A 1125532-nucleotide genomic window follows, 5' to 3' on the forward strand; every position below is an offset into this window, starting at 1 on the left:
ATTCTATCAGTCATGGATTGGCTTGGTACCTGTACCCCAATATTACTAAAGCAGTGTGGGATGATCTTGACAGAGAACGGGTCAAAAGGCAGCCAACATCCAAAGAAGAGCTTTGAATGCCCTTCAAGATGCCTGGAGAACTATTATTGAAGACTACTTAAGCAAGCTTTCTTTGAATATCTTTAAGAGTCTATGAAGAACAAAGTTGCAAGGTCATAGCAAATATTGACTTTCAAGCTTGTTAGAATTGTGTATACTGTGTTTTTGTCTTATACTATACTTCCATTTATGTTTGCACATTTCACTAAATCAATGACACAAGACTTTTGCACATCACTGTCTTCCTGTATAAATGTAATGATTCACTATATTATTATATATATATATAACTATGAATCTATTATTGTGCCATCTGCTTAAGGTTACATGCATTAAAACTTGTTTAAAAATGAAGGGTTACTTTATTTTCTTATCATGTATTTATTTCAGGTTCTGTGAAAAACAAGGGTATTTTGCAGGAATCTTTAAATTCTATTTGGACAAATGAGCGGGTAAGGCTTAACAAATAAATGTCTTTAGTAGGAATTAGTTTGAGCTAATACACACACAGCTGTAGCCAAACGTCCGCACATCACCAGTGTGGATGATGCGGAAGGATACGCAGTGACGTTTCCAAGTGGAGGCTCCTCCGCAGCGGTGTGACACGATCAGAGAGGAGGAGGAGGAGGAGAGAGTAAGCAGAGGGTAATCAGTCGGTCCAGCACTCAGAGGCAGCATCATGGCACCTATCGGATTAAAGGCGGTGGTCGGCGAAAGTAAGACTTTTTTTTTTCTCCTAATTTATGGTGTTCAGAATTTGTGCGGGATATGGTCTTGCTGCACCCCGATTCAGCTGTGTATATGCCAGAGAGCGAGTATATATTTAAAAAGAAAAGGGCCGGGGAGCGGGGGGACAGGATGCGGGTGGCTGCTAGTGCATCTGAGTGGTGACGATGATAACGGTGAAGGTGATGTTCCATTGTATCCCGATGTAAACCGCAAAGGTGTAGTGAGGAAGCACTGGATGCCCTGCGGAGGCTGCTCCGTCTCGTTGGTCTCCTGCGGCGCGGATGCGCAATTGCATTTCAAGCGACAGAGCGTAAAAAACGCTGTTGACAAGCGATGATTAGCCCACTAATAGAAGATGTTGGCATCCTCCTCCGGTGGGATGAGAAGCCACAGAGTAATGAAGCCCGTGTGCGCCCCTTTTAGCCACAATCTGCGTTTATTTAAGGACTAATCTGCCTCTGCCTGTGAGCTGCATCCCGATCTGTTTTTGCCTGAATATTGTGTCACAACATGCAGGATGCACGTACTGTTCACACGCTGGCGAGCTAATAATAGCCAACACAATGTAATGCGATGCTGTTTATTGCAAAATGAATGAAGATTAGCGGTCTCCATCCGTGGGATTCCCCGACTGCAGCAGTGCCTCACCCCATCCGATGGAGCATAATTCAGCTGCGTAAAACACCCTTTCTCAGCCGGAGAGCACCACCTATGCTCCGCTTCACGTTAATGGCGGAGTGCACCAGAGTCGTGAAAGTTGCCTTAAAACAGGCGCTGCGCAAGAAATTCCGCATTTTTTGTATATTTTTCCGCGGACGGCTTTTAGTCATCGTGCCCTTTGAGTAGAGTCGGTGCGGCACCGCCAGTCTGTGTAACCCTGCATCATTAGGACACTGTTAACTCAAGGTTCAGTATCCGATTGTGTCATTTCGGCTCATTACATTTGGGCTGGTGCTCTAGCGGTAGGTGTGCGGTGATGAAACAGGCCTGACTATGGTGGAGGCGCAGGAGGTTCAACTGGGTGCAAGTGTTAGTGGTCGTCGAAAGGCTCAGGAACGAGCCTATAAAACCTGATAGAGATGGCTTAATGTGAAGCCATGTATCCAGTTCGTCCCTAAATTCTTACACCAAGCTGCTCATTCTCTCTCTCTCCTCTTTTTTTTGTTACCGTGCCCTACCCCGGCTGCAGGATTTGCTTCATTTGGCGTCTGTTGTTCATAGTATTGATTCGGTGTCACATTTCACTAATACAAATCCACACAGATGCTCTGTACCAGGAGCTAATGTGTCACTTTCTGGTCATGACATTGCTGGAATCTGAAAAATCTTAAGCTACACCCAGCTGTGCTCTAAGGTATATTTGCCTCACTGGTGTTGCTGCAGAATTCTGGCTCACACCCACCCCATCCCATTAAACACACACATAGATGCACATGCATCTCTCTCTCTCTCTCTCTCTCTCTCTCTCTCTCTCTCTCTCTCTCTCTCTCTCTCTCTCTCTCTCTCTCTCTCTCTCTCTCTCTCTCCATATATATATATATATATATAGTATATTTTTCTGTTCTTTGACATGAAGTGAAAGGATTTGTGCATTGTCACAAAGAGGAGCCTCGATCAATCATCAGTAATTTCACATCTACTTTGAATCCAAGAGTACAGTATTAAATTATAAAAAGTATTCTGAGCCTGATGCTGGATGTTTGCACTGTGGCTGAGGTCAGCCCAGACCTGCATTTTTGTAAGTTAGTCTACATTTTTTTTAATACAAGGCCAGAAGACTGAGTTTTGATAGAAATGATATCATCTGCACGTCCTACTACATTACACAATGCAGCTTCATATGCCAATTATCTGCGCGTGTTTTACATTCTTTAATTATTTAAACACTGTAACTGGCTATTGCATAACCCAGTTTGTGAAAAGCTGAAGGCAGGCTGAGTGAATCATCTTTTTCCTGAGCAATGTAAACACTGCGTGCATGTTTCCCAGTAAAGACAAGGACGCAGCGAGGCAACACCTGCTCTACGTTTGGCTAAGGTGAAGCGAGGGCTGTGATTGGTGGGGACAGAGAGTGAAAGAGGGAGGGTGACACCATCGCGGGCTCTCTGTCGTTCTCTCTCTCTCTGCAGCAGTGGATGTAGCAGCCAGAATGAAGGGGGGAGGATGGGCAGCAAGCTGAGCTTCACCCTCCCCGTTTCATGGCTGTATATGAGCATCAGTGCCAGAGAGCAGCAGAAGGAGAATAAGGCTGAGTGACGAGGACCTCATCAGTCAGCAGTGACCTGAGTCATTTAGAAAGAGATGAGCTGCTTAAACTGAAGGAACGCAGTGTTTAGAGCGAGGCGGTGTTCTGTATTTGAGCTATATACTTTATGGTGATGTCTATGGGGTCAGATGCAGTGGGTTTTATTATGTTTTGAAGGTTTTCAAGGAAAACCTGCTGACCCAGACAAATAATGTTCCGCCTTTCATTCAGTCATTCAAGTAGATGCTAAAATGCTTCATAGCTGTACTTTATATGTTATTGTGTAACATGATAAATACCATAATATACTGAGAAACTGACCTCGGAATCAATTTACACCATCAGACGACTGTTTAAATCCTTTAAATCCAGTTAATTTTGAAATATTTCTGTAACCATAGACAGCTTTACAATTATTTATTCACCTCTCATTACCTGCGCATTTGTGCTCAAAGTTGGCTTGTAAAGCATGTGGAGAGTTATTAAATCAGTGGTTTTCAAACTGCGGGGCTGGCCCCAGAGGTGGCACACAGACAACCAGGTGAAAAATGAAAAGTGAAGTTGAATGATTTAGTTTGTTAGGGAAAGTGATCAAAAGTTTTAGCAGCTAATACGTTAAACGTTACCTATACAGTGCCTTTTCTAGTATATGTCCCATTCACCCAGTTGCACATACAAATTCATACAGGTCTTCTTCTAACATTGTCAGGCACACACACACACTCTGATGGATGGGAGCGATATGGGGTCAGTATCTTGACTAGGAATATATTGACATGTGAACCGGAAAAGTCTTTCAAAAGCAAAATTAGACATTTTTTATTGTTTATAATGGATAAAATCTCCGGCATGTGTGATGTAAACTTCTTTTTCCTTCTGAAATACCATGCACCAGAAAACATTTGTGAACCACTTTGTTTGACTGGCACCAGCATACATACTCGTCATCGCCATGCAGCCATTTCAGGTTTAATTAATGCAACGGCCTCCTTAAAAGAGAAAGTGGCACACTGAGGTAGCATAAGACCTCAAGTCTTCTGGAACTGTGTCTGGAAGCTAGACTCACTTTGAAAAATCATGTGGAACACCTTTCAAGAAAACTGATGCCAAAGATTGGATATTTTTATAGAAACAAATACAAATAGATCGGTGTATAATCCACAATTCAGTCTGTGCTTGACTGTGGTGACATTGGTCATAGGCATGCTTCGGTATCTGCTCACTATTGCATCTAATATGAAAAACTGGGGTGGTACTCCTCAGCGAACTGAAGAGAGCAGCATTTTATGATGTTTATTTACAAGCCTCTGTTGCAAAGATTGCCTGCCTACATCTGAGCCTTTGATTTAAACACAGGACTTATAATGTCAGGACGCTTCAGCATTAACTGTACGTCTTGTTCAGACTGATTTTTGAAAAACTGTATTCAAATACTTAACTGGATATGAATAGAACAAGCTACAAAAAGATTACAAAGTTACAATTTTGGACAAAGTTACAATTTTGGATTTAACTGGAATATTTTAACAGGTTCTTTGTCTGCAACTAGTTTTGCACACATTTTCTTAATTTGTGATTATGTGATATTTATCATGTGGCTGTCTCATTTAATTAAAAAAGGATTTAATAATAATAATTTGATAATTAATGAAACTTGCTACTTCAGTATCTTTCTATTATGTCTGTGGTAACCACACAGTACACAGCTGTGGGTTTGTCCAAATGCATGGACATTTTCCCCCTTTATTTAATAGTGTATCTTACAGAATTCACATTAAATAAAAAGTAAAAACCGTACATGACTTAATTTTGACCACACTCCCTTTTAAAGTAGTCTTCTTGTCTGCCTTCAGACTGTTTTCAGGGCTGCTGCTGCTCTTATTAGATCATTTGAAGGATCTCCTCCAGTGTGTCACAATGGTGACCCTGCAGTTTTTTTTTAGCTATCAGGTTGTTTATTGTCAGAAGATATAAAATTGTGCTGCTCAGTGGTGTGACAACTCAAAATGGTTTTTGGTTTTTGATCCAAAAATGTAGTTTTTGGTGAGATTTTATCAAGTAATTAGCAAGCCAGGCAATCATTTTTGATATACGTTTCGCCAGTTTGCTTGCTTTTACCACTCAAAACATTCACTTGTCACTTCTTCCGTCTGTTTGTGCTCACTGAAATGAAACGGTACTAAAATTTGTTGCTCCACTGGGTGCAAAATGGATACAAAAATGAGCCCTGATGTTGCCTTTTATTTTTTAAGACAAACTAAAAAGTAACTCAAGAGGCTGCGTGCTGTAGGGATGCACTGATGTATTATAATGCCAGGTTGACAATGCTGATGGCAGTGGCTGATGTTTATCAGTTGTGTCACATCAATTTTGCGCCAGCTAAATGTTCAGAAATGGTGTGATGGAGAGCTAAAAGACTTCAAAGCAAAGCTAGGAAGTGTTTTGTCTCCAGTTCGAATATACTCACATCCCAAAATGTCAAACAGAGTCAGTTCACTCTTCCTTGGAAGTTTCTGGAAGCATGTTGTATTTACTCTTCTCTGTTTGGGGTAGTGTGAATAAAAGGAAGGAGGAAGGTGAAATAGAAAAGGACTTTTATGCACATATTTGCACACATGCGCCTTCTATTGACCTTGGAAGCATCACTGAGCCACAGCATCACACACACACGTCTGGATTCAGTCTGACGCAGTGCCTGCAGCCCCTGGGCCTCTGTAAAACACACACACACACACACACACACACACACACACACACACACACACACACACACACACACACACACACACACACACACACTTCCAAACAAATGCACTCTGAAATGTCATGTCACTGCAGTAATAGAGCATGAAGAGCTGGCTGAAATAGAGCTGTGTAATGCAGGGTCACAGTGGCTCTTAATCTTAATGAATTCCCTTCTCTTTTGCTGAGGATGAGTGCTGTGTCAGAGCTGGCAGACATCCTCTACCTCCCACTCTTCTCGGCAGCACATGACCACGCTCTCAGTCCTTTTCTTACATGCATACACACACGTACAGTGGAGACATATTTAACACCACGTTACAGAAATATCTTCTTACGGAAGATCGCCACAGCACCAGAGCCTGGATGCTCTCCTCTTCCAGTGATGTAAACAAAAACAAGAAATATAGATGGCATGGCTTCATGATAATTTGTCAATTTGTTAAATTAACTGTGGGAGGATTAAAAAAAATTGTGTGTGTGTGTGTGTGTGTGTGTGTGTGTATATATATATATATATATATATATATATATATACACACCATCTTCTTAGCTCTCTCTCTGGTGAGTGCAGGAAACCTAATTTGTCTTGCTTGTTACTCTCTTAAATTTTCCTGCACTTGTGTTTCCGCAATAGAACTAGAATTAATATCTTGTGACAAAGGTTGGATGAAATTGGGTTAAATATTATTAATGTTGCACGAAGTCACAAAACGGGTCAAGAGAAAAATCTCACAATTTCCCAGAGAAACAGACACATTTTAAGTATGGCTGTTTGATCATGGCAAAAAAAAAAAAAGTTAAAATACGTTAAACATTAAAATAGAGAAATCATATTGTTTTATTCAAGCTGATTTTCCTAAACTTTAATTATGATTCAAATACAATAAGTTATTGTAAAGCAAATTAAACCTGCCACAGTCTTGTACTGACTGAACTTGGACTAAAGGAAAGGAAATGCAAAAAGAGAAAATTATTGCAAAACAGTTATTTCAACCACAGATTTATAGTAATAAAGGCTGATATAATATCCAATAATAGAAATGATGTTGCTGTATTAGGGACGAGACATCAGTTTCATTTTTTTAGGAACAGAATAGAGGGGGAATATGATAAAAATACAAAACCAAGTATGTGTTCACATGTTGTATAACAAAATGATCATTTTAACATTGTAAGGGTAAGACATGATTAGCTTAGTCTAATAAAATCAGTATGAGATGTTATCTTAGGGCTTGTCACGCTTTTTTTCTTTCTATAGGATCGTGAAAACAAAGAGCTGCTGCTTTTTCTGCACTGGAAAAAATGCTGGCTTAAGTAGGTCAGCACTGTGTGTTTGCACAAAAGCAGTTTAGTAATATCAGATTCTCATTAAAGGTATGTAGTGTTTCCTTTCCGATCTTTCCATTTATTCCATTCATTGGTTGGACAGCTGGTTTTCGCTGACCTGCAGTGCCTGATAAAAATTTGGTGCCACATCTTTGCAGATGTGGCGTTTTGTGCATTTGCCCTTGATCAAGGTATCGGCTTAGAGCTGCATTTGATTTCTGGAAGCTGCACAGGAGCTAGCTTACAATGCTTATAATAGCGTCAGTGCAGAGAAGGAATTTCGGGTATCAGTGAAGAGTTCTTTGTATGTTCTTTCATGTTCTTGTTACTGTATTAGTAACTTTTAGCTGAGTTTCCCACAAAGACACTCCTCCTGTCAGGGGAACAGAGGTGACAGACAACTCTTTGAGGTGCACGTGTGTAGACTCCATGAGAGTGAATCAATGCCCACACACGTCTTTAGAGATCAGTCCACCGAGATAACATTTGTGGCGGGGAGATTTCTGGAGATTTCTCAGTGGACCTCCAGTCGAGTATCTTTGTGTTTTTGTTTTATTTTTTCTCCTGCTTTCCTTCTTTCTTTTTTTTTTCCCCATTTTGCTCCAGTGAACTGCACTCCTGACCTCTGACCTCTGACTTGCTGTCCACTGAAGGTCATAAATCCTCTTCTTCTGCTTTCCTTACAGCCATTTTGTGCTGGCTGGGGCCAGTTTAGGGTGTTACGTAACTGCAGATGAATCTGAAGAGGCTGTAAATGGAAGGATAGCTCCTTCCATTCACAGATAATAGTTATCTCATGGAGTGTTTTTAGGTTTTGTTAAATCTGGTTAATATCGGTGCTTAAGGTGTACGGAAGAGATGGAACATAGAAACCATTTAGCCTCATTGAAAAGCTATTTTTTAATTAATATTGAGTTATTTTAATCTTTTGGTTAATGTAATCTATTGAAGTGTATGTACAAACAAAAACTCTTTGATTTTTAAAAATACAAAACCTATGACATGGTGAGACTCTGACCATGAAGCTCTGTTTCACTTTTTCTTTTGTGTGTTTGGGTTGTGGTGAAGGCTTTGCTTGCATTTCAGTGCGAGTCCTGCTGATTTGTCTGTGTGTCTCTTTAAGATCAAGCGTGTCACATTCCCTCGGGAATGATGCTGCTGTGAAGCCGAGATCCAGAGAAAAAAAATGGGTCATGTACTCATAGGTGAAAGTCCCTGAAGGGGGGAGAACCACGAGGCAAAGGGAGAAACTGTCAGCCCAAGTCGAGGCTTAGGGGATTGGAGAGTACATCAACACAATGGCAATATCATTGACATTAGCTCATAGTACTGCTCCTTGATATGGCTAACTGTGCTCAGTTTGTCTGGGTTTATAGAGAAGACGTATGCTTTCCCTTATTTTGTATGTGTTAAACATCTAAACACAATTATAAATTAGGTCAGAATACAAACAACTAATCCCACTGAGCTAAAACCAGGCTTCAGGATCTAGGTACTCAAGTACACACACACACACACACACACACATATATATATATATATATATATATATATATATATATATATATATATATATATTAGGGGTGCAACGATACACAAAATTCACGGTTCGGTTCGGTTCGATACTTTGGTGTCACGGTTCGATATTTTTTCGATACAAAAAAAATGTTCATGCCTTTTTAATTTGTCATTTATTAAAATTATAAATATATATTTTAACTCAAAAGTACAGTTTTTAAATTTAACCCTAACCCTTGTGCGTGTTTTTTATTTTGACAGCGAATGCGCACCTGCGGACCACTTATGTGCAGCCCTGGTTATTTAGCTCATCATATTGCAGCCACAGAAATTCTTTTGTCCATGAAACCATAAAGCTGCACTTTCTTTTTGCCTTATAGTCTGATTTGTCATAACTTCTCCGTTTTGTGGTAAGCTTTTCTTTGGCTGTCACTTCTTCACCCTGACCTGTCTTATTTGGCTCAGCAGAACTGAAATGCTTTTACACATGCACTCACACATGTTTAAGCTTGCTGCGGGAGATTTCACTTGTCATGTTTGCATAGTAAGCTAACGATTAATAAGACGATGTCAGAGGAATTGGTGCACAAATTATCATCACTCACAGATCAGTGCTGTCGCTCTCTATACACAGTTCGCACGATTGCAAAGTGAAAGCAAAAAAACAAGCGCAAATTCAAACTCGACTTCAATATGTCACATATTGACAGTGGCTCACCGATGCCAATGACATAATTACCCAGCTACATTTCTGAAAGAATGCAAAAGCATTGACATATATTTTTCCTACAATAGCCTGACGGGCAGGGAAGAGATAGATTTTGGTAGCCCGACTGAAAAAATCGCTAGCTCCGGGACGTCGGGCTAGCGATATTGCAAGCCCTGTATCTGATTGAGGAATCACTCATCTTTGGAAAAGAGAGTTTATTACAGAGAAATGGCTCTTTCCAAAATAAAAGCTATACTATCCGCTTCTTCTGGGCTATATTCTCAGCAGCATAAGGAGAATCATGTGCTAACAGCTGTCTAAATGACTCGGCTAAAGTTAGTAGCATGCTTGCTTTTTTTTGTCTGCTTCCACTTGTCTTTGCACTAGGATGATGTCGGCGTAAATGTGCAGTCATATTCGTTGTGTTCCCACTAGTGCTTTCAGGTTAATCTCGTTGAAATGACCTTAACGCCACAACACGGCAAATCTCCGTTAACGAGCTACCGCCGATCGCTCCGTGCATGGGGCTAGACGGCAAACACGTTAACGAGCTAACTGCGCTAACACACTAGTTCCCACCCATGTAATTGAGCATTGCATGGCACATCCAACATACTGTTTTACTTTAGTCCATGACTCGCTTACCTTCAGGGTCATACGTCACATGAAAACCAAAATAATTCCAAACGCCAGATCTGAATGAGGTCCATGTTGCAAGTAGAGCTTAACTTCTGTCTCGCTAGCTTGCCCTGCGCTCCTCCTTCTGACTATGCTGTCTGTGTTGAGCGCTCAGTGGATCTGCGCTCGACAGTGCAGCCTAGGCGGAGTAGTCGAACGCAGATTCACTGAGCGCTCAACACAGACAGCATCGTCAGAAGGAAAATTGATAAAATAAATTACAAATGTTGTATTGTTCGATACATATGCGTATCGTTGCACCCCTAATATATATATATATATATATATATATTAGGGGTGCAACGATATTCGTATCGATATCGAACCGTTCGATACAGTGCTTTCGGTTCGGTACGCATATGTATCGAACAATACAAAATTTGTAATTTATTTTATCAACTTTCCTTCTGACGATGCTGTCTGTGTTGAGCCCTCAGTGAATCTGCGTTCGACTACTCCGCCTAGGCTGCACTGTCGAGCGCAGATCCACTGAGCGTTCAACACAGACAGCATCGTCAGAAGGAAGAGCGCAGGGCAAGCTAGCGAGACAGAAGTTAAGCTCTCCTTGCAACATGGCAAATTGAACCTCCCCCATCCTCATTCAGATCTGGCGTTTGGAATTATTTTGGTTTTCATGTGACGTATGACCCTGAAGGTAAGGTCATGGACTAAAGTAAAACAGTATGTTGGATGTGCCACGCAATGCTCAATTACATGGGTGGGAACTAGTGTGTTAGCGCAGTTAGCTCGTTAACACGTTGGCCGTCTAGCCCCATGCAGGGGTAGCTCGTTAACAGAGATTTGCTGTGTTGTGGCGTTAACGTCATTTCAACGACATTAACGCTGACAGCACTAGTGGGAACACAACGAATATGACTGCACATTTACGCCGACATCATCCTAGTGCAAAGACAAGTGGAAGCAGACAAAAAGAACAAGCATGCATGCTACAAACTTTACCCGAGTCATTTAGACAGCCGTTAGCACATGATTCTCCTTATGGGGACCTGATATGTTTAAATTGTGGCGAGCTCAGACAAGGAGGAGACGGAGGTATCGTTTGGTCTTGCTTCCCGTGAGCTAGCCAGGGAGCACAGCCGTTTATTGACATCTGCAGAAGAACACTGCCGCTAGCTAACTGCTCAGCGCGGCAACCGCACAGCAACAACACACAGAGCGCCCTCTGATCCCGGAAGGACACACCGTCTCAGCGAGAAGGCGTCACCCGTCACTATGGCAACATAAACAAAACATAACTGTACAAACAGAACCCCGAACAGCCCTGACCCGCTACATAGCCCCCACCTAAGGGGTCAGTCGTCCCCGACGACCCCATTACCCCACACAAAGTCCTGCAAATGTCCAGGTGCCTTATTTTGGCGCACCGGCCGGGGTCACTCGGGTCAGAACATGGGGTGCCACCATCATCCCACTTCTGACACCAATGTGGCGAGCTCAGACAACGAGGAGACGGAGGTGTCGTTTGGTCTTGCTTCCCGTGAGCTAGCCAGGGAGCACAGCCGTTTATTGACATCTGCAGAAGAACACTGCCGCTAGCTAACTGCTCAGCGCGGCAACCGCACAGCAACAACAACAACAACACACAGGGCGCCCTCTGACCCGGAAGGACACACCGTCGCAGCGAGAGGGCGTCACCCGTCACTATGGCAACATAAACAAAACATAACTGTACAAACAGAACCCCGAACAGCCCTGACCCGCTACAATATGCTGCTGAGAATATAGCCCAGAAGAAGCGTATAGTATAGCTTTTATTTTGGAAAGAGCTATTTCTCTGTAATAAACTCTCTTTTCCAAAGATGAGTGATTCCTCAATCAGATACAGGGCTCGCAAAATCGCTAGAGAGCAACAGCACTGATTGGTGAGTGATGATAATTTACGCACCAATTCCTCCGACATCGTCTTATCAATCGTTAGCTTACTATGCAAACATGACAAGTGAAATCTCCCGCAGCAAGCTTAAACATATGAGAGGTTGATCGCGCAGAGAATCGCTGACCGTTATGTGTGTGTGTGTAAAAGCAGCACGATATATATTTTAGTTCTGCTGAGCCAAATAAGACAGGTCAGGGTGAAGAAGTGACAGCCAAAGAAAAGCTTACCACAAAACGGAGAAGTTATGACAAATCAGACTATAAGGCAAAAAGAAAGTGCAGCTTTATGGTTTCATGGACAAAAGAATTTCTGTGGCTGCAATATGACGAGCTATATAACCGGGGCTGCACATAAGTGGTCCGCAGGTGCGCATTCGCTGTAAAAAAAAACCAAAAAAAAAAACGCGCACAAGATATGAAGTTGCAACGCGTGTTTGCATACATAAGATTTTCTGGAGGAGGACAGACATTTGTTTAAAACTCTTAAAGATGTCGAAGAAGCTCCTTTAAGCAATTACTTTGGTGTTCCTCCACCTCCAAAGAAATGTCAGAAGGAGTCCGAACCACAAAAGAAGCACGTATTCTCGGAAAAGTGGTTGCAGGAGGTGAGCTGGCTTCAAACAAATGATGAACGCACAGAGATGTGGTGCAGAATGTGCCGTGAAAATCCCACTCTAGCGGACAAAAACAGTGCTTTTTATATGGACGCAAACGCGCGTTGCAACTTCTTATCTGGTGTGCGTCTTTTATTTTGACAGCGAATGCGCACGTGCGGACCACTTATGTGCACCCGTGTAAATAACATAATGTTCTGCCGGGTGTGTTGTTGGTTTTCTCTCGATTTCTGAGTCGACAAGCGCCTTTGTTACTGGGACCAGTCATTTTAAGAAAGGCCCCCATTAGAAGCCATGAGAAATGCAAGAAATGCATTATTGCTCAGTCTGCAATATCTTTCCCAGAACAAACACCAATTGCAAATAACATACTAAAAATAAACCTGAAAAATCTGTTTAGAACAGCGTACTATGTTGCAAAGAGTGAACTACCACTGGCACAATTTAGCAGTCTTTGCAAACTTCAAAAAGTAAACAGCCTAGATCTTGGTTCCACTTGCCTCTTACCCGTGACTTCAGCGGAAATTTCAAATTCAGGATCTGACACAGACTGATTCATGTCCTACACAGTTCTTACAAGTTCATAGAAATTTCTGTTCAATTAGAACCAAGTATTTGAGTTGATGATTGTAATTTTTATACAATGTTGTAATTTGTTTTTCAACTATTTTTTGATTAATGTTTTGTTTCCTTTACAATATTATACTTTAATGTATAATATTGTAACGGAAACAAAACATCAATCAAAAAATTGCTCTTTTTTGAAATTTTGAGAGCCCTGAGATATATTTATTTTTTTAATTACTTTTGTTTCAGCAACATTAAATTTAAAAACTGTACTTTTGAGTTAAAATATATATATATAATTTTAATAAATGACAAATTAAAAAGGCATGAACATTTTTTTTTGTATCGAAAAAATATCGAACCGTGACACCAAAGTATCGAACCGAACCGAACCGTGAATTTTGTGTATCGTTGCACCCCTAATATATATATCTATATATATATATAGATATATATATATATAGATATATATATATTTCTACAATAATGGAGAGAAAACCTCAACAGTCAGATGGCTCCATTAGAATTTTTGTTTTGTTTTTAATTTTCTTGTTCTTTGTTCTACTTGATTTTTTTTTCTACTGAAAAAGGTGTTGAAGTTGTTACTTTTTTGTTTTAATTTCAAGATTTAAGAAACAAAAATTTACTCTTTTCCTTTAGCCTCTAAAACCTCAAGAACCCCCCCCCCCCCCCCCATCAAGCAATTAACTATAAGAAACACATATTTCTTATAGTTAATTGTTAACCCTTCTGTTTGTGAGAGGCAGCCAATCAGAAAAGTGAAAGTGATTTTAGTTCAGTCTAAAAACGAAACTATGTACGTGTAAATAAGCAACAGTATATCCAGCGGTGGTCTCTATAAAATTTGCTTATTAAAGACAGAGTGAGGAGTGAAGTCAGTTTGTGTGCATAGCTAATATAAATGCAGCAGGTGTTGATCAAAACTGTGGAAAACATAACACAAAGGCAAAAAAATAAAAACAATAAAATATGCATTTTAAGCATTTAAAAGTGATTTCTATAAAAGATTACAATCATTTCTGAAGATTACAAAAATATTAGAAACAAATTATGATAATTTCCAAAACTACATTTGATCCACAAGGGTGCTTAATAATATAAACAAAAGATAACTGAGCCTTTACCGGAAAAGCAGAAGATTTTGGGGGGTTTGAATCCTGTTAATGAGGTAGGAGAGCAAGAAAATGCCACAACTCTTAAAAACTTGCAACGTGATGAGATAAACAAGTGTCTGCTGAGGTGCTGAAGATGTAATATTTTAGTAGTATCTTTAGTTTTATGTCTTAACTGTATATTTAATAAAGTCTTCATAGTCTCATTTATATTTGAGTAGTTTGACAAAGAAATTGTGAACTTTCGTCCCTGCTCTGACATGATTATATTGTATCCTGTTTAACTGGATATGAGATGAGATGTGTGTGTATGTGTTTCTGTGCATGTTTGGTTGACACAGCTGCTGCTTGTGTTTGTTCAGGTCCCTTCCCTTCTTTCTGACCGGTGTGTTCCTGTTGTGCCTTTATCAGGAGGTCAGAAAGGAAGAATCCACAGTCACGCCTCCCCCCAACTTATTTTCAGTCTTCAGTTAGAAAAGAGTGCAGTCCATTCACTATTAAGTTAACTTCTCTATTTTATTGACTGCCTGGGTCAGTTCACTCAACCTTATGAAGGATAATCCCATTAGTCATCCTTTTAACTGTAAAAAAAAAAAGGAACCAAAACTGAAGCTAACAGAAGAGAAGATAAATTGAATTAGTGTATTTGTTGTTTAGTATCTATCAACATTATAATCATTTTTAACAGAACATAATCCAGAAAAAGTTGTGTACTTGATTTTCAGCTCTATATTTCACTGAGTAGAACCACAGAGATGTTGATTTGATAGTACAGACACTCTGTTGTACTGAGGTGACTTGTGCTGGATCCATAGAGCCCCATGTTAAAATGTTCAGTTTCTCAGCATTAAAAAGCATATTTATGGTCCGGTAACAAAAATACATTGGCCTCTATGGATTGTTAACCCCTTAGTAATTCTGTTGGGGTCAGTTCTTTTATTATAACTCTTCTACCTCCATACTGGACTTGAAGGGCTTCCAGGGGAGATTACTTTAAACCTTTAGGGGGCTCAACCTCCAATCATAATGTCATCAATATACTGCCTTGCAGTTAATGTTAATCTAATATTCTGCTTGCAAACATATTCAAACCTTTTCACCTTTACAAACCTAAATTCAACTGGATAAATATTAAAACGTTACCTTCAAAAGCAATGACAGTAATTGGGAAAATGCTATGAATGAAATTTAGGCCTCCCAAAAAAGGGTTCAATGGGGGCTTCTAAGAAATGGCAGCAACGAGGTTTGAGACGCATCTAAGGAAGAGATGTTCATATGGAAAGTGTAATGTTAAAGCATCGAGCTGAAGTAAAGCTTTTGTTGTGAATCGACATTAATGTTTAAGAGATCGATGGATTAAAGAATTTAGACCCTGGAAGAAAACAAAGAACAGTTAAAAATTCAATTTATCTTAATAATTGGAGCTGCTTTTATCTGAGCTCATTTATCAGAGGAAAAAGAGGAAACAGATTATCAGAGGAAAAGGGAGGACGGGTCACGGATATCCTCAGTCCTGCTTTGTTTTCTGAAGTGTCTCATCCTGTGGCCTGGAGCCGCTGCTGGATGAAACACAAGTCAACTTTTCAGGAATGAAAAGGAACCTGCTTTAATTTTGCAGCTGTTACTTGGAGTGTTTTACAGCTATTAGTCAGCACAGTGACAGCCCCGGCTCCCCAGCTGTGTAAAAGTCACAGGTTTTTTAAGGTTTTTTAGGTTGTAGTTTGTACTCACAGTGCTTCTTGGCTGACGTAGCAGCTAACAGAACAGGACAAAGGAAATGCTGGAAATAGACTGAAGCTGAGTTGGGGAATCTCTCATTTAGCAAGAATATTTCTACTATATTAAGATCATCTGTCCCACTGGAGGTCAGATACAGTTCGTCTCACTCACAGGAGGTTCAGGCTGAGCTCTGTCTGCTTCAGCTATAGTACATACGATAACTTATTTACTTTTAGTCGACCTTTATTTGCATGCAGTCTAGCTTTCTTTTATACTATAATTGGTTTAAGTTTCCATTTTTTATGCTTCCATCCTACTTCTGGCATATTTCTCCAATTGTCTGAAAAGCGTCATCATCTGACTCTGAGGAGCATACTGCTTATTGTTTTCGAGGCAGCAAACACTTGCATCCCTCATCTTTTTTTTGCTCAAGCCCTTTTTAATCTGTGGTAATCCATCAGTATCTGTGTGGTCGCAGGTTTTAGCTGGGGCCGGGAGGGCTTAGCGGTTTATATTCACTGTGATCCAACATGATGTTCAACAGTAATTCACCCTTAATGGATTTATCCTAATACGGCTGGCAGATGGTTGGCATACTGATCAAGCCAATATCAGTATTGTGGCACAAACAGGGCCATCGTGCCATAACCTCACAGTGGATACTGGCTTTCCTTTATTGGGTTTCCTCGTCTTTGTAGACACTCATCACTGAGAGAATTCATTCACTGATGTAGATCTGTGGTGGCTAACCTCACTGGAGGCATGAATGCATGGTGCGTGTTATTGTAATAGTAGCATTATTGGATTTTAAAATACATATGAGTAGAATCAAACAGTTCAGGGTTCAGTTATTTTAGGCTTAGTTTAATTTAGTTAACCATCCATACATCCATTGTCTTCTGCTTATCCTTATCAGGGTTGCCAGGGAGCTGGAGCCTATCCCAGCATACAGCAGGAGTTACTCAAACTTCCTGTTTTTAGACTTGATTTTTACTCCAGTGATTCTCACGGTGTAAGAGTTTGACACTCATACCCAATCTGCACAATTTCTATTAATCATAAAAATTGTTCTGTAGTAGTAAAATGTCTATTTTTAAAGTTGGGATTGATTTACTGTCATAAAACAAACATTTTTTTTCTTGCTGTTTCTCCCTCTCATGTTAACTTTGGGCAGATACACACTAAAGGCTGTGTGGCTAATCGAATGTAACTTTCAGCGATTAATAATTCAAAAAACGTGAGATAAAATGATCATAATGCAACATTTTGAATTATTATGATGCTCTTGGTTCGTCTTTCAGTGCACCCCTTTCCTAGATGCACTGTCTGCCAGGCTGTAGGAGGTTTGCTTCAGAAACTAATAGTTTCCATTGAATTATAATTAAGGTACAAAAATCCTCTCTTCAGAGAAAACTTTCAATAAATCTGACTTTTGTTCAATAAATTACTATTTTTCAAAGTCTGTGAGTTGGCTTCTTCTTTGTCTTTATCTTCTTTTAGCTGCTCGTTGTCACATTAGCACATCATCTGCCTCCATCTCACCCTATCTCTAGCATCCTCCCACATCACACCAACCCTCTGTCCTCCTTCATCCACAAACCTCCTCTCAGGTCTTCCTCTTTTACTCCTGCCTGGCATCTCCATCTTCAACATCCGTTGACAATCATTCCTCTGCACATGTCCAAACCAACTCAACCTTGCCTCTCTAACTTTGTATCCAAACCGCTCAAACAGAACTCTCCATCTAATGTACTTGTTTCTAATCCTGTTCCTCGTTGTCACTGACAAACAGTAATCGTAGCATCTTTAAATCTGCCACCTCCAGATTCACTGCCTTATTGTCAGTGCTTTCCAAAGTCTGTTAGTTAAGAGTTTTACATATTTGCAGTCTCACACACTGGACAGGTCTGTCTGATCCGAGGGTGAATATTAGCTTGCTGTGATGAAATGGTACATGAATGTGTGTGTTGTGTTTTCTTTGTATGGTTGTGTATTCTTTACTTACAAAATGAATTAAAACATCTCTGCTCAGGTCATAGAGATAAGTATAGGAGGATGATGGGTGAATGCTTAGATAACGAGCCCATCAGATTTCTGATGATTCTTTTTCTTTCTTTCTTTTACAGAGATTATGAACGATGTTATCAAGAAGGTGAAGAAGAAGGGAGAATGGAAGGTGAGAGGACAGCACTCTGGGTCACGTGTAGTTTTGGGCCCTGATATACAACAAACAAGATGATTAGAAAGCTTTTATCTAGACTCCGGCTGTAGAACTGACTGCCAGCGGGACCTGTTCTTTTTAGTAAAATATAAATATATTATTTTATTCTTATAAATTCTGTTTTACATAGTGTCTCAACCTTTTTTTGGGAATGGGTTGTACCTGTTCATAAATTGAAAAAAGTGCTAATATAGTCATTGAGCAGTTCTCTTCAAAGAAGCATAACTGGACTTTGCTCTGAATCTGTAGCTTATGTTTCAAAATTAGACCTGAGTCAGTAAAACAAAAACCACTGCGTGCCTTACATGCACAGACGTGTTGGATGTAACTGGGTTTTAACAAAATCTAAAGACAAAGAAAATACTGGCCCTCGCTACCTAGTGTAAAATAATAACATTAATCCTGTTTAATATTCATAGATTATTCAAAATGTATTTGTATAGCACATTTAAAAACAACAGTGTTGACCAAAGTGCTTCACAATCGGTTAAAAACAAGAGAAAACAATAGAGAAACAAATACAGATAAATGAGAAGACTATGAATTAACAATAAAAACATAAAACAGGCCTGATGGTACTCATACTGAACTCGAATTAAAAGTCAAAATAAAAAAGCGAGTTTTAAGATGCGATTTAAAAGACTGAATAGACTCTGAAGTACGAATCTCCTCTGGCAGATTATTCCAGGGTGCTGCTACTGCGAAGGCCCGATCTCCTCTGTGCTTCAGTCGAGACCTTGGTTGTGCTAAGAGCATCTGGCTAGACGATCTCAGTGCTGTTTTGGGGTCATACATGTTGAGGAGTTCGTTTAAATAACTGGGTGCCATATTATTTAAAACTTTAAAAGTAAAAGAATCTTAAAATCAATACGATACTTTACAGGGAGCAGGTGTAAATTTGCTAAAACTGGAGTGATGTGTTTATACATACACCTGTTAAAAGACGTGCAGCAGCGTTTACCATACCACGAGGCCTTCCAGACTCTTCGTCAACTCTTGATGGAGACACAACTAAGTGTGTTCTTTTCGAGCAGCTACACTATTTTGGCTCATTAGAAGAAATGGATCCATTTCAGATGTTGCTCATTTGCTAAATGTGTCTGAGTAAAGACTGTGCAGAAATACCCAGCCAAATAATCTATTAGTCAAATATTTGAATGTCTCTAGAATCGGTCTTTATTAGTCATTTAACAGAGGCTTTTGGGCAGACCAATGGAAGGAATGATTCTCACCATCCCAGGAGATTACATTTTCAATAGTTCTTTTTTAGATGTTTTCCAAAAAGAGATTAGAAGACAACAGTAGAAAATATAATAAAAGATAAAATGGATACAAAACCTATACACAATATATATCTTGATGCGTAAATATGCAAATGGAAAAATGTTTTTCATCACAGTGGTGCACATTAAATAAGCCAGAACAACTAAGACACACAAAAGACCTTGAAGCCTGGATGTGAATAAACCTGAGTCATCATTGCACAGTGTCTGTAAGGGATTATTCGTTTTATTGTCAGCTACATGTAATGAGAGTAATAAAAAGTAGTTACTGCCTTCGTGTGTTGCCAGGCTCTGATTGTGGACCAGCTGAGCATGAGGATGTTGTCATCCTGCTGCAAGATGACAGACATCATGACAGAGGGCATCACCAGTAAGAGCCCATCACATTTAACTATTTCTCTGCACTGCGAGGCTTATTTTGTTCGTACCTGCGACTCTTTAACATGTCTGTGCCTGTTTCTGTAGTTGTGGAGGACATCATGAAACGACGAGAACCACTGCCGAGCCTGGAGGCCATTTACCTGATTACACCCACAGAGAAGGTAGGGATACTCCTTCTTTTACCTATAGAGGCACATCCCTGTCAACAGGTATGCACTTTTAGAAGAGAGGTCAGACAAGCTGCCATATTAAGCTGTTGACTTAGTCAAGAAAGATCGCTCATGCTTCTTAGTTTCCATGATCTATCTTTACATCCAAATTTCCTTTATTTGTTGAAAGTTGTACAGAGTTTACAGTATACCTCAAGTTGAATGTTGCAGACCACGAGAGAGAGAGGCTGCAGAGCTTGGTCATCAGGGAGGGACTCAGAGTAACGGTTATCCCTCAACTGAAAGGTGTCAGTTAAGGTGGTTCTGGTATCTGATTAGGATGCTCCTGAATACCAAGCATTAGTGCCCAGAGCAGCTCTGGGACATTCTGGAGAGATTGTGAGTCTTACCTGGCTGATGTTCCCTTCGAAGAACTAGAGGTGGTGGCTGGGAGGAGGGAGATGTAGGCATCTTGGCGCAGACTGCTGCCCCTGCAACCCGGACTGGGATAATTGGAATCAGAATCAGCATACTTTAGCAGTGATAGATGGATGAATTTTTCTTGGAGAAAAAAAAATCATTCATTTCTCTTAGAAGTGAAGAAGCTTCTCGGATGAGAGGTGAAACGTCTTCAAGAAACATAAAAAAGTCCAGTCGCTTTTCTTTCCATGCTCCTTAGATTCATGAATTTCAATCTTATACTTTTACACTAAAATAACTTCACAAATTAACAAATGGTTTGGGAAAATGAAAGTGAATATTCAAAATGTAACACGTGGTAGGGTTCTCCAAGGCAGGAAGGCCAGGCCAGTGCGGACTCTGGGACGCTGGAGAATGTAAACGCAGCTCATGGTTTGAAAGGGAAAGACTGACACGCACTAACCTCTACTTGCAGCTTGACTAGCTACCAAAATATTGATCAGAGAAGCTCACATTATAAAATGCACATATTGTAAGGATTATCCTTGCTTCACCTTATCTTGAAGATTAAAATACAGAACTTTCATCGCAACACATTTAACCTGTTTCTCTCTCTTCAGTCTGTCCACACCGTCATTGCAGACTTCAAAGACCCTCATTCATCTAAATACAAGGCAGCCCATGTTTTCTTCACTGACTGTGAGTACACACAAGGACTTTACAGACAACCTATTTGATATAGTGTTGATGCTGCTAAACAAGACTGTTTTGGATGTTGAGGGTTTTTTTAATTGTTGTAATTTTTTTCTTTCATAGATGCGAAAATGAATGCTCTCATTGATGTTGTTACAACGTCTAATCCCACAGTTTCCTCAAAGTTCTTATAGTCACCTATTGTCTTCTTGTTTTGAAACACATGTGAACCGGTTTTATTAGGTCAAGTAAGAGAGGATCTTTTTGTACTAATAATCAAATATTCCCCTAATTTAAAGTGTTTTGTAGACAAGTTAAGTAGAACTATACAAAAGTAGTTATTTTTCTTTAAATATGCTTTATCCCTGCACTATTACAGGGGGTTACAGCTTCATAATAAGAGACTGAGTGGCTACGATGTTGCAGTTTCCCTTTAACAGAGTCATCTTGGCCTTAGAGGTGTCTTTATAGTGGAAGAATCTAAAGCTGCATCATGTTAAATGAAGGACGAGCTTCCATTGAAGCACTCTGTCAAAGTAATATGAAGAAGTTTAGTCAAAGATGATCTTTTAGAGACATCATAGGTCGATTCAAACTCTGGTGTTTAAGTGTATTTGTCTGTGAATGTGACTGAAACTAAGCATCATGTGATATTTTCCAGCCTGCCCCGATCCTCTCTTTAATGAGCTGGTGAAGAGCCGGGCTTCCAAAGTCGTCAAGACTCTGACGGAGATCAACATCGCCTTCTTGCCCTACGAGTCTCAGGTAAACATACTGTGCAGCCCTGCATGGTGATGGTGCATAATGAAATGCAGAAAAGCATGTTTAATCTCTACAAAAAGATTCTGCATACCAATACGTACAGTGGGGGAAAAAAGTATTTAGTCAGCCACCGATTGTGCAAGTTCCCCCACTTAAAATGATGACAGAGGTCAGTAATTTGCACCAGAGGTACACTTCAACTGTGAGAGACAGAATGTGAAAAAAAAATCCATGAATTCACATGGTAGGATTTGTAAAGAATTTATTCGTAAATCAGGGTGGAAAATAAGTATTTGGTCACCTCAAACATGGAAAATCTCTGGCTCTCACAGACCTGTAACGTCTTCTGTAAGACGCTTTTCTGTCCCCCACTCATTACCTGTATGAATGGCACCTGTTTGAACTCATCATCTGCATAAAAGATACCTGTCCACAGCCTCAAACAGTCAGACTCCAAACTCCGCCATGGCCAAGACCAAAGAGCTTTCGAAGGACACCAGGAAAAGTATTGTAGACCTGCAGCAGACTGGGAAGAGTGAATCTACAATAGGCAAGCAGCTTGGTGTGAAAAAATCAACTGTGGGAGCAATCATCAGAAAATGGAAGACATACAAGACCACTGATAATCTCCCTCGATCTGGGGCTCCACGCAAGATCTCATCCCGTGGGGTCAAAATGATCATGAGAACGGTGAGCAAAGATCCCAGAACCACACGGGGGGACCTGGTGAATGACCTGCAGAGAGCTGGGACCAAAGTAACAAAGGTCACCATCAGTAACACACTACAACGGCAGGGAATCAAATCCCGCAGTGCCAGACGTGTTCCGCTGCTGAAGCCAGTGCATGTCCAGGCCCATCTGAAGTTTGCCAGAGAGCACATGGATGATACAGCAGAGGATTGGGAGAATGTCATGTGGTCAGATGAAACCAAAGTAGAACTTTTTGGTATAAACTCAACTTGTCGTGTTTGGAGGACGAAGAATACTGAGTTGCATCCCAAGAACACCATACCTACTGCGAAGCATGGGGGTGGAAACATCATGCTATGGGGCTGTTTTTCTGCCAAGGGGACAGGACGACTGATCCGTGTTAAGGACAGAATGAATGGGGCCATGTATCGTGAGATTTTGAGCCAAAACCTCCTTCCATCAGTGAGAACTTTGAAGATGAAACGAGGCTGGGTCTTCCAACATGACAATGATCCAAAACACACCGCCCGGGCAACAAAGGAGTGGCTCCGTAAGAAGCATTTCAAAGTCCTGGAGTGGCCTAGCCAGTCTCCAGACCTCAACCCCATAGAAAATCTGTGGCGGGAGTTGAAAGTCCGTGTTGCTCGGCGACAGCCCCAAAACATCACTGCTCTCGAGAAGATCTACATGGAGGAATGGGCCAAAATACCAGCTACTGTGTGTGCAAACCTGGTAAAGACCTATAGTAAACGTTTGACCTCTGTTATTGCCAACAAAGGTTATGTTACAAAGTATTGAGTTGTATTTTTGTTATTGACCAAATACTTATTTTCCACCCTGATTTACGAATAAATTCTTTACAAATCCTACCATGTGGATTCATGGATTTTTTCTTCACATTCTGTCTCTCACAGTTGAAGTGTACCTCTGGTGCAAATTACTGACCTCTGTCATCATTTTAGGTGGGGGAACTTGCACAATCGGTGGCTGACTAAATACTTTTTTGCCCCACTGTATAATCAGGATTAAAGTTGTGCCCACTTGTTAAATGATGATGACCCTGATTTCAACTTCAACTGTGTCCTGCATTGGAGGAGCCTCTTGTCTTGAATAGACACAATCGCATCAATAACTATTAAGACATCATTCTCTGCTTCTGAAGGATACAGACAGCTCATCAGGAGCTTTTCATAGCAAGTAATTCAAACGTTGCACCAAGATATTGATGACTGACCTCGTGTTGCGATGTGATCATCTCAGACGTTCACTTGGCTGAAGCTTTGTCCATTTCTGGTTACTTCTTGGGGCAATATGACAGCATTTCTCTGTGCTTGTCCCTGAATGGTCTTTTAAGAACCCTCTTCCGACATCTTCTCTATGCTAATGTGTTTAAATGAACCTATCCATGGTTCTAACCATGTGGTAGCAGATTACGATATATCATGTAGCTTCACTAACCCTAAAAATGTTGATGGCATCATCATCAAAATATTATCTTAAGATACTTTAATGGATGCCTGGATGTTAAGCTTTATTGTAACACCCGGGAGAACACTCAACGCATCAGTTTATTGGAGGTGAAGCAGTTTGGATGGTTTCTTGTATCTTCTGTGCTTGTATGCCTTTGGGACTTAAAAGAGCATTTTTGACATGAAAATGGCTAATGAAGTCAGACTTAACATGCAGTCTGACCAGCCACACCTGAGCATGCAGTTCAGGTAACAAAGTCCATGTGATGGGCAAAAGAAAAGAAATCCCCAATCCTGCTGTCTAATTGCAGTTTAGCTTTTTAAAGCACATCTGCATTTTCAAACTCTTAGAACTGTGCAGAACAAAAACTTCCACTCAAAGTCCATAAATATGCATTATTGTCCTTAACTATTGCCTAAAACACCAGAGCCAGTGGTTTTGGTCCAACATAGCTAATGAATCTTTTTGTTTACCATTTATAGAGATGGTTCTGGGACTCTGCATCCATTAACACCTACGTGTAGGACTAGAAATCAGGCTTTTCAAAAGGGACTGAAATCTGCAGTGACTAAGGTTATAATAAAAGAAATCATGCACATGCATGGCTTTATAACCGATCAATTTAGATCAAGATTTGTGCCATTAATGCCTTCTTGTGCTATTTCACAGCACACTTTCCTACACAATGACTGAAACCCAGCTGAGTTTTATTGTCTGTTAGTGACAACAGAGAGAGAGAAGGAGAGGGAGAAAGATCCAGAGATGGAAAGCTTGAGCAAGAGCAGCTGCAGAGATCGATTAAGACAGGTGGGAGGAGAGAAATGCTGCAAAGGATGTGGACAGGAATAGTAACAGCGAGGTTATTGGTCGGAAGAGTCAAGGATGGCTAAAGAGAGGCAGAGCGAGAGGACAGAGAAACGCACTCAGGTGGAGACTCGGCACAAAGCTGCTGACTCACCAGACTCTCTGTTTACTGCCAGACTGTTCCAGAAAGACTCACATTTATCACACTGATTTCTCTCCCTCCCACCTGCTTCCCCACCCTTTGCCTCCATCTTGTCTTCTTCTCTGCCTCTCTCTGTTTTCTAGATTCTTTTTTTAAACTCACGTGCACGTTCTTATCTTTGCTTTTCCCCTCTCATTTGCATTTACTCCATCCTTTTCTCCAACCGTTTTACCCCATTTTTCCCTCCAGCAACCACCCCTCTATTTACTGCATCTCTCTCTTTCTGTCTGTCCTTGCTCTCACAATCTAAAGATGCTTCTTGGCCCACAATGCTTTGCTTCCCTCTTGTCTACTATGATTAATTCAGAGTCAGTGGTTTTCTGCTTCAGGCAAAAATGCTGCCTCATAGTCCCGCCCACAGACTTGCCCAATTGGGCGATTCACATCCACACAGTGGGCTGCAGCCAATGGTGGCCGTTCTGAGGCAGGGGCCCTTCTGCAGCGCAGGAGTGTGGTCATGTGACTGTGGACAGATGGGTTGGGAGAAGGGAGTGGTAGTGATGCAGGAGAGGAGAAAAGAGAGGAGGAAGAGGATAGAAACGAAAAGAGACAGAGGGAGGAGGTGAAATAATGGAACAGTAAAAGACAAAAGAGAGGGTGTAGGATGATATGGTGAAGATCGAGTCGAGAAGACATTAAAGTGCAGGGGGATGAAATGGTAGAGACTGAAAAAAGAGAGGGAGAAAACATGAAAACGATAACTGAGATCAAACAGTCGATTTGTGTAACAGCTGAAACACATTAACACACACGCAGATGTTAAAAGCCTTGGGTCCTTTCTCCCTCTCTGTCTTGGAAATGCAGTTCAGTTTAATGCTTCTCAAGGAAGTTGTTTCTGGAGAAGCTTAGCATGAAGAAACACGGGTGTGCTTTTCCTCGCTGCTCTCTCTCTCTTGCACACATCATCACTGTGAGGGAGAGACGCCCGAGAGCAAAGCAAAGACACACTTAGGAGTGAAGGAAAAAAAAATCTTCTTATGCACATTAGGAAAAAGTATATCAGACAAATTAGTTCAAGAAGCTAGAAACACTCATGTCAGCACAGTTAGCTGAAGAAAAAAAAAAGACATTTCCTTGTATTTGTGTGTGCAGGTGTATTCTCTGGACAATCCAGATGCCTTTCACAGTTTCTACAGCCCTCATAAGACCCAGCTGAAGAACCCAGTGATGGAGAGGCTGGCCGAGCAGCTGGCGACGCTCTGTGCCACCCTGAAAGAGTATCCTGCTGTCAGATACCGAGGGTGAGCAAACAGGGGGCGGTTGTAAAACTTAAAATGTCTTTACATCTGTCATGCTTTGTTTTCCTTTATTTATCTTCCCTCCCGCTTCCCCGTGTCTGACAGGGAGTACAAGGACAACGCCACCCTGGCCCAGCTGGTTCAGGACAAACTTGATGCATACAAGGCTGATGACCCCACCATGGGAGAGGTGAGCTCACGAGAAATCAAAATGTTGTCACTTTAAATATCCTGCTTATTATTGTTTTCACTTAGCACATCATATTCTCGTTGTTTTAACCTGTATCAGGGCTGTCCATGAGATCAGGTTACAGCTTAACTTGATCTCCGTTTGCTGTAATCAGTAAAACCACTGCACTAAAATATCCTCTCTAGGCTTTACTCTTTTAAGAAGTGCATTCTGAAAATCTGAAAGATTTAAAAGTAGAACTAAAACCTTCACGTGTAGAGTTTTTGTTATTGAATAATACAATAATACAAGCTGTATCAAAAAGAATAATCTTTTTAAATTGATGGACAAAGAAGCTTTTAAAACACATGGCTGAATATAAAGGTTTACACACAAAACTTATATATAAACTTAATATAAATATGGATATAAAAAGTGCTATGCTTCTGAATGCAAAATAATCGTGCATGCAGTTGCAGTTGCAGGGCTGAATTCTACACGAGACCGGATGTGTGATTATCTAATTGTTGTGCGTCTCCCTCTGTAGGGTCCGGATAAGGCTCGCTCACAGCTGATCATTCTGGATAGGGGATTTGACCCCGTCTCACCTGTCCTGCATGAGCTCACCTTTCAGGCTATGGGCTACGACCTGCTGCCCATTGAAAATGACGTCTACAAGTATGAGCCAACGCTGCTGTTTAAATTTTACTTGAGCATCATTTGCTTTTATGGGCAATTTGGCCATTGCTGTTTGGTTGATTCTTCTCCAGATATGAGACCAGCGGCATCGGAGACTCACGTGAGAAAGAGGTCCTTCTGCATGAAGACGATGACCTGTGGGTGAGCCTGAGACACAAACACATAGCCGAGGTGTCCCAGTGAGTACTTTTCATTCTGTTCTTAATTTCCACTCAGGCTTTTGATATCAAATTAAATAATTCTCATATGTTACCGTCTTCTTGTCACTAGGGAAGTGACACGCCAGCTGAAAGACTTTTCTTCCAGCAAGAGGATGAACACCGGAGAGAAGGTAAAGCCGACTCTGTGGAGGGAGGTGATGCTATGAGTATGAATGTAAAGTTATGTGAAAACATTAGGGGTGTCCTGTGGTTTACGTCATCACCGCTTTATTGGACATTCATCGTGTAACTTAGTGTTGTTTTTGTTTCAACAGACCACGATGAGGGATCTCTCCCAGATGCTGAAGAAGATGCCTCAGTACCAGAAGGAGCTCAGCAAGGTTTGTGTGTTTTTTGAGTCTGTGCATGCCTTTCTTTGTGTGTGCGTGTGTATACGCTGACCTGTTTTCTCTTTTTCAGTACTCCACTCACCTGCAGCTGGCTGAGGATTGCATGAAACATTACCAGGGAACAGTGGACAAACTTTGCCGTGTGGAACAGGTGAGACGGAAGCAGAAAGAGGGGATGAGGAGAGAAAACCAGAGGGAATAGGAGGTGGAAGTAGCAGAGGCGTGGACAAAGAGCACAGTGCAGCGATGGGGGTTTTAAAGTAAGACGTAAACGAGAGGTTTTCTGTTGCAGGATCTGGCTATGGGCACAGATGCTGAGGGAGAGAAGATCAAAGATCCCATGAGGGCCATTGTGCCCATACTGCTGGATGCCAATGTCAGCACATATGACAAGATCCGCATCATCCTGCTTTACATTTTCCTTAAGAACGGTAAGCGACAGACTGCATATAAAATCACATGAAAATAAGACAGAAATATTTATTTACTTTCTAGTAAACTGTTTATACAAGTTAGTGTTATTATTATTGTCTTAAACATTTTTATACATCTGTATAAATTGCCGTTGCTTTAGCTGATGTTTGAATTTTGAATCTAAGGGAAGTAGAGTACGCTCATTCTTGTGTGTTATTTAATGTGAGTGAGTGGGCCATGAAAATGTGGCGTTATTAAATATTTTTAATTGTCATTTAACATTTAAAATACAAAAGAAAAATGAATGCAACAATGTTATGGGTTGTTTTATTGAAGCAACATGCAGGAACTTGATGATATCAAAACAAACAATCTTTGTTTTACAAATCTTGTTAATATTTTGTGTATATTTGTGTGCTTAGGCATTACGGAGGAGAACCTCAACAAGCTGATCCAGCATGCTCAGATTCCCCCCGAGGACAGTGAGATCATCACCAACATGGGTCACCTGGGCGTCCCCATCATCACAGATGTGAGTGTCTCCTTATTATCAGCTTACTCATCCTTTCCTAATTCCTTATAAACTAAACTTTGAATACTTTCCTTAAATTAATTTTTAAGTAATTGTATTGTAGTTTGTTGCCTTTTAATATTAATGCCAATAGACTGTAATGGAAATTTGCTTATATTATGTAATCTGTCACAGCACAAGTCTTCCCATCAGAGAAGCTGTCTGTGTCGTTTCACTTTAAGGCACAAACTGTGTGATGTTTTTCATTTGGACAGTCTGACCCTTGGACAAAAAAGCCTAAGATGCTGGAAGTCAAACTACTTCACACTTCATAGATGTTGGGTGAAATAAAGCAGGCTAACAAAGAATTATGAAAATATTGTATTTAGGCTTTTCTTTATTTACATTAAATTGTTAATTTGGTTACTTAATTTGGTGGGTGATTGTGTATCATTGTATCTGTATCTGTATCACTGACCCTTAACCAACCCAGAAATCACAACGTGACACATTTTGGGGACATCTCAAATGCAATTTCTTATGTTGTCACGTTTTGAATCCAGGTTATTTCCACTGTACTGCAGCACTGTTTGATGGGGCTTCAGGCGGTACACTTTTCAATAGGTGTTTGACAACATCAGGGTTGCTCCTTATCTTCAAACCTGTTTTTGATTTTCATGGAGGAGCTCTCAAGGTGTCGTCAGTCGTTTGGGAGTGGGGGGGCTACCTCCAGGAAGGGAATTCAAGTATCATGGGCTTTGATGCAGGAATGACGGGAAGGTGGAATGTGAGTTGGTGCTGTGTCAGCAGTAATGGGGCTTGCAGTGACCTGCTGTGTTGAGAGATCCAACCCTCAGCTGTGGTCATGAAGTATGGGTAATGATTGAAAGAGTAAGATTGTGGATTGAGTTTCCTCCACTGGGTGACTGAGATAAGCCCAGCTGAGAAGCTCAGACCTCAGGAGGGATTGTGGAGCAGAGGCTGTGCTCTGTGCCACATGTGTGTTCCAAGAAACTGGTTGAGGTGGTTTGGGCCTGGTTAGGATGCCTCCTGGGCGTCTCCCTGTGGAGGTTTGGTGGGCATGCCCAACTGACAGACCCAGAACACACTGGGAAAAATATATATTTTGTTTGTCCTCTGAATGCCTTGAGATCCCCTAGGAGGAACTGGAAAGTGTGGCTCGGGAGAAGGTTGTCTGGAATAGCCTGGTTAGTCTGCTGCTGCTGCATGTGTTAGCTTATTGCTTAAAGGGGCTATAATGCTGTCACTACTTTATGTCAGATAAATGCTACCTAAAATGTGAATGCTCATAATAAACATAGCTAAAGTTTTAATGAGATCGACATATGTATAAGGAATCCCTCATAGCTGAGGCTTCAGACTGCTTTAAACACTAAGTTTCATACAGTTCTTCCACCTCTGGCTGTTCAGCAGAAGAGAGCAGATGTTCCTAATATGGTCAGCTCAAGCACAAAGTTTTGGTTGTGAGCACAGAAGCCTCACCAACCTGCTATTTAAGCTCTGTTTCTGTGGGGGTAGCCAATCAGATGAAAGCTGTCTTTAAATGTAGACATTTTAAGATAAGTGCAGATTATTCTGACCTGTGACTCATGCAAAGCTACTCTAATACAATCCAAGAATAAAGCTACTAGTTACCTATTCGTTACTCTGAATATATGAATGCATTTGGAGATCTGTTCACATCAGCTCTGAGAGAAAGTGAAAGATGACTAGCATGTTTACACAGATAAATAATCTGTAGCATCAGGACATTAAGCTTTCGTTATCTAACGTCTAGCAGATCAGTTTGTGCTGTTTTTAATGAGTGCTCAAGGAAAGCGTCTTTTATTTCCACTTCCTCATCTATTCTTTCTTTTCTCAGTCCACCCTCCGCAGAGGGAAAAAGGTCGACAGGAAGGAGCGTGTGAGCGAGCAGACCTATCAGCTGTCCCGCTGGACACCACTGATCAAGGACATCATGGAGGTGTGTTTCTAGGCATTTTATTTTATTATGTGTTAAGAAAACTAAAGAGCTTTATATAACCTGCTGTCTGGCAGATGCATTGAAGTGTCTTAGTATTTTAGTTTCAAAAACATCTCAACTATAGATGCAGTTATTCATTTTCCCTCAAATACTCCTAACTTATGTATTAAAAAGTAGCTGTACTTTTCACTTCTCATACATCCACAACAGTCTCAGTCAAACACCTAGTTGTCATCTACTATATTCAGGGGTGCACATAAGTGGTCCACAGGTGCGCATTCGCTGTCAAAATAAAAGACGCGCACCAGATAAGAAGTTGCAACGCGCGTTTGCGTACATATAAACGGCACTGTTTTTGTCCACTCGAGTGGGGTTTTCACGGCATATTCTGCACAACATTTCTGTGCATTCATCATTTGTTTGAACCCAGCTCACCTCCTGCAACCACTTTTCCGAGAGTACGCGCTTCTTTTGAGGTTCGGACTCCTGACATTTCTGTGGAGGTGGAGGAAAACCAAAGCAATTACATAAAGGAGCTTCTTCGACACCTTTAAGAGTTCTAAACAAATGTCTGTCCTCCTCAGAAAATCTTATGTACGCAAGAGCGCGTTGCAACTTCTTATCTGGTGCGCGGCTTTTATTTTGACAGCGCATGCACACCTGCGGACCACTTATGTGCATCCCTGAATATATATAGCCCCTTTATTTGTGCAAAGCTAATTCTGCAGTGGACCTCTGCAGTGGAAGTTGCTAAGAGATGTGAATTTGCCTATTTCAAGTGTGTGCATGTGCGTGTGAGAGACAGAGACAATATTGCTAACAAGGATATGTTTTATTTTTGTTCTTTTTTGTTCTCTTGCAGGATGCTATTGACGATAAACTGGACACCAAGCACTATCCTTACATCTCTACCCGCTCCTCTGCCTCCTTCAGCACCACTGCAGTCAGGTACATACACACACACAAATGTATTTTCAAACAACATAGCATCTCATTTCATGGTTGTAGCATTTTCAAATTATGAAGAGAGAAATGGAGGTGTTGTATCAGTAGTAATTTGGGATGGAAGATGAGTCTGAAGGGACTGAAAAGAAACAAGAACAGGGATGTGCTGCTGCTGCTGCTGCTTTACCTTAATATGGAGGAAACAACCATTTCTTGCAGTTACTTCCTGATTATGTTATTTCACTGCCTTGGATTTGTAGAAAATGGTATAAATTCAGCAATACCTCCTTATACTCTGGTCCAGTCTGTGTGGATGCTGCTTATCCTGCATGCTCTCTTGCCTCTTTTACTGTCCCTCCCCCACAGCTGCACACACACCCAGCATCAAGTACCTTGTTGTGGGTACTATCAGATAACAGCTGTTACGTTCAGAAAGTATTTGCAGGTGAAATTTTACTTCATCTTGCTTATTTGGTTTTTGCTCTGAACATAAATTGCCTATGTGTGATGTGATGCAGGTACAAACCGAACCACCTGTCTGCAGCTCATTCCCTTCCTTCGCTCTAAAACCTCAGCTCTTGTTTTTCTTATTCTAGCTAGTAATATTATCCTCTCACGGTGTTCTTCTTAGTCTGGTTGGGTTCCTGCCTGCAGTGGAAAATCTCTAAAATTTCACTGTATTGCACGAGGTGGAGAGCGACTGGGACACTGGAGGGCAAAACGGTACTGTGGTCCTTTGCCCTTCAGCCATCCTTCGAATGTCTTCGAGTTTAAATTGGCCAAAATGCCAAATAGTTGCTGAGCTATCTGATGCACTAATCAGCGTTTATTTACAGCCGCCAGAGGCGTGTAGATTATGGCACCAACATGTGAACACATTCCTAACACTCTCCTAACGCTGAATTACAGGCCACCAATTCCTGCTTATCCAAATCAACCCTAACTAATGCTAGTAATACTACCAGAACTTTTCTGGTCCTACATTGTAAAAGTCCAGCGCTTATCTTTTCTTTAACTATGAATAACTTCTTATACTTCACCTCCCTCACAGCAGAAGTATTTACTTATCCTGATTTGAAATACAAATACTTTCTGTACTTTGAAAGCTTTCATTGCGATTCACTGCGAGATGCAGGTACATGTCACCGAACAGGAACTGTGGGAGAAAAGTTGACACTTTGAAGGATTTAAATAAAGCTGCTGAGCAGAATATGGATCCCAAGATTTGTAGTTTCTATTCATATCTTCGTTTTGCCTCCATGAATAGATGATCGGAGTAGCCTTTCCTCGAGACAAGTGAAACAACTTTTGTCCCGGAGTATTACCGACTGTCCACTATTAGCCGTCATGGTGGAGTAATATTTTACCAGCCAGGGTAGTTAGTCGGTTATGCGACTGAACTATGATTAACATAACTCAAAATAAGTATAGATTGAAGATTGAGTTTTTTCTGTCTCATTATTGTAACATACTTACCTTCAGTTAAGACACTATTTTGAAAAAAACAAAACACACAAAAAAGCCCCTCAAACATTAAGCCCACAGGGGAGGAAGGGCAGTATTAAATTCATTTTTGATGTAAATGAAAATAATATTTCCAGAAAGCTAATATCTAGGATTTACCTAATCTTATAATTGAACAGAAGTCTCTTCCAATGTGTGTTAAATCAAGCTGGGAGAAAGGAGCAAACATAGAGCTATCAGAAGAGGTCTGGATAAAGACATGTAGAGCACACTCTAGCACCTCAAGCTCTGGTTTAGGGACGCCAAGGTTTTTTTGTCCAAAAAAATATAATGGAGTAAAATACCTGAAAATGGGCAGTGTTGGCGAATGTGTGGTAATATATGTGCAGATCGTGTTCATATTTTCTGGGATTTTTTTCTTACTAGTTGGATGTGGCAGAGATAAAGACATATTTGTGTTATTTATTAGCAGAATGTTCCACTTGACCTCAAAAAACAAGACAGATACTTGTTCATATGATTAAGTGCAAGTAAGAAAGCAGTAACTAAGACATGGTTAAATAAATAATCTTCAACAACCCCTGAGAGGATAAAAATAGTTCATGAAATCTGTGAAATGGAACAGTTGACCTTTTTCTCTGACACTTGTGACTGTAAGGTTTGAAAAGTACTGGGGAAAATGGATAAACTACCAGTCTGTGGATGAAACTTTGGATTCCCCTGCTTCCTGGAGAGCTATATCTATGGATTAGACTCATGAAGACCTTCTGAGTATTAAAAAAGAAAGGAGCAGGATTAAATAAACATGGTGGACAAAAATGAACTGCTCCCCCTTTGCATAAGGATGGGATCCACTAAGTTATGCTTTCTGTTGTTATCTTTACTGTGGGATTAATACTTAAAAGTGACTGATGGCCTTGTCCTTTTGCTGTGTGAATAATTTCTTGTCTTTTTTTTTCTCTTTTTGTACATTTTCACAAAAATAAAGTAACAAAAGAATGTATTAATACTGTACTTTCATTGTTGTGTTGTTGTTTTCCGGCAGTGCTCGGTACGGCCACTGGCACAAGAACAAGACACCCGGAGAGTACCGCACTGGGCCACGTGTCATGGTATTCATTATCGGCGGCGTGTCTTTCAGCGAAATGCGCTGCGCCTATGAGGTCACACAGGCCAATGGGAAGTGGGAAGCCATCATTGGTGAGTAGTGTTGCAGAGGGTAGTGTAGGCTGCTGGGGTGGGTAGTTAGAGACACATCCATCGCCTTGAAAACAAAGTGGGTGTGACTCTGAGTGGCATGTTTTCACGAGAGGTGGGAAAAGCTGCGTCCTAATTCAGATTAAAGAGAGGCTGAAGATTCAGTGTGTGGTCTTTGATGGGCACAGATGACTTGTGACCTGGGACGTGGCTAAAAAACATTAAAGATGGGCAGGCGGAGAAACAAAGTCTGGAGTAGAGAGGGAAATCTGACTTTCTGCGAGTATGGAATAGACTAATAAACGTAGTTTTCTGAAACATTAAATGCGGTTTCATATTTTGGGCTTCATTTCAGTATTTTTTACTTTTTTCAGCCTGTGGAAACAAAATGGAAATTTAGAAATATAGGCTCAAATTTTATAAACGCAGCAGACCTCATTTCATCACACACATACAGGGCGGCATACATCCCACGTCACACATTGCTGTCACAGAAATTTCCCATCGACAGGTTTACACTGCAGCAGCTTTTTTTGCAGGATGCAATTACAGATAGCAGGTAGATTATTGTGTGCAGCATTTTGTGTTAAAGTAGCCCCTTTGTGTCATGTTCCTGTGTACTGTTTATTTGATGTCCTGAAGCTTTGCCAGCCAGTCTGTGTTATATTGTTATGTTAACTAAAAGTGTCTTTTGTTGTGCTCTGCTTCTGCTGTTGTCTTTAAAAACAACTGTTGTCTTTAAATTGCAGCCACGCCATGTCTTTCTCTGTGTCTGTGTTCCCAGTTTATTTGTGTTTGTGCAACTTGGTGTGAGTGTGTGTTTGTGTGTGTGTGTGTGTGTGTGTGTGTGTGCGTGTGTGTGTGTATGGGTGTGCTCTGTATGACAGGTTGCTTGTTTTTTGATCCTTTTGTTTTCTGGAGAGAGCGAGTGAAGGAAGGGCGGGGGCATGGCATGTGCTGTGAGACGAGTGGTGAAGCCACTTCTGTTCCTCCACAGGTGCCACCCACATGCTCACCCCCACCAAATTCTTAAAGGACCTGCAGCATCCCGACTTCCGAGAGTCCACTAGGGTGTCCTTTGAGGACCCTGACCCCTCAGCCGAGTGAGGCAGAGACAGATTGGGAGGGAGGGAGAGAGAAATCACACAGAAAAAAGTAAAGGCAGCCGTGCAAAGAAGCCCTTTCTGAACCTTCACAGCACAAGGGCTTTCTTCCTTGTTCCTTCTTCTTTGAACACTCAGTACTGTTTTATGTAACTCCACCCTCCTCCTCCCCACTTCCTCAGGGATGGATGCCCCCGACATTTCCTCACTGCATGGACTGCTCCATCAGACTCCCTATGTATAAGTAACTCAACCGCGACTCCGTCATGTGTTTCAGACTGAAACCATAACTCCAAACAGGTGTATTCTCGCAAAGTCTCTCAGCTTATCCACAAATCCAGTGCAATAAACATTTAACATTTCAACTACTTAAATTAACTCTAAGATTTGTTGGAGCAGTCTTAGCTCACATCCTCACAACGCTGATGTGATGATGGCATGCGTATCACACTTCCTGTATCCTGAACTCTGTGCTGATCAGCGGCCATGCCTGAGGAGGTCGTGAACCCATCCCTGCTGCCTCCTCCCATCATCTCTGCAGGGTGGATTAAATCGCCCCGTGATGGGCACCCAAAGGCCCTTTGATCTTGTTTAAAACTCAGTCCAGATTTAATCTGCCCCAACATCTTTATCAGTTCCTCTGATTTATTTTTATAATTTGCCCTTTACATACACCAAACAAACACCTTTTTTTGTTACTGGTTTCTTTCCGGATTGGTCCTTGAGTTGATGTTGGGTTTCAGAGACACACTTTATCATTTCTTTTCTGGTTTTTTTTTTTGTGTGTGTGTGTTTTTGTTTTTTAATCCTTGTGTATTTTTTTTCTTTGTTTTGACCGCCTGACTTTGTCCACTCAGCTCACCATCACATGCTCACATGGCTCATGACCTGTCTGCAGAGGATGCTGGACTTTAAGCGAATGTTGTCATGATGATGGAGATCTGCTGACAAGCAGGGCAGCTGGGTGACAGAGGAAACCAAGCAACCAAAAATAAGTTCATATGCATTCATATGAATATTTGCCTTCTGTATTACCGTCACAACTCCTCTGTGCGGACAGTCTGAGAATGTAGCATTGTTCCACCTGATATGCTTTAGCAACCCACCTAAAAAAAAGAGAGAGATCCCAAAAAAACATCTCCTAACATAGGGCACTATCCACATCTTCAAAATACTCATCTTCTGTCTTAGTATTCAGCACATCACCTTGTTTATGTGAGCACATATATATTAATAACTGATAATGCTTTCAAAGCAGCTCCTTTCAGACAACATCATACCTGGACACACACACTGATGGATAAATTAGTGAGTTTAAAGTCTTTGCTTTTGAGTCTGCTCTTTTCAGCAATCAATAGAAATCCTGTTACCTACATGTGTGGAGAACCAAACAATGAATTAAAGATTTAAAAAAAAAAAAAATTTAGCTGCATAAAATTAGCCAAAAGCTCAGGTGTATTTAATAAAGATTAAATACCATACCTAATTTCAATTTGGTGAGTCTACCCTTCAGGGTGGTCTCCTCGAGCAGTGTTACAGTATTTCCTACTCCACTGTTGATATTGGTCGGAGATAGTTCCATTCTGTCTTTTATTTGGTGCATCGGGATATTTTCCAGTGTGTTAATACAGTAATGTGAAAAAAGAAAGTTCACCGGACTCTATGCACAGTGCAATGTTTGGCATACTGACACAACCACCTCATTCCAATTATCAAGCACAGTGGTGGAGGAGTGATGATTTTGGCTTGTTTTGCAGCTGCAGGTCCACTCAGGTACTCAGTCAGTATCTTCAAACTCTTTCCAGTCAGTTTCAGTTGTTATTAAATCTAATCTGCAGTAACTGTGGCTCTTCTGTGATTGATCAAGAGATCCATTGTCATTGAACTAGATAACCTAGCCTTGGTTGACATAACCATCAGAAGGCAGAGGCAGCTGCCAACCTCGTCTCCTGCACACCATCCTTGTACACCATAAAGGGTCATCCCAGTGGCATCGATTTTGTTACATTAGATAACGATTCCTCCCGTCTACCTTCCAAGCTCAGCCATCACTATTCAGTGCATCTGCCAGGCCCAGGAGTCACTGCCTATTCTCTAATTGCAACCTCTGGCCAAGCTAGTGTTATTAGCAGTGGACTTCCATCATTTGTATTTGGGGTTTGGGAACTTATGAGTGAACTGAAAGTAATTTATGTGAATTTTTCCAGCTGGATCACACCCCTTCCAGTCATACTCCTATAAATACCTTCCTGCACCACAAACCCATTTGTTCTAATTTGTATTTGGGGTTGTTGTCTGGGGTCCTGGACTTTACTTTAGCACTGTGACATGAATGTTGTAAAGAGTGGTCCAAAATGTTTCCACAGTGATATGAGAGACTGATGAAGTCATACAGAAAATTATTACTTCAAGTTATTGCTGCTAAATCATGAGCTGCTCCTAACAACACCACATAGAGTCTGGTAAACGGCTTCTCTTTCACATAACTGTATCTTAACCCTCCAGTTTAAATTTGTGTAATGAAATTGCAACTGGTCAGATGGGACTCAGATGGGATATGAAATGGGACCAGTGCTGAAAGCGATCAAAAGGTACACGAGGAGATGACCTTGAAGTGCACACTGACCAAACTTAAACCAGGTGTGGCTTCTGGTATTCATATGGGTGGAGTCGTGACCTTTTTCATTATACTTTTAAGTGAAACCAGGGCTGTTGAGAGAAGATGATGCTCGATTTGCTTTGAACAAAGGGTTAAAAAGAAAACATTTTATGCTTTAACGAGCTTTTAATAAAAAGACTACATCCCTTAGTGATCACCAAAAAACATGGCTCCATAATGCTTTTCTATTAATATCTTTGACTGGTTATTTCATGATTATTAATTAGTAAAAAGCTAATCTATAATGCAGTTTTTTATTAGACTAGAATGTTGAACATCCATCTCATGACTAATCTGCTAAAGCAATATCATTTACAAACCAAGCTTTTTTAAGGTTTTCTCAGTAAGCTCTCACAGCTCTCACCATAAGCGGTATGAAGCCTCCCTCCCCACATGCTGCTGCATTCAAAGCTTCCTGAGCAAAAATGGCCATTACTTCCTAAAACAAGTCTTTTTGTTTTACTGTGCTATTATATGCCAGTATTTTTTGGTGTTGGAGCGTAACATCACAGTGTTGTTTCTGGGGCTAAAAATGGCCCACCAAGCTGTGTGTTTTGGGAACAGCAGAGAAGCAGGCGAAGCCAATTCGACATTCTAGCCTGACCCCAACTTTAACCCACTCACCCCCTTGAACCCCCACTCACGATCTCTGATTCCTGCAACCACCGCATCACCTTAACCCAATATGAAATGGACTTGCCTCTTTCTCTTCTGTTTATTTGGGGGATTTTGTTCAATTTTTTTGCCTTTAACTGCTTCCATTTCACGTGCCCCCACCTCGGATCAGGTTAACGTGTTAGAGGTAAAGCAGCTAATCAAGCCAAACTGGAAGAAACATGCAGCTTTGCAACAGAAACAAACCAATATAGGTCAAAAACTGTTGGTGTCTGGAGTAAATCAAATCAAATGTTTACCCTCCTTATGTTCAGGAATTAAGACACAAGTAAATGTTTGCTTTGCTCCAGTCCTGCACCTTTCAAGTTTTACAATGTCTGAAATGTGTCTTCAGCTGTCCATCCTTGTGCCATTAGAATTACTGATTTTCACATTTCCATTCAAATCTAAGTTAGACAGCGGAGTCAGCTCACTGGTTTTGGATTTCATGACTTGACTTCTTGAAATACTTATAGCCTTTTCCGCTGTCTGCATGCCCTTTTAATAAAGGTTGCACATTTTCATGATTGTGCATATTGGGGTTTGTCACATGATGTCATGCACACATTGCTTGAGAGTTGTCTATCATACTGGATGTGATACAGTCATGGATTGCTAGGGGAAAATGCATATTCCACCAACTGGATGGCAATGGTTTCTCGAGGTTGCTGGTGCTTGCTGGGTGAAATTGGTTGCAAAGACAACGCTGCAACAAAAACTTTGTTTGCTAGCAGGTTCCCACAGTCACCTTTAGTTTTTCAAGTTTGGCTGGAAATACTCATTAACTACTAGCCTAGCGGCAGATCATTTTGACAAAGTACAAGGAAGCCAGAAGAAGGTTCACATTTACACTTCAAAGTAAAAGCAGTTCTTGCATCACACTTGTCACAGTTTTGCTACAGCTCGAAGAGTAGTAGCTAGCTTCCATTCAAACTACAACTGTAGCAATAGGCTAGTAACTGGCTAGGGAATACACATTTTTCCGCTAGTAGGTGGTTACCCAGGGATTACTCACCCATGTTGTTGGCCTGTTTGATTGAGTCTTTAGCAATCATTTCCCCAATGTCTGCCATTAACCTCCAGCAAGCACTCGGAACCAGATGAGAAATACTCCTTTTTTTTGGTTGCCAGATAGCTGCAAACTGGTGGCTAGGCCTGTGTGACATTTCTCACTTACTGCTACATTGTCACCTTGATTGTCACACATCCAAAATGGCAGACAAGTTAACGTTGTGTGGTTCGCGGTCACGTGTCTGCAAAACCTCAATACAGATTTGGTGTTGCAGGTTTTCAACTAGCCCACCTGCTGCTTTAAGCTAACTTAGTCATAGTAGTTGTGTGGCGCCATCTCTGACCTGTGTGCTCCCATTGTGTTCAGCTGCATGTGATTTATAACACAGCCTAATAACTCGGTATCTGACTGTATGTTTGTGGAGTGAGAGTGTATTAGAGTAGAGTAGTGCATTACATACTCCTGCACAAGGTCACAAAAATTCCAGAAACTAAAGGGGACCTATTGTGCTCATTCCCACTTTATTTTGGAACTATGCAAGAACAGTTTTATGTTACTAACAGTTTAAAAAAAAACAAATCTTTGTATCTTATACTGGTACTATTTGCAGCTCCTCAGTTCATCTCTTAAACATATTACAAATTAAATTTGTGATTCTTAAAACAAAATTCATACTTTGATGGACACACTGTGTTACTCCAGTACAATTTTGGGGATCTATCGGTAGGATAAGTGCCTGCCTAGATACACACAATACAATTGTTGAGAAAGCTAATTTAGCCACATTAGCCTAGCATTAGCCTTTGGAGCAGTCATCAATACAAGACAACCAGTGTCAGTGATATAATATTACAGCTTCTATTTTATAGCTCTGGCTCCACAATGAAAATTCAGCTTCATACTGGCCTCAAATTCCACTGTTTTGTACTTTTAGAAAGCTAAACAAAATTAGCTTGTTTCTGTGACTGTATTTGGAAATACCATCCAATTAACATCTGCTACATCCCAGGGTAGATTACAGGGATTACTTGTCCATATGCTGAAGTATTTGAAAGTTTGTCCATGTCCAGTTCAATGTAATGTCAATTGTAACAGTGTGTGTGTGTGTGTGTGTGTGTGTGTGTGTATATATATATATTTGACAGAAAATAAAGAGAAGCAAAATAGTTCCACTTTAATGTGCAAAACAATCTAAACCCAGAAAGGTTTTAGTCTATTCTTAAAATAGCCAGTATGCAAAATTTGAAGTGGTTTAAATAGTTACTTAACCTTTAATCCATTTTCTGATTTATGTGACGTGAGCGTAATGCTTTATCTTCCCTTTGCATTTAATGTCTGTGTCAGTAAAGAATACAAAGCATCTCCTCAAGACAAAAAAGGAACGGAAACCCCCAAAAGCACTTAAACCTCCACTTGAGTACAGTGAAAATACCCCCCCCCCCCCCCGCCCTAACACTTTTAAAACTCTTTTAATACATATTAATAATCCATTTTAACTTGCTGACTAACAAATTCCGATTCCATAACTTTACGATCTATCTTTACTTTCAACGTTATGTAAGGTTGTCCTCGTCTAAAAAGTAGGCATTCATAACATAAGCTGAAAACACATTTTTCATCAGTTTCCTTCCAATCGTGCAGATCTAACTCGCTGTGTTTGTGTGTCTCTTTATGCGTGTGCGTGTCTCCAGGATCGACCCACATCTTCACTCCCACCAGCCTGCTGGAGCAGCTCAAGGCCATGAACAAACCAGACGAGGAAGTGACGAGCTAAAAATCCTCCAATCAGTCTCTCTCCTCTTAACCTTACTCCCACCCCCTTACATCATCTCCCCCCACATCATTCCCAGCCAAATCCTACACATTAACTGTGTATGCATCTTGCTTGAGAAGAGAAAAAATTTAGACAATTAAAAAGAAAAAAGAGAGATACGTTATATCAAAGAATAAAATTGTTGCAAGTATTCTCATATTTTACAATGGATGCAACTAAATAAACGTATTTAAAATTGATTAAATATCAGAAAAGAAGGCCATTTAAAATTGAAATGACCAAAATATAATATTGTACGCTATGAAACCTGCTAGGATGTGTAAAAGGTAGATGATTTCTCTTGTTCGTTTCTTTCGGTTACCTCCATGGTGTGACTTTTACCGTTAGCAGATAGAGGAGGGATGTGCAGCCTGAGGGGTTCATATTGTAAAAAATATATCAGTCACCATGCAATTTATAGATATATGCATAGATATATTTCATCAGAGAGGAGTCTGTCCTATCACCCTTCCCTTACCCATTTGAGATGTTCGTATTCAGTAGCATGCTTGGACTGTGTTTGTATCCAGTGTGGATGTTCCGAGAGCCGCATGTAAATGTTGTGGTTGAATATGGCGCTTAAAAAAACTTTTTGTTTTGAGCATCACAAAAAGGAAACTATTCTTCAAGGATTTTTAAGAGTTTAAGAGACAATTTCACTGGCCGCTTTATTAGGGATACCTTTGTCACTGCTTATTAACACAAATGTATTGCTAGTAGGTCATATGGCAGAAGCTTGATGCATGTAGACATGGTCAAGACGGCCTGCTGAAATTCTGGCAGCAAAAGGGGTCCAAACCTGTGTCAGCAAGGTGTAACTAATGAAGTGGCCGCTGAGTTTGTATGCTCAAGTAAACTTGGTCCCAGCTACTGAGCTTACAGGCTAGCAGAGAAGAAAGCAGAAAGTGTTCAGGGATGTATTGATTTTTGAGTTTTTGATACTCAAAACAAGATCTGTTGGTTTTAAGTATTCATTTTAAGAGCTCCACTTAGTCAGTCGGAAAAGAGGGAGCTCTGTTAAAAGCCAGAATCATCCCTCCTCCAGCTGCCGAGACTGTAAAGTATTTACTTGCCACAATCTTTTTCCTTTCCTCTGCAGAGACGTCATGTTTCAATGTCAAAAAGGCCGTTGCTTGCTGATATTTAATAAATAATCCTCCAAAAAGGGCCAGTTGTATTTCAGTATTGTATCCTGTCAGATTAAGTCTTATCATTGGTTAGTAACGATGTTTAATTGGGCCATGCACTGAGTAGTGTTGTGTATATGCTATATGTTGCTGTTTTAGCGTCTCACTGTTGAATGGTGATTTTTCTGACTGTGAAGTAGTGACTTTTCCTTTGACGAAAAAACAAAACAAAAAAAAAGCCAACGTGAAGCCGCCGTGTTTGTGGTGTTTTAGCTGTAGCTGTTTAGTGGTCCACTGGGAAAAAGAACTAAGATCTATATTTTCTTTGTCTGTTTTCCTCCTCTGGTGCAATGTAAAACCCTCCAATGGTGAATGGCTTTGCAAGTTTAAAAAACAAAACAAAGAAAAACCCTGGAAACCCCTCGCCACTTTTCTTTCCTCCTTCTATTGCCTCTTTCCTGGCCAAACAGTTGTATATTGCACTATGATGCGTTTTCTGTGATGCAAATGCTTGTGTTTATTTTTTCTTTTCTATTATAATTTGCTGTTGTATAGGGTTTACGCTGTCAAATCAGTTGATTTATATCAAAATTATTTATCAGAGAAGATAATATTGAAACATTAGTCTGTCCTAAAAACTGTTTAACTTATTGGGATTGTATGTTTGCGAGTGTTGAAGCACAAACAATACTTCCATGTGTACCTAATATGTACTAAGGTTGTCTAATAAATTGGCTTCCATTATACTGAAAGACTGAACTTTTTTCTATTATTTCTAAAACAAACAACACACAGTCATTCTTTTTTTTTTTTTTTCATTACGGAGTAGTGAAAATGACGTTGGATCGACATCGGCACAAATGAGCAATAAATAAAAAAAACAAAGTACAAAAAGCATATCTAGAACATCGCATTTTAAAATACATCATCTATACATACAAAAAAAACTTTGATATCCAGCATCTGAGGCCCTTGGTACATCAAATGATTATGGTTTGAAGAATGACCATCTAAAACTGAGCTCATGGCTCATGAGTGCATTTCATTTACAGCAGAAAGAGTTTCTACATCATCAGAAAATTAATTTCTACAGCGACTAAAATAAGACTGAGGTTAATTTCAGATTTCTGAAAACTAGTGTCACATGATCAAGAAATGGCTCAAAGTGCAGAACTAATTCATGAGAATATACAGGTCTCTGTAGTACGTCATAGGTTTGAAAATAAATATGATCTATAAGACATAATAGTGTAAACAGAGTCATTGTAATGTTTACCAGCAGATAAAAATACATGCTTTGGCCACCTGAGCAGGGGGGGGGGAGAGAACTATCTTTGAAAACATCAGCAAAGAAAACTTACAAAGAGGATTTGAGATATTCACTTTGGTCCGACTCAGTTCTTTTGGCTCGTGCCTCGTTCTGCAGCTGCTTTTGAGTTAATGACTCAGTCTTAGTGCCTGTGATGACAGTTCACACTAGTAGCTGCAGGACTGAGTGAGCAGCTCCTGGTACTGCAGACCAGATGCCAACGAGCCAGCCATGTGCCTGGAGGTGTGTTTCATGTGTCGAGCTGCTCTGATGGCTTTGTTCAGTGAGCTGTCCAACGAGCGCTCCCTGTCAACAGACAGCGAGCGTCTTTTCGTCCTCCTCCTCACCTCCCCAGGACCAGTGACCTCGGCAGACATCGGAGTTCTGTTAGGAGAGACGTAGAGGGGGGACGAGTACAACCTGAGGAGATGGTAAAAAGTAAGTAAGGATCAGGACAGAACAAGATATTTCTATGTAACATTCTCTCAAAACTATATATGAAAAATGTTATGTATCAGAAACTGTTCAATAAACTGCACATAACTTGCACTATTTTGCCCCAAATCCTCATCCAGCAAACCTCTCAGCTAAGAGGGAAAACCTCCCTTCAGCGCAGCCATGTGCACTTAGGGAACGACCTGGCCAGTCAAGCCAGCGAAATCTTCCTTCTGTGTTTTTAGACTGAGGCGATAATGCTGTGTGGATTCTGGACACAGTTTGTCATCTTTAAATTTAAAATTAAATAGAAAATAAGGATATATAAATGAAATCTGTTATTTGCATGTTAATCTAAAAGTCTGGGAAACAAAAAAAAAAAAAAAAAGCAGAAAATGAAAATTTTAGGCTTTTAGGATTTTTGCATACTGTGTCAGATGAGTGTGTGAGCTATGAGAGCAGCGCACTTACAGGAGTGGTGGAGGGCACACTGGCATGCACTGCAGCAGTGCAGGTGGAGCTGCAGATGCAAAGAACCTGCTCCCCACTGCTCCATCAGGGGACTCGGCTGGCTGGTACTTTATGTGTGTGGAAGTGTCGGAGAGTCTGTGACTGTCTGCGAACCACAGAGCAGGCCAGGAGCTCCATTAACACTTAAAATAATTGCACTCATTTCATTTACTGCAGACTAAATTTATGAGTCAAGTGGAAATCGGGCATAAATTTCCACACAACTAAACTCTTGTCTTTGTGTGGTGAAATAATGGATTAGCCACACAAAGATAACAGTACATCCTTCTTCTGATAAGGATTTAAACCTCAGTGCTCTAACTGTGCATCTGAAACGCATTTCATGGTCTCTAACCTGGCTTAATGACTTTGTATGATTCGAGGCGTCCGCAGAGAGGACATTGATGGCAGCAAGTGGAGGAATGGAGCATCTCTCTACCGCCACCAGCTGGTCCTGACAGTACAGAGACATCATAGAAGAGGCTTTATGGAGGCTGATCGACTCGTTCGAACCATAAAATTAATCCAGATAAAGCTTTAACATTGGTTAAAAACATCTTTAAATTAAAGTGCACTTCAGACACTTGGATTCTGCCCTCTTTGCTAGCAAACATGTTTATCCAGGCATTCATTCTCACGTTCAGGGGATGCTCTGTGAAATGACAAACACTGAGAACAAACAGGAGCTTGACTTCTTCTGCTGTCAGGTTCATCTCCTTTTTCAGACACAGAAACAACAGGATGCTTTCCTGCAATACAGAGAGAAGTTTCCCTCAGCTCAAACCCTCAAGACTGCAGTGTAGATGACTGAGAACCTACATGGATTTATTTAACATGTCTGAACAGGTCCCACTGCAATTTCAAATTTCTGAAGCTGTATTTGACTGAATTTGTCTTTGTGTCTCCAGTGGTGTGGTAGGTGTTCTTACTGTGCTGTGTTCGCCTGCTGTAGACAGTAGTTGTGTGGGAAGAGCAGCTGTCTAGTGCTGCAGATGTTTGAGTGCATCTGGACACCTGAGGCTGTGGTGCACAGGGCTGCAGCTCCGATCTTGTCACTGAAAATAAAACACTGACTCAATAAGTGATAGGGCTTGCCATTAAAAATAGGAGTTAATGAGCATAACAGGCTTCAGAATCAAAAACAGGATGAGAACCTTAAAGGAGACGACACTCTTACATCTGTTAGTCCCTGTGAGTGAACATGCTTCGGTTTGACCATACAAGCTTTCATAATGGCTAAATGAAATGAATAAACTGGTATCACTGCGTCTCCCTCCTTGATTTTAATGATCATTTGTTAATCACGATGAACTCACAGTAATCATGTTGTGGCTTTTGTTGGTTTATAGAAGCAGAATTTCTCCTGGCTATTCGTCTCTGTGTGGACTCCTCCGCAACCTCGTCCACCATCTGTGTTTCTCTTTTCCCTGCACTGACATCACTCCGTTGCTCTCTAGACCTGAGAAGTGGAAGAAAACTAAATTAACAGCAAGCAACAAAAAGCAAGTCTGCTATAAATGCTTAAAACTTCATTTGTGACATAACTATGAAATTTCCAAATCAGGCCGTAGAATATAAGATCACATAGTTCATTATGCATCCACAATTATTATTATTAAATAAAGAAATAAAACTTTATTTATACAGCACCTTTCTAGACAGAGTCAAAAGTGCAGCACATCAGATAAAAAGTCATAAATTCCAGATGTTGTTAGACATCTGGAATAATTTGAAAAATTTGGGAATATCACCCAAAGCAAGCAAACACAAATCAGGTTTTTAGTGCTCCTACTTGGCAACAAACACAAGTGACTGTATAATCCATCACAGTAGACTGACTCTGTGGTTTTATGTGGAGCATTGAAAAGAAAAAAACAAACAAAAACAACCTGAAGCAAGATGAAGAGGTGCTTTGATTAGAGCTGTTATCCTGAGTTGATGGAGCTGATCTAATAGAGCTGATAGGCTTCTTGTTTCTCAGACGATCTTCTAGTCTCTCCTTCAGTTTGGTTACCTCAGCCTGCAGTATCTGGACTGCATCACTAGAGGAAAACAGAAAAAGGATCTTTACAAAATAATCCACCTTTGCAGTTCATATGTAAGCTTTAACTAATACACTATCATGCCACACCAAGTTTTGTGGCCAAATATTGTGACGTGACCTCTAAAATGCTTTACTGTGGAAAATATGCAACTAAACCATTCAGCTGGTAAAAAATGGATGGCAAATATTGATGTAGGTGCACACGCATTCTGAAAAGAAACAAGAAACACCACACCGTGCAGGAAACAGAAGCTCCTAATATACAACCTGATTCAACAGCAGGCGATTCTGTAATAAAATACATAAAAGAAAATTATAATAAAAACATTACAACTAGTTTTTGGCGTGATCATGTTACTGCATTATTGTAGCAACAGTTATTGTCATTCATCAGAAATCATTAGGATTCACAGCGACACTGTAGAGTGACTATCTACTGCCTCACTCTCAGAGCTTTGTGTTTCTGGGACATTCTCCACTTGTACTGTTGACTTGTTTGCTTCAAGTCCCATCCAGACACACAAACACTCACATGCAGTTCTGACTGGAACTCCTTGCTCGTGGAGAATCGCAAAGGTGGTGCTGAGTAGTGGTGGAAGAGCTTGAGTGTGAGCTGTCGAGGAAATTGATAGATTTGCTGTACTGGTCAGTCTTTTCACCTTCAGAGTCAATGTGAGCTGTAGAAATAAGGGGAGGTCAGCAGCTTAAATACTCAAAAAGAGAGAGAGCACTACTGATTACTAAGTAAATCAAATTGGAAACTCACTGCCGTCACTTTCAAGTCCAAACTCACTGCTGCCACTCGCCACCCTTTGTTGTCTCAGATTGACACAGCGCTTTGGAGAGCAGGAGGAGGTGCGTCTCCTCACTGCCCTTCTGCATCTCTGTGGTTGGTCGAGGCTGAGGCTAAGTCGGGAGCTCATAATCAGGTCTTTAGCTGTATGACTGTGCAACGGTGAGGAAAAATGAGATGGTGCAAAGACTCGGCCTGTCTGAAGACTCGTGCTTCCTTCCTGAGGCACTGGAACACCGCTGCACCATAATGGAATGTAACAAGGACAAAAACAAAAACACAGAAGACTTAATCAAAGAAAAAAACAATCACTTTTAAAACAATAGAAAATCACATCAGAATGTGTTGTGTGTGTTATGGGGTGGGGGATGGCACCTGAGCTGAAATTATTAGTGCAGTAAATCACTATGGAGGAAGGGAGGCAGAGTTGGACTCACCTCTCTGATGCCCTCTGGTGGAGAGGACTGGAAGCTGTTGCAGGAGTTAGACGGCTGCTCTCTGAACCAACAAACCCGCTGTCTGTCTCTGGAGAGATGATACCATCCTACAAAACAGAAGTTATACAACATTAACACTGATCATCACACTAGGCAGCTGCAACGAATATGTCAAATCTTTAGTAAAATAAAGTGTTTTGTTAATCATTACAGAAATATTTTAGTATTATTGTAGTATTATTATCTCATAGCATAAACCACCTTGAGGCGACTGCTGTTAAATAAAGTTTATTTTTTTAGCTACTTTGAAACTAATTAAACTTTGGCATGTTAAAAAGAGGCAATTCAAATAGTGCACATATACACTGATTGAGTTAGTCCAAGGATATAAGGAGCATTTTGCACTTATATATCAGCTGTATTTAAGAAGTCACCCATAGAGAAACCACTGATTGGTCATTAATTGACACTGTTAAATCTAAGCCTATGCAAAAACAAATCACAGAATATGACGAGCTTATGTTGAGGCGAAGTGAAGAGGAGGAGAGGGACAGGTGCTGCTAGGGCGAGACAGACGTCTCTCACGGAGTCCTTTAGTGCTGCAGGCAGGCAACATGTTCTGATAGCGCACAACTTCAGTTTTTTTATTTCTATATGATAATTGTGCATTATTAAGTGATAAGAACAGGTAAGCTGATGCCCTTTAATAATTATGAAGCTGTAATTTGAGATACAATAAAAGCTACAATAAATAAAATAAGTTTTTGTACAAAGTATCGGTATCGGATCAGTATCGTCGATACCACCCTGAATTTTACTTGGTATCGGATCGGAAAGGAAATCAGTGGTATCGCACATCACTAGCTCTGATCTGTCAGCTTGTTAGTAATAATAATATTATATACAATATATTAATTAGCAAAAGGAAAATGCATGAGTAAAACAATTATATTATAGGCTATACCTACCTAACTAATTTGCTAAAAATGCTAATGCAATAAATAGTATTCTGCCAGTGTAGACATATGACAGTATGTTGCTTTAATAGTGCCAACAATATGTGTATGTAACCAGGTTCTTCCTTTTAGTAAAATTTAACTGTTGTTCAGTATTTATCAGCTCCAAATCCAAAACTGATCAGCTCATTTTCACTCAAGCTTGGTAGAACCATACACCATACAGGCCATAATAAAACAAGATTTTTACTCGAACTGATACAGGATAAGTGACCATCAATATCACTGACCTGAGAAAACACTCTCCTGCCCCCAGCCTGAACCTCGGAGCTCCTCAACTCTGACACTTTTACATCTCCGAGGCTGCTCAGACTGCTGCTGTGAGACTTTCCCACCTCTACCCTCTTTATGTTACTCTGACGAAAAACAGGAAACATCATGAGCCGGCTGGAGGCCGGACGAGGACTGGACCTGCTGTTTTGCTGTTTGTTCACGTCAGAAGAATAGCCCTGATGGTCTGATTGTGCATTCCTGTTAACAAATAATTGGAGAGAATGTAGTCCAGTGGTCGGAGAAATTAGCTTCCTCCCAATTGTGTATTTTTATTTACTCAATTTTTTGTCCAATAGAAAAAACAAACTGTGCTGCTGGTGAAAATGCAGACCATCTTGCCTTTTACTTTGAGACTAACCTCTGAGAGAGAGTTTTCCAGATTTCATTGTTTCCAGTTTCCTGTCTGTCCTTGTGTTCAGACTGCATGTTAGTTCTTAAAGCAGGAGAGGAGAGAACTGCTTCATTCAGGCTACGCTCTAGAAGTTTGGGAAGCTCCTTGATGCTTCGGTAGCTAAACAGATGGAGGAGAAACAGTTAAATAATTAAAAGTCCCAGCTGCAGGGCTCCTTATTTATCAGATTTCATGATGTTGATGCATTTAAATATAGCTACTCACTGATTCACTGCCATGGTAAAGTCCTCTGCAACACTTTTAATTTTGCCCTTCAGAGGATTGAGGTAGAGAGTTTCTTCATCCTCCCCCTCGGACTTCTCTTCATCGTTCTCTTTACAGGCTGAGCTCACTTCTGCTTCCGCTGCCCCAGAGAGCAGAGGCACAGGCAGGACCTCAAAAGAGGAAAAAGAGAAAAGTAATTGACAAGATAAAGTCTGGTAAAGCTGTGATCCTGTCCTGAACAGGGATTTCATCATAAACCAAAAATAGTCCAATTTTGTGAAATAAAAATCCAAATTTTCCACTACAAACCACATTAAGCAGTTAAACACGTTATGTATAACACACTCACAGCACTCACAGGTGCAATTTCAGCTTTTTCCATTTTGCCTAAGGACAGTTCCATATAACAGTACACTGGAGGAGCTGGGATCTAACCACTGACCTTCTGATTTGTGGTAATCAACCACTCTGCAGATGTCTGCCTTGTAACTAGAGTGTGAATGAATGCAATTCCTTACACTCACTGTGCTACAAGGGCACTAAAAACACATGCCTCCTCCACACAGACTAGGTTTATTACAATTTGCCCATGCTGCTCACAGAGTCATAATAATCCTGGCCACAGAATAAAATGATGCTGTTGCTACCTGTGGGTGAGTGAAGGTTACAACATCCACAGAGAGGGCAGATGGTGTGGTTGGTTGAGGAGGTGGAGAGGGAGGAGTAATCCAGGTGGGCTGATCCGGTTGCATCTGTTCCACCTGCTCCTTCAGCTCGTCCGTACGCAGCCCACACCGAAAGATCAGCCCCTCCAACTCCCTGATGCATAACATACATGTTAAAAAAGAAAAATGAATCAAAACAACTGAGTAATGAGCACACATAAATGCAAAATATAAAATGTATTCAGATGTAATGCTGGACATCAGCATTACCGTTCTGGGTCAAACTGGCTGATTTCTATGCCTCGCTGCTGCAGGAGTTTGTGCTCATCCCTCGCCAACAAGTATCCCCTCTCCAACGATTCGAGCCCCTCGGCAAGCTGAGCCATACCCTAAAAGAAAGAACTTTTATGTATTCCATTCAATATATGTTCCTATTAGATGTGATGTTTAAAAACCTAGAGAATTCTGCTGTGCTTTTGTTGCTTTTACCTCAGTTTGTTCAAAAGGTTGAAGTTTTTTGCTTTTAAGGAGATCCTCAAACGTCTGCAGCTGAATGAAAAATCAAAAGGTTTATGATTGATTCATTTCCTAAATGACCATTATTACCAGCCAGCAAATCGGATCATTCTCATCTCTAAAGATTTAATTGGCCAGTTACCTGCTGCAGAAATGTTTCGGCCTGGCTGAACAGAATATTAGCTAGCTGCTGTCCAAGCTTAGAGCCTGGTTCAGTAGGACCGGTAGCTGAACTTCCTGTTACATGGATAAACAGATTAAAAGGAAAATGCACACAATGCCTGTTGTATACAATCATCAAAGCCAGAGACAGTTCACCCAAAAATTCTAAATATCTGCAGAGTCATTTCTCCATTCAGATAATTGTGGTGCAAGCTGCCCGGTTTAAAGATACTGACTAATACAAGATTTAGCAGCAAAGAAGTAACCATTACATAAAATGAAGATACCCTGATCTGTCGTGGGTTTCTGAGCCCGAGGAAAATCAAATTTTAGCAACTTTGAAGCACCGCAGTTTAGTCCTGATTGCACGCAGTGGCCGGGATTTGGTGGGTCAGAGTACAGGTTAACCTGGTAGAAACATGAAAAACAAAAACAAACATGTTCTCAATAATTAATACCTAGCCTGTCTGTATGTGGACTTCTACATTTTGTAAGAGACACACTGTATCACTGTATAGTACTTTTACCCATACAAAATGAGACTTCAGCAGGTTTTGATCAGTGTTTGCTCTAATTTCTCATTCTAGAAATGTGAAGTGAGTCAGATTAAAAAACAGTATACACACAGCAGGAAAACATCCCCATCTAGTGTCCACAGGTTGTAAGCTTTCACTAAGACCTCACAACTATTCTGACTAACACATAAGGAGGGTACTGAGGTAATTAAGGGCAGGGGAGAATAACAGAGTTTGGAAAAAAATGAGTTAAACATAGTCAGTCATCAGCCAACCAAAGTGTGAAAATGAGCTTGACAGTCACTCAAAGCTGTAAATCTTTATGACCTTTAATGGCTCTCAGAAGGCCCTTTCCCCACACACACACACACACACACACACACACACATACATATTGCAAAAGTAAACAGCTGCATGGCACCTACAGGGACACTTTAATATATAATTAAGAGACAACAGAGATTAATCAGAAAGACAAAAACCCCACTTAAAACCTAAATTCAGATCATCAATCAGACTGGAACCAGTCAGATTTCTTATTAAACTGGTTATAAGCTCAGCTACAAAAGGTAAATCTACTGGAACATATGTCTAATCAGAAAAAAATACTTACTAACAAATATCTGCAAATTTTGTTGTAAAGGAACTCCTCCCACCCTGCCTGGGTGAGGGGAGGATAGAACAGATGGTGGTTCAGTTTGTAATGAATGAGATGGGAGAAAATGGAGGTGAGGAGTTCAGTAAGCTGATTTAAATTAGTGCTGAATGTGAAGCGCTGCAGCACAAACAGAAATGAGCCACCAAATCTTTAAATGACCCAATTCCGAACACTTCAGCACTACTCCTGCCTCTTCTGTATTTATTTCAAATCCCACTTTTCTGAGATTTGTAATCATTTGTATGACATACTGCTCTGTCTATGATGCGCTGAGCCTGCCTGGACCTGGGACGCTGATTCTCTAAATTTCTGTCCTGCCATAATGAAATACAGACATATAAATGTTGTGACATAATGAATTTATTTCATAATTCTAATGATTCTAATTTTAAGCTCTACTTTGAAAGTACTTTCACAGCTGTTCAACTATCGAAAGCCACATAATTACTCTTTGTTGACAAGAAAAATTCAATAAATGCCTAAAATTTAAGTAAATAAGTTGTATATCACTTTGAAGTTTGGTATTAACTTTAATATTTTATAGTGGCTTAATGGTTAGACCACTAATAGTTATGTATGATAGTGACATGTACTGTTTTTCAATCCACACCATTAAAAGGTGATAAATTATAGCTGGATCTCTAGATTACCTACCTTGGCTTCCAGACGCAGACGATCAATGGTGTTCTCTGCCTCAGCGTACTTAGTCAGCAGTCTGTCGTAGTCTTCCTGCAGCCAGAGGAAATAAAGGAGAAGGAAGTGAGGAGAAGCAGTGCAAAAGAAATGTGACATGAGGAAAAAAAAGTGAGACAAATGAAAATGAAAGGGAATAAAGCAAAAATGGGGGTGGCGATAAAAGAGAGGACTAAAAGACTGGAGCGGAATTTAGGTTCTGTTTAGTCTAATTCATCCTGTGAGGCTGTCAAACGTAAACAAAGGCTGAACATATGAGGACAGCCAGGCAAATTATCTCTGTGTACTTTGGTTTTGGATTTGCTTTTGTTTTTGTTGGCTGTCCAAATAAATGGATGGATGTCTTAATGCTCAGTTTCAGTATAGTAACTGAAACGCTACAGCAGACAGTGACATTCTGGGTAATAATATTAAACAAAATTCATTCTAGAAAATGTATTTGTATGTTGTTGTTATATTATAGTTAAAACTAAGTGAAGAGAAATCGGTGTTGTCTTATTTTCACGTTCAATAAAAAAATGAACAAAATGTCTCCATTATTCAGATTCCACCACTGTGATAAGTTTGATTTGAACCGTGACACTAAAACAAAGAGGAAATAAAGTGGGGCACCCTAAAACTACGAGTCTCATGTGCCATGTGTTTAAATGCGTTTCCCCTATTTTTCCCATTTTAAAACCTTGAGCTGGGAGCTGAGATGAGACTTTTTCTAAATATATTAGTCCCTTCTGGCATATCCATGTTTGATGTTCACACATTATTAAATTCTAAGTACTTTAAGTCCAGTCAGTATTGGCATTCACACTAACCTGGAAAAACTCAGACTTCTTCATGACATTTTGACTTGTTATAGTACAAAAAGCACAGATCTTATTACTGAAGCTTCAATTACGTGTCCCAGCAGACCCTGTCAGTGAACCTGTATTCACAGAAATAGGACCTCCCCTAAGCAGAATGCAGCCATCATTACTACAACTTTGATTTTAATACTGGGACAAGTTAGATATCTTCTGTCCATCTCAATCAGCTTTAGTGGTTTAAAGTAATTTTACAGAGAACTCTTCCAAACTGAAATACCTCTTAGTCTCTACTAGTACCTGAAGCTGATTGACCAGTGTGGTGGCCTGCTGGTGGCATCTGAACTCCTGAGGCACAATAGCGTTGATTGCACTGGTTGCCTGTCCGTCAGAATCTGGCGAGGTAGGAGATTCACCAGCGGTATTCAGTAGGACTTCTTTCACTATATCAGCAGGGGATTTGAAGATTATAGGTGGCTCGGGTGATAAGGACTTCCTCGTTAACAAGGACCTGCTCTTGGGGGGCTTGTAACCGCCTTTGGGAAAATGAACTCTGGGTTCGACCTTCGAGAAGTCTGGTGTGTGGTAACTCAGAGGCCCCTTTCTGGAAAAAGAGAATTGTGATGTATGAAAATAGAAAAGAGCAAAAAGAAAGCCCAAATAAAATGGTTAATAAAATGTGTTTTACCTAGATTCGTCCTCTGCAACAGCATTGCTCCTGGTTCTAGGCGTTACCACGCCCCTGTCACGACGTGTGTTCTGTTGTTTGTTGGGCCTGACTGTGCCGGGGGAATGAGTTCTTGAATATGCAGCCTCAGGAGAGTGCTTCCTTATCTTTCTCGGTGTGGGAGTGGGGTGACTATGCTCCTCATCTCTCTTTCCTGATTCTTTTCCAGGGCCATTACTTAATCTCCTGTAATGATTTGAGATGACCTGTTCAGAAAACAATGCTGCTGGCTGAGGCGAAGCCCTGAGCTTTATCTCGGGACAGCGAGGACTGGAGTTAAGGCTCATGTGGCTACTGTTAGACTCTTGAAAACTTTCTGTAAAGCTTATTTCTGGAAAGGTTTCAGCTTCAAGTCCTGGGGCAGTATTTAATTCCTCGGCAGTGAAATGCAGACGATGGGGCAAAGTGGAAGCGGCAATGGGTAAGGCAGAACGGGAGGCTGGACAGGAGACACTGTCCACACCGTGCAGCTGAACGCTAGAAGATTGTCCTGAGCTGATCTCTTTTTTCTCTTCTTTACCACAATATCCTTCAGCGAGTCCTGCCAGCTTTCTTCCAAACTCCCCTGATGTTCTAGTGTGCTCAAATTTCTTTTTACTCCAATCACTCCTCCCTCTCTCTTCTTCTCCATCTTTGTCATCATTCGTCGTGTCGTGGTGTTTGTTCCACTCAGAAAGATGCTCTGCTACCTGCTCCTCCATTCTCTGCCTCACCTCCATATCCTCTGACCACGTTTTTAACTCATCTATAATTACAAAAAGAAGAAGGGATGAAAAAATAATAAGGAAGCAAAAAACGTGTTGCGCAACAAAGGACGGTGTAGTTTTAATGAATCACACAAATGCGCACCGTCTTTGGTCTTCAAGCGCAATCAGTTCCATGACTCCAGCCATTAACAACCAAACTTATTTTAAATTTGGCAGTTTCCCTTAAGGTCATCATGTTAGCTTTCTCTGCTTTAGACAGGTTCACAGGTCAGTAGTGCTGAGAGCTTTGTCTCAGACCACAACTCTGTACTAAACTGCTTGTTTGTTCCTTATTGTCTAAAGCCCAAGGTGGCACATCATGTGAGGAGTAGAACCAAGGGGATCCATGCCATTATTCAACATTCACTCAGTTGTTCACGATGACCTTTTAAAAGCGTTACTGTTATGTGTCAAGGTGTGTGAGGAAAATATTCTGAACAATGTCAGTATTCACCACAATCCTACTCACTAGATTTGGCTAAATCCCGTTTTGTTTTGACTTCTCAAAATTGCCCAAAGAGACTAATATGACGGGGAGACAGGCAAAATTTTGTGTGTATTTGTAAAGATTTTACAATTGTAAATTACTCTCTACAGTAGAACCAAACAAGCAGGGACCTCTTTTAATCACCTGATGACAAAATAATTAGTATCTCGAGAACAAAGACGGAATTTACATTTCTATCTTTCAGTTGCCAGGATTTGTTTGTTTTCTATAATCTTAAGCATATTATTTTTTAGGTTTTAGAAAATATAAAATATGAGAAAACAAAAAAAATGAAAACAATTATTCAACTGTTATTCAAACAGGTCTCAGAATCAGGTGTATTCAAGTGCTTTAGAGTGGAAACTAAGAAATGAAGGTCAAGAAAAAAGTTAATAAATTATAAATGAATGCTCACAGGATGACAGTTTTCCTGTATCTTCTTCTGTTGGTTTATGGTGCGACAGATGCTTACTCAGCTCGTAGATCATCTCCTCAGACGGTGTGTCCCTCTCAGCCACACTATAATCTGCCTCCTCTGGGGTGAGGGATCCAGGGCACCCATCTGAATTGCATTCCTCCAATTCCACATTTTCAAGCGCCTCTGACAGTCCAATGATACCATTCTCATCCATTTGACTAAAAAAGTCATCCTCTTCTTCTGCCTGTTCTTCATCCTCTTCATCCCACTCATCCTCTGATATAGCAGTGCTATTAGGTGAGGAGTGGACCGGGGCAGGGGTCCAGAACAGAACCCCTGCTGTGGTGTTCTGTCTTGTTTCCATTCACCTTGCAGCCTCCCTCAGTTCTTTGTTTTGACTTCAGTTACTGTTTCAGCCAGGCCTGGGAACCTTTAGCATCTTTTTTAGTTTCTTTGGCTCTGCAGCCACTTTCAAAACCATGGTGGAGGAAGTTTATAAATTGCGGTAGAAGTCATTGAGCTGGTGGCACTCCAGAGGTAACAGCTACAGACTCAGTGATTACTCTTCAGTGCTGAGGAACAGGAAGCATTTGGATGCAATACCTGAAACACAAACAAGCAACAGATACTTATTTCACTACATGTAATACTTTGCAATGAATCAAGTATTACATGTAGTATTACAAGTATTACAATTGTGCTACACACCTTGAGTAGCACAATTTGTTAATGCAGAAGATTTGAGGCTAACCCCAATTCCTAATCTATTTTCCATTGAAATAATTGAACAAAAACAAAACCATGTCACAGATAAAACAAACAAACAAACAAAAAACATCCTAGACATAACAAACACAATAAAGCCATGAAAAAAGAAAGAAATTACAACACTCTTTATTTGCTTACTTTTTTTACTTATTATTTCCAATTAAAATAAACAAAAAACAAAAATTAAAGTTCTAAATTGTCTAATCCTTCAGTCTAAAAGCTTTTCTGTTCTGTTTATCAGTGCTTGCATTTTATTTTATTAGCATTGTACTAAACAATACAGTCAAACTCATTGGAGAGAGCTTTTAATGCCATCTACAAGACTTTTTTTTACTCTGTTTTAACACTGATCAAACTCTGAGACAATAAAACACAAACAGACTTGACCAGGATAATAATAATCAGTAAATTCCAAACTTAATACCTTTACTATATACATAATAAAAAATGTTCATAAATGTAATCATAGATGACAGAATGGGAATACACATATAATCTACCAGCTAGATGCTGCTGCCTTTAGGAAAAAATAGGCTCCTGATTATTTAAAGCTTAGTTGACTTTAAATGTGCAGTTCAAACACTGACTCATGATATTTTAGGATATCATGAGAATATTTACAATGCAGCACGTATGGACCGGTTTCTAAGGCGACATGAACTTTGTGTTGTTTACACCACCGATTTAGAATTCTTTTTATTGCCCCCTGCTCAAATCCTGTACCATCTGCTCACACCGCACAGCTTTTACACACACTACTGAATTCATCTCAGTTGCTTAACTCACAGGAAACAAACACAGTATACAGGTAACAGATCCTCGATTAGTCTGCTAGTTCAAAATGTCACATAGCAAGTCTCCCAAGAATTAGTTTGGAGCTGCAACACTCACTATGGCAACTCCACAACATGAGCTCAAGTTGTGTTTTCAGAGTGTGCAGTTAAACATCTCTGACAGCTATATAGCCAGTGGCTCACTCCCAAAGCTGCATTTCAATGTGCTAGAGCAAGGGTGGGCAATTAATTTTCCCAAGGGGCCACGTGAGAAACTGGGACTGTTGTGGAGGGCCAAAACAATAAGCTTATAAAAAGATACAATTAATACTGAGCAGAACTGAGTTCAACTTGGTGGTGCAGTCCTCCTAATTGCCAACAGGTCTCAAAGAACATCAAGACCATGCATGTTTAAACTTTAAGCTATTTGGATTTGATTGCTTAAGCAGCAAAGTCACACTGTGTAATTATCACTTACTTCCACTGACACTTACAGAACAGCTATTTCATAATGATGATGTAGCTTGATTATTTTGGTTTTGAGCCAGCAGGTCAGGAAATAACAACTGCATACCGGGTCATGGACTTTAACATGCATCAATGACAGAAGCAAAGTCTTGCAATTAGCATTTTAAAACAAAGTGCAAGTAAAGTACACACTCTACAGCACTCACATTTCCATTAAGAAAAGTGGTAACCATGGTTGGTTGCTTCTTTCATCAATATCCCAGATTACCAAAAGAAGATTATGAAGCCTGGTGCTTCTTTCATCTCTTAACTAACATACAAACGTTACACACAAACACACTCAGATTTACCCACAGACGCGCATGCACAGACTCGCATCACGCTGAGCCCTTTCATACACAAATCACTGGCGACTCTCCACACAGGCCAACATGGCAAACTCACCATGCATTTAAACTAGACCACAAGGAACAAGAGCACGCAGCTCTGCGCATAAACAACACGAGAGGTAGGTTTACAACAACAGTCATTTCAGAATAGAATCGCTTGGAGCGCACAGTGTAATTATGGCATTATTTCTAAGGTTTCTTTCTTCTTGGACAAACACGAATTTTCAGGCAAATGAAGACCAAATCCCCACCAGGCTGTTGCTGAAGTGAAACTGCACAAGCCACAAATTAATGTGATGCAAATATATGTATCACCTGACAGTTTAGTGCTCATTTTATTTTAATAGATTCATAGCCATAATAAAACTTTCTTCACCAAAGATTTTACACACAAAATGAGATTCTATTATTTAAGCCATGCAAACATGTGGTCAAATTACATTTTTGTTCATTTTTTAAGAAAACTGTATGTGAAAGTCAAGCTTACTGATGCTTTAGCAATAGCTTGCAGTTTAAAGTGTCTGAAATGTGATGTAGAAATAAAACTGTGGATGTCAAGAAAGATTTGCACATTCACTGGGAAGAAAGATAAAGCAAAAACCCTGATGTGACTGCAAAGTGCTTGGAGGACGGTTTAGCTGACACAGTAGCAACAGCTCTCCTTTCATGCAGCATTTATGTACAAAAAGGTTCTACATGAAAGAATCATCAGAAAAACTTTACCTGCTACCTCATCACAAATGTCAGTAGAGAGACGATGAACAGATAAAGATCTTTAGTTACAACCATTTTGGAGAAAAAGAAGGCGGGGAATATTATTAAAAGAACACATTTCCTACTGAGGACTGAGGTCGAAATAGAATTATGAATTTCAACTAATCATGCAGTCAGTCCAGTAAAGTAAACTAAAAAGATACAGAGCTTCCAGGATAATTATCCATGTAATGGGAGGAAATAATAATAAAATTAAAATGAGGTAAGACAGCATAAAATGTAATTCCTAAATTCAGAAGCTTTTACATTATCTGTATCTATAGGAGCTTCATTTTGGTGAGGAAAAAGAAGCACAAAAAGAACTCACCTGTTACTCTGCTCATAACTCCATGTTCATGCCCAGGAGAACTAAGTATTTAACTCAGCTGCCAGATTTGGGGGGGGGGATGGGGTAAGCTGCTCTAAATCCCTGACAGGGGGCTTCACCGATTGTAAAGAGACAATAATCATCATGCAGAACACGAGATTGAAAAAACTCTGTGCTACAGACAAACTAATCACAACCAGATGGTGAGGCAAGCCAAGAATACATGTATGATGCACAGGTAAGCTGGATGTTCGGGAAGGACAGAGATGAGGAATGACAGCGTGAGAGAAAAAAAGGACAGATGATACGGAGGAAGAGGAGAGAACAGAAGAAGAAAAGCTGTCATAAAATCAACAGGGAATATATATGTTTTCACAGAGTGACACTTGCTGAATTTTGAGCACACAGTGAACAGAAGTGTAGGTGGAGCTGCCCCACAGAGCACCGATCTGTTTAGGAACGCCTAGTGAATAAGATATGGCAGCTAATCTCCTTAGGAGGCACAGGGAGCACTGAGGACACAGGATGAATATGCAGAAGGAGCCGCTCAAGAGAGTGATTTAATATTTTTACTGTTATTTTAAATACTACTGAACTGGAATGCTCTGGCATTGGACTTTAGACTACAAGCCATATTTAACAATACATTCATTCAGTGCTTTAAAATTGCTAATTAACCTAACCAAAGCATGTCTTTGGACTGTAGGAAGAAGCAAAAGTACCAAGAGGAAATTCAAAAAGGCAGGGAAAACAGGCAAACTCTACGCAGAAGGACACCAGCTGGGGTTTGAACTAGGAAACTTCTTCCTATGAGATTATAATACACTGCCCACGATGACTGTTGACTGGTTGACTAATTGACTAAATTGTGCAGTGTCAAAATACGCTGTCATTCATTGAGCAAAACATTGGCAACTTTTGTAAGCAAAAAGGCGATTTTTTTTGGCAGAACTGGCAACAAGTCTGGACCTAATTTTGACCATGTGCTTTTGACTATCCAGCCTCAATACTCTGCCTTACCTGCACGTAACCTGTACGTTACAATGTTTTCCCATCTTTATGCACCTTCTTACTTCATACTCCCAGCGGACTCTAAGTTCAATAATATTGACATACTAACAACATTTTCAGCTTCCTCTGGCAGAACAAAAGGGTAAACAGACTGGTGCATGTATAATTTTCATCTACACTTACTAAACACTTTTTTAGGGCTTTTTTACACTACAAGCTAAACCCATGAACAGACTGAAACACTTTTATCACACACACACACACTCTGAAAGGAGTGCATAATTTGGGATTCAAGGACACTTCAAGAATAACTGGAATAAGAACTAAGAACTGGAATAGCCCCGGAGCGAACAACTGACCTTCCAATTAGTAGACGGCCCACTCTACAGCCTAAGCCACATCACCCCAGTAGTGCTGTTAACTTGCTGTTCAGTGTCTCTAAGGTTTGCAAAATGATAATAATATGCAGTGCTAAAAACCAACTGTTAAGAAATCACAGTAAAGTATAGCTGTATAGCAGTATATGTTAATAATAATAACAGCAATAATTACAGAATTGAAATGTTAAGGGACTTAAGATCAAGTAAAACCAGGTAAGGCTTTTCTTATACAAGTATATTTTGAAATGTGACTTAAAAGAACTGAATGAACCAACTGATTTCATAGCCTTGATTAAAAAAATGCTCTGTCCTCTTTAGTTTTCAGTCTGACCCCAGGAACAGACAAAAGACGTCTCCCCAAAGAACTTAAAGCACATACTGGTGCAGATGGTACTAAGAGGTCAGAGAGGAACCACTGCCTTTTTTATTGGTTTCTTCCAGCCTGGCCTCAGAGCAAACAATAGGAAGTATACTTCACGGCATCAACACTTCTTTCATTCAAAAGAGGGGACAGAGAGAGGACAAAGAGGGGGCATGTCACCATGGCAAACTGGAAAACAGAGCTCTGAATGAAAAGTCAATTGGTGTATTTGAACCCTAACCATGATTATGGCTTTATATACCTAACAAAGAATTTGCTATTGCCTAAACACAGCAAGAACGTAATCCTGCATTAAAAATCTAGGCAAAAATGAAACATGTTTGAACCAGCCACCGTGCACATGGTGATATGATCTATGGAAGTTTACCCAAAATATACTTTTAAAATTTCCACGAGTGAATTATCAGATAAAAAGATACAGCATCCAGTGTACCAATCCTTGTTTCTGTTACTCTATGTCAATGAGACTAAATGAACGCACTTTCAGTATTAACACTATCATATATTCCATGACATTAAGGTTAAACTTCAGTTACAGAAAAAACAACAACTAAAGTTTGGGTTCAGGTGGTGACACTTCTAGTGGATGTTAAAAACAACAGCTAATCGTGAGAATTCAACTGGGAGGAGCAACTGATTTTGCATGGGATCACCCCACTTTGCTGTTCACTGTATCCCAAATATCAGTGCTGCCAAAAGGAGCTGATTCTGTAGAGATACTGTAAAAACATAACTTCGTGCCTTGGGAAAGCCAGGTAAGAAATCTACAGTCTTCCTTTGATCCACAGTTTCAGGCAGCATCAATATCCTTTCCCCCCTAACCACCTCTGCTTTACAACAAGGACTTCCAGTACTATAAAGAAAAAACTTGTTCAGATATACAAACAACCAAGTACTACCAGCCAGTCTGGTGGGCTGTGGGAGCCACAGAGCAAGAACTACCGTTGTGAAGAAATCTAACAGCATTACAATACATTACAACTTACCTCGTACAAACACAGTAATGGGTCGATACTGGAGATGAGATGACCAAGAAGACTTGAGGGATTTCATGATGGGCAGATTTCACAGCATGGGTCGGTTGCCTTGAAAACAGCAAAACTAAAGAGGAGAAAAGACCCACCCCTGTGTCACCATGGCACACGCACCACAACAAACCGCCATCAGTAAACAGGGTTCTGGGGGTTTTAGAAAACGGTTAAACAGCTCACTTCACGGTTCGTCGCTGTTAGAGTAACGTTGAGAGTAAACCGTTAGTAAATGTAAGCTAGTTCTACAGCAGTCACTGCCAGTTTTAGAACTTAGTTATCGTTACTATCACTAACTCCTTATTCTCTAGTTAAAGCAAACCTAAAAAACCCACACTCCGACCACTTTCAGCTACATTATGTTGACAGGTTAATTCCGACGCAGTTACACTGCTACACTTATTTCTCCAATAAAAAGAAAAGCTGAATTTTCTGATATTTTATAGGGCTAATTATCAACCTTGAACGTTGGAGGAGCGTGGCACTGATTTAGCTGGAAGAACAGTTACTCGAGGCGAACTAAATGGGGAAATGTTAGCCCTGAGCTTATACTTCAGGCATTTTATTCTCTTCTAACCACGTCGTGCATAACTTGGCCTTTTTTTAAAAGGTGATATTGACGACAATGATAACGCTTTCCACCCTAGCCTAAACTCAGTGGTTGAACAAAGGCGTTTGTTGCGACCAGTGAAAACCTGACAGGCAATAGTGAGGAGCATATTTTTAACATGAGCACCCAAAGCTTGAAAGCTTCAACTGAACATCTGAGTAGTGATTGGTTATGATGGTGCTCAGGGGCGGGACTTCTTTTAAATCAACATACAAGGGAGGGTGCTGTTCAAACATGAGACCACAAGAGGGCACCGTTGCACATGGTTTAATTTTTTTCCTCCCATATTTAAAGGCAAGAAAATTGATCTTATTGATACTCCGCACAGATTTGCACAAACTTAAAGACACAATTAAACAAAATAACACAAAAGTCGTAAAATTCCTTATTTGTTTTATTTGTTAATGAACTACTGTGTGCTCTAGGGAGATATTAATTTTGTTGTATTCATTTAATAACAATAAAGGTGTTCAATTCAGTTTTTAAAAAGGTAAAAGGGAATTTTTAATACAATGTAAAGGGGAGAGGGTGTACAGTGCTGTGCAAAACTCTTGAGCCATCACTCATTTCTTTATAGTTTCCATTGCTTCCAATATGTGAGGATTCTTTTAAAGAGTCACCATGATCTTGAGCAATAGTTCTCCAGACTTTTTGAAGGTATTTCTAAATTTTCATTTGGACATTGGCTGTTTTTCTTTTCTTTTTCAGTCCAGTCTTTTTACCTGACATATTTCAGAGGAATCTATTTTGGTTGTTAAGCCACTTAACACTGATCTACAAATCATCCAAGCATAATGAAGACACCTACCTCAAATGACACAAATATTAACAGACAACTTAACAAAGAATCAGTTTTAAAGTGTTTCTTCAGGCACCTTCTGTGATGTATGGTTTGGAGATGGTGGCACTGACAAAAAGACAGGAGGCAGAGCTGGAGGTGGCAGAGCTGAAGATGTTAATATTTCACTGGCAGTGACCAGAATGGATAAGATTAGAAATGAGTACATCAGAGAGACAGCTCAGGTTGAGTGATTTACAGACAGTTAGAGAGGCAAGGCAGAATTTCTTTTGGACATGTGCACCCCTTATTCAGTGGATACAGTGAACAAAGGATGTTGAGCATGAAGCTATCAGAAAGGAGGAAAAGAGGAAGACCATAGTAACAAAAAAGTCAGAATGAAAGAAAGGAAATGTAAAAAAAAAACAAAAACAAAAAAACAAAAACATGGATGTAGGGAAAGAGGATATGAGGTGTGACAGAATGGGACTAGGGAAGATGGAGGCAGATGATCTGCTGTGGCGACTAGTAAAGCAAGCATCCAAAAGAAAAAGGGGAATGCACTTTTTTTTACTGTCAGATTGTTACTAAAACACGTCTTTTTTCCCATTTCTTGAGCTCAATTTATGAAAAATGCCAAAGATGACACAGTGTGGAATGCATTAAATAGTACTTTTTGCACCAAAAAGGTGATTCCCAAACAGCTACTAGCTGAAAACTTGGCATATCCATACCTGGCCAGGGTGTGCCCTGCACCAGTCCTATGGGAGCTACCCCTGCGACCCTGATAAGGATGAGCAGCAGAGAATAGATAGATCTGACACAGAATCTGTGAGATGCATCTAGCCCTTCAGTTGATCCATCTACTGTTAGCTGAAGGCTCATCAGAAACGGCTTCAGTGGATGGATGGCTGTAAAGAAGGCAAGAAAGCCAGAGGTGTCATTTTAAGGTGTCTGCATATATAAGACAAAAGAGTGTACTGTATATCAGAACATGCATAAAAATTCTCCCCATGGTGTTTGTATGTATAAGAGTGACTTCTCTGTAGGATCTAAACCGAGAGAAACAGAAAGACATTTGACCATTAAACTGACATTGACCAGCCATCTCATATCTTCTGACATTATCTGTTGAATACAAACCTTTTATTTTTAAAAGGAAAGCCATAATCCCCTTTGGTAAGGAGCAGCAACAAAAGACAAACTGTGGTAGATTGCTTTCTGGCTTTAATAGAGGGTGCACAATGGCAGAGCTTTATGTGGTCCCTGGCACAGAATTGCCAGCTGCCAGGAGAGATTACCTGTATGTTTCCTGTTTCCAGGAAAATACATTTAAGAGGTTTTTTTTCAGATAACAAAAAAGTTAAATATACCAAACAAAACCAAGTCACTACCTTATAATCGTCTTTTGAGATCTGACGGCAGACACACAAGCTGGTGACATGAGGACTTTCAATCATAATCTTTCTTAGAAGCAGGCATGTTGTAGCTGAATATCTTTCATCTTCTAGGAATTTGTATTACCATTACAGTTTCACAATGCTCAAGGGGATGTGTTCTGATTACAGTTCATCATTGAAATATGCAGATGTTACAATGACAAATGAAATAGCAGGAAATATCTCAATAACTCTGGGAAGTATGAGTGCATGGCATTTTTTATTTTTAGTATAAAAAATTGGTCACTTTATTTAACTGACATTTTTGCCCCTACAAGAAAAAAGAAAAACAAAACTATGATGTAACATCATTTACCAGATTTATATTATCAGTAGCTTAAACAGAGCTATCGAAGCTCTCATGAGTCTCAGCTGGAGACAGAATTGGATTTGCGGCTTGCTGAGGATGGGCTCTGCTATTTGTGCAGCACTTGCTCGAACAGGATACTCATGCTTTCACACAACACTAAAAAGGTGAGCAGTTTACAAATACAATTTAATAGAGGATGTTCCAATAGCAAAATAAAAGCCATGGTTTTTTAACTGAAGAAGGGGTTCACCTGCTTCCAGTGCGACTTCAGCAAAGCCAATAAATGCTTTGGTCCAACAATAAAGTTGTTTTACTTGCTGCAAGTGCTGCTGGCTTTGTGACCTCTTTATGATTTTTCAAATTAATATTCAAATGAATGTATTGTTGAACTTGAGAGAGGCTTGTGTATTACAGATAACTGCATTTTCTTGCTGCTTTTATATCTTTGCTTTGGAAAGGAAGACCATCAAAAACAGTAATACTGCTGTTACAAAAACAGTAACAGTAGTAAATCGGAGGATTGTGTGCATATTATCAGAAATGCAAATTTGGCTCTTAACTTGAGGGTCAAGGGAACGGTGCTAAACAGAGTTAATGTGAAAAAACAATTTTATGACGCCACAAAAACATATTTTTAAGGCTAGTTTAGATTGATTTTTTTCTTCTGCTTCTGTCCTTGAACTCTCAGAGCTGCACACAGATTGTGTACTCAACAATGGAGACTTAATAAGTTTCTCAACATCTATTGGACACACAAAAAAATGTAGAAAAGCAAATAACCCAAAGCAAGGGAATTGTTGCGTTGAGCATTTCGAAAATCATGAGCATTTATTTCGAGCACGCAGAACGAAGCAGAAGCGGCCTGCTAAGCTGTCTCAAAGCAACACGAGCACGAGTGCTGCCCGGCCCTCATGTTGAGTGATGTGGCCTGTTTCACAGAGTCAATGTTCCATTCATCCATGTTTCAGACTGAGTTCAGGCCAAGGCTTCAGGCAGCCCAGAGAGGTTCTTTCACATTAAACTGGAAATGGTCTTTAGCCAATTTTGTCAGTTACCACTTTAAAACCCTTGCTTTAAAGTTATAGACACTCTACAACTTTCCTTTTATCAAAACTAAAGGACCAAGCTAAAACTTCATGAAACAGCCACAGAGCAAATTGTATGAAGAAAATGTTTAAGATCATTTGAAATAGTTTAAACAAGAAAATGTAGATGCTGCAGTCAACCCCAGCCTTAAGGACAAGCTGCAAAATAGACCACATTTCACAGTATTTCAAAAGCATGTACTCTTTTTCAATATGTAGTATTATTTAGCTGTAGGCCTCCAGTCATATTACAGCATTATTATCTTTGGTCGTATTTACTGAATAGCAGTTATTAACTCTTCTTTACGTGTAGAATAGTCAGTGTGCAGATTCTATTCAGTCTCTATAATTTAGTGAGAGTGGGAAAAAAAGGAAATATGTGTGATTTGTGCTCCTTTTTTCTGCTTTGTTGTTCTTTCACAACAGATTTTATCACATCTGCAGTGCATGTGAATTATAAACCTGTGTTTTTGGAAAAAAAAAACCCCGTTAAAGTCTAAAAGGGCAAATTTTGTCACGTAACCCAACAGATGCAACAAGTCATTTTGTTTAATTTTGTTCATCATTAGCTTCTCTTTGTGTTATAATGTACTCCCAACAGGTGCTGGTAGCACTCCTCAGGCATATTGATTTGATAGCATCACACAGTTGCTGCAGATTAGTTGGCTGGACATCGACAGGATTGCTCTGTAGGACTGAGATCTGTGAGTGTAGAGGTCATCTGAGCACAATGAACTCACTGTCATGGTCAAGAACCCAGTATGTGAGATGGTAAATTATCCTGCTGGGAACTGTCATTAGTAGATGGGTACACTGTGATCACAAGGGGTGAACGGTCAGCAACAATATTCAGGTGACCAGTGGTGTTTAAAAAAAATGCTCGGTTGGTATTAAAAGGCCCAAAATGTACTAAGAAAATACCCTTCATGGATTACACCACCACCACCAGCCTGAATCATTGATGCGAGGCAGGTCACTTCTGTGTTGTTTACACCAAATTCTGAGATTATGATCTGAATGTCACAGCAGAAGTCAAGAACCATGAAACCAGGTGAAAGTCTTTCAGTCTTCTATTGTTTGGTGAGATCTTGTGAACTGTAGCCTCGGTTTCCTGTTGTTAGCTGAAGGGAGTGGGACTCGGTATGGTCTTCTGCTGCTGGAGCTCATTTTCTTCAAAGTTCAACATGATGCACATTCAGAGATGCTCTTATGCATACCTTGATTGTAACGAGTGGTTTTTTTAAAGTTACTTTTGCCTTACCATGAGCTTAAAGCATTTTAGCAATTCACCCCTGACCTCTGAAAACTTGACATTTTCACCAACTGCTATTCACTGGATTGGTTTGAACTTCAGCAGGTCATCTTGACCATTTCCACATGTGTGGTACTACTACTCAGTCCACTGAGGTACTTCCATGCGATTGGTTGGTTAGCTGTTTGAGTTTAGGAGCACTTGGATGGGTGTACCTAACAAAGTGCCCTGTGAGTGTATATTTACCTGTTGTGTTCATTATAGGAAATGACATAAACACGTAGTGGCATTTGGACATAGCTGCATAGTGATCCCAGCCATTCCCACCCTATTACCCATAACAAAACACTTGGCCCTAGTGGGCACAACAAGTCTGACACAAGCTACAGTAACGGTGTTCCTTAGAAGTCAGTAAAATGGCAATAGATAGAAGTTATATTGGATAAATTCATATAGAGGACAATATTAAAACATAAAACTAATTTAAAAAATACTTTTAAGTTAACCAAAGAGTTTTTAGTTCGGTTCAATTTTAATTTATTTATATATGGCTAATTCAAAAAAGACCCTAAAATATTAGAGCAAAAAACCCGACCAGTAGCTCAGTCCCCTATGAGCAGCACTTTCCTGATCAGTTTGATATGTTTTCGAGAGTACCTGCTGTCTACCTGATTATCGAGACGAGTCTAAATTAGAATTTGCTTCGAGGGTTTTGACTGTTGCAACTGTCCCCACTTATACCTCCCATTGATGTAAACCAGTAATGTCTCCCACCTCAAAATAAAAGCGCACAGGTTGACAGGTTTTGTTCAGTTATCTTAATTGAAAAATTAAACACACTTTCTGTGTAAAGAGCAGGTCAAACACTTCTCATTAACATGCAGGGAGCAGGTAAAAAGCTGGGCTGACTGGGAAACAAAAAGATGCAGCTGAAGAGCAGGAAGAGAAAGTGAACACCAACAAAATCCACTTGTGCAGCTAATAAAGCCAGAGGCACACTCACTGAAACAAATAAACATTATCAATAAAGTCAACAGGTGGTGCTGGCAACGATATGAGTCTGACATTTGCAGAGGAGAGGAGAGGGGTGTAGTGTTGCGCATAGCCACACCATAAGCAGCAAGTCAGCGCGTGAGCTCTGGAGTTTCATGTCGGAGCCAAGGCCAGCACCTTTCAGTCTCGACTTCTGATTAATGGTGCTGTCATCTGCTGCCATCATTTCTCTCCATCATCGCTTCCTCCTGGATGGCCCTTTAATATCAAACAGAATATTAAAGAGAAGGTCGAGCTGCTGCTGACACCTGTATAACACATGGGGGTTAAGTCATGAAAAATGTTCAGATCTTGCACTTAAAATATGGTTTAAACGTTTGTTTAATATAATTTTGGCTGCTAAACAAGATCACATTAGAAATCACACAACAATTTTTAAAACCATATTATTTACTGCAGTTCAGTAAAAAACATATACAATACTTGCATATTCTAAAATTATATCAAAATTTATATATATATATATATATATATATATATATATATATATATATATATATATATATAAATTTATATGTGTGTCTCAAAGATGTACTTTTCTAGAACTATATCTTTGAGATAAAAAGCTAGACAGCTATTAAAGTGCAACAGCCAACAGCAAGTGAGAAATGGACAAATCGTTGGCTTTTTTCTTTTTATCCTTTAAAACCTTTAAATTCAAGAGGCTTTTGTAGGAAAACATGAAAAAGGTTAGGCAGTGGGTATTTTATGGTAATGATGTTCTTCTAAAATTCTTGTAAAATCAGATAATCCCTTAGGAGGAAAGCAAATACTCTGTAGTTTAGTTATATAGACTTAAGAGAGCAGATCTAGGCAAATTCTACATCATTAGAGCTATTGTATGTCATTGTTACCAGACAGATTTACTATTTTTAATATTTGCTATTAAATTTGTGGCCTTTTCTTTTCCCTCTTTCGTCCTCTCTCTGATGGTATGAGTCATCTTTATGTCTGCAACTACTTCCACAATAGGCTGTTTCCATCTCTAACCTACCTCATAGTCATTCACACACAATCAGTCACTTGCACACATTCACACTGATGCAGCTTGTCTTTTTCAGTTTATGTTGGGCTGTGAATAGATCTTAGTTGATAAAACTAAGATAGAACTTAGTTTCCCCTGATGCATCCATATGAGGGTTCGTGAGAGTGCTAGAAAAGTGCTGCGTGTGTGTGTGTGTGATTGGATGAATGAGACTTATACTAGACGTCCTATATACGTACCAGCCTATTTACCATTTATATCATGACAGGGTTGATTTGGTAAAAACTCTTCCACAACCTTCTTTAAATGAACACACAGGACCAAAGAAGGAGATATGTTTAGGTTAGGTCTTTTGTACATCAGGCTACTGCTGTCAGTGAAGGTGTTTCTGTATGCAGATGGTGGTATATTAACTCAATTTTATTTATACAGGGGTGAATCACAACAGCGGTCCCCACAAAGGTGCTTTATAGTAAAGGTAAAGACGCCCAAATAATACAGAGAAAACTCCAACAATCAAACCATCCCTGAAATCATCAAAAATAAATTAACAAAACTGTGCAGATATCAAGCTTATACTGTTTATGCCAATATGGTTTGGAATTCAATAAATTTAACCTTGTAGGACTCGTTTTCTGTGTGACTTTATCAGTGTCTCACGTCATGATGGAGGAATTTTGGCCCACTCCTCTTTACAATGTTGCTTCTGTTGTTTGGGGTTTGTGCGCATTTGTTCATGCACAGCTATTGAGATCTGGACTTTGACTGGACCACTGCAGTCTTGTGGTTTGATCAGATGCAAGTTTGCAAACCTAAGCATGCTACCATGTTCTTTTCATAGTCATACTTGGTCAGTCTTTTTCTAAAGGCCTACAGAGTTTGAGGTGCAGCTCTTTTGTTTTGTTTTTGTTTTTTTGTATATTTGACACTGGACGTGAATTTACTGAGGCATCCACCCCTGTGATGATTATAGCACTGTGCTAACACACTCCCGAATACTCCAGACTGGCAAATTTCCAAAGTGTTCTTTCTATTAGAGGCAGTCACACTTGCTGATTATCAGTTTAGGCATTTGATCAGCAGCACCTGGCTTATATGGCTTATATTCTTTATTTCTAGGGAAGCAGTAAGGATATACTTGGTTTTTAAGGACTACATAAAAGGTCCTGTAAAAACATTTTACAGAATTAGGACCTTGATTAGGGTTAAAGATGTTCTACTAAATGCAAAAAAGCAAATAAAACAATAAAACAGTTTTGCCTGGAGAAAACATTAAGTACTGCTTTTTTTCTGGGTGGGTAAGGTTTAAATGCAGTCTCATTTATTCACTTGGATCTATTATTGGAAAAGAACACAGGAAATCAATCCTTCCATTGGCCAATGGAAAGATTTCCAAGATAATTTGGAAAACTTCTAAAAGATCCTGTAAAGTGCCTCAACTGTGCAGGTTAGACTTAATACAGCAGAGCTAGATACAAACTGTTAGAGATCAAATACATGAAGGAGACGCCTTCTTTTGAGATTTTAATTGCCTGGGTGAAACTGTCCAGTAAAATATTTAATTTATTTTTGTGGTTTACAGGTTCCAACATCTTAAGAGAGGGCACAGATTTATTTTATTTTATTTATTTATTTATTTTTGGAGTGTATGATGACACAAAAAGGACAAATACCCTGTATTTCATTGCACTTTCTACAGTACATTCTTTCTTTATACATCTATTTTCAAATATTTATACTTAGCTTTTATCCAAATTAAGTTAGGATGTACTCAGACGAACTTGGTGGATTAATGGACACACTCTAAAGCCTGAACAATCTTAAAGAGCTTTTCCACATTTCCCTCAGATGCCACATCTTAACACACTGTAGTAGCTCACTAAGTTTTCATCAAGCATTTCCAAAAACATGCGTGTAACTGTCAAAGCTTTAACTGTTGAAGAGTCATAGTTAAAAAGTCTGAATGTAAAAGATGTTATGTGAGTACAAAATAAACTAAGTTGCCCAGTTTGACATATTTTCAAATGAGCAGATGAATGGTTGATAGATTTCCTACCAGCCAAGTTTGGATTATTGCTAGAGATCCACTTACTCAAGTTTGTTTTTGGCAAACGTGCTTCAGTTTAAAGCCAAAGTTTTATCATTTTATCTTAACAATGCTTCAGATGACTTGGGTACAGACAATCCTGTCTCATAGAAAAGATGTGTCTATACAAGAAAAGTGCAATCGCAGCTTTATATTTTTAAGGTAATGTATTTGCATCTGTGTTATCTTTTCCATCAATGTAATTAGACGTCTTGTGTAGATTTGCTGGCAATCTTGGGATCGTTGTGATGTGAATTATGGCCAAACATCTCTATTTTATTCTTGTCTGTTCAAAGGACATTGTTCTTGTGATTTGCTTAGATGTAACTTTGCAAATCTAAGCTCTGCTACAATGCTTTTCATAAAGGGAATATGCTTTCTCTTGGAAACCCTTCCATAGAAGTTATACTTTTTTAGTCTTTTTCTAATTATACTGTCATGAACTTTAATATAATACACATCCTCTAGGATGTGTTCATCCACCTCAACCTGTATCTTATTACAGCTATCCCAAGGTACATCTAAACACAAATGGTTAGAAAATGAAGGGTTGCAGAAATATAATTTCAAGTAAATCTGTAGTGATATCACCTTTGTGTGTCTTGTTTTAGCTCATTTAATTTGAAAACCACATTTACTGAGAAGCCAGGTTTTTCTTTTTTGTATGATTGACACTGAGCATTTGGTTTATTCATTCCACACGCCCAAGCAGTGAAACCACATCCATGCATATACTCTGACCAAGTCTGTTTGTGTTTATTTTGCCCCCGACTGATCTCAGAACTCTCACAAAGCTCTAGTTATTTTTACTTCCCTCCAGTTTCTTTAAAAAAAACAACAACAACTTGTTGTTTCATCTTTGTGAGCAGCTTTGTAAAGCCATGGGATACATTTTTCATCATTAGAGATTCAAGATCTTGGGACATTTAAAAAAACAAAAAAATAAACTACCAGCTAATCAGTTTTAGTATCAGCATAAAGCTTTTTATTATTAAAGAAAACATATGACATATGAAAACGGTCATATTTTTGTCACTGTCTTTTTTAGAAAACAATAACTCCCCATACTCAGTTCTATTTTATTATGGCAACACAATGCAATAATAATTCTGTATTTGGTAATACAGTAATGGCCCTCATTAAGACTTTTTTTTTACTGCAGGATATCTAAAGATGAGCTGGTATAAACAATCCAAAAAAGAAAAGAAAAGAAAAGGGACATATAGCAGCTTCACAGCCAGACAGAGATAAAGAAATTGATGTAGACTACACCAGAGCTAAAATGAGAGATATGTTTAGATGGATTAAAACTTTACTCAGAATGATTCTCTTCGGAGCAAATGTAAGAACTGTAGCTTCTTGAGGAGTTCTGAGGAAAAATAGCTTTATATCTAGTGGATTTTCTTAGGACCAATCTTCTTGAAAAGTGCATTTTTAATAAGGCTTTAAAAAAAACAGATAGGTAAAGCATAAAAATAGAGATCAGCTAATGTTTGAAGTTTTATTGTCACAACAAAAAAGGATCTTCAGGCAGTCCAAGAATTTAATCAGACTTTAGCCTCTTATTTTTTGCCCCATAATATATATTGGTGTCATATTTACAAGTACAAACATAGTGGATGAAGATATGAGATTAAAACAAATATTTTTTTTATGATGATTCATTGAAGGTTGACATTTTACCGTCACACAAGGATATGTTGTAAAATCAAAGCATGAACACAATGCTCTCTATTCTCCGTTTGTGTCCAGAATGAATCGGGCATCTTTGACAGCCATTTCTCACAGAGCTGCACTGTTGGCATTCTTCTAAAAAGCCCGGACTACCAGACTCCGGCTCCCCTGTTTGTGTCTCGTCCAACAGCTCCCTTGATGGCGCTTACATGTGTCTTTATTTGCTGTCTCTTTGTTTTCAAAATGTTCTTGTTTCCATAATTTCATGCGGTATCTGCAGGCAGACACACACCACTTGCATAAAACGCTTAACGATCCCACGTTCACACACAGAGCACTTGGATTAATTACTGTAATCACTCCAAGTTTCTACCTGCAGCCTAATGTGAGTCTCTAGAGTGACACATGCAGGATGTTTGCTGTACATCCTCCCCACGCTTGCACTCTTCCTGTGAGGAAGCAGAGCATCTCCACAACAACAAGTGCATCTCATTTGTTACTTCAGTCACTCCCTCATTGTCATTCTCTCTCACTCCGTCTCTCACTCTATGTCATTGCTTATCTCCTAATTGCTTTTCTATAAATGGATAAAATGTGACTGTGCATCCAACCACAAGTGCAAAGGAGCGTTACAGAAATCTTTGGCAGTGTCGTCCTCTAAATGTCCCATTACTCCCTCCTTGGGAATAATTACTGCACCGACCATGGCTTCAGCAAGGCCCCCCTGGGTGAAAATAATTATAACTCTGAAATTATGAAATAAAATCATCAATTGTTATTCAGTGGGGGGGAAAGCAGAAGAAAAACTGAGCAATCCGAGAGGGGATTTCATGATCTTTGAGAATACCTCCACACTAAGCTAGCCAAATCTGAAAAACATATCTTTGATTCAGAGTTTTGGGAACATAAACGGGGAGCTCCAGAATCCTTTTGCAGGCAGAGATGGCAAAGGTGCACACATTTGTCACAAGTACAGATCCTTGTGTTAAAAGGTACTCTGATAAAAGCTGAAGTACTGATTCAACTTTTTTACTCAAGTAAAAGTGGAAAAGCTGAAGCTCGTTATTAAAACAAAACAAGGAAATGCAAACTTCATTCTGGCTTCTATTCTAATTCTGCGATATAGACAAAGGAGACAAAAGTAATGGGAATTTTAAAAAAGTAGCTACAGTACTACAAACTAACAAATGTAGATAGGTGACTGTTTCTGCACCTAAACAGAAACATTTGTATAGTCTAGAGTTAAAGTGGGATTCAGCAGGTGTGGGTGCAGCATGGGGAAATAGTCACTTAGCAACCATTTCCATTGTGTGGTCCAGTAGATTTAGTATACAGGCTGCGATCAGCGGCTGCTGCTCGTGGATTTAGCCAACTGCCTTCAACAAGTTATAAACCAAAGCTCAATGAGCTATCACGGCTGATTTCCATCTCATACACACCTTTATATTAGAATAAAGCTAATACGAAAGTGTAATTCAACTTAAATTTAATGTGATATCTGCTAATCATCTCAACCTCACACTGACCGTGAAGACCACAGCCTACTCTGCAACAGACGAACAAAGTATTTCAACTAACCACTGTAACCTGCACTAAACTGCCTTTCACGCAACCTCTGAGTAACAAAACGTTTGTACACCTCAATTTGTGGCAAGGGGTCACCACAGCGGGTAGCTCTACATGCTTGATTTGGCAGATTTCTTTCTGGCAGATGCAGGATGCTTCCTGACGCTACCCTCAAGGGATTGGTGTTTCCTCCCAGAATCAAATGGGGATCTTTTGCTGTTAGGAAAATGTGTAAACTACTACCCTACACTAATATGAAAAAAAGAGACATAAACTGAGCAACAAATCATGTATATCTGTTAATAAAACAACAACTCTAAAATAAATAAGGACATTAAATGGACATTTTAAATTTCCAGCCTATCAAATGTCACCTTATAATAATAATTTCTTTCTTCTTCTCCCATCCTGTCTTTTCTCCATCTTTCTCCATCTCTGAGTGAATTAGTGGTGCAGTTTGTGTGTATGCTGATGATCTCTGCACCAGAATTGCCTCTCTGGATACCCCACATGGATTGCCATTTATATGTTATTGTTCAACCCAAATAGGTTCAAGGCAGTTTGATGTTTGAAGACGCACAGTGACAGGAAATACTCCCCTCAAATGTCTTAAACCTCACGTAACAACCCTGCTCCGAAAAGGTAAAGAGTAGAACGTGAAAATAAATACTGAAGTAATGTACAGATACTTGCAATAATGAGGTATTTTTATTTTGTTACTTGCAGAAGTAAGGTCTGATTTATGAGTGTGTAGATAAACTGTAGCAACGCTATAGTCTTTAAAGCTGGAATCTGACACATTTGTTTAAAAATCTAAAGTATGTATTTGCAATTTTACAGGCTGTGTTAATCCGTAGGGCGGCTTTGATTCATATTCATATTAAGTAATGATCATCTCGCTGATGTAAATTACTCCTAAGGCAAAGTGAACATTTTCTCTTTCAGATGCTAACACCATTAAAAAGGTGAAACAAAGAGCGACTTTTATTGTGAAGGAGTCAAAGATAAACAACATAATTGTCACAGTCATTGGTCTATGAAAAAGTGCATTTAAAAATAATTAGGATTAAATCAGTTTTAAATGTTGGGAGTAATCAAACGTTAAGCAGCAGGCACCCTTGGCTCACTCCTACAGCAGTGCAACCAACACTGCTGCTGTTATGTCCAAATATAATTGTGATGTGTTTAGAGTCATATCAGACTCTAAACACATCACAACTAACATTTTTCCATCGTGCAATGATGAAAAAATGTCTAATTATTGGCTGACAGCTCTAGATAGTAATGTTGTTTTGGCTGATACACCAGCTGTTTGTGATTTTTATTGGCCCTTGAGCAGTAAACACTACTACTGTTCACCCGGTTAACAAGTAGCATTTATGAGCTCCACTCAAGTCACTATAATAACCTAATTCAGGAGAGAAAAACATACCAATTAAATTATGATATTGGATATAATAAAACACAGTAGAAGTCCTCCACAGAGGTTTTGAATATGATGCAGAATCCCGTTTTTGCATATCGTACTGTGGATGGATAATATTTTCCAATTTGGCCGTCCTAATGTGAAGGCAGAGTTTTAAACACAGATATAAAGAGAGGTGTGTAAGTGCAAAGTCAGAGTTTATGTCGGAGTAAACAAATATCAGTATTTTATTTCTATTTTTGTCAGTATGACAAGAAACCCCCCCCCCCCCCATTTCCTCTTTGTGAAAGGATGGTATTTTGCTGATGGTCACCGTTACTCTGGTAACACTTGTGGATTCATGTATTGTCCTGAAATCATCACCATATTTCAGATATATTTAGATATATAGATGATGCGACAGAGGTTACAGGTTCTTTTTTAATTCTATAGGAGTACTTTTATGTGTACATTATATATGCATCTGTATCTACATTTGTCCATTTTTACATATACAAATCCAAACTTGTAAAGCCAAGCAATCAGTTTATCTTAGATGTGCAATTGTCTCAGTTAAAAGCAGAAAGTAAGTAAAATAAAGTTAGCATGAGACATGGGAGTGTTATGAGAAGTTCCAGAAATCCACACGATTTAACACAAAAGGTACAGGTTTTCCACTTTAGCGCATAATGTCTCACAGTGGGGAGGTAACAAGTTGAGGAGAATCCTGGACAAAGTCCACGGTGAAAGTAATGCCTTGTAAATTCAAGAGTGGGTTTTCCGAGAAAGGCTCAGATCAGTTGGTGGTTTGTTTAGGTTTATCCAAGAGTTGTGCCATATAAATCAATAGAATACTTGAATATTTCTGCATCATCACCCCTTTGAAGTCCTCTTCTGTTGGTGCTACCTTCGTCATCGTACTCCCTCCTCTTCCACTCAGCTATAGTGCCACATTGAACTCAGTCACCAAGAAGTCTACGTAGTCTCTGTCTTTGGTCTTGAAGGCCTCGGCGATGAGGCGCGCTGCGTCCCTGTGCTCGCGGCCCCTCAGGGAAACCCCGTTTACCTCCAGTATAATCTGTCCCACCTTCAGCTGGCCGCAGTTATGAGCTGAACCACCCCTCTGAGAGAGACAGACAGAGAAAGAGGGGAATTTTAGGGAGATCTTATTTAAAACCCGCCATGATTACATCCAAAATAAATCGGCCTCTTGTGGGAAACACTTGTACTAATATATTTGTTCTTAAAAGAGTCAAGGAGAACAGAAATTCCTCTAAGGTAATAATGGTAAAATAAAATTCAGGAATAAATTTGTTAAATTTTTGTCTCTGAATTTTCTGGACCTGAAGCTGCACTGTGAATACTCTTCTTTTTCCTCCTGGATAATATTTCTGTGAATGATATTTGCCAGCAAATGCAGAATAGGCAGCCTTGGACAAGCCTTGCAGTCTGAAAGTGTTATTTATATGAATTTTAACTTCTAAAAAAAAAAGAATGACAGAGACATAATCTTGAAATTGGGCTTTAAATCTCCATAATGACTAATAATAAGTCAAGTCAAATTATACATGAGGTTATATATGTAAAATATTTAATAAATATGAATAGAAAAGGCATTATTTTAGATAATTAAGCCACACAAAAGCTTCAGATTCAAGTCTATTCCAAAAAGCAACATTTATTTGCTTGTTATATGGTCAGAGTTTATGAAAGTGATTTAAACTGGCTTTACTTTTCAGCCAGCCAGAATATATTTGTTTCTAACCTGCCAAACAGGATTACTTTACCACTTACTTTACCAGGTTTAAAAAGCTTCCTAGAGTTGATGATAATTACTGTCGTTCACTTACACCAAAGTCATTTAAATTGTTTCGGTACCAAATAAAATGTAAATAAGGCAGCATAAATATGAGAAAAAGTATTTAATCAGCATAAACACACCCAATCATATAAAATACAGGCATTAAGATGTTTTTCTATCAAAAAAAGTTGAAAATATTATAAAAATATTAATACAAATGTATAAAACACTCTGCATGCACAAGACATGACATGATTTCATGGTCTTTGTTTTATGATCTATTGTCTCTACAAACTGTCCCTGTTACTGTTTAGTGCATGTTTTGTCAAAAAAATATCAGCTTCCAGTGTCATGCAGTCAGCTATTAGGTGCACTGAAGAATCTCAGTCTAGTAATAAAGCAATAGTAGCTTGGTTTTAACAATAGGTAAGTTGGGAATATGAGAGGATAAAGGGCATAATTATAATATTCAGTTTATAAATTTATACCTTCATTTTTTATTTATTTATAACCAAATCCAACTTCACAGATTAATATAATTGTTAGTATGTATCCACATTATTATGAAATTATTTCACCACTATACTAAATAGCTTTGCTTCATCGCATTCCTGGCTATTATTTTCTGTTTTTGACACATTTCTACTCTTTTACATATTTGATAGCCAGAATATTAGAACGACCTGTCTAATACTGTGTAGCTTCATCTTGTGCCAGCTAACACACCTGAGCTTGCTGGCAAATGGACTCAGGATATGTGGTATCTATCACTGGGATACTGTCAATGGATTGTTTGGGACCACTGATGAAACTTGTTCATTTTGCAGGTGTTTGATTAAAATAGCAGTTCAGATGTCAGATAAATGCCTTGGACTTTCTGAGGAGCTTCTACATTATGAATTGTTGGAGAGGCTGGTGCAGTCAGGGAGTGCTGTTATTCACTTTATCTGAGTTTAGGTAAAGACTGTTCTGCTGTACATGATTACCTTTTTGTCACCAGCTTATTACCTCACTATAACAAAATGATTGCAGAGCATCAAAATCCAAAAATAATTCTTTAAAGCCAAACATAACAGGATGCATTTTGAAAATAGTTTTCATCTTAAAGAAAAACAACAAAAAAACACCAGTTGTATGTCTTTCTTCCTGTGACCCTGCTAGGTGACCTCATTATATGTGACTATGAGAGCTAAAAACATCAATATTTCTTTCCAGACAAGGGCTGCATCATCATGTTGGTTATTTAAGCTACAACAATTACTCAGTGTTAGGGGAGCACTTGGTCATCATAATGTGAAGATGGCTGTGATAAAGAGCTGTCGCTTCAATGAGCGGTGATGGGGACTGATAACAAGTGGAAAGGCCAGCCAGCAGCAGTGTTTTTGTTGTCACTTCATCCTCTGTATTTGTGATTGAAGTGACCTAAGATGACAGCCCCGGTGCCCAGAGAGATACGAAACACATAAGCCAGAGGTTTGCCGTATTATGACTCCACAGTGTTTACTTTCAATACTGCAGAGAGTGTCCATTGTACAGGGTACCTGCTCTGATGTGATGCCTGCATTTTTCCCCCTGGGTGAGGTGGATGCCAAGTGGAAAGCTAAAAACATTTTTTTATTTTTATTTCCAGAGCAAGTTTATCATTCTGATGCTTGGTCCTGACTGTGAGAAGTACTGAGGTTGTGTGCCTTGCTCAAGGGCCTAATAACATCGAGTTAGCATTCCCCGGGTGACAGAGCAAACTTTTCACAGCCTTCTTTTCCACCTTGAAACCTGAGCATGTGGAAAGTCTCCTTTCTCTTTTGTTACAAGTGACCTTAAGGCTGCCTTATTATTAATGTCTGTAAATAACTGTGAAGCTATATAGCATTATTGTTCAGGGATGTAGCAATGGTATCATAAAGCTTGTGGTTTTGTCTTAAAGGTAATAACCCCAGTGAACCACTGTGCTGAAAATGTGCTAATTAGAGTTTCAGAAATAACTTCGACTTGATTTTAAAAATTGATTTGCATGAATAATTTAACTTATCTTTAGCTGAGTTAAACTTCTCTCATGAAATGAGCTCTAACCTTGTGTCCAATGGCTCCACTGGGGCTCCCCATGCAAGAAAAAGCACCTACTTCCTTTGCTATTAGCCACTGCAATGAGGCACTTTTTCATGTTTATTACTCTCTTGGAGAAGTGTCTGAGGTTAAAAAGAAATAGTTTGGGGTCAAACCTTTTGAGTGGTTGCATCTTTTAAGTTGAACTTCCTTGCTCTCTGTGCTTATGAAACCTTCGATATCACAGACCATCCGGGGCTGAAGGCCTGCTGGCTTGCATATCAGAGTGGCGGCTGAATGGAAGTACAAAACAGCTGCAGTGCTGGCCGTCTTGAAAAGTGATAAGACACCACTTGCTCATTTCTTTCGAAAGCTTAGTTTAATATTTGAGCCAAGCAAAAATGCATAAAAAATAAGACTTGTACTGTTTATCTCTTTAATACGAGAGCTCTCCTGATAAGCTGAGCTTCAGGAGCCTACGATGGACCAACACAACGCCCGATGATGCATGATGCAGAAAAATCCATTCAAGCAAAACAAGTGCTATCTGAGATTTTCCTGTTTATTAAGGACCTGGTGTCTTTTTTTCTCTCACTGAATGAATGCACATGAAACTTCTATTGAGGATTGTACAATAACCAAAGAGATGAATGTGAAACAAAACTTTGTTCTTCTTTGAGGAAAACACAAAAAAGGAACATAAGACATAAGAAAAGCGAGAGCAAGACATTTGAAGAGTAGAGAATACTTGTCTGGGAGATTTGTAGCACTAGCACAGCTACTAGTGCTTCAAATCCCTTTGCAACCCTCCTAACAATCACTTTTGAAACACCCACACAAATACCCAAATACAGGATCTACCCACCAAACCTCCAGTTTATCATCTGTACAAATCCTCCTCATCCTTCTTCTCCTTATTAACACTGCTCTCACTTTTTTGTGTCCTTTACTCACACTTGCTGTCCTTTCTTCCAGTCTGCTTTTGATTTTGAATGTGCTGATTTCCAATCCTTTTATCCCTTCCTTTGCAATCAGCCACCTTTTTTTTTATTTCAATCACCACCTCTGTGGAGTGGGAGGCTGAGAGACAGCTTTGACTGGAGAGTAGACTGGAGTCTGTAGCTGCTCCTAGCACTGATATTAAAATTGTAACTGTCTCATTATCTGTGTTTAGAAAATGATTAGCGTTGCATATAGTCCTGAACTAGAGCAAGATTTGTTGGCTTGCAAATTATCATGGCAGACAGATATATGCATTCACAGCCACAAGTAATACCTTTCTTTAGAGGTGACTAACCTGCCATTTCAAGCAAAGCTTTCAGAATTTTTCTGTCACTCCGCATAGCTGGGAGCTCAGAATTTTGAGTGTTTTTAAAATATGACAGATATGCTATAAATGAAAAAGTCTTTGCGGGAAATATAATTGCAACTCTATTTAGCCGCAGCATTAAACTGAACATTAAATATTTGAAATGAGCCTATGACTTCTACCTTTTAGATAAAAAGGTGCTGTGTAATTTGCTGTTTCTGCCCTTTGCCTTTACCCTTTAACACACACACACACACACACACACACACACACACAACCAAGTGCCTCATCCCGACAAAGTAATTACCAAAATCTCCAGACAGCTAGGGCTTATACATGTAGGCCATTAATGTTGTAATCATCTCTGTAGAGCCCCAATGACGACAAAATTAGCAGAAATCTCAGTGTGAGTTCAGCTGCTGTGTGAATCCTTATGAAGCCTTAAAGAACACAAGATCCCAGCTGGAAGGTGTGTACGTGGCACTATTACAGAAAATCCAAAGTGTTTCAAAGATAAAGAAAACACAGCTCAACCACGCAAGGACAATACTCATGAAAATACTGCATGTTAGCAGAGTAAGCAGAGAACTGAATTTAGCAGTGTTATTATGGTGACTGTTCATTTTAAACGCCTATTAAAGATTATTCTACTCTTGGTTCAGTATATGAGGGGGTAGCCTAATATGGTCATCTCACTGAAGCTCTGGTTGTGAGTCTGGAAGTCCCACATATATATGGTTCCTCCATTCAGGTGGAAAACGTATTGGAGTGACAGCACTGTGTACATCAAATATCCATCTATCAACCCCTTAGCCGTTCCTAGGCTAGCTGAGAGACATAATCTTTCCAGTGTGTCCTTGATTTACCACGTGGCCTCCTCTCGATTGGATATGGTCAGAACACTTTGCCCTGAAGGCACCCAGGAGGCATCCTAGTCAGATAACCAAGCAACCTTTGCTGGCTCCTCAAACTATGAATTTTGTTTTACAGGCACATAAATCATAACCAATCAGTATAAGTAAGTGAAGTCCAGTTTAAGATAAATATGCGTTATTTTGAATTGTTAATCATGGAAAGCTACTCTACTAGTGATACACTGGAAATGAGCATAAGAGGTCCAACTTTCAATGTTATTTTATGTTCTTCCTGACTTACCTGTATTGTCACAATTCGTGGCAGCGGCTGGCGAGTGTTGGCTCCACCTTCAATGGCAATACCCAGGGTGCTGGCAGTCTTTGCCACCCTCACTAGTGTAGCGGTAGGCTCCAAAAGCCCTGGCTGAAATAAGGGAGAGTGAGGAACACGAAATGAAAGGCATATTTATAAATACATTCATAACTTTATAAGATAATCTGCCTTCGATTTGTTGCAATTTGCATGGGTTGCACTGTACTATACTGTATGTTTGGCTATTTTAATGGAGCAACAATGAGCATAGACCTTCCTAATGGTTTCCCTTGTTTATTCTGAATGAGCAATCAATTTAACACCTTCACAAGTCAGAGGACAAAATAAAACACATTTAATTTCCATTTCCATGATGTAGTCATGTTTATGCTGGGTCTTGTACAGTTTCCTTCCATTTATAGGTGTTTATTTCCTTTATAAATGAATCTGAAACATGTTTTTGGGTTTTTATGTCCAGGTTCCAAGATCAGTGTGAGTTAAAGGGATTCAGTGTAGTGGTTAAGTTGTATAACATGTATGATTTAAAAAACATTAACTATTAAAAGTTCCAATGTGCTTTGGGCTTGAGTGTACTACAACAATCACTGGATTACTGAATACTTCAGACATCCTGAAAACCTGTTAACCGAGCCATTATTTCTGTTATAAGAGGACTTGGGCCTGGATCCCTGATAAACTCCCAGAGGATCCAAGGAATCAACAATAAAAGTGCTTTAAGAAAAAAAAAAAGGAGACAGAGAGGTTGAATCAGAAATAAAACAAAGGTTTAACAAGCTACACTTTCTGCCAAGAACTAAAATAAAAACTACAACAGCTCGTTTTTTTTAGTAGTAAGGAAAGGGTTACGTTATTAACCCTTTAAGACCTACCATAGAACCAAGTCCGCCAGAGCTTATATTATATTTTTACATGCTGTAGCGCCATTTTTGGGAGCATTTCAAGTTGCTGTACACCAATACAACCATTATAGCCCAAACTGTAATATATGTATGCATTAAGTGCATAGTAATTACATAAATTGCAAAAAATAACTACAAAAAAATTGAAAATCGTTTTGGTTTTTTTAACATATATTTCTAGTTAGAGAAATTTAAGAGGCTTATCCCTCAAAACTGTAAATACAAAAAAGTTGCACAAAATAGTTTCCCACCACAGGAAATTTATTTTGAGCGTCTTCATAGTTTTATTTTTGAAATTCACCAATTTTTACATACTGCAGGAAAAACGAAAATAAGTATTATAATGCAAATTTGCAAAAAAAATAGCATATGCATCAAAATAAACTATTTCCAGCAGTGCAATTTGAGTCCTAAGCATCCCAGAAACGACACAGAAAGTCATAAAGTCAAACATAACTTATAAAAACACCAGTATAGCCTTACAAGGCCCTGATGGGTTGTACTGGCTGTGGTTTAACAGCTACAGTTGCTAATATATTTATAATCATGGCTATTAGACAGTAGAACATTAGATTATTAGATATTATACTATAAATAGACTCATGCAAAATGGCTGAGTAGGGACTTCAGAACTTGCCAGAACAACCGCCCATTTCTTAGATTTCTTCTGAACCAAAGTTGTCCCGTGATAGTTGTCAGTACATTCAAAAGGAACTGTTTATAATTTACAACTTAAAATGACACCCACACTGCTGCCACAGTGTAACTTAGTTTAACACAGTTAACCGAAGCCGTCAGTCACTGAGATGTGCGTGTCAGTGCCTTGTGATGGCTCATAAGAGGCTCAATTACTCCCTTGGTTTCCGCCCCCAAACTGTCAAAAGGTTTGAGTTGAATTTGACAATCAGAATTCAGAATTCAACTTTGAGTGTGTTCCCTGCGACAGCATGTATAGCCAAAGCTCTCAATAAGCAGAAATTCTTATGGGTGTTGTGGCTGCTTTGTTCCCTTGCCTGTTAAGCTTCACAAACATTTGTTAAATTTGTGTGTGCATACTTATATTGTTGGAGTGGCAGTAAATACCTGCATACAGGAGTGTAACCTCTCAGCTACTATAGCCTCACCGACTCATGAGTTCCCCTCAGCACACAGAAGAGGCAGAGACTAGTTCATGCCATCACCAAACGTCTATTCAGATCTGCCAAACACACTCTGTGCAATGACACTTACCCGGTGGGTAAAGTCCACTCAACTTCACTACAATAACACAGGAACACAGACTTCTGTCCGCTGTGATTCCTTTGTCTCAAACGCCAAGTTCCAGCATCCAGCTGCAGAATAAGTAAGATACTAATCAATTACCATTTGTAACTGCATCAACTTAATGGGAAATACTCCACCTGCAGTCTCTAAACCACACTCCACTGCTACATGGAGTTACTATTTTTCTCCTGAGCTTGTTTTTAGGAGGCTTGTATAGTGCCATACATATTCCTGGCAATCAACTGGCAATTGGTCATAAAAGGAAAAGTGAGTGTTCCCCAATTAGCTGCCAGCAGTTGATGTGAAATTGGCTACAAAAGCCCAAGTCACAAAAACCTTGAGACCAGTCAGTAACTCCTTGGAAACCATCAGTCACTAGGGAAAAACGAGTAATCCCTGACTGGTTAGTGACTGGTAGATGGATATTGCGGTTGCAAGGTGAAATTGGTTGCAAACTGGTTTATGATGGTGGATTCAAAACCTCCTTACAATTCCTTTGGTTGCTAGCAGATCCTTATTGTTGCCTGTAATTTGCACTGAAGGTCCTGCATTGTCTGCAAACACTCACCAACTGCTTGCTAAGAAAAAGTGAAACTGTGAAGAGTGCAGTACAAACTGGAAATGAACATCAGTAGGCTTCAAAGTAAAAGTTGTGCCTTTTGAAATGTGTTGGTTTCAGCAGTAAGACATACATTTTACTTTGGAGGTCAATGTGCTCCATTTCTGATTTGGATTATACGAGTGTTTGCAGGCATGTTGGCTTCTTTCATGCAAACGAATGTTTGCAGGCAACCAACACAATCACAAGGATGTTTCCTTTTGGATTTCACACAGCACCAGTTAGCAATCTCCAGCAACCACTTGCCAACCAGTCAGGTAGTACAGATTTGACCGAAGACCAGCTAAAACAGGTGGCCAAAGGGTTGCTTACAGGCCTGTGTGACTGAGGACTAAGAGATATGCTTATATAATCATCCATACTCATTTTAGCCTTGCGTAAGTGAGGGCTACATCACCTCCAGAGTAAAATATCTAGCCCTTTAAATGCTTGACATTCTATCTCTCACTTTGTTCCTTTTGTCCGTCTCATATTTTGGATCCAACACGTCTTTTTCCAAAACCTTTATCAAAACCTGTTTGTTTTACTCTTGGATTAAGAAAACCAGTCTATGAGTGACCTTTCTGACATAAAGGAGTGTGTAGTAGGGATGTGGTTTGGAAGAGATGGATGTGGGACATCCATTAATCAACTCTCTCTTTTATGCAGTAGCATGCTGGAACTTGGAGACAATGACAATCTAGAGCTTCTTAGTGAAAACCTTAAGCAAAACAATTCCCTACACCACTGACATACTTCAATAGCCCAGAGAATATTATTGCTTGGTGCCAATGAAAGGAAGTTGTGAATGCTATTACCCAGGACAACATCAGATACTCATCTATCTTAGAACATGAACGGAAGACCCACAAAAACATGTTTCAGCATTTTAAAACTGGCAAGAGAGAAATATCCAGTTATGTGATCAGTGGTTTACTCTATTTTCTTGAATGAATTCAAGCCATACTTATATACTTACTCAGGTAACTGCCCCACAGTTCTGCTTTCTGCTGTCTTTTGTTTGACATAAAGATGAGAAGACTTAAAAATGCCTTCCTTAAGTTTATTAAGGGCAAGATTTTATGAGCACATAACTCCACTCTTTTCTGCAACCACTTGCCTGACACTCAGGAACAAGCAGAAGAAAACATTTTTGCTTCTTGGTAGTAAAAAAGCAGCTTTTTTTATGTTACACAATCTCTTTGGATGCTGAATTTATCAGCTCTCTCTCCATAAACAATCAGACTACTCCCATCCTTGCTTGTTATTCCTTCCATCAATCATTAAGAACCAGAGAGGGATTTGTGAATTTCATTAGGCTACAGCGCAGTCAGTGATTAAACAAATGATGGAGCATGTGACTCGATGAATGACATGGGTAAGAAATAAACAAATGAGTGAGACAAAGGAAACAATCTGCATGAGCAAACAGAGGGAGGAGAGAAAAGATCAAGGTTAGGATTAAGAACAGACTCTCGAGGAGGATTAGCAATTAAGTGCATACACACACACACACACACACACACACACACACACACACACACACACACACACACACACTTGTACTTCTCTGCTTGTGAGGACCCACTCTGTCCTTGGACGGACATTCATTTCTTAACACATAAATCCTTAACTACAAGCCGAATACAGTTCTGACCCATTTCCCCTGAACCTGAGCCCTTTGATGAAGTGAGGATCCAAGAAAATCTGTCCACTTTTCATATTTATTTTCAAAAAAATGTCTTTACTTTCCCACAAGGTTACCAAAAATGCCCTTGAGTTTAAAATACCAAAGATATAGCTTTCAAAACTGCTTCTAAAAAAGACCCACAGTTTAAAAAAAGGTATTTTTCAGATTTCCAAAACAGCTGTTGTCCAAGAACATCCCCACCTTGGAGAAATGTTATTTAATATTGAAATGTGACCTTAAAAGTCCAAAAATGCCCTTTAATTTCTAAATGTGGCCATTTAATAAAGCCTTGAATGAATAGCAGCACAGGACTGTTGCAACACTTTTGTAGGATAGAGGTGCTTGAAGAATGAAATTGTCCCATGGAGTTGTATCACACATTAGCTGTTGTTTAATCAGGACAATGTATGAATAGTGGAGGTACTAGTCTGGTGGATTTGCCTCTAGCTCCTCGGCATAATGAGTAGTTGCTCTTGCATGATTTACCTTGACCAAACTGCACAGAGTAATTCCACTAGTGAGAATGTGCCTTTGATAATGTCTGAGGTGCAAGTGTGAAAACGACTCGCGAATGTCATTCTTAAACCATAATCTGGTCCTCACAAAGAGAGAAATACAAGAGCACTCATGGCTAAATTATACATGTCTAATTTCCTGAAGTTTAAGCGTTAATTCAATCTTCCATGCATGTTTAGCTTTGAGCTGCACTGAAGAACCCCCCTCACCGGTTTGGAGGGGTTGTCCCCCCCGCCTCCCTCCTGGGTGTCTCGGGGGAGGTGTGTGCGTGAGGAATGGGAGCTACTTTCTTTCCTGACGTGTCCTGACTCAGCTATGTCCACCCCGCTGTCCTCACTGAGGGTTTGGCCACTGTCTGACAGCTGAGACAGGGTGCCACCTGAGGGGAAGCAGGCACACATTAAGTCAGGGAATCTAAACATAGCATGCATTTTTTTGACCTCTAAACCATTAAAATTCAAAGTGTGTATATAGCTCACTGAAGTAGAACATGGTATCAAATAAAGGGAAGTTTTTTAGGTAAAGATGTTATTAAGCAAAAAAACCTATTTTTTGATGTCTTTTGGAAAATCATCTTATTTGATGCCACATTAAAAGCTTGTTTAGATTAGTGATGTTTGCATACAGTATGAGTAATTTCCAATCTTCTGGGTATTTGCTCAATTAAGCTCATTAAGCCCAAGCAAACACATATTTAGAAAGATTATACACCGAACATTTTTCACCCTCCTTTATATCTGACACTGCATATTTAATAATAATTAGCAAATCTGAGAATTTGAACAGTATCAGTAAATGTGTTCAAACTTCAGCACGTTTAATTCTGTCAATTCTGTATCCAAAGCACAGTTTCATAACCTGCTGACCAGGATCCAACTGACTGAAAGGATTACAATTGCAGCAAACCGCCCATGTGAATGATGCATCAGTCGTTTAATTCATAGATGTTAGATTAGATCACACAGGGTTAGGAAATCCCAAGACATTAAATATTATCCCTAAATGCAAAGCACAATCTTTTAATTTGAGTTTGTCTGTAGTGCTTAAATTATCAGCTCCATGTATTGGAACCGATTAATTCGTGCAAATAATTTTTCATTTTATTTTGGAATATTTTATAGATAAATACCCAGTCACTTAAACTGAATTGTTAACAGATTAATTTTAAAACAAATCTGTAACCATATGTATCAAATTATTTTAAAAACAAACAAACTTCATCCTCGATTTATTTAATTGTTTGGTTCATAGACTGTATATAAAAGACTGCTCTCTTTCAGGTCTGAAAACTGAGAGGCTTTAAACCTGCATTCTCCCTAATGGTCAGCAGGGGGTAACTGCTTTGGGTGCGTTTCCCTGTGACCTGAGTAAACACTTTTTCAATGAAGGTATAGTCTCAAATGCCAGTTTAAATTCAGACTAAAGACGAAATGTTTATTTTAGTAAATCACGGTCTTCAACCACAAAGCTAAATATGACTGGGTAAAACAAATGATATCAAACCCCTCAGCTAGAAAAAAAAACTTCCTCATATTAAAAGGCAAAGTAAAAACTTTTGAAAAGCTTTGAGGATCATTTTTAGATTTGCATCTAACATAAGGTCAGTTTAGAATTTGTTTTTTTCACATGTACCTTTGTTTTATTTTCTTTTTGTTTTTAATGGTATCAAAAAGGCTAAGATTAAGGTTAAAAAAAAGAAGCGTGCATTGGTTTCTCATTCGGATCTATCTCTCAAAAACACCATAATGGAGACAGTGAAACACTTGACTTTAAAATAGGACCAAACGTAAAGATCACTTGGGCTGTTACCCATCTTTTCTATACAGCGCACGATTTTCAACATATCAGATCTGTAGCTCTGTATTTCATACCTCGAGCTTGGGGAAGTGGCCGCACCTCATTGACATCAGGTTCTGCGTTGGGCCTGTGAACCTCCACTGTAACAAACTGCTGTTTAGACCCAGGAGAGGAGGTGGGGGAGGATTTGGTCTTGGACGCTGGCTTAAGGGACAGAGAAGGGGGCGGAGGAGGGGCAGGGAGTGGAGGAGGAGGCGGAGGTGAAGGGGACGGGGCAGTGGGTTTAGTGCCTCTGCTGGGCGACTGCACCCTGGGGAAAGGGCCAATGTTGTGCTGAGTGACTGTGGACAACTGAGCGGATGTTGTTTTCTGTTTCTTGGCCAATGCAGAGGGCTCTCTCTTTCTGATAGCTGCGTATTCTTGAGACGGGTCCCTCTGGCGTTCTCGTTTGTGGTGTAAAGAGGGTGAGGCAGGAGCGTGTCCTGGCTCGTTGCCGTGGTTCTTAGAGGCTGTGGCTGTAAAGTACAAGCCTGAGTGTGAGGATTCGGAAGAGGGGCACTTGTTGAGCGGATCTCTTCTACTTGGGCCCCTCTGCACCCCTGGTGGGGGCGGAGGCTTGAAGGAGGGAGGGGACTCGGCTGTGGCGGACTGAACATCATCCTGAAGTGAGAGGATATATTCATCATCATTGATTAGGGGTGTAACAAAATATTGTAGCATAATGTGCTGTGATTAAAAACGTAACCATGTGATTGATGGAGCTGAAACTCGCAAATCAGATCAGTTCTGCGTCTGGAAAGGTTCAACTTTTGTCTGTAGTCATTAAACACCAGAGGATGCAGCGACACTGTCAAATGGGTCGTGCACCAATATTTTGAAATTAGTTTTTTAGACAATTTGACAGAAGAATTTTTATATGATCTGTTTATGTGTAAGTCTATAATATGCTGGGTCGGTCAGTGTACCTATATTTAGATTTATGGTGATATTATATGTAATTTAGTTTTTCTTTGTCAGGAGTTTGAGACTGCTGAAATGGACTTTCTTTTTCTGCTTATTGAAAAAAATTCACTACACACCTGAATGATTGGAAGGTCCCTTTAAAAAAAACAAACCAAAAACCTTTGTTGAACCAACTATGCATAACTCCTGCACAGTGTCTTGCTGACTGCCGAAATATTTATTGGATTATCATATTTTGGGCTTTTTTCAGTGTTGTTAAAATGTAATTTTCCCTCTCCCCCCTGGAGGAAATTGGTAAAGCTTTTGGTAAATTAGATTAAATTTTCAATCCATATTTATTCTGATAAATTGCTTGGGAAACTCACAAACTGTGAGAACAAAGTTATAATAGCAGTTAAACAAGGTGTATCCAAAATTATTATCCTTCCTTATATATTTTTTTCACCTTAAAAACATGGCCAGACAATGAGGTTAGCATATGTAGAAATAAACCCAGTGGCACAAGGCTGCATGCTTTAGTCCTAAAAGCTCAGTTTCCAATTACTTTTTCCCCCCAACATAGTTTTTTAATGGCTTTAATGTATACAGTTTCAGTGAAACTAATGAGCATTTTCAATTTTGCTAAACTGTTATAATTCTCATCACTTTTGCAACCTGCTTTTATGATTTGAAAGCAGTTAACGACAACCACACATTGATTTCTAAGCACCTATAATTTTACTCATGTATCCTTCATTCTGATATATTAGTAACACTCAGTGCATACATCAAAGTACAAATTTTAGTGTGAAAAAAAAAGAAAAATATATTTTTTTGTAGTTTTAAAGATTGTTTTTGAATGCTCTCCTTTGATTCTTGGGCAATGCTGAGAGTTCTCTCGCCAGGGACAGGAACGGGTGCTCACAAGTACTGTGTCCTGTTTGCAGAAACCAGGCGAGGGGCGACCAATCAAAGAAAGGTGCATTTAAACCAAGAGTAAACTTAAAGGGGCAGGATCTACACACTGTACTTCAGACAGTAGATTTTTGTTTAACTGCTTCTAGTGGAGTCCATCACTGAACAGAACATAATAGGTCCCCTTTAAGATGAGTTCGTATTGTTTTCTTGTCATTCACACCATTTTTTTTCACTCACTCCCTTGCATTCACATATTAGACACACAATCAACAACTCCCACCAGCTTCACCACCAATTCTTGTTGAATTGAAGTCATTTAACTTGGTGGTTTGATGCTGCTGGGATCCTGGGTTTACAGGTAAGAGTGCTCAAACAAAAACTCAACAGTGGAATGAACAACACTGTGTGACACGAGTGCTTTGCCAGCATGTGGAGCGAGACATAAAATGAGTGTAAAAAAATGGTTTAAAAAAACAAAAGGTATGATTTGAGCAGCAGGTAGCCTTGGGTGATAGCAGGCTGAAAGCTTTCTCCTTAACCTCACTCTTTTATCCTTCTGCAGACAATAAACAAACGAGCCCCCTGATATGTCTATAACTTTGGAAACTGGGGTTGCCATGGTATCTTTTTTAACACAATAGCGCAACAACATGGCTAGCTCAGGTAGGGAGCGAATTGGACAAATGGCACAAAGTGCTGAGTTTAATCTCTTCTTTCTACACTACAACAAAAAAGGACAGAGTGTGCACAGGCTCTTACTTTTACAAAGCTCTACCTCTGTTTCTTTTTGTTTTCGTGAAGTGCAAACACTTATCATCAGTATAAAATTCAAACCCTGCAGGTCACCATGTCTAAAGCATCTCTATCCAGCCTCCACACACAAACACACATCTTTTACTACCTGTTTTTCTCCCACACCTACTCACTGCTCCCTTGTGCAGTATCCATCTTTATCAGGCTAAAGCAGGGGCTATGCCTGCCTGTCTGCCAAGCTCACCAGAGAGATGTCGGTCAGCAGCATGTTCAGGCTCTCTGGGGGATCCTCCTCGTTACTCTCCACAACGCTGTCATTCTGGGAAAAGCAGGACAGAAGCAGAGGAAGAGGATCGGAAGATGGAAAGGTGAAAGAGAAAGAATGGGATGGTGAAAACGGAGACCAAAGACAGAAACAAGGGGTGTTTGAGTTTGATTCAAGTGAAAGTGAGAAAGCTTCTGAACAGATGTTAAACACAGATGTCTATTTATCCCAAAACAAAGCCTAACTGGGCTTGGTGAATGTTCCTCATCTCCTAGAAAAGGGAAAGACGTCATTTCTGTTCGCATTTGCTTGCCAGTCTCAGAGGATGGCAAGCAAATAGGACACGCACATACACAACCACACTCACTGCATAATGTCTTCTTTCATAAGCAAAACACACATGCTGCGAAATCGATAAAGAACCATCAGCTCAGTTCAAAGCAGGATTTGCAGGCTCAGTCCCACTGGCGTGGTAGAGAGGAGGTAATTTGCAGAAGATCTGTGAGCGATTCCAGAGCAGAGGAACTGAGTTCAGAGAATTGCTGCCCTTCATTTAACTCTGACACTAAACCAAAACAAAAGCCCCATCAATTTGGCTTAATTACCCCTCCTTGCCGCATGTGGAGCACTTACGGCCAATTTATTTATCATAAGAGTCAATCGACTTTCTACGCGGAGAGATGCAATTTTACACTGTAAGCAGTCAGAGCCTGCTGCATTCGTATGTACAGTTTGTATGATTATGCTTAGCCACAGTTACAATCCACAGCAGAAACATTACAGTAGGTACAAATGCAGGAAATACTGGGATGTTTGTCGCCTGGGAAGACTGCTGATTCTCCAGTTTTAAAACCTAAGCAGTTATGCAAGTTATACCATTCGTGCTGGTGTAATGTCTGCAACCCACTGCTTTATATGTTGATATTCCTGATCATCTCTTCCCTCTTGACAAACTGCGAGCCAATATTGGTACTACATGCAATCTCAGTCTTAAAATCTTGCATTTTCATTACATTAAATTGAAAGGCTACACACTGCTCCCTGATCAATAGGGATGTAATGGTCAATGTCATAATACTGTGATAGCAAAAGTATCAATGGCGTTGAGAAATGTGACACTATAAAACAATATGTTTAACAGGCAAAAGACTAGTAGTCTGAATTCAGCCTAAGTGAAGTAAGGCAAAAGAAAGTGAGATCTACAGAAACCTAATGAATCCCCCCATCATCCTGCTGCACTCCTGCAGAACAGTGAAAATGGCAGATGCTGGTGTTTTGAGGGCACAGATGTAGGAGAGAGATGGTTATGGAACTGTCTGCAGTCGACATCGCAGATGCTCATGACATCAAGACTGTGTATCAGCTTTTATAAAGTCTCTCATGCACACATGATATAATGGAGCATTGCACAGTGCGATGAGGACTCAAAGACCAACACGTAAGTAATGTTGTACTGAAAGACTTTGCAGAGTGATACCAAGGGGAACAAGAAGAGTTTGTAAGAGACAAACCTGGTCCTGTTTTAATTGTTCATTGTCCAGGTGTACAGCCAGTAGGTCGTTTTACTTTTACTGGAGGTTGTTGTTTCAAATTGACTTGACTTCTTTGTTTCTTATGTTTGCCATCTTTCATAACATGAATGATATTATATGGAAGGTGGTACTAGCTAGCCAAATCTCTTAAAAGGAATGTAAAGACACAGCACCTTGTCCAGTGGTGTGTCTGAAACCTGCTATCTAGCAACATCACACACTAATTTTGTTTTGTCATGATCACAGGTGTATACAGGTCAGTAGTAGGAAATACTTTTAGTGCCTGGTGTAGCTCACTGTCCTCATAAGTGTCAACTTGATGGAGCAGAGAGAAAAACAGGAAAAGCCATGCTGGAATTGGAAAAGTTGCTGCTTAAGTTTGTATAATAGCAATTTGCATATACTCCAGAATGTTATGACGAGTGATCAGATGAATTGCATAGTCCTTCTTTGCCATGAAAATTAACTTAATCCCAAAAAACCTTTCCACTGCATTCCATTGCTGTCATCAAAGGACCTGCTGAGATCATTTCAGTAATCGTCTTGTTAACTCAGGTGAGAATTTTGACGAGCACAAGGCTGGGGATCATTATGTCAGGCTGATTGGGTTAGAATAGCACACCTGACATGTTAAAAGGAGGGTGATGCTTGAAATCATTGTTCTTCCACTGTTAACCATGGTGACCTGCAAAGAAATGCGTGCAGCCATCATTGCGTTGCATAAAAATGGCTTTACAGGCAAGGATATCGTGGCTACTAAGATTGCACCTAAATCAACAATTTATAGGATCATCAAGAACTTCAAGGAAAGAGGTTCAATTTTTGTTAAGAAGGCTTCAGGGCGTCCAAAAAAGTCCAGCAAGTGCCAGGATCGTCTCCTAAAGAGGATTCAGCTGCTCCGGATCGGAGTGCCACAAGTGCAGAGCTTGCTCGGCAATGGCAGCAGGCAGGTGTGAGCGCATCTGCACACACAGTGAGGCGAAGACTGTTGGAAGATGGCCTGGTGTCAAGAAGGGCAGCAAAGAAGCCACTTCTCTCCAAAAAAACCATCAGGGACAGATTGATCTTCTGCAGAAAGTATGGTGAATGGACTGCTGAGGACTGGGGCAAAGTCATATTCTCCGATGAAGCCTCTTTCCGATTGTTTGGGGAATCTGGAAAAAGGCTTGTCCGGAGAAGAAAAGGTGAGCGTGACCATCAGTCGTGTGTCATGCCAACAGTAAAGCATCCTGAGACCGTTCACGTGTGGGGTTGCTTCTCATCCAAGGGAGTGGGCTCACTCACAATTTTGCCCAAAAACACAGCCATGAATAAAGAATGGTACCAAAACACCCTCCAACAGCAACTTCTTCCAACAATCCAACAACAGTTTGGTGAAGAACAATGCATTTTCCAGCACGATGGAGCAAAAGTGATAACTAAGTGGCTCGGGGAACAAAACGTTGATATTTTGGGTCCATGGCCTGGAAACTCCCCAGACTTTAATCCCATTGAGAACTTGTGGTCAATCCTCAAGAGGTGGGTGGACAAACAAAAACCCACTAATTCTGACAAACTCCAAGAAGTGATTATGGCAGAATGGGTTGCTATCAGTCAGTATTTGGCCCAGGAGTTGATTGAGAGCATGCCCAGTCGAATTGCAGAGGTCCTGAAAAAGAAGGGCCAACACTGCAAATACTGACTCTTTGCATAAATGTCATGTAATTGTCGATAAAAGCCTTTGAAACGTATGAAGTGCTTGTTATTATATTTCACTACATCACAGAAACAACTGAGACAAAGATCTAACAGCAGTTTAGCAGCAAACTTTGTGAAAACTAATATTTGTGTCATTCTCAAAACTTTTGGCCACGACTGTAGTTGCGGTGACCAGCTGGTTGAGGTTGAGGGTGTGACACACTAAGAGTATATTCATTAACACACAGATGGCTTGGGATCAGATGGTAAATAAAGTTTTGTTTTCTTCTACACTTCAGCTGTTACACGCAAATTCCAAGTTCGTCTGGAGAAAGAGTTTGTGACAAAACAGCTCTATCTATACTGCCACACTGTTTTCACAGAGAGAAACCTGCACTTATACTATATTACTTTCTGATTATGTGTCCTTATTTTTGAGCCCCCTAATTGCACTGCTCTCGGTAGAATGTTGGTCATTAATGAAATAAACTAACGCTTTCCTTTTGTTTATAAATTTATAATTTATAAATCTAACCCATGGATTCAGCCCAGTCTTTGGCTGAGAGAGTCCACCTGATGTGTGGATTCTGTGCAGCCCCATTAGAGATTTATCACAGATAATCAAAGTATTGTGGAATACAGATTGCATGTAAGTGCCAACTTAACCTTGTTCAATCGAAAACTGAAAGACTGGAGTGTTTTCTTCTGACTTCCCAGACTGAAGAAATGACTTGAAAAGCAGCTTCCAGATGAACAGAATCAGCTTTCTGGCCGTGGTCTCCAACCATTGTTTTCCTTAGTGTGACTGTAGCCTACGGCAGCGTGTTTTTTTTTCTATTAGGAATTTACAACATCCTGTATAATGTGTAACAATGATCAACTGTGCACAGCACCTATTTTCATTCCCAGCCAGATGATGCCCCTACATTGTTCAGCTCTTACCATAATCAAGCTTTTATTGTGTAGCCTAAATCTAGCATGATGTTCTATCTTCAAAAGGAAACATTATACAGTCTGGTCCTGTCCATCCACAAATCCATGTTTTTGCAACTTATTCAGGTCCAAGTTGGTGGAGCAAGACTCTAAGCAGACATACCAGGACCCCATCTCTCCCCAGCCAGCTTCCTAAGCTCTAATGTGTAAATAGGAGGCAGGATGTCCTGCTTGTATCCACAAACCAATGGTAATATTTTAATGTTTAAAATGTAAATAATGTTTAGTTAGAGTGTTCAGACTAGGTCCACGAGGTTTGCGTGAGGGTAAGGGTGGGGGTTTGGCATTTAGTTGTAGGGTAGAAATTAAGAAGTCAATGAGTATCCACACTATTATAAAAACATATGAGCATCAGAGGGTGTGCATTTGTATTCACTTGAGTATACCATGCTTTGACTCTAGTTCAGAAATCTACTGTTTTTATTCTCCCAAACCCACCCAGTCACCCATGGGCCCAAAACAGCACCAAAAGACACACACATAGATGCAAGGTAAGAATGCAGACCACCACGCACACACCCAGTATCTGTCACACATGTAAATGTTGCTTCTCAGAGGGGAAAGTATAAAGGCAGGCAAAACCCATCCTGGGCATCTGAATGAGAAGGACTGTTTGGTGAATAAATCTGCAGACAGTCGACAGCTTATCTCCGCTGTCAGCTTAGAAACTGTGTGTATGTGTGTGCAGGTTTGCGTGTTCGTGCGTGCAACCACTTATCTTTATCCAGCCAAAGACCAAGATGCTGACACACTCACTACATGCTTACATATTTGTGTTTGAGTTGCTGGCATCTGTAGTGGGATCTACTGTAAATTGAACTGTGCAAAAAGCTTCCTGGTAAACTAGAGCTGTGATTAAAATTATGCAGACAGGCTCATTGTCCCTTATCACAAGTACATTGTGATCAATAACAAGGATAAAATCAAGGAATCTGGTATATTCCATTGCAGGGTGTCTCAGAATGGCTAAATCCAAAGTTTTAGTCTTTGCCCTAGAAAAGCAGCCTTTAACTACTTGGCAGGAACAGCAATTTCCCATGTGGAGCGGCTGCAGTATACTATAGAAAATATTAGGCTCATTAGGTTAGTGTCATATAATAAATGCAATGTAATGACCATTGTCATTGTTGCCTTTTGGTAATAACACTGCAGAGAAAAATGAGGGGATGTAATATTTGCTGAAAATTCTTAATAGAATTCCTTCAGAGGAAATAGACCTGGTGATAGTTTGTTGAACTTTTGTCTTAGTGACAGGAATCTCATTGAGACTGAAGCTGAGGGCAAAACAGCAACCGCCATTGGGTGGAAAATGAAGCCAGTGAGGACATGACAAAAACTATAGGAACTGACTCATATTTAAAGCCTCAAGTGGCAATTAGAAGAACTAAAAACTGTTAAAAAGAGTTATAAATATTCTGATTGTGAAGTTTATGGTTAATGCTAAGCACCATTACAGTCAAGCTCACTTTGAGTGACAAGTACGTGCATACGCAGGAAGATGTAGATTGGTGTAGCCACTGTGGGGTCACCCACCTGCACTTTAGTTTTGTGAGTTAGTGTTTCTGACTTTCTGAAACCAAAACTGAACATAATTAGACAAGCAGGTGATATTATAAACAGTATAAAAGTTGAATGGAGCCTCTGATTCTGAAAAGTAAAGTCAGCTATGACTGGCAAGTCATTAGCCAATAAACTCCAAAACAGGATTCTGAAACCAGTAGGTGACATCATGGCAGCTACGGCCATAATTTATACTGTCTGTGATTTAATTAATGCTACAAAGTTTGGCTGTCATGTAATTCTTTGAAAAATAGTTCAAAGGCACCAAAACCCACAAAAACAGTCAAGATGTCCAGTGAGACCTAGCAGCCAGCAATCAGGTACAGCGACCTGTGTGGGGACACGTGTGACACAGTCACTGTTTCATCCCCAGTGATTTCGCTCATTGGCGAAGTACATGTGATCAACACTAACATATACATTCAGAATCTTAACAACTGCCACATTTTACAAAATGAACTTTATGAACTTTAAACTGGTGGTTGGTCTTGTGATTGTAGTTATGGCAACCAACTGGTCCCCCAAAGGCTGAGTGTGCAACACCATCAGCCTCTGGGAAACTATTACTACTACTACTACTACTTTTCATTGCAAGGCAGTTGCTCTGGTTGCCCAGTGGGAGTCAACCAACCCTCAAAAACATGGTCTGACTAAGTGCAATCGCTCGAGTTACCAAGTACCTATATCGTTTTGCAGTTAAATCAGGATCCTGCAGCAACTATGTCACTACTGGTGGAGCAATTTTTGAATTTCTCTTTCAAATCAATGAGGCTCTGAAATTAGGTAGTTAATGTGAATTTCTGTGTGTGGCAACAGATTTGCTGACTTATTGCCATATAGTCATAGACTGCTCTAACTGTAACTGTAACAACAATTGTTTTGCCTATTGTGACTGTAGCATTAGCCAGCTTTAGTTGATAACTTATCACCTGTAACAGTTTACATATGGGACCTTGTGGCTCAATAATGCCAAGAAGTTGATGGCGAAATTGGGACATATCAGCTTAAAAATGTCAGTTGTGGATATATTCACATCCCACAAAACCATTTTATATAATATCCAGAGCAGTTGGCGCTTACACCCTTTTGACATTTCTGGTTCAAATTAAGGAAAGAAAGAAAAAGGCAAGAAGGAAGAAAAGCACTGCAAACCATTTAAAAACACCACAAACCAAGGTGAGAGTTGGAACGCATGCATGTCTGTCTGCCTACGGAGGAACTTAACTCGAGTGTGTATTCTGTATGTGTGGGTCTGTGATGGAAAGCATTCATCATTTTCAGCAGTAATTCCTACCTCCATAATATCTATCAGCCACAGCAGCCTCTCCTACAGAGGGAGAGAGGGAGGGAAGGTTTTTAGGGGTGAGATGGAAGTGAGGGGGTTATCAAGGTGGAAGAAAAACACAGCCTATCAAATATCAGCAAAAAGACTTTGTAATCTCAGAAGGTAGGAAGCGAAACATATCACTGTTCAGCCAACAAAGTCCACACCAGAAGAGTATCTATTCTGCAGTAGAAACTGTAATAATCCACGGAGATATATCACACTACCATCTCTGTCTTTCACACTAAGCCAAGAGACACAGAGGAGTGAGCAGACGGCCAAACAGGAAAGGAAGCAATTGCAATCCAAACAGTCAGACAGCAAGGCGAACTAGGAAAAAAGGAAATACTCCAATCCAGCCATCATATTATATGCAGCAGACTAGACTGCTGCTTTGCCCTCAAAGTGTCGGAAATAAATAGTAATAGCAGCAGGTTCAAAATTACTGTAAGTATTTTTTAAGGAAATAAATTAATTTAAATGTTTTAATGTTGTTTTCTATTCTATTCTATTATGTAAATGTTCATCTTAGTTAAGAGTACCCACTAATTAAGTAGAATCACATAATCATTCCACTAGTAAGCACTACTTACCCGTGCAGAGCTGAGGGTGGTGTTGGTCATGAAGCTGGCTGAAGATGATGTCAGAGTGTCTGGATATGACACCATGGACAGGGAGTCTGGCTGCAGGGCTGAGGCGCCAGCTGCCCCCTGTCGAGCTTTAAGGGCCTGAATTTCCCGTCGAAGGACCAGCCCATCAAAACGCTCCAGGTCCTGTGGCGCAACCAGGCCTCGTACTTCAGACAGCAAGGAGAACTGAGGGGAGGCAAGTACAGAGAAGGAGAAACAAGGAGACAGCGTGATTTAACAGACTCTGTTGGGCGACTGATCTTTAATTAGGAGTAAATCCTTTTTTTTTTTTTCTAATGGTAATGCTATCACCTGGAAAATGTTATACAACAGTGTCACTGTTCACAGTGAAGTTAGTTTTACATCACCACGGACGAACAAGAGGTCAACTGAGAAAGAAGCCCCTGCTCCACGATCAAAGCCAAGTCCCCTTTTGGAAAAAAACTTGTAGTTAGATAAGACAAAGGTTGAGGTTTTTGGCCACAGGGGTAAGAAGTATGTTTAGGGAAGAAAAGGTGAGGCTTTTAAACCTATACTGTTAAACATGCTGTTGGATGCAACTTGCTGAGGAACAATTAACCAAATATTACTGGGGGTGTGGACTTGTTTACAAGTTGAAGTAAGTGAATTTATTTATATCGGGCTCTTTAAGATACAAATCACAAGTTACTTAAAACCAACCAACAAACCAACCAACCACAACACAAACACCCCTCCCCCCCAAAAAACCCAACAAAATCCCCCTACCAAAATAACAAAACAACCAGGATTTCAGAGATAAAAATAAAGATAAAAAACCAAAAGAAAAAATAATATCCAAATCCAGAACAAGTCCGCTGATCTTACAGATTGTAGATTGGAGGGCAGAGTGTTTCAAAGAGTGGGGGCCATGACACTTTAGTCCAGATTTAGGGGTGGATAGAGAGCCCACATTAGATGACTTGAGAGTCATATATGGGTGCAAAAGTTTGCTGATGTGCTTCACCATTCAGAGACTTAAAGGTGAACTCCAGAAGCTTGAAAGAATTCTGAATAATGGGAGCAAGTACAGTGAGACTGGCACAGGTGTGATGTGAGAGTGCTTCGAGGATCTGGTAAGGAGCTTTGCAGCTGCGTTTGATCCAGGGAGGCTTTACTGAACAGGTGAAGACTGAGTTACAATAGTTCTGGTGAGAGAAAATGAAAGCATGGATAGAATGAGCATGAACCTGTAGGTTTTAATGTACTGATATTTCTCATCCAATTCCCCAGTAAATGCCACTCTCAGGGAGTAGTGAGTGAACCCAGTCCTCACAATAACTGTAGTATTTAAAAATGAAACACTGACTTTGTGCTCACAGCATCATGCAAAAGTCTTTTATTTATAATTTATGAGAAAATAGGAAATAGGTCCACCAATTTATTTAAATACGCAAAAATATGGAAAACAGACTTCATACAAATCTAATAAGGCTGAAAGTCAATATTTTATATGACCAACCAATCTCTTAGGCAAGCTTTCTTGTAAATTCTTTTAGTAGTTTTCAGGAATAGTTCTCCAGGCCTCTCGTCAGCAGACACTCACTGTTGCACCTCTCTCCTGACCTCTTATGTACTTATTGATGACAATTTGAGCCAAATATTTCAAATTTGGATCCATTATTCCTGCTGCTGCTAATTTTTAGTCCAGTTTTTTTGTAATTTGACACATCTCACATTTTCCTCCTGTTTCCCTTCCTTAAGAATGGCTTCTTGATGAGGTCACTCTCGAATTATTAGATTTTTGTGACAGGCTGATATTAAAAATTGAAAGATAAATTTAAAATTTAAAATTGGTTCTTTGGTAATCGTCTGTTATTTGAAGACAAAACACTGATTAATCTCTTCACTTAGGTGCATTTTTCATTTGTGAACAGTGTGTAAGTGGCTTAACTAAAAACAAACAAACAAAAAAAAACCCACAAATAAAAGGCTCAGGTAGAAAGATGGGACTGACAATGAGTGAAAAAGCAGTTTACACTGAAAGACCACTTTAAAAATTACAAGGAAAATTAGATTTCTTGAAAGCAAAATATAAAAAGCAAGGGACAGCTCAAGACTTTTTGTACAGAACTGTACAATACATAGAAATTATACATGATAATATTGTAAGTCATGCCACAGTGGTTCTTTTTCTGTGGTTATAGTTATGCAGTTACACGGAAAAGGGACAGAACACACAATAAACAAACCCAACGAGTTTTCCTGATATTTTGCTCCTAGACAGTAACAAGTATGTTATCCTTGATAACACACTCGCTGTATAACTGTGTACTAAAAATCTGATATTGTAAGTAGCCCTAGACTGAACTATTTGAATAATACATTATTTTGATGTGGAGAACCAAAATACAATTAAACCGTGTATCATCATAACTCTACAGATGCAACCATATACCAGCAGACCATATTTTCTTTCTACTTTAGCTGATCTAGCAGCAACACTCCTGTCATTAACCTGTAATTGTGTTTACGTTTTTGGTGATGCAATGAATATAAAATAATTAAATTTGCAGCTGAGCAGATTGGTAATGACTGCCGGTCAACAGAGTATTTATGAGCAAATTGCATTCCCATTTTACTGTCTGAACTGGCAAATATGTAAATGAGAACAACTGTGTTGTGAATATGACTTTGTTAAGGTGCAGCCAGTCATTGCAGAGAGCAGAGAAAGGCCAAACACGATCAGACAGGTGGTCTCCTTCCCTTATTCCCTCCCTTTATCTCCTGCTTCTTTCTCTCTAACCACAAACATAATTTGGTTTGTTTAAACAATGTCAGAAACAAATAAAATGCGCCACTGAGTTTTAGGTTAATTGCTAATAATGAATGGCATTAATCTACGCTCTTAAGTGAGCTGCATCAGCAATTCTGATAAAAATAGATCCAATGCCTAAGGATAGCAGAGTGGACAAAAGAGCTGGGAATGAGTCACTCCATATGTGCAGTCAGTCGACAACACAGACTGTCTACAATGGCATCAGATCAGCTGCAGTAACCATGGTGAAGCTGGAGCACTATCCAGTCCTGGGTACATTCTCCAGTTAGATGAAAAGTACGTAGTGCATGAGGTATTTGGCTTCATGTGAAAAACTGTGTCAGATACAGAGAATTATGTTAAAACATTTCCTGCGTGAAAATGAAATGAGGGATTTTTCAGTGTTAGGTTTACCTGTGAAAAACAACCAACACAGGCTGGTTTTCGAAATTATTGTAAATTGTGTGTGGGTTTTTTTTTTTTTCATTTGTGGGGTTTTTTGGTACATTTTACACATTATACTGAGAAAACTAAGTGCACTAAGATGGAGCTTCTTTATTTATACATTAGCTTTATTTTGTGGTCACTTTGGCTCATTGAAGTTGAATGAAATCTAGTTTTCTAAATTATTTTTTTTTAAATTAAATTGCTTTTTTGGTGTACTTGCTGGTACAGTATCTCTAAATACATTAATGCCATTTGCACAGGCTTTCTGTCGGCCCATGATACTGCAGTGTACTTAAGAAATTGGAAATAAAATGTCTTTGATTTATCGTGTTTTTTTATAAGGTGAACTTCTGCAGACTGAGAAAATCACAACACTTTTAAGAGCTGGGGAGGAAGGAAAAATAAAACAAGCACAAATCTCAGAAGAGCTAAGAAAACTTCAATCCCACACAGAGACTTTACAGGAGAACACAGGCAGAAAATGTATTCTCTTTTGATCTTTCTCTTTACTTTGTCAGACTCACACAAGCCTCCTCATAGATTACCTTTGCGTGCGTGTTCAGCAGCTCAAACAGCGCCATGACCAGCTGCTCCACTCCTATGTGTCCGTCCCGGTACTCCTCCACGTAGTAGACCATGGTCTGTCGCTCCGCCTCTGTCAGCAGGTGGCGTGCCTGCTCCTCCAGCATGGCACGGGATTGATTCACTAGACTGGACAGGGTTACCTGTGAGCCTGCCACACCCTTATAAAACCCAGACTAGATAAAAGACAAGAAAAGAGACAAATGATTGACAAAGGCAATCAGGACTTGTATTATTTTATTTTTAAAATTGATTTTGATGTCTTGTTTATTTATTTGGGTGATGGAGCGAAGAAGCAGGGGTGAAGAACAGGTCAGGGAGAGGAGTGGTGGTGGAGGCAGTTAAATACAATTAAGAGATGTTTTAGTGAAAGACGAGGCCATGCCTGATGGAGGAGGAAGAGGAGGAGAACATGGGATAAGATGAAGAAAGAAAACCAGAAAGAAGTAGATGTTACAGAAGTAGGAGGCGTGTTCGAGTGGCAGGAAACAGATCAAGGCAGACATAAGATGTCAATCCCATACACACAAAACTATCCATCAAGCTCTTAATTCCTCATATAAATTATCATTCTACTTCCCTTTTCCAGCTGTCCTACTACCATCTATTATCATTCGCGCTTTGTGGTGCCAGCACCACAGCTTGCAGGAGGACAGATACTGTGCTGTTCACACATGTGGGTGGCGTTTACAGCCTTTATATCCATCTCTGTAGTGCCAGCTGGTTTTTCTGTCAATCATAAAAACTCTATGGCACTTTGGCAACTTATAAATGCTAATATCGCTTCTTCCGCTCCTTTTCTCTCACTGTCTCTTCCCTTTCTTTTCTCAGTTATCTGCTAGCCTGCACGCAGCTTTTCTTTAATTAACTCCTTAATCAAAGACACAACTTCAAAGTCACAGCTTCAGGGTCTGTGTCTGCCTGTGTTTGTACAGACAGAACCAGGAGAAGGAAACAGGCTCGGCGCCACCTTCCCCTCCTCCCTTCCTATTCTCTGCCTTCACCTCATCCTCAACTCTTTTTAGCACTTGACCGTGTGTATCATCGGCTGTAGCTGTTGCAGTGTCCCAATCTCAGCAGAGCCAACAACTGTTTAATGCCCAAGGTGAACTGTGGCACTACCACACCCGAATCTTAATCGCTGCAATGCTTACAGCGAGAATTTCTCTAAAGCGTCTATGTCCCAGTTATTTACCTCAAGGGCACAGTGGATTGAACTGAAGAGGCCACAGAAGGCATGTTAGTCTGTCTCTTGCTGTCATATTAGAGGGCAGATTGGCACTTGAGGGAACTAATGAAATCGGTCATCAGTCTACTGGAGTGGAACACCTGCAGACTCGTGCTAATAACTTCTGCTGGAAAATGCGAGGCTGGAGAGAGGCCGCTTTTACTGTAAAGCTGTGGTTTTACAGTTAATGGATATCCGGAAAAGGCCAGCCTGTTCCCTGGACCTGGTCCATCTCTGAGGTCACTCATTGGCAGGGTTTGTTAAATGCCAGATAAACGGATTGGCAATTTTATCAGAGTGACAGACAACAACGGCTAGGACCACAGCCGACATCCAGTCGATAAAGAGCAAATCAGATAAAGTCAGTTCAAAAACTTGCCCATTTAAATGTCACAACCCTTATCTTTGCCAGAACTTGATTCTGATTTAAAATAAGGAGGAAAACTTGAGAGGCAAAAGATATGAGAAGATGCGTCTCGTTGAGTCAGTCTCTGCTTGTGGCCGGGTCACAATAATGTAGTGTACAGCAGAGTATTATTCCACTACATCTAGTAGACAAGTAGATGCTGAAAACAATGAGCAAAATGTGTATGACAGCTCCACATGGTTGTCACACTCCATTCTGTACCAGTCTGAATTCTGTGTGGGGAATTAAGCAGTAGAACAATCACAGCTATTAAAAATTATTCTTACAGTTTTCTTTAAAAGTGGTTATATGCTGTTTTCTGGAGCTGAACCAATATCGGCTTAAAGTGACCAGTCACAGACATACTGGTATCGGCGTATATTTATTATCTGATAGAAGAACATAATTAAAAATAATAATTTAAGCATTAAAATAACAACTAAAAATCCCAAAGAATGTGCAAAATACACTACTGATTTATAAGCTAAGTGTTAGGTTCATCGCCAGACATAACTGCTGAAAACTACACAGACTGTATATCAGAGATGAAGGTAGTCATCATGACATGAGCCACTGGTTAACGAAATCCTGTTCCAAGGAATTTAACTGTTGCTAGCTTAGTCTTTTGAAATCAAATGTGATGTGGAAAGGATGAATCTGAGAAACCAAGGGACCCTCATGTTCAGCGACTTGCCAATCAAAAGGTGGTTCGGCTCTGAAGAATATCTTGTTCTGCTCTTCTGTTTTACTCTAAAACTGACCTTTATTTATGAGCATCATGTAAATAAGATGAGGCACTAGCGATTAAGATCATTAGCCCCACAATTTCTCTACAACTCTATTTCTTTTTGCAATCAGAGGAGGCTATCAAAAAGAATGAGTTCATTTTTCATTTCCTGGAAATCATACCTATTTTTTATATACAGCCCAGATACATATTTTTTTTTATATCTTTAAATTACCACTCAGACTGTGTATGTGGTTAAAAGTGGGAGTGGCTATGGTTATGACTAGTTTAGAAAAAAAAAATCTAAACGGGCCAAAACAGCTACACAAACTAAAACCCAGGGGAGGAGGTTGTCACATTTGTGTTTCAGTTACTGGGTAATATTCTTTGATGATTGTTATTCTTGGCTTTGGTTATTCTTTCATTTGTGCTTAGTGATCTTAGTTCTTCCTTCCTTTATATTTTTCTTAGCCTGTGTTTAGTCTCTGTCCCCAAGTTTTCTCTGTGCCTGTCCTGGTCCCACGTCTCATGTCTGGCCACCCTTGTCTCTGTGTTCCCTCTGACTCCGACTCAGTCATGTCTCAGTGTGAAGCCCGTGTCTCTGAGTCTGTGTCTTTGCGTATGTGTCACGTTTCCTGTTTTACTTTGATAGTCTCGTGCGGTATGTCAGTGTGTCTAGTTTTACTTCCCCTTGTCTCGTTATGTCTAATTAATCCCAGCTGTGTTTCCCTCCTGTTTCCCATTCCCTCATTACTCCCTTGTATATTTAAGCCCTGTGTTTTCCTCTGTCTGTTGTTGCGTCATACTCTCACTATACTATGTGTTTCTTCCCTCTGTGTTTCAAGTCAATTCAAGTTTTCAATTCCTGGTTTAGTTTCTAGTTTTGCTTTGTGTTTGGATGTGACGTTTTCCAGCATTAAAGCTGAGTTTTGAGTTTACTCCTCCGTTTATGAGTCCTGCGTTTTGGGTCCAACATCCTGCCACACAGCACACCATGACAGAGGTGGTCTCAGTCCAGTTTCAAAAGAATTCCAGAGTGGTTCTCATGTGGTGAGAATGGGATCTAACCTTGTCTGGGTCTGAGTTAAACATAGCCATGCATATGTTTTCATTCTAGGATACGGAAGAGCGCGACAGACATTCTGACTGCTGTAGATGGTAGGCATAAAATCAATGTAAATTCTTCAATCAAAAACACAGCAGCTTCGTGTATTTATTATTCTAGCTCTCAATAAGTGGACTGATTGTTCTCATGTGGTTTGTAGTGACACATTTTTGCTTATTTCTCTGTGTTACAAGAAACCAAATCACTGGAAAAAGCTGTACATTTTACACACTCATTAAATGATTCAGACCACAGAATATGTTAACTTTAAAGAGGCATTATGGACCTACATTTGTAGGGTGATTGTGTTTGAATATCCGTATGAATATCATACTATAATGCTCCATCACCGACAGAAGCAGCCATAAACAAGCGGGTTTAATTGGTGGATTCAGATCTCGTGAGCTGTTTTTATTCTGCACACATCTGAGATGTGAAATCGACCGTCCTCTTATTTCACCTGTGGACTGCAAATCAACTTCATTAATGGGACAGGTGTGGTCGCTTATTACTGCAAAGGTTTCTTTCAACCCAATGGTTCCTAAATAAATATGAACGAGGAAAAACTTTAACTTTTTGTCTTTGGGAAAATCTTCCATGTATTGGAAAATAAAAATTAGTAAAGAAATCAATCTGTGACAGATCAGGAGTGTTTGACACTCTTAGAAGACAGGTTAATTTACAATATGTGGTTATAAAACACAGCGCTTGTGAGCGCTCTGCTCACAATGCATGTCTGCTGCCTGCAAATGCTCACATCTATTATACATCTGACTCATAGACAGAAACATATTTCTGTACAGCTGAAATTATTATTATTGGCAGACTTGATTTTGCATTCATATTTGATTGAAGTTTGAGTGAAACTGTTTAATTAAAAATATGCACAAACTTCTGATTTGTTGATTGCTTAAATGGATTTAATGTAGAGGTAGTGTTAAAGCAGATAGATAGGTAAGTAAGATAGTTAAGAATTGAAAGGAAATTAATACCTAGCAATACTGAAAACTGGACTGTTTTCCTAACTTGACATTTGCAAGGCACCTGTATGGGTGTGCCATAAAGTTGCACAGTTGCAATCAAGGAAAAAAAGGTTTCCCTTATAACAGAGTAGCACTTATGTTCTAAAAAGCTGAAATGAAATAATAAAATGAAATCAAGTCCTTCGGATTTTGCCAAATCCCACTGAAAATACAAAATTTTTTCTTTTTTTAAAAAAAAAGTCAGACCACACCTTGTTGTAAAGCTTATCCAGATGGTGTGCAAGCAAACCCACATCTCCTATCAAAGATTTTAGATTTCATTAGACTTGCTGTCAATATATTCAGACATATCAGCTGCAATCTTTAGATTGCTAACTCAGATGCATTGGCGCGCTTCAGTGGAGACCAGCGTGCTGACAGACGGGATCCATTGGTTTGGAAATCACACCTTCTCAAAGTTTGTGCCCGATCAAGCACAATCACTGTGATAGTTCCAGTTTACAGCTGACAGAGTTTAAACGTGTGTGTATTGGTAACATTTACGTAAGAACCACTGCAATTTGATTTACCGTCAGTCATTGCTTCAGATTTATCTGCTTTGTGTTTGTACTGTTTCTGTACCTATTTATCTTTACACAGACTGATGGTCATCATTCCACACTGTAATCTGATCTGTTGTACTTGGAACACACTGAGCAAAGGTATGCCATTCAAATTTCTAATTTGCCTTTCAAATTTCTACTGCTTTTTTCTGTATATTTTGCTTTTTAAGGAATCAGAATTTCTTGCAATTTTTAAAGTAGTCTTTAAAATTTTGAATTCGATTTTTTGTTAACAGCAGGTCCCATTCCTTCAGTTAAACCTATGAAAAATGCCAAAGATAACAAAGATTGCAAGGCATAAAATGGTATTTTGTACCAGCTAGGTGATTTCTAAACAGCTATTAGCTGAAAATGTAGGCTATGCTGTTATTTGAGGAAACAGGACAAGTGGAATACAAAAGAACTATCTATAGCAGATGAACAGTATCTAAAAGTCATGTCATAGAAATAGAAAAATAATCCAGCTCCAGATGTGAGAGATGCATCTGGCCCTTCAGCTAATGCATCTACTGTTCACTGAAGCATGATCAGTAAAAGGTCTCAGTGGAAGTGTGGCTGTTAAGAAACACACTTAAGGAAGTGAAAGAGAAACAAAAAAGTCTGAGGTATGCCAAATTACACAAGAACTGGACTGTGAATCAGCGCCAACAGGTCAGATGGAGTGATCAATCCAAATTTTAAAATTTTGGTTCAAACCATCGTCCGTATCTGCAGAGAGGATCGGGAGAGAGGTAAACAGTGTGTGTCTACAGCCATCTGTAAAACATGTTGGAGGCTTGATCATGGTTTGTCATCTCAGCCAGTGGTTTTGGGATCTTGTCAAAATTGATGGAATTATGAAGGCTGAAAAGTACCACCAGATTTTGATCCACCAACAGTTCCATGTTTGCGCATGATAATGACCCCAAACACACTGCCAATGCAGTAAAAGCATACCTGGATAGAAAAACACACAGTGGAACACTATCAGTCATGGACTGGCGCTGCTTATTTTCTGTAATGCATTTTGTTGTCTCTCAAACAACATTGACTTGCTTTAGATCAGAGCCCAAATGGGGTCAGAGCAGAATTAATGATTGAGGATTGCTGTGTGACCTATTCTTAATTAATTTGCTTATCGGTCTGGTTTGGCCTTTGGGCTGCAATTACAGGATGAAGGGAGTGAGGAAGGGGGCATGTAGGACAGCTGATGTGACCGCTGGGATAAACTGACTCTACAGGCACCAGCCCGAGGATGTGATGAGAGGAGGATACAGGAAATTATAGGATAAACAGAAACCCCTTTGCTTGTTTAAGCAGCAAAATCAGCAGCAGATCACTCTGAGAGAGATTAATATTTATGCCGAGGATGTGTTGCCACAGTGTGAGGTTAGCAGCAGGGGTCGACTCTGACAGTGGCTGCCTAGCTCATGTGGAGGAGCTGCAGAGCTGTGAATTATCACCTTCCTCCGTTCTGCTGAGCCCTAAAGCCCTGCTGTTATACATCTTACCCTCTTAATTTGTCCCCATGCACCCCCTCTTTGTCTTTGTGTGCGTCTCTCCCTCACACACACAAACACACAGACATACACTCTCTCTCATACATATGCAGCATATTTGAGTACAGAGCCTCCACTTTTCCTCGGATATACTGTGCATTAGCTGTTTTTAGGTTATTCTGCACTCATGCGTTTGGTTTTATTTCTAACACTGCTTTATTTTCTCTACCTGTGTGCCTACAGAAAGCACCTGGTGTTCTTACAGCCAGCTCGGGGATTTCTAGTGATTCTGTAGAAGGCTGTGCTTTTATATTAAAGCAACATTAAAGTGATACAGAACAAAATATATTGTGTGAAAACCCAGAAAGTATGTGGATACCTGAACATTACGAGTGGGGCCCCAGGTGTGGCTGGGGACATCCACAGGAAAAAAACACAACAACAAAACAGACCACAAACCATAAGAGAAGCAAAGAGGCACGCAAAACAAAAAGTCAAAAAAATTCCAAAATACCAAACACAACATACGATGTAATGCAAGAGCTTATTCCCACAGACAATCAGACTCCCGAGGCTTGTACTAAGCAGCAGGATTTCTTCTTCTCTAGGTAACATAAATGTTAACAGGTATGAAATCCTACTGACCAATCAATTCTCTGGGAAATAGCATCGCTATTCCTAGAAGATACTTCTGTGTGCAGATAGTAGGAGGGTCTCAAGTTTTTGTTATTAGTGTCTTTGTGTCGTAGAGCCTTGGATGCACCTATATTGCTTAATTTTTTTTGCCCTGTTGGCAAAACAGATTTTCAACAATTGTATTGTTTTCTAAGCTCCTAAAGCAGAGCATCTATTTGTACTTGCTGAGCTTAGAACAAATTTGCACAAAGACTAAGCCTACATTTGAAATCTGTTGTTGTACTCTCATAGCTTTAACCACCACCGGGGCTACAGCTAAAAGAATTAAAAACTAAAACAGTCTTTTAAACATTTATAAAATGAAATCCTCGATTATAATCCATCACTTCTTCATGCCTTAATGATAGAATTGTGATACTGATGAGCCCATTAACTTGCAGTACACAGTAAGCACTTTTGAAGGCTTTTATTGCCTGCTTCAAATAGGCTAAGCTTTTTTAATTTAACTGCTCTTTTCCAGTCTTTCTGACTAAAACATTTGAAGCACTCACACATTCATACAGCACCTTTAATACTAAACTACTATACAGTGCTTTTATCTCACACACAGTCACACAGCTGATTTATCTGTGACAGCTCTCTTACTTTCAGTCTGTATGATGTGTTTAACATTTTTACATTTCCCTGATATTATGGGTTTTTTTTGCAAAATCAGCTACTCTGCTGCCAGTACACTTATCCATGCTTATGACCGGTCAGCTTATCCTGATTGCGAATATTAAGGTCAGTAAATACAGATAACAGCACGATACTAGGTATGCCTAAGTTGCTTCGTAGTACAGGGCCCTGAACCCTCTTTAAATATACACAATCATAAACTATAAATACTCACTCCCAGAAGTGTTATGTATGTGAAGTCTGTTTCCTACTTTATATCTAAGAGAAAAACAATTTCATTCTACCACAGTCTCCTTGCTTTATGGCCCAAGGACAATAAAGTTAACTTTGACTTTAGAGGAAGGAGTTAACAGAGCTGAAATGACTTGTTTTAGATAAGGATGAATCCAAATAAGGATTATTTTGAACATCAGTCATGCAAAGCTGCTGCTATAGAGTCCAAGAATAAAAAAATACCTAATTCAGCATTTACAGCCACTGAATGCATTATACACAACAAGATGCATAATCTGTCATCACAATTCTAATACTGCAAAACACTGAACATCTCAAAGAAACAACATATACAAGGTATATATATGTAAATACATTTACTGGGATCTTTGCTTCTATTTTGGGGGTGGCTGTGGCTCAAGAGAGAGAGCAAATTGTAAGGTCTGTAGTTCAAGCCATGGCTCCTCCAACCTGCACAGTATCCTTGTGCAAGATACTGACCCTGAGTCGTGCCTGAAGCATCTGTTGGAGTTGAGTGGCTGAACATTAGGTTAAAAGTGGTTAGTAGGGCTGGGCCATATTATACCGTTGATGGTAATACCGGTACAATGTTAGGCAACGATAACAAAATGAAATATCCTGATAGAATATGGGTAAAACGCGCATGCGCAGTGCCTTTGTTTTCATACGCACATGGCCGAAAAAGCATGGCGGCAACGGAGAATGAGAATGGGGAAAGCGGATTGTTGAGTGAAAAGGATGAACCAGAATTGGTTTTTAAAAATGGTGCAACTTCACTGGTTTTGTGTTTGTCTGTCAGAAACACAACAAAGCACATTTTTTTTGTAGAACATGCAAGCGGGCCATCGTTATTGCCGTATTTGTCGGACTAAGGTGCTCCTAAATCTGGGAGTAATCTGGGTCCTAAACTCCGTCCGATTCAGGTCCCAAAGTCAAATGAACACTGCAGCATCACTGAGAGTTAGAAAACGTCTAAATTCTTTCATCTTTAATAAAACGATCAGCATTGCTGCTTTACCAGGTGTAACTATGAAGTTTAACATCCAGGCATCCATGTAAACAGAATTTATTACATTTAATGGCATTAGAAGTTAGCAGGAAGTTAGCGGAAGTTAGCTCGCTAGTTACCTAAGCATGATATAGCATGTTCTGACTGAGAGATTTCTGAAAAATTCAAACGTACAGCTCTGCTATCACTTCCAACATAAATGAAGACAGGAAACTAAACAGCAGTGACGTTTGAAGGGTTACTGAAGTTGGGCTAGCTGGTATATAATGATGTGGTCGCTAGCGACACAGCTATGTTAGCATAACAGACAGTGAAGCTAGAGGACGAACGCTAACACTTTTCCACTCGATAAAAGTTAACGTGAAGGTTCCTGATGGTTAGAGACAAATGCAATCGCATGGCAGGATGCTGTAAACGGACCAAACTTCAGTCAGGAGAACAACTGAGATAATCCATCCACAATACAAGGTTAGTCATTAATATACTGCAACAACATGGGAATAGAGCAGCTGTGATACAATACAGCATTAATGAATCAAAGGTACAGAAGTGGAGGAAGCAAGAAGAATGAGTTGAATAAAGTTTGATTTAACTGACTGCTTTGTTTCGCTTAATGTGCCTTATAATCCCGTGCACCTTATGGTCCGAAAAATATGTATTTGACTTTTTTATTTGGCACACTGCAGTTTAATGTTGCAAAGCACCTCTTTTTAACTTCAGTGGATATTATACATGGTTATGCTCAGGATATGTCAGCCCATTTCTACTGGAAATGCCTTTTGGTTAAACTTTCAGCAAGGAATTTGCATTTGCACTGTTAAATGTTTATATAGCTTTAATGCACATAAAGAAACAGCTGCTTGTTTAAGTGACAATAAATGGATGGTTTTTTTTTTTTTTGCGATCTAAGAGTGGTTATAAAACTTACATTTTTGGAATCCTCTACAGTAGGGGTGCTGAAATTCAGCCTTGCTTTCAGAGGGGACAAATCCACAATGTTTTTGATGCAGTAGTATTCATTTGCTCACAATCTTATGTGACAAATGGCACATTCAGCGAGGATTATAGAGACTATTTGTAGACCAGTCAAGCTCTTTGGCAATAAACTTGGAAATTTATTTTTTTTTTGGTTTTTTTGCCATATTAAAGAAGGAATGAGCACTCTGAACTTCTGCCTGTGTAACTGTGCACATAACTTCATAAAACATCCACAAATCTGTAAGTTTAGGAAGCTGATTGCAAAAAGTAGGGACTAGCAGGGGAGGAAAAGCAAACACAAAACTCAAACAAGCAAGGAAATGATATACAGTACAAAAATCCACTGGTACACACAGCTGTGTAAAGGTATGCACATTGAAATGCACACGAACAGAATTCTTTGATCTAGAGGATCAAAAGGAACCACGACCATCATGACAACATGTATTTCACCAAGGACAGGCTCTACGACAAGGCTTTCAAATGGATGCACAGTATGTTTCAAACAGCATGATACAAGACCAGTGATATCACACTGCTGACACTTTAATAACAGTATCAGACAGTATTACTATCAAAGCGCTTCAGTGACCATGAGGAGTATATACATTATAAAGGAACGGTATAAACTGCTGGTTTCCAGAAACTGACAGCGCCATGTATGAATAGACAACCATCTAAGCATCAGGTTGCTGCTGTATATAAACATATTTATTGCTATGAGGCGGTAAGAGCCCAGAGACTCCCAGGGCTCACTATGCTGTCACTCTATGCATTAGGACGAAATGTCTTCATAATGAATGTATTCCTGTTTTGTTTTCCCTTCCTGGCACGGTGGTGAGTTGTAGCAGCTCACACTGTCGTTTTTATTTATTTATTGTTTTGATAGCTTTAACACCTGTTAAAGTTGATTTTTTAAATTTGTGATTCAAGGAACAGTGAAATGGCTACTTTTTATTTTGCAGGTCTTGTAAAGTCAGGTTTTACAAGTCTATTGGTTTTTCTTTGCACTTTGGCCACCTGAGAACCTTCACCAGCTGATTATTTCTATTCCTCAGAGCGAGGCTTGAGGGGCCACAGAGGAAACGATGGGGTTTTAGCGCTGTTCTATGATCATTATGGGGCATGTGAGGTGTTTGGACAATAATATGGAAGATCTCGCTGACCTGATTAAACCCTAGAACGAGCACTGTGAATGACGTGCTTCATGGACCGTTGCAGCATGGCAGTGAGATCACATTCACACGGACAATCTGAGCGGCAAGAGGAAATGTGAAGGGACTGGACCACATGTGACTGAAAAGTGGTGCAATCCCAAATATGTTACTGTGAATAAATGTTCTTGTGGTCTGAATATTGACCTGATAATTGCTGGTATAGGTCTGTATTACTCGCAGAGGGATTTCATCATTGCTTTTGCTGTTTGGATTTCTCAATCAGGACACTGAGGTCATCCAAATGACTGTGGCTGTGGTTAATAAACAGATCCACTTACTGGACATGCAGCTGAACACTTTCTCTAACATCTGTCTAAGCCATAGGTGTCAAACTCTGGCCCGCGGGCCAAATTTGGCCCGCAGCCTAATTACATTTGGCCCGCGAAGCCATACCAAATTACTATTAGAGCTGGCCTACTGGTATTATACAGCTAATATATATATATATATTGTTTAGTATTAAGCTTTGCTTGTTCCATATTCAGTTTTTCAGCAAAACTTGTTTGAGTCCATAAGAAGAGATTCATTCTTGAATCTGGAGGAAGATTTTTTTTTTCAATAAATATTAATGTTAGCCCGCAACTTTGTTCCAGTTTTGAATTTTGGCCCACTGTGTATTTGAGTTTGACACCCCTGGTCTAAGCTCTGCTGCCACAGGCACATACACAGAAAACCTGCATTTATTCTTGACTAACACTACTTATTATACAATATTAGATTTTGATTTATTGAACTCTTTGCTTTTTTGTATCATACGTATCATTTCGATTTCTTCAAACTGGTAATTGTTAGTTAAGTATGAATATGGTAAATATTATGTTGCAAAATTGCTCTTTCCATAAATAAATAATGTTGGTTGGCTTGGATAATGCAGGTTTAAGGAACTTATGCACTGGCTTTACATTTCACAGATGATACATCCACCTTTTTTGTACAGTTAATAAATCTAATTTAAGCTACAAACACTTCTATATGCACAAGTCTGACAAAGCAAGGCCTCCACTGCGTTCCGTCACTAGGACAATGTAATAACTCCTTGCAGACAAGAACCAAAACTGTGCTGTGTCTAATATTGCACTATGTGTGAATTATATGTGGCCCACTAAGCTGTCATTAAAATAGCACTTTAAAGTCCTTCTGCGGAGAATATGCCCTTTGCAGTCAGATTATAAATATCTCTTTAAAAGGAAAAATTATGACTTGTTGCTCTTTCTAAAGTCCAGGAGTGTAGGGGCATTGTTAATATTAATTGTCTTTGTCAAATGAGCTGAATACTGTCTGATTTTATTACTTGTGCCTACTGCCCTGCTGTGGTTCAGATGAAAATCAAAGGCTCCATTGACGTCACAAGCAAGAGGGCACTGTTTTAAATTTGTAGCTGAAAACCAAACAAATTCAATCAATAACAGATCAAAAATACAAAGCTTTGGGTTTTGTATTTGTATAAGTCCGTCTTTGCTTCAAAAATTACCTTAAAACCATGCCAATTATTACTAATTTTTAATTGAATTAAATTATTATTCTATTTTTTTTTTTTTTTTACAAATATGGATTGGAACAAGATTAGGCTATATTTGTGAGGAACAGGTTAAAGCAGGTAAAAGTGCAGAAAAATTATTCTCTTTCAAAAAAAAGTAGGGCTGATATTTAAAATGGAAATAAAAGAAGAACGCAGTGATTTGCAAATCTCATAGACCCATATTTTATTCACAACACAGAGTTAGGACAGGTACAAGTTTACCATCTGTTCTTCTTTTAACAACATCTTGTAAATGACTGGAAACTTATTTTTAATTTCATGATGCACAAACTGTTTAATGCAGGAAAAGTCTGGAGTGTAGAGTCCGCGCAAGTACAGCATCTGGACTCTTCTACTTTGAAGCCGTACTCTTATAATAGATGTACTTGCAGCTAAGGAAGGCCTTGCCGAAATAAAGAACCGACAAGCTTTGCCCCCTGAAGATGGCGGTGTTTCTCATGTTCATGTTCACATATGGTTTTAACCTGCATTTGTGGACGGCACAGTGAGCTGTGTTACAGACAGCAGCCTCTGGAAGTGTTCTGAGCCCATGCAGTGATTTCCATGACAGAATCACAGCTGTTTTTAATTCAGTGTTGCCTTAAGACCCAAATCACAGGCAACCAATAATGTCACTTGCGTACAGAGATTTCTCCAAATTCCTGGAACCTTCAGATAACATTATGTACTGTAGATGATGAGAGTTTTTTAGTGTTGAGGAACAATTTGTAGATGCAGTGTTAATCCACTGGTGAACCTCTGTTCATCTTTAATTCTGAGAAATTTAGCTTCTCTAAGATGCTCTTTTTACACACAGCTATGTTATTTAGTGACCTTAATTAGTTGCAAAGTTCCTCCACCCATTTCCTTTTAGCACTACTACTTTTTTAACTTTTGTTGTCCTGTCTCAACATTTTTGAGACATTTAGCTGACATCAAATTCAAAATGAGGTAATATTTTTCAAGACATATTAAAATGTCTCAGTGTAAATAGTTCACATTTTTCTATGTCCTATTGGGGATAAAATATGGGCTTTTGAAATTTGGAAATCATAGCGTTCTGTTTTTATTTACAGTTTACAAAACCTATTTTTTGAAATAGGGTTATACTTATAAGCTTTAAAACCTGTGCTAGTGATTGATGAAGTCTACTGCTATATAAATGTCTGCACATTTGAACACCTTGCAAGAAATGTTTTAAACACATTTTCATCAAATTTCTTCCTCTTGTAGTATTTGTTCTTGGCATTGATGCATAGGCACCGAGTGAGGAGATGTGATAACTTGTATAAAGCACGGGTGTTCTGCCAGTTAAATTCGCAACGACACCAGTTATAAAACTGCAACATCAAAAGCTCAAATCCACCCTGAGACTTGGACTTTTATCCTGTTACCTCAAATTTACAGTGAACTGCAAAAAGAATCTGAAAAGCCAAACAAAAACCTAAAAGGTGTCTTTCAACAGAAACGCGATTGGCAACATACATGAAATTCTCAAGAAGCAGTTAAAAAATGCTTGTGAATTTTGTGCAGGAAAACCGTATTTCCAGCAATGTCCTGCGACATTATATTTAGCACATTAATGGTGTCATCTAGTTGAGTCGCAGTCCCACCTCCACAGTTCATGTATGCAACCAATTCTGGGAGTTTTTCATCAGATGCCAATATTTCTCTGCAGACGCTGGATAGCAGAGTGGATAGGATGGCAAGTGTCCTGTAAATTCTTGGAGAAGATGAAAGAAACTAAGTGGTCATAAATTCTCCTGGCTGAGTCTGCTGAAAGAGCCAGAATGGCTTTCCACACATGACTAACACACAGAGCTTGTAATGCAGGGGTAGAATCCACATAACAATAATTGTAGAAATGTATGGCGCTGAAATGGCAATGCTTTTACTCCGACAACTGATGACGTGCGATAATATTAATAAAGTTACTGGTAGACAAACGTCAGGTTACTCTCCTCTCTAATTTACAAAGGTGGGGGAAGTATAACACTGGTAAATTCAGAACATGAGTCTGAACAATTTCAAAGTGTGTATGATAATCAATAAATCAGGAAAATAAATAAAGACATCATGCTCATGTGAAGAATACAGATCTATTTAGAAATCTATAAATAGCCTACCCGATATTAACAAAATTGATGATTAATGTTTAATCAATCAAACAGAGAGTAGGGAGAATGTTTTTATATTATTATTATCTTGGAACATGTATTCTTTGAAAAAAACAACCTCTACTATGTACTGTTTTAGCATAATTATGTAACCCTAATGAATAATATTTTATTGAAAGTGAAACTGGATCATCCCGTGGCTGGAGCCAGCTGCCACAGGGCAGGCGGGTGGGCGGGGGTCACCCTGGGCAGAGGGATAACAATGAAAGACAGACAAACATCCACACTCACATTCACACCTACAGGCACCACCACAGAACGCGGTGTGAGGTGGTGCTGACTGCTAAATTCAGCAAATGGCCCAAAATTTGAGCTGTGCTGCCCACTGCGCTCTATCTATGCTCTCATTTTTTTTATCTTGATACTTAGTCTATGTGCTCACTCCCTGTCAGCCTTTGTTACTACTGGTCACACAAATGTACATCACAACACGGTTGTTGCATTCATGAGTGCTCCCTGGACAGTGTGCTGCTCTTAGCTCAACATAGCACGAAACTGTTCATGCGTGGCACAGGCCACTGGAAAAATGGGTTTCAAAAAAGCAGAGGTGCCATTTATGAAGGGCCATTTATGTTTTTTTTACTGTGTCACTGTTTTGCGGTCCCTCTTCATGACCCTTTAAAGAAGAGCAGATGCTCTGCGGGAAGCTAAGCAGCGAAGCTAAGCTAAACCCTAATTTCTCTTGATTTGATCGATGCTGGTGGAGCTGAAAATCCTTTGCAATAGATGCAGGTCAGATCTGACACAGAGCAGCTTCAACGTTCAAATGTTTTAAAATACTTTCATCTTTGACAGAATCCATTTAATGCAAATCAATTTAAAATCGAGATAGTGTTTATTTATTTATTTTTTACTGTTTGTTTAATGTCAAGAGGGAACACACGTGGCCTAAATAGTATGTAAAGTCAAATTTCTTTTATATAGCACATTTAAAACAAAAACTGTTGACCAAGGTGCTGAACATTTAAGATCATCAAGGGTTAAACTTAGCCATAGAGATGATAGCACTGACAGTCAAACCAATTTTGCTATCTTGGCAGATTATAGCCATTTGCATACAGCGGGATTACTGCAACGTTATTTCTATGAATAATCATACCTGCATATTTAACCTTTTATCTCTGAGCTCCTGATCAGTGAGCACAACCCTTTAGTTTGCATGGCACAAGTTAGCTTTCTTTCCAAAATGGAAACTCTGACACAATACATAGAAGACATTGCTGTAAAAAAAACAAAGTCTATAACTTACTTTTGGGATCATGTCTGGAGGAAATGTCTTTTATTCTCAAAATACCCCTTGCTTCTATCTTCCCTGCCTTGGCTCTTTCTTACACAGGAGCTTCATGGCCTCCCTGCTCTGTCAGGAGACTGTCCATCAGAGCTTCCATAATGAAAAGTGAGCTCTCCCTCTCACCATCTTTCTCTGCAGTCAGCTGCTGTCTCTTCCAGCTTCCCTCTTGTTTCTACAGTCCAGCACACTTTACTCTTGCTTTGCAATGTCACGGTCAAAGTCAGCAATAAGGACAGCACAAGTGCATTTTATGGTGAGTGAATGAAAATTTAATGGGTTGGGTTTACCACATTATCTGGGTTGATTTAATGTTTTAATAGTGAGTAAATTGTATTAACATGTGTATTAACATGTGAGTGTAAGACTGAAACATGGATCCTTGTAAACAATGTATTACGTAAAATCCCCAAGTGGCCTTATTAGCCCAAATCTGAACTGTACGTGCAGAAAATCTAAAATATGCACAAAATATATACTTAATTTAAAATGACTGCAGTAGTATCTCCCCAGCTCCTGACAAGACCAATCAAAGTATCTGAAAGTTTTCAACACCAGCTCTGCAGCACATCTAGACTTATTGCCTCTTCTTATTCACACATTTCCAAATTAATTGTCAGTGTAATGTCCCATGACTGGTGAGACTTTTAATGATGGAGTTAGCCTTTAAAACTGAATAGCACAAAGTCTTACAAAGGTTATTAGCAAGCGACATGACTTTAGCAGGACAAATCAGGACAGGATCAACAACAGCAAGTAGCTTCTTCTTTTTTTTTCACCAATGGACTGATGGAATGACAAATGCAGTTGTCTGCAAATTCAGAGTCAACGGTGAAGAAGTGCTCGACATAGTGAGTAGATTCAGAAAAAAAAAAATCACAGAAAAATGTGAGCCTCATCTTTTTTGTTTGCTGACTAAATGCAAATGTAATTAATTAATGAACTATATACTGTAGTAATCGTTGTTATTGCTTTATCAGTGCTTGGGTCGATTTATTGTAAACTATTACCTTTAAACTACAATTAAAATATGTATCTAAGAGACTAAAGGTGAGAATTTACAGGCATAACTTATTCATTCACAACCAGTAACTGAATCAGAATAATATACTATGGTATGCTATGATATTATAGCTCGATACTGGCCTAAAATAGATACATCAGTATCAGTCTGCGTATATGCTTTTCATCCCAGGGTGTAATATTATGCTCTTTTCTCAGTTGCCACCTGTGTCTCCACCTGTACCCGTATTTGCTGCAGCAAGATAAAAGTCCTCTTTAGAGTCTCTATCAAGGGGTTCGATGGGTGGTGATGTTATAAGTCATGTTTGTCAACAAGGAGTGCCACAAATTGGTGAAGACAAGATCTAAATGTAAGAAGCGGAGGTAGGTGGTAACCAATCAATAAAGCAAGCATTTGGTTGCTGATTAGAGAATTTAAAAAAAAAAAAAAAAACACAAACGGAGGGCAGCAGACAAGAAGAGAGGCAAGACTGTGCGTATACATTCACACAGGACACACTCAGCACACGTGAATGCAATGAGACTGGGGCCAATAACCACACAGGAGGGAATACAGAGACAGGCACAGACATTCAAGGAATTGGGATAAGATAAAGCGAGAAAGTCCAGGGATAGGTAACAACACATGGAAATGTAAGTACTAAGGCCTTAGTTACACAGGTTAGCAACCTGCAAGAGAAAAAAATGTGTATTCTTCAGGTGGTCAGTAAGTTGTTGCTGGAGGTCTGTGATAACTGGTTGCAAGGCGTTATATGATGCTCCACCAAAAATGTCCTTGTAAATCCTTTGGATCTGCAAACTACTTGATAAGTTACAGTGAAAGTGTAAAAAACTGCAAAACAAACCATAATGTTAAATATTCCCCTGCAAAGTAAAAGTTGTGCCTTACCACCCCAACAAACACAATTCAAAAGGCACATCTTTAACTGTGACGGCAAATGTTTTCCATTTCTCGCAGCTTTTAATTGTGAGTAAATGGCCAGTGTTTGCAGACAAACCATGTTTTCATGCAAACTGCAGGCAAACACAGAAATGTTCTGGCAAGTAAAGCAATCAAAAGTAGACTTTTGGTATAGCGCCCTCTTTGTGACCAGTTTCACCTGGCAACAACCAGCAGCCTCCAGCAATCACTCTACATCCAGTTAGGGAATCCAAATTTTTTTCCTAGCTACCAGTGGTTGCCAAGGACTCGCCAACTGGCCTGTGGGCCTGTGTGACTGAGGTCTAAAATTAAACAGGAAGTAGAAACAAAGTATGACACAGACAAACCAGATGGAGACAAAGACAAGAGAAACATTGGAAACATTTACAAAAATCTAACATCAGAAATACAAGAATGAAACAAAACTAATAAATCAAATAAATATGAATATCAAAATAAAAGCCCAAACTCCACAAAACTTTACAAGAGTCCAGGACTATGGTAAGGAGGTTGTAATTTGTGCCTGTAATTTGTGCCGTTTTGGGACCTCTGTGCTTGTTGATTTTCTTGGTTTTCACCCAATTTTATTAATTTATTTCTTCATCTAATTTTCCAGTACTGGTTTGGTTTAGGCACTAAAAACAGGTTAGGTTTAAGAGAAATGCATGACATCTTCCATATAATTCCATGAGGACAGCCACAGAAATAAATTATACCACCTATGAAATACTAGACGCACACAAACATATATAGCTTCTGTGTACAGCTTCCAGTGCATGCACATAGAAAGAGCAAATTACTTGTCTTACCTTTCCTGATGCAGAAGCTCCTTGATCCACAGAAAAGCTGCAGAGAAACAAACAAAGAGAAGAAACAAATCACTGAGTCTTAGTGACCATGCAAAAATTTAACAAATGCACTTGTCCTTCCTGGCAGAAATATTTATTCTTTAACTGACAAATATGAGGCATTAATAATCAGCCAATTAATGCAGCACCTCCACCACATATTTCTAAAGTATGCCTACGCATTATCTATAGATACACTAACAAACACTACATTAACACACATTAGTAGATGTCGCAGGCACACTGCAGCAAATGTGTACACACCCTTCTCCAATGAGTGTAAAGCATTTGTGTCTCGTGTGACACAAAGTATTGCCATGCTTTCAAATGTTTGGTCAGATCCTATAGATGCCCTAAATATGTCCTCACAGTTCTGACTTCTGACGGTGACACATTAACCTAAACATCAGACTACTTCTGCAGGAATAAAAACAAACTGTGCAAAGCAAGTTATGATGAGTGACATGGCCAAATATCAAAGAATGGTTAATGTAGTGACAGATAAATGTGTATTAGCCGCTTTTTTATTTCCTTTATGACGCAAATTTGATCCAATTTTCCAGACTGAAAATACCTTTTGACAGTATTGACTGATAGGAATAAATAGATGTGAAAGCAAAGCTAAAGTGGCAAGCAATACCGATGTTCAAGTACGATGAGTGCACATACAAGAGATCCTCATAATGGGCTCTTCTGCATTAAAGGAGCAAACTTTGAGCCTGTCTAAACAATTAATAGCAACTCAGTTTCTCCAGCTCAAGTACTTTCCTCTCTCAAATACAAATATATTTGGAGCTTTGAACTGAAAGGGGGATTTGATATCTTGAAAGGCCACTTTTTTTTTTTAATATAGTTTTGAAAATATCTTTCAGTTATCACAGGCTGATAAATGCACACTACTGGAGATTTGAAGTCTTTGTCATGGCTTAGAGATGTGGCAGAAACAGCTGTGCAGTAAGGCATTTCACTAGGAAATGTAAAGACGTGCTTGTCTTCAGGCCAAGCTTTCCAGTAAATATAAAGCACACACTAAAATTCATTTTGGGGGGGGGGGAAGAAAAACACCCACACTCTCTCTTCAAGGACATGAAAAGAGGGATTTTCAAACATGTGTCATTTTCTCAGCACCACGTCTCTACTAGAGTGAAATGACTCGAGTCTTTACATTCTGAAGTGCCGGCAATGTAAAAGGCTCTAAATCCACAAGTAAACGTGACAACTCAGCACTGCCTTCAGGAGCATGAATAAAAAACAGAATATAAAATTAAACTGGAAACACTGCAGTGCAACCGCTCAGTGACACACAGACACACAGTGTGTAGAGCTTGTTTAGGGATTTCAATTCAATAAGACCAGTGGACTTCTGAGACCAGTTTAGCCATTTATTCTTTCTTCTTTAAGTTTTTTTCCCCCTGTGTTTTCTCTTTGGCTGCTCTCTTTGTAATGCCAGATATGTGTCATGTGCAGTGGTTCTTAAACTTTTCCTCCATGTACCACTTCAGAAGTTGAAAAAAGTTAGCGCCCAACACGCTACAATTTTTGGCAATCAGTAAAAATAATCATGGATCCAAGCTAAATGTAAAGTGAAACATATTTCAGCACTGTTGTATCAGATCCCTGGTTTGATAAGATCCTCATGGAGTTGCATCAGGAATGGGATTCTCGTGTACAAATCTGCCAAATTAAACATGTGGGGCTTCCTGCTGGGGTGATGACAATAGGAACAGTCAAAAGAAGCTTCTACTATATTATCAGCAAGAAGGGGGAAAAACAATCAGTCTCATTTTATCTATAAAAATTATGGTGATGAAAGGGAAAACTCATCAGGGAAGCATATAAGCTAAAATGATCACTATCAACTATTAATTTAATTATAAATGTAAATGATGCATGGAATGATCAACATTTACTGGATTCCTGTTTATTATCCCTGCTTGAGCATAATCCATATTCATAAAAATGTAAGAAAAGTGAAACTGAATTAAAAACCTTGATGGAAATTCACCTATGGAATTTATGGAAATACATGCAACCAATATGCTGAAGAGATGAGTGAAGAGAGGGAAAAACATCTTTAGTATTTGAGTTTTTAGTATTTTTCCCTGCCTCGTGGTGCATGTTCCACCTTCTTCTTTTGATGTTATTAAGACACTGTGTGAAAATTATGTAAATGCACTCATTGAATTTATGTAGATTTATTAAAATGAGAAAAGTCTGTTTAAGTCAAACCAAAATGACATGTAGTTTCAGCTGTGTCTTAATGGTTTCACAGAGAGATATCGTACAGAAACCAGTGAACACAAAGTATAAACATCTACCTCACAGCTGAGCTGCAAGAATCCACATAATAACCATGAAGAGACGTCTCAGATGGGAGAAATGAGCAGATATTCATTGTGAATGTAAACAGATTTTTGTTTAGCCCTTGGTGAATCAGAGCACTTTCAAGTTCTGGGTTGTTGGGTCGATGTGTTGTGTGCTACGGAGTTGATGAGAAAAATCAGTCTGGCATTTACATCAGATTTTAATTTGGTTGTTGGGGAGCACATTAATTCCAGGTTGTGAGCTGCAGATGAGTTGTTCAGGTGTGGCATTTAGAGAGGAGCTCCACACTGGAGGGGGTGGGAGTCCCGCCAGAAGTCAGACGTCTGAATAAATTAGATGTTTAAAGACGCTAAAATTCATCAGAGACCAACAGGATGTTTTCTCTGCACTTCATCATGTTCTCTTTCTTTTCTGAGCTGTAGGTGTCTCAGGTTTCAAGTTGTTCCTTGTGTCTGTTTTCATCACTGAATGTAGAATAGTTTGAATATTTACTATTGTTATTATTAATAGTAGTAGCAAGAAATGAGAAACTCAGTGCGTCATTTAGCTCAAGTTCTTTTGATTTACTACTACTATTAATAGTAGTAGCAGTATTTTTTTTGTTAAAAGTTTCTGTTGTGTTGATAAGGTGACTAATTATAGATTTTCAGTTTCTCTTTGGTACCTGCACTAAGGTAGATTTAGTGAATCCCAGGCCAATCAATCTAATGACACTGTGTTTTTCCACAGGCCAGTATTAACACTAAAACCCTAAAACATAACAATTATCAGTTCATTATTTATGATCACGTTTTTCATTAAATCAAATCTTCTATAGCAGATTCCCTGGTGAAATCTAGTGTATAATGTATACACTAAAATGCTAAATGCTAAACCTTCTGTGACATGTGCATCAAAGGTACTTCATGTAAACCTCTGAAGCTAATAAAAAATATTAATGTGGCTGAGTAATATTCAGTGTTTTGCATGCAGTGTTGAGAACAAGTAATAAACCCTCATTTAGTCATTTAAAAACACATTATGAAACACGGAGCATCACAGCAGCAACCACTAAGCCATTGATCCGTGAACTGCTACTACTCTCCTTTAGCACTGACTCACAGCACGAACTACACTTCAGCTGAATGACTGCTCACCGCGGAAAGTAAGTCTACTCCGAGGAGAAGATATTGTAAGAGGATTGATATCACTCTCATGTCTGAATGTTCAATAGAGGATATAAATATGGGACAGATAACTCGAGCAAAAAAACTGTCAATACAGTGAGCCTCGTCATCAGGCAGCCCCGGATGGACTCCAGGCTGTGTTGGCTTTCATGCTTTGGTTTTTGCACAAATCAAACAAATGACACACAAACTGGTATGTTGTGTCATACTGTTTGTATGACACACAAACACAGTTGATGTTTGGACTGGTTTCTTTAAATCAAAACAAGGTGGTCACTTATATGTTGATTAATTTATATTTGGTCTGTTTAGAGACCTCGCCACCCTTCATACATAGAAAGTCAGGAAGATCAGCACAGGAAGGGAAGGGAGCAGGAGATTGATGAATTGGTGCAGTGTTTGCAGTGATGCGTACAGTGTACCAGCCTGCTGTGGTGAAGAGGAAGCTGAGATTGAAAGAGGAGCTGTCGATTTACCGGTCAGTCTACATTCCCACTGTCATGTATGACCATGAGCTGTGAATAGTGACTGAAAGAATGAGATTCCAGATACAAGGGAATACAAGAGCCAGGCTACCCTTTGAGCTTCAAAGGGTAGCCTGGCTCTTCCTTAGACATACGTTAAGGTCATTTTGGTGGGTGCTACTCCTCCACTTTGCAGGAGGGAGCCCTTTGAGGTGGTTCGTGCATTTAACTGCTAGGCCTCCTGAATGCCCCTTATATGAGGTGTTGGGACATACCCAACTGGAAGGAAACCCCAAGGCACACCCAAGAAAGGCTGAAAGGACTACAGTATGTTTTTTGGCTGGTTTGGGAACACCCCAGTGTCTTCAAAAGATATGAAGGAGGTGGCTGGAGAAAGAGGCCTGGGAATCTCTGCTTAGACTATGGCCCCTGCAACCCAGATTAGCAGCAGAAAATGGATGAATCGATGAGATTTGCCATATCAGTGCAAAAATGGGTATCAGCGAGGGTATTAGCTAAGCAGCTTCTTCTGCTGAGATTGGCTTTTATCAACTGATACATGGGAACTGCAGGCTAAGCTTAACTCTGTGCCTGGCTTAAAGTAATGGCTCAGTTTAACTTTGTCATAACAAGAGTGAAATCTAGAAAAAAATCTCAGAAACATGCTGGCATCCAGGACTACTATGAGGAGTCATTTTTGGCCAGAATATGTTCTTTAATATGTATACTAAACAAACAGCTCGGACCAACAAAACTACAGTGGCTTGCAAAAGTATTCGGCCGCCTTGAACTTTTCCACATTTTGTCACATTACAGCCACAAACAGGAATCAATTTTATTGAAATTCCACGTGAAAGACCAATACAAAGTGGTGTACACGTGAGAAGTGGAACGAAAATCATACATGATTCCAAACATGTTTTACAAATAAATAACTGTAAAGTGGGGTGTGCGTAATTATTCAGCCCCCTTTGGTCTGAGTGCAGTCAGTTGCCCATAGACATTGCCTGATGAGTGCTAATGACTAAATAGAGTGCACCTGTGTGTAATCTAATGTCAGTACAAATACAGCTGCTCTGTGACGTCCTCAGAGGTTGTCTAATGCTGGGCTTACACTGTGTGATTTTTGGCCCATTTTGAGACGATTTTTGAGTTGTGCGACCGTTTTGGCGATCGGCCCGATTTTGGCCTTCATCGTGCGTCGTGTAGTATGTGTGGGGTAACGAGAAGCGATTAACATCTCACGACCAGCTCCCGATCATCAATCGCTTGGTCGTGAGGCTGTCACCGCAGCTTCTCACACTGCGCACGCGCAAACACAAATGTCAGCGAAAAAGACGGCGCAGCACGGCAGTGCAGCGTGTGATCTGGACACAAGCGATGGAGGCACAACTTGTAGAACTATGGCAAGCTCATCCGAGCCTTTTCGATGTGGCCTCACAAAATTATCACAACCACAACAACCGTGAAAATAGTTGGATTTACATTGCTGCTCAATCACAGCTGCCTGATCAATGTTTTTCATTAGCAATTTAGCAAAGTTGATGGTGGTGGTGTGCGTGTCTGTGTGAGTGAAAGACAGAGAGGGAGAGCGAGCGACAGAATTTCTGTTATAACCTTCATTTTATGTACGCACAGTGTGAGCACTCAGGTCGCATCAGAGCATCGGGCCGTATAGTGTGAGACCCTGCATCGTGACCTACGAACTTCTAACCCCTGCGAGTCAATCGTACAGTTTGAGCAGGAGCTGTACGATTCAGCGCGACTGAAAAAAATCGCACAGTGTAAGCCCAGCATAAGAGAATATTGTGAGCAACAACACCATGAAGTCCAAAGAACACACCAGACAGGTCAGGGATAAAGTTATTGAGAAATTTAAAGCAGGCTTAGGCTACAAAAAGATTTCCCAAGCCTTGAACATCCCACGGAGCACTGTTCAAGCCATCATTCAGTAATGGAAGGAGTATGGCACAACTGTAAACCTACCAAGACAAGGCTGTCCACCTAAACTCACAGGCCGAACAAGGAGAGCGCTGATCAGAAATGCAGCCAAGAGGCAGCCAAGCCCATGGTGACTCTGAACGAGCGGCAGAGATCTACAGCTCAGGTGGGGGAATCTGTCCATAGGACAACTATTAGTCGTGCACTGCACAAAGTTGGCCTTTATGGAAGAGTGGCAAGAAGAAAGCCATTGTTAACAGAAAACCATGAGAAGTCCCGTTTGCAGTTTGCCACAAGCCATGTGGGGGACACAGCAACATGTGGAAGAAGGTGCTCTGGTCAGATGAGACCAAAATGGAACTTTTTGGCCAAAATGCAAAACGCTATGTGTGGCGGAAAACTAACACTGCACATCACTCTGAACACACCATCCCCACTGTCAAATATGGTGGTGGCAGCATCATGCTCTGGGGGGGCTTCTCTTCAGCAGGGACAGGGAAGCTGGTCAGAGTTGATGGGAAGATGGATGGAGCCAAATACAGGGCAATCTTGGAAGAAAACCTCTTGGAGTCTGTAAAAGACTTGAGACTGGGGCGGAGGTTCACCTTCCAGCAGGACAACGACCCTAAACATAAAGCCAGGGCAACAATGGAATGGTTTAAAACAAAACATATCAATGTGTTCGAATGGCCCAGTCAAAGTCCAGATCTAAATCCAATCGAGAATCTGTGGCAAGATCTGAAAACTGCTGTTCACAAACGCTGTCCATCTAGTCTGACTGAGCTGGAGCTGTTTTGCAAAGAAGAATGGGCAAGGATTTCAGTCTCTAGATGTGCAAAGTAGAGATGGACCGATCCGATATTACGTATCGGTCCGATAATGACCTAAATTACTGGATCGGATATTGGAGAGAAATAAAAAATGTAATTCGATCCATTCAATATCACAAAAGCACATCACAAAACTTGCGACATGGTGTAACCCAGCTCATAACCTTAGCACGTTGGAGCAGTATGCGTCATGTGATAGAGCGGCTGTGGCGTGCAAGACCTGTCGGCGGTCTGGTTGAGCATTTGGAGCTCGCTACCAAACTGGCATTTAATCTCTGACAAAGTTATCCCAGAGAGAAGTAAAGCAAGTGTGTAAATTCACCTCTGAATGTCTGTAAAGCATTCCCAGCAAATGCTGGGAGCGACTGCCTCTTCCCCTCCCTCTCCTGTTGCTACTTCAATCATGAAACTGATCAATGATCAGCTGATCGGCTTTTCTGTCGCGAGTCCGTCTCTTGTTAGTTTATCACCTACTTTGCGCCAGAAAGAGGAAATCAGCGGATAAACAACAGCAACACGTTTAAGCTTGATAAGCTGTTGTTAGAATTTGTTTAATATTACTTTCTACACCAGGATCCTTTTCTATGTAGTAGACAGCTGGTAACTGTGCAGGGGCGAATCTAGCATGGTTTAGCCAGGGGGGCAGGTAGGGCATTAACAGGGAAAGGGGGCACAAAGAAAGACTCTTCTTTCTTATTGTCATGTGTAGCTTTTAATAAGTAATTATCTGAATCTTACAACCAAAGTTTTCATCTGATGTAAAATGTATAGAAGTCCATTACTCTATATAGTAACTGTTAAGTCTAATATACCCTAGTAAGCTATAGTACTAGAAGAAAGATGTTGAATCTATTTAATTATTGTAGAAAAATTATTGATTTCTGTGCATTTTCTTTTACATGTCTATTAAATTAAAAGTTGATTACGTCAATTAAGCATTATGAGGCAGAGGGTGGGGGGTGGTTCCCTATTTTTTGGGGTTTTTTTGTTCGGAGTTGGCGACCCTATTAGTTAGGTTGCTTAATATTTCCACTAAGTACTCTTAAAATAAGTTTAGGTTTAAGTTTATTTGATTGATCAGTATTGCTGATCTATGAAATATTTTGGGTGCAGTGTATTTTTTTACATACAGGTTTAACAGAATAGCTTTAGTTTTGTTTTTTAAACTTGAGTATGAACTTATACAAAATGCAGCAAGATATTTAAAAAAAACATTTTATTGATTATAAAATACGCTACATCGGATTTATATCAGTATCGGCAGATATCCAAATTTATGATATCGGTATGGGACATAAAAAAGTGGTATTGTGCCATCTCTACTGCAAAGCTGGTAGAGACAGACCCTAAAACACTGGCAGCTGTGATTGCAGCAAAAGGTGGTTCTACAAAGTATTGACTCAGGGGGCTGAATAATTACGCACACCCCACTTTACAGTTATTTATTTGTAAAAAATGTTTGGAATCATGTATGATTTTCGTTCCACTTCTCACGTGTACACCACTTTGTATTGGTCTTTCACATGGAATTTCAATAAAATTGATTCCTGTTTGGGGCTGTAATGTGACAAAATGTGGAAAAGTTCAATACTTTTGCAAGCCACTGTAGATACAGTGATGCTGAAAAACTAGGCCATGTCTTCGGTATGAGGCTGGACTACTATTATTCCCTTTTTGTTACTTTTCTAAAAGCTCAATGAAAATCCTTCAGTTCAGGATTCAAAGAGTAAACACTTGGCAACGGTGTGAAGGAAAAACTCTCTTTTAACAGGAAGAAACCTCAACCTCAAGAAACCTGACAGATCCACGCTAATGGAGGAGCAACCATCTGCTGCGACTGGTTGAGGGGAGGGACATAGAACAAAAGATGCACCATAAAGGAAAGTCTGACTTTAATAATAACTACTAATTAAATGCAAACTGGTGTATAACACATAGAGAGGAAAAGAGGTGAGTGAAGAAGACACACTTGGTTGCATCATTGGAAGCCTGCAGCAGCCTAGGCCCGTTGCAGCGTAACTACAGGAGGTTTCTGGGTCACCGGATCCAGTCTTAACTGTAAGCTTTATCAAAAAGGAAAGTTTTAAGCCTAATCTGGTTGGGGCTGGTTCTGTTTTTCCCTTTTGTTTTCCCCTGTGCTTCAAGAAAACCTTGTTTTCCTGTGATATTTCAGTCATCTGGCTCTCTCTGGACCCACAAAACCATATTTGGCTTCAGAGAAGAACTGCACTTTGCAAAACTTAAGCTTCCTGCATTAACCCAACCTGGCTTCCCAGCTCACCTGCCTGCCTACTCTCTGTCGCCATCTCGGCTCCCCATTTGTTCCTGTTGTTTCATTTAGTTACAGCCACTTCTTTATTTCTAACGCTGGTTTTCACCCTCTTTCAGATCACCCCGCTAAATCTGTACCAGTAGCGATTCATTATTTTAAGTTTTTGTTTAACCCTACATAAAATCCTTTCACTGTTTTCATTTTTTGTGAGTCTGCTCATTGGGTCCTTTTGGCTCGTTCTGATGATATTATGCCAACAGATTTTCTTAAAGTAGAATGCCTAGTAGAGCCTTGATCCTCTTCTGTGGAATGACTTCCCAGTTTGGATTCCAGAAACGATTCGGTCAAAAAGGACATAACTAGGCAAAAAGTCAGCTTATAGGGAGGATAGCTTTAAGGGGAAAAGGGCTAAAATTGCTTGTTTTTGACAGTATGCAAACTGAAGGGCTGCAAATCCCAAGATGATTGAGGATTTTTTTTTAGCTGACTCATGTAAATCTACTTTACTATATTGCAAGAATAAAAATAGCTGGAATCTGGAAATGAGTATAAAAGGGCTGTTTAATATTTCATGCAGTATCAGAAAGTCATCTTTTTCAAAACCATCATATAATTTTGGGACTGTCAGGACTTACCTTGCCACGCTGCTATTGGCAGAGCTCTCTGCAATCTGTGAGCTGGCGATCCACTTGGTCTCACCCACCACCGTCCTGGTGTGCGGCAGGCGGCCTACGTCTTTCACTGTCATCATCAGATGGCGTGATGACTTCAGGACTCTGACGGCCTCATCGTGCGGGATGCTCAGGAAACTGCGGCCATTCACCTCCAAGATCTGGTCACCAACCTGAGTGGGGGGAGGGGAAGAGACAGGAGTGGCGGAGGGGACTGAGCAAGGTGTTGAGGGTGGAGCAGGCAGAGACTGTCACATGCACAGGTTGACAGGTCAAAGGTCAAAGAAAGGTAACAGTGGATGGAGGTGTTGGAGGTGTATATGAAGTATAAGGTGTGTAATGGATGAGAATTAGAAAATTAGGTTACAGGTTTCTTGTTAAAAGTTTGGGCTCTTTCAGATTGGGCGGTGAACAGAAATAATTACACAAAGATTAAAGAACTCCCTGCTCACTGACAGGTTGAGGACCAGAACTGTTCAATATGTAATTGAAAAAGTTTTCATATGTAATTTCACTTTCTATCAAAGAGCTGAGCCTGGAGGCAGCGGCAGAAGGAGAATAATGATGTCCATACTAAACACCACCTTGGATCGTACCTTCTGTCTCCTGTAATGAGCTGATATATTGTAGCTTTAACCCTCCGAGGTGTGTTTTATTTCAGTGCTGGGTAAAGATGAACCTCCAGGACTACCTCAAACAGCATCTCTTTATTTCTACAGTTATGGCATTTACATATGTATGTACAGATGAAAACTTGCTCCCAAGGTTGGGCTACTGAATATGGGCAATGAGTACTATCTTAAAAATATACAGTTTGAATACCACTACATGAATGTAAAAAAGTGGTCTATTTCAACCTGTTATATTATTCTTGAGCAACAGATTAAAAGTAAGGTTGGCGATTTGAAAAAGACATCTTGCCTTGGTGTCAATTTTTCTGTGTTTCTGTTTTAGTTTTTCAAATTTAGTGTAGTTGCTGTATAGTACCACAAGACAGTTCCTCTATCCTTTTTGCAGTGATTTACTAGACTGGAGGACAAGCATAGACCCTGATGATTAGATGTATTGCAATGAAGACCTGGAAACATGGTTGTTGTGAAGTACTGCAAAACAACGGATCAATGGGGAAGTCTCAGTTCCTGTGTCTAACAAACTGCTGAGCTAGCCATGTTGTAGCTTATGTTAGGCCTCAGTCAAACAGGCCTACAGACTGGTATGCAACCCTCTGACAACCTCTGATCCTTAGTCAAAAATGTATATTCCTAAGCAGTTGCTGCTGGCAGAAGCTGGGTGAAATTGTCTGCAAAGAGGGTGCTGGCACCAACAACTGCCTTGTGATTGCTTTTCTTGTTAGCAGTTTGCCTTGATTGCCCACAGTGTGCACTGAAGACACTGACTTTACTCACTGGAATGTGCAAGGTTCAACAGTTCAACAGTTGCTGTTTTACAACTGCTTAGATACTGAGTGTTTTTTGACCACTACAGTTGCAACCAGTTTCACTGGCCAGTCTTTAGGCCTGCATGAATGAGGCTTCATTCAATGCAGGCATTAAATCCAATCAATTTCACAGTGACTGCCAGCAACCAGTTGCAACTGGTCAGCAAATACTCATTTTTCCTTAGGGACTGGTGGTTGCCAGGCAGTCAGCAACCACCAGTTCCTTTCATATCAAAAATCCTTGAAAGAGTAGTTGTCAAACAGCTAACAGATCATCTGCAGAGGAATGGCTTATTTGAAGAGCTTCAGTCAGGTTTCAGAGCTCATCACAGCACAGAAACAGCTTTAGTGAAGGTTACAAATGATCTTCTTATGGCCTCTGACAGTGGACTCATCTCTGCGCTTGTCTTGCTAGACCTCAGTGCAGCGTTTGATACTGTTGACCATAATATCCTATTAGAGCGATTAGAACATGCTGTAGGTATTACAGGTACTCGCAACTCTTTCTCTACACCGTTATAGTTGTGCCACAAAACCAGCCAATCACAGTCTTGGATGCAAAAATATCTGATTGGCTGTTCTGGTCTCCAATCAGCTCGAAATGACGAAATGTAATATCCCAGAATCCATTTCGTCCAAAACTCAAACGAGGCAGTGGCGGAGGAACACAGAGTGGTGGAGTTTGAAATATTACTCTTTCTGGGTCACAAAATAAACTTTTAAGATATTTTCATGCGAGAATGTAGCTGTGTAAACTTGAAATGTCTGCTCGATTCATCAAGACATCACATATTTCCATAAGTGCTCTAACGTTTTTGGAGATGCCTGTTGCCCATCAGCTGACCGCATAGCTGGACTGGCCGTTGGGCCCACCGGGCATTTGCCCGGTGGGCCGATGGTGATTTTTCATTTTTATGTTTGTTTGTTTTTGTAACGGTATAAACAATGAAAGGTGGTGGATTAGCCAATTGGTCATTATCAACTCTGGGCTGGACCAATTACAATACATCCGTATTGAGAGGAAAAGGAACGCGATTCGTCCCGGACTTCAGCTACAATGAAAAAAGACAAAGCTGGATTTATTCTGTCGTTACGTTGCACAGCTGCCTCTTCTCCCCTCCCTCTCCTGTTGCTACTTCAATCATGAAACTGATCAATGATCAGCTGATCGTCTCTCTTGTTTGTTTATCTCCCACTTTGTGCCAGAAACAGGAAACCAGCGGATGTTGCGCTAAACAACAGCACGTTCAAGTTTGATAAGCTGTTGTTAGAATTTATTTAAAATTAATTTCTAGTATCAGCTGAGGTTTGCTGGAGCCACAGAAAGCTGCTGCTCATGATATCGGTTTGGAAGCATGAAGGTGATACAAATCATGCATATATACCAACAAGACAGTGTACATCACTGTCACAACAGCGTTTGTTTTAGTTCAAAGGCTTTTTTCCTATAATACCTGGTGGTGTAGTCAGTGATTTTTTTGTCAGTTCAGCCTTAAATATTATGTTTAACCCGAGTGACCACCCGGTCAGCTGGTGGGTAACAGGCATCTCCAAAAACATCAGAGCACTTATGGAAATATGTGATGTCTTGATGAATCAAGCAGATATTTCAAGTTTACACAGCACCATTCTCGCATGAAAATATCTTAAAAGTTTATTTTGTGACCAAGAAAGAGTAATATTTCAAACTCCGCCACTCTGTGTTCCTCCGCCACTGCCTCGTTTGAGTTTTGGACGAATTGGATTCTGGGATATTGCATTTCGTCATTTCGAGCTGATTGGAGACCAGAACAGCCAATAAGATATTTTTGCATCCAAGACTGTGATTGGCTGGTTTTGTGGCACAAATATAACGGTGTAGAGAAAGAGTTGAGTGCGCACGGGCAGAAATGTTGAGAGCGCGAGCAACACATTGAGAGCGAGCGCAAATACAAAAACTGAGCGAGAGGGGCTGCTATTGTGTGTGTGTGTGTGTGGATAATAGCAAACACTGAAATACATTTTTTTGCACGCAGCAATGAATTTTGTCCACTCAAATTCAGCTTTTCTTCGCTCAAAATAAATTTCTCCTCAAAATGCAACACTTGCACCTGCAAACCTTTTTTACGTGCGCTCAGAATAGTGGCACAAAAATAACGCCATAACATACAAGAGGGTGCTGACCAGCAGGTTTATCATCAAACCCCACTCGACAGACTGAAATAGCTGCCAAATAGACCTTTATGGTGGAAAAAGCTCTCCTTTTAGAATAGAATAGAATAGAATAATCCTTTAATTGTCCCACAAGGGGAAATTTGGTTGTAACAGCAGCCAAAAAGACAAATATACAAACAAACAGTACACAGGACACGGAACAGAAACATACACAATTTTTCTTACATATTTACATTAAGGACAATGGTTACTATAAACAGAGAGTATTGTACAGTTATTAAATTAAATAAAAATAATTACAGGTAAGAGGCAAACCAGGTTGTAGTGCAAATTTGTCCATCAAGTCCTGAAGAAAACACAACAGCTCCACCACTGAACACTGAAAAGGGATCATCTGCTTTTCATGGCACCACTCTTCAAAAACCTGCCATTTAATGCTGTAAATGGAACGAGTGGAGGAGGCTCTAGCATTCTGAATGGTTTCAATAACCTTCAGAGGCATGCCTGCCGCCTTTAAATTCCACTTTTCACGGGCCAGGCCCAGAGAGCAACCAAGGGAAAGCATATAGCAGTGTGTTTGGCCATGGATGGGCCAGCGCATCAATGGCCAGTGGTTCATCTACGTCTGACAGGGAGAAAAACAGTGGGCAATGTGCATTTTTTCGCGAGGCAAACAGATCTACGGCAGCCTGGCCTGGCCTGCCAAATCTGCTCCACCACCTGTGGGTGAAGCCTCCATTCTCCGAACAGTGGATTTCCTCTGGACAGGAGGTCCGCACCCCTGTTCAGAATTCCTGACACGTGAATTGCCTGAAGGGAGAGGAGCCGTGTGCTGCTCCACACAATTATTTCGCTCTGAGCCACTGGCTAAGGGTGACCGTGGCTCAGGGGGTAGCGCATCTGTAACCGGAAGGTCGCTGGTTCGATCCCCGGGCTCTCTGTCCTGGTCGTTGTGTCCTTGGGCAAGACACTGTACCCTACCGCCTACTGGTGTTGGCCAGAGGGGCCGATGGTGCGATATGGCAGCCTCGCTTCTGTCAGTCTGACCTACAACTGTAGCTTGCCTCCATCAGTGTGTGAATGTGAGAGTGAATGAATAGTGGCATTGTAAAGCGCTTTGGGTGCCTTGAAAAGCGCTATATAAATCCAATCCATTATTATTATTATAACCTGTGTATCTGCCTGGAATGGGTACCGCCCTGGCAGTTAATATAAGCAACTACAGTGGAGCTGTCTGTTTTCACTAGAATATGCTGTCCCCGGAGATATAGCAGAAAATGCCGTAAGGCTAGGAGCACCGCGCGGAGCTCCAGCACATTTATGTGATTCAGAGTCAGAGTCGGAACTGCACGACTTTCCCCAGCTGAAAGCGGGAAAGACAGTGAGTGAAGGATGCAGTCCTCCGCGCTGAAAGTACGACACGATAAGAGATGGAGTCTATTCTGAGCCCCAGATACTCTGTATATTGTGCGGGTTCCAAGTGGCTCTTTTCCAGGTTGACTGTGAAACCGAGCTCCGTGAGGTGACTCACTACCACCCCGGAGTCTTTGATTGCCTGCTCGTGTGATGCCATTTTTATTTTTAATGGAAATACCAAACAAATAAAACTAATGGGGCACATCACTGTGGCTACATCGATCCTTTAACTACAGTTTATGGCTTCAAGACATTCTTTATCTGTATCTGTTACATTGGGATTCCTTGACTCGCCAACAAAAATAATTAGATATTTTTTTGCAACCACTGACTGTGTGTGTGATTGGTGAACTAAATGACCTTCTATTAATATACTGACAATCGGCCAAACTGAAAGTGGGTGCTTGGAAACTTAACATATCACCCAACATCTGTAGAAAATAGCAGGTCAGGACATTAAATAATACTTTGTCTCCTAAGTATACAGGAACAAATTAACTCTGGTGGTTTGGTCATCTCTGTGCCTTATAGTGACTCTATTAAATATAACTGTCATCACAAGTATGTTATAAATTAGTCACAGAGGATGAGCACACCACTCCCCCCTGACACTGCCACTTGTCTTTTTAATTACTTTGTTTTGGCATTTAGACTTTGTGTAGCGTTCAGCATTTTTAAAGTCTACAAATGTCACTTTCTACCTTTTTTCCCATTCAAATTTTATTGTGGTCAGCCAACCAGTCCTCACAATCCTTTTAATATTCTGCTGGAGCAGCGACCAATGCAGACCGCAGACTAAAAAAAACAAACATTCAGAATCTGTAATGTTTCAGTTTCTTGCGTATTTTCCAACAACCCGAGTTCACCCAACTGCATATCTGCAATACTAATGCACAGTACCACCTCTACCGCTCCATGTCTAAGCACAAAAAAAGCTCTGTCTCTGTAAGCTTCTGCAGTACCATGTTTAATCATTTTTAGTGAGGTCATTTAAATTTGCTAATAGAAATGACACACGTAGGTATGCAAAAGCAATCAATCAAGAAGGCTAACAAGCACCACTGCAGTTAGAGCTGATGCCACTGCATACCCTTTTTATTTGAGCTGTCAGACTGAGCTGAAGCCTCAGGGACACAAGACAGATCTTAACACAGATTACAAGCTGTTTGTTCCAGCTGTTTGCTTTACAAAAAGCCACTAAAAGGAATCTAGCTGGAGTTCTTAAAGCGTTTGAGAACAGCGCAGCTCAGTTTACTCTGAACTCAGCCCGATTCATCTTTGTTTTACTTGGATTTCACACGGCTTAACCGCACACGTCTGTAGAAGACATTTAAAAACGAGCTAAGACATAAAACTCTTGTCACCGTTCTGACTTTAGTGTGCCTGTACAAATATATATGAATATTATTGTCTCCAGAAAACAGTGGTCTCCATACTCTGTTGGGTTCAAGTTAACTTTTTGACAAACCAAACACAGGTTTTTAGAAAAGTTTGGAAATTTATTAAAAGTCAAAGACTCAAATCTGAGTTTTACTTTTTTTTAATTTGGCTTTGATGAGCCTATCTGGCAATACATGTCTGAGAGCAGGCACTAATGCGTGCATAATTCCACACTTAAACTGTTTTGTGGTTCTTAAAAGACAGCCAGAATGACTGGAGCGTTAGCTTAAATATACAAGTCAGCTTCCCTGTAAGATAAACTAAATGAGATTTGCTTATTTTATTTCATCCTTTAAAAATTCTAGTCTTATCAGTGTATTTCTCTGCAGGCTTGAAAAAAAAAAATGGCATAAAAATTGTAGCCATTAGCTCCATTCACTCATTTTCATTGAAGACCATCTCACAAGTGCCCTTTGCTTTCTCCTGGCTAATAAGCAACCACTTTCTGTGTGAAACAGCTCTCACAGATCACCCATCAAACTTTTTTCAGGTAGTAAAAACAGGATAGCATTGAAGATGACGCCAGCACATTAAATTTTGCCCTTTAAATCTGCCAAAACTTTGTTGTTGCTCGGTACCATTGTGTTCAGTTTCCTCCCATTGCATACAATGACATTATGTTCTTCAGTGAACATATCTGAGAAAATCCGAGAATCTATGGAAGAAATATTTAAAAAAAGGTTATTGAACAAAACATGCTCTGGAGCGAACACATCCTCAGAAAGATTACCTTTCAGATAAAGAAAATAGACAAGACAACACTGGGGTGTTCTCATGATAAGTCTGTAAATGTTCTTAAAAGGCTCGGTCAAAGTGTGGATGTAAATGCCACAGAACAGCTACAGATTTTGGACTCAAAGCTTACAAAAGATGCTAAAGAAAGCTCTAAATGTTTTTGATCAAAGTTCTGATGCATGCAAGTTTGCACCCAGGATGTTAGAAGGTGTGAATGACATATCACATTGGGGACACAATAAAACAAAAATCATCATGACTCATTTTGTGGTTTTATGCATGTTGAATCACTGCGACACTGTCATAGCTTATTTGGAGTCTTCGAGAGAACACGTTCATTATCACCTGAGCTTATTGGAAAAAACAAACAAACCCAAAACTGTTCATTTCTGTGGTGAGGGTAGGGTTTTATACCTCAGGGCCTCAAACAAAGCTTAGGGGTTTTGTATAAATGCAACTCTTGCAAAGGAACTAGCAGGTACAATAACATCAAACTAACCTAAAAACAAGCTTTGTACTTTTTTACCCCCCTCTGGCTTTCTAGTACATTTAAGAAAATGAATTAAAAATAAATTAAAAGATATATGCTTGGGAAGTATTATGGTCTCACTGTGCTAAAGTGATGTATTTCAGTGCAGTGTATGAAAATAGCATCGGGGGGTAGTCTCCATAGAGCTTCATTGAGCTCAGTGAGCTGCGAAGTAAAAGTAGGGGAGTTTGTGAGGCGTAGTTTATAAAAGTGAGCCAGCCTGCACAGAAGAAGCTGTACACACTATTTGTCTCTCAAATCTCTGGAAAGTTCTGACTAAAATCGTCAACACATTCTGCTGCTTCTCCATTCAGCCCACTAACATGAAGACTGCTGCAGCGACAAAATCTCCTTTAATGAGAAGGTGGGTCAAAAGCTACTAATTTCCTCAATGGGAATTTGTATTAATAAACTAGAGTAAAAGTAAGAAAACACTAATACTGTGGCTAATAGTTTTAGCACTATTAACCATATTAAATATGGTTTGGAGTAGTTGTATATCAGTTAATGCTTAAGCAGAATTCATGGCATTGTAATTGTATCTGTTTGTGTAGGTATTTGTCTATGCAAAGTGAATTATCCAGGGTATTATGCACCCAGTACAGACAATCTTGTATTCAATCCACCACAAAAACCAGCACTGTAAAGCCTGACGATGTTGAGGCTATGCATAGGTAGAATGATGATTTTCGGAAAAGTTGACTTAAACAGGAGCGCGAGCATGTTCACCATGAGAGGGGAGAAGTGCTAAACTAACACCGCCACTGAAAATCAAAAAAAAGAGCCCAGGAAGCACAAAGAGTGACTGCTGTGGACAGTTTTCATTATTTTTAACATTTCGTTCATTTCTGCCAATGGACTCGCAACATTACATCTCATGAGTGTTTTTGTGTGTTTGATGGATCATTTGGTGGCACATTCATGATTGTACAACTGCAAAAGTGGAGCATAAAGTAACTGAATCTAAGTGACATAAAAGTTTTCGATGTATGTCTCCTACCCAGAGGGGACATAATGTAAGGAACAGAGACATAGAGGACTTGTGGTCAAAAGAATTGGATTTTCCCTTCCTTCAGTTTTACATTTAGAGGGAAATCATGTACCATACCAGGCTCTGTGTAGGACTAACATGCCAGTCTCTTTTAACAACCTACATACAACTGTTCATTTTCTGGATCAAGAGGCTGTGGATGGAAGTGTACTTTTGGCCTCTTCAAATAAAAAGTCCCCCTATAGAAGAAGCACTAAAACTATATCCTTGTTAATGGTCAACTGGTTGCAAACATACATCCGGTTTACGCCTCTGCGTTCAAAACAGCCTTCGACTACCATTTTACTAACTTCAATAAACTCTTCTCAGTGAGACTGTGGGCTTAATCACTGAGTGCAAGTCTTACTGAACACAACGTCATGGAAATTAGGAGTGAGAAGGGAGGATAAGCACACAGTACTGCTACTCACTTGATATGCTGTGTTTTGAAATATCAATATGACGACAGTGAAAGGACTGTTGTGGTTACACTTTGACCACATCCATGTTTTTTATAGGGTTTATGGTAGTAACAGGTGGCCGCTTAACCAATCAGTGAAATAGTGTTATGATTACATTAATACTTAATTAGAAGTCTGTTTAACTGCTTATTAATACCAGTATCTAATCAACCAATCATATGGCAGCTACTCAATGCATTTAGGCATGTAAACATGATCAAGGTGATTTGTTGAAGCAAAGTTAGCATCAGATGGGGAAGAAAGGTGATTTAAAAGACATTTTTATGCAGAATGGTCGTTGGTGCCAGACAGTCTGATCTGAGTATTTCAGAAACTGCTGATCTGCTGGAACTTTCCCACGTAACCACTCTAGGGTTTACAGAGAATGGTCTGAAAAAGAGAAAATATCCAGTGAGCAGCAGCTCTCTAAGCAAAAATGCATTATTGATGCCAGAGGCCAGAGGAGCATGGCAACACTGCTTCAAGCTGAAACAGTACATACATACGTATATACATGCTATACAGTAACTTAAACAACCAGTCGTAACAACCAAGGTATGTAGAAGAGCATCTCTGAATGCTCAACATATCACACAACGTGAAGACGACTGAGGCTGCAATTAACATGGGCTCACCAAAATTAGTCAACAGAAGATTTTGATGAATTGTTGCCTGGTCTGATGAGTCTGCTGTGTCATTCTGGTAGGGTCAGAATTTGCCATAAACAGTATGAAAGCATGGACTCACTCTGCCTTGTATCAGCGGTTCAGCCTGCTGCCGGTGGAGTAATGATGTGGGGAATATCTTCTTGGCACACTTTGTTCCTCTTAGCACCCACTGAGCATCGTCTGAACACCACAGCTTACAGTACGCAAATATTGTCGCTGACTATATCTGTCCCATTATGACTGGATCACAAAAATATTCTGATGGCTGCTTCCATCAGGATAGAACACAATGTCACAAAGCTCAAATCATCTCAAACTGGTTTCTTAAACAGTAAGTTCACTGTATTCAAATGGCCTCCACATTCACTAGATCCCTTCAATACAGCACCTTTTACATGTCCTGGAGTGGGAGATGTGGATCATAGGTGTGCAACTGACAAATCTGCAGCTCCTTGTTGAATCTATGCCACGAAGAATTAAAGAAATTTAAAAGACAAAAGGAAGTCTAACTTAGGACTAGAAAGATGTACCTAGAAAAACTAGGTAAAACTAGGTGAGTGTAGTATTTCTGGTGCCAGATGGCTGTGGGAGCAACATTTGTTCAAATTGTTTGTTCAGCTAACCTCTCAAGTACTGCCATGTACTGTATACCAGGGGAAATGTGCATACAGAAGGTGTGAAAATATGAAAAAATAAGGCCCTCTCAACACTGTATGTAACTGATGAATTAGTTTGTTAGAGCCGTGCTGTGTATCAGCAGCTGTTAATAAAACCCACATTATTTACACCTGTTTGATGAATTAATACAACTTTGATTATGACTCTAATTACACGCTGATGAAGTTTTATGACCCTTCACTCAAAACCACATCATTAATTACAGAAAAATAAATTGGAGAATGCCAGGATGCAGCATTAAATTTCCTATAACTAACTCTATTATTCTAATGGCTCAGGACAGACCGATCAATATTTCAGAAAAACGAATACCCTCAGGTTATTTTTGACTTTATCTTTGATCATTTTACAAACAGGCATGTTCTCTGTGTGTACATCCTCTGCAGCAGTTATCAGCATGCATGCACAAAGACGTGGTTAAATTTAAGCCACTTGCTGCCGCCGTCATGAAATTGCAGCTGACGTGTATCACTTCCTCTCCCTCTCTCTCCTCATTATTTTGCTCCTCCATCCTCCCCTCCTCTCGCTCATTATGCTTCTATTTGAGAGTAGATGGGCTGTGTTACAAGCACTTAATTTTTTCTGATCGACCTCTTGCGTCACATCAGAGGAGTCATTGCGACGTCGCATTCTGGACAATTAAGCAACAACCGCTAGCAGTGGTGTTTGCAATTCTATTTCTAATCATTGCTGCTGTTTTAATAACAACAAAAACACAGCCTTCGCATAAAGGGGCAAAAACAAATCAAGTGGTTGCGTGTAGTTCAACTGACTGCAGCAAAACGCAGCACACAGCTTTAGTGAAACATTGCCAATTATAAACTCTATATGTTTACAATGGTTTCCCCTGTAAGTGAACAAACAGCTGGACAGGGCCCACGCACACGGTGAAATGTTTCTCTGCTATTTTTGTGCCTGGATGGACTGTTAAAGGGAGGTAAATGTAGGTAAACAACCTGTCAGTACTACAGTGGCATTTCGGCATAAATTACTTTAACAGCTTTTCACAGCTTGTCCAAGAAATGTGTGTAATAAAGAGTGATATATGCTGAAATCATTAAAATGCTGTGTGAACGACGAGATGCTTTTTAACAAAGGAGAATTCTCCGGTGTGCAATGAAAGTCTAGCTTGCTTGTCCACTTGTCCACACCTTCAGTGTAGTAGTAAAAGTGCGAAAACAATTAGAATAATACTGCAATATTAATAATAAACTTTCCATATATGTAGTACAGTGTAAAAGTTTTTTAGCCACCCTTCATTTTTTTTTTACAAAAGGGAAAAAGGTGCAATGATTCACTGAAACAGACACCAATGGAAATAGAGTATACAAGGGTGCCTTTTGTTCTGTTCTCTGTCAAGATGATCCCACAGTGCTTCAATAATGTTGTGACTCAGGCTCTGGGAGGCCAGTCCATGACTGTTAGTCGTTCATTTTATGTTTTTCTATTCAGGTGCGCTTTACTGCATTGGCAGTGTGTTTAGGATCATTGTCATTCTAAAAACTTAAGATGTTGTTAAGCTGATATTTTCCAGACAGCATTGCATGGTGGATCAAAATTTGATGGTACTTTTTCCTCAATTCTGACAAGATCCCCAACGCAACTGACTGAAATGAAGCCAATAACCACAACAGAGCCTCCACCATGTTTTACAAATGACAGTAGACACTTACTGTTGCACCTCTCTCCTGACCTCTTCCGTACACAGTTTGAACCACTGATATCAAATTTCATCACTCCTGTTGATGTTGATTTTTAGTCCAGTTCTTGAGCACTTTGTCTAACCTCAGACTTTTCTTCCTGTTTCCCTTCCTTAACAATGGCTTCTTGACAGCCATCCTTCCACTGACGCCATGATGAGGCTTCAATAAACAGTTGATAGATCAACCAAAGGACCAGGTACATCTCTCTTTCCTATTTCTACAGGACATGACTTTCAGATACTGTTCATCTGGAGTAGATTGTTTTTTTTGTTTTTTTTATCTCCCGCTTGTCCAGTTTCCAGTCTAGTTTGTCGAGTTTGACACAAGGTCATTACACAGCATGCCAAGATATGCCAAGTTTTCAGCTAATAGCTCTTTAAGAATCACCTTGTTGGTGCAAAAATACTATTTTATGCCTGTCGAACCGAGTTATCGTTGGCATTCCTCATAGTTCAGCTAAAGAAATGGGAACAAATGATGTCCCTTTGCAACCAGCTGCTAGTAAACAAAGTGTCCAAAGATACAATTTAAAACTGGTTCTTTGTTTAAGTTGTCTCTTATTTATAGACAGAACACCATTTAAATCCTTGTGTTTGGTGCCTTTTTTTAATGCTTGAATGATTCACAGGTCAGTGTTTCAGTAAAAAGAGGACTTTTTGGTTATTATTCATTCATTTATGTATGAATGAGTGGATAAATATTAAATGAATACTTAAGGTTAAGGTCAGCATGACAGTGCCAGCAAAGTCTTATTTAATTGGACGATAAAAATCTCATTCATCCAGTTTACCTTGACTGTGATTTTCCCTCATCATTCACGCCTCGCCTGCAACATTTTTTGTGCCCCAGCATGGGGCCTGTTGCCTAGTTTGAGAACCACTGCATTACACCATGTAAAAATAAAATGAATCTTTTAAACAGACATAAAAATCAACATTTACCGAATTTCCTGGAGGAACCCACCTGAGGGATTAGTGAAGTTTTATCTAATCGAATTATTGAAAAAATTAAATTAAAACCACCCACAGTCCAAAGTACAAATAGACAAACATCAAGCTGCATTTGGGTACATAGATGTGAATAAATTGTAGAGAGCACATTGTCTATACGCAGCCTGACGAAGTTCTAGTACAGAAATGTTGCAAATAAATATATTTTTGCAAGTTAGACAGTCTGCAGGAATCTCTTTGCGATGCTCGTCCTAAAACTATTTTAAAAAGCAGAGAGACGTTTCCACTGGCTTAAATGTTTCTGTGTCACCGTGCACATGCGTTCGCTAGTTTATTTTGAGTCAGTGCTGACTATGTTGGGGCTATGGAAGCCCGTTTCCGCCACTAAAAAAAAAAAAAAAGGATCCATAACTCAAAATTTCGAGTTATTTTCTCGAAATTTCGAGTTATTTTCTCGAAATTTCGACATATTAACTCAAAATTTTGAGAAAAGCAACTCGAAATTTCGAGTTAGCGCTGCCAATCAGTAATCTACGTGAATGACGTCATTTCCATGTTACCCGGAAGCTGAAGCCCTCAGCTACAAATGCTACAGCTAAGCTACCGGTATTACATCCAGTCGTGAATGCACAGATTGCTGAGTGTTTTCAGCCTGGCTTCACAAATGATGAAATCCCTGTGTTATTAGCTGAATCACATGGTGTTACTATCAGCAAACATACTTTAATTTGTTGGGATCCGTTTTTGAGTGCGCGGTCCTGCGCCATATGCTTCCGGGTAACAAGAAAGCGACCTCATTCACGTATATTTTTGATTGGCAGAGCTAACTCGAAATTTTGAGAAAAGTAACTCGAAATTTCGAGTTATATTTCTCGAAATTTCGAGAAAATAACTCGAAATTTCGAGAAAATAACTCGAAATTTCGAGTTATGGATACTAGCTTTTTTTTTTTTTTTTTTAGTGGCGGAAACGGGCTTCCATATGGGGCTCCACAGGAGAAAATGATCTTGCCAGTTTTATTTACTCTTTAGATGAATACAGGGTTGATGAATATACAATACCTTTGGAGAATGAAATAAGGTATTGTCACTTGTTGCAGGAAGGCCAATTATAAAATGCAAGGATTATTATCATGACTAGTTATTCAAGCAGTCTAAGTCCAAGAATCATAAATAAAAATGTAAAGCAAGCTTGATCAAATTTGAAGTTTTACACTCGTAAAACTAAGAAAACTGAGGAAATTCTTATTCATTTCACTTGATTCACAGTGTTGGATAAATGCCATAATGGAATTCAGTCACTGATTTAATTTGCAGGGCAGGATTACAGTGATTATACTGTTTGTTGAAGCTGTGAAAGTTTGGAATGGAGGAATATGCACCGTCTATTTTGTATTGTTCATTTGTGGCTGCTTTGGTGGGTTGTGGGGTATTTTTCACTCTTACCTCAATAACACTGTTAATGTCCCATCAACAAGAACACACAAAAAATCCTTTGTTAAACCTGATTTACTTCTGAAGATGAATAAGATTTTTTTCTAACATGACGGAGGTACAGAGTGGTTCCTTTGTCGTGTACATATGCCCAGAGAGTGCAGACCTCCATGTGATTTTGGTGGCACTGCTGTGGCACATGTAAAACATGTCTCCTAACAACTATTTTCTTTCTTTTTTTTGTCTTAAGTGTATCTGTCTTACAGTTGCTAGAGATTCAAAGAGAATTTCAACCCTGCCTTCCGCCATTTTGCCCATCCACATATCAAAAACAGTTAGAAACCTTTGAACAAGAGATGAATGCTGACCGTAATCACTCGAGCAATTTGCTTCATAATGGCTGTGGACCTGCAGTGTGCCATATTATTCCAGTGCAGTAATGTGACTGTCACCGGAGAGTGCAACGCATTAGTCATGTAGCAGATAAGTTCTGCAATGTAACATGCAACAATTAAACAAGTAAATGTGTACTGTAATGCATGACAGAGTGTCTAACAGACCAGCGGTAAAAAGATTAAGCCAGAAAATTACAGGACCACTAACAATTATTCTCCCTCTCCTCCGTGTTGCTTTACAAATAATTCTTAAAAGAGAGTATAGTCTCCATTTGTAGAAAGATTTAAATGCTAATTAAAGTGCATCATTTGGCAAGTGGTAAGTGATGAATCATATCCTCTGTCTTCCTCTGCTCACACTAATTGCTCCCCAAAAAAATCTATTCTGGCTCTGTCCCCAGCTCCTTTTCTTTCTGCTTTTCCGAGGTGACTCTGATCACAGAAACGCAGTCTGACAAAAAAGCATTTCTTCAAATGTAAGTGTCTTTTTTACTTTTTATATCATGAGCAGGTAATAAATGTAACAGTTGTTCAAAAGTTATCATTAAGAGTCGCTGGTTGAGGACATTTCCAGCGCTTGAAGAAGTCATCTGACTCCTCAAACTTTGCAGTAATGCTCAGCAAACATGGACTTTGTTGAGAAAGTGACTGAAAATCAATGCTTTTGATGGCTGCAAGAATGAGAAAAGCTATAAAAAAAAGATATAAAAGGGTTTCTGGCATGCAATTTCTACTGTCCAACCTGTCATTAAGAAATGGCAGTTACGAGAAGATATGAAGGACAAGAGTTGTAAGACGAAGAACCATTTGCAAAACCCCCAAAACGCTACCATTTTGTCAGATGCCATCTGTGCCATCTTTTTGACATTTTGTTATGTCAATCATGGTCTCACTGTCTGTTTTCACTGCAATCCTAACCACATGTGGTTGTTGTTTGATCCCTTGCCTCAGAGCACTAGTAGTTCGTCTTATTGACAGGGCCGTAGCCTCAGGGCCGGAGGGCCGGGGGGTCATGATGCCTCTGTTAAAGGATGAGCCTGAGGAGTGGAGAGACGTGGACCTTGTGACCCTGGAATGCGTGTTGTAAGTGATCTCTTTGAAAAAAAGAGATCAAAGGGGGATTGTTGAGACTAGTAGTTAAACATATGCCATTTTATGACCAGTAGTCAATGTAGTAAATTAGGTTAACAGCTGTAGGCCATATATTATCCTTTAGTTCTGATGGTGTGCTATGTATGTAGTTTAGTCTTTATTATACTCTTGAATAAAAGAAACATAATCATTTTGTAGTTCATTAGATAAAGTGTGCATTACTCTGTATCCTTGATCGGCTGTGAATGTCTTACACTGTTTTCTTGAAATGTTTTATTGCTGAATCATGTGAAGAAGGTTGTAAGCAGGGGACTAGGTGTCTGGGCAGAAGAGATAAAACCACATTCCTTACCCCCCTTCCTACTTCACACAGAAAGACAGGGAGGCAAGGTCAGGAGCCAGGCTCGCTAAGAATTAGAAAAACATGTGAAGATGCAGCTTTTATGACAAGGAGGGGGGCTGTTACTAGCTATAAAAGTCTGTGAAAGTTGCTACCATTCAGAGACATGCTGCTGACCCTCTGCAGGCATCTCTCCCGTCCGGACGCTGTAATGCTCTGATTGTTGAATTGTATGGAAATAAATGATTGTTGATTGAGCATTTATACACCGAGTATTGTCCTTCCTTCAGCCCAAAGATTAAAAGAATTGGGAAATTTCAACAATGATGATTTCAAAACTGGGGTGTCATGACTTTGGCACTCATGATAGTTAATACTGTGTGTTCCAGTCTTTAAATACCATCCGCAGCACAACTTTGTTACTTCACAGCAGGGTTTTACAAGCCTCAACATGTCCTGGGTGGTACAAATACGTACCTGCTGCAGAGCAGTGACAGAAAACAGAAGAGGCAAGGAGAGAGACCATTACACTACCTCTGAAATGTCCTACTAGAGCTGTTCGATCAGGACTATTGTCAAAGATTCATCTGACATTATCAGAGCTCTGTGATGAACAGTCCAGGTCAGACAGCTCAGCTCTGAATGGTGGTGGACAGAAAGGGGAGATACAGGGATAAAGTGGCAGCCACAAACCACTGATCCCTAAAGCTACATTGAGAACAGGGAAGCAGCTTTCTCAGGTCCTTTGGCACTTCCTTCACTTAAATACTTCCTTTTCTGTCGCTCACTCTAAGATATCAGGTCATTCTCTCTCTAAACGGCTGTTGAATCATATTTAAAGATTCTTGCAACTATAGCTCAAAGTCACACTGTGTCTAAAATTTCTTTTTCAGTTAGAAAATACTCAAAATACTGGCAAAACACTGATAACCATCACTGAAAGCTGCTCCTGTTGACAAAGACGACTGTCACTCTTGGAGTTTTAGTGAAGGTCTAGTAAATATTAGTTAATAAAACTATAAATTACTATATTTTAACATGATCTATGCCACTAGAAGTCTACATGTAAAAATGTAATAATTAAAACCAGACCTCTCAATGTTGTTTCTGTTGCTGGAGCCTTTTGAAGCATTTCTACTACAACTATTTTTGCTTTCTGTGCAGTTAATTATACGAAAAAGAACCATCTGCAAGTCTGTCCTCCAGTTTTGATGAGTAAGATTATAGTTTTGTATTTGTATGTTACTTATCCACAATTTGTATATATCTGTGACTACAGATGTAACGTGCTAACCAAGCCTGCAGGGGTTAGCTTTTAACATAAAATGCCACCTTCTTGTCTAAAAGCAGTTTACCCTAGAACACTTTTAAAGCTTCGAATCCAATATTAGCGATTATGACTTTTTTTTAAAATGTATTTTATTTTATTTTATTTTAAGGTGTCCCAGAATCATGTAACACAATCAATGACACAGCAGTAAAACTGTAGTCATATCACATCACATCTTACAGGCCATGCTGGCTCAGAGATGTATCGCAATCACAGCTGCATTCAGGGCTGCTCAATCATATGAGAAGTGGTAGAAACAGTGTGGGCTGCCTGTTTCCAATCTCTTCAGGTCTCCTGGATTTCCTTCTATTTCCTTCAGTCCCTTGGAGGTTAGAAGAATGTCAGAGCGTCCAGATACTGACTTCAAATAGATTCAAGTTTATAGATGATTTGTAGCTTCTTCCAACACGCAAGCGGACAGAAAGAATACGCCAAAGACATCACATTTATCTCTGTTTGAGACCTTTATTGGAAATGATTAAACTTTAATTAGGCCGTTTGGCTTCCCTAACTTTCTTTGTATTGCTCATGATTATATGGGCTGCTTTTAACAACTAATTTCCTGATTGTTTTATTACTTTAGCAGTCTGACTTTCATTGTACTTTCCCCTAGCCCACACTGTCTGCTTGCCTTCCTTTTTTTATGTTTAATTTTCTCCTCTTCTATTTCTTCTTTTCTCCTTTGTCTTTTCCTAATCCTCACCTTGTGTATCTACCATATATTCGTTCTTTACACTCACCTTTTTTCTTTCCCTTCATTTTATCTCTTTATGCTCTGTCCTCTACATCCAGGCACATGTGCGGCTAACCAACATCAGGAGTGCTTATCCACCATCTGTAACTCTGCACATTTCTTAACTTGCACCTTCGCGTTTTATAAAGCTAAATGAAATTCAACTGTGGAGCCAAAGAACCCCCTTAACAAGGCTGTTTAGTTAAAACATGACTTCAGAATATTACTGCCACTGTGAGGAACTAATCCATAATCATAACATCCATCCAAACACCTGAAGAAGCTGACCCTAGAATTCAAATGAACTATCAAACTGTGATATAGCCCCCCCACCCCCACCCCTTTCTTCTCTTATGTATTGAGGCGTTCCTTAGTAATTACCCTTATAATTATCTGGAGTCTCATGGCATGTTGCTGAATGAGCAGAATAGTTTTCAGCAGGGCATATATTGATTATACTTAGGTCAGGACTGCTTAAATCAAACAACTGTAGTTGTTTTCATCTGCAGTAAATTATATTTTGCAGCAGAGATTTGTTCTACAATCTCTCTATACTTCATCATGCAGGAAAAGAAGGATCAATGGCAACAGACGTGATGCTGCTTATGGAAAACACAGCGTAAAAAGAAGCTGCAGTGGAGGTGGGTTGCAAAGTGGCTCTCAGAGGCAGCATTAACTGTATGCAGGCTAAAGTTATATATAGTGTTTGTTTTGTTTAACTTGTACAACACGTTGGTCAAGTTAGATTGTTGAAAATGTGCTATAGAAGTAACCTCTGACATAACTTAAGTTGGCTGTATCAATTGGTGAAATGGCATGTACCACAACTTGTTAAAAAAAGGACTCTGGGAGGAGAGGCTGACCAACCAGCTCAAATAAAAAAGTGTGCCGATTTTCAGACATGATGTTCAGGCTACACATTATTCAAACTGAAAAACATGTTCCAGAAAGCAGGTAAATTTTATCCAAGTGCATCCCTTGTTTTGTTCAAGAAGATCTTAGATGTAAAAACTAATTAATCAAATCTTCTCTCTGGGGCTTTTGGAAACTTCTCAAAGGTTAACTCTTGGACTAAAAATAGATTAATGAGTAACCTTATTTTGTAGGATGAAATTTTATATTTCAAACTTAAGACACTGGACAGGACTGACCTTCAAAGGAAAGCTACATTTGGTCTAAAAATGTCATGTAGAAAATAGTTACAGATGTTAAAAATCTTTTTCTTTATAAAATAAGGAAAATCATTTTTTTTTCCACTCCAAATAAAAGTTTAAAATAGGTAATTATGCACTATTCTATGACATGGTGGGAGTTTTGGAGTATCCTATTTGTGTTATGCATCTAACATGTTTAAACCTGGATTAAAATTTAATCCAGGTTTGAATCAATAATGTGACATCTGAACACCTGATCCAGGTTTCTGAATATTCTTGGTTTGTATAAGTAATTTTAACTGTAGACACAATTGCACATATGATTAGAAACCCGTGTTAAATGCCATCTACACAGAAATATAAATAACCAGGTTTCTCATTAAAAAGACAACAACTGGGAAATCATATTGCATGCGAAACACATTTCATTAGTAAATAATTAGCATCATCTAACTTGCTAAATCCTGGCGTGTGCTGATGGTCATTTTGGAAAGTACTGCTGTGTTAAGAGGATTTAGGCGCTCACAGAAGGCTCTGATGTCTGCTACGTGGCTGAGGATTGACAGCCAGACTAACAGTTTCAACGCCTGCTGTTATAAACTCAGCCTGCCTCTGACATTTACAACGTCTGTTTAAGAAATTAAGAAGCAATTTTCTTCCAGACATGCATTTCTATTGTGTTTGCGGTTAAAGAGTTGGACTTAGTTTATCCCACTTTGTGGAGTGCTGTGAAAAAGTATTTGCCCCCTTCCTGATTTCTTTTTCTTGCATATTTGACCTGAGTAAATTCAAAATGCACCTTTTAAGTGATGATTTAATTTACTAATTAAGGGGAAACTATTCAACTTGGGCCTATGTGAAAAAGAAAGTATCACCCCCTGATAACATATATGAATGGACTCAATTTCTCATCTCAAAAAGCAACACACCACGTGATGATCTAAAGAAACAGTTGAAAAACAAAGGAACTGACATATATTAGTCTGGAAAATGTTGCAAACCCTTTGGGACTCCAGTGGGTCACCGTTAGAACAGTGGTGACCCTTTCTAGAAGATTTATCCTAGAGGTCAAAGGAGGTAAGAATAACATCTAAAGCCTGGCAGGTCTCAATTGCCTCAATTAAGGTCAGTGTTCATGATTCAATAAGATGGAGGGAACTGGGAAAAAATAGCATCCATGGATGAGTTCCAAGGCAAAAACCCCACACAAAAAAAAAACAGAAAAAAAAAGAAAAAACAAAACAAAAAAGAAAACCCATCTTGATTATCCCCAAGATAAAAAAATATTCTGTGGACTCATGAGTTTTGGAACATAAAAAATTAAAAAGAGAAGTTCCCCTAACCACACAGAAGAATTTCTTCTTCACCCATCTATATATTTATATACTCTTTTGAAGACTGCTTCTTTTTCAAAACAAGCTGATAAGCAGAGCATGAAAAACATCTTAATGATGCAACTTTGACAGCAGTGAAGTGCAGCACAGCGAGATGCACCTGATAGGCTGATCATGTGTGAGCATACTAATAACCCACTCCTCCAGACTCCCATCACATAATCCGTCCGCACCACAGTGACATATAAACGTGTGGCCAAAAGTTCAGATCGGTGTACAAAGTCGGATCATTTGTTATCAGACCAGCAGGAGCACTTTCTGTTGTGTACCATCACATTTCAACAAAGAACTCCTGTTGATAGGCGGACATGGATCGTTCCCAAAACAAATCCATTACGTGAACTGGAATCTATGGAGCTTCTTTTGGGTGTTCAAACCAAAACCAGACGTCATCCAAACTTACAGATGTTAGAATAACATCGCAAACACTGGTCCGATTTTTTATATGTAAATACAAAGTGATTCTGTTTGTTATTGCATTGTATTACACAGAAAAATGGATTTATCCAGTATCCAGACTGCATAACACAGATGTACTGATGTAATTATAACCAAACTGGTGGCATGGCGCAATGGGGTGCAATATCATTTCATAGACTTACCAAGTTGGTCTAGACTTAAATACTTCAACAAATACTACTACTGGCACTTTAATACCTATATTCAAGAAAAAACACTGATTATAGGTGTTTTTCTCTAGTGACAAGACAGTAAAGATGACAACGTTATTAAAATTTGGTATTCCCACCACACTTAACTTGCCTTGTTTTTTAAGGTATAAACATTACAAATTAGGCAATGAGCATGGTTAATATTAAACTCACGGTCACTGTTAACATGTCACTGTCACCTACACACTGAAATACAGTTCTGGTTATAGGTTTACATACACATATCATGGGCATGAATGTCATGGTAATTTGGGGCTTTTATAGATTTATTTTAACTGCTCTTTTTCCAGTGTGTAATGATTTACAGCATACGTCTTTAACAACTTAAAAAAACAAGAACTGAATGCACACATTTGAATTTATGCTGGATTTTCTCTAATCCACACACAGTATATATGCATGTTCAAATATATGCATACACCCCCATTAGTATTTGGTTATATGTCCCTTAGCAAGCTGCACCTCCATCAGAGACTTTTAGTTACCATTGACAAGAAGCATATTTCTCTTCTTTCACTATTCTTGGCTGAAATGCTGGAGATCTTAAATTAGCTGGTTTCCTGTCATAGACTTGACTTTTAAGGATAATCCACAATAGATTTCAATAGATTTGATGTTGGGAGTTTGGTAAGGCCATTCCAGAAGCTTAATATTAGCCTGTTTGCTTGGGATCAATGTCCTGTTGGAACACCCAACTGTGTCCAAGTTTCAACTGTCTACCGGTTGATTTGAGGTGAAGTTAAAGATTAATGATGTAGTTTTCCTCCTTCATTAGTCCACCCGTGTTGTGCAATGTACCAGTACCACTGGCAGCAAAACAGCACCAGAGCACGACACAACCACCGCCATGCTTGAAAAATGGTACAATGTTCTTAGGTTTGAAAGCCTAACTTTTAGTCCACCAAACGTCTCGTCACTGTGGTCAAATGGCTAAATCTTTGTCTCAACTCGCCATAAAACCTTTCGCCAGGAAGAATTCAGCTTGTTCATGCAGGCACCTACAACTTCCAGCCAAGCTTCTTCCTTGGTCAGCAAAGTCTCAGGCCATGGTGATTTAAAACTTCCTGTTCATGGCAGGCTTGAGCATTCGTGGTTACTGGGTTGTTCTGAAAAACATCCTAATCCAATTCCTCTCATCAGAAGGTGACTGTTTGGGAGTTCTTTAATACCTTGGTAAAATGGTGATAATTTCAAACACCATGCACTTTCAAACAATTGTTTGAACTGATGATCTTGGAATCTGCAGTTGTTTAGAAACGGCTCTTGTCAATCCATCCATCCTCTTCCGCTTATTCTTGTCAGGGTTGCGAGGGAGCTGGAGCCTATCCCAGCTCCCAGGGAGAGAGACAGGTTACACCCCTGGACAGGTTACCAGAGTGATGCAGGGGTCTTATACACCCAGTTTTTGTTTTTTAAAGTAATTAAAGAAATATGCTGTACAGTCATTCCCATTGGAAAACAAAACTTCAAAGAATTCATTAAATACCCTAAATTACCATGACGTTTATGCTTCGGGTATGTTAACTTCTACCCACAACTGTAAGTGCAAAAGTGCAGGAATTGCTCACATATAGTTAAAATGCCACTATATTTTTACATACAAGGGAAAAAGCAGAAACAGGAATAGCATGATGTGTTGTTTTACTGTACAAAAAGATTCACCCTCTCACCATTTTTAACTGCCCCCTCATCCACTCTATCCTGGCGCCAAGCCTCAAGTGCAGTCCACTTCTGTCAAGTGCAAGCCATCCATTTTTTATGCTCTATGACTCTAATCATTGATGAAGTCAAAGTGTTTCCTCTTTAAATTTATGACAATCAAAATACTTGAAAAATTATTTTTATGGCTCACCTACCCAATTAACCAGTGATTCCACATACAGAAAGCTTCTTTTACTAAAAAAAAACCCCAAAACAAAACTATCTGTGATTTAATTTGAATCATAGTACCAGTAGACTTTTATCAAGACTGAACATCAAAATGTGTGGCAAGACTAATATCTTTAAAAAGAAAAGAATGGTTTTGCACAGGTGCACCATCTTAGAGAGGGGTAGTTGCGCTTTTACCTATTTTATGTTGTGTTAGTATGATTATAGAGGTGGAGACTTGCATTGACCCCCTGAGCCACGGGCGACCGTGGCTCAGGGGGTTGGGAATCGCATCTGTAACCAGAAGGTCGCTGGTTCGATCCCTGGGCTCTCTGTCCTGGTCGTTGTGTCCCTGGGCAAGACACTTTACCCTACTTGCCTACTGGTGTTGGCCAGAGGGGCCGATGGCGCGATATGGCAGCCTCGCTTCTGTCAGTCTGCCCCAGGGCAGCTGTGGCTACAACTGTAGCTGCCTCCACCAGTGTATGAATGTGAGAGTGAATGAATAGTGGTATTGTAAAGCGCTTTGGGTGCCTTGAAAAGCGCTATATAAATCCAATCCATTATTATTATTATTGAACATGGGCAAAGGTTTTTAAAAATGAGATCAGCACATGGATTCAGATTTCAGACTGCTTTAAATGCTTGGCTGCAGACTGGACTTTTTTCTCTCTTAGCTCTGTATGATGCAAATGAAACTGGATATTCTTAATATACTCATCTCAGATGCACAGCTCTAGCTGTGAGCATACAGCATACAGACCCAGTATAAGATTAAAAGGCGATATTTTGAAATGTGGTTTTCAACATTTAAGAAATAAGCTGGAAATTAGTGAAACAGGCCTCCTTTAATGTGCATTGTTTACACTTCCAGGCTGTACTCAACACTATATGAGGTGTCACTCGATTCAGGTATGAAAGCAGAAAACTCACCACAAAGGACTGTGCATATGACACAGGGCTACCTACAGAAGTTTGATACCAAAATTAACCAGGAAGTAAAGAAGTCCCAGCTAGACATTTACAAGAAAAGTCATGATCATCGACAAATGTTTTTAACTATATTCTTTCTTAGCAAAACTAAAACCTTACGAGTCCCTAAACCAAGTTTTTAATAAGAGGTTTTAGAGTTTAGAGCTCACAGACAACTACGCAGATCACGACTTTAACTTGTAATCCTGTTTCAAACATTATATGGCATTCATTTCTAGGAACGTTTTTGCTGTGGCAGCGACACTTCTGGGCCCTATTTCAGGAAGCCGGTTTAGTGCAGACTCTGAGTAAGTATACCCTGAGTTAACGAAAACTCTGGGTTTTCGGTTTCACAAAGCGAGTTTAGATTAATTCTGAGTGAGTCACTATGACGACACACTCCGTGAAGCTAACCTGCCCCCTAGCAGGTTTACTTCAACTAACCCTGACTTTCCCCGCCTCTTTGTCGGAAACCTGACTGTAGGAAGTGTCAGACATGGCGTGCTCCTTCCTTGAAGAGCCAGTAGATGTTGAAGCCCAAATTCTCAGCAGAGCTCTCCACCGGGAGAGAGTGATTAGAGCGCGTTTGGACATTTTATCATTTCCTGATGATTTTCTGTGTGAACGTTACCGTTTTTCAGCACAATCCATAATTTATTTGAATAACATCCTCAGGCCTAATATTGCTCATGTGACACATCGCGGACATCCTCTCAGTTCTGTACATATTATTTGTATTGCACTTCGGTTTTTTGCAAACGGGAGCTTTCTGTATAATATTGGTGACGCTGAGCACGTTTCCAAGGCTACCGTCTGTCGGGCAGTCAGGAATGTTACAGTTGCACTGAAACGTCTCCTGTACTCGTTTGTGGTGTTCCCCGGTCATAGACCCACAAGATTCATCAAAGAGGGATTCCACAAAATCGCAGGTATCAGGATGAACAAAACTTAATTCATGATGTGGTGATACTTGAACTACTACTTAAATTTTACATTTATTTTCAGGGTTCCCAGGTGTGATTCAATTCAATTCAATTCAATTTTATTTATATAGCGCCAAATCACAACATAAGTCGCCTCAAGGCGCTTCATAGATGATTGGCTATATAGATGGCACTCACGTTCCAATCATTGCTCCTTCAGTAAATGAAGGAGACCATGTGAACAGGAAGTCTTTCCACAGCATTAATGTACAGGTACATAGCTCCCTGTAGCATTTCAAACTAACAAATTATTTCATTATAGTAATGGATGCTACTTTGTGTTCTCTGCACTGTGAAGATCATATGTGATGCTGCCAACATTGTCACAAATGTGGAAGCCAACTGCTCAGCCTCTGTGAGTGGTGGTGGTGGAGGACCCCCACCTGTTTTTCGGGCCTCCGCTTTTTTTCTGTTGGCTATAACGGGTCACATTTGAGCATACAGAGTAAGCAAATATGTACTTGTAATGTGCTCAGATAATTTCAATAAGTGCTTACAGAGGGGAAATTAATGTAGCCTCTAACTGCAATTGATTTACATCGGACAAACAGACCAAGCACTATGGCTCATAATACAATTACACCTTACCTGTTTGGACTATATTTTTATATTTCATTTTTACTTGCTGCCAGGAACGTTTGGGGCCTGTTGGGTTGCACCTGCGCTCAAATCACATCACAAAATAAAATGTATAAAATAAAAAATAAAATAAAATATAATAAATAACGTGTTACATGGGTGGAAATCCCTAGATCAATGTTTAAATTAACACTCACGCATTGACTCTGTCGGCTATGTTTTGCCATGCATGCTCCCTTTCTTTTGCAGCCGAGGCTGTGTTACTTTTTTCCGCGGAATTTGCATGTTATCGGCATATGCTGCCATCAGAATTTCGGCCTCAAGCGCTGTAAAATACATTGACCGCGCCTTCTTTCCCTCCGTCTCCATGGTGACTCGCTTAATCTGTGCTCCACTAATCAGGGCTTTATGTATCCTCGTGCGCGCGCTTAACTTTGGGTTGAAGCAACTCCGCGTTGACTGAACTAATTGTTATCAGCCTTTCTGAAACCGAATATTCCGAGTTGGACAGTTCGGGGTTACTCAACCCTGAGTATCGTTTTTCACTCTGAGTTTTCTAAACCGGCTTCCTGAAATAGGGCCCTGTTGGCCATTTTCCTATCTCTGGTTACTGAAACTATAAATATGTACATTTTTAAAAACAGAAACAGAAGGGGATTATAAAGACTAAAAACAGCCAAAGGAAAATATTTCTCCACAGATAATTATCTTATTCTGTGGAAAAGCAGCTGCACACATAAGAACAGAAAAACAAGGACACAACACCAATGTAATACCTAATTCTGGATGAAACAAAAATTATGTTTCTGTTCAATATGCTTGGAAAAAATTAAATGTGAGATATGTAAGCAGCTTTCTGTCAGCTTATTTTAAGCAGTTGCCTGTTTTTCCCCAATAAACACATTAGTAATTTTAAAATCATATACTTATTTTTACCTTTCTGTTTAGTTACTTTAGCAGAAGCTCTCTGCAGTTTGGGGTTAGTCACTGTATTATATGTCATTTAAAAGAGCTCTTTTAAGTTAGCTTTCTTTAAAAAACATCCATAAATCTGCAGGTATTGTTCTATTAATCGATACACAGTGTCCTTGGCATCTAAATAAATGCACCAAAAGAAGAGTGTAAGCCTTTTGTTGCTGCACTTGCCAATTTACAGTCTGCCTTCTATAGGAATAAGTCATAATAGAAAGTGGATCAACACTGACTTAAACATTCAGGTCTTCTGCAACTTATCAAGGGTTGCATGTTATCATCTATTTAAGACTAATAAATAAATAAATAAAAATGAAATGCAGAAGCAGTGTGTCACAAACTAAGCACACAATTCCAGAGGAATTAAGAGCAGAAGTAGCAAATCAACAAATCAAAAAATGTGACAAAATCTATAAAAGCACATGTTTTGGCATTTTTTTTGGCCCAAAGCACTCGGGTGTGTGTTAACACAATGTCGAGAAGGAAAAACACCAGTAATTATCTAGATTGATGAAAGCAAATACTGCTGCCCACCAATCCTGGATGGGTTACACGGCAATTTCTGAAGTCCATCATTTTATAGAAGGAAAGATTATTCACGAGTGGACGGCATTTTATGACAGTTGTCAATCTGCCCACCAAAATCACCCAGAGGTCAGGCTGTGCAATGGTCAGAGAGAGTGCAAAAAACCAAAGAGCTACATCTCACTGTTAAATGCTGACAGTACGACTAGAAACAGACTGAACGAGTATGGCTCTTTTGGAAGGGTTGCCAGGGAAACACCTCTTCTCTCTAAATAGAACATAGCAGCACAGCTTAGGTCTGCAAAGATGCATCTAAACAAAGCACAAACTCCTAGAACAATGCTGTTTGGACAGACAAGACCAAAGTGCAGATGTTTGTCTATGTTTAGCCAAAACCAAACAAAGCATATCAGCACAAAAACAAAACTCTCAAGCATGAGGGTGGTAGAGTGACGATCAGGCCTTATTTCACAGTCTTGATTTTGAGTCGATCATGAACTCTTCAGTATACCAAAATGTTCTAGAGTCAAATGTGAGGCATGCTGCAGCGGTCCAAGGTCCAAACTAGGGCTGCCTCAAATGACTATTTTGAGTCGACTAGTCACCAATTATTTTTTTCCGATTAGTCGACTAATCAGATCATACAAGGATGTAAAACGTACAGCTTATTGCACCAGCATGCATCTGCTCTTATATAACTAGGGCTGCACGATTAATCGTTAGAAAATCGCGATCTCGATTCATACTTATGCGCGATCTCATTTCCAAATGACAACGATTAAAAAAAAAAAAAAAAAAAAAAAAAAAAAAAGACGACGACGACTGTACTGCATTTTGATCCGGGACGTAATCTGCATGAAAACAAGCGCTCACTCTTCCTGCTCAACAAATGACAAGGGCGGAGCCTTATACCACTGTGCCGTGTGATGCTAAAATTAGCAGGGAAAAACAACGAAGAGCACGTCAGGGATGACGAGAAAGTGACAGGAGAAAATCCGTCCCGGTCAACCACCCAAACATTAATAACGGGAACCTTATACAGCGCTTCCCTATACACGTCGAACTCCCGCAGGCACAAAGAAATTACGGAGGCTATATCTTATCACCTGACCAAAGATATGGCTCCCATCAACACTGTGCAAAACGAGGGATTTAGGAAAATGATCAACACCCTAGACAAACGCTACACAGTGCCGTCCCGCAACTATTTTTCTATTGTTGCACTACCTGCTCTATACACGCAGTGTCGAGCAACGGTGGAGACCGAATTTCAAGCAGTACAACATTTTGTGGCAACAACAAAACGTGAGACATTTGTTGTTTTTATGTTTATTGTTTTTATGTTCAGTCTCAACTGTTAGGAAGTTGATGTGCAGTTAATAAGTGCAATAAATATTTATACTGGAAAAGAAAATCGTGAGAGAATGTTTTCCCCAGCCCGTTATGTCTGTGCTCTCTCTCCTCCTGTCTGAACCTCTGTGTACTTCCTGTTTTACTTTGACAGTCTCTCGTCAGTATGCGTCATGTTGTGTTCACTCCTGCCCTGTCTCGTTATGATTATCTGTGTCAGCTGTGTTCCCCGTGTGCTCTCACTTCCCTCGTTAACCCTCTGTGTATTTATGTGCATGTCTCCCTCAGTTCAGTGTCGCGTCGTCAATGTCTCCTCCCCGAACCTGTGTGTCCCCCTGTGTCCCCCTGTGTCCCCCTGTGTCCCCTCTGTCTTCTGTTAACATTCCCAGTTTAGTTGTGTTTCCTTGTGAAGCCGGCAATAAAGCAGTGATTTTGAGTTCAGTTCCTGTCTCTGTGAGTTTTGCGTTTGGGTCCTCATCTGCCTCCACACAGCCAGTTCATGACACATCTCCGAAAACGTCCGAGCATTTTTGCAAATATGTGATGTCTTGATAAATCTAGCAGATATTTGAAGTTTATACAGCTACATTCTCGCCTGAAAATATCTTTTTTTTTAAAATTTTGTGACCCAGAAAGAGTAATATTAAAAGTAGCTGCCGCCATTGTTGGAAACTGGAATTGGCTGGGCCATGCACTGAATTCTGGGATAGGTTGGGCCATGAAGGATACACCTGACCCATCTTTCAAATCTGGGGAAAAGGAGGAAGCATTTGTTCGCCACATTTGGAGGAGTCTTCAAATTTGGACAGCCTTCGTCGAGTCGCTGTGACGTAATCGGCCTACAAAGGCCACCTCCGAAGGATGCGGCTCCTGAATTTGGACACAGCTACGATTCCGGAGACTGCTTCTTCTTCTTCAGCGTTTAACGGCAGCTGGCATCCTCGTAGATGCATTACTGCCATTTTTTGTTTCAGTCCGTTATTACAATCTTAAACACTACTACTTATTCCTGCGTCTTTCAGGATCTCACAAAAGTTCAAACGCCACGTCGACTATTAAATTAGTTGTCGACGATTTTGATAGTTGACGTAATTGTGAGTGGTTCACTAATCGTGGCAGCCCTAGTCCAGACCTCACTTTGATTGAAAAGCTGTGGTAGATAAATTAATGATCACAAACCTCAAAGAACTGAAGTGCAAGTTGTCAAACAAGTGGGCCAAAATTCCTGCTAAAGGTGGTTTTACAAGTTACTGAATCATGGGGTGTATTTTCTCACACACTCTTTCTGCACTTTGGCATAAATCATATTAAATAAATAATGAAATATGTGCAACATGTCATGTGTTGTTGCTTTCATGCTTTATCTGTTTTTATGTCTTGTCACATATTTATAACATGTGCAGTCAGCACTGAACTGGAGAAACAAAAACAAAACGCAGTTCCCATGTTTGTGCTTCAGTAACGAAACAGACTGTTGTACTTGATGTGACTATAAGGTTAAGATTTCTCTTTTTGTGAAACATTTGTTTTGATATGGTCTACTGAGAAAGGCGTTTCTTTATCACCAAGCACTTGCGCCTTGAGGCACAGGCACTTTTTTTATGCCTCTCACACACACAGAGTGTAGACTTGTCTCATAAATGTGTAGATTCTATCTAAAGCATTCTTTTTTTAAGATAAAAAGGGATGCGCATTTGCAAGTAAATGTTTGGAAAATGTGATAAAAGCCCCTTTAACCGAATTGTCTGTAGTGTAAACCTGCGTGCTCACGTAAATGTTTTAAATCAATGTTTACTCCAAGCTAAGGATGGAAAAAACATTTTACCCTTGCTCTTTCCAAAAAGACCAAATTGAGTGAAAGAGGAGAGAAATGCAACAGAGCATGCATTTGTTCCATCTGTGTTACTGGCTGGCAGCCTGATAACCATGAGAGTACAGTTATTGACAGTCACTTTCACAGGAAATGTGCAGCTTGCATTTATGAACAGCACCTTTCCAAAACCCACAGAGCCTTTTCCCATTTGTCCTCTGTTGAAATTGTATCACAGAGCAGTTGCTGTGACTTTGTAGTCTGAGCCAGTAGATATGATACAATTACCAGTATTTGGCTCAGTGGGGCAATTGATAATGTAGCGAGAACGCTCTGCAGGAGCCACATCACAGAGAAACAGATGGGCTGTATTCCTGCCTTAGCCTAGCTCCTAATGTGAGAGAACATCTGAGTGTCATACCAATCAGAGCAGGTGTGGGTACAGTAAAAATATATGAAGGGAAGGAACATTTAGCAGAAAGACTGTGATTAAACAAAAATGTAATCCTCAGTTCTCAGTGCTAGTGTTTATGATCTGTTTTTCTATCATGATTATTAAGATTTTCACTAGTTGCTACACAACAATCATCCCTTTGACTCCTCTGGTCTGGGAAAACTGCGGTTCCTACACTGCAACGAATCGGTTATCCTCTTATGCACCTCTGTTGCAGATGTAGAACTGGAAGCAGTCCAAAGTCCCATTCTGACCCTTTGGAATAGCGCATGGACATAACGTGCTGGATCTCCTCTACTATAGCAAAAGGTCAGCCATTTAACTTAAAATTCATTTAGGTGATGAACATACAGTCGCAGGATGCCAAATTGAGCTAGCAGGGTGGGCAGTGCATGATGATCGTGTATGTACAATAAAAAATTCCAAAGTTTTTTCTATGTGCCCTTTGAGGGAGTACAATGGCACGCATGTATCTGAGGCCATTTGCAGTAAATCTCCCTCTGATATTTCAGTATGTAACAGTACTCTGCTTTCACAGTCTGAGCCTGGGGGACAAATCCACAGCCCACTAATGGGTGAATGTCAAAAATACAACAATCCTAGCACGATACATGTCCTTCAGCCTTGAAGACTGCAGGTTTTCCACTGAAAATAACTGTTTTGTCTCTAGGTCGCAGCTGGAGACTCCCTCCTACTCCCCCTTGACAGGAAAGCTGGATCAGTTTGACACAAAAGCTGATGTCTGCTCTTAAGATCCTTGATCACATGTGAGATTTGTTTACATTTTTGGCCACTCCCAATAGAGTGTGTGTGGGTTTGCTGCTGAGAAAGGTAGAGTCTGGTGACTGGCCAATTCAATGAGACTGCTGTCTCTGGAGTTGAACATTGGATGGACAGCAGCCTCTTAAACTTCAGCTGACATCTCACCCCTCTCGCTGCCTCTTCTACAGCTAAAAATGGGCCAGCGGACAGTTTATTTATTGACTCAAGAGCTCTGTGTAAGTAGTGTGCTGTTAAAATACAGTCGTACATACTGCAAATATTTGGCACTTTATTATTAGGATAAGTGAGAAGGTGTTTTGCTCAATACATTATCCTCTTTTTTTCTAATAGGACTTTAGGTTGGAGAATTGTCATTTGCTTGCTTTTTGACTTTTTTTGGGGAAAAGTACAATTAAGTTAGAAGCTACATTTGTTGTTTTGGAATTGCCTATATCTGAGACAAAAAAACATTGCTCACTATATTGAATAATTATGGTGTTCTCCCTTTTTTGGGAATAGGAATAGTGGAATACAATGGAATCATCATACCTTCTTTATATATTTTTTAAAAAGATAATGTTCATGACAGCAGGAATGGATCATACAGTAAATACAGTCCAGTACTTAATCGCTTTACATACCTGATGCAATGTGGAGACCTTTCAAAACAAAATAGTGTGTTTTTTCTGCAAAATCCAACGCCATAAAACTTGTAATGGACACAAATAGAGGTGAATAACATCTGTGCCACTTAAATATATAAAATTCTGAAAAAAAGATTTGCTTGATTCTATAATTTTACCATAAACGGTTGAGTTTGCCAAGACCACTGGACACACAGGACAACCTTATTGATGCTGTTTGCAGGTAGCAAGGACTGAATGAGTCAACTTCACTTTTACATATAAAAGGGCAGCTCTTGGAGAAATGCAACAAAATCACAGGACTTTGAGTTGAGCTACCGGTTGTCTTGCCCCTCCTCTACCTTTGGCTGTTATTAGTAAACAACCATGGATTTACTAAAATACTCGAGAGAGTGCATTTGCGTGACTAATCTGCTTGTTTGGTTTTTACTCCAACAATATTGACTAATAACAGAGTAAATTTGCAGTTAGTGCCATCCATCCATCCAGATGGATCATGGGCCCAGCAGGCTAAACAGAGATGCCCAGACCTCCATCTCCTCCGCCCACCCCTCTAGCTCATCTGGGGTGAATACTGAGATGTTCTCAAACGAGCAGAGTCATGGATCCATCTTGGATATTTTGTCTGCGTTTTGGTCTTCTTTATAAACTTTATTTTTTCTCCTTCTTAATTTTTAAAATTTTTTCTTCTGTTTTACTTTTGTTAAGTTAATGCATTTTAAAACTAGAAAACAAACATACAGTCAACTTAATGGCAGAAAATAACTTGCTTTGTTAAAAATACTGAATATACACAATTTATATATAAATTGTGCTAACTGCAAAAGTACAAAATCAGAGAGTTTAAACAGCTGGTGGTGAAACGGGTATTGTTTTCATGTGAAGAGCAACAGTTGTTATTCACTTCTCAATGGTCCCCGGTGAGCCGGGAAAGTGAGGAAGCTCAGGTGCCTGTCAACAAGCCACACTTTGATCAATGATCCTTTGGATAGCAGGAACACTTTCCTGTTGTCTGTGGAGTCTGTTGGTGCATGCCATATTTGAATCTCATGTTTGCTAAAGTGAGAAACAAGGAAGGCTTCTCCTTCCTTCAAGCCCAGCAGGGGTTTTCCAGTGGTGTGGACCGACACAGTTATAGCTATAATAAGTAGAAATAAATGGCCTGCTTTGCCTTTAAACTGCTTTCCAGCTGGGAAGTCAGAAATAGTGCAATATGGAGCACTGTTTCCACTCCACGGAGCAGGCACATTGTAAAACTGTTTCTACTGTACCTGCAGCCTGGATTTTCTATTGGATCACAGGGCCTTAATGTTTTATATAAGCAGTGAGAGGATCAACATGTTTTTATGCTTTGAATATTAGTTGACTAACTGTTTATTCTACAAAGGTCGGTGTAAATACAAGGACAACAAAAGCGAATGCTAGTTGAGCTGTTTTAAATTATTTTTAGCTGATGTCAGCCAGTTAGCACCGTCTGTCCTTGAAACCATGGGGTACACAAACAATGAGCACAAGGTAACTGCAGTGCTTGTTATTCTCTCTACCAGGGACTCAATTAGCATCACACAATTGTTACCGAGCTGCCAGTTTACTGTTGGGTATAGATTATGCAATGCAAGCTTGTAAGTGGTGACATATATGATATCATCAACTCAGTGTACTTTGCTAAATACTCTGACATGACTGCGTTAACTGCATTACAAAAAAGAAAATACTGGCAACTGCCAATGGTACCCCTCACACTCCTAGTATCACCTCGCTCTCAGGTTTTCGCATTTACAAGATTTTAAGAGGACTCACTCTGACCTTGTGGTTGATTTCACTGAGATTCGCCCCAAATTTTTAGTAGATCCTATGGGATCATTTTGAAGCTTTTACGTCGCCTTATTCTCGAGTTATTACATTCACAAACTTCAGTGTACGCCTGCCTGCACGCCCGGTGGGATGACCACAATACCCAATCATCCTTTTACTGCCGAGTTACTGTGTTTGTACGATCTGTACGATACAATGGCGGGGCACTTTCTAAACATGAATAAAGTAAATACAGCATACAAGTATTTACAATGCATGTCTGCATGTTGCCTTCTTGGATACACAAAGTGTTTTTGCATCACAATGAAATCCATCAATAAAAATACCACTGAGTAAATGTGCTGACTAATAAACCTTGATATGCGATATAATGATTGTAAACAACTGTTAAATAGAAATGTCCAACAATCTAGTGAAAACGCAAGTGACATATTTTGTGGACGCTACGTTTGAATATTTAAGAATATAACTTCCAGTGTCCCTCCTTATCTGAAAACACAATCACCTGTCCACTATATTAGGTACACCTGTGTTAATGTAAATAACTAATCAGGTCACTTCCACAGTGGCTTTACTATTCAACACATACTCAAAATAAGTGGTACAGTGCAACCCATTTGATAAACAAACTGAGATCTACTATGAATTCACTCACAGGAAGGTAGGAAAAATATCAGTATATATAGATACAGTATGTATAAACCTACTCTTTCCTAGCTGTTCAGCAATATTTTACTTCTTATTCTCTCCCTGTAATTTTTAGATTGGTTTGCTGGCTACCTTTGACCAGAACTCAGACATATTTCCACGCTGAGAAGAGTATGCGGATGCCTCAGTCACCAAATCTTCAAAAAAATGTCGTAGGGAAGGGTCACATCCCAGACATTCAATACCATTTATGGAGAAATGCTCTTTTAAAGATTACTTTTATGGCATTTCTGCTGTATTAGACTGCTCACAGTGAAAAGAGGAAGAAATGATGGGCAAGAGAAAATGTAACAAAGCAACAAAAGGATCCTGGTCAATTTCAAACCCATCATAACAGAGCAGCGAGCTCACCAAGCAAGTTGCTATTTCATATTCTGTTTTACCTTTTCTATGAGCCTGTACTGAATTTTCTTCTTGATAATCACAGTTGCTTAAAAATATATCCAGAGAGAGGATAACACAAGCGAACAGCTCTGTTTCAAGTCTGGGCAACGTTATATGTGTTTAAAGATGTTTTTTTCAGTGTCTGACATCTTCTTTAAGTCTGTTGAAATCTCAAACACTTCATCAGCAGCAGGAGCAGCTTTGAGTAGATATACCAATTATTGCTGTGGGATTTTTGCATGTTGTGGCTATAAAGTCTACATGCTTAAAGTTTGCTGATCTTTGAAACTGTTGCTCGCCATGCTTTCTGTATTTCATCGTTCATCCTGAGCTTCCACACTATAAACAAGTAGCTGAACAGCCCTTCAGGACTTCAGCAAATGCAAAACAAATAGCACTCAATATTCAAGTCACTGTGCTCCCAAAGGATTCACTAGACCTGAACCAGTGAGGCTTCAACACCTAGAGGAAGTTAACTCTGGAAATCCAACACCAAAAATAATCTTGTTTAGTGCTTTTTCAACAGGAATGGATGGAAAACCACCTCTGTGTAAACTTTAATCCATCCATGTGTCACCTAGTTGATCTTCTTAAATAAAAGTTTCTTAAATGCCTGATGAACCAACAACAGCAGGAAAAAGAGGAGGTCAAATCCATCTTACAAAGTCTGAAGTGTGCCCAGATGCCACTCTGGTTAACTTCATGTGTTGCCATCACAGTAGGCATGACCTTTCGCTTGGCCTTAATTAAATTAAAACTGAACCAGGCAGATGTCAACCAAAAGGGCACTGGGCAAGGCTGACCTTTCTTCTCTCTTAGAGTGCAGTGGGTAGGCAGAGGTGCAATTTTAGTGGCTTGGCATGTATGTATGTGGACTAACATTAATGCTACATACTAACAGCAAAGGTTTTTATAAGACTCACAATGCAAAGTGACAAGAGAGCAAAATGATGTAACATTTACTCAGCCGCACTTTCATTTTCTCTGCAGGCAAAGGCAGTGACATCTCAGCGGTGTGATGATTATAGAAGCCTGGGAATAATACAAGCCATCCATCACAGTAGCCAGATGAGAATAAGCTTATAGACACGCAGAGTGAAGCATTCGGCTGCAGGGTAAGGAGCTGAAGCGTTGTGGGCAGTTATGAGGGAGCATCCTCTCTCCTCCTGAGCACTGACAAGACAGCGCTCAGAGACATCTTTAGTTTACCCGAGTCTGAGCCCCGAGGGTGTTTGCAACACCAGTGAGAATGCGCAGTCTGATTTATTACATTAAAAGCTCAAACATTCTTGGCTCTTCTGTAACAAGGAAAATCCTAATTTGAAAAATAACTAAAGTGGTTTAGATTGAACAATAATCACATTTGTTCAGAGAGTCCTTCCAAGTGTTACAAGCCTGGAGTTGTTTGAACCTCAGCCTATTAGTGTCTCCTCTGATCTCCTGCGCATGCGTTTGTGGCTTTCTCTCTCCTTCTCCTTAGCGAACGTCCTGTGTTCCCTGCGTGATGGGAGGCAGGTAAGCCTGGGTGATTGGCTAAGTAAGTGATTGTGACTGTGGTTGTGAGAGAAATGATTTGTTTCAGCCAGCAGACACAAGGCTTCCTTATCTGACCACGACTAATCTGTGTGTAGGATGTGAAAACATGCCTGGATCAGTAATTACGTTAATCACTTCTTTTTCTCTGATCAAGTAAGTGTAGGTTGTATTCTATGGGTTACCTTAAATGGGGAAAAAAGCAGTCTCATGTATTCATGTTGCACCAGGGTGTCCTTAGGCCTGATCATAGCACGAACGGAATTCTGAATCAGCAGAAAAGTTCTTATATATTCTTTTTCCCTCCAAGACCTTTATCTCCACAAATGAAAACAAAAAGTGTTTGGCTGAGTTCCAGGATGAGCCATAAAGAGACCAAGGTATTAACCTCAGTCACTCATCCAGACAAGATAACACAGACAAATCAGGGTAGAAATACTACCCAGTGGGACACCAATACACTCCGCTATTATCACTGCATCAAATTTCACCAAAGACCTTATTAATACATAACTGAAGCTAAGTGAGTCTAATACAAATGCCAAATAATGCCTGTCACTTGTTTTACAAACAGGCGCATAATGTTGCATATGAGAGGCCAATATGGACGCTAAGGTCTAAGATAGCTGCCTACATCCTCATGCACATACAAATCTATAATAAAGGTGTTTGCAGAATCTGACAGCCTCGTCAAGCAGTTGGAAAGGTCAGGATGTGACATCACACAATGATCTATAACTATGCTAATGTTTAGTATGTGGAAAATCAAGCACAAGTCTAATTTGGATCTCACTGAATTTCTGAATATTTAATGAAATTACTTTTTTCCAAATATATGTATACTAAAATGCAAGAAAGTAAACAAATTGCCTGTCATAATTTCTCACAAGCCACAGGTAATGTTTTTGTGTCATTGGGTTTGATTAGCAAAAATGTAACACACAGCAGAGACTACCAAAACAATATTTAAAAAAAGGCAAATACACACTTTGAAGCTGAAACCATCCTTGTGGGTATCTATTTATTTTGAATGTGCCCAGCCATCTGTCAGCCTGACGTGGAGGACTATACAGTACTTTATTCAGAAAGTGCTGTGCTGAACCATAAAGTCTCAGTACAGGTGTAATTTGCCAAATTCAGCCTTTTTTTTTTTAAATCACAAGGTACGAAACCTAGTTTAAAATTCTTATACGACTGGGAAATAGCCTGTGAACAGCATTCAAGTGTGGGTAGAGTACATATTTTTTTTTATTCATGCCCCAAGACAAACTCAACCCAGCTTTAGTGCTACAGCATTACGTTAAATTTGTTAGACAGAGCTCGAGGGCTCCACACAGCCCACAAGCCGTACACTTCAGAATGAGTGCACATTATAAAAATCACACTGCTCTGCACAATCTTGAGATCTTTTTAGGCCAGAAGTCTGAGAGCAGTGCAGACTTCCTGCTGAGTGATGAACCCCTGGTCTCTGAAGACAGCGGGGAGCTCATCATCAGCGCTGACATTTGCTGACACAAATATGGAAACACTGACGACGACGCATAAATACATCAACAATAAGGTCACTTTAATGTTTTAATTCTTTTCTAAAAGTTTTGCTCCTATGTATTCTTTGTGAAAGTATATACATTTGCATAGCTGTTTACATTGCTGTCCTTTATGATAGTGCACTGTGGTCTTAATTTTGACAGTTTAACAAGGGCAGGCTTTAATTACAAATTTTCAATAAAGCAACAGTAGCAAGCTGTTTTTGTGTTGGTTTTGGACACTTAAATTAGCATCCACTGAATATTAATTCAATTTTTTTCTTTTTTCTTTTCATGATATCCTGACAGACATTGTTTTAATACGGAAAACATGTTTTAACAGCTTTTGCTTTGGACAGCTGACAGTGACTGCTATGCTACTGGTGTCAGTGGGAAAGGTTAGTAATTAGAATTTCACAGACATGAGGCCGTGTATGCTGCAGGTAAATCTGTGGCTCATTTTAATGACTAAATACCATAACAGAGATTAATTTTCTGCATTTTTGGGCCTCACCAGATTTCACACTTAAGGAAACTATTTTGGTTTGACCAAAATTCTTGCAACTATGTGCAATAAGTTTTTGTTGCCTTTCGTTGCTCTGAAGACTGGGATAGATCTGGGATCACTCAGTGAGGTGATACACCTATGGTATCAATTTGAAACTCCTACGTCGCCTTGTTCTTGAGTTATCACACTCCCAAACTTGGGTGTTCAAAGAGTCATTATTTGCAAACCTTATCAAATCTTAGAGTGACTGCAGTCTGTCTGAGTCGGACTGAAAATGTTTAAAGACAGAAAGGCCGAGGGCAACTATTTGCAATCATTTGCCAAATATAAAAAAATTGAATACAATAACTGGCCATCACAGATTTTTCCTAGTCACAAGAAGGTTTCTGTCCTATTTTTTCTCTAGTGTGAGTGATCCACATGTGAAAGATTATTTGTGACTGTGTTTTTTCCTCTTCCTCTCTTCTTGACCTCTTCCTCAACCTCTTGAGACAGTGTTTGGCATTTGGCCCTGGAGGCAAAGCCAGGTGAGAGGTGGAGCATCACCCTAAATCAGCAAAGGCCTCATGGAAACATATTGTACCAGGGAGAAAAACAAGCTTTTTTTTTTTTTTTTTAGAGCTGTTACTTATTTAGTTATTTATTTATACATCTGAGCCCTGGATTCAAGTGTAAATGCGCTTGTAATAGAAGTGCCACTGCTTTGTTTTTATTCAGGTGTTTCTTAATGAGAAGCTTCCACTCCACATGCTAAGCACTAGGCACCAAAACAAAGAAAATGGGGGAAATTGGGGCAAGAGGAAAAAACAGTTTGATGGTTTTACAGATAAGAAGTGGCTCCAAGTAGAAAACACACATGAAAAATAAAAAGAAACAGAAAAAGGGGTGAAAAAAAATTTCATTCTTATTTTCTTTTTGATAAAAGGTTTTTTTTTTTGTGGTTGCTAACAGCAATCAAGATATGCTATGCTGAGTGTGTATACCCGTGTGGGCCTTTTAATAGGAGTCTGGCCAATTGGCTGGTTGACGGGCATGAGATGAAGGGCTCAGGGGAGGAGATGTCCAGCCCTCTGTTGCCATGCCACAAAGAATACACAAATCTGTCAGCAATCCAACCAAAGCTATGCACTCAAAGGATCAATGCTGTACTACCTGAGAATAAAATGGTCAGTCTAAGCCCAGTTTTTGTTTAATAGTGTAAAAATAAATAAATAAATAAAATTGCCGCACCATTTAGTCTGTCATATTTGTAGTTTTACTTCTGTTTGTTTCTCTTGTTTCCTCTGGGCTTTTCTCATTTCTCTAATTTGTGCCTCCCCATCTCATCTGTCCTCATACTCCTGCCTGTGACCCAGAAATTACTCTTAGCGCATCTTGAATGGGGGCTTGCTGGAGAAGCTATAATCGGGGAAGCACAGGTGCATCCTTTGTGTTTTCACCCTTGAGGCATAAAAGAGGCACGGCACACAGCTGGAATATACAAGCCTATCATCTACAAAGTATTTCTTTGCATTAAGTTCATCTGCTTGATACTTTATCCCTTTCACAGCTAATGGGTGCATGATAAACAGAGATATATATGATATCAGTACATTGTGGCACATGAGAAGAATTTTTATCTGAGATCATAAAACATAGTAATAGGCTATGAAAAAAACAAAGAACAGATTGACTCAATACACACATCGTATTTAAGAGACATCGTTTTAAAATTATGGATCCTAATTAAGAATGCCTGAGTTTGTTAATTGACCGTTATCTCGACTCTATTCATGTCTCCTCCTCGCCTCATCTGCTTGCATCTCTGGTAGGAAGGACTGAGGCGTAGAGGAGCAGGAGAGGAAAAGAATCAAGTTTGTACAAAGTGAAAAATGAGAAGATAAAGAAGTGTTTTTCTACATGTTCCTTTAACTTAATGGGTGGCTGTAACTCAGGAAATGGAGGTGGTCATGTATTGTTTGGAAGGCTGGTGGTTCGATCCCTGGCTTTTCCAGTCTGCAGTATCCTTGGGCAAGTTACTGAACCCTGAGTTGCTCTCAGATGTGTTTACTTGAGTGTGAATGTTAGTTAGAAAGCACTTATGCGTGGAAAAAGTATTTTTATGAATGTGTGTTAACGGGTGAAGGCATGGTAAATAAAGTGCTTTGAGTGCTCAGGTAGAGTAGAAAAGCCCAATTTAAGGACCAGTCCATTTACCCTTTACCTTCTTCTCGATTGCTTTGATTGAACAATTTCTGTTCTTCGGAAGTAATTTCCAGGTTATTAAAGCCTAGATTTCCTTTGAAAACTGAAAACAGCACATCTTGTTTCAACACAGCTCAGTATGCGCTGCCCCCCATGGTGAAGAAAAATAGAGATATCGGTCTTTTTAAGGAATGGTCAACTGGTTTACTGGTAGCAGTAAATATGTATAGAAGAAAAGTGGTGAATTGGAAAACTCCATCTGTTGTTTGCAGATTCACTGAAACATCTCTCAAAGGAAATGTCACAACTGGTCAGAGATTTCCTGTTTGAGACGACAGAAACAGCAGATGTGAAAGGCAAATCCGATTCTTCTAAGAATATGTGCTGGCCCATTGGTTAGAAAGATCGCTGTGCTGATGCACCATGGCCCCACATGGCTGCTTGGCAGTTTTAATGTACACCATTAAATACCCACCACCTGTTTTATGTCTGACCCTCTGATCTGACCTCGTTGTAGGACTAGCATGTGGCACAAATGATTTTCTGCTAAATTAGCTATCACTTCATGCTGGTGCTGAGTTACACTCACTCTGATCATGACCAAGTAGTTATTGTTAACTAGTGACCAACAGGATAGTGTTTCAAGAACGTTTAAGTGTTTGGTAGTTTTTCAGGAGGTTGTTCATTAAACTGTTGATCTAAACTTGTTCTTTCTTTTTTTTTTTTTTTTTTAATGCTTAATGTGACAAGTTTGTAGAGAGAGGCAGATCCCAATGAGAATCCACAGAACACTTGCATGAAAGACTCAGTCACTAGTTTGCTCCAGTCCATAAAGAAAACCATCCATCCATTTGCTTCCGCTTATCCTTTTCAGGGTCGCAGGGGGTGCTGGAGCCTATCCCAGCTGTCATAGGGCGAGAGGCGGGGCACACCCTGGACAGGTCGCCAGTCTGTCGCAGGGCTAACACACAGGGACAGACAACTATTCGCATTCACATTCACTCCCGCATTCACACCTATGGGCAATTTAGAGTTTCCAACTGAGTCCATTGGAAAAGTCCATGTACGGTAAAAGTCCATTTACCCCGCATTCACACCTATGGTGAATGCAGTCAATGGTCAATTAACCTATCCCCACAAAGTGCATGCTTTGGACTGTGGGAGGAAGCCGGAGTACCCAGGGAGAACCCACGCAAACACGGGGAGAACTCCACACAGAAAGACCCTGCACTCAGGACCTTCTTGCTGTGAGGCAACAGTGCTAACCACCGTGCTGAGAAAACCATGATGCATCATATTTTTTTTCACTATAAGGGAGACTATAATGTACAAAATAAGACTTGAAACCTAACCTCCTGACTACCAGCAATGCAAATTTGTCCTCTGTAGAGCACCTTTCGAAACCTGAATATCTCCCATGCACTGCATACTACAGAATTGCCTCCTTTTGGTATCTACAGAGGACATTTAGGGCTTTCCAATGATACCAAATGTGAAGGGGTGGAGCTTTGGGAACTTTAGTTTTTTCATTAAGGAACATGGCAGCCATCGCTGCGAGCACATTTTATGGGAAGAAGAAAAGTGCATAAAACTTCTTATTGAGCAATTTTTAGCTATAAATGTTGTTAGCATATTTTAAACAAGTCTCTTAATAACACATTAAAACATAGTATGCTTAATTCTAACTTCATTTTAGTATAGTATTGAAGTGTTTAAAAATGTCCTCCATAGTGGACATTTGTAGTCATTTCTTCCATTTTGTTCTGTTTTTTTAAATGACCAGAAAAGGAGTCCTTTTTAGAAGCAGAAAGAAATTTATTGCAGTTTGATGAGGGAAACTCAGATCTTCAGTTGTCTGATGAAGAAGATCATAGGGAATAAGCCCTTGAAGAAGAAAGAAGGAGGAGCATCAGGGATGGTACTCAGACCTGAACTTGCTGTCATTAAGTGGTTGGACAGTTGTCATGGCATCCTCTGCCTATGGCAATCAACCTCAGGACAGACGCACAAGATGGTCTAATAAAAACAAAAGGTTTGTCCATGTGCCAAGTCCACTAGCAATTGCTGAGTACACTACCAATATAGGTGACGTGGACCATATTGAATGTTGAGATTCTACAGGATGGTCTCTCACACTCAGAAATTGACAGTATGTGCAGTTTTCTACTTTTTGATCTGGCAATCACCAACTCGTGGCTTCAGTATAGCAGTGATTTGTAGTTTTGGGGGAAGAAACCACTACAATTCCTTGAGTTCAAACTTCTCCTTGGTGAAGAGTTGAAGAAAATGTTTGCCATCAAAGTTCATTTTTACACGTTCGGCCTTCCAATGTCCTCTGCAGTGGACATGTGATATCTAAAAAATGTAAACTTTTTTTCCCCAAAAAATTATTTCAGTCTTCTAATTACCTTACAAACATTAAGGGATTTAAAAAAATTTTTTATTGGACAACATTTTTTTCCCTGGTAGTCAGGAGGCTAAAGCACATCTATACTGGCTTCACTTGACCACAAAGCTTTTTTATAGTGAAGTGTTGGTTGTAACATGCAAGTACATTACAGGGAGTGCAGAATTATTAGGCAAGTTGTATTTTTGAGGAATAATTTCATTATTGAACAACAACCATGTTCTCAATGAACCCAAAAAACTCATTAATATCAAAGCTGAATGTTTTTGGAAGTAGTTTTTAGTTTGTTTTTAGTTTTAGCTATTTTAGGGGGATATCTGTGTGTGCAGGTGACTATTACTGTGCATAATTATTAGGCAACTTAACAAAAAACAAATATATACCCATTTCAATTATTTATTTTTACCTGTGAAACCAATATAACATCTCCACATTCACAAATATACATTTCTGACATTCAAAAACAAAACAAAAACAAATCAGCGACCAATATAGCCACCTTTCTTTGCAAGGACACTCAAAAGCCTGCCATCCATGGATTCTGTCAGTGTTTTGATCTGTTCACCATCAACATTGCGTGCAGCAGCAACCACAGCCTCCCAGACACTGTTCAGAGAGGTGTACTGTTTTCCCTCCTTGTAAATCTCACATTTGATGATGCACCACAGGTTCTCAATGGGGTTCAGATCAGGTGAACAAGGTGGCCATGTCATTAGTTTTTCTTCTTTTATACCCTTTCTTGCCAGCCACGCTGTGGAGTACTTGGATGCGTGTGATGGAGCATTGTCCTGCATGAAAATCATGTTTTTCTTGAAGGATGCAGACTTCTTCCTGTACCACTGCTTGAAGAAGGTGTCTTCCAGAAACTGGCAGTAGGACTGGGAGTTGAGCTTGACTCCATCCTCAACCCGAAAAGGCCCCACAAGCTCATCTTTGATGATACCAGCCCAAACCAGTACTCCACCTCCACCTTGCTGGCGTCTGAGTCGGACTGGAGCTCTCTGCCCTTTACCAATCCAGCCACGGGCCCATCCATCTGGCCCATCAAGACTCACTCTCATTTCATCAGTCCATAAAACCTTAGAAAAACCAGTCTTGAGATATTTCTTGGCCCAGTCTTGACGTTTCAGCTTGTGTGTCTTGTTCAGTGGTGGTCGTCTTTCAGCCTTTCTTACCTTGGCCATGTCTCTGAGTATTGCACACCTTGTGCTTTTGGGCACTCCAGTGATGTTGCAGCTCTGAAATATGGCCAAACTGGTGGCAAGTGGCATCTTGGCAGCTGCACGCTTGACTTTTCTCAGTTCATGGGCAGTTATTTTGCGCCTTGGTTTTTCCACACGCTTCTTGCGATCCTGTTGACTATTTTGAATGAAACGCTTGATTGTTCGATGATCACGCTTCAGAAGCTTTGCAATTTTGAGACTGCTGCATCCCTCTGGAAGATATCTCACTATTTTTGACTTTTCTGAGCCTGTCAAGTCCTTCTTTTGACCCATTTTGCCAAAGGAAAGGACGTTGCCTAATAATTATGCACACCTGATATAGGGTGTTGATGTCATTAGACCACACCCCTTCTCGTTACAGAGATGCACATCACCTAATATGCTTAATTGGTAGTAGGCTTTCGAGCCTATACAGCTTGGAGTAAGACAACATGCATGAAGAGGATGATGTGGACAAAATACTCATTTGCCTAATAATTCTGCACTCCCTGTACTTTTGTTGTATCAAGTCACATAATGCATTAGTTTAGCAGTTCAGGTAAACAAAGGGATCCACAGCAATATTTGTTTCTGTTTCTTCTCCTCTTTTAAGGGCTGTTGCATAATTCTTGAGTGCACATGTGTTGCTTAGCTAGAGAGACAGCATAAAGGATAACCTTTATGTGCTGGAGGCATTTGTATTATTTTGAATTTTGTTAGTGGAAAGGACAAAAATAACATCATCGTGTAAATTTCCAACTGTGCCTGGTGTATGTGTCTGTCACCTGGGAAGAGCTCTAATTTCAGATGCTTCTGCTGGCTGCGCACAGCAGCTCCACAAAGTGGTCCAATGGCGTGATTTTTACAGGGCTGGCCTTAGACGATGGCACAGCTTCGCTATTTTGCTTCTGCAGAGCAAATTGCTGTAGAGAAAATACTCAGTTTTTGACTGCAAGGTCGAAGTGGTTTTTGGACTCATAATATGCTTTTTTTGTGCAACCTTTAATTAATTACAAATCTGGAACTATTGCTTATGTTATTTTTTTAAATTGCTGATAATCAGAGAATGGCAGACAGACAGACTTTACACAGGCTTCCTCATTACCTATATGTACATATAACAATAATGTTAATGATAACGAAAAACAGCAATATTCAGATGAGCAGAGTGAGAACTCGACAGAACTGAAAAGTAAAATCACCCTCATATTCAGTGTTACTCCCTTGACTGTAATGCTGTAATATTTACTATTAACCCTTAAACACATAATTTCCTCTCAGTGCATGTTTTTTTTTTTTTGTCAGACTTGAAAAAACTGAATATTTATCTTGCTCCGTACATAATTTGGACTGTTTTCAGCTCGGCCAGGTCAATAAATTTAAGTGTGTTTAATTTAAGAGTAAGTTAGATGGTGGATTGAAGCCAGTTTTATTAATGACTTTAATTGCTCATTTACAATGTAAATCAAGACTGTGCTGTGAAAATGTATCCAGGTGACATATCGAGAAATGTTTTTGGAAAAGGTATTTTAGAAAAATTTAATAATTGTCTCCAGTCATTAATAAATCCAGTTCTGTGAATATATGACTCACATTAAGTCTTCATGATATGTTTGTGGGGTGGTTAAAAGGATGGCTACACTTTAGTTTAGCCAAACCTTAGCCAACCCCTTTAAGCCAACCCTTTACTCTGCTCCTGGGTGCAACAGCACCTAAAAAGCAATGACTCACTTTGGTTTCAAGTAAAACAACTTAGTTTTGTTACCGACCAACAAAGTAACATTACAAGACACTGCTGGACGTTAAATGGTAAATGGGACTGATACTCATATAGTGCCTTTTGACTCATTTGAGGAATCAAAGCGTTTCTACTGTAAGTGTCATTCACCCAATCACACACAGCAACATGGGGTTTAGCATCTTGCCCAAGGATACTTCAGCATGTGGACTGGAGTGTGGATCGATCCACCAATATTTACAGTTTAACTGCTACTCATGTGCTCCTCCTTATATTGTACAATTGATGTCATGCATATATGTACGTATATGTACGTACTAGAATTTCTAAAAACTTAAAAATATCAGTATTTAATGTCACAGGGAAAAACTGAGTCTACATCATTGTAATTTGTAGGTACTCAGTAGATAAATATAACAAGGCAACTAAGACGAATGACAAGAACACAGCACTGTGAGAGAACAAGAGGAGGCGGTGCTATGCTGGCAGTTGGTGTGTGTGTGTGTGTGTGTGTGTGTGTGTGTGTGTCTGCACGTCAGCTTGCTGTTGGAGCATAACTGGCATCAGCCCATTAATACTGTGAAAAATAAGTGATGACAGCTTAGAATATTCAGAACTGACATACAATGAAAAAATCATTAGATTTTGATAACATCAGTTTGCAATTCCATTTGTAGTCATCAACTACAAAGATCGACTGAGGCACACATCTGCTCTCCAAATCACTTGCCCTGTTCAAATTTTGAGAGAGAAAAAAGAAAAAAAAAAAAGAACTCAAAAGGGAAAATATATCTTCTATATTTGTGTCTTCATGGCAGGTTCCTCCTGCTAATGTCAGTTTTCAACGCTCGACAGCAAATAAGCTACTCAGCCGAAACACACTAAACAGCATGTACAAGTCACTCGGGTCTGTTGAGATGCTGCCGGGCTTCTTGCGCCTCAGCACCACTAACAACATGCTGTCTGCCCGTGACATGTAAGTTACAGTGCGAGTTTGATTACTTTCTCTCTCATTCCTCCTGGTGTATCAGCAGCAGGCGGCTGACAGACAAACACAGGAACAAGAATGACTTGAGCTGGCCTTTTCAGCCGTAGATGGTTATGTGCATTTATCTGGCATGCCTCCTATCCTGATGCAATAATAATATTGTTTACAATAATATTTTGAAATTCGAGTCAGGTCAGTGCATTTGAAAACAAGACATCAATGCTAAAAGAGTAATAATAAAACAATACAACACATTCAAGTTATAGTTATGAAAAAAATAATCAGAGCTCTGTCTGGTTTAAAAGACAAGTTGTAAAAATTAGTTTTATAACAGTCCGAAGATTTTGCAGCAACTACTGTAAAAGAGACGATATCCTTTATATTTAAATCTGTACAATAGGACATCAAGGATTACCTGCTCAGCAGATAACAGTGAGTAACGTTTAAAGATCAGCGAGGCAGGTGCCAACCCATGTAATGACTTAAAAACGAACAATAAAATCTTAAAATCTAACATGGGTGAAATGCAGTGTTGTTTGCGAATACCAGGTCAGAGTCCCACAGCAGCCTTTTAGACGAGCTGCAGTCGAGCAAGAAACAACTGACTGACACCTGAATAGAGACTATTGCAGTAGTCACGCCGAGATAAAATGAAGGCATGAATAACCTTTTAGAAAGTCTCTGAAGCAGAGAAACGGTTTCACCTTCACAAGTATCACTAAGTTGAAAGAAGCTAACTTTGACAGCAGCATTTATTTGTTCATCAAAAGAAAAAAAATACTGCAGAGGATCAATCCCATGTTAAAGGTTTTTTGTTTGGATCCTTAAAGGATCGACATTGTCAGGTCCAGGCTTTCCAAACGATGTTTCTGATCGTTTAAATTAGGAACACCTAGTGGCATCCAGAAACAAGCCACAATAATGTAATACAGCTGTTAAAAGAAAAGCATTATGCATATATATTTTTTAACCCAGTGGTTTATCTGATGGCAAACCGAGCAGAGCCTGAGCTCAGCAGAGGAAGCTGCAGATGTAGCCTGCAGGTACTTTTGCATTTGTAATGAACAATCTCAAACAGACCATATAAAGAAGCTATTTCCTCATATCGCAAAATCAATACAGTGAGATGCACTGTAAAGCAATATAATGAGACTTTTGGCATACAGCAAGTGTTTTTGGCATGAAAACCGTGTGGGGGAGGAGCATACTAAAATGATTTCAAATAGCTAGCTAATCTTCTCATGTGAATTCCAAAGTATAAGTAGCTATGCCGCAAGACATAAGTTAGATAAACAATGTACGTGCAAGAAAGTGAGAGAAAAATGAAATTGAAGCAATACCTTCAGTCCTCCACACTCTGCTGCTGACCCTTGGTCCACTCCAGTGATGTAAATACCCAAAGCGTATTCCGCTCCCCCTCGGATCATCAGACCCAGAGACCGGCCATCATCTAAAACCAGGTTGACCTATTTAACACAAAGAGAGAAACCAATAAAACAGGATGAATAAGGGTTTAAATATCTGAAGTATAATATAAATATAAGCATTTTAAATGACACTGCAGTCTCGATTGTTTTCCTTGACGGGCTGCCAGATTTGCTCATGGTGTCGGGCTGCTCACATTGAAATGAAGTTGTGAAACACAATGCATGGAGCAAATGACAGCCCTGCTCTGAGATGGCATTTGAGAGCAAGGAGATGAAGAATTTCAGGAACTACTTAGATGCGGTGAGTCAGCACCATTAATGGGGGAGTCAGAATCTGTTTTGATTAGAGGAACGGCTCTCTGAATTGGTCAATCAGTTGGTTCACAAGGCTCATCCGTGTCATTTCCTCTGATAAGCAGCATGGACAATATCGGACACAGTTTGAATTCAAATAAACCACCACAGGAATTATTGGGGGACTACAAGATATCTCTGCTACACCACCCAATTAAAGTGCTTCTGCAGGGAGTGAGTGATTTGTAGACGATATACTGTGCATGACTAATCCGGTGCTTCCCTTAAACTTGTTTTCAAAAGATATTCCACTAGAACCACAGCGTCTATTCGGTTTGTGGCCTAGTGAAAAAAAATGTGGTCTCTGATAAAATATGGCCATTACCAATGTTATCCTTGCGCACTAAAATAATTGTGCTTAAGGGCACCTTGTGTGCATCACTCAGATGCCACTGGCTTGGCAACACAGTAGTACACTACGAGAAAAGAGCAGGTCGATGAATCCGACTAAACCAACTAACTAAAACACTGACATGAATTTAAACCAGGTCAAATAAATAAGGTCAATAACGTAAAAACTTGTTGGCATACTTTTTTTAACCAATAAATACAATTCAGTTTGTTTATATTCTTGGATACTATTGTCAGATTTTATTCTACAAAGTTAGGAAAGCAATGTTTAAGTCAAATCTGATTTTGCCTCACACATGCAGAGAGGAGATGCTATGTTATACAGAAGTATAAATGTAATAAATGTAAATATGTCTGTTTTCTTATACTTTCAAAACTACAAAAATTAGAAGACAGTATTTATGTGTTTCCTTGTTTGTCATGTATACTGTCACAGTACATGCTTATCTTAACCAAAGTTTTAAATACTGAGGTCAGTGTGTGTACAAGCAATCAAAAAAACCCCAAACTTCAGACTGTTGTAAATATTTATTTTAGATATTTTCCCTATTTTTTTTTAAACAGTATGATGTAACTGAAGGGGGTATGCTTAATATATCATGTAATCTCAGGCATTTTAAGATAAATAGAGATTATCTTGATATGTGAATCAGGCAAAGCTACTCAAGTAGAGTCCTTGAGTAAAATTATGGACCTGGAAATTAGCATAATAGTTCCCCTTTAATACAGGCATGGCACTTTTACCCCAGGTTATATATAGTACTGCAGCTGTAGATATTAACCACCCAGCTGCTGCCAAATGACTTGGTTAGCAGAAGAGTTTGAAAGACTTAGGTGGTCCTATTTGCAGTCTGTGCAAGTGTAATGATGGGTTCATTCGACTGTTAAACCGCTTTATTGTAAACTGTCAGGAATTCTAGCAGGGCATTGTTTAGTGCCTCTGGGTCATCTCATCAAGACTTTCCTTCAACTCCACGGCTATTTGCATTGGCCCTTGAGCCTCTAGCTGACTTAATTAAGTAATCTTCTAATGTCAAAGGCATCTCTTATTTTATGACACACAACATTACATGCTAATGATTTTCAAATGTGATTCTACCCCAAAACAACAATAAAAAGATATTAGGAAAAAAAAAACCTTCCCTCCTAGGCCCATTGTTTGCTCCATCCCCCCCCTTTCTACTACTTTATACCAGAGCACTAAGCCATGCTTTTTAATTAACAGTTGGTCAAGCTTACCCAGCTTAAACTTCAAAACACTCTGGTTTCTCTATAATTGCAATTGGGGCTACTTGGATGAACCTAGCATTTGTAGAATATCTACATTTGGAAAGCAAAGAAACAACATCAAATTTTACTCTGTCCACTTGGGGAGGCTCAGTATTGCTTAGCTATGCCAGACTATAAATTGTACTTTTCTCCATCACAATGAGGCTCTTGATTACTTTGATCAGAGTGCAGCTGTCTCTTGCCAGATTTGAAACGAGGGATCAGTTGCACACTGGCGGCTACAAGATGGCACATATGCTAATATCTGTATTAAACAATGTCACTTTCATCCAAGTGATATACCCCTTGGCAAAGACTTGACATCTGGCGCAGAGGTTTTACTATCATACTGTGGTCCTCCTTTTTAATAACAGCTATCTGCCTATCGGCGATAAGCGAGCCACCTTTGCTCACTTCTAGGAATATGCAGGCATTCATGTTTTCTGTGACATTTATGCAGGACATGGAGCATAGTTTTAATTACCAGATTCATTCTGCTTTTTCTGGCACAATATAGCAACTATTGGTGCACACTATATTCCCCAGCATCACTTTAATGCTCTGTCTGTCTAAAAGAAGTCCCAGTGTTCTAATGTTTCTGGTTTCTAAGCAATGGCCCTTGAGACCTGTTCATTTGGGACAGACAAATGCAATTATGTGTGCAAGTTATACTATTTTACTGTATTGAGTGGAATTTGTAGGTACTGTATAAAAAGTTAAACTGTACCACTTCTCACTGATAACGCCATGCCAGCCATTCACTTGTTAAGTTTACTACTGGGCTGAGATCAGTTGACTGACCAGGCCACTGAAGAAGATCCCATTTATTTGGCTTGAGAAAGTCTTGAGTTACATTTGCAGAATTTTCTTCTTCAGTATCCACTTGCACTGCGAAGCATCATCTGATCGTTTTGCAGCATGTGACTGAGTCTGAGCAGAGGTTATAGCCCTGCACGCTTTAGAACGCTTTAGAATCCTGCTACTGCTATCATAAATCAGAGAGCGCAACTCTTCCCCCAAAGGGAAGGGCAATACTAAAACTCTGACACTCTCTCCATGCCCATGCTCCATTTTTTTCATGGTCAACTTTGATCTTGGGTACTAACAATGAACGTCAAGGTCAAATGCTTAGCTCAAGTAGCTACTCATGTCCCCCAAGGCCTACAATTTTGTTGTGAAGTTCGAAGACGAGTCATAAAAAGTTGTGGGTAAAATATGACGTTTTTACTGATTTTCACATTTGATGTGACCGTGACCTGAGTTTCACTGAAATTAAATCACATGGAGTTATTGGTATCTAACACAACACAAAATTTTGAAAAATTGTATTTTGAAAACTGTGGATACTAGATAAACAAACAGACAAACAAACAGACAGAACCGATTACATAATGTCTCCATTTGGGGGAAGAATTAACACTAAAGTCACCAGTTCCACTGCAGCCATAAATGCACATAACAGTGTCTCCACTACATTTGACAGATGTTGTAGATTGCTTCAGATCATGAACTGTTCCCCTCGCTTTACTTTTCTCTCCCCATCAAGTACAAGTTAATTTTGGTTTCATCTGTAAAAATATTAATATATTTGTTTGTTGTTGTTGTTGTTTTTCACAGAACTGTGCCAGCTGTGATGTGTTTTTGGTCTAATCTGGCCTTTCTGCTTCTGACTATAACCACTGTTTTGCATCTTGTTGTGAACTCTCTGTATATACATTCATGCTCTTGGTGTTGCCTTGGCTAGATGTTGTGAAGGATTCTTGACCAGGGAAAGAGCTGATGATCACAGAATTCTTTCCATGGTTAAAAGAAAAATCTGTATTCATCAATTTTCTGTGATGTTACTGAGCTGGCTGGTGTTAAACTTTTCCATGGCCGCCACCCGGCACACAATGCACCCGACCCCTATGGCGCCTCCTGCGGGTGGTGGGCCTGCGGGAGGATGGGCCCATGTCTCCTCTTCGGGCTGTGCCCGGCCGGGCCCCATGGACTAAGGCCCAGCCACCAGACGCTCGCCCTCGGGCACCCTCCCCGGGCCTGGTTCCAGGGCGGGGCCCCGGTAACCCTATCCCGGGCAGGGTAAACTGCTCCCTCGATATTCTTTTCATAAGGGTCTTCTGAATCGCTCTTTGTCTGGTCCCTCACCCAGGACCAATTTGCCATGGGAGGCCCTACCAGGGGGCAAGAGCCCCCAGACAACATAGCCCCTGGGATCCCTGGAACACACAAACCCCTCCACCACGATAAGGTAGCGATTCATTTTTAATTTATTTTAAAAATATTTTAAGTGCCAGGTTGCCTAAAGTTTTGCTAATTCTTTATAGGTTTATTTTACTTTTTCAAAATTTTACATTGAGTAACATTCTCAAATTTTTCCACAATTTGTAGACATAGGTATTAGCAGATTCATGCACATTTGTCCATGTTTACTTCTTAGAAACTCTTAAATGCTCTTTTTATATCAAATTATGTTATTGACCTGTTGCCAATTAACCTAGTTACAAAATGTTCCTCCAGCTGTTTGTGTTTAGTTCAATAACTTTTTAAGCCCTCTTTTGTTCCCATTTCAACTTTTTTTTTACGATGTATTGCTGTCATCATATTCAAATTGACCAGATATTCCTCCATCCATTTGCTTTCGCTTATCCTTCTTCAGGGTCGTGGGGTGGGGGGGTGGGGGTGGAGCCTATCGCAGCCGTCTTAGGGCAAGAGGTATACCGCATGTGCCTAATGTAACAAGTGACAAGTGATAAGTGGCATCATATGGCAAGCAGAATATACCAAAATCAGACAAACCCGCAGCCAACAACACAAAGTAATTCATTAATTTATTGCTGCATGGTTTGGATTATTTACTACCAAGAAGTTATGATCCTAAGCTAAACCTGAGCCTTAGCTGGCCAAACAGTGATTGATTTCTGAAGCATCAATATGAGTGTCTGCGGCACCCAAAGCCAGAGGCGTTTTGAAAACCAAGTTAGATTGGAGGCTTGCTACATTTTAATATAGCTAATAAAAAGTTGTACTACAGTAGAATGACAATAAAATTCCACCTTCCCGAAGAAGTAGCTGAGAGTTTTAAGAAATTTGCCAATAAAAAGCAAAGCCATACATGTACTGTCCGGATGCTACAAAGCAACTTTCAGTAGTTGTGGTATTGATACAAAGCACCTGATTGGACTTGGATGCCGTTCACTTACAAATTCATACATTACAAATTAATGAATGATTAGTAGGTTTCAGATTATCCAAAAGAGGAACAGTTCTGTCATTATCAGAACAGCTGTGGATCAAAGGAACTCTAGCTTGCATAATTCAGAGCATGGTCTCACCCACAGACTAGAAAGCTGAATGAAGCAATTCCAAAAGAAAATAAACTTAATTGAGACATATTTTCTAACATATTTCTAATTCCATCCTATGCAGACATATCATGATTCAAAATTAATAATATCAGAAATAGAAACTAGAATTTCAATGAACTGCATTACTGAACTAGTACTGGATTAATATTTGCTCATCTGCAATGCAGAGCTGAAGTCTGCATTAATAGAGCTGAAGCAGTTAAGATTAATATGTAGCTCTTAGGTGCTAAAAAATTGAAAGTTCTAGTGCAATAAATCTTTTAAACAGCTCTGATAGCTCCTTCCCTGCAGGTCATGAGGTGATGAGAGCGTAAGGTTTTACGGCACTCGAGGTCCAATTATTTTTATCGTTTAAGTTTTTAATTTTAGCATCCAGTGTTATACACTTCTTTTACTGTGCCTAAAGTTAGCCGGCTCACACAACCAAACTTAAAACCAACTCCCATTAAAATTCAGCATCTGAAACATATCTTTTCAAATTTATTCAAACTGTTTTTAACTGTCTCATTTTAAGAAGATTAGAAATTACAAGGTAGGACTAATATTTATCCAGTGGCTGTATTTGTCCAGTCAGGTGATGAAATGCTTAAAGTTCAGCCTCATGATTATTGTTCTCTAAGGTCAGTTAATTGAACTCTATGAATATGTAGGATGAATGGAGGATGAAGCCTTTTCTAGCTGTCACTGGATTAGAGCTGGGGTACACTGTGAACTGGTCGCCACCCCATCAGAAGGCTAACACAGTGCAATAGACAACCTTTTCTCCTCACATTCTCACAAACAGCCAATTTAGAATTTCACCAGTTAACCGAACAGGTATGACTTGGAGAAGAAGCTGGAGTTCCCTGTGAGAAAATATGCAGTCACAAGAACATGCATTATAACGTCACACAAAAAGGCCTCTGCACGAACATTTTCTGCAATTCTGGGATGTGATCAAATAGTCAGTTTTGCTTAGGAAGGTTCCTAAATACAAATAGTTGACAAGCAGTGCAGGTCGTGTAAATGTTAATTACCAGTGAGTCCTCATTTCATGCTACAATGTCCTGATATGTTCTGAACCTGAACAAACTGTTAAACCCACAGGTTAACTATAGCAATTATGCCGCAGTAATGCAATCTGTCTGTTATGAAGATCAGAGTGAGCTTAAGGTTTACTATAATTTAGCTTGCATTAGTCATGTGCTGAGTGTTGCTGCATTGCCAGCCTTTAGGATTATAATTAATTATTTTTGCTTTAGTCACGGAGGCTGAGAGGAGCAATAAATGCAGGAGTTACCCTGCATCATGTCTGTAGTGGGAAGAGTGAGGGGACAGGATAAATGACAAACATTTCACTTCACTTTACACATTCCCCTTCTAAAAATTCTAGCCTTGATAATAACGTCACCAGTTCATCTGAGTTTATAAAGCCTGCGTCAAGCAGCACAACAAAAATAATCTAAAATGGGCTAGGGGACATTGTCATTTCCACACTGCAGACAAATGTCAAAAATACCTACTGTCACGGTGTACTCCAAGTGGAGTCGGATCCTCGGATCCTCTTTTCTTTTCCTAAGTGTATGAATCTTCTTGCTGTTTTTTGTTGAGGTCAAGCGAAAGTGACAGGGACTTCAGAGAAAAACATCAAGTTGTGCCTCAAATGACTCAAGTAAGAGTTAAATAGAGTGGGCATCAGAGTCCAAACAAAGCAGTGCTGCACGGGGACTCGTTGATCTGTATCAGTACAGTGAAAAACCTTCCCTAAAGTGAATACTCCCATCTCAGTCTTAAACCTTGTTCACAGCGTGACGTCTTTTCCAGAGGCAAATTTTTAGTCTGTGCCACTGGAGGAAGTCGAATAGGATTTTTTTTTTGTGAAATCTATGAGATGTTTGATGATTTATGTATCAAATGCTTTTAGACTTTGTTACTTACTTTAGCATCACAAAATTTAGCCTTAGCATACACCATTAATCTTTTGGGGGTGCATTCTTCCGCCCCTTAAAACATACTGGTCAATATAGAGCGTCTCTCTAGAAGTTCTGTGGATGTCTGTGTGCAAGACAGGTGCAGAACACTGACAGGTTATCAGTTAACTGTCCATTTAATTTAAAGTTTCTCATTGGGAGTTATGTTGGTGAGCTGCTTGTCAAAGCAAACGATTCTTGCTGTTGTTTCCGCGTACTGTCCAAAACCTAATAAAAAGATATAGTAAATGACAGTTGGCTTCTTTCTGACCAATGCTGAAACTAAAAATGTTTTGGAGGCTTCTTTGCTCCAATCAGTGCACATAGTGTAGTGTAATAGTAAACTTATAGCAAATACAGGCTGTTAAAAGTACAATGTAGGAACTAATTTTATGTTTTTTTTTTTTAAAGGCATTTTTGGTCCTCTAGTTTAATGCTTTGCATGTAAGGTCTCTACCTTCTTCTCATCCCCTTCCTGCAGTAGCTGCATGTTGCTTCGGCGCTGACTGTCAGTTCTTCTCAGAGTGGCGCTGCGATGCTCAGGCAGGTCAGGAGGAGGGGACACGCTTCGGCCCTGAGGGTCAACCCAGGTATAAACGTGGTTGGTGACATAGCCGCCTGGAATGCGACCGACTGAACGCACTGAGAGGCAAAGCTTTTTACTTCCCTTGAGCACCTGAGGAGAAGAAAAGAGAGCGGAGGAGAATAAATTGAGGCCAACTAAAAATAAAAAATAAAAATTTGCTTTTCAGTATGTGCTTGAGTTGAAGGAGCAAAGTATACTTGCATATCTACACTTGAGTCAATTTAATTTGATTTGACAAAGCCAAAACATACTCCCACACACAAACATCCATGGTTATAAAATCAGTGTGAGGGCTTAGAAGAAGATATTGAAGTGAGAGACAACACACAAAAAAAAATTAAGCTGAAACGAATGTTTGGTCGAAAATTAAAGATTGCAGAGAGAAATGGCCAATATTTGGAAGGCTTTTCTAATATCCAAAAACCCCAAATGACCAAACAGCACCACCACCCACACAGACACAAACAACAACACTTCTAACACATTTCTACAGAAAATTGCTGTTGGCTGTGCCTCATTGCCTTCTGATAGCTTGCCATATGTGCAATCCCTCTGCAGATCGATGTATTCCCATGTGCCTCGTGGTCTGGAGGAATCAAGCTGAATAGGGTTGAATCTCTTAATGATCAAAAAAATCCTTGTGTACCACCAACACAAAAGGACTCTCGACTTTCATTTCATACTAACGAAACACACACTGTTGATTTTTAAAACAGATACTGCAACAATCTCAAGATTTGTGAAATACTGGCTCAGTATAGAGCTAGAGTCCAAGACTGTCACAACAAAGACGACACCACAGCGTGGTAAAAGACTTCCCAAAGTTCCTCTTTGTCAGGAATCCAATTTAATTTGTTACACAGTGTCCCTCCATTCTCTTCTTTAGTGAGCTACAATTAAGCTACCCCTCCCATCAATCTTTGTTCATTTGTCTTCTCGCTACAGTTCTCGCAAGGAACTACTAAATGCTTTTGTTGAAATGCCTATTAACATATGCTCCGAGCAACAACTAAAATCATTACTTGTCAGAGTGCTGTGGATTGCAGCGGAGGCCCATCTCTTTGAGCACAACAACCCGACTGAATCAATTTCACAATTTTGATTTGTGCCGAGAGATAATAACTTCAATTCTGAGGCAACAAAACCCTGTCAGCAGTGAAGATCCCTGATTGTATTGCCATGCCTTTGAGCACTCTCTCCCTCTTTCACCTCCTGCTCCCTTTCTGGGCGGCATCGATGTAGAACAGTAGATAAACATACATAACAGATAAGTTGAGTAACACATGAGCAAAGAAGGAAGAAATGTGCGCATATAATATCCAAGCAAAACCACAAACTGCATGAAGTAGAAAGGGAAAACTGCATGTCTTCGTGATTAACTGCGCCAATTATGACTGTGGTAACGTCAAAAACAATCTCCTTGTTTTGAGCAATGCGTATTGTCACCAGAACATGAAATGTGTTGCATCCGTCTGAGCCAGAAGACATCACCAGGGGGTCCTGGGAATCAAAACATAATCATGATGGAAGGCTGATACTGAAAAAAGCAAATAAACTTCATTCATTGTTTAGTCAGCATTGGCATTCCCATTGCTGGGTCCATTAATAGTCTAACAGCACAAAACTAATAAATTCATTTTTATTACCTACAAGCATGGTGAAATAAGTAAGAGTCACTATATATTACTCTAGAACTGGGACACAGCTATAATTACAACTATAGTTATTATAGAGGAGGACAGAAATTTGTATTGCATGGTGATTAAATCACTGCAGAACCTTTAAAAATCAATTCAGGGCTTTGAATGTGCTGCACCATCTATAATCTAAAGCGGTTAATTATAGTTGCAAAAAATGTTTTTGGGATGAAGAGTTCTGCACTGATTGCTCATAAAATGTGGTCTGACTTTCATCTAGGTCACGATTACAAACAAACAACCTTTGACTAATATTACAACACGACAACAGCTGTACTTTTCAGGTCGTCATTAACACGTTGAATAATCGCACACAGAGATAGTTGAAGTATGTGAAACTGTGATAATCAGTCAAATAAAGTTGGAGTCAGATGTTTCACTTAAGAAGATGGGACTGCAAGTATTAGATGTGCAGACAAAGTCTTGTTATTGACAGTTGGTTGATGAACGTGACCTTACAAACAGCTTTACATAGATGCATTGTGCTGGAAAATGATAGTAAAACATTTCTTAAGATCTGGCTATTGAGTACTTTGCAATAACACAAATGGAAATTCGGCACGCTCTCTTAGGATTGGGCATCTTCCAAGGATTGCACCAAGAGCAGAATGTGCAATCCTGAAATAGGAAAAAATGCACATGAAGGTAACAAGAAAATTAGAGATACAGTTAAAGTTTTGGCAACAATACAAAAGCCTATGTAGCCTTAGTACTGTGTGCCCACACCAAAACCTTATGCATACTGAAATATTACAGCCACACTAGGGCAAATAGCAGTTAGATACTGGCATGATCAAAATTATTGTGACTGTATGCAATGAACTTGCGATCTTGTTGTTTTGAAATGGTTGCTTTAAAGATGCGAACCATATCTCCAACCACTCGCAGTCAGCTGCAGTCTTTAAATCGACTTTAGCCCATTAAGACGGTGATAAAAATAGAAATGTCTGCTATCAGTTTGAGTCAATTAAACACCATCTGTTTGTAATATTATGGCAATTAACTGTGAGAAATCAGTGAAAATTGGGAGTCTGCTGCAATCCATTGCAGTTCTATTACCATCTAAGCACACTCATGTTAAAAAGCAATTCACATTAACTACTCAGATTTAAAGTTTACCCCAAACCTTGTAGATTAGAAATAGAAATTCCTCCACAAACAAAGAAATACTTGCTTCAGGATGGCAACTTAACTGCAAAGTGACGTAGGTGCTCAGTAGCCTTGCTTGTTGTTAGGAACATCAACAAGTTGAAACAAGATGCATAGACGGACTCAGACTAATTGCAATGTATCTGCAATCTTGGCAATTATAAATTAAAGAGCAGGTATTGCACACTTCACATCTGATCAAGGCAGTTGATCATCACGACAACTTGTAATAGCAAAATTACTGCAACCACCAACTGATACTACTTTTCGTAGTTGTAAGGAGTCTGCTATCCTATTATATACTTTAGTGTGAATGAGCCATAAAGCATGGTGGTGGTATGAATACAGTTTAGGGCTGTTTTTGCATTGGTTTGCTGCGTCAGTCTCATATGTAAGCAGCTATGAAACATCTGGCCCCCTGTAGATTCTCCTTTAGCACCAACAACCTACAAGATACAAAAATCAAGTGTTTACTTATCTATCCAGCCTGTAAGTGATGATTAAACTGCTTGCTTTTGTTAGTTTAGTCAGATTTTGTTTTATAATAGCTGACTTAGATGAAGATCCTGATTCCAAAGGCTTTAAAAACTTTTTGCTCTAACTGTGACACACTTTTGTGGCTTTTTTTGCAGTGATTGCTTGGTCCAGGGGTAGACTGGTTTCCTTTTCCAACCAGCATGCACACAGCCTCTCTTTGATTTATAGCTCCACGCAGGCGCTATCATTGTGTGTGCTGGTCTGAGAATCTTGACTGCATTTAGAGGAAATAGAGGGGGAAGGCAAATGAGCAGTGTTTAGACGCAATGAGAAGAGGGAGAGCAGGGCGTTAGGGTAACATGACACACAAGGAGAAAACGGGAAGATGGAGGGTAATGGAGGTAGCGGTGGGAGGGCAGCAGGTTTAACAGGGTCTCTCGTCCTGTGAATAAGAAGCAGCAGTAATCAACAAAGCAGCTGGGGTACACTGGTCCTAATGCCTCATCCCTGGATGAAAGTGCTGATAGTGACACCGGGCTGATGAAGCTCACCACTGCTTCCGAAGCAGAACAAAAACCATTAGGACAATAATGGAATATATAGTAGGGGATAATCAAAACGGCAACGGCAGGTGAACTGCTTTCATACAATGCCATACTCTCACGGGAGTCCAGGCAATCCATTTCATACGCAGAAGCTTACTGCACAAAGCCCGGCTGCAGTGACCAACCACTTCCATCTCTTAGAAATGCACGGTTCTATACTGCAGGAGATTTGTGGCAGGAAAATTACTGACTAAGAAATTACTTAGGAAGTCTGAGGAGTCAAACTATAAAGCCTGGTTATATCGTGACTATTAAATGGTCCCTATGGTATTGTAAATAATTTTCAACTGGGATAGCTAAAGCTTCAAAAACACACTAAACACAAATCCTTTGATTATGTTCTATGCCTCTTATATGCCATAACTACAAGTTATGTAAATACTAGTTCCTCAATTAGATTCATAACGGTAAAATCTTTAAATACATTTAAATAAAAATTGATCGTTATGAGGTTCGAGCAACATCACCTTTACCTCTGCCCATTTGTGGTGCAGCAGCAGTTTTACAATATAGACCCACGCAGTGTTAAACCACACAATAAACGTGGGGGTAGTGAAGACTGGATATACTGCGGTTCCACAACTATTAGTTAAGACTTAAGAGTTATATTATCTGAACTTTATCATAATTGCTATAAGCCTTTATTAAAGCTCTGTTACAATATTTGGATGGGATTAAATCATTAGCAGCATTAGCTATATTCTAGACAGTTTCTCATGAGGTGCAAAATTATAGAGACAGAGAGAAAAAGAGAGTGAGAGTAATGTGTGCAAGCTGACAAGACTAATATGAGCTAATGATATCTGACAGCAAGAAGAAGAAACGTTATTCATTTAAATGGGCCTGTTTTGTTAGAAAAGAAGTTAGGAGGACAAAATAGGTTAATATCTATAGACTTATGTACCATCTATCCTCTGACCCAGTGGCTGCTGAAGTAGGCCCAGCTTGGCCACGACCCTGAATTAGGTAAACAGTTATACATGTGATGTCACCTGCTGGTCAAATAGGGTTTTTTTGTTTGTTTTTTAGCATTTTGGCAATTGCCTTGATTCTTGTGTGTTTTTGTTAAATAAATGTCAAAAGTGCATCTGACATGTCGTGACATGTCCACATGTCACTTGCTAACAAAAGGTACGGTAGCTATGTCGTGCATCTTAAAGCATGCCTGTCACTAACTCTATCGCTGCAAACACAGAGGTCAGCACTTGGTACCCATTAAAAAGAATGCAGACCCAGAAGTTCTTTTATATACAGTCTATGGTTCAGATAAGGCGAAGTAATATAATCCTTTAGTCTTCTGTTACATTTATTTATTTATTTATTTTGTGCTGGCTGATGATTTGGCTCTAAGAGATTAAGCCAGTCAAAGCTCATTTTACCAAGTGACTTCACATGCTTGAGAAATTATCATGACTGTGTGACCCACGTACACAGTCACGCACAGAGACACAAAACAAGCGGCTAACGCACAGATGTTCAAGTTCAACAAAGCACAGGTAAAACGTCTTTCATCACTTTATTTACTGCTGTCACAACACATTTGTCAGCAATAGGAGATTTTTTTTGTTTATCTTTACAAACATTACACAAAGGTTTGTTCACTCACTTCCACGCTACTACTATTAGCAGAAATTATATTTAAGTATTTCATACACAGTGCTCCTGGGGACATATGTCTGGGGACAAACGTCTTTTTCCCATTTCGTCATTGTGCTGGTCGATTCATTAATGTTTTATGTAAAAAAAAAAAAAAAATCCTAATTCCAATCACAGTATCCTGCTCACAGGAGAAATCGAGCATATTCTGTAAGGAATTACGCAAATACAAACATAAAAGCCTACATTCTTTTTATTTGTATAAGTGTATACATTTTAAGAAAGAAAAATCCGTATAGGGGTTATGCTTTCTTTTTTTGGACCCTCTATAGGTTACGCCTCATGCAGTGATGGATTGCTTCCCACTCCTGGCATATATTTACAAGTGATACTGTCTTTCTGAAACCCTAATGAAGTGTTTAAGAGGTTTTTTGTTTGTTTGTTTGTTTTGTATTTTTTACTCTAGCTTATAGTAACAAATGAATGACAGCATTTAACTTGAAAGAGTTTCCATAATTCTCCCCGCAGCCCATAATATTCAGACTTCCTGTATGATTGAGTTGTTGGAGCTGAAAGTCTTTTGGAGCATGATGATTTGATTGTCTTTGTTTTTGTTTCCGTCAGAGGCCTCAAAGAAAGCATAGAGTACTCTAATCTGTCAAGAGATATAAAAATGTCTCATGTGAAAGAACAGGTTTAGAACTGGATGATCATACCTGATATATTAACAGTATTTTTAAAAGGCCATGGTTGTGTTTTATACTTATAGATGCCCAACTGCAGAGACATGCAGTACATGCTTTTTCCTTTTTTAAAAAACAAACAAACACACCAACAAAAACAAATACAAAGACAAGCCTATTCCTTAATTGTATAAATAGAACATCCCAGAAAACTGACACAGTCAAGTCCCACAAATACAAGCGTATTGTTACCCCTTGGCCCCAGAACTATTCCAAGACTGAAAGGCCTCTTGCAGCTGAAGCAGAGAAAGATCCAATTGATGTACACGAGAAACAAACTCTGAGACAGCTGATCCAACTTTGGTTTGACTTCTTCATAAAAGCAGACCGTTTTCTACACAGATTTACCAGTGAATGAACTCAAGGAAAGGTCTGTGAAGGTTCTCAGTCATCCAGGTCATCGTAGTCTAAGGAGGAAGGAAAGGATTGTCAACAGTATTGTCTAAATTTTTTACTATAGGAAAGTTGCTTGGACTTGAATATGAATAACAACATATGGGGAGTCACTGTTATGGAAACTGGCCACTTTCTGTGTCACTCGATGCTGGCAACATGGAAAGATCATTGACCAAACAGACCGGACATAAGTAAAATATGAGTAAATGTGAGTAAAATACATGTAACAGCTGTCCAATGCAATTTTAGAAAGGACTGGAGACTGTAGTGAATTGCCAAATAAGTGGATCCTCTCTTACTTACTTTTTGTATAGAAAATTGCTGCTCTGACAAAAGATGTCTAGGCTCAGTTTTGCTCCTGATTTACAAGAGCTTTTGGTAACAATATTAATAGTTTTATTTCCATATTTGGTTCCAAATTTAGAAGAAACTGACTGCTCGAATAAGGTCTCAGCAATTCATGTCAAGCAAGGCTTTCCTTGTGACGAATACGATTTCAAAGTGAATTTTAAATTCAAACAGCAAGAACAATATTGATGTGTGGTAACTGGCAAGTTACCGGCTGCTAACAATAACTTGCATTACTCAGGGAGGACTGAGTTGTTCAAGAAAAAAGTGGCTTACAATCTAGATGGAAGAAAATCAGAAGAGTGTGTAGTAAAAGTTCCAAGTTATTGACTGAAAGAATGTTTTATTTTTATTTCAGCTTTTTGTAGCTGAAATAACCAAGACTGGATGATTGGAGAGATGTGAAATCCAATGTTCAGTGCTGGTCAAAAATAAGATTCTCAGTACAGATACTGGGGGATGCTGTTTGCTTTCCACTACCTGATGCAAGGTGTTTTGCCCAAACTGGGATTTTCTGGCTCTATTAACAATGTACAACAGAAGTAAGTAAGTGCCAGGAGCACAAAATGAAAAGACAACAAACAACAAGGAGTGTAATTCTGCACCCACATTATCTTAGAAAGGCCTAGGAGATTAAAATGACTGATTACTCTTTGCTGGCACTGCTACATTGTGTGTTCATAATGTGTGTATGTGTTCAATTACAGCAGGCCTGGGGAGCTCCAGAGAACAAGCGAGCTGCAACAAAAGTAGAACGTGCGTTTGTTTGATGGCTTGTTGGAAATCCGAGTGCGGCTGGGAGGAAAGCGGATCTGTCAGCGGTGTCAATGGATCATAGCTGTGCAGCGTTGGCACAATTTTCAAAGTTCGATCTATCAGCTGCATGCGTTTGTGCCTTTAGGAGAAAGGCGAAGCGTGTGAGCGTTGATGAATGCGTTACCCCGACGCTGAGCAGAAACAGAACGAACGCAGGAATCACACGAGCTCGTTTCCACATCAGTTGAGCTTGCATGTGTCACTCTGACAGGTAAGCCCACAAGGTGTCAGCTTCACAGCGCTGGGTGCAGTCAGTATGCATTATGACAACAATATGTTTTTATGGTAGTGAGCTACAGTCAAATGGACAGTGAAGATTCAATATCCCATCCCTTGTCCAATAAAATTGGACGACTATGTACTAAAATGTTTTTAGTACCTTCAGTTTTCATCTCACATGATAATGTGTTATTTTCTGTTATTTAGCACACAATAACATTTCGCTGCTTAGATATTGTATCAGTCACACCTTGAATGGTAAATAGTAAATGTACTTACATTTATACAGCACTTTTTAAAGTCTTAATGACTACTCAGAGCCACACATTTACATGCGCAAACACAGTCACACTGTGCTTTTATTGTATGCATACATCTTTATCTGTCACACAAACATGCACTCACACACCAGTGTATGCCTCACACCACCCACGTCCCAACTAGTGAACGTGGACCAAACCACTGCGAAGGAGTAGGATTGTCTCAATACTGAAAACTGCAAGCTTGATATTATACACAGAAAAATATTTGATAATGTTTGACATTTCTGATACCACATGGGCCAAGAATCACAAAAATGAAGAGGTAATATTATTATTATTTATATATCAATATTAGAACAATACAACCTACCAAAAGATTATCTTAGGTAGTGTAAAAAAAAAAAAAAGTAAATAAATAACAGCAATATTTTTAGGTTATTTGAGGTAATGCTGTGCTTTAACTGAATTGAAACCATATTACATTGCTGATCCAATAGAGTTGTCTCAGCTTCAATCTGGGGCTTTCAGAGAGGCACAACACTTTGTAGACACCGTGTAACGTTTTATTATTAGCATTGCCTCTAGCTGCTATCTTAATGATAACTTAACAGATGGCATCTGTTAAGTTATCGGATAATGATGCTTTTGGCTGCTCCTTCAAGTCTTGTTTAAACTTTCTGCATCCACAAGTCCACCAGGGTAGGCTTGGGTCTGAGTGACATGAATTTAATTAACAAACGAGCAGCGGACAGCCACGTGCCCGCCTGTTTTTTTGTAACCACGTGGATTCGTCCACTGAGATTTAACATTGCAATGCACCAACTGTGTGTGTGCTCCAGGCAGTGGACTTCAAATAAGTCTAACAGGAATGCCTACTTGACCATACTGTCTCCAGCTTTCCCTGGTCTAGAGATTTATGTCACTGGGACCTAGAGGAATAAATAAAGAATAATAAATAAATAAATAAATAAATAAATAAATAATAAAGCTACTTTTGGCAATTCAGTTGCCACATGGAGTGGCACTGCACACTTGATTTGGCAGAGTTTTACACCAAATGTAAAATTCTGATAAAACCTCACAAGGGATTTGTGTTTCTGGCTGGAACTCAACCAGCAATCTTTCCTTTGCTAAGCAAAAATGTTAACCACTACAACATTGGAGACATTTGACACAGAAAGTATAATCCTGGTTTAATCAACTTTATTTCCCAAGGGATTTCCAGAGCAGATGGAGCTTCATGTTTGGTTTAGCTAAGATTTTACATTGGATTCTCTTCCTGAAGCACCATTCTCAATTCTGTGACTCCCTGAAGCTCAGTTTGTGTCCTTTAGATAGTTGCTAATAGCTAAAGGGAAAATGTTAACATGTGCATCAGCCAGGTTAACTTTTATGATAACTGTTTAATACTTCAGTGTTGGTGAAATGGGGGCTATACTGACCTCTCAAAAGTCCTCATAAAGACTTTTTCAGTGTTGTGACATCAACTACTTCTGTAATATACAGCCATTTACTGTAAAATAACTCATCTGAATTGTATGTGGCAGACTGTATAATGTTTTTGTCACAGGACTTACAGCCTTTGCCGATATCCAGAACTTACCAGAAGGAGAGTTAGTGCTGACAGCAGTGGGATAGCAAAACTGTTAGCTAAAAAGTACAGCTCATTTTTTCAACAATTTCTTTTTTGAAAAATAGCTCTGAAAATTGATCAAATCTAACAACAAATTAAGTTGGTAATAAATTGAACTGAAGCATGATCCAATAAATCCAAAGTAGAAACAGAATCCCTGTTTATCTAAAGATTGAGGATCTGAATAATCCAATATTTGGCTAGTTCCAGTCTTAGTATCTCACTGTCAAAAGGCCTTTAGTGAGACCTTTGGGTCATCTTTTATCAAACTGATGATCTTTCTTGCCATTTTAGTGATTTTAAAATGTGAGCGCAGTGGTGTGCTATGTGTATAAGCCGACACATGCACATTTGTTAGACATAGGGAAGCAGTTTAGGCTCCAAATGAAGTAAACACTTCAAGGATTAATGAGTAATTCACAGGGCTGCAAACACAGAGACTTAATGGAGCCAAGTCATCACTCACAGGGATTTGCCAGAGGAAAACATCTACAATGCATCTCTGCTACCCAAGCCATCTTCGTTAATCCTTCTATTCCCTAATCCATCTTGAACTGTGTTTTTTTCCCCCCATTTTAATTTGAATAAATAGCTTCAGCTACCTGCATATGTACACACGTATGTGCACTTATCTCTGCAAGTTGCATACAAAATACAAAAACAGTCTGACACTAAGTATGCCGAAAAAAGACTCGGGAAGCAATCAGTAGTAACACTGTATCTGCTGACGATTTTCTCTGTGTTTCATTTAATCTTTTCTGCTGCTGAGCCCATCCTTTCATCACAATTCACAAAGATGTGAATTATTGTGCCTAGAACTCTGTGATTGATATCTCTACTTTAAGTTAAAAGTAGAAAAAGATTGATGCTAGCTTTATGCAAATGACAGGATGGATAAAAAAATATTTTTCTCTCAGTGTGGCAACAAAGAAAAATCTAATGTTAAAGACTGTTAACCAATTCATCTTATGCAAAGGGCAATCAAAAAGTTCTTCAACTTCAACCAAAAAAGAAAAACAAGAGTCCAAACAAATTTAAAAGTGTCTGCCATATCTGCTTGTGTTACTCAGTACTGCTTTCAGTCTGTTATGACCACTTGATTGTAAGTGTTTCAGTTTCACAATGCATCTCAAACCTTCACAGAGAGCAAACGTGTTTAGGATCATCACTGGTGGCAAAAGCTGGGACTGCCTATGAGTAAGAGATGAAATGGCAGTCTTCACTGTGCAAGCCCAAAATCTGCATATCAGCTGAGGAGTGCAGCCAGAAGCATGATCATCAGAATTTTCTTGCATATCCACTGGTTGTACACCATGAATCTGAGCCCCAGGATCAGGCTGCCAATGAAAGTTCCACATCGCTCATCCCTTCGTCACTGATGGTCAGTCCAGTCTCCAGTTGCCAAGGAAACCCCCTTATTTAACATCCAGTCAGATGTCAATTAATGGCATCCTGTGCTCTCATTAGTAGTCACTTTAATCGTTCACCTTCAAGTTGAGAGCAGTTCTAACTCTTTTGCATTGCCAGCAGTTATTTCACCAATCCTCACTTGAAGCCACTGAATGTCATCGGCTTTCGACGGCGTCTGGTCATTACATCACTGCTAGTTTATTCCTGTGTGGACAACTTATACGATTTTGATGTGTCTAAGAGAGAATACAGTGGAGCAATCTGGAACAATTTTTGACCGCAGACTTCACACTCAGCCCTCCCGCATTCCCGAAATTCTTCAACTTCATAGTCTGCCCGAAAATGAAATTCAACTTGAAGCCCCACTATTATTATGAAGATGCAGTTTCACACCCACTGGTCCTGCTGCACATAGGCCATATGAAGCGGAGTGTCCTCGGTATAATGCATTTTTTGTCCTGATTTCATGAGTTAAATTACTGACACTTTGGAGAAAATGCCGTGGGTCTAAAGTATGCACAATACACATTTGCGAGAACCATAAAAATGCAGTGGGAACATGCATGTTTTTAAGAAATTTCAAGCCCTCCTACCTGCAAACAGTGACATCAAAGACTAATAGGAGGATACATCTATGGCTAATAAGTTACAATTATGCAGTGATCAATATGGACACTGAAGTGCGTAAAATTGTACAAAGAGAACAAAGTGTCAAGGCGGCAAGTGTTACTATGGATTAATTTACCCCCACTTGTTCCTTTAGACCACCTCATTAATCAAGCTCGTCTCCTATAGCTCCTCTCCTCCCTGCCATATCTCTTGTATTGAACCCCATATCTCTCAGTGGATGTTATATATGATGCTGCCTCCAGGACATAGATGCCCACCATCTTTCAATGAAATTTACTCACACAGACAGAGAGCAAGAAAAAGGGAGAGGGCTGATAATGAGACCAGCAAATGCCAATTCATTGCTCGCGCTCTGCTTCATTCATTCACAGCCCTATTGCGCTTCACTGCAAATGAGTATAAATTTTCTGTTTGTGTCAATTTAGAACGACTGCATTTGTCATTGTTTTGTTGTGAAACAACACAATAGCGGGGGCACAGTGGTGCAGTTAGCACTATCACCTCATAAGCCTGCTGGTAAACTCCTTTCTATGAGGAGTTTGCAGGTTCTATCTGAGCCTCCAGATGCTCTCGTTTGTCTAAAGCATATTAGGTAAACTGGTGTTTCTAAACTGGCTGTAATATAGATGTGATCTCAGTATGATTTCAGAGCTATCGCTCTTTTCATTAAGCTCAGTCCGTCCTTTGTTCTAAATTGTGCAAAAAGCCTGTTTTGATTGTCCTGCAGGCGACTGCAGATGCTGAAAGCTCTGTTTCTACCGCAAAACAGAATCAATTAATGCACCTCAGCATTAAGACCTGAGATCTGCATGGAGCCATCGGAAAAGTGCCTCAGATATCAAATTGGATGGCTCTGAGTAATTATCACTGCTGCGGCACGGAGCCTTATGAAAGCATGTGCCAAGACAAACTGAGTTACTGCAGCTACAACAGTAAATTTAGAGATGGTAAAGAAGTGAAGGTGCTTAGCATAGATTGAAAATGTAAATGAGACAAAATGCATTTCTTCATGAAGCATTTGAATGCCTGATGACATGACTAATTTTTTATATTTAGACTTCAGACTTAAGAGGAAATGATTGAATACTGTAAATTATCAGATTTTCTCATCTGAACTAACAGAAGATTAATATCATTGCCTCTGAGTATTTGTTCCATCTCCAGAATAAAATGATTATTATGGTTCAGCTAATATATATTTTTTAAAAAGGTTGGCCATGGTTTAAGAAAATACACTGTTAGTGAGGCTATTTCTAAAGCACTTTAAATCATTGCGCCTAGCATCTGAACTCCAATACATGAAAAATGCATTAAACAGACTGCAATTATATGTATTAAATTGCCTTTAGTGCCTTGCTTCATAAAATACAGGATAAATAGATACAATTATTAACTAGTGGAACTTTAAAGCAGAGGTATAGACTGCTGTACTTAAATTCTTTCATTTTTGTTTACAGCGGAACTAGAAATAGACAAGGTCCAGGCATTTAACCGCTGTGATCACAGCAACATAGAGCAATTTAAGAAGCAGAGGGCAGACAGTCTCCTGAAGGACATATTCAACTGCTGCCTTCTTGGGTGAAGATGATCACACATAAAGGGGTCAAAAAATTGGCATCTCTGTCAGTGGGCAGTGTTTCTAACCAGCAGTCTACTGTCCACAAATATACTGTCAGTCTGAAGGCTTTATTCATCTGCCCTCATTTCTGTAAAAGACACTTCTGCAGGGAAAAGGCATGAATTATAGAAAACCGGAACTACAGCACCTCAGCAGGAGCTAGTGCATGTCTGCATACGGTATAAGACAGTCTCATTACGCACCACTAAACTGTGAGTGGCTCTAAGTGTGCGTGAGTATTTCTGTCTGTGTGTGTTTTCCTGTGTCTGCATGTGTGTTTATCTTTGTTTTCAGGCAAGTTTGCCTGTGTGTGGGAAGATCAAAAGAGTGTGTAGGCAGTAAAGTTTCTACTGTGGTACCTGGATAGGAACTTTTAATGCCTGGAGACCTGACGTGTAACTAACAAGTGTAGGAAGGCGCTTTATCCATCACTGTACATGCATGTATACTGTCTGCTTATAGGAGGCATTTTATCATTCTTTCCAGTTATATAATAAAAATTTTAAGTTGCCTTTCATACTATTAACTATTAAAATATGTGTCCAAGATCTAGGCTAGTAACTCCAGCCTGCCAAGGGGAAGAAAAAAAGTTAGATGATATTCTAAGCTTCTGATCTTCTGCCTTAACCCAGGTTAAAGCACATGAAAGAATCATGAATGTGAACAAACTGCAGCAATACTTTTAGGCTCCAAAACGGTCGTTCTGTGAGATAGCCTTGGACAAAATTCTCAGTGTCAGTAGACGCATATCATAGCAGCAGTAACACTTAAAATTGGCTGTCCTAAATTTCTACCTATTAGGAAAGAACAATTAAATGACACACGGATCAATGAAACACCAGCAGCATTGTAAACTTAAATGGAAACAACATGGTTAATAAATATAGTTAAGGTGTGGTTGAAAACACCTCGCTCATATGATTTGTCTTCCAGATGTTACCATGAAGATTAAAACATACATCCCAGTCTAGGATTCAGTGGGCTTCATTATCATATATCAAGCCTATATCTTTATCTAAGTATATCTGATTCAAAGTTTTGCTTGTAATAAACTTTGCTGAAACTTTACAGTCTGCATCTGACTTAAGCCTTGATTGTACTCTGTTGCAACCACAGCACAGTGATGACATAAGAGTATACAGAAGTATACTCAGAGCTTTATGGTACATTTGATGCAAAGTACTTGTGTCAGACATAGCTAGTAAAATCACATTCAAATGATACAGATGACCAATCATAACACAAACTTTAATATTAGACAAATATAAATGTAAAGTAGTAAAGCATACGTAGAAAACAACTGAAGTCATCATTTAAAAAATACAGAGAAAAAAAGTTATCCAATTCTAGCTGACTGCAAAAAAAAAACCAAAACAACATAATTGCCCCCTTGCTAAAGATTAACCACATTATTTGGAAAGCTAAGTTCAATTTCCCTTTAGACACATCCAGGTCTTATTACTTGGAAGACATGTTGAATGAAGAAATCACTTAAATAGAACCTGTCTGACAATATAATGTACGTTAAAGGATCTGAAAAAGCAACACATCACGCCATGATATTTGCCAGGAAACACTATGATGACTCCCAGGACTTTTTGGAAAACATTGTGTGGACTGACGAGACAAAAGTTGAACTTCTTTTGAAGATTTGCATCCTGTTACAGCTGGTGTAAGCGCTTTGAGATCACCTGAAACAGGCCAGTCGTGCTACCAAACGCTCCAAAGTGGCTGAACCCTCCTCCACAGTGATGTGAGTGACTGCCAGTCAATTCATTTCAATCCAGTTACATTTATAAACCCAAAACACAATGACATTTGCCTCAAGGTACTTTATATTATAAGCTAAAGACCCAATAAATTATCACAAATGTTTGATTTCAGTTCTTGCTGCCAAGAGTGGTGGTACCATTTATTGGGTTTAGGGGACAATTGCTTTTTCAAATAGGGCCAGGAAGGTTTGGGTGGCTTTTTCAGTGAATAAAATCATCATTTAACAACTGCATGTTGTGTTTACTTGGATTACCTTTGTCTAATATTTTAATTTGTTTGATGATCTAAAGCATAAAAGTGTGAGAATCATGCAAAAAACTAAGAAATCAGAAGGGAGGCAAATAATTTTTCACTGCACTATAGTCACCTTTGTCCCTCAGAGCAAAAACAGAAACTGGTTTAGCCTTCTCTTCAACATGCCTGTGAAATAGTAAGCAGAGCCTCCAGCAGGTCCCTGGGGTCTGACATCACTGGGGAGAATGGCACACACACACACACACACACACACAGTACACACACACACACACACACACACACACTCTTCAGGCACTACCCAGACACACAAACATAAAAGCGCTGCCTAACTTCTGTTTTTCATGCAAGCAGACACACACATGCACATTCATTCATGTCCTAGGTCACCTTTGATGTGCACAGCTGTGTTGCTATGTGACAATGAAAACAGAAAATCAAAAAAAGAAGATAATTGAGAAAAACAATGTAAGCCAGTGAACAAAGAAATAACCGAGTCGTCCCAGGATACCGAACAATATTATGTGCATTACTTTAAGGATGTCTAGCTACAAGAAGCACCGAGTACCTTGTTTGACAACTACAATGTTATCACATGGCATTAACGCTTCACAATGAATCATAAGTAGATACAACTACATATTAACATGCTAACATGCCTGATGACTTTATTAACATAATAAAAGGTTCTCATCTGGGATCCAGGCCCAGTTTATTATGTTCCAGCTGTCTCTAACAGCAAACATATTTATTGACACCAAAAAAGGTCAAAGTTTATTGAATGTTTGAGTAGATGAATACATAAATAATAAAGATATACAGTAACAAGCACCTTAAAAGTGCTGCTGCAGCACACTGGACAGTGAGAGAAAGAGAGTAAGATGAGCCCAACACACAAGCCAACACAAGTGCTTGTCAATCAGCTGATCAACACTGAAACAGAACATAGTATTTACTATAACATCAAAGTAATTTTAAGCATTTGTAATAATGCAACAATGATTTAGAAGCATAAAAGGCTAGTTAAACATTTAACCCAAAGAGGTTCAGAGGAAAATAACTTTATTAATTAGTAAAATTAACAGAAATGTATTAAAAAGAAGATTGTACCCACAGGCCTATCTCAGCTGAAATAAAGGTGGATAAATCTTCAGTCTATTACAGGTCCCAAAGAATACCTATAGTTATTTATATATAAATAATTACATTTATTGCCCATGTTAATAAATAAACAGGTTATTGAATGAGGGGATAAATAAATAAAGAAATAATTTTAAAAAGCTAAATAAATAATCCAGAAATATTTCCTTATTTTGAATTTTATAACTTAATTAACGCCTACAATAATATTTTTCAACGCATTTACTAAGATAGGCAGTCATTTATTTATCTAGCTTAAATTTTGAGAGTTGTGGTATTCCATATATGAGTTTTATGTGGTTTACACAAAGCTGGATGCACGGAAATATAAAAGGCTGCTACTTAAACATATGTTAAAACAGTAGAGGAGAAAAGCAAATAAAGTATGCTATAATACAAGGGCACATTGAACCTCTGTAGCTTCAAAAGCATTTGATTTACTGCTCTGCTTTACTGTTTATTTGATTTGGGTTTACAAAAGCAGAGAGGAGCAAGGAGAGAGGAAAATAGGAGGGGATGCAAATGAGTGCATGCGACAAAGGGGAAACAGATTCATACTCTGAAGTCCTGTGCATGTTTTGTTACCCTGCATTAGTCATGCATCATTTACAAACATAAGTCTGGAAAATCACTGTAGAGCTGCAAAGTTTCCAAGTTTCCGATAACATCAGTCAATCACAAAAAAGATTAGACATTTGGTTTTCCAAAGGGCTTTGATTTAATGTCTTAAATCATCATACTTCTGCTGTGAGCACTATCTGGGCGCACACATTTACTGCAGCATGCTGAACACATAATCGGCCATGCCATAAATCAATCAATACCAACCGACAGAAAACCACTAACTTCAACTGAACAGACAGTTTCAACTCCAGTTGTTTTATCCTCATCTTTTTATCCTACTCGTCTCCCTCCCTCCCTATCAGCCATTGTAAAGAGCCTGATTTAGATCCAGAGAACTCATGGTCAGCTTCTCATCTCATCTCAGAAATCAAGAGGAAGAAAAGCAGGTGCAGCCAAAAATTACATAAGCTTTCAGGTAATAAACAAATGCAATCAGCGACTGCCAAAAATGCCATCAAAGCCTATTTCATCTCCATTCTGCTGAATAATCTCAACCGGGAAACCTTTCTGAAATATGAATGAAAAACATCCAAATAAGAGCCTCTACGAACACCTTAAAATACATCTTCTTTATGAGCTCCCTGTTCCCCACGTGCCTGGCAAGTTAAAAGCCATTTAGAGCTTTTATATAATATGAGTTTATGAACATACTGAAGCTTTTTATGGGGCCAGTTGTAGGCTGGGAAAGCATTCAGAATACTGCAGTCAGCACCAATAAATAAGCCCTACTCAAGACCAAGTAGCAGTCAATGCCACATCGGTCCATGGAGGATACTTAGGGGGGCAGCCAATTAAATATACAGGTGAGTGGGACAGGTGGTCATGAATAATGCTGCAGAGACCAGCTTATTTGGGTTTAGCCACTTGCACAGGTTTTCCATCTGTGTTTACCTGCATTTGTCAAGGTGCTGCATCTGGCTAAAAGAGATTAAACTTAAACTGAAATGAAATGTCTGTGGCTTTACCTTGGTTCACTCATTCATCTCATTAATGCTATTCTTGCATTCCAAATATGTTTTCCTTTTCTAAAAAAAAAAAAAAAAAAGAAGAAGAAGAAAAGTCAAAACTGAGACTTTTCTTTCCGAAGTGTGTCTCTGTCTCTCTTCAGAAGGTCTTGGTGCTCAGACTGAATCCCGCTGGAACAATGCAAGTATTCTGCATCTGCAGAGGTCTGCAAAGGCCTGAGAAGAAACTCGCTCCTCTAATTTTAAGGGAGTAAACAAGGCAACATAAGAGAAGGCTGCACAAGCAAATTATGTTTATTTTGTCAATATTTTTAATAAATACAGGTATAAACTTAAGCAGTTTTAAGGAAAGATCATTTCCACATTTTTAGACTCAGCTGTAAATTTTTATAAATTGTTTGACTCTTTCTACTGAAGAAACACCAGCTCTACAGCATTTGCATTTCTGGACAAATGAGTGGACCTGAATCAGGGTTTTCAACGCTAATAAGGCATCCCAATCCACCCATCCATCTTCCCTCATTTATCCAACGCAGGGATTCTACAGCAGCTGGTTAAGCAGGTTTTCGCAGGCATTCTTTTCCTTTTTTTAAGTTTCTCCTGTGGGATGTTGCTGCACTTCCAGGCCAGATGAGATAATAATCTCTCTAGCGGTTTCTGAGTTTACCCCAGGGTCTTCTCCCAGTATGGTGTTTGCTGAAAACCTCCAATGGGAGGTGCACAGGAAGTTTTCTGATTAGATGTCAAAACCACCTCAGCCTTGTGATAAAAAAAAAAAAAAAGAGAACGGTATGCTTTAAAGAATCACAGACCACAGGTGAGGGTTGGAATGTAGATCGACTTGTAAATCAAGCACTTTGCCTTCCGGCACAGCTCTCTTTACCAAGACCAATGTGCAGACCATCTCATTCTTCAGTTTTCCATCATTTTTGATACTTTAATTTAAGCTTGTTTAGTTATGTGCCAACCGATGACACAAGAACAATCAAACATTGGTGTTAAAAAATGGGAAATTATTTTCACTCTGTCACTGTTGAAAATATCGTTGTTGAAAACAATATAGACCTCCAATATATTAGAGTACTTGAGATTTTGTCTCATTTGTCACTGCAAAGTAATTAGCTTCTCTGCCCAGCCATTAAGAGCCGTTTAAGCCTTCACTGATTTCAAATACTTATCTCAACTGTTCCATCTAGGACATAAGTCTTGTATCTTTCAGCTAATCACATGAAGCAGAAAGACTGATGCTCTCTGCCTCCGACACAGGCTCTTGAAGCTGAGATGTGTCATTATTATTATTCATTATTATTCGGTCTCATTTCCGGTCTTATCCATATTCCAAATTTTTTTGTCAACTGAAGTTAAACTAGAAATAAAACCTCTAATTTCCAATGTGGAAAAAGTCTCGGTGACCTTCATACACCAATTTGTAACATCTGTTTGCTTTGACACCATTTTTTTTAAGGTGGAAAAACTACTCCGAAATTCTTCTCGTACTTCATAGATGCACTAGTGACAGGACCTTTCCACAGCAGATATTTTGACTTTATATGAAAAGCACCAGGGTCACTAATAACATTACTCCTCAAGTGTTTCCCTGACTGTGTGACAGTGAGTCAGCAATAACAACAGCCGGACGCTTCATCAAACAGCGCGCTAGTGGGTGGAAATACACTTGACACAGTATTTTCACTTTGTTTACAAAAATGGCAGCACCCTACTAGCTTTGTGTATCATGCATTTAAAATTATGCATGGTCAGAAGCGAGCTGGACAGCATTTGTGTCACAGTGGAATTACAGCACCTGTTTTCATTTGCATTTGAATTAAAATACTGTATTTGAATCCCTAATAAACCTTCAGAGTTTAGTTCTTTATTTTACACATGTGTACAGCTAAATCTCAGCTCCAAAGTAACAAGTAGCATCAGACAGGACCATGATGTCAAATGCATGCTGGTGTTTTCTAGCTCCACACTGTCATAGAAATTTCAAGGCTATATAAAAATAATGTCAAAGTCATTCTCCAACCCTGTTTGACGTGTAACTTTGCACACTCTGTGACACTGTCCTATGAATTCAAAGACCTCTGAGGAGGCAGCACTGCAGTAACCGCCTGAAGACATACACGTGCTGTCAAGCCACCTTCCAGCACCCTGCAGTTCTGCTCTGTCTTAAGAATGGCCATCTCCCTGCAATACGCAGCTGTTTTTCACGCTTTCAGTGCTCAGCTATGCAGAAAATTAACTCCAGCGGCTACAGAATTTCCACACAAGCCAATCTAAACACAGTCTCCACCTTTATCCACTCCCTACATCTCGTTTCCTCCTCCTTTCTCTCTTGGATGCGGAATCAAGATGACGTTTCCTATACACCTGCAAACATCCATCTACTCCGTCACATCAGCAGCAGTCAGTCACCTGCACACTATTTTATTTGCAAGCATGCATTAAATCTTCTGTCCGCACTGTGTACCAGCACATTATTCACAAGTTCCCCTCCCTAAACTCATTGTATTATCTGTCAATCCATCCATTTTCTTAACTGCCCATCCAGCTTGGGTTTGCAGCAGGGCTGAAGCCTATCCCAGCTGTCACTGGGCAAGAGGCACAGTACAAGCTTGACAGGTCAGCAGTCCATAACAATGCCAACACAGAGATAGACAACCACAAAAACCTTCACCTTCATCCCGTGGCTAAGTCACAATCAAGAAGCGCAAGGGGCAAGGGAACACAAGTTGTTGTTTTTTTGTCTTTTTTTCTTTTGCTGCATTGTCCACAGTTGTAACATTTAACAAAATCCTCCCAACAGGTAGGGCAGTAATGTGCATGATACGTTAAGAACTTTAATAACCTATGAAGAGTGGAAAACACAGACGTTCTAAGTGACCTTAAAGTGGGCTTAAAGTGCCTAACTGGAAAGCACTTTGGCTCGACTGCAGCCGTTTTAAATGTGCTATATAAATAAAAATGATTCAACTTAAGTTGTTCCCGGGTCAAATCTGGCCTTTGAGTCTGGTTGTTGTGCATCCTTTCCCCTTCATTTTCAAGTAATCTCTCCAGCAGCCCTGAAACAATAAAGTCTAGAGCCCTATAATTCTGTTATTTTAGCAGTTGGGTCAGGTCTGCTCTTGTAGTGCACTGGCTTGTAGTATAATATGACAGAGGCTATAAATAACATTGAATTTCTACAACAGAAAAGTGCCATTAAAGTGTATTCTTTACGTTAAAACTATTAATAAAAACATGGCAGTTGGGATACTGTTAGAATAGAACCAAGATGCCTCCTACTGTTAAATATTATCTCTCAGTTAGCCTCAGCAGTAAAGGGGTGCCAGACAAATCTTCACTGGCACAGGGCACAGACGTGTGCACACACACAAACACGCAATGAGTCTTTCATTTTGCTGTCAGCCGTCACTGTCGCTATGAGCGCCTTCCCTCTTCCCCCTCCTTGTCCACACACCCACTTATGGCAGTGGCAGGTCTAAAAAGACATGGGAGGACAGGGGATGTAGAAACAGATGGATGCTGGCACCAGCCGAAAACCAGAGTCTGGCAGAAATGGGCCCAAAGAGAGACTGAAAGAGACTACCCCATCTGGGCTTGATTCTGCTCAACCAGCCAGCAGCAAACTACGGATTCAGAAAACAAGAATAAAGTGTCCTGTCGCCTGAACACATGTTACTTTTCTGCACTGTTCTGATCTGATTTACAGTTTTGGCTTCACAGCAAATATTCAAAGTAACTATGTGAGTTAGCCAATTTGAATGTTATGGTTTTATTTTTATTCCATCTTCAGTGAAGCTATACGTTCAAACAACAAATCGTATGTCATGCCCTCTGCCTCCTCTTCCTACAAGACAGGAGTGTTTCTCTTCCCTTTCTTTCTCCCTGTACATGTCTCTCTGTTGTCTTTTAATTATAAGAGTGGGATCAGGTGCACAGAGTGGGGCAGTCAGCTGCTATCCATCTCCAATCTTCTACTACTTGGCTGCCAGATCATAAACTACAGCTACACAGTTAGTCATGTTTGAGCTATTCTTCTAGCTTCTTGTCTTGATAGAAAATTCTGCACTTCATGTGCGTGGAGTTGTCCTGGACGTGACTCCTTCCACCATACTCGCTTTTTGCTTGCCTGCAATCCTCGCTAGACTTGCTCAGTTTCACTGCTTGTTCTCTCTCTTACTGGCTCTGCCAATTCGGCAGCTCCTGTTACAGGCTCTTCTGCTATCCACCTGTAACCTCTACTCATCTGTTAACACAGTCCCTGCTGGATTCTGAATCCCTGCTACTGTGTTTCTCATTATTATTGTCTCTAAAACACAATCTCAAAATCATAACAATACACAAGTACAACCACAAGTACAGTCAGCAACTAATCGAAATGTGTGTTTGCTTGTGTTCAGTTTTTTCATGCCTTCCAGGGTGCCACTGTTTGAAACTTTTCGAAATGTCTAACACTAGCTAAAACAGAAATTTGCTGACTACATAGTATCGGATCAAGATCTCCCTGAGTTCCAGCTCACAGATATTTATTAATTATTAACATTTATTTAGTCAGGTAGCAAAACTCTTGAGATTTTAATCTAGCATTTTTTTTTTTTTTTTTTTTTTTTAAATTGGAAGAGAACGCATGTCCAAACATGGGAGAACATAGCATAGCATAGCATAGCATCTTTATGTATAACGCACTTTACATCCAACAATGTTGGCCAAAGTGCTACAAATATAAAACAGAGAGGAAACAGTTTAAATTACATATAAAATATCTTAAAATTAAAAATAATATAATTAATAAGAAACATATTAAGAGACATCAACAAGTCCTGCTGTGCTAAAAGCCAAGGTAAATAAATATGTTTTAAGACGTGATTTAAAACCAGATAAGGAAGGTGCAAGGAAGGAACATGCAAACTTTACAAAGAAACGGCCTGACAGGGTTTGGACCTGTGAGATACTGATGATAACCACTGTTTCACCATACTGGAGTCGATCTGATAAGAGATGAAGTTAACCACTGAAGCCCCACGCCCTGGTACCTGGGGCAAAAAGGAGGATTTCATATCTAACCGGTTATAACACGGGGTGAGAAATATAAGTCCCAACATGTGTGGTATCCACAGAAACCAATGAATCTCAGCTAAAATCTCATATAAACCATTTCTATAACCACCAAACACAACGAAAACAAGCCATAATTAGACAGTTACATGAATGCGAAAGTCCACTAAACAAACAAAACTCAACAAGAAATTCTTCAAACTTCATGTAACTGGCTAAAGAAAGGCTGGTTATCTTCCAGAGCTATCACTGACTCCAAACTCCAAGTTTCACCACACTCTGACCAACATTTACTGAATGAGCCGCAAGAGAAGACCACAAAAACACATAGCGGTGCTAATGCGCTAAAACAGAAATTGGCTTACCATCCCGATTTGCTCCATTATTTTTGCCGGTAGCCACGTGATTATCAGCAGTTACCACGCTGTAACAGTCACAATGGTGTGGTGTCTCTTTAAGACAACCCAAGTTGAGGGTTAATGATGTCATCAGTATGCGCCACTTCTTTTTCAGAGCCAAGTGCCGCTTTTAAAAAAAGTAGTGCTTGGCTCTTTAGTTTCAGTGAAACGAACTCCTAATGCCTTGGCATACAAAGACTTTTTGGACAATTTCATGCTCCCAAATTGGAACAGTTTGGGGACGGCCCCTTCCTGTTCCAATATGACTGTGCACCAGTGTAGAAAGCAAGGTACATAAAGACGTGTGAGTGAGTTTGGTGTTGAAGAACTTGTCTAGCCCGCATAGAGTCCTGACCTCAAGCCGACAGAACACTTTCGGGATGAATGGGAGCAGAGACCGCGACCCAAGCCATCTCGTCCAACATCAGTGTCTGATCTCACAAATGTGATTCTGGAAGAATGGTCAAAAATTCCCATAAACACATTCCTAAACCTTGTGGAAAGCCTTTCCAGAAGAGTTGAAGCTGATATAGCTGCAAAGGGCGACCCAGCATGAATCTAAAGGGAGACGAATACCTTTGGCAATATAGCGTACATTGAAGCTGCTGATGATATAGATCTGCCCAATGCTATTCAATATAGCTTTTTAAGTGAAGATTATACCAATATCTGATCCAAACATTATATCAGTGGAGCCCTAACTTAAAAGAACCCTATTGTATCCAAACCATTTCAAACATAACAATGGCATCAAATATAATAAGTATCTTAAATGTGATCGATAAAACTCTGCATTTAAAGCCCAAATGCAGCTTTATTTTTTATTTTTTTCCTGATTCTCCCAATTAATCAATTGAAAGACGTCAAGGATCAATATTTCCACTGAAAGTTTTAATATATAAAGCAATAACATTCAAGTTATATTCATTATAGCCTTCTTCCACTGTTGTTAAAGTTAACCTGTGGAGTTTTTTGTCCTTTTGTAAAACTCCCTTACAAGGCAGATTTTTCCTACCATAGCTCACAGGTGCAGCTGTTTGCATTCATTTGCATTTCCTTGCAATGGCACTATTGAAAGGACAGCGTGTCATTCACATTCAAAATTCAGGAAAACACATGTAAACATGTAATAACACATGTATAAATATTCTTGGTACATGTATTGTTACTTGCGAACAACTTGTAAGTGCTTCATTAGATCAAAGGATGCAATGGAGTGAGGAAACCTAATTAACCAAAACATAATTAAAAGGACTGTTGAAGCACATTATTGCTCAGATTAGTTTGCCAACAGCCATTTTCCTCCCACAGTGTGTGTGTGTGTGTGTGTGTGTGTGTGTGTGTGTGTGTGTGTGTGTGTGTGTGTGTGTGTGTGTGCGTGTGTGAGTGTGTGAGTGAGTGTGTGAGTGAGTGTGTGAGTGTGCGTGTGTGTGTGTGAGTGAGTGTGTGATAGACAGAGAAGAGGATAAAAAACCCTTTTAAAACAATGACATGAAATATATTTGAGATTTTATATAACAAAGATATTTTCATGCATAATACTTTTTGCTTTTCTGCAGGGATTACTGTGATTTAACAGATTAATGACAACACTACAGTGTGCAAATGATCATTGTCTGATCATAAGTCTTGATTTCGACTTGTAAGTAGGGCACTTCAGAAGGAATAATTCATGTCCTTCTGAATCCGTGAAGCAGTGATGAAGCAGAGAACACTGAGCTGTGCTAAGAGAGCTGTGTCAGAGATTATGATTTTGGCTATGCGAGTTGATTTCATCATGCTTAAGATGTCATCACTCAGAAATAAAGAGGGCACAGCTTTTTAACAGTTTCACATATTCTGCATTAGTTAAACTTTCAACATCCAGAGGTGATTTTGTTTTTATAAAAAAATGGGTGAAATATATTTAGGTCAGTTGCCACCTGCTTAGTTTAATTTAACTAATTACATTCAAATTCTATGATACTGTAGTTAAATTCAAATCTGATCATTAAACTGCCACAAACCATTAAACAGTGGCAGCAGAAGAAAGTCTCACAACTTGGCAGGTACTTTAAATGAAGGGAGAGAGAGCTATAACTTTAATTTCATTGGTCAGCGGGACATAAAAACAAAATGTGCAGATTCGTTTTTGCTGAGCTTGCCTCACAATAAGTTTTAAAAAGTTGCTTTTTTCTCTCCCTGTGTGTCACATGAAACAGCGCAACATGACTGGCTAATACATTTCTGGTGTTGGCCGTTGATTGGCTCTTTGAGTGCAGGGATGTCTTTGGTGTTTCAGTATTGTCCCACAGGGTTCTCTTCAGGTTTCTTTCAGTGGCGTGTCACTGGTTGAACTCTTTTATAGGCCTTGTTAGGAGAAATCTGAATCCCATTTACCTTCTTCAAGGTCCTGGCACTGTGCACGTTGATCCACTGTCACACTGTCATGAATTATTGAGGTTAATATTATCGGCATCAGACAGTTGTGGCGAGCCAGCCAAAGAGCCTTAACTACACAGCGGCCTTACTGAAAGAGGGTCTAACATAATGCAGTGTTGTTTTTCTCACTTATTTAATTTTCGCTGTACTTATCTAAGTTAAAGTTTCCCTGTTGTTGTTTTTTTTAAAATTTTTCTTCTTTTTGATTAGATTCTTCTGTAGTTTTAGTCAAATCAATATGCGCCGTACATGCTTCACCCTAATCCACTGCTATAAATAAAAAGAAACTTGGACCAGTTTAGTGGTTGTTCATTTCTACCGTCACTGCTAATATACATAGTGGATCCTTGTTCAGCAGACATAATTTTCTACAGGATATTATACAGCTACACTATATACAAAAATGTACCGGGCCATGTACAAATTACACCTTCACAAGCTGCTCGATCATGTAAACCCACGCCATGAAGCTCCTGGTGACCAGTTTTTGTGCTGATGTTAATGCCAGAGGAGGTTTGGAACTCTGCAGTTGACACAGCAGAGCACGCTTACGTGCCCGACGACACCACTCTATAATTTTATGCGATCTGCCACTTTATGGCTGAGTTGTGGTGATTCCCAAATACACGTTCTGTATGCCAAAGGTTATTAACTGACCTGCTGTAATAGTGACATCCTACTACTGTACTGTACCACTTTATGCCTAAATTATGGTTCAGCTGGAAATTTAAATCATACCTTATAACATAATCTGAAACCCCTCTTAGCCCTACACTGCAACCTGCCATGCCACTCAGTCAGTGCGGGCTGCATCTATTTGATGTGTAGTTACATTTCTCAGGAGATGCACATAGAGAGTAGAGAAGTCTAAATCAGGCATTAGAATGACCTGTTCTTTCACAAATGTTTGAAAAGGCTGCATGGATAGGTGCTTGATTTTATATACCTTTGGCAAAGTGACTGAAAACACCTCAGTTAAAAGATTAAAACCCAATGGCCTAATACTTTAGTACATATAGTGTACATCATGATGGGACAAATCAAGCAGATGGTTACATCTAACTGGGTGACCTCACCTTTGTTTGGAGAAGTCCCAATATTTTGGGGAGGCCTAAATGGTCAGGCCTGGGGAAGCCTTTTTTGAATATGATCACTTGACCATCTTAATTTGGCGTCTTTGCTCTTGCCTCTGTGCCATTGGTACAGTGGAGAACCAGCGGCACAGTTACTTGCTCTATTCTGGGTTTAAAAATATTGGCCAGGACTTTCTGTGTTGAGTCTTCATGTTGTCTCTGTGTCTGTGTGGGTTTCTTCATTCATGCTGGGTGGTCAATAAGACAAGAAAAGTGCTGCATAAATGCCAGTCTTGTGCCTATCAGTGGGTGTATAAAGAAAATTCTCTTTGAAACATAACATGGATGTTCATATGTACTGTAACACATGCATATATGCACTGTAGATAGTAATTACTGTATTTTTTTAACAATAATCCACTAATCAAAATTAAATTTGGGATTTTTAAACTATGTGGAATCACCGTTTAGATCAGAATCTTCAGAGGATTCAGTGTGTGCTGCAGCTCAGCAGAGCTCACAGAAAGAAAAAGAAAAAGGAAAAGTTATTTTTGACATCAGAAATGTTCAATCGTTAGTGGAGACCTTTTCAGATAAGGTTAGAGACCGGCGACAGAGATGTGACTCAACGGGACCCGTCATCCAGTGTGACTCACCACAGGACTAACGCAGGCAATTAAAATACAAACAGCGACGTCGGTAACAATTACCCTTCAAGGTAACCTGCTAAATATAAAATCACAGGAATTCCACACAGGTGAGGTGACATTAACAGAAGATTTTTAAACTTTGTATGACATACCACTGTCATAGAAACAAGCAGACGCAGGCTCCATCCCAAACAGTCAGAAGTGAATCAACTGATGGAAGAGATTGCCTCCCCCCCTCCCTCCTCAAGCTAAAGGACCTAAACACAAACAGGTGAGGATAACATTTAACTAACCTGTTTGTGCCTGCATCAAGGTGCCTGAAAATGCACATTTAGTGGTCATTTTTTTGTTTGTTTTTTAATAGCTTTTCAGCATCAATCAGACAGCAGCCACATCCAGTCTTTTGCAAAGTAAGACCCTATGAGTCCCACCCCAAACATCCAGTTTCTATTAGCCCACATGCTGAATGTTAATTATTTACAGAGTTCAATTCTCATGAAGGTAGACCATTAAATTAGCTGCATAAACAGGCAAAAATCCCATAGTAGTTTGCCCCAGAAAACCTACCCAAAAACTGCCAATTTATTAATAAAATCATTAATGTGTGGATAAATTGAGGTAACTAATAATGCTCAACTCAGATTAAAAAGCAATGGTTGAATGAAACCACCTACTGAAAGGAGTTTAAGCATTTTCCACATTTATCCTGATGCAGAGTAACTTGGAATAAAGTGGAATAATGGTAACACTAACATCTAACATCTGAATTTCTCATTGTTTTGAAAAAGCATTTGGAGCTAATTTACACTCTTGCCATACCTATAGTATACTTATAGGTATAGTTGAGGATCGCAAGGACCAGAGCCACAGCATCCTGAGAAAGGTGTTTTTCATACACAAAACATAAGTAAAACACCTGTAAAAAGTGTAACTGTAAGATATATATTTAAATCTAGTGGTCCCCACTACAGAACCTTCAATAAAAAGCAATAGCCTATAAATAAAGAACAGACTGAGTTAAAAGCTGCTTCCCTGCGGGAATCCTGAATGTCTCTTATAGACATTTCAATTTATTTCATGACATCTCCTGAAATGCTTATTCCAACATTAGATCACTGGAGGGAGAAAAATGTGCATCCTGTTGCCTGCAAATCCCTGTGATGTTGTGGAAAATGGATGCATGGGTATGACAGTTTGATTTCTATTTATGAGAATATTAAACTGCATACAGTCAACATTGGAAATAATTGGCACAAAGAGCTCCTGATACCGTTTTTAATAAGACGCCTGTACAAACCTTCCTGTAATGGAAATCAGAGCCACATGGCTTCATTTTGCAGCAAATCAAGCAATGCAAACGACCGAGTCCAAAACACTTTTTGTACTTTAAATGTAGCTTGAAATTAGCCACAGATACGCCTGGGTGCCTAGCACTGCCTTAATGTTGGATTATTTAATTCCTTCTCCATGGACTGTAACATGTTCTAGTCAGCAGAAAGACTTACCGGTAGGTATATTGCTGTGTGACCTACTATAAATACATAAAATATAACATAGACAGGAATAAATGCAAATTAAGTGATTATACACTGTCCTCTGCGTATTAGACTGTGTTAATACATTTTCCAGAAATTTAACTGATAAAAGATTAAAGTAAAAATGTCTATACAGAATAGTCAAATATACCCCAACAAGGGGTTATAGCACACTCAGGTCCCAACAGCCCTGTATAAAGAGCAAGGCAAAATCTCTAATGGGAATCAAAAATCAAAATTTAACTGTCCAGTTACCCTCACGTGGCCCATAGATTATCTGGTAAAGCACACAAAATCCCAGAGAACACTGGTTAGCAAGCTAAAAAAAAAAAGTAATGAAAATGGATGAAGGAAATATAAAAGACAGGAGTGTTTGCGTCGATGTGAGGAATACTGCAACTAGGGATGTCACCAAAACTAATAACAATGATACTTTTCGATACCTTACATGGCGAAGAAGAAGAAGAACACTGTCCACACAGCACAGAAAAAACTACACATGAAAGATAGCAATAGCAATAGCAACAGCACTGGCCTGACTCACTGATAGCAAAAGACAGTAAGAGTCAAGTATAGAAGGACTATTTATTGAAGGCAGATCACCAAACAATGCCACTGTGCACAGGACTCCATACAGCCTAATCAAAACTCTAGAATACTTTGGTATACAGACGACGGCATGTCAACTCCATAACTTTAAAGTTCCGAGATCCTGTGGTGGCAAAAACAAGCTCAAATCATCTCTCCTTCTCCACCGTGCTTGACAGTTAATATTATGTGTTTGTGTTGATATGCTGCCTTTTTTTTTTTTTTTTTAACCAAATGCACTGCCGTGCATTACAATCAAACATCTCCAACATGGTCTCGTCTGTCCAAAGATGTTTTTCCAGAAGTCTTATAGTTTGTTTAGATGCAACTGGTGCTGTCGAGCTCTCTTTAGAAAGAACAGACTTTCTCCTGGTAAACTTTTCAAGCAAGCCACACTTGTTCATTTTTCTCTAATTATACTGTCAAGAACTTTAAAATTTAATATGCTAACCTAGGCCTGTAGCATCGACATCTGTGATGTAGCTCTTGGAATTGTTACGGGTCCTCTGTGCATAGCACAGCTTGGCCTTAGGGTGAATTAGCTGGAGCATCCACACATGGAAAGACTGTGGCAATGTGCTGCTTTCATCAGCTTCTCCAGAACCTCACAGTAACTACCACAACAAACACCCAAACTGAATGGGTCCCCATGATACCACCTACCAAAACTGGTCTTTATAGTGCACAAAATGATCTCCTATTGTGATCATAGACTGTGTCCCAATTGCTATCCAGCCTCTACACCCACTGCCTTCACGTTCTGTTGCATTATGTGCTATTTCAAACCAACTATCCTTTAGTAGAAGAGGATTATAAAGTCCTTCAGCACCAAGTCTGCACTGAATCAGGATTAGTAACCACACTCTCTGAAGGCACAGCACCTGTTTGTGTCCGATAGGGAGGAAACGTTACACAATGACAGATATGAGTTTTGTGTGAATATTTCAGGACTGTTGCTGCAATCAACACATAGAAATACCTTTTACTGGTCTTCAGTTTGGGTACGACTTTATACCTGATTTTGAAAAGTGTTTCATAACCTTCTTCTGGTGTTATAAATGCCAATGTTAAACAATAAGAAACAAGAAAACAATAAGTGTGGAATTATAGACGATTACATATTATAGATGTGTTTTCCAATAAGTGACACATGGACATAATAAAACCATCTAACAAATGTCGCATAAATGTCAGAGGGAGCCTTCAGCTCCCACACGTGCGATTTCATGCACTCATCACAGAATAATGGGGTAAAGGGCGCCATTTGAATTGGTTCTGGTCCTTTGAAGAGCAGTAGCAGGGGAATACTTTCCAGTAATAGCATGGGCTGCAGCAGCAACAATCCTAGACACAACCACTTGAGATATTTTTAATGTAATGAAGTTCTTTTACACTGATCAGAGCTTGGAAAATCTGCTTGTTTACCTGATAGTCAAGCAGGAAATGTGGCCCATGTAAGTTAAGCAAACAAAAATAATATCGCTGCAAGTTAGAACATTGTTTTTGTCAAAAATCTAACCCAAATCTAAAAGTTGCCTTTTATTGACATTAAATTTTGAGCAGTGCTTTCATAGAAAAGCAAATCAAACACAAATGTCCAACAAAAGTAAGGTATGGATGGCATTTACTTGGTGCATCTCCAGTCTTAGTGAAGACACAGATTACTTTACAGCACAAAACACATCTACCCATATTTACTCAGCAGTTTTTCTTATCACACAGGTAGCTACAATACACCATGGTAGTTTTCAGGTTCATTATCTTGCCTGAGGGCCCTTTGACATCCAGACTGGAAAAGCCTGGAACGGAACAACTAACCTTATTAAAATCAGTGGACAATACGCTCGACCGCCTCACAGTCACTCCCTAAATGAGCGTCTTGAATACCTTGCATTTTAAACTGGTCTTTCCAATCTAATCATGCGAAATACCCATCTTGCCCTGACTAATAAATATGCTGGGCTAAGGTTATGAAAATAAGCTTAAAACCTTTAGAATTTATCCCTCATAAAAAGTTTTAATGGTGCCATTAAAACTCAGATGTGAATAGCGTATGCAAATTCTGTGTAGACCATAAACTAAAAACAGGACAGCCGAAAAGCCAAACAGTGCACACTAACCTCACATCCAGTGTGTTATTTAAGCCCCGACTCAAACACTCGAGTACTAAATTTCATTACTGCTGGAGCTGATTGGTCCAGTGGTTTTTATGATATTCTGCAAATGGGGGCTCATTCGGGGCACTTTGTAATGCAGCTGGAACAAGAAGTGACTCCACACTGTGGATGCAAATGCCTGACCATTTTTACTGGATTAGATTCAAGTGGATGATTAGAAAAGTCAGTGAGCATTTGTACCAGGCTAAGTAAGGGCACGTGCCAGGAGCCAGTCAGCATCAGCTGGCCTGTATATATTTATATTTGGTGATTACTGTGATTAATGTAACAATAACAGGACTTTTCTTTGCTAATTTGCCTTCTTTCACACAGAGGTTGAAGTATGAGAAAAAAAAGGAGTTGTCATGAGGGATATTTTAGTAGATTTGGCCTTTTGATACCATCCTTGTCTAGATTATTATGTTATGCTATGTTGTATAACATAACATTGCATAAGTGTAAGAAAAATTAGGTTGATTTGATATACTCTAGTAAAGTTCACAAATAAAAGCATAAAGTTGGAAACGAATAATAGGCCCCCCTCAATAATTATGACCACACTGAACAAAAGCGTCCAGGTTTCAGAGGCACCTCTTCAACTCGCCGGGTTGAGCAGGTGATTCAGTTTGCTGTGTGCCTTCCCCCTGCTCTGTCCCAGCTTTCATATCCAATCCCGAAAATAAAAGCTAAAAGCTCTCCAGGTTTCTGAAGCCAGAATATGTGCAAACAGTAGTAATAACCCCCCAAAAATCTTGTTACCAAGGCTCTCCTGTGCATCTTAAAATATCAATCAGAGACCAAACAGAAGAAAGGAGGAACAGACCAACAGGCAATCTGTCTGCAGTCACTCCATCCTCGCATGAAAGTTGTGCCTCATTTGTCGCACCAGGAAACTGTTGGGCAGCTACATGTTTTTCCCAGTTTTTCACGCTTTGTGATTAACTGTCTTAATATGCCACTGTTTTGCGCGCGTGTGTGTGTGTGTGTGTGTTGTGCGATCAACGTGAATGCTGGCAACCACTTGTATCTACATGAAAGTCAGTTAATTAAAACAAAATATTAAAACATTCATCTCTAGCTTGATAAAAGAGCAAGAGTACAACACACATGCTGACACACTTCAAAGGATGATATTTAATAGCCCGCTGACAATGTCAAGATGTTTTCTGCCTCTCGGCGTTTGATGTGAAGAGTGTATGATCACACAAACAAACCAATTTACCAATGAGATGAGCAACATCATGACTGGCAGCATCTTGATCAACTTTGGATGTCAACATATTGGAGTTTTTATACTCAAAACCCTGGATTTAGGTCTCAAGTCTCTAAAAGACAGTGCTCTTCAAGACAGTGAAGTAATCTAAAGATATCTATACTGAAATGTTTTACTCAGCTTATCTTTTGTTTTCTTTTATGTAGCTGTTCTGTACTATCAGTAAATGATCAATGCTGAGGGCGCAAAAAGGGTAGATACTTTCTGTTTAACATGGGCTCACACCACAGTATGCCCTTTAAAAGTGTGATTTTTAAGACATTTGGAAACAGTACAGGATGCAAAGTGATAATGTATGGAGTACTAAAAGTGTCAAAACCCTAAACAAATAATAAACTGTCACTATAGAAATTAATAAATTATTAAAATCTATCATAAATTGATGATCCAATTTTCATTAATTTATTCACTTTAAATATCAATATTTTAATTATATTTTTCAAAAATATTTAAAAAAAAATTTTTGATGCACTTACTGGGATATTCATTTGTTTACTGACTTAAAGCTACGATCACTGATTTTAGGAAAAATACTCGTATACAAGAGGTCACTCATACCATCTACAGTGCTTAACAAATTTCTCAGACCTACTGTGATTGTGCATAAAAACAAGAAAAACATTTGTATATATATATATATTCACATTTTTATGTTTACACGTGAGCTGGCACACTGGAGTTCTCAGAGACATCAGAAATTAATCAAGCATAACAGTCAACCACCAAAACAGATTTTTCTGTCCAGGCAGGCAAATAAATAACTGAGATTAATCTAAAAGTTGAAAAGGGTCTTAAGTTATTTCTCTCTTTTTTTTTTCTTTTTTTTTTACATTTGTTCATGAAAAAATGGATGTTAACACCAATTATATTTTAGCTTTAAAAAAAAATCTCAAAGCACTTGTGCACACTGGTGGATTAATATTACAGAATCATAAAAATGGTTTTGGTAATTAACAATATTCTTCATGTAGGGCACAAACCTGACATGAACCTGTGAAGCAGTCCCAAAAAATGTGTATTGCACAGTCTGTGTGCAGACTATGTCTGTGATGACTGAATGAATAAATAAATGTTAAAAAATTATCAATTGTGTTAAGTTTAATTGATGATTATTTTATTTTACTGTGCTTTCGTTGAGTCTATTTTCATTTTTTAACTCTTTTTTTGTCTTGGTTTAGATATTTATCTGTAAAGAGCAGAAACTCGCTCATGTTAAATGGTCAAACAGGCTTATTGTTGGGACACCTGACCCGAGCATCCTTGTATACCAGATTGTGGCTGGGTGGTTTACTTTTCCTTGACAAGTTTCCATCCTTTCCGTAGTAAATTCAGTTTCTTTCTTCTGGATTAAGTTTTATAGTTTCACAGTACAGAACAGACAGATGGCTCACCTACTGCAGCTCAAATAGCCCTATGGGTACAGTTAACCTGATCCTGAACTTTATTAGTTTTTGATTTCAGCTGTTTTGGTTCTTCATAACAGTGAAACTGAAAACAGTGTAACTAAGCAGTCAAAGTCATCTGAAACAAGAGGATTTCTTTGTCTTGTGTGAATTTCAGATTTGAGCTCTGCTTGTGCTCAGAGGAAATCAAAACATTCTCTGCAGTAAGTCTGTGTTTCAGATCAGCATGCTGCCCTGCGACTCAGACTGACTCTGAGGCATCTCGAGGCAGCCGGTAGTTTGGCGGAAAGCTTCACATTCATCTGTAGGCAGGTGGGGAGGATAAAGAAAACGTGAAGATTAAACTTGTGGTTTGAAACAAACCAACTATTCACTGTGTCTTTGATGTGAGCGAGATTGAAATTTAAAAGAAAAACTGCATCAGTCAAAGCAAAACACATCAAGAAATTGATATTTCATGATTTGTTTTGCTTTGACTCTTCTAATTTGTTCTATATAGTCAATAAAATCACCAAGCTATAGTAGAAATTGCTTTTGAACAAAGTTTTTCAAAACAAGTTGATGATCTTCCAGTTCATATTCTCCCCCACATAAAGAAATAAAATATCGCAATGTAACATATTCATGAGTTGAGGAAAATAACATTTTTTTTTATGTTTGGGGCTTTGCAATGCATCCTGGTAGCACATCAGTACCAAGTTTCATTTGAGTGTGTTGCTTTTTCATCCTGACTGCTTTCCTCTGTACATCTTTGACTTGTATCATAAGGGAGGACTGTGCATTACATGTGTGTTGTGAAATCTTCTTGTAAGGCTCGTGGTAAGAGTAGTCCTCTTTTGTTTTTTGGCCTGCTTGCCTTAACTATTAGGGTCTATTTCAATAAGGGGATGCACTCTCAAATGAAACTTGGAACAGAGAAAGTACGTTGCGCAGGACACCCTGTCAGCCTGAAGCAAACCTCTGAACAATGTTTGGGGAGTTAGAGTTCTTTCTGAAGCACATTAGGAAGACATGGTGTTTACACAATATGTTACTGATGTGCTATCTTATTCGGGCAGTAAAATCAATCGAGCATAACATCGAGCACAACATGAAGAAGAATATAGAAGAATTTGTTTTAGCAGAATATTTTTTAGCCAAAAAAACAAAGGAAGAAATGCCATAAAACTATCTTTTTTAAAAACAACAACAACAGGGGATTCATTTACTTGAATTATTATTCAAGTATTTAGGTCTTGAAAATATAAATCTGACATTAAAATAAAGCAGTGAAGAGTTTTGAGATTTTATGATTGAATTATAAAGTTAATTTTTAGGTATATTTTCAAACATCTCCAGCAAAAGAATCACCCTCTGTACAAGCATGTTTTCTGACCCTAGAGCTTGGCCTCTTGTCTGCAAGGTGGGAAAATATAGAGTGGTACCCACTTGGGTGGGGAGGTGGGGACTCGTGAAACAGACTATGAAGTAGATGTGTAAACATTTATTTCATAACAGCAAGAAAAACACACAAACTGCTTTTTTATCCCATGTGTGGACTTTAAACTGTGACCAGCTTTGTTAGGTAACCAAGAATATAAAACCAGACAGGACAAAGAGAATCTCTCCTAGTGACATAAACTTAAAGGCTTTTGGTCCAAATCCAGTGGAACCACTGCACATTCTCCTCTTACTCCTTAGCTTTGTGAGTTGGCTGACCAACAGCTGAACTACAGCAACTGGGACTAACTACAGCCCCACTTTGATGCTAGCTGGATAAGCTGTTAAGAAAGTGGAGGAATGGAAATGTACGGTAAAGGTAAAAAGAAAGTACCCCATCTCTTAATTTAAAGGTTTTATATATCAGGAAATATTGACACACTTTTCTTTGCTGCTTCAGTTCATTGAGGTTTGCAGGCATTTGTTTATAGACAAGTAACAAAAATACAACTAACTCAGGTATCTTAATATCTTGCTACAGCACTTCAATCTGAACTTTGAATGGACCATTGCAACATCTTGATATTTTTCTTTTTCAGCCAATTTCTTGTAGATGTGCTGCTGTTGTTGGGGATCATTGTCCTATTGCATGACATAATTCTGGCCGAGCTTTAGCTGTCAAACAGATGGCCTCACATTTGGTACGAGGTGTTTGTGCTGATATGGTGTGCTCGATTTTTGCCAAAAATTTCACTGTGTGTTATGGCCAAACAACTCGACTTTGTTTTTGTCTGTCCAAAGAACATTGTTTCAAAAGCCTTGCAGTTTGTTCAGATGCAACCTTACAAGCCTAGGCTCTGCTGCCATATTCTTTTAGAGAAAAGCAGCATAGCATTTGCTTTATCTGAGCATTTGGGTGAATCTCCCAGGACTTCTACTCTAGGGAAGATTGGCACCTGTCTTGAAAGTTTTCCACTTGAGAATAGTTTTTCCTCACTGTGGCATGATGGCCTTCAAATCATTTGGAAATGGTACTATAACCCTTCACAGATTGATTGGCAGCAAAAATTACTTCTTTAAGATCACGGCTGATGTTTTTCCTCCTCGGAATTGTGTTAAAGTACACCTGAAGGTTCCAGACCAGCAAACTGCCAAAACCTCTTCTTTTATGATCAGTTATTCAAGTGCATTTGATTTGTAGCACCTGGCTGCTCTGGGATTTTTATTCTATTAACAGTCACAGAGGTAAGAGGGAAAAAATAAAAACAAATGAATAAATATCAATTATATAATAATACATAATAAATAATAATAACCTCAAAGTACTAAAACACTGTTTTTTAAAACAGCATTAACTACAAATTTAAAAGCCTACATAGTTTGGTTGAATAAAATCAAATGTGTGAGGAGTTGCTTTTTTATATTTTCAATAAATTTGCTCTCTCCTGATTCTGGGCTGCTGTTTGAGTCAAAGAAGCAATTTTATGGCATCACGTTGGGTTGTGGGAATTTGTGATTAAACTATCCACATATAAATTCTGCTAACATAATAATGATACTAATATAAAACAATTGTAGGTTACAGCCCCACAAATCAGCATTTGCATTTAAACTAACTTTACACGAGGACGTCTGATCTGATTACTTGTGGACCATTGATCTCGGTTTCCCTCTCCCTCTGTCTCTGCTGCCCTCTTCCTTCAGCCTGTTTGGGAACAGTGATTATCTAAAGCTAATTAAGCTATGACCACACTCCACTGACTGACACGACACCAGCAGCCCAATATAAATCCCCTCAGCACAGAAAAAGCTTTAGGATCATTTATATACAATGAGACTGTGTGTTTGTGTATTTGGACTTGTCCTTTTCATGATCTCTGCACACGTGAGTACCTATATTGATAACTGGCTCTCGCTGCAGTGCGGTGATGATGATTTTATGGCCCACATTGCTACAGCCAAATCCATTTCTCACCGTGCTGGTGGATCCTAATGGCCCAACACCGGGTGGTCAATGATGAGGTGATGTTCTGCCCTGGCACAGATATCGACTCCATTGACAAGCGCTGGCCTCAGAGGCTGGCCTACTTCTCCTGGGTGCATTTAGAGAAACACCACACGGCTCACTGGGCAAACCGATAACGACCCAACAAACCTTGTGACAAACTCTCTCAAATAAACGAGGCGATGACGTATGATGTGGATTGGCAAGCAAGGAATTATCCTCTCTTTTTTTCATTTAACAAGAAAAACTGATGAAATGAAAAGGATCAGATTAAAAGAAAGAAAGAAATATCGTGTGTCCAGAAGCCTGGCTACCTTTTCCCCTGATTAAAAAAAGTGCAATGTAGTGTTTTTGACTGAGCTGTTCTAAATCCTCCCACTTGCTGTCTGCTACCATATGTTACTCCTCCATCCCTGGCACACGGGATTTTATTCACAAGAGAAGAGACCACGTCACTGTTGCTGTCAGGAGAAAACAGTTGCACTCTGATTGATGAAACACAATTTTTCGACAATATCATGTTCCATATTTGTCAGACAGATCCAGTGAAGTGGTACAGCTCAGGACTGTGAGTGACTATGTTTCAGTCTGTGCAAGTAAAGAGGGACTCTGATGAAAGTCAAAGGGGGAAGAGAGCATTATAAAAAGAACAGATCCAACATAATTGCAGTCATTTGTGCCAAGTTTTCTGTTGAGCTTTTGAAGGCTGTAAAGACATCAGACACACTGTTCCACTCAACTATACTGCTCAAGACACAGTGGGTTTGCTAAAGGAGCTGATTTGCAAAACATTAGCAAATCAGCCAATGCTTAAACAAAATTGTTATGTTTAAAAATGATAGGACAATTAAACTGAAAGGAACCAAAAATTAACATCTTATAGCAAAAAATTTTAAATTAGAGTAAGTGCAGTGTTGGGGTGATAGATGTAAAAGTAAAAAAAAATATATTCTAAAACTAAATTCCCAGTATCTCTTTCATAAAGTAACAATATCAGTAAAATTCTAATTTTATCAATTTTCTATTAAGCCTTGAATATTTAGATTCAGGGCTGTAAATTGGCTACCCATAGGCTACTTTGCTGATTGCCCACAAGAGGAAAAAGCTATTTTTTCACCACTTCCAGTATAGCCAGGATATCTGGATAATATCTACCAGTAGCACTTAAATTAAAAAGCTAATAAAAAGCTAGGTATGGTGCCTTTTCTATCAATTCTGCATATGCAGATATCTGATTAAGGACATTTACTTCAGTCTTCAGTCTGTCGCTGCTTCCTCTCTAACCTGTACCCCTAATCAATCACCATAGACCAACACAGCCTCACATCATTAAGTAAACACTGATGCATAGCCATGTCAACATATTGCGTTTTGCCATAGTTTTGAAAGAGTGGCACAAACATAAACACAGCTCAGCACATTTTTCCATTTGTCATTCTGAACTGTGCCTCGGGGACGCTTAAAAAAAAAGCGACCAATGGATGTTTAAAATGCGCCTGTCCTGGTACACAGTTTCAAGTGATGTCACTTATTAGAAGTCCTTGTTTTTTTAGCCGAGAAACTACCGTTTCATCTCAAGACTCTAGAAGAATCAACCAACTTAATGGAGTCAGATTTAAAGATCCAGACATGCTCCTCTACACAACCAACAAGGAAGACGATTATCATTAATTTGAACAAGTGTTTGTTTCTGTCTGGTGAGTCTAATATTGTCCAATATTTGTTGTCTGTGTTTAGTCTCTACCGATTCCCGAGGGAAATAGGACTCATTATCTATGGAGTGAAATAATTCCTCATAGTTGACAGAAATGCTGAGGCAACAGAGGACAGATATATCAAGCGAAGATGAGTGTAAATGATGCATAATGCAAAATGTTTTGAAAAAATAAAAATCAGCCCTGTAAATGTTTTATGAGGGAGAACATTGACTCAACACATTTGTTCAAGTTCAAAGATGCACCACCAACACTGTTAACTAAGACCTCAAAGGCCTAGAAAACAATTTGTAACAATGTGGTGGCCACTGGTCATGAGGGACTGGTTGGTGAGTAGTTACTGGGGGTTGCTGGGAGTTGGTAGGTGAATCATAAGGAGGGCACTGCATCGAAAACCCTTGTTATGTTGCAGACAGGTATAAACCATTGCTGTTGTCACCTGTAGTTGGAACCAGCTACAAGTTGAGCAGAAAACTTGAGAACCCACAATACATGTTGGCAAGTGTTTGCAGTCTTCCAAAGCAATCACGGTCTTCAGTTAAGCAACGTATCTTTTTGTTACCAGTTTCATCTTGCAGTTGCTAGAAACCTCAAGCAACTGGTTTTTGCCAACCAATGAGGGAATATGTCTTGTCAACCTGTGGTTGAAGGTTACTGATCAGTCTCTAGTCTTGCATGACTGGGGCAGTCAGTTTCACAGCAACAGCCATCAACCTTGAGGAACAACTACCGACTGGTCTGGGACATTTTTCACTCACATCCGGTGTTTGCCAGATAATCACGGACCAGACTCAAGGCCTGTGCACTGCCTAAACTCAACAACTGCGCACAAGGCGCCCTTGAAAACCTTTGTTTTCAGTATAACATAATGCAACAAGACAATGCTGCAAAGAATCCTCACAAAAGGGATTGCCAACAAAAGAGAGGCTGTCTGATGAGACAGGAGGCACTGACTGAAATTTCTCTGGGAATTCTCCATTTCATTAAGCCATCAAGTGAATGAGCATATGCATGTGCTTGTTCGATGGGGGATTAAAAACTTATAACGTTAATCTCACTCTCTGTTTGTTTACAATCTGAAGATAATGACAACCACGAGCCCTGAGGGGAGAAAAAGCCAAATCCTGCTATAAAGTTATTCATCTCTGATTTATCATTATTATGAAAGCAGAGAGAGATCCTGTGAACATAGAAAAAAATTACATCTTCACCCACTGATATGATCACACAAACAAGAATCAAAATCTGTTCCAGATTGAGCTGCTTCCAGCCAGTTTTTCAAGAGCTAAGCTGATTAGCTGCTGGCTGGTACTGATATGTGTGTTTGTGCATCCATCTCTGTGAGGACCAATCTGAGTTTTATGCCTCTGGAATGAGGACATTTCTGAAGAGTGAGGACAATCTGACTAGTACTCACTTTGAGAACAGATCTTCAAAAGGTTGTTTGTTGTTGTAAAGATGAGCAAAGGGTAAAGATGTTGGGGTAAGGGGTTTTATATTTAGCTTAGAGATGATCCAAGTTATAGTAAGGCAGAGAATAAATCCCTTGTTATCAATATTTAAGTCTCAAATCACAGAGCCAAAATTGGCACAAGAAGCAAGTCTAGAGAGAGGACCTCATAAAAGTAAGGATCTATCAGCATCCAGCAGCTTGAGTAGCATTAAAATGCTGTAGTAAGGTGAAGAAGAACTCACAAAAACGTAGGTAGGTGTATGACTAAGGGAGACTGCAGGAGTAGAGAAATAAGGGACAGCCGGTTCACTGGTTTGTTCCTAATCCAGTTTAATTAAGCTAAAAGTCCTCCAGCGTTTTATCACAGCGGGCCCTATGGAGAAACAAAGTCGGACAGATGTGTAGGCTGTCATTTCCAAAACACCCTCTTACTGCCTCCATCCAAAACACACTATGATGTGTACAGTCCTTCGTCTCTAACACTTACACATTCCTGTTCACTCTCCATGTGCCTCACTCAGACGACCAGCTGCAGAGTATGTGTGAAGCAGGAAGTCAGAGAAAAGAAGGTCTTGTGCTTTCCACGGGTCTTTTATGCTGCACCGCTTAACTTTGAGTGACCCTTGAACCAAAAGCACTTAGAGGACACACACACTTTGACATCAGAGTAGGTAGGCCACTCAGCTGGAAGAAGGCAACACTGAGAGCAATCAGTCATCCACCTAAATTGGCTTTCTCCAGTTTCAGAACCTACTTCCTGAAATATACTGAAATTCAGATGTATAGGAAGTCTTTTTTATTTAGTTTTGCTGCAGCAACAAGTCTGTTCTGTTTCGCATTATATGAAGCACAAACAATGACCAGCAAACTAATTGTATCATTATTGGCCCATGAAAGCATTTGTCACACTGGCAATGCTTCAAAAACAGCATGTCTGCACAAGAGCTTGGTCAAAAAAGTGTGTCGGTGACAGCCTGGCAACCTGCAGTTGAAAAATGTGTAGTACAGTGGTTGTCAACCAGTCTCTAGGCTTGTTTGGCTGGGGTCTAAGTGAGATGGATAACTGGAAACTGTGGCTGGAATACCTCCCCTGTATAACACATGTTAAAATTTCTTGAACTGAAAAAATGTATTCCACAAACTGCAAAAACCCATTTGAGTCCAAATCCAAAAGAGAGACAACTATCATACACTCCATTCAGTGAGCCCGTTTACACCCTGCAAGGAACATTTATGCTAATTTACTTAACTGGACTTCTCTACCTTTTAATACGTTTTAATGCAATTATCTGACAAACAACATGGCTTTCTGTTTGGTTCATTTCATTAAAAGCCCAAATAAGTTCTAGTGTTCTGCTTCACACTCAGCAGATGTATATGTCTGTGAGCTGTGAGGCTTCAACACGCAACTCAAACCAGTGAGTGATATGCATCTTTTTCTCTTAGAGTCCATAAAATTCAATCAAAATACTCAGCAAAAAGTAGAAGCAAGTGCAGCAACTACAAACATTACATGCAATGTGTAGCTAGTTTAACTGTTTATATCTTACACCATAATAAACTTATTTCCACTAACTTAAGAGTCATAACTGATAAAAGCACATTAAAATCAACTCTTATAGTTCACATATAAGTCAATTACATTATGTAGAACTAAAATGTGATCTATTATTGAATAATCTGTCCTAAAATCTGCTTTTTCGAGGAAATCATCTCCTCACGAGTTGCCTTTATAAACTCATTCAAATTATTACTACATTACACATTTTGAAATACTATCCAGTCCTAAGCAATATAACTACCTTGCTATATAAACTACAGCCCTGAATGTAATCCACAAATTTAAATACTAAATGGAACAGGCTGATCAGTATTCATATTTTGAAGACTTGAACAGTGTGTTACATTCAGCCATGTCCTTAGGTAAACTGCTAACGTATCCTCGAACATAACCCTGCAGTTTGATTGCTTTTACCTTCTTACATGACAGAAATACACCCACAGCTTCCAGCCTAATGACTCACATGCAAAGCAGTCAGTGAAAGCTGAAAACGCCGATACTGTTACATGATAGCAGGGACAAAGACCGACACCATGAGTAAGTGTTGGATGTGGGTGACGACGGTGCTGAGTGCCAACGAGGAGCTCTTATGATATAATGAAGCTGACGACTGCATCGCTTTGCATTTATTATATCCCTCAGGTACATGCCAACAGTTTTTCTATAGCACTGCAGATCTGCACAGTTTTTATAGTTTAGAAAGCCTGTCTGCATTTAAAGTGTCATAACAGAGATTCAACAGCTTCAGCTCAGTCTTACAGCAAAATATTGTATAATAACTTTGTTGGCCAACAGCAAAAATCGCAAAAACTTCTTTTTAGAAGTAATGCTTCCTGAGATTGTCCTTTTTCACGGTATTCATGGGATGGGACTTAATATCATGAATACCAATCTAACGAAATGGAAACTGGAAAATCTCACAGTTTCGCTATGCACGCATAAACTAAACAAACAAAACAGTCGTATTTCCTCTATTTAAAAAATAAGCTAAGCTGTTAGTAAAGCAAGTGTAAGGGTCCCTGGAATTTATTATGTTTTTAGGGTTTCAGTTCATATTTAACATTGGCAAGTAAAATATTAGTTCATTAACTTTTTTTATTTAGGTTTTTTTAATGTCATGTGGGGTTCTTCTCTTGGGTTGATCATTTTTACTTCACCTTTGGTAGTTTTCTTGTTTCCATTTTCACATCCTGTTTGTGTGATTGTCTTGACTCCTTTCACTGTTGCCTCATTTACCTCCTGTTTCCCCGATCAGTCAGGTCCTTCTCCTTAATCACTGTCACAGTGTGTGCATCTGCCCCCGTGTGGCCTTTGCTTTGCTTGGCTACATTTGAGGACCTTGGATTTCTGTTTGTTCCTATTTTGGACATTCTTTGTTTTGTTTTTTTAATGTTTGTATCCCATTTTATTTGCAAACAATCCCAAATCTGAAAGTTTATTCAGTTTATCCAAAAGTATATTTAACTACTTGCTTGATAGTTTAGGCTTTTTTCCTTTTTTTGTTTTCGTTTTTGCTCTTCAACATCAATATTCATGAGTATCAGACCAGCATGCCTGTACTTACTGCTGTGAACTAAAATTATAATCTTTTCCTAAAATTAACCAGGTAATTGTGCTCCCTCAATCTAATCAAAAATTGAGTAAAAAAATTCACTAAAATCACCACAAAAAGTATAACAGATATTACGATGTTGACCTCAGTATCCTGGGTGAGAGTCCAGTTAGGTTAAACATATACCTTGTTAAGCTCTGTTTTAAGGTTACTAAAGTAATGTCTGTGTGTGTTTGGTTATTTAGTGTTGCAATTTAAACATACACTCATAAGAATAACATTGATCTTAAATCAGCGTTGCTTATATTTAATGTGATTCTTTTTTTTAGCCTCTAAGGAACATAAGTAATATATTTAATTAGTTTCAGCCGGTTATATGTTGCATGGATTCGCTAGTAAAACTCAAGGTCAGCCTTCTGCTCTTCTGGGACACATGAACAGGAGTTTAAGTGCCAGCAGCTCCTGCAATCTTTCTGAACCACTCATACACTTTGTCATTGTGCAACTGCAGTTGGCTTTTTTCAGATTGCTAAATTAAAGGAAGAAGCAGCTTCCTGCATCCCTACATCACCCCACCAGCGATTTTCTTTTTTACTTTAACTTTTTTATGACATGATTGCTAATTTTAAAGCGTAACCATAGGTTGTAATAAGAGCTTGTGCAGTTGATGTATATGTATATTTAATGAATAGGACTGCTTCTCAGGTGAAAGCAGCCTTTGAATTTCTGGCATTTGCTACACATTGCAGAGAAAAGAAACTTGACAGTCACACGAAGCATCTGAAAGCAGAAAAGTAGACATCTCGCAATTTTATTCTTGAGCCTTCACTGTGTATTGATGGCTGTTACATATTTTACTGGAAGACTCTTTACCTTTTCCATATTTAATATCCAAACTTGTTTTTCTGGTTGTGCCATTATTACTTTGAGTAATTTTCTAAGCATTTTTGGTTTTCAAATTTGAAACATGCATCATGTGTCTCTCATTTCAAAAGCGAGATGCACAATGCACCAGTGACTGTCTAAATTGGCTCTCAAGGGTCTACTTCCTGTAGCCCCGTCACTTTCGAGTAAGTTCCTCAGGTAATTTGCATGTGTCATATATCTAACCTAGACACCCAAGTTTTCAAGTAATCCAGCCTAGGTGAATTTTTTGACCTGCAAATTATCAAAACAATTGGTTCCATCATTTTACTCTCTCCACTGTCTTCTTACTATATAAAGATTTTACACACTTTATACTTTTAGATTTACATCTGATACGCATCACCAGCAGGGAGCTGTCAGCTATGTCTCCAATTCATTGCATGCAGCATCTCCAGTGATAAAATTGAACAAGGAGTCATGCAACAGATGGCATGTGCCCCAGAGAGGCCTGGTCTAAACATGGTGGAGTCAGTCTGAGACTATATCAGGGTACGGCTAGCTCTCCAAGATGCTATCTGCATGCTTAAAAACTGTGTGCTAAGAGAAGAACAGGTGCTGTTTCAAAGGCAACGGCTGGTAAAGACCAAACATAGACTTTTGTTTAGCACCTTCAAAACAAATTCAAAAGTGGCTAAAACCTTTGCACAGTATGCTAAGTTCATCTTTTCATTTTGTTTTAATGTAGAAATTTTACAAACAAGTTCAAGTTCTCATTTTCAACAGAGCATACAGACCTGACCGGAAAGCAATAATGAGTAGGAATTCACCTTCTATTTTTCATCTTTCTGTCCCTCCTTCTCCTCCACACTTTCCATCCATCCCTGTGCTTTTGAAGCTCTTAGCTGTCAAGAAGTTGTTCAGGCTTATAGCGCGAAGTGTGGGTGTGTGTGAGGAAGTGAGCAAGTAAGTGTTTGTAATCAGGGTCAGACAACAGGTATGAGTCAAGAAAAACAACAGAGCTGTTCCAGACAAAGTGTGTGTGTGTGTGTGTGTGTGTGTGTGTGTGTGTGTGTGTGTGTGTGTGTGTGTGTGTGTGTGTGTGTGTGTGTCTTCTAGCATCAAATGCATACACACAACCAAGGCTGACCGGTCGTCCTGCGTCACGTTTTCCAGCTGTCTTATTGTGACACAGGCAAAAAGAAAACCACAGCAACAACGCAAAAAGTCAGCAGCATCTCTCTCTCAGAATCACAACCCTAAAACAGAAACAGCAGCATCCAGTCACTTGGTGACTTACATATAAATCCATCTTAACTGCTTGTCCAACAGAAACCTATCCCAGATGACATTGGGTGATAGCAAGGGCACACCCTGCCAGTCTATCACAGGGCCCAAAAGAGAGAAATACATTCATTCAATTAACTTAGCACTCCGAGAAGTCGGAGTGGATAGAGAGAAGCCACACAGACACAGGCCATGGCTTGTATGAGCATAATAGATACATACACGTATAGATATCCATAGAATCTAGATATGCATAAGACAAAGACACATGTACATAAATCTTTACTTTATAAAAGAAAATCATGATTAATCACTCGACAAACCAAAAGCCAGTGATATTAGCTCAGATTGGACCTCAGTGCCCCTTTTTTTGTTTTTCAAAAGAAAAAGCTAATTATTAAGGTGAAGTTACATTATTTAAGTGACTTTGCAGCATTTTAAGTTTACACAGTGATTATTGAACAATACTTCATGTGTAGTAGGGGTAATCTTTTCTATCCTTTATTAGGTGCTATTTCATTTCACACTTTGTATTATTGGTACAGACGTCATCCTACAAAACACTTAGAAGTGTTTCAAAGAACAAACTACAAAGTTATTTAACAATTAATCACTACAATTATTGTTAGTATACTTCATTCTGATGTATTTAGCGCAAGGCAGCAGCAAAACATTTCTTTGTATCACTGCTGTCAAAGGCCAGATAACAGTTCTGGCTGAATCCTGAAAGTTGTAAGGAGGAGTAACTGAAAGAGAAGAAGATGACCTGTGTTTTGGATAACATTTTGATTGGACCAGCTTTCAGTGTGTGTGAGGGCAAACATCAACGTGGGTGCCCAAATGTATGTGTAAGACCACCATTTATACAAGTCAGAAAGGGTATAATAGGTGGTGAATAGTGTAATTGCTCCACTGAGGGAGCCAGTGATCAGAGGTCCACTGAGCTATTATCAGAGCCTCTGAGAGCAATTGCTCCCATGAAACCTCTTCTCCTGCTCATACAGAGAACGAGAGCTGACAGGAGGCCCTGGCCTCTTATGGTGTGATGGGCTCTCCAGACAAGCAAGCACTAATGGCAGACGGCGGAGGTCAAAGCACAATATCAAGAATTGATGTATTAAAACCACAGGCAAAGCAGATATCCAGCTGCTTTCATAACGCTCTGACTGAATGCATAAGACCCAAATGAGAAAAAGTCCCACTGAGACGCGACAAGGAGGACCAGAAATTCAGATCTTGGGGACTCTGCACAAGGATGCTGTTTCACAACACTGTGTATTGCCTGTGGTGAGAGTGTATTCTAAGTGTAATGTCATGTGTGCGCTTGCCTGGATAAGGTGTAATAACTCTGTGGGTGCTGATAGCCTTGGGCTTGGAGAGGGATGGTAATAAAGTATAAGAGTACTCACCCGGTACAGACAGAGGCACCACAGAGACTGTTACATCTCCCCAACACTTGACCTGTCCTGAACCTGAACTTGACTCCCCTCCTCTCTTCTCATGTATGCACGTAAATACACAGACACACGCACACTTACAGTACAAAAATCAGCAAAAACACACATCTGCGGAGGTCCGAGTGCATTCCACCTTGCTGACTAAGCTTGACAGCACTCACACACACTTGAGGTTAATGGGGTGACAAGCTGAGGGTAAGGCCTGCATTACAACCTGGGCTCCTTGCCATGTTAAGCTGACACACACACACACACACACACACACACACACACACACACACACACACACACACACACCGTGTTATTCTGTATGAAATGACTAAAGGTAGATACAACAAGCTTTCTGGACTCAGCAAAAGAGAAGTAGTGTAGTCAGGAACACTCTTTGATATCTATAGGTTTGTCTTGCCTGCTGGGAACAGTGGCGCTGCGGTTACACGCACACATTTTTCTTCATTCAGACTGAAATCCTTCCGACTGTAGATTTGAGACCAACTGTTTACATGAGATAAGATTTAATATGGCCTGGCATTTACATGCAGCATTGAATTTAATTTGAACGAGTGATACGGGTAATAGTGACGACTACTTCATACATTTGTCTCGTTCAGCGGCTATCTAATCTTTTTGAGTCGTGTTTTCTCAGCTCTTTGAAGGTGTAGGGTCTTTTCAGCAATAGTCGCCATTATTGTGCCATCATTTTGTAGATCAACAGTTCAGATGGGAGGATGCCGCTTCTGGAAATAGGAGCTGCATACGTCCCAACATGTTAGCATTTAGATGGATGACATTCAGCAAAAAGCCAGCCTGTAATTAATCAGGTTAAACTCTTTTTCTTCTCATTGGTATATGAAAAAAGGCTTTGGCCTTCTGTTAAAACAATGTTCACAAGACTACAGACAAATATTCAGAAGGTTTTTAACAAGTGTTTTTCCTGTTTCAGGAGAAAAGGGAAATGAGCTGCTGAGTATCTGCCCAAATCTCTTTAATACAGTGATGAGAAAAAAAAGTGCTATGAAAAAAAAAAACAGTTATAGTCTTTGCGCTGCAGTTCTGTATTAGCTATTCTAATCTCATTAAATCCAATAGTGTAATCGATTGATATGCAAGCTAATCTTACAAAATGCACGCATGCTGCACAGCAGGAACAAGTATTTAATTTAATAAAATAAGAACTGCAGCAGAGTTCTCACTGGATAAAAAAGTAAATAATGATTAATGAAAATTAGAAGCTTACATACTGCAATGAAACAAAGATGATAAAGCTTCTCTTTTCGTATCCCATTAAGAGCACGGCTGTGGCATAATCGTACCATTCACAATAATACCAGTACAATTCTTTATGTGATTAAAAATAAAGTGTCAACTGACATTATCAATGATCTAGCAGCATGTGTTTATGTTCACTGGTACACAACGACGACGCAAGCCCAAACCTATCAGCATGTCAACCTCTGATGATTTAGTTTCAAAAGAAGCAAACTAGCTGACTGGAAGAGGTAAGACCTCCAACAAAGCATAGTGGGCTGCAAAATATGAAAGAAAACTGCTCAAGCTAATGGTTGAAACAACAAAATTATTTCACAACTTGAGGTAAAAAAAACAAAAAAAAAAAAAAAAAAAAAAAAAACAGCAAAAAACAAACAACAACAACAAAAAACCCACACTGTTGCGTACATCCAAAAATAAACAAATGAGTCAATTAGGCATTGCTGGAGCTCTTGCTAGTTGCACTCCATGTGACAGGGAGACCATTAATGGATAGACTGATATCTAATGTAGTTTCACAGTGAAATAAGAAAGATTTAAGCAACAGGTTTAAAAGCTCAACTCAAGGACACAATATCCCAAGTAGAAAATAATCCTCAATTTTGTTTTGTGACAATATTACGCATCTACTGAAAAGTTACAAGTTAGTTTAACTACGTGTAAACTAAAGCGTATGCAGTGTTGCCACAAAGCTAAGCTACTTATGCTGTGTCACTCTACAAAATGCTGTATCAGCACTGTGATGCTGATGAACCCATACACTCACACTTCAAAGTAAGTAGTCTGTCAGCATTGACAGGAGCTCATTGAGGAGAGATTGAAAATTCATTTCATTTTGTTTGCGTAAATAAAATTTTCTGTTAAATTCAGCTTTATTGATATACCCCCAAAAACAGCCTCCTCAGGCCACTTTATACAGGAAGAAAATGACAATCAGACAGCCTCATGTGGGTAAACACTAGGGGATGGTGGGAAGGACAAAAACTCCCCTTGGACAGGAAGAACTACTACTACTACAGTAGGTCATAAGAAATGAAAGAATCAGTCAGCACAACTCTTTGAGCTCTAATGTAAAAAGTAGATGTCTAAAATTATAGAAAAAAAAACTTCTGGTACAGCAGCATAACTGAAAAATGCTTCAGGGTAACCTGATCTAGACCTAACTGTAAGCTTTATCAGAAAGGAAATAGGAGAGAATAATAAATACAATACATGCCGGCTCCTGAAAGATGTAATCGCAGATAGCATTTTTTTTCTATATCCTGAAAATATCATCATTGCAAATTTACTTGAAATGTTGCGACGATATAAACTTTTGAGATTTTTTTTTTTTTTTTTTTGAGATTTGAGAAAATGAGACAATCATAAATACTTTGTCCTTTCAATTCAGATAATAAAAAGTTAGGAAATTTGACCTGTTTTCTCCCTGTCACTTAATTCTGCCCTCTTTAGGGATCAAAGGGATCAAATCAGCAGAGGGCACACGGCCGAGGAGGACACTGGTGATAAGTGTGAATTGGAAAACACACCGCAGCTGTGGACAGATGAAATGTCCAGCTCAATCACCTGATGTCGCGTCAGCTTCCTCCCCTCCTTCTCATCTCCCTTGATTCACTTTTTTTTTTTTACCTTCATCCATCACTATAATCAGTTAATACAAAGAGGTAATAAATCAAAGCTGAAATGCTCATATTTCCTCAGCATGGAGACAATTATCCATCCGCAGCTGGATTTAAGTCTTTAAACAGGCCACCTTGTCAGCAGTCATAATCTAAGCCGAATCAGCATTTATCATGACCACAGCTGCTTAGTTTGACCCTGGGAATATCAGGGGAGAATTAAAGCCCATCATGTGATGCCACCCATATTGTCCTTCAGACTTCAATCTTCCAAATACCCTGCAGTCATCATCTTATCTCCGGGTAATTGTCTCGGCATGGCAGTTCAGACAGAGATTAGCCTCCGCTACTATAGCTTCAAATTGAGAAATAGATGTGGACTTTGGATGAATAACTACCTGAAAAGGAAGTTAATGTTACATAACTTTTAACTCGCTTTAATTTACATGAAATCCAATTACATAAAGGCAGGCTGCAGCCATATGTCAATGCTGTGTCTGCTGAAAATAAAAAAAAACAAGGAGAAGGAGAGTGACTTTTTCAGACATCCTGTTTCCATTAACCAGCCTATATAATACTCTTTTTTTATGTATAAAATATGCATAAATTTCCATGCAAGTCTCAAGAGAATTTACATTTAAGCAATGAAAAGCATGTGAAATTAAAGATGCTCACTTGCTTTTCATAAAGCATTCCTGCAAATATACGAGGACGAGGCATCAAAAATGTCTTCCTGTGGTCTACTGTACCTCTGTAAAGACTCTACAGAGAGTGCAATTCACAGAGTCCTGTGTGTAAATACTTCTGATTATGGCCAGTAGACAGCAGAACTGTAAAACCTTCACTGTGCTGACTGAAAAGATGTTGAATCACATGTTGATGGTCCAATTATTTCATATTTCACGTTGAGGAAAACATAACAGTTGTTCCCCGTTTCACAGCAGAGCTCGCTCGTGTGTTAAACATCCATTTTATAAAGCTTACACTTGGGTCCATGCATGATGTGATTGTTTTCTGCTGTAAGTCTGTTTATACGGTATTTGGTACAGATGTCAAAACATTAAATGTGAGGAAGCACAAGAATGCATGCATTAAATTTGGACGTTTCACAGCAGGAAACACTGTCGCTAGTTCTTAAAGTATAGATCATGTCATGAGAATGTAATTTTATGGTTTATTAGGAAACCGTTAGTACAAACTAACATTGGACATTTATTATATTACTGGCCATCGGGAAAGCTGTGGAGCATATTGGCAGGGAACCTCTGTTAACCACACGACCTTCCCACATTTCTTATGTGATTTGAAACTAATATAAGACAAGTTAACAATGCACAGCTAACCTTCTGCAGGAGGGCAGACAGAATTTTAACAGATATAACTGCACGTATGACCGGGAACCAGGTGAAGAAAAAGATAATAATAATTCTAGCCACAGAGTTTGTAAGAATGAGTCAGAATAGATTCTTTTGAAGCTGCACTTCACATCTCTGCAGTGGAAACACTAATCAAAAGGAGTCATACGTGGATATTGTTTAAAAACAGCAGCAACAGAAAGTGGAATCACATCTAATCAAAAAGCAGAACAAACAGCCTGTTAAGGACTTACTTGTTTTTCTCTACATACTCTGACACCCATAAGACAACTTCTGTTCTTTATAGAAGACAGTCGCACAAATAGACAAGATTTTTGGCAAAGGCAAAACCTCTGCTGCTTTCACAGATCACCACAGCACACTGCATCTGCATCCATCTCACTCTGTCCCACAAGTCTCTGCATATTCTTCTTCACTGCATCTGTGAATCTTCTTTTCTTTTCGTCCTGCCTGGCACCTCCATATCCAGCATCCTCTGTCCAGTATACCCACTCTGCACATGTCCAAACCAGCTCAGCTTTGCTTTGCCTCCAAACGGTTCAATCTGAGCCATATCTCTGATATACTCATTTCTAATCTTGTCTATTGTGGTTACTCACAATAATAATCTTAGCATCCTCAACTCTGCCACCTCCAGCTCAGCCTCTGTTTTTGACATCATAGCAGGACTCCATAACATCTTGTAAACCATCCCTTTCACTCCTGCTGCTATCCTTTTGTCTTGTGCACTGTCTGTTTCTTTGGATGGTTTGCCTTTGGTTTCTTTGGATATTTAAGCCCATCCATCCTCACTACCTTACATCTTTACCTTTGCACCTGTGTCCCTCTCTTTCAAATGCATGTATTTTGTCTAATTTCTAGCAACTTTCATTGCTTTTCTCTCCTATGCTTACCTCCGCTTGCGCCCTGCAGATCACAATTTCATCTACGAATATCATAATCCACAGAGACTCCTGCCTGATCTCATCGGTCAGCCTGCCCACTGCAAACAAGAAGAAGCCCAACTCTCTGGGCCCCTCTGAAAAGAAAACAAGCCTAATTCATTCAAACCTAGACAAGAGTCCAAAGCAAAACCAATTTAAACAAGTTTCTTTAAGATGTTTAGGTTTAAGATTTTTTTTAGCAGAAACTGAAATTTAAGCTCCTGTCAGTGAAATGCATTTTGCATCAGTCACAGTTAAAATCTCTCAAATATTTTATGTAGACAGGCTTAGATCCTTAAGCAAAGAACTATATATTTTCTAATACATCTGCTCATCTTCATTGCTGATGACTCAACCAAGAGCTTTATCTCTCTCACACACACACACACACACACACACACACCCTCATCAGGCTCAGTTGCCAATCACCTTATCAAATAATAAAAAATAATAAAATTTGCAACACACCACAACAGAGCTTGAGCTGAATCTCATCGTGTCCTTTACACCTACTTCCAGAATTTCAACTCCTATTTTTTTTTCTTTGCCTCTTTTGAAAGAGTGGTGGACAGAAGATGGTTTGGAGTATGCAGGACTCTGAGTGTGTGTAGGAGATGGGAGAGAAAGCAATAGATGACCAGCAGGGCTCCTCTGTGGTTATCACAAACATAAAGAAACATCTGGGCCACTTAACCAACTCCATGCTCGCTCTCACTGTGTGTGTCTTGAAGGAAATAATGTAACATGACAAACAAACAAAAGAGGATTTAGGTTTATGCTGGTGGTCTTGCTTTGAATATGTGAGTGATTAACCCTAGGTAAAAAAAAAAAAAAAAAAAGTCGATCAGAAAGCCCATGTGGCTTATACAACCCAGCCGCTCTCCTTTGAAGACTCCCAGTGTTTTTACTCCACCCCAGTCCTGATAATTCACACATCAGAGGACTCCACAACCTCCCAGGAAGTCCTTTTCTCAGGAAGAGATTATTTAAATCGTCTCTCTTGTGCTTACGTAACTCTATTAAATTCTTCTTCTTCCTCCTCCAGTAGAGCAATCACTGAATGGCTGCTTGCATCAGGCAGTGCCGGAAAATTTGCCAGTGTGTGTTTGTGTGTGTGCATGTGTGTGAGTGAGAGCAAGAGAGAGAGCGAGAGAGTGTCCACTACAGAACTTACAAACCACAGAGGAAACCAGCGCTCAATTGCAACAACAGAAAAAGCAGCTCCTAACATTGACTGAGGCAACAATAATATGTAACCGTGCTGAGAGCATACTAAATTCACCGGTGCTATATTTCTCTTTATATCGTTGTTACATGATCACCAGAGTTACCCACACCATCTTACTCCAGCTGAGTAGGAATGGGAACAGAAAAGCTCCATCAGGTATCCATGGTCAGGTATCCAAGTCATTCTATGGGCCAATCCATTCTCTCAGCTGTGTTGTTGTGGAGCTACTGTGCAACACACCAGCAGTTCTGCACTAACATACTGTTAGCAGGAAGCTAACAGAAAACGTTCAGACAGATTTTTGTTACAAAGGGAAGAGCATTGCTTCTGCAAAGAGATTTTTTTGGTGGTGGTAGTGGTGGTATTTTGCACAACATGTACTTATCAATGTTTTTTTTTTTTGTTTTTTTTATTCAAAATTGGTATTTAATGGGAACTTATTATACTGGCATATTATATTGCATTGGCAGATACACAAAACCAGGGTATCTGTACTATACTGGAACTGGGAAACGTTGGATTGGTGCATCCCTACGTGACCTCACAATGTTATCAGTTCTAAATATCAATAAGAAATCTAAAAAAAAAAAAAGAAAAAGAAAATGTAAACAATGGCATAAAAACAGCCAATTCCAGACACTTGAGGTTTGGATAGTAATAAGGTGTTTATTTTATTGCACTAAAGACAAAATTACATCAATGCATATCTGCAGTCGTAGCATCACTCGGACTAATTACATGAATCTTGGCCAGGACAAAAGACTATTTTAAATGACAAAAACAAGGAAAGAACTTCAACCAACCATAGTGTGTGTAGGCATTACAATCAGTGGAGTGGGTGAGTGCATGAGTGGAAAAGTGGTGTAGAGAATGTTATTTGGTGCAAAATCCAAACCAAATTCCAAGTAAGGTGTCTCGTGCAGGAGAGCCAGGCAACAGAGCTCTGAGGGCTTTTACAGAACACTGGCACACTGTGCCCAGGTGTTGCCAGCGCCACTGATGAAAGCGAGCAATCACCCATGAAATACAAAAGCCATCTGTTAAAAACACTCTTCTATCCAAATGTAATGTGGATACAAGAAATTAAAGCCTGCAATAAAATATCAATCATATACCACTTTTCTTTATGCCTAAGTGCTTTCACACACACTCAGACACCGATGGATGCATTGGGGCAACTCAGAGTTCAATATCTTGCCCAAGGACAGGTCGACATGTGGACTGGAGAAAGCAGGGATTGATCCACAACTTTCAGACTGGTAGATGATCTACTCTTCCACCTGTTCTCATCTTAAAAGACATCAGTAGGTCAAGCTAGTTAATTACACAGTGAGCCAAAATAGCCAAGGTACTAACTATAAAAACATAAGATGGCTAAGTCATTATTATATTTGATTCTATTAATCTTGTCTGCGAACAAACTCCATTCTCCAGGATGACAACGCTTGCCCCCACAGAGCAGGGTTCACCTACAGAGTTTGGAAGTGGAGAGGATGGAATTGCCTGTCTGCAGTCATGACCTCAACCCCGTTGAACACTTGTGAGATCAGACTGGGCGTGCTGTCTGTGCCAGAGTGACCAACACAACCACACTGGTTGACACAAATGTGGCACCACTGAAGAGGAATTAAACAGGCTTCATAATGGAATAAGATTTTTTGACATGAAGCCTCGTTACAAAGAAATTATTGACCAAACAAATTTCCTTTCTTTTTGTGCCAAGTTTACTTTTATGCCCGTCAGACTGTTATTTTTTTCATAGGTGCAACTAAAGATTATGCAGATTTTTGCAAATGATGCAATTTTGTCAGGATTATTAAAGTTCTCAATAAAAATTGCAAATAAATAATAGTAACATTTGTATTATTACATGCATGTAATCTAAAAATATTCTCCCACCAATTTGACTCAGCAGATTGTGCTGGTGCTATCAAATCGATGACAGTAAACTGAAGGGAAGTTAAATGAGACTGTGATGAAGAAGAGGGACCTCACTGGTTAATTTATCATAATGTATCCTAGATCAAGTACTGTAGAATTGCTGTATCATGATGTCATTGTTATCATTGGCAACTCGTGGCAATATGTCTTAGTGTGAATTACACAGATTCCCATATGGAGTATTCCCACATTGCCTGTGCTGACATCAGAAAGATGATGCGTTTAAAAACTTTTAGATACGCACTGGTTTGAATCAGCTGTGGAAATGATCAAATCACAGATAATAGATAAAATAAAAGCAGACAATTACAATAAACTGATTTAAAAGTCAGCCTTATTAATGATTTAGAGGCCCTGTGGGACATACAAAAAAGGGGGAAAATGCAAGCAGATTTATTTCCTTTAATAATGCATCTGTCACTCCAGAAAGGTCTCTGTATCTCTCTCTAATTGACTCTCTGAGCGGGATAATAATCACCTGGGCTTTTGTGTGTGCGTTGCAGCTACAGACACATCTCTCCTTTCCCTGTCCCCAGCTCCTGATTATATGTGTCAGAGAGCAACAGACAAAAAAAAAGTAACAATAGAACCTCGCAAATCCTCATTGATATTCATGCAGAAATCCTGCAGCCTCATGACACCTACGATGGCTGACATGCAGCCTCAGAGAGAAATGCCCAACAAGCTCAATTCAATCCCACCTAAGGTTAGGGCAAGTGCACGCACACGGCATTACCTGTAATCAGATTTATCAGCCTACGCTGTAACTTGCATTTGAATGAAGAAGGAGTTCACCTTTATCTTTCATCCATGCGTTTTTCTTACTTTCTAATTTTAAATATGCATTATGTATCATATTTCATGAATTAAATCTGCTTTTAGATCAATATGTGAACAGATTATGAAATGAGATATTTCCGGAGTTTCTCAGTTACCTCCGACTTCCTCTCCCTTTTCTGCATTCATAATTCCATCTATTTTCACAATATTCCCAAGACCACTGGCAAAAATGTAGTCTCAAAACATGACGGAGCCTCAAGGCTTTTTCATGGATGTCTGTAGACACTCGCTATTGGACCTCTCTCCTGACCTCCTCCATATATTCAAGGTTCAAGGTTCTTTATTTGTCACATGCATAGTTATACAAGTATAACACACAGTGAAATGTAGGCTGACACGCTCCTCGACATGTGCAAAAATTGGGGGGGGGGGGGGGGGGGGGTGTAGAGGAAGAACATATATATATATATATATATATATATATATATATATATATATATACAGACATATAGTATATACACTGGGTGAATGTGCAGTAGTAGCAGCAAGCAGGTGAATTCTGTATATTAATATGAATAGACATCTGACTATTTTACAGGAGACAATATAAACATATTTAAAATTAAAGGAATTTGAAATGTACATTGTGCCTTGGTTTAGTGTCTGGAAGAGTCCTGTCTCAGTCAATTATAGATGATGTGAGAGGGCGGGTGTGTGTGTTTAGGGCATGGATGGCTTGGGGATAGAAGCTCCTCTTGAGTCTCTCTGTCCTTGCCCGGAAGATGCGGAACCTTCTACCAGATTGCAGAAGTTGGAACAGTTTGTTGCCAGGATGGGACGGGTCCTTCAGTATCTGCGCTGCTCTAGTCCGGCATCTCCTGGTGTAGGTGTCCTGAAGCGGGGGGAGAGCAATCCTGCAGCAGCGTTCTGCTGTACGGATCACTCTCTGGAGAGCTTTTTGGTCCTTCACACAGCTGTTCCCAAACCACGATGTCATGTTCTGTGTGAGGATGCTCTCCACAGCGCCTGTATAGAAAATCCTGAGGATCTTTGGAGAGACCCTGAACTTCCTCAGTTGTCGTAGGTGATACAGGCGCTGCCTAGCCTTTTTGGTCTGGACCTGAATGTGGGCAGACCATGTCAGGTCTGAGGAGATGTGGACACCAAGATACTTGAAGGACTGCACCCTCTCCACTGGAGCTCCATTGATGATGATGGGCTTGTAGTCTCTGTGCTGACCCCTTCTGAAGTCCACCACCAGCTCCTTGGTCTTGCTGACGTTCAGCTGGAGGTGGTTGTCCTGGCACCACGATGCCAGATTCTTCACTTCATCCATGTAGGCCGCCTCATCGTTGTTGGAGATGGCACCCAACACCACTGTGTCGTCAGCAAACTTCACAATGGTGTTGGAGCCATGGGTGGCCACACAGTCTGAAGTGTAGAGGGAGTAGAGCAGTGGCGAGAGGACACATCCATATATTGAAGACAATAAGAGCCAAAAATTCATCTCTTGATCAGACCTGTTGTCACTGGTTTTCAGTCCAGTTCTTTTGTAACCTGGCCTTTTCTATCCAGTTTTCTCAAAATTAGAAGTACTCACTGCGGATTATGTCAAGATATGTCAACCAGCTAGTACCTAGTGGCCAATAGGTCTTTGAGAATCACCTCAATGATGCAACAATACTACTTTATGCCTTTTAAAATGTTTTCTTTGGCAATTTTTTAAAGATTCAACTAAATAAATTATGTGATTTTGCAACAGACTGCTAGTAACAAAGTGAATAATGATACAATTTAAGTTTTTGTCTTTGTTAATTTGTCAGTTGTAGACAACACTGGTTTATTTAGGTGGGTTTTTATGCTCATGGTGACTTAAAATAAGAAAAATATTGCCTCTGAAAATCATCAGGTACAAGGACTGGACTGAAAATGATTGAAAAAGCAGCAGTGGCCAAAGAAAAACTTTGAAGACCTTCAAATGGACTAAAGTACAACAGCTGAAGACCAATTTAAAACATTACAAGAATGTCTGGCACAACATGAAGAAATGGATGGTAATTCAAGACTTTAGCACTGTAGCTCCCAGACCAACAAAGACTGCAACACAACACAGACACAAAAATATTCATATTCCTCCAGGCCTCAGCTTCTGTTTGAATGCACCACCAGTTTCAATAAAAAAAATAGAAGAGTATTGTTGTCTTCACGATTGCGTTATTAGTAACAGAAGCATTTGAGTGTATAAACCCAATTCTGTGTACCATTTGTGTACAAAATGAATTCAAAAACTGCAATTTTCACATGACGAGTGACCGTGGTAGTTTCACTCAATCTCACTCAAAAAAAATCAGTTTTCTGTTAAACTCAGAGCACCCTGAGGCCTAATAGAATGAGCCACTTCCTACCTGCAGACAGAAGTCTCTAGAAATGGCGGGATTCAGCTCATTGACCGGATATTAATGGCTACTTCCGGTGATTTAGCGCTGTGGACTCCAGGTGATGGATTGGGGACACCTTCACTGTGAATTGGAGCATTTGGTGGCTCCATTGTAAAGCAATTAGACCATTACAATAGAGTCACTTTGGCAGGAAGTCTGTCTATGGGACACCAGGTGGACCAACTAGAGGAGAATGAAAATGCCTTTATTAAGATGGACAGAATGGTAAATGGTAAATGGCCTGTATTTGTATAGCGCTTTACTCAGTCCCTAAGAACCCCAAAGCGCTTTACACTACATTCAGTCATTCACCCATTCACACACACCATAGCTTAATAGTCAACATATAATTCAGCATGGAACATCATGTCCTGCACAAACTTGGATCACAGTATGAGTGTGTTTCTTTAATCTCCCACTCAGTCTTCACCATCGAGCCTCCTAAGCCAGTAAACATTTCAATATTCATTGGTTTAGCATGCCACAACACAAAGCCAGTCAGAACTGGTCCCCGCCCACTTAATTAAAGCAATTTATAAATATTTTACAGTATAATTATGGAGACAAATTGAACAGAGGAGCTACAATAAACCTTCAAGTATTGCATTTGCTGGAAGGGAAGGACAATGTGATTAAAACCAGCTGTGCTATATCATGATATAAATGCCACAATATGGCCAGAGTTGGATGAAAATCATATAAAAAGATCAATCGGCTGTTTTTCTTTGGAGCAAACTGTGTTCCTGTGTTACATTTCATCGCAAAAAATAGTCATTAAGTGCTCCATTCATTCATTAGGCTTCCTTTCTATCAATTTTCTCTTTCTCCTTCTGCAGCCAGAGCAGCAAAGCAACACTTAATCAAGAGTTTTGTGCTTCGACTTGTGAGCAGCTGCTTACCACCAACCTGAGCTGAACAAAAATACTTTTTTCTATTCTTTTCTAGGAGGAAAAAAAAATGTAGAGATTTCTGATTTGCTCAGTTGTAGCTGCCAAAGTGAACATCTGTTGGTCAGGGAAAATTAAAGAGTTTGCACTGTGATAATATTAATTCACTGCGGGTTGAGTAAATGTTTGGAGAAAACTGTGGGAACGCTTCCAGCATTCTGCGAGGCAGCCGTAGTCCGAAGACATCCTAATCTCATTCCCGGGGCATGCTGTGCATTTATCAAAGCATCTAGTGTCTCCAATATTCACACAAGGTGTCCTCTGGTTTGCTTTGGGTTTAGGAAGTAGCGAGACCGGTATCTATAGCAACTCCAAGCTCATCACATAATGATGTAAGATACATTTTCTGTCACATTTGGTGTCAGTTCGCAAAATGCCATTAATGATGTGAAGGGACTTGTTTTATCGCAACCACATACCTTTCAGTGCCTAAATCAAACCAAACCATGGCAGACTGTATAACACATGAGTGTAGCCACCATCACCTACTGGACTCTGTAATTTGAAGCCTTAATGCTAGCTTTTTGGCTGATACCACATTGGTTTTTGAATCCAAAAGTTACTGTAACTATAGAAGAAATTCTATTAAGCTTAGTAATCTGCATTAATAGGTATAGGTGCAGTGCACAGACACACCTGCTAATTAGTGCAGGCTAATAAAATGCTAGAATTTTACTCATCAAAATGCAGAAACATTTTAGATCGTTTGCGCCACACAGTGAGCCATTTAATATTAGCCAAACGATTAAGTGAAAAAAAGAACCTCTGATTCTAATCTCGCACTGAAAGCAGCTTTTTACTACAAGCCGTATTCACTAAATTACACACATTCCCATTCATACATTTTGTGTAACATTTTGCGCACACACATTCACACGGACACATCGGGGGCAACTCTACTTTTATTGCCCCTGACTGGAGTAGCCAGGGAATCAAACCACCGACGTTTTTATTTATTTACAATCCACAAAGCCACAGCTAATTTACATAGGAGGAAACAACCTTTTAGTTTTATTTACTTTGTGTAACAGGCTGCGAATGTGTCTTTTAATGCTGCAAAGTTTGGCATTTTAACATGGAAGCCATAGACTCCTAAAAGAACTGCAGCTTTTAGCATTTCACATTGGCTTCATTTTCAACCCCAAAGGTTTCCACTTAGCCTACCAGAAGCAAAAGTAAAAAGCAAGTAAAATAAAAAAAATTAATCAGTGAATGAAAACTAAGCAAAACAAAGCTCAAAACAGAAACTGAACTCTAGTCCGTCGCATGTTATGTTTGATTCACTTCTGACTTCTCTGAGAAGTCCAGTGTGCTGCCTCAAATAAAAATGTGAATTAATTCTGTTATTTGCCTGATAAACAGCAACGTGATTTTTAGTTTTAAAGAAGTTTTTTGACAGATTTTTAAAATAGTGTTTTTGTGACAGGTGGTCTGAGGACTTTAAGCACTTTGTGTATTAGCATTTTAAAAGAGGGCCATTAATCTCTCGAGGTCCAACATTGATGCCACAACCAGTGTGTGACATCATCTGACAGAACAGCAATATTTCACACCCTGGGATGAAAACAAAAAGAAAAGCAGGCATTTCTCTCAGGATAACGTCAGGTTTAGAGAGGTTTTCGTCCAAACTTGCAGACGATATGACAGAAAAGGCAAAGACCAGCATCAGGGGATCGTTGCAGCGGTACCTTTGTCCTTGAGGCAGAGAGTTCAAGCTGTCAAATGTAAGAATAATAAGGAGGAGGAGAAGCGCTGATCCTCCAAACTTAAGTCACGACTCATTTCACACTTGTACAGCCACACACTGTCACAACTGGAAGCCAGCCAGTACAAGATGGTGGCCAAATAACTGTTGGCCAGTGGAGCAGTTAGGTGCTAAGTGTCTTGCTCAAGGGTACCCGCAAGGGCAGTTTTCAAAGAGACACCTGCTCGTTGGGTAAATCACAGTGTTCCAGCCAGCGCAACACTTCAATCTCCTCCCTTAAATTACAGGCAGCTGCTGCCCAAATAAAATAATCCTTACAAGTATAAATCAAAATCTGTTTCTTGATTTTGTCACAGAACCATCAAATCAACACAAGTGCAAAAAACCATTTCAAAGTAAAACTTGCATTAAATATAAAAGTTTCAAGCAATCACAGGACTGCATTGCATTCACATGAAAATGATTTTTAACTGGGGCCCCAACAGTATAACAGACTGAATCCGACACTGGCTGAAAGCTGTCAAAATGCGAAATATTTGACATTCATGTTCATTTACCGTTTCCCCACAGTGTCTTTCCTACAGGGGAATAGTCAACAAATTAATACATATTTGGTACTTACATTAAAAACATATTTATAAGTTGTTAGAAATATTATATTCAAGTTAATGAGGCATTTAGCTATTGAATTATGCAATCATTTGCATAATTCCCACAAGAGAAATCTGAATACCAAGACAATCAGTTCAAAATTGCTTGTTTCAGGGTTGTTGGGGGTTTTTTTGCACATTAAAGTTTTTTTCCCCCTTTGGGAGTCAAAATGTTCTTCAAATAAAACTACATAAACAAACTCTGTAAAAATCTTAAGCAGGAAAACAAAAGTTAATCAAAACTTGTAGGTTTGGTGTATGTAAGCACTACTGAAGTGAACATTTTCAGAGATTGAGGAAAAAAAATTAAGAAACCATCCTCTAAAAATACGAATTGTAAAACTTTCCTACATTTTTATTTATTTATAACATTTATTCACTGGTTAAAATACTTAATTAACAGATATCACCATGAAACGTTCCCAGTTGTTTACTTATAAAACGTATGTTTTGTATTACCAGTTTGTGAAAATCACTCTATAAATATGCAAGTGATGCATTATCTCAGTTAAGGTGGACCAATTTGCCCAAAATATTTTTGGCCATTTTTGTGTCATGGAAGCCAAAAATAGCCCCCAAAATCTCAAACTTCACTTGTGCATGTAGTATTTAAGGGATATGAATGGCTCATACACTGTACTCTTACTGGAAAAACTTTGAGATGAATGAAATGCAAACGTTTCTCACTTCTCCTGTCCCAGTAACTAATTCATACTGAAAAAGACTTAGCTTTACTTTCTTGCCAATGTTTTTTTTTTTTTTTTGTCTTTGCAGCAAAGAAAAATCAATTCTCATGAATATTGCCAGTGTTAATAACGATCTAAAAATAATAAAGCTCTGGCTAAAGCGTTATAGGTCAAGTTTTCTTTTTAAATGATTACTTACATAACCAGAAAAATCTTTACAGCTAAAGTTCCCCTCGCTTCACCATGAAAAGTTCAGTAAGACATGAAACAGATGTGGCATTGTCTACAGGCTACTACATTCATACAGACCATTTAACAGTGCACTTTTCATACAAATCATATCAAGTACACAGAGTTGTATATTGTAAATATGAATTACTTGTAGGAGTGTGCATTTTCACCAGTAAATGAGCCTCTTGTGAAAGAAAATGCTGTCCAACGCCCCAGCAAAGTGCTTATGTAAGGCAATAGACTTTTAAAGTCTGTAATAATGGAAACATGTATGCAGAAAAAGGCCAAAAACAACCCGTAAACTGGTTTGGTTTTAGAGTTTTGTGCATCCTGAAAGGCTCGTTAGGTATGCATGCTTTCATCATTTTCATTAATCATTTTCAGCAACATACAGCAATGAATTCTTTAACTCTGGGTCACTTAAACCATTAGATGTTAATTATCTTGCTCATGACTATGTTAGCTGCAGTTCAGCTGGGAATAAGGAAAGAGGAGGAATTTTTCTTTCCTTAGCTGTGAGCTCAACATTTGTGGCCTCTGCTCTTTAGTAAACAGCACAAATGTGGACCTTTAGGATGCCTTAAGGCATCAAGATGCACTCTGAACTCTGCCGATGCAGTAGGCAAATCTGCTGTCAGTGTGATTCGAAATGAAGGAACACAAGTATGTAAACACAAGGCCAGAGGCCAAGCCTAAAGGCACTCAAACTTGTTTATTCCAGACAGCTCTTAACCAGCTTAACAACCTACGTTCAGAGTTCTGAACTGCAAACAGTGGTGGTGAAAGACTTTTTAAACAAACTCTTTTCGCTGTGTCGTTGTTGGGAACACGCGCACAACTGGTCTATCCGTCACATACTCCCACTTTTTTCCTGTCAGGCTGGGTCAGAATAATTTTCTCTCTTATCATTTTTCTGCTTTTTTTCCGCCCTCATAGTGAAACTCTGAGCAGGGATTCTTGGCAGCTTGGCAGATGATTCAGTCCCTGGTCTGTCTCTGTGCTGAAGACATCGGCGGGCGCTTTCATCTCATATTTCCTCCTTGTCGGAAAAAAAGATTAATATTTATTGTCATATCCAGACTAATATATAAGTATTATATGTATGTCATAGTGCTCAGTTACAAGTTAAGTGCCCTGCTTTGGCGTTCACATCCCAAAAACACGCTCTGCCAAAAATTTGTCCACCCCAAGGATCCAGTTGTCCGGCATGAAGAGTAACATAGTGTACGCTGTTAAGTGCCAGGAGGCTTGCCAGGATTTATACATCGGGGAAACCAAACAACCTCTGGCGAAGCATTTATTTATTGATTTTTACATTTACTGCGTACAGATGTTTCATGATTGTTTGAATGTCTAGTCTCCGCTTTGCAGTCAGCCTTCAGTCCTTGAATTGTTAAGGATTAAATTACTTGTGTCTCAGCATGACTTCAAAAAGCTTGTCCATCTTAAGTCAACTCGACTATTGTAATGAGCATTTACAGGCTTCTCTAAAGAGATGATCAGACAGCTGCAGCTAATTCAGAACGTCGCTTCTCGAGTGCTCGCTGAGACCGTGAAAATGGCTCATAATGCGGCAGTTCTCAGATCTTCATGCAGGCTCCTGATTGTCAAACTATGAGAAAAAAAAAAAGAAAGAAACGGTCAAAAAACATTTCTGACCGGCTGCTATGTTATAAACCATCCAGTGCCCTCCGGTCCTTTGAAACGGCTCTAATTTCTATCTCTATGCTCCCTCTCCAGATCTGGAACAAACCCTCAGAGAGCTGCAGACTAGCTTTTATTCAGTCAAATCATTTCTCATTTGTAAGAATGCACTGTACTTCTGTGTAATGTTTTTGTATTATTGGTCATTTTTTTCCTCTTTTATTAGTTCTTTCATTTGAATTGTAATTAATTCCTGTCCACACACACACACACACACACACACACATATATACATACATATACACATATTTTATTCAGCTTTTTACATGACATTCAATTATTTTATTTATTGAGCATCTTGTTTATTAAATTGTAAATGGTAAAAGGCCTGTAGCCACAGCTGCCCTGGGGCGCACTGACAGAGGCAAGGCTGCTGGACACTGGCGCCACCGGGCCCTCTTACCACCACCAGTAGGCAACGGGTGAAGTGTCTTGCCCAAGGACACAACGACCGAGACTGTCAGAGCCGGGGCTCAAACTGGCAACCCTCCGATTACAAGGCGAACTCCCAACTCTTGAGCCACGATCGCCCCTACCTTCTTTTTTATCATTTCAATCTTATTTTGACTTTTCATTCTACTTTATTTTTATTAGGCTGTTCTACTTCATATGAGCAATTTTTAGGTTTTTAACTCATTAATTTTATTTGCTTTTACATTTTACCTTGCTTTTAGATTTTATGTACAGAACTTTGCTAATTCTCCTTTAACATCTTTCATTGACAGCTACTGCTCTTTTTTCAGTTCCCTCTATTGAAAAGATACAAGATGAGTTCAGGTTCCAGTACCTTCACACCCCACCAGGGGGCCATGGCCCATTCATTAATTATCCAGTTCAATGTTGCTGGTGGGTGGGCTGCTCCCCCAGTTGTCACAGAGCCAGAGAGAGGGTACGCCCTTGAAAAGTTCCCAGTCTGTTCCAGATAATAAACTTTACTTACATTCAGTTCTTGTGTTTATTACCTTAAAGGCAATTAAAAGACCTGCATGATGGATGCATTAATGACTGAACCTGAACATGTGGTGGCCTGGTTGATTCAAATCATTAGAAAAAAAAATGTTACCACTGCCATTTTAATTTAGTCTATAATTGTATTTACTTTTTGTTTTCCATTTCATTTCAGGTATAGAAAAAATAATCATCCAACCATTCATCCACCTAACTGTTGTTAATGGCAGCCAATAAATCAATGGAGTGGCCTTTTTGGATCCTGTGTTTAAACGTGCGCACTGAATCAGATGTTCTGTGAGTCAGTGTCATTTTTCAGATGGTGAAGAAAGCAGAGCAACTACCAGCTAAAGAAAGGTTTCTAACAAGTACAAATCAAAGCAGATATACACACATTTACTAGGCGGAATAACAATGAACACAGCTACAAATGATCATTTCAGTCCATCTCTTTTCGATGAGCCAAAAGCTGTTTCTTAGCAAACGTGTCATGCAGTCAAAACCCATCATTAAAGATCATTCTGTGCAACTCTGTTTAATTCATTAGCAAATATGTGGAAGTCTTGATTTTCACTGAAGTAAATCTATTGCTCATTTGCTTATCCAGATTGTTGCATGTTCTTTCCTTTACTGCTATCTCAGACCCACAAATAGCATCAATAATCCTGCCACAACAACAGGCTTGGCTTTAAATAAGCCTCTGCGTCTAATTTTATCATCAGCACATTACTCATTCACACAGTCCTTTCCCTCCTGTATAGTTCTCCACAGGCTTAATCCACTACACTTTAGCAAACCCGTGTTCGGAGATGGCCTCTGAAAGCAGTAGATTGCTGTTTCCCCTGTTTCCCGTGTCAAGAACTTACAGCTGAATTTCTTTCCGACTCGCTCCTCTTCCTAAAAGCCTGCCTTGGCCTCAGTCTCCAGAGTCAATGCCAGGGTTAGCCACCAAGTATGCATCTACCCAGCACTAGCTTTTCATTAATCATCTTCTCTGCCGCGTGCCAGGTAGTCAGAAGATGTGACAGGATAGGGATAAGGACATCCATTTTGCTTTCCTGGCCAGAGACGTTAACAATAAGGCAGGCAAGTCTTGTCTCACCATCAGCCACAGGCTCTCTGATTTTGTTAATTTAATTTGTTTCAAGTCTGAGGAGGATTTGAGGAAGAAACAAAAGAGGAGCGGTGATGTAGCAGCACAAAGAACAAACAGAGAGCCAGCAAAGAACACAAAAGATAAGAGATGAGTTTGCTTTTCGATATGTTTACCCGTCTCCCTCAGCCTACAGTGAGCTGAAGAAATACTGTGTGCCTCTCTTGTGTTTGGAACAGTTGCTTTTTTATCACCATCCTGCAAAGGGACCAGAGAATGAGGGGATTCAATAAGAGATGAAAACTTGGCCGCTGTCTAAATTCACTGGGTCGACACATAGTCTGCTGCCAGGGACATTGACATGCAAACACTTGGCCACAAGTTAGAGGAACGGGAGCCGAGTGGCCCGGAGCAGCTCCGCAGACTGCTAATGGTCAGTGTGTCGATTAGATGGTGGGAGGCAGATAGAAATCTCATTATACTATTAATTGATTCATAGCTTGGAGCTCAATCCAGGGGTGTGACGGAGGTTGGTCTAGCTCAGCAGTGCCAACATGCAGACGGCACCGGACTGCCTGCTGTGAAGAGTCTGCAGATGTTTAACCCACTTTGCATTTATTATGCTTCGCTCCGAATTTAATTCAGAGAGCTCAGTGCAATGGCATCTTTACCGCATTAATGTGATCTTAAAGAGGATATAGTTGCAGTACAAAACTTAAAAACAAGCAATTATCAGATGTATCCCAAGTGATTACAAGTTAATGAGTTCGTATGATGTCACCAGGAGGGTTACAAATGAGGGGATTGCTCTTGGTAACGTTCATAGAGCCAGAGGTTGCCTTTGGGATTAACATCAACATGTTTTAAAAATGTTTTTGCGGTGTGGAGGACAATCAAAGCATCTTCGGTGGAAAAACAGCTGCCTGTTCCTGCTGAAAACAGAGCTAATGAGATCGCTCAGCTCGAACCACTTAGTAAATGTGGCAGAAAACTATTTCTGGACTTGAAGATTAGAATTTAGAGCTGCAACAATTTCCACCTTAATAACATTTGGTTTGGCGTTAAAAACATAAATTAAAACTGAGACTTGAAGTTTGATACTCGGAGCGACCGGCGTTCAGTTCAAGGCGACGAGACTGCTGAAATGAATTGCTGTCACAGCTGGATTCATCAAGAGCGTCCAGACAGCTGCTTATTCAGTGGTGAAATTTCATCTGTCACAAATGACAGAAGCTTAGATTCACTGAGCTTCACAGACGTGGCTGTTGGATTTTGAAAGGACTATAAACACAGAGATTCAGTCAGTTAATCATCAGAAAAGTTTATTAGATGTGCTTTGGTTTGTTGGTTAAGGAGTCTAATGAGAAAACTATTTAGAGATGCAACGATGTATCAGGCAAACATATCAGCTTTGATTGTTGTAGAAAATCCTGAGACCAGGCTTCAACTCATACAGAAATACTAACTCAAGAGAGCCAGTTATCAAAGCAGAGACCAGAGTTCTGAGATTTATCTGTTTTTTTAAATAAATAATATAATTTGTGTAATATAATGACATAAACTGGAGAGACAGCACCGCTCCAGCAGTAGATAGCATCAACAAGTTTGAACATAAAAGTCACCTGTTTCTTAGAAGAACAATATGCTTTTTAAAAAAAAAAAAAAAAAAAAAAAAAGAAAGAAAGAAGAAGAAACAAAGAGTGGAATTTCCAAATTAAAAGTTGGATCATTTCCACTCTTACTTATTCAAAATAAAAGCCTCCAACTATTTATTGGATGTCATCAAGGTGCTCTAACGATGGGAGATTTTTCAAATAAAGTTTTAACAGCTAACTGTTAAAAAACAACAACAACAAAAACCCACCAGTGTCAGATATATCTCTGATATTCAAAATAAAAATCCCAAGTTTATAAGAATAATAAAGGAATTTGATTGACACTCACTTTTTTCAAAGATGAAACCCTCTAAATACTTATTGAAGATCAAGATAATTTAACACTGTGAAATTTTCTAAATAAAACCCCATAGGTCATTTTAGAAAATTAGCATGATGCTCAAAAATATTGCTATTTTGAGAATAAAAACCTATTTACCACCAAATTTTTAGCAGCAAGCCACAGACCAAAATCCCGTAACAACAACAGTCCTACAGCAATTTCTCCAGAAACTGCATAGCTTATTTTAATGCTGCAAATGGATATGTGGCAACAGTCAACAAAGTTCTTGATTTGGAGAAACAACACATTCAGAAAGAAATTGTCTTTTAAAACCACCAGACAAACCTGACAAAAGCAGTCATTTTTACCTCACAGAAAACAGGACCAGCTCCTTGTTCATCCACTTTGTGTGTTTAAGTTCTGAATTAATGTATTATAACACTGAGAAGTGGTAGACAAACAACTCCTGTGTTTTAAGGGGTAAAATCACTGCTTTTATCAGCGGAGCTTGGTAGAGTGTAACTGCTTCACTTCCTCAGCAGGAAGAGCTGTCGGGCAAGAGGTAAACCGGTAACAATGTTCCAAATATAGGGTGCACTTAAACTGATATTGATTTGTTATTGGTGGCAAAAAATCTGCTTTGCCGCTGACTGTGCTCACAGACATAAACACAGGTCAAATGGCTTCCAGGTCATCCACAGAATCTATTTATCATACAGAAAAAGGGCCCTGCTGTGCATGATCTCTTGGGACTTCACCAAATAAGCAGAAGCCACATCTAAAAATTCCCCTCTTATTGATGACTGCCATTGGCTAGGTGGATGGCATTTTCCGATGGCAGTGTTTGATATTTATCTTTTGTTTCCCATTAATTTTGTGCCGAATAAATGTTCAAAGACATTGTGATGGAAGGACAAAAGACTTTAAAACTGTTGATAATGAGAATGTATTTGTTTCTCTTGTTGAAAACGAGGATAGATGACATCAAAGACAACAAAAACAAGAACACACACACACTTCAAGGTGCATCCCTAAAATTACAAATTAAGCTTTAGGGTGTACAAACAAGAAGTGATGCAGCACAAGATTAAAAACAATGTCACCCAGCATCTTGACCTGAATATAAACTATATTTTACAATGTTTGGTTGCACAACATGAGTTTGTATTGATGGACTTGCAAGTGGGCCTGGAGTTTAAAAGGTTAAATTGATTACAGTTCTAAAAGCCTGTAATAAAATTTAGTCCAAACTGAGAAGGCATAAAAATAACTGAACTCAAGCATTAATGACCTCCAGGGGGACTTTATCTTAGACAAGGCTCCTCTCCTGCTGGCTGGATGCCTGCACTTTGCAGCTAATAACAGTACTAGGGCATGCAGCAGCGGTAACTAGTAGCAGTCACAGACATGCTATCATCAATATGGAGCAGCTGAAGTCTGATGATGGGAATTAAGGGGTGAGAATGCTCCACTTCTTTATTTACAATAGCAATGATGAACGGCATTTTTCCACAGATAAGAGACAACTTGAAATGATTGAGAAAAAAAAAAATACTAAGACATGCCATTAGTATTCCAGCCAATGCATAAATGAGGCACAGTCACAGTCTCCTGCAGTTTTGTGAAAGACTGTAGTCAGCAGATTTAAGAGAATGTATTATTAAGACAAAAATAGGACAATGAATGCTGCACTTCGACGTACTAAAAGGTTATGAAAGTATGTGTCCTATGTGTCTCCCTTATGGGCAGATCAAATGAACAAAGCTACAATAAGAAACGATACAGAATACACCAGGAATGAAGAGGCGATAACAGAGGGCCCGTAAACAAAAGGAGGTTAAATATTATGTGTCAGGGACCTTGACCCCGTAAAGCCCAAAACTTGCCCTAAAGCAACGATGGGAAAGGAAAAGAGGCATAAAATGTTCTCATGTCTAAGCATTAGCCAAAAGCCTACAGGTGCAGTTTTTTGGATTAAACGCAGATGGGGGATTGCCATGTGGCTGAGCCCTGAATAAAGTGAATTACAAAAACCCAGACGAGACCAGACAGAGCCTGGATGACTTTTTGAAGACCAGTGAAGGTTAGAAAGGACTCAATCTGAGCTATAATCCATGGTCGCTGGAGGGAACATAACAGTGACCTTTCAACTACAGATAACCACCATTTTAAAAAGCAGCTTACAGATACCTGGCACTTTTGGTCGCTACTTTTCTTTAGCTCGTCGACTTTAACAGAGAACTTTCTACTCTTTGAGTGCAAAAGATCCATGTGCTGAAACCATGGTTCTCAACGTGTGGCCCACGGGCCAAAGACAGCACATGGCAATGTAGAAAGAGTGAACACATTTCATTCATCCACATTTTATGTCATAGGATACCAAGTGAACATTTCTCATTATCTGTAATTGCCATTGTAACTAACTAAATCTTGTTAACTAATACTTCCAACCTGTGTCAGAAAAAGAAATCTTATGGACACTAAAAGTGTTTGACGAGCTCCCTTTTCCATGTGGCGGCTCCATAAACCGATATTCTAAAGGAGGTTTCTCTGAAATGAAATCTCTTTTCCATGAGAGACCAGACCAACAACACATAATGATTACGACACACCAGCAAAATGCTCCAGTACTGAACTCCACAGCCTACCTGACTATTATTGCTGACCATGTCCATCCCTTTATGACCACAGTGTACCCATTTTCTGATGGCTGTTTCCATCAGGACAATGCACCATGTCACAAAGCTCAAATCAGCTCAAACTGGGAACATTACAATGACTTTATTGTACTCAAATGGCCTCCACAGTCACAGATCCCAACCCAATAGGGCACCTTTGGAAAGTGGTGGAATGGGAGATTAGCATGGAGGGTGTGCAGCTGATAAATCTGCAGCAACTATTTAATGCTATCCATGTCAATATGGACCCACATCTCTGAGGAGGGTTCTTAGTTCTAAAGGAAAAAGAAGGTCCAATTTGGTACAAGCATACTAAAAATAGCTGGTGAGTGTATATTTACATATTCAGTGTAATTATGCATTAAGAAAGTGAGTTTCTGAATCTCTTAACAACATAAAACAATTAAAGTGAGATGCAACTTTACAACCCTGCTAAAACCGACTTGTGCTTTTGAACTGTGATTGCTTGTGCTGTGAGTACAACCTGGGTGTCAATGAGTGCAATCACAACAAAAATCCCTATGGGGGTAAGAACTGAGCCAAAGGGGGGAAAGTCAGGATGAAGAGGTAAAAGAGTTAAGAGGACTCTTCAGCACCATGGACAGTTCACAAGGCTCATAAAACCAAGTCCTCAATAGAATTCCTCCTAAATCAATCTGCCCTGCACACTTATTCGCACATGCTCTTTTATCACCTCATTTACTAATAGGCGTCCTTTGCGCTCAATGTCATTAACAGTAGTGCTCGGGGATAAAGTAATCTTTATTCTAAGTTATAGCGTTAAAGTAATGACCTCATTATACACACACACACACACACACACACACACACACACACACACACACACACACACACACACACTTCTATGGTTACCAGCTGCTTTGAAGGTGTCTGGTTACATACGAGCTTCCTAGAAGTAGTAGTTTAAAGCTGACACTCCAGTGTTGCTACAGCACATGCGTAGTGATATTACAAAACTACTTTCAGTGGACAAAATTAATTCCCCTGAACACATCGGAGCTTGTTAGTGCCAAGAGGTCAATTTCAGACACAGAGGCCAAACACGTAATTAATACGAGACGGGGGATAATCATACACGGGATATCGAGGTCTAGAGCAGAAGTAGTTCCCAGGAGTTCGTGCCAGTTCAATGTTGCTGGGATCTAACAACATATATTAACAACACATCTATTGTTTATTATAAAGAGAATTTTGCTTCGGCTGTGTAAGAAAAATAAGAAAAATGCAACGCTTACCTTCACTGCTTCAGCATGGGTGACTTTATCGAAGACTTTATCGTTGACTTTCATGATCTGGTCACCGACCCGGAGACCCTCTTTCTCCGCCAAGCTCCCGGGCTCCACCAGGGACACGTAGATCCCGACTCCGTGCTCCGAGCCGCCGCGGATGCTGAAGCCCAGGCCCTCGTTGCTCTTGTGCCGCTTCATGGTGACCTGGCGCAGCTCACCGGGCGGCTCGTGGATAAAGTTCCTCCCGAGAAGAGGTACCAGGGGAGCTGTCCCGTCGCTGCTGGTGCTGAAGCTGTCCGGAGAGCCCCGCAGCGCCACTTGAAACTCGGGGGGGTTGTTTGGAGAGAAATGCCCCGGGGGCGTCGGGCTAGCGCTGAGGAATTCGCCCGGGGACGGCTCGGCGTGTCCGTTGCTTGCAACTAAATCCGACTTTAAGTAAAGGCCCTCCGAGGTGTACTGCTCGAAAAGGAGCTGATCGGAGCGGGGGATCACCAGCCGCAGCATGGGCAGAAGTTGCCGTTTGCTGGGAGCGTTGAGGATGACATTGAGGGTCTGCACCAGGTCGTACACGTTGCGTTTGGAGTGGTAGACATTCAGGCAGTGGATGAACTGCTCCCTCTCGAAATCGTTGAGCAGGAGATTGAGCGCGTTGTGCAGCTTCCTCACGTTAGCTGACAGCGTCCGTGCGCTGGACGCCACAGAGTTTGCCGAAGAGCTGAGCGACATGCGCTCCAGGTCTGTGCTGCTCATCCTGGCGGTGTGACCGGGACACGGCACCACACTTCTGCGGGGTTAGAGAGCGCACATAACGGGATGGACGCGCGGGATCAGACCGGCGCTTGGCATCACGACCACTGGAGCACTTGCAGCGCGGTTATACCCATGGTCTCCGGTACCGACAGATGAACCACTTCAGGCTGTTATTCTCGCAGACACGAAAGAAGTTCAGAGAATTATGCCCAACTCAATGTCAGCGTTCACCCAAATTATCTCGCTAATATTGATTAGATATCGCTAACAGTATTCCGCAAACTTCACGCGCAAACGGTGCGTCACGGCTGGGAATGCAACAGCCGCGTGGAAAACTCGTCCCACTCCGCCAGTGAGCTTACTAATATGCCACGTAAAGCTCTCAGCCTGCGTGTCATCAGCTGCCGTCTTATTTTCCAGGAGGTCAGGTGGCTACCGAGCTGCCGCTTCTCTGGTGTCCGCCTCGCCGTCAACAGCCCCACTCCAGTTCAGAATAAACACCGGAACTGAAAATTACACGCATTCAGTCCAACAAATTCGGCAAAAAGGAATAACAATTCCTTCGATGAAGAAAACAGAAAAGGATGAAAACTTATTTTTGGGCTCCTGCCCTGCGTCCCGAGGAGTTCAATATCCCGCTGTGGTCACCGTTTTACTTCCAAACGACTTCAAGCTCGCAAAAAATATCTATCTATGCACATCCACACGGAACAAGAGAGCTTTGTTGGTTTTTGCTTTTATTATCCGTTTGCTTGAAGTGCGGCAGTGACCTGCAGCTCAGAGTCCGCTTCCCAAACGTTACTACAGCGACTGAGCAAAGACTGGCGGATCTCTCGCGTCTGACCGTCCCCTGTCAGGAAATGACGCAACCTCATGCAGCCAATTAGTAGGTGGGAATTAGCAACAAGCACTCGTGTCACAACTGACGCCAATAAGTTAGTAAATGGATCTTTAATTAGACACAATAAACTGCTCTTTACTCAGGGTCGTTTGAAGGATTTTATAAATGGGGTGGCACAAGAGGAACCAAGAACAAAGTGCCGACAAACACGTGAATGTCTGATTGGAAATATATATATATATATATATTAATGTGGAAAACTGGTTTAGAAAAAAATGGTTTTATTTATTTGTGCAGCTCTGTGCCCTGATGCATATGGTATTATATGAAAAGTGGCTCTATACAAGAGTCTGATCTTTTACATGTAGCTGTCTTGCATAATGGTGAAACCTTAGGCTGTGAAAAATAAATAAATAAAGACAGAAACAGTCAGTTCCATGTTTTCTGTTTATGTTTCAGGTGGATACGGTAGCTAGAAATTACCACATATGATTAAAACAGCGCAGTGCAAAGTTATCAGCTCACACCAGTTTGTTTGGTTAGCAAGCTGTTGTACAGGTGAAGCACACACACGACTACACATGATCTGGCGTGGAGCTTCATATCTGCTTGAAATAATAAATGTTTTACTATTATTTTGCAGAGTGCAAAAACAATCTTTATAACTACCGTACTATAAGATTTTCTTGTGTAATTTACAATTTTAAGGCTTTAGATTAGGGCTGAGACAAACCAGGGCAGGGGTAGGGAAGGTTAGTCCTCAAGAGGTTCCTGCAGGTTTTAGATCTCACCCTGGGTCACCACACCTCAATCTAATCATTCAACGAAGGATTTCAAACACATGACCACTAAACACATAAATGTATGTGTGGTCTTTGATGTGTGATAATGTGGGGTTAAGTGAATAAGGCCCCACTAACACGGGCCACTTTCAAAGTCAAAATACACAACTTTTACTTACTTACTTTTATTTCTGATTTTTCAAGTTTTACTACTGCTGGGTTAGTAGTTAGAGAATATTTGTAGAAAAATATGAAAAACTACAGGAAACCGTGGAAATCTGCTAGCAACAAAAGCAATGACTACGAGGTTTTTGTTGCAATACTTCAACCAGTGACAGATTCAGCAGTTCTTCTTGTAACCACAGGGACTGCCCCCTATTGGCCAATAAATACAAGCACTTCTACAGTGGCTTGACTTTTCAGACTTGGGATCTATTAATACAGTCTGATCAGGGCCTGTGTTGGTATTACTAGGTCTGGGTAATCAAAGCCACTTAGTGCAATGCTTTGTTATCAAATCACCATTTATTATGATGTTTATTCAGTGATTTCAGGAACCAGATTAACATATGAAATAATTTGTGGGTCTCAGAGTCATCTTATGACATGACAAAGGAGAGAAAATATATTTTTGTCACAATAAAAAGTTTCAGTTTCAACTTTCTATTACTGGTCTTGTCAGCTCTAACCTAAAAGCTTCACTGTACTGACATAAAACACTTTAAAGGTCTTTTTTTGTATCTTAAATCTCACTTTGCAAAAGGAAAACACCACACAGCATCAACTCAGTGTATCTGTCTCTGATTTTTTTCCCCCTGTAATCCACCTTTTCTGAATAGGAATTGATCTTTGTCTGCAGGTCTCTCTCTGGAGTTTAACTAGCAATCCTTGATCCATGAAGCCTCAAGCTATAGCCAAAAGGAGCAAAGTGGACTTGAGCTCGGCTCCCAGAGTGATCGATCACAAGAACAAAACTGTGACGATATCAACTGCAAAATGAAACCCTGTGCTCCAAGGCCATTGTGTTGACAAATGGCGGTGTGCAGTTTTGGCAGAGCTTCAGAGCTGAGTCTTCCTTTAAAACTGAAGCCAGTGCAGATATCCATTCCACTTTATTAACCAGTAACTGAAGCGGTGGTAAGGCTGACTGCTCTCAGAAAAAGAACCATTGTGACATTTTAATTTGAAATTATGATCCTGGGTGTGCTGGGTGACAAAATTACTAATGTCAAAGTAATTAGTGAGGTTTAAAATGGACCAACAGACTTGGAAAATGAAACTAACTCGGAAAATGAAAATGGTCTTTGGAAATGAATCAATAAGACAGAGAATGCACTGACCATTAAAGGAGCAAATGAGGTTAGGGCAGAGCTGATTGAAATCACAGATGAAGTCAGCACTCTGCTTTTTGAAAGTGATGCAGCAGAACTGTCAGCAGGCGGCAACCCAGGGAGCTGAGATAAAAACAAAAGCATTTCAGACAATACGCATAGTTTCACAGGAGGAGGTTTATCATTTAATGACTCGCTTCCCAGAGTCAATCTTCTTCCTCCAAATAAGCTTGTTGGAATACTGATGGTTTGTTTCCATGGAAAAATTACTTCATATTGTGTCTACAACTGTCTCCCTATTAGAGATTAATCAGAAAATTATTTCTAACAGCAATTTTACAAAGTAATTGTCCTTAATTGTTTTTTCTTTAGACAGCAGCTTAAAAACAACAACAACAACAACAACAACAACAACAACGACAACAAAAGTTGATAGAAAACAGAAAAAGGCAACAATCAAATATGTGAGAAAGTCAAACCAGAGAGTATTTCACAGTTTTTGACAGATTAAACAAGTTACTAATTATCAAAACAGTCACAGTGATACTGGTAACAGGGATAAACTGTTCTGGCACTTGTTACAGACTCATTTAGTAAATACTGTTAAATCTTGTTGTTCCAGATCACCATAGGAATGTGCGGGCATGCATCTCTGCCCATAAAAATTAAAAACTCATGCCTGTTCTGCCCTTTATGTGTGGTGGCCCGGGCAATGTGGAGGTTTTTGTGTTTTACTTTACTTTCTTTCTCTCTCTGGTCTCAGGTGGAGTTATGGGATGGCTGTTCCGGCTGGGCCCACCTGCTCTGTTTCCCAGGGTTCAGCCGTCACTTCCGTCTCTCATCATCTCATCAGTGAGAAGCATTTAAAGACCGGCTTGTGCCTTCATTCTCCAGATTGTTGTCATTTCGATGGTGGTAATTGGCTCCCTCATGCTCAGAGCTCATTTTTACTTCAACCTGTGATCACAAGCTGGCTACCAGCTACCTAAGGAATACTTACCTGTAACGTACTTGTCTGCCCCCTCCTCCCTGGACTCTTCCAGCCAGTCAGTGTCTGCTGACCAAGACAACTGGCTCCACTTCATTCTGAAATGAATATTGACTTTGAAACACTTACCTCTCACTGAGTCTAAGTCCTGTTTTTGTTTTGTTTATTTCTGGCAGTGATTTCCTGCCATGTTCCTGTTATCCGACTCTTACCTGCACAATTTCCTGCTGCTATTTCCAGCATCGTTAAATTCCAAACACCTGTAAATAAAGCGTTTTGAATGGTTGCTTTCGGAGTCAACTTGTCCATTTGCACCTCTCAACTGCTCCAAATATTCCTGCTACTGTACCTTTGGATTGCTCACTACCGTCACTTGTCCAATTAGTCTGAAATATCCATCATCCATTGCATTTAATTGGGGGGGGGAGCCTAAAGGGGCAGAAGTGGCACGGAGTATGACCAGTAAAGTGTTTGGTAAAGATTGGGTTGGTGTGGCCCCACTTTTCAGTGGGTGCTACTGGTAGAGGCAGACTATTTCTACAGGGCTGGCCAGGGTAAGCTGCTGGTGTGGTATACAACTCATGTCTTCATTTATTTTTGGGTTGGACACCCAACCCACCCATCCATCCATCCATTCATTCTCTTCTGCTTATCCTTGTCAGGGCCATTTGGAGGGGCCTCTAGCCCCAGCTACCATGGGGCTAGAGGTTTATGTTATCTTAATGATTTAAAAATATTTAACATTTCTGAAAGTATTTTTTATTTGTTGCCAGTTTTTTATTGTTAAGCTTCACAAGGCAGTTACTATATAAATGGTTGGTTATGCTGTTAAAATGGATGTTAACAGCAGTGATAAGTAAATAACTCTGAAGGAATGTTACACTGGAAAAAGACTAATTAACTCTGATTCAGTGAATACATGTGTAGTAGTTCAGTTGGAGAACTTTTTAAACCACAAACTCACATACCCATATCTTTACCTACATCGATAACACTACATATCCTTTAGTGCCAGAACTACACTTAAAAACCAAACACACGACTCTGCGATGAAAGCAGTACGTTTATTTACAGTGTAGTAAATAATTACACAACTATGAATCCCCGTGCTCGTACTCCGTGTCTTCGCCCTCACTGCCCTCTCATTCTTGCACTCCTGCTGGAAAAGCCACAGAGGCAGCCGTTAACACACACCTAAATAGCGACAGACTAACACTCACTGATTTTTGCTGAGAACACTGACGGGTAGTCACACAACGATCCACCGTCGAAGAGAGCTCAGCCGCACTGCTAAGTAGCTCCCCGGAGAGGCTGATCAGCTACAGGTGTGTGTCATCATCGTTGGGTGTGGCCAGCCACCTGGCCTGGCAGGGCACACTCACCAGGCCTGATGGTGGTGCCTGTAAACCAGCCTACCAGATACACCCGCACGCACGCACACACACACACAAAAGCAGGAAAACAGGGACAGCAGCACAATACACACACACACGCCATCAAAAATATAAACAAGTCCAAAGACTTCTCATGAACCCTGGGTCCCTCAGACCCAGGTCTTTGACACCATCCAGCTTTTGGATTGACCAAATGCTTCTGCAAACCTGGCCCAATCACCCAACATCAACGGCAAAACTTAGTAATCCAGTTTCTGGAGGCTATTACAGCAGCTACTAGTGGTTTGGTCCTGTTTTGGATGTTGTTTGTTTTACCAAGAAACTAGGCAAGTGGCTTTCTGGAGTGAAAAAATGCAGACTAGATACAAAGGAATAAAGAGCAGTTTCATAACTGAAAAATCTAGAGTGTAATCTGGTGTATTCTGTAGAAAGTGTAAGAAAATTGTACGAGTCTTGGATTTATTAAAAATTAAATCCATGTCTAACTCATCACAATCTAAGAAATGGTTTTCCCAAGTGCTTCGTGCAAGACAGGGGCTGGTTGTAGAAGTCAGCCCGGTCAGACATAAATCACCAGCACGGCTGCAAAATGTCTTTGGACAATAATCCTGCCTCGTTGAGATGACATGTTGCGGCCTACAATAATGAAAATGTTTCCAATTACAGCTTTCAATGTGACAAACAATAAAAGGTGAGTGCGCAGTTGGTTTCACAGTAAAATTAGAATGAGAGTGAACACTTGCAAAGTAGTGATTTTAGGGTTTGAGGAAAAATTGTGACTGTCTATCTATATTATCCAAATTTGGACAAATGTTCTTTTTTAAGACCGCTGGAAATGACACAATGACATTTCATTACTTCAAGTTTTGCAGTTTCTATAGTTGGCCATTACTATTGACCAAAAATGGGTGGTAAGATTATATTGTGATGACGTGAAAGGAGTTGCTCATTGTAATGAGCTTTGGGCTCCGCAGTGAGTCTGTGGCCAGCAGCAGGGGAGTTGGACAAACTATGTCAAGCAAAATAGATTAAGTTTGTCCAGCAAATAGTAGATTTTAAATACACCCCATTATGCACAATTTAAAAAGAGTCTTCACATTGGATTCATATGACAAAATAGAGTTGGTGTGGATTTGCAAATTTGACTTTCAGTGATTATGAAACAAGTAAATTGAGCCAAAATCATAGTTTTTAGCTATTTTGTTTTACAGCGATATTCTTATCTGGTCTTTCAGTGCACACTTTGTTCTGCAACCAGCCTTAAAACTATGGCATGTTTAGGTCAGTTTGCACGTATTTCAGGTTGTTAGAACTTTTCCAAAACTTCACAGTAAGAAGGCTGCTGCTTCAAGCCCAGATCTGCATGGGGGGGGGGGAGAATATATTCCTTCTTTAGGCTGGCTATGCTTAGCCTTAGAAATAGGATGGGGAGCTCAGACTTGCAGAGAGAGCTCGGAGCTGCTTTTTCTTCATGTTGAAAGGGGCCAGTTGGGGCATAAAATGAGGATCTCTTCAAGGCGTGCCCAAACTAAGGGGGAACCAGGGGTCGATCCAGAATTTGCTGAAAGATTATATGTGTCACCTGGCCTGGAAATGCCTCTTTCAAGGCCAAAGTCTGGTGGGGAAAAGGTTAATTTGGGTTATTTACAGAAGTTTTTGTACAGGAATAAATGAAAACCACAGGAGGCTTGTTGCAGAGATCTGATAGATGAGCTTGAAGGAGGTGCATTGGCTTGTCCTCATGAAAGGAGTCCATTAAGAGTAGCAGAGTGGGCTGGCACGTGAGGCTAGATGGTGAGCCTCCAAACAGAATCCTTAATGGGGAGTATAAATTTCAGGTAGGTTTTAAGGTCTCTTTCTTTGGCAGTTACATGGGAACACAGATATAGGACCACAAGTAAGTAATGATAAGTGTAACTCAGAGTGAGCCAATTCACTGTCTCAGTGAGTTACACTGAGTTACACTGAATTACACTGAGTTACACGGGCTCACTCTGATGACTTGGTGTTGAGCTGCTCCTTAAATATCAGATGCTGATGAGCTCAGTGAACCATAGGTGCTATGGAGAAGAACATCTGTAATACCCTGCTTAGTCTGCTGCTAATGGATGGATGCAGCACAGTGGTTCATGGCCAGAGGGTTCTGGGATGGAAAGTAATGGCCGGACTGGGCCCTTCTGAGTGGCTTTTCACTGTAAAGCCAAAACACTGCAAAGCCAAACTGCAATTTAATGGAAGAACACCCACAGCACAACAAACAGAGCAGATACAGAGCTCAGTGTGTGACACAGACACTGAATGACAGAGAGAGAGAGAGAGGAGGACAGACAGAAAGACAAAAGAAGAGCCAATGAACACAATGAGCTGTAGAGGACACCCACAGACCTAATGATTTTGGCTCTTATCACAGTTTTCAATTTTCACTGCATAAACTCTTAGCTAAACGCCCAGCAATGCAATCCCAGTGATAGATAAAGACAGATTCTCTCATAGCAGCAGAACAATTAATGTGCTAATGAAGAGATGACTGCTGTGAGCTAACCAGTAATGTCAGACAAAAAATAAAGGCTGCATGTTGTTCCCTGTTGCTGATCAGTAGGAACAGGGTATGGGAATTTCCCAAAATAAAAAAGGCTACCTATTCCCAATTAAATTTCATGGTTAAGTGTAATCATTCTGAAGGCTTAACAAGGCTTAAATACTTTGCTTAATAGGCTTAACTACTTATGATTAAAAGCTTAACAGAGTCATCAGTTTTCATGAAATGGGAGATAAATGGGCTTTTTAAAAAGTGTGTTTTAAACAAAAGGGTGTTATGATTAAAACTGAAGAAATCAATATCATTATATAGGAACAGGTCAAAGGACTGTGAGTGATTTGAAAGGACGCACTTAGTGATGAAGCCATAAAGAATTATAAGCTACCTCTGCAGTTCTTTTGGCACAATGTTTGCACTTAAAGGGCCTAAACTGAGAGTTTGTTCTTAACCAGACAAAACAGATACGGGTTCTTAATGAAGAGTAGGTGAAGGTTGCCTCACAGCCTTCAACAAAAATTACATTAAATTCAGTTTTACTTATTTTGCCCCAAATCACAACAACAGTTGCCTCCAGGTGCTTTAAATTGTAAGGTAAAGATACTTCAGTAATACAGAGAAAACCCAAACAATAACAAGAGCGCCTATAAGCAAGCACTTGGCGACAGTGGGAAGGGAAAACTCCCTTTTAATGGGAAGAAACCATTGGCAGAACCAGGCTCAGGTCAGGGTAGCCATCTGCCAAGTCCAGTTTAGGATGAGGGGAGGGAGGCAGGATAAAAGACTACATCCATGTCTTTTACTGCTGTGTATTCCCTCCGTTCATCCTCTTTCTCAACCAAGCTGTTTTAGCTTCCTTCTGATTGGCTCCCCCTCATAAGCAGGATGCTTTCACAGCAGGTGGTGGTGTTTATATGTGTACAGCCAGAGCTGTGTGCCTTAAATGACCACAGTAGGGATATCCACCGTCTTTAACATCATGTAGACCCAAGTGTGTAAAATATCCAGGCTGGCTTATAGATTCAAACCTGAGACTTTCTTATTGTAAGGCAGCAGTGCAAATATATATATATATCTACATGCAAAGATTTCTGTAGGGCTTTACTTTAGTCTAGTATGGCAGGCTGTGAGTGATGTCTTTGTAAATTAGCAGCTCTGGCAACCTCTCTCATGATGTGACTCTAACTGTATCCAGCACAGTGCTTTCTGGTACAAAGTACATTAAACAGCAGCTTGCAACTCTCGGCAAGACTCTCACACTTTCCAAAGTGGGCTTGATTTGACCATCTGCAAGACTGGTTGTTCAATTGAAATAATGTCATTGCACTCATGTTACTACAAAACACCTAATGGGACACTTAATCCTGAGAAAAAAAATCTCCATCAGCATCGTGCACTTTCTCTAAACGTACAAATCGAATACACAAGAAAGTCAAGTAGAAAAGTGCGACCTGTATGCGTAAGACAACAGCTTAACAGTGTGTAGGAGGAAACCGACTGCAGGTAAGATGAACTGAGAGTGCGGAAACATTAATACTCTCAGACTGGAGTCATTAATGAGTCATGCAACATTGATCTTGTCCCAACGATTAACTTTCAAATACAGCTGTGACTGTTCAGCTGAGAGGAGGTTTAATTTGGTTTTAAGTAGAAGACTCACTGCAACCTTACAGGATTTAACTGGAAGAAGGCGCAAATGAAAAGAAGGTGCTCCGTATGATGTATACAAATTAAAGGGACACAACAGGAAGAAAGTAAAACTTTGAATTAATCAATGTTGCCTTGAAGTTTTATTCTTATATAAAATACTAATATTTGAACTACCTGAAATACAATTACCAATGTAAATCTGCACTGAGTTGCTTTATGGAACAGAGATCTGAACTTTGGATAGACTGTGAAACACACAATCTGTAACATGATGCAAATATATTGCTACAATAGTCCCAACAGAACTGTGTTCTCTGTGTTTAACAGATAATATCTTTGCCATAGTAAGTGCCTTTGTCATGTTAGCATGATAATTGTTGCTATGGACAACACATAACAAAAGTCAGGCTGTTTAGTAGAGAAATGTCATGGTCGGTTTTAAGTTTGTGGGAGATTTGGGGGTTTCTTTTAAAAGTTTTGCTAATGTATTATTATTATTATCATTATTATTATTATTGGACTCATATACATTTATTGCTGTAAACATCCTGTAAAGCACAACTCCAATGAATCAATTCTTGAACTTTTTCATGTATTTCTTGTTTTCAAAAGAAGGAAGCACGGTCTTACTGTGTGAGGATGTTAATGACCATCCTCCCGAGTATGCTGAAATAAAACAACCTTCTTGACCTGAAAAGAGACATCTAAATGACACACACACCGCACATCTCACTGCTTAAACGGGGCGTAAATCAAATAAAATCAGGGCAGCACTTTTGTGAATTTGCATTCTAGTTTATCCAATTTTCTACATGAGTAGCTCCCTGTGGTGAAGCTTTCATGGTGTTTAAAAGGGAGTCTCAACAGGGTGTGACAAGAACCAAAGACAGTCGACATGCGCTAAGAAATTGGGTTTCTATTCAGTCTTTTCTGTTTTTTGATGAAGGTGGCTCACAGTATGAAATTGATCTGTAACCCACCTACAAAGCAATTTTTTTTAAACAGAAAAACATACAATCCAAAGATAAGTTAATAAAGAAAGAGTGCATTAAAATATATCTGGTATTGAGCAACTGTTTCTATTATTATATATTATTTAATCAAATTGTTTTCTTATTTACTGCCAGATTAAACAGATTTGGGACAACATCAAAGATACCAAAGCTTTACAAAAGCATTTGTGTTAATCAGCCATTATGTGTTCTGAGGCCAAACTATTATGATTACAAGCAGAAATGATTTGCAATCACAGAGGACATCTGGCTAAAGCAATTAATTTCTGCTGAGGTTAACATAATAATAAACACTCCCGATTGTGGCAATTTTACAGGTCTGTTCACTCACTTCAGCACACAGCATTGATCCAAACCTAAAAATACCCATGCTGCGTTAGTTTGTGATTGATTATTTTATCAGGGGCCACTGCTGCAGGAAAGTCAGCAGAGGATGGACAGCTGACACAGTTTCAGACAATTTATAGGAACAAACAGGCCCACACACACCGCACACAGACACACACACAGGCAGCATGCAGGCCTGTGATTTAGCTCGCTGCAAGTGTCTAGTCAGATAATCTGCAGAGATAAGCTTGACATCAATCAAGAATCAGCATGTGCCTTAAATCTGCACATTCAGATCACCGCTGGTCTCCCTGCACACCGTGGAGCAGATAGAGCCAATCTGCCTTGTCTGGCTCTGTAAACACAAAGCTGGCAGCCAGAGCTCTGCGGCACCAGCAAGAACCCGAAGTCTGCATTTCAAAGCAAGAGTCAGAGGTTCAGGTTTAATCACAGATTCTGATTAAAGCTTGACAATTCATCATCCCATACGAGTCCACTGATGAATATGTAAAACGAAACAGACGTTTTAAGCTACAGCTTGAAAGGACGTGAAAGGACTCTTCAAACACTGGCATATATAGCTGTACAGTAGGCAGTGTTGGGAAGGTTACTTTTAAAATGTATTCCATTACAGATTACAGAATACATGCCCCAAAATGTATTCTGTAACGTATTCAGTTACGTTACTCGATGAGAGTAACGCATTCTGAATACTTTGGATTACTTAATACAGACCTCCCCAAAGTGTGGGGCCCACCCCCTAGGGGGGGCACAGAGCCATGGCAGGGGGGGCGCGGGATGACAAGGGGGAGGAACAAAACGCTTGGACACTGCTAGCACGGGCGCCTACAGAAACGCAAAGCAGGAGATGAAGCATAGCTGAATATGTTTCCAAATCAACTTCATTCTAAGCCAAAGACTAGAAAATATGGTGAAGCATGTCTGCCCTTTGGTTTCACCTGCACAAGTGCCGAGGTAGGTCTCCCCTGCAGAATTGGTTTTCCCTTCGTCGGGAGCCGCGCTGGGCTGTTTAAATCATGGACAAACAGTTTCCCACATTCCAGATTTTTAGTTCGCCGTCCTAAATGGAGGGACAGTAACTGCGTGTTTATGTAAGCGCATAAAACCTGCAGATAGTCAGATTAACAGTATTTTGTCTCTATCTGCCATTGTGCAATTCATCTCATGTAAACAATAACGTGGCACACAGCGTGGCGTGGGAAAAGGCACATACCTTTGACACTGCATGAGGAACTCTGTATTCCTCGTCCCCACGGAAACGCAAAAAAGGAGTTTTAAAAAAATCTCAGTTATCGCTGATTCGAAACGCCGTTTACGTGTGGACGAAACAGCTGCGTTTTCAAAAATACCCGTGTAGGTGCGGACGTAGCGTAAAAGAGTTAGTAGTTTATTTTCTTACTACCTGTAATTTATTGCAGTTTACTTGTATTTGCTTAATTGTTTACTAAATGTTTGAGGTGTGAAATAACCTGCAATGGAGCAAAATATGGGTGTGTGTGGTTGGAGGATGTGTGTGTGGAGGATACGGGGCGCAACATTTTTCTTGTAAAACAAAGGTGGGCGCAGCAAAAAAAAGTTTGGGAACCACTGACTTAATATATTATCATGCTGTTTACAACTACGTGAATGTACTATTGCTGTGATTTATTACTATTACTGAAGATCCGCGGCTCCGAACCATAGTAAAGGGACCTCTGACTAATACGTCAGGTACCGTGTCGAAAAATAGCTAGACTTTGTTGTCTGGGTCAACTTTGCCTGCAAGAGACAGAAAGAGGCGTTGAAAGGCTGCTCCAACGGAACTTATTGTTTCGGAGGAAAACACGAACACGGTGTACAGTCGAGTCTTAATAGCTTACTTACAACTGGGCTCGTCAGGCACTCTTCTTGGCTTTAGTGGTTATTATTATATTTACATGCTTCCAGCTCCCGTTTTTGCTCGATGACAGCTCGTACTTTTCCACTCGCCTTTTTCTCCCTCCTCGCGCTCACAGACACATAACGGGTATGGCAGTCCATTCTCCCTGCAGCACGGACTACACTGCCCATGAGGCTACATTTTTTAGAGCTATGTCTGTAGCATTCTGCCTATTAGCTTAGCACAACAACAACAACAAAAAGGGCTCTCTCACCCAGGAAACAAGCAGAGAGAGAGCGTCACCCTGTAACCATGGTAACCGTAACGCTGCCGCCTGGAACAACAGAACGTAGCTGTCAAACAAAACCCAAACAGTCCTGACCCGCGACAATATGAAACAGGAAAGTACCGCAGTGTCATCCATTTATTTCAACAAAGTAACTGTATTCTAAATACCACCTTTTTAAACGCACGGTGGTTAGCACTGTTGCCGCACAGCAAGAAGGTCCTGAGTTCAATTCCACCATCAGGCCGGGGTCTTTCTGTGTGGAGTTTGCATGTTCTCCCCGTGTCTGCGTGGGTTCCCTCCGGGTACTCCGGCTTCCTCCCACCGTCCAAAGACATGCAGTTTGTGGGGATAGGTTAATTGGATAATCCAAATTGCCACTAGGTGTGAATGTGTGAGTGAATGTGAGTATGAATGGTTGTCTGTCCTTGTGTGTTAGCCCTGCGACAGACTGGCGACCTGTCCAGGGTGTACCCCGCCTCTCGCCCCATGACAGCTGGGATTGGCTCCAGCACCCCCCGCGACCCTGAAAAGGATAAGCGGTAGCGAATGGATGGATGGATGGACCTTTTTAAACTGTAACGGAATACAGTTACTCATATTTTGTATTTTAAATACGTAACGGCGGTACATGTATTCCGTTACTCCCCAACACTGACAGTAGGATGGAAAAAGGATATTGCATTTGAAGAAAAATAGATTTAAGTGGGTATAAAACCAGAAAAGGATGTTGTACAGTTTGTGAGCTGATGCTGGGGGGGTGGGGGGGAGCAGACTCCAGACAGCTGTGTTGAAGGAAGTATTGAGAGAAAACCTACTGATGCACAGGGAGAACATGCAAACTCCACACAGAACGGTCCCAGCCTTTCCTGGAAGAAAAAGTCAATCTTATTGTGCGTTCAGTGATCACCGTTGTCCTTATATTTATGCAGACTGTACAGGATGAGAGTGTTCAGAGAATCCTGGTCTGAGCCTTGATTCTCTGAGGTATAAGGTTCCTTATGGCAATCTTTGTGGAACTTACAGTAACTAAGATATTTTTGGCATGCAGCCACTCGAACTGCGTTCATCTTTTGCTCCGTTCCTTCCTTTTAATTTCTCATCTGAGAGAGCGTTGTGGTTGACATTTTGCTGATAGATGACAGCTCCCAGCAGAGCCTGGTGCCAAGGGCTCGGGCTGCTCAGATGAGTTCACCTCTCAGTGATGAGAGGAGTTGTACTGCTGAGTGAGTCTGCACCACCCATGGATCATCTTACACTGAGGTGGAGACATGGGGAGACCTGAAGGAGTGAAGCTAGAGAGGAAAGATAATCAACTTTTTGGACAGTTTTAAGATTATTGTCATTAAATCTACTGTCCCATTTGTATCTCAAAGTAAACGCACAATAATAATAACAACACTGATCCAGTGTGTCTCATCAAATGCCTTTGTCTGTTTCCTGGAAGTCTGACCTTGCAAAGAGGTTTATTTTATTTTTTTATTTTAAAGTATGCGGTGTTTGCATCCATGTCCAGTCTTTTTCTTTATTGTCATTGCAGCTGCATTTCTATATTTACTCGCACAAATTTGGAATAAATGAAATAATGTGAAACATTATACGACCGCATGTTTTAAGACATTTTGTTTAAGGCTTCAAGTTTGTTCTACTGCTGATTAAAGCCAGGAAATCGTACTGCAACAAGGTTAAACAACTGAGGGACATAAAAATAAAAAAACTAAAAAACTAAATCACGAGTCGTTTCTTTTACACTTGGGAAGGATCTAAAGACACTGATGTTTAGAACTCAGCTGTAATACACTCAGGATGAGAATTACTGTTCCAGTCTGGGACTTTTTGCACAGCCCTCAACAGATCTCCTTCACCACTGACTCCAGTGACGTTAACTGTCTCACGTATGTTAGCATTGTTAATGTTGAGCATGCCTAAACCACTTGCAAAGTACCTTAGATATTTCTTAACCACCTCAACTGGGTGCTTTAGAGATAATCATTTTGCACAATCCCAAAACCTCCAACTTTCCAGGAGCATTCCAGAGGAGTTGTGGCTATAGTAAGATATCGTCTCACATTTTACGCCTTTATGTTGGATTTCAGATCACTGGTTAACCCTGTACTTTGGGGTCAAAGTCATCATAGGTGGTAACCCTAACCATACCCTGATACCTTTGTATTTTCACCCACTTCACCCATGGTGTCAGTCCATTTGATGGACAGTAATCAGCCCCATAGCAAACCAGTAGCGGTAGTTCATGTTTTGATGTTTCAGTCTTTTCTGAACAGTCAGTCTTATGTTTGACCTGTATGATGCAGAGGCGTATTCTTAATGTGATCAATTTAAGGTAAACAACTTTGCCTGTGACCATCTTCCTGCTGTTTAAACCTTATGTTTACATGTGATGGCCATTAAGCTGACTCAAAAACAAAACAAAGTGAGCCACAATACTTTGTTTTAGATAGAGGGTTTTTTTTTAAAAATTGTTAATCATGAAAAGTCAGCAGGACAGTCAAATAATAAAAATGTCTTTTATTGACAATCACCTAAATCACAGTCATCAAACACAGAATCGCCCACATTTGTTGTATAAAGGATGTTTTTATCTGAAAATATGTACTTTTTGCTTTTCTTGAAACAGGCTGAAACAGACTTTAAAATAGAGTTTCTATTCTGCAACAATATCAAAATACCAGCACACACCAGCACTTTTACCTGCAGCTTCAAATGCAATATTCAGATATATCTCCCAGAGGAAGTCGGACGCTTTATACACATACAGTAAACAATGTGTAAAAAGCTAAATTGCTAAGTTAATGTTCACTATAACTGTTTGAATACCTTGCAGGAAAAGTGAAGCAATTATAAGTTTTTTTGAAGCCTATTAGTTGGCAAGAAGCTTAATGTTCTAGGTGAAAAACCCTCTAAATCCTCCCTCTGGCAACAATTATTTTCATAAAATGTATTCAGTTAAGGGAAGAGATGCAGCTTTAAGCCTCAGGATAACTTTCGGAGCCAAACCACAGACTAATACAGTAATTCTGCAAAGTATCCGTCAAGTCAGCAACAGCAGACCTGAGAAACACCCAAATCTAATTATGCATACAAGTTAAAGGTGCTGGATTACACTTGGCTTCAAAAACATCTGTCTGTAGCATTAAACCCCACGCTAGTTACTGCAAAAAATAAATAAATAAATAAAATAAACTGTAGAGGGATCAGTTTGAAATCATTCCATGTGGGTGTGCAGTTGCTAAGATTCAGGGGGGTGTATTGACAAGTATTTTGGTAGGTGTAATTTTCATCTGCCAGTGGATTTTACTACTCGCATTATTTCTTAAGATAAAAATAGCCACATCAATATTTATCAAAAGCATAATTGTCCCCCCAAACATACAAACCACAAGATACAAGATTTAATATTTCTCCTCCAGCACTGGAAGTACTATCGAAGCCGATGTGTCAGATTAAGTTCCTGTTGTCTCTTTTTAATGTCATACAGTGCTTGCCAAAATGTGACACCTACAGTATTCTGCACCCAGAATCACCATTCATGTCTTTATATTTTACTATATAGACAAAATTGGAACAGCAATTTATTGAAATTTTGAAATGTACATGAAAAACGATCCGAACAAGCTTGAAAGTCAGTGTTTGGCATGGCCATTTCAATTCTTCAACACAGCTTGAACTCTCTTAGGCAGACTTTCTTGTAACTATCTTCACGGATAGTTCTCCAGGCTTCTTCTTTGTTATTTTTTTAGTTACATTACACTTCTTCTGTTCCCTTCTCTGCCAAGATCCTCAATAATGTTGAGGTCCGGGCTCTGGGGAAGCTTCTTCTTTTGTCTTACACTTGCCCAGTTTCCTCATTTATTTATTTATTTCATGCTGAGACATCCCAAGTGGGAAAACCAGATGACTCATTAATTATTGAAAAGAGAACTCAGTGTAATGGAGCCATTACACAACTTTGGCTAATAGCTTCTTTGGGAATCATCTTGTTGGTTCAAAAATACACCAAATATCAGTGTCAGTATCCTTCTTGCAAACCCTGTATGGGTCATGTGCCACTAAATAATACGGCATACTAGACTTGCATGGAGTGTTTGATTTATTTATTTATTTTTCTTTAGTTCACCTTTTGTGAGTGACAGAAAAAGTTCCGCCTGATTAAAAAAAAAGATATTGGGATCATTTAATGTGATATAAAACTTTTGGCATCTTCAGATAAGAACTGTCATTTTTATTTTTTTCTGTGACTGAAATGAAAATTGGGGGAAAAACAGATGTGTCAGTATTATTAAGAATTACGTCTCTGTACTGTATCTGACAATTTAAAGATTACATCTGTGCTTCCTTGTGTAAACTACAAAGGAGAGAACAGACTGCAATCATTTACAGTTCATTTAATACGTTTTTTTTAAAACAGAGCAAAGACAATACATGGAAAATAACAATGAACATACAAGTGATTATACTAATTAGCAACACGACTGCTTTTTGGAATAGCATTCCACAGATCATGAGCCTTTCCGATGTGAAGATGGAGATGGATTCATCACTCATTCAGACTAAAAGATTAATTATAATGCTTTTCAATGTAAAATTACCAATAATTCTGACATTTATTCACCCAGCAAGCATGCTCAAGTGGGCAGATGTGGGTAAGTTGTGGGGCTCTGTGGCAGGGCATACCCACATTTATCCGATGTGGGCCGCACGTGGGTGTACCCACACAGAGCTCACAGCAGTTTTCTATGGGAAAGCCCACAGTTGGCTTGGCCACAGAAAACCAATGCAGGACCCAGAACAGTTTTGCTATTCTGGCCCCCCTGTCCTCCTGAGCTGCCTGTTCCCGGATTTGTTTTTCTCCCTGTCTCTCTTTCTTCTGTGTATGTGTGCCTGTCTATGGTCAGGACCCACTGTGGGTTTCTGCCTCTGGCTGAACACACCTCCAGTTATCAATCACCTGCACCGCCAGATCATCTCATCAGGAGGCCACTACATAAGCTGACGTGTGAGACTCATTTTATAGATTGTTAAACTATGCAATTTTCGTTGCAACTAACCTCATCATCCTTCTTTTCATGTATAGACCTTCCCTGGAGTATTTGGAGAGACTGCCTGAGCTGAGTGAGTGAAGAGTTTTGGATTGTCTGGATTCCCCTCTGATGTTTTCTTGTCACTGTAAACAAACACACTAAACCTAAACTCTGCCCAGTGTTCTTGACATGTGTACAGACACCCAACAGTAAGCTTGATCACAGAGAACCCATGCGGGTCACACAACAGTTTTGGGAATTCTGTGGGCAGCCCCCTGTGGGCCCATAATGGGCCCCATTGTGGGCCACTCTGTGCTTAATGTGGGCAGCCCACAGTCAGCACATGCCATGTGCTGCCCAACTGAGGCCCAGATGTGCCCAACATTTTAGGCCAGTACTGGACTCCACAGCGGGAGCACTGTGAGCTATGTTGGTAAATGGACTGTTTCATATATAGCACCCTATGTGAGCACTCGAAGCACTTTGTACAACTTACCTCATTCACCCATTCACACTTTTTCCTTTGCTTTTTGTACTGAAGTGCTTTCTATCTAACATTCAGACACATGCATGCTCTGATGGATGCATTGGATAACAACTTGGGGTTAGTATCTTGCCCAAGGATACCTTATATGCAGCCATGGATGAAACCTCCAACCTTCTTATTAGTAGATGACCTGCTCTACCCCCTGAGCTACAGCCACCCAATGTAGGGGCATGTTTGCTCGGCATCCACATTTCCTGTGTGTTTTAGTAGACCTTTGGGCCCAAGCTCATTTAAGGCAGAAACAGGCAAAGTGGATCCAATTAAAATCTTAGATATGCATAAAACCTCATAAAAACCTGGACAAGAGTCCTTGAATCTGTGACAGTGTAGGGAGACATCATCATGTTATCGGTAAAATGCACATCTGGGCAATCTGTACACTGTATGCTGGTTCTGCTGAATTACATGGCTCTATGTGGGCAGCATTTTTTGCAGTGCAATGTAAATTACATAGGACTTCTAGTCACAGAAAATTTGGAGTCATTGGCCCTGGTTAGGCTTTTAAGACACAGCTGGCCTGCCTACAGTCCAGACCTGTGGCCCATTAATAACATTGCCTGCATTACTGAACAACAAATATAACACACTAGGTCCCAAACTGTCTTTGAAATTCAAAATTTGTCAAATTATTAATAAAGCTTTAACACTGGGTACTGTATGTTGTCTCTGTACTATTTCAATCTAAGCATTCCTGTTCACATTTTGCACAGTGTTCCAACTTTTGTGGATGCAGGGCTGCAGAAGTGTCACACAGGCTGCACGTTGCTGTAGCAGCTGTCATGAGAATGAGCAATAAAGGTGTCAGGAGGTTGAAAATTACCCGTGTGTTATTTTAGACTGCGCAAGTGGGATCCGGGGAGAAACACTGTCACACACATCACCACCAGCCTTGACCATTATTGTGGCTGCCTGTGTTATTATCTGGATTTCTGTGTCAGTTTTCATTTTCATTTCACTTCGCCACCACCTTTGCAGGGAGCTAAACAAATGGTAAGTGAATCTTTTATATACAAATCTTCACTTATTTATTGCCTGAGTTAATGATTAAAAACACCATATGAAAGCAGTTCTTTCTGAAGGTTTGTGAGTCAGACAGGAGTCTTCGAGGTTGAAACATCATGAATTGAGTGTTGTTTGTTGTCCTTACACACACAGAAAACAGAATAGGAAGCGTGTAAAGAAATATAAAAAGGAGACAAAATGAGGCAGCATGGAGTCTTCTCCTTTTGTAATTTATCACACTTCTTTTTTACCTTCTACAGTGACTATGTGAGCAAGCATGATGTCTTCTGTTGCCTGTTTTAAGATGAAAAACATTTCCTGGTAGAACACAGCTTTAATAGAAAACTAAGCTTTTGCATTCATTAGGGTAATTAGGAAGTGCTTCTAGTATAGGCAGAGATGGATGGTTTCTTCTGCCCCCTGGTGTTTTAATTAGACAACGGCAGCTGGAGTTGGATGTTTAGAATGTGAATGCTTAACATGCTATTCCAAAACCATGGGCATTAATTTGCAACTATTAGCATCTGCTCTTCTAGGAAAACTCTCCAGTAGACTTTCTGGCAATTTCTGTGACTTTCCAGAGTAATTACAGCTACTGTGTGCAGATGTGATCCTCTCCCTGCCTCCATACCATTGTATGCAAGCAGGTAGAAATTTTGTGTGTATATGAATCAGTGAAACATTATACAATACTATACTAATTTACTAAAATGTGCAAACATATGGGAATATGGTATGTAAGGCAAAAAAAATAGTTTATACAATGCTAGGAGCTTGAAAGCCAATATTTGTATGACCACCTTTAATCAGCACAGCCTGAAATCTCTCAGGAAGCTTTATTTTTTCAGGACGCTTTCTAGGCTTCTTTTGAATAACATGGATAGCATGTTAACTGCTTTAGTTCTGTTGGTTGTCAAGATGATTCCAACATGCAGAGTGTTGCAGTGTTGTTAAACACATGGCTGTAGACAGTGATTGTTGTGCATCTCTCATGACCGCCTCTGCATACTGAATATGGTTGAACTAAAAATTTCACATGTTTCATTTCACCATAACACTTTTTGCTATTGATTTTCAGTGCAGCTCTTGTAGCATACATCAGCCTTTCTAAAAGCAACCCTCATATCTAACGAGGCTTCGGTGAACAGGAAATGGATCAACTGAACGGCCAAATGTGTCTCTCTAGTTATGTGTCAGGCCTTTGCCTCGTTTTTAAGGACATGACTTTCAGACTTTGTTTAAAAAAAAAAAAAAAAAAAAAAAAAAAAAGGGTCTCGTCATGATCATGACGAGGCGGCATGCACCAGTACCCAGCCATTCATATCTGCAAAGACATCCGTAGAGTTCCAATAGGGAGAGACGGGAAGGGAAAAGATATCTATAACACAGAAAACCAGCTTTTCTAAAGTTTGAATTATTGGATGCAGAACAAGAAAACGTTGCACTGAAAAGCTTTATTGGAAAATTCAGTGGGCATGAAAAAAGTGACTTCAGCGAACATTTCAATAAGCCACAATTTGAGTTACAAAGTGCTAAATCAGTCACCTGTGGAGATTTGAGAAAAAGAAAAATGCTCTAGGAAAAGCAAAGAACAAACCAAGAAAGTGTCAAAACATTATAAGCTTTGAAAAATAATCATTTCTGTAAGACATGCAGATGAGTTATCGACTTGTGGGCTCTGTCACAGTGAAGTAAAGTGACGGCCGTGTGAAGCCGTGTGTTGTTTTTTTTTCCTCAAGTGGCTCAATCAGTCGACTGAAACAGCATAAACAAAATTGATCCACGTCTTAGGTCCCCGACAAGGTGACAGTCGGAGCAGGAGCCTGTGCAGGCAGGAACCGACAGACAGTGCTCACGTTTTATTGCCCACATTTCATGAAAAATATAGCAGACATAATCATAAGTGGTATATTCTGCCAATCAGCAATTAAAATAGTTTTTACAAATACTGTACATTAAATTGTACAATCGCTTCTCAAAAAGAAGAAAAAAAAGACAAGATTTTGAAATATAACATTTGTCGAATCCATTTCATTTCATGTACACGTTTATTTAAGAAAAAAAAACACTTTACAAAAGACTTTTTGTACAATTAGGGACAAAAAAAAAAATTACAATATGATAAAGCTGTGTTTATTGTACCATCCATACACTGTATGAAAGATGAATGAATTACCAGTCATTAGCCATTGAGCATTTCATGGAGTATCATCTTTTCCGAATTTTAAAATGACCAAAACGTGCAAAACAGACTTAACGTTTAACTCTGCATCGTTCCAACTGAGTGACTGAGAATAAACTCATAAGAAAGTGTTTGTGTCCGTTTTCACCATAGACTTCAACAGGAAGAGAGCTCTTTATCCAATCACACATTTTGCCCTCTAGTGTCCATTAAAAATAATGGAGGCATAAACCAACTCCATTTGGGGTTCACTTTCTGACACACAAGCCGTGTTTGACTTTTACACTGTCATGGTGCCACCATAATAAGTGCAGTTGAAGTGTGGCATAATTAACACGCAAGGTTAAATACATATCTTAAGACACATTAACACAGCTCATCTTTCATGATTTCTTATACAGCAGGAATTAAAAATTGAATTATAAACCATAGAAAACTGTAAATGAGACTGTGTAGAACAGATGCTAGGAGATTTAATTATCCCCTTGCTGCTGTGCAGTGAGGGAGGAAAGAAAAACTCAGTCAACAGACATCAGTCTCAGTAAATGTTAAACTTCCCTTAAAGCCAGCTGCTTACAGGATTCAGCTTCTGCAAAACTCTTTGTAAATTATATGTGGGAAAAATAGAGATTATACAGGAGACAAAAGAGAGAGAGGCTATGGCAATGTTTGTCTGCCAGTCGGTCAAACAGTTTGGTTCATACTGAATCTCTCAACAACTCTTTGACGAGCTGGTGTGACAATGGTTATGCCTTGAAAAGCAACAACAAAAAAACAAAAACGGGAAAAAAAGCCAACATAGCAAAACAAAAATAGCATCTTTCAATTACATTTTTTTTCAACATGACGTTACACAATATTAAGACGAGAAAAGGCTCAGAAATCAGGACACCGATTTAATTCTGTAGGAAACAATTTACATTAAAAATATTTACACCACTTTGTCATCCACCCACCCTGATTAAAAGTACAAGCCCGACTTTTAATTTTTCTGTGCTCAAACTTCCACTCCAGCAGCAGTAATTGCACAAACGAGGAAACAAAACCACCAAAGCACAATATACAACCAAACAGGCACAGCAGAACAGTGGCAACAGTAGTGTACATTCAAATATGTGGGTCAGTATGGCTCTCTGGTGGATGAAGCTTATTAACATGATGTTTGAGTGGACTCATTATGCTAATTTCTAGTTCCATATCTTTACTCTTGGACTCTACTGGAGTCCCTTTGTTGTTCACAGTTAAAAATAATGCTCATTTATTATTTATTATGTTTTGATTCCTTTCCTTCTCCTTTTAAATAACCTTCCTTGATTGTTTTATTTGCATGTAACAACCAAAGTCTGAAAGGCAGGTATGCAGGGCTTCTGTGGTCATAACGATAGATGGAGATAATTAGCCTCAGCCTAAGCGCATTATTTGAAAATTTGGCCATATTTAATATGTGATTAAAGACATTAAATTGATTTTCCTAACACTTGTTGCGCATAGTTTTTTTTTTTTTTTTTTTTTTTTAAATCCTTACCAAAGTCCTTTAGTCCTTACTAAGATAATTTAGTCCTGTATGTGCTGAAGAAGGTTGCCCAGGGAGAGGGAGGTCCAGGCTTTTCTGCTTAGGCTGCTGCCCAGGTGACCCCGATTTGGGTAAGAGGCAGAAAATGGATGGATTTTAAAAATAATTTTGTTTTGCCGTCAGATGTGGAATACTCATTTCTGCTCTGCCCAGATCAACTTTGCAAAACCCATAACATTGCTGAAGGGTGTTTCTTCCAACTCTGCTTTTAAATTTTCATTTGTGGCCATTTTAAATGTCAAAATCAACATATCGATAAATGGCTAATATTGGCCATCAGTAAAGACTGACTGATGATTTCGTTGGGACCGATATATATTGATCAAAGTCTAACTGTAACAGTATACCGTATGTCAAAACATAAAGAAAAGCAACATAGGACCACTTTACAAGTGGGCCTTGACATTTCATCTAGTTCAAAAACAGATACAAATCAGAAGCAGCCTGTGATCAACTATCTTTAAAGCAGTGCTTACAGTGCACTGGATCAGTCTATGAAATAGCTTTTTTCCTATCATTACCATAAGGAAAACAGGCATCCCATATGGCCCTATATAGGCATATGATAGATCTGACATCTAATGATCAATAAACAAAAACTGAATCAATCATCATAAATTAGAATAAATCACATATTTAAAAAAAAAACAAAAAAACTGTTAAACAAAATCACAATTCATAATTTATTTTAATGTTCAGAGTACAGAATAAAAACTACATTGCACAAACTTTTGAGAAATTAAAAGGTCAAGGAAACTGGCAAACAATCATACCCAGGACAAATTAATATACTTTCACTAAAATCTGACCAACACTCTAGAAGGAGGAGTGATTCATGTAAAAATTTAAAAGTGGTCATTAAATGACCAATATGCCCTCAGTCTGGTTTCATGGTGCGCAAGTTTCACTAAATATGACCAATATTCTTGGAGTAGTGATTCTTGTGAATTGTGGACAGATGGACGGAAGACACCTTGCCATCAGTACCTTGGATAGACGAGTTTTAAAAAAAATACAAATCTTAAACATGTCATTAGAACATTAGAATGGCCAGCTATTTGTTGTATTAGCCCAGTAAAAGGAAACCACAATGACCGATCACATTTACCACATATTTTTAACATTTGTTTTTGACGAATAGGCCATTTTACACTCCCTGAGGGTCCCTGAGCCATGTCAAACCCACATGTGTATATGGACTATCCCTCATAACTTCAGTCTCTTCACTGTCAAGCATTAAACAGATTTTTTTTTTCCTGCAAGCTTTTTGTCAGACTAGTGTCTCCGTCTATTTCCACCATAAAACTTGAGTATTTGACAGAGTCCCAGGGAAGACGTCAGGAGATAGTAGGAAGTCATTTGCATTCATAAAGAATGTATTTCGGTGGCAATGCAGCATGGGCTTCAGAAATTCTTAAAGACTTTCTATAAATACATCATTGCCAATTTACATGGGTCTTACAAGAATCTCCACGACTGCTGTGGTACCAAAACGGAACAAATTTAAAGTGACCATGAAAGCAGATTGATTTGTGTCAGTTTCAGCCAGTTTTGCCTCTGAGGGAAGTCTGCAAAATCTGGCTGTGACATTTGGCTTTGTGAACAAATATCCTGAATGAAAGACTTTTGAATCCTCTCCACAGTCAGAGTTGAGGGAGATACGCTGTCGCCTATTGAACCCAGCACAAATTTGTTAATTAAACTCTCAAACCCATAAGCCACAATTTCAGCCTACACAGTACTAAACTAGGGGAAGGCGGTCCAAATACAAGTAGAGTAATGCCTTTGTTTTCTGGCCCACATGAAGCTCAGAATGGCACTGAAAAATACAGATTTACAAAATGTTTAGTCAAGGGAAATAAAGCATATCTGATGGAGTGGCTTTTACTTTAGCTGATAACAGAACAGAACTAAAAAGGAACACATTTCTAGATAAAAACAACCAAAGAATGAGCTCCTGATCATCTGATACAGAGCTGTTTGCAGAGGTTGCAGGTGAGTGCCACCGCTGTAATGAAGAGAATACCTGCTTCCTCTTATAACGTGAATTTGTCGCATTAGAAACTCACCAGCCAAAACACTGCGGTACAAGAATGTGTTGTACTGGTACTCCATACAGAAACAGTATGATGTTTTATTGAATCCAAGTGCTCTAGCCCTTGAATATAACATGACCTCCTTGTTTCCAAATCTAATTTACAGAGAAAAATGATATCAGGGCCAAATACTGGATACTATCCCTGACACTGGAATGATAATGTGGGGGGTGGGGGGGGGGGGGGGGGGGGGGGTGGGGGGCGAGGAGGGGGGGGCAGCTGAAACGGAAAAGGAAACCACGGGAAAACGGGAGGGGCAACCAGAGAAGGGCCGGAGGGGGAACGAGAGGGGGCGTGAACACGGCTAGGAAACACGCACGGAGGGGAAGAGGGAGGCCACAGTGGCCGAAAGACCCACCGGGGGACGGAGGCAGGGGAGGCCGGGGACACACGAGGGGGGGAGGCGGCAAAGGCAAAGAGACACCCAGACTAGACATAGACGGAGATAGAGAGAGCCGCCCGACAAGATAGAGAGAGGACAGAGAGAGAGAAGCGAGCGCTAGTAGATATACCTCGAGACAGAGAGAGAGATATAGAGAGCGAGCGAGACCAGATAGAGACACAGAGAACACAGAGAACAGACAGAGAGACATCAGAGAAGACAGAAGAGAGGATTGAGAGAGAGCTAGAGAGAGGGGAGTACATGACACGGGGGGGAGGGGAATAAAAGAAGTAAGAGAGAGCTGAGAGAGAGAGAGACAGACAGCGAGAGAGAGACAGAGAGAGGCTGAGAGTATAGGACACTTTGTACGAGAGAGCTATATGATCTATGAGAGAGAGAGTTATACTTGATATTAGAGATAGAGAGAGAGATGACAGCTAGACAACACACTGTACACACGAGGCCACACCACAGATACACATAGAACATAGAGACCATTCGCAGACCACATAGATAGTCACCATACAGATACAGATATCATATAACCTATACCTAGATACATATATACATATACATATACACATATATATATACACATATATACACATATATATATACACATATACATATACATACACATATTACATATCACATATATATACACAATACATTACACATATATATACATATATATACAACATATTACACAATATATACATATATATCTATAGATATATATATATATACACTAATATATAGATATTATATATATATATTTTGTAGTACATATATATATATAATAATACTATATATACTATACAAATATATAATACAATATACCATATAATATATACTATATAACAATACACACCATATAATATACTATCTACTCATATATAATACTATACTATTATAATATATATATATATTAATTTAAGAAGCCAAATTCCATTTATTTGCATTACTGAACACAAAAAAATAGATTATGTGATTGAATATTATGCTTAAATTCTGACTTCCTTTAAGTCCAGTTTGCCGGCTCAAATTTGGGTATAAAAATAAGAATTTTGTTCAAGCTTTTCAACGATTTCTCAAATATTTGTGTTTTCTTCTTTTTGTGACAGGCTAATAAATTTGTTAAGCACTGCAAGTGCAATTATATTCAATATCACAATAATATAGCTATAATAATAATAATAATGATAATAATAATAATAATAATAATAATAATAATAAATGGCTGCATCTCCCTAAGCCCGCTTGTGTCCATCTCCCCTTCTCAAAAAAAGTGAGTTCTTCCTTCCCCCTGTGGCCAAGGGCTTACTAATAGGGGTTCTCTATCAAACAGTTTAGCATCTTCACTTTGAAACATAAAGTGCCTAAATATACAGTAAGCATTAAACTTCCTGCCAAATACTGGCTGATCTGCTAACATAGCTTCAAGGGGGGGGGGGGAATTGACACTTTGTGTATTTATTTACTTATTAATGGGGGGGGCGGGTTATATTCCAGGCCAAGACTCCATGATCTAATTGCAGGTCATTGATGACACCTTTTTTTTTGTAAAGTACACAAGAAGCTCAAATGAGTGGTGGTTACAGTATTGCATTTTAGTAAGTGCATTCAACCAAAGTTTGATCAAACACGTACTCTGAAAGAACAAAGACTGCAAAGCTTCTTGTGCCAAGATTATTATTCAAGACTTATTACATCGTTATTACATCTGTAGAGCCAGTTTACTGGCATACAGGTAACACCTAAAGAACCACGACTGCTTTAATGCTACACAAAAAAGGTAAAGATCGTAAACAACAGCCACATTTTTCTTTACAAACACAGATATGGCTGTTCAGGAATTTAATTCATTTAACTCTTTATTTTGCAGTATCATGTAAATCACAGCTAAAAAGTGTAAAAGTGATATAGAAGAAGACAAAAAACAAAAAAGAGCAATGAAAAGTAACGGAGGTCAACAGCTGGAAGCTGCACAGCATGAGGGTGTAAAAATCGGTATTTGTCCTATTATTTTACTTGAAGACTTTTTTTTAAAATCAAAGACATACATGTTCAGTATTAGGAAAGCTCTGATTTCCTCTGCAGCTAGGCACTGACTTGTGACCTGGAACTGATCCCCTGTGTGCTGCGCTGCAGTAGCCCATAGCTCCCACACACAGGGGTATAGGGCCACACGGAGTAACAAAATCCTGAGGGGTTTTTGACTTCTGTGTCATTTTTATATGTGAATAAGTGCTAGTGTAAAGATAACTATGCATCACACCACACTCACACACTAGAGCCAAACATTTAAATATAAAATTCAGCTGAACGTGCTCAAAACATTTCAATCACTGCCCTTCAAGCATGAGAGTCAACAGACACCTAAACAGCCAGGACTCCTCAACATATAGGACTAATGAGAGTTTTTGAACTCACATGGCAAAAACGAACAAACAAGAAGATTCTCAGTCACCCAAGTACTAAATAAAAGTGTTGCCAGTAGCTTGATCTGAGTTTTAAAAAGTTGTTTTTTTTTTTACATTAGAGACCAGCTCTGTCACTAACCTTTTCCTTAGGAAAAATTAACAAAACCCCCCAAAACAAATTAAACTCCTTTACATATCAGGCAGACAGCACAGATCTGCTTTCACACAGCAGTTCAGCTTGGACGGAGACTTAGAGATGCACCTGACTCCACGGGCCTGATTTTCACTGATGTCTCCAGTGTATTCACTTAGGTGGAGAGGGCCATATGGGGAGAGGATGGGCTTCTGTGTTAAAGACATACTTGTCTAGACTGAGAAGCTCCATGTCATCAGAGAAGAGCAGATAGAAGTACTTCAATGTCTCTCCCAAGAAGAAACTCTCCATCTTGTCCCGGGGCCCGGTGCTAAGTGGGTCGCGGACGTTGTTAATGGATGTGTAGCCACCACCAGAGACCTGCAAGAATAGAGGCACCTAATCAGAAAGTTAATTTCCCCATTGGGAAGCAGAAAAATATATCATGATGCAAATTAAACTTTTCCAATGCTGCCCAAAGTTTTACACATGAAAAACAATCAGCTTTCCATGCATGCACTGTGAAGCCACAAGAGAGGGAGACATTGAACTGTGGTCTTTTCTTTTCTCCATCAGTAATCAGTCTGCACTGCTTTACTTTTTATTTTTGTAAGTTGAAATAAGTGTGTGAACCTAATCATTTTCTTTTATGATCAAAAACTTAAGAAAACTGCAACTGGACTGGACTTTTAAATGATTAAAGCCAATGTTCAAAGTACAAATTTACCCCCCCAAAAAAAATCAGATTCATTTACTGGCTAGTAATGAAAACGCATAATATGATCCATATTCAGCTGTCTGTACCTTTGTGTACTTATTGAAACTCTGCAGCATGTCCCATCCCCAGTCTCTGTACTTGGCATCTTTGGTGAATCTGTACATGTAGAAGAGACTTTCCACAGTTTCTGGTCTCAGCAGGTTGTGTCTGTCTGCAGGCTGAAGTGTACAGGAGAGGTTGTCAGAACATTGTACAATAACAACAACAAAAAAAGATGACATAAAGATCAGTGTTTCAGCTTGACCCTTAATACAACCAGTCAGTCCCACAGAAAATGAAAAATACCATTTTGATGACATCTTATAAGAGCAGCAAGGCTACAGTTAAGATTAAATACAAGCTAAGAGCAGGAAGGATCAAAACTCAGTGACTGCACAACAGACATCTGGACAGCAATGAAGTCTGACTCTGTAAACCCCAAGCTTCTCTGTATTATTATACTACTTTCTACCTTACAGTACCTACACAAAATACCTAGACTGAGCGCGTTTAATGTCAAAATCATGTCTAAAAGCAACTTATGTCCAGAAACGTCAGGTGCACACTCACACAATGTGTAAAATCCTTGAGAATTTCAAACACCTTCCTTAGTTTTTATAACAGAATTTAAATGAGCTCCTGAAATGTTTCAGAACCGTATTTTAATTTTAATAGAAGTGGCAGAGCAGAGAAGAACAGTAACCATATAAACCTACAAGCTGTTAATGAAAAATGAAATGAGCCCTGAGGAGGGTTAAGGAGGGTACAGTCATGACTTTGACAACAAACATAAACTCACTGATTAAAATTTCCCTCAAAAGGGTCAAGAACTCTCAGTGGGTGTGCTTTACTCTCGGTTATTGCAGCTCGTTAAATATTGTGCTTTTAATACAAAGAAATAACAAAGACTGTTTCGCAATGCAGATCTATAAATTCAAATAAATAAAGACCTTTAAATCAGCGGTCTCCAACCTTTTTTGCGCCACGGACCGGTTTATGCCCGACAATATTTTCACGGACCGGCCTTTAAGGTGTCGCGGATAAATACAACAAAATAAAACTAGTACCGGTACCGAAAAAAGAAGATTTATTCATAACACATGTGAAAAGACTCAGGAAAACAGAGTTAACGATAAAAACGATAACAAAATAACGCTCAAAACCGATAAAACCCCTGAAAACCACACATTTCACACCTGAGCCTCAACTCTCGCGGCCCGGTACCAAACGACTCACGGACCGGTACAAAGCCCGGGGGTTGGGGACCGCTGGTTTAAATCATATGTGGTTGTAGAGAGTTCTAAAATGTTCACCAAGCAAAACCTTTGTGCTGGTCAACATCACTTTTTCCCAGCTGCACGATCACAGGGGGTGAAGGGGAGGTCAAAATCTACACTCACTAGCAGCCGCTTCTTAGCTGCTTGTGTCTGTGCTGGACTACAAGAGAGGGCAAGTAAATACAGCTGTTCTCTGAGTATCCAGCCTACATAAACTACAACATTAACATGAAAAATAATGCTTGGAGGAAGGGTTTGATTGCTTTTGGTCTACTAGGTAAACATCAGTCAGCGAGATTCAGTTTATTGCAACAGATTACCTCCATGGATACTCTAGCAACCAGATATCATAGCATAGTGCCCTACATCTCCATACCACATTCAAGCATTCCCACTCTGGTGGGACACACCTCCTTACAGTAACAGTAAGTAATAATTACATACAAGCCACACTGAAAATTAGGGAATACAAAAACCAAAAGACACTTCTACATGTGATTAATGTAATAATACATTTAACAATAATAGTAAAATAAGACATAAGATGATCAATAAGAAGGGAGAAGGAAGCCGGAGATCGACAGACGGATTGGGGCTGCAGCTGCAGTAATGTGGATGCTGCACCGGTCCGTCGTGGTGAAGAGAGAGCTGAGTGTAAAAGCGAAGCTCCCAATTTACCGGTCGATCTACGTCCCTACCCTCACCTATGGCCACCAGCTGTGGGTAGTGACCGAAAGAACGAGATCGCGGATACAAGCGGCAGAAATGATCTTCCTCCAAAGGGTGGCTGGCCTCTCCCTTAGAGATAGGGTGAGAAGTTCGGCCATCCGGGAGGGGCTCAGAGTAGAGCCGCTGCTGCTCCACATCGAAAGGAGCCAGCTGAGGTGGTTCGGGCATCTGACAAGGATGCCTCCTGGGCGCCTCCTGGGTGAGGTGTTCCAGGCATGTCCCACTGGGAGGAGGCCCCGGGGCAGACCCAGGACACGCTGGAGAGATTATATCTCTCGGCTGGCCTGGGAACGCCTTGGTGTTCCCCCGGATAAGCTGGAGGAGGTGGCTAGGGAGAGGGAGGTCTGGGCCTCTTTGCTTAGGCTGCCCGGCCTCGGATAAAGCGGATGAAGATGGATGGATGATCAATAAGTTGAGTCTCACCTTCACAATAACATCACTCCCATCACTGGCCTGCAGGCTGAAGTGTGCGATCTCTGGGCTCAGTCCAGTCTCCATCTGCTTGTACATCTGGTGACAGGTCTCCATCAGCTGCACAGCCAGATCCATATGATCCCCTGGGAGGCCGTTGTGGGCCCCGAGAGCAAGAGTCCCTGGCAGGAAACATACCAGGTGATCCTGCAGAGTGAGAGATACAGTCCACAAAGAAGAGGCTGAGAAACAATGATAGATTAATGATAGCCAAAAATCGACCAGCTAATGAGTGTCATGGGACTTTTTATTGATACAGATTTAGCTCAAGCACAACGGGTGATTGATTTAACAAGGCAGTTTGTCTATGGTTGACTGACGATGGCATTATAAAAAATAACCCCGAACAAACAAGCGCATTGGATTCAAGACCACCTTATCTTGTCAATGACTCTGAATAAGTATCTCTACCATCTTAGGATTGAAGCGGTTGTGGGACAACTCTCCGACAAAGGTCAACTTGCTGGGTCCCGTCTGTCTCACCAGGTGTTTTTTCACTCCCTCTATGGCCTCAAGGTAGTCCTCCAACAGACTGAACAAAGCATACACATAAAGAGGAAAATTAGCAACATACATAACAGACATTGTAATACTCACTTGATAAAGTGCACTAACTTTTGTTGTCAACATAAAACACAGTTCAAAAATCTCAACTGATCATGACAAAACCAAAATATAAAGCCAGAGTCACAAAGGCGAGAAGAACAAGAAGTTCAGCAACAGACTGTCTGCTGCCACCCAAGAGCTTTGATCTTGACATCACAAATCTATTCAGAGCATGTGGTATCCATTCACAAATGAGTTAAAGTCAAACTGTACTTTAAAAGCTCAGCAAGATTTCTGCATGTGTTCAAAATATTTTGCTCTTCAAAACATGTTGTGGAAATTTGTGTTTCTTGATGTTTTTGTTTTTTGATGGTTTTTTTAGGAATCTCGTATATCCTAGCTATGAGTCTGACTGAAAACGAGGACAATCAACATCTTTCTAAGATTAGTTAGCAAACTGCTTGTAAATCTCAAGTTTATTACATTGCAACACTTCCTGTTCATCTGTTAGACCACCCTTTTGATCTTTAAGGCCCTTATACCTTTTAAATATTACACGGACAACAAAATGATCGAGTACAGTTCATCTTAGGTGAGACACACATAGACTGATGATGGTTTATTACATTTTTTAGTTCTGCAGTTTAAGCTTTAGCAGTCTGGCACTTTCCCACAGAATCATGGAAAAACAATGGCAAACTGAAAAGCTGTACTCACTTGTCTTCTGTTTTGCCTCCCTGAATCCACTGTTTGAGCAGGTATTCATAGTAGCTGTCTGCCCGGGCACCAAGAGTGAAGACTCCTTTGTGGGTGAACTGGCCGTTGTTGGTATTGATGAACATGGGCACCAGTCCGTCATGTTTGCCGGGCAGTTTGTGGACCAGCGTCATTACCTCATTCACAGCCTCCTGGAGAGACAAAAGCGAGGAATGGGACTAATGAGATGACATGAAACCAACAGCCTCTGCTGATGTTTTGGTTCATGTTTCATTTTTTGCACTTTAAGGCTCATCAAAAGCTGGCACACATGTCTGTCTCCTATTTAAGGAACTATTTAAGTTCATGTCAGACCGGGCTGAACTTCTTTAGGCATAAATTTATGCTCGTCACTTCAATCCCCAGAGAACGAGTGATGGGTACACAACGTCAGATTTTAACTGAACTGAAACACATCATCTTACCACATTAATTGTTTATTTGTCACTCCATCTCAAAAATACAGATTACCATACATTTTACTGTAGTGCAGAGCTTTGTGGTGTCCTAACCTGATACTGTGGGTCCTGAGTGAGGCGGCTCAGCTCTCTGAATTCCAGCTGAATGCTTGTGACTTCAGCGAGCGTACTGTCTGATGTCCATCTGGGAGGATGTGCTGTTCCCTTTCCAATGTTGACATCTGAGAAGGGAATCTTTGAAGGTGTTTTGAAGGCAGGCATCAATCTGGAGCCAATGTCTTTCTTTAAGTGTAGAGAAGAGACTGAATTAAAGAGCAAGTCACCACGTACGTGTTCTAAGATTAAAGCATTATTGAATTTATTTGAAAAAAAAAAATGCAGCTGATGAATTCTAAGTACAGCAAACCATTGTGATGATCAATTTTACTAGATAAACATAAATTATAAATATAGAAAAAAATAAGGAAGATTAACCTTATAAACACTATACTCTAGTTTATAGATATGGTACATGCATGTTCTAATGGGTTCAATTTATTTCACAGCCCTAATTCACGTAACAAGCAAGACGATTTTTGTTATAGGACAACTTACAGCTTTTTCCAAGAAAAGCTGGTCTCCTGTTAGATGGTAAGTGCTCAGCAGCCCCCCCAGGATACGTATGGTTGTTTCAAATAAATTCACATCCACATTCTTGTTAAAGGACAGATCTTTCTCTACCCAGGTCTTTGCTTCTGCAAATTCTGTGCCAAGAAAGGTAAATTACAACCGTGTGAGAAAGAGATACAGGACGACAAAAAAAAAAAAAAAAGTCTGTACATCTGTATGGCCGAGTTTTACTTCAAGTAACACAATCGAGTGGTGTAGTTACAGAGCACACCCAACCCTGTCAGACGAGACTTAGCTAGTCTGACAGGGTGAAGATTACTCCATGAAAAAAGACAGTTTTCAAAATTTGTTTTATTGCTATTATTATTATTATTATTATAATAGATCATACTCCTCCTGCCACATTACTATTCATGGACCATGGATGGGTGATGCAAGCAACAACTAATGTCTCTAATTATGCTTGAAGGCTAGCAGCTGCTACAACGATGGACCTCTACATCTCCTCCTTGGTGGATTTTTTTTCTTGCATAGAGAAATTTTTGGTTAGTCAAAGTAAAATCAGCAGCACTGTAAGACAATTATTTTATTTCAAACTAGTCTTGTTAATTGGGGGGGGGGGGGGTCATATATTCAAGTATAAGCACAATTTCATGGTTTTAGCATAAACAACAAATAACAATAATTTTGTGCAATATCCTACACAGATATCGCATTTGGTATCAGTTTGGAGACAATTTCAATGATGTCAAGCCCCCCAAAAAACGTCAAACCCAAAAGCCAAAACAAACAAACAAACAAACAACAACAAAAAAAAAAAAAAACTAAAACAAGTAATAATATAAATAATACCTTCTTTTAGGCCCATAATCCACATGGTGTCCAAAGCATCAATCAGCGTCAGACCCAGTCCAAACCATTCACCAAAAGATTTGGAAATGGGCTTGAGTTCATCGTGACCCCAGGCATAGTCCTTGTAGCCTTTCCAAGCATGTCTGAAGGCATCGCACACTGCCTCCAGTCGCTCTCTAGTTCCAGGTGAAACTACAAGCAAAGGAATAACAATGAATAATTAAAGTGTAAACTTACATCTGTGTCTCCTGCTGGAAGCTCTTTGAACAGCATACTTCTTATTCTTATTATTTGGAGTAGAAAGAGTAGAAATGAAGTAGAAATTCTGTGTCATGTGTTGATGCTTTGAGCACAGCAGGTCTTCATGGTGTGAGTTGGAAACGTTCAACTTTAAGTCAAAAAGAAATGCTGAGCTATAAAGAGCATATAGTAGTAGAACTGGCCAAAGCTATGTTAAAGAATCTGTTTGAGGGGAAATTTTTAAACCTTCTCAGTGCACCCTGAAAGCAAGAAAGGTTTGCTTAGAATCACAGCAAGCAGTGCTGACCTTCTAGTGGGACAGTGCCAGCTGGGTTGGCAGGTGCTGGGGGCACTGCTGCCTCTTTCTCATTGGCTGAGGGTGGAGGTTCTGTAGCCTGGTCAGCTTCAATCATTGCTCCTCTCCAGCTGTGTATTAAAAGTAAACATCTTATTCCTGAATTATTTATATCGGTCTCTCTGATATATCTGCTGAAGCATGCATCACTGCCTCCATCCAGCAAAAAAATGTTAGACTACAATCTTTTATCACCTGACAATCTTCTTTTGTTTTTCCTCCTCTTCACCTTCGTCCTCTTGAACCACCTGCTCTTGCTTCTCCCTGCCGACCGTGTCTGAAACATTTGCATCTCTCTGTAGGCTTGGTGGACCTCTTTTGTTTGCAAATATCTTTTTCTGTGAAAACACACATTGCTAGAGCTAAAAACACAAAGGAAAATATAAAAATATCATGGAAAAGGCCTGATGTGGGTCACAGGTTGTACAGGTCCTCAAAAAATTAGCATATTGTGATAAAGTTCATTCTTTTCTGTAATGTACTGATAAACATTAGACTTTCGTATATTTTAGATTCATTACACACAACTGAAGTAGTTCAAGCCTTTTGTTTTAATATTGATGATTTTGGCATACAGCTCATGAAAACCCAAAATTCCTATCTCAAAAAATTAGCATATTTCATTCAACCAATAAAAGAAAAGTGTTTTTAATACAAAAAAAGTCAACCTTCAAATAATTATGTTCAGTTATGCACTCAATACTTGGTATTGAGTGCATAACTGTGCATATATCTGTGCACTGTGCATATATCGGTACTTGGGAATCCTTTTGCAGAAAATGACTGCTTCAATGCGGCGTGGCATGGAAGCAATCAGCCTGTGGCACTGCTGAGGTGTTATGGAGGCCCAGGATGCTTCGATAGCGGCCTTAAGCTCATCCGGAGTATTGGGTCTTGCGTCTCTTAACTTTCTCTTCACAATATCCCACAGATTCTCTATGGGGTTCAGGTCAGGAGAGTGGGCAGGCCAATTGAGCACAGTAATACCATGGTCAGTAAACCATTTACCAGTGGTTTTGGCACTGTGAGCAGGTGCCAAGTCGTGCTGAAAAATGAAATCTTCATCTCCATAAAGCTTTTCAGCAGATGGAAGCATGAAGTGCTCCAAAATCTCCTGATAGCTAGCTGCATTGACCCTGCCCTTGATAAAACACAGTGACCAACACCAGCAGCTGACATGGCACCCCAGACCATCACTGACTGTGGGTACTTGACACTGGACTTCAGGCATTTTGGCATTTCCCTCTCCCTAATCTTCCTCCAGACTCTGGCACCTTGATTTCCAAATGACATGCAAAAGTTGCTTTCATCTGAAAAAAGTACTTTGGACCACTGAGCAACAGTCCAGTGCTGCTTCTCTGTAGCCCAGGTCAGGCGCTTTTGCCGCTGTTTCTGGTTCAAAAGTGGCTTGACCTGGGGAATGCGGCACCTGTAGTCCATTTCCTGCACACGCCTGTACACGGCGGCTCGGGATGTTTCTACTCCAGACTCAGTCCACTGCTTCCGCAGGTCCCCCAAGGTCTGGAATCGGTCCTTCTCCACAATCTTCCTCAGGGTCCGGTCACCTCTTCTAGTTGTGCAGCATTTTCTGTCACACTTTTTCCTTCCCACAGACTTCCCACTGAGGTGCCTTGATACAGCACTCTGGGAAAAGCCTATTTGTTCAGAAATTTCTTTCTGTGTCTTACCCTCTTGTTTGAGGGTGTCAATGATGGCCTTCTGGGCAGCAGTCAGGTCGGCAGTCTTACCCATGATTGCGGTTTTGAGTAATGAACCAGGCTGGGAGTTTTTAAAAGCCTCAGGAATCTTTTGCAGGTGTTTATTCGTTGATTCAGATGATTAGGTTAATAGCTTGTTTAGAGAACCTTTTCATGATATGCTAATTTTTTGAGATAGGAATTTTGGGTTTTCATGAGCAAGGCTTGAACTACTTCAGTTGTGTGTAATGAATCTAAAATATATGGAAGTCTAATGTTTATCAGTACATTACAGAAAATAATGAACTTTATCACAATATGCTAATTTTTTGAGAAGGACCTGTATAATACACAACAGATGTATATAGCCAAACCCTAATTTTGAAGGAGGAGCATTTTGGTGTTTTGATACGGAATGAGAAAAGGATCTGAGAAACTAAGCACACTGCATGCTCATAGAATAGCAACAAGAACACCCTGCTTTATAGTCCATTTAACTATAAAAAAGCACCACAATTTTCAAATTAAACATCACATTGCATTAAATATTAACTGAAACAGAAAATTGGGGTTATGAAATCAGCGAGAAAGGGCTTATAGAGGTCATAAATGAGTAAGAAAAAGGGGTTATCATGTTTATGCAATTTTTGTGTACTTGCTACAGCACAATAAACAATAATTACACAGAAAAAAAATAATTCTACAAAAAAAATAAAAAATTACATTTTAACAAGTGTTAAAGCTGGGTAAGTGTTACTAGATATCCAAGAGACATCCACAGGTGTTTTTAGACCACAGCAAGGTTCAAACGCCAAGTTTCAAAAGCTGAAAGTTAGCACCGAATACCTCAGGCATGAAGACCTGTTTTGTTTTTTTTATTTCCCCATATTCTTTTCAGGTTTTTTTGTTGTTTCTTTGTTTTATTTATTTTTACCTACTGCAGTTTTAACTGATGCTTCCAAAATAAAGAAGTACAAATACAACTCTAACCTTAACTGGAGGCTTAACCAATATGGGGATATTTGGTCCTCTGGCTTCTCCTGCAGCATCTGGAACAACAGTTAGCCGCAAATGAGGTCCCCCCACCGGAGCTGGAGCTTTACCTGCAGCCTGACCCAACACTGGCTTCACACCTGGAGGAATGGCCTTTAATTCTCTGTCATTCAACTCCAGCCAGTCCTCCTGGTCAGACAAACCTACACAAGCACATGCATACATAAGAAAAGAAGGCCGTCATGATGGTAGCCCAGTAAACTACATTGCAGAGCTATTGCTAAATATTTTAATTATAAACTATGATCACTGTGTCCTGGAGTTGTAATTTTTTTAATCACGGTAAACATGGCAAACACCCAATCCAAATAACCATTTAGCTACATAAAAAGTAAGACCATTAAAATTAATAACAGACTTTTGTCTCTGTGTATGTGATGTTAGCTTAGCATGGGGAGGGAAGTGTTTACCTCTCCAATGTTCTGTGATGCTGCTGTAGGAGAGCAGTCCCAATATGAGCAGCAGAGCCAGCAGGAACAGGATGAGGCTTCGCTGGAGCCGAGACAGCTGCTTCCATTTCTGTGGGCAGATAAACAGTGCTAGCTAAACTGGAACACGTCTAACAGCTCTGAATTTCAATCACAGATGTCTCAAAGGAGGTTGTAATTTCTCCCCAACAAATCTGTTTATGCTCCTTTTCAAAAAAAGTAGGAGCGTAAAAGAAGGAGGCATGATAGTCTTCTTACCCTGTATAAACTCCACATCTCTTTCCTCTTGGTGTAAGTACATTTTCAAATTTCTCATCTAACCAGCTAAACCCAGCAAAGCAGAGGGAGTGAGAAAACCAGCGTCTCTGAGGAGAGAAGGCAACAGGCACCCTGGCACCACTCTGCTCTAATTAACACCTGTGCAACATCATGAAAGCATTGAACCATTGTATGAACCATGGCCTCAGGGGGCATTTTCATTTCAACATAATGAGGATATTCTGTTCAGCCTAACAGTCCAAAAATTGTGCACTGAAAGCAGTGTTTGAAATCACCAGGAGACTCATGATTCAGTTTTATACTTTTTGGCCAAACTGTGACGTTCAGATCTGCAGTCAGAGAACAGACCGTACATAAAATATGGCTGATACTTCCATGACATCACGAATTGGTTACTTAAGTTTAGTTGTGAAGCCTCAAGTTGAACATTTCTGATGGCAACATGTTGTTGTGTTGAAACTCGATGTGATAAGCAAGGATAGGGGAAAACTGAGAAACCAAGGCTCACTGCTACTTGTCGATAACATGGTAAATCTCTGTGCATCCTCCCCCTTTGAACTGTAATGGAAACCAAAATTTACAAAAACACCATGTTGCATTAACCTACAACTAGCGACTAAGGCCATAAACTCACCCAGAAAGTGTTTACTAAGCTCACAGACAAGAGCCTTCGTTACTGTCATTTTCCTTTTAATTTCCATCCAACTAGAGATCTTTTTGAAAAGAGACGCCCCCTACTGGTCATCAGGAAGAATGCAGATTCAAGGCACTTCACTTTTCAAACACAGAATAAGTTGCACTTCTATAGTGCTGGAGTCAAATGGTAAATGGTAAATGGCCTGTATTTATATAGCGCTTTAGTAGTCCCCAAGGACCCCAAAGCGCTTTACATATCCAGTCATCCACCCATTCACACACTGATGATGGCAAGCTACATTGTAGCCACAGCCAGGGTGGCTGTGGCTACAAATGCTCCAAACCTATGGGATAAAAACATTCATAGAAATGGAATCCTATTGTGCCAACACTGGAAGAGAGGCAGGATTCATCCTGAGCAGATCAATCGTTCATCATATGGAGACAGACAACCATTATGCTTGTTTACACACCTATAGTGCCATGACTTGTTCCCTACCAGATTTCTTACTCTCTTACATATTTGCCACACACAACCAGTTCTCAAAGGAGACGTATCGTTTCTCCTTATTTTCTCTTACCATGACAAACTGTCATCTTAAATATAGCCAGAGTTTCACATAAGGTCTACAGCACAGACCCACTTGCCATTTAAAACTTCTATTTACGAGGGGCAACCAATCAGAAGAAAACTGGCTAAAAGGAAGGGAGCTAAAACGGCTCTTTTCAATTAGAGCATGAACCAGTTTAACATACATTAAAAAAGAAAGCATTATTAAGCATGAATTAACACCTTTACATAACATAGCTTAAATGGATGGATTGACCAACTCCAAATTCATGTACAACTATAAAATCAGCGCAAAATCCATTCCTGACAGTCTGCAATGAGATACCCCTCCAGCAAACCGGGGAATAAATTTAAGACCTCTGTAAATGCAATTTATGGCTTTTTGTACCCTCTTAAGCTTTTTTCTGAGAAAATTTAATTCAGTGCTCTAATAGCAGGAGATGGATGTTAAACTACCCTACCCTTCTCAAAGTTCATATAACACAATGAACAAAAGCCAGTCATTCAATGACCTCATCTGCAGAGAGAGAGGAGGAAAAGTATGAAATTCACTGCTTCCCACCTGTTACGTGTGCTTTTAGAAATGTAGGAAAAACACCCACTATGATTGAAACAAGAGCAGAGCACTTATTGAAGTCCCTTGTGCAGTGTGAGAAGCAAGCATTGAGCTCCTCAGAGGAACATGATTTGCAGAGAACGGTTTTCTCAGGAACCATAAACTGTCATTAAATTTGACGACCCTCAGGTACAAGTCGACAGTCCCTGCTTCTTTAAGAACAGGTTTTATAGAAGAAATGTCAGATGACATACTGCTGAACTAAAACATTACAGATTAGTCGATAAGAGCAGTCATTTGCCTTTCCAGTTCAGAGGACAAAATTAATTCCATTTACGAGAGCCAACCGTGCAGTTAAAAAGTGAAGGAAAGTAATCACACAGTGTTTATTACAGAAGCATTTTTGCTTATGATCTGGGCATCTGTAGAATTTCTCTTACCAGATTATCACAATCCTTTTTATAGCATTCAATAACAGCAACTAAGACTGTTAAAAATTGAATGCAAAATTGATTCTGTGCATTATGGCAAAATAAAAGCGGACATTGATTTGAGAACTGAATGTTGAGGCCAAGTCGAACACTGTTTAAAATGAAGCAGATTTGTTGGGAAAAATCATTTGTATTTGCAGATTCCTATGAGTGTATATGGATCTCAAGGGTTCAATTTGTCAGCAGTCATCTTGAAATGCTTCTGGATAGTTATTTTGAAGTCTTATTTAAATTAAAAATTTTCTTCCAGAGCTATTTTACTTTTAATTCTGTGAAGCTGTTTTTGTATTATTTTTGTATTATATCCAGTTTTGTTTTTGTTGCAATTTTAATAGTGTGTGTTCCTTTCTTTTGCATAGTTTTTAAATGACTGAGATATATTTGGGGGTTTTTTCATATTGAAATTATATACAGCAAAAAATTGAAGGAACACTTTAAACACATTAGATCTTCTTCAGGTTCCACCTCATGTGACACAAAACCTAGCTAAATGGAAAACTAGTGGGAAAACACACAAAACAAACAAAAAAACAGGAGGAAACAGTGTCAATGGCTTCCACCATCAGGGACAATTTTTCAGTAATGCATTTTATTGAGTCATTCTATTTTATTTCATTAATTTTCCTTTATTTATCCAGGTAAAAATCTAATTGAGTTTAAAATCTCTTTTCCAAGCGCGACCAGGCCAAAGTGCAGCAGAAGTTACAACAAATAACAATATAAAAATATTATATTTATTTATTTATATATTTATACAGTTTGGCTACTGTAACAGTAATTTCCAACTTTTAAGACAAATGAAGCATAGCTTATCTTATAGCTTATTTTATATCGAATCAATGGTGTCAAATTTGATTATTATTCATTTATTTATTTTGAAGTGTAACACATTTGTTGGCATTGCCCCCAAATTTTGTTTTAAAATACAGTTTCTTGATTTCCTCTGGAAGTGATACTTCTACCACCATCTTTGGTGTTTTGGTGTAAATTTGACAATTTAAATTAGGACTTGTCTCTGTGCCTCAGGAGAACAACAGTGCAGAGTGCGAGGAAAATGGGTTAGAAACCTTCTGTTGCTTTTAACTCTGTCTTTGAGAGAGTGTTTTACATGCAAATGCAGCACCGATTATGCCACAACCATTGTGTTTAAAAGTGATTTAACGGTAATTATGCCCCGATTATGTCAAGAGGAGAAGCTCCAACTGTAGGCAACACCTACACTTATGTGCTGTTAGAGTAATCAGAAAATTCACATGAACACAACCTTCAAGTCAAAACAACAACTCAAAAAGTCAGAAAATTTTGGCATTCTTGTTAGCAAACCATGAAACCACGTCATTTGAATGTAAATATTTTGCTGACGGCAAGAAATTTAATTACAGCCATTTTTCTGCAGAGATTTAAACAGTGAAATACCTTGAATTCAAGTTGAAATCCTGCACTTCAGCTGTTTGAATTAAAATAAACTGCGATGTGTCATTGTCTAAAAACTTATGGACCTAACTACAAAGCAGCTACATACTGAAAACCGTTATCATTGTTTATCTGCACAATTTAGCCTCTCTCGACTGTCGTGTACTGTTGCTTCCACCTTACAACTTAAAAGAACATGAAGACACTGAAGCTGGAAGAACAAATTTGCTACTTGGGAAATGGAGCCATCTGAGGAGCATGAGGACTACAATTTCTTAGCAGCAAATGACTTTACCTCTTTAAAAAGAAAAAGCACCACTTTCCACCCAGGACACCATGTCCTAGCTACTGTTCTGGTCTCCTGTTCTGCCTGCATGGTTTGTTTGTCCTATGAGTGTGAGATAAAATACATCACAAACAGGATGTGATATTCCTGAGCTTATATCAACCTGTAGAGGAAACAAAGTAGTGCTTAACGAACAACATCTGATTCACAGCTTTTCTATTTAAAGCTGAGAAATGGATGTCATCCATTAATTCACTAAGAACCAAGGCAGTCTCATTGTGAGAAGGTTGTAGGACAAGTTGTACAAGGATGAAAGAAACCTTTTAGCAAAGCAGCACTGTGACTGTCAACCCCCCTGAGGAAGAGCAAAGATGAGTATTGAGACACTGAATATGCACAGCATAATATCCTTGCGAGTACTAAACTTGACAAAGAAGATGAGGATCCTCACAGATTAAACGCACAAGGATGAGATCAAAAGTAAAGAAAACAAGATTAAAGAAATTGAATGTAAAGAAAACAAGATTAAAGAAAATGTTCTGGGAGACGAAAGAGACAAAGTGATGGGACCAATATCTATTTGATCTCGCTGGAGTGATCGGACACATTATGTGCTCAGGGGATGCTTTTATCTGAAGAGGTTTAAAGTTCAGGCTGCTCCACAACAAAGGAGGCGTAAGAAAGGAAAACTGAAGCCCTGGGAATCGATTTGTTACAAAAACAGGTCATAAAAACAGAGATAATCAATCCAGTCAGACTTGTAACTAAATAGTCTAATGCTTACAGCTGAAGAACAGAGAAACTCATTACCACCTCTGGTTGTATTATATATATATATATATATCACAGCATCACAGAAAATGCTCCAAGTGAATGAACACAACTGCTTTATGTCAATATTTGATACAAGTTTGTTAATGGCGTTTTGCTCACTCAGTTTATCAAACACGTTCCCACCCAGTAACAGGAACACAAATAACAAAACACATATTTCTACATCCGTTCAACTTCAAATTTAAGCTGTTTACCAGAGTAAGTGCGGTGTAGCATTCAAGTTAATTTGGATGAGCATTTCTCATACTTTGGTTCAAAGCTGATGTCAGTTACCAGTGTTTTCCCTCCACTGGCTGCTGCTTGCTCCACTAGGGGGACTGTGTATTTGTTGTCTTTTAATCGCCGTTTGTATTTTACCAACATTCATTCTTGTGTTTCCACGTTCATATTTTCCCAGTATTCCAATTGTTTCCTTGTTGTCATCTCCCTCTGGTTTGCCTAAATGTTAGTTCCCCGTCCTTCCTTGTTTCTAACGCCCCTTTTATTTTAATAACTGGGCTTTGTGTATTGCCTGCGACTTCTTGTCTTCATCTTTTCTCCTTATTCCACCCGTGTCTCATTTCCTAGCTTTGTGATTATCTGCGTGCAATAGGCTCAGCATTTGTGGTTCCTACAAAGCAAGATTAACGACTCAGCAATCTATCTGGATCTTAAAGTCTGAGTTTTATGCATCACACAAGTAGTTCGCTTTCTTTTTACCAGGCTAAATTATTGGGGCAACTTATGATGAACATATAACCTGGTCAGAGCAAGTTATGTTCAGAATTTTGGTTTAAGAATTATCTGGCCGCCTTTTAGCCAAATCATTTATTTACATGTTTTAAGTGCAGTAGGTTTACAGATTATCTGCAGGGCAAATACATTTTGTGTTCACCAATCTGTTAAGCCATCTACCTTGCTAATATGACGAATGAACCTGCAAAGTTGCAGCAGTGTAAACTGTGCATCAGATTCCCACACTGGAAGAGATTCACTCACTGCACATTGTTTTGAAGTTCACTCCAAATGTTCCAGGTGCCGGTTGCCTCGGTAACCCCCTAAAGTTTTTACTACTACCATACATCAACCATCTTAATCCTGCATGCACACTGGTAGTTCAGTGATTCACCAGGAACTAATCTCATGCCCTGCCCACTTCATGTAGCTAGTGGTTATAATTTGCCTGTAGTCACCAAATAGAACGCACGCTATGAATATCTGTTCAGTCAGTAAAGTCAGTTTCACTTTGATCTGCCAACAAGCTAAACCACGTCTCCTTTATTAAGCTATGAGACAGTAACCTTTAAACCGTTAAAGTCTGAGAACTTACAGCCATCAACTTGTAAGTAAGCAGCAGTGCCAAGAGCATATTCAGAAATAAAACCATTAACTTGGATTAAAATGTTTGTTTTTTTTTTAAATTGCTGTCAAATCACAAGAAGCTCCAGAAAATACTATTAATCTAAGTTTATTGTTTACTGTTAGGTTCTCTGTAGATTGTGATGCATTTTATCATCATCATTCGTTAACGTCTGTGATTGGAGGAGGCAGCATTCGCAGGGATCTTTTTGTGCGTCAGAAGTGTCACATGATGTATGACAGATTGACTTTTATGTGCACACACAGACCCTGAAGCTGAAAACCCAAATTAACGGAGCAAATTATCGAATGGGGTTTTAGGTTTTGTTAAATCAGTTAAAGCAAGGAAAGCCCGGATCTGTTAAACTTCCTTTGTAGTACACCCCCCAGGCCAAGAAAACACATCAATACTTTTGGTTTATGTTTCTATTTACATTCTTTATTTAAATTATTTTTTAGGTTACCATTATTATTTTCTTTATCTTGAGTCTGTAGTTTTCTGGGAGATCATTACTTATGTTGTTTAGATAAGTGATTCTGCACAATATCACACATACACAAAACAGCACACAGCCATCAAGTATCATTACATCTGCCCTCTTTACAAAATGACTGCCTGCGTTTGATGCATTTAGGAGAAAACTGAGGCTACAAAAAACAACATGGCCTGAACTCAACTCTACCTGAAAGGGCACTGCACTAGTTCACATAAAAGGTTTTTACTTGTTTGGAGTTTTGATGATGATGACGGTGTGTACTGCTGTCTAACACACTAGTCCTAAAACTCTAAAGTGCTTTGAGCTATTAAAAGCTGGTATTGTAACTCTAGTCACAAAACATAATTCACTTTGCATTCACAAACACTTAAAAGGATTACTGAACACTTTGGTTATCAAAGCACAAATAAATTATTTCCATATACTGATATTTCTTTTAAGCGTGTGGCCTGGCGTGTTGTTGCCAGCACAACCAACTAACCTGTGTCTCTACCGTAACTTCTCAATTTGCTCATCAGCTTCTTTAACTCGATGTATATTTAACAATTTCCAATCTGTTCCTGATTGACAAATAACTGTACATGTCTCAGCTTCATCATTTTAGTCTGAAAGTCAAGTCAAGTCATCTTTATTTATACAGCACATTTAAAAGACATCAAGTGTCAGCCAAAGTGCTGAACAGGGGGATAATATAATAAAAGAATTAAAATAGAAAGAAAACATTTTAAAAAGAATTGTAAGACATGTAAGAGTATATAGCATATAATGTACATGCAAATATGCACATACAAAACTGTACACATTCACACAAGCACACATATGTGAACATAACGTATATACACATACAACATCATCCAATAAGATAAGAGACCAAATAGAATAAAAAAAAGATATCAAAGAGATCCGAAAGCCTTGGAAAATAAGTAGGTCTTGAGATTCGATTTGACGGATCTAGGACTCAGCTCATCACTGTGTCAGTGGATCCTCAACTTCCTCACAGACAGACCCCAATCAGTGAGGGTGGGAAAACAAGTCTCCCCCTCCATCTCACTCAGCACTGGAGTGCCTCAGTGCTGTGTTTTAAGCCCCCTGCTGTACTCACTGTACACTTATGACTGTGTAGCCACATCAGACACCACCTCCATTGTCAAGTTTGCTGACGACACTGCTGTTGTGGGCCTGATCTCCGACAACATCGAGACGGCCTACCTGGAGGAGACTAGGAACCTGGAGACCTGGTGCCAGGAGAATAACCTCCTCCTAAACATCAGCAAGACTAAGGAGCTGATCGTGGACTTCACTACAAAGCAGGCGAGGAATTACAAACCCCTCATCATCAGTGGCACGCCAGTGGAGAGAGTGGACAGTTTCCGATACCTGGGTGTCCACATCACTCAGGACCTGTCATGGTCCTGTCACATCAACACCCTGGTTAAGAAAGCCCGTCAGCGTCTCTTCTTCCTCAGAAGACTTAGAGACTTCCATCTGCCACTGAAGGTGCTCAAGAACTTTTACTCCTGCACCATCGAGAGCGTCCTGACGGCAAACATCTGCATCTGGTTTGGGAACAGCACCAAGCAGGACAGACGAGATCTGCAAAGAGTGGTGCGCTCAGCCGAACGCATCATTCAATCAGAGCTCAGGGCTCGCAAAATCGCTAGCCCGACGTCCCGGGGCTAGCGATTTTTCCAGTCGGGCTACCAAAATCGAACTCAGCCCTGGCCGTCGGGCTATCATAGGAAGGAAAATATATGTCTATGCTTTTGCATTCTTTCGCCAATGTAGCTGAGTAATTATGTCATTGGCATCGATGAGCCACTGTCAATATGTGACATATTGAAATCGCGTTTGAATTTGCGCTTGTTCTTTGCTTTCACTTTCATTTTGCAATTGTGCCAACGGTGTGTAGAGAGCAGCAGCACTGATTGGTGAGTGACGATTAAGTGCACACCAATTCCTCTGACATAGTCTTATCACTCATTAGCTTACTATTCAAACGCGACACGTGACATCTCTCACAGCAAGCTTAAACATGTGAGAGGTTGAGTGCACAACGAATCGCTGACCGTTATGTAAGTACGTGTGTAAAAGCAGCAGGATTTACGCTGGTATTTTAGTTCTGCTCAGCCAAATAAGACAGGTCAGGGTGAAGAAGGGGCAGCCAAAGAAAAGCCTACCACAAAACGGAAAAGTTATGACAAATCAGACTATGAGGCAAAAAGAAAGCTCAGCTTTTTTGGTTTCATGGACAAAAGAATTTCTGTGGCTGGAGTATGACAAGCTAAATAACATGATGTTCTGCCAGGTGTGTTGTGAGTTTCATTTGATTTCTGAGTCAACAAGCGCCTTTGTTACTGGGATCAGTAATTTTAAGAAAGACCCCATCAGAACCCATGAGAAATGCAAGAAATTCATTATTGCCCAGTCTGCAGTATCTTTCCTTTCCCAGAACAAACAGCAATTGCAAAAAAACATACTAAAAATAAACCAAGCACAACAAGAACTCCTGAAAAAGCTGTTTAGAACAGCGTGCTATATTGCAAAGAGTGAACTACCATTGGCAAAATTTAGCAGTTTTTGCAAACTTCAAAAAGCAAATGACCTAGATCTTGGTTCCACTTGCCTCTTACTAGGGGTGCAACGATATTCGTATCGATATTGAACCGTTCGATACAGTGCTTTCGGTTCGGTACGCATATGTATCGAACAATACAACATTTGTAATTTATTTTATCAACTTTCCTTCTGACGATGTTGTCTGTGTTGAGCGCTCAGTGAATCTGCGTTCGACTACTCCGCCTAGGCTGCACTGTCGAGCGCAGATCCACTGAGCGCTCAACACAGACAGCATAGTCAGAAGGAAGAGCGCAGGGCAAGCTAGCAAGACAGAAGTTAAGCTCTCCTTGCAACATGGACCTCCCCCACTCTCATTCAGATCTGGCGTTTGGAATTATTTTGGTTTTCATGTGACGTATGACCCTGAAGGTAAGCGAGTCATGGACTAAAGTAAAACAGTATGTTGGATGTGCCATGCAATGCTCAATTACATGGGTGGGAACTAGTGTGTTAGCGCAGTTAGCTCGTTAACGTGTTGGCCGTCTAGCCCCATGCACGGGGCGATCGGCGGTAGCTCGTTAACGGAGATTTGCCGTGTTGTGGCGTTAAGGTCATTTCAACGAGATTAACCTGAAAGCACTAGTGGGAACACAACGAATATGACTGCACATTTACGCCGACATCATCCTAGTGCAAAGACAAAAACAACAAGCATGCTACTAACTTTAGCCGAGTCATTTAGACAGCTGTTAGCACATGATTCTCCTTATGCTGCTGAGAATATAGCCCAGAAGAAGCGGATAGTATAGCTTTTATTTTGGAAAGAGACATTTCTCTGTAATAAACTCTCTTTTCCAAAGATGAGTGATTCCTCAATCAGATACAGGGCTTGCAATATCGCTAGCCCGACGTCCCGGGGCTAGCGATTTTTTCAGTCGGGCTACCAAAATCTATCTCTGCCCTGCCCGTCGGGCTATTGTAGGAAGGAAAAATCTATGTCAATGCTTTTGCATTCTTTCAGAAATGTAGCTGGGTAATTATGTCATTGGCATCGGTGAGCCACTGTCAATATGTGACATATTGAAATCGCGTTTGAATTTGCGCTTGTTTTTTGCTTTCACTTTGCAATCGTGCGAACTGTGTATAGAGAGCGACAGCACTGATCTGTGAGTGATGATAATTTGTGCACCAATTCCTCTGACATCGTCTTATTAATCGTTAGCTTACTATGCAAACATGACAAGTGAAATCTCCCGCAGCTTAAACATGTGAGAGGTTGATCGCGCAGAGAATCGCTGAGCTTATGTGAGTGCGTGTGTAAAAGCAGCAGGATATTTATTTTAGTTCTGCTGAGCCAAATAAGACAGGTCAGGGTGAAGAAGTGACAGCCAAAGAAAAGCTTACCACAAAACGGAAAAGTTATGACAAATCAGACTATAAGGCAAAAAGAAAGTGCAGCTTTATGGTTTCATGGACAAAAGAATTTCTGTGGCTGCAATATGACGAGCTAAATAACCAGGGCTGCACATAAGTGGTCCGCAGGTGCGCATTCGCTGTCAAAATAAAAAACACGCACAAGGGTTAGGGTTAAATTTAAAAACTGTACTTTTGAGTTAAAATATATATTTATAATTTTAATAAATGACAAATTAAAAAGGCATGAACATTTTTTTTGTATCGAAAAAATATCGAACCGTGACACCAAAGTATCGAACCGAACCGAACCGTGAATTTTGTGTATCGTTGCACCCCTACCTCTTACCCGTGACTTCAGTGGAAATTTCAGATTCAGGATCTGACACAGACTGGTTCTTACAAGTTCATAGAAATTTCTGTTCAATTTGAACCAAGTATTTGAGTTGATGGTTGTAATTTTTATACAGTTGTTGTGATTTGTATTTTAACAATGTTTTTGATTAATTTTTGTTTCCGTTACAATATTATACTTTAATGTATAGTATTGTAACGGAAACCAGAGATTTTGAAATTTTGCGAGCCTTGGAGCTCCCTGACCTGCTGTCCATCTACACCAAGCGGTGCAAGTCCAAAGCTAGGAAGATTATGATGGACCTCTCCCATCCCAACAATGGACTCTTCTCACTGTTGAGGTCTGGGAAGCGCTTCCGCTCCCTTAAGGCCAAAACAGAGAGAATGAGGAGCTTCTTCCCCCAGGCTATTCGGGCCCTGAACCAGGTGTAGGACTGGACTCTCCCACACACATCACTATAAGACTGGACTCTCACACACATCACATCACCACACGCACCACCACACATTTCCTATTATTTATAATCTTTATAATCTCTTTCTGCTATTTGCACATTTTTTACTGTAAATTTCTACGTTAACTTGTAAATTTTGTAGTAACCTGTAAATTGTAAATACTGTAAAACTTTTTTCTGTCATTTAATGGTCGGGCATTGCACAGCTACAAGCATTTCACCCCCATGTCATACTGTGTATGGTTGTATGTGTGTGTGACAAATAAAATTTGAATTGGAAATGTAACCTGGAGCCAAACCACGGAGAGCTTTAAAAACAAATAGTAAAACCTTAAAATCGATTCTATGTTTAACTGGTAGCCAACGTAGAGATGCGAGTACTGGGGTAATATTCTCTCTCTTTCTAGTACCCGTCAGGAGCCTTGCGGCTGCATTTTGAACAAGTTGCAGGCGGGTCAGGCTTGAGTGACAAATGCCTAAATAGAGAGAGTTACAATAGTCAAGACGTGACGATATGAAAGCATGGATAACAGTTTCCAGGTCTTTAGATGACAGGATATTTTTGAGTTTAGAAATGCTCCTGAGTTGGAAAAAACTGCCACAAACAACTGAATTTATTTGCTTGTCCAGCTTGAGAGTGGAATCAAAAATGAAACCAAGATTTTTTACATGGGGATGTACATTAGCTGATAATGGGCCCAAATTGTTTCTTATGAGACTAATAGAGTCCTGCTTACCGAAGATCAATTAATGTCGGTTTTGTCATGATTTAGTTTGAGAAAGTTCAGAGACATCCAGCAATGTATGTCGCTAAGACAGTCTGAGACTTTCTGCAGTGTACTATCAGCACCTGGTTCTCCTTTTCCCTTTGGATATGTGTGTGTGTGTGTGTGTGTGTGTGTGTGTGTGTGTGTGTGTGTGTGTGTGTGTGTGTTTGTATTTTTAAGCCTAGTTCAACCACTTTGACATTTTTGGCTATTTGCCTTTACTATCTTTTCTAACCCTCTCATTCCAGTTTTTAGTGCCGACTCCAGCCTCCAAGTCACTCCTGGTCCTATGCCCTAAAAATCCTCTTTAGGTGGCACCATTTTATAATAATAATAATAATAATGGATTGGATTTATATAGCGCTTTTCAAGGCACCCAAAGCGCTTTACAATGCCACTATTCATTCACTCTCGCATTCACACACTGGTGGAGGCAAGCTACGGTTGTAGCCACAGCTGCCCTGGGGCAGACTGACAGAGGCGAGGCTGCCATATCGCGCCATCGGCCCCTCTGGCCAACACCAGTAGGCGGTAGGGTAAAGTGTCTTGCCCAAGGACACAACGACCAGGACAGAGAGCCCGGGGATCAAACCGGCGACCTTCCGGTTACAGATACGCTTCCCAACCCCTTGAGCCACGGTCGCCCCCGTTTTAGATAATTATACGTGCATTCCTGTTTCATGTTTCTAAAATCTTTAAGAAACTTCACGTTCATTCATCAGCCGAGCTCTGTATATCAAATTACAGGACTACTCACTCTCCAGCAGGACTGCCTTCGGTGTTTGCCATTGTTGTAGTTCTGACTGTGTGGGTCACTGAGTGTCAGAGAGATGAAGTCCTTTCTGGAAGGCGGGTACATCCTCTGATCGGGGTTGATGGTCGTATGTCATAGAACCTGCCCTAAGAAATGAAGAACACACGAAGTTAGGCCTATTTCCTAAAATAAAGTGGAATCTAAATGTAAAATCCATCAATTTCAGCATTTTTCCCCTTACACATTCTTTCACATTGCAATTGTAAGAACTGTAAGCATGCTGGCTTACATTAGATTAGTCAGCTTCATGACAGCTTTTGTACACCTGACATGCAAGCCTTTTACTATGCTGCTTCTTCTGTTGGACTCATAAACAATAAAATAAGTTTTATTTGTGCTGACAGTGTCAGCACAAATACACCCCCACATAAGAGATGTAGTGTGTGCATGCTCCTTGGTGATGTTTTGGGAAGCAGTATAAAAACTCTGGATTTTAAAAACCCAAACTTTAACATGCTCTGTAATTCTTTTAAGGACAATTATCAAGATGCAAGTAAGCGTGTGTACGGCAGTACGAGTAATCTTTTTCCTTTTAACACCATGCTAGCTAAAGCGTAAAAGACTCGACGTTAATCCAGTTTTTCTCACATCGCTGTCACGCTGTGTAAATAACACCACAGAGTCCAAGTCAGAAGTCAAACACTCAGCTGCTTCCCTCTCACCTTTGTGCCTGGTTGGCTGCCTCACAGCGACGCTATTATCCCCAAAACTGAACAGCTGCTAGCGGGCTACCAGAGGCTAGCTGTGGCTCTTCGGGTCGTTTCTGAATGGAGCGAAATTTTATTCAAGACGCAGGTTAACAAACATGCAGCGCAGTTCTGTGTTCGAGCAACACACAATAAGACCCGCTGCCACATGAAATGTCAAGCAAAATAAACTGGAGCAAATACGGTTGAAGTTAAGAGATAGGAAAGCAGAGGGAGATACGGAAAAGACCTGACAAGCTCTGACGAGGTAGGTCATGTGATGTGCGCACGTGATCTGAGAGTGTTTGAATTAACCCGTAACAACCCGGTGTCTTAACGAATTTGGCTTTGTGCTTCAGGTCATCATTTAACTTTATTTTAACTTTTTTTTTTTCATTGAACACATTGTGTGGTATTTTTAGTAACATCGTTTTAGAAATGTATTTAGTTTAAACAGTACAACCCTGGAGTTTGTTTATTTAGTAATTCAGTGGCGGAAACAAACTTCCGTTTTAGTTACGTTTGATTTACATTCGAAAAATTTCAGCGTCATAATTCAATCTTCTAAAAAATGACTCCAAATTTAATTATTTATTAAGAAATAAATAAAGCAGGGGAACTTCAGTACCACATTATATAAACGCATCCACTATATACATTCTAAAATAATAAAAAGAAATTATTTCACATGCCGCTGCTCATCTGTTACTGTCAGTTTTATGAGCAGTTTTCATGATAGAGACCTTGATTTTGAGATATTTATAATATCTTTTTCTTTATTTTTTGTAAATTTGTTTTGTATATTTAATTTTCTGTGACTTAAAGTGCAATGCCTTATCCAGTATGATCTTTCTCTGAATTTTTCAATTTATTAACTTGAAATTTCAAGTTATTGTCTCACTTTGGAGTTTGAGTTACAAGGCCATAACTTGAAATTTTAACCCTTTAAGATCCACACTAAGAAAAAAAAGCAATGGAACATTTTTTTTTTGTTTACATTTCTTATTGACTTGGGTGAGTAATAACCACAATCAATTTTTTTTTCAATAGACCCTGTAGTTTTTAAAATATTCATTTCATCAAAGGAAAGTATTATATCAAACAACAAAATACATTTTTTTAAATCTGCAACTGTGAAAAATGTGCAGCAGCACAAAATACTCACATTCAGGCCACTTCTGATTGAATGCTACTGTGCAAAATAATTTTTGTTTTTAAAAAAACAAAACAAAAACTGCAAATCAAGAACATCTACTGGTTTTGGTCGTTGGGGTCTTAGGGTGTAGCATTTATTCTGTGGTCATGGAGAGCTGAATCATGGTTGTCCAACTGTAGATGCTGGCTTGTTAACTTGGTTCAGACACAGCCAGGCACAAGCCTTTTGAGAGCCATCGGTTTCTGGTCCACTAGGGCACAGTCCCTCTTGTAGACCAGGAATTCAAGTCAAGGATGTATCCGAACAGTGGCATATGCCATCTCCTTAACTTGTGACTTATAACTTGTCTTATACAGGTGTTATAGCATATCAGAAAGCTCAGTTCCTCCCATATGCTAATTATATACAGGGATGAGTGATGGGCATCAAATGGTGATCTTTGCATTGAACTCTTTGCTCCACCGTTTGACCAATGAAAGAGGCATTTTACTGCAATCAGACCTTCATCAGACCTGTAATCACAGGCTCCATGGCCCTTCTTCATCAGGTCTTTGTCTGCCATCAGGGGAGCTCCACCGGTGCAGTTTGGTCATACAGTACCAATGCACCTGACACCTAAGGACATGTGCAAGTTCTGGACCAAGCTGAAACTTGTGAAGACCTCAGGTTCTTTTATGGGTTTGCATAGTGATTTCTACAACTTTGGCCCCTTAGAGGTAGCTTCTGTTCCTTTTCACTGAGGGGAGCATTGAAGAATGTAGATCCCCCCTTGATACAGCAGCAAGTCGTGGATGATGCCAGATGAACTTGCTTGGCAGAACAATTTAAAGCCCCACTCATCTAGTTTGTTAGCAATATACTGGTGGAGAGTGCCAGCCCTGTTGGCTTCATATGAAACCATGACCTCAAACACACTGTGGTTGAAGGTGGATGATATCATGAGACATCGCTCACAAATCTGCCACAGGAGCATGTGACTTTTAACGGCTTACCGTCTATATAGTACTAGTTAAACATGAAATTATAATTTTGACAGCTTAATAATATTAATTTACCAGCTACTATAATTTGGTCAAACGGTAATTAGTTGTGATATTTGTGATTTCCACATGTTACTCTTGATTTTTTTACCATATTTACTAATATTAACTCGGAAAGTTACAAAAATTACTTACTGAGGAAATTATTTTAGCATATTCTTGCTGTGCTAACACTTAATGTAATTTATCAACAGCAATGGATAAATAAAATGGGTCCAGTGGGCTGATTTTATGGCAAATAATCAATTTTAATAACATTTAGGTTATGTTAGCATTAGCACCACAAAGTGACAAATCAACTGTTTGGTTGAGCACAAAAATTATTAAACATTTAATTTTACTTTTTTAATGCTGTCAAGTCAGATACGTTTGTTTAGTAAGTCCTCTAACACTCTCATATATCAAAGAATTATAGCTTCCTACCTTAGTTTCATCAAAAACACTCAAAATATGTTGGATGGTTTTCACTGACCAAATAATTCCAAAACTTACAATAATAAAATTGAACTGAGACAATATTTGGTTATGTATATGTATTTTTTTAATTCAGCTGACACACTTTGAACAAGTTGATGGAGGGATCACACAAGTTAGATGCCCAGCATTTTGTTTCATATTTTTAAGAGTGATAATTTTACAAAACAAGCAAAGTAAGAATGATCAGTCTCAGCCAGCTAAGGCAATCATATAAAATGCTATTATAAAATCTAAATACAAAAAAGAAAATATTACATATTTAACACAAAGCCAGAATGAAACAAATGTGACTGAGATGTTTAATTGTAATTCATCTGGTTGACTTCTGGCTCTCTGGTTCCCGGCAGACTTTGGTTTGAGAATGATGTTTTTTTTAGTTCTCCAGTTGGACTGATGTTGTTTGGGCTCTCACCACCAACTCCCTGACATCTTACTCTCCATGCACACTTTGCAGCACACTGCTCATCACTCACAGCTGACCGACTCTGGGACACAAGCACAAATTCTGCAGAGTAGCTATGAGATTTTCCTCCTGCCACTGGACCCAAGCACTTTGCAGACTGAATAAGGAAGAAATTCAGGTAAACAGAAATTTTTCAAAGCTAAGTGGGTAATTTTGTTTAACAGTGAGTCAAAGAATCTTAGCAGGGTCAGGGTACTACTCTACTACTGGTTATATGTGTTTAGTCTCACTTTTTGGTTTGCATAACACTTCTCACATGGTTGAATGTCACATTTCCCATGTTAAAAGGGTAAAAACTCTGATGTAGGACTACATGTGTGGGGGAGAAGGATATGAAACATTTATTTAAAATGTGACAGATTGTCAGATTCCAGCAGTTTTTTGTCCAAGACATTAAAGAAAATGGAGGAAAACAGTAAGTTAGATAATCAGGATATTTCTAGACCTAGTGTGGATTCAATTTTTTTTAAATTAAATGGTAATTTCTTAAAAAAAAAAAAAAAAAAAAAAAAAAAAAAAAAAAAAGGTCTACGTGTTAGAGAGAGCTGTAAATGCTTAGATTACGTTTTGCTTTGTTTTGTTTACTTATACTGGATCTGTGATGTCAAAGACAGAATAAATATTAATATGGTCATTTTTGAGTCAAAGCTCTGGATGTGAGCACTGAAGACCCACCCACTTGCTGTCAGAACATTCTGTTTGCAAGGGACAGCCAATCACAACAAAGCTGGCTTAGAGGGAAAGGAATCAAAACAGTCTGTTTGAGGCTGCACAAAGGATCAGTGTCAGGTAAATAAGGATTTTTTTCCAACTGTGAATCATGCAAAGCTGCTGTCGTAAAGCACATGAATTACAAATATGGAGCTGGAAACCAGTATTAACTTTAATACGGCTGGTAATCTCTATATGAATATGTAGAATGTACCAAGGGATTGGTACTGAAAGCTCTGGTTTCCACGTGTAGTTGCATTGACCAGTCATGTCTTTGCAGGCTTTCATTGCATGCAGTCTATGTGATGGTAAACTGTATTGGATTATTACCCACTTTTGTCTGACAATTTAGTTTTTTTTTTCCTGTATGGTTTCCAAGGTGTAACCCAATTCAAAATGTACTACTAATTTGTTTATTTACTTAATTATCTACTTAGTTATTGGATGCGGAAACATCTTCTCAAAATTTAATGGTCGTGGTAGTGAAACCTATGATGCATGGTTTGGAGATGGTGGCACTGACAGAAAGACAGATGACAGAAGGCAGAAGGGTGGGTGGGGGGGCAGATTTCAGGATTTGAGGATGTTAAGATTTTTGCCGGGATGGACGTGATTAGAAATGAGTACATCAGAAAGATAGCTCAGGTTGAGCGGTTTGGAGACAAAGTTAGAGAGGTGAGGCTGGAATTCTGTTAGAAAAACAACTTTGAGGAATTACCTGAGACATACGGGCGCTACAGTTTTTATGCCACCATGATACTATGCACAACCACAAATGAATCTGGAGTTAATAATTACTTTTTTTCCAGCTATTTTCAGCTGTGGAGAAATACACATTTGTCCAAGATTTTTAAGGTTTTGGTTTCCTAAAATTTAAAAACTTCTATATTAGCGTCCAAAAACATTTACCTATCTTTATTTTCTATTTGAAATTGTATCCGTTCTGTAAATTATTCTACTTCAGTAATGATGCAAATAGATTAACAGTCACTTGTAGCGACTGCCAATGGATCACAAGCCACACAGCGTTACCGCCACAAGTCAGAAAAGCCACCAGCATTGCTAAAGGGCCACATTTGAGATGAGATGAGATAGCCTTTATTTGTCGGTTGCAGGTCTTTTGCCCACAACCGAGATGACATTTCACTGGCTGGCTGGCCAGCTCACCCCATACGGCTGTGCTGAGTGAGGATTTCCTCCTTGTAGCCAAGAGCTTTGCTGGATGAGCATGTGGACCAAAACTGTGTGTTGCTTATATGCAAAGTTATGCATATTAAACTCTTGAATAAAATGCATTTCACAGATATTGTTTTGAGAGATATTTGCAGGCAGTGATCATAAACATGGAAAATATTAGAAAGTCTGGTTGTTCCTTGGCTGTTTCTGTGCACAGCCATGATACTTGGTCTTTTCTCGTGCTGCATCACATTTAGTTCTCTGGTGAGTATCTCTAGCTACAAGATGAGGGATGGACAATCACATATTGTGTTTTCATTTACCATTAGCAAATCACTGTTGGATTATGTGTATTTAGCCAATGTTTGAAATCAAGATTTTCTAGGCCAAACTACAAAACTGGACAACAGAGTGGCAACATCGGATTCAGTGCCAACATGTGTAGTCATACCTGAGACAAATTTAAAGAAAGGAAACAAAAAAAAACATAGCAACATTAAACATTGAAAACAATAAACAATAATTTGTATTTCAAGAGATGAAGACAGTTGGTCTTGTTGACAACAGACAGGTAAAATCAAGTAACATAACTGTCCCTTTCTATTGGTTTTTGTATTAAATAAATGGTGGTCTTTTGAATAAAATTAGCACCTTGAGAAAAATGACACCTAGGTTCACTTACAGTACTAGAACAGCGGATTTACAGTGAGAGCTTTACAGGCCTATGGGACACCAGAAGCCGTGTCCCTGTAAAGAACACATTGTTATAGACATCAGTGAGGACAGTCTGACGTTTTATATATATACAGTGAGCAAGCTGTAACACTATCCCTGCATAACTGCATAACAAAAAACAAAACACTGTATAAAGGATGCTTGTAAAAAAAAAAAACCCAAAAAACATACACTTAAATTATTTAATGTCTCTGTAAACGAAATTGCCTTCTCCGTGAAAAAAAGCCTGGGGGCACTATTGGCCTCAAAGATTCAGTCATACAAAGTCACTGAACTTGAGGGATAAAATCCTCCAACACTAGAGGATAAAGAAGCAAAAACTTCACAGACTGGAAGGTTCCACTTGTCCATGATTTAAAGAGAGTTTGTGTCCTGGACCTGAGAGTCTTCCGGGATGGTACAGTTTTCTCCCACCTCTAGCTGAAACACACAGGTCCAACAGTGAGGCCAAACTGGTATGTCGCGTTTCCTCCTCCCATTAGTGCCACGTCTCTCAGAGGAAGGAGATGGAGGTCCTCAAACTCCAGCACAGACTCCCGAGGACCAGACTCCATCTCCTCTCCAGGCTGATGAACAAAAAATAGATTACATTTGAACATTTACAGTAGTAAACCCTAAGTAGAGATCAGCTTTAGATAAGTTTCTCTTTCTCTTGAATTGAATATACATAAATGGTATACATACATACATAAACTCTCTCTGTTAAGATCAAAGAAACAAGAATAACTGCGAGAGCGCAACCCCCCACCCACACAGCTCAGTCTCGGACCAATATTTACTTTTAAGGGAATAGTATTGAAATGTACTTTTAGTGCATTAAAACGTGCAAAGTGCAGCCTTTTCTTATTTTCCCAGTTGAAACCCATTACCTGATATCATTTTGAATATATTTTTTTTACTATTTTTATTTATGTGAATATATTATATTTGTAGCATTCATTTAATTGTTTAGTAAAATTCACTTAAATGTTTAGTCATAAATATTAAGTGAAAAAAAGTTTTTGATCATGAAGTTTACTTTGTTTTAAAAAAAATAAAAAACCCAAAGTAAATCTTATTCAGGGTCATTGTACATGTATTCAAACTGTTGTGTTTTTAAATGATTATAACCTGTAACTGTAATGTACAGAACAAAGTCATGATAAAATATTGCGATGTTTAGAATCCTCATATATCATTCCCTATACACCTATATGTTGTCAATATAAACAATGACTGTAAGAAACAGTTTTAAAATACTTGATATAGCGTTATTATCACTTTGACCTTTTAGGTCAACCTATTGACCTTGAGGTCAAATGTGACATAATAATTGAAATCTGTACATGGTACTTTCTATATGTTGACACACCACAACTGTAAGAATCATAGTTTCTAAGTTATTAAACCTTTTGCCAAGTTTCAGCCAATAAATCATTAAGTTGACCTTGAAGGTTGTAAGCGCGTCTTTTAACTGGAACTGGCAGGTTTGAGTCTATTACTCCAGTTCTTTCCGACCTGCACTGGCTCCCTATTAAATTTCGTATTGATTTTAAAATCTTATTGCTCACTTTTAAAATCATAAATAACACCGCGCCCAGCTATCTTACGGATCTCCTCAGCTTTTATATCCCTGGGAGAGCGCTTAGATCAGCAGGCCAAATGCTCCTGGTGCGACCTAGATCTCGGCTCAAGATCAGAGGTGACCGCGCATTCGCCGCTGTCGCATCCTACCTCTGGAATAACCTCCCTCTAGCTATTCGGGTGTCTGATTCAATTCAATCTTTTAAATCTCGATTAAAAACTTATTTGTTTAGCCTTGCTTTCCCCGCCTCCTAGAACCCGCATTTTTGGTGTACTGTAAGTTATCTTTTTCGCTTTATTAATATTTAGAATGTTTTAACCTTCAGCCTTTCGGGTTGTGCTTACTATGCCTGGTGTATTATTGGTTAGTTATATCACCCGCCTGTTAGTATATTTTATTTGTATTTTGTGTTTTGTATTTGTATTTATTATTGCTCTAACTCGTTCTGTGAAGCACTTTGGCATACCTGTGGTTTTTTAAATGTGCTATATAAATGAAATTGTATTGCATTGTATTGTAAGCCAGTTTTGAACGGATGACCCCACTGTACACTTGAACAAAGTTGTATCAGAATTTATTTAAAACTTTTAAAGGTATTGTGTTTACACACAGAGTGACAGAATGACATGTACGCACATAAACAGGACCAAAAAATACAGCTTCAATACGACTGCAGTAACCAAACTCCTATTTGTGAAGGTTTTTTGGAATTTCTGTCTCAAATCTGTGAGGCCTTGGCTGTACTTTAAATCTAATTAGCTAATGTAAATTCCTGTATACGCAGATCGATACAGATTTTTTGCCAATTCATCACAGTTAATCATTGTGTTCTCACAAACAGATTGCATGTAATTGTCAACTTGACCCCATTCAGTCACAAACTGATAGCAGACTGACACATTTATGCCATTTTACATGAAACTACTTTTCTTCTTTTTTCTTTGTTTAATAAGCAAGTCATGATTTTTGAAAACTGTATATATCTTTTGCACATTGAGCTCCACAAACCACATGCCATTTACTTATATATAAAACATTCAGGATCTTCAGTACAGTACACAGTATTTTATTTTTTGTTTTGTATAAAGGTGGTATCTTCAAATATCTTCACTCCTCTTACAGATAACTACTACATTTATACAGATGCCAGATATTTTTCTCACTTTTTAATTAATTTTTTTTATTTCGGGCCTTTGGGAATTCCTTCCAAACTATCTTGGATTAACAGAGCTTTATGTCCTTCTACACCCTGCCCATGTTGAGTTAATCTGTCCAACCTTTTGCAAATCTGGCAAAAAGGAGGTGAAAAAAAGTCAAATAGGAAGATATTTTTCAGTAGTTCTGTTACATACCACACAATCTTGAACTGCTCCGAGGTAACTTTGTGTCCTTGAGTCAGTGAGGAATTTGACATCTCGGTAGGCCGGGCCCAGTCTGTGTCCTGGGTGGCAGGAGTAGGTAACCTTCTGTACAGCTGTGCCACTGTGCAATCTCAGAAAGCGCATCTGGACCACATTAGCACCTTGATAATAAAACTATAAAAAACATATTAGAGTTATCAGAAAGGCTTTATTATAAATCAGGCCAAAGACACTAAATAAAAGGAAAACTGAAAAAAAAATACATTAATTATATGTGTGGTAATATAAATGCATTATTGTTATTGTTATCATCTCCTGTTTTCTTTGTGTAATGTGAGGTGTTTCCAGCTGTTTAGCCTATTTTAGATCATTATTTTGGTTTCCAACCATATTTACAAGCTCAAGTGGAACCTGCAGTTCCAGCTCCAGGAGGCGACTGTTTCAGCAAATCAAGTTCGATGAACTCAATGTATATGTGTCCAGTAACAACTGAATATCAGTGTTTTAGAGGGTGTTTTATTTACTCAAGCATAAAATACATTTTTATTTAACAAAAAGAAAGGCATCAAATGATCTTTGATGGCAACGAATGTCTTCAGAAGGCTGACTCTGGCCCCAGGACCTTATTTTTGATATCCATGCTTTAGACTTTAGCTCTTCTCCCAGTGTTTCATCCTCTTGTGTCTTTTCCCTTGTATTTAGTCTAGTCATGTCTGTGTTTTCCCCATTTAGTTATCTCACTTCCTGTTTGTTGTTGGGAGGTTGTGGTTCCTTGTTTGTCGTCTAGAGTTTTGTTTCTTTTATCTCGTCTGCTTTGATTCTGTTTAGCTGTGTCTCGTTTTCCCCTATTTTCCATTTCCAGTCCCCCGGTCACCCTTTTAGAAATATGTAGTTGCCGTCTATATATACACAGCAGAGCATCAGTGTTTTTTGCCTTGTGTTTCCCAGCTTCAGTGGCATTTTCCCTAGTGTTTATTCCCAGTTTAGGTTTCTGTAAGTAGCCTTTTTTAGTTCCCTTTTGTATTTTTGTGTTTCATCTTTTGTATTTTGGTCAACAGTCCAAATAAATGGCTCATTTTTTGTTTAACTCTGTCAATCTGTGAGTGTGCATTTGGGTCCTCATCTCCACTACATATACATGACACCATGTCATTAGCAGTGTCTCTTTTCCCTGTTCTGATGCTTGGTTTGAACTTTAGCAGGTCGTCTTGACCATGTCTACATGCATTAAGCTGCTGCCACATGATTGGCTAATTAGATATTTGTGTTAACAAGCAGTTGAACACGTTTACCTAATAATGTGAGAGTACATTTTCCCCACTTTAGAAACTTTTGCCTATTTTGTTCATCTAGCCAACTTTATAAATGTATCACCAAGAAGTTCTTGCCTAGCAGAACCCAGGCCCTAGAATTAATGTTTAATTTTGGCAGTGCCACCCAGAGGTATTCACTCACCTGAAATCCCTGATCCAGCTTGCTGAGCCACTGAAAAGATCCTTCCTCGGAAAAGTCCTCCATCCACGCTTTCGTTGGCAGCTGTAGGCAGATGAAAACAAGGCACAATTTCCCAAACTGACTGTATGTCCCACTTTTATGTAGTCAACGTTTTCAGACTGTTGCTAATGAAATCCTGAATTACCATGCTGCTCAGACATGACTAAAGCAGTATTCGACTCATGCTAACCGAAACCAATTCACATTTCTCTTTGGTTGAGTGAGTCAATTATTTATGTAGGCTGGACTATATTAGAGTAGATAGGGTGAAAGGTGAGTGTGTTTTGTGGTTTTAAACAGACTGAACCAACCATGAAACCAGGAAAACACAATACAATGAGAATAATAATAGTTTCTGTCCTTTACATGACCTGATACCCTTCAGATGAATATAAAGTAATTTAGCCATGCATTGCTTCATTCCTTCCTGCAACCAGACAATTTAGTTTTCTTCATGCATACCTCTGACTGATGCAAACAGATTAAATTTGAAACATTTAATAAATGAGGGGTGACATGTAAATTCAGTTAAATACATTTTATCTAATATATTTGATGTAGCTCATTGAATTTAGTTTTATATAAGAGACAAGAAATTTTGGAATTGTCAAATCTGATCATTTCTAGGGTACAGAAGATCTCAGCAGTGAAATTAGCAAATCAAACATTTTTAAGTGCTTATTACTATGTTATTCCCACTCATAGCTTCATAACTGTTCACACTTAAGTTGAAAAAAAAAAAGGAGAAAAAGTGTAAAAGTGCAAAAGAAATTTCCTGTTTAGAGACAAAGATACAGGTTCAAGTTAAAGTCACTACTGCAGAAGCATGAGGTGAATGACGATTCACCTACAATACAAATACATTAAATGATAGTGGCCATGTCCTTGATTCAGAGGTACAATTTCCTGCAGACTTTCTCTGCTGATGTCTTTATACCTGAGAGTCTTGAGGATGAAGGCAGGTCTGTTTTGATGTGGAAGAGAAGCTGCAGTAAGCCAGCAGGGCATCGGCAGGACTGCCCTGGTTGGGGTCAATGTAATACATTCCTGTACAGAAAGGTTAGCAGGAAATGAATGAGAAACCCAGGGATCAAAGTATTACAGTATGCTCCATGCTGACAGTAAAAGCAGTGAAATACAGGGAGCACAAGAACTTCAACATGCTGGCCTGTAAAAGGAAAGCATTAAAGAGGCTGGAGTGTAAAAATATGTCTTCTGTGAACTATTAATATCCCCGTGGCAACAAGCAACAGGATTGCTGACGATCTGCAAATTTGGATCTTTGATAGTCAAATAGAATTACCCATATTCATTATCATTTATATACAAATATACCTTAATATATGTACCAACATATACAGTATGTATGTATTTGTCAATATATTATATGCTGATAAAATAGATAAAATAAAGTTATATAAAATAATCTCTTCAAAGGGAAAAAAGTCATAAATGGAAAATAACATTTATTTTAAAACATTTATCTATATACACAATGCTGCTGGGAAAAGAATTCATGCATTTTACTGGGTGATGTTATTTGAAACAAACTGATTTTGAGACTTGATATCAGCACTTAGGGACTCTTAGCAAAGTGGCAGTAAAACATAAACAGCAAGACAAGAATTTAAATCTACCATCTGTGTTAAATGAGCCTAAATAAATGCAAACATTTCACAAGGCTACTTACCCTCCATGCTTCAGAGATAGGTGAAGTACAGGGGTAATGTTAAAAACCAAAGCACTTCAACTGGTTTTGCTCTAATAACAATATGAATGTATAAATAGTATAAATAGGTTTAATCCATAATCTTAAGCAGCTTATCCAACTATGAGCACAGGGAGCCTATCAGAGCTGACCTTGGGAAAGAGGTGGAGGTGAACCTAGTAGATTCTGCTTGTTGATTATATGACTCAAATTATTTTAGAAGTACTGAAACAGATGGACGCTTTGTTGTAAGGTGAAGTTCTGGCTTAGATGGCCTAAACCACACGCTGAACCACACTACACAGAGAATATGCAGGTCAATCATCTACAAAGCCTCACTTTAGCTTTTACTCAAAACCAAATAAGAGAAAAATTAACTAATCTTTTTTCATTTTTCCTCTGAAATGTATTCTATTCTATAAATCTATTCTATTATAGCACAAAGCTGTAATGGAGCAGGACACACTCATTTAACCCTTTTTTTATTCCATCTAGCTTGGGGATCATTCACAATCGTTCAGTGTTGCTTTAGTGTTTACTTTAAAGTTTCAGTAACTGACCACTGCTGTATTCAGGGTGACAGAGCCAGAGCTCCAGACAGGTAGTAGCTGGATGCTCTTTGCTGCCATCAGGAGGATCCAAAAGCAGCCGAAGCTCCTCCTGAAGAGTATCCAGCAACGTCTGGATCAGAAGGTAGTTGGGCTTATCTGACATGTACATGAGGTCCTGGATATGGGAAGACAATGAGGAGAATATGATTCGGCCAAGTTTAATGTTTAGAGCCCATGTAAATTTAATGAAAAATAATGATTTTGATATGAAGGGGTTTTTAAAAAATTCTTATTTCTTTATATCTCTATATCTTTAATTTCTGTCTTTCTTTTTTTAAACACATACTGTTTCCAGTTGTTGGAAAGGAATGTTTTTTAATATGCAATTTTAATCGAATATTTCGTAACAGAAAACAACAATTCCAACATATAATTGGCAATACAGTTTAGAAACTACTTGCCTTGAGCTGAGACAAGGTCATGTTCAGTGACTTTCCGGGAAGTCCGGGAATGCCAGGTGGACCCTAAAACACAAGATTAATCTTCAAATGACTAAACCTAAACTATTACAAACTAGCCAAAATGGATAAAAAGTATTATATCAATCATTTGACATAACTGGGAATAATTCTGTTATAATATCTTAGTATAATGTAATTCAGGGTAATTAGAATTAAACTGTACACCCTTGTTTGGGTTTTGTTTCAAGCTTTCCAAACAAGCTTTGCTAACCCATGAGAGCAAATTTGGGGCAAACACAGTTTCTACTCCACCCAGATCAGATGAAGTAGGAAAGATGGGAAAGCCCTGCACCCAGGTATTGCAACAGACAGAAAACTGTTTGCATTGTTAGAGCAAACATGATAGCCTAGTGTTTTTTACCCATCTGTTGTAGACTTACCGGCAGCCCCTTCCTGCCAGGTGGACCAGGCAGACCTTGGTAGCCTTTCAATCCCTGCAGGGAGAATTATATATAATAGCAACAATATAACAATACAATTCCGTACTCTTCCACATGGCAATATCAAACTGTTAATTATCACATACACCTATAAGGAAATAAAGACTGCTGCATGATCGCATTAGACTGCCAACTTCCAAGTGTGACATCTTTATGATTATGTGAGTCACTTAAAAAAGGGGGAACAGGCCATTTTCTTCACAGAGTGGTGAGTAAGAGCTGAAGAGTGTTTGATATAGAAGAACAAGAGAGCTGGAGGTGATGATTTCATACCTTTAATCCAAACAAACCCTGCAAGAACAGAGGACAGGGGAAGAAAAGGGCATTAGTGTGATTTTTCAGTATGAAGTGCATTTATCGACTTCCGACTGCTTTTATCAGCTGCATTAAGAGCCTGTCACCTGTACCCTTGCTGATTTTATAATCTTAGTCAATGGACATTTTTTCTCCTTAAGACACAGTGGGTGTAACAGTTATAAAGTGCTTCTGAATGATGATTTATTTCACAGGCTAGTAGCTGAAGAACAGGGTAGGCTAACAGATAGCAGTCTGCCTTTATGCAGAAATTGCAGGGGTTATTATAAAACAATAACATTTGTCTTCATTTTTCAGACATACCCTGGCAAAAAGTGTCTGAGCAAAACATGTGAAATTCTTGAATTGAAAACATAAAATATTGAAAAAGTCCAAGATATATCTTCCTGACTAAACTTTGCATATCAGAGGGGGGAAAATGACAAACAGAAAAAGAAAAATACAACAGTTAAAGAGGGCTGAAAAAATTTATCATGAATAAAAGATGTTGCATAAGCTTGCCATACTCAAAAGTATATTAAAGATTTAGAGAGAGATAATACTTACAGGCAATCCAGGCATCCCTGACATGCCCCTGGGCCCTGGCAGACCAATGTTTCCCTAAGACAACATCAGTATAGTGAGAAACATAAACATCTGTCAATCTTTAACATCATTTAAACACAGTTACACATGGGAAAATTCAAGGCTCTAAACCTGAGAGCTAACAATGCTGCAGTCTTTTTTTTGTGTACCTGTTCCCCTTTTGGACCCTCTGGACCAGGCAATCCAACAGGACCACGGATACCCTAAAAAAAGGAAAATCCCAAAGCAGCAGTGATATAATGTTTCTAGTGTTTTTAATGGCCCCAGTAAATAAAAACCAGAACCACCTGGATGAGCGTTCTTTGATCAGAATGAACCACTATGTGAATCTCATTTGGCGTTTGTCTTCCTTTTCTTATTTTCCAAATTATCTTGATATATCCAAACATATTAAACAGTCATTTACATCCCACAAAAGACTACAAGTTAAATGATCCTGTTTGTTTTGTTTACGACAGTTTTTCTCTTTAAATCTGTTAACTGCTCCTACCTTCATGCCATCAACTCCAGGTAGTCCAGGCAGTCCCATGTCTCCTTTGTCACCCTAAGAAGATATGAAACATATGTTAACAGACAGGATGAAAGACACTTTGAAAGACCTTTAGAAAGCCTGAATAAGTAGTTGTAAGCAAAACATAAAGAACTAAGGGATGACCCAAGACTTTTGAACAGTACTGTAGTCGGTCTTAGTTATCTTTTTACTTGTTTACCTTTTCACCCCTTTGACCTTGATCACCTGACTCTCCACGTAAGCCGGGGATTCCCTTGGTAAAGAACACAAAAACACATCACATAAAAATAAACGCATTCTATTTGTTAAAATCATCCATTTGTCTCCAACTCACTGAATGTGGTAGACCAATGAAGAAGCAATTTCAACAATGATGTATGGATGGGTAGGTGCACAAATTCACTTACAATGAGTCCTGACCATCCAGGGAGCCCCACCGGTCCTGTGTCTCCCTTTTCACCCTAAACAATAAAGCACAGTCTACTGTTAGGTCATATCTCATATTTAAACCAACTATAGGGGTTACACAAAGCATATAGTTGTGTTCCCACCTTTGGTCCTCTCTCTCCCCTGGGCCCTCTGACTCCAGCCTTTCCCCTTTTTCCCTGAGGATGAATACGCCGTGATAAAAAAAGAAAAATAATAATATTGATAATATAGAGATCATCTTAGCTTCATCACAACTGTGGACTCACTGTTACATCCTTAAAGCTATTTCCAGTCACTTTGTATACAGTGGATACTCTTCTCAACATAACTCCCAGAGAATTTGTTCCTCCTCCCACAGTCACACGGGGAATATTTTGCTTGTTAGCGTGTACATGATTAAACTATGGCGCTACATCCTTACATAACATAAACCTTTCGTTGACCTTACCCTCCTTCCAACATAACCCCTCTTCCCTGGTGAACCAGTCTTGCCTTCTTCTCCCTGTGGAGCAAAACACAAAGTGGGAAAGTTATTTGAAAAGTAAAAGCCAAGAATTCACATTTTGGACAGAGAGGACAGATGGTTTGAAAGAAGAGTGAAAGAAGCCATTTATGTCCACTGTGAGCGACTATCTTTGAGCAGAGGCGGTGGCTTATGACACCAACTGTCTGCCATCTATAATCCAGTTTTGAGATCTCTTCCCAGACGCCTTAACGCCCACTCACACCCTGGGCCATCTGACCTCAGGAAATCACATGATAGGGTGGGGCCAGGTTTCACAATGAGCTCACCCGAAACTCTGGCTGATTGTGACCCACACCTGTTTTCACACCTTGGCTCATGTGATTAGGTAGAGGATCATCAGGGGGTCCTTTTTCCCCTCTTTGGGGGGGAAACTCCCACTGGGTTTAAATCTGGGACTCTCCACCATTTGACCTTAGAACTGAAGAAGCTTCTCGGATGAGAGGTGAAACGTCTTCAAGCAACTTAAAGAATTCCAGACGCTTTTTTCTTTCCAAGCTCCTTAGACTACGATGACCTGGATGACTGAGAACCTTCACAGACACAAAAGCCAAGAATGTATATACACTCAGATATATGGCACCCAAAGGTGACAGTAAAGAAGATATAGGCATTTTGTCCATTTTTATGAGGAATCATAAGAATAGACAAATGTCTCATGAAACTTGTTGCGCATTACTTTAAAGCTGAAAGGTGATTATAGGCATTCCAGGTTACTACCCTGTCATGTGACTCTTGCTGGAATCATCATTTTTTTGCCCATAGTTGCTTAAGTCATCAAATGTCATTCATCGTGTTCTGTGGTCACCATATTGCTGCAAAATGCTTCCTGTGTGGGTGCAGCTGAATATTGCATTTTGTGCAACACATTAGTAGGGCCTCTTTAGTGTTTTGTGCACTTGTTGCTAGCTGAGATAGATTAGATAGATTAGATTAGATAATTGTACCTTCTCCCCCTTCATGCCCTGTTTGCCTTCAGGTCCCGGTCTTCCTTGAACTCCCTGCAAGGACAATTTTTTTTTCTCATTAGCGGCTTTCTTTCAGGCACACAAACACATCGTGGGTACACTCTGTAACCAGGAACAGTAATTTTAAACAAGCTGGCATGTTTTCATCATCTATAGTGACTTTATGCTATAAACTGCACTCACAGGAACACCTATAGGACCTGGGAGGCCCTGGGGTCCCACCTCTCCAGGAGGCCCCTAAAGAAAAGAGAAGATAGAAAGAGAAGTTACAAAGTCAGGGCTGTTAAGCAGGAAAAGTGCAGTCTTTACAATTCAAAATAGTGGTTTGGTTTTCACCTCTAACCCTGGCAGAGCCTCGGGACCCTGAATTCCTGGAAGACCATCATCGCCCTGCACAAGTGATCAATATTAATATGAGGATGTTTTTAAGAGGTCATATATTATAGACAGATGCAGTTTTTAGATTTAATGTTATTATTAAGATGGCAACGCACAATTATATTTTAATAAATGTTATACAGTGGAGTATACATATAAGACCTAAATCAAACTAACCGGCTCCCCTGGTGGGCCTGGAGGTCCTGGCTCTCCCTTGAATCCCAGTTCCCCAGGTTCTCCTTTACTTCCCTCGTGTCCCTTTGGTCCTGCATGTCCTACTGGACCCTGCAGGAGTCACAAATGTGGTACAAGTCTTGTGACATATTAGTAACATCTTTGATTTTTCCTTGCCCTTCAAATCTGATTACATTTAACATAAGATAACATAAGAGAATGTGATTTTGAAGTAGAATGCTTCTGTATAATCCTGTATACAATTAGATGCCAGGTCAAGTAAAGAACTGCGCTGAGTACACCTCTTGTACACAGTACATCTTGTACACCTGCAGGTACTTCAGTGGTCAAAGGCGTTTATTAAATTACTTTGGCGATTATTTATTTTAAAGATCATAATAAAATTTTTGACTGTTGTAGTATTCTGCTCGAGCTTTCTTTAAATTACTTGAAAACAAAGTTCTGACTCAAACACTTAACTGACTGATGTTTGCCGGGATAGAACAGAAAGTAGCACAATGCTGAAATATTAGTTTGAAACTTTGAAACAACTTTCTGAAGGCACTTACAGGTGGTCCGAGCCTCCCAGGATCTCCTCTGACACCACGTGACCCCATTATCCCCTAGAAACATGAGAAAGAGAAAGTAAATTTAATTTTACATGTATATATGTTCTACACACTAAGTTAAAAAAAATATTAAAAGGAATAAAAAGTTTACCTGAGGGCCTGCTGAACCCGGCGGTCCAGTAATTCCTACGGGCCCATGCTCGCCCTAGAGAGACATGGATGAAGACCTTTTCAAATCACTGCTTAAGTATTTCTTTAAACAGAGCTCTGCAGGTTCTGGGCTCTATACCAGAAATACGTTCAGCATACCCAGGGTAGCTTTCTGTTATCTGGATTCACTTCACTGATCAGGATACAGGATCACATTTAGCTGGTTATCAATGTGCTAATTTAACTCGGGGTTTCCCCAGTTCACATGAAAGGGGTGGTGTTGGCAGCATACGGCCAATCTAAACAGGACTTTCAGAGATCATGTGACTGTTCTTCCACAGAAAATGATCCCTATGAGTGTCACCTACTCATCAAATGGTGATTATTAAAAATCTATAAAGAATGGTAAATGGCCTGCATTAGTATAGTGCTTTACTTAGTCCCTAAGGACCCCAAAGTGCTTTACACTACATTCAGTCAGTATGTGCCGGACACTGGCGCCACCGGGCCCTCTGACCACCACCAGTAGGCAAAAACATAAACGGTATAGCAGTAAAAGCCACCACTGACGAGATGAATTTTGCAGCAAATCATTTATTTCGATTAAACTGGATTGATTTAAACAATCCTTTATAGAGGGTGGTCATAGAAGGAACTAAATATTATAGTGCCCTATAAAAGGTTAAATGTTGTCTGCAGCCTGATGAAGGAGACTTATAAAAGAGATGTAGGAAAAAAAAATAAGGACTAAAGTTGCATTTAAGAATCTATATTTATTACTGATGCTCATCAGCTAAAATCCTCATAGTAAAGGCCTCTGTACTGTAAATAAAGAATATGTTGATTAAAAAAAAAACAGGTCAGTTTTTTCCTTGTAAGGAAAAGGTCCTCTCAGCCAACCATGTACGAAGCAGAAATTATCATTCATTCATTAAACTATGACTGTCGGCCTTAAAAAAAAAAAAAAAAAAAGAAGAGCCAAAGCACATTAAAGCTGAGGATTCTACTGACTTTAAGGTTACTTGTGGAAAAACAGGGGTGGCCCTATAGATGTATTTATTATTTAACAGCAATTTTCAGTTGTGCTGCTCAGAGGCAGCTGATGTTGAAAAAATCTTCAACGTCTGTACTCAGGCACTAGATGTGTGCTGCGGCAGTGTCCACATGAACAGCGCACAAGCCCACCCCTTGGCACGGTACGCTTAACCATTCCAAAACTCAACATCACTCAAATAAACTGAATTTTGGGGTGAAATGTACTGAGGCAGTGTATAGATAGCATATTGTGAGTAAACCTACCCTGCCCTTAGTCTGTTTGGGCTGAAAATAACATGAGCTGTAAATTCAGAAAGAACATATTCTGTAAATTGTGACTGACTCATTGATGCAGCATGTATATATATGTTCCTCTAGTGCCAGGTCTCTTTCCCCTTGTTGTCCTTAGTCTCTTTCCATGTTTGTGTGTCCAGGTACGAGGCTTCATTCCCTCCAGCAGACTACTGATCATTCACACCTGCCCTTCAGTAACTCTACTGAGCAGCTGTGCATCTAAGCTGGCTTTTCCTACCAAAGTGATAACGGCGTTCATCAAGCTGCTAGACTATTGGGTTTGAGCCTCAGATTATCCCTGACTGATGAAACGAGTCTGCCTACAGCTATTGCCTAACTCCTGCCTGCCAGTGCAGACCATCTTCTTTATTACGACTCGTCCATTAACCCCGCATCACAGTAAAAATAAACCAATTGAAGTGTCTTTCTGAGTCTGAGCCTCCTTTTAGGCTTGACTTCATTGTGCATAATGAAAAGCACTTCAAAAGTTTGCTGAAACGTCGTGAAAAAACATTCTTAGAGGGCACGCTTAAAATTCTTATTTGGAATTATGTACTATATAAATCTTAACAGCACTGTGACTCTTATGAGAAACTGTTTTGTTACCTTCTCTCCCTGAGGTCCATCGGGACCTGGACGTCCTGGAGGACCTATCATTCCCTGAAATGAGAAAAGAATCACAGCACAATAAAGCTGCACATTAACATCAGTTTGCAATCTGCAGAGTTGTGAGGGAAAAAGCCAACTGTGTGTCATTAAATATCAGTCACAGCTATAAACTATTCAATACAGGTTAATTCAAAAAGCACTCTAAGCAGCTTATCAAAAGCATCAATACTCTACATTCTGGTATTCAACTCACCAGTAACCCAGGCAGACCCACAGGGCCTAGTTCACCCATCAGTCCTGGTTCACCCTGTTCAAGAGGAAGACATCAGTTTCCAATGATTTTAATAAATCTGAATGAAGTTCTTTGTTTAATTTACAGTGATAGATCTTAGATAACCTATCCTTTGTGTCACCCTTTTGCATTTCAGTGCTCTTAAAAATTGCTCTAATAAATCTCACTGTTGGTGTTTTGAAACTGAACAAGCTTGAAGGAAATGTGGGTAGTGTTACTAAAATGTAACATCCAACTTCCACCGAACTGTTGAGTACACATATTCTCACCATCAGTCCCAAGTGGCCCTTCTCCCCCTTTGGACCCCTGTCACCATTTTCTCCGAGGGGTCCCCAGGGACCCTCTCGACCAGACAAACCAAGAGGTCCCAGCTCACCCTGCACACAATAACAACAGCATGACCGGTACTGCAAACATCACCCAGAGAGAACTCGCCTGCTTGTTCAATATATTGTATTTTTAACTAAACTGAAGCTTACCTTCTCCCCCTTGGGCCCAGGATCTCCAACTTCACCGGGAAGTCCAACATCCCCCTGAAGAAGATGAGGGAACAGAAGTTACTTAATGGTTCAGTCATCAAGGAAGCCTACAGTGAGGTAAAACCAACATATTTTCCTTCTTCATAAGGCAACGTTTTACATGTAATAAAGAATCAGATCTGTCAGAAAACTCATGTTTGAGAAGATTATACGGTTAGTTTGGCCTACAGCTTTCAAGCACGACTTCTCGCAAATAGTTATGAGGACATGAGGAGGCATAGGGAAATATCCCCCGAGCCCAACAGCCGGGTTGGTGGAAGGGTTAAAACATGAGGATAGGAGATTTTTCTCTGCTTAAATAGACCATCGAACTGGAAGGAGAGTGAGGTTTGAGTGGGAAACAGTTCGAGCTGGCTGAACTAGATATCAGGCTTCACTTTGTTAAAAAACAATAACGCTGTTGTATTGCAGACAACGAAAAGATTATTAAAAGATACTTATCTTGCCACATCCTGTTTTGTTTGTGGTGCTTTCAGGGTGTAATGTAGATTTAAAAAGATGTCATTGTTGACATGATTACAAAAACTACAAGCCACACGGTCTCTCTCTGCTCTTTCATAAAATCAAGACTTCAAAACCTTAAAAATGTGAAATAGGTACTGTCATTACCATAGTATCAGGAAAATGGAATTCCACATTTTATGTACCACAAATGGGGGTTTAATGCTTTTCAAACCAATTTTATACTTTTTAAAAAAAACAAAAAAAACAAACAAAGGACCTCAAATACCTTCAGATTTTCAGCTGAGAGTAATTTAATTCTACCAATAATTAAAAGCACATCTGTTGCACAACAATACACTCTGGACAGGATGCTTGTAGGATTCAATAAAGGAAACGGGGTTCTGGAAAAAAAGAATCACCACCGGTACAACAACTCTGTTATTTAAGAGACAGCAGCTGGACATGTGTTTCAACACCTGAAATAATTTAAGTAAACAAAAGATAATTGTACTTACCTCTTTACCGACTGGTCCAGATGGTCCTTGTAGGCCTTTTCCCCCCTGAGGTCCCCTCTCTCCTGGTGGCCCTTTAGAACCAGGTTTCCCACAAGGTCCTAAATCCCCCTGTCAAACAGGAAAGTGTAGGAGAGTCAGAAATCAGGCTTTTGGAGGCTAAAAAGTTGTTAGTTATCAAATGTTTGGACCCTTGCAGACTGTTCTAAATCACTAAAAGTCTCCTTGGCTTCATGAGGTCCAAAAGAAAAAGTAGTTTAATGACTTCCACATTTAAGGTTCCTGTACCGAGACCAGACTGTTCCATTTTCTTAAAGTTGCTCAGCATGGAGCATTTAATGAACAGGCGCTGAGTATTGCTGCAGCTACAGAGGTATTGCATTTATTGTGAATTTAATTTCTGTAGCAATAAAAGAATTAGAGAAAATGTTCATCTGTGCCATTGATTAATACAAGGCACAGTGGTCCCTCGTTTATGGTGGGAGTTACGTTCCAAAAATAACACGCAATAGCTGAAATCTGCGAAGTAGCCTACTTAATTTTTTACAATTATTGCAGATGTTTTAAGGCTGTAAAACTCCTCACTACACACTTTATACACTTTTCTCAGACAGACATGAACATTTTCACACTTTTCTCTCTTGCTTAAACACTCTCAAAGTTCAAACCTTCATAGAAAAATAAGTGCAGTATTATAGAATGAAAAAAAAAGGCACCCGCAGGTGATGACGTTTCATCGACATTGTTGTGTTTGTCGGGGAGAAAACAAACATACAGTACACCACTTCAGAGTCACACTGCTACCAATCGAAGATTTATGTAAATTTGACAAGCTGAACGCATTCTGTACTGTACAGGAGACAAGGCACGAAATTGATTGACAATGGTCTACAGCCAATCAGGACGCAGAACACAATGCGCTGTAAAGAAAAAAAAAAACATTGAAAACTGCACACACACACAGCGAGGCTGCGAAACGTGAACCACGTTAAAGCGAGGGACCACTGTAACTTACAATTCTGATTGGGCAGAAGTGTTTTTCAAGTCTGACTCTGACATTGTTATGAGAGTAAAGACATTTTATTTCAAGTGTTTCCTCAATAATGGAGTCCAAGGTTTATAATTTCGGGTATACAACTTTGGTCCTGTTACCACTGACCTGGTCTCCTTTCCTTCCAAGTGGGCCCTCGATTCCTGTGTGGCCAGGAGGACCCTGATGAAAAATGTGAAAACTGCTTTATAGAACAGCAAAACTTTAAATTCTAATAGAAAAACATAAAACTAATTGGTGGCAAAAAAAAGGAGCAATTAAAAAAGCCAATTAAAAATAATATTTTCTTTATAAGCATTAAACAGGGCCTTAATCACACCATAGTTTATGTTCAAAGTATGGAACAATTACAATAAGGGTTGTATTGTAGGCTCTGTCATTATGGCTACTCAAGCATGAACCATGAATGTGACTTAGTGTTTAATTAATCAGTGTACATTATATATAATAATATATAATATAAAAGCTAGTTCTCTTTCATGGAGCTTGCCATGGTGCACTGCCAAGTTATTCCAACAAAATGGACCAACAAAACAACGGCAGCTTAAAGTTGTGACGTTGCAAGAGAAATTTGAGAACGCTAATTTTATTGTACTCTTTACAAGCACAAAGCAAAAACAAAATCGTTGCCGGTGTCCGCACAAAACATTGTAACCTTTTCTGGACTGAAAATCTCTCTGCTAATCAAAAATACATTTTCTTTTTAACAAAACAGAATTTATCAATATCTGTCTCAAGTTATCTCATCAGTGGATATTATGGTGACTCAACACAGTCACAGGCAAAGAAAATTGAGCTCAAATCTTACTACCAGGTGTCAGTAATTCCTACACACTTTCTTTAAATCTAATATACAGAATAAGGAAAAAGCTCATAAGATTAGATAAAAGTGCCTTAAGTATTGATCAGCTGGCTTCAGAGACCCAGCAGTTAGGAGAGGTAAGTGAAGAAATCAGATCTAAGAAGTTTTAATTGCTTCACAACAAAATACACCAACCTGCTGTCCTTGTCGTCCCATGGGGCCTGCTTCTCCAGGTAATCCAGGTAAACCCTGGAAGTTTCAGTGTTTGAACATTAATGAAGGAAGAAATAAGAGATTGTCATTATAAAACATTTACATTACATAATTCTTGAAGCTTACTGTAATTTACCTTAGGTCCTCTTTCCCCTGGTTCCCCTGATAATCCATCAGCACCCTGCGGACCCTGATCAGATCCAACAGACATGCACGTCAGCTTTTATGCACTCTTGTGATGATTCAGTAGATTTTACATGTATTGAAAAACAAATAACATGGACATTTATCTCTCCATGCAACATGAGGTAACAGCAGTCGATGGTAGGTACCCACTCACTGGGATTCCTGCCTGCCCCTGTAGTCCCTGAGGTCCTGGAGGCCCTTTGCTTCCCATTGGTCCTGGTTTTCCAATTGCCCCATCAGGACCTGGTAGACCTGGAGGACCCTTAAAAATGACAGAAAAAAAGAATACAAATTGAAACTTTTTCAATTAGGTTATTTTTTTAAAGTCTAATATAAAAAAAATCACTATTTTGCTCACTGATTATTTTTTTCATTAATTTGGAGTAAACACTTCCTGAAGCACATCCTGTGATTTAATCACAACACATTTTTTCTCTTTAATGTGTACAATTAATCAATAACATAAAATCAACTTTAATTTAAAGAGATTTTAAACCAATATATTTGCCCGTTTGCCTATATACATGTCTAACAAATGCAAACGATTGCAAAAGAACACTTCTTCTGTTTTTATGCACCGCTGGAGCACGTCGATGATGAAATGACTGGTAACGTACTCATTTTGTGATGATTGTTTCATGGATTGTGAGTAATATAATACAAGAACGGGTTGCAGGGAAATCAGCAACAATGAATCAATTAAAACCAATTTATGTGATGTAAATACAGCATACTCAGTTTTATGGAAAGACAGCTCCCTCCCTGCAGTAACAGCTTACAACAGCTGCATCTCATTCACTGGAGCTTTCGATGATCTTTAAATGATTAGTTTTATTTTGTCTTATTGTGGGAGTCACAGTAAGCCTGACCAAAAATAGCTTCATCAACAAGTCTGACGGGACAATCAGCAAAAACATAGAATTGAATAGTAAGTACTGCAGACTGGTTTTGTTTTCTAGGCAGACCTTCAACAGCATGCAGAACTACATATTCTTCAACACCTAATCTAAACATGCCACGTTAAATAAAGGAAAAAGCAGTGAGTGAGATTGGGCAAACACAATCTGCCCAAATGAAAATGCAGAGTGCAATCTTCTTTATTTAACTCAAACTTACTTGTGGACCCTGTATCCCTTTGAGGCCGTCATCTCCTAGACGACCCTGTTAGAAACAACAACAGTTCAACTTGTTGATTAAGAAACACAGAATTGAAAGTCATGCTGTGATGGCTCTGAAAAGAATTTTAGCATAATGTTAAATTGCCTTTAAATCTGTCAGTTTGTGACCTTATTTAATATATTTCCTCATTTTATCTCTCTGACAGTTCGTTTGCTCTGGTAAATATGCTATTAGCAAAATATCTGTAAATCTAATCTTGTTGGGCATGCTTTGTTCAGCTTATCACACTGATCATCCCAATTTAGCAGCAGGCTATTTTAATGATTAATGATGCTAGTGCTCATGCTGAATTGCCCTTAAATATTTACTGCAATTCTGTGAGGCTCTTTGGAATGTTTTTCTTCTTTTTAGCTTTCAGTTTATTCTAATTTAGGCATACAACGTATTGTTTGATGAATCACAATGCTGTTGCTAAACTAAACTAAACTGCCTGTAAGCCTGTGATGCCGTTTGGTATTTTTTAACATTTTATTTCTCTGACAAAGTTGTCCTTCTGCTCAGCAGGGGTTTAGCCAATGGATGATGGTGTCAGGGATTGACGATGGTTAAAGTGACTGGCGATAGTTCACCAATCTGTTCACAAACAAGGAGAACACATTGTACAACAAAAGCATGTACACCTCCAGTACTTGGTAAAATGTTCCTTAGTAACTTGTACCTCAACCTTTTGATAGCCATCAACAAGTTTCTGGTATAACTCTGGCTGGATATTTGACGACTCTTCTTGGCAGAATTGGTAGAGTTCATTTAAATTGGTTGGTCTCCAGACATGGATGCCTCTTTTAGCATTGTTCATAAATTTTCAATAGGGTTGAGGTTGGGGCGTTGGGAAAGCTATTCCAGAAGCTTAATGTTATTCTGCTTTCCAAACTGAGTTTTGATATGAATTTTGGATCATTCTTCTGTTGGAACAGCCAACTGCGTCCAAGTTTCAGCATCATACTATCATCACCATACTTGACAGTTGATACAAAGCACTTAGCTTTGAAACCCTCACCTTCCCTCTTGTCATTGAGCCTAATAGCTCAATCTTTGTTTCTCTGACCATGAAACTTTTCTCCAGAAGGCAAATGGATTTTCCATGGTGGCAGCTGCTCAATTTAAGCTGAGCATGAATGAGTCCATTTTAGAGCAGAGGCTTGTTTCTTGGTCAGCACCAGCTCAGTAAAATAAAACTCTGGCTGTGTACAGTGATGCTGGTGTTTCAGCACTTTCCAGTTGGTTGTTCCTGGGTTTTCATTGAAAATCATAAACAACTTTCTTTATATCTGAGGGTGATATATTGGGTTTTCTTCTAGACCTTAGCAAAATGGCGACAAATCAAAATGTCTTGTACCTGTGTACAATTGTTTGAATGAATGAGCTTGGAATCTGCAGCTGTTTAAAAATGGTTCCAAGACAGCATCCTAACTTGTGTAAATCTATAATTCTCCTACTTAGATCCTAATCTTCCTTGGACTTTCCTATAACGCTGACTATTGGTCAGTCCAATTTGAGCAAATACATTTTATGCTGGCAAAGACAAACTACCAGCTGTAGTCATAATCATAATCACTAATGAAAAGTTAATAGGCCTTTGCCTTATGAAGTTAAAAGACATTGTAGAACCTTTGGCACCACTCATTGAAATATTTAAGTGAGTTTATCTATACATTTGAGCCTGTATGCACTTTTGACCCTATGTGGATTCAAGAAAATGCTAAATAAATGCAAATGTGCACCCAGTTATTATATAAGTCAATAAAGATGTATGCTGTACAATCATTCCAGCCTGTAACTGTATAACCAGCACTTGCAATACAGGCGTCTGGGCATGCATGGGCATGTGCGTTCAAATTCATGTCCCCACTTCCTTTGAAGTTAATGTGTGTGTGTCATCGTCATCATCATCATGGCTGTAGCTCAGGTGGTAGAGCGGGTCACCTACTCACTGGAAGGTTGGTGGTTTGATCCCAGGCTCCTCCAGTCTACATGCCAAATATCCTTGGGCAAGATAATAACCCCATGTTTGCCTACTGGCGGTGGTCAGAGGGCCCGATGGCACCAGTGTCCGGCAGCCTCGCCTCTGTCAGTGCGCCCCAGGGCAGCTGTGGCTACAATGTAGCTTGCCATCACCAGTGTGTGAATGAATGGGTGGATGACTGATTGTAGTGTAAAGCGCTTTGGGATCCTTAGGGACTAAGTAAAGCGCTATACAAATACAGGCCATTTACCATCATCATAATTATCATCATCAAATGCGAGAAAACAAAAGAAGGATATTTCTGACTGTTGGGCTGATTTTTAAATCAGGGTTTAATTGCATTTGCAGAAATACTTATTCATCTTGTGCCCTTTTTTATTTTCAGTTTATTATTATTATAAATTATGATGTTTAATGTGATGGTTTCTCAAAGTGATATTTCACAGAGACACCAGAAACTTAACACTTACAACCGAATTATAAGATAAACCACCTTGTGAGGATTTGTCTCACCTGTGGTCCCCGGGGTCCCTTCTCTCCAGGAGGACCTTGCAAACCCTAAAAAAAAAATGAAACAGAGTTAGATCATGCTCCTTATATCTGCATGTTAAAAAACACTCACATCACATTGGTTGCTTTCTGTGGTTGATCAGCTATGGGATAAGTGGGTAAAATATGTTAAACCTACAAAACTGGATATTGTTGATGTCTTAGGTGATCAACAGTGTGATCTTATTTATGTATTTATATTTAATTATTGTTATTTTATCTTATTTATTCATTTTTATGTGGGCACTCCTCCAAAATTGTAGAAAGTTCACACAAGCTGTAAAATCTTATGATTTACTGACATTGTACTAGTTCTATTACTTGATTTGTAAAGATGAACTGTTATCTGCAGATGAAGATTTTTCTTAAACTGTAATTTTAGTGATCTCTGGCTGTAAAGATGTGTTTTAGGTTACTCAGTTTCAGCCTGTCCTGAATCTTTAACCGTAGCTAAGCTAGTGTAACACCAATACAAACTAAACACACTTAAAGAATATTAAGTTCTTTAAGTATCTTTAATGATTTTATGACCTGTAATTGACCTAAAAGCACATGTTTAAAAATTTAAGTTAACTTTTTTTAACTTATCTAAAAACACAATATCTTCTGTCTGACACATCCCCTTGGTTTGTTTACTTGTATTTTGTTATTCTCACTGAGAATAAAACACTAACATTTGCATGCCTGATAATCTTTGGAACCTTAACCTGGGTTTTTCTCTCCCATGATGAGTGCAGCTTTAAATGCCTTCAGTGATGCGGAACAATGACGAGTTTAAGACATTATTTAGCGTTCAAACTGAGCTCAAACTGCCTTATCTCTATGACAGATTGATTGATTTCACTGCAGTGTTGGGCAGCCATCTGTGTAAGTAAAAAGTGGCTCCAATGACACTGCATAGAGTGCTGGCAGCTTCAAAAAACAGTCTCACTTTCACTACTTAAAACTAACTCTTTCCATGCACAAGGGACCTTCTTATTCCCAAATCTAACCAACAAAAAGACCGACAGTGATTTATAGGGTAAACAAACTTTGGCAAGAACAGCACAGATTTTGTTTTTTCTCCCACAACTTAACCAAAACTGAAAAAAAACATATGAGTCAAGTTGAGGTAATTATTTTGTACCATTACAGGAAAAAACAATAAACAGGGAAGATCAGTTGAGTACCTATCTGAAGAATTAAGCTGGCATTTGATGTGTACAGTTGTGGCCAGACGCGAAGACAGTGATTGGAACAATTTATTTGTCCTCTTTCAGCTGAGCCTGCCACATCAATTACTTCGCCATTAGATTTTCCTCCAGAGCTCTCAGTAAAATCAATCACTCTGACTTGTTTGCCTCCATATACTGGCAGTCCCTGTAGACCAGCTGCACATTTCATCGGTCTATTTTATTTACCAGCCCCTTCTTGGTGTGACCCCACCATCTCTTCTGCTTTAATCTAATCTGCTTTACAATACTCAGTCTACCCCTCATATACCCCAAATAGCTCCCAGGGGTTAAAGGTTAGGAAATAAAAAAGCAAAAATAAACTGCAGACACTTACTGGAGGTCCAGGCTTCCCAACAGGACCGGGTAATCCTCGTAAACCTGGCTCCCCCTGGTGCAGAAAAAAGAAAAATAATTTTATTGTGATTGTTTCTGATAATTGAAGCTGTAAAGTTACTTCCAATCAAAAGATTTTAACAGCTTTAACAGAACATTTCTGTACTCACCTAAATGTCAAAAATATTCTAGTCAAAAATCTTTCGCTTGCCCTTTTCATAGCTGAGTCCCTCACTTTTAACACAATTTACCGACTCATGTACGTACAACAGCATCTTTCGTCCAGTTCTTATATCAAAAAGGACAAGGTGAGATAGATGTCAGGAGGATGATCTTACCCTCGGTCCTGTGAAACCTGTTGGCCCACGCATTCCCACAGTTCCTGGGATACCCTAATGACAGAGGGAGACACAAGACATTATTACTACTATCATTTCAGCAAATATGGAGCTGAAGGCTCTTGTAGGCTTTTAGCGCCATACCATAATTATTTAAAGATTAATTATTTTATTTCAGGATATACTACAATGTTCACGCGCATATTTGAAATCATTCAAAACTAATAAAAGCTGTTACACACAACAGCTGTGACTTTCTTCCCAAAACACCTGTGTATTGTGTTCAAGTGATATGAGCTGAAGTCCAACTAGGGCCGAGCTGTATTCTCATGTAATACCAATTTTAACCACTATATCAAACAAAAGGCCTGGGGACCAGAATTGGACCAGCAAAGACTACAATCTGGCTAATTGTATGGCTTCGTAAAATGTGAAAGAGAACAGAAATTTTGGATTTTTAATTGTATGTTCATAGGTTTTACAGCTTTTCCTACTGATAAAACCTCCCCCATGGCTATTCATGCTACACCAAAGCGGTCAAATTATGGTTTTCTGTAATTTTACACATTTACTTTTAAAAACGTAAGGTCAAAGAGTCGTGGCGACAGATTTCTTTCTTTAGAAATAACATAGAAAAACGAAAAGAAATATGAAAAGACATCTATTTCAGGCCATCTACTGATAAAATGGTGTTCCCTGGTCATGAATGTTTCAGCAAAGAATAATTACAAAAAGGATCTTTCATCTTCAAAAATACACCATATAGATGTTTATTACCTATCCTACCCAAGTTCAGATATAGAAGCTCTAAGAGCTGTCTTTTGCTAATAATAGCCAAGAAGTCAGCCTGCTAAATGAGCCACATGGTGCCTATTATGTCAGTGTGTTACATAATGACACAGACTGGATGTACTGGATGAAAAGTAAAAACAGAGCTTTGAAGGCAATTAAGCAACAGTGGTGACAGAGTAAGGTTCTCTTGGTGGGGACATTTCATCAAAGAAAAGCTATAAAATACACTGAAAAGACTGAATATACTTCAGAGCCAAGCCAGTCACCTTCAGACAAGATGGCGCCTGTGATCGGCAATACCGCTGTCAGGGTCTCTATTCTTGTTTTGTGTTGTATTACCTATTCTGCTGCTGTTTGTGGATGAGATTACAGCTACCTACGTTTATGATAGAAATATCTTATTTCGGATCAAATCAGCAATGGAGTTGATGGATAAAAATGAGAAACACTTTGGAGGCTTCCCTCCACCACTTGGGCGATCAGCTGATGCCCATAACCTCCCATGCTTGCTTGTGTCAGGCAGAAACCGGAGCTGCCGTTCCCCGACAAAAAGTCGCCGGAGGAAGGGAGGAAGGAGAGCGGGCATCCAAATGAAGATAATGGAAATATAGGAATACCGCTGATTTAGCATCCTGCTCGAGGCTCCTAACATTGGATGTTTTAGCTAAAATGGACTTCCAGCACGGCTTCTCCGCAGGAGTTATAGGACCGTCTTACTGTACCACGGCTTACGATAAAAGGTAAGAAGTCCCGGGGATTGTGCAGGGCAAACCTGCGCCAAGCCTCTCAGGATCTAACCAGAGATGTTTCAGCCTCGCCGATTAAGATGACCCTATTAAACTGTCGTTCAATCTCAAACAAGGCATTTGTCCTCAATGATCCTTTTATTAGGAATAACCTGGATTTTTTATTCCTATCGGAAACTTGGCAGCGAAATATGGAATTTCCTCATTTCGATGAACTGTGCCCTGCAGATTTGTCTGTATTTGTCTGACCACACCATTGATTTCAGGATGTGGAGGTGGGCTGGTTGTTATTGCTAGAAACTCCTTTTTCTGTCATCTGGTGAAGACCTCTTCTTTTAATTCTGTTGAGATTCAGATGATGAAGATAAACAGGAATAATCCCTTCCATGTGATCTCAATCTATAGACCACTGGCACTAGCGAGGAGTTTCTTAGTTGACTTTCTATCCTCCACCATCAAGCTGAATAAAATCCTTCTGCTGGGGGATATTAATGTCCATGTTGATGACAAATCATGCCACACTGCTTCTGAATTTCTTAGTCCTTTAGACTCCTTTAACTTTACCCAACACATAACTGGGCCAACACACAGCGGTGGCCACACCTTAGATTTGATTCTATCACTGGGTCTGGATATCGGTCCAGTTTGTCGTGAGGACATTTTTATTAGTGATCATAAATATCTTTTATTTGATCTCTCCTTTATTTCTGACACACTGCCCTCTGTTCATGTGAAGCATTCACGATTAATTACTGACCCTTTAATTCGCAATGTCAAAATATTCTAGATAAAGTGGCTCCTCTTAAAATCAGGAAAGGCAGCACTACCAAATCCCTGCCCTGGTTCACAGAAGCTATTCGCAGCTTTAGACGAATTTGCTGTAAAACTGAGCGCCTGTGGAAAGCCACAAAACTTGAGGTTCATAAGCTCCACCTAAAAGAACTATTATCTACCTTCAACTACATGGTGAAAGATGCGAGAGCCACTTATTTCTCTAAACGACTTGCAGTAGGAAAAAGAAATCCTAAGGTTCACAGTACAGTAAATAACATAGTCTCTCCCAAACTCCGTGTACACCTGTCATTTCAGATAAGGACTGCAATGACTTTCTAAGATTTTTCCAAGACAAAATCAGTGACCTAAGAGGAAACTCAGCTCCCTCAGATAGTCCCTTCACCCACGATCTTCCACACCCTGTAATTATGGAATCCCTTCACCCAGTTTCTTTAGAAGATCTAAAAGAAATACTGACCCAAATGAAACCCTCAATGTCCTACCTACTTCTTTATTTTGCAAAGTTTTTGACACCGTTGGGCCCTCTGTGGTCACACTGAAACTGTTCCCTACTGTCTGGCTCTGTCCCCAGGTGCTTTAAACAGAGTGTTATTCAACCTCTGCTGAAAAAGCCGAACCTGGATCCGACTCTTCAGTCAAGCTACAGACCCATCTCAAAACTTTCTTTCATTTCTAAAATATTAGAAAAGGTCGTTTGGTCCCAAGTAAAGAAGGCACTGGAGAAACATAACATTCTTGATGACCTTCAGTCGGGATTCAGAAAGTCACACTCCACAGAAACTGCTCTTCTCAAAGTCACAAATGACCTTTTGATGGCCGCGGACAGAGGTGATTGCTCAATCCTTGTCCTATTGGACCTCAGCTCAGCCTTCAATACTGTTGATCATCAGATCTTAATTCACCGCTTAAATCACATGGTGGGGATATCTGGATCTGTTTTGCCTCATTTCTGGCAGATAGAACATTCATAGTTTCGGTGGGAAACCTTTGCTCAGTTGTAGCTAAATTGTCATGGGGAATTCTGCAAGGTTCGGTTCTAAGCCCCCTATTGTTTTCATTATATATCCTTCATTAAGGCCGTATCATTAGTAGCTTCAAAATTATTTCCTACCACCTGTATGCAAATGATATCCAATTATACATCTCCTTTAAACCCTGGGAATTAGACAAATTATTCCCTCTAATGGACTGTCTTAAAGAGATTAATGGTTGGATGACAAACAATTTCTTGCAGATGAATGCAGACAAGACTGAGTGATTGATCATTGCCCCAGAGAGCATCAAGCCCCAAATTAGTCAATGTCTGTGTCCTTTTCATCCTCAATAAAAGCTACCGCTCAGAATCTCTGTCTTTTGACGCTCATATCAAGTCTGTGACCCGCTCCTGCTTTTTTCATTTAAGAAACATTGCCAAACTCAGGACTATTGTATCCAAAGGCAAACTGGAGATACTTGTCCATGCCTTCATCTCCTCTTGTTTAGATTACTAAATTCATATTCAAATTCAAGTTTTATTTGTCACGTACACAGTCATACACAGTAACGTACTACTAACGTAACGTACTCTTTTCTTGTCTGCCTAAGGTTTCCCTAAATCGCCTCCAAGCGGACCAAAATGCCGCAGCAGGGCTCCCACAGTCATAAATTCTCCCATATCACCCCTGTGTTAAAATCCTTGCACTGGCTTCCGGTTGGGTATAGATATCAGTTTCACTCTTACATTCATGTCCCTACAAGGTGAGGCCCCCACCTATATCACTGAGCTTCTCCAACCCTACTCTCCAAACCGGATCCTTAGATCCACTGATAGTGGTCTTCTAACCATTCCATGGGCCCGTTTGAAAACAAAGGGGGATTACGCTTTTCAACCCCTGGCTCCAATACTGTGGAACAGCTTCTTTTAAAAAAACAGCTCAAAACACATCTGCTTAGACAGGCATTTAGGTAATATTCATGTGTAGTATACTCTTTTATTGGATATGTTACTATACCCTCTTTATACAGTTTTATTGTTTCGATTGATATGCTTTTATTCCCAAGTGAAGCACTTTGAAATAACTTCCTGTTTTAAAAAGTACTATATAAATAAATTTTACTTACTACTTTTACTAGTTGTTATGCTAAACTTGCGCTGCTTATATACTGTATGTACATACATTTTGTTTTGAAATGTAATGCAGGCGGATTCCTTGCAGCAGAAGAATCACTTACATACATGCCTACAGGGCCCTGAGGTCCCTCCAACCCTGGCTTCCCTGTGAAGCCCTGAAGAAACACATTCAAAACACAAAAAAAACATTAAAAAAAAAAACTTCTCTGTAGACAGATATCACAGAGGTCATGACTACTATTTGCAGCCTCACCCTTTCTCCTGGGGGTCCTGGTGAGCCTGGAGGCCCCGTCTTCCCCGTTGGCCCCTGATATGTCAACAACAAGGAATCCATCAAAACTAAGACGTGGTAGAAAATGTTTATCTTATCAGCCAGTCAGATTTACATGTCATGACCTTCATTACAACAGTAACATTAAAAACAAGGATGCTGCTGATCTTGCAGGGTAAAATTTAGGACATTTTTGCAAACACAGTTATTTCCTGTTTCTCAGGAAATGATACCAGCTACTCAATATCACTGCAATATATTAAGCTTAGTTTGAATAGCATCCCAATAATTATGCAAAGCAGCTATAGTAGAGTCTAAGAATAAAAAATGGACCTGAAATGAGCATAATAGGTGCACTTTACATGAAAAACCAAGGGATTAGATAATACCTTCATACAGTTTTTGAGCTATATCCTTTCAATGACAAACTCTTTCCAGGCTATCAAGCCTCTACACCAGGGGTCCCCAATCTCAGTCCACAAGAGCCAGTGTCCCTGCAGGTTTTAGATCTCACCCTGGGTCAACACACCTGAATCACATGATTAGTTCATTACCAGGCCTCTGAAGAACTTCAGGACATGTCGAGAAGGTAATTTATCCATTCAAATCAGCTGTGATGGATCAAGGGCACATCTAAAACCTGCAGGGACACCGGCCCTCGTGGACTGGGATTGGGGACCCTTGCTCTACACGCTACACAGGTACAACGCTCTGTCTCTCAAAATGAAATAAAAACAAAAGGCATACCGCAGAACCTGGTGCACCATCAGTTCCTCTCACTCCGGGAATTCCTTGAAACCCCTAAATAGGAAGGAGAAGACGTAATGAAGAATGGGCAAAGAACCAAGGAGAACTGCACTGATGACCTATAAAAATGCAAACACAAAATAACGTGCAGTGAGCTGTTATACTATTAGTCTAAATTGGCTGATTCAGCATTTTGCTAATGATTGCTGAATACAGGATTTAATTGTTTCTTGGCAGTTGCATTAAAAGGGATTCATGAGATGATTCATGTTTTCTCAGCTGATTTGGCAGCTTTCTTGTGCTCGGAAAATCGTATCTTAAAGTACATTTAAGATAAGTACAGTATAAACATTTTAGAAAATTCTAATTTTGTAGGAAAGGTTTGGGGAAAATTCTTCTTATACACTTGCTTTTCTCTCCTTTTCAGGGTCGTGGGGGGTGCTGGAGCCTATCCCAGCTGTCTTAGGGCAAGAGACAGGGTACACCCTGGACAGGTCGCCAGTCTGTCGCAGGACTAACACATATACACAGACAACCATTCACACTCACATTTACAACTATGGGCAATTTAGAGTTTCTAATTACCTATCCCCACTAACTGCATGTCTTTGGACAGTGGGAGGAAGCCAGAGTACCGGGGAGAACCCAAGCAAACACGAGGAGAACATGCAAACTCCACAGAAAAGACCCCTCCCTGATGGTGGAACTGAACTCAGGACCTTCTTGCTGTGAGGCAACAGTGTTAAGGCAACAACTGCCCGATTTGCAAATAATCATCCTCTAATTTATAAATGTAGACAGACTGCCGACACCAGTTTCCGGTGTATGCACTGCTTTGCAATAGGGGATGAATTAACTGGTTGCCAACTGGTTGTATTCTCTTTATAGTCCTTCATAAAAGTAAGGTTGTAGAGTGTATGTGCACATGTGCAACTTTGCTGTTAAATCGCCATCCCACAGCATCCTTCTGTTTGTGTATGTAGATGACAATATTTTTTTTTTTGGCCTTTTTATCTTATACAGATTGCATGTAATTGCTAAGTTGACCCCATTCATTCACATACTGATAGCAAATTGACAGCAGACTGGCTCCATCTCACTGCTGATTTATCATCATGTGCACCACCAAGCTCATTTCAAAGAAGACAACTGACAATGAGTGGTTGAAGACCTGGTACCTGTCTTTGAAACAACCATTTCAGAGGCAACAAAAATGCAAGTTCATTGGACACTCTCACAATAATTTTGTTGGGCATGAACAAAAATTTAGGTTTTCCCCAAGGCAAATGTAATATGAGGGGAATTATGCTTCATAATTTTTCACGACGTTCTGCCTTGACGAAAACTTAAAACCAGTGACTGAGACTGGGCTTTCACAATATTAAATTACATTCTCACCTCATGATTATTGTTGCACTATGTATAAAAAATACCATCAGCTAAATGTATTTATAACTTCATTTTATAGTGTTTATTTTAATTAAATAATAAAAACAGAAGTGCAAGAAAACATAATGAGTGTTCAAAAGCAAAAAAGCAGTTGTGTGAATTACAGACAAAAAATTATCGTTTAATTTTAAGATATTGTTATTGCCTATGCACAGCCCTAACTGAGACTATAAACTCAGGAAGGAAACTGATTAATGAGGTCATAAAGTGAGCAGCATATACTTTTATATTATCTGTCCCCTTTTTTTCCAGCCAGATTTGCCTCCTGTTGACCATTAGAAAGAATGCATGTTGAAGGCTCTTCCACATCGACTTTTCAGAGTTGATGTCTGCTTACATACAGTTTATACTTGAGGTGTTTTTGAGACTAAATAGAATACAGACTGAATGTTTTCTATTTCTATTGACTGACACACTAGAAGCAACTTGGTCATCACAAATTGCTTTAAAGCTTTAAGGTTACCCAATAACATATTTACCAGATCACATGACAATCAAAGGTATCCTGTGCTCCAAGTCACGCTGAAAAGTTAATCTCGGGTCTATCCCACTTTACATAAGATAAGCTTTTGTAATGTCCATGGCTTTGGAAAATGTCCAACAACCACATATTGGTTCAGTGAGTCCAGAAACATTTGCAAAAGAGTGAGTATTTATTACATTAACTATGTGTAATTATCCTTGTAATACATACACGAATATACTTACTAGACCAGCCAACGCAGCGCTGAAAACTCTAAGTCAACACAGCTGATATGTTTAACGGGCCGGTAGCGAGCGCTGTTCTGTCGTGTTAAAATTTCACTTTTTTAAGTGTTTGTTGCCTTCTCATGAATTTATAGAACCATCTGTAATTTTATCCTGAGCTGCCTTGTAAAAATGGTAATAATGTGTTTTTATTCTGCTGAACCCTGGAGGATGTGGCAAAAAGCCAACAATGCAAGGTTTAAGGAATGATGTCATGTACTGCTGAGGTCATCCTGCGGCTAACGGCCTTACCATCGGCCCTTTAGTACCAGCAACACCAGCTGCACCTGAGGGACCCTGAAACAGAGACAGAAAATACCAACAATGCAATTTTTCCCGGCAGCAGAGGTCATTAAAAGTACAAGTTTTCAGTCTCTTAATTATACGCATCGTTAATCATGAACTCCTACACATTTTCTGAAAAAATAAGCAGTTACACTAAATACAGAAATTAAAATACTGATTATAATGAGCCAAATGTGTTGCTGTGTAGCTCTTGTGTACATTACAATCAAATACATGTTTTACATGGGATCAGTTGGAGAGATTAGCAAACAAGACAGGGAGTTATTTCCTTCAGTACTGCCGTGCTGTACAAAGACTGCCTCCTGCTGTTTAAACCAACAATTATTAGACACCTTCCCCTCAGCTTGGGAGTCAGTTTTGACAGTTTGAGGGCAAATCCATCATCACTACTTAAAATCTGTATTCAGCAGTCACACAGTTGTAAAGTGCACGATGTGCATTGTCGTGTCTCTTCCCTATAAAAGACAACACTGGGTCTAAACCCAAGTGATAAAGTGTTTGTGAAATGAGTTCATATATTTAAGTATTTCACTGAATAATACAGTACATGCTGTTGCAATACAGAACGAGACAGGAGTACATGAAATGCAGACACACACAAACACACACTCAGCATTTTCAGGTGATGGGATTGAAATATGATAGAGAATGGGAACCTGTGTACCAGGCTTTCCTTCTGCTCCCTCTGTTCCAGGTGGCCCCGGCAAACCCTGAAAGGAGATGGAAACACATAACTGTAGCTCAGCCGGATATTACTGAACAGTACAAAAGAATATGTGTTTACTGTATAAGTATATTTGACTAATCAAATTCAGCAATCCTCTAATGCTAAAACATTTTTAAAATAATGTAAATCAATTCTTGTATGGAGGACTGTAATGCAATTTAGATACAGATTATATGATAAATATACAGTTTATAAACATATCAACTGCAACTCTATGTAGCTACTGAGGGCTTATACTTGTAATAAATATACAATTTATTTATTTATTTATTTATTTTTGCAATTTGAACATTTAACCAGGGGTTAAAGTGAACCAGAATGACCTGGAACTGCATTCTGGCATTTGCAGTTTTGAATAATCAAATCTGACAAGCAGTTTAATACATAATACTGTCAAGAGAATTAATGTTTTGATTGCTGCAGCTTGGAGGTGCCTCCAGCTGACAGCATACTTGGTCAGTACTCAGAAAATGATCCCATCCTAGCAGATTTCTCTGGCTAGCAAAACCAAAGCGGAGCTAAAATAAACGATTCGAATATTTGAAAAAAATATCTGTCCAGTTTGCACCACAATGAGTGTGCAAGCTAAGCGTAGAGAAGCTCGTGTCAAAAGGACTGTTCAGGTTTTAAAAACCTAAATTTAAAGCTTCTTAATCATGCTAGATTTTCTTTTAATAAGATAGTGGATCTATATCTGATGTGTTGCTAAAGATTTTTTATTTTTTTATTTATGAAATGACTTGGAAACAAATTGAAGTTTGTTCAGGTTTGTCGTTGTGGTGGGGCGTGGACTGCGGTGCTGTGCGGACACACCTGCACGGCATCTGCAATCACGCCCGTCCTGTTAAATACGGGGAATCAGAGTTTGGGGAGAGAGTTGTAAAAGTTGTGAACGTGGTGTGATGTGTGTGGCTGCCAGCCGCAGTCGAGCAAAATAAAGATGGCTCTGAACACCAATCTATGGATCGGCCGTGTCTCAATCACACCACAGTCATATTTAACATCATATTTATTTATTTAAAGGTTAAAGGTAACTCCACAACACCTGTAAACCTCACAGCAAAATAGCAGCAGCACATGTCAGCTGTAGGGTCTTTACCTTACAATATAAAGCGCCTTGTTCACTGTTGTTGTGATTTGGCGCTATAAAATAAAACTGAAATTGAAGTGAAATAAATCTAAATTTTTACATGCCTTACTTCCAAGTGATTCTTTTCCCTACCCTGAAATGCTACACCAGATCTTAGCGTTCCCCCAGCTGCCAAATCTTACTCTAACCAAAGCTACAATATAAGTTTACCGGTGGGCCTGGTTGGCCAGGATGACCTCTTTGTCCGGTCAAACCCTGGGGAAAACAAAAGGAACAGATTAATATGAATGAATTAATATTGACATATATATGAACTTGGTAACAAAAAAAGTGTGTATTCAAACATCTTTTGGAGTTCAATACCTTGTTCCCCCTGGGTCCTGGTTTGCCATCACGTCCATCTGGTCCTCTGTTTCCCTTTAAAGATATTAGTGACTACAATGACTCAATCATCTCAATCAGCTGTCCACAACGTCAGCATTGTGGCAATTGTATCTAAATCATATTAAAATCACAGATTATATTTTTATTACACAAAAAGACAAGAACAGAAATAAATCATATTTCTGTTTATCGTTAGCTGTGCTGTTATATGGTGGTGAAACTACATTAGTGACTGATTGTGTGGAATGAAGGACGTGAGCATGTGACACCAAATTTACATTCAGGAGGTCACTGGAAGTTCTGTTACGTAGTTAAATTGGACATTTGGAACAACATATGAAGTCATCTGACATTTTGTGGTGTTCAGACACATAAATCATCACTGACCTTTAACCCACGGCTGCCCTGTTTTCCCTGGAGGCCAGTTTCGCCATCGATGCCCTGAGTGGAAAATATATAAAGTCAGTGAAGCGCATCTCATTTTTTCATTCTCAAAAGGCATGCTTCCAAATAAAAGAGCATGTTATACAATATTAAGCTGTGGCAAACACCATGCCACATAGCTTATTGTGTTTATTATGAGTCTTTTGAACTGTATCATGAAAAAGTTTATTTTTCTGGAGGTTAACTCGAGATTGTTGAAACTCAGGACTGACTTTTCTGCCAGAGCTGAATTTGCACACAGCTTCTGTATCACACTGGGATCTCCATCAATAGGTTTAACCACAGTGCTACACACTGTACCTCAGTGCCTTTAGGGCCGGGCTGGCCTTTGGCTCCTGGGAAACCAGGGAATCCAACGAGGCCCCTCTCGCCCTGAGGACCGCTAATGCCTGTTGCCCCCTGAATACCCTGGAAAAAAAAAAAGTTCAGATTGTTATTAAATCGAGATCTTTTTTCTTACTCACACACTGACTTTACAGCAAATGAGATGTTATAGGAGACCTTTGACATTTTGGGAAGCACACTGGCTGAGTGTGACGGGTTCTTTCCTGCTACCACAAATTAATTTGACATAAATTAGAAGCAAAATGATAAAAGCATCAATTTCTTTGAGTGAATGTCATCTATCCCTAGGAAGCACACATATGTGAGGTCTCACCGCTAACATGACAAACGTCCCAAAAGTTCTCATATTATTAGGGTTCCCGGTGAAAAAAAAATGAAATAAACAGCTGCTGGCAATGAATTTTTAATCACGGCTAATATGAGAAGTGATAATGTGACAGTCACGGTGCTATTAGATGGGATCAGTGTAATAGAGGGTGGCACCGGGCACAGACGAGCATACGGCAGCTGTCTGAGTGAGACAACTTACATCTGCTGAAATCTATAAGCCGACGTGACAAAACATATCAAAAGACTAGAGAAACAATGTAAATGGTCAGAATAGTAACTCTGTGGAGGGGACCAGAAAGGGCCGCAGAGTTTTGCCTTTTCTGTCGTCCAGTTCAAACTCATTTCAAAAAATGATCATTAGTTAAAAACAAACTTTACAGACAAGGAAGGCACATCATTACAGGCTTTATCAGTCTGTCAGTGTCAACAAACAAAGTTTCAGGTTCATACTCTGTCGCCTTTAGCTCCTGGATCACCCTTTTCCCCGTCTGGTCCTCTGTTACCCTGTGAGGGAAAAAATGTTTAAAGGAAAGGCTCAGTCGAGCATGTTGTGCTGTAAATATGTTCGTCAAGAGCACCTACCGTTCTTCCAGGAAAACCCACATCACCCTTTCTCCCTGGTGCACCCTGTCAATTTAAAAAAAAAGGAAAAGAAACTTTTATTGTTTTAATGTGGGGAATGTAAAATTATACCACACAAATCACATTAGTCAATGATTCAGAAGCAGATTACTGCTAAGAACATAGTTTTATACAATCAGAAGATGGCAACATCTAAATGAAAAGAACGTGAAGAGCTAATAAGCAGGATCCAGTAATGAGCCATCACAGCCAGTAGATGGCACTGTGAGGCTGCAGCATTGTTTCCCCTCTCTGTAGCACTTTTAGAGAACCCATGAAAAACACTTTTTATAAGCTGCAAGTGTAAACTGTGAAGTAGAGCTGCTGTGATGACAAAAGTTACAGGAAAAAAGAAAACAAAAGCACCACAAACAACTGAGAGTGAACTCAGTGATCTCTTTGTAACATTCTGTCTGCTCAGTATTTATACATGCAGGTTTATAACTGTAACGTAATGATGTAATGGCTGTTACAGTGTTTGCTCACCATAGGTCCCTCTGAGCCGGGATCCCCCCGGGCCCCCACAGGCCCCACAGGCCCCTGACATAAAAAGGAAACAGAAAACATTAAAATTCGGTTTGGGTTTTTTTTCTATGATTGTTTGTACACTATTGTAAACTTATCATCATGCACATTAAGCATACATAGAAACTATAATATGCATGCTGTTTTAATATGATATCAACTAAAAAACATATTTAAAACACTTGAAATTAAACTGCAAAACAGTTGGAGACTCCCACCAAACGTAAGACTTAACAGATAAAAATGAAGTAGTTGGTTTGTTTCTCACGATGAAAAGCTGGAAACAAAATGAAAAGCACCAGGTGTCTACTGCTAACTTATCTTTCCTAGAGACCTCTCGCCTCCCATCACCTGGAAATCATTCGCTCTTCCCTACCGTGAAGGATCTTCATGACACACCTCAAGGGGAGCGCTCCAAAAAGAGACTCACAAAACAGACCTCTAAAAATATAAAAATCTTTCCTGATCAAAATTTGGCTCATCTCACATTCAAGGTCATCTCTTAGGGCATGTCCAGTCAGCTTTCAGCGTGACAATCTTTCAGATTATTCCCTGGGTGTTCTTTCCTAATCCGGCCATGGGGGTGGGGTCGCAAGGCAATGTATGCCTAGTGCCAGTCCCAAGCCCGGATAAATAAGAAGGGCATCCAGTGTAAAAATATTTGCCAAATCAAACATGCGGATCATTTCTTTGGATGTTCTTTTCTGACAACTTGGATTTCGTGCTCTGTGATTTCAACATGGGCTTCAAACTTGAACAGAGAAAACGTCAACTTCTGTTTCACACTGACAGAATTTCATGTAAGGATCTTTGTAGGTTATGGGAACCTCCAGCTACAACCAAGCAGTTTTTACATGAAGAGTCAACACTACTTTCCAACGCAAAGGCAGAGTGTTAGGTGAGAGGCGAGACAAGGAGCATGTTCATAACTTTTTTCAGCATCTATCTGATTGTACACCAGGAATTCTTCCCACAGAGTCATGCTGTCAGCATTCTATCTACTGCAATGACTTGAGGCATTTGATGGGATACCAGTGCATTCCAGCTTGCCATCTCTCACCGGCTCAGAGCACATTAAAAAAAACGTTGAAGCTTTTTGTCCACACAAACACAGTCTTTGTTCACCACCACTCCCCACGTTTGGCTCTCTGTAATCTGCTACATCATACACCCTGGAGGAGGTTTAGCCCCTTAAGGGGCCATGCTGGAGCTCTACTGAGAGATCTAAAAATGAGAGCTGTGCTAAATGAACGTCCAGATGTGCATGAGAAGATGACCATGAACGTGAAATTGGACAAATTAAAATCAGATAGGTTTTTGATCTTTATGGAGCTGGTCTGGTTATGGAGCAGAATGTTTTAATCACACCTTGTAGAAGAACTAAGATCAAAGAAAACAAAAATGTATCCTGTGCAGAACTGGGATGTGCACACGGGGTTCACCGCCACACTTTCTTGTGTTGTGCATAGACATTATATAGACATCTAGGAGTAATATAATCAACTGCATTGTCATTGTGAGATAAAATTAATGCATTATCCCTTTAAACAGCCTAATATGTTATAAAAAAGAGCTACTGGCTATATATGAATTAAAGCTAATAATGATGTCATGAAACCAAATAGTTTTCAGCTTTGGCCTCTCCATTCTTTCATCTCTTCCTCCCATGTTTCTCTCACACAATTACACTAAGAAGAGACACATATGAAAAAAAACATTGACCCTGTTTTATCAACCCTTATGGCATTACTAAGGGTTAAGACTAAAGGAAAGACAATCAACAAAAACAATGAAATACCCCTTTAATACGCTGCTACTTAACTTTTTTTTCCTCCAGCTAAATTATTAAATGAAAATACCAAACCAGAAAAAGTGAACAAACTTACAGGATCTCCTTTGGGGCCAGGAGAACCCATCAATCCTAGATGCCCCTGTTAAAATGGACAGACTGGCATTAACCTCTTGTACTTCATTTCACTGACAGCTGAGTGAAAGGAGCAGCAACTCAACTGAACTTAAAAGCTTCCATCAACAGTCTTGCCTTGAACTCTACTCACTTGCGGTCCTCGGAGTCCCGGAGGTCCAATCTGTCCCTCGAGACCTGGAGGCCCCTACACAAAAGCAAAGGCAGGTGAAACATTTTCTGTCAAACACAGTGTCTAAACATTTCCAAACAGCTGATTATCTGCAGCATATACATAACCAAGCAAAGCTTATACCTGTGGGCCTTTAAGGCCATCACTGCCAGCAGGTCCAATGTCCCCCTGAAATAAATAAAGAGTTCACACACAGGCGGGATGCAACCTGTTAACTAAGTCTGGGCTTAGACTGACGTCACACATAAAGCATCAGATCAGTACATTTACATTTCCTTTATTACAGAGGAACATTTCACTCCAAATTGTTACATATTTGGATACTGTGCTCTAATTATCTCCATCTAAACTGTTTTAGTGTCACAACCCACATTTTTGGGGTTGGCTGTAGAGATGTCTGCCTTCTGTTGAAAACATCCATTATGTATACAGCAGTTGCCATGTGGTACTCAAAGTGACATCCTTTTATAACCAACTCCTTCAACCACCCAGCCCTAGCAAAATAACCTAAAAAAATGGGTGAAAATCAGCAGAAATGTCAGTTTTCTTTCTGCAGTTTACGTCCAATAATCCAAAACACTGCATCATCAAGAGAGGGGAGTACCATCAGTGTTTACAGCCTGTCATGCTGACACAAACATGAGGCTCTAGCCATGATGTTCTTTTACACAGAGGAAACAGTTGCTGGGTGGGGTTCAGTGGAAAGAAAAATGTCCCTACATGAAACTGCTGGTTTGAGGTAACCTGTCTTCAAGCAACTGTGATCACATGCTGACAGCAGACTGACTGCATATTATTGCTTTTTATCACCATGAATCAAAGGTATTTGGAAGATGGCAACTCACTGTAAGTGGCTGCAGACCTGGTTCTTGTCTTCAGAGCAACAAAGTTCATTCTGCATGGTCACAATATTTGCTTTTTTCATGCTGCATTCTCCAACCACTGTTTTCCCCAGTGTGACACAAATGATACCTAACTTTGTTATCTTTGCAAAATATTAACTTAACTTCTTTTAAATAAAACATTTATTGAAAATTGCTTATACTGTAAATTTGAGAAGTGATTAAATCCTTAAAAAATCCAGTTTAGGGATTTTTTTTTTTTTTTTGGTAATTTCATTATAAATTGAGTATTGTATATATGTGTTTCTAAATTCAAGCAGACAGAGAGAAATATATATTTTTCAAAGTGGTTATTAGTTTCAGCCTCATGAGGAAATCATCTTTAAGTTGCAGGCAAACTGAGCCAAAATAAAGACTTGAGGTGTGACTGTACCCTTGAGCCATTAACTCCTTGTGCGCCAACTCGTCCTGTGGCACCTGGTGCACCCTGTGACACACAGAGACACACACATACATGATTGCAGGTACATCTGGAATTTGCACAGACAGACTAATAATTAATCACTGAATATCCGCCTGCTTACCGGTGGCCCTGGCAGACCTGGAAGGCCATCCAGTCCACTCTCCCCCTGGTAATAAGCACAAAACAGCATGAATAACAGACAAAGAATAAAACCTTTTAATACATTTAAGAATAGAGAAAAAAAAAAAAAAAGCAGGCATCAACACTTGCCCCTAATTTGGCTTTAAGTAATATGAAACCTTTAATTATAGAAAAACATAAACAAAAGAAAATCTGTTTTAGTACAAATTCCATCTGTTTTGCTTGACATAACTACTGTGCACTTGTAGTTTGGCACTTGTAGTTTAATCCTTTCAATGAACAGATCACCACAATAAATAGCAGCAATAAGTCGCAAAAATAGGATAACCCAAAAAAAGACAAAAAAAATAATGCAGGTATTGGTATCCTCATTTATGACAGTGCAATGCACAAACTAAAAACAGGACTATTTGCTTTTAAGGCTCTAAGAACTAGAGTCAGACAGCGGCTCACTCACATCAGGCCCAGGGGGTCCCTCTGGCCCAGCGCCACCTCGGATTCCCTGAGGCCCCTGCAGAAAAGATTAAAGATGTCAGCTTAATAGCAGTATACCATTAAAGTACATGGGGAAGAGTGTATACAAAGAGAGGATTAATGATACTAAAGCTTAGTCAGAGACTCCATTTTCTCGCCAGGCAGAATCAAAGTAAAATCACTGATAGACCAACGAGTAAAGCACAAGTGAATGCCTCATTGTTTGAAACTGAAAGTTCAAAGGGTGCCTGAATTAGAGATTAAGATTACAGAGCGCATGTCCTTTTTTAACAAAGTTTTTTGATCATTTTATTTTTCACTAGTTGGGTGAAATAAGAAATCTATTGGATAAGAACTGTCATACTTTTACATTTTTAATTTTGAATGTATGCGCTGGCATCTTGTCCAGTTGACTACAGAGTATGAGCTGCTTTGTAAAAGAGATAAAGGGAAAACTGCTCCTGGCTCATGATCCACCCTTTTTTCTTTAAAGGAGTTATAAATATCATGTAAAAAAAACAACAACTGAAATTTCTAGTTTTTTGCACATATAAAGCAAACCATAAAAGACACTCACGCGGGGTCCAACAGGGCCTTGTGGACCAGGTAAACCAGTTCCACCCTACACAAGGAGAGAAATTTGAAAACAGATATCTTTATATCCACATAACCCACAAAGCATTATTACCACTGTCTAATATACTTGGTCCAAACAAAATGGCTTCAACTAAACAAAAAACATGGACTCTGCAAGACCTCTAGGAGGTATCTAGCACAGGAAAACCCAACATCCTGCCACTGGATTATTGTCTACCCCTCCTCTGACCACTATTGACAGCACTGTTGACCCAGAGCAATCCATAAACCCAGTGTGCAATCTTTACAAAAAGTAATTCTAATTATATATTTAAGATTAATCAAAAAATAAATACAATTAATCAAAGAGTACCTTCTCGCCAGGTTCACCAATTTCACCTCTTGGACCTCTGAGGCCAGTAAGACCCTGGAGACATTAGCAAAGAACACATCCATCATTTAAATATTTTTTTCTATATGCATGAACATCAATTAATTTCACATAATTGACATGTTTCAAAATAAATGTTTTCCCCTTTGAGCAGAAGGTGCTTAAAAAAACTCATTAAATGTGGATTAAAAGTATAAGAATTGAGAATGTGAGCTTCTTCTGTTAACACTTAAAAACACTGACCTGTGAAAACATTTCTAAAAAAGAAGCCATCACTGCCACTGACACGAAAACATAATAAGCTTCAATTATCTGAACTACAGCGACAGCAAATCTTAACTAAAGCTAAAAGGTGACAGTAAGACTGCACAGAGTCTAAACATGTTCCTGCCAATACATACACATCATTTCACAGCAGTAAATCAAATGTTTAAACAACACTCAGATTGTGCTCCATCAAAAATGGCTGTGCTGTTTTATTACTCACCTCATCACCTTTTTCCCCTTTAGGTCCTCGCTCCCCCCTGTATCCCCACGGGCCCTGAAGGTTTCAACAGAAAACACTCAACATACACTAGTTTACCATCTGTGTCACACTCACCCATACTCTGCGTGTTGTTTAACAGTTAACATAAATAGAATATGCCCACCTGTGATCCAGGAACACCAGGTGACCCCGGCTGACCATCTTCCCCATTGTCCCCATCTCGCCCTGCAGTCCCAGATCGTCCTGGAGGGCCACGAGGACCACGATCCCCCTGTCAGACAGCATAAATCAGACACTTAACGCTCATACAGCAGCTTGCTGGTGGACAGTTTTGATATTTTACTTCTGATATGGTTGTCTTGTTACTTCAAGACAACTATCAAACCTGACAATGTAAAAGATACAAATACGTAATCAAATAAACTGGAACTGCAGCGAGTAAAATCCATGGAGCGCAGAGATTCACAGTGGGAAAGATATTATAAATTATCAGTGTGGACTGTGAAGACACTGGCTCTCCAACTAAGAGCAGCAATTCATCACAAAGACAAGGTATCGCCTATATGGCAACACACTGTCTAGAAGATTGTGCTGTGCAAGAACTCAGGTGGGAAACGATTCACAGTGAATGGCTAAACCATCTGTGCTGGCACTGAATAACACTGCATCTGGGATGAAGAATTCTTTTACCAGGTATGTTTTGTAATGATTTAAATGACAACTGGGTTTTACGAGAGTTGAATTAATTATTGTTTTATACTGTAACCTGCTATTATGCGTTTCCACCAGAGCCAATTTAGCTGTTATGAGCAAGAAGGTCTTAGTTCACTGAAAGTTTCTGTGCTACTTACAAATGCACTATATAAACTTTGCCTGCAGAGGGTCAAAGAGCTGTTAAGTAACCTTAATTAACTGATTTATTCTACAAAAGATCATAAAATACTGTAAAATGACAACAACTACATTTCCCAGAGCCCAGGCTGATGTTTACAACTGCTGTCTGTGTGCTGTTCGCTGTCTGTTTAACGGTCCAAAACCTCAAATATATTCAGTTTACAACAAAAAGCCACAAATTTACAAATGACCTAAGCCGGTATCGTCAAAAAGAAACAAATACGTTCAATCCAGCCCACCAGACGGGTTTGCGAACGGAGGCCTTTCTTTTGGAGTTTCCACTCAAATATAAACCAGGAAACTGCATTCCTGTATATGCTGGTTATGAATCATCTTAAGAAAAAGTAATCATTTAACCTTATCCAGGGATCTCAGTTATCTGTGTTTCCCCCCTCTTACTCAAAAAAATAATTAACCAATTAATGTACAACAATCACATGGGGTGGTTAAGCTAAGGAGTCGTGCTGAGTCTATATGTCAGCTGAAATGCAGCAAAAGACAACTTTGACAGGTTGCCAGTTCATCACAGAGCTAACACACAGGACACACAACACACAACCACACTCTCTCACATCTGCATCTATGGCTACTTTGGAATCGCCAATTAACTTAACATACATGTTTTGATTGTGGGTGGAAACCTGAGTAACAGCAGGACACCCACACAGCCACAGGGAGAACATGCAAACTCTGCACAGCAAACTTTGGCTGTGAGGCAATGCTAACCACTGCAATAGTGTGCCACACTAGTCAAGTCAGCATAATAATGGATAAACATCCAGAATCTCAGCCTACAGATTCAACATGGTCATACTTACAAAAACATACAATGTGTGAATGGCTCCAAAGACAAAACCTACATTTTTATTCAGCTTTACAGGGTTAGACTGATGGACATGCTGCTCTCTCATGAAGAGCATGAGAAATCATTTTGATTTTCCAGCTGCTGGAAACATTCCTGAGAGTTTCTGGTCCATATTAGCTTGATAGCATCACACAGCTGCACAAAGGTGCGCTGCTGGATTAAGGCTTGTGACAGTGGAGGCCATTTAAGTGCAGTGAACTCACTATCATGTTCACTATCAGACCAGTGTGTGAATGGGTGGATGACTGGATGTGTAAAGCGCTTTGGGGTCCTTAGGGACTAGCAAAGCGCTATACAAATGCAGGCCATCTACCATCTAAGAAAGAAATCACTTTGAGATGATTTGAGCTTTGTGACATTCAGCATTATCCTGCTAGACGCAGCCATCAGAAGATAGGTACTGTGGTCATAAAGAGATGGACATAATCAGAACTTGTACTCAGGCAGGCTGTGGTATACAAAAAATGTTCATTCAGAACAAATGGACCCAAAGTGTGTCAACAAAGGATCCCCCACATCATTACACCATGACCAGCCTCTTGAACAGTACTAATATAGTATTGTTTAGGTACTATGTTAATAGTACCTGAACTAATATAGTAATAATACTATTTGAAAAAGATTATTATGCAAAACAAGGACTTTTAATCCATTTACATTTCATCAGTTACTCTGTGTTCTTTTGCTCTAATAGGATTTTACAAAGAGCCTTTATTTGTGATTTTTTCTAATGTCAATAACACATTTGAATTTTCCATGATTGATGCTGACACACCCCAGCATTGCTTACAGTGCTGATGTATGATTATTTTTGCACAAACAGCAAGGTGCTTTGTCAGCGTAGGCTACACAGTCACTCAGACACAAACAAACACAAACAGTAGATCAATATTCTCTGCCACATGGGTCCAAACATTTCAGGCAGCGAAGGTGACTGAGTGTTTCCAACAATCCTAAACCACACTGTTTCTCATCACCCAGCTGAGACCTCACACAATAGATGCCCCTGGCTTTCAGTTTCCATACAGTCAGAGCCCACTTCCAGGACTCATGTTTATGTATTTTGAGACTGTTTTTGAGATGGATGTAAGATTTACCTCTACCTTAAAAAGCCATTCACACAAACAAATCAAGTCAGAGTTTTTTAGATTTAATAAAACCAGGCAATAAGTGACAAATAACGAGGTCCCACTGAGATAATGTGAAACTTATGACATAACACAATAGAAAACTTGATTAACTATGGTTCAGCGTAATCAAATTTACTCACAGAAAATATGCAATGTCTTAATTTTGCAGTTAAAAAAAAAAGTTTTTTTCTCTAAATATGAGAATGGTTACATCATAGGGAGTTTCATGCACACGGGGTTTCCAAACACCCACTCCCTTTAACCGCACTCACTCTGCTCAACCAGCTATGTGACGCTTAATTCAAATTAGCACTTAATCGTCCACAGTGGACTTGCTCAATACCCAACATTGGCTGGTTCGCTTTGATGAACCACCCAATGTTTACAGCGACACCAAATGTGTCAGCTTTTACTAAAAATGGGTGTGTAACTTTTGTGATTTAATGATGGCAAAGTGGACACAAATTAGAGATATTCATCACATTCATGACTAAAACCAAATAATAAGATTAAACATGTAAAGAGGATGTTTCAGGACAGGCTTCATGTATTAATATGTGTCAGCTCATTGCATTTGGTATTACATTTACTGCCGGAATTCCATCCATCCATCTATCTCAAGTTATTTTCTACACGTTGACTTTGGCATACTAAATCAAATTTGTGGCCTTACAGCTTACTGCTGGGTTGTTTGCTTACCATCTCTCCTGGCATCCCTGGTCTTCCTCGCTCCCCAGGTTCACCAGGTGGCCCCTGTGAAAGAAAATCACTAAATCACATGGGAACATGTTTGTAACATGCACTAAGATACTGCTAAAAAGAACTCATCTCTAACCTGTCTGCCAGGCCTGCCCATTTCTCCAGGTGGTCCTGCGGGGCCTTCTCTACTCTGCAAGCTCACAGAGAAGAAACCCGCCTCAGATTCACAGAAACAAACGAAACACAGAACAGCTTTTAGAAGAGAACAGCGTACTTACAGGCCAACCTGCAGCAAGCAACTGGTAGAAACTGGTTTGCTGCGAGAAAAATGGAAACACACATTAAGTAACAAATAGTGACCACAGCAGGTTGTCCACATATAGTAGTTCAAAGCACACACTGTAACAAATCGCCTTCACAAACCACTAACAGACTTTTATTTCTGTCATCTTTTTTCAATAACTGACTTGAAGCTCCCCATCATGCTGGCATACTATATGCATGTGTGTATAAGTACGTGCCTTATACAACACACAGCTGCGTCCAATGGAAACAGATTAAACAGATGAGGACAGATCATCAACTTGCATGCATGATAACCGAAGGGTTAAAGATTTCACATATAGTCTGGAAATCTGGGTTTAAGTAACATCGAAGATCATTTCAAGTCCTATGTGTCCTTTAGGTGACTCACAATAAATTATATGAGGGCAAAGGAGAGAGGAACATATAAAAACAACTTCTTTGAGGTGTTCTGTACTTGGTGCCTTGATGTTTAATGGAAGGCCAAGAAAGCAGTTGATAAACCAACAACAGGTTTCCTCTTGGGGGTCTTTCTGTGTGGAGTTTTCACTTTCTTCCAGTAGGTACTCTGGTTTGCACCCATGGTCTGAATGCATGCATGTCAGAGTAACCTATGATTCTAAACTTGCTATAAGTGTGAATCTAAGAGTCTGTAGATGTCTGTGTTAGCCCTGTGGTGTCCTGGTAATCTGCTCAGGATGTACCCTGCCACTGGCCCTGCACTTTGCAATATCGGTGGAGCAGGCTAAGCTTAAGTATTATATAGCAGAACATTTTACCTGGAATGCAGCCCATTCCTCAGCAGTGTTCCTCCACAGGTAGAGGGTTGGTAAACCTGGCGGTCCAGGAGGTCCCCTCTCCCCCTTTTTTCCTTGTCTTCCTTCAGGACCTGTCTTACCCTGTTTGTGAAAGATAAATCAATTTATGTGGTAAATAATATATTAGTTCTTGTTTTATTTAAAAGAATACTGAACTTTGGCATAAATAACCTTAATGGGAGTTAGCAGAAGTCCACTGTGGACGATGTCTTGGATTGAAACTGAGGTTTAAATATTAGATACCATCTGAGATATTATTTCAGAAGCAGCTTTAACCTAACATATCATCATAACTTACTAGGTTATAAACAAGCTTCGGTTACCTTATCACCTTTAAACCCAGGGAGGCCAGGCTCACCAAAACAACCCTGTGGAAACATTAACTCTCAATAAATGAAAAAGACAAAAGCAATGAGGATAAATCAGCTGTCACGACACAAAACAGTATTTATCACCAACTTTAACAAGCCACAGATACGTGACAGTTTATCCCTGACATTTAAGACTTTTCTACTACTTTGTAGAAGCAAAAAAGTTGACCTGATAATACTCGATCCTTGTAAAACCTCACAGCTTGTGGCACATTGAGGACCAAAAGGTATTCATTTTACAAGAGCTCCCTCCCTACACCTACAACAATAAAACACTTTAAGATAGGCGTATCAGGTTATACTGTTCAGTAACGCTGTTGTAAATTGATAGGAACTGTGTGTGGCTTCTTTGGTGCTTCCTGTAGGATCTGGAAAAATTCAAAAATTTGGTAAATCTTGATGAATCTTTCAGGATTACTCTGCCTATGTTATGGATTCTGACCAAGTCTGAACACTAATTTACAGAAAGTTTAAGTCTGCCATGAATCTTACTATAATGCTCGCTGTGTATCTCTGTTACCTAACGCCTCCTTGACACATTAATTAATCTGGATGAAACTCACTATACAAACTGCCTAGGGTCCAGGATTATCAACATCCACATAGATTTTGGGCATTAGTTTTACAACACTGAAATCCTTACAAATCCTCAAATGTGAGTCCAGAATTTTTGACAACTTAAAGCTTGCAATGCAAATTGATGGAAGGAAGACTGTGTAATCACTTTTGAAAAGTTTGAATATAATAAGTTAACTCATCTTTAGATTGACATTAGTGAGAGCTACCGTATGTGGTTATCAGGCAATTGATGTGAGTCAAGAAAAATTATCATCAGAGGTTTACATAGGTGTTGATTAGAGTTTGGATTTGACAGCCAGCCTTTTGAGTCATTTTGATAAATCCTTTAAATACCTTTATCAATTAATTTTTGCAGCCAGGTACTTTCCTGAAACATGCTTTTTTCTACTTTGAGATAGGATTCAAGATGATCAAGAAGAACCTGTTGTGCCGCGTATGTGGACAGAAAAGCCAACAGGACATTTTCCCTCATGTTCGGCTGGGTCTAATCACATTAATCGTGCTGAGTTATTCTGTGGATTTTATGGCAGCGTGACTCCAGACGTAACCAGATGTGATGTCTGCTTTTGGTTCTGTCTACCCTGCAGTCACAGTTAAGACCCACTTCTTAAACCAGGTAAGTGTTCCAACTAGACAGTATGACCTGACTTTACTCCTCCCGACCAATCAGATAACTTGGAAGCCAAAGGGTAATCCTGTCATATTGTGTAATGCTATGACAAACAGCTGAGACTCCCTAAGTGCGAGCGCTCCCATCACAACAACAAAGACATGTGGATCAGCGCATGTTTGAAGAGTGTAACCACCCCTAATCAGATTCATATGGCAGCTGATGGAGAACAGCGCTTGTAAGCTGTAAAAGCAAACAGTCGTTATACTCTTTTCATTCACAAAGATTTTTTTTTTCATCTCATCCAACAATGGACCGATATTATACATCCAATTTACTTTTAAACAAACAGGAAGGCCTTTGCTTTGATAAGCAAAATGAATAAGTTGAATAAACTCTGCCAAAAATTCTCACTGAGATATGGACATGAGAGAGAGCAAACTACAACAGTTCATACAATAGAATTAAAACGGGTTTTAAAGAGCAATGAGAAGACCAAAAGGCCACTTACTTCCAGCCCAGGCGGACCCATTCGGCCAGGTGGGCCTCTCTGAAGCCGGTACATTTTGCCATCTGAGCCCAAAACCAGGTTTCCATCTCTAGACACAATGGCTACAGTTGCAGGGCGGCCTTTTTCTGGTAGTCTGCCTTTGTGCTCACGTCTACGATCAAACTGTATGGAACTCTGCGTGGTGCGGGAGCTCCCCTTAACATCAGGTAAAGGTGAAATAGTCATGGTCTCTTTGCTAGAATCTGTGGCGGATCTGGGATCTGAAGGAATCTTAGGAGGTGCAGGAAAACCTAGCGAGGGCTTCTTAGGAGAACCTCCAATGTCCAGGTCTATTATATCATCTGAAGGCTTTCCAGGAAACAGTGATGAAGTCCTCCCATTAGAATCTTTCTTCTTCTCTGTGGTAATGTTTTCCTCCATGTTTTTAGATGATAGTTCAGGTTTCCCTTTCTGGCTTCCCTTAGGTCCATTCCTGGAAGGTTTTAACCGTGGGTTCACTTGTCTGCCATTTTGGAAGATCGTATCCAACAAGTCAGTGTCCTCATCCACCAAAAGGACACCCCCACGACCTACTGAACCTTTCCGATTGGGTCTAGAAGGGACCGTCCCATCGCCTCGTGAACTTTCTCGTCGCAGGAACGCATTCTGTCAAGAAAGAAAACAAGAATTGGGGCTCACATTCCATCTTTTAGACATCAAAGCAGGGTTTTTTTGGTTTGTAGCACTGTTTGATGTCAGCACTGTATGAATCTTTCATTGTTTGGTTCTGCATTATTGTGGTGGAATGTCTGATGAGCTTTAAAAATACTAAGATAAAAATCAGCCTGGTGCAGTTTGAAATGTCCTCACTACCATTACCATCAGTCAATAGAAACGAGAACAATAGCACACTGACAGTAGAGACCCTGTTGATGAGAGAAACCAATGTCATGACAAGTGGACAAAAGCAAAACACACCATATAATCATTGTCAAATCAAAAGCTCTTTCTGAAAGCTGTCTGAAAAAAAAACACTTTTTAAATGAACAAAAATTTATTATGTAATAAAGAAATGTTGGTGTTGGGATGGTTTTAAATCCAAATGACAAAAACCCACATTTTCCCCTACTACAGGCCTCTACCCACAGAAAAAAACACTTTACTGACATCTGGCATTATTTCATTTTATCTGCCTTCAAGTTAGTTAGTTACTTTTAACCCATCTGGCAAATAAAAATGCACACCACCACAACTGATAATGGCATTTATTTTCAAAATAGTTAAATACGCTGTCTCTAATTAACATTTCAACGGGTTACACTGAGATCCTAATTGAACCCAAAACTATTAAGAACTTCTCTTTTCGGCACTTAACCTTTCCAAAGTGCCACAGTCTCTGCTCTTTGACCGTTACTGTAGGTCAGCCATCACATTTCTTACAGCATGGTTGGGATACCATTGCTCTTGTAAATAATGACAATAAAGATCTCCTCACCTAAACTATAAAAAGGAACATTTCTGCTCAAATTCCACGGCTTTACCTACTGTGACTTCTGCTATCCTCCAGCTGATACTCAGGTTAAAGCACGTCTATCTCTAGTTGGATCTTCGTCTTGGGTTTAACATCAATCTTGACAAGACTGAGTAGTGCCTTTATATTTACAGCAGCTGTCTTTGCAGACTGTACTGTAAGAAATTTTACTTCAGTACAGACTCTAGACTGGAGCAACATAGGCTCCCCCTCTGTATCAAACTCTGTTTTACACCTCCCCACAACAGTTTATACAGTTTAGAGCTTTAATCGACTGCTCTTTATTCTGTAATCGTTTGTACTGTAAATCAGCTTTGCCAGCTGTCAAAATGTGAACTTATACATAGGCACGCACGCACGCACACAACAAAACAGAGCAAAATGCTGGGCCCTAGGGAATGGAGAATAGTGGGAGAGGCCTTTCAGGGGAAAGGGACCACAGGGCTATAAATTTTGTTTGATGACCGTAATGGGCTGAAATGGAGAGCACAAAAGCGGAGCTAAGAGGCATATGGGAAGCAGAAGGACAGGAAGAGCAAAAGGAGGCGGGGGTTTACACATTGTGCAAGGGTCTAACACAAGATACAATTCAATAATCTCTCAGAATAGACGGCTTTCTACGCCAGGTCTATGTAACCGAATCATTTATAGGAACTGGTCATCTGGAGATACACAGACGTCTTGATCCTGGTACATTTGTCTATCCTGTAAAATAGTCAGATGTCTATTCATATTAATGTACAGAATTCACCTGCTTGCTGCTACTACTGCACATTCACCCAGTGTGTGTGTGTGTGTGTGTGTGTGTGTGTGTGTGTGTGTGTGTGTGTGTGTGTGTGTGTGTGTGTGTGTGTGTGTATATATATATATATATATATATATATATACATATATATATACACACACACACACACACACACACACACACATATATAGTTCTTCCTCTACCCCCCCCCAATTTTTGCACATGTCGAGGAGCGTGTCAGGCTACATTTCACTGTGTGCTATACTTGTATAACTATGCATGTGACAAATAAAGAACCTTGGTACACGCACAATGTCACAAATCATGCTAAATAAACATTTTAACCAGTGAAGTCACATTGTAATTTTTTTTAGTAACAATTCCAGTATCTTTTGGCACATAAGTGAAACTAGGTTTTGTGTTTGGACCATTAACCTGTGCCTTTTTTCAGCAGAAAAGGCACAGTGAGCAGAGAAGGCAACAGTTCATAACCCTTCCACGATATCTGAGAACTAAATAAAAGTTTCCATGGGACGTAAACAGAGCTATAGAAAAATGAGAGCATCAAATATGAGGAATACAAATGCACTGGAAAGATTGCAGATATGAGTATATAGATAGGCTCTGTTTTCTTGTTGGTTATAGTTGTTTATCAAGGCAAAAATCAATTCAGCATGCTCAATGACATGCCCAAACATCCAGAAACATGTCAAATAAGTTAAACATGGCTTTCATTCATCTGAAACAACAGGCCAACAATTAGCCTTGTGCAATGGGGCCAGTCAGCCGGGCCAGCAAAGGCCCGAGATAGGCAAGAGCCAAAGCCAGTGCCCCGAATGGAAACAAAAGCTCTTTCTCTTTTTCTCTTATCCCAGGCCACATTCAGTCAAACAGGCCCAGCTGATAACCTGACACTGGATCTCCTCTGGTCAACATCGTCTCCTCCACTTACCTCCCTTTCAGTCAGAGAGACTTCCTTATGAGCCAGCGCAGGTCATACTTAGTTGGAATACCATTATACATCTGCCAGTCAGCCAGGTGCTGATATTGTCAGTGACTACAAGCCTTTAGTCACTGACAACGGGTCAGAGGGCCCGGTGGCGCCAGTGTCCGGCAGCCTCGCCTCTGTCAGTGCGCCCCAGGGCAGCTGTGGCTACAATGTAGCTTGCCATCACCAGTGTGTGAATGTGTGCGTGAATGGGTGGATGACTGGATATGTAAAGCGCTTTGGGGTCCTTAGGGACTAGTAAAGCGCTATATAAATACAGGCCATTTACCATATACTGAATGTTATATGTTGTATTTTATATATTCCAATCTGTTACACATGTACACAAAATAAACTCAAAAATAAAAATATACTGTCATTGTGCAAAAAAGAAAAAGAAAATCCAAAACATCTTATTTCTCTAAACTGAACGCACATCATGAACTATATATATGAAGCATGGGTATATCCTCCAGGTCTAAAAAATAAAGCCAACTGATGTCTTAAAATAAAATATTATAAAATAAATCTAATGGCTACCAAGGAGCAACTTTTAGCTGGAAAAAAGTCCACATCACTCCCGGAATATCTGCTTCTGTTCTATGGGAAGCAGGGAAAGCTGTGATGAGAGGTAAAATAATTTCTTTCTCATCACACAAAAAGAAAGAAGAAAACAAAAATATTCAGGAATTAGAAAAAAACATCAAATCACTAGAAGAAGCCTACGCGTGCAACCAAGATCAGGAAACATTGAACAAAATATGCAAAACAAAACTAGAATTAAATGAAACTATTAATAAAAAAACACAATTCCTTATACAAAGACTTCGCTTGCAGAATTTTGAACACAGTAACAAATCAGGTCGATTTCTAGCTAACCAGCTAAAAATAAATAAAGAAAAAATAACTATATGTGCTGCTAAAGATTTATCGGGGAACACAATATATGACCCTGGAAGAATAAACAACATTTTTAGGGATTTCTATGAAACTTTATACTCACCACAAATAAACCCATCTAAAAATGAAATTGATCTGTTTCTTGACAACGTAACTCTTCCAAAATTACTAGACAGTCAAGCAATGGAACTGGATTCGCCACTGACGCCAAGTGAACTCCAGGAAGCCCTGATAAGTATGCCCAATAATAAGGCTCCAGGTCCAGACGGCTTCCCTGCAGAATTCTACAAAGAATTCTGGACAATTTTGGCACCAGTATTCCACAGCATGTTGCAGGAAATCGAGGAAAAGGGCAGACTACCACCAAATATGAATTCTGCCAACATTAGTCTCCTGCTAAAACCAGGCAAAGACCCTTTATTTCCCTCAAGCTATCGTCCAATTTCTCTTTTAAATGTAGACCTTAAAATAATCTGCAAAGCTCTCTCAAAGAGATTAGAGAAAATGACCCCCCTCTTAATTCATCCTGACCAAACTGGTTTCATAAAAGGTCGGCACTCCTCAACAAACACTCGTAGATTACTTAATTTAATAGACTACTCATATGATAAAAACATCGAAACCATAATATTATCTCTAGATGCAGAAAAAGCATTTGACAGAGTTAATTGGAAATTTTTATTCGCAACTTTACACAAATTTGGTTTTGGAAACTCTTTCATAAACTGGATAAGAATATTATACAATTCCCCAACGGCTCGTATCAGAACAAATGACCAGACATCCTCCAGCTTCTGTCTCCTGAGGGGCACCAGACAGGGATGCCCACTCTCCCCTTCACTTTTTGCAATTTTTATCGAACCTCTAGCAGCAGCATTTAGACAGGCTACAACAATTAAGGGCATAAAATGTAAGAACATAGAACATAAAATCAGTCTCTATGCGGATGATGTGTTGCTCTTTCTGCAAAACACACAAACCAACCTCTCTGAGGTAATTACTTTAATAAACTGGTTTTCAAGAGTTTCAGATTATTCAATTAACTGGCCAAAATCTACAGTTCTCCCCATTAACTGCTCCTTCCATAATTCTTCCTCTGCCCCACTGCAATCCGGAAATATTAAATATTTAGGTATTAATGTTTCTCCTAAGCTTTCAGACTTAACTAAATTAAACCACATCCCACTTCTAAAGAAAGTAGAAGGCGATCTGACTAGATGGAAATCTTTACCCATATCACTCATGGGAAGGGTCGCCACTATAAAAATGATGATCTTGCCAAAAATAAATTACTTATTTTTGATGATCCCTAACAAACCATCACAAGATTGGTTCAGATCTCTGGATTCATATATTTCCAAATTCCTTTGGAAAGATAAACCCCCGCGTATTAGCTTAAAAATGCTACAAAGAACCAAGGATAGAGGAGGATTAGATCTGCCTAATTTTCACCAATACTTCTTAGCCAACAGGCTTCAGTTCATCTCAGAATGGTTAAAACATACCTTCTTAGTTGAGCCCTGGCTAGATGTTGAACAGGCACTATGCAAGGATCTAGAGATTTCAGACCTACCATTTATTAGCTCAAACATCAAAAGACATGAATGCTTTAAAAGTATCAACATCAGCTTTTCTCTAACAGCATGGTGGGAGTTTCTAAAAATAACGGAGTCTTCATTAATCCCATGCAAACGTACACCTATCTGGAATAACCCTGACATATTACAAAACAATAATATGATTAATTTCCCAGAATGGAGTTGTAAAGGAATTAAATACTTAGAACATATATTAGAGGGAACAGAATTTATTCCATTTGACAGACTAGTTGAACAATATGGGATCAACAAGACAAGGTTTTTAGAATATCAACAAATTAAATCCATAGTAAAAAAGAAATTTAACCTCAGTCAAGTTGAATTACAAACACCACTAAGTGCGGCACATTTTCTTACTCTTAAATCCCCCAAATTATTATCTAAAATATACAGAACACTTTCTAAATTAGATGAATCAATATCCCTTCCTACTGCAAAGTGGGAAGCAGATTTATCAGTCAACCTAGACCAAAACTTCTGGTCTCAGATTTGCTTAAAAACCTTTAAATTAATTAAAAATCCCAGTCTGCAATTAATACAATACAAAATACTACATAGAGTGCACTATACAGGTCATCGGATGTTCAAGATGGGCTTTACATCTTCCAACAACTGCTCACACTGTCAAGGCAATACACCAGACAATTACATCCACGCTCTTTGGTTCTGTCCACCAGTGCAAAAGTTTTGGCGCGAGATATGTGAAGACTTATCAAAGTGTCTGAAATGTAACATTCCAACTTCCCCCTTAGTGTGTCTACTGGGCAGCTTAGATAATGTCACTTCAGAAAAGAATATAGCCCATATGATCTTCACTGCCCTATGCATAGCCAAGAAAACAGTCCTCATGAACTGGAAAAATAAAAATAATCTTAATTCTAACCAATATAGAAATTATCTATTAGATTACATTAGTCTTGACACAGCCTCTGCCACCACATTAGATCAATTGCTCTGGGCCCCTTTTATCAGCTCCATCACCTAGTGGGGGTGGGGGGTCATAGTTTGGTCCCGCCTTCACTGTTGTGATTGGTGAGGGGGTAGGGACAGGCTTAGGGCGTCGGGGGGTTCCCCGGAGGCATCTTCCTTGGGGGGCTCAACCCGGGGTAGCGGTCACGTCCGGTTGGGGGCTCTGTTGGCTCTCAGGTGACTGTTTCCTCGCGGCTAGCGTGCAGCGGGGCTAGGGGAGGGTCTGTGCTGACGGACGTGGGTTACTGACCTGGCAACCTGGCTGCCCCTGGGTGGGTCCGGGATGGGCGTGAGGTTCTGGGGGCGCTCCGTCTCTGGGCTGGGGCCCGGGCCGGGCCTCGGGGGCTTGGGTCCTGGTTGGTGTGTTGCCGGGGTTGTGGGCGGGTGGGTGCATGGGGGCCCGGCCCTGGAGCAGGGTGCCGCCGGTGCGTCGAGCCGCCTGGGGGGCTCTTCAACTGGTGGGGGGGATGGTCACATCTTGCAGGAGCTTTCTTCTCTTCAGGAACTCTCTGCAGGAGGGGGAGATACAGGAGAGGTGGAGGAAGATCTCAGCCTGGGCGTTTACCGTCTTATGTAGTCTGGAAGATGAGTGGATGGTGGGGTGGGTGCAGTTTTCTCTGTGGTGGGGTTGGGTGGACTGTCCAGGGCTCTGTGGAGCCGGGGGGCGCTACTGCACTGGGCCCCGGTCTGATGGGCCTGGGCCCCCTTTCCCTGGCGGGTCGCGAAGGGTGGGAGTGCCTACTGGGGTCAGCGGGGGAGCTGGCCCCAGGGAGGGGTTACCTGCCCCTCCCTTCCTTCCCTCCCCATCTCCAGCTGCCTCCCTCTTCCCGCTCCTCCACAACCACCCACACATGCAGGGCCTTGGAGTAGGGGTATGTCACCAGGGTGCAGAGGAGGCTACCCCCCCCTCTGTCCCCTTCTGGCTGCCTCTGCCTCAATTTTATCCCACAACTTAGACATTCACATTATTCACACTCTCATTACACATACATATAAGATCTTGGGGGTGGGCACAATCACGGAGTCCAAATTACCATCAGGGTGTATACCTCACCCCTGACGTCGTTGCCCACCTCTCAATTTTAAATACACTTAGTCATTGAGGGCTAGCAGGAGGGACTATGCGCTTACCTGCTGCTCCTTGGCAGGTAGCTCCATGCCCTCCTGGGTTTTAATTGCACCTTAGAACACATATGCATCAACACTACAATGAGCGGGTGGAGGGAGGTTTGGAGTCTTCTCCCACCCCCATTCTCTGCGGCCTGCTGGAGCGGGAGGGCTAGTAGGAGGAGTTGGCCGTCCGACTGCGGTCTGGGGTGTGGGGCCTCCCTGCTGCTGCGGAGTCGGGGTGGTCTGCCTCTCCCCACCGCAGGGAAAAGGGTAATACCACCTGGGTCTGGGTGCAATTCCCCCCTCCAGGGGCAAGGGTACCTAGACCCGGTTTGTAGAGTACGCTTGGGGAGTGTGATTGTGTGTACAGCGTCTCTTTATGTCTGTCTCCACGTTGGTTGAGTGTGGAGTGAGTGCATATGAGAGCATGAGGGTGGGAATGGATGTTTGTGTCTGTGTGTGCCTGTATGTCTGTGTCTATATGTCAGGTTGGGTATCAGACGCCACCTCTCTGGGGACACCTCAGGCCCTCCAAGGTATGGAGGCCTATCTCCACCCACCACCACTTCCCCTGCCGGTGGCGGACTCCCTCAGGTGTCGGTGTGTTGGTGGTTCTTTGTGTCTGGGGGTGGGCGTCCGGGTACACACCGGCTCACTCCTTGGCGGCCGCTTGTCGGGGCCTGGGGCTCGCTCGGGCCCCTTTGGAGATGGGGTGCCCCCGGCCTCTCGGCCTGGGGCTCGGTCACTCAGGCACAGCTGGGGGCCGGCGGAGCTCACGGGCGCGTCACTGCAACTCCCCCTGGCTTCTGCTCCGCGGCTGCTGGGCGAGCCCTCATCTGGGACTCTCCTCAGCTCTTACTGGAACAGTGGCGCGGCTGCCCCTCTGTTGGTCTTCCATGGTCTCTTGTGTTCTGGGGGCCTCTGGATGTCTGGAGTTTTGATCTCCTCCATACCCGCTTCACACCCTGGAGGACGGGGCTGTGGCCCCCCCACACTCCCTAGCAGATCATTACATGGAGAAACCTTTGGAATGCAAGCATGCTGATCCACACAGGTATGCACACAGGTGTACACATGGGTATTCACAGACGCGGACTAAAGCTTTCTTGGCTGCTGCCTCAAAGCACACTGTGCGCTGTCTATCTTGCGTGCTGCACAATATCGTTTATTATTTAGTAACTATTGATATCTATGACTAGCTAGTTTATTGTGATGGTGCTTTGTTTTCTCTATTATTATGTTGCTCTTTGTTGTTTGCTGTCTCCTCTGTTTGTTTGTTTTTTTTTTTGTTTGTTTTTTTTCCTCCATACAGGTGACCCAGGAGTTTTTTTTTTTTTTTTTCTTTTTTTTTTTCTCTCTCTTCCCCCCCCTTCTCACCGTCTCTTCTCCCCTTTGGTTTTCTTTCTTTCTCTCCCCCTCTTTCTCTCATTCATTCCCCCTGTCCTATTTATTAAAAAAATAAATAAATTAAAAATTAAAAAAAATTAAAAAAAAAAAAAAAAAAAATGACAAAGGATGAACTGAAGCTCTGCCATCACGTAATGTCGCATACTGCTGTTTCTGATGTCATTTAATAAAAAAAAAAGAAAAAAAAAAAAAGAAAAAAGTCCACATGTACAGTACAAAGACGTATTGCTTAATTTATTACTTCAGTAAACACTTTCCTGATGTTTTTATTAACTCAGTTGCAACTTTCCAATCTAATTTTATATAAAATGACATTCATTTTGTAAATGATTTTCCCCTTTAGAGTAAAATAGAAAATAAAACAGGGCATGCTTTACAGCACTGACAAGTACAGACACCCGAAAATCTAAAACAGAATAGGCCCAGCAAAGTCCAAACCTCATCCTTATTGAAAAACTGTGGTGGGACCTTAAGAGGGCTGTGCATAAATGAATGCCCTCAATAAACTGAAACCAGAATTCCTTGTGACTATATTTATCCATCCGAAGAATCCTCAAGAGGTACTACTCAGTCCTGTTTGAGCAGCATTTGCTAAGAACCAAAGTGCACAGCTGTTTTTCTTAAACTGAAATCATATTTTTGCAGCCAGTGTATTAAGGATTTATGTATTCAGAGTAAACCTTTGAACTTGGAGATGAGTGCTACAAAGAGGATAACGAAGTCAAAGTGATAATGTACTGAAACACTGTCGGTTTGTCTAACTCTAAGGAATGTTTTGACAATAACAAAATATATCATGAAGTATGTTGCAGTCACACTGTTTATGGTTTAACAGTGGTGCTCACCACATTATACCATGTTTTTTTAATCATATTTAGAGAGCAAAAAGTTGGGTCAGGGGCCCACACTTGTACTTCTCTAACCTGCACATCAGTATTGATCCTGTGTGGATGTTAGACACGGAGAATGAAGCTAATGGATTGTGTTTATCAACAGGTCTTCTCTACACTCTGTAATGGTCCTAGAGTATCATCAGGATAATGTTAAATGTGTTAAATGTGAAAAACAACTGAAATTCAAGTTTAAACTCTTCTCAGTGTAAGGTCACACCAAGGCCTCCATGAGTGATCTTTAAAACAGCAGTTTTAAAGATGATCTACAGAGCAGACGTTGCATAGCATGTGTCTGTGTAGTTATCCTGTCAAACAAAACTCTAATAATCCCAGCAAGTAACTCTATGAGCCTTTAAATCATGAGCCAAGATGATGTTTACACTCGATATCTCTCTAAAGGTTCTGTAGTAGCAGGCTCGAGCAAGCAAGCATGTTCAAAGTGTGTGTGTTTATGTGTGTGTGTTTGCTTTTTAATCCTAACAAGACTTCTCGAGTTGGAGGAACGGTGCAGCAACGGCACAGCCTGAGTCTTGGCTGACTTTAAGTGACTGGGGAAATCCATGATTTTGTTTTATTATTATAATCCATATAATTTGTTGTTTTGGGGCTAATAATAGCAAATATTTTGAATAAAGATGAAAATTTTAGAAAACTAGTTTATCTTCTTTAATCTAAGTATGCCTGTTTAGACTGGACTCACACATTTGCACTGCAAACACAATGAAAATTGTAAGTAAAGGTACATGGACTGACTTATTAGTTACAATGAAGCGTCATCTAGCAACACTTTGCTGCAGGGAGGAATCATGGCAAAGTTAAGTTTGGAAATTTTGCATATAATGATGTCAAGAAATTTCAAAAGACTTGGTCTGAAGAGAACAAAGCTTTTGTCACATATATGAGGTTTTATTAAGACTGCAAACAGACAATACCATGCAAAAAGCATGATGGATTCAGCCAGTATTGGTTTTAAAAAGATGAGCCAATTAACTGACAGGAAATGTGCCAAATGTCTTAAAGGCAACATCATTTGCATTCATACAAACACTTGACTAATAGATCCAGGTATTAAGGGCATAACTATGCTTCTCCATTTGTTTTTCAGGGTGCTTTTCCAACCTTCAAGGCAACTACTGGCCAGACTTGCAGGGACTTGAATCTAACCTAATCCATCATATTGTCTTACTATCATCTTAGTTAAAATACCATTGCATGGTAATGCTGTTGGAATGACTTCCAGAATGACATCAGTTCCATTAAAACAAAGCAGGAGCATTTTTCATCCACTAATTTAAAAAAAAAAAAAAAAAAAATAAAAAAAAAAAAAATCCCAATTTAACTTATGTGTCACTCTTACACACAGTAAATAAAAGTTATGGCAGGTGTTCACAGGGCATAATTAATGGCTATCTACACAAAGCTCAAGTCTCAGGAGGCATAAGGAGCTGACAGTAATAAGAAATCTATGGGGGCCTCACAGCCTGACAAAGATGCTGCAGGCTAGAGTGCTATTATCAACACACATGTGCACGCACACACAGACAATGAAGACTTGCTCCTACAAAGGCTAATCAAATGGCAAGGTCCATAAATCTCGCTAAGACACAGGTATGCAGACAAGACATAAGGCGAGGCAGGCACTACAGTGTGTGTGTGTGTGTGTGTGTGTGTGTGTGTGTGTGTGTGTGTGTGTGTGTGTGTGTGTGTGTGTCATGTGCACACAAGTCAGAGTGTGACTTCACTGCAGCTCAGCAGGTCAAGTGCGTGGCATTAACGGTGTCACGTTCAGGGATTTTAGAACCAGCGGGACCACCCATGTTAGAAATGGTACATTTAGTTGTGATCAAAGCATCCACCAGTTCAACAATGGTGGTCTGGGAATGTACAATAAGATCATAAAGCATTATGGAGAAGAGGAGAAATACCTAAACTTTTCTTGCACAATAAAACTGCTCTCCAGCCTACTAAGTACTGGTAGCTGGATTTGCCGGATGACCAGAAATGCTCTCTCATGGAGGCCCACACAGACACTAGCCCTTGTGAATAACTCTCACATCCACAACAATATAAAAACAGATAATAAAATAACCAACAGAACATTTCTAAATGGGCAATGACTGTCACTAATGTTCCCATGAATCATAGTTTTCACAAAAAATGGTGCATTGATGTTCAAATTTTCCTTTGTTTTTAAGTAGTTTGAACCCTCCACAGAAGAGTTAGCCAGGCAAACCATAAACCATGCAGGGGTACATCTGTCTAATGCAATGTTCTGAATCCAAGAAAGTGACCAAGGGGTGTATCTTTTCTACTAAATGTTCTCATCAGTAATGCAAATTGTTTCCGTTACATATGAAAGATCCCTGATTCGAGACCAGGAGAAGAGGCTGAAGGGTCACAGGAAAGTGTATTCCACGTGCTGTTCACAAGCCTGGATAAATGTGAGAAATGAGAATCTCACTATACTGTTTAGTGTTACTAAAAAAAAAATTCAAGCGTGTTTAAGCATAAGACAAATAATTAAAGAGTTAAGGTTTTAGAAGCTTGCTTTTATGAGCATGTTTAGGGTATTTATAAGTTGAAAATCAAATCAGTTGCAACCTTGAATTAATTAGAACCAAAAGCATCCTCAGCAAAGTAAATTGATTAAATTAAAAGCACCTCCACACTGAGTGCACTTCACTCCTGTCCAGAGTCTTTGCATCAGAACAGAAAACTCCAAAGAAAAGGTTAAAATCAGTACATGTATGAGCTGTAGTGGGGAGTACCTTTCCATCCCGTCGTCTTTGACCTTGTACATGCAACCCCAATAAATCCAGCAATAGGCATCCCAGGAGCAAGTACCAGCCAACATGGTAGGGCATGACTGCAGGAGACACTGCGGGTCTGTTTGCACTTGAGCTCAGCTCCAATTGTACACAAAGGCAGACCTCTGCACAGAAGGCTGATCCAGCTCCCAGGAGACACACCCACACACCTACTGGGTACGCACTCACCACCCAACCATACAGGTTATATAAATAATACATCTAATCTGGCTCATGAAGAGACTAGCACAGCCAATTAACCCTCAGGGTGGCCTGGGTAATTGTTGAGAACTACTAGTGACCGTAACAACTGCAACGTGGGTCCAATTTGAATGTTGAACTCTTGTGAATAATAAATATGTTCTATTCTCTCACCCACAAAATGTCAGAGCAGGCGACGGCTGTTCTAAACTTATTAAATCCACAACATCCAAATTGCCAGCTCTTAACTAACCAAGACTGAGGTTGTGAGTGAACTTCTGATCGCAGCAAGCTATTGGCACTAAACTCAAACCGCAACATCACGGGCAACTAAAACTCTGCTTGAATGAATGCAGTGACTGCTCGTTCCAACCGAGCAGAGCGCGATGAAGGAAAACGGGGATAAGGAAGATGTGAGGGAATCCCCACTGCTTTTGCACATGGTTAGAGGCATGCACAATAAAAAAAAAACAAAAAACCCTGTGGTGGAATTAGGGGAGGGGAAGCCACAGTTCCCAGATTCAGTGAAATAACCACAGCTGAGAGAACTTGTGAGGGGAAATATTCATTGTGGATTCTCTGAGGTTGGCTTGATTTACATTTATTGTGTCGATGCAGAGAGGAGACCCCGTCTGCATTAAAGTCAAAAACAGCAGGGCACCTCAGTGTCACCGGAAGCATTACTTCATGTCTGTTAGGACCAAAAGGCGAGGTGGTCTAGGACAAACAGCGATATAAATAAACAAGAGCAGGGGGAGGTTGATTCAGGGTGAACAGAACCTCTGTGGATGCTTTTGAACTGCGCGGCAGATGTGCAGGCTAGGGGGGAAATCAGTGATCTCTTTTTAATTTTAAACTACTTCCCGGCACATCTTCTTCCTCACCACATAATGGCTTCCAGAGGTCTCTTGTGTCTGCACTGAAAACGCAATTTTTATTGAACTTGAACAGCTGGGACTTGAATCACAGGTATTTCTGCCCTCATGAAAGCTAATGCGCTGATGTAGCACTCGTATAACAAGTTTTCATCACCTAGCATGTAACCATTTATCATCACAGCCTAGATGCCCCGTTCTAAATTACAGATGCGGAGTGGAAAATTATCAGTACGAGCATGTCGGGGCTTCTCGTGTGGAGAAAACGGTTCTGCGCTGCTTAGCGACACAGGGAAAGAAGTGGCTACGGAAACATTTCTTCAATCCTCTGTTTCCATCTCCTCCCTCACTTTTATCCAAGCATCTCTGCTTCCTTTTGTACTTCACGGTTTGACTTGTCTGTAATTATTTTATATTGGAAACAGTTATAAACCTTGCTACGCAGATGAAAAATTATTGCTGGATGTATGCTGACGTGCATAACAGAAAAGCTTGACAGCATGCAGGGCCATCGAGTTGACATAAAAACAAAGAAATATCAATCAGATACACAAAGCATGCTTCCTCATCCTCGCTCTCTAATTAGGCAATATTTGAAAATAGCAAATGTTGCATGCCCTTCACTGAGCCTTTGATGTATCAACAGAAAACAACAGAAAAGCATGCCTTTAGCGCCAAAATCGATCCCACCAGATGACTGTTTTAATATGAATCTTTATTTTATTATGTTGTCTTGAGGAAAATAACTTTTTATCTGTTCCAACATATTTGCACTGCAGTGTATCAACAGTTTGGTTGAAGAGAGCTCAGTCTTGGAGAGCTTAGAAAGATCTCAAAGTGTTTTGTGAAACAGATTTTATTGACCTTTTGAAGATATGGCTCCAAGTAAATCCTAATGAAGCGATAACTTGACACAGGGGTGAAAAAAAAGAGGGAAGCTACCATGTGAACAGTATTGGTTGAAACCTCCGAGGAGTTTCTCAGAGTTTCTCAGATGGCTGCTTGGAACTGGCTTAAATGTGAATTCCATAAACTCCTTGGTTAAAATGCCTACCTATCATTTCAAAAGAAGATTTAAATTAATGCATTATTAGGAGCTTGGCTACTTTACATGACACATACATGCCAAAAGCAACAGCAGACTAGCAGACTGCCAGTTTTGCATCTGCTATTTTTAATGAATAAACTGGAGCTCCTAACCATCCTCCTGCTCTAAGGGCCAATTATATCCTCATTAATGTAATTATCTGACAAACATCACAGCTAGTTTTGTGGATAATTGTGCTAACAGCCTGTGAAAAAGAAGTTTTGCTGAGTAGATTTCTAGTATTTTTTTAACATCGTTAGCTTCATAGCATAAGTGCCTAAGTCATTTTTTGGTCAAATTGAGATTTTTGCCTAACTTTACTCCCCTACCACTGCTGCATCATCCTGTCCGTCTGTTTTCCGAAAACACAAAAAAATGACTTAGGCACTTATGCTATGAAGCTAACGACATGTTACTTAGCACTTATTAACAGGTATCTGCCTCATGCGGGATGCATCCGCTGGTTTGCATATTCAGTTTTCTATGCAACCTTGCTAATGCTAACTGGTAACTTAAAACATGTTTTATTTTTGCTGTTTTCATGATTGCCATTGGTGGCATATGCCAAAACTGATTCCACCCTTTGTAGCACAGCTTGCTTTGTCATGTTTCTCGGGATTTTTGCAACCTGATGCGCAGCCAGCGTGGGCAGGTTGAAGATACAAGCCTATAAGTGCAGGTATTACTGTAACATCTGTCAAGATTTCCTTTCTATTTCAGCTTCTTTTACTCCCAAGTGGCAACATGTATCACTCAGCAGGAGATTGCAATAGGTTGAGGGCACCCCAGCCACCAGTGCAAATGGTGACCGGCTGTGGCGAGGTCACAGTTGACATGTGACACAACTAATATCTAGAACCATTTTAAGTGCATCTATTAGGATGAAAATGATAAAGGAACGTGAAGTATTCTGGCATGAGAAGATGTTGACTTTCACAATAATGCGATATGAGAGGAATGCTTTGCAAAGAGGATTTTTTCTTTGTTTGTCAACCCATTAAGCCAGTAGCCTATTGAACACATGGTTAAACATACAGACTTTTTAATTATACACATTTCACATGTGAAACTGCACTCCCAATTTAGTCAGTCACTGCTCCAAACGTGATCAAATAATGTTGGACTATCTCTTACTCCTTATTAACATCCTTACCAATCAAGAAATTAAAAAACTGTGAAAATTGAAATTTTACGCATTTTAAGCATGAGAACCAGTGGTTCTCAGGTGTTTTCTGCAAGGAATCACTTCCAGAGAGGTGAAAAAAGTTAATGCAACTGCATGACAGAATCAGCAACAGAATCGCTTTCAAAATCCAAAAATATAAATTCAGTTTAGTTATACTGTATTGTATTTTCCCTTCTGACTGAAGCCTGACTGGCAGCAGCTTTACACCCCACCAGCCACTAAAGAGGCCTCTAAGATGGAAGAGATCAATGATAATTTCCAAACTTTCTGTCCATACAAGTGCACAAACACACACTACAATAGCAATAACCTCCTTAATCACTGAAGAAGTATCTCATGTCCTCATAGGGTTAAATACCGGCTAACCTGACCATCTTACAGTCTCTTCAGACCAGCTGGATGACCCGGTCTTAGCATTTGTCTTCAGCCAAAGGTCAGGTGTTAAATGAGGGGAAAAGGGAGTTAAGTTGCTACATATGTAAATAAGACAGCAAATCCATGTTAACACATCTGTTCCATCAAAAATATATTTTCATTTATCAACCTAAAATGGGTAATTCATTAACAGGCACACTCCTCAATGCTAAGGCTACGTCATGACATCAAAAATGACACCTCACGTAAAGCAAGCCATTCTCACCAGTTTAAGCAAGTCATGGAAAAGTGTCAGAATGATGGATCATTTTTCCCAAACCTCTTTGCTTTTGTCTCAGTGGGACAGTTAAAAGCCATTGTTTGACAAGCTTCATGAAAGGGGACTTCTCTAGAGACCCTAACGGAAACACTTGGAAGGGACAAGACATGGAACAGGGAACATTAACTCCATAGGCGTGTGTGTGCTTCCCTGCCTGTCTCTGACACTGTTAGGAATCGTGTGTAAGCAGTGCTGTAACTACAAAACCCCTCCAACAAACTGGTTTCAGTTGCCTGGTAACCTTCAACATAGAGAAACAATCAAATGCAAGCTTCGTCATGCTCTCCAGCACTACCTCCTTCTCTCCCCCCTCTTTCTGAAAAACATGCATTTTGTACATGGAAAGAAATCTGAACACATGCCTTCTAGTAGACTATAACGTTGGGAAGCTAATATATTGATTACTCCAACAATTGATCAGTTGTTTAACAGTGTGGTTCTCTAACTTTTTGCGGGCAGGGAACCCCCACATGCTGAAACATTTTCAGGGACTTCTGTGTAATCCTAACATCAATACAGCAACATTTGGGTTCTTCTGGACTGAAATATTTATCCATGTTCATGAGCTAGCTGACTCACGAGTCAGGTGACACAGCAGCAGGAACAGCTTGAGAAGTTAGTTACATATGCCGCAAGTTTCCATTGGCCCAAAGATGAAGTGGGAGAAAGTAAAGAAAGGGAAAAAGATTCACAACTTTCTCATTTTATTATCTGTACATGCACTAATAGCACAGCTTGAACCCATTTTGATGACTACTTCTTTATCCCAATAAAAGTCTGCCAACAATATAAAACAGCCCTTAAAAATGTGCCACAGTACATATCGATGACTTAACATTAAATGTCTTGTACAAGGAAAACTCTGACCTGAGTGATTATGTAAAAGAGGTGAAAAACAACATGTGTTCACAATTTGAGAAGCTGTAAATGACAAAGAGAATTTGCAAAACAAAGTAACTCTGACTAATACGGGACAAGTTAATTAGAAGTTCAAAGCGGTCAGATTACACTCAGGTTAGCGCTGACTTTGTGATTACATGTTTAGCTAAGGCCCCTGACCTCCAGTGCCATTTAAAATCTTTGTGCACATTTGAGGTGCTGTACATTGACTGGTTGAAAGCCATGTCTCTAAAGAGAGTACCTGTCAAGGGGGGCCCAGAAGGGACATTCATCAAATCAGGAAACCCCAACAAAGAGGCCCAGCAGTCAGAAATGTTAGGTTTCAAAGACGACTGCAGCAGACCTCAACAAAAGAGAAATAGGTCTTGTTAATGTGTTGCTATATTTACTTTCTTTAGAAATGTATTTTTTTTTTAAAGAAGGGAAGAGGGACCAGAAGAGAGCCAAAGGCAGCTTTACCACCGCAAGCATAGTTTGCATGGCTGTAATGAGAGACAGACAGCAGAAAAAACAATTATATCCTTATTCACTGATTTATTGTTACCTACATGATAAGCCGTGATCATCACTCACTTTCACTTGTAGCTAAGTACAGCTATTTAGTTGCCCAACAATGCCATGCAAAAATTCCAAGAGCAAAAACAAAACAAAAACAAAAAAACAAAAACTCAAGTATGCAAAGACTTAAACAGATAGAAGAGGACAGAGACATGGAAAACGGAAAGACGGAATCAGACGCAGTAAAAGACAGAAAACAGAAACAGATGAACAGACAGAGAGATAATTACGTGAGAAAATGTGATGCAGCCATATGAAGAAGATTTCAGTGACTATTAAGACGGATCTGGGGCAGCTTGTTCCTGGAAAAAACCCAAAAAGTCCCGACAACACAAAACAGCAGGAGAGGTCTCGGTCATGTACATCATCAAAAAGGAATCCCAATGCCATCCTGATGTAGAAGCTTCTGCCTGGCGGGGCTAGCGTGGCACGGCATGGCCTGTTTGTTTTTTTTTCTTAAATATTCAAGGTTGTAGTAGCTTCTCTGGCTATACACTGCTGCATTTTTTAAAGACAAACAGACCCTCACTGATTATTTAAGGTATGTTTCGTATACACAAAAATGTAAATTCAAACCACCTTTGTTTTTCCTTTGTTTCGAAACATATGTAGCCCTCTTTGTTTTCCTCATATGGTGATTCCAGAAACACTCTACGAGCGCCAGTATATGCATTTCAAGACGTGTTTGATTCATGTGCGTGAACAATAGTATGTGTATGCACATTTTGGCATCCTAAGGCTGATGTGGGATGTGCTGATGAGATTAAACATTCATCATCACTGACATGATTTTAAACACTGAGCGATCTTAAGTAGAAACAAATGAATCGGCTGGTACAGAGAGTAAGGCGGTTTTATTTGATAAGCAATCAATATTGCAATTAATGTTAACAGTACATTTTCACGTCTAATTACCTTTTAATCACTGCATGGCCAAAAACATATGATGTCTGTGTCTGGCCGTGAACTGATCATTACATGTGTGCTCGCACTCATCACCAACAGCGATTCAACATTCAGTCTACCTGGCCTGTCCTCAAAATTGTCACCAAAGACGAGGAAAATGAAGTTCCTCAAATGGCCACTTGAGGCTGATTCTAAAAGTAAGTTTATCTCCAATATTTACATGTTGTAATGCCCAACTTTACAGCAGAAATAAACAACTCTACAGCCTGGTACTAGACCAGGCTAATTTTACACTTCCTAGGCTGATTTAAGTAATAGATGAGTGCCAACTAGCAAACTATCTGTGAGCTAGGCTTCGCCTTTTGGAGTATTTTTTAATGCAATGATTTGACAGAAAGGTTTGGACTGCTGTGCACTTAACACGTCTTAACTTTTTACTTAGCACGAATTAGCAGCTATCTATCTCTGTCCATACATTTTGTAAATGCAGGTTACTAAACAAGTGGTACAATGTTCACTGCTACATGATTTCTCATTATTTCATCCAAATATGGTCACTTCTGGCTCAGAAAACTAAGGCAACAGCATACAAAGAGTATAAAATATAGACCTAGCTTCCAAGTTGGAAAAGTGAAGCAAACATGAGTTTAAAAAAAAAAAAAAAAAAAAGGTCTTAAATCTGTATTTTCTTGCTGCTGCCAGCAGGAGGCGACTCCTCTAGTTACGAGAAAACATTTATATGAGAAAGCCAGCCTTTGGCTACCTTGATCCATGACATCATTAAGCATTTTCCTGGTGACTCTTCCCAGTTTCTGGAATACATTGAATAAAACATTATGGCTATGATCATTGGCTAACTTGTCAGTCACAAGTAGTTAGCCGGGGAAAGTCTGGTTTTCTCACTTATTTCATTAGATCCAAACTTTTCTTGTCAGATGTGGTTTAAAAACACCAGGACTGCCTCAGTGAAAACCCCTCAAAGCTTCAAAACTCAAAGCTTCATAAAATGCAAATCCACAAACCGGTGAGGGATTTCTTGGTGGCCATATCAATATTTCACATACAACCTATAGTTTGAGCAGTAAGGAAACAGAACAATATGAGAGATAGTGTTTAGATATTATTTATATAAACAGCAGAAACTTTACAGAATACCAAAAAATCCATCAGATCATCCAAAAGCTAATTTACTGGAAATAATCAGGTGACTACTTTAACAACAGGGGGAAATCACTTTTCACACTTCAAATTACTAGTCTGCCTCTTATCAGTGACCCCTAACCCCCCTACTATTCTGTCAAGCTTCTTCACCTCTGCACATAGAAGATGGATGGGGCTCCCTGGCTCCACCCACTTCGGCACGTGTAATGTTGTTCTGCACAAAAGTTGACAGTTTCAGTCCGGTCATGATGCTCAGAAAACAATACTCTCATTTGAATCCAGATGAGCTGCTGATTACACATAGTATGGGAATCAGCTGTGCTGATTATTACTTCATTTTAAATATTCAAAATAAAACCACTAATCCAATCCCAAACTGCATTTGGTAAAGATCAAAAGAAATGAGCCATTGCTACAATTTATCAAAGCAGACTTTTAGCCTCAGTGAAGGAATGTGGCCTCTTGCAGGCCACAACAAAGGCCAGTGAGCAGACACACACAGTGTCTCACAGATCAAGCACTTAAACACACATATGCAGCGCACACAACCATGTGAAGTGGACCAGTCAGCCAAAGACAGAAGGTGGGCCTGTTGGACGAGGCCTCTGACGCCTGAGGCTCCGCACAGCATGGCTAATTAATGACAGACTGTTGCAGACTAATGGACTGTTGGTTTCACAGACACAGACACTAATGGCAAAAAAAGAACCTACGTAAACCAGACCAGTGGTCGGTGTATATATACACTGGTTATAAGCTGCCCATAGTCTGTCACTACAGCACTGGGCGACAGCTGTGAAACCAGGTAACTGCACTTTTTCACTGTTTCTAACATGCGAATTAAAAGTGAATTTCTGGTTAACAATTAACACTTAAGACACCCAATATCCTACTTACAGTTCGGTCAGAGCTCAAAAAAGACTTGTCCTTTGCATCCCCCAGCAGGTTCTCCAGGTCATTTGAGGACAACAGTATATTCTGTGTGGAAACAGAGGCAACAATTTCTAAATAAAAAAACCACAATCAAAGACTGTTCAAGCCTGCACTGATGAACAACCAAACACTCACCAGTTGTTAAATTCACCAGACTGGATCAAAACCACAGGAGTCAGTGCAGTTTTTATTTTAAATCCTCTGGTGATCTTTCATATTTCTTATATTAAATTATATAGCAGTGCGTGCTGTCAGTGAATTAACTGCAGGAGCCTGAGTGTTTGTGTTGTGGGCTTCAAAAGACAGGGATGGCTTCACCTTAAATACCTCAGTGACATGTTTGAGGGCTGCTGTGTATACAAGTCAAAAGAAAATGTTCCTGATTTAATTTCTTTTGCCGTTTCTTTAAATCAGCGTTCCTCACCTGCAGCGGGTTGTTGGTGCGTGGTAAGCGGGGAGGCTTAGGAGCAGTGACACTGCAGAGGGGTGGGTGGTGGCTACAGTGCTGCTGGGCAGCATCTGGATCTCCCATCAGGAAGGACAGCTGTCGAAGATGACCCTGCACAGAGAAATTAAAGAGCAACCAAACATGCAGTCTGAAAACACAACGTCAAAAAAGTAAATGTCTCTTCATGTCCTGCTTGTTATCCCCGTGAAATATCAGTTTGGATAGCCTGACATACTAGAAGTTTAACTTAATTTACCTATAACCGAAATGTGGTGATATTAAGTTGCAATATTTGAAACAACAAAATCAAAATATTTTAATATTCATTTTCAAAAAACTTTTCCTCATCTATGTTACATGTGATGAAGAAAGCTTTTAAGGAAATCTGAGAAGCCTAAAATTACCATGCCAAGTTCTAGCTCGCTTCTACAGAGGAACATTATTAAGGATCCTAACTGGAAGCATTACAAACTGGAATGGGATGTCCATGACTAAATACCAGAAGGCACTGAAACTGCCCAGAAGATCACCAACACCCATCTACTGAGCATTAGTGATACTGGTGAGGTAAGACATCTGCAGAGAGCCTGAGGCACACTAAAAATCAACAGTCACTGATGCTATCCAGCAAAGCATACAGAAGCTTCTACTGCCAAACGGCCAGACATTAGAACATACTCCACCATATTTATGTATTCCTTTAAAATGTTGTCAAAAGAAACTTTACAACTGCAGTTTTAATTATACAATCTTGTATTGCAGAAATATTCAGCAGCACTTCAATAACTACACCTGAACATGTAGCAACAACCTGCTTTGTGATAAATTTTAGTCAGATGAAAGTGAGAAGTTCTACATCTCTGCTGCATTTTACAGTCTCAGGAGTGGAAGTTGTCACTTAAATATCACAGCATTTTAACAAGAGTTAAAGAGTTTTTTTTAACAAAAAGTAACAAGTAACGTTAAGGACCCCAATACAGAATGTGAAGATAATGAAACCCAAATGAACAGACAAAAGCCGTCAGGTGAACACACACACACACACACACACACACACACACACACACACACACACACACACACACACACACACACACACACACACACACACTGTTTACTGCAGGTCATGCATTTCACTGCAGTTCCCAGGGTCCTTTTCCAGTGAATCTCCGTCAGGCCAAGCAAGAAAAACAAATCATGAGCAAACCTCAGGCTATGTTAATAAGAGTGTGATGGTAGGTGAGAGCATGCCTCTGTGTTTGTGTGAGTGCAGCATGGCATAAGTTCCGTTGTTTAGGAGATAGATGCCCATGACTTTGAGACTTACTGAACCTAAAGTAAGTGAAACCATACATGAATGTTTACAATACATGTAGAAATTACATTGCTTATGCAAATTTCTCGTTGTTTATCCAAATGAAAGCAATGAAGTCCAGGTCCATTTTGGAAAAAGTAAAATGCATTTCAACAAGCTATTTGATCTCAGCTGCTTACAGAAGAAAAGTAAGAGACACACAGTCTGTAAGGACTTTAAGGAAAATCCATCTGAGAAATGTTATGTTTTATTTAACACAGACCTGTGTTACTGTGTATAAAGAGATAGTTTTAGAGATGTTTCATGTCCTCTGAAGAAGAACCAAATCTCAAGTACCTCTGTTAGAAAAATCCCATGATGACCTTGAAATAGACAGGGGATCAAACAACATATGTCTGTTACACAGATGCATCTGCAGTACATTTTCATGAAGGACAAATATTTCTATTAATGTAATTGGTGATTGAAATATACAACAGACTTTTCTTCAAAAACCAAATGCAGCTGTCACTCCTGGATCTTTACAATGTAGCCTAAAGTATGCAGCGTGTGCATAACTAAAGCAATCATGTACAAGTAATCAAATCCATTTTAAGAGCACACACTTTTGCACTTAGCAAATCACAGATCATTTTGTTTATTTACAGCACAAAGCAAAGCAAAGCACCCAGAAATTCCTGTTTCAACATGCCACACATTTTGCCTCTCTTTAAAATCATTTTTTTATGAGAACCTAATCCAGAACGAACAAAATTATTCTGAGAAGCCCTACTCATGCTGCACTGAATGGCAGTAATAGTTGCATATAAGTGCAGAGTTCATTAATATATGGTTTCACTGTGTCGAACACAAAAGATTGTCCAGAGATAAGACTGTCAGCACCTCAGGGATCCGTCGCCGTGGGATAGATGGATGGAAAATCCATTTTAATTGTTGCTAAAAACAAATCCAGATGCTACCTCTATAACGCTCGTCCTCACCCCCACTGTGATGCAGTCACTGCCTGCTCTGATCCTCAAGCTATATCCACAAAGCTTGTTATAGCAACTAATATCCACAATGCATTACGGGCCATCAAAATGCTCTTGAGATGCTCACATAAAAGTTTAAAGAACCATCAATGTCACTTTTGATAACACAATTCTTAGGAGAAGCCCAGCAGGTGAATGAAAATAAGGAAGCACAGATTAGTGGGGAAAAGAAACAAAACGCAAAAAAGGTATCAAGAAAACAATTAAAAAAAAAAAAAAATGAGACATCAGCAAACCAAAGATCAAAGACTGAACAGAGGCACACATCCTAAATGAACACCAGGCAGAAGGATAATAAGACACAGGTTAACTAAATCAAGACAATAAAAAAAAAACCAAAAAAAAAAACAAAACACGAAAAACATTAAAAACACAGAAGCCCACTTGAAAAAAATAACCTTCGAAATGGTTAACTGGTTGAAAGAGGTCAAAATCAGAGAGCACAGAGGAAGATGCAGACATACACAGAAAGCAGAAAAGGCTGAGGAACGTTTTAGCAAAACAAAAGCTAAAGTGAAAACAATGAAACCATCATAGAAGCTAACACTATAAAAACAACAGTGTGACGATGAACATATCTCCTGAAGATTTGGTTTGGATATCTATCAAGCGAGCTTCCCGTCAATGACTAATACCACTGATTAATCACCAGAACAAGTCCACATGTTTCTGGATCAATTGCATACATCCAGATGCTGAATCCATCCATTTTAGTCTGTTTTGGATGCATGAAACACATTAAAATAAATGCAAAAACAAAACATGAACAGTACATGCTTAAGTCAATATGCAAGCATGTCTATAGACAGATTCTCTGCTTAAAATCAAAAACATGGTTTCCAAGCATCTTTGGGTCTGTGATGAAAAGATACATGGGTGGAATGTGTGCTCCTTTCTTTGCTGTTTACTTGTAGAAGGATGAACAGGAATGCATGACTTTTCAAAGTAAAAGAAAATCAACTGGACATCACACATGGCCATCTATTTGGAAATAGTTGCTTTAATCTGTTCGTTGCATAGCAAAGTTGTTATTCATATGAAGTGCAACAAGAAACAAATAATAAAACAAATAAATAAAATGTTTTAAATTAAACAGGACCAATCATACCGGATATTGTTAGGGTCTATGTACAATAAACAGAGGTGTCAGGGCTGGGGCCCCTTCTTTTTTTTCATCAGTTAAAAGGTTGCAGAGCCACTTACTTCAAACGGAGTTTCAAAGCTCTCAATAATTCCTCCAACCATGAGCAGGCCGTCGGTGCTGATTCCCATGCCGTAGTAAACCCAGTCCACACTCTCCAGCAGAGAGCAGTCCACATAGAGTGCGAGCCGCTTGGCAGCCACACTGATGGCCACATGGTGCCACTTTCCATCAGACAAACCACTAACCGGGAACCTGACAGACAGAGACACGCAGATCATTGGCTTTGTGTCTTAAAGTTCTTGTACGAATGCGACAAAGCAGTTGAGTTCAAAAAAATGCTTTGGGCACTGTAATCATAGTAAGATAACTTTGTGTTGACATCTGGGTGCCGTCTAAATCTCAAGGACTCGAAATAAATAAATAAATAAATCTCAAGGACTCCACACATTCTGCATTCTTTCATCAGGCTCAGCCAAACAAACAAACAAACAAACAAACAGAATGAGCTCTTGTTCTCTGAGAAGGTTTAATCATGTCTTTCAGTGTGGGCATGTGTGTAAGTCCTGTGACAGCACATAAAAAAAATCAATTACAATACCCAAATTAAATTTGGCTGATCTCCCCTTTAAGGTCAGCTCCTTGTATACTTAGTCTAGTTCCAGCTAGTACTTCATGAAAGTCAGATCCAACCACTTGTATGTCCGCTCTGTGATTTAACCAAAGACCTCAAACATTCACAGAATCAAACAGGTCAACTTGATCTCTGGATCTAGCCAAACTCTAATAGTAGAAACCTGATAGACATGCAGCTTTCTGTTAAAAAAGCTGAAATAAAATCATTCATGTGCAAACAGTACAAGATAACTACAGTATCTGTGTATGTCTATCTTTTGGCTCATTTCTGTATGCTGTCTTGCACTGATGTATTGCTTCAAGCTTTGTGGTTCTTTTAGAGGAGAAACCTGCCAAGAGTTACCTAATAAATCATTTCTCCAAAGAGACAGCCAAAAGCAGTCATCTTCAAATAGAAACACAGGCTGCAGACAAATATACCTCCACAGAGTTCTCCTTTGTCTAACCAACAAATTTGCATACAATTCTGCTACGAAGCAGGAACGGGCATGAGCTGTTCTCTAATACCTCAACATCTGGAGTTTGTCAGTGATGGGTACAGAAACCATGCACTCACTTGACGGTATCTTGCTGGCGGACTTTGAGCAATTTTACTTAATCACTTCTGAATAATTCCTTTTATCTGCCAAAGAGGTTTCACGGGACTCGACACAAAAATAATTTATACTCAGTTTTAGGGCTGCACAATAAATCATTGCACCATCGAAGATGCGATGTGCATAACAGTCACATCACAGGATGTGCAATGTCAAGTACAGCAAATTAGCTTGAACATATCAGACTACAGTTTGATTTTTTTCTCTTGGTGTGTGATACTAAAGGAAAACCTGCATGGTTCTCTTTCGCCATGACTCATCCAAAACAGGAGACTGTATGACTGCATCACGCCAACTATAGAGTTTTTGGATTGACATGAACTTTACTTATATAACAGTTTATTTATTGAGTGAAACGCAGGCCATGTGTGTACAGAGCAATGCGCATGGAAGAGAGAAAAAACAGAAAAGGGAGATTTGGCTGCCAAAAAGAATGGACTGAAAAGGTGAGCCAATTTATTTATCTAATCAGAGACAGGGCCGGACTTGATCAGATAGAGAGAAAAGTGGCTTGTTGTGCTGGTATCTTTTAGTGCCAGCAATCTCAGTTCCCTTCCTATTTGCCAGTCTGCCCCTTTCCCACCGACAAACTGCAATCCAGGGCAGGTGAGTCACTGCAGCCCTATCAGTCCTTGATTAGAGAGGAGGCCAGAGAAAGGCTATTGATTACAGGTCTGCAATGAACCTGCACCTTTCAGTAGTGGTCTGCGCACTATTCTCCTCGCAGTGCCAAAGCACCTCAGATGTAATTCTGAGGACGTGAGCCATAATGGCAGACCCTCCGCTGCAAGCACAGAAAGGCTTCTTCATCAGTGATTGCACTGCGGAAACTAATTTCGCAGTAATAAAATTCAACAAATGATTGTTGACGCTCATTCCATAAGAATTAAAAGACACTTGAGTTGGTTTTTTTTCTTCTTTCATTTTGAATTTCTATGCCCATTATGAATGGGTGCATTTATTCCAGATGGTGCCATTTAGAAACCACTAATGAAAATTATTTGATTTTATATTGCCCATATTGTACAGCCCTACTCACTTTCCAAATAATCTGGGTGGAAGAAAAAAAAAAAAAAAAATCAAGAAGTGGACTCACTCATAGTGTCTCTGCTGCGTTCCTATGAAGATGATGGCATGAGCACTGATCCGCAGCTGCAGCATGACATGATTGTCGGGACTGAGCATAGTGAAGACACTTCGTTCTTCCCTCTGAGGACTTCGCAACTGTACCAGCAAACTGAACTCATCTTCAAACCTAAACACAAACACATCACTTAGCCATATAATTGGTACTCAAAGGATAAATAATACAGCTAAGTCCTCTTTAATAAGTTGCATGTGTGGGCACAAATTGTACTATAAACACCAGTGGATAGAAACATGTTGCTAATTATAATGTCACACGATAAAAATAAACAGAAAACTCACAGGAGGACTGGAAAAAAAAGACCATTATGAATTTTTTTCCTAACTTTACCTTCAACAAGAGCAAGACAGAGCAGGAAAAAGTGACGAAGAAGACATTTTACCCATCGATGAAGATCTGTCTCAGAGGGAGGGCCAAGGTGGAGTACTGTCCCACCTGCAGGACCAGACACTTGCTCTCACCCACAGTCATGGAGGCATTACTGCTGTTTGTGATATGAAAAGAAAGCTCCTGCAGGATGTTCACTTCATCTGTTGGGAGACAATAAAGAAAACGCTCATCACCTAAAGTAATGATTCTCAAGGTGTTTTAATAATGCACCTGGTTGGCAGGGAGGCAACTGTTTCATACCCGCTTCATTTTGATTTCTGTTGTTACTGATAAGAAGGCCCAAGTTTCAAGGTGTACTGCTGTATTTAACCAGAAATTCTGCCTGTACCACATCAGTCAAAACAAAACTGCAGTAATTTAGTTTTGTTGGTGTGGCTCTGTTCTCACGTCTCCCCAAAAGCAGCAAAAGAATCGCCTCACAACAGAGCAGGCATCAGTGAGAACAGCGATGGCACTGAATAAGTCAGAAATAACTTGAATAACATGAAATGTTGGAACTAGAGCACTTGAGGGGAGGTGGGTTGTAAAACAGCTTGCAGAGGCAGCCGTAACTGTTGAAAGCTAACACATGTTATAGCCCACCCTAAAGGAAACTCGGCTGTGCATTCCTGCAGAATATAACACGTGACTTACTGAATTTACTTTTTAAAGCCAATCAACTATATTTCAAGTATTTTAACAATTACAAGTCTTGAATCCATTGATTCCTTATATTTTGCTACTGAAATGGGAAAAAGGTGTAACAATTTCTTCAAACCTCTGCAACTGTATATGGAAGTTTGGTATATTAGGCAAAAACAGAGTCTTTATAATTCTAAAGAGTCAATATTTAGTATGACCACTTTAACACAGCCTATTCTCTTAATACCGAGTAGTAGTCTTCACAAATAGTTCTCCAGGCTTCTTAAAGGTCATTCAAAGCTCTTCTTTGGACGTTGGCTGCCTTGTGTTCTGTTCTCTGTCAGTATAATCCAAAACATTTGTTACCTTCCTTAATAAGCCCATCTATACAAAACCAGGCCCATAACAAAATCCTCTTTTCAGCGTAATGTGGAAGAATTTGGCCTGCACAGGGCATTGAGCTCAACCCCATCCAACATCCTTGAGATGAAGGCTCAAGTGTCCACATACTTTTGGTCATGTAATGTAAGTGTTTCAAGATTAATGCATCCAGGCGGCGACCATGTGTGTTGTAGGCGCACCAAATCATTCAGTCTGCTAGAACTTAAGAGAAACCTTAGCATGCTGTGAACACAGCACTCACGGTTGGCATTACTAAAAAGCGGAAACCACTTGTGGTGCTGTTGCCTTTTATCGCTGCAGAGGGCTGTTACATATTTTAACCTGTTTTTTTTTTTCCCCCCCTTTCTCTTTTTGCTGCCTTACAGTACTAAACAGTGTTTTACCCCTCCCCCATTGGCTTATTTTCTGTCATTAGATAGACATTACCACATGTGAGCAGGTAAAGTGCCATTCGTCACGACTTGCCCACAGGTGGGCTCGTTCATTACTCTGTACTTGAAGAACTCCTTTCAGAGGATTATGAGCGCAGCTTTTCATCATATTTGGAGAAACTGAGTCACCGTTCTTAAGAAGACTGGCATTGTTGTATGGTGGTCACACACTCACCTGGGAGCTCACTGAGATCCCTCTAAACCAAAATGCCAATGTCATTACATAAGGTGCAGGCCTAAGATTAATTATGCTAACAGAGTAGGAGTATTTGAGCATGATGTGAGAGATAAAAACCTAACTAAAGATCACTGTCTGAATGATTTACATGAGCACACAACAGCAAGGGTGATTTAGACTTTTTTTTGAAGATACATAATTATTCCAGCAGAATAAACGGATTTTTTAAAAATAGTTTATTTTTTAATTGATAAATCTGTGTCTGTCAGCCCCATCGTAGACCCACAGGCTCTGTCCTGCTGGCAGCAGAGCTTCACAAAACACCGCTCGACGAGTGCAGTGTGATCACACTCTTCTGCTCGGAGGAAATACATTTCTGACAGACCCAGTGTCACATCAGCAATTTCAACATAAAATCACTTAGAAGTAAAGAAGGCAGAAAGAACGAAAACAGGCAGATGATAAAAGAATCAGAAATTAAAGTAACAAGAGGTAAAGCGCATAAAAGCAGCTGGTGCAAGCATTTTACTTAAATAACCAAGTGAACAGATACACTCATTGACCCCTTTGTTTCTAATGAGCCAGTTCCTTGGAAGTTACTTGGAAAACAAAGTCAAGACGACCTGCTGAAAGTTCAAAGTGAGCATCAGAATGGGGAAGAAAGGTGATGTAAGTGACTTTGAATGTGGTCTGGTTGCTGGTGCCAGATGGGCTGGTCTGAGTACTTCAGAAACTGCTGATCTCCTGTGATTTTCCCACCATCTCTGAGGTTTACAAATAATGGTCTAAAAGGGAAAAATTATCCAGTGAGTGGCAGTTCTCCGAGTGAAAATGCTTTGTTAACACTAGATTTACTAAACCTGCGCACATCATCATCATCATTATCATTATCATTATTATTATTATATTACATTATTATTACACACCAGGAAAATCTGCATTGTCATTGCAGAAAAGTGGACAGTGCAAGACAAAAGCAGCAAAAATAAAAACTGTACCAAGAGTACAGTATAAAAAGTGGACTATACAAACAATCTGGAGACATAATTATGGACACGTGCATATTGTGTATATGCATAACACTGTGTATATATCTTTATGAACAGGAATGCAATGTGGTGACAAAGATTGGCAATAATTAATATTGCATATGAGAAATATTGCACATAGAATCTACCAAGGTGTATTGTAGGCTGCAGGTACTTTGAGTCTGACAATGATTGGAAGGAAAGACCTTCTGGATCTCTCCTGGTTGGGGGTTGGGGAAGGGTGTGTTTGCACAAAAAAAGCAGGAGAACAATGGAGCTGAAGGCCTGTGAAAATCTCAGCGGGGTGCTAGGAGGTGTTAGGTTCAGGGAATTTACACAAATTTGCGTAGGGTTAGTAAATCTAGTAGTAGGGACTTGCACCAGGGGAAAAAAAGGGTCAGTAATTCTACAGAGGTCAGAGGACAATGGCCAGACTGCTTTGAGTTGAATGACTCCTTAGGCTGAACACCCACCTCAGCCTAAGGACCAAACAGTGAGTTTCGATGAAATGCTTTGTAATAACGAAAACTTTAAAAAGACAGGGAGTGAGCAAATGAACAGTAGTAGTGGAGTGATATAAGACCACCTGTCTGACCTTTTAAGTGTCCAACAGCTACTCTACCTGAGGCATAAATCTGCAAGTCATGCAGGGTTGCTTAGACTGGAGAACAGTAAGTAACAAAAGTCAGTGCAGGATGAGATGAATGTATGCTGACCTAAATCCAACACTCATTATGTTTCAGTCCATCTGATGTTATCAGGTTGCACCTCAGAATGTTCAAGAACTCAGCGATGCAGTGATCCTGATCTGGGAGGAGAAACCGCAGGACACCATTCATTGTCTCATTATGGGCATGCCCCAACTTCAGGCATGTATACAAGCATGTGGGGACTGCACAAAGGCATGAGCAACACTTTGAGTTGCTGCAGTGAAACTTCTGCAAAATGGACCAGCCTGCTGCTTCATTTCTCCACTTCGATTTTTGGGTGTCTTTGAATTCAGCCCTTTCCAGGTTGATAATTTTCATTTCTATCAAACAATGTGGAATCCTTTCATTCCCAACACATTACCCAGTCTATATCAGTATAGATATCGCACATGATCTTTTTCCTTTTGAGAACTGGTGTGTCCTTTTATTCTTTTGAGCAGTGTATTCTTCAACCTTTAAAAATAACAATACTATAACCCAGATGGCGCAGTCAAGATTGTGGCATCGATGATGTTACAATGTCATTCTTCCATAATAATGTAATCACGTGTATCTTAAACATGTCACAGGAGATCAGCAGTTTGTGGTTAATTATTAGGAAAACCAGGCATTTACCAGGGTTTCTTTTGATTCAAAATTACATAATCTTGAAACAATTTAAAATTTGCACCGAAGCACAATAATAATATTAACATCAGTCACACAAACCACAAAGTCCTCTGTCATAGATTGACCTATGAGAAATTGCTGAAGCTACAGTATCTAAATAAGCAATAATTTATAGCCCCAGGAATTAGAAAAATTTTCCCACACAGTTGCTGATCTAATGTGCTGATGGTCTTTATTAAGCCCCAGTTCTGTGTGAGCATTCAAGAAAAAAAACGTTTTGTGTGCCAACAAAGTGCCCTTAAGGAAAACCTTCCCCCAGCGCCGTAATGAAAGGATCAAGCCATTACGACAGGGCGGGGGTGAAGAGGAGGGAGGGAGGGAGAGAACGGCTGCCAATCATGCCTGTTCTGTTTCCTGCAAAAGTAAAACAGATGTTTGACGCCTTCAAATGTGTGAACACTAAGGACTCTTAGGGTTAGTCCAGTCTTTGGGAAACTGCTATTTACCCTATGTAGCCACAGACTAAGATTTTCTATATGATTCAATATTTCAGTGGCCAGTTACTGGGCAGATGTTTTGAATTAAAATTAAAATTCAGTGACTCCCCCAAGATGTTGTCATTCAGTTTGACCAATTAGGCCTCATCCAATTATTCATCTTAAAGTTGTGTGGAGTTCAGCTCGGTCCTAAATTAAGATCTTCATCTTTGCTGCTTGTAAGTTATTACTCATCAAAATTCTCCAATACCTTTCTTTTCCAGTTTCCCTTTTAAGATTTTACACCCAGCTCCATGCATGCACCAGGCAAGAACATTGCTAGTCTCTTGATGGGTTAACACACAGATGGCAAACACCTCAGAAAGACCAGGAATACTTCTTTTGCTTTATGTCCTCCGACTGAAGCTCAGTACTGGCAGGTGAAAAGAAGCAGGTGTGCCCCGGAGCCAAAAAAGGATAATTGTAGAGTCTGTTTGGCGGTCAAACAACACCCCTTCTGTGAAGGCAGGCTTCTCGACTGCCATCAAGTGTGGCCATTCAGAGCAGGTATAAATACCTCTGCTTTTCAAAAATTCTACAAAGGGGCTGGTTATGAGCCTTTCCCCATGTCTCACCTTTAGCTCTGAAAACAACAACAGTGCAGAGTGAAGACAAGAGTAACCAAAGAACCTGAAGTTGGAATTTATTTTCGCCTAACGTGTTTTGTGCATTTAGGCGTGTCAGACCTTTTGATAAACAAAATTCTAATGAAAGTGAGAACATGTACACTGTTACATCTTTCAGAAATTTTTTTGAAATTGTGGTGCACAGTTCAGAATAAATGTTTTTCAAAAACCATTGTGTCTTTTTAGTAAATGTTTATTTCCAAGAGAAATTTCTAGAAGTTCAGAACAGGAAAATTCCCGCTTTTTAGAATTAATTAGAAGATAACTCTTACGTAGTTAAACTAAAATACTCTTTGAGAGTTAATATATAAACTCTTAACACCTAGTTAGCATTAGTAAGTGTTAAATTATCAACTCCAGACAGATTTGGTGTTTAACACTAAATCAGAGTTAACGTACCAACTCTCCAAAAAGAGTTAAATTAACTCTCTCTGGTGTGGACCCATATAAACACTTTAGTGTTGAAATCAAATCTGACAGTGTTAATTTGGACATGCTGGATTTGCTGTGTATGTCTAAAAATGTATATATCTTCATGCATCAGTAAAACACTCTACTCCAGATAAACGACGCCCAGCTGGAAACACTTCAGCTATCCCAGATTCACAGAATTTACAGAAAATGTTAAATTTTTGTGATTTATATCGTTATCGGATGATAGACATTTTATATCGGGATATGAGATTTTGGTCATATCGCACCGCCCTAATTCCAAGCTCTTTCATGTAATTATTAACCTTCTTACTAATACTTTTACTTTTAGTATTAGTAAAAAGGTTAATAATTACATGAAAGAGCTTGGAATTAGGGCGGTGCGATATGACCAAAATCTCATATCCTGATATAAAACATTTTCCACGCTTTAAACGCTGGACGCTCAAACTCTCTGCCGCACTCGATATATTATCCATTGTTGATCTGCACACAGCTGTTGCCACGAACGTCACACTTGCTTACGTCATTGTCATGAGACACTCTCGCAAAAAAAAAAAAAATCATGGTTTTAGTAACGCAGTAACGCAGCGTGCTTACGGGAAAGTAACGGTAATCTAATGACCCTTTTTGCAATAGTAATCCCTTACTTTACTCCTTACTTGAAAAAAAGTAATTTGATTACAGTAACGCGTTACTGCCCATCTCTGGTGCTGATGCTTGCAAAGAGTCCATGTTGTGTGTGAAGTATAGCACATTTGTTTTGTGTGCAATTTTTGTGTTTTGTGCAATAAACATACAAATAATCTCTGCTCTTCAGAAGTTGTAGACCCCTCCGCTGTTTTCCTTCTACCTACACACCAACTGAGATCAGCTGACTGTAGTGCACATGTAGGAAAAAGAGGCACACTTGATGATCTTTTTTATTTCTCTCCTCCCACCATCCAACTAAAGAATCGTTGTAATGGAAATAATGAAATAATTGCATTTGTAATTTGATTGCTGAATTTATTAGTGTGTTATAATGTTGCATTACAAAGTAACACTGAAATATGTTCACTTCGGAAAGAAAAAAGAAACCAGTAAGCAAAACACAAATTTTCCAGAGTTCAGAATCTGAGTGACATCACAGCAGCATTGTACAGTCTGTGTTAACCGTCAACGAAAGGAGGAATTTGGTACTAGCGCTGGCAATGTTAGCAACACTCAGTAAAACTAATCTAACATTGTTTGGTTATTAAAACATGTGATTAATCATTTCAAGTGGCTCCTAAATACATACACAATATTTGCACAGGCAGTGGTTAACCTCATCTGTGGTCAGTTTTGACCATTTTCTTACTTTAAGACTAGTCAGCTAGTCTATTTTTTTAGCCTCGCAATAATCAGCCAGTCAATTAGTTCACACAAATGTCACTATTAGAGAGCTAATTTTATATATATTGGACTTAAGAAGGGAAAAAATATATGCTCAAGAGTCAGACCAATCCCCAATTTCAAAAGCAAATGAATTTAATATCAACAGCATCACATGATTCCCATGTAAGCAAAAGTTAAACCTTAGGAAGTAAACACAAACAACATAAGAATATACCAAACAACAACAAAATCATATACAGAAAAGCTGTACGTGGTTTTCTTTAAATTCCCCAGCCGTTGTAAAGTTTCTGTCTTATTGCTAGCATGCTACGTTCTGGTCCTCTTCATAAATCTCGTCGGCTGCCTTCTAATGAGGGAAAGTGAAAGTCTGTAATAAATGAATGCCTTCATGATGAGCCACCATTGTCATAGAAAAGAATATAAAAGCCTCTCGAGAGACATAAAGACAAAAAAATAAAATACACCAATAATTCTGTCTTTACATCAATAGCTACTACAACTATTTGACTTACTAAGCTTAAGGAGTGCTGACAGTAGATGTCTTGGGCAACAATGAGTTAACAACTTTATCTTCACTGATGCTGATCCAGAAATATAAGCACTTGAAGCTTCACCACAATGCAGTTTAAAATCAGAGAAAAGCTGTGCGGTGGGATGATCAGTCATCTGCCATCTTATTGGAAATTGTTTTGTGTTTATGAGGCACACATATGGTTCCCATGCATTGCTCCATGAAGCTACAAAAACGCAATCATTCAACGTGATTTCTACAAACATCAGCAACCGTAACCGAGTGTTGAAAGCTCTGAGCAGTGAAAAAAGATTAGCTGAAAGTTTCAACAGATGGAGCAATTCAAAACCAGAAACATTTTACATAAGCAGAAAAAAACTTTGAACATGTTCCTTGTTTTCTGGAGTGAAAAACCTCAAATATTTCCATTCCACAGGGATGATACTACGGCGTGAACATGAGCACCAGCACGTGGAACAAGATTTTCTTTGGATGGGACTTGTAAATTGTTAAGAGGATGGAGACAAAAAGGGTACACTCCAGAGCTCAAATTCATTATTCCAAAGTGCAGACACACATTCGTGATTTTTTTGACTCAGACATCCATGAAGTATATAAAGAGCTTATGCAAACTATATGACAAGCCATTACTGTAACAGCTCTGGTGCATTTGCCAGCAGCAGACAATGGCACAACTCCAGAATTAAGCCAATGGACTGCACGCTTACTTTATTTGTGTAAATCTCTGGAGTTAGAGCAATTATCAAGCCTGGCTGGTGCCCAGCTATGAGTCAGTTCACTGCTGTCACAAATATGATGAGTTTGAAGGCAAAGAAAACAAAGTAACTTACTCAAAGGCCTTGAAAACAAGTGGCCATCAATTAACAGACGACTTACATTTTAGGCTTTATCTTCATCTTACTGTATCGTCTTTGCTTTATAATACAGCACAACTTGAGGCAACTGCTATTGTGATTTGGTGTTATTTAAAAAAAAACTGAGTTAAATTAACCGATACAATGTGGTTGTTTGCAAGGCAATGCGTTTAAACCAAGCGGTAAAATAAAAACTTTATACATAAGCAATAATCATAAACTGTACATAAAAGATAGAAGCACTAACATTGGCATCACCATGTGATTTTCCAGGGACTGCATTTTGAAGCCTGAACTTTAGGATTTTAGCTGTTGTTTTTTGATTTTGCATCCATAAACTGTAATGCACAGACACAGACACCCGGTATTGGTGTTAGCCTAAAAGCCTATTAAAAAGTCTATAAAGCCTATTAAAAAGCCTATTATTAAAAAAGAGAGAATTTCACTCACCAAAATTAGAGCATTTATCATGTTGTTAGATTAAAATGCACTTGCAGTACAAACAGAGGCCCGGTTTAGTGGGGCCTAGCAGACAGCTACCGCCTACACAAGCCTGTGTCAGCACAAATCCAAAAGGCTGTTATAAAGGGATCAAAACTGATTTTGTACCAGACAGTAAACATGTAATAATCATCCCTGAAGTTGTGTATTTTAAACAGTAGTTGTTGGTAATGTACAAAAAGCTAGGTTCGTTCAGATGTACTGACAGAAAGGCTGCTGCCAGAAAGTCTTGGTTATCACCTTTTTACTGGGATTTTCCACACTCTGATCTTCCGCCATGATACGTGAGGAGGTGAAACAGCTGTGTGCGTGGCTTTCTCCTGGCATGTTGGGGCACACAGGGGGTCACTGAAACACGACACAAACACCAAATGTTTCCTCGCCTGAGGCCAGAGGTGCAAACTTTCGTGTAAGCAGATCAGTGGGGCCCAGGTCCTTCAAACCCAGACGGGCACACTTCTACTGTTTACATTTTACACACAGCACCCTGTAGCAAATGCCAGGGCACAGAAAAAGAAGGGAAATGCATAAAGTGTAAAGCTGACCCGCTGTCTGTTACCTGCAAAGCAATACAGATATTCACAGAAGTGGGCCATCTAGCTGGTGAAAAACAAGAGCACTGAAAATGATGATGATTTTTTCCTGGATGTGTGCAAGGGTGCATGTTTGCTGTGAGACGCCAGAACAATTATAATAAGAAGACAACATGTCAAATGTGTCAAATTCCCACCCATTCTGTAGACTTTTCTGAAGCACTATTTCTTTTTCCCAGCAGAGCTATTAGTTAATGGGAACTGATTAATGACGCGATAATCACACAGACATTTTAAGGCATCACCTCCTCGGTCTACATCAGACCCTTTTCACCACTGCCTCTGCCTCCTAGTCTGGCCCACTTCCAGCTGCTGTAATCAGGGGAAGTGGAGCCAGCTGCCGTGCTGTCCTGCGGTGGGATCACATTACCCTAATAGGCTGAGACAGACCAACAGATAGCTCAATTACTGCACTGCTACAATTACTGGCCTTTGCTCTGGTAGAGGGGGCATCTCAAACAGGCAGAAGATTAAAGACTTCCACCTCCTCTGGCAGAAAACAAGGCCTGGGGAATCACTGGGCCAGAAAGTAGGAAATGAGAAATGGAAAGTTGGAGTGAATACAGGAAACATAAGAAACGATTGAGATGTTCCTAAACATCTCAATCATTCCCTCATCAGAAAAGCCATGAGTGATGAGCACACCTATGACCACGCTGTCCCGTAGCTGTACTGCAGATTGTCAAATGCTCACAGATGCAGCATTCATAATGGAAATACCTCCTGCTAGTACAGCAAGAGACCACTGACTTCATGAAGACTGTCTATCATGGAGTAAGAGATCCAATGTTGGGATATTATTTCAAGAGCTGTCCTTTACAGGGGATAAACCAAGCTTACGTAAAACCTGGGTTTGTGCGAAGATGGGCTTGTTAAGTGGGATTACAGCCCAGTGGAGGTCACAGAGGGATTTAAGTGGATTGAATGCATCTAACAGACATGTTTTTGGCCTGTGTGTAATACGGCTCAGGGAACACAGTCGATATCAGTTCTTGTCTTGAAATCCTACAATATCTGGAAAAGCAGGAAAGACATGCAATACTGAATGGAGGTTGGGGGTTTGTTAGCCTCCCCTGGCAGTATATTTAGGAGTTATTATGTTAAAAAGGGACAACCAGGCAGACTGGAGTGTTAGAAGCTATTTTTTAAAAAGCTTGTACACTATAATAAAGCCATTATAATCTCAACACTTGGAAACCGTACATATAATTATGCTTGCCTTTACACCACACTGCTCCAAGGGATAACATTCCTACTGTTTGTTTGCTTTCAGGGCTAAATACTTCATAATGCACATTTGTCACTTATCAGATGTAAGCCGCAGGATGCGATCATTCTCTTGCGTTACTTAAAATGGTTATCTACAGCAACTAATCACTAAGCACTGAAGGCTTGAAGAGAGAGACACGAAAACTTCCTGTGCTGTTTTTCTCTGACTCAACTGCTGCCGTCATCCCAAATCCAAAGAGAGCCTTAAGAGCACTGGAGCCAGTCCTCAGTGAGGAAAATTAATCATTACAGTGGCATAAGTTAGAGGAGAGAAAGGGTCCCTTTGATATACTGACTGCTAGGTGCAGGGCAAATCTTTGTTGAGCGATGCTTCACACGATACTGATGACCTCAGAAATATTGTAACTGGAGAGTTACAGCACAGGGATTTCTTATAAAGCGACACACTACTTCACAGCAAACCAAAATATCACAAAGGCACTTTAGGTTTTCTTTGGAAGCGCTTCTGAATAAAACCAAAGAATCACCCCTTTAAAAATATAATTTAACTTTAAGCTTTAAAGTTTAAGCTGTAAGCTGTGAGCTTAAATCTGTGCTGTAGGTATGTTGTAACTTCAATCCCTTATAAAAACTCCTGTAATGCTCTAATGTGATGTGCACCTCCCCACAGATGTAACTATGCATCACACTCCCAAAGACTGTGACTTGCCCATTCGTTTAAGCTAATTACAAAGATGCAGGGGTTAATACATCCTACGTATACAAGAATACATTATTCTATGAGGAGATAAAAACCAAGACTCAGGGTGTCACAAGCCCAGATAAATGGATTTCATAAGGAAAGGCCCCCGGCATAAAATCTGTGACAAATCAAATGTAAAGACACATCTGCTCTGGAAAGCCCTTGGGAGATAAAGTAGCAGCAGATATTACCCATACCAACAAAAAATGGATGGATGAAGACATGAGGTGACAAACATTCATGTTTATGGCAGTTCCCCACAGCATGTCTCCTTGAAACAATGTTCTTTAGTTTTCCCTGATAACTGAGGAAAAGTCGAGCAACACCAGTCAACACTTGCCCTGATGAGCATACCTCCGGGTCAAATTCCTCACTGGAGTGAATGGCACTAATGACATGGATACAGGCCTTCATAGTTTGAAGGCATTTCCTGCAAATCAAAACAAGCACACTGTAGATGTGAGAAATGACAAATATTTATTTTGATTCAGCTGTTTGAGATTTAACAGCAAGTCTGAAACAGACAGCACTATGTACAGACGAAAAAAGGCAACCTTTAAACATCTAAGCCAGGTTCCATGAACAGTTATCCTATTTTCACCCTTTCCTAATTGTACTGAAATGCCATTAGCTTTGTTTTCCATGTTGTTACTTCTTTTTCACTTAAAACAAAAAACTTTCTTTACAGTTTACTAACAGTTAGTTTCCTGAGTGGTACTGTTTTGTTTTACTGTTGTCTCTTCAATAGCTTTTTTGGGGGATGAGTGGGGTCATTGTATGTTGCACATACGAGCCACCAAGACTGCACACCTACAGGAGGTGGTGACCCTTGGAAACCCATGTTATGAAGCTATTCTTTCTGACACATGAAACATGAGACTTCCACAACATTTGTTAAGTGTAGTTTTTGTACTTGTTTACTCTCTGTCCAGCTCACCTAGTTGTTGTGTTCGGGATTTCAAAGACGCATGTTGCCAACAGGGAATCTGCTGAGTGTCCTCTGCTCAACAACCTATGCAATAACAACACTCATGACATCTATTTTTTTTTATTTTTTTTTTTTTATTTACATTTATTGGCCATTATAAATACTGACATCGATGGATTTTTAAATATCTGCTAATAACATCAGCCTGTTGATACATCAGTCGAGTTGCAATGCTGATTGGTTGAAATGATGGGTTTAACAGAAGAAACGCATTAAAACATCAAAGTGCTGGAAGACTGAAGGAGAAACACACCTCCACTGGAGTGGAGGACAAATAAGGAGCACCCACTACCACTACACATTACTTCTGTTATTATCATAGCACAGGATTAAACCGAGTAGCAGCATCACACACAACAGCAGCCTACAAAAACTTGTGGCGCAGGAAAATGCATCATCTTCCCAACAGCTCAAGTAACTAACTGACCAATCAAAAGAAGACTGGATGAATCAATGCTGAATGAATACATCAACTATGCACAACAACTAAAATTAAAACGAGCATGTTTTGTGGTGGGATTTAGTTACTTCAGTAAAAGCAAATATAAGCTGCTGTTTTCACAGATGTTGTGCATGAGAGATGTACAATGCACATCTAGATCCAGGGACAGATTACATCCTGGGATCACACCTTTGCAGAACAGATGAAGGGGTGAAAGGGTCTTTGCAGACAAACTCCAAGTACATCTGGAGAAGCTGATTTTACAGACAGACAGTCTCTTAAGCTGGGCTCTGCCCAGGCACATAAACAACACCTGGAGTAATGAACTGGTCTGTGTCCTACAAACAACATGAGACTCTGTTTTCCCATGTCAAGAAGAAAGATTTATTTTAAGGCTTTGGTTCTAGAGACAAAAACATGACAGAATTTGAGGAAATTATTTGTGATTTTATGCTCATTAATGGTTTCATGACACTATTGTTTCTTGCTTGTTATGATTTGTTTGCCTCCTTTTTGCCAGCTGAGAAATGCATCCTCTGAAGCTGCAACCACACGGGGTGAGGAAGGCTCTGAGGTACACATGTCTCACATACCAGCTAGAAAAATAAAGCTGTGGAGGGTGGAAACGGGTAGGGCATAACAGCCTGTAAATTAACATTTTACACGAGATGGGGAAAGCAGAGAAGGGGCTTTTGGGTGGCCTCGTGAGCTTGTGAGTCAGGTAGTGAGCCTGCTGGAACACTGAAGCAGAAACACATCTCCACTGGAGTGGAAACGCATAGAGTGAAACAGGGTGTGTGCTGGACAATGGACAAACCACCAGAGACCAGGCCCACCAAAGATCATCAGGACTAGGAGGAAAAAAAAAAAAAAAAAAAACATATCCAAGGAAAAGAGGTCAATATTTCCACAGAAAACATTTATATGTAGTGTCAACACTGTCTCAGCAGCCTGAAATTAATTTTTAATGCATGGCACTCCGAAGTTTGTTGATTTTCTGTCCCGATTGTTGTTTTTGTTCAGTAATCTTATAGTCATAACTCACAACAGAAAACCAGATTAGTTTCCCAGGTACATAACTGATACTGTATATGTTTCATGTTACACTGCAACCATGTTACTACAGTAGGGAACCTGATTCATGTTCTTTCCTCTCATATAAATGTATTTCCAGACTGAAATGAAACAGGATCCGGGCCTATCAGTGTGTGAGAACAGCACCGCATGACAGCCGCTGCTGTTCCCTCTGTACAAACAGTGCTACATACATCTGTGCTTTCTTTGTGTGGTTAAAACTCTAGAATTAAGTCAAACATTGCGTTAAGTAGACTTTTTCTGGATCAAATCATGCTGCTATGACACTTTGAAAGGCTCGACCAATGTCCAACAAAACAGGTTTTGGCAAACTAAATTAACAAATAAGTTTCAACAATTTTCATTAAACGATCCATTTCAGATGATTTTCATCAAAAATGGCTGTAACTCTCTGAGTATGCTTGGGAAGATTTGTCTTTTTACAATGTTTCAATTGCAACTTATTAAATCTGAAACCACATGTCTATGCATACTTTTGCAACTATAACAAAGTCAAAAACTATTATATGGTTCAACTGGCTATTAATTCCTTCTTCTTTCTTTTTTTTTTAAAAAAAAAAAAAAAAAAAAATCTTGCTCTTTAATGTCTCTTTGCAGTAAGTAGAGCTGAATCATCAAACAACAGCTGAGACAGCAGCAAAGTCATTCAGCAACTAACTGGTGTGCCTGCACAGAGATCAGCACCACATACTCTTTTAATCGATGGATAAGTAGAAACTATATTTAGTATGTCGACTGTGTGTCTAAACTGTGTTTCACAGACATTCTGGAATCTTGGGTAACATTAGATGAACACACAAAATGTACTAATTCATATAATCCAATTATTCAAAAGAAAATTACAGGCTCACGCAAATTTCAGCAGTTTCCCAGGTGAAATAACAAAACTAAAGGCCATTGGGTTAGGGTCTGCAAATGTGGCAGAAACGCAGAATAAGCCAGATTGTTGACAGGTATGCTTTGTTCTGGTGGGTGATCAACTTAGACCTGGTAGACAACTGGCTTGTTATATACTGATAGAAACCCTTATACTTCTCAGTGCTGATTAAAAATCATTGGACTGCTATCATGCAAATTTAAAATGGTGAAGATACTAAACATTATAGCTGCTAAACATCTGTGTTTGTCGTGGGCATGCTGATGTAGCCATAGTGCTAATGTACTTTAGTATCCAGCCACACAGACCCATGCTGTATTCAGCAAGCTTCAGTGTGAATAACTGACAAAATTTGCACCTTAATATGCAGAAAATATTGTCTAACAAATAGTACTGGTACTGAAGCAACTGGTCAGTCAGCTGTGTTATTTAATGACATTTATTTATTTTACAAGACTTAATTTCATCAGCATAGTTACAAGATGCAAATCAAACCCTCATTGTGATCATAAACACTGCTCTTTCATGTCGATGTCATCATTGTTATGCAGGAGATGGTAGGTGGGGTGCCTGTTGGTTCTGCGCTGTATGCATCCTGACCCTGAGAGTCACATGTAGTTGAGCTGGTTACTCTTCACGTCTGCAGGAGTAAACAGACTGAGAGCATGCACCACAGTACCAAGTAGACGGAACAAATCCATCTCAGGCAATAAACCACAACACATGGCTGACTTAATAAAGAATAGATGTCACGTAGAAATCCTCATGAATGTAGAACAATTAGTCCAAAAAACAGCATCTGCTCAGTCTGACTCCTTTAACAAGTATGAGGTCTGCAACATGGTAGTGACAAAAACATCTTGGAAGACATGTGTCTGTGTGGAAGGGCGCCAGCAGGACAGACACCAGTGGTTTTCTCTTCATGTCTGTCGGCAGCAGAGACCTCAGTCGATTACATCACTGTCACCTAATCAGCAGAGTCGAGAACACAGCTGGGTCACGACAGCCAGGTTATCCTCACTCAACTGGAGAAGGAAAAGTATGGACAAGGATGCCCTAATGATGATGGATGGTAGATGATTTTGCAAACCATGATTATTAACTATGTAGGCATAATTTATGATTTTGAGCTGCAGCGCAATAAAATGATTCAGCACACCAAGGCAGAAAAAATGGTTTCCATGTTGTGCTTGGGTTCATTCACCCTGCTATCTGCTATCCCTGGGACCAGACCTGGTGAAACATGGCAAGAGAACGGCAGTCACCCTGGATGGTTAAACCTAAGGGAACCACAGATTCAAAAAATATTTGTTGTTTTTGAACATTTGCATCAACATCAGACTATTGACAACCCGTGAAAAAAGCTATAAAACTGTACAATAACTGCACTGTATTCAGAGGATTTTATACTCACATACAGCTGTTAAAAAATTTATTAGACCACCGCCCAGCGTGAGGTAAATGCCACAGCTGCCTTAAATTAATGGTATTGGTAATTACCAAAATCATTTTTCAAAATCATCATTGGGTAATCCATCAGTACGCATTAGCTCTTTAATCAAAACGATATTTTTAATGTTAAAGAAGAGTGAGGGTCTGTGCTTGTGTTTACCTCTCCATTATTTTGCAGGTGGAGAGGTGAGGTTAGCATTAGGTGTTTGATCCACCTGTGGGAAGAGTTCAAGCCTGTTTTGTGCTGGGATACTCTGCTCCTTTCAGTTACCAGGCTCATGCATTAGTGAATCATCTGTCTCTCTGGGACCTTAATCTCCTTAATCTCTAAACTTGTGACACATTCCATCCAGAATCAGCTTGGAAACTCGGAAACGTGTAAAGAAAAGGACTCACCAGCTCTGCCTTCAAGCTCACTCTCCATCAATTCTCCTCACCCACCTCTGGAAACTTGCCTGCAAACTCAGACATCTCCCAGGTCTAAACTCACCTCTCATTTAAGTAAGATCGTTTCCAATCTCTACGATCCAGTCCACAAACCACTGACTCCATTTGAGCCACCATTAACTCTGTCCTCCTCCGCAGAGCTCCTGTGTGTGTGTGTGCCTAGTATCACACCTTCACACACTTTAGATTTGCTTATTCACCTTTTTGTGAAGAAACAATTCAAACACACAAACTCCCTCTTCACTCTGTTTTCAGGGTCCACACCAAAAAAAAGATGCCATGTAACATTAATTCACCTGCAATCCTGAACAGCAAAAATTCAATTCTAGTGGTTGAATGTTTAATTAAGTTCTGACTTCTCAGAGTCCAGTCTGCCGGCTTAAATTTGGGTATAAAATTTGAATTCAGATAACATAATTTTTCTTAATGAATAACATTTTAATTTTTAACATATTTCTAAAATATTTGTATTTTTCTTCAAATTTTCTGTCTAATAAATTTCTTAAGCACTGTATGCTGTGAAGTTTTGACCACAGTGTTTAAACTCCATTAACACAAACAGAATTGAAAGTAGTAGCTGATATATTTTTAATACATTTAGGAATATATAAAATTTTTCATTCACCAAAACCTCATATTGGTGTTTATAACCAGTTTTGAGGAACCCCTTCCCCTATATATAAATCCAATTATTTCAGTTCCAGTTAAAATCGGCACTGATTGTTGCTTCCGAGCATAAACCTTTTCTCATAAATGTCGGTTAATTTTATTAAGACTACCATGCTGCTGCTGCTGGAAGCAAAAACTAAGCTTTTGTCTGCTTATTTTGTTGTTTTTTGCCCTTTATCCTCGTCCCTCTTCCCCGCTGTTTTTCTTTCCCTCTTTCTTTCTCCCTTTTCTTTTCCCCAGTCAAGTCTGTCCCGTATTTAGCAAGTGAAAATAAAATAGAATAAACAATAAAAGGTGAAGCAAATAGACCATTACGGCAAGGCTGGGATGGTCCATTTGGTAAAGTAAATCCATTGGGCATCTTTCTTCGCCTTTAGACAATAATTCTGATGGCAAAAGAGCCAAACAGGCAAAAAAGGAAAACAAAAAACAAAAAACTAAGCTGGGCTGTTTGTAAAGTTTAAATCTGCAGATTTGCGTTGTGGATAAGAGTTGCAGACAGAAAGGCTAAAGAGAGAGTGCAATTATTTTAAGAGCCAACTGCAAAGATAAAAGAAACAGCATCTGATTTTGGTTTCATTAGAAGGATAATAGTTACCAGCTATTGAATATTTACTAATAATAATAATTAAAACAAACATGAAGGCAAAGGCATGTTGATTATTTATTTAATTTGTTCATGCAGTTCAAAGTGCAAAATACTTCTTGGCTGTTAGTGTAGCATGCACATGTTGTGTGATCTTGACAGATGATCCTGCAATAACAAAAAGAAACTTTATGAAGTCAATTTTCTCTGTAACTGAATCCCTGACGTACTTGCTCTTAAACCTAATTTTAATCTGGTATGGCAGTTGGGTAACTCTGCTTAAAAAAAATCAAGTATTTTGTTGCACAGAGCATCAGTTTTGCTTAACACTGTCACAATGATGTAGAGCCCAGGCTGTAGCACTGATTACCCGCTTCTTGCTTACGTAAGGATAAACGTGAATGTGTCCTGTGAACAAACAGCAAATCTGCACAAGCACAAACACACATGAACACACACTTCTGCACAAAGCTGAAGGTCTTTGGGCAAACTTATTTGATTGGCGTGGCACAGTGCCATTCAGGCAATCCATGAGGAAACAAATCCAGACTGGGGTCTGTGGCCCCAAGAAACAAATCCACAGAGGCTGATAAACCTTCAGCAGTCTGGACCAAAACGTGAGCATTAAAGTTAAAAAAAATCTGAGCAGGTTGAGCAGGCCCTGACAGACAGCAGTTGATAGGAGTTTGAAAGAAGGTTATGGTTCACTCACAGAAAAGTAAAGCAAAAAAAGAAAAGCAAAGCTGGTCTTACGCCTTTCCTCCAGCTGTTCAACGTAGGACCTGCTCAAGCTCTTTTAATCATAACATAGTTGTCACCTCAGGTCCTTTTTCAGTCAAGCTCAGCCAAACCAATAAAGATAAGCATCTGCACATGTTCGTCATAATGGAGGACATTTCTGAACATGTTGAGGGCTTTTCAATTCAGCCCATCATGCTTATTACTCAACCCAAAGGTCTTCACTTCATCAAGGAAGTTTAAATCAACTTATTACCAGCTGAAAAAAAATGAGAAAGCACTAAATAAAGAAAAAAAAAATCTGCCATTTAGTAGGTGAGTTTATTAAATCTCAATCTAGCAACAACTTCTTGGACAAAAACGTGAATCCAAACAGTAACAATTGCAGTTTTAGAAATTGCCACCTGAGGTCATCTCCAAAAGTGAGTGAATCCCTATAAACACGTGTTAAAAGGCCCAAAATTAAGCAATAACAAATTACATTTTCATTAGTCAGTGATGTCATGTGTTTCTACACTAAACTGAATAATAAAACATTAATAAAACACAAAGCTAGCCAAGAATCCAAAGTGATGATAAAGCTCAGTGCAATACCACCCAAGCCCAGCAGCCTGAGCTTGAACTTCTCTAACGGATTACTTTCTCTGGCGAGTAATTAAGTAATATAGTGCATTACTTTTATAAAAAGTAATGCAAAAAAAAATGGGGGTTTTTGTCATTTAGTTTTGAAAATTTTTGGAAACCCACTGTGTAACGTCTTTAAGGCAACGCAATAACAGCTGAAATGTCTGTCCCTACTTTTAAAGGCAAATAAATCTTCAAGTCATCTGCAAAACAGTGAAATGAAAGGTTATACGGTGAAAATATAGACCCCAGTGGCAACATATTCAGTGCAAACAAGTCTGGACCCAAAATTGAGCCTTGAGGCACACCATAACTAAGAGGGGCTGTATTTCAAGCTTTAGGGGCCCATGTTCACATAAAAGGTCCAGATAAGTAGAACTGAAACCACTGAAGAACAGATTCTTTTAGCCAAACACTTGATTCTAGTTGTGATAGGAGGATATCATGGTCAACCATGTCAAAGTCGAGCCCAACGAGAGGACAGCAGGGCTGTGAGAATAGAATAGAATAGAATAGAATAGATTGCCTTTATTGTCACTATACAGTTGTACAATGAGATACAGAGCATCTCCTACTCTGTGTAAACATGCTGGGGGGGGGGGGGGGGGGGGGGGTACAGTTCTGCAGCGCTATGTACATATGGACAGTATTAACATAGGGAAAACATATATATATATAAAATGTACAATATACAAGCCATAAGTAATATGTAATAAATAGTGTTATGTATATACAGTTGAGTTATTGCACATAGAATTGGTATTGCACAGTGGTGGTCCATAGAGGAAGTGGGAAGTGGGGGGCTGTGTTATCTGTGCATGTGTGAGTTCAGGGTGGTTATCGCTTTGGGGAAGAAACAGTTTTTGAGTCTGTGGGTTTTTGTGTTGATGCACCTGTAGCGCTTCCCTGAGGGAAGCAGGCTGAACATGTTGAAGCCAGGGTGGGAGCTGTCCTTGATAATGTTTGCTGCTCTGGTGAGGCAGCGGGAGGAATAAATGTCCATCAGGGAGGGGAGAGGGCAGCCGATGATCTTTTGTGCTGTCTTGACCACACTCTGAAGCCTCACTCTATCTGCTTTGGTGCAGCTGCCGTACCATACCGTGATGCAGTAGGTTAGCAGGCTCTCAATGGACGAGCGGTAGAAGGTCAGCAGCAGGTTGGAGTTCAGCTTGTACTTCCTGAGGACTCTCAGGAAGTGCAGCCGCTGTTGGGCCTTCTTGATGACCGCTGAGATGTTTCCTGTCCAGGAGATGTCAGCAGAGATGAGGACACCAAGGAACCGGAAAGTGTGGATCCTCTCCACACACTCCCCGTTGATGTAGAGGGGGGCCAAGTCGGTGCTGTGTCTCCTGAAGTCAACAATGAGCTCTTTGGTTTTCTTAGTGTTCAGTGTCAGGTTGTTTTCTGAACACCATGCTGCCAGCTTCAGGACTTCCTCTCTGTACTCTCTGCCTCGTCTCCCTTTGAGATGAGTCCGACTACCGTGGTGTCATCAGCAAACTTGATGATGAGAGTGTTGTTGTGGGTCGAACTGCAGTCGTGGGTGTAGAGAGAATACAGGAGGGGGCTCAGCACACAGCCCTGTGGGGAGCCGGTGCTCAGTGTGCGAGTGGAGGAGAGATGAGGGCCGAGTCTTACAGTCTGGGGCCGGTTTGTGAGGAAATCCTTTATCCAGGCACATGTGAGAGGAGGGAGGCCAAGAGTGACCAGTTTGGTGATGAGGATGTCCGGGATGATTGTATTAAAGGCTGAGCTGTAGTCCACAAAGAGCATTCGGACGTAGCTTTGCCGTTGCTCTAGGTGACTCAGCACAGCGTGGAGGGCTGTGGCGATGGCGTCTTCTGTGGATCTGTTTGCACGGTATGCAAACTGGTGGGGGTCGAATTCTGGGGGTAGGTAATCCTTGATGTGCTGAAGGACTAGTCTCTCAAAAGCATTTCATGATTACCGGTGTGAGGGCCACAGGGCGGTAATCATTCAGGCTGGAGATGGGAGACTTCTTCGGCACTGGGATGGCTGCCTGATCCAGTGAGAGGTTGAAGAGTCTGGTGAAGATGAGGGTGAACTGGTGTGCGCATGCTCTTAGTACCTTGCCAGGTACTCCATCTGGACCGGCCGCCTTCCTGGGGTTCACTGCTAGGAGCACACGTCTGACATCGTGCTCTGTTACAGTGAGTGGAGCGGTGCAGGAACCAGGTGAGGGTGAGGATGAGGATGGGAGCAGGGCTGAAGCAGATGAGTGTTGCTGTTGTGGTGTTTCAAAGCGGGCGAAGAAGCTGTTTATTTCCTCTGCCAGCTGTCCACTCGGGTTTTCTGTTGTCGCAGTGCTGCCTCTGTGGTTGATGATGTCTTGCATTCCCTGCCACACCTCTCGTGTGTTGTTGCTGAACAGGTGGGACTCGATGTTCCTTTTATGGTCTGACTTGGCTTTTTTAATCCCCCTTTTCAGGTCAGCTCGAGCAGCCCTGTACAGAGCTCTATCACCTGACCTGAAGGCGGCATCACAGGCTTTGAGGAGTGAGCGGACCTCGCTGGTCATCCAGGGTTTTTGATTTGGGAAAACCCGAATGCTTTTGTCCACTGTCACATTTGCAGTACAGAACTTGATGTAGTCCAGTACTGATCCTGTGAATGTTTCTAGGTCCTGGTGTTCAAATATGTCCCAGTCTGTCTCTGTGAAGCAGTCCTGTAGTTTGGAGAGAGCATTTTCCGGCCAGGTTGTAATAGTCTTTGTGGTGGGCCTGGCACTGCGCCTGAGGGGGGTGTAGGCTGGGGAGAGCAGGAGGGAGAGATGGTCGGACTGACCGAGGTGGGGGAGGGGTATGGCTCTATATGCATGCTTGATGTTGGAGTAAACATGATCTAGAGTGTTTTCTCCTCTGGTGGGACATTTGACATGCTGATAGAACTTTGGGAGTACAGTCTTTATGTTGGCCTTATTAAAATCACCTGCGATAATGTGAACACCGGCCGGCCGGGCCCACTGCTGTTCGTTAATGGTGTTCAGCAGGATAGAGAGCGCCGTGTTTACGTTGGCATCGGGTGGAATGTACACAGCCGTGATGATCACTACTGTTAGCTCTCTCGGTAGAAAGAAAGGCTGGTATCTTACCGACATGTACTCGAGGTTCGGGGAGCAGTGACTGTTTATAATTGTCCCGTTGTTGCACCAGCTTTCATGCACGTACATAAATCCAGAGTTAAAAGCAAATCATTAAAAGCCTTTTAATGGCCATCTTGGTGCTATGTAGAGATTTATAACCAGATTAAAACTTCAGCGATCCCATTATGATCAAGATGAACTTGCAACTGTGAGTAGACTAATTTCTCTAAAGCTTTTAAAAGAACTGGGAGCTTCAAAATTGTCCAGTAATTAGCCAGAACAGTTGCATCCAGACTGTGTTTTTTAAGAAGAGGCTGAACTGTAACCTGTTTAAAACATGATGGGGCACAGCCTGCATCAACAGAAGAGTTCATTAATCGCTGGAAAAGGGCCAATAGTATCAAAAATATTTTTTAGCAGACTTGGGGGAAGACAATCTGATGGGGAGTGTGATGATTTTAGGCGATGAGCTACCATAGATAATTCACTCAAGTAAATATGTAGTTAATTGTACTAAAGGACTGTCTGTGCTCCAGTTTTAGCGAGTCAAATTCTAGATTTTTAAAGTGTTGGTAACTAATTAGCGGGCTTGTGTACCCTGCACCTTGCTGACTAATCTAGTTTTAGCTGACAACTTAACACTGTATCCTCTTATCTGAATGTGGATTTTTTTAACATGTGGCTAAAAAACAAAAAACAAAGACTATGACACAAAAAAATAGCGTGTGCAGCAAGAACAGAGATTAAGTATGTCTTATTGGTATGAGACAACATTGCATCACCTGGCATCTATTTTGCAGAACACAAGCATATTAAGGCAGTTACACATGTCCCAGCTGCAGCAGTTAAAACTAGCCTCCTGGCTCCACCTCGACTTTTTTTAATGATGAATTGCAATTATATGATAGTTTAAATGTGTCCCATGGGGCAAATGGTTGCCAAATAAAGTCAAGATCTGCTATGAGACACCAATCAGCTGTGCCAGATTTACATCACGCTGACTGCTGTAACTGAGCTCTCTGCTCATAACCACAGTGTGTTGTTATATTAGCAACACAAGCAATACACTATTAGAAAACAACATGTAATAATAATATTCATAACTAACACCAAAAACCATGCATTGCTGCTAACAAATATAATTAGTAATTGTTTTGACCACTAGGGGGCAGCAGAAACAAAGTGAGAACTACACTGACTTGCACTATTAACCAACTTAACAAAGTTACTGGTGAACAGTTGCAGTCCTGGTCTTCACTGCTATATTCACATGCTGGTTGCAACTGTGTCTGTCTTTTGTTGGATGCTAAGAACATATAGCATTATAAAACCCCACTATGCACTAAGAGCAGTGAAGGCAGTAAAGATGCAGTACAAAAAATAAGATGCTCAATAAAACTAACAGGAGTTGCAGATTCCTACAGGATCATCTCAGCAAAACTCCTTTAAAGAATAAAGAAAGCATAAAGGTGGCTACCTTTAGTTTAAATATTTTATCTCCAACTATCTATTCATATCCTGTTTCACTTGTAAACAAACTGTATATTAATGATGGACATTGTTGAATCACCTTATTTGCATTTTTTTCATGGACAGCAGGGTGTTGCAAAAAGACATCAAATAGTATAGAAGCATGAGAAAAAGCTCCTGTTTCTCACTTAGTCTGGAACCTCAGTCAAACTAAATGCAATATAATGCTCACTTTTCATTAAATTCCTTTTATATAGTTTACAAAAAGTCCCTCAGTTAGTCAGTTTCACTCGTCATTCATCAGGTGTGGTTTCAAAACACCAGTATTCCGATGGCCAAGCGTTTACTTAAGGCTTCATAACCTTATTTTAGAAGTCTTTGTGGTAGTATCCATCTTTTATATACAGGCTGTGTTTTCATGAAAAAAATCATTTTCATTCTTCAAAAGCATAGAAGTGTCACAGTTTAACCGGTGTACTACAGCACTATTTGGAGCATGGCCAGTACATTGGTAAAAAATGAAATGAAATGAATTTCAATATGTGCCTATATTGCTCCTCTGTGGTACTTTAATGGAAAACAGTTTTAAATCAAACCACTAAACATAGTTATTCAACTTAAGGAATGTAAACTGGCACACCACAAATAAAACTGTACCACTTGTAATACCAGGTGCAACGTGCTCTTATAGTCACCGCAAGGCAGGTGTTCAACATTTGCAACTAATTCCTACGTAGTGAGTGGACACAAATATGCGTGTTAAACAAGTGGAACCACAAACAGAAACAACTGCATTGTTAAACTGTCCTGTGTCTTTGTGTCTTACGGACTGTAATTGTTGGTCTCACTGATGTGGCCCGACAGCGGGGTACAAACTGGGAAATGATACCACAAAGCCTTTGCTGCAGTAATGTTGTAAATAGTCAAAAAATAAGAATGAAAAGTTATTTTTTTCACTTGTGTGTAATATCAAACATCTGAGGAACTTTGTCTGTACACTATCAACCCACTCTATCTTCCATCTGGTTCCAGTCGGCTTGAGAAGAGATTGCAGATGGAAAGTTGTTCTGGTCCAACATATGGTTTGCACCTAGCCATCTCCACCCACATTTTTTTTAAACAAATCTAACCACAAGCTGTGGTCTGCTCCACACCCAGAACCAGACCGATGACCCAGTCTATGCATACTACAGGGAATAGCAGCACACATGCTACAGTGTGCGTGGGCCTCCGTCTGGTTAAAAGCTGCCTAATGGGCTCCAGATCAGGGCTTGCCAGCCACTAAGGCCCACGATTATGTTTCATTGGATGCAGATGCCTGGTTATGGATCCGGCATAATACTGGCGGTGACATCATGAGCTCAACCTGCTGGGAAGCACATGAGTATCTCTGTGACATAGCTGGTGCTGTGCTTTTGATCTGGTTTGACTTTAGGTCTCTGCAAAGTGACATAAGTGTTGCAGAACGTACTGAAAATCACTCTCAGTGACAATGATTCTATAGTAGAGGGAAAAAAATGTAAAAACATGAATGTCAGGTCAGTTAGTGAGCACATTTTTTTTGTTTGTTTTCATATTTTTTTTAACAGAAATTAAACCTCTTCATGTTTATGATTCATATCATAGCTGGTTGGCCTGGTTCAAGGCCTAAAAATGTTAACAAGAAATCTTAAAGGCGCAAAATGAAAAGGAAATTCACTTCCAAAATCAAAGCCCTTAAAAAAGTGTGCAGTCAATCTTGAGTTCTAACGAAGTTTGATGGAAAATAGTTGTTGGTTCCTTCGCTCTATGAACTCAGTTAACATTTTCTTGATGAGTGTATGGCATTAATCACCAATTTCACTTTGACTGAATAAAACCTGAAGATCATTTTGTAAACTACTGTCACCAGTCAATAAACATGCAGTGTTATTGGTCTCACAGTGAAATCTCCCTCTTCACAATCTGTGTCAGCACACAAAAATGGTGAAAAAGCTCAACATGAAGCTTGATTACAAGACTTTTCCATCCATTGTTTGGCATCAACATGGCTACATCCATCTTTTATATTCTCCATGGTATAAAGACATCCATGTACTCAAAATAGCAATTGAGCAGGTGTAAGCATGGACTATATGAAATCTAAAAAAAAAAAGTTTCCATTTTCAGTATTTCTATATAGAAACGCGGTGTATATTCACTGAACCGAAAGTAAAAGAAACATTCAACAAATTTCTAGTGACATATTTTCTGCCCATCAGCTACCAGAGAAACCATCACATCTGCAGTCAGTTCATTGCAATTTCATGGTGAGGTCATTCTGCCAATATCTTCCGCTGTATTTCAAAGTGCAGCATGGTAAGATATCCTTACGCTATATCCTTAGAGTGCTCTCAGAGCAAAAAGTTTTTGATGTGGTTAAATCTGAACCAGATTTAGGTTATCTATAGTATATATGATTGAAAACTTAAAAAAAAAAAAAAGCTTACAACTTTGCTCCACTGACACAGAAGGTCAAGATGGTTAGTCAGCAAATTCAACTTCTGAGGAAAGTGGATGAGTGATGGTGAGATGTATGGAGACACTCAGACACATGGGCATCTCAAAACGTTTCCCAGCAGCTGTTCTGCATACTATGTTCCAGTGATACCCATCTCACAGGGTCAGAGGTTACACTAGCTTTTCAAGATATGCTGGAGTATCACAGCTGGATATGAATGACTGAAAGTCATAACTGAATGGATTGGGAATGACAGAAATGCTTACATTCAAGCAGTCATAGAGCTGCGAGTAGGATGCAGGGAAGTGCATCAAGGAGACAAATCGTTCCATGCCAAATTTGGAACAAATGGGCCCAACCCAAACCATGAAAAGCAGCTTTGGTTCAAAAGTATACAAAAGTAAAGTTGTCCAAAGTATGGTGCATAAGATGCACCCAGTCCTGTCAGTCCTAATGAAATCTTGTTGCTTTATCATACCAAACACCCAACTGTAGAATTTAGATCTCCTGCTAATATCTTAGTAGATATTTTCCTTTATTCTCTAAACTCAGTGAAAATTCTTATCCTACACATGTGGCGGCTTCATAAGCACTGATTACAGCTTTTTTCCTTCTCCACCAGTTTGACAGGTGCAGACTCAGCACTTAAAGACAATGCCGTGCCTTCAAAGCCCAAACACAGCGCCAGTGACAATGAGAACAGATAAAATGTCTAAAATGTGAAAAAGGAATGCTCCACTCATAGTACAGGTGATTTATGGCAGTCATAAGGGGTACAGATATAAAGATGAATGACTGCTGACCTCTTTCTTCTTTTCTTTCCCTCAAACTGCAACTAATAAAGCAAGCCAACGTCTTTGAGCAAGAAGCCAGGATTGAAACGGAACACTGGGAATAAGCTGGTTAATGTTTCTTCAAACATTGTAACTATTTTTAAATCAGTGCTTTTGAAAAGTTTAGTTGGTTATTTTACTCAGGTAGGGTCCTTGAGTAAAATAAAAGCGTCCCTTTTACACAGTTAGTGTCAGTGTCAGACAGAATTTCTTTGGAATAAAATTCATGGCATGTAACCAATTCTTGCATAACAAAGGTTCATAACTAATAAACCAATAAGTGAAGGTGCAGATGGTCAGTTTGGGGTATCATGCATGTCTTTTTGATGTTTTTGCAGAGATCTAATGGCAAATTTAGCAAAGCTGAATAAAACCACTTAATGACACCACTTTGTTTTTGTTAACTGCAAATTGGTTTGGCTCAAACTTTCTGTTCTATTCTTGTGGTACGCCCTGTCTCATTGTCAAGTCTTGAGTCATTGTATCAGCAGAGTTCAGAAATTCCCAAATGATCTCAGTTACATGTGGAGCCTGGCAAGCTTTAAGTAAAGAAACCCAAAAATAACAGAGGAAATACTGTATACTGTATTTCCTTAGTGTGTTTAGTGACGCCTGCCATGGACAAAGCTTTTACACTACATCGACAGTAATTCTATGAAAATACTCCATGAAAACATTAAACAGTTCTCAGATGTTTCTGTGTGGCTCTAATACAGATGAACGCAATGAAAAAATTTAATAAAACTCAAATGGGAGAGTAAACACAGTGTGATGGAGAGGTACTCCAGTCATGACATAATCATGTGACTGGAGGAAGTCCAATCTAAGATTCATTTCCACAGCTCTGGGGTGGATTAAAGGGCTCAAAAACACAATGTAATCCTGTAGCACGTACAACACTGTCACTGCATCAACAAAGAAGCTCCAGACAAGTGAAAGCTCTGATGAGACAACAGGGCTGGCTCTGGAAAGTGATGCTTTGATTAACTAAGACTGTTTGGCACCTTAAACACATTCCATGTGATTTAATAAACTGTGGTGACTTCTGGTTTCAGTTTCCACATGTATTCAATACAAACTAAAGGAATTTTTTTGTGAATGATGTCTCCGGCAACTCTTCTTTTCATCTATATTATCTAAAAATTTGTGATTCTGCCTTGTCTAATTCAGAGATAAAAGCATTTTTGTCTTAGATTTTGTCTTGTCTTAGATAAATTAATAAATCTAATTAAAGATGAGCGCAACAATGGCACTCTGGCAGCAAGAATCTATATTTAAAAGGCCTTTTTTCTGGTTGCAAAATCAGTGCAACTTTTAAAATTAGGAATACGAGAGACTTCGTATTTGTGGTTTAAGGGCTTCCAATTTGTTGATGTGAAATAGTTATCAGCAGGTTTTAATTTGAATAACAAATGTGCTCTAAAAAGCTTTTTAATTAGTATTTTCTTCTTGTGAAGCTGTCACAATCTTTAAAATACGCCATAAAAATAAGTGGTCTGTGCTCAAAAAATAAATAAATAAATAAATATAGTCACAGCCTGATTAGTTCATTGTGGTCTGACTATTCACAGCATGCAAAAACAAAATTATTCCCTCAGTCTACAAACGCTTTAAGTTTGCTCTCACGCCAAAAAGCGATTAGAGGAAAAGCATCAGAGCTGGAGCGACTGCAGTTGTTGAGTGTCGGAGGAGCTGCTGATGAGAAGTGAAATATTTTTATCTGGATCCAAATTGCTCTGAAAAAATGATGTCATGCTGTCTAGCTGACTAATAGTTCATCCTGCTGTTGTCCTGCTGGGTTATAAGCGCCTTTAAAGGGGGATGCATCAGCAAATGTGGCATAAAAAAGGAAAATAACACTTTTGCAGTAAAGGGTGAAGAATACAGAAAAGCACATTTCCTGGATTTCCAAGAAAACTACAATGATTTTATATTTTATGGCACATAGTAGATGACTTTGTTTAATATGGCAGAACTGAGGAGAGAAATGCATTTTATGGGACTTAAAGTGTTGAAAACTGTGCTAATTTCATTTTAAATGTCAGCGATGCCATGTTGCAGGCAGATTGGGACTTTAAAGCAAAGCTGGGTGGAGGGGTGCAAATGTGAAGAATGTGGCTATAAAACTTCTTTAGGTAACCCAATTGGTCTCAGACGTGGAGCGCTGAGCCAGTGCAGGTGTGCTGAGGAAGACGGTGGAAACTATGAAGTGAAGCCAAAGAAAGAGTTTCTGATAGGCTAAATTCAAAGTTTTGCTGTTAATCATCTTTAAAAAAATGAGGTGTGGGGCATGAACATATTTTGTCTTAATAATTGTGATATGCCAGAAATGACTGAGAACCACAGACTCAACGCATGTCCTTGTAAAAGTTTCCACTGCTGCAAGAGTATCCCTGATCTTATCAGTGAGGTTATATTTATTTCAAAAGCAGAGAGGCTCCACAGGTGTTTGCACCAATCTTACCTGTTTGCAGCATCCCGGAACCGGATTCTCCCCCGAAGTCGACCGATGCGTCGTCAGGTGAGGCGTTGCTCGTCGTGAGAAGCCCGAGAACGCAAACTGTCCATTTTAACAACCAGAGCAACATCTTCCCGGTGTGGCCGCCTTTATGCTTCAGAAATGAAACATATGCAAACTAGAAAAGTACTGAAAGTCTGAACTGATCCAGTTAAAGAGCAGTCAAAGTGGGGAACATTGCTGAATCGCACTTTTTCTATAATTCTGCAGTTTTAATAGGAGCGAAGTGCAGAGTAACTAACTCTTCATCCTCTTCACCTCTCATCATCCTCCTTCTCAGCCAGCAGCAGCTTCTCTCCTCCTGCAGCTGTATCACATCACTGCAGAGCCAAACGAGCAAAGAGAAGCCCCGCCCCTCTCCTGTTGACCAATTAAATCCCTGCAGGGCCTCCGCCCATTTTTGTTGTCGAGCCTGTCTTCAACTTACTTTTAATTTGTTTGTTTTGAAAAATTGACTCGTTTCCCTCTCTCCACCTCCCAAGAGATGGTTAGAACTTTTGTAATTCCACTCCAAACATACAACATTGTGAGGTGCAAACACAGGCTACAGTACCAAGCTCACAATCCAGGAACCAAAAACAGGAAGCAGTACAGGCAAAGGTAAAAGGGTAAAGGTAGGAAGAACGCCTACTTGGTAAAGTAGGAGACTGGCTGGACATGGGTTAGGGAGATTAAACACTCGTCAAATGTGCAGATTCCAAAGCTACTTGAGACCAATATGGGTTTCTTAAAAACTATGAAATTTTAATAAAATATATCCTCCAGTATGGCAAGCCCACAGTGTAGCAGTGTTTTTTTATATCAAGTAATTGAAACGTTTGAATAAGAGGCGGGGATGGAGGAGTCAAAAACACACTTGATTTCTGATAAGTAGACAGGAAGCCAAGTCTCAGATGACACCTGACCTCTGGTCCACTTGTTTTGCTTTAAATTTTGCTTACTGCCTTTTCATCTACTGCTTCCATGTATCTCACCATCATAACTACTTGTTTTGGTTTAGAACAAGTCTTTCACAACATAACACCTCCGTTAATCTTCCAGGTCCTTGTGTTTTTTCTGTACCTCATCAAAGACTCTATATAAAAGAGATGTAATGCCTCACACCTGTATCCTTTTTTTATAGCCCGCATGAACCAACTCATGCGCTTATAAAAAGACTTCTGGTTATATGGCAGACTTTGGGTGAATGGAATTTGGCTTTCTTGCTCGTTACTTTCATGATGGCTTTATCATCATACTGAATACATGATGTTTATTTATAAATGATGGTTCCTTGTACAGAAAGACACATATAACATGTTATGCATGTAACAGCTTGTCAATCACCCAATATGCTTGTGATGTCTGCTTCAAACAATGGCTGATTACATCTGTACTCATGTGGTTGGCATCCTAACCTCCAGATATCAGGTAGCACAGCACCAGTTTTAGTGTGTTTAAAACTTGATAAGCTGGGATTTGTTAAAATTCCTATTTAATTAATGTCTACTGAATGCTTACCTTCCTTTTCCTTGTAGAAACCACCGAAGGTCTCAAGCTAACAAAAAAACGTTAGCTCTAATAAAATGGTAAATAATACCAAACTCAATCAAGAGACGTTTCAAGGAAATCTTCAGACACCGACATTTCATAATCATACCTCTTTATTCAATGACTTATATTCATACAAAATCTATAGGTAGAGTCCAAATGACTGCAGGAGAGACAGTCAAGTAACAGATCAGGCAGCGAAGGATCAGCCACTCCAGAATCTCTAATCTGCTTCCACTTTGGTGGTTCTGTGAGAAAATGTTATTCAAGCTTGTTTTCTTTTTTTTTCTTTACCTGAAACCGATACATCGTTTGTTTAGATAATCAGAAAATACAACCAAGGAACGAATTGTACAAATCATGGACATAGTGAAGCCAAACAATACTTCTATTTTTATTATCTTTGTTTCTTTTTTTTCTTTTTCTTTTTCAGCACATGCACATTTTCTTTTGAGAACATGCAAAGAGGACATGTCCAGAAGGGGGTGGGAGGGGAGCTTTAGAAAACTGGAAGAGGAAAACTTGGCACCCTGGTTACGTAGGGCTCACTGGAGGTTTGAAAATAAGGTCTTTGACATAAACACAAATCTCTGCCCCAATATAGCAACTTGCAATGAGACAACAAGCAATCTATTGTTGCCCCGACGAAGAACAGAGTCACACCTTTATGGTCTAAAATCCCGTGAGATCCATCAAGTAGATTGCACAATTAAGAGAAAAAAATTAAAACTGTATCTGGATAAAATCAGACCGGGTTAGAATATTTGCAAATAATTTGCATGTTTATAAACTTGCCAGAACAAAATAGGCACAGAGGTTTTGTACTATAATAAAAGCAGGAGGTTTTTGAGATATCAGATAACAAGGACTATAATCATCACCTCCATGGTTGATATAAGAAACAAATTCTTGCCTATTTTCAAAGCTTTACAACCTAATGTATAGCAGTGTACATTTAAGTAGTAGGCTATCATTAAAGAGAACTCGTTCAGCCATGTACTTTAAAGGATAGGGCTGGCCATGTTCTGCACTATTCCTATTTGGAAGCCAATAAAAGAACTAAACAAAGAGTGGATTTAAGTATTCTCTGTGTATTCAAAACTGCTGCCCAGAAACGATTTAAAAATCATCAGTGAACCACACGCTTGCACTGGGTGACACTTTCCTTCCTTTCCTAAACAACAGTTCAAGTCCCACAAACACTTTCTTACTATCCAATAATTTTAATACTCAAATTTGTGACAAAATAACAGTTTTCAGTGACTTTTCTTAGGATATTTATGAATGTATAGATTCTGTAGGTAAGGACCAATATTTTTGATACTGTAAGTTAACTAGATTATATAGTATGGTTTATATATTACATATTCCTTTATTGACCTCTCATGTTTAAACGCGCTTAAGATGCATGTAGCTAAATCAAAATAAAGCACTGGCCCTATATCTTAAATTAGATTTGAACCTTTGCTAAATGTGACTCAGAATAAAATATAGGATTCATTTAACAAGAACAAAATTTAGGAAAAAGAAAAATAATTAATGTGTTTTTTTGGATCAGTTTGTGTGGTTTAGTTGAGGCTCTAATTGAACATTAAAAAAAACCCTTTTGTTGTTAGCATCACAAGCAAACTAATACATGTAAGCTAGCCTGTTAGAAATGCTTGTACTGGACCTCATGTTGGTTTTCACTGCTGCAATTCATATTGAAATACAAAATACACCAGGCCTTGTGTACAGTTGTAGTACCAGTTTCATTATTCCCACAAAATTTTGGCTGAAATTCAGTTTTCCTTTAATTTACACTTCACAATTCTATTGTCAGCTAGCAGATCAAGCTACTCATGAGCATTTTGGCTAACCTTACGATACAGAAAATAATATCTCTGACATCTAGTATTTTTAACACTTTTAAAGGACTGATTGATGAAATTTTAATGCCGTAATTTTAGATAATAAGTGACCATGCTCTAAAAATGAACAGTTAAAGACAGATCGGTGCCCTAATGTAGCAAAAGTGATACTGGAAGATGAATTGAAATTTTTAGTCCACAGAGGTAAAAGAATGGCATCAGTTAGAGATGTCTGCAATCATAACGCAGTGTGCTTAAACAATGAAGTAGCATCACATAACCAGAATTACCAGATCGCTGCATTTTATTAGTTAAAATTCTTTTAATATTAATATTCTGCATTTTATATATTCTTTAATATATTCTTACATTATTTATATATGTTTTAATATTCAAAAAAATTATAGTGAAATATAAAAATGAGATGACAGAACAGGAAATGTCAGGCTCGTTATCCTTTTCATCAGAAAGCTCCAAAGTCATTGCAACAGAGATTTTTCAATATTAGTTTTCAAGAAGGTTTTAAGATTACATTTGCACTAATTTTATATGCACTTTTTAACTTTCTAAAGATCAATATAGAGCTGGAAATGTTTGCCAACAAATTACTAGCACCAACCCAAGTAGTTTTTAAGTTGAAAAACATTTCTAAAGTCTACAGTAACTAAGTTTAAAAAAATAATTGAAAAAAAAATACTCTACAAACACAAAATGTAAGATATGAAATTTATAAAATTATATTTTGTTATCTATTCAGAAAGGTTGCCATTGCTAGTTGTATAAATGGGCTTCAGGCTAATAAAGCACAGAAAGAACTGAGTTTTGGTTTGAAATTTGTTGACTGTAAAGAAAATAGAGTATTGCAAGCCTTATTCTGTGAGGATTTATACCCTGCCCAGTTGGAAGAGGTAAAGATTCAGAGGAGTTGGTACAGGTCTGGTTCAGGTCTCACTTTTGAGTGACATAAAACCACTTCATTAACAATCTGAAGAATCTGGCTCTCCCAGCAAGTTTAAAAACCACTACAATTATTTAAAAATACAACTTGACCCAAGTCTGGAAAGAGAAGAACACAGTTTTATATTTTGGGTGGTTCTATCTGAGTAGGCGTCGTGCAGTCAACTTGCAAACCTCAAAAATGCCCTGTGAATTCACTTATATCCGCTTGGATACCATTCGTGCCTTTAGTGTGTGTGTTGTCAGTTAACTGTACATCATATGATACATTTACAATTTACAGCTCTTCATACATGAATGTAAAATTTGGTCACAGTCACACTAAAGCCTGAATCTGGAGTTTCCAGAGGGTAAAGCTACAGGGCGGATGAAGTGTCGTCTTGTTGCATAGCCCTACTTTAAGTCAACAGTCAGCAGCAACAACACAACTCTTTATTGTACCTATAAATACGCACACAGGTACCCTCACGCAAAACTTTGTCTGAGGAAAGATTAGAAGATAGGAAACCCGTGAAATTTGGGCAAATATGGCCAAGAAGGGATTTGCTTGAGGAGGCAGATTTGTCTGGATGTGAGATTCATGTTCAGAAAATCATAAAAAAAATGGCACTTTTCCCCTTATTCAGAGAATGTTTTCTACCAAATGTCTGGCAATATATCTGAAAGAGAAAGGCAAATGCTTACCACACACCCTCAGGCAAAAGTACAGACACTATTTTTGACAACCCTGGCAAGCACTACACTTTGGATCTCTAATTTTAATCTTCCTACGAAAAGATTTTGTTTTTGATTTTTTGCTTTCAGCCCAGATTCAAACACAAGTTTTGTTCTGACCACGTTTTTTGTTTTGTTTTTGCTTTTGCTTTTTTTTAGCTACACCCAACCTCCACTGACCCAAAGTCAGGCTCCATTTTAATACATTGTGGTAAAAGAGGCACTTAGTAGTTAGCCACTTAATGTCAAAAACGAGTTGTTCTAGTCCCTATGTGCTCTCACAAAATTACATCTGGGAGATTTTACAAAAGTGGGATTCTAAAAACTCAACTCTGGTCTTATCTTAAGTCATTGTGCGACTTTTGTGTTTACTGGGTGTTATGACAGAATTTTAAGACATACATTAAAAACAAAAAGCTTTCCTAATCTGCTCTGGTAAAGATGTGCTGCAATACAATAAAGAAACAAACCAGGAGAAAGCAAGAGAGAGAAATTTGGTAACAAAATAAGACATACAGCAATAAAAAGTGTGGTGTGGGCAGTTATATCAATGTCGGGGATGAGCATCAGTCTAAAGCACAAACAACAGGGATATTTTGGCTTTTGTCTTCTTCTCCACTGAATATACTGGCCAAGGCAAAATACTTGAGAGCATGTGCGCTAATTCCAGTGCAAGTAAAGGGGTTAGAAAAAGTCAGTGTTTTTTTCTTGAAAGTGGTTGATATATTAAAAAGACAGTAACACTAAAAAGCTGTAATTATTTCTGATCCCCTCTCAGAGCGCTTTCCACTGACTTTCCCTCATCGTGTTTTCTTCTGTATCAGTCGCCTGGCCTCCTGTTGTACCAGCTCCTGACCTGAGCACTGAGCAGCACTCATGAGCTGCCCCATTCTAGCTAACAGCAGGCTTTCTAAAATTTTCTGCCACGTTAGCACCAGTCATCCTCCTCCCTCTCCCTGAGACTTCCTGCTCCTCTATTCCCAGGCCCAGATGAAGAGTTGACCCCAAGAGTGAAGTGGTACCCGTTAGGCATGACCACTGCTCGGCCCTGTGTGGTGGGTGCTGTGACGGGTGTAGCAGTAGTTGGGTGAGATGCGGAGGCTGTAGAGGAGGCAGCAGTTCTGGCAGAGCGGCCTCCTCCTTGGCTGCTTACAGCATCCTGGAAGTCCTCCTCATCAAGGAGAGCCTTCTGAGACGAGTCCTGCTGCTGCCGGTTTAAATTAGGGTCAGACCCAATTCGAGTAATTGGTATTGGGGACTCCTCGTGGGCTCCGAGTAAGCGATCGTGCTCTGAAAGACCACGGCTGAAGCGAGTCTGGTGCCCTGTTGTAGCCATGATGGCACTGGATGGGAGATTGGAGGAGTTGGCAGTCTTGTAGGCCACAGCGGGACGAGGGGTGAGGGGCGTCTGGGGGAGCTGCCTGCGACCACGACCCGGTGTGCTTGAACCAGATGGAAGTGTCCCGTGGCCAGATTTAACCACACTGCCGCCATGCTGAGAAAGGAAAGACTGAATGATTTAGTTGCACAACAGCGACTTTGAAGGATTAATCCCTTTTTTTTTAGCTTTAATGTTTGTTATTTGTTCACCTGTCCATACGTCCTGTAAAGACATCCCTTCTTTATGTTATCTAAAAGCACAATAAGCCACATGGGCACAAATATACAGACCAATGTTACTATGAGAAGGCAGCAGTTTTGTTGCTGTAGTTGCAGACACAAGGGAGGTCCAAGCTGAAACCATTAATTAGGACTGAGTTGCATAAAACCATAAAAGCCTTTTAAGAAAAAAAAAAACCCACCAGAAGTGTTTCTGGGGACACAATAATGAGATGGACTGGATGGGGAAGTGACGGAAACCAAAACATTTCAGTTTTTGCAGCATTTTTTTTTCTGTTTTCGTTGTGTTTTGTGTGCGTTTGCAGCATTTTTCTGTTTGCTGGTGTTTTCTTAAGTTGCAGTCCATGTGACCTTTCAGTGCCACCATATTAAACCCTAGTGGGGTTGTCCCTTTGAAGGTGGTCCTTAGAGTCACTGACCCATTCTGTCATCATATGAGTCACATGAACCAAGGAATTGGTCATTATGGTCACATGAGCCAAGGTGTGAATTCTTTGAGGCACTACTGCCCCACCTTGCAATCAATTGAGTTATTAAGGTCATGTGGACCAAGGTGTAACTGGGGGCTAAATGCCTGTAATGCGATCTCAGGACCACCATAAAGGCGAAAAACTTTTTTAAAACTGAAGCCTCTCAGATTAAAGGTGGAACATCTTCATGAACCTAAAAAGAATTACAACTGCCTTCTACTCAACGGTTTAGGACTTCCTTTGGGATGGTGCACAACCTGATGAATGTTGGCTAAAAAAAAAAAAAAAAAAAGTATGAACATGCTCCCAAACTCATTCCTCGGATGACATGGACTTGGATACTGTGGACAGCTTAACTGAATACTGCTGAAAAGTGCCTGGTTATAGTTGGAAACACACCTTTCATGATCAGAGAGTTGTTGTCTGCTCTCTGTAAACACAGAGCACAGAGGACTTCCATGGAGAGATCTATAAATAGCCGCCATTCTGGAGAAGATCTGAACATGCCTGAGAGGATGAACTTTAATGGGAGATTGCCCAAATCAGGTTTTGATGGAACTCTTCCCAGAACTTACTGATCATTCCTCATACAGCGTGGTCACTCAAATAATTTTTTTGAAAAACTTAAACATCAAATTATTAAACAAATCTAGAGGCTTTCATTGTTGATTAAGCTCAAAATTGCAATTTAAATGGGTGTTGATGCAAATGTGGATGTAGATTGACTAAGCTGTAAGTCAGGCCACTGTTTGAATACATACGGACTGCATAACAAGCAAGCTGTTAATCACTAAGCCACATACAGTTTGGCAGGTAACTCACCTGTCTGAGGAAACCAGAGTCCTGTCCCTCTCCTGGAGACGTGGATCGGCTGGGACCAGCTGACTTGGTGTGGCTCTGCTCCCTGCTGCCGTAACGCTCACAGGAATAGTAGCGCTGCTTCTCTCCCGCTGAGGAGTGGTGCCTCCTCTCATGGGGCCGACTGCGGTCCCGTTCCCTTGCTCGCTCTCTGGACAGTCCTTCAGCTGAGGGGTCAGTAAATGAATCTGGAGGATGGTACCATCAAAATTGTATATAAATAAAGTTATGTGATTATTATATTATCCTACTGGATAACAGTGTCTTGGGGTCTTATTCACAAAGTTAAAAAGACAAGATTGAAAGATGGATTGGTGAAACTTGCCAATACGTTGTGGTGAAGAGAGAGATGTTAAAAATGACCCTGTTGAGTTACTATTCAATCTACATTCCTACCCCCACCTATAGTCATGAGCATAGAATGAATGAGGACTGAAAGAATGAAACTGTGGATACAAGCAGCAGAAATGAGTTTCCTGCAAAGGGTGAGAAGCTCGGACATTTGAGCAGCCCACTATTCCTCACTGAATTTGGGATTTTCTAGGGTTTACAAAGAATGGTCCAAAAACAGAGAGTAGCAGCTGTGATTTTCTTTTTTGTTTGTTTGTTTTAATCAATGAAAGAAAAAGAAAAAGTCAACCTTTCACATTAATATACAATTCAATTTGTAAGGCTTTGGAACAGAGCATTCACAGGAGACCTTTATGAAGTGCTAAGGTACAGACAGGAAAAGAAATCCCCAGCAAAATTCGTCTAATCATATGGAAAGACTGACATGAGAAACTCCTGACTGAAGCACTGCAGAAAACCCTTCACCTACATAACCCGATCATGGAACTTTAATCCTATGAAGAATTTCAGCAGCAATGCCTGAAAGGAAAAGTTTGGATTGCTATCTGTTTCTCTATTGAAGTGATGCCAAGTTCTGGTATTAAAATAGTCTCCTTGTAGATTAAAAGCTAACTAATTAATCAATCATTCAACACTCTTAAATAGTCAGTATATCTACTGAACATTAGTGTTGTAGGTAAGTTTTATAGGATGTGCCGAAAGATCTAAAGTTATCCAAGAAAGAGGACAATTTAATACATAAAAACAGTAAAAAAAATATTCTTTGTGCAAAACCTAACTAAGGAAGTGTGATGCAGGCAGTTTGACAGCTAAAAATGTCTGTCTAGATATCAGTCAGCCAGCAGCTGGCAGAGGAAAAATCAGGGGATCTTAGATATCATAAACATCTGCGATAAATGTCTTTGTAATCCATCTAACAGCACACATCCATCTTCTTACCAAAATGTTTCGTGTTCTGTAATCCATCACAAACTGCAAAAAATAGTTTTTTTCAAATGTTCATAATTAAGAAACCAGTGGCTGCAAATTCTGACCTTTTGTTCAGTTTACTGCTGTTATATATGGGTACTTTTCATTGTTTCACAAAATGAATGTGTTTTTAGTAGAGACTGGTTGGTTCTTGCTGTTAAATACCTGATTGAGATATTGAACTATAAAAGTTTTCTTTATGTTTTGACATCACAAGAGAAATATTTTATTTCTGTTGGCTGAGGATAAACACAGATTTTGTCACCCAAAACAGGTCGCAGCAGACAGCTGCCCCTCCTAAAGCCTGGTTCTGACAAGGCATTGGCTGATTGTTGGAGTTTTCTCTGTATTATTGTATTGTCCCAACCTTACAATACAAAGGGTGTTGAGGACACTGATGTTGTGATTTGGATCTATATAAAATTGAATTGAAATGCTTTATAAGAGGAGTTTCATTTCAATAAAAGTACAACTGTGGCTATAGAATTATGTTTACTGAATTGAATGATGGGTCGAGACATTTTTAAAGAGTTCTCTTTTGTTATTATGTGCTGTACATTATAAATCAAAAATCTTTACTAATCATATAATAAGAATGCCTCACCAACGGTGCTGGATGGCTGCACTGATGCAGCTCTATCCAGAGACTTCTGCTTCTTGTCTTTGTCCTTATCCCTGCGTCTATGGCAGCGGTGATGGTGGTGATGGTGGTGGGCTCTGTCTTGGCCCTGGACCTGGCCCATCCCTCCAGAGGACTGAGCCTGACTGGGGCGTTCCAGGTCATAGTCCTTCAGCCCGACATCCTGGTAATGGTGCTGTGGTGTCAGCGAGGATGCTGAGCGCTTTATAGGACTGAGGTCCACAATCGGCTGAGAAGGGAAGACAGATGTGGGGAAGTGTTATGAGACTAGAGCGCGTGAAGCTGGAAGTAGTTGTTTTTACCCAAATCAATTTTACTGAATCACCAAAAATATGCACAACACACAATGAGACAGCCTTTTGTTTAAAGACTGACATTCGATCCCATCTACTCAAAGCACAGATGTTAAAAAAATTAACAAGAAGGAACAAAAATCTGTCACACAACTTGAAGCTACTGGACTTCACTAGCAACTCTGTTAGTGAACAAAGAAAAGGTGGGGGTGGTGACACTGGCTTTGTGGCATTTTATTCTTTTCCCAAGAGGGTACATCTAACTTTACAAAGAATGTAAATAATGAGTCAATTACTACAAGGTTAGCCTCAAATTAAGGTTGTGGCAGCTTGGGCTGTCAAAATATCAAGTTACTCTGTATTATTGCGGTTAAAGAAATTTATGATCAGGATTATATCTGGTAAAAAGTGATTTTGTTTGTACAGCTTAACTTTTTCATGATGTTTTGTCTCTTTTGGTAAATGAATTACGTTAGAAATGCCTGTATAGAGGAGATGAGAAAGTCAATAACTGTAACTAGCTAATTACAGTGTCTTGTGCTTTTGTTTATTTTCCACTGTTTTTAAATATCACAATTCCACTACATCATAGGTGTCAAACTCTGGCCCGCGGGCCAAATTTGGCCCGCAGCCTAATTATATTTGGCCCGCGAAGCCATACCAAATTACTATTAGAGCTGACCTACTGGTATTATACAGCTAATATATATATAATGTTTAGTATTAAGCTTTGCTTGTTCCATATTCAGTTTTTCAGCAAAACTTGTTTGAGTCCATAAGAAAAGATTCATTCTTATATCTGGAGGAAGATTTTTTTTTTCAATAAATATTAACGTTAGCCCGCGACTTTGTTCCAGTTTTGAATTTTGGCCCACTGTGTATTTGAGTTTGACACCCCTGCACTACATTGTGAATACCCAGTGCCCAAGTGACAACTTATTATATCGTTTTTAGCCATCAGGCCTAAAATTTAGTTGCTTGTTGCTTTGCTTTACTCACCATTGAAAACAGACATTCCAACCAACAGCTATATCTTAATCTAATTACTCACATGTGAAGATGATCCAGACACTCATATTTTGCCAAAATATGGCCATGTACACCCAAAGATAGTTTACCTGTGCTACATTCAACCAATTCTGTGGCAGAAACATGCTGGAAACACAGTACTGATGTATCAGTAGTTGTGATTAACTTTACAGAGACATTAGTATTATAAGTATTTATGTCTGTGTCTGCCTGATTAAAATAATTTTCCTTTTTGCTCTGTTTTGGGTTAGGGTTAGGCTCATTAGCTGCTTAATGAGCCATTATTTTTTACCAGACAGCCTATAATATATAGTGTTTAAAGCAGAATTATATAGAGGTGTGTTGCTTTAAATTTGCACAGTCATCCTTTATTTTCCCCGAAGTACTTTGAATAAATGCCTGGAGGACAGTGACACTCCCTCCAACAAAGTCTTACCTTACTGACCAGTACAGCTACCAGGTAACTTGTGTGATAGGAAGCTGGAACAGCAGCTGAGTTACAACCCCACCTGCTGGTTACTGTGTAGATTTTTTTTAATTAGCCAATCAAAAACATTGTCTTTAATCATACTGTAAGCCCACTAAAAACAGATAAACGGTTGGTGGATAAACGTTTCTTTCTTTCATTTTTTCTTTATTTTTTTGTACATTGGTTGCTGCTTTCACAGACAGGAATAGGTTGGACGTGCTGTTCTTTTTGTTCCTACCTCACAGTCTAGCCTGTAGCAACAGTCACACAACAATATCACAACACTGCCAACAAAATAAAATCTAAATCATATTACCAAGTCAGTTTATCTAGTCCACAGTCTTAAAATCTTACCTCTTAGATTAGTGGTATAATCTCTCAATTCTTCCTGTCTCTATTCACACCACTGGAAGAAACAGTGATGTGATAGAAAGGTTTTCTGTCTTTTAATAGAGAACATGCCTTCAACTAAGAGGCTATAAAAGATTCGATTTTGTCTGGAAAAATAAGATTTTAAGACCAAACATGACAACAAATGACAGATAAAGTTGGAGAAGGTTTTAAAAAGAAAACCTTTTAGATAGCAGAAAAGCAGCAGTACCGTCTCAACCTTGTGTTTCTTTTTTAAAGATCACACTAACTCACAAGCAAAAACTACACACTAGATAACAACACTTACATACATACACCCATTTTTACCAAAGTGTAGTACTGTACTGCTGTAACTAATGACTGAAAAGCAGGACAGAGTGCTTGACATACCTCAGTTAAACATACAAATGCTTTTTCTGGGTATGTTTAACGGCTAATACTGGGTTTTAATGTGTTTACTGTGTCTATCAACAGTCTAATGGGATGAGCAGTTATTAAACTGTGAGGTGGGGGTCATTTTATCAATGATGGTGGGGAGGGTGTGAACTCCTGTGATGAGAGGAGCACATGGAGGTAAACAGACATGAGAAAAGAAGAAAAAAAAGAGGGTGTGGACAAGAGGAGGAGAGAGGAGAAGAAAGAGAGGTGTGGCACAACAGGTGGTACATACTGCCAGGTGGGTCCCAGGGGCGTGGCGAGGGTGGCTCCGCTATCAGACAGCACACACAAGAGGAGGTGGGCAAAACATTAGCAGTGAGCATCGAAATCAGGAGAAAGGGAAGACAGAAAAGGAGAGCAGAATCTGAAGAAGGATGAGTCAGTTGATATTCTGCATTATATTTCTGTCAATGAAAAGACCAAAACCAACAATGTGTTCATCCTGCTTGTCAACGCACACATGTGTCATCATTACCAGACAGAGACATCGACTGTATGGAAACTACCACAAAATGTGGTTTTTAGTCATTTTAATACTTAACGGCTGTCTGTATGTGGACAGGAGGAAACAGTCATGTGATAGAAAGTCTTTCAAACTTTTAATACTGAAAAAGTAAAAGGTTAGATTTTGTCTGGAAAAACAACAAATGGCAGATATGTGTCATTTGTATAAAGCCACAAACTTTACAGGTGTGTAGCTGATATCAGGCATAGCATTAGTTTTATACAAGCCATGGAGACCAGATCAGCTTTGTCAGCTGATCTCAATGACAACACACTTTTTCTTTCCTTCTTCACATTTAAATGGCAAATCTCACATCAATGCCACGTCTGTTGTCATTGATACCCACTTTGTTTTGTATAGGGGCCTCACTGCAGCTCTCTCTGCGTCTGGCTGCAATATCATGCCATGCCATCAAGTCGAAATTATTGCAGATGGAATAACAATCTTCTTTTTGATCAAAGCGATCCGGACTCCTGACTGAAATGAAGGCTGAGTTCAAAGATGGATGTGGTAGGAACTCACTGAATACTTTGGTCTGAGCATAAGCATGGTGATGGGCACTGCAGCTGGTGTGAATCATGTCCTGAATTTGAAATTAACTTTGCCCATATGTGTGGTGGCTCACAGTAGCGTATGGTGTTCAGGTGGGAGGAGAGGATCTAACAGGGGGGAGGTGCTCAAAACCAGGCTTAGGGGTGATGAGAACAATGTCCTATAACATGTTCTGCTCAATCTGTTGCCAGTCTTATGATTTTTTTGCAATAAGAATAAGGTGCAGTTGATGTGTTCAAATGCTTTTAAAAGACAATTAAGTAGAAAAGTGTACAAAATTGTCTCTTTATCATGTGTTCACATTGTTCTGCTTTGTGACTTCCAAGAGAAGCTGCTTCTTCTGTAATGTTGCCTCCTTGGAGTATTTTTATTTACCACAAACTCATGTATATTTCACTTCACTAAGCCCTATTGCAATCGGCACCTCTGTATGTACACCAGCTACATTTGACATTTTTTTGTGTCTTTAAAAACATTAAAAGAGCATCAAAAATGTGTATTGATATCCCGCTAAATACGACATTTGCAGTATTTACTCATACTTGATTCATCTTTGCTCTAAAAACAAGTATTAGAAAAAGTGTAAAATATTAATCTATGAACTTGCACATTGTTGGGTTTGATCCTTTGCAAAAACTTCTTAACAGAAATGAAAAACAGAGTAACTCCAGCCTGGTCCGTTAAAATAGAGAGAGCGTGAGAAATCAAAATGCAACATAAACATAAGGAAAGCACATGTTACGTGTTGTGGAAGAGAGCAGAACGACAGAGACAGACACACAAACGCAGACAGGCAAACGGCAAGGCTAAACTGACAAGATCTGACAGGTGGAAAAATCCAGAAACACAGAAATGATGGACAGAAAATTTATCTTAACATGACATCCATATGCAGCAGCCACGAGCAGCTACTGTAACTCACAAAAGTGAAATAATTAATAATGGTTGCTAAAAAAGTGCATGTCATAAAAATGAACAAATTAGTGCAGTCACGCAAAACTCCGACGTTCTTGTAGGTGAGCGTGATTACAGTAAATATCATAAAAATGTAAGAAAATTATAGGACTTTAAAATTTCAACTAGACCAGTCAGCATCAAACTGGTTTCCTTGACAACAAGCCAGTTTGATTTTTATGCCAGCTTTTTCAATCTGCATCGCAAAAACAAAAACTGAAAGATACCCTAATTTTAATGTTATATAATAATCATGCAGCATATGGTTTATGACCTTTTCTAATATAACTATGTAAAGTGTTAACATTTGTCTCTAAATTGACTGCACTACAGTCACATGACTTCACCACCTAACCTTCTATGTTAGCTATGATATAGCTTCTCATTCAGCTGTTTGGTAGCAGACCTATTTTTATGTTCTAGAATGAAATGCGTAGTGTATTTAATGTAAAATCTTTGACGTTTACATTAAATACACTTATCAATTCATGCATTTAACAACAAACTCGCTGTTTTAGAGACAACTGAACTGGAGTAACTGGTGCAAAATGCCAAATCATTTCTGGGTTTTAAGACCCATCCCTGCAGCACTCTACACTCATAGAAATGCATATTATAAAATACTTTATTTTAGTGTTTTGGTTGCAGGAGATATAAACTTAAAGTTAAACATCTTAGGTAATGTGCTTAGCTGTTTCCATTCAGACATTTACAAAAGAAAAGCATTACTGTCATGTCTGTGCATTATGTGAGCTTTTAATATCTGAGACGTCATATCTAAGGTTTATCTATCACTTTTCTTTAAAAGAGATTTCAAGCTTGTCATGCTTTAAGAACTCTCAGTGCTGTATCTCATCTGGTTATTGCCTTGGTAATATCATTGCCTTTTCTACATCAGTACAAATTAACAAAACCTTCTATCGCATCAAAGGTAGAGTAAATTGTTGTTTCTACACTGGATGCATTTTAGTTAATGGATCTGGTAACGAGCGAGCTATGATCAAAGTACAGAAACCAAAAAATTAGACGCAGTATTTTATAGTTCCAAATATTTTTGTCCCTGCAAGGTGTGATAGCTCCTCTCAGTTAGTGTGAAGCTGCTTCCTGTTAACTAATTTCCTCTATCTGCATATTTATTGTATCTTTTATTCTTTACACATCTCCATGCTGAATTTCCTCCTTGGTAAAATATCTGAAATTCTCAGGGGAGGTCAACAGGCTGAATTGATGCGGACTGACAGAGAGCCACTGCTTCCGGCTGCATTCTCTAACCAGTAACCCTTCAGCAGCCCAGCAGCCTTTTTCAGTCCATGTTTTCTAAAAAAAATAAAAAGTTGCACAATTTCTGGACTAAAACAAGAATCTAGAAAACAAAAAAGTATTGTAAGATTCTTCCTGTGAGTAGTAAAACAAGAGGCATGACCTCATGAGCACCAGAGAGCTTACGTAGTATTCAGCATTTAGTCGGGGAAGAGAGGCTGCTCTGCAGTGACCTTCCAGGCTGGGATATGCCTCTGCATCTGAAGTGTTCTCCACCTGCTTCAGTTCAACCTGTTCCTAAAGGAAAGACAACACAGGCATACGTGCATATACTTAGAGTGTATGTTATATAATAAACATTTTAATGACTGTGATTTTTTTACCTGAGGTCTTGTTAAATTTTGCACATCCTCCGACTGGCCTCTCTGCAGCTTTCTTCGACTTTTGGGCCTCTGTGAAGCCTGAGAAACATCTCCAGACTGGGAATGTTTTATGGCAGTCCTCTGGTTGAGTCTGTGCAAGAAACAAAGACTCTGACTGTAATATCGGATGCTGTCAGCGGTGCAGTGTCAAGGAGGTTTTACTTCAGGTCTGTAGTTTAATTCCAGTCATTCTGAGCCTGCTGGATTCAGATGAACTCATTGATTTCAGTTTGATTTCCTCAAATAAAACTGTAAACAGTTCAAACCCTGCTAGGTTATAATGGCCAGGGATGTGGTTGAATATGAACAGGAAAAAGAAATCAAAATAACTCAATCTGGCTGCCGTTGTATCTGGTTTGCCTGCAAATGTTTCACAGATCAAAAGTTTATGGCTTTTTCTGAGCATCTGTTTGTGCAACGTGCATCGTGTGGAGAACCTCGAACAATCTGAGTCAGCTGTCTAATGAGGGAGTAATTCTTTGCAATGATATTCTTTGCAATGCTGATGACTCCCAGCTTGTCATTCCTTCATTTGGAACACATAGATAAAGTCACTTACATTGTGTCCTTGTTAATCAAGGTGTTGGTGTTGGTGGTGGTAGCTGTCGAGGCCACTGGTTTCTTTTCAGGCTCAGGTGAGAGGACTTGTTTGGGCCTGGAGAACGGTGGTTCTATTTCCTGTATGTGAGTGAATGGCAGTACAGGACGGAACAAGGACCCCAATTTACTCTGGAGAAAGAAGGATAGCAGAGAGTTGAAAAAACATCAGTGGAGAAAATATTAAAGCTAGTATAATTATATTTAAATCTACTTATTAACACATCTAACACGTACAAAGGTTAATGCTATAGACTTTTTTTTTCATCTTGATTATGAGCCAACCATCATTTCCTGTTAGGAAATGATGGTTGAAACACATGCAAAAAGGCATGCAAATATTTAAGGCAAAAACAGAATTTGTATAGTTTTATCAAGGTTGAAAGTCAGTATTTGGTACAACCACCTTTATTCTTTAACACAGCTTGAACTCTCTAAGACAAACTTTCTTCAACTAGTCTTCAGAAATAGTTCTCCGGGCTTCTTGAAAGACACTGAAAGCTCTTATTTGGATGTTGGCAGATGATCCCACACTGCTTCAATACTGTTGAGGTCTGGGCTCCTCTGAGGCCGATTCATGACTGATAGTGTTTCATTGTGTGTTTTTCTATCCAGGTATGCTTTTACTGCACTGGCGTTGTGTTTGGGATCATTATCCTGCTGAAAAATGAAGCCACTCCCAATCAAGTGCTTTCCAGATGTTAATGCATGATGGATCAAAATCTGATGGTACTTTTCTGATTTCATCAGATTTGACCACACCCCATACACCACTGGCTTAAATGCAATGAAACTGAGCAATGACAGAGCCTTTAATGTGTTTTACAGATGGCTGTAGACACTCACTGTTGTCCTCCAATTGTCCGGTTTCCAGTGCAGTGTAAGTGTTTTGCTAATAGTTCTTTTGGAACAGTTTGATATTGGGCATTTAGTGGGAAATGGGATCGAATTATGTCTTTTTGTTACCGATTGCTAGTAACAAAGTGCCTATACATACAACTAAAAACATAAAGAAGAAGGGGTGGCGCAAGACTTTTACACAGCAACGTAAATGCAACTAAACAAAACCAAAATCTGTAAAACCAAAAGACTAATTCTCATCATTAAAGACGACACTTTCAAACAACCTGATTTAAAAAAAATCCCTTTTCTGAATTCAAATAGCAGCAGCTTTGTTTCTGTGTTTTGTTTCTTTTCCTTTTACTTGAATCCTTCAATTTGTCAAATATCAAAAATCAATGTGTCAAGTAATACTCTGAACACAAGTCTAAAAAGGACCAAAAGAAGGAAGGAATTCAAGAGGCAAGGATACCAAAGAAAGGTGAGCTTTAATTTTAACATGAATAAACAGGAAGGAACAAAAAACCCAGAAACAGCCTGAAGCAAACAAACAAAAGTGAAGGTTGGCAAACAAAAGCATGGGAAGTGACTAAGGCTGGATGATCAGGAAAAACTACACAAAAATAATATAACCTCACAATGACTTAGAATAAAACTGGAAAGAAACAAAGGAGATGAACACACAGTGGGACGCAAACAGGTTGGATAAAGAAGAGGGTACACAGGCTGCTAAACAGATGGACTGACATCTAACCAGGGGAACAGGGGACTATAAATACACAAGGAACAAACACAAAACAGGTGCAACCAGTGAGGGCAAGGCAGACAATGGGTGTGACCAAATAGTCTCATTTGCTTAGGATTTTTTCTAACTGGATGAAGTGAGCTGGAGATAATAACGCATGGCTGAATTTTGCTTCGTGATGTACCTGAGGTCCATCTGAAGAATTCTGCTGCTGGAGTCTCTTAGCACGATTCTGCTTATAGAAGTCGTAGATCATTAGAGCCGCATAGACTTTCCCCACAGTCAGCTCGTTATCTAGAAGAGACAAGTGAGAGACAGTTCCTCCAAGTAAGCAGCAGATGGCGACAGAGGAGCAGCAACTCGGGGGGTGAGACTGCAACAGTTTGCAGCAGGATTACTCGAGCAAAACAAAAGAAAACACACGGCAACAAAAACTAATCATCTTATGAAGTAGTTAGTGCACAGTCCACTAGTGACTAGGTAACCGTACAGTGATTTTTAACTTTTTATGGCGAGTATGTCTTCGCAACAGATGTGTTTCTCTTTAATGTTCTCACCACAGTAGACACCTTTTTTTTTTTACTTTAAAAACTAAAATCTGTATATCTCAATAACAGAATTTATTTTATCATTTTAAACTGTTTGTTTTCTTTAATCTAACCTAACTTTCAAGCTCAAGCAAGAGTGATAAGATAGAAGGAAACAGCCATAGCAAAAACAAAACTTAAAAGGTAAAGTGAGTAAAAATAAAAACCATATAACCAGCAAGAACTAGTAAATCCCATCAAAACCCGCACACAGCTGTAGCTCACATTTATGCGGCGTCACCAGCAGGTCCATGGTCTTCTGTGACAAGTTGGGCCACACTCGGTTTATTTCCCTCTTCAGGTCAGCATCGCACAAACGCTGTGCCAGCAAGCCTGAGGATGAGCCCACAAACATGTCACATCGCATCTGCACCAGAGAGTTCAGCGCCATTCACATTCACATCAAAGCTGTCAGGGCAGCTGCAAGGGATTCTGGCTTTTGTAGTTTTAGTCTCACCAGATGCCAGCTTGATCTCCAGGGCTGTGCGAATCAAGGCCATCAGGGTGGAGGTGAAATGCACTGTGTTGTCATCCGCAATTGGCATGTTCATCTTCACCAATCGCTACACAACAAATTAAAGGATTGCTTATCAATGCTGGATTTATCTAATTTTAAAAGATTAAGAAACACCAGAACAACAAAGATTTGTTTTCATTAACTGGTATGATGATCTACAGTTACATGCTGTGGCACCAAATAATGATTCATGACTATGTTATTTAATATAGACATGATAAGAATGACAAGAGATGCCCATCACAACAGATAAAACAGAAAAATGCAGCAAATGCATCGACTAGAGAATCATTAGTGAGTAAAAGAGTAAATATTTGGGGTGAGGTTAATAAAATAACTTTTGACTCCTATGTTTACTGTAAAATTAAAGTAAAAATGCAAAAAAAATATTTGAAAAAAGATAAATCAGTCATCACTTTGAATTATTTTAGTCCATCCAAATAAAGATTCACCCTCTTTTGCCACAACCTAACAGCAGTAAACAGAGCCGTTTATGGCTGCTGTCGTTGCTACGAGACTGCTACGTGGCACAGTTCTCCAAAAACCGAAAATATGATTAACTTATAATGCTAAGCACTGTGAGCCTTCACTGCTGCTGCTGCTGCTGGAAACACGCAGCAGCATGTCCTTCGTTCTCGAAATAGTCACTTAAGGAGGAGAAAGGAAAGGTCGCTGGTTGGCACGCAGCTCTTTAATCAGTTTGACAGAAAAACCAACCATCAAAATGTTAATGTGCTGAAAATGCTGCAAAAGATAAAAATCAAGCCGGTATTTTCTATGTGCTTATGGTCTGTGGGGTTTATTCCTGCTATAATGTCCTAAAAACACCGAGCAAGGAACAGAAGACGGGGAATTTTGTTTAAAAAAATACACAAAAAAGGTTCTCGCTTGGTGTATTTAACTTTCACTGAAGCTGCACATTAATTTTATCTGAACATTCAAATGCTTTTTTGCCATAGACTGTACATAAAAGTTATACATAGCCATTATCACTCAACAGTTAATGAGATTCTTTTGTGAAACTTCAAACTCAGCAATTTTGCTGTTGCCGTATTGCCATTTCAAAACTGGATGACTGAGTAGCAGACCTGACTGAAACCAGTGTTTGAGATGACACACTTCCTTTTGCATTCATAGGAGTTCCCCCTGGTGGTCACAGGAAAGAATGCAGGTTTAAGGCACTACATCCATCTTTTATATACATTCTATGGTTCTGTGGTTTCACTTGTCCTCCATCACTTTAGGGCTAAATTACCTTATAGTTAAATTACAATAGATACTTTTTTTCTATAAGGAAAAAAAGTCCAAGTCAAATTTTAGTAAAATTAAAAACTGCACCAACTTTCACTCTGTATTTTTCTCCTACTTGTTCACACCCAACCTGTAATGGTTCTATTTTCTAAATAAAGAATCCAGAGAACCATTTGATTACAGTGATAAATTATTATTGTTCTATGTGAGAACAATGTGAAACTATTTAAATTGGAAATTTGTTTATAATAGAGCTTCCACAACCTCAATTTGCCAGCACCATCAAAATAAGAATATTGGTTGGTTTAAACCAGTCAACCATTTCCAATCAGCTGGCTTCCAAACCTTTTTTAATGATAAGTTTCTTTGTCTTTAAACATGAAAGAACAGGTCACTGCACCAGCATAAAAGAAATTAAATTTCACTTAGTTCTGGAAAGCCTTGCTGACATAATAAACTAATTAACTAATGACATTGATTATTACTTTTAATAGTTTAATGGCAGATTCTGAGGATTTGCTGCTTTTCTCTGTTCCATATTATTCAAAATTGATTGTATTTAGAATTCTAGACAAAATTGGCACTTACAATGCAAGCTTCAGGTCCACTCTCAATACTTTCAAATTAAAAAGTATTTAAAATTGCTATTAGTAGCAATTGCTTGGCAGCGCTAAATATCAGATTTTAAAAAACAAACAGCCATTTTAAAGAACATTCACTGAATTAATTTTTCATCCATTGTAAAAAAAGAAGAAACCAGTCAGCATAAATCCATGCCAGTGCAGCAATGCAATGATTCATGTACACATGCATTGATGAATATATAATAGGGGTGGTGGAAGCATGCATGTATTGCATGTATGACTTTGAACTGCACCTGGAGAAAGTTCAGAGACAGCAGAAAAACAGGAAAGCTATAATTGATGGTTTTCACTTTCTTCAAGTGAAATGGACACAACACAGATATACAGAAAGAAGATGAAGAGATGGAGCGATTAGAGGCGAGTAAGAGGAGAATGAGGAGGAGGAGGGGGAGTTAGTGCCTGGACTGTAGAAAACATTGACACATATGAAGTCTTGCTTCTGTAGTTCTCAGAAACAGACTGAATAAGAATAAAAGCTGAAGACACAAGATGAAGAAACACACCATCAAAAAGGTGCTAGATGCTGTTATGCAGAAAACATACGTGCAAAGACATAAGCTGCACATATTGGCCACAAAGAATGGAAAATAGAGAGAAAAAGAAATCCTCAGAGAGGATACAATGTCAAAAGGGAGAGTGATGCTTTGCCTAAAGTCAGAACATAAAAGTGTAAACTAACGGGTAACAGGGACAACTGTGACTAGGATGATAACGTGTTCTTTAGAAACAAAGGGAGGTTAACAAAGAGTGTGATCAACAGCAAAGTGGTGGGAGTGAAGAAATGGAAATATAAAAATGCTAGCCTTGCTCTCAAGTGGACCGCTGCTCTCGCTTTGTTCATGTCTTTCCATTCCGATTCACAAAAACAAGAGTTATATTTGGAGATGCAGCCACGTCAGACCCAGACATTTTTAACTGGGGCAAGGGCAGGGCTGCTTTAAATCTGATTCATTTCGACAGTTGCGCACATACTGGAACCACTCACATTAAGTCTGCATGCTAAGAGGTTAGCAGCCAGCACAGGGACTACCTGAGGATTGTCGAGGTATATACATATACTTGACTCCCACTTGACAAGGATAAAAGGTGTTCTAATCACAGGACACATGGGAAAGGCTCTCTTTTATTCCGTTCAGTGATAAGATGATGGTGAAAATGTTTTAAAATGACTCATTTTGCAGGAATGAGAGATTCCTCAATAAATCCTTTTTAGCACATGAATCCAGATGGGATCCTTCAAGAAAAAAAATCGCTAAATATTCTCTCTCTTTTTACAAATTTTTTTTTCATGAACCAGTAGTGATGGGATTTCCGGCTCTTTTTAGAGAACCGGCTCTTTCAGCTCCAAACCGGCTCTTCGGGTTGTTTTGTTGCTTTAATTAATTTATTATTAACAATAATATAAAATTATGCACAAAAGGAATTACTTTTTTTTTTTACTATTTATATATGTTTATATATAAACATATATGCTGTGGCCCCTAGAGACAAAACACGTACAAACTCCAAAACACATTTCTAGCGTTAACTGAACTTCAAAACAGAGCTACTAGATCACTTAAATTACATAATTGAAAGCATATGTGTATTGTTTGTGTATTTATACACAAGCACTCATATATATTTTCAAATAATTAAAAAAAAAAATTATTCATTTACCTGTTACTACCACACACCAAATCCGGTCGTTGGTACTTGCTGGCTTGTGTAGTAGCCACTAGGTAACAAAAGCTCAACACTGTGCCCAGCATCCTGGAGCACTTCTGTTGTCTTTTGTACGTGTTTTGAGTTTTTACGTGCTTCGGAGTTTTTACGTGTTTTGGAGTTTGTACGTGCTTTGTCTCTAGGGGCCACCGTAAATATACTTTTATTTATTCACTCCACATAAAATGTAATAAATAAATCATATAATACTAAAAAAAAAAACTATTCACATTTCAACTTTTAACTATTTAAATTTTCAGCTTTTTTTTCCCTTTTAAACAAATTTAAAGTGAAACAACATAAAACACTGCAAACCACAACACAATTAAATATAAATTAAAATATGAAAACAAAAAGAAGATGCACATTCTCTGTCATATGGGCCTGCATGACTGACTTTCTGAATCCTTTATCATCTGCAACTGAAAATAGTTGTGGATGATTACTATACCTTTCTAATGTGATGTTGTTGTCCCTGGCTCTCTTTCTCTCTCTCTCTCCTTCCGGCTCTGTTCCTGTGCTACTGCGAGTGTAACTACCGCCCCTCCCCCCTCTTCCCAGCGCAAAGCACAAAGCTCGCATGCAGAGTGAAGAGGCTATGGTTTAACAAATCACCAAATCTGGTACAATTTTCTCTATATGAACATAAAGTGTCAACCGGATTTCACCAAAGCCATCAGGAAAAGAAATCCAATTTAATGGTGATTTATCTGGATGTTGTCATCCCTTAAGGCCTGTTGGAAACCTGGCAGATAATCAAAACACCAGGGTTTTTTTTACCATTTATCTTGTGGGGTATATCTTTAAAGGTATTTTCTTGATCTTACAGACATCAACAGTATTTCCAAAGTAACAAAATAATTGTCTGGGGAACAACTCGTCCTCTTATTCACTGAGTGTTTGTGTGGATCTTTGCACCCCTTTTTTCTTTTAAACCAAACATTTCCAGATGCAGATGACCCACAGCTGGATTATCCTAGAGGTTGTCTGTTACTTGCTACTTGACCATATCACAGAATGGCATGCATTAAGTTCATAAATGGTGTTCAGTCTCCACTAATCCTTGAGAAAAATATCTCATCCAAATGGCTAGATGTTCTTTCCTCACAAGTTAGTCGCTATCTTTATTTTTCTGTTAATTGGTGCTTGGCAGATGGTGTACAGTGGATTTAGCAGAGCGTGTTCGCTGAAAACAGCAACCTGCTGCTGGAAACAGGGGTGCCAAGACAGCCATAAAACCAAAACAATAAGCAAAAGCTCTGTGGAGTTGCAGAATACATAATAATTTTCTGTGGTGTCAACATAGAAAGTAACGACAGGTTTAACTATCAAACAGAAAAAAACACATTTTAGTTGATGCTGATGCCATTTTAATAACCAATACCTCCTATTTTCCAATGGAGACTTTGTGAATATGATGCTTTCCTCATCTCTCTGATTTATTTCTATTTATTACTGTTGCCTGGCCCTCTGGAGCAGACGAACAAAATGCACAGAAAACCCTCACAGAACAGGACAAGCCCAGAGAGCCACACAAGTAGACAGAAAGAACATCAGAACAGCAGGCCAGAAGATATCAGCTTTGACACACTGACAGAAGCCTGAAGATGTTTGACAGGTGAGCACAGGCAACCTGCAGTGGCTGCAGGAAGAAGGGATAAGGAAGGAGGAAGATGTGATTCTACCTTATAGGCGACTCGGGGCGGACATTTCTTTCCCAAACCTAGTGGAGGGGACATGTCCCGAAGCATCTCGTACATATCCCGGTAAGCTATGCGGCCACTTGTCAGGGAAAGGTTGGTAGGAGACCATGGGAGGAAGGATGAAGTTTCCCCAGGTGAGGAGGTGGAGTGGTAAAAGAAGAATGGGAAGTTATAACAGAAAGTGGCCAAACCAAAAAAAAAAAAAAAGGGAGAGGAAACACAGAAATCCTTGTTAATAAGATTTCCAGGATATGATGACCAGGAATGCCATCCTAGTTGAATTTACAGATTCAGGAATGGATTCCAGAGAAGGAAGGAGGGGAGGATGATCCAGAGGATTGCCTGTACAAAGATGAAAGGTTCCCAGTGGAAGGTATGCTTTAACAAATCTGAGTACATTTTTCTTTAAAGGAATACTCCTTGAAAAAACAATCTGTTTCAAGTAAATATTATTGCCTGTAACAAATTTTTAAAAGGTGAATGTAGAAAGTTTGAAGGCTACTTTACAAAAGCTGCAATGACATTATATTATATTATTTAAATAAATGCAGAAGTACCTGAAGACATTTATAAGAATAGTTTAGTGTACTTCCTTTCTTCTTTTCCATAATTCTGGGTCAGTGTAATATATTATCTATAAATCATAATCTGAAGTGGTCGTTACCAGCGGTACAAACAGTTGACAGGGTGTATTTCTGCAGTAGTCAGGGCGCACGTGAAGAGATTTACTAAACTAGTCTTAAAAAGTAAACAAGTGTAGTGGAAAAGTTAAGATGTTCTCATACCTAGAGCTGGATTACTCCAGTCTGACTCAGTTGACCCGGCTACTCTGCTGTATCACAGGATACATACATTTATGGTTATATAGCTACAGCGTTTAGCTCAAACCTGTAGCATACACCTGGTAGTTGAGTCAGATCGAGGTCGAGCCACGTTCTCACCATAACAGAACGTCTCTAGAGTGCATCTGGGAGGGGACAATCCAAGGGTGTTAGTGTTTCTATGGTTTTGATCTGCCTGAGCACCACTATTGTGTTCATGTGCGCACAAATCGACTGAACAGCACCAACTATGAAGATACCAAAGAGTAATGGATAAGCAGCTGTTATGGACTACCAAAATAAATGCTTAAATTATTTAAACAGATTTTTAAAAAATGATCAAAAAGTAATTAAAAACATTTTCACTAAAAACATTGCTAGCAGTTGCTATTGGTAGCTAAAAGTATGTAAACTGAAAATAAAACATCTTAGCTAAATAATGTTTTACAGATAAAAAAGATTAATTGTTAGATGAGACATGTATAAGATAAACATAAGGTTAAAATAGCTAAATAAGGTTATTAATGAAAAATTGGACATGATTACCTAAAACTATGGCTAGCAACAGATGGAAATTGTTTGCAAATGAGAGATAAATGAAACATTACGTTAAATATATGAATTTAAATAAATAATTGTCACCTAAGCAGAACAGATGGATCTACCTATTAACAGATAATTGCTAGATAGCACTAATAGCAATTAATAGCAATAGCTAGCTAGAATAATTGGCTAAAATTATAGTTAACAGTTCAAATTTATTAGCAAGTTGTTAGATAAAGTCTGATAGTTTTTCGTGAGCTTAATGTCATTTATGCAGCCAAGAGTAAATGGGTACTTGAACATTTCAAAATTGATTTTAAATTTGAAATCAACACAGTTTTGATGACGTCCAGGGCTCCTTAGGTGCCATGAAACTTAACATCTATGAATGTGTCTGATCTAAAACAGCAGCTTTAAATTTTTCAGTTTCACCTCTTAAGTTGGTGCTTATGAATCAAAAACGAGATGTTCAGTGGAGTATTCCTTTAACATGCACTCTTTTTCTGCATGCTAAGAGACAACAGCAGTAACCAAAGTGGAAACAAAGCACACAATGCTCTCGTCATCACTCTTCTTTCACTCCTGTGTTTAGAAGCAGGAAAATATCTTAGACATGGCATCTGATGCCTTCCGTTTGAGGCTGACATGCTGCGTTGTTTCCTGAACTCGCCATGGTTACCTGCCGGCTGGTTAGTGGAGGATCGATGAGCATTTGTATGCATGTGTGTTCAGGTCATTCTCTGGCACCCCAGTGAATGAGAAGAGACACTGACAGTCTGAAACCATCACAGTCCCTTAAAAAACAAAAGGACTGTGGGGGAGGGCAAACCTTATAAGCCACCCTGCTGGGGCACTTCTTCCCCAGGCCCAGAGGAGGCGAGATAAAATGCAACAATTTGTACATATCCCGATAGCATATTCTCCCGCTGAAAGAGATGAGACATATTCGAGAGGTTAGGTTAAAGGTTATTCCATTTTACCTATTCATATTGATCTATTATCAGTCAGTGGACATTAACAAATAACTGTCAAGAAGAGGCAGTTAGAAGAAAAACAAATATAGCACAGGATCTTCATTGTTCAGTTTGTTTTACACTTCTCTTTTTTATACATCAGTGGATTTTTTTTTTTTTTGGGGGGGGGGGGGGGGGGGTATTAAAAATGTGCAATGTGGCATAAATTCTGTAAGCTGCTGGTGCTACAAATTTGTCAGTACAACTATATACACTTATTGGCTGCTTATTAGTTATGATATTCTGTTGTCCAATTTTGGTGAGCCTGTGTGAACTGTTAAGTGACAGGAGTGGCATCCAGTGTGGTCTACTGCTGCTGTAGCCCATCTCTTCAAGGTTCTCCTGTGTTCCCACCAGGGAAGATCTTCTGCATAACATATATTCTGCATACTGGTTGTGACAAGTGGTTATCTGAGTTACTGTTGCTTTTCTATCAGCTTGACCCAATCTAACCATTCTCTCTGAGCTCTGGCGTCAACAAGCTGTTTTCACCCAGACAACTGCCACTCACTGGATGTTCTCCCTTTCTCAGACCGCTCTCTGCAAAACCTAGAGATGGTTGAGAGAGAAAATTCCAGGAGATCAGCAGTTTCTGAAATACCAGCATTTTTAGCACCAACAACAATGTTCAAATTGACTTATACAGTGGGATGCAAAAGTTTAGGCAACCTTGTTAATAGTCATTATTTTCCTGTATAAATCGTTGGTTGTTACAATAAAAAATGTCAGTTAAATATATCATATAGGAGACACACACAGTGATATTTAAGAGGTGATATGAAGTTTATTGGATTTACAGAAAGTGTGCAATAATTGGTTAAACAAAATCAGGCAGGTGCATAAATTTGGGCACTGTTGTCATTTTATTGATTCCAAAACCTTTAGAACTAATTATTGGAACTCAAATCGGCTTGGTAAGCTCAGTGACCCCTGACCTACATACACAGGTGAATCCAATAATGAGAAAGAGTATTTAAGGGGGTCAGTTGTAAGTTTCCCTCCTCTTTTAATTTTCTCTGAAGAGTAGCAACATGGGGGTCTCAAAACAACTCTCAAATTACCTGAAGACAAAGATTGTTCACCATCATGGTTTAGGGGAAGGAAAGAAAGCTGTCTCAGAGATTTGGACAAGCCAGCTTCATTCTGGAATAAGGTGCTGTGGACTGATGAAACTAAAATTGAGTTATTTGGGCATACCAAGGGGCGTTATGCATGGAGGAAAACAAACACAGCATTCCAAGAAAAACACCTGCTAGCTACAGTAAAATATGGTGGTGGTTCCATGATGCTGTGGGGCTGTGTGGCCAGTGCAGGGACTGGGAATCTTGTCAAAGTTGAGGGACACATGGATTCCACTCAGTATCAGCAGATTCTGGAGACCAATGTCCAGGAATCAGTGACAAAGGTGAAGCTGCGCCGGGGCTGGATCTTTCAACAAGACAACGACCCGAAACACTGCTCAAAGTCCACTAAGGCTTTCATGCAGAGGAACAAGTACAACGTTCTGGAATCTCAGTCCCCAGACCTGAATATTATTGAAAATCTGTGGTGTGAGTTAAAGAGAGCTGTCCATGCTCAGAAGCCACCAAACCTGAATGAACTAGAGATGTTTTGTAAAGAGGAGTGGTCCAAAATACCTTCAACCAAAATCCAGACTCTCATTGGAACCTACAGGAAGCATTTAGAGGCTGTAATTTCTGCAAAAGGCAGATCTACTAAATATTGATTTCATTTCTTTTTTTGTGGTGCCCAAATTTATGCACCTGCCTGATTTTGTTTAACCAAGTATTGCACACTTTCTGTAAATCCAATAAACTTCATTTCACTTCTTAAAAATCACTGTGTGTGTCTCCTATATGATATATTTAACTGACATTTTTTATTGTAACACCCAACGATTTATACAGGAAAATAATGACTATTAACAAGGTTGCCCAAACGTTTGCATCCCACTGTATCACTTCTCCTCCCGATTCTGATGTTCAGTTTTAATTTCAGGAATTCAGTGAGTATAGATTTTTGTTTTTGTTCAAAAAGTAGTTGAATTGTGTTTTGATAGTGACATGTTTCATTAAAGATGATCATAGTTTTTCAATAAAAATCAAAAGTCTGATTTTAAATTTCCCCCACAAGCTGGACTCTGGACTTCCAACTTGGTTTCACTGTGGAGGGATACAGAATATCGTAACCGGTGGTGAGAGGTGGATCTCACCAATTTTGATAAAAGCTGAAAACAATAAGCCTTAAATGTACTGACATAAAGAGAAGTTGTAGCAGTGGAGAATAAGATGAATGTTACTGTAGGCACTTCTGAGAGCAGCTCATTTATATTCAAAGGAATAAATAATATTTCCTCCCCCGTAATGTCTGTCAGGTGATGATAATTTCATATTTCTCATCTCTCCTGGAGTCCCGACTCACTGACAAGGCTCCTGTGAAGCTTTCGTTAAAACCTAAGGAGCCTTTCATAATCTGAGACAGATTACTGTCTCACTCAAAACTTTTATAGTGTTTTATTAAAGGTAAACTGCTTCTGGTTGGTGTAAAGAGCAGCGAGGGTCGTGGCATGAACCTGTATTCCCCAACTGGATGGATAGAAATAGTCTCTCTTCACACCACAGTGAGAGACTGAGTCGCTTTGGAGCTTATCAGCGACGAGAGCTGAGTGGACGCCGAGTGGAACTCTGGATTTGCATGCATCAGTCCAACCAAAAGAGGGGATTGTCACCAGCTTCAGCCCAAACTCTGGGCTCAAGCTCAGAGTTATCCAGCTGGGACACAGAAGTCAATCTGAGACTGTTCTGTTTCCTAACTTGGCTTCCTTTCAAATGAAAACCACCTTTACCACTTCCTAACACTGGGGAGTAAAATGTAGCAAAGTCAGAAAAGGCTCCTACCAAGCAGCAGGGTCATACTCTGCCCATACACGTATGAATTCATCAAGGTGATGAGGCCCCAGGATGGAGGCGTCCCTGGTCAGGTACTCAAAATTGTCCATGATGACCGCAACAAAGAGGTTCAACATCTGGTAAATGACATCACAGTAAAGTGAAATAAATTGCATACATGTTGATTAATAGGAACATTGGTATTAATTTAAGCTATTACCTAAACTTTAGTTTTTTTTTTAAAACTGCACAGTACTGTGGTGATTATATAGCCTATGCATTCTTCTTTAAAGGAATGCTTTACACATTCATTAAAAAACACATATTTATATTACTAGATAACATTTTTTATGCATGCATTTAATTTCATCCATTCTCTGTATAAATTGGAGAGTTCAAAATTAGCTTTGCTACCAACTTTATTGCCTCATAATGGCAACACTACTGGGCTATTAAAGGCAATAATCAGGCCTTATTAAAATGTTCTATGAATGTGTTTGTCTGTGTCACTGAATTCGATTTATGAAAAGAGCATAAAAAGCAGTTAAACAGACTGTTATCTACAGGGGTATGTCTCCTCAGCAGCACCTCATTTACATTTAATTCCTATTGTTCTCTTTAACTCGCTGTTACTTGCAGCATTCTTCTGAGACTTTCAGAATAAGAACATTAAACTTCTGGAAAATGTAAGTCGATGAAAACATGCAGTAGGAGGAGGTATTTACCAGAAAGGAGCAGAGGAAGATGAAGGAGACAAAGTAGAAATAGGCAAAGTCACTGCCACACTCGTCTCCTGCAGTTCCTGAGAGCTTATCGCACGGCCGGTTACTGAGGCATGCTAGCATGATCTCATGCCACGCCTCGCCTGTTGCGCTCCTGAAAGATGCACAAGTAAAGATACAGGAGTGAAAAGTGAATGTGAGTGCTTGAGTTAGTTTGACCCAAAATCATTGGATTATCTGAGCTGCCAGAACTATTAGAGCATGGAAGCAGGGTTACCTGAAGAGAAGGGTCAAGGCCTGGAAAAAGGTCTGGAAGTTGTTGTGGTGGTTTATAGCATTCTCCTCATTCAGCTCAATGTTACCAAACACCTGCAGCAACAAAGGAGGTGTTATAGATTATGTGAACTGTTTTTAACCCAATAATTTAGATTATAAGAAACCCCTGTAGTACAAACCAAGGTCGTTGAAAAGCACTTTTTCTCAGTCTTACTCTGGTCCTTTATAAAAACCTGTGTTATAATATTAGCTGTAAGAAATATTCTTGGTAAGAGATTTATGAATTATAACCCAAAGTCAAATAAACACATGAGGCTTCAGCTGATTTCACAGCAGAAGGCTCAGCTGGATGGAGATTATACATTTCCCGCCCTACACTGAGTTGCTGTGTTCAGACCTGTGACATTGCTATGTAAGACTTACATGTAAAACTATGTCCCTCTCTTTTCCGTATATATAATGCATTATTTATATTAAATGCCCCAGTTGTTGTCACATTGTAGAAATGTTGAAAATGCGTTTCACATTAAATTATAATCTGCCAATAAACAGTATACTTATAATTCCCAGTGTGGCCCTTTCTGTCTTTGTTAAGTTTCTTCACTGAATATAATAGGTACTAATGGATGCCATAAACAGTGGTTTATGGATGTAATTTGAATATGAAATATAATTATATTGTGGCCTTGTACAAACTGCTTTTGTAAGCCAATAAAGCTAGAGCTAATTTTCCTTCTTTGTGTATATGCGTTATCTGTCATTAACTGTGTAATGTTGCGTGCATTGCAACTACTTATTGCATACATTGTGCAGATACAGGCTTATAATTTATCTCAAGCATTACTCGTTTATGCTATGTCAGCATAGTTTAATGCAAATGTCGTTCGAGGAAACCATTTCTGACCTGAACTGGAACTGAATGGCAGACACAAAGAGAGTAGATAGCTGTCATAACTCATGGTTATCCTGGTGTCAGTCCAATAAAACATCCCAGAGGCCTTTTTAAAATATTTATTTGCCTCTTGGCAAGTCCATCCTGCTGACCTATAAACACCAGCTGCTACACCCAGGAGACCCGTGATAGCAGTCACCTATGCAGGTAGCATCTTGTCCATCCATTTTTTCAGGAAAAACATATTGGAATCCTTTATATCAGCTGCCTCAAAAATAAAGAATAATCCACTCTGAAAACACATTTAGTCTGTGCTTAAGTTTATAATGTAATATCTTTACCAGGACTGTATCAAACGTGTAGAAAACAGTCATATAGCAATGCCAGACACATTTTTCTTGTGGTTGCTGTACATGACAAAATGCATTAAATTTAAAGAACACAGGAAACATCTGGGAAGGTAGCATTTATCCAGCACAGAAGTTCTGTTAGTCTGCAGTCAACAACGACTATTAATCAATTATATTCAAGCTGCAGCGTCAGTGGCTGAAAAATGAAGTGTCACGGTTAGGGATGGGTATCGTTTAGGCTTTATCCGATACCGGTGCCAAATTGGTACTTTTGAAACGGTGCCGGTGCTCAAACGGTGTTCAAACCGGTGCTTAAAGAATGGAGAACACAAAATTGGTCCAAAAACCTCTCATGTTCAGCTGGTTTTTGTAAAAAGATAACAATGTTAGCTTTTTCTGCAGCTATGGGGCATATATGGTATCACTCTTGGCTGGAAGCAGTGCTTAAACAATGGAAAAAACACAAACTTTATCCAAAAACCTCTCATGTTTAACTGTTTCCCTCTTTTTCTTTGGTCATTTTAGCCTTTTTGGCCAGGGTGAAGGGAGTATCTGCCATCAAACAAGAAGACAGCCGCATGTAGCTATGATGATGTTTGCTAGTTCACCTTACATGCATTAATGTAATAACGTGGTTAGCCTACAACGTAAATTACACACGAACAACATTAAGCTACTCACGCAGAGAAGAACGGCTGCTGCTGCCATCATCATCCGTCATCATTTCTGCTACACTGGCAGGGCTAGGGGCCAGGACTCTATTCTTTGTGTTTTTGGGGATGTTGCTAACTCCGGGTCTGATAACAGGCACCACACCCGCAGTAGATGTGCTCAGTGTGAGGTCTGGCAGCAAGCTATCAAATACAGCGCATTTCTTGGCTTTTAAAAAAAAACCGCTATGCGTCGCCAGGTGTTTCATCGGATTCGAGGTATTACCTCCTTTGACAGTATCACAGTATCAGCTTAAAGCACTTGTTGCAGGCTGCTGAGTTTGCATATTTTGCTGTGAAGTACAGCCAGACTTTTGACCGCTTCGCCTTGGGCATTTTTAATCTGTAGCTCTGCTCTAAAAGAGCGTACGTACCTGGACCCGCCTACTATCCTCGGAAACGTAAAATGATTGGCTAGAAGTGTATCACAGCTCAGGGGAAAAAAAGCACCGAAATAAAGCACCGAAATGTGCGCTGCTTTTCGGTCTGGTTACTACCGTTTATGTCAGATGGCACCGGACACCGGTACCCATCCCTAGTCACGGTGAAGTGTTACAAACTGCAGTTCCTTGATGTTCCTTGTGACTGACTTCCACATGCAAGTATTTCAAATCGTCAAACTTTAGAGCAGAAATAAAGAAGCAAAAACTCTGCCTAGTTCCAAACATCTGTCTAGCAGAGATTCATCTGTTCTCTCATGCTAACAGGTTAGCTCAGCCCTGCGCTGTCATAACACTTACTGTAGCACACACTACATCACTTCACTGCACTGCACTGTTTGCCACACTGTTACACTGAGCCATTTGAATGTCAGCTGGTATTTGCTTTGAACTTTTTGGAACATTTAGGAAGAAATTTTTTTTATTGTTTCTTCTGCTTCGTTGACTTAGAAATATTCAATTGTTTTATTTTCAGTTAAGAGTCGTTTTAATCTCATCACCTGCATCCACGAGGTTTTTGATAGTGTTTGAAGCATCAAAAGTGGTCACGTGTCATTCTGTCTGTAAACACGATACCGCGTGTGAAGTTTTGGATGAATTCAGATCAAACTTTGTAGAAGTGTAGAGTGGGGTTAATGACTTACTTGAATGATTTACTGATTGATGATTTATTGGTTAGAAATGGACAAAAAGCTCTTACAAAGTTCTTACAAGCGCGGTGTGTAAAGATTTAAAATATCATGTAACATTTGACCTCTGACCCCTGTTTAGATCAGTCAATAGACTGATCTAAACATCAAAACGATAATAATTCTATATAGAGCTATTTAAAACTGTGTTTCTTACTGACAGTGTTTTTATAGGGAAATTATAAAAATCACATTCCTATACGATGGCATCACTGTTTAAATACATAACAATTTCAATGTTTAATGTACAATGTTAAAATAAATAAATAAATGAATCAACAGAAAAAAAACTATGATTAAAATTTTTTTCCCCTTTATATTTTTTTATTAAACATTTCAGTGAATTTTAGTAAACAAGGAGATTTACTATATGTCAGGTAGATTAAAATGGCTTTCAACAGAGTAAATAAGAAAAACCTGGAATTTGTACTTTTTTTTTTTACTGCACTAGAAACTTCTGACAGCAAGTTTAAAAGCAGCAAACTAAGCAAAATTAATATCTATAAAATGCAACACTTTTCCCTTGAAAGTAAATACTGCTCAGCGAGTGAGCTCTCTTTTTGGAGGTTTGAGCTTTTGGAGTTTTTCATGTTAAGATAATTATATATTTGGTTTTATCAAGCTGCATTGTACTTATTTTAGGTGTTTATCATATGTTTGGTGTGTTTTTAACTGCTGTGACAAAAGGATTTTCCCACTGTGAGATAAACTATTTCTGAAAATGACTTCCTGTGCAGTTAATTACACCAAAAGCCTGTTTTAGTGGAGGAAATGCTTTAAATTTGTATTTCACTTATCATTAATTAGATGGTATCTGATGCCCCAATATAGTCTATGAGTGCTAACCAGCCTTGCTGACTGATAAATTCATGCTGGTCTAAATGTAGTCAACTGTGGCTTCAAAAACCAAGATGGCAATGACCATAAAACAAAATGAATCCACTAACCAACGGGTAAATTCCTGGTAGCTACTATACATCCATCTTTTATACAGCGCATTTGGTTAAAATGATGCCAATCGCTATACTGGCCATCAAATTAAGAGAAATGGTGAAATGCCAGTTAAACACAAGCTAATGGGTAGTCACACCCACTCAGGTCATTCACTGATAGGCTACTGGGAAATCTTCACGTTGCAGAAGGCATATTTCATCGAATCATGAAATTCAGATGTGCTTTATGCACATGATGACTTACCTGCATTCCTATGATGGCGTAGATAAAGAACAGCATGGCAATGAGTAGGCAGACATATGGCAGGGCCTGAAAGCATACACATGAATACAGTCTAAACACACTCATATACTGCATGGCACCAACAATATCCATTTTATACACACCCAGACACACATGGGACACAGCGCCTCTTTGATCTCTTCCTCTGTGTTTGTATGCACGTACACACTCATAAATCGGATTCTCTACAGAGCAACAAGCACCCTTCTAACATTTTACAGTATTTATTTAAGAACCCGAGCAACGAACCTGACCTGCTGGGTTGATTTTTTTCAACCAACTATTTATATGGCTGCAAGAAGGCGGCGAACATTTGTTGTAATTAAATAGCCACCTTTTAACACTCTGAAGCTACTGTCCATTTTCATTGGGCTTAAAAGCTCTCACCACTGACATTAAAGCTGCTATAAATTCCCTGTGCTGTGGCCCCAGCGCTCCACATTTAACTCAACTTGTCCCAGGGGATTTAGAGAACAAAACTGGCACGGTGTGAAAATCTAAACTGCTGTCTGCTGAGAGCTATTTTGTTCAATTTGAACAGGAAAAAGCATGCCTAGGCCTGTTTTTTGAGCCCTTTATTCCACTAGTTGTATTGTATGAGATATACTTTCATGCAAGAGCAAATAAATCTGGCTCAGATTGCCAGCCCGTGTGTCTTTCCAAATTTACAGTTTCTTTCTGCAAGTTTACACACTTACCGAGATGCTTCAGACTCTAACTCGGATGTTTATAATGTTTCTGTGTTACTCAGTTTTTTCCTTACCTTGAACGACTGAACGAATGTCCACAGCAGGATGCGAATAGTGTAGCCTTGTCGCAGAAGCTTGATGAGACGAGCTGCTCTGAACAGCCTCAGGAAACTCAGGTTGATTTTTTCTTTCTGGGAAAGAAAAACAAATGATCTGTTATTATGTAACAGATTTGAGGATATTTTTATTAATAATTTATTAAGCTGTTAGCATACTGCAGTACATTTTTGTAGACGATTTCAGGTTTTTTTGTTTTGTTTTTGCTAGAGGGAAAAAATGTGTACTGAGATTTACAGTAAAACTCTATTTTAATGTTCTCCAAACTAACCATGTACAATTGGATCTAATAGCAGAAAGAGTAAATAAATAAATAACAATTAGCATCATTAACCTGAAAATCAGTTACAAGGACAAGAATGTCTGTCTCCCTGGAAGCAGAATACAAAGAAATGAGGGGTTGCCAAAGACTTTTAAACACTACTCTCTTAGACATCCATCCTATGATCTTTTAGGATAGGTTTCAGTCCTCCTGCAACCCTGAACTGATTAAGCAAGTAAAAAAAAATGGATACTTGGATGGATCAGTGGGATGATATACTGATAAATCTGATATAATCTAGAAGCAATACAGACAAACTAATATTAACAAGGTTATTATAATGAACTAAAACTGAAATTAAAACTAACTGAAACTAAACTGAATTAAAAACAAACTGTCAAAATAAAATAAAAATAAAAAATAATTAGAAAGTACAAAACTATATTAGCTCTAATCCTAATTGATCCTTTCGTAGCTCAGAACTGATCCACCTGAATGAAATGACATTAGCTGAACACAGCATACACAAGGCAGGCCAAGAAGTATAGCTCAACCCAAATCCAAGCACATCAACTGATTTCGGTTAAAGCTAAAGCAAATGTACACTATTTAAGTTACTGCCTACAGTAGCTGCACATTTGAAAACCGCTTTGCAACCCACCTCCACCTTCGCACCTCCTTTTCACACTGAATCAGTGTCAAGTCTGTTGCCACTGTTTTGTACAGGGAGCTTTGCTGCTGCTCTCGCAGCCTTTGGCTGTATGCACATGGAAGGTCAGAAAGGTGCCAGAAAAACGCCAGGCTGCCAAATATAAATTACTGCTGATGGAAATAACAATGTTCTTTTCACTGTAGTGGATCTGACTGAACTGTACATTTTCACATTAAGGGCTTATGTAACAGTAATTGCCGTAGAAGGTCTGATTACTGTTAAAGCACACATTTCATGCTACATTGGTTTAAAAGGTCTTAATTTATATCATCGCACATTCAAGGTGTAGTTAGACACTTTAAACTAAAGCCGTGGAAGAGAACAGCACACGGTGACGGGGGAACTGACAAAATCAGTGGCCAACAAGGAAAGCCACTTACCGTCTAGAGGTGTCAGATGTGACAGAAGGGGCAGAGTGAGGGCACAGGCGCCAGGAAAGACACAGCAGAAGATGAAAAACAGTGGGGGGAGAAAAGCAGCGAGAGAAACAGAGAAGAAGACTAATGATCACAGGAAGAGAAAGTCACACAAAAGCTGACTTTGCAACACAGAAAGCTAAAGTAACCTGCCTCAGTCCTCAAGCAGCACAAATACTTTGCATCTGCTGTGATTAAAAATATGAAACTAAATGTTCAAGACTGTAATGTTTAATGTTCAAGTCGTGTGGCTTCCCTTGCTTCATGTATAGATTTTTATGATGTCATATTTTTTTCTATGGACTTGTTTGGCTGATTCGAGGACTGAGACTAAGAGTACAGCAAAGCATGACATCCACACTGATGATTTTGAAGCTGGAAAAAAAATAAAATACTGACATTAAGCAAAAACACATGCAAATTAATGCTACAACAGCTCAAATTTTAGTGAAAGTCAGAACAGCAACTAAATGAATAATTGACAGTTGGAAGGAATTGGTGATGTTTCGGACTTTCAAACTTTGAACAACAACACCCCCCCAAAAATAACATAATAATAGAAAATGTGAAATCAGCAGTCTGGGTTGTCAGATTTTTTGACAGTCAAGGCTGCTTTGGTGGGTATTTTTCATAATTTTTTTTCTGGCTTTTTATAGACAAAAACATAAAAAAAATAGAAAATAGATTAATCATAATAACAGTATTTGAACGCTTGCATGCCCAGAGTAAATCACTTCCACTGTAGCAAAATATTAACTTTGATTAGTCCATTATTGTGACAACAGTTTCCCTGATTGGACTAAATCTGCTTCCTGTGTCACAGCATGCTGCTTTGCTGCTTTGCCGTTGTGATCCTACAGCTATGAGCATGCACTGAATTTTGGTACCCATGTAGGAAGTGACCCATGGGTGCATGCGCTGAGAAATGTAACTCTTACGTTTATCTCTGTGCACAAAATGTCTGTAATGCTTCCAATCACAGTCACAAAGTCAAACACATTCCAGGGCTCTTTCAGGTAGTTCTAAAAGAAAGAGAAAGAAGAAAAGTGGATGTTATAGTTAACCTTTAAAGATTTTATACAGTGTCTTCGTCATAACTAACTGCTTTTAAAACGCTTTCCACCCTTTCAAGTGTACATTCAAATGAAAAATTGTAGAGCCTTCATTCAAAGGGCTTTACAAGTTGGCTCTTGTTCACATTCACAGTCATAAACTGAGAGTATTACAATATTTACACCTGTCATGGAAAACCATAAAACATGAAACTAATTGGGTTGACCTGTCTGGTGAATGTGAATGCGTTTGTGTAGGTGGATGTGTGTGTTTGTTTGTGGTGTCATTTGTAAAGTAAATATGGGCACTCCATTCTGATCAGTGTATGCGTATGTTTGTGCTGCGTTAGATTTGTGTATATTTGTTGCATATTTATTGTACAAAATTAAAATACCCTGATGCTTAGCACTAATAAGGAGGTATCTGTCCATTGCACTCCAATCAGTTTTTAGATGTACCTGATGACTTACCACACTCTACTCTAAATATGGTCCAAAGGTATAAGATATTAAATTTAGCTTTAATCTAATAATAAAAAATCGGGAGCTCAGGATTATCAAAAGATGTGAACAATTGTAATCCATAACTGAACTTTTAATAGATATGTCAAAGTTGACTATTATATAATTTTCCCTGCTCTAACCACAATAAACCAAGTTCTAATGCCAGTTTAAAAACCTGTTTAATTATAGATTACGTAAATTATTACTATTGAGCTATTCCTTTATTCTTATGTATTTAATTTAATCTTTTTAATAAACTGACCAGACTGGCAGCACTGTGATTTTCCCAAATTCATACTAAGACATCTAATCCAAGCAGACATTCTATGATCCATTTTCCAGCAACATTCCCCCTACACTGCCTCATTTGAACGAGTCTCCTGTGCACGAATATGTGGGCAAATTTTAATACAGATCTAGATATGAAAAAGTTGCAGACACAGATACAAAGTTGAGGCACACAAAAAGTATTCAAATGAGCACACTTCAAAGAATAAAGACTAGCCATCTCCCTGAGCACACAAATCAACTTTATATGTGCCTACATTACACACATTCACACACATAAATGCTAAATGCACATCTTTTGCATAACTTCTGAGGCTCTTCAGACTGGTCAGTCATCCTGTTCCTCGGGGCAGAGGCTGCTGCCAGGTCCTGCAGCTGCTTTTTGAAGAGCTACAGTGGCAGCAGAGCATTTATAATGGCAGATGTGAGCGCAGTCATCTGGGCTTAACAGCTAAACAGGTGGAGGTAAGTGGTGTGTGAGAAAAGCTATTTAATAAATGGGCCTCGCAAATGGAATAGAGCCTAAGATGAAATGCTTCGCTGGAGGCCAGACGGCGCCACATTGAGAGATTTATTTCCTTTGTGCACTCTTATGTTTATCTCCCTCTTTTGTTTTTTTGTTAGCTAACTCTTCCTCTTTCTGAAATGAATGCACTTTAAGAAGATCCATACAGTCTTCTTAGAGTGAGACTGTGTCACTGACTAAAAGATACCTTGAAATCAACTCAACCTTTAGAAGAGCCAAATCACTTAACCCTTTAAGTGTAAACTGGAACATTTCAAAACCATCAATAGCTGCTTGCAGAGTACAGCACAGTATACAGACTTACAAAGACAACTCACCAGTGGATTGAAGGCAATAATTTTGAGGATGCACTCGAGTGTGAAGAGGCCCGTGAAGACGATGTTTAAGTATTTCAGCATGGACTCGTACACATCTGGAGCGCCATAGAACTGAGGGCAGAAGATGAAACACAAAACACTGAATATCTGCTCTTTAATATCTTTAATTATATTAACAATAAATGTGTGTAAAATTGACTCCCGTTATTTATTGCACACTTAATGCATGGATCAGACAGCCTCTGTACATGATACTGAAAACTACAGCTGTAAACGCAACACCAAAACACTGCAGATCCTTTTTATTCATGTTTATTCACTCCTGTTCTGTTCTGGACTGCTTCCACCCACCAGAGACATCTGCATCTGTCAGGTCTGGCTTATTAAATTTTAAACATCTTACATATCAGAAAAGGCTTGTATTGCAACTGCATGTGATTTCACTGACATTGAAATGGGATTGTATGTACTGTATCTGCAGAGTTCATGCAAGACTGCCATAAAGACGCCACAATCCTCTTTAGCCATGCATCATAGAGATAAAATAGGACTGCACATGATCAATTATTGCTGCTGCTTGGTTTTGAATAAAGAACTCACTGGGAACAAAAAGTTTCAGGACTCAACCCATAACAAGATTCTAACCATCTCCTCTATGAGGTCGTGCACCTCTCAAATGCTTTTTTAATCACCCTCTTATGGTCCTGTTCTGTTTATATTTGCTCTATGATATCACCATATAATCAGGATCTTGGGGGGGGGCATAACTAGGAACAGCTTGTATCCAGAGGATTGACTGTGATATGGCACCAACACTAGCTCCTAAGTTTGTCTCCATGGAAATTTTAATTACATTTTTAGTTGACGTTTCCCTCCATGAATCACCACCAGGGCTGGACTGGGACAAAAAATCAGCCTGGGCATTTTGACTAGTGACCGGCTCACCATGGTATTATAGGAAAAGCCATAAAGCCTTTATGATAAACTTAAACCTACACCATCCTCCCTATTCTGGTATTCTAAACAGTACTTAGCAAAAATATAAAACAACCTAATTTATAAATACATATACCTAACTAATAGGGTTGCCAACTCCCAGCAAAAAAAGAAAAGAAAAAAAAATAGGGAACTATTCCTGTACCCTCTGCCTCGATGCTTAATTGACAAAATCGATTTTAATTTAATGCACGTATAAAACAAATGCACAGAAATCTATGATTTTTCTCCAGTAATTAAATAGATTCAACATCTTTCTTCAACAGAATTGCAGACTGCACAGATGGTACCTTCCCAAAGGAAAGAATACTATAACTTACTAGGCTATATACTAGACTTGATATTTACTGAATACAATCATGGATTTCTATACATTTTACATCAGATGAAAACTTTGGTTGTAAGATTCAGATAATTATTTATTAAAAGCTAGACATTTTAAATGAGAATAAGAAAGAAAAGTATTTCTTTGTGCCCCCCTTTCCCTGTTAATGCCCTACCTGGCCCCCTGGCAAAACTTTCCTAGACCCGCCCCTGCACAGTTACCAGCTGTCAGCTGCATAAAAAAGGATCCTGGTGTTATTTGTCTCTCAGAAACAGTTCATAACTTCCCTTCAACTCATTCATGTCAGCTAAAAGGTAAACCTGTTTCTCCATCACCTGTTCAGCTCTGATGATTCAGTAAGGACATCTCCTGGTTTCATCTTCATGTTTCCCTCTCACCAGATATACAAACCGATATCATGACCAGCAGCTTTTACAGCTGTGGCTCCAGCAAACATCAGCTGATACTAGAAATTAATATTAAATAAATTCTAACAACAGCTGATCAAGCTTAAACGTGCTGCTGTTGTTTAGCGCGACCTCCGCTGGGTTCCTCCTCCTCGGCTGTAATTGGTCCAGCCCAGAGTCGATCATGACCAACTGGCCAATCCACCACCATTCATTTATACCGTTAAAAAAAGAAGGGGTCCGCTAGGGGGCGCGTTATGGAGTAGACGCGCAAACCACGAGGTCCCATTTATCTGTTAAATTACTTTATGGTTCACCTATTGTGGCCCAATTCAGAGATTTCTTAAGCTCTATTAAGAAAGTCAGCATTGTTTTAGCTGTTGTTCTTTCCGTCTTTTTGCCTTATCTCGAAGTGACATGCCTCCTAAGCAGTCTGCTAAAGGAGTGCAGGCTAGCTGCTCAGGGACCGCTAGCAAAACTACCGTTGACCCAGCGACACTGCTAGCTTTCCGCGACATTGTCAAAGAAGTGATTCAAGAGGAAAATGACAACCTACGGGACGAAATTAAACGAGCCATTTCGCCCATCCAAACCACTCTTGACGAATGTACTGAGAAGTTGGGCGAACACGAAGAAGGCTTGAATAATCTGGACAAGCGGCTAGAAGTTATGGAGACATGTTTCGCAGATCTGAGTAACCAATACAAGAAGTTGCTGCTGAAAACTGACGACTTGGAGAATCGGGGAAGACGATGCAACTTGCGTATATTAGGAGTGCCGGAGGGAGCCGAACAAGGGAATCCCACTAAATTTGTTGCTGATCTGTTGCACGTTGTACTGGGTGGTCCCGGCGGTTTGGAGTAGGCTCCGATCCTGGACAGAGCTCACGGGGCGGCGGTTGCGCTGCCCACGGAGGGAGGGCGACCGCGGCCGTTCATTGTTCGCATTCATTACTACCAGGAGAAGGAGCGGATACAGCGCTTAGCCAGACAGAAAGGCCGGCTGGAGTTTCAAGGGAAGCAGATCTTCATCTTTCCTGACTACAGCGCCGACCTGGCCAGACGCCGGGCTGCTTTCAGCGAGGTGAAGGGACTACTACGGAAAAAAGACGGAGTTCGCTACGGTCTTCTTTATCCTGCCCGGCTTCGGATCTCGTTTAATGGAGAAACACAGGTATTCGACTCTCCTAAAGCAGTGAAAGATTTCATTGACTCCAAGTTTGAGTCATCTCCCGAATGACATTTCATAAGAACCACCGGGACTTTCATACCATCGTGACTATATTTTTGTCAATCAATAAACGGACGATCTTTGGTTTAGCTTAGTTTCATGTTCAATGTTCATTTAGAAATCTCAGATGTTGGTGAGTTTGCCCTTGTTTCCTGGGAGGTTAAATATATTCCAGTACTTGTCACTTAAAAGGGACTCCGGGGTCAGGTTCGATGAGAATTGAAACAGGTCCGTTTTTCGGTTACGGGTAAATGCGACGTGGGAGTTTTTCTCTTTCCTTCTCTTAATTATTTTACTCTATTGTGTTGGACTTTGTGACTTTCTAATTTGAATATGTTTTGGACTACATGTGTGATTCATAGTTCAGATGCTTCTGCTCATGTGGGGCTGTGGTTATGAATAAGGTGAATGGGACTCTTAATAGAAGCAGGGGAGCTTTGGGAAATTGGTGTGTGTCGTTTGGGGACAACACTGAACACGGGGAGGTGGGTGGGAGGGACTTATCTACTTTTTCTTTTTCTTTTGTTTTTTTTTCTTTTTTGTTGTATATTATTTGCTCAGATTATTGTTAACAACAACATTTCAGTGTGCACTCATGATAGGATTGGTATTTGCGTTTGGAACCGCCTTTTTCATCATGTACTTATATGGTGATGACTTCTGTTGATGACACTTCAACTGCTGTGAGTAATGGCTGCCATGTTAACTTTATTAGTTGGAATGTGAAGGGATTGAACCACCTAGTGAAACGAAATAAGGTGCTCTCTCATCTTCTTTATCTTAAAGTACATGTAGCGTTTCTTCAAGAAACACACCTTAAGCATACAGATCATGCCAGATTAAGACGAAATTGGGTTGGACAAATTTTTCATTCCAAATTCAATGGTAAAGCCAGAGGTGCAGCAATTTTGATTAATAAGAATACTCCGTTTATAGTCTCTCACACAATAGCTGACCCAAATGGTCGCTATGTAGTTGTGACAGGGTCCCTGTTTAATACTTCACTTATTTTAGCAAACGTATATGCTCCGAATTGGAATGACTCAACTTTTTTCAATGACTTTCTTAATTCCCTTCCACAGATCAATACACACCACTTGATCCTTGGAGGGGACATGAATACTGTTATGGATCCAGTACTAGATCGCTCCTCAGATAAAAGACTTCCACTCCCTAAATCCTCATTAGTGTTACAGTCTTATTTACAAACCTATGGGGCTGTTGATGCGTGGCGATTTCTCTACCCCTCCACTAAACAATATTCCTTTTTTTCTGCAGTGCATCAAACGTATTCTCGTATAGACTACTTTTTTGTTGACAAAAAATTGCTTCCCAATATCAAGACTTGTAAATACAATAGCATAGTAATATCTGATCACAGTCCACTTGTTTTGGAACTCAGCTTCCCGGATGAACCCTTTGTGTACTCCTGGAGACTCAATCCTCTTTCTTTGTCAGATAAGGAGTTTGTGGAATATCTTTCCAAACAAATTGATATCTTTATAAGAACAAACATTACGCCTGGCATGGCCTATAGTACGGTTTGGGAAAGCTTAAAAGCATTCTTACGGGGCCATATTATATCATACTGTTCATATACTAGAAAACAGAAACAGAAACGTCTTTCTGAATTGATACACCTTATTTCGCAATTGGATGAGCAACACTCTACAACCCCCTCTCCAGATTTGTATAAACAAAGACTAACGTTACAGACTGAATTTAATTTAATCTCAACCCAGCAGTCAGAGTCTATGATTCTTAAATCTAGAGGAAGATGGTATGAGCACGGAGAAAAAGCATCTAAAATTTTAGCACATCAGCTTCGTAAATCAGAAGCAACTCGTATAATCCCTGAAATTAGGACTGAATCTGGACATGTCACCACTACACCACAAAAAATAAATGAGAGTTTCAAAATATTCTATTCCAGTCTCTATGATTCTGAATCTTTAAACACGCCTGGACTGTTTGAGGTTTTTTTTGATGGAATGACAGTTCCGACTTTAACCTCGGCATTCAGAGACCAATTAGAGGAGCAAATTACGGTGGAAGAAATTAAGTTGGCGATTAGCTCAATGCAGAATGGCAAATCCCCGGGTCCGGATGGGTATCCGGTTGAATTTTACAAGACCTTTAAAGACAGTTTATCACCTTTATTACGAGACATGTTCATTGAGTCATTGGTTTCAAAATGTCTTCCCCTAACGCTTCGACAAGCGACCATCTCACTCCTATTGAAGCCAAATAAGGATCCATTAGAGTGTTCATCATATCGTCCTATATCACTCTTAAATGTAGATTTAAAAATACTGTCAAAAACACTTGCTCTCAGGCTAGAGCAATACCTACCATTGTTAATTTCTCCAGATCAGACAGGTTTCGTGAAGGGTAGGCATGGTTTTTTCAACCTGCGCAGGTTTTTAAACATATTACACACCAAGTCAACTACAACCCCTGAAATTGCCTTATTACTCGATGCTGAGAAGGCATTTGACCGGGTGGAGTGGGATTATCTGTTTTATACTCTGCATAAATTTGGATTTGGCCCTAATTTCATTTCATGGATTCAGTTACTTTACTCCTCACCTATGGCACGTGTTAGAACAAATTCGTTATTCTCTTCTTATTTCCCACTTCTCCGTGGTACGAGACAAGGTTGTCCCTTATCCCCTCTTCTTTTTGCATTATCAATTGAACCACTGGCGATTAAACTGCGAGCTGACAGTTGCATTAAGGGCATCTTCAGAGGTGACCAGGAGCACAAAATATCCTTGTATGCTGACGACCTCCTGCTGTATATGTCAGAGCCTTTATGCTCTCTTCCCCGTGCTCTTGCCATTTTTGAATGTTTTGGTAATATTTCAGGTTACAAGTTGAACCTGCATAAAAGTGAACTTCTCTGTGTCAACTCTCTAGCCAGAAAGATTTCATTTTCAGATTTTCAATTTAACGTTAAATCAGGGTATGTGACCTATCTGGGGGTTAAGGTTACCCACTCATACAAAGATCTTTATGAAAGAAACTTTGTCCCGCTGCTTAAAAATACTGAGACAGATCTTCAGAGATGGAACAATTTACCACTGTCATTAATTGGCCGCATCAATTCTATCAAAATGAACATACTACCCAAGTTCCTTTATTTATTTCAATGTATCCCATGCTACTTACCCAATAAGTATTTTATAACACTGAATAAGCATATCTCTGCATTTATTTGGAATGGCAAAAGTCCACGAATTCGGAAAGATTTCATGCAGAGGACTAGGCCAATGGGTGGATTAGCCTTGCCAAACTTTCAGTCTTATTATTGGGCAGCAAATATTCGTAATATGCTGTACTGGATGAGTAATGTTACTACAGAGACTCCAGCTTGGCTCCAAATTGAGTCATCCAATTGTGGCAAAATTTGCCTATCAGCTTTGTTGAGTTCAGCTCTCCCATTAGAACTATACACCTATAAACGTAACCCTTTGTTGTATGACTCGCTCAGAATCTGGGTGCAATGTAGGAAAAGGTTGGGGTTACACTTAATGTCAATTAAAGCACCTATCTGCTCAAATCATATGTTCCCACCCTCCATGATGGACGCTGCCTTTAAATTATGGGAAAGTAATGGCCTTAGAAATATCAAAGACCTTTTTGTAGATGGGATTTTTGCCTCATTCACGCAGCTCCTGAAGCAGTTTAATGTTCCTCGGCAACATTTTTTCCGCTATTTACAAATTCGTCACTTTGTAAAGAGTCGATTTCCTTCATTTCCGGAACTACCTGAGGAAACTTCATTGGATAAAATTATTAATATAAACGTTCATAAGAGAGGGGCGATTAAAGAAATCTATGCTATACTATTAGATCTTCAATCTCCTTCTCTCTTCATCCTTAAAGCACAGTGGGAGAAAGACCTTGGGATGACTATAACAGATGAGCTCTGGCAATCTTTTCTCCAGAGGGTACACTCTTCTTCGATATGTGCCAGGCATGGGCTCCTTCAATTTAAGGTCCTACACCGATTACATATCTCCAAGGAAAAGTTAGCCAAGTTCTATCCAGGAGCTGACCCTCTGTGTAACAGATGTAAAGCAGAAACAGGTTCGCTCCTTCATACCTTTTGGACATGCCCCAATCTTCATACCTATTGGGTGTCTATATTTAACACTCTGTCAGAGATGTATAATGTTAAATATGATCCTTCTGCCCTAACGGCTATCTTTGGGGTGATACCTCAAGACATCACTTTGCCAAAATGCTATTCGAATTCTATTGCCTTTGCTTCACTTATCGCAAGGCGCCTTATACTTTTAAGATGGAAGCAGGAAGCTCCTCCCACACATGAACAGTGGCTTGCGGAGCTCATGAGGTTTTTACATTTAGAAAAGATGAGATATACACTGGCAGGTTCAACCACCAAATTTCTTAAGGCATGGCAGCCATTCCTGATGTACATGGAAACATTTAAAATGACCACCTTATCATGACCGGATGCCATATCTCTATATCACTGTCATAGTTAACTGTACGCTGAATGTCCCTTATACATTTTATTTTTATATTTGTTTGTTGTTGTTTGTTTGTTTTTTGTTGTTTTGTAGGGGTTTCTTTGGTTTGTTTGTTTTTTCCTTCTCTATTTCTGTTATCTTTTGGGGTATTGTAAATACTGAACAGCAAACTACTGTATGTTCAATGTTTTGTTGTTAACATGCTGCTGTGACTGAAAATAAAATTTATAAAAAAAAAAAAAAAAAAAAAAAAAAAGAAAAGAAATAAAACCCCATCGGCCCATAAAAACGAAAAATCACGAGCGGCCCACCGGGCAAGTGCCCGGTATGCCCGATGGCCAGTCCAGCCCTGATCACCACCTCATTGTGGTGGAGGGTTTTGCATGTTCTAGTGAGTCAGCCCTGGTAGGGTCTCCCAAAGCAAAATGGTCCTGGGTGAAGGGCCAGGCAAAGAGTGAAAACACCTGTGATATCCAAAAGATCAAGGAACCATGCCTTGAACATTCAATATTTAGTATTTACTGTTACTTACACTTATCTAGGTTATTGCAATGGTGCTGTGTTTATTGTGTTTCCTCGTTTTGCTTGTTTTCTCTTTTTTGGAGCATCTTTCTTGGCCTTCAGACAATAATTTTGATGGCTAAAGAACCAAACGGGAAAGACAAAAAAAAAAAAAGAAAAAGAAAAAAAAGAATGGACATTCCAGACAGGTTTCTGAAAATTACAGCCATGTAGGATGCAGTTCAGAGCTTCCCAAAGAGACGACCTTGAAGGTGAACAAGAGCTAAACTTAGGGTTTATCAGGATTCATTGTTAGTTTCCATGGCTCCATAATGGCAGAAAAAAATCATTCAGACCAGATGAGATAACCCGGATTACCTGAATAATTAGAAGACGAGTAAAGGAAATGGATAAAATACAAGCTCTTTTGCCTCAAACTAGAAAGTAATGTAATGTAAAGTGTCAATAGTCAGTTGCTAACAACAGTACGTCTTAATGCCAGACCACAGTTGTTTTCATTATTGCCTTTAAAAGTAAAAGATTGAATGGTCGTTTATAAAAACATCTCCTGTAATCCTTTTTGATATTTCAACAGTCTGTTGTATCAAATTGGGAACTGCATAACTATCGCTGAACCAATGCACTACTTTCTCTGCCTCAGAGGTGTCTGAAGGGAACTGTCACATGCCTCATTAGTGGGAGAAAAAACTAACCTTCATCATCAGCACGACGGTGTTGAGGGCAATCAAAGTCATGATGGCATACTCAAAAGGAGACGACACCACAAATTTCCACATTTTGTACTGGAAGGACTGCTTGTTCTCTGGCATGTATCTCGTCAGCGGCTTGGCATTGATGGCAAAGTCAATACAAGCCCTCTGAGAGTTGAAAAGACAAAACAAAACAGATCGGGTAAGAAAACTCTCTGATGCAACAACTTTATATCTTTCATTAGAGAGAAGAATTCAAAGTTTTTCAAATACACAACAGCTGGCATACCACTACCGACTTTTCTAAGTGTTTTGTAATGTTAAAAGAAGATACCACAAATTAAAGTTCTCTGATCACTAGCCAATACATCATAGAAAGAAAACAGCAGGGTTTTCACAAAGTCCCTGTGAAGAAGAGATGAAGGGAGTGAGAAGATAAGCCCTGCTGCTTTCTTTTTAAGAGCAGGGAATTGTCATGTTTAATGTGATTTGCATAGAAGAGACATTTAGAAGAGGATCGGCATGAGTGCTAGTGTCTCTGAAGAAATTACCAGTGTCTTTGTAATTTGTGTTTTCTTCTTCTTCCCAGAACACCCCCCACAAAAAAAGAAAAAAAAAAACCACAATAAAGTGCATCACTTTCCACTCTCACCTCATTCTTTTCCAATGTACATTCCGACATGGCCTTGTCTCCCTGCTCCTGAAAAGTTATGATGATCAAAGCTACGAATATGTTGACAAAGAAGAAAGGAAACACCACAAAGTAGACCACATAAAAGATAGATGTCTCCATGCGAAAGCCTGGACTGGGGCCCTGGTCCTCATATGTGGCATCCACAGAGTGCTTCAGGACACTAAAAAGAAGGAAAGACTAAAATCATTTTCAAAACTGATGTAGATTTATTCCTAAGTTTTACTAAACAATGCATTTTGAGCAGGTTTTGGTTGCTTGCAGGCCAATGGATCAAAAGAAAAATAACGGAAGAGATTTTCACATTTAAAGATGAAACAGAACCATCTTGAAAATGATAATATTCTGATTACACCCAGAAACCTTGAAAAATTGACCAATACCAGCAGAGGCTAAACGCACATCCACACAGGAATCAACTGGATGTGGTAACCATAGCAATTGGATATAGTACCCATAGAAAGTCAATGACATTCAGCGACTTTGAGCAACAAAACCTTCCTTCACTTTGAGGCAAGTGATTAAAGTGACTACCAATGAGAAAAATGGTAAATACATTGGAGGTTTATCTAGGCAACTGGAGCTTAGAATATCTGTTATTGGCCGAACATCAGCGCTTCCTATGTCCAACCCTTAAATGTGTGACCCTTTAGTCAGCAGATGAGGTTCCTTCCACGTCTTCTGTTTAATTTATTAATAATATTTCTTTTCTTTTCCTTTTATACATTATCATTTTAGGTTAAGGCTTTTAGGTTAAGAACAAAACGTTATAAGGCTGTGTCTCTATCACTCATATTGCAGTATCTACAGGTGCAATGTACTAGCATAAAACCAATCAAGAGTCCTTCCTTGTGATTATGGTCTTACTGAGCTGTCACAGCTTGTTAGAAAGTCTGTGATTTTCAGCTGTCATGACAAGCTCACTCAGTTTAGCAATCTACTTTTCATTTTCAGGTAAGTACATGAAATGCCAAAAAGCAAACAGGCATCAACGACCTTTGACAGAGACAACGATGAATCTGCTTGTGGTACTTCAGCCCAAGCAAAGGCGTTAAGGCACAGAATGACAGACTGACATCTATGCAATGAAACTTGATTGCATATTAACAGAATGCACAGTAATTACATCTGGGAGAAATCAGGTACATTTAAACTGCACAGTACAATCTGGCTCCAGGTGTGATGAGTGCCTTTCAGGATGAATCACCAATGGAAATTTTAACTTGAAAAAGTCACGAATGTTTCCAACACTCAAGCACTTATTGTCAGCTAAAAATTTGAGCAATATTTCTTTCTGCACCAATTAATCAGATTTATTAGTTTCATATCTTTAATGATAAAAACCACTTGGACCTCCATCTAGGTGCTACTGAAAATGATATGCAGGCTGTCCTGACTTACACTGGCCAGCCCTCTCCAGTGGAGACAGTGAAGAGTGTTAGAAAAGCCCACAGCACGTTATCATAGTGAAACTCATACTTCTTCCACACTCTGGGCTTCGCCGTTACTTCATCCCTGTCGTAGTCCAAAAACTGACCCCTGAAAGCAAGAAGGCAGACAGAATTAGTTGAAAAGATGTGACAAAAAAAGGAGAAAAAAGTGAAGGAGGAAGATATAGTTAGAATAGACAACAGTAATAAAAACAGTAATATAAACGTACCTGCAGTCTTTCTCCAGGGTCTTGGACTCGTCACTGCAGTAGAAAAATTTCCCCTTAAAGAGCTGAACAGCAATCACAGCGAAGATGAACATGAAGAGGATGTAGACGATGAGGATGTTGAGGACGTTCTTCAGAGAGTTTACAACGCAGTCGAATACAGCCTGAGAAACACACAAGCACACACACACAGAGCTGTAAAGTTCTTGACTAATCAGGCCTGTCACATCTAAAGACCTCACAGTACCTTATTATCCTAACAGAGTGCTTTGCTCTCAAGCTCAAGGTCTACTTGTGACTCCTAGAGTATTTGAAAGTAGAATGGGAGGCAGAGCCTTCAGCTTTCAGGCCCCTTATTATGGAACCAGCTCCCAGTTTGCATTCGGACAACCTCGAGACAACTTTCAAGCTTTCCTTTCTGACAAAGCATATTATTAGGGCTCTTTTCACTCTCTGTGTGTTTTACGTTGTATGGCTGCCTCTGTGAGAGGTTTCTTCCTGTTAAAAGGGAGTTTTTCCTTCCCACTGTTGTCAGGTGCTTGCTCATAGGGTGTCATGTGATTGTTGCGATTTCATTCTAACATTGTAGGGTCTTTACAGCATAATGCATGCAGTTTTTTTTAAATTGATACTATATAAAGAGAATAGAATAGAAATTAAACTAATTGGATTGAATTAATGGTAAGGTATTTATGTGTATCTTCCCGACTGTAACCTCCAGTCATCACAAAAGTGGCAAGCAACATGCAGTACCTCTCATGGCCACTTGAGGCTGCCTCCGAAAGACAGTCAGTGCACAGAGACTCTGTTAAAATGTCTGACTTTAAAGGAACAATACATGTTTACAGGCTGATTCTAAAAAACTGTTTTTATTTCTATATTTTATTTACTCCTTCATGAAACAATTTAAATTTTATAAATATTTAAAGTTGTGCTATTTTTGGCTTAACCACAAGGGGTCGCCACAGCGGTAAGGTTGCATCAGGAAGGACACCTGGTATAAAAACCCTGTGTGGTGAACCCTTGTGAATAAGGAAGCAGCTGAAACGTTATTTTACAGTTCAAAATGATGCATTATTAGAGATGTAGCAGCTTTGACGGGCAGGTTGGTGCAGAAATGGAGACGATACAGTTGCTAGCTGTCTGCTAGACATCACCTAAACAAATTCACACTACTGGGATGACATTTCAATTCTGTTTGTAATGCTGACATATTCACTTTAAACAAAGACTATATTCATAAACCAACGATTTCTGTTAGATGGCTTTGTTTCTGAATGAAAAGCTGTTGTAGTCTCACTAGTAATCTGGATCAAATGTAATCTAGACCAGCGGTCCCCAACCTTTTTTGCACCACGGACCGGTTTATGCCCGACATTATTTTCATGGACCGGCCTTTAAGGTGTCGCGGATAAATACAACAAAATAAAACTAGTACCGGTACCGGAAAAAAGAAAATTTATTCATAACACACGTGAAAAGACCAAGGAAAACCGAGTAAACAATAAAAACGATAACAAAATAACGCTGAAAACTGATAAAACCCCTAAAAACTATACATTTCACACCTGAGCCTCAACTCTCGCGGCCCGGTACCAAACGACTCACGGACCGGTACTGGTCTGAGGCCCGGGGGTTGGGGACTGCTGATCTAGACTAGCCACTTTGTGGACACAGTCAGCCTTGTTCTAAACCCAGATATCTTTCCCATCTCCCACCTGCAAACAGCAGTCTGTGCCTGTCACTATCTCTGTCAGCTTGTGCTGGGATCTCTTTGAGAGATGAAGTGCTTTGTCGATCCATTCTGACATGTATGCAATGTAACCAGTGAATATGCTGCTACTTGAGTGACTCCCATCGAGGCTGCTCTTAAACCAGAGTGAAGACAGAGGTACTTTAACCAGCCTGTCCTGTCAAACCACTCTCCCTAAGTATCCAAGAAGAGCTTTGGATGGGCGTCTGTCTGCCACCTTCGATCTGTCTCAATCATCTCACTTTTATTAGCCCAATCAGATCTCTCCTCTTTTGACACATACTTTTGTCCACACAGCAGAGGAAAGCTGTCATTTCTGTCTGAGACAACAATTGAGGAAAACAGGATTCTACACAGCATTGTGCTCCCAGTGTAATTCTTTATAATATATATCTTTATAATAGCTGTATCATGGTAATATATTATATAAATTCTAACTATTAATTTTAAAGATCTTCAAAACTCTCTGCAGTAATCAATTCTCCATAAGCTCAGTATAATTAGCACAACACTTCCAATAATGAGGACATGTAATCCTAGGAGTTTTTGTAAATCCACATAAAAAACACCACCTTTTTTTCTTTAAATTAAGTGATTTTCTTTTTTCTTTTTTAGAAACACACAATTTAAACATATTTTATTGAAGATGGAAGACAAATAGAGAAGAACAGACTTCACTTCTGCGGTTACCCAGTTTCTGCAAACTCAATTTGAAATAATTGCCAATTCATCACAAACAAAAGAGGAATAGCTGCCAGCTCAAGGCTGACAGGTAAGTGAGCACCAAATAAGCCAAACTATTAACACTGCAAATGCAGCAATCACGTCCAAATGATTAAATATATCGCATAAGTCATAAAACATTGGCTAAACAATGAGAAATCATCAGTGTAATGTGTTACAGTGCATTAAGTATGTGTTTCATTGTTAATTGCCACAAAACTCCTTCGAGAACCAAGTACTCGCCTACTGTAGGCGTGTAAGACACAGAATATAAAATTCAGTATCTAAGCAAAAAATCAAGCAAAAATCAAACTTTTCATTTCTGATATGGTAGAGTAGGTTTCTGGAGACTGCCTCTCGATTGTGTGCACGAATGTGTCAGGGGTGTATAAGTAGGAGGCATGAAGTGCTGAATAGAGCAAGCTGATCAACAGACAAACCAGGATTCAAATGTGTTAGTTGTGTTGTTCCACTGATTCTTGTAGACTTTCGATGTTCAGAACGGTTTAAACTGTGCGGTGGCAGGTCTATCTACAGTGTTGGGGAGTAACGGAATACATGTACCGCCGTTACGTATTTAAAATACAAAATATGAGTAACTGTATTCCGTTACAGTTACAGTTTAAAAAGGTGGTATTTAGAATACAGTTACTTTGTTGAAATAAATGGATTACACGGCGGTATTTTCCTGTTTCATATTGTGGCGGATCAGGACTGTTTGGGTGCTCTGTGGGTTTTTGGTTTTTCTTACAGACTTACAGAACGATCTGTGACAGATTTGATTACCGTACCTTCAGTTTGGGCAGCCGTTTAATGGTCTTGAGCGGCCGCAGGACCCGGAGGACCCTCAGGGACTTGATAGTGTTGATGTCCTTGCCTTTTGTCCCTCTGTGCAGATTGAGAGTACAGTTAGTCTGGGTGATGTAGTGCAATGACACTCTAAACCCTTTCAACTCAGGCTGCATTAACAAGAACTGACTGCACTTCACCAGGTTTATATTGTAGGATGCATATATTCTGTTAGTAGAACACATGCATGTGAGTGAGGTATGTTATTCTACAGAAACATGCTTCACCAGTCTTCTCCTCTTATCGAGATACTTTTGTAATTACTCCCTTTCTTTTCCTTTTTTCTGATCTTCCCTTTGGCTGCTTTGTTTTCTTTTTATTGTTTTTTTTCTTTCATTCCTACAACTTCACGCATCTTTTAAGATGTGTGAATCTCATTATGTTCTCTTTTCTGTTCCCACATCTTCCTTCCTAGTTTTCCTTCCTTTCTCCTTAGCTCCTTTCCTTCCTATCTATTTCTCTGCCTTTCTTCCTTATTTCAGAATCAGAATATTTTATTAATCCCGAAGGAAATTATGGGTTACAGCAGGCAGCATGCTAATGGCGCATGCGCACTTACAAAGGAACCTTCTGACCAAACTTTACATAAACATCACATTGGGAAGACATGTTTCCTTTCTACCTTCCCCCTTCCTTCTTATCCTCCTGTCTTTTCATCATTCCTTCCTCTCCTTGTTTCTATATCTACTTCCTTTCTTCCTTTTATTTCATCCTTTTTGTCTTTTCATTGATGCTTCTTTTCCTTCCTACCTTTCTTCCCTTTCTCACTTATTCTTCTTCCTTGTTGTCTTTCCCTCCTCTCCCTTCTCTTAATGCCCTTCTTTCCTCCCAGTATAACTCCTTACTATGCCTCTTTTCTTCAAATCTTCTTTTCTACCTTCTTTGTCCTAACACCCCTCCTTCCTTGTTTCCCTGAAACCTGCTGCCCTTTCTTTCTTCCAAACCTCGTATCCTTCCTTTCATCGCCTTTTCTTTTCCTTCCTTCCTCCCCTTCTTCTCTCCCCCTTGTTGTAGTCCATCCCCAGCTTTCTTAATTCTTTCTTTTCCTTATTCTATCTTTCCATCTTTATTTTTTCCTTCCTTCTAACCTTATTTCCTTCTATTATCTTTTCCCATTGTCCTGATCTTGTTTCTAAAACCACTTCCTTTCTTTCCTGCCTTCCTTTCTTAATCCTTTTCCTTTTTCCTTCCTTATTGCCCTCCCTCCGCTTCTTCATTCCATCATTCAGTCATCCCTTCCCTCCACACCTTCCTGACATTCAATATTTTCTTTCTTTGAAGATTCTGACCTTCTTTTTTGTTTGTTTCTTACATGCTTCAGTGTATATTTAATGTTATAATGTATTTTCTTCCAAACCCCCTTTTAAGCCTCTTTTCATTTTCTTTCCCTTTGTTCTTGTTTTCTTTTCCTTTAATCTTTCCTTTGGTCTGTTTTTTCCATCTTCAAAATCCACAACAAAAGCTATTCACACAACAGTGAAATTACACCCTTTTCATTTCATACTTCAAGTTTTCATTGAAGGACTATGTCTGGTAGTGAATTGTTCCAGGTATTGCTTCCTTCGATGCTTCTTCCACAATACAAATTAGCATTGTTTCTGTTTAATAACACACAAAATCATACATTTTTACAGTAAATGCACAAAGAATCTGCCGCAGGTGCAGGAGGCAGTTTCTTTGCAGGAACCACTGCTGTCACTGCAGACGTTGCACGTTTTGCTCACTATTTATGGGAAGTAAGCGTGCCATCATGATAATGACATACAGTCGAGCCATCATTCACAGAGTGACACTGGCCAAGGATAGTTTGAGTGTGAAGGATTTTTAATTAATTAGTGACACGCATTGTGGGTGTCAACTCTATATCCATCATGCATATCTCCTGTTCTACCACATCCCAAAGAAGCTCTACTGGATTGTAATCTGGTGGCTGTAGAGCAGTGGTCCCCAACCTTTTTTGCGGCACGGACCGGTTTATGCCCGACAATATTTTCACGGAGGTGTCGCGGATAAATACAACAAAATAAAATTAGTACCGGTACCGAAAAAAAGAAGATTTATTCATAACACACGTGAAAAGACCAAGGAAAACCGAGTTAATGATAAAAACGATAACAAAATAACGCTGAAAACCGATAAAAACCCTGAAAACCATACATTTCACACCTGAGTCTCAACTCTCGCGGCCCGGTACCAAACGACTCACGGACCGGTACCGGTCTGAGGCCCGGGGGTTGGGGACCGCTGCTGTAGAGGACCACTTGAGTACAGTACAGTGTAATGTTCAAGAAACCAGTTGGAGATGATGTGAGTTTTGTGACATGGAGTGTTATCCTGTTGACCACTGTGCTCAAGAAGGCATGGACAATGTCAGCAAAATTACTCGGGTAGGCTGTGGTGTTTAATTGGTAAAGTGTAAAAAAAAAAAAAAAGTACCAAGAAAATATCCCCCTACACCGTTACACCACCAGCAGCCTGACGTTTGGATATATAGTCTCAGTTTCCTGAGACTATATTTACCACGGTGCGTTGTTCTGCTCATGGAGCCCATGTACTTTAAGCATCAACTTGTTCTGCATTGCTTGGTTGTAACAACTGGATATTTGTGTTACTCTTTCTTTTCTATAACCTGGTAGCAGTGTGGCCATTCTCCCCTGACCTTTGACACCAATAAGGCATTTTCGCTCAGAAAACTACTGTTCACTGGAGATTTAATCTTTTCCAGAATATTCTCTGTAAACCCTGCCTGCATGGTAAAATCCCAGTAGATAAGCATTCATTATATCTGTTGATCAGTCACTTAAATCACATTTTCCCCCCATTCTGATGCTTGGTTTGAAGTTTAGCAGGTTGTATCAATCATGTCTACACCCCTCAATGCACTGAGTCGTTGCCATGTGATTGGCTGAATAGTTACTTATTTAGAAGTTGAACAGGTGTACCTAACAAAGTGGCAGGTGAGTGCATTTTATATGAAGAGTTCTGTAAAGAACTCAAACTTTTGGAAAGTTTATTAGTTCGAGATACCCAACAGCATATCACAAGCTTTTAACATTAGCATACTAGCCTAAGATGTCCTCGACCTGCAATCGTAAAAGGCATATTTCCAAAAAATACACATTAAATTTAAAGCACAATCCTTCCCTCTTGTGTCTTCTTTTTGGGTCATTACCTGGAGGCTAGCCTCTTGGCACATTAGAATTAGTCTTGCAGCAAGAATAAAAATAAGATACAGGCAAACAAAAAGAAAATGTAGAAACAAAGCTACAAAGTTTTAACATACAGTAATGACTTCTTCAATACCTTTTCCTGGCTCATAGTGTGCTTACCTATTTTAACCACCCTAACTGTGTCTAAACCTCTCAGCAACCCTAAAACCCAACCTTAAAAGACCTTTGGAGAAGTGAGGACAGGACAAAAAGTTCCTCTACAGATTGTTCTTGCTCTAATGTTCCCAAAGTGAAAAATGGTCCTCATTAAGGTAGCTGGACAAGCACAGACACACTCGCACAGACCCAGGTCAGTATGTCAGCGCTTTACAGGGTCTCATTAAAAAGAAAGGATTGTTATTAGGTACTAGGGGACTCAGAGAAACCCACCAGAATAATGAACATGGCTATTTTTTTAATATGTGGTGACTGGCGAGGGAAGGACAGAACTGAAACCGGAGAGAAGCATGGTTCCAAAAAGTTCTGGCCCCAGGGGGCCTTTCAAATTCTCAATAAAAAAATCTAACAAAACGGCATGCGGCTCTCATGCTTGTATAACTTGGATACTCTGGCATGCAATTTGCGAAGTCAATGCCAGTCCTGCTTTTTAAGGACCTCAACACATTGAGATGGCAAGAACAGTCTCCCAATAGCTTTCAGAAGCGCACGGGCGGGGAGTTTGTGTTTTCATGTCGATGCAGCACACATCAGTGGTGATTGCAACGTATTCAGCAGCCACACATGAGGTCATCTGGAGTAGCTTAACTTCTGTAGCTGCTGCTCGCTCATGAAAGAGAAGATTTCCTGTTCAGACTCGTAACATCTGACGTCTAAAGCTGCATCAGCAAAATCGGATGCGCAAAGTTCCTGCTATCTGTTTCAAAATTTACAGAGGATTCAAAGTTCTTGAGGAATTTTGTAAAATGTATGTTTGGCTTATTATTTCCCATTTTAATGGTAATGGTGAAGGTTTTCTTTGACTATTAGCAAAAGCTGAAAATGCAGGTCAAAATCACATTTTAAAAAATATCTCCAACACAATCCGTATCGTAGGTCAGCCTTTCTAGTGTTCATTTAGAGCCTCTAGTGCATAGCAGCAGCTGGTTTGCATATTTTCTCCATTTTCCTCTTTGATTTCTACTAATGGGAGTATTTTCAAATCTACAACATTGCAAGAGGACACTGTTAACACACTCTTCACCCAGTGTAGCCCGATCCGCTACTTCCATTTATTCAGAAACATTTTTAAAAGGTTAAAAATATGGCATACTCTAAAATTCTGTCTTTTTCAAAAACAAATATTAACAAAGCAAAAACTCTCTTTTAACAGAGAAAAACAGATGTCTATTGTGATTTTCCTTACAAACACGACAGGCTGTGAGGAACAAATTAAAAAAATTATTTAAGGTGAATTCATGAGAGAAGCTATAATCCTTTATTGGCTGCCCTCTAATTCCATAGGCATAAAGAAGAAGAGATGAAGGTGGAGGTTGGTAATCTCTTGGACATTTAACTGATTAAATTGACTTTAGTCACGATTAAAAGAGAAAACTGAGAGGATAGGTAAGGACTTAGGCTTTGATACAACTGATAACCTGAGTTTCAGATTCCTGCAGCCCAAATCCCCGTCTGTGTGTTGATTAACTTCTGAAAGCTATGAGGGAGAGCTCCCAATATTTCCTTTTTGTCTTGATGTCCCAATACTGGGACAGGAGAAAAGGTTTATAAAAGGGAGGGAAAGCGAGGAGGGAAGGGAGTCACATCCCAAGCACTTTGGGATGAAGGGCGACAACGTAAACCTCGGAGGCTGATAAGAGGAATGTTCTGTGTTTCACAGGAGGAGGGCAAAAGGGTACGAGGGGTTAAAACGAAAAAAAGTAGATACTGACAATTCCCACCTTGCCACGCTTTGTTGCGATCTGATGGGGAAAAGAAATGATAAGCATATGCACGCAGACAATACACAAAGACAGACAGCAGCATGTAAAGCAAGACAAAGCAAAATAAACACTTTACACAGATATCACCCAGGCGTGAAGATATAGTGACAATTTTGGTGGTTCAAACTTCAAAACACATCAAAAGAAAGCAAAGATAAGAGACAAAAAAGTGACTTTTAAGTAAATTTAAAGTAAACACCCTTTTAAAGCAAGATAAGCTGGATAAAATATTTGGAAGAAATAGTGTTTGTGGATACTGAATATGAGGGAAAATCAAACTGATGACATGAAGATGATTATAATGTCATGACTGACTACATATACTCTGGAGCTAAGAAATGTGGTCCTACAGTAATTCTGTTACATTGCAGTGTTTTAGTATGCTGAAGATCATGGGTATGGAGCCAAGACACCAATGCAGCTATACTCTGATCATGTGGTGCATTACTACTGCTGCGGAAAATATTTTAGAAAATTAGTATAAAATGCAACATAATAATAAAGGTAATAATGTTACAGAGTGTTATACTGATATTTGCATTTAACCATTTCTGAAGCAAATAAAAACATTTTGTAAATATGTGTCTTTGAGTTTTACATTTTCAACAACTGAGATAATCCATCCACAATAGGTTAGTCATTCATATACTGCTGCATGGGCTGGGCTGTAGTTACATCCCAAGGTTTTAAAAACTGAGCTTAAATAAATGATTAGCGGTAATAAAAGCCGAGGGAGGTCAACAGTGATCACTGACTGTTTTAGGAGCTTTTTGAGATCAAATAGAAGAAAATACAAAACATTAAACATGTTAACAACACAAAAGCCATATTAAACGCAGACTACTTTAGGCCCGGAAGTAGGATTCGTAACGTCATCACTTAACGACCGGATTGAGAGCTTAATCTCATCAAGAAAATGCTCATTAAGGTCACAGATCACGCAAGGAATACATGCATTTTCTCATAACCTTCAATATAGCTGCACTTATTTTTGGAACCAAAGGAGTCGCCACCTGCTGGCCATTAGATATAATGTTCGGTGCCTAATTTTCCTAAAGTTGCTACAGGTCAGGTTTTATACTATGGACACATAAAGACCTCGAGTCTGTCTTCTTCACTGATGGCTGCTTCTTTATGACAAAACACAGCTTTTTAAGTGAGATTAAAAATCATTTTCAAACTATAAATTTCCATGAAAACAGACAAATTGGTGTGAATTAACAATTTTGAATTGGATTGGTCAATGAGTTATCACAGTTTTTAAATAAATTTTGACCTTTCAGTTGAAACACAATATTAATATATAAAATCCTTTTATATCTAGACATTAATCCTAAAGTAAGCGCCTTCAAAAACACAAAGCAGTAACTGTGTTGGATGTTTCAAAACAGACAGTTTGGGTAACAGGTTTACAACTTGCCTTCCTTTTTCCTGTGTTTAGATTAAGTATGAAAATAAGATCTAAATAAAAATAAAATGTAGGTTGTCAGGTATCACATCTATCAATTAGACCTGGTGCTGTGAATGGAGCCTCTTACATGGTTGATTGGTGGTGAATGAGAGTTGATTACAGAGCTGACGGGAGAAACAAAATGCCAGACAGGAAGTGAAAGCTGAATGGAGGGATGAAGGGGTTCAATTTGATAACTCCTGAATATCATTAACTGTGCATTATTGGTAAGAAAATCCTTCATCTATTATTCACTCTGTTTAATAGTTTTTATTTAGCTCTTTTATTTATTTGCGTCGTTATTATAAGCAGCATCATTCAGTTTCTTTGTGTTCATAATGACCTGAATCACGCTATGAAAGCTCAAACGTCTGATATGTTTTTGAAGCAGTGTTTTGTTCAATCTCAGCACTGGTCCACTGTGCACTGTGTACATTGTAGCTTCTAACACACATAAAATATGTCCAATAAATGGAAAACGGGTAATTGCTCTTATGTAACTCGAATACAGATGTAACACAACATAGTTACATAACACAAACAGAGGAAATGCAATGTCTTTAATCGTGACTGTGGTGGCGATGATAAAAATAGAAAGTAACAAAATATGACATTTGTGCAAAACATTTAGCTGTGAGAAGACAAAAAACAACACCTTGCTGAAAATACCACGAGCTAAGGTGGAGAAAAAGTGATTCAAACGGGCAGATATGCACATGAATAAACAGACAGACTGACAGAAAGAGCAGGCATTACCCCATAAGGCTCCTGAAAGCAATCCAAGCCAGAAAACAAAGAAGAAAGAGAAAAAGTGACAGAGAGAATACAGAGAAAGAGTCAGCAACAGATAAAAGACAGAGACAAGCATCAACCTAGTGCTGGCAAAAGACAAAAAAAGGGAAAAAGAGAAATCAGAGACAGAAAGCGTTACAAAGAAAAACACACGTGACAAGCAACTGTGGAGAGTTTCAGTCAGTGTGTGAAATAGTGGCAAAAAAACCCTGAAAACATTGTTCAAAACAAAATGTGTGATCACCAGCTTTCTCAAGAGACCCAGAACTCCTCTGGCTTTGGAAAACATTTATTTACATGATTTCCAAACCAGTTGTATACTGAGATATACTGAAATACAGGTAACAAGAATAAGTCTACTGATACCAGTAAGAATGCTCACCAATAAGGAGTCAATTCCACTCAGATTACAGTGCAAGTGGGGATTTAATTTTGACTTACACCACAGTATCTAAGGGCAGGTTATACAATAAAAAAATGCAATGAAAAAAATCTGGCGCCTTTCCAGAGTTTCTTCTTTTACCTAAATGTTTGTATTAAATAAAAATAACCCAAGTAAATGCAAAATTTAGTTTTTACATTACTATTATTTCATTGATTAAGGGGGGGAAAGCTATGCAAACCTAACTGGCTCTATGTGAAAAAAAAGTGTCCCGCTTGCTAAATCATGAATCTTTCTGTGATTAACCACATCACATCGTGGCACAGCTGAAAGAAACAGCTGAGAAACAAAGTCATTGACATCTATAACTCTGGAATGGGTCACAAAGCCATTTCTAAGGCTTTAGAGCTCCAGCGAATCACGCTGAGACCCATTATCCACAAATGGAGAAAACTTATAATAGTGCTGAACCTTCAGGAGTGACCAGCCTATCAAAAGTACTTCAAGAGTGCATTGATGACTTATCAAGGAGGCCACAAAACAACCCAGAACAACATCTAAAGAACCGCAGGACTCGCGTCAGTTAAGGTCAGAGTTCATCATTTAAAAATAAGATAGATACTGGGAAAAACCCATGGGAGTGTTCAAGGAGAAAACCACTGCTAGCCAACAAGAACACAAAAGCTCATTTCACATTTGACAGAAAACATCTTGATGGTGTCCAAGACTTTTGACAAAATATTCTGTGGACTGACGAGACAAGCGTTGTAACTCAAGTTAACTTAGGATATTCAGTGAGTCCACATCTGAACGGCTCAAAAAAAATCCAGACAAGAAAAGGAGGTTTTGGAGTGGACTAATCAAAGTCTGGACTTCAATCAAATTGATGTGCTTTGGCATGACATTAAACAGGCCGTTTATGCTCGAAAACCCTCCAAAGTGGCTGAATCAAAACAATTCAGCAAAGAAGAGTGAGCCAAAATTCCTCCACAGCAAATGAAAAACTCATTGCCATGTAAACACTTGATTTCAGGTTACTTTTTCACATAGGGCCAGGTAGGTTTGGATAACTTTCCCATTCATAAATCAAATCATCATCTGAAAAAACAGAAAAATGAATTTTGTAATTACGTGGGGTTATTCGCAATTAAAATTTATTTGATTATCTGAAACATGTACAAATGTGCAAAAATTAGGAAATCAGGAAGGGGGCAAATACTTTCTCACAACACTGTAAACAGTGTGGTTCTTATAACCATGCCATTGACTGTATATAAAAAATGGACAAAACATGGCCACCATGTTATCACCTAATGGTTTACGCCATTGTTTTGAAGCCTAAACATGAGCATTCTAGTGAATTGTCTATGACAAGGTGGTAATGGCCTTCTTTATCATCAATCCGACCATATATTTAAAATAAATACCTGACAATATTAAATAAGACGTAAAACTAGCAAATGACATAAACATTTTACAGAATGTATAGAAAAGATGTGTGTAAACATTGTTACCTTCCCTAAACTCATTCATATATAACTCATGCACAATGTAAATAAGTTGATGCAGTGTTTTATATACAGTCTATGATCCATACTATGTTCGAACTTCTACTCCACTAAAAAGAAAACGAATATTCAAAAAGCAGATTCTGTATAAGGCATTAAATCCAAAGTACCAACTAGATGGCAGCTAGAGCCTGACAGTCATGGGAAAATCCTGTCCTTCTGTCTCCACCTGAGCCTTAAACCTATCAGCCAAATTGTGCATGACCTATTAGCCAACTAGCAGGGAGGGGCTGTGAAGACTTTATGTAACATAATCATGGCAGCAAAATAACCGCTGGGCAACACAAAAGTCTTGGAATTCATGGGAAAACAATAAGACGAGCACATTAAAATTCATAATGCTCGTCCACTGGATAGTTGAGAGGAGGCAACAAAACAAACCATTTGGCGTTTTAATGATGATGGTTTCCACATCTTGTTATGTGGTTGGTGTACATTATATTCAAGCACTGCTGGGATGATAAAATAATGAACAGAAAAAAATTCAAGGGAAAGTTGACTCACGAGCAGGCAAAGGCCACCAGAGCTCCGCTGACCACGATGAAGTCCAGAATATTCCACAGGTCACGGAAATAAGAGCCAGGGTGGAGAAGCAGTCCCAGGTCAATCATCTGGAGTCGCAGAGAGTGATGGAATTACAGAATTAAATTAGACACATTAGGATGGAGTGTTATCTCCACGTAAAACCACAAAGCCAATTAGTGATGTCAGTGACATGCTATCCACAGTTTGCTGGCCTTTTCATTAAAGCTCAGATGTGGTTATAAGCAGGTCAAAAGCATAAAGTAAAAATAAATCTAACAAGCTAAATTTGGTTAAAAATGACGAAAGCTCATTATGAAACAACTCCTTATTAGATTATAAAAAAAAACCAAACTGAAACAGATTTATATGTATCTTATACTATATAAGTAAACAGTGCATATATCCAGAAAAGGACAGAATCTTCAAGCCGACAGAAAATAATGTCTGTCATGAAACTATTCCTGCTGCTTCCTAATTGGACTAATTATTATGGAGAAGTCTGTGAGCCAGTTTACATTACTAAGTGATGCAAAAACCAAATATTCTTCCTTGTAGCGGGGTGTCTGGCTTCTGTTTTAGGTTCAAATCTCCAGGACTCTGACTTGGATTATTTTGGTTCTTGCAGCAGCTTAAAAAATACCACTATCAAAGTAGAGAAAGACATGCTACACGTTGTAAAAGAACAGTTAAAGGCAATAGGATGTAAGCAGCTGATTATGAGAGTGACATGCTTGCTTCTGAATATGCTTTTTTTTTGATGATGCATGTATCAAATAGTTTTCTGTATATTAGCGATCAAGGCATCTATCATCATATATCATCACCAATGCAATATTTTTGGAGAAAGTGTCAATGTAGTTTTATTACTTTGTGATTGTGTTTTTAGCTTTGTTGAGTGTTGATCAAGGCAATCTTTACATTTAGCTCACCACAGATGTTGTAGACGTTTGACCAAAATCTTGCACAGCAGGTTTTCATAGCTCATGCGGCTCAAATGAAAATGTACCTTGATTTTTCCATCCTTCTCACCTTAATCACCATCTCAAAGGTGAAGACTCCAGTGAAGACATAATCCAGGTACTTGAGAACCTACAAAAAGTTAAGCAATAAGGAAATATCCTTTAAAATGACTCACTAACAGACCCAGTGACAGATGTTTTCAGTCTTTGAAAGGGTGTGTGTATGTGTGTGTAAGAATGGACCAGATATGCACAACGTGTTCCTATGTCCTGCCAAAGATCTCAAACTCTGTCAGCTTTGCGCTGTACTGCATAGATACACATTACCTTAACACCTCACAACAGGCACACACGCTCACCAAAAAATAAATAACACACACACACACACACACACAGTTTCCCTCTGCACCCCTGACTACAATACTAACTAGCTGTGCTCGTCTGTCAAAACAAAACAAAAAAATCATCCTTATTCCCAGCATGGGCTAACATATCACACAGGGATGTAAAGAATACAAAAACAGGATAGTTACTGGATTTTTGGCTCTGAACCACTTGCGAATCAGTTATTTCACCAAGAAATGATTAAAAGTTTGTTTTTGTGCCTCCTACCACTCATTCCTCAACATGGATAAACTGTCAGATCCTGTTAGGAAGAACTTCTCAATCGGTCCAAATGAATCAGTCAGTCAGCCCAAATGAGACGTGTTTATGTGTGAATCCTCATCCGGCCTGTGCTAGCCTGCATGTTTTCATGCATATACTTGTCCATGTGTGTTTATCTGTCTGACAACAAGTGTGTTTGTTGTGTACTTCCAGATGTTTATTTATGAAGTCTTGATGTAGGCCTGACTCACATCGTTGCGCGTCGCATTGGCTTGCACGGGGTCCTCAGCTGCCAGGGCGATGCTGCTCATGGTAATGACCGTCAGGATGCACATTTCAAAGTAGCGTAGGTTGACCACATAGTGACACAGCCGTCGCACCCTGCAAGACCAACATATAAACACACGCACGCACAAACTCGAGCAAATGTACTACACGCTTAGCAGTGACAGCTCACAAGGTGCTTTCAGGTGACATCCTTCCATAACAGGCTGTGGACAAACACATATCCAAAACAATACATGAAGGTAGGGAATGAATCTGCCGCTGAACTATGCCGTTTCACAGAACTATAGAGCATCTGCGTATTTATAGCATTACTATTTATATATTTTTTTTAATTTATAGCATTAGCATTACTATGGCATCTGCATTTTATGTTATGCTTCTGACTATGATTCAATTCTTGTGTTAAATCTTAAAAGCTTAAGGCTGAAATTTTAACTAGCCATGCTTTAGCTCACTTGTCTATAAGATCTTGAGACCACTTGAGTGTCCAATGGCCTCGAATTTGAGGTGGCACCTTCCTGTTACTCAGCTAGAATTTACCCCAGGATGCACAAGAAATAATGTTCTAATTGGGTGAAGAGAAAAGGATCCAAAAAGCAGCAAATGTCCAAAGAAGAGCCTTGGAAGACCTTTGGAAAGCCTGGAAAATATTGCCCGTGACCACTTTAAAAGAAATTACAAGAAACTGCTTGGAAGCAAAATTAAAACAAATGAGGGATGGTTCAAGAACTTTTGCACAGTACTGTATATTTGCAGTTGCTGCTTTCCTCCCCAAAACAGGTCCTCACAGAGAAAATGACTCCAAATTGAAGCTACACCCAGAGCTCCACTTCTGGGAGTGACTGTTGCCTTTGTGTGTAGGTGAGGCATGAAATACCCCAAAGAGAAAGGATTTATTTAAGCATGGCAAGTGAGAATAACGGTGATTTGTTATTAACCACTAAAGAGTCAGACATAAGCAAACCACTGACTGTTTCAGTGCTTTAAAGAGGAATCTGAATGAAATCAATTAAAGCTTTTACTTCTCAATATGCTGTTTATGCTAACCCCACGCCAGTCCGCTGAGTCACCTCACAACTTACGGGTTTGTTTGGCCGAAGATGAACATTGAGCTGTAGGGAAGGATCTGCCGAGGCCCATTAGCTGCCTCGTCCTCTTCCAGATCTTTCTTCTCCTCACTGAGCTGGAGGTTGTCACAGTCGATGTTGTTCACTGATGCGCAAAAACAAATACGCTCATTTAGCTCAAAGAAGCACAGACCGTAACAAGTGAGGTATTTTCTATGGATGTTAAATGCAGGCTTTTAGTTTCTTTAGGCATTTTATAGCTGCGCTTCACAGAAATATACAACACATCATTTCACTAATTAGACATTTCTCATAAGATCGTGGTTGCAGGGTCAAGATTAAGTGTGACAGCTATGTCATGAAAAACTGTTTTTCGCACATGGAAGAATATTAACTTAGCTCACAAACAAGTACACATACTTTTACAGACACCTTGAAGAGATGCAGTATTTCTGAATAAAAAAGTTAAATTTTCTTTTTTCCTCCTTCAGATTAAAAAGGTAAAAAAAAAGTCATCCAAACACAAGTGTTATGGCATGATTTTTTCACAGCGTGTGGGCTTCATCGTCAGCTGAAATAAAACTGTGCTTTTTGACAGCTCATTTTGTATTTTAGGATATTTGGCTGCTTTTATATGTGTGATAAAAGTCTACTCACTCATTTGATTCTTTGCTAATCGCGAGATGTGGTGACTTTTGATTGAACTAACACAGTGATAACTAATATAACACAAATATGTTTAACCTCCCTATCCTTCCCCACCTCCCGTCTCAGTAACACACTATGCTCACTGGGTATGATGGTGGTTTCTCCAGGCGGGGCAGTGATGGTGACAGGAATGTGGATAGTATTGCTGTTGAGGCCAGCCTGGCTGGCCCTAGTGGAGTTCTTCTGGTTGTCAGCATCCTCTGTAGGCTGCTGAGGACTGCAGGTAAAGCTCTCCTCCTCAGCATCTGGCTCCATCTCCCTGGAGAAAAAAAAGATGGGTTTAGTGTAAAAAAACAAAACAAAAAAAACCCCAAACTTTGTTTCCTTTCCCTTTTGTACAAAGAAGCACAAGGTAGCTCTAAAAACACAAATTTCATATAGTATCAGTGTATAAAATAAGTTCAGGTGTTCATGAGCAGCTCTCATAAGGCCCCACCACAGCATTGTAATCAGGTTGAGGTCTGACTGGACTATTGCAACAACTTGATTCTTTTATTTTTTAGCCGCTCTGTTGTATGTCTGACTTCTTGTTCAGTTCAAAATACTGTACAGGTCCTGTGGCTGTAAAACAAGCCCAAATCATCACCCCTCCACCATTGTGCTTTATAGCTGTTTGTGCCGATATGCTGCGTTTGGTTTCCTCCAAATGTGGTGTTGTGCATTGTGGACAAAGACCTCCACTTTGGTGTCATCTGACATTGTTCCAGCTTTCTTGTGGTTTATTGAGATGCAGCTTTTCAAATTTAAGCCTTGTTGCCATGTTCTCTTTAGAGAGAAGAAGCTTTCTCCTGGGAACCCCAAACAATCAAAACAATCTGAGTTTAAGATATACCTCGTTTTGGGGTTTTTTTCTGCCAGGACTGCATACAGTTCTGTAAAAACGTATTATTCATATGACTGCCAGAGTCTCAAGCACAGACTGTTTTCATAGCCACTAATCTGAAGTATCAGTCTTTGTGCAGTTGATTACAGTCCAAACACGGCCAAGAAAAGCGAATACATGGAGAAAAAAATAACATGTTATTGAACAGCGTGAATAAAAGGACAAGTACAGGTGACTCACAGGTCCTCAACTGGCAGTTTTAGTAAATACAGACCATAAAAGCCACACTATGTTTTTTTTGTGTGAAAAAGGTAATAGGTCTTCTTGAATAAATCTTCAAGTTTTTGTCATTTCTTCAATAATTTCCTAGAACAAAAATACAATGATAGGGTGCATAACCCAAACTAAAACCATTTGACCCAGGTTGCAGATGTGCTAACAAGATCAATTCGCCCATGGAGTGATGATGGCTGCAAATGGGCCTCAAAGTTGGATCTACAACAAGACAGTCGAAGTGTGTCTGTGTGGGCTCTCAGTCATCCACGAGAGAAAGCAGCTGGACTCCTTTAATTTTCTTAAAGAGGTTTCACCTCTCATCCGAGAAGCTTCTTTGGTCTTCTAGAACCAAATGGTGGAGAGTCCCAGGTATTTAATCCCTAGTGGGAGTTGTCCCACACACAGGGAAAAGGTTGCTTTCTTTCCACGCTCCTTAGACGAAATTCAGAGTGGATTAATGTTTTTTTTAAGTTATGACAAGTTATGACTGAAGCTACACCTGACAGCAGAACTGTGTCTTCATATTTTTTGCTGAACTTATTTAGAAACCAATTTTGGTGGAGTTAATTATTTGACTTGATTCGAGGTCAGGCATCAAATGAGAATCACAAGTAAAGGCCATTAATGGCACATGGAGTGCTGGTAATGTCCACTCAGATAGGTTGTTGTCTAAAACTGGCTTTACAAAAAAAGAAACAGTGTTGTCATGGACATGGAATGAAGAAATGGGAAGCAGAGCGAAAATCTAATCTTACTGAGCTGCAGTTTGTAGTTGGGAGCAGTAATATATTAAATGTGCTGATGAAACCAACAATAATAAAAACTTCTGTTCAAAACACATTGCATCAGAAAATTACAATAAAAAAGCAAAAGCACTTTAGTGTTTGTTGTCTGTGTCTGTTGTTACAGACGCAATCAGAACTTCCACCTGCAAAAACTCACTTTTTTGCAACACTGACACAGATTTGTGTCATCTTTTTAACTTGACATGGAAAACAGTTATTAATTTACACATTTAGCAATAACAAAGCAAAATTTGCACTAAGGTGTGTGAGCAAAGCAATGGAAAGAAGATGAGTGAATGGGATGAAGAAGTATTATAAAAAAAAATGTATTATAAAATTTCATATTTTCTTACTTATTACTGTTTACACTTAAGATGTCAAATAATCACCAAATGTCAGAACTAACTAACAGCCAGTGAATGAGATAATCATTAGTCAATCAATAATTTATGACATATTCTGAGGTAAATACACCTAATTAAGTTATTTGGACACATTACGGCTTAAATAAAGTGTATTAGTATAGTGTGTTGGTTAAGTTGAAAGATCATTATTTTTGAAAATGAAGCATTTTATATGAACAACAAAATCTGCAGCTTTACCTGTAACCTCTGTTTCCGTTCTTGTTCCTCTTAGAGTCATCTCCACCCAGAGCTGTCTGAGCTCTGCCCGTACGAGAGCATCGGTCCTTCCTCTCTCCATTACTATCTCCTCCACCTCCCCCTCTACCCCTTTGCTCTGACTGTGCACCATTTGCCAACATCCCATTCCCCTCTTTAGGTGGACGATGTGAGTGATGGTGGTGATGCCCCTTATTATCTCCTCCTCCTCGTCCTCCTCCCTGCAGGTCATTATTTTCCTCCTCAGGGGAGCCGGTCTGGTGGTGGTGGTGCCTGTGCCCCTGCCCTCCATTGCGGTTGTGACTCATCTCCCCTCTCCTCTCTTTTGTCTGTGGACCATCAGCATTGTGATCTCTGCTCCTGCTGTGATGGGTGTGGTGCCTCCCTCCCCGGACATCTCCTTCATCTCTGCTCTCCCCGCTACTGTCGTGGTGGCGGTGATGCTTCCTGGAGTGTGTGTGAAAGCTGTCATCCTGCCGGAGATCCCCTGCCTCCTCCCACCCTCCCTCGGGGGCCCTGCTGGATTTGTCTCCATTCTTGGACTCCACCCTAAGGGGCCTGTCCAGGTGAGTCTTCATGTCGGGGTGCAGATGAAGGGCGCTGGACATCAATAGGCGGTCATCGGGGTCCAGCTCGTTGTACAGGGCCTCGCTGCTCGCTTTTATGTTATGTCTCCTAAGCTGGTTAGTCCTCTGCTCCCACACTGACATAGCCTTCGCTGAACGCTGCTGCTCTTTGCTGCAAACATCGAATAAAACCCACAGGAAAAGATCATGGAACAGCAATAAGTAATGACATACAACACGTTTAGCTCTATTTTATGAGGTGAACATTACAATCCACACTTTCATCCATAGTCACACTGTCATCTGCAAATTCTAACATTTCTCTTTAAAATGACGCTGGATAAGTGAGTTAGAAACAAGCCTATGGATGCGTCAGCACAGATGTGTGCAATGGTGAAACCTTTACTTACCATGCATGAATATGTATCTCAAAACCAACATAGAAAAATTTGACAATTTTTCTTACAGTTTTCTTTCTTACAATCTTCGTACACAATGTCTTCACACAGCATACACTCTTGCAATACTTATCGGAAAAATGTTGGCTTTAAGTCATTCGATGACACGTACATTTTTCATGTCATTTTGTTAAAGAATGTAAACAGTTATATTTAAAGGAGTTTTGTTAAATGAAATTTACCTGATATGTTTGTACCAGGTACAATTTCTTTAATGACTCATGAGTTAAATGAATAAACTTTTACTCACATTTTATTCAGAAAATAATTCTATGTCTTAATAAACATGAAGCATTATTTTTGTGTCTAAATAGGAGATCCTTATTCTTAATTTGGATATTTTGACATTTAATTCTCTTACCACTAAGTATGTCTTATATTACACTGTTAAGCTTTTAAATGTTGTGAAATTACATTATAAATCTCTGACTAATGCAGGGTTTTAAGTTTCTTTAGTCACAGACTAAAATTTTCTTCTCCAATCTAACTCACTTCTCCTTGGTATGGCTGTATAAATCTCACATGTTGTTATTAAGGCGTCATTCTCTTTTAGACTACAAGCAGGCTTTTTGTGGTATATAAGAGATTTGCACATTTTATAAAAGTATTTTATATGCTCAAAGAAAGTTTTTCCACTCAGGTGAGTGTTTGCTAAAAAGCAACGGTTTATAATAATAAATGGACACATGTACAACTATTTCAAACTTAATACAGGTACCCAGTTTATACCCGAGGTCAGATTTGAAAGTAACAACCAATAAGAGGAGATTTTTTTTTCCACTAATTTCATAAATTGAGCATTTACTTACAGATATTTATCTTACTAAAATACACAAATTGTAGTCTTTCCTTCCATGAACTCCTCCTACACGATCAGAAGCTGAGCTACAAACCCTACCACAGCTACATCTTAGACCCCTAAGTGATCTATGTTGCATATTGTGAGGTCATCATGTTGTCTAGCAACCACATAACACATAAATCACAGGTTTAGAAACCTGTATTATAATATGGGCATGTACTATTGTTATTGCATTACAAACTAGCCAACTCACTATCATTGCTGTGCACAGACCGAGCATGCTTAGTCCTTTAAACAAGAACATGCACAGTAATCTATCCCCCTGACAACTCTTAGAATCTTTTGTAAATTTGTGGAACAAGTTATATTGAGTATTGCTGCATGGTGGTGCATGTCAGAAATTAAAATAAAATGAGAGGGTCAAAACTTTGATATGCCTGTTTTTTAGCATGTACATTGGCGGAATTGTTGGGTTTGTGTTATCTTGCCAAAACTATCTTTGTAGGCGATCGTGGCTCAAAGAGTTGGCAGTTTGTCTTGTAACTGGAAGGTTGCCGGTTCAAGCCCCGGCTCGGACAGTCACGGTTGTTGTGTCCTTGGGCAAGACACTTCACCCACCGCCTACTGGTGATGGCCAGAGGGGCCGATGGCGCGATATGGCAGCCTCGCTTCTGTCAGTCTGCCCCAGGGCAGCTGTGGCTACAACTGTAGCTGCCTCCACCAGTGTGTGAATGTGAGAGTGGAATTGTAAAGCGCTTTGAGGGCCCCGAAAAGCGCTATATAAATGCAATCCATTATTATTAAAGACGTCAGTAAACTTTATTAAAATAGTAACATTGGTCATTTTAACGTTGTCATGAGGTGTGCATACGTTTCCATGTACATTAGTAGTTTCAGTGAATCCTCCCTTACAAATAAAAAAATATAAATAAATAAATATTGATACTTGCTATTTATCACAACGTCATTTGATTGAAAGTCTGGAATTTTAGATTATTGAAACCTTACAGATTGACGTACTTGTCCACACAGCGTATTAATTCTAGTATTATCAGATGTCTATATTCCAAATAAAAAGCACATATTAATGTATATTAATACATATATACATGCTAATTTATTCCTGCCTCATTGTGTGTTGCATGGTGAATTTATTTTATTTGTACAGGACATTGGGAGTCTTGCACTATAACGGTATAATCTGTAGGGATACTTTTTTAACTATTCCCACATGCAAGATAAGTTTGTTTTGTCAATTATTAGAAAGATACTACAGCTACTACTAAAACTTTTATTTTAGAAGTATTTTTCAACCATCATGTGAAACTTAAAACAGCTGTTGTAGCAGACAACATCAAAACGTTTACTGGGACTTCTTAATATGGCATGCCTCACTGACATTGCACAGGGTGACCCGAGTCATGTGCAAATGGTTCAGGCAGGAAAATCATGCGGTGGGTAATAGCAGAGTTTAGGGGAAGATGATCTGGGATAATAATTATGGGGCGAAATGGGAGCTTTTTTTATTTCTCAAAATAAAAAAATCAAACATAGAGCATCCATTTAATGTAATAATATTCCTGGTTGTCATCAATGTAATGCATATTGCTCCTGTTCACAGTATGATTTGTGAGTTTTATGGGTTTGGTCATTTATTTCCATTTTATCACCTGTACCTCAAGACACATCGAGCGGGGGAGGAGTAGACAGTATAACTCCTAAGAGACAGACAGGGAGACAGAAGACAGGACAGGACAGGTATCCACAGACAGGTGAACTACTGAAATACATGTAGGCGACTGCAGAAATGAAAGCTAGAAATGCTACAGTAACTGGTGAGATATTGTGACATAGCACATGCACACTCAAAAACACAAGAAGAGCAGTCCTTATAAGAAACCAGTGTTAACTCAAAGAGGTGCGATGGCCTTCCAGCAGCACCGTAATCAATTAAGAGAGCAGATCACCAGGAGGGAGAGCAAAAGCTGGTTGTTGTTGTGTTTTTCTTTTAGTGACAGCCTGGAGTCTACAATAACAAATAGAATGGAAATGCCAAACTGCCTGTGGTAGTAGCAAAGCAGAGAAATTAAACATTTATAGACAAATTATTCACATCACAGAGCTGAAGATCTATTACTGTAGGCACCGAAGGCTAGGCAGAGGCACAACAGTCTACAGTTTACAGTCAAAATTAAACCACAGTGGCACCGTGTGCCATCTGCTATAGTACAGTTTCGATGACTTAAAAAAGAAGAACCATAAATACATTTCACTTCACTAGCAACGAAGTTATGACAGAACACAATTTAGTTTTATGAAGGTGCAGAGGAAAGGAGAGGAAAGGAGAGGACTGGAGGAGAGAGGAGAGAACAGATTGTCCGAAAGTGGGAGGATACAAGAACATGAAGAGATGTAAAGAGGGAAAAAAACCCAATGCATTGCAGAGAAGAAAGGAGACAGAAGGGATGAAAGACTAGAAGAGAAGGCAAAGAGGAAAGGAAACAGGAGAGGAGAGGAGACCAGGAGGAGAATATTGTAACAGAGAGTGATAACTCACGGTGACTGAATGCTGCTGATGGACGACCTGCGAGAGAGTGCATCTCGATTTTGCTTTACAAAACTGTACATGCAGAACAAAAACAAAGGAAAAAAAAATGAGACACAAATCCGAAGGGGGCAGGTGGACAAAAAGACTGACATTCCACCTGCCCCCTGCCTTCTGTGTTACAGCAAAGGACTAATCTGTGCAAATACTTCAATAACACAACAGCAACGGAAAAACGTGTGACATCTTTATGACGAAAACTGAAACTGAAAACCATTCAGGAGTTTCAATCCAAAACATATGAAGAGGAAAAATGTAATCTTATATTTTACAATGAAATGTTGAATTTGAAACATATTTAGATATTTAAAATTATTTCAAATGAAGATTCTTAGATTTTGTCTTCAGTTTTGTAATGAAACCCTGAGTTTCTCTGAAACAGCACATTGAACACAGATAGTAAAAATAAAGAGTTTCTTATGAGCCCACTGACTTTTTGTGTGAGCACACTGTTCAATGCACAAACTAAACATGTCTGACAAGGCTGAAACTAATGCACAGGGCCACGTGATAACACTAAGAGCAGTGTAATGGGGAACAAGTCGGCTAGCCAGGGATTTACGGGAGTAATAATTTTCTAACTGACCTCATAGTGAGGACGACGGCAATTAAGGAGCAAGTTTTACAAATGAATAAAAAAAAATGTCATCACAAAAAGACCTATGCAGAATTTTTTAACACACAAGTGGAAACAATCACGTACGAACACAATGCAGAGACAATGCATTGTTGCTGTTTTAGTGAATAAGACAGGAAAATACAGCGAGACGTGATAATTTATAGCTACGAATAATTGATCCGTTTGGGTTCTTTTGGTTTTCTTGTGCCACTTTGAGTTTCTCCATTTTTTATCAGTGTTGCCCTGTCTCTTTCATCATGCTTCATGTCTCACTGTTTATGATTTGCATTAAGCTTACTCGCTCTTTATGAGTATCTCATGTGAAATGCTTTGGTTTTAAGTTGGGACCACATAAAAAAAAATGCAATGAACCCATAATTTGTTCACAGCAACACAGAAACAAACTGAAGTTTTAAACTTAAAAATGTAGCATTTAAAGACTGTGTGCACTGTGTATTATATTCAAACATCTCCACTTTCCTCTATCCAAAGGAGCATGTACCAGACATCCTGCTGTTTGTTCAGATGCAGCTTTGCAAACCAGAATCATGCTGCTGTGTGTTTTGTTTTTTATAGAAAGGAGCCTTTCTTTTGGCAACCCTTCCAAACAAGTCACACGTTTTCAGTTTTTTTCCAAGTTTACTGTCATTAACTTTAACATTTAATGCTAAGTGAGGCTTATAGAGTCTAAGATGTAGCTCTTGGACTTCTTTATGTTTCTCTGAGCATTGCATGGTCTGGCCATGGGTTGAATTTGCTAGGAAGACCAATTGTGTAATTTTTTTGACATTGTGTTAACACAAACCAGCAACCTGCTAAACTTTCAAGTCATTTGCATTTGAATTTTATTAGCAGTGCCCAACTTTATTTATACTTCTTACACTCTTAATTCCTAACAGTGTACTTAGTTTTCCAAAGACTGCAGAATCCTCAGAAAACTTTGAGTATCACATCAAGTATCTGCACTGATTTTTAGCTAATCATTACTCACTAACTTTAGTAGACAGAGAGAAATAACTGGGACACGATATCTAAAATACTACTGAGATTATCATCTAAAGATGCAGAATGGAGAGCTGCATCATTTGTAAGTTATAATCAAACAACAGCTTTGATTATAAAATGCCATTTTAGCAGCAGGTAGCAACATTCAAGGGCAAATAAAAAAAAAAAAATCATGAAATTTGCTAGTGGAAACTCACATGTATTACTCACTGAAGCTTCCTTAATTGCCTATAATATTAAAGAGGGTAAAGAGTAGGGTGTAATAAATAAGAAACACCACAGGGGCACTGACTTAATGGGGGTGGATGAGAAGTTCAGAACACAGACAAATCAAACAGGGTACAAATATACACACAGACATGTCAGACTGAGAGGGAAGAACCTACGAAGAGATATCATACAGTTTTATTTCCGTGTGGGACTGAACGGAGCTGCTGTCTGGGGAAAGAGAAACTTACGCAGCGATCGAAATGTTGGCTGCTGACATCGGGCTGACTTCTTTCACTTCCAAAGCTTTCTGTAGAGCAAGCTTCTTATTGGCTGCCTCCTCCTGCTCCTCTTCATCCTTCAGCCAGTGACAACCAAGACATTAATTTGTGCTTAAGAGGAATATATTACTATTGCAACAGAGCTCCATAGTTTTCTGGGCAAAATCAGATTAGGCAGTCATGACCTTTGTTTAGGGGAAAAAAAAGTCAATCAGAATTTAATTGTGTCATCTGATATTGTCGAAATTTTACCCAAGACTGATATCTGTTTTCAGCCATATATAACCCTAATACAGCCATGAAAATAGGATCACATCAAACCCAGGAAAAGCTTGCTGAAAAAGCTCACTCTGCCAGGTGTCTCAGCAACACTGAAATTTGTTCAAGGAGTAAAGGATGAATCTGTCTTTACTGTTTTTCAAAAATCAACATCTGGCAAGTGTTTTTTTTGTTTTGGGTTTTTTTTTGCTGGATTGGTTTTCCCGCCTACCTTCGTCAGCTCTTGTGCATTTGCAAGGTTATCGACGGCAATAGCCAAGAAGACATTCAGGAGGGTGTCTGAATAACAACGGCACTCAGGAGCAACAACAGTTGGACAGATTAAGTATTCATTGGCTTTTCCCACCAAACTAGTAGCAATCTGAAAAATTGATGCTGAATAGATCTGTCAGTTTACCTGACAGAGCAGGGCCTAATTTTTCACCTCAAGTTGACAAGAGTACATGACGGCTGACAGAGTAAGAACTCACTGCTAGCTGGCAAAAAATTCTCATCTTTCATCACCTTCGTTTTTTAGAGAAATCACTCCTATTTCAGCCTATATTTACGAGCTTGAAAGACTTAACTTGTAACATGAGTTGGCTGTAGCATGATCCAAAGTAAAACATCCCTGCAATAACATTTCATTTACATGTATCAATGAAATGTTTACTGTTGATAAGGTCAGCATTTACATTGCAATTAAATTTTTTCTGTAATTGATGGGCACTGCTTCTGACTGTGTGTATGCTGTGATGTCAAAAAGGATACAGTTTCCAAAGAGTGTGAGGACGATGAAGTAGATGGAGGAGAACATGCCGCCGCGAACGCCTCCTTGAGACTCGATCCCATGGTACATCACTGCGTTCCAGTCCTCGCCAGTCAGAATCTGAGGGAAACGAGAGTCAGAGCGAGGCTGGGTTGTAAAGGAGCATGCAAATCTCACAGAGCACAGAATTAAATTACTTTACAGAGTGAGGGCTTATGAGTGCAGGTTAATTGAAGGATTATCAGTGAGCTCATTAGGGCACACGGAGGTATGCAGACCCCTCATTTGCTCTAATTAAAATGACTGATAACAAACTTTATTTTTCCATAGTGTCAATATGCTCTTGTTCTCATTTGGAAAGCATGAGTGCGCACATATGTGTAATGTTTTGTTTTCTTGTTTTACCTGGAACACTGTGAGGATGGCTGCTGGGAAGGTATCAAAGTTTGTTGTTGGAGTTTCATCTTCAAAGTTAAACCTAAAAAGAATTCACAACAACATAATTACAAACTGAAAAAACAAAACAAAACCAAAACCATTAGAGCAAATGTTAAAAACGAGGTTCCAGTCAGGTCTTAATGGGCTCTACCTGCAGTTCAGGAAAGTCACTTGGATTAATGGGATAAAAAAACAGAAAGCTGTGAGGAACGATACATGTTTCAGGACATGAGAAACATGAGAGCACAAAAAAGGACAGATTCACACTGCAGTCACAACTGGATCATTTTCTTCATTTTGTTTCCCATCTGCAACACCCCCACCACACACACATTTGTACTTCTATACCTGTGAGGACATTCAATGATCATTTCCTGATCCCAACCATTAAAGGATAAATGCAATTTATAATAACATGGATATTGCTTTTGTTGTTTCATTTATCCATAAGACCTTGCTATTGAAACTGTCAACAAACTGACAGCAGATCATGAGACAGACTGGATTTAATATTCCTTATGCCATCTCCGAACTGGGGAGAGTTCAAAGCCTTACAACATTTATATATTTATATATTTGTGGCTTTTTATTTATTTATTTATTTTTTATCTTGTGTAAATATTCTCTGACTTTTGCTAGAAAGGTGACGATCACAATTACATTTTTATAAATTAATACATTTAAATAGCAAGTAATACTGACACCAGGGCTCAAAGTAATACATTACAATGATGCTGAGTGATTCTGGTGACATTTGTTAAAGTAAATTGAAAATGAACAGCTTCAGCAGAGAAAAAGTGGCATGTTCAAGGTCACAGAGCTTCATTTCCAGTAATTTTCAGCTATCATTCCAGTCAGCTATCATTTTCAATTAAAACATGAATGCATTCATTGGCAATCCAACTCTTTTACACATGTGCAGAAGCAACCTTCTGTAGGCTAGATTGGAATTTATTTGGCTAGTTTTATCCTGTCAGCCATAGCCAAGGCATAACTTCGGACAGTGCAGCCAGTGTAGGGGAATCAAGGGCCAGAAGGTAGGAGGAGGCCAGCTGAAGTAATTAATGGAAATGAAATAACATAATAAAATAACAAAAATGCATTTTAATAAATGCTCTTGCTGTAGTGTGCATGGCTCTTAACAGCAGTTTTTGTTTTGAGTTCTGTAGGCTTCTACTTCATTGTAATGATTCTCAGTAGACAAGGGTTGTATTGTTTTTATGTACTTATGTAACGGTAGAGTGTAAAATACCTTGTCCTTTTTTTTTCAACTAATTTACACTTTTACACGAGCTTTACACAAGCAAATTTTCCAGAGTTTACCAAACTTACCATTAAACATGCTACATGATGCATTGTCACCATCCTTACTTATCCTTTGCTCATAAAAAAACTGAACATTTAACTCCCAACCTTTCTGTAGGTAAAATCAAATGCCAGCATTTACACTTACATATTTTGCTCTAACTGCTCTTTGAATTCATGTTCATACAAAATGTACACATCTTCCAAAAATGTCTAAAACTTACACGTCCTCACAAAGACAGAAGCACAATACACTGATGGGAGTAGGCTTTTCGGATTTCTTTAAAGATCCAGGGAGAGCTTAGTCTTCTTACATCAAGTGGTGGGGGGTGTTTTGTATTGATAAAGGCTTGTAGAGAAGGATGGGAGGAGGGACATGCAACAGAAGGACATAATGGTCACCAGGTAGCCAAAGCTCACGGCTATTAAGTCCAAAACACACTGCTACATTTGCTGTATTCACAAGCAAATCAACCAATTCACATGCCATGTTAACCATCAAAAAAGTTAAGCAGATAAAGTAAAATGTGAAGTATACATTTTTCTTCCTTTCACACAATTCTTCACCAAAGAGCTGATTTCAGTTCTTTTGTTAAAACACTTAAAACGCCAAAGAAGAAGTGCTAAATGACAAGAGGTAGCCTGGTTGTTTCCATGCTTCATCACCTTAAAATTAAAGTAACTTGTATGAAGCACATAAAATAGTACACATGGCTATCTTGGCATGCATCAGAAAGTGCCAGTCTGTTTTGGGCTCAAGAAAAGAGAAAACCTGAATGGAAAACTGAACATGCAGAAAAGGCACCAACAGAAATCACCAAAGAATATAAGATAACGTTCCAGTATTTACAGCTTCACTAACAGCATATTTGTTGTGTACAGCCTCTGTCTTCTTTCCACACAACCTTTAAAGCTATTCTCTGCTGCAAGTATGTTAGTATTAAGATAAACACAAGACTCCAATATGTATGTCTGATATAATGGATCCAAAGTGGATTCAGTTCTCTTTACTGGATTTCTACGACACTGAAGCAATTTAGAAACTATATAATGGACGTTAATAAGAGGCTCTAGCTTAATGACATACTTTCATCAGACATGCACATTTTCAACAAAAAGACTCTAAATCTTTGCAAAAAGCCCCCACATGACCCAACAAACCTGCCAAAACCTGAATCCGCAGTCTTGAAACTAAAGAAGACAATGAGAGAGTGACACAGAAATGCATGAGGATGGGTCGGTCATTCAACTGAACCTGCATTCCTACTATTCATCATTTGAACTTCATTCAGTTAATGATGAAAATAAAAAGGCAGGTATAAGAAATGTTTGAGGTTGGATAAAAGAAAAAAAAATATTTCAATTCATGGCAAAATAATGGGAAATATGTATTGTTTTTAAATGTTATTTTAAAAAATTAGCACTTGTGACTGTTTTTAATATGAGAAAACAAATGATTGTTCACCGGTTCCAAATTCTACTTAGTTTATATTCACCTTTCCTCTAAAAAGCAAAGAAAGAAATTAGTTTAAGACGTATTTAGTCAACTGGTTTCAAATTTATCTTCTGGTTTATTAAATTCTGTTGTGGTCAGATCACATGCCAATGCACTGCAATCGAACTGAGTCAGGCTGCATGTAGCGGGGCGTGGCTCAGCTGCAGGGTAGGGGTGCAGTAGTGAGTTCAGGGTGTGGTGTCAAGGGATGGCTGACCCACACAGCTGACCTCCATCTCACTAACTATGCCTCCCCATTTTCAGTAGCTGCCAGGGGCTGGAGGAAAGCGGTGTGTGCTGAGCTGGAACTCAGCTGAGCAGTGTGAAAACTGCATAACTCAGAGTGGCATTAAACATTGTAAGTAAATATTCAACTGTCGACGCTGCGTGTGTCCGGTCCTTGTGTCACACTGCAAAATGGGCACAACACATCAGATACTCAACTGGTTGTATTCTGGATGTGTGTCATTTTGCTATTAAAATTTCTGTCCTGTAAAGCACCTGACTCAGAATTTGTGGAGGGTTCAAGGTTCTGGCTGGACTGAATATATGTAACTAATGTGAATTTATATGTATGTAGATGGCAACAGAGTTCCAATGGATAGCAACAGATTTATGAATTATCACTATACCCATTTTAAGCAAACCCAACTTCTTTTCCTGCCCACACTTTGAGTGATTTCTTCTCCACCTTTGATGCTTTTCAGTTGTGACTGAGTATGAACAATGAAGAAAGCAGGCATTGTGCATGGTATTCCACATATCCATATGTCTTTTTTTTTATCTTTAAAGCTATTGTTGGAACTACACCACACTGTGGGTAGCTGTTGATATTTACAAATTAAATGTGCATTATTTAAGTGGTATATTTAAAGTTTTGAGAAATATTAGTAAATTGGTCAGTACATTTGAACGTCTAACCAGACTGTGAGATACTGTGTAAAACTGTGTACAGCCAACATTATTTTAACATTTAAATCCTACATATAACAGTGTCATATCATTTATAAATAATTGCTTGCTAGCATAGATTTTGCTTTAAGTGACTGAATATCAATGACTTTCTATGTGTCTTATCATTACTCTGCTGCTAGCTGCTGCCTGTGTAGAAAGCCCTTAACCGGGATACCTTTAATTCTAGGCATCCTGGATTTCAGTTAAAATGCTTCTTACTAAAATATTTATATTTTAGTTTTTTGGGGTTTTTTTTTTTCTTTGAATGGATCTCCAGTTTTTTTATATAAACAAAAAAGTATTTTATTTATTAATTTATTGTTTCATTTACATTGGACATTTAAAATCAAAGTACTTTACAATAAAAAAATAACATATAAAGTAAACAATAAAAAATAGTAATCAGAACAAAATTGCAGGTGAGTTTTAAAGCAAAATATACAGAGCTGAAAAATTCTTTATAAATTTACAATCAAATATAAATAAATATTCTTTCCATCTTGAATGTCTCCCGACATCAAGGTGTAATAAAAAAAAATCTGGAAAAATAGAATTCAGAAGACAGCATAATCCTGACAAAGTTTTCATGCGATATTCAAGCAAGATGCATATTAAAGTTCAGGAATTATATAGCAAGCTCCCATTGAATGCTTCCAATAGGCATTCTACAAGTATTCACCTAAAATGACTTATATGGGTTCAAATACTGTAAATTTGAGTTGAAATGCAATTAATTTTGCAATTTTGTATAAAAGTTAAATGTCTTAACAGCCATATAATCCCAAGCATGTGATATGTCATGCAAAAACCAGAATGGAACATGTGGGGGAAAAATGTTTTTGGAAGTCAAACCCACATGTAGAAGAGAGGCAAAAGGAAAAGGAACAGACTTTAAGATGAGGAGAGGATGTGGAGCGCCGACAGTTACCAAAGCGACTGTTGGTGCAAAAGAGCAGACCCAGCTGTAGGCTGTGTGTGTGTGTGTGTGTGTGTGTGTGTGTGTGTGTGTGTGTGTGTGTGTGTGTGTGTGTGTGTGTGTGTGTGTGTGTGCGTGTGTACTGTATGCATGTATACTTGGTTCTGACCAGTCATGGATAATTTCAGGTCAATATAAATACTGATATTTAGTAAAATAATCTTTTTAAAAACAGAATATTAAAAAAAATAAAAATTCCTGCAAAATCTGACCTGTTGTGGTGTTACATCGGCATTTTCAAATTACTTTATCTATTTTTTTAATAATAGAACCATCAACTCTAAGGTACCTCAAACTGATCTCAAATTTCGATCAAGGTTATTTTTATTATATAAAAATAATTTATCATATAAATTATAATATAAATAATATATATATATATATGTGTGTGTATATATATATATATATATGCTTCAGCTACATAAACTTTACCTTGGGGTACATAACTTTACACTATTTGTGTTAGGATGATTTTAAATTGGAATAAAAAGTGACAAATCATTACTCTAAATTTTGGGGAAATGATTTGTCTTTAATTCATCCTGTCTGCTTTCTTCACCAATTTCTCCACTTCACATCATATCGGTATTCCCTCTTTTTATTCTTTTCATTCCCTGTTTTATACCCACACACACTCTCTCTCCATCCCACACTTCTGTCTTTTTTTCCCCTCGTTCATGGGGATTAGTGGAATCTGAGAATGGATGCTGCATTTTGCTGCTGCCCCTTTGTGTGCAGGGTTCTGTTTACTCTGATAATAGGGATTGGAAGCACACTGTTTGGCTTCCATGTGTCGTCCATGGAGACTTCATTAAATCAGAGTCATAGGAGGCCAAACTCCCCACAAGCTCATGCTCTCACTCTCCTACATCATACATCATTTACAACAGCAACAACAACAGCTAATATTGTATAAATAATGGCAATGGATATTGTTAACACATGACTATTTAAAATATGCAGCTAAAATATTTTCATATTATAGGTTTTTAGATTTTTGAATAATTTTTGTCATCAACCAGTACCCAAGATTTAGTATTTATTTATTTTTATCTGATTTCAGTTTTTTTCATAAAATAAGTGGCAAATCCTGCTATTAGATAAAGTTAACTTTAAGTTATAAGAAAAACTAGAATGGCCACTTAAAGTTTGCTCTAAACTGAAGTCAGCCCACATAGACGCCTTGTTAATAATAATGTTTACTGTACAGCGTGGCACAAAAAACAAACAGACTCTTCGACTGCACAGATGTTGATTTTTTTTTTTAACACTACAAAGGGTTAAAGTTAGAGATGTGGCAGCTTTGACTGATGAGTGAATGCTGACACAGCAGTTGGAAACAGGGCGTCTACAAAGGCTAACCGCTGAAAGCTTGAGTCACTGAACTGAAATTTCTCCATTATGTTTTTGGTGTTTTTAATGCAGTTCTCTGACAAATAAAATGGCTTTCAGTGTGGCCCAACCAAAAGTTTCTACTAAAAGTTTCTACTTCAGTTACAGTGAGTGAAATTCAATGTTACTTGGAATTAATTAGCTTATACAAGTGACCTATGCCACAGGTACTGAGAATGTACCTTTCTAGCCAAGCTTTCCAACAGAAGATAAGCTATTACTAAAACCCAGTTGCATTCTGCCAGGACAATTCAAATCTAAAAATAGACATCGATTAAAATGAAGCAAAGAAAAGCAATTTATCTCTATTTGTCTCAGACAGTGCTGTCATAAAGCTGTTTGCATCCATCCTTTAGATCAGGGGTCAGCAACCCTGGGCACGAAGGGTTAACTGATGGCAGACCATAGTTGGACTGGCCATCGGGCATTTGCCCGGTGGGCTGATGGTGATTTTTCGTTTTTATGGGCCGATGATTTTTTCTTTTTTTTTTGTTTTTTGAAACGTTATAAAGAATGAAAGGTGGTGGTCTGACCAGATGCTGGCCAATGTGTAAAAACAACTCAGTTGTTTGATGGTGGGTATGGTGGAGCTGCCACAGAGGCCAGCAGGTGGATGAGGGAAAGGGGAGGCAGGAGGAGGAGAGACCCGAGGCGGCCGCCCGGTCCGAGTGTCAGGTGAAATGAACTTCAGGTAAGAAGTTATGACCTGCAGTCTATCTGGGTCAGATATAAACCAAGTTTAGGTGGAGTTTATTTTCGTTGTGCTGACTTTTTATAGCCAGTTACAATAACTCGTACTGCGTGCTAGCTAGCATGACGGAGTTTCTATACAGCTGGGTGGGTGCTATGTTACTGATAGTGAACTTTATTTTATTCATAAGGTTAGTTAGTAGAGTTGCCAACCGTCCCTTAAAAAAACGGAATTGTCCCGCATTCAGAGAAAATATTAGGTGTTTCGTATTGAGCTGCAAAGGAACAGTTTGTCCCGGACTTCAGCTACAATGGAAAAAGACACAAAGCTGGAGTTATTCTGTGTCTTTATGCTGCAGCTGCCTCTTCTTCTCTCGTTCTCTCCCCCTCTCTCTCCTGTTGCTACTTCAATCATGAAACTGATCAATGATCAGCTGATCAGCTTTTCTCTCTTGTTTGTTTATCGCTCACTTTGCGCCAGAAAGAGGAAACCAGCGGAGGTCGCGTTAAACAACAGCAGCACGTTTAAAGCTTGATCAGCTGTTGTTAGAATTTATTTAATATTACTTTCTAGTATCAGCTGATGTTGGCTGGAGCCACAGCTGTAAAGCTGCTGGTCAGGATGTTGGTTTGGTTATCTGGTGAGAGGGAAACATGAAGATGAAACCAGGAGATGTCCTTACTGAATCATCAGAGCTGAACAGGTGATGGAGAAACAGGTTTACCTTTTAGCTGACATGAATGAGTTGAAGGGAAGTTATGAACTGTTTCTGAGAGACAAATAACACCAGGATCCTTTTCTACGTAGCTGACAGCTGGTAACTGTGCAGGGGCGGATCTAGCAAAGTTTTGCCAGGGGGCCAGGTAGGGCATTAACAGGGAAAGGGGGGCACAAAGAAATACTTTTCTTTCTTATTCTCATTTAAAATGTCTCGCTTTTCATAACTAATTATCTGAATCTTACAACCAAAGTTTTTATCTGATGTAAAATGTATAGAAATTATACATATATCAACAAGACAGTGTACATCACTGTCACAACGGCATCTGTTTTCATTCAAAGGCTTTATGGCTTGTCCTATAATACCTGGTGGGCCGGTCTCTAGTCAAAATGCCCAGGCCGATTTTTTGTCCCAGTCCAGCCCTGGGCATGACACGCAGTGAATTAATCTGAGCAGGTGCATTAAAAAATAAATGGCCGGGCCAGCGGTGCACATCGCAAATCAGCTTGCATAGACACATTAGTTGTGCCTCTTCTTAATGACGGTATCTTAGCTAACAGCCCCAACTACTAGATTCATTGTAATTGGCTAAAAATAACTTAGCCTACCGGTGAGAGGGACGTTGCTAGCTGGCAGTTTTTTCAAGCGATGTTGAAACTTCCACATTCCGACACAAATGCTTCAGGAGCTGTCCGCTCAGCGCAGCATCAGCACCCCGGAAATACACGGATACATCCGTAGACTCGAGACAGAATTCACAATGCGTTTTCGGGACTTTCAGGTGTATGGACCAATGTTTTCTTTTCTGATCAAACCAGAAAGCTTTAATGAGCAGCTGGGTTTGTCTCGCATTAACTGGCTGAGTTAATGCCAGTTAATGTGACATCGAAATGCAGCTGATTGAACTGAAAACCTCGACTCTGTGGGGGTCAAAGTTTACAGAACTACGAATGCAGCTGGAATCCACAGCTGTGCGTGTTCATGGAGTTTGCATTTTCACCTGCTGGACATCACTACCTGACAAGTTTAACTGTCTTCAGAACATTGCAGAGGCCTTATTGACAGTATATGGCTCTACATGTCTGTGTGAGCAGATTTTCTCTCACATGAGTGTCCTCAGGTAGCCGTCTGAATGCTGGACACTCAGAGACCTGTGTCTCTGAGTGGGAGACCAGAGATCACTTTAACATGTGTGTCTCTGTATTAACAGACATGCCATATTGGCCCAGTTTATTTTTCTTATCATTCTTGTGAGGAGACCATAAATAGCATTTGTATTTTCTGTTGTACAGTTCATTTACTGTTATGGAGTTCTTGTTATGGATAAAAAGTCTTTTTTTGTTTCAAAATAGCTGATAACTATTCGCTGATAGCTGCCAACATCTGCGAACAAATATAATTCTATAAAGTTGTTCTGTATAGTGTGTAACTGTTAATATAGAGTGTTATTAAATTTATTGCCAATGCAATCATATGGCACACTGACTTCTGAGGAAATTTTAGATGGCGCTCATGATCAACAAGGTTGCCTACCCCTGCTTTATATCACTGCCATCTTGTGACCACGGTTGTCTATTGTTGCTCAAAGCTCTGCTTCTTTGTACTCATAGGAAATTGTAGCTGTCACTGTTTAACATCTCTTTTTTTGTGATTTGCGCATGCACGTTGTGGATAAACTGTGAATCTTTCACAGTAAACTGATGGGGAATAGCACGCGAGGCGAGGCAAGCTACCGCTGGAACTGTTTTCACTGCTCTGAGGAACACAGCTAGCATTAGCTAGTAAAGATGTTTCAATGATGTGGCACCATAACACATGAATTTCCTCTTGCTAACCGCTATGGTCAATGTGCGACTTCCTTCAACAAGCAAGTTGAGCAGGTGCAGGCTCAGCCAGCACTTTTAGATTAGCATCTACACAATATGCTAACGCTGAAGTGTCATAAGACTTGACAAACAATTCATTTGTGTTGGTAACATTTATTTTAAAAATGCATTTCAGATCACAGTCAGACGGATTTTTTCTGTGGAACCTCAGCCTTGATTTTTCTTTGTTCACTCTGGCTTTTGAAGAAGTTCTGAAACACTGTAGAAAATGATGGGATGAATTTTAATTTGTATTACATCTTTGCAGCATAATAAATTCCTGGAAGGACTGACTGACCATGAGTAATTATTTTCATTGCAGATTAATCTTTAAAATTTTTTGATGAAATGCCAAGTCTTTTAAAATGTTCCAAAAACTCATTAACTGGAATGTCAAACAGGTTGGGAGTAAACAATTGTCCTTTGATGTTTTCTGTTTCTGATCTGTTTTGAAAGGATGTACAATTACCAATCCTGGACACTTAAAAGGGCCTGAGCAGAAAATGTAAAAATGCCATCTCTCCTGTGCCCACAAAAAGTCAGAGTTAATCAACAAAAGAAGGTCTGTACCTCTAGAACTGAAAGCTACAAAGCAGCCAACAGAAAACCAAAAATTATTGCATTATAATAAATCCTGCACTTTTGAGCTTATCACTTTTGCAAAACAGTCAACGATGTCCTGTGAGTCTCAGCAGGAGGATGAACACAGTCCTCTACCTCAAGCTGTTTATCTTTCAGTTCTCAGAATTTTTACCGTTCTGAGAGCAAGTACATAATCTCTGAGCCAAAAATAAAGCCTGGGTATAACAAAGCACTTCTGCTGCCTTTTAAAAGGCCATTCAGTCTTCTACTTAGGTTTGAAAACTTTTTATTTAAAACGAAGCTCTGTCTGAGGAACTGTTGCGGTTTCTTTAGATTTTACCTGACCCGACTGAACCACTTCTATGTTTAGACTCATGAACACAAAAAAAATGTTTAAAATCCTGGGGACATTTTTAAAGGTAAAAATGTTCGAATAAGGGAATTAACAATAGCATGGTTGTTATGGTGGGCAGAGAACACTGTGCTCAGCCTGGTGTGCTCAGCTGGCTACAAGCACCATGTGGATGTCAGACTCATCTCACACTTGTCCATCACCAGAGACTGATGTGATGTTAATGATGCTGCAGACTGATGTAAGGCTTGATGCCATGGCAACAGCCTCCTGCTTCAAAGAAATTCAGTTGTGGTTTTTATGAAGGCCGTCTGTGCATTTCAGTTGAGTGTATTTATGACCTGCCAGAGCAGAGAAAAATACAATGGAGAAGAGATTCTTAAGCCATCTGAAGTCAATGCTTTAAATAAAAGCATATTTATAACATTTATAACATCATGCAAGACTCATCACTCTGACAACCTGACATAGAATCCAACCTATTAAACACTACAGCTTATAAACTCATCTATTTGTTTTACTTTTTGTTTAAGTTAGGTATGCCTGACCAGGAGGAACATAAATCCATCCATGTTTTTTAACTGCTTTGCAAACCAGTGTTTTCGTGGTGACTGAAGTCACCCCAGCTGACTTTGCTAAAAGGCAGGGACATCAGAGAGACAAACAGCTCATCCACGCTCAAATTTACAACAATCAGTCTTTGAGAACATACTAACTCCAAATAAAAAGGTCACTCAGCACATTAGGCTTTTCCTTTTTCTTGTGAGGCAACAGTACTAACCATTGACACTGATAAATACATCTAGAAGCCTGTTTTTGATGAAAAACTTGTTGTTGTTGTTTTATCACATAATGTGCCACTACTTGGTTAAAATATCATTTTAAATGTGTTTTGGTTGTTCAGTTTAAACTTTCTTGGAGGAAGAACATTGCAAAGCAAATGAGTGCAGTTTTTCCAAAATAAAAAGAATGGTTAAGAAATACTCCATTACTTAATACTAAATACTTCCATGTGTTGCTTATTGTTTTTCAAACGGTGGACACACAGAAATACCAACACCTTTTTTGTCTCACAAATGACATCACTGTGTGTAATTTTTTTCTGATTGTTTTTCACCACTACTCTTTGAATCCGTGTCTGCAATCAAATATAATCCCTGCCTCAGCTACCCTGGTTTTCCAGTCTGTGCTTATTCCCACTTGGGAAGCACGGTGCTTCCTTGTGCTTTGGACTAACTTCACTGAGATTAATTGTTCTACTTGATTGTTTTTTTTTCTGCCAGCCTCCTGCTAGCCAGCTGATCCCTCTCTGTGTGGTGTTTGCATGTTCTCCCCATGCTTCCATGGGTTCTCTCTCCGGGTGGACTGGCATTCTCCCACAGTGCAACACGTGCACGATAGGCTCCAGGTCCCTGCTACCATTAATTGAATAAGCAGGTAAACATGGATGGATGGTTGTATGGTTGGTTGATTAAACATTCTAGACTTTAAAATGTGAAAATTTTTATTCTTTATATTATATAAATTCTTTATAGTTTAATGGCTAGATATAACATGGCTTCCATGTACAATGTCAGTTTCTGGATCATAGGGTATTCCAAACTAGGTAGGATATTATTAATCCCAGTGACAAGTTTGGCATTCTCAAAAAAGTGGAGAAAAGACACTCTTTTGAGCAACATAGAGACAAGATGGAGATGGAGAGACAGCAACCAGACACAACTGACTACACAGAGGAGATGCTGGGGAGTGCACACAGAGGCTAAAACAAGTGACTAGACACAGGAGCTGGGGATAAAACAGGCATGGAGACACGACAGAGTGGAGGGACAGAACAAAGCCCAGACGGGGACATGACTGAGCTGAGAGAGCAGGAGACAGAGACAAGACCGGTGAAATGGGAAAATAAACATGGAGATAAGGCTGGAGACTACAAAAACCAACACAGGAAGCTAGACACAAGAGAACGAGAGAAACACTGAGGGAGGAATTAGTCTCACTAAACACTTAAAGCATGAGGTAAATGAAACCAAGAATCAACTCAGAATATTCAAACACTATAATGTCCAAAAACTACAATGCAGGGCCATGACATATAGAGATTTACACTTGGTGAAACCTCGGCAGCTGCAATGATCCACGCTTGTGATGGCTCACATGATCAATAGGGGATCAATGACCCTCAGGAATACCTCCAAAGGGCCCCCTACATTGGGTTAAATACCTGGGTCACACAGTTGTTTTAGAAGTGAGGAAGCCTTTTGGACGAGATGTGAAATATCTTCACAAGCCAAGAGACATCCAGTTACCTTCTTTTTAAGCACTCAACAGGATTTAATAATAATTTTAGTACTGTAGATTTAAAAAGGCAAACTATCTGACCAGAGCAGTATTTGTGTGATGTGAGATGATATGTGAGGAGAGAGAAAGTAAAATGTTTGTGTGTGAGTTGAGTCAGACGGGGCCGGATGCCAGGCCTTTGATTAACTGCAGCCAGCCCAGAATCATGAGGTGTTCCCGTTGTTAGAAGACATGGAGCTCCTGCTGAGAGTGATATCAAAGGGCTGCAGTCACTACTGCTGATCTGCCAGCTACCTGCTGTGTCAACATGTCTGTCACCACTGCCACGCTGGGCCAGGGATCATACACAAGAAGGGTCAGGTGGGGAAATGATTAGAGAAGTAGAAGAGGAGAGGATTTGTTTTTGTGTTGGTGCTCGTGTGATGAATTAGAAATGGTTGGAAAGAGGAGGAAAAAGAGCAGATCAGGTTGGACAAATCACTTACTGTCCTCCGAAGAGCTGCATCCCCAGCAAGGCAAAGACCACAATGAAGAGGAACAGGAGGAAGAGCAAGCTGATGATGGACTTCATTGAGTTCAGGAGGGAAACAACAAGGTTCCTTAAAGAGTTCCAGTATCTGACATGAAAGAGCAAACAAAAAGAGGGGCACAAAGAAATTATTGTTGTACATACTGGAGCACACACACACAAAAAAACAAAAAAGCAAACAGGAAGACTCAGACAGAAGTAATATGACAAATCTTGCAAATACAACCAAAGCAGAGGAGGGCAGAGTGGAACAAATAGCAATAAGAAGTGTAGGTGGCATAAAACAAATCAGTGTGTCAGGGTGTACAGCTGCCAGTCTCACTGAATGACAAGATTAAGGCTAATCTAATGGCATGAAAGGTATAAACTATGACATGATTGTCAGTACAGGGAGCAAGGCAGGAAAGAATAGAAGAACACAGCTTCAATATTTAGGACCTTCTGGTAAGAAACTATTTTATAGATGTATTGGTAAGTTTATTATCAGGTCTAGTCAAGTGCAGTCCAAGTGTTACGTTGCAGGTGTGTATTAGCACAATGCCACAATATTAGCAGGAGTGGACAACCCAATAAATTAACCCCAAGGTCAGACTGTGTGATGCCCAAACCGAAGAGCTCATACAACAGGACAGTTATGTCAAGCACAACAATAAATATACAACAGAATGTCTGAAAAAGAAATACTGTGGGAAGACCTTAAGAGTGCAATTAGAACCATATACATGAATGCAATACAATTTTCAGCTAGATTCAGGTTTTGCTCAGTAAAGTAGTGCTTTCAGTTTTATGATACATTGAAAGGTTTTCCTGTATTGCTTCCTGAAGACACATTTTAAGTGTTCAGATTAAAAGTCAAGGCAAAGTGATAAAAAGCAGACTCCTTAAAAGATTTCTCACTCTAACGTTATGTATATTTCACAGTTATGCACTGTATACTGTTTTTGTGTTCCACTTTGTCTGATTTATGACACCAAGAAGGAGACATTTTTCATCTAAACTGCAGCACACAATGAACACAATAATACTGGTAGGACTGCAAAGTGCAAACAAAGAAAACATTTCTGCATTGAAGGCATGTTGTCAGGGATCTGTGTGCAGGCAGGCGGAGACTCGTTGAGACAAAATAGCAACTCAAAAACCACAGCCGGCAAAGAACAAACACATAAACTGAACAATGAAAGCTGAGACCGGAAACACAAAGGCAAATCTGAGGGTACGACACAACGCTGAACACTGGAGGACACACACTATATATACACACACATGAGGGAACGAGGAACAGGTGGGGACACAGCTGGGAGAAATTAGACCTAACGAGACAGAGAAAGCAAAACTAGAAACACTGATATAAGACATAAACCTTCAAAATAAAACAGGAAACAATTCACACAGACGCAGACTTGACACTGAACTAAACCTATACTAAACACGAGGGCACAAGGACAAAACCTAAGAACTAAACCCTTAACCAGAATAAACTGAAACATAGATTTATAATAATGATCAACAAAGCAAAACAAGGGAATCAGAATATAACCCATAATACAAAATCAAACCAAAACATAAGAACTCAAAATGCTGGGTCAAAATCACCCAGAACCGTGACAAATGTATGGTTATACCTTGTAGTTTCACACAGTGAACTTACTTGGTGACTTTGAAAATCCTAAGCAGTCTCAGAGCTCTCAGCACACTGATACCAAACGATGCTCCTGGTTTAATCATGTCCCAGATCACCTCAAAAATGCTGCCAACAATCACCTGAAGACAAAAGGAGAAGGTAAAGTTATTACCTGATGTGTGTGGCTCTGCTTTTAGGACACCAGTCATCATAAACCAAACAGAAGCTTGGATTGCAGCCTACACTTACCCCAAAATCAAAGCAGTTAAAGGAGGAGTGGAAATAATTCCTTACTCCGAGGCCGTACATCTTCAAAGTCATCTCAGTCAGAAACAAACCCAGAAACACAAACTCTGCAGTGTCTGATGGACAGAGCAACAAAACAGAGAGCGTGTAGTCATACAGGCGGTGAATAAGTGAGTATGTAGGAGTGCATTTTATTCTGACACTTACAGAGGGCTCTTGTAAGCCACTCGGGTTGGTCATAGTGGACTATGGCCACGCAGAGTGTGTTGAGGCCAACCACACACAGGACGATCCAGTAGAAACTCTGAGCCTTCACCATGCGGCGGATGAAGAAGCGGGTCCTCTTCTCTTTACGCCGGAAGTAAGATGAGCTGTCCATCTTACCGCTGCTTTTCACACTGGCCCGACCAAACGGAGAGCCAGGAGGAGCTGAAAACGATGACCAAGAGGTGAGAAAGGAAATGTGTGAGTGTGCAGCGTCTAATTATTTCTGAGATTCACAGTTTTCACAATGAATCACTGTTCGTTTCCTTTGCTTTTTTCCCCTGGTGATCTTAAAATTAGCTTTTACACTCAGATGGCTGTAATGCTTACAAGGCTTTCGTTTAGCAATCATAGAGAAAATAATAATCCACCTACTTCCTCTTTTAGACATAAATTAAATATTTTTTATTTTAAGGTAAATCGGTATAGAAACACTTAAGCCAGCTGTAGTTTTACAGGAACTGTGTGATGGATATGGGTATGTGTTTGGCACACTGGTTTCCTGCCTTCCATTCATAAAAGACTCACATTCTGTGACTCATATAAGCTAAGCTGGTGTGGTTTGGTTTATAATTTTTTTTTACAGTAATGTTTTCTAATAAGAGCTTGCATGCATCACATCCTGCCCTTTCAGCTGTGGTGTAATTAAATATTCAGGCTTCTGTGTATTGGGATTTTTTTTTGCTTCGAAGAAATAAACATTTTACTTCTGTTGGGTTAAGAAAGCTGCACTCAGAATTTCAACCAAAACAAACACAGCAGACTTTATGAACCCAGTGTCAAAGGCACTGTTAATTCTCTGTAAATAACCTCTCTCCTCTATACATGAGCAGCTCATGCAGGTTAGACAGAGCAGTAGGAAGGCTTTGATGCAACTGTAGTTTTTTTTCTTTCAAATTTTAGGTCTGTACTGATGGTGTATCTCTCTCTCTCTCTCTCTCTCTCTCTCTCTCTCTCTCTCTCTCTCTCTCTCTCTGTGTGTGTGTGTGTATTTATTTATTTGTTCCAGTCAGGAGTAAAGTACTCCACTGCTTCTCCTTTACCACAATGTACCCACTGAGACCCATAAATACAGATAAGGTAGCATCCTAATTTTATGCCCCTAAAGCGAGTGTCACTGGTCTCAGGGTGTTTGAGATTCAGATCACTTTATTTGTACCTACAGAGAGATACTCTGCACAGCATGCCTGGATTGTTTACCACAGGCTTGAATGTTGTACGTAGAATCTGCTGGAGCTACTCTTTCAGTTTTCCAGTTTGGGGTTTACATAATGCTACTAATATCCCCTAATGCTCCTATTATCGCAGGAACCACTTTGGATTTCACTTTCCATGTCTGCTGCATCTTCACCTCCTGGTACTGCTCAGTTTTCTCATGCATAGTTGTAAGGCCGTTCTTTCTAACAACAGATAAGGGGTTAAATTTGCAGTTGAAACATCCCCCTAGAAAAAATCTCCCAGACTTAAACCGCCGATATTACGCATAAGCCCTCCTCTGAATATGAGTCTGATACATCTATCTTCACAAGGAAGAAACTGAAAGTCACTAGGAAAAAGGTGCAAGTATTGAAGGAAAACTGAGCCAGCTGTAACTGTCTGGTGCACAGGGACACTCGCTCGAGTGTAATTCTTCCATTTGACTACTTCATGTAGACTGAGACTTTTTGCACATGACACCAATAGAAAGGACAAAACTGATTCAGTGAATGCACAATAAAATAATATTTCTGTGGTTTGGTCAATGTAGAAATAGAGCAGTTTTAGAACAACATGGGGTAGGGCTCTCAGTTCTGTTCGTATTTATCTTGTTTTAATTTGAACTAATGTTCTATTTTCATGCTATAGTCATTTTTTAAGACTGCTGGTTTTATATTATCCTAATCTTCAGTGTGTGTTTTTAAGTTTTTAGTTACTGGTATTAATAAGTTACTGGTAAGTTGCTGCTATTTTGGGGGCAACTATTGAGCTAAGCTCACAAAAAGTTTTTTTTAACTGTTATACTAGGTAGAAAAATGTGCTCTAAACAGATTTAACACACTTTTAAATCTGCTCCCAAGCAATAAACTTGTTCATGGCCAAGATTGTAAACTGATTCAATTTTTAAAAAAAATCTCCCCATGGGACATAAATCAAACCATTAAATCACCTAAACACTCCTTGAAATTTACCTGCAGCTGCTCATTAAAACTGTGCACCTACTACTTCTGTGCTGCACAGCGGAACTGCAGGCATTATGAGTGAAACCAGTGAGATGAGACATGGAATATATATGACATCTATTCCCTCAGCAATGTTTTTTCTAAAGAAACAAACAAACAAAAAAACAGTCATTAGATCAGATAATGGGGGGAAAAAATGAAGGCAGCTAAATGGTTTCATTTACCCTGCTAATGCCTGTTTCCAGCCCACAGACAAGCAATTACACGTTGGCTTTGTTGGGAAGCATAAAGTCCCTTAATATTAAAAAGTATAATTTGAATATGCTGCAGGTGATTCTCCTGCTATTTCAACAGTCTAATTAGAAAAGTTAATTATGCTCCTTTACCCTCAAGGTGATCCACAGCCGGGAGAAACTTTAGACATTCGGTCTCTGAATCCAAGAGCCACTAGAATAATATACATTATTAAGATCTTTGGCCTCGTGTTTAAATGTTGCAGAGACATGGCATCCTGATCTGATAAAGGGAGGCGACAGAGTCAGAGAACGTGTTCACTGTAGAAGATGAGCCTTTATGGGGGGTTTATTGTAAAGGTCGTGTTTGTGAATAGACAGCATGTAAAGGTCAGGGGTATCCTGCTGGTGGACGTGGGTAAAATAAACCAAAAGATTTACCAACAGAGGAGATGTCTGCAAAAGGATCCTCCCCCTCCTCAGCGCTGATCAGGTCGTTTTTACCCTTCTTCACTTTGCCTCGCTTCAGGACTGTAAAGAGAACAGCGCGGATGTAAAAGGATAATAATATATATGAGGATACAGTAGGAACTGTTCTGCTTCATCTGCATTATTTAATGCAGATCTGTGAAAGTGAAGTTAATTATGCCAAGAAATGCTAGCATTTTCTTTTTCCAATGGAACAACTGTGTGCGTGTGGTGAAGATGGCTGAGCTAATTGGGAGCTATGAATAGCAGGCATCAATCACGTTTTTCTGCCTTGCTGCTCGAAGTCGGCCTTGGAATGAAAAACCGCCAGCATGACATGAATGTGAGGGTCATGTGACCACTTCAGTGCCGTTGGAGTGGTGGGCTCGTTCATTAATTCAAAACGCCTGTATATCTGCTCGGGAAAGCAGCTGAGAGGCAGGAAGGAGGCTGAGAAAATAAATACGGCTTTGAGACCACTCCAAGTCTAATTCTTCATCATCAAATCTCTTTCTGTAACTGAATCCCAGAAACCTTTGTTCCCTCTTCAGAGAGGGAAAAAAGCAGCTATGAAAATATCAACCTGTAAAAACTCGGTTTTTGAAGAAATGCCTGTACCTGCACTAAGATAACATATGTTTTGGTTGGCGGGTTTGCTTTGTTGTAAGCATTATATAATGATTCATTTATAGGAGCTCAAAAAACAGCCAAACTGATTTGAAAACAAGGAGATATCTGCACAAATGATTAAATTAAAGAAACCCCATACTTGTGAGAAAAGCAACAGATGTTATATTTTAATTTTTTTTTTTCAAATTTCTGTTCTTTGAAAGTAATTGAAAGCAGCTGCCGCACATCTTTTATCTGTAAATGAAATATCCAGCCTGTAGAGTACGTTATAAAAAGGCTAATTTCCTCAATTTCTTATCATTAAAAGACTTAGTAAATCATTTCAGAATAAAGAGTTTTATAATCCTTTTTTACTCCAGACGGGCAGCTATGATTGACACTCTGCTCCGCTAATCATACCTGTCATTCATCTGACGGATGCCAAATACATATTTTCTGCTTCAACAACATCAGAGTGGTTTTTCTAAAGCCGTGCCTCATACGTTTTAATCCTCCATTTGTAACTGATTGAGGGAAATAACGCTGCTGACTACTGTCATTTTGCTGGAGTCATTAGCATGCATGTGTATCAAATGTGTGTGTATCAGTTTACCGTCATGTATGTATGTGTGTTGGTTCAATAAGTTTCCTTCAGACTATCGCTGTTAATCCCACTAATTAACCCCTCCCTTCACATCGGGCCTAATGCAATGACATCATGAGGAAGAGAGAGAGACAGAGACAGAGACAAAGAACAGTGAAGATGAGAGGGCAGAGTGGAAACCATGATTAGCAATCAAATGTCTGGCTAATCATAAATGCTGATTTTATTTTGCAGTCATGACCAGCAGGCTGCACTGTACTGACAGCATATTTTACAGATGTTCACTAGGACTTCATGTAACACTCCGCGCTATATTTTATATTTTATTTTAATGTTAAATGTAATAAGAGTAATTGTTTGAGTAAAAACCACTAATTAGCACAAATACAGTTAAGATTATAAGTTTACATAGTACACTCACCATAGGCATGAATGTCACAGTAATTTTGGGCTTAAACGATTTATTTTAACTGCTGGGTGCACAAGTTTTAATGTATTTTGGATTTTCTCTAATTCCCATAGAGTTAAAAGTATACATACAGGCTCAAAATACAAAATATGAGTAACTGTATTCTGTTACAGTTACCGTCTAAAAAGGTGGTATTTAGAATACAGTTACTTTGTTGGAATAAATGGATTACACGGCGGTATTTTCCTGTTTCCTGTTGTTGCGGGTCAGGACTGTTTGGGTTTTGTTTGACAGCTATGTTCTGTTGTTCCAGGCGGCAGCGTTACGGTTGCCATGGCTACAGGGTGACGCTCTCTCTGCGACTGTAGCTGTGTCCCAAAACGTCGCCTGCATCCTCCGGAGGCCACATTTGAAGGCCGATTACGTCACAGCCAGGCGACAAAGGCTGTCCCAATTCGTCGACTCCTACAAATTCGTCCTTTATTTCCCTGAATTTGAAGGATGGGTCGGGTGTGTCCTTCGTGGCCCACCATATCCCAGAATTCATAGCGCGGCTCAGCCAAATTTCAGCTGCCAACAATGGCGGCCGCTAATAAGTTTTAAAATTAGTCTTATTAATCTTTCTCGGTCGCAAAATAAACTTTTAACATATTTTCAGGCGAGAAAGTAGCGGTGTAAATTACAAATATCGGCTTGGTTTATCAAGATATCGCATATTTGCAAAAGTGTGCCAACGTTTTCGGAGACGTCTGTTACCCACCAGCTCGATAGCAAGCCGGGGGATTCAATGGTCACTCCAGCCGGCGAGAGCAGCGGACTCCCAGCTTCATCGTTTTCAGACCCCCGCTCTTTCGCTAATCAGGTTAAACATGATATATAAGTCACTCGGATAACTTAAAAATGTAATTGTTTGCCTTTTTTCGGTGTTTTATTTGTTCCGGAGTAAATCGGTTTGGCTGAGATCAAAGTTATTAGATTATTAGATTAAATAAAACTTTATTAATCCATCGGGTGGGTTCCTCCGGGGTTTTCACACAGCTGAATAAACGTTAAACAGAAGTGTGAGACGGTCGAGAATTTATGCCAGTGTCCTGTTATATTTTAGATAGCAAGGAGCAGACGGACACCGACACAGCGGTGACGCAAATCTGAAGGCTAGACCGTCCCATTTCATAGCCTCGCACTTCCGGCCTTCGCGGTCTATGTGGGCCGGGTCCTCCGAAGGATGCAGCCGACGTTTTGGGACACAGCTTGTGTGTTTCCTGAGTGAGAGAGGCCTTTTTGTTGTTGCTGTTGTGCTAAGCTAATAGGCAGAATGCTACAGGCATAGCCCTGAAGAATGTAACCTCATGGGCAGTGTAGTCCGTGCTGCAGGAAGAATGGACTGCCATACTCGTTATGTGTCTGTGAGCGCGAGGAGGGAGAAAAAGGAGAGTGGAAAAGTACAAGTTGTCATCGAGCAGAAACGGGAGCTGGAAGCATGTAAATATAATAATAACCACTGCAGCCAAGAAGAGTGCCTGACGAGCCCAGTTGTAAGTAAGCTATTAAGACTCGACTGTACACTGTGTTCGTGTTTTCCTCCGAAACAATAAGTTCAGTTGGAGCAGCCTTTCAATGCCTCTCTCTGTCTCTCACAAGCAAACTTGACCCAGACAACAAAGTAAAACTAGTTTTTGGCTACGAGCCCGACACGAACCCAACGTATTAGCCAGAGGTCCCTTTACTACGGCTCGGAGCCGCGGACCTTAGGTAATAGTAATAAATCACATTCATGTAGTTGTAAACAGCATATTAAGTAATCCAAAGTATTCAGAATACGTTACTCTCATTGAGTAACATAACGGAATACATTACAAAATACATTTTGGGGCATGTAATCTGTAATCTGTAGTGGAATACATTTTAAAAGTAACCTTCCCAACACTGCGAATGCACACCTCCACTTATATTTGGTTAAATGTCCCTTAGCAAGTTGTACTTCAGTCAGATGTCTCTACCATCAACCAGCTTCTGGTTTAATTCTTGCTGGATATTTGACCACCTCTTTCCTGTTTTTAAGAATATGGTCCTCAAATTTTCAGCATGTTTGAGGTCAAGGCATTTATGCATTATAGTTATTTGGTGAAGCAATTAATTTAGCATTAGCAAAGAGCAAAGATTAGCAAGCTAAATACATAAATCTGCTAATGGTTTGTCAGTAATATTAACTGATAATAACTGTTTAATTCTGATGTGTTATGATGCAAATGTCTCAAAAGCCTGGAAACAGACTAAACATACTGAGGTGACTGACTGGTTAAATTTAAATAAAGAACCTTAAAGATTTTAGATATATGCTAATTATCTGAGAATTGCACAACAAAATCTGTTTAGCCATAGATTATTTTTGCATGAAAAGTTAAAAATTGCAAGCACAACTACTTTGTGTACTCTGCATGGTCATGCTTTTCAAAGATCCAAATAGTCACTGCTAACTTCTGGCGGGACTTGATCCTAATCCCCCTACAAGCTGTTTGCTGACAACTATTACACAAAAACACGACAAACAAAACACTAAATAACTACCAGCAAAACATATGTGACACTGTGAGATTAGACTGTAATAGAAAAGAAGAAAGAAAACAACATTCAAGCAAAAGACCACAACAGCCATCTTAAAGTTAAACAAATAAAATAAAATGAGGTGTAAACTGCATGTCTCAAATCATATGTGCAGTCATTTCAAAGTGGTTCAGGGTGGGGTGTGATCTCTGAAGAATAGTTTACAGTACTTTTGCTTGAAGTGCTCATTCTTAGTGCTCAACAGCACTTCTAAGGCTAAAACTGTGAAAACGACATGCTGCAGTGTTACATGCCAGACAATTTTTTGGCTGCTGCATTGAGTTCCTGGACTTCTGTCATCTCCATAGGATTGCCAGCTAGCTTGTTGGGTTTAAAAATAAATAAAAAATCTCTAATCACAGTAATAATTTGCATCATAAAAGTCCATGCAACAAGTAGACAGGTGAAAAAAAGAGCCAGATCACATCCATGACTGATGACTTTAAAATGATCCATGTGCACAAGTTTAATGATGTCCAAAAGCAGTCATGAGATGGAAACGATGAGCCATACCTCTCTGTGCCTGGTTTACCATCGGCCTCCTGTGGTAATGGACCATGGTAAAGCAGGCAACAGATACTCAGCCCTGTTTTCACCTGGAAGGTTTTGTTTCCTCTTGTACCACGCACCGTCCAGTGGGGACTTCTCCTCTGCAATCTCATCCTCCTCCTCCAGCAACACCTCCTCTGCAGCGAAAGAGAGAAAGGGGAAAAAAGGGGGGATTTTCTTTCTTTCCCTTTCTTTTTTTTTTTCCTAAACACGACCATGCTTTTTGAAAGATGAGTCTAACCTGCTTTGCAGATCCACTCCAAGTATCCGGTGAGCTCTCTCTCAATCTGCTGTTGCCTGCGAAGCTTTAGAAACTCCTGTCTCTTCTCCACACGCTCTCGCTCTTTGGCAAATTCTCTGTTGAGGCAGGTTTTTTTTTTTTTTATACACAGCAAGAACAGATTGCATTAACATTTAACATGTGGTAGTTTGCATTTAAAGACTTTTTTATGTTTGGCTCATGTAAGCAGATATTGATCTACGTAAGAGACAGATAAACTGTAGATGAAGTTGAGGTTCAAACAATTCGGGCAGATGGATTAATAATGTCAGAGTTAAGATGACAGCTGGGAAACTGTTGAGGATATGCAAGAGGAAAAAAAGGCTGCTGGCATAGCCATAACTCTCAGGAGATATTTCCAACATTTTCAGACATGAAATGTTTGGGTGGAGAAGAAAGCTCATGATGCTGTTTCATGGCTCTGTGAGATAGGACTATTGGCAGCATATGCACTTCACATAGAGAAAACAATGAATCGTATGATATAGTATTTTTTCCTCAGTTCTGTTTTAGGAAGCATGTTTATTCAGTTTTCAGTTGTCGCACACAACTTTCTTGTCTTAAGGTCTAATATGAAGCTATAAGCAGCAGGCTATTAGCTTAACATAAAGACTGAAAGCAGCGGTATGCATATGACATCTTTTTTTTCACAACCTCTGTAGTAGAATCATTTCAGGGATTAAGTTATTCAACCTTAGTAGTGCTAGAGTATGTCTGACTTTTCACTTGTGTTATTGCGATAATAAGATAAGAAAAGATTAACAAACAACCTTTGACCAGCATTAGAAGTGCCTGCTCAAAGGATTTTGTTACCTTGTTGATTTCCTCTACTTTACTATTTATGCCTTGTATATAGTTAATGTAAGTTAATGGATTGGTGGCACACAGTCATCAGGAAACATGATTTGGAATACTGAACAGTTCATAGTTTTTAATAGTTTCATGAAAACCAGGAAGATGAGAGTGCAAAGTGATCATTTCACCGTAGGAATATGAGCTAGCTGTTGTTGGATCATCATTTTTCTCAAGAGCTTCATTTTAAGCAGCGTTTCCTTACGACGTCCAGACTAATGATCAAACATGTTTGCTTTAATCAAGAGTTTAAAAAGACAAGAGGCCGTGAGTCACGGCAGGTGAGGCAGGGCTCTCTGTGACCATAGACACAATGAGATGGACAGACGTTGCCTTTAGGAGTGCAAAGGACCAGGATGATTAAAGCTACCGAGCACAGGCTTTTCATTACACAAGACAGGGAAAGACAATGAGAGGAAGAAGGTGAAACGGAGAAGCAGTAGATGATAGAAAAGCATGCTGAATATTCTGTTGATTTACTTGATTAACACTCAGTTTCAAACCATAAGATAATCTTATTTTTTGCTGCTCCTATAAACAGCTACAATGTGGCCCTAAAATACTTATTTGTACATACAGGCCACCGAAACAGCCAGAAGCTTTAATTTAATGTCCTTTTAAAGATTATAAAATATTCTCAAGAAGTCTAATAGAAACGCATCCACTAACACATTCACATAACTTAAGTGACATAGACTTCCATTTACTGCTTATTAGCTTGCAGCATTTCCTGTCATATGGATGTGATGAGAGGATCCAAACATCAGTATGGAAGTTTATTTTTGCACTACTGAGAAAAAAGTTTACGTTCTGAGATATGTAAATTTTAAGTTACCCCTGAGTAAGTAAAAAATCTTGAAATATGTAACTCAAAATTTTAAGTTATTTAGTGGAAATTTTGATAAGATCACCAAAAATATATACATACTGTATACAAGGGACACATGGGCAAGTTTAAAAAACAATAAAAGCTAAAAGTCTTTAGCAGTTGGTAAAATTCTATATTTAGCGTTTTCAATCTCTAGTTCTTAGTTGCCCGCCAACACACACTCACACACACAGTTTGTCATCCCTGTGTTCATTTTCTCGTGTGCTACATGTTCCTGTCCAAGTACAGTGGAACCCCGACTTACGAATACCCCATTTAACGAGAAATTCAAGTTATGAAGGCACTTAACGGCAATATTTCTGCCCGTGTTACGGCAAAATGCCCGTGTAACGAAATCTGCTGGCTCTGATTGGCTGAGTCCAGAAGGCCCACAATGCCTTCCGAATCATGTGACAATCTCGTTGGCTTCCGTACTTGCGCTTCGCTGTTCCACTTGAACGACGTACAGGGAGTGCAGAATTATTAGGCAAGTTGTATTTTTGAGGAATAATTTTATTATTGAACAACAACCATGTTCTCAATGAACCCAAAAAACTCATTAATATCAAAGCTGAATGTTTTTGGAAGTAGTTTTTAGTTTGTTTTTAGTTTTAGCTATTTTAGGGGGATATCTGTGTGTGCAGGTGACTATTACTCTGCATAATTATTAGGCAACTTAACAAAAAACAAATATATACCCATTTCAATTATTTATTTTTACCAGTGAAACCAATATAACATCTCCACATTCACAAATATACATTTCTGACATTCAAAAACAAAACAAAAACAAATCAGCGACCAATATAGCCACCTTTCTTTGCAAGGACACTCAAAAGCCTGCCATCCATGGATTCTGTCAGTGTTTTGATCTGTTCACCATCAACATTGCGTGCAGCAGCAACCACAGCCTCCCAGACACTGTTCAGAGAGGTGTACTGTTTTCCCTCCTTGTAAATCTCACATTTGATGATGGACCACAGGTTCTCAATGGGGTTCAGATCAGGTGAACAAGGTGGCCATGTCATTAGTTTTTCTTCTTTTATACCCTTTCTTGCCAGCCACGCTGTGGAGTACTTGGACGCGTGTGATGGAGCATTGTCCTGCATGAAAATCATGTTTTTCTTGAAGGATGCAGACTTCTTCCTGTACCACTGCTTGAAGAAGGTGTCTTCCAGAAACTGGCAGTAGGACTGGGAGTTGAGCTTGACTCCATCCTCAACCCGAAAAGGCCCCACAAGCTCATCTTTGATGATACCAGCCCAAACCAGTACTCCACCTCCACCTTGCTGGCGTCTGAGTCGGACTGGAGCTCTCTGCCCTTTACCAATCCAGCCACGGGCCCATCCATCTGGCCCATCAAGACTCACTCTCATTTCATCAGTCCATAAAACCTTAGAAAAACCAGTCTTGAGATATTTCTTGGCCCAGTCTTGACGTTTCAGCTTGTGTGTCTTGTTCAGTGGTGGTCGTCTTTCAGCCTTTCTTACCTTGGCCATGTCTCTGAGTATTGCACACCTTGTGCTTTTGGGCACTCCAGTGATGGTTGCAGCTCTGAAATATGGCCAAACTGGTGGCAAGTGGCATCTTGGCAGCTGCACGCTTGACTTTTCTCAGTTCATGGGCAGTTATTTTGCGCCTTGGTTTTTCCACACGCTTCTTGCGACCCTGTTGACTATTTTGAATGAAACGCTTGATTGTTCGATGATCACGCTTCAGAAGCTTTGCAATTTTGAGACTGCTGCATCCCTCTGCAAGATATCTCACTATTTTTGATTTTTCTGAGCCTGTCAAGTCCTTCTTTTGACCCATTTTGCCAAAGGAAAGGACGTTGCCTAATAATTATGCACACCTGATATAGGGTGTTGATGTCATTAGACCACACCCCTTCTCATTACAGAGATGCACATCACCTAATATGCTTAATTGGTAGTAGGCTTTTGAGCCTATACAGCTTGGAGTAAGACAACATGCATGAAGAGGATGATGTGGACAAAATACTCATTTGCCTAATAATTCTGCACTCCCTGTATTGTTGTTGCAGTTAGCAATTAGCCTATAGCCTATCGTTCACTCAAAAGGCACGATGAGTGCTTCGACTTACGAAAGACCCTTGGGAATGAATTAATTTCGTAAGTTGGGGTTTCTGCTGTATTAGTATTTGCTTCTTTTGTTCATTGACTTATTAAAAGTTAGTTTTCATTGACTTTTTGTCTCACTCTTTCATTTTGGCACATCCTTTGACAAAGACTGTGAGAAGTTGAAATTCAGTGAAAGAAACTGGCAACCTGACAAAAACAGCAGGGGCAGAGGTGATTTCAAAACAAGGCAAACAACATGATGATCGTAAAGAAGAGAATATATAACTACAGTTCACCCTTTAGGTTTACCTGTAATATATGACTTACCCAGAAAGAACACCAAGCACCAGGTTAAGCATGAAGAAGGAGCCGATGATTATGAGAGGGATGAAGTAAAGCCAGTTCCAAGTGTTTCCTGCGACGTCATTGGTCTGGACACACAGAAAACACAGAAAACAATATTAGCATTAGCACTGGTATATGTAGATTTAATTCTTCTGTGCCTTGTTGTGAGATGCACTCTCAAAATCAAATTAAGTTAAAGTTTGTATACGTTAAGCTCCAAGAACATTTTCAGTGTCTTTGCCAAACTCTGAAAAAAATGTGCAAAGCTTTTATTTCCAGTGGGAGTACAAATAAATAAATTCTCATTTCATTCATTTAATTAAACTCATAAATAAAACAAAAAATCAAAGAAAAAAGAAGTGCAAAAGGACACCTGGGCTGACTGTTCATTTTCTTATTATAAGGATAAACTGCATGCTCAGTGTAAGGTAGTAACTACACTTTACTAAGTTAATGAATAAAGTTTTGAATAAACTTGGTTCTGTATTATTGCTTTTCTTCAAACTATTTTCAAATTTTCATCCACAGCTCTGAATATAAATGTATTTTTCACTACTGTGGCTGACAGAACAAGAACTTTTGCCTACTTGCCTCATCAGAAAAACAACTTTTCAATTAAATAAAACAAAACACTGAAAAAAAACAACAACCCAACACTCTATCATATCAATGGGATCCCCCAAAACAGCCCAGCTAATGTTCCACATGCAAATAACTCGGTCCTCTATCAATGCCAAACAGAAACCTGTATTTTAAAAATAAATTGCTCCTAACAAACAGAGAACCAGAGCATTTAAATGACTCTATATTCTCACTTCAAATACACAAACACAAACTGATCACCAGTCCAAGAAGGCACACGGCACCAACTGATATCAGGTAGGTGCAAAATGCAGACAACACAAACATAATAATTAGATCCCTGAACATTAGATGCATATCTGACGGCTGAAATCCAAATCACGAGCATTAATCTGCTGAGATACCAGCCTCAGATGTTCACTTGTGTTTCAGTGTTTCCGTGCTTAGTGCAGATGGTCAGACCCACAATCAAACATAAAAGAAAAGCTAAAAAAAATTAGGATCTATTAGGATCTACACTTATGGTCATTTAGTTCTGTCTGCTCTGTGATTTGTGACACACACTTGTTTTCATGTTTTAGTTGGGACATCCAATTGACATTATGCCATCCCTAGCATTACCTAGCCACTTCCCCTAACCATAACCATCGAAAATAAATGCCATGGCCTAACCCTAACCTAATTATAGCTCTGACACTAAAACCTTCAAACTCAGGGACAGGTATTTTTTCCCCATAAGGGACTTTTGGTCCCCACATATTAGCATTCCCATTTTTGGTCCTCACAAAAATATCTAAACATGGTACATACGTACACACACACACACACACACACACACACACACACACACACACACTTACTACTCTATAGGATCCTGTGATTATGAAGTACTGTGTCCATATTAATGCAGTCATTAATGCCGAGTTTTTGGATTTTCCTCATTTATCGTTAGATCATTTCCTTAGTTTTTTTATCAGTAAAGTAAAATGAGTTTGTCTCAACAGCTCAGATTAGATGATAAACCATTATTTTAGCATTTTTACAGTTTTTCTCAAATGCTAAAACACAAAAGCCAATCCTCTAAACAAAATGACCAGTTGTCTAAACACATTTACTAAATCTAGCCATCATTTACCAATATCATAAACACATGTCACATGAAGACACAATTCACAGGACACAATCCTCCGTTGTCATAAATCTAAACACATCTTTCCTTGCTAAAACACAAGTTGCAAAAGAACTCTGCTCATATTCTCAAATGAAAGCTCATGTGATGCAACATGCTTGCCACAGTCAGCAATATTTGAACACAATGAACACACCTGGCGTCATTCATTACACACGACTCAAAATTGAAGACACCTGTTGCTAATGCTGTGACCACATGTATAAAAGCAAGTTCAGAGAGCACAGTATGCTGAAGATTCCAAACAAACACAATGGATGAAGGCAGAGTCAGGGGAAGAGGAATTTGATGCAAAGGAGGGAGAAGAGCTGGCCCTGGAAGAAGAGGAGCAGGCCAACGAGGAAGAGGAGGAGGCCCAGGAGGGAGAGCAAGACAACCTCGCACCATCATTACGGACGACATGCGAGCAACAGTCATTGACCATGTCATTGTCCATGGCATGACAATGGCTGAAGCAGGACTAAGAGTAGGGGTGGGCGATATAAACGATATACGATAGAAACGATATAAATTTGGCCAACGATAGAGATTTTGAGTATATCGCTCTATCGCGATAGCGCATGTTGATGATGTCATCAAGCTGCGCCTGTTTTGGTCGAAAGCATCGCAGCGGCTAAAACTATTTTCATCTGCAAATTATGGCGGGCGACAGTCATAGCAAAGAGATGAAGCACTTTTGATATATGGGGAAAGCCAAAAACTGCGCTTCCTCCACTTCCGTAACATTGATTCATTAATGCTGAATTTTCTCGCAGCTGTTCTATTCCCATCTTGTTGCAGTATATTAATGACTAACCTCGTTTTGTGGATGAATAATCTCAGTTGTTCTCCTGACTGAAGTTTGGCCCGTGTATGGCATCCTGATATGCGATTGCATTTGTCCCTGACCAACTTCAGTAACCCTGCAAACGCCACTGCTGTTTAGTTTTCTGTCTTCATTTATGTTGGAAGTGGTAGCAGAGCTGTACGTTTTAGTTTCAAAAATCTCTCAGTCAGAACATGGTATGAAATGTTTAGGTGTAAACTAGCGAGCTAACTTCCTATTAACTTCTAACTCCGTTAAATTTAATAAATTCTGTTTTCATGGATGTAAAACTTAATTGTTACACCTGGTAAAGCAGCAACGCTGATGATTTAATTAAAGATGAAAGAATTTAGACCGTTTTTAACTCTTAGTGTTTGTTTGACTTTAGGACCTGAAGCAGACGGAGTTTTGGACCCAGATTACTCCGCGAAGCTCCTCACTACGGCAGCCGTAATGCTCTGACAATCCATCAAGCAGTGCGGCTTACCAAAGTTGTACTAAAATATTTTTTAACAGATTTCTGCATGCCCAAATCAGTTCAAGGTCAGTAAGCACAACCAGAATTCATACATAAGGCACACTCTCGATTTTTGAGAAAATTTAAAGGATTTTAAGTGTGCCTTATAGTGTGGAAAATACATTATACAGAAGAAAAGAATATATGGTGATATATGTCGTTACCGCACATGCTTCAAATTATATCGCGATATGAATTTTAGGCCATATCGCCCAGCCTTAACTAAGAGTCCATCCAAACCTGAGTAGGTTCACCGTGGCCACCATTATCAGGGCATTCAGACAACACAACAGGTATTGTACTCGATTGCTTTCTTTGTCACAATACAGTTTTACAAACCTGTGAAAGTAGTCTATTGGTTTCAAATCAGTTGTGACTGTATTGTAACACATGTCAATTGACAACACATGTTTCTTTCTTTAGAGTTGAAAGAATGCCACATAGAGGTAGGAGGGTTGCCATATTTACAGCGGCACAAGAAACCCTCATTGTGGATATGGTTCATGGGAACAACCTCATCAGACTCCGGGAGATCAGAGACAGAGTCATTGCCGATAATGTCAACTTTGAGAGCATTGACGATGTCAGCTTGGCCACAATAGACCGAGTTCTCCGGCGCAAAAAGACGCGGATGAAACAGGTCTATAGGGTTCCCTTTGAGCGCAACTCTGCGACACAAAGACCTACGTTACGAGTATGTGCAAGTAAGTATACATCCATGTTCACAGTACAGTTAGTGGACATACTGTGTTGCTCAGTGGCCTACATTACTTCTGGACAATACTGTGCTACCTGATTGACTGTTGTTCTGAACACCTGTGCACTTTCACATTTTCACAGAGGATATTACAGTTGGACACGATGGCCAGACCTCTTGAGTACCTCTTCCTTGATGAGGCTGGCTTCAACCTGCAGAAACGAAGGCAAAGAGGCCGTAACATCATTGGCCAAAGAGCCATCACTGAGGTCCCTGGCCAACGGGGGGGGGTAATATTACCCTTTGTGCGGCCATGGGTTCGGAGGGGCTTGTCCACCGGCATGCTGTCCTTGGGTCTTACAACACCCAACGTCTCCTCACCTTCCTAGAGGAGCTAAAACACATCCTCCTGGACCGCCAACAACACCATCCTGGGCCTGCACATCACATTTATGTGATCATTTGGGACAATGTCCGCTTCCACAGAACAAACCAAATCAGAGAGTGGTTCACCACCAACAGTGACCACTTTTTAAATGTCTGTCTGCTACCCTACTCCCCTTTCCTGAACCATAGACAGACCATAGACAGACAACCATACACAAGAGAGAACCTCCTAAGGGCAATGGAGCTGGCCTGTGTTGACATCCCATCGGAGGCCTTCCAAGGATGGATTCGCCATTCCAGGGCGTTTTTCCTGCAGTGCCTGGCGAGAGACAATATAGCTTGCCATGTGGATGAGGTGATGTGGCTCGATAAAGCTCAGCGACATGATGCCGCACAGTGATTGTGGTGTGTGTGTGTGGTGTGAATAACGTAAATAAAAAAACTTCACACCCTGATCATGTTTTCAAGAGTACTGTTGTGTGCAATAGATTCTGTTTTTGCATCAAGTTGTGTTACAGTAGTGTACGTACATGCAGGATTTTCTATAGATTTATACTCTTCATATGAAACTCACAAATCTAAATGCCTAATCCTCTGCAGAGATCTACGACGATTCGTTACAGTATAGTTTCTAAAAATATGCATTGGCAGTTATGAAACAAAGAACCTTCTCACAAATTGAGCATTGTGTTTTCAATTCTTTTTCTGTAGTGTGTAATGATGTGTATAGTGTTTACATTTTGTTGTGTTTATGTAGCTTTAGAAAAGGGTGTTGTATATAGACATTGGGGAACATGGTGGAAACGTTTGTGAAATGTGTTTTAGCATTTGAGAAAAACTGTAAGGTATTTGTTTTGGATTTGCGAAGTTAATATTTACAGTTTGGTTCAGTTTCAAGACACGCAACACAAAAACCAGATGAAAAGATTATTAAGATGAATGATGAATGAGAAGGAAATACTGAATCATCAGGTAGCTAAAATATGATTCCTACTGAATTATAATGTTGCCTCATGTAAGCTGTAAGGCTTTTTCTCCCCCATTTTCTGAGGCTTACAGGGTTCCAATACATTAGCTATGTGTAGTTGGATGTTTTATTACACTGGTTATGTCCCAAAATGACACTGTACTTCACAGTGACTGAGCTACAATGGGGATAATAGTCATGTTACTTTCCCTAAAGGCGATTCTGGGAGTCAGCACCCACACAGCGGCCTGTTAGCTCGGGACAGACCTGCCGACTGATGGGCTCTGTTGAGGCCGGTGACTTTTTGCAGACGTCAGTGTCGCGGCGCTGCCACACACTGGCTGTAATTGTGATGGGAGGTTCGGGGCGGCTGAATCAGCAGGCAGGAGATGTATATTATGCACCCGAGAATGTGAGAAGAACGCACACAAATGTACAGCAGCACACCCTCTGTCTCGGCTGTCAGAGAAGCAGCCGCCCACACACCAGGATAAATGGCTGAGGGAAGCTTCGCTGCTTTGCACGGCATCGTATCTTTTACAGCATTTCCAGCATTTCATCACCGTCTCATCATCTTATCACTCAATCTTCATGTCTTTCTCTGCATCTCTTTTCCCTCCACCTTTAGTTAAATTCTCTCGGTATAAACCTTACAAGATTTTCCTTTCATGTTTTCTCTTCCACTCAAATCAGATGAGTTCAGTGAAGCATGAAGTAATAGGTTTCGGAAATTACCTCCTTTTTTTTTTATTTTTTTAACCTAACCAGCCAAATATTGCAAGTAAAAGAAGGTTCAAACATTTAGAGGTCATCTTGATTGGCACCACACCAATCTTTAAACTCAGCCTTCATTTTGATGTATTGCTCACCTGTAGTAGTATATTGCAGGCTTGTGGTACATAATATGATGCACTGAGGTCAGTTTTATTACCGTGGCAGTTACAGAGTGTCTTCTAAATGTCTTCTAAAAACTCTGATTACAGTTACGACTAGGGCTGTTCGATATAACGATATATATCGGATAATGATATAAAAACGTCTATCATTTCATTTTACACTATCGTTTGTTTCGTGGTGTTGCAAAATAAACTGTTTACGGCAATATTTTTTCATCGTTTTGATGGTCACTGTAGTGGCTATATTAATTTCTTAAAGTTCTCTCTTTCTCTTATATTTTATATAACCACACTACGGACGGACAAGCGCCTGTTTTTATGCGTTGTGGTTAGCAACAACGACGGTAACAGCATCGCGTGTCCGCTTGTTTATGTTCCACATAAACCTTTCACAATAAAGCTCAAGATCCTGTTGAGACTTTTCAAAATAAACTGAATCACGTGAAAGAGCAGATTAATTACGGATGCGAAGTAAACAAGAGCCGCCAGGTGCTAAAAAAATAAACCTTAGACTCAAACGTTAGAACAGGCTTTTCCCCGCAGCACGCCGTGTAATAAATACTCACAAAGAAAACGGCGGCCTTTACAACTTATGTCTAAAAATGTATAGTTTCATGCATCGGTTAAAACACTCGACTCCAGCTACATGACGCGCAGCTGGAAACACTTCCCGCAAGTCGAGCTGCCCGAGATTCACAGAATTTACAGAAAATGTTACATTTTTGTGATTTATATCGTTATCGGGACGATAGAAATCTTATATCGGGATATGAGATTTTGGTCATATCGCACAGCCCTAGTTACGACTCAAAAAACTCTAAACTGCCACAGACTCTCTTTTCATCACTTTACCAAAAAGTTGTGTTTTATAATTCAATCTGGCAGGTGTAAAATTGTGAACTTGGCGTAAATTCTTTGCAAATTGAATGTGTGGTTCATTGGTAATACTGGATTAGTCTGGGCTTGGATCATTAATGACTGCCTCCAGTCAACAGGGTACCAGTAGAAACTGTTGTACTGTTGGCCAAAGACAAAGGAAGAGAAGAGGGGGATGGAGACAGTGAGAGAGAAGAAAAGGCAGGGGTTAAATTGGGCAAAAGATGTTAAAGATCTGACGTGGGAACTTCAAAAGAAGATTATAATAGATGTGCAAATGTAGACTAATGTGACTGAGTGAAACTAAACATATGAAATATTTGTGATGATTCCAGAGAAGTCTGAGGTTTATGGTCACCACATTGGTTGTTTCATTTTTCATTACCCAACAGTGCTGTCACTGCATCCCCATCATGTTTTTTTACTGGAGCTTCTGCTGGGCTGGACTTGCTGCAGTTTTCAGAAAAAAACAAAAACAAATAACACATGAACATGAGAGTGACTCTGGCAACTAAGGGCACACAAACTGTGCCTGCCAGTGTCTGTGATCTTTATGGACTAGTGTGGGTGTAATAGATAAAACACAAGATGGAAATGGCTTCTACATCTTAAAAGTGGTAGCAATGTAGAAATACCCTAAATCTCCATTCTTTTTAGTGGTCACCAGGGGGCGACTTCACTGGTTAAAAAAAGCAAAAAAACGACCTCTGGTTTTATAAAAGCCCTTGGCTCCCTTGCTCTGTCTCTTCAGTAAAAACTTTCCTAATTAATTTTTTGGGTCAATCACTAGCTTTTGGCCATACTGAATAAAACATGAATTTCAGTTTACAAATGATCAGAGTCAGAAAGGCGGACAAACCAGAGTATGCTCATTATTGTTAGCCAGGGAGGATGCAGCGTCCCTTGGTCCACTCAGATTGTCTTTTGCCTTTGTGGGTGTGTGTGTGTGTGTCTTTTCCCATGTTATCTCTATTTAGTGCATTAGAACACCTCCAGATGTAGGAGAGAGTTATAAGTTTGTCTATTTCGTAATGAGAAATATGTGTGTATTTAGAATCACTAAAAATGATAGAAATGTTACCAGGTCTGACCTATCAGACCTAAAAGCATCACATGCAGACCTCAGGTTTTCCCATTAACAATATGCAACAAAATCTTTTTATTTTCCTGAAAACATGCTGTTTTTTATTTATTTTATATTGACAGTAGTAGCATTACATGTCTTAGTATTTATCTCTCAGGAGAACCTGGGAGACCTTGTTAGCTAGTGCAGTCTCTTGCATCAGCATTCACTCCCAGAGTCAGCAGGTGAGTAGGTAAGACTTTTCTCTTGATTCTCAGCTGGCAGCTTGGAGAGATGAGCTGAATTCAGCTGAGCTTGTGCAAATCTTTTTTTTTTCTTTTTCCCAGATACTGACATACAGTAAGGTCTCTGAGGTGAAAGCCTAAGAGCTGCTGGATTTCTCAGATTTAACCGTCTGAACATAGTACATAGTCAGCTGATCTTAGCTACATGTGAGGATATTCAGGACTCCAGAATTAAGTATCCTATCAGTTGCTATTTTAAATATAAAAATCACTGAAAAATAGGGTGAAATTATTCTGCTGCATTAACCTCAGTGTAATCACAAGGATGTGGGCATTTCTTTCGTTTTTCTACTATCTGTTATGGTTCTGACAGAAAGAAGAAAGAAAACCATCTTTTTCACTAAGGAACTAAATGACCATATTGACGGGTTAATCTAGCACAGAATGTAATAGGTCAGAGGGGCTGGAGGAAGTGGCTGTTAAGAGGGACCCGAAACCAGATAAGCAGCTGAAGAGAGACAGGTGGACACCTGTCTATCTACTGGACTCTACTGGTATCAATCATTCATCTATAAAGCTTAATGACAGCATATTGCATCTATGTGATGCTGACCTGCATTGGTACAGTAGACATCTCCAGGATGATTTTGCTCCATGATAACACGCCATGTAAATATTTGTAAATATTACCAGCTAGGCTTTAATGGTTGATAAATATTATATATTTTAGATCGTAAAGAGAGAATTACAAATAAATCCAAAAATAAAAAAAATGTGCTACAAAGCAATAGCTCCTTGCTTCCACTACATCTACACCCATTCTTCATGCAGTACTCATGGATCATTTTTGAACATGAATCTGATCTCACCTGAACACCTATAAAGTTTTTTCCCTTTGACTTAGACAGTTGTAACACTATCACATTCATAATGTCTCTTTGAAACAAACATAACACCTCTAAAAGTGCTCAAAATAGTCTTTGTGTTGAATCCCATTGTAGTTGTGGGCACATTTTGTCATGATGACAAAGACATAAAAACATCTGGTATGTACAGACAGATAGACAGCCAAGGTGGAATCAATACCGCTGCTAAAGGAAAGAAAAGACCTGTTAAAGCCCCTGGGCATCCTAGAAAGACATCCATCACATCAGTTTATCCTTTATCACTTCTGGATGGAGGGTGTGATCCACTCACTATTCTATATATCAACAAGCAGCCTCTGGCACTGTGAGGCACATCTGTGCTTCAACCTATATTGAGGGCAAGATTTGCTAATCAGGGCAAATTAGAGGGAAAAATGTAAAGTTCAGCTGGCACACACTCAGCCACTCCATTCAAGTAATTGCCAATGGAACCTATGAACACCAGTGCCTCAAACAAGCAGACCTGGTGAGGGTGTAAGTAATCCATTAAGAACAGCTTGATGCTTGTAGTCTGACAAAAATAAGTGTCAGTGGGTTTTAGGCATGGACTGGAAAAACCTGGGAAAATCAGACCAGATGTGCTGATAGAGGGGTGAAATCATGAGTCAGACACTGAGGCGGACTTGATGGGGTGAGGAGGTGGGGGCAGCAGTCAGTAGATGACCACCAACAGTTTAGATAAGAGATTTATCCAGACAAGAGCTGTGGAATATGTATAATACAGAATAGGTCGCAAATCAATAGCGACAGAATCACAAGGTCCGCTAGGACCAAACCCAATCATCTCAGTTTTCCTTGAATTACATTTCAAAAAGTTTAGGGCCATCCAAGTTTTAATATCTTCTAAACATGCCAGAAACGGGTTAATAGAGAAGGCATCCTTCAGATCCAGGGGCAGATAAATCCGCAGTCGTCGGCACAACAGTGGAAGGATATTCCAGGCCTTCCAAGGATGGTTCCGAATGAAAAAAGCAGAGGCCCTAGAATTGAGCCCTGCGGGACCCCACACTGAAGAGCAGTGAAAAAGGACCCTAAAAAGTTAACACTAAAAGTTCTGTCAGAAAGATAAGACTTAAACCAATTCAAAGCAGTAGCACGAATGCCTGCAAGATGGTGTTAATGAGACAGCAAAATGTTGTAGTCTATAGTGTCAAAAGCAAGGAGTCAAGTCAAGAACAACATGATTACCAGAATCACAGGTAGGAAAGATATCATTAAAAACCTTTAAGAGTGCTGACTCAGTGCTATGGAGGTTTTTAAAACCTGATTGGAAGACCTCTAGGATACCATTCTCACTTTAAAAAAATCAATCAATTGGGAATATACAATTTTCTTCAGGATTTTAAACAGAAAAGGCATCTTGGAGATTGGCTTGTCTTTCTTAAGCAGGGTTTGTACTACTGCATGCTTAAAATTAGCAGGGTCTACATCAGATATTAAACTGCTGTTTATAATAGTAAGAACATTGTGCCCTATGTTTGGCAAAATCTCTTTAAAACCTTAAGGATAGACAGGATCATTTGGAGAACTGGAGGGCCTCAGATGGCAACCACATCCTCGAAATAACAAAGAGTCACAAGCTCAAACTAGTCAAAAACAACAGAGCAGGGGATTAAGATAGAGGGGTCAGACTCAGGGGCAGAGATGAGAGCCCGCGTAGTTGCAACCAGTTATAAGAGGCCTTCAAACAGCCACTTTGTGGAGCATTTCAAACTAAGTCAATAGTGTTAAATAGCACACGTGGATCATGATTGTTGGAGGAGATGATCTTGGAGAAGTATTCCCTTTTAGCCTCTTTGACAATATCCTGATAGAGACTCCAGCAGCCCTTTAAGATTTGAAGAGACACCTGCAATTTGTCCCTATACCATTTGCATTCAGCTCTACAACAGTCCCTCCTCACAGCCCGAGTGGTGTCATTAAACCAAGGCTCAGTTTTAGCCTTGGGCTGCCTGGTTTTAAATGTACCACAGAGTCCAGGATAGTTTGGCAGGAAGATTCAAACCAAGAACTGAGGTCCTCTGTGCCCAAGGGAGTGAGATCAGGGGGGACAGACAGCTGGCTAAAGGCAGAGGAGAACTGGGCGTCAGTGGAAGGGTTAATGATCCGACAGTGGCAAACAATAGCGCTGGTTTGAACTGCAGTGTGTGAAAACACAGCATCGAATAATACAGGCATATGGTCAGAGAATAAGTCAGAGATTTCCACATTAGACACAGCCAAGCTGTGCGACAAGACCAGGTTTAGTGTCTGTCCGTGTTCATGTGTGGGACCAGGTACAGATTGGACCTGTCACGGTTCTGGGTCATTCTGACCCAGCTTCTTCAGTTCTTTATATTTTGGTACGTTTCTATAGTGTTGATTATTATTCTAGATTAAGTGCAGCGTCTTCTGCTTCCTCGTAAGTTGTTTCTGGTTTCCTGTTTTACTTTGGAGGTTCGTGTCTGGTGTCAGTGTGTTCGGTTTACTATTCCCCTGTCTCGTCAGCTGTGATTTCTCCCAGGTGTGTTCCCCTCCTGTGCCTCATCCCTTGATTACTGCCGTATGTATATTAGCCCTGTGTTACCTTTGTTCTCTGTCGCATCGTTAATGTCTACTCACCTTCATTCTGTACTCTGTTTTCCGTCCGTGTGTATCTGCCTGTTAGTTTGTATTTTCCCAGTTTAGTTGGTCTGCTGTTTACCGGCAACCTGCTAATAAAGCGGTTACTTTGAGTTCTACTTCACCTCACTGAAACCTGCATTTTGGGTCCTTCTCTCCTTGCCTGCCGGTACGCGAACATGACAGGACCAGATTACAAGAGTTAATAAGGCTTAAAAAATCCTTCACCAAAGTTTTGTCAGGACAGCAGATATGTACATTAAAATCTCCCACAATAAGAATGTGATTGTAGTTAGGCATAATCCCAGCTAGAAATTCTGAAAAGTTCTTATTGCATTTTGGGACAGGACAAATAACAGTAAACAGCACTGAGTTAGAGCGATTGACTTCGAAAATAATTCAATAATTCAAGTGAAAGAAAATAATCTGACACACAGCTATCTGTTAGGAACAAAAGGGACATTCCTTGATACCTGCAATATTTGGATATTATTCTAGCTCTTCACATTTGCTTTTGTGCTCCCTGCAGTTTTCGTGTGGCAAATCACTTGCAGAAATGTGAAGGTAAACTTAAAACACTAAACACCTCGCTGTTCAATGTAAAAAAAAATCTTCACAGCCATCCGCAGCATATACGCATCTTGTGATGAATTATTCTCTCCATTACTCTGACAATACAAAAAAAATAATATTATAAACATAAAATATACAAAATTAGACTTGGGTTAAAGACGATAACATCCAGGGAAGGCTGAAGCTTTCATCCTGCTGTCTTTCCATGGAGATTTTCTGTTGTTATACAAGTAAACACATGCAGAGAAAATTCTCTCCCTTTTACAGAAAGGTCTCTCTTTTGGGCGGGACATACTGCAGACCCGTCAAGCACAAAAGTGATAAAAATTATTTTTGTATGCATAATGACGCAACTGGAAGTAAACTGCCAAACCTTAGTGAAAAATCTTACTAGACTCCATTAAATACTTTCCTCCTCTAAATATTGGATTACAAAAGGGGAATATCTACAAATACAAATGCAATAATTCCTGGAGCAAGAACAACTGTTCACACTTTTATACTTTTGAAAGCAGTTTCTTTTAATAATAAAACACATTTTGCACTTCCAATTTTTTTTTTTTTTTAATACCACTTAGCTGATGTTTATGCATGATTTGGCATGGGGCGGCTGTGGCCCAAATTGAGATGTGAAAGGCAGAATAAATACCCCTACAGCAGGGATGTCAAACTTATTTTACATAGTGGGCCACATACTGCCCACTTTGATCTCAAATGGGTCAGACAAGTGAAACTACATGATAAATGTGTAGAATTATATATAGTGGAAAAACAGGAACTTTTCTGTTATTTTGTTGTTAATCCACTGGTAAATATAAATGTGCTAAAAATGCAAATGCTTGTTTCTCTGTCTCACCCTGTGACAGACTGGTGATCTGTTCCGAGTCTACCAAGCCTCACAACCCAATAATCTAGAATAGCCTCAAGCTCCCTTGCAACTATGAATTGTAGAAAGAAGAAGTGGGAGAAGTGGGGATGGATGGATGGATTGATGGGTGGATGGATAGGCCTTATGTTTCACACCCCTTCCCTACAGCATCATAACTTAAAGGCTTTTTTGCAAGTAAACTTTATGAATTTTTGTACACTAACCTCACCAAATCCTAAAAAGCATGAAGTTGCAATTATCACAGGGATGCTATTGTGTTAAAATTTAGCTTTCACTGTAAGAATTTATTACACATGTGTATGTGACACATGATTAGTTCACTAAGTGTAGTCTTTGGGGAGCTAAGCAATGAGATTAAACCACATTGCATGCACAGCATGAGAGCTAATACAGGGCATATGGCAACCAAGGCCAGTGGCTATATTAATTTAGTTCATTACAAAACTACTGATGCAGTATTTGGCCTTTAGCGAGCTCCTTCTAATGGGGACATATGTTGTTTAAGTATGATGTTGAAAAAAAAAGTAGTCTAAGATTTAGTTAGTGTAAGGTGTATTTATTCATGGGAAAAAGAACTAAATCCGAAACATTAATACATACTGATGGACAAGACTAAGGATATCTTTTAGTCCCAAAAGATGGAATTATGTAACTTCACTATAGTTGAGTTAACTTCAGTTAAACATTAAACTGCAAAGAAGAAAAGAGAGAAAGGTAAGTTAAAGTTATGCTCCAAGGTAATATCAGCACTTACTCTTTGAGATAAGTTTGTAATTTGGGCCCAAAAGCAAGATTTAGATGTTGACAGGCTTAAGCAAAAATAAACAGATTTGATTTTTTTATTATTATTTTTTTTTACTGGGCATAGGAAGAACAGGAACTTAGAAACGTATCTCTAAGGCATAAGGAAACATATGGGGAATAAATCCTGGAGAGGGTCCGGAGAACAGACTGGCTAATAAGTGTGAAACCAGAAACAGAAAAGAGTGATAAAGGATGAGGAAAACAGGACTATAAGAAAAAAAGAAACTAACAAGTATATGACATCAGGGATTGAAGATGGCCAAAGTGATTTGGCGACAGCTAATTTCCTCACGGATGCATTAAATTAATATTATCATTACTCTGAGATTCATAATAAATTAAATCTGCCAAGCCACAGTTTCATTACACACCTCCACATATAACCAAAGCACAGACTTCTGCTCCCTTTGAAGTTAATAAACACTGATTTATCATCATCATTATCGTGAAAACAGTATAAGTGACCGCATCAGTAGAGATGCTTGTTTATGTCATCTAATTAGTTGTTTTGTTAGTGAAAAATGTGGTAGTGAGTGAGGATGGCATGGTAACAGGAGTAACAGGTGAAATATTGTACACAGGGGAAAAACATATGGTTAAACCTTTATAGTAGGATTATATAAGTTTACTTAAAAAATTAAAGAGCTGGTAAATATCACAACTTCTCGCTGTGCAATTAGGTTAACTAACTGAAGTTGGCTAAAGAAAATCAGTGTTGTACATCAATGTGTAAATGTTTCTTCATACTGCAAGTGAAAAATAAACTCCTGGTGTGTTTGTTTCTCAGCCACCCATGTGTTTGTAGTTATAAAGGGTGGATTGTGCTAGCATGGTGGGTAGATATTGATCTATTAGCGTCACAGGCGATGCCACGACTGGACTTTGGACTCAATCGCCCAACCCTACTAACAAGACAGTGTGTGGGGGAAACACAATGGCAGGAAGTAAAACAGGAAAAAGCAAACAAGGAAAGAAATTAGCAAAAATAAACAGGAAGTGTCTAACCAAGCCTCAATAAGCCCACATAGGAAGAGAAGGAAACACATGAAACACTGTGAAAAGGTAAACACTAGGAGACAAGGGCAGATCTAACAAAATAAAAAACACGACAAAGCACTATTGATGATGACAAACTGATGACAAACAGTGCTAGAAATCTCAGCATCAGCATGGACTCGGACCTAAATTTTAAGCACCAGTTTACATAACCTGAATAGTACAATGCCTAAATAACACGTCAGACCCTTTGTTTGAGCAGAAGAAGTAAATGATTCAGAGATAAAATTAAACCCAGAGAAGCAGCAAAAAACCCCCTCCAAAAAAAACCTTCAATCTGCTATCTGCAAGCAATTCTCAGTTCTTTGAAATCAAAGCTTTTAACTTTTTTGTTTGTAAGTTCATTTGGGAGTATTCCTTCATAACTTCCATTGAAGTGTAGCTGGAGTGTATTTTTCCATTTCTGGGAGTCTTCACTTATTTTATCTCCTATCTCCAAATTTAGCTTACTCCCTTTTTTGTTGCTTGTTCTGTCTTAAATTACTTTGAATTGCCTCGTTGTAGAAAGGTGCCAAAGGAGTAAACATTCAGTTTGTTGATATCTAAAAACAACCTTTGGCTTGTGGCAATGGTTTATTTTCACCAAGTCTCAGGTTTTTATATGAGTTCACTTGATATCGTTATCCCACCTCTGTCATTCCCGTGAGTCATCGCGGGCTTACTGCTCTGAATGATCAGTGAGGAAAAAGCAAAAACTCCAACAAAACTTGGAGTCATGCATCATGCAGTTGTGGGGTGACAGTGTACTCCCACTCTCAGCTCACAGAACTGCCACCTCACACACACGCACACACACAAAGCATGGTGAAATGAAGTCAGCCTCTCTGAATCAATCCAGCAGCTAATTTACAGCCTTGAAACATTTACAACTAGCTGCAGTGAATGTGCTCAACAGCTCTCGCGGCACAGAGGATATAAGATCTTTAGAGAGGTGCATGAAGAAGAAGAAGAACATGTCAAAACAGGTTTCTGTTTGTTTCTGACATATTGGATTTGAATATCTGGTCATCTCTTTCGCTTAAAAGGCCGTATTTTTTTTTTTTTTTTTTTTTTTTTTGGGGACTTGTAAAATAATTCCCGCAGGCTAACTTCTAGTTAGTATCTACAGCAGAGCCTATTCTTTTAAATTTCCCGCAAAAGTTTTACATTTTTAATTAAGTCCATGCACTTACATATTCAACCTAGCAATGGAGGAGACACCCCCCGCAGGAGAGATTCATAGATTTTATTTTGAGGTTGGCCTAAACTATGAAGACATTAAGTCAGTGCTTTGCAGTACACAGTTTTTATATGAGTGAGAGACATCAGAATAGAGTTCTTAGCGAAAGGCGACACACTCACCACAAGGTGACTTTTTCAGTCTCTCACATCATTGTGGAGGAATTTTGGCCTGCTCTTCTTTACAGTATTGCTTACATTCGTTGATGTTTGTGGGCATTTGTTTACACACAGCTCTTAAGGTCCCACCACAGGATTTCAATTGGGTTGAGGTCTGTACTTTGACTGGGCTATTGCAACTCCTTGATTCTTTTCTTTTTCAGCTATTCTGTTGTAAATCTGCTGCTATACTTGGATCACTGTCCTGTTGCATTTTACAATATCAGCAGAGCTTTCGCTGACAGACAGATGGCCTGACTTTTGTCTCGAGAATACTTTGGGAACACCTTGCAGTCACTGGGTCGACCATGAACTACATGTATACCAAAATCTTGTGGTTTGTTCAGGTGCAACTTTGCAAACCTAGGCCACGCCATATTTTTTTTAGAGAACAGGCTTTCTCCGGGCAAGCATTTGCAACATGCCATAGTCAGACATATTCACTCTTTTCCTATTTTTGCTGTCATGGACTTTAAAAAGTAACATTTAACAGGTTATCTGAGACCCGTAGAGCATGAGATGATCTTGATTTTTTTGCTATTTCTCCGAGTATTATGCAGCTTGACCTTGGGGTGAATTTATTGGCACATCCATTCCTGAATAACCGTCTTATGTATTTTGTACTTGTGAATAATCTTTCTCACTATGCTGACTGACCAAGGACTCAGTGGACTTGCACTCATAAACATCTATTTTCCAGAGTTTGACAACAGAGAGATTGGTAGGAAAGGAATATGACGTAATTTTCTCGTATGGAGCTTGATTTGGTCTCGATGTTGCACTTGTGTTTTTTTTTCATGTTGATGTCGCTAAATTCAGGAGTCATGTTTAAATGCAGATTTCTTAGGGTTAAATATTACTTTTGGTTGTATGTTGGTCTGGTTGGATAATCAGAAGTTTTTTTGATGGTGTTAAGTTAATATTTCTCTTTCTTGGTAGCTGTGTTGTAGTAAAGGGATGGTGAACATACATACCATAAATTTAGCTTCAATTGTCCCGGGAATTTTAAGGATTCATACAAAGACAACTGAATCACACACATCTTGTTGCTTTGTCCTCTATTTTTACAAGAAGTTGAAAGCACAAGATGTCACCATGTTGAGGTCAAGGTGCACCTGCCTGTGTTGCTCACAGAGCTCTAACGAATGTATTGCGAAATTTGCCTGCAAGCTCATGTGTCTCACAAACAATAAAATTAATCTCAGATACCAAAAAAGGCAAGAGTTTAATCAGAGCCAGAAGTCAGTGCTATAGAAAGATCTACAGATATACCAACAGCATTGTTAAGTTATGACTGGTGCAAACTAATATGAGTCACAAAAGCAAAGAAAACATGTGATGTAATGTAATTATGGATCAGAGTTTTTCAGTGTAAACCCTGAACATGACAGAGTAGAGGTAATTAGGGTTGCCACTAAATTGATGGCAGCCAGGTCACCAGGAGAGACGCAGGAAATGTAATAAAATCACGAGCCATGAAATGAAGATTGCCACATTATCAGCGTTGAGAAACCACCCACACATCCTGCTGCTGCTAAAACACTGTCACTTCCCCACTGACTGGCCTAGAGCTAAAGCAGCATTCAAAGTGTGAATAAATGCAATACTCTGCTGTCTTTTGGAGATCGATGTTGTGGATTTACTGCTAAAAGAAAATGTCAATAGGGGCAGGGTCAAGATGGCAATATGGTCATGCATGTTGAAAACTGTGAAAAGGCTTCCTGTTTCCAGTTATTGATTGATTTTTTTATCTGCTTTAATGTATTATTTTGTACAGTAACATAAAAACGTAGGATGTTTATTTTGTAAATTGTGGTCCTTTACGATCAAAGCAAGTTTTTCTTCAGAGTGGGCCTACTTGTGATTGATGGATTATCCACGAACTATCAAATTTTGGTGCATTCCTCTTGCTGTGTGGAGAGTCCTTTACCCATCCGGCACTCCATTTACACTCAGTTTGTGACCCTCATCAACCATAGTCATGCAATATGAGGACTAAGACACTTTTCTCAACACACAACCTGATACTGAACACTGCAAAAACACAAGGTCAGTGTACATTTCAATATGTGCAGCACAGACTCACTCCCAGTTTTCATTAACAGACACTGACTGGAAAGAGTTCACACCTTTAACTTCCTGGGAACCCACATTTCATACAGTGTTCGCTGGTCTTCTAATACCATGGCTCCTGTCAAAGGCACAGCAGCTTATACACTACCTGAGAGCGCTGAGATAAAGCAACCTGAACAAAAAGCTGCTGGTGGCCTTTTACCTTTGCTCGATAGGAAGCCTTCTGGCATACTGCATCACAGTGTGATACATGCACTGTCCTGCGGCAGACAAAAAAGACTCTGGAAAGGGTCATAAATACAATGAACAACTGTTGCCTTCTTTTCTCCCTGTATAATATCACAAGAACCTGCATCTTTTTCAGAGACACAAATATCAGTGACTGTTCACACCCCAGCACCCATAGTTTTCACCTGTCAACCTCTTGAACATCTTACAGCTCATCCAGAATCTGTGCTACTAGACTTATGAACAGTTTCTATTCCAACTCAGTCATGCAAAATCAAAATAGCCCATCCAATAATGATCATATCTGCAAAAAAAAAAAAAAAAACCATTCATGTGGAATTTCTCACTGAAATAATTAGTTTTCATTGTGCAAGAATATTGTGTGTGTGTGTGTGTTACCTACCCAACACTCACTGTACTTTTTCTGAATTTTTCACACAGTGCAAGGACATTTCTGTTCTAGTTGATTCTATTCTACAACCCCAATTCCAAAAATGTTGAGTTGCTGTGTGAAATGCAAATCTCACAAACATATCTTTTATTCACAATAGGACATAGAAAATGTATCCAATGCTTAAACGGAGAAATTGTACCATTTCAAGAAAAATAGCAGCTTATCTTAAACTTGAAGCCTGGTTTTAATGCAGTGCCTATCTTTACTCTGCCTTTTTATACCCACTCATGTTACCGACCTGTTGCCAGTTAACTTAATTAGTTGCAAAATGTTCCTTCAGCTGTTTCTTTTTAGGACCACTTACTTCCCCAGGCTTTTGTTGCTGAGTAGTGTTGCTGCCATCAAATTAAAAATGAGCTAATATTTTTTCTTAAAAAGGCTACTTTATCTGCAAATCATTCCACCCTGTTTTTATTTATATTTAAAGCATTTGGAAAATTTCCTCAGTTCCTCCGTCAGATCCACCCTTACTTATGATGTCAAAAAAATATAATGGCACTGGAAAAAACGTTCAGCTCAAGGCTTCAAAGCATAGGCCCTAACATCATAGCAGCTACGGCAAAGACACTGTAACATCTTTTCAATTCCTTTTCCCTGGACTTGCTTGTAGAAGGACTGGCTATGCCATTATTTCTATACAGACTAAGGTTGGAATGAAACTTCTAGCTTGCAACTTTTAAACATGACACCAAGGTTGGTTCATTTCTACCCACTAAAAAGAGAACACACCATGCTTAAAACCATGACCATGACCTTTCCCCATGACCTTTAATCTTGCCTTTTTAAAGCACACCATAGAACCAAGTCTGCCAGAGCTTATCTTTACATTTTTACATGCTGTAGTGTCATTTTCTGGAGCATTTCAAGTTGCTATTCATCAATACAATCATTATATCCTAAATTTTAATAAATGGTATATGGCCTGTATTTGTATAGCGCTTTACTTAGTCCCTAAGGACCCCAAAGTGCTTTACACTACATTCAGTCATTCACCCATTCACACACACATTCACACACTATGTATGCAGTACACCCAAAGTAACTGCATAAATTGCAAAAAAGCAAAATAAACTACAAAGAAATTAAAAATTAAAAATCTTTTTTTTTTTTTTTTACCACATTTTTTCTAATAATGCATGTTATGTAAGTACAACTCCTCTGGTTCTGTCACACTGGGAATAAGGAGGGGAATGAGACACAGGAGGAGAGCACAGCTGGGAGAAATCAGACATGACGAGACCAAAAGGAAGCAAAACTCAATACATTCACCTAGGACACAGACTTTCAAAGTAAAACAGGAAACATGATAGGCACAGACCAGACACTGAACTAAACCTAAGAACAAACTCTTAACCAGAATAACACTGAAACCTAGGATTATAATATTCAAAACAGGATAACTAAAGAATCAGAAAATAAACCATAATACAGAAAAATACCAAAATACAAGAAACTGAAAATGCTGGGTCAAAATCACCCAGAAACGTGACAGTTGCATATGCAAAAAAAATTTAATGGGTACATGCCCTCTCCCGTGGGCTTAAAAGGTTAACTACCCCTAATAATTGACTTAGCCAAAGAACGATTCATGGGGATTACAGTGAGAGAGAAAAATGACAGAATGGGCTGTGCAGCTCGGATCTAGTTGCTGGTGCATTTTGGCAACAAGATCTAAAATGATGATCTAAAATATAATCTTAAGGTGAAAATTAAAGTTATTTCAATCTGTTTTTAGGTGTTTTTAGGACAGGCATGTTGTGTTTGGGACAAAAGCAACTCACACCTGCAAAACAACAATGTATTGGTAAAAAGCATGCGCAGTCGACATCAACGAGTTTACGGAAGTAGCAGTATGCTTCGTCAATATGCTAGCGGAGGAGATTATCCCCACTGCGAGAGTCACCACATTCCCAAACCAGAAACCGTGGATGGACAGATCGATCCGCACTGCAGTAAACACCAGGACCGCCTCCTACAACGCGGGTCTCGCCACTGGCGATATGAGCGCCTACAAAGCGGCCTCATATGGTGTGCGGCGCGCGGTGAGAGATGCCAAACGCCGGTACCGGGAATGTGTGGAGTCCCGCTTCCACCAGGGCGACACACGGAGTATGTGGCACGGACTACGTACCATTACGGACTACAAAGCCAGGGACACTGCGCCGATCAACGCCGACTCTGCATTCACCAACGAGCTGAATCAGTTCTACGCCCGTTTTGAGGTTAGCCAGGCGGCTAATGCTATCTACCGCCTGACTACCGAGGACAGTGACGTCATCAGCGAGAGACCGGTGACCAGCATCGCGGAGCATGACGTCCGAGCGGCATTGAGGAGAGTGAACACAAGGAAAGCGGCGGGACCAGACGGCATCACCGGCCGTCTGCTGCGCTGCTGTGCTCCACAAGTATAATTATAACGTAACATAGACTATATCGATATAAAGGATATTGTCACATCTTATATCTCGTATGAAAATATATCGATATTTTTTAAAAACTCGATATATCGCCCAGCCCTACTCAGGGATCTGGGACTTAACAGCCGTCTGTGTGCATGGGTGTTGGACTTCCTCACTGGCAGAACTCAGGTGGTGAGGGTGGGTAGATGCGTCTCTAACAGCATCACCATCAACACAGGAGCACCTCAGGGATGTGTCCTCTCGCCACTGCTCTACTCCCTCTACACTTCAGACTGTGTGGCCACCCACGGCTCCAACACCATTGTGACGTTTGCTGACGACACAGTGGTGTTGGGTGCCATCTCCAACAACGATGAGGCGGCCTACATGGATGAAGTGAAGAATCTGGCATCATGGTGCCAGGACAACCACCTCCAGCTGAACGTCAGCAAGACCAAGGAGCTGGTGGTGGACTTCAGAAGGGGTCAGCACAGAGACTACAAGCCCATTATCATCAATGGAGCTCCAGTGGAGAGGGAGCAGTCCTTCAAGTATCTTGGTGTCCACATCTCCTCAGACCTGACATGGGCTGCCCACATTCAGGTCCAGACCAAAAAGGCTAGGCAGCGCCTGTATCACCTACGACAACTGAGGAAGTTCAGGGTCTCTCCAAAGATCCTCAGGATTTTCTATACAGGCGCTGTGGAGAGCATCCTCACACAGAACATGACATCGTGGTTTGGGAACAGCTGTGTGAAGGACCAAAAAGCTCTCCAGAGAGTGATCCGTACAGCAGAACGCTGCTGCAGGATTGCTCTCCCCCCGCTTCAGGACACCTACACCAGGAGATGCCGGACTAGAGCAGCGCAGATACTGAAGGACCCGTCCCATCCTGGCAACAAACTGTTCCAACTTCTGCAATCTGGTAGAAGGTTCCGCATCATCCGAGCAAGGACTGAGACTCAAGAGGAGCTTCTATCCCCAAGCCATCCGGGCCCTAAACACACACACCCGCCCTCTCACATCATCTATAATTGACTGAGACAGGACTCTCTTCCAGACACTAAACCAAGGCACAATGTACATTCCAAATTCCTTTAATTTTAAATATGTTTATATTGTCTATTCTGTAAAATAGTCAGATGTCTATTCATATTAATGTACAGAATTCACCTGCTTGCTGCTACTACTGCACATTCACCCAGTGTATATACTATATGTATATATATATATATATATAATGTTCTTCCTCTACCCCCCCCCCCCCCCCCCAATTTTTGCACATGTCGAGGAGCATGTCAGGCTACATTTCACTGTGTGTTATACTTGTATAACTATGCATGTGACAAATAAAGAACCTTGAACCTTGAAAAAAAAAAAAGAAATGTAAAGACAAAGTGTGATCCTGCCTTAGCCTTTCCTGCAAATGTTAGTATTACAACAAGTCAACTTTTTGGGCAACCGTGGTTCAGGGGGTTGGGAATCTCATCTTGCAGCCTCGCTTCTGTCAGTCTGCCCCAGGGCAGCTGTGGCTGCAACTGTGGATTGCCTCCACCAGTGTGTGAACGTGAGAGTGAATGAATAGTGGAATTGTAAAGTGCTTTGAGTGTCTAGAAAAGCACTATATAAATGCAATCCATTATTATTATTTAGTTGTGAGCAAATTAATTTCAAGGAAAATCTGGAATATTCTGGAGTAATAATTTCTCTCTGGATGGATCTGTATTCAACCATAATCTGGCCTCCAGCACTGCACGGTTTAGCTGAAAAAGACAACTCCGATAGCGTGAGGATATTTTTCTCAAGTGAAAAGCACAGCTCAGCAGCAGCTGGCAACATTCTGATCATTAGCATAAGCTGAAATCTCTCTTCATTTGCCTTCCCCTTTCCCCTGCTTCATGCTTATAACATCAAGAAGGAGTGCTGAGTGAGTTTGGTGACATTCTGCCCCCTACCAAGTTGCCCTCTTGTTTTAATGACTTCACTGCAGATTTCAGCGCGTATCAGGTCTTGGATTGGTCTTTTAGACTTCTTTACATCATCAAGAAAAAAAGTAGCTGCGTCATTAGTTACAATTAGAGAGTTAGAGGGCCTCTTCAAACGAATGATCATTTTCTGACCTGCAACATCTTAGTTGAGAAAAAGGTTATAAAAAGAAAAGTCATGAAGCTCACAATATTCAAACTGGATTTCCTCGCTTAATTGTTAATGCTGCTTGCAGTGCTATTGCCATAATGAATGCACCTTCATTGTAACCACTCCCTCAAGCTACAGGATAACGTGGAAGACAGCAGTGCTTCATTCCACCATATCAGCTGCTGTGAGACTGCAGGATCCTAGGAAACGGCCTTGTCAGGCGGAGGTTGTGGGGCAAGATAGTAATGAAGGGGAGAGACACTTTGCATGTTCTTTTTTTTTTGCACTATTAGAAAAGAAGGTCTGAATGATCCCCTTCTGGGCAGCGGCAGCGCAGTCATCAATCTGCAAGGTGAAATCTGGGTGAGAGAAAGTATAAAATCTACAGAACAAAGCTGCCTGAATGATTCTTCTTACTTTATGATATCACAAACTTCACCCTTTCCCTTCTTTGCCAAGAATGAATTGATATGGGTTCAGGATATTAATGCCTCCGCTTCCCTGCAGTCACACAAGTACACTTACGATGCTATTCTGCTGAATTTGTTTTTGTATCTCCTGTATTTCCTTGTTAACCCTCCCTTGAACTTCCAGCCTCATTCCAACTCATCTGAGCCTTCTCTTGCTCTTCTAATATGTGTGGATTAGGTGTCATTTATAACGTAATCTACTCCAGGAGAACTTGGGGAAACAGCTCCCCCAGACTCATATACTGTTTAGTCATAGTTGGAATCTCAGAAAAATTCAAGACAGATCTTTTTGAATTATTGTTATTTACCAAAGAGAATAAATTCATTTTCACTTAGATTTCACTAAAGTGAATTTCACATAACTTTAAATTCAATATATCCCACAAGCGAAGTTTATTATGGAAAAGCTTCTTTTAAAACGAACTACATCTGGTCCTTCACCATGAATGTTTGTAGTTAAAAATGTCAATGACTTCAACTGACTAAGTAAATATATTAGCTATGAGTGAATAAAGTGTTAAGAATTATCTCCCACCATAATTCCTTTGGTTCAACTGCAGCAACAGTACTTTATGAAATCTTTATACATTTTCTTTAGCTCCCAGTGGCCCGATCCTCTTGACCGTTGCTACCACTCGATCGGCTCATTATATTTTATTTATTTAACCTTTATTTAATCACAGAAAAAGCACTCGAGATTTAAAATTATTTTTGCCAGAGTTTTCTGGTCAAGATAGGAGGAAGAAAAATCAAACGTCCCACTTCACACAGCCTGATGGAGGAAGCCAAAGAAAAATTGTTTAGCACTATCCTATTAATCTTTAATATAAGGTCTGATTTGGGTTTTGGGATTTATTAAAACAAGTCAGTGCAATGGATGTATTTTCACTAGGCCATGTTACCAGAGAATGAATGGTCGCCATCTTCACTCCCCTCCTGGCCTGCGCTGTGCTTAATGATTTAGGCCTAACATCTCAACTGATTGCTAAGCCCCAATCATGCAGGCCTAGAGATCAGTCAGTGAGCGCATAGTAATCACAGGTTGCTAAGAAAAAAAACCCCGTTTATTTCACAACTGGTTGGTGAGGAGTTGCAGGAAGTTGCTTGCTGTTTGTTAGGTGAAATTGGTCGTATAGAGGCTATTGCATGGAAAATCTGTTGATTTTGTAGTTTGTATGGAAGACAGTGACGTGTCTGCAACTTGTTAACTACTCCCTAAGCTGTTGTGAAACTGCAAAGAGTGCAATGCAGACTGGGTACAAAGTAAAAGTTGAAATACTTTTGGTTTTAGCTGTGATGCACATCTGACTTTGAAGTGAACCGTCTCTGTTTCCAGTTTGTGCCACAGCCCACAAAGTTACACAGCTGCTTGGAGAGCACTTGGCAGGTGTTTGAAGGGTCTACCATGCAGTGGTATCTTTGTGACTTTTTTGGCCCTTGACCTCCAATAACCACTTGCCAGTCCATCAGGGATTACACATTTTTCCCCATTGAACAGAGGTTGTCAGAGCGTCACCAACTAGTCTCTACGCCAGTGTGACTGAGGCCTAACTGAACCAGACCCATACCCACCTCTTCAAACAGGCCAGGCGACGGCAAATATGTTTGGGCACAGTTGGATTACCTTGCATGAGTACACCTAAAATGGATATTACGCTTTTAACTTTCAGTTCCCTTCCAGATTGTTTTTTGTGTGTTTCCATAAAACTCTCCAGCCTTGTTTGTCTGTCTTTTTGCTTAGATTACTTGTTTTTGCCACAACCTTTACCCTACCATCTGGTTTTGTTTGCCTGACAACCTGCCACACCGTCTTTAAATGCCTTCTGTTTTTCTGTTGGTTTATTTATTTTTGATAAACCACATTTAAATTGCCAGCTTACTTTATTCTGCAATTGATCCCCCCGTTTTTAGAGTCCTGAGACTTTCTTTGTTTTTTTGCAGTGAGAGGTCAAAGGCACTGTAAACAAAGAAAACACCAGATAATAGAAAAGCGCTAGCAAAAGCAAAAAAACAAAAACAAACCAAATTTGATTAAAATGAAATGGAAGTAGGAAAAAACAGAAGCTCACAGAAGACTGCACTTGCACTGAGACATTCTGAAAAGAAAAAGCATTTACAACAATTTTTTATTCCTTTATATGTGACAGTGTAACATGTTACACTGTCACAAAGACTGCATGGAAAACATAAGCCATCATCAGTTTATTGCATGGACACTTTAATGGGGATAAATAGGACAAAAGTTGTAAACTTCCCTTGCCTTCCATCCCCAAAGGTTCTCAATTGGATTTAGATCAGGGAAACACACAGCATGGTCCAAAAGAGCGATGTTATTCTCCTGGAAGAAGTCCAGCATTGTCCTTTTGAAAAACCCAGTCGTTACCACACAGACGAGGGCCCTCAGTCATGAGGGATGCTCTCTGAAGCATCTGGACATAGCCAGCGGCTGTTTGAAGCCCCTGCACCTCCTGAAGCTTCATTGTTCCACCGAAGGGAAAAGCTCCCCAGACCTTTATGGTGCCCACACATTATGGTGTGTAGAAAACATCTCAGGTGGGATCAGCTTGTCATGCCAGTAACGTTGGAAACCATCAGGACCATCAAGGTTACATATTTTCTCATCTGAGAATAAAACTTTCTTCCACCTTTCAATGTCCCATGTTTGGTGCTCTCTAGCAAAGTCCAAACACTCAGTTCTGTGGCGTTCAAGGAGACGAGGCCTTTGAAGATGTTTTTTGTTTTTAAAGCCCTTCAGTCTCAGATGCCGTCTGATGGTTATGGGGCTGCAGTCTGCACCAGTAACGTAAGGACCACCCAGTGTCATGATGGACAGCCAACTGGATCCTTTGGCTCAGTGCTGGTGAAATTTTGGGGGGTCTTCCACTTCACTTTTTTGTTCCATAAGCCTCAGGATCATTTAAGAAGTCCCAAATGACTTTCTTACTGCGTCCGACCTCAGCAGTGATGGCGCGCTGTGAGAGACCCTGCTTATGCAGTTCAACAACCGACCACACTTTTTTTTTTTTTGCCTTTGCTATCAGTACGCCAGTGTGACTATCTGACAGAAAATGACAATGCACAGATTTGGCCTTTTAAAGGGATGTGGTCCTAAACTATTGATCAGCTGTAAAACAGCCTGTCTCAGTTTAAGCGTTGAGTTCATTAAACTGCATGCTCAAAAAATGTTTTGTCTCACTCTCATGTCTTTTTATTGCATGTTGAAGCTCTGCTTGGAACCTTGCTAAGATCCAACCATGCAAAATATGATTTGTTGCCATTTTTCAAGTGGTCTTAAACTTTTGATCGGGACTGTACATAGCTACAAAGCTTTCACGAAATATAACCACAGAAAAATGGTGGCTGTTTGAATTGCAAATGTGAAAACTTTTGCACTGTGTAACCTACAATAATTATCCAGACACATACAGTATGTCAACTGCCTCTGAAATATTTAACCTAAAGAAATAAAAGTAACCCAGAATTCCTACAAGCAATCTGATAAATGAGCAGCATGTGGATTTATAAGGTTACTGTTACCTGGTGGCTATGCCTTACATCTTAGAATTTGAAAATTATTGGTATTATACTGTTCACTTTAACAAACTGCTGTAGAAACAGAGCTCATTTCATACCGTTACATGCATACTGAAAATGATGATGCCTTTAAAGAAAGTAATATAAGCACTGAGCTACTATAAAATCACAAGGTACAAAAGGGGAATCTATATACTGTATGCGTCCACTGCAACCTCATGAAAACAGAAAATATAGCCACAACAGCACATGCAAATTAAAAACCTGTTTAGGAGGAATTTGGTTTTAGATTTTAAAACCTTAGAAACTTAATACTCAATACTAGAAATAACAAACCACTAAAAAGATCAAAGTATGAGTACCGCAGTATAACAGCTAAATAGCATTATAGACAGTATTCTAATCTCAACTCTTTATATTATGTGACAACAGGACATGCAATATTTTCTTAGTTTAAAAAACTTTTTAGAGGGAAATTTATTTAACTTAACCTCAGTATAACTTTCCAACACATTTTGAATATTAAACCAATACTAATATAGTATTTTTATGGCTAAAGAGAAAGATGTAAAAAGAAAAAAGTAAAGTTTTTCAAAGATAGCAAATCAAACTGTCAGGTTTTGTGTCGTGGCGAGGAAGACAGAAGCCAAACACAGGACTCACAGGTAGGTGAAGACTGGGGATTTATTATGATGAGCGTATGAAACAGGACATGAAACGGAGGGCTGACTGAACGGAGATAGCTGGCTGAACTGAAAAGATAGAACTGGCTGGCTGGACTGGAAACACGTATGGCGTAGACAACATCAACATCAATGACACAACAAAGAACTGGAGGAAACTGAGGACTTAAACACACAGACTGATGCGGATGATAATGAGAGACCGGTGAGTACACAGCTGAACATAATCTGGCTAACGACATGAGAGACGAGCTGATACGGGAAAAACAGGAAGTGAGAACAACATTGATGTGGCAAAATAAACTGAACATGAACAAACTGAAATCACTGGGTCAATGACCCAGGAACCCTGACACAAACACTGTCCACTGAGCCCAATACTGCATATGAGTGGTGAAATAAAACCCCAAAACAGCAATTAGATAAGCCAAAGTACTTTAAAAACTAGCCTGCCTCCCTTAATCATATGCTTAAATGATCTCTAATCATCGACATCCCTGATGTGTGCAGGAAATGGCATGTCTGGCAAGGTTCTCAAAATATTCAAAATTAAATCATGGAATAAAATATTTGTAAAAATTAGACATCCAAATGTGAAACTACATAACTGATTGTGGAAAAACACAACACTACGAGAGGTGTTCTGTCTCCTGAATGCAAAGGCGGATTTTGTGCAGGCACACAGCTACTGGAGGTTAATGGAGCACTATGGACAGAATAGCTGTTTGGTCCTGGTGTGCAGACTGCAGACTTTAGATACACAGGTATGAAGAGAGAAGGAGAATGGTTTGGCCAACCAATTATTGGATGTAAGTGCACAGATCTCAACTGAGCATCGGATGGTAAACAGTGTTATGTCATAACTTTTTGTGTGGGGCCCATTTTCTTTCCAAGATGATTTGTGGGACAATTATGAGTTCACATGTGTCTGAAAATGTGTTTTTATGAGAGCAAGTGAAGACTGGAGTTGAAATACCTTAGATCAACCATCCAAAGCAATGAATAGTGCACAAGTCAGTTAAAGGAGCGAGGGCAGGCAGGGATGGAGAAGAGTGGGGTGATTTGTGACAGAAGTAGCAAGAGTGAAAAGGAAAGTTTACAAGACAGCAGTTTTAAGGAGAAGGGATAGTGTATACATCACACAGAGGATGTTGAGAGAAAGACCACAGAGACCATTCACAGATGCAGTGAAGGAGGACATGCAGAGGGTTGGTGTGACAGAGGAGGATGGTAGGAATAAGGTGAGAGAGAGCCAGATGATTGGCTACCCCAAAAGAAAAATAAGTAGAAAAGATTGATGAAGTGTGGAAAAAATAAGGGGCGGCAGTTTTTTTGTAAATTCTAACTTCTAAGAGCTTGCATTTCTTGTCATAACAATTTCCATCGCACACAGAAGTGTGTGAAGACACTTGTAGTATGCACCAAATTTTATCAGGTTTATTTTTTTATTTATTCGAGGTATCTGAGGTTGGCCAGGTGAGTATAGGTGTTGTTAGTTTTTACCTTTACAGTTGACTTTGCTTTGAAATTACAGAGTTGATAGCCTCTAACACAATTTCTTCAGCACATTGCCTTTTCTCCACATCTCAATAAGTGACTCAGTTTCACACTAAGTGATATAGGAGTGTCTACAGTTACTCATCAATAAATATGGGAGCAGAAATCAGGCTCATGCACATACAAACATTTCCACAATGGCAGAGAAGAAAAAAAAGGACCATGCCTAGGCATAAAGACGATGAAATGAAGGTATATACACATTCTGCATTTGTGCATGGACACAATTTTCTTGTTGGAGACGTGGGCAAGAAATACAGCGATAAAAGCCAAAACAAACTGGTCAGAGTAAAAATAACTGGTGTATCAAAAAGGGATGACTTTGAGCAGAACGAAATGTAAAAGGCGGAAAATGCAAAGAAAATGTTCTGACTGAGAGGAAAGGCATTCTTGGATCACAGCGGTGCGCGGCTGCAATGCTTAGGATAATGAGCCAGAAAAAGCAACAGGAGATGTTTGAAGTGAATTGAGGAAGAGCGAGAAGAAGAAAAGAAGGAAAGATGGCTCTGTAAGCGGCTCCCGCTGTAGTACCAGTTAGCTGCTCTCTTGTGGGAGAAGAGAATGCAGGGAAAAAGAGAAAGAAATAAGGCAGGGAAAAGCAAAGGAGACGTGTTTGGGGGAATGAAAGAAGGATGTAAACACAGGGAGAGCAAGGGATGATTAACAGAGGAAAACAGGAAGAAGAAACATAAGTAACAGAATTTAGCTGTATTTATTTATTGAGCAAATAAATGGATGAATTCATCATTAATCACCCATAATTAGGGCAAATGCACTTATGTTTTTCAGATGCATATTGTATGAGCCATTCACCAGGCTGGAGTCGCACTTTGTCACCCGTTCAAGCGTTTGCAAGGTGCAGCTGTCTAATCATTGCATATGCATTTAAAGGAGGATCACACCAACAGCACCAAGGCGATTATGTATTCCCTCTGATTTAGTGAGGTCACAGTATTTGTGGCAGTTTTGCAGACAGATTCTCCGCCTTTGAAATGAAGGCAATGAAAACATCACAGTGGGGGTTTAAAGGAGTAACAAGGAAGAATGCAGCAGGAAATGAAACATGCTTTTAAGACAGGCTTGCATGTAACTGGGAAATATTCATGGAAACAAAAATTAGACGATATCTAACAAGAGCAGTCTGACATGAGTCTCTGTGCATCCAGATTAGCTTGTGATACTTTTGGAGAACACGATCTCCTAATTTTTCCAGTTTCAGTTTGGTTTGCATGAAAATGATACATAATGTCCTGCTTTTTTGTATCTTTAATGATATAGAATCCTTCTGCAGTTCAGCTAATTACTTTTAATTTGCAGCACGCCTAATGTCTGGTGATTTCCATCCATTCATCTTCACCCGCTTTATCCGGGGCCGGGTAACGGGGCCAGCAGCCTAAGCAGAGAAGCCCAGACCTCCCTCTCCCCAGCCACCTCCTCTAGCTTATCCGGGGGAACACCAAGGCGTTCCCAGGCCAGCCAAGATATATAATCTCTCCAGCGTGTCCTGGGTCTGCCCCGGGGCCTCCTCCTGGTGGGACATGCCTGGAACACCTCACCCAGGAGGCATCCTTGTCAGATGCCCGAACCACCTCAGCTGGCTCCTTTCGATGTGGAGCAGCAGCGGCTCTACTCTGAGCCCCTCCCGGATGGCTGAACTTCTCACCCTATCTCTAAGGGAGAGGCCAGCCACCCTTCGGAGGAAGCTCATTTCCGCCGCTTGTATCCGCAATCTCGTTCTTTCGGTCACTACCCACAGCTGGTGGCCATAGGTGAGGGTAGGGACGTAGATCGACCGGTAAATTGAGAGCTTCGCTTTTACACTCAGCTCTCTCTTCACCGTGACGGACCGTCTGTCGATCTCCGGCTCTCTTCTCCCATCACTCGCGAACAAGACCCCGAGATACTTGAACTCCTCCACTTGGGGCAGGAACTCATCCCCGACCCAGAGTGGGCACTCCACCCTTTTCCGGCTGAGAACCATGGCCTCAGATTTGGAGGTCATTTTGTCTGGTGATTTTTTTAATGCAAATCTGTACATTACTGTGTGTAATTCTGCTCAAAAACCTTTAAATAACCTAACCAAACCAAACCATAATGTCCCTGCTAACTACTAAGATGCAAAGAAATTTGAACTGTGAATTAAACCACAATACAGGGCAGCTGAATGTCTCTTTAGTTAAAGACATGCAGCTGCAACTTTAATCATCTAAATCCCCAACATTTGGTAAGTACTACTACTGCAATAAATGATACTTTGGTTTACAATTTTTAATTGGGTTAAAATAATAAAAAACAAGAAGCTCTGGATAAAAATGGACATTGCCACATCGGCCCAGACATGTTGCTATTTCCTAATTCTGCTTGGCTGAACAGCCCTCATCCTTTAGGGAATCTTTTCTCTTGAATTCTAGCATCGTGTGTTTTCACAAGGCACTATCACGCTTTTGTCTGCACTGAAAAAAAAAGAGGTGCTGGAGTTTAGATAACAAAACTGTCTGGGTATATGATAGAAACGAAAAGTACTAGAAACTTAAAAGGCTGGAGGGGTTTAACCCAGTGACCCAGTTGTCTAAGACACAAGAAATCTCTGTTTTGAGTCCAAGCACAGAATGTTACGTGACATTTAGGCTCCCTCTTTTCTTATGTTTCCTCTCATCCTTTAATGTGCTCTGGTGGCTCCAGCTGTGGAAAATGTGTCTTTGCATCACAACAAACAAACAGAAAATAAATCTAAGATTTATGTTTGACAGAATTAAGAAGGCTCTGGGAGAAAGAGGCATCTTCATGCCCTAAAATAAAACCACAGAGTAAATTTACAGCCGCTTTCTTTTGGAAAAAAACAGCCAGTGTTGTTGTTTCTTCTGTGATGTTTGTGAATGTGCATAATGAATCTTGGGTGAGTCTTTAATTTTCAGTGTGCCAACCAAATTGCTTATCTTTCCCTTTCCTTCCAGCCACAATTGATCACATCTTTATGCTTTAACTGGTATTCCAATAAAAATATCACATTTTTCTACTTGCTTTGCAGAGCACAGCCTGTAATTTAAAAAGCTTCCTCTCTGATTTTTATGTCTTTCATTTGTCGTAATACTGCAATGTTAGTGGCAGTACTCTATTTCACATCACGTACTCCCAGACATCCTGAGGGAGCTCAAACTAGACTCACTCCTTCCCACTGAAAAGCCAGCTGAGGTGGTTTGGGTATATGATCGGGATGTCTCCCTTTGTGGGCATGCCCAAAGGGAGGAGGCCCCGCAGTATAGACCCAGAACTCGCTGGTGAGATTATATATCTTGTCTGACCTGGGAGTGCCTCGTGTTCCCTTAGCAGGACTGAAAACGTCATAAGAAGAAAGAGCATCTCGAATAACATGATGATCCAACTTCACATAAGTAAAAGAAAATGGATGGATGCCCCTACTTGCAAGTTTCCTCACTGAAGTGATAAATTCCTGTTTTTATGATTCACAGATTTATATTATCCATGTAATTATCCTTAGTGTTTGTTATTTTTTATTTGTATATCCAGCTCTTGTTTTGCTAAGTGTTTTTCTTTTTAACCCTTTAAGACCTACCATAGAACCAAGTCCGCCAGAGCTTATAGTATATTTTTACATGCTGTGGAGCTATTTTTTTGGAGCATTTCAATTTGCTATACATCAATACAACCACTGTAGCCCAAATTTTAATAATATGTCTGCATTAAGTGCATAGTAATTACATAAATTGCAAAAAAGTGCAATAAACTACAAAAAAATTTAAAATCGTTTTGGTTTTTTTAACATATATTTCTAGTTAGAGAAATTTAAGAGGCTTATCCCTCAAAACTGTAAATACAAAAAAGTTGCACAAACTAGTTTCCCACCAAAGGAAATTTATTTTAAGTGTCTTCATAGTTTTATTTTTGAGATACACCAATTTTCATATACTGCAGGAAAAACGAAAAAATATATTATAATATATTTTTTCGTTTTTCCTGCATATGCTGTTATTTTGCAAATTTGCACTATAGTGCAAATTTGCAAAATAACAGCATATGCATCAAAATAAACTATTTCCAGCAGTGCAATATGAGTCCTCAGCATCCCAGAAACGACACAGAAAGTCGTGAAGTCAAACATAACTTTTAAAAACACCAGTAGAGGCTCATGAGGCCACGATGGTAAAAAACTACATTTCCGCAAAATGACGTCACTTCCGGTTTCGGGCAGGTCATGTCGGACATGCGATAGTTCACGCTGATGGACATAGGAAGTGTTACGAACAGCTGATCAGATCGGCAAAGCGTGTTTCTGGAATATTATGTTTTTGTGCTTTGCTGCTTATTATGTGCTTTTTATGCAGTTTTTGCAAAGCTATATGTGGAAGGAAACTGTGACCTAGGACAAGCTGATGGCATAAGATGTAAGTACAACTCCTCCGGTTTCATATGCAAAAAAAATTATTGCGCTAGCTTACGTGGTTGCAGTGCTACCAGGATTTAAAAATAGTTACGCAAAATGGAGCGTGTCCGCTCCGACCGGCTTTAAAGGGTTAATGTGCCTGCTTGTGTTTCCCTCTGTCTGGCTTTTCCCTTCCAGTTTTCTGCTCTCATTACTGCCTGATTTAGTTTACAGACTCCTTACTGTCCTTCCCTCCATGTGTGTTTGCTTTTAGTCTGTCTCAACCTTTGTCAGATTGTTGTCGGATATCCCACGTTTTCTCTCGCTTACTCTTTTCTCATTTTGAGACATTTTTTTCCTGCCATCAGTGTGCAGTGCTTTGCATCTTTTAATTTAAGTGACTTTCTGACTCCACTCAAGTGCACTCTGGTTCTCTGTCTCTCTTTGGGTTGAACAATCTCTTCAACACGACTGATAATTTTTATGTATTTTTCCATTACGTACTTACTTGTTACTGCTGATTGCTTTATCATAACCAATCGGAGATAAACACCAGTGAGTGGACAACATTCTTCTTTAAGCTCTTCTCTCATTTCATTTATGGTCATTTAACTTCTAATTTGTTTGGGGGCTGGTCTTTTTTATGAAGCGTTGAAGCGTAAGACTTTTTTCCTGTTTCCGTTTAAAAGAAACAGACTGACTCGTATTCTGTGGATGTGAATGCACAGGGACACTAACACTGAACAGTGACACTACCATACAAACAGAAACCTAGACTGACACTGACACACTGAAGCGAACCCCTGTTTACTTGTTCAACATTTGAGCAATTGTTTTACAGTATGCATACAAAAAGGCATGGTCAAAGATGAAGTAGTCCAAAGTTTGCAAGTTTTATGAATGAATCAATGTGAAATACCTTGGTGGTTCCAGGTGTCAATGTGTGCTCCATGTGAGTGTGGAGGAAACAGGTCACACAGACCCAAAGCACAATTTTTTTTTCAGAAAATTTAAAGTTCTGCCAGGTAAACAAGCTAAAAACAGCATGATTCTGCTCGTCTAACCTTAACCTCCAGTGGTAGGCCAACACTGTAAAGGTTGCACTGAGGGAAGTGCTAGAGGAAAGGTCATGAGATTCATGCACTTTCATGGTTTATCTCAATGCAAAAATAGAACAAGAAATTAAGTCAAGCCACAAGTATCTACAGTATAAAACTATTGTGATCAGTGCATAGAATTAGAACAAGGGTTCATGCTCTTCAGATCAGCAAAATACATATCCTGATATCATTCTCAAAAAAGAGAGATAAAAATATGGAGATAATAAAACTGGAAAAGTTGATGAAGAATGAGGAAAAATAACATCTCTGTGGATAATATAGCAAATAAGTGGATGTTCAAAGTTTTAGTGTGGATAGACTCACGCTGTAAAGGATGTCCACCCAGCCCTCCATGGTAATGCACTGGAAGACAGTAAGCACTGCGAAAAGGATGTTGTCGAAGTTGGTAATACCAAAGTTGGGTCCGGTCCAGTACACTTTACACTCGCTCCCACTGGGACAGGTCCTCGCTGGGGGCTCATTACCACAAGGCCAGTCAGCTGTTCTCTCATCTGACCAAAAGAGAGATACAGAGAGAAAGGAAAATGATTCTGCCAGCCTGTTTAAATCTACTAGACATATACAGCATAGACTTGTTCCTGCACTTGTGTGCGTAACCAACCAGAGTTATCCCAATGTTTCCAAAATGTTTCACATTCTTCCAAAAAGTCCAACCATCTAATCCTAATCAGTCATCGTTCATGGCTACAACACTTACAAAGAAAAATACACCACAGGTCCATTAGTCACATCTGTGTCATAGTCTGCGTGAGCAGCTGGGTGTGGCCTGTGTGGATCCCTGCCTCCTGTACCCGACTTGCTGCGGGCCTACCATCCACTCACCCCAGCAGCACACCTGGAGTTAATTCTGGGCAATCAAGGGAGGGTATTTAGGCCAGTTCACCAACCCTCCTAAGTTGGTAACAGCCTCTAGCTCAAGAGTCAAGTTCCTTGTTTGCTTGCCTTGTCGGCGTCTCTCCTGCTCTGCCAGCCTGCTATGGCACAACACCACCACTAAGGTTCACCTTTTGGATTCTGGACACAAACCCTCTCAGTATTCTCAGTCACACTCCAGTATCACCAACCGCACTACCTGCCTGCCTTCACCACCCCACACAGGGGCCTAGGAAACTCAGGTCAGACCTCCTAAACACTCCTCTGCCACCCACTCAGACCTCTGCCTCAGCCTCCTCCTACCCAAGTAAGGCAGTCCATTTCAGTATTCACTATAATCTCTGGCCCAACCCATGCACCCACTAACACCATTTCTCTCTCTCTCCCTTTAGTGCGCACCGTGAGCACCACGCCACCAGTCACTGCTTATGTAATGTACCTCGGGCTGCCACACTAGATTCTCTGCCTTGTAGTGACTTGTGTATGAAGTCAAGTTTCTAGGTTTTTGTTTCGCCACCACACTAGTGTCCACCCACTAAGCATTATATTGTGTATAACGCCACGCTAAGGTCCCTGGTTTGTCTCTCCTTGTTTTCCCTGTGTTGTTGTAAATAAAACTTCTTTAGTTCAACTATTCTGCCTCCGCACTTGAGTGCAGTTCTGGTACAGGCATCTGGCCCCCTTGACAATCTGCTCCAACCCACATTCACTGGTTTTCTCAGGTGAGGACCACTGACCTAGTAACCTGTAACTCAGAGTCAAGCTGCAGCCTCATGCTTTCAATCACTGCACAAAGCTCGGGTCCACAGGTGAAGGTCAGTCCAACAATCATCTTGGGAATTACAAGCTTGGCTCTCTGGCTTGGCTCACTTTAAAAGAATGACGCTATCATTGCAGCTGAGGCACTTAACTAGCAGCAAATCTTTTAGCTCCTCATCTATACTGATGACACCATAGCTCGACCTACATCTGTAAAATAGATTTCTTGTATCTTCTTTAACTTAACAGAAAAGAAGATGGCACAGATGAACTTGGGACATCCTTTCTTGTAAGTCAGGTCAGGATATTTTCCATTGATGTCCTTTCTAACATGTAGCACGCAACAGGAAAAGGCTTCAGACACATTGGCACTATTAGAAATATAGCATGTTGTTTATATAATAAGGCTGCTTGGATGGCGCAAACAGGAGGCAGCACATATGATGGGTGCAGCAGTGAATGCACTGAACAATGAGCTGCACCATCACACAGAGTTTATGGTAGGGAGAAGTCAGGTTAAACACCACCTTTGCTGATTGATGTTGAGAAATGAGTGAACATAGCTGTAATGAAATATGTGAATGATGTTTTACGGACTTTTATTTCATTTTCTAATCTTTTCTTTGCATCACCACCAGCGCCTGGGCAAAGCCAGAGAAACTTAGATGATGGTGTCAGAAGATTCATCAAGCAAATGTGCATTGCATGATCACTAAAAGAAACACAACTCAATAACAACAGTTTTATTGTGGATATAAACAGAAATAATTGATACACAGAGCAGTAAAAAACAACAACAAATAAAGTACTTCAATGCACTTGAACTGTTTAGGTTTTGTATGGAAAGAATTCAGATATCATCAAATCAAGCAAACTGCAATTTGTGTGCTTTCACTTGAAGCTCTGAATCTGCACCATCTCTGTAATTGCATCAGCTGCCAGAACACTGTAAACCATCCTGCTGGATAAGCATGATTTAGTCGTATTCTGCATTCAGTTTCCCTTGGATGTCAGAGCTGGGAGTAACGTCACTCCTGAGTTCAGTGCTTTCCAGTGGTAAGCTGGAAAAGCTCGGAAAAACAAAATTTGTTTTGCTCCTTTGTGAAGTAGAAACTTTCATGCATCGCTAGCATTACAGCATAATGCCTGCTTTTGTTGCGCTTGAAAACACCACCACAGCATGTTCATGGGAAGAATCTCATCAGTATTCCATGTGTGGCTTGTTTAACGACTCAGCAGCACAGATTATATATTTTAGAGTTTTACTACATGCACTGCTGCCATCTCGGATTGTAAATTTGGACTTGGTGAGCTCTATATATTTTATATATCTCAAATGAATGTTGTAAAATTATTTTTTCCAACCTGCCGTGGAAGCTGTTTAACAAAGGGATGGAATCTTTTCTGGGATTCTCAAAGTGACAAATAATAATATTGGTGTACATGACAGGCTGCAGAGAGTTTGGTTAAAGGATGTGCTGGCACACATGTCAGCAGATGGAAACTAGAATAAAGAATAAATACTCTGAGTATAACAGATGCCTTGTGCCTCCAGAGTTTCATGAGGCGTAGTGGCTGATCACAAGTCGAGCCAAGTTTTAACGATGATTTGCAGAGCCAGATTGCAAAGCCAACATCCCCCTGGTGTCACTCCAGTGAAATGTGTCCTTTCCTTCCCACTGACAGGTGCCGTGTCAGCTGGACTGGACTCAGTGTTTACAGGTGATATGGGACCCCTCTGAGGTATTCATTTTCTTCATTTTCTTTGTTTTGCTATATATATATATATATATATATATATATATATATATATATTAGGGGTGCAACGATACTCGTATCGATATTGAACCGTTCGATACAGTGCTTTCGGTTCGGTACGCATATGTATCGAACAATACAAAATTTGTAATTTATTTTATCAACTTTCCTTCTGACGATGCTGTCTGTGTTGAGCGCTCAGTGAATCTGCGTTCGACTACTCCGCCTAGGCTGCACTGTCGAGCGCAGATCCACTGAGCATTCAACACAGACAGCATCGTCAGAAGGAAGAGCGCAGGGCAAGCTAGCAAGACAGAAGTTAAGCTCTCCTTGGAACATGGCAAATTGAACCTCCCCCACCCTCATTCAGATCTGGCGTTTGGAATTATTTTGGTTTTCATGTAACGTATGACCCTGAAGGTAAGCGCGTCATGGACTAAAGTAAAACAGTATGTTGGATGTGCCACGCAATGCTCAATTACATGGGTGGGAACTAGTGTGTTAGCGCAGTTAGCTCGTTAACGTGTTGGCCGTCTAGCCCCACGCAGGGGTAGCTCATTAACGGAGATTTGCCGTGTTGTGGCGTTAACGTCATTTCAACTAGACTAACGCTGACAGCACTAGTGGGAACACAACGAATATGACTGCACATTTACGCCGACATCATCCTAGTGCAAAGACAAGTGGAAGCAGACAAAAACAACAAGCATGCATGCTACAAACTTTACCCGAGTCATTTAGACAGCCGTTAGCACATGATTCTCCTTATGGGGACCTGGTATGTTTAATATTGTGGCGAGCTCAGACAACGAGGAGACGGAGGTATCGTTTGGTCTTGCTTCCCGTGAGCTAGCCAGGGAGCACAGCCGTTTATTGACATCTGCAGAAGAACAATGCCGCTAGCTAACTGCTCAGCGCGGCAACCGCACAGCAACAACAACACACAGGGCGCCCTCTGACCCCGGAAGGACACACCGTCGCAGCGAGAGGGCGTCACCCGTCACTATGGCAACATAAACAAAACATAACTGTACAAACAGAACCCCGAACAGCCCTGACCCGCTACAATATGCTGCTGAGAATATAGCCCAGAAGAAGCGTATAGTATAGCTTTTATTTTGGAAAGAGCCATTTCTCTGTAATAAACTCTCTTTTCCAAAGATGAGTGATTCCTCAATCAGATACAGGGCTTGCAAAATCGCTAGCCCCGGGACGTCGGGCTGAATGATGAACGCACAGAGATGTGGTGCGGAATGTGCCGTGAAGATCCCACTCTAGCGGACAAAAACAGTGCTTTTTATATGGACGCAAACGCGCGTTGCAACTTCTTATCTGGTGTGCGTCTTTTATTTTGACAGCGAATGCGCACATGCGGACTACTTATGTGCACCCGTGTAAATAACATAATGTTCTGCCGGGTGTGTTGTTGGTTTTCTCTCGATTTCTGAGTCGACCAGCGCCTTTGTTACTGGGACCAGTCATTTTAAGAAAGGCCCCCATTAGAACCCATGAGAAATGCAAGAAATGCATTATTGCTCAGTCTGCAATATCTTTCCCAGAACAAACACCAATTGCAAATAACATACTAAAAATAAACCTGAAAAATCTGTTTAGAACAGCGTACTATGTTGCAAAGAGTGAACTACCACTGGCACAATTTAGCAGTCTTTGCAAACTTCAAAAAGTAAACAGCCTAGATCTTGGTTCCACTTGCCTCTTACCCGTGACTTCAGCGGAAATTTCAAATTCAGGATCTGACACAGACTGATTCATGTCCTACACAGTTCTTACAAGTTCATAGAAATTTCTGTTCAATTAGAACCAAGTATTTGAGTTGATGATTGTAATTTTTATACAATGTTGTAATTTGTTTTTCAACAATTTTTTGATTAATGTTTTGTTTCCTTTACAATATTATACTTTAATGTATAATATTGTAAAGGAAACAAAACAGGAAACAAAACATCAATCAAAAAATTGCTCTCTTTTTTATTCGGGCTACTTAAATTTATTTTGGGCTACCAAAAACTGAAGAGTCCCTGCCCGAAGGGCTACCAGGGATTTTGAAATTTTGAGAGCCCTGAGATATATTTATTTTTTTAATTACTTTTGTTTCAGCAACATTAAATTTAAAAACTGTACTTTTGAGTTAAAATATATATTTATAAGTTTAATAAATGACAAATTAAAAAGGCATGAACATTTTTTTTTGTATCGAAAAAATATCGAACCGTGACACCAAAGTATCGAACCGAACCGAACCGTGAATTTTGTGTATCGTTGCACCCCTAATATATACAGTGTTGGGGAGTAACGGAATACATGTACCGCCGTTACGTATTTAAAATACAAAATATGAGTAACTGTATTCCGTTACAGTTACCGTTTAAAAAGGTGGTATTCAGAATACAGTTACTTTGTTGAAATAAATGGATTACACTGCGGTATTTTCCTGTTTCATTTTGTCGCGGGTCAGGACTGTTTGGGTTTTGTTTGACAGCTACGTTCTGTTGTTCCAGGCGGCAGCGTTACGGTTGCCATGGTTACAGGGCGACGCTCTCTCTCTCTCTGCGACTGTGTGTTTCCTGGGTGAGAGAGCGCCTTTTCGTTGTTGTTGTTGTTGTGCTAAGCTAACAGGCAGAATGCTACAAGCATAGCTCTAAAGAATGTAGCATCATGGGCAGTGTAGTCCGTGTTGCAGGGAGAATGGACTGCCATACCCGTTATGTGTCTGTGAGCGAGGAGGGAGAAAAAGGGGAGTGGAAAGGTACGAGTTGTCATCGAGGAAAAACGGGAGCTGGAAGCATGTAAATATAATAATAACCACTGCAGCCAAGAAGAGAGCCTGACGAGCCCAGTTGTAAGTAAGCTATTAAGACTCGACTGTACACCGTGTTCGTGTTTTCCTCTGAAACAATAAGTTCCGTTGGAGCAGTCTTTCGACGCCTCTCTCTGCCTCTCGCAATAAAAGTTGACCCACACAACAAAGTAAAGCTATTTTTCGGCTACGAGCCGACAGGGACCCCGCCGTATTAGTCAGAGGTCCCTTTACTACAGTTCGGAGTCGCGGACCTTCAGTAATAGTAATAAATCACACAGCAATAGTACATTCAAGTTGTTGTAAAAAGCATGATAATATATTAAGTAATCCAAAGTAGTCAGAATACGTTACTGTCATTGAGTAACGTAACGGAATACGTTACAGAATACATTTTGGGGCATGTATTCTGTATTCTGTAATGGAATACATTTTAAAAGTAACCTTCCCAACACTGAATATATACATATATATACACACACACACACATACATATATACACACACACACACACATATATACACACACACACACATACACATATACACACACACACACACATACACATATATATATATATATATATATATATATATATATATATATTAGAGATGGCACGATACCACTTTTTTATGTCCGATACCGATTCCGATATCATAAATTTGGATATCTGCCGATACCGATATGAATCCGATATAGTGTTTTTTAATCAACAAAACTGTTTTTTAAATATCTTGCTGCATTTTGTATAAGTTCATACTCAAGTTTAAAACAACAACTACACTAAAGCTATTCTGTTATACCTGTATGCAAAAAAAAAATATTTCATAGTTCAGCAATACTGATCAATCTAATAAACTTAAACCTACACCATCCTCCCTATTCTGGTATTTTAAAGAGTACTTAGCGTAAATATTAAGCAACCTAACTAATAGGGTTCCAACTCCCAGCAACAACAAAAATAAATAAATAAAAAATAGGGAACCACCCCTCACGCGCCACCTCATGATGCGTAATCGATGTAATCAACCTTAATTTGATGCAGTGTGAAAAAAAAAATGCACAGAAATCAATTATTTTTCAAGAAATATTAAATAGATTCAACATCTTTCTTCAACAAAATTGCAGACTGCACAGATGGTACCTTCCCAAAGGAAAAAGTACTATAGCTTACTAGGGTATATATATTAGACTTAATAGTTACTATATACAGTAATTGACTTCTATTCATTTTACATCAAATTAAAACTTTGGGTGTAAGATTCGGATAATTATTTATTAAAAGCTAGACATTTTAAATGAGAATAAGAAAGAAAAGTATGTCTTTGTGCCCCCTTTTCCCTGTTAATGCCCTATCGGCCCCCCTGGCTAAACTTTGCTAGATCCGCCCCTGCACAGTTACCAGCCGTCAGCTACGTAGAAAAAGATCCTCGAGTAGAAAGTAATATTAAATAAATTCTAACAACAGCTGATCAAGCTTAAACGTGCTGCTGTTGTTCAGCCACTGGTTTCCTCTTTCTGGTGCAAAGTGGGCCAAAAACAAACCAGAGAGACGGAGTCGCGACAGAAAAGCCGATCAGCTGATCATTAAGCAGTTTCATGATTGAAGTAGCAGCAAGAAGAGGCAGTCGCTTGTTAAGCTTAACGCAGGAATGCTTTACAAACATTCAGAGATGGACTTACACACTTGCTTTACTTCTCTCGGGATAACTTTGTCGGAGATGAAATGCCGGGTTGCTAGCGAAGCTCCAAATGCTATCCAGACCACCGACAGGTCCCGCATGCCACAGCCGCTCTATCACGTGATGCATACTGCTGCGACGTGCTAACGTTCTGAGGTGAGTTACAGCGTGTTGCAAGTTTTGTGAGGTGCTTTCGTGATATTTAATGGATCGGATTACATTTTTTATTTTTTCTCCGATATCCGATCCAGTAATTTAGGTCAGTATCGGACCCTCCATCTCTAATATATATATATATATATATATATATATATATATATATACATATACATATATATCAAGGCTGGGGTCTATCACACCAGGCAAGACCCCAGGTGCGGGCTGTGTAAAGATGCCCCAGACACAATCCAACACATAACAGCAGGGTGCAAGATGCTAGCAGGCAAGGCATACATGGAACGCCATAACCAAGTGGCCGGCATAGTGTACAGGAACATCTGTGCCGAGTATAACCTGGAAGTCCCGAGGTCAAAATGGGAGATGCCCCCAAGGGTGGTGGAGAATGACCGAGCTAAGATCCTGTGGGACTTCCAGATACAGACGGACAAAATGGTGGTAGCTAACCAACCGGACATAGTGGTGGTAGACAAACAGAAGAAGACGGCCGTAGTGATCGATGTAGCGGTTCCGAATGACAGCAATATCAGGAAGAAGGAACACGAGAAGCTGGAGAAATACCAAGGGCTCAGAGAAGAGCTCGAGAGGATGTGGAGGGTGAAGGTAACAGTGGTCCCCGTGGTAATCGGAGCACTAGGTGCGGTGACTCCCAAGCTAGGCGAGTGGCTCCAGCAGATCCCAGGAACAACATTGGAGATCTCTGTCCAGAAGAGCGCAGTCCTAGAAACAGCTTAGATACTGCGCAGGACCCTCAAGCTCCCAGGCCTCTGGTAGAGGACCCGAGCTTGAAGGATAAACCGCCCGCAGGGGCGTGCTGGGTGTTTTTATTTATATATATATATATATATATATATATATTAGGGGTGCAACGATATTCGTATCGATATTGAACCGTTCGATACAGTGCTTTCGGTTCGGTACGCATATGTATCGAACAATACAACATTTGTAATTTATTTTATCAATTTTCCTTCTGACGATGCTGTCTGTGTTGAGCGCTCAGTGAATCTGTGTTCGACTACTCCGCCTAGGCTGCACTGTCGAGCGCAGATCCACTGAGCGCTCAACACAGACAGCATAGTCAGAAGGAAGAGCGCAGGGCAAGCTAGCTAGACAGAAGTTAAGCTCTCCTTGCAACATTCAGATCTGGCGTTTGGAATTATTTTGGTTTTCATGTGACGTATGACCCTGAAGGTAAGCGAGTCATGGACTAAAGTAAAACAGTATGTTGGATGTGCCATGCAGTGCTCAATTACATTGGTGTGAACTAGTGTGTTAGCGCAGTTAGCTCGTTAACGTGTTGGCCGTCTAGCCCCATGCACGGAGCGATCGGCGGTAGCTCGTTAACGGAGATTTGCCGTGTTGTGGCGTTAAGGTCATTTCAACGAAATTAACCTGAAAGCACTAGTGGGAACACAACGAATATGACTGCACATTTACGCCGACATCATCCTAGTGCAAAGACAAAAACAACAAGCATGCTACTAACTTTAGCCGAGTCATTTAGACAGCTGTTAGCACATGATTCTCCTTATGCTGCTGAGAATATAGCCCAGAAGAAGCGGATAGTATAGCTTTTATTTTGGAAAGAGACATTTCTCTGTAATAAACTCTCTTTTCCAAAGATGAGTGATTCCTCAATCAGATACAGGGCTTGCAATATCGCTAGCCCGACGTCCCGGAGCTAGCGATTTTTTCAGTCGGGCTACCAAAATCTATCTCTTCCCTGCCCGTCGGGCTATTGTAGGAAAAATATATGTCAATGCTTTTGCATTCTTTCAGAAATGTAGCTGGGTAATTATGTCATTGGCATCGGTGAGCCACTGTCAATATGTGACATATTGAAATCGCGTTTGAATTTGCGCTTGTTTTTATGCTTTCACTTTGCAATCGTGCGAACTGTGTATAGAGAGCGACAGCACTGATCTGTGAGTGATGATAATTTGTGCACCAATTCCTCTGACATCGTCTTATTAATCGTTAGCTTACTATGCAAACATGACAAGTGAAATCTCCCGCAGCAAGCTTAAATATGTGAGAGGTTGATCGCGCAGAGAATCGCTGAGCTTATGTGAGTGAGCGTGTAAAAGCATTTCAGTTCTGCTGAGCCAAATAAGACAGGTCAGGGTGAAGAAGTGACAGCCAAAGAAAAGCTTACCACAAAACGGAGAAGTTATGACAAATCAGACTATAAGGCAAAAAGAAAGTGCAGCTTTATGGTTTCATGGACAAAAGAATTTCTGTGGCTGCAATATGATGAGCTAAATAACCAGGGCTACACATAAGTGGTCCGCAGGTGCGCATTCGCTGTCAAAATAAAAAACACGCACAAGGGTTAGGGTTAAATTTAAAAACTGTACTTTTGAGTTAAAATATATATTTATAATTTTAATAAATGACAAATTAAAAATGCATGAACATTTGTTTGTATCGAAAAAATATCGAACCGTGACACCAAAGTATCGAACCGAACCGAACCGTGAATTTTGTGTATCGTTGCACCCCTAATATGTATATATATATATATATATATATATATATATATATAAGCCTCTGGAGTTGGACATGCCAAAAAAGGTCTGAGAAAAACTGATCTTCATTTTTCAGCTCTCTTGTGCCTACACTCAAAAAAATGAATGAGGTGGATTGTTCAGTGTATATTAATTATTTATTTTCATTTTACTTAAAATATATGTTTTTGTTAAGTTAACATATGTTTTTCTAATCAAGTCTATGTAATTGTGTCTATTATTCAACGTACATAATACTAATGTGTTACTTGATGGCATAACATTTAAGTTAAGTCAATTAGGATCGATATACCTTGTATATCCACAAGGTGGCAGTAATGCAAAAACAGTTGTAATGAAACCGCGCAGAACAAGAAGGTTTCACGGCTTGGGCCTGCTCATGCGCAAGACTTCAAATTTAATTGAAAAAACGCTGTTTTGGCGCCAAGTTGCTGTTTCTTTGAGAGGTAAGACCATTTTTTTCTTTGACTATGTTGTGTAGTATCTACATGTCGAGCATGGTTATATTTTGCGTTTGTCTTACAAGACATGATATATCATTTGCGTGCGCTTGTTCTACATTAGTTTTACTGGGTCCTGGACATGCTTATTTTGTGGACTGTGTAAGAAACATTTTTATTGTTTTATTAAGGGATTAGCTACAGGGGTTCATGGGGTTATTTTTTCAAGGGGTTATTTTTCCATTTGCTTTCTTGGGATTCCTTTTCTGTAATCCGAGAGTCGGAAATATCGAATAGGATAGCAAGGATAGCATAAAGTGACATTTAAAATCCAAAAAGTCAAGGGCGAAAGCCACTGTGACACCATTGTTATGCTCTATCAGTAATCTGTATTATGTAAAAATGGTCTGTAAATACAGCATGTTTCCTAGCGGAGTTATACATATTAACATAGTTATAAATTACAGTTTGTTAAATCACACACTTAATTTTTTAAATAAAATTATTCAAGACATATGAGTGGACAGACAATGGAGGTCGACAGACCTGGTGATAATTGCTTCTATAGAAAGTTAGCACATGGCAGTGTCAATCTCTTGCTTTTCTTCTGAGTAGTATTTTATTTAGTTGTAATTCAAACAATAATTTGCTTCTTGAAATTAAGTAATGAATTTCTTGTTTTACTTTATAAATTTCAGATCCTGCCTTTACCTGCTCCCTCCTATACTGATGTGGTGTATGTGGTACTGCTGAGCTTGTATGTGGTATGTGAACTGTTATACTTTTAAAAACAAAACTGTTTTATAAGTTAAGTTTTCTTTAGTGACCCATCCCATGCCCCTGTTATTTCTTCTCCACATCTGAACCATTGTAAAGGTTGCAGTTCAAGGGCCTGAGGCATGAAATTCTTTTCAGATCAGCTGTGATCAGTATTTTTTGAAACTTATAAATAAATATAATATAAATATAATAAAAGCTGTAATGGCTCCTTTAGCATTTTGTGTAAATGTTTGTGTTAAAATTATAGCTTTAATGAGGTCTTTCTACATTAGTTTTAGTTATAAAGTATGTATATGTGTACATATAGTATGTATATTTACAGTACAGTATGTTGTGTTTGTTGATATGTTTTCAGGTGGAAGCAGAATATGTGAGGGTTACTACTGCTCCACTTGTTCCAAGGCTTTTTACACAACTTGACCAATACACTGACCAGCTCATAAAAGTCTTCAAGAAAAAAGGAGGCGTTGCAGGGAAGAAAATTAGACAAACTTTGGCCCCTGCCACACAGGTGCGTTATTCTGTTGGTAGCAAAATATTATGGCTAATAAGATCATTTTCAAGTTTAAACAGCTAGTGTATGGTAGCTGCACAGTGCACTTACATTTATATTAAGCAATACAAAGTTTGGTACTCAAAACGTTGGAAAACTTAAATTACCTAAACATATGTAAAATCTGATCCCTCAATTTAGGTTAAACCAGAAGTGAATGTTTTTATGTTATGTTTTGAATGCAAAGAAGATGATGTATTAGTTTGTCTATACCTCCATTATGGACATATATAATGTGGTGGAAACCCTGCCCAACAGGTTAACTATTCATGTCCATGTGATGATTAGTTGGTCTTGTGTTCATGTCTATCTGTGCAGTGGATATGTCATTCATTTTGCGTATAATGTGAGTTTGTGTCATCCTAAAGTATTTCTGTTTTCTCTTCCTGTATCTCTGCCACTCTCTACAGAAGGAAACTATTGAAAAGGGGAGGGAGTGTGTCCTCAGGGCACTACCTTTTTACCTGAATGAAGACCCAAGCATCCTCTTCAAAGAATAATTGGTTGGTAATTTTAGTTTAGTTTTTTATCTGTTTTAAACCAAATTTTGAATAACTAATGTTGTTGCATGTTGTAATGTTGTTGTTGTAATTTGCATGGAACCTGTTTAAATGTTTTGGGGAATCTTCTTGTATACCCAAACTATTTATATTCATCGTTGAATCTGTAGTCTAAAATAGTGGCGCACTGGGGTGCATGTTCCTAATATTGTGTTTACGTCATTAAAGGGTAGCTTTGGCCCTTTTTCTTTCTTTTTTTAAAACTGGATGCCATTTTTCTATGTTTTTGTGTCTAAGCTACAGCTGTTCAGAGGGAGCTGGAACAAATTACCCTTGCTATCTTTACCATCGAAAGAGTTGATGCCAGCACTCCTCCAGCCGATGTGGGTATAACCATCTAGTGTGTCCTGCATGACCTGGAAGACCTGGCCTCTGCATGTGCACTCTTAATGGATGGGATATATGCACTGAATCTCAGTTAACCTCGAGACTGAAAGCTTTCTTTGAAGTACTTCAGAAGCTCTTCCTTCATCTGTACGTCAGCAGACTCTTGACCAAGGTACAGTTGCTCAAGAATAAACTGAATGAATAAGCCAACCCTTAATTTGGATGATGAATGTTCTGTCAGATGGATTGAAGTTTTTCGGAGGCTGAATGGGAATAAAATGGTAATTTGTAAATGACAGATAAAGGGAAAATTACATTTAAGAGAAATTTAGAACATTTTGAAAAGTTTGTAAACTACTACAATTTGAGAGATTTTACTCTTGTGGGGGGGCTAGTAAGAGACCATCAAAAGTATTGAGATTTAAAGGATTTAATTGAGAGATGATACTGCACCAGAAATGTTGAAGGGTGGTGTGTATATTAGCGTTCAAGGCATATTGTTATGAGGTGGAAATATGTTCATATTCAGTTTGTGTTACATTGTGTGCATTGTAAAGGTAATTGCAATACATACTAAGAATAAGGGTAAGTTAGGAATGCAGGATGAATGTATAATTTGCGGACTTTTAAAGACGAACAATTGTTTCCATGTTAAAAAGTTTACAACTCAAGCTTTTTGCCCAAACACTGGTAAAATAAACGTTGACAGTGGCAAGTGTTAAATGGTTACTGCTGTGCTGTTGCAAAAAAACTGAACGCTGACAAGCTGTTTTATTGTTAGACCATAATGTTGGCATGTTTTTATTAAAGTTTTATTTGGGATGGTGATATAATTTTCTTTGATTGCTAATATCAGTGGACTATTTATTATTATTATTATTATTATTATTATTATTACATTAATTTTTTTTTTAAATTGTGGCTGTTGAGGTGGACACTTCACTTTGCATTGTTAAAGGAAAGCACTTCATTGGCGTTGTGTTACTGGACTGACCCTAAGCAATCATTGCAAATAGCAACTTTGCTATCCATTTTAGACACTAAAAGAAAAAACACTCCACAGACCTTACTAGCATCACATGTGCATAACTCAAGTGTCATCTTATCAATGTGTTATGTGATCTTCAATGGGTTTTTTTTCTCTACTAACCCTAATGAGCTGTTGTGTTTTATTTTGGACTGGGTTTACACAAATGCTCACTGAATGTGTTGGCAATAAAAGAAATTTTAAAAAATAAGTTGGATGTACTTAATTCATTTGTGTGGAACCTGTTGACAAAATAGATTTATGTAAAACTAATTAATAAAGCACAAGGTGGCTGAAAATATAATATTTGAATTAATCTAACTTAAATTTAACATTTTACTGCCACAAATAAGAAATGTGTTGAGTAACTAATCTAAACTATCTAACCTGTAAATATATCATCTATGTTCATACAACATAACTTGATTTAGTTAGTCTTAAATATGTCTTGTTAATCTTAAGTAGTTTTTTTAAATTAGATGAACTAAAGATTTTTGCTTTAAACTAACATAATTCAATTTCGTGGAACCTGTTGACAAAATAATTTTAATTAAAGTCAACGTTTCATTTTTTTGAGTGTATATGTGCCAGAAATTGCAGTTCCTCTAGTGGCAACTTCAACTTGGTCTTAAAAGTGAGCTACTCCTCATAGATTTTATCCCTTCATTTTCTTCCGCTTATCCAATTCAGGGTCACAAGAGTCCTCGGAGGATACGTTCTGAACAGATCTCCAGTCTGTCATAGGGCTAACACAAAGAGACAAACAACCATTCACGCTCTCAATCACAACCACGGCCAGTTATGACCACAGAGTAACCTGTCTTTAGTCTGTGGGATGAAGCTTGAGTACTTGGAGAAAACCCACAGGTAGAACAACTCCACATAGAAAGGATTCAAACCCAGGACCTTCTTCCTGTGAGGGAACAGAGCTCACCACTGCAACATTGTGCCCCCAGTAGGCTCTCATGTTAGAATGCCAAACTTTAGAGCATTAAAAAAGCATGTTAGCTGTTAACTTGGTACTCCACTCTCTCATCCAAATATGGTCACTTCATAGTCACTCCAAAAAACCCAACATGGTGCCAGTAAAAACAATAATATTGAGGCTTCAGAGTGCACAGTCTAAAACCAGTGGGTAATTGTCACAGTAACTGCATTCCAATATGGTTTCTGATCTAAAGGCAAAGTATCAAAAGACAGATTTAAAGAGATTAACCTCTTTTCTGTCATGCAGAGGTTGAGGTCAAGGTCTAACACATGTAATACACTAGGTCCTTGTGACTTTAACTAGCATTATGACTCACTCGTTAATACGCACACACACACACACATAAGAGAAGAAGAAAACATAACCATCCAGAAAGTTACCAATGCTGCACAGCTCAAACCCCGCTGTGTCCGTGTGACCAAAATAACTCAAGAACACATGTGCTGTACATTAGCAAGCTGTCACAACTGCTCACACCATTACAAGCAGGGGTAAAACACACACATACACATGTATGCTTATGCATATAGTCAGACGCACACATATTTTACAAATAACCAAAACAATAACCTTCACAATAGCCTTCACACTCTATCTGACACTAGCAATGTGCAAATAACCCTTCTCATAATATTTTATCACTGCATTACACAATGGGTAATTTCAGCCAGTCAACCTGACTGTTTTCTATAATTACTAGAGCACTGTAGTATAATAACAACCTCATAATAGTAGACTGGCTTAAATTTATCAGAAATTGTTTTGCTGCTCTGCTAACTCATACACAGGAGAGCCTGTTACATTTTTTTCTCCTTCCCTTTTAGTTTCATTTTAAAGGCCATAAAATAAGGTTATGGTGTCTCATACTTAAGCGTTTCACAATGTAAACGACCATTTTACACACTGTGTTTCAAATTTCTTTGGACATAATATTCAACATGCACCTCTTGTCCGCCTTTCCAGGGGGACAATATATATATATATATATATATATATATATATATATATATATATATTTGTGTGTGTGTGTGTGTGTGTATGTATGTGTGTGTATATACATACATATATATACATTAAGGAGCATCCATGAGACATCATACCTGCTCAGCATATGTAAAAGTAAGCCACCTGTTGTTAAAACCTTCTGTTTGTGGGTTGCAAACAGTCAGAACAAAAAAGTACACAAGTCAAACTCCTCCAAAAAACAGCTCCTTTATAGTGGAAAAATATTAATAGAGCTTCTGTTTTTGTTTCTGTTCTAAAGGTATACAGCCTAGGTACTAACAGCATTTTAACATGACTCCTGTTTGGAGTCTGCCTCAAGTGGCCATTAGAATCAATCAATCAATCTTTATTTATAAAGCACTTTTCATACAGAAAAAATGTAGCACAAAGTGCTTTACATAGTTAAAAGCAGCCCACCCCACCCTCCAACGCACTCCCCACACTCTCAATACACATATATCCCCCCACCCCCACCCACACACACATACACACACGCGCACACTTAAAGAGTAAAAATTGGGCTGGGCTCGCATGAGCCAAGTGAGGAAACATTATAACAGAGAGCCATCTGCACCGGGAGCCGGTCACAGACCGCAGCCTCCGGGCTGGGCACACAGCAGGAGGGAGGCCAAGGAGCCCCCCAACCAGGCTAAGAGGACCCCAGAGACCCAGCAGCCATGGTCAATAACAGCCCCGGTGCAGAGAGCGCCCTCCGAGGAAACACTGGAGATATGGGTAAAATGATAAAATAAATAAGAACAGGATACAATATAAATATAAATAGAGTAAGAAGATTAAAAAATGAATAAGAATAAAATCAATAAATATTAGGTAAATCCTAAATTAATAATAGAATAACAGGATAGAATAAATAAGCATAAAAAATAAATAAACGCTAAGTAAAAGCTAAATTAAAAAGGTGGGTCTTGAGCCTGTTCTTGAGCCTGTTCTGCAGAAGAACAGCAGTTTTTGGTATTTCAGCATCGGTTTCATTTTTCAGCTCCAGAGTTTGCGCTTTGGTCTTAGACAGTTTGGTCTCAGAAGGCACTGCAGCAAGGCCCAGTATCACATAAAAGAGGATTATGATGAAAGCCACTCTACTAGAATGAAAGTGGTAAAACTGAAGTAATTTATTGGCGGAAACTTTAATTTCCATATTTATATAATTGTACATCTATCTTTAATTTAATTCTACAAATGTTCAGTTAATTTAAGGACAGTTACTTTAAAAAAAAAAGAGAGAAACTTTTACTACCTAGTAACAGGAACTGTGTGATAGTGCACCACCATAAAAGCTATTCATTTTCCTTAGGGAACATCCTCTGAAACAATTAACTGATAAAATAAATTATTTTCCAGCGTTATCATTTCTTTTAAAAGGTAATGAAGCTATTTGAAGTTTGGAGATGAAATATACCAACACGTTAACTGCTTTACCATGCAGGTCTTTCAGAAAAACAAAAAACAAAACAAAAACAAAGCACTGACCTCATGCCCATTGTGATTGATCACACATTTGTTTTTTCAAGATATGAGTTTCATACAAAAATCAATGGCATTCAAAGGCCTCCTGAAAGGTAAAATGCTCTTATTCTGACATGCTGCAGCTTCTATTGGTAAATTCCATTATTATTATTAAATCCGTTGAGATAAAACCTTTAAAAATGTAATGCAAAAGCTTTTCTCACTAGAATAAACTTCTGATGCAGGAGAAAGGTGAAAGCAGTAACAACCTCATTAACCCCATCTGAGTTTCCATTCGATCGAGAGGCCCAATGCTAAAATATCTCTATTGGGTTACTACAAAAGCTATCAATCACAACTTGAAGACAGTGAAAATGCCATCTATCAATATCAGGATTTGAAAAATAGCTGACAAAAACTGTGCTGTGGGTTTGTTTGCTACATTGATGTTTATCATACTGCCTCCAAGCGCTGTGAACGTGCAGCTATTCATGTGGCAGGAGTACATATACAACATAATCATTTATGCATGCCTACTTTAATAATGCATTATATGTTCTCGTATTTAACAAATACATGGACACAGACAAAAGAAAAAAAAAATGCTCCAGCAGCTAAGCTGATCAGTCAGTGTAGTCCTACAAATGCGCCACAGACAAGCTGTCACTCTCACCAGTGCCGTTCTTGAAGCAGGTGGTGTGGAATTTGCCCATGTAAAACTCCACCCCAATGATGGCAAACATAACAATGGCGAAGAACAGCAGCAAGCCAATCTGAAGAAGTGGAACCATGGCTTTCATTATAGACTTCAACACCACCTGGAGGCCTAAGAGACAAGAGGAGAGGAGGAGAATGATTATAGGCAGGCATTTGCCAATTTCTTGGAATTTTAAAACTTAAAAGGCAAAGTGAAAACTTCATGAATATCAAAAAACTAAAGCACATACAGATACGTATGCTTGTGTCTGCTATGAAAACACATACATAATAAATTAAATTTTATTACAAATTAGGGAGGCGCATAGACGTGTGTAACAAAGTTACAGTCACAGTTAAAACTGACAAATAATGACAAAATAACCTACTTGCAGTAGGTAAAATAAGTATTTATGATAAAATGTATAAATAAATTAAATATAAATTTGAATAAAAGCAACATGCTGTATATCATGCAATTGCTTTTGCTTGGAAAATTAAGTATTCATAAGAAGAAAATGGTCAGGAACTAAGCCAACTTTCCAAGAAGAACTGGATCTCGGCTGCTTTAGCATTTGCATTTACTGGTTGCATTACATTTATCACATTGCTTTTAATTAACTGCTATCTTGCTTTATGTTACCCATTCGTTCACTACATTTAGCTACTACTTAATTTAACATGTGTTTATTTAAGATAAGATAAGATAAGATAAGATAAGACTTTATTGATCCCACGACGGGGAAATTTTTGCGTTACCTCAGCTCAGGTACAGATATCAGAAGGAAATACAAAAATACAAATAAGTACAACCAATGAAAAAAAGTAAGATAATACACTATATACAACGGTAGCATACAGAGTATATGATTATGGATATGGTTGTGGAACTATGCAAGACATAAACTATATAGCTTAACATAACTATTGTTATGTTAAGCTATGATACCCATCCAATGATGGCTGTATCATCTGAGAACTTCTGTAGATGGCAATCGTCCGAATTATAACAGAAGTCTGAAGTGTAAAGGCTGAACAGGAAAGGTGAGAGAACCGTGCCCTGTGGTGCCCCCGTGCTGCAGATTACCACCTCGGACACACAGTCATGGAGCCTCACATACTGTGGTCTGTCGGTAAGGTAGTTGATGGTCCATGCAGTGAGCTGTTTTCCTACTCCGGCTCCCTCCAGCTTCCCTCTCAGTAGTGCAGGTTGGATGGTGTTGAAAGCACTGGAGAAGTCAAAAAACATGATCCTCACAGTGCTCCCCACCTGCTCTAGGTGAGGGATCGGTGTAACAAGTAGATGACAGCGTCTTCCACCCCAATTCCAGAACAGTAGGCGATCTGCAGGGGGTCCATCGCTGAGTCCACCAGTGGCCGAAGGTGGTGCAGGATGAGCCTTTCCATTGTCTTCATCAGATGAGAAGTCAACGCAACAGGCCTGAAGTGGTTGGGCTTCTTGGGGTGTGCGATTTTTGGCACCAGAACCACACAGGAAGTCTTCCACAGTTCAGGAACCCTCTCCAGGCTCAGACTCAGGTTGAAGATGTACAGGGCCACCTGACAGAGCTGGTCTGCACAGTCCCTGAGCAGTCTGGAGCAGATTCCATCTGCTGCCTTCCTTGCCTTCATCCTCTTGAGCTGACTTCTCACCTAATCAGCTGTGAAGTAGATGTGAGGCTGGGCTGGAGTGGGGCTGGCTCTGTTGTGGGTAGATGTGTGGACAGGGGTGAAGCAGGGTTGTGGTGAGAGGAGAGCTCAGGTGACAATGGCAAACACTGTACCTTCTTGGTAGGCATAGTGTTCTCAACACAGAAATTAATGTAGTCCGTGATGCAGTGGGTGAGGGCGTCGATGTCCTCATCGTGAGGCTTGCAGAGTTCCTGCCAGTCTGTGCATTCAAAACAGTCTCTTAGGGCCTCAGTGCATTCCTCAGACCACACCCTTATCATCTTCTTTGTGGGGGGTTTCCTTTTCACCATAGGAGTGTAAGTGGGGTAGAGAATGACCAGGTTGTGGTCTGAGTGGCCAAGCGGGGGGAGGGGTGATGCGCTGTAAGCCTGCTTTGTTTTGGCAAACAATAGATCCAGGGTTTTGCTGTCCCTTGTATGGCAGTCAATGTGACAGATATTGAGGCATGATTGAAGTCCCCAGAGATAATAATGAGGGACTGCAGATGTGCCATCTGTAGCTGAGAGACGGTGGAGTGAATGTACTCACAGGCTGCTGTAGCGTCGGCCGAGGGTGGGATGTAAACAGTCAGCACAATAACGTGTGAAAATTCCCTGGCCAGGTGGTATGGCCGGACGCTAACTGCCAACAGTTCAATGTCTTTGGTACAGCACTGTTCCTTCACAGTGATCTGTCCTGGGTTACACCATCTCTCGTTGATGTACATTGCTAGTGCCCCACCTCTCCTCTTACCACTCTCCATTGCATTCCGGTCCGCTCTAACCAGTTGAAAGCCATCCAGAGTTATGACAGAGTCCGGCGTGTGGTCCGTGAGCCATGTCTCAGTGAACAGGAGGAGGCTGCTCTGCTTGTACTCCCACTGCAGTCTGGTTAGCGCAATTAGCTCTTCCATCTTGTTGGGTAAAGATCTTAAATTACCCATGAGAATGGATGGAATGCTTGGTTTGTACCGTCTCCTTATTTCCCAGTACTTCACTCCAGCCCTGCCCTCCCCCGACGCCGTAATTCCTTCGGAATCTTGGGTCGCTCCTCCGGGAGTACTTTCCTGTTGCCCAGTGCTAGTAGCTGTTCCCTACTGTAAACAATGGGGTGGCTCACAGATTCTCCAGAAATGGTGGTAAAAAGTCCCAAAAAGAGTAGAAGACATGCTACTACTCTCATGAAAATTTGTGGGTCCATGTCCCGTTGCACAACAAATAAAAGATGACCAAGAGTGTCGGGTAAAAAAGCTTAAAACACAAGAAAAAAAAGAAAGGAAAGAAAAAAGCTGGGAGCTGAGGAAACAGGCTGCCTACTGTGGCGCCATCGTGTCACATTGGTCACTTATTATAATAAGTGACCAATTTTAACTATTCATCTTGGGCTAACCATTATGTTTTTTCAAGTTGTATTTATCATTAACTTCATCCATCACTCTCTACTTCTAAATGTAATGGCTACAGCAGAGTATTAGGCCCACATTAAGAAAAAAATATATATTATTGATAATTTTGAGATTAAAATCGAAATTTCTAGGTCAAAGTGAAATATCTATTTTGGGAAAAAAGTTTAAATGTTGAGATTACAGTTGTTGTATCAAGACAAACTGCTACGGTTGGCATCACATTTTGACTGTTTTCACAAAATAGACTTTAATCTTGAAAGTTCAGCTTTACTGATCTAAAACGCTACCTATATAAACTTACTGGGGATTCCTGACACCAGCTTCAGGGGTCTCAGCACTCTCACCGCTCGTAGCGTTCTCAGGTCAAAGTCTGAACCCACCGTGGCCAAGATTCTGTATGCAGATGCAAACAAAGACAAGAAATAAGCCCATTAAAAGTCAGAAATACATAAATGTATGCTTTTATCTACAAGGAATATACTCTAGAAAAGCTTAGTGAATTTTTTCGTGTGTGTGTGTGTGTGTGTGTGTGTGTGTGTGTGTGTGTGTGTGTGTGTGTGTGTGTGTGTGTGTGTGTGTGCATCCTTGCTAGTGAACCACAGCTGCCAGCCCTCATTACAAGCTGTACACAGAACGAAAGACCTAAGTGCTCCAGTGAAACACACACATAAGAAACACATGCTGTAGGCTAAAGAGAGAGCACGAGTGAGTGCGAGAGAGAGAGGAAGATGAAAATAAGAATTACTGTAAAAACATATATGTGAATGTGAACAAAGATATTCCTTTACATTTCCCACTTTGGACTGGTTCTCATAATAGTAGCATTTTATACAACGTGCCTCACTCACACACATACACGCTTTTGTACCAACGTACCAAAGAGCAACTTGGCATTCAGTATCTTGCCCAAGAATTCGATGGCACACAGATTAGCGCAGCCAGGGATTGCACCACCAACATTTCAATTAGTATATGACCTGCTCTACATTATGAAATACAACCACCCCATAAGAAGACCTTGCTAGACTTTATTTGTCACTGAGTGCAGGACAGGCACCAAGATGAAGTAGACAGTTGCATGTTACCATCCACCTATGAATATGTTGCCATCTTTTTTTCTCTTTGTGTATATGTGTTCAATATAATATTTTGGGGAGACTGGCAGGTTGGTATTAGTCTAGCAGTGCAAACTTCAAGTAAAAATGAAAGTAACTACTGAGTGAAAGGCAATTATCTCGATATCTGACATGTTTCCATTCAGTTGTTCAATGTGGGACTTTTTTTTTCAACACTAACCATACAAAAAAATCTTCCTCTGTGACAGATACACTACAATGTGCCCCATTTAACTTTGAAATGAAACCCACACGTTTGCTTTGTTCGTAAGAAAGAGTTATTTTTAACCACATTTGAGTATAATTAATATTTTTAACATCCCAAATGGGTGTGTTTTTTAAGTCTCTCAGTTAAGTACTGTTGGGAGCCACAGAGCAGCCCCAAAAACCTCAAGAGTGCAATAGCTTTTATGTTGAAGGCAGAATATACTCACGACTGAGGAAATCTTCTTCATGTAAGTGTGCAACATACTCACACACATGCACACACACACACACACACACACACACAGAGAAAGTGAGAGAGAGAGAGTAGCAGACAAGAAGAAAGGTCATTTATCACTCCCTGGTTACCAGTTGGCATGATAACAAATAAGGCAAATCTGTGCTTTATGATATTCGCGTTATGGGTCAAAATCAGTCTGCTGGGATAAAGGTGACCGTCCTAGCGCTGTAGTATAGAATATATTATTTCATTTAAAAGGGCCATTTTATGATAAATTACAACTATTTCTCATTATCGGACTCTATCTGTGTAGCTTTGCATGATTCACAGCTCAAAATAATTCGAGTTTTCCTTATACTGGGTTTTAGTGCAGATTCAGCCAATTCAGGCCCACTTTCACCTAATTGGTTACCCTTTGCAACCAAAAGGTTTGAACAACAGGTGGGTGGGGCTTCTCTTGTGTGCCTGAGATTATAATATTATGAAGCTCTGCTGTTATTGAGGCCATACTGAGCCAAAAGTAGACAAAACACTCTAAAACTGAGTGTTTAAAGCAGGGGTCTCAAACTTGTAGCCTGGGGGCCTATTGCGGCCCACGTCACTGCTACTTGATGTGAAGAAGTGGCCCATGAAGTTACTTTTTTTGTTAGGGAGGATTTGTTTGTTGTTGCGTGCAATGTTAAAATAAGTTCTTTAAAAAGCAAAACATTACGAGCAATATGAGCAGGAAGTACAAACACGTTGAGGGATTGGCTGTGTTTCTTCAGTGAGAGACTTATTTGTAAGGAAAACAATTTTCACTAGCAGTCAAAAACGAATGTGTACACTTATGTCTGCATTTTTTTATTTTGTTAAAAAGGAATAAAATTATAGCATGTCTGGCCAGAAAGAGAGTCCCAATTTGTTCATTTGGTAGTTCACCGAAAGGCTTCAGATAGTTTGCAGTTTTGTCTTGTTATATAATATCTGAAATTTCAAAAAAAAAAACCACAACTCTACTTTTTGGAAATATTTGTGGGTGTTTTCTTGTTTGTTTTTTTCATACTACCTGAACACTAAAGTGGCCCTCTAATGTGATGACAGTGCCAGCAGTGGTCCATAGCTCATTTAGGTTTGAGACGCCTGGTTTAAAGAGTTTTTGGCTCACAGGAAGTACTTTTGTCCTTGTTTAATATGAGCTCCCACCAATGTAGCCGTAAATATGAGAGAAAATAAGGAAGGGCATAGTAGTAATAGCACATTTTACGAACAGGCTTTGTTCAAATTCTATTCCTGGGACGTAGTCACAAATATTATCATTTACTTTTTCATATGCGGTACATTTTATTTATCATACTATAATTTCATCTTTCAGTTTCTTTTTTTTAAGTGACAAAAAAGGAAGCACAAAGTGAGAGATCACAGTTGAGGGATGAGTTAAAGACAACACAGTGGTGAGGACTGTGTAGGAATAGTGTAGCAAAAGCTTCTAAGCACAACACAGCAGGAACAGCCACACAACAGCGCATGCATTCATAAATGTACTTGCACTTCTCTTAAGAAATAAGCACGCACACAAAGCCTGTTTATTTCCGTTGTACTAACACATCAACGTACAGTACTCATGCCCAGGCGCCCTAGGCCTAAAGTTGACATAAATCTATTTGAATTTCAAATTAAAGGCTTCCAGGTTGAAAAATACAACCTTATTTTGCCCAGATTTGGATGGCGTAACTAGTTTCTTCTGTGGCCCTCGGTATCCACTGTGCTCGCCATCTTAAAAAGCTTCAAAATCTGAAATATTTCTTCCTTATCTAGTGGAAGAAGATGAAATGCATTGTGTAAGCCCTTATGGCCACCCAAATAAGTAAAGGCCTAAAAAGCCATATATATGTGTAAGATTTGCTAATATTATGATTTGATATCAGATCAGTTGTTAGATGTTATGTGTGGTCCAATGACTGTAACAATATATAATGGGGTAGTCCAAAAACAGAAACATACAGTGCACACGCTGTAACATAATCCTGACTCTGACAGCTCAGATTTCTCTTGCAACTCGTTCTAGTTCTTCAGTTTTCAGCACTTTACTGAAGTCAGAATCATCTTTAGTCAACTCCCATTGCACTAATGACTGTCACACATCAAAGAGGAAGCCCAGGTGGAACAGTGTTTAGACCTAGATAAGATCAGGTTTTTAACTGTGACAAAAGAGGATTAAAATCCCACGTCTGAGCCGGGAAACAAGGATAACATTTAAATGAAGAAACAACCAAGGAGCGATTTACAGCAGCTGGTAACACATCTAAAAGCAGAGTCGACCCTAAGTTATGTATTAATACATTTTAATTTCCTGTGTGTTTAATGATAAACCAAAAGTTTCTTGATATTTGTTTGTAGTTTAAAATACTCCACAACAGGCCTCTCCGTGACTCCTACTACACCTAGCACTACCATTGCTGCGTGGTAACTACAAGCTCTGAAACCTGAAATGCTCCTTCATAACACCCAGAACCTCCAAGGGAAATGTTTGTCATTCACCCAACTGCAGAGAAAATATCAAGGCAAGGATTCCCAGACAATAATGTTCGCTTTCTTTGGTATTAACAGTCATAAATCTGAACTTCCACAGCCACTTACAGAGCTGCGTATGGACAAATGTATGCTCATTTATCCATTCATATTCTTAGTCACTTATCCAATTTAGGTTTGCAGAAGGAGAGAAGTGGGGTACACCTAGAACATGTCACTAGTCCACATCTCCACTAAAGTAAGAGAATGATGCTTCTCCCTGACTGCATGGGAAAGAGTTATACCTTTTTATAAAGTACAAGAGTTGATTTTTGCTGATTTTCAGCAATAATTTAAGGCTGGAAGTGCTACTGAGCACAATCTGTACATGCAAGAATTGTTTATTCAGCATATGTCAATGTGACCTGGAGAAATCATAGACTGTATAGAAGATGGGTGTAGCCTGTGTGTTATCACCAGCTGGTTAGCGTTACCCTCGAGCTAACCGTTTCTCCTGTCGCTGTCGTGATGTTTTGATTCTGGATGTAATGAGTTAGAGCTGGATCTAAGTGCAGGCTCAGTAGCAGTTTTCTAATTGAGTCGCCCCCTCCTGGGAATTACAAAGCATGCACGTTGCACACTTTTCAGTCCTGGAAGCTTCCTCTTTCCTACTGTCTATGAGAGCAACAGAATAAAAGGGCCTATGAAAACATGAATCACCCTCTGTGCTATTTTTTTTTTTTAATCACAGTCAATACTTCACTTTGGTCTGTTGCAAACAGGTGTGTGTATGTGGGTGCACATTTCTTGTGAAGGATCTATCTGATGATTGTGTAGACAGACAGTCGGGCAGGGAGCAGGTTGACAAAGAAGAGTTTTAATATCACTTTATCATTTCCACAATATATCCATGCCGGCGCCAGACACCAGCACAGGATATGCAGAAGGTGATGCTATCGTCTGTCAGTCGCTTACACAGCGATATGCCACTTTCCTCCCTATTGTTAGACAGACGTACAAAAGTATGTTCATGCAGGAGCAGACTGATAAAGAAAAAAAAAGGACATGAGCATGAAAAAGCACAGAATACAAGAAGATTTCTACATAACTGCATACATTCAGATGAACACAATAAAGGTTCACTTCCTGTTTAGTTCATCAAATATACAGATGTGATTCAGCCTTTATGATTGGATTATGAATAGCACAGGAACTACTTCAACACTGAAGAAACAATGGCGGAAAAAATAGATAAGAGTGATTCATGCTGCCCATCAAAATCCGCAGAATGAAACTTTGCTTCATTTAGCTGTCCATTATTTTTTGTTCTAAATGCAAAAAAAGAAAAAGAAAAGAAAGGAAACTGTGTTATTGACAATCAAGTTCCCATCCTGATTAATTGACATGCTTTCAGAAGTGACTTAAACTTCCCTCCACACAGGGCGATGGCCAGACTTTCATAACCAAGAATGGAAAAGTGAAGTGGCTAATGATGAACATGGATGACGTTATTAGCAAAGAAAAAAAAATTCCTAACACTGCATTAAATGTTAATTATAAGAGCTTACCCAAATATAAGATCTAGAACTTATGTAATGTGAAAAATGCTCCTCAGAGTGACACAGTTGGCATCTATATATGCAACTCTATTGAGGTTTTAAGCCTTTTTTTTGTTCGTTGCTGTGGTTTCACCGCAGCTACTTTCAGCATCTTCTGATTAAAGAGTGAAGCCTCTGAAGTACTTGAAGCAGACACCGTCACCAGCACTGTGTCATATGCACATGTTAGTGCTTTTTATGTACTATAGCGTTTGTGGATCTATTGAAAACAAGCACAATTGTAATCTAGGGCTGAGTTGAATATTTGTGCTCTCTGTAATAAACTCTGTTTGTGTTTTCAAAGTGGAAAGATTTTTTTCCCCAAGGCTACAAAGAATATTCAATATGAAGTCTGGAAGGGAAACAGAGAACATTCGTGGATGTAGTGAAGTGGAAGATGGTTGGTGTGACAGAGGAAGACACTAGGGATAGGGTGACATTGGAGCAGATAGTCCTCTGTGGCAAACCCTATATGGAAGAACCAAAACAACAAGAAGATAAAATGTGCATTTTACCAATGTTTATGTCTTCTTCTCTAAGTCACAGGCATTAAACTGTTACAACTTCGCTATTGCGATTATGATATATCACATTATATTGATGCTCAAAGTTTAAAAAACAACTAAAGCCGAAACCAAGATTTTTTTAGATTTAGATTGTCACACTTGGACTGATATGATTACATCAACATGTCTCTCTGCAACCCTGATATGAATGAGTGAAAGAAAATGTATGCTGGCTGGACATTTCATGTGGATATCTTTTGTAATTATGAAGTTATGGAGGCTCAAAAATGCTGGATAATAAAAATCAACTGATTCTCAGGGCGTCACGTGGAAGGCATGGTTGATTTTTTTCATGCAGTGATCAACATATAGTATCAACTCCTCACTGCTCAATTGTATGTGTGTTGCATTTGTAGTGATGAGCTTGTAGCATAGATGCCAAACTGTTTTTTGATCCCTTAATAAATCAGTCATTTGGGTTGTCTAAGGAACTAAAGAACAATAAGCACAACTTGGCATTTTTCTTTGAGATTTGGTGGAGATCAAAGTAGTAGAATTACAGTCCTCAAGTGGATGAAGGTGTTGGTTTGACCCAGTATCAAAGGAGCTTTTTACATTCTCGTGTACGTACATTACTCCCGTTAGCAGCTCTAAAACACCTCTGAAGTTCAGTCATTACCATTTTAATAACAGAAGCAAATTTCCGTTTCAAAATGTGTAGCTATTCCTTTAAGGAAAGATACAAAAAACACAGAGGAGGACTCAGAACGATGCAGCTGAGAAAAAGAAGTGGGGGGAAAAATGGAGAAAGGCAGATTCCTGTGAGGCTGACTGATGTAGTTTAATTACTGCGACCCTGCCCAGCTGGGCGCCGGGGGCTGTGATTGAGTTTTTCACACATGCCGGTAAGAAGAGACGGAGCTCTCTGAGGACAGACAAGAGAACATGGTGCTGACAACCTGACTGAATAACTGCTGCCTGTCTGTGCGAGCAATACCAGCTGGTCACTGACTGTCTGCCTCACAGCCTGTCTCTCTGTTTGCTTCTCTGCCTCACAAGAAGCAAACAGTGAATCTTTTCCATGCAATGCCTGCTCATTAGCGTGTGGCTGTATTCTCCTGGGTTAACGCATTAATCTTGACCGCAGTGCTACCACTGTGGGCAGTTCATATGGCCTCTGCGCATGGCCTTCAAAGCTTTCAGTACTAAAGAGATTCACAATAGTTTTAGCTCCTGTGGCAGGCATCTCCCTCTCCACTCAATATTGCAGGAAAGATGTAGATTGGTGTACTTTTTTTGTGGCTTACTGCATCTGTGAGGTGAATGAGGGCAGCATGTTTTCAGAGCTCTGGTGGGAGGAGCAATAGATGTTGATCAAAATGGCACTCTGAACTGAGCCACAACTTTGCACTGGCACAGGAAAGGAAAAAAGCTTTTTAAAACTAATTTTGGGGCAATTTTCAAGCAGTTTTTATTAGAAATACTACAAAGCCAGGTTTTATGTCCTTGTGACCATTGAAACTGATGCGCTCTCCAATTTCACTCAGTCAGGAACTTCAAAATAACTGCCTGCAGGCAGTAGCGGTTTTAGATACGGGCGACACGGGCGGCATCGTGGTGGGGGGCGGCATCACGGGCATCGGCAAAAAAAAAAAAATGCTCGTACTCATGCTGCCCCGACGTCAGCCAGCGCATACTGGGAATGGTACAGGCACCGATCGGTTTTCTATCGCCCATTTGCTGGGAGTAAGGGCGCCCTCCGTTTGCGAGGTGCGCCTGCTGCTTGCGGCGCAGAGAGGAGAGGGCGGGGCGGCGGGGGATTCTCTGGCTGGCTGGAGCAGCATCTAATAATCAACTCGCCAAATAAAACAAAATAAAAACAAAACAACAAACACGAAAACACCAGACATTATAATACAGACTTATAATTTGCACCGATGTTTTTTCGAATTTCTGTACGCGAAAAGTGAGCGCGAGAGCCCTCGGTGCGCCCGCTCGCTGCTGAAGTCAAAGTAAACTTTATTGTCATCTCCGCTACATACTAGTGATGGGATTTCCGGATCTTTTTAGAGAGCCGGCTCTTTCGGTTCGACTCACTAAAAAGAGTCGGCTCTTTCGGCTCCGAACCGGCTCTTCGGGTTGTTTTGTTGCTTTAAATAATTTATTATTAACAATAATATAAAATTATGCACAAAAGGAATTACTAACATAAAAAAGGGAGTTTTATTTATATATGTTTATATATAAATATATGCGGTGGCCCCTAGAGACAAAACACGTACAAACTCCAAAACACATTTCTAGCATGAACTGAACTTCCAAAGCAGAGCTACTAGATCACTTAAATTACACAATTGAAAGCATGTGTGTATTGTTTGTGTATTTATACACAGGCACTTATATATATTCAAATAATTTTTAAAAAAAAGTTCATTTACCACATACCAAATCCGGTCGTTGGTACTTGCTGGCTTGTGTAGCCACTAGGTAACAAAAGCTCAACACTGCGCCCAGCATCCTGGAGCACTTCTGTTGTCTTTTGTATGTGTTTTGACTTTTTATGTGCTTCTGAGTTTTTATGTGCGTCTGAGTTTTTACGTGCTTTGGAGTTTGTACGTGTTTTGGAGTTTTTACGTGTTTTTACGTGTTTTTACGTGTTTTGGAGTTTGTACGTGCTTCAGAGTTTGTACGTGCTTCAGAGTTCGTACGTGATTTGAAGTTTGTATGTGCTTTGTCTGTAGGGGCCACCGTAAATATACTTTTATTTATTCACTCCACATAAAATGTAATAAATAAATCATATAATACAAAAACCAACTATTCACATTTCAACTTTTAACTATTTAAATTTTCAGCTTTTTCGTTTTACAAATTTAAAGTGAAACAACACAAAATACTGCAAACCACAACACAATTAAATATAAATTATAATATGAAAACAAAAAGACCATGCATATTCTCTGTCATATGGACCTGCATGAATAAACTTTCTGAATCCTTTATCATCTGCAACCGAAAATAGTTGTGGATGATTACTATACCTTTCTAATGTGACGTTGTTGTTCCTGGCTCTCTTTCTCGCTCTCTTCCTCTGGCTCTGTTCCTGTGCTATTGAGTGTAAATACCGCCCCTCCCCCCTCTGCCCAGCGTAAAGCACAAGGCTCGTGTGCAGAGTGAAGCGGGGGAAAAAGTGCGAGAGAGAGGCTGAGAGAACCCACGTGACGGCTCGCGATAAGGAGCCGGCTCGCGATAAGGAGCCGGCTCGCGTCGTTCACGTCAAAGAGTCGGCTCTAAGAGCCATTTCGTTTGCGAACAACCCATCACTACTACATACAGTCCAGTATATAGAGAGACGAGATGACGAGGCTCCAGTTACAGCAGTGCAAGTAAACAAACAATATATATAAGAAGAGTAAGAACATAAATATACAGTTTAGGACTCGGGGTAAAGGGATCAATAACAATTTAAAATTTACAGTTTGATGATTTAAAGTCTCACACAACCCGTCGAAAGGGGAGGGGGGGCTGCTGCTTCCAAATAGAGCACATTTCATTTATAATGTTGTAAATCCAAGCCCATTATGTATTCATGATTTGAATCCTGGGTTGTGTGAAATCTCAGAAATGCACCCTAGACAAAGTGAATCTGTGAACTAGGTGTAGGTCTATTAGGTTAAGTTGTGGCGATCCTCGAGTTTGGGGATTTGTGTTCATACTGGAGTGCAAAATTAAAACCAATGGAAGATGGACAAGAAAAGTTCAAAGCCATCAGGTCCTCAGTTTAGAAAAAAGAGAAAAGAAGAGGAGGCGAAACGAGCAACAGATACAGGTAAGCAGATGTGTGATTGGATAATGGCAGGTCATCCTGAAACAATCAGAATCAGAATACTTTATTAATCCCTAAGGAAATTATGTGGATTACAGTTGCTCCAAGAAGAAATGGTAAAAAATAGCAACAGTAACAGACTAAACTCCAAACAATACATTAGGTTACAGATTTTAATATTAATTAGTCATTGTCAATTGTTGATTTGTCCTGTTCTCATTGTATGACAAATTATGATGGCTGTTTGGTAGCCGTTTGCATACTATGCATACTCTCTCTCTCTCTCTTCGTGTGTGTGTGTGTACAACAGTTTTATGTTAATGTACAGTCCTTAATATGTTTTGTGTGTGTGTGTGGGGCGCAAGAGGGAGTGTTCGCCCAGGGCGCCAAACAGGCTAGGACCGCCACTGCCTGCAGGCATTGCTAATTGGCTCTGAAGAACTGAGACTTGCTTCAGGCTTGTAAAAAGCCATTCTTTTCTCATTGCTTGGGATAAAACTATACTGATTACTGCACTTGATATAAGTGAACAAAAGCAGAGTAAAAACATTAACCCTCTCGAGGCAGGCGTTGCCGATTTGCAACAGTTAAAAACTAACAACCTGATTACCCCACATACATATTTTATGAGTTTCTTTTACTCAGAAGTACCACTGCAGGACTTGGTTGTGCATTAGCAACTAAAAGTTTAAAATGAGCCTGAGAGGGTTAAGACAGATTAAAATGGTAAGCCTGTGGTTGATCCACAGGATGGGACAGAGGACAGTAGATCCACAGGTCGCTTGTGTCATGTAGAGGACCAGAAGGGTTTAAGGCAATAGTAGTTCACTGAAATACTCTGGAGAAAGACCATTCAAGGCCATTAATCCCAAATTTAATTTCTCGTGTCAGCATTTATTATCAGGACGTCTTCATTAAGTGTAGGAGTCACTGGTCTAATCACTAAAGTGCAGTAAGCATCACTCTGCTGTTTGCTTACTCTGATAAGTCAGCGTCTATTTTCCCTTTTTTTTCTATGCAGACTTCTGTCAGCACCTGTTGGATTTACCATCAGACATTGGCAATTAATGATACGTTGTCATGTCCAGTAATGTGGAAATCCATCTTCCCCATTGTAATTAAATGTTTTTTACAGGTGTTTCTCCTTTCATCCCAACTGCCTCCCACTTTTGATTATCTGGTGAACATGCTGTTATTTTTCTCAGTAATAGGACGGCAGTTGTTTAAAAAGATAGTTATTTTTAAAACCTGATGAAGATCAAATCTGTTCTTCCTTGCTGGAACCCAACCAGGTGAATCAGTTTTACATTTGTTCTTGACCAAAATCTCTCTTTCGATCATCTTGGCTTAAGCTCAAATAAGCTGGTCTCAGTCTGTTGGGGCTTTATAACATCAGATAAAAGAAGAGCACCATTGCTAAAGGAATGCAGCACAGCAATTATTTTGACTCGCTTGTTTTATTTTCATAATGCAAATATAAAATTAGATTAAATTCAAAAGCCCTTACGGGTAGCATCAGGAACCAAATGAAACATGAGGAGCTACCTGCTTCGGTGACCCTGTGTGAATAAGGTAGTAAACAATAGTAGCAGTTTTTAATTTCTAATAGATTAAGTGAAAGTAGCACAAATAATACCAGAGCAATACCTACAAGATGTGGCTTTTAAGATAGACTTGTCTAAATCAAACCACAATTTTCATGAAACTACAAACCTTGCTCACCATTGCTCTGCTTTAGCAGTGACATTATGGCAAGACACTCTATAAAAAGTATCTCTGATATATCTGGTCTATTTCATTACAGGAGTACATGGACGTAATGGCACATGACCCAACATATGATGTAGAAAATGAACCTCATCATTAGCCACAGGCTTATTTCTTGCCAATTAGACCTCGTTTCTAACATCCCATCTAATATGAAACGAGCCACCAATCATGAATCGGCCTACAGAGTGTCACATCCTGTTTGTGAACAAACATGTTTGTGTACGCGTGCGCGTTAGTGTGTGCGGTCGACCATATCGCCGTGATGTTATACGATGCGAGTGGACAGCTATGACAGTCAGGAGAGCAAGCATTTCCCACTATGCACATGGGGACAGAAGGGGGTACTCATGAACTCATCGCGGCTGTCAGAGCCACTTGCCATCAAACGAGGCTGCCGTGGTTCTAAATTAACACTGCGTGTATGCGCAAACATGCACGCACACATACACACATGCAGGTTTCCTTCTTATTAGACTCATGAATAAATAAAGGCAGTCAACTAGCACAATAAATTATAGCTGCTGTCCTCAGGCTACAATGTAAATCATGACCGTAGGATGAGCTCGAGTCTAAAAAATGCTTCTTCTATACATCATACGTAACTGAAAAAAGTTATATATCTCCATCAAGCAGTCATCAGATTCAGATAACATGGACATTTTTTTTCTCTAAAGTTGCAAGTTTAGAACTGAATGCTTATTGAATCATAGGGCGTACTTAGTTTTTCATACACTTTTTCTGCATTTTGGCTTGTTCTTTCCTTAAATATACATGCCGTATTAGATACAGTGTAATATGGCATATGTCGCTATTCATCCGAAGTTGCATTTGCCTAATTTTAAATCTAAGAATATAAGAAGAATTTTGCCAACACTCCTGTCTTCCCTTGGTTTTGCCACATTTTTCCTGGTGGTCTTAGGTTTTGCTGTTTTTGCCAATGAAGCTCCTAAAATTTGTGTGACCCTGACCCTCAAACTATGTATATTATTAGCAATAATTCAAGAACATGCAAAAGTAAGAGTTTAGTGGTTTATCCCTTATGTTACCCAAGTAACATGCAGGCCGGTCAGATGCTCAAACAATTACCTTAGCTGTTGCAACGCACATTAAACAGCGAGACTTCAAAAGCATACAGAAATAAACAATGGTGGGACGAGCCATACATGCAACTCTTTGGATGTGAACTATACAAGGATGGAAAGATTGGCATCGATTCAAGAGTCAGTAACAACCATAGTCAACAAGTGGCAAATGTTTTCATCAAAACTATCTGAGCTGGATAATTTGATGACATTAGTTGTGGGTTGTTGTCGCTGGATAGATGCACCATGATTCCAGTGTGCTTGGACTCTCTACAGAGTGCAACACTGGAAAACTAAAGCCTCTTTTCCACCATTACCTACTCAGATCCGCCTGACTTGACTTGGCTCAGCTTGACTCAGTTTTTTGGGTTCAGGTGGTAGTACCTGGTACTTTAGCACTGGCTCAGCTGGGGTTCCAAGCAAGCAGAGTCAATCTGAAAATATGACGTCAACAGACTGCATCCCACTGATTGGCATTTAATGAGTCATAAGAGCGACTCCTTCACAAAAAGCAAAGCTGCCATTTTTGAAACCTGGCAACATGTGAAACAGCTACACAAAATCCAAAACAGTGGTCCCCGAGTCTGACAATCAGCCATAGACCAAAGAGAAGGTATACCATCGCCTCGGCGACCTCCATTGTCGTGCTGTGTTTGTGTTGCATTAAAAAAAAAAAAAAAAAACGTCATGGGACTTTCGGCTGAGTTGCTATAACGATCCCACATACATTGAGGTGGAGCTCAATTGTAATGGAAAACAAGCAAAACCAAGTAGAATCAAGCTGAGCTGAGCTGAGTAGGTAATAGTGAGAAAGAAGGACAAAACTACACAATTTACACAGCATAGTGTACACAGTCGCCTCAATGTGTTTTATATTTTAAGGTAAAGACTATGATAACACTGAAAAAATTCCTGTAAGCAAGCACTTGGTGACAGTGAGAAGAAAAAATTCCCTTTAAAAGGAAGAAACCTCCATCAGAACCAGGCTCAGGGAGGGGCAGCCATCTGCCGCGACCAGTCGGGGGAGAGGAGAGGAAGACACAGCTTTATGACTTAACATCTCTTATCAGGAACAAACCAAACACACAAGTGTGGATTTTAAAAATAACAACAGGATTACAAAGCTCTACAGTAAATGTGTGTTCATTTTAGTAGTTGTGCATGGCTCGGGTGGAGGCGTGAGATGCGTTTTTGAGCCAAAGCTTAAAGTCCCACCTGAGTAAACATGAACTCCAGAGCAAAAGGAGAAGGTGCTCCCCCTTTAACCTCCCCTCCTCCTCCACTCTTCTTTTCCTCCTACATCTGAGCGTTGATTAACCCCAGTATTGAAGCCTGAGTTGTCAAATCTTAAACACAGGTTGCTCCCCAGTCTCACGCCAAGATAACTTAAAGTGAAATCAAAACTGAGACTTGTGTGTTTTTGCACACATGGTATCGGTGCTTGAAGTGACAGAAGCAGACAGAAAATGGAGTTAAAGGAAGAAAGGCAAAGAAAGGCTGTTGCAGTGGTTTGCACAGTGTTTGGTTGGGAGTCCCTTTGGCTCAGCTATGTGTCTCTCCTATCCTATTTTCTCTGTCAGTGCTTCATGGCCGCCTAACCAGAACCTCACCTGACGATTAAAGATCATAGAAAGCAGCACTGCAAAGCCTCGATATGCAATACAATGTTCTTAAGGGAATGAGTGATTTAAATTTTTCTTTGACACATACTACCCACTTAAACATCGCTGCAGACCAATCGCCTGTCTTCACACACACACACACACACACACACACACACACACACACACACACACACACACACACACACACACACACACACACACAGCAATGTCATAACAAATGTAAGCTGGTTTTCAGATAGATTTTCAGAGACCTGACCCAAAAGGGAACCAATTCAAGAAGAGGCTGACCTTCGCGTACCCAAATAGAGAGATCACGCCAACACTGCTGGCAATATGAGTCACCACCAGTTGATGTGCAGCTGTGGTTAAGCATAGCAGTATATCTTTGATATCCTGCTTTCTAAGTTCACTGTCTGTCAGAAAAAAAAAATCATAAATGATTCTCCAGTGATAGAGAGTCAGCTTTGATCGGCTGAGATTATTACACATTTTGACACAAAGACATGCTCAGGTTGTATTTGACCTCGTTAGACTGAATATAGTTTGGACCAGACCCAAGTCAATTCGCTAAGTGGACTTATAAAGACTCCATTTAGGGGATGTGTTATGGTAGGAAGGGGTATGGGTGTCATCCAGAAAAGCAGTGCTAGTGCAATGTGGAGGGTGTAGAGAATAGATCACTTCCCCAATATTTGATAACCAAATGAAGCTGTTACGTGGCGTTTTAACCATTAGTAGCACCATGTTACTAATGTTTTCATCCTTTTATCTGGGTTTAAAGGGTTTGGTCCTCTACACAATGCTTGTACTGCTTGGACCACCTTTTATTTTGATTCAACAAGGCATTGGATTTTGGTCCATACTGACATAACAGCAATACTCGGTGCTGATTTGTCAGTTGCACATTCATGAAGCAAATCGCTTGTTTCACCACATCCCAAAGGTGCTCTGCTAAGATCATTTGAGTGCAGTGAACTAATTTTCATGTTCAAGATGTCAGTTTGAAACAGTTTGAGCTTTGTGAGAGGGTGTGTTATTCTGCCAGAAGATGGGTAGTGCATGGCCACACAATGACCTCAAACAAAGATCCCAGTAGATTAGCAATTTCAGCTGCTCTACCACATATCAAACTTTGTGTGTATTTTTATACAAAGTATAACTTCAAAAAACCCATTGCGTTTTACTCAGTAGGACTTGAAACTAGCAACTGAGAATATGAGTTTGTCGAGAAAGATTTACTGAGATGAAGAAACAATATGGACAAGTTTCAGTCAGGCTATTGTCAAAACAGACTTCTTTTGGCAGCTAGAGATCTCACTCCTCCATTGAGCATTTTATGAATTCAGTTGTAAGCCATTTTTGCGTTTGGCTTAGCTTCTCAAATCTGGAAACTAGATCTGTCTTTTATTAGTGCCCTATGTTTTACAGCAGGAATTGTAGCAACAAAGGCAAAGAGGCAGAAGATTGCCAGCAAATAAATGATGATACAAATAGTTGAAGTTTTAAAAAGAATAGTTTTATAAGCAGGAAAACATTCAGCATATTTAAAGACCTTCAATACTGTAATGCTTTGATGCTGTGTGTAAACAGAAAAGCCCTCAGCGCACTTTCAGACATGAATTGACAGATTGTAAGCTGCAAAAGCAAAGCATTTTATATCATGTTGATATGTCCATATGTGTGAGCAGATTTTTTACACATTTAGCAGTTACAGAGGAAGATTAGCCTATTATTAATCTCTACAATGTCCTGAGAGAAATATCGGCCACTTAGACTGGTCAATGCCGCACAAAGTTCAGCAGATAGTTACAAGCTGTATCTACTTAAAAACAATGCAATGAGAGCAAACAGTAAAGGTACGCATGAGACAAATAAACCTTCAGCCGAAATTCTCCATGACATTAAAGCTTAGGCGATTTCCATATTCAGGTGAAAGCTTTGTAAAATAGAAACACTGGTAAAATGTATACCAGTTGTGTTTTTGTTGGGTGTGTTTGTCTCTCAGTACAACAAATGGGAGACGAAGGAGATGCTCGCAGCTGCAAAAATACAAAGGAATTTGAAAGATCATTGAAAACAAACAAAAGCTTGTTAAACACATCTTGAAGACCTATTTTCTCAGTATGCTGCTGGATTCCAGTGTCATATGTTAATTTAATAAGTCCCGGATCACGTAGTATTAGCACAGGAATGGAACATGGCTTTAGACCCTCTTTACTTATATGCCTGCTTAAATGGATCAGGGTGTTCTTGCAAAAGTCAATACAGAGTCCAGGTGTTCCAATAAAAGCACCTCAGATCTGATAACCCATCATCACATATCAGCTCCAAACAGGAGACAGATGTGTACCGCAAGAAGAAGAAGAAGAAGAAGAAGGAGGAGGGTAAAAAAGACGCAGGCGTGAGTATGTTGTGCTGTTTTTAAATCTGGCATTCTACAAAGACAAAGGAAACTGCACCCAGACCTTCAACAACTATTCACTACTGTTAGCAGAACATCAACATTTTGGAGCATTTGCAAAGACAGCATGCTAACACAAAGATAGGGAGACAATTCAAATGCTACTGTATATCGATCTATTTATGTTTTTAATCATATTTTATTTACTTTTTGGGGAGTTGGAAGTTCGTCTTGTAATCGGAAGGTTGCCGGTTCGAGGCCCGGCTTGGACAGTCTCACCCGTTGCCTACTTGTGGTGGTCAGAGGGCCCGGTGGCGCCAGTGTCCGGCAGCCTCGCCTCTGTCAGTGCGCCCCAGGGCAGCTGTGGCTACAATGTAGCTTGCCATCACCAGTGTGTGAATGTGTGTGTGAATGTGTGTCTGAATGGGTGGATGACTGGTTGTGTAAAGCGCTTTGGGGTGCTTAGGGACTAGAAAAGCGCTATACAAATACAGGCCATTTACCATTTTTCCTCTTTGCTTTGACATGTGACTTGAATGAGCTGGAACTCATAATGTGCTTTAGCCACATTTTACACATGCACACAAGCATTTAGTGAAACTGTCTTTATAGGTTTCCTCTTTCTAAACGTCTACATGTAATTTTATGATTGCACTCATATGCTTTTAGGGGAAATGTGTCTTCAAATGGGCAACGTGCAGTACAAGTGTAACAGGAGTACATTGTTTATGTAATCTTTCCACTGAATAAAGTCAGTATTTTCCAGTAAAGTAGCTGTTGTTAGAGAGGATATTTCCCACAAGGACAGCAAGATGCACTCTGATTTATGTCTATGATTTATGGGATTTATGCCCGTGTCGCTGTCAACTCGAGCCGATTTCTTTCTGGAAAGCTGCACGCACATGAAAGAGCAAGCATTCAATGCATCGACAATTATTCTATATATTTCCCAACTCAAAGTACATCACTTGGATTGAAGCCTGAAGGGTATTGAAATTGGACTTCCATATGAAATAACATTTTCTGTCTGACTCTTCTGTTTCATCTTCATGGGTTTTTTCCAAAGTGCTTACCAAGAAGCTAATAAAGAGCAACACAGAGAAGAGAACAGCGGACTCGAAGAAATAAAGAAACATTAATAACCAGAAAGATTAATATAAGCCAGACAGTAAACATATTGCCTGAAATATTAGAAAGAATTTGTTTATTGCAGGAAGAAGCAGGTCTGCAAGAAATTATCTGTAAATATTGTTTCCTTTCTTTTCCAACTGCAACTCTAGACTAACACAAAACTTTTCTTAAAGACTGAGTTTTTCCCTCAGGGTCTTATAGTATCTATCACATATAAACATACAATCATCAGCAACAACATTAACACCACCACTGAGAGCAAAAAAGTGAACAATTATAGTCCAATGCTGGGAAACCGAACGTGTCCTCATCCGTGCCATTTTATCAGATTCTGCCTGTTTCTTACTGTTACACCTACCATGGAAACATTGGCTGCCAACAAATAAAAATTTCAGTTCAGAGACCTACAAAGTCCCCGTAAGGAATTTTAACCGGCGCCGTTGGCACAGGCTGGTCACAGTAGATCATGGTTTGCGTCCCATTTGGACCTCTGTTTTTTACACTTTGTTTTGCACTTTTTTTCGCACTTGATGATTTGTTTTGTTTTCACTCACAGTGTAGTTTTGCTTTCAGCTGCTGGTTAAACTTCAGGACTAAAAGTTGCTTGGTCAGGCTGAGGGAGAAGATAAAATATACCCTACACAACGACAATCCTGACACACTACGGCACGTGGGCAGCTTAGACAAAGCTGCCTTACTTGGATTGAGAATGTGCTGTGAATGTGACAGTTAAGGGACTTTGTGAAAACAGCATCCTCCTCCCAGGAAGACAATAATTCCCAAAAGCATAAAAATTACTGTGATAGGCTCAATAAATCCAACAGAGCTAACACCCTGCCTTTAAATTCCGCTGATACAAATCAAATTGAGCACCTGTGGGACGTACCGAAGTACACGTGATCAAGCTAACAAGCGACCCATAGCCCACAAGGCCAGAGCTAAGGTAAAGAAACTTCTACTGATGAAAAAATGTGTTTTACTCTGTTATTGTCTTGATTCAGCAGTAAACCCAATGCATTTTTTAAGTGGCATTGTTTTCATTATCACTGACTCTGTATGTGTGATAAACTGTAATTTACACGACAGAGTTTATTACCATTAATATTTGCCCTATTCTTTGAAATAATGCTAATTCAATTAATATATTATAAACAGATTATAAATCACTGCTACTGTTTTTTTTCTGATTGTCCTATTGATTTGTATATATGCAGACCCATTTTTCTGTTTAATTTCTTTCTCTGCCTAATTCTTTTCCCTCCCTCCCCCTGCCCCAGAGGCAGTTTCATCATTTCAGTAATTATCATCTGCCTCAGCAAAACATCACTGACCAGGATGCTTAAATTCCACAATACCCCCTCGCATTACAGCCAAAAGCATTAGCTGAAATACCCATAATGTAAATGTTGGTTTGTTTTGAACACCTCTTGCCATTTTAACCACCTCAGTGTGAACCCACTGCCCTTTATTTTTTATGTCCTTGTTGTCACAGATTTTTGTGTTGCTGGTGAAAAGAAACTCTGAGCCTGTCGACATGCTAACAGCCAGGCTGTCATTCACAGGACTCTAATCAGTGGGGAGATCTGTCGTTCTTGGAAGAAAAACTCCCTAATGTGCAGCCACCACTTGCTGAATTTGGATCACTGTCAGAATCTGTCAGAAACAGATTCCCCGTCTCTCATTTCTTGCAAACATACACTAGATGACAGCACTGCAGAAAAAAAACTGCATCACATCATAAAACAAATATATTTTTTACTCATATCTGTCAGGTTCACCTCAAAGACAAATAGTGAATTTTTAATAATGTGGTCCTTTAGTCGTGCAGCTGGCAGAGTGAGCAACAATTTAACCACAAACAAAGCCTGACAACATTAATCAAAAGAACAGTTAAACCCCAGCAATATTTTAGCAGAACAGCTGTAGGCTGCAGATATTAACAGAAAAATATGGCGATAAACATCTTCTTTATTTGGGTCTGATCATTAGGGGTCACCACGGAGGATCATCTGCCTCCATCTCACTCTATCTCTAGCATTCTCTACTGTATTACCAACCTCCTTCACGTCCTCCTTCACTATATCCATCTTCTCTGCGGTCTTCTTCTTTTCCTCCTGTCTGACAGCTTCATACTCAACACCCTTTGTCCGATATATCTGCTTTCCCTCCTCTGCACATGTCCAAACCATCTAAGTCTTGCCTGTCTAACTCTAACTTGTCCCTCTGATGTACTCATTTCTAAACTTGTCTATCCAGAATGTTCCATCTAAAACTCCTCCACCTCCAGCTCTGCCTCCTGTCTCTAAATCATACATCATAGCAGGTCTCACTACCATCTTGTGAACCTTCTCTTTCCCTCTTGCTGCTATCCTTCTGTCACAAATCACTCCTGACAATCCTCTCCACCCACTCCAACCTGCTTGCACTCTCTGCTTCACCACCTTGCTTTGGAAGGCTGACCCTAGGTATTTAAATTCATTCACCTTCACTACTTCTGCTACTTCTACCTTTGCACCTTTCTTCCTCTCTGAGTTTATGTTTGCTTCTCACTTTCCTCTTCTCTCCAGTGCATACCTCGTCATCTCCAGGCTCTCAGTCTTCTTTCACTACAGATCACAGTGTCATCAGTGTCCATGGAGACTCCTGCCTGACATATCCATCACCATCGATAACAAGAAGGGGCTCAGAGCTGATCCCTAATGTAAACCCATCCCATGCAGGGTAGCAGTGCACAATACACTGCCAGAGCCCCACAAAATTACCTCCAGTAGGCCACTGGTGTGAATCAGTGGCGGAGCGGGGGTGGGGGGTGGCTTACTGGGCTTAAGCCCGGGTTGTTTTGTCAGAAGCCCGGGGTCTTTTGGAGTGTAATTTTTTCATAGTTAGATGCCTGGCTGACAACTGTATAAAACAAAAAGCTACACACAATATTCGAAGCACATAGTGCACTTTGTGGGAATTTAAGACTGTGCGTAAATCCCCCCTAATATTGGTATGATCCGAGCTCAGGCACTAAGCGGGGCGGGGCAGCTGCTGCCTGCGAGTGCGCTGTTAGAGAAACGGAGCCAGGCAGACAGAGGAGAACTGAAGTTTGACCAGGTACCAAAGCAAATCATTCGTACTGAAGAAATAATGTAAATATGACGGTGAATCAAGAAAGATTGATATCAAACTGATCACTTGACCCATATTACGTTACTTGCTCTTCGAGTGAATCAACAAATGGCAAAATGAAAAGCTGATCAGCAACAATGCTGTTTTTTTTAGAGAGTCTTGGCTTATGTGTGTTTATTTCATATTTTCAGTTGTTTCCCTCCACGGCTAAATGAATCAGTTTCAGTAATGTACTGATATACAAGAATGGACATAAGGGGCTTCTTTCAAAGAAAAACCTCTGGTAGTATTTTATATATTATGCTTTGTATGTTGTTCAGTATATTTCATGTATATGCAAAACAAGAGGAACTTCAATACACAGCAGTATATTCACAGTTTAAACCTGATATTTACATACACTTTATGGAAAACACAAGAACATTTATTTACTGTACAACATCAATTTAGAGTAAACTTGTTTTGTTTTGGATAAATAAATATTGAAATATCTTTTGAATTAGTTAAATGTCAGAATAAAGAGAGTGAGCTGTCTATTTTTTTTTATCTCTTTCATCAAATTTAGGAGTACATGTACACTAAGTTTATTGTTAATTAATAAGAAAACTGCAGACGATTCCATTCTGAGCTGAAGAAGCTTCTGATAGGTTAGTAGAGTCCATGTGAGTAAACTGGTGGCACAGCTGTGGATGCATATAAGGCAAAACACAGAACCTGTTTCTTTGACATGGGAAAATCAAGAGATGTCAACCAAAACACCAGGAAAAGAACTGTGGAGCTCCATAAGTGTGGCTCAATTTTGAATACAATTTGGTGCCATGTACAATTAAGAAATACAGATAGTTTCTCTCTTTACTCTTAAATTTAACAAATATGTTTTTTTATATTTATCAATCTAAAAAAATAAACATTTAGTCTGATTTGATGTTACAATTAAAAAAGTGTTTGTGTTTTGATCTGAAGAGTTTGTAAATATCTGGTTTCAACTGTATATTTGATGATTGTCAGCACAGAGAGGGAGAGGAACAGAGAGGGAGATGGAGAATGAGGACAGAACAGAGATGGAACAAGAGCAGGTGAGACACACATGTTAGTCAAATGGTTGTTTACCAAAAGTATCACCGTATCATAAGTACTCATGTATCTTGTACCTAGTGTTTCTTTTTAGGTTTGCTATTTTTCAAATTCTACATTTATTAAGTTATGCAGACTTGTTTGCACAACAAGGCTAAATAATTATATAAACTTTTCTCAATCTAAATATTGTACTTTGGTAGAATTAAAAAAATAAGTGTAGTGCAGGTCTATGATGATTTTTAGTGCTACTATCATCTAGTTCTGATTCTGGTTCTGTCTTGGTTAAATCCTAAGTAGTCCTGATTTTGAACTGTTGTAGTCCTGTTTTAATTCCGGATCAGTTCTGGGTCTGGTTGAATTGGGGTTTAGTCCTCGTGTCTTGATACAGCCCTGATTTTGTTCTGCCTTGCTGCTTAATTAAAAAACTAGTTTAAGGTGTCCTGCATGTGTGATATATATTTTTCCTATATGAAGTCATTCTTTTTTGAACAAAACTCAAAACAGAGCCTATTAATCTTTCAGTCATTTCTAACCCCCCCCCCCCCCAAAAAAAAAAAAAAATCCCACATGCATACTACCCTTTAGGGCTAAGCCCCGGGTGTTTCAAATGTCTGCCTCCACCTCTGGTGTGAATGTCTTCATGTGAGTTCATGTGGGTGGCCTGAAGGCCAGACACCCTCTAGTACACCCTGCGCTCTCTGGAGCCCGACTGGCATTTGCCATAGAATACCAGAATTAGCAGATCCACTCCTGGCACCCTGTGCTTTTCACAGATAATAGGAGGTTCACCCTGAGCACACAGGACAGATGTGAAAGAGTCTGGAGAAGCTGTGGAGAATGTTATGCTGCCTGTAACATTGTTCAGCATGACCAGTTTGGTGGTGGGTCAGTGATGGTCTGGGGAGGCATATCCATGGAGGAATGTGCAGTCCTCTACAGGTTAAGCATTAGGTATCAGGATGAAATCCTTGCAGTAGTTCCTGGGTTCCTCCAGGTGCACGACATTGCCCAGCCTCATGTGGCATGAGCATGTAGGCAGTTCCTGGAGGATGAAGGAATTAATACAATTGACTGGACCACACGTGCATCTGACCTAAATCCAGTAAAACAACATCCATCGTCTTGTTAGTAGCAGGCTCCAATATTGTCAGGCATACATACAAGTATGTGGGAGCCATAGAAACTGGGTACCATTTTGACTGCTGCAGTGAAATTTCAAAGTGGACTAGCCTGCTACATAAGTTTTTTCACATTGTTTTTTGCATTAACGGTCTTATCTTATGATAATATTACTAAGTTCATAAGTGCATATGTTTAGCTTCTCTGATATGCTTTGGTGTTTAGAAACTTAAGTATTATTGTATGTAAAAATTTCAGCTGAGTGTATGTTTCATGGGCTTGTCATGGAAACATCAGCAGTAATACTCTTCCATTTCACCCTTCCCAACATTTGACATAAACATGTCAGAGCTTTGTGCATTTGGACAAGCAACCTCAAACAACCTTTATTTTGATGCCTGCTCTGTTTTATACCATGGCTCCAGGGTGCAGGACTGCATCTGCAGGATGTCAGAAAGCAACACGATTTGCCTAAAGTTGTTGTCACAATCCTAAAATGCCACATTTGCAGCCTTACACACGTATAATTAACCAACATTATTTTTGTTGCCATATGCAGGTCTTGATTTCATGAAGAATCTTGATTGAACATAACCTGAACATAATGTCTGATAATAACTGCAGGTTTCAATATTCTCTTTAGCTAAACACGTTGCGCTAATGCAAAATAGATTAAAGTTTGATTGCTTGGGAAGGAAACTATCTAATGATTGTTTTCTCAATATGAAATGACAAACACAGTGATGGATGGGCAAGTCGCTGTAATAATCACATTTTCATTAGAATTAAATGAGCACCAATAGGAGCTCCTGCACATTTCACGTGAAATCATTTTTTAAAAGCTCAGCATGACATTTAGCTATCATACGGCCCTAAAAAGGTGTAAAGGTAAAAATGAGTATAAAACAGACTTCTGAACCATAAAAATCCCACTTTAAATCAAACCCCTGCCTCTTTTTTTTAATTGTTCCAATTAATTGTCCTAAATTTGAATGGATTATTATTTATAGTGCATTAAATTTACATAGGAGAATTTCCTACCTTTGTAGTAGTTAATCAGCCAAAAAAAAAAACCACACACACACAGTTAATTATAAAATTATGCATTTGATAGTTTCAAGCTGTGTTTTAGCAAATGCCTAGCAACAGTTTGTTGTAATGTGTGACTTAGTCAGTCAGGAGATCCAAGCCAGCCTTCATTTGGGATCCTATCTTTGCACATTAACAGCTCAGAAGTTCGTTTACTGATCAGCTTTGCTTATAGTCACCAGAAAGCCTCAGAAATTCATGTTTCCAGATGATGGAGGCATTCGGTCTCAATGGGATGTGACTGAGAAAAGAGAATTAAGTGGAGCGAAGCTAAATGAGATCTGCCGTGCTGCAGGCGCCTGGGGATTTTATGGGTGACAGAGAATCTAATCTATGCAAATCAATTTACTCCCTGCTGACAAATTTGAGTTTTAAGCAAATACAATGACTGGTGTATTTTGGCCGAGTGCAGCAAATATAAACGTAATAAGAGCAAAAAGAACATTTATTAGTTATTTTGTTAAACAGGACATTTTCGCTCATCATTACAGCAACACTAACACCACATCCATCAAATCAAGCCATGCGGTCCCAGGCTGCTTCTGCACAAAACTTCCACTGCATCTACTTTACTGGCATTAACTAAATCTGTCTGGCTGTGACTGTGAACAGCTCATCTGTTAACTACATCATTCATTTACAGTAACATCACTGAGAACAAACAGTGAGTCGTCCTTTAGTACAGGAAATGGACCGGACACGCAGAGCCAAGAATGCGTCCTGTTCCTCTTCTACCTGTCTCTAATCTGTTCTCGTGCTTTGAACTTCTGATTTCATGCCTCACTTCCGTCAGGGTGTTCATTTTAATAAACATCTATAATTCACTGCCAGAAGAAAAAGATCAAACTTTAAACAATCGCAGAAAATCGTTTTAGAACAACAGTTGCTACTGTGACGTGTTTTTAAGTGAAGTCAGAAAAGGATGAAAATATGATGTTATCATGTATGATGTTTATCTTGTATTGCTTAAATTTAACCTGTGAGGTTTAAATAAATAATCTGCATGAAAGATTTTTATGGCAGCTGGTGGTGGCAGAAAATCATTTTCTCAGTGTACCGTTGGGTCAGGCATGAAGGCACATTAGAAACACAAATTGGGGGGGTGGGTGGGGCGGTCTGTGTTAATGTTAAATAAAGAGTAAATGTTCATTTTTCAAGATTACACCTAACTTATCATTGAGATAGACAGGAAGAGTTGACTTCATTCTCAGAATTTATTATACTCAAAAGTTTTTTGTTTTTTTTAAAGTGTGATTTTCATCTATGCTGTTAAATAGCAGTTGCCAAAAAATGAGCCAAAGGCATGTCTCTATAAGATTGAATTGTTATAAATCTGGTAAAGCCAAAACTTAACAGTAGCTTAAAGCTAATTAGACAGAAGATATGAACAAATCTCCTGGGTCTAAGCCCTTGAAGTCATTCACCACGTTATCCATAGTTATCAACTATCAATATCAACACACAAACTGAGCCAGTTCTAGTTTTATAGAAATCATGTCAAGCTGCACAGACCAAGTGAGAAGGGCAGGAAGTCAGATACAGGAATAGCATGTAGAATCTGGGAAATTTTCAGAATAAAATACCCAGTGCAAATAACAGTCTGATTCTAAAATGCTCTGAGTGTGATTTGAAGCTGTGGTAATGATGCCTATGGTGGAGAGTCACAGACACAGAAAGCAAAAATAAAAACCTTACGCAAAACATAAAGGTTTTAAAACTGTCAGATATGCTAGCACTACTCCTCCAATCTCACTGAAGGCTTTGAAGAGCTTTAAAATGGAAACATAACCTGTCATTGACAAATACTGACACATCTGCTTCCCCATAGACTTCCTGCAATGGGCACCTTGTGTGAAACTGCTCCCTCCAAAATGTACTTGGCAAGGCAAAGCAGTAGGAATTACATGTTATAAAATCTGCAAATATACATAGTCAGAGAAATTAGTGCTAATATGCACATTCACAATACCTACAGTACATGTAATCAAAGAACACATTTAAAAATCACACACATAGTGAGTTAGATTATGAGGGCATTAACACCTCACCTCCCTTTGTACACAGAAATATACTCGGCTAAATAAACTTATGGATACAGGTAATAGCTAATCAATGTTGAAAATGAACCCATGCAGCGAGTTCTGTTCTGAACACCAACACTCATGAATCACTTTGTCTATACAAGGCTATTACTGAGCTATTAACTACGCAGTAATCAGCCTGCAACTCATTCGTAATGAGAAGATAAATCACAGGAATTTGAGCCAGTGACGGAGGCAGTGGAAGACAGAACAGAGCTACAATTGATACTTACACACTCTGCTTTTGGAAACAACATGTTTTTGAAAATCAGAAAATAACCCAGTGATGAATGTTAACTGGAAAGAGCTCTGACAATATAAATGATATTCAGTGCACTGAAAATAATAACCATTTGTTTTCATATATAGTAGCTTTACACTTTAATTTGCAGTCTGGGAATAGTAGCACCCAGCATAATATAACCAAGAAGAAAAACATAACACAAAGTATTACATCAGAGCTAATAGAGTTCTCCTAATATTCCTATGAACTTCTTATGGCTCGCAACAAGCAGAAAGACATAAGTGTTGGTGATTTTTTTATGTGCAAAAAAAAAAAAAAGGAAATCTTCTTTTGCGTCTGTAAAATTCGATGGATTCATATATTTATCCTCTTTCCCATTTGACACTGCATAAACGTGATCACGTGATCACATGAGCGCATCAACCACACGTGCACAAAGATAACCTTTTCCCAAGCCTAACGCTCCCTCCCTTCTTTACACTTCATGTCTCTCTATTATGTCGGAGAACTGGAGCTGAAGAAAAAGCGCGAAGCCTCGACACAGAGCTGAGCTGCTTAATGTGGAGCTGCCACACTAACACAACGTGTGGACGGTCGGAGTGAATGTCGAAAGACCAGCGAGAGACAGACGGCACTGACACTGCGTGCAGTGTGTCCTCTTATAACCCTCCCAATGCGCTCTTCCTAACAAAACAACAATAAATTGAGAATACAAATAAAACACAAAGGAGCTCGAGGACCCAATTAAAAAAAGCTAATTAGGGTGTTAATTACAAGAATTTTTACTTTGAATAAGCTCCACTTATCAGTATGCTTTGAATTAAAGTAAATCTGTCATTTGTATTATAACAGTGGATGCTCATATTAAACACACAAAAAGTTTCAGATAACAAGGTTAGTTGATTGTTTCACACATAATTAGGCTGTATTTATTTAGTAGATTTCTGAAAAGAAATTTAACAAACATTTTAAAAAGGAGCAATAATCAGCTCCTTCTTCAGGGAAAACCCTCCAACTCAACAGTCTTAGGTAGCAAACACTCAATTTCTGGCAATTTATTTTTATTTTTGGCTGTGTTTAAACCCACCTGCTGTTCAAACCTTTTGTTTACACGGGGCAGCAAATGAGAAGAAAGCTTACCAAACAGAAAATTAATCATTTCGCAGTAACAAGCTTATAGCATGAGACTATGTTAAAAGTCAAGATCACATGTCATCATTTATCATGTTCATTGGTTGTCAGGAAAGGTTGACAAAGACAGTGACAGGAACAAATGAGAGGTGTGTGCTGCTAAAAAGAGACACCTTTCAATGTTGATAAAAACACTTAACTCCAAAGTATTCTGGTTGGTCTATGAACTTAGTGTGCAGTTGGCTGCCTCACCTATCAAAGTAAGAGGTAGAAATAATCTGCATTTGTTTTTTCTAGTTGTCAATAATCAGGGCTTACATAGATAAATGTGATCACCTTTTGGCTGTTGGAGTGAAAAAGTTTACCTCTTGTCTCCACAGGTGGCCACTTTATTTTAATTAATGCAAATCTACACAAGCTGCGTGTAGTTTTCATGCTCCTTACATGTATATGTAGGCTGTAAGTCTTGTGCACTGCTTTCTGAACACTACTGATTTTATGTTATGTCTATGCTACGCTAACCTTCTGCAGGATGTGTAATAATGGTTTCTGCACAGCCTAAAGTGCACAACTCCTCATTTTTCCCTTTTTCAAACGGTGCCATGTTCCCTTTGTCTCTAACTGTACAAAAAAGTTGCCTAATGTAGCTGTAAAGTTGTATTATTGCCCAAATGTGTTAGATAGTTAAATAAAGGGGACATTTGTTTGGCCTCAGGAATCGTTTGCGGGCTTTACTCTCATTTGTTATGCTGTTATGTTATTCTTTTGGCTGGTGGCAACATGTTTGGCCACTTTAATTTAATCATCCAGTTGCACAGAGTTTACTTCAGAAGGTATTTAGTTCTCTTTTGAACAATTTACAGTGTCACAATTGTACAGTGCTTTAATAAGGTAATGAGAAAGTATGCTTTCCAGCATTCTGGCAAATTTGATTCTCTAACAAGGGAAGCTGCGTACACATCTGAGCCTTCTGAACATTCCCACTTTTGAGGCCATGAAAACAGGGGTGCTCCTCTTAAGAACATAAACATGATGCTATTTGAAAGCACCTTAACTCCAGTACCTTCAGTTTCCCGTAAGTGGAGTCCACTATGGACTCATCTTATGGACTGGTAAAGAGAACAAGATGCACCTGAACATCACCACCGCAAAGAATCTGACTGCTTTTGTGAGTGTAGTGTGTTAAGCTGAAAGTCTGTAGGTTACAAAATCAAGACAAGTGTATCAATATCCACACATTAAGATTTACTTAAAAGATGTGCGCATTAATATTGTTGTTCAGAAACCTGCAATTTAGTGCAAGAGGAGGAGAAAAATCACAAAGACAAAGCTGAACAATACATCTAAACAGAGAAACAATCAGATATGCGATAGAAATTCAGAAGAATGGACCAAATCAATCAGCTGGACCTGTTTACCAACTGCTTCTGTGGCTGAGGGCCAGCCTGAGTGTTTGTTTCAGTCTGTTTGCCAGGCTGCCCGTCACGCTGTTTGAAAACATCCTCAGTCACAAAATTTGAATACATTCACATGTAAGAGTTTTGTATTATCACAAGGAAAAGGTGAAGGAAAGGGAAAAGAATACAGCTTGTGAACAATGAACTTCCTTTATGTACCTGGAAGTGAGATCTCAAAATCCACAGCGATGTGTAGCCTATTATTGTGCTGTTGTCAATATATGTCAGAATCGTTCCAGCACAGTTTTCACACTTCACAATTTTCTTTTTCTCATTTCCATACTGGAATTGTTGCCTGATTACTCCGCAGAGCTGACTACCAAACAGGCGGCTTTTGTGTTGCATCAAAATTACTTTCTGTTGTTCATCAGCTTCACGGTTATACATGTTATGGTTTGAAGCATGCTGCTCTAGAAACAAGAAAAGGCCATCTCTCAAAATAAAACATAATAATAACTCCATAAAAACTGAATTCCCACAAATAAAACTGTCCACTTGATCATGCACCCGATTAAGTAAAGCTACTGCAGTGTGTAAAGCACGAGTGCCCTAGTCCAAAGAACCTCTAGGACTAGAAAACAATGCTTTTATGAATGGGTGAGTAAGGCATGTATGAATGAAGACATGTTGTATAAAGCAATCTGGGCGCTCAGGTAAAGTAGAAAAGTGCTATATAAGATTTAGTCTGTTTACATTGTTGAGGTGGGTTTTTTTGTATGCCAGTTTCCCTCCTCTGCTCACTGTCTCACCACGACGAGAGGAGCAGAGGAGAGATGCGAGAATATCTTGATTTTTGATCTGATTTGCTACAGGACTCAAAGTGCAAAGACAATTTGCACAAAGTGCTGTAACAATTACATGTTGACACGTTGACTGTGATTTTAAGCTACTTTTTATGTACTCCTTATTGTTTTAACTTCTATCTTTTACCCTCTGGGCTGTTTTGGCCTTTCATATTTGGTGTCATTGTGCAGCACTTTGGTCAGCCCTGTTGGGGTTTTTTTATAAGTGATTTATAAATAAAGCAATATGGTATGGTAAAACTCAAATCTGGTTAAAACAGTATGAAAGATGAAGGAAATGACTACACCCCTCATTCCCCAAGGAGGAAAAATAGGATTTTATCTTAATGAATTCTGGAGGGAATAGGTCCTACTGTGTAAGCATAACCATTATAAACATGTATGTATCTCTTTGCCAGTTAAGCTGATTAATGAAGAACTCACGCAAGCTCTGACAGAGCTTGCATGAGCAGAGAGTCTTCGAGTACTTTTTTAGAAATATGAAAGGTGTCTTTTTCATGTGTTCTTATTGTAATGTTTGATATTTGGTTCTGATGCAGCCTATATACGGCCCTTAACCTGAAGCGTATTAGTTCAGGCAGGCCATAAAGCTCAAGCTCAGCCACATCAGCTGATGCTGAAAGCAGGTGCTGAACATCTATAAGTCTCTTTTCTTCTTTTATCCTTGTTCTAATTGAAATAGACATATATGATGCTTGCTTTGTTCTGTGCTTTGTCCTACTGCTGCTGCTCTCCCTACCTTATGCTTTCCATATATGGGTGTGGAAGGGTGGGAAGGTTCCAGAAGAGCCAAACTACCAATTAGAAATTACAGCAGATGGCTATGGTGGTCGTGACTGAACAGAGAGAAATTGAACTGTCATAATCCAAACTAATAAAGTGCCTTTTTGGAACAAGCACACACATATTTGCAGAAACTATAAGTCCAAGAAATACTCTACTTTGCTGGGAAGTACTTGCATGCATCAATGGAAAAAGTGTACCTGATGAAAAACGACTCTTTAGAAGCATCTGCCTATTGTTAGAGTCTAACTTCACCTTATATTATCATGAAAATGTTATGAGAATAGAAAGTATTTTATTTGCCAATGAGGACTGAAGACAAATTCATGCCTCTCCAACCTCCTCCAGTGTACTTTATCACATTGAATCTGTCTTCATTATAATATGTTATAAAGAGCAGAAGAAGTGAAGGAAAATGTTTCAGATATGAAACTGAGTCATCTAATCTATCATTATTATAATAGCACCATTAGAGTGGGACTGGTTATGTACTCGAACTGCTTGCCTGTTTTGTGTAAAAAAAAAACCCTGTTATTTACATTGCAGTCATATCTGTCCCTCTATCCCTTTAAGAGCACATCTGTCCTTTAGCTAATAAAGTGCAAAATGTATTTGAGCACTAGCCGTGTCTGTGGTAATTAAAGTGTGCAAGTGTAAGCAAGTGCCATTTATCATGGTGTGTTCTGTCAGCGGGTTTGTGGACATGTGAGTGTACGCACACTCATGTAGTGGTGTATTAACATGTAAGCATGTGCTGGTGCCAGTCACGTCTGCATGCCAGCACCTGCCTGGGGTTCAGTAGCAGCTGGACGAGTGACAATGTAACATGCTCCAAAGTCATTTCACAGCTTTCTGTCTGGGAAGGAGAGAGCAGGTGTGTGTTTGGCTAATGCCTCCAGCTAAAGAGACATCTGTTTTGACATGATACAGCATCATTACAATGGGCAGAAGAAGAGAAAGAAAGACACGCTGAAAAGGGGTAGTTGGCTGGAATGATCCGCGAGAGAAACAAACTTCCTTTGCCTTCAAAAATTATGAATTTAACATCTTGGACCTGAAACCAACCACATTAAACACAGATGAGTAGGATTTGTGTGAAGTGTAAGCAACAAGAAACCACAAACAGGAAATGCAGGTCCTTCAAAACATACCTCGTCTTGTCGTAATGATTTACTTGTGGGTATGCTTAATATGTTTATTTTAAAGATTTGACTTGCTTTAAAAAAAAAAAACTGCAAAACTGGGAAATAACAAATGCCATAGGTTATATACCTGTAAGTGACGCCAACAACCTCTGGTGATTAGGGAAAAATCTTTATTACCCGAACAGTTGCTGGAGGTTGTTGGCTGTCGCTGGATAAAACCGATCACAATGAGTTTGAAGGATAAAGGAACAGAAACATTAAAAAACTGCATTAGCTCAAATAAAACTGACAGTGACTGCATTAGATCTTTGAAAACAGAAAATACTAATGGCAGACACATTTAAGCCCATAATGAATATGACAACCCTATGTACCTCAAACCTTTTTTTGTTACTCTTCAAATGTCAGTAGTTGACATGGTATCACAGACATTGGGAATTAGAGGTGTGTGGCTTCCGAATGCTGCATATTGTCACATTTTAATATTTGGGGCAGAAGCACAACCTTAAGTGGCCCGTGCAGTCCTCCAAAATCCTAACTGCACGGTGCTTGACATGGATGATGCTGTGCAGCGTTCCAATGCTGGGTCGTTTAACAAGTGGGCTGCAACAGAGAAGAGAGCTCAGAGTACTGTATGAAAAGTACAGACAGTGCCTGCAGTGGATGCTTTTTGTTGTTTTTAACACTTTGCATGTATGTTAAAACTTTGCTCTTCTAAACAGCACAGGCAAGAGTAGCCCACAGGTCGTTGTAACCAGTGTTGGGTAAGTTACTTTAAATTAGTAATTTAGTTACATTACTAGTTACTTCTATCAAAAGTAACTCAGTTACTTCAAGTTACTCATTACTTTCAGAGTAACTAGTTACTAGGGAAAGTAACTTTGGTTTTACTCAGAATTCTCTTGTTAATGTGTTGCTTCCGTAACTGGATACCCAGCCAGACTGCCAGTCTTCTAGCTTGCTTACTTGCCACAAGTGCACTGTGCCACCTACCAATAGAAAGGAAAAAAATAATGTGCACATTTCCACGAGAGAAATCCCACGCCTGGACCGTCGTTGACCGCCGCATGATTCTAGCCTGCTTTTTACATCCAACACAAAAACTGCAGTCGTGGTGCTTTCGATTGTACTCAGAACTCGGAAATTCTGCCTTCTGAATAGGAAGATGTAGGCAACACCAGACTGCAGATGAGCTGCTTACAGGGCTGGACTGGGACAAAAAAAAAATCATCCCGGGGAATTTGACTAGAGACCGGCCGCCATTATAGGAAAAATCATAAAGCCTTTGAATGAAAACAAACGCTGTTGTGACAGTGATGTACACTGTTCTGATGGTATATATGCATTAATCTATCAATCGTTTGTTGTAAGACTCAGATAATTATTTTTTTAAAAGCTAGACATTTTAAATGAGAATAAGAAAGAAAAGTATTTCTTTGTGCCCCCCTCTCCCTGTTAATGCCCTACCTGCCCCCCTGGCAACACTTTGCTAGACCCGCCCCTGCACAGTTACCAGCTGTCAGCTACGTAGAAAAGGATCCTGGTGTTATTTGTCTCTCAGAAACAGTTCATAACTTCCCTTCAACTCATGTGACCTAAAAGGTAAACCTGTTTCTCCATCACCTGTTCAGCTCTGATGATTCAGTAAGGACATCTCCTGGTTTCATCTTCATGTTTCCCTCTCACCACATATCCAAACCGACATCCTGACCAGCAGCTTTACAGCTGTGGCTCCAGCAAACATCAGCTGATACTAGAAATTAATATTAAATAAATTCTAACAACAGCTGATCAAGCTTAAACGTGCTGCTGTTGTTTAGCACGACCTCCGCTGGTTTCCTCTTTCTGGCGCAAAGTGGGCGATAATTAAACAAGAGAGAAAAGCCGATCAGCTGATCATTGATCAGTTTCATGATTGAAGTAGAAACAGAAGAGGGAGGGGGGAGAATGAGAGAAGAAGAAGCAGCTGTGCGGCGTAAACACAGAGTAACTCCAGCTTTGTGTCTTTTGCATTGTAGCTGAAGTCCGGGACAAAATGTTCCTTTTCACCTCAATAAGAAACGCGTAATATTTTCTCTGAATACGAGACGATTCTGTTTTTTACGGGACGGTTGGCAACTCTAATAATTAACCTATGAACAATATAAAGATCAACATCAGTAACATAGCACCCACCCAGCTGTATAGAAACCCCGTCATGCTAGCTAGCACGCAGTACGAAAAAGTCAGCATAACGGAAATAAACTCCACCTAAACTTGGTTTATATGTGACTCAGATACACTGCAGGTCATAACTTCTTACCTGAAGTTCAGTTCACCTGACACTCGGACGGGCGGCCGCGTCGGGTCTCTCCTCCTGCCTCCCCTTTCCCTCATCCGCCTGCTGGCCTCCACCACTTGCTAATGTTATTGAATCTGTGGAAGCTCCGCGATAGCCACCACACGAAGTAACGAATAACAAGCCTATTTAAATCCCAGTAACGAGTAACACGTTCCTGGTTTTGGCATAATAACTAGTTACCATGCTCGTTACCACAATAATAACGTAGTTACTGTAACGCGTTACTTAATAACGCGTTAGTCCCAACACTGGTTGTAACACATATTATTGATACTAGAACAGCTACTTTATTGTCATTCAGAACATACAACAGTTAGTGCACACGAGAATGAAACTACAGTGCACTGACTAGAATAAGATATATACATGTAAGAATATAAGAAAAATGTCTCTCTATATTATATAAGTATAATAGTATAATGTACAGGATCTTACAATATATTTGCAGCGATATAGCAGCACAAACTAGTGTACATCACTATGTCAGACATGTTACACTGCCCATCTCAAATGAGACACTCTCTGCAGGTAGACCGGGAGTCCAAAGTTGCCCACGCACTGCCAACGCACTTCCATAACTGAGCCATAATGTCCCTATTACTCTTCATGTTGTAGTGTTATACTTTTGGTTACTTCCTGTTGGATCTCTTTTCCAGTGTAGCCCCGCCTTTCCCTTTGTTTTTTCTTTCTCTGTGTCCACCAGTGGCTCTTTACATGTCTCATTCCCCTTTTCTACATTCCTGCTTTGTTGTTCCAGCCCTTTGGACTTTCTCCATCTGTGGTTTTCACAACATCCATTAAAGGCTCCACCTGCCTGCTGTCCTACATTTGGGTCCTCTCACCAATGAAACACTCTGACTGAGGTGCTTGCCAGATGGCTCAGAAGGTTTCAGCAATGCCCTCTGGGAACACCTTTGATGGATCTGATCATTTGTCTCTCTAGCCAGTATTCGCACCCACTTCACACTGTGATTGGCCAGCTGTAGGTGAGAAATGAGACAGGATTTTAACTTCTTTTTTCAACTGTTTTGAACATCATCCTGTGGTGACCATCAGTCAAAATCCAATAATGTCTTTTTATTAACAGGGAATTAATTGTGTGTTCTCACACAGATAATTCATTTGCACTGAATTGTTATACGCCCGCTGCCATATAGAAATGTTCAGGTAAAGAAATAGAAAATATATAGGCAATTACCTACTCATCTTAGCCTCACATTTGGATAAGAGTTACAATAAACGATTTGCATGAGCAGCAGAATTAAGCATTTTTCCAAATCTTTTGGACGTTCTAGAATATTATTTACATCATAATCCTTGTACAAACTTTACTGTCTCATTACTGTACCTAATTATAACTGCTAAAATAAATTTGAATGTGACGAGTTGACACGAAGGCTGACTGAGTGAGCGAAATGTGTGTCCACTGGATCACAGTGTCATTTAAAGAGAAAGTGGACATGCTTAAAAGTCATTTGGGCAAGTGAGGAGCGATGAGGCGAGAGACTCGCTCGCGACAGATCGCACCTCGTCACCATAGAAACTGGAAGACGACATGACAATGCCTCTCTGGGCTTATGGAAGATACACGGCAGCAGTGGGGAATGAGTGCCACAGTAAGAAAGGGATGTGGGTGAGAGGGAGAGAGAAGAGGCAGGTGGGAGGGGTTGGAGGCAGAGGAATGAATCACATATTTTTGTTTGCTTTGTTAATTCGACTCTGCACTGTGGTCCCCGGCGGATTCATTTAATGACTGCGATATGAGACATGCGAAAATGAGTGATACTCTCGGGCTCTGTTTACATACAGGCAGTCTCTACCCAGATGCTGATTATGAAGAGCAACAGAAACAGATTCTGAAATGAATTCACTTATCAATTAAACGCGGATAAAGGAGAGCAGAGAAATGTGTAACATTAGGCAGTGCGCTTCTGCAAACAGATATATGGAAGAGCATTTTACATCCTGCTGCATGCAGTCACACCCAAACGGGATGGTTTTTCCAGTCAGACAAGTGGCTCTAAATCAAACAGTTTAAGTCCAGCATTCATCACTAAATGTGGTGACATGCACAGGATCAATTTCTTTCAAATCCAAGCACTCGTACTGGACGGTTGAGTTCATTTTTTGGTTTTTGTTAACTATGTGTTGACAAAAAAGAAGCAGGAAAAGATATTCCTCTGAGGATGTGGCAAGATTTCATTTAATTTTAACTAAAGTATAAGACGCTGCCAGCAGATTTAATCCCAGCATCTGTCTCCCTAGTTGACAGTTATTTAATTACAATCTTATCTCACAAGGTGAAATAAGAATAACACCATGTTTGTGCATTAAGTGCAGAGCATACAGAGTGTAGACTGTATGGTAAAGGGCTGGAGATGTTTGAAAGGTTACATAACACATTTCCAAATCCACGTTACAAAATCCATGCTTCCCATAGAAACTGGAATAAAACAAAATATTAGAATAGAAAAAAGCTAACAGTAGAAATTGCAGACATTGTTCACACCTTTAAAGGTAATTCAAACTTAAGTAAAACTGAGAAAAGCTTTGACATAAAGGTAAGGATGTGACTGACACAGCTGGTCTGGTTTCCTAAGGAGCTCATTCCAGAGCCTCAGGGTCCTGACTGCAAATCTCTGTCTCTCTTAGTTTTTAGCTGAGACCCTGGAAGATAAAAGATGTCTGCCCGAGGAGCTCAAGGTACTCACTGGTGCATATGGTACCACGAAGACGGACACGTGGGTAGGAGCAAGGCTATGACATCTTAAGTCTATTCTAAAACATACTGATAAAAAATCTGGCAAATGACTTTTGCACAGTTTACAATCATTCAACAAATTATTGTCTTGAGTCAAATAAAAAAGGCCAGTAAACCACTCATGATGAGATGAAAGCATACACAATTGTCTCCATGTCCCTCACCAAGTTTTGCCAACAGCAACTAAAAATATATTATTACACACAGAAACTAGCCCTAAGAAGCAGAGACGGTGGGAAGTGACAAAGTACACTGTGAGAATTTGGGAACACCCACAGTGATGTTAACATTTAAATGTCATTTGCAGGGACAAAAGGACTTGTTGGCAGTACATGAACCCAGGGGGATTTTCAAAGGAGAGACAAACAACAAGATGAAGAGACAGACTGAAGAAAACAACCAGAAATGAAAAAATACAGCAGGAGGCAGCGATGAACTGAAAGTAAAACAAGAAACTGCTTTTTTTAATGCTTATACTCACATCAGCACTTTGTTGTTTTGTAGACTACCAAGTTATTGTAGAGAGCTCCAAAGAGAGAACAGCCACAAACACTGACGACTCATGAATTAATAATGATTGAGCAAGAATTTAACAAAATAGCCTACAGCATTGCCAGTAGCTCCTATGGGCTGTGTGTCGCTATGCTAGTATACAAACAGTGACAGTCTCATTCTGTCTCGCCTTTGTTTTAAGGAGTCATATCAAGCACGTAGGTTGGGAGGTTAGTTGAGATTGTAATGCTGTGGGTAAAAAGCTTCTACCCTTTCAACTGGCTGTATGGCATGCTGCTATGTACCAAAATTCAGGTCTGGGATACACCACAGTAACAACCCTATGAATGTAGTAAACCCAGCCTTTTGGTTAACCGTGACCTGCAGAGTACTAGCTGAAGGACCCAGCTCTCGTCACCAGCAATGGTATTTCAGGTCAGTTTAAAACAGAAGCTGATGCAATGTCAGGTCTGAGTTCTGTATTAGAAAAACAGTATATTCATTAGACTATGATCTTTGTAGGATAGATGTTCAATTAATTTTATGATTACACGTGCATTTCAAACCGCCTGCATGTGCTTGTAAATACCAGTAAAGAGAAACAGTGTTTTTCTAACAGCCTAAATAGCTTTGCAACATTAAGAATTATATATTTTAGGTGAACACAACTCAACTATGCAGAAGTCCAGGCCAAAAAATGTATACATTGTTAATCAGCTACTCAAGTTAAATTTATGTTTGTTACAATTTGTGTTGACTAGGACCAGGTAAACTCACACCTGTTGCTAGTTATGTGCTCTGTGACTAGGTAAACTCATCCTTGTTGCTGCTTGTGTGCAGTAAGACCAAGTAAAGCTACACTTGGACTTGGGCTTAAGTGAAATAAGATCAGACAGAGTCACATTTGTTGTTGTCTGTGTGCAATAGTATGTAAACTCACACCTTTTGCTCCTCGGGTAAAAATTAGCTAATCTTTCTTTTCAATATAATAAGCTGAACTAACGAGGTAAAAGAAAAATGGTCTAGCTGAGCTGAGGCTCATTAACAGAGCAGAGCTGTTTGACTGGTCTTGGAGAGTGAGAGGAAAACAGACAGAAGCTGATAACAAACACTGTATATCCTGCACTGCATATAATCTTTGCGCCTTTGTGCAAGCTGGAAAACAATAACTTGAACGTTACAGAGCAATAAGCAGTGATTCCCCACAGGAGCCATTCTGACCACGTGTTGTGATTTATGCCTGAACATAATCAAGTCAAGCCAATAACATCCTCAGCAGAAACATTTCTAAGCCAAGCTACAGATATCAAATTACAGCACACATTTACAGTATAAATGAGAGGACAGAACAGACTGTAGTCTAGCTTTTCATTAGTATACATGTAGAATCTAACCCCACGTTCCCTGCTATTTATTAAAATATCACACGCCGACTTCAAAAATCAATTTCTTTTTTACCAAGTTGCCAGTTTGCCAGAGCCGATGTCTAAAACAACGGAAGCATAGCCAACTTTTGTCATCAAAGATCAAAACAGACCAAAAGTAATTCTGATGATTGCCACAGTTAATTTGCAAACACAGCCCATGTTGTCAGCAGCCAGCTGTGACCTGGCAGCATAATCACCGCACCTGTACACATTAATACATGAATAAATGTTTCCATTTTTTGTGACTGCCACATCAATCTGATCGTGACTTCTAGTTAATAATTAATGCGTGTGATCTTTCAGAAAGATTTCAGTTTCAAAATGTATGAAAGCATATTGAGTATTTCACATTAACTTTGACTTTCTTGAAGTATTTTAGGATATATAGATTTATAGATAATGCGGAAATGCTGATACCACTTCACAAAAAACTACTTAATTACAAGCAAATGTCTTGCAAATGAAAATGAAGGTAAGCAAAGTTATGCATGTATGATAAGAAAGATATACACAAGCCAAAGTAAGTTTCCTCCTTTATTCTATTATCATAGGAGTACAATTCATGTATTCGTGGATAGACTTTACTGTTGTAAGTGGTTGGGATGGAGCAACTATTTAAGTCTGACTAGCTATTATTGTGATTAATATTTTTTCACTTAACACCCACGTGAAAATTGTTGCAGATCAAGTGAAACAAATGGCAACAGCACCCCGGACAGCAATACTCTCCCTGCACATAGAAAGGCCCAAACCTCAGAAATAGTTTAGGGCGACACACTGAAGAGTCCGAGGCATTTGGTTTACAGCTTGGTTTTATCATGTAAGAAATATTGTAGACTTTAGAAATTTTTATCCATACCTGGCTAAATGTCTGTGCCCACAGTATCGCTGCCAGAAAGAAAGAAATCTGACCACATCACACTTGAAAGGAGGACACTACATTGGCTTTTGGAATTGTATTTAAAATTTTAATTCTTTTACTTCAGTATCTGTGTGATAAGCTTTAAAGCAGCTGAACTCTTCAATCAAGATCACACCACCTGGTTATTGCCCTGGTCTCACCGATACTCTTAAATCCACTGGTACAACCTACCAAACCATATTTATTCTGCTTCAACATGATCAGTGTTTTCAGTATCTGCTTGCTTTTTCGCTTTTAATTTTAATGTCTAATCTTAATACCCAACTTTAATTCTACTACTTTGATTTTACATATGTTTTTTTGTCATTGTGTCTGCTATATTTTTGGAATTAATTGACTTTCTGAATCTTCTTTCTAAATGTCTTTATGGATTTAACTTAGACCTCAGTCACGCAGGCCTACAGACAGATCGGTGGCCCCTTGGTAACCTAGTTAGTTAGTTACAAACTAAGAGTACGGTAGCTGACTGATCTCTAGACCTGTGTGACTTGAGCCTTATAGGTTTTATAATTTTTGTAATTCTATTGTTGCCCTTTTGTTTGATTTTATTGGTGATTGCTCCTCTTAATTGTATTGTACATCTGTCTACAGTCTTAATTTTACTTTGCATATGTACTGCTACAGCTGTGTCCACTGTGGTAGCTCATGTTTTGTGCAGCTCATTGTGCTTCCATCTGCAATGTGCTATATATAAATAAAGTTTTGCTTGCTAGCTTGCTTGCTTCAATTGATCCTGAACTTATAAGCATCTGAGGGAGGCCTCTGAAGAAGACTGGTCCACAGAAGCCCCACCACACAACCCACAGGAACCACTGTGCCGATATACTAACAGGTCAGATCAGCTCTGCAGCAATAGGAGGTGGGCTGTTTTAATATTGTGACTGTACATTTAGTTTAAAGTAACTATAGCTGTAAAGGGCATAAAGCCAGCACATTTTAGCATTTACAATTCAAAGCACGAGTTGAGAAGAAGCGGCAAGGAAACTGAAATCAAGCCAAGTGCTGTTAACTCACAAGTAACTTAGTGCAGTTTGACTTAATGTACCTTCCACAAGTGTTCTTCACTACTTTCTAAATAACACAATCAGTGCTACAGACAGTTTGGTTGCCCTTTATATACGCAGACCTTTCTTTGTTTTCCTTTATAAATGGGCATGCTCCGAGTCTGTGGGACATCCTCATTATATGATGCTCTGGTCTACATCAGAGTGAAGTCCATCTCCAGATCATTAGTGACTATTCTGCTCCTTCTATCTACAGATGTTCATTTCATAAGCAAAAAAAAAAAGATGCTCCGTTTTATTAAACTCTTTGGTTCCTTTCCTCTCTCTGTCTGTCTCTTTCTGCCATGATTGCCTTTAGAGTTTTCACAGCCTTTGCTAACGTAGCGCAGACACGCAGCGGTGCATCTGTCACTGTGGTGACTAAAAGGCCCGCTTTATTCTCAAATGCTATTCCTAAATATCTCTTCTCACAAATGTAGACAAATACTGTGGTGAAGGAGTGGAGAACAAGTGGAAATGTAAGGCAGCCGAGACAGATATTGATTAAAAGGAGCACATGGTTTGCAGCATGCTGTGAGAGCTTTTGCCTTTCAGGAGGGACTGCTTTTTTATTTCAAAAAAATAAATAAATAAATAATTTGTTTGGGAGGTGAAGGATTAGTATTTACAGCTTTGGCATGTAGATGAGATAAATCATTCTCAGTCATAACAAGCCGACAGTCTGTGTGTCTCACACTTGGGCTATTTTATGCACAAATTATATCACAATTTTTCTAATCAAACACTTTGTCTCTACTCTTTCGCTCATGTTCGCCATGCATGATTTCCCTAGAATCCTCTGCACTTGCACCCCGGCTGTGCAGACACATTAGTTCCTGTAGATCTTAAAAGGGCAAAAGACAACCTTTTATTGCTAACTTTTCAAGAAAAGATTATTATTAATTGTATGGTGTAGCAGCTACAGAATAATAACACCTTTTATGGACTTGCATGGTTTCACTATGCAATTCTGCCCTCCATCAGGCATGAAATCTTCCATGTAAAGGAAGGCTTCATCGCACAGCCAAAACAGGAAGAATGTAGTTTTTTGTTTACCCAGTAGTTATCAGGAGCTTTTTCCCCATATATCCAAAAATGTTGGATGCTGGAACAATCAAGAGTAACTGTGGCAACTATATAAGGCAAAAGATAAAGAGCTGCTGGAGGCAAAAAAGAGAAGTAGGGGAGTGAGCGGCTTTAAAGCAACATTCAGATATTTCAAATAGATCAGTAGGTTAGAAAAATAGTAGGTTTAAAATAGAAGGATGATCTGTGCAACCAAACTGTCTGTAGGAACCCTTTGCAAGAGTCGGGAGAGAAGATTGTCGGTGTGTATTTACATGTAACCTAATAGAGACAGTAAGATCCCTTGGTCTGTGAAAGACGACAACATACGTGAGTTCAAAGAAAACAGACTGAATCTGACCTGGAACTCCACTGTAGTCTTTGTATTACAATACTTTTTAACTTACTAATGATCAGTTGATGAAAAAAGTTCCTAAAAAATAATTTCCCCCAGGGATCAATAAAGTATTCTGATTCTGATTCTGATTCTAATACTTCCTAATACACCAATTTTCAAGACATTTACTCTCATCTCGCTGTGCTTTCTGAGGGTATTAATTGGTCGCTCATCATGCTGTTAGGGTTTATTAGTGTTTGAAAAAGGCTTATCCACTAACCGATTTCAAATCCATTCTGACTGTCTTTGGGTCACCATCAGATTTCTTTTTAATTACATCATCTCTCAGTAGGACTTTAGAGGGTCTGTCATGCTTGTAATATTTGTTGTCATTATTGGAGAACACTAGCAAAGATTTTTAGCTTTTCAAATCTCTACCTGTAAAGATTTTTAACCTTTGACTAACTACACAAGGCTATAAAAGGCAAGTAACTCACTAAAAAAATTAATTAAAAAAATACATGAACAGGATAGAAAGTTAGTTATTTTACCTGGTTGAGAGTTAGATGATGAGGATGAGAGACCTTGACTGTGCTCTGTAAAGGACAAACATCCAGTGTGTCTTTGTAGTGAAGGAAAACGTTTCACTTTCTTTCCCATTTACACTCCAGTATTAGTGGTGCTTCACAGAAATGGCCTGGGAGTCACACAACACAAAGCTTGCCTGCTTCTCTTGAGACTTTTCAGTCTCAGCACACATAAGCAGAGACACAACTATTTTTTTTTTTACTTTTATTTGATGGTCTGTCTTGGGGCAATAATAGCACAGGTCAGGGATGGTGGGGATGTTGATAAGAAAGGTGTTGGGATGAAGATAATAACAGCTGTCATCTTCGGTTACTTTATGTGCCACTGTTTCGGGGAGGTTGTCTACATTTTGGTGCAAATGCACAATCAGTATCAGTTTCAGTCTGCCATTTCTGCATCTTCCATCTGCTGACCTTTTAACTTCCCAGAGGTTAACCTCATCTGACCTTTTGATCTTCTGATCTAGATTTTGTGTTCACCTTTGCATTTGTGCAGTGAGGGTGGATAGTGAAAACAAATGCTAAGATTTCTACAAAATGTGTGTCCTCTCTTAAATATATGAGGTAACATTTTCTTGCTGTATAATCTGTTTTTCAGGCAACAATCTGATCTGTTGGTAAAATGAGACTGAACAGGAAGTGAAAACTAAACTTACAAGTAAACGGTAATACAATCTAAAGTTGAACCCTGTTACTCCATCACTGAGCATACCTCATTACAAAGACCTTTTTCTCTTGAAGATTAGTTTTTCCAAATGCTGCATGAGAAGGAAAACTCTTTACAAAATAAGTCAGTTCTCATGTGTATCTGGGATAACACATGAGAACTGATCCCTGCAACATTTCTGCAAGTAAATATTAATCTGCAGGAATCCTTGCCAATACGAACGACCCAGTTGACTTGCATCTCTTTTATGTTGATATAATCAAGTTTCTCTTTGTACACCTACCCAAAAATTAACCAGCAAAGCATTGATCTCTTTCCAGCAGGTCCATAACTAGGTTGGAAACACAAAGTTAAAATGCTTATTAACACTCATGAATACTATCGGAGCCTAAATCTTAGGTATTTGGCCCTTAACAATGACATAAAACACTTCTTAGATCAAGCAGGATACACCTGACCTTTTCTGTGATCAAATATCCAATAAAATCTTTCTGGTTCAAGATTTTCTTTGGTGGAAAACATTCAATTCTTCACTTACTGCTGTTAAGTTCTACTTTGGTAAAAATGATGTTATATATATTTGTTCGAATCTAAAAATAATATTTTTTAGTTCTAGAGAGCTGATGGTGATTCAGATTCTTAGATGCCCATTCATCCATCGTTCAGCTGTTCCAGTCCTGCTGGGTTTTGAATTCTGAAGGACAAACAGGGTCTTGGACCCCATCGAGCCCCATCATTGCCACTCTCATAAGTGTTAACAGGCTTGTTCAGTCGCCCACACTGCTGAGTAGACATTTGGTCAGAGAGCCTGCCTGGCCACAGAGATGAATAGAAAGACAGAAGATACTCTGCTGGCAGATTACTCAAGAGAAACCACTAATTCTGTGCACCCATCTGCCCTAAACTAGTCTCCTATCCCTCTACTGTCAGTATTAACCTACTGTAATTTGGTGAATTGTACAATTAAGCATGCATGCCTTCAACAGGGTTTGGCCAAAGCAGTGTTTTGCTGAAAAGATAAAAGCTTTCCTTGTTTGCTCAATTTGCTTAGATAAGAGATGAGATAATTAGGTGTAACAGAACATCAAATTAACAGCAGGAAAACATTAGCACTCAAACTGCAATTATGGTTGTGCAAAGCTGAAAACGGCCACTGAATTAATGAGTCTAAGGAAGACGTACTGGAAATGATAATTACACAAAAGCATCTGAAACAGCATCCCTGCTCATTAATGGTAACAATGGCAACGCAGTTTAAAAATAAGTAAGACCAAGCAAACTTGGCCACTTAGCTAAGGATATAACATGGTCTCTCTCTCCCCTTCTCTGTACACTGTGCACTAAACTATAACCTGGCCAAAAGACCTGAAGGAGAGTTTATGATATGCCACAGAGTGCTAATACAGTATAAACACTAGTTAGAGAGGCTTCTCAGTCATTGTTTTCTGCTCAGACATCACCATAACAGCTTGCATGTGTGTGTAGGTGTGTGGATATCCCTCGTTTAAAATGTCAATTTCAAATGAGGGAGGGGTGCTAACGCTAGTTAGCTATAGCAAGGTGCATCTGGAGACTATGAGTGCACTGCATATGTTAGTATGTAATTCCATGTAAAACAACCAAATCTGCAGAAAGTTCCCATTTGACCCCTCAGAATGAACAGGTTTCTTTGGTCTACTTAATGAAGGCATTCAAAATTTGACCTTACTATGAACATTTTCTGAGTCGGAGGCCCTAAAAGTTTGTCCTGCCTCTCGCCATATGACAGCTAGGATAGGCTCCAGGATCCCACCATCCTGGTTTGGATGCATGGGTGGATAATTTGCTTTTCTTACATATTTTTGAGCATTCAGAGCTTCATAACTCCATCCACATCATTTTCAGGAAAAGCTCTTATAAATATCTAGGAGCTTTGTTTAAAAAAAACAAAACAAAAAGAAAACACCCATTTCAAAGGACACAATCTTGCTTTTGTTCATCACATTTTTTAATTAAAATTTGAGCATCAGTACCTTGGGATACTAGCAAAACGACCCTTGAACCTTGGATGTTTCTAATAATTGTCTGAATAAAACTTTTAAATTGTACTTCTGATAAGCTCTGAAGACCTATGTCTCCATGTGGGATACATTACATTACATTTAGAGATCACAGAAGAGTCTGGGCTGCTCTCATGGTAACATTTCTTTTGGAAAATTATGGTATGTTCCTTTTTACTCGCTTTCAATAACTTTTGAGGGGAACAGCTGCCCAACTGCCCAGTGTCTGTGATGCTTCGCTTTAGTGTAGTTTCCTGAGTGATGATTTTAGTCTTATGCAAAGCAAGCACAACCACAAGCGTAGAAGTGTATCACCTTATTACTTAATATCCACATATTACAATGTTTAATTCTAATAGGTGAGCTTGTAAGGTAAAGCTTGTCTATACTTCACTGTAGGCAGTATGGTAGCTGTATATAACAGCTCCACTAAACATATTTCATGAGAATTCATAAAAGCACACACACACCTACAAAGATGTCCAAAGATCACAACATGTACAGTCGCACAGACAGCAGACTAAGTGCTCTACAATCCAGTTAAACAAAGATGAAAAACATTGTAATTAAGCTCACTGAGGCTCAAAAATAATTCTGTCAGCGCAGAAATACACAAGGTTACGTATACTGTTTATCGTGATTGCTAATCCTACGGCACTTTAGTCTCAGCCTCTCTTATCGCCCTCATTTTCCCTCCTCTCTGTTGTGCCCTACACCTCTCTGTGTGTGACTCTGTCAGTTATTCCACAGTGAGAGAGCTTACACGGGGGCCGGGAAGGGTGAACAAACAGAGCGGCTCTCCACTGAGGCGAGACAGAGAGAGGCGAGGTGGAGGCGGCAAGCACTTCGGCAGCGGCAGCATCCTCCTGGTAGGTTTAATGAGACAGAAGGGAAGAAAAACTGGAGGAGGAATGTTGTTTCTCTTACCGCACAGTGCAAACAAACCCCCCCACCGATGCCTTCTCTCCGGCCCACAGCTGGAGGCAGCAGGCAGTGAGCAGGAGATGCTCTCTGTGCCACAATTTGCTCCATTAGGTTAGGAACAGAAGGGGATGCCACAGAAAGCCACTTTCCAACCCTTTTAGGGCTTAGCTCGGAAGAAAACAAGGGGAGACAATTCATCCATTACAGCAGCAATATGACCAAGTGGGCTCATTTTGTGGTGCAGCTGCTGCATCTGCAGGTGAACTCAGGGGGAGCAGGGAGATGCTGTCTGGCAGACTAGAGGAAGACATGATTAGATAATTCAATACTGAGGTTGCTTCACTTCACTTGCATTTCTAGCTGAGACATCATGGGGAGGTGGGTCAGCACTGAAGGGCTGCAATAAGATTTAGGACAGAAATCAAAGTAGAGCGCAAAGACGGTTCCTGCCAGCAGTAAAGATGAAGCTCATTACATTTGCACGCGTTTAGAACAACTAGATGTTTCCTTCTGGCTGCATGAAAGAAAGCCAGTGAGAAAAAAAGAAATAAAGCACTAATGGTATGTACATGAATTTAACTCCAGTCTATTAAGCTTTAGGTGACTGAGTTAAGTCTTCAGAAGGGCTGCAGAACTGTTGCTCAAGACCACTTTGTTATAAAAGGACAAGAAAGTAAGGCTCAGGAAACAAAATATAAAGAAATGGGTTGACCAGTCCTGCCTTTATATACTAACTGTCAAAAATACTTCCTGCCACAATTTTGTCTTGTCTCAAATAGGAACTGACCCATTAGAGTTACAAAGATACTGGAAAGTTGTCAGGGTCACTATGGAAATACACATATTTCAAATATTTTAGAATATCTAATTCAGCCAATGAAGCGTGTGTGGCCTCCCAATACAAATGTATTTGGAGTCTGTTTATTGTGTTTATAATCATCCATGGTGCTAAACCAAAAATCACACGTACCAAGAACCACCAAAGGTAGCAGGTAACACTAGCACCAAACAGGGAAATGGTCGGCTGAAATTTAGGTTTCACCTATTTATTTTTTCATTGCCAGCATGCTAACATGTCGTAACCACAATCAGTCATCCAGCAAGCGCAGAAACATTTTAATGTCTTTCTAGTTGCCAGCAGGGGGCGACTACTAAAATGCCCCCCCCCCAAAAAAAAATGTATCATGGGACAGAAATCTGAGAAAAGTATTTTGCTTCTCACTCCATTTTGACCTCAGTAAACATTTCCCTTGGTTTATGATCCTAATCACTAGCTTCAAGTCTTATGTTCCACTTGTGTCTGTGAAGGTTCTCAGTCATCCAGGTCATCGTAGTCTACGGAGCTTGGAAAGAAAAGCGTCTGGACTTCTTTAAGTTGCTTCTTCAGTTCTGAACTGAAGAAGCTTCTCGGATGAGAGGTGAAACGTCTTCAAGCAACTTAAAGAAGTCCAGACGCTTTTCTTTCCAAGCTCCTTAGACTATGTTCCACTTGTCCTTGCTCCCCTCCCCCCAACCATTCGCAGCAGATGGCTGCTCCTTCCTGAGCCGCAGGTTTCTTCCTGTTAGAAGGGGAATTTTTCTTCCCACTGTCGCCAAGTGCTCGCTCATATGTGGTCATGTGATTGTTGGGGTTTCTCTGTATTGTATGCTATCTAACAACATAAAACACCTTGAGATCATTTTGTTGTGATTTGAAGCTTTTGAAATAAAGTTTAATTGAATTGTTAAAGTAAGGTCCAACTTCTATTGTAAAACAGATGGTAAAGCAGGATTTTACTCACAAGTCAGTAAATTTTCACCATGCTGTTTGACATTTTTAAAATAAAACCCATGAAGCAGCATAAATCATTTACTTCAAGCTAAACACTGAACACAACACCATCCTAGGGAGTTGCATCACACTGAGATCTATAACACCTGCGGGAGTTGTGAATGACACAAAAATAATCTTAAAATATCTATATATAGTTTCAATTACAACTTTATGCACAAGAGCTTTGATGAAGTACATAAGAGAGGCAGCCATGCTTCTTCTGTAATGGCTGAACAAACCACATTTGCAGTTTTAATGCCTGAAGCTGGGGTCACACACAGGTAAGCAGTTCAGAAAGCAAAGGGTCTGAAGTCCAAAATCTAATGTAGCCATAAACCAGAGAAAATGACAGAGAATTGAGGAAGAAAGGGAACCATGTGAGTAAACATACTGGGTGAGTAATTATCTAATGGGACACAAGTGTAGCAGAAATTTGTCAGGAAACAGAAACAACCACAGGAGAAAGTAACATCAATAGGAATAAAACAAGGTGAGCCGTTTCAGAATAAAACAGAAACACAATTTTACCAATTTTTTAAGCTGAAAAGATAAAAATGACATTGTCCAGCAGGTCATGTCAAAAATTTTGTCTGAACAGAGAGTTTAAACACACAGGAGTGCACTGAGACGTAGACTGCTGCTAGTAAATGTCAAAGGAACTATCAACCATTTCACTGAATCACAGGGCAAGCAGGGTCAACACACATCGTGGGTAAGTGCAGTAAATATTTCCTTAACAATACTAACATTTAAAGCTGAATGTTTCTATTCCGTAACATGTTCCTCTCTTCCTGAACCTGAGATAAAGAAGCATCTCCAGCCAATGATGGTGCACTTATAGTCAGGATGAAGAAAGCAAGATGTCTGTCAGAGGTGACAGTCACGTTAACATCCTGCAGGCTGCCAAGTCATTCATGCCAAATGTGCTACATAATAAACGTGACATTCTCTTAAGTGCTGCTGACTGCAGGCTTGCGAATTTAAAGGTCTGCGTGTGATCCTAGCTAACCCTGCCTCCAAGGCGAAATCTGAGCCTCACCCTGCTGGAGGACCACAAGAGGACACTTAAAGCTTGGCTTGGTTTTGTTGTTCGGTATAGACCTCGCGATTCAATTTTTTGGGCTTGCTAGAGAATCACTGTCATTTAACTTAATTAAAATTAAAAATAACTTTTTGGTCATAAAGTCTCCTTGTTTTCTTTCATTATGCTCTTTATACCACTCACAACCACATTCAGCCATTCAGAAGACAGCTGTTGATGCCAAACTAACAGTGCTGTTCCCATTACACACACGGAACAATCTCAGTTTCACAGAGGTCCCGAGAGATTCGACTCTTGTGGGCACAAACACGCCACCGCAAGCTCCAGTGTGTTGATTTGTTGTTTATGTAGTGAGCTCACACATTAGCTTTTACTGTACCTACAAACAAAATTTGGTTGGGCTAGAACAGTAGTAGCATCCTATGTTCTTCTGTTATGTCTGTATAATTTTTCAAATAATACATTACTCAGGATAACAAGTTCAATACTGGTGTTTTGGCACTATGTTGTTATGTTGGGAACTTTTTGACAGCCAGGTTAGTGTAATCCACAGTATGCACACTGAAATTGCTGACACCACTGTATCCAAAGACAGCTCAGTGATACATTTGTTCTAAGGATCCGCTGGTTTATTGGCAGGAACACAATAAGTTATCACGATAAACACAGCACACTTTTCCCAGAACATTTTATCTCATGAATTAGTTTGTTGTGCATTTCGTTGAAGCAGCCTGAAACTGAAACAGCCTCATTTATGTTAACACAACAGGATGCAAATGGTGTTGAAATACTGTTGCTTACGCTCTCAGCTTGCTGTCTTTAACAATCTCAAAGATTTCCCTGCTTCATTGCACACTACATAACAGTGTCATGTTTTGGAGAAACAAATGTAGGGAGATTAACTGAGCAAAGCAAACTTTTAATTTGGTTAAGGTGAAATCCCAAAAGTACAAAATCCACAGGGAAAAACTAAAGCTATAAACAAACAGGGAAGAACAAAGTCTATAGACTCTAAAGGAAGGTAACAGACACTCCAATGAATGTTAATACAAGCTCTAAATATTCACAGGCACGATGAGGACTATTCAAGGGATTGAGAAATGGCTCAGGAACAGAGCACAGCTGAAACTAATCAAGACAATGATACAAGAAGTGAAACGTAATACACAAAAGACGAAGGACTATCAAAATAAAACGGGAAGAAATCAAACAATCAGACAAAGACTTGACAAGATACAGGAAAAGTGTATGCTGCAGAAGCTATAAACACTACACTCAAAGACAAACACAACCAATTAAGGAACCTGGGGACTATATACAAGCATTAATGTAACTACAAAATGACAAAGAGCCATAAAGCAATAAACTAAGAACAAAAAGACTCAAAGACTATGAACAAAATAGAGATGCTTAATAGACAGTAATAGTCCAAAAACAGAATCTAGGTCACAGAAGAATCGATAAGAGAGATGCGGGATCCTAAAGACTGAACTAAGAATAATAACTGCATGGAAAACATTCAGGCAAAGAACCTAGATTGCACAACAAGTAGTAAAATGAGAATATAAAACCAACTACCCATCACAGCAGCATTGCGAATGCGAACAATGCTACATTTATGCTCTAAAAAGATTTTATAAGGTAATATGAAAAATGACAGTATATTTGATATAATATTATGGTTATGTTAGTAAACTGCATTATATTTACATCGTTCTGTAACATTACTGCTGCTCTGCAGAAAAGTCTCTGTGTGATCTGGTTATATTGTGGACATAGACCATCATCAGTTGGTAATAATGAAACTTACCAAATTATGACCAAATGCAGAGAGGAAATGAGCAGAGGAAAATGTAATTTTTTAAGTGTTGGACAACCCAGGGCTCTATAATTTAATCAGAAAATGAAGTAATGGAGTGAAACTTGCACGCTAGTTCAAGCAGCTGCAGTGTGCACATGCAACATATCTCTGGCTCTGCACGTAGCATATCAAACATGCCCTGTAATGGTTGTAGAGACACTTTATTTTAAGATTCTAGTGAATTCTTATGCAGTTTGTGGTGGCTATTTTTTGTATTTATGCAGAGGAAAACATAAAAATGAAGCAAGATATACAGAAATATAATGCAGTGAAGCCTTTAGGCATTGTCATTCTCAACTTTTCTGATCTCGCTTTTGCCCTTGTTTAGTCTCCACACATACCAAGTATTCAAAGCATGTCATACGTGCATCAATCTGTGTTTCAGGAACATTTCTAAGAATCATGTAGATATGTTGTTGAGGCAGACTGAAAGCCACAAAGACAGACAATGTAATTCTAAGATTAATTAGCAACTAATAAAACATTCAATTCTAAATTATTTGGTTCACAACTTACTTGGGTTTCAAATTTTATAAGCAAAAAAAGGACAACCACCTGATTTCCTTCCGGCTCAGATTATGTGGTTACAACTCATAGCTGACAGTTTTATTTTTTCTCTGATTCTTTCATGTTTTTATTTTTGGTGAACAAATGCATGCCTAAATATGTGGGGGACTGTATTCCCACCAATACCCCTAAAATCTACACTTCTATTTAAAATGGAAAAATCCTAATCTCTCCCGCTGACATGTCACTGCAGCTTCTGTAGTCTGGCCTCAAGCTGCTTTTCTGCCATGGATAAAACACCATATCTAATATCAGGCTCTAAAATATGAGGATTTGCTACTTTTCTGCATGTTCTCTCATCTCCTTTGGGCTGTTCCTGGCAGGACTATTTCCTGAAGGAAGCAGGATCTCTGAATACACTATTATGGGAAGCTGTGATGTGCTTTTTAATCCTTATTTTTAATTTCATGCATTAAACTAAATCAAAAAATATTTTTAAAAAGCAAAAGAAAAGCCCCTAGGTGTATGTCTTGGAAGATTTTTTTTGGCATCCGGAGTCATTTTAGGAGGGAAAGAAAACATCCTCATACCTGTCACTTTCACTTTTGACTAATTTGGCTGGAGCACCTGTAAAATTACCGATGTTTGCCAGACAACAACACGTTGTTTGCATTTAACTCCGGGCTGAATCGTGTGTGAAGAAGGAAACCTGCCAGTCTGCCACATCAGTGGTGAAGTCGTGCACTTCCTCTGCCAACAGGAAATGACAGGCATCACTTTCCGCCATGCTTCACTGGAACTTTGTCAGCCAAACCAACAGACTCATGCATGCATACGTGTGAGTGCATGTGCCTGAGTGCTGGTGTGTAAAAATAGAGAGGATTTACTTTGATCATATGGGTTTTCATGTGTCTAGACATGCATGAGTGCTTGTGTGTGCTTCACTCCTCATGCACATCAGTTAGAACGACAAATCTGTGATTAATTCCTGTTATGGTGTGCGTCTCTGCGCTTACCAACCCCTCACTGAGTCAAGTGATGTCATGTTTTTCTTCAAAAGCATCCATATCATGAGCCGTGCCTTTCTACTCTATGTTATGTGTTACAGCTGGTGGTGCAAAATGTGGTAACCTTGCCAGCCACTGACCACAGAGTCATTCAGATAATTGTTTGAGCTACTGCATGTGTAGCCATCTTGCTAGCAGCCATTTCAGTCAGACATAAATAGGTGCGATAGCAAAGCCGTAGATGCAGGCTGGATTTTTTTATTTTTATTTAAACATCTACAGTGTTTGTTATTCTGAGTCACCTTGGCTTTACTGTATTTCTCTTCTCATAAATATTTATGAACGGGGGGTGGCTGCTGGTTATTGTGAGCTCTTATTAATTAATTTGTCAAGTGAGTTGTCCAAACATGCAAGTGTGACATCCTCATCCAGTGACCATAAACTCAGATCACCTGTAGCTGTTTGTCGGTTCTTCTGATAGTTTTTTTTGGCCACCAAGATTAATAATTTTAAAGAAATTCCATTTTAATAAAACTAATTTACTATAAAATGCTATAATGTCCCACTCTTTGTTAATAAATTTTTATAAAGAAAGAAAGAGAAACACAGACATGCAAAGTCATGAGGAGAATGGCTGCATCCATGAGACTTTTTACTTTTACTGTTGTTTTGACAACTGTGGACTCATAAGATTATTCTCACACAACGTCCACGTGCCAAAGGCCACTCTTTGCATAAATTTGTCCACCTCAGCAGCTTTTCTACAAAGTGGTATTAATTAATGCCACCGGCTGGTTTAACTACTGCTACCTGTGAGAAAACATATGAATAGCAAGCTACTAATTGTACAGAATAATGTATTTTTCAGTACTTAGTGAGAGAATATAAATGTTTAAGTTAAAAAAAGATTGTTTTCTTCATACTGACAGCTCACTCTGTTATGATTCTTACTTTAATTTTTTTGTTTTTATGCTCGAATTATTGTGGATGTGTTCAGATTCAGCTAACAATACTGAGTATTCAGAGTACTCCAGAGTTCACTTACGATGATTTTGGCTAAGACAAATTTTATACTTTCTCAACACCAGGACTGAGACTCCTGTAGGGACCACATGCCCACAATCGTGTGGTGCAAAGAGTGGGAGACCTGTGACAAAACCTTGAGAGATAAACATAGGAACACTGAAAAACAGCCTAATGGTATACCACTGACACTATTAAGTTGTAAAGCATAAATTCAATACAGAAGAAACACAAAATTAACAGTAGAAAGCTGTTGTATCATGCAGGAAAATTAAGTCTGCATGACTGTAGTGTGATTCAGCAATGACGTTTCTTAATGCGCATCTGCATTTAAATGGCACTTTTACAAAGTGCCTCTCATTCCCCCTTCACACCCATTCACACATCAGTGCCAGCGAGCTACATGCAAGATGCAAGCCTACCCACTGGGAACTATTTGGAGTTTAGAGGCGTTGTAGTAGTTTACGCTCGTAGAGAGGAGGAAGAGGAGGAGGAGGAGGTGGGGATCACACTACCTATCTTGTGCTTTGCAGACTGACTTTAGCTCAGGAGGAAACTTAGACAATAATCTGCTGATTGTTTGGGTGGATTTAAAGTTGGAAACAAACATAACAATATGGTCTGTTTGGTAGATATGAATGACATTGATTGAGAAAAGAATAACCAAATCAGCCTGGTGTTGCAGTCGACAACAGCTAGAATTACAACCAAACCAATCATAGCTTATTCATGAGGTAGACAACCTTCATGCGCCCGAAAATAGCAACAGAGAAATTGCAGAAAGAGTGTGGATGAGATGAAAGTAGCTGAAAGTAGATACTTCTTCACATACAGACATATATAATGTTTATATTTAATTTATAATTTTAACAACAATTTCACATAATCTATTGCACAATATGAGCAGTTTGTAAAATACTGCAGGAAAGCCTTTTTAAGTCATTTGCTCTTTTTTCATGGGTGTCTTTCCTTTAACTGACCATATAATCTTTTTATTGACTCATCCTGGTGCATTGGAATAATAGTCTGAATTTCTGGGACTGAGTCATTGATTGCACAAAACAAGCAATTTAAAGACACTGACCTATGAGATTTAGAGTTAAAATCCAACAAATATGAAAAAGTTCCCATCTGACGCCCTTGGATTCTGCTGATTTTTCTTTTACTTTAGTGAAGGCATCCAAAATGTACCTTTATACAATGAAACATTCATTTTTCAGTGTTATAGACCTACACAAAGGTGAATCAAAACTTTGCACTATTTTTCCAGCAGTTTTGAGCAATTATACCTTAGCAAGCACAGAAGACAAAAACACATGACATTTTCAGGGTCAAAAAGCACATTTAAGCCCTTTGCAAACTGCAGCCAAAATAATTTTACACCCACTCCAAGTGTCACTATCTTGCCTACAACAAAACTTGAGCATTAGTGTCATGGGACATAATTTCAGAAGCACAGCTGCACCTTTTGATACCCATGAAGTAGAGTAGCAAAAAGCAGTCTTCTCATAATTCCCTGGAGAAAAACAAAATGTACTTTTTAAGGTTAAAAGGGTCACCGTGTGGGATATGTGGCTATTATAGCATCTGAAAGGTCTCCTTTTTACCTATGTTTTGATACCAGATTTAGCTTCTCTTCAAGATTCCTTCTGTGCCAAAATAATTTTCCAACAAAGTCATATTTGAAAAATTTGAGATTCTGTTTTCTGAAAAAAAAAAAAAAAAAAAAAAACACTAAAATCAAGCTGCAATCTGAAAAGAGCTGCAATCTGAAATTTCACACAGCTATCTCCTGTACCTATAAGGTCTCAGAAATGCTGGAAGTAAAAGTATTTTTTGGGCCTGTAAGACAGAAAACATTCATAGCATGAAGATAAAATTTTGTATGCACTCACTGTTTTCTCATGAAATGGCCCTGGCTATTTTCCCTACTTTACTAACATTGTATAGACTGCGTGATCAAGGGGTGGATCGAATAAACACACACAGTTTAATCAATAATGAAAGCATTATTAGTTTCAGCTCCATTTCACTTTGTATTCCTGACCACATCCATGTGAACGTGAGTGGGAAGAGGAAAAAGCCGGCAGCGTTCCCTCCCGCTGCTCGGAGCTCTTATGTGGCCACCAACAGACAGTGCAGGGCTGGAAACAGCCTGCTACAACATGGCATCAACAGCACTCAGCCAGCCCCTGAGAACATGCAGTGTTCAGCAGAGCACTCACTGAAGAGATCACTAACTGGCTAGAAGGCACTAAAAGAACAGACCAGCCACCACACACTATATACACGAAAACCAGTTCAAGCTCACAGCTGCCAGGTCCCTGACCACATCTGTCAGTCTGATTATATTGACATAAGGGTCCATAAAAGCAGGGGAAAAAATCCAAAGTGGGAGCACGCTAATAATTGAGTCTGTAAACAATTTACTGTGTCCACTGTACATGGACGCCATAATGCTTTGAGCTAAACGCTAACTCAGACAAGTTTTTTGTCACAGCCAAAATCACGACACTCCCGTTACGAAATGTGAATATTAACATCATCATCCCGAAGAAGGACCAAATAGACAGATGGTTTGAGAAAGGAGTGAAGGAGACCACCTGGGAACCAGCTGTAACGCAGTCCAAAAATCCCTTCCAAAGTGTTTCAAACATAAAGCCCCACTCGCGCCTTGACCCATGTGACTTGTTCCAGTAGACCATGTTAACCACATACTTGGATAAGCAAAGAAAAACAAGCTTTACATCGCTCCCTAGCGAGGTAGAGCCAATCATGCATCATGAGCAATACAACACAATGCTTGTTTTTAAAAAGCAGCACGTTCATAGACAAAGCCTGGTAATACTGGGATGGTGTTTACTTAATATTAAATGATGTCATGGTGGCACATGCATCCTTCACAGTTACAGTTTATAACTTCCACCATCAAAGATTTACTATAAGGTTAAAGGAAAATGTGAATACTTGATTATGTGTCGAATTAACATTTTGACCTGAGGATTGGGCTAGATGAAAAATCAGGTAATAATAATAATATATCCTTATTATACAGAAGCCATCAGCAGTTTCTACCTACTGGTGACAAAAGCTAATTACTAAATTCAAACATAAAGCCAGACACGCCCAAAACTAAAGAAAAGTTAACCCAACATTGCGAGGAAAAACATTTTTAAAATGTACAAGAAGACCGAAATATGACACTCTTAAAATAACATTTAAAAAAGATGAAATGATATTACATAAAAGCAGGCTCAGAAAAATGTGCTTTAACAAGTGATTTGAAGGACGCCACCGAGTTTGGACGCAGTATTTCTTCAGGCATTCTTCTCTGCAAAGTTGAGGGGCCCAGATGGTAAAAGCAGGGTCACCTTTAGATTGAAGCCTTGACTTCAGGGCTGCACCTGAGGTTATAAGGAAGCAAACTAACTCTCATGCAGTCAACATTTCTGCTGTGTAGCTTGGTGGTCACACCCAGACGTGAATGAATGAATGAATGAATACGAACATGTTTCAGGTGACATGAGATATGAGAAGCCAAATCAGACAAACACTATTTAACCCTGGACTTGACCTGAGCCCACAGCTGCAAGTAAAACACAGCAGATGTATGAAAAACAAGCACAAAGACACAAAACAGTCCATACAAAGCGCACGTGTAACTTCAACAAGTCCATGACTGAAAGACCTACAAGATCAGACAGCAGCACTTTGGCTGCTGTTCAAAGGTAACATTTATTCATGCTGTTGGTTGCGGGGCATAAGCTAAAGTGACCTGTCTTCTGTAGTCTCTGCTGCTATACTTTGAAGCCTCCCATTGTGTTAGCCCGTTGCCTGAGAAGCACATGAAAGGATATCGCAACTTTGAAGTCGACACAAGCTCCGACTCTCGCCCCAACCACTTACTGCTGGGGGCGTGCGTGTGTGTGTGTGTGTGGGGGGGGGGGGAACCGTGAATCAAACATTCAGATAAATAAATGAAAACAACTGGTCTGGCATTGTCTCTCTGGACATCACAGTGGGATTATTGTTCTCAGAGCCTTAGGCCGTGGTTGCCATAGTGTCCACACAGGCACTAAAAGGCCATGGGAGGCTTTAGTCAATAACAGTGACTGGTTATCAAAAAGGGCGTGCCCCCAATTTGGACAGAGGACAGAGATCTAAACGCAAAGCATACCAGGTCTGCTGGATTACCCAGGAGCCAAGGCCTTTAATTTCAGCTACCTGTTTTTGTATTATTCCATATTTACTATGTGTTTCTCCTTTGTGTGGATTTTTTTGGTGTATGTTTTAATTTGTGAACCTTACATCTGAGTATTTGTATGGCCTTGCTGCAAATTAACTCTGTCATCGCTTCATAAATTCTAAATGTAAAAGAAGCCACAACCACCAATCCAATGACTGCAGAATTCCTGTGCACAACACATAGTTTTGTAAGTCCACTAACACAAATGTTAAGTTGTGTTAACTTCACAAATTAGTTTCTTCTACATAAATCTGCTCTATTTCTTTCTTTTGTTGCAGAAGTTATCTATAGTACCTATCTACCTAATACTTTACAAGTATGTATTTCATTAATGAAAAGTTGCACACATCTTTATCTATTCAAGCAGGGCAGTACATAGACATATATACAGTGGGTTGTTTCTTTAAATTATTGTCTTAGTTTGTCAAACTGGGGAAAGATTTCGAATGCCATTACACACAACGTCATTTCTGCAAACTAACATCTGTAAATATGCAAAGCGGACTTTGTTTTACTGGCAAACATGCAAACCGCTATCGCGAGTTTGCTCAAAAACTTTTCTGCTGTTTTCCCTCAAATATTTGCTTATTCAACTTTTACAGTGTAGCCATCTTCATGAATATGAAATAACAGATGTAACACTAACACACTGGATCCTACGCTCATCTCACAGTCTTCTCACAGCCTCACAACCATAATCTACTTCTCCTACAACTTTCCGTAGTTTTTACAGTAGCTGGCCCATTGGTGTAGCGAGGATAATGGAAGGTTGTGATAAATGCGTGCATGTTTGTTTTATTTTAAATTACAGCCTTTGATTTTATTTTAATTTATGTTTTCTAGTAAACAATTACTAATAGATTGAAAGTAGCAGGCTGTACTGTATCAGAAGGGTTGATTTTTAGTGTTGACTGCAAAATTTGTCCTTTCCATCTATTTTCCTCCACTTATCCAAGTCCTTCCCAGCTGTCATAGGACAACAGGCACAGTACATGCTGGACAGGTCTCCGATCTATCACAGGCTTCACGCTCACACGCACACCTGTGTTCAGTTCTGTCAGGGACCTATGCAGGCACAGGGAGAACATGCACAATCCACACCAAATGTACTATTCAACAAATGAAATGCAAAATTAGGCATTAAATCTATTTTATAGACCCAGTACTGTAATATATAAACATCACTGATTGTAGCTGCCTCTGATTAAGGCATTGTCCTGCCAGTACAGTCACAGGGTGGAGCAGCTCATCTCCACCAAAAACAATCAGATGATAGATGGTGCTGTTGTGGACATGCAGCACTGACATGCATGCCAGCATCCAGTATGTCAACGGCCTGTGATTTATGTTTGTACAAAAGTATTCCTGTGAAACATATGATGACATCATACATGACTCAACTATGTCATTTTAGTCCCTAGCAGCTTGGTCACCTGAGGGTTAAATTGCATTGATATAATATGAGATTAAGAATGAATGCGGTGAAGATTTTATCTGTGTTTTTATAATTCTCACTTTATAATGGCAAACACTCCAGAAAAGAAAGTGTTTTTCTAAGCAGAGCAGGCTTCCCAACCTTTGTCTTTATGTCACGGACGCTGCTGTGCTCAGCATGTGAGTGTCCGTGTCTGGCTCCTCATCAGGGCTCCGTGTTCCTGAGCAAGCTAGCTCAGTGTTATATTGATTAAGCCTGTGGCAACACAGGCAGATTTATTCTCTTATTAGGAGCTCCTAATGCCTGATCAGGACAGATTAAAGGTCTGCCACTGCCTTCAGCTACACTATCATTTAGACCCTCTCATTAGGATTGGATGGCTGTATCAACATAATTAGCCTGAGGACGAAACACTGGAACTGTACAACTGGCAGACAACAAACACTGATTCCCAGCAAAGTGGGAAAGTGGGAAAATAAGCTATTGACTTATTGATGACATAAGATGATTAACAGAGCATGACTGAAAATATTTTAATTCCAGGGAAAACAGAATTACTTATTTCTCCATATCCTGCAGTACAGCCACATCCTGTCAGAATACATCCTACATTAGACTTCAGCCCAAGGAGATCAATAGAAACTACAACCAGTCGCTTTTGACTGATTGCCTGGCATTTTTAATATACATGTTTTATCAATCATTTATGCAGCTGCCACTAACATCCAACTGAAGGAGCATTACGTTTGTTTTTGATTGATTTTTCTTTTTTTTTAAACTCTTGCTACACAAACTGCTTTCATTTTATTATCGTTTCATCACCAAAATACTCTGCAAAAATACATTTCAGTGGATGTAAATGCAACACGTTTAAATCAGGGATATTAAAACCACCAGTTTAAGGTAATATATGCACTTACAAATTCACAATACTTTTTTTTTTTCTTAGTAGCTAGATTTGATTTGATTTGATATTAGTATTTCGATTGGTTTGAGGTTTGGATTTATTTTGCATACTCTCACATGTTTTCATAATTTTTTCAGTTTTCTGATAATTTACTGGACAAATATTCAAAAAGCATAGGTCTCATCATGTGGGAGAGACGTATTAAAGGTTTCCTTTTTCCTAGATTTTGATATTAGCTTCATCTTCCAGCCGCATGTCAGAATAATTTTCTAATGGCTTGGTTACACTATAGTAAAAGTAGGATGTTACCATCCTACTTTTACTATTATTTCCGTACAGCTGGAAATAATTTGCTGTCAGAGACCAACTGCAAGTAATTGTGGTGACCAACTGGTCACCAAGAGGTTGAACATGTAACACCTTCAACCTCATGGCACCTGCTTTTAATCAGAAAACGACTGCACGTCGCCTGGTGGGAGGCAGTCTGCTTCCAAACAATCAGTCTATCTACCGTCACACTCCGGGCATTTTCACATGTATAGTTCATTTGCTCTTGTCTCAATCGCTTGATGACTTTGTAAACTTGTAGCTTTTTCTCATGGTTTGGTTTCCTTTCACACTGGAAAAAACTGAATACCATGCATTACTATATACCATGTGACAATGTTTAATCTGCTTATTGGTTAGATGTGCCTGCAGCGGGAACAACAAAAGCAAACACAGGAAGAAGATGTGTTCTGGCCTAGTGGATAACCTGGAGAATTTACACCTTTCCTACTATAAACAAACTATTCTGGTGTTCATTTGAAACTAGACCAAGGAGCATAACTATTAAGCCTGCGCCTAGAAGCGTAAGCCATCTGCGATTTATCTCTTTGCTAAAGGAGATTTGAATCAACTGATTGCATTCCCATATGTCACGCAGAAACTACATTTATGGAGGACTTCCTGTTTCAAACATACGAGGTTCTGGCGGGATTTGTGAATGTGAGAAGTTAATGTGAAATTCTGTGTACGTAGAACAGGTAACTAACTGACTTTGTCTTATTACTATTTTATCATTGTCTTGGCAGACCAAAGTTGCTGCGAGTGGTCAAAGACCTGGTCCCTGTTTTTGAAGCAACCATTTTAAAAGGCACAAAGATCACAAATTCATTGCACAAAATAGTGCTATTTTAGTCAGGTGGGAGGCACCTGACTGTGGATGACCTTGTAGAAAAGTAAGAAAAGTAAAAGTAAGGAAAAGTAAGAAGTTCAATAGTTTCTTTTGTTTGTTTGTTTGTTTGTTTGTTTTTTAAATCAAAATAGAAGTTGGAGACTTGTTTAAGTTATGTAAAAGTAACAAAAAAGAAAAAAAAATTATGCACAGTATCAGTTCACATAGGTCTGCAACTAAAGTTAAGCTACAAACTGATAACCTGATGATCAGATCACATGATCTCAAGCAAGCCTACATCAGATGATGGCTCAGCTGACCTAATCAGTGTCAGGTGTCTTGTCACTGAGCCCCACTCTGGTCTAAGCTGGGGGCGTCTTGCGGCTCTTCATTTGATTCTGACTGAAATAAAGTTGATTGATTTTACTTGAAAAAAAACCACATAAGTAGTTAATATTAAGACTTATCTTAATAAACTGATATATTATAAGCCCATACAAAAATGTAGAACAGGGATTTTTGTTTTTTTAGTTGATTAACAGGGAATTTTTATGAGTGTATTATTATGATCACTAATTCTTCCCTATATTGACAACACAGAGTGAAGCAGAGGCTTTTTAACACCCAGGTGAGCAGTAAAATCCACTTAATCCTCTTAAATTCATCTAAGAGGGGTGAATGTCTGAGGACATGTGGTTAGCCTTCTATCATTTGCCATTAGGATCATTCATCCGATTCCTCCTCCTGTGACCCAGTGATCCATCCAGAGGTGATCTGATTGATTTCAGATTGATGTGGGCTCAGTTCGAACACCTTCATCCCGCCCCACCCCCGCCTCAACCCAACCCCGGTCCCACAGGGGCGTGTCGAGCAGAAAACAAACAGCGTGTCACACACAAGCTCGCACACACACACACACACAGAAACCCCCGATTACATCGAAGCACATTATCTACTGAGGTTGCTTGGCAACCAAACGGAGACACACACATCACAACATAATGGCTAATTTGTATCCAGCTGTGTCAGCAACGGGTAGACAAACCTGAAGAGCCATTTCTCTAGCTTTAGTTTCTGGAGCAAAGAAAAGCCCTTCAAATAAAAAGCTGGTTTTGATAAACTGTAAACAAAAAGCTATTGATTGAAGTCAGTGCATAAAAGTTTAAAATGCATAAAAAACATACTTCTTTATGGCTTATTAAGCATAAAGACCAAAACACAATGCAAAAGTGTGATCACCACTGCCATTTTCAGATGCAGATAGTTAAGGATCCCATCAACTGTCTCTGAAGTTAAAGTTAGTGTCCCAGAAAATTGTAATGTTTTACAGTCAACCATGGCTAACATGCAGTACTTTTCAACAGTCTTGAGCAATCACTCATTTCCCTATACTGTTTAGAATTTAAAAAACAAACAAACAAAAACATACATAAGGACACATAAGATCAGTCTGAGGACAGGTTATAACCACCTGACCTATCTTACACTGTAGGTTGGAAATTATGTTTCCCAGGTGAAAAATGACCAGATGACCAGACAGTTCTTCAGCGTCAATCATAACAGGTTTGCAAATGTCAATAATTAATAAATAGCAATGAAAGTAACTTTAAACTACACCGCAGGATACCTTTAAAAACACATGTTGTGCTCTGAGTCTGAGAGACTCTGATTATTAAATATTGTGGCCAATGACATTGAGACCTGCTAAAAAACAGAAGAAGACATCAGTCGACATGCCTATGTATGCCCTGATCTTCTAACAGAAACTCTTTGCCTCAACAAGTACAGCAGTGAGAGAATAAATGTGATCATAGATTCTAACTATTTTCCTGATTCTATGCCAAGTGAAGGCAAAAGAAGGTCTGAAATGTGCTCTTTATGGCATGACACGACTGAAAAAGAATAACTGTTCTGAGACGCATGAACCAAATCTGTCATTTGAGCCTCCCTTACCTGCATTGATTCCAGCTGTTGTGTTTTTATTGTCACCTGTCAACACTTACAGCCCTGTTCTGGTTTCCATTTAAAATCCAGCTCAATTTATTCCCTTTATTGACATTTTGAAAAAGCCATTAGCTATCACCGGAGTCCAATCAAAAGCTCATAGAGTACGAATGCCGGACATTATCTCTCTGGGCATGCATTTATTAAAGCAAAACAGGCATTTATCAGCGCGTTTCTAATATTGTATGACTGCTGGTTGGGGACATTGTATTGATACTCTAACCTGACAAAAATCAAATATTTGCTCCCTCCTGGGAGTCACTAGTAACCCAGTCAACATGGATCAATATCATATTTGAAACACTGCAATTTCTCCAATGGCCACATGAGGCTGGTTCCAAAAGTGAGTCATTCCCCACAGTTTCCATATTAAAATGTCCAACTTGTTTACAACATTCACAACTCATTTACACCTTCATGACAAACGTGTGTATTCAGTTTTTCCATAAATCTGCCTTTTAAATTGCATTTTGTCTTAAATGTATGCATTTGAGAGCATTTCCATTGTCTTTACCTGGCAAAAAAAGGCTTGTTGTGTGATTTGTACTTAAAAGCCCATCAAAGAAATCTGCGCTCCTATTTTCATAGTTCACCTTCTTATATTTTATCTGTACATTACTGACATCTGAGTCTTTCCAGGTTTGCAATCCATGACCCTAAAACTCCACTGTAACATCCTAACACAGTCAGTTCTGGCTTGCAATGGCGACAATGCTAAAAAACTGATGGGCACTTTACAGAATAATGGGTGAAGTCACAGTGGCTACATCTATCTTTCATATGCATTCCAATATCAACATTGATGGGGTTTTCCAAGCACTGGGTAACATGGTTGTTAGGCTATGATTTCATGTTGAGTTGAGGACACAAGTGCAGATGCATAGAGGCAGGTACAGGTGAACTTAAAGTGAACTGTTCATTACCAGACCAGTCGTTGAAACAAAAGTCTCAAGGGGAACACTGGAAACAAGGAGCAATCTACACTGGGGAATACAGGCTAATGAAGTATGGAAACAGGTCCAAATGTGGAAGTGGGAACACACCTGAAACTCAGATTAAAACAAGACTGGGGAAAGTAAAACAGTACACTAAACACATGGGACAAGGACTACCAGGAAAACAGGAAATCAAACTGAAGGAGACTTGACACAACGGGGACAGAACAGAATTAATGCACTAAGCAAAAAGATACATGAATATAAACTCAAGGAAAACCAAGAATAACAGATTTATATACATTTACCAAAAAAACCAACCTGGGTAACAGAGCCAGGACCATAACAATGTTATCTCAGAGGACTCCAGTGTTTGGATAAATATCTGTGTCCTTATGGTAGAAATACACTTCTTACTGCATTACCAAAGCCCCTAATGAAAGATTGTGTCCTACTCGCTTTTAGGTGGAATAATTACAGCAAAATGTTAAACTTTTTAAAATGCGTTTCATAAAAACACTAAATGTTCTGGCACTGAGTGGCTCTAACCACAGGGCACACGATTGTTTACATTGTGCCAGTTTGTGGGTTTTTATTGTGCTCTATAAACAGGAAGTTGGTTAGGACATTAATTCAAGTCGATCTATTCTGCTCATTTCCAGCTCCAAAACACATTTTACTCATGAACTCTGTTTGAGCAGCTTTGCATTATTCACACTCAGTGATGGGAATAATGGCGTTACAAGTAACGGCGTTACTTTTTTTCAGTAACGAGTAATCTAACTAATTACTATTCCTATCGTTACAACGCCGTTACCGTTACTATTTTTCAACAAACAGACGGTTGAAGCTGTCTTCAGTTTACAGTATCTTATACCAGTTGCACGGGAGTAGCTGTAAGTAATCTGGACGCTACAGCTTTGAGCAGCTGCGTGCGCTCCCATGGGTGGCAATCACTTTCTTGCAGACGATCACTTTTTGGCACAACACCTGGAGCTAAGGGGGCAAAACAATCGCATGAGTGCTGCTGTTTGACTGAGGAAGAATATAGTAGTCTTGGTAAACCAATCACATGACCACTTCAAGATGACAAAGCAACAAGGTGATATAGTTTTTAAATTGTGTTGATAGGCCACGTAAAACCAGAGTCATAATAAACAATATATACACAGCATTTTTTCCTGAATAGTTTCGTCACGTTTACTGTCCAAGGACAGCGCAGCAAGCACTCTCTGCTTATGAGCAAAAAAAACAAAAAAACAAAACAAAAAAAAAACGCCCTTTCGTGTTGGTGGAGAAATGCACCATGTCGACCAATCAAAAAATGATATGGCAACATGACATTTGGTTGTTTAGGAAGACGGGGAAGTTTTAGGAGTGATGATGATGAGAGAGAGAGAGAGAGAGTTTTGAGATGTGAGATATTTGTGAGGTTTATCGTGTTTGGAGTGTGTAGTTCATGTGTTGTCTTGTGTAGTTAGTGTGTAGTGTTGTGGATAGTTTTGTGTTGTGTGTCAGAACAATGAGGCGACTGCTGTCTCCAGGTAGAGAACAGGAGTGATACACCTGCTGCTGTCAGACCTGCAGGTATCAGGCTGTGATGTTCTCCTTTATAGTGGACAGAAATTATTTTTTTGGAGTGGCACAAATAATTTGTGGCATCTTATTGAATGCAGAACAGCTGATTGTTATACAAATAGTTTGAAATGGTTATTAAAAAGGATAAAAGGTAAATGGCTGCAAATAACTTTGTTGTTTGCAAAACTTGTACGTATGATTTTAAAATTGACAATTTATATTTGCATTTAAAGTTATGACGTATGATTCAATAAACAATTTTGTGGTTGTTACAGTAAAAATATAACTTTTTTTTTTACTCGGATTTTATGTTTTCTGTCTGATTTTAGATCAATTGTGTTAATGCAGTATGTCAAAATGAAAACACAACTGTAAATTCAGACACGTGAGGTTGTGCTGAAAAGGATGATACCAAACAAGGCGAAGTAAATAGTTTTTAAAGATGAAATGTAGAGGGGAAATCAAAAGTAGTAAAAATGGCCAATTATACCCTGGACCCCAGAGGGTTAAACTTTTTTTTTAAAGTAACACAATAGTTACTTTTCCTAGTAATTAATTACTTTTAGAATATTGTAACTCAGTTACTAACTCAGTTACTTCTCTGAAGAAGTGACTAGTAACTATAATTAATTACTTTTTCAAAGTAACTTGCCCAACACTGATCACACTAATCTGCCTTATTATAACAATGCCCCCGCCCCAAGAAACACTCACAAAAAACCCCAAAAATACATAAATACTGTATACTTTACTTTATATATACTGTATAAGACAGACTCTTTGTCCCATAAAGACAACATTTCACCCTTAAAGACAAGCTTTGACATATTAAAGGTGGCTTCCATGTGTAAGCAGCTCAGAAGGACTTTATGATTCATGTCTTTTGAAGAAATAGAGGTAATGACTGTGACATGTAAACCTGAAGACTAAACCCTTGTATCTGACCACAATAAAAACAACACCAACTTAGAAACGTATTAATATCCTTACACCCTCTTCCTGTATTACACTGTAAGGACTTCTTACATCATCAAAAGGGAGTACTGTACTGCCCTAAGCTTTGAAATCCTAGCAGTAACTACTCAGTACTATTGGCTTGACCGTGTTCCCTGTCACTGACTCTTCATGGCTCCCCTCTGATGATAAGAAACACGGGCTATTACATCCCTGCAAAGGCCTAGAGCCTCAATGGCTTCCCTGCCGAGAAGCCACCAAGAGCTGCTCAAAAGAGGAAGAAAAGCTTTCAACAATAAAAGCATGTGTCACAGAGCTCACTGCGCCCCACTTAGCTAACAACTTCCAGTGCAGACATGCAATTACATCTGAAACTTATATAAAATGTGAAACATGCAAAATATTGAATATTGTACAGCCTAAGGTGGTATGTCAGCCCCGCAGTCTGGCTTACACTATATATCTTAATGTCACCTAAAATCACACATCAAAAGAAGGCAACCTCAAATTGTTAGAAACAAAGATGGAAGCCGCTCTGCGAGGACATGGCGTCTGTATGGTGTTGCCCAGGAACAGTGTTGAACTCAAGGACAAAGGCTAAAACCAGCAAATGCTCACATCGCACTCCTTTCACTTCTTTCACAGGCTCGGGTTACTCGATGAATAACAGACATGCTTGTGGGCACATGATCTAACTGGAAGGAGGTGATTCCACTACACTCCCTCTCAGGGTGCTCACAGATATGCACAAAAGAAACCACTCTTACTGCAATGTTTCCCTCTCCAGCTGACACCCAGCGGGCGAGGGACTCACCCCTGTGAGGACGACCACGAAGTCCATTACATTCCAGCCATTGCGGAGGTAGGAGCCTTTGTGAAATGCGAAGCCCAGGGCGATGATCTTAATGGCGGCCTCAAAACAGAATATTCCAATAAAGTAGGGCTCTGTGTCGTCCTGCAGAAAGACAGAGAGAATCAGAGAGGGGATGAGACCAGCAGAAGAATATCTTTTTGTTGGAGGTAGGAGAGTGTTTACTGAAGCATTAAGTCAAAGAGCAGGGGGTGAATAAAAGACAGGGAAAAAACTTCTTTCACTTTTTATGCCGGCATGAGCAGAAATGCAGGAATTGAAGCTCTCTTTTGGATGAAAAGACAGTAAATACTGGGAAAACAAATATCCACAAACACAGGATGATCGTATGGGGGTTTTGTAAATTAATGGCGCCACAGGCGTGCACATTTAATGCATTCAAATAAAAAAATGTAGCTTCAAGTGAATGCAGACAACTACATGTGCAAACAAAAAATTAAACAAGCTGTGTGTTCTGTTAAAATGTCACATTAAATATCATCAGTGCTGCGTGACTCCAAAAAAAGGGCAACCTCTGCTGAGGCCATGCAACAGGGCACTTTAAATGGAATAGAGGGCCTTTCTGTCTCACCAGTGAGGTAACAAAACCAAAACTAGAGGTCAGGTAGAGTATCTGGCACTAAGAAATGGCCACTTAGGCTGACCAGAGAGGCATTTGAGGTACTTAGCCTGATAGGGCAGCAACAACAAAGGCACTTGGCCATTTCTTGTATGACATAAGAGAAAAATAGGGAAGGGAAATCTTGCTGCGATTATGTTGGTAGATGGGCAGAAAGAGGAAAAGGTGAGGTGGGGACTGACCAGAAGGTCACTTAAAGTACTCGTGTAGCATTTGAGGTTCCTAATAAAGAATCAGATCCAACTGAAAGGAGTCTGAGTGCTTTATTTGCCCTTATTGTGTAAAATACAAGACAAATGAAAGGCACCTTCTTAGGATCCTAACCACAGACTGTATATAAAAGATGGATGTAGCCACTATAATGTCATTGAATGGTTTGCGTGGTGATTTGGAGCCAGACGTGAGAGATGGATGGATCTCGCTGAGAAACTCTCATACAGTTTTTACTTGTGACTTATGAAGCTGCTAGAAAGCACGGCCTTGTTCTTTGTCTCTACTCTTATTGTGATGAAAATTTACAAAAAGAAACATCCTGATATGTTAACTAAGTCTTACAACCAGCTATTGAAGCAACAACCACATCAGAAAGGTGTTTACTGAGATCATGGATCATGAAATGAGCAGCTGAGCCATTTTTCCATAGATATCTACAGAGCTGCCCCCTGCTAACCATGAGAAAAAATTCAGGTATAAGACCTCAGATTAAAGACTTTTAAGTTATGCGAGTCTTTTATAGACAGTCGTTGAAGGTTAGTTGGGCACAAGCATAGCATTAGAAACTTCCAGGGAAGAACTTGACCCAACCAGAAAAGAGCTTGGACTGTTCAAATGCCCTGCTCATGTGTCATGGGAAAATATAAGCAACCAACCAGGTTTTTAAGGTGTCAGCTAGAAGTGCCAAAAACTGGAGCATTTGGACAGTCAAACTGGTGCTTAGAGCAACAACAGGAACACAAAAATGAAGCATCGCACTGGCAGGCAGGAGCAATTACAATAATTGGAGATAGCAAGGCCAAAAAGTCAGTTGGACCAACAAATAGGGCCAGTGGTCAGAACACATTGGAGCACATGGAAAGGCATTTAAGAGGGCCCGTGGCGTGACAGCCCATTCTTATTTCCTGGGTGTCAAATGCTGCCATTCTGTCACAGCTGCTGGAATCTCACAGACACGAGGTCATGATGTGCTGGGTTATAACCATAGTCACACTGGTTTCACATCCAGCTGGTCAATTATACATGTTTGTAAATAGCAGCTTAATGTCACACGTAAATGCACTTCATTTTTCAGCATGCTTCATCAATGCTGTGTATTATTAACCTAAACTAGGGGTGTCAAACATAAGACCAGCTTGCTAGAAATGCTGAAAGATTTCTTTCTTTCATACGGCAGCATGTCAATGTCATGTGAAAAAAATGAGAGGTAATGTTGACATTGGACTTCCTTTTTCTCATAAGATATCTCAGGGATTAAATGCTACAACACCGTGAACTGTTAAACTCCTTTAGATGAACAGAAAGGGCCGTTTCACTGGTCCGGCCCTCTTAAGATGAAAGCAGGCTGTATAAGTCACAACACTATGACTTGTTCCTAAACCTCACCACGCAGTTTAGCCTTCTACTTTCACAAAATAAGTGTAAGTACAAAGTGAAGGAAAAGGAAACGAATCAGCAAGTGAAAACAAAGCAAATCAAACTGGGAAGCACAAAGTTCCCAAACAGGACACACACTGAGCACTGAACTTTAGGAGACGGCGATTATCTCCTGGCATCTAACGCTGCTGTTGCAGAATGGCTGTAAGGGACGCCTGGGATGAGAACGTGCTCCGACACGGGCCAAATGTTTGCACTCACATGGCAACACGTATGACTGGGCAGTTTATGTGAGCACTGCACTACTCTCGAACCATGTCAAACAAGCAGCTCTGGGTCACAGCGGAATAATATGCACTACGTGGTTGAGCTAACCCTAGGATGTGCTGCAAGTAAAGGAGCTAGCTCTGGCCTGTGTGGCAGGACACTCTTTGCCTTTGCCTCCCCATTAATATCTCAGAGAGCCTGAAGCAACGCACAGGGCACGAGCAGAGGATATCTCACGCCTACACTTCGCCTTCTCTCCCCCCTCCATTTTTTGTATCTCTCTCTCTTGCTCCCAGCATGCTACGAGCTGACAGACAGTGCCCCCAACCCCCAGCCTCACCCAGCCTCCAACATAAATAATCACATAAAAGCAGTGTGACAGGCCCATGCACTATAAGAAGGGTGACCTTTTCTATACCCCCTGAGTGAGTACAGGGAGCACATGATATAGATATGTTGGATGAGAGTTACTGAGGTGGTGGAACAAGAATGGGTTGGGTTTTTTTATAATTGAGGAACAAATTAGTGGCTTCTAGGCTATTAATTATAATAATTCCAGTGCCCTATAAAAGGACAATAATCATACATAAAGAAATTGAAATCTTTACATACATAGCAGGAGGAATTTTGGGAATCATAAAGAAAAGCCTTCTGAAAACAGCTAAAGAATCTTCTGCGGATCATGGCATTAAAGCCCTGCAATGGATGTGATGTACTCTCACTGAATAGCTTCTATCATCACTTCCACTTACAGCATGCCTGCTGGTCTATTGACAGAGCTTCATAAACAACAACAAAAGAAAAACCTGATCCCTTGTTCTAATTAAAAGGCATCTTGTTGCATTACATCCTCGAGGTGGAGGAGGCAGCGAGAGGATGCTTGTTTTCCTTCTTTGTGTAACCACTCTAATCACTTCCTCGTGCGCGTCTTCGCTGCTGAATTAGCATCACGACCATCAACAGCAGCAAGGTGGATGAATATGTGAGGAATTCTTTGACTTTTTCCACATCAAGCTGTTGCTCTTCGTAGCGCTCTTTGATTTGCTATTTTTAAGGCTAAATTCCCCTTCGGCCACAGCACCCTCAAACTCAAGAGGAACAAAGTGCTGGAGCATGCAGCTATGCATGCACAATTTCTGTCCCCGGCATAGATCACACTTGACCTCGCTGTGCAGCAGTCTCTTTTGTTTCTCGTGTCTCTTTTGACTGGTCAGCAGTGCGACGTGACCGTCAGAGTTCAAATGCTGGTTTAAATTGCATATGTGAGAATGGCAGCAGGAGTTGTGATAGGATGAGGAAGAAGAAGAAGAAGGGTGGAAAAACAACCAGTCACAGCTAAACACACCAAATGAACAAAAGTAATTAAGCAAGTGCAGATCAATATTTGGTAAGATGCTAATTAACTAGTTGCTTACTCTTATTGTGCAGGATCATTTATTAGACCATAATGAAGAGCTTTGTTTTAATCAATAACCACCTGATAACCATTTTTGATGTTCAGTAGGATATATTATTTCAGCATTTTTCTGCCTTTCCTTCTGGGATGCTCACTTTAGGGTTCATCACAGCAGGCCGTTTGCCTCCTCTGTCACACCAACACTCCGCATGTCCTCCTTCACTACATATGTGACCCTCGTCTGTGGTCTTTTTCTTTTCCTCTTGCCTGGCAGCTCCATCTTCAACACCCTCTGATTTCCACTCTCCCTCATCTGCACATCCAAACCATCTTAGCCTTGCCCCTCTTCCTTCTCCAAACTGCTCAGCCCGAGCTGTCCCTCTGATGTATTTGTTTCTAATCCAATCCCTCTTGCTCTGTCTTTCAACAAGGACTAACTGTTGCATTTTGAAAACATTGGTTATCGCTGTTTTCTGATACAGCTCAGTTTCCATAAACCTGCACTGCTCCTCCTAAGGCTACAGGGAACTGCTGAGTTTCTCACTCGTGATTTAATTTCTCTTTTTTTCCACATGATTGCAGAACTATCTCACTGTGGGTGTTACTTTCCTCAATTTAACATATTGCCACTTTTAGTGAATTTGTTCTTTCACTGAATCTGACTGGAAACTGTGCCTCTCAATAAGAAGAGGAGCTGCTAACTGCAGTAGTAGTGTGCCATGGTGAATTTCGAAAGTGTGAAGGAGGTTATTAAAGTGTCAAATACAAGTGAAGGAATCACTTTTGATGTTTACCACAAGAATGGACTTATATTTGTTAATAAGGATTGTAGTAGTGCCATGAAAGGCCCATACTGAGCATGCATAAATACGTAAAACAAATAAGCAGTAAACTGGAGATTAATAAGTGTCGAATAATTAGCAATTAGTAAATGTGTGCACTTAAAATAAAGTGTTGCCCAATATTTTTGTAAATCTGGCACCTCCGGGGAAGGGACAGAAAATCAACGTGTGAGGGATGCGACCTTAAAGAGATGGACTTACCAGGCGCTCTGACATGGGCGTCTTGTCACCGGCGGGTAGATGCTGCTCCAGGGCCAAGACGATGCAGTTGGCGATAATTGTGGCCAGGATCATGTACTCAAATGGAGTGTGCAGAGTTAAGGAGCAGTTATAAATGATGTCAACATGTATTTCATTTCAGTATGTCTGAAAACCTTCTTAGCACTGATAAACTACTTTATACTGATGAATAAACATCACATTTTTGTAACTCATCTATTCTAATGGAATAAGGAAGCAGATTCATGGCGGTTGCACAGAAATGATCCTGCATGCTCCTGTGCTAAACTTGAATTTAGATGCATTCTGTCCAACTAAGCATAAATTTTCCATCACGCTCTGGTTGAAGGCCTTTTGTGGAAAGAAGCATCCTATACATGTGCTCATGATCCTTCCAGATGGTTGACCACTTCATTCTGTCATTCATTTTCACTCGGTCACTGCCCTGAGGGTCAGTGCCTATTGAGGGTCCATGAATCACAAGGGAATTGGAAGCTGATAATCATAACAGCAAAGATATGGATAAAAATACTGAGCTGCTTTACTTATCCTGAATATTTCAGGAATGAGTGTGAACGCGGTGATTATTTTATTATCTTGTCCAGTGGAATATCAGAGGTTCCGGTTCACATCAGCCCATAGAGGGCACGGACAAACTGATAAATGCTGTTATTTGATTAGAGCTAATGTTGTCCTCATTGTCGCCCACAGAGCAGATCCAGCTGTCTGGTCATGTCCATCACACAAGCCCTGTGGCTTCCCAGGCTAAACAATTTCAACACAGAAATATATAACCTCTCTCTGAGCTTATAACCTACAGTGGAGACTTTAAGAGACATTAAAATATGGAAAAAAAATGTTTGGGTGTTTCTGGCACAACCAGGAGTAACAAGCCACCAAGTTAAAACCTGAATCTTTGTCAGATGATGGCTGATTTTTTTTGTTCTCCAGGTGTAGTTTTTTCCCCTTCACACAAATAAAGCCTGAATGTGATCAGAAAATAGAATTTAAACCTTCAGCAGCAAAACTCGTGCCTGTTGTTTAGATGCAGATATCAGTTTAGCTTTGTTTTTTACATTTTAAAAGTTAATGTTGCATTATATATATGAAAAAAATGTGAAAATGAGATTATCATTATTATTGTTATTACACCTGTAACTCTCTAAAACGTTTTTAACGTTTAACATCATTAAAACACAGCTACGAACCTACTTTAGGAGGGGAATGAAACTGAGTCTTAAAATCGGGGGAGATGAGATTATTTCTTGAGATTTTTTTTTTTTTTTTTTTTTAAATGAATGAAAGACTCGGAAACACGCTGCTGATGATCAAGTCTTTCGCTAATTTTAAGAGAGCAAACTGCGATTATAAAAGTGACCACGACTCCTCGAAGAGGACTTTTTTTTCTTTTTTCTTCTTTTTTTTTTGCAGTGTGGAATAAACGGCGTGGAGCGGGGAGCGTGGGCGAGTTCAGCACCATGGAGAGGGCTCCCGACTAAGACAACGAGGCGTGCTGCTATCCTGGACGAGCGCTCTCTGTTTTCTACTTAAAGTAAACTGCGCCCCCCCCCCCAAACACAACACAGTGTAGGAGAGCACGGGGATACTAGGGCGGTTAAGCGCAAGCCACATCGCCCCTTTTACGCACGCATCTCTTCATTGACTCGTAGCTGTGCGGATCAATAGCGATGTTTGATCGTGATTAACCACCGCTGTCAGTGCCCAGCGAGCAGTTTACAGCTGACATACTGATAAAAGAACTTCTCGGTATATATGTGGGCGCCAGGAAGGTGGGGGTAATAAAAGAGGCAGCACAATAGGCGGATGTGAAGTCTTTTCACTGCCTGCTGCTGTTCAGAGAACAGCTTTGTGTCATGTTGAAGGGAGATAAGAAGCGGGGCGACAGGTGTAGCCAGCGTTGCGCGGAGGGGGATAAAGAGGGGGACAGTGTGTTAGCGGCTACTCCACGGGCGTAAATAGCTGCACATTCAACACTAGAGAAGATAATCCACATCTAAACTTAATAGCTTGGCAAACAGGCCTGCAGGCGGTTGTGTGGCTCTGCTTTTCAACCACTGTGCCTCTAGGCTACAGATGCACCTGCTCTGTGCGTCAGGAAGGATATGGCCACTCTGTTATTCGCTTTGCATACTTCCTGATGAGGTTGTCCTCGCGGAAGATGAAGAGGGAGCGGTTGACGGTGAAGCAGTTTTGTTTGACAGGGTTCGGGTTGTAGATGGCCATCGTCCGGGCTCTCTGGGCCATCGACTGCTTGTACATCCTCTGCCCACCCGGAGCGCCACCACCCCGGGCGCCTCCTCTCCCAGCGCCCGGTCCACCTCTCCCTCCGCCGCCTGCGCTTCCTCCATAACGGGTGGGTAGATCTTCTGCGAAGCGAGCCATTCTGGAAACGCACAGATCCAAAAGGGGAAATCCAAAGTGGTGTCAGTGGAAATGGAGGGGAGAAGCATCACAACAAACACGCTTCATACAAACCACTGCTCAGCGTTAGTGTGAGGAGAAAGCGCCGCGTTTGGGAAATAACAGATAAAAGGTGGCCTCACTGAAAACCACGCTCTCTTGATCCTTTCCATTCATTCATCTTCGGCGAAATTTAAAACGTTAAAGTTTTTGAGCCGCAAAGCACTTCCGATGTAAATCACTCAGTTGAGGCTGTTGCATCCATTACAGCTCAAAGTGGAGAAAAATCAGGCTGAAATAAGATGAGAACATCCTGCCTCAGTCCCAAATCCTGTCAGCATCGTCTCCAAACACCAGTTGAAATGTCAGGCGCTCAAAAAAAAAAATACCACGAGGAAAAAGAAAATCCTTTTTTGCGGCTTTTTCCCCAGCCGACAGCAACAATAAAACAAGCAAATCCAGCAGGAGTATTAGTCCTCTGATTTCTGTTTGGTCGCTCCCTGCATGAGGGGCTGTAGGTTTTATACCAAGTCCTCGGTGGAATAAGGAAGAGCGCATGTGACCAGAACGAGCCTATCAGTGACTGGAGCGCACAGACGCGCTCACCGTCTGCTGGCAGGTTATAATGAAGTTCAGAAAAGCCCTGAGGCTCGAACATTTCCCTTTTGGCACCAATGAGAGAAGATTAATGCTTACGAAAGACGAGGTTAAGATCCACCTTTAACATCTCACACTGCAAAACAGGTTGCGCAAGTATCCACATTCAGACCGTGGTTAGAGTAACCATGTTAGAGCTAACAAAAAATAAATAAAAAGGAATTCACTAGAAGATGAATATATGTTAAATTAAGATGAACGGAATCTACAGAGGTGCTGAAAATGATGTGAACACTTTAGAAGTTCAGATCCAAAAACAACATCAGATCTCCTAAAAGAAGACAAAGATAATCCAGTTAAACAAAAGACCAAAAAAACAGTTTGTTCATTCTTTCATTCATTCAATCCAACAGTTATTTATTTATTGCAGAAACACAGGAGACTCAACGTTTCAGAAACTTTGCAACATTATTGTACCTAACTGACATCTTTTATTTTTAAGCACATTTTTTACCCCACACAGTGTGTATTTGTGCATATGATGGTTTCCTGTTTTTTTTAATGTTTTCTTTATGCTTTTGTTCCTGTTTGTCTGTCAGCAACGTTGTGTAAAATCTGTAAATCCAATTTTCATGAAACCTTTTCTGTCTGCACTTGATGAACTAAATTAATTAAACTAGCACATTAAACCTGATCTAAAGTACTTTCATCTTATTTGCTTATATTGAATTATTTCTTTATTTATTACTATGACTTATATTTGATTTTCAATGGTACTTATTGTAAATTTGTTTAGCTACCAAAAGAATAGCTTTGAATCCAAAACATCAATGTACTGTGTTGAATGGCTCGGTCATTCGACAGCAGTAAAAATAAATAAATAGATTTTAAAAAATCTGTGGTTGCCTATCAGATTATTAATTAATCAGATTATTTTGATTGCACGTGTCGCCTGACGGGAGGAAACCTGTCTCCAAACAATTGCAATCACTCGCAGATTTTTAACATTTGTTTTGAAGACAGCAACTAACTGTGAGTGATCGTACACCTGGTCCCCATCTCCAGCGACCGTTTTCCCTAGGGTGACCCCAGCAGGAGAGGTATCGACTAAAATTAAACTAAGACTGGACTGTACTTTTATGCAAGACCACTTTATACAGCAATATGTGACTCTATTTAACCACATAAGTCCGTAAAAACATTCTTATTTAAAAATTTGAAGTCCCCTGAGAAAACGGGGATAGGGCCAAAAAGAAATATATAAAGTTAAAAGAACGGAAAGTGAAATAATTTCAACATACAAACTGGTAAAGTGCTGCCCCCTGCTGTTGAAGGTTTGAATTAAATTCCGCAGAGTGGGTAATTACAAAAAGTACCTTTTAAGATGGAGCAGAGAGACTCACAGGACTGTTAATGTTTAAGTTCAGAGATTGATGGAGCATAGTAACTGTGCTTCAGCTATGTGGTGCTTAGGTTTTTGTGGATGTGCCTGTTGGATACAGATCTGAGTTTCCATTCAGGAGTTTTTAATTCACTCGCAAGATAAATCACTGGCCTTGGCAGAGGTATGCGCTCTCAAATGTCTTTCATTAAGTTACATAAATGTTTGATGGGCCTTTTTTCAACCTGACCGCATGCTCAGACTTTTATTGTTTATGTATTATTTACACACAGCATGTGTGTACAGAATGTGGGGGCACTGGATGTCAGTTAAAACTTAACTACAAGCTTTAAAGTGCTTTATTATTTTTAGGGGGTTGCCAGATTTGATCCCCTTCCTGATGCAGCTTTCCCATTTTTCCGGGGCTAGGACCGAGACGCTAGCTCATGCGCCTTTGAAGCTGGGTCATGCGTCCTACCAGAGCTGAGCATGGGGATGTTTCACATGCATGGCAGATGTGTTAACCACTACAGCAAAGAGCCACAACTAAAGTATAAAGATCCTCACAGACACACGCGTGATGTTGTCTCCTCACTCTCTCTTTTTGCTTTTCACATGGTAACGTTTCCAATTCTTCTAGCTGGGCTTGCATATGTGATGAGCTTTATAGATGTTCATGCTTCCACCATTGTTTTGTATTGTTTCGTTTCCTGCATGCGTGATCATTTTAATGAGCTGCTGGTAGTTAGTTGTTATAGGAAGTGGTTGCTACCTTGATTCAGACCGCTATAAATCAGGCAGGAGTCTGCAGAGATGAACATTAATTGCCATTTTATGTGTGCCACTTACCGGAGACGATGGTTATGCTTTTCAAATTAGATTTGGAAACTGAATCTGCTTTCCCACTTAGATCTGTAAGTATGTTTTCTTTCATTCATCATTTTCTACGACAGTATTAATGAGTCTGAATATTGAAGTAGTCCGAATCCAGTTTCCTGTTTTACTGCATGTCATTACTTCAGCTTCATGTGAGTCACCTCCTATTAATATTCATAGAAGAATTGTTGTACCGGTGTCTTTTTAAAGCAAACAGATGATTGTTAACGGCTTGTTTCTCTATAGTTTCCTTTGTGTTTGTCCTTCAGGTAGCATGTGGTGTTTAAGCGATGTTCAGTTGGCTCATGAGCCCTAAAGTGTGCCAAGAAAATATCCCTCACAGCATTACACCACCAGCAGTCTGCTGATACAAGGCAGGATGGATGTATGCTTTTATGTTGTTCATGTCAGATTTTGGTTCTATCATCTGAACATTGCAGGACAAATTGAAGCTCATCACACCAGGCAACATTGTTGTAATCTTCTGCCATCCAATCACGGTGAGCCCATGTGATCTTAGTTTCCACTTCTTAGCTGCCAGGAGTTCACCTGGCCTGGTTTTCTGCTTCTTTAGTCTATCTGCTGCAGGGTTTCACATGTTATGCATTCGGAGACGCTCTTCTGCAAACATTGGTTGTAGCATTTCCACCTTCTCGGAGCAGTGTGATCATTCTCCTCTGACATCTACGTAGCAGTTCTGTATTTTAACCCAGAGAACTGTCGCTCACTGGAAATTTTCTCTTTTTTTTAGACCATGCTCTGTAAATCCTATGGTTGTGCGGCAAAATCCCAGCAGATCAGATCAGCAGGTTCTAAAACACGCAGTCCAACAACCAACAACCATATCACGCTCACAGTCACTGAAATCCCCTTTGTTGCCCATTCTGATATTTCAGTTTCAACTTCAGGAAGTCTTCTTGAGCTGCTGCCACATGATTGGCTGATTAGACGTGCTAATAACGTAAAAAGTGGGTGTAAACCAAAATTATGTCGACACTGGAACACAAAACATGTGTCCACATAATTCACATTAGCCAAACAAACAAAATCTACATGACCTGCTCACTTTACACTCTGGTATGACTTTAATGTAATCTCATATTTGTTTAGTGTGTCATTTTATATTCATTTTCATGTTGCTTTATTTATTTTTTTATATACATATTACGCTTTGTTAAGCAAGTTTCTTGTATTATGTAACGCTTTAAATATAATTTTTAATGGATTTCATGATTTTCATTTTCTTACTGGGCATCTTTTTCTTGTTTTTCTTCATTATGTAAATGAGCTCCAATGTTAGTATTACCTTTGCTTCATCTAAGTATTTGTTTAGTTGTGTAATTTCTTTATTTCTTTTTTTTTCTTTTTTTTTTTTTACCTTTATACATTATTTAATGTTTTATAGACTACATTTATTGTTTTAGCTTCTGTAACACAGGAATTTCACAACTTTGGGGATAAATAAACTTATCTTATTTCATAAATTTAACCTTTGCCACTGTATTGCAACAGATTTTATAAAGGAAGGTGTTGCCTTTTCAGCCTGAGTACACTTCATTTTAAAGCTAAACTGCATGGTGCCATTTATTCATGAACATGAGACAACATTTCACCATTAGTCATAAAACTTCAGACTTTTCTTACCTTTTTTGTATCTAAAGTATTCGGTTCATGTTAAAGTAGTTGCTGTGAAATGCTGATCATGGATGCAAACTCATTAGATATGACTGAGGAGACATCTGGTGGTTTAGCTGATTTACTGCAATAAGAGTTACAGACACTTGTGCTGTAGTTAGAACATTGAGTCAGCAGATGTTTGTCCAGTTGTGTGCTGGAAAAGCTGCTAAAATAAAAATAAAAAAATGGAAAATATCCAGAGCACAGGATTTGATGACAGGATTAGTCTACCAACAGTATGATTTCCAACCAGCCACTCCCAAACTGTCTCACCTCTGATTAGTGGAGGTGCTCTTCAGGTTGTCATGCTTCTTTATGGCCTCCCGGACACCATCTCCCATTTCTCGTCTGCTCATCCCGTCCAGGTGCAGAACAGTCTCGTACTTCTGTTCTGGGTCCTTGTCAGCGGATATCCATGAGGACTCCCCCTGCTCTCCAGTATCTGATGGCCCCGGCTCCTCCTCCTCCTCCTCGTCCTCTCTGACCAGGTTCTCAGGACATTCTCTCCTGTCAGGTGACCGAGCCCAGGTGTCCAAGTACTCCGCCCCCATCGTGAGCATCCTCCAGGAGCCGAACGTGGCTGAGCGAACCGCTGGAGCATGAAACAAGTAAACAGGATGATATTTATTATTTCTGATGAGTAGAAAGAGTTTATAAGTTTAATATTCTAAAGCTTAAGACTCACTATATTGGCTGCCATTAAGAACCCTCAGATTGTAAAGAAATATATACATTATACAGGAATATATACAGGCATTTTTTCAATTTATTTCTTCAAAATATATCGTGCAGTTTTATTTTAGCTTTTGGGTGGAAAAAAATGCACACTGATTATGTAGAAGTCTAATAGAACTCACAAAAAGATTCACTTGGCTTTAAAGGGTTATGTTCATTCAACTGGTTTAATGATCATAATACAATAAAATGCCATTAAATGCTTGTTTTAAACAATCAAAGAAAAAAAAGTTGAAAACACTATAAATATATTATACACACTGCAAATTTTCAAGGCTGTATGTGTCATGGGCTGTCACATTTATATCACCAAATGTGTATATGTTAATGATTATGCACCATTTTTTCTTCTTTACAACTTTGTTTCAGTTCTGAAAGGTGCCCAGCTTCTGTGACTGCACACCAAGCCTTAGATCATCACCACTCCTCCACCGTGCTTGACAGCAGCTCACTGAACTTTAACATTTAACATGCTAACTTTACATGTGCAATGATGAGATTTATGTAGCAGCTGAAGCTGTTTGAGCATCCTGGCTCAGTAACACCTACTCGAGCCTTTTTTAATGATAAGAAAATAACTTTTTTTTGTGCCGTTTCAAATTCTTCAAGCTCAAGTTTAAATCTGTAAAATCTGACATCTTAAACTCTGTATACAAAAGTAGACTAAGTTCGTCAAACTTTCCATAATCTCCCAAGATAATCTCAGCCAATTTTACAGCAAAGATTCCCAAGAACTTCCAGAGAGCTGTTAAATTAAAGGTCCTTTAAGGCCGAGACACAGCATCATAACATGCTTTTGAACAGCGAAATGACTACACATCTCAGATCTGAACACAATCTTCTATATAAATAATTTTTAAATGCATAGTATTCATGCAATTACAATAAACTAAAGTTAATTTGTTTGTTAAGCTTCTTGTCATTTCTGAGACTTTAAACAGGAGCTACTGACACTCGAGTTAATCTAGAGGCCTTTACGCACCATTTACTGCCGTTATAAAGCAAAGAAATATATGGAAGGCAAACAAACAAATACATCGAATGTGAGCAATCCAGAGTTTTACGTACCATAAACCACGGTGGATCGTCTTTCTGCCCATCTGGAGTAGTGAGGAACGTCTTTCTTCATCGCTGCTCGGTAAAGCAACACAGTTCATGCAGGTCTGCTGACAGGAGGCTGCCCTGTATGGCACCATGTGAAGGGGCACCAAAGACCAAAAGAAAACTTTCTGCCACCTTGGAATGCGGAAAGGCTGCTTCCTGCCCTGCCAAGCTAAGAACCTCCTTATCAGACCAGCCATCTGCGATGCTCGGGGAGAAATTTCTCTGATTCAATTATCGACTCAGTTTTCGCTGTCCACCCTGGTAATCAGGAAGGGAGCAATCATCAGCCAGTTTATGAGACCTACAAGGCCTCCAGATGCACAGTCACTCGCTTCCTGTGTTGTTTTTGCTTTTTTTTTGGGGGGGGGGGGGGGGGGGGGGGGGCTCCCTGCTGGCCCTATGGGGACATTTTTCAATCTTGGTCCACCGGGGTTCTTACAGCTTTGCTGCTTGAGTGACAGCATTTCAGCCTTTACTTTTCTGTTTTACATTTATCTGACAGCTTTACTGTGCAGAATAAAGTTTAACGTTCCAGTGTAAGAGCAATACAACAAGGGGATGATTTGGTTTCCCCTACTGTATCTAAATTAAAATAGTCAAGGATATATAGTGTTGATTTAGGCTGGCCAAGAAACCCTACTAAAAATGAACTTTTGAATTATTTACAAATACTAACCACTGTTAGCTGAAAAGAGGACCATTTATCCATTTAAGCAGATTTACTTACAAAAGACAAATCTATTAAAGCTACAATTTATGAGTGTATTCTTCCACGCTTGTATCATTTATAGCAGAGTTTAAGAAAAAGGTGTGAAACTGATGGGTCTGCTCACTCCCTTTCACAAATATTATTTAAACTGTTTCAGTTGCATGTACACTGCAAGCTGCTTTGCAACATGGCAGCAATCCAATGTGCGTGACATGCATGTAGATATGGTCATGAAGGCCTGGTGAAGTTTAAACTGAGAATCAGAATGTAGAAGAAAGGTGACTTTGAATGTGACATGGTTGTTGGTTTTGTCAGTATCTCTGAAGCTGCTGATCTGCTGCGATATTCCCCCGACAACAATTTTTAGGGTTTACAGAGAAAGGCCTGGGGGAAAAAAATCCAATAAGCAGCAGTTCAGAGGATGACCACGATGTTTCAAGCTGATAGGAAGAAACAAACCAAACAAACAATTACAACCAAGGTATGCAGAAGAGCAACAGACCACCAAACTGGGTGCCACTGTTTGGAAATTGGAAACAGATTTTAGTCTCGATTTTTGCTCCAACATTCAGACAGTAGGGTCAGGACTGGGGATAAACAACATGACGGCATGGCTAGTAGAGCCCCCTTGGGATGTGGTAAACAGGAGATTCCCATGTGTATGTGTGGATTAGTTGTCTCATCTGTAATATGAATATTCGATGAATGTAGGAAACTCCCATTAACCACACAATATACAACCCCCCACCGCCCCAACAAAACCCAAAGAAGATCCTATTTTATCGTGCCTAGTTTAGTCTATTAGGTTGTATATTTTGGCATCACACATGAAGCTTTGCACACCAATTTTTTATAGCTGATTCTCCCCCCCAGAGCTATACCGACAAAGATGAAGTAAACATAGGGTCACACATTGGTCATTTGAACTGAAACATGAGACACGAGCACTGAATAATGTTTAACTACATGACCTTTGTAGACTTGATTGGCCAGAAAGCCCAGAACATTTTGTTCCTTGTATCAAAAAGCAAGAGCTCGCTGTTAGAAGAAGTTGATTTTGGTACTTACAGTCTAAACCACTACAGAAATGAACTCATGGCACAAACAAGATGCTTTAAAAATCTAAACTCATTAAAAGGAGGCTGCGTATGAAGCGTCAGCCTCTCAGGTGCTGAATATTTAAGCCCATCTGTCAAACCTGGGCTGCTACTCAGTTTGTGCTGGGTCTAAGTGCCTGCAGGCTTCACCTCTTTGAGTAATGCGTTTGTGGTTGACAAAATAAAAGCTACGAGGAAGCAGTTTCTGTTCTAGCACATTTTCAGGAATGTGTTCAAGCAGACTCCAACAAATGAAGCATAACAGGATAAATGCATTAGTATTAAATTTATTGAAAAAGATACAACCAATCAGATGGATGGTTCACGGTCCAGAAATATGTAACAGAACATAATGGAAGTGCATTTTTATAACCTTTTTTCCACCTATACCTTTCAAGACTTTGCACAACAGTCACTGCTTTACTAACAACATTTAAAATGACAGGTTGGCTTCTGTCGGCAAAAATCATGAAACTAAAATCGACTACGGCAACTACAATTAGAAAACTGGAGATAAAATTAAACTTAAAAAAAACTTTAAAACATTCTCTTATTTTACAAATTATGTTCACTTGGGTAATAAAAATGAAAACAAAAGTAAAAACCTTTGTCAGCACCATTTTCTTTTTTTTTTCCTTGCTCATTTTCACTTTAAATCAATTTGTCAACAAGAACGGCGAAAACGTTCGGCACGTTTCACACCCCGTACACATGCTCAATAAAAAGGTCAGCCAATTTATTCAGACTAGAAACGCCTCAATGCTGAGGAATGGATTAACATTGTTCCACTTTACAACCTATAACCACTTGAGGAGCAAATTAAAAGCAGTCCACTTCTTTCTCTTTAGTAAATTCATCTTCAGGTGTCGTGAAAAATGTCTGAAAAGTCCTTTGAAACACTCAAAGATGAATGACACCAAAAAAAGTGGCAACATAATTTAATATTTATCAGCTAGTTTTGCTGGAATGGTTCATGGTCAATAACAGAAAAGGTCAGAAAAGTAACACCCAGCTGTGCGCTGGGGCTGTCTTTGCAAAAGACAATATTACCCTTAATCAGTGACCTCAAATTCTTTGATGACTTTTGTAAAAGTCCACTGAAAATCGTCAGTCGTGTCAAAAAAAAAAAAAAAAAAAAAAGGGGGGGGGGGGGGGGGGTGAAAAAGGGAAAAACAAAAACGCACAGTTCTGCTTTCCAGCAAAGTGAAGTATGAAATGTAAAGACTGTTTTATCGTCTCTGTGGCGTTTACTGTGCGTGATGACATCACCCCCTGCTGTTCACATTACATACGGCGGAATAATAGAGCAGGAGGTTAGTCCAGGATGTGATTGTGCATCTCGTCTTTAGGTTCTCAACGAAGGTCAGTGGTCCGTGGTTTCAATCCAAAGTGGAGATACAGTACAAGTTCACCAATGAAAGTTTAAAGAGGATGTGGACTGGCGTCCCCGTGTGTCCGTCAGTACACGAGGCCAAACTTAGTGTGTGGAGCGTTTGTTTGTTTTTTTGTTGTTGTTGTTTTTTTTGTTTTTGTTTTTTTTAGGAGGGACTGGAAGGACTGTTGGAAGAGCTGGTGTCAGGCGACGCGCTGGGCTGCTGCTGGTCCTCGGGTGTGCTGTCCGCCTGCAGGGACGCCATTGCCGCTGATGAGTACCTGCACTTGGATGAGCCACATTCACAGCTGAACACCTTGCTTTTGACTTCCCAGAAGTGGTCACCATAGTTAAATCTGAGAGGAGGACGACAGAAGAAAGGAAATGTTTACATAAAAGTGCTGCTATGCAACCAAAACTACATTCATCTTACAGCCAAAAGCTTCTCGCTGGTTCATGGCAGTTCTAAATGTAAATCCAAATGCTGTAAATTCACAGCAGTTAAAAGGTAATTTATTCAAATGTTTCTTGCAAATACAGTCAGCAGTGGTTAAAAGTTAGCATTTTTTTATAAATGGTCCATCCACTTTCTGCTGTTTATTCAGGTATGCCACTGACACTGTGGCAGTGTCAATTCAAAGCTCTCCAGATCCCCTTCAGCTCTTCAGCTGACATTACAAAACCAGTTCAGAGACACAATCTCTCCAGTTTGTCCTGGGATCTCCCACCCAGGAAGCTTCATCAGCTAGCTCATTGTGATGTGGAGAAGCAGTGGGTCAACCCAGGGCCCCGTGCCTCATTCTTGCATGCCACTGTTGCCCTTCACTGCTGAGGGAGGGAGATGCTGCATTCAGGAGAAAACTGCAGCAAGTCCGGCACGTCTCAAGAGCCAGTATAAATGGCAATGGTACCATGGTGGCCACAAACCAGGAGCTCATTTCTGCCACCTGATCCATGATGTCACTCTTTCAGTCACCACCCACAGCTCATTTCCCATACGCAAGGGTTGGAACTCTTAAATAGCCGTGCTGATCTGTAGCAATTCATCACTATGACATTACTAGACCCCAGAAACATATTTATTTTGCTCTGCTGTCTTGTACAGCATTGTTGTTTTTTAACTTTGTTTTCCTTCGTTTTATTTGTTCAGATTTTCTAAGGGGTGGGGGACAAAAAAAAACCCAGACAAAAACAAAAAAACAAAAACAAAACAAAACAGGGGACTCCGTGTTATAACAACAACACAAACAACATTGCAGAAAAACAGATGAACATAAATTAAAATAACTTGCTAAAGCTTACCCAAGCTCCTCTCCAGCTTTGATGTTTTCACTGGCAAAGAAGGCAATGTGTGGAAAGCGCAGGTCCTGGTGTTTCGTGAACACTCGACAAGCGAACAAGTTGGGCTCGCACATGTGGTTGAGGAAGCGACTGATATTTCCATAGAAACGAGCATCAATGCAATAGAGATCCTGTGGTTTGCAGAAGGGGGAATAATAAAATAAATGAAAAGCTCAAATTAAAACATTTTTTAAAAGAATTCTGCATAGAAGGAAGAAAACCAGAAAACAGTCCAACGTCTATTCAAATTTTTCTTCACTTTTACTTCACCTTGTCATCCAGACTGAACAGGTAAGCATCATTTTGCCTCATCTCTGCTTCTGCTTCAGAGATTATCTCACCGACATACCTGTTCAAAAACAGACGGGCCATGAGGGGCGGGAACATTTTAATATTCATCTTTTGTTCACAAGTTTGTGACATGAACCGTGCAACACACCACAGACTTTACAGCCCAAGCTGGTTTGCAACACCCGTCCCTAGAAGAGTTTTTAAAGCACATTCAGAAAATCAGTCACATAAGGCACGAACTGCAGTGTACCGAAGGGCCGTAAAACAAGGGGCAGCACATTATTCATGACCGATTCCTCTTTGAAAAGCAGTGATTTCAGCCAGGGTCCAGTCTGACTTCTGTAGATAAAAAAATCCAAGTCATTTATAACCTTCTGTGTTGGTCAGACGTGATGTACCACTTCCTTTGCTAAGACAGATATTTCAGATCCTTCCATGCTCCTGTTTAAAACTAAACTTAACCAAACATCTGGTTTTGTATGTGTAATACTTGCATTTAGACTACTGACAGTCGTCTTGGGTCAGTCTTGGGACCATCTGGCAGGAGATAAAGATAAAGCTGCACGTGCAAGAATAGCATTTTAATTTTTCCCAAAATTAAAGCAGAAGTGATAAAACACAAAGTCGTGGCCACTATTCTCCTCGTTTTCAAACTATAAATTATGCTGGGAAACACTGAAGGATCGATCCCTACAAAACAAGCGTTATTGGGCTGTCTTTGACTTACTCGCATACAAAGGTCCCTTGTGGTATGTCTTGCAGTGCTTGGACACCCCAGCCTTTCTTACTGGTCCTGAACAGCTGGAGTCTGGTCCTAGAGGACCAGAAACATCTTTAAGCAACACTCATCTTTTTTACCTTCACACAGCAAGTAGTGCAGCTCTTCACATCAAAACTCTGTTATATACACACATGCTGGCTTACAAAGCCACAAATCCTTTAAGAGTTGTATTTGTTAAATCACCTGAGTCCGTTTTGCACTACGCGGTTCTTGCAGGTCCTCCAGCAGGAGCACGCATGGTTACACTCAAAGATGAGAGGAGGCTCCTCTCGGCAGAATTCAGGTAGAAGTCGACCACTCTAAACAGGACAATACACACATGTAGTGCTCTCTATGAGCTTGATGGTTTCAACAATGGTAGTTACACTAAACTGTAGTGATTTAATGTTGGGTAAAGCTTATTTTATTAAGGTGTAGGCACACTTTCAGACTCGCAGATTGCCCGTTCTTACCTTGTCGTACCAGCAGCGCAGACTGAGCTGTCCACACATGCAGATACTCGCAGAGCAGTCTTCCTTACAAACACAGTACTGCAACAGAGCGGAAAATAACATAGGTCACTTCACAAACTTCACAATGCAAAGAAAAACCTATAGTTCTTTTTAAAATGTCTAATGGCACTGTATTACTGATGGCTTGGATCAAATGCAACACAAAAGACGTTAAAACATTTAACAGAAAGTGCCAGAACAGTCTGATCATGCATTCACTTCAAAAGTAAACTTCTGACCACAAGTGTCCGCAAAATTAGGTGACCTGAATCAAACGATTTCAACCTTAGCAACAGAAAGTGGACTGAGATAAGCGAGTGAAATCACAGGACTTCCTGTGAAGTTCTGGTAATGTGCTGTAACTTGTTTCCAGGTTTCAGCTGCCCCCTTCCTCCCCTTGGCAGTTATGAGCCAGCATTTGTGGATTCACAACGTGATCGTTTTATTTATTTTTTCTTAAATACAGATCCAAGTACATGGTAAGTTATGATGTGAATTCTGTGTTATGTTGCAACAGTGAAGAATCTTCCATAGATTACTGGGTCCAAATCTGGATCGCCTCCAAAACGTCATCACTTCTAAGTGGAAACTCAAACGCAGTGAACTTGCTGTTCTTCATGCAGACAGTTTCCTTTTAGTTTGTCTCTTTATCGTTTGTTGTTGGGGTTTAAGTAATGTTAAAAGCCCAATCAGATGGCCTTTAGCTCACCTGTAAGTGTGTTATGTTCCTGTCAATATTCATGGGGGAAGTAACACAGTTTTCGGGGATGTACTTGTAGCCATCTGGGTAAGGTTCACTGTCAACTGCATTGACACAGGGGATGGGAACTCGCTCTTGCCCTAAAGCTATGTCACTGTAAATGGACAGAGAGACAGTTTAGGTGCTTTAATTTGAAAGAAACAGGTGGACAGAATCTTGACATTGCTATTTATGATGCTTTATCCCTCCCAGCCTGGTCTTTAACCTGTGAAGGGCTTTCTCTTCTGCTTGACTAAGCCTAATGTTTTTGGCATCCCTCTCCTTCCTGTTGGCCTGCAGAGCGGCCCAGGCCTTCGAGTTGTGGCTGCAGCAGTCTGGGGGAGTTTCTCCCTCCCGGTTCTTCAAAAACACATCTGCTCCTCGAGACAGGAGGAGCCTGATGAGACAAAGAACACATTTTACCGACTATCTACGACAACAAGGACTTTTTTTTTTTAGCGCCGTTTTTATCCAGTAGGTGGGGCTGGCAACTCACGTGATGCAATCCAGGCGATTCTCCCGAGCAGCAATGTGTAGAGGAGAGTCTCCGTGGATGTTGACAGCTTGCAGATTGCAGTGAGCGTTCAACAGCAGCTCCGTTATCTCCACACTGCCAGAGAATGCGGCCCAGTGAAGGCAAATGTTTTCTTCCTAAATGAAGATAACCCAAATAAACCCACAATTAGCCAACATTGAATTCTTCTGCAAAGGATTTCAAACCTGGGGTGGAGAGACTTCTATGCTAACCTTGTCCCTGATGCTGCAGTCAGCTCCTTTAGTAAGAAGCAGCTTCACCTGGTCTGCATGTTTGTACTCTGTGGCCCAGATCATGGGCGTCCAGCCTCCGTCATCCTGTGGAAAATTAATAATGGGCTTGAAAATCAGCTGAAGAAATACTGAAACAACATCAATCCAACTACATATTGGAATTCCTATTTAAAAAAAAAAAAAAAAAAAAAAAACAACTAAGAAGAAAAGCACAGCTTTTAATTTTCAGTCCTCCTGAGTACAGAGTAGTAAAAGAGGAAAGGCTGCTTCATTACGTCAAAGCTGTCCCGATGCTACATATAGCAAGTTCAAACATCTTAATCCAAGATACATGCAGCAGAGTGCAGCACTTCATGCATCAATTATTCCCAGAGAACCTTTTAAGCCCAGTTACAAAGTGCTTTACAGTAAGAATACACACTGGAAATCCATCCTAGTGTGTCACATGAATGGAAAACAAGTAAATCAATGAATATTTATTTATTTTTTATGGAAGTTACAGATCATATGAAACATATTATTCATTACTGAGCTTTGAGAGCAACAATTTTTAGTGCAAAGGACATCAGTCAACCAAAACATTTTAGCTCAGTGCAAAATGTTTGCTTTGTAGGCAGTACACTGAATAAATAAATAAACTGAATACGAACGTACATCCTAACGGGAATTACTATTATATAAAAACTTTGTTTATCATCTCTCAGATCTGAAATTTTATGGCCAGAAACCTAAAAGACTGGTGTGGAAGTATTTTAAACAGTTATGGGGAAAGACATTTTTACAGGGTTTCAACAAATGTAGCTAAATTTAGGATTATGTTTTAATTTCTCAAAATGAAATTTTGAAAACTGTACAAATTCTCTAGGATTGAGACAAGTTTCATGTGTACTCATGAGCATCCACAACAACTTCATCTATGTTGCTTGTCAGAACTGCTTAAACCATCAGATTTAAGCAACCAGCATCAATTTCCAGGTTTCAAATCTTCTCTGCTTCATTGCTAAGAAAGGAAGGCTAACATATTTTGGACATTTTCAATAAGAATGTCAGAAAAATTATTTCTTTGCAGTTTTAGAAAAAGACATTGAGATATCTTAACACACTGAGACCTTATTTTTGATTAATGATGCATTTGAGACTTTTTAAGGACCCTCAGCAACCTGGACACCATGTGTTTCTTTGCTCATGGATCAGAAGCTTGATACCCCCTCATCTACAAAGCAATCATCAAACTACAGCCAGAAAACCAACCTTTTGCTAAGGTTGAAATCAACTGGGAACAGGGTGACTATGGGAAGCTGAAGTAAAAGCACACGTTTTTTTGTTTTCTTATAAACTAGGATAGCTGTTTTTCACTGCTTGTTAAAGCTAAGCTAAGCTAGTCTACACATGGCTCTGTAGTTAACACATAGACAGCAGAGTGCTGCATCCTGAAGCTGTACATTTCAATCTTGCAGCCTCTCCCCTTCTTTCACAAGAGACATTTTTAAGTGTACTAACCTGGCAGTTAATATCAATCAGTCCAGTGGACAGAAGGTGCTCAACAATCTTGTAATGGCCAGATTTGGCCGCTAGGTGGAGGCACGTGAACCCTTCAACATCCTGAGAATGGCAGATGATTTAATTATTGATTCAGGTTTAGTCAAACATTTCACCTGGATCTTTAGTTGGCTGATGGGAACCTCAGAGAAAAATCTGGTGCATATTTACCTTGTGCATGGCACTGGCTCCAGCTCTGAGCAGGTACAGGACCACCTCCATGTGGTTGTTCTCACAGGCTTCCATCAGAGGAGTCCGCTGATCTTCATCACACATGTCCAAGTTTGCACCAGCCTGAAACATCAGACAAACAGCTAATGTAAAACTGCTTCAACAAAATCAGAATCATTAATATTAGAATAAACCTCTGGTTGAGATTTTTTATTTTAAGGTTTTTGTCAGAAAGTTACTCAAAGTTTAATATTTCCGTCAGAGAGATGTGAAGCACAAGGTTACCTGAACAAGCATGTGGCAGATGTCTTTGTAACCTCCCTCTGCTGCTGCGTGCAGCGGGGTGCGTTTATTTTGCGATTCCATCTTAAAGTTCGGGTCAATACCGTCCACTGGAAGGTAAAGGAAGGCGAGTAAGATGCATGAAAATACCTGCCAACGTTTATGTTTAAAAAAAAAAATCCACCAGCCCCCCCCACCACATTTCTGTGTAAACTGTGCCAGCTGTCCAGCTTAGAGCAGAGCTAGTTTTGATGGATAATTTGGTTTTTTTTGTGTTTTGTTTTTTTTTTTTAATTAAATGGCATCATTTGTGATTTTACAATTAGTATTTGGATCAAAGTCGGCAACTTCTTGTCACATGTTGGATGCATGTGACAAGAAGTTGCCAGCTTGTGGTAACAGATGGGCTGAAATTGTATACAGTGTGTGGACTATGTATTTAGGCTGGGGGTCAAGGACTTTGTAAGTTTTCTGTGTTTGTCTAATGCTACCAAATGCATGTGGTAAAATTATTCATAATAAAATTTGAGGGTCATGAAAATTACACCAGCTTCCTGGAAGAAGCAAAACTAGTTTTGGCAGACATCACTACAAGGTGAAAAATGAAAATGAGTGCAGATGACAGAGCCTGAATGGGATTTACGTACCCAACATGAGCAGGACCTTCTTCAGTTCTCCTTGCTTGGCAGAGAGGTAAAGTTGTTTAGGGTGGAAGCGCAGTTTCTTGGGTCTGATCAAACAGACAAAAAAATGAATTAGCTTGTAAATGGCTCGTGGTCTTTTAGGTGAATTAAGGTGGGTTTACTTACTTTTCTGTGTCGAGAGCCACCAGGATGCTCTCTAGAGTTTCTCTGGGTCCTGGAGTGAGTGTACACAGGGCTGTTGTTGCCATCCCAGCCTGCAGGGGGGTAGCCCTGGAGGACCCAGGAACAGCAGATGTGTCGAATCCATGTGCAGAACGAACAGGCAGCGAACTGTCAGCCCGGCCACTGACTTCAGCCCCCACAGTTAAACAAGAGGAGCTAGAAAACAAGTGAGAACAAAAGTTTAAGTTCGGCATTTTGTAATAAACAAACAAAATAGTTCCCAAATTGCATTTTTACCTGCCAGTGGTCGTGTCTGCTCGGCCCTCGAGGGCTCCAGGCGTGGCTGGCCCATGTTCAAGAGCAGGGGGCACGGTGGAGGTGGTGTCAGCCTTGGCAATGGTGACCTCCTTGGCCTTGCTGGCCTCTTCTCCGCAGTGAGGACAGAAGCTTTGACCTTTCAGCACTGAGGCACAAGCGTGATGGAAACGGTGAGAGATGTTCACATCTGGTTGGCACTCCAAGAAGGTCCCCTGTGCAGGAACAACAAACAGTCTCTGTAAACAAACATTCACAAAGCACATGTCCTCTGACCACGTCTCACACGAAAACAGTGTCTAGGTTGCTTCTGTAAACCTACAATATTCACTCATAAGAGCCCAAAGGAGGAAGAGCCCTACAACCAACATCTGCCAAAGAAGAATGGTGAATGATGTGAGAGTCCGCCATAATGAAAACAATTACTTCAAGTTTCTCCTGATAAAGTTAGTTCTTCACCATACTGAATCACGACGTGTACTTAATGAGTGAAAAGACTTACTGACATCTAAGTGTCATCCAGGACTCACACTTAGAAATCTGAGGCACAAATTAGGAAAGTGTTTAGTCAAGACTGTCAAGCACAAACTAAACTGTGTGATCTTATGTATCTGTGAACGTACTGTGTGTATAAACATATTAGATGAGTTACACATTCCTTACAGGAGCTCCACAGATCTATTAAAAGGCCTTGAGGTATGAGTAAAGGAGCCAGAGAAAACAGAAAACCTCAATGGCTTCATTGAGAAATGGCAAACGCATCACATGCTGTGTCCTGTGTGAAAGCGTCATTAACCCCAAAGAACTGAGATTAGTGCAGCTTCTTCAATCTTCAGAGTAAATGCAGAGCCATTTACCATGCAAGTGTTTCATCTGTGTAAATTGTTCCATTTGTGACAGTAGCTGCAAGTTAAACTGCAGCCAGAGACCTGAAACTGATTGGCACGCAGTTTTCACTCACCGCTCTGCAGAAGAAGCCGCAGCCCGGACAGCACTGGTGCTTCACCATGCCGTTGCGATGGTCCTCGCAGAGAACGAGTAGCTGAACGGAGTTGGAAGGACGCATCATTTCATGTTTCACTACAGCGTCCTGGCAGCGAGTCAGCTGTCCATCTACACTCTCTGTGGCCATGCACTTCCTGTCTGCCAGAATGAGAATTTCTCGACTCTTGGGGGTCTCCATGCGGCAACTGCAGAGCGGAAGCTCCTGAGCCTCCTCAACCGCCGACCCTGAAGTGTCTGAAGAAAGAAAAGAGCGTGGCCAGGAATAGAAAACTATTTATTCAAATCAACAAAACAAGACATTTAACCCTTTATCACCCAAATATCACAGAAGCCCTTTGGAGGTTTGTTGGGTTTTTTTTGTAACTTTGGGTGTAAAACTTGCAAATTAAAATCGAATATTCAATGTTCACCACTCTCTCAGTTCTGTAGCATTTTGTCTTTTAAAACTTTGTGGCTCCATTGCTTTGAACGTGTGCACTATAACAGCTCCTGATTGACATGAAGGGAAGAAAAAAAAAAAAAAAAAAAAAAAAAAAAAAGAAAAAAAAGATCCAGCAACCATATTAACAACCAACTTCACAGCAGAAATAAGCATGTTTACAGCCTGCTATGAACACACTTTTGGCATCTGGATAGGTTCCACTTCGATAACAACTCTTGAGTGGTGTAACTCATCCACCTGGATACTGAAGTTAGGGGTGTAGATGCTTCGACGGGTTTTGTGGCACAGGCAGGTGGAGCCAATCTGTGTCTGAGGCCTTACCTCTGGTAACTGGAGTGACTGAACTAGACTGAATCTCACCTTTGCTGGGTGAAGGCGTGCTGAGGCTGACAGGTGGGACAATCTGCGTGTACTCCTTGTGATCATGGGGTTCGGCTGGAGTTGGAGCCTGAGGCTGAACAGCCAACTCCGGCTCTGTGAGAAAGACGAAGGATAAGAAAATACTTAAGGAAGAGCCTTGGTGAAAAATGTTCAGACAAGATATAATTATGGCATTTTTCCTTTAGTTCAAAGCATCTGCAGAAGTGTAGATGTATATCAAACAGGAACAACAAGTGCAACCAGTTGGGCGCTGGGTTTGAACTGTGACATGTTTTCAGACCAATGTGGATCTGAAGTTTTAGTCAGCTTGCAATCTGACTTTTGTCATTTTAGTCAATAAAAGCCAAAGCCACCCTGTAGAGTCTCAGACAGACTTTAGGGTTTAGCAGAGGCTTAAACTCACATTTTTAGAAACCAATTTTTACCCAGAAGATCACCAGCACTGTGATTATATACATTTTTAAAGCTCATTTTATTAATTGAGCAACTATTTACACAAATATAATATACTTTTAAAATTAAATTGTCAAAAATGGCCAGAAAATACAGATTTCTGCCAAAATAAGCTAACTTAACTGTGTGCTGTAATCCTGCGTGCATGTATACTGAAAAATACTGCCCGCAGCCAGATACATATGTATTTTTCGCTACCAAACAGCTGGAGACGTGGCCTAGGGTTGGGTTAAGAGATATAAAATGAGGCAATATTGCCAGTAAAGCTATCTCCACCTCTCACATGGGATTTCAAGCTCCCTCTAAAAAAGGAACCTGAATCAAGGAGACAGACACAGAGCTGCTGCAACAATTGAGAGCTTTGTTTATTGTTTATTTTGTGAATGTGCAGTTCAGATCTGAAGTCTGAAGTCAAGAAATAAACTCACCAATCGAGGTGAGCAGCACACAAACAATTCACATGTTTTTGAACTAAAATGACTGTTTCTGTCAGTCTAGCAGCAGGTAAAGAGGTGAAAAGTTTATTTAGATTCGAATCTAAATAAAGCCAGTGTATAAACCGATACTGAATCTATTAGGTGGCTAAAATCAATTCACTGCTGAACATTTACCCAGCAGGACATAGTTTCAGGTTCTGGGGTTAATGTCGGTTTCAGAGAATTACTTTCTGTCATCCACTTGTGACATGTTTCTCTCAAGAAATAGCATCAGTCAGCCTGAGAATATTGAGATAGGTGATTGGGTGGATGTGCATGTAGAGGAACAGCGATCACCTTTGGACTTCATCCTCCTTTTTCGTTTCCTGGAGGGCCGGAGCCATGCGCTGTCTGCTTTTGTTTTCTTTTTCAATTTTTTCTTCAGACTCGACTCTGTGCTCTGATGCAGGTGAGAGTTTGGCCACAGGGATGATTTTAAACAACAGAGAGAAACAAGAAAAAACCCCAAAACAAAACATCAATTCTCTTCCATTTTAAGCTAAAAGAGGTGGTATGAGATGCAGTTGGAGAAGTGGTGGCAAGCGGTCTTACCAAGTCAGATTCAGTGCCTTCCTCCTCCAACTCTTCCTCTCCAGATTCTTCAGACTCCTGCTCGTCTTTCACCTCCACCAGGAAAAGCAAACAGAATTCATCAGTAGCATTTAACAAACAAGACTTTCACTGCAACGCATTGCATTCACAGTTATTCAGAGTTCCCACAAAGAAACAACCACACAAGGTTTCAAGAGAAGGAAACAACTTTTATTCTCCAACCTGAGCGATGGATTCAGAGATTTCCTGCGCAGCACTTTCCGGTTCTTCTGATGGCTGCTGTTGTTCCTCCTCTTCAGACTCCAGATCTTCTGACTCTTCATCCTCAGATGCATTTCCCACTTTCTCCCCATTTATGCTGGCCACCTCTTTAGCCTGCAAGACAACAAATGGAAAAAAGTGGATGTAATGTCATATCTTAAACTGCGTGCCTTAACAGCAGCACCTCAGCATTTCCGAGGTCATAAATGAACCTGAACAACTTCCCATTAACCTTACCATACCAACAGTCCTGGTCTGTTTAAAAAACTAGGAAAAGTTGTCGGAGACGTTGATTGAAATATGTTCTGTTCTTAAAAATGCAATGGCACATCTAATATATAGAGCTGGGGTCATATATGACCATTTTTAATTGTCTATGTCTCAGTGGACAATGATTGGAATAATTTATTCCACATGTGGCAATTTTTTCAACATTCAAGTGCAGAAAATGCATGAGAAGTGTAAGACTGAAACACTGAATGTATGAGATGTGCCTCGAGAGGCTAAATGAATACGTGTTACGCTTTCTTTTAATTTTGCAAATTTTTGAAAAGATGAGAAGCACAGACCTCTGGACTCTTGGCAGTCTGTTGTAGTTCCTTAAACATTTCCAGCACAGTTCTCTGCTTTAGCACTTTGGTTTTCTTCTTGGGAACCAAGCTGTACATTCCCATTCGCCTCTTCTTCTTACGGGATGACAGCGCTCCTGAGTAAGAGCCTAGAGCACAAGAGAACACCACATTTACAGCAGAGTGTTACCGCAGGCAAACATTACACTCTGCTCCAATTTTTAGTGCATTAGCTTTTGTGATGTGTCGCTGGAGTCAGTCTAACCTAGCTGGAGCTTGGCTTGGACAGGAGCAGGAGAAGCCAAAGGAGCTGCCGGTTCTGCAGGAGCTGGAGGTGGCTGTGGTGGAGGAACAGGTGCTGGTGAAGCTGATGATGCAGTTTGTGCTGAAGATGGTGTATCTGGTGGACTCTGAGGTAGGTGGTTCTGAGAGGGTGACTGCGGTGAGGATTTCTGCAGGTCGGGTGCAACATGAGACTCCATTTTGGCACTCTTTGCTTCCCTTAATTCCCTGTTAAGAAGCTGCAGAGTGGCAAAAGCATTTAGGATCAATGTGTTACAAAAGGTTTCCTCATGGTTAGTTCTTGTTTTATTTTCTTGTTTTTAAAACCAGTTTTCATTCAAATGGATTTGTTCCAGCTCCAGGACCCCCCCCACCCCACCCCCCCCCCGCTCTATTCATGGACTCTTTTAGAGCAGCTTAGCATGATTCAAGTACAAAATAATCCATATTTATCGTATACCAAGCCCTGGTTCAGCCGATCAGCTCATCCTCTGTCTCCTAACTTTAAACCTGTGCTCACAGTCAGAGCTGTTGCTCTGAGATGTCCACATAAGTGAAATCTGCACACACTGACATCATAAAGAGCCAAGAACAGAAAAAAAACTCCCTCAAACTTGAGTTTGTAGAAGTAAACCAATTGAGCTACAAAGAGTGATCTCATTATCTGAAACTTTGGATATGCTTAATATAAGCATATGATTGTAACAGTATATTTATGGCAGAATAAGGAAAGTAAACAAGGCCCAATTTTATTTTATTTTTTAAATAAAACCTAAATATACATACACTAAGTAAAATAAAGCCAACATTTTTAGTGTTGTAATGTCCACATAGTGAGCTACGGTTTTACAACCATTCAATTAAATATTTCCAAGTAAGAAGACTCAAATACACAAAGGCTCCATCCTTGCCTGGGGCTTCATTTCAGCCAGTGGTGTTGGGAGAGTACCATCAGATTTTGAACCACCATTCATTACCAATCATTAGCAAAGCTTCTAACTGGCAACAGCTTCATTTTTTCAGCATGAAAATACAGACTACAATAGAACGCTATCAGCCACGGACTGGCCTCCCCAACGCCTGAACCTCAACATTACTGAAGCAGTGTGGGATCAATGCGACAGACAATAACAAAAAGGCTGCTGACATCAAAAAAGGAACTTTGAATGTCCTTCAAGAAGCCTAGAGAGTTATTCCTTACTAGAAGGTTTTCTAAGAGAGGCCAATGTGTGTTGAAAAATGAAGGTGGTCATTTAACTGTTTTTGCCTTATATTCATTTTATATTTGCGCATGTTTCTATACATCACTGAACCTCCCTTTCATTTTCCTGAAAACATAAAGCAATGAGTAGTTGCTCGAACTTTTGCACAAACACATTTCCTTATATACTGCTAGCTAGTTAATCTGTATCTATAACTGAGTATCTAAAGTGTGTAAACAAATATAGTGGAGTAAATGCTGCGCCCACTCTCTAGACTCCCCTCTGCAGGCTGCAGCTATTCCTGCTAGACAGCCAGGATGGCTAATTCCAGCCTGCAGCTATTTTATTAAGAAATATCCTAAGTTTTATTCAAAGATGCAGAAGATAATGTGCACAGATTTTATTTGAACTTCCTTATGCAGTAATGCTGTCGCTGTGTAAAACAAGCCAGTAGTGGAAGGGAGCAGCTAAAACCACTTCTTTCTCTGTCAATCTCTTGCTCTTTTAAAATAAATAAATAAATAAATAAATAAAGATTTAATTTATTCTTTTATCCTTTACCAAGTCAGTGGCAGACAGGAAATGACAAGCAGTAAATAGCTCAGGGCTGACTTGAGCCTGGGCTTCTGCAGTAGGCTTCCAGCTTATGGGTCACTTGCTAAACCAGGTAAACTTCATGAAAATACTGACTGTAAGAAATATAAAGTGGTTTTACATGTCCGAGCACAATATCAGTGTCACAAATGCAAGAGTTAGTGAAGCCTGTGAAGCCTTCAGCTGTCAGCAATCTTGGCTTTTTGAAACTGAAACTAGGCGCTGGATCTGACTGTGAAACTGATGGTCACAGCACGCCCAGTAGCCAAAGAGCACACCCTGGATAATCCTCCTCTTTTATTTCAATAATGACTGCAATTTAATCAAATTAGGGTGTTTTAAACAGCCTGAGACTACTGACTGAAGCCATAAATTCTTCAAGGTTTTTACTGAGGTCACAGGACAAGGAACTGAGGCTGTATAAAACTAGTCACCAGATGCTGGCCAAGAATGCAGGCTCAACTTTTACTGCACTTTTACCATTGAGCCCTGTGTTTGCTATAATTTGCTCTTGTTAAAATCTTGTTCAATCGTATCGTTTATCATCTGCCTTCATATTAGATTAGAGAAGCCGCCTGTTGAGCAGCTGGCTCGATGAACCTCAGAGTGAAGAACTTGTGTGCCCCATGTCTGCTTCTGCTAATCAAACCAAAAGGTCTGAGAATTAAGCCTGCTTCCTGCTGCAGACAAGTAATACAAATCTATCTGGAAATGTTTAAGATGTTTACGTTTTTACATATCTAACAAGTTTTGCCTGATAAAAAAGAAATAAATAAAAAATAAAGTGTTGAGGAACAATTTCCTTGTTTTTTTCTGTTTTATAAGATATGCCTCAACATGTTTGCCCAAAAGTAAGTAGACATTAAAAGTTCAGGTGCCAGAACCACAACCAATTTAAGTGCTAAAAATCGTTATCAAACTGGATGAAAAATAAAAAATTCAATTTAATACTTATGCACTAGACCCCTATTCTCCAGGATAACACTGCTATATGTTTGTACATGATAGAAAAATGTCATATCCAGATATCAATGACACAGCATGCAAAACGAGATTAGACCAAGCATCAGACTGCCTCTGATGAGGATGAAAATAAGAGCTACTTAGACAACGTCCAGCTAAGTAAAATGCTTTGAAAAATATGCAAGAAACCTGTTTTAAACCAAATATTGCAGACAGCCAATGACACCCCTCAGCCTCCTAGAAGATACACCTATGGTATCAATTTAAAACTCCTACATTGCTTCGTTCTTGAGTCATATCATTCATAAACTTGGGTCTCCATGATGCCTGCCTCGCTGGGCGGCAGGGTGATGACACCAATCAGCCTTTAAGGGTTGAGGGGTTTAAAAACAAACAAACAAAAACTACTATAGTGCATTTTCCAGGCACTGGTCTCATCAGGTAGGATTTAAAAATAAAATTTGATCAGATTGTTTTGGTTTTTTTTCCAATTTCAATTTCCAATTTCAATTTCTAATTAAAAGTTTCACTTTTCACCAAGGAGACCGATTACATTTGTTGTGGTTTGCACAAGTGCTGCAGGTAATTCTTCTTATTGAGAAATGTGCACCCACATGAGGTGTTTCAATGGTGGCAAGTTCTTCCTTCCACCCATCTTCGTTTTAATGACAATCCTTTCAAAAGCAAAGTTCCACAAAGGTCCCAATCTCTTCCATTTCCACTCTGCTCCTTATTAAATGTTCCTGTCAGCACCTTTGTAAACAGTTCTTAAGAGGTAGGAACTTTTAGTGACATTTCAGGTAACAAAGGCAAGATAAGATCCTTTTGTGAAAAGAGCCACAGGTTTAAAAAGGAAGCAGTCATGCTCGAGTACACAATTATATAATTCTGTTTCGACAGCTTGCAGCTTTGAGTTTGGGGAAGCAGTTTTTCTGGTTCATCAGGACAAAATACACATTCGCAAAGCCAGATCTATAAAGAAATTGTTCTTTATGATTTGCCTAGTCAAATGAAGGCAAAAACCACAGGAAACAAGAAAAGACAATTGGGCTGGCCTACATAGTCACTGACCTCAAGGTCATCCAACACCCTTGGGATGAAATGAATAACACACCATTACTCAGAGGAAATGTGGTTGTGGTCAAATTGCTTCTAATACCTGCCTTTATAGTCGCAGATTAACCCTGTAAGCTCTAACATCAGGGTTAGGGTTGATGTGTTGCAGCATGCATGAACTACTACTTTAACACAGCTTTGTAACCATTCACACTCAAGTGTGAGGCACCCAAATGCTAAGGTGTGGATACTCAGACAGAAATGACCACGCTTCAGCACTGGAACAGAAATGGAAAAAGTTCAAACAGGAAACAAAATGTATGAGGAGGATGTTTTCTGCAGAACATCTCATCTTTTCCTACATTTTTAGCATCTCCCTCTTTGCCAGCTGGGAATCTGAGAACTCCTGTGTTGATGTATGATAGAGCTGCTGATATAAAGCATAATGCAAGCCTCTAGCAGTTTAATAGTACCCTAACTATGAAACTGCTATTGAAATCGCATACAGGGCAATATAAGCTGTATTACTATAAGAGTTGCTGCAGGGATAAACCTGTTGTATATTGTAAGGGCATTTCTGAATTACAGATTTTTCCAATTTGGCCTTCAACTATTTTTTATTCCTTAAGGTGTCAAAAAAACAAATCTAAAGCAAACACGATAATCCCTTGCTCTTGGTCATGGTTCACCTTTTGTGCAGGGCTGACAGCAGGTCTGGACATGGTCTTGCGCGCTCTGTGTACGGTGACTGGCGCTGGAACCGGGGAAGGAGATAAACTGGGGCCATTTTTAGTGTCTGGTGTCCCCTGCCCCAGCTTTGTTCCTGTACTGGGGGCAGTCCTTAGTGCACCTGAACTCTGTGCACTCCCAGATGCCGAGGCAGGGAGGGTTTTGGCTGCATGCCCCCCTGTCGGTGAGCCCGAGGGCAACCAGTTAGTCCTGTGAGGGGAAACTCCCAAACCTGGTGCCGCTGCAGCGCTGCCTTCCTGCTCCGGCTGCTGCTGCTTAGTGAGAATGAATCCATTGCTTCCAGTAACAGAACCATGCGGTGGCTCCGTGTCAGACGTGCCATTTTCATTTAACAACAGTACAGTCTTGTTATTTCCTGTTGTCAGGTCCTTGTGGCTTGTGTTGTCGCTCTCGGTGCCGTTCAGCATCACCTCTGCTGCAGGGGAAAAGGCCAGTCTGTCTGCTACCTCTTTGTCCCCATCTTCGCATTCAAACAAGACAAATTAAATCACAATGTAAACCCATCATTTACACAAATAAAATGCGTTCAAGCGTATTTAGACAAATACCTGACTTCTCTTCTCCATTGCTTCCTGGATCGAGTCCCTCTTTCTTTGTGGATCCACCTTTATCCACGCAGCTCTTGGCTAGACCAGCGGGCTGATTTAAAGAAAAACAAAAACCAAAAAAAGTACATGTGAGGGAAACTGTTAAATTAAGCTTTATTAAATACATTTTTTGTGGATAACATTATCAAGTGGCTGCTTAGTTTGTAATGTGTCTAAAAATAGGCCCCCCAGGTGCTCCTAAAGCCTAAGACTATCTGAAAAGTGAGTGTAAAGACATATTTCTCGATAAAAATACCCCAAAAATTCTGGTTTTAGCTTCTCAAAGCCACATTTGTGATCCAGGCCTAAGCAGGCATATCTCTGAATTAAACCATCATCCTTCGATGCACCTAATCCTGTGTAAAATCCCTTTTTATTTGTGCTTTTCAGTAATGTATCAGTGTCAGGAATACTGTAGAGCCAGCCAAGAGATTGGGGGCCACCACTATGCACTCTCATTGTCTCCGGCTTCTCTCCTTATATGCTACAACTAACCAGTGGAGCAACAGACGCCTGCCACAGCTTCAAAAGAAAACCAAATCACCCATCGACTGTCTTTACATCTCAGAGATAACAGCAGGAAACATAAAGACTCTTCCTCCGGAGCAGACCTTCATCTTCATGCTCACTCTTTAAAAAAAACAAAAAACAAAAAACCCACACCACAGGCCCAAAGGAAACAGGAGGCCTTGAAGGAAAAATCATCGTGACTTCACTCTCATGCTTACTATTAAGGTCTACTTTGTTGCAAAGCCTTCTCTTTCAGCTCAAATATCAACATTTAGTCAATCTAGGCCAGTTCAACCTTGAGGAATTACACAGAACCAGCGCAGAAAATAAAGGTTTACAGTTTCCCTAACCTCATAAGACTCATTTAGGGCATATTTAGGGACAGACACGTGCTGATCAGTGGTGAGAGGTCATATCTGATGAGAAATAAGTCAGGTACTGAAGCCGATTGCCCCAGGAAAGCAGAGGACTCATTTTCTTCTCACATTAAGCCAATCAAATATAGTCTGAGTGGTCTGCCATGCATCCTTTCTCCCTGTTTGCTTCCCAAGTGTCCACCATCCAGATAAAAGGCAAAGCCTATCCAAAAAAAAAAAAAAAAATACACTTCGCATAAAATATCAGTTAACCTTTATGAAGGAAAGCAGAGGACACATTTTCTTCTCACACAAAGCCAATCAAAAGACCTGAGAGAGAATAAGGCCACTATAAGCTAATGGATTCAGTCAGTTACTCTAAAGCCTCTCCTCAATGGCTCAGACAGTCAGACTGTGTGAGTCCTGATCTGCTTACAACCGAGACTCCAACTAAATAAACCGTCAGGAAACATGTCCCTGTTCATGCTCCTGAGCCAAACATGAACCTAATCAATTAGCAACAAGTCCAGGCCAAGGACTGGTCTGTGAGGGTTTGTCCCCAAAGAACATCTAGTCTGGGACAACCCTCTTTGGTGTATGATCTACATGGAGGAATCTAGTGAACACTTGTGAGCGTCAAGAGAAGAAGAATCTTTTAGTTCCCCCCACCCCCACCCCCATGGTTTGAAGAAAGCCAGTTACACAAAAAACATACAAGCCTCAGCCCTCCCCCTAGTGGTGAAAAGTGGAACATACACAGTGGAGACAGGAGAAGGGGGAGGGAGGGAGGCAGAGAAGGCTGTCTGCAGATCGCCGCCATTTCGCAACCAGATTGTTTACTGACACAGCGCAGCCATTGCAGCAGTTTTCCACTAGATGGGGACTGAAGGGGTCTGGAAGCTCATAGATGGGAATATGGAGGCTGCTGAAAGAAGCTCCAAAGCTGAAACCAAGGCTGTGAGAGCTAATCAGAGCCTAAGCTGCAACTACGAGTGCACAAAGAAGGCCCCAGTGGTTGGACTTACTAGTGATATTACACTATAAATATTAGAAAGAAGCTCATAGCACTATAAAGGATCAGCCTTTCCTGTCCATACAACTTAATGTGAACCTCTTATGTGACAAGGCAGGTGCTGATGTGACCTATCTTTAGATCTGCTGAAAGAGACCTGAAAACAAGTCAGAGAGAGCTACCAAACCACAAACACATTACACAGGCAGCTATCAGGCTGCTGGGGCTGGCACTAAGTACCGAGTACCTAAGTACCCAGATGAGATAAAACAATAATGAACCCTGATCCCTCAAGAATGAAGAACCAATTTGCAAAACCTGTTCTCTGCTGTGATCTGCTTACATAAAAGTACCCCCCCCCCATCCTAAAAAAAATGCCCAATCGTACAGATCGCCCTGACATTTAACTTGCTACCACTTCACAGTAACAGCCTGACACTGTGCTAAAGAAATCTGGCAAAGAAGCTCTTTTTCCAGGTGGTTTAGGGATTGAAGCTGCAGACTGTAATTGCAAAAAACCCTCAGTTTGAATAGTCTGGGTGGTTTGTCATGCAGCCTCTCTTCTAGCTCATTTCCCGTCGTTTCCCAGCTGTCCACTGTCTAGATAAAAAGGCAAAGATAGCCTTAAAAAAAATAATTGACTTGGCATAAAATTTCAGCTAACCTTTATGAATATGTCAATAATTAACCCGCCATGGGACACATTGTGCAAATGAACCAATGACCCTGAGCCAGAATCCAGCAGCTGGTAAACATAGCTCACATCACACCCCAATGTACTTCCTCTAAATTAATAAACAGCATCTGCAGTATATATCTGAACATACTGTAGCCTAGACAAGGGCCACAGTGACCTCATTACTACATACTGACCACTGAGAGAGTAGAGAAGAGAAGGGATTAAAGATAAAGGTATAACCAAAAAAGGTGGCTGTACCTCACTTTAGAAAAATCAGGTAAATTTCAAGATCTTCAGGAGGTCACGCTTATCTTCCCATAGTGAGATTGACATTTGTCATGAAGTGATTGCTCTAATTCAAAGGGAGCCGTCTCCAGTCACAGGATCCATCCATGCCATAATCACATCTCTCTGCTACCACACACACAAAAAACGCACAAACAAATCCTCTCTCCTTTAAGATCTAGTTTTTGATTTCAGGAATCCAGAGAAATCTGACAGATTAGAATTACTGACAGATGAGCAGCTCGAGGAGCACGTCTTAAATTAAAAAAAAACAAAACAAAAGAAAGAAAGAAAAAACAAAAACAGAAACCTTCTCAAAGAGAAGACAGCAAGAGCTCAAACTAATTGGTAGTAACTTGGTCTAAAAGGAACTGGGAAGAAAGACTATGCATCTCCTCAGACCACTAAAAGCCAACTAAGGGTGAAGAATACAAAGCTAACATGTCGTTTCTCTTGTGCCTCCAGGAAGCATCATACCTGCTTTCTTCTCATGGCCTCCATTGAGGAGAAGAAGGCGGCAGAGAAGGAGTGAGTGAGGGAGAGAGTGTGTGTTTGAGAGAGAGAGAATGAGGGAAGGAGGGAGGACGGAGAGGGAGAGCGCGAGAATCTGTCGAACAGATTGTTCCTCCTTTCCTTTTCTTTCCCCGCATGCACATTCACCTCGCCGGTCATGTGACCTGGTAGCTCCCTCTGTCGGTCCTCTCTGTCAGAGGGTCTCCACAGAGCATGCTCAGTCATTTCCAACTGTAACACCACTCCACCCCCCCCACCCCAAACTGGAAGACCCCCACTGCCAACGAAGACCCAAATCACCACCCAAAGGCTGCATACCCAACAAGAATAAGAGGAAAAAGCCTGAATAACCAGCACGTACAGATGATTTTATCTGTCAGATCATTCCTGTATTCATGCCAAATTCACTTATTCTATTTATACATATTTTGTAATTCCTTTCATCGTTTCATATAAAAATAATAAATCTTCTCGTCAGTAAAGGATTTTTAAGCTCCAAAAAGCCTCGACAGTATGCAGGCACTGCCATTTCAGGAGGAGCAATGGAGAGAAGGAAGGAGGAGGTACAAGAAATGAGGCCCAAAACCAAACTGCTTTTCTTCATAGACAGCAGGCCACTTTTTGAACCTCCCAACAGGAGTGCCTTTTGTCTCCACTCAGCCCGAGGCCAACAAACACCACTAAACATGGCCTGCCAGGCTCATGAAACAGATATTAAGTTATAGGCTGAGCAGCCATTAAAGAAGCCTGGAAACACTTAGAACGGAAAGCACAAAAGGACCTGAAGATATCAGCCTACGAGATCAATCAAACTTAGCATAACATGTCAGTACAAAGGTTTTCCATCGTTGTTTTTGTTGTCTTTGTCGTACTTTGTTTTAATGTGATCAATGAATTGAATCATCTATCCAACAAAAAAATGACATCAAGAGGAAGTATATCAACGAACCCTGACATTTTATTTTAGCATTTCTGCCAACAATTAACTCACAATTAATAAAAAAAAACAAAAACATAAAAACAGGTTAGTTCATTGGGAGACTTTCTGGACAGGTAGGAATGCAGATGTAGAAATGCTACAGCTTCTACTGTTTCACAGCTAAACAATAACAAGCTAATCCTGACATGTGAGCTATGCAACATGCAAAAGACAATGACAATGGAAGCAGGTTGGGAGGCATACCTTCATACCTTTCTGACATTTTACTTGGGTGTCTAAAACATGAAAATACTCAAGTTATTATGAATAAAAAGGAGAAAACAAACAGTTCTAACAGAAAGCATTATACTTTATATTTCAAGAATGTTCATTTTAATTCTGATTCTGGCTTCTAAATTATGACAGCCAAATAATCAGGACATAATTATTACTCTCTCTGTATTAATTTTCTCTACAAAGCTCTCCTTTTCCTGCTCCAAATCAAGCACTCCCATTTCCATTATATAAGTGCATTTGTGCCCCTCCTAAAAAGCTCAGCGAGTCCCTGATGATAAAAAAAAAAATATATATATATTTTTTAAAAAGTACTCTTTCACAAGGAGCTATTCAGCTATTCTTCAAAGATCGCTCACCAGCCAAAACATGCTCTCAAATGATATCGGCTTAATGATCCATTTATGCTCGCCACAATGGCTTTGTGCGCTGATCAGATGACGTCATCACACAGCCACATCCATTTGTACTCGTGAAATTACTCGGTACTGCTGCAGTAATCTCTCTCCACGATTTCTGTCCTCCCATGTTCGTTGTGTCATATATATGCTTGTAGAGGTGGACATGCTCACACAGTCATGCCTGAAACGTGTCCATTTTGAAAATAACTGCACCTGCTATAATTTAACTTAAATGTGCAGCCAGCTGAAACAACACTAAAGGATGGCTTACACCAGCGGATGTGACGTCGCTTTTGTCATTTGAAACCACTCACAATGGTGAGAATGACAAGCATAAGGTCTCAAGACCAGTTGGTGACCCCTTACAACCACTGGTGGCTCAGGAAAAATGTGTGTTCCCCGATTGGTTGCAAGTGTCTGCTGTCTGCAACCAAGTTAAATTGATTGCAAAAAGGTTGCTGCATCAAAACCTTCCTTGTGATTTTCTTTGAAGATACTGCCTGTAGTTTGCATGGACAATGACAGCAGAAGTAGGCCTGGGAGACACCCATTTTTGTCATATCTTGTAGAGATTAGCATTTGAAGCAAAAATTCAATTTGTTATTCAGTGGGACCAGACAACCTCACTTGCCAACAGCTCTCCCTGATGAACACGTGTGTAGGCCAGCAAAACAAACACTCCACCACATTCCACACTCCAAAAACTACAAATAATAAAACCCTAGGCATCAATGTGGACTAAAATAAAAAATAAAAATAAAAATAAAAAAAGCTTCATATCTCAATCTGACTGAGCATTGCTGGAACAAAGTTGATTCATACAGACCCAACACAGAGGAAGCTAAAGGATCTGCTGCCAAAGTTCTGATGATAACACACAGCTACACACCCTCAGATGCTCCACGTCCATTTCCCGAAGTGTCTAAGCTTTTCTAGGAGCATAAAGGGACCCCTAAAAAAATATTAGAGGGGTGATCTAATTGTTGGGTCCTAGAAACCCTTAAAAAGCTATCCAGGATAAATCTATTATTATCTATTATTAGAAAAATGTGTTTTTGAAAAGACCCCATAGTTACTAAACCCTAGTAACCCTAAAAAGAGACTGCTAAGCACAAATCATTTACATTGAGCAAATGTTAACTAGGGATGGGTACCGGTATCGGTTCTGACATAAATGGTAGTGATCAGACCGAAAAGCAGTGCACATTTCGGTGCTCCCCCCCCCGAGATGTCATACGCTTTGGATTTTAGCCAATCATTTTACCTTTCCAAGGATAGTAGGCGGGCCCAGGTACGCATGTTCTTTTAGAGCAGAGCTACAGATTAAAAATGCCCAAGGCGAAGAGGTCAAAAGTCTGGCTGTACTGAAACACCTCGAATCTGATGAAACTCCTGGCAACGCATAGTGTTTTTTTGAAAGCCAAAAAATGCACCGGAATTGATAGTTTGCTGCGAGACCTCACACTGAGCACATCTACTGCAGATGTGGTGCCTGTTATCGGACCCGGAGTTAGCAACATCCCCCAAGAACCCGAGGAGTACAGTCCTGACCTGCCAGTGTAGCAGAAATGATGACGAATGATGATGGCAGCAGCAGCCGTTCTTCTCTGGGTGAGTAGCTCAATGTTGTTCGTGTGTAATTTGTTTAAGCACCGGTTCGAGCACCGGTTAAGCACCGTCACCGTTTCAAAAGTACCGGTTTGGCACCGGTATCGGATAAAACCTAAACGATACCCATCCCTAATGTTAAGTAAAACAGAGTCATCTGAGAAATAATAAAGACAATCTCAAAGATGTCATCAGTGTGTTATTTTAAACAAGAAATAAATTTATGTTCTGAGATGATCACATCACATGGAAAATGTTACACTAACTACCCAGATAAAGAATTTAACTGCTCTCCAAAAGCTGATAAACAATTTCACTGTGTTCGTTTCTGGATGACCTCCAGAGAAGAAAGGACTACTGTTGCTAGCTTCAGTCCTAGAAATAAAGTCCTGTTGAGATCAAGTACACCAGACCTAGGGTCTTCAGTGGAGAACTAGCTGAATTATATCAAGGTCTGTCACAACAACAATGAACCAGCCAAAGACTGAAAACAGAGTTTTAATAAAACTTTAATATTATGAAACTCTGTACATGGCTGTGAATTCAAAGTTATACCTCTCTCCCCTTTATCTAGTTAGATGCTTTAAAATAATTGTTTAAGGGCATTGCCAAGTGGCAAAAGAGGGACTCTGGTAAAACTTCACTTGCTTGCCGATGTCAGTGCTAGTAAAATACTACTAATATAAAACTGTGAAAATGCTAGCTAGATACCTTGCCAAAGTGTGACAACAGCTTGGCAATAACTACAAGGCAGGGACTGTTAACCAGACAGCTATAAGTCAGCTATGCAAAAAGCATCTGGCACGTGTAGCTTCTTCACATTCAAGTGGACCATGATGCACCTAATCAGCGTTTCCCCACACAGACTGTTTTAGAGAACGTTCAAAGTATGCTGTCTACTTAAGTATATTTAGTGAGACGTTTAAATGTTTATTTTTTATTGATCCGAGAGAACCAGGCCACCTGTGATCAAATCAATAGTGGACAATAGCCACTTCCTGGCTCATGTTTTGAGTCACACCACAGCCAACAGCAAGTGTAAAACTCCTACACTGAGACAGCAGAGCAAAAGGATGACAACCAGCTGCAGTCAAAGTCTGGAGAGGATTTGAAGTGTATCAGTAGGACGAGAGACTCAATGGAGAGGCAGCTGATCAGTTTGTTCTGTTATTTGTCACACAGTACATTCTAATATATTTCTTATCCAACCGCTTAGCCTCCAGTACAGGGTTTTGGGAGATCTGGAGCCTATCTCAACCATGACAACAGGAATAGACTAGTGACTTGGACAGTTCACAAAGTCTATGTCCCAAGGCTAACCCACAAACAACTGTTCACACTCACATTCAAGCCTGCTGCTAATTTAATTGCCAAATAGCCTAATATGAATTTTTTTGGACTGTGGGAGTGGTACCCATAAAGAACCCACCAAGCACAGCTAGAACATACAAACTCTACGCAGACAGCCCACAGGTGACTATTTCATTTGGACCCAGGATCTTGGGCAACACAATGGTACAGTGTAGTAGGAATGTGCACAACTAGCCGTACCAGATGAACTAGTAGTTTGATGCCCAATGTCGGTAAACTGTTGTGTCCTAAATTTTATGCAGTCATCTCCCACCAGGTGGAGCATTGATGTTGAGAAACTCCATAAGTCTATTAATCTAGGCCTGATCTTTTTGTTAACATCATTGTCATTGATTCTTTTAAAGATGAAAGAATGAGATTACAGATACAAGCAGGGAAAATGAGCTTTCTCTAAAAGATGGATGGGCTCTCCCTTACTATATAGTAAGGTGTTTAGTCATTCAGTAGAGGCTTAGAATAGCCCACTACATCGAAAGGAGCAAGCTAAGGTGGTCATCCCCTGGGTAAGGTATTCTGCTCTGGCATGTCCAACCTGGAAACGGACCCAGGGTAGATCCAGGACACGGTGGAGAGATTACATCTCTTGGCATCTCTTGAGAACACCTTAATTTTCCCTGGATAAGCTGGAGAAGGTGACTGGCAAGAGGAAGGTCTCTGTGACCCGACTTCAGATAAGCGGCAGAAAATTGATAGCTAGATGAGTTATGATTTTGTTATTTTAATTTTAAGTTTAACTGAAGTGGTCTTGAATTTCGAATGAAACAACATGCACCACTCATAATCCAGAGCACATTTATGAGTTTTCCGGATCTCTGGATCCGTTTCGAGTATAGACCGTATTGTTCATAATCCACGATGCGAGGTGCTGCTCAGTTAAGTAACATGATTCATTATTGAAGAATATGATTAATAGTTTTCAAATTTTATTAACAGTTTTCAAATAAGAGTTTTTGAAATTGTCAAATTTAACTTGATATCTGAGTGTTTTAGTTTCAGCATATAGCACATGCAATAACACAACAGAACACTGCAACAGCAGTGAATCATCAGTGAGCATGTGCACTGAACAAATCTAACAATCAAGATACTGAACAGCTGCAGGGGTCAAATAGCACCAGCAACTTACTACAAAATCCCTACAACAGCATAGACCATGTTGTAAGAAAATGAAGAGCAAGTGGAACCTGTTACGTGCATACAGTGGGGCAAAAAAGTATTTAGTCAGCCACCGATTGTGCAAGTTCCCCCACTTAAAATGATGACAGAGGTCAGTAATTTGCACCAGAGATACACTTCAGCTGTGAGAGACAGAATGTGGGGAGGAAAAAAAAATAAATAAATAAATAAAAAATCCATGAATTCACATGGTAGGATTTGTAAAGAATTTATTCGTAAATTAGGGTGGAAAATAAGTATTTGGTCACCTCAAACAAGGAAAATCTCTGGCTCTCACAGACCTGTAACGTCTTCTGTAAGAAGCTTGTGTGTCCCCCACTCGTTACCTGTATGAATGGCACCTGTTTGAACTCATCATCTGTATAAAAGACACCTGTCCACAGCCTCAAACAGTCAGACGCCAAACTCCGCCATGGCCAAGACCAAACAGCTTTCGAAGGACACCAGGAAAAGTATTGTAGACCTGCACCAGACTGGGAAGAGTGAATCTACAATAGGCAAGCAGCTTGGTGCGAAAAAAATCAACTGTGGGAGCAATCATCAGAAAATGGAAGACATACAAGACCACTGATAATCTCCCTCGATCTGGGGCTCCACGCAAGATCTCATCCCGTGGGGTCACAATGATCATGAGAACGGTGAGCAAAGATCCCAGAACCACACGGCGGGACCTGGTGAATGACCTGCAGAGAGCTGGGACCAAAGTAACAAAGGTCACCATCAGTAACACACTACAACGGCAGGGAATCAAATCCCGCAGTGCCAGATGTGTTCCGCTGCTGAAGCCAGTGCATGTCCAGGCCCGTCTGAAGTTTGCCAGAGAGCACATGGATGATACAGCAGAGGATTGGGAGAATGTCATGTGGTCAGATGAAACCAAAGTAGAACTTTTTGGTATAAACTCAACTCGTCGTGTTTGGAGGAAGAAGAATACTGAGTTGCATCCCAAGAACACCATACCTACTGTGAAGCATGGGGGTGGAAACATCATGCTATGAGGCTGTTTTTCTGCCAAGGGGACAGGACGACTGATCCGTGTTAAGGACAGAATGAATGGGGCCATGTATCGTGAGATTTTGAGCCAAAACCTCCTTCCATCAGTGAGAACTTTGAAGATGAAACGAGGCTGGGTCTTCCAACATGACAATGATCCAAAACACACCGCCCGGGCAAGAAAGGAGTGGCTCCGTAAGAAGCATTTGAAAGTCCTGGAGTGGCCTAGCCAGTCTCCAGACCTCAACCCCATAGAAAATCTGTGGCGGGAGTTGAAAGTCCGTGTTGCTCGGCGACAGCCCCAAAACATCACTGCTCTCGAGAAGATCTGCATGGAGGAATGGGCCAAAATACCAGCTACTGTGTGTGCAAACCTGGTAAAGACCTATAGTAAACGTTTGACCTCTGTTATTGCCAACAAAGGTTATGTTACAAAGTATTGAGTTGTATTTTTGTTATTGACCAAATACTTATTTTCCACCCTGATTTACGAATAAATTCTTTACAAATCCTACCATGTGGATTCATGGATTTTTTTTTCACATTCTGTCTCTCACAGTTGAAGTGTACCTCTGGTGCAAATTACTGACCTCTGTCATCATTTTAGGTGGGGGAACTTGCACAATCGGTGGCTGACTAAATACTTTTTTGCCCCACTGTATATTCAGAATAGGCACGGCTTTGACACAAAAAAAAATGTAAACAATGCAACATCCAATTTTAATCAATAAAAACCATATATCTTATTTGAAAATGTATCAATACATCTTAAAAAGTCAATGCCACACATCAGTTATTTTACCTTAATAGAAGACTTCATGGGCTTTAGCGTGTCTGCTTTTTTAAAATCTTTAGAATATTTAATATTTATAAGTGTGCCTGCTACACAGAACCATTTGACAGCATCACAATTCCCTTATTAAGGCAGTTTTATCTCGACTAGGGATGGGTACCGGTATCCGGTGCCATCTGACATAAACGGTAGTAACCAGACCGAAAAGCAGCGCGCATTTCGGTGCTTTTTTTTCCTGAGCTGTGATACACTTTAGATTCTAGCGTTTCCGAGGATAGTAGGCGGGTCCAGGTACGTACGTTCTTTTAGAGCAGAGCTACAGATTAAAAATGCCCAAGGCGAAGCGGTCAAAAGTCTGGCTGTACTTCACAGCAAAATATGCAAACTCAGCAGCCTGCAACAAGTGCTTTAAGCTGATACTGTGATACTGTCAAAGGAGGTAACACCTCAAATCCGATGAAACACCTGGCGACGCATAGCGTTTTTTTTTTTTTTTTTTAAGCCGAGAAATGCGCCGTATTTGATAGCTTGCTGCGAGACCTTACACCGAGCGTATCTACTGCGGGTGTGGTGCCTGTTATCGGACCCGGAGTTAGCAACATCCCCCAAAAACCCTAAGAGGAGAGTCCTGGCACCTAGCCCTGCCAGTGTAGCAGAAATGATGACGGATGATGATGGCAGCAGCAGCCGTTCTTCTCTGCGTGAGTAGCTTACAGGGAGTGCAGAATTATTAGGCAAATGAGTATTTTGTCCACATCATCCTCTTCATGCATGTTGTCTTACTCCAAGCTGTATAGGCTTGAAAGCCTACTACCAATTAAGCATATTAGGTGATGTGCAACTCTGTAATGAGAAGGGGTGTGGTCTAATGACATCAACACCCTATATCAGGTATGCATAATTATTAGGCAACTTCCTTTCCTTTGGCAAAATGGGTCAAAAGAAGGACTTGACAGGCTCAGAAAAGTCAAAAATAGTGAGATATCTTGCAGAGGGATGCAGCAGTCTCAAAATTGCAAAGCTTCTGAAGCGTGATCATCGAACAATCAAGCGTTTCATTCAAAATAGTCAACAGGGTCGCAAGAAGCGTGTGGAAAAACCAAGGCGCAAAATAACTGCCCATGAACTGAGAAAAGTCAAGCGTGCAGCTGCCAAGATGCCACTTGCCACCAGTTTGGCCATATTTCAGAGCTGCAACATCACTGGAGTGCCCAAAAGCACAAGGTGTGCAATACTCAGAGACATGGCCAAGGTAAGAAAGGCTGAAAGACGACCACCACTGAACAAGACACACAAGCTGAAACGTCAAGACTGGGCCAAGAAATATCTCAAGACTGGTTTTTCTAAGGTTTTATGGACTGATGAAATGAGAGTGAGTCTTGATGGGCCAGAAGGATGGGCCCGTGGCTGGATTGGTAAAGGGCAGAGAGCTCCAGTCCGACTCAGACGCCAGCAAGGTGGAGGTGGAGTACTGGTTTGGGCTGGTATCATCAAAGATGAGCTTGTGGGGCCTTTTCGGGTTGAGGATGGAGTCAAGCTCAACTCCCAGTCCTACTGCCAGTTTCTGGAAGACACCTTCTTCAAGCAGTGGTACAGGAAGAAGTCTGCATCCTTCAAGAAAAAACATGATTTTTATGCAGGACAATGCTCCATCACACGCATCCAAGTACTCCACAGCGTGGCTGGCAAGAAAGGGTATAAAAGAAGAAAAACTAATGACATGGCCACCTTGTTCACCTGATCTGAACCCCATTCAGAACCTGTGGTCCATCATCAAATGTGAGATTTACAAGGAGGGAAAACAGTACACCTCTCTGAACAGTGTCTGGGAGGCTGTGGTTGCTGCTGCACGCAATGTTGATGGTGAACAGATCAAAACACTGACAGAATCCATGGATGGCAGGCTTTTGAGTGTCCTTGCAAAGAAAGGTGGCTATATTGGTCGCTGATTTGTTTTTGAATGTCAGAAATGTATATTTGTGAATGTGGAGATGTTATATTGGTTTCACTGGTAAAAATAAATAATTGAAATGGGTATATATTTGTTTTTTGTTAAGTTGCCTAATAATTATGCACAGTAATAGTCACCTGCACATACAGATATCCCCCTAAAATAGCTAAAACTAAAAACAAACTAAAAACTACTTCCAAAAACATTCAGCTTTGATATTAATGAGTTTTTTGGGTTCATTGAGAACATGGTTGTTGTTCAATAATAACATTATTCCTCAAAAATACAACTTGCCTAATAATTCTGCACTCCCTGTAATGTTGTTCGTGTGTAATTTACGTTGAGGAGGCTAACCACGTTATTACATTAATGCATGTAAGGTGAACTAGCAAACATCATCATAGCTACATGTGGCTGTCTTCTTGTTTGATGGCAGATACTCCCTTCACTCTGGCCAAAAAGGCTAAAATGACCAAAGAAAAAGTGGAAAACAGCTGAACATGAGAGGTTTTTGGACCAATTTTGTGTTCTCCATTCTTTAAGCACCGGTTCGAGCACCGGCACCGTTTCAAAAGTACCGGTTTGGCACCGGTATCGGATAAAACCTAAACGATACCCATCCCTAATCTCGACAATATAAAAATCAACCACAGGAGCCCAAAGCACTGCTCGACATTTGTCCAAGGCTGTTCTCCAACTTCATCTCCTGTCTGAATGAGACACAGATGTAACCGGTGTACACTGAATAAAGAGGAAATTAGAAACACCTGTACAATATAATGCCGAGCTCTAGGGCTGCGCTATATCATACCGTTCACGGTAATACCGGTGTAATTTTGGGAAACAATAGGAAAATGAAATATCGCGACAGAATATGGGTAAAACGCGCATGCGCAGTGCCTATGTTTACATACGCACACATGGCGGCGGCGCAGAATGAGAAGAGCGAAAGTGGATCGTTAAATGAAACGGATGAACCAGAATTGGTTTGTAAAAATGCTGCAACTTCAGTGGTGTGGAACTGGTCTGGCTTTCGTCCGTCAGATACACAACGAAGCACTATTTTTGGTAGAGCATGCTAGCGGGCTGTCGTTATTGCCGTGTTGTTTGGAAAATACGGCACACTCAAATCAATACTTTGATTTTTCTGAAAATCGACAGTGCCCCTTATAATCCCGTGTGCCTTATGTATGAATTCTCAATTTTATAATTTCAATTATTTAAACACAAGATATTAACTATATTTAAAAAAAACAAAACAAAACTGCATGATGTTTGTTAAACAGTGGATTCTCTTAGCTTTAAATGTAATTCAACTGAAAATCAAATAAACATGACACAGGTTCATTTGACAATGAGTTGGGCTGGGACTAGCGGGTCTTTTTGACAGTGAAGCTCATCTGGCAAAGGCAAGTAGACTGCTGTCAGAACTACCTACTCGTCTCAGGTTTTCCACTGGGTGGTAGCACATAGCACCAGGTACTTTTTTTATTACTTACTCAGCTGGGGTTACACATGATCTTAGGCAACCCGAAAATGTGACATCAACAGTCTGCATGCTACCGACTGGCTATTCAGTGGCGTCACTCGAGTCATGAAAGAGTCTCTTTTTTTTTTTGAAAATCAAAACCACTATTATTAAAACTTAGCAATGAGGGGAATGAACAAAGAAAAGAAAGAACACCGTAGTCCCCAAACAAAAAGTCATACACTAACCAGCAGGTATACCAACGTCTTGATGTCCTCCATTGTTGTGGTGTTGTGTCATATACAAATTGTGTCACTGGACTTTCACCTGTGTTTCTATAACGACCCCACGCACACTAAATGGTACTCAATTGTAATTGGAAATGATTGCATGGCAGGGCATGGTCTGTGGCGCAGTTGCGGGGGAGGCGGACACACCTGACCGGCATCAGCAATCACGCCTCACCGGCTTAAAAGCAGAATGAACTGGATTCTGTTGTTGTTAGTGGTGTGTTTAGCTGGCAACTGTAAAGCTGCCACCATGCATAACTTGTGACAACCGGAAATAAAAGAAAAAGTGCTGAAAAGTGGGAAAATGTGGTGGAGTCTGTCATGCATTGTTTAGAGACAATGTCTAGCCTTAACAGCCTTAGCCTCTAGCATTAATTTACAACAAAATTGAATTAGTTGCCTTACCTGATCTTTACACACCCAGTGTGATTTGAAGCTCTGCAAAGGAGGCAGACAAGATAGCACACTAGGGCTGCCACGATTTGTTGACTAGTCACGATTACGTCGACTATCAAAATCGTCGACGACTGATTTAATAGTCGACGTGTCGTTTGAAGCTTTGTAAGATCGCAAAAGACGCAGAAGTAGTAGGATTTAAGAGTGTAATAACGGACTGAAACAGAAGATGGCAGCACTGCATGTACAAGGATGCCAGCTGCCGTTAAACCCCGAAGAAGAAGAAGCAGCTGTGTCCCAGAATTCATAGCGCAACCCAGCTTAGTTTCCAACAATGGCGGTAGCTAGTTAGTTTTAATATTACTCTTATTATTCTTTCTGGGTCACAAAATAAACGTTTAACATATTTTCAGGCGAGAATGTAGCTGTGTAAACCTCAAATATCGGCTCAGTTTATCAGGACACCACATATTTTCAAAAGCGCTCCGATGTTTTCGGAGACGTCTGTTACCCACTAGCTCGATAGCTAGCCGGGGGCTAGGTCACTAGCGCCGTGAGAACACCGGACTCCCGGCAAATTGTTTTCAAACCCACCGCCGTCTTTCGCGACTCAGGTTAAATATATATGAGTCACTTAGATAAATTAAAAATGTTGTTGTTTGGCTTTTTTTTTTTTTTTTTTTTTTTTTTTTTAGTATTTTATTTGTTCCTGAGTAAATCGGTTTGGCTGAGATTAAAGTTATAGTTTTTACACAGCTGAATAAACGTAAAGCAGACAGCTGATTATCAGAAGTGTGAGATGCTGGAGAATATACTCCGGTGTCCTGTTATATTTTAGATAGCAAGGAGTTTATTAAACTTTACCGAAACAATCTGCAAATTTCATTAAAATTGAATAAACTATCATCTTGTCTTTATTTTTAGTTAGCACCTTAAAAGCTTAAAGCTGTAAGCTAATGATAGTTATATAAGAGCAGATGCTGCTGGTGCAATAAGCTGTAGTTTTACGTCCAGTGGATGATGATCTGATTAGTCGACTAATCGCATAAATAATCGGTGACTAGTCGACTATCAAAATAATCGTTTGTGGCCCTATAGCACACACACCCAATGCTTTCCTGATGTTCGAATTAACCCAGGATGCACACGCTTTAAAGTGGCAGCACCAAGAAAAAGCCAACCATGAGGTTCAAACACAAAACCTTCTTGCTTTGAAGCAACAGTCATAACTACTGGTTCACCATGCTACCCTTAGTTTTCAAATGGTTCTTTCATGTTGGTGTTTTCTTTTGGGATATATAGGCACCTAGTTGGTGAAGTGGTTCCTACAAAGAAGGGTTGCCACACAGGAAATAAAACATTTTCCCACTTTGCTTTCACTTTTACAGTGAAATCAACTTCAAAGAATCAGCAGGCGATTCTTCTGCATTATATCTATGCTGGGGGTGTGTCATAACCGCTAAGGCTTGAAACCCCTACACTGTACCCCATCATGCACCTCACTAAAAATGTAACTACACATCACATAAATGCAACCTTCAGTTACTGGGATTGGCCCATTGAGTAACATTTCCTCCTAAACAGTTCTGGTCGATTCTTCTTGTGATACCATTTTTTTAAAGCGACTAAATGAAAAAGGCTGAAGAAGAAGACGAAGAAGAACTCCACCATGAACTAATGTTTTGGCATAATAATGACCACAGAGCAATAGGGATGGGGAATGATGGTTCTGACATAATTGGTAGTAACCAGAACGAAAAGCAGCGCACATTTCGGTGCTTTTCACCTTTCCAAGGATAGTAGGTTTATACAGTTACATTCTCGCCTGAAAATATGTTAAACGTTTATTTTGTGACCCAGAAAGAATAATAAGAGTAATATTAAAACTAACTAGCTGCCGCCATTGTTGGAAACTGAGCTGGGTTGCGCTATGAATTCTGGGACGGAGCTACTTCTTCTTCTTCAAGGTTTAACGGCCGCTGGCATCCTTGTACATGCAGTGCTGCCATCTTCTGTTTCACTCCGTTATTACACACTTAAATCCTACTACTTATTCCTGCGTCTTTTGTGATCTTACAAAGCTTCAAACGACGCGTCGACTATTAAATCAGTCGTCGACGATTTTGATAGTCGACGTAATCGTGACTAGTCGACTAATCGTGGCAGCCCTACTAACCACGTTATTAAATTAAGGCATGTAAGGTGAACTAGCAAACACTGTCGTAGTTACATGCGGCTGTCTTCTTGTTTGATGGCAGATACTCCCTTCACCCTGGCCAAAAAGGCTAAAATGACCAAAGAAAAAGTGCAGAAAAAAGGAGACTGCTAAAAATAAAAACATAAGAGGTTTTTGGACAAAGTTTGTGTTTTCCATTCTTTAAGCACCGGTTCGAGCACCGTTTAAGCACCATCACCGTTTCAAAAGTACCGGTTTGGCAACGGTATCACATAAAACCTAAACGATACCCATCCCTACAGAGCAATATGGTTATGAGGTTAAATGGGGTTGAACTAGCACTACTATAAATGTTGGCAATAGCAGTGGTGCTGGACATTTCTATAGGTGCTACATAACTTGCAACTCTGTCTTACACATTTACAATAGCTTATTTAAAAAAAAATAAATAAATAAACACTGCTAGGTTTAATAAAATCTTTAGTATCCAAAAAATTTTTTATTTATTTATTTATTTTTTTAAAAATAGGGTTGGGTACAATTCATATTTTAACTAGAATCTGGAATTAAGTAGAGGTACCCAGCTATACCTTTTTGGCATTTTAGACTGATCTCTAATCTGTCTTTTGTCTCTTTGGTGCTGGAGAAATTTGCTTTCTACCAGTTTCAGGATCTCCTAGGGAAAAAAAAAAATGTCATCACTTAAACATTTCAGTCTGGTTTCAAAACACATAATGGCACAGAATCAGATCATTTATTGATTTTCTACTGGAGAGTTGTACTAAAGAAAATCTGCAAAGGTTTCACCACCAGGTTGATTAGTTTTTCATCATCACCTGCTCCCCTCACATGGGGGCTTTACAAGGATGCATCCTAGGTCCAGTACTCTTCACTTTTCCTGGTCCCATTAGGATATATTTTCAAAGAAAATTTCAAAGAAAATGTATCCCAATGTGAGTCATCTGTTATGCAGATGACTCACAAATCTATCTTGCCCTCAAAAAGAATACCACAGCCCCAATTTCAGACAAAGTTGTATTTCTTGAACCTGAATCAACAAAAAACAGAAGTGGAACTAGCCCTCCTGAGCCTTATGCGTCCTTTAAATGTCGTCTTGGCCCTTTGGATAATTTCTAAATGTCCCTTGCAAAAAAAAAAAAAAAAACAAAAAAAAAAAACAAAACAAAACAAAACAAAACAAAACAACTGACAACAGCTTCACATTTGGTAAACAAATAAATGCTGTTGTTGGAGCTAGATTCTTCCAGTTGAGGAGTTTTCTAAAGTCTAAGCCCATTGTATCTTTCATTGACTGTAAGGAAGTAATTCATGCCTTCATTTAGAGCTGGGCAAATTATTCTGTGATATGGCTTTTAGGCCATATCACAATATAATTTGAAGCATGTGCGGTAATATATATATATATATCGCGATATATTCTTTTGTTCTGTATAAAGTATTTTACACACTATAAGGCATTTTAGGCCATATCACAATATAATTTGAAGCATGTGCGGTAATATATATATATCGCGATATATTCTTTTGTTCTGTATAAAGTATTTTACACACTATAAGGCACACTTAAAATCCTTTAATTTTCTCAAAAATTGACAGTGTGCTTTATGTATGAATTCTGTTTGTGCTTACTGACCTCGAACCGATTTTATGTGGTACACGGCGCACAGAAATCTGTCAAAAATGTTTTAGAACGACTTTGGTAAGCTATGAAGCCGCACCACTTGATGGATTGTCGGAGCATTACAGCTGCCGTAGTCAGGAGCTTCGCGGAGTAATCGGGGTCCAAAACTTCGTCTGCTTCAGGTCCCAAAGTCAAACGAACACTGCGGCATCACTGAGAGTTAAAAACGGTCTAAATTCTTTCATCTTTAATAAAATGATCAGCATTTTTGTTACACCTGGTAAAGCAGCAAAGTTTAACATCCAGGCATGAAAACAGAATTTATTAAATTCAACAGAGTTAGAAATTAGCAGGAAGTTAGCTCACTAGTTTCCACCTAAACATGACAGACCATGTTCTGACTGAGAGATTCCTGAAAAAATGAAAAAGTACAGCTCTGCTATCACTTCCAACATAAATGAAGACAGAAAACTAAACAGCAGTGACGTTTGTAGGGTTACTGAAGTTGAGCTAGCTGGTATATAATGATGTGCTACGTGATTGCTAGAAAAAAAAGCTATGTTAGCATAACATTAGTACAGTGAAGCTGAAGGATGGACGCCAACTTTTTTTCACTCGATAAAAGTTAACGTGAGGGTTTCTGGTGGTTAGGGACAAATGCAACTGCATGGCAGGATGCTATAAATGGACCAAACTTCAGTCAGGAGAACAACTGAGATAATCCATCCACAATACAAGGTTAGTCATTAATATACTGCAACATGGGAATAGAGCAGCTGCGAGAGAATTCAGCTTTAATGAATCAATGGTACAGAAGTGGAGGAAACGCAGTTTTTGGCTTTCCCCATATTCCAAAAGTGCTTCGTCTCTTTGCTATTACTGCCGCCGGACATAATTTGCAGATGATGTTGTTTGCAGCCGCTGCAATGCTTTCGACCAAAACAGGCGCAGCTTGATGATGACACCTTTAACATGCGCTATCGCGGTAGAGCGGTATAGTCAAAATCTCTACAGTTGGCCAAATTTATATCATTTCTACCGTATACCGTTTATACCGCCCACCCCTACCTTTATTTCATGCATGCTTGACTATTGCAATAGTCTTTATCTGGGCAGCCATCTGCAACTTGTCCAAAATGCATCATCTCGACTCCTTACAGGAACACACAAGCGGAAACAAATTTTTCCTGTTTTGGCTTCTTTCTTTCACAGTGTTTTTCAGCTTTTGTTTGTTTTCAACAAATTAAATGGGTTAAAACCTGACATTCCTGCTCTTAACTATGCACATTCCCAAAAAGATTGATGAGATAAATACAATTCAGTCAGTACCCCTAAAACCTAAAACACAAAGCTTGGTACCCAACCCTACCAATTTCAAAATGTAGGTTAAATAAATAAATAAATAAATAAATAAATAAATAAATAAATAAATAAATAAATCTTTTAGATGTTATAACATGTTTTTGTTAAAAACAACCGTTTTTAATATCGCTGTATCAATATAATTATCTAACACTCATGTCTTCAATCCAACTACGCTAGTTTACATAAACTTAGCAGTGCACAACAAGCCCAAATGAAACAAAGCGTGGCTTGAACCACGAGACGTGATGTTTCGGTGACTATTTACTCTATGCTATAGATACTAATGCCACACTTATACCATGATGTAGACACAGAAACCCAACAGCCAAGTAGTCCTCCTTGTTGTATGGCTTTAAAGTCCACCTAGAGCTGGGCGATAGAACGATAACGATATGTATTGCGAAATAACTTTTTCCTCGATAGAAAAGTTAAACTATTGCGATAGGCCACACCTCTCTTGTCCTCTTAAAAAAAATAAAATAAAAAAATAAATAAATTTAAAAAAAAAAAAAAAAAAAAAGGAAGAACAGCCAATCCAAATTACGTAGCGCAGAGCCGAACCAATCACAGCCGCAGCGTCACGTCACATGACTTGTTACGTACAGCACAAGTGCCAAGACGCACATGTGTATTTGTTTGGGAAGCAGCCAGCCGCAGTGCCGCCCGGGTAATGGAGGAAATGAGTGTGCCGACTAGAAAAATCAACCGAGCGTGACCGAAGGTTACCGAAGAGAAAACAGATGATGGTTCCAATGCCGGAGAGATTGTCGAACGGAAGAGCCATAGAAGTTCCGTAGTGTGAAGGTATTTCGGCTATTTCAAGTCTGACAAAAAAACAGAGTAGCGCGCACTGTAAATTGTGCCGAAAGAAAGTCTGGAAATACAATAAAGCGGTGCATGCTCAATCTCTGACTGGAAGCACTAATTCGTCATTCGGCTTTTGTCAGACTAAAGTAACTGTTAAAACTGTTTGAAAAGCTAAGCTATACAACAAGGAGAGATTGAGAATTTCCTTTTAGTTCTCAGTTTATTTGATATTGACAAAAGTTAGTCAATTTTGTCTGTTCTTCTGTAAAACAAACTAAGATTTATTTTTAGAAAAATAATATTTTGTTTCTAAGTGGAATTGACAATTTAGTAGTCTGTTTCGTTTGTTCTATTTTGAAACTTAAACGCTTTAGCGGCTGCCTTTTGTGTAGTTTGCAATATTTGCCTTTATCTGAAAAAGTCTCATGTTCCTTAAGTACATCTACCCTGTTGAACCTATTATGGGAAATAAATATTTAAATCAAAACAAGCTGCTGATTATTTCACATTTTACTTGTGAGCAACGGCACATTTAAATCTTACAAATATAGTTATTTGGCTTATATCGCGATATATATCGTTATTGTCTGAAATGAAAAAAAAAAAATATCATGATATGAAAACAATCTTATATCGCCCAGCTCTAAGTCCACCTAAAGTCTACTGCTTGGACCGTATGTGTAGTTTATGGTCCATCATGTAAATTTGTGGACAAGTGCATGTGGTTGCAAAAAACAAACAAAAACAAAACCAAAAAGCTAGCCATTTGCACAAACCCTCACACTACACTCACCATCTGATGATAAAATTTATATCACAGGGAACCACACAGACCCTGTTGGTCTCACAAACATGTAAATTATAGTCCCACAATAAACTGGAGCAGGTTTGAAACTCAAACAGGGACAATGCTTAAAGTTGGTGATAAAAACACGATTCTGGGTTTAGATTGTGACTCTTGAAGTGGGTGTAAAATTGATTTACTTTGGTTCTGAGGGGGTGAAGTAGAAGAAATATATTTTTTCAGGGATTTACCTTTTAACATTCATTTATTCCAATTCCACCGACTGTACTCCAGCATGGTGCCTGAAATTATCATCTTAAAACCATGAGATTGGCACGCATATTTCCTCATTTTCCTCCTTTTTAAAACAGGTGAAGTGGCCCATTGAGGGCAAATGCATCAAATAACAAACAGTCACTCACTCACTCACACACCAGCTATGAGCGTAAACGGAAGTAGCTCAACAGCTCAATGCCCTACACCTTTCTCTGCTACACCTCGAGATACTCTCAGCACTGTTGGAGCGACCTCTGCCGAACAAAGCAAGCATACCATATTTGCCATATCTACTAAAAAAAAAAAATGAAGCACCAGAGACTGAAACTGTGGCAGCTTTGCACATGCCGATCAGCTGAAATGATCCACCTTCACCATTAAAACCTTCCTGTAAAAGCAAATCAAATCAATGCACCTACAAAACAGCCAGCAACACTGAGAGCCGTGACAATATCCAACACAGATCAGCCTTCACTCGACGAATAATTCAAATCATAATTGAAAGGTTAAAAAAGAGAAATAATGAGTGAAAAGGTGAATCCGGATCTGGCGCCATATGTATGCAATGGGAGGCTGTTGCAGCTCTGCCAGTGCTGGCTTCATTTGACTGCATCAGTTACAGCACACCACCGTGGAGATAGCATTATCAGTCGAGCGTTTAACCGCACTGTTGGGGAATAAATGGAGACCGATCGGTGTAAAGAGGACAATCGCTGGAATCCGGGTTTTTTTTAGGAATTTAAAAGTGAGCATTCTGTTGTTAGCTAGCATCGCTGCTAACAGCTAGCTACAAAACAGTGTACAAATTAGCCACCAGTGAGCCGGCGACAAACAGTGCAGCAAGAACTTTGAGAATATTGGCTAAAAATGCAAGTTTAAGGTGTGTATGTGGTTTATTTTGAACCGCTAAAGCTGGACACAGGCAGGACAGTGACACAACCCGGGACCATGTATAATCAGACCCCGGCGAAAAGCGAACAACGTGCCTGCACAGAGTATTCATTTTCCGGGGCGCAGCATCTTCCTGCACATTCAGTTGCCCTCCGGTCCAGCACAAAAGCAAAAGACTCCAAGGCTGGCAGCGGCCAATTTAACGCGAACCGACAGTTCGACACCGGCGGCTCGGCCGCTCACAGGGGGCTGGTCCACCCATCGGGACAAAACATATTTTCCGTGGAGCGGAAAACAGGGCAAAAGGAAAACAAGCTTGGCGCAGAAAAAGCTCACACACTCACCTCGGTCCCAACCGAAGCCATGGTGCCTGGACGTAAACTCCGCCCACCGTGGAATTACGTCACACTTATTGATGCGCGCACTGAGTTAAAAAAGCCACACCTGAAGGCTGCTTTTGAAGAGCTTCTGTACTAAGACGGGGTATCAACGGCTCCGAAGGACAAAATGAGGGGCAAACAAGGGCAAGTCGATCAATTCATGGGGAAAAATGTCAAATTTCCCAGAACAAAATTTGGAAATGTACAAGAAAAAGCTCTCAAATTTCTGAGGAGAACAAAAACATTTTTTTGCAAATTTAGAACTAAATTTTTTTAATTAAATATTTACAAAGAAAAAATGGAAAAGGTTACCAAAATTTAGAACAAAAATTTAGAAAATAAATGAACAAATTAGGGAGAAGGCCCTGGGGGCAGACCCAGGACACGCTGGAGAGGTATTTCTCGGCTGGCCGAGTTCCCCCGGATAAGCTAGAGGAGGTGGCTTGGGAGAGGGAGGTCCGGGTTTCTCTGCTTAGGCTGCTGCCCCCGCGACCCGGCCCTGGATAAAGCGGAATAAGATGGATGGATGGAATTAACAAAGAAAGAATTACAATACAAAGTCACACATTTACTAGGAAAAATGGCAAATTTACTAAAATTGGGGAAAACAAGGAAAAAGTTGCAGATTTCTTGGAATAAAACGTACGTAAAACGTACAATCATGCTTATTAAACATTCTGCTTTTGAAAGGTTTCTGTGCTAACATGGACTTTCCTTCCTACTGCTGTCAGACTCCACAACAAAGACTTTGCAACTGACCAAACACGCACATCCACCCATGTGCAATAACACTAAGTGCAATTCTCTTTTTCTGACAACACTGTATTTTCCCACGTGTGAGACTAATAAAGGTTATCTTATTTGACTCTTAGAGGCTACGAAGGACAAAACAAGGGGCAAAGAAGGACAAAATGAAAAATGTATAAGGAAAAACTGTCAATAAGATAAAATACAAGAAAAGCTCTCAAACTTATGAGGGCAAAGTCAGAAATTTTATTCAAAAAGTTGCAAAGCTAATTTAAAACTTTAAAAAAATCAGATAAGATAAGACTTTATTGATCCCACGGTGGGGAAATTTGCATTACCACAGCTCAGGTACCAATAGCAGACGAATGCAAAGAGTATACCAAGAATATAAAGTTAAGAAATACAAATACACATACATCCATACACATTAAATATACAGTCAGGTCCATAAATATTGGGACATCAACACAATTCTAACATTTTTGGCTCTATACACCACCACAATGGATTTCAAATGAAATGAACAAGATGTGCTTTAACTGCAGACTGTCAGCTTTTATTTGAGGGTATTTACATCCACATCAGGTGAACGGTGTAGGAATTTGGCATTTTGCATATGTGTCTCCCACTTGTTAAGGGACCAAAAGTAATGGGACAGAATAAGAACCGTAAATCAAACTTTCCCTTTTTAATACTTGGTTGCAAATTCTTTGCAGTCAATTATAGCCTGAAGTCTGGAACACATAGACATCACCAGACTCTGGGTTTCATCCCTAGTGATGCTCTGCCAGGCCTCTACTGCAACCGTCTTCAGTTCCTGCTTGTTCTTGGGGCATTTTCCCTTCAGTTTTGTCTTCAGCAAGTGAAATGCATGCTCAATCGGATTCAGGTCAGGTGATTGACTTGGCCATTCCAAAGCAGTCCACTTCTTTCCCTTCAAAAACTCTTTGGTTGCTTTTGCAGTATGCTTTGGGTCACTGTCCATCTGCACTGTGAAGCGCCGTCCAATGAGTTCTGAAGCATTTGGCTGAATATGAGCAGAAAATATTGCCCGGAACACTTCAGAATTCATCGTGCTGCTTTTGTCAGCAGTCACATCATCAATAAATACAAGAGAACCACTTCCACTGGCAGCCATACATGCCCACGCCATGACACTTCCACCACCATGCTTCACTGATGAGGTGGTATGCCTAGGATCATCAGCAGTTCCTTTCCTTCTCCATACTCTTCTCTTCCCATCACTCTGGTACAAGTTGATTTTGTCTCATCTGTCCATAGGATGTTGTTCCAGAACTGTGACGGCTTTTTTAGATGTCGTTTGTCAAACTCTAATCTGGCCTTCCTGTTTTGGGGCTCACCAAAGGTTTACATCTTGTGGTGAACGCGCTGTGTTCATACTGCTGGAGTCTTCTCTTGATTGTTGACTTTGACACACATACACTTTCCTCTTGAAGAGTGTTCTTGATCAGGCCAACTGTTGTGAGGGGTGTTTTCCTCACCAGGGAATGGATTCTTCGGTCATCCAGCACAGTTGTTTTCCATGGTATTCCGGGTCTTTTGGTGTTGCTGAGCTCACTGGTGCATTCCCTTCTTTTTGAGAATGTTCCAAACAGTTGTTTTGGCTACGCCTGATCTTTTTGCTATCTCTCTGATGCGTTTTGTTTTTTCAGCCTAATGATGGCTTACTTCACTGATAGCTCTTTGGATCTCATCTTGGCAGTTGACAGCAACAGATTCCAAATGCAAATAGCACACTTGAAATGAGCTCTGGACCTTTTATCTGCTCATTGTAATTGGGATAATAAAGGAATAACACACACCTGGCCATGGAACAGCTGAGAAGCCAGTTGTCCCATTACTTTTGGTCCCTTAACAAATGGGAGACACATATGCAAACTCTTGTAATTCCTACACCGTTAACCTGATTTGGATGTAAATACCCTCAAATAAAAGCTGACAGTCTGCAGTTAAAGCACATCTTGTTTGTTTCATTTGAAATCAATTGTAATGGTGTATAGAGCCAAAAATCTTAGAATTGTGTCGATGTCCCAGTATTTATGGACTTGACTGTACATTTATACATATACATACACAAATACATGCACACGTTCATACATATATAAGATGCATTATGCATGAGGTGGTAACCATGGATGACCAATGGAGGTGGTAACCGTGGATGACCAATGGATGACCACAATGTCCAAGTGACTCATGACATCATGAGGAGGAATTATAGAGTCTAACTGCTGTTGGGATGAATGATCTGCGAAAGCGCTCCTTCCTGCAGTGACGGTGTTTCAGTCTCTGACTAAAGGAGCTGCTCAGCACACTCCCAGACTCATGCAGAGGGTGATGTGGGTTGTTCATGATGGATGTCAGCTTTACTAACATCCTCCTCCCGCCCATCACCTCCACAGACTCCAGAGGACATCCCAGCACAAAGCTAGAGCTCCGCACCAGTTTGCCAATCCTGCTCCTCCTGTCCCTGTTTGTGCATCCACTCCCCCAGCAGGCCACTGCATAGAAAAAGGTGGATACTACCACAGTGTCATAAAATGTCCTTAACAGAGTCCTGCAAACTCTGAAGGACCTCAGTCTCCTCAGCAGGTGGAGTCGACTCTGGCCCTTTTTATACAGGCTGTCTGTATTTGTAGTCCAGTCCAGTTTATTGTTGAGGTTAACTTAACACCCGGGTACTTGTATGAGTCCACTATCTCAATGTCTTTTCCCTGGATGTTCACCAGTGTTGTAGGGGGTGACTTCCTCCTGAAGTCTATGACCATCTCCTTTATCTTGCTAGCGTTGATTTGGAGAGCATTGGTCTCACACCAGCCAACAAAGTCACTGATGACCCTCCTGTATTTCTGATCATTTCCGTCTGATACGCATCTGATGATGGCTATATCATCTGAGAACTTTTGTAGGTGGCAATGGTCTGAATTATAACAGAAGTCAGAAGTATACAGGCTGAACAAGAAGGGTGAGAGAACCGTACCCTGTGGCGCCCTGCGTGCTGCAGATTACCACGTCGGACCACAGTCATGAAGCCTCACATTCTGTGGTATGTTGGTTAAGTAGTCAGTGGTCCATGCAGTCAGCTGTTTGCCCACTCTGGTTCCCTCCAGCTTCCCTAGTGTAGGCTGGTTGGTGTTGAAAGCACTGGAGAAGTCAAAAAACATGATCCTCACAGCGTTCCCCGCCTGCTCTAGGTGAGAGAGGGATTGCTGCAACAGGTACATGACAGCGTCATCCACCCCAATTCCAGACCAGTAGGCAAACTGCAAATCTAAAATTATTAAAATAAAACCTGAGTTGAACAGTAATGTGAGAAATGTTACAACATGTCATAATTTATTTAATAAAGCCTAAAATGCAGAAGCAGTGTGTGAAAAACACACTGATTCAGTGACTTGTAGGACCACCTTTAGCAGCAATAACTTTAAGTAATCATTTTCTGACTTTATCAGTCTCGCCCATCGCTATGGAGGAATTTTTTTTTTCTTTTCCTGTACTGCACCAATCAGACAGAGCACTGGACACCCTCACATACTGCTTCTTGTCTGTCATGTGCTCAGTAATATAGCTTCTCTCTCAGCAGCCGCCGCTGAGGAATCTCCCAAACAACGTGAATCCGATAACTTGAGAACTAGATGACATAGCAGCTGCAAATTGATACCATAGATCTACCAAAGATCTACTCAAGGTCAGAGGTCAAGTTTTATGAAAATCTTGTAAGTGTGATCACTTCAGGTGATGCAGTATTTTGAAATTGATACCATAGGTATATCTACTTGGAGGCTGTGGGTAGCACTGACAGCAGCCAATATTTTTACTTTCTCCAGATGTGTACTCTGGATTGTTCTAGTACTGAATGTCTCTCTAGTAAAACTAATATGAGGCACAGCTAACCGTCTTTAGGCATTAGTCCGGTTGAACTGCATCTAATATATGCATGGGAAATGGAGGAAACTTGTGGTTAAATGGTAAACAGTAACTCTCAACAGCAACTTAATTTAACAGTAGGTTTTGTTATCCACCAGAGGGCGCAAGCCGGACATTATCGGTGTTAAACACAGTGGAGAAGAAGGTCAGATATCTCTTAATATAAGAACTCTCGCTCTATCGACTTCTGGTTTGATAGGGGGCGCTCATGAGATGGTTCTGGTAACGAGTCGATATTATATAATTTCGAATTCATTATTATTGCCTTGGGGAACAAAACTAAAATAACATATTAGCTGTTTATGTAGAAGCATTTGCAAACGATTGCTTTAGCCGTTTCGTTATAATTACTCCTATTCTCTGAGGTCTTGGTCGTGTGCGCCATCTGCTGGCAACCTTCTAAACTCCAGTTCATTTCTACACAATGTTTTTAACAGGAAGTAGACTCTCTTCCAAGTTATCGTCTCTGGTTGGGTGTCCGGTAGTTCCTCCTGGGTTTGAGTTGTCTGGGAAACCCGCCATGTACGGGCTCTGCTTTTCAAGGAGGTTTGCTGAATAAACAGTGCTGAATATTGGGTCCACCCCGGCTTGTTTAGCTCCTAGGGATAGATGACGAGCTAGCCGACCGAGTACCTCGCGTTTAAAGTCAGATATAATCCGGTGAAGGTTGACCTAAAATCCGACATGACCCAACAAGCTGCGGCTCTGCAGACCTACAACAACGAGCTGGTCAAATGTGAGTGAGCCTATTTACTGTCAATAACACATTAGACTGATTAGCATAACAGTGTTAGCGGCTTAAATTTAAATTGTAGTATACTTACTGGTTAATATATAAATTAAGCATATTTGCCTATTAAATTACTCTATTGCGCTTTAATTTCGCAAGAGAATATGTAGACCAAGCATATTGTAGCCTGCACTGTCACCAGAGAACAATACTCGGATTTACTTATTGTGTTAAAGTTTATTGTGTCCTCCTTATGTGTGTTTTATAGCATTTTTATTCAGATGGCTTGTCTTGTCATATTGGGTTTATTTTAATGAGCTATTCTGCGGCCGGAGTGGATCCTTTGGGGAGCCAGTGTTCTGGCCCCAGCTTGCAATGTGGGGGCACCCTTGTGTTAAAGCAAAGTTTGCTGCCTGTAATTTTGTCTAAAACCGAAAAAAGTCCTTTTTTTTTTTTGAGAGGTTAACCTGTGATGCTGCACCTCGCCTAATAATCTGATTAACCTCCTCAGATCACCTTTAACCCTTTGCGCTCCACACTGGCGTGAATGGTGTTAACAGGTATCAGCTCTGAGTGCTTGCAGCAGTCAATGTGACACTTTTTCTTCTTCTCTCAAAAGTATTAGAAGATAAAAGACCGGTGAAGCTGAAGCTTGTCACATGTCAGGTGTTGGTTAATCTGTTTCTGGTCTGCTGGAATTAGGGAAGCACTAATCCTACTTTTTTAGTCCTGGTATTGATAGCGACTAACCCGCAAGTGGCTAAACCATTTCACTCACTCAAATGAAAATTAAGACCAGTAAATTCATATCGCGATATAATTTGAAGCATGTGCGGTAATGATATATATCACGATATATTCTTTTCTTCCGTATTTTCCACACTATAAGGCACACTTAAAATCCTTTAATTTTCTCAAAAATTGAGTGTGCCTTATGTATGAATTCTGGTTGTGCTTACTGACCTTGAACCGATTTGGGCGTGCAGAAATCTGTTAAAAAATGTTTTAGTACAACTTTGGTAAGCTGCACAGCATGATGGATTGTCAGAGCATTACGGCTGCCGTAGTGAGGAGCTTCGCGGAGTAATCTGGGTCCGAAACTCCGTCCTTCAGGTCGCAAAGTCAAAGAACACTAAGAGTTAAAAAACGGTCTAAATTCTTTCATCTTTAATTAAATCATCAGCGTTGCTGCTTTACCAGGTGTAACAATTAAGTTTTACATCCATGAAAACAGAATTTATTAAATTTAACGGAGTTAGAAGTTAACAGGAAGTTAGCTCGCTAGTTTCCACCTAAACATGACAGACCATGTTCTGACTGAGAGATTTTTGAAACTAATTAAAACGTACAGCTCTGCTACCACTTCCAACATAAATGAAGACAGAAAACTAAACAGCAGTGGCGTTTGCAGGGTTACTGAAGTTGGACTACCTGGTATATAATGTTGTGCTATGTGATTGCTAGCGACACAGCTATGTTAGCATAACATTAGCACAGTGAAGCTGGAGGATGAACGCCAACTTTTTTTTCCCACTCGATAAAAGTTAACATGAGGGTTTCTGGTGGTTAGGGACAAATGCAATCGCATAGCAGGATGCCATACACGGGCCAAACTTCAGTCAGGAGAACAACTGAGATTATTCATCCACAATACGAGGTTAGTTATTAATATACTGCAACAACATGGGAATAGAGCAGCTGCGAGAGAATTCAACATTAATGAATCAATGTTACGGAAGTGGAGGAAGCGCAGTTTTTGGCTTTCCCCATATTTCAAGAGTGCTTCTTTGCAGATGATAATGGTTTTAGCCGCTGCAATGCTTTCGACCAAAACAAAAAAAAAAGCTTTCGACCAAAACAGGCGCAGCTTGATGACATCATCATAGAGCGATATAGTCAAAATCTCTATCGTTGGCCAAATTTATATCGTTTCTATCGTATATCGTTTATACCGCCCACCCCTAGTTTACTGTATCCATGTCTGTGTTTGGGCTGCGCAATTATGGCAGAAATTATCTGTCTGAGTCCCGAGGAGATCTACTGAGGCTCTAGTTTAATCCCACCTTTCCCTCTCGATCAGGTATTGAGGAGCTTTGCTCGAAGCGGGATGAGCTGAACCGACAGATCAAACAGGAGGAAGAGGAAAAGGAGCGGCTGCAGCACGACATCCGTGTCCTCTCGGAGAAGCTGAGCCGAGTCAACGAGAGCCTGACGCAGAGACTCGCCGCACGCGCCACCTTCGACCGCACCATCGCCGAGACGGAGGCTGCATACACCAAGGTGTGTCAATGACCGAGCCTGCAGTGGTTTTCATATGCTGAGTTTTTGTTTACACAGGTATTTATAAAGGCAAAATTAAAAAAAATTGAAATTCATGTGGCTCTTCTGCAAAGTTAATCAATATCACATAACAGGTGCATGGCGAATGGAGAACAAACGGAGCTCTGCATAACAGCAAACCCAGCAAGAATTTCCATGTTGATTGATGTTCTGTATTATATATTATTCTGCATTATACGGAGGTTTCTTCCTGTTAAAAGGGAGTTTTTCCTTCCCACTGTTGCCAAGTGCTTGCTGATAGGTCATCTGATTGTAGGGTCTTTGTAATATAAAGGATCTTATGTAGTCACACCATGGCTGCTTCTACCTTGTGACAGAAATGTTCTTTCTAACTCAAAATAGCAAGTAATTTTTGGCACAACAGCCTCATACCACAACTGCTTCTCACCCAAGTTTGCTGGGTAATACCAGCTGCAGATGTTCGGAGGAAGGAGAGGCGGGGGTGGGATACCTGTATTAGTGCATGAGTAATGGATCAGTGGTTATAAGATGCTAAAACAATAGCTGTTTGTTGGACTGTCTGCATCAACCAGAAAACCTCTCAGTCTCAAGCGTTGATTCAAGAACTAATTAAAAGTTGGGTATGGCCACAGAAGCTTTTGGCTGCTGTACTGGATGTCAGTAAGATCCCACCTGCTGACGCTGAACTCCCTTTGTGCTCTCACTTAATCACTGTAAACAAACACTCCTGAGCTGCTCTGATTAAAAAGCAACAAATTGGCCAAGCCTGGACCCCTTCTTTAATTGCTTCTAAAGTGCACCCCACACTTCCTCTGAGTTTCTGCACAAGTTAATTCATGTTGTTTTGTTTTTGTTTTAACTCCTGCAGATATTGGAGAGCTCCCAGTCTCTCCTGAGCGTCCTAAAGCAGGAGGCAGGAAACCTCAGTAAAGCCACGGAGCCTCGGAGGACGGAGCACTGAAGGCGAGGAGCAAAACTGTGCACCTGACCTCACCTGACTGTGGCTTCTGAGGCAGTTTATTCCCCACTTTGGACTAATTTTTAATATATTTAAACCTTTGTTGTAAGTTTCTGGATTCAATAAATGTATTTCCGAACATTTTTTTTGTGTTAAAACTTCAATTTGTTTGTTTTGCTTGTTGAGTGAGAGGCATAGGCCAGGACTCCTTGGTTCTCATTCAGCTTAATTGGCATTCTCCAGAGACCACCAGCAGTGGCAGGTCTGTCAGTGACAGACCTGAAAGAGTCTGGAGATGCTGTGGCAGACTTCACACCGTATGACACGTGATGGGTTTGGCAGTGGGTCAATGGGTATTTTGGGAAAGCATATTGTTGGTGAATGCCAATGTCAAGTAGAGTGGTGAATCCTGGGATCTCTTCAACACTCTGCTATGACCAGTTGGGATGAGGGGAGGAAGACTACCTGTGCAAGTTGAGGAGAGCGCAATGGTTTCTACTCAGTTCACCAAACATTCCTCTTCTTTTGTGGGACGCTGTCGCCTCTTTAGTGCACCTTTTGTTAGGGCTGGGCCATATTATACCGTTCACGGTAATACCGGTATAATGTTAGGCAACGATAGGAAAATGAAATATCGCGATAGAATATGAGTAAAACGCGCATGCGCTGTGCCTTTGTTTTCATACGCACATGGCCGATTGTTGAGTGAAACACATGAACCAGAATTGGTTTGTGAAAATGGTGCAACTTCAGTGATGTGGAACTGGTTTGGTGTTTGTCCGTCAGATACACGACAAAGCACATTTTTTTGCAGAACATGCAAGCGGCCGTCGTTATTGTCGTATTTGTCGGACTAAGATGCTCTTAAATCTGGGAGTAATCTGGGTCCTAAACTCCGAACTCTTCAGGTCAAACGAACACTGCAGCATCACTGAGAGTTAAAAATTGTCTAAATTCTTTCATCTTTAATAAAACGATCAGCATTGCTGCTTTACCAGGTGTAACTATGAAGTTTAACTTCCAGGCATCCATGAAAACAAAATTTATTACATTTAACGGAGTTAGAAGTTAGCAGGAAGCTAGCGGAAGTTAGCTCGCTAGTTTCGCTAGTTACCTAAGCATGATATTGCATGTTCTGACTGAGAGATTTCTGAAAAAATTCAAACGTACAGCTCTGCTATCACTTCCAACATAAATGAAGACAGGAAACTAAACAGCAGTGACGTTTGTAGGGTTACTGAAGTTGGGCTAGCTGGTATATAATGATGTGCTACGTGATCGCGAGCGACACAGCTATGTTAGCATAACATAAACAGTGAAGCTGGAGGACGAACACTAACACTTTTCCACTTATAAAAGTTAACGTTAAGGTTCCTGATAGTTAGAGACAAATGCAATCGCATGGCAGGATGCTGTAAACGGACCAAACTTCAGTCAGGAGAACAACTGAGATAATCCATCCACAATACAAGGTTAGTCATTAATATACTGCAACAACATGGGAATAGAGCAGCTGCCAGAGAATTCATTCATTAATAAATCAATGGTACAGAAGTGGAGGAAGCAAGAAGAATGAGTTTAATAAAATTTGATTTATCTGACTGCTTTGTTTCGCTTAATGTGCCTTATAATCCCGTGCACCTTATGGTCCGAAAAATACGTACTGCACACTGCAGTTTAATGTTGCAAAGCACCTCTTTTTAACTTCAGTGGATATTATACATGGTTATGCTCAGGATATGTCAGCACATTTCTACTGGAAATGCCTTTTGGTTAAATTTTCAGCAAGGAATTTGCATTTGCACTGTTACATTTTAAAGCTTTAATGTACATAAAAACCAGCTTCTTATTTAAGTGAAAAAAAAATGGAAGGTTGTCTTTTTGCGCTAGTAATGTTGTGGAGTTGTATTTTGTCTCGCATCAATTATATCGTCAGTTATATCGTTATCGCAAATTTTCAAATATATATCGTGATAAATATTTTTGGCCATATCGCCCTGCTCTACCTTTTGTCACCTTTATTCTGTTTGCATGGCTCCAAAAGGGCTGCTTCTACCAACTGAGGTTTTTTTTCTTCCTATTTGTGTTCTAGATTAATGTCCTTGTTTTGTTGTGTATAAAAATGTTTGTTCCCATGTGGTTCATCCACCACTTTAGACTTATCAGAACTGAGATTTCTGACAGGTTTTGTTTTTTAAGGGATTTAAGCTTATTTTTCCCCATCAGACATTCCCAAATAATAAAGTAACCCAGACTCTTTGCCTTAACTATATTCATAGAAGTCATACTTGGCACATAGTTTAATTCATAGACAAGAAAGGCTAGAGCACTCGCATTTCTTCAAGTCTTCTATTTATTGAGCTTTCATTTGTACAAGTATGACATCACTTTTTTTTTTTCACTTGCCCAAATCATTGACAATAACTTTACAGTAAGCACATCTGCTGCGATGTAGATTTACAGACGAGAGGAGGGTGGAAAGTAAAAGATGAGCAAGCTTTCTACCACAGTGTTGCTACAGAGTGACCAACACAAACTGCTCATTTTGCATCGGGCATAGACAAAGACGGGGTTGGGACACTGCGGCAAGAGTCGGTGTGTACACTTCAGAAGCACTAAAGTTGAGTGTTGCGTCTCTGGCCATCAGAAAAGTTCTTGCTGGTGCCATTTAAGACGAGATCAGTGAAGTTTGCCCACAGTTTGGTCCTTCAGTTCACAGAGAGAGCAAAAAGAGTACCGCAGAGTGGGTTTTGGTCAACAGAGGCAGCAGTTACCACAGGTTGATGGATCCACAGGTGTGTCATGTGACCATTAGCCACAATTCCAAAGGAGGTCCAAGCAGGGCTCAGTTAAAGGGGACCCGCAATGCTTTTATGGTCATAAACTCTGAGAGACAAAAGTTTATGTTTAAAACATTCAGTTTCTGACAGTTTTTTCTACTCTTGGTTCTATTTGATATCAGAAAGCATGGATATCACTAATATGGTCATCTCAAGCACAGAGGCCCCTCCCACCTGTGGTTGCTTGTGAGGGGCAGCCAATCAGAAGTAAGCTGCAGTTAAATCAGCTCATTTCAGACTAAGAATTACTTTAACCTCTCTATCATGCTATTCTGGTAGGGTCCACAAATAAGAATATGGAAATGAGCATTATGGGTCTCCTTTAATCAGTGTGTTTGGAGGATTTATATCCATGCCTACAAATCAAGCATACTTAACATTTTTTGGTGTTTTCGTTTACATACCCAAGATTTTTGTGTTTTAAGCAGTTTTCATTCATTTCCTCTCGTGATATGATAGAGCACTCTGTAAACACCACAGTGAACAACAAGTTTCAATCAGTGGTCCTCGCTTTTTCTGAGGTGATCCTTGATTATCTGTTGTGTCTTTGATCATGAGACGCACCGTAGTCGAGTTTCTGCAGATTGTGTTTGCACAGCTACAAGTGACAGGGAATTGTCGAGTGTATTGCAGGATTGGAGGATATTGGAGAGATTATTAGGTTAGCAAGGTATAATCCAGCATAGTTTTTAGTGTTTTCAGAGGTGGCTTTCTTTTAGTAACAAAAGCCGGACACATAACCCAATCCAGAGCAGCCAACCTCACGAGTTTTGGTTTCAGAATTTACTGATTCACTTTTAGGCTTGATTTCCCTGGCATGGAGGTTCAATGGGCTAAATTTGGCTTTTTGCTCTTGAACTAGGCTTAAACTATATCTGGTAAACTAAATTTAAAGGTGATCTGTATTCCAAGTTCATATATTTTATACCTTCAATCTTGTGAGCGCCATATTACCACTACCACTGAATGAAGCCCTGTTACAGCAAGTTACAGCAGCACAAACTGTGCATTTTCTTCTAGCAGGAATTTGCACAGATTTGATTGGTGATGGAAAAAACTGATTTCCTCTTCTATTACTTCATCAGGCCGAGTACCCTTTAATGTTTAAATGATTTTCTGCAGAAAGGCTCTCTTGACTAAGCAGCACCAGGGAAGACTTCTGGGTCTTTTTGTAAGTTTTCTCTCTTTTCATATCTAAAATATCAGCAGATATATGCTCAATTGATTGATTTTGTGCAGAATGAAAAGCCAAAGTGTGTCCAATGCCTCCTTGTACGTGAGTGCACACACAGGCTGAAGCAGAAAGCTTGGACTAATAAAGGAAGCTGATAACTGCTGTTGTGAAAGCTTTTATCGCTTGACTGGGAATTGAGGCTTTGTCAAGCCACATAACACAAAGAAAGTCCAGCTATTTTGAACCAGACCAAGTAAAATGTATACTGCAATAGATGGAAATGTGTTCATTATTACTAACTTTTTGCCAGTTTGAGACCTTTTCAGAGAAATGTATTGAAGGTCAAATCCAGCCATGCTAAAGTTTGGAGAAACAATAACAGGGCTCACTGTTCAATGTGATGTTTTCTGGTAAGCTGATAATCATACCACAGGAAATTTATTGGAAAAAAAAATTACATTCAGTCTTCTGAAACAGAAGCAGTGCTGAGCAGTCACATTGAGCGCATGAAGTAAACATCCAAAGTTCAAATCGGTGTACACCAGCAGGGGGTTGGAGAGATTTTGTAGGTGGACAAAGATGAAGTCCCCGTGGACCTGTGTGGCGAAACTGCACTTCGGGCTGCTGTTTTTGGTCACAGTGACAAGGCCAAACAATCGTAAGACTAGAGTGGCAAAAGAAAACAAAGTGGTCATGGTATTCATCGCGATGCATTCAATCGTGTGTGGCTGAAGAGTTTCATTTCAAATTTTAATTCAGTCATGCCGACTGAGACATGGGATTGAAATTAGAGATGCACAGATTATCCCCACCTTTTTTCTTTCAGAATATCTAAATATCAATCAGTGCAATCTAAACTGATATATCAGTCCACCCCAATCAAAACCCTGACTTAGACTTAAGTCAGGCTTTTCTTTGAAATGTAACTCTTCAACCACATTTAGGTTGGTGACAAATTAAAGGAAAAGCCTGAACCCTTTAACCCCATATATGCCCTCAGGGGGCAATTTTGCTGGCATGGTTGATGGAAGTGGTCTCTTACAGGATGATAATGCCCTTCCCCGACCTTGAAAGGAAACAGGTGGGATTTCACTGAATGGATTTATGAGGATGACATCATTAAGAATCAAGTGCTACAGTCTCCAACGTGTTAGATGACATCATCGTGTTTTGGAGGCACGTCATTGAGACGCTTTTAACCTTCTCCTCTAATTTGTCACCAGTCTGTAGGCTTCTCGTTCTTTTAAGTGCACATTTCCTCTACAGCCCACTCATACTTCCTCATGAGGTGCAAAACAAAGCTAAAAGCATGACAGTGCAAAGACATCTATCAACCAAGACTCCCGGACGAAACATATAAGTTGTAAATCCATCAGAGAGAAAGACAAAGCTCCTGACGGCAAAGAAACAAATTGCATCTGATTGGAGAAATAAAATGTAAAAAATACATGAAATAATGAGCAGAAGAGATGAATCCCAGTGGAGACAGTACAACAATACTGGCCGAAGAGTGGATGCGATGCCTTTACAGGAACTCTTTAATCAGTTGGCATTATGAGCATATAAAAATATGAATAAAAAAAAAAAAAAAAAAAAGACACACACATACAAACTTTCATTCTTTCTCACAAAACGCCTTTTTTTTTTCTTTTAATGATCAATCACAATCACGGTTGCCTTCAAAGTGGACCGCCTTCTTTCCCTGTGGAATGTGAAAGTAGATGAGGTCCGACTGGTCTGGCGGGGATCTTTCGGAGCCCTCACCAGCAAACATCTGTACAAAAAAACCAAAAACAAACAAAACGACCCCCCCTCAAAAAAAAAAAAGCAGATTTCAGACATGCAAACTTCAACGTTAAGCAGGAATAAATACACAAAGAGCTGAGGAAAGGCATCGGGAGGTCTACCAGCTTTCCAGAGCGGATATACGGACACGTGATTTCAGCAATACGGACATACAGACATTGTTGGCCAAGGTCACTTTATCAAGCATTTAATAAGAAATGAGAGGTGCTACTGATCCCGGGGAGTGAGGTGCATATGTTTCCTCCCTCATCACATGAAGAAGTGAAGTGTGTTGAAGTTTGCTTGCCAAAAAAAAAAAAAAAAATCCAGCAGCTTCAATCAGTACATAGTCTGCCAGAAAATATACAAAACCTAACAAAAAAAAAAAAAAAAAAAGGCATAGAGAAGCTTTACAGTAAGACAGAACCAACAGAAGTGCTGGATTCAAATCAAAACATGCGGATAAAAAAAAGAGAAAAAAAAGAGAACAAAGAAATGCATTTGTGGCACCCTTTCACCATTTTTATGTGTATCTGCCGCCAATCTGCTGTAATGACACGCTTCCACGATAACACTGAACTCTGTCGGCTCCTTCCCTCGTCGACATCCTCCAAAAAGAATAAAATAAAATAAAACCTGAAGCTAAATTTGAACCTCGAAAGCAGCAAAAACTTCTACAGCGTGGCAAGGAGGAAGATTCTGGACGCTGACAGATCAACTGTCTATTAGAGGATCACGGGTTGGGAAAGACAGCCCAGCTGCTTTTTTTTTTTTCTCCTTCTTCTTTTCTTTTTAAGATTTGTTGCTTCAGCTTCAGAAAGAAGGTGGGCATTGAACACCACGCCAGCCACCCGGCAGCTCCAATGCGCAGCTGGTAACGTGGCGTGTGGCGGTGCCGTGGCAGGAAATCAGCCAGAAAAACAAAAATAAAACACCCATGTTTCCTGTCTGGTCAGGAAGATGTGCTTATAGTCGGCTGGAGTGTCGAGGTGGAGGCAGTCTGGTCCCACGGGTGAGATGCTGCGATGCTACTGTACAGCTGATTGGTCAGGCAGATCAGAAGTAAAGAGCGGGCTCGCTGCTGTAGTCGGTGAGGGAGGAGCTGTCCGCCGGCGTGAGCTGAGAGAAAAGAGAAAGAAATACTTTGAATTAGATAAAGTTATGTAATCTAAGATACCCTACAATAAAGTAAGAATAGAAAGAATCAAACTACTATATGAGTTTTGGTGCAGCCCCTCAGTTCACCTTCTGTCCTCTACTTTTAAGTCACCTTTCTTCTGATTGGCTGCCCCTTTACAGACATAAGGCTGGAACAGCAGGTGGGCGGGGCCTCAGTGCCTAAAATGACTATATTAGGCACTAGAGATGAGTTTGGTTGCAAGATGAACAGATCTATTCCCCAACTGGTTGGCATGTGGTCGCTGGAGGTTGCTGCAATCACTAGAATGAAGTTGGTCACACTGAAATCTTGCATGTGATTGCTTTGTTTGCTAGCAGGTTGCTGTGATTACCAGTAGTTTGCTTCTTATCTTCAAATGTTTGCAGACAAATTGAAAAAGTGTAACTGAGACCATTCACCTTCTGGAATGTGCTGGCTGTAGTTTCATAGAGTAAAGAACGAGTGTCTGAAGATAAGACAGCAACTTCAATGCAAACTACAGGCGGTTAAGGCAATCTGCAAGTGACCAAAATAATCACACAGAGGTTTACAGTGCAGCATCCTCTCTTAAACCAATTTCACCCAGCAACTGCCAGCATCCAATTGCCAACCAGTCTCTATGCCTCTGAATGAAGATTCATGGATAATAGGAAAAGAAAAACACTGTCTGGAACTGTTTGTTCAATGCATTCTGAAGCCTGAACCTTTCCTAATCATCACATTAAATGTATCACCTGCAACTCTATAAAATGATGCCGTGTATAACAGTCTGAATTGCTGAAGTATCACAAGTTTCAGTTTAGGACCCAGTACCTTAATGTGCCATCTATAATCAATAATCCATCTATAATTTTAACCAAAATTCATTAAATCACAAGATGGCAACATACCAACTTTCATGGGTGTAAAATATGCTGCTTTTCTCTGTTTCATATATTTGTAAATCAAATACTTTGAGTTGATCGATGGAGGTGAAAAACAGGGGGTCACATCTCCTCCTGTGGAGTCTGAAACCCAACTTTAAGTATGGCAGCTGAACGCGTTTCCCTCACCATGACCTCCTCAGTTCTCTGTGTCTGCTGGGAGGCGGCATCCTCCTGGTTAATGCCGTCATCGTGTTTGTGCTCCTGCCAGGCGCTGAAGTCCACCGAGTGCTTGGGAATGTAGCTGGACAGATCTGCAGACAAAAATAAATAAATAAGACTTAAACACATTAGATATTAACTGTGTAACTTCCCCCCCTTGCATTTTTATTTTTATCCAAGTCATTCCAACATTTAGGTTTTCAAGTGTGTTTTTGGTATAAAGAATGTGAGCTGCTTTTAATGACTGTGCTTTATGAGATACAGTATGTGAATACACTGTTGTTAAATCACTACAGTGGCCACTGTTTCTTGGAGGATGAAGTCGTTTCACACAATAGGTTGCTTCAGCCCTGCTGCACCACAGTGGAGACTGTGACAGCAGAGTTCTTAGAAACATTGGTTTTATTTTAATTACTAAGCAACGCCAAAGACTTTTGCACAGCCTCAGTAGAGGTTGAAGAGGGGCGTAACATAATCTGGTGATTTAGAGCTCCAATTATGAGCTTCCTTATTGATTTCCCAGTGGCAAAGCACAATATAGTTCATTATGTAACCCAGAGGAGACACAATAGTCATCACGTTTAACAAACATACAAAAATCACCGGTTTAATTTTTTTTTCTTTTTTTTACCTAAAAAGGCCAAAAATGCTGCTATTACAAGATCCACTTGTTAGCTGAAGGGCTTGTTATATCTGAGTGAGTCAGCTGCTCTCAGATGTAGGAAACAGGACAGCCAGTAGGGGGCTCTGCCATCACACCTATTGTGGCTTACATACTCACTTTACCTCCATACAAATGAGGAGGATGATGATGGCAAAACAAAGCAGTAATGACCTGATTGGACTAGCTTTGCACTTTACACAGCATCTTCCCTTCCTTCTGCACATCGGCAGCTCTCTTTAATCTCTGGAAGCGCTCGCAAATTCTTCAGTTTTGACATCTGCTGTTTTATTAATATGAACTTGCAGAATGCTAAAAGCTTTATAAAACTGGATCTATGCATGTAGGTAAGTAGTCAGATTAGCAGTCTGATCTTTCAGTGCCATTTTGCCCAGATATATAAATACCCCCAAAAAACCCAAACAAACTAAACCAGCCCCCTTTAAAAAAAAAAAAAAAAGATAAAAATACCACTAGCCTAGCCTCAGTTCATTTAGGATGCGAATACACTTCACCATTTTAATCTCTGCTCCACATGCAGTGTTTTTTAGTGCTAAACCTTTAATTCTGTTAACATCTGCTTTATCTAATTTGCATCAGAATGTGGCACGTGCGCTGTCTGGTAGGTGTTTTTGCCTAAATTAATTTTGAATAAACCTAAAAGCATAGCTATGTTGGCAACAATTAACATGATTTTTAACTCATTCTAAAATTATTATGAGGCTACACATATTACAAATATGCTCACACTGAAAGCCTAAAGCCTTAAAGATGAAAACTGACCAAACATGCTCATGCAGACAGGCTAGCCTGATGTTTTTAAGTGATATAACTTGTCATGATAAGCAAACTGCTGTAAAGGTTTTAAGTTAATCTGGGGGCAGCTCACAGTAAAAGTTCAGTAAATGCAGCTCAAGAGTGAAGACAAAGTAGGGGTGTGTTTTTTAAAGGTAGTTAATTTCTCCCACTACTAAAAATACTGGATCAATCATGAAAGGTGATTCGCTTTGATAAGTTTGATTTACATGGCTGGTCGCTTGCAAACTCTCCAGGCACTGGTTGCCTAGGTAACCCTCTAACGTCTGAAGTGAGAATTTAAAACTAAAACTAAAACTGAAAAAGTTCGTCCTTGCAAACAAAAAAACTTGCAAGATAAGTGCGACTGCAAATGCACTTATCTTGCAAGCTGTGCCATTAAGTACAATCTGAGCCAGTGGATTTTAGGGTACATTGTGATGATGATAAATAAAATAATAATACTCATACTCATCGTCATCCTCTGAGGACCACGAGTATATGAAGGAGATTTGACAGCCAGCTCTTCTTTGTCTCACAAAATCTCACCGTTGCTGTTGGTGGTGTGGGAGGGCGAGCCGGTCAAACTGGCTCGAGGGATGTGGATCCGTCCTACCATGCTTGGCTGTTCGTCTGCCAGCTTCTCATCTTGTTTGTCCTCCTCTTCCTCCTCCCCGCTGTCCCACACGCTGCTTTCTGATGGATACTCGTAGGTGCTCTGGAGGCTGGACTCGTTGAAGGAGATCTTCAGCTGAAAGATGTGCAGAAAAATGGGTGTGATCACCTGCTGTTCTTTTTAAACATCTGTACTTACGAATATTTAAACTCTTAAAATATAAAGTCCTTTGCTGTAAATCCACATGGTTATACATGTATGTTTCATGTTGAGTGAAACATACATGTATGACCATTATCAAAGAGCTCAGTTCCTGTCTCCTAACTTGATGTTTTTGCGAAGATATGATGTGAAATGTCCAATTATGCCCCACAATATCCTGCAATAAATATAAAGAATCTTTCCAAAAGTTCCCGGATTTGGATCAGGAGCATCTACACAAATTAATCTCTTCTAAATTGGAGTAACTTCCCATCTTTGGTTAAAAAAAAAAAAAAAAAACCAATCCCTTGGTTATTTGCTTAGAAATACTCCTAATGCTAACAAACACACCAATAACACCTCATCACCAGATTCAGCATCTCACTCAAGCGTTTTTGTTTGAAATCAGCATTGAGCTTCTTGTATTCACTTTCTACAACTGAAATACCTCAAATTCTACCAACATGCATTTATTTACTTCCTGGCAGAATAATTTAATGCAACGCCGCCTTGACTTATAAACCTGATTTGTTTACAGGCCAAACGTCTCCTTTCCCAGCACAGATTTGAACTTGACACTCGCAGCAGGCTCCTTCAAGAAGGCTTCGTTTTACGAGCCCAGTTAAACTGAACAGGTTATCACTTCCTTATTGCTGTGTAATTATACTGTCGATACTGAGCATCGCGTGTCTCAGTCATTTGATGACACTGCAGTCATGGCAGTTTAACTCGATGCAAACCCACTTCTTCATAACTTATTCAGCAAAGCTTTTAATTAGGATTCCTGCAGAGCCAGCTGCAGTTTGTTCACTCATCTGAGGCTACGTGTGCTGCACTTTGTGTGCCCTCTAAGTGGGACAGGTGGCAGCCTTGCAGGAGCTCGAGGGCCTGCGATTGATTGTCTCAGAGTATGCGGCGAGACGCGCCTGTCTGGCAATGCTTCAGAGGGTTGCAAACACAGATCTGCGGGGTGAGACGAGCCCTCGCACTTTGCTGGGCTGTGTAATGAATGCAACAGAGGTTTAAGCTGTCAGGGAGCATTTATTCTAAAGGGAGACATCTCACCACCTGTCTCCTGTAGAGAAATCTACAGGTGGTGTGATCAACATGTATGTGCATCAGCTGTGCTGCAATCAGATCTGCCTATCTTGCCGACAAATCCAGGTATCTCTGTATGTGTTTGCCCATTTTTCACAGCTCTCAAAAACCATTCCCTTGTAGACTGGATGTAAAAGACGCTCGTAGCCACCGTACCATCACATCCTGAACCAGCTACCCTGCTGGCTATTCAAAGAAATGCAAGTTCAGGAAACATCCATTCTGGCTTTTCTTCTACTGTGTGTGGGCCTCACCTGTGTCAGTACCACTGTCAATATATCCTCAGATTTTGCGATTGTGTTTCTCCTGTTCTGCACTTTGTGTCATTCAGCGACTGTTTTGGATTGAAGGTGACTTGACTATTTGATTATTTATCAACATTAGCTCGGCTCCTCTGGCTCACTGAATGCATTTTATGTTTATTAGTAGCAACACGTACACACTTACACACACTACTGCCTGCATGTCAGATGTTGTGGCTACAGAAAAAAAGCTTAGTTCACTAGTTTATACAAATTAAAGCTAAAATACATCTTCCATTTCTGAAAGCTAACAGGAATTAAAAAGCACAAACATATGCAAAGACACCATCTTGCCATCAGTACACGCCTACTGCACATGATTTTTCTGGAGTCAAGTGTGCAGCTCTCTTCCTGAGGGCTTTATTTTGAAGTTGGCAGAAAGTCTATAAATGGTTTATAATAAGTTACTATTTCTGTCTTCTGGTCGGATGTAGGCGTTGCAAACTCAAAAAGCTTGTATTTTTTTCCCCCTGAGTTGCCATGGCATTCAAAACTGACACACACACACAGACAAACCTGCTGTTTGTCTGTGTCTTCCCTGAGGCGATCAGCTGACTGTTCTTAACCTGCTGTACCTGGCTCCATCAACTCTGCAGGCCGTGATCTAAATCTGCTCTAATCTCCATCACAAGGCCGCCCTCCACCACTCAGAGCTCGCAGTTAACCTATATTATAAAACTTCTTTCCCCCGGATCCTTTATGTCCTCTCTGTAATTGATAGTCGGAACAGGAGCGTTTCCAGGTGTGGCACAGAGGATAAAGAAATCTTGCCGAACTATAATACTAAACCACTTGTAAACTGATTGAAAGTTAAAATGGTTTTAAGTGTGGACAGACCTTCTGCCTCCATAAATATGTATTAAAAGATGTGTAACAATATGATGACTGCAATTAAACACAAGGTTCAAAATTCAGCCTGTCTGTGACCATAAAAAGAGGATGCAATAAATAAGGTGAACTGTGCATTATATATACACATGTTGTATTAGGTTCATCTTCATAAAGTAAAAGAGTTCAGTTTGTTTATTTTCAGCATTATACACTGAAATATATCCACCCGCCCAGTAGATCAGTAATCCTACAGTGTTTCTATAACCTCTTACACTTCCCAAAAAATACAAGCAGGTATATCTATCCATACAGACATACACAGTAAAGAAAAACAAGAATCTTGATTCTTCAAGTGTACACTATGAAGACAATTACTCTCTCTTGTGCACTTTGGCTAAGGTAACAAAGAAGCTGATGCCAAAAAGAGAGCAAAAGGAAGAAGCAGGTGGAGGATGATTAAAAAACCCATCCATAAATGGGTTATAGCCAAAGGCGACATTGTAAGTGATGGCATCCAACAAAAATCTAAGTCTTTAATGAATTTTGTTGTATTTACTAAGCACTGAAAACCAAAGTATGATCACACCTCAGCGAAAGAGCTGCCTATTGGAATAGGTCTATAAAAATGTTTTGTTTAAAGCTGTACATTTAATTCCTTATTATTAGGGATGGGTACCGGTGTCCGGTGCCATCATGTTCTGACATAAACGGTAGTAACCAGACCGAAAAGCAGCGCACATTTCGGTGCTTTATTTCGGTGCTTTTTTTTCCTGAGCTGTGATACACTTCTAGCCAATCATTTTACGTTTCCGAGGATAGTAGGCGGGTCTAGGTCTGTGCGTTCTTTTATGCAGAGCTACAGATTAAAATGCCCAAGGCGAAGCGGTCAAAAGTCTGGCTGTACTTCACAGCAAAATATGCAAACTCAGCAGCCTGCAACAAGTGCTTTAAGCTGATACTGTGATACTGTCAAAGGAGGTAACACCAAGAATCCGATGAAACACCTGGCGACGCATAGCGTTTTTTTTAAAAGCCCAGAAATGCGCCATATGATAGCTTGCTGCGAGACCTCACACCGTGCACATCTACTGTGCGTGGTTTGCCTGTTATCGGACCCGGAGTTAGCAACATACCCAAAAACACGAAGATTAGAGTCCTGGCCCCTAGCCCTGTCAGTGTAGCAGAAATGATGACGGATGATGATGCAGCAGCAGCAGCCGTTCTTCTCTGCGTGAGTAGCTTAATGTTGTTCGTGTGTAATTTACGTTGAGTAGGCTAACCACGTTATTACATTAATGCATGTAAGGTGAACTAGCAAACATCATCATAGCTACATGCGGCTGTCTTCTTGTTTGATGGCAGATACTCCCTTCACCCTGCCAAAAAGGCTAAAATGACCAAAGAAAAAGTGGAAAACAGTTAAACATGAGAGGTTTTGGACAAAGTTTGTGTTTTTTCCATTGATTAAGCACTGCTTCCAGCCAAGAGTGATACCATATATGCCCCATAGCTGCAGAAAAGGCTAACATTGTTATCTTTTTACAAAAAAACATCTGAACATGAGAGGTTTTTGGACCAATTTTGTGTTCTCCATTCTTTAAGCACCGGTTCGAGCACCGGCACCGTTTCAAAAGTACCGATTTGGCACCGGTATCGGATAAAACCTAAACGATACCCATCCCTACTTATTATTCTGTACATTGGCTTGGAAAACTGGTAATTATGGTAGTTAAGGTTAGAAAATATTGATAAATGCTGAAATTTGAGAATGAGGCCAAAAATCTTGACCCGACTCGCCCGACCACTGTCAAGTGTTTACGTGTGAGAACATCCAGACCAGTATCTATGAGATTTCGAACTTTAGAAATCAGTTTTAACTGCTGAAGTTTAGTGACAAACCACATCTGCCGTACGTCCGTTATCATATCCTGATCATATCCAAGGGTGGGTTTGACTGAGGACCCGAGAGGCACTGCATACTTATAGGCATCACCATGTGGTAAAGCATGCCCCAATTTATCCTCCATTTTTACTCTTAGTGGGCCATAATGTACAAAATTAACATTATCCTGAATTCATTAAGACTTGGAGCTAACGAATGAGAAGCAAAACTAATCGGGAGAGTGCATACTAGATGGGTCTCCCCCTGCTGTTCATTAGAGATAATGCCAGCGTAATTCACTTTAAACCTGGAAGCTACGCCCATCTTTTATATACAGCCTATGGTTCAAACCTCAGTCTGTGACTTTTAAACTAGTCATGAGTACTGTTTTCCCACATATTCCTCCTGACAGCCATGACGAAACATCAGTATTCAGCAGTAGTAACAGCAGAAACCACAATGCCATTTAAATCCTGTGTACACATACTCTCGTGTTAGCATCTCTGAAAAGGGCCCTCGCTCCCAGAAATCTCTTATTTTTTAGCCCCAAACCTCTTTTTATTTATTTTTTTTTTTTTTAAGTTCCTCTGTTAAATCCTACCCCACATAAAAAAGGTTTTCCTTGCTAAACTGGCATCCTGACTTAGAGGAAGTCTCTGGATGCCAACAGCACGTCCCATCAATAAATCAGGCTTGCTGCTGGGCTCGCTTCCCCTTTCACAGTCTTTCACTTTTTCTTTTTGTCTTTCTTCTTCTCACATGAGACTCGACGGTTAGACGAGACTCCTCTGCAGCGCCTTACTCCGCATCCTCTCTCTCTGACTTGCTGCTTTAGCTGACCTTTCTTTTCTCCGTAACATGAGAAAAGAAAGGGGAACGAAATTCTGTGCAATTTAATAAAGACCACAACTTAACGGGGATGTTTGTTTAGGGGCCGCTCCCTTCTTGCTGCAGTTATTTGTGTGGCTCTTTTTTCTATGATAAAAGGCTGCATCATGGAGGCAGAAGCGATTCGTCTTCTGTCCTCAGGCTATAGGACAGGCCATACTCACGCCTGCTGTCCTCTTTGCTCACCACAGGGTGCCAAACAGACGCCATTAAACAGGACACTGATTTAGATTAATTTCCACTTTGCCTTGAGAAAGACGCTTTTCATTTTTCATTGTTTCAGCAGGGTATTTTTTTGATATACAGTCTACTTTTATATTTTTTATTGATAAAGTTTAACGTTACAAAAACAGTCATCTTCAGGCACTTTTTTGAGCCAGCACACAAACACCCACAGCGATGACACTCCCCAACAGCAGTGGCCTCCCGACTATAGAGAGAAATATGTCTCAAAAAGGCTACAAACGCGTACGCTATATAAACTAAGATTTACAAACGTTTGCAGCAATTTCAGTGTAAATTTTGAAGCACATGCTTCAATCCACACACAAATACAAAGCAATTTGACCTTTGTCAACTATAATTTATCTAGAATTGATCAATTTCAGCTTCACGAGTTGGATAATTTTCTCTTTCAAAAAGCCCCCTTTGCATACAAATTCCTAAAAATGCACTTGACAGCCCTCTTGCTCACTTACAAAAAATTAAATATGAGTGCACGAATCACCTGAAACACACATTTACACTTCATTTTTTTCAAATAAAGTGGGTATTTCTATGCTGTGTTTATATTCACTTTGCGATGCACACACTGACAGCTGAACACACAACGTGCGAGTAAGGCAGGGTCCAACTTAGGTCACAGTCACACAAGCCTAGAAAGCACTCAGCAACCCGATGGCAGGTCATTGGGCAGGACCGGTATCTGCTCCATTGTTTAAGGAGGTACAGATCGAGCACTGCCAGAGTCCTGAAAAATCCTGAAGGCTCCAACAGGCTGCACACACCCATGTGTCAAAAGAAGACTGCGAGAGTAGTTTAAGTTACTGTACCACCATCCTTTAGTGGAACCTGTGGCAGCCTATATCAACACTGTGCAGCTGGTTACTGGTGCCCCATTTTCTTCGGGTTCATGTCAATGCAACGTGTAGTGACATTTCTAGAGAGGCCACATATGCGGAAATATAAATCTCACTAAAGTCTCACAAAGGGGGATTACCGAGGGGATATTTGCTGGCTAACAACTTGTGACTGACAACTTGTGACTGACAAGTGCCGTTTCAGTGAGATTTCTGCCAGGCTTCAAAACACAAAGATGGAGATGGCAAAAACACTTGAGGCTTCATAACAGGACTTCACAAACTGCAGTTAGGGCTATGACAAATACTTACACTACATTAGACAGGTGGTTTAAATGCTGTTGCCAAGCAGCGTGCACAGCATGTAGACCAAATGTAAAGAATCGTCTGTGTGATAAGATTAATTGTTTTTGAACCAGTAGTTAAGCTTAATTATGATGAAGACTTCCTGGAAGGCTGATGTACTTTCACTTCGTGGATCAAAAGTCAGATGATGATGTGCATTTTATAAGCAAAGTTACTGATTGATCTGAACTGAAAAAGCACTCAAATATGGGACAGTGTGTGAGACTGCAATAGACAACCTTGTGTCAGGTTTGTCAAGAAACATCTTGATGATCTTCAAGACTTTTGGGAAAACATTCTGTGGGCTGACAGGACTTTTTGGAAGGTTTAAGTCTTGTTACATCTGGCATAAAACCGACACAGCATTGAATAAAAAAGAAAATCACACCAACAGTCAAACATGGTGGTGGCAGTGTGATGGTCTGGAACTGCTTTGCTATTTTAGGACAGCTTTCTGTAACTGATGGAACTGTGAATTCTGAAAATCCACCCAAAAAAATGCCAAAAAAATCCTGAAGGAGAATGTCCGACCGTCAGTTCATGCCTTGAAGCTCATTTGGGTTATGCAGCAGGATAATACAAACGCTTTTGGGTTTTGGGTCAAAGTCTGGACTTAAATCCAATTGAGATTCTTTGGCATGACTATGGCTGTGCTGGCAAACTCTTCAATGTGGCCAAATTAAAACAATTCTGCAAAGACGAGAGGACCAAAATTCCTCCACAGAGACGTGAAACACTCACTGACAGTTACTGCAAACACTTGATTACCGTTGTTGCTGCCAACGGTAGCACAACCAGTTATTAGGTTTAGGGGCAAACTACTTTTTCACACAGGTCCAGGTAGGATTGGTTTGTTTTTTCCCCTTTAATTAATGAAATCATCAATTAAAAAGCATATTTTGTATTTAACCAGGTTATCTTTGTCTAATATTAACATTTGTTTGATAATCTGAAAGATATAGGTGAAGTCATATCATTTCAGCAGTGTGGTTGATGCTTTTCTTGCACTGAAGAAAAAAAATATTCATTTAGAGCTCAATAAATCAGATTTCTTCCACAAGTTGTTTCCACCCTAAGTTTCATCAGCAGTGTTTTTTGCTGTTCATGCTTTACGAAGCACAAACAGACGCAAGAGAAAGACAAACAAAAGAAGTAAGGGAGAAAAGGAAGAGGCAAGCCAGCTGATGAGATTATGTCTTTATGATTGTGCTTCGGCCAATAAGCGAGATGGGAGCAGTGCCACACATTTTTTCCAGGCCACCCAGCATGGCGTGTCCTCGTTTGGTGAAAAGTGGCTCTTGCTGAATGGACACACCGAACTGGAAGGCTGCAGACTTACAGCAGAGCTTCAGCACAATAGTTCAGCCCTATTGAGGTTGTTGCAGCATGGGCGCGTTTGTATTTACACGGTGTGCCAGTCTTATGTCGGTATTTCCAGGTGGTGAAGGGTGCGGCGTGTACAGTCATGTTGGTATTGACCATGCAGCTGTTCATTTATAATATGTGTAGAAGAGTGTTTGATACCTATTGTCCATTCAATAACACATGAAATCAAGTCATCAGGATCTAATGTTGGCACACTGATGCCCACCACAAGGACTACACGCATGCAAGGCTGCTGGAAGAAGACTGACCTGGTGCCTGATTAGAGCTAATCTCCAGCCAGGTAGATAATATTAGAACAGCACCACAATGACCCGACTGAAGAGTCTGGCTGCAGAGGCATTAGCACCAACAAGAGAGATAACAAAACGTAACCAACAAAGCACCACTCAGCTGGTTATGATAACTAGTGCCAAAAAACACAAAGTAGTAAGTGCATGATTATCAAAAAGAGGATAATCACATTTTCACGTTAGTATAGGAACTCTTCTATTTTACTAGCTTTGACACTTTCACTCCAAACTTGCTAATAATACCTGCTTTATACAGTCAACAGAAGATTTGTTGATTTATTTTTAAAACCTTAACTAAGAAAAATTAACACCATAACATCACCAACTGATGGAGTCATCACTGGTGACAACCTTAACACTAACTATCAGAATCATCTTTTCCCCTATACTGCAAAACTCATGAGCCACCCCTCATTTCCTTAGATCTTGCTAGAAAAATGGGAAATAGCTGCAGTAATGTACTGAAACAAGAAAATAAACAACTCTAACAAGCTTCAAAGACAATATTTGCAAGATCACCTTTATTCTTAAACACAGGCTGAACTCTCTTAGGAAAGCTTTTTTGTAATTTCTTTAGGTAATCTCCAGGAATAGTTCTCCAGGCTTCCTGAAGGACATTCAAACTTCTTATTTACATGTTGGCTGCTGTTCTCTGCTGTTGTCAAGATTATCCCACACTGCTTCAGTAATGTTGAAGTCAAAGCTCTGGGGAGCTTTTCAGACAGTATTACATGTTTGATCAAAATCTGAATGCACTTTTCAGCATTCATAATTTCATCTGTTTCGACAAGATCCCCGCAGCCCCAAACCCTGGCAGAGCCTCCACCATGTTTTACAGACAGCTGTAAGACGATCACCTGTCTCCTGTTTTCCTCCATACAAATTTGGATTCCTGTTACAACTGATATTCAGTCCAGTTCTTGTGTAATCTGCCATACATGAGCTTTTTCTCCCTGTTTACCCTCCATAAGTAGCAATTCCAGACAACCACCCTTCCACTGCAGATAAATGAACTGGACCAGATGCAACTCTCAGGTCCTGCATCAGGTCTTTGCTGTTTCCTATTTCCTGAGGACGTGACTTTCAGATACTGTTCATCTACTATAGTTTTAGACACTTCTTCTCTTGTCATCCACTTGTCCAATTTCCTCAAATTTTGAGGACACGTGGAAAACATTATTTCTTCCCTGTCATACTGGCTTATAATACAACTGAGAATTGGTTCTTTACTAAGCAGTCTGCTATTTGAAGACACAACACTGGTCCATCTCTTTTACTGGTTGAACAATTCATAGGATAGTTTAATGCGGCTTAACAAACAACAAACGACTAACAATCTTCTGAAAATGGTCAGGTAAAAGGACTGGACTGAAGATGAGTGTAAAAGTAGCCATTGTCCAAAGAAAAGAGCTCCAGTAAGCCCGGAGAACTCTTGAATGTTACCCTGAATGTTAATTTCTGACAATCAACTGGTTTAAACACAAGAAGTGCACTTTGAAATCACTCTACAAGCATTTCATTTAACGCATGAAAAAATGAAACACGCTGTCTTTTTTTCTTAATCATTAGCTAATGTTGGTGCAGTACCCAAACCTCTATGCAGTAATTATGAGTCAGATTTGCTGAATGCCAGCACCACCCAGCAGCAAATTACATTCAATCATTTTACAACAGGGACAGCAGATAAATTAACTTGTTGGATTCAACGCCCAGTTCTGGACCAAATATCCAACCTTTGGGATACCAGTGGCCTAAAGTATTTTGGTTAGAAAGAAAACAAAAATAAATATGTGCAGGTTCTTATGAAGCTGTGTAGATTTCACATCATGTGTGAGTTGGAAACGGTCCGGCATTTGGAAGCACTTCAAGTGATCATCAGTGATGACAACACTGATATAAATGTGGAAACTCGCGTGTAGGTGGCTGATACTCGAGGCTGGGGTTGGCAGCGTGGGCAGCAAACAGAGCCAAATGTGAAAATCAGTATTTACACTCAAGACTGAGTGAGTCACAGTTGTAATAGTATGCCCTTTGTAGGCTTGTGCGTGTATGTTTTGCGTATTTAATCCTCCCTGTGCTATCAGTGCTCACAGATTATCTCACAGATAAGAAATGAGATGCAACAGGGAAGACATTGCTTCTATTTCCTTGCATCGACAACTGTTATTGATCAGCCTGAGATCATTTTAATAACTCTTTTGCTCCGTCTAAGGACGCTTTCACTCACGTGGTGACGTGGCACGCTCTAATGTAATTGCGCACACTTTATATGAAAGGTGACACCAGCAGGGTGGAGATCGAAACCTTTCAGCGCACAAAAACACGGTCATTGTGGGAGCAGTCAGGCCATTTAAAGCTCTCTGCTGGACTCTCATGTGAAAGTACTTATGGTCGGGTGTGTCCGGAAAGCCACAATCGAGACAAGGCACATGACACGATGACGAATATTTGTCAGGTGAAGAAATCTGCTGGATCACAATCGTGTTTGCCCCCTTGTTTTTAAAAAGCTTTCACTATCCAGCTTCTAGAATCTTAAATGATGAAGGGGGCTGCAAACTCGCCTCATGCGGCTCTTTTGCCCAACTCCGGTGTCTCCCCGTGGATTTGATGAGCATTTATTAGCAGGTGATTAAATAAATCTTTTTACAGGAACACATCCGGCACGGTTTACGGTTTGGACGGCCAGTTGGAGCCACTGTATTAACCTCCTAGGACCTGGCGTCCACATATGTGGACATCACATTTTGGGTTATTTAGACCAAAATACTCAATTGTGCTCTACAGGGGCCTGATATCCACTTACAAGGACATTATACAGCTACTGTTCTATCGAAATTTCAAATGCATATCCTCATATGTGGCTCTCATTTTTCTTAGAAACAAAAATCAGGTAAAAAAAAAATAAAAAAAATAAAAAATAAAAATCTGGTAATTCTTTGTTTTTACAATCACCGGGTCCCAATCAGCCCAAATATCAAAGAGAAATTAAAAATGCATGCCATGGAAGAGTTCAGGTCTTAGGAGGTTAATGAACTTTGGGATCTGAGATGAGTCAGCGACTGACCCATTTACAAGGCGGCATATGAGAAAGATATCACGTAGTCAAAAAAGGTGAACATCATGTACATCCAAGGTGGGTCAAAGTTCAGCATCATTAAACACAAACTGTTGATTATATGCAAGTGTAATAGCTAGGTTTGCCCCCCCCACCCCTCATTAAAAATAAAGAGCAATTATTGTAAAAAATATTTTCTTTTTTTTTTTTACTTGGGCCATTATTTACAACAACCCCCCCCCCCAAAAAAAATCAGTGCTAATGAAAAGTGAACAGTGACAACGCTGCATTTTCCATCCTGCTCTAGATTACTTGCACTGAGCACGTAACTTAAAGTGAAAAGTCTAGATTATGGCATAAAACACCTCGTACGTGCCGTTTCACACTTCTTGTTACAGGAAACATAACTTAACGTCAATGATCTTTCATCAGTGTAACAATCAGTGTGCCCAGTATCATCAGTACTGCCAGTTATCTCATATTCCCGTCCTTACTGCTTGCATTTCCCTTCTGTTGCCAGCTTCTCTGCTCCGTTAGGAACCAAACAACTAATGACTAATGGGCACAGTGAGGTGTGTTTGTTAGAAAATGTTCCAAACTTAACACCCCTCACAACTAAATTTGATGTTTTTAAAGGATCAGTGGAAACAAACACAGCTGATTACAGATGATGAGTTTTTAGCTACATTTATGTTTTTGTAAAATGCCCAGTTTATGAACTACACTAAGATATCGGTGCAATTTAACGATGCACCTCTTACAAATACATAGACGGCCACTTAACACGAATATCTAATCACACAGCAGCAACTCATGCATATAGGAATAAAAAGTTTCTGACAAAATTTGGGCATTTTTAAGAGTATTTAGGAAAACTGTGCACTTGCATCTCCTCCTTGTCTAGGATGAAGTTAATACTGATACAGAACAGCTCACGGTCCAGAACAGAACAGGGTTTAATCTGGGCGAGGGATGGCAGGGTGCAAAGAAGAAGGTCGTAGATTTTGGATTTTTATCTGTATTTTTGTCTGTTTTACAAGCAAATAGAATATTGATGGCCTACCATACACCACAATATGTAAGTAATAGATAATTTAGGTGTTTTTTATTGTTAAAGTTGCATCAAATGACAAAAGTTTATGGGGTTTTTTTTTCTTTATTTTCCATTATTTAAAGAATGAAAATCAACAAAACTGATATTTTCTGTGAATTTCTGTTGTCCAATAAAAGGACACAAATCTAAGTTATGCGCTGCCAGTACTTGTTCGATAATTTTACACATTTCACTTAAAATCAAAGCCAACTGAACTGTTCTTATGATATTCTCAGATTTACTACATCAGCATTTCTTTATAACCTAAAAAAGCTGAGGTGTATTATTAAAATTCTTTCTCTTCTTCCTGTTCTTAAGGAATCTCAGATTGAGATTGAGTGTTTAGTTACACTTCTTTACAGTGAAGTAAAGAGGAACAATGATTTAAGATCTTAAAATGTGAATTTGGGTTGGGTGTTTATGCATGAGAATCTTTTACTTCTCTTATTATATTTTTTTAAGTCACGCAGCAGAAGAACTAACCTCTGCTTTGCACAGCCTCTCTTAAACATCAGAGTGCTGAGCTGTTTGCATCTCCACCCACAAAAAACACAGATTCCGCTTTGCTGATTACAGAACTGGCTCGCCTTTGACGCCCAACATCTTTATTAGGCTGCGTTTTACTTTTACGTCAGTCACGTCGAAGCGCTGCTCCACCTACCTACAAATTACACGATCTGCAACATCAATGCTGACGTCAAAATGTGTATGTGTGTGACGAAGCGAGAGAGAGAGAGAGTCGGAGAGACAGTCTGTGTCCTTATCCAGGAATCCTAATGATGGGATTGAATGGCCGCGGCTCTCGTTGCCCTGGTGACAGGCGCCATGAATATGTGTGACCGAGGGGAAGGAGAGAGCAGAGACGCAGAGAAGCACACAGGATTTTGATCGTGTAAAGAGGAAAGCAAATTATTAAGAGCAGCTACTGAAATACAATTTACATACAGGACACCCGGTCCGTGGCCTTGACGTTATCAACCGTGGGAACACTGAGGCGGATTGCACACTGGTTTCATGGAGAGAGCATTTGAATAAAATTTACATCCAGCACCAAATTCATGTATTCCCAGAATTTGTGTTTTGCATTTGTTATCAAGGAAGCAGAGGCCGAAGTGTTCAGTTATCGTGACAGCGTGGTGGGTTTCACAGATGATTTTACCTGCTTAATTAGAAATGCAAGCAAACAAATAAATCCAGGAATCAACAAAGGCTTTGACCTCCTCTTTAAAGGAGACCACCCAGAACTGTAACACAGTTTTGTATTTATGAAACACATTTGTTTAACAAATGACCAAGAATTGCAATAAAAGGCACGCATTTTCTGTAAATAACACCCTTACTGCCTTCATTTTATGCAGCACCCCACAAAAGGTCCATACTGAGCCAGTTAAAACCCCGAGAAACGATGAATCTCAAACAGATAGCGGGGGAAACGGTGCAGCTGATAAAAGTGAGCATCTTCTACCTGCTCCTTACACTCGCCCCGCTCTGGTTTCTTTTTATAAACTTCCAAAAAAGCCCGGTCTGTTAGCGTCCTGTGCTTCTAGTATCTTCAGCTTCATGTACTCTAAAGACACACACACACAAACACAATGAATTAAACATGACTATGATAGTGGGGCTTTGCTGGCTGAATTCTAATTACACTGACTTTGCAGGGGTGCACATGTGTGTCTGAGGGCTGTGTGGGAAACTCATGAGTCTACATCTCTCTATATCTACATGTTGTAATGCCTGTACAGAAATTAGACTTGTTAGTGTGTTCTCTGTGAGTTTGTGTGCGCCTGTCCACATCCTGCAGCCACGCAGAGAAACCACATTTTCACCACCTTTGACATGAATTATAAAAACAGCAGTAGCACTTCTTTTATGTGAGAGACGTTAAGATACAAAATCTTTCTTTAGAAGCAACTGTTGCTGAAAGTCTATTGCAAATTATAGACCGCCACCGATTTTACGTACACAGTTGCGTTTTACTTTCTGACGTAGGAGTTTGTCCAGCAATGAAGAAGAAAAAAGGAAGCCCACAAGTACAGGAAAAAACTACAAATGGAAGATGGCAACTGATTAAAGATGTAAGGCAGAATCGGCTTAAAGTCGAATTAAAGATAAGTCATTTGGAAAAAAGATACTATGCAAACAATATTATCGTGTTTTTTGGACCAAGAGAGGAAATCATTCCAGATCTGTTTGAAGAATCCTGAAATGCAAAACGCTCTGGTTGTGAAATCATCGTTCCAAAGGCTTCATTTGCAAAGCCTAACATAAAATCCTTATGTTAATGTAATGCAACTGTTACATTAGTAGACTAGTCTGCAACCATCCTCACATTTTAGTTTGTGTCTTGTCTACAAAATATGTCGTTAGCATATTAATTCAATGATCTGCCATCACATCAGTGTTTTAAAACAGCTTTTTAATAAAGGAGTTATTGTTGAACTATGTGAGGTCATCTTTGTGCTTTGGTATCAAACTAAGAATTGAACAGTTCTACTGGTGCTGGCTACTAAATTTCTGGCATCCTTCTCCTGAAATAATCCTCCTGTCTGACTCTTAAAGGCAATAACGTACAAAATTAAATTTTTATCAATAGGATCTGATTCTGGGATTTACTACAACAGCATTTATTAATATTGTACAGGTTAATAATCTAAATGTACACAAGTTAGAGGAAGTGGAGCTACGAGGCCGCATTATTTCACCTTCTTTAAAACTACTCCAGTCATAGCAATTAACTTTATAAAGTGGCAACCAGAATCAGCTTCTTTATATGAGGTATAGTATGGTGCTTATGTATATAATCAACTAAATTAATATTAGCCTGTTTAAATAAAAGGAGCACTCATGCAGTACAGAGGTTGGGCCTTTTTTTAATGCAAGGAGGTTGGGTGGTAAATCTTCAGGAAGTGTAAGGGAGGAGAGGTGGGAAATGTCTGCTGAGTGGTAAATAATTAAACACAATGGACTTTCACACCTGTAGTCCAGGAGCACAATGTAAATGTAGGAGTGTGCCCTTTCACTGGCCTTCCTGTGTTACAGGGAGCCTTTAACTATTTAACTTTGGGTATTTTTAAACTTTCTGCTTCCCTGACATTTAACCGCACACAAAAAAAAAAAAAAAAAAATAACAGCAGTGGTTTGCCTAACCCCACATGCAGGAAACATGCTTCAATTTAATGCAACGTGCTCCCTGCTGCAGAAGCATGACTTTGAAGTTCCTTAAGGACTTGTAAAACATGCTGGCATGTTTTTAATTTTGTTTGCTTTTAGTGTTAGTAAAATAAACCGTGATGACTTTTAGTCACAGTCTGATTCTTGCATTCAAGCCGAGAGGTTGAAAACAAAGTTATATGGCCTGACGGGAAGCACCTTTATCAGTTTTGTTGGTGCCAGTCTTCATTATCGCAGATAATCAGAAGCCAGTATTTGTCTTCACTCTTTAAAAAAAAAATGCTTATCAAATGTTACTTTAGTCTCTTTCTATCTCTTTTATCACAATAATTAAAAGCAGTAACTTTGCATGTTATCATTCAAGACAACAAACTGGCTCACTTCCTGATTACTTACAGTACACAAACTGTATTTGTACTTCATGACATCTGTACTACTAAACCTCGATATCTAATTTGATTCGTTTAAATTTTCACACAAAATATTTGTTCAAGAAGAGAAAAATTAAAGAAAAATTCATTTCCTTTTTACTTCATGAAATCTGCGTTTTGACAGGCACATTATTGCACACTGATCTACACTTAACTCCAAACTATTAATTACCCTAATTATGTTAACCCTACAATTTATGAATTTTTGTATTTTCTGAATGTCTTGTTGACAGATTAAAATGTCCTCATGAACTTTACTATGAATTTACAAAGAGGATTCTGCAATTTTACAGTAAATCGCTGTTTCTTCTGCAGCTGTAAATGTTGCTATTCTTGTGGATTACAAATTCACATTTTTTTAAGATTTGATCTGCTCACTGCCGCCATCGTGGGTTGGGACTTACAGGAAGCTTTGGGAACTTTGTAAGGGGTTCTACGTCCTAAAAAAATAAATGTTTTCATCCAGCACGGAGGGAATTTAGCTACTCCTGCAGTGTTCTCTCTCTCTCCTCCACCAAAACCTCATCAAAACCAGCAACAGGTATTTAGCGGCAGTTTAGACTGAATTATTTTACATTTTTACAATTTTCACTTTTCTTTGAATTTTGAGTTTTGAAACTGGACATTCCCTCTTTTGCATTCTTTTCAAATGTAAACATAAAACCTGGGTATGAGTATAAACATTTACTTTTGTAAGGTTGTTATAGGTCATTCTGGCCTTTTAAAATTAACAGATCCCTGGGGCTTTCCAAGATTTTCCAAGCCACTAAGGTCAATCTCAGCAAGTGCCATAGATCATTAGGAGAGAGCCACCGTTAGTGAATGTGGCTGTTGACTGCACCTTACTCAGGGTTGCTAATGGGGTGCAACATCTAGCAGACTGCAGGGTAGGCTTTCAGACGGAGGTAGTGAGTGCTGGGTGAATCCCCCCAATCATAGGTTTAAATCAGTTTCTGTTAACCTACTGTGGTAATACCCCTAGACTCTGACTCTTTGAACAGAGAGCCGGTCCAGACTTCTATACAGAGGTAACTGTTAGCATTGTTTAAACACAAAATGTGACCACTCGTTTTTTCCTTCCCATCCAAGTAGGTTTTGTTCCTACACTTAACCAAACAGTGACCGAAAATGAAATTAAAGTGTAGCTAAATGCTAAATTTAAAAATGAGTCAAAATAAGTCAGACCCGTTTCAGCGCCCTCCGCACCAACTTCCTCCTAACTCTGCCTTTGCTGCACTAGTACTGCTATGTGTCACTGCAGGGACAAATGATCAGTATGACTATTGAGATGGAAGATTTGATGATGAATATGCTACACATACGTAGAAACTTAGTAACACCGGAAGAAACTGGAGACCATCGCGGCTCTTAGAACTGATTTTAGGGTCTTTTTTCCCCTCCCACTACACAGTAGGTGCTTTCCTAACATATAAGGAAGCAAGAGTGGTGTAGGTGTATGAATATATGATGCAGCACCACTAAATTACAAAGAATCATTAACACTGATAAATAGATAGAACAAATTCCAAAGAGGTTAACTGCAAGTGAAGCCCAGGCTTTATTAATCATCAGAAGGAACTCTAAAAATCTTCATGAGAAATTCCCCTCAGCTACCTGTCATCCACCACACAGCTGAGGACATCTACAGAGAAACTGAAGAGACTGAAAGAGAAAAAAAAAAAAAAAAAAAAAAAGACCACAAGAAGAGGAGACGCTGCACTAACAACCATTGAAAGCTAAGTGGGTGCAGAACTATGGTCTGAAAGCAGCTCAGTTCCCAGCCAGTTCTCATGATCAGCTAGCGTTTCTAATAATACTTGAAACGAGACGTATCTGCTATAAGATTTAAACCAAAATTCATACAGCTTTAAACCACAGGTCGTCCTAAACTGAGCTCAGCTGAGAGCTTTTACACCAGCGTAAACTCACTGAACCAAACAAGCCCAAAGCTCCAACCATTCAATCATCCAATCACGAGTTAATATAGACTGACTTAAAAGAAGAAGAAAAAAAAAAGAAAAAAACATAACTAATCTGCTTTCCATGATAATAACACTCATTCATCTGAATAATCATCCCTTTCGGTCACAAATGCATTAGCATCTTCACTAAAACCTAATCGGGTTTAATTGACAGAATGATCATATTTACATAGAAATATGCAGCAACAGTTTAAATATTAGCAGCGTTACCGTTTCCTCTGTGAATACCAAGCAGAAACACCCAGGATATGAAGCAAACACAAAAGTGCAAAAAGTGCAGTTCCTGGCTCTAGAACAGCAATTTTTGCAGATTTACCACAGTTAATCATCATGTTATCACAAACAGGACAAATAATCATAAAGTTAATCCCACTGTCAATGGAATTGCTCCATCTTATTGCTGTTTATGACTGTCCTGATGCATCAAAATCGCTTTGAGCATGGCAACTGACTGCAAGTAGTCGCAGTTCTTGGTTATTATCTTCGAAGTAATCATTTCAAAGGCAATGAAACTGCAAGTTAATGGGACATGGTCACGGTAATTTTGTTTGTCCTAATTAGGGTTAGAGTGCAAACATGTGTATTTCTTGACTTGACCTCTGCACAGCCATTTAAAGCTTCATGGTGGCTCTGTCCATCTTTTACATACAGTCTGTGGCAAATACACAGAAATGCCTCTCTCTCCCTTTCTCTCTTTGGATGTTATGCTGACAAACGCTTTGGCTGCTCTCGTTTTTCCCATAATAACAGTCATAGGGAGCAGCAACTTAAAAAAAGAAACAAATCACTCCACCTCCTCCTGTGTCCCGCTGCCAACTGCATCTCTGCTTCACAAAGAGCTGCAGCGTATAACAAAAATATTCTCAAAAAAAAAAAAAAAAAAAGTCAGCCAAGAGAGCCAATCCAATCAAACTGCAGCTGGAAAGTGAGTCGAAAACCCTGAGTCGCTTTTATGCAAATACAGAAGTGATAGTGCTACAAGAAGCTGCACTTGACCTACTTACTCTAGCTCTTCCACAATTCCTTCCCCAACAGAGAGGAGATCAGAGGAAGCTAGGAGCGAGGGGACAGGCCTTATTAACCACCACCACACAGGAATAAAGCGTCACTGGTTAGAGAGAGGTGGGGGAAACAAAGCAGACTAACAGGAGAGTCTTTGCTGGATGTGCTCCAAAAAGTCTTGGGAGAAAACCAGTAAAAAGATTCTTGGAAAATCTAGCGGAAGAGTTGATGATCTGTTCCTGACGTACATGTGGATCATTCAGTGTCAGCCAAGCTCCTCATAAAAAAAAAAAAAATAATTAAAAAACTATTTAAATGGTTTGGGTTTGTTGGAAAAAGAGAGCTCAAATAAAACCAAACCCCAATCCCAGCCCATAATTCAAAGCTGAGGCCGTTCTCCGAAAGGCTGCTCTCACACAGAAGCGGCCCTGAACAAAAATTCCACACAAATTATACAGGCTAGGCCTTGATGCTTTTGTAATTGCTTGTGCAGCCCTGCCCAGAAAATAAAAGAAGCAGAAGAAGAAGAAGAAGAGGACAAACAAAACAAAACAAAACAAAAAATCCAGGCCTTGATGATGACCAAGAGGAGCGGGCAGAAAAACAAAAGAATAAAGTGTTTTTGTTGGACACAAAAGGACAGGATGTGATCATGTGTCGCTGCCATGGTCTACATGTGCACACAATAAAAAACACAGACACACACACGCGTCACAACCAGGCGGCACGTACGTGTCTGCAGCCTCCTTAGCTCTTTTATGACATGAAATAGGAGCAAAACTCAGGTAATTTTATTCTAGTCAGCAGTCACCCGGAGTTTCCACTGAAACTAAAAATAGAAGTTACAGGAACATATGGAAAAATTCCTGCTAAGGAGCTTTAAATTCATGTTTAAAACAACACTGCTACAAACTTCTGTTTCACTTAGACTCAACATGGCAAAAATAACTGACAATACTGCCGTCAGCTTATTTATTTATTTCGGTACAGTAACTTAACAGGTACTTATTTTGCTCATTTCCACCTCCATGTTTTTTATTCTTAGACTCTACTCGAGTTGCTTTGCGTGATTCACAGCTTTAAACAGCCACATAGTTCAGGATAAGCTCCACTTTTCTCTTCTGACTGGCTGCCCCTCCAAAACAACAGCAGGTGCACCGAGCTTCTGTTCCTAACATGGACAAATGAGGGATAACTTCTTTCTATGACATCATTTAGATGCCTGAGATTTTGGGCATTGAGGGATAACTTTTAAATTCTCTGAAAATGATGTAAGTCTTTGGCATGTTGACTATGAGCAGCCACAAATTTAACAAGTATACTCTATATAGGAGGTCAACTTTAACTGGGCCCTGGTGCGACCCTCCTGTCATCCTCTGTCTGCTCACTGTCTAAAAAAGAAAAACCTTTGAAGACCAAAACTTAATGAATCATTTATCGTAATAAATCGCATTCTAAGTAAATGCAATGGTTCGTTTCGATTTCTCAAGGCTTTTTATATTGTACGGTAAAGGGCCTGCGATCATGGAAAGACCACCCTTGCGATGATCAAATGATCCCCTATGAGCATGTGGTGATGGTGGGGAGAAAGAACTCCTTTTAACAGGAAAAGAGCCAGGCTCAGGCTGAGGGGTGAGGAGAGATAAGAGAAACAACATCAACAAGTAATGTCATATAAGCATGTCTCCTGATCCCAAACTGGGAGTTAGTCCCACAGGAGAAGGGTCTGACAACTGAAGGCTCTGCCTCACATTCAGCATGGAGGGAATGAAGTGCTTTGTTAGGATAATATGATAGTTTGAGGTCTTTAGGACCAGACTCTTCAACTCTGGATTTAACAGGGAGCCAATATTCTCTTTTACATGACCGCAAATACTTATGATGGCTATGAACATAATTAACCAAGCATGCAGCGATTATGCTAAAAAACACACGGTAGAGTTGTGAGCTTCAGGTTTCTTGGCCTGCTTGTAAAAGGTAGCTGGATTTACTCGCAGAGATTACAGTTCACCGGGTCGAGGAAGCACACCTGCAGGCTGACGTCTGAGATGCTGTAACACTGGCCTACATCGAGGACATGCCAAATGGCTAAAAATATTCAGGGGCTGAAACAGAAACAATTTTTCCCCCCAAGCAGAACAGTGAAAAGTAACATCCTGCTGAGGTTCGATACCACACCCCCTCCTCAGCATCTGAACCACCAAGACGTCAATAAAATATTCAAATTCAAGCCACAGGCTCTCTTCCCTTCTCCCTTTATTGCAGATACCCGAGCAACATAAACACCAACACACTTAACATTACACAGACTCTGGATGCAGCCTGCAGCACCTTGCAAAATTAAATAGAAAAACTGCCACAAATTTAATTAAACCCCTAAAACTGTTAAAAACAAGGCAGGACGTTCACCAGATACATTAATGTGACATGAACATGCCTCCAACATGCTCTGTGCTATGATTTAATTATGATTCATGACCAGGATTGGGAATATCTCAGCTCTTCTTGCAAAAGAAGCAATATATTTGTACCTACAGTGGACAAAAAACTGAGAACAGCTGTTCAGTCAATAAGCTTGGAGGGCCATTTAACCTAATGCCGCACTAACATGCTGTTGTTGGACAGAAGTCCACAGCGTGTTGTTCCAAGTGACTGCGTAAACACACGCTTTTAATCCACTTAAGCCGGCAGCGGGTCAAGTGATGGGCCATTTAAAGGAGCCCAACATGACAAAAACGGTCAGGATAAAGTGAAAACAATCCTCCAAAATAAAACTCAGGTGACCACAGTTTGGTAAGGATGCAAAAGTAACACCCACAGAAAAAAAAGAGAAGAAAAAATAAACCCCACACACAGCGGCCCCTGCATTTGTGACGCTCAGCTGCTAAATTTAGATCACATGAAACTTGCGCAAGTCTCCTGGGAAGGCTGCTAGGCATGAGATTGCAAGGCAACAATAATATTAGTACTTTCTGTGTGTTTGATTGATCTATGAAGAGTTCAAACCCCAGAGATTTTCAGCAAACAAGCACACACAGGCAAAATACAACCCGACGTCCCAGAAGGAAAACTAAATAACACCCAAAACATAGATAAAAACCAGCATTGTGTTAATGAATCTCGAGGCTACTGACTGCAAGTCTGCAATGTTATTCCAAAAGAAGATACCCCGCTCATACAGACAGTATTCCTTATGTACAACAGCACAGTAGACTTAAAAAGCAAATGCACACTTTCAGTTTTGATTCGAGGAGTTTAGCACAAATGCATTGCATTAACCATTTGGGAATTACAGCCATTTTTTTCACAGTCCCCCACTTAATTTGGACAGACACCTTAATGGCCAGATGAGGCCTGCTCCCTCTTAAATTCAATAGAAATTATGCACATAAAAGATCTGGAGATGTGCTGAGCTTGTATTCAGTAGCTGTTCACTGGACCTCTAAATGTGAGATCCACAGAGATGTGGATGCAAGTAATAAAGGCTGAAAAAGCAAAATAAACCAAAAATCCACCACAATGCTACATAATTACACCATGCAAATATTTGTGCACTTAACTGTATGCTCATATACACTTTTGGCAGGTTGCAGCTGATTAAACATCTGTCTTGCATGTGTCAGCAACAGAGGCCATGATTTGATGGTCTCGCAGAGAGGTTACAGTCTCAGTTGTTTGCACAGTGTCAAGCACGGCATCATTGTAATGAAGTAAAGCATTCATGTGTAAGGCCATGTGCTCATAAATAGCCCATATTTGCTTGCTTTTTGCATGCATGTACCCACACCTGTTGTAATGCATCGTGTAGTGTTAAAGTGCTATAAATCACCAAATATTCACATTTAACAAGCCACAAAAATAATTAAATATATTGTTTCATCTCACCTTTTTGCCCGTGGAGCCAGTCTTGGAGAGGCAGGACTTCGCAAGGGAGAGGTACCCGCCGATGACTTCAATCTCCTCCACAGCAGGGTAGCGCTTCTTCAACAGGGAACCCAGCTGGGCGTAGGGGGCCTGGGGAGGGGTTGACCCCGGAGGGGCTTCACTCGGGGCTTCCTGCTGGGGCTCAGGTGGGCTCAGCTGGGCGTCAGACTCCACCCGACGTTTAGGCACCACAGTGAAGGTGTTCCCCTTTTTCCTCTGCACCAAGGGGCTCGGGACAGGGACACGCTGGGGTGGGGGCTCCACCTCGATGTCGTCAATGTTTGTTACTGGCAGCTGATCCACTGGGTGTTGCACTGGAGACGACACTGACTGGGTGGGAGAGAAGGGAGGTGACGATGGGATAGCTGGAGAAGAGGGGGGTGAAGAGAGGACAGGTGGAGAAGTGGGAGCAGGGGATGGAGATAAAGGTTCAGAGAGAGAAGGAGCAGGACTTGTGGCAACAGTGAGAGGAGATGGTTCAGGTTTGGATGGCCTCTCCACCTCCTTCTCCTCCTCCTCTTTCCTCTTTAACAGGGTGGGGGAGGTTGGCACTCCAGGTTTGGACACCTCTGCTGCTCTGTGTGAGGGGGAGGACTTGATGGGGCCAGGTGTCACCATGGGGCTGCTTGTTGAAGATGAGGCAGCCAAATGGCGCTTGGGGATCACTGTGAAGGAGTTTCGGGACTGGAGGCGAAGGTTTGCGAGGGCCCGTGCTTGGGTGTCGCCATCAGGAATCTGGGCGAGGTCTGGCTTTGGAGCGGGACGGATTTCAAACTCGTGTGAGGAGCAGGTCACCTTGGATGAGACAGGGCTCAAGGGGGCCTCGGCACGGGCACGGCGGGTCTCCGGAGAGCATGGCACCTTAGGTTTGGGGGGCACCTCAGCGGCCTCCCAGTCTCTCTCCCTGGTGGGCTTGTTTGTCCCCCTGTCCGGCTCATCTCTGGGGGTGACGGCTGCGCTATGGTGGACTCCACTCTCCTCAAAGCGCTGACGGAAGGAAGACACGGGCTGTGAACGCTGGGGGCTGCCCGGCCCAGAGACGGCAGGCTGTGGCTTTGGTTTGGAAGACCAGGGACCCTGGAAGACAGGCGAAGATGGCTGGCTACTGCCCGGGCTGCTGACCCGTGGACCCGGCCTGGGCTTTGGCACCAGATCTGGCTGCGTCTTGGGCCAGAGTCTTGGCCTACTGCTGGCACTACAATCCAGGTCCAGGAGGTTCTCTGTGCTGTGGGATTTCTTCTGCAGCTTCCCATAGTTGCTGTCAAACTTCTGGAGGATCCGGCTGACCCTACCTTGACCGTCACCTGTATTATAGGGGACCTCCTGATCAGGACGGCCCAGGGTGCTCAGGTTCTCCTCGCTCTTGCTTAACGTGGTGTCATAAATGACGACTTCCTTGGCTCTTATCTCGGTAACAGCACTCCCTCTGCGGTCCAGAAGGTCGTTTAGAGAGCTGTAACTACTCACACCGTTCTGCTGCCATTGGCACTCGCTTTTCACGCCTCCACCTTCCGGAAAGTAATCCGGGTCCGACTCGATGATGATGATGTTCTCCGCTCGGATAGTCCGTATGCCGGGGACACTGCCGTACAGCTCCAGGATGTGCTGGACCGGGCGGGTGGCGTTTTCTTGCTCCTGCCGCCTCCTCCGCTCCTTCTCCAGCTTGATGAACGGGTTCTCCTCCAGCGGCCCCAGGCTCTCCTGCAGCACCAGGCTCTCGTGTCTGCCCTCCTCCCTCGGTGTCGCCGCGACCGTCGCTTGTGGCTCTTTGTTGTGGGAGAAGTGCTGGGTGGCCGGGGTGATGGTGTAGTTCCGCCCGGTCGCGCCACCACCTCCTCCGTTCACATTCCCCGTTAGTTCGCCGTTTACCCGCTGCGGGCCCGCTCCCCCGGGGCTAGCCTCCGGAGCACCGGTTCCCCCAGCCCCGCCGCCGCCTTTCGCCTTCCTCCTCTCCAGGATTTCTCGCTTCCAGGCCGGCATCCTCGGGCTCTCTTGGCCGCCCTCTTGGCGGAGGACGCGAACCTCTCCTCCGCCAGACATCGCGGAGGGTTGTTACTGGAAGAAATGAGGAGGAGAGAGAGAGGCAGGCAGGCTCCGAGGCGGTCTTGCCGCGGTCCGGTGCGGCTCTTGAAGCTGTATCTCCGGCTGTGACTGTACCTGCAGCACCGATCACCGCACACTCACACACATCCCTTTTTCTTCTCTCTCTCCTCTCCCTCTGCTGTCACACTGTCTGGCTCCCTTTCTCCCCAAAGGACCCTGAACGCGGCTCCGCCCCCTCAGCGGCAGCCCGAGCGTCTGTGATTGGTATCTGTGTGCTCTGGACACGCCCCCTCCCTCCCGTTTCTATTGTTGACGGAGCAAATTAGGCCTGCCAATCAAAAGTGCTGCGTTCAAGTTCAAGATATTTTTACATTATGTGATTAAATATAAATTTTGTTGCGGTTTAATTACAAAAACGCTGATTAATTTGTAGTTAATCACAACAAAAATGTCGTTTACATAACACAGTAGAATTATAACCACTACACATTATTATTGTTGTTAAAATTGAATTAAAACCCTAATTTACCTTTGTTGTATTTACTAAATAGGGAACATTTCTTAAACTTTACCACCTATTATGTCCCAGTAGTGTTCAAAATAATTATTTTTTGTGGTTTTTCCACAGTTTTCATCCCCAGTCTCACTGGATAGGAATCAGGTTATTCTAAATGGTTTTGTTGGGATGTCGGAGTGTTAAATACACTTAACCTCGGTTCATTCAGCATTTGCCGGTGATACCACCTGTCGATAATCCGCGTGCAGCGATCAGATGAGCTGGGAAAGAGTCTGCTGCACATGAATCAGCACTAAGAGGGCTATTCTTGGGTACTACAAGAGATTACTGTAGCTCATAAAACATTCATCGCGGGGCAATAATTAAGAAGAGCAGGGCTGAAGAGGGCGAAGAGTGTGCCTTATTTCCCCTTTGAAGCAGGACCGAAAGATGCAGAGAAAAAACTAAACAAAAGAAGGACATAAAACCGTCATAATATTTGGTATTTTATTTATCTTTATTTTAAAATGTAAAGTATATCAAGCGTATGCAGCCATAAATACGTTCCTTTAATTATTTTTAAACATATATACATTTTAAACTTAGAAAATCTGCAAACCAGGAATTTTTCCACATTGTTCTGCAGATCAGCTTCAGAAAGAGATTTTCTATAATTTGCAGAGACCATTCTGGAAACAGTTCCAGCTTTAATCAGGAACACCACACCGAACTATTGTGCAGTCGGATATTATGCGTTTGTTCACCTGTAGAGAAGCTTCCCATATTGTTATCATCAAATCTAATAGAAATAATTTTAAACATTAGAATACGCATTACACTACAGAGCACTAAAGATGTGATGTTTGCTTTAAGGATGGGTTCCAGGCTGGGTTCTCCCTGTGCTTGAGCAGGTTTTCTGTGCTCTAAGTCCAAAAGCATCTGATGGAGAGTTAGCTTGATTAGTGACCCTGTACCCTGTCACAGCTGGGATAGGCACCCTGAGGCCCTGAATGAGAAGAAAATGGATGATGTATAAACATATCCTAGGCTGTAGGTCAGTGTTAACAGTGCCATGGTTAGGTAGATGAAGTCCCAATTATTAAAACTGCTTAAGAGAAAACAAAAGTCATACTTGTTTGATTTCTATATGCAGAAAAAATGGCTGCATTTGACTTAATTATGCAGTAACATAAACGTTTAGTCCTTTACCCCACGAACTAGCGCCCCATTGTGGACAGAGAGAACACAGACTCAAAACATTTAATGGACAACCATTAAATGTTATTTTATTTACATGTATATACAGATGACAATAAAAAGGTAGCACAGAAAAAAAAGAACATAAATAACATTTTAATTTTTAAAAAAAAAAAAAAAAATCAACATATACACAGAATTTCACATCAGGATTTACCCTAAAGTGAGGCCTTAAATACATGCACTACACAGACAGCAAAGGACTCAAAATAGACTAAACACATTACATGTTGTCAAAGTAAACAGCAGTTTGTTTGTTTTTTTAGGGATGATGTGTAAAACAATCCCCTCTGAGTCCCGACAGTTTTCACATCCAGCTTTTTACCAAGTCCAAACCACTTCTCTGGGATGGAGTTTGATGAACACACACGACATAGATTAAAATCCTAAACACATTTTTGCTGGCAAGCAGTTTCTCAGTCCAAGTAGGGAAACAGCAATCAATAAAGCTGCAGCAACGTCATGAAAGTTGCTCAAAAAGGTTACCTGGGGCTTTGCTGCTTTAACATTGAGTGCACAGTGCATTAGAGCGATACCTCTGGAGTAAATTTTCTACCACTGACTAATCAGTGCAGATGTGCCACTATGGTCCAAATACAAGCTCTTTCAAATGTATCACAAAACCTGCACACCAAAATATATCCAGCAAGTGTGCTTCTTCTTTAGATTTTTTTTAAAAATAATAACTCAAGCAGGTGAGAAAATCTTCTGTTTATTATGCACGTTAAAGCAATTAGAAATTAACTGCGTGTTTCCTGAAATGTGAAACGCTCACTTTTTTTTGGGGGGGGGGGGGTTCGCCAATGAACCAAAGAAAACAAAAATAAAAATGAAAAATGGTTATGCTTTAAAATCTCTAATGGCAGATGAAGGCTACACCCACACTAACATGTTTGTATTTTAAACCACAAAATGTCCATGTCCAGACCAACATGTTTCACTTGTGCAGTCTGGACAACAACGGGAGATTAATGAGATGATAAGATTTTTATTATTATTAGTAGTATTTATTTTTAATGGAAATAGGGATTTTTCTTAATGGTGAAGACTAAGAACTAATGTGTGTGCTTGAGCCAGTGTAAAGATGAAACAAATCTTATGCAAAAGACTATGGGGGAAGAACAGCAGTGACAGAGCGCAAAGACAGGCTTGTTTACTTGGACTCACAACAAAGTGGAAGCATAAACTGTCTATAAAAGATAGATGTAGCCACTGTGACTTCACCTGTTGGTTAGTGAAGTTCTGTTATTATGCTTTGAGGTCTGTCACAATACTTGCGTTTTAAGAAGTTTGGATCTGACTGAGAAACAGGAATGCCACAAGCTCACTGGTTAACACATTTCTGACCCAATAATGACCAAAGATTAGAAAATTACCTTTATGTTTTATTTATTAAGACCTGTAACTACCAATTTAACAAATAAATGCATGCGTCACAGGGCAAGGGAGTCAAGTGATGTGTTCCCACAGGCTTTTATATAATTAGAAGTCATTTTGAAACCAAAAGGAATTGCCCCCTGGTGGCAGATTTAAGGCACTTTAGCACTAGCTTCACTTTTTTGGTTTTTTTAAGACCCAGAAGCTACATTCATCTTTTATATGTTTTTTTCCTGTGGGTAGAACTGATGTTGAAAGTAACTTGTGGGATTTGTGATAAAGTGAAACATATGAGGAAGCCTTGGCAACGGCTAAAAATTAAGTCATACTTTTCACAAACATAAAGAATGCAATCATAAATGGTTTCCAAGTCGAGCTACAGTGTTCTCACTTCCTTTTTGTGGCCCTATGAGAAATGTTAGTGTCTGCATCAGCACTTTCAGAAGTTTCAGTTTCTGCCCATCCAGACTACAACACAAAATCTTGACATACAGGCAGCAGAGGACTTTGCCCCAACAATATCATCCTGAAGTCTTTATCCCGTGTACTCCGTATTTATTTTCTGGATTTCTTTCCCCTCTCATTTCTATGCTAATTGTATTACATGTTATTCGCTGGGCTTTTAGATTTTATTTCACTTTTTTATTAACTGTGCTGCTTTTGTGGATTTCTTCTTTTTTTGTCTCATTATAATGTATCTATTTTAATAGGCTATTCAACACATGTTAGTTGTATTTAATGTTTTGTACGCAGGAAGGGATAAAATATACGAGGGCAGTCTCGCATATTTTAGGGGTCTTTAAATGCTGGAGTAGTGAGAACATTTTAAAATGTAAACCTATTAGTGTGGATGTACCCAAAGCTGCTTTCTGCTTCTATGTTGTCAGTTAGATGAAACACTTCAGCTCCTCCTCAGTTGACACGGCACGCTCGTATCATGAGCAGCTGCAGGAGGATGAAAAGCGGCGAGACGATGAGGCCGAACCACAGGTCTTTGGCTTGCTCCTGCTGGGCCAGCTTCTGGCACAGCAGAACTTCACACACCAGCTTCAGGCTGAGCACTGTTAGGACCCAGAGGAGCCGCAGCACCGCCAGGCGCTTCTCGTTATCCTGGTAAAGCCGGATGGACACGATGGCAGTGAAGTATGTGCTGAGGCCGTCTGCAGCAAACAGTGGGACGAACACCAGCCACCAGCTTAGCCCGGTGAACTTATCGACTTGCAGGGCGACCAACATGCTGAAGACCATCAGAGCCAGCAGGTGGAGGAAGAGTTCAAAGGTCGCGAAGCCCAGCCACTGGACCAGCTCTCTAAGGGAGAACAGCATTGCGAAGGACGTTGGGGACGGAGTGACTGTGGACGGCCAAGTCACACACAGGGCAGCCCTGGATGCAGGTCAAAGTACTCCAGGGTGAGGGTGGCAGAGGGCTGATTATCCCAGGGCAGGAGTGGTTAGGTGGTGGAGAGGTGGCACACTGTAGGCTACATCTTCAGATCCACCCTGGGAACGACAATAGAAGTGAAAAAGCTAATGATGATCATAGCTTTGTCATTAAATTAGTTTACCACCTTATTTTTAAACATTTGTTTAGATTTTACAGACTAAACTACACAATTTCAACTCTTAGCCACAGTGTTGGCACAGTTTTTAAATTTGTTACAGACATATAGTACTGTGCAAAAGTCTAGAGCCACCCCTCATTCCTTTATATTTTGTTTTAAGGATGTCATTTTCTTCTAGTGGTCAAGAGCAACACCACTCCAGGTCTTTCAAAGTTTTCATTTGGATATTGGTTGCTTTTTCCATTTTCAAATCTTGTACCTGGCCATTTTCAGAGGAATGCTTTTTGTTTTAATGATAAGCCACTCATACACTGACCTAACCTCACCTAATCCTAACTAAGGATGAACCGGTGAGCCTACACATAAGTTAAAATAAGAATTTTAACTTTCATTTTCAAAAAAACAAACAAAAACAAAACAAGACCCGACAACAACACAAAATTTGACAAGTTCAAAATTGTATTTTGGCACCCACAAGTTGATTCCCAAATTATCCAAAAACCTGGCAAATCTTGGCATCCTGTGCAGTGTGTCCTTTTAATAAAAAAATTAAAAAATAAATAAAAAATTGAAAGAAATCTGGATAAGTGAAGCAGTCGCAGGCCTAAAAAGAAATCTACAGCAGATGAACAGTATCTGTAAGTAATTCCCTAAGAGGAAATCTTTTTTTTTTTTTTTTTTACCAAAGGCCTGACACATTTGGCCCTTCATTTGATGGATATATTACTTGCTGCCTAATATACACACCGTATTTCCATTTGTGTTTGCACATTTTTCAATTAACTGGTGCATTTTAAAATGTAAAGAAATGAGGGGTGGCTCGAGATTTTTGCACAGTACTGTAGTTGCACTTAAAGAAACATGCTTAAGAGAGTTCAGAGTGTGTTGAAGAATAAAGGTGGTCACACCAAATACTGACTCTTCCAAAATACTTCTCTCTCTGTATACATGCTTTGTATTTCCATGTAGCTTCATTTCAATATATCCCTGAATGAATTTATCAGAAATAAACCCTTTTGTGTATTTCAAAACATACTGTGCTTCACTCATCAAAACTGATAACAGGATCACCCAGCACAGTTGAACAAGCAGATTTGTATTATTTTGGAACGTTTACTTATTTATCCTCCACGCACACACACTCATATTTTTAAAAATGTGTAATTATGATTATTCAGTAATAGTAGCGTTAATAACATATGATTTTCTTTTTTAACTATTTTTTGTGTATGCATTGTTTTATTGTCATTTATTGATTTTACAATGTGTTTTAAATATATTTTTTAAAAGTGTACATGATTTTTATTACACTTTATTGTTTACTCGTAGTCTTTTTTGAATGCTCAGGGCCCCCCAAAACACCCATATTTTATAGATACAAGGCTGTTGATTAAACGTCACTGACGTCCACTCCCTCCTGATTTCCAGACCTTGACAGCTCCATAACTATTCTTATTAATCTCAGCCCTACCGCTCTGAGTGAGGTAAACACGTCTGACGCGAGAGTAACTGCAAAAAAAATAGCGTTTAATACAGAGAATCCAGCGGCAATCACGAAGATAGCCTCAATTTAAGCTAATAGCCAGTTAGCTAGAAATGATACTGAGCTTCTAATTACTAACAGTGCGCTTGTTTACATACACAAGACGTGTTTCAGTATAACACTTTTATTTACCTTAGAAACAGATGCGAGTCTTCTTCTTCATCACACTAGATGTCTGAAATTTTAGAAACCACCGAGGCTAACAAGCTGTTAGCATTGTACCTTCTGCTATTTTCTTGCTGCTGAGAGATATCGCGAGAACACTACCCCCACCCCACAGGCTGATACGGTGGCCCTTAAAGGATAATTTGTTTTGTTTTTTTGCGTTTATTTATATATTGTTGAAAAATGCCCAAAGATATATCAAACTGTTACAGATACATGAATAGCAATTATTTGTATTATTTTTTTTCTAAAAAATTAAAAGTATAATTATATTAGACAACCTTATTACAAGCAGAACTGCAGTCGATAGGTGGCGATAGCATAAAACTAAAATCGACACCACCGAAGAAGAACACAATGTCAGTTGACTTCAGTACGGAGAAGTGAGAAGCTGTTGTCTTGAGAGGTGAGTTTATTGGTGTATTTTAACGTCTGCTCTTTTTTCATGTCTTTTAAAACAACTATAACATATTTATGACATTAGCTGCGGTTAGCGATGATTTCTGTAGTTCCCCAGTCAGTAAAAACTATATTTTCTAACTAAACGTGAAGAAGAGTACCTGCTCAATGAAAAGCTTGAATTAAAGTTCAGAGAAGAATGACGTCTCATTTAAAGTGCTTTTTTGGCCTTTGCGGTTCTCACTTTGATCATAAACAAGGTTAGAAAATATTTAGTAACTGTGTTAAGATGCCACTATGCGCTTCCTACGGTGGAGTTATTCTTTCTGAAATCATTACATTTTTACATCCTAGATTTTCCTAAAATTTTGTGGTCCCAAGTTTGCACATAAATAATACTTGCTGTGAAATTTTAGCTTCATATATCAATATCAGTTTGTTTTCTTTCTTTCTTTCTTTCTTTCTTTCAAAAAGACCTGTACCTCCCAAAATGAAAACCTCTACTTACATGTTTGATTGAGCAAACATGATAATTTTATGTTTTGTCGTGCAATTTATCAGTAGATGATCTGAAGAAACAAAATTCTGGAGTTTCTTCATAGTACTCTTATTATAAGACGATAATTTTGGAAAATCTAATTTTTCATTTTAGACCCCATTTACAGACCTACTGCCTAGTAGGGGTCTGATAATTCAGGTTAAGTTGGAAATATATTAAGAAGAATTTAAACATTCAAAAGGAACACATGTATTTTTTGAATATATAACAATAAATGTAATAAAACGATTAAGAGTAATGAAAAAGGGATTATTGGCTCATTTCTTGTAGGTAGTCCTGTCAGGCCAAGTCCGCATTGCAGTTACAAGACCGTAACATAACCCTAAGATCTTGTGGTGAAAAGCTGGTTCAGTCTATTAAGATAACATTTCGGAGGCAGCTGTGGGTTGTTGACTCTGCAGTTGGATTGAGCCGAGCTGCTGTTTGAAGAAGCAGCTCCATGCATGCTTGATCAGTGTTAACGGTCACCGAGCTGATGGGCAAATGTGTGACAGAGAGGGAATATTTTGGATCTTTGTCATTGATGGTTTCCCTGTTTCAGTGTAAAGATGCAGACGCCTGCAGAATCAATCCTCCACAGTGGCTACTTCCACCCAACCCTAAGATACTGGCAGACCTGCATTGCCGATTTAAGACCTGACAATCTTATCTACCCAATCTTTGTTACGTAAGTCTTAAAATGACTTGGGGTTGACCAGAAGAAGTTTAGGTCAGTACATTCAAATCTTCTCACTCTTGTTATGTGGCCTTCTTTGCTGCAGAGATGGTGCAGATGCAGTAGAGCCCATCGGCAGCCTGCCGGGACAAGCCAGGTAAGGTCCACAGCCATCAATAGCATCAAGTCTTCACAGCTGCAGCACCCACTTTCAGAACAGCTTAAAAACCTATTGAAAAAAGAATAATTACATCATAGAAGTGTTCATTTTAACAAAAATCACATGGGGTATGGTGTCACCCTGCAGTTGTGAAACCACTGAGGGTGTAGTCTCCAGATAAAAATAGTCAGGAAGGGCGGAGCCAGAGCCAAACACTGGACCTGGACTGAGATAAGACGAGAATCGTTAGACCTGTACCTCCCAAAATGAAAACCTCTACTTACATTTTTTTGGAGCGTCTTGGTAACAAGACATAGAAATGGAAAATTTATTAAAATATCTGTTTACCATGTAAATATTAATGTTTGCACATATTCAGAATGTAATGAAATTCATTCTGGTTTCTAGTGTGTAATTGGTGTGTCATTTGGGTTCCATGAAACCCAAATGACACACCAGATCACAAACACCAGTTACTTAAACTGCAGAAATGGCGTGTTGATGACATAAAGTCTTGGATGATCTCTAATTTCCTGTTTCTAAATTCAGATAAAACTGAGGTTTTTGTATTGGGCCCTTAAAAAAAAAAAAAATTCAGAAACATCATGTCAAACCAGATATGTCAGATGGCATGACCTTGGCCTCGAGTAACACTGTGTAGTCTTGGAGTCATTTTTGACGACAATATTTCCTTCAGTGTGCGTATTAAGCATCTCTGTAGGACTGCTTTCTTGCATTTGTGCAATATCTCTAAAATTAGAAATGAGTTCACACGTTTATTACTTCTAGTATGGACTATCGTAATTCATTACCGGGCTGTCCTAAAAACTCATTGAAGGCTTCAGTTGAACCAAATATACAATTCCTTTTGTGCATGAAACTAAGAACCAATTCAAGTCACACTGATGAATCCCATGAAAACATTCCTATACCCTGTGAGACTGTTGTGAGTAGAGATGCTATGTACATCACTCACAGAAGCTAAACCAGACTTCAAACAATCCTTAATTTACCACTGTGGAATAAATGGCAAAGGTGATGGTTTTGATTTTAAAAAGCATAAAAGTTAATTTTGGGACAAACTTTTTAATCATGTTCATCAGATTTCATTTATATCTCTCATTGACGCATTGAAAATGAAATTATTTCAGATAATGCTACAAAGTAACTCAAAAAGATGAGCGCTGAATTGCAAGAACTTTAGCTAAACATGAATCATAGTCATTTTTCTTCTATATGTTGTACTTTTTTTTTCAGGATGTGAATTGGACTCCTGCAGAAACCTCACTAACAAAAAGCTTTTGTCATTATATTTGTACCTGCAGATATGGAGTGAACAAGCTGGAGGGAATGTTGCGTCCACTTGTGGATAATGACTTGAAGTGTGTGCTGATTTTTGGTGTCCCGGCTAAAATAGCAAAGGTATGAAGAGCTAAAAACCTCCAGGTAGACTTTTTAAGTCATTTGTTAAAAGTTCATCAGTGAACAGTTTCTGTTGGAAATGATTAGACTGGATTCACTTCGCTGATATTTTGTGCCTGAATGGGAGCAAATTCCTGAAGCCAGAAGCTTTCTGGAAAGCCTGACATCCTGCTATAGCTGGTTGTTACTGCCCGAGGATTTGTACTGACATGACTCAGTTCCCTCACACTTGGACTCGCTGATCTCTCATGCTTCCTCCTTCAGGATGAGAGGGGTTCAGGTGCCGACAATGACGATACACCGGCGGTACTGGCAGTCAAGAAAATCCGATCTTTGTTCCCGGAACTGCTGGTGGCGTGTGATGTCTGTCTGTGTCCCTACACGTCACACGGACACTGTGGTCAGTGGCTTGTCCTCGTAAAGAAGCCTAAAAAAGTTCATATATTTGTGTTGTCATATTATTTATTTATTTGTTATTTTTCTTTGCAGGCATCCTGAATGATGATGGCACACTGAACAATGATGCCAGCTGTCTGCGTTTGGCTGAAGTAGCGCTGGCGTACGCTCGTGCTGGTAATTCTTTACTTTGTTTTTTCATGATTGTGCTTGTTTTATTAGTGTGACAAACTGGAGGAAGCCTCCTCATCCTCTCCTTTCCTCTTTTTTTTTTAAATTTTATTAATGTAAGGCAAAGTTAAAGCCACACTACACTAGACTACATTTGGTGCACTAATCATCGCGTTGTCTGTTGTATGTTGCTCTGCAGGTTGTCACATCATCGCTCCCTCTGATATGATGGATGGAAGAGTTAGAGCCATAAAACAAGCACTGATTTCCAATGGTTTGGGAAATAAGGTAATTGTATTAACTTTTATTAATATTTAGATGCAACTCAGAAACCTGCGACCTAGTCTCATAGTGTGGCTCATCAAAGTATAACCATTCGCCTGTGATCCTTTTACTATTGGGAAAGAATGTGGAAAATGCTAAAAACTGAGAATGATGTTCCCTCCAGAGAATTTCAGAACAGATTTATTCTCCAGGAATAAATCAAGACTCATCAGGCCAGGCAACATTCTTCTTCTATTGTCCAATTTTGATGAACCTGTCCAAACTGTAACCTCAGTATGGTCTTCTGCTGCTATTGTGCAGAGATGCTCTTCTGCATAACAAATAGTTATTTTTAGTCATTCTTATCAGCTGCAGGAGCTGGTGTTACACTCATGATACACAGACAGTGACTGGTAATTGGATTATGTCATTGTTATTTTTATATGGTGTTAATTTTGGCAGCAAATTGTGATTCAGATTTAGTCAGTGCCTTTTAGTCATTATTTAGGCATCTAAATTATTTTAGTTGACTAAATATCATATGATTTATAGTAGACTATAGGGGTGGGGGAAAAAATCGATACTGTGTAGTATCGTGATATTTTGTTTGCTAATAATGTATCGATACAGGGACAGCAGAAATCGATATTTTGTTACAAAAAAGGTTTTTGTGCTCTGACTTCAGAGCATGTTGATCCTTTTTCTGAGCAAGAATCCTGACATTCCTTCACTGTCCAAATGTGTTTAACTTTTTTTTTTGGCAGCAATAAACATGACAGTTTACTTATTTTAATTTAAGACATGTTTTATTTTAATTAAGTTTAAAACTTCTTTATTTAATGTAAAATTATATTTTGTTTTAATTTACTTTCAAATTCTTCAGTTAGTTTTCACAAATTGCATAGTTCAGAATAGCTATAATTGTACCAGATGGTTGCATTCAGTTAAGTTGGGCTAGACTGTAATACAAACCGTTCAGTTTGTCAACAATAAAACTGACTGAAATGAGAGAAAGACTGAGTGCGAGACTTTGATATTAGATAAAAATGAATATTGATAAAGTTTACCTTTATGTACAGAATCTGAATATCGCAAAATATTTTAAAAAATTGCAATAATATTGTATCGTGCGTTAAGTATTGTGATAATATCGTATCGTGGGATGTATGGTGATTCCCACCTCTAGTAGACTACATCCAAGAATTGAATGTTAAAGTTTGTCTGTGAAGGTTCTCAGTCATCCAGGTCATCGTAGTCAAAGGAGCTTGCAAAGAAAAGCGTCTGGACTTCTTTAAGTTGCTTGAAGATGTTTCACCTCTCATCAGAGAAGCTTCTTCAGTTCTAAGGTCAAATGGTGGAGAGTCCCAGATTTAAACCCAGTGGGAGTATCCCCCCGCAGAGGGACAAAAGGACCCCCTGATGATCCTCTAATCGCCTGAGCCAAGGTGTGAAACTGGGTGTGGGTCCCAATCAGCCAGGGTTTCAGGTGAGCTCATTGTGAAACCTGGCCCCACCTTATCATGCGATTTCCTGAGGTCAGATGGCCCAGGATGTGAGTGGGCGTTAAGGCGTCTGGGGAGGGAACTCAAAACTGGATTATAGATGGCAGAGAGTTGGTGTCGTAAACCACCGCCTCTGTTCAAAGATGGTTGCTCACAGTGGACATAGATGGCTTCTTTCACTCCTCTTTCAAACCATCTGTCCTCTCTGTCCAAAATGTGAACATTGGCATCCTCGAAAGAGTGACCTTTATCCTTAAGATGCAGATGGACAGCTGAGTCTTGTCCTGTGGAGGTGGCTCTTCTATGTTGTGCCATGCGCTTGTGAAGTGGCTGTTTGGTCTCTCTGATGTAGAGGTCTCTCCCTCCGTCCAACCTCACAATACAAGAAAAGAAAGAACTCTCGGACTCTCCGCCATTTGACCTTAGAACTGAAGAAGCTTCTCAGATGAGAGGTGAAACGTCTTCAAGCAACTTAAAGAAGTCCAGACGCTTTTCTTTGAAAGCTCCTTTGACTAATGTTAAAGTTTGTTTACCAGAGAGAGTTGCGCCACAGGGTTTACCAAGAGTCTTATTTTCCTTGACACCAAATCAAAATGTGTCCATACTTCTACTCTTCTCTTCCTCCCAAGCATTGACATTTTGTCATGTTTCCATGAGGAACGGGGAGCATGGGAACTCCCACCCTGTTTGTCAGGAGCTGATCACATTGTGCGCGTCTGACCTTTCTGCACAATGAGATTACTTCTGATTGGATCACTTCCAAACTTGTCCCACCTTCCTACACATCTTAATTAGTTGTGATTGGCTCTCGTCTCTCCAGACCGTTTTCATCCTGTTGTTATTCATCTACGAAATTGTCAATACTCTTCATCAGTTTTTGTCCCCGTGCAACAGTTTTTTATGTCATCAGGTGGGAAAAAAGGTTCTTGACAAAAACTGTAATAAAATAATCTTCTTGAATTTTTTTTTATTTTTTCTTCTTTGTTTTCAGGTTTCAGTGCTGAGCTACAGTGCAAAGTTTGCTTCTTGCTATTATGGTCCCTTCAGGTAAGTGAACTCCAAACTCCATTGTTAACAGATCAGTCAAGGGGCACTTTGAAATGAGAAGAGGCCTAACCCTACCCCTTGCTGTGTTCATATACAGGGATGCTGCACAGTCGAAGCCTGCATTCGGGGACAGACGCTGCTATCAGCTGCCTCCTGGCGCGCGAGGGCTCGCCATCAGAGCTGTGGTAAATGATTTGTGAACACGTCTGTTTGGCAAAAAAGTTTTTACACTCAAACACTTGTTGGGTATCCTGAGCTGTTGGTCTGTGCTGCAGGAGCGAGATGTGAGAGAAGGTGCAGACATGCTGATGGTGAAGCCGGGTCTGCCATATCTGGACATCATGAGGGAAGTCAAAGACAAGGTGAGCAGCTATATTTCATGTACCAGTCCAGTGAGGGTGGGAGAATTCAAAGAAAGCATACTTAAAATTCCTTCAGTTAATTAGCAACACTTTAAAATATTAAATGTTCTTTGGTTTCCTCGCCTCAGTTCCCCACTCACCCCTTGGCAGTGTACAATGTGTCTGGGGAGTTTGCTATGATATGGCATGGCGCGCAGGCTGGAGCGTTTGACTTGAAAGCAGCTGTGATGGAGGCCATGACAGCATTCCGCAGGGCAGGTGAGACCCTCTGACAGTGTTTAATTACCTCAAAGAAAACCTCTTAATGTGCAGAACACTGCGCTTTTAAAGCCCCAGTCTGATGTTACAGGTGCTATTTTTAACCTCTGTTTATGTTTTATTTTTTCAGACAACAGTTGATACAGTTAGGCTAGTAAGTGTTTTGGCAGTGACACTAGTTTACCTGTTTATTTTTTCCTTTGTACTCCACCACAGTGGATTTTAAATCAGCCCATCCAGATGTGCCTGAAGTACAGACTTTCAGCTTTATTTCAAGGGATTTAACGATAGTTTAACTATCTTTTGATAACTTTTGGTCTCTTTACTTTTTACCCCTCAACTGTAAAAGGTATATGGGGTTTTGAGCAATGTGAACACCAAAGTTTGTGTAGTGTGTGACATAAGACTTTCAGATTGATACCATAGGAGTATCTACTAATAGGCCACTGCCAGTACTTTTTACTTTTAGAGTTATTAAATTTGTGAATACCCTTAAATGACGGCTGGTTTTTACCCCAGAGCAAAAATAAGAAGCAGGTGATCTCTGTACAGGAACGTTTAATATTCACCATCTTGTAAAATATGATCACAAGCTGCTCTGAATCATTTTTCTTTCATTTAGCTAGCTGCTTACTTTTCACGTTGATGCAGTCTGTGGTGAAAGGGACCAGGATGAGTCCACAGCAGTCAGCTGAATTAAGAGGAAGCTAAAGTAACAGCAGAATACAGATAACACATTTAGCTTTCTTGTATTTCTTGTAAACTGGTAAAGACTGACAGCACCCATCCTGTCTCTCTCTAGCAGCAGTACCTGCAGCATGCAGGGGTGAGTCTAAAGGGAGGCACAGAAGTTACACTGCTACATGTATTTTAAAGCTTTATTTACTTTTCTTCATCCATTACCTGCTGCTTATTTGGGTCCTTTCATTGGTACGGCACTCTAAGAATAGATTCCCAGCCACTACCTCTATCTCTTCCACCCAACCCGGGGTGGATGCTTGAAGACACTCCACGTTGTAGCTTGGGCATGGCTGTGTAAAGCCTGAAAGTGTGAGGTTGGCCCACCACCCGCAGGAGGAGCTGCAGGGTCTGATGCAGTGTGGTCTAATCCCCAGTTACCAATATAAAGCGCCTTGAGGCGACTGTTGTGATTTGGCGTTATATAAATAAAATTGAATTGAATTAATATATATTTTTATATTAGAAAATATACATCTAATAATGTACTATTCTCATAGATTAGGCTAGCAGTAATTAAATCTGCTTTCTTGTGGGTCAGTAACAATCTGGTCTTCTGGTCTGGGCCCAAGTGAGGGGAAAAAATTACATCCAGTTTCTATGTAGCTTTAATTAAGTGTTAGTTCTGCTCTGGATTTGGCTAATATTAATAGCTTCTCCTTGCTCTTTGATGTAGGCGCTGACATCATCATCACCTACTACACACCTCAGCTGCTCACCTGGCTGAAGGAGTGAAGAGAGATGATCTGGACCAGAACAGAGGTGGACCAACTGACAGGGCATGCTCGCTAAAAATCCCTTTAAGGGGGAAAAAGGAATAAAATTCACAAATTGTGATCCGTTTTGGGCCTTTTTCTAATGTTTATGGTCAGTTTCATGATAGCAACTCAAATGGCAAACTGCACATGTATCCACTGATACAGTATCATATATACCTGTCTGAGCTTATCAGGGGCTGATATGGAGCCGAACGCTGAGAGTGTAAATGCAGATTTTTCATTGTGACTTCTGGGTGTGTAGGATCAGTGTTAAATAAAGTCAGTTATCTCTACTAACCGTATATCTGTATGAATCATCCTAAAATATCTGCTATATGTGAAGTATTTCCAGAGAAAATAAAGTCATTCACTCGGATCTGTAACTGTGTGTATTATTATTATTTTTAGTCTTGGTTTAGTTTTTTCCTGCTATGATTACACAAGTAATATGATTCCACCACTACTCTCATTACATAAGTACTCTGATTACTGTATTACTCTGATTACCCAAGTACTCAGGTAATAAGATTACTAGATAATCTAAGTACTCTATTACAGTTTTACCCAGGTACACTGATTACCTGAGTAATTTGATTACAATAATTGATTCCAAGCATCGTACCTAGTTATGAGAGTAGTGGTGCAATCAGATTACCTGTGTAATCAGAGTAATCAGATTACCCAAGTACTCTGATTACAGCTTTACTCTGACTACACATTACTGATTACTACCAACGTTTTAGTTACAGCAAGCCACAGACCAAGTCCAGCAATTTATCCAGAAACTTTGTTGTCTAGTAACAAAAATATACTCCTAACTCTAAAATCGGTGGCTGGCTGGTTGATTTGTTTAACTTAATATCGCTACATAAAGTCAATTGACACCTACTGAGCTTTATTGTTTTTTACTTTTATTTAATTTTCTGAGTTTCATCTTGTTTTCTGGGTGATATCGGAGCAGTAGGAATAATCAGAGCAGAGCGCCTGCAGTGTTTCTGGTCTATGGTGATGATTTTTGAAAGATTATGTCTTAAAGGAAGGAGACAAACATGCTTCTTTTTCTGTGAGGTTTTTTTTTAATTGAATTGTATTTCTAACATACTACTATTCAATAAACATTTCTGTTATAAGGATTATGCCAAACACGCAAAATTAATTCTATGGTTGTTTTTGCAGCGTATAAACACCTTGACTGCTGTCTTTTGAGTCGCAGAAAAGCTGTTAAATGAATCATGAATGTCTAATTCAAGGTGCTGCAGTGTGGGTAGAGGTGATCACAGCTGGGCAGAAAAAAACCTGTAAGAAGCAGCATCAAAACAGCAAACAGCTATTTTAATTGCTGCATATGACCTCTCCCTGCCTCTTCACAAGCCACATTTTAGATTATTTTCTGAGGAGTAAAGTTCCAGCTGAGCAGGAAAAGCCATTAAGATAGAGTCAAATATCAAAGAGGTGTCAACCTTACTACAACAATTGCAAAAAATAATTAAAAGAACTAAACTTAAACTAGAGGTGGCCAGAGCGATCCAAATATCGATAGTATCGATACCAACACTAGTATTGGTATCAAATTGATACTAGGAAGTTCAGTATGCAGCCTGCTGAACTGTGTTAATTATATCTTTGGAACAAATAAACCTCAAAACATGCGCTATGAAAATTGTGTGGTTTAGAGACCGTAAGGTTTACATTCCAGGTCTCCAAAATCCCAGTTTCAAAACACATGAAAAGCTGAAAGGTGTGTTTTGTTGTGTCAACTAATTATTGTGGAAAGTAACAATCACAGTGATATAGTGGTGATTAAATTGTGTTCAGAATTTGCAAATTGAGAATTCATCTCATAAGTCATAGCACACATACTCGCCCAATTAGCTGCCTGAATAACCTTGGCAACACTGGCCCTGTATTTTCTTGGTATTGGATCGATACCAAAATTTGTAGTGTGGCACAGCACCACTGTGAATGAGGGAAAGTATGAATATTGAATGTTTTTGTTGAAATGTCCAGGCAAGTATATACATGTTAAATGACCAGATATACGTGTTCAAATAGCGTCAATTAACACACAACTTCAGGTCTTTTGATTTCTATATGATAATTCTTCATAATTAAACAATAAGAAGAAGTAGTCTGATGTCCTGTAACCATTTTGAAATACAATAGCACATTAAGTATCGGTTTCGGGTCAGTATCGTCAATACCACCCTGATTTTTACTTGGTATCGGATCGGACAGGAAATCAGTGGTATCGCACATCGCTAACTTAAACATTAATGAATCATTCATTTATCATTTTCAAAAGCAGTGATGAAGAGCCTGAATTGTCTTGAAGAAAATACAGTATGTGTGTAGCTTTTCAAAAACAAAACAAAGTGTTGGACATTTTATTCATTTTAACATTAAATTTCATTCATAGCTTTTCTTGGACCCTGTCCACGATGCTTGATGAGTATATCTATAAAATATCTATAATAAGTATAAAGTAAACACTATATCTGCTTATCTACTACTTCAATGTGGGAGAAGAGTTTTTTTTCATATAGCCTTACATTTTCAGTTTTTGAACTCCCTTAACATGAAAATATTCATTATTTTACACATATAAGGAACCTTTTTACTCCATTTTCATCATCACAAGGCTCTCTTGCAGAAGGGCTGGCCCACCCTTTAATGTACACAGAGACGATTTTAAGGAATTTTGACCCCAAGATGGAGCTTCAAACCATATTTGAGCCTTACTTGGCTGAGTTTAGGGGAAAAATACTGCTTTTTTAGGTTCTTGGTTCCCTCGGATAACTTTAAGAACCTAAAAAAAGAGATCACGTTGACTTTAACTCAAGTGCTTAAGACATCCATGGGTGCTATAGGAGCACCTATAGGAGGTGCTTGGAAACCCAATGTTTTTGTGTGTACCATTGAACTTTCTATTTTCTTCCATGACTTTTATTTTTTGGATTTTAATCCTTAGTTAGGTGGAACTGAAAACTATCCACTTCTACTGAAAATTAAAAAGATAAGGTGACAGATGTGGGCTGGATGGTTAATCAAAATGTAATGTTAAAAAAGTATAACTGTTCGTGTCCCATACTATACTAGCAGCCTGTCTCCTGGGAATCTTTTTAATGCCTGGAAAGAATTCTGTGACGTTTTATACAAACACTCATTTTACCAAGTGAATCAAATTTCCGGACTTTGCTGATTCCCTGTTGTGACCAGAACCCAACAAGCAAAAAACGGACAAAGAGTATGTTTACTTTACTTAAAACAGGAACAATTTACCCTTCCATGCGTGTCCCTGTAAATACACACTAGTAATGCACATGAGATACAAAGTGAAAAGCAAAAACAACCAAAAATCATAAACTTAAAAGCTAAGGAGAATTTAAAAAAAACCTGAAAAAGTTGTAGTTTGGGGCCACAAACAGGAGCAGCAACATTCAGGTGTAACATCTGCAGACTGAAGTGACTTCACCAGCTCACCTGAAAGACCTTAAATCAGTTTAGTAACACCAGCACCTTAAAACTGGCACAGTTTGAGCAGCCTCAAGAACAGTCCCAAACTTATTCCTTCTAAACATGCTTGCTCTGTAATATGTGACACGGCAGGCAGGGGGCGACCTAACTCCGCTTTTTAATGGGCTGTTTCTTCATACACTGCAAAAAATACCAAATATTTTAACAGGCGATTTGACGTGTTTGGATTTGTCATCTTCTGTGAACACTTCACGTGTATAAGCGTGACTCAGGGCACCTTCTTCTTCTTCCTGATGCAGTTCGTTTTACTTCATCTTTCCAAGAACATAAGTGACAGTCAGAGTCTGCCGTGTTTCATTTAAGTGGGCACAGTGAGGTTTTTTAGATTTCAAATGTATTATAAACTGTATCGGAATTATCTTAAATCGGTGAAACATTAAAAATTACCTGAATAAAGGAAATAAACTGGGACACGCTGATTTATTGACACTGTAGGGCGCACTTCTTGCAGTGTGTGACGTGTGGGGGCCGAGCAGAGGGCTGCTCTGATTTAACTTGGAGTCATCTGGATGTGTGTTATCACTCTCCGAGAGACTGTCAGCGTAAGGATTGCGCAGCGCTGGAAAAGTCACTTTGGAAGTACCACGAGTTCACTAGCGGTGGATTTTTACGCATCGGAGACGCATGGCACAACCGGACTGCCATGACAAGATGACGCATTTACCGACTCTGTGGCACTTGTGATTGAGAAAGAGAGCGAGAGCGAGAGAGAGAGAGAAGGAGACAGAGTGAGGCAGACGGTTTGGTGTCAGGTTGCCACATCCGGCCGTGTCTTCTCTCCAAACAGTGCGCTCTCCGTTGCCGTGCGCTTTCTCTTTGAGACGAGAAATGGGATGCAGAGGCGCGCTGGGATGCTGCGTGCTCGCTGCACTGTCTTGCTGCCTCCTCCCCGGCTGCAGAGGTAACATAACCGTGGCCGTGATGCTCCCGGACAACCACCAGAAGTACCCGTGGGCTCTTCCGCGCGTCTTCCCGGCACTCCTCATGGCGCACGAGGACCTGCACGTCAAACACAAGCTTCTGCTCGACCGCTCCATCAACATCCTGAACTACAGCACGGAGGACCCCGCCGCGGGGTCGTGCGCCGAGAGCCGGGCGCAAGTAGTGGCCGTGGACGCCAAGCTATACATCCGCCCGGACGCCTTCTTCGGACCCGGGTGCGTGTACCCGCTTGCCTCCGTGGGGCGATTCGCATCCCACTGGAAAATCCCGCTAATCACCGCTGGTGGACCCGCGTACGGCTTCGACAAGCGGGAGGAGTACCGGACCATTGTGCGCAGCGGACCGTCCACCACAAAGCTGGGGGACTTCGCCAACGTCCTGCACACGCACTTTAACTGGACGTCCCGGGCAGTGGTGATATTCTACGACCGGCGGCAGGACGACCGGCCGCACTACTTCCTCTCTGAGGGGATTTACCTGAACCTGAAGGAGCAGATGAACATTACAGTGGGGGCCCACCCGTACCAGGAGGACTACAAGTACCACAAGGATGTCATTACTTTTATCAAGGAGAGCGGGAGAAGTAAGTTCATGCTGAGGGAGGTGTGATTAAAAGTTTGAAATTTGGGAAGTTAAAAAATGGGTATCTTACAAACCAACAGAAACAGCAGCTCTAAAAGAGTATGATTTAAAAAAAACCCAAAAGATTTATTTGTGTGTGTGTGTGTGTGTGTGTGTGTGTGTGTGAGTGTGTATCTTTTTTTCTGTGCATTTTATCTTGAAGTAAAGCAGATCTCCAGCTGGATATTATAAAGATAATGTCAGTGGATGGAAAGCGAAATTTCCATCATACTGGATGATCTGCATGGGAAACAATTTGGTTAAGTTGCATGCATGCAGATTTATTTCCCAATTGTTTGAGGGAGGAAAAAAAAATCTATATTCGAAATGATTTAAGTGCATCAGACCGTTGTGGAAATAACTAGATGTCCACAATAGGCATTTTGCTTTTTCTCCCAGAGTGAGGTCACAGTGAAGTTTTTTCCTAAGAAGATACAAACAGAAGTGGACTGGAATAGGTGCAGGGAAAGCCTGTTTACTCGGGAGTTATTACACAGGAATGTTTAGGCTGTGGGCAGTCTGCTGCTTTGAGTTTATTGCCTGGTGGAGGACCACCACCTGTGTTTTTTAAAGACACAGAGAGAGAGAGGAAAGTTGTGAGTAAACGTGTGTCCTTGCAGCCAAACAGTGCTGCTTGCTTTGTAATGAGAATATAAAGGAGGCTTACAATCAATTCAGCCTGGTCAATATTTGCTGTGCAGCCAAGTAAGTTAGGTTTATATCAATTATTTAAAAATCATGTGGAGATAAAGTTTCCAAAGAGAAAAAAAATAGCAAAGCTGTTTGAGGGTTTTGTACAGGGACCCGAAAACAGAGAGTCCCAGTTCATGCAGTTCAAACTACTACATTACTGTGCAAAAGTCTAAAGCCACCCCCCCCCCATTTGTGCACATTTAGCTGGGAAAATATGAAATTGGTGCACAAATTTATTGAAGCTTGTGCAAACTTACATATAAATACAGTATATAAATCAAAAAAGAGTTTGTATGAGTCTAACAAGCTTGAAAAATCAATATTTGGTGTGACCACATTTGTTCTTCAGCACAGCCTGAACTCTCTTAGGAAAGTTTTCTTCTAATTTCTTTAAGCAGTCTTGTTCTCCACGGCTTCACGAAGACAGTCAGAGCTCTTGGCTGCCTTTTGCTCCATTCTCCATCAAGATAATCTCACACTGCTTCAGTAATTTTGAGATCTGGGCTCTTGGTGAGGCCGATCCATGACTGATAGTGTTCCCTTGTGTGATTTTCTATCCAGTTATGCTTTTACTGCATTGAGAATCTGGCTGGCATCATTTCCATCCTGAAGAGAGCACGTTCCTGTGTTCATCCCGCCATCAAGCTTATCACAATCTCTAACATCCCTCAAACCATGATAGAGCCCCCACCGTGTTTTACAGATGGCTGTAGACACCCACTGTTGTACCTGTCTCCTGACCTCTTCCAAACATTTACCTGAACCAGAAATTTCACATTTGGGTACATCACTTCCTCATACCTGTTGCCACTTTTCACTTCAGTTCTTGTGTAATTTGATGTCCCTCAGTCTTTTCCCACCCTTATAAATGGCTTCTTGACAGCCAGCTGTCCTGAGATCCGTCCCTTAAGTTCTGTGTCCGGTCTTTGTTCTATTGCTATCTCATCTGTTTTAGATAGTGTTTCAGACTTGTCCTCAAAGCTTTTAAGGTCACACAGCATGCTGAGTATGCATATAGAAGTTCTTTAGGAATCAACTTGTTGGGCTCAAAATACTATGTTATGTCTGCTAAACTGTGTTATTATTCACATTTTTATTGCTTAAACTAAAGAAATGAGAACATTATGTGTTTTTTCAACAGGTTGCTGGTAATAAAGTACCCAACGAAGATTATACTTCTTTGCTAAGTTGTCTGTTATGTGTAGACACAACACTGTTTCATCCCTTTAGTTAGATACCTTTTTTAGTCCTGGAATGATTCGTAGGTCATGTTAAGTGGTTCACCAAATAATAACTTTTTTCTTTTTTCAAAATGGTCAGGTGAAGGACTGGATGGAAAATTAGTGAAAAAGCAGCCAAATGAAAACTTTGAAAACCTCTATCACACCTGGAGAACTGCTGCTCAAGATAGGGTTAAAAAAAACTGACAGAAAAGTCTGGCTATATGACTCGAGTCTTTTGCACAGCACCTTATATAAAATATAGATGAACAACTGAAACTGTTTGCTAAAAGTCCAAACAAAACTGTAATCTAAATTTACTGGATTAATAGTTGAAATGAAGTAACTGGCTAACATTTTCAACATAAAGTTATAAATTAATTAGAATTAAACAGTAAAAACTGAAACTTCTAGCTAAGCTGATGATATGAAGAGCTGTTAAAACTACAAACCGTACATAAATGGTTGAAATAATAAGCTTACAGCAAAAGTAGCAGCAGTATAGTAATAGTTGCTAGTAGTACAGGAATGGACCCCCCGCGACCCTGAAAAGCATAAGCGGAAGTGAATGGATGGATGGATGGATGGATAGTACAGGAATGGTAAGCTGAAAGTCGTGCAGATACAGGTTTAAATGAGTTTGCTGAAAATGAAAAATGTTGAAGAGAGACGTATTTTGGAGTCCAGGGCTGTGGGTGTAGAGGAGATGGAAAAGGTTGGGGTCCACTCCACGTTTGATTAAATTATGGGGCATTATGAAACATGAAAACACAGTTTTCCCTCAGTGGAAACAAACAGAAATAAACTGCAGCCAGTAGAAGAGCTGGAACAAGACGATACCAACAATGCCACGGTGTCAGTAGACTATTAGATAGCCTTAAAGCTTCAACCTTGAAATATTTTGTCCCACTGAAAAAAAACCCCATTCATCTAGACGTCAGCAAATCATAATACCGCTATTTCTTTAAAGGTAGCAGAAGGAGGCCTTTAAATCTCTCACCACTCTTCTGTCCTTTACAAACTGGAAATATCATGAGTCCGATTGATGATTACTGCTCTTGTGAAAATGCATTTGTGTGGTTGAATCTTCTGAGTCTTCTGAATGGTAAGGTTATCATTGGATCAGTTAACACTTTGTTCTTCACTTTAGATAAGATATTAGATCCTAATATCTTATCTAAATATTAAATAATATTAGAATTTCCAACTCTTATTTTTAAGACCCTCAACCCAGTTCTTCATCTGTACAGTCTCATTTGTATTGATACGCGTCCGTGTACAAGAAATAAGTATTTTACACTTTTTTAAGGGATGAAAGAATGCTAAGTTTGGAGGTTGGAGGGGTTTGGTGGTGGATGTAATCATTTCACTCCATGCACCAGAGAAAACACTTAAGTTGTATAATTTTAAATACGTTATATATGCATTATTAATTTAAAATATGTTATCATTAAGACTATTTGGCTGTATTGAATAAAAACTATGTTGCTAGAAAATAAAAACGACTTGGTTATGCTACAGTCACACAACAGAAAACAGTGGATATTACTGTGAGCGTTTGCAACAAACTTGTGATCTCGTTGCCTGTGAAATGGTTGCTTCTAGAATAGTGACGGGTCTGCAACAACTTGCAATCAGTTGCTGTTTTTAAAGTGACTTTGGTGTGTCACGACCAGAGATGGTCTGTAATCCGATTACTTTTTTCGAGTAACGAGTAAAGTAAGGGATTACTATTGCAAAAACGGTAATTAGATTACTGTTACTTTCCCGTAAGCACGCTGCGTTACTGCGTTACTAAAACCGTGATTTATTGCGAGAGTGTCTCATGACGAGTGCGACGTTCTTGGCAACAGCTGTATGCAGATCAACAATGGATAATATAATAGTGCGGGAGAGAGTATGAGCGTGCAGCGTTTAAAGCGTGGAAGTACTGACCTTACTTTGAGTTTGATTTCGTAAAAAGTGACAAAAACATTAGTGTCCGCTGTTCACTGCATGGGAAGAAAAATTCTTTTTACAGCGAAAAACCCCTTAAACTTCCGAGCAAGCACCGAGTGCGCTACAACGTAATGGGAAATTCACAGAGAAACTCGTGGATTCTTCCACTGATTGCTGCGGCACACCTGCACCAGGGTAAACCTCCGCCTACCCTGCTCCTGCTATACGGGTGAAAATAGAGCAACAGGACCGCTAGTCTTTGATATTATTTATTTTCTGCTGTGTTTCACTTGCATTTATTTGAAAGACTGAGTGTAAACACAAAAAACTATTTTATTTTATGTGCTGGAATGTGCAGAAAATAGGTTTAAATGTTGAACAAATTTCTTCCAGTCAGTGAATGTTGCATATAATTTAATTTTTGCTTGATGCATAAAGTTAAAAGACTAAAACTAATAAAACTATAAAAGTTTTAAAAAGAGACTTTTCCATTTGATTACATTTTGTATGATGGATTATGTAGAAAAAGTAGAATTGGGCTGAAAGATCTATCGCTTTATCACCTATTTAGGTTGTAAATCGTGTTTTTAAAAAGTAACTAAGTAATTAATTACTTTTGAAAATAAGTAATCAGTAAAGTAACGGGATTACTTTTTTGGGGAAGTAATCAGTAATTAGTTACTGATTACTTTTTTCAAGTAACTTGACCAACACTGGTCACGACGGCATTAAGACGGAGTCAGTGTGCTAATGACAATTATGTGTTTGTGACAATATGGAAATTAACTGTAATAAATCGGCAAAAAAATCACAAATCTTTTGCAGAAATTCACATTAAACAGAATTTTACATAATTATTTGGAAAATGACATAGGTACTTGACAACATCTCTTTTATCTACCATATAAGAAACACAAATTTACTGCAGAGTGTTGGAAATCTGTCTGTTTATAACTTAGATGTCAGTTATTTCCAGATTTGTGCCAAAGTGTCTGAAAATGATTGCGGTCAGACTGAGTCTGTTTACAGACATGTTGTCCCCTCCACCAGGTAACCTGTGCATTTGCTTTGAAATTGGTAGCCCAGGATGATTGAGGGTGTTGCACTCTTAACCTCTGGTTGACCAGTTAGTTGCTGCAACTACTTGCAGTTGGTTGCTGAAAGCAAACATTTCCATTCCATCACAGAGCAACCAATGATTGCTCTGTTGTCAAGCTCTTACTGTGACGTGACTGAGCCACTCGGTTTAAGCATTTCAGACTCTTTGATTGGCTTCAGGAAATCAAAGCTGCTTTGTAAAAAGTACAATTTGGTGTAAGGCATTAAAGACTCCCTGGTTTGCCTTAAGTAGTGCTGTTTGGTATGACTATTACTATTATTTGTATTTTTAATGCATAATGGGGCCTTTACTGTACATAGGCTTACAACGGCTCATTCTTCTCTCAAGTACACATAAATATAAAGCACTTAGATGTCCACAATAATAAGGAAAAAACATACACAGAGTCGAAACAATTAAAAAACCCCATAAAATAGAGCATATTGTCTGTTTCTGAATATATTTAAAAACCATAGCACACATGAAATTTAGACTGCAATACTGGTATGTCCAATATACCACCCGGTGCGAGGTGTAGACAAAGAAACCGACTCGGTTAGGTTTAGAATTTGTTTTGATGATTTGGTTAATGCTCATTTAAAAGCAGTTTTCTTGGCTGCCAGTCTCAAAATATGCCTCCTACATTGGTTAAAAGGTAATTTTCACTGTCAAGAAGAAAAACAAAATCATATCCAAGAATACAAACAAATATGTGACTTTTTCTTGACTGTTGCACAGTTTGTAATATGAAGGGTTTGACGTTGAGTGAAGTGCATTGCATGCGGTCTTTATATTCGGTCTTCAGGAATGTATCCTCATAGTGCTAGTGTATATTTGCAAATTATTCATCTCTCTATAATTGCAGGAACATTTGGACAGAATCACTTTTGGATTAACTCAACAAGTCAGAGCAAAATCTGCTTCAAGCGGTAAATCCTTGAGTATTATGGTTTCTGGCACGGGCAAACAAGCTTTAAACATCTTAATCTGTTGTTACAGTAACAGCGTCAACAAATAGTGGGATAAACACAGTGTAAAGGTAGTTCAAGCAGGGAAAGGAGGAGAAACGTGCTGGCAGCTGAAACCCCCACGCACACACCCCAAATAAATTGTGGAGCTGCCACAGTGAGCTGGAGGTCAGAGGAGCTAATGGTTTTGTCAGGGCTTGTTGTGGCTCAGCACTCATTTTTGTCCCGGCAGATATCCTCCAGGCTGTCAGCTCGGACTGCAGACTGGGTTCAAAAAGCAAAGGCTGAGACGAGAAAGAAAATGTAGGCTTTTAATGTGAAGCCTTATATCACTGGAGGTTTAATAGCTTACCAAGTTACTGCATGCTATTTGAAGCTACAAAAAAACCCCTTTCACCTGTTCCACTATGACCTCCAATTTCCCCAAAATTCCTGATTTTAATATCCAAAAAATTTAGATGGGGGAAGTAATCCAAGAAGTGGTGGTATGTTTCTGTTAAGAAGGACATTTTATTCTTTGTTAGAGTATATTTTGCATCATTGAAATACAAGCACATAAAATACACTGCCTGGCCAAAAAAAACAAAAAACAAGTCGCCACCAAAACAACCTTTAGCTTTGATTATGGCACACATTATCTGTGGCATTGTTTTGATACGCTTCTGCAATGTCACAAGATTTATTTCCATCCAGTGTTGCATTAATTTTTCACCAAGAACTTACATTGATGATGGTAGAGTCTGACTGATGCGCAAGGCCTTCTCCAGCACATCCCAAAAATGATCAATGGGGTTGAGGTTTGGACTCTGTGGTGACCAATCCATGTGTGAAAAAGATGTCTCATGCTCCCAGAACCACTCTTTCACAATTTGAGCCTGATGAATTCTGGTACTGTCATCTTGGAATATGCCCATGCCATCAGGGAAGAAAAAAACCCATTGATGGAATAACCTGGTCATTCAGTATAGTCAGGTAGTCAGCTGACCTCATTCTTGGAGCACATACTGGCTTGTACAGTAGGCACTAGGCATGATGGGTGCATCACTTCATCTTGCCTCTCTTCTTACCTTGATGTGTGTATCTGGTGATGTGCAGCTCCTGAGAAGGTTTGTCTATTTGGAAAAACAGGCTGAAGGTGCCAGTTTGTTGTGGAAGAGCTTAAAGAAATGCATGGATGAGTGGTGTCACAGTGGCTATGTCCATCTTTTGTACTGGTATATGGTCAAAGACTAGTTCAAGAAGCTGGAAACCAGGTTTTTATGCATTTAAGTTGATTATTTAAGTATATAAATCTAAGTTCGTGTATTTAAGTTTATAAGACAATGATGTCATGAGTGCCAGTGTTCAATATAGGTCAACAAAATAGGCTCAACATAGGCTCAACAAAATATGACTGACCAGACTCCTACACAGACAAGTCACAGCCATCCCATTTTCAATCCCATTTCAGTTTATAGGTGTGTAACGTCACCACCCAGTAGACTATATCTGACCACAAATCGTAGAGGAGGAAAATATTTTTAACTTTTGTAAAGGAAAATCTTTTGTTTGACTGTTGGCCATATTTTAAAAAACAAAACTGATTTAAGAGATTTCTTTTCCTTAAACCTGCAGATTAGTTGGAAATTAAATGAATTATGGAGGACCTCTTTTAGATGACTGATTAGCATAGAATAAAATATTTTGCTAGTTTGTTTTAGGATTAGGCTTTCTTCTTAGTGAAGGTTTGTTCTGTGGGGGAAACAGAGGAAACGGGAGAAGCCTTCACACTACAATATGACATCAGCTTTGGACTTAAATTCAAGCAATCACTCAGTGAGTGCACATATGGATAAATGAGATTAGTATTTGGACTTATTTTAAGGTTACAGGAAACATATACAGTGCATAGTCAGCCCAGTCTAAATACTGCCATTTTGTTAAAGCTTCTGCTCCCCTTTGGTGCCTTCAAATTAAGCCCAAGGTAACTCTTGGTGTCTGTGGGAAATATAAGATGGGTCTTGAGAACGACACTGGTAAATAAGCCCTCAGCGTAACATTTAAACACACGGTGGAATGCCTGTTTTTGTTTTTCAATGTGCAGACTTGATGTTGTTGAGGAGCATATTTTAACCCAAACCACAATCTTTTCCATGCAGGTTTGAGTGCCAGTGGGTAAACACAATTATTTTTACAGAGAAGGAATCACAGCGAAAAGATGAGCCAGATATACAAGTTTCTCTTTACTAACCATCTACTCCACATACTTATAGGACCTTTTAAAATGTACCCAAAATGCACTTTTGAACATTTACTCCAGTAAATTAAAATTCTTCCTGTTAAAAGGGAGTTTTTCCTTCTCACTGTCGCCAAAACGCTTGCTCATAGGGGTTCACATGATTGTTGCGTTTTTCTCAGTATGTATTATTGTAGGGTCTACCCTATAATATAAAGTGCCTTGAGGTGACAGTTGTTGTGATTTTGTTGCTGTATAAATAAAACTGAATTGAATTGAATAGCTCTTTACATCAGGATAGCTGTCTTTTGGTTTGCGCAGATTGTCAGCATTATGACCTTTGATAAGAACCATTAGCATAGTGGGAGCAGTGGCTTGTTACTCTGTTTATCTGGGTATTGGTAAACTGAAAAACATTTAACTTCAGTGCACTGAGGCTTGTCAGGGAGTGTATTTAGTTAAAGGGCTTGTTCAACCAAATCAGCAATAGAAGAAAGATTGAAAGAAAACACGAATCAATAAATTAAAAGCTATGGCAGTTTCACAAACTGCCGTGTTAAAAATAAAGTAGAAATAGTAAAAAAAGAAAAACCAAACAAACATACATTTTCTTGAGATAAATGCTGCGCTTTACTCCATGACTAGCTTCTGCTATTCCTCTGTGATTTGGAGGGTTTTGGACCACTTTTTTAGATCTAGCACAGTGTCTAAACACTGAATATATTCCAGCTCCCATCACATTTCCCACTCGTCTTGATGCTTTTTACTCTGTTAATGGCACACAAGAGGGAAATTTTCAGCAATCACATCAGGCCCTGATGTGTTTTTTTTTTCTTTTTCAAGTACATATGCAAGTGATTTTCAGCTCTGATCGAGGGATGAAAAGCGTGTCTCTTCACAATGAAGCTCAGGTAGTGCCTCGGTTTAATTACAGAAATCCTGTTTCCCGTGAAAACATCTTCAACCGTTGCAGGTTTGGTGAGCTGCATGTTGCTTTACAGTTTTCTGTGTAAAGAAAGGCTAGAGGCTGTGCTACAAGTCATTTATTTGACAAGAGCCTTTCATAAAGATCAGAAGATGAACAAACAAAGAGCTGGAGAGGGTAATCCCACCTTAAAAAGATTCATCTGCAAGACAAACATGGCACATGTTAGAAAATCCTGCATAATCCAGGCAACAAAAACACTGAGTGCAATTCTTGGCTTTCTTTCTGTTCATGCATTTGCATGTGATTACCTATGAAGCAACCAAAACAGGGAAATAGCCCCGAAACAGACTGAAACAAAACATAGTGTGATTTAGAATCTAAGTCAATAAAGTCATATGTTATAATTTCTCTTATTTTGTTGCAAGAGGTATAAAAATGCAAGGGGTTTCTATAACTGACATCTACATAGTGGTGGATCTTTCATATTTTAACTTTTTAAACTCCTTTTTAGAGAAATATACACACTACAGAGCTACGATAAACCTGCAGTAAAATATAAGAATTTAAAATAAATAAAAATATAATAGTATGCACAGCAGTCTTGTGCTGTCTTTTATAAATCCCCGACATAAAATGGTTTGTTATGGATCCAGAAATAACAGCTGTATGACATTACACCTTTCAGTGAGCAAAGAAAACAACAGAACATCATCTCAAATTACGACTCACTGAAGTCTTAATCAGCAACCTGTTGCCTGTTTATGAAATACACCTAAACTAATGCAGTCAAATTACAACACACAATAATTGTCGGGGTTTCAGTTTGTGGTGCTGTTGAACAGTTTTCAGCCTTATCTGTTATTTTGTATTATTTAGATTGAAACATAAACCAAACATTACAGGTTTCATAATTTAGGTAGGAAAACCGGATACGGTAATTTAATGAGATAAAATGGATCGTAGGACAGCTGTAATAAGGGTAGAAAAAAATGGGGGATGTTTTTTGGTGAACATGAAGTCAGCACTCAACTAACAAAACACTGGTTGATAACAAGCTGCACATGCTAAGCTGGAGTCCACTTCCCCATCGACTCCCAGACATCGGCTTCTGCGGTTGGGTCTGAAATTTATGCCTTACACCGTGGTTATGTCAGAATTATACCTAAAAACAGAAAATCACTTATTATTGATCTTCGAGCAATATAGTTTTAAAAATAACATAAAGACGTAGTTGTTAAATGTGATGTTACTCATGCAGCAGGTGGAGCCGCTCTGCTGGACAAACTGTGCATTTACACAATTTTGCTTATATTCGCCTTGCAGAAGTGATTTGGTCAAATGAAGATCACAAAATAAAATACTAAAGAAAAATTTAATGCATTTTATTCTGATTTAAGTTTCACATAGTTTATAGTTTTCACAACTTAATTAAGCAGATTGCATTCCCAAATTTGACCATAAAAAGACTTAAATTAAGGACATTTTCCCTGTATTTTAATTTTTTTCTAGTTAGTTTGTTCAGTTATTTTTCTCTGCTAAACCTTACTTTTTAAAAATTGTATTTCAGTTAACTAAAATGTTTCCCCAAATGTAGTTGTAGTTTCTATTTTAGTTAGTAACATTCACCCACTGACCTATAAATTAACACAATCATTATTGTAGCATTTAAAGATATATATAGAATGGAGATGTTGGTTCCCTTTTTTAAAGCTCTTTTAAAGCACTTTTTTAAAGTGAAATTTAAAACAACGTATATTAACATTGGGTAGCAGACACAGCAGCTGCTCTCATTAAAGCACTAATATGTCTAGTCTTTAAGGATCCATCACATCATGTTTTAATAAAGAAGAGTAGAAAAAGACTAAATGATGAAATATCCCATGTTTTTGTATAATATTACATTTGTCGTTTCCTGTGAAAACTTTGCTATGTGATGTGAATTTTATGAGTCACATGGACCCCACAGCATAAGTATATTTAATAGCTAATTCTGAAAGTTACCAAAATTAATTATAGTCATACAAATCATTACATAATGTATCATTAACAAGTGTTAACTGTGCTCTCAATAATTGTGGCATTATGCTCAGTTTCTGCATATTATTCTTAAGACTGAAACACCATAAACATCACATTTTCTGTGTTTTCCTAAAGAGATGTTTTTTGCTTTAAGCCTATTTTTAAAATGAGCATCATTATCTTGAAACAGCGTTGTTTGGAGAGTAAAGAGAATAGGAAGGAGTTCGTACGAACACCCGCCACAAATACATGCGTTACTGTATGTGTTATTTCAGTAAGAGAAAATACTGACAATTGTTTGTTTAGATCTGGGTCAGTGTCAAAATATGTGCATGAACAAAACAGAACGCTGCAGGATAGGTGGCGCATGCCAATTTGTAAAAACACAGAAGATCCTGACACAATAGCAAATGTTCTATTTTGCAATGCTTAGTAATGCTTCAAAAAAAGAAAACACAGAGCACTGAAAACACAACCTTTCTGTTAGAGTTAAAACTGAAACGCGATTATATAAATCATGAAGCCATCTTTAAAAGAACAAAACAGAATTTAAATCAAGATTTTGGTTTAAAAACAATCTTTAGAGTCACTTTTAGGTACTTTTCTATAACCCTCTGTAAACACAGTGACTTCTGCAACACAAGAGGACATTTTCCCTCTGGCTGTGTAACGTGTTTATTTTGGGATCGGTCCAGCAGACAACAGAGCTACCTGGCATGGTGACCCAAGCTGGAAGAGCTGAGGGTTGAGGTTGAAGCAGCAGCAGCTCTAAAACATGAGGAAATGTCTGTTAGTTGGCAGCCTACTAATGGAAAAAAATGCATTAGTAGGGGTTAAAAAAATGACTCAACAGCAGGAGGGTGTAGGTGGCAGGGTGAAGGTAATAGGTAGAGACACTGCCAGAACCTGGAAAAAAAGTTTTCAAGTCTCTGATCAACTGAATAGTTTAAAGGTAAGCTTAGAGTGAGTACTGTCAGAACTGGACACATTAATTTGTGTTTTAGACATTTTATTATGTTTGTGTTCCTGGTGCAGTGTCTTATGCGTTTTATGTAATTCTGTTTTTGGTTAATGGTTTAATTTACAAACATTAAAAGTGTAGGTTTCATAAACTGCTTTTTTTTTGCAATAATCAAATCTATGGCCAGAATATCTTTACCTAGATAAATAACTTCTTACTAATCTAAATCTTGTAAAATCCTTTTTTTCATCGATTCCCAGATGTTAAAGTTAATCGTCACACCTGGAGATTAGCTGCACCAATCATTTTATTAGAATTTAATGGATTTGGACCATTTTTAACTCAGTTGGCTCAGAGACCTGGAAATGTCTGGAAACATCAGGTTAAACCACAAAACCAAGGGAAATGTTCCCTTTGTTGAATCTTGATCTAAAACTTGGGACTGAATGGGTGAGTTGTAATTTTGTTTGCTTTTTCTTTTTTTAAAACCATTTCTGATTCTAGTAAATATTTTGACAGTTTTATTTATGTAAAGCTCTCGGATTATAGTTTGTGTATTGCCAAATATACTTTTTTATCTCCAGTACCCTTGAAATATTTATAATATTTAGTCCAGTATTCTTCTTTCTTCACTTGTTTCCACTGTTCGAGGTCCTCTGAACTAATATCCACCCCAATCTTTGTACAGCTTTTCTCTCCATCTTGGCTTGCTTGTGTATTTTTTTTCTTTCCTGCTACAGACCATTTTGTTGTAGCCTGACATTTATTAGAATCAGGCATTGCAAAAGTTGAAATAAACGCCAGCTGTCGAAGTGTATTACCCACTACTTAGACTGTGCTGTTCATTTCAATATGTGAAACCACAAGAAACTGTGGAAAATGTGTCACACTGCTCTGGTTTTAATAGAGATTATTGGTGTTGTCACAATGATAGCAAACAGAGATCAATTAGATTTCAAGGAACCGTATACATGTTTAATCAAAGCCACAGGAAATGTGCTGATATGAATGTCTAGCAGCATCTGAAAGCATGAACATTCAGTAAGTGTTAAAAAAATGCAAGTAAAGTAAATGTCAGTGTGTTTCCCCTAATATTGCTGTGAGCTGATGTCCCACCCTAAAGTGGTGTTGAACAGTAGTTCTCCAGGCTTTCTGAAGGTCTTTCCAAGTATGTCATTTGTCACTGGCTGTTTTTTCACTCATTTTTTTATCCAGTCCTGACGAGTTTTAGAGGAACCTTTTTTTGTTTGTTTGTTAAGCCACTTAACACTGTTCATTCAAGCATAAAAAGCACCTAACTCAAGGGATGGTCCAGCGTTGTGTCTACATACTGTATAACAACTTACAAAGAACCCATTGTAAATTGTATATTTAGGCACTAACAGCCTGTACAAAATTTTCTTTAGGTGAATCTACTAAAAAAAAGCCAAAGATAGGTTTTACAGACATAAGAAAAAAGCTGTTAGCTGAATACTTAGGGTATCTCAGAATGCCATCTAACATGTACTTAAGAGATTTGAAAAAACTGGACCAGTGGAGGACACAAGATAAACCGTATCTGGAAGTCATGTGCTTACAACCCCACCCCACCCCCCAAAAAAACAAAAAACAAAAACAAAACAGGAAAAAGCCAGCAAAGACCTGATACATGACCTGAGATGACTGGCTCTTTAGCTGATCCTTCTACTGTTCACTGAAACCTCATCTGAATAATCTCAGTGTAAAAGTTGCTGTTTCTTAAGAATGGGAAACAGGGAAAAAAAGGTTTAGGTGTACCAAGTCTAAAGAACTGGACTAGCATCAGTGGCAGTCCAGTGCCTTTAAACTGTATTTCCATTTATGTTTGCAGATTTCTCAGAAATTGGTGCAATTATTTCACCATTTAAAATGTAAAGAAATGAGGGGTGGCCTTTGCTTGGTACCGTAGTTGAAGACAAAATCCACCTTCTGCAATGCCGACAAAAAAGTTTAGCATGTTAGAACATTTATTTCCATAGTGCATATAGCACTAGGTAAGTGAGAGATATGCTAACAGACAGTCTAAGTCAGGGGTGTCCAACTCCAGGCCTCAAGGGCCAGTGTCCTGCAGGTTTTAGATATCACCCTGGGTGATCACCTGGGATATCACACCTGAATCCAATGATTAGTTCATTACCAGGCCTCTGGAGAACTACGGCTGTATCCCAATTCAGGGTCTGCAGCCTTAAAGTACGCAGCCTCAACGATCCTCAAGGGCTGCGTACTCAAAGACCGCTAAGGCCGGAAGTGCGAGGCTTGTGAAATGGGAAGGTCTAGCCTCCATTGCGCTGCCCAGGTTGCCTAGCAACCATGATACTAACAGCTGGAAACGTGTCATACAGCTTTGTTTGACAGAAATGAAGGAGAAAATCTTTTGTTCATTTGTTTGTTTCTACATGAGCTTTGATCATTCTCTGTAAGATTAAGCTCAGCTATTGAACGGCGTATATTTAAAGGCTTTAAAACCAAGTTAGTACAAACGTCACTAATGTCACATAACTTTGCCGACATGTGGCCAACAGTAATGTTTTAATGTTCCTCATTATTAAACATTTGCACATAAATAAGTGACATAATATTCAGTACTTACTTTTCACAGTTTACTCTTCGGCCGCTCCGCTTCTGCCGTCTGCGGCAGAATTCTCCACACCGACTGCCGCGCTATGAATTGTGGGATATATGGGACCACAAAGTCTACACTGCCACAGCCTTAAAATTCAGGGAAATGAAGGACGCATTTCAGGGCTGCATTTTGAGCAGCCTTTGAATTGGGACAGCCTTCGGTGCGCCGCTGTGACGTAATCAGCCTTGAAATGCGGCCTTTAAGGCTGCAGACCCTGAATTGGGATACAGCCTACAAGACATGTTGATGAGGTAATTTCGCCATTTAAATCAGCTGTGTTGGCTCAAGGACATGTCTAAAACCTGCAGGACATCGACCCTTGAGGTCTGGAGTTGGACACCCCTGATCTAAGTAATCTAAGTGGTGTTAAAAATGACATGATATGAGTGATCATTTATCTAACACCAGACCTGGATCTGCTAAAATATGATCTGAACCCAGCACAAGATGGACTTTTTTGGTATGTTTTGAAAAAAATTAAAAAGTGATTGGTTGATGCTTTTCTATTCACAGTCGTGTACATCTGTGGGCCCTTGGAGACGTTTATGACCATCATGGAACAGTTTCAGAATGATATCCAGGACCCAGAAAACTATGCTATCTTCTATCTGGATGTGTTTGCTGAGATCTTGGCAGATCGCAAACCGTGGCAGAAAGCTGACTGGGCTGATCCCATCAAGGTTTTTAAGGTAAAATGAACACATACCTTTTTATGATTGGACTTATTAGATGCGGCAATCACTGTTTCACTTGCTTTGCTATTGGAAATCACACAAGACCGCCATTTGGCATGGGAAATGGTAATCTCGCTTAATTGAGTGGCATTACCATGTTTCAGTTACTGTGTCCATTGGGCTGAGTAAACTCAACATGGCTGTGGAAATTAAAAAGATGTGAAGCTTTTATGGTAATGACAGACATGTAGATGAAAGACTTGAATAAACTCTTACAAGCTGGTAAGATTGGTTCATCTTACAAAGTTGAACCAATTTGGTCTCTTCAGTCTCAGATGACACAAATTGTTACACTTTGACCACTTTAAAGAGGGAAATTCTTGACATTAATGAATCGGGGGATGTGTTTTTACAGGAGGCCTTTTAGCCCTATAAATGAGTGCACTGAGAAATAAGAAAGTAGTCACAAATGTGTCAGTTGACTAATTTATCCCCCTAAATGTCACACTGGCTCCCCCTAATTCTCTTAATGAAGCATTTTCAGTAGTTTTGAAGCAGAGTAGCCTTTGTAAAATAAATCTTGCATAATAAATAGTGGATTAAGACATAATGTACAGCATATATTTGCCTAAATTCCCAATAATAAGATAAAACATTAACTTTGAATAGCTGGAAAATGTTCTTGTACAGTCTTGTAAAACTTATGTTACAGCACGGTTTTTTGACAGTTTTTCAACTTTTTTTTTTTTTTAATTCAAGGGGTTTTAACAAAATAATTAATATTGCAAAAGTATAGATTTTATCCTAACAAATAATAAGGTATTTAAACTGTATACCTGTCCACAGGGGTTGGATTTATTTCAAGAAGGAAGCAATTTTAAGATCGCAGAGAAGATTTAATAATGAAAGGAAGTGCTTGTTTTGCAATGTTGAAACCATGAACTGATAAACACTCTGTGTCTCTATCTGTTCATCTGAATCTGAACTTCTTCTAACCTTCTGAGCTGTAAAGCCACATTTTTGGATCTGATATTTTTCATCATGAAAGGTGTTAATTTGTCTGCATGCCGTAACAGGTCTCATTATCGCAATATGCGTCCTTCACAGCAATAATTGCTTGTGGAAGTTTGTGGTAGGTCTCCAGTAACTGTTGTAACATGAAAACCAAGCTGTAGAATTTCCAGATAAGAGCAAAAAAAAGAACTTGTTTTTTTGCGAAAAACTTGTTTTGGTGACTAGTGTATCGACAGAATGAAAGGTCAGTAAAGGTAAATATTTGCACTGAAACGTCTGGGTCAAAATTTGATTGCTAGACTAAAGGTCTCTCTCAGCACTTGTGCCTGCAGAGCAGTTTGTATTGAACCAATTTTCGAAGTCATTAAAGAAGTAACAACACACTCTGTCAGGCTGTATTTGTAATTGCGCGACGAATTATAAGACCAATAGTGTTTTTCTTTTTTTTAGAAACACATATTCCACACTGGAGAGGGTTTTGTCTAAGCAGCTGCTTTATTTTAAGACCTGCTTTTTACTGAATAAAGTGTGAATTAGTCACCAGAGTGAGGGATGAGTTGCTGACAGAGGTGTGAGGTGAGTAGTTCAGTTATGTTGGAGTCTAGGTTGAAAATGGGTGGATGGATGAAAAACAGGCCTTTTAAATTTTTGTTAGTTGCTTAATACAAATAAATAACTATGTATAATAAGCATACATGTATTTCATTATATTTGATGTTTAAGTTGGTACCTTGTTTTAAAACAGCGATAACCGTTTCTTGAATATTTTGCAAGTCTTTGTGTTTTGTTGGAGGTTGTTGAAGTAGCTCCCTTCTTGTTTAGTTGTTGGCTGACTCGTAGCTCTCGTTGTCAGATACGACTGGGCTTCTCAAGCTGTTGTCTGGGTGTGCTAGGGAGAGTAAGGTCATGACATTTCTATGTCGTTGATGTTGTGGTATTACGTTTGTCTGTCACGGAGAAATTTATGCCAGTATTATTGCGGATCATATGATATCATATGGCACATACCTGAAATCAGTACTTAACAGAGGGCACAATGATAGCGGTAACCAGTGTTGGGAAGATTACTTTTAAAATGTATTCCACTACAGATTACAGAATACATGCCCCAAAAGGTATTTTGTAACATATTCCGTTACGTTACTCAATGGGAGTAACGTATTCTGAATACTTTGGATTCCTTAATATATTATCATGCTGTTTACAACTACATGAATGTGATTTATTACTATTACTGAAGGTCCGCGACTCCAAACCGTAGTAAAGGGACCTCTGACTGATACGGTGGGTTTGTGTCGGGCTCGTAGCTGAAAACTAGCTTTACTTTGTTGTCTGGGTCAACTTTGCTAGCAAGAGACAGAGAGAGGATTTGAAAGGCTGCTCCAACGGGACTTATTGTTTCGGAGGAAAACACGAACACAGCGTACAGTCGAGTCTTAATAGCTTACTTACAACTGGGCTCGTCAGGCACTCTTTGTGGCTGCAGTGGTTATTATTATATTTACATGCTTCCAGCTTCCGTTTCTGCTCGATGACAACTCGTACTTTTCCACTCTCCTTTTTCTCCCTCCTCCCGCTCACAGACACATAACGGGTATAGCAGTCCATTCTCCCTGCAGCACGGACTACACTGCCCATGATGCTACATTCTTTAGGGCTATGCCTGTAGCATTCTGCCTATTAGCTTAGCACAACAACAACAACAAAAAGGCGCTCTCTCACCCAGGAAACATACAGTCGCAGAGGGAGCGCGCGTCACCCTGTAACCATGGCAACTGTAACGCTGCCGCCTGGAACAACAGAACATAGCTGTCAAACAAAACCCAAACAGTCCTGACCCGCGACAAAATGAAACAGGAAAATACCGCAGTGTAATCCATTTATTCTAACAAAGTAACTGTATTCTAAATACCACCTTTTTAAACGGTAACTGTAACGGAATACAGTTACTCATATTTTGTATTTTAAATACTGTAGCGGGTCAGGGCTATTCGGGGTTCTGTTTGTGATGTTTTGTTTATGTTACCATAGTGACGCCCTCTGGCTGTGACGGTGTGTCCTTCCGGGGTCAGAGGGCGCCCTGTGTGTTGTTGTTGCTGTGCTGTTGCCGCGCTGAGCAGTTAGCTAGCGGCAGTGTTCTTCTGCAGATGTCAATAAACGGCTGCAGTGCAGTCATGCCTACCACGTCAGTTAATGTAATAATAATAATAATAATAATGGATTGGATTTATATAGCGCTTTTCAAGGCACCCAAAGCACTTTACAATGCCACTATTCATTCACTCTCGCATTCACACACTGGTGGAGGCAAGCTACGGTTGTAGCCACAGCTGCCCTGGGGTAGACTGACAGAGGCGAGGCTGCCATATCGCGCCATCGGCCCCTCTGGCCAACACCAGTAGGCGGTAGGGTAAAGTGTCTTGCCCAAGGACACAACAACCAGGACAGAGAGCCCGGGGATCGAACCGGCGACCTTCCGGTTACAGATACGCTTCCCAACCCCCTGAGCCACGGTTGCCCCGAAATACCGAAATACAACGGGCTAACCCTGCTAGAGCCCTACCTCTCACAAGTGCGGCTGGCCGCCAGACATAGTGGCTGGAGCGAAGAGGAGACTGCTACACACCTAGCGCTAGCATTAGAGGGAGATGCACTGCAGATACTCCTTGACCTAGCCCCGGCAGAGCAGCATGAGCTCCAGGCCCTCACCGCGGCACTCGAGAGGCGATTCGGGCAGCAGCACTCCACTGATCAGAGCAGAGAGCAGCTGACCAACCGGAGCCGTCGACCGGGGGAGAGCCTGGGCACCTTTGCAGCAGACGTGTTGCTGTATGCTCGTCGTGTCTACCCGGAGTTTCCAGCAGCAGCCCGTGAGGAGCTTAGCCTGCATGCTTTTCTGCAAGGACGCGTCCTCGTCGACTGACCGACCGCTGCTACCGGTGCGATGAGCCTGGCCACGTGGCACGTGACTGCCCAGCACCAGCCCCGAAGACCAGAACTACGCAGCCTCAGGGAAACGAGGAGGGAGCGGTGTAGCGAGGGGACCACCGCTACAGCTTCCTGCCCCCCTCCAAGGACGATGCACAGTGGTGGGCCGAGTTGGGCACCTCAAGGGACTCTACTTGAGCTGCTGTGTTGAGGACCAGCCATGCCAGGCCCTGGTGGACACGGGGTCTACCATTTCCCTGATACGACCTGTCGTGTTCCCTGAAACATCCGGGCCACTGGTGAAGGGTTGGTTGCCCACAGACACCCAGCTGATGACAGTGACGGGGGAGAAAACTGTTATGCGGGGGAAGAAACCGCTGCAGATCCGAGTGAAGGATCTAGAGCTGGTGCACGACTTCTGGCTCGCCGACATTCAAGACCAGTGCATCATTGGCCTGGATCTGCTGAGCCGCTGGGGGGCCTGCGTCGACACCGCGAAGCTGGCTATCACTCTTGGTGCAGAGACTTTTGCCCTCCAGCGCGGCCAAAAGCAGGGAGCGGGGACCAGACGAGACAGGCGTCGGGCAGCTGCCGCTCAGCAGATTTCGGATGCCGGTGGCTCCGGGTCATCTCCACTCGCCTCAGCCTCAGCCTCTCAGCCTGACAAACCTCCTTCGACCGAGACCATCGAGGCTGTTGATGACCTTTGGCAGCGCAGCAGCGTAGGCCTCAACGTCGACCAGTGCCAGCGGTTGAGGTGCCTCCTGGACGAGAATGTGGACATCTTTGCCACCAGTGACAAAGACTGTAGGCAGACGAGTCTGGTCCAGCACACCATCGACACCGGCTCTGCTCAGCCCATCCGTCTGCGCCCACACCGGCTGCCCCTCTCCAAACGGCAGGTAGCGGAAGAGAAGATCCGTGAGATGGCTGCGGCTGGGGTGATCGAGCCGTCCAATAGCCCATGGGCGGCACCCGTGGTTCATGTGGGGAAGAAGGATGGCAGCCCGAGGTTCTGCGTGGACTTTCGCCGTCTCAATGCAGTCACCAAGAAGGACTTGTACCCGCTGCCGCGGATCGACGAGGCCCTAGATTACGTTACCGGCTCCAGTTGGTTCAGCTCCCTCGACCTACGCAGCGGTTACTGGCAGGTGGAGCTAGCCCCCGACGCAAGGCCTAAGACTGCATTCACCATTGGACAGCTCATGGATATCCCTCGTAGCCACTGCGTTGTGTACCTGGATAACCTGCTGGTGCACGGTGGCGACTTCGACAGTGCACTGTCTCACCTGAGCAAAGTCTTGAGTGCCATCCGACGAGCTGGGCTGCGGCTCAACCCCGCGAAATGCCGGCTGTTGGTGAGAGAGACCACGTTCTTGGGCCATGTGATCAGCGCTCGAGGTGTCGCCACTGACTCCGCAAAAGTGGCTGCGGTCCGGGACTGGCTGACTCCCTCGAATGTCCAGGAACTGCGGAGCTTCCTGGGCCTAGCCTCCTACTACCGTCGGTTCATCAAGGGGTTCGCAACGATGGCCAGCCCCCTCCACCGCCTGACTGACAAGGGACAGCTGTTTGGCTGGGGGGATGCCTGTGCTGCGGCTTTTGCACAGCTGAAGGAGGCCCTCACATGAGCCCCAGTCCTGGCCTACCCCGACGCCCGGCAACCTTTCATTGTGGACACTGATGCTAGCAATGTAGGAGTCAGGGCGGTCCTTTCCCAGCAGGACGAGGCTGGAGAACGGGTGGTGGCGTACTTCAGTCGTGCCTTGGGGCGAGCCGAGAGGAACCACTGCGTGACCCGGCGGGAGCTGCTGGCCGTAGTGCTAGCGGTGCGGCACTTCCAGCCATATCTGCACGGCTGCCGGTTCCTCCTGCGCACTGACCATGCATCTCTGACTTGGCTCCTGAACTTCAAACACCCAGAGGGGCAGGTGGCCCGCTGGCTGGAGGTCCTTCAGGGTTATGACTTCGAGATCCAGCATCGGGCAGGTCGACAGCATGGCAACGCTGATGCCCTCTCCAGACGGCCCTGCGTAGCCGTCGAGTGCCGCTACTGCCTGCGACAGGAGGAGCGGGCCCAGGAGGTGCTGGGGGTGGCTACTGCTCAGGCCACAGCCAGCGGAGGGGGGTGGCTCCCATTGACAACGCAGCAGCTGAAGCAGGAGCAGGAGGCCGATGCGACGTTGGTTCAGGTGGGGGCCTGGCTGGAGGCGGCGCAACGCCCCGCCTGGACGGGGGTGTCGGGACAGGAGCTCGAGGTCTACTACTCCCAGCACAACAATCTGAAGACCCACGATGGCCTCCTGTACCGGAGATGGCGGGCCCCCGGTCAGGGCAGAGATCTCCTGCGGCTGTTGGTGCCTCGGTCGCTGCGGTCGCAGGTGCTTGAGCTGGTCCACGGCTCGGTGGGGGCAGGACACTATGGGAATGCCAAAACTCTCCGCCGCCTCAGGGGACGGTTCTACTGGCCTGGCTGTCGACGGGATGTGGAACTTCATGTGCACTGCTGTGACACCTGCACGGCACAGAAGGGCCCAACTCAACGCTCCACTACCCCCCTTCAGCAGTACCTGGTGGGGGCCCCAATGGAAAGAGTGGGAGTGGACGTCCTAGGGCCTTTCCCCGTCACGGAGTCAGGGAACCGGTATGTGTTGGTGGCTATGGACTATTTCACGAAGTGGCCAGAGGCCTACGCGGTGCCGGACCAGAGCGCAACGACGACGGCCGAGAAGCTGGTGGAGGAGATGTTCACCCGTTTTGGGGTCCCGGCTGAGCTCCACAGTGACCAGGGGCGTAACTTCGAATTGAAGGTCTTCGGGGAGATCTGCCGGCAACTGGGGGTGGAGAAGACGAGAACCACACTGCTCCACCCACAAAGCGATGGCTTGGTTGAGCGCTTCAACCGCACGCTGGCCACCCAGCTTGCCATTCTCACCAGCCGCCACCAGCGGGATTGGGACCGACATCTGCCCCTGGTCCTTTGGTCGTATCGGACTGCAGTGCAGGAGTCCAGCCAGTGCACACCTGCCGCTCTGATGTTTGGACGGGAGCTCCGGATGCCTGTGGATCTGGTGTTCGGGTCCCCCCCCGAGCCGGAGATTGATGGTGGGCCAGAGATGGACTACTACAGGAGGCTGAGGGAGCGGCTGCAGGTGGTTCATGACTACACCCGCCAGGCCCAGGCCAGCGCCGGAGTACGACAGAAAAGAGCCTACGACACCAAGTGCCGAGGGGGGGTTTTCATGCCTGGCGACAAGGTTTGGGTGTACTGCCTGGTTCGCAAGAGAGGAGTGTCCCCCAAACTCTGCATTCACTGGCAAGGGCCGGCGGAGGTCGTGGAGCTGCTAACAGAAGTGGTGTACCGTATCCGCATGCCGGGCCCGGGGCGCATGGTGGTGTTGCACTGGGACAGGCTCTCACCGTACAGACCGCTCGCTCCGGCGGACGCCGGGGCAGGGGATGATGGTGGCACCCCATGTTCTGACCCGAGTGACTTTTCCCCCGCCGGTCGAGACCGGCCGGTGCGCCAAAAGAAGGCACCTGGACATTTGCAGGACTTTGTGTGGGGTAATGGGGTCGTTGGGGACGACTGACCCCTTAGGTGGGGGCTATGTAGCGGGTCAGGGCTGTTCAGGGTTCTGTTTGTGATGTTTTGTTTATGTTACCATAGTGACGGGTGACGCCCTCTGGCTGCAACGGGGTCAGAGGGCGCCCTGTGTGTTGTTGTTTCTGTGCTGTTGCCGCGCTGAGCAGTTAGCTAGCGGCAGTGTTCTTCTGCAGATGTCAATAAACGGCTGTGCTCCCTGGCTAGCTCACGAGAAGCAAGACCAAACGATACCTCCGTCTCCTCCTTGTCTGAGCTCGCCACAATACGTAACAGCGGTACATGTATTCCGTTACTCCCCAACACTGGCGGTAACACTCAAACAGTTTATTTTGTTACTTGCATCATTGAAACACAAGCTAAGTGTGTCTTTGTGACACTCATTTTGGGCTTCATTTATTACCATGAATATACTGTTTTCATAGGACTCTATGAATGCTAACTGTAACTAAGTACACACCACCAAACACTTATCTTGTTGACTTATTCTTTTGCTTACATTGTGGGGGAGATATTCTAAGATCTTAAGATCCGATCAAAGCATTTCAGCCATGTTGAAGTCTGGGTCGTTGCAACACCTTCAGTCATTCAGCCATTCTGTTGTGAACCTACTGCTGACGTGCTTGAGATTATTGTCATGTTGCATATCTCAGTCTGTGCCAAGCTTTAGCTGTCAGACAGATGTCCTCATATTTGACGCTAGAATCCTTTGATATACAGAAGAATTCAAAGTCGACTCAATGACTGCGAGAGGATCAGGTCCTGTGGCCACAAACAAGCCCAAACAACCACCACTGTGTTAACTGTCACCAAATCTGGTGCTGTGCATTATGGCCAAACATCTCCACTTTGGTATTACACAGCCAAGCTGTTTTCATTTACATTTATTATGTGTTTCTTTCTAATTTACTATGATGAAATTGCTACAGCCAGGGAATGAACAGCTGAATATTGAGCTAGATTGAGTCAACTAGGACTTTAAGTGTTCTAAAAGAGGGTCTTCGTGTCTCATTTCAGATATATACTATGGACCTACTTGGTTAGTGCATTCATTGTGGAAGGATGATGTTGTCTCCGATTAAGCACATCAAATTGTGCGCTTAGCAGAAGTGATGATTGACACATTTGATCGTGATTGTTATGGTCACTGTGCTATTTTTTTTTTTTTTTTGCAAAAATGTATTAACTTCTTGTAACCCAGCGCATATGTAATGCTACATTTTTCCACAGTGAAGATGACTTCAAACAACGGCAAAACACATCTAAAACATTTTGATCATTCTAAGCACACCATCAATGCTCTTGATATTTTAATACATCTCTCATATCTATCTTCACTCTTTGTTAACATTTCCGTCTTTGTGCTTCCTCTAGTCTGTTTTCGTCATAACGTACCGGCCTCCTGATAATCCAGAATACAAAGACTTTCAGAAGAAACTCCATGCCAGAGCTCAGAGGGATTTTGGTGTGCACTTGGAGCCGTCGTTGGTAAGTTATCACCTTTAACATATTTGTGAGTTCTGATTAGAATCGTAACCTGCTTAATGTTTTTTTTTTTTTTTTCAGATATTCTGTGCAGAAAAAAATTGATTTGCCCTGTGTCATTGTCAGCACTTAATGATAAATTATGTTTATTGTATTATTGAATGTTTAAAAGGGCCCAGTGTAATATCCACATGCTGCTGTTTGGTCTCTTCTTGCAGATGGACTACATCGCTGGCAGCTTCTATGATGGTTTTGTACTATACGCGATGGCCTTACAGGAGACACTGGCAGAGGGGGGAGCCCAGAATGACGGCATTAACATCACAATGAGGACACAAAACCGCCAGTTCTGGGGTGAGTACATTTCTGTAAATTTGTAACAACAAGTCTTTCAGAGGTTTCAGAAACTAAAAGACAGCGACAGTGAGCCTTTCTGTCGCTGTTTGATCTTGCATCTATCCCTGAATGTTCATGCATGAGACCTAATGCAAAGTATGGATTTAGGTCTCCACCACCACTTTAAACACTGCCATTCATTTCACCCTAAAGCCGTTACTGCACTTCAGATAACAGGGAACAGTACTCGCTGCGAGGCCAAGTGACCAGCTGCACATTATCGTAAAGCACCGTTGAACCCAGAATGCGATTAAAATGTGCCCTTTCAACATCATAATTACAGCATAATTGAACCGTTATCACACAACACTCCTGCTAATAGCCATTTGATGCTTGATGTGCCCGCTCACACACTTCCTTGTTTACTTTATCAGCTGCCAGATCTGCACTCATATCAAATGGAAATAAGCAGAACAATAGGATTTAGTTGTTTTGGCATGAAAGAGTTCAACAGCTTCTTTTTCTCAGCATGATGAGAAAAAAGCAAGAAAATAGGGGCCACGATGAGGATGTAATAGAAACTTTCCTGGTGTTATAGCGAATTTTGCTTTAACTTGACCTAATTTGATGGACACAAAAGCTTTTCAAATATCCTGTCTGCCTGTTAAGTGATGACATAACAGCGTTTTTGGGGTCCAAACATTCGATGAAAGCTCTCATCTTTCTCCTCTTGTTGGTTTTTTTTTTGTTTTAGTTTATGTGCAGGCACTCAAACGGTGCTTCAGTTGTGTTGCAATTCTCCGTTTTTTATTAGGACTATTCATGTGTGGTAGATTTTCCAGCAAAATCTTAAAAAACTCAGTGTCCTTGTTTCCAGATATTTGAACCCTTATGAAAAAAATCATTATTATAATATCCATAATAATAACTTTATCCAAACAGTGAAGCACTTTATAAAAGTGCTATGCAAAAAAAGTCCCATATTAGGTTAAAGAACATTAAAGATTAAGGAAATGCTAACCTATAGAACTGAGTTTTCAACAGTCGTTTAAAAGAAACAAGACGATTAGCTGGCAAAGTCCACATTTTTCTGTTGTGGGGCTAGTTGATGTACCAGAGACCCAGCTTTGAATCCTCGATGTCACAGTTTCATTTCTGTTACTTTTATTTCATACATCATTGATTTAAAACATTTTGAATTTGGACCATTTTAAGCTATCAGTGGTGCCTCTGTGGTTCAACAAATGCACTTCTTTTGTTTAGAGGTTACACAAAAGGCTTTTGGTCAGGAGAATACTCAGCGTAAAAGCTGCAAATGGAGTTCCCGTCATGCAATTATTATATTAAACACAAGTCACGGTTACGGTTAGGATTTTCACACTTGTTGTGCACTTTTCAGCAAAGGATTTATTGCTGTTAGTCTGACTGTTGCTTATGCTATTTCCTAGTTATAAACAATTTAGAGAAAGTGCTGTCTATGAGCATTTGAAAGAAAAATATGAAAACTCCTGTGTGCATGGTTGGCTTGTTTTAAAACACCACAGATCGCGATCCACTGTCAAATCCTTAATGTGGCCGTTCTTCGTGTTTTCAGGTGTGACCGGACTTGTTTCCACAGATGAAAAAAATGCCAGAAATATTGACGTTGACCTGTGGGCGATGACCAACCAGGAGACAGGGGAGTACGGGGTAAGTCATGGTTTTATAGTTTCATTGAGGGTTTTGAAAGTTATTTTAGCTGCTCATGAAGATGTTAATCTGTGACAACACCTTATTGGATTTTACTGTGATAAGCCCTCAAGGCTCTGTGAAGACTCGGACTAAATTTGTGCATTTTGCACAGTAGGGAGATTTAAAGATTTAAAGATATAGGAAGTGCTTTCCAACATATGGCACCTCTATGACAGAAACACCTAGAGGCACACAGAGTATCAGAGCTGCCACAGTTATCAGTGGGATTTGGCACAGTTTTATTAGGAATTAACTGGGCTGACGATGAGTGTTTAATAAGTTTCACTACCAAACAATCATTTTCTCACAAACCCATTTCAGAAATATAAACTTTCATTTCTCAGTTAAACCAGTTTTTGGCACAGTGTAGTGAGCAAAGACTTATGATGCATACCAACTGGTGTGGAGAGACATTTGTTGCATGTTCTTCCCCAGCTCCCGCTACCCTCATTTCTTCATATCGCTACGCAGTTGGCTTTCTAGTGAAGGCATAAAACACACTCCAAACTTGGAAACTCCAAACTCCAAACTATTAAAACTTGTGTCATCAGCTGGTGCCCTAGCCATGTTTACTTTCTAGCAAATGGAAAAAAGTAAAAGGTAGGGAAAATAGAGGATTTAATAGGGTGTGCACAGATTTGTCTTCTTCTGGTGCTGAAAAAGTCGAGATTAAATTTAAACTGTCCTAATTCTTTTAAGGCTTCTATATTTAATTTATTATCAAAGTGGTTTACTTTTTTTATTAGATAAAAGAAAAAAAACACAGGTAGCAAAGCGTTATAGCTTCTTCAAAGTATTTTTAATCCTTTACATCATCATTTTAGTTGTATAATTTCATAAAAGATGATATTATTGTAACGAAAATACAGCTTTAGTACTGAATTATTATAAATAGTGTCATTTGGAGTCATCACATGACAAAAGTTCTTAATTGTACTTTTCATTTGAACTTTTTAATTCAAAAATGTTTTTGTTGATATACTAAAGTTACCATCTCTTTCTCTAGATAGATAGATTTGCTGAATATACATATTATGGCTGGGACTGAACTAATAATACCAAAGGGAGTGTTTTCAGATTCTTTTAAATAAACCTTGTCGTTCTTTCTACTGCAGTGTTTTTGCATGCAGCAAGCTTCACTGTGGTTAATATGGTGATTAATTTTTATTGGCTTATCCCTTAAATAAACTGCCTGGGAGAAGAGTCACAAGCAGTTTAGTGCAGAAATACTGTAGTGAATGCAAAACAAATTCATATTTTATTTAATATTCAAAGTTTATACGTTTGCCTCCTACAAAATAGTCCCATTACTGAACACTTTTGATTTACACTTCTGAGGTTTCAACAAAAAATGAGATGTTGACACCAAATTATAAACAAATTGCAGACAGCGAGAGACTAATTTACTGAATGTGTCCCTAATTACTGTACATTTTCCCAAAATTCTTCTCAGCATTATGTGCAGTTTTAAACCACAGCCTTTCCTCATGTTTGGCTTTAGACACAGTGAAATAAAATGTTCGACATCATGCACGGAAAGTGGTCTGTTTGTTAGATATTCTGGGGTCTTGACCTCTCTAATGATAAGATGCATAAAACCTCAGTTCCCCCAAACAGTCCGATGAAAATATTTTTGTATGTTGTGCTCTGCAAACACCGCTGTGAACGGTTCCAGTGTGTTTTTTTCCTCCCTGAGGGCAGAATAAGTGGGTTAGCTACACATGACTTCAATTAGAATTTCACAGTGGTCCTGAGAGGCTGTCAGTGTGACTTCCTGGTCTCATTTATCCCTGGGTTTTAATTGGTGGATTCATATTGACCAGCAGGCTGTTGAAAACATCACATGAGCAGTTTTAGGTTTCAACCTTAACAATATAAAAATCTATGTTCATCTTTGCACAAGGGGAAAAATCCCTTTAAGAAAATAAGAAGCAGATTTTTGTAACTGAATTGAACATAGCTAGAAGTTTTTTGTTGATACATATATGAACAAAAGGTATTCTCCTCATCTTTGATTCAGTTGTTTTCAGTTGCATTGTCACAGGTGTATAAAATTAAGCACTTAGCCATGTCAAGTGTTAAAGAGAATATTGTGTAAATCCATCAACCCTCCGCTAGCTCAATAATTGCAACATCAGCACAAAAGCTGAGTGTTTGGAGCGTCTCAGGGTTCCCAAGGGTTAGCAACTCCTGTAGGTGCATTGTGTAGGTGGTCCAATGATTTTGTCTATATATTGTATCAGTGGATTATGGGAAACAGAATATTAACTAATATTTATTTTCCACTGAACAGAAACTCTCGTATAAACAAAATTTGTTTGTGGAAGTGTTCTTGTAACGTCCTCTGTTGCTTAATGTTTGAAGATATGTAATATTAACATAAAAACATAAGCTACACTGTTAATAAGTGGATTTATGTGTTAGATTTATAAAAAAAAAGTAACATTAGCATGACTTTGGCGTAATCAAATGAAGTATTTCCATTTTATTAAGGTACTCCAAATGCATATGTATGGTAGACAGTATATCATGTAATAGATGGCATTGTTACCCACTGGTTTGTGGACTTCAGGTTTGAGCTATGAATTGAGACTTTTGCCCATCACCATGCTTATATGGCATGCAGTCCAAAGTATTGGACTAATTAAAATTTAAATCCACCACTTTGAGGCTAAAGAGAAGAAACATTTGGTGCTGTATCTGAGCATATTTAAATTAAGACTTTTTTCCTCTGTATTTGCAGGTTGTTGCATATTACAATGGAACCACCAAAGACATCATTTGGTCCCAGACAGAGAAGATCCACTGGCCCAGTGGTGGCCCACCGCTGGACAACCCCCCCTGTGTCTTTTCGACTGATGACCCCTCCTGTAATGATGGTATGACCCGTCATAATGTAATAAGACACTTACCCCTTTCTACCTACCTACAGGTGATTATACCTGTCACAAACGAGCAGCACAAGGCTTTCTAATGGACACTAATTTCATGACAAGAATTATAAAAAGTTCACACACAGTATAATAGCTTAATAGCATATTTTTTCATGACCTTGGTTAGCATGGAATTGATAATCAGGTGGATATTACAGGGCACTAATGCGCTGTTCCTATTTTAAATAAAGCTACCGTGATAAATGCCTTGTTTTTCTTCAGTTCCTTCCCAGCTCTTTGTGTCTATAAAGTAAATGGGTGAAGTGGAGCATTTACTTGAGTGACAGGCAGTGAAATATGAGCGCAGGAAGTTGTCTTTGTTGAGCAGTGACACTTTTTGGGGTTTTTTTTCTATCAGGGATGATAAACAGAGAAGGAAAACCACACTGCAATTAAAATGCATTGTGGTGTGAAGACAGGATAATGAATGGAGGCTCACTTTCAACACCAATGATGATGAATGTTGAGAAATTTGGAGAAGCATATCAACACTTAAGAGTTTCACAACTTCAGCTTGGAGTGAATTAGATAATTGAGATGATTATAAGCGTTTGAAACCTGTAATTAATTGGCCAGAGAAAACAGAGTACAATCACAAGTTTGATAATTGCAGTATTCTGACACACATCAGAAAACGAAACAAATAAAAAGTAACCAGACTGCTCATGGGTTTTGTTTTTTCTCTGTTGAACTGTTGGGGTGGACTTTAATTAAGTTTAAAAAATGCAAAGTGAGAACAACAGTGACATTACAAGCTGTGCTTCATGGCGTGGTGTTGTTTTCATGGAGAAATTGTCAGATTTGGAACCCGTTCCCACTGCCCTTATAAGCAAGTCTTGCCTGGGATATTGAAGCATAAATTGTTTGGTTTTTTGCATAAAGCTGAGAATTTACATGTGGTGGTTGGTTGGAGCAATGGGTGACCAGTGCGCATTTTACAAGAAGAAATAGCAAAGATCCTTAGAAGAGCAATGTCATCTACTCGTGTTAGGATCAGGGCTGCAGGTATAAATTATATTTGTAATCAAGTATTCAATTTTATTAATTAATTGTATTAATTAATTGAGTAATCGGATAATAGAAATACTTCAGTCTTATTAATGAACAATAGTAGTTATTCAAAAGAGACAAAACAGAGGCCTTTTAAAATGAATGTATTATTTGTTTTTATTTTAGAAATTGCAATACATACGGGGTAATGTGTGAGGAATGAAAGGATGCCACATTGTTTGATGGAAATGAAAATGATCAACCTACAGAGAGCAGAATTAAAAAACACACCCAAGTAAAAGTGAAAAAAAATGGTATGTGGTCTGCATGCCTGACCGTGAGCCCAGGAACCGTGAACCAATGTAGGGGCTGACAATGAGTCTGAGGATTTCCTCCTGATATGCTGAACCCTGGCTTTTGTCTGTGTGTCCCTCCATGGATAAGCCTCCCAGACCATCACTGACCCAGTGCCAAACCGGTCATGCAGCTCTTGTAGCTCGGCAGTGCTCATCTTGTTCCTGTTGCACAAATGAGCAGATATCAGTCCTGCTGATGGGTTAACTACCTTCTACAGGCCCATCCAGCTCTAATAAAGTAACTGCCCGTCTCCTGGAATCTCCTCCATGCTCTTCAGACTGTGCTGGAAGACTCAGCGAAACTTCTGGTAATGGCACGTATTAATGTGCGAACCTAGAGGAGTTGGACTGCCTGTGCAACTTCTGCAGAGTCCAGGTATCTCCTTGTGCTACCCATAGTGGAACTGACCCCAGCCAAATGCAAAACTAGTGAAAAAACAGTCAGACAAGATGAAGATTATTGTTTTGGGGGTTGTCTCCTTGTTGCCCCTCTAGTGCACCTGTTGTTAATTTCAGTAACAACAGAGAAGCTGAAACTGAATAAAACCCCCCGCTGCTACTTTACTGACCGACTTCCAGCAGGTGTTCTTATTAATCGTTGTTAGGGTTTTAATTGTGCGTTGGGAGTGTGGCTGTGTGTTTGTGGGGTGACAGATTTCTAAAGCACCACAGCTGTACTTCAGGAAGTCACATCTGTGCGTTTTTCCTTTATTTTCAAAGATATGATTGTGGACATCTGCTGAACATATGAGAGTGTGAATTCCTTGTTTTTCCTCCTGTTTTCAGGTCATCTGCCAGTTCTGGGTATTGTAGCTGTGGGTTCTGGCTTAGCTCTCATCATTTTTGGGATCTCCAGTTTCCTCATTTACAGGTGAGTTTGATCGCATCAAGCTGACGCTTCCTCTCTGTGGTGCTTTTAGCTCAAACAGCAGAAATGTGGACAAAAAGAAAAAAAAGGATTGAGAGAAAGAGCGAGAGGCAGGCTCGTGTTTGAAGCAGGATTTATGGATTGTGCTGCTTTAGGTGGTAGTTTGGTATTTACGCACTGTTGCTACAGCAACTGCTCAGCAGGTGACGGCATTAAAGTGGTGGTGAAGTGTGTTTAAGCTGCCAAGTGAGCTCATATACTGGCTCGAAACAACGCTTACTGCCACTCTCACTTAATGATCATTAGTGTGTTTGTTAAGTTTATTTTCTTTGCGCTGAAGTCAGGAAAAATGCCGCTTATTTTAATAATTCACACACTGGTGATGTCAAGTGGAAAACATCACTTGAGCTGATTATTGTGCCTCTCTCAAAGGATTACAAGTGGATTATAAAAGCCCTGCAAAATAATATTCAAAATAAGCAAAAATAAGCCAGAATTATTTTATGTACAGCACCACGAAAGCCTAAATTAATATTTCATGTTGTTTACAATATAAATAAATAAAATTGGCAGGACTGACACTGAGAAATGTTTTATGTTTTTTCAATCCCCTCAGGGACCTCGATATTAAAAACTACTGCCTTTAAACAGTACTTCCAAGGTGTACAAGGACAGATTGGCACAATTATTAGAATTATTTAAAGAACTGAATTAACCTGAACAAGTTTGAGAATAAAAATCAACAGCTGACTGAAAGAAACAGACGAGCAGAACAGAAGCCAAAAGAAATACATAAATAAAGAAAACAGTGCTGAAAAAAATACAAATAAGTAAATGGTTGAACGCTGTGTAAAATTGTGACTAAATGTTGGAACTGTTAGTATAAAGTGATAATATTTTTAAAGTTATTAACTAATACTGGGCTATGGATAAATGAATTAAATTGTTATAGAACTTTATGGATTAATATGAAATACAGATAAATGGTTAACTTTGTAAAGAAATTATATGAAAACACTTGAATTTAACAGAAGTAAAAGCCCACAGTTGAGTAAAACTATAGCTACTTTTGTAGTGACTGACAATTACAGTAGGTAGCTAAAAACATGGCTAACAGATAGAATTATTAGCTAATAGTATGGCTAAACCAATGAAATAGCTAGCTTAATAAAATAGATATAGTTTAAATTGAAATGTTAGCTTACTGTTCAAAATAAATTATTAGCAAACCTAATGAATTTAGGATTGAAATAGTAGCTAGCTAAAGTTATTTTTGCTAAAAGAAAGGTCAAACTGTTAACTAAAAATATAGATTAGCACTTGAAAGATCGCTAAACGATATGTAAACGTTTATCTCTGACAGCACAAGTTATATTGTTAAATAAACATAAACTGTAATAGGAATTAATAGCTGCTAAATGGAGAAGTAGCTAAAAGTAGTCGATGAACTGTTAATGTAGTAATTTTACACAGTTAGTTGTTTGTCACATGAACATGAAAGCTGTCTGGGGGTAGAGAAAAGTGTTTTGAGTACATCTGTGGAGTAGATGAAATAAATGATAAGAAGCACTGGTATAGAAAGCATATTCACTAAATGTCTTTAGAAGCAAAAGACAAAAAGAAATCCTAGAGACTGTGCACCCTATATAGATGCTACTGCAGTTTGAAGTTAAAAATAAACAGAACATTATGCAATTAGCTGTTTAAATAAGCGTCGGTGTTTAATTGTTACTGCTGCCCCTGAGCACTTTCTTTTAGTTGTATATTTAAGGGAAAAAGTAATTGCCTGCTGCTTTTCTGATGGTTCTAACTTTGTGCTCGGCACTGTGCCACTGTCCCGAGTGGCACAGTCTACATGGTTTATGTTGTAACATTAAGCCTCATTTAATTACTCAAGAAGTAAATCATGCATGCCCCGAGAAATAAAGTGACTGGAAAGATTTCCATAGGCTGGTTAATATCATGGGTGTTATCTGCATGTAATGAAAGAAAATTCTTCTGCTCTTCCCTCTTTGCTCACATCTTCAGAGGTGTCTTTACTTAGGCAGTTAAGGATATTCTCCCTGATAAATGCACTGATTTTATGGAGGATTAACAAATCAAACTAATAAATCACACCGGTAATCTGATCCGTTTTCTAATACTGACTATTAACACAAACAAGTGTTAATCACCAGCCAATCAGAATGGATTTTGATCAGACGAATGGTGGAAGAAAGACGGAGGAGCGGCTGTCTGCCTGAGGTAAATCCACTAAACCTGAATCTGAGTTGATCATGCCCATTAATTATTAATGTGCAGATAATTAGATGCAGAGCCTACACTCATTTCTGAATAAAATTAACTTGATCGTCTCTGTTTTTTCCAGCGCCCAAATCCACAAACACACTGTGATTTCCCAACTAGCTAACTAGTTTTCCTGGATTCTTGGATGGTAAGTTTCTTTTCTTGGATTTAGGGACAACAAATATCTATTTCTGTGATGGGAAACTCTGTGATGTATTTTTGTTCCTGACCTACATTTTTGAACTTTGTGCTCTCAAACTATATTAAGACTCAATCTCTGTACATAAATGACAGTGTTATATCTGGAGCCCTGGTTAATAAGTTATCCTTTTTTAAAGCACACCATGACTTGGAGCTTTAAAGTCATGGTGTTGGCTCTGTCTCATATAAAGCTAACAAATGACTTCCTGTTTTTGCAGACACTACTGGGGCTTTGCTGATGGACAGAGAGGCGGACAGCAGGGTTGTTTGTGGCCATTTTAAAGACCAACCACCTGCAGAGGGGCCTCCATTTTGCTTTTAGTGCTTGACCTACAGAAACACCACTAAAATGTTAAAAACATTTTGGAGTTTATGCCACTATCAGTAGCTATTGAGAAGTGATTTACCCAGTGAGAAATTAGTATTTAATTTTTTATATTTTTAATAAGAAGATATATATATATATATAAAAAGAAAAAATATAATTTTAAAAGATGATATATATTTACTGCTGCTTACATGTTTATTTTTAATACATTTAACTATTTTTTTTAATATCCTAATTTGGGGGTGGATCTAAATCTAGTTCACAGGGCAGAAAATGTTGAATAAAATGAATTTGTTTTAAGAAATCTTTTGGCAATAGATCTCTGTTCTGACATGTACACAGACGTAAACTGATGTCTATGCAGTTTAATAAAAAGAGACTTGTATATTGAATGATATGTTTCTTTGTATTGCTTTTTGATGAAATCCATGCAGCAAACCAAATTCAGCCTTCAATTTAATTTTGTCCCCGCACAAGACAGTAAAACATGATCTATAACATCTAAGGCTCAGAAATCAGACCAGCTTACTTGTTAATGGCTCAGATGTAGATATATAACTTTGCCACATTTTTCTCTCAAACTTCACCCTGGAGTGCCTTAGATTTAAACAGCTGCTTGTCAGCTGCTCGCCGTTGATTTTGGAGGCTGCTGTGCAGCAGCAGCAGCAGCGGGCGTGAGGGGATGTTGAGCAGAGCAGCAGTGACTCTGTTGTTTTTAATGAAGGGGCTGGTCCTGTGGAGGTATTCACAAATGGGACTTACCAAACAATAGGCCCAGTGTGGAGCCTCACATTTTGCCCCTCTGGCTGCCAGAGGTCTCTAAACAAGGTTCTTTTAATAGAAAAGTACATTTTTAGTAGTGGATGAGGTACTTTAATGGCGTTTCCTGTCCTCCAAATACTAGCAAACATCAGAATTTACTTTTTGGACTCTCCAGCAACACAATTTGTTCTGGTGAAAAAGTCGCAAAGGAAAAAAAAAATGATAATGAGCCACTTTAGGAGCCAACTGGGATATTCTGGGGGAAAAGACTAAAAGCTGATGATATGCACACGCTACAATAATTTCCCTGAAGCCATCTGGAAACGTTTTACACCTTTTTAGATTGGGCTGGAATGTGTGGGGCTCTGCTCATTTTTCATTTCTAAGTGTTTCAGTCTGCCAATGAATCCACTGCCACCTTGCAAAGAAAAAAAAAAAACGCACAAAAGTTCCTGCGTTTTTTAAATTTATTGTTGTCGTAAATCGTGAATTGTCAAGAAGCATCAGCTCCTCTGAGATTTCCCCCAGATGTGCTGAGTCGCTAGAGTGCCTCTTCCTCTCCATGGTGCCATGTTTATCAGAGTGGTGCTGAAAAAAAGCAACACTCAGAAACTTGTCACAAAGTTCACTGATTAGAAAATGGATGAATTCATTACTCTGGTTGGGCTTTGCAGACATTTAGTGGTTGTTTACCATTGTGGAGAAGTTGCTTCACATATCTGCTTTTATTCATCCACCTTTAATGGACGAAATAGGAGGCAGAAGTAAATCATGGGAAACGCAATCTGGGAAATTCCTCTCCGCGCCAATTTAAACACCACAATCATTAGCGAAAAATGTTTCATTTAACAACCTGCTGACATGTGTGTGAAATAAGGATAACAAAACCTAAACTAATGCAACTCTCATCCTAATCTAACATCATCTGGAAAGCTTTTAGACACTCCCAGTCTATCAGGAGTCTGTTCAATGTATCTTAAAGGCTCCTTCATTAGAGCTAAACAAGCTCAGTGCTTTTACCAAGGTTTCCATCCCTCCATCCATCTTCTAAAAGCTAATCAGAGACGCTTTGACCTCCTTCTCACCTGCCAGCTGAGATCTCTCCAGTGTGTTCCAGGTCTGTCCTAGAATCTACTTCGGGTTGAACAGCTCACCTGGGAGGCTTCCAGGACAAATCTTAGACAGATGCCCAAACTATCTGGCTGCTTTAAATACAATGCTTGATTTTTCGGCCATGACCCACAGCTTGTGGGCAGAATACACTGGTTAATTGATAAATTTGTATGCCTTTGTAGTTTCTCTCTCGATCACTTGCGTGGCCGTGGCTGTTGGGGCAGATTGGACAATCGCTGATCTTAACGTCTGCGTTTCACCCCTCAAACTGTCGCTAGGTTCAAAAACCTCCTTGATTGCTTTGGTCAGCGATAGTTTGTTTTGAAGATGCCGACTTGTCTGCATCTTCGATCATGGCTCAAGAGTTGGGTGTTCGTCTTGTAATCGGAAGGTTGCCGGTTCGAGCCCCGGCTCGGACAGTCTCGGTCGTTGTGTCCTTGGGCAAGACACTTCACCTACCGCTTACTGGTGTTGGCCAGAGGGGCCGATGGCGCGATATGGCAGCCTCGCTTCTGTCAGTCTGCCCCAGGCCAGCTGTGGCTACAACTGTAGCTGCCTCCACCAGTGTGTGAATGTGTGTGTGAATGAATAGTGGCATTGTAAAGCACTTTGAGGACGAAAAGCGCTATATAAATGCAATCCATTATTATTATTATGATTATTAAGTCACTGTCTTCAAAACAAACTACTGGCAGCCATGGCTATCTGCTAGCCAAAGCAATCGCAAGGTGGTTTTTGGTACAGCAACCAATTACACCAGTAATTGACTGCCAGAAATCACCAGCAACAAATTACAGCTGGTTGGCATTTAATCATTTTTCCCCAGTGACAGGTGGTTGCCAGGACAATTTGAATTTCTTAAGTGAATGAATTTTCATTATTTTTTAAGGAAAGCCAGCTTATTAAATTTTACGGTGTACAAAGATGACCAGTGTAGCACAAAGCCTTCATTTGGTTTGGTCATTAAATCTGTCTTTTGGATAGCAATCATGTTGCTTTGTTGTCCCTTTAGATAGTCTTTCCTAAAGTGCTCTACTCTCATAATTGAGGTTGTTATTCAAATAAAAGAAACGTGTCTTTAAAGCTGGCCTGACTGGCTTTATAAAATGGAACACAGTAAATGGACTTGTTTATGGCACCTTTCTACTCTGAGAGCAGAAAGCAACAATGTGGTTGGAAAGGTGTTTCTTAACCCAAAGCATGATCTTTCCTTGAGTATATATGAAAAGAAAGCTTTCTGGTTATGTGTAGCACAAACCTGAGTCATGTTAGGCACCACAAAAGAAGACTGGTTGGAGTCAAGAATTTAGGTTAACCAAGGGGGGAAGACAACAGGCTTCAACAACAGGCCATCTGTTGCTTATTAATCCAGGAGTAATTTAATAATAGGCTTGACTGATTCAACTCCCTCCTATCTGACGTAAACGAAGAGTCTGTCTCACCTCCAGCTGGTTCAGAAAGCAGCAGATCAGCTTCTTACTGGTTCTAACATTTAAATGACATCATCTCAATCATTGCTTCTCTCCAGGGTCTCCGCTTCGTATTAGAACTGATTTTAGGATTTTATTGATCACTTTTAGAGCACGTATGGGTCTGGCCTCAAGCTGCAGAGCATAAATGATGACCCGCCTATGAACTAGTTTGCAGCCCTTAGATCCTCAGTTGGCTTAAATCTAAAGGTGTCCGTGTTTTTGCTATCAGGCCCCCTCGGCTTTGGAACAGCCTGGCTGAGGAGATAAGGGTAGCAAATTCACTGGCTTCCTTTAAATCCCTTCTTAAAACTCATTTTTATAGACCTGCTTGTATGTGATGACTTTACATCTGGTTATATGGTTATCAGCTTGCAGCTGTTTTGTCTAATTTTAGTTTTTCACTGTTTTAAAATTAAATCATACTTTTTAATTGTATGTTTCTCATGTGACTTTCATGTTTGGCTCTCTGTTTAATCGACTCTTTTAGTAATCTGTTTGCCTGTCTGCCTTTGTATACTCGTAGTAGAAGTATATCAAAATATTGTATCAATATTGTTATTAATAGATCAATACATAATTTATAGTGCTTTGACAAATCAGAGACAGAACAACAGACAAGTAATTTTAGGATTTATTTCTCTATTTAAGCTTTAATTTATAGTGCATTTCTGCACCAGGACAGAGTCTTTTTCTACATGCATAGAGATGTTTATAGCATTTCTGACAGAGGATTTCTTTTGAAAATTAATTGGAATTTCATGTAGTCAAACAGACTGGACACTCTTTTTTTTAAAAAATAACCTGAAAACATAGATTTGAGACATTTTAAGATGACACAAACTCATTGCCTTTACTGTACACAGATTGATTGTGCTTCCAGGGGCGCTCGCCTATTCTCAGCCAGGAAAAACCCTGCAGGATTTCAGTATTTGGATCAAGTCATTTGCAAGAAATAAGCAGTGTCAGTTAAGTAGGCTGCAGCTCTTATTTGTGTCAAATACATCTTTAATCAGTGTTTAAATAAATAAAAGAATTGGCTCAAGCTCTGTTTTAGCAGATAGCCAAGACTACAGGACACGAGGGAAAGAAGAAATCACCACATATATTGCATACATAAAATACCTTTCTGGATGATGCTCAGTGATTGTATCTTCTTCACTGAACACTTGACCCTGTTTTTCAGTTGCTTTAGCTTTATCACAGCAATTCAGTATCCAAAACTGGCAATTCACAGAGACAGGCTGATTTGCCACACTCCTATTATGAACCACAAAAGGCAGGACACTAAAGCTTGGTCGGTATGATTTAGTAGCTAATGCACTTTAAATGATTATTACTGGGAAGCCTGGACAGACCGTGCCATTATTTTAACTTTACCCAGGTGAGCAACAATTTAAGATGATTGGTAATCACCACAAATGCTGTTTCCACTTCATAATGTCTCACTGAGCTCTGTGGTATACATCGTGGCTTACTGTGTGAGGCTTTTACTGTTTTAAATGCCAGAAGTCATGATTTCAGTGTACTCTATGATAACCCCCTTCGGTGAACTGCAACATTACGATGCTCGGTTAAACATTACCATTAATTCAGTTGAATAAGGCATAAATTAATTAAAAGATTTTTCACGCTGAGTCAAAACAACTGTAAAATACTGTAAGTTGCATTTAGTCTAAAGCTCTTAACCCTAGTGTGTTTAACTGGTCTGAAGAGTAACGTTAGGAGACCTTAACTTTTATAGTTCTTTTAAAAAAAACATAGTTGGAAACAGTGGTAGTACTAAAGTACAGTTATGGCTTGAAATTCAGTGAGTAAAAAAAATAAAAGAGTGAAGTGGATTCTACCAACCAATATAATGGTTGTTTTATGACATAGCTGCCCTAAATTAACAGTATTGGTAACTAAAAAAATTAATTATTTTTTTTCTGTAATGGTTAATCCACCAGTATGTGCGAGCTGTTTCATCAACATATTTTAAATTCTGAAATGTTTTTATCAATGATTTTAAACTTTACTGGTTCACAAAAAAAATCAGAAACAGATTAGTAAAACACATTACCTTTTGATTAAGATGCCAAATTACAATTATTTACTTGCATTCCTGAACAGAAAACATAGTTTTAGTGGTTTAATGTTATGCTTGTTTATTTTCTGACTTGTCAGAGAAGTCAAGTGTGCCGGATCAAATTTGGGTATAAAGATTCAGTTCAGCGAATTAAGTATTTTTTTGTTTTAAGCAGGCTTTTGACAGATTTCTAAAGGTGGTCCAAGAAATTTGCAAAGCACTGTACCATTACTTGAAGTAGAAGATATAGTGGACATTGATTGATGATTAACCTTCAAGTGACTGCTGTATATATATATGTACTATTGTGACACTCTCAACACTATCAGTCGAACAGGCCCAGATAATCTGCTAGCTATAAAACTAATTGCAAGGACTGCAACCGACTTTACCTTCAGCAACCACTTGGCAACTGGTTGGGGAATATAGATTTTTGCCTAATGACTGTTGGTTATCAGGAAGTACAGACAGGTTTCTAGACCTTAATTGAAAAATATTTCCCACCATGAATTTGTTATTTACCTACCAAACTTTTCATAGTTTGCCATCAGTGTGGCAAAGATAACCGCAAGTTATCTGGGATCTTTTCTGAACCTGGAAATATTTTTTATGTAGTTTTGCAGTGAACAATGGCTAACACACCTAGAGAAGCAAAAGGTTGTGTGCCTGCGCCTCGAGGCAGATACTTAATGACCAAAGTAACTATGAAGATAGCTCAACAAACTCAGACATATTGGGTTAACTCCTTTTTACTTAAACATAATTTAAACTGTTTAAGGAATGACAGACACAAATAAATTATTTAATTTTTTTATTAGTTATCAAGTGAAGCATTCCTGTTTTAAATGTAATGCGGTGATTTTAGCTGCTAAAATAGCCTGGTTAAGCATGAGGGTTGTAAGACAGAGAGGGAAAGGGGACTTTCCAAAATTTAAAGTAACATAAATGTTGCCAAGATTAATGAAAGGTGCAGTAGGAAGGTGGCTGTAACAAGGAAATATAATAAAAGTTCAACAAGGTTATTAGGAAACGCAAATGTGAGAAATACATAAGACAAAAAGTTGACAACTTGACCAAATGACAAAAAAAGAGGAACGGTGCGAACCCTGCATTCATGTACTCTTTTGTTCTATTGTACTCTTATTATCAAACATAAGCAAAACATTTCTATGCGATACATGAATTTTTAACATTAATCTAAAATTTCTTATGATTATGCAAATATGTACATTTATCTGTCATCAACTCAGCAACCCAAGATTTCCTCTTGCTCTTACTCTGGTTTGTGTGAATTTTTCCACTCGGAAATTTGTTTTCCCTAATGAGTGCACTGCAAGAACAAACACAGTTCAGGGAAATAAAATGCAAAAGTAAGCTTAATTAGACAAAAACAATGGTGGGAAAAGAACAGAGACAGGAAGTTAAGAAAAAAGTAAGCTAGCCGAGGGAATAACTTTCAAAATAGAACAGGAAGTAACTGAAAGGCCCACGAGACAGAAGGCATCATAAAAAGTGACCCAAAGGAAAACTAAGGACAATGTGCAGTGTGACAATCCTTTTAAAGAAATCATTTTGTGAACTTATATTTACACTAACTTCATGCTCAGTTGATTTCACTAAATAGCAGTTTGGGTGTTTACTGTCAAATGTTCCATGTTTCTGTATTTTGCTTGGAAGAAAGAGCCCTTTGTTCAGGAGAGTCAAGATACTTCCCCTAAAATAGTGCCTCACTGCCAAGCGTCAATAAGTAGAGCATATGAGCCAGTAAAGTTAAAATCTAATAAAAATAAACACAGGCCTAAATGCATCACCAAATGTACATAACTTCACGTAAATGCTGTATGTGAGACATTCTGTAATCACATCTGAGACCGTTATCTCAGGAAATACCAACAGGAAAGACAGAGATCAAACGTAACAAATGGAGTTAATTTGCATTTTGTTTTAAGGTGACTTGCGAGATTAAATCCAGCTTGCTTAATAACTTATAATTCTCCTGCAGACCACCTTGGCTCCGAAGGACTTTTAATCATTGCTTTAGTTCCAGCTGGTGTAGCTTTGTGGTGAAAACATCACCTCATGGCCTTTGCATCAACCCCAAACCAGTCCAGTTCTCCTGTTGTTTGTGCTGCCGTGACCTTGTCGATTTCACCACCTGCTTTTTTACTTTCTGCAGGAAACTGAAGCTGGAGAAGGAACTGGCAGGAATGCTGTGGAGGATTCGGTGGGAGGACCTTCAGTTCGAGAGCCCAAATAAATACCACAAGCGTGCTGGCAGTCGGCTCACCCTCTCACAGGTAGATCACAAGATTTGTGTGCAGAAAATGATGCAAAATGTTGAAATGACACCCACACGATCTCATATGAGAGCTAGCAGCCATTAAACTTTACAATCTTCATAATTGTGAGCTTTTTATCACTTTATATCAGGCTGCAATCTGTGAGGCCTAGAAAATTGTTGTCTGTGCCCTGGTCCCTATTCTGTTCTCACGGTTTCTGTGTATTTTGGAGTTTTATTCTAATTAACTCTTGTTTTGTTTTTTTATTAGTTTTTCATATATTTTCATAGTCTTTACAGTCTTGGGTTCCTGGTTCCAGTTTGTATTAGTTCATTTGTTCCCTCAGTGCTTCCTGTCTCATTCTCCTGTGTCTTTCCCACTAAGTTTATTTATTTGCCTAGTTAGTCTTGCTTACTCTGTGTTTTAGTTTGGTCATTAAATGTCAGCTGAGTTTTGTGCCTGGTTTTACTTCCTCCTGCTGTCTTATTGTTTTGATTGAAATCAGCAGTGTCTTGTTACCCATCTGTTTCTACTCTTCTTAATTACCCTCATGTATATAAGTAGTCCTCTCCTGCTTCTTAGTCTTGATCATAGCATGCATTTACCCCACTTTGTATCCTCTCTGCTACTTTGTCAAGAAGCTTTGTAGGAATATGTTCAGTGAAGTCAATGTGAAAGAACCAAAAACTACAGTTCCTCAAATGTCCACTTGAGGGTAGCTCCAAAAGAGAGCTAATCCTTATAGACGCTCATGTTAGAATATCCAACTTTACAGCAGAAATAATCATGTTTACAGCTTTGAGTTTGGTCTCTTCAGCCAATTTCCCCCTTTATGACCAGAGTAAAAGAATGACCTTTTTCTATCTCAATCTTGTAAAGTTAAAACAAAATTTAAAGTTAGGGTTGTGGCAGCTTTGGTTACAGGTGGTGTCACCTGTAACCAAATTCAAGTAACTAAACTGGAAATGATGACCATGTTGGAAACTTTTGCAGCTTTTTATCAAGTTTTTCTAACAAACAGCATGGGTTACTGTGTTTTTAATTGTACTAACAGAAGTTTTGAGTGCAATTATGCCCTTTTATTTGATATGTTATCACTAAATAACATCCCTAGACTGTTGATGGGCCTTGGTAATGAAGATTGCTAATGTGGCTAATAACTTAGCACTCCACCATACCATCCAAATGTGGTCACTTCAGTCATCAAACCACCGATCACAGTAGATTCAGCAAGCTTTTTATATACAGTCTTTTATTTTATCCCATCACAGTTTCCTCTTAACATCCACCAGCACAGTGGCTTTCAACGTGTGTTTTTTTTTTTTTTTAACCAAAAACTTATCAAAGGGTCAGCCAAAATTTTGAACACTGATGTATTCATTCTGCAAAAAAAATGCTTCTTTTGAACATCTGCAACTAGCACCCCAAATATAGCCTTCCACCTACACCTTCTGTCTATCCCGCTATCAAACAGCTTCACACAGTTAAAAACAGTCTTAATGCCTGTGGTTTAGATCCAACACTCGAGTCAATTAAGTCAATAAGAATTTCTCAGTTAGCGTCTCCTGACTGATGAGCTGTCAGAGTGAGGCCTGCTGACATCGCCAGTCCAGCTGAACTCATGAGAAAAGTGGTTTTATTGGCAGTTTTTGTTTCTTCTTTTGGTTACATTTTTAGGTGCTATGTTCTTTGCACTTGCATTATCGTGATGCCAGATATTTTGATGTGTCACACTTTCATAATTCAACATCGTCCCTAAAACAGTTTTAGGGAACCCTAAATTTTATATGCAGTCATATGCTGCAATAATAATATATGCTTACCATAAAAACCCCAAAGCATGCCTGGACTTATCTTGTCACACCATATGGCAACCTCTGCACTCGTCTATGATTTGAGTTTGGTTAATGTGAAAATGGATGAGACTTGTAGTTCTGAAAATCTACCTATTTAGCACGTAGCTAAAACAAAACCCAGCCCTGCCCCTCGTTAATTGTAACCTGGTGGATGTTAATTGGTAAAAAAGTTGCTCATCTGGCAGGTTATTTTTGCATGCTTGGTTGGTATATTTCATTCATACAGGCCTGATTATCAGTCTGGACATGTCACTGTGGTAAAATTGGACCCTCCGGGATTCAAAATGCTAATCGGACATGTTTGAAGTTCAGAGCTTCCCTCCTGTTTACACACTGTGTGCTGCGTATTAAAAAGCAGTTTGTGGGTTTTGTTAGAAAAAGCAAAAGCTGCTGCCCCGAGAGAGTCCAAATCCTTTGTGAGTTTACACATTCCTGAAAGCTTTCCTGGTGGTTTATTGATGGTAGCTGGTTTTGCAGTGGCATATTAAATGATTGTTAAAATAAGCCTTCGCCTGGCCCCCACTCCTATATACATAATACGTCATTACGTTCTTAGTATCGGGTTCTGTTGTCTGAGTGTTAATGCATCTCCTTCGGGTTGTGTTTCATCCCACACGTGCAAGTGTTCATGAAAAGCACATGTACACACCTTTTTCATTATTGCTTTTTTGTCCATTTCCTGGGATGTGTGTGTGTGTGTGTGTGTGTGTGTGTGTGTGTGTGTGTGTGTGTGTGTGTGTGTGTGTGTGTGTGTGTGTGTGTGTGGAAAACACAGAAATTTTCCAAATTAGAGTATTTTCCAGGGTGCCGTGTGATGCCAATATTTGCATTCTATACAAATGTGTAGTTGACTGTGCTGGCTGTATGCATGCAGTGCGCCCACTTGATTTTTATTCGTTCGGTGTGCTCTGCAGACATTTGCAAAAGGACTCGAGCTGGAATCTGAAAGCACTTTATTTTCTCAAATATAAGTGAGCGATGGTTTCATGTTACGCAGAGAAGTGGGGCATGTTTTTGGGTAGTTGAACCATTTTAGAAATCTACATTGCAGTGAAGTAGAAGCACAGTCTTAAAGTGAACATGATTTAATCCTCTTTGCTTTAATCTACGCACACTAACTGACATTTTTTTCTTCTCACTATCCCTTTCCACCTTCTCAGAGAGGCTCCAGCTACGGCTCCTTGATAACTGCCCATGGAAAATATCAGCTATTTGCAAAAACGGGCTATTTTAAGGTAAGGCTTAGCGAGTTCTGACATTTTCAACTCCTGCGCACTCCTTTCCCGCCCACACATGTGCACACTCGCAGAGAAAAACTGAAGAGAGGAGAGAGAAAGCGAGAGTGTGGGCGAATTTAGGTAGTTGGTTTTAATGTAAGCTGCAGAATGCGTCAATTTTCTTTCTCTCTCTCTCTCTCTGCCTTTTTGTGTGTGTGTGTGTCTTTGTTTCTACACTCCCGCCTGCAGTCTGGACAGGGCCATCAACTTGTTGCTGCTGTTAATTTGTCCGTTTCAGATTGAAGAGGTGTGAGAAAATGTGACAAAAAGAGGCTGCTGAATAACGAGATGGCGGGCTGTACTCTTTTTTTTAGCTGAATGATGCAGGGTTTTTATATAAATGCTGATGTCAGGATACAGATCGAGCATCTTGTTTATAATTAGGGTTATTGATACGCCTCTTGAAAGTCAGTACAGATCAAGGGTGATAAAATCTGTCACCAGAAACAGCCAATAATTGCTGGACAAAGAGAACCTTTCTATTCAGCATTTTTCAGGTCTTAACTGTGCATTTCATTTGAATAAAAGTTAAAACTCCCACACAAACTGCCGGTCTTGCTTCATAGTTGCTACAGCAGCATTTTTCTCCAGTCTGTCACATCTGTGGCTCTGAGGATCATCACATTGGAAACAACAGACGCAAGTCTTCCTCTGCAGCACAACTGCAATCGACCACACATGTACCTGTAGGCTACACTGCTGTTCTCTCTCTCTGTGCTTAATACTGATTCCCTTTAATTTCATGTTTTTGCGTTGTTTTGTTTGTGCATCCATATATATATATTTTTTTCTCATATGATGAAAGCTGGTGTGTAAATCTGGCTTCACCACTCACCTTGTGTTGCACACAGGGGAACCTGGTGGCCATCAAGCACGTCAACAAGAAGAGGATAGAGCTGACAAGACAAGTTTTAATGGAGCTCAAGCATGTAAGTGTCCCAAAACGTATTCCTTTGAAGGAGATGCTTTATTATTGCGTGTCAAAGGGAATTACAGAAAGTGCAGCATGTGACTCTCAATTGTTAATTTTATATTTAAAAAAAAAGAGACAAAAATGGAGAAGCCATCTGTGTGTCTGTTCTCTAATTATTGAGCACAGACTGCAAAGGCAATAATTAATAAACTGCAAAGAGAAAGGGGGATGCTTTCATGGGTTTCTAATTCCTTAACGAATAAAGTTTAAAATGCTATTAATCACTCAGTAAGCATGGCAGTAACTGGATTGGCTTGGGGCAACACTTCTGACCTACTAAGCCTGTGTTGTACAAGTGCAACAGGATTACTACTGTTCACAATCTGTATCGCTGCAGCTCTGTTTTCTTTCTAAAAAAGTGACTTTTAATTGACTCGCACAATTTTATATTTCCTGGACTGGTTTTTTTTCCCCCATCTCATTTTATTTGTTTTCCAGCAAATATAAAATATGGAGAAAAAAAAATCTAAAAATATGTTATATTATTATTAGTACAACCCATCTGGCCCAGTTTTACTTGTAAGTAACATCAGAATCTAGAGGGATGTTTCATTTGCCTTCTTTTATGTGGAGGGATCAATATTCTTTGCACTCAATCTAGTGAATGCATTTTTCATAAAAGGCTTATAAATGAAGGAACTTTATCACTCCGAGGAAGAAACTGAGAATCATTGCTGTACTTTTAAGGTTTTTGCTTTCATAGCTTTCTGAAAATAAAATAAAATAAAATAATTTAATGCATTCAAAGATTCAAATTTTCTAACTTGGTATTTATAAGTAAAACAGTAAATGATAAGATGGGCGTGTTGCTGCCAGACAGTGGACCCAGATGCAGGATTCGGCAGATGGAATTAAACAAAAATAAAAACAATAACAAAGCAGGACGTGGACAAACTGACTGCAGACAACAGACTGATGGAAGCTCACACACCATGAGGAATATGCAGACAATGTACACACAGGAGGAGATGAGGGCAGACTGGACACACCTGGGAACACAGCTGAACAGGGTCTAACTATTGAGATATTGGAGGCAAAACTGAACATAATGCACATGAGACGAGGGACTAAAGTAAATACAAAAAACAGGAAGTAACAATCACTGAAAACAGGACTAAGACACACAAATTCAACAAACATGGAGATGTGATTGAATAAAATGGAATTGAACTAATTGAGTTCGGTGTAACAAGCCACCTTCTGAGTAAGGTTAATTTTTCTCTGACGTTATGATGTATAAAATTCAGGTGCAATATAAAAGCAATGAAATATACTTCCTTTTGATTTCTTCACCGCTGTCTTTTAGCTTTCTTGGTTCAAGCTGAACTAAACAGCAAGGGAGTGAGCGAGCTTAAAGTTGCTAAGTAAAGGAAAGGAATGCACTGGATTGGGTATTGATGGGGTAGGCCTGACCTAAAGCACATCCCGCTTTATCCTTCTGTTTCACTCTAGCATCGACTGTAAATTATAAAAATGAGCTTCATTATATTCATATATATTCATATTGACCCCAACAGCTCATAAGGAAGGTGTTTACAAAGGTCATAGATCAAATGAAAAGTATGGTCTTTTCCTATTGACTTCTGTACAGCTGGACTTCTTTTGAAACCAGAGAAGTCGCTCCCTGCTGGCTGACCACTAGACGAAATGCATTGCCTTCACTTTTCAGACTCTACCTCGATCCTTTATACACAGTCTGCGAGTGAAACAGATTCTCGTCACTCTTGAGTTTGTCTTCTTTCTTTAAAAGGGGAAAGCAAAGTTGTATTTTGAGGTAAAATGCATCTCTGAGTGCTTCCAGTTGCATCTGTTTGAAGAGAGCTTTACACTGAGCGAGACCTTGGAGGACAGAAAAAATACCCTTCATCTCAACTAGTTGTATTCAACAAGTAATTTATTTGCTCACCAAAATGAAGCAACTGTTTAGATGAAAGACCTTCATAATCTCCACCTGCTTTATGAAAGGAGTTTTTTTTAAAGTGGAACAATTTCAGCATGTTAGTTTTGGGTATTTTACTCTGGCTCTGTAGCTTATCTCGTGAAAGGTTTGTGTTAGTGTTTACAAAGACCCACTGCAGGATGTTACGGCAAAGAGTTCAGATCCTTTAAACATGTATTTGAGTGCAGCTGCTGATGGAAAAGGTCTCCTCGGCTGGGTGATGTTTACGAGTGAGCGATAAGGAAGCTGGCTGAAGGGGGAAAAACAGAAAATCTTGCAATTTATGTGGTTTGGTGATGGAAACACTGTGTGGCAAAGGGAAACCCGTAACTCGGAAATTGCACCGGTGGTAATGAAAAGTTGTGGAGAAAACTTGTGGCCATTTTTTCTTTTTTCTCCAGCTCGGATTCTTTTGGTGCTTTTGGGCCTTTTTTCTGTTGCTGTCCTTCAGAGGAGAGGAGAGTTCAGGCTTCCTTGACGCCTCTGTGGCCTCTCGGTCAGTCGGCAGGCACATGGGGGAGTGAGGCTTCTGTCTGAGCTGGCAGCTTCTCAGACGCCCCGGGGGCCTGATCGACTGTCAAACCTCAGCTCGTATAAAAGCCGACCAGATGGGGGGAAGAGACAGGCCTGCCAGTGGAAACTTAACCACTTGTCTTCCAGTGCTCTCTCCTCCCCCCTTGCTTGTGTGCAGCGGGGGAAATTATATAGGCCAAAGGGTAGCCTAACATCCCCTGAGCCATGAAACATGAGCAACTAACACCCTAGTTTTGGTGTGCGAGCTTCTGTCACTCACCGAGGATGAATTTTCAAAGTTTTGCACCAGCTGCAGAAAGATACGCTGTCTTTGTTAGCACTCGTAGCCGTTTGTGTTTCTAGAAAAGAAAATTACTGTTTTCTTCTTCCTTTTTATTTCCACTTCGCACATTCTCATAAAATGAAACGTTCCCGCTTAATCGCCACCAAAGGTTTCTGTTTTCATTCCTTTTTTCGAACATACAGAGTGATTCATGCTTTGGAAGACGCTTTGTGTCGTTAAAACCAGTGAGTGATTATTTTCCATGTAAAGCAGTTTTACACATTCAGCCTGTTCCAGTGTGATATTCCTGCTCGTACGTCCTCTCAACACCTCAACCTTATGTTATTTTTTTCATCGCCCTGAGCACACTGGCTCATTCATAACCTCCAAGGGCAATTTATGCACACGCACATGTTTCACCTGGGTGCCCCGAGCAGGAATGCGTCTCAACACGTAGGAAAAGACACGGTGCCAGCTAGCCCACTGCAAATAGATTATTTTGATGAACTGCTGGCAGCGTTATTCTCAAAACTTTGTACATAAACGAGCCGTCAGTCCTCCCTCCTCCGTCCTCTGTTTCCATGGGGTTCGGGAATGTGATGTTTGGAAAGAGTTGCACTCACAGTTGCTGTGTGTTTGTGTGTGGTTATTTTCAGATGAGAGACGTTCAGTTCAACCATCTGACTCGCTTCATCGGGGCCTGCATCGACCCTCCTAACGTCTGCATCGTAACGGAGTACTGTCCCCGAGGGAGCCTGCAGGTAACCATTTTCAACCCCTCTAAAGCTGAAGAGGGTCATAACAGGCTATTTTAACCTTCAAATTTTAATTACAACCTCAGATGAACAACACATGGCATATTACACTGTTATTATTTATTTCACAAAAACTAAGCCAAAATGAAGATAAGTATACAAAAAAAATCATCAGTAGACTTTACGATTCATTAGCTTGTGGAACCACCTCTACCACCAGTAACTTGAAGTAATCTGCTCACATGTTGGACAGAGTAGACAGATGGTTCAAAAGAGGAGTAAAAGAGGCCATTTATGTCCACTGTGAGCGACCATCTTTGAACAGGTGGCTTATGACACCAACTGTCAGCCATCTATAATCCAGTTTTGAGATCCCTTCCCAGACGCCTTAACCCTTTAAAGCCGGTTGGAGTGGGCACGCTCTGTTTTGCGTAACTATTTTTAAATCCCGGTAGCTCTGCAACCACGTAAGCTAGCGCAATAATTTTTTTTGCATATGGAACTGGAGGAGTTGTACTTACATCTTATGCCATCAGCTTGTCCTCAGTCACAGTTTCCTTCCACATATAGCTTTGCAAAAACTGCATAAAAAGCACTTGCAGCAACAAAAACATAATATTCCAGAAACACGCTTTGCCGATCCGATCAGCTGTTCATAACACTTCCTACGTTGGAATAGACGTCAGCGCGAACTTTTGCATGTCCGCCATGACCTGTCCGAAACTGGAAGTGACGTCATTTTGCGGAAATGTAGTTTTTTTTTTTTACCATCAGGGCCTCATGAGCCTATACTGGTGTTTTTAAAAGTTATCTTTGACTTTATGACTTTCTGTGTCGTTTCTGGGATGCTTAGGACTCATATTACACTGCTGGAAATAGTTTATTTTGATGCATATGCTGCTTTTTTTGCAAATTTGCAGTATAATATTTATTTTCGTTTTTCCTGCAGTATATAAAAATTGGTGTATTTCAAAAATAAAACTATGAAGACACTTAAAATAAATTTCCTGTGGTGGGAAACTATTTTGTGCAACTTTTTTGTATTTACAGTTTTGAGGGATAAGCCTCTTAAATTTCTCTAACTAGAAATATATGTTAAAAAAACAAAAACGATTTTCAATTTTTTTGTAGTTTATTGCACTTTTTTGCAATTTATGTAATTACTATGCACTTAATGCATACATATTATTAAAATCTGGGCTATAATGGTTGTATTGATGTATAGCAACTTGAAATGCTCCCAAAAATGGCACTACAGCGTGTAAAAATATAATATAAGCTCTGGCGGACTTGGTTCTATGGTAGGTCTTAAAGGATTAACGCCTGCTCACATACTGGGCCATCTGACCTCAGGAAATCACTGGGGCTAGGTTTCACCCGAAACCTTGGCTGATTGTGACCTACACCCGTTTTCACACCTTGGCTCATGTGATTAGGTAGAGGATCATCAGGGGTCCTTTTGTCCCTCTCAGTGGGTTACTCCCACAGGGTTTAAATCTGGGAATCTCCACCATTTGACCCTAGAACTGAAGAAACTTCTCAGATGAGAGGTGAAATGTCTTCAAGCAACTTAAAGAAGTCCAGACGCTTTTCTTTCCAAGCTCCTTAGACTTTACTATTCAGAGCTCATGGCTGCAAGACAAGCCCAAATCATCACCGCTTATCTGTCCAACGTTCATTGTTCAAGAAGTCTTGTAGTTTGTTCAGATGCACCTTTGCAAGCCTAAACTGTGCCATGTTCTCTTTAGAGCAAAGGGGCTTTCTCCTGGAAACCCTTCCAAACAAGTCATGCTTATTTAGTCTTTTTCTAACTGTACTGTCATGAACGTTAACATTTAACATACTGAGGCCTCTAGATTTCACTCTTTGCAGTTTCTCTGGACACTGCACGGTCTGTCCTTGGGTTGAATTTGCTGGGACGTCCATTCCCGGGAAGACTGGCAGCTGTCTTGAATATTTTCCACTTGTGAATAATCTTTCCTACTGTAGTATGATGGACTTCAAATTGTTTGGAAATCGCCTTATAACCCTTCGTAGAATGATGGGCAGCAGCAACTGCTTCTCTAAAGCTGCTGCTGTCTTTCCTCTCTTGGTGTGTTAGCACACACCTGAATGCTCCAGACCAGGCCCTCATGTGTTACACAGAGCTTTCCACCACTATCACGAAGACCAGTCTGCTTTTTTACAGATGCTGATGATCAGTTAATCACATACATTTGATTAAAAGCATCTGGCTGCATCGTATCCTCTTAATTCCTATGAAAGCAGTTTAGTTCTGTATTGTTGTTCATTTAAGGTTGTCTTGCGTCCTAGTACGCAAATCCCTAGAATCAAAAGACAGTGTAATTTATTTGTGTACTCGATTTGCCTAATTAACATAATTTTCATAATGTATATTTCAGTAATCTAAATGCAGCATTTTGAATTTTTCTGCACTAAACATTTGGCACATCTGTATAAGGCTAAACTAAAAATAGTCTTTTGAAAATTGTGAAATTTTGTGAACTTTGAAAGCTAATTTAAATAAAATATAAACACAAAGTAAGTATCATCATTTTTGTATTTGTTTGTTTGGTAAATTTTTAATTGATGAGGCATTGTTATTGTGAATTTGGATGTCCACAACACTGAGTCAACTGTTTTCAAAAAGCTTTTTATTGTAATACCTGTACTGATTTTTCGTAAATCTTGCCTCTAACATATCCCGCCCATACTAGAATAATTCAAAAACACTAAACCCAATACTAAAACTAATAAAAACTAAACTGAAACATGAAACTCACTCATGAAATTAATTGGAACTAAACTGAATTAAAAACAAAAAGTCAAAATGAGATAAAAAAAAAAAATACAAAACTAATTACCAGCTAATTACAAAACTGTAATAACTCTGCTTTTTTGTGATAATAATAGCCCTAACTCACAGCCTACACTTGAAAAACATGTGTCATTTGTGTTTTTACAGCTTTAGTAAAATGGTCAGAAGGTGAAATGGACAAACAACAGCTGAGACAGCAAATATCTGGTGTGTGTGTGCAGAGGTCCGCTCCACACCCTTTGAATAAGGTTGTGTTGCCAGATTGCACTGACAGATAGACAGAAGCTGTATTTAGCGTGTGGCTCGTGTGTCTAGACTGCAGTTTATAGACAATCTGCGTTTGCAGACGCAAACCCAGCGGGCCCTCATGTGTTACACAGAGCTTTCCACCACTATCACGAAGACACCAAAGAAGGAAATGTCTTCTGGAATAGTGATGTTCATCCCTGCAGTAGGGTTCAAGAGACCTGGATAATCATGTGCCAAGGAGCACTGAAAGCTGTCAGCTGATATTTTACAGACTAAACAATTCATCCCATACAATTTAACAAGCAATGATAAAAATAACTGAACAGATGACCAGGACCTAAAAGTGTTTTCTAAAAGTTGATCGCCACAAAGATGAAAACCTTCTGAGATTTTTTATTTTTGTTTTTTTCACATGACAACAGACAGACAGACAATGAGGACTCAAACAACAAATCTAACAAAAGCCAGCTGGTAGATTTTTGTGTTGAAGTACTGTTAGATTAAGCTGTATTCCTGGCAGTGTTTGTGTCTGTTGAGCTCTGCAAGACCAACTTAAATCACCTTATTTAGTCTGCAGCAAGATTACAATAATTATCAAGCTAACCATTAAAAGTCCACACATTCTTTTGTCCTTCAATATTTGCGATTTGTCTTATTTTGTTCCAGTAAGGAATACATGACGCTTTAAACAAACTTGATCTTGGCCCGAGATGCTGGCACGCCAGAAGCTTCCTTAAAACGGACGAGCTGGGAAATGACTTTTATCAGTCACACTTTAAAGAAAGTCGTCTGCGTAAAAGGCAGATATCTGTGACTGATGTGATGCTGCTGGATGCTGAAACAGAGGCCAGGGAAGACAAACTGTCAGCTCTGGAATTGTTTCTGCATTTAGTCTTTAAATAAACTTTAAGAGCATCTTGGCTGCTGATTATGGACGACCAGATTTCAGTAAATATCAGTAAAAAACAAGAAAGAAGAAATTAGTGTTCCATGAAGTCATGGCAATAATAACTAAATGCGATAAATAATGAAATGCTACTTTCGGCTGCTACTTTGTCACAAGGCGCTGACACAGAGTAGCTCCACATGTTTTGAATTTTGGCAGAGTTTCACACCGGATGCCCTTCCTGATCCAACCCCAGAGGGATTGGAGTCTTTGTCTGGAATCGAACCAGTTCAGTTGAATTCAGTTTTATTAATATAACGCCAAATCCCAGTTAACTCAAGGCACTTTATGTTGCAAAAGACCCTGCAGTGATACAGAGAAAGCAGAGAAAACCCCAACAATCAGACATTTTCCTATGATTAAGTTTTTTGGTGACAGTGGGAAGGAAAAACTCCCTTTTAAGAGGAAGAAACAGAACCAGGCTTGGGGAGGGGTGGCCATCTGGTGCAACTGGTTGGGGGGGTGAGACAAAGAAACCAAGACCTTTGGCTTACCATGTGATTGTGTGAACCACTGTACTATGGAACCATTACATATAATAAATACATAAAAAATATAGCAATAAATAAATGTGACAAATAAGTAGACAATATGTAGAAAATTAGGGTAATTAATACAGATAAATACAAAACAGTAAAAAATAATGAATAAAATAAGATGATTAAAGTAAATAATTAAAAATAAAAAAACAATTAACAGATAGATGGGTTTGGGTAAAATGCAAATGATGTGTCTTTTTATTCAAAAACGAAAAAAAAAAAAACATGAAATAAACATGCCCTGTACAGTTAAAAATAAACATGAGAAATGAAAATAAAATGGATTAATCAAAAAGCAAACACGGCAATGAATGAATAAAAATATCAATTTTTTATTTTATAAATATATAATTATTTTTGAATTTTACTTTTGGTGCATTCAGGGTCTGTTTTATTGGAACTTTTATTGACAGTATGCTTTAAAGATGAAGCGTACACAGATTAAGGATTAATCAGGACACACACATACATATATATATATATATATATATATATACATATATATATATATATATATATATATATATATATATATATATATTAGAGATGGACCGATCCGATATTACGTATCGGTAACGGTCCGATACTGACCTAAATTACTGGATCGGATATCGGAGAAAAATAAAAAATGTAATCCGATCCATTAAATATCACGAAAGCACCTCACAAAACTTGCAACACGCCGTAACTCACCTCAGAACTTTAGCACGTCGGAGCAGTATGCATCACGTGATAGAGCGGCTGTGGCATGCGGGACCTGTCAGGTGGTCTGGATAGCATTTGGAGCTTCGCTAGCAACCCGGCATTTCATCTCCGACAAAGTTATCCCGAGAGAAGTAAAGCAAGTGTGTAAGTCCATCTCTGAATGTTTGTAAAGCATTCCTGCGTTAAGCTTAACAAGCGACTGCCTCTTCTCGCTGCTACTTCAATCATGAAACTGCTTAACTGATCAGCTGATCGGCTTTTCTGTCGGGACTCCGTCTCTCTTCTTTGTTTTTGGCCCACTTTGCACCAGAAAGAGGAAACCAGCGGCTGAACAACCGCAGCACGTTTAAGCTTGATCAGCTGTTGTTAGAATGTATTTAATATTACTTTCTACTCCAGGATCTTTTTCTACGTAGCTGACGGCTGGTAACTGTGCAGGGGCGGATCTAGCAAAGTTTAGCCAGGGGGGCCGATAGGGCATGAACAGGGAAAAGGGGGCACAAAGACATACTTTTCTTTCTTATTCTCATTTAAAATGTCTAGCTTTTAATAAATAATTATCCAAATCTTACACCCAAAGTTTTAATTTGATGTAAAATGAATAGAAGTCAATTACTGTATATAGTGACTATTAAGTCTAATATACCCTAGTAAGCTATAGTACTTTTTCCTTTGGGAAGGTACCATCTGTGCAGTCTGCAATTTTGTTGAAGAAAGATGTTGAATCTATTTAATATTTCTTGAAAAATAATTGATTTCTGTGCATTTTTTTTCACACTGCATCAAATTAAGGTTGATTACGTCGATTAAGCATCATGAGGTGGAGGGTGGTTCCCTATTTTTTATTTATTTATTTTTGTTGTTGCTGGGAGTTGGAACCCTATTAGTTAGGTTGCTTAATATTTACGCTAAGTACTCTTTAAAATACCAGAATAGGGAGGATGGTGTAGGTTTAAGTTTATTAGATTGATCAGTATTGCTGAACTATGAAATTTTTTTTTTTGCATACAGGTATAACAGAATAGCTTTAGTGTAGTTGTTGTTTTAAACTTGAGTATGAACTTATACAAAATGCAGCAAGATATTTAAAAAACAGTTTTGTTGATTAAAAAACACTATATCGGATTCATATCGGTATCGGCAGATATCCAAATTTATGATATCGGTATCGGTATCGGACATAAAAAAGTGGTATCGTGCCATCTCTAATATATATATATATATATATATATATATATATTAGGGGTGCAACGATACACAAAATTCACGGTTCGGTTCGGTTCGATACTTTGGTGTCACGGTTCGATATTTTTTCGATACAAAAAAATGTTCATGCATTTTTAATTTGTCATTTATTAAAATTATAAATATATATTTTAACTCAAAAGTACAGTTTTTAAATTTAACCCTAACCCTTGTGCGTGTTTTTTATTTTGACAGCGAATGCGCACCTGCGGACCACTTATGTGTAGCCCTGGTTATTTAGCTCATCATATTGCAGCCACAGAAATTCTTTTGTCCATGAAACCATAAAGCTGCACTTTCTTTTTGCCTTATAGTCTGATTTGTCATAACTTCTCCGTTTTGTGGTAAGCTTTTCTTTGGCTGTCACTTCTTCACCCTGACCTGTCTTATTTGGCTCAGCAGAACTGAAATGCTTTTACACGCTCACTCACATAAGCTCAGCGATTCTCTGCGCGATCAACCTCTCACATGTTTAAGCTTGCTGCGGGAGATTTCACTTGTCATGTTTGCATAGTAAGCTAACGATTGATAAGACGATGTCAGAGGAATTGGTGCACAAATTATCATCACTCACCAATCAGTGCTGTCGCTCTCTATACACAGTTTGCACGACTGCAAAGTGAAAGCAAAAAAACAAGCGCAAATTCAAACGCGACTTCAATATGTCACATATTGACAGTGGCTCACCGATGCCAATGACATAATTACCCAGCTACATTTCCGAAAGAATGCAAAAGCATTAACATATATTTTTCCTTCCTACAATAGCCCGACGGGCAGGGCAGAGATAGATTTTGGTAGCCCGACTGGAAAAATCGCTAGCCCCGGGACGTCGGGCTAGCGATTTTGCGAGCCCTGTATCTGATTGAGGAATCACTCATCTTTGTAAAAGAGAGTTTATTACAGAGAAATGGCTCTTTCCAAAATAAAAGCTATACTATACGCTTCTTCTGGGCTATATTCTCAGCAGCATATTGTAGCGGGTCAGGGCTGTTCGGGGTTCTGTTTGTGCAGTTATGTTTTGTTTATGTTGCCATAGTGACGGGTGACGCCCTCTCGCTGCGACGGTGTGTCCTTCCGGGGTCAGAGGGCGCCTTGTGTGTTGTTGTTGTTGTTGCTGTGCGGTTGCCGCGCTGAGCAGTTAGCTAGAGGCAGTGTTCTTCTGCAGATGTCAATAAACGGCTGTGCTCCCTGGCTAGCTCACGGGAAGCAAGACCAAACGACACCTCCGTCTCCTCCTTGTCTGAGCTCGCCACATTGGTGTCAGAAGTGGGATGATGGTGGCACCCCATGTTCTGACCCGAGTGACTTTCCCCCCGCCGGTCGTCACCGGCCGGTGCGCCAAAAGAAGGCACCTGGACATTTGCAAAGTGAAAGCAAAAAACAAGCGCAAATTCAAACGCGATTTCAATATGTCACATATTGACAGTGGCTCACCGATGCCAATGACATAATTACCCAGCTACATTTCCGAAAGAATGCAAAAGCATTGACATATATTTTTCCTTCCTACAATAGCCCGACGGGCAGGGCAGAGATAGATTTTGGTAGTACGACTGGAAAAATTGCTAGCCCCGGGACGTCGGGCTAGCGATTTTGCAAGCCCTGTGTTACAGGCATGGCCCTTTAAGGATGAAGCCTGATGGGAAATGTATTCGGGATGTGTGTAGCGGGACTGCCTGGTGTGTGTGTGAAGAGAGAGCGGAGAAGGGGAAAAAGTAACGGTTAGCTACAGAAGAGACGAAAAGAAAATAAATAAAAGGAATATAATAACTCCCTCGACAGCCAGAGTTGTGTCGGCGATGCTCGCTGTGAGTAAACTGTTTCAGCCCACTGTACGCGGTGTTCGTGCCTTAGAGAAGAAATAAAGTTCGGTGAAGCAGTTTCCTACGCCTCCTTCGATCTTTTTGCTAGCGGAGTTGACCTGTATAGTAAGCTGTTGCCGGCTACGAGTCAGTTACGGAACCTTCAAGTAACTGCCAGAGGTTTCCTTACTACGGTTCGGGGCCGCGGATCTGGCGCGGTAACACCTGTATCTGATTGAGGAATCACTCATCTTTGGAAAAGAGAGTTTATTACAGAGAAATGGCTCTTTCCAAAATAAAAGCTATACTATACGCTTCTTCTGGGCTATATTCTCAGCAGCATATTGTAGCAGGTCAGGGCTGTTCGGGGTTCTGTTTGTACAGTTATGTTTTGTTCATGTTGCCATAGTGACGGGTGACGCCCTCTCGCTGCGACGGTGTGTCCTTCCGGGGTCAGAGGGCGCCTTGTGTGTTGTTGTTGCTGTGCGGTTGCCGCGCTGAGCAGTTAGCTAGCGGCAGTGTTCTTCTGCAGATGTCAATAAACGGCTGTGCTCCCTGGCTAGCTCACGGGAAGCAAGACCAAACGACACCTCCGTCTCCTCCTTGTCTGAGCTCGCCACATTGGTGTCAGAAGTGGGATGATGGTGGCACCCCATGTTCTGACCCGAGTGACTTTTCCCCCGCCGGTCGTGACCGGCCGGTGCGCCAAAAGAAGGCACCTGGACATTTGCAGGACTTTGTGTGGGGCAATGGGGTCGTCGGGGACGACTGACCCCTTAGGTGGGGGCTATGTAGCGGGTCAGGGCTGTTCAGGGTTCTGTTTGTACAGTTATGTTTTGTTTGTGTTGCCATAGTGATGGGTGACGCCCTCTCGCTGCGACGGTGTGTCCTTCCGGGGTCAGAGGGCGCTCTGTGTGTTGTTGTTGCTGTGCGGTTGCCACACTGAGCAGTTACCTAGCGGCAGTGTTCTTCTGCAGATGTCAATAAACGGCTGTGCTCCCTGGCTAGCTCACGGGAAGCAAGACCAAACGACACCTCTGTCTCCTCCTTGTCTGAGCTCGCCACAATATTAAACATATCAGGTCCCCATAAGGAGAATCATGTGCTAACGGCTGTCTAAATGACTCGGGTAAAGTTTGTAGCATGCATGCTTGTTGTTTTTGTCTGCTTCCACTTGTCTTTGCACTAGGATGATGTCGGTGTAAATGTGCAGTCATATTCGTTGTGTTCCCACTAGTGCTGTCAGCGTTAATCTCGTTGAAATGACGTTAACGCCACAACACGGCAAATCTCCATTAACGAGCTACCCCTGCGTGGGGCTAGACAGCCAACACCTTAACGAGCTAACTGTGCTAACACACTAGTTCCCACCCATGTAATTGAGCATTGCGTGGCACATCCAACATACTGTTTTACTTTAGTCCATGACGCGCTTACCTTCAGGGTCATACGTCACATGAAAACCAAAATAATTCCAAACGCCAGATCTGAATGAGGGTGGGGGAGGTTCATGTTGCAAGGAGAGCTTAACTTCTGTCTCGCTAGCTTGCCCTGCGCTCTTCCTTCTGACGATGCTGTCTGTGTTGAATGCTCAGTGGATCTGCGCTCGACAGTGCAGCCTAGGCGGAGTAGTCGAACGCAGATTCACTGAGCACTCAACACAGACAGCATCGTCAGAAGGAAAGTTGATAAAATAAATTACAAATTTTGTATTGTTCGATACATATGCGTACCGAACCGAAAGCACTGTATCGAACGGTTCAATATCGATACGAGTATCGTTGCACCCCTAATATATATATATATATATATATATATATATAGACACACACACACACTGGGGCGTGATAAGACACAGATGCATGTAATCACAGGTGAAAACAATCAGACAACTAACCCATATGGAAAAGATATATATAAATCTTATAAAGTTTGTATCTGTCTTGTATGAAACTTGTATGAAAAGCATACAAGAGTGAAAACACATATAAGATCCCTTGAAAAATTATATAATGAAACTTGTATGTTTTGGATACTTACTAAAAAAATATATGAAATTATATATGAAAGTAATGAGAAAGTGGCCACTTTCATGAGTAAATCATATATGGTTTTACTATTTCTTTTCCATATGGGAACCAACCAGAACAGACCTACTAAGGCAGGAAAACTCGCACTTAACATGATACAGAGACACAGGAATACTATACGGTGAAATAAAACAGGAGCTAAAAACTCAGCAATATCATAATAAAATCAAAACCAGATTTAAAAAGCTCAAAAAATCCTAAAAGTCTAGAACCATAACTCAAACTTGGACTAGCTTTGGTTTACCTGTAATCTAATTTAGGCACAGATTAATAACAACAATGACAAATGAATCTTAACTCATACCAAACACATGAGTGTTTCCAGACATACTTTAGCAACAATGATAGAAAAAGAAATGTCTTTGTGGAGCATTTTGTACTTTTGTCTGAAAATTATAGATTTGCATGCTTGATTGGTAGGTTCTCACCTCAAGACAGACAGAAGATTATATATAAGGCATTTCTTATGTCTGCAAAGGTTTTTGAGTTGTTCTTCCTTTTTATTCTTTCTTTATTTTAAGGACATTTTAGAGAATGAGAGCATCAACCTGGACTGGATGTTCCGCTACTCTCTGATCAATGACATCGTGAAGGTACGTCGCTGTCAGACTGGGTCAACAGGCATTGATTTAAAAAGTCACACATGTTTTTGAAAGATTGTCCCTTTTTCTTAGTGTTGAAAAAAGAGGCTTTGTGCACTTTGGAGATGCACACAGAAAATGTCTGGGTTACCATGGTTTCTCATGGGCAGTTTCTCAGAGTCTAGACGGAGAGAGGGAGAGAGAAATGTGCAGAAAAATGTATTTTTGGCACAGTGCATGAAACTGGAGTAAATATTTCCATCCTATAATGTAAAGCAGGAGAGAAACTCTGCAGAAGTTTTCCTTCCAGCTTAATCAAAACTAATCATGGACATGATTTAGAGGACTCCTTTTTAATCTGTCCCAACAAAGAGGCTTTTTGTCTGAGCGATACCGAACGACTTGCATGACGAAGCCCTTCGGCTAAATTGCTCCACGCAGATAGCATCGTTTTGCAGGAGAAGAGGCGCTGGTGAAGCTCTGAGGCATGATTGACTCACCGTTTCCACAAAGTATTGAACATGAGTACTTCAGTATCCACCGTGCCTTTCTGTTTAACAGTAATTTCACAGAAATAACCCCCACGAAAGCGCCTGTCCTTGAGAAATGTTCTCCTCAGCATATGTTTGTCTGTCAGATCATATTATTTCCACATGTCTGAACATAAGATTTACTGTAAACATGGGGAAAGTAGCAGAAACAGACAGAAAACACCCTGTAATGCTTTACTTGCACTTCTCTGCACCAGGGTATGAACTATCTGCACAACAGCTACTTTGGCTGCCATGGAAATCTGAAGTCATCTAATTGCGTAGTGGACAGTCGCTTCGTTTTGAAAATAACAGATTTCGGCTTGGTCAGCTTCCGCACGTCCAGTGAAAATGACGACTCGCACTCACTCTATGCAAGTAAGTTAATGCAGCAATGATTATCCAGTCACATTGTTAAGAAGAAGAACATCAACTTTCTGCTAAAAGTTTGGGTTGTTCTGTTTTTATCTAGAGAAGCTCTGGACGGCTCCTGAGCTGCTCATATACGACCGCCATCCTCCTCAGGGGACTCAGAAGGGTGATGTGTACAGTTTTGGCATAATACTGCAGGAAATAGCTCTGAGGAATGGACCTTTCTATGTGGAGGGCATGGACCTCAGCCCCAAAGGTAAACACAACAGTTTTTTTTAATGGGCCTTAAACAGGTCAGCTGACCCCTGCAGAAACAAATGTCCAGTAAACTAAAACATTTGTTCTTGTAGTTTAATTCAGCTCATTTTCTTTGAGAAAGATTAAAAAAATAAAAATAAAATACATTTGCAATGTCTTTGAAAGGTCAGAGCACCCTTTCGTGCAGCCATGTACACAAAGAACATGTGCTGACCAGATGTCAAGGCAGAAAAAAACCACAATGTGATGTTAAATCAGTCCAAGATATGAAAAAAATAGTGGACTCTAAATGAAGATGCGATCCAGAGATCGTGCAGAAGTGGAAACTGAAGGCAACGGTCATGTGTGTTATGTCTCGAAGCAGCTTTAGCTGTGATACATCTTCCTTAAGTCAACAGTATGCAACGGCTTGATTTTCAGAGTTTACTTTATTAATATTGTGTCATTATTAAAATAATATGCCCAACCCTTACAGGGTAGCACCACTAACAGATAACCAGAGCCAGAGCCACAAGTATAAACAAATAAAGCATAATAAACAGTAAAATGTATGAAGAAAAACAGTGCTACATCCAAAAGCCCATCTGTTCAATATTAATTATCGCAGCGCAGATATTGTGCTCTAATATCGTTAATTATGATTGTCGGTGTTTTTTCAGCCAAAAGGTGTTTTAGCGTCACAGTTCTAACAGATCTTTGTGCCAGACTTGGCTGGTTTAGAAGCACCTGCTTCTGAAAGCTGCCATCATCAACACAGAGACCAGAGAGAGAGGATTTGGTTAACTGGGTCGCAAACAGTGTCCAAAGATCCCTGAAACATCCCTGTTTGTCAGTGGTCTGAATGTCTGCTGTATTCAGAATGTCTCTGAATCACTTTTTAGATTTCTTAGCCACGATGTAAAACATCACAGCTTAGTGATAAGGATAGAAGTGGAAAATAACAAAACAGTCAAAGCCTATGATGCTTAAAATATAATTCCATGCAACTTTTCACTATCACCGATGGACCAGTGGGTTACTTCAATCATTTTGAACTGCATGTGTAAAATCACCACTTAAATCAGTTTAAAAAATCTGGTGACTTTGTCTCAACATAAGGGTGGAAACACTTCTTCCTATTACTTCTATCACAGCTTCATTAATGTGCACTTGAAAACAAGACAACATTAATTTTACAGAAAACAAGGCTTTGTGAAATGGTACAATTGTCTCCCATCACACCCATTAAATGGTTGTGATTTGCTTATGTGTTCCTTGTTTCGACTGCTGATTGGCTCTTTAGGAGCAGCTGTCATTATAATTGTTCAGTCACACCAAAGCAAAAGAAATAGGATGGTGATCTCTTTGGTCATCCACCAATTGGAAGGTTGGTGGGAAACAATTTCCCAAGTATCCTTGGACAAGGCACTGAGTCACCAGACAGTCTGAGCGTGCAAGGGAGACCACTCGTGATTGGAAATTGATTGGACAGGTTACCTGTTTTGAGGCGAGGCTAAACAATTGCATTTTGGTTGGACTGACTGCATTGCTCTCAACATGTTGCAATCAATCTGAATGAGTGCAACTCGTCTGCGAGGTGACTCTTTGCAGCAAGGGACTCAACTCAACTGGTTGTGTTCTGTTTACTTAAATGCAAGGTTGCCAAGAATCTATGTAATTTTGCAGTTCAGTTGTAAGCCTGCAGCAACTTTGTAATGATAACAATAATAATAATAATAATTTTTTATTTAAAAGCGCTTTTCAAGACACCCAAGGACACTTAACAATAGAATAAAACACATTATAGAAAAATGACAAAATGAAGAACAATAAAAACAAAAAAGCAGAAGATAAATAAACAAACAATAGGTTCACAATGAATATGCAGCATTGGGTTTTGAGTTGGGATTTAAACTGGGGGAGAGAACCAATGTTTCTTATGTCCGGGGGTAGAGAGTTCCACAGCTGCTTTGCTTTTTGGTCATGCTGTGGTCATCAACCACTGTTTTCCCAAACGTTAAGCTGCGTACACACTGGAAGTGAATCGCAGAGACATGAGGCCAAAGAAGGTGAAATAATATTTGATGATTTTGAGCGACTACAAGGAAAATCATTTCTGTCAATGTGAAGTGGGTGAGACTGAATGACCGGTGAGTCATGAATGCCCATGATTGACATCCGGCCTGGTAGTAAATACATTAGAGGGTTACCTAGGCAACCAGAACCTGGATTGTCCTCAAGCGAAAGGCCGTCAGCTTCAAAGCGATGCGTGACGAGTGACTCGCTTCCAGTGTGGACACAGCCTTCATGTCACATAATTCTAAGATAGATTTGATGAGTGATGAAGATGTCTCCTCTTTAAGTATGTCTCTGTAAACTTTGCGGGTAACTTGTTTCCGCCATAGGTCTCAATAAAATCCTAAACTTGTGTCACATGACTTAATGCTACTCCAATCAGGATGGAGGAAAACACATATTTTTTTAGAAAAAAGGTGACCCTACTTTTTAGCAGCAGCAAAGTAAAAGAAAAAAAAGGAAAAAACTCAGACTACTGACCGTGTGAAAACTTTCATACACTTGTGTGAAAATTATATATTTGTGTGCTTGATTGGAAGGTTGAGCTCCAAGACAGGCAGAAAATTATATATTTAGATGACACCATTTCAGACTGATCTTAAATCTTCATTATTATGGTTTGAAGTGAACTACTCACACGTGACCCTTTGGCTTTTCCTGCACACATACTGCATATTGCGGTTTGACCAGTTTCCCTGTTTTCCCTCTTTTGCCTGCACCTCCGCTGCTTCTGCATTAGTGACATCAGGAACAACTTCTAGAGCTACTCCAGATCAACTTTTGCGCATCCAAAGTGGATGCGTGAAACCCTCCTGGAGTGCTTCATCTGTGCGATGGCTTTCATTAACCTTTTATTCACAGTCACGCTCTACACTGATCGTACAAGTGGCTCACGCTCATCTGTAACAGGCTGTGAGCAGTGAAAGCCAGCACCTGCTCTCTAGTGTTCAGATGTGTTGGAGCCAGTTGTGAAATTGTGATTTTGTGGTTTTAAAATAACAGTGGAGTCTTCAAATTACTCTTATGGCTCTTTCGTGATGATAATACTAACAGAAAAGAGCGGATGTGGAAGAATCGTTTGGGGAAGGATGTCTCTTACAGACTTTTATGATGACATGATTAATGAATAAAAGAGGGAAAAAATATCAGCAACTATAAAGAGTCAACCAGCACTGCTGAATAAATTAATGCTATACAACAGAAATAGCACATTAACATAAGGATAACACAATAAAAGAAGCTGTCACAGGCTGGGTCTCTGACCCAGCGCTCTGAGTTCATTTTGTATTTGTCTCATTTTAGATATGTGATTAGTTTGTGTCATTCCTATTTAGCTTTAGTTAAGGAAAGGCAGTTATTATTTATTGTTTCCTTGGGTTCTATGTTTGAGTTCTTGTATCGTTCATCACGTGTTAGGTCTGTTAAGCTTGTGTTGTCATGTCTAGTTTCAGTGTTTCCTGTTTTATTTTGAAGGAGTCGTGTGTTCTTTGTTCATTGTATTTAGTTTCACTCCCCTGTCCTGTCATTAGGTTCATGTCAGTCAGCTGTTCCTCCATGTGTTCCCACTTCCCCTAATCACCTCCTGTGTATTTAAGTCCTGTGTTTTCAGTGTGTCATTGTCAGATCGTCTGCTTTGTTTGCAAGCCAAGAAGTTGCGTCAAGTCTCCTCATGTCAAGTCCATGTTCCTGTTGTAGGTTTTTAAGTTAATTTAGCTCACCCAGTTTAGTTTATTGTTAGCCTTCCATTTTGCCTTTTGTTTACAGTTATTTTGCCAGCCTCAATAAATGGCTCGTTTTCTGTTATTCAAGTCATGTTTCACATTTTGTTTCCGTCTGCATTTGGGTCCACCCTTCACTCTACACACAGTCAGCCCTGCTGATTGTGACAGAAGCAGTGTACTAAAAATATTAATAGAAATGTACTCTGTTTTAGCTCACTGAGTATAGCATCCTGTCTTCATGGGAATATTTTCCATTTGCTACAATAGTGAATGCTCATATTAAATATGAACAAAGTTTTTAAAGCCTTTCCTGATTTAAAATCGAGGTTGTGCTCTTGGGCATTTCCAGATTGCCTCCAACATGACTGATATTTTTAGATCGCTTTCTGGAAGTGACCTTCTGACCACTCACATCAACTTTATGTTTTGAATTAACCTGAATTTTATGTCGAGAATCTTCAATTGAATTCAGTTCAATTTTATTTATACAACAGCTGCCTCGAGATACTTTTTGTCGTAAGGTAAAGACCCTACAATAATACAGAGAAAACTCAACAATCGGATGACCCCCTATGAGTAAGCACTTGGTGAAAGTGGGAAGGAAAAACTCCCTTTTAACAGGAAGAAACCTCTGGCAGAACCAGGTTTAGGGAGGGACAGCCATCTGCCATGACCTGATTGGAACAGGGAACTTCTGGTGGAGACATTTTAGCAGGAACAATATAAACTGTGTTTGTGTGTGCCGTAGCACGATGAGATGAGGTTTGCTTCCCTACGACTCCATCCACTTCTTGAAAATTAAAATTGAGGTAAACGATTGCATGCTGGCTTGATTACACTCGTGTTGCAGACATGAACAGTTGTAGACCCAGCAGCTAAGTAATCATTCCTGTTTTAGTTAAGTCCACATGGAGTCTGTCGCCTTGGGCACATGCATAAATTGTCCGCAGATGAGTCTGTCCACACTTGAACCCAAGTGGACCCAAGTAGACTTGCTGATGTGGAAAGTATAATAAAGGCTTTATGGAGCACAACGGAACGGCCAATCAGAAATCTGAAAATAGCAGCTGTGCTGAAAACGATCAAGAGGTGCGCAAGAAGATGATCTTGAATCGGATTTGCCAACTCCTGTTTTCAGAACTTTTTCATATCCCTGTGAGCCAAAATACTTTAACCTCCAAGCATTCGCTTTCTAACACTCTTTTCCCTACTTATGGCTCTGTATCATGTCATAGGGAGAGGATATTGTGAGTAGTGAAGCCATCCTCAGCAAAGGTGTTCAAACCTGATGTTTGTGAGGGGCAGCCAATCAGAGACAAAGGATGGCTTAAAGGGAAAGCAGCTAAGGGCGTGCACTCAGACCCAGCGTAAACATAAATAAAGTTTGAATGCTGTGAAGCTACTCTAGCAGGGTCCAAGAATGAAAATTCTAGAACTGGAAAGGAGGAAAATGAGTCCTTCTCATTTTCTCCTCCGGATAAATCTGAAACATTATGAGAGTAGCATCAAGTTCAGTTAAAACTGTAGAAAACTGTTATCAATATACAGTGCATTGAGCTTTAAGCAGAGTTTACATGTGGCGGAAAAAATATTACCAACAATATGAAATATACACCTTTGAACACAAAGTCATCAGTCAGGGTGTTTTTGTGGTGTGAAGCTAGCGAGGCAGTTTAGTTTAGCTTTTACAAAGTAATAAATTAATTTTTGGACAGTGCGCTGTTTTGATAAATGATGTTTCTTTGCACTGCGACCAAAGCTGAGCGTTGTTTCCAAAGATCTAGCTGCTTTATTTATTAATGAAATTAATAAATAAAGAGCACAGTGTTGGGGTCCACACAGTCCCCAGTTACCAGACCGGCAGTGTGACTAATTATTTTATTAAAAGAACATGAGAGGACCCTCCTGGGTGAGCAGCAGTGAAATGAAGTAATGTTTTTTTTGTCATGAATTCCTTCTCAATCATTTAATCATTTGAGTATATCCTATCATTACTAACTGATGTCCTCAAAGTGACATCACATCACTTGTTGTTGTAAGCATTAATAACACATTTCTGAGATGACCTATAGACTTTCACAAGATTAGGAAGTAAAATAAATTTGAGAAATACTTCAGAGAAACTGGAAAGAGGAAGAAATATCCTGGGTCTGCCCAAAGATAACAATATCCAACACACCAGTTATGTCTCAGAGAACAGATGATGACAACCCACGTTTCTCAGAAAAGTCTACTTCTCATTATTGATGATGACTTAGATCTTACAACTTATAAAAACATTTAATACCGATTACCAAATTTGGACTCAGGGATTTTTCTGCTGATATTGTAATAAGACCTTGAGAAAAGCATATTAAATTTCACTTGCTGCCAAAAAATGCTGCACTTTATGCTCCTTGTTGAGATGGTGTACAGTGCTATGAAAAAGTGTTTGCCTCGTTCCTGATTTCTTAGTTTCTTGGGTAATGTTGCCACCCCACTGGGTGGGCGACGTGAAGGCATACGTTTATGTATGCGATAAGTCAAGAATGAGGTGACATAGGAGCTTCAAACTGACACCATAGGTGTATCTACTTCGATGAGTTTGAATCTCAGTGACTTTGACCTCAAGTAAGTACATTTTCTGAAAATCTTGTGAATGTGATAACTTGACAACAAGGCAATGTAAGATTTTGAAATTGAGACTATTGGTGTGTCTACCAGGAGGCTGAGGGGTAGCACTGGGAGCCACCAGTAATATTTGTATGTTTCTCACATTTAAATGTTTAAGATAAAACAAACAAAATTAGACAAAGATAACCTGAGTAAATACAAAATGCAGTTTTTAAAAGATGATTTTCTTTAACAAGGGAAACATTTTTCCACTTAACTGACAACTGGTTGGTCCACCACTTGCAGCAAGAACTCCAGTCAACCGTTTGTGATAACTGACAGTCAGTCTTTCAAATTCCTGTGGAGGAATTTTGTCCCTCTCTTCTTTGCAGAATTCTTTTTATTCGGCCACACTTGGAGGTTATCTACCTTGTTTAAAGTCATGCCAAAGCATCTCAATCTGATTTAAGTCCAGACTTTGATTAGGCCACTCCGAAACCTTTATTTCTTTTTGAGCCATTCAGCAGTGGATTTGCAGCTGCGTTTCAGATCATTGTCCTGCTGCATATCCGAAGTGCTTCTGTCTCTGGCCATCAGTGCAGGGCATGAACTAATGGCTGGACATTCATCTTCAGGATTCTGTGGTAGAGAGCAGATTTCATGGTTCCATCAATTACACCAAGTCATCCTGAAGCAACAAAGCAGCCCCAGACCGTCACACCACCACAGTCATGTTTGACACTTGGTATGATGTTCTTTGTATGAAATGCTGTGTTAGTTTCTGCATCTCCCATGGATGTGACTTTTGCCCAGTTACTTTTTTTATCATTGAATAATGAACTCAGACCTTAACTGAGGCAAGTGAGGTCTGCAGTTCTTTAGATGTTGTTCTGGGTTCTTTTGTGACCTACTGGATGAGTCATCAGTGGCCTCTTGTAGTAATCCTGTAGTAATTTTAGTAGGCTTCTCTTGGGAAAGTTCACCACTGTTCCCAAAGAAACTGCTTTGTAACCCTGTCCAGACTGATAGATGTCATTTTGTTTCTCATCTCATCTGTTTTCTTGGATTGTGGGATGATGTGTTGCTTTTTGAGATCTTTTACTCTACTTCACTTTGTCAGTCAGGTTTTATTCAACTGATTTCTTGATTCAGCGGGTGTGGCTGAAATTGAACTCAACTCTCCAAAAAATGTGGTTAATCACAGTTAATTGATGATCATGTGAATGTGACTAATATGCAAAAAACTATAAAATCAGGAGGCAAATATTTGTCACTGTATTTGTCTCTGTTGGTTTTCAGCTGTTCAATTGTGTCCTGACTATTATAATAACCTGCTGAGTTTCACACTTTGTCTTCTCGTCTCCAGAAATTGTTCAGAAGGTGAGGAACGGTCAGAAGCCATACTTTCGGCCAACCACAGACAATAGATACCATTCAGAGGAGCTGACCATCCTGATGGAGGGCTGCTGGGCCGAGGACCCTGCAGAGAGGCCGGACTTCAGCCACATCAAGATCTACATGGCAAAACTCAACAAGTGAGTCCCACCCTATGGCAGTCTGTTCGCACCTATTTCACAGCCAGCTCAATTGCAGATACATGCCTTTGCATATTTGAAGCAGCTAGGTGTGATCTAGATGTCTACTAACCCTTTTCTTTTAAGCCAAATGTAATGTGGCAGGAGTTAGGACACAAAGGCACAGGGTAGAAAAACTAAACAAGGATCCAAAACCAGGGGGATAAGAAGTATGAGGAACTGAAGAGTGAAACACAGAGTGCACACAGGAGTGCACACAGGAGTGACTGAGGACGAGACACAGGTAGAAGAAAAAAAACAAAAACAGGTAAAGCCAATAGGACAGAACGGAATAAAAAATAAGGCAAAACAAGACACAGGAAAAAAAGACAAACAAAAAATTAAAATAAAACATGAGAAAAATCGTCTAATTAACAAGTAAAAATCACTAATGTACAAGCAATAAAATACCAAATTTATGAGAAAAGAATGGAGAAAAAAAATACATTTACAAGAAAAAAGTTAAAAAGAAAAAAAAAGGCAAATTTACAGCAAATAAAATGGTTAATTTATGAGGGAAAAATAGCAGAATTACAGGGAGACGGGCAAATTAACAAGAAAAAAACCCTCGAAATTATGAAGAAAAAAATAGTCAAATGTATGCTTCTGTAAGTTTCTGAAAACAAAAACTGTCAAATTTATGCAAAAAAAAAAATTTCATAAAGTTTTTGCTCATTGTTTTTCTTGTACATTTTTTTTATTTTAGTCTAGAAAATTCAAAACTTTTTCTCTGAATTTTAATTAATTTTCTTTTTTCAACAACTCCAGAACTATGACATGCAGAATAACAAAAACACAATAATAATAATTAAAAAAACCTATTTCAATCAGACTGTAACACTGTGGATAAATGTGAATTTAAGTCTTTTTAGCTATTTTCATTTTCAAGGATATTAATGTCTGACCAGATACAGCATAGAAAACAATGCTTGCAGGGTCAGTTCATCCCCAGTGCAGAAAAACTCAAAAGTCAGATATTTGAGTGAACAAAGCCAAAGCTGTCTGCATTGCTTCATACTACAAGGGGAAAATGAGAAAATATTTTTCAGTAATTGGGAAAACTGACCTTTCACAGCATAATAAAATTACACCGAAACAGTAGGAGCTGGAAGCCCTCTTCACAAATTCAACCTTTTCTACACGTCAGTCCTGTTTATCGGAGTCAGTATAATTGGACAAATTGAATGTGACGCTGGTCGTGTCTTCCCTGGCTATCAGCGTCTTCCCTGCCAAGCCCAACAAGCGAGCTCCGTGCTGAGAGTCCCTGCCAGGAGAACTGATAGGTTTAAGAGATTCAAAAAGGCAAACAGGACAAAGAGTCATGTTCTGGAAACGGCTGAGACAATTTCAGATAAAAAGCTGTTTGTAATTCATGACACACTGCACTCACGACAGGAAGTGCTTATGTATCAGTGAGAGTGTGTGTTTGTGTAAGAAAGGGGGAGGGAGTGAATCCATGATTTTAGTATTGTTTTCGATATTCCAATGAATCATTCTCGTGCTTATTTGGGGTCTGAGTTTCATATCGAAGCAGGAAGCGTATGTTTTCTCCTGAGCAGGGCAGCTCTGTGAGATTATATCAAGTGAAGAGACACTGAAGCGCATCCGATGGCATCAATCCATCACGGCCAGCTTGCACTGAGGTGGTTTCAGCCGAGTGCAATACGTCTAGGATGAAAATCCGCATATTTGACCAAAGAAGCTGCAAAAAAGCAACAATATAAGTGACAAATGAACCTCGTCTGGATTGTGTGGGAGTGATTTGATCAGATTTGTCTGGCAGTGACTGAACGACCCACTAACTGTTCGTAATCGCTCCCTAATTGCACTGAATTCATCATGAGTTATTTTTTTTTAGTATTTGAGTGACTGAGTGTGTCCATTTATTCTCGATATATGAATGAATGAAAAGGAGCCAACACCTGTTGTTGCTTAAAATGAGCACAGAGATAAAAAGGAGAAATATGAGAAAGAAGTAGATTTATTTTAACTTTGGGAAAGCGGAAGCAAATATTGGGCCCATTCACCTAAATTTAAAAGCCAGCAGATTTAAACATATTTTCTAACAGTTTTGCACCTTATTTGATGTTTTTTGGAAACCTTTGGGAATTTTAAATGGTGTGAAATGACCCTCTTTGGCATTCAGAACTACCTTAATTCTCTATGGCACAGGTGACTCCAACTCCTCGAGGGCCAGTGTCCTGCAGGTTTTAGATGTGTCCTTGATCCAACACAGCTGATTTAAATGGATAAATTACCTCCTCAACATGTTTGGAAGTTCTCCAGAGGCCTGGTAATGAACTAATCCTTTGATTCAGGTGTGTTGACCCAGGGTGATATCTAAAACCTGCAGGACCTTGAGGTCAGGAGTTCGACACCCTGCTCTATGGCAATAGATTCAACATCTCCCCTTTCACCACATCCCAAAGGTGCACTGTTGGATTAGGATCTTGTGACTGTGCAAGCCATTAAAGCACAGGAATGAGAAAAGAGAAAAGCACCATTTCTCTGGGTGAAACTGCCTTGTTGAGGTCAGAGGTCAATGGCCAGACTGCTGCCATCTGCAACAGTATCTCAAATAACCGCTTGTTGCTACCAAAGTTTGCAGAAGAGCATCTATGAACACAGAATGTAGCAGCAAAAGACCACACTGAGTGTCACTCCTGTCAGCTAAGAACTGGAAAGGGGGCTGGTTGTGATGTAATTGTTTAAAGATTTTTTTCCTGGCACACTTTGGGTCCTTGCTGTGAGGTGACACCACCAAACACACACGCACGATCTGATATCGTCGTGTTGGTGTTGTTCCCAGATCAACATAGTAAATGTTGTTCCAGGATCAACATTGCAAGTGACCAATCAGAATGTTGTGACGTCATACTTTTGCGACTTCGGGAAACACCGCCATAAAACAAAAAACTGTACTTAAGCTGCGAGAAACCGCCTCTGTCCGCCGATCAACGGACCCTGACCCTGACCCTTTAATAAACACTAAGCAGAATTGATATTGTCCTTGCAACATTGGAATTTCATAATTGCACGAATGGCTTGGCGCGCCAAAGAATAACGTCACAACAATGTGATTGGTCACTTGCAATGTTGCAATCCTGGAACAACATTTACTATGTTGTTCCAGGAACAACACCAACACGACGATATCAGATCATCCAAACACACGGTACTCAAATGAAAATGTGGCTTGTTTAATTACATGAAACCATAAAACACTGTAGATAGAAAAACAATATTTGGGATTTGGGAGTTTTTGCACACACCGTTTACCTTCAAGAATTCACTGAATCAAATTTAAGCTTGTTCACACTGATGAATGATGTAGCCTGCCTGAGTGCAGCTAATCGGGTAAAACTAGTCATTCATAATTTCCCCCCGATTTGTTATTCAATTTTTTTTTTACTTGGTTATAGTGTTTTCCAACTCTTTCTGTGTGTGGCAAATGGTTAACAGAAACAAGCTTAACACGATATTTCAGTTGAATTATAGAATTAAAAATAAAAAGAAATAGGAATGACTGGTATAAAAAAATAAAGTTACGGATGTTAGTGTCAACTTAGGCCTAACAGGCTGCTGGGCATATTAATATTTCACTAAGTCAAAAAATGTGAACAAAGCAACACTGTGAGGATAATATTTCATACAGTAAGAAAGTGTGCTGTGTTAAAGGAGTAAAAAAATCAGGATTCAGCAGATTAAGCACAGCTCCTGCGTGACTGCAGAGCTGTCAGGGGGTTGTAATGTTTTACCTGCCAACTGCACTCGATCTTCCCGTCCTGTAACTTGTGGCATAAAGATCAAAACACAGGTCATGGTTCATTACTCTGAGAGGCAGCTCGTTGCTTTCTGCAGCTCGTCGTGTGTGGTAGCTGGCGTCGCTCCGTGCAGCAGGAAAGAAACTGATTTACAGGCGAGTGCTGATTTTCACCTGTGGCTACCCCTTTGACAGATGTGTACTTAACATAGACTTTACGGTTATTGTTTTTACTTTCTTTAATTCACTTTGTGATATTGAGTGAAGGTGGGAAGGTTTACTGCTCGATAGGGGGACTGCTGCTCTGTAATCAATAGCCAAAGTAATCATTTCCACGGCCTTTCATTCGCTTTAACAGAGGGCGTCAGTCACAGCATGCAGTGGGCGTGCAGTTGAATTCTCTTTATGGAAAAGAAAAATCATTAAGCTCTCCTTTCCTTTGTCTGGGTTTTTCTTCAACATCAGTAACTGCTGGCAGAGGAAAACTTGGAGAAAACACAAAGGTAGGGCAGTTAATTTTCCAAAACGGACAAAATTGGGACCTAATTGTCTTACAAGCTCAACAGTTTCACCTCTCTACTTCTTCAGTGGAAATATGTGGAACAGTTCTCGATTAGAAGAAGTCTCAGCATCGAATTTTAAGATAATTTCAAACAGGTTTTTCTATTTCTGGCTTTGTGGGATGTCAGAAAGACGTGGTATCCTTCAAAGGTCCTCCCAGGTACTCTGCAATCACAGAAGCTCCACCTACATGCTGTTAATGAGGGGCATCCAATTAGAAGAAAGTTGATTTAAAGATGACATTAGCTGCACTACTGCCCAGCATAAGATAAATAAGGATTTTTGAGTCGAAGAATAAAAATATGGAGCCATAAATAAGCATGGATTATGGAATGAGTATGGAATCTGTATGCTCTAAAAACAGCTGTTTAGGGTCTGATTCCACAAACTTCTGTATGGCTGTTGTGTGTTTTTCCTCTCAGTTTGACCTTTCCCCCGTTAGCAGTGTAATTCAGCACAGGATGAGCCCGGTGATGTATAGCTTTCCATTTGAAGTGACCTGGAGTAGAGAGGTCTGTATGACTGATAGCCATAGAAGCACTCAGTGATGCTCTTGACAGCTGAAAGCTAATTCCCTCCTCATGTGTATGACGCCCTTCACCTCTGAGGCTCGTACGCTAATGCACTGTTTGCTGGTTATTTTCATTAGGTAAATGTATGTTGTTGACATGACGTGATGGATGAGCTGGTATATTTAGTCTGTGTGTGTGTTAGGGGGAGAGCCGAAGGGTGTAGTAAAAAGAGGGGCGTTCAGCAGTAAATTGTTCGTTTTATCCCACTTTTCATTCTGCTCTTCATTGATTCCCGATACCGTGCACGTCGAGTCTCTCGCTGTTTCCCACCAGGTCTGTGTCTTTTGTTGACACTGCTCACACACACACACAAACCCTAATGTAGCCACACATTTTCAGCCAAAATGTTACTTCCTGAAGAATGTTTAGCCTCTTTGCAAACAAAAAAGCACTCAGAGACAACGTGCTAGAGCCAAGATTGTGCAACTATTGACATTTGTTTTAAGAAAAGAAATGCTTGTTGTATTTAATCTCCATGTGCATTTAAAAAACATGGTGATACCAAACATAAGATCCAGGAAGTTCATGAGACAAAAGGAATCCACAAGGAGCATAAGGACTGAGAAGTAAACATACAGAGCACAAACAGACAAACCAGACCCCAGGAATACGGCGGTTCTGACACTGATGCTGGAGTCGATTGCGCCAGATGCTGAATGGCAAGTTTCAAGCCTCGTTTATGGTTATCACATGCACTGAATCTGTCATCATCACAGCTCTCTCACTATTTATACCAGTGCTTAAGGAGGAGTCACTGCAATCTCCTCCTGAATGACAGGAATAGAAGAAGTAAAACAGGAAGCAAAGTGACGTGACATTTACTTCCGCTTTGAACTTTTATGGTTACAACTCGGCTCAAAAGCTGCAACATAAAGTGGAGACGGATACGAGACTTTTAGAAACATTGCTTCCACTTTAAACCACTCGAGAATCTCAGCTTAAAATGACAGCCCAGAGAGCCCAGAGAGAATAAAGGCGAGATGTGGCATCTCCACCAAGCCAACCTCAGGCATCCCTTTATCCAATCAGGTGTAGGCAATGGTCAGTTAAGGCTCTGCAACACCCAGAAACTGTATTTGCTGAAAGGCTGGCGCTACACTGGAACAGTTCTGCTGCGATTTGTTTTTGCTGTATATTTGAAAAGGTCACAAAGAAAGGGAAAAGTTTATATATCAAACATGCCAGACCTCTAAATTATTAAAATTTTGGTTTTTACAACAAGAACAGGATATTTAATCAAAAAATTATATAGAAATAGTTGGGGAGGTCACGTGTGGAAAATCTCAAAGGAGGGAACTCAGAGAGGAGAAGACACAGGCAGTGGATATGGATATTTTGCGGCGGTCTCGGGGGACATTTTGGCCTGGTGTTAGTTTCAGCAGCAGGATCGAGCTGACAAATCTCCAGATCCATGCATCAGGTGTGACTCTTTGACTAGACTGTCTGCTCTTACCACAGCGTCCTTACACTCTCCAGAGACGCACACAGATGGAGCCTGCCTCTCTCTATCTCAGTAAGGCACGTAGTATGTAACTGCTTATCTGCATGAAATGGAAGACAATTCCCCAGCGCCACTGGACAGTCAAAGGAAAGGTGGAGGTCTGAAAAAGGGAATTTCAAAAAATGACAAGCAGGAAGCAGACACATCTCTCATCCTTTGTATAAAAGATGCAGGCTAAATGTTTTATCATTACCAGCAAGTTTTTGAGGGAGCACCTGTAGCTGCTGCACAGAGCTCATCAAGGCTAGACTACCAGATGGCAGATACCTTAATAACCGAGGGCTTTGTTTTAAAAAAAGAAGCTAAGTTACAGCCTTAAATGCATCCATAAAGCTTTGCACAAATGTGAAATTTCAGTTCCAAGAATGTCGATATAACCCTGATATTTAAAAATAAGATCTATTGTTAATAACACAAAATCAGAATCAGAGAAACATTTTAACATTTCAATGCATTTGCATGTGGATGGAGACTCTGTACATCTGTCTTAACTCTTATTGTCAGTTTCATTCATTTACAAAATAGAGCGGTTCGATCCTGAGATGACACAAGTCCCTTTGGGGTTGATCAGAAAGGGCATCTGGCATACAAACTCAAATGTGTAGCTACCCGTGTTAACTACTCTGTGTGAATAACAGAGCAGCTGAAAGTCATTTTCTCCGTAAATTAGAGACAAACACAGTTTACTGATAGTGCTTTTAAAATTTTCAATAGAAGACAAGACATTATTAGATGTCTTGTATTAAACGTTGGACCTATAATATCATTAAAGTGAATTATTGTAATCATGTAGAGAAAATCTGAGATAGTGACAGCCTCAAATTACAGGCTTATTTATACATATACACAAATATAGAATATTTATACACAAGTGGAAACAGCCGGGCCAAAATAAGACACAGGTGTAGACAGTTAAAACAATGAAGTGGGGGAGGAAATAAAGTATAAAGTAGAGGAGATGGTTCTTGTTTTATTTTGGTAGTCAGCTAATGCGGTGACAAAAAACCCTTATCAGCTTTCAAAGAAAACAAGGAATAGCATTCAAACACAAATCAAAGGCAAAGGAAGAATAAATCTCATCAGAACCAAAGACAAGCCCATAATAATCCAGCCTCAAAATAAAGAAATCAGGACCCAAACACAGGGAAACTAAGACCAACCCATTACAAACCTATAAAACAAACAAACAAACCCAGTGGTTCTCGGTCAGGAAAAAATAGAGAAAATTAGTTTTCTAATGCTGTAAAGATATTCCACCAACTCTGTTTCCACTAATGATATAAAATAAAAAATAGATGAAAAAAGATTAAAGACAAACATGTGGTGTATGGGGCACGGGCACTTTATGGAGCTTCAGAAGTAGTGCATGCCAGAAAAAGTTAAGTGGCCTGTGATGGAGTCCAGGAATGATTGTGAAGACAAAGGCAGGAAGTTAAGGTGCAGGTGATACAAAAAGAAAAGCTTCTACCAAACTAAGAAGGGAACACTAAAATCAAAACAGGAACTAAAACTTGATAATGTCACAAGAACTCAGGATCTTGGGGTTTCCATGTGATCGAGCGCTACTTGCCAGAAAAGACTACACCATCAAATGTAAATGACTGCAGATGAAAACAGACGTCTTCTTACTAAAGTGAAATTTAATTTTGCTCCCTGCTCGTGCCAAACATTTGATATATTCATTAAAAAAAAAAATTAAAAACCTTGTACCAAACTGAATTGTCCCTTCTCTTCTCAGCTTCCAGCATTACTGTTAGTTTTGGATGAATGGTGGGAAAAATATGGCTGTTTGTGATGCGCGCTGCAGTAAACAGTGGTTGGCCTGTGTGATTGCATTCAGTGCATTGATACTCATCAGTCTTTCATGTCTCCCTCTGATGTTTTGTACTTTAAACTTAAACATGTGGGTGTGTGTAGGATCCTTGACCCAGCAGACACGTGGCAGGATGCCAGACATTGATGCTTTTAGCCGCCAAGGTGGTGTGGCTGACTCACCTTCTTGCTCCGTCAGAGTAAATGCGTGTACCAGCATGCTTGTGTGTATGTGTGTGTGTGTGTGTGTGTATGCGTAAGCATATGAATGTAAAAATCTCAAGAGAAAAACGAAAAAAAACTCACACATTATACAATACATGATTTTTATAATTATAAAATAAATGTGAAGGGCCATGATTGCAGCGGTAACAAGGAAATGGAGACCTGCCGTTAAACCTTTAGAAGGGAATAACAGCTGTATGTGTGCTGTATGCTGAAAATAACATAAAATAATGGCTGCTGCAGTGCTTTTATTGTGTCTTACCTGTTTAACAGTGGTGGTCATGTTTGAGGAGGGAGAGCTACTCAAATACTTCAAATAAGACCTCTGAATTATAGTTTTTACCTCTGTTGTTTACATTTAGTGCCATTTAATCTGTGAAGTCTCAGCATAAACAGTGTGAAACTGCTAAACATAGTTCAGTAATTCCTTTAGTAAAACAAGACCCCAGTAATATGTTTATATGCTAGTGCTAAAAATGTTTCTGCCCTCTATTTCTATTAATTTTTACATTACAGGCTTTGATTTTCTTGTATTTTCCATTTGTATTCACTGCACTGTGGTGTAAGCTTAACCTCTGAAAAGTCCAAAAGAAAAAAAACAAAGTCTAGAAAATAGAGCACTAGGGACATGTTCAGGTGGCCAGCCCCTCAGGTCCGACTCCAGGGTGAAGCACTGGTATCTCATCAGATCCGGACGAGGTTTCTGAATTCCATGCTGCAGTCATTGTAGAGGTCTGGCTTCTCACTTAGGACCAGATTACCTTGGAAACCCTACCAGAAGGAGCTGGCCTGCCATGGAAACCCATGCCATGAAGCTCCTGGCTCACACTTTTTGTGCTGATGTTAATGCCAGAACAGATTTGGATCTCTGCAGTCACTGTTTTAGCAGAGAATTGTTTACTTGTATTTACTCTGCAACCCCAACGGTTATTCCCTTGAGACCTTACCCTAGACTTTACCCCCCTGAGACTTTGTGGTTGAGTTGTTATGGCTGCTAAACACAGTTGATTGTGGGATATCGTCAAAGGAAGAAATTCCAAGAACTGACTTGTTGCAGAGTTGGCGTGCTATTATAGTACTACGCTCAGTGAGCTGTATGAAACAACTAGTTCATTCATACATGTTTGTAAAGACAGACTTCAATGCTAGGAGCTTGATTTGATACAGCTGCAGCAACTAGAGTAAAAACACATAAATACAAAGATTAAGGAGTGTCCCCCAACACTGTTTTCCATATAGTGTAACTCCTGAGATCAGAGCATGCAAACCCCTCCACCACATTAAATGTGGATTAATTCTTCAGCAGAAGATCTAGGTTGTAGCTACATTAAACCACACACCCAACAAGGTAATTGCACACGCAATACGCATAATGCACCAGCACAAGCATAAACGCCACCAACGACGTCAGCCACTTGCGTAGGTTATGTCACAGGCTCTTCAAAGAGACACCGCAGAAGTCTAAATCAGGCTGAAGGTTGTGACTCATTGGCAGGGTTGCAAGCAGACAACAACAGCTGAAACTGTCTTCCTCTTCAGTTTCTTCTTCCCTTCTCTGAAGGGCATCAACACAAAAAGGGACCAGCAGCGAAGTGGCGTAGGGGCGTAGATTGCCAGTGACAAAAAGCAATGATGGGTGAAAAAAATGCTTGTGATGCAAAGTCCATGTTGACTGAAGTGATTGATACTCTTAATTGACAAATGAGGAGGTGGTAAATACATTAGAGGTTTCCCTAGACAAACTTTGGCTGAAATATCCACTACTAACCAGTCATTAGCTACAAAACAAGATGCATGATGAAGGAATCGCTTTGTAAGTGGACTGGGCTTAGGAGACATAGTCATTGAAAGATATCAGATGAGGTGGTTTGGACATCTGATGCCTCATAGGTGAGGTGTTTTGCACATGTCCAGCTGGGAGGAGATGTTGCGGCTCACCCAGGACATCCTCAAGAGATTTTGTCTCTGGGTTATCCTGGGAATACCTCCATGTTCCACTAGAAGAGCTGGAAATGGGGACAGGGGCAAGGGACTGCTTACCCAGAACCAGACGAGCATTGGGAAATAAATGGATGGCCCTATATTAAATGTTATGTTCATGTTATGTGTGTTTGTTTGTGTGCTCAACAGAGAGGGCAGCACCAGTATTCTGAACAACCTGCTGTCCAGGATGGAGCAGTACGCTAACAACCTGGAGAACCTGGTGGAGGAGCGAACACAGGCTTACCTTGAGGAGAAACGGAAAGCTGAAAACCTCCTCTATCAAATTTTACCACAGTAAGAAAGAAGAAAAAAATAACAGCGTTCACTTTTTAGCCTCACAGCCAAAAGCTTAAAACTCCCAGTGAACTCGAACACAGCAAATTGGGTGTCTCAATGACACTTTGTCATTTGTGTTAAATCCCTGTATTAATTAAAGACTCTGAATTCCTCCCAGTGCTGCATTTTATTAACGGATACACATTTCCCCACGGTGCCATCTCACTGTAGATGAAAGGGAACACAGAGAACTGACAGGCGAACCGCTCATTAAAGTGAGCCGGCAGATCAGACGTGATAGCGAGTTTAGGCATTTGGATAACACCACAGGAACAAATCCCATCTTTCTCACCCACTTATCTGCTTTTTCTTGCTTCCCCTCCATCAAAGCCAGACTGTCAGAGAAAGGCCTGAGAGGAAGGACACATTTCATTTCTCACCACACGTATGAATTGAGTAAACTTCTTTTTTTGGCATTGGTATCATTCGATTAACAGGAAATTACCGTCAGCAGAATTAGCAAAGATAAACTGACATCTGGTTATAATTGAGCCTCCGGGGCGTTGATGTAATTGTGATTCAAAGAAACATATCTTTGATTATATTTTAATTCAAAAACTTAACATAATTAAAATATATACATCTTTTTTCCTTCCTCCTTTCTGATTCTTGCTTTCTCTTTCTCTCTGTCATTGTTTATGCAGCTCTGTAGCAGAACAGCTGAAAAGAGGGGAGACCGTGCAGGCAGAGGCATTCGACAGCGTCACGATTTACTTCAGCGACATCGTGGGCTTCACATCCATGTCTGCAGAGAGCACGCCGCTACAGGTACACGCCGATCAACGCCTCATCGCAAACCTCAGTTTTGTCTGCTTCTGACAGCATTTAAGTGTTAACTTTTCTGACTTTCAAGATAATCTTAAAGCTTTTAAGAAATCAGTGGTCGTGATCGCAGTTGCAGTGAATTCTCCCTTCTCTACTCATGCATGAAAAGTGCTCACCGGGTCTCCATCTACAGTGTGTCTCATAGTGTGTGTTCCCACACATAGGCCGCGACTGAAAATAGTACAGTTGTTAGATGGTAGAGTACGTTGACTCAGAGTTGAGTCACGTTATGCCACCACATATCTCCCTCTCACTTAAATACCAAAGTGGTTTCTAGACTTCATCTGGAAGATATGTCTGCTAATGGACAATATCACACTGTCAGGTGAACTGGAATCACCCTGAGAAAAAACAAAAATGTGTTTCTCTTCCAGTGTGCGGAAGAAAAGGTTATGTTATTTGACAAAGCTAAAAAAGAAAGAATAAAAAAGGCCTTGTAGACCTTTTTTCCAAAGCAGACATCTTGACTTTTCACATGGAAAGCAGAGAAAGCACAGATGTTTTAATTGTGGTTGCATCCCCTTTATAGGATCTCGTAGATGATGGATTTACCCCTACTGTGTTAGCGCATCATCCTAGAGACTGGTTGGCAACCTACTGGCAACCACCAGTCACTAGGGAAAAATGATTATTCCCCAACTAGTTGGAAAGTGGTATACCAGTTGGGGAAGATGTATATTTATACAGTCCTGAATGGAAAAAACATTCCTGTGATTGCTTTGGTCAATAGTAGATTGCTAAGCAATAGTAAAGTTGGGCATTTCAACATGAGACTCTATGGGAATTAAATTTTTTGGGGGAGCCAGCCCCAAGTGGCCACTAGAGGAACTGCAGATACACATTCTTTTCCCCTTTGCTTGATACCCACAGGAAAAACTGTTCCCTGTTACACAATAAATACTTATAACTGCTTACAAACACCTCATTTGTATATAAAGAAAAAATGCATTGCTTAGAAGACAACAAGGGTTAAAGAAGAAGTAGTTTCAGATATTACATCTATATTCCTTCTAATGAAAAAATGTACTTTGGAGGTGAAGGAACTTTTTTTCTTTCCCCAGCCCTGGTTAAGCTCTGGAGCCAATCCTGTCAGGTCACACACACACAATGCCAAAATCCCCCTGTCAATCAAACTCTTCACCTCATCTTGACCTGTAATTATAGCGGCTCTCTGTGCACCCAAACAGACATTTTCAGAATGCCGTAGATTATTCCTGAGGATCATCATTCACCCAAAGTGCTTTTTTTGGACATGTGATGGATGTCACCTGCACCCAGAGTCAGCCAGTGCGGATTCTGCAGTAAACTGAAGGAGTCAGCTGTCTTGCCTACCACAAGATTTTCTCTATAATGAAGCTATATATGGTATAAATATACTGTATGCAGCTGAAAGGTGTGTGGATTACAGGTATATGTGTCGGGCCACAGAAATCATTAATCTGGTGTTTAAGTGGCAGCTGTTTTTTTTCCTACAGTGTAAATGCCACAGAGAAGCAGTAATTTAAATCATGTAATCAATCAATCCTTTATTTATATAGTACATTTAAAGACCAGAGGTACACCAAAGTGCTTCTCAATAGTAAAATATGAAATAGAATCAATTACATATGGATACGATAGTAGAGTACAAACACATTTCCAGACAAAACAAAGCACTAATTAACCCGGGAGTACTATGTTAAAAGAAATATTTCACTCCTAGTGTTGAAAGTTGTAATTATCAGAGCTTTGATCAGCAGCACAGCAAAGAGCAACACTGTGATGAGTGGGTCATTGTTTTGTTTCTGATGCTCCACTAGCACACTCAGTGACATATATACACATAAATCAAAGGGTGTTTTCAGGTTTTTCCACAATATTTCACACATTGCGCTTGTACTTCCACGACGACAGCAAAGTCGGTATGCAGTCAGGTATTAGTATCATGGTTTCTGTAACACTCAGCTTCACTTTACTACAAGGAAGGTCTTTTTAGATGTTGTAACTTCTGTCTTCTCCACAGCTGGCTAAAGGTCCAACAGCATGAGCAAGAGTAGCCCAGAGACAACTTGTTTGTGACACTGCTCCCTGGTGACAGCAGACAGTGTTGGGATTAAATAATTTGCAGTGCCTGATCAACAGATACGACACATATATGACACATACATAGAATGAGGATCTTGGTTATTTGGGAGGAGCTCAGTGTGGAGCCACTACTCCTTCACATAGAGGACAGTTGAAATGCCGTGAGCATCTGACGAGGGCCCTGAGCCCCTCCTAGGTGAGGGATTTTAGTAAGGCTATACTTGGGTAAAGCTAGGACACAAGCCAGCTGAGAGATTATGCTTTGGGAACGTCTTGGGAACACCTGAAGGATATGGTTGGACAGAAGGAGATTCAGACATCTCTGTTTACTGGCAGTTCGTCGTTATCACTTTTGTGAATGGAGGTTTGTATTAAAAATGAGTCACAGCTGCTGGCTCGCGCCATGCTCTGGTGTTGTTGTGCACCGGGTTACAGTTTGTGAGAGGGTCAGTGCAGGAGCTCAGATTCCCAAATGGCAGAGAAAGTGACGTTCTGTAGAAATGTCCTTATTTCCTGGATGCTGGTTTGGCTTGTTTGGTTTGGTTTGTGCTTCTCAAGGTGCTTTTTTAAAAAATTTTGCGATTTTTTTTCTCTTCGTGGTAACTTCCACTGTCGCTCCCTTCTCAGTTCTCTTTAGCTTATCAACCAATTAGCATCTGACCTACACTCATCCAGTGCCGAGCTATGTGCTGCTGATTTTTGGAAACTGCACACAAGCACGTTTTCAAATCTCCCTGTGTAGACCTACACAGTGCACACAAGCGCTGTGACATAAATTCACCATTAGACTGCTGCTCCCATGGCCCGGAGCTTTATAAGATGTAATTTTAAAAAAAATATTTAAATATAAAAGCTGTATAACAGATGTTTTTTTTTTTATAGAGAGCACATCTTCATATTATCAGGTTTTACCATTAGATAGAAAATACAGCTGTAATTTACATGATGTCAGTTACACTAGTCATTTCATTTCATGTGTCTTTGAATGAAGCAACTGCATGAGCTTTCCTTTCATAAAGGGTTTGTTTAATGCATCCTCTGCTAAAGGAGGTAATAAACAAAGCACCGAAGCACCTTTTCTTAATATTTAGAGAATTCAATGAGCTCTTAATCCAGCTGCCACGCTGATGCTTCCTGGCCACTTCCCAAGCAAAACCTAATACTTAGAAAACTCAAGAACTTGACAACAAATAGGTCGGAAATTATATCCTGGTTCATCACAGTTCACTCAGGACCAAATGTCCCTGCTTCAAATGGGTTTTTTTTTTTTAGGTTCAGAAAACAGCTGTAAAAAAAAAAAGGAATAAAAAACCGAACATCTAATATGAAGCCCAAATAATAATAATGGCCTCTGAATAAACAGCCAGCCGGTGATATTACCGCTACATTTTGACTATTACGAGCCAATTCAATTTCCTAAATTTAAGACAGATTGTGCGTTTGTAATATTCCATCTGTGGATTTGATTTATCGTCTCGTATTTGTGTTTTTCAGTAAGCCTCAAAGCCTGGAAATCGTCCAGGGACAGAAATAATGCGAGCGGCTCTGAGGTTTTTACAGACGCGCTCGTCTCCCAGTCTGTCAGCCTTTCAACAAAAGAAAACAGGGCGCCCAGTGCTGGATTTACAGCGTGCACTTCTACATTTTTCATTAACTCATAATGCTTTGGGTTGAGAAACAGGATATGAGCTAAAAACTTCCACCTCTTATCTTTTCTTGCTGCACTGAAAACACAGAATCATGAAAACTTCTCTCTCTACAGGTTGTCACGCTGCTCAACGATCTGTACACGTGTTTTGATGCAATCATCGACAACTTTGATGTATACAAGGTACGTCGGGATAATCAGTGAGGAGTCTATTATAGTAGCTTTGCATAAGAAGGATGTGTGTAGCCCCTCCCTTCATCCTGTCTGAAATAAGCAGTTTTATCTCCCTTTCAGCCAACTTTTATAGGCAAAAATCAAAGCAGATAATGTTAAAAGTAAAAACATCACAGCAGCTCATAGAAATAATTAGTTGACTTATTTACTCGAAGGTTAAAACTGATCTTCTTGTGATTGGTCCCTCAGGTTGAGACCATCGGCGACGCCTACATGGTAGTGTCTGGGCTGCCGGTGCGGAACGGCAAACTCCACGCCAGAGAGATCGCCGGGATGTCGCTGGCCCTGTTAGAGCAGGTCAAAACGTTCAAGATCCGACACAGACCCAACGACCAGCTGAGACTCAGGATAGGCATACACACAGGTGAGTCTTAACTCACAAGGTGGTGGCCAGTGGAAAATGTAAAACCTGCAGGGTTCCAGGTTTCTTGTTTACTTCACCACAAAAACATGTTTTGGTCCAGTTTTAGTATCAGAAGCTTCAAGATTTGCATTTGCAGCTGGATTTAGTAACATGCAGGTAAACATAAACATATGAAGAGCAAATGAGTGACTACATCTGTAATGAAATGCCATCAACAGTCATCGCAATAGTTTTGCTTTAATTAGATGTGCTTTTCTAAACAGGGACCGTTAGCTAGATGGAACAGGAAGCCTTATCCTCGATATTAAAGTTGGGAGAGCTTCTGTATAGTCAATATCCAGTCAATATGTGTATATGTGTCTTTCTGGCTGCTGTTACAACCAAATTTCCCCTTGTGGAACAATTAAAGGATTATTCTATTCTATTCTATTCTAATATCCAATACTATCAGCAGCAGGGAGGTCACAGAGGTATCCATTATTATTATTTGTTATTTGTGCCAGCATTACTGTTTCTTATATGTTTTTCCTGCAATTTAAGAGTGGGAAGTCAAATTCATTTTACATCAGGGCCATCCGTGCAAATCCAGTAGCTGCACATTTAATCCCTGCGATATCTCAATATAAAGAAGTGCAATATCAACAGCACGTCTCAGTTTTACTATATGATAAAGAAACGCTGCTCTGCTTAATGGAAGAAATGTTACAGCACGACTCTTTGGGCTTAAACTGAAAGAAATAAATGTGTTAAATTAAAGGTTCTCATTGCCCATACTGTCCTTTAATTATAAAGCAGAAAGTTTTTTTAATTAACAAAAAATTATATTTTATGTATTTATTCAAAATATTTTTATTGAGTATTTGTGGAAATAGTTTACAGAGAAAAAAAGGAGAGGGAAAACACAAAGTGTTTACAATGAATACAAAACAGAACTTCTCATGTTGGAACATTGTTTTCCTCTCTTATTATTTGTATTTATTTAGTTTAAATGAAAACTGTTTATTTGTTTGTCTATTACTTTGGTAATTACTTTGATATTACTTTGGTGTAGTATGGACACCTATGGTTGAGGCCTTCATCAATAGGACAAGTTGTAAAATTTATGAAAATATAGTTAAAAGTCCAAAATGCATGTTCTCCTTCACATTTTCCAAAGATCTCCAGTGGGCCAGATTGGAGTTTTTGCCGGCCTGATTCTGGCCCCGGGCCTTATGTTTGACACATGTGATTTAAGGGTATACCCCAAAGCCCTCCCAGGGAAAATTCTGTAATTTACCTAACCCTGAAACATTATTAGGTGTGCCAAACAAAAGGCCTGGGGGTCAGTACTGGCCCTGCAAGCACTCCATTCTGGATGACAGTGGAAAAATTTGAAAGAAGGCAAGAACTTTGGACTTTTAACTGTATTTTCATAAATTCTTCCTACTGATAAAGAGTTGGTTAGACATTGCTATTTATACTACAGGAAGGTAATTATGTAATAAATAACAAAATTGATGACAGAAAAGTTCCTGTTTTTCCACTATCTAATATAGAAACTTTTGTTTTTTTTATAATAGGTAGCTAATACGTAGTTAAACTTCCTTAGGCTGACAGAAAGGGGAGTCTCTTTAGTCCAGCCCACTTAAGATCAAAGTGGGTTGTATGTGGCCTATGATATAAAATGACTTCGGTGATATAGGCCATGCAAGTGACCACCACCAGTGCCAGCATTTTGTACTTGTGCTGGTGTGTCTGCACTGCTCGTCACCATTACAAAGCACCAGCTGGTGGTCGAGATGATCCATTCTCTCCCAGTCAATTTGACTGGTGGCAGAAGAAAGGCGTAGGAGGAAAAAATGGTACTGAACGGGCAATCACAGTCAGTAGACACCAACATGAAACTTCAGACTGGCAGATTAAATTTAATGCTACGCTAATAATAAATAATAGTACAATTATAATAAGATTAAATCCATGGATAGGAAGACCAGCAAATAGTTAACGATCACTTTGGGGGTCATCGATGATCAGAGTGATTATCGGAAACCCTAAAAAAATTGCCTTGAAAGGTTAAATAAGTCGACAATACCCGATCAGATCACATATGGGACAACTGAATAACAAAAAGCGGTAGGTACAGTTGCATTGGTCTCTTCCATGCTCACCCGCTTTTTTGAGACTTTTTTCTGTTGCTGTTATTCCATTGATGTGGCTACTTTCCCCACCGTGGCAGAAGATCACAATCTCACTATTAAATGCTCTTTGAGTCTATTGAAAGTTAATTGGCCCCAGATGGGAAGCTCCCTGGTAACAAGAATGACCGTGACCTTTTTGAACAAATCAAAGATTCAAAAAGCTGAATTAGGCTACCTGAATCCTGCAATTATGACAGCTTGTTCAGACATTATTGGGAACTAAGCAAGGCACATTTCTCTGTCTCCACACACTCACTCCTCTAAAACTAGATGAGCGAGGCGCTTGTAGAAAGGCTGAATTATTCTAACTGCTTTTCATGCAATAAAATTAGTCAGCCTCATGTGTCTCTTTAAGTCTCCGGGTTCTGATTTCTGAACGCCCCCACTTAAATGCTTTTTAATAACTGTTGAGTGATTCTTCATGTGTATCCTGGCAAAAACATAAAAAATAAATTAATAGTTTTTGGACTATAAAAGAAACGTGTTATCCAGGGCATGAGATTAGCTAACAGTATCCAGAGCCTTTGTAAATTCCATTCTTCGAATACCCAAACAGATGGAGTTTAAAGGGGGGGATGTTATTCTTTTACTCATTTTCTGTCATATATGCATTGCCAGAGTGGTGGAGGCTCATCTTAAACATGACAATGAAATATGTACAAATAGATTCTGTGAGCTGAACAGCTCTAAATGCTTTGTTTAGAGTATTTTTTCTACTCTTAGCTCCGTATGATGTCAATGAAAAAGGACACTGCTAATATGGTCATCTCAGGAACTCTGTGCTCCGAAGTGGCTGATGAAGAAAGTTGGCTTAAAAGGAGAGGACCTAAAATGTCTTACTTCAGACAGAAGATGAATGCCTAAAATGTCTAAAAAAAAAAAACCCCTCCAGTCCAAGAGTAGAAATTAGGAGCTGGAAATGAGCACAAGAGCCCCCCTTGTTTTGTTTTTTTTAATTTGACGTAACTTATAAGAAGCTTCTTGCACAGTATTTAGACTGTGTCAGCTCATAGAGGCACTGTTTATGTTCTAGCTCAGCAGCTGAAACGATCCAACATGCATAGGCTGGCACTCAGTGTCGTCACTGTAATTTAGAGCAGTTTCCTTTCACTCACACCTCTGTCTTCATATTTAACATTTCCCCTGAGGTGTGGTAATGACAGAGCTTCCCAGCTCCTCAGGTATGATGATTGTTTTTCCTTGGTAAAATCTGACTATATTTAGTGTTTGTTTTACAGGCCCAGTGTGTGCCGGCGTGGTGGGGCTGAAAATGCCCAGATACTGTTTGTTTGGAGATACTGTCAACACGGCATCCCGGATGGAGTCGAATGGAGAGGGTGAGTGTCACTGGGTTTTTCCTCTCTGCTGTCTGTTGGATGTAAAGCTGGCGTCACTACATAAATCTGGGTTTTCAACAGAAGGAGTAACACGCTTCGTACAAATCTTTGCAGTGTTGAAGTTAAAAAGGACTCGCAGCTTATTTTTATTCTTGTATTGCAGCTGCTCTGTATTTAATTAACTTTTCACTTCTTTTAAACACTTTGTGCACTGCTGGTGATAAGGTCCATAAAGAAAAACTCAAATAGAAACAAAGCCGATAACACGAAGTCCAACGGTAAGCAACAAAAGGAGAAAACAAAAACTGGGAAACATGAAAGCATGGAAGACAGAAACTAGAAACAGGAGGCTAACAGGGAGAAAAGGTGACTCTCTGACAAAAAGAAAACCGGAGACAGGACTAAAGGCTTCTTTCCCATTTCTCTAATCTGTGCCTCCTTATCTCCTCCGTCCTTCTCCCTGTGACTGTGTAAGTTAATCTCAGTACTCCAGGATGAAGGATGTCTTAAATGGATCACGAGGACAGAGAAGAGAGGAGGAAGATGCATTTCCTTTTAACTTTAATGTAGAGGTGTGGCAGACAGCTGGAATAAATTAACCATAGCGACAACTCATCGTAGATGAGCAAACTTTCTTTACCTGTTTGTTGGTGTGTGAATAAAGCATCAAGCCATATTATTAAAAGTACCCTTGAATTTAAAAAAAGATGCCATAAACACATAAAACACAAGATCAGCCACAGGTAAAAACAATGAAGGTGGGGCGGACATTCACAGAGGAGGGAAACAGCAACAGGAAATAAAAGAAAGCTTATCTTCCAATTAAAATAGGAAATAACAAAAAGACAAAAGTTTTGTCTATTACTATTACCAAACATGGCCACAGAGACAGGAGAAAGACAAAAGGTGAGCAAAAAGAAGACTAGAAGTAACTGAAAACCAAGACGACCAGTGCAAACATGCTACATTATGATAGCGGGAAAAAAATAAGCTACTATTAGATAGAAGAAAAAGACCAGAATAAGAAACACAAAATAAATGCACGAACAAACTGGCCAACATCTAGCTTGATGTGCTTCTTGGCTTTTGGAAATCACACCAGTCTTAACAAAGCAGATAAAGTTGTGTTGGGCGAATCCGCACTGTAGCGTGAGGCAAATTTAAAATTGAAATATTTACACAAACACAGGTTTGCTTCTGTTGACATCAGACAGGGGAAAATAGCGTAAATTCTTAAAATGAACTGAGCTGCATGAAAACTTTGCTTTGTGTTTGGTCTGAATGCGACATTAGTCTCTTAAGGATGAATTATTGTGATCCAGTTGTTTTTGTCTTTGAATCTTACTGTTGGCTTTCCCTTTAATTTTCCACCCATCTGTACATATAGAAAATCCCAAACTTGGTACTGCATTTGGTTTAGTTGAATATTTGAAAAGCTTTTTTAATGGGAAACTGAAATGAGAACTTTTTTAACCTCCTAGGACCTGGCGTCCACATATGTGGACATCACATTTTGGGACGTCTAGACCAAAATACTTAACAAGGGCCTGATATGCACTTACGAGGATTATACTGCCACTGTTCTATCAAAATTTGAAATAAATGTCCTCATATGTGGATCTCATTTTTCTCACAAACAAAAATTAGGTAAAAAAAAAAATCTGGTAATTCTTTGTTTTTACATTCTTTAGGTCCCAATCAACCCAAATAGCAAAGAAAAATTAAAAATGCATGCCATGAAAGAGTTTGGGTCTTATGAGGTTAAGCATACAACTTCAGAATAGGCTGATTTTTTAAAAGTAAAATAGCTTTAATGTTTTCCAAGTTACGGACCTTCCTTGTATATAGTACTGGGTTGAAATTTGGCGTCTTTATATTCACTTTATTTTTTTCCACATTTAGCTTATGTTTTTTAATGCTTAAACTGATATAACCGTATATTTCTAAACAAATCTCAATGTGTCAAATTGCAAAATCCACAGGGATCCCACAAGGATCTATCCTGGGCCCGTTGATGTTTAAATTATAAGTAATAAAAAGTACTCAGCGCTTCCCACCTCACCCCTTTAGAATAAGCTGATTTTTTTTTTTTTTGAGATACAGGACTCACCCCAAACTTGAAAACATGCCTTTTGGGTAAACTGTAAAGGGTCATATCACCTTTAATTTTAAATATGTTTATATTGTCTATTCTGTAAAATAGTCAGATGTCTATTCATATTAATGTACAGAATTCACCTGCTTGCTGCTACTACTGCACATTCACCCAATGTGTGTGTGTGTATATATATATATATATATATATATATATATATATATATATATATATAAAATGTTCTTCCTCTACCCCCCCCCCCCCCCCCCCCCCCCATTTTTGCACATGTCGAGGAGCGTGTCAGGCTACATTTCACTGTGTGTTATACTTGTATAACTATGCATGTGACAAATAAAGAACCTTGAATGTGAGACAGTTATAATCAAGCATTTACTTATAACCATCATGCTCATGAATTTCATAATGATTTTGGGCTTGTAATGATTTCTTTGAACTGTTCTTTTTCCAGGGTAGAATGATTGTACAACATCTTTAATTACTTTAGAGAAAATCCAAAATTAAATTGTGCACTGATTTTTTTTTATTAATTAAAGAAGTATGCTTTAGCTGTAGCTGTAGGCTGGCAAATCGAGAAACAACACTGAGGTTGACATTTTGGACGTGTCCCATTGAACAAACAAGAACCAGACTTCCAGAATTAACAGCAGTAAATAATAGACCCTTTATCACTGCACGCAGGACCTGTTCATCTCTGTCTCTGACTCATTTCTTAATGAGTTTTGATGGAAGCACTCCTGAGGAAAAATCTGATTTGTGAGCTAATTATAAGCCGCGGTGACCTGCTGCATCTGATGCTGTTTGTGCTGACATTTCTTTTCTTAACTGGCAGTGACAGCAGTACCGTGTTATGAATCTATAACTGGATATTTTGCGAGTGAATCTTCAGATGTATCGATTAACTGCTGAGGTCCTTCCTGTTTTGTGCCTCCTCTGCTAAATAATTGATGGCACTTACAGCTAAGGGCCCTTAGCCAGCGATTAACAGTGCAGCATGAAGCTTCATGGGCAAGAATCACATCTCACGTCCCTGCAGTGTGTGGATTATTAGAACAAAGCAATACAGATTTTCATCACCGTTAGCATTTTGATGCATTGGCTCATCTCCACAGTTTTCCTGTGAGCTGTTATCTTGAGGTTGGAGATGAAAGCAGATATGTGAGCTGTTATTTGTCATTCACGCTGTGTTTGATGTCTCTTCTAGCCTTAAAGATCCACGTGTCCTCGGCCACCAAAGAAGTGCTCGATGAGTTTGGTTACTTTGATCTCCAATTACGAGGAGACGTAGAAATGAAGGTAGGAACCATCATCTGAATGAAACCAAATGAAACCTTTGCCTTAAAAGTGAGTTCATATGTATTGTGAATGTTAACAAAAATAAATAAAGAGCAATGCATGATACGTCACTGGTTTATCAGTGACGTATCATGCATTGCTCTTTATTTACAACAAATGATTTTCATTATAGATCAGCCTGAGGATTATTGGTTTAATTAACTGATTAATATGTCAGCCTGTAAACTCAAGGCTGTAACTATTAATGAGGATGCTGGGATTGATTTTAACATCCCAAGGAGGAGAGATCAATATCTTTAAATGAGACAAGTTCTTAGGTAAATAAATGAAACACAGCAGATGTCTTGTGTTTTTAACCCTCGAGCAACAAAACTATTTTATTAGCAACTAAAATCCTTTTTTCAACAGCGTATTTGTGTTTATAATATTCATATCATTTCTTTTATCTATGACTCGTATTGTTAAATGTTCAAACGTCATTATGATTTTCTGGAGTCACATGGCAGCAACTCAGTGCATTTAAGTATGTAGACATGGTGAATATAAGATGCTGAAGCTTGAACCGAGGATCAGAGAAAAATTGTGATTTAGGTGAGTTTGAACGTGGCATGGTTGGTGATACCAGAAGGGTTGGTGTTGATATTTTAGAAACTGCTGATCTTCTGACATTTTCTCACAGAACCACCTCTAGGGTTTGCAGAGATTGGCCTAAAAAAGAGAAAATATTCAGTGAGCAGCAGTTCTCCAGGTGAAGATGCCTTATTGATGTCAGATGAGAATTTCCAGACTGCTTCAAGCTGATAAGAAGGCAACTGTAACTCAGATAACCACTTGTTACAACCAGGGTATGCAGAAGACCATCTCTGAATGTGCATGACATCGAAATTTAGGGTAGATGGGCTACAGCAGCAGAAGACCACACCAGATGCCACTCCTATATGCTAAGGAAACTGAGGCTGGCATTCACAGAAAATGGGACGACAGTAGATTCGAAAATATTGCCTGGTCTGATGAGTCTCGATTTTGCTGCCACATTTAGATGGTTGGGTCAGAATTTGGCAGACATGACATAAAAGCATGGATCCATCCTGTCTTTTATCAACAGTCCCGGCTGCTGATGGTAGTGTAATGGTGTTTGGGATACTTTCTTGGCACACTTGGGCCCCTTAGTACCAACTGAGCCTTTTTTAAACACCGCAGCCTGCCTGAGTAATGTTGCTGACCATGTCCTTATATTTATGAACAGAGCGTACCCATCTTATGATGGCTGCTTCTGTCAGGGTAACGTGCCATGCCAAAGCTCAAATCATCATTGTGACGTTCAAACTGTTTTTTTGAACATCACAATGAGCTCACTGTACTCAAATGGCCTCCACAGTCAACAGATCTCTTCTGCCTTTGGGATGAGGTAGAACAGGTTTTGCATCCTGGATGCGCAACTGGCAAAAACTGCAGCAACTGCTTGATGGTTGCAGCAGTTGATGGAGAATGGATCAAAATCTCTGAGGAATGTTTCCAGGTCGTTGTTGAATCTATGACATGAAGAATTAAAGCAGCTCTGAGGGCAAAAAGTTGTTCCAACCCATTACTAGCTACATGTACCTAATAAAATGTTGTCATGAATCGCTGTGCGGCAGGCAGGAGTTGGACCCAAAATGCAGGCACTCAGGCACGAGGTTTAAACACAACGAACTCAGCTTTATTGCTGGCAGGGGAAAGTCATACAAAACTAAACTGGAAAATGACAAACTAAACTCACAGGGAGATCCACACAGCATGAGGGACAACATGACACTGACTCAGAGAAACACAGGGTTTAAATACACTGGGAAGTAACGAGGGGAATGAGACACAGAAGGAGGGCACAGCTGGGAGAAATCAGAACTGAGACAAGGAAGCAAAGCAGGACACATTCACATAAGACCCAGACCTTCAAAGTAAAACAGGAAGTATAACACAGACACGCGAACTTGACACGGTGGAGGCAGCAACTAAGAAACACAGACATAAACCATAAAGCTGAGGACTCTGAGAACCAAAATACACAGAGGGAAATACTAAGCTTGGAACACAAGAAACTAGACTCGAGGGAGTAACAAAAGACCAACCATGAGAATATAATTCACAATACAGAGTGACAGAAAACAAGAAAGTCAAACATGCAAAGACACAGACGTACACAGAGGGGGCACAGAGAAACATGAAGGGCAAGGAATCAAAACTAGAAACCATAGAATAAATTACAAGAGTACAAGATACAAGAATCACAAAGAACTAAAAACGCTGGGTCAGGAGACCCAGGATCCTGACAAATGCAGATGAACTGGTTACCTCGTATTAAGTCTAACTTGAACACTTGAAGGTAAAAGCAGCAATCAAAAGTGGTTTAATAATTTTGAGAGGTAAATCATTTAGGAGTAAATATCCTTTCACATTTATCTATAGTCAGAATATATTATATAAAGTGTCATATGTGAGCAAAGGGAGACTTAAAAGCTTTATAGTGTCACCTTTAAGCAAAGGTCAGCAGAGGATACCAACCCCTCCACTCTTCATCTCCATTGATGAACTTATTGATTTCTGTGTTTTTCCAGGGCAAAGGCAAAATGAGAACGTACTGGCTTCTTGGGGAGAAGACTGATGTGTATGTTATCTGAGAGGCCTGCTGATAATGTGAGAGCAGCAGTGGTGGAGACGCCAGCAGAAGCTCCAGTGGCCGAGCCACTTCTTTTATTTGTTCTAGAATAAGTCTTTAATGGTGATTTCCCTGCAGAGGAAAGGTGAACGACACCCTACAACAACAACAAAGAGGGAATTCCAGGTATATTTATTACCTGCATACTGAAACTGCAAAAAGAGAGATTAAAACTGTAAAGTTGTTTTTGTATGAAGAATTTCTGTCCTGAGAGTGGGTACTTTTCACTGATAAATTCTTATTTTTTGTGCTTTCTATATTAAAATTTGTATAATGTGTTTGAAAGTCAATGATGTATTCCTATTTCCATTGAAGTGTGCAGGCACGGTGCTGCAATCGATGTCACTGCAGGAGGTTTAGCCGTGTTACACAGTGCAAGATAATATGTATATATGTATATCCAAGATACTGTAAAATATTTTGTTCAATAAACTCAGTAAAACACACTTCTTTTTAATTTATGGACCAGGGACTATTTTTACATTATTGGATTTCTTTTGTGGTGTTATTGATATTTGCTTTCACAAAGGGTGTAATGTGAGAAAAGAGCCCTTTATTTCCAGCATTACAAATCTTCCTGACAAACACCCACTTTCAACTCAGAAGCAATTCATAAATGACCTTCTACGGTCCCCTCAAATATCGAGTGTCCCTCTAAAACATTGCATCTTTTTAAAAAAAATTAAGTGCAGCAACCAATTTACTAGAGAGGCACTCTAACCTTTGCTGTTAACCTTGGAAGATTAATTGGTTAACGAGGTAGGTTGAACCAAAGCAGGTTATTCTGTTATCTGCTTTTATTTTCATATTTATTTCTCTTAACTTCTACTTCCTGTCTACCCAAGACCAACCAAACTAGTGAGTTTTCTTTTTCATTTCCAAATTTTTCATTTGGGAACAAAATAGAAATCGGTCACATGACTTTATTGATTTGGTTTAGTAACAAACAAACAGCTGACTTCCTGTTTCAGTTTCAGAGGAACTAACGGAGTAATTGACCGTGCGCAGATGTCTCAGGCCAGGATTTCAGTTTTGTTTCTGAGACCAAGAACATTTTTTCATATTTAATTTATTCATATATGTTTATTTGTACTAGGAAACCAACATTATTCTATGATACCCAGACCCTTTTGCAAAGAAAATGTTTATACATCCACCCTGCCGAGGTGAGCAGTACTTCATGTTTTTCCTTGAGGGGTCAGCACAGCAGATCGTCTGCCTCCACCTCACCCTGTCTCTACTGTAGCATGCTACTCGGTCACACCAACCGTCCGCAGGTCCTTCACTACATCCACGAATCTTCTCTGTGGTTCTCTTTTCCTCCTCTATTCTATGTCCCACCTTGACCCATGGTCATGAGCTCTCGTTTAGAGGTAGGGTGAGGAGTCCAGTCCATTTGTAACGGACTCAGACTAGAGCCACTACTCCTCCACATTCAAATAAACCAGCTGAGGTGGTTCAAGCATCTGATTAGGATTCTTCCTGGGTGAGATGTTCTGGGCATGTGCCACCAGGAGGAGGTGACCCTGGGATACCCCCAGGACAGGTGGGGTTACATCTCTTGGCTGGCCTGGGAATGCTTTGTTGTTCCCGTAGATGGCCTGGAAGAGATGGTGATGAGAGAGGACACATCTGATATTAATTTTGTGAACTGTGGTCCCAATTAGTGCATGCTTTAGGACGGGACTACCTTATGATTGACGGGTTGTTACCCTATGAATGAGCAGTATTGCTGAGTTTCACTAAGTAATGGGTGTAATGGGTGCATCCATTTTTTACATCCAGCCTATCACTTTACATTTCCCTAAAATACTGAGTGTGCTTCAGTAAAGCAGAGCATTGTGTATCTGCAGCCTGTGGACAGACAGCGAGGAGGAAACACGAGTCGGCAGCAGACAGCTGTGTTTTGGTTGTAATGACATCACCGCTCATTAGAGGCTCATCAGTTTTTGAGCAGGTGCACGGGTGTGTGTGTGCGCACGCGAGCGCTCGTGCGTTGTCATCTCTGCAGGATAGCATATTCCCCTGTAATTACCGCCCACTTTCTTGCAGCGACATGCCGCATCCTGACACCAGTTAGAGCCACACAGAGGGGATTGAGGGTCTCCACTGAACCCCATGCCGAGCTTCCCTCAGCTGACCTGGCTGTCATCCAATCATCTGTTACGTTCTGCTTTTGCCACATATAGATCAGACCTTTTGTTATACGAACTGCTCCGAGTTTACACAGAGTAACTTTGTGTCTCTTTAAGCTCTGGAAAACAGCTTTGGTGAATTCCAGATGCAAGATATATGCATATTAAAAAACGATATAACTATAAATAGGAGCAATATCAGCGTTTTAGCTTCGTAGGGACTCTTGCTATTTCTGGCCGCAATCTCTGTAAGAATGACAACGTGTTTTTTTGTGTTGAACACAGAATTTCTTTGATCTCAGTGGTTTAAAGCTTTTGAGGATTTTGCAGATAGTTTAAGAGAAACAGTAAAAGCCAAAAAGCCACAATTCTGCAGATTAAACTAAAGAGCAAAAAAATAAATTCTAGCGACTACCAAGGGAAAAACTCGAGGCTGAAAAGCAAAAAACTGCAGTTCCTCTGATGGCCACTTGGGACTTTATCCAAAAGTGAGTCAAATCCCCACCCATACAATAAAGCTCCTTTTGCTGCTCTGTTATTGCCAATCAGAAAATCATTTTCCATGTAACCTTTATGGGTTCAAGTGTTTGTGCAACCACAACTATTGCCATCTGATGGCCTTTCACGTTGGTCTCAGTTTCTGACCTCGAAGCTACATCCATGTTTTATACTGTCTATGACCCAAACTGAAGCCCAGACTTATTGGCTGATCCACCCCTCAGAGATATCACAGCACCAACAACACAAACACAGCTGAGGCATCCAGTTCAGTGACTTGAAAATTCTGGAGATGAAGCCAAGTGGACGCCAGAGTGGACGCCAGCATAAACTATTTATATAATTTTCTGTTTGTTCCAGGCTGTAAACATGTTGGTCATTTATAAAGTTACTAAAAGTTTTCACCACTAGATTTCAGTAGTTTGCCAGCTGCAGTCAACCGAGTTCTGTTTTCTTATTCGTCACAATTCAAGTGTATAATCCTAGCTATGGCGTCTGCTATAAGACAAACAACCTTCCTTTCATATCAAAAATCCTTGAAAGAGTAGTTGTCAAACAGCTAACAGATCATCTGCAGAGGAATGGCTTATTTGAAGAGCTTCAGTCAGGTTTCAGAGCTCATCACAGCACAGAAACAGCTTTAGTGAAGGTTACAAATGATCTTCTTATGGCCTCTGACAGTGGACTCATCTCTGCGCTTGTCTTGCTAGACCTCAGTGCAGCGTTTGATACTGTTGACCATAATATCCTATTAGAGCGATTAGAACATGCTGTAGGTATTACAGGTACTGTGCTGCAGTGGTTTGTATCATATCTATCTAATAGACTCCAATTTGTACATGTAAATGGAGAGTCCTCTTCACACACTAAGGTCAGTTATGGAGTTCCACAGGATTTGATGCTAGGACCAGTTCTGTTTACATTATACATGCTTCCCTTAGGCAGTATCATTAGAAGACATAGCATACATTTTCACTGCTATGTAGATGACACCCAGCTCTATCTGTCCATGAAGCCAGATAACACACACCAATTAGTTAAACTGCAGGAATGTCTTAAAGACATAAAGACCTGGATGGCCGCTAACTTTCTGCTTCTTAATTCAGATAAAACTGAGGTTATTGTGCTCGGCCCTGAAAATCTTAGAAATATGGTATCTAACCAGATTCTTACTCTGGATGGCATTACCTCAGCCTCCAGTAACGCTGTGAGGAACCTTGGAGTCATTTTTGACCAGGATATGTCCTTCAACGTACATATTAAACAAATATGTAAGACTGTGTTCTTCCATTTGCGCAACATCTCTAAAATTAGAAATATCCTGTCTCAGAGTGACGCTGAAAAACTAGTTCATGCATTTATTACTTCCAGGCTGGACTACTGTAATTCATTGTTATCAGGATGTCCAAAAAACTCGCTGAAAAGCCTTCAGCTAATCCAAAATGCTGCAGCAAGAGTCCTGACAGGGACTAGAAAGAGAGAGCATATTTCTCCTGTTTTGGCTTCCCTTCATTGGCTTCCTGTTAAATCCAGAATTGAATTCAAAATCCTGCTCCTCACATACAAGGTCTTAAATAATCAGGCCCCATCTTATCTTAATGACCTTGTAGTACCATATCACCCTATTAGAGCACTTCGCTCTCGCACTGCAGGCCTACTTGTTGTTCCTAGAGTATTTAAAAGTAGAATGGGAGGGAGAGCCTTCAGTTTTCAGGCCCCTCTTCCAGTTTGGATTCGGGAGACAGACACTATTAAGATTAGACTTAAAACTTTCCTTTTTGCTAAAGCATATAGTTAGGGCTGGACCAGGTGACCCTGAATCCTCCCTTAGTTATGCTGCAATAGACGTAGGCTGCCGGGAGATTCCCATGATGCATTGAATTTTTCCTTTCCAGTCACCTTTCTCACTCACTATGTATTAACAGACCTCTCTGCATTGAATCATATCTGTTATTAACCTCTATCTCTCTTCCACAGCATGTCTTTATCCTGTCTTCCTTCTCTTACCCCAACCGGTCACAGCAGATGGCCGCCCCTCCAGCCTGGTTCTGCTGGAGGTTTCTTCCTGTTAAAAGGGAGTTTTTCCTTCCCACTGTCGCCAAAGTGCTTGCTCATAGGGGGTCATATGATTGTTGGTTTTTTTCCCTCTGTATCTACTGTACAATATAAAGCGCCTTGAGGTGACTTGTGTTGTGATTTGGCGCTATATAAATAAAATTGAATTGAATTGAATGTTTTAGTCAGCCAAGAGAGATCAAAAACATTAAATTTAGACTGTATTGGCTATGGCCGGTGTGTTTGTCTGGACTGGATCGGCCCTTGAGTTTTTTCCCCATCTGTGGAATGCTGCCAGTCTACTGTTTACCTCAGCTGTCAACATGGGTGAAAAGCATGCACTTTTACTTACTCCGGAAGAGGCTATAAAACTTTGTGAGGACTGTGATACGGGTCAGTAATTCAGAGACGCTAATCTGACCGATGAAAGCTGAACTGTCCGTAGTGCTGCTGATTTTGCTACTGTTAACTGCTGTTAACCCCTGTTAGCTGTTGTTAGCTGCTGTTCCCTAGCATTAGTGATACTTTCTTTGAAGTGGATGTAACATCGCTGTTTTAGTTTAGTTTTAGCTAATGATAATAAACCTGTTAATTATACACTATTTTTATTTGTGAGTACTGTACGTTTACCATGGGAGCCTATGGAGACTGTGCCTCCAGCAGCCAGTAGAAAAACTCTTTTTGGTTCCTTTATATAATTTACTTCTTCAAAACAATTGTTCCAGGTTAGATTTTTGTTTGGGAACTCAGCCTTCAATTTTTATTGAGGCTTCATGGCTTGGGCGCTTTGACTAATTAAAGCTACAGCCTATTGTGTCTCCTAGGACTGACCCGTGCTAACTGGTTTGAGTTTAAGCCTTCTATAAAAATAAATTAGCTGATTAATATCATGAGACATCACTGCACTAATTAGGAGACATGTGTCTGTGAGTTGCACCCTTATAGTTTATGGATTCTAACCAAGCTTGCTGCCATTCAGTTGATAACTAAGCGCTCTGCCTTCTTGTCGAAATATGGCCACTGACTCAAAATGATGTCATAGTATACATAGTCTATGGTTAGGACCTGGTCAGCATTAGGATACAGTCACTTCAGTTATGCTAAAATAGCAGTTACACACTTGTGGGAACAGAACATTACCTTCTGACCTAAAAATGACTTCACTGTCTGTAGATTTCTATTGTACAGTGTACCTCGGCATGTATAAATAGCACAGCTGAAACAAAATGACAGTTGCTGTATCACATTTCATTTCAAATGTTGAGTACAAATCTGCTGCAAGCCCTTGTCTTTCAGAGGCAAATTGGTTTTCCTGTATGATGCTGTGAGATATTGAAATGTCTGGAGAGAAAAGCTGCAGCGATATACACTAAAAATTACTTGTCGCCATAGCTACCACCCACTAATCCCTGCTGAAAGCCCAGAAAGGATCAGCAGAGCCCGGCATTGTCCTTTGATTGACAGAAGACGTACATGAATCTGTAGCATACATTGTGTGACTCCCAGCGATGTATTGTTTTAAATTAGCATGCTGTAGCAGCACATGTGTGTGAATAAGCTGTTGTTCCTCTTTAAGGGTGACATATTTACCCGGTGTCAGAGAAAAGTGTGTCTTTTTGCCACTCAGCACTAACTGAATGCAATAATTACAGGTTGCAAAAAGGCTGCACAGACATATTACAGAAAAAGATGAACAGAGGATGTAAACAAACTCCCGGCTAGGTGCACAGAGCAACACAACAGTCAGGTGCAGAAAGTACTAAAGTTGCTGTCACACCCATCAATCAGTGAAACCTGCTTCATCCTCCGCATGGAGGGACCACAGCTAACAGTGTGAGAGAGACAGGGTGAAAGGTTTACTTATTACAGATATTCTTAGACTTTACTTGAGAAGGTTCTGGTTTCTCACCAGATCTCAATCCATCAGAGCACCTTTGAGATGTGGGAGCCAACAAATCACATCAACGTGGACCAAAATCTTCATGAAGAAGAATTACTCTAAGGCAGTTCTGGAGTCAAAAAGGGTCCAACGCAGCGCTAGGTGTACACAACAAATTTTCCGTTGGATATATGTGCACACTTTGAAAACACTGGCTTCTCAGACAGTTATGAACCGTTTCATATGCTAAGTGACGCAATACGATTGGCTGATTAGAAGTAATTCACTCCTTGCAGCCAGGGGCCATCTTTAGCATCTCAAAAGCCCTCCAGTCAATTTGTTGTTGTTACCTGGGGAAAAAGTGGGCAGGGACAATCTGAAATGATTAAATCTGATTGGCAGATTAATGCATATTACTGAGAATGAGTTAATCTGTCATGCCCGGCAGCTTGGAGTTTCTTCCACTGATGGCACGGAGATACTTGCTCAGTAATAAGAAAATAATGACATCCCACGGGTCCACTTACACACTCAAAACATCCTTCTTTCCTCCCATTCCTGTGACATGCTCATGGTGCAGATGTAAATACAGCTGCGGTCATGGTACTCAGCATCTAGGTAGCATCTTTTCAAACACTGACTGCTGATTCATCTCATCCAAGTCAGTTTTGTTGTCAATACACTGACAGTCGGGTACACAGAATATATGCTGGTCTCCCAGCTGTTGCATAGGATTTATGATGTCCAGTACACACAGTGAGTCTTGTGCAGCTCTAACTGCTGTTTTGGCGATGGCAGTTCACTTAACCAACATGAGTGCCAATAATAACAAAAAAAAGAATAGCCTTAAAGAATAGATAAATCCTTTGTGGTGCCACTATCACTAAGAACTAAACTTAACCTTTAAAATGGATTACCATTTTAATAAAAAATCATTAAAAAAAGTGGCAGAACAGCACGCTGGTGTAGTGCCTCAATTGTCAGGTGGGAGATCAATTTCATCCAGCCGCTCGGTGATGGGCGTGCTGAACAGAGCCGACTTCCTGAAGGGTCCCTTCGAGCTCCGGGCGGCAGTCACACCCTGTGACACAAAAATACACTATGACTTGGCGATATGGCCTAAAATCCATATCGCGGTATAATTTGAAGCACGTGCGGTAACGATATATATCGCGATATAGCCTTTTCTTCTGTATAACGTATTTTCCACACTATAAGGCACACTTAAAATCCTTTAATTTTCTCAAAAATCGAGAGTGTGCCTTATGTATGAATTCTGGTTGTGCTTACTGACCTCGAACTGATTTTGGCGTGCAGAAATCTGTTAAAAAATGTTTTAGTACAACTTTGTTAAGCCACACTGCTTGATGGATTGTCAGAGCATTACGACTGCCGTAGAGAGGAGCTTCGCGGAGTAATCTGGGTCCAAAACTCCGTCCTGTTCAGGTCCCAAACGAACACTGAGAGTTAAAAACGGTCTAAATTCTTTCATCTTTAATTAAATCATCAGCGATGCTGCTTTACCAGGTGTAACAATTAAGTTTAACATCCAGGCATCCATGAAAACAGAATTTATTAAATTTAACGGAGTTAGAAGTTAACAGGAAGTTAGCTCGCTAGTTTCCACCTAAACATGACAGACCATGTTCTGACTGAGAGATTTTTGAAACTAATTAAAACGTACAGCTCTGCTACCACTTCCAACATAAATGAAGACAGAAAACTAAACAGCAGTGGCGTTTGCAGGGTTACTGAAGTTGGACTACCTGGTATATAATGTTGTGCTACCTGATTGCTAGCGACACAGCTATGTTAGCATAACATTAGCACAGTGAAGCTGGAGGATGAACGCCAACTTTTTTCCACTCGATAAAAGTTAACGTGAGGGATTCTGGTGGTTAGGGACAAATGCAATCGCATAGCAGGATGCCATACACGGGCCAAACTTCAGTCAGGAGAACAACTGAGATTATTCATCCACAATACGAGGTTAGTCATTAATATACTGCAACAAGATGGGAATAGAGAGAGAATTCAACATTAATGAATCAATGTTACGGAAGTGGAGGAAGCGCAGTTTTTGCCTTTACCCATATTTCAACAGTGCTTCATCTCTTTGCTATGACTGCCGGCATAATTTGCAGATGATAATGGTTGTAGCTGCTGCAATGCTTTCCACCAAAACAGGCGCAGCTTGATGACGTCATCAACATGCACTATCGCGATAGAGCGGTATAGTCAAAATCTCTATCGTTGGCCAAATTTATATCATTTCTATCGTATATCGTTTATATCGCCCACCCCTACTATGACTAATCACAGCAGAGAGAGGTGATTAATATCATCCTCTTGACCTTGGTGGATAAGTGTGACTCTCCTGCTGCTGTTGTGTGTTCCCTGACATATTTCATGGTGCTATTAGTGGCTAAACAGTATTCTTTAAGAAAGGAAAACAGCTGCTCAGACACTAAGGACAGACCGCAAACACAAGTGTTCATCATCAGACAGGGAAAATTGCTGTGCTGTTGATCACATATAACTTTCAACCGATAAATAAATCACTTAAATAGAACTTAAATATGGATATTTTAAAGGAGAGAAAAAGAAACCACTATGAGATAAAGCAGTCTGACTTACCTGTATCCGCTGGCAGTTTTCACTCCAGAATGTGATGGCCTGGTCAGTTTTGTAGTCATGAACCTGTAAAAAATTAAACCAGTAAAATGTCAGAAAGATTTTCAGGCTTTTATAGGAGAGGCTGATGATGTACTTATTATTTTAGGTATTCTGCTTCTCACAGCAACTGTGTATTTCACATAACCAAAATACAAACAACTCAAAGAGGAGGAAATAAAAGTATGGAAATTTATTTTGTAGTTTTGAAATCAGATTGTTGCTGTTTGGGGAGATTAAGCACAGACACAAACACACACAAAGTTTGTAACTCTACATACACGTGTTGTTTCAGGTTTATGAGGCACAAATCCCTCCACACAGAAATCCTTCTGGGTTGTGGAGCAGTACTCCGTTTTGGGAGTCAGTGGATTCAGATCAGCATGAATCTTCTCACTGTGAAAACAAGAAGACAGAATCTAAGCACCAAGCAGCAGCACTTATCTGTGATCCAGCACATACAGTTTTTGTTGTTGTTTTGTTTTTTTAAGTGTAGCATGATGTAATTAAATGATTTGTAAACAACCTATTTACTATAAAATATACTGAAAGTTGCTGCACATTGAAAGGAGCCAGCTGAAGTGGTTTGGGCATTTATGCCTCCCGTGCACCTCCTCAGAGAGGTTTGTGAAGCCCCTGGGCAGAACCAGGACATGCTGAGGAGAGACTATGTCTCTTGGCTGGCTTGGAAATGCCTTGGCTTCCCCCAGATTAGCTAGAGGTGGAGGTGCTAGAGGGAGGTCTGGACATCTCTGCTGCCCACACAACCGAGACCCAGATAAACAGCAGAAAATGGATGGTTGGATGAATTCTAGGTCTTTCCTGAAATCAAAAATCAATCAGTGCTTCCCATCTGAACTCCTCAGAAACAGATGATTTTTTCCTATAGTGACGTGAATATATTGAAAGAAGCCACACAAAAATTTTGAGGTGGGTTGAAGATTTATGCTCTCTCTTGTTTCCCAGAAGTTCTGAAAACCATTGCATTTCAAGTACAGAGATATCCAGCAGACCTGCAATATATTTTTATGTTTTATACACAAAGCTTGCAGTCTGAACAAAGAGAGAAGTCTGAGTAACATGTCCAAGTTATCATATAGAACATGCAAAGAACACTATTTCACAGCCATAAGCTGCACGTTAGAAAAGTATTTTGGAAACAAAATGTATGTAAGAAGCAGAACTTGTTTTAATCATCCAATTACCCAGTTTACACCTTTTCAAGTTTTCCCCATTTTCTTAAATTTGTCTTTCCATTCCTGAAATTTTCACATGGCTGCTTCATGTACTTAAGAAGCAAATTTGCCTTTAACTCCTGTGTGAAGGGCCTGCAACTCAGAAAATATTCAGAATTCATTCATAATGCTAAAGTTAGTATCATAAAAAGAAAATAAAATCAACTGCTTCTGAAAGGAGTGATTTAAAAAAAAAAATATTATATGCAATTATCCATCTGCCTCATTTGCTATTAAGATTAGCCATCCTGGAAGGATGTCTGACCATACAAGGATGGTTTTTGCATTCTTCCAAATCTTTTGACTGAACGTAGCACGCAAGCTGAAGCGTTGCATTCACTGGAAATAGTAAAGTCGTCTAGCCCTAGCAGGTGCAAGAAGCACTATTAGCCAGGCGCAGTCTGCTCATGCCCACACAGTCCAGCGAAGAGCTCTAATAAATGCAAACATGTGTGGGTGAGCTGATGGTGTGCAGGGCGTTTAAGGCTCCTGGTGTAAGCATCATTTATTTGCATCGTTTCATGACACTCAGTGGCTCTGTGGTATTACATATAGTATATAAAATATGTCATACTGGACTGAAATGAAACCCAAAGCTTGATACTCCGCCAATCTCCCATCTGGCTAGGATTATTTATACACAGTGTTGTGCTTTACATAACAGCCAATCAGCCAAATCATACAAGGCTATTGGACACACCGTTGGTGTTTGCTTATAAAACCCAGGAAATTTAGTGTATGGTTTAAAATCAAATGATGACACACTGTCTACTACTAGTCAAAAAGTTTTCATTGAAGACATTACGCTTTGCAGGCTTTTATGAGTTGTTAACTTGTGTGGGATGTTAACAACCACCTCTGCAGGGATGGACTTTATAAACCCCATAAGGGTGACTGGCCCCTGTGTAAAATAACACCATAAAGTCTGATTTAAAAGCTATCACAGCTGTGACTGAACAGTAAAACAAACCCCGACGTGTAAATATTACATCACCTTCCCCTCAAGACATGGTCAGGCAGTGCTCCTCGTCTCCATAAACAAACCACTTCCAGAAATAATTCGTTTAACATCAAAAGACTTGTTCATAGTTCATTTACCTTATCATCTGGGCAGTGTGTTTTTTAAGCAGCTCGCCTCTGATGCCTGAACCGAGGAAAATATAAAAGACAGGATGAACAGGGCATGCACAGAAAGCCATCCCCCAGAATAAAAAACTTTTTGGAATTGAAATAAGAAGAGGTCACAGCAAATAATAAAACCTTTCAGCTCTTTGTAAATGCTTCTCTGTTCTTTACATGGCTCTTAATGGTATGGGTTTCAACATTTTTTTTCATTCTGGCTGGTGAAAGATAAAGACACATACCCTGTAACCTCCCCACTGGACTCTTTGGAGCAACATAAGCTGCTTTCAGCGTAGTCACAGACTCCATCTTGGACTCCAGGTCTATTGTGAGAATCCCCTTGTGGCCATGTATGTGCTTGTGTGTCTCTGGGTCCTCTGTATGGAGATCTGCAATGGCTCTCTGAGTAAAAAAAAAAAAAAAAATCACAGGATTTTTTAGTCGGGTGGAAAACCATGAAAATCTACAATTTTGGATAAGTAAAAAAATGTTTTTGTACTTTTGCAACTGTACACCATCACAGTTGATTATAAATCAGACAATCAAGACATGACTGCAGTGCAGACTTTCAGCTTTATTTCAAATGGTTTTACAAATGTATTGAATTATCTGGTGAGGAATTACAACTATATTGATACACAATTACTGGCCAGTCCATTAGGTACACCTGTTCTTTTTAAACTGCTTTTTAATGCAACTATTGAATTAGCCAATTACATTGTAGTAACTCACTGCATTTAGACATGCAGATATGGTCAAGATGATCTGCTCAAGTTCAAATCAAGCCTCAGAATGGGGGAGAAAGGTCATTTAAGAACATGGCGTGGATGATCTGGGTATTTCAGTAACTGCCCATCTACACGAATTTTCCCACAGAACCGTCTCTAGGGTTTACAGAGAATGGTCCAAAAAAGAAAAATATATCCAGTGAGCAGCAGTTCTCACGGGTAAAATGACTTGTTGATGCCAGAGGTCAGAGAATGGCCCGACTGGTTTGAGCTGAAGGCAACAGAAACTCAAACAACCACTTGTCATAAGCAAGGTATGCAGAAGGACATCTCTAAATACTACACAAAATAGCAAACCTTGAAGCAGATGGGCTACAGCAGGAGCAGACCATACGAAGAATTAAGGCAATTCTGAAGGTAGAATTGGATCCAACTTAGTGCTAGCAGTGCTAGCAAGGTGTACCTAATTCTGTGGCCCTGAGTGACATCCGTGTTATAACATATACTTGCTGTGTCAGGGACGCTGCCTTTCAAATATGGTTACCTAGACACCAGGTGTTAGCTCCAGGTATATTAATTATTAGATTAAATTAGCAAACGTTGTTAAGAAGTCTCGCGTGAACTTTTAACATTAGCTAAACCTCGGAAATGGTTCACAGCACTCACCTCTTCGACCCAGTTATGCAACATCGGTTTTCCAACTTTATGTCCCACAGCGGCTGTCTGCTCGGTCATAACGGGAACAAAACTATGGAACTGGACTGAACGCAAGTGAATGGAGCTGCGGGTAGCTTCGGGATCGTCTTCTTTCTAAGTTAAAGTTTACGAGCATCGCTTAGCAACAGCGTTTGTTCGACGGAAGCGTCGCCATGACAACAACAACAATGCACAACGTAGCACGTTGTAAGAAAAGGTAAACTTCCGGGTGGAATGCATTTTAAAACCTTATTTGGGGCCAACATTAGCAAACCCATGTTTTTAATCAGACTTGGCTGATGATTCTACTTTATGGGCCAGTAGCAACTGAAATTAAATAAAATTTAGACAATGCTTTAAAACAGCTAAGATTTAAGATGGCTGTCAAATTGTGGGACTGTACGTTCCAGGTCCTAACCTGAGGTCCTCAGCCAAGGTTATCCCACAATTTCAGCTGAGAACCAAGGCTGATCCAGCTTTTTCAGTCAGTGGACTCACTCTCTGAATCAAGCTTCCTAAGAAGGCTCACTGTCATCTTTTAAATCCATCTTAAAGACATATACGCAGCTGTTTTCTGTGCCTCCACTTTGATTTACATTTATGTTCTCCATAATAATTGTTTTATCACCTTCCCCTAATTATCATTTTTAATTCATTTTTTAATATTTGCTTTTAATTTACCTGTTTTTCCATTTCTAATTTTCTTTATTCCTTGCTCTTATCTCCATTTGTTGCCAGTATTCTTTATGTTATTTCATTCCATTTCCCATCTTGTACTGTGAAGCACTTTGTAACTTTGTTTTGAAAGGTGCCATGTATAAATAAAGTTATTATTATTCAAGTTATATATAGTCTGTCAAATATCATCCACAGTTACAGAGGAGCTAAAAAGCTTTCCTCAGAATGAAAGTGGAATAAGACATTCTTCTTCACATTCTTTCGGGTGAGCACAGAGGCAGAGCTTCTAGTCTCCAGGAGACAGCTGAGCGAGAAAGTGCTGTCCCGTGGGGTGCAATTAAAGTGAACAAAGATGACACCCCTGTCATCTGATCACCTGGTAAAACGGCTTTACAGCCATTCGCTGATTGATCCATCTACGGGTACAGCCATCCTGCTGAGCAAGGGTTGTGCTGCCATTGGAGGAACATTTCAGGTCAGAATTTTTTTCTCCCCCTCTATTGAACTTTATTCTTCCATTACATAAGGCAGAGCTTGATTCAGCTGTGAACAGTGAAACAGCAACTATAAATCATCAAGTGAACATGAGAAAGTATAGTTGTATTAATATGATCCATACAGGCAGATTTTTATAAAGAAACTATATCTTTTTTAGACCGACAGACTCCAAGTGCAGCCCTTAATACTTCAATGTGTCTCAGTTCAGATACACTGTCATGTAGTACACTAGAAAGCACATACTTTCATTGTCAGTAAGGTGCTGTTGTCTCAAACTGTACATGGCATGTTGTGCATTTTTGGAAAATATAATGATTTCTGCATTTGTACGACTGATTTTTCGGAACATTTACAACCTGTTCATCCACACATCCAGAGCAATATACTTCTAGATTTAATAAACAAAGCCCAGCAGACACATGGAAAGACCAGACAAAAATCTGCTGCCGGTGGAAACTGGTAGTCCCTCCCTGCTTGCTTCAAGATAGTAACGCTTGATCGTGAGGCCTTTTAAGTCTTCCACAATTGACAGTTTCACAATACATATTCTATGTGCCACAAACTGGCCTACACAAACATGACAGAAAGAGAGATGCACAGCAAATGACAATTAAAAACCTCTTCATTTAAAACTAAATAAACCAGGGGTGGCCAACCAGTCAGAGACCAAGAGCCACTTTTTTATTGTGTTACCGCAAATAGCCACATCATACACATGAGCACACATGAACATCACCCATCCCTTCCTCTCTCTCTCTCCCTCTCTCTCACACACACGCACAAAAAATACACACACCTCTGCTCAGCCAGATTTATTGTAAATGTCACACACCAACATGATAATGACAGAAATGGACTCCTACAGTACTAAAACCACAGGCCAGTCATTTTCTGTCATGAACCGAAGTTCAGTACGCAAGCTGGACCCAGAAGCAGAGACAACACGCACAGGAGTACGAAAAATAAACTTTATTTTAACTAAAGGTGTCCCGGAAGGGTCAAAGGAAAACACGCGAGAAACTAGAAAAACCAAGGGACCGGGGGATGAGTTACGCAGGAACGCAGTAATCGGGACTGTGGGAGGCTGCAACAGAAAGAGGGAGAAAGTTACTGGGGAGCGGGGAAATAGCAGCATACGTGGGGGGAGAGTATGAGTCTTACAGTCAAAGCGGGGCCGTGGGAGCCGGAGGGAGGGGTGAGGGTCCGCGGGGGAGCTCCAGGAAAGTAGAGGTGATTGGTACCGGAGGCGATCCAAACTCCAGACGGGCAGGTGGACAGGCAGGTGGCTCAAAAACATGTCGAGCTGTTACCTGAGCGCAAAAGAAAAGATTAGCGTTTGTTCAGGTAAATGAGGGTTTTCACAACCGCCTTCCCGTGGGTGTACGTTACCGCTGTGAGATGACTAACGGACTGGCGTGGAGCAGCTGGCTGGGCTGGATCAAATAGTCCACCTGATAATCGCCTGAGATGGGATGCAGGTGTGGAGTTAACAGCCACACCCGTGGGCGTGGGCATCCCATCAGCTCCTCGGACACCGGGCCGCGGACCATGACATTTTCAACAATGAACATTGTGTGCACTGTCTCACACACACAAACTCTCAGTTCAACCAAGTCCACAAACAAAAATATAATAATCTACAATAGCATTTTTCTTTTACTATGCATGTTCTTTAGTGGGACTTCTGGCATTCCTTGCCTTGAACACTCCTCTTCAAATTTGGCTTGTATTCCGTTGTTGTCACTCAAAGCAATTCTTTCACATGAGTGTCAGTCAGAACAGATCGATGCTTTGATTTCACATATTTTAGGGTAGAAAACACAGACTCGTGACAGTATCTTAAGAGCAGCCCGTTTAACATTGGGGTATTTTTCCATTGGCACACTTTTCCAGAAATCAATGGTCCATTCCCTTAAAACAGGTTTCAATTGGTCCTCCTCATAAAGATCAATCATCTCCAACTCAGCCGCAGCTTCATCTGTGACTAGCGGGACTTTCAAACAGTCCGTCTCTGCATTAAATGAGTCGACGAGGAACGTAATCTGTGGCCTTTTCTATTGTAGATCACGGAACCAGGTCACAAAGCTTTCGTGCAAGTTTTCAACCAGCATTGCATATCTGGCTCTTTGCTTACTCAGGGCGGCGCTGGCAACTTGCCCGCTGGCTTTAAGCAGAGTGGGAAAATGCGTTAAATCTCCCTTTTGAATATGCGCCTTGGACAGCTGTAGTTTGTTGACAAACGCAAACACACTTTGCACCAGGTCAGGCAGCGTTTTTAACTTACCCTGCAGGGTCAGTTTCAGTCTTTCCAAGTGACACAGATCCATAATCCACTTGAGGTCCGAGAGCTTGGGATAGTCCTTGTCCTTCTCTTCCATAAACAGTTTCACGGTATCCAAAAGCTCAAAGAAGCGAGAGAGTACCTGGCCTTTTGACAGCCACCTCACAGTGCAGTAGAGCGGCAGGTCACCTGGAAGCCCTTGGTCCAGCTCAGCGATGAGATTCTTGAATTGCCTGTGGTTAAGCGCATGTGTGTGGATATAGTTGAAGACTTCCATCACAGGCTTTAAGACGTTATGTAAATTCATTGATTTAGACACGAGTTGCTCCATGTGGATGATGCAGTGGAAATTCCAAAACTCAGGAAATGTTTGGTCAGCTTTGCACAACCCCACAAGCACGTTCACAGATCCCATCATGGCTGGTGCTCCATCCGTGGCTATTGCAGTTAGTTTCGTTATGGGCAGATTTGCTTTTTCAAATGCAGCCATCATGGTTTCTTTTACGTCTATGCCACAGGTTCTGTCTTTTAATGGCACAATATCCAGGAGTTCTTTGATCACACAATCGCTTGACACAGACGATTGCCAATTGAGGCTTGTCTTGTATATCACAACTCTCATCCAATGCGACACTAAAATACTCGTGCTTGAAGGTCAGAGTGCAACTGTGTTTCAATAACTGTGTTAATGTCCGATATTCTGTGTCCAACAGTGTGCCGGACAGTTGGACGTCTGATACCATGTGTTTTAGTTTGTCGTTTTCAGGAGACAAGATTTCAACAACATCACTGAGGCATTTTTTAACAAACTCCGCTTCATTGTATGGGTTTTTAGCCCTTGCAATGTTCCAACCCATATGGAAAAGAAATAGTAAAAACATATATGATTTACTCTTGAAAGTGGCCACTTTCTCATTACTTTCATATATTTTTTTAGTAAGTATACAAAACATACAAGTTTCATTATATAATTTTTCAAGGGATCTTATATCTGTTTTCACTCTTGTATGCTTTTCATACAAGTTTCATACAAGACAGATAAAAACTTTATAAGATTTATATATATCTTTTCCATATGGGAAGCCAGCTGATAGGAGCGTTATGGTCTCTAAGCGCTTCGTAAAATTTGGGAAAAACTGTATCTGCTTTTCTGCCTGACTTTTCAAAATGGCCAACTCGTGCTTGCGAAGTTCAGTCCCTTTTGGTAATCCCTGGTCAATGTTAGCATGGAGTGAGCTTTGAAGCTTTGAAATGCGCTAATTACATCTGACATATGAGACATGGCTTGCCATTGCATTTAACAAAAATATATAAACTCTCCCACTCTGTTTAAAACGTCCTGTATTCATCTTCATGTTTTCGTTTTGCTGTGCATTTTTTCCCTGCCATTTTAAGGGTGAACTTGCCCCTACTGGGAAACTTTGCGGTATTTTCATCTCACCCACATGCGCATTTGATGAAAATACCATATTGAATTCAAGCAAAGTGAACATGCACATTTTAAAACAACATCAACAACAAAAAAACCCTCCAAAACGCAAACACAAACTTTGATATGTACGTAAGAGCCGCATGAAAGTAGGCAAAGAGCCGCATGTGGCTCAGGAGCCGCGGATTGGCCACCCCTATGCTAGGCTGTCACAGAGGTAGTCATACATGAGAGAGCAACATTTCTTTAATAAATATGTTAACAATCAGACAGTTTAACACTGCTGGCTTTAACATTTCTGAGTATTTATCCCTCTGGGGAGAAAAGTGAGAGAAAGGAAACAGAGAAAGAAGAAAATGACATTATTTAAACAGAAGCATCAGCTGAGCCTTCAGCTGTTCGGTGAGGTTAGGTTATGTCATATGGAAAGCACAGGTATTATCAGATGTGTGGCATTCGACTTATCCTACGCCAGGTTGAGTTATATCCCATTCATTATGTCATTAGCATTACCAGACAGAATTTCTATATAGTATTCTCCTTTAAGAGCTTTACTTTATGCACCCCTTCATGTTACACCTCGGTTAGCTGCTTGTTTTATCTGCTTTGTGTGTTGTTTTTCTTATTATTTCCTGTTTGCTACAAGTTGTTAAATAGATTCATCTCATTCTATCAGCTATTTTCCTGGAGTATTTCTCAAATATTTGGGAACAATTTTTCTGTCCCAAAGTGCCTCTCCAGCTGATCAGATTACAGATGAATGGGGACAAGCATGTGAGCATATTTTTATTATTGACAGATACATTAGCATTTCATATGGCATGACATTGGTAGTATTTTTTTTAATCTTTCTTTTCAAGTTAAGAACTGTTGCTATAATGAATAGTTTGTAATTTTGTTATTTAATGGGTAATAGTATTTAGGTTTGCACATTTCAAAATAATTAAAATAGTTAACTTGTTGTTTTAAGTCGTGCTCTGCTGGTATATTTTGTCAGTTTCCAGCACTGTAAAAATACATGGTAAGGTTGTCTAAGACATACTGTCCACCATTACCTCTTTATTAAGCAATAAAGAGGTAATGGTGGAGATGCTGAGTTGGGTGATTGGTGATGTATATAGGTAGAGGTTGGGGCCATAATGTGAATTCTGCTCAGGGCCCCATAACACCTTGGGCCGGCCCTGGTGCAGTGCAGCGCACGTACCTACAGTTGCTCTGGCAGCTCATGAAATGGCCACTTGAGGCTCCACACACTCCCAAAAAGCATTTAATTACTTTTCTCGCATTCTTTAGCAAATTCCCATCACTGCTTTGTAAGTGCATGGCCTCTGTTTCCCCACCACCTACAGCAGAACATTGTTTCCCATTTTCACATGATGCTGCAGCCCTTTTGATCTGAAGGTGAATGCAATTTGCTTCTACATCAAGAAACTCCATCATTGGAACAAAAAAGCCCCTCTCAAACCTCAATTTGATTTTTTGTTATTTGGTCAGCAATCAAATCATGGACCATTTATTCATGCAAACTCTGCCAAATTTAACGCTCAGTGCTTGTTACCGTGGATATGAACCACAGAAACAAACCACAGAGAGTGTTGCTGGGAAACAGCGAGAGGAGTTTTCACTGTTAGACAGCCAGAGTGTCTGCAGCAGTCTACCCCCTCGGCATGAAGCACAGTCAGAAAGCAAATCAATGTTTTATGGATGCTCGACTGTCAAACTGTGCCTCGTCATGGCATGCAAACTAATAGGTGTCCTCCACCCGTTAGTTTATATCTATTCAACTATACGATGGCTGCATATTCCACATGTGCTCCACTGGAAGAAAAGCAGCAGTGGAGAGATGAAGTCATCAAAGAGTGTACTTTTATAGAAAGACATACTTTAAAGAATTTATTGCTTTTCAGTTTTTTGCATTTCTTCTTGGTGCTCTCCATCTCTAATCTTCATCAGCTGCTGAATCTTCCTCACATCTGTCTTCTCTACTTGGATGTGCTGTTTTCCTCTTCTGTACCAGTATGGTAGATGCACCACCACTTCCATCTGTCTTTCCCTCACATATTCTCAGGTGTTGTGGAATAACTCATTAATTTTAATGTCATATCCACAGACAATCTTGTGAAGTGCTCCAAGTACCTCACAATAAAATCCTTATATACAAATGAATGTTTTCTGTCTGCTGAAATTCTGGAGGGGCTTTAATTTGAAGCAGTTCCAGAAAATGTTGAGCTCTAAGAATGCAACTGCAGTAATTTTAACAGAGCAGGAAAGGATACAAAAATAAAAATAAAATAGGAGTAATTGGGCTTATCAAGAAGCAATAACCTCTCAAGCTGTAGAGGATAGTTGGTATAAGATCAAATACAGAGATTGAAGGTATTTAATGATAATGTTGTGCCTTTTCAAAACTGAATCAACACACAGTCTTTACCACTCTGTGACTATTTTAATTTGCTTTTTGTTTATGCTCTTGCATAAAATATACTTTTGTGATTGTTAAAATGTCACCGTGTTAACCAAAATAATTAATGCAGGACATAGTGGTGGTGATGCAATGAATGACCACAGATAAGGAAAAGTGGAATATGTACTTTAAACAGAATTTAAAGAAAGGGAGTGGATTAATATCACTATATAAAAGTAAAGAGCCGATTAACAACAGTAGACTGGAGGTGAATGAGGCATAGCTTAAAGTAGCCAAAGCCTCCATCATGTAAACTCTGACGTTTTGACCTGGTCACCCATGTCAGGCACAGACTGTCCTGCAATATTTTGGTTGCTCAATAATTTTTTTTTTTTTAATGGAAATTTCTACAGTAGACACTGAAAAACAGGAAATTTTCTGTCATTTACTTACTTAACTACTTAGATATAGTATGGATGGCTCTGGATGGATGGAGGACTTTATCAGCAGTACAAGCTGTAAAACTTAAAAATACTGTCGAAAGTCCCAAAATGTATGCCCTCCATCATATTTACCAAAGCCATCAAGTGGGCTGGAGTGGAGTCTTTATCGGTCTTATTCTGGCCACAGGCCTTATGTTTGACACCCCTGCTGTAAGCCTTTTCCTGTGGCTTTTCCCCTCTCTCTTTGCCATACGCCTAGCTTCCCACTAGCCCTTTCTGCTTTCTTTATCTACCTCTGAATCCCATTTTTCTTTGATACTATGGACAAGTAACTATCAAAATAAAACAGGAAGTGAGTGCTCTAATTAAACGGGCAAACACGCATTTGGAGGGATACACAGAGGATGGGAAAGCAAACACTGAGGCAACAAATTCACCTCTAAAGCTAAATCATAACAAGAACTGAAGACTCCAGAAATACTCAAGAAACCATAAAGATCAATAAACAAAACTACGAACATGAAACACAGAATCTGAACTCAAAAATTCAGACAGACCCAGGATCATGACAATTACACTGCAGCAAAATCACTGATGCCTTTGCACGTACCCACAGCCACAGAAGTATTGTTTGTGAGTGCATGAATGTTGTAATCCTTGTGGTGGTTTGGTGGTCATGTAACATAATATGTCCTGAAGTTTTTGTCTAGTTTCAAATATCATCATTAAGAAGCACACAAAATACAGATTCTAAACTTTAGGTGGAAATTAATGCCTCGGTCTTTAACCAGACAGTTGGAGAACGATGCTGGAAATAACCACGCAAAGACCAAAACCTATCAAGTTTACATAGCAGTTTGCTCTTTTCCTCCATTTAACAGAGTAATGGACAAAGTCCTCCAGTCTGACACTGAGGATATATCGAAACCCCTCTAGATGGAGACTATCAGTCAACGTTGTAACATCCTTTTTCTCCCACAAGAGAAGAGAAGGACAGGAGGTGATGCTATGTACTCTACATATGAAGTGAGTTTTCTGATCCGCCGAGGATCATCCGAAGGGGATCTGGCCTTATTTGGATTTTTAAAATCTCTGAAAACAAAGAAAATAATTCAGACTCAGAAGTTTTTTGTTCGCTCTCTGTGGCATAATTATGTCACATTTTATAAATGTCTATAGTCTGTATAGACAGGTTATAAATCTCACATACAGTACACATACAAAATGACAAAACTACTGCTGCTGTGAAGTGTTTGTAGTAGAAATCCTTGTTTCTGTGCTTCTACAGGAACATCATTCCTCCAAAAGCAAACTAAATGTATTTATTCCCACGGCAGAGGCATTCAGACCTTTTCAAGTAAAGCTTGTGAGAAGATAAAAACTCTTGGAGCCTGGAGCAGGACTCTCCCTCCTCCCGTCATTAATGTTGTGGCTTACAGCATGTGTGGTCACGCCGGCGGGAGTGCAAGCTGGACTCAGATCAGATTCCCCAAATCCAATTCATGTAGTTGGTGATTCAAAAACACATGTTGCAGAAGGAAGTTTTTCCAAGGCTTTCTCTCTCTCTCTCTGTGTCTCTAACTAGCAAGCAGAGCGCTTGCTATTTTTGTACCACATTGTGATTACATGTTGACTGACCATCTCCATGGCTACCAGCATCTCTGCAGATATATTGATGAGGCGTGCGAGTGATGGTCTGTTTTTCTCTTTAGCCAAATCACTCTAAGACCTGGCACCACATCAGCTTTCATCTCGTTACTTTCATCTTCCCCTGCAGTCACATCCTGACCCCCAGACCGACCCACACCCTCCCAATATGAGCCTCAAATAACTAACAGCAATCGTTGGCTTTCATCTTCAGGCTCCTCAAGGATGGAGTCATGTTGCGTGACATCGTTATCATCCTTAGTATACCTTCACGCCATGCCAAAGGTGTTCTTTTTTAAAACTTTTTTTTTTAAAAAGAATGAACCATTTAGCTAAACAATCTGAAAAATGCAACAACAGTTTTACGGTTTCAAAGGTCTTGCACATAACCACATACAATCCAGTCTGAGATGGACAATTATTTCACGACCCTAAAGAGGATCAATCAGCAGTGGTGTGGTGACTCACAGGGACATCGTCTTCCTCCCATTCAATAAAATATCTCCTTCAGAGATCCATCGGAGAGCAGAACTTCAAGTTAAAGGAGCCCATGGCCAGATATAATCAGACACCCGGTGTAATAATTAAAACATTAATGCTGTTTTATGGAAGCTGATGAAAAAAAAGGCTAGTTTTTTTATTGAAACAACAGCACAAACTGTGACGTCTGTGACTGACAGCCTGGTCTCAGAAACAGCCACAATGCAACAGACAAGCAAAAAGCTACATGTGCGTGTTTACAGACAGGAATCGTCACGTTTTCGTGACTGTCAGACTTTGTAACCAATGGCTTCCATGTCGATAAGCATGTATAATGTCGAAAATCTCCAGTGGGAATGCATCACCATAGCAACCAAGAAATCAGAGCTTTAAATGAAGCGGAAACCCTTCTCTTTTAACCCCAACCATGATCTGTTTGTCAACTAACCAAGCTGATTTTAGTGATAGTGAATTAAATTAAATGTGAAAAATCTGTGAGGTGAATTACCTAAACTTGAGGATGCACCGCCAACCCCTCCATCCTCCAGATGTGGATTATTTTTCCAGCTTTTAAAAGTGGAAAATATTAAGTTTGCGTACATCCACATGTACGGTATATACGAGACCGGGCAGTCAGTTGATGAGATGTTGTGTTGTGTTTCACCACCTGCTGTGAGGCTGTGTTGTAAAGCCTCGGTTGAGCATTTCGCCACCATAATCTTGCTGTTTTGTAACCGAATGTGACAAATAAGTGTTGGATGTGACTAATGGTGCATTTATAACAAACATGAAGCAAGTTCTGGAGCGCGACCTTTAGCTTTTTCAGAACTTACCATAAAGTCATATGATTTTACTCTGTCCTTTTCTCTTGTCTCTATCTAAAAGTGAAGTTACAGCACATAGATCGAGCTACCCACAAACAGCCTGTCTCTCATTACTAAATATCGGTGGCATAGACAGAGTCCGAGCTGATGATGCAGTTTGGATTTGTAGCTGAAGCTGAGACATTTAAATTCACGGACTGCACAGACTTTTATGTAATCGCAAGTGATGTGCAGATCAATACTGAAATATCAATTCCTCTGATACCAGTAATTTATGTTCTAGAATCGATTCTCATATTAAAATATCGATATTTTAGTAATTTAGGGTAAATTTGTAGTTTATCATTAACAGGAACACAGTGGAAAGAAACTATATCATTCGGATTGTCTACATTGGACGGAACTACTTTCTCTTCCGCCCTTGGCTGTATAAATGTGACGCAGCCGCTTGGCGTGTGCACTCACAACAATGGCTGAGTGTAAATAGAGTCATGCGTGGATGTATTTTACTTCCACAAACAGCCAAAACGCGGTTTAAGTCAACCTCATCCTGTATTAAAAAATACCTGAAACTTGCAGCTACGGCCATTAACCCATCAGGAAAAGTGTGAGCAAGAGGGTAATTATCTCATAGACTTCTCTGGAATCTGAGTCACCCTGCGCTCATTTTAAGGCCATTTAAACTTTTTACATGAGTAGAATAGGACTTTTTTAAAATGTATTTGTATTTTTTTTAAATAAGCTTGTAACTGAAATAGACCATTTTATGACCTCAGCTCATTAGGGGGAAGATGAGCAGTGTTAATTAACTGGGTCCACGTGGTTTGGTCAATGCACACATGAAAACACTGTAAAAGAAAAGAGTGCAGGGAGGTGGGGTGGGAAAAAGGTTAAAGAAAAAGCAACTTTTAAGAGAAGCATGACACATGACTCCTCTAGATAAAAACAAAAAAGGAAAACTAAATAAATAATGGATTGCATTTTAAGGCATATGACGGGACCTGTGCTCCAATCAGGGGCTAGCATACCAATTAGCATATAAATCAGTTAAAATACACTATAGAAAGAGGTGCAGTGACCCAAGACTACAACACATCTGCTATTGCTGGTCTACCAAAAAAATCTGAATGGTTTTAGGTGGATTATCTCAACAATTTCCCCAACCCCTCTGCAAGGGTTATTTTCCCCCACAGTGCTGATATAAAAAGGTAAATTGGGAACAAGTAAAAAGTAAAGGAAAGATGAAACAACAGGGCAAGGGAAAGGAATGTATCCAGACTAATATTTATGTAAAATCCGCTGGTAAATATGTAGAAGGACCCATCATCCAGTAAAGTAATTAAATATTCGTTATATAAGCAGCTTTTGCCTCGATGTGAGAGCCAACCTCACCAGTTTCTGTAAATTTCATGAGCACCGTTAAGGAAGTGCTCTGAGCATGTTGCGGTGCAGAAGTCCTTAACCTGTCTGCGAGCAAACGAAAACTGAGATTTCAATCGGTCAGACCTCAGAAATGGCTGTCAGAGCGAAGCGCCCTGGAATTTCAACAACATAATTCAATTTGCCCCTGTTAATACATTCAACACTGTCAGATCTGTGTCTTGTGTTTATCTAGCTGGAATAACACTTACAGGCTGCGCCATGTGGCCCATGGGGCCCATAATAAAGAGCTGCTCCACTGTGTGCCTAAGGGAGATGGCGTTATGTCCACTGCCCTTTTTTTGTGCCCCCTTTTTTACTCCTGAGCCAAGGTCTTATGTTTTAGCTGGTCATCACATCTTTTAGAAATCCCCCTTCTTGTTTTCTTCTTCTTCTTTTTCTATTCATTGAGGTGTAGCACTGTCTGTGAACAAAAACACCTTGAGCAGACATCTGCTCCATCCCACATGAAGGCAAACACAGAAAATGTTCCCTAACTCAGCTTTTACAGGAATTTAAATAAAAATGATTGGCTTATTTTATTAACACAAGGAACAAAGTATTAAATGACATGGAGGAGTGCACTTTTAGACATTTCAGAAGGTCTCCTTAACTTTATTTAATTCATAATAAAAATAATCTGTCGAGTATCTGGTGTAAAAAATCTGTGACAAATCTAATATGTGGAAAGAAGGAAACAATGGGACAATAATTAATGAAGCAAATATCAGCCATCTTTAGTGAGTTTTCATTTGGACGAACTCCTGCTCATCCATCTTGAACTGCAGTTTGCAACAGTACTGCTGGATCTAGTCCACAGCCTCAGGGCCAGATTAGATTCATCATGGATGTTAAACTACATAAGTAGCTGACATTATTTCCAGGATTCATGTGTGTGTGTGGTATTTTGTGTGTTAATTACCTTGTGTGTCATGATCCGTGGGAGCAGCTGAGGGGTTTTCATTTGTCAGGATGGGTCCCTGGCTACTGGCCCGGGCGGAGTCTCTGCATCACACCTGAGCTCCATCTGCTGTCAATTACAGGAGGACTACTTAAGCCAGCACTGCCTGCTACTCATCCCCAGTTCATTCTGCCACCCACAGTGGTAGCTGGGCCACATCTGCACGCCACTCTTATCGCGCCTGCTTTTCGTGCTTAACTCTGTTTCCTTGTGTACAGATCTCCACACTATCCCGTCTTAGACGCATCGCCTGTGATAACTCTCTCTCTCCAGTGCTGGCTCCTTTGTTATACCTCTGTGATCTGCTCCTACTAGGAAAACCATCATCCTGTTGCTTCACCTGCTTGTCCTCCTGCCTGCTCCGACGCTCTTTGTAAGCCATTCTTCCCCTCTTGCACTGCAGATTTCCTCTCTCTGGATTCTCCCACAGAAACCCTCCCCAAAGCTCTTCAGTCTGGACCTGCACGTAAGCCAACAGCACCTCCATAATATTCACTCTGGTCATCTGCTCCCTTACCTGCCAGTAATCGCTTTTCCCTCTGTTGCAGCACACCTGTGGTTCGAATCGTGACCTCAGCGGACAGCCTTCCCCGTGGCCGTCCCCATTTCCACCGGCTCCTGTTCACTCTTGTTTGCCTTCGTTTTGATCTCCTTCATTCTGTAAATTTTTGTCAATAGTTCTCAGTAAGTTAATTGAGTCTTCTTTTGGGTCCAGCTCTTGTGAAAACCTCTGTTCATGACACTGTGGCCCTGTCCTGGTGTTTTGTATGCTGTGCAACCTGGGTGCCCTGTCTTTGTTTTTTGTTTTCTTCCAACATTCCCAGTTGGGATTTTGGACGACTGCATGGGAACATGTTTGTGGTGGGCAAAAATCCTTCTCCATCCAAATGGAAATGCGCACACGGACGGACACATCTGCTGGAACATAAATCCCGCTAGTCTGTCAAACTCATGGATGAGTCCAACAACAGCAACCCGATGAGCCTCCTGATGGGGAAAGATGAGGCAGGGAGGCTCTGTGCTAACTGGTTAGCTTTCAGAATAAAAGTGTTGGAACTGGGCTGATCGTAAACTGATCCCAGGAAAAAAATAAATCACAATATACTTAATGAGCATGTGTCAGTAAATAAATATTAGGCTAAAGTGATTCAGGGGTGTCCAGCTCAGGTACACAGAGCAGAGCAGAAACTGATTTAATTTATGTTCATGACTTCCGGTCATGTTCACTGCTGCAGTCATGAATTATATAAATGTGTTAACCATTTAGGTTGATTGCACAGCAGACTGACAGATGCAAAGTTCCCGACTTACTTAAATGTGATCCATGTTCTATTTCAACTTTGTGTGTTTCTATTTGGTTTTTCAGTGTGTAGCGCTTTGCTCTCTGTATAATAGTCAATCTGGCCTTCTGAGGAAAAATGCCTCCCACCGCTGAACTGGAGCCACTCAGCTGATGATAATTAACCACACAAATGCCAAATGCAGTCCGTGCAGGTTTTCATGAAATCGGAGTTGCCTGAAAAAGCCACAAAACTGGCATTTATTGAAGTACTTTCGTGTTAAGCAAAACCGTTCTATTTTTAAGTAATTTCAGTTGGAACATATTAGCTAAAAGAAGAAAAAAAGTAGGTGCTCATTTGATGACATGTTGCTAGCGATCAGCAAGTATTATTACTGTTATCCAGGCAGATGTGTGGTTTGGGTGGTTAGTGTGACATGATGCAACATTCACATGATCCAGTGTAATCTACAGTTGTTTACTGGAGAGAGGAGGTACAGTGTTATCCTGGGAATGTCTGACCTAAAGCAAAATTCATGACTCAAAACACACACACACACACACATGCAGAGCTTTTGTTATTTATTCCAGGCCCTGCTTTTATATTTCCAAATTTATGATGCGTCAGTTCACATGGCCCAGAGCAAACCTGTGTCCTTTCTCGTTCACTTTACGTGTATGCATGCAGTCACTCTGACTAAATGTGCATTATAGTCAGTGAAGACAAACCATCTGAGCAAATGATGGTGAGAGTATTTGGTTGTGTAATGTGAACACAAGGGAGCAGGATTAACGTTATATCTCCATCCAGCAGCTAGTGTTTCCTTTCTCCAACTTAGCAGTTGCAGAGATTTAATTGCTTATAAAACCTCAAATTTGATCATCTTAAATTATTTTTTATGATTTTTTTGGTTCTTTTTGGCTACCCACTGTAATTAAATGGATAACTGCCTAAACAGTAACACGAGCAACATTTGTTTGCCTTGGCCACAATCTTTCCTTGAACTTAACCAAGTAGTGCTACTTATCTTGGCTTGAAAGAATGTACCACTGGGGCATCTTAGTGGCATTGAGAGGACACAAATGCTGGATGCCAGAAGAAAAAAGAGTGTTTTTACTGTGGCTGATACAAAATAGCAAACATTAAAGGCCAGAAGGTGAAAAAAACAGAGGTCCAGGAACATAAGAGCCAGGGAATAAATTAAAACAACAATAAAAAATGAACAAACAGGATTGCACAACAGGGAACATTACCAGTCGCACCAATAAAGCGCTAACAGAAGAAAGGAATCCATACACTTTATCAGATACACCTGTTCAACAGCTTTTAATGGAAATGTGAGCCAGTCACCAAATCTCTATGCAATATATCTTTGGGACGTGCTGGAGTGGGAGATTCACATCATGGATCAGCTGGAAACAAATCTGTGGCAACTGTGTGATGGTATCATGTCAATATGGACCAAAATCTTTGAGGAATATGTCCAGCACCTTGCTGAATCTATGTCATGAAGAATTAAGACAGTTCTTAAGGCAAAAGGGGTCCAACTTGTTACTAAGGTTTATCTAATGAGGTGGGAATTGATTTGGAAATGAGACTCAAAAAATAATAAAAAATAAAAGATAAATAACACAAAAGGCATGACTTTAAACGTAATAACAGAGAGAGAATGAGCATGCAGGGACGACACAGACAGGGAGACACTGGGGGGAACTGTAATGATAAAACCAAAACAAAAGAATAATCATGTAAAACAGGAATAAAAGGCTCAAAAATAATAAACACAAATCCAAAACTCAACATGAGAACCCCAGGATCAGGGCACTATATTCCTCAAACACCAAAAATCTTTGTTATACATACATACAATACACTGTTTTTCCAGAAGATGAATTAGATAAGTGTTTTCTAACACTTCTGTAGCCACTACATGATAAATCCACAATGTGTCTGCAGTTAAGGTGAGCATGCATAAATTGGAAACTATTCTGAGTATGTTAAAGGTGAGATTATACGACTTTTATTATTAAATACTCCTCTTACTGGCAGGTTGACCTTGTGGATTTGAAGTGTTAGCAGAAAAGTATTATCTTTAGGGATAACACAGCTATTATTTTCTGTATTCCTAAAACACCTCTGTCTTACAGATCCATGTGGTTTTCATTTAAAAATAGTGATAGGCCCATTTGTACCGTTAAAGCCAACGGCATAGGAAGAGCTCCACCCACCCCATCAGTTAAATATATGAATATCAGTCATCTAGGAATGTAAGATAAGGTAAACTGTCTGTCTCCAGTAAACCTCTAAGGCCGTTCACATGGCAATAAAAACAGGGTGTAGATAATTCTCAGATGTCAGACTTTTTCAAAACCACAGGCATGGTTTTCAGTAAGAAATGGCTCACAGCACTTCCCATCTGAATCGCCCCGCTACCCATTACCAATACTAAAATAAGCGTACTTTTAAAAAAAAGACATGAAAGTATGTGTCTAGCCAACTGATGTCAGTAAAATATCAAATGTGTTCTGGTAAAGGCTAGAGTTGAACAGTTCGCTAACCAGTCCTGTGTCTGGAAGACATCTTTTGATTATTTAAAAGCAGGCATCCTTTTTCTACCTGTAATTAGATGTCAGTCAGAATCGTACCTATAGTACAGTGCCAGGAAACTGGTAGCTTAAAAATCTATCTCCCATCTCCATCTGAATACAAGATTATTTGATCCGCACCAAATGCTCTTTGGATTTTAAAGCCAAGGAGTCATTTAAACTTTTAGTTTTATTCAGTTTTTTCCATTTTTTTTCTTTATTGTTCTTCAGTTATTTTCTAATCGCAATCATATATCGTTAACATGACTTTCGATGCTGTCCCGACATAACAAATCCTCGAATTTCACCAATTTTTGATAGAAAAACCAAATATATACATAAACAGCATTTGCTCTGAGGACCTTAGCGTAATTGTACAACTGTAGAAGACACAACAAATTAAAACTTTGTCAATTTCTCACCAGGTTTGATCTCATTCAAATGCCACCAGCATAAATTACATTAATTAATTTCACATCTTATGCAGGTTCAGGTGCACAGCCTTCCTGCAGCACCCATCTGGAAACCATAATTAGGCTGGGTTATAATCACATGGCAGTTGAGCTTCCACCTCTGGGCCTTTGGAGCAGATGTCTTGTATATCCTCCAAAAAAACTAACTTTTTTTCTTGTTTCGCCAACAAAGAGCTGCTGCCACGAAGACACAAACACTTCAGAATCATTCGGTTGTCTTATCTGCACTAATCCAAGGTTAAATCTCTTATTGAACAGCACTGTGACAATGCCATGAGAGAACATCAAGTATCTGAGAGCACAAGAGCTTAACGGGTGGGTAATCCATCCTTGTTGTTTTAAAGGGCAGTAATTTTGGATTAGTTTTTCTTATGTGTTACCTGTTCAAAGAATTCCTGCTGTTTCATTGTTATGTGTCTAATATACGCCACTACATTGGAGATTTTAATTAATTTTTTAATGAAAACAACATACTCGAACACTGCAAGAGTTCCACACAACTGTCTTTTAATGCTTGTGACTAATTTCCGGAACCCAACAGGAGAAGTTGTGATGGCAAACTATGCAACGTGGCCAATTCAGTGTGTCCAAAATGGTATAAAAGCCCAGTGGTATGATTGCAAGCCAGACGGCGAGGCAAGGCTTCAGGAAAGACACTCATCCACCCGAGCCAACACCGTACACCTTTTGGAAGATCTTCACCATGAGGCAGTCGCGCCTGTCCATCATCTTTGCTGTAGCACTCTTTTTCAAGTGCTACGCTCTGACAGTGGCATTACCCACGGCCAAGGCTGAAGACGGCTCCTTGGAGCAGGATGCTTTTACCGCCCTGCTGAACGATGAGGCCACGGAAAACAGCCTAGGCGATGCAGAGCTGTCCTCCATGACCAAATCCAGAGCTCCGAAGGTAATCGTCATCGCCGCTGATGCAAACCTGTGGAGGGACCTGCGGGTGCTGCACAACGGGCTACCCCTCTACAAGCGGAGAGTCGACGAAAACAACCAGGTCGTCGAGCACAAAGATGTTGGACAGGACCTGACCATCCCCATCCACAGGAGGGACACCATGAGGTGCATGGTGGGACGAGTGTATCGGCCATGCTGGGAGGTGTAGGACAGTTTGCTCTTCTCCTCAAGGAGTCCAAACAGAGGATAGCTGTCAAGTGACCTCACACTCAGTTGCAAACTAATCCAAATATGTGTGTGTCTATAGAAAAATCACTGGAGAGCTGAAAATAAAAATGATTTAATTCTACTTTATGTCTTTTATATGTTTTTTAACTGTTTAAACTGAGATGGTGAAGGTTAAAGTTTTTTGTTCAGATTTATTCCTATCTGTCAGACTTTTCAATTTTCAATAACCACTGACTGACTGTCTTTTCTCTATGTCTAGTCTTGTTTGAAAAAAATGTTGTATAATGTGAGAGGTGTAACCTCACAATCAGATTCCAGCAAGAAGAAATTTGTCTTTAAAAAAATAGGTTTCTTTTATCCAGGAGAACAAACTTAAAGCAGTCTCAAACTTTGGATGCAAGACTGGATTGTGTCACAAGGTTATAATGCGTCAAGGATAGAGAGGCGATAACTGCAACAGTCCACAGCTGTTAAGCTCATCGTGCAACAAATGAGACTGAATATACAGGCAGATAAACATAAATTCTTTCAAAAAATTCCAGATAATACTGTGTGTATGTAGATGGATATTCAGCTAGGTAAATGTCATCACCAGTTCACAAAAGAGTCATCTCAATTGTAGGATCTTTACCTTCATATTATAAGGTAAAGGCCTTACAATACCAGAAGAAGAAGCCCAGTGATTTAGCCCAATGAGTAAGCAGTTGGTCACAGTGAGGAGGAAGAACTCCCTTTAAGTGGGAGCAGAACCAGACTCAAAGAGGGGCAGCCATCTGCTATGACCGGTTGATGGTTGCAGTTAAGTTTATCGTTGGGACTTTCCAGTGTTTGTAATAAGCTAAATTCATCGCCTGCAAGTTTGCCAAAATGTTACATCTTCAAAGCACCGTGTCAGAAACATTCTCACCTCTGGAAACCCTCTCTTTGGCTTTGGCAAAGGCTTCATTGTGAGAAGGGATACACGCCATCTTCTGACTTGATATAAATCTTGGACATTCTCACATGGGCTCCGTTTGGCATCAGGAGGACTTAGAAAGCAGCTTAAAGTATTATTTAATCAGGCTGACCACATAAAAAAAACAACAAACTGAATGTGGGTGCTGAGATTTAGTCTGAAATATGTGATATATGTAACTTAAAAGTTAAACACACTCAAACTCAGCATCCAGGGTTTTAACCGGAGCAGCACTATTTGGCTAAAGTATTATAGACAAATACAGAGCCACTATTTGGCTCCTTTCCTGTTAATAGGTGGCTCTTCCACTCCACTGTCACCAAGTGAAAATGAAGTTCAGTCAAACATGAAGTAAAACACCGGGTCACACTGAGTGTGAAAATTGGTAACACACCAAGTGAAATGGTGTAACCTTCTTTTCTTCAAAGGTCTTTCCTGGAATTCAAGTAACTAAGGAGTTGCAGTAAAACATCTGCAATGGGAGGAAATCCTTTGTTAATTCCAGTGACTTGCTTGGTCAAGTCACAAATCCCTAGGCAATTCCCCTTCTTTATAAAATTACATGCAGATTTTCAGAGAAGAGCTTGTTACCTCACGTCCTGGATACTAGTAAATGACTGCAGCCTTACGTGGGTTATTGGCTGGCTGCCTGCAGAATCAATGTATGCTCTTGGGTATAGGAGCTCATCTTCCACAAGAGGTAAGGTGTGCACCATAATAATGCCAGAGCATTGCAGGTACATGCTGCACATCTGCCCTCAACTAACAAATTGCAAAATGTTGGAGTCAGGATTCCTAATTTTTCAATGCAGATGGTTTGGGTGATTATACAGCAGTTGCGGTCCATGTTTGAGAAAATACTAAAGAAGAAGATTCGATCACAGGAAAAACAGCATGAGACAATAAACAGATTAAACCTTATGGGTCAGCAGCAAGTCCTGTTGTTGTGAAACAGTTCTGCAACAGCAAACGTGGGTTATTTGACCTACAATTTTCAAGAATGTGCTGTCATCAGTACGTAATTATTTAAATGACTGGAGTGTCTAGACTAGAAATCCCAAGTGTATATATTTTGAGTCAATCAGCAGCAATAAAATCCGTTCAAACTGAATCATGCTGAAAATCTGTGGAAGGAATAATTTGTTAATGATATGGGAAGTTTTGGAAATTGGGAACAAAAATAAAACAATAAAAAATCCAGAAGAAACGGTTTAACATACAAAGGAGATAGTAAAATATTACCTAATTATTATTAAATATTGACTTTGGGGGTTGATAATGTTACTCAAGGGTCATAGTGGAGAAAACTTAAATTGACTTTTGGAATGTATTCAACAATCATTAAAAAAGCCCCTCTAATATGCAACTTTAAATCTTTGCCAGAACTTCAGTTTATTTAGTTTAATGACATTAACTTGTCTGACTTGGCTGACACTTGTCTAAGACCAGTCTGTGCCAATCTGGGAAACACTGGTTCCCTACATGGGAAAAGGAGTATCCCTTGACCAGTTCAGAGTAGTTATTGGAAGTTAATTGCAGTTGCTGGGAAAATTATACATACACTACACTAACAAGGGCATCTTTTCTCTTAGTGCTTAAGTTTGAACACAAAGTGACAACACATAGCAAATTTCAAAACCAGGTGGAAATGGAGGCTAGAATTTTACAAGCCTACCAGCTCATAACTGTCTTTTTTACCTGTTTAAGATCAGGCTCTGGCTGCTGGGAAACAACATGAATTAAAACTATTTCATGTTGGCAGTCACTTGGAGGTTTTTCAATATAGCACCTACTTTGTAAACAATTTCAGCCAAGGAGAACCAGAAACCTTGAGAAACCACTGACAAACATGTGGGGATATACATATTTTCACCTAATCACCAGTCGTTGTCAGGGAGTCACCAACTGATCTCTATGCTTGTTTGACCTCAAGGTGATTTTCGGTGGTGCGTATTGTCAGCCCATTATCACTCCCGAGGCGTAATATAGTGACAATTTTGTCAAGTCCCGAGGCGTCCCGAGGAACGTGAAAGGTGACCTCCCGTGTTGCTACGCGCCGGGTTGTGGATGAAATCCAGTAGAATGACGCCACCACGGTGATGCACATCCCAGCCATGTATTCCAGCCCTGACCCTAACCGTATCCATAACCCTATCCATAACTTTATCCCTAACCTTGACCAGGACTTTAATGACATTAGATAGTGTTTTCCAAAGCGATTGAAGTAAAACGAACATACATGTGTAGATTCAATCCAAACGGTTCTCATGTTTCCTCATTTTTCCGATCTCCTAATCTAGGACCATGTTGGGTGCCCTGAAGCGTCATATACTGACAATTTGTCACCTAGTGTAAAATGTTATGCTTTGGAAGTGAGAACATGTTGGTATTCTCCATATTTGCCAATCTACAGTTTTGCACAGCTGTTTAATGTCACCAGGGTCAGTGCCACAAATAACTCATCTGTGTGCCACTCTTGCTTGTGCTGTTGTTTGTGCTGTTGGATTTTTCTGGAGGACTGTAGAATGCAAACCATAAGTTAGAGAGCAGAATTCATAGTTCCATCAATTACAGTAAGTTGTCCAAGTCCTAAACTGGCAAAACAGCCAGACCATAACAGTACCACCGCCATGTTTGACTATTACTATGATATTCTTTTTATGAAATACCCTGTTAGTGTTATGTCAGATGTAACAGGGCTCGAACCTTGTTAAAAGTTCAGCTTTTGTCTCGTCAGTCCACAGAATGTTTTCCCAAAAGTTCATCAAGATGTTTACTGGCAAATGAGAGACCTCCTTTTGTGTTCTTTTTGGTTATTTCCAAAAATAAAAAGTGGTTAATCACAGTTATTTCATGAATTAATGGGTCATACGGGGTTACATAGGTAGATCACAGAGGGCAGATAGGGTTGGATGGCTTTTCCCCCTTATTAAATGAGATCATCTATTATAACCTGCATTTTGTATTTAGTCAGGTTATCTTTGACTAATATTAAATCATTAAATGATCTGAAACGTTAAGTGTGAAAAATATGCAGAAAAATTAGAAATCAGAAAGGGGTCTGTAGGAACTGTAAGCAATGTAACCAAATCCATCATTAGGGTTAACCATAACTTGCTTAAAACATTGTCAGTGGAGAACATTAATATGTTTGTGTGGGAGATCATGCATGTTCACAGTGTGAATTATTTCAAAATGCAAGTGTCATTTAAGTGGAAACTTGTGAGTCAGACTTGCAGCACTCTGAAAAGAAATTTTTGCTGGTTGATTGTTGTGGGTCACAACAGCAGAACATTCCTCACAAAATAGAGAGTGAGTCAGCAGAAAGAAGGATGTGTTTCTGGGAATATCTGCACCTTTTTGGTATTTGGGAATAAGCTTCTGGTTGGAAAAACAATTAGGCTGAAGGCATAAGCAGAAATGTAGCATGTGAGAAATGCAATGCTAGCTCTGACGAAGTGACTGGCTACAAATTAGAAAACTGTGGTACATTAGAAACTATAATAAGCTATTCAGGGCACAGTTTGAAATATTAAAGGGGTAAAACCTTCCATATCTGGTCACTGACTACACTTTTGTAATGATTTTTAGATTATTTGAGGAGTTCTTGACATAAAGATCGCCACAGTAGGAGAAGTTTAGCAGACTGTACTAAATAAACTATTTCCTGTAGCTTTAAATACCGACCACAGTGTGCATCCATAAAATATATGACATAATACTTCAAGTCCTTGGCTTTAAATGTACAAAAGTCATGCCCTTTGAAATTATGACAAATTACAAGGGTAGACTTTTGGCATTTTCATACCCCTTAAGAGTACGTAATGCAGATAAATGTTTTATGGGAAGGTGTTTTGTTTTACACATGACTGTGGGGAGAAACATCTGGAAACTGTTATACAAAAGCCTGAGCAGTTTTTTAAAACAGTAGTTGGTCATAAATTGTTTTAATTCCACCTACTATGTGTGTGTGTGTGTGTGTGTGTGTGTGTGTGTGTGTGTGTGTGTGTGTGTGGTGGTGGGGGGGGGGGGGTGGGATCAGACAGAATAATCCACTAAGATCTACTCGGGTGCTCTCAAGCCATCTGAAAGACTCAGTCTCTGCAGCGTCTCCTGGGTCTGCTCTCGGGCCTCTTCATTCATTCATTGCTGGTGCCAGCCAGATGAGGGGTACCTTGTGGCCATAAAAGGATACAAATGGCGAACAACAGTACTCAGGTAGGCTGTGGTGTGTAAATGTACTCAGGACTAAGTTTCACTCTGATGAATATTATAAGACAGGAACCAAGCAGGGAAACGCTGGAGGACTGCTGGAGGGAGAGAGGAGGTTAGTGCTGTTTCCAGTTGAGTATCAACTTGAGATTATTCTTTCATATTTTGAATTCTTCTACTACACAAGGACTTTCTTGGTTTGCAGATTCTGTTCCAGATCTAGCCAGAGAACACACTGGAAAGAGTACTAGGAGAGAAGACGAGAAGGAGAAGTCAAATCACAGAAAATACTAAAGTCAATAGCTCACAGCGATTACTGCAACAAAGGTGACAACAATCTGGCAGAGAGTGGAAGTTTCATCTGGCCTTTTTAATCCTGGGAAATGAGTAGATGGGAGACAGGTGTGCTAACTGGAACTGGAACTTGCTGGAGCCATGCCACGAGCAACCTGAACCACTGATACAAGGCAGAATGAATCCATGCTTTCATGTTGTTTACGTCAAATTCTGACCCTGCCATTAGGAATACAGCAGTATCCATCGGTGAGAAGTAGCCATTTGTTGTTATTAGATAAAGATACAAAAAACTGCATTTATCCTGTACTTGAGAATTCTTCTGCCACAGCTGATAGAAAATTAAGATACACATGAGAAACATAACAAATGGTTTAAATAAGTAGAATGGCATATATCTCAAATATCTAACATGTATCTAACAAATATCCTAATAAGGTAAAAACCTGAAATCTGACATTGACACAAGTACAATAAAGTTAAATAAGTGTAAATTAAAGTAAAATTTTACAAAAACAATGTGCTAAAGCATTAAAACAAAAAGTTACCCAATAGCAGGTTTAAAGGAGTTTTTTGAAAAGAGAATAAGGAAAACAAACAAGTTAAAAACAGAACAAAATGTCTCACTAAAAGCAGAATTGCACATATTAGACAACATTAAAGTGCAGTAGTATAACAGTGTGAAAGGTAGTAAATAGTGCCGTGCAATAATGTGTTTCGGTTGGTGTTAAATGTTGTGTGAGTGCAGAGTTCAAATATACTGATAACAGATCATTCTCTGCTGGACAGATGTGTTGCACCGTAGAGGTGAAGTCATCATGAAGCATTAAAGTGAGTGTTACATTTTCTCAAAGATGTCTGTTCTTCTCTTTGCAATCCTGCTAGCCATTAGAAAGAAGGCAGATTTTTTTTTATTAGCAATATTAGGTTGTTAAACTGCACATCTTTACTTGTTTTAAAGCTGCACTTTTTTTAGATAGCCAGCAGGGGGCGACTATTCTGATTGCAAAAAGCTTTTGTTTTGTTTTTTTTGTTTTTTTAACAGCTTTACTGCTAGGGGTGGGTTTTGATTATCGATTTATCGATTAAAAAAATCCTGAATCGATTTTTAAATATAAATTTATTTTGCACGAAACGCCAGAATCTCAGGTTAAACCTCACAAAATTTCAACAACCACCAAACAGCTAAAACAGTAAATGAGAGCAGGAACACGGATTCTGCACAAAGACATAAACACAAAGTGCGGACCCGCCGACGGATCAGAATCAGTGAGATGTCGCCTTTCTCACCCGACGGCACGGACACGGTCGAGGCTGAAAGCCGACAGCTCGCTGATTCTGATGTTTCGGCGGTCCGCGCTTTGTGTTTACGTCTTTTTTGCGCTGATTCTGAAGCTGCAGGTTTTATCTCTCTCCAAACAATATTGACCGAACCAGCAGCAAAAGAAGATCCAAACTATGCTTCACATAAACATCATCATGAATTCCCTCTTACTTTTGCTGTTTTGCTTCCACCATGCATGAAACTGTGCATGAAATCACACTTCATGCACAGCTCTCTCTCTCTGTACTTCAAGAACAGTTTCCCGTCTAAAAATCAGTTCTCTGCATTATTCGCTTGCTTGTTACGCACAAGTCTACCGTTGTTTACAGCGCTGTCGGACGCTGTTTTTTTCCTTTTACTTACTTCCGAAAAGAAGACCTAATTTCTGCCGTTCAATACTGAACAAATGTAAACTTTAAATTATGCAAAACTGCAAAACGCTCAGCTGTGTCTCTAATCAAACCTCTGTAACTTTGCTCTGCTTCATGTCAGCAGCATCAGGTGCTGTTCATATATTGATTAATGGTTTTCTTTCGTTTTTGATCTACTGCAGAATATTTGTACAAAATCCCAGGCCAGGAAAATCACTTTCATGTTTTTCTGTTTTATCCTCAGCTACTTTGACACAAAGGCATCTGCTGTGACGCTTACACCTTTGATAAAGTCTCAAGTGTCAGCTTTCTTTTTATAGATATAAAAATATGGAAATGTACTGATGCATGATCTGAATTATAATATTTCTGACCGTCTGAGGCAAAATTTCCCTGATTTGAATCGAATCGAATTGAATTGAATCATGGATCGAATCGATTCGGGACCTTGTGAATCGGAATTGAATCGATTCTAGAAATGAGTGACGATACCCAGCGCTACTTACTGCCTACCTGTTCGATGACCTGATGAATTTATGGACACAGTTACTAGTTTCAAGTCTTGTATATTATGTAAGAATGAAGAATGCTATGCTATAGAGATTAGCTGCTTTGAGACTGAGAAGGCATACAGCTTACAGTAATGCCAGTGGAGTACAGCAGAGCGCTTACCATATCTTAAAATAATCACTGTGACCAGGAAAAAGAGAAAATATACACATTACTGTGTTGTGGTTAAAAAGCGGAAAATGTAAAAGGCATATGTTTTCTTCAGAGTCGTAGTTTATGTATCAGAAAATTATTTTTTAAAGAAGTGATGCGAGAAAATGTTCTCTTTGTTTCTGGTCTGGGTACAGTACAGTGACAATAGCAATAATGAGAAAACAAAATTGACATTAAAAGTCTAATTACTGTGTAACACAACACAACAGGAGTGATTATCAAGGCTGTTAATTATTGACAGCTTCCTGCACTTCATAATAAAGTCTGGGCTCTACGGTTAACTTAGAGATTAAAAGGCACTTTGTATCCTCTGCAGGCAGGCATTGTAAAGCTTGTCTGTCTTGCTTGTCGTTTCTTCCGGAAGAATGTCCCTATTAATTACCAAAGAACAGCAGGAGAAAGGTTAGCTATCCATTTTATACTGTCTTGGACTTACCAAAGTGTGGCACACACAGCTTGGCTGTCTGCTAGATGCTCTGTCTCATTTTCCCCACATTTCTTTTAGGAAAACAAGACTCGTAGGTCGCTTCTGGACATTTAAAGGGGATTAGAGGGGTGATGCTTCTTGAGTGGGCTTTTAAAGAAAGATCCACTGAATGAACTCACAATGTAGAGTCAATTTTTATGCTTGGTGGAGATTAAAAGAAGGTGCATGGCAGAATAAATTCAATTTCACAGACATCTACTTATGTCTGTGAAGTTGCATAAACTTATAAAACTGTTATTCATACAGTACCTTTAAAAACAGACTTTACAGACTGCTTTGACAGACGTGTGATCGTTTAAACAGAAAGCTAAAGTGTGAGTGAGTCCCCATTTATTGGGGGTTCAGCTACAGGAAAGTAATAAAGTGTATATCAAGTACTATACAGGATCAAATTGAACTGGCACCACAAACACTTAAAACCAAAGTGGTGACTTGATGAAAGCCAGAACATTTCCTGGGTTTACTGTAGCAGGACTATGAATGGAGAATAGATGCTGTGAACTGCCCCCTCACTGGTTTACACCGATTAATCACCCAAAAAAACATTGTCCAGATAATTAAACACACAGCATCTGGGAACATCTACGTGAGCCATGTGGAAACAATAAACACAGTGTCCATGCAAAGGGAAGATGCTATTTGCCAATAGCTTTAGGATGGACCTGGTGATAAAAACCAGCAGGACAATGAACAACATCGCAGTTCAAGTCCAGAAATCGGATACTGGGATCCACCATAAATGCGAAAGGGTTGGTACAGTTATATGGAAAGATGCGATTATTGAGTGCACTGATGGCACTGGTAAACTCCTCTTATAGTTGTGATTAGACGTTTGCATACAGTCATCAAACCCATGAAAGTCATGGTCATTTTGGGCTTATAATTATTTATTTAATGACCGTATAGCAAACGTCTTTAATGACTGTAAAAAACAAGAATTGGATGCACGTTTGAATTTATTTTGGATTGTCCACACACGGTCAAAAGTATACATTCAGAAAAAGTGTTGCTGAAAATTCTACAGTATCTTTTAACTTTGCGAGGCCAGTTTACATATAGTTCATGGTTATAACTGACTACAACTGGTAGTTTCTCTGAAAAAGATTTGTTTAACAGCACTCACTGGATTGATTGATAGAATGATGGGAAAGTCAAAGAACTCAGTGAAGCTCTAAGAAGGAGAACTGCAGATTTGCAGGATGTTCTCTTGGAGCCATTTTTAAACAACTGCACATTCAGATATTAGGTTATCTAAATCCTGCGGTGCCTTCTGAGCATGGTTGTGGGCAGCATTGTCCTGATTTCAAGTTTCATCCTAAAAAGAATTTGTGTGTGAATTCAACTGAAGATTTTCTTGCTCTTCTAGATGTCATAATGCCTAAAAATGTCAGAGCTCTACATTAAATTATTCTTTAAGAGCACTGATTCCCCTTCCACAGTTCTGAATAAAATCGTTTCTGCTTCATCCTCCTCTCTGCTTCCTGAAGTATGGACACTAATTGAAAATGTGAGGTAGTAAGTCCTGTTGTCGACTACAAAGGACACTGAATAGAAGTTTGGTTGTGGAAGGGGTAAAATTACTGTGCATTTCCCGAAATCCTCAATCGAAGTTAATGGAAGCTGCAATTTCCGTCATTTTGAAAAGAACGTCCATATGCACCATTAGCCCAGCCCAGAAATGTGGCATCAGTACAGCAGGAGTGATATAGATTGCATAAATGGTGTTTGACATAGCTGTTTCAGACTCATATGGGTCTTAAACTTCTGAACACAGCTGTCTATGCTTGTGAGCCCTGGGCCCTCACAGCAGAACTTCAAAACAGAATCATGGCAGAAGAAGACGGAAAAAATGATCAGCATCTAGGAGTGGACAGGAAATCCCTCACCGACCGCTACGAAGCCTGGAGGCCTGCTAGTGTCCATCTTGTTTCACAGGATGAGAACACAACAAATAATATTTGTTATGTTTAAAAGAGAGAAACTATTTTGTTTCAGAGAAAATGGGAGTTTGAATTTTAAATGCTATCTAAATGACCACTTTTCAAAAATGAGAGATTCAGTTAGAAGTTCATTTAAATAAATTCTTGATTATGCTTTACGGGGGAATCACACCCTCTGTAAGCTTTTATAAAGAGTGCAACATATGCAATAATATTATATTTGCATGACTAGTTTTTGTGAGAAAGTCTTCTTGGCAGGTTAATTCAGGCATGCAGGATGAATGCTTAAGACTCCTGAGAAAAAAATGTGCAGATTAGACCACACACAAACACAATTTTTACATTCCCTTAAAATTGTTTCCACCAGGTTGAATAAAAAAAAAAAAGGCATATTTTTAGTCATTATAAAATGAAGTGCTATACAAAGCACTTAAAATGATGCTGATAACCACTGCAACCGCTGGAATATAAAATAAATCAGTTTGCAAGCCTGCAGCACCTTCTGGCTCCAGTCCTGCTGTGGCTCTCTGATGTACAAAGCAGAATAAGTGGCGTTTTAAACTTACAGAGGAAAGCAGGGATGGTTTTAACGTGCTAATGTTCTGGACAGAGAGACCATTCAAGCTGCGTCAGGCCTGCAACTGACAGGGATGGCTGGAACAGCTGAGGCAGTGAAAGGAGGCGAGCTCATGAAGACTAATTATAGCAGGAAATAAGTCATCTGTGTTTGGTTTCTGCACATTTTTGTTTGTTCAACGGTGCTCGTTTTGCACAGTTTACAACAAATGGCGTTCACCCTCAATGGGGTACCATGGAAAAATACAATGAACATCTGGAACTCATTTTTGGCAAAGTGATTATTCTGTCTGGGCTGTCAGGATAAAAAATCTCTGCATTGTTTTACCAAATTGCCACTACAGTGTTTTTTATTTGTTTATGTTTGCCCACAAGATACTTTGTCCAGCATTCTTATAAAGCTGGATTAAACTGTAACCCACAACTTAAACATGCAAGATATGCAAGAAACAGTCCTAGAACTTGGAGTTAACTAGTTTATCTTGGCTCCTTGTAAAAAGATGAAGCATGAGGGCAATAGTGCAGAAATTAAAGGCAAATTAAATGGTAAAATAACCTCCTTGGAAATGGGTACTGGGATGCAGTGTTAAACTGAAAGCATTACTTGGTTATTTGGGTTTTGTATAATGGTGCAGAATGGTCTTTAAAACTATTTCAGAATATTTTTCTAACATTTGTCAAATAAATTCCCGTTTCTGCACTTCGTAAACCAACTTGTCAACTTCTGACGCTTGGTTAGGGCTATTTGTTGCCACAATTTTTACAGACTTATTCTGTGATTCTTTACTTAAATTTGGCTCACAGAAAAAAATCAGCTGTTAATGCCAGTTTTTTTTCGATTAAGACTAACCATTTCTTTCTAACAGTGACCTAGAGAAGGTCATTGATGCTTTTGTTACATCCAGATTTCTTTATTAGAAATGCAATATATGCAATTCATGAGATATATCACAATTGAGGTTCATTCAAAATGCTGCTACTAGACTCCTGACTGGTACACAATTCTTAAAACCGTTGTACTGGCTTCCTGTGAAGTACAGGATCCATTTGGAAATATTTTGCTGACATATATGTTCTTGCAACTGTGGTGTGCTCCAGGTTTTTTGTCATATCTTCTTCAATCTTACGCCCCATGCTGCTCTTTTAAGTCTGGTGATCAGCAGGTTTTAGTAGTACTAGCTTTCTGATTGGCTTGCACTGCCAAATGGGTGTTCTCAATTTCTATTCCAAACACTAGAATTGACTCCCTCCTCATCTACCACACCAACAGTATATAAAGTCCAGCTGAAATCTTACCTTTCCTGAATAGCTTTTTCAGGTTCTACCTAATTTTAATTCAATTCACTGTATTTACATTTGTATTTGCTTGGCTTTGAGTCTGAGTTCTGAGCAAGATTTCCCTTGTCCCCAGACCCAGTGTATGCGTACAAATGTCATATAACAGATTTTATCTTTATCTACCTGTGTCACCTGACCTGATCCAGCCCTAACTATATGCTTTGTCAAAAAGGAAACTTTTAAGCATAATCTTAAAAAATGTTAAATCTTAGAATATGCTATCTAAATAAACAGACTAGACATGTTTACCCTTTAATCCATAGCACATCTCCAAAATACCATTTTGTAACATGATAGGTTACAAGGACCTATAAGGAGGCGTTAGGTTGTGGTGGGTAACTGCAGGACTGGTCTGAGGAGTCCAGATTTACCCTGCTGGACATCAGGGTAAGAAGAAGCTTAGATACCCGCCATGCATCATTTAACAAGAGTACTGACATGGTCTAGAAAGAGAGAGCATAGTTCTCCTGTATTGGCTTCCCTTCATTGACTCCCTGTTAAACACAGATTTGAATTCAAAATCCTGCTCCTCACATACAAGATCCTAAATAATCAGGCCCCATCTTATCTTAATGACGTTGTAGTACCATATCACCCTATTAGAGCACTTCACTCTCACACTGCAGGCTTACGTGTTGTTCCTAGAGTATTTAAAAGTAGAATGGGAGTCAGAGCCTTCAGTTTTCAGGCCCCTCTTCTGTGGAACCACTCTACTTTCAAGATTAGACTTAAAACTTTCCTTTTTGCTAAAGCATATAGTTAGGGCTGGACCAGGTGACCCTGAATCCTCCCTTACTTATGCTGCGATAGGTGTTGGCTGCCGGGGGATTCCCATGATGCATTGAGTTTTTCCTTTCCAGTCACCTCTCTCACTCACTATGTGTTAATAGACCTCTCTGCTGAATCACACTTGTTATTAATCTCTGTCTCTCTTCCACAGCATGTCTTTATCCTGTTTTCCTTCTCTCACCCCAATCGGTCGTGGCAGATGGCCCCGCCCCTCCCTGAGCCTGGTTCTGCCGGAGAGAGTTTTTCCTCCCCACTGTCACCAAAGTGCTTGCTCATAGGGGCTCATTTGATTGTTGGGTTTTTCACTGTATGTATTATTGTAGGGTCTACCTTACAATATAAACCACCTTGAGGTTACTGTTGTTGTGACTTGGTGCTATATAAATTCTCCTGAATACATTGAATAACCAGGTTTTTCCCATCAGTGGATTTTCCCTGAAGGCACAGGCATAATTCCAAGATGACAATGCCAGGAAAGAATCTTAATTCCCCCACACAGAATTAAGGAATAATTATCAGATTATTGCAAAGTAATTAAATGTGTGTGTCCTTGATTTTAAATCCAACAGTTTTTGATTAACAAATTTGTGCACTTAGTGGTTGTGAACAGACAGTAAGATAACATCTTCTCTAAATACATAGACTAGTATAAGGATTCCTTTTTAAGCCATAACATTGAAAAACATGATAATTAAATATGGTGAAATATAATTACTCCTTTTCTCTGCAGGGTTTTTAGGTATGATAACTACCTAAAATTAAAATTAAGTTAATAAGTTAATTTAATTCTCTCTCAGTCCTGACTGACATCAAAGAATGAATTAAAGACAACTTCCTTAATGATTTTGTGTGGTGAGGTGCTTAGGTAATGGCGGATGAAAGTAGAAGAGCTTTCTTCTGCTACCCTTTATTAACCCCCGAGGAGGAAGTCTGACCCCATGTGCAGGGTGAGAGCAGAAAGGATCAAGGCTGGTGAGACCACGGAGACTCCAGAGTGAGGCAAGGTCACCCATTAGTCTGAAGATTACCCACCAATGCAGCAAAATCAAGTGAGGCCAGAAGGAAGTTACTCAGGCCACACACTGCAGACCTCCAACCCTATAAACTCAAATATTATATTATATAAGAAAATTGGGACACAAAAAGGAGCTCACATAATGATTTATTATTTGGAAAATGACATATTTTTGATTTTAAAGTGCACATCTGCTCTACCATCTGTCTCATGTCATAAACATGCGTCACTGCTAGTCACTGGTTCTTGGTGAATGAAACTTGATATTGAAATCTAATTTGCTCCTGCTCAGTTCTTTGTTCCCTGATTGGATAGATGTAATAGTTTGGTCACTGGTTACATGACATATGGGGCCAAAGGGCTCTCTGATGTCAGTTTCAGCTGAAAACCGGTCATTTATTTACATTTAAATAATGAGCGTCACATCTTAGCTGAATCTGATTAGCTTTTATCCACCTTGTTAATTGTTGTTCAGGTGGCTACTGCACCATCCATCCACCCATAAACCAAGGTGTTCCCAAGCCAGCTGAGAGATATAATCTCTCCAACGTGCACCGGGTCTGCCCTTGAGCATCATAGTGGTGGGACATGGCTGTAAGTTCTTCTCTAGCAGGCTCATAAGAGGCATCCTGGTCAACTGGCTCCTTTTGATACGGAAGAGTAGTGACTCTACTCTGAGACCCTCCCAAAGGACACACTTTGTTTAAAGCTGAGCCCGGACACCCTTTAGAGGAAGCTCATTTCTAACACTTGTATCTGCATTGTCATCCTTTTAGTCTACCTGAAGCTCGTGGACACAGGTGAGGGTAGGAACATAGATCAACTGGTAAATCGACAGCTTCGCTTTCACGCTTATTTCTCTCTTCACCACAACAGATCTGTAGAGCATGTTTACAGGAACAATTTTGGTTTGTGTTGGCTCCTTTCTCCTCCCATTACACAGAAATTGTTCCAGTGATTGCGGTTTTCAAGCTCCTTAAGAGATGAGCGCAGTAAGAGGAGGGTTTTGGAAAATCTTAGAGTGGGGAAACACAGTTGTATTCTAACTAAGACAGTAGGAAGAGATGCCAGAACATGAAGAACTACATGAAAAAACTACGTACTGTGTGCTCTTAGGTGCTGGATGTTAAACGGTAGGTAAAAGAATTACACTTTTATATAGATGCCCTATAGATGCTCATAGGTTTCTCTGCAATACCTGAGACTTCCTAAGAGGAATACACAGTACTGTATTTGTGTCGGTGTTTGGTGACATAGAGTGAAGGACCAGTACTAGTGGTAAATTTCACTTGGATTCACTTTTATTTGATGATGTGTCTCGGTTCTGTTAATGCACTTCTATCACAAATACACACCTGAAATCAAAAATAGCAAGTTGGTCACAAACAGCAAGGAAGATCACAGCATCTTATTATGATTGTTTACTGATAGCTAGCTAACTAGCCAGTAAGGATTAGCATGGTGCAGATGATCTTTTCCCAATATGGGGACCACTGAAGAGAGAAGGGCAGTGTTTTGTTTTGTTTTTGCGGTTAAGCCTCTTTTCCATTGGTACCTACTCAGATTGACTCGCCACGGCTCAACCCAACTCAACTTGGATCAACTTGTTTTCCATTATATTCAAGTACCACCTAATGTGCATAGGTAATGTTTTTTGGATCGCCTGGAATCCCGGCTGAGCAGGTACTAAAACTAAAAGTGAGACAGCGTCTTCTTTACTTTTTTTTAAAAACCATTTTACCCTTGGCTCCAAAGCAGCAGAGGTTGTTGCATTTGGTGGTTTCAGTATTTCGTGGACCTGCAGGAGGTCATTGAGCCAGAAAGTTGATTCTGCTCATTTGAATGTTGAAACTCCAGGTTTCCTCAACCACATAAACAGTAGAGTTGCATAATGACCAACACTAGCACTGCTGCGTAACAATTAACCATTTCTTCCACTGAGATCACAATGTCCAAATGAACTGAACCAACTTTCTAGGATTTTCCTAACCTGGATTTTTGAGCATAAATCAAGATGTGGTCATTGAAGATTGAGCGATAACCTCTATTGCACTGGGCCTGTTTGCAGCCAAAGGTGATATGATGGGGATGATAATTACCCTCTAAATCCAAGTCCATGGTTCTCGTCTTGAAAAGAGAGAGTTTCCACTTGAGTTTGGGGACAAGTTGCTTCTTTAAGAAGAGGGGTTCAATTAAATATGGCTTGCTCACAAGTGAGGAAAGAAGGGCACGGCAGGCTGGCATTGGTGCAACACTGAACTAGTCTGTTGTGGCATAGAGAAGGCTGAGCGTTGAGGTAAAGCTGTTGATTTCAGTCCTACCATCAGCTATAGCTACCAGCTGTGAGCAGTGAAAGATTAAGTGTGGACAGAAGGATTGGAATAGTGCATACAACCGACACAAATGGGCTTCCTCTGAAGGATGTCTGGGTGTCTGTGTGGTGCAGTTACTTATAAGTCTAGACAATGAGCTGAACTGGTTTGTGCTCGTTTCAGAAGTTTCCATTCCAGTCTAAAACAGGTTTAGCTTGGTTTCCTAAAGCCTCTGTAGTTAAGCAGCAGAAGTTATGCATTTTACCATTTGGCCTAAGGAAAAAGATGAACATAAAAGTGAAATTATTCCAAATTTCTAATAAAATTAAATTCAGGCCCTTGGACCATTTCCATTTTTAATAGCTCAGATATTTAAGAGTTAGGTCTTTAAGTATGGCAGCCACAGACTCCATTATTTATTAGGTATTACTCAAAATTCATGGAGACATTTTAAATTTAAGGGGCCTCAAAATTAGGGGTGAACCGGCACTCTATCCTTGCTACACCTCTGCTTCAGTATTCCACAGACGTCCAAGCAGTGACATACCAGATGTTAGCTGGTGCCAGCTGTTTGAAGACCTTTCCAGGCCTTATGAAGGGTGAAAGACGAAAAGAGTGACAAGGAGACAGAGAAGGGGAGAGAAAGAAAGATGACTTTTGGCATCTCCTTTTGCCTCCCTTGACTCTGTTGCTGGCTGTGTTGCTTTTCCACTGTGTTTTAGTGTTTTTCCTGCGTGCACTACAAGCTGAACTTCCCAGAAATGAGACAGAGGCAGACCAGCAGGAGAGCTTAAATACCTCACACTAGAGTGAAAGCACACATGGCTTATTTCGTGTGCTTTAAAATTTTGATTAGCAGCAGGGTATTGCATGTATTTTGATCTTATTGCTTAAGTGAAATTCTTCTTTTCAAGGGTTTCTTGAGTTCAGAATATAGCAAGTAGGAAATTAGTGGGAATGCATTTTAAGTCAAGCTGATAGCTCATCAATGCAACTTGTGGAAAATACTCTGAAAAATACTGAAATTATTTAGGCCATCTTCCACTTCAGCCTCTTTCACAGCTCATACAGTGGTGCTGACATTCAGAAGGCTCTGAATTCACCTGGACCTTACTGACAGCCTGTCAGTACTGGGCTGAAATAAACTAACTAGTGTGAGTGAGATGGTGTATAAGCTTTACAGTCTTTCCATTAAACCATGTTTGTGCTCCAGTCTTCCAGGGAAGTGATGTTCACATTATACCCATATTGCAGTCTTACAAGCCAAGTGTGGAAGCAAAATTCTGAAATTAACTAATACAAAAAGAAAAATTACAACCAAAAAGGCAAAAGAGATATGAAGCACAGGAATACAAACAAACAGACTCTTGAAACACAAGATTGTTTGCCAACAGGGGACCTCCCACGGTGGCTGATATTGTTGATTGCATCTTAGAAAACAGCAATTTTATGGTGCTTTACAGCTTTTTGGCACCAGCACCACTCTTTCTTGGTAGAAAGGCATTGAACCAGTTCTAGATTAGGCATCGGCACAATGCTTGAGTTGGAAAAGAGCTATTATAACCTGCATGCAGGACTTAATGCTTCTAGGGTAAGTCTGTAAGAAGTGGGAAGCAACTAGCTCTACCTAAAGTTAAACATTTTGTTTGTTCAGGCCTTACACATAGAATGGTTTAGAAAGTTTCTACAGGACCTTCAGGTAATTACTGTGGTTGTTCCAGAGATTCTGAGAGCCTTCAACGGCACCCACACTGGAAAGGTTCTTGCTGTTCTATGTGTTCCTCCGGGTACCTGGAAAGATCTAGGGTTCTCCTTGAGGGCCTTAAAAATAGCCAAAATGCCTTAAGATTTAAGTTTTTAGTGGTCACTGAAAATTTTGAAAAGTCTATCAGAATTGGTGCCCTTTAAGGTTCTTGTTGGCCTTAAGAGGTGTTTAAGGGTAATTTAATTGGCTTACTGGCAACAGTAATGCAACAGTGTAAACCAGGTAGTGATTAATTATGGACATTGATGTCTTCTCTTGTGTCCTATGTCATTATCAGAAAAAAGTGTTAAAGAGTTCATTTAGTAAAAAACAGGAGGTTGCAATGGGCTTAGAGAAGCTTCTAGAAGCACTTTATGTGGTTGCTGTGGTTAGTTTGAAGGTACTGGGACCCTCTCCACTTGGCTCTTGTGCCTACAAACAAGAACGTTTGTGTTCCGTGTGAACAACGTCAATGAGGATGTCCTAGGATCCTCCTAGAGGCCCCTAATAAGAATCAAACTTTATTGGTCAGTAAAAAATACATTCTAGGCACTTTGTTAGAGGCTCTACTGGTTTGCAAGAATAATCTATGTTGTCCTAAAGGTGGTTTGAGTGGTCCTTTATTAAAAAGTACTTATTGAGGTAGTTCTGTTGGTCTTATAGAAGCTTTGTGTCAGTACTGGAAAAAGTTTAGGAGTCATTTGGGTGGTTTACTGCAGATTTTAAACCAAGGTTTAACATGGTATTCTCAACTGACATCATCACAGTGAAGCAATATAGTTTGAAAGAATGACATTCATTTCCTCACCAGATTTGGAGATCTTTTTCAATATGTAACAAACAACAATAGAGCAATTTAGGAAGTTCATAGTAAAAAATTCCTTAGTGCGCTGCCACCACCAGTCCATCAGTCCAGTCCAGTACTTCATCCATCCAAAAGAATGTGTTAGACTGGATTAAGCACAGGAACCTTTAAATAAACAGAGGTTCTGGAATCCTCTTATGGTTTTATTGTTGTTTTATGTCCCACTTAGTAGGTCTAAGTAGTCACTGAAAAGACTTTAAGATTCTGTAAGGGGATCTAGTGGTCATTGGGAAGAATCTCTGTGATGCTTAACACATCTTGAGTGGTCTTTTGGGAAGAAGTACTTTTTAAGGAGATCCAACATCTTATAGGAGGTTGTTGTCAGTGTTGGGAAGGTTACTTTTAAAATGTATTCCATTACAGAATACAGAATACATGCCCCAAAATGTATTCTGTAACGTATTCCGTTACGTTACTCAATGAGAGTAACGTATTCTGAATACTTTGGATTACTTAATATATTATCATGCATTTTACAACTACATGAATGTCCTATTGCTGTGATTTATTACTGCGGCTCCGAACCGTAGTAAAGGGACCTCTGGCTAATACGTCGGGTTCCGTGTCGGGCTCGTAGCCGAAAAAAAGCTTTACTTTGTTGTGTGGGTCAACTTTTCTTGCGAGAGACAAAGATAGAGGCGTTGAAAGGCTGCTCCAACGGAACTTATTGTTTCGGAGGAAAACACAAACACAGTGTACAGTCGAATCTTAATAGCTTACTTACAGCTGGGCTCGTCAGGCACTCTTCTTGGCTTTAGTGGTTATTATTATATTTACATGCTTCTAGCTCCCATTTTTGCTCGATGACAACTCGTACTTTTCCTTTTTTTTCTCCCTCCTCGCGCTCACAGACACATAACGGGTATAGCAGTCCATTCTCCCTGCAGCACGGACTACACTGCCCACGAGGCTACATTCTTTAGGGCTATGCCTGTAGCATTCTGCCTATTAGCTTAGCACAACAACAACAAACAGGCGCTTTCTCACCCAGGAAACACGCAGAGAGAGAGCGTCACCCTGTAACCATGGCAACCGTAACGCTGCCGCCTGGAACAACAGAACATAGCTGTCAAACAAAACCCAAACAGTCCTGACCCGCGACAATATGAAACAGGAAAGTACCGCAGTGTAATCCATTTATTTCAACAAAGTAACTGTATTCTAAATACCACCTTTTTAAACGGTAACTGTAACGGAATACAGTTACTCATATTTTGTATTTTAAATACGTAACGGCGGTACATGTATTCCGTTACTCCCCAACACTGGTTGTTGTTGGGCCTGAAGAGTGTTTAGGGCACATTTGGTTAGTTTACTGTAATTTTTGAACATATTTCTCATGGCATTCTTACTGTCGTCATCAGAGTGAAGGTATATGGTTTTAAAGACTGATGCAGTTGATTTGGAGACACTTTTAGAATATGTGACAAAAGAAATGAAGCAGTCCGTGACAGAACAGCACTCACTGATGATAAACATGGTGGTTTTTCCTTTCTTAGATTTAGTATATATATTATGTTAACCTGAGGCCTGTCTTCTTGTCAGATATGGCTCTCTATTTTTCTCTCTGCTATTTTCCCTCAGCAGTCATCTGTCACTGTGAACTGTGGTTACATAAGCTTGTATTCACCAAGATACACACACACTCACAGTTTTCACAGCGTTCCCTCTTGACCACCAGGATCTGCTGGTGAAGCGACCTGCGGAGGCAGAGAACTCACTCCTTCAGATAGATTCTTCCGGCAGAGCTCTGGCCCTTCCACAGCTGACTCCATCATTCAGTCCCAGGTGCCCTTGTCTGGCTCCATGGGGCTGGGTGACATCATCGTCACCCTCCCCTCTTCCCCTTCTGTCTCTAATGGAGGCGTGGAGCTGGTGAAGGGGCCTTGTGAATAATTTAGGAGCTCTGGTGCACTTTATAACCTGGCCTGCAAGGCTAGTCGGGACGTTCGCCCTAAGTGCATTAGTATAATAGTCCAGCAGGAAACTAGCCGTTATTGACTAATATAATCAATAACTGTGCCTCCGCGTCTTTTCGAGTCTCTGGGGATTCCTGTCAGTGCAGGCTGATGGGCCAAACTACCAGAAAACACAACAGAAGGGCAAAAAGAGTAACATCGCATAATCACGTTTTGCGGAAATTTCAATAATTTGTTTAAATAATGAGCAGATGTTGTCTGGAAACAAACAGCTGATGAATAAACTCCTTTATCTGTATTCATTCAGTGTCATTTCTGGACACGGCTGATTGAAGAGCCATCCATAACAACCAGAAAGCCAATTACCCCACAGCGGGCCAGAAGAAAAAAGCCTCAGATGCTGTATACTGTGTTTCTGGGGCAAGCAGTTTCAATGAGCAAAGAGCCTCACAATCAGGTAAATTCTGTTATTTTAGAGAGGCACGTGGCAAATAGCATGATTATTGAAGACACAGTGAGGGGACTTGAAATCAGGGGGTGAACACTGAGGAAACAAAATGGCTCCATTTTAATTTACCAAAGTGATGAGTGACCATGGTGTTGCTAACACTACACACATAAATAACCCACAAAATGAACATGTTTGCACTCAGCCACAAAGAACTAACTTCTTTTTATTCTGTGTTAACATGATATTATTATTCATGCATTTTTAGTTTGTTTTCTAACAACAAATATATTAACACTTTAATTTTGACAAAGATTTACCTTCTGTGATCTGTGAGAAACCTCAGCTACTGCTTTTTAAAGGTATATATTTCCAGAATATGCTGCATTCTCCAAGGTTAAAAAATGAAGTGTCAATGGCTGCAGTTCCTCTAGTGGCCACTTGAGGCTGACACCAAAAGAGAGTCAATATTGAGTCCCATGATAAAATTCACAGCTTTGCAGCAGAAATAAACATGTTTACAGCCTGCTACAAAAAATTATTTTGGTCTCTTAAGCTATTTTTGTGGTAATTGTAGAGGAGGTTCACTCATTTAAATAGTTTTAACCCTTCAAATGATGTACTATTTGGATAGTGGCTGCTTTGACTGACAGGTGCTGATGCTATGTGGCCACGGCTGCCTGCTGAACTGTCATCCTGGGGTGAATAGGGCTATATTGTTTCTCAAGCACTACTTCAGGTGGGAATCATGGAAAAGGGTTATAAAATATTATGTGGCAGTGTGTCCCATCTGTGCTCACAGTAAGAGTAACACTCAACGCCCTGCGGGGCTACTGCAACCTCTTACCTACACCTCATCGCCCTTGGTCCCACATTGCAGTAGACCATGATTACGGGTCTACCCACCTCCAGTGGCAAGACAGTCATAATCATCATAGTAGATTTTAGGTTTCCCAAGGCTGCTCACTTCATCACTCTCAAGAAATTTCCCTATTAACCAGGGCCTCCAGTTCATCTCCCAGGTATGAAGGACTTTTTGTGCTGCACTGAGAGCCAAGGTATGTCTCAGCTCAGGTTTTCATCGTCAAACCAGTGATCAATCAGACAGAGTAAATCAGGAACTAGAGACAGCTCTCTGCTGTGTAACCTCCCCAAACCCCTCCTCCTGGCCTTCAAAACTGGCAAAGGTGGAATAGGCACATAACTCTCACCGACTCTGCTACTGGTTTCTCACCCTTCAAAGCTTCTCCAGGGTACCAGACTCCACTTTTCCCCTGCATAGAAGCTGACATCGCCGTGCCATCAGTACTGCAGCACCTATAGTGGAGCAGGCAGCTGTACACCCAGACCAGGCACTTCTCAAGATGGTTGAGAGAAACCAGCATCATGCTGATCACCATCGGTCTTACGCCTCCCTGCTACGAGCCCGGACACAAGGTATGGCTCTCAGCTAAAGACATTCCTTTGAGGTCCCTTGACATGCAAGCCTGCACCACGCATTATTGCTCCTAGTGAAATTGATTCCATCATTAACCCTTCTCCAGTTAAACTCAAGTTGCCTCTATCTCTATGCATCCAGCCCACGTTTCATGTCTCCCAAATCAAGGCCAGTCTGTTGTACCGGGGTGTACCCTGCTTCTCGCCCTGTGTTAGCTTTGATAGACCCCCCACCCCCCATCCTGAATTGGATAAGCGGAAGAGGATGGATGGATGGATGGATGTCTAGCTAGCATTAGTATTAGGCCTATAGGTCTGGGTCTCTCATCTAGATGTAGTCACGTTCTGCTAAAAACTAGCCTCATGATCCACAAACCAGCAGGTCAGAATTTGTGTTATGCACAACCTTTGGAGTGCAGGTCTACTGTGGCCCCTTAAGTTACAGTCTACTGACATAATTTTACATCGAAAAGTAAACTTAGATCTTACATTTTAGTAATAATAGAGTTAAACATCCACACTGGCATTTGTAGCTTAATTCAAGTGACTGATGGAGATATACTCTGGTGATTTTTCAGCAGATTGGCCTATCGAAGTCAGACTTTGGGAAATAAAACTTATGTCTTTTTGGAAGTAAAAGGCAGTCATTCATCAGCTTGTGCAACTAGTTTCAAAGCATGATCTCAGCTGAAAATTGTAAAATAAATGGAAAAATATTGATGGGATTCTGCACTCACAGTCACCCTGTCCCAGAGTAAAAGTCACTCTTGCTTTGTACATTATGCTATTTAAAAGAGGAATTCTTTGCACTTTTGTGAGATTTCCCCACTTAACAATCTCTATTGTTTACAGAGAATGATCTGGGAAAAAAAATCTAGTATGTGGCAGGTTATGTGGGTTTAAATGCCTTGTACATGCTAGAGGTCACGGGTATTTTTTGCACACTTTGGGCCTCCTAGAGCTTAAACACCACAGCTTACCTGAGTGTTGTTTTGGCCATCTCTTTATGACCACAGTGTTCTCAATCTTCCAATAAACATAGACCAACGTTTTTGAGGAATGTTTCCAGCACCCTGTTGAATCTGTGCCACAAAGGATTAAGGCAGTTCTGAAAGCAACAAGGGGGTCCAATCTGACACTACCAAGTGCCCAGTGACTCTATGTCTGGCTACTGAGCAGAGTATTTTTCTTTTATACAGGTGGTCTTGAGTTTGAGTAATTGCAAGTGTTTAAAGCTACTTGTGACTCCAGTTAGGTGATGTTGCCCCCCACTGCAGCCCATAAGTCAACAACTAGCAGATTTATTACTAAATAGATTGGCATTAAAAGGTGCACAGTTATGTGATAAATCTCAGTGACTTGGCGATCCTCTGACATTTCCTCTGGCACCATATGCTGACATTTATGTTCCAGAGTGAAATGTAGCCAACTAAAAGTAATATTGTGCAGAAATGTTCACATTTAAAGATCATCTGGGAATTAGCATCAGTTATCAGGTTTGTTTAGAATAAAATTATAAATTTTGGGAAGTGAGATGGGAATTAATTGATCATTATGCACATTTGGATGAGATATGTAAGGGTCTGCTGAAAAAAGAACCGCAGATCCATCAGTTTAGCTCTGCTAACAGGGTTGGTATCAGACAGGTGGCATTTTTCTGCATGATCTGGGGCTGACTGATATCATGACAGATTTCATGGCTTTGGGATGTTGTTAGTTCACATTAGAAACAGTGGAGGTGCTAAGGTCCAATAGCAAACAGTATCTGTCAGTCTCCCTGTCACATGTGGACAACAAAGGAGATAGCCAAGTGACCCCAGAGGTTGATTTACAACGTGTCAGCAGGAGCAGCTTTGTTTGCCCTTCCCTCCTCCTCCTCCCTCGTACACTGTGAGGATTTATCACACATCAGAGCTGACATTAGCCAGGCAGTGTGACTCACCAAAACAGGTCGGATTACAACACACAGTAGATAGCTAGTAGACATCTTTAAAGAGATTCAGTCACACTGAGTGTTTACTTCACTTTAAATTACGACAATAAACAGCACACTGGCACATTTATATGGAAAAAAAAAACACATCTCACAACATCTATAAATAAGTCTTTTCAGAGTTTTATGGCATACTGTTAAAAATTAAACATGGAAAACCTTAAAACTGCATTACATGGCTCATAAATCAGCCTATGAGTTTTGTCATCATTGAAAGAAACTAAGTAACAAAAACAATAAAAAAAAACAACCCAATCACACGATCAACACAAGCTTCATGGGCCATGTTCTCATTATTACCGATCTCATTAATCAAAACACAAACACTGGCACAGGTCCCTGAAAGTGAAGCAGGGTGATTTAACCTCCGATAATCACTGTGTATGGCAACATTAACTTAATGGCCCTTTAGGGGTTATTCTCTTGCACAATTATGTTGGGTTAAGTACAGGGGCAGGATGATGAAATCATGATGAAACTCAGTCAAGACCCAATGTACATGCCAGTGGCGAGATGGTTTGTCTGCTTCCTTTGCTTCTGATAAGCAGAACTCATTAACTGTATCTACAGATTAGGTCCAAATAATTAGTTTCCTATTAAACGCTTTTAAATATATATATATACATATATATATATATTTCTGTTAAACAAAGCAAAGAATTTTTAACACAGTCTTGTTTTATTTTGGATGCATACGGTATTTTACTTTGCACATGGAAACAAAGTTATTTCACAAAACCCAAAAAGGCTCAAGATATTTAGCCAGAGGTCCTACCTAAAGACTTGAAGACGTCTAACCGTTGTTTACGAGTGACTCTAAATCTATTAATGCTTATCACTGTCAGATAATAGCTAGTGGTTTGTAGATGGAACAGGCTAATGCAATCTTCTCCTTTCTACATGGATGTCATGTTTTGACTCTAAATTGAGACTGAGCATACCAGGAGCAAATTTAAAAGATTTATTTACAATTTACTGCAGGAACTGAACCAGGAACTCTACGAGAGTGGAGACGGAATGCTAGCTTGGACCAAGGAGAGTAAGGAAGAATCTCTAAACTACTCTAAGCAGATCTTGTTATCACACTTGACGTATTCCAGAACAAAACTTTGGCTGGCAAGCACAACTCGCTGCAGAGGAGACCGTAAAGGGGCAATCAGATTTCTTTGGTTGGTGAGAGGCTGAGAACCAAAAGGCAGACAAAAACTCTGAGTTATCAAGATAGGAAAACATTCACAGAGGAAGAAAAAAAACATGATCACCACGATGGCAAAAGAACTAGCACCGTCCAGCCAGTGTTTCCACGGGTACACTGGTAACTTGGCGAGAGAACAAAAGAGAAAAAAACACAGTACAAAAACCCCAAACCTGCCCGGACCGTGCCAGTTTACCTGTATGCAGCCAAAGCCCGCTCAAACACGATTCGTCAAAAGAACTCGGACTATAAGTGCACTGCAAAAACGGAAATAAGAAACTTCCTACACCAAAAATCTAATTCCTTGGATTCACATTCTGTATATTTGTGTGTAGAAGACATATAGAGATTGCCTGGCTTCTGGTTTCTTCCTGTGAGAAAATACAAGTTTACTCTTGTTTTAAAATCACTGGACAAACCCATTAATCCCTAAACCTATGTAGTGAAGACCAGAAAAAAAAATAACTGGGGAAGGCAAATAATCGAGTCCTCGCCTTGCTGCTACTACACTGTTCTGCGTTGGCTCAGGGGTTGCTCCTCAGTGGCCAAAAACAATCTCTGAGAGCTGAAACAAGATAACTTGTTTTGTCTCCACAAAACAAAATTACTTGCCAAAACATGCATGTAATAAAGTTCTGCCTTTCTGCAGTAGCTTTAACACTTCATTCCTTGATTTTAATCAGATTTTTTAAAGTGGGGTTTAATTTTCTCCAGAATAAAATGTACTATTGTTTATGAAATGACCAGAAATACCAGGAAAATGCAGGCTTCTGTTATGTAAGACTCAACAGATGAATTCCCCTAACCATGAGCAGACCAGTCGTGGTTATGGCTCTTTTTTTAAAGCAAAAATACCCAGATGAAGGGTATTTTTTGGTTTATTACAACTTGATTTCTTTGCTCATGCATGTTCTGGATGTTTTAGCTATACTCCATGGAATTAAAGCTTTATCTGGTTTATTTCTTCGCTCTCTTTTAAATAAATATAAGCTATGAAATGTCATTCTGCTCTCCATCCAAATGCCTATCACAGTGCATTGACCATGGAAGGAAAAGGCGTCTGCAGTTCAACAAACATTCAGCTCTTTGACTGTGAGGATAAGGTGACTTCCTGCTCGGCATTCAGACCGTACAAGCAGAGCTTAAAGTGATCTGGAGAAAATCCTTTTCACACCTGGCTCCTACACACCGCTGTTCAGGCCACAATGGGAGCCTTTGTTTCCTCGGTTTGACTTTAAAACGCCAAAGGTCGATAAAGTTCAGGAAGCACGTGATTTTTATTTGAAAATCTATAAATTGTGAAAATGAATGCCCCCTGTGTTTATTTGTGCTTCACTCCACTTTCAGTTCCAGAGACCTCATTCAGTACACCAGCTGCCAACCTATTAGCACCCCACAGAAACCCTAACAGTGCTGCCACAGGCCGGTTGTTTGTTTGACTTTGCCATTACTGAACTGAGGCGCACAGACTTGGAGGATGAGAGGAGAGAATAAGCACTGACTCACTTTGAAGGGTGCACTTGTTAAAACTCTGCCCATCTCGGGCGATGTTTAGACTGGAAGTTTGGGGGCAATCTCCAAACTTTTTACTCTCTTCTTGGATGATCTGCTTGTGGGTGAAATCTGTATTGCTGAAATTCTGAGCGGTCTGATGCCGCCAAGCTTCACATTCTTTCTGGACCTCAATGCTGACTTGCAGATTCGTTTAATGGGGTGAGCTTGAATAAACATGGGAAAGGACAGACACGTTTGGGCTTTAAGGATACAGAAATCTGCACAAATGCATAAACATCTTTAAAAAGGTGTGTTAAATATCACTGGAGATCTAATTCCATCAATTTGGTGCGCTTTCACAGTGCAGTAATATGAATGCTGGTTTTCCTCAACAATAAATGTATTAAATTTTGGGTTTACACAATTTTCCATGATCCATTATCCAAATCCATTAAAAATCAAGCTCATCAATCAGCCTTGTTTTCAATAGTTGTCACTGGAACAAAAGAAACACCAAAACACATCACCAAATCTACTTAGTGTGAGTAAAAGTCATTAGAGTTAGTGGGTAGTGTCCAAAACTGCCAGAGCACATCTTTTAAGAGGAGGCAATCATCCTTATCATATCTGATCACCAGTTTACTGAAGTTCCCATCTAAAATCAGTATCAGAAGGTTTTGTAAAGTAATATAACCAAAATCAGTCAAATGCCAGTCCTGCTGACAGGAGTCAAGATGTTTCACTAATTAAGTCAGCTTTGATCTGCAGGTCATTTGGATTCGCACTACAGAGACCTACATCAGGTCTGATGGTTTTAGTCATCTGTTGGGCCAAATGTTCTTCCAGGTGTTACAATATAGTTTAACACCTGGAAGAACATGTTGTTGTCCATACTGTGATTGTATCATGACAATGCTCTTAAAAAAAGCATTGTCTCAATGCTGTGACTGTCAAATCTGAGATTAATCAGTAAAGTATATCTTTAAGAGATACTAGAGCTACTAGAATCCAAGGGATCTAGGGCATAATCAGTTTTCCTACCTTTGCTCTACTTCTGTATTTTGCAGCGAAGGGTAGGGTGTCCCCTATTTTCACGGCTCGAGGGCTAGCAGTCATCTAGACCTAGATGGATATTTTGTGACCATCTAATGTGTCAAACAAGCGGCAGTCGTATTTTTGTGTTGTATCAGTTTGAACCATAGGATGGTTATGGAAGCCCGTTTCCGCCACTAAATAAAAACAAAAAAGCTAGTATCCATAACTCGAAATTTCGAGAAATATAACTCAAAATTTCGAGTCACTTTTCTCAAAATTTCAAGTTAGCTCTGCCAATCAAAAATATACGTGAATGAGGTCGCTTTCTTGTTACCCGGAAGCATATGGGGAAGAGGAACACGCACTCAAAAACGGATCCCAACAAATTGGTGCTTTCGCGAGTACGTTTGCTGATAGTAACACCATGTGATTCAGCTAATAACACAGGGATTTCATCATTTGTGAAGCCAGGCTGAAAACGCAAAGCAATCTGTGCATTCACGACTGGATGTAATACTGGTAGCTAAGCTGTAGCATTTGTAGCTGAGGGCTTCAGCTTCCGGGTAACGAGGAAATGACGTCATTCATGTAGATTACTGATTGGCAGCGCTAACTTGAAAATTCGAGTTACTTTTCTCAAAATTTTGAGTTAATAAATCGAAATTTCGAGTTAATATGTGGAAATTTCGAGAAAATAACTCGAAATTTTGAGTTATGGATCCTTTTTTTTTTTTTTTTTTTTATAGTGGCGGAAACGAGCTTCCATAGATGGTACATCATAAGTAGTTCTTATTTATACTGGTGGCCTGGAAAAAGCAGGCTTTCTTCAGGAAATCAAGGTAAGTTACAAAAACAGCCAAACACATCGAAAAACTGGTAAACTGCTACCCCCTGGTGGTGGAAGATTTTGTTAAATTGTGCAGTAGGTAATTACAAAAAGTGCCTTTAAACCAAAAACATTTTGATAGCCAGAGAAGAGAAGATCAGAGTGATGACACGTTTATATAGTTTTTGGTAAAAAAAAAAAACAACAACAACAAAACATGGATTTTAAGGTTATTTGCAAGCATGGTGTTCCAGTGTGCCAGTGGCTGAATTGCCTTGAATACAAGAGCTATCATATTCAACTTTCCATTGTAATAATGTCACACAGCAAAATATTGCTGAAAAATGCCAAATACTGTTCCAGGCAGCTGCAAGTGTAGGGCTTAAAGCCCTGCAGAGGGGGAATCTGTCCCGTAAACTGATATGGCTGTCCAGTTGTGACCTCAGCCTTAAAATATGAATGCTCAGTTTGATCTGCGGGTTTAAAAGGCGGGCTTTTTCAGGATAACTGAGACTAATTATCATGTGTCTCTGTGGAAAACAGAGGCTACAGGGCTAGATGGATGGAGGGGGTGTGCTCTTAAGGTGTCAGGATTACAGCCTGTATGTCATTATGTCAGGAAACAGATGTACATCTTGGGTTCTCAGATCAGTTGAGGTTGTTTTTTTTTTTCCTTGTACCTTAAAGGACCTTAATCTTCATATTTCACTTTTTGACCTCTGCACATGAACTACAATAAAACCAATTTCCCAAAATGCGTAATGTTTTTTCCCCTTTGAGCAGCAGATGATTTCCGGTCTTGCTGCCTGTATTGCGACAGATGTAGTCAAGCTGTTATCCAGCAGGCCTGTAGCAGTGATGGCCTTACGATCCTGATGATGTACAGAGTGCCTTACGTCATACAGATGGCAGATGATCTTTGGACATCTCCCTGAGGATAAGAGGATGAATGGACTGATGAAGCAGGGGGTGTTCCCCAGGGTTTCAGCTGTGAATGGGTTTCTGTGATAATAGCTTCCACTCTGTCCTGTCCATTAGCTTTAACTACACGTGTCCTGATGTTATGCAATTACTGTGAGGAGTCTTCAAATTTACACCTTACATGAGATCTTCCAGCTTCTTAGGAAGGAAGTCTGTAATACTGATTCACAACAATTTCCTGGACAGGGAAGAGTTCTGTAATTTACCGTTATTTAAAGTACAATAGTGTCATTAAGGTCCACATCTCTTTTTCAAAAGAGACTTGCGCAATAAACAGTCTCTCATTTCAATCCAGACTGAATTTACAGACAGCATAAAGATAGATAAACATAACATTTTATAATGTTTTAATGAAATCAGAGCAAGTATATTTGTCATTCATTCCATTTGTAGACAGCGGAGGATTTAAACTCACATTTCTCCAATCTCAGTGTGAATGACAGGCACAGCTAATGTTATTAATATCCTGTGACCTGATATTGTAACTACTATATTTAAATGTAAAAGGGGAGCAGAGATAATTGGGCCATTTTCAAAGAAGAACCTTATAAATAAACATCATGCAGAGATGCTCTCTTCTGTTTCTTAAGGAGGACCATCCACATTAAATCACATTCAACAAAATACAATACAATGAAACAAATTTTCAAGGAAGACAAAATAAAACGCAATTAATGGTAAAATAAAGTACAATAACTAAAACATAGTTATAAAGTAAGTCAAAAAAGAGAATAAAAGTAAAAACTTGCATGCAAACAATCAAGAAAACTTACTTTGCATAAAATGGAAGAGATGAGTAAAATATAACAAAATTAGCTCAAATAGCTCAATTTAAAAGCAAAAACAAAAAACAGAAACAATGAATAAGTTACGTAATTAAAAAGATACAGCTGTGAGTTAGGAATGAACTCAAACCTGAATAAAAACAATATATTGTGATGCCACACAAGAGGCTTTGAGGTGGAGGGAAAACCCTAACGACAGGCAGCCAACATCCAAACATGGCTTTAAATGTCGCTAGAGAAACCTGAAAAACTTTTCCTGAAGACTACTTGAAGAATTTAACTTAAGCTCAAATAACAGAACTCCATTTTTGCCTTACATACTATTTTTACATGTGTGCTTGCAGATGTTTTGTTAAATCACTATATATATATATATCTATCTATATTATCCATTTACAGCTTAAATAATTCACATAAACTCTTTTATACTGGCCCTTCATGCAACATCTGAAAGAAGACCATATCTTCCTGCTGACAGACTACTTGCAAACAGAAATTTTGGACAGTACAAGTAGAGCTTGTGTCAAGGAGTAGAGAGAGAGAAAAAAAAAAAAAAAAAAAAAAAAAAAAAGAAAAGCATTGAAAACAGTCTAGTCCGAGCTTTTGGCTCACAATGATCACATGTACACACAAAACGTACGAAAGAGACGTCGCTATCATAGGAAACTGATGTCACCTTTTTGCCGTCTTTACCTTTGTGTTTTGAATTCAGGTATGATCACTGAGGGGTGGATCTGAACTGTACAACTGCACTCAAATTAGCTAGTGACTTGTGAATAATTTCCAAATTGGACTCAGCAAGACTGCAGATTAATGACTGAGCCCATGGAGTCATCGGTTAAGTGTTTGCTGAGGTCAAAAAGCTAGGGAGCCTTGGGGGTCACTGGAAAGCTGTGTGCCACCTTCTGGCCATTAAAAAGAATAAACTTTAAAGTGCTGTAAAAGTTCAAACTCCGTGTTTGCTTAAGAGGTGAAAGGGCCCTAGTTCAGTTTCAGCTAAAGACTGGCATCTTCATCGTCCATTAGCTTTGACATCCAAAATAAACTGACTTTGTTCTTTATCCAGATGTTCAAAACTCTAGTTAAAATCTTGGGTGCTTTACAGTGAAAAAAAAGCTGTGAAAGGCACCATTCACCAGTAGAGAACCATCACTAAATTAAAGCTGGTTCTCTCTCTAGGACTTGTGCCCGTTTTAGCCTCCAATCTAAGGACAGCCCTAAAATGTTAGCCCTTGGCCCTAAAGCAAAATAAGACTCTCAGAAAGTGACCTAACGTGAACTGAAAGTCCCAGAGTTCTGCTTTAAGCTTCCCTGAAGTCACAAAAGCCATCATGAAGGGACACTTCACATCAAGAGCCGTTTTGATACAAGCTGTATTGCCCTGGGCTCAGTCACCAAATATTAACATTGCTCTAAACTGAAGCACAGCAGGGCAAAGTCAACATTGCTCATTGTGGGCACTTTGACAACCTCACTTGCACTTTAGCTTTAAGATGCTTGAACAGTCTCACAGCAGCCTCTAGTGGAGATTAGAAGAAACAACAAGGCAGGCACCTTTCTGGTCAAAGCCATTTAATAAATCTGTTAAGAACAAGAGTGTAAGAATGCAAAAACCAAACTGATTTAAAAAGCATTGCTGTACATTTTATACCAACACATCCACTGAAAAATTTTTAAAAAGTCACATTGCTGACCATATAAGTCACACCACAAGTTTTAGATTAAACACCTCAGCAGCAGCTTAGAGGGGTGCAGGGTCAGAGGTCTTCAGGCCTAATAAGATTAGTGCAGACTACTTGTGAATAAGTGAAACAAAAATGGTTGCCTTGCATTAGTCTGATCACGTAGCCCAGCTGTCAGTCTTAGAAGAACTGCCATTTTGTTGCTCAGGTCAAACTTAAACCTTGTGGTGTGCTTTGGGCCAGTCTTTTAACCCCCCCCCCCCCCAAAAAAAGTACTAAACTAGTGACATCCTTGGTGTGCAGATCCTTGGTCAGGTTAAAAAGTTAATTTACATCTGTACAAATCAGCACATGGTGCCAAGGACACCGATCTCCTCACTGTGTGACCTGCTTTGCCAGGTCCTTAACCACTGATGATTTGAGCTGTGAAATGTTGGCAATCCTCATCTGCTTTGAGGTGGCGTATTTGCCTTTGATGGCCTGCAGAAGACACCAGTGTAGTTAGGTCTTGTCAAGTTTAACATTAGTTTAAATTTGAAGGATGAGAAGCTTACCATGTGCTTGGTCAGCCCATTATTCACTTTGACAATGTTCTTGGCGATGTGTGCCATAACAGGAATCAAACTCTCTGCTGTGTAGTCCATGTAGTGCTGCAGCGTCACATCCTGGAAAGACAATTTGAAGGAATCTGTGCAGGATTTGCTACGCAAAATGTGCATGAGTCACACTATTATATGTATCCTTTGATCCATGTGGTGAAATTCCTCTCTGCATTTAACTCATTCACTCAGTGAAGCAGGTATAGGGCTTAGTTTGAATTTACTGATCTAGATGTACAAACTTATTTGACAATTCCTTCAACTAAAGCAAAGCCTTTTGATATTAAAACTCATCCAGGAGTCCTTTTACAAATATGAACAATTCCCATGACAGTTCATAAAACTTATGGTTGCAATATTGCAACCATTACCTGCACAGGTGTAGATTATGGCAATCATGTCAGCCACTTATGTTCTGCATAGATTCAGTGCTAAAGTCTGGGGTAAGCAAAGGTCAGACAAGCTTCTGTTGCACCAGTATTATTAAACTTGCCAGGCAGTGCTACAAGTTAACAATTGCACTGCAGCTTTGTGGCAGCCATTTGTTGCACTCAATTATGGATTAACACTCTTGACATTGCTTCATAGGTCCTTTCTTATGAAAAGGAAAAAGACTAATACTTCAGACCTAGTTTTTGCCACTAGGAACTTTTAGCAAGGACAACTTTAATTTCTTACAGACACCAAAACTCTTGAAAACCCTTCAGATGCACTTACCCATTCTCCAGCAGCCAATATTTTGAGGGTGAGTGCCAAAGCAGCACTTGCCACCATTGAAGGTGGCAGATGGACCATATCGTAGTCAACCATTGTGAGCTCCAGGAGATACTTTGCCAGAGTGTGCTGCTCAGCAGTTACCTGTGAAGACATGCACGAGGAATAAGTTGCTGCACGAACACTTACTGTCACCCATCAGCACTTCCTGTGACACAAGATATGCTGCAAACCTCATAAATTTTGGAGGCCCTTCTGAGGAACTGCAGGGGGAGAGGACGGCCCAGTTGGAACTTCAGCACCCGCAGAATGGTCATCTCCATGTCTCTGATTTGGGCTGTGGTGTAGGCCTTGTCTGTGACGTAGGCAAAGTCTGAGATCTCTGGGGGATACATCTCCTCATACTTTGAAGCAAGGAACATGGCAGTCACTCCAACAAGCTGCAGCTGCTTCTTGGGGACTGGATTGTCCTGTTGGGAGGTATAGTTGCCGTTAGTGAGATTAAAACCATGAAAGGTGGACTGGTGTATTGCAGGACTAACAGCATTTGTTAGGAGAACCAGGATTCACTCACCTGAAGAAAGCGGTCAATGATGCCCACGGTCATGTACATAGTCTCCTGCAGCAGACGAAACTTCAGATTTACTTGCACGAGCCAGTCAATGAGAATGGCTCTCATGTTGCCTGTCACCTCCTGACCCTGCAGATAGTTCTGTCTGACGTTCTGTTCAACCTGAGCAGACAAGAAATGGTTAGTGGCCTGTGGGGAAAGTAGCTCAATATTCCCACTTTAAATTCCTTTATTTTAAGTTGCTTGCCTCAAGCTGGCGGAGATATTTGTAGATGTCCTTCACATATTCACTGCAGAGCATGGGGTTGTCGTAGTCATCTGCGTCGACATCTCTGATAGCAGTGTGCAGAATGACATCTGAAAATGCTTGGCATAGGTCAGCAGGCTCACAGCCAGAGGTCTCCATTGGTGTGGGAGACGCTGGCTCAGGTGGGGCTTGCACCTCTGGCTCAGGTTTAACAGGAATGACATCTTTTTGCTCGGTCTGTTCAGCCTTCTCAGCTCTGGTTGTAACTTTGGTCTTCTTGAGGGCTTCAGTCTTTACAGTCTAAGGGAAAAAAGCATGTTAAAGCCAGAAAACTCAATAGTCTAGGAAGACACCTTTAAAAAAAAAAAAAAAAAAAAAAAAAAGTAACATAGGACCAATTTAGTGTTACCTTTCAAATAGAGATCACGTCCTAGCATGATTTTAAGCCTCATTTAGACAATCTAGTGTTAACCAATCTCAGCCCCAGCTCCTCTTTTGTCTAGAGCTTTCAGTCTTGCCAGACAAATTACAAACAAGTGCATTTCCCCCCTGTGCATACTTAATTGGAAACTCACAGCAGGAAGCATGCTAACTCACTCCTGCAGGTATGCTATGCTGCCATTTTAATGTAGCCCAAAAGAGGGCGGCACTCAAGTGTGAGTTCTCTTGTTATCAATGCCCCTCCATTTAAGCAGCAGTCCTGTAGCCACCTCAGGTGGAGCACCTGAGGTGGTTAAGGTCAAAATAAAAACTTGACAACCTAGACACTGAATTTTAGTCTAAACAGCACCTAAACCTACATCACCAAGTTAAGTCAGTTTTAGTCAATCTTAGCACACTGTACTCTCAGGGATTTTCCTGTTCTGTTTGAGATAAGGGTTTTTGTTTCTTTTTTAAATTAGAGAATCTAAAGCAGGAAAGTGTGTAGGCTTCTTTTAGAGCAAGAGGCTAAATGCTGACTAATAACTGGTTCCATGTTTAGTCAAGGCACAGTGTGCCAGGGAGGTGGAAAAAAAACAAAACAAAAAAAAAAACCCAACAAGCTTAAAAGAATACCTTCATACCCTAACAGGACGTTATAATTTTTAAACAAACTTGTAAACCAGTTTTACCTTGTCCAACGCTTTGACTCAATTCAGCATTTTGTGCCAGTTGTTCCAAGTGTGGCCCCACTCGGGCCATTTTAACCGTTTTGAGATCAGAGCTGGAAGCCACTATGCCCATATGATTTCACTGCATAATTCTGTTGTTTTCCATAGATTTAACAGAAAAGCATTTAGAGGATGAAATGTTTACCTTTTTCTGTGTGTCTTTGTTAACTGCGATGTTTCCAATTTCCCCCAGGGCTGCTCGGGGCTTCTGTGTGGGCCCAGACACAGAGCAGGCCTTGCCACCGAGGTCGACCTTGGTGGAAGCCAAACGATTCTGCAGGAAAGAAAAATAATAATGTTAAATCACAATGATTATAACAGTTTGCACGCTTTTATCTTTTAGTTAAAGAGGCTTAAGCGGAAAACCTTACTCTCGACCTGCTCCATGATAAGAAATCCCAAAGCAAGAAACGAAGGCTATAGCTACGTTCGGGAAGGCGGGGGTGGGGGTTTAAGCGAAAAAGTCAAAGAAAAAGCTTCTAAGTGCTTCCCCAGATTCAACGATTTAAAAAAGTAACAAATAGAGATGATAAAGTCTTACCCGGGTCACTCTGAGAGCCATTTTGAAACAAGCGATGCTTCAACAAACAGGGGAATAGTCGTAATGGAGAAGGGTATGCAGCTTCCAGCGAGCGAGGTTTAAATCCTCGCTCGCTGGAAGCTGATTCGCTGACCTAAGACTGTTCTGGGCGTCTGATTGGTCGAACGCACCTGTTTGAAATGCGTTCCCCGGACAACTTATGGTCACGTGATTTGTTTTCTTGATGTTCATTTCCTTTTCCTGTTACGTCCTGCTTGTTTTTATACGCTTTTTCTCTAACGCTGCATTTCAAGTAAGTAAATAAATTAATAAGAAGTCACTTTAGGAGGGAGAGGAATCAAATCTTAAAGTGTATTTTATCGTTATACTTTAACTTCTATTGCCTCAAATTCGTTCAGAACACAATTCTTTTCATTTTGAGTATGATAGACTTTCTTTAACATTATATTTTTAAAGCTCTGTTATTTCATTTAATGTAATAAAAGTCCATTTCTGCTATACAGAGCTGCCTTAGTACATGAGACACCTAAGAGTAAAAATGCCTTCTTGTACGATAAAGGCTGTTTTTGCTTTTATTTTTCTTTTATAGCTTCTAAAAGTCTACATTTCAAAAGGAATTTCTCACATAACTCACGATATAACACTTTACTTTTGTCATCCATTAAATAAGCTACAGTAGTTATCTCTTTAGATCTCCATGTATCTTTAAATGCCTTTGTTCACCAAGTAAAACATATCCACTTAGCAAAAAGTAGATACACTCTACTTTTTTGCTTGGATACATAAATGTAAAGTTGACTCTGTCTCCTTGGCAATAAGTAAATGCATTCTACAACCCAAATTACAAAATATCAAAATAAATAAATGTGCAAAATGTAAATAAAAACAGAATGCAATAAGATGCGCATCATAGATATCCATATTATATTTACACCAGAACACAGAAAACATAAACGTACAATTTTACCAAAAAATAAAGTTCTTTTGAATTTGATGGGAGGAACACATCTCAAAAAAAAAATGGGACGCCAAAAGGCTGGAAAAACAGCTATGGAAAGATTTTATGTTAATAAAGTTAGTTGTCAACAGGTTAGTAACATGACGGGGTATGAAAAGAGCATTTTAGAGAAGTAGAATTTCAAAGAAGTAAAGATGGGCACAGGTTCAGTAATGTGCAGCAAACTGCATTTACAAATTGTGGAGCATTTTCAGACTTAAGTTACAGTGCATACTATAATATGATGAAAAAGCTCAGAGACTCTACAGACTCATGTCTGTGGCACTGGACAAGGCTGTGAATCAATATTGAATAGATGTGATCTTTGGGCCCTCAAGCAGCACCACATAAAAATAGGCATGATTCTGCCATGGGAATCATTGCAGGAACTCATGAACACTTCCAGAAATCAGTGTCTGTAAACACAGTTCACTGTGTCATCCACAAATTCAGGTTAAAGCCCTATCATGAAAGAAGGGTACAAGTCATCCATATCATGGTAGTCTCAAGTGCTTGAAAAGAAGGCAACTGGGCTTCTTATTGGTCATCCAAGAGGTTTCTTCAGTTCTAAAACAAGTGACATAGAATCCCAGTGGTTTGATCCAGGATGGTTTTTGTTCTCTTGGAGGTCGTCCTTCAGGTTGTTGAGGCGATATCAGTCATGTGAGTTTCCCTAGTGTGAAAAAAGGGATGGACTACTACCACCACTGGTGCCAAGGTGTGAAACTCTGTAAAACATTGTCCCACTATGCTGTCCTGTGAGCTGCTGAGGTCATTTGAGGCAAGGTGCCAGTTGAAAACATTAGACCCATTATGAAAAAATACAATAAAGACCCAGGGCTCTTGAGCAGCCGGAATCACAATGGGACCTCACCAAAAGTCCAGTAACCTTATATGTACTTTGCACTCTACTCAAGAAAGAGTGGTAGTGATGGGAAGGCTGCTCTAGTGACGTACTGTGTAGTTTTTGTCACACGCTGGAGAGCCCTCCTGTCCTGAACAATGCAGCCTCCACGCCACACTGTAACCGAGGCAGCGATGACGCTCTTAGCTCTACAACTGTGTAAACGTTTCTGGGTGACATGCCAAATTTCCATCAGCCTTCTAAGAATTTTTCAGAAGCTGCTGAGTGTTGTGAGATCAAGTAAGAGAAAAATTTAAAGGTTTTTACTCCCTATCTCTGCCTCAGTGGTGTAATCATTTCTTTGGTCTTATCTACATTTAGAGAATGATTGTTTCTTGACACTACACCGCCAGGCCTGACACTTCTATGTCACCGCCTCTCCATTAGCAAACAACCCAATGACTGTAGTGTCATATGCAAACTTTATAAGGAGACCACACCGTCATATGTGAAGACGGTGTAAAGGAGAGGCCTCAGCATGCACCCCTGATTGGTTATCATGCTCGTGTGGTTTTCCTGAGTGTTTGACTGGAATTTCAGCACTCACAGAAAGTGACTTCCCTGAGATTACTGCAATTAGTGTTGAATTCTGAGCTGTTGCCAATGAACAACATTCTTACATGCAGCTGTGGTCAGAAGTCCACATGCGCTCATTATGGTCATGAATGTTATGGTAGGTTGCGTCTGTGTTCATGGGAGGGACAGTGGTTACCGCCTCTGGTTGAATGAACGTGCAGCAAGCAGCAAGCAGCAACCTGTTCCAAAGGATTTCATCAGCAGGCCAGTACTTAAGGTGGTGGCTAAGGTTCATTGCTGGGTTGTTGATCTCTGCTGTTAGTAAGGCCCTCCCTTGCTAGTGTAGTGTGGTGATCTTGCGTGAATTTAAATATAAAATAAATTCAAACTTGTGAACCCAGTTATTAATTTTTAAACAAAAAGAGTTACATTGTAAAATTAAAAAAGTTCAAATAAGTCATTAAAAGCACAAAATTACCTTGACATTCATGTTCATAATTTGTGTATTTAAACTTCTGACAAAAACTGCTACATGTTCCTTGGTGTGTGAGGGTGTCATCAGTGTACCGGATCTGTCTGTATGTATGTTAGGAAGAGTCCAAAGTGGTCTTTTTAATGTTGGTCAAGACCAGTCTTCTCCCTTGGAAACACTACAGCATCACCTGTGGAACTCAATGTAGATGTGCCATGTTTTGTACTGTTTTGTTTTTGTCTGATCTCATTACTTTTAGTGCCGTGTTGATGTTTTGAAATCTGTTTTTCTACATAGATGTTTGTTTATGTGGGGTAAAGGTATGTTTGTAGAAACCAGGACTGCTGTCCTGAAATCTTTAGTGGCTCTTCGCCAACAACCATGCCCTCCAATCAGAGGATCACAATTTCCATGACGTGTACCGGAAGGCAGAGAGGACGCAAACGTAACACGTAAAACTAAACAGATGCCACTACCTCTCCTACACTGAGGACGTCAGCGGGAGCAACTAACATCACTCCCAGACGGAGAGAGGACCGAAAAGAAACGGGCACACGCGACGATTAAACCTAGACGGCCCTAGTTAGTCAGCTCCAAGAGAAATCCAGGTGTTTCTGTTAGCCGACAAAACAGCGTTTCTCTGGCACGAAAAGGTAAGATAACACCGAGTAGTTAAACCGCAGTCTGCTGGTTAGTTAGTTACTTAGTAGTTGTTTCGGGAAGTATCTCAGTCTAGGACTAATTGTAGCTACAGCCAGTTTAAAAAGCACATTTTCCAAAACGAGTAACGTCGACGTTGGTGTAAAATTGGCTTACTTAATTAGTGAGGATTAAAGAGTGACTGTCTGGCTGCTTAACACGTGTCCTTAAAAAGTTTTCCAAGGGTAAGACTACACGTTAAATAGGTTTAAGAGGCTATATAGCTGCTAAACCTGGCATTAACCTTACAGCTATTTAAAAACCGGTCTTTCTCCTTTCTAAAAATCTCCTTTTTTCAACTTAAATCTATCCGCAGCTCGCAGTAGCATCTGAATTTCCCTAGGTTGTGTCTAATTAGCAGTGATGTTTTAACACTTATTTTTAGTGTGTATTTTGTCCCCTTGTTTCTTTTATTTAAGAGTCGTAGAGACTTCTGTTTATAAAATTTGTGGTGACTCTAAACAAACAACAAAAGAGCGAACAAAGCAAACTAGTCACGCTAAGCTTGCTAGCTGCAGGTTGCCTTTAGCATGCTAACGGGGAGATCAGAAGAGTCATACTTAGCAAGGAGCATGCTGTCTAGTATTTCTAAGTAACCCTTTAAATCACAGCTTTACCTTGAAAAAATACCCACAGTGTTACCAAACACCATGAGGAATAATTATTTGTTAAATGTTTGGTTTTAAAAGGGGGGTTAAAACGCAAACAGCGTGCATTAGCTTGCTAGCATGACTCAGTGGATTTGTAGAAGTAAAACGGTTGTGTGGCCCTGTTTGTGTGCTGTGAAGTAGTTGAAGATGAAGGATATTTCCTCACTTGACTGAGCCCTTTGGGGATATATAAATGCGTGTTTATCTCTGGGATTAAGGCAGAAGTATGACTGAGGAGTGACTCGCCTTTTGTCTGGGTGATAAACGTGCTCCAGCTGCTCTTTGTGTTATCCACAGGTGTTGTTATGAATTTTTATGGTCACCCCTTTGTTTAAATTCCTCCACCTGCATGTTCCAGCAAAGTGTGTGTGGGCTGTTCTTATGTTTAAGGAGAAACCTTGTCTCTGACGTGGATACAAATTTTAGCCAGGGTTCCAGCTCTGGTTGCAGCACTCCTGAGGTTGTCTATAAATAGATGTGTTCACAGCCTTGGTGTATTGAGGTAACTCGTGAGTGTGTGTGTGTGTGTGTGTCACATTGCACTCCTGTGACAGTGGAAAGCCCTCATGCACATGTCCATGTGAGCCTGGCTGGAAGCGGAGCTCCGCAGTCTGCAATCACACTGCAATGAACACACGTGAAGCTGCACATTGCAGTGGTCGGTAACTATCCACAGTTTTGGGGAAGAGGAGAAAGACTAGTGTAACTCACCAGGATATGAACTTAGTGATGGGAATTCTTCCCCTTTTGCTTCCACTGTGTATAAACTGTAACTGTAGACAGTTGATTTTCCCTGAAGCAAGATCTTCACAACTTCCTATAAAAATCATTGTCATCACAAGGCTGCTGCAGCTGTTTACTAGACTAAACTTGCCTGGCAGGAAGCTGTTCTCAGCTTTGAGGAAGAGAGTTTGCATTGTTATTATACAGTCTGTATTTTTTAATTATTTTTTTAATGAGCATTTTAGTATTTTGTGAATTTAGATTTTTTTACTTGAATTCTCTGTAGTTTAGCATTTCATTCTTTTATTGGGCTATTCCCTTAAAAAGTATTATTTAATAATGTGGTATCTAGAGTTTAAGATGTAGCTTTATATTTGACTTTAGTTTAGTAAACCCATAGTTACTTTCATTTAAAATTATGTGAGCTTTATTATTTAAAAGTATTTTTCAGCATCTTATAAAGCATTTTTATTTGATTTAGCATTTCATTGTGTTTTACTTGGCACTTTCTTTTGCCTGCCCTTTCATCAATTTTTAACTGAGATCTTTTCTGATTAATTTTGAAGCAAGCTGCTTTCAGTTTTGGGTAAGAAGAAGTTACCTAATCATTTTTATTGCGTGTTCTCTTTTTTTGTTTTATTTAGCGTTTTTTAAAATTCACTTGGGTTTCATTTGGCTTTATTCATGTCTTTGAATTGTTTAAGGTTTCTGATTTAGTTATGCTTATATTTTTATTTTAAATTGATTCATTTTACTGAATAATTTGGAAATGCTTTGTCACGAGCCAGTTGGTCAAGAAAACTTTGATAATGACCAATGTATCAATCATAGCTGCACATTTAACCTGTAAGGATGCAATGCTGCTGATGCCAGCAATGCTGATGTTGGCAACTTTTGGCAAATTCTTACAGTACCTGCATGGGCAGTTTAACCTTGCCCATTAGACTGGGCTCAGTTTGTACTGTTGAAGGATTTTCATACTTTCAAGGTGATTACTGTAATTGGACCTCAACCATCTGTAGAAGACGTTGGTGTCCTGCATAAATTTTTTTCAACTACATGTTTGTGTGGGCACACAAATACCATTTATTGCCACAGACATGATTCATTTGTCAGGAAGACGTGATTTTCTGACGGAACGACCATTGAAACAGAAATCATTGTGTAGTCTGAGCACTGATTAAAGATGTTTTTTTTGTTTTTTTTTTTTGTTGTTGTTGTTGTTGTTGTTGTTTTTTGTCCTTCTGCACTCTTTTCAAGCAAAGGTCAAGAATGCTGTTTGGTTTACACACTAAATAAATAACATCTCTAACCAAGACTGTTGACAGTGTGCCTCAACACTGTTATCTGGTTCGTGGCACTTGAGGCTCAGGTCATGTGATTACACCTCAGCAGTTTTATTATTAGAAAATAGTGAGGTGTCCCCTGAAGCTCCAGTGAAAGGGAAGTAAGTCAAGTTTTAATGGACATTATTTTATTAGATTAAAATCTGAGTAAAGATTTCATGAGTAAATTTCACTAGTATGTCAAGGGGTTTTAGTACAAAAAAATATTCATAGTTGGGGTTTATATCACTATTTGTCATTATACATTGTCTTTGGGGTTTGATGTAATCTAAAGTTAATAATCACCGTCCATATTAGTTAATGGTTATGCTGTGATTTAAGCTACAATGGTCAGTCAGAGGAAAACTAAAAGCAACAGAAGGTCTCAGTAGTCCTTCTCACTGCCACTCTGAAGCCTTGCTTCTCGCTCACACTTAAACATAGCAAAGACAGAGAAAGCTGTCCTTGTGAAGCAGTAGGATATCTCCCATGGGTTTTTATTCATTTTTATTTTTGGGTATGAAAAGTGGCTGAAGTGCCAGAGGTAATGATGCGTAGGTGCTTAGGGAAAAATCTACATGTTGTAGTTGTGTACTGTCACTGGGGAAGCGTCAAAAAATGTGGGCTTGTCTTTTTCTTTTTTTCATGTTTGTGGTGGTCTTTAGTCCTTTGTCTAAGCCCTTTTTAAGTGGAGTAAAGTCACAATAGAGAAAGACCTCTTCTTTTGCAGTGACATGAAACTAGGAGATTAAAAACAATAAAAATTCCACTGCAGTCACAGTTTGTACTTTTATTTTATTTTTTTGATTGATGTTCGTCTGAGCTTCCTTCCTTGTGAACTCTGCTGCCGCTCCCTTTCCTGTTTGAACCCACTTTGGAACAAACTAATATTTAGTTTCACATATTTTGTTTTGTAGTTTTTATTTTTCAGATTCTATATAGGTAAGTTGAAATTCCTGTTGCAGCACACATGACCTATAACAGAATAGCTAAAAAGTAAAATGACTCAAAATTTATTTCAAAATGTCAAATACACAAATTAGTTACTAACTTGGACGAGTAGAAAAAATAAGATGAAGGAACCTAATAAATAAAAATCCAAAATAAATGACAATAGAACACCATGTAATAAGTGTCTTAATAAAGTAAAACATCAGCTGGACAAGCTAAGAATTTATTTCACATTAAAATAATGCAAATATCAGAGGGTCCAGTGAGCAAACATCCAGATATTATGCAGCCTTATAAATCACACGACTAGCTAACTTTTCAGGGAGAATACTAAACTGAAGTGAAACTCGCACAAAGTAAAGCAACAACCTCAATTATTGGCTGGAGAGAGGTTTTCAGTGATTAGCTGCTCTTTAAAATTTATGTCCCCAAAAGAATAACGAATAATTGCGTTGTCTGTGAAGGTTCTCAGTCATCTTAACTTCATCACATTAACTTTAGAATAATTGCGTTCATTACACATAATGAGATGTAAACATGTGAGGCTGATGGTGATAATGGGTTTCGTGACAGCTGATTTGAAACAGCTTCCAACGGAGTCAGTGATTTAATAAAAAGGCTACACATCAGGTACAGATGTGAATATAACTGCTTTAGGTTCAGGACACGATCATTTCTTTCCTCTTCAGTAGTGTCTTTGTGCTATGTGACTCTGCTGCGGTAACGATGCCTTTTATTTTTGTATGTCTGTCTCCAGGTCAGCTCATCAGGTGGCAGAAATACCGCTATGGCCCAGGAGACCAATCAAAGCCCAGTTCCTATGCTCTGTGCCACTGGCTGTGGTTTTTATGGCAACCCCAGGACTAACGGCATGTGCTCCGTGTGCCACAAGGAGCACCTGTCACGACAGAACAATGGAGGAGTTGGTTCTTTGAGTGGAGTGGGTAAGACCTCAGGTTTTATTTTCTTCTCCTTGTCTGTGTGCAGCTGCTCTGCCTTCATCCCCGGTGTCTCACTGTGGCATGCTGTGATTTATTTCTCCTCAGGCAGCAGCTCCACAGCTGAGGCTTCTGCAATCCAGAGGTTAGAGGCCACCCTGAATAATGCTGCGGCTGCTGCAGTTGCTGCTGCAGAGGTGGCAGCTGAGGCCGCCGCTGCCTCTGATGCTGCTGCTGCCACAGAGGCACTCAGGTGAGTGGACCCAGCAGGGTGCCTGTCAAACAGTGACAGGAAGTGGCATCTATGGCAGGAATGTAAAACATCAGCAACCATCAAGATTTGGTTTACGTAGAGGTAAAAACTGGGATTTCCTTCAGGCGAATCAGTAGTCTCTTACAGCTGTACAATAATTTTGTGACCATTCAGGACTGTGTGTAGTTTCATCCATTCATGGTCTTCTGCTTATCTAACCTTGGAATGGCAGTAGGCTAAGCAGGGTATTCCCCGTTGGGGCGATCGTGGCTCAAGAGTTCGCCTTGTAATCGGAAGGTTGCCAGTTCAAGCCCCGGACACAACGACAGTCTCGGTCGTTGTGTCCTTGGGCAAGACATCACCAGTGTGTGAATGTGTGCGTGAATGGGTGGATGACAGGTTGTGTAAAGCGCTTTGGGGTCCTTAAGGACTAGAAAAGCGCTATACAAATACAGGCCATTTACCATTTAGTTGTCCTTCTCCTTAGCCCCATTTCTCCTGGGGGATCCTGAGATGAGAAGTATAATCATCTCAGAGGGTTGAGGGTCTGCCTCAGTGTCTTCTGCTTGGGCATGCCCTGAAAACCTCCAAAGGAAATCGCGTAGAAGCAGCAGCTCTGCTCCAATTTGCTTTGATTTTCTGTTTCTTAGACTGAACCCAGCAACTTGTTTCAGCTGCTTGTATTTGCAGCTTAAATTCCACTTACAATGCTTTTAAAATGGTCTTTGGAAATTTAAGTTGTGGAAACCTGCAGAAACTTTGTCCCTAAAACAATGGATCCTTTTGTAGCATCTTAAACGTGTTGTGTGTTTGAGATGCTACGTTTGATATATGGAACATAGGAATATTAAAGCGGACCTGTTCTGCTTATTTCCATATATGTATTTTTTGATTACTGTAGAGCAGCTTAGCATGATTCACAATTCGAATTCACAAATACACCCACTGTCTGAAACGAGCAGTTTTAGATCCTCTCCTTTTAAGTAGACTTATCTGTGATTGGCTATTTCTCTGCCTGAAAAAAGATCATATCTGGGGATATCCGTTTAAAGTGACATCATAGAGATTCAAGAGAAGAAAAAAACTTCTGCGTTTAGTGCAGGGATTACTCGTACATAGCATGAGCACCAGTATAAACATGACAGAAAGTAAGAGCACAATAGGTCCACTTTAAATCTGTTTATTTATTTTTTTTCCTTTTTTTATCCTTTGCAGTGGGATTTCACCTGCCATTTCTGTAACACAACAGATGACTGAGATGAGTCTCTCCTCTGAAGAGAAAGGAGCGTCAGGCAGTAAAGTGAAGCTCATAGAGCCAGGTGGGCACTAAAAATGGATCTGTTTTCTCCGTCCATCCATTCTCTTGAATCGGGGGTGGCTGGAGCCTGGAGCCTAGAGTCTATCCCAGCTGTCATAAGGCGAGAGGCAGGGACCCTGAAGAGGTCGCCACCCTGTCAAAGGGCTAACACATAGACAGACAACCACTTTACTGAGTGCACATGTTCAGTCCTGAGGGTGGAAAAGTGTGACTAACAGATTTATGTTCTGCTTTTGCCTTTATTTTTACCATGAAATGAGAAACGTGTCATTAGTATGAGGTTATTTAAGGTAGAAATGAAAGAAATGGTGAATATTTGTGTTTTCACCACCCAGTTTACAAACCTTTATACGAAGGCCTAGCTCTAGTTTAAGTCTAGTCTTTTTCCTTCTTTTTCCAGTTGTGAGTCAGCCAGCCGTCTCAGCCTCGCATCCCTCCACTGCTGGCAGTGAAGACTCCAAATCCCCCGAGCCCACCAAACCCAAGAAGAATCGGTGCTTCATGTGTCGTAAAAAGGTTGGCCTTACAGGTAAGATGTCTCACAAAGAGATGGATGGATTTTTAAAGTCACTAGCAATTTTCCCTCTAATTTCTCATGTGTCTGAGCAAACACAAACTCCCTGCGTGGACCCTTGGACCATTGTGAGCAACGGCAGACATGTGCACTGTGGTCACACCAGCATAGACTATTAGCATATTCTACTTCCGGTGGAGAAACTCCTGTATAGCACTTTGTTTCCAGTGTGATATTTGCTCCTTGTTTACTGTCGGTTTTCCAAAACAAGTCAACCAAATGGATTAATCAAGTGGCGATTTGCATTTCTCAAGATGTCTTGGGCATTTACCGAATATATCTGTAGATGATGTTCATCATCTTGTCGATATATTTTCCCCTGCGCCTCAGAGCAAAAGAGAGAAAGGTTTCAAATTGTATATTTCTCAGTATTTGTATACAGTGGTCACTCGTTTACAGTGTTGGGTAAGTTACTTTGAAAAAGTAATTAATTATAGTTACTAGTTACTGAGTTAGTAACTGAGTTACAAGATTATAAAAGTAATTAATTACTTCAAAACTAACTATTAGTTACTGTTTTTAATATTTTTATTTTTTATTTTTTTTAACCCTCTGGGGTCCAGGGTATAATTGGCCATTTTTCACTACTTTAGATTTTTCCTCTACATTTCACCTTTAAAAACTATTTACCATGTTTGGTATCATTCTTTTCATGTTTTCATTTTGACATACTGTATTAACACAATTGATCTAAAATCAGACACAAAAAAACATAAAATCAGAGTAGAAAAAGTTATGTTTTCTACTGTAACAACCACAAACATGTTTACTGAATCATACTTCATAACTTTAAATGCAAATATAAATTGTCAATTTTAAAATCATATGTACAAGTTTTGCAAACAAAGTTGTTTGCAGCCATTTAACTTTTACCATTTTTAATAACCATTTCAAACTATTTGTATAACAATCAGCTGTTCTGCATTCAATAAGATGCCACAAATTATTTGTGCCACTCCAAAAAAATACTTTCTGTCCACTATAAAGGAGAACATCACAGCCTGATACCTGCAGGTCTGACAGCAGCAGGTGTGTCACTCCTGTTTGTTACCTGGAGACAGCAGTCGCCTCATTGTTCTGACACACAACACAAAACTATCCACAACACTACACACACAAAACGTCACAAATCTCTCACATCTCAAAACTCGCTTGCGTGCTCTCTCTCTCGCTCTCTCTCTGGCGGGTGCGCAGTCTTCCCCCTCTTCCTAAACAACCAAATGTCATGTTGCCATATCATTTTTTTTGAATGGTCAATATGGTGCATTTTTCCACCAACACGAAAGGGCAGGGTTTTGTTTTGTTGGGTTTTTTTGTATTTTCTTCGTCATAAGCAGAGTGTGCTTACTAGCGCTGTCCTGACAGTAAACGTTACAAAACTATTGAGGAAAAAACACGCGTATATATTTATCTTGACTCTGGTTTTACGTGGCCTATCAACACAATTTAAAAACTATATCACCTTGTTGCTTTGTCATCTTGAAGTGGTCATGTGATTGGTTTACCACGACTACTATATTCTTCCTCAGTCAAACAGCAGCACTCATGCGATTGTTTTGCCCACTTAGCTCCAGGTGTTGTGTTAGAAAGTGATCGCTTACACGCTGTGTAATAAATACTCATAAGTTGTAAAGGCCGCCGTTTTCTTTGTGTCTAAAATAGTTTCATGCATCGGTTAAAACACTGGACTCCAGGCATACCACGCCCAGCTGAAAACACTTCACGCAAGTCGAGCTGCCCGAGATTCACAGAATTTACAGAAAATGTTAAATTTTTGTGATTTATATCATTATCGGGACGATAGATGTCTTATATCGGGATATGAGATTTTGGTCATATCGCACAGCCCTAGTTTGAAGTCCACACTTTTTCCATCAATTTTTCCGTCTGTCCTGCTCACATCTCCAGTGGTTGTACACGTTGTCATTAGCGTGTATTCACTCCACACTGGCCACACTGCTTTCCTAGCTAAAACACTGGTGGCGGCACATAAGGACGCTGCCATAACCTGTCAACGACTTTATTTAGCTGCGTATATACGAATGTGAATCGCATTATTGGCTGGAGCAGCCAGTCACCTGTCACTGACTCGCACTGCAAAACGGCACAGAATGAATTGTTACACATTTATTTTAATTTCAATTCAGGTTGGATTTTATTTTTATTTTTTCTTTGTGCGCACGCGCGCAGCTTAGAGGGAACTTGGTCACCAGATGTACCAAGACACCAGTTGATGAAGACAATGAAGAAATAGGAGGCTGCAACAAAGAAAATCCAAATCAAGCATCTCAGGCTTAACTAATCAGGATTATTTTTGAACTGCAAGCCATGTAAAACAACTGAAGTTGAGTCCAAGAATAAAAACATGGAGATGGAAATGAGCAGAACAGGTTGACTTTAAGATTTGTGTTTTGTATGGAAAAGTCCGGGTTTAGGGAAGAGGGGGGGGGGAGTGTAAAATCAAAAAACTGTGAAAGACAGTGGTGTGTTCTGGTATCATTTTTTTCCCCCCCTGCCTCATCCTCTAAGACCTTTTCCTTTCCTTTTCTGCTGTTTCAGGTTTTGACTGTCGCTGTGGAAATCTGTTTTGCGGAATTCACCGTTACTCCGATAAGCACAACTGTCCATACGACTATAAAGCTGAAGCTGCCGCAAAGATCCGTAAGGAGAACCCCGTTGTAGTTGCTGAAAAGATCCAGAGAATATGAAAACTGGGAGTTTGACTTTGAAGCCTGGAAGTGATCGCCTTTCAGACAATGGACTCTAGCCCAACTTTTCCTCCCAAAGGACTTGTTTTGTTTTTTTGTTTTTTTTTTCCTCTTTTGTTACACATCAGGGTGTTTTGGGGCCCCCTGTGCATGGATGTTCACGTTTTCAGCTTCTTGTTTGTGTGTGAGTTAAACACTTTAACAGGGTTTTATTGAACTAAAGAAATGTTGGGATTGAAGTGAGGTGGTTTTGTGTCACAGTAACCGGCTGATGTTGGAGAAAAATGTGATTACCCTTTAGAGTGAAGGGGGGAGGAAAAAAAACCTTCCTTGCCGGTTTTTTGTGATCCTCCTGAAATCGCTTGAACTTCGCGTGGAATGGGGCTGTGATGGCCTTGGACTCTGGGACTTCTCAGCTGTGCTTGCTCTCTGCTGGCTTGAGTAGCAAAATGGATATCTTGCTTTTCCGTTTGCAGCCGTCGCTCTGTGAAGTCAGTGTTTAACCCTCCCGTCTTGCCAGAGTTTGGTAAGTTTTTATCTTCTTGGACTTTGTTTCTCTCTGGCTCATATTCTTTCCCAGAAACCTAAGGTAGTTGGACCGTTTTCTCTCCCATTGATTTCGTTTTTGTTTTGTTTTTTTGGGGTTTTTTATATATATTTTTATTTTCTTTGGATGTCTGGTTAGTGTGTCATACACTAAAACATTTGGGAGGGTTTAGCTCCTTCAATAATCATCTTACTTCACTATTGAATGTTTTGTTCAGGTTTTTAATGTGAGTTGAATTGACAGTGTTGGGAGTGTTGAATGAGGTAGTGATTTAGTGAAGTTGGTTATCAATAATTTACCATTTCAGTTGATTTTTGGTCAGGCTGCTTAATCATCTTGGTTTTGACCCCTTTTCAGTCATGCAAGTTTGTACAAACCTCTTTATTTATACACTGTCGTGTGCTTAATCTTCTAATAATACAGAATAAATTGTACGATTGTAAATAAATTATGTTCACCACTAAACGGTAAGGAGGTCACGGCTCGTCATTTTGTTCTTGTCTTTCATACTTTAGCTTAAAGTCTGGATTGGGGTTAATAAGCCCCCAAACAAGACTTGCCTGTTAACATTAAGCCAGCATAATAAGAAAAGTTCGGACTGTCCATACACAAGGATCACTAGGTAACTAACGTGAAATGTACAAAAAATTAGTCTGATCAAATTTGTCAAAGTGACCTGCATCAAGAAGCTTTGGAGTAATATTAGAGACTGAGAGGTTGACATACTCCTGGCTCAGACTCAGATTGATCTTGTGGGCTGGAGCATTGAAGGTTGTCTTTCTCTAAGCGAAGCTAAGTTTAAGTACAAATTTAATCCCTGAGATATCTTAATATAAATGCAGTTTTAGAAGTAAATCTTAATTTTTCCACATCATGAGGAAATGTTGCTGTAGTAAATGGAAAATCTTTCAGCATGGCTGTGCAAGAGCTTAAATTGTAAGAAATGTGTCAAATTACGGGAAAAAATCCTGGTAGCACATCTAGCTTCTCCAGATGGTCCATAAAGTAAGTAAATTTTATGTTCTTTCACATTTTCTAAAGACATCCCATGGGTTGGATAGGAGTCTTTCCTGTGCTAATTCTGGGCCTGATACTTGATACCACCCATCATCATCATCATCATCATCACATAAATTACAAAAAAAGATACTTAGTTTTCTATTCCGGTTTTATTATCTTGAGAGCTTGAGAAGAAGGTGACTCGACTTCTTTAAGACTACAGTGACTGGCATGAGAAAACTACAGACATGACTTGAAAACAAACTTTAATAAATACTATTAAAGCTACACTGCTCATAGTCCTGCTTTTGTGGCTGTTTGTGAAGGTATTTACCTACTTGGAGTGAGGATTATAGGTATACAACCTATATAGATGAAACTTTATTAATCCCTCCGGTGGGTTCCTCTGGGAAATTCTGTGTGTGTGTGTGTGTGTGTGTGTGTGTGTGTGTGTGTGTACCTTGCTTGAAATAGCTCAACATGAAAGCAGAGGAAAAGTGAGACGAAAACAGAAAAGGCCCAGACAGCACAGACACTCACTTATCCTTAATCACTAGGGAAAATGATGTTTGGAGACTGGGTGGAAAAATGGTCTGCAGCAACTTGCTGTCAGTTGCCGTCTTCAAGGCAACTTTGGTACCATTAAACGGCAATAAAATACTGCAACCTGTTTAAATGAATGGGGTGAAGGTGGCTTGAGATTTGTTTTGGATAAAATGATAAAAAGCTGCCGAAAAACCCAACCCATCTGATAAATTGCCAAAATATTATAAAAGGGAAAAGTTTTGTGCATCCTGAGAAAGAAAGTACTGGAGAAATGGTCCCAGAATAAGTTCCGTGGTGATGAGAAACTCCTTCACAACAACAAGCCAAGTTAACAATATCCATACCTGAAGAGGTCAGGGTATCAATTTCCAAATCTACCATAAAGACAAGACTGCATGAAAGTAAATACAGAGGGTTCACTGCAAGGTGCAAGCTATTCATAAGTCTCAAGAATAGAAAGGGTTGATTGGACTTTGCTAAAAGAAGAAGAAAATTTTTCTAAGACAGCCATCATAGTTCTGGAAAAGCATTCTTTGGACAGATCGTGTACCAGAACAACATTGTTAAATGGCCACCTCAGTCACCTGATCTTAATCCAGTTGAGCATGCATTTCACAATGAAACCTTAGAAAATTAGGATTCAACTTTGTCATTACACATGTATGAATAAATGTTTTTGCGTAATAAATACACAAACACGTAGAACTTTTTAACAGTATTTTCATGAGTTTCAGTCCCCTACCCCCATTAAAGAACTCACCTTTGATCATTACAACAAAGTCACTGAGTGATAGATAATTAAACAACAGAAAAGTTCCCGATTTGTGTTTTTCAGTTTTGTCTTGTTTTAACAAAAAAAAGTAAAATAAAAATGTAGAACTCTGAAGTAACAAAAACCTTCCATTTTATAATTCCAGGACAGTCTGGACAATGAGCTGCCAATTTTACACATTCATTTCTTACATTTTAAGCTCAAAGATTTGTTCTTTACAGTGAGACTTTTGGGATACTTGCTCTACTGTGACTGAGCCATTGATAGTCCACAGACTGGTTGTTTGTGACACTGACCCCCTGGTGACAGTAATGAGCTACAGCATGCTGTTCACAGGACCAATGTTTGAAACTGTACACGAGGCATGTCAATAAAGAAAATTAATATTTCTTTCATTTTTATGTGTGGATTTTTTTTTTTTTTTTTTTTGATTGGTGTATTTATCAACTGTAAGTGAGTGGAAGTTGCATTTAACTGTCTTTAGAGATGTTATATTGCTCAATGAATAAATTATTGAACATTTTTTCACATATTTTCAGCATTCTTTAGTAAAAATTGAGATACTACTGTAACATTTCCCCCTAAAGGGCATGCGCACACAACATCCAGTTGACATTTCCAGGCTGCTGGCTGTCGTTTCCATGTGACTCAACAGGGCCTGCTTCAGTGAGCGCTGGCCTCGGGTCACATTATGACACCTGCTCCCTGTTTTGATACACAAGTGCAGAGTGTACTCACTTATCAGGCACAAGAAAGCAACATGTACACTTTTGTTCCCCACCACCCCCACAGGCTCTCATCTCTATCCAGAATAATAGAGTGAGTTGAGGTGTTTTTTTTTTTTTTTAATGTCTCCTTGTTATCTTCCTCTGGGCACTTCATGTGTTAACTGCAGTAAAGTAATCTTCAAACAGTCAGTGCAAATTCACTGGGAAGAAAAACAACAATTTTAATTTACTAGGCAAGGTATTTTTAAAAAAGTTTTTTTTAAATTTTGTGTAATTACAAAATGTACTTTCCTCCTCTGTGTTTGCCTACAACTGGGTGCTGACCCAGTTGAAGCTCTCGGGTTTACGTAACACTTGTGTTTACCATACAGGAACAGAAGGGCTGTCTTTAGTGTACACAGACCACTGTCCTCTGGCCTTCCTGCAGTCTGAGTATGTCCATAAAAGAGGGCGATGACATGGTTGTTTCTCCAGGAGATTATTTATAGCATAAATGTTATTACTATTGTGTATTGTTTTTTGGATTCAGCCGCTGTTCTGCTGTGGCCGTCTTATTTGGCTCTCAGGTTCCACAGAAATAACTGAAGTTGGTTAAAGAAAGTATAAATGTCCAAGACAAAGGAGATAGAAGGAGAAAAGAGTGAAAAAGTGATTTAGAAATCTAATAAACCCAAATTTTCCTCATAATAAAATACAGAAAATGTTCATTTACTTACAGGCTGTTATATATTCACCTCAGCTCAAGATGAGATGACGTGAAGACAGACCTTTGCTATAATCAACCAGCCTTTCTCAGCCAATATAGCAAAAACCTAAGAGCAACATGCAACAGGTTAACAGAAACTAAGAAAAAGTGAATAATTCCTCACATCGTATGAAGTTTGATTAACCATTTAAATACTTAACATGATCTCAAAATCAAATCTTAGTTCATATTAATTTACATATACTTCCATATTTAAGGATTTGAGTTGCTTGTATTATCATGACCCACCACCAGGTGGCCCAGTAGACATAATTTAAGGAGTAAAACGTGAACAAAGACCTGGAGCTCCAGTGTGGGCTTCTTATTGTAACATAAACATACAGCCAGTATAAACTGTAGAAGAAGTTACGGGTTTAAATTAAAGTTATATACATTGTATGGTCACCAGTACTTTAGAAAATATATAGTTTTGAAAACAAAAAGTCATAGAAAAGAAAAGGCAGTGGGGGCAAAATACTGACAAAATAACACAGTGACGTAACAACAAGTGTGCGTGATGGGGTGCTGTCCGGCTGTTTGATCTTTTGTTTGGTCCAGAAGCTGACGCTCCAATGGCACGGACCAGTTTTACCACGGATGACAAAAGATGGAACAGCCCTAGTGGGAAGGAACTGGAAAAACATCTGTGTGCATTGAAAAACAGGGTTGCGTCCTCATTCAGAGCCTCTGAAGCAGTATACCATGACTGGTTTGCTCTGAGCCAAGCCCAGACCCAACAGGAGGGTGCCTGAGTAGTGGGTCCCCAGCATGTTTTAGATCAGAGGGGGATAGGGAGAAACAAGGCACTTTTTAAAATATGCTAATTAATAGTGCCACTGCAGATGTACAGTCAATATTACAACACTCACCACACCTGAGCCTTTAATTTCTAACTGCTTATGCATATTTTATGATGGCCTTGCATGAAATATTGATTCAGAAACACTGGATTTTTTTTTTCTGCCAGGCATACATTATTGTAAAATAAATAAGAAATAAGCAGTTTTATTAAATAATTTAAAGTTGCACACCCTGTGATTACAAAGTTGATATATTTATTTTTGTTAAATTTTAAGGATTAAATTTAAATGTGTCAGTGTTCGTCAGTATCTACCGGGTGGCTAAGCAACAATTGCTAATACAAGCTTTCAGGAGTATTTCACATACACACTGAACTGGAGTTATATCATAGACTGTACCTAAAAGCTGGACGCAGTGTGTACACTAAAGCCAGATGATATCAAACCTCTTCTGGCATTAGTATCAGCACAAAAACTGTGTATCTGGAGGCTTCATGGCAATGCTTTCCATGGCACTATTCACATGGTATGTGCCAATATTCTGTGAATAGGCAACAGGTCTTAAAAGATGTAATCCACCTCTTACCTGTAGGAGCTGACAACCGTGTAATGGAATCATTTTGGATGTGAAAAATGAGCCCTGTTCTATTATTTAATGACTCCTCGATGCGTTACGCTGCTGTTACCATTTCTGTCTCAACACACTTGGTCAGCCTCTGCTTCAGGTGAGCTGATTCCAACACCTGCCTTGTTTTTATTAACTAAAACAAAAACGTATGAGGGCTGCAAGGTCACCTCAAGGTGTTTGCTGCCTGCTTACTGTGATGGACAGATAGAAACCAAAACCTTCATTAAATCTTTAGGATGTCTGGCCTGGTGGTGGTGTGTGTATGTGTTTGTATGTATGTGTGGTCAAGTAACAACACAAGTAAGAGGTGCATTAGATAATCTGGATCTTTGGTCTGTTGGGAAGAGCCGTGAAGACACACACACACACACACTCACACTCACACAATAAGCCATAGCATCTGTATGTTAATAAAACGTAAGTGTCGCAGCTTCTGAGGATAACAGCCTGTCCAAGAGGGATCACCTTTGGTTTCCAGAATTTGCTTGACTTATCCACGAACTCACCTGTTGAGCAGCTCACAGTCGCCATAGTGACAGGACTGGATACCTGAGTTGGGTGCTTGGCGGCCATCCAAGGCAAAGGAGAGTCAGCCAGCTGAGGAGGTCAGGATCTGTAAGTGCTGCAGAGGACGGAGAGAGTCAGACACGTCCTATTTTTCATCATGCCGAGAAAAAGTGATGCAGCTAAAATGGAAGAAGGTAAGTTAATGGCTGGAGGACTGGAGGATTCATTTAGTTTCATTGGTAATTGAAGAAAGTGCAGACAGGTTTACCTATTCAAGGACGATTCAAGCCTTTTTACTTTTGGTCTAGGGCCTAACATCATGTTGGCTTCCTTCTTTAATGTTCAAATTAATCCACTAACTTGTGGCCTCATCCTGATCCTGATGTAATTTGCCTGCTTTCTCTTTTTGGACCAATGCAACACTCCCAGTGTAAGAATTAATTGTGTAATTGTAGCTAAAAACCTGCACGACTTTAAACGCTCTCAAAGCTGGCGAAGGATGCTTTACAGCTCAGGATGTTCTCTCTTGTTGCTCTTGTCCTGATGCACACAGGGCAAAATAAATAAATAAATATGGCAGTATCTTTTTGTGGGACAACATGAAACTAGTATGTTACTAATTATGAAATTATATTTCTATCTTTAAAACCCACCCCACTAATTTTACAGGTTAGGGTTGTGTTCCTTCCTTAAGTTCAACTTCACATTTACTTTCACCACTTCTGCAACCCAGGGAAGGAATTAGTCTTGGTCTACTCACCCAAGACACATCCAACAGTGCACAACATGATACAAAATACAAGTGCATGTAACAGATCAGTGCAGTGTAACAATACCTGTCTCTAAAGTGCTCTATAGTGCAGTGAGGTGCTGTCCAGACTAATGAATGGGGCAAGAGGCTCAGTTAATATTGCAAATACATGATGTGTTTGTGTGTGTTTGAGTGTAAGTTTTCCCTGCATAATATATTCAGAATCTTTCTTGTCTACATGCTCTCAGCTATCTCATGTCTTGCAGTAGTTTTACTTCCTCTTTGTGATTGTCTGCTGTGCCCTGACTGTCTTCACCTGTCCTCCTCCCTGCTGTGTCTCTTCATCTAAAGAGTTCCCAGTGTTTCTATAGTCAGTTTATTTCTTGCCCTTTTCACGTTGTGTACTTGCACGAGAGTTAGTTTCCCGAGCCAGTGTTGCACAAAACTTCTTGTATTTTCAAGTTTTTTGCATCTTGCATTTGTTTTTTGTGTTTTTTTTGTTTTGTTTTGAGAAAAAGATGCTGTGGTTTCCTGAAAAATCTGCAAACACATATGGAAATGCAGTAAATAAAGACAGAGAACAACATCTTCTGCTTGAAGTATCAGTTTTAGTTACTGTCCTGAAATTTATATACAGTGTAGTCATCAGTAACTTTAGTGTGTTGGCGTGTCTTTCTGCTCGCTCTAAAATAATAATAAATTTTTTTTAAAAATCAATCTGTTTTCTTGGCATTTAACATTATACTAAAAGCAGAATGTATGCTCCAGGAGAATAAACCTCATCAGTTCTCTCTGAGCTTCGTTCCACAGCTCAAAGACTTGTTTGTGAAGTATGTCTGTAATTGTAGAGGTGTACACGTGGGAGTGTGTGGTTGGCAGTCTCTCTGTGTTGGCCAGTATTAGTGATCTGTTGAGGGTGTACTCTGCCTCTTAACCAAAGTCAGCTGGTATAAGTTCCAGTGACCTTGCACTGGTTATTTAAAAAATCACCCAAAAACATTCAACTGATTCATGAAATAAAAGCCAGAAAATTCAATTTTAACAAAAGTATTGATTGAATTAACTGAACCTCTGACAAATAAAAAAAACATTTAAATATTAATTTGTTTTTGTGTTAAATTGGGTAATCTATTGGGTAATTTATTTAGGTTTTTGGGAAAACAATTACACTCATAATGTGAACGTCTCAAAAACTCACAAAAACCTGTGTAGTAAATATGATACAGTTGGCATCACACGGGTTGAAAACCTTCTGCAACTTGAAATCTTGAGCAGTAATGACCCCCAGGTTAAGTTAATAAAGTTTTATGTACTTTTGTTTTTAATCACATGTGGCCTGGAGTCCTTTTTGTCTTGAGAACCACATAGGCAGTCTGAATACATTTTAAACACATCATCTTATATCAAGAAGCCAGTTGATACTAAAACATCCTGCAGGCAAAGAGTCTGTAAATGATATCTGCTGTTCTGGGGCAGGCAGCTGATATGGTTTAAGCCGAGGTGATTACTTGATTGTGTTGTTTTCTTTTTGATTGTGTGTCTTTGTGTTCTCCCTCAGTTGGCATCGAGATAGACGGAGATTTAAGTGAAAGTGACGGTGAGTGAATAAAACTGCAGTTCACTGAACTTCTTTATAACAACGATGAAAAGTTGAGAGTCTAATTAAATGCTCAGAATATCAATCGTGCGGTTTACACAGATGGTGGCACTCAGAGGAGAGGGAACAGGAGGCAGGCGGGAGGAAGAGGAGGCGTAAAGGGACGAGGACGAGGCAAAAAACCGGCCAGTGATGATGATGATGAGGACGATGAGGAGGAAGATGAAGCTCCCAGGGGGCGCAGAGGAGCAAACAGGAAGAAGCTGGCCAAGAAACGTGGTGGCAATGATGATGAGGATGAGAGCGAGGATGAGCCTCCCAAGAGGAAGAGAGGAGGAGCAGCCAATAAGAAGAAAGGAGGCAAAGCCCAGGACAGTGATGAGGAGGACAGTGATGTGGGGAAAGGAAAGAAGGGAAAGAAGGGAGGAGGGAAGAAAGGAAAGAAGGAGGAAGAAGAAGAGGAGACCAAGGGTAAGAAGGGTGATGGCAAAGGGAAAGGGAAGGGCAAGGGCAAAGATGATGACAAGGACAAGAAGAAGAAAAAGAAAAAGGGTGACAGGTAGGTCAGAGGAAGTCATCGTACCCTCGTGATGAATCTTTAAGATTCTCTGAAGACTCCTCTGAATTCCCTAACAGTCGTTTATGTAGGATTTGACTCCGTCTGCCCTTTCCTCCCCAGTTCATCAGATTCCAACTCCAACTCGAGTGAGGAAGAGGAGTCCATGTCAGAGGGAGAGATGGCTCGGCTGATGGAGGAGGTGGAGGAGAAGAAGAAACTCATCGCCAACATCAGGAATAAGCCTTGGAGGATGCAGCGGAGGCTCAAACTCCTAAAGTAATCTCCTTCTTTCTCATGTTACTCATATTTTAACATGAAACTTATCTTGGACTAAAATATTTGTATTTTAAAAATGGTTTATTGCATTCTAATGAAAATGTTTTCCCATTTCTTCACAGGGAAGCTCAAGAATTTGTGGATAAGTTTGAAGGCGCTTTGGGGAAAGGGAAAGGCCGAAAGTGGTATGCCTACAAAGTGATGATGACAAAGGTTAGGCACAATATTTAGATTTCATCCTTGTGTTTGCTTGTGCTCTGCTTCTCTAATTTGCTGTCTTGTTTTGTTTTTTAAATCTAAGAAATGGATCAAGTTTCAGAGGGATTTTGAAAATTTCAGAACAGCGTGCATCCCATGGGAGAGGAAGATCAAGGAGGTGGAAAGTAAGTTCATTGTTTACAGCTCATCTGTGTTTAGCAGCAATGGAAAACTCCTTCTGGGCGGATGCAAAAACTAAAAATGTTCTCACTGTCCCCAGGTCACTTTGGGTCATCCGTTGCATCTTACTTTATTTTCCTGCGATGGATGTACGGCATGAACCTTGTGCTTTTTGGATTCACCTTTGGACTTGTGGTCATCCCTGAGGTGACATCATGTTGTCCTCTTACCCAGAAAAATACGTAAATGTAAACACTGTACCGTTGAGGGTCAGATGTTGATGGTCCAGTTACAAGGCAACAAATATGGCTTTGTTTAATCCAATGGGATTGATTGACAGCTAATTTTGTAATTAAATGGTTGTGTAAAGACACCAACCTAATGTAGTCTCCACCTACACAGACAGGAATTACCAAACACCCATTTTTCACTATATAAACAACACTTTGAAGCCATTTACCTTTACCTCCATATAAATTCTCGTTTACTTCAGTTGACAAACTTCACGTGGGACAAACATCTCCTTATACATTATAAATCCAAGCTGCCGCTGTGGTTCGGTCAGCTCCTGGGTCAGTTAGTTCATTAAGATAAGAACTGGACTTCAGAGGTAGCAGTTGGGAGATGGAGTTGATCTCACCCCCCCCCCCCCCCCTCTTTTTTTTTCCTCTCGATATTTTTTTTTAATCGATAAAAGGACAATATAAAAGCTTTCTTGCACATAAATTTACCATTGTTAGGAATGTCACACTGATCATCCACACATTGTGAAAGCATGTCCAGTTTTCAGGACAGTGAAGACAAAACCTTTCTGTTATTAAACTCTCATTTAAGAACATTTAAGAACTATTGATTGTTAAAACTGGGATTTGTTGCCATGTTGCCAGGAAGAACTTGCTGGGTGATATTTGAAATTTGCACAAATTCATTGTTTTATGTTGTCTCCAGGTCCTGATGGGTCTTCCCTATGGGTCTATTCCCAGGAAGACTGTACCCAGAGCAGAGCAGGATACTGCTCAAGACTACTCTGTCCTCATGGACTTCAATGTGAGTTTAGCACAAAATGAATTATTTTCTTTTTTTTTTTTGCCTGTCCCATTTGTTTCTTTAGCCGTCAGAATTGTTGTCTGAAGACCAACAAGGATACCCAATGGATTTACTTCGCCAGATGGATCATCACAGCCTTGCCGTATTTGTCCATTTGATCGACCTTTGTTGTTATTGTTTATTTTATTTTATTTTCAGTTGTTACAGACGGGACAGACATGACTGAGGGATAGGAAAGGGAGAAAGAAAGATGAAGGAAAAGAAAAACAGAAGGGAAGAGGGACAGTGAGAAAGGGCACTTAAAAAGAGAAAGAAGAGGAAAAAAATCTCCTGAGTCACCTGTTGAGAGAAAAAGAAGAGAAAACAAGCAAAAACAGAGCAACATACTAAACACAACACCATCACGTTAATCTAGCTAAGTGTAAACAGCAGTAAATACTAAATATTGAATGTTGTTGTGTAGCAAGCAGGACCGACAGCGCACAATGTGCTTGGAAATAGCAGCCAATAAAGGTGTAGTTTATGTCTATGAACAGTGAACACCCGTGTGCACACCTGTGTGGATCAGCGTGCTTGTATTCAAAAGGTTTCCCCATGTAATGGTCTGCTAGAGGATGTAGAGAGCCATAGCCCTGTCCCCCAGGGCATGAAGCAGGCATGGAGGAGATCCAGGCCCCAGACATCCAGAGGCCCCAGAGTGCGAGAGCCCAAGGAGGACCACCGGAGGGGCATCCGTGCCACCCTCCTGGGAAGAGCTGAGGAGAGCCCCAGATGAGGGGTCACCCAGTAGCCACGGAGCAGAAGCCAGAGGGGGCTGCAGTGGCGTGCCCGACGGCTCTGCTGGCAGCCAGCTGTGCCAGAGTGAACTGAGCCGCAGGCCCAGAGGCCCGAGGGCCCCCTTTGCCCCAGAAGAGGCCTGACCGAGCAACAGGCACCAGGCCCCGCCAAGTAGTCACTGGGAGTGAGCTGGTACATGCCTGAGCGCCCAGCCCCGGACACCAAGAACCACCAACGCACCGACCCCTGAGGGCATCAGTTACCAGTTGCCTCCCCTGCACCCTGGTGACACACCCGCACCCCAAGGCCCTACTTGTGTGGGTGGGTGTGCTGGAGCGGGAAGAGGGAGGCAGCCGGGGATGGGGAAGAAAAGAAGGGAGGAGCAAGATGCCCCTCCCTGGGGCCAGCGGGGGAGCTGGCCCCCGCTCACCTGCAGAGTGGACTCCTGCCCACAACCTTGGCGACACACCAACAAGGACCGAAGCCCCCAAGGCCCAACCAGAGCCCTAGCACGGAGGCGAAGCACCCCCAAACCCCAAGCCCCCAGGCCTGCCCCGGATCCACTCAGGGGCAGCCAGGCTACCAGGCCAGTAACCTACGTCCGCCAGCACAGACCCTCCCCCAGGCCTGCTGCACGCAGCCACAAGGAGAACACCCTCTAAGAGCAACCAGAGCCACTAACCCCAACCCCTGGGTTAAGCCCTCCAGGGATAACGTCCCTAGGGATTCTCCAGACGCCCTAAGCCCGTCCCAACCTCCACATCAACCACACTGGCGACCCACCCCCGCTAGGTGATGGAGCCGATCAAAGGAGCCCAGAGGGATTGATCTAATGTGGTGGCAGAGGCTGTATCGAGGCTAATGTTATCTATATTATGGTTTCTATATTGGCTAGTATTAAGATTATTTTTATTTTTCCAGTTCATGAGGACCGTTTTCTTGGCGATGCATAGGGCAGTGTGTGGACTGTATTAGTTTCTGTAGTGACATCATCCAATTTGCCCAACAAGCACACTAAAGGGGAGGTTGGAATTTTACATTTCAGACACTTTGATAAGTCTTCACATATCTCGCCCCAAAACTTCTGCACTGGTGGACAGAACCAAAGAGCGTGGATGTAATTGTCTGGTGTATTGCCTTGACAGTGTGAGCAGTTGTTGGAAGATGTAAAGCCCATCTGGAACATCCGATGACCTGTATAGTGCACTCTATGTAGTATTTTGTATTGTATTAATTGCAGACTGGGATTTCTAATCAATTTAAAGGTTTTTAAGCAAACCTGAGACCAGAAGTTTTGGTCTAAGCCGACTGACAAATCTGCTTCCCACTTTGCAATAGGAAGGGAAATTGATTCATCTATTTTAGAAAGTGTTCTGTATATTTTAGACAATAATTTGGGGGATTCAAGAGTAAGAAAATGTGCCGCGCTTGGTGGTGTTTGCAATTCAACTTGACTGAGGTTAAACTTCTGTTTTACTATGGATTTAATTTGTTGATATTCTAAAAATCTTTTCTTGTTTATCCCATATTGTATAACTAGTCTGTCAAATGGAATAAAGTCTGTTCCTTCTACTATATGTTCTAAGTATTTAATTCCTTCACAACTCCATTCTGGAAAAGTTTATCATATTATTGTTTTGTAATATGTCAGGGTTGTTCCAGATAGGTGTACGTCTGCATGGGACTAATGAAGACTCTGTCATTTTTAGAAACTCCCACCATGCTGTCAGAGAAGAGATTATGTTGATGCTTTTAAAACATTCATGTCTTTTGATGTTTGAGCTGATAAATGGTAGGTCTGAAATCTCTAGATTATTGCATAGTGCCTGTTCAACATCTAGCCAAGGTTCATCTAAGAGGGTATATTTTAACCATCCTGAGATGAACTGAAGCCTGTTGGCTAAGAAATATTGTTGAAAATTAGGCAGATCTAATCCTCCTCTATCCTTGGTTCTTTGTAGCGTTTTTAAGCTGATTCGCTGGGGTTTATCTTTCCAAAGGAATTTAGAAATTTACGAATCCAGAGATCTGAACCAATCTTGTGATGGTTTGTTCGGGATCATTAAAAATAAGTAATTTATTTTTGGCAAGATCATCATTTTTATAGTGGCGACCCTTCCCATGAGTGATATGGGTAGAGATCTCCATCTAGTCAGATCACCTTCTACTTTCTTTAGAAGTGGGATGTGGTTTAATTTAGTTAAGTCTGAAAGCTTAGGAGAGACATTAATACCTAAATATTTAATATTTCCAGATTGTAGTGGGGCAGAAGAAGAATTATGGAAGGAGCAGTTAATGGGAAGAACTGTAGATTTTGACCAGTTAATTGAATAATCTGAAACTCTTGAAAACCAGTTTATTAGAGTAATTACGTCAGAAAGGTTGGTTTGTGAGTTTTGGAGAAAAAGCAACACATCATCCGTATAGAGACTGATTTTATGTTCTACGTTCTTACATTTTATGGTGTAGCTTGTCTAAATGCTGCTGCTAGTGGTTCGATAAAAATTGCAAACAGTGAAGGGGAGAGTGGGCATCCCTGTCTGGTGCCCCTCAGGAGACAGAAGCTGGAGGATGTCTGGTCATTTGTTCTGACACAAGCTGTTGGGGAATTATATAATATTTTTAGCCAGTTTATGAAAGAGTTTCCAAAAACAAATTTGTGTAAAGTTGCAAATAAAAATTTCCAGTTAACTCTGTCAAATGCTTTTTCTGCATCTAGAGATAATATTGTGGTTTCAATGTTTTTACTGTATGAGTAGTCTATCAAACTAAGTAATCTACGTGCGTTTGTTGATGAGTGCCTGCCTTTTATGAAACCAGTTTGGTCAGGATGAATTAAGAGGGGGGTTATTTTCTCTAATCTTTTTGAGAGGGCTTTGCAGATTATTTTGAGGTCTGCATTTATAAGGGATATTGGACGATAGTTTGAGGGAAATAAAGGGTCTTTGCCTGGTTTTAGCAGGAGATTAATGTTGGCGGAGTTCATATTTGGTGGTAGTCTGCCATTTTCCTCGATTTCCTGCAACATTCTGTGGAATACTGGTGCCAAAATTGTCCAGAATTCTTTGTAGAATTCTGCAGGGTAGCCGTCTGGACCTGGAGCCTTATTATTGGGCATACTTATCAGGGCTTCCTGGAGTTCACCTGGCGTCAGTGGTGAATCCAGTGTCATTGCTTGACTGTCTAGTAATTTTGGAAGAGTTACGTTGTCAAGAAACTGATCAATTTCATTTTTAGACGGGTTTATTTGTGGTGAATATAGAGTTTCATAGAAATCCCTAAAAATGTTGTTTATTCTTCCAGGGTCATATATTGTGTTTCCAGATAAATCTTTAACAGCACATATAGTTGTTTTTTCTTTAGTTATTTTTAACTGGTTAGCTAGAAATCGACCTGATTTTCTACTGTGTTCAAAATTCTGCAAGCGAAGTCTTTGTACTAGGAATTGTGGTTTTTTTTTTTTAATAATTTCATTTAATTCTAGTTTTGTTTTGCATATTTTGTTCATCATTTCTTGATCTTGGTCGCACGCGTAGGCTTCTTCTAAGGATTTGATGTTTTTTTCTAATTCCTGAATATTTTTGTTTTCTTCTTTGTGTAATGAGAAAGAAATTATTTTACCTCTCATCACAGCTTTCCCTGCTTCCGATAGAACAGAAGCTGATGTTCCGGGAGTGTCATTATAGTCTAAATATGAAGTCCACTCTTTTTTAAAATATTTAATAAAGTCTTTATCTTTGAGCAGCGATGATTTGAATCTCCAGTTTTTACTTGGTGTAGCGTTCTTCTTATGTATTAGTGTTAAAGATACAGGAGCATGATCGCTGACAGCTATAGGGTGAATCTCAGTGTCTGAAATGTCACTCAGCAGTGAGCTGCTGACCAAAAAATAATCCAGACGAGAGTAGGAGTGATGAACATGTGAGAAGAAAGTATATTCCTTATTGCTGGGGTGAAGGGAGCGCCATGCATTGCAAAGGCCATAGTCGCTCATAAACTGTTTGATTATATTTGTGGACTGCCAATTGCGCTGAGTTCCTGTTGTGTTGAGCCTATCCATTTCTTCATTTAGTCCAAGGTTGAGGTCACCGCCAAGAATAAGTGTGCAATCAAGGTGTTCAGAGAGTGCACTAAAAAAATCTGTGAAAGAATGAGGGTCAACATCAACATTTGGACCATATATACTTACTATACATAGCTTTTTGTTAAATACTGATAATTTAATAATAAGGAATCTGCCCTCTGGATCTATAACTGTATCGAGTACTGTAAAATTAACATTTTTATGTATTAAAATTGCTACTCCCCTTTGTCTAGAATTATAACAGGCTGCAAACATATTAGGAAACTCAGGTGTTTTAAGTTCGTTTAAACCTGTGACAGGCCTGTGAGTCTCTTGTAATAAAACAACATCTGCCTGTAGTTTTTTAAGCTGGTTAAATATCTTTAACCTTTTTTCTCTGGTGCCAGCTCCATTTACATTCCATGTGACAAACCTTAGTGTGCCCATAATTGTGTGTATGTCTAATGATGTAGGCTGGGTGTTTTGTTTAGACAGGTGAAGAGAATGTGGAAACATCACTTGTTTGTAAATAGAAAGAGAGGCTCCATAAGTCTGACTATGTGTGTGTATATTCACTAATATGAACAAGCGTGGCTTGCATGTGTGTCCTATAAGTCTGTGTGTGCTGTGAGGCTGTTGTAAATGTGCTGCCGTTGAGCGCATGTGTTTGCGTGATTTTCTTTTTCTACATGCAGGAACCTTTGGTGATCCATCAAAGATGTTTTAGCTAAAGCAAATTCACTTGAGTTGGAATGAATATTCACTTTTCCTGTGTGTGAGCACTCATAATGATCTGAAGAGTTAGGAAAGGTTCTTTTTTAATATATATATTATAATATATATTGAAAACCACCTGGCACAGACAGGCACACGATAACTGACAGATCTCAGGCAGAGCAACTCATCATTTAAATTACTGCTATTTTCAGTATTACCCCTTTGGATCTATAGGCAAGAAGATAAGTGAGAAAACATGGCATCCAAAATGACATTTCTTTCATTCTCAGGGGTACTGCAAATATTCAGTGCTGTTCTACGGATATTACAACGACCAGAGGACCGTCGGCGTGCTGAAGTTCAGGCTACCTTTGTCCTACCTCATGGTCGGCATTGGCACTTTCGGCTACAGCCTGATGCTTGTGATCCGCACGTGAGTGTACAGTACATGCGTGGATGCGTGCCAGTTCAGTCACATACATCACAAACCAGGTGGTCGCAGATTCATTGCAGAGTTAAGAAATTGGATGTATGCAGGGATATATTTTGATCCATTTATTAGTTTTTTATCCAAAAGCGCTGAGCAGTTTGCGAAAAATATGTCTTTAACTATAAATGACATCATCATCATTAAACAATGTAGAAACTGAAGATGAGTTAGTAGGTACGGTATTTTTATTTTCTTTGCTTGTAGAATGGCCAAAAATGCTGACGTTGGTGGTGGAGATGGGGAGGATTCAGACTTCACCTTCGCCTGGAAGATGTTCACCAGCTGGGATTACCTCATTGGCAATGCAGAGACCGCTGACAACAAGTACGCCTCCATCACCACCAGTTTCAAGGTAACCAGAGCAATCCTAAAGCCTTTGGGATGCTCAATATGGAATATATACAACATCCAATCTACTTCATTTACAACATTTTTGCAGTTTTTACAGGAATTGACCCATAGGTCTAACAAGGAAACTTGTGCAAAATATATGTATGTGTTATTTTATATCATATTATTACATATTATTATATTATAATTTACAGCTTCTGATGCTTATAATGTTTTGTAGCGATCCTTGGCTAACAGACCCAGATTAGCAAGATTTACTGCTGGTGAAGCCTTTAGGCATTAATGTAATTTAAAACAATAATTAATGACATGAGAACATTTTAGCTCTATCACGGATAAAGTAAACAGTGAGGATAAACATAAATAAGGCCAATAAAAATTGTATTCCTGTATGAAATATAACGGCATCATAAATGACCTTATCTGTGATTTTAGTCTCTATAATAGCTTAGTTATTTGAGGTTATAATAAAAAAGTGCTCTACTGACAGTCAGTTCCCCTCATGTTTTGATAAGAACAGGAGTCCATTGTGGACGAGCAGGAGAACCAGAAGGACGAGAACATCCACCTGCGCAGGTTCCTCAGAGTCCTGGCTAACTTCCTGATCACCTGTAGCCTCGGCGGCAGTGGGTACCTCATCTACTTTGTGGTGAAGAGATCTCAGGAGTTTGCCACAAGGGACGACCTCAGCTGGTATGAGAAGAATGAGGTAATAATGGTCAGGCTCACAATGCTGTTGAATACTTCACCTCAGTTCATGTAAAGATGATGAAGATTTTTTTTAAAAAGCTTATGAATAATTTTGGCCGTTTTTATTAGATGGAGATTGTCATGTCTCTTCTGGGCCTGGTGTGTCCACCTCTGTTTGAGACCATTGCTGAGCTGGAGGACTACCATCCTCGGATCGCCCTCAAATGGCAGCTCGGACGCATCTTTGCCCTTTTCCTCGGAAACCTCTACACGTTTCTGTTCGCCCTGTTTGATGAGGTCAACACCAAGGTATTGCAGCTGTTGTCTCCATTTAATTTGTCCACTTAGACAGTAGCACGTTTATCTCTGTTATGGTAAAGTTGAACCAAAGTTGAACCTTGTAGAGAAACACACTGACATAGTAATAGTTACATATGTTACTGAAATTCACTGGTCATGTTGAGAATTTACCTCTCATGTAAAGATTTACATTTTATGTTTCTGTCTGTTGCAGTTTGTACAAATAAATAAATAAATATTGCACATTATAAACATTAGGGTACATCATCTACATTGCAAACTGTTTAATTGAATGAGAATCTTTTCCAATTAAGGGTCTCTAGCAAAACTTTATAGACTCTTCTTGTTTATTTATTTTGTCTGGATTTCTAAAGGTTGAATGTGTACACCCTTAGTCATTAGAATCCATTAGCGCTTCTCTAAATCTTACATTTAACAATGCATGTACAACTCCAATTCCTGGGAAACTGGGATGTTGTTTAAAATGCAAATAAAATTAGAATGTAATGATCTCAAACCCATATTTAATTCACAATAAAACATTAAAAAAAAATCAAATGTTGAAACTGACAAAATTAAAAAGAAAAAAGTGGCGTAAGGCCATATTTATCACTGGGTAGCATCCTGTCCAGTCTGTAAACATCTGGGAACTGAGGACACCAGCTGCTCACAGAATCATACCTGTTTGTAATGCAGCAAGGCCTAAACATCACAGGCATCCAGTATTGATTTCGACCTTGTTCCTTGCACACAGGAATTTCTTTACATTCTCTGAATCTTTTGATGAATTTATGTACTGTAGATTATCACATAATTGAATTGTTAACAATGTCTGCTGGGCAACATGATGGCACGGTGGTTAGCACCGTTGCCTCACAGCAAGAAGGCCCTGAGTTCAATTCCGCCATCAGGCCGGGTCTTTCTCTGTGGAGTTTACATGTTCTTCTTGCATTCACATGGGTTCTCCCCAAGTACTCTGGCTTCCTCCCACAGTCCAAAGACATGCAGCTGAGCTGAGGTAACGCAGAAATTTCCCTACCGTGGGATCAATAAAGTCTTATCTAGGGTGGGGAAAGGTTAATAGGAAACCCTAAATTGGTGTGAGTGTGATTGGTTGTCTCTTGTCTATGTGTTAGCCCTGCGCTGGTGACCTGTCCAGGGTGTACCCTGCCTCTCACCCCGCAACCCTGAGAAGCGGAAGCGGATGGATGGACAATGTCTGCCTATCTTATCATGTTACTGACCCGTTGCCAATTAACTTAATTAGCTGTTTTATATAGCACCACTTAATTTTCCAGCCTTTTGTCCCCTGTCCCAATTTTTTTGAGACATGTTGCTGTCAAATTCAAAATGAGCTAATATTTGAATAAACACCTACAAAGTCTGAGTTTAACCCTTTCATGCATGAATTATGACAACCTCAATCAGGATTGTTTTCTTAAGTATTTTTATTCATCTTTAGGCATGAAACGATGCATAAAAATACTTAAGAAAAAATCCTGATTGGGGTTGTCATAATTCATGCATGACAGGGTTAAATAACAATAATTACAATGAAACACGTCATACATCTATAGTAACATTAAACGACCAGTGGGTGGCAGGGTATGGAGTGACACATCAGTGTCCAATGTAGTGGTTTATGTGCAAGTATATCATCAACACTGACATCCTTATATCAAGCTGCTCTTGCTCTCGACGAAGGCGGTCGCACTTTTCTCCTCTCCTCCTCTCCCTTAGCTTCCCTGCTTAGCCTCTTGTGTCCTTGTCTAGTCTTGTGGATTTTTTTGTATTACTTTTCCCTGAAACACTCTCTCACAGTCTGTTCTCTAAAACCTGAAAGAGGAATTATGGATTTGATCAACTGGTCCCTGAATGCAATTGACACCCCTTTCTCAGCGAGAAGTTTGGGTTTGGGTGAGCCTGAGTGCTGAAGATATCTACCTATTCGGAACCATGGTAACAGGGTTCTTGCTGATCGCAGCTGGCTTGGCCCTGGCTTATCAAAGAATTAAGGAAGCGGAACCGGCTGTTCAAACCCCCACAAGGCTGCCCGCTGGGATTGAAACGATGGGAAGAGGTGTGAGTTTCTCAAAATGGGCTCATTGAGTGCAGCACGGATAAGATCTTGGAGAGGCTTACGGCTGCCGTGAATACTCAGAATAAGATCTCTGAGTGCAGACCAGATTACATCTTGGAAGGGCTAGCTCGGAATAACATCTCTGAGCGCAAATTGGATGACATCTTGGGGAGGCTCACTGTGGTCGTGAGTTCTCAGAATCGGCTCTTTGAGCATAAGAATGACAACATCACAGAGCGCAAGTTTGATAACATCATGGCGAAGCTCGCGGCTCTCCAACGGGAGATTGAGAGACCAGTGTTGGACTGTTAGAACTGCTTTGAAATTCATATGAGCTGTTCACACTAAAGTAAAAAGCACCATCACTTCATGCGGATACCCTTTCGGCGCCAGCTGCGGTCGCAAGGCTCGAGCCAAAGGATTGTTTTCTTAAGTATTTTTATAAGTATTTTTATTCATCTTTAGGCATGAAACGATGCATAAAAATACTTAAGAAAAAATCCTGATTGGGGTTGTCATAATTCATGCATGACAGGGTTAAATAACAATAATTACAATGAAACACTTCATACATCTATAGTAACATTAAACGACCAGTGGGTGGCAGGGTATGGAGGAAACAAAAAAGTAGAGGTCTCTTTTTTTTCCTCTTGTACTTTCCCATTGTAGTGTATATTTCAGTGTTTTTTCTGTAACGCTACTGATCTCCGACCTGTATCCCCATGTGATGTCTGTGTTGTGTGTGTAAGGTCGGGGGGGGGGTCCTATTTCACTGCAGGGCAACCTGCACGTGGCGAATAAAGCCTTGATTGATTGATTGATTGATTGATTGATTGACAAATACAAGAGAACAGCTTTTGAATAGCTGTCCACTGTAGTGACCACTATGCATGAAAAGGTTAAACATTTTATGTTTTTATGTTCCATTGTGTATAAAATAGGGCTTGCTGCCAATATATTATAGTGGCCTTGAGTTATATACCCATGTAATTGTAACAATACGTCCGCCATGTGAAAATTTAGTGACTGATTATCCTCTTTGTTCCCTTCAGCTGGAGGAAGAGCAGTCCATAAAGAACGCCTCCATCTGGGCCATGAAGGAGTACTACGCCAACTACTCACGTCTGATGAATGACTCAGAAGCCACCCCACCTCCAATGGATCCAGCTGATGTCATTAGAGGACCATGCTGGGAGACTGCAGTGGGCATTGTACAAATGACAACTATTTTCATTTATAATAAACATCTCAATCACAAGTAAAACCACAACCACAGAAAACTAACAGGCTAACAGGAAAGCGGGAGAATTTTGACCTAAGAAAAAAAAAAAAACTATGGCCAAAAAACTGGTGAATTTTTTAACGGCACGAATTAGAAGTGTTAAAATTTATGTATAACTGTGCTGTTCCAGGAGTTTGTGAAGCTGACCGTGTCAGACATCCAGGTGTCCTACCTAACCATCCTGATTGGTGACTTTGCCCGAGCCGTGATTGTACGTTTCCTTAACTATTGCTGGTGCTGGGACCTGGAGGCTGGATTTGTAAGTCTCTTAATTAAATTAATGTAAACACTCCACAGCCCATTCTTATCTATGGACATTGTAGTAAATTTTGAGGTGGAAGAGGCATTTTACCCAGGGGACATTTCACATTTAATAAAGTGAACTATAGCATGTTGAGCCAGCGTGCACAAGAGGAGCCTCAAATTAGGACCAAATGGAATCAAGCAATCATTCAGTCACACCTGTTGCTTTCATGAGATGTAAATATGTCTTCTGTAAAAACAACATGTAATAATATGGATTTCATTTAGGAATACCAGACACTGGATATTTGAATTAAGCATTTGATGAAACCTTTGATGAAACATTGCTCAACAAAAATTTGTAAGACACTTGATTATCACAGTAAAACACAAAGTCTGTTAAACTTCAAAAATATGAATCTCTCTGGTTAGGAATTATAAAGCATTGTTTATAAAACCATCATAAACCAATGAATGTGAATAAAAAATACAAGTGTAGAGGTGAAAACAAAAAGACAACTTCCCCATAAAAGTAATGTTCTTGCAGGTGGTGGCCATAAACACTGGCTCTCACCTTATCCGTCCAAATGGATTTTTCTCTAGTTGTGCTTTTTGCTAGTGTCCTTGGTACTATTGGTAGTTTCATGAATGTTGAGGGATTTGCCTGAAAAAAACTGTCACTTTAAGAGAGGTTTCAGTTAAATTCAACAGCCCCCTCGAGGTGCTTTATAAGGTAAGGCAAAGACCCTACAATCATACAGAGAAAATCCCCTCTGAGAAAATACTTGACAACAGTGGGAAGGAAAAACTCCCTTTTAACAGGAAGAAACGTCTGGAAGAGCCAGGCTCAAAATGAAAGCAAACTTGATGTAAAATTGTATTCTTGCATTCATTCTAGTAGATAGTTTGTAGAATGATTCACTATTAGCCATTCTACCAATGATTATAACAAAGTCTGAGTGGATTAGGTAAGTGGTCAATAACTGCACTTCCTATAAATGACCAATTGAGACAGAATCCAGAAGCGAGTCAATCCCTGTAGACGCCCATGTATGATACCCAACTAAACATGGTTACAGCTACACCCAAAAATGATTTTAACATTCTTTGGATAATTTCATCCTTCAAAAAGATTCATGATTTCTTTTATAACTCATCCATCTGGATACTGGAGTTAGGGACATGGCCACTTGACAAGAGTTGGTGCCTTTATATTAATTTAGTTAGCCGAAAAATATTATGGCCCACTAGTCTGTTTTGTTGTGAAACTAATACATGTCTCTGATCACTTCAGCCATCATACGGCGAGTTTGACATCAGTGGAAATGTTCTTGGATTGGTCTTCAATCAAGGCATGATTTGGTACAAACTTTACTTTACCTATGAGTGTCATATACACTGACCTGCAACCCTTGTATTTATCGAGCCACTCTAAAGCTGAGAAGCCATTTTTGTGATCATTACAATATATCTTTTCTTACTCAGTGTTTTTAAATTTGACCTATTTCTGGTGGTAAATCAATCTTGTTTTGGTATTTACCTGCTCACTTGATCCTTTTTGATATAAGGATGGGTGCATTTTATGCCCCCGGGCTGGTGGGCATCAATGTGCTCCGCCTCCTCAGCTCCATGTACTATCAGTGTTGGGCTGTGATGGCCACTAACGTCCCCCACGAGAGAGTTTTCAAGGCCTCTAAGTCCAACAACTTCTACATGGGTCTCCTGCTCCTCGTGCTCTTCCTCAGCCTGTTACCTGTTGTCTACACCATCATGACACTGCCACCTTCGTTTGACTGTGGACCTTTCAGGTGATAAAAAGCACAGATATTAATCCGAAAAAAAGATACATGAAGTGCTATTATATTGCTATTATGAAATGCAGCGAGTAAGTTATTGTTTGCAGTGGAAAGGACAAGATGTTTGACATAATCATGGAGACGATTGACCTGGACCTGCCGGCCTTCATGGGAACACTCTTTAGCTATGCAGCTAACCCCGGTCTCATTATACCAGCTGTACTTCTCATGGTGTGAGTGTAAACACCCATAAAACCACACTCTGGCCTACATGCAGGTGTAGAATTACTCAAAATCCTACTTTTTCATTTGAAGCCACTAAAAAAGAAAATTAATCCTGTCCTCTCTCTTTCACAGACTCGCCATCTATTATTTGAACTCAGTATCCGAGGCATACCAAAACTCCAACATGGAGCTGAAGAAAAAGATGAAGATGGTGTGTAGAAAAAGTCCAAAGTTCATTCTGCACACGTGCTGAATAGGGCTCTTGCTCTAGAGCTGAGAACTGCATAAACTATGTCCATGATTAATACCTTTTTAGCAGAAATGTCAGACACAGGTTAAAATATCATATCATAGCAAGTGATAGTGGTCATGATGTTTGGTAGAGACATTCATTTTCACCTCAGGGCACATAAAGATCTGCTCAATGAACAAGCCAGCTGGAATTCCCAAACTTTTCTTGTTTATAGCATATCATACTCGAAGACCAGGCTCAGCAATATATCGTGTGCATCTAATAGAACCTCCAAAACTATTATGCCTAACTCTATTTTTCAATCCAGGCTCGCGATGAAGAGAAGAATCGAAGGAACAATGCAGACACCACCAACCAGGTCATGAAAGACCTGGAGGACCTTCTACCGAACCGATCCCTCATTCCCCCTGCTCCACCAGAGCCTGGTCAGAACTACATCCTGATGATAGCGTTGACTTTCAAAGCATAACTCTGATTAGACTACAACGTGGACAATAACCATTTCTCTCTCTCTGAACAGAAAAACCACCAGAGCAAGAACCAAAACCAAAACCAACAAAGACAAAACCCGGGACAGCTGGTAAAGGTGTTAACCTGCAGAAAGATGTGGCTCTAGCGTCGTCCAACCCTAATGCTCGAGGGCCAGTAAGCAGGCCACCTGGACCCAGAGGACCTGGACCAGGTCCAGGTGCTGGACCGGGTCGAGGCCGTGGGAGAGGGCCCCCTCCGAGATAACAGTGGGAGAAACTGATGTTCCTGCAGGCGGTTTTCATTCCTCAGTCTTTCTTAATTTCACTAAATACTTTTTAATAGCTCCTTGAAGTCAGCTGGAAAGATATTTTGGATATTTTGAACCTATAATCTGTAACATACAGTACAGTTCATCTATGTTTGCTTAGTGGGTACACTGCAACCATATTTTAGTAGGGGTGCAACGATACACAAAATTCACGGTTCGGTTCGGTTCGCTACTTTTGGTGTCCCGTTCGATATTTTTTTCGGATACAAAAAAATGTTCAGCCTTTTTAATTTGTCATTTATTAACATTAAATATATATTTTAACTCAAAAGTTACAGTTTTTAAATTTACCCCAACCCCTTGTGGTGTTTTTATTTTGACAGCGAATTGCGCACCTGCGGACCACTTATGTGCAGCCCGGTTATTTATCCCATCCTCTTGCAGCCACAGAAATTCTTTTGTCCATGAAACCATAAAGCTGCACTTTCTTTTTGCCTTATAGTCTGATTTGTCATAACTTCTCCGTTTTGTGGTAAGCTTTTCTTTGGCTGTCACTTCTTCACCCTGACCTGTCTTATTTGGCTCAGCAGAACTAAAATATATATCGTGCTGCTTTTACACACGCACTCACATAAGCTCAGCGATTCTCTGCGCGATCAACCTCTCACATGTTTAAGCTGCGGGAGATTTCACTTGTCATGTTTGCATAGTAAGCTAACGATTAATAAGACGATGTCAGAGGAATTGGTGCACAAATTATCATCACTCACAGATCAGTGCTGTCGCTCTCTATACACAGTTCGCACGATTGCAAAGTGAAAGCAAAAAAACAAGCGCAAATTCAAACGCGATTTCAATATGTCACATATTGACAGTGGCTCACCGATGCCAATGACATAATTACCCAGCTACATTTCTGAAAGAATGCAAAAGCATTGACATATATTTTTCCTTCCTACAATAGCCCAACGGGCAGGGAAGAGATAGATTTTGGTAGCCCGACTGAAAAAATCGCTAGCTCCAGGACGTCGGGCTAGCGATATTGCAAGCCCTGTATCTGATTGAGGAATCACTCATCTTTGGAAAAGAGAGTTTATTACAGAGAAATGTCTCTTTCCAAAATAAAAGCTATACTATCCGCTTCTTCTGGGCTATATTCTCAGCAGCATAAGGAGAATCATGTGCTAACAGCTGTCTAAATGACTCGGCTAAAGTTAGTAGCATGCTTGTTGTTTTTGTCTTTGCACTAGGATGATGTCGGCGTAAATGTGCAGTCACATTCGTTGTGTTCCCACTAGTGCTTTCAGGTTAATCTCGTTGAAATGACCTTAACGCCACAACAAGGCAAATCTCCGTTAACGAGCTACCGCCGATCGCCCCGTGCATGGGGCTAGACGGCCAACACGTTAACGAGCTAACTGCGCTAACACACTAGTTCCCACCCATGTAATTGAGCATTGCATGGCACATCCAACATACTGTTTTACTTTAGTCCATGACTCGCTTACCTTCAGGGTCATACGTCACATGAAAACCAAAATAATTCCAAACACCAGATCTGAATGTTGCAAGGAGAGCTTAACTTCTGTCTTGCTAGCTTGCCCTGCGCTCTTCCTTCTGACTATGCTGTCTCTGTTGAGCGCTCAGTGGATCTGCGCTCGACAGTGCAGCCTAGGCGGAGTAGTCGAATGCAGATTCACTGAGCGCTCAACACAGACAGCATCGTCAGAAGGAAAGTTGATAAAATAAATTACAAATGTTGTATTGTTCGATACATATGCGTACCGAACCGAAAGCACTGTATCGAACGGTTCAATATCGATACGAATATCGTTGCACCCCTAATATTTAGCCCTTTCAGGCAAATGTATGACCCAAATGGGATGTCCCTTGGTTCTGTCTAAACTTGGTATATCTGACATTGCATTTTTGGTGTCATGTCTAGATCATAATAATACAAAGAAAAGGAGAGGGAAAATGAGTAAAGTCATATATAGTCATATATATAGTCATATAAAGAAAGCAAAAGTTCATAGTAAGACGATGGAGGAAAGGGGTTAGCCCATCTGCTGTCAGCTAGTTTATGGTCTTGTACGTGTTTAGATTTCATTTTGAGGCAAATTCTTCTCATTTGTGATCATTTTACTGATGTTGCAACATTCAGTGTGACGATGGCACTGAAGCGACATTAATTATGATTCTGTGTCCACAGTTATTTAAAAAAAGTCATAGGCTGTGTACAAAAGAAGGATATTAACACTAATTTTAACAGTTTGGCCGTCCTCATCTTGAATTTTTTTTATAACAGTCGTGGTTAAAGATAAATACGCAGCCACATTGTTTCTGATTGGCTGGAAAATAATAATATTCAACACTCAGTTAAGCTAAGTTGCACCTAACTGTAAGGGTGCACAAACTGTTAAACTATATAGAAGTAGCCATATTAGCCACTGATTTAATATCAGTTTGTTAATAATGTTAAAATAATGTAATGATTTTGAAGATAATCTACCTACAACACAGACACACATTCATTTACTCGAGGCAGAAACAGTGTGTGTTCATTTTCCGATGTCTTTCACAGATTTTCACTTATTTTTTTCTTATATTTACACTGACTTTATATTAATTGTATGAGACTGGCTTTCCAATAAAATTATTTTACATTTATAAAATAACATTTGTAAAATATTAGCTTACTGTCTTTGTTTGCTTCTATTTTTTCATGCATACTGATTGCCATGTAGTAAAACTGTAAGAACATAAAAAAAATAAATACACTGGGAAAAATAAATAGTCCTATTTACAATTTTCATACAAGTATATATTGTATAGTACAATATGTTACTTTAATGAAACTATGCTCTCGATTACAGTAAATTGCTATAATCTTCCTGACTATTAGCAGCATGATCGCCAGTATTAAAGTTAACTTTACAGTTTTCCTACTGTTATATATATTACACTACACTAGTGTGATAAAACCATGTCCTTAATCATAATGCATAATTGTATTGTCTACATTTTACAGTATGCTGCTGTTAAATTTACAGTTCTTTTACTGTTATGTATTTTGCACTCTGGTATGGTAATATTTTCATGGCCTAAATTAAAGTATATTTCTGTATTTACTGGCCTTTATAGTTGACTACAGGCAACATTTTGCTGTGTGTAGCTTTTAATTTAATATTTTTTCTACTGTTGTATTGTTTTTCATTGTGTTATCCTAATGATACCATGGCCTACTCTCAGCTCTTGTAGTGTAATCTACTTAACAGGATAATACCACAGATCAGATTATTGTGTGGTTCATTTATTCTGCAGTAGACTGGAAGCAATTTTCCTACATTACTCTACAGTATGTGGCAACCAGTGTTGGTCAAGTTACTTGAAAAAAGTAATTAGTAACTAATTACTGATTACTTCCAAAAATAATCCTGTTAATTTACTGATTACTTTTTCAAAAGTAATTAGTTACTTAGTTACTTAGTTACTTTTTAAAAACATGATACACAACTTGAATAGGTAACAAAGCAACAGATCTTACAGCCCAATTCTACTTTTTCTGCATAATTCATCATATAAAATGTAATCAAATGAAACATTTATTATTAATTATTTAAGTTATTACAGGCAGGACAGACATGACTGGGGTATAGGAAAGGGAGGGAAAGAAAAACAGAGGGGAAGAGGGACAGTGAGAGAAGACACTAAAAAAACAAATCAGCTGGATCACCTGTTGAAAGAAAAAAAGAAAGCAAGAAAAAGGAGAGCAACACAATCAACATAACACCACAGCAATAACCTCGATAAGTATAAGTAACAGTAAATGCGAAATATTGAACGTTATTGTGCAGCATGCAAGACTGACAGCGCACAATGTGCTTTGAGGTAGGAGCCAAGAAAGATATAGTTTGCGCCTATGAGCACCCATGTCTGCACCTGTGTGTACACCTGTGTGTGTGAGCGCGCTTGTATTCAAAAGGTTTCTCGATGTAACGATCTGCTAGACGGTGGGCAGCCATAGCCCTGCCCCCCAGGGCATGAAGCAGGCATGGGCCCCCAGAGCGCGAGAGCCCAAGGAGGACCATCAGAGGGGCAACCGTTCCACCCGCTGAGGAGAGTCTAAGACGTGACCTGACATATAGACACACACAAACAGCCACACACAGACAAAAACATGCATTCCCACCCTCATGCACACATATACTTGGCACTCTCCCAACATGGAGACAAACAGAGATGGACACTGTACACACACTCACAATCCCCAAACATACTCTATACCCCAGGTCCAAGTTCCCTCGCCCCCAGAGGGGCAATCCGACCCAAGACCCGGGAGAGATGGAGAAACCTTTTGAAGACAACCGCACTGATCCACACAGGTGTGCACACAGTTGTGCACTGTTCATAGACACAAACGACATCTTTCTTGGCTGCTACCTCAAAGCACATTGTGCGCTGTCGGTCCTGCGTGCTGTACAACATTCAATATTTAGTATTTACTGTTATTTACACTTAGCTAGATTAATGCGATGGTGTTGTGTTTATTGTGTTGACCCAGGAGATGTTACCCTTTTCCCTGGGGTGGGGACAAGCAGACCGTCCCTGGTCCTGCAGTGGCAGTGAGGCCCAGCATCCCAGACCAGACGGCCAACTCCTCCTCCCAGCCCCCCACCCCGATGGCGAACAGAGAAGGGGATGTGAAGACCCCATCCCTCTCTCCTCCTGCTCATATGTGGTGTTGCTGCGCGCTGTTCTAAAGTATACTTAAAACACGGGAGGGGCATGGTGTTTTCTGCCAGAGAGCAGCAGGTGTCAGCACAGCCCCTCCCGAGAACCCTCAATGTCTACATGCATTTAAAATTGAGAGGTGGGCAGAGGCGCCAGAGGTGAGTTTGAACACGCAGACAGTCCTCTGGATGTTGTATAGCATACCCACCCCAAGGTCCTATATGTATGTGTTATGAGAGATTGAGTAATGTGGATGTCTACGTTGTGGAATAAAATTGAGGCACAGGTGGCCAGAAGGGGACAGAGGAGGAATGCCTCCCCTGCACCTTGGTGACACACCTTTACCCGAAAGCTCTGCATGTGTGGTGGGGTGTGGTGAAGCGGGAAGAGGAAGGCAGTATGTCCTTCTCACTTCGTCTCAGGTCAGGTTTCAGGATTTTTTGTAGTTACTGTTCATGTCTAGATGATTTCACACTAAAGTTTGCATGTACCTGTTCAATTTCATGTTCTCATTTTCACTTTCTAGTTTTCATGTTTAGTTTAGCTTTCCCCAATTTAGTTTAGTTTGGTTATGCCCCTGTTCGCCCTGCCTTGTTTTGTGTTCATGTATTCAGCCTAATAAACAGGTTGCTTTTTGTTATACTTAGTTTCCTCTCTTCTGTGTCTGCTTTTTGGGCCAGTTTTGCAAACACACCGGCTGCCTGGCCGTAACACTGTAATAATCTGTAATCTGTTATAGTAGTCTGTAATACTGAAAACATGACATATTAATTACAAGATATTACCATATCTATTTTTATCTGTATCTCTATCTGTTACATTTTTTAATGTCAAAACATGGCCTAAATTACAGCTGATTCCTGTATTTCTTACACTTTTACATCAGGCTACTGGCAGCAATGTTGTATTTTACAATATGTTAACCTAGAAATACCATGACCTGATGATACATTGCATTACTGTAATTCTCTAGTTTTAATACTGTAATATGTTTTCTATGTATGGATGTACTATAGTAATACCATGTCCTGAGTTACAGTACACTGCGTTAATTTAGTTTAATAAGGTTTGATGAGAGGCCTGTGTGAGGCTGCAGACAGAGTCAGGCTGAAAATGGACGCAAGGGCAAGCTGTTGGCACAAGGAAATGATGTCAGTATACAACTACAGAGAACTCGTCTTGTCACCATAAGTAGCTGACAGAGTTACAAAGAAGAGATGACCACGCCAGGCTTAAATGCAGCCACGCTGATTGTCACGGAGCAAGGAGCAGGTGAGCAAGAGTGGCCAGGACACCGCCCAGGGGTGGATGCGGGGAAACACAGGAGGACACGGAAAAACACCAGCCGCTCACTAACACCTTAACAACAGTTCACCTGCTTTTATATATGTTTCTATATAGTATGTTATTATCCTCATAGTACCTTACAGCACGTTCCCATACTTACCGTTCAATTTTCCCCTACTACTGGCAGCAGAGTTTGTTTGGCTTTTTACTTTGTTACTTTTCTCTAATTTTATAATATCATGTAGGAAAAACAGATTTATTGATATAGAAACTATATCTATAGCAGCAGGGTAACCTTCTGATACCACAGATAAAAAAAAACCCCACTGGTTAGGCCTCCTCTAACAACCATCCTATTAAAATGAATGCAGCAGAACCAAATGCAGTGTTTTTAATATACATGCTTCTCTTTCAAAACCTGTTCCCTACATTACCTGCACTGCAACTCAAGGCGTCAAACTCAAGCAAGAATTAAGGGAGTGCCACAAAGGTATGGTTAAGTAACATTTTCATGTAGACTACACCTGACAGTATTCCTTGATTGGTATCAACAATGTTGTTTACCTTTAACATTGCCAAGTTAAAGGTATAATTGTCCAAAAAAATCTGTGTGACTGTTTTCAACTATGTGGTTTGATTAAAGTGTAACACGTACAGATTAGTCTGAATTGGAAAGTTGTCCAACCAGTCCCAGAGGCATATGAATCTTTCGCCTCAAAAGAATTTGAGAGGTATGACATGATTGGCTGAACCTCTGCAGGTGAAAATGCACAGTGATGGGTGGAGATGCCGCAGAGTGAGCTCCACAGTGCAGTAGCTACGAGCTAGAGTGCAGGACGGTCTTCAGCAGCACAGGTGAGGGTTTCTTGCTGGATATGTAAACACTTGAACTCCCATTTTCTTATTGTTACGAGGAATTCAAGGTGAGTCAGGATAAATAAAGGGAAAAAGATAACTTAATGACAAACGTTATAATGAGAAGGACAGTTTAGCCACAGAGTGAGGACGGAAATGACAGCAACAGAGTTCAGGAGTTAGATGGCAATTACAGAAATACTGTAAAAGAAGAACAGATATTTTCCAAGTGGCTAAAAACACACAGTGACTAAAATAGAGTATGTATGTATGTGGTAGAGCATTGTGGAGAGTGTGATCTCTGTGATGAGTTGCAGTTTTTGTGGCTCCTCCCTGTGACACACCTGCTGCTAACAATCACAGAAGACTAAACAGAATGAGATTAAAAGGAAGTGTCAGGGTGGTTGCAGAGCTAAATTCCATACCTTTACTCTCTACTCTTTTCTCTTTACAGTTTTGTTCCAGTTTTTGAGTCTCTCATCCAAGCAAAAATGCCATTCTTCGATCGTTTGAAGGACATTTTCTCCCGAAACTCCGATGATGACACTGTCAAAGTGAGTCATATTGTGAGGATATTGCACCCAAGTCTGCTTACTTGAGTATTTGAATTTCATATGAATTTTACTGGCTGGCGAATAAACTTTTTAAAGTCCTTTAAAGTCTGTATTTTGGCTGATCTTTTAGGTGAATGATAAGGATAAACCTATTTATTATGGAACAGTCACTCCATATCCAAACTTCAATGCGAGCGACGACACTGCAATTCTTCGGCGTGCCATTGAAAGTAAAGGTGCGTGTGCACTCTCTCGTTTTAATGTATTATACACGTTATGTTTGTTTTAATTTAGACGATATGAAGTTTAAAGCTGAAATACAGGTCGGAAAAAACGAATGTTTATTGCAATTTTGAATTGGGTGTGAGGTAGTTTGCTTCTTTTGGCTTGGATGATTTTATCATTTTGTGGTGCTTACGGTAAAATGTAACTTGTCATCCCAACAGGAGTGAATGAGGATGCGATCATTGAAGTCCTGGTAAAGCGAAGCAACGAGCAGAGGCAAAGGATCAAAGAAGTCTATGAAACGGAAAATGGGAAGGTGAGTAATTAATTTCTGCCGTATTCAAATCTGTACAGCATGAGGTTGAGAACAGTGGTAGTGTCTGGGAAAATATTACATATAGAAATGCTCAGTGCATCATGGGAATATGTTGACTTCTGGCTCCAAAAATCAAACATGGCGGTCACACCTTACATCTCAGATGCTGTCAGACCAGACATGAAACAGCCTTTACCCTGCCAGCTCCCTAATGGTACAGTCACACTAGAGAAAATGGTTGCTGGAGACTTTGGCATGACCAAAATAACTTGACCATGTTCAATAAACTTGCAGTGTGTTGCCTTTGAAATTGTTGGCAGTAAAAAGGAGTCCATCTGCAATTAGGTGGACGAATGCAGTCAAGTTGGTAGCTGGTGAAAAACCAAACCTGTTGCTTTCTACACAAATTATCTACACACATTCACAGTCCAGCCAGAACCTCATAGATCAGAGACAGAAATTTCTCTACAAATGTTGACGTCATTGCTGCAGGATAAAAGTTTAACTTCAAAATGAGAAAGACACTCAACAACCTTGCTTTTATATAGAAATATATCTGAATCGACTGAGCTGAGGCGACTGTGATTGCAGGAGACAGACTGCCCACCACCAGGCCACTTTCACTTCAAAGTGGTTGTCTAGAGGCTAAAGGGTGTTGAACCCTTGTTATCTTTAACTGAATGCATAACAAGTCAGCAATTACTGAGCAACCATATAACTGAGTCATAATTGGTCTACAAACGCAGTGTTCACATCACAAAAGATAACCTTCATATATTTAATTTAAACTCAAAAGATGCCTCCAAAAGTTCATTCTGTTCATCTGGACGTAGCGTTTTGTGGGAGAAACGTTTTGTCACTCATCCAAGTGACGTCTTCAGTCTCAGCTGACTGCAGGTTTCCCCAATCTTATAAACAGTACATTTGCATAATGACTGAAACAAGCCCACTGAAGGAACAATGGGCTGGGAGGTCAGTTCCTTAATCTTAATTAAGCAAATTCTCATGACCTTAATTGTGTTTATAAGATTTGGGGAAACCTGCAGTCAGCTGAGACTGAAGAAGTCGCTTGGATGAGTGACGAAACGTTTCTCCCACAAAACGCTACGTCCAGATGAACAGAATCAACTTTTGGAGATTTACCTTCCTGGGTGATTGAGAATGCATCAAAACTCAAAAGATGATTACAGTGGACAGTAGTCCTTCAGAAAGATCATCCTTGTGTGTTGCAGAAGCTGACTGACAATTTGAAAGCAGCCTTGACAGGAAATTTGGAGGACATCTGTCTGGCACTACTCATGACACCAGCTCAGAATGATGCCTACCAACTCATGAAAGCCACAAAGGTAGGATCTGTGGTTTATGTACCAAACCTTTGATTGGGGCAATATTACTTCTTTTGTTTTCATTCATAGAGCAGTTTTATAGTTGTTGTTGTTTTGTTGTTGTTTTTTTCAGTTAATTGAGACGTTACATATTTAGATTAAGTTTAGCATTTAGGTTGTGTCATTAGTAACTGAATTAAATTGTGATCACAAAATTGCCAGTTGGTTCAGTATTGGCCAAGAACCCTCCCACTAGCACACTTTTGGTTTGTAGGTCTGGGGTTTGAACTTAAGGGAATTTTTGTGCCACAGTTAAAGAAAACTTAAACATAGATTAGAATAAACAAATTTAAAAAAACAACAAACTACTTACTTGTAATTCTGTTTGAGGGGCCCTTAAATGTTTCTTCTTACTGTTTATAGATTTTATTATTTCTGTTATTTGATTTATTCCCACAGGGTTTGGGCACAGATGAAGAAGTTCTGACTGAGATTTTGGCAACAAGAACAAACCAAGAGATTCAGGAGATCAAGAAGGCCTTCAAACAAGGTGTTATCACAGTCATGTGAAATCACATGGTTGTTGTTTGGGCTTAATGCTGGACTAAGATAGAATTTTATACAACATCTTAGATATCTAGCTGACACTCATAAGTGTCTTCAGTGTCTGTAGCTGCTAGAAAGCTAGACTTATTGTAGTCACATTTGACCATCATATTGTTGTAAACTGATGCTTATTCTGAAATTCTCCCGATTCCTCAGAGTACAAACAAGAGCTGGAAGAAGTTATTAAGAGTGAGACCAGTGGCAACTACACCAAGATCCTCCTGGAATTACTAAGTGGAGGTAGAGATGAGAGCACTCGTGTAGACAATGATCTTGTTTCAAAAGACGCAAAGGTAAAATCACATAAACAAAATCTTAAACTATTTTGCTATATGTTGTCAACAAATTATGTGAGAATATATTTTGAGAACTCTAGTTTAACGGTTCCTATCTGTGGCATTTGGCCAAACATGCGTGTGAACATAATGTAACATTCATAGAGGGTATAAAAGATGGACCTAGCCATTAATTCAAACGAACATGTTGGTGGACATTAGCACACTTGGTTAGCAAGCTACACCCATAAACTGTGCTTTATCTGCTAAGCAACGAACTAGTAAAACGCTGAAATTTCACCCACTAAAGCTGAAACAAAATCTTCTTGGCTATATAGATCAAAGCAGTTTTTTTGTATCAGACTGTTTAGTGTTGTAATTCTAGGGACTTTAACGTGGGAGTCAATGGCTGCCTTTTAGAGTCAGCCTCATGTGGCCACTAGAGGAACTGCAGTTATTTCCATTTAGGTGCTGGCTTCATTTTTCACAGCTGGAATACTCATTAGTCATAATTATGTGGGTAAAAAAAAAAAAAAAAAACTTCAGCCATTTCCTGATACAGTTAGGCACATGATTTTTGGTTGGGTAGGAAATGCTGCATTTATAGGGGTCTGCATATGCATATTAAGTGAAAATATATTAAGTTTGTTGCATGGTGCAACAGTGGCATAGTTGCGAAGAATAAGTCTGACTTTTGGTAAAATACTTGGAATATAAATTATTGAAATTATAAGGAGTATAAGTCTTTATGATTATCATCCAATTTTTTTGTGTGTGTCTGTAGACGCTGCTGAAGTTATGTGAGCAGGGCAGCGGATTCAATGTGTCCACCTTCACTGACTTGATGACCAAGCGCAGCTATCCTCACCTCCGGAAAGGTGAGTTCTTGAAAAGTGTGAACACTTCTTCTTGGTTGGGTTTGACTCATTAGACACAATGCACTTCTGGAAAAACAGGTGGAACCAAACTCTTGCAGGTAGGAGGCAAAACACACCCAGCAGTCTGAGAACAATACAGTTACAGTCAGTCTGGATTTTACAAGAGTTATGAAATCTGTTTACTTTTTATCTGCATATAGGCTCAAAATACATACAAGCTCAAACATATACATACACTCTCACTATCATTTGGTCAAATGTCTCTGAGCAAGTTGTACTTCAACCAGATATTTTTGGTAGCCATCAACAAGCTCCTGACATGATTCTGGCTGGATATTTGACCGTTCTTCTTAACAGAACTGGTAGCGTTTATTTAAACTGGTTTCATCAGTATCATCAGGATTACAGTCAGGGTTTTGGGAAGTCCATTCCAGGAGCTAATCTTGGCCTACTTTATCCATTGCAAAAGCAGTTTTTGAAATGTGATATTTAAAGTGAGGTTGAAGAATTTGGAACTAGTCCTCCTTCTTTTCCCTTCCACTTGCAATGTACATACCATTGGCAGCAAAACAGCCCCAGAGCCTAATGCTACCACCACTATGCTTGACACTTAGTACAGTGTTCTTAGGTTTGAAGGCTCTACTATACTCTTCCATTTGCATAGAGTTGTTTGAACTGATGATCCTGAAATCTTTTGTACAATTGCATAAATTTTCTAATCGAAACTGCTGTTGTGTGAAGTAATGGTGTATTTGTTTTCTCCTTTTTTAAAAAACTTCAGCCTAATGTTTCACTGGTCACTAAAATCTGAATGTTTATGTTTATAAATATTTTAAAACTGCTTTTTCATTTCCTCAGTTGCTAATGAAATATGCTGCATAGCCTTAACAACATATTTGATTTTGGTCTAATAACTCAGAATTACCAGTTTGTCTGTTTACCTGTTAGTATTGGAGACATTTGGCAAACAGACGGATGTCAAATTACCCACAGTGCTGAAAAAGGAGCTGAAAGGAGACACTGAAAATTGTCTCATCGACCTTGGTAAGTTGATGTTTGTCCTCATCAGTTTATGTAGTTTTAATTGTGTTTTCTGTTCAAGGTGGGGGTGGGGTGAGATCAAAGGTCATGTGAGCGATGAAATCAATCCTCTCGCGAGCAGGAAATGTGCATCACATAGCACGTCTTGTGTACATTAAGATCAGGAGAGATTTAAGATTGATTGAGCAGTATAACGTGAAAACAGATTTCCACAGTATGGGCTCTAACACAGCTGTGAGGCAGCGCAGCATCTGGACTCGACTTGAGATCATTTTGTAACTGTTTGTCTCTCTTTGATGTCCATAGCAAAGTATGCCTGGAACACACCAGCTGTCTTTGCCCAGAAGCTTGTTAAGGCTTTGGAGGTATGTGTATAATTTTTTTTCATGTGTGTGTGTTCCTGTCTAGCTATCTTTGTGAGGACCGAAATCTGCATTCTACTATACTTGTGAGAACCAACAGGCACTTATGAGGACACACTCGCCGTTCCTCACAAGTTTGAAGGCCTTTTTGAGGCTCAAAATGTGGTTTTAGTGTCAGGGTTACAATTAGGTTATGGTTAGGTTTAGGGTTAGGCATTCATTTTTAATGGTTAGGGTTACGGTAAGGGGCTAGGGAAACCATTATGTCAATGAAGGTCCTCACTAAGATACCTGTGTGTGTGTGTGTGTGTGTGTGTGTGTGTGTGTGTGTGTGTGTGTGTGTGTGTGTGTGTGTATTCATTCATTCACATAAATGTACATTGATTTATGTATTTTAAAAGGAAGGTTCAAGTCTGTAAGTAATTTCATGTTTTTGGACTAATGTAGTCTGGAAGCTGGATGTTTTTAAACTGTTCAGGCAGTTTGAGATTGAGTACTTCTGCAGTATCTACATTGCAAAACGGATTCACTTACTTCACTTATTTACTTACTTTACTTACTTGTTCCCTCACAAATTAAGTCCTCTTAAAGACTTAAGCTGGTCCACTTATACTAACTTTATATTAAGTATACAATACTTAACAGCATATCAAATAACAGAGCTCTAGTTTGTTTTAAATTTACTTTATATAACCTTAGTTTAACAAGTTACATTTAGAAAATACCACAATGAACGGCTTAGACTTTTGCCTCAGAAAGTTGAGGGTGCTTGTACATACTATTTAGTTGTGTTAGAAGAAAGTGAACCTGTGTCCCATATACTACATAGCTACAGGAACACTGCAAGTTGCTGAAGGAGTCCGTACTCTTGGCCACTGAAAAAAGGTTTCTGATCAGCAGCTAACTCTTAAGTAACTGTTTGGATCTTAACCCCAACATAAAGTCTATATAGCATAAAATCAATAACTGAAGCTTTGCTTTGCTCTGCTCTCACAGAAACCAGGCACTTGTGAGAAAACCCTCAACAGGATACTGGTGAGTCGCTCTGAGGTCGACCTCAAGAAGATCAAGGAGGTATATTGGAACTGTCAACAAAGATCCCTGAATGATGACATAGAGGTAAAAAACAAAACACAAAAAAACCTTGTTGTTATCATGTTGTCTTTAATGATTAAACACTAAAATGACAGTGTACAGTATCTGGAAATTTCAGCTAATAATATCTTTGTTCCATAGAAAGACACCAAGGAGCACTATCGGAAAGTCCTGCTTAGCTTGTGTGGAGCTTTTTGAAATTCATCTGTTACCATTTTACTCTGGAAACCGAGACCAGTTTATTCCACTAAATACTCACAGCTTTAAATCTGAAGTGCATGACTACTCTGTTCTATTGAGATTAAATTTTAATAAAGAAGTTATTCCAGCACCAAGCATTTCATACCGTATTTCTTCTCTTTCTTTTAATGTCCTTTGAAATATAATGTATGAGGAAGTTGTATAAATATGCATTAAAATGATATTTGGTTATTAGAAATACAGAAAATAACATGGGAAATCAAGTATTTTCTATTTAATCTTCAAAGTCAGCAGTAAGGCTTTTTATATTACATAAACTTGTAGCCTCCAGATAACTGACAAAACCATCTAGGGTTAAAATAATGTGTTTGAATTGGTTAATGTCATGCGCTTGTATTTTTTTTAGTGCTTTGAAAACACAAAATGCTTACTATCAAAAATTGTATTCCCAACCCAAATAATGTAGTAAGGAAGCCATTGATACATTTTTAGCAAAATTGGAGCTGCCCCAAGTTACAAATGACCAGAATATGAGACTCATATCAAATATAACTAAAGAAGAAGTTGAACAGGCCATTAAAAGATTAAAGAATGGTGAAATTATTCTAATAATACATAATTAGACCAGCAAAGTAGCAAACAACGATCTTTGGAGTAGTCGGGCATCCTAGCATTGCCAAAAAAAACTGTACTTAAGTGCAACTGTCTAAATCTAGGGTACATTTGGGTATTCCCAGATCCGGTCCTTTTTGGACCACTGATATAGTCATATATGTCATGCATATCTTATTCTTTTTCCTTCCTTTTTGGTACTCTTCCCTTGTATGTGTTTTTGTTGTTGTTGTTTTGCACTGTTGTTTTCGAAAACTTAAAAGTAAAAATTTCAAAACAAGACAAAAACCGAGTCTCCAATGCCAATTTTGAGGCTTCTGTTTGAAAGGACTTACTTAAAGGAAATTTGGTCTGTTTTGCATGTGGCTAAAAAAAATCGCTCATAACACTGCAGATGCAGGATCCGGGAGACAAAACATGAACTCAAAAACTCATTGCTGGAAACCCACGGGAGAAACAAAAACATCCAGAGCAGAAGAAAAACAAATTGCAGAGGAGCACGCGCCATAGGGGGAGGACACGACAAAGGGCAACTTTTTAAAATATATTTTATATGTTTCTCCAGAAAGAAAGAAACAACGAAAATGTTCATAAAACAACTTTCTAAATAAAGTGAAAAACAAACAAACAAATAAAAATATATCTTCTATCCTCATTATCTGCGCAGGCGCAACGCTGACGAGTAATTGCACGTAACGTTTACCGTGTCCGGAAGTGCCGTGGCAACACGGGCAGCTCGGGTGTTTGATTTTCTTTATCCTGTCATTGCGGATTTTCTCGGTTATTACAACCACTTCAGACTCATAACTTTTCAGTATCTTTTTCTGACCACGCGTCCACAAGCTTCTGGGTCAAGTAAACCGTACACCGAGGACGTGACGCCACTGGAAACTTTGGGGGGGAAAGTGGCTAGCTAGCCGGCTAATACGCTAACAAAGCTACCAGCTGATTGTAGTTTACACGTCAGACACTGACGGGAGGATGAATAGAACGCAGAAGAAGCCAGTTTATATTCTCCGGCGGTGAACAGACCGTAGTTTAAGCTGACTCTCCCGCCAGCAGCGATGTAAAGGATGCACAAGTAACAGAAGTAACTCTCGGTGGAGTGGAGCTGGTGGGTTTGGGGAGCTTGAAAATGGAAGAAAAATACAGCAGTAACGTGCTCTCAGGGGGTCAGCTGGGGATGGTCGAAGTGCCCGATTCCAGGTATGTTCTCCTTCCTTCATCAAAAACTCTCAGTTTAAACTGATGTAACTGTTTTCATGTCAAGAATCATTCAAGTCTCATCCATGCATCTGTAGTCCATACGTTAGCGTTTGTGAAGAATTGATTACTCTGTAAATTGTCCACAGCAGTGGAAAAACCACCATTATTATTTCCCATTGCTTGTTGTGTCCGATATTTGCAACCAGACACCATATGTAAGAACACTATAACAAAAAGCCGTCAGATTTGCTTATAAACTAATAGTCATTACATTATTATTAAGCATTATACCTTTATATTTTACTTTATTTTATATATATATATATATATGTATGCACACACACACACACACACACGTATATAGGTATTTGGTATACATATTCAGTAATGGATACAGTGTTATATTTGTACATATATTTATTCTTATAAATCTCAGATTTCCATTGTTATATTTTGCTTTGTTCGTATGTTATTGTATTTTCGCACACCTCTGTTGCTTGTGAAGCTTCCACACAAGAATTTCACTCGCATGTGCTGTACCTGCATATGTGATGTGACAATAAAAGCGATTTGATTTATTAATAAATTAGTATTAATTATGCCCTTAGTCTGAGCTGTATGTTGGTATAAAAACCTTCAGGATTGAATCCAGCCTGCTACGTGTTAGTGGGCATCTAAAAATGATCAGGGGTTGTCTAAGAATCGGTTTATCCAGTCTGTTGTGTCAAGGGCTGTGATGCTGAATCCCCAGCAGACCACAGCACAGTACACTCCATTCACCACAACTAACTGAGAAAATCTTCAAACTCTTCCTTAGGAAATGGAACCCTATTGTTTCCTTCTTCTATACAGCCTCTGTGTTTGACTTCCACTTCATGTTGTTGTAGATGTGGACACATGGTTACTTGTTACTCCTCCACCACATCAACATCTTGTCCCAGGATAGGCACAACATCAGTTGTTCACCATCTGTCTGGTCTTATTCCCATTCAGAAGCCGATCATTCCTCCTCCTAGATCACTCCACAAAAGCATTCAGCTAGCGCTTAGTACTCCTTCTCCTGCCCATGACTAATGAATCCAATCACTGCATAATCTTCAGTGTTTCTGTAGGTGGCATGACCTGTTGTTATGCTGAAAGTCTGAGGTGCAAAAAAGGAACACACACAGACTCTCTTTAAACCCTCAGTGAATTGAAGTTAAATATTTCTGTCCTGGGAGAAGAGGGAAACCTGATGGAAAATGGTAGAAAACAATAGACTAAACTGGAAATATAACACAGAGGTTTTCTATAAGAACGAACAGTTCAGATTTTGTTTCTTGGGGAAGATTATGCCTGTTACTGTATGAAGTTTGCCCATAGCTAGAATCAGTGTAGATGACAGTTGTTTTTGCTCTTATCACACAGCCTGTACTAATGTGTAGCGTGTTCTTTCCTTGTGCAGGTTAACCGGGTACATTGTTCTACTGGTCATCTCGAAGGTCCTCAAAGCTCTTGGGATCTTTGAGTCATACGATATCCTAAAAGTGGTTCACATAGTTCAGTTCATCTTCATACTGAAATTAGGGTAAGTACTCTTTGTGTTTTTATGTATTATTGTTAGTTGGGGCTGCTCTGTAGTGACAAAAATCTTAATTACAGTTATTCTGGCCAATTTTTGTTGACTTTGCAAACTTCACACACTTGCTCGATAAGAGCGATGAATAGATATTTAATGTCCATCATCTCAGCTGAACGTGTTACCGGCTGCAGTGAGTGTGTTTGAGGTTTTTCAGGTGGAGTTAAAGACAAAATGTGATTATTCACCAAGACCTTTTGCTCATTTTGTATTTATAGATGGTGAAAACATGCTGATTCTTTTTTTATTGTTTTGATTTTAGGAGTGCAGTGTTTCTGCTTTTTTTCCAAAAACCTTTTTCATCTGGAAAAGTCATCTCAAAAAGACAGGTTTGTCTGCTTTAAAACCTCTAATCTTTCTGTTCTTTTTATTGTTGTTCATTAGCTTGAACAACTTATATATGTCGTGTTTAAGATGATTCAAGTCTAGCTTTGCAAAAAGAAAAAAAAAACCTTATGCATTGTATTAATTTCTGTTGATGAATCTATTTTCTTTGCAGTGGATAAAGTTGTTAAAGCATGCTGTTTTCAGCTGTGTCATATCCCTCCTGGGCTTCTTCGGCCTAACTCTTTGTGGACCTCTTAGGTAAGAAGTAGTTAAGCAGTAGTTAAATAAAACCAAATGCAGCATTAGAGTTGGAGGAAAACAGTTTAAATCCCTCCCTGAGAGTCCCATTGTGTTTCTTTGGACTAAAAATTGTTGTTTGGGGGTCTCTTAAAAGAAAGAAGAAAGTCAGGTTAGCTACAGGTGCACAAGGACACAACCTTCAGGGAATAGTTGATCAATTTAAATCAGTTAGGGTTGTGGATTTTTAACTGGGAACTATCCAACGATACTTCAAAGATCATCTCACAGTCTCCAACCTAAACTGCTGCATATAGTTATGGCAGACATGATTGCTTTGCCTGGCCGAATTTTCACTAGAATAATTTGACACCTGTCTTTATTTCTTTATATTTGCATGTTTCTTCAGTTAATACAGTAGCATCTCATTTCACACACACACTGTATTTGTTCAACATCTGGCAGTATGTTCCTCTGGTTTTGCCGTTTAATAGTAATTGAGAGCTTCTGGGGCTTTACAGCATTACAGCCCACCAGGTGCGAGTAAAACCCACAAATACATATTTTAAGACCAGAGAAAGTCACATGCACTGTTCCTGCAGTGAGCTACTGTAAAGTGGTATTTTAATGTAGTAGGCAAGTATTTCACTTTACAAACTTATGTTCTTGTATTATATTCAGCTTGTTACATGGCATTTTATTGGCTTTGTACGCTATCCCTACCTCCTACAAGTGTTTATGAGAATATCTGCAGACTAACAATGCAGGAACTCCAGCAACACTTAAAGGTAAATGTGTCTTTCATCAGGGTCATGACCCTGAATGAAGGCCACATGCCGAAACCCGTTGGTCAGTTAATACAGTTGTTCCTCTTTAGAATAGAATAGAATAGAATAGAATTCAACTTTATTGTCATTGCACATGCACAGGTACAGGGCAACGAAATGCAGTTTGCATCCATCCAGAAGTGCTTTAGTGATATAGATATATTACAATATATATTAGCAATAATATAGATATGTGAGTATATTAGAGAAATGGGTCTATTATGGTATGTTATAATGTACACGGTATGAAGTATGTTGTGAATATTCTATAACTATAAGTATGTACAGGCTGTAGTGAGTACAAGCTATGTACAGAATATGGACAGGATATAAATATGAAAAACTATACAGGATATGAAATAAATAACTTTACAGAATCTGAGATATACAGCTATACAGAAATGGGAACTATGCAAGTTGTAAACAGTTGTAGGATTAAAGATTATCGAATGTACAGAATGATTATTTACACAGAGCTATACAGTAGTGCAGTTAAGATAAGTGAGGGTGTAGACCTTTGAGTGTTGCTGGAGTTCCTGCATTGTTAGTTTCTTATCCTCTTCTTGCACCTTGGAAGTAGGTGAAGTTGTGCCAGAAATTTTTGTCAATATCTGCAGACTCACAGCTGTATTCAGGTATATTATTAAAATTGTGTCTTTCACAGAACGTTGTTGCTGTTTGAGCACAGTGACGTTGTGGTCATTGCTCTTCTTGGGGTTCTCTTCACAAACTCAGGAGGAGGGCCATCAAAGGTAGGAGGCCATAAATTCACATGGCAGAAACTGCTTTTAGTGTCGGTGTGATCGTGGTTATATGACATGAGCGCTTTATCTCTGTAACATGTTTTTGTGTTTCATTTCCTGATGTTTGAAAAGTACAGGTAATGTTTGTATTTATTTGTGCGAAGGAAACAAATCTTCATTATAAATATAAACTGAAATTATAAACTGAAACATAACTGACCGATTACAAGCTGCTTCTCTCCTCCATATGCAGTTTAAGAACTGGTATTATAGAGCAGGCAAAGAGGCACAAAATTGGAGAATAATAATAGCTAAAACACTCATTATTTTGAAAAAGGTAAATGATTGAACTCTCTGTGTTAAATGTTTATAATGTGCATTTCTGTTTACTTTGCTGTGACTTTGTGCAGACTAGAGGTGCTGCTTTCTTCATCATCGCTGTGATCTGCCTGCTCCTCTTTGACAACGATGATCTCATGGCAAAGATGGCCGAGCACCGTATCCTTTGAGCCGACACTTTAGTCTATTGTCAGTGTTTGTTAGTTTATGTGTTTGTGTTGCGTTGTTACGCCTCTGTCCTTTACTGCATTTGCCTTGATTCCCCCTCATAACCAGCTGAGGGACACCATGACAGTGCTCTCACTCACTTCCTGTATACTGTGATTTCATTTTTAGGGGTAGCAGATCACAAAGTGAGTAAAGCTTATTCCCTACCTTCTTGTTTTTTCTTTCTAAATATTGGCTTTCCAATAATTAAATTCAGTTTATATACAGCAGAAGAAAGGGAGTCTGTGCTCTTTCTGTCTGGTTCAGTTCCTTATTGATATATATATTTATGTTTATGGTAATGTGTACTTGTACTTCCTGTCAGGGTGGTGTTGTGCTGCTGGTGGCATCCCTATGTCTGAAGGTTGGATTCCACACGGCCTCCAGGAAGTTGTCAGTGGAGATCGGCGGTGCCAAACGTCTCTATGCCCTCGACAACCTGGTTTCTGCCATGGTGCTGCTGCCCTGGGTTATAGTACTTTCTGCGACCACAGAAGTACGTGCACCAGATCACATGATAAAACGTGTTTGTTGTTCAGCTAGCCGTGTTGTAAACGGATGAATCTCATCTTAACCCCAGAGCAAAGTGGAGTCGTGGTCCTCTCTCGTCCTGCCTTTCGGGATGATCATCTTCTCCGTCACGATCCTGGAGTTTTACGTCGAGGCCATCTGCAGCACCAAGATGGAGACGCCGAGGTGCGCCCGTTATGGCGCCTTGGCCCTCTTCTTCAGCGCATTGCTGCTGGCAAACTTCTGGACTCACCCGCTGACTGACCAGCTGCGCTCCATCAGCAAACCAGCGCACCACGGCAGCACAGAGCACGTGCTCTCTGGTGGAGTGCTGGTTAGCGCCATCTTCTTCATTATGTGTGAGTAACGGCTCTGCGATACCTAGTTAATTTGTTTTACCTGCCTTTTTAATCATATTTTGCATTTAACAGTTAAAGTTAAATGGGGAGAAAGACTTCAAACACCAAAACAAGAATTAATTAAAAATTAAGTGACACTGCCTACAGAAAACAGGCATTTTAGGAAATGCATGATGGGATTTGAAAAAATGAAGTGAACACCTCTCAGGAAGTGCTACACAAAAACGAAGGCCTATTGTAGAAATTTGTTGCATGGCAACATTTAGTAAAATGTAGCAACATCTGAGAAAACGCAGTCACAAAACCAGATATGCCACCTCGACATTTAATACAACGCAGCTCCGACTTTTCAGAATCCACTCTTCTTTACATCCTTTAAAACTCAGGCAGGGACTAACCTGAAATTGATATGGAAACAAAACATTACATCTGTCTTACTCGAGGGATTTTTGTTCTGTCTGTTCAAATACAAAAAAACATTGCCCCTGCCTTTCACTTAAAGTGAAAGGGTTTCTGAAACAGCGGGTTTTAATTATTTATTTTGGTCAAAACCTGGTCTTTAAACTGGGTTTACACCAAAGTTGTTATAGTTAACTAAACCTAAACAAAAGAAACAAATGTGAAAACATATTTTAATTAACTAAAATAAATGAATAAAATTAACTGACACAATTTTGTGGACTTGGGAAAACTAACTAAAATTTAAAACATAGCCTTAGTGTATCTTTTTTTCTTTTGATAAAGATTTTGTTATCAAAACTTGCCGGATGAGGTCTCAATAAAGTCAATAAACAAAATTGTGAGTCAACTGTTTTTAAAAAGTTTTTTTTATTTTTATTGTAATTAGTGCACTGATACATGCCCTTAATACAATAATACTTAAAATAAAGACTAAAACTAACACTGAAATTAATTAAAAACTAGCCAGAAGTAAGCAAACCCATCCTGGACACTAACTAGAACTGAACTGAAAACCGAAAAACTTAATAAAAACTAATTAGAAATGGATAATAATTAGAGATGGACCGATCCGATATTACGTATCGGTATCGGTCCGATACTGACCTAAATTACTGGATCGGATATCAGAGAGAAATAAAAGTGTAATCCGATCCATTAAATATCACAAAAGCAGCTCACAAAACTTGCGACATGGCGTAACTCAGCTCATAACCGTAGCACGTCGGAGCAGTGTGGTCACGTGATAGAGCGGCTGTGGCATGCAAGACCTGTCAGCGGTCTGGTTGAGCATTTGGAGCCTCGCTACCAAACCGGCATTTTATCTCCGAGAAAGTTATCCCCGAGAGAAGTAAAGCAAGTGTGTAAGTTCACCTCTGAATGTTTGTAAAGCATTCCCGCGTTAAGCTTAACAACCGATATATGGAGCGACTGCCTCTCTCTCCCTCCCTCTGCTGCTGCTACTTCAGTCATGAAACTGATCAATGATCAGCTGATCGGTTTTTCTGTCGCAAGTCCATCTCTCTTGTTTGTTTATCGCCCACTTCACGCCAGAAAGAGGAAACCAGCAGCTGAACAACAGCAGCATGTTTAACCTTGATCAGCTGTTGTTAGAATTTGTTTAATATTACTTTCTACTCGAGGATCTTTTTCTACGTAGCTGACGGCTGGTAACTGTGCAGGGGCGGATCTAGCAAAGTTTAGGCAGGGGGGCCGATAGGGCATGAACAGGGAAAAGGGGGCACAAAGACATACTTTTCTTTCTTATTCTCATTTCAAATGTCTAGCTTTTAATAATTAATTATCTGACTCTTACACCCAAAGTTTTAATCTGATGTAAAATGTATAGAAGTCCATTACTGTATATAGTAACTATTAAGTCTAATATACCCTAGTAAGCTATAGTACTTTTTCCTTTGGGAAGGTACGATCTGTGCAGTCTGCAATTCTGTTGAAGAAGGATGTTGAATCTATTTAATTATTCTTGAAAAATAATTTATTTCTGTGCATTTTTTTTCACACTGCATCAAATTAAAGTTGATTATGTCAATTAAGCATCATGAGGTGGAGGGTGGTTCCCTATTTTTTTTTTTTTTTTTTTTTTTTTTTTTTTTTTTTTGCTGGGAGTTTTAGAACCCTATTAGTTAGGTTGCTTACTCTTTAAAATACCAGAATAGGGAGGATGGAGTAGGTTTAACTTTATTAGATTGATCAGTATTGCTGAACCATGAAATATTTTGGGTGCAGTGTATTTTTTGCATACAGGTATAACAGAATAGCTTTAGTGTTTGTTTGTTTGTTTTTAAACTTGAGTATGAACTTATACAAAATGCAGCAAGATATTTAACAAAAGCAGTTTTATTGATTAAAAACACACTATATCGGATTCATATCGGTATCGGCTGATATCCAAATTTATGACATCAGTATCGGACATAAAAAAGTGGTATCGTGCCATCTCTAATAATAATAACAAAAACCCTTGTTTACACCTCTCTCCCTGCCCTCCTCTCTCCCTGCAGCGTCCAATATTCTCTCATCTCCTTCAAAGAAAGGCCAGAAGGGCACCTTGGTGGGTTACTCCCCTGAAGGGACACCTCTCTACAATTTCATGGGTGACGCCCTGCAGCACACATCCCAGTCCCTTCCACGATTCATCAAAGACTCCCTGAAACAGATCCTGGAGGAGTATGACTCCAGACAGATCTTCTACTTCCTGTGTCTCAACCTGGTGTGTAGGAAGTTGCTTCTTTTTTGTTCTGATCTTTCACATTTTAGACCGTCTAATTTCAAAGTAAGAGCTCCGTACCCGAACCCCAATAGCAACAGAAAGCAGAACGCCGATTCTTAGAGGTCCAAAAACGGATCAGCGTATACAGGAGAAATGAAGGGAAAAACACATGCCTGAGCTTACAGTCTTTTAACCCTCTCAAGGCAGGCGTTGCAGATTTGCAGCAAGTAAAAGCTAACAACCTGATTACCCCACATACATATGTTATGAGGTTTTTCTTTTACTCAGAAGTACCACTGCAGGTATTCTTTTGTGCATTAGCAACAGAAACTTAATTTGAGCCTGAGAGGGTTAATATCAGCTGTTTAATAGGATCAGATCTACATCTCACTGACATTTGTGCCTGGTAATGAGGTTTCCTGCTAAAATGAATCTTAGTAATAAAGATCATAGCTGCCATTGAGGATAGAAAATATGTCATAAAGGGTTCAATGACCTGAGGAGCAGTCTAACATTATACAGTTGCAGGCTTCTAAAAGCTCATATTTTACATATTTTACCTTTTACAAACCTATTCAAAGAAACACTCATGCCAGCATCAATGAAATTCCACATTTCTTAACTTTTAATGATCCTGATTCTTATACTGTGCTTATATTTTGAATGGATAGTCTTTTAATGAGGGATGGGTGTGTATGCATATTTGATTTGTGCCTGTTTCTTAAAAAAAAAAAAAACTAAGTATAACAGGTGGAATAAATGAAATGCACAAGTTAATAAGCAAACAATAAAATCTACACTCAGTGAGAACAACGAATTGCCTCTGACTGAACAGAATGTAAAAAAAAAAAAGTAATTTCCAGTTGTCAATTAAATAAAAGAATTAGATAATCACATCTGGAGATCATCTTAAATAATTTAATCTAATACATTAAAGCATTTCAAGCTGTTGAAAGACTCGCCTGCTGTGTTTAGGCTCACACACTCTGCAGGTATTTCGTAAGATTTTGTTGCTCTGCATTGTTTCAGGCTTTCACCTTTGTGGAACTGTTTTATGGCGTTTGGACCAACAGCCTGGGACTCATCTCTGATGGTTTCCACATGCTGTTTGACTGCTCTGCTTTAGTTCTGGGCCTGTTTGCCGCCCTCATGACCCGCTGGAAAGCCACCAGGATCTTCTCCTACGGGTAAAATCCATCAAGAACTCGTGATCGTAAAAGTGAAGAACATCACCTCCAGCTGGATTCTTAATAAACTGAGTGTTTTGTGGTTTTGCAGGTACGGTCGTGTTGAAATTCTTTCCGGATTCATCAACGGCCTGTTCCTGATGGTCATCGCTTTCTTTGTCTTTGTGGAGTCGGTCACCCGTTTGTTGGATCCTCCCAACATAAACACAGACATGCTGACGGTGAGTAAAAGGATTCCACCACACCATTTGAATATCTTTTTTACCTTTGGTCACTAAAATCACACCTTTTAATATTTCCTGATTGCATCTTGTCAGTTTTGGAGTGATCTTATACAGCTGGATATCACAGCTTATACAGCTGGATATCATAGAGACAATATGAAAGCATTCGTCTGGTTTGAACTCTGTTCATCCTTCTCTGCAGCCCGTGTCTGTTGGAGGCTTACTCGTCAACCTAGTGGGCATCTGCGCTTTCAGTCACGCTCATTCCCATGGCGGCAAAAGCTGCTCGTCACACGAACACGGGCACTCACATCATGGCCACTCCCACAGTGAGCACAGCCACGGAGGCCACGGGCACTCGCACGGAGGCCACGGGCACTCGCACGGAGGCCACGGGCATGGCGGCCACGGGCATGGCGGCCACGGGGGACACGGGCACTCCCACGGCTCTGGAGGCATGAATGCCAACATGAGAGGTGTGTGTTTGAGAACGTGGTTTGTGGTGAGAAACATAAAGCTAGATAAAGTCATGATTTATTGATTTATTTTTCTCCAGGTGTCTTTCTCCATGTCTTGGCCGACACCTTGGGCAGCGTTGGCGTGATCATCTCCACCATCCTCATCCGGCAGTTCGGCTGGTTGATCGCTGACCCCATATGCTCGCTCTTCATTGCCACTCTCATTTTCCTCAGTGTCATCCCTCTGTTGAAGGACGCCTGCGAGGTTCTGCTTCTGCGAACTCCCCCAGAGCATGAGAAGGACCTGAACAATGCGCTGGAAAAGGTGAGGAGATCTAGATGGGGTTGCTCAGCAGACTGTCGTGAAAATTGTTTTCTACGTGCATGAGAGGAAGAGAATCTGTATTGAGAACTGCTTATCTGTTTGCAGGATCAATGAAATTTGGAAAGCTAGTACATAAATAGAGAAAATAATTTACCAGGTTACACTACTTCCTACCTATTTTAACTTTTTAGTTCCTAATTACGGCTTGGACCCTGCTGTGGCTGCGGATTCTGTGTATATATATATATATATATATATAACATTTTTGGACATAAGCAACAGGATAGGAACTTTCAAAAAACATTTTCTGATTTTAATTTTCTTCATGTTTCAGATTGAGAAAATTGAAGGAGTTTTATCGTACAGAGACCCTCATTTCTGGAGGCATTCAGCCAACATGATCGCCGGAACCATCCACCTCCAGGTCATGTCTGACGTGGTAGAGCAGAGGATCATTCAGCAGGTTGGCACAAACTCTAGAATTAGAATTAATACTAATGTTTTACTTTACAGCAATGAATCCTATTGTTTGGCGAATGAATACCAAACATTGTCTTGGCTGTTTGTAATGACACACCTGGGTTATTACTGGGTAGTTACATAATCTATATTAATAAAGCATAAATAAGAAGTACAGTTATATATTTATCCTGTAAAACCTGAACCGTAAAATAATAGCCAGAAAATTCAATTTAAAAAAATGTAGTTTTTATTGACCCTTCTGACAAATTAAAAACCCAAAAAAAGGCTAAATTAAATGTCAGTTTGCATATATGAGTTTTAATTTGTATAATTATTCCAACACTAGGCATTTTTGTACAGTTCATTGCTCAAATTCACTGCATGTGTCAGATTGTAAACATCAGATTATTACAGGGGGGAAAAAATCACACTGTCTCAAAACCTCAAGCATCAAATCTATTAAACCTGGTGTTATAAGGTTAAAAAGTTCAGTTTGGACAATATTTAGTGACTAAAAAGTAAAAAATAAATGTAGTGGAGGAAAAAAGAATCAAAGTCTTCTTTGCTTCCGGTTTTGATTTCTCCTCCTATACCAGCACTGGTATACTGCAAGAACAAAAGAAAAAAACATCTAAACATTAATTTAAGAATTTAGATTCCATTAGAGCATCTAAAGCTTCAAAAAGCACCCATATGGGGGCATTAATACTATATTTTCTCTCACTCACATGCTGCTCTTTTTTTCTGTGTTGTCTTCAGTTAATTTCTTAGAATATCTTCATGCACATTTATTTACTATTAAATATTTAAATGTAAAAAAAAAAAAGGTTTTACAGGTACATTTAGGCTAGATTGTTGGCGCTGAGGATTTTTATGGTGGACTGTAATTCTGGTTTCAACAGGTGACCGCCATTTTGAAAGAAGCCGGGGTGAACAATTTGTCAGTGCAGGTGGAGAAGGAGGCATACTTCCAGCACATGTCAGGACTCAGCACCGGGTTTCACGAAGTTCTGGCGATGACGCAGCAGATGGAGTCCATGAAGTACCTGAACGACGGGACATGCATCATGTAGACCAAAAGAAACGCTAACAAGTCTGTTTTCATTGATATGTACAGTGTACGTATGTGGTTTAAATAAATCTGAATATATTGGTTTTATTTTGCTGTCGTCTTTATTTACCCAATGTCACAATTCAGGTTCCTTGTACTAAAGACTCACAGCACACCAGAGAGGCTATGGGATTGGTTTATTATGTCAAACCACAATTATAACCATATGAATGATGGCAGACACTCTGTCTTCAAGTAAACTGACATGTTAGCTTTATTCTAAAAGGAAAAAAATGAAACCCAATCAGACTCTAAAGATAATCTAGGTTTGTTAGTCCGATTGGCTTGAAAGTGATGTAGGCTTTTGTATTCATACCCTAGATGCAGCTAATAAAAGTCTCAGACAAATTAGAATTTCCGTGACCTTGAAGTCAAGGTCAGAGGTCAAGTTTTCTAACTATCTTCTGAATCGATAACTCAAGAAGGAAAAATTGATACCATAGATGTTTGGCTCGATTCAGCTTTGAAAAGACTAAAAAACTGGAATTTTGGGAAGGATTCTTGCAGGATTGGGTGAACATTATGTGCACACGTCAGGTTAACATGGAAAAACTGGGGAACATTGTCTCGATCTTATCAAAAACAATAACAAACTACTCTGGAGCAATGTTCCCTCTAAGCTGCGCGCGTGCGCAATTGCGCACTGCTGGCACGGTCTCTGCGCACAGAAAATCTGCGTTGCGCACAAATAAAAAATCTAACCTGAATTGAAATTAAAATTAAAACTTTAACAATTCTGTTTTGCAGTGTTAGTCAGGTGAATGACTGGCTGCTCCCGTATGGGATTAGAACGATGCCACCTTATCCCATAGTCCAGCCAATAATGCGATTCACATATGCAGCTAATCAACGTCGCTGACAGGCTATGACAGCTTATGTGCTGACACAGGTGTTTTAGCTAGCAAAGCAACGTGGCTGATGTGGAGTGAAGCCACGTTAATGACAACGTGTACAACCATTGGAGATGTGAGCAGGACAGACGGAAAAAGTGTGGACTTTATACCTGTTTTTAAATTGTGTTGATAGGCCACGTAAAACCAGAGTTATGATAAAAAATATCTGCAATGTTTGGTTTTCTTTTTGAATACTATCGTTGTTTATATTTACTGCGGGAAGAAACTGTAAAAACAGCGTTTTATAAGGAAAACGCTCGAAAGCACTCTCCGCCTGTGAGCAAAAACAAAACCAAAACACCCCACCCTTTCCTATTGGTCGAAAAATGTACCATGTCAACCAATCGAAAAATGATATGGCAACAGTTGTTTAGGAAGGAGGAAGTTTTAGGAGTGTTTTGAGATGTGAGAGATTTGCGACGTTTATGGGAAATCTTGTGTAGTCAATAGTTTTGTGTGTCAGAACAATGAGGCGACTGCTGAATGTTACAGGTGTTACAGGAGTGATACATCTCCTGTTGTCAGGCCTGCAGGTATCAGGCTGTTGTTCTCCTTTATCTCATAGTGTAGAGAAATTATTTTTGGAGTGGCACAAATAATTTGTGTGGCATCAAATTTGATGCAGAACAGCTGATTGTTCTGTAAATAGTTTGAAATGTTTATTTAAAAAACGTCTTGGCTGCATTTTTAGGTAAATAGCAGCAAAAACCTTTGTTGTTTGCAAAACTCGGTAATTTCTTTGAAGAAGTAACTATATAATTAATTGCCCAACATTGGTCATTATATACTGTATTTTGCAGACTGTATTATTATTACTTCCTGTGTTAACATGCTACACAGGTCATGAACAAGAATTTTTGTTTAAAATTTTAATTGTAAGTGGGCTAAAGCAGTTAATTAAAAGTAGTCAAACATAAATGCTGTAATGTGATTATTTTAATAAACCATGTAACTTGGATGGATTCGATGCTGGCGTGACCACAGTGCACACGTCTGCTGTTACTCACAGTGGTCCAAGGGACCGCTCAGGGAGTTTGTGTGTTCGCTCAGACACATGAAAAATTAGAGGGAACATTGCTCTGGAGAGGTATATGAACAAGATAAATCTCCCCTTTGTTTCCATTTTTTTGTTACAGTTACCGATGCGTAAACATGACATCTTCTGTTATTTTTAATTTACTCGCAGGTTACTCTGACATTTCCAGGCTTAAAGCTGGAGCGATCCAAGATTAGCGAAGAACCAGACCTCTGTTACCATGACATCAGGTGGGCGACTTCATACAAGTACAGGATCCATGTTAGGGTGCTTACCTACGCATGCATGTGACCGGTGTGTATATGAGAATACATCAGCATATCTGGAGTCAGGAATATTCTGGCAGTGCTAATATAATGTCCATATTCCACTGTAGAATCACCAGTCAATCTGGTTAAAACTGGGGGAAATGGTCATGAGAGCAGCCACACTTAAATCCAAAAAACCTTTCTATGAAGTCCACTGTTTGGACCACAGGATTTTAGCTGATTTGCTTTCAGACCCTTCATAAGAATATCTGTGGTAACCATTCATCTGTTCCTCTGTCAGTTAAGGTGATTAATGAACAGGTTGTGTAGGAAAAACAGAAGTGTGGAGCCTCTGATGTAACTTCTTTTTTTTTTTTTTATTAAATTTATGAGGTTGGTTCTTACTGCAGACTTAAGGGTTTAAGTTGAAGGCAGCTAAACTTTTATTTAGCTTGTTGAAAAGAGGCTTCTTCAGTTCAGAGCTAATGGGGAGTCTCAGGTATTTAACCTGTAGCGTGGTTGTCACCTTGGAAGAGGTCCGTAGAGTCATTTACCCACCATAAGAATTATTCAGGCGACATGGTTCAAGGTGTGACTGGAGGTTGAATCACCTGAGAAGGAATCTCAATTCCCTCACACTGTTCCTTTATAAATGACCCTGTATGCTATGCTGTATTCCCACTAGGTGACAGTAAAATACAGTATTTCTTGTATCCAACTCCAGGCATCAACAGAGAGAACCAAAAGCAACTCATGTTAAAGAACGTCCTCGCTTTATTTGAGCAATGAGCATTAATCTAATGCAATACAAATGTGAAGAAAAACACATGCTCACTGCTGCTACAGTGCAGAGAAACGCTGACTGTGACATGACTGATATGTGTCGCTCCAAGAAGAGAGAAACTACATGAGAAGTTTCCTTTGTCCACATGTTTAGACTGACATGCAGGAGTCAGGACTCAACAACATTTTGAGTTGTCTGTAATGTGCAAAAAACAGGAAGGGGGGGGGGGGGGGGGTAAGCATTATACGCCGTTTTCACTCCTTGCACCCTTTACTCGATCTCATTGGAGGTTCCCACAGTGGTGCTGATCCCCATTTCTGCAGGAAAAAAATTAAGTAAGCAGGAAGTTGTGACAAATCTGAAATCCTTTCTTGCATGTTTTTTTTGTAGGATGTTTCAGTTTGTTTACCTGGGCAAGGTCCACCTTCCAAAATAACATCATCAATGGCAATGTCACTCCTTATTGAAGAACCCCTGATCGCTTCAAACACAATCTGGGACAAAAGGACAAATAAAGTGTTTAGATTAAGAAAGTTCAGGTCAGCAGTGGACACCCCCCCCCCCCTTCAGTTTTATTTATGCTGTGCTAAATGACAACAACAGCTGCCTCAAGGTGCTTCATATTGTACATAATGTACATATTGTACATTTTACATAGGTAAAGACCCAAGAATAATAATACAGAGAGCTATGCATCCATGTTTCAAAATTCAAGAAACTTTCTGTAAGAAAAAAGACTTTTTGTGTCATTAGTGTTATTAATAATTTATTAATGTTTTTTTGTTTGTTTTTTTAATGCTGTGTGTTATTTATTTTGAAACACCTGCAGAAGTAGCTCTTCAGTTTCACTGTATTTTACAATGCACTGACAATAACAGGCGCTCTGAATCTGATTGCAAATTAACTAAAGTGACCTGCTCTGTTTTTACCTCCAAGTTAGACTGAATTATCCTATAAATAAGCTCTAATACCCCTGCAGCACAGACCTGCACGGATGACGATCATGCAGGTCTGTGCTACATTAACAGCTCAGCGAGCTAGGCTGAGCTTAAAGTCAGAGTTTTCTGAATCATGATAGTGGCCCTTTTTTAACTTGGCTAAATCACCATGGTAACCTATGTTGAACAAATGGCCAGGTTGGGAGTACCACGTTTTCACCGATTCTTTTATTTACAGCATGTTTATGCAAGTTTAGATTATCTGCAGAGGGAATACATTTTATGTGCTAGGTTAAGCTGTACGTTACTAAAACCACTGAATAAAGCCCAAACTGTAGGAATGTGCATGTATTAATTTGGTGACACATGAATGTATTAGACTTATACTGATCTGCTGTTGAGTCTCTTTTACACTGTGGAACTGCAGCTAATAAAACAAATACTCAGGCGGTTTAAAGCTTCAGTACTACTTTAGTAGTGCGCAGCACTGAGAAAACACTCAATAAAAAAATTTACTTGAATTAAAATGCTTATTTCACTGCTCTGTGTGCTAAATCAGCAGGTTAACAATTTTCTGCAGCACTAATCTCTTGTCTTATTAACAGCAGTATTGAATTTTACTGTTACTATTTTTAATGTTCTTTATAGATTTTTAATCACAATTCCTACTCCACTGAATATTTTCATATCTAACCTATGAGAATGAGTTTTTTTTTTTTTTTTAATTTTTAGCTCCTTGTCTCAATGTGTTTATATTGTAAGATAAAGACCTTACAATATTAGAGTGAGACCTGCAACACCGAGTAAGCGCTTGGTGAATGTGGGGAGGAAGAAATCCCTTTTAAGATGAAGGGAAGTCCAACAGAGGCTGGCTCATGAAGGAGCAGTCATCTGCCCCGACTGGGTGGGGGAGTGGTGGGGGGAAAGAAGAGAGAGCAAAGGGGAGCGAGCGAAATTTAAAAATGATCCTTTAATTATTGAAACTTTCATTTAGCCAAATAAAAACAGCCGAGATGTTGAAATACCCAGCACAGAGGATAAATGAGATCAAATGTGCTAAAGTTTGTTTGCAGATAAGATCCATTCACCTTGAGAGTCATTCACTCAGCATTGTAATTTCTTGATTTTAGGTACTCAGTATATTCTGGCACACCCACGTGTGCATGCAGTCTGCACAGTGATGAGTCCAGACAGGACCAATTATACTGAACCTGCAGGCTGACAGGGGCAAAGCTGATGCTGAAGGCAGAATAGTTCAAGAGAGGATGTCGAACTGAGTTCATCTTACCGAGACTAAAGCGAGGCCCATGTTTCCATGACACAGTCTCCTATAGGCTACTTTGTTTCCTGGGCAATGACTCTGTACCACTGGTTGTGTGTGGTTTAAAAATGACAGTCTTCAGAAAGCCGTCGAACTGAAAACAAGCCTGAAGCTACGTAAAAAAAACAACAAAAAAAACATCTTCATCTGTGCCAAATCTCAAAGAGATCGAGCTGTGGAGGCGAGTTTCATCACAGTGGAGTCAGAAAGACCACACTGGGGTGATTTTCTTTCCAAAAGAAAATCCCTTTTGTTATCAAAAGGAAAATATATGTTCTGCTTTTGCCTTTTTAAATTTCTCGCAGAACCACTGAGCTGTTATTTTCATGCCTGTCAGATACTGAAAATAATGTTAAAGAATAAAATTAAAGACGCATCATTTCACTTTTACATCAGGAATTAGTTTGTTATGCTGCTTAACAGCTTATGAAACATGTTATTGATTTAAGTGGTATAATGAAGAGGTAACTTAAAGTTGTTTTGTTAGCACGTTGAGCCCACTTTGATCTTTCTATCAGTGTAAATATGTTTAACTTCACATTTAATCCCTGAGATATCTCAATATAAGAGAAAGAAGAGCAGTTTCAACAGCATCGGTTCTTCAGTTTTTCTACATGGTAAATATGTAAAATTACAGAAAACGTTCTTGTAGCTCATTGCCCAGACTGTCCTGGATTTATTAAGCGGTTACTTTTCTGTTATGTAATTGTTTATCTATTACTTAACTACTTTAGTTAAAATTCTAGAAATGCATAGCCTCCTTCATTTTTTCTGAAGCAGTCTAGTGGGCCACACTGGAGTCTTTGCAGGGCCAATTCTGGCCTTGTATTTTTGAGGGTTATATGAAAGCACTAAAGCAGGGGTGTCGAACTCCAGGCCTTGGGGACTGGTGTCCTGCAGGTTTTAGGTCTCACCCTGGGTCAACACACCTGAATCAAATAATTAGTTCATTACCAGGCCTCTGGAGAACTTCAAGACATGTTGAGGAGGTCATTTAGCCTTTAAATCAGCTGTGTTGGATCAAGGACACATCTAAGACCTGCAGGACACCGGCCCTCGAGGCCTGGAGTTCGACACCTGTGCACTAAAGCATCTCAGTGACATTAAAGTGATCCTCATTTCTCAGCATGGCTTCTTAGAGAAACTGAGATCATCGCCCCTCCTCTACAGTTCTGTCCTCACGTGTTCCACAAGTGAGTTGTTTGCCAGTCAACATCCACCACCATCTTCATCTAAACTGTTTAAAATAAATTTTTCTGCATTAAGGAGAAAATTATTTCCACTCTTGCCTGATGCTGGCTGTGACACTGGTACTCGACTTGGGCCTTCAGCCACGCGATGCTCTGCTCGCCGCTCCTCTGCCACAGCAGCTCTTCCTCTCCATATTTGTTGATGCGAACGTTAAGCTGGCCTGTGCCCGACCCATACATGTGGTAGAAAAAGCTAATACAGTGCCGTCCCCTGGTTCCTCTCACAGGGCGGGACATCAGCCGGGCGTTCTGGCCGGGCAGCATCGGCGACGCCTCCAGGTGGAGGTAGTATCCTGCGGAGCACACAGTGTAGGTCAGGGGCTTATAATGACTGAAAGGATCAATTTATACAAAAGGAGAGGTGACTCACCAAGTCCCGCCGTGTGGTCCCCTCTGGGTCCGGTGTATGAGGTCGGTGTGGGCCCCCGCCTCCTCTCCCAGTCAGCAGCGTCGCTCTTCTTGTCCTGAGTGTAACCACACAACCCTGCTTCAAAATCACAGCGTCCAGGGAGAAGAGACGACAGCAGGCCTACAAGAGGAAAATCAATATGCAGAATAAGAGAAGAAGCAGGGTTCCAGCTTCTTGTTTTTAGGCTAGTAGGGTTTTTTCTTTGAAAGCAAGGTTATAAAATAAAAACATCTCTTTCTCTCTCTGTGCTTTTTTGTAGCTGTTACCTGCCACCAGCTCGCAGTCTCCAAGGCTCATGCTGATGTCATCCAAAGCCACAGAGCCACAGTCCCAGAAACTCCTGCAGGTGCTCACGAAGACCACCTGAACAACACAGGACAAACCGGTGAGCCACGAGGTGTTTACAGATTTAAAGATCGATCCCAACCAAAGACACTTTAACCAAAACCCTTTGTTTGGGTTGGTGCTGGTGTGTGCGCGAGCCTCAGTTAGTCTGTGAGGACAGGAATGAATCATGAGTGAAATACTGAGCCAGTGTGCAGAAATCCTTTGAGCACTTTGCCATCTGAATGACTTTATTTTCATCACGCAGCACATGTGATGATGATGTCCTACAGCAGCAGTAAATTTAAAAAAAACAATTTCTCCTTTTTATCGTTCCCTCTCTGAAGCATTCTTTTCATTTCTCAGTGTATTTCTTATCTATTTCTCACAGTCTTTACTCTGTCGTTCATTTTTCTTTCTTCCCCCGTATTTACTCCCATTATTTGTATATTTTTCCATCATAATTAATGGATCAATTCCTTGTTTCTTGTTCCCACTTTTTCTTTTCAGTTCTGTCAGTTGCACATTTTCCCTCTTTCTCCCTCTTGTACTGATGCTTGTGCATTACAATTCTCACTTTCATTTCTTTCTTTTCCTTTTTCCCATTTTTCTATTGGTTCTTTCCTTCTTCTCTCCTTCCTGTCTTGTTCACTTTTTTCTAATCTTCAGCCCTCCATTTTTTTCTCTTCCTCCAGGAAAACGGTCAACCAGGATACACACACACACACACACACACACACACACACACACACACACACACACACACATATATAAGAATAAACAAGGAGGTGGATATATATTTATCCACCTCCTTGTTTATTCTTTCACACATGTGTGCTTTCCCCCCACTTCCTCATAGCTGACCTTGGCAGACTGTGACGTCTGGAAGGTGACATCCGCTGCGATCCAGATTCCCCTCGACCTCTCTGCCTGAGTCCAGATCTTCTCCTGGCTGCCGTTCGCATGCAGCAGATAAACAGCCAGAGCCTGGTCCGTCTGATTGAAACCTGCAGTTGCCAAAGTTATTTCTGGTTGGTGAATCATTCAGATCAGCTCCAGCAGAAGATTCACACATTTCAAATAAATGCCAACATGCAGGGAAAATATATGAATCTGTTGAGTTTCAGGGTGCAGCTCACCCCTCAAAGAGAAGTAAAATGTCAGACAGTACTTCATGTTCCCGGCTAGAGTTTGACCGATGAGGCGGCTAACGTAGCCGGAGCGTGGGCCCAGTCGGGAGTGAGCCAACAGGAAAGATCCTGGAGGGAGAAGACAGCATTTTATTTTCTTGCTAACTCTCTCTTCCTCGGAATCTGCTTGCTGTGATTGTTCCCATCACCGCTCACACCTGGTAATGATCTGCTGCTCGACTGTTTTTCAGTGGCAAACTGTGCTTTGTTTGCATGCATGGATGCTGTCGCCACGTGAAGGCAAAGAAATGTCTAAAAAGCCGACAGACACGCAGCCACCAAAACGCTGGCCTAAATTTCACAGCTTTGATGTTTGTTCACATCCACCGTCTAATGAGAACAATACCAGGCTCTTAATGCTCTGTGGTTCACTTGGTTTACCAGCTACAGTTCTGTGTAAAAGCCTTCATTTCTTTATGAAGGAGCCAGACTTTTTTGTATTTTTAAAAGTGGTCTTGAACAGCTTTCTGAGGGTATTTCAAAGTTTTTCTTTGACCATTGGCTGCTTTTTCACGCATTTTTTTAGTCCAATCTTTGTACCTGACAAAAGGAATATTTTGGGTTTTTTTTGTTTAAGCCACTTAACACTGAGATGAACCAGTGCTGTGTCTAAACATAACGAACAACTTTGCCAGTTTTAAACTCTTTAATCTTCTGGCACTTTGTTACTCGACAGGCATACAATAATATTTTTCAGACCAAAAGTGGAGAAAAGTGGAGGAAACTATCTACAGGTGATAAACAGCTAAAAGTCATGTCCTAGGAAATACAAAAAAAAATTCCACCAAACACCTGACACGGCACCTAAGAAATTCATCTGGCCTTTCACTTGATCTACACTGTTCTGTTAAGACTTATGAGTAGTGGTTTCAGTGGAAGTGCCAGCCTTAAGAAAGGGAAATGAAAAACACACAATGGAGCAGAGCACTATAGACCATGGATTGGCCTTCCCAGGACCTCAGCATTATTGTAGCAATGGGGGATCATCTCTGCAGATAATGAAACAAAAGCCAACATCCAAAGGAAAACTCTCAATGCCCTCGATGTCACAAAGCTTGGAGAACTATTATCGAAGACTGCTTAAAGAAACTTCAAGAAAACTCAACTACCCAGCAAACGTGCCCTCTTGGGGCCTGTATGAGGCCGCTGTGGGCAAACCCACAGTACTGGCATGAAATGTAGAGCACATCTGGGCCCACTGCGAGTAGGTGTGGATAAACCGTGGAACTAGGCAAGGCAAACCCACATTTTTCCACATGCGTGTACCCATCCAGGGCACATACCAGTTTTGCTCTTTGGGGCCTCTATGTGGGTTTTCTATGGTCAAGCCAATTATGTGTTGCCCATAGGAAACCTGGGTGATATGGTAGAATAAAAGATGTTTTATGAGTGCTGGTCTGCTAGATGTTTTTTCTAACAAAAAGGATTCTTTGGTGGTGGAAAAAATCTTTCTCTTTCTCTCTGAGGCAGCCTCACAGTTGACCTATTCTGCTTGTATTGTTATTCTCGGACTCTAAAAGCGTTTCATGATTCATGCATAATTATGTGCACATCAGCTTACCCTATTATTTGAAACTTGGACCATTTTTAACAGTATTGTCACATTTTATATATGATAGGAAATACAGAAAAGTGTAATAAGTCCCCTTTAAACAGTGGAAGTTTTACAAAGTCCACAGTCAGATGTTGTTTTTCCACCTGCTCCTGTGGTGTGGTCTCCATTCCTGAATATGTTGGGCTTCACGGAGACTCTTCTCCACGGTGACTCCTTTGCCTGCTCCTGGGTGTAGAGGCAGAAACCAGACTCAAAATCACAGTTGGCGATAGAGGGGTCAAAAGTTGGCTCTGTAGAATAAATGCACAGAAACCGCAGGTTAATGTAGGATAAACACTTTTGTGGCTCCTGTTCAGTCCTTTAAACATTTGTATTCGATTTCATGTTAACATCTGTAGACCCTGTAGGATTAATCCTATATTAATCATGGTTATTTTCATCTTCTTAATCTACATGCAAACTCCCAAATTTTGATATATGAAAGACTTTATGACTTTACTGCTACTTGGCTTTGGTGCTTTAAGATATTAATTAATTTAAATTCTTAAAATTTGGAGGCTTAAGATTGACCAAGTTTGACTATTTTACTGGTGACATTAGCGGTGAAAGAATAAGGGGCTTTATTTGCAGCTCACCAGTGTCTGTGGTGCAGAACTGCGAAGAAAAGGAAATATCATCAAGTGCAACACGTCCGCCACGTGGACTGTTAAACGCCACTTCAAAGACCACCTAAAGGGACATAAACAAAGTTGTAGGTCGTTATGTGTTCACACAGATGTGTTCATATTTACCTGTTAATGCACAGTAGTCGTAGTAGTTTAGTAGCAGTTTTAAATCAAACCCCAAAAACTTTTTAAAACCAAATAAGGAACAAAAACATTTGTCAGACGAATGATGGAAGCACAAGAAGTTAAAGATAACCTAACATAGAGTCACTGCATTTAACCCTGCCCAGTTTACTGCCTACCAGAACATCTGTGTTATAGGTCATCATGTATACCTATGAGACCGCAAGCAGTTTATCAATTAATCTATCAATTAAGACTACCTTAACATAGATTACTCGTATTATTCCCTTTGTAGATACACTGGCGACTATATTACGTACACATGGAAAGAAATTCAAGTCACAGTTTAAAACAGTCACTCATTGATTGGTTTTTGTTCTTGTTTTTTTTACATTGTCAGAAACTTGTACTTTCAATTAATACTACACGACTAAAGCTACGGAACAATTAAAGATTTTAAAAGTTAAAATCCTGACCATTATGTGAATAACGGAGACGCTCAGTGAAATCCAACTCAATCATCTCTTGCATGTGGCCATAGAGACAGAGAAATATACATAAAAGATATGTAACATTTGTCAAACAATAACACAATTGATAGCACAATTAATGTTTTTATATTTCCCCAATGACACTAGAGATGTGCTCTCCAATGTATTTTTGTTTGGATGGATGGATGGATGGATAGAAAAAGTGCAATCCAAATCAGAAATGGAGGACTTTCACCTTCAAAGTAAAGTCAGTAAAGTACTAGGGTTTGCTTTGTGAATGTCCATGTGCCTGCCTTTTTTGTGACTGCATATACTTGTCTGCTGAGAATTAACATTTCAATGCGCCAGCTACACATGTGCTCCCGGCAGCGAACTTCAAGGGGTCTTCAAATAAGTATAAGAGCAATGACTGCTCAACCAGGTCTCCAGCTGTCTGCATTTGCAATGGACCATATCAAGGCATAAAAGTTGGGCCTCACCACTGCAACCAACACGTTTTAAAATGTGCAACTTTCCCTTTGAAGGCAAAGGTTCTCTGTTTTTTGGTTTGCAAGTTCACAATTTCTCTTCTGCTCAGTGTTTACAGGCAAGTTGTTTTCTTCCGTGCAAAGTATGGGTGACCGTGGCAATCTGCTAAGGTTCAAAGAGGTTTTTGTTGTATACCTCAATAGCAAACTTAAAAAAAAAAAAATTCAATCAGTTTTATTTATCTTGTAAAAAAACCCACAACAACAGTTGTCTCCAGGCACTTTATACTGTAAGTCACATATATTATGTATATTGTTAGAGAGAGCATCTGGTGATTGTGGGGTCTCTTTTAACAGGAAGAGACTTTTGTTTTGGGGTTAGGGGAAAGAAGACAGAAATAGGAGCACAGCACATAAGATAAGATCATTTTGAGCTCAAGAAATACATCATTGGAATTTATCTAAAAGAATCCAGCTTTAAAATTAGGTTCACAGCAGCAAAAGTATATCTTTAACTACCACTTAATTTATTTTTGCTTTTATAAGAAAAAAGCTGCCTCTTTTAAAAGTAGCAGTCTTGCTTTGTTCATTAAGTCATCACATAAGACTTCATAAGAGGTCTTGAACTGACCTGTACCGAGTAGGGTGCCTTCAGGTTCACCTGCACAGGTATCCACTCTCCAGGAATTTCTGTCCAGTCGTTTTGATTCTCCAACCCTGCCCTCCACAACTCCTGGTACTGACCCAGCTGGTCCCGGGTGAAAACAGAGAAGAGGTTTCCTATCTCACTGCGCTGGTACTGAAAACTCAGACAGCCGGACATCGGCACCTGCGTCATTGGAGACACCAGTTTGGCCACTTCTTTAAAGGTCTTGCCGTAGATGGAGTCGACATACATGAAGTGACCTGAAAGGAATTCAGTGGGAGAGTTCTCTGGGTTTATTTAGGCCACGTAACCACTGATTTGGTGATTTCTAGATGTCTAAACACCTACGTCAAAGTCTTTAAAGCTTTAACAACTTTAAAACTTACAATAATGTGTTGCTTTGACGCTGTCAGTCTGAAAGATAGGACCATTCTGGGTACATTTTGAATTATGTTTACCACTCTTGTCAAGTTAGAGCCATAGGACAAGTCATTACAGACCTTTGTTATGTTTGTAAAAGGTGAGCTGAGTCCAACTGGTGACCGTTCTACAGACCATTGAGGAAAAACGAAGTGGTCTATACCAGGATCCATTGACCTTGACTTTGTAGCCCTCGTTAACTTTGTGGTAGTTAGCTTATGAACTAAAACCAGTTTGACCCTTCACGAGTCATTAATAGTACACCCAGTAATTATATGTACAAATCACTCTTGCTCACCTGACCCGTTGTTGTATGTGTGATCATTTGGCATATCATTGTGGAGAACCTGGACCCCGCCTCCTCCCACATACCAGTTTACATTGGCATTCCACTGGTTATTGTATCCACACAGGTGAGACTCCTCAAAATCACATTCTAGAGGCAGACAAATGAACAACAGACCCGCTGTTATGGGTGCGCACGTGAAAGCGTTTTCATGCTGTCGGAGCTTTGTAATGTGTGAGGATCAGGGTGCAGATGGTCTTCATCAAGGCGTACATATGTGGGTCATGTTTTTCTTTCAGTTTAAAGTAAGATGTGTGAGTGACATAAGTGTGAAGTCACCGACCCAGGCAGTATCCGGGGCTGATGTGGATCTCAAAGATGGCCACGCTGCTCCCTTTGCTCGACCCAGGTTTACCTTCGATGACGACCTAATCAACGACACATGCTCAGTAATCCCCCGAAGTGAGGTCTGACATCACAAAGGCATCACATGAGGTTAAAAACAGTTCATTCATGAACTATGCTGATAGCTAGTCTAGTTTTCCTAACTCTGATTTGCTTTAAAGTGGCGTGCAGAAGAGTGAATGACACACAGGACGATGGATAAGATATGTCATGCCTTTTAAGGTGTTAAGGTGGTTTTGGGGGAAAACGCTGAGACTGTTTTGCAGCAAGTGTGCAATAAAGCCAAAACTACAAGCTAAAAGTGGCTAAAAACCTCCAAAGTGAAAACAGCTTGATAATACTTTGTGGGTTTATTGGAGCATGCTCAAAAAGCGTTAATGTCAAGCATCCTCTTTAAGTAAATCATCATGTTCCTGTGGTGAACTACTATTTTCTTCTCCTGCCTGCTATGCTGCCCTTTCTCTGTCATCACCTTTACTGATGGCCTTCATCACTTAATCTTAGTTATTTCCTGTTTTACTCTGAGATTTTCTTTTCTCGCGTATCTTGTTTTTGTGTCTACGTCCTATCTTTGTCTTCTCCCGTTTGAGATCGTCTGCCCTGCCCTCATTATTTGAACCTGCTTTTGATAGTTTCCACTTGTTCCCTGATATTCATTCATTTTTCTGTCTAGTACATTCTTTGTTTCCTGAAATCTTTTGTCTTTCCCTCTGTAACCTACACTTGGGTCCTCTCATCATATCCTGACATAAATGGAATATGTCTATTTGACAAGCAGATCAGTATAGTATGACCCCTATGAGCAAGCACTTTGGCAACAGTGGGAAGGAAAAAACTCAGTTTTACAGGAAGAACGAGACCAGACCCAGGCTCAGGGAGGGCCGGCCATCTTCCGTGACTGGTTGGGGGTGAAGGAAGGAAAACAGCAATAATCAGAAATACAAAAACGTACTCATCTAGTGAACTGCCGTGGCAATATAGATTAGTAAAACAATGCATCTTTCACCTTTTCAATTAAAACGTATTTTAATTTTTACTGGTTATTTTCTCAACCTCTGAGAAAGAAATATACACTCTATTACAGTTTACATGAAAAATCTGTTTTATTCCTGCCTATAATCTTAAAGAGGTTATAAAGGAGTTTGTTTATATCATTCATGGATTGATCTGTCTGCTATTTTATTACTATGATGACGTTTTTCTGACTTGTGAAGTGATAAAAAGAGATATCAGAAAACAACATTTAAAAAAGAAATTTAGCTTGGCTTTGTCCAGGTTTCTGTTCTTGACACAATGTGTATTCAAATCAGTGTAGCCTATTACGATGAAGAGTGCCTCAGCTGGATGGTGTCTATTTATACTAGAAGTTTTTTTTTTTTTTTTGTCTTATTTATTTTTTGCTTTAATTTATGGAAGCATGAATATTTCTGGCACCGCAAGGTGGCAAGAAATGCCAGAAATGCCAGAAATAGGGTTACTCCTTCAAAATTAGTTATTAGAAGTCACTGGCAGAAAGTCTTCATATTTAAAGGTGGGAAATACAGTCCTACCAGTGCATCTCAATCTAAAAAATAATTGGAATATTTTGGCTGCAGCTTTGAAGTTGAACATTGTAAATTTAAGGTGAAGCATCAAAAACTGCAGTTCCTTGAGCGGCCACTTGAGTCTGATCTAAAAGTGAGGCAGCCTCCACAGATTCCCATGTTAAAACGCCCAACTTTACAGAAAAAATAAGCATATTTTAGATGTAGACGGGTACAATGATATGCTTTTATTTCAATAGCCAGTTTATCTCTTACAACAGGCAGGTTTGCTTTTGTTATTCGGTTATTCGCAGGTATCTGTTTCCCTGCACAACCCCCGTACTGTCCACAGATGCAGCTTGCCATCATTAACTAATAACCCTTCACTCTCTCATCCAGTGCCTCTAAAAACAATACAACAGCACTTAAACTTAGCCAAGTATGTCCCATCTTTAGCAAACTAACACTACCTCCATCCCTAAGTCAAGCTAGCTTTTGTTTCCAATAACAAAAGTTAATGCTGGGTGGATTTATTTCATTGAGTGGGAGTAAATAGCACAATGCTTCAGCAGTTGGTGCGAAATCTAAACCTCTGGCACATGAATTTTCTTCACCCAGGTCTGGACTGAAATGTGTTTATGCACTGAGGGGCCTGCACATAGCACAGGTCTGGAATAGCCTGATGTAGGTCACAGACCCTGTCAGACTCAGCTCTGCCTCTGCATATAGTGTAAACATGTGCTGTACTATTCCCAGAGTGTTTGGATAATTACAAGCATGTTTCATACTCGCTTCAATTTAGGTCTGCATGTGTCATTTTAACCTGCATGTGTCGTTTCAATGAGAGATTGAGAGGTTTTCTGCACATGTGCAGTAGGTTAGAAAATCGGCTGTCCGACTGCATCTTCAGTCTTTAAAAAATAAAAACAGGAAATTGTGAGTAAATATTTAGTATTTTTTAGTTTTACCTTTCTTTGCACTCATTTTCTCTCATTAGTTGGTAATCTGTGAGAAAGTTGAACTGAAGTGCAGTGGGATTTCTTGTAAGATCACACCTTTATTCTTATATTATTGCAAGTTTTTTTCTTGCACAACTAGACAGCTGGGTGTTTATCAGCGGAGTCCCAGGATGAACATTTTCCATTTTATACCTTTTCTTCCGGCTGTAATCTACCCAACCATTCCCCTTTTAGTACCTAAGAATAGCTTAGCTGTTGTACCTTTTATATTTTGAAAAGAGATATAAACAGCCCTGAGCTTCTGGTGGAACTTCAGCCATGTTTTGGTACATTTTAATCTGATCTCTTTCTTAAACAAAGATTAGATACTATTTGAAAAGTGTTTTACCCTGTAAGGCTCTGTATTGTTCTGCAGGTCGATGCTTGAGACCACCCAGCTGTCGGAGGGCAACCGGCTGCTCCACAGCGGCCTGTCAAAGCTGTTCCCCTCGGTGCGCTGCAGGACCTCCAGGCTTCCTGGCTCTGTGATCTGATAGACAAGCCTCAGGCAGCTCCACTCACCATGCTCCAAACGGGGACTTAGCAGCACCCCTATGATCTCTCGCTGTGGGTCGGCACCACTGCCTATGTAGTCCTCCTGATCCTCATTCACGGCTGCATCCACTGTGACAAAACGGCCTGAACAAATGGATTACAAATACAGCATTTCATTCATTATAAACAAAGCATGATCAAGAGCATTTTTATGGCAGCTGCTGCCTGATCTTTCCCCCCCTGCTGCTGTACAAACCTTTAATATTTGTGTCACAAATAAGGTTCTTAAGTTAAGTAATGTAGTCTCCTCATTTCCAGCTCCATATTTTTTTTTTATTTTTGGACTCTGCCAGAGTAAATTTTGCATGGTTCACAGTGTAAATTATCACTGTTTGACTGTTAGTGGGCCTTCAGTTTATCCTGTCTGAAACAGACTGTTTTAGCTCCTGCTGCTTTAAGCTAGCTTCTTTCTGATTGGTTCCCTGACAAAAGCAACTTTTGAAAACTTGCATAAGAAAAACCATAAGAAAAAATGTCTGAAACTGGGTGTTTAGGGCAGTCAGAAGCTGATCTTTTGGCCAAGAGTGGCTAATATTACATAAGCTAACCTTGTTATTGGAAACTTTGGCTGCCTTTGATATCAGCAGCCACCACTCTAATATCACATATGTCAGTAAGGAAAAGCTTGGTGACGTCTTGCTTTAAAGCAAACGTTTTAATGTTTGGAATAAGACTTTAAAAACTTTCAGCCCTTTGGAGGTACATTTCTTATTGTTCATTTCTCCATAAAAATGCTCTGGAGGCAGATTTTTAACAGCACACTCAGTACCAGCTATAAGTATCTGTCAGCTGTAAAACTAATTGGAAATATAGACCCTTCATGAGAAGGGCCAGGCATAAAAAGATGCACAACAACATGATAATCGATAATAAAATGCAGATGGATCATCAGAAAAGCAGCTTCAAGGTTAAAACATTATGATAGCTCATAATGGGAATTTAACCCAAATAGCCACTCTCATGGTGAATGAACATCTCTTTTCCTGGATTTTCCAAGAATCTGACAAAGAAAAGGTCTTGGATCAAAAAGGAACAAGAAATGTGGAAAATTATTACCACTTCTTCCTTTCACGTGTCTCTACATGATTGCACAAATAATCAACAACACAACTGCATGACACAACTGCATGACCCTACGCTGTGTTCACTGCATCATTCCATGTTTGGCACTGATCACCACCTGCACTCATGTATATATCTATCTACGTAGCACTTTTAATTCTTATTCTTATTTTTATTTTCATGTCTATTTAAGCGTAATTTATGACAGTATGTTTGCACTGAAGCACCGCAGCAATTTCCTAATGTTGTAAACCTGCTCAACATTTGGCAATAAAACCATTTCTGATTCTGATTCTGATGACACAAAAAGCCAGCAATTTATAAAGCTGGCCAAATAAGCAGGATGCTGCACTTCTGCAGACTGTTATTATACGTGTAGTCAGTATTCAGACATCTAACACATTTCAGATCTGTCTCCCATTAATGTTAGAGTGAATTGTTAAATGTTGTCATTTTTATGCTTACCACCTCTACATTGTTTTAACACTGTGATGAAAGGAATTTCCTTTTGCCCCCCTCCCCAGCCTCTCGAGGTTCTGGGGGGGCTGTAGTCTTTTATTGCAGATACATCCTATCTGGAAGATCTGTTTCTTGTGATGTTGCTTCCTGCGTTTACGACCCTTTGGTCAGCAGGAGGTCACACACACACGCGCACACACACATTCTCGCATAACACACACACACACACACACACACACACACACATATGCATACAGTGCCTTGTCTTTGTAACCAAGGGGGGTTACGAGGGGAGGTGTTTGTAAACTATTGTGTGAATGTTCTCAATAAAAGCCAGAGGAGGCCGGATTTGGGGTCATTTCGTGGTAGACACCAACGAGGCCTCCCTTGCAAGTAAATCAATCAATCGCTGACTGTCTTGTTTTCTTCATGATGAATAAGTCTCTAAACCAGTGGGGCTTGTGGAAACACAGACCCAACAATTAATTTCTGCGCTTTGGCAGTAATTTCAGTTCAATACTTACTAGAGAAAAGTTACTAAAGGGGTGTGCACTGTTAAGAAAACACATGTAGAAAAGGTTGCACTGTGGACCTAAGTCTGTACAGAAATGTGACTAAAAACCTAAAGTACTGCAAACCCATGTTTCACTGTAATACAAGAGAGACCCTTACAGTCCAGTTTTCGGTTTTCACAGGACTCTATGCAGTCCTTCCTGCTTCCATAGGAATTAAGGGGGCACACAGCAGGCAGGTGCTGCTAATCAAATGCACTTAATTAAGCGATCATCAGTAGATCTCAGCAAATTCACTAAGGTCAAACTGTGCAAGGCTCAGAGAAAACCCAAGAGCTATATTTCAGATTCTACAAACCTCATTTAGCATGCTAAATGTTGACAGTACAATGAGAAAAAACACCTGATCAAACAAATCTACAACAGAAAGGCTGAAGGTCAAGGTGTTTCAGTATCCCAGTGAAAGTCTGTGTGCAAAATCAAATTCTTGGAAACCTCAATGAACTGATACAACATTGTTCAGAAAGATGGGTCGAAATTCCTCCGCAAAGTGAGAAACTGATGAATTTATACAGAAAACAATTACTTTAGGTTATTTCTAATAAAAGGTGGTTTTATAGCCAGAAAAATCATGGGGTGCACTTAGTGTTTTCACAGGACTGCACATGCATTAGTAAATTTGGCCCAAAGTCACAAATTTTAGTTTCTGGTAGAAATCAAGGTACATACTGTAACTTTTATACCGTTTGTGGCTTACTAACAAGCAAGCTATTTGCTAGCTTGTGAGAGTACAAACTGAAAGGCACTAGCAAATTAACAGAGTTGGGTGTTGTTGTTGCCGGACCTGAAATCATATTAGCTGATCCACACAGTGCAGCCACACTAATTAACGGAGTTAAATATGAACACAGAGGCAGCTAACAGGCTCGATGTGCAGGTTTGGACGTTCTGACATCTCTGTTTGATAATGGGACTAAAATGAAGGCCGGAATCCACTGATCTATCTGGGATTTCATTTTAGATTGATGCCTAGCAAACCAACATGAGCTTGGCTGTACTAAAAGCGGACTTGATGACTGAACTTGATCTGTCAAATATATTTTTCTTTATTTAGGCACAAGGAGAGGAGAAATAAGCTCTAAATCCCAGCATCAGTTTGTGTTTAAATGCTTGGAATTATAAAATGTGTCTGAGCCAGCTCCAGATAATATGCAAGAATCAATCATTTTCTTTACACTTTCTGTTTAAGGACTAGAACCTGTTAAAAATCAGATGTAGTGTTACTGCACATTTCTATCTGAAAAAAGTTATAGAAAGCCCAGATTTACGGGATGTGACATTTTGCATCAGGATTCATGGCCAAAGTCAGGACACTTTGAGTCAGAGCATCATAAAATCCACCTCAGCAACTCTTTTCTGCTCCAGGGTCCTCTGAGCTCTTCTTAGTGGTCTGTCATTTATTATTTGTCCCTGTGGAATGCCCTGCTGCCCCGGGGCTCCTGAACACACTCACACACAGAGGACTGAGATGATTTCAGTTTGGAAAATTCAATGTTTCTTTTCTTCCCCCAGTAAACTGCAATTGTTTATATTTAAAAACTGAATCAACAGATGTTAAAACCTCAAACTGATGCAATGTCTTGATTAGATCATCCCAATGCCTGATTTGGTTTCAAGCAGAGTAAAAAGGGTACATAAAAACTGCTTTATACATACATTTGACATGACTTCACTGCTCCTGTTCTGGCTGCGCAGAGTAATGAAAGGGATAAAGAGCAGTGGAGGAAAGGAAAAGAAATGAGCAGGAACTAAGCACACTATTAATGCACCAAATACACCGACTTTTCTGGCACGCCAGCGGCATTAGCAACAAAGATGGAAACAGGAAAACACAGAGTATCCCAGACAGAAGCAGAGCAATTTTTGGACAAAGTGGGCTGTGAGCAAACATCGTAGTGGGGAAAAAGTGGTAATTAGAGGTTTTCTTCAGCAGGATTTGGAGCAGCAGGATAGAGCCGCGATAGAAATTCTGCCTCACCAGTTACATGGCTCAAGATTAGAGATAAAGAGTTTTTTTGTTTGTTTGTTTTTATGACTGATATCATCTAACCTCTCATCACCCACCAGATCATAGGAGAGTAAGGGCTAGTGTTAGGGACTGATTTAACCACGAGCTAAATAGACTCATTTTCAGAAACTAGAAAATTTTGCCTCTAAAATGAAGCTTCTTTTATTTTTTTGCAGGATGTTAACCTACCTCTAACCTTAACCATACCCTTGAATAGATGGGTTCTCAGTCATCCAGGCCATGGTTGCCTTCTCATTCAAAAGGCTTCTTCAGTTCTAAAAACTGATGAGGAGTCCCAGGTATTCATATTTTAGCTCATGTGAGTCTAACCGCTCATTTGACAGGTCGGTATCAAGGACTTTCAGGACCACCTCCAAGGTGAAAGCCCCACTAGCAGTTAAATATCTGGGACTCCACATCAGCTGTTAGAACTGAAGAAACCTTCTGAATGACAAGTTAAACATCTTAAAGAACTTAAATAAGAAGTCTAGTTGCCTTCAACTCAAACACTTAATTTATTAACCTCTTACCATCTACACATAGGACCAAAAAGTGGTTTTGATTGTCAGGCCCTCCATTCTGAATTAAAAACAGGTGTTATACAGTGTAAGTCACGGCACAGGCTCAAGAAAACCCAATATCAGTGAACACAGCTTGTTAGTAAATGCTTGAATCGGAGTTAATGCCACGGGCCTTGGGTTTGAGGTTGTTTTTGGATTGGGAATCCTCAGTTCAGGTTCTTCTGTTTGAAGTTTTGATTCTTACTGTTTGTAGGTTGAGTTTTTGATCTCTGTTCTCATGTCCTTTCAATACAGTAATATATTCATAATGTAGTTTGTTGATTGTATTTATGGCTCCAGATAAGTTTTCTTGGACTTTTTAGATGGTTTACTGTTCCAGTATTAGTTCTACATTCTTGATTTGTATTTACCTTCAGTTCCTAATTTGAGTTTGTTATTTGTGTGTTGTGTTAGGTTTTCTGGTGTTCCCCCTGAATTAGTGAAACAAGAATGACAGACTAAACAGCTTTTGTTCATTTCCTGTTGTAGTATGATTGTTTTTCTATTTTTCTATGGCTGTTTGAGTTTTGCTTCCTCTCTGATTGTCTTCATCACATGCAGTTGTGTCTTATCCTCAAATTAGTCCTGAGTGTATAGTCCATGTGGCATTCTTGTTTCTGTCTATATAGATCTGTCCAGTTTTTCCCCTCACCTTCTCTGTTCTTTGGATTACTGCTCTTGGTGTTTACTGTCATCAGGAGCAGTGTGAAAAATATGTGGATTTTTTTGGCTAGTCTCGCTTTGGCTGTTGCCGTTCCTTCAGCTGGCCGTGAAGAAAATTGTCACAATTACAGGATGCAAAGAGCTGAAGTGACACTGAGTGTTTGAAAACAATGAAAGGTGTCCACTGTCTGTGCTTCTCTGCGGTCCTTTCCTTTCCTGTTCAGGCCAACTTTTCAACCAATCAGCATTTTACCACCACACAGTTCCCTATTCAGCTATGCGCTGGTGGTTTTGGAGGACTGCACACAAACACCTCTGCATAGGCTGTATACCCATAATCCTTCACTCTGCAAAGCCAAACACTTAGGCAAACTACTGGCGTATCCTCTTAACCCTCTGACACAAACACATTACCATGAATTCTGCATAATTTATGCTTCTGCGTCGACTCTAAGTAGAGCCTATGCAAGTGGTCGATACCATTGCCAGCATTTATACTTGTGCTGGCGGCGGGTGTTTTCTTCCAGTCAATTTGAAAAATGGCGGCAGAAGATGTAGCCAAAAATACATAAGAGGAAACGGTGGTATGAACAGGCCAGTCACAATCATGTGACATGTACTTTCATTCTCCAGTTACAAGCATACATCCCACTTCAGTCATGATCAGTGGCGCCCCCTAACCGTAAGTCAAGGCAATCAAAATATTGAGTTTGGAAGATTTTTTAAAATATTATTATTGGAGTATTTTTTAAATTACGCTCCCAAATTTGTTTCCTTTCTCCAAAATACAAGGTTAAGGTTATCACCAGTGATCCACATTTATATATACTAAATAAAAGATTATTGGACTGGATCAGTTTCATAGAAACTACTGATGATAATTCTGCCCCCAATCCTTTTTTTAGAGAAAAGCAAAATTGGCTTTTCTGGAAAAATGTGAACAGGATTTAATCTATCAGAACGAGTAATTTCTGATCATATTTGGGTTAATGTGATTACCGGTGATCACTTAGACCTCAAAGGCTTAAAGCGGGCTCCACCTCATGTCACTATTTACGTGACGAAACCTTGTCACTGGTTCACCAGGATAAATACAGCTCAAGACTTCTCACTATTTTGTTCATGGACCACACAAGAGTGTACAATTTTACACATGCTTGTTTAGCAATGGTTAAGAAGTTGTGTAGTTTCTGCCACGGCGACCAAAGCGTGCACAAACGTTAACCTTCATTCATCCATCTGTTGGCTTTGATCATTTTGCATGAACAGACGGTGATATCACACAGATACTAAGGTAAGGGCGTGTGCAGCATTCATTCATATCAGCTGCAGCGGTACCAACCCGACGAGAATAACTAAATGTGTTATTTCACTGACTCCAGATGTTCAGAGATGCTGCAATCAATGCAGACCAGATGGGTTTCTTTTCACCGTACTGCTTTAGTGGCACAGCCAAAACCAGCACCAAAACTGTCATTAAAACATCTTTAACTCTACACTCATTATAAGCTCCTACGTTAAATTCGTTTTAAACCCTGAAAGTGCAGGGTGCCGTCGTTTTAAGTACCATCTTTTTGCAGGGTCCAGCTCATAAAGTCTGCATCTGACGTGTATCCGCAGGTGTTGGACTCAAAGTTGCAAGAGCCTGGCAACAGCTGGCTGTTGGCTTGGATGTTGACTGAGAGAGAAATGAAGAGGAGGAAGACGTTAGAGAGAGAGGGAATGGTAAGTATGAATCATTGCAACTGGCATTAATAGAAGCATGCCCTCATCCACCAGCGCTGGCCAAAACCGTTAAGATGTACTCACCAGCAAAAGTTAGGAGAATGTAGAATTGAAGCATTGCTGCTTTCTGTGGAAAATATACAAAGAAAACTCTTGGAGGATGTAGGAAAAGAACAAGGAGCAGTCCTCTTTCATCCACGGTCGGGGAAAAGGCAAGATGGCTCTGCAAAGTTTGTTTTTGAAGACTTCTCTCTTGTGTGTCGTCTGAGTGTCTCTCCAGCTCACAGACCGGCAGCACACTGTCTGTGGGGAGAGTGGGGAGGAAAAACAGAGAGGAGGAGGAGGAGGAGGAGAAAGAAGGTGACTGATGGGCTGATGTTAGGCGAGAGAGGGAGCTGGGGGAAGGAGAAAATGAAGAGACTGGAGGGGGGGGCACCTCACACACTATCAGAAACTGACTTAAAACAGCAACGACTGTGCAGCTCTCCTCTTCTGATCTGTTGGCCTCAGAGTAAAACCAGAGTTAGGGGTTAAATGTCCTGTGCAGCTCAGTTACTCAGTTCACCCCCCACCCTGAGCATTAGGCCCGCGTCTTCCAGTTCAGACATGAGCCTAATGAGCGAAACTGTCCTTATCAGAGAAAAACGACAGAGTCGGTACATTTTTAAAATGCTTAAAATCTCCAGAGTTTGCAGTTTCCTTGCAAACAACAAACAACAAACAACCTAATTATGGTGTGAACAACATGACTGTGCAGTAAACCTATGTATACTTGGTGTACACTAACCTCCCCTATCAGTGTGCTGTGATAAACTGTCAAACAATACTGCGCTATGAAAGATTGTCCTGATATGAACTTCAGATGAATTTGTAAAGGGTTGTCTCCTCTCTGGAGGTGTTTTAGTGTTGAGTGATCAGCAGTAACTTGCAGCGGTGCAGAAAAACTACACATTTTTGAGGAGAGCCTGTTGTTACAACCTTTGAATGCATTGAATTATATTATGTCACACACTCCTGGTGTCAGTGCTTTTACCAGCTTCATATAGAGAAATCCTTTGAGACAGAAGGGCAATGTTTATTCAAAAAATGTGCGCAATTGAATATTTTTGGCCATCGGACTCTTACGAGAAGCGGCATCATTGATCAGTAGGTTCAGATGGAGGTAGAAGATGGTAAATGGACCCCCAAAAGGAAATAATAGAGCTAATTTTATCATGACATGAAAATTCTGGAGTGCAGAGGCTGCTATGAAAACGTTACAGCTACATGAATCAGGCTGGAAGGAAAGAAGTGAAAGGCTTTTGTCAGCTAAATGATGAACTTATGGAAAACAAGAAGCACTCCTCCGTCAAGGCAGCTCTCTCTCTCTGCGCTGTATTTACATTTAAGGGAACAGTAATGTGTTTCGTATTTATTCATTTTGTTTTCTGTGTTCTTTTTGAGCAAACTTTAAGAAGTTTGCAGTGCAGATTATTACTTTGACTATGCAAACATAATGTAGGAGTAGGTAATGGATAATGTGAGTAACTGCACATGAATAGCTTGAGTTTACAGTTTATTTCTGACTAACTAGACATTCTCTTTCTGTAGAGTCAGAATCCTCATATATTGGTATAATTGCCTAAATGTTGCCAATAGTTTTAAAGATAAAAGACATTTGATGAAGGTTCGACCTTGTAAGAATTATAGAAGTTTTATAGGTTATAAGAGTTTTTGTTCATTTTTGACCAATAAATCGTTAAGATGACAAATTTTGATGGACTGTTAACATGACCCCACTCTACACCCCCACATAGTTCATTCAAAACTTTTCAAGCTGTCGTGTTTACAGACAGAATGACACACACACATATAAACACTACAAAAAAACGTCTTGGCAGTGAAAAAAAAAACATAAAAAAAGAAGATTTGGGGGACATTTACTATTCACTCAGTGTATCATATATCTTTGATTTCTTGCTTATTAACTAGTAAAGCAATTGGGCACCTCTAACCTGATGGGGATGCAAAACATCTAAACCCAGCCAAGAGTACTCCTGCTCTTGCTGAACCTGTTTGTGTGGTGACACTTTTATCATTTTTTAATAATCATGTGGGTCTTTTTGAGACACAGACTTTATTGTGTTGCTGAAAATCTTTTCCAGATGCTCCAATTTAACTCCAGTGCAGATTTCCTTTTGTAATAAAGTGCATAAGGTAGTCAAAAATATATGGACAATACTTCTTTTTTCATTTGAGCAACTTTTTCTGATCAAGAGAAGAGATTTTTTTCACACAATGACTCCTTTAATTTAGAAAATATACTTCCCTTCCCTTTTCAATATTACAGCATTTCCCACATGCACAAAGCCAGGACCCGTAGAAGTTTTCCTCTACACCCTCTGGAGTAAATCTCTGCAGCAGAGCTCTAAAATAGTGCACGTTAAAAGATACTGCTATATAATGACACCTTCAGCTATAACACAAGCATGTTAGGTAGTCAAATACTTTTGTATCGAGTTCATATTCGTAGCATAACAGCTAGAATTTAATGAGAAGACATATTTGAGAGCCTGTCTGGAAGCGGTATGATGATGTTTCCTGGGGTCTACAAATGATCTGAACTGTGTTTTACAGACTTGTGGAGCGTCAAAACATTTTTCAGTGATCTAAAATATGTGAACAGCTTGTATTAGGAAATCCTGAACTAATCCTGCAGTTCACACTAGTTCATCTAAATACAAAGCAGCCACGTGGAAATGTGAAAAATCCAACCTAAATTCAGGAAAAATGGGTAAAAAATTAAATTGTTGGAGCACTGAATGTCAGCACAGATACTCTGAGTCCAACTGCAGAAGGAAAATGAATTTGAATGGTGGAAAAAAAATGGAGCATGCTGGGTATGGAAGACCAGACTTTGCTGTACTTTTCAGAGGGAGAGCTCTCCTCCACATTTGTGGTCCATCTGTCAGCCTTGCTTTCTCTGCCTCTGTTTTTTCCCCTCCTCATTTTCTGCAGTTCTGCACTCTTATCTCTTGTGTTCACCAGAATTTTAACAAGAAATCTGAAACAATTATAGAGCACATGGGGAGGTGGATATTTGTGAAACCTGTTAATTGCGTGGCAAGAAGGCCTGACTAAAGCCATCAATATTATCCTGCTAGAAAATGCAGAGGAAAATGCAGAGCTAAAAAAAAGGGGGGGATACAAATACTGATTCTTTGTTTGAGAACACAGAGGGAAGATTGAAAACAGCGTCCAGAGATTTCTGCTTTCCCTCGGCTTCACAGATTATAATTAAAAGTTCATTTTTTTCTGTGTATTTTCTGGTCTGGTCTGTCTCTGTAAACAACAAAGTGAAGCTTCAATAAAGAACTGAAGGGTGCTGTCAGGGTTCGGTCATGTGCGGTGCATGCAAACGTCATTGTTTGCTCGATGATTCAGTTATGAAACGTTCTCCTCAGTGTGTGATTTACTGCCAAAAAGAACACCAAACAATGTAGTCGCTGGACCCCCACCCTTCTTCTGGGAACACCCCAGCCCACCACTTCTGCTCGCGGTGGTTGACCCTATAACAGCTGTTATAACATTTGTTTAAATGAAAAGGTTTGATCTTTGCTGAGTACAAAGTGATGTGTCTGCGAGGGAAAACTTGGTCACAAATCTGTTTTGTGCAAAAACAGAAAACTCTACTTTTACTTAGTCTGTTGGGATTTTTTAACAACAGTTTATACAGTTAGGCCCAGACGTTTTCAGACAATACACCGCCGCAGTGGATTTTAAAGCAAGATGTGACTGAAGGGCAGGCTTTCTTTTTTAATCCAAGAAGCAATTTTTAGAAATGTCCCCCAGAAGCTCAAAATTAACTGGAAAAAGTGACGTAAAAATAAGGATTGTTTTTAGCACTTGGATAAAACCATGAACATCACCAAATGCTGTTTTTCCTCCCTTTACAACAGACGGCTTCAGTTGCTACTTATCTTTGTGCCTTTGGATCTTTTTGCATGCGGCTGTGTGTCTAATAACTGAAAAGCTGCTCTGTTGGGTTGCTGCTCATGTAACTGAATTGGCCATTGAGGATTATCACCTCTCTTTACTGTAAGAAGCTCTTAAGGAAGTATGTTTTGGGTCACTATCTGTTATCCATCTGCACGGTGAAGCACCATCTATCAGTTCAGCAGCATTTGGCTGAGTCTGAGCAGAGAGTATAGCCCTGTGTGCTCCACAGTCCACAGCATGCATGCGGTGCCATAACATTTTTTAAATGTTTTCTGGCTAATTCTAATCTGCCCTCTTTTCTCTGTATCTACATTCATGTAGATGTCTCCTAGTTGTAGACTTTGACAGTGATGCGCCTGCCTCCTCGAGAGTCTTCACAGCTAAATGTCATGAAGCTGTTTTTCTTAACTGTGGAAATAATTCGGTCGTTGTGCACTTTAGTTGTCTTCTGCGGTCCCTCAGGCCTTTTGATGTTGCTGAGCTGGATAGTTATTTTGGGTTTTCAGCCTAATGATGGTCTGCTTGCGTCCTCAGTGTTTTTGAATCTTATATTGAGAGTTCCAGCATCCAGTGAAAGGGTTACCAAATATAAGCTCAACACTTGGAATGGACTCATGATTTTATATCTGCTCAAGACTTAGACACAGTATTATAATTTTATATGTGTTTTATTTAAACAGCAAAATTATTTAATAATAGGAAAATTTCTTTATATCACTGAGGTTAATGTAATATTTAATTGCAAAGTTGAACAATTTATGTGCATATTGAGAATTTAAACCTCCATCAGATGAACTGTATGAAAACCTGAGGCATGACCCTTCTATATTTCATACACAACTGAGATAACAGCTGATTTTATGGATTACTCTTAAGGATTACGCCCTTCATGGCCTTACCTAACCTTTTAGTATCACATGCAGCAGTGCGTACCTTAAGGGCAGAGGTCTTTTGTGTCTTGCTGCGAACTCTAAAGGGGCCTGGAGGCTCAGGAATGAGCTGCCTGAGTAAATCAGGTCAGCTGAGTCAGTGACTTGAAATGTGCTTTAATGGGAAATCCTTTCCCAAGGTTTCTTGAGTCTTAATTTCCTTTAAACCGTTTTTTCTTTCCAAAACACTTTCTAGAGTATTGGCCTTTATGTGCTTTCCCCATTCGGCGTTTGCTTTATTTTGTGACTCCTTCTTGAAAAGCGCTACATAATTCGATTTTTATTGTTATATTACCACTTCCATCCTGCTGAAGGGCTCCACCTGCAGCCGGGCTCAAACAAGCACAGGCCCTGTGGCTTGTAGTTTAAACATGGATCATCTCCTGAACATAATGGAAACCGGAGCGTGTAAAGTGAGGCCACTGGTTTTCTGCGTGATCAGAGATGACTCCCTAATGAAACATTGATGTGAGTTAATTCCACTAATGGGTTCAGCCTGTGCCGACTGCATGCCATCTAACTACAGAAGGAACATGTACAGTACAGCTGCATTGATGTATGCAGAGAGAGATGCAGAAATTATTAATGTTTTCTCTGTAAATAGAACAGCAGCAAGCTAAACACAGAACATGAACTATAGGCTATGTGACATTACCCCAGACCCACTCCACTGACCCGATTCTCCATGTTGGCCCTATTATGGAGCTTTTCAGTTCATAGCCGGTATTTCATAAAAAGTGTGCCGGTTGTTTGTGTGGGATCAAAGACGTGTGCCTGCTGAGATACTAATAACAGATTTGATGCCATGGTTACTATACTCCACTCCATCGCCATCCTTCATCAAGTATTGTTGTCAAGGTAACACGTGCAGTTGCAGAAAGGTGCATGTGACTTTTAAGTAACAATGCTCGATTAGTAATGAAGACATAGCCTCTTTATTATCTTGGATCATTGGAAAGAGGAGCTTAAGATAGCTTATTCCATCACCTCTTAAAAGTTACTAGATTTTATATCATACATGTCAGCCTACAACACGAAAGGTCTGCAGTTAACATCGTGTGAATTTTCCACAAAAAGCTGAAAAAAGATAGCAAGTAAGAAGGCCCCGGGGAAGGGTGGCATCAGTAGGAACATCTGACATAAAGTCTTTGCCAAATCAAATCAGAATAATTCCACGGATTGAGGAAGATGGACCCCTAAACGGAGTAGCTGAAAAAAGAATAAGAATAAGGAATCAATTTTGATTGCAATAACTGATTCTTTTAAAGCAGCTCCTAACTATTAAATAACTGCCTTTGACTGGATATAAAAGATGGATGTAACTGGATCAATACACAAAAATCAGCCCAGGGATTTTTTTGCCCGCCATGTTCTGTGAGAACAGTGCAGATGGTCCAGTTAAATACGTGCACATATTTGTGCAGTTCCTCAGAGTAATGGTAATGATGAGTAGTACATACAACAAAAAGGGGGAAAGGATAAACAGGTCAAAGCAGCCAATCATTGTACTTCAATCACTGGATCTTTCTCTTGCTAATTCCGTCCCTCCATCTATTTTCTTACCACATCAATTACATCTTCTTCCGTCTCTTCTTCACTCTGTTTTTGGTACTGCTGTCCCTAATTATGCCCTTCGCCACGGCTGGTGCTAGCGAGAGCATCGACTTCTAACTACTTGTTGGCACTATTGTCTCCTGTAGCAACCCAGACAGCTAACATCAGCTGATTTTTTTTTGCTGCATCTGTTTCTAGATTATTTTTATTTCACACTCACAGCTTTTCCGTTCCACTTTTTTCCTTTTATTTTGTCCATCTTTATTAATCATTTCTTTCTTTCATTTCTCTGTTTTACAAGTTGCATGAGCACACAGGGAAGGTAGAGGAAGATCTGACTGCATTAAGAATCACAGCCTAGTGATCTGTTAGTCACATGGTGAAACATACCTGGCTTTCTTCTCCTATTTAACTCTAATGGGAACTATTACTTCCTAAACTGATGATGGGTTGTGGTCCAAGACTTGACACTAGCAGTATAAACTGTGAACATATGTTGAAAGTGTTTATTGAGGCTGTGTATCAGGGGAGCTGAAGGATGATTTTCTTATACACTTGTATACAACTGGATGTCATTTGCAACCAGAAGAGTCGCCCCCTCCTGGCCATTAAAGAAAATGCAGGTTTGAAGCACTTCTGCACTGGCACATCCAAAAGCTAGAGTCATGTTTTACACAATCTGGGAAAACCACACATGTACTAGACAAAGACAGACATGCTTATATATTAATCTCAAGTGTCAGAAACAAAAATGATTACAGCTGTTGAGACTGGAAGCCATTAACCACTTAAAGGGATGCAGTAAGAGAGGAAAGAACACTGGTTCCTGCAGCGATTACACATTTTCCTGGACACGTGTTCAACATACTCAGGGTATATTTCAAATATCTAGATTTACTTGCCCCTACAATGATAATCAGGAGTCAGTGAAACAGTAACACGAAGCTAATGTAGGGTTTCCCCTGCAAGTTCACATGAAAGGGGTGGCAATGGCTGTTTCTAACCAATCACAATGATTTATAAGTGTATGTCAGCAGACTTTACACAGGAAGATAAAATAATATTACCAGCAACTGTGACTGAAGCAACACACCACTGGGTGTGAGAGGGAAAGCACTGTAGAGTGATGTAGTATTACAAGTGTGCGCTTTAAGTGCTTTAGTCAGTAAGTCTGGAAAAGAGCACCAAAATTAATTAGGTTAAGCCCTTTTGAAGTCAGCCTCTAGCAATGATGGCACTATTTCCTGGAGAACTGATTGGTCGGTTTATGTCATATCTGTTGATCTCAGATTTGGATCATAACCTACTCCAGAGCAGGCTAAGTTTGCAGCATTAGTTATCATGATAATTTATGTCAGTAAATAGTTAGCCACCTTTGTATACAGAAAATCCAGAGTTAGGGCTGAAGTTACCTGGTTGAGGTGAACTTCTGTGTCGTAGCACAGGATACTAGTGGAGATTTATTTGTATTTAGAGTAGTTGACTTGATCTGATCGCCTAAGATCACAGACAGCATAAAGGATCCGCGTATCTACTGTGACACCACCCACTGGCCTCAAGCTGAGTGTTTTTTTTTTCCATCTTGATGTTTTTTAGCAAAGTGTGGATGTAACTGGGAAAGTACATGATCATTGGCTGATAAATTTGTGTTTGGCAAGATGTTAGCTAATAACCAAAATCTGAACGTTCCCCCTTTCTGATGCTTAGAAAGACAATCATTTACAAGATTAACATCATGGGGTTTTTTCAGTATGGCCTGAAGACAGTCACTGAGCCCATAAGTGTTTACCGAGGTCACAGAGTGAAGGAGCCAAGGACCGTTTGCTCCCAAACTTCTGTACAACCGGATTTCCTTTTTACAACCAGAGGCGTCGCCCCCTGCTGGCCATTAAAAAGAATGTAGGCTCTATGCTCACTTCACTTTTTTAGGCTAAGAACTGTGTAAACAGAGCCTGTAAGTCTATAAGACTTTCTGTACACCTAAAACAAATAGTGGTCCACCTACTGCTCAATGATTGAGCCTTTTTCAGTTGAACAAACAAAATTTGTTGGCAGAGTTTATGCCTTTGATAAGGATGGGGTTTTTAGTTTTCTTTTTAAGCCGACGTTTTCAAGTCTAGTTCGTTTATGCATCACAATCCAAACAGCAGAAACTGACCAAAGCGCTGTGCAAAACTTTGTGAACACAATGATAAGTCTCAGTTTGGATTATATGCTAGGTCAAAGTCAATTTAATCTTAATTGAAGGGGGAATCTGCCCCAAAGCTTAGTGGGAGCAACTGGGTGATCCTTCTTTGTCATTTTCACATGTTATGGTAGTAAAAGCACAAGTCTTACAAATAAATATAACAATGGCTTTTTTCTGTTTAAGTAGCCCTCATTGTGTGACAGGGATTTGGCATTCATAACACCTGGGTCGTGGTTGAATCATCTCTTTTGTGACTGAATGACATAAGCTGAACCTATCTACGTGGCAGCAATGATAAGAGCTTGGAAAATATGCTTCTGTGATTTACAAAAACATGCAACTGACAAAGTTTGAAAATTATTCTCGCTTATTCCATTTTATGCTGTAGCAGTCAGCAATACATTAAACCAGCAAGAAAATTAAGGATGTAAAATCTGCACTTTGTCTATAAAAGTGAGGAAAAATGTCAGTGTTTAAAGGTTAGGGTTACACTTTGTCAGCGTTTATAAATATCAATAATTAATTTTACTTCAGACACATGTATTGCAAAAAAAGCAAGGAAGTAAATCATTCTCAAGATAAGGTGTTCAGAAAATATGCAACTGCAACTAAGGACTATTAGTATATAATATTAATACGCATATGAGGAAAACCTTTCACAAAAAAATACGACAAATTTGAATATTTAATCAGGACTAAATGTAGCGTAGAAAACACTGTGCACTATTTACAGGCTAATAGAGCCCTGTACTGTGACACAGATGAAAGCTGGCTTTGATTCTTTGTTTTCTACTCAATCTCAGCATTACTCACCCACACATACACATTCGTACAGTGCTTTTATCAATGCCTAAACTTTTTATCTAACAGTCACACTCACATAGATGCATCACAGGCAACTCAGAGTTCAGCATCTTGCCCAAGATGGAAAAGCCAGGGGTCGATCCACTGACCTTTCGACTGGCACGTGACCTGCTCAGCCACAGCTGGCCTGCATGGATTGAAGCAGTTGCAAGAGTAGACACACTTGGTCGGTGTTGAGGATGGTCCTGTTATTAAAGGTGGGGTCATCCTGTAATTTATTACAAACTACCTCTGCTGCTTTGGCAGCACTGAAAGCTCTCCTCGCTGCTGCTGTTGAATATCTGTTTGTCAAAGCGGTGAAACATTTATTCAGACTGTTTGCATTAAAAAAAATCATAAATCTCTGTAAGTAATAGCACAAATGTTTTAGCGTTAAAATAAAGTAGCTGAAGTGAAAGCACTCAGCGTGAAGAAGCCTGTATGAATCTGAATCATAACTATTGATTGGTTAATGTGTATTTACTTTTAATGCTGCAGTTTAATGAGGCATGAGGCATGAGGCAGTCTGCAACATCGGCTGCAGACTCACCCACCCCCACTGCTGCTGTTCCACCTCAGACACTTCACACCTCCTCTATTCACCCTGCTCACTCCCCCCCACCCCCAACTGCAGCATCCAATACACACTCAACACAAGGCTCCAGCCTGTCTCTCTCAACCACCCAGGTTAGGAGGGAACTGAGGAGGATTAATGGCAAGAAGGCAGCGGGTCCAGATGGCATCAGCTCGAGGGTCGTCAGGTCCTGCGCGGACCAACTGTGTGGGGTGATGGAGCACCTCTTCAACCTGAGCCTGAGGTTGAGAAGAGTCCCACAGCTCTGGAAAACCTCCTGTGTTGTACCAGTGCCAAAGACTTCACGCCCCAAGGACCTCAACAGCTACAGGCCGGTGGCTCTGACATCCCACCTGATGAAGACCCTGGAGCGGTTGGTCCTGGCTCAGCTTCGGCGCCTAATAAGCTCATCACTGGACCCACTTCAGTTTGCCTACCAGCCTGGCATTGGAGCGGATGATGCCGTCATTCACCTCCTACATCGTTCCCTCGCTCACCTGGAGACCGCTGGAAGCACTGTGAGAATCATGTTCTTTGATTTCTCCAGTGCCTTCAACACCATTCTTCCCTCGGTTCTAAAGGACAAGCTGGTGAACTCTGGAGTGGACCATCACCTCACTACCTGGATCCTGGACTACCTCACCGACCGACCACAGTATGTGAGGACTCAGGGCTGTGTGTCGGACAGGGTCGTCTGCAGTACGGGGGCCCCACAGGGAACGGTTCTGGCTCCGTTCCTCTTCATCATCTACACTGCAGACTTCTCCCACAATTCCACCCAGTGCTTCCTGCAGAAGTTCTCTGATGACTCTGCAATAGTCGGCCTCATCACTGATGGGGACGACAAGGAGTACAGAGGTCTGACCCAAGACTTTGTGGACTGGTGCCAGCTGAACTACCTCCAGATCAACGCCAGTAAAACCAAGGAACTGGTGGTAGACTTCCGCAGGCACAAGCATTCTCCACTGCAACCACTGAACATCCAAGGTATGGACATTGAGGCTGTGGACAGCTACAGGTACCTTGGTGTTCATCTGAACAATAGACTGGACTGGACTCATAACTCAGACGCCCTCTACAGGAAAGGGCAGAGCAGGCTGTACCTGCTGCGGAGACTCAGGTCGTTTGGAGTGGAGGGCCCACTCCTGAAGACCTTCTATGACTCTGTTGTGGCTTCTGCTATCTTTTATGGCGTGGTCTGCTGGGGCGGCAGCATCTCTGCTGGGGACAGGAAGAGACTGAACAGGGTGATCCGAAGGGCCAGCTCTGTTCTAGGATGCCCTCTGGACCCAGTGGAGGTGGTGAGTGACAGGAGAACGGCGGCTAAGCTGTCATCCCTGATGGACAACATCTCCCACCCCATGCAGCAGACTGTGACAGCACTGAGCAGCTCCTTCAGTGGGAGACTGCAGCACCCACGGTGTGGGACGGAGAGATTTCGCAGGTCTTTCCTCCCCACTGCTGTCAGACTCCATAATAAAGACTTTAACTGATCAAGCACACACATCCATACATGTGCAATAATACTAAGTGCAATAATCCTTTCTGTCATCGTTGTATTTTTACTCAGTTGTATATAGTATTTGTATTTGTATTCTATTTTTATCTTATTGTATATTTATTTTATTTTATTCTACTGTATATAGTATTTTATTTTATTCTATTCTGTACAGTTGTGTACTGTATTTATTCTTATTGTATTCTAATTTTGCCTCATAACTTTTGCACTGTCCACTCCTGCTGTGACAAAACAAATTTCCCACGTGTGGGACTAATAAAGGTTATCTTATCTTATCTTATCTTAATGCTGCATCGGTTACTTACATACTGCTGGGTAGTGATGTGTCGTTGTGAACGAAACGGCTCTTAGACCCGACTCTTTGAAGTGAACGATGCGAGCCGGCTCCTTATTGGGAGCCGTGGGTTTTTCTTCTTCTTTCTCTCGCCCTCTCTCTCGCACTTTTTTCTGCTTCACTCTGCACGTGAACCTTGTGCTTGTGCTGAGCAGAGTGGGGAGGGGCGCTAGTTACATTCACAGTAGCACAGGAACAGAGCGGGAGGGAGAGAGAGAGAAAAAGAGCCAGAGACAACAAGAGACAACATCACATTAGAAAGGTATGGTGATCATCCACAACTATTTTCAATTGCGGATGATAAAGGATTCAGAACGTTTATTCATGCAGTGAATCCTATGTATGCAATTCCAAGCAGGAAAACACTCTCCCAAAAAATCATCCCAGGCCTATATGAAAGAGAATGTGTATCTTCTTTTAGTTTTAATATTTTAATTTATATTTTATTGTGTTGTGGTTTGCAGTGTTTTGTGTAGTTTCACTTTAAATTTGTTTCTAAGGAAAAAGCTGAAAATGTAAATTGTTAAAAGTTGAAATGTAAATAGTTGGTTTTTGTATTTTATAATTTGTTTATTACATTTTATGTGGAGTGAATAAATAAAAGTATATTTATGGTGGCCACTAGAGACAAAGCACGTACAAACTCCAAAACACATGCAAATTCAAAAACACGTTTGTACATGCTTCGGAGTTTGTACGTGCTTTTTCTCTAGGGGCCACCAAAGTACAAAGCAGCATAACTTAGAAATGCTTAAATAAAGGACAGTAAATCTATGGGCCTATCTATCAGTACTGATGAGTACATGTACTAGTTACATGCACAGTGGCTCATAAATTCATAAATTTCCTTTGTTTTCCCTCTCTTTTATTGTTTTATCATTTCTTCCTAGTACATTTGCTAGTTTATTTTTCCTAATATTTTCACTTTTTTAAAGGCTGCAGATATTTTTCTCAAAGTATTTTCTCTCTTTTTTTTATTGATTTCAAATGTATTTCTTTAAAATCTGTGAGGTTTTGTTTTTCAACACATAAATTTGTGTTTTTTGTGTGAATTTGCCGATTTGTCTTTAATAATTTTTTTTAAAAATGTTGCCCTAGATTTGCCAGTATTTTATTTTATTTTATTCTTTTCCTAAAGCTTTGTGAATACTTTTCTTTCTTTCTTTTCCTTCTCGACCTCCCATTTCTTTCTAAAAAAAAATATGCTGTTTTCTTGCTGGTAAATTTGCCAGTTTATTATTTTTTAAATAACATTTCCATTATTTAACATGTGAATTTGCCAAGATTTTTTCCTTAAATTTGCTATTTTTTCCCCCATTTTTTCTTATTAAGCAAACGCACAAGGTGTGCAATACTCAGAGACATGGCCAAGGTAAGAAAGGCTGAAAGACGACCACCACTGAACAAGACACACAAGCTGAAACGTCAAGACTGGGCCAAGAAATATCTCAAGACTGTTTTTTCTAAGGTTTTATGGACTGATGAAATGAGAGTGAGTCTTGATGGGCCAGATGGATGGGCCCGTGGCTGGATTGGTAAAGGGCAGAGAGCTCCAGTCCGACTCAGAGGCCAGCAAGGTGGAGGTGAAGTACTGGTTTGGGCTGGTATCATCAAAGATGAGCTTGTGGGGCCTTTTCGGGTTGAGGATGGAGTCAAGCTCAACTCCCAGTCCTACTGCCAGTTTCTGGAAGACACCTTCTTCAAGCAGTGGTACAGGAAGAAGTCTGCATCCTTCAAGAAAAACATGATTTCCATGCAGGACAATGCTCCATCACACGCGTCCAAGTACTCCACAGCGTGGCTGGCAAGAAAGGGTATAAAAGAAGAAAAACTAATGACATGGCCTCCTTGTTCACCTGATCTGAACCCCATTGAGAACCTGTGGTCCATCATCAAATGTGAGATTTACAAGGAGGGGAAAACAGTACACCTCTCTGAACAGTGTCTGGGAGGCTGTGGTTGCTGCTGCACGCAATGTTGATGGTGAACAGATCAAAACACTGACAGAATCCATGGATGGCAGGCTTTTGAGTGTCCTTGCAAAGAAAGGTGGCTATATTGGTCGCTGATTTGTTTTTGTTTTGTTTTTGAATGTCAGAAATGTATATTTGTGAATGTGGAGATGTTATATTGGTTTCACTGGTAAAAATAAATAATTGTAATGGGTATATATTTGTTTTTTGTTAAGTTGCCTAATAATTATGCACAGTAATAGTCACCTGCACACACAGATATCCCCCTAAAATAGCTAAAACTAAAAACTACTTCCAAAAACATTCAGCTTTGATATTAATGAGTTTTTTGGGTTCATTGAGAACATGGTTGTTGTTCAATAATGAAATTATTCCTCAAAAATACAACTTGCCTAATAATTCTGCACTCCCTGTATATATGTTACCTCTTTGTATACCTGCGCAGGTTTCACAGGTGTTTTCTTTCTAACGGATGACACCGGGGAGATCAACAGAAGGATAACAGCGACCCCTCCGACAGCCCGTGAGAGTGTGACGCTGCTGCAGACCTGCAGGCTGCTGTCTGCTGATGGAGGAGGTGGGATGAGGCTGACTGAGCTCACGGTCGTAAAGAGCTGCTTGTGTCTGCACCACCGACATCAGCAGTGTTCATAAAGGCGCTTTGTGCATCGCTAATCCGCTCTGATGTCACGGTGCAGAAGGAGGGGCTGAGCTCTCTCTGTAATCCGAGCAAGTTGTGTCTGGAGGGACAAACCGAGCCGATCCGGGCGAGAACGCGCAGACACAGGGGCGATGTACACTACGGCAGCCGAAGCCGGGCCTCTCCTCCACTGACATGCAGGTAAATGAGTAAATGTCACCTGCTGGTGTGATAGACGAGGAATCGTGGATTTCTGGTGGTTTTAGTGGGAATGTGAACGGGTCGTTTCCACTGATGGCGGATCTGACACCTGCGGAGGATGAATGTGGAGCGCGAGAGGGCAGAGAGGGAGGCTTTTAGACAGGTGACAGTTCGCTAAACGGTTTTATCTCCTTTCCACGAGCACGTCAGGAAATGTTTTAGAGATCGTGATGCAGTGAACGACTATAAAATATCCAAAAAAAAAAAAGAAAAACAAAACCCCACCAATGACCGTTTAGGAAATGGGAACTACAACATTTCAACGATTCGAAGAAGCGGGCTGTAAGACTGGCTGATCATTTATAATGACAGTAGCAATCACAAAAGCAAAGACGGCTTTTGGTATTTTAACATCAAGGCCATGGGAGGGTATTTAAGAAACCGAGTGCGCCTTCAAAATAAAAGCTCATGGCAGCTTTATGGGTTAATCGTCTCCCAGAGGCTACATGTAATACAGTGCACGTAATGTCACGATTGATGCATCCCTGCATGGGCCGTGTGTGTGCGTGTGTGTGTGTGTGTGTGTGTGGGAGAGAATGAATCATACTTGGATAGAGAAAGATGAGGATAGGTGTACATACGTTTTCATCTGCCCATTGCTTTCTTTTTTTTTAATTTACTTAAAGCATAATGTGAGAAAATATTAAAATTATGTATTAAAACCCTAAACTAGCTTAGGTTACTTCAGTTTACTGTTATCTAAGGCAGCTAATCATGAGGAGAAGATGGAACTGGGTTATGTTGGGCATTTTTTCTTTGAAATATGCAAATCAAATTTGTTTTTGGTTAACTGCCAATGAACTAATCATAACTGAACAAAAACAACTAAAGTTGCTTTAAGTGTTACTGCAGTATTGAGTGTGCAGGCTTAAAAACCAATACAAGAAAGCCTGTAATTCCTGTAGTGCCCACTTGAGGCCGAGTGAGTCATCCCCATCGACTCCGATGTTAAAATGCTCAACTTTACACCATTAAAAGCATTTTTTAAAGCCTGGTACGAAAACAGTTTTAGCTTCTATAAATGACGACTCTTCCAGGTGTATTCTGCAGTTAGGGGGGTGGCCAGTTTGTTTGAAAGCTTCAGTTTTGATTAATGACATTGTTTGTTAACCTTGTACTAATTAGTAGATATGTATCTGTGCATTGCACCCTTACAGTTTATGAATACTAGCTTGGCCTGATAACCTAACTACCTAGCTAGCTGATAACCAACAAAACACTTTCGTGTCTTTGTCTTGTCTTCCTTCCCTCGCTCCCAAAAAAATGGCAGATGCCACCTCCCTGAGCCTGCTTTTGCCAGAGGTTTCTTCCTGTTAAAAGGGAGTTTTTCCCTCCCAATATCACTTTCCTACAGAGTTACTTTTGCGAGATCCCGAGTTACTTTTGCGAGATCTCGCAAACTTGAGATCTCAAAAGATCATCTTCATTTTTTTTTTCCTCCAATGTCCCTTGCGGGGTTCGTACCTTCCCAAATGCCTGCTAATATAATATAATATAATATAATATAATATAATATAATATAAATTGATTTTTGCTTTCTTTTTTAGTTTTTTATTACTTAATTAATTACTTATCTTTTCCATTTTGAGTGAATTTATTTTCACTGTGGGACTAATTAGTTGAGGTTAGCTTTGCTTAGCTTAGCTGTTAAAGGACTAAAAATCCATGATCAGACATAAGATCCACATTGAAATGTGAGTATAGTAGAACAACACACAGATATTTCTTTTATGTGACGTTCTCCCTGATGGCGTTAAGCAGGTGTTGACGGTCCACCTCAAGTTTGTAAACGTGGCCAGGATTGTCCAAGTTTGTGCCAATAGTTGGATGTGTGAAATATGATGCTAGTGTTTGTCACAGTTTCCTGATAGTTCATAGACTAAATGTTTAATCATGTAACATAATGACAGCAGCATTGATACTGAAATCAATTATTTGTTGGTTTAATTCTGCCTTTTAGCCCTGATGCATGCATAGAGTGTTAAATAGATTTAATCATTCAGGGCTTTGCTGGTATGTATAGTGTATGTGGATGATTGTCAGTGAAAGGTCAGCGAGTTAATGGGTTAGTAAATCCCCCACCCAGCAGCTTTCACTTCAGCCTGACAGATGGAGGCGTGGCGCTCGCCTCTCAGCTTTGCATGCCCGGCCTGACTAACAGCAGTGCTGCCAGGGCCATCTGTGACCCAAGTCACCCCTTTCTCCCTGGACTCACCCAGCCGCTGCTATCCAGTTGTAAATTCCACTCAGAGTGGGACATTAGCCATGCTGGAGGTCCATCCTCGATCTTCCTGCTTCCCCTCCTGACAGTTGTGTTCTGTCCTCATGTTTCATCATCACCATTAACCTTTGCCCTCAGCATCCAGCATATTCACATATTCGCTTTTGTGCCTTTTAATTTACTTAACACCTTTACAGAGGTGGTGGTGTTATGAGACAGCTGTAATCCTTGTCAGTGTTGGTCAAGTTACTTGAAAAAAGTAATCAGTAACTAATTACTGATTACTTCCCCCAAAAAGTAATCCCGTTACTTTACTGATTACTTATTTTCAAAAGTAATTAATTACTTAGTTACTTAGTTACTTTTTAAAAACACGATTTACAACCTGAATAGGTGATAAAGCGATAGATCTGTCAGCCCAATTCTACTTTTTCTACATAATCCATCATACAAAATGTAATCAAATGGAAAAGTCTCTTTTTAAAACTTTTATAGTTTTATTAATTTTAATCTTTTAACTTTATGCATCAAGCACAAATTTAATTATATGCAACATTCTCTGACTGGAAGAAATTTGTTTAATATTTAAACCTATTTTCTACACATTCCAGCACATAAAATAAAATATTTTTTTTGCGTTTACACTCAGTCTTTCAAATAGATGCAAGTAAAACAAAGCAGAAAATAAATAAAGTCAAAGACTAGCGGTCCTTTTGCTCTATTTTCACCTGTAAAGCAGGAGTTGGGTAGGCGGAGGTTTACCCTGGTGCAGGTGTGCCGCAGCGGTCAGTGGAAGGACATGGCAGTTTCTCTGTGAGTTTCCCATTACGTTGTTGCACACTCGGTGCTTGCTCGGAAGTTTAGGGGGGTTTTTTTGCTGTAAAAAGAATTTTTCTTCCCACGCACAATACTAATGGACGCTAATGTTTTTGTCACTTTTTATGGAATCAAACTTAAAGTAAGGTCAGTACTTCCACGCTTTAAACGCTGCACGCTCATACTCTCTCCCGTAGATATATGATCCACTGTTGATCTGCACACAGCTGTTGTCACGACTGTCGCACTTGCTTACGTCACTGTCATGAGACATTCTTGCAAAAAAATCACGTTTTAGTAACGCAGTAACGCAGCGTTCCTACGGGAAAGTAAAGTTAATCTAATTACCGTTTTTGCAATAGTAATCCCTTACTTTACGCTTTACTTGAAAAAAGTAATCGGATTACAGTAACGCGTTACTGCCCATCTCTGATCCTTGTACCACCTTTTCACAGTTTATTATGACTGCTGCAAAGCCACTGACATTCATCAAAAGAGATGCAAATGACATGAAGATGAGAGGGAAAAAGAATAAGGATGCTTCAGAGGTTTTCCTGCATGTGAAAAATGTTGGCACCCACCAAAGACCTTGGCCTTTCACCAAAGAAAAATCACCAGGAATATGATTAAAACATATAAATATAATTTTTTCTGTTTATTAAATAGATAAAAAATAACAGGAATATCCACAGACTTTCATTAAGTATGGTCACATACTCTTTGCTTTAAGCATATGCAGACCAATCTTTGTTAAGTAAGTAGCTGAATGCTCCAGATTCTTGGTTTTCTAAAGCTGTATATAGATCAGTTTTTCCCTCAGTAGGTCTTTTGAAATTGCCTTAACAAAAAAAAAAAATAGCAGTAACATTCTCGACACTGCAAAATCCATTTATACTTTTTTTTTTGTTTCTGCCTTGGTTTGTTGTAATACACATTAAGACGTTTACTGAGGTTTTGCTTTCACACAGGAAGGTTCATCCATTCATGAGGGAAGCAAAACAGTTTTCTGACTGTAGCGTCGTCAGCAGATTTATTAGCAGTGACGTGTTAGGTTAGACTGGATAACTGAAATGGGATCAAGAGCTTCCTGTGTCTGTTTGTTAGGAATAAACGAAAAAATTAAGTCAAAGATGTTTGTGGAACACTTAACTAGCGAGCTGTGGGAAAGCTTCCAGAAACACCATGCATAAATAGACTTCCTGGATCCAGATGAAGTTGTGATTCTTTCTTTGACATCAAGATGATGTCTCCCAGTTTTTCTGTGAAGATGCATTGCTAAACGTCCCATTTTTCTAAATGTTACATTCATAAAGAATCCAACCAAAAAGTTCTGGATCGAGATCTAGATCCGGAAAGACTCCTGAAGTTAACGTCCTTAATTGGCTCTGCAAATGCGTCCAAAACTTTTCGAGGCATCATGCTTACAAGTGAACAGAGAAAGCAGTCGTGTCTGCATTTAGGTTTGCAACCCCACATTAACTATTTCCTCCATAAAGATGACCGCCCCTGTAGCCTTAATGACGTGTTTTGGCACCCCAGTTTATCAGTCAAAGCACAATTTGACAGCCGTTAGAATATCTGGGTTTTTCCGAGCATAGCCATAGTAAGCTGTACAGGAAGAGATCACCCTCACTAACTTCTTATGTACACCCAGTTATTTTGTTCTAGAAGCAGGTCCAAAATATCACCGTGTCTCTGTTTCTCAGATGTTATTTGCTCACATTTTTGAGTAAATATAGTAAAAAAAAAATAGTCATTTGGTTCAGATTACTGTCGTTTTCTCCTATTTTAAGTTCTTCCTTGCATTGCTAAAGCCACAAGCCTTTATCCTGAGGTTTTTGTGCTTACGTTCAGAATAAATAAGAAAAAGGTTTTTAGGTGTTTATCTGCGTTCTTTAGCAATGAATGCAAAAAATGGAAGTCTTGGTTCACATATGCACGGCCAGCATCGGAAGCCCTGAAAAAGTCCATAACCCCCGGAGGCCAAGTCAGCAAACAAGCGCGCCGATGGACTCTCTGATTGACCATTAGCTGCAGAGCTGTAAGAAGAAGCTAAAAAAAGTTGTAATGTAACTCTAATGTATTTATAGATTCTTGTAATAAGTGAGGGCAGATCAGATACGAACCTTTTAAGATGCATCTGCGCTGGTCTTTATAAACTACACTGCAGTGTAGTTTATAAAGACTGTCCAGAACCAGTTTAATATTCTGAAACATGCTGCGAGGTGACGTTCGGGTGTCCTCTCTCAGCTTATTGACCTCAGAAGCCTGCGATACAAGATAAATGAGTGATTCCCCGGTAGCCTCGTCACATTAAATACATATCAAAAAGGGGCTTCTCCTTCACAGAGGGCATTTATAATTTAGATCACTCCCTTTTCCATTCTTCTCTGTCAGATCTTATCACGTAGCAAGAAAGAAGCCCCTCCTTGTCCTCCTGCCCTGCCCTGCCTCCTCCTCTCCCTCTTCCTTCTCGTGTTTTCCACCCTGTGCCATCTGCCAGCTGCTGGCGGACGGACGGATGAATGGGGTGCAGATTAAATTGCTCTGCATCCCAGAGGATTTGGATTTTGTTTTGGTTTTTTTGCTATTAGCAGTATAGTGCTTAGTGTGATATGCAATATTGCTGTTTTTTTAAAGAGATGTTCGTTAGTCAATGGCATATAAACCTTCAAAACAAAAGACCTGGAAAATGTAAAGTAGCAGTCTTCAATAATTTTAACTTAATGCTTTTGTAGTAAATAAAGACCGGTAATTAAGATATTGATTTGTGATGAAGCGCGTCGGCAGCTGGCACAGATCACAGTGGGAAATCAATCTAGATTCACGGTGACTGGCCTCCAGTTACTAGCAGCCTTATGTATTTTGGTACAGACAAGGTGTACCCGTGTCTGAAAAAGAGGTGATTGTTATCCGTGCTTGGCGATCTCGGGAGACCTCATAGCTTTCATCTCAAGCTCATAAATCCTTCTGTAGCTCTTATTCTGGTTTAAACAATCAGACAAATGGGGTGAGTGGGACGTAGGTGTGTAAGTAATAAGTAAACAGAGCTGCAGACTTATTTTCACACCTCTGCTACTGCACCATTGGATAAAGCAAAGTATAGCTTTCAAAAAGAGGTGGACATGACTGAGGACACGGGTCCATCCGACACTGAGAATGAGCCCCAGGCGGCAGAGACCTGCAGTGCAAACTAGGGGTGATCACCAAAGCCACCATTATTTTATTTTAGATGTTAGGCAAACATGTTAATGGCATCTGTGAGTCCTTATATCAACACAATGATTATTATTCTCTCACTTATCCGTTAGCAAAAGTTTTTATTTTAATATAATTTTTACCCCGTTTGTCTCAGGCTTCAAAGCCTTCATGTTTTATCCTTACCCTTTAATAATTTTCCTGCTTATGTCGTGTCTCCATCTCTCCCAGGTTGTGCCCTGAGCTGGTTTTTCTTGGCAGTAAGAGGAGCATGTTCTGAAAATTGGACTCGAATCATACCCCAGCCATGAGCCACAAGTGTCAGGGAGAGGCAATGGGGGAAGGCAGCGAGGAACACAAGGAGGTCTCGGGGCCTCCGAGGAGCAGGCAGCCCAATGGGACCACTGGAGACCCTCCTGTACGCCGGTCCTGGAGACCATGTCAGATGCTCAACCAGGATGGGGAACTGAATCCCCATCATCACCATCACCCTCCTCCTCACCATCACCACCACCATCACCACCACCACCACCCACCTGGAGGTCGTGGACCGCCTCGGCACCGCCGCCGGCCTCCATCAGGGCAAGGGCAAGGGCAAAGTCAGCCTCTGAGTCCGGTCTCTGCCCCAGCTGCGGTTAGTCAGGATGCTGACCCACGTCCTGTCCAGCAACCCCGCGCTGCCGTCACTCGCTACCGCCGTCACGGTGACCCTAACCCCAGACTGAGAAGTCACAGACAGCGGCAGCCATTCAGAGAGGTTCAGGACTCCTCACCAGGTGTGGAAGAGAGAGAAGGTCCACGGCAGGTGCAGGTGCAGGAAGCATCCGCAGCTGATCCTGTAATGGACCAATCACAGGACAGGGAATCTTCTCACCAGACTCCCATTGCTGTTGTTACACCCACCCACCTTGCATCTGGTGCTGCACCCCGTGAAGTACAGCTTGACACTCACAATGCTCCTCCTGATGATGCTGAAGAAGATCTCCAGGAGAGTAAAATGGAGTGTGAGCAGGAATCAGATCTTAAAGAGGATCATCGAAAGCAGGAGAAGGTAGGGGATGAAGATGGAGACCACCGCCCAGGAGAAGGTCACTCTGGCTGCGGGCATGATGAGAAAGCTGAGGAGTATGCTGAGAGGGTGGAGGAGGATGAAGAGAGAGTGATGGACAATGTGGAGGAGGATCCTTCAGCTCAGGGAAGTGAAATCACAGATCTCTGCTCTGACACGGAGAGTGCCGCCTCACTCAGTATGGATGGACCTCTCCACAGCCCGCCTCCACTTCACTCACCAACTCCTCCTTCCTCCCCTGATGTTCCAGCTTTCCCCCAGCTGGACCACTTCGGTGAGGACGCCAGTATGAGCCCTCTACCCGATAATGACCTGCCACCAGAAGAAGAGGAGGATGAGGATTGCTCTGAGTCATGCTCGTTGTCCCACTCCACTTCTTGCTCTGAATCTTATCCAAAAACCTATGCAGACTTTTATACAGAGTCCCACCAAAAGTCTTACTCAGAGCCGGTCTATGAGTCATACTCGGAGTCAAAACCCCATCCCAACTCTTTTCCCGAGCCGCTTAAGACCTCCTACCCTGAGCCAAACAGGGAACCTCGCAGGCAGGCCAGTCAGAGGACCGAGGCTAACAGGGGCCACCAAGAGTCTCGCCAAGAGCCCTTTACCCCCCACAGACAGGAGAATGTACAAAAAGGAGCTCTGCCCTCCCCCATCGAGGGCTCCCATCATGTCCCGAGGCAGGCCAGAGACCGGCGCTCACAGCGCTCCCCTCTGGATCGCTCTGTTGGCTGCCGGCTGCACCACTATGACGGTCAGTCTGATGGCGAGGGAGGCAGTGCTGATCAAAGCCCTGTCACTAAAAACCGCAGGCAGCCACCCAGACAGCCAGAAACCCAAGCCAAGACGTCTCCATCTGGGCTGAGCAGCTCAGGCGAGGCCCAGGATGAGCAGAATGCAGAAGGTGCAAAGGGCTCAGGCGACGCCATTAGCCTAGCGATTAAAGACATCAAAGAGGCGATTGAGGGGGTGAAGACGAAGACGATGCGCTCCCCGTACACACCTGACCAACCTGTGGAGCCAATCTGGGTGATGAGACAGGAGGTCAGCCCCACGGAGGATATGTACCCCCTGCAGACTACAGCTGGCCATGTTAGTATCCCTTCAGTTACTTTATTAATTTCACAACAGACTGAAAGATGCAGTTTGATTGACTCAGGGGAGTAGATCAGTTTAGCCTTTTTATTTTCATGTTCCTGCTGTTTTGTTTTTCTACAGTGAGCAGGTTTCTCTCGTGATGGCAGCAGATAAATATAGAAGTCATTAAACAGAAACAGAACAGAAAGCTGAATCTTTTTAGGGATCAGCATTTTAAGTACAGGAAGCCATCCAACCGCACTATCACATGACAGTGCAGAGATATAGAAGACCTGCAGCTTCTTGGTTTTTGCCTCATTTTCTGTGATTTTTCAGGACTTTTTAACATCTCTACCGATTTTTTTTATTTATTTTCATGCTTCTTCTGTTTCATCAGTAGCATCTAATTTCATGTTTCACACATATTTTATCAGCTCTATACACATTTGATGCATTTTCTTGTCGTTATATGGTAGTCTTCAAATAGATTGTGAGCTACATACTACCAGGTGCACATAAAAAAAGCAATACTTGCAGAAACAATTTTATTTTCTTATTAATTTGATTACTATTCAAATATTTGAGAAACTTGAGCATCAGTGAATATTATCTCACACTGCTATAGAGCCGCTGGTATCTATCATAGTCGCCAGAGTTGAAATCATGAAATATTTTGTCTAAGTCTCTTTGAGTTCTTTATTATTAATCTTATATATACCCCTACCAGAGTTGTCTTTTTGAGTGTGCCTCAAAGTGTTAATTATCACACCTGGTGGTAAGGTGGTATGGCACAGAGTAAAGTATTAATTCATGATTTTGGCGCGACTTAGCTGAGATAGGAGTTTTGTCTAGCCTAGCATGTCAACAGGAGGCAGGGGGCAGAGCAGAATTAGGCTGGTGCTGAACAAAGATGGAGAAACATATAAAGATCATTTTAAAGCAGTGATAGGTATTTGAAAAATATATTTTAAAATATTATTATGTATTACTGCTGTTTATTTTCCACAGTGTTAAAGGGGATCTGTTGGGCTCAGTTCCACCTCTGTATTTTTGGACTCTGCTAGAGCAGCTTTGCATGATTCACAGTGCAAAATAATCCATATTCATGGTCCAGCCCCTCAGTTCATCTGCTGTCTGTCCAGTCATTATAGACATCTATCTTCTGATTGGCTGCCCCTGATAAACAGAAAGTTTGAATAGTGCGTGGGTGGGGCTTTGTGCCTGAGATCACTATATAAAGCAGGGATTTCAGACTCCTTTTAAATGACATAATTCATGCTACATACAGCAACACTTTGATGTTAAGTGGGCTGGACCAGTGAAACTACATGATTAATGTGTAAAATTATAGTAGTAGTTCTGGTAGTTTGTTGCCCAGACTGTCCTGTGAGTTTTTGTTAATTCTCAGAAAACGTTACAGTTTAAAAGTTTAAAATTTTGCCAGGCCAATATTGGCCCCTGGGCCTTACTTTTGACACCCCTGATATAAGGGATATCTACTCCCACTAAATAGAACATTTGGTACTTACAGTATATAGGACTTTTAAACTCTTATCTGCTGAGCCACAATCGCACTGCACTCATTTTAACAACGAATTCCATAAATAAGAAAAAACATAGTAGACTGTCTTTAGGGCTTGACTGATGTCATAAAGTGATTTTTCTGTGGAGCGCTGCACTGATAAAGTTTTTTTTTATCCTTTCCAGTTAGCTTACATTGCTAGCTCTCATTTGATTTTATGGTACACGTATTAATGCTTCATCCTGACCCTTGTATCGAGTTGCAGTTTCACAGGGGTTTTTCCTGTTTCTCTTTTTCCCCTCCCACAGTCTTCTCCTCACTCACCCCCTGAGTCAGCTTCTGAGTCTCCGAGCTGCTACACCTCAGCTCCAGTTCGGGATCCGGTCAGTCCCCTGAGGGTTGATTACTCTTCTAGAGCACCCAATCCCCAAAGTTATCACACTGGACAGTCCCAGCACAACCATCACCACCACCTGCACCAACAAGGCCACCAGTCACAGCAGAGGGATGCCGCTAGGTCACCGCAGACATACACCCAGCCACAGCCGTACCCACACATGCCGCCTAATCAGCATCAACAGTGTCAACATCAGCAGCAGCAGCAGCTCCCCTCTCAACAGCCACAGACTCAAGCTCAGCAACAGTCACCTCCTCAGAAGCCATCTGTGCAGGAGGTGAGAGTTTAACTTACCAAAACGCAGCTTTTTGTTTTACCCAGTATTAAGTTTCTGTAGATAACAACCGACTGATATTTGGAATAAATGTCACATGAGAGTTTTATAAATGTGGGTCATAATAAGGCTAAGAAAGATCTTTGGGTGTTTGAAAAAGTGTTACAGCCTGTGCAGGTTTGTGGAAAAGGAGGGATAATATTCTGAGAAAAGGTCATATTAAAGTCATAGAGGTTATGAGAAAGGAAACTCAGTAATGCAGATAAAATGCAGATTTACAAGAAATAATCTCAGATTTATGGGGGAAAACTTGCCAATGTATGAGGTATAAAACTAAATGTATAAAATTGACATAAAGTAAACTTACAGATCTACTAGAAAAATGTTGCAAATTTATGAGAATAATTTACAAATGTAGGAGAAAAAAAACATCCCACAAATTTACTTGAAAGAAACTCCAACATCTAAGAGATTTAAAAAGTCACAAATTTACAAGAAATAAAGTAATTAACTAAAAAAACTTACACATTTGAGAGAGAGAGAGGAAAAAAAATATAAAAAAAAACCCTCACAAATCAAATAGATTAAAAAGTCACATATTTAAGACATAAACACACAAATTTGCTATAAGAAAGTTTGCAAATTTATGAATAAAAATTTACCAATAAGGAAAAAAAGGTTAAAAAAAACTTCCACTATATTTGTAGCATATTGCTCTTATCTCTAGTTCTTTCCAGTAACATGCCTGCGACCCCTTAAATGAATCTAAAATGCCATCGTAGAAACACAGTAAGACTCTAGGGTGATGATAAATCTTGCAAAGGCCTGCATCTCTTATAAGGTGTTCATCTGAATGTGAATGAGTCGGTGGAGACCTGCAGTGTGTGAGGAGAAATAATAAATGTTGTTTTTTTAATTTCCTGCGCCTTCTCAGATTCGCAGATCTCTTCCACAGTTTCCCACGTTTGTAGACGGTGAGTGATAATCATATTTTTATTCTCAGCTGAACCTCTGTCTCATATTTAGTATTTCTCATATATCAGATATTTATTTGAAAGCATGTTAATGTACATATGCAGCGTTTATGTGTGTTTTTCTAACAAGTGCATCTTGTTAAATGCAGTCCCGGGACCGTGTGACCCTGAAGACCTTATTGATGGCATCATCTTTGCAGCGACCTACATGGGCTGCACCCACCTGCTGTCAGAGAGGACGCCCACAAAGAGCGCCCGCATGCAGCAGGCCCAAGAGGCCATGAGCAGAGTCCGAGTAAGAGCACGTTTCATTCTGTGTTCACATCACAGTGAAAGGATATGAACAGGAAAAAAAATGTGGCTTTCCCTTTGTAACTATTCTTTATGTAACAGATACCTGTTATTAAGGCCTATCTAGGGTAAAATAAGACTCATAGAGGGGTTTATATTTAAAATAAAACCAGAAATGTCAAGATGTGAGTGAAAAACTCACAGATGCTGCAGTGGGTAACTACATATTTATTTGGTATTGGACTAACAATCACGGAGATCTTTTCCAGCTTCATAGAAATTGGACATGACCCTAAGGCAGACCTTCCCAAAGTGTGGGGCCCGTCCCCTAGGGGGGTGCAGAGCCATTGCAGGGGGGGGGCGTGGTATGAAAAGGGGAAAAAAAAAACACCCAACAACATTTGGACACTGCTAGCACGGGGCGCCTCCACAAACGCAAAGCAGGAGATGAAGCATGACTGAATATGTTTCCAAACCAACTTCATTCTAAGCCAAAGACTAGAAAATATGGTGAAGCAAATCTTCCCTTTGGCTTCACCTGCACAAGTGCCGAGGTAGGTCTCCCCTGCAGAATTGGTTTTCCCTTCGTCCGGGAGCAGCGCTGGGCTGTTTAAATGACGGACAAACAGTTTCCCACATTCTTGATTGTTAGTTCACAAACACTTCTTGTAATGACTAACTACTGCTGACATTTTGGAGATGTTAGCTCTTTATACAGTAAAGTTACAGTGGGATACAAATAATATCAGGCTGATCCTGCCACGATTTGTTCCCCCTGTCTAAATCACAGACAAACAGGATCCCACAGCTGTTTATGTTTTTAAACCCATTTTGCACAGAGAGGCATTTTTTGAAAAATGTATTGATAGCATGTTGAATATTATTACACAGGAAAAAAACCAACTACATGTAAAATAATTACACCGTGACGCCTCTGCCTTTGTAAATAGAGGGACAGTAACTGTGTGTGTGTATATGTAAGCGTGTAAAACCTGCAGATAGAGACAAAATACTGTTAATCTGACTATCTGTCATTCTGCCATTCAGCCTAATGTAATGTAATGTAATGATACCTTAATCAAGCCATGTAATAACAACATGTGCCAGAGCATGCAAAAGTAACATGGCAAGGCTCAGACAGTGAATGGACTAATTCTTATATAATGCTTTTCTACTCTCCTTGATTACTCAAGTGCTCTATACAACATGCCACATTCACCCAATCACACACTTCCTCTACGCTGAGTGCTTCCTAACTACATTCATACAAATTCACATTCTTGAGATGCAGCCTGGAGGAGCCAGGGATCAAACCACTAACCTTCCGATTAGTAGGTGACCTGCTCTACCTGCTGAGCTACAGCCACTCACTGGCAAAGATGAGTAAACCCTCACTAGGTTTTGGATAAAGTGTACACTCACAAACCTGCATTTGAAATGTTGGCTACCATAGCAGTATAGTATTGCAACATGGCATTTGGGTCTTCTAACTAAAATAGGAACATAAATAGTGCCATCATTGCCAGACCTGGCCCACATCTGGTTGACATACACTCTGCCATGACACCGGTCAGTCAGAAGTGCCAGCTTGATGCCAGATCCGGGCCAGACCCATTTTCTATGGGCCTGGGCCACATAAACCAAACCACAATCGAGCCAGATATGGCATGCCATCGCATAGACAGTGCCATCTATGCCAGGCCTGGCCCATATCTGGATGACATATGTCTTTACATGCCAGAAGTCAGCCAGCAGTGCCGGCTTGATACCAGATCCGGGCCAGACCTGCTTGCTATGTGGGAACCTTACAATAAAACACTCCCAACCTCTAATCTGTTGGTGGAATCTGATTCGTGGCCCTGAACATAACGTGTGTTCGGTCTCATGTATGCAAAATTTAAAAAGCTCAATTTTAAAGGGTGCTGGGGTGAAACAAGAGGGTTGGTAGAGTGATGAGAAACCAGTTCGAGTCCTAAACATCAGCTGGTTTATTTTGAATATGTTAATTTAAATGGGTTAATTATGACTAAAAACAGCTTAGTTAGATTTAGAGAAGGATCATGGTTTACCTTTTCCTTTAAAGTCATGTTTTCTTGGTTGCCACAAAACAGCCTGTTATTGCAGTATATTACTCACGACGCTGCACTGACTGCCATTTCAAAAATGTTTTGTTTCACATTTGATAACTTGGATGAGTCAAGAATTTTTGTGTATCTGTAACTGCTGAGCTAAGGTGCGCATGTGACACGTTCATGGCATCTGCGGATTGATGAGGTTGATTTTGCCAATTTTAGAGAGTGAGGAGACCAAAAAAAAAATCAATTTGTGACAGACTGTGAGTAAATTTAAGACTTCAAATGAACTAAATGTTCCCTAGAGGTCATAATTATTTCTTGTTTTACCATGAATACAGGGGGTAGCATGGTGGTTAGCACTATTGCCTCACAGCAACAAGGTCCTGAGTTCATTTCCACCATCAGTGTGGAGTTTACATGTTCTCCCTGTGTTTGTATGGGTTCTCTCTCCAACTTCCTCCCACATTCCAAAGACGTGGGGTTAGGTTAACTGGCAACTCCAAATTGCCCATCGGAATGTTTGTATGTCTCTGTATTTTAGCCCTGTAACAGGTTGGCAACCTGTCCAGTGTGTGCCCTGCCTCAGACAGCTGGGATAGTCTCCAGCCTCTATGAGATGAGCAGAGCTTTGTAACATGGTGCTTTAGCCTGCTGGAAGCATCCATCAGACGGGTACCCTGTGATGATGAAGGTACTGACGTGGTTAGGTAGCCTGTGGCTTTAAACTTATCCTCCGGTATCCTCCACAGTTTTATACCACCGTTGCAGGCCTGGAGCACTGATACAAGGCAGGACAGACCCATGTTTTCATGTTGTTCACATCAAATTTTAATCTGAACATTCAAATATTACTGCAGAATTGGAACTTGTCAAACCACTCGGTGTGGTCTTCTGCTGCTGTAGCTCATCTACTTCAAGGTTTGATGCGTTGCGCTTTCATAAAGGTTATTCTGCTTGGTTGTGACCAGTGTCTATTTGAGTTAAGCATTTGCCTTCATATTGGCTTGAAGCACTTCACCGATTCTCCTCTGATCTCTGACGTCAACAAGGGATTTCCAGCCAGAGAACTGCCACTCACTGGATATTTTCTCTTTTGTGGACCATTCTCTGTAAACCCTGGAGATGGTCGTGTGGAAAAATTATCCACGCCACGTTCAAAGTCATTTAATCCACCTTTCCTCCCCATTCTGATGCTCAGTTTGACCTTTAGCGGTCCGTCTTGTTGCTGCCATGTGATTAGCTTCTTAGACATTTGTGTTAATGGCCAGTGTATCTAATAAAGTGGCCACTGAGTGTTTTTAAGTTGCGGAGTGTGTGTTACTTAACAGACATCTGTGCATTCTCCTGTGTTTATCCGGTGACTGATGAACAAAACTGTGTCTCGAGTAAATTAATCCCCACTTATCACAGTCTGGGTGATATTTCCTTTGAGGTAAGGTCAACATGTCTTTGGGCGCCAAAATGTTTTACATGCTGGAAAAATAGACATCAAGGATTTCAGATATTAAAGCCACAGTGCCCTGATTCAGAGCTGCATTTTCTAATGCGCCTTGACGCATCATTGGAGATGGAACTGAGCTTTGCTGTGTATTTGGGTCTTTAAAGTCAGAAGCCCTCAGTGGGCAACACAGCAAAAAGTCCCCGTGTGTGTGTGTGTGTGTGTGTGTGTGTGTGTGTGTGTGTGTGTGTGCGTGCGCAGTGAATCAATCACAGATCACTGCTTCTGATCCAGAGCCGTACAGGCTTCCCCCCTCAGCAGTACTGGATGTTATATAAACTGTGCTATGAGGCTAGGAGACCTCACTTTATTCTTCAGTCACAGTATATGATGTCAAATAGGGATCACGCAAATGGGGACGTAATAAGAGGATGTTAATTTAAATGTGACTTTTTGGTGTTACTGTAAACATGAGAAAAAAAACAGATTAGCCCTTTCTTTCTAATGCAGTCAGTTAAATGGAGGTGGTGTCGGGGAGGGAGGGAGTGAGATGGCTCCCAGTGACAGTGTGGCATTCAAACGAAGAGCTATCTGAGTGTGAGAGATGAGTAGTGAGACGTGAGCTTTGTGAAGAAGTAAGTTGGAGGCAGGAGGAGGAAGACAGGAGCTGAGCCCGGCTCTGCGCTCCTCTCTGGATGGTTGACTGATAGTTTGGGGACGTCGCCTCTGTTAATGTCTGAGAAACCTACAGAGAGGGAGAAGGTCAGAGACTGTGAGCTGATGATGGGGATGTATGAGTCCTTTTATTTGTTAGAATGGGAAGAAAAAGAGAGACAGGCTTCTGTCTAGTAAGCTGGATGAGCTGACTGTAAGGATGCTAAATCTGATGCTGTGGCTTTTTTAAAACCTGTACAGCTCTCTGTAAAACTGACTTTGTTTTCAGTCGTGTGTGTGTGTGTGTGTGTGTGTGTGTGTCTGTGTGTGTGTGTGTGTATGTGTGTGTATCTAATGAAGTGGCCACTGAGTGTTTTTAAGTTATGGAGTGTGTGTTATCTTACTTAACAGACATCTGTGCATTCTCCTGTGTTTATCCGGTGACTGATGAACAAAAGTGTGTGTGTGTGTGTGTGTGTGTGTGTGTGTGTGTGTGTGTGTGTGTGTGTGTGTGTGTGTGTGTGTGTGTGTGTGTGTGTGTGCAGTTCTTCCACACACATTTTCTATAAAATTGCATTTCATGCAAAGTGAGTACAGTGAGCGTTGATTCTACGGTGGCTTTATGCATTTAAGCTGCTCCAGTTACTGAAGAAAATGAACAGATCAGATATGAAAACTGATACTAGATCAACTTAATAGGTTCAGTGTCTGTAGCTGATAACAGTTTTTTTTTTGTGCTGTACATAATAATCTATAATATAATGTCTGATTAAAGAAGTCTTGAAAAATAAAATATCAAGTCCATAGAGTGTGTACTAAAAAATGGAAATAACCTCACTGACATCACCCATGTGGCGTAGAAACTAAATATCTTGTCAACTATATGGTTGAAGTTTTTAACTATGCAAAAAGGAGTCTATTAAATTAGGTATTGTTATATTTATTAGTTATCAAAAACAAGAACATTTTTTCATTTTTTAAAAACACCTTTCAAAGGGAGCCTTTCAAATTGTATGTTCCTGTTGTTGTTATTATTAATTTTATTTATTTATTTATTTATTTATTTTAATTATAGTAAAAGTTAAGCATAGAATCCACATGGGGACTGTTTACCAAAAATTAAATAGCTGAAGGATAACTTTACTAGTACATGCCCACACCACAGCAGTTTAGCATCTTTGTGCTGCTGTTGCTGTTCATGATGAAATGAAAATGATCATGAAAATGCTTTCATATGCTTTCATATGTTGTTATGGCTGCATAAATGCTAAAAATGAGTAGATTCAGCCTGTTGCTTGGTAGTTGCCAGGCAGCGTGATGGCACCATCATGTACCGTGCATCATTAAACATTTGTGGATCAAAATTAGAGCCTCTTGTTATGATATCAAAATGAGACGATGCTTTTTTTAAGGTGTCATTATAAACATTACAATTTTAGCCTGTTGGTAGGTGGTTACTAGGCAACACAATGGTGTCATAATATCTGATACTGATAGGAACCTTCAAGAAGCCTAAGAAGTACCCATTTGCAGAGTTGGGTTTTGTACAAGGTGCTGGTAGACAAACAAATCGAGATTGCGTGTGTTATAGTAGAATAATAGAGTTATCAGTAAATAGTTTTTAATTCTTAAATATTGGTATATTGGTGTGTGTCGTATTTAATGGAGGGCTGGTTTGCAGCAGACAAAAAGAGGTTAAAGCTGCAGCAGCGCTTGTAGTGTGAAGTTTAACTTTATTACTTAATCAGTATTTCATCAGGGTGAGGATGACTCCTGGTTTTGTAATGAAGCTCTTCTTCATGCTGCATGTGTTGCTGGAGCTGTAACATCTTCAGACTTTATGTTCTTGTCTATACTCCTTGAAAGTTAAGTTAAGCTTCTACTCTGCTTCTAGTGACCAAAGCTGAACAAGGATGCTTTATGTGGTGAATGGTAAAAACACTTTTTAAAATGTAGTTATTTCACATGAAACATAATTTTATTTTCAGTCATCCTTTTTTTTTTTTTTTGCTGTAACCACAGCGCTAGTGCCAGTTACCTAACCTCTCATCCATTTGTGTCTAACATTTGAACAGTGCAATCACTTGTAATCTCTAGAAATAAACCGCTGTTGTTTCTGTGTGAGGCTGTCGTCCACATGCATGCTTAGTGTCTCCTAATTTAATGTGGGCAGAGGGATTTGTGGAAAATATCCCATACCAACTGTTGTGACTGTAACTGTGATTGGCAGCACGGTGGCTCGTGCACCAATTCTGGAGCACAAACAAGCCATGATATCAGTCATGATATTCCATTAAATGATCAGAAATGGCACAAGAATCGACACATGAGCTGCAGTTTTCAGATTCACAAACATTTTTCTACTGTGAAATTTTAGTTTATAGATGCAGCTTTTCATGATACCCTCCTGTACAAATATGGTTTCCTATGGCTACAAATAATCAACACAGTGGCAAAATGTGGAGTCCACAAAGTAATGGCTGATGTTAGGGTGGATATGTTTACTTTCACATCTTTTTCAGAGTTTAATAGATGAATGGTCTGTTTGAGTGTTGAGTGAAGTTCTTCAGAGTTCACCATAGCACTGCAACAGCAGCAACTGGAGGTTGTAAATGATTTTATGATTTCTCACTGTGGAGTCATCTCTATGCTCGTCCTGTTAGAACTCAGTGCAGCATTTAACATTGTTAATGACAATATTTTACTACAGAGAGTAGAACACACATTGGTATTAAAGGAAGTGCACTGCAATTGTTTGACTCATATCTGTCTGATTGGTTTCAATTTGTTTAGGTAAGTGGGAAGTCTTCTTCATATACAACAGTTAATAATGGAGTTCCACAGGGTTATGTGCTGGGCCCAGTACTTTTTTACATTATATATGCGTCCCTTTGGTAATATTAAGAGAAAAACATGCATACATTGTCACTGCACCCAGCATTATTAGTCATGAAACCAAATGATACAAATCAGTTAGTTAAACTATAACCATCTCTTAAAAACATAAACACCTGGATGACCTCTAACTTCTAAATTCAGACAAAGCTGAGGTTATTGTACTTGGCCCTAAAAAACATTCCTTTTTGATAAAGGATATTGTTAGGGCTGGATCAGGTGACCCTGAACCTTCCTTTAGTTAGTTTCTTCTATATTGTATTTAATCATTAGCAATCAATGAACTCTGACTCTCTCTCCCACAGTGTGTCTTTTGTCCTGAACTCACCCCCAGCTGCTCACGGCAGCAGGGCACCCCTCCCTGAGTCTGGTTCTGCTGGAGGTTTCTTCCTGTTAAAACAGTTTTTCCTTTCCACTGAGGCAACTGTTGGTGTAAATTGATGCTATATAATTGAATTGGACGGAAATAAAGGTTACACAAACTGGATAACATATTAGAGCCACCTTTATTTTTGTTTAAGCTAAATCAACTGTAGTCTGAGTCCACATAAACACAATGAGCCTTCTGATTTCACAGACTAAATCCTTGATCTCTAAAGGGGATCAGACAGCATTTGGAAACCTCGAGTTGTGATGAGGCATCTGCTGCAAACACATGAGGTCGCTCGTCTTTCTTCAGGGTCGTTTGTGTCACACTGATGCAGAGAACACTTTTGATAATGTTTACTGCAAACGCCTCTGGCATCCCACTGTTGTCAAATGTGATAGACAGTAACATCACTGTCCTCTCTCTCACACACACAAGCACACGCAACATACCCCTTTAAGGTTCTTGTGTCCCTTGATTTGGCATTTGGAATAGAGGCAGTCTACAGTGCATGATCCGGTTAGTTTTTGTGTTTGTCCACCTTTTCCTCAAATCACCGCTGCCTTGATTTGTATTTCTGAATTGCTGTTCTTTCTGATCACTGCAGGCAGCTCAGAAACAGGCGAAGAACAGGAAGAAGGTGAGTTTGTTTTTCATTCTGCTTATCTGTGATTGCAATGCATTATGCAAAATTTGTGGCCAAGGATGACAACAGAGGAGAATGGCCATGCACGCTTCAATTGTCTCTGTCTTATTCATTTGTTGAGTGCAGATTAGACCAGACGTGACTGTTTGCTTTTGTCAATCTCATGAGCAGCTGTTAGATTTGGAGGTTCTGGACAATCGTGGCGCCCGCTCTACTCTCTTTGCTGCTCTCTATCAACCTGTTGCCTCCTCTGTTCACTTCTTTCCTCGGCTATGCAGAGCCCCGACGACGAGGCTCCATCCACTGCTGAGGTTGATCTATTCATGTCCACACAAAGGATCAAGGTCCTCAATGCTGACACTCAGGTATAAACATAACATATATTATTTTGTTTTATATCAACAACACAAAATTACAAATTTCCCTTGCAACACTTTCCAAATTTTGCAAATACCATGGCGGTGGTAAAAAAGGCCCAGCAGCATCTCCACTTTCTGAGATCTCAGGAGGAACAACCTGGAGGAGAGGCTGCTGGTGACATTTTACAGAGCCACCATAGAGAGCATCCTAACGTACGGCATAACAACATGGTATGCAGGGTGCTCAGCTGCGGACAGGAAAGTACTGCAGAGGGTCATCAACACAGCCCAGAAGATCACTGGCTGCTCTCTGCCCAGCCTGGAGGTCACTGCAAACTCTCGGTACCTCAGCAGAGCTGGCAATATCATCAAGGACCACTCTCACCCCAGCAACCAACTGTTTGAACTATTACCGTCAGGCCGACGGTACAGGTCACATAAAACCAGGACAAACAGATTCAGGGATAGCTTCTTTCCCAGAGCTATCACCGTAGTAAATAAGCACAAAAACAATTGAACCTGCTTAGCTATACCATACCGTCACTGCCATTATATTATGCTGCTATTCATACTGTCATTATATTAATGCTGCTGTCCTGTATATATCGTACTTACTATTGTTTGAGTACTTGCGATTGTTTTATTGTACTTTTTATATTTTACATTTATATTTATTATTGAATCTTGCACCAAGGGAGTGGCACTCCAATTTCGTTGTACTCTGTACAATGACAATAAAGGCTATTCCATTTCCATACTTCTATTAAAACCTTTAGTATATTAGCAGCTACCACATCATATTCATCATTTAAAGCTCACGTTATCTGTGGTGTACCGCAAGGTTCAATTTTAGGTCCTTTGTTTTTTATTTGTTTGCTTAAACTAGATTTGATTTATTATTCATTTTATTTTTATTATGCAGGGCCTGTATTTACAAGTGACTCATGTATTTGTCGTTACCAGGAGTGTTTAATGGACCTGCCCCTGAGGACAATCTCCTACATAGCTGACATTGGTAACATGGTGGTCCTGATGGCCCGAGGGAAGATGGTCCGGTCCCGCAGCGCACAGGAAAACCTGGACAGCACAGCAGAGCAAACCACCATAACCCAAGATGACAGAAGACTGTACAGAATGATCTGCCACGTCTTCGAATCTGAGGATGTGAGTTACTAGTGGTTTTTGTCAATGATTAAAACAGTGATCCTCAAAATCTGATTTTATTCAACTTGATCACCTTTTTATTTTTAGGGTGTTGGGTCTTTTTCGCTTTTGATTTAGGGCAGGCCATAAAAGTTATCTAAGTAATCTACTGCAGGATATCTGCCTCTTAAGTCTGAAAAGATGTTAGATTAAATTTCCCCTAAAACAGCTGTAAAGAGTGTTAAATAGCTGTAAAAGTCTTTGAAATGTAATTGTAATTTAGTATATCAATGGGTCATCGCATTTTGCCTTAAATTTGGTCTGTTTCTGCATTGTCTTCTTGCTGTACAATGGTATTTGTCTCTCCATTAGGAGCTCCAATATGAACTTTTATTGAGAACAATTTAATTCTCATCTTATGACCATCTCCGTGTAAGATGGCGCCGGTGTGCATGGCTCGCCGTCCACGGTTGTCGGATCCACTTTTGCTCTGCGTGTTTCTATTGTTTTTGTCACTTTTATTGAACAACGCTGACTCTCTATTGACCTACAATCGTGAAGCTCTGTTAAATATTCGACTTGCCACAGAGAATTTGGGAAGGACTAACGCTGATGGACAGGACTTTTTTCCACCTCCGCTACTATCTGGAGTACCGCATCACCTGGATTACACCCCTACCACATCTCATAAGAGGAAGCGCTTTAAACGTCGGGGAAAACGCAGCGGGCTACTCGTGAAACTGAAATCATATTTGGCTCTTTCATCTGGCAGTAACAGATTAGTTTCCGAATGCACTCTGACTGAATTCAGACCTCTGCACTGGCGTTTTGTCTCCTGTCGCTTCCTGGAACCTACTGGCACCTGGCTGGTACCTGTTGTCGGCTTGGCTGAAGAGATCCAGCATCCCCGCCTTCTCTTACCTCATCTTCGCTGCGGTGGAGCGAATCCGCGGAATCTTCGGCAACTGAAACAGGTTCCCTGGATGGCTGTCACCGGTCTGACGGACCCTACCAGGTTTGCCCTTGTTAACGCTAGGTCGCTAGCAAATAAAACGTTCATTTTGAAGGATTTCTTCACCTCTCATAATCTGGATTTCCTCTGTGTGACAGAAACCTGGCTAAGTGACGGTGAGTTAAGCTCTTTCTCAGAACTATTACCGCCAAATTGTTCGTATTTTAACTCACCAAGGACTACGGGCCGAGGTGGAGGAGTGGCCACAGTTTATAAATCTACTTTTCACTGTCGCCAGCTGTCACCTGTCACTTTCTCCAGTTTTGAACTGAATATGTTTGAGCTTGGTAGCAGTCATCCTGTTCTTTGTGCGGTGATCTACTGTCCACCAAAATATAATAGGAACTTTGTTAATGACTTCTCTGAGTTCTTGGCTGAAATAATGCCAAAGTATGACAAGGTTTTAATCTTGGGTGATATGAATATTCATGTGTGTTGTCCTACTAAACCATTGGCAAAGGACTTTTTAAACCTACTTGATGCTTTTAATGTTTTGCAGTCTGTCACTGGTCCCACTCATAAATATGGACACACTCTGGATCTGGTTTTGTCTTATGGTTTACCTGTTTATAATGTTCAAATTTATGATGTCGTCTTTTCTGATCATATGCCTGTATTGTTTGAAACTTCTCTTCCCTGTAATATGGCCCTCCTACTGCTTCTCGCATGTTTAAACCATCAAGTGCCGTCCAGTTCTCTACCGCCTTTAATAAGGCCTTAAACGTTGACTCAGAGCTCTCAGTCTGTGCCGACACTGAGGTGCTGACTGCAAAATTCTTATCTACTTGTCAAATCATGCTGGATACTGTTGCTCCTCTGAAGGTCAGGCGGCCTAAATTGAAGTCTGAGCCGTGGCTGAACGACATCACTCGGGCTGCTCGAAGAGAGTGCAGAAAAGCAGAACGCAAATGGGAAAAAGACAAGCTACAAGTGTCTTATGATATCTTAAGAGATAGCTGGCATAGATATCAGAAAATTGTCAAGAACCAGAAATCCGCCTATTTTGCAGGTGTTATTAATGACAACTGCCATAAGCCCCGTGTCTTATTTAGTATTTTAAGCTCTGTTCTTAACCCTCCCCAATCCTACTGTATAGAAGCTTCTGCTGAAACTTGTGAAGCTTTTTTAAATTTCTTTGTGGAGAAGATTTTATCTATTAGAGCACATATTTTACCCCCTTCTTATGACCCTTCTGTTATTTTTACGCCTTTAGCAATTTTTAGCCATTTTGAACCTGTGTCTCTATTTAAACTGGGTAAAATTGTCACCCAAATCAAGTCTGGCTCTCCCAGTGATGTTCTTCCCCCTCGCTTTTTAAAAGAAGTTTGGGGCACTATTGGACCTTATATTCAAAGGCTTATAAACAGCAGCCTGACTTTAGGCCATGTACCTGCAATTTTTAAACAGGCAGTGGTCCAGCCTCTGCTGAAACGCCCTGGCCTGGATGCCTCTTTGTTGAGTAATTTCAGACCTATTTCAAAGCTTCCTTTTGTTTCTAAAATTTTAGAAAAAGAAGTGTGCTCACAGCTGCAGACTTTTTTAGAGAGTCAAAACATTTTTGAGGTATTTCAATCTGGTTTTAAAGCCCTTCACAGCACAGAGACTGCACTTTTGAGAGTTTTTAATGATATCTTATTAACTGCTGACTCTGGGAAGTCTGTCTTACTTGTGCTTTTGGATCTCACAGCAGCTTTTGATACAGTAGATCACAATATTTTGATTTATCGTCTAGAACATCATGTTGGAATTAGAGGCACTGCCTTGGAGTGGTTTAAGTCATACCTCTCTGATAGAAGTTTTTCTGTCTCACTTGGTAAATTTCATTCATCTTCCGCCCCCCTCCCATGTGGTGTACCTCAAGGATCCATCCTTGGGCCCCTTCTTTTTAGTATTTATTTACTTCCCCTTGGCCATATTATTAAAAAACATAAAGTCTCATTTCATTTTTATGCAGATGATTGTCAAATTTATCTACCGATGAAACACAATGACCTTAACCCCCTCAGGCCTATTTTAGAATGTCTTAAGGATATCAGAGCATGGCTGGCTCTGAATTTTTTAAACTTTAACGAAAAGAAGACTGAAGTCATTATATTTGGGCCGAATGGACCTGGTGTCCCTCCATCTGACTTGGGTCCTCTTACATCGTGTGTCAAATCAATTGTCACCAACCTTGGAGTAAAATTTGACACAGCTCTTAAAATGGACAAACAAGTAAATACAGTGGTGAGAAAAAGCTTTTTTCAGTTGAGGCAGCTCTCTAAAGTAAAGCCTTTTATTTCTTTTTGTGACTTGGAGAGAGTTTTGCACGCATTTGTGACCACTCGCCTTGATTATTGTAATGGACTTTATATTGGTATTGATCAGGCTTCACTATCACGCTTGCAAATGGTCCAGAATGCTGCTGCTCGCCTGTTGACAGGGACACGCAAACGTGAGCACATTACCCCTGTTCTTGCCTCCTTACACTGGTTGCCTGTCCATTTTAGAATTCATTTTAAAATTTTATTGCTTGCTTTTAAAGTCTTAAATGGCCTTGCTCCTTCTTACCTGTCAGACCTTTTACACCAATACACTCCACAAAGGTCTCTCAGATCATCTGACCAGTCACTCCTTGCTGTCCCCATGTCGAGACTGAAACACCGAGGAGACCGAGCTTTCGCTGTTGTGGCCCCCAAACTATGGAACAAACTGCCCCTCCATATTAGGCTGGCCCCAACACTTGAAATGTTTAAATCACTTTTAAAAACACACTTTTTTTCAAAGGCCTTCTAGGAGTGTTATCAGAGCCAGTTTGTAGTCAGTTTTTAGTCAGCTGTTGGTCATTCTTAATCTTTTTACTTTGTTAATCTTATTCATTGTATATCTTATTGTTTATTCTACTCATGTTGATTTATTTTTATCTTCTTTTTCAATTATATATTTGTTTTGTTTATTGATTTCATTGTATGCTTAAAGTATGGTTTTAACTGCTATCTCTGTTTTATTATTGGAAAGCACTTTGGTCAACTTTGTTGTTTTTAAAAGTGCTATATAAATAAAGTTGGATTGGATTATGTGTTTCTGGTGCTTTTGTGTTAAGTTAGCCTAACCATAGCTCTGCAGCTAACCATCATGTAGCAGATCACTATATGTCAACTAACCCTCCAAGTGTTGCTGTTCAATTTACCTTCAGAGTTTTTCTCTTTCTTTTTTAAGAAATCAACTTTAGCCAAAATATGGTATTATAACCCTTAGACATCTACTAGCTAGGTAACCTACTGCTAACTCATAAATCCTTCAGGCTTGGACACCTTGAAGAACTTCCATACTGATTATTTCTTCAGAATTTCATAAACTCTCAGTGGCACGTCAAATCTGGCTTGCCTTTTATGAGCTGAAGGAGCATTTAAGGGAAACCCAGGGTTCAACACCAAACCACTGATCTTCCGATTGGTAGAAAGCCCACTTTACCTCCTGAGCCACAGCTATACTCAGAAATAGAAAGAAACAGAAACAGAAATCTGATTGGATAAATAACACTAAAATATCTCTAAAGGGGAGAGTTATTTATAGTTTGCAGTTTAAATCTGCTTCCATTGTTTCTAAAAGCACAACTGATGTCAGCCTTAACCTGAGAAGAAAGAAAACATTTGTATTTCATAAAGGACCGATCCAATATTAATTATGGACAAAATTAAAAACTAAAAAGTGGGAGAGCTTAAAAATTCTATACGTTCTTTTAGGATTTGGTTTTAGAATAAAATGTTATTTTTAGGGTGGGGAATGTCTTTAAAGGTACAGCTGTAGTGTAGCTTGTTTCTTATTATCCGTGATTGATCTCTTTCTCTCAGGCTCAGCTCATCGCTCAGTCCATCGGTCAGTCCTTCAGCGTCGCCTACCAGGAGTTCCTCAGGGCCAACGGCATCGACCCCGAGGACCTGAGCCAGAGGGAGTACAGTGACCTGCTCAACACTCAGGACATGTACAACGACGACCTCATCCACTTCTCCAAGTCGGAGAACTGCAGAGACGTAAGTCAGCCAGCAGGTGGCGGCACAGTCGGGAGGTTTTAATCATCATCGACAGGGACACGTCTGCATTCGCAAGATAAAAATATTCCACTCTGCATATGGATGAATCTTTCAGATAAAAATAGCAACACATCTCTTTAATTCAGGTCAGGCTATTAATGTTTTTCCTGCTCATTGTGTTGTTAGTTTGCCTCGCAGTGCTGTTACATGAGCATCTGGTTTAGGAGTCACAGCTGCATGACAGTTGTACTGAGAGATGACATTTTATTAAAAAGAGCAAACTCCTAACCTCAGTATAAAGGTGAATTTGTGATGCTCGACCTGTTCTGACCTCGGAGCCTCCTCCCTGCTCTCGCTGCCTGCTGTCATCTCACATTTTTCAGAGTTGTGTGGTTGGCGGCGAGAAGCCCGAACTGGGAGGACTGTGGTAGATTTGGATTGGTGAAGGTGACTGTTGATATGTGTCCAAAGTGTCTCTGTAAAGTTCTTTTTCTTTGGTGCGATTCACATCTTAGTTTGATATGAAGTCCACAATAAAGACAGAGGGGACGCCTTAAATTTAAACCTGCAGGAAGTTTTATTTGACTGTATCCGCCCTCCATGCACATATGTGGAAAGGATAATGGTTGAGAGCAACTGCAAATTTCCCAGCAGCAGTGAAAACAGACGTATCTGTTTATGGTGTTGTTGTGAAGCACTTTGGTATACCCTTGGTTTTAAATGTGCTATACAAATAAACTTGTATTGTATTGCATCATTAGTTAAGTCAGAAACAGCATGAGGAGTACGAAATGGATGACATGAATTGAAGGTGGGCTGCAAAGTGGCTTGCAGAAGCAGCAGATTAAATGTTACATCCTGTTTGAGGTTATCCAATCCAGTGTTCAGGTGGATGTCAGCTGAGCTCACAGACTGAAGCCAGTGCTGAAGTGCCATAAACCTGCATTCATATCTAGTGGCCAGCAGGGGGCGGCCAGTTATAGGGAGGTCTATGGGATAAGTCTTAAGTCTTTCTTTAAGCACTTTCTTGAGAATTTTGTGGTCTCAGTTGCACATTCAGGTCTTACTGAACACAACGGGATGTTAATTTTGTAATTTATGGCACACACTAGGGTAAAAATTAGGATAAAGCACGGTATGTTTTACTGTGTGATTGAGAAATGGGTGTGTTCCTTCACTTTTCAGACACACCTCACATTTGGATTTAAAGCACTAAGACGTCCATCTTGAGGCTTCATTAAAGCATACAGCTATGCATATATACGTTCTATATCTGAGTTTGATGCCACACCGACTTGCTGCTAAATTGCCTAAAAACACTGTAGTCCAGGCTTCATTATCCAAGTCATCTGGCTGTTTGTTTGGCACGATGTCAGACTAACAAAGATCCGCTACCTTATATGGCTGAGAGCTCTCGGAAGCCTGCGCCCCTCCTCACAGAGTTATAGCAGATATCCGACTCCACTGAGTTTCAGTTTTTAAAAAAATTTTTTAGGGCCCAACAGAATCTAAAAGAGCGTTTCACAGAGAGAGTGACAAGATTTGTTCTACTAGAATCCCCAAAATGCAACTTTGAAGCTGTAAATGAGCATTATTTGGTATCTTTAAAGAAACTAAGGTCATATTCACGTTCAGGTTTACATCGAGAAGCAAAAAGGCGAGATCCTCGGCGTGGTGATCGTGGAGTCTGGCTGGGGGTCAATCCTCCCCACAGTGATCATCGCTAGCATGATGCACGCCGGCCCAGCGGAGAAGTCTGGCCGACTCAACATCGGAGATCAGATCATGACCATAAATGGTACAAGCTTGGTGGGTTTACCTCTCAGCACCTGCCAGAGCATCATCAAGGTACGCTGCTGCTCTCTCTTTTCCACCTTTCATCTTTTTTTAAACCCCTTACAAGCAGAAGGGGTTCTTAAATGTTTGCTGGATCTGTCTCATATGTCTGCTTGCTGTTTCCCCAGGGTCTCAAGTCTCAGTCCAGGATCAAGATGAACATTGTCAGGTGCCCTCCTGTCACCATGGTGCTTATTCGCAGGCCGGATCTCCGATACCAGCTGGGCTTCAGCGTCCAGAATGGCATAGTGAGTATCTGAAGCTACTGAAACTCACTCACAGCTGCAGGGAACAAATTAAATGAATTGTCCTTCTTGTCAAATTCTTAGATTTGGTATCGGCTGTGTTTCCTTCCTGTGCAGATCTGCAGTCTGATGAGAGGCGGTATCGCTGAGAGAGGTGGCGTCCGCGTCGGTCACCGCATCATCGAGATCAACAGCCAGAGCGTCGTGGCGACTCCTCACGAGAAGATTGTTCAGATCCTGTCCAATGCCATGGGAGAGGTAAATACTCAAAATGGCCACATATGTTCTTTTATTTACCTCAGCAGCAAAAAACATGTTTGAGACATATCCTAAAATATCTTTAACATGTAAATTCCCGTTTTATAGGCCTTCTTGATTTATTATTGAAACTGTCTCAAAATCAGCCTCAGTTTCATCAGGAAAACAGCTGCAGCTGAAAGACTTGCTTCAGTGAATGCCTTCCCTCCTGCATCAATATTTCACATTAAAAGCCTTTTTATGGCTTTAAAGCTGTAATCCCAGGGTTCTTTGTGCAGCACAGCACCATTTCACTTTAAAGGAGACGCTTTATTGTCATTTTCAGCTCCATATTTAAAGTCTTGACTTTACTAGGGCAGCTTTGCATGACTTACAGTTGAAAATAATCCTTCCGTTATATGATATGGGTGGGTCACGCCATGAAAAATCAATCAGTCCATTCCACCTGGTCCTCTCGGCATAAACCGATTTATCTAGCACAATAACTAAGTTTTGCCTCCTCACTATGAATATGAGATCATTCCAGATTTCCTCACCCTGTCCCTAACACTGAGCCCATCCTACAGGTGAGACTTATTTCAGCCCCATGAATTCTCAACCTTACTCTTTCAGTCATTACCCAGATCTTCACAGGTGGCTATAACTGAGGGTCAAAACTTGGATGGACAGCTCAGCTCTCTGTTCAGCACAACAGTCCAGTGCAGTAGGTGCACAACCAAGGCTCTGCCTTCCCATCACTCATGTATAAGACATGAGTGGTGTATTCATGAGCTTTAAGTGTTTGGCGGCCAGGCCTGGAGGAGGTGGTCCCAGAGCCCACTTCCACGAGTGGTTATGCAGTGCCAAGACTTAAGTTTCATTAGGACTTCCTTAGTCTAGCCCCTCCCCAGGGACCAGTTTACCGTAGGAGACCCTCTCAGACGCCAAGACCAGAAGTACACTTAAACCCCTACATCACAATTGGGTAGTTATTCAACAGGGTAGCCTTCTGTAATAAAATATTTTTCAAATGAGCGATCATGGCTCAAGAGTTGGCAGTTCATCTTGTAATCAGAAGGTTGCCGGTTCGAGCCCCGGCTCCGACAGTCTGTCGTTGTGTCCTTGAACAAGACACTTCACCTGTTACCTCCTGGTGGTGGTCAGAGGGCCTGGTGGCGCCAGTGTCCGGCACTCTCGCCTCTGTCAGTGTGCCCCAGGGCAGCTGTAGCTACAATGTAGCTTGCCATCACCAATGTGTGGATGACTGAGTGTAGTGTAAATCGCTTTGGGGTCCTTAGGGACCAAGTAAAAGCGCTATACAAATACAGGCCATTTACCATTTATTGCCTTCCAGTGGAGAAAATTCACACTGATTAATCAACTCTGGGCCCTGAAGAAGGTAAACGTTTGCATTCACTGAAACAAAGTACATCCCTGGTTGATACTGGCCTAAACTGTGTCACAGTTTAACACAAATGATGTGACAACATCTTTAAAAAAGAAGCTGTTGTAATTTTCTACAAAAAGTTATTCTTGCATGGAAAAGGTTCATTTAAGGAGAGTTTAGTTTGCTCATTGCACTTTTTCCTTTCTGCTCCAGATCCACATGAAGACGATGCCTGCAGCCATGTACCGTCTGCTGACAGCACAGGAACAACCTGTCTACATCTGAACACACGTCTCGCTCGACACATCACTCCCGCCTGTCTCAGTTTTAAATCCCTTTTATCCCTCCTCTCCCTTCCCTGTTTGATATCACTTGACTTGCCTTAATCTGTACAGTTGACTGTCATGTAAACATGTACATCTCCAGTGTGACAGCAGAAGGCAGATTATCTCACTAGGCCGAGTGTTAATGTGACGTTTTATGTTTGACCAAAGAGAAATTTGGGATTTTCGTGTGTATATTTAGGTGGAGAACAGAGCCAATATTAGCTTTGGTTTGAATAGCTGTATAATCTCTGAATGTACTCTAATCTTGTTGGACCTATAAAATGTCAGGGTGACACAAAAAGAGTTTAAAGCTGAAGTTGTAAAGGTTGCATGTATAATTCTGCAGAATAAACTAAAGGAAAAGGCAGCAGTCTGTGACGTTTGGTTTATTTTTGTTTGAAAAGTAGTTAAAACTGGACCAGTGGTGGAGTCGACCTTTTCTCAAGTATAAATTTAGAACAGTTTTTTCACTTGACTGACTGAAGTACACACTTAATTGCTTCCATAGGAATAAAGAGGGCAGGTAGTAGTCACGTGCTGCTGACAAAAAGCAAGTGTGACCACCTCTATATTAGCTGTGTTTTAACACAATGTCACAATCTTGCCAGTGGATTCACCCCAAGGTCAGTGAGTGCAGCGCTCACTGCACTGCCAAGAGCTTCCTCTGAGACTCCATGGGCCTCGTTTAGCACATTAAATTTTAGTGTTCATGACAGTTCAGTTAGAAAAAGGCTGAATAAGTATGGCTTGTTTAGAAGGGTTGCCAGTAGGAAGAGTAGTCTTTTCTCGAAAAGAACATGACAGCACACCTCAGGTTTGCAAAGCTTCATGTGAACAAACTGATCTTATCATTGGTCCAGAAGGCTTGCAAAGTGATCCATAATGCACACAGCCAGATTACGAAAGCTAAACATAGCCTCATACAAACTGTCAAGCATGATGGTGGAGGGGGATGATTTTGGCTAGTTTTTCAGCCACAGGCCTGGGCACCTTGCAGTCCCCGAGCTGACCTTGAAGTCCTCTCTGTACTAAAGTATCAGAGTCAAATGTGAGGCCATCTGACATCTGAAGACAATGAGCCCAACACAGCATTTCTAAAACAAAAGCAACCCAAAAGCAAAGGTGGGACATGACACTCTGAACATGACTTTGTGTAAAAAAACAAAACAAAAACATTTATTAGATTTTCCCAAGAGACTGTTGTGTAACACTCAGGAGACAAAACAAAACAAGCAAAAAAAAAAAAAAAAAAAAAATCATAAAACAACATTTAAGAGAGACTGATAAACCAACATGATTGTCACCACATTCCCCAAACAGTAGTGCACAAACGCTGAACTGAATCAAGTGTATGAATATATATTCAAAATTTTCAACAAAAAAAGCATCAGCAATTAAAAAAATAAAATAAAAATGTGATTGTCTCTGGTTGCCAGCAGCTAATAAAGAAACATAGCTCAATCACAAGTTGTCTGAACGCCTCGCTCGTGATACACTTTTTAATGAAATCTGTGACGTCATTTACACGCTGGTCTAACACAGAAATGCTAAACAGGCAGCTGCACAGCTTCCCCATCTTATCCAAGAGCCCTGCATTCGCCAAAGTCCTAAATTTAAAAAAAACAAAAAAAAAAAAAGAAGGGGGGGGGGGGGCAATCTTTTGGTAATTATTACTTCCATGTCATGCAATGATGAGATACAGATGCTGCATTCATGCAATCCATCTGAATCTCCTATTTCTGCCTTCGCATCTCTTCAGTGACTGCAATGCTCTTCTAAAGCAAAGAACAAAGGAAAGATGTTTCCAGTTTAAATCTACTCGTGTATTTCGACAGTGTGCAGTAACTGTACTGAAAATACTTTTCAACCTCTGCTTGGTTCAGTTTACAACAGCAGTTAAAAACAAACAAGTGCTTTTTAGGTAGAAGTCTTTATCTCCCGAGCTGAAATCAGAGCTGCAAGGCACTTGAGAATAAGCTGCTTCCCAGACTGCACAGCTCACACAGCGGGGTGCTGCAGACGCAGGCGTCCACTTTGGAATGTGTAGTTCAGCAGGGGAGGTGCGATTAGAGGACAATTAACACCAGAGGAGCGTGCCCGAAGCATGTGGCACCTCACAAAAACGCACAAAATTGGTGAAAAAGCTGAGGTGCAGTCCACAGAACTGTAACAGTGATTTGGGCGTTTGCTCGCTTCAGTTTCAGCCTCGTGTATTCACCATCACAATGTAAAAAAACTGCACCGTGTATCAATAACAGGCATTAGTTGTATTTTTAGCTGGTTTTAATTTTACATTTGTTACATTTTTATTGTGTCCAAAAGGTTTGCACCTGCTCCACGCGCAGCACTGATGGTATTCGGCAACTCAGTGGGATCTTTGCATAAATTTACCAATAAAAGTATTCAAAGCGCATCACATATATAATCTAAATGAAAAAAAATTTGTGCCACTGCCAAACTTTTGGCCTCGACTGTTCTTCATCAAGTTTCACTTCATGTATTCATACTTTTGTGTCCCACCTGCAGAGGACCTAAGCAGCAGAGCATGAACCTTAAATTTAGGACACAATTGCGCCATTATAGTTAATTTGCATTGCTGTGTTTTAAGTTCATGAATTTTTCTTCTGTTCAAAATGGGAGTATAAAAATGTGACGTCTCCAGCTGTTTGAAATGGCTTCAAGTGATGTGTTTACATTTCTTTTATGCTTCTTATCCTTCCAAACATTGGGCATTTTACTGTGTGATGGTGACACACGGTAGGCACAAACTGAGTCCCGGAATAAAGGCGGGAAAATAAAATATAGATCACAGACACCAACAGAATATTTACATTGAAACATCAGCTGTGCACAGTTTCTGTAACGGCCAGTGGCAAAGGTAGATCAGAGATATCTGTGTGTGTTTGTGTGCGTGGGGCACCACGCTTTCTGCACAACAAGGGACGTGAAAAGTGTCTGAAACTGACGACACGACAAGAAGTTCGAAGAGTTTTGATCGGTGATGATGTCACTTCCTGCTTTCCCAGCCTTACAGCTCAGTGTCTTTGTATTTCTGGGGGTTGTAATATCCTCTCTTGGTCTGGTCGGCCAGCTGGCGGCGGTAGTCGTCCTCGTCGTCCTCGTGTCCTCTCGACTCAGAGTACGGCGGCCTGGAGGGAGTCTGTGGCTCGGGGATGGAGCTTGAACTGGACACACACAAACACACACACCACGGGTCATAAACTTGCATCTTTATAAAAATAGAACATTTTTTATGATGTCAGAGATGAGGCTCTGCTCTCACCCTATTGGCTGAGGACGGCTGAGGTTGGGTTTTGGCAGCTTCACTGGGACAGCGTAGAGATCTGGATGCTTCTGGGCGATTTCCAACTGCATAAAGAGAGGGACAGACCCAGATATGTCAGATCTAATACAAAAAAGTAAAGAACAGAAATAAAATATCCTACTATACCCAGACAGGCTGCAAGTGTATCTTTCTTTAGTTGAAGGATTTTTAGTTCTACCTTAAAACAACACTCTTAAACCCCTGGTGAACATTAAACCAGGTGTCTCTTCCTCCCATCTGGAGTGCTGCTGTTTTAGAGTAAATAGTAGGAGGACAGACGCTGCAGTCCAAAGTTCAACTACTGTGAGGGGTACTGTAATAATATTAATACATCTATACATTAATACATAGTCAGAATCTACCTTGCCTTGTAAATCAAGGCAAGGTAGATTCTGACTATTACGATTTACAAAAAAATTATGTTGAAACATGCAAACATCAAAGGAAATACAGAGCTTGTACAATACTGATGAGCTTGGAAGTGACTGTTTCCACTGAGAATATTATTGATGAAACTTCAGTGAACAGTAGGCTGATCAATTGAAAGATCAGATGCATCTCTTAGGTCCCGTTTCAGGTCTTTGCTGGATTCTTTTCCTATTTCTTAACAAAATGTCTTTACATGACAGATGCTGTTTTCTCATTTATTTTTTGGTTCATCCTGACCAATGGCAGGTTTTTAGGAATCATCTTGTTGGTGCAAAATTATTTGATTCCTGTCAAACTCTTATCTTTGGGATTTTTTGTAAATTCAGCCCAAGAAACAGGAACAAAGTGCCTATTGGTACAATTAAAAACTTGTTCTTTGCAAAGATTGCCAAGTGTAGACACGTGATGATTCACAGGTAAGACTTAAGTGGATTAAAAAAAGAAAGAAAAAAGTTTCAAAACAACAAGATGGTGACAGACAAAATGCTCAAGGCTTCAAAATGAGTCCACAAACCAATTTATGTTGGACACAGCCATCTTTATGTACATTTCATGGATCTGACTGAACATCAGAAAATGCTTTTAGACACTGGACTTGGATATGGGAATGTCAGGATTGTTTTAGGACAGACGGGGAAGTAAGAGGAACTTTAAATGCAGCTTTCTATAAATCTGACAGGATTCAACTGCCAAAAGTCAACTGAAAGCTCCCTGCTGTTCCTGCTCTGAAGTTTACAGCTGTACCATGAAGAAAGACAGCACTACTGACTCGAGCGTTTTCTGCCTCCTGTAGCTCCAGGATCCTCTGAGCTCTTGCCAGATGGTCCATCTTCTCAAATGCTTTAATCTGGAAGAAAATAAAAGTGAAACTTCAATTTTTGATTTAAAAAAAACAAAAACAAAACAGCATAGATGCCACACGTCCACTCACATGGTGTAACTCACAAGGAAGTGATTGTCAGATGAAACATTTACAGACAAGAGTGTCTGTAAATACGCAAATACATAATGAGATTTATTAATGGGAACATTTGTGATGCATGACGAGCTGTTGTGGATTTGAAGGGAGGGTTGGAAACACGTGTTGGTAAATTTGTAGTTACCTGGTCACCCATTTTCTATTTCACATTAGATGCAGAGAAAGTAAAAAAACAAAACAAAAAAAAAAACAGAAGGAGGAGAAGGGAATAAGTTTGATATAATACCAGAGTGAAATCTTCTAAAACAAGGGAAGAAAGAAACACAAAAAAGTCTGACTTTTTGCCCCAGATAGCTGCCTTGTTGGTATAAGAATAAAATAAAAAATAATTAATTCGTTTAAATCAATAAATGAGTCTAACCTTGCCCAGGAAGGATTTGTTGGCGGGGTCCTCCGCTTCCTCGTCTTTCCCCGGACTCTGATCTTCTGACGACTGGTTCACTGGTTGGCGGGCGATAGTGGGCTTCACAGGCTTCACGGGAGGGGGGGGCGGCTTGTTTCCGCCCACTGCGTCGCTGCTGATGGTGCTGCTGGAGTGTGACTCGTAGCTCCGTGTGGAGTCAGTTCGAGTCTGAGCACGAACCTGAAACAAAAAAAACATTTGTGATCATTTGCTCAACTACAGAATGTGGTTTGTTGTTTTTTAAGGAAGAGCCACTTCCAAATATAAAGCAGGCAGGAGTTTTGAACATTTTTATCAGCTTAGTGTGAGAAAGTTTATTTCAGTCACAGCTGGTTTAGGCAACAAAAGGTGTTTTTCCCCCTCATCTTCAGTCCCTTATATTTGCAGGTACATATGTGCACATGTGGAAAGAAACATCAATTAGAGGAGGAGTACAAGGTGCAGGTGGGTTCCAAAGCGGCTTGCAGAGGAAGTACCAAATGAAGCAATTTAAATAGATCCTCCTTTATTGGATGCACTCTTAACTGATGTATAGAAGGGCAACTTTATTCATCTAGATTAGAGTTTTTGTTATTTATCAAGAAAAAGTTCTGAAAATGGACACCGGCACTAAATGAAGTCCAAAGAAGACAGTTCTACCCTCAGACATTTCCAGCTTGGTTTGAATCAGATCTGATGGTACTTCGAGTCTTGCCAAGAACTGAAAGGTCTAAAGACTTAAATTGAGATGCAGCTTGAGAGACCACAAGAAAGTGTAGCGACAGTGATGTCTGACGGGAGAAAAACAGGGAGAGGTTCTCACCTTTGGGGGTTCAGGGACGAAAGAAGGGGGAGGGCTTGGCTCTCTGTTCACCTCTCTTCTCATACGTACACGGGGTTCAGGGTGAGGCCTCTACACAAACACACGGCACACAGAGAAGGGTCACAGGGGTTGGAGTAGATATTTTAACAGTGATGATGATGGATTAACAACGTTGGGGAAAAGAAGAGTGTCTATCGGCAGACACGCCCACCTCGTCGGGCAGTACAGGTTCTGATGATCGACTGATGGCCGACACGGGCTGGGGTTCATCCAGTGTCTCGTCCAGTTCATTGTCAGTGTACGCCCCGCCCTCGTCTGCTGTGTCATCGTAGTCGCTGGTCATCCGGCTGTCCATGCTGAGGTAGTCACTCATTGCCGACAGGTAGGACATGCGGTCGTCTTGGAGATCTAGGTCCTCCTCTGAACCATCCACCTGAGGAGAGAAAGTAACAGCAAAGCGAAGGGGTGTAAGAAACAGTCAAATTCACACAAAAACAAGTGGTCTGCAGAAGTTCACTGACACTCACCTTGCCCTCGCACACCCACACAGCTTTGTCTTGCTGCTCCCGAATTAAATCTTTCACACTGCCATACCATGCGTCATTGGCCGAGTTCAAGTCGATGGTGTCTAACAGACAAAAAACAAAACAAAAAATTCTTAAAAGAAAAAAATATATGAAGAAAAAGATTTCATAATACTTAGTCAAAGTCAAAGTTAACATGACAATACCACGTCAACGCAAATTCCTTTTAACGCCTCTATTGGCTTTTTGACATGCGATTAACGCATGTGGGCTCTGTGACCTGTAGATCGGGTTGTCTGGAAGTGGTTTCATCAGTTACATTGTGGATGGTGAGTAGAAATGGAGAAAGAAGTGAATTGTTGCGTACATTCAGTGTATTTTATGAGCAAGCAGTACCTCCGGGGGTTTTCTCAGTAGTAGTTGTATTTATTTGGATTGCTGCAATAATTATAAGCATAAATGTGAATAAAGTATGTATATTTTCCACCCCCATGCTGGTAAGAATATTAGAAACATGAAAACTATCCTGTTAAGGGTACAGTTACAGTTGATTAAAAAAAAATCTGATTAATCACAAGTTGACTACAGACAACCATGCCATAAATCACATAAAACTCACCCGTGAAAAGGTGTGAACAGCTCTTTTTCAGCCTAAGGGCCTGCTCATACAGTTTGCGTGCGCTGCGGTTGGATCCGGGTATGAGGCGGTTTCTCATGGTCTTCAGACCTTGTTTGCTGTCAGGGTTCAGGAAAAGGACGATGGGGTACCACTGAGTGTAATTCAGGGTGTCCACAGCTTTGGGAGTCACGTCCAGCAGAGCGTGACGGTCCTGCAGGAGAATAATAAAAAAGAAAAACATGGTTATATGTTGGATGATGAGTAATAATTGCACAGAAATCTCTGTTAGTCACTCTCGACAGCTGTTCATCTGAGCCACTTCAAACTGCAGGTGAATTTCAACTATGACATTGTCTCTTTTAGCAGTTTATTTGGTTACTATGGACTTTGGGATATAAAGGTTGTATTGATGTATAGGAAGTTGAAATTCTGCACAAAACGGCACTAAAGCATGTAAAGAAGCGCTCTATGATGACTTGTTTTATGGAAGGTAATAAAGGGTAATAGCTGGAAAGCAAAATCTCAATTAAAATTAAATTTTGATTAGCTGACCAGAACAGACTAACAACCCTACCCTATTTTAATTCTTAGCCCTCAAACAGGTGGATGAAACTATGAGGTCAAATCTTTTATAAAAAAGATCACTTAGTCTAAAATTCAAATGGGTTCCAACAAACATGGCTGCACAAGTTATTCTTGAACTCTTTCTTCTTAGATGCTCCACTATTGGCAGATTTTTATGCTTCTGATGCAACAAATCCCTTTGGAGTTTTGATGCAACTCCAAAAGGATCCACCCAAAATTACGCTGGGGATCTTTGGCTTGTCTGAAGCTTTATATTTTTGAGCCACTATTATTCAACTCTGGTTTAATGGTGTTTAGGGGACATAAAAATTAAAAATAGGGGAAATAATAAATTGTAACAATATAAAATGGGTGTTGCGCACTCCCATAACAGGCACTGCACTAGTGTTCATACAGCGTCATTATCTTCTAATGATTATACCATACCTGTTCAATGATTTGCCGGATAGAGTTCAATCTCACCACCCCCGAGGACTTCTCACTTCCTGCATCCTTGGGCTCAGTTTCTGAAAGAGGAGATAAAAACCACTCACAAACAAGAACAGAGTAAAGAAGGCCTACAGAAATCTCTTTCTGTTAGTGCTAAAGTTTATTTACAGGCGGTCGTGATACTTACTAGCAATGACAAACTGATCAGGAAGTTCAGTAGCCAGTTTTTCGTTAACTACGTCAGAAATGGGCCCAAATATCACCACCGGTCTCCTGAAACCAGCTAAATGAAACAAAAAGAATTAATTCAGAAGTCCTGGCACAGCGAGGACCTCTGCAAAATGCCTCAGGTAAAATTGCAGGGTGAAAGTGTTTCCTGGATACCTTCACGTAATACCACTCTCTCGTAGGCGGGGAAGCGTGTAACCGGAACGTTGCCCTGGTCGTCTCGACTCTTGCGCAAATCTTTCTTCTTTGCAGCTCTTTGGCCCCTCATCCTCCAGAAGTCTCCTCTGTCATTGCCCGATGCAGCCCGTGCAGCATTCTGGACGTTAGCCATTTGCTCTGCTCTGATATCGAAAACAAGAAAATATATGACTTTGTCTAGTTAGACTGCTCACACGATGATATGCAGATTTCTTACCAGCGAAAGAACATGTAAAATGATAAAATATCCAGCCAAATCCTTAATACAAAAAAATTAAAAACTTGAAATATTATATTTAAAATAAAAAAAACAACAACAAAAAACATAGTCATCACGTTCTGATAGCCAGCAGGGGGCAGAAAGGCTGTCTGCACAAAGATGATCATCATTGCGTACCTGCTCTTGTTGGGGATGATTCCCTTTTCTAACAGCTGGTTGTTTTTGTCACTACGGATTGCCAGCCAGTTGCCGAGTTTGCCATCATAGAGTGTGTCTGTCACTTTGAAGATCTCCCCCCTGGAGAAAGGAAGGCTCTGCGGGGCCTCCTTCTCATATTCAAAGTGGGTTCTAATGAAGAAGGAGTCGCCTCTGCCAGATGCTAAGACATCTTTATACACTGGCAAAAATAGAAGAAAACAGAAGCTAAAAATACCCCCCCACCATTATTTGGCATCCCACATGGCTCAAATTTGGGCCTCTTGTTTTTCCTCATTCATCTATTATCATAAAAATAAATAAATTACAGGAAATAGAAAAGCAAGCCAGCCACTGGCTCTTCATACAAGACTACTAAGACTTTTTATCATATTCTGTGTGTGTCTATGTGATATACTTTAACACAGGACGGTTTTGGCATTAGTACTGTTTGTGCAGCTGTTCTTTATCCAGTCCAGTACCTTCAGGCTTGCTCTGTGCAAGAATGGTAACTTCCTCTCCTTTAGGAATCTCCAGGAGGTAGAGAACAGCATCTTCACGCACCATGCCTCTGAAGTCTCTGTTGTTCACCTGAAGCACACAATAGGAAATAAAATGAGAAATCTGGCCTGATATATGTCTCAAAGACTAAGCTTCTGTCTTTTTTCTCCAACTTCAGACACAGCACTCTTGTGTGTGCAGGGTTTAAATGTGGAACTAAAACGTGCTGTACCCTCATGATCTGATCTCCTGTCCGGAGACCCTCCTGCTCTGCTGCACTGTCCTCCTGAACACCGGCGATAAAGATGCCGACATCATTTCCTCCCGCCAGCCGCAGACCCACACTGTCACCTTTCTGGAAACGCACCATCACCGTGTTCGGCCTGCATTATGGAAACATGGAAACAACAGTTGACAAAGGAAGAGTCTATTTATGACGGAGACAACCAAGCTGGCTTCTTGTTTTTGAGTAAATTTGAGTTTGAGCAACTCAATTAAAAAACAAACAAACAAACAAACAAACAAACAAAAAAAAAACCAACTAATACTGACCCGTATATTTCCAGGTCTTCTGCACTTGGCTTTAGTGGCACTTTAGGGGGAGCGTGAACCTTTGGGGCGACACTGGCAGCTGGTACTGCAGAAACAAAATCATTTACAGTCAGTATTCAATTCAACTGTCTGATTTGACTTTTATTTATTTTTTACAGTCTTGTATATTCTGGGCGAAATCATGTTTACCTGGTGGTGTCTCGGAGCGTGGCTCTTCCCTCTCTGCGTGCAAAGCAGCCTTATCTTCAACGTCTCTGTCGGCACCTCTGAATGGGGTCGGCATGGCACCCATTTTTGCCAGCCTGCTAGGCGGTTCCTCTCTAGTAATATCCCAAATTTTTGGAAAGTTTAAAAGAAGCATTTTACACATTTAATTCGGTTGATATAATTATTGACTCCTTTTCCGGTTTGGTTTAATAACATGGTGGTTTTTCCGATATTTGATGTGACGGACTGCCTGAGCTTCATGAAGCATAAAATCAGCATAATCCTACATTATCCTGATTTGTTTCTGGTGTATTTAATTCATTCGTAATAAATGACTGACCAAAGCAGAGCTCAATGCTTTTGTGTTATCTAGAATTAAGAAAAGCACAAAACAAAGCAACACTTAAAATCATTTTTAGATGATTGTGGTTTTTGTTTGTTTGTTTGTAGAGCAGGCAGACAAATATTTTGTTGTGAGGAAATGTTAATTATAATTCTTTCCTATGAATGAAAATGAGACATAACGTCACAAGCAGTTGCCAAAACAATACAGACCCAGCTCTTCAAGGATTAAACTTTGTGTGTTTGCTTTTTGTCAGACTCAGAAACATTTGAAATGACCTATATAAAATTCCAGTTGATTTGGAGTCGTTGCCCAACCCAGTTCAGTTTATCTTCCACAAATCTTTGGAGCAGAGGTGTGTAGTGCAAATTGGCATAACCTGTGGAGCCACAAAATCTTCTAACTCAGTCAGGACCACGAAAGTAAAAGAAGAACTTTATTTCTGCAGTAAGATTTGGGAGTACAGCTCTGTTCTTAGACTTTCCTGTCCTTCCATATGCACATGTGTAGTGGAAATCCTGAGATGGGGAAAGCAGCAGTTGCAAGACCAACTAGTCCAAAACAGAGCAGGCATGGATGGCAGATATGACATGAATAAGCACGAAGAGGAGCACGGGTGGATGGGGGTTGCAGCTTTTAGATGCAGCAACGGTAGCAGGCTAAAGCAAGTTAAACAGGATTCTCTACAAGACTGAAAAACAGGATGTTCAGGAAGATATCGGTTGAACCATTAGTTTATGTGGGCTAGCACTGAGATCAGCTGATATCATAGGAATGTGACCGAGTTCAACTTGGTGAACCGAATGAACACTGTGCTCGACTTCATGAAAAATAAAAAGGGTCAAACAATAAAGGAGGGGCTAGGATTCATACTAGGATTGGTGTCGTAGACACCAATATCCTTGAAGAGGTCAAACGGCCAAATAAATAGGTACAGTTTGTGTTATGTTCCTAATTGCGCATTCCTGGTGATGGCTGCCCCTCCCTGAACCGATGCTGCCGGAAATCTTTTCCTGTTAAATTTCCTTCCCGTGATCACCCAGTGCTTGCTCATAGAGTATTATCTGATTGTTGTATTCTTTTTTTCTCCCTATAAAAATAAAACTGAAATTGCATTTTCTGATTTCACAGGAAAGCAGATTCCCAGACCTCCCTCTCCCAAGCCACCTCCTCCAGCACTGACTGGAAGACGCAAAGGAGTTCCCAAGCAAGCAAAGAGACAGTCTCAGCATGTCCCGGGTCTGCTCTGGGGTCTCCTCCCTCCTGATAAGACATGCCCAAAACACCTCAGCTACATGCCATCTGGTTCAGAGCATCGTACAGATGTAGTCTCTGAGCCCTGAGGCTGAGGGGAAAAGCTCATTAAAAGCTTTTACAGCTTGAAATATACCAGAATTGGCCTTTAATGATAGTGTACCTGGGCTTGTCTCGAAGTCTCTCATTGGAGGAATGGGAGGAGAGGTCAGAGTGGTGGGCCCGTCTGTCATCCTGTGGAGAATAGGAGCGGTACGACTCGATCTCAGAGATATCTGAAACACACAAGGATGATGAAAAATATCACAACTCCTGTGAAACCACACAAGAGTCAAGCAGCTATGGGGGTGGGGTCCTCTGTGTTCAGGTAGTAAAGCCTATAAACTTTATCAGAAAGAGTAAAATGCTGCATCTCTCCTTGGTGCTTCTTTGTTTTGTAAATTACATAACATGGCCTTTGCTCGGCTCAAATGGCCCCTGGGTCATGAAAGCGGGGGGGGGGGGGGGCAACACAGCTCTCAGACAAATGAAGGTCAGAGCACTGTTCCCAGATGAGTAGCCACACCAATTAGATATGCAAATACCAGTTTCTGGGGTTACAATGATGACGAGGAGCACTAAAACTCAACAGGATGTTTCAATGTTAGCATTCAGGGTGTGGAAGCTAGACTGCACTTCTATGTTATACTCCAGGGCAGGAAGGAATAAGCAGAGTAATACCATTACAAAGTAAAATTACACATGTGCACTTAAGGTGATTTGTACCTGTCAGACCTCAAAATCCTAATTTTTTCAGTCAGTCGGTCCCTATTGTCCTCAAACAGAATTACAAAGAAGGGTGCTGGATGGTAGAAACCAGAAGGCTGCAGCGGTGCGAACCTTAACATAATGAAATTCTGTCATATCCAGTAGCAGGATTATGATAGGGGATTAGATCACGCCGCTAGAGGCGAATGAGCACTTTCACACATGCACACGCGCGCACACACACACACCCCAAACCAGTCAAACTGGGTCACAAGTCTTCGTGCTATCCCCCCCTCCTCCCGGCAAACATTTGGTCAGTGAACAATCCACTCACACCACTTATCTCTATCCTTCCCGACCAATAACAGCATGCCATCTGGTCATGTGACAATAAAAACAGGTATAAAGGGGTGAGCAATAAGAGGGTGGAGGGATGGTGATGATGTGCTGAATATGGTTAGCTCGTAGTGCTTTGTGGAATATGTGTATGTGAAATAATATTTAAATAAAACTAAAAGTTGATGTAAGTAAAGCCTTTATTTTAAGAATTAAGAACAAATTTGATTGACAGGTACAGAAACATTAATGGCATTAAGGTTTCCACAATTGATTCATTAGAAGTTCATAATGCAATGAGGTTTATATTTCTAGATATATATATATATAAAATGATGAAGATGATGATGATCATGGAGATGATGATGGCCACTCGCCAGGTGTGCCTTTACACGGCATAGGACCTGCTGCTTTTCAGTTTCGAGTTTCTCTCACCGTCGAGCTCCGAGTCGCTGTCGACCATTGGCGGGATTCGGACCAGGATCTTCTTCCTGTCTCGCTGCACCACCAGCTGTAGCTTCCCGCGGGACTTCTCAATCAGCTTCCCGGCATCGCTGAGAGACAGGTTTTCTGTCACAGTCCCATTAATCTGACAGAGACAGAGGGGATTAGGAGATGTGCAGACGCTTCTCACTCACGAATCACACAAACAAAGCATGCAATGTTTTACAGTTTTTAAATATTTGGTACACTTAAAAGGAATTATGCTTTTCCTAATGTTATATACAAACATCTACTATCACAACTACAAATGTTGATATTACACATGGTCAAAGGTTTAATCAGGTAAGCACATAACTAATCTCCGTGAGCCAAAAGCTCACTCATGCTTCAGGTTGCTTTAAACAGTCAGTTTCAGATACTTTTTTCTGTTCTTGACTCTGTATGATGTCATTGAGATGGGTGATCTTTAAACTGAACCTATTCGGCATATGTCCAGCTCCAGATTTTTGTTAAAGCTTAAAATAATCCTTATTTATCTTACACTGTAAAGATATGACAAGTCAAAAGAGGCAGAGACAGAGGAGACAAAAGCAGCCAAAAAGTAACAAAAACACAACAACAAAAATGGCTAGCTAAAGTAGAACAAAGCAATAAGGTTTAAAATAAATAAATAAAATGAGCTCAATTAAATAGGGTAAAGAAATAAAACTGATTTACAACAGTCCACATAAAAGATAAAAAAAAAAAAAAAAATATGACAGTAAGAAGCTAAAATAAAAAACATAAATAAAACAAAGAGCAAAAACAAAAACACATTTTTTTGAAAACATTAAAACACAATTCAGAAATACTCCATGGAATAAAATAGCTCAAATTCAATGATGGCTTACTAAATGCTAAAGTTAAATAGAAATGCAGTCCCTAAGTTCATCCTTTTAGCTTCTTCCACCCTCATTTTAAGACGACTGCCATTCACACAAATACCATTTAAAAACAGCAGGTTGTTGGTGCTTCTGTGCCCAACATGACCACACTTGGGACACCCCCCTCTCACTGATATCATACAGAGCAAACAGTAGGGGAAAAAAGTTTAAAACTGAGCTTTTAAAGCAGTGTGAATCCTGAGCGTTGGTTCACTGAGATTACCTTTACACACGCTGCCTTCGTTATTTGAAACTTTCAGAAATCTTGTTCATCTTGTTTAATATGAGACAAATGTAAAAGTGACCACTCCGCCCTGCCTCTGTGTGGCAGCTGCTTCTCCCAGGTACTGATAGGAATGTGGGCGACTTGTCGACTAAATGTTTATCGCTGCTGCCCTTTCTAGTACGAAATACTATTCTGTTAAACGCATGTTTCTTATTTTACACAACAGTAGTTTTCTGCTAAAAGATGTTACACTTCCACTACCCAATGTTGCAGCTCTGACTCTCTCTCAGTGGAAGACATAAACAAAAGAGACTGAAAGCAAACAGATGACAGCTGTGTTACAGCACGGTTTTGCAGCACTTTAACATAAAAGAAAGAAATTAGAGGCTGTTTGTCAGCTGTGCCTGGATACGGAATACAACCAAGCAACTGAAGCGGCAGAAACCAAGGTTACAATATACTAGCACTGACTTTGGTCAGAGACCCATCTACTCCTGGCAACCACTGGTCACTAGGGAAATAATTTATTTCTCAGCCTGCTCTTGATTGCTTGCCGAGCTGTAACTTAAGAAAGTGTAATGCAAACCAGAAATCGAGAATACTCACCTTCAAACTAAATTTCGCATCATATCACTGAAACCAACAACTTTTACAGAGTGTCTGTGTTGTCAGCAACCTACTAGTGAACAAGGCAACTGGAAAGTTTCAGTGCAGAGGTATATACAGCTTTTTGCAATCTTACTGAGGAAATACCAGCAAGCTTTAGCAACCAGCTGAGGAATACTCATTTTTCCATAGCGACAGCTGGGCCATGGGGTCACAAACTAGTCATTAGTCTTGCGTGACTGCGATGTAGCCATCGATTTCACATCGACTGCCAACAACTGGTCAGGAAATACTCATTTTCCCTAGCGATCTGTAGTTGCTACGCAGTGTCTTTAACCCCGTGTGACCGGATCGTTTCATCCAAAGCGTGACCCAAGATGCTGAGCGAAAGCCCAGTAAAATATAAATAAGGATTCATTTGAACTGTCAGAGATGGACGGTTAATGAGCAAAAAATGACAAATAAGGAATATACACCACCCTACCTTCAGAATAATGTCCCCTTCCTGCAGGTTTCCATCCTTGCTGGCAAGTCCTGTGCTGGTCATCTCTTTGATGAAGAGCTGGCTGCCCAGACGAAGGCCATATTCTGCAAAAACACAAATCACCATATATTTTATGTATAAATAAGGAAACAAATATTTTACCTTATTTTACCTAACTCCACTTTAATTATATCTGACATTCACAGTCTAGATAACCTGGAATTCCCGAACAAATGGAAAAATTAATCAGGTCACTTTTCGACCTCTGAAGGGTTTATTAACGGTCACTGACCAAAATGCCTCTGGACACATCTGTATAAATGATGCACTGATATACTAGGCTGATGTCTAAAATAATAATTTACCTATAAGCACTGTGATCACTTTTCCAACTGTTCATTTTGTTTTATGCATTTCTGTGCCAAGTGAAGAAATTCACCTCAATTTAAAAATAAAGCCAGTAAACAGCAAGCGCCAAACTGATGAATGGTACAAGCCATTTTATCTGCTGATATGCTGAAATCAGCTGGTGGTGATGTATGCTGACATGGCCGTGCCTCCATTAACTCTCTCTCTCTCTCTGAGAGAGAGCTAGAATTGCTTGAGTAAACACTTAAACGTACAATTAGGACATTTCCATTTTGCATCCATTTAATAAAACCTTCAAATAAAGTGCATCCTTTCCTCTGCTTACCATTTATCAAATTTGTTGCCAATTGTTTTTCTTGTGGCAGACACCACTTGTTTTTGTGCTAAATGCAGGAGGGGGTTTCTTTCCCAAATAGCTGTCCATGTTTTATTTACTTTTTTATGATATCAAAGATACTTAGAAATGGGTAACAAAACTCTAGTCAGGACCACTTAAACCCTTGTTTTGGGATCACCATGCCCTTCCCTGTGCATATGAAGGAAGCCCCCACTACAGAACAGAACAGATATAAACGGCAACAGAAAAATAAACAGAAAAAGGAAGAGCTGGGGCAGGAGTCAGGTTTCCAATAGGCTTGCAGATACACAAGTGCTATTGGCAGCAACCTTTGTGAGATTTGCCAAATGGTTGTGTAGAAGGGTATCAGCTGAGGAAGAGACCAGATAACCTGGTAGGAAAGTGGTTAACCTTTCTATGCTGAATAATAAACCATTCTATATGTCAGATAAGAACCTAACTGAGTGATTCTCAAACTTCTTCTTACGTCTTAGTTCAGAATCGGGAAAAAAAGTTCACAACCCTCCAACATAGATTGTTTTGTTATTCATTCATTAACATAAAAATAGGATTTAACCTGAATTTTAGTAAAGGTTAGCTTTCCGTTCCACCCACAGAGACTGTAACCCTTTTCATTTAAGGTGAAGAGAACCATTCACATGTTTTGTTTATCTGACAGCCTTTTAGTGTCTCACCTTCGTTGGGATGGTTTTTCAGCAGTAGCACATTCACAGGTTTCTCCAGCGGCTCCAGGTCCCGGGCAGGGCGTGGCAGAGGGAGGGGCACGGCAGCAGGTGACGGTGTGCGTTCAAGGCGGTCCCTGCTTGCACTTCGCTTTATTGGCTCGTCATATTTCCGCGGCTCATTTGCGATGCGGTCAAGTCCTCGATCGTAGCTTTGATCGCGGCCGCGGCCTCGTCCTGGACTGTCACGCCTGTAGCGCAGATCGGGGCTCTCGTTGCGGTCCAGGGCTCGGTCGCTTCGGTAGCGTCGGTCGGGGCTGTGGTCGAGGGCTCGATCGCTGCGGAAACGCCGATCAGGACTGTAATCTCGGTCTAATGTGCGGTCGCTGCGGTACCTTCTGTCTGGGCTGTAGTCACGGTCAAGCGCATGCTCGCTCTTATAGCGGCGATCTGGGCTGTACTCTCTATCCAAAGTGCGCCCTCTGCTGCCATCTCGCCGGTACTGGCGGTCCGGGCTGAGGTCTCTCTCTGTGCTCCTGCCACGTTCCCGCCGGTCATAGTCACGATCACGTGTGTGGTAGCCGGAGTCCATGTAGCCGCCTCGCTCCCTCTCCAGGCTTTGGTCCCGGCCTCCGCCACTTCTAGCGCTGTACACGCTACGTCGGTCCTGATCATAGTTGTAGTCATCATTGTAGTCATTGTTGAAGACTCTGTCGTCAGGTGATGGCTGACGATTGAGCACATTGACTGGAACCTTTCTGGGCCTTTTGACTGTCTGAATTTTTCCATAAAAGCACAAACAGATCCATTTAAGAAAAACCCTAATTCCTAATGTGAAGAGTAGATTCTTTTTTTAAAAGAGAGATTGATGCTTTACTTACAATTTTTGCTACTTTGCCACACTTCCTGAGGGTCTGGACAGCGAACGAGTGGATGGCTCCATCCATGGGGATGGCGTTCACCTGCACTACTCTGTCATTTTCACTAAACAAAAGTAAACACACAAGTTAATCCAACTGAAGTCAATTACATTTTTATTTATTTTATCAAGCTGTTACATGTGTTTTGTGAGTAGATTTATTTTGGAGTTTGTTTCTTTGGAGTAAAACCATAAAATAACAAATGGTACATACAACAACAATCCATCAGCCGGCCCTCCCTGCAGGACATCAGATACCACGATGGACGTCTCGCCAGTGTCCTCGTTTGGGTTATCCCGCCCTCCTGATACAGCAATGCCAAAGCCCATCTTCGAATCCTGAAAAGAGAGGAAAGATTTGTGAACTCAAAAACGCTCCAGCTACTCTCTATACAACTGGACATTGTGCAAAAATCACAGTGTGCAATCCTAAGCAAGGCTAACAGTAAAACACCTGCAGAAATATCTACATGTGACCATAAACTGTGTTTGTGTAAAGTTGTCACGACACTAGAATTTCAAACTCAGCACAGACATACTTAATACCATTTATTTACATTACATTGAGAGGGGTAGCGCTGAAGTAGGTTTGGTAGTGCTCTGCTTCTGATGCCTTTGTGCCACAATTAACCTTAAGAGGTTAATATGTTCTCATTTTCGAACATATTACTTTTTAAACACAGATAATTTAACATGAAAACACAGTTTATACTGCACTAACATTACAGAAGGGCAGGACTTTTACTGCCATGCATCAGTTTACTGAAGCACAAAATATACTTGTTTATCCAATGGCCAGAAATAACAGGAAAATACCATTTAAAAAACAGATTAGGCAACGCTGACTTACTGCCTTAATAAAATGAAGACCAAAGTCAACCCCCACAGGCCTGTTTTAAACCAGGAAAGACCCAATTTAATCCAATTGAGATGCTGTGGTATGATGAAATGAAAATGTTCTATTGGATGCAGGGTCAACAATTTTTCCTGGATGTTGTTTATATCTCATAAGCAGCTGAGGGAAATGTCTGATGGAGTTTGTTTCTGCTAAAGGAGGTTCTATGAATTCCTAAACCCCTGCTCTGTGTGACAGCATGCTCAATAAATACATCAAAAGTATCTATTTGTACATTATTAGTTTAGTTGGATTTTATGTGGCATTATTCGCGATGTAGTTCAAGAATAAAAAAAGAAAAAAATCCAGGTAATGAATTCATAAACTTTTTTCCTCCAACGGTACATCATGAGGGCTCGCTTCATTGTCCCCTTGTGTTTTTAAGCTTTTGCGTGCGTGTGTGAGGTCCAATAATCCCAACGGTGTGTTTCAGCTCACACTGCATTATCATGGCTGTATGTGTATTGTACATGGTGATTAAAGGGATTTTGACTGACTGCGATTACAGCTCTGCCTGCTGAGAGCATGTAGGACTATCCAGCGGCTGAGCACCTGTACTTCAATACTATGTAGCTTTCTGAAATACTACATTGATGTTTCATAAGTAACAAGTGTCAGATTTTAAGCCAATCTAACATGTGAGCACTAACAGAAAGTTTAATTTAAATACTCTGTTTTTAAAGGCTGCTTAATTCTTAATTCAGATTCTACCTGCCACTGCTCCAGCTTGCCCTGATGAGATTAGGTCAGAGATTTGCTGACCCTGTCTCTCTTTATCCCCTCCCTCCCATCTGTACTTAAAATACGAAATAAATAAATAAATGAATAACAAAAAAAAAAAAAAAAAAAAAAAAAAAAAAAAAAAAAAAAAAAAAAAACACACACACACACTCTCTGGCAGATGGCTGTCGAGATAGAGGAAGGGTAAGAGTAGCAGTGGGGGGGGGAGAACATAGAGCTGCATCAACAAACTATGGCTAAAATATATTTATCTTAAAAAAAGTTAAAATATAAAGTGTAATACAATTATTACATATATAAAAATGATAATGTAATAACTTTAACCCCAACCCTTCAGATCTCACATAAATGTCAACTCTCCTGGCTCGAGGTTGCCTTCATCCTGACATGAAAACGCTCGACATTGTCTGATTTTTCCTCAGGTTTCATAACTCACAGAATTTCTTCTACTCAAAAAACAAAAACACGTGCAGTTTGTAACATGAAACCAGGAATAATCCCCTGACTGAAACAAGAAGAAAGCCTTTTGCTGATTTGCATCGTTTCCACCAGTGGTTGAAGCAAGAGGGAAGATCTGTGGAGCCTGATTTAAAAAAAGCCACCAGCTGCTCCTGCAGATGCCAATCTAAATAAGAAATCTTAAACCAATTTTATAATTGTTAAGGAATATTTACAATGTGATATGGGCTGATTATTTTTCGCCATCAGGTTGATGAAAGTAGAGCAGGTAACAACTTTTTGGGGGGGTATTCTTAAGTGAATTGTCTCTCTTTAAATACTCACAACATGCTTTATTTTCTGATGCATCAGATCAACCATATTATACCCATCTTTACCCAAAACCAAGTTAATAAACGGTGTGTGGCCTGTTCTGCCTTTTCTTCTTCTTCCAGCTGCTCCCTCTAGGTGTAGCTCCATCTCCACCTCTAACATCCTCCTGTCACACCAACCCACTGAATGTCCTCCTTCATTATAACCATGAATCTCCCCTTTTTCCTCTTTGCCATCTTGTAAATCTTGCCTCCGTCTGAAGACGTTTACAGATATTTATTTAAATTGGATTTGATAAATGCATATTGACTGGCTGGCAGAGGAGTAAAAACAAAGCAATAAATCCAGAATTCAGTTTGGGAATGTTTGACGACATCCCATTCATATGAAACACATGCGAATCCTGCTTTTTCATTATTAAGTGCATGCTACAGAGATGGAAAACAACGCAAGCAACTAAAGATTAACTGCGTGATCAGGATCACCTCCACCAATTCCAGTTGCTGAACTGAACCTCTGGATTGTGTTTGTTCTTTTTGGAGCTTTTTAAATGCCATAATCTGAAAAATGATATAAACTACTGGGCAGATATTGTACTACACTGTGAATTCAGTTTGCACTTTGTGCTGTATATACATGTCTGTGGATCTAGACTCCAGAAGTCATTTCTTTTTGGAGAAAAGGGTGGACGACTAAGTTACGAGCTGCAACCTACCTGAAAATGGAAATGTGCCTGAGTGTTGCATACTGTAATAAATACTGTTTTAATCCCTTACAAGCAAAGTATGGGCTCTACCTTAGACCAAAAATCAAATAAATATCATATATTTAGACTCTGTGCTCCTTAAATGACGTTAGAAATGCTCTGAATATTTAAAGAGAGAAAATTCAGTTAAATAGTGGAAGGGACCAAAAAGTATAAGCACAAAGCAGAGTGTGACAGCTGGCTGTGGTGGGGTTGTGAGAGGGGGGGGGGGGCTCATGCCTACAGCAGAGGACCTTTTTGCACAAAATCTGCTTTTCTGGCCTAAGTGAGCCACAGCACGCGACAATGAGCTCATCATGATGATTACCTAAGCTCAAATGACTTCCTGCGCTTACACAGTCACACACGTGATTAACATAACAGCAGCCAGAACCCTGGTCACTGGATGATGGTTAAACAAGTTGAACAAATAAACGATTAAAGATGCGATAGCTGGGAAAAATCAAAAAGTGGAACTGAAGTATATCTTCATTTTTTAATAGTCACTGGATCATACGGTTTAGGATTTCTGGACTAAATTTTTCAATTGAGAAATAAATAAATAAATATTTTAACCTGGTATATTTATGTAAATGTATTTCTAATAAACTTAAGTTATTAATGATCAGAACATTGTTGAAAAGTAATCCAACTATGACCACATGTTAAACACTGAAATCTATTTTAAATGGAACCCATTACGCCAATTTCCGTTTCATTTTTTTTATTTTTTTATTCTTGGACTCAGACCCTAAATTCAAGATGTTTTAGCTCCTGCCCCTTTGAGACCAACCTCTTTTTAAATAAACTTTCTTCTAATTGGCTGCCCCTCATCAACAAAACATTTGAACAGCTGGTAGGTGGGACTCACTCTCAGTGACATCATACAGAACCAGGGGGAAAAAAAATAAACAAATTTGGCAACCGCCAATTTGCAAATCCCACATTGCTGCATTGGAGTAATGTAGATGTGGTCAAGACAACCTGCTAAAGTTAAAACCAATCATCAGAATGGGGATAATAGGTGATTTAAGTGACTTTGAACGCGGCATGGTTGTTGGTGCCAAATGGTCTGGTTTGCGTATTTCAGAAACTGCTTATTTACTGGGATTTTCCTGCACAGTTAACTCTACGGTTTACAGAGAATGGGCCCACAAAAGGGAAAACATCCAGTGAGCATCAATTCTCTGGGCAAAAATGCCTTACTGATGCCAGAGGAGACTGGTCCGCCACTTGGTACCAGCTGAGCATTGTTTAAACACCATAGCCTGAGTATTATTGCTGAACCTGTCCATCTCTTTATAACCAGTGTACCCATTGTCTGTTGTTACTTTCAGCAGGATAACACCCCATGTCACAAAATCATCTCAGGACACAGATTCCCATGTCTTGACCACCTCTTTAAGGTAGACTATAGACAGTGTAAAAGATGAACGTTAGTTTTACTTTTCAGATATAAGTAACTTGGATGTGCTTTACACCTGCAGTCTTTTCAATGGCCACACAAAGCCAACAACTTTGGTTTCAAGTAAGACTTTGTGTTATATGTTATATGAGTTCTGTGGAAAACCAGAACTCAGCTCCTTTACTTTGTTACCTTTCTAAGCAATTTCTTGATGTCGTCAGTCTCAAGTAGCACTGAATAAAACATTTAGTTGTAAATTATGGTCATCTTCAAAATCGGCAAGGACAGTTAAAGCAGTCTTTAAGAAGCTTTGAGTTGCAATTGCCATCTCTATCTTGGTGTCTGACGTGATAATACTTGTTTCTGATTCTTAGAATGAAAACTTACAGACTGGACTTCATGTTGTATTCAGTAAGACTGGAAACTAAGAGCTGAGCCCCTAAACTAATCAGGAAACTGTTTATTGAGGGCGCAGAGCAAAACAGCCAAGCTGTGTTTTCCCAGGTAGCCTTCTCTACAACCACAGGTCACCAGCAGATCGCCATCTGCTGGCTATTAAAAAGAGTGCAGATTAAATACACTTATGACTTGGTTTTAAAAGCTAAATCCATCTTCTATATACATACTATACACACACACACACACACACACACACACACACAATAAGTGGGTTTGAATTATACTCCCCCTTAGCTGCTAAAAGCTCCATGATCCATTACTCTATAAAGTTACTTAACCCTGAGTCAAGTATCATAAGCAGAAACATAAACATGACTGTTCTTGATGGTTTAAAACACAACAGCTCTGCTTGAATTTGGTCATTCAGAGTTCCCTTTCCCTTCACTATCAGTTCACTGCAAAATATCAAAGCAATCAATTAAATGCATTTCCTGTGATCCACCGGGGTCAACAGCTCGGGCTTATGGAAAACATGTGCACGCTGTAAATGAGATGAGGTTGGGAGTGTCTTTAGGTGCAGATGGACTCACCCTATGCAGGGTCACGGTGTATTGCTCCCACACAGTCTCCTCCATGACCGGGTTCTGAGGAGAGAGAAGAAAAGATTACCACGGATGGGTTTATTTCACCGGACAGATTAATAATGTATTTTGTGATGTAACAACAAAGCTAGTTCATTAGCCCATGCTTCCTGTTGTTACACAACCACAAGAACAATGACAGCCCTCCACTGGGCTGTTTAGTGCAAGCTGTGAAAAGTAACTTCTGGCTTTTGTTGATTAGAAATGGATTTGGAACACTTAAGCATCAGTTTGCACTCTTTAAATAAGACAAAACAAAAAACTGTATGAAACAGGCTGTATGAGGAAGCCACCAACAGGTCACACTAAGAAATACTAATTAGAAGACAGACTCAAACTGACAGAGTGAGGAAAAAACTGAAATAAAGTGAAATTGTTTAAAAGATGTTTCCTTTTTAAATAGATGCTGCCACTTTATTTATATCTGTTAGGAGACTAAAAACTCATTCAGTCCAAAGAAAATCGCAAAGTTGGTCAAAAACATGCCCTTATTTTCAACAACGACAAAGGCGATTTCAAAATATAAAAACACGAATGACACATCAATTTTTTTACACAACAAACATGGAGAGAGAAAAGGCAAACTACTTTATATCCGTTCACATAAACTACCCGGAATTTTTTCACCCGTTAGTGCTACTTTTCTGCACTTCTGACATCCTCATTTCAAAATAAAACACGACCCAAACCATTAAAGAAACTCTCAGGTCATGCTGGCTGGCCAGACATCTGATCAAATTTAAGCTGCAATCAGAATAGCACTCACGAGCCCCTGCAGGATACGTATGGTCTTCACCGCGTGGGCCCATTTCCTGTGCAAGCTGAGGACCGTCTTCATCATTGGTGCTCAGTCTCTTTCCTTTCTGTGTCTCTCCCTGCTCACCGCCAGCGGTGCTCTGGCAGACTGATGTGCGCCACAGCCTCCTCCATGGCCACAGCTGCACAACCACCAGCAGCTCTCTCCCTGCATCTGCCCGCCCGCCCGCCTGCCTTTGACGTAAGAGGGATTCTGCTGGCCTACATTCAGCACAAATCCCACCGTCTGCAGAAAGTGTAAACACACAGGCACACCAGCTCCTGTGCAAGCACGCGGCGATCCCAACAACCTGAGAGTTCATCCACAAACGCGACAGCAGATCACTCGACGTATTCCGGCTTCGCCATGCGCTCGCACATCGAGATATATCGGGCACTTCCCAAAGTTTCAGAGCCGATTCTCACTTCACAGAGACAAACCCACAGTGAACGTTTGAGGAGTTCAAATCTGAGTTAGTACAATGGTTAGGATTTTACATCGTGGAAAGTGAAAAATCTCTGTGCTGCTGCCATTTCAGGCTCAGGCTTAGTGAAATGGGGGCATGACTCAAGCTGGCAGCACACCCATCATAACCCACTTTTTTGATCTTCTGGCCAGCACAGGAATACTTTAGGACCAGTGGCAGAAGCAGAGAGACTGCACAGTGGTGGGGGGGAACAAACTCTTGGAGAGGGAGATTTTTTTATTGTTTTGGTTCTTTTTTTTTTAAGATCTGGAAATGACCTTTGAAATGCCCATCTGGAACTTTATCTTAAACCGTTTTTCGCAAGCCAGGCTCGTGTGTGTGGAGAGCAAAGGATTGGAAACATACTGAGCCCAGCCTCAATAAAAAGGGGGAACATTTATATTGGAGAGGTGGGGGGGGGGGGGGGGGGAGGAGAGAGATCACTTGACATCCATTTGCACCACAAAGGGCCAAACAGACTGCCATGTGTGAAGAGGGGAGACATATGAATGACTTAGAAATATGAGCGTGCTTCAGGCAAAGCCAAACCAATTTAAGTCAGAGTGTCTTTTTGTACTATGCGATTTGAACGTTATGGGTCCTCGCAGGCAGGCCCGCTGGATAAGTCACAGTCCCTAGTGCAAGCGATTACATAACAAAACACAAACACATTTCCACTAATGAGGAGGGGAAATGAAATACTGGGTTATACACACAGGATGTGACTTGGAAAACAAATTTAGAGATACAGCTCATCACTTATCACAAAGAAAATACAAAATAAATGTGTAGCTGAAAAAAAATCCCCCCCCCCCAAAAACCCCCAAACCATTTTTACTGTTACCGTAAGACAGTAACGTCTCTTGCAGAATTATTTAAGTACCCATCTATTCTTATATCAATCACGTTTGTCCAAAGAAAAATAACCTGGAACATGTTTAATAGATGGTAGACCTATATTATCATTTTCATTATAACTTCATTTGTTTGGGGTTTTTTTTGGACTAATCTGAATGTTAAATGTAAATTAAGGCACAAAGTGATGCATTTTAATTATAACATTGAATTACATTGCTTTGCCTTCCCTACAGGCCAAAACTAACTAACTAAATAAATACAATTATATAAAGTAGGAACATGACATGAAACATGCTACAAGAAAATGTTCAGTTAAGTTAAAGACTTTTCTGCCTATCAACCAAAGTTTTATTTAGGTTTTACAGCTTTGTTTAGAGTATAATCGCATCATTTGAGCAACATGCTTCTCTTGTCCCAATTACTTCCCATCTTTCCTTGAAATCAAAGGAACATTATCAGGAAATGACAAAATGACCCAGCCACTTCCTGTGTTTATGTGCTGCTGATAAGAAAAGGCAGTGCAAGTCTACCCCCTCCTGGCCGTATACCTGCATTACCTCGTGTGCCAGAAAAACAACTCCTGCATAAGTATATTTAATTTAGTGTAGAAAAACAACAACTACATTGAGTTTGAAGGCTTTAGTTTGTAATGCAGGGGGACCACAACACTGCCGTTTCCCAAGAAAGTGGATTTTCAAATAACCACAAGATAAATAAGACCAAAAACGTTAAATCCGCTGTAAAATGTACCAATCGGTCGACTAAACAAAAACTGCGGATTGGATCAGAAGTCAAAACTAATCTTAAGACAACAGAGATGTGTTTAAAGTTAAAAGTTAGCTAACTAAACCGTTCGTGTGGCTGGTAGCAGTCGCAGTAGCAGTAACAGCAGGTGCAACAGGCTTCAGCAGGGATTCATGGAAACTCCCGACTTTTCCTCAAGGATATTCACACACACACACACACACACACACGCAAACACACGCAAACACACACACAGCACATCCACAGGGCTAAAGTTATCTAATAATGCTACATTACACTACATTTGTATTCGTCAGTACTAACTGTAAGCGTACAAAAGGACTTACTGTTAAATACTGAGTAGCGTATCTGCTCAGAGAGAGCAGCCCCCCTCCGTTTACTGGCATCACGCACTTTGAACTGTCCGAGAGTGGTACCGAGGATTCAAACCAAACTACGACTAGTTAGGCGTTTCCGGTGGCACATCTGCCACAAGTTGTGAAGAATTTAAAAGAAAATTAGAAGCTTGAAAAAGTAAAAGTCCTGAATGTTTCACTTTAAGTGAACCACTTCACTCACAAAACACACAGACTTCGTGAATCCAGAGTAAAAAATTAGCGCCGACAGCTCCTAGCTTGGTTCAGATTGTACCAAGTAGGACCCCCCGGGAGGGGTGGGGTTAGGTCCAAACTAATTTAGATAAATAAAGACCAACTCGAACAACAGTTTAGAAACTTAACTTTAATGAAACTAATACTGATATTCCAATAATATGTGTAATTACAAACCGCTGATAACACAGCAAATAGAGAAATAAAGGTGGCTTATGACCCTTAAATCGTTGAGATGGACGCGTCCAAAATTCCCATTGATTTTTAGGCAGCCTGCTGTGAGGCTTCCAGCCAGACAGCACAACAACAGCCTTAATTAAACTAAGTGAGGAATATTATAGACATTAACCAAACTGTCGACGCGTCCATTTTAGGATAACTAAAATATTTAATTCCAACTGCTTTCAATGCAAAAAAACAACAACAACAACGTTTATTCAGGGTGTGTAAATAATAATAACTCTTGTGAGTAAATCCAACACCCCTCCCCCAAACGACACATATTTAAGCTCCTAAATATCTACTAACAGGTTTGACAGGAAAAAGTATACAGTTTGTTCCTTTAGGCAGAATGCAGCCATTTGTTGATTATTACCTTACATTGGTGTTTGCTGTCTGTTAATATCAAATTTCCCCTAACTTAATATCTACATCTCTACATCTAAATGTGTATTTGCGACATTACAGATTGACTTTACATTACATTCAACCTCTACAACTTCAAAAATGTTTCCCAGAACTTTTCAAGCACATCTTTTTTAACTTAAAAAAACAAACAAACTTTATTCTTTAACGGGACATTTGACATATTTTGTCTTGCCTAGTCTGTTCAACTGAACAAACATTTATATTGAGGTTTTCTAGTCAAATGGACCACTTAAAGGGCTTTTTTAATACAAGCTGACATGCCCAAATTCATACAGTAGTACTCTAGAGCACACTCACTCATATATAGACGGATGTGCTGGGAGTTACTTGGGTTTCAGTAGCTTGCCCAAGGATCCTTCAATATGTGGACCGGAAGACCTGAGGACTGAACTACTGACCTTCCTGTTAGTGGTCTTCTGATTCCTTCTATTGTTGTAATAGGAAAGGATCTTCCACTACAGTTGTGATCTGTCCTTGCATCTGAAATATAACTTCTTTTTTTTTAGGTCATGGAATAAAGAGATCAGACTATTTTCTTCTCTCAAATGATGCACGCAGCAAGAAATAGTTGGCTTTGGATGCGCTTCCACCGGTGGAAATTGGCATTGTTTGATTCCACTCATCTACTAACAGGCAAATATATTTTTAACCAATGAGAGCAGCGTCTTCCTGGGTGACAATCAAGAGGCTCATATCTTGGAATGGCCTACATGCCCACCAGATCTCAATCTAATCAAACCACCTTTTCTTAAATAAATATGACAGACATCGCCATGATCAAAAACACAAAATGACGGTGCTCTGCTTCAACAGTGAAGTTACAGAGTCTAGGAGAATCAAATCCAAGGGGCACTGAAGCCATTTTGGTGGCACTTGGATGGCTCAACACCTTAAAATGACTCTTAATGTTGGTTTTCCTTTAATTTGTCACCCATATAATACCATGTGAAAAACTCAAAGCTCCTATTATGAGAAGCTTATACAAAAGGTCAAGATGACCACACGCAGATGTCCCACAATGACCCCTTGTTTTTTTTCCCCCCTTTCATCTCTGTGTGCACAATTTACTGTGTGTATGAAGCCGCCCTCATCTGGTATTTTATCACAGAAGAATCAGATAAGAACACACCAGCTGACTCTGAAAATGTCCAAAATCCTTTATACAACCTGATCCATCCCTTTAATATCCACCATTTTTACAAATTTCTGCTTCTGAAGAACACAGCACTTTATCCACACTTTTTTTTTTTTTTAACGGCAGTGAATTAAATAATGACAATACAATTTCAGAGAAATTAAGGTCAACCCAAATAAATCAACACATTCCACTCCAACTAAGAGATGCCAAACTGATCTTAAAATAGACCATCCAAATGCAAAACAGCTTCACTGCCCTGAATAATTTGTGGGAGCAAGTCATTAAAACAATGAAGCTTCTGGGACGTGACATGTCTCCCTGGTTAATCATCATTCTGGATTCAGGAGGGGTCACAACAGTGTAGTTATATTCAAATAAGGAAACGGGGAGGAAGCAGCCTGGGAAAGACTGAGTCACTGAACTTTATCTTCAAGTCGTCAATGTGTCAGAGCAGAAGCAGTCTCAGTCACAGCTTACAAATGCACAAATAGAGGAAAAAAAGGACATGCCTGCATTTTTCAGATCACTGATGGGATTACGCAAGAGTTTCGTAAGAGTGAAAAATCATTAAATTTTCAACAGCAGAGTTTCACACAATCACCCGAGTGACGTTAACCACAAAACCCACCAAACCTTGCTTGACAAAAACAAACATTTGCCAAGAAAAAGGACACTCAGTGCGCTCCATGTGCGCACAGACAAGCCCTGAAAGCATTACACTCAACACAAGGAAATCATTAAAATGCAAGGATTTGACACATTTTCTTAGCTTAGATGAGCTCCAGCTAACAAGCAAAATCACTTCTACAAATGCCATGAATTTAATTAAAACATTACTAAGAAAAAAAAAATTGTAGTTACCTGAATTACATCATTTTCACTGAACCAATTCAAGTAAAAATCATACTTTCATGCGTCTCATCTCAGCTTGACTTGTTTTTGGTAGCTGGTGTTTTCCCCTCTACCTCCTCAAAGTTTGCTGGACTCTCACTGATAGCAATGTCACACAGAACTGAAGAAACATCCACGTGATCACACTACAAACACAGGAACAACAGAGGATATCCACGAATTCACTTCTGCTCCTTATCCAGGTCGTGATCACAGAGGCAGCAGCCTGAGCAGAGCTGCAAAGACCTCCCTCTGACATGCCATCACCTCTAGCTCTTCCAGCGATCTGTCAAGGTGTTAACAAGCCACCTGAGAGAGACAGGCTCAATTTCATACCTCCTCACTCTGTGATGAGTCACCCTTGTGGCTCCTGCAGGGTCTCTTAATTAAGGTCCAGAGGTGAACACCCAAAGGCAACAGGCTGCATCTACACAACAAACATGTGGCCTTCATAGTATGCCACGGGACGAGGGCTGCTTGATTGCCTTCCATTGCTCTGCACTGGATCTACATGACTTTGGCCTAGCACCATAGACAAACATACCAGGTAAACACATCGTTTTCAGGGATCTCCTAACAAACTGTTAGAGGGAAATACAGCAGGAAGCTGTGGGAGGTCCTCTGATGCTGAAAAAAAACAACCTCTAACATCATCTTGATGCATTTTATGTCACTATCAAGTAAAAGATCATGTCCACCGCTAATTGAAAAAATGCTGTTGTACATTTCAGAAATGTTTCAGAAATGATAAAGAGTCTTGGAAAACTTGACCTCTGACCTTGACCTTAAAGGTTGAGGTCACTGAGATTCATACATATTCGGGATTTCTAAGCAGATGCAACTATGGTATGAATTTGAAAATCACTTTCTTCTCGAGTTATTGCAGTCACAAACTTGCGTCCATGTTGCCCGACTGACAATACAAAAAAAAAAAGAAAAGAAAAAAAGGGAAGAATAATGCATTACAATGTGCTTTTCAATAACATTTACAGTCAAATCTTTCCTAGTCATACACAAACACGTGGATTTCCATCAAAAGCCATTCACAAGTGCGTGCAGCCCAACACAAGCACTGCACCTTCACAGAGCAAGGCTAGTAAGCATCAGTGCAGACTCAAACCTCAGCTGGCTATTCTCAGAGCTGAGAAACAGCAGCAGCTCCAATCTGAACTCCTCCCTACAAAACAAACTCCTCACTCGGTTTCCGCCTCCTTCTCGCACAGGGCACCACACAGCCTTCACAAGAAAACAAGAGGTGGTGACTGTGGTCATTGTAGAAAGCTCTGCAAACAAATGACTGAATCTTTGTTTTCCCCAAAGCTTTTAATACCACAAAAATGAACACGAGCACAGCAGTATCAGCTTTACTTTGATGCTTTTGTGGGGAATTTAACATGGTTGGAAAATAACTATTGTCTGATTCATTATCTTTAAAATCTCCATAAAATTAAAGACAATGATTGTACTGTGATTTCTTTTATGCTAACATGCAAAATGAGCTTTCAGTGAGAAAGCTCCTTTTTACACACACACACACACACACACACACACACACACACACACACACACACACACACACACACACACACACACACACACACACACACACACACACACACACACACACACACACACACACACACACACACACACACACACAGGGAAACAAACCATCAAACAACACCGCACATATGCAAATTGCTTAGTCATCAGTGCTATTGTTCGCTCTTTCCTGTCACTAACATTGAGTAGGTGCAGAGAGAACTGAGGCTGAGATCTCACTGACAGCACAACGGCTAATTGAAAAGCCACTAGATTCACTGCTAGATGTTTAAAGTACATTAAACTACAGTGTGGTGATTTCAGTTGTGAATGGGAGGGATGTCTGAAGCCTGGGAGGACCTCTATATCAAATTTTAACTTCAACAACCAGTTTGTCTTGCAGCGGTTGATATTAAATTATTTCACTCAAACAAAAATCAGAAAAATGTTAATGATCGAAAGGGTTATACTTACTAAATTCTGGGGGGGTTCATGTTGATGAATTTTAAGAGGCATATTGAGTTAATGAAAAAATTACCTATGTTGGTATTAGCGAACTACTTACACCGATCGCTATTAGAGCCTCACTTAAGTTACTGTTATATGGTGCAATACTTATCCTTCCCATATCAAATAACACACACACTTCAAATAACAGGCTTCAAATATTATGGTCCAATCTAGATGCTCCTTCTGATCCCCTTTTTCTTGGTTACAAACCTCTAAATTTAAAAGAATATAACATATTTCACAATGACTGTGCTATGTATAGAGTAGTATTTACATTTAACAAAAGACTTTGTGAGCTTATCCAATATTTCATCCTTCTCACACATATAATACAAGAAAACAAAAACACCAAGATTTGAAGGGAAAGATTTGAAACTCTGGTTGGCTTTCTACCTGAGATTTACACTTATTTTTATGTGAAACTAGCTAGAGGTATTGGTGTGTTAGTGTATTAATGGATGGTTAGTGTAACAGTGTTAGTTATACGTTAGGATCTTTAAGGTTACCTTAGGATACTTTAGTGACTAGGTTAGTTACAGTACATTGGTAATTCTATACGTATTTGCTGTATATTATCTGATGTTTTGGCCCCTATTTATAAGTTGAGGTTAGCTTTTAGGAAGCACCATTTCACAAATAACCATCTCATATAGACTATCATGTTGGAATGTATATTTTGATTGATTTGTGAATAAACCAAACTGAAACTAAAGCAAAATAAAGCTCAGAACTGTGTACTCAGTTCAGTAAGAGACTGGACACTGGGTAGAGTTTAGGCTCAAACAGTTGAGTATCTGAACCAGTCCTAGCAAAGTCATTTAAAAATGTTAGTTTTAATGTTGTACAATTTGTCACACGCGATGGCCGAGTGACGGTCCTCGCCTTTTTTTCTTGGCTTAGCTCACTGAAGACTCAATCTATTGCATTCGATACCAAAAAAGTACCAGGTACAAGGCACAATCCACAAGGTAGTGTTAGTGAAGAAAGGAAAACAAAAAAATATCACATAACTCGAGGCCAAATCAGATACAGTGTGGACGTTTATGTAAAAGACGTACCATCATAATAGCCGAGAAGCTGCGTGAAGACAGGCGGCGAAGATACAAGTACTGGGCTTCTCTGGACCAGCAGAACTTTCTGCTGCACTTGAGGAGGTCAGTGCTGGTCTGGTCAGAGCCAGGCTGATCCCTGAGCACATAAGAGAAACACAATATTACATCATAACCAGCAGTGTTACCATAATGAAAAGGGATTATTTAAAACTTTCACTGTATAGCACTTTGTCTAAAGGGCAGCAAGAGGAGTAGATTTATTTCTTTAGAGGATGCTTTGACCTTAAAACATAGCGATTTGTTGAATAGTCTGAAATATTTAAATGGGCATGACTCAGAAAATCATGTTGTCCAAGTGAGGTGTCAAGAGATGCTTTGCACCAGCCGGAGAGATCTATTTTTATACAGCATAAAAAGAATAAGGCTCTCTAAACATTCCCGAGTTATGTAATTGCTTTACACATTTCCTAGACATGTTCATTTATAGTCTTTTACACAGTTTGCAGGCAACATTAAATAAGAGACTTTAAAACAAATTATGGAGGAAAAACTCTTCTTGGGCTCGACTCGTAGTTTTGCATGACTTTAGTTGAAAATAATCCATATTTTTCTGACATTTGGACATAATCCACCTTCTCCCTCATTCTCCTTCTCCTGTTAAGCCATCCTTCTTTTGATTGGCTGCCCCTCGTTTGAAGAGCAGGTGGGTGGGGCTTTATGCAGATCCTAATATGGCAAGATTAAAAATTATCTTAAAATTTTTTTAAGGGCAATCAAAAGCAAATCAAAATGATATAGAGTATATAGTATGATGGATAGTTTAATAGAATTAGCCACATGTTTGTCATTGGTGCATGACACAGTTAAACCAGACTCACCAGAAGACCAGGCTGACACAGATAACAGACTATTATCAAACTCATCTCAAGTCTCATTTTAAGCATCTCTGCCATTGATCACAAGCAGCATGTCCAAACATATGGTCAAAACCCATCCCCAGCTTCATGGCATTGTGTCAAACACACTGAGATGATCTGAGTGGATAAAGTCAGATATCACATCATCGTACAGAGGGAAGAAACCAGATTTCCTCTGCGTGACCAAACCTTAACTGTTACACTTTCTAAAAAAAGGAGGGGCTCAGTATTTCCAGGAAGACCTGAAGCGTGCCTGGGGATAAAAACACTGGTGGTGTCTCCACTGACTTCCTACCGAAGTCCACTCTGCGCAGACTTCATTACTCTATGAGCGACTACATTAAAAGGGCATTTAGATATTTTAGTACCTCATTTCCTACAAGCTCATGGATATTTATCCTGGCATTTATAATTATGTTACTACTAAAAGCAGGATACTCAGAGGGTAATGTAAAACAGAAAGCCAAACCATTTTAATCCCTAGTATGAGCCACGCTCCAAAAACATATCCTATTTGCTATATCCATTCAAAACAACTCCTCCATTCTTCATAAATGATTTCATTTGGGGAAAAGAATCAAAGTCACCTCTTCAATTTGTTTTGTTTTTTCTTTTCAAATTACAGCTCAATCAACAGTTTGCATTTACTTGCATTCTGTAATGATCCAAATTTATAATGCATTTTCATGTTGCTTCCACATGCTCCAAAAACTGATAAAAAAGGAAGCATTTGTTCTGTTGATCGCCCGCCCTCTTCTGTTTTTTGTTTTCCTTTTGGTTTGTCTTCTGTGTAGGACTTCCTGTAAATGATTACTGCTTGCCGGCTTGCTTCCAAGTAATTGCTGCATATTAATATTAAAGATTTCAACCAGTAAAACCTAACATGGCTTTTATTGCGTAGCACACAAAGGAAACACAAAGGAAACAAAGCAAACTTCAGCAGCACTTGTGACAAACAACAAATTGAAAGTATTGTCATGATGTTTTTGACAGTGCATCTGAACTTACAGAGCAATATCAAGGTTCTTAATTTTTTTCCTACACCATGCTTGAATTGACTTGCTAGATCCAGAAGCATATCTAGAACTGGATTCATTTGAGATGGTTTGATCTCTTCCTGAAATCATCAGTGTCTCCTTTTTTTTTTTTTTTTTTTTTTTTTTTTTAAATTTCAATCAGATCTGGATCCTTCCCAAAAGTTCATTATATCTAAGTTGGACCAAGCCCTACCTATGAAAAAAAATATTGAAATGGCAAATCTGTCCATAATATTGTAGTAATCCTGCTAACAGACAGACAAACAAAGAGATAAAGTGAACCAATCACATAATCTGCTGGGTGGAGGTAATTATGGCTGAAACATAAATTGCTCAATAACCTTGGGATCAAGAATATTTCAAGTATACCTCCCTCAGTTGCAGCTACAAAACTGATACTTGAGGGTGAGGTAGCTCACAGAAGTAACATTGTTTAGGGCCTGCTTTTATTAAAGCTTGTAAGTATTTTTATTTCTCTACTTTTCCACAGATTTGTCATTAATGTGACAAGCATTAGTTTGATTATTTAATCCTGTTGTTATAGTTAGATTATCTTGGATGTGTCGAGTGTAAGTAGTGAACAAGTTTGTGCGCACAGAAGAACTACATAATTATGAATAATTAAAAAAAAAAAAAATATATATATATATATATATATATATATATATATATATATATATATATATATATATATATATATATATATATATACACACACACACACACACACACACACACACATACACACACACATATATATATATACACATACACACACACACATATATCAAACTAATGAGGTAATAAAGCAAGTTAGTCACTCAGCATGACAAGCTGAAATGTATCAATACAAATGCAGGAGAAAAAGCTACAAAGACAGAGGATGAGGAGGTTTCTACTTTGAAACTTTAATCAACTTTAAACTGTTTGGAGACAGTGGTGACGATTTGGCTGTCACGATACAAACGATAAGAAATTCTTTGAAGTGTAAAAGGAAAGAGGCTGAAAATGCTGCTACAATAGTTGTAGCCTGGGCGGGGTTCCACATTAGGGTTGGGCAATAATGTGTAATTGTTACTCCTGACTCCCTTTGTTATGGGTCGCTGCTCGAGTCGAGGTGTGCGAGTTTAACTTGGAAGAATAGTGTATTGCAATAATTACTGAGGCTGGTAAATAAAGCAAATACTAAACTGAAGCAATTTGTTGATTGGTACATAAGTAATTATTGAAAAATTAAAAAAAAAAAAAGACTACATAACAATGATTTCAAACAAAGTTTTAAAAAGAAAACATTTCCTGCCAAATGCAGGACACAACACAAACACGCGTCTTTCTTTAAAAGAAAATTACTTTCCACATTACATCACTGTGTCTCTCTGTAGTGAGAAGAATGTGTCATGCATTGTGTTTACAATCCACCTGTCCGATTCCTCCCCCTTCCTCGTGGCAGCTAGTGGCCCAGATGGTCACAATGTTGATATAGTTGCCTCACAGATTTCTGCCTTTAAGGATTATGGTGAGTAACTGAAACACAGTTTCTGTGCTGTGCGAATGAAATAAAATACCTTTGCCTTCCTTCTTGCTTGGGAAACTACTAACAATAGAATTATCTGCATGACCACCAAACTGTTTTTTCTTCAGAAATCTTTTGATTCCCCCACTGAACTGCAACAGCAGGATATAAAAATCCATCTTCTAGAAGGAAACATCCAATACAAGTACCGGTACGGTACAGTAATCAAACTCACCCTGGGGGTCTCCACAGTTTCCTGCCTGGTGGCAGCAGCTCCCGTTTGTTTAAGGGTACAATCCCCATCGCTGCCTGCATGATCGTGATGAACTTCTTAAACTTCATCTTCTAACTCTCCTTTATGAACATCCCATGGACCTCATCACTAACTGCTGCTACACTCCCTGATCCCAACCTGAAGTGATGAGTGTCTACTCATCTCCTTTGGCATCATCAAACTTGTCTGTTCTTGCGCCTCAGTGCATCACTTTCTCCAGGAGACTGAGCGTCCAGTGCTGCGCGGTTCCCGCGGCGTGACCACTAAGGGTCCTGTCCTCAACCGCTGACTCCCACAGATGTCCTTTTGGCTTTTCCAAGCGAACGAGGATGAAAGGAAAACAAACAGCCACGTTCCTGCCAGGAGGTGGGCTGGCCGAGAGGGGATAACAACACGTCACTCTTACATAATTCTCGAGCTTCTCTGGACATTACACTAATGAAAATGCAGCTTCTGCCACCACCGCCGCTACCGCTGCTGCTGTGACTGCTGCTGCAGCCGCTGGGATAATTGTGGTACTAAGCCTTGACAGATCATGCATGCTCCCCGCCCCCTTCTTCTATAATCCCCCCCATCCAGGCTTAGTTTTCTCACCATTTACACCCAGACAGATCCATCTACTTTGAAAAAAAAAAAAAGAAAAGAAAAAAAATAAATCACATGATGACACACCCCTCAATACCAAAGCTAACCTCTAATGGATGAAGATTATTAATGACAAAGCAATCACCAGACAACTTTAAGCTGCAGTCAGTCTGCAGTTCAAGATTTGCACAAGAACAGATGTGATGCCACAGCACGTTTTCACACCCATGTTTCACTGGAGAAGCCAAATGTATCTGGCTTCTGTGTGTGTGTGTGCGTGTGTGTGTCTTTCAAGCCCAAATTCACACCTTCATCTGACCCAGTTGATTTTTCTTTTGTGATTGGCTGGCTGCACAACAAGTTTCCACAAACCAAAGTGACAGACTTTCACAAGGCGAAAGGTGCAAGACAGGACCCAAGAGTCAGATAATGCCTCGACTTGCAGTCTGCAACTCACTTCTCAAACATGTGATTTCATCCTCAGTATTCTGAATTTGTGGATGAATAATTATTTAACAATGGTTTTGCAACCATTCAGTCCCATTAGTAAACTTCAATAATCCATCCCCAACTCTTCCCTGCATCCATCCCTCTCCTCCCTCCCACTTTGATATAAACCCTCGGCACGCACGCAGATTAAATGTATCTTGCCATCCCCGAGTCACCAGATGACAGCAGGCTGCCATGTCCTGAGAGGTTTGAAATAAATAAATAAATCTTTGTGACCTCTTGATGAGCTGCCAGCCAATGCAAACTCTTGACAGAATTTATATTCAAGCTGCTTGTATGTCTGGATTACGGCTCTGGATGGTCCTGCCATGAGAGCTGCTGCAGATTTCACTGAGCAGGAAAAATCCCTCAGCACTCCAAGAGGGGGGAGCAAAAAATGCCAGGAGCGCAGCAGGGGAGACACAGAAATAGCAAGACTATTTTTAAAAACACTGGATAACGGCAACATGCGGGGAGAGGAGGGGGAAAAAATGAGGAGAGGGGTTTCTTTTGAGTTCACCCTGTATGTCTGTTTTTGTCTGATGAGCCACAGATTAAGAGCAATGGCTGGACCGAGGGCAAAATTTACAGAGCAGGGTGACAGTCGTTTTTATCATAATCCAACACTTTACAGTAATCTCACGGGGAACACTGATCCAATCCACACTGAAGAATGTGCGTGCGTACTTATGACTAACACATGTGCAAACGTGAAAAAACTAAACAAGCAATCACACCTGTGCACACCTGGCACATGGACAATGATGACTGGTTAGAAAGAGAGTTATGCAGCAAACTATTTTTTGGCCAGATACCTACCAGCATAATGGTGCTGAAAATACTGCAGGTAACAGTTTGTGAAATAAAGCCTGTGAAATCAAAGTTTAACAGTTTAAATAAACAAATGATGGATGATTTGAGGAGCTCTGTGCTAACTGTAACCTGATAATAAAAGGTGGAAGTGCCAAAAAGTCCAGTTCCTCTAGCAGCTGTTTAAAGCAAGTCAACCCCCCATGTTAAAATGTCCAACTTTACAGCCAGGTAAGACCGTTTTTTAAGTGTGTTTGGTTTTTTTTTAAATAACTCACCTGCCTGGATAGGGATCATGTTTAAAGTGATGCTATTGGGATGTTTTGGCAGATGTGCAAAGACACACAGCCAACTGCTGTCTGCCAAGCATCACCTCCACCAAATTGAGCGTCTGCACCGCGTTTGCGCTGTTGGTGCCTTTTGGAGCATAATGAAGTTGCAAAAATGAGCAGATATGAATTTTGTGTGAGTGACAACCGTTTAATTTATGGCTAATAACCAAGCCTGCTAGCCTTTGGTTGATCACTTAAAGTGACACCCACACACTCTCGGTCCTTCGGGCTCCAACAAAACAAAATGGCAGCAGCCAAAACACTAATACTGTCACTTTAAAATATGAAGTCCAGAAACCACTAAGTATTTATATACAGCCTGTAAGCTTTGAATTGAAACATATGGGAATTTGGTCAGTTAGGGTTTGGCATTTGTATAGAAAACGTGGAAAACTCTAATCGGATGTATTCATTGTGACCATGATGAAGCTGTCTATTTCCTGGTTCATATACGTTCCTGTTCTCAGCTATGACCTGGAGCAGGGGATAATAACCAGAAGACAGAAAGTATTTTCCTCACAAGGGTGGAGGGGCTCAGAGGAGTGCTGTTCCTCCTCCACATGGAAAGAAGCCAGCTGAGGTGGTTCAGACATCTCACCAGGATGCCTCTGAATGCATTCTGGGAAAGATATTTCAAGCACGTCTAATTTGGAGGAGCCCTGAAGGCAGACCTAGGGCGGGCTGGAGAGATTATCTCTCAGCTGGCTTTGGAATTCCTCAGTAACCCTCAAGGAAGACTAAGGGGGTAGTGTTAGGGAAAGAAATGCCTGATCATGCTTAGACTGATGCCCACACAACTCAGACCAGGATGAGAACACGGATGGATGGCATCTTGTTCAAGTTAAAATAATCCCTTGGAACTGTATCCATATCCACAAAGGAAATATATACTAAAATTTATTTCAAAATGTATTTTTTCAGCAGTAAAATTCAAACCAAGTTCTTTATCTGTCAAATATTATCAATCTATAACGCATCTGAATTAACCTGAGAATGCACCACACACGCAGCTCACACCCTTTAGTTTTTAAAAAGTGGGAGAGTAAGTCATGGTTCCAGCTAATTCCTTTGTCACTGCATGTTTTTTTTACTTTTTAATGAGAATGAGTTCTGTTTTTCCCCCTCATCTTCCCACAGGGTGAACAAATGCGGCTGGAGCTGCTTGGTCTTCTTAATGCTTTTACATAAGCAGTTCGTTTCTCTGCCCCTTGTCACTTCCTCACATGCTCGAGTAGTGCTGGGGTGCTGCATTACTAAGGCCCGGGCCATTATGCAATGTCCGTATGCAATGCATGTGAGTGCCAGATGGAGGGACACATGCCACTCACAAATCTGGGATGAGAGTGTGCAGACAGAAAGGGAAAGGGGGAAAAAAAAAAAAATCAGTATGTACATCCCCTCCACAGGTATAATCTGGATCAGCTGCAAGCATGTAGTGACATGAAGATGAATTAAAGAGTCAAAAAGCAACACGAGAGCGAAAAAAGACAACATTTTTCAGTTTATCTATAAAAAGCTGGGTCTCCCTGCTAGATGTGTTTCTGTTCAATAGCAGTGAGACATGAGCACCGTGATGCAAGAAACTAAATGACACTGTAGACGTCCCATGTAGATTTCAACTCTTTTGGGGATGTGCCGACTGTGAAATTACACTGGTCCAGGTCTTTTATTTTTACAAAGTCTTTTGGGTTTTCAGACATTTAGCTTGAACAAAATTAATGTGACACAACAGACAGGTTGAAATGTGAGTAAGCACAGTACTGTAAACCACAGATCTACAGATATTAGAGAGAACACCACCCAAAGTAAGGCTTATGCCACAGCTGTCCTAAATTAACAGTATTGGTAATTACCAAAGATATTGTTTATGTTTCTGTAATGGTTAATCCACCGATAAGCGCACACTCTCTAACTGAAATGATATTTATAACAGCAAAATACAAACATTGTAATTTGCAAATTTTCAGACTTACCATTTTACAAAAAAAAAAAAACTGAAAAATAATAATAAAACACAGGATCGTTTTTTGATTAAGATGCCAAATTACAGTTATTTACTTGCAATCCTGAACAAGTAATTTTAGTGGTTGAATGTTATACTTGAACACACGTATCAGGAAGTATGTGTACAATTCCAGGTAAACACCACCACATGGAAAATTTGTATTCACTATCATTTAATGGCTACTTACTTTTAGATACTGAATTGTAAGCAAAATAAAAGAACTATGTCTGAAAACATTACGCAACATAAGGGCCACAAACATGTAAATGCAAAGATTTCTAGATGATAAAAGTGCAACTATGCCATTTGTTTTATGGGTGCACATGCTGTATCGCCATTTACACACAGTGTTTAATGTTTTTTACTTTTTTAATGTTTTAATGGGCTTTTTTTTTTTTTTTTTTTTTTTAATTCTCACTATTCCCGATCTTTATGTTTTATTCTAAAATAATTTATCCATAGAGCTTAAACTGTTAGTTTAAGGTAAGAAGCAGCCTCCAGAACTACAAAATGAAACCAATGTGGAAGTGGCAAAAACAGCTGTTTTTCTAGCGGCCACTTGTTAAAATTTAACAGTTTTACAGGGTAAACGGCATGTTTACATCCTGAACCTCTATGAATAGTTAGCACTTTCATAACAGCTGTGTGGTGATTATTATTAATATTATTATTATTTCAGTTTTAACGTATACGGTGTGGCTCCTGTTATTTGCACGTGTCACAAACAAGCAGTTTTAGGCAAGCGATGCATTATAAGGCTCAGGCTGGTGGTACATTTTGGAACATTTCTGAAGGAATTACCACAATAAAATCACGGCTAACTATAACTTTTAAAAAATTAAGTCCTTTGGAGTAGCATGTGTACATCTCCGTGTTTCACTTGCACAGTTTATAGAGACGGCCTGTTAACCAAGCTAGGACTCCAAACTCATCCAAATATGATCATGGTTCCACATAGCAGTGGCTAAAAACAGTAACACCGAAACCTCACATTCCTAGTCTAATGGCACTGGGTGATGCGACTCTAGGTATATCAATATTTTATCGACAGTCTATGATTCAACCCCATGTTTAAAATGGTTTATAGCTTCCACCCTTCGTTCTTTGAACCTCAACCGTTATCAGAAATGCATGTCAGTAAATAAAAACTTATCCGAGAGGTTCCTCTTGCTTTTTTTATTATAAGTATATCATTTGAGATGATACTGCTTTATATGTATGCAATGAAATGATGCTTTTGAATGTTTGTAAACTGTTAGGATATAAACTAAGAATAAGAATAAGAATCATTAAACACGAGGAAACACTCACAGTGCGAGCCCCTGTTCAATTTCAATTTTATTTAGATTGCGCCACATCACAACAACAGTTGCCTAAAGGGGCTTGAGGTGTGCCTCTAGTGCGCTGAAACTAGTAGTAAGCGCATGAATACACACGCAGAGGAGACAGCTACACGCAGGCCCGAATACAGTGTAGGTCATACCTGACGTTTTGACAAAAAGAAACTATCAAATAAATTAAAATATGACACCCTGCTGCCTTCAAGAACCAAGATAAAAAAAATGTTATTAGTTGCTTAAGCTGTCGGAGCCCCACCTTAAATTTACACAGGCACCAGATAAAGATGGGGTAAAATGGCAGTGCGCGCCACAAACACAGTGAAAGCAAATCGATACTCACTGCGGACAATGCCGGACCTACTTACCAGGTGAAACTTCGTGTGTCCTGTCCTTATGTGACCGCAGGCAGCAGAGTAATCCCAAAAGCTGAACTGGACAAAGGAAGGGTGAGGAAGGAGAGGATTTTGACGGAACAAAGTTTTGGCGAGCCTCGAAAAATCCTTCTTCCTGGTTCTGTCAGGTATGTGGGCGTAGCTTAGAAACTGCAGGTGTGCTGTGTGTGCAGCTCCACTGCAGTTTCACCCATGACCTTTTTGGGCGGTGCCATTCTTCTGAGTCACTCTTCCTGTGTCATAAAAGGGACTTTTATACCGAAACTACACTCACCAGCTACTTTATCAGGCGCTTTATTGCTTCTACTGGGTTGCGATAGCATACCCAGTGATAGCAAGAGTCCAGCGTGGCTTTAATTCTTTATGGCATATTCCACAAGTTGCAGGAAACAGTCCTCGGAGATTCTGGTCTGTTTTGACATGATAACATCACAAAGTTGCTGCACATTTGGTTGATGCAAATCTCCCCCTCCACCACATCCCAAAGGTGCTCTATTACATCGAGATCTGGTGACAGTGGAAGCCATTTGAGTACAGGGAACTCACAGACACCAGCGGTTCAACAAAACAGTTTGAGATGATTTGACCTTTGTAAAATGACGTGTTATCCCGCTGCTAGCCATCAGGGGACGTGATCATAAAGGGATAGATATGATCAGCAAAAATAATCGTGTAGGTGATGTGATGTTTATACGATGTTCATCTGGTACTAAGGGGTCCAAAGTATGTTAAGAAAACATCCCCCACATCATTACACTGCCAGCATCCTGAACCACTGGTACAAGGTGGGATGAATCCATGCTTTCATGTTGTTCACACCAAATTCTGAACCTACCCTTTTCAGTGTTGCAGCAGAAATCGAGCCAAAAACATTTCTAGTGTTCTGTTGTTCAATTTCAGTGAGCCTGTGCAAACAGTAGCTTCAGTTCCCTGTTCTTAGCTGACATCAACAGTGAGGTTTTGTCCAGAGAGCTGCTGCTCATTGTCTCTTTTTTTGGACCATTCTCAGTAAGCCCTAGAGATGGTTGTGTGGGGAAAATCCCAGCAGATCAGCAGTTCCTAAAATACTCAGACCAGCCCATCTGGCACCAAGAACCATGCCACGTTCAAAGCCGTTTCAAATGTAGTTTTTCCCTCATTCTGATCCTCAGTGATAACTTTAGTAAACACAAAATATTCAGTTATTTGAATCTAATCTTGCACTCAGATGTTTGTCTCGTTTTAATTCTCAGTGCTAAATCTGCACTGCAGAAAAGACAACTTTGCTCAGAGCTGATAAGTAGAGCTTCAAGGGCAGCTGCTCAGAGTTCTTTTGAGTGAATCCTTTTTTTTATTTATGGCTATTAAGGCCTGGAACAAGCTTACTAAAAGCTTGAAAACATGCATAGATTTTCATAGTTTCATAATTTATCTTTTGATGTAATCAATAAATTAATTAATTAATTATACGAATAAATAAGGCTTGTCAATGTTAATCAAATGTTACTTCTTTTACTTTTACCCCATATCATCCTGATCATCCTGAGTTCATGTATTGACAGCAGGGGTGTTGCCACATAGGGAGGATGGGGTGGCACTGCCTCCCTGTGAAATATGATTGGCCTCCCCAGTGTCCACCCAACAGTCCCATTGGACAATAGTGCCACTCATTTTACATGCATTACACCATGAGAGCCTGTGTATGACCAGTGGTGGAAAGTATGAAAACGAGCCATTTTCTTCCGCTTTTCTGAAATCAGGTCACGGGGCAGCAGCCGAAGCAGGGAAGCCCATACCTCCCTCTTGCCACCTCCTCCAGCTTATCCAGGGAAGTATCATGCCATTCCCAGGCCATCTGATGGATGTAATCTCTCCAGCACACCCACGGTTTACCCTGGGTCCTCCACCCAGTTAGACATACCCACCCGGAACACCTTTCCCAGTCAGTGACAGCCTTAGCCTCTTTGTGATGTGGAGGAGCGGCGGCTCTACTCTGAGCTCCTCCTGAATGACTGAACTACTCACCCTATCTCCAAGGGAGAGCCCATCCACCCTTCAGAGAAAGCCACTTGTACCTACAATTTCATTCTTTCACCTTTAAAAGAACTTTAAAAGAAATAGCACAAGCTAGTTATGGTAATAAAAGAGTAAATCAGTGAAAACACAAGAATGCAAAGGCGATATTGTTCATCTAAGAGTTGTGCACAGTCTGTGTTGTGGTGAGAGGTTTGGCCTTAAACGTGGCAGTTTTAGGTCTCATAATGGCTGACATCATTTAAATGATTCTGCGTAATGAGCACTTTTAGCCAGTTCAGGTGTAATGTGATGCTAAAATGTTTGGACTATTACTTATTGTAATTAGGATTATGAATGTAACTGAAGTAAAGTGTGAATACTGGTTTCACCACTTTGTAAAACAGTTATTCAATAAAAAACAAATGTTAAACTCAGAGTATTATACATCTGTGTTAATGTACAGGGCTGCAAATGAGCCTGAACATTGTGCCTACTATGCCAGTATATTTGTCTTGTCAAATACTATAATTGCTTTGTTCTTGGTCCATCCTGTGTTGCCCTACTTAAAAAAAGAAAAAGTCCCCGTTTGATTGTCTGGTTATGGAATGAGGGTGAGTACGTGCAGAGGTGTTGTACCGAGGGAAAGCGGGAGTGACTAGGGAGTGATGGGAGGGGGCTGTTGCAAGCTTGGAATGAAAAGTTTGTTTTTGTTTGCATTTTTTTTTAATTTCAAACAAGTTGGATTGTTATAATGAAATTGGAATAAATCGGTTGGGTAACTGAAATGAAACAATGGTTTAGCAAGCTAATTTGTTTAATCTAGTTGACTGCTAATATGCAGTGCATCAGTGTGTCTGTGTGGGACAATGCCAGGTGGTAGTGTTACATTTTCATATCCATTTTAGAATTTAAGAATAAATTAAACTGAGCATGTTACAGGACTAATATATCACATTTCCTGCTCTTTTGCTAAGTAAATATAATAAGGATAAATGGAAGCATAAGTTTGTTCTTGTGGCCACATGTGAAAGTCTTTCTATACTCCTATATTCTTTTATTTCACTGTTATTTCAGCTGCTGTTATGTCTGGTAACAGGTTTTGACATTAAAAACAGTATGTATTCACTGTTGCTTCACTTTCTTTGTGGTAGTTTCTATCATAGGCACCAAAATCTGCAAATCTTGTAATTCTTGGTAATTTCTCCTGGTGAATATGATCAACCTTCTCCTTCTGACTATAATAAAAACGCATTCCCTTCATATGCATTGAATAAAAGGCAGATTTTAGAAATGTGTCTTGTAGAGCCAGTCAAAATTTCTCATGTTTCAGACTGTCTGGACAGGGGTGGATAATAAATAAATATACTGTGCAGGCCTACACAGGGGTGCTCAGGTGGTAAAGTGGGTCACCTACTAACCAGAAGGTTGGTGTTTTGATCCCAGTCTGCTCCAGTCAGCATGCCAAATAACCTTATAGGCAAGATACTGACCCCATGTTAGCATACGTGTGAATGTTAGATAGAAATCACAGCATAGAAAAAAGTGTTTGTGTGAATGTGTGTAAATGGGTACTCAGAATAGCAAAGTGCTATATATGAACCAGTCCATTTACCATAAGGAGGGAAATGTTAGGAGAAGGAGTGAAAGAAAACTGAAGGAAGGAAGTAAGAGGTTATGAATGGTTTATCTGTCAGCAGCTGTTAAAGACAGTGAGACGGTACTATATCTATCACATTTCCCTAGTACAGTTTAACATACTCAAATGCATATACCTTAATTTGTTTATGCTTTATTGGACCCAGAAGCCAGTCTACTCAAACAGCATTTTAAAACACCACAATGACACAATAAGGTGCTGGAAGCATTCCTCAGAGAGTTTCATCCATATTGACATGATACCATGATTCGTCATGTCCAAGAAACCAGCTAAGGGATGGATTTGGCATTCAACTGCAGCTTACTGGGTATTTTCTCTTTTTCTGATAACTCTCTATAAACCCCAGAGATGGTTGTGGTGGGAAATCCCACTAGATCTGCATTTCATGAAATACTCAGATGAGCCTGCCTGGCATTAACTAACATGTGATGTTTAAAGTAACATGAATCTCTTCTCCATTCTGATGCTCACATTGAACTTTAGCAAGTCGTCTTGATCATGTCTACATGCCTAAAATCATGTGTGAGCCAGCAGCCAAACACACATACATCTGTCTACATTTGTCACATTTTAAATGAGGTTTCATTTTTGGTGATCAAACACTAAAGAAATGTAACTGCCCTGCTTCAGATGCAGCAAAACAGGCCCTGACCGTGATACTACCACTACCAAGG

The 1125532-nt window shown here is 39.9% G+C and overlaps 22 protein-coding genes and 3 long non-coding RNA genes across 52 annotated transcripts; 11 read left to right on the forward strand and 14 right to left on the reverse strand.

Annotated features, from left to right (window-relative positions):
* The first annotated feature begins 686 nt into the window (after positions 1-686).
* stxbp1a (syntaxin binding protein 1a) lies at positions 687-42820 on the forward strand. 2 transcript variants are annotated; one of them, XM_040053565.1, is made up of 20 exons: positions 687-815; positions 18105-18154; positions 19771-19852; positions 19948-20024; positions 21053-21131; positions 21787-21890; positions 26146-26294; positions 26397-26481; positions 27008-27138; positions 27231-27338; positions 27430-27490; positions 27635-27700; positions 27780-27860; positions 28002-28140; positions 28546-28655; positions 30517-30618; positions 31481-31566; positions 34073-34227; positions 35222-35379; positions 41344-42583. In XM_040053565.1, exons 1-19 carry the CDS (start codon positions 779-781, stop codon positions 35329-35331), a joined length of 1812 nt encoding a protein of 603 aa, XP_039909499.1. In that variant the 5' UTR covers positions 687-778; the 3' UTR covers positions 35332-35379; positions 41344-42583. The 2 variants fall into 2 exon arrangements, with proteins under 2 accessions (XP_039909499.1, XP_039909500.1); XM_040053566.1 differs by lacking the exon at positions 35222-35379 and having other exon boundaries at positions 41344-42820.
* akna (AT-hook transcription factor) lies at positions 42729-63407 on the reverse strand. Of its 5 annotated transcripts, XM_040053554.1 has the most exons (24): positions 63150-63407; positions 62648-62762; positions 56407-57012; positions 54720-55503; positions 54332-54635; positions 53196-53270; positions 51656-51776; positions 51349-51443; positions 51180-51239; positions 50961-51079; positions 50673-50844; positions 50026-50195; positions 49768-49920; positions 49367-49607; positions 48121-48227; positions 47657-47922; positions 47423-47567; positions 46736-46888; positions 46163-46305; positions 45776-45901; positions 45485-45595; positions 45202-45300; positions 44808-44952; positions 42729-44321 (listed from the first exon to the last, which is right to left on the reverse strand). In XM_040053554.1, exons 3-24 carry the CDS (start codon positions 56771-56773, stop codon positions 44069-44071), a joined length of 4209 nt encoding a protein of 1402 aa, XP_039909488.1. In that variant the 5' UTR covers positions 56774-57012; positions 62648-62762; positions 63150-63407; the 3' UTR covers positions 42729-44068. The 5 variants fall into 5 exon arrangements, with proteins under 5 accessions (XP_039909488.1, XP_039909489.1, XP_039909487.1 ...); XM_040053555.1 differs by having other exon boundaries at positions 56464-57012; positions 62648-63407; XM_040053553.1 differs by having other exon boundaries at positions 62648-63407.
* A 5264-nt stretch (positions 63408-68671) lies between these two features.
* whrna (whirlin a) lies at positions 68672-265368 on the reverse strand. Of its 6 annotated transcripts, none has more exons than XM_040053560.1 (13): positions 263755-265368; positions 189991-190209; positions 182159-182284; positions 133126-133334; positions 123454-123490; positions 104398-104610; positions 100594-100815; positions 99971-100003; positions 92894-92968; positions 90111-90696; positions 88449-88618; positions 83241-83363; positions 68672-69414 (listed from the first exon to the last, which is right to left on the reverse strand). In XM_040053560.1, the coding sequence occupies exons 1-13, from the start codon at positions 264496-264498 to the stop codon at positions 69379-69381; spliced, it is 2793 nt and encodes a 930-aa protein (XP_039909494.1). In that variant the 5' UTR covers positions 264499-265368; the 3' UTR covers positions 68672-69378. The 6 variants fall into 6 exon arrangements, with proteins under 6 accessions (XP_039909494.1, XP_039909492.1, XP_039909493.1 ...); XM_040053558.1 differs by lacking the exon at positions 68672-69414 and adding an exon at positions 75170-78055; XM_040053559.1 differs by lacking the exons at positions 68672-69414; positions 99971-100003 and adding an exon at positions 75170-78055.
* A 27026-nt stretch (positions 265369-292394) lies between these two features.
* Positions 292395-317334, reverse strand: man1b1a (mannosidase, alpha, class 1B, member 1a). Its single transcript, XM_040000041.1, has 14 exons — positions 317014-317334; positions 316295-316437; positions 303074-303182; positions 302601-302806; positions 300109-300251; positions 299866-299984; positions 299319-299510; positions 298452-298600; positions 297951-298139; positions 297400-297590; positions 296548-296668; positions 296089-296283; positions 293707-293838; positions 292395-293283 (listed from the first exon to the last, which is right to left on the reverse strand). The coding sequence occupies exons 2-14, from the start codon at positions 316394-316396 to the stop codon at positions 293074-293076; spliced, it is 2058 nt and encodes a 685-aa protein (XP_039855975.1). The 5' UTR covers positions 316397-316437; positions 317014-317334; the 3' UTR covers positions 292395-293073.
* A 2417-nt stretch (positions 317335-319751) lies between these two features.
* Positions 319752-430642, reverse strand: si:ch211-196i2.1 (collagen alpha-1(I) chain). Of its 2 annotated transcripts, XM_040000035.1 has the most exons (68): positions 429073-430642; positions 399393-399540; positions 398960-399118; positions 396694-396886; positions 393121-393255; positions 392661-392741; positions 371269-371913; positions 369521-369565; positions 369159-369278; positions 368355-368393; positions 368213-368266; positions 368077-368130; positions 364652-364759; positions 364489-364542; positions 363984-364037; positions 363612-363656; positions 363018-363071; positions 362541-362585; positions 362390-362443; positions 361238-361282; positions 361076-361129; positions 360905-360949; positions 358980-359033; positions 358455-358499; positions 358323-358376; positions 357498-357605; positions 357141-357194; positions 356733-356786; positions 356580-356624; positions 355209-355262; positions 354499-354543; positions 352051-352104; positions 351286-351339; positions 351134-351187; positions 346590-346643; positions 346253-346306; positions 344669-344713; positions 342130-342174; positions 341168-341275; positions 340964-341017; positions 340810-340863; positions 339921-339974; positions 338765-338872; positions 337746-337799; positions 337536-337643; positions 337228-337281; positions 336972-337025; positions 335038-335091; positions 334887-334940; positions 334321-334428; positions 334102-334155; positions 333949-334002; positions 333745-333798; positions 332723-332776; positions 332397-332450; positions 332253-332306; positions 332045-332098; positions 331825-331878; positions 331484-331537; positions 331296-331349; positions 330708-330725; positions 330375-330428; positions 329935-329997; positions 329483-329648; positions 328152-328261; positions 327176-327256; positions 325712-325894; positions 319752-323361 (listed from the first exon to the last, which is right to left on the reverse strand). In XM_040000035.1, exons 1-68 carry the CDS (start codon positions 429194-429196, stop codon positions 323212-323214), a joined length of 5457 nt encoding a protein of 1818 aa, XP_039855969.1. In that variant the 5' UTR covers positions 429197-430642; the 3' UTR covers positions 319752-323211. The 2 variants fall into 2 exon arrangements, with proteins under 2 accessions (XP_039855969.1, XP_039855970.1); XM_040000036.1 differs by lacking the exons at positions 392661-392741; positions 393121-393255; positions 396694-396886; ... (1 more) ...; positions 399393-399540; positions 429073-430642 and adding an exon at positions 384157-385784.
* A 430-nt stretch (positions 430643-431072) lies between these two features.
* Positions 431073-673994, reverse strand: cacna1bb (calcium channel, voltage-dependent, N type, alpha 1B subunit, b). The gene is made up of 54 exons (XM_040000034.1): positions 673797-673994; positions 672267-672585; positions 667167-667445; positions 665024-665129; positions 660053-660192; positions 592434-592525; positions 589034-589186; positions 570922-571109; positions 535115-535218; positions 530948-531063; positions 530754-530843; positions 525905-525994; positions 523015-523236; positions 522811-522923; positions 522589-522701; positions 520897-521028; positions 507745-507817; positions 507342-507459; positions 506803-506870; positions 506283-506389; positions 504153-504215; positions 503272-503313; positions 499752-500507; positions 497349-497524; positions 496573-496702; positions 495454-495583; positions 494667-494726; positions 493617-493723; positions 491127-491138; positions 488879-488899; positions 483714-483810; positions 480450-480610; positions 480191-480328; positions 478751-478952; positions 478102-478266; positions 469431-469541; positions 467682-467765; positions 466708-466710; positions 465311-465427; positions 464509-464574; positions 460232-460323; positions 459958-460108; positions 459242-459369; positions 456161-456257; positions 448606-448711; positions 448374-448481; positions 447746-447855; positions 445939-446108; positions 445341-445470; positions 445144-445254; positions 441919-441957; positions 439050-439314; positions 437090-437313; positions 431073-435672 (listed from the first exon to the last, which is right to left on the reverse strand). The coding sequence occupies exons 1-54, from the start codon at positions 673855-673857 to the stop codon at positions 435106-435108; spliced, it is 7623 nt and encodes a 2540-aa protein (XP_039855968.1). The 5' UTR covers positions 673858-673994; the 3' UTR covers positions 431073-435105.
* LOC120714039 lies at positions 581622-585114 on the forward strand. Of its 3 annotated transcripts, none has more exons than XR_005691348.1 (5): positions 581622-581662; positions 582355-582420; positions 582792-582947; positions 583400-583492; positions 583787-585114. It is a non-coding gene; the product is annotated as an uncharacterized LOC120714039 (long non-coding RNA). The 3 variants fall into 3 exon arrangements; XR_005691347.1 differs by having other exon boundaries at positions 581633-581818; XR_005691346.1 differs by having other exon boundaries at positions 581633-582420.
* Positions 673995-675909: 1915 nt separating the features above from the next.
* Positions 675910-717533, reverse strand: ehmt1b (euchromatic histone-lysine N-methyltransferase 1b). 3 transcript variants are annotated; one of them, XM_040000039.1, is made up of 26 exons: positions 717408-717533; positions 694069-694159; positions 693460-693980; positions 688939-689194; positions 688674-688822; positions 688066-688218; positions 687844-687915; positions 687589-687691; positions 686342-686455; positions 685496-685773; positions 684517-684749; positions 684223-684435; positions 684061-684143; positions 683417-683523; positions 683132-683254; positions 682922-683023; positions 681401-681505; positions 681150-681304; positions 680880-681050; positions 680624-680768; positions 679876-679953; positions 679607-679722; positions 679370-679456; positions 678622-678700; positions 678313-678482; positions 675910-677366 (listed from the first exon to the last, which is right to left on the reverse strand). In XM_040000039.1, the coding sequence occupies exons 1-26, from the start codon at positions 717426-717428 to the stop codon at positions 677177-677179; spliced, it is 3915 nt and encodes a 1304-aa protein (XP_039855973.1). In that variant the 5' UTR covers positions 717429-717533; the 3' UTR covers positions 675910-677176. The 3 variants fall into 3 exon arrangements, with proteins under 3 accessions (XP_039855973.1, XP_039855971.1, XP_039855974.1); XM_040000037.1 differs by lacking the exon at positions 717408-717533 and adding an exon at positions 697427-698759; XM_040000040.1 differs by lacking the exons at positions 675910-677366; positions 678313-678482; positions 678622-678700; positions 717408-717533 and adding exons at positions 678846-679179; positions 697427-698760.
* A 5065-nt stretch (positions 717534-722598) lies between these two features.
* Positions 722599-726272, forward strand: ssna1 (Sjogren syndrome nuclear autoantigen 1). The gene is made up of 3 exons (XM_040000827.1): positions 722599-722874; positions 724949-725148; positions 726038-726272. The coding sequence occupies exons 1-3, from the start codon at positions 722823-722825 to the stop codon at positions 726128-726130; spliced, it is 345 nt and encodes a 114-aa protein (XP_039856761.1). The 5' UTR covers positions 722599-722822; the 3' UTR covers positions 726131-726272.
* Positions 726273-728462: 2190 nt separating this feature from the next.
* On the reverse strand, positions 728463-761457 carry tprn (taperin). Of its 2 annotated transcripts, none has more exons than XM_040000194.1 (4): positions 759164-761457; positions 736176-736377; positions 734105-734262; positions 728463-733045 (listed from the first exon to the last, which is right to left on the reverse strand). In XM_040000194.1, the coding sequence occupies exons 1-4, from the start codon at positions 761240-761242 to the stop codon at positions 732983-732985; spliced, it is 2502 nt and encodes an 833-aa protein (XP_039856128.1). In that variant the 5' UTR covers positions 761243-761457; the 3' UTR covers positions 728463-732982. The 2 variants fall into 2 exon arrangements, with proteins under 2 accessions (XP_039856128.1, XP_039856129.1); XM_040000195.1 differs by having other exon boundaries at positions 734138-734262; positions 759164-761455.
* A 1798-nt stretch (positions 761458-763255) lies between these two features.
* On the reverse strand, positions 763256-767763 carry tmem203 (transmembrane protein 203). The gene is made up of 2 exons (XM_040000962.1): positions 767613-767763; positions 763256-765875 (listed from the first exon to the last, which is right to left on the reverse strand). Exon 2 carries the CDS (start codon positions 765699-765701, stop codon positions 765288-765290), a length of 414 nt encoding a protein of 137 aa, XP_039856896.1. The 5' UTR covers positions 765702-765875; positions 767613-767763; the 3' UTR covers positions 763256-765287.
* A 156-nt stretch (positions 767764-767919) lies between these two features.
* On the forward strand, positions 767920-776719 carry alad (aminolevulinate dehydratase). Its single transcript, XM_040000957.1, has 12 exons — positions 767920-768051; positions 769145-769270; positions 769365-769415; positions 770744-770840; positions 771105-771240; positions 771330-771413; positions 771607-771695; positions 774165-774220; positions 774318-774405; positions 774496-774582; positions 774711-774840; positions 776255-776719. Exons 2-12 carry the CDS (start codon positions 769152-769154, stop codon positions 776311-776313), a joined length of 996 nt encoding a protein of 331 aa, XP_039856891.1. The 5' UTR covers positions 767920-768051; positions 769145-769151; the 3' UTR covers positions 776314-776719.
* Positions 772269-788813, reverse strand: LOC120714629. Its single transcript, XR_005691449.1, has 3 exons — positions 787962-788813; positions 787916-787920; positions 772269-772281 (listed from the first exon to the last, which is right to left on the reverse strand). It is a non-coding gene; the product is annotated as an uncharacterized LOC120714629 (long non-coding RNA).
* On the forward strand, positions 780363-877168 carry LOC120714624 (atrial natriuretic peptide receptor 2). Its single transcript, XM_040000955.1, has 22 exons — positions 780363-781395; positions 796629-796804; positions 805710-805823; positions 806039-806174; positions 807751-807845; positions 810631-810766; positions 812953-813037; positions 823438-823558; positions 826557-826631; positions 827525-827602; positions 831038-831142; positions 842055-842126; positions 842863-843022; positions 843117-843272; positions 851009-851177; positions 861781-861927; positions 862614-862737; positions 866621-866689; positions 866930-867104; positions 870520-870618; positions 873936-874027; positions 876622-877168. The coding sequence occupies exons 1-22, from the start codon at positions 780699-780701 to the stop codon at positions 876682-876684; spliced, it is 3144 nt and encodes a 1047-aa protein (XP_039856889.1). The 5' UTR covers positions 780363-780698; the 3' UTR covers positions 876685-877168.
* Positions 814754-834487, reverse strand: LOC120714628. Its single transcript, XR_005691448.1, has 4 exons — positions 834477-834487; positions 826249-826252; positions 816432-816437; positions 814754-814858 (listed from the first exon to the last, which is right to left on the reverse strand). It is a non-coding gene; the product is annotated as an uncharacterized LOC120714628 (long non-coding RNA).
* Positions 877169-877575: 407 nt separating the features above from the next.
* spag8 (sperm associated antigen 8) lies at positions 877576-889934 on the reverse strand. Of its 4 annotated transcripts, none has more exons than XM_040000960.1 (7): positions 889405-889668; positions 888562-888721; positions 888296-888341; positions 886524-886784; positions 886244-886358; positions 885927-885989; positions 877576-878323 (listed from the first exon to the last, which is right to left on the reverse strand). In XM_040000960.1, the coding sequence occupies exons 2-7, from the start codon at positions 888626-888628 to the stop codon at positions 878144-878146; spliced, it is 732 nt and encodes a 243-aa protein (XP_039856894.1). In that variant the 5' UTR covers positions 888629-888721; positions 889405-889668; the 3' UTR covers positions 877576-878143. The 4 variants fall into 4 exon arrangements, with proteins under 4 accessions (XP_039856894.1, XP_039856892.1, XP_039856895.1 ...); XM_040000958.1 differs by lacking the exon at positions 889405-889668 and adding an exon at positions 889714-889934 and having other exon boundaries at positions 877581-878323; XM_040000959.1 differs by lacking the exons at positions 877576-878323; positions 889405-889668 and adding exons at positions 881536-884370; positions 889714-889927.
* A 17651-nt stretch (positions 889935-907585) lies between these two features.
* Positions 907586-908347, forward strand: pmchl (pro-melanin-concentrating hormone, like). Its single transcript, XM_040000822.1, has one exon. It carries the CDS (start codon positions 907759-907761, stop codon positions 908257-908259), a length of 501 nt encoding a protein of 166 aa, XP_039856756.1. The 5' UTR covers positions 907586-907758; the 3' UTR covers positions 908260-908347.
* A 32541-nt stretch (positions 908348-940888) lies between these two features.
* Positions 940889-944978, reverse strand: ccnb1 (cyclin B1). Its single transcript, XM_040000004.1, has 8 exons — positions 944843-944978; positions 944447-944575; positions 943151-943450; positions 942907-943065; positions 942566-942802; positions 942336-942476; positions 941574-941684; positions 940889-941499 (listed from the first exon to the last, which is right to left on the reverse strand). The coding sequence occupies exons 1-8, from the start codon at positions 944861-944863 to the stop codon at positions 941395-941397; spliced, it is 1203 nt and encodes a 400-aa protein (XP_039855938.1). The 5' UTR covers positions 944864-944978; the 3' UTR covers positions 940889-941394.
* Positions 944979-948175: 3197 nt separating this feature from the next.
* LOC120714018 (AN1-type zinc finger protein 5-like) lies at positions 948176-958222 on the forward strand. 2 transcript variants are annotated; one of them, XM_040000005.1, is made up of 6 exons: positions 948176-948384; positions 952837-953023; positions 953126-953270; positions 954486-954589; positions 954989-955117; positions 957722-958222. In XM_040000005.1, exons 2-6 carry the CDS (start codon positions 952867-952869, stop codon positions 957868-957870), a joined length of 684 nt encoding a protein of 227 aa, XP_039855939.1. In that variant the 5' UTR covers positions 948176-948384; positions 952837-952866; the 3' UTR covers positions 957871-958222. The 2 variants fall into 2 exon arrangements, with proteins under 2 accessions (XP_039855939.1, XP_039855940.1); XM_040000006.1 differs by lacking the exon at positions 948176-948384 and adding an exon at positions 950301-952709.
* Positions 958223-964315: 6093 nt separating this feature from the next.
* On the forward strand, positions 964316-982928 carry tmc2a (transmembrane channel-like 2a). Its single transcript, XM_040000135.1, has 19 exons — positions 964316-964336; positions 966568-967049; positions 967170-967325; positions 967448-967538; positions 967627-967708; positions 967804-967910; positions 968652-968750; positions 974598-974740; positions 975002-975149; positions 975669-975857; positions 975968-976147; positions 979271-979429; positions 979631-979759; positions 981038-981105; positions 981312-981551; positions 981647-981772; positions 981897-981975; positions 982325-982442; positions 982538-982928. Exons 1-19 carry the CDS (start codon positions 964316-964318, stop codon positions 982750-982752), a joined length of 2832 nt encoding a protein of 943 aa, XP_039856069.1. The 3' UTR covers positions 982753-982928.
* Positions 982929-989520: 6592 nt separating this feature from the next.
* On the forward strand, positions 989521-996647 carry LOC120714283 (annexin A1-like). The gene is made up of 12 exons (XM_040000418.1): positions 989521-989632; positions 990087-990186; positions 990317-990422; positions 990633-990727; positions 991960-992073; positions 992512-992602; positions 992815-992951; positions 993718-993811; positions 994760-994855; positions 995159-995217; positions 996211-996333; positions 996451-996647. The coding sequence occupies exons 2-12, from the start codon at positions 990124-990126 to the stop codon at positions 996505-996507; spliced, it is 1035 nt and encodes a 344-aa protein (XP_039856352.1). The 5' UTR covers positions 989521-989632; positions 990087-990123; the 3' UTR covers positions 996508-996647.
* Positions 996648-997806: 1159 nt separating this feature from the next.
* On the forward strand, positions 997807-1009999 carry slc30a5 (solute carrier family 30 member 5). Its single transcript, XM_040000417.1, has 16 exons — positions 997807-998328; positions 999773-999895; positions 1000209-1000275; positions 1000446-1000531; positions 1002002-1002089; positions 1002491-1002578; positions 1002696-1002772; positions 1002952-1003122; positions 1003207-1003495; positions 1005976-1006184; positions 1007214-1007371; positions 1007463-1007592; positions 1007798-1008071; positions 1008152-1008378; positions 1008713-1008841; positions 1009743-1009999. The coding sequence occupies exons 1-16, from the start codon at positions 998258-998260 to the stop codon at positions 1009911-1009913; spliced, it is 2358 nt and encodes a 785-aa protein (XP_039856351.1). The 5' UTR covers positions 997807-998257; the 3' UTR covers positions 1009914-1009999.
* A 2880-nt stretch (positions 1010000-1012879) lies between these two features.
* LOC120714477 (MAM domain-containing protein 2-like) lies at positions 1012880-1033878 on the reverse strand. The gene is made up of 15 exons (XM_040000716.1): positions 1033612-1033878; positions 1033370-1033480; positions 1026273-1026562; positions 1023341-1023425; positions 1023010-1023147; positions 1022277-1022551; positions 1020535-1020628; positions 1020043-1020189; positions 1018294-1018413; positions 1018019-1018161; positions 1017097-1017193; positions 1016792-1016950; positions 1016461-1016714; positions 1013322-1013406; positions 1012880-1013229 (listed from the first exon to the last, which is right to left on the reverse strand). Exons 1-15 carry the CDS (start codon positions 1033643-1033645, stop codon positions 1013183-1013185), a joined length of 2079 nt encoding a protein of 692 aa, XP_039856650.1. The 5' UTR covers positions 1033646-1033878; the 3' UTR covers positions 1012880-1013182.
* Positions 1033879-1047893: 14015 nt separating this feature from the next.
* On the forward strand, positions 1047894-1079172 carry LOC120747389 (amyloid-beta A4 precursor protein-binding family A member 1-like). 3 transcript variants are annotated; one of them, XM_040053215.1, is made up of 13 exons: positions 1047894-1048260; positions 1054787-1056716; positions 1058532-1058897; positions 1059829-1059868; positions 1060018-1060163; positions 1068196-1068228; positions 1068513-1068599; positions 1069557-1069757; positions 1074582-1074761; positions 1076397-1076609; positions 1076726-1076845; positions 1076960-1077100; positions 1078680-1079172. In XM_040053215.1, exons 2-13 carry the CDS (start codon positions 1054863-1054865, stop codon positions 1078749-1078751), a joined length of 3453 nt encoding a protein of 1150 aa, XP_039909149.1. In that variant the 5' UTR covers positions 1047894-1048260; positions 1054787-1054862; the 3' UTR covers positions 1078752-1079172. The 3 variants fall into 3 exon arrangements, with proteins under 3 accessions (XP_039909149.1, XP_039909150.1, XP_039909151.1); XM_040053216.1 differs by lacking the exon at positions 1047894-1048260 and adding an exon at positions 1048268-1048423; XM_040053217.1 differs by lacking the exon at positions 1047894-1048260 and adding an exon at positions 1049856-1050014.
* A 763-nt stretch (positions 1079173-1079935) lies between these two features.
* Positions 1079936-1121432, reverse strand: tjp2a (tight junction protein 2a (zona occludens 2)). 6 transcript variants are annotated; one of them, XM_040053211.1, is made up of 25 exons: positions 1121180-1121432; positions 1111519-1111648; positions 1102206-1102259; positions 1096874-1096998; positions 1096622-1096724; positions 1095753-1096515; positions 1094352-1094455; positions 1092104-1092257; positions 1090749-1090860; positions 1088971-1089101; positions 1088782-1088866; positions 1088462-1088612; positions 1088211-1088319; positions 1087711-1087930; positions 1087272-1087456; positions 1087075-1087170; positions 1086885-1086964; positions 1085874-1086084; positions 1085258-1085358; positions 1084942-1085163; positions 1084731-1084820; positions 1083887-1084108; positions 1083316-1083393; positions 1082076-1082161; positions 1079936-1081977 (listed from the first exon to the last, which is right to left on the reverse strand). In XM_040053211.1, the coding sequence occupies exons 2-25, from the start codon at positions 1111522-1111524 to the stop codon at positions 1081821-1081823; spliced, it is 3645 nt and encodes a 1214-aa protein (XP_039909145.1). In that variant the 5' UTR covers positions 1111525-1111648; positions 1121180-1121432; the 3' UTR covers positions 1079936-1081820. The 6 variants fall into 6 exon arrangements, with proteins under 6 accessions (XP_039909145.1, XP_039909142.1, XP_039909148.1 ...); XM_040053208.1 differs by lacking the exon at positions 1121180-1121432 and adding an exon at positions 1115215-1115771; XM_040053214.1 differs by lacking the exon at positions 1111519-1111648 and having other exon boundaries at positions 1121180-1121284.
* Between the last annotated feature and the right edge of the window lie 4100 nt (positions 1121433-1125532).

This window comes from Simochromis diagramma, unplaced genomic scaffold (assembly GCF_900408965.1).
Source record: "Simochromis diagramma unplaced genomic scaffold, fSimDia1.1 OVJJ01000596.1, whole genome shotgun sequence".
Classification (NCBI taxonomy): Eukaryota; Metazoa; Chordata; class Actinopteri; order Cichliformes; family Cichlidae; genus Simochromis; species Simochromis diagramma.

What these genes read in the sequence shown, in the direction of transcription:
- stxbp1a (XM_040053565.1), top strand. Translation starts at nt 779, where the DNA reads ATGGCACCTATCGGATTAAAGGCGGTGGTCGGCGAAA. An exon ending in AAAGGCGGTGGTCGGCGAAA is followed by an intron (nt 816 to 18,104) that starts GTAAGACTTTTT and finishes TTTCTTTTACAG; the next exon opens with AGATTATGAACGATGTTATC. An exon ending in TGATCAAGGACATCATGGAG is followed by an intron (nt 30,619 to 31,480) that starts GTGTGTTTCTAG and finishes GTTCTCTTGCAG; the next exon opens with GATGCTATTGACGATAAACT.
- akna (XM_040053554.1), bottom strand. Translation starts at nt 56,773, where the DNA reads ATGGAAACAAGACAGAACACCACAGCAGGGGTTCTGTTCTGGACCCCT. An exon ending in ATACAAAGTCATTAAGCCAG is followed by an intron (nt 44,953 to 45,201) that starts GTTAGAGACCAT and finishes TGTGGTTCGCAG; the next exon opens with ACAGTCACAGACTCTCCGAC. An exon ending in GTGTGCCCTCCACCACTCCT is followed by an intron (nt 44,322 to 44,807) that starts GTAAGTGCGCTG and finishes CCATCTCCTCAG; the next exon opens with GTTGTACTCGTCCCCCCTCT.
- whrna (XM_040053558.1), bottom strand. Translation starts at nt 264,498, where the DNA reads ATGAGCAGCACAGACCTGGAGCGCATGTCGCTCAGCTCTTCGGCAAAC. An exon ending in CCCATGCTGAAGCAGTGAAG is followed by an intron (nt 190,210 to 263,754) that starts GTAAGCGTTGCA and finishes TCTTCTCCTCAG; the next exon opens with GTGCTCAAGGGAAGTAAAAA. An exon ending in GGCTGATAGATATTATGGAG is followed by an intron (nt 92,969 to 99,970) that starts GTAGGAATTACT and finishes TGCTTTTCCCAG; the next exon opens with AATGACAGCGTTGTGGAGAG.
- man1b1a (XM_040000041.1), bottom strand. Translation starts at nt 316,396, where the DNA reads ATGTACCCGCCTTCCAGAAAGGACTTCATCTCTCTGACACTCAGTGAC. An exon ending in CATCACAGAACATTGGAGAG is followed by an intron (nt 302,807 to 303,073) that starts GTAAACACTTCC and finishes GTGCTTGTGTAG; the next exon opens with GTTTGTCTGACCAGGAGGAC. An exon ending in TGGTTAAGCCTCCAGTTAAG is followed by an intron (nt 300,252 to 302,600) that starts GTTAGAGTTGTA and finishes GTGTTTTCACAG; the next exon opens with AAAAAGATATTTGCAAACAA.
- si:ch211-196i2.1 (XM_040000035.1), bottom strand. Translation starts at nt 429,196, where the DNA reads ATGTTGCTCTGGTTGTTAAAATGGACAGTTTGCGTTCTCGGGCTTCTC. An exon ending in AGGGCCCTGTAGGCATGTAT is followed by an intron (nt 346,644 to 351,133) that starts GTAAGTGATTCT and finishes CTCTGTCATTAG; the next exon opens with GGTATCCCAGGAACTGTGGG. An exon ending in TCACCCTGAATACAGCAGTG is followed by an intron (nt 328,262 to 329,482) that starts GTCAGTTACTGA and finishes CTTTCTGTACAG; the next exon opens with GAATGTATTACATTGACCCC.
- cacna1bb (XM_040000034.1), bottom strand. Translation starts at nt 673,857, where the DNA reads ATGAAGAAAGACGTTCCTCACTACTCCAGATGGGCAGAAAGACGATCC. An exon ending in GTGGCTTACAAGAGCCCTCT is followed by an intron (nt 522,924 to 523,014) that starts GTAAGTGTCAGA and finishes TCTGTCCATCAG; the next exon opens with ACACTGCAGAGTTTGTGTTT. An exon ending in AAAATTTAACAAGACCTCAG is followed by an intron (nt 445,255 to 445,340) that starts GTAAAAAAATCA and finishes TCTTTCCTTTAG; the next exon opens with GAACAGGTTGAACTGAAGCA.
- ehmt1b (XM_040000037.1), bottom strand. Translation starts at nt 697,687, where the DNA reads ATGACTGAGCATGCTCTGTGGAGACCCTCTGACAGAGAGGACCGACAG. An exon ending in CAATGGAGAAGAGAAGTCAG is followed by an intron (nt 693,981 to 694,068) that starts GTATTTGTCTAA and finishes TTGAATGCGAAG; the next exon opens with ATGGGGACAAAGAGGTAGCA. An exon ending in TCTCTGAATCCATCGCTCAG is followed by an intron (nt 687,916 to 688,065) that starts GTTGGAGAATAA and finishes TTCCTGGTGGAG; the next exon opens with GTGAAAGACGAGCAGGAGTC.
- ssna1 (XM_040000827.1), top strand. Translation starts at nt 722,823, where the DNA reads ATGACCCAACAAGCTGCGGCTCTGCAGACCTACAACAACGAGCTGGTC. An exon ending in CAACAACGAGCTGGTCAAAT is followed by an intron (nt 722,875 to 724,948) that starts GTGAGTGAGCCT and finishes CCTCTCGATCAG; the next exon opens with GTATTGAGGAGCTTTGCTCG. An exon ending in CGGAGGCTGCATACACCAAG is followed by an intron (nt 725,149 to 726,037) that starts GTGTGTCAATGA and finishes TAACTCCTGCAG; the next exon opens with ATATTGGAGAGCTCCCAGTC.
- tprn (XM_040000194.1), bottom strand. Translation starts at nt 761,242, where the DNA reads ATGTCTGGCGGAGGAGAGGTTCGCGTCCTCCGCCAAGAGGGCGGCCAA. An exon ending in CTGGCTCCACGGGCAAAAAG is followed by an intron (nt 736,378 to 759,163) that starts GTGAGATGAAAC and finishes CACATCTTTCAG; the next exon opens with CTGAAGATCTCCTTCAACGA. An exon ending in GTTCAGCTGCCATACTTAAA is followed by an intron (nt 733,046 to 734,104) that starts GTTGGGTTTCAG and finishes CTTTTCTCTCAG; the next exon opens with CTCACGCCGGCGGACAGCTC.
- tmem203 (XM_040000962.1), bottom strand. Translation starts at nt 765,701, where the DNA reads ATGCTGTTCTCCCTTAGAGAGCTGGTCCAGTGGCTGGGCTTCGCGACC.
- alad (XM_040000957.1), top strand. Translation starts at nt 769,152, where the DNA reads ATGCAGACGCCTGCAGAATCAATCCTCCACAGTGGCTACTTCCACCCA. An exon ending in CACGTCACACGGACACTGTG is followed by an intron (nt 771,241 to 771,329) that starts GTCAGTGGCTTG and finishes TTTTCTTTGCAG; the next exon opens with GCATCCTGAATGATGATGGC. An exon ending in TGCTATTATGGTCCCTTCAG is followed by an intron (nt 774,221 to 774,317) that starts GTAAGTGAACTC and finishes GTTCATATACAG; the next exon opens with GGATGCTGCACAGTCGAAGC.
- LOC120714624 (XM_040000955.1), top strand. Translation starts at nt 780,699, where the DNA reads ATGGGATGCAGAGGCGCGCTGGGATGCTGCGTGCTCGCTGCACTGTCT. An exon ending in TGACCCCTCCTGTAATGATG is followed by an intron (nt 810,767 to 812,952) that starts GTATGACCCGTC and finishes TCCTGTTTTCAG; the next exon opens with GTCATCTGCCAGTTCTGGGT. An exon ending in GTCGGCTCACCCTCTCACAG is followed by an intron (nt 823,559 to 826,556) that starts GTAGATCACAAG and finishes CCACCTTCTCAG; the next exon opens with AGAGGCTCCAGCTACGGCTC.
- spag8 (XM_040000958.1), bottom strand. Translation starts at nt 889,782, where the DNA reads ATGACCGAGCAGACAGCCGCTGTGGGACATAAAGTTGGAAAACCGATG. An exon ending in TGCATAACTGGGTCGAAGAG is followed by an intron (nt 888,722 to 889,713) that starts GTGAGTGCTGTG and finishes TTTTTTACTCAG; the next exon opens with AGAGCCATTGCAGATCTCCA. An exon ending in CACACTGCCCAGATGATAAG is followed by an intron (nt 886,785 to 888,295) that starts GTAAATGAACTA and finishes TTTTGATTTCAG; the next exon opens with GAAAGACCTAGAATTCATCC.
- pmchl (XM_040000822.1), top strand. Translation starts at nt 907,759, where the DNA reads ATGATTGCAAGCCAGACGGCGAGGCAAGGCTTCAGGAAAGACACTCAT.
- ccnb1 (XM_040000004.1), bottom strand. Translation starts at nt 944,863, where the DNA reads ATGGCTCTCAGAGTGACCCGG. An exon ending in AATATCTCCGCCAGCTTGAG is followed by an intron (nt 943,066 to 943,150) that starts GCAAGCAACTTA and finishes TTGTCTGCTCAG; the next exon opens with GTTGAACAGAACGTCAGACA. An exon ending in TCATTGACCGCTTTCTTCAG is followed by an intron (nt 942,803 to 942,906) that starts GTGAGTGAATCC and finishes ACCTCCCAACAG; the next exon opens with GACAATCCAGTCCCCAAGAA.
- LOC120714018 (XM_040000005.1), top strand. Translation starts at nt 952,867, where the DNA reads ATGGCCCAGGAGACCAATCAAAGCCCAGTTCCTATGCTCTGTGCCACT. An exon ending in TGGTTCTTTGAGTGGAGTGG is followed by an intron (nt 953,024 to 953,125) that starts GTAAGACCTCAG and finishes ATTTCTCCTCAG; the next exon opens with GCAGCAGCTCCACAGCTGAG. An exon ending in AGTGAAGCTCATAGAGCCAG is followed by an intron (nt 954,590 to 954,988) that starts GTGGGCACTAAA and finishes TTCTTTTTCCAG; the next exon opens with TTGTGAGTCAGCCAGCCGTC.
- tmc2a (XM_040000135.1), top strand. Translation starts at nt 964,316, where the DNA reads ATGCAGCTAAAATGGAAGAAG. An exon ending in TGCAGCTAAAATGGAAGAAG is followed by an intron (nt 964,337 to 966,567) that starts GTAAGTTAATGG and finishes TTAAATGCTCAG; the next exon opens with AATATCAATCGTGCGGTTTA. An exon ending in CCAGCTGTACTTCTCATGGT is followed by an intron (nt 981,773 to 981,896) that starts GTGAGTGTAAAC and finishes TCTCTTTCACAG; the next exon opens with ACTCGCCATCTATTATTTGA.
- LOC120714283 (XM_040000418.1), top strand. Translation starts at nt 990,124, where the DNA reads ATGCCATTCTTCGATCGTTTGAAGGACATTTTCTCCCGAAACTCCGAT. An exon ending in CCGATGATGACACTGTCAAA is followed by an intron (nt 990,187 to 990,316) that starts GTGAGTCATATT and finishes CTGATCTTTTAG; the next exon opens with GTGAATGATAAGGATAAACC. An exon ending in CCCTGAATGATGACATAGAG is followed by an intron (nt 996,334 to 996,450) that starts GTAAAAAACAAA and finishes TTTGTTCCATAG; the next exon opens with AAAGACACCAAGGAGCACTA.
- slc30a5 (XM_040000417.1), top strand. Translation starts at nt 998,258, where the DNA reads ATGGAAGAAAAATACAGCAGTAACGTGCTCTCAGGGGGTCAGCTGGGG. An exon ending in AAGTCATCTCAAAAAGACAG is followed by an intron (nt 1,000,276 to 1,000,445) that starts GTTTGTCTGCTT and finishes TTTTCTTTGCAG; the next exon opens with TGGATAAAGTTGTTAAAGCA. An exon ending in CATGAATGCCAACATGAGAG is followed by an intron (nt 1,008,072 to 1,008,151) that starts GTGTGTGTTTGA and finishes ATTTTTCTCCAG; the next exon opens with GTGTCTTTCTCCATGTCTTG.
- LOC120714477 (XM_040000716.1), bottom strand. Translation starts at nt 1,033,645, where the DNA reads ATGCTTCAATTCTACATTCTCCTAACTTTTGCTG. An exon ending in CAGCCCCGGATACTGCCTGG is followed by an intron (nt 1,023,148 to 1,023,340) that starts GTCGGTGACTTC and finishes GTCTGCCTCTAG; the next exon opens with AATGTGATTTTGAGGAGTCT. An exon ending in AGGCACCCTACTCGGTACAG is followed by an intron (nt 1,020,629 to 1,022,276) that starts GTCAGTTCAAGA and finishes ATGTCCCTTTAG; the next exon opens with GTGGTCTTTGAAGTGGCGTT.
- LOC120747389 (XM_040053215.1), top strand. Translation starts at nt 1,054,863, where the DNA reads ATGAGCCACAAGTGTCAGGGAGAGGCAATGGGGGAAGGCAGCGAGGAA. An exon ending in TGCAGACTACAGCTGGCCAT is followed by an intron (nt 1,056,717 to 1,058,531) that starts GTTAGTATCCCT and finishes CCCCTCCCACAG; the next exon opens with TCTTCTCCTCACTCACCCCC. An exon ending in AGAAGCCATCTGTGCAGGAG is followed by an intron (nt 1,058,898 to 1,059,828) that starts GTGAGAGTTTAA and finishes GCGCCTTCTCAG; the next exon opens with ATTCGCAGATCTCTTCCACA.
- tjp2a (XM_040053208.1), bottom strand. Translation starts at nt 1,115,321, where the DNA reads ATGAAGTTTAAGAAGTTCATCACGATCATGCAGGCAGCGATGGGGATT. An exon ending in GAAAAACCATCCCAACGAAG is followed by an intron (nt 1,094,456 to 1,095,752) that starts GTGAGACACTAA and finishes GTGTTTTTGCAG; the next exon opens with AATATGGCCTTCGTCTGGGC. An exon ending in ATCATCCCCAACAAGAGCAG is followed by an intron (nt 1,087,457 to 1,087,710) that starts GTACGCAATGAT and finishes TTTCGATATCAG; the next exon opens with AGCAGAGCAAATGGCTAACG.